Raw genomic sequence first — 1,027,587 nt, 5'->3', positions numbered from 1 at the left:
TCTCCCTTCCTCTCTGTAAAAAAATCAATAAAATATATATTTTTTTAAAAAGTGGAATGGATGGCACCCCGCCGCCCCTTCACACACACACACACACACACACACACACACACACGCTCCCCATACTACTGCTCCCCGAGGGAAGCTCACGTCCCTGCCACAGCCCGGCACCACAGCCCGGCACCACCGGTACCAGCTTCCTGTGCCGGAGTCCAGGAAGCCGAGCTTCCGAAGGGAAGTGGCTTCTCCCAGGCCCCGCGGCTGGAACATGGAGAGCCAGGCTCACACCACACCAGGAGACTCCGGTTCCGAGCCTGGGAGGACGGTGCTAAGTCCGGTGTCGGGGCTAGAGGTGGCCCTGGGCAAGGTTCTGAGGAGAGAGGCGCTCACCGGGAGGCTGGCGGGGAGGGAGCTGTTGATGGTAACACGGGGGCCTGGGGTCAAGGTTAAGAGCGGGACTGACTCCCAGGGCCTGGCTCACACCGGCCCCGCCCCTTACCCGGTGTGCCACTGGATCCCTCTGTGCCTTGGTTTCCCCATCTGCAGAGCGGGTGCAGCGATAGCACCTGCTCCACAGGAGGGTGTGGGCACCGAAAGCGGCGTGTTTGCTACTGTTTGGTGTTCATTTTCTTTCTGGTGACAAGCGAGGAGACTGAGGCTCTGAGAGGGGAGGCAAGTCCCTGAAGATGGGCTTCTGGGAAGGACACAGGGTTGAAGTCTGCACCCCCTCATTCCCTGCCTGCCCCCCCCGGATTCTTCCTCGCCCTCTCTGATCCACATGACCCACCTCTACTGTCATATGATTCCCTCTCCGCTTGGAGAGCTCTATTCCCATAAGCCACCTCTGCCTGGTAGCCTTCAGGCCTGGGGGTGCACCAGCTTCCTGCTGGGGCCCATCTCTGGGTGATGGCACCCCCCTCCCAATCTGGTTTCTCAGCACCTCTATGCTGAGTGACTGCCCTGCGTTAGCTTCCCTGCGTCTGAGACCCAGAGTGTTTACTGGCGTTTCCTGGGACCAGGCCTTCTCTGTGCACTGTCCACCTGTGAGTGTATTTAACTGGGTCATAGCAATCCTAGGGGCCAGGCCTCTTCCCCCCACAGTTGCAGAAGAGCAAGTCGGGGTGTGGGGAGGGGAAGCCATGCAGCTAGTGAGGTGCACAGCGGAGGCTCCAAGTCAGGGTTCCACTCCAGAGCCCGCCTCTGACCACTGCCCCGAACGGCCTTGCCTGGGGTTAGTCTTCCTCACACTGCCAGCTGCCTGCCATGGCATCAGAGCCCTGCGCTGAGCAGGTTGGGAGGCATGAGGCCCCTGTCTGTCTCTCTCTGGTGTCTTCTTCAACCCTCCTCCTCCACCCCCCCACCCCCCGGTTCTCCAAGCTAAAGACCCAGTGTCTGGGGAGGGTCCAGGCAGTGACTTCAGGCCCTCCCCATCCAGGTGTCCTCCCAGGTGTCCCAGGAAGTTCCTCATCCTGGCATCTCTCCTCCCCACCCCCCTCCCCCACGCTGCTCGTGGCACCAGGCCCCTCCCAGGCCCCTGGATGACTCACCCACAGGCACTTTCACTTCCTCCGGGAGAAGGCTCTGACCTGAGGCAGCTACGGAAAGAGGCCTCTTACTGGGGGGGCCTGAAAGGCCTTGAAGGGTGGCTGTGGGCCCTCCTGGGGCTCAGGGCTCAGGCCTGTGGGGCTGGAGTGCTGCCTCTGCGGAGAGCGGGGTGGCAGGAAGGGCCCTGAGCCTCCTGGCCAGACCCTGGCCTGAGCTGAACCCTGTCCAAGCGGCCAGTCACCCCCAGCCACTCTACAGGCTGGCATGCAGGGAGACCAACTTAGCATTTTCAGGCTGGAATCAGGCTTCTTACACTTACTGATGGCATTGGAGGGACCCATCTTCATTCATTCATCCATCCATTCATTCATTCATTCACTCATCCATTCATTCAGCAAATCTGTCCTGGCCTTCTATGTACCCAGTAGTTCCCGGTGTAACAAGAAGTCAAAGTTCGCTCTCGGCCCATGGGGATCTCACAGCTGACAGGGAAGGCTGGGTGAAGGGGGCAGATTTATAAACAGGAAGCCCAAGCAGGAGAAAAGAATATCCAACACAGCAGGGAAGACGGGGATGCTTCTGAGGGCTCTTCCTAGTTTGTCAGCACTACTTACACAGAAATGCTTCCTCTCTGCAAGCTGGCTTCCCCTCCCCTCAGAGCACTCGGTAGCTCCCAGCTACTCCAGGGCGGAGGCAGGAGCAAGGCGGAACGCTGATAAGCTGATTTGCCTCCCAGGACAGTATCCTGGGTGCCGCCCAACCCCAGGGCCCCCGCTCCCACCGTCCGCTGCCGGGACAGCACCTGGTGAAATGACCCGGCCATGCAGTCAGGCCTGGGGCCCACTCCCGGCTCAGCCGTGTGCTGCTGGGGAGACCTGGAGGGAGCTGGTTCTCCTCTCCGACGGGGCTTACTCATCTGTAAAAAGCAGCCGCTGGTAGAACCACGACATGGTGTTTTTGTGAGAAGAATTCAATGGAATCACCCATGCAGAGCGCCCGGCGCTCTGTAAACACCAAGCGCTCGATGAGTGCCAGCTGTCACCAGGAACACACCGTGTAGGATAGGGGTCTGTGCTCCCGTGTGTGTGTGTGTGTGTGTGTGTGTGTGAGTGTGAGTGTGCCTGTGTGTGTACGTGCGTATGTGTGCCCAGGTGTGTGTGTGGCTGTGTGTGCCCGTGTGTGGTCTGTATGCGTGTGCCTGTGTGTGAGTGTGTGTGTGTGTGTGTGCACACCTGTGTGCCTGTGTGTGCCTGTATGTGTCCCTGTGTGTGTGCCTGTGTGTGTGTGTGTGTGTGTGTGTATGCATACGTGCATGTGTGTGGCTGGGGTGATCAGGGGAGACTTCCCAGAAGAGGTATACTGGTGTTGCATCTCCAAGGAGAAGAAGTGGGGAAAACCTTCCAGGCAAAGAGAAATGGCCAGATTTGGGCGTGGAGTGGGGAGTGTTTGGGAGGGCGAAGGAGCCAGGCTGAGCGTGGCCTCGCGGAGTCCTCTAGCTGGGCCCGAGGTGCCCAGGCCCCTGCTGGGGCCGGCTGCCGCGTCTGGTGGGTGGGGGCTGTCCGGCTCGGCCTCTGAGGAGCTGGCAGCAGTTTCAGCACTCTCACCCTCTACCCCCTCCCGTTTCCGGGCCTCCACTTCCTTCCTCCGCACAGACCGCAGAGGCACTTCAGAGGAAGCTGCTACTTATTTTAGCTGCGATCCCTGGACTCCCCACCCACAGCTGCCCCGCGCCTGGGCCCCTTCGGCGGCACCGAGTCATTGTCTGAGTCACAGCCAAACGCGCTCGGGGTGAGGACCAGCTACAGAACTCGGGGCCGAGACAGAGCTGGGGCCGTGGGTTCCAGCCCAGCTCTGACTCTGACACTGACTGTGTGACCTCCGAGTCCCTCCACCTCCCGAGCCCTGGTCCCATCTGTGCTGTGGGGAGGGGTGTTCCGGCTAGAAGGGCCTGAGAGAGTGTCTCAGGCAGATCAGGTTTGGGGGACTGAACACTTAGACTTTGGAGACTCATTTTTAAGGAAAAAAAAAGAATCACAGATTTACCTAAGAAAGAGAACCTTTACTGAGGAAGGGCCCATGCAAGTGAGGAGCCTGATGCTTAAGGTTTTTCATCGTCATGGCAACCCTGCTTTCGGAGACGGTACCCAAAGTCCTCAGGAGACCGTGGGGAAATTGAGGCTCGGGGAGCAGATGCCACTGGCCCAGCACAGTCACAGCCAGCGAGTGGCAAGCTAGGATTTGAACCCAGATTTGTCAAGGTCAATGCCTCTGACTTACCCACTGTTCTCCACAGCCTCTCCCGGCCCCTCTGGGGCAGGGAGTGCACTGGGGGGCAGGAGGGGCAGGAGGGAGGCAGAGAGAAGCAGAGGGACTGAGAGGCTGTCGGACAGGGAGCGGGGGGCGGCACAGCCTGGGGAGAACACAATGGCCTCAGGTGCAAGTCCCAGCTCTGGCTTTCTAGCTGCGTGACCCTGCCGGAACCCTGCCTCCTCTGTAAGATGGGGTGAGGCGGAGCAGCTGCGGGCACGCTGCAGCAGCTGGCGCCTGGCAGGAAGTCCATTCTGAGCCACACCGATAACAATGGCTAACGCTCGCCTAGTGTGTACCTCACACCTGGCACCATTCAAAGGACCGCGATGTGCACATTAAATCAGCTCAACAACGTGGTGAGGCAGGTGCTGTCCTCACCGCATGTCTCAGATGAGAAAACCGAGGCCTCAAGTCCAGGCCGGGCTCAGGGACCGGCGATGCAGCTGGGACACAGACATGGTCTTTGTTCCTGCGGAGCCCCGTGCTGGCGGGGACAGGCGTCGGCGCCTGCATTATCAGGAGCCCTGATGGATGCTGGGGAGGTGACATGCACTGCCCAGGGCTCCTCTGCCCGCCGCCGAGGGCCCCTGCTGGGCAGCGACCGACCCACCCCAGAGGGGCAGCTCCCACCTCTCCGCTCCCCTGCCTGGAACTTTCCATGGCACCACGGGAGCTTTCCAACTCGGCACAGGACACCCAGAAATGCCAGCACTGAGATGTCCCCAGAGGCCCTCACCCAGGGAGCGATGGTGGCCATCGCTGGGGGGACACCTCTAGGCATGCTCCACACAGCCGCTCAGTGGATCACTGGTGCCCCAGGGGCCCCCCGAGTACTTTGGCACACTCCCCCACTCCCCCACGCCTGCGCCCTGAGATCACCCACCCGCCCATCGCCCACCCCAGCGTTCATCTGCTCTTGATTTTGTCCAGACAGCCAATGTTCATGGTGCCCGCCCTGCCGGACCTTGTGCGAGTGGGGGCGCATGGCCTTGCCCTCCAGAGCCCACGAAGTTGTGTGGCTGGACGTGGGCTCCCGGGCGGGGGGGCACCGCTGAGCCCCCAGCCCCAGCAGCTGAGCTCCGGCAGGAGGAGGGTAAGTGCTGAGCTAAGCCACTTCCTCGCTGTGCGTCCCCACCCTTGGCTGCCTCATGCGTGTAACTTTCCAAGGAAGGTCCCAGCAGCCCGTGCCATGTCCGGTAGGAAGGAAGGAAGGAAGAACAATAGTTAACACTGGAGCTCACAATACTGAGCTACTTTACACACATTCAACCCATTAATCTTCCCGGCTGCCCCCGGAGGCAGCCACCCGGAGCCTGAACTCCATTTCTCAGAGGGGGGCACGGAGGCGCGGGGAGGCTCGCCCCAGGGGTGCAGGGAACACGAGGCAGAGCTGAGGCTGGACGCAGGCCGTCTGACCTCCGACCCTGAGGCCCAGCCGCTGTGCTTTACTGTTCGAGGAGGGAGGAGGGCAGGGGAGGCAGCTCGAGGCAGAAGAAAGGACTTAAGGGCACCTGAGGGCCTGGGAGGAGACGGCAGGCCAGCATAGAAAAACACAGCTGGCCTGGCCGGTGTGGCTCAGTGGATGAGCATTGACCTATGAACCAGGAAGTCACGGTTCAATTCCTGGTCAGGGCACAGGCCCAGGTTGTGGCCTCGACCCCCAGTGTGGGACGTGCAGGAGGCAGCGGATCAATGATTCTCTCTCATTATTGATGTTTCTATCTCTCTTTCCCTCTCCCTTCCTCTCTGAAATCAATTTAAAAATTATGTGTATATTTATGAAAAAGAAAAGCATACCTGAACACACAGCTCCAAACCCATGCACAAATGCACGCATGGCATGTAAACATTTGTGTGCATGTTTACACAAAAATGCATGTTTAGCTGATGCATATACATCCGCATACATGTGCAAACACACACACACACGCGCGCGCGCGCGCCCCACACACTCAGGGATTTGTTCATACACATGTGCATGCACCTGAGCACCCACAGGCTGCCCACACACGTGTGTTTGCACCTGTGAACAGGTGCCCCATGCGTGTCTACTCACAGCATGTTACACGTTCACTGGCACCCAGGCCTGGCTTGTCACCTTGGGTACACGCACAGGAACATCCATCCGTTAAGCCCTCGCACACACCGGCACACACACACACACACAAATTAGTGGCTGGGATTCTCTGCTTAAAGGAAACTTGTGCGTGTATTAAAAATGTAGGACACATCGGCCAAATAATTAAAGTGAGGAGGAGGTGGCGGGGCCGCTCGCGCTCTCTCGGGGCCGTCCGTGCCGGGCTGTGCTCAGCGTGGCGGTGCCCCATATATTTGAGGGAGAGGCACTTTATTACAGTAATTTATCACCCCCATAAACGTGGCTCCTCCGTAACGCGGAATAATTTGGGAAGAAATATGTTTTAAAAATTAAAAATGCAGCCGGCATGCGCCCCGTCAGGCCTGCAGGGAGACATCGCCGCACCTCCGGTAACTGCCCGTGTAGCTCTAATATCTACAACTTCCATTATTTAAAGTGTGATTATATTTTTCCTGCTCGGAGCTTTGTCAGCTATAAATAAAAGATAAGGGTGAATTGTTGCGGGGCCTAGTAAGCACTTCCATTATTGGTACTTAAGGGGGCTTGGGGATGGAGGAAACGGGCAGGGGGTGGGGCAGGAAGGAAGGCCTTTTGGGAGGCACCCGCTGGGCCCGGGAGCTGAGCTGTGGGCATACGTGGGCCCAGGTCCGCTTCTGGTCGCGTTTTCCATTGGACCCAGAGCCACTTGACCCCGTGACCTTGGCTCTACTGCCCTCGTCCTCCCTAAACCGTAACGAAGGCCGTCCACAGAGGCTGCTGCCTGCACTGGCTCCCGGCATGCCTGACCCCCTCCTGGCCTCCCCAGGGACTCCGTCATCATGGGGCACCCAGGGGAGAAAGGTCCCTTAAGAGGAAGGGATCCATCCACTTGGAGATGTTTGCCTCCCCACAAACAGGAATTGTTGCTTCCTAGGGAGTCCAAGAGCTGCGGCTGTGTGAGGAAGGGGATTTACAAGTGTGTGTGTGTGTGTGTGTGTGTGTGTGTGTGTTTATGTATTGGGAGCAGGGAGAGCACTTTATTAGCCAAAGTAGGCCATTGGCTCCTGAGTCCGAGAGCTACTCCAATTAAATAAAGAGTAACTGGGAAGGAGAGAACACCTCCCCAACAACAATCAGATCAGAAACAAGTAAGCTTGTCTTGTCAAAAGAATAAAAGGAACTGAATGAAACAGCAAACGGGACATGATTGCTTTGTCCCTTCTCCTGGAGTCTTGCACGTTTCTCTGAACCCAAAAGCTTGGGTTGGTGCCTGGGCTCTGCCACTTCCTGTGCATGTGACCTAGGGCAGGTGTTTTCATTTCCGTGAGACTCAGTTTGCTCATCTGTAAATTGGGGACAACAGCACCCATTTTCCAGGTTATTATAGCAATTGATTAAGACGTATAGGGTGTTGGGACCAGCTTTGCTGCACGTTGGGGGCTTGGTAATGTTGAGGAAATAAAGTTGGACAGGGGTCCAGCTATCCAGCTCCTTGGCATTTACCCAAATGAGTTGAAAACTTATGTCCATACAAAAAACAAACACAAACAGACAAACAAAAAAAAACACCTCACACAAATGTTTATCGTGGCTTTATGCATAACTGCCCAAACCAAGAAGCAACCAAGATGTCCTTCAGGAGGTAAAAGGATGAACACACTGTGGAACCTACAGGCAGCGGACTATTACTCAGCGATAAGAAGAAATGAACTATAGGAATGAGGCGTTACAGTTTAATGGCTATGGAGTGTTAGTTCCGGAAAATGGAGAAAGTTCTGAAGAGGGATGGTGGTGATGGCTGTGCTACAGTGCGAATGTACTTAGGGCAACTGAGCTTACCACAAAACATGGTAAAAATGGGAAATTTTATATTACATATATATATATATATATACTAGAGGCCCAGTGCATGAAATTCACGCACGGGGGGTGGGTCGGGGCGAGGTGTCCCTCAGCCCAGCCTGCACCCTCTCCAATCTGGGGCCCCTCGAGGGATGTCCTACCTGGATTGGGTCTAAATGGGCAGTCAGACATCCCTCTCACAATCCAGGACTGCTGGCTCCCAACTGCTCGCCTGCCTGCCTGCCTTCCCCTAACTGCTTCTGCTTGCCAACCTGATTACCCCCTAACCACTCCCCTGACAGTCTGATTGATGCCTAACTGCTCCCCCTGACAGCCTGTTTGCCCATAACTGCCCTCCCCTGCAGACCTGGTCCCCCCCAACTGCCCTTCCTTGCAGGCCCGTTTGCCCCCAACTTCCTTCCTCTTCCAGCCTGGTCACCCTTAATTGCCCTCCCCTGCAGGCTTGATTGCCTCCAACTGCCCTCTCTTGCAGGCCTGGTCCCTCCCAACTGCCCTTCCCTGCTGGCCATCTTGTGTCTACATGGGGGCAGCCATCTTTGACCACATAGGGGCAGCCATCTTGTGTCAGAGTGATGGTCAATTTGCATATTACTCTTTTGTTAGATAGGATTTAACTACAAAGAAAATGCGCTATTAAGCCATGAAAAGACCTGGAGGAACCTTGAATGCACATTGCTAAGTGACAGAAGCTAGTATGAAAAGGCTACACATGATTCCAACTATCTGACCTCTGGGAAAGGCAAAACTATGGAGACAGGGCAAAGGTCAGGCTGCCAGGGGGTGGGGGGAGGGAGCGAGGAGGAGGCAGAACACGAGGCTGCTTAGGGCAGGGAAACTGTTCCACGTGGTACGACAGTGTGGGTTCCCCTAACGCCGTGGTCCGCAAACTCATTAGCCCACAGAGCCAAATATCAGTACAAAGATTGAAAATTTTTTTTAATAGAGAATTGTCTTTTTTTTTTTTTAAATATATTTTATTGATTTTTTACAGAGAGGAAGGGAGAGAGATAGAGAGCTAGAAACGTCGATGAGAGAGAAACATTGACCAGCTGCTTCTTGCACACCCACTACCGGGGATGTGCCCGAAGCCAAAGTACATGCCCCTGACCGGAATCGAACCTGGGACCTTTCAGTCCGCAGACCGACGCTCTACCACTGAGCCAAACCGGTTTCTGCTGAAATTTCTTTTGAGAGCCACATTTTTTAAACTTAAACTTCTTCTAACTACACTTCTTCAAAATGACTCGCCCAGGCCGTGGTAATTTGTGGAAGAGCCACACTCAAGGGGCCAAAGAGCCGCATGTGGCTCGAGAGCCACGGTTTGCCGACCACGGCCCTAATGCATTTGCCAAAATCCAGAGAAGGCACAACACAAAGAATGAATCCTAATTAAACTACAGATCATATCGATGATAATAACATAACGCTATTGGCTCTTCCGTTGTAACAGATGCACCGGAGTAACGAAGATGTTAATAATAGGGGAAATGAGGAATGATATAAGGACTCTGTGTACTGTTTGCTCCCTTTTTAACCTAAAACTACTCAGAAAATTAAAGTCCCTAAAATTTAAAAATGTAAAGCGAAATAGAAGTTCTAAAAATTAACGATGAAAACATTGCACCGAGGCCGACGCTGGCTTTTCCTTAGCAGAGCGCGGGGCTGGAAGGCGTCGTTGCAATCATTCCGCCCAGTGTTTCCAAAACCCTCCCTGCCCAGGCAAAAGTGTCCAGGGCTCCCAATACCCTTAAGAAGCCACTGACCAGAGAACACTGGATGGGAGCAGCACACAGGTGTGGACTGGCTGGAGGTGCAGCCGGTCGCCAGGGCCCCTGAGGTCCCTGTCCACAGCACCCCGGTTGGCCTGGATCAGCAGAATTGATCTGATAAATTGATCTACATAAACAGATGCAGCAGATCAGGCCCTTTGGCGAGGGTACTGGCCGGTTGCATCTTCCCTCTTAATCGGCTGAAATTTAGGCCCAAACCTAGCGTCAAGGGATGTACCCCAGACAGGGTCCCACAGGGAAAAGAAGCTGAGATTCCCTTTGGGGGTGATCGTGCAGGGGGTCTGGGTGGCTCAGGCTGGATCAGACTAGCTGGGAAAGATGAGCATGTTGCTGCTGAGGCTGGTGAGTGGGGGGAGCACATTGTTCCTCGCCTCCTGCCCAACTCCTGGACCCCAACCCCTAGGGCTCCAAAGATCAGAGGCCATTAGGGTGGGGCTGGGAGAGGAGGATGGGGAGTGAGAAGGAGGAAGAAGATGGGAGGAGGGAGGAATGGGCTGGAGCCGAGGAAGGGCTTTGTAAAGAAGCAAGACCCTGTGTGCTGGTGGGAACATCGCAGTGGAGAGGGAGGTGCTGGTGAGGGAGGAGAGAGGAGACAGCAGAAGGCTTCGGGTCCTTGAGGAGGTGAGAGGGAACGGGATGCAGAGCACGAGTGGAAAGATAGGCCCCTGAGAAGAGAGGGGATGAAGCCTCTGGGCGTCAGGAGGGAGGCAGCAAAGATGGAGGCAGGCAGAACAGGCCCACAGGACAGGGACCAGACGAGGACAAGACTCAGAGTCTGCTGGCACATGCTCTTTTAAGGATGCTGAGAGTGAGGGGCGGAAGGGGAGAAGTCTGAGTAGAGAGAAGGTAGGAGATGGTCACACCAGAGAATAAAACAGAGGGCTCTGTGGGGCAGCCCGAGTGCCCATTTGAGGTCTGTGGTCACGGGCTCAGGGTAACATCTGGCAGCTCGGCTGTGTGATGTTTCCCCCTAGCAATGCTGGCGTGTGTGAGATGGCGTGCATACCGGTCACCAGGGGGAGTATGATGACGTGTTGAGTGGGCTGATCAAGATGAGAGATGAAGCCAGGAGGGACCGCTGGGTGGGCAGGGGACCAAGGGTTTGTGGGACGGGGCAGGGCTCGTGGACGGCAGTCTCCGTGAGCATCGGAGAATTACGGCACTTGAACAAGGACTGGAGGCAAGTGTTGGCAAGGTGTTTGCGAAGGTGAATGTGTTAGAACGTGAGGCCAGAGAACCGCCAACCTGCCATCCTGGGTGTTCAGAGGCAGTCCAGAGAGTGCGGCCTAGTCCGTCTCACATGGAGCTAGGTGCGTCTTCAGACCCACCCGTGGTCATCTCTCCAGGCCCTGCGTGTGCGGCTGGGCTGCTACACTCAGTGAAGGATGAATCCCTCGCCGGTGGGGAAGGTGGAGTGGAGGCCCCAGAAACAGCCCCCGCCCCCTCCCCCCCACCCGCCGCTCAGGCAGCAGACCAGCCGTGCCCCGTGCTGGGGGACCAGGGAAGGGCCACCCTCAGAGACGTGCAGGATCGGAAGGGTGGCGCCCATCACGCCCCCGTTCATTCAACAGTGAGCCTGTGAGGGCCTGACAGATGGCGGCAGGGGAGGATGAATTACCCCAAACTCCACGAAGCAGTAGCCCCTCCACAGCTGCCAGGCAAGATCATCGCAGCCTCTGGCACTCAGGTTGGGCCTTGGTCTGTAGAACGTGTTGTTTTCCATTCCCAGCGGAGAGGACTTTCCCTGGAGTATGCTACCCCTTCTTCTCCGGGTCCCAGTACAGAAGGAAGGAATCTCAGTCACCTGTACTGGGCGTGGCTTTGCATTCCGTCACCTTAACTAGGTGGAAAAACTACGTTTCCCAGATCCCCCTTCCCCCCATAGCTCTTGTGTAATCCCCCCCATAGCTCCAGGCATTGGAGGGAGCATTGGGGGGGTGGAAGGGAAGCCGCATTTTCATTGTCCACCAGGAAGGTGGGCGCCCTGCCTGGGTGCGGTGCTGGCACAGCCCCTGCCTCTGTCGCTCAGCGGCTGACTCAGCTTGTTAGAGGGCAGCGGCCCCGCTGGCAGCTTCGTCACCTCCTGCCCCTGGTGTGTGTCACACACTCTTCCGGAGCTGGGGGAAAGAGGAGCATGTTGCTGTTGAGGCTGCAATTGGGGAGCACAGAGCTCCTTGTCTCCTGCCCCAACCCCTGGACCCCAACTGCGTAACAAGACAGGCCACGGTTCTGCTCTTGTTGAGCCCATATTCTCTTGGAGGTCTGTGGGGAGGGGAAGGGGGGTGTAAAAAAATGCTTCTAAAAATCGCTTTTCCTAGCACACTTATACTCTCAACCCTGCTCTAAACCACCTCCCCATACAGCATGACCCATTGTTTCAATAATCAATTCTGCTCAATCTTTCCTTTCTCTTTCTCTGTTTCTATGTCTTTATCGCTGTCTTCTGGGTTTGCATCTTTAAAGGGAAGAGCCTGGGAGTGTTAGGGGCAGAAATGGAATATTGGGGACTAACTAAGACATAAAATAAGAAATATTGACCATTCCCTGTTAACCCCGATTGTTCTGTTCTGATTAAAGAAAGCTCATTCTAACCTGGCTGGCAATTATATGCCCCTGGGACCTAGGAGACAACCTGGCCCCTGCCCGTCAACCTTGGACCTGGGAGTCAACCTTGGAATGAGATCATCCGCATTCAAGAACTGCCTAACATCACGGAAAGATTAACCACTTCCTGCCTAAACAATGGAGTCCTGCCCCGGTCCCCCAACCCCCAGCAGCCTTGCCTACTTCCCCATGCCTGAGTTCCTGCTTCCACATGTAATCTTTGTCCTGCCCGATATAAGCAGCTGGCTGATGGGGGGCTGCAGAGCAGATTTCTGTGGGTGACCTGCTGCTCTCCCATGCTGCCAGCAGGATTGGAATAAACATTCATATAGGATTCAGCCCTGTCTCTGCTTAATTGGCTCAAGTAGTGACAGGCAGCCCCAACCCATTGATTGTCCGGTTACAGGAAGAGACACTCTGAAGCATTAGCAGTGGTTACTGGGGGGTGAGATTGTGAAGGAGGGATTGCCCATTCATTTTACACACAACCGAAGCACAGAGGGGTCACCGAAGGTGCCCGAGATCGCCCAGTGAGGAGGTGGCAGGGCTGAGGCCTTGTCCCCACCCCTTGTCCACTTCACACATCCAATTCCCCCACCATCCGCTGACATGGCCTGGCTTTCAGACTTCCAACCCAGACTTCCCCCCAAAGCCCCCTGTGCCATCCCTGCCTTCGCCCGGCTCTGTGGTAGGACAGAATTAGATCTCTCCTCCTGGTGGGAGGTGGTGGAGATGGCTGAAGAAGAAGTGACTTTCAACTTCTAGGAACTGACTTTGACTATCAGATAGGGGTTGAGTCACTGGCGGGCCCTTTGGCTGGGTTTTAATCAGGTCAGTTGGTAGCAGTGCGTGTGGGGGGGGGGAGGTGCAGAGAGCTCAGTTCCACTTCCTCCCTCCGAGTCCCGGGCCCTTCCACGTTTCATCGATGGGGAGGACACGCCCAGCAGATGTCCATCCAGGCCAGCTGGAGTAGACTAAATTTAGGTCCCAGGATGTCGGAGTGGTGAGGACTCAACATCTCGTGTGGCAGATGAGGAAACTGAGACAAGAGGCTTGCTCAAGGCTGCACAGCTGGAGCTCAAACCCATGCCTCTCCGAAAGTTACCACATTGCTCTTCCCACCCCCCCTGGCAGCCACTGCCCTCAGGCCAGCCCCAGCTGGAGTTAGGGTAGGGAATGGGGTGCTGCTCCGTGTCTGAACCAGACATTTGGTTCCTGATCTTGGCCTCACCGCTTACTTACCTTAGACAATTACTTCATTTCTCTTTAAAATAGGCATCCTATATGATAAAAGGCAAATATGCAAATAGATCGAATGGTGGGCCAGCCGGTCGCTCTGATGAGCACTGACCACCAGGGGGCAGACGCTCAATTCAGAAGCTGCCCCTTCTCCTGTCCCTCCACGTGGCGCGTTTGAGGACAAAGTGAGCCCTCCAGGTGCAGGTGCACCCTTCAGGGATTGGTTCCATGATGCCTGCAGCGACCATCCTCCAGACTCAGTGACTGACAGCAGGTATTTCTCCTCGAGCTCTCAGGCCCGGGTCGGCAGGCTGACTGCAGCTCAGCTCCCTCAGGCTGGGCTGGGCCCTCGACTTCAGGCCGCAGGTTGGGTTCCTGTTGGGTCATCCCAGGGCCCAGGCTGAAGGGGACACAGGGACCAGAGGAGAATTCCTCTACTGGCAGGAGCTCGAGGACGAACCCTCTCACACCAACACATTCAAGGCCTGGATTTGTGTCATGCCTGCTCATATTCCCATGGCTGAAGAGAGCCATGTGACTGAGCCCAGCACAGCGGGTGGGACTGTACCCTCACCCCACGGTGACCAACACTACTCCAGCCTATCACAGAGCCGGGGACCTGGAACAGCCCCGCCCACCCTCAGTTTCTTCATCTTCGAGACAGGAAATTCCCCTGGTAGAGCTGGGGTTTCTTTTCCTGGCAGCTGAGGATGGCCAATGGAAGCTGAGGTACAGGGAGGGGCTGTCGGGCATCCGAGAGAGCGCTGACCCTTAGAAAACATGGATTCTGGAGCAAGCCACAGGGCCAAGCCCAGAGGAGGGTACCAGGTCCGAGGCAGTGGCTGGAACCTGAGGCCCCTCCACCCCAATTCCACCATCCCGGGTGGGGTGTGCTCTGCACTCCGGGCAGAGAGTCGCCTTGTGGTTTGGAACTCACAGAGCAGCTTTGTCAACCTTCTGCATTGTGTTGGGGCTTAAGCTCCTCTGCTGGGGGGACCTCCTGACTGAGCATAAAGCATGCTGTCACAGACCCAGGAGCCGCCCAGGCCTTGGGTGCTGGGGTCCTCAGTAGGGGTTGAGGCTGGGCCAAGGCCAAGGCCAAGACTGGGCCTGGGAGGAGCTGAGGGTGTGGCAGCAGACTGAGTGCCTTGGAGGCCAGCCACTGTGCCCGGCATCCCAGAGAGGACCACGGCCCAATGAGAAGGGCGGAGGCCCACAGAAGCTAATCAGATTCATGGCCCCTGGAGGCCTCCACTTGGGGACAATCAGAGCCATGCCATGGGGTGGCAGGTGGGGAGTGTGACGTGGACTAGAGCTCACCCCTAGGAGGTGAGCCTGGGGCTGGGGTGTGAGGGGCATCTTCCTGTGACCTTTTGCACCCATGGGTTGCTGAGGTCTCAGGAAGTCTTAGGTCATGGGCTGAGGTCCCCAAGGTCAGCAGCACCCATGTCTGTTGCGTCTCCCAATCCCCAGGGTCCAGCCCGCGGCCAGAAGCGAGTAGGCGGCAGGGAGTGTTTGTTCAGTGGATGAGAAAATAACAAGAAACAAAACAGCAAAGCTGCTTCTGTCCACAGGATGTGGGGGTGTCCCAGGGGACCCTGAAAGGCACCTGGGGCATTTGATGTCCTGTAGACACTGATGTTTCTCTGCTTTCCTCGCTTTGCTGCCTGGTATCTCTCTCTCTCTCTCTCTCTCTCTCTCTCTCTCTCTCTCTCTCTCTCTCTCTCTCTCTCTCTCTGTGTGTGTGTGTGTGTGTGTGTGTGTGTGTGTGTTGGGGAGTGGGGCCATGGCTCGTCTACAGGAGCTCACTCAGGCTGACAGTGAGGCTCAGAGACAAAGAATATGGTCAGAGTTTGTGGTTTCAGCAGCTAAGGGCAGGCACCCTGATGTGTGTCCCAAATTAGTGACATTCCTGGTGGGGTCAGGGGTGGTATGTCTCCCTGGGTGTGACCACACGGCATCCGGGTCGCACTGGAGGTGGGGAAGGATGGTGGTAGCAGGAGAGAAGGGAGGACAGGGGCAGGCAGGTGAGGACCAGGGGGACTTCTGGGAGGGGAGCTCAGGGAGCGCCAATGTGTCACCATCACTGTGGCCAGCAGGGCCTCGAGCACGCTGCCCACATGGCCTCATGGGGGATCTTGCAGCCCCATCCTGCTTGGGGGGTTGCTGTCCTCAAGTCACAGATGAGGAAGCTGAGGCTCTGGGAAGGGAAGTAGCCTGGGCTGGAATGAAGAGAAGGGATCAGCCAATAGTCAGATGACAATGGCCAAAGGGACAGGGGATTCAAGCTTGATTCAGGACCAAACCAGCCTCTAAGAGGGTCCACCTGGGCAAGCAGGTAGGGGAGCATCCTCTGTGCTTCCCCAACCCCCACTTCCCATTTCTGAGACCTGCCTCTCTGCTCCCCTGAGCAGCTGGCTGGACCAGGGGTGGACGCTGACCCAATCTGGGCCAGTCAGCTCCTCTCTCTGGCAACTTTGGCGGTGAGAGTCAGAGGGGCCAGGCTGTCTTCATGGCAGGTCATTTTCACAGCTGAGTCAGGCTGGCCATACATAGCCACATGTTCATGAAACGACAGAGAAAAGACTGGATCATAGGCTGACATAAGCTTACAAGAGAGAGCGGGAAGGGGGCTGGTGAGGTAGAGAGAGAAGGCAGAGGAGGGAGAGGTGGAGGCAGAGGTGGGAGAGTGGGGAGGGAGGACACCTGAAAGGGAGGGGCCACGACCAGCTGGGGCCAGAGTCTGGCTGTCAAAGCCCAAGGCAGCCAATGTGGAACCCGGCGGCCAAGAGCTGTAAACCGGCTCTCGTCACAACATCGACAGCAACAACAGAGCCCTGAGCGGTAGCGTTTACCCATTCCCATGGTGTAAATACTCCTGCCGCGGCTGGTTCAAGCCACCAACACGATGTCACTGAACAGAGCTGGGAAGAAAGCAGCTGCAGCTCAGCCTTCCAGGGAGATGGGGATGCGTGAAAATGGGTGCTCGGCGGGGGCCCTGGAGGGACCTTCGGGACCAGGCAGCATCCATCCGCAGAGCCACAGAGGGACCGGCATGGTGGGCAGCTGTGTTTAAAGGGCCGGAGAAGACAGTAAGTCTCTGGGCTGCCTGTGGACCATGCCTGTGCCTCCGGGAAGACACGCATGAGGTTCAGGCCTGGGAAACAAGGGAAGAGCCCATGTTTCAGCACTCTGGCCTGGGAGCAGGGCTGTAGTAGCAGCAACGGGGAGGCTTCATTCATTTGTTCGTTCATTTGTTCATTCATTCATTCATTCAATGAGCAGTTAACGAGCTCAGGCTCTGTGCCAGACACCCGGGTTGTAGCAGAGATCAAGAGAGACACTGCCCTTCCCTTCCCTCAAGGAAATCGGAGCCAGAAAGAGAATGTGGGCATGAAAACAGGCAGTGAAAATGCATTGTGGGAAGTGCTGGATGCACAGGGACCTGGGAACTCAGAGTAGGAACATCTGACCCCAGGGGAAGGCTCTGTGAGTGGGAGGCTGCCACCAGCTTGGGCATTAGCTCAGAGGAGGAGCGAGGGAAGGGAGCAGGTTCCAGGCAAGGGAACAGCCCATGCAAAGACCCCAATGGTGCAAGGACGGAAGGACCAGAGCCAACGGGACCAGGGAGCAGTCAGAGGCCATCTGAGACTTTCAAGCCGAGGGAAGCTGTGATCACACACCCTTTCCCCCCAAGATCATCCTGGCTCCTCTGGGGGTTCAAGAGGGACAGGGAGACACATTGCAAACATCCCCGCCAAAGCCAAGCAGGGCTCACGCTGCCGAAGAGAAGGGGGGCCATGCCGAAACCTATTTCGGAGGTTGATGGGTAGATGTAGGGGGAGGATCCTGGTGAGACTGTTGGCCTGGAGAAGGGGGTGATGGTGGCACTGTTTACCGAGGGGGGAGACTTGGGAGAGGAGTAAGTTGGGGTGAGGGAAACCCCTGGTGGGGTGACTTAACCATTTTTTTGACTTCAAGCTTTTCACCTCTTTGTGAGAAGTGCTGGATGCACTCACCCCAGGAGTCTTGTTAGGAGCGGAGGGCAGGACCAGGTACATCATTTGAAAGGTCACTGCGGAATTCAAACGCAGGGCCTCCTGTTCAGAAACCATTACGCATTTCGAGACGGCGAGAGCGCAGCATGACACCACGCGCGGGCGGGCCGGGCCATGGGTCCCTGAAGTCAGCCGGACAGAGGCACTTCTGTTCCCAGCACCACCTGCAGCCCAAGAACCCAAAGGCTGGCACTTAAGGAGGAGTCCGGTGAGGACACCTGGGGCAGAATGCCCAGCTCGGAGCCTGGGCGCTCCAGCATTGAGAGGGGGATGGAGGAGAGGACTCAAGGGGAACATGAGGAGGAGCCGAGTGTAGAGAGCCAGAAGTCTGCATTGTTCAGTAGCGCTGAGCACTGCTGAGAGGCTGAGGGGCGCAACCATTGAGCAAGGGGGGTGGGGTGGAGGGAGAGGCCGGGGATCACACCTCTGAAGTTTAATGTGCACAAGCACACCCACAGATCTCATCCCACCGCCAGCTCTGATTCTTCATTCAGTGCAGGGCGGGCCTGAGCGTTCACCTGTGTCACCAGCGCCCAGGTGCTGCTGAAGCTGCCGGGCCAGGGACCAGCCTGGAGAGGCAAGTCCCCCTGCAGGGGTTTTAGAATTTGGCTACGGAGTAGCCACACCTGGGGAGAGGGACAGGCGCAGAGCACAACACGGACTGATTAAATCAGAGCCTCCAGGCTGGGCCTAGGCGCTGGGACTTTATCGAGTTCCACACGTGAGTCTAATGTGCAGCCGGGGTCAAGGACTGTCAACAAGGAGTTCAGAGCATACGCCAGGGCTTATATTTACATCATGTGTATTTCTATTGTTATTATCACAAATACCATAGTTCTTATTTATTTATTTTTTAAAATGTATTGTTTTTTTTTACAGAGAGGAAGGGAGAGAGATAGAGAGCTAGAAACATCGATGAGAAACATCAACCAGCTGCCTCCTGCACACCCCCTACAGGGATGTGCCCGCAGCCAATGGACATGCCCTTGACCAGAATCGAACCTGGGACCTTTCATTCCACAGACTGATGTTCTGTCCACTGAGCCAAACCAGTTTCAGCTGTTCTTAGAATTACCTATTTTTACAACACATTGAGTTGGGCACTTCACATTTGCCATCATCATCATCCTCACTGTTGTTGTTCTTTTTTTTTTTCTTTTTTTTAATATATTTTATTGATTTTGTACAGAGAGAAAGGGAGAGAGAGTTAGAAATATCGATGAGAGAGAGAGAGTCATCGATCAGCTGCCTCTTGCACACCCCCCACTGGGGATATGCCCGCAACCAAGGTACATGCCCCTGACCGGAATCGAACCCAAGCTGACGCTCTATCCATTGAGCCAAATCGGTTTCAGCAGTTGTTCTTGTTTTTAAAATAGGAAAACCTCATGTTGATGAAGGCCTGCCTGGTAGCAGACACGGTGCCACGTGATTTGAGGGAATTATCTTGTTGCACAAATAAAAAAAACTGAGGTTCAGAGAGGTTAAGAAAGTTTCCCGTGATTGCACAGCTAATATGTGGTGGAGACAGTTTGTAATCTCAGCTGTGTGAATCAAAGCCCATGTTCTTACCCGTTATTTTATCGAAGCGTTTCTCAGATGTTCCTGATGATAAAGATGAATCAAGACACTTTTTAAAAGATACAGCCCTGACCGGTTTGGCTCAGTGGCTAGAGCATCAGCCTGTGGACTGAAGGGTCCCAGGTTCGATTCCGGTCAAGGGCATGTACCTTGGTTGCAGGCACATCCCCAGTAGGGGATGTGCAGGAGGCAGACCATCAGTAATTCTCTCTCATCACTGATGATTCTCTCTCTCTCTCTCTCTCTCTCTCTCACTCTCTCTCCCTTCCTCTCTGAAATCAATAAAAATGTATTTTAAAAAACAGAGTTGTTGCTGTAAGCCTTTGAGATTAGAGGTGCTGTTTGTTACACAGCACCGTTGACTCATACAAAACATATTTATAATATTATATAATCACAGTGACATCTATTGAGTACCTTTTGTGTGTAAAGTACTTCATATACATATTTTTATCTCTAATTCTAACAAAAATAAATTAAAAGCTAGAGATTGCAGAGCCACTGTCTGATTCCAAAGTTCTTTACCCCACATCGGAATCTCCTTGGAATCTCCTGCCCCTCCCCTTCCCTCTCTCCCCTGCCTCTCCCCTCTGCTCTGTGCTAGCATCAGTCTCAAGTGCAACCTGTTGGCAGAAACAGACTACTTGCGATATGCAATTGAAATATAGTTTAGTGGATTTTTTTTTCTGGGACATAACTCATTGTGATGGGAACCCATTGGAGTTTAGCGGGAAACCTATTAGAGGAACATATTGTGGTCTGTAATGAAGCGGGGCCGTGTGGAGGACCCCCTACAGGTAATTAGAAGCCCTCCGGGCCCTCGGGGAATAAGGTGAAATGAACTTGGGTTTGTTTGAGACAATTAGTGCAGACAATGATCTGGGAACGAATTAAATGGTTCTTGATTAGGAGCAGCTGTGCAGGTGGCGTCCTCCGGAAATGGGACACGCAAGCGGGGCTTTTAAGAAAGAGTGATTATTAATGCTTATCTGTTTGTATTGGCAGCCGGCACTTCCGCCAGGCTGTCGGCTTGATCAAGTGGCTCCATCTCCCGACCCCAACTCTCCAGGGGCCTTCCCTCGGTGGTGCATGCTTCTTCTGGGTCTGCCAGGTGTCTCCAGGGCCAGCCTGCCTCTGGTGGCGGGTAAGGGTCTCCCCCCACTCCCCTGGCAGGGCTGGGGGCCTCCACACTCCCACCGGCAGGTAGGCCCGTGTGGCTGGGCGCGTCCCCATGGCTATGACAAGGAACTGCTGGACTTTTCAAGGTTGGCTGTGTCCCCACTGGTTAGAATGGGCACTGCTATGCTTCTACACGTGCACGCTTCTGTATGTGCAGCTCTGGGAGACACAGAAGTATTGCCTAGGTCTGAGGTGGGCTCATTGCTACTGGAAAACTGGCTCAACACATGTGGGGAGGAATCATAGTGCAGCAGCCACGCTGGGCACACCCAGACCCCAGAGGTGAGTTTCCTCTTTGCCCAGAGGTGAAGACCGGGCGGGCTGCCTGGAAGAAGGGACTTCTACACTGAGTTCTGGTGGGAGTTAGCGAGAAGGCGCTTCTGTGTGGACAGGAAGAGAGCTCAGAGCTGTGGGCGCTCCTACACAGATCGGAACGGCAGCATCTGCCGTGGGCGAGCCGGGAGCGGCCCCAGTGCAGGAACGAGATGGTCCCCATGAAGGAAGGGGCGGTGAGTCTCCCCTGGCAGGGGTGGGCCCTCACACAGGCAGCGACCGTGCCTCTGCAATCCCGAGAACAGGAAAGCCTGTGTATTCCATAGATGGGCATGCCTACCCTGGCGCGGATGGGCCCCTCTGGGCTGGCAGGGGGAGGTCCCAGGAAAGGATGGCGCTTTGGTACCCAGAAAGCTGGGTGTCTCTCCACTGGTGAGGATGAGTGCGGCCACACAGGCCCCCGGCCGTTTCTCATCCCTGACCAATACAACGGGAGAGCTCCATGGACCTTTCCGCTCTTGGCCCCAACCCTTTCCTGCGCCGAGGTGTCTCAGCTCCCAGTGCAGGGCTGCTCCGATGGGAGAGGGAGGAGGCAGCCGCGGTGGGTGCGTGGGGCAGGGAGAAACCCGCTGGAAGGAAGCAGGACCACTGGCCCAAGCAGCCATCACTCAGAGCCAGCGGAGCCAGAGAGGGTGGCAGCCAGCACCCCCCGCCAACACCGAGCAGCCCTGCGCCCTTTCCCCAGCCCCTTCCCAGCGCCGGCTGCTGGCAGGGGCTGCTGTGAGATTCCCCGTGCAGCCCTGACACGGGCTGTAGCTAAAACATTGGGCTGGCAGTTTTCCCTCTTTAAGTTGAAGTGTGATGTTGGCAGGCAGTGAGCTGTGGTGGCAGGCTGCCAGAGGGAGCATGTGTTGGAAATCCTTGCTCCACGTTGCAGCAATCTGGGGCTCCCCACCCACAAACTGCTCCGGAGCCAGCCAGCCACGGGGGCCAGAGCCTCCCCCTGTCGGGGAACAGCCGCAGAGGTTAGGGCAGGATGCGGGACCAGGGAAAGGGAACGTCGTGGATCGAGATCATCAGAACTGAGATGGAGCCACGGAGACCTAGAAACAGAGCCGCGGCCAGAGATGGAGGCACAGAGAGACACGGGGACCCGAGGTCAGAGAGACCCCAGGGAGAGAGAGAAGGCGGAGGGTCGAGACAGTAAGAAGCACGGGAGATCAGATGACAAGGCAGACTGGCTCTGGTTCTGTCTCCCCAAACCTCCAGTTATCACGGGAAGAACATGGATGTGAATGGATGCTATCGGTAGCAGCTGTGGAACACGGAGAGTCCTCGGAGGACCAGAAACTCCACCAAATTCCCAAGCGGCGGGAAGAGGAGTCCACAGCCCAGAACACGGGGGAGTATCACCGTGCAGGGAGCAGGGGCTGCTTCCAGGGACGAGCCACACTCAGCATCAACAGGCCCACAGGTCAACCAGAGCAGCAGGGGGCCCTGGAGCAATTGTGAGGGTGAGCAATCGAGAAGTTGCATCCAGAGGTGCCAGCTTGGCCCGTCCCTGTCCAACTGGCCTCCCTTCCCATTGTCCTGCTGACCAAGGGGGTTCCCTCACAAGCCAGAGCCACGAGTGGGCACCTGGGTCTGAGAGTCGGGGACATGGTCTGCGGTGTCTAGTGACACCGGGGAAGCAGGACGAAGCCCATCTCTCCCCACACACCGCTGGCGGCACTCTTGCCCTGTGACTCTCATGGACACGCTCTTGTGGTCACAGCTGCCCTTTAGAGAGAGGGGGACAGGGGTCCTCAAAGCAAAGCTGAGCGGGAAGCCAAGCATTTGAGGAAAACCAACATTATGAAAGAGAGGCATCAAACTTAACCAACAGGAGACCCCAGACCCAAGGGAATAACCTTCAGAGAGTATGCACAAGCAAAAGAGAAGGCTCTGAAGCAGTACGTTACCATCCCTAGGGAGACTAGAAAAGGCATTATACCTCTACATAGAGAAGAGGATGTTGCTAACATGAATCACTAAGAAATCTCAGAATTTTGAAACAATTGTACAAATTTTAAATTCAGTAGGTTGGCTGAAGAGTGAAATAAATATAGCTAAAGAGATTTGGAATAAATTTAAAGATATCCAGCCCCTATACCACTTCCAGGTGTATGCTTAGAGAAACTCCTGTATATTTGTGTGTGTGTGTGTGTGTGTGTGTGTGTGTGTGTGTGTGTGTAGGGAAATATTATGAGTGTTTGCTGCGGAATTGTTCATAAAGCAAAAAGTTGGAAACAATCTATAATGCAACAGAGAATGAGTAAATAAATAGTGTTTTTGGTTATATTATAGTATCCTATACAGTAGGCAGAATAAATTACCTAGAGCTACATGTAACCAAAAAGATAAATGCCAAAAATATAATGCTGAGTGAAAAAAAGCAATTGCATAAAGACAGATTGGTAGAATATCTGTTCTATAAAGTTAAAAAAACAATAGACTATACTTTTTTTGAATGCATTCAGTATAGCAAAAATTTGCATTTAAAAACTTATATAGAAAATGAATATCCAAAATTTATAAAGAACTCTTATGATGTCATATAAAAATAGGCAAAACATAAGAAAACATATGAATGGCAATAATCACATATAAAGATGCTGAGCCCCATTAGCCATTAGCCAAATACAAATTAAAATAATGATGTGGTACCATTACATACTAAAGTTAAAAAGACTGGCAATACCAAGTCCTGGCAAGGATATGGAGCAACTGGAATGCTCATAGATTGCTGGCATGAATGAAAAATGGGACAACCACTTTGGAGGACAGAATGTTAGCATTTTATAAAGTTAAACACACATTTATCCCATAACACAGCAATTCTACTTCCAGGTATTTATCCAAGAGAAATTAAAACATATGCTCCCCACTAAGATCTGTGCATAAATGGTCATTGTTGCTTTATTCAAAATAGATCCAAACTGGAAGCAAATGTTTATCAACTGCTGAATGGGTAAATAAATTAATATATAGCCAGATCACTCAGTAATAAAAAAATAATTGTACATCAATAAGGAAAGCAAAAACATGGCTGAATCTCAAAATTATTATGCTAAGCGAAAGACACCAATAGGAAAGGCTATGTGTTGTGTATGACAGAAGGAGTTGCTGTCTAGTATCAGGGTAGAAGCCAGGAAGCAACTGCAAAGAAGCACTAGGAATTTCATAAGCAGAAGGCGGAGAAAAAAAGATAATCAACCAACCAATCAATAGGAGAACATTTCCTATGATTAAAGAAAGGCAAGAGTCTTCAGCTAGAGAGGATCAATCAAGGGCTAGTGAGATAAATGAAGGGAGGGCCATCCACTCCGTGGACAACACAAGGTTAAAATTTCAAGGGTTCGGGGAGGAAATCTTAAAAGCAAGAGAGAGAGAAAGATGTCTAAGGAGCAGAACCTTCCAGTTTCTCCATCCAAAGCCCAGAGGGGCCACGCCCAAAGAGCAGGAATGAGTCAGAGACCGGCCAGCATTCCCTGAGAGTGAAGCGCCCGCTCAGTCCCTCACTGTGCTGAGATGATGAGCTCCCCCATCCTATCTGCATAGCAGAGGAATGGGAAAACTTCCGCCTGGAACCTCTGTGATATTTTTTATTTTATTTTATTTTATTGATTTTTTACAGAGAGGAAGGGAGAGAGAGAGAGAGCTAGAAACCTCGATGAGAGAGAAACATCGACTAGCTGCCTCTTGCACACCCCCCACTGGGGATGCGCCCACAACCAAGGTACATGCCCTTGACTGGAATCGAACCCGTGACCTTTCAGTCCGCAGGCCGTCGCTCTACCACTGAGCCAAACCGGTTTCGGCCTCTGTGATATTTTTTACACACAATGTGGAATATAACATTTTTTAATTGCTAGAAATGTATAGAAAGAGGGAATTGTGGCCAATAATACATTGAGAAAAATAAATAATAGAAGCAAACCCACAGATGAACCAAATATTGGAGTTACCAGAGTAGGACTTAATAACTATGGTCGATGTATTGAACAAAATCGAGGAATAGATGGACAAATGAATAAAAAGATGGATAATTTAAAAATACTTGACATTGGTAAAAAAAAAAAAAATCAAATGAGCAATCTAAAACAAAAGTATAAAAACTGAAATGAAAACTTTAAAATGGGCATAACGATAGATTAGACACAAGTGAAGAGGTAATTAGGAAAGTGGAAAATAGGTCAGAAGAAAATATTCAGAAAGTCAGAGACAGGGAGAGAGGCAAAATAATGCAACATACAGAAAAGAGACAAACGCTATGGGAAACAAGGAACACAGTGTCTTCTCTTTTCTCTATTATAATGGTGTAATTGTCATTCAAGAAGGAAAGAAGACAGAAAATGGGGCAGAAAACATTTAGGAAGATAATGCTTGGAAAGGCAATGGCCCCAAAATGCAAGAAGTTCAGCAAACTGCAAGCAGATAAAAACAAGGAAAACCACATCTAAAAAAAGTGTTGGAAACAAAAGATAGAGAACATCATAAAAGGAAAAAAAAAGCACAGAGGGGGAAGAGACACATTACCACATTACCTTTAAAGAATTTCAGTAAGACTTATAACTGACACTTCAATAGAAATCATACAAACCAGAAGACCATGGAATAAAATCTTTAAAGTATATGAAAAAACAAACAAAACAACAACAAAAAAACCCTGGCCATATAGAATGCTATATTCAACAAAAATACCCCTCAAACAGAAGGTGAAATAATAACATTTAAAATAAAGGCTGAAAATTTTGTTTTTCCAGCATATTTGTGCTATAGGAAATATTAAAGAAGAAATTTCAGGCTAAAGAAAGCTTCTTAGATTAGGAAAATGAGCTCAGATGGGTCCATGAAAATGCAAGAAAGAATAAAGAATTTAAAAAATAGATAAACATAAGGGTAGAAACTAGTTATAACAACAATGATGCAAACTTGTTGTGGAGCTTATAAAATATGTAAAAGTAAAATATATAACAACAATATCACAAAGGTCAGGAAGTGGTAAATATAGTTAAACTGCTATAAGATTCTTGAATTCTAAAGAAAATGGTAAAAGGGCTAACTTAAGACCTAGAGTTGTGAGACAGTATGAAATGGTCTAATATACATGTAACTAGAATCCCAGAAGTAGAACAGAGAGAAAAATCAGGTCAGGAGAAATATTTGAAAAGATAACAACTGAGAATTTCCCCAAATTAATCAAAGTCAGCAAACCACAGATCCAAGAAGCTCAAGCATATCAGAAAGAATACTTTTTTTTTAAAAGAGAAAGTTACATCATATTCAAACTATTGAAATTAAAGATGAAGATAAAAATCTTAAATCATATAGGCAACCAGAGATAAAAGTCACATTACTTACAGAAAAACAAAGATGGGAATTATAGCAGATTTCTGGCAGAAATGACCTAAGTCAAAAGCCCTTAGAGTTCGCAGCATTAAATTTTAAAACAAACAAACAATCCTGTCAACCTAGAATTATCTACCTAGTGAAAATAGCTTTCAAAAATTCAGGATATGTTAAAATGATGTTAGGTAAACAAAACCAGAATAGTTATTAGCAACAGATCTACACTAAAAACATGTTAAAATAAGTTTTTTAGGCAGAAGGAATAAGATACCAGGCTACACTAAGTAATGAAGAGTGATGAAAATGACATACATCAAAGTAAATATAAATTCAATACATTGTGTGTCTACAGTGTATAAAAAAGTAAAATGTATGACAAAATAGAACAATGGATGGGAGAGAGGAATTAGCAATATACTGTGGTCTGATTCTTACACTATACATGGAGCAGTATAATATCCAAAAGAAAAAGAATCATAGACAAATAATTGAATACTAATTAAGGATTCAAATGCTAGAGTGCTTAAGGATAAAAAGTACTGATGCCTAAATTTACATTGAAAGGCATAAAATATAATATAGATTGATAATTAGATATTAATATTGGAAAGGGAAGACCAACTTTTGGTCTTCATTGAAGGCAATAAGAGTAGAAAATCCAGCAGGTTCGATTCCAGGTCAGGGCACATGCCTAGATTGCAGGTTTGATCCTTGTTCAGGGAACATTCAGGAGGCAACTGATTGATACTTCTCTCTCACATCAATGTTTCTCTCTCTCTCTCTCTCTCTCTCTCTCTCTCTCTCTCTCTCTCTCTCTCTCTCTTTCTTTTCTTTCTTCTCTCTCTAAAATCAATTAAAAAACATAACCTTGTGTGAGGATGAAAAGAGGAGAAAATCCTAAAGGGAAATAATGACAAATTGTTATGAATTAATAAGAGAATTCTGTAAAGAGGCTGGATATAAGAACATCATACAAAAATCAATAACTTTCTGAGCGCTTATTACTAACTAATTTTCACAGGGAAAATCATACAGTAGCATTAAAAAGTATAAGTTACTCAGGAATAAACTTAACAAAAAATGTGTACAGTCTCAGTGGAAAAAAAAAAGTATACAACTTTATTGATGTTAAATAAAGGAAGGATTAAAGAAAGACATATAATGTTCCTGAAGAGAAATACTTTATATTACCCCAAATCCCTTTCTCCAAAATACAAATTCAATGCAATGCCAATTAAAATTCTAATGGGATTTTTCAAGTGGATTATAACATTTATTGGAGGAGGAAACTTATATGAGGAAAGCCAAGAAACTTTAAAAGGGAACAACAGTGGAAACCTTAACTATAAGCAATCCAAGCACTAAGTTATTATTATTATAACAATGTAACATCAGTGAGAAAAATATGAATGGAATGATGAAACACATGGGATTTTTCAGAGAGCTAAATAACCATAAAGGTTTTAGAAGAAAAAGTAAAAGAGTATTTTCATAATCTCGTGGCAGAAAAACCTCCACTAAAACAAAAAACAAAACAAAAACAAACAAACAAACAAACAGTAAACCTAACTAGAAAATACAGATAAGGCAAAACATATATGATATTTGTATAGGTGTCCTAAGGGCTAGACTAGAATTGGTACCTGCAGAGCAAATATCGTATGGCTTACTAATTTTCATCTGTGGCAGACATCATTAATCAATCTTGGAACAATTTCCTGTTAAACCTATCCAAGGTATTACTTTACAGTTCTCTCCCATAGAACACTTTGGCAGCCACTACCACCAGTCCATTATGTTTACCATAAAATGTAAGACCATTCGACACCCCAGGGATATGCACATATCTTCCCTGTAGATATGACCCATAGAGCTATTCAGGAGCTTCCCAGGATAAAAGTAGTTTTTTTGTCAGCAGGAAATGGTCCAGGAGTACAGAGCTCTCCTTGGTGCTGAAAATTGGTCTGCAATTCCCTACAGGTCCCTGGATCCTGCCACGTCCCATCCTGCCACCCTTGTCACGTGAACCAAATTTCCCATAGGTCCCAGGCATTCACCTTGTAAATAAAACAGGGCCAATACTGTGCTGAGGAACGAGTAAAGAACAGCTTGGACGTAAACAATTCATCCAGGGAAGTGTTAGGATTTGTTGTAAGATCTAACAAGATCAGAACCAGGTAATGGTGGGGCTCAGAATCAGAGAAGCTGTGGTGAATAGGAGAGTCTGCTGCAAATCATACATGAAGGTGGGAGGTTGAAGGGTTGTGACTCCAATGTCATCAACCTAAAGCACATCTGGGACAGAGGCAGGAAATCAGAACCAAATTCAGGTGCTGGGAAAGGCTAGTGGGAAAGAATTATATGGACGTCGATTCAATTCAAGGGAGCAGACTCTTGCTGGCTTACAGACACTTATGTCTTATAGATATGTATTTTTTTTATCAAGTGGTTCAAGGCCCCAATCCTCTAGTCACAAAGGTTGGACTTTCTGGCAAGGTCAGCCTTCATCCTGAGTCATCTCACTAACATAAACTACCTAGGGCCCCATCGTGGGTCACCTTGATGGCATAGTTCTTTAGGTGTGGTCCTAGGGGCTCACCATGAATAAGGAAGACACTCCCATTACTCAGGATATGCCAAAGATTTGGTGGCCTCCCAGGAACCAGGGGTAAAGACAAGCAAAATGCTTTATTACACAACGTCCATACCTTTGGATAATATTGTCCCTATATTTAGCTCTTCTCAATTTACCCAATGTGAGGGTGCCATCTCTGTTCTGCTGGAACCCTGACTAGTACAACAAATTAAACACATCAGTTCCATTGGTGAGAACTTAGTTATATGGACATACCTGCAAAGAAGCCTGGGAAACAGGCTCTATCTGGTATCCATGTGCCCACCTAAAAATTCTGCTGCAGTGGAAGAAAGAATGTGTTTGAGGGAATAAATAACAGTCTGTTACGCTGTCTAGGCATGTGAAACATCTTCTAATCTTTGCCAGCTTGATAGGCAAAAGATGGTATTTTGTCATTTGATTTTACTTTTTAAAAACATTTGTAAATGACTTTGAGAGAGAGAGAGAGAGAGAGAGAGAGAGAGAGAGAGAGAGAGAGAGATGTGTGAGAGCGGAACATACATCAGCTGCCTCCTGCAGTGGGAATTGAACTGGTGACCTTTCAGTGCACGATGACCAACTGAGTCACATCATTTTAAGTAGCATTTTTTCCCTGCTCACTAGAGAGGATAAATATTTCACTTCTCATTGGCCATTCGTCTCTATTTCACTGTAATTTATTTTCAGGTCTTTGGTCCATTTTTCCATTCACTTTAGAGAGTTTTATTGGTCAAATGAGCTTTTTTATTTTAGGTTTAAAGTAACTCTTTTTATCCAAGGAACAACAACAAAAAAACCAACAAAAACTACAATAAAAAACCACTCAGCTCAAAAATGAAGTGAAGAAAGTAAATACAAAAATCATTAAAAAGCCAGACTTCACTGAGGCCCATGCTGTAAGGTCACTCTGCTCTGGCCACGTATTCCTGGGACTCACAGGCCGCGGTGGCGCGGTCTCTCTCTTCTCGTTCAGGCCTCCACCTGGCAAGTTTATGTGCCATCGGCGGGGGTGGGGGGCAGGCAAATTAAAGGTACAGCTATGTTCCAGAAGGTTCCAATCTGCTGTTCAGGTCAGCAGAAGGTGGGCACCTAACAGAGGTCCCGTGAGTGCCATCCCCTTTGGTGTCGGTCCTCAAGTTTCTGGGAAACTCTGGTTAGCCCAGGTCCCAGGCTGTGATGTCACAAACTACTAGTCTGAAGTCTTAGTTTGTTTTCTTTCAAAACGGAGCCCGAGACAAGGATTCAGAGGGCGGAAGTTTAATTGTGAGTTAACCCCAGGAGACGGGAACAAGGGAGAAGAAGGAGGAAGGAGTCAGGGAGGGAGAAACGCCGGGGAAGATGCACATTGGACCGGGCAGGTGCCGGCCAGCCTGCGGGGGCATCGCTGAGGACATCTGCAGGGCACACCTGAACACTGTCTCTCTGCAGGACTGTGGGCAGGCAGAGGCTTTGTCCGCTGGCTCCTCCCACCCCTCGTTGGCTGAAAGCTGACCACAGAACTGTGAACTCCCTTATACACCCCAGCTGCCTTGGGAAAACTCTAAGTGGCCACCACAGCTGCAGCTGAAATTAGAGGTGGGCCAGGCGGATGTGGTCTGAGCCACAAATAGCAGCGGCGAGGTTGCATTTTTTCCCCAATATGTAAATGCCTCGACCACATACTTTGAAAACTATACATGCTGTCTTTGGGGTGGGCTCATTCCCAACGCTGCTGGGAACCTCAGAAATACGGGCTGTGGGGTAGGACTGCATGCTGGGCCACGTGGGAAGGGTCTCCCGGAGGCACCGAGCGAATCTAACTCCGATGGGACGTGGGACACAGAGAGTGCCCACACGGAGCTCAGGGCAGTGCTGGACGGGGGGTAGCCCTGCCCACAGCAGGGCCAGGCTGCTGGTACCACACTCAAGGGCTGGTCAGACTGGCCTGTCCCGACGGAGGGGGTTGGAGGAGGAGAGGGGGACAGCCCCATCTTGAAGAACAATATGGTCACAAGCATGAGAAGGGTGTTATACAGGGATGTTCATCTTGGTCGTGATTATTATAACCATTTGAAAAAAACTGCTCGGGCAGCCAAAAAGCATTGGTGGCAAATCGTGGTCACACCATGAAACAGGAAGCCAGAAGGCAGGAAGCACAGAAGACAGCGAGCTGCGCGGGAGCCAGTCCAGACCGCGGGGAACCACAGGCCAAACGACCAGCGTCCCTCAATGAAAAGAACTTAATAAAATATATAAAAAATGTGCAATGGCCACATAAACGATGGTGCCCATGTACGTCCACTTGGGTGATGCAACTACAAAGAAAAGCAAACGAATAATTGGCATGAAACTCGTGGCTATTTGTGGGAAGGAAGTAGTTGTGGCTGGGCAGGTGCAAGGAGGCCCCTGGGAGGCTGGCCACATTCTCTTTCTTGAAACAGGTGGTAATCACAATTATTATTATTATTATTATTATTATTATTATTATTATTCATTTAGCTCTACCACTGTGTTATGTGGCTTCTGTTTCTACATTTTATAATAAAAAGGTTTTTTAAAAGCAACATTTCCCTAAAAATTAAATAGGAAAATATGTTACAGAAGAATGTTAAATAACATGGCAAATGCTCACACATATTATTACGTGGAAAAGTAGGTTGAAAACCATCAAGAGTACCATGATGGCATTTTGTGGGTGGGTGGATGGATTGATGGATGAACAGTAGATAGACAGACAGGCAGATAGATGGATGGATAGATAGATAGGGTAAGAGAAATCATTACGGAGGTAAATATACCAAAATATCATCAGTTGTTACTATCTGGGTGTGGGCTTTTTCTGACTTTTCTTTCACCTTTCGTACTGTCTGAATTTTGCACAGTGAGGTTTTTTTTGTGTCCAATGAATTGCTTAACTAAATGTAACCTTTATTTACTTAGAAATTATTTCACTTTCGGGGGAAAAGGAGAAAACGGCACTTAGGATGACCGGACTAACCCTACGCCACCTGTCCCTGACCAGCCCTGCCTTCCTGCCCTTATCTCACTGACTGCGTGGTTCCGGACGGCACATCCAGTCCCAGCATTTCACAGTGGCCCAAGGTCACTGAGCATTCACTCCGGGCCTCGCCCTTCAGCGTCGGCTTCTTTACCCGTATCTACACCGCCAGGAGCTTCCAGGGGCTGGGAGGGTGGCACACCGGGAGAGGGCATGGAAGCTTTATGCCACACCCCCTCCCCCAATACCTTGCCCTGTTCTTCTCTTCCAGTTGGCTGCTCTTGAGTTGTATATCCTTTCCAATAAACCAGCAAACGCAGGTAAAGCATTTCCCAGAGTTCTGGGAGCTGTTCTAGCAAGTGATGGGACTCGAGAAAGGCCTTGTGGGACCCGCTGTGTATAGCCAGCCGCTCAGGGGCCCGGGCAGGCATTGGCACCTGCAGCGGGGCAGTCTGTCGGGACGGAGCCCTTCACCGTGCGGGGTCCGGCCCTGAGTTCAGGGGGACAGGGTCAGAACGGAGTTGCATTATTGCACTCCCAGTTGGTTCTGGGAGAATTGGAGGATTGGTTGTTGGGGTCAGAAAATACCCCAGAATTCCCACGCCCGTTTAGAAGCTGAACCCGTGGAGGCTCCAGGAGGTGAAAAGAGCTTCCCTGAGGGGCGGCTGTGGAAAGGCTAACCAGGAATTCACGGTGGGGGCTGTCTGAGTTCACCAGTGGGTCCGTGATCCTGACATCACACAACCCCGCCCTCAGGGGCTGGAGAGTCCAGCGGCATCGGACCCAGCATGCTTCGCTCTGGTTGGCCTTGGTGAGACCTGGTCTGTCCCGGACTCTGCCAGGGACCGAGGCTCTGCTGGGAGACTCCGCTCAGAGTGGGCCTCTGTCTGAGGGAAGGTTGGGGCCAGAAGGAAGCTTGTGGTCCCCCCGAGGCTGCAGAGACTGGGGGCCTTGGGAATAGAGGGTACTCACAGGGGTGGCAGACCGCTCATCCCCAAGCCAAACTCATCCTCTCCCGAACCTGCTCACCCTCTGGTCCCCCGATGGAGTGGACAACGCTGCCCCCAGGCCCCCATAGGAGAGTCAGGATACATCCTTGACTCCCCCCTCGCTGTTCCCCCCACCCCAGGTCTCACCCTACCCAATCCTCCCGCTTCTCTCCACGCCAGAGCTGCATTCCCTGCCCAGGCCTCATTACCCAGCGAGCGGCTCACTGCCGTGGCTCCAGGATGGACAGCACAGTTCCCGAGGACTCCAGCATGAGGAGTGCCCACTGCGTGCCATGCACTCTGCACAGATCTACTCATTTGATCCTCGTTCGGGCCTGGCATGTCCTTCAATTATTCTCTTATGCCTGACCCAAGTCTCGCAAGCAATTTGCATGTCATTATCATATGCATCCTCAGGTCTAGCAGCTTTCCTGTATCACCCGTCTTTTCCCCCACACTTTGTCAGCCTTCTCCAGTTCACAGAGCGCTTTTACATCTGCTGTCTCACTAGAACTTCGTGATTACCGTGTGAGGGTGCTACTAGTACTGCCCCCATTTTACAGACGGTAAAACTAAAATCCAAAGAACTAAATCACCTGCTCAAGGTACTCCTGGCAGGATTTAAACCCAGATCTTCCTGAGTCTAGGGAGAGCTCTTAAATGCTACTCTCCACTGTCTTTTAAACAAAATCCTGATTTTTGAGACCATCTTCATATTAAGACACACACACACACACACACAAAATCACACTCACCCACATAGAAACACATTCAGATTCTCACTCACATGTATACGTTCCATTGTGCAGAATGACCTGCAGACACCCATAGGTGCATGCACACACAGAGTGCCACGAGCGAGCACACACACAGGCACGCGTGTCCAACACACATGTGCTTGCAGCTTTATCAGGAGGGACAAGAGCAGGGCCAATGCCACGGTCCGCCTCTGGTTCCGCTCGGCCCGGACCACTGCCAGCCCCCCCCAAGGCCTGCCTGCCAGAGCCTCTCGGCCCCTTTTCCTCTGCACATTCCTTCTTTGTGCTTCTTCCTGAGCGCAGCTCTGCGCCAGGCTCTGCGGGGCCCGGGTTATTTTTACAGCTGCAGGGAGCAAACTCTCAGGGAGCAGGGAAGGCTTTGCTCAGAGGGCGGGTGCCGAACGCTATGAGTCATGGCCAGCCCAGCCCCAGGGACCAAGGTTCTCTGGCTCGGCTGGCTGGTGGCTGTGATCAGCCTGGACCAGCCCCGGGACCTGCCAGAGGGGCCTTCCCTGGCTGGCTGGCTGGCTCGCTGGCTCAGAGCCACTGCCCCCTCCCCTCAGGGCTGGGGACACCCTGGCTTGGCTCTGGGCTCTGTGCCCACAGAGGTCCCCAGACCAGCTGCCAGGGGAAGGGGGTTCTGCACCCAGAGGCCGTGGGCAGAGCCTGTTCACTCCCCTTTCGGGCCCGAGTCCAGGCCTCTGTCCCTTTATGTGGACCACAGCAGGGGGAAGGGGGGCAGTAGTAGGGCCAAGGGGCCTGCCCAGGAGGCTGGTGGGGGGCAAGCTAGGGGATGGGAATCGTTACATGAGGGAAGGCGAGGGGAAGGCGAGAGTGGCTGGTGGGGTATAAGGCTTGGGGACAAAAGGAGGGAAGCAGAGTTGGTCTTCTCAGGGCGGAGTCTCCTGTTCGATGCAGAGGCCTCAGGATGATGACTTCGCCTTGCCGTCCTGTTCCCACCGCCATGGCCCCTCACCGATAAACCCCTCACCCAGGGACAAAGACCGGGACAATGCGCAGGCTCTCTGGAGTCTTGTTACTAACATCCATCCCACTCACTGCAACCAGATTGGCCAGAATGACATCCTCCCTGCCTGCCGGCCTGCCTGACATCAGGCTGGAAAGACCCGTCCACGGTCCCTCTCCTGCACCCTCACCTCTCAGGCCCCACCCAGCTTCCTGGGCCCCGGGCCTCTCCCAAGAGCTGTCTACAAGACTGGGCACCTCTGAGTCCTTGGCTGTGCCAGGAGAGCCCCCCGGGACAGCCTGGGCACCTTTCCTGGCACTGGGCCGGGAGAGGCCTCTGAGGCCCCCAGCACTCCCGCCCTCTCTCCGCTGCAGAGCAGGAATGTTGTTGATCTCAGTGCAAAGAACTCATTATTTCGCTTTCCAGACCAGAAAGCCCCACATGTGGAGTTAATTCCCCATTCTGACCGAGGACCGGTGCCAGCCAGCATCGGCGTATTTGCTGAATACCCACCGGGCAGCGCCGTTTCCATCACAGGGTTAATTAGTCCCCGTGTGCCTCAGCCCAGGGAGGTGCTCGGGCTGGGAGTCCAGGGACCCGGATGTGGAGCCTGCACCTGCCAATGCCCGCCTGGGTGAGCTGTACCCCCAGAGGCCCTTCTCCCCTCTGGGCCTCGGCGTTCCCATCTGCAAAATGAGCAGGCGAACCTAGACGACCCCCAGCGTCCTGTCCATCCGGCTTGAACTTGCCGGGACGTTCTGTGAGGCTGGCATTCTCTGACAGACGGGGATGAGGCTCTGAGTCATTCCGTGAGATGACATCTCCAGCTCCCCGTGATGGCACCGGAAGGCAGCCCCTTCGCATCCGATGGCATTTAGCACCCCCTGCGGCATTCCCTGACATCCTTTGACATTTACAACAGCGCGTGACATTTACAAGGATTCACAAGATCCCGTGGCATCCTTGGGCTTTCCGGAGCATTTTACAGCATTCCTTGACATTCAACAGCGCTCCGTGGCATTCCGGCCGTGATCTCCGGTGGCATTCGGTGACATTCTGAGTGTACGCCACGTGGACGCGCCCCTTGTCCACGGGGCCTCCCTGACATAGCTGGAGAAGCCACAGCCCCCTCGAGGCCCTCTCCCAAACCTCCCTGTCCTGCCCGAGGTGGATGAGGTCCTCGAACATGGCCACTGGAGCCATCTGGCCATTCCAGGTCCCTGACCTGGGCTTTGGGGTCGGAGGGGGGCAATCTCTCCAGCAGCAGGCATCTTCCTTGGGGTGTTTTGCTCCTGGAGAGACCTTTCTCCCCTCCCCCACAGCCCCCAGACTATTCCAAGCGATGGCTCCTTCCTTCAGGTGAAGGAAGTCTCCCTGGCGTACCATTAAGCTTCCCAAATATTTAAAAACTTTGGCCTAAGGGAATGGCAATGTTATATGGCTCGACCTCACGCAGCAGCAAGGATGTGGGTTTGGGCGTCCGTCCCGGGGACAAAGACCAGCGCTGCCATTTCTTAGCTGGGAAACTGTGGGAAGGGCCTCGTCTTCCTGATCCATAAATGGAGATAATGACATCTCACTCAAGGGATTGGCAGGGGATTCAATGAAATAATGCAGCTATAGGGCAAGGACGAGGAAGAAGATAAGGCCTCAAAGATCTTCCTTCTCCATTTTTCTTCCCCCCTGGCACAAAAATAAAACCATTCAGGACTCAGACAGACCACCGAAAAAGAGGACCTAGGTTTTGGCCTTGGCCCAGCTACCTTCTCGCTGTGTACCCTTGAGACAACGATTCTGCCCCGTGGACCTCAGCTTTCCCATCTGTAAGTTGGGGTAGGAGACATTCAGATCAACTTGGGGACCTTCTGGTTCGGATGGCTTGGGCTCCTCTGGCTGGGGGACAGGGGGGGAGGGGGCGGAGGGGAGGATGACAGAACAGGGGATCCTGAAGTCTGGTGGGGCAAGCATTGGGGAGCAATGGGTTGTCAGGGGACACTGGAAAGTGGGAGGAGGAGCGGGTCAGACCAGAAAAGATGCTGCTTTCTAACCCGGTGGGTGGGATGATAGGCCTGGTTGTGAGACTGCTCCTCCAGACCTCCCGGGAAAACTGCCCCAGGGTCTTGGGTTGAGGGTGAACAGGTACCCCACCTGGTGGGCGGTAAGGTCTCCAGCCCTTCAGGCAGGCCTAAGTGGTGGGGACACCAGCTGGTGCGGAAACCTTAAGAGAGTGCGCCCCCTGGTGGCCAGAATTTGTCATTGTAGCACAGAGCTCCCAGCCCTGGGAGGCTGACTCACGTGCTGGCCCCTGGCTGGGTCTTAGGGGGTCAAATTTCTTCCGAGAAAGTCCGCAGGATTTGGGAAGAGGGTGACCCGAGTTGGGGCAACCCTATAGGGCAGAAGGCTGGTAAGGGCCCTTCAGTAACCTTTTCAACAAAGTTTGTTGAGCATCTACTGTGTGCCAGGCAGCGTGCTGTGCTCTCTGGTCCAGTGTTGAGCAAGACAAGCCCTGCTCTGCAAGAAGCTCACACAGTCAGAGGCTCCTGGGCTGGCTGAGGACCTACGTTGTGTCAGTTCTTATTGCCTGGACTCCTCCCCGCAGTCGTGGGAGGTGAGAATTATGGCCCTCATCTTACAGGTGAGGCAGCTGAGGACAGAGGCCCCCCAGCTGTAAGGGGCAGAGCTGGGTTTCCGTTCTTAGGTCTGGATGATTCCAAAGCTGCCCATTCCGTGAGGTTTGTGCAGAGCCCATGTGCTTCCAGTCAAGTCCTTTGGGAAATGGGCCTCTGAGGTGCCTGTGGGTTCAACAAGGCGGGGGGGGGGGGCAGTCTTGACGCCATGCCCTGTGCCCAATGGGGCCTCCTCCCAGAGTGGGGAGTGCTACCCAGGAAGCAGGTGCCTGGCATTGTTCTCATTGTCCTGGCCTGCTCTTTGTCTTAGGATCCGGGCTCCCCCTGCTCCGGGGGGGGGGGGGGGGAAGGAAGGGTTTGGGGGGGCAGGGGGCCAGCTGCCTGGAAGGTCACATGGCTGCTGCCCTCATTAGAGCCCTCACAACTGCCTCTCCCAGGGTCTGAGGGAGAGTTGGACACGACGTTAAAAATAGCTGCTGTTTTGTTCCTTTGTTGGACTGGAGGGGCTGGCAGAGGGGCACCAGCGCCCCTTAATGGCCTGCCCACAAAGGACAAAGCCTTCTCTCTGCACTTGCTCTGCTTCTGCACCCGCTCCCCCTAACCCCACACCCCCCATCCTACCCCCAACCCCCACCCCACCTCCTCAGCTCACGGAGATGGAGCCTGAATGGTGGGCCTGCTCGCCGAGCAAGAGGCTAGCCCAGACCTCTGGGCCTATAGCCCAGGCCCCAGGCTGGACGGAAGGGCACCGGTGTGCAGGGAGGCCCGGGGGCGGGCTCTGTGGGGATGCACCTGCCAGTGACACGGTGTGTGATGTCATACCACGGGCACAGCTGATGGCGTCCTCGATGGCAAGTCACGGTGGGCAGCCGGTGGCTCTGTGAGGCCGTGTACGGCTGAGCTGGGGACACGGGGTGGCTGTGTGCAGGTGACACCGTGAGCGAGCGTGGCTGCTTATAGTGAGCCTCGCTGTGTGCAGGTGACACTGTGTGTGTTGGTTTGACGTGGGTGACGGGGCTGACTTTGCAGATGACATAGTGTGTGACTCAGTGACTGTACTGGTGACACCATGAGTGGCCCTGTGACTGTGCAGGTGACCGTGGCTCCCAAAAGTCAGGCAGCCGTAGCAGCTCCCATTGGCCATCCCACGTCGGACATGGCCAATGGCATCAGGTCCCCGTGTCTGTGGGCAGCTCATGGAGCCTCCTTAGCATTCCTCCTGCCCCATGGCTCCCGGTCCTCCTCTGCTTGCCTCCTGCCACCTTTCTTTCTTTATTTCAGAGAGGAAGGAAGAGGGAGAGAGAGCTAGAAACATCAATGATGACAGAGAAACATTGATCGGCTGCCTCCTGCACACACCCCCACTGGGGATCAAGCCCACAACCCGGGCATGTGCCCTTGGCCGGAATCGAACCTGGGACCCTTCAGTCTCAGGCCAACACTCTATCCACTGAGCCAAATCGGCTAGGGCCTGCCACCTTTCTTTCCAGGCGTCAGACTGTGTTCGTGCCAGCTGGGGGTGCCGCCCTCGCAGAGGTCCGGGAGATGTGGCATCACCACCCATCGTCTGGAGCAGAACCGGACCGTAAGTGAACACCCGCACTGGACGGAGGCCTGCCCAGGGGAAGTGGTCAAGGGGACCCCAGGACATCTGTCACGGGGGATTCCTTTCCCAAAGGGAGAACACACGCGCACTATATCACTGTGTAGACTGTAAAAACAATTGAAGCAGATGTGACCAAAAAAATGTATTTGTTGCCAATCTAGGTGGTATGATTATAAATAATTATGACCCTATTCTTTTGATTTTTCAGAATTCGTATCTTTGTTTCAATATTTTATTTTTAAAATATATTTTATTGATTTCGGAAAGGAACGGAGAGGGAGATTGAAATAGAAGCATCCACGATGAGAGAGAATCATTGATCGGCTGCTTCCTACAAGCCCCACACCGGGGATCAAGCCTGCAGTGTGGGCCTGTGCCCTGACCAGGAATCAAACCTTGACCTCCTGGTTCATAGGTCAACGCAACGCTCAACCACTGAGCCATGCCGGCCGGGCTGATTTTCCTGAAATTTTAATCTCTCAAAATAATGAACCAAAAGCAATACCTGCTCATGATATTTGTTATTCACAGAAAGTTAACATTGATTTTTTTGTGTGAGTCAGACACTGTGCTGACTGCTTTACATGGACTATCTTAATGTATATGGACCACAACCCCAGGGAAGAGGTGCCATTAGCATCTCCCATTCCATAGGTGGGGAAACTGAGGCTCAGAGGCCCCGTGGCAGGTCTCACCTCAACTCCCACACCCCCTGGGAGCTCAGGAAAGCTCAGAGTGGCCCTCTGCGGGGTAACGCTGACACTGTGAGGCCTGTGTCCCATGAATCAATTACCTGTGCCGGGTAACAAATCATCCCCAATGTAACGGCTTCACACAACAGTCATTAAGGACTGTCTCTAAGTTAGGAACTGCGGGGTGGGCCGGGCAGTTGCAGCTGAGTGGCTCCTGAGATGTCGGGAGATGCTGGAGGCTGCAATGATCTGGAGGGAAGGGGGGGGCCGGAGGATCCGCTCCCACGTTGGCTGGCTCACTTCTTTAACAAGCCGGGGAGGGCTGTCAGTTCCCCTCTCCGCGGCAAGTTGAGCTTCCTCACGGCATGGTGACTGGGAGAATCAGGCAGATGCCACGTCATCTTTAATGCTCAGTCTTGAAGTCACATGGCATCACTCCACAGCGTTCTAGTGGCCACAGAGTGGGGTTCCTGAAGCCCAGAGTTCCCCTCCTAATGCCCAACCCACAGTGTATGCAGGCGCCTTCTAGCCCTCTTCGTGTTGATCTGTGGGAATTGGGGTTTGGGTGGGAAAATGCTGATACTCTGGTTACTGCTCTTGCTGGGAGTGACATACCGTCCTCAGTGTCTGACCCAGGAGTCTCCTGTCTTTGGCCAGTCTCCAGGAAGCGGAGGCAGGCTAGCTTGCTGGCTTGCAAGCAGGGCAAAACCTCAGATCCTGCAGTTCCTGACAGTCCTCCCTACACAGAATCAGGGCTTCGCCTGATGGAAATTTGTGATATTTCTTTCTGAAATACTGAACCATATAGCTCCCCATTTTCCTATTGGATTGCTGCTGTTATTTGTTTGTAGGAACTCTTCATATGTTATAGAGATGACCCCTTCCTAAAATATAAATCATAGATACTTATTTCCATAAGAATGGATATTTATGGCCGAAACCGGTTTGGCTCAGTGGATAGAGTGTCGGTCTGCAGACTGAAGGGTCCCAGGTTCAATTCTGGTCAAGGGTATGTACCTCGGTTGCGGGCACATCCCCAGTAGGGGGTGTGCAGGAGGCAGCTGATTGATGTTTCTCCTTCATCAATGTTTCTAACTCTCCATCCCTCTCCCTTCCTCTCTGTAAAAAATAAAAATAAAAAAATCAATAAAAATATATTTTTTAAAAATAATGGATATTTGTGTTTTAAATTTCTTTGATTGTTTTCACTACAGAAAAATATCTATTTTTGCAGAGTTGAATCTGTTATCACTTTCTTTACCATTTCTGGGTGTCGTGCCTTTCTTGCACACGAGTCCTTCATGGAGGAGGGATGTCAACGTTTTGAGTACGGATGGGTCTTGCTCTTGGGACATTGAGGCTGATGTAACTTGAGGTCCTGAGGCTGCAGCCAAAGGAGGTCACCTCCCTCCAGCCAGCCTAGCACAGTGGCGGGGAGCACCCCAGAGAGTAACGATGAAGGCAGCCAGCCCCCCTGTCCCCCTCCCCCGCCGTAATGTTTGTTGAACAAAACAAGCTGAACTTGGGTTGCAGGTCCCTTTGGAAGGGCAAAGCTTCTTAGGAGGCCCCTAGGGGGAGCCTGGGAGGAGTTACTGGGATCCTAGGCTGCCTGGGAGCCTGTAGGGGGAGTCCGTCCCTGCAACTATCAGTTCTCCCTCCCCTTGCGGCTCTGTGGGCACACACACTCATAGATACTCACTATCACCCCAAAACATGAAGCACAGCTGAAGTAAACACCCACGGGTATGTAGGAACACAGTAGCAATGCACAGGTGTGCATACCCACATGGGCATCCATGCTTGTGTCCCTATTCACAAATGGTCACATGCGCACACATACGGATGCCCACATGTACAAAGCACATGCATATGTGCGTGCACAAATACACACAGATGTGCATACGGGTCCCTCCAGGTACAACCCTATGAAGAGATGCAGTATACATGTGTGTACACATACGCCAATGTACACACCTGTTGCTCAGCCCAGATCCCAGCGAGGAAAAGTCAGCACACTCAAGCAAGATGAGAACAATTTTAAAAAAGGGGCCACTGACAAAGGTGAGGGCAGGGAGAAGGGACATCGAAAAGCAAGAGGGATGCATTTGGGGGCTAGCAATAGTGGGGGGGGAGGGCAGCCCCCAGCCTGGAGGGTCAGGGGAGGGAGCAATTGTGGGCGGTGATGAGCTCTGTAGCTCTGCAGAGGACTGCGCAGCACAACTGTGGCTCTCAGATGGGACCACAGCCTGATGGGGAGGAGCCAAGCTGTGCAGCCCCTGTCCTCTGAGCTGCTGGCTGGGCCTCCCATTGGCTGAACCCAACCTGGTCAGGCTCCTGGGAGCACGGAGCTTGGTGGAGAGGGGATCTGGAGGGGCAGAGTATCTAACCCTCACACACATATGTGCACACAGGGCTCTTGAATGCAGGCACACAGTCAGATGCACATTGCACACACGTTCACGTGGACACGTAAGTGCCTGCACACAGTTTAGAGCCGTGTGCACACAAGCTCAAACGCCACAGACCTACACATGTCTGAAAAAAAGGCTGAAAGCAGCAGCATCCACTCAGCTCTGCCTGGGCCTGAGGTGAAGCCCCCCTCCCCCACTCCCCCTGCCCCCTCCTGCTCCCCGCCCACTCCAAGTCCAGGGCCAGCTCTATGCCGAGCTCTTTGTTATTCTTGGCAAAGACAGAATCCCAGGGGGACAATGGGCCAGCCAGGCCTGCACAAATCAAGGGCTCTTTGGGGGCCTTTCAGAGGCCTGGCTGGCCTGAGTGACAGCTGAATTGGGTCCAGATTAGGGGGGGGGGGGGAGGCAGGCCCTGCAGCCCCAGAGCTGGGAGGTCTCCATGCTCCAGCCTGACTCCCCGCTTCCTCACCCAGGCACCTTCTCCATCCTATGGGGGCACCTGGCCCAAGCCACAAAAGCTGGGCCCCCCTTACTTTACACAAAGCCTTACTCCCCACCCCCATATGGCCCACCCCCAAAACCTATCCTTCTAAGCCCACTGCTGCCAACACCAGGTCTCCTTTGGCCTGGACACCAGCAGCAGCTCCCTGCCTCCAGGGAGCTGCCACTCCAGGCAGAGAAACTTATTTGAAATGCAAATGAAGTCATTTTCATCTCCTGCCTACCATCCTTCAAGGCTCTCTACACCCACCTCCAGATAAAGTCCTAAATCAGCCTCATGTTGCACCACCTAATCCCTGACCCCATGCCCAGCTGCTCAGTGCCCACTCCTCCCATCCCAGACTCCTGGTTCTCTAGCTGTGCCACTTCCTGCCTTTCCCCATGGCCTTTGTACATGCTGCTCTCTGCTGCGAAGCCTTGACCTCAATCCTTCATCTACTGACTCTTCCCAAATGACAGCTTTTCAAACTAACCATAAGATAAGACCAAGTTGGTGGGGGGTTTTCCTTCCAACCCATCATGGGGAGATGCTTTTGTAAAATACAATAAAAGTGAGCAACTAGGGGGGGGGAATGTAAACACAAAGCAAGGTATAACCATCTTGGGAAAGTTGTTCCTTGTAAAGTTCAATATTCCCTTTTCCTATGGCCCAGCGATTCTACTCCTAAGGATGTGCCCAAGAGAAATGAAAACATATGGCCACCCCACGCCTGCAGGGGTTTTATATGTCACCACCCAAAGCTGGAAACACTTACATGGCCTTCCGTGGTGAGCGGATAAGCAAAGGGTGGCACAGCCAGACATGGGGATCCTACTCGGCAATAAACAGGAAAGGCCCACTGGACGGATGGCCGCAGCATCGTGCTGAGTGAAAGAAGCCAGACTCAAAAGGCTACATTCTGCAGGACCCATTGATAGGACATTCTGGAAATTAAAAAACAAAACAAAAACCTATAGTGGCCAAAAACATACCAGTGGCAGCCGGGGGCTGGGTTTTGGGGGACAAGGAGCATGAGAACTTTTGGGGGGGATGGGACTGCCCTGTGTCTTCATTGTGGTCATAGTTACATGGCTAAGTGTGTCTGTCACAATTCATAGAACTGTCCACTCGAAGGGCAGATTTCACTGCGTGTAAATTATGCCCCACAAAAATCTGACTTAGAATGCAAATACAGGGGTCAGCGTCAGGTCCAGGCAAGGGGCTGCGGGGCAGCGGGGGCTTGAACCCCATCTGCCTGACTCCAGGTCCATGTGCTGTGTTGTAAGATGCACACAGGAACAATAGCTGTGAGCTGGAGACAGGATTCAATGCTTGCCGTCTCACAGAGACCTCCACCTCCTTCCAAGGTCAAGATGGAGTCACTCTGTCAAGAAGTATGAGTTGTTGTCCACCTTGTATTGGCTCTAGACCATGGGCTGGGGTACATGGTTGACCCATGAATGGCAGTGGATGCTGGCATGTGTGTGCACACACAGGTGTACCACACACGTAATCCCTGAGCATGGGGTTTTGAGATGTGTGTGTGTCTTAGTTAAAGAAAACTTAAAATCTGATTTTTAAAAAAGGACAATTGTCTGTTTTCAAAGACCAGGGCTTAGGGAATGAGGTTTGAAGGAGTGTGAGGGGTTTAAATCTCATTGCTAGTGGCGGCCCTGGCACCTGAGCTTCCAGGGGATGATGGGAAGTTAAAAAAAAAAAGTTGAAATATAGACATGTGCCGACACGGTCACAGGTGCTTGCACACAAACACAAGACTAAATACACTAAATCCCAGGCTGGCCCATCAGCATGGGCTTAGATATACATATAAACACACCCAGAAACACACATGATACCAAAAATAATTGCCAGTATTTATTAAGTGCTTTTATGAGCCAGGCACTGTGCTAGGTAGCTGAATCCCTTGGCAAAAATCAGTCAGGATGGGCGTTCTAATTTCAAGCCATTTTATGGAGAAGTGGAGCGATTTGCCCAAGGTCACAGAGCTAGGAAGTGGCTGAGCAGGGGTTTGAACCCCAGTGGGCGGAAGTCCAAGGCCAGAGTGCATAAGCATTAGTCTAGTTGCCAACACACAGCAGCAAACCTCACATACTCTTAAATTCACACACAGATCACATGAACTCACACCACATTGATGTACAGCTATAGGCACGCACATGGCATGGACATACATGCCCACATGTGGTGTGCTTGTGCATAGAGACACACGTATGCACATAAACACAGGGTCGGGTGGCAGCAGATCCAGAGTCACACATTGTCATGCGGGTCACATACAATGGCACACACTGCATTTACAGGCAGGAGCACGCACAGAACCGAGCCTGAGACTAGAGGTGGGTCCTGGCACAGGCTTCCCGCCCTCTCTGCCTGCCCCACCCCCTCTTGGCAGATAAGAGCTTGAGGGTTGGGCAACGCTAAATTGAGCCCTGCCAGCTGGCGGCCCAGGCCCCCTGGGGACAGGCTGCTGCCCCCTGCTCTCATCCACCAGGTAAGCGGAGCCACCCTGGGGGCCAGCATCACAAAGCACCACACCTGGGCCCCTCCCGGGAGAGGCTGAGCTCAGGAAACCTCCAGGTGGCCGCCACCATGGCGCTCCCCAGCCCCAGCCCATATCTCCTGCTGCTCGCAGCTCCCTCTCCAGCACCAGTGGGAAGTATGAGAACAATGACCCCCATCTTTCTTGGCTCGCCTTCCATTTATCCTCCTGAGACACCCATACCCCAGGGCGCATGGGGCCCTGCGGCTCAAAGAGCAGCAATATCTACCCAGGCTGGAGGTCAAGGAAGGCTTCCTGGAGGAAGAGGTGTCTAAGCCAGGCTCTTCATCTGAAGGTGGGATGGGAATTAGCCTTGAGTCAGAGCCGAGGAGAGCGTTCGCTGGAGGGTGGCGTGTGCAAAGTCTCAGAAGTGAAAGAAAGTAACTCCTTTGGGGACTTGCAATGGATTCACCAGGACGGAAGGGGACAAAAGGGATTGCAGAGCGATCAGAGCCTCAGTCCGGGAGCTTTGTGCCGTGGGAGGCTGGGTCTTTGTGGGGGACCAGGGAGAGTTAGGAACCTCTAAAGCCTGGGGCAGCTGCAAGAGTAGCCACAGCTCCAGGTCTCCCTTCTGTGGCCCAGACCACGGAGCATGGCCACCGATGCTGTCCTAGACCCAGAGCACTGGTCACTGTCCCGGGCCACCTGGCAGCCCAGGACTCGCCCAGACACCTCCGTGGCCATGTCTCACCCTCATGAGCTGGGCCAATGACACTTTTGGGGGAACATTAATGCTCCCATTTTGCAAGTGAGCAAAGTGAGTCTTGCAGAGGAGACTTTAAAGCAAGAGCATGAACTGTCCGGAGCTAACCACCGGGAGGAAGGACCCTCTGGGAGTGGTGGAGAAAGCAGCCTGCGAGGGCTGTGCGAGGACCTGGGAGAGGCAGGAGAGCGTCAGCGAGGCTGAGGGGCCTGGAAAAGACACCCAGCGACTGAGGTCAGTTCTGGTTGCATCTCTGGTTCTGGAGTGACCGCTAAGGCACTCCTTTGCTTTGCTTTATGCCAATCCCACATGCATCACTCTCTCTAAGAGTCCAACACCCCCTCCCCCGTCCTTGTAGGCAGCACCCCAAGAATCTTTCTAAGAACTCTAAAAAAAATGCCATAAATTGCCCAGCCAGTGTAGCTTAGTGGTTGAGCATTGACCTATGAACCAGGAGGTTTGATTCCCAGTCAGGGCACAGGCCTGGGTTGCAGGCTCCATCCCTAGTGTGGGCTGGGCGGGAGGCAGCTGATCAATGATTCTATCTCATCACTGATGTTTCTATCTCTATTTCCCTCTTCCTTCCTTTCTGAAATTAATGAAAATATATTTATTTAAAAATGCCTTACATTTGTATGGTTCCCAAGCAATTTCCCTGTGATGTGGATTTGTGGCTGCAACTGATGATTCCACACCGACGAGACAAGAGAGGACTCCCTGCACCGTTCTCTGCCCTGAGCTTTTCCCTGAGCCTACTCTGGTCCTGGGGCATCAGTGGCCCTTGGCCATGACACAGAGAGTCCAGGATTATGAATCACACTGACCAGACTTTTCATCCTGGTTCTGCCCAGAACCAGCTCTGCAACCTCAGACACAATACTGTCCCGCCCTGGGCCTGAGCTTTATCACCCATAAGAATGGGGATGATTGCAACTCTCTCAAGGTTGTAGCGAAGACTGAATGGGGGAATGTGTGAAAACGGCCTAGCACCATGCCTAACTCTTACTAAAGGCTCTAACAACGGATGGCGATTTTTAGGGGGCTCCATATTTTTTGTGGAAAATAACCTATATTTTTGTGGAAAATAACCTAACTTCTTTAGCTCAGAAGTCGAAGCTCTGCGAAATCATCTTTCCCACAGACAGAGGCAGGGCTCAGCAGAGGGGCTCGGGGAGCGGGTGGTGCTAGATGTCAATGGGGCTGCGAAGGCGAATGCAGTCAAAGCCTCTTCTGAGCGGGCTCTGGGGAGGGGGTCCAGAGCCTGTGGATGGAGATCTCTGTACTCCCATCTTAGGTGGCTGCATGACCCCTCCTCCCCTTTACCAGCTATGCCTTCCACATCTCCCCTGACCAAAGCCATGGCCAGTTCCAGAAGATAGGCGTGTGGCTGGAGTGAGCAGGACATTCCATCTCCCAGGTGCCCTGCTCCCCGCACTGAAGGACCCTCACCGGGCTCAACACGAGATCACCCATGTTTGATGGTTGCCTGGACTCCCCACCCTCCCGAGAATGGGGAGAGGGGGATCTTTGGACAACATGGAAGGGAGACTGGATCACTGGCCAGGTAATTCTAAATTCACATCCCAGCTGTTATTTGCAGTGTGCACGCGGACAAGATGTTCTTTGTCGTGGGGGGAATGACACCTACATCGCAGACCTACTGGGCATGTTAAATGAGGCGGCATATGTACAGCGTTGGAATGCTGCCTGGCACACAGCAGACGTGATAAATGTCCTCTTCTCCCAGCTGTTAGCACTAGTACCCAGGACAGCACCCCATCCTTGCTTGCTTGGATGCTGTCCACGGTGCTGATAAAAGATTGCAGTCTCTCCCATTCTCCCCTTCAGTCCTTGACCTCCATGACATGCTCAGAGGTCTTGGGGATGAAGGGGAGTACACTGTGCTTTCACAATGTTCTCTCAAACCATCATCACCAGGTTGGAACTACAGTTGTAGAAGGAAGGTAATTGTCCCCATGGGGGGCAAATGTGTGCCTCTTTTTCCTCCTTACTATTCCATTGAATGCTCCTTGTGTTGGATCCAAGAGCCCTAGCCTTTAATAAAAACAAGAACCAAATTCAGTAATATTTACTGACCACTGATTGTTAACCAAGATTTCCCATCACTCCATTCTCATAGGCCACTGTCCAGAATCCAGATATTTTCAACGACACCTCCTCTTAGTCCTTTCTAGTCTTGATAATCTGTAGAAAAAAAGCACAACGGATCCCAAATCTCTCAGTCCCTACTCATCACTCAAGGCAAGAATGTGGTCAGAGCCATGAGTGCAGGTACACTCATAGGAGGTAAAGAGAATGGGATTTGGGGTCAGCCAGACCTGGGTTTGAGTCCCCTATCTGTATTCATTAGCTCTCAGACTTTGGAAGATCTCAGATATGTAAAGTGGAGTTAGCAATCACACCTCTTCCCTAGTATTATTGGGAGGACCAAGGGAGATGTTGCTCCCAGTGTTTATAAATAAATATTCCACAAGCTGGTAGCTATTATTATTGGTACCAGAGGCACCTGACTCTGAGCCTCTCAAAGAGAGGACACAATCACGCTGTGTCTCTTCCAGTAAAGTCGGCAGCAGACTCCTTAATGTTGGGGGCTCCCATGGGGCCTAGCTTTCCTCCACTCTCATGGGGCTATTGTACCCCCCACAAGGCAATAAGTGCCTCCCCTTTCTTTCTCGATTCAGTATGACACCCATCCTCCTCTCCCTGTCCTCATCACTTTTTTGTTTGTTTGTTTGTTTGTTTGGTTCAAGTTCACCTTTCTTGAGTCTAATATAGAATTTGGTTAATATCAGCTTACTAAAACCACTCTCCTAAGGAACCATGCCTGGACAATACGGGGTTAGACAGACAGGCAGAGCTGGGTTTGAATCCTGGATCAGCTCATGCTGTGTCACTGTAGGCTAGTCCCCTACCTCTCTAGCCTCTGTGTCCTCCTCTGTAAAATGGTGACGACCATGTCCCCTTCCTCCTGAGCTTGCTGCAGGGAACAAAGGAGAAAGTGCATTCAAGGCCTCAGCACAGATGCACATGGCAAGTGCCCAGTACCCATCAGTTATCGACTGTACAGAGTCCCACCTCAAGCTGCTGACTCCTCTTTGGAAGAAGAGCCAGTACCTGTTATTTGGAGCCTGTCTAGTGTATTGTCATCGCTGGAGGGGAGACATACATAGAGCACCCCCAAATTCCCTGGGACCCTTATCTCTTACCTAGGACTAGGACCCAAAGGGCCATTCTCAGCCTTTGTGGTGGTGGTGGTGGTGGTGGTGGTGGTGGTGGTGGTGTGTGTATGTATGTGTGTGTGTGTGCATATCTGTAAGTGTAGGAATAGGTATGTCATCTGAATGTGTGTAACTTTTGTGGAAGTTCACATGTAATTGGGTATATCAAAATGGGTGCAAATGAGAGATGGCTGTTTGTAGATGCTGTGTGTGTGTGTGTGTGTGTGTGTGTGTGTGTGAGTGCAGTGTGGACATGACACCAGCTCCTCAGCCATCTGCAGTCTTGAGGGGTCCGGGGCAATTCACAGGGTTGCTTGTTGCCAGCACCTGCCCCTCTGAGCCCCATCTGTCATATTGGGAACAGCCACGCTTCAATGATTCACAGTTCTGCTTGCTCAGAAATTTTCATCATCTGACCTAGGCAGGGGGTCAGGGGAAGATTTGCCAAGCGCACCAGTGGCACCAGGAGGATGGCTGGCTTTTCTCAAGTGGACGTTTCTCGGTGCTTTCAAAACCACTGTGTTTGAGCCCCCTCCCCTGTTTACAGCGAGTGCTTAATTACCCGTGATTCTTATCAGTTTACTGAAACCGCTCTCCTCAGGGACCATGCCTTGACAATACGGGGTTAGTCATTAATTCGTTTTAATGTGGAAGTAATAAAAATTTTTGCCCTATCCCATAATTCAAACTTATCACTAATTCACAAACACCCACCTCCCCCACCCCCACCCCAATTATTCCAAATCAGGGAAGTTCTGTTATCTAACAGCAATATATACAATACCCCAGGGAAATAATTTGTAGGCCACCACTTAGAATTCAATACCATCACAGAACTCCGTATGGCCCCCTCATCTGGCCAGAACTGATGTTTTTCAGGGCTCATGACCACCATTATTTTCTCTGACGCTCGTTTTTCAGGTGGAAACAGACACTCACGCGGTGAAGTGAGGGGTAAGCACCAGGTAGCCGAGGCCATCGGCACTGAGTCAGGGGTCTCGGTGGCCTCAGTCTCTCAAGACACTGAGTTGCCCCCAGAGAACGCAGAAAGAACACCCCCCCCCCCTTTGTCACTGTGTCTGCCCCAGGGGGTGGCCTCGGGAGACAGTAAGAAGCAGGGAGAGTTTAGGAACAGGGAGAAATTCCTCCCCGTTCCTTCCTTGCTTCTTCCCGTTTCTTTCCTGCCTGTCCTCAGACTTATTCTGAATACCTACTGTGTGCAAGGTGGGGAGGAGGGGCATGGGGGAGGGGACAGGGAAGGGGTGGGACAGAGCTGAGCCAGCCGGGTGAGGTGCTGTAGGCTGAACTGTGGCCTCAGGAATGCCTATTGCGGTCCCAGCCCCAGACCTCAGCATGTGCCTGTATTCAGAGAGAGGGTCTCAGAAGAGTCACTAAGGTGAAATGAGGTTATACGGTTGGACCCTAACTCAGCATGACTGGTGTCCTTATAAGAAGCGGGGATTGAACACAGATACCAAGGGGAGTGGCTCCAGAGACGCAGGGAGAAGGCAGCCATCTACAAGCCAGGGCCGGGAGCCTGTAACAGAGTCTTCCCTTCACCCTGCCGGCACCTTGATCTTGGGCTTCTAGTGACCAGAACTGAGAAAACACACTGTTAACTGAGCCCATTCTCTGTGGTGCTGTGTATGCAACCAGAGCACGCTCACACGTGAGGACGGAATCTGGCTGCATGGAGTGTGGCACATGTCCAGCTGCCCACGAGGTGGCCCTGGTGAGGGCGGGAGGGGGAGACCAGAGGATGCTGGGATCAGAAGGTGGGGGGCAGTGCGTGCCAGGTTTAAGGTCTAGACTTTTCCTAAAGGCCGTGCAGTGCCAGGAAAAGCTTGAAGTAGGAGAGAAACAGGCCTTCACCTACAGGTGCCCCACAGGAAGAGAGAACCTGACAAGCCTGGACAGACAGACAAGTCTTAGGCGCAGCCCTGGAAGGCCTTGGCTCATGGACACAGCTCCAAAGAAGGCCTGGAGCAGAGGGAAACAGGAGCTTTGAGGCCAATGGATCTGGGTTGGAATTTTAGCTGCACCGTTTTATTCGTGCAGGCACTGATTCGCTCGGCTCCCAGACATTTACTGAGCACCCACGCTGTGCTCTCGATGCTGGGACTATGTCAGCCACACAAACACGAAGCCCTTGCTCTCCCAGGTGAACAAATACAGGTGGTGACAAGAGCTGTGGAGAGAAGCAGAGCAGGGAACATGACCGAGGGAGAGAGGGACACTTTTTTAGATCGGGCGGTCATGGGAATGACACGACAGACACAGACACTGACAGAAATCTAGAGGAAGCGAAGGACTGAGTTGTATAAAGATCTTGGGCAAGAGCATCCCAGGGGGTGGGACAGCACGGGAGTCTTGGCAGATGTAAGGGACAGGCTTGCTGCTGCTCTCCAACCCCCTTCTAGGAAGCGGAGGCGAGGGAGCCAGGAGCCACAGTTCCCGCACGGCGGTGCCTTGACCAGAGTGTCCTCGGGAGTGGCGGGGACACGGGGCTGACGGGGTAGGCTGAGCGCTAAACGGGAGAAGGAGGAGTGGACTCAGCGGCTCTGGACAGCTCCCACAGGAATTTTTGCTCAGAAGGAGATCGGATAAACAGGGCGCTGCTTGGAGGGGTGTGGGGTCATGGGAAGGTTTCTTCCAGGGACTTGCAGCGTGTTTATGTGGTAACAGGATGGATGGCGTGGAGGAGAAAATGGAAGGTTCAAGGAGGAGAGGCCATAACTGCAGGTGTCCATCCTTGTTGGTGAGAGGGGAGGGTGTGGGGTCTTCCCATGCAGGCACCAGCCTCACCAGGGGCAGTGGACTCTGGGAGGGAAGGGGGTGAGGAACAGGTGAATATACTTGTGAAAAGGCTGGAGGGCCTGGGGGTGAGTGAACTCTGCAGAGCAGATGATTACATCCTCGGGAATGTTTTGTGGGTTGGTTATGAAGCCATTGGCAGCTCGAGATGGGCTATCGTGGGAACATTTACACCATGGGAATTGGCAAGTGCTACACACCAGGGCCCTGTGTCCAGAGAGAGCTGATTGTTAGCCATCTTCCAGCGTGTCCGATCAGAAGCGTGGCTCTCTTCCCAGGGCCTCAGGAGCTCAGGGAAAGAGGAAGGTGAAGTGGTGAGCTGAGCATGAGGAGGAGAAAAGGGACTTGGAGACTCAAGAAGGCCAACACAGGATAAGGACAGTCATCTTGGAGTCATACAATAGTCATCTCAACCAGAAAGCTTTCTGGATTGGGCAACGGTGCTGAACCCAATTCCTAGCACATTCCACCAGGCAATTCGCTGGGCCACACTGAGCTTCTGTTTGCACACCTGAAAATGGGGAGTCCTGATTCCACAGTTATTGGGAGCATGAAATAAGGGGGCAGGCAAATGGATCTGGCTAGAGAAGGGGGCAGTGGAATGGCTGCAGGGGTTGCATTCTGGGTTTGCAAAGGAAGGAAAAGCTGAGGGCAGCTTTTGCTTTTGGCCACTTGGGGAGGATGGATGAGCAACCCTCCCTCCCCAGCCGACCTCCTCCCTGGATTGGGTTGAGGGAGTCCCTCTTTAGGCTTGGACTGAATTACCCCCACCATCCCCTGATCTGCATATTTATCACAATACAGCAACTGCATAATTTAAAGTGGGTGTTAAAACATTCCAACATGTTATGTGCTCTCTGCATTCCTGGGTGAAGAAAAATTGCTGCAAGAAAGTGGTTAATTATTTCAAAAGACAAATTCCATGAAATAAAATGAAAATAGACTTCCTGTCCAGAGGGAAGGTGAGAGAGAAAGCCGGGGGAGACCTGAGGAATGGTCCCCCTCGAAATAGAACGTGGATGTTCCCTCAAGTGGTGAGTGAGTACCTGGGACAGAGACCGACTCTGGGTCCACCACGTGGCCAGGAGCAGGAAGGACAAAGGGCTGAGAGCCATGGGGATACCAGCAAGGGACTGTGATTGTTGGGGACATGGCGGTACCCTAGGCAAGGGGAGGAGTGAAGTGGCGAGGTCTGAAAGTGCTGGCGGATGTTGGTTAAATGCGGAATAGGGTGGTGAGGGAAGAGATCACGTGGACTTTTTATTGAAGGGAAGGTTGGACGGTGGGGCTTTTGCTGGAGTTCTTGATAAAATCCCCCCAAAAAAACCCTCTCTTCCCCACCCGAATCCTGATCACTTTAAGAAATAAGACCAAGGCTGATGAAGGCCGAATGTGACCTCAGTTCCTAAGGAAGGCCAGGGAAGGGGACACAGCTTTGGGTGAGCGCCTTTCAGGCTGGCAAACTGAACCCGGAATCAGCCTCCCCTACCCCACCCACCCCAGTAGTGCTGATGTGCGGGGCTTGCCCAGGGAGTTCTGATGGTGTAGAGCAGTGTTTTCCAAACTTTTGACATACGTGTACCCCTTCTATAATTTTCGTAACTCTGAGTACCCCTCGTACTCATGAGAACGTAGAATTAGGCGCAGCTAAGCACGGTGCAGTGCATACCCCCACCAAACTCTTCCCGTCCCCCTGGGGGTACGCGTACCACACTTTGGGAAACACTGGTGTAGAGAATTCCCACTCTCTGTGGGCAGCCTGCTCTGAGGGACAAAAGGGAAGCAGGAGCCCAGGCTTTTATTCCCACATCTGTTCATCAGAAAAGCCACGCTGCCGCCTGCGGGCAGAAGAGGGAAGGGGGAGAGGGCTGGAGCCACCCTGACTGAGCTCCACCATGCGGAAGGCAGCGCCTGGCACGAAATGGGGCGGTGAGGACGACAGCAGGCTTGGCGGAGGGTGGGCTCAGCGTTGGTTGTGGGAGACCCAGGGTGGAGAGGTCCACGTTGCTACCACGCTTCTGCCCAGAATTCGCAAGAGACTCACCTCTGCACCCAGGGCTGTCGGCGTGCCTCTCACTTGCCTTCTCATGTGATTTCCTGGGAGAAGAGGAAGTAGGGCTTTGGGACAGCGCCAGGGACCTCCTTGTGCCTAAACCTCCTTCCCCTGGGCCCCACCGCCCGCCCCTCGCTACATTGAGATCAGCTGCGAGTCTCACCCGCCAGCATGGACTCTCCTCTGGAAGCAGGTGGCTCCCTCACCGAGCACGGAGCTGCCTGCCCTCCCCGCAGGCAGGGCTGTGGGCTCACACGCCAGTCTCCTCTCCATCTGAGGTCGTGGCCGCGGGCCAGGGGGGTGCAGCCGCAGGCAGGTGACTGAGACGAGCTTCTCTCCACATTGTGATCTTCGTGTGGAGCGTGGCAGTTGTGGTATGTTGTTACTGACGGGAGAAAGTGCTTTTATGAGAGATGGCCATGGCTCTGAGCCAGCTGGCCCGGGAGGGTGCAGAAGCCCTTCTAGGGGGACACTGTCCCTCATTACAGAAAACATCCTTGCATCACTCAAGGGTGCACCCAGACTTTGGTCAGACAAACCCCTGGTAGGAGGTCAGGCAGCGAAGAGTTAATGGCTCTGCCCCTAGAGGGGGGGTTCAGAGTGGCCATGAGTGCTGAGCTACAGAGGAGGCTGCCCTGAGCACTTCTCCAAGAAGGGGGGGAGGGGGCATGCCTGCCAGCAGGGACCCTGTCTGACGTCCAGGCAAAGGTGCTTCCCATTTCTCAGCCTTGAGTGGGCTGTTCTCTGGAGGATGAGGGAAGAGGGATGGCAGCTCCGGGTGCCATCTATGCCCTGCAGCCTGGGAGCCGCGGCCCATGAGGGAGCTGGGCACGCAGACAGGGAGCCACCGGAGAAACAGGCTGCCTGAGGGCTGAGACAACTCCGTCCCAAAGGGTGAAGGCAAGCGACAAGGTGACCTTGAGGGGCAGGGCTAATGTGGGGGCAGAGGCGCCAGGGGGACTGGATCCTTTTGTCCATGGGTGTGTGTGTGGGGTGGGGGGGTTGTTTTGTTTAGATGCTAAGGATAGAGGTGACCCTGGAGACCTGGAAGCCTTGGAGGTCCCCAGGCAGCTCCTGACATGAGTCATCTCTACAGTGACATCATCCACTCGCTGGACCAAAAGCCTCATCTTCCTGGTGTGGACACGGATGATGGACAGGATGGGCAGTGGACAGCAGATGGTGTCCATCGCCGGGTCCCTGAGAGGCAGCACCTCTCAAGGAAGAGAACAAGCCCCTGGCCTCCGGGAGTGGGTGGGGGCATGCGGACCTGTGGGGGATGCAGATTGGTAGGCAGTGGGCATGGTCTGTATTAAAAGCCCATGAGGTTTGACGTTGAAATTGGAACTCAAAAGGACTGTTGGCCCAGAAAGGAACTCACTACAGACTGATTCATTGGCCTCTCAGCATAACCATTTTGGCTTGTCTCAGTTTCGGTTCTTACAAGGGTATTTCTTGGATCACATGATCTCACACATCTAGAGGAAATGATGAACAACATAAACTGATGAACAAAAACAGACCCAGAGAAAGATGCAGTGATCAGACTCTCAAACCTCAGAGGGAAAGTAGGGGAGGGAGAGGGTAAGGGGGAGGAATCAACCACAGGACTTGTGCATGCGGCCATGGACAACAGCGAGGTGGGGGCATATGTGGGGAGGGGTTTGGGATGGGAATGGGGATTTGAGGACAATTATGTGATATCATAATCAATAAAATTAAAATTTTTTTAAAAAGCCAGTGAGGATTTGAGGCTGAGATTTGGGCATACGAGCTTTCCCGTGCCTGGGCTTAGTGTGAGTGGCTGGGTGTGTACTGTGAGGCTGTTCAAGGGGCGTTGGGTGGGGTTGTGATGTGTTTGCATTGGAGGGTAAACAGGTGTAGGTGGTGGGTATACCTGTGCTTGAGGGTACATGTTTGCATGTGTGGTTACGTGTGTGCACATGGGAGTGTCCACTAGAGCATCGATTGGGAGGGCAGTAGGTGCACGGTTATTCCTGACAAATGTGTGTGAGCGTGTGAGGTGTCACTGGAGGAACATCTGTGTGTGTGTCCAGGCCAGTGCACCGGTGACTGCGCATAACTCACCGTGTGACCTTGGACAAGTCACTTCACCCCTCTGTGCCTGGGTTACTGTGGTGAACTGGGGTCTTTGGTACCCACCCCGCCGGTTGTTGCAAGGATTTGATGAGACGGTGTATTAAGAGACTTCAGAAGGGTGCCTGGCACACGGTAAGTGTTCTATGAACACTTGCTACTGTTATTTCTAACGTGTGTTTCTGGGTGAGGGCGTGCATGTGCTGTGTGTGCTCACTACACCCTAGTGAAGGGGTAGGAGTGCCCAGGACTCAGGGGGTGATTCCTGGCACAGGGAAGTCAGAGGCAGATAGATGGGGGCCCAGACGCCTGCAGTGAGGCATAAAGCCACAGCCTGAGACTAGACCCAGGCCCGGCTCCTCTCCCACAGGCACGGAGCCCCTTCCCCTGACCCCTGGGTGCACCCAGGGCCTGCGCCTGACTGGGTGGAGGCCGCCATTCTGCCCTCCTGGCCCCGCTGCCTCCCTGAGAATTCAACAGGAGGTGGGGGCTGGGGACAGACAGGCCGAGGCACTGAGCCCCCGCCCCCCTGCAACCTGACAGCTGTGGCCCAATTAAAATCAACAGTTCACAGGTGTTCCCGGTAATGACTCACACACAGAAAGCTTCACTCCCTTTAGGGCTCTTTTTAAAAAATTTAGAGCTCTTTAAATTTTATTCACCCACAACATCAAACCCAGGGAGGAAGTAATAAAAGGAGATGGGGGAGGGGCGCCGCGCACATGTGTGTGCACAGGCGCTTGCCCTCTCATCGACATACACATGCTCTATCACACACATGCACCCCCCTTTGCCACACCAACACACACTCTCACATACATGGGCCCAAACATCCACATGCCCCCACAGGCTCAAACACACAAACGCCATGCCATCCACTCTCACAGAGCCCCCCAGGGACCGGCACCTCACACTCACACGAACCCCAATGGTGTTGTTCTGCTGCAGAACAAATGGCCATCTCGGAGCCCGTCCAAGTCCCCCCTGGTGGAAGGAGAGACCTGCAGGCCTTGGCCCCTGGGCCTAGTGACTATGGTGCTAGGTCAACTGATACGGAGCCTTCTCTGGAGAGAGCCAGACAGCAAATACTTTAGGCCTGTGGTCGGCAAACTGCGGCTCGCGAGCCACATGCGGCTCCTTGGCCCCTTGAGTGTGGCTCTTCCTGGGCGAGTCTATGTTGAAGAAGTGGCATTAAAGAAGTTTACGTTTAAAAATTTGGCTCTCCAAAGAAATTTCAATCGTTGTACTGTTGATATTTGGTGCTGTGGACAAATGAGTTTGCCAATCGCTGCATTAGGCGGAACGGGCAAAACGATCCATACATGAATGAGCCAGGCTGTATTCCAACAAAACTATTTGTTCAAGACAGGCACAGTTTGCCACCCTTGGTACGGAAGAATTCCTTGAGCCTCTTGGCAAGGGTGGCTGTGAAGACGCCAGGCCCCGGTTCCCTTTGCCAGATTAACACAATCGGACCACTTCCTCCTTGTCACGAGAATTCATCTCAGCCCCCTCCGCTCTTCAGGGTGGGCTTCAGGTGGATTCCACGTGTAGAATGTTGGCCTTCTCCTGGGCTCTTTCCCCTCACCCTCTGTGTAATGTCTCCCAAATAATGAATGGCTCCAAGTCAACAAGACCACACTGGGGTTCACCCTGCCTCCTTCCTGTCACCCATTCCCCATTGTTTCCTTCTGTCGCTCCCCTTTCTGCCTGCTTTGTTTCCCTGAAGACAGATCTTCCTCCCTCTTCCCCTGGTCATCTGAGTGGCCTCCGTGGGTCTCCCTGCCTCTGCCTTCCTTCCTCGTGCTAGGATCAGTTTTCCCAACTCTGGTCATGCTATGCCTCCAACACCCTCCATGACTTCTCATGCCTATTGGTAACATCTACTCATTCCTTGGGTTAGTGTAGCAGACACTTACTATTGGGCTGTCCAGCCTCTTCCCATTTCCCGGACTCTTGTCCTCTTTCCGGACACTCCTCCTTAATCTCCCACTCCTTATTTAATCCCGGGACTCTGGCCTTGGACCTAACATGAGAGATCAGGCTCTTTGGGTGGCCGAACCTTAGGGCACGTGAACTTCAGAGGCCTGTTGGCCATGCCCTGCCACGTGGGCCCAGGAGAAGAAAAGGCCACGTATCAGAGGTGGAGGGGAGGGAACTGGAAGCACAGAGAGAGGTGGGGCATGAGACAAGGTGCATTGGCTGGGCTGGCTGCTGCGGGCTGCAGGAGCTGGTCTGTCCGCACCCAACTCTTGTGTCCAAGGTCCTCCAACTCGCCCTCACTGGAGTCTCCCAGAGGTATCTTTTGTTGCTCTTGCCAGGTGTGAGATTCCAGATGTTTAACAACTGGGCTGTATGTCCCTGACAGCCAGCAGCATTGGCCCTGGAGCGAGGGTCTCAGAGGTCCCCAGGAAGTCAAGATATTAACCCTTCGGTCGCTTGAGAACAGAGAGATCTGGCCGCTTCAGGGGAGAGCCCGGGGAGTGTGGTATCGAGCGTGGCAGTGGTGGGAAACTTTCATCACCCATGCTCCTCTCTCGCCTCCGGGCCTTTGCACACGTATTCCATCCGCCTGCATCCCTCCTCTTTATTCTGGCTAATGCTTAGCTTGCTCCAGAAAGCCATTCCAGATTCCCTCCCACCGCCCATTGCCAAAGCCTGGTCCCAGTGCACTCCCGTAGTCATAGCAGTCATCAGCGTCATCGCCTGTTTCACTGTCTGTGCTCCTTACAAAATCTGTGTAGGTCGCTCTGCCTCTGCCCGACCTAACTGGTTACCCACCCGACTTAGCATAGTGCCTAGACCTGGCTATTCAAAGTGTGGTCTGCGGACCAGCCACAGCGGCCTCTCCTGGGCACGTGCTGAAGTGCAGCTCTTGACAACGCCGCCCAATCCCGACCTGCTCTACCGCCTTCTGCATGTTAACAAAGCCCAGGGAGCGTGTGTGCACATAAAAGTCTGGGAAGCGCTGGTCTGGGTCACTGGCTCGCAAACACTGGAGTCACCTGGGGAATGTGTTTTTAACATCCTGGTGCCTGGATCCCATGGCCCCAGAGATTCTGAAGGACTTGCCTTGGGATGAGGCCTGCACGACTGGATGGTTGAAACCTCCCCAACATGATCCTAATGTACAGCTGAGCATAAGAATCCTTGGGCTAGCGCTCAATAAATACCCCTTGAAATAAGGAACCCACATTCATTGAGCAACTCATAGAATCTTCACAATGACCTTGGGAGATCTGAACTGCTATTACCCCCATTTCACAGGTGAGGCAGGTAAAGCTCAGCGGGGGGAGAATTGCCCCAAGCTCCAAGCTGCCTCTCAGAACAGGGACAAGGACGGTCCTGAGGAATGACACTGGGCTCTGTCCTGGCTCTTCCTGCTCGCACAGGCAGCAGGCCCCACGGGCACCTGGGAAAACAAGCCCCTGGAGGCACCAGGAGGCAACATCGCACGTAAATAGAGCTTGACCCCCGGCGTCCGCTGCGAAGACGAGGCTCACACTTAGAAAAGTCGCCAGCGCCGCGGTTCCTGGGCCTCGTGTTTCATTTGCTGCGAACACAAATAGCTCCGGCACGAGTCTCTGGATCAGAGCGGAGCTGCAGGTTCCGGAGCATCTGTGCTATAGGAGGTGCGGGATGCGCTGAGATAATTTTAGCCGAATGTGTTATAAACAAGATCTGCGGAGCGGCGTGGCGGGCTGAGTTTTGAAAACTTGGGATTCTAAATGTATAAATTGTTTGGAACATTTAACATCTAGTCATTAAGCAGTCACCCCCTTGTCCTCCGTTTTCAGCGAGAACCTTGCAGCTTCCAGCTGACACCCCCTTCCCAAGTATGAAAGAGGGACCTACACACACACACACTCCTGCGCGTGCGCGCCAGCTGGGCCAGAACATTCCTTGGAGGCAGGAGCAGCACAGAGAAAGCAGCCCTTCACCACTGTGCTGGGAGGGACACTTCTTAGGGACCGAGGCCTTCCCCCCCCCCCCATCAAAAATTTAAAGCCAGTCTTACACCTCAGGTTCCAAGCAGCCCCCTAGGATGGAGGGAGGGAGGTGGGGAGGCGGGGAGGCCCTAGGATGTCCATGCATCATCATGCAGTCCCCAGAACAACCTGGCCAGGTAAGCATCTTGTGCCCTTTTCACAGGGGCTAAGACTGAGGCCGAGAGAAGGGACATGCCCCAGTCCAAGAGCTGGCAGGAGGCAGCGCTGGGATTTCAACAGAAGGGGAACTTGCTTAAGTGGCAGCCAGATGGCAAGCCAGGGAGTCATGATACCCCGTTGAGTTGCTACTTTTAGAATACCTGGGATCTTCTTTCCTGCTAAACAATCCCATTTGAAGCATCTCAGTATGTGCGCATAGTAACAGATCCATTGGTGCAGGAGAAGTTGCAAGGCTCCCGGCCTTTCCCACTGCACGCCGGCCATCCCATCCTCCTGGGGAAAGCAACTTTTTAAAATATATATATTTTTTATTGATTTTTTTTTTTTGCAGAGAGGAATAGAGAGTTAGAAACATCGATAAGAGAGAAATACCGATTGGCTGCATCCTACACACTCCCCACTGGGGATGTGCCTGTAACCAAGGTACATGCCTTTGACTGGAATCAAACCTGGGACCCTTGAGTCCACAGGCCGAGGCTGTATCCACTGAGCCAAACGGATTAGGGCGGTAAAGCAACTTTCAAAAACACAGTTCGCCTTTCTAACTCTCCGGTGGGCCTCTCCAGATGGCCAGCTAATTCGCTTTGCTTTCTGTCTCGTGGCATACCACCTCCGTGCTCTGTCTGACAGCACAGGGCCACACTTCAGTTTGCTTTGTGTTTGGACTATGTCGTTCTTACAAATTTTCACTTTTTCTGGTGTTTCTAATTGCCTGTCTTATACCTTATTATATCTTCCATTTTGTACAAATGTCCCATTACTCCGTGGTCTATCCGACTCCCCATTTCCCCAGCAGCCTCCCTCTCTGGCCCATTTATCCCCACCGCCCTTCCACGCCCGCAAACGCACCGTCAGCCTGCTGTCTGGAGTTAGGCCCCTGGCCCTCAGGGTCCCATGCCTTCCTCTCTCTGGGTTTATTTCCTCACCGTGGCTAGAGCACATCGTCTTATAACCTCCTAAAAAGGGGTGTGCATGGAAAGTACATTGTGTGAACTGTGGCATTTCTGAAAACAGCCTCTCCTGCTTATTTGACTGAAAATAAGGATGGGATTAGGTCTAAGTTGAAAGTCGTCTTCCTTCAGGATGTTAAAAGTTTCTCCCCTTTGTCTCTCAGAACCCAGTGTTGCTGATGGGATGGCTAGTTTGCATCCATTCTGTAGCTGGTGGACAGATTTTTCTCTCTGAATAGTTTTAGAATTTCTTCCTTTAAAAAAAAAATAATATATATATATATATATATATATATATATATATATATATATATATATATATTATTGATTTTTCACAGAGTTGAAGAGAGAGGGAGAGAGAGTTAGAAACATTGATGAGAGAGAATCATCAATCAGCTGCTTCTTGCACACCCCCTACTGGGGATGTGCCTGCAACCAAGATACATGCCCTTGACTGGAATCGAACCTAGGACCCTTCAGTCTGCAGGCCGATGCTCTATCCACTGAGCCAAACCAGTTTCAGCTATAATTTCTTCTTTACCCTGGCGTTTATAAAGCTGTGCCTACGCGCAGGTGTGTTCTCATCGAGGTGCTGGGCACCTGGACCGTCCATCGCTTCTGGGAAATTCTCTGCTGCTGTCTCTGGCCCGGGCCACCTCTTCCATTTCTGTTCGTTCTTTCCAGGGATCAAGATGGTCTGTGTAGAACTCATCTTTTTTTACACTTAGATGTTTTCTAACTGATTTTTTGCTCCATGTTCTGGAAGATATTTTCAGATTTCTGTTCCAGGCTCTTTGGGAAATTGTTTTTTTTTTATAACCATGATTTTAATCCTTCAGAGTTTTTTTTCTTTTTTCTTTTCTGATTGTATATTTTTACATGACAACTTGTCCTGGTTTTCTAGCTACAATATTTTCAACCTTGAATATATTAATTAGGGGATCTTTAAAAGTTCTGCTCTCAGAATTAGTTCTATTTCCTCCCAGATCATTTTTTCTATTTATCTTGATTTTTCTTTTTCTTTCTTTTCTTTCTTTTTTTTTAATTTTTTACATATTTTTATTGATTTCAGAGAGGCAGGGAGAGAGATAGAAATATCAATGATGAGAGAGAATCATTGGTTGACCTTCTGCATGCCCCACACTAGGGATCGAGCCATGTGCCCTTGACTGGAATCAAACCTGGGACCCTTCAGTCCACAGGTCAACACTTGATCCACTGAGCCAAACCGGCGAGGGCAATTTTTTCTCTTTTTTAATGCTGGTTCTTCAGATGCCTGCTGCTCCTTGGTTGTCTATTCATATTTATTAAAGGACTGGGTAGCTCACGTGTGTGTCTTCTGCTGTTTTGGAAGAACTGTTTTCTACTAGTCCTCCCACCCACTGAAGATTTTGTCCGTGTGGCCTGTGAGGTGTGCAGGTGTATGTGTGTGTGTGTGTGTGTGTGTGTATGTGTGTGTGTGAGAGAGAGTAGTGTGAGTGTGTGTGAGCATGTGTGTGTGTGTGTGTGTGTGTGTGACTGTGTGTGTGACTGTTGGGCTTTGACCTAAGACAAGAGCCAGCTATACAGAGAACCCCCGCCTCCAAATGTCTGAATAAGCAGACCTTCACTCTAAGTCACCAACATGCTTACTAGAAGCCTTAACTTCCCAGGCAACTTGCTTGTTCTCTTTAAGGAAGAGCCTTTTGGGCCTGGCATACCTGCTTTTACCCGGGTAAGGGACAGGCTGGAGACATCAACAACTGTGCCCCCACGTACAGACCTGTAGGTAACACAGCCTTCAGTCCCCTCTCCCGTCCTGCCTTCCACCGAGGCTATGGCCCCCTTGGAGTGTATTCTAGGCAGGGCCCGTTCCACCTCAGCCCACTCCCATCTGTCTGTACCTTTCACACATTTGCTGCAATCTCTTGTTTCAGGAGAAAGATGGTGAGACTCCCCCACCTCCCACATTGGCTAGAGTGGATGTATTCCTTGTGTAACTCCTTTTATTTTGGTGATGTGTCGGGATGGGACGCAGCAGGCGAAGACATGAGCCCGGAGGCCCATCTCAAACCGGAAGGGTGGAATGCCTGGATTACGCTAGGGATGACTAGATGTGGGTACCACATCTACAGCTTCTCAATAGCAGACTTTACATTGGATAAAGTGGTTTTGTTTAATAAGGTGGTTTAATGTTGTACAATTTACATTAAGTAAATGACAGTCTACTGCATGCTAATGCCTTCATACATTTAAAGGTTTCGAGTGGTTCCTAACGGTGATAGTTATTAGGAGCTACATTTGCCAGATGGCTTACTTGTTCTCACAATGACCCAGGGAGGTGAAATCATTGCCCACCCTTTACAGGTGAAGGAGCGAAAGCTCAGAGAGGTTGAGTTACCTGCTTACGGTCACATAGTCAGGCTGTAGCATCTTCCAGAAAGGCTCCAGGACTGAGCAGGATGTGTGTGTGCGCATATGTGTGTGTGCTGCCATTGTGGCATGTGTTGATATGTGTTTAGGTGACATGTTTTTTGGGGAGCATGCATAATATGTGACATGTGTGTGACATGTTTTGGGGGAAGCATGGGTAACATGTAGGGTGTGTGTGTGTGAATGGTGTGGTATATGTGGATATCTGTGTGGGGTTACGGGGTTTAGTATGTGCTGTGTATGTGTGTGTGTGCGTAAGGGGGAGGAGAGGGAGACGTGTGCCGTGTGGTGCAGTGTGTGTTCCAGGAGGAGATCCAGTGCCTGGTCTCGAGCGTGTTTTGCTCCTCGAGCATCCCAGCATCTTGCTGACACTGATCTGGGTCTGGGAACGTCTTTCCTGAATAAACATGATGTCATTTCCATTCCATTCAGCCTGCGCCAGGACAGCTGCTGTCAGCATCACTGAGGGAAATGCCACCTCGGCCCTGACAGCTGCCACTTGGCACACTTTGTAGAGAGCTTCTCCGGGAAGAAAAAACCAGCCAGTCATGCAGATGCTATTTAAAGTATGTTGCATCTTGATGAGAAATGTAGAGGAAGCCAAAGTGTGCTGGGGGGAGGGCCTAAGACCCTGGGTTGTGTGTGTTGGGTGGGGGGGGTGGAAGGTTGGGGGGCTTAGGTGTCCTACAGGCCTCATGGATCTTGAGCTAAATCTAGCCCTGCTTCCCATTTTACAGATGAGGAAACTGAGGCCTAGAAAGGGGAAAGGTCTTGCCCAAGACCAGAGAGCAAGTCATAAGGACAGAAAGTCATAGTCAACATTTTCACATCTAACTTTTACAATGGGGGAAATATGGCCCAGGAAGGAAAAGCAGCTTACCCCAAATGCATGCAGGAAATTAATGGCAGAGCTGGGACTAGAACCTGGGTCTCAGATGTGGGGATTTGATCTTGAACACACTGACCATCTGTCCTGCATCCAGGGGGAGCTGGACAAGCATTTGCTAGGTGACCAGCATTGCTCTGAATGACTTGGAAATGAACTGAGTTCTTGTTTTCTCATCTCCGGCTTTCACTGCCAGTAGTACCCGTGCCCACCCCATCCAGCTGTTCTGGGGCTTCTAACATCCTGGAATTGGTTTCTACTCCAGTAGGAAGTAGATAAGATGCCTCTGCTAAGAGCTGGGCACTTCTCACTCTCTGAAGATCGTGCCTTCAGTGTTCAGCAAACTCAGGCTTGAGTTCGACCCATACTCTCTGGCTGGCTTCTCCCTATCAAACTTCTTACAGTGACATTCAAGGTTTTTCACCACATGGTTTCTTTCTATACCTTTCCATGATCATCCTCGTTCCTTCCCATTAACCCATGGTCCTCTAACTTCTCATTCTCCCTGTGTAAACTTTGTTCCTTCAAAGCTCCACATGCTGTTGCATGTGACTTTGCCTAGAAGGTTTTGCATGTGACTTGCCTTTCTTTGCCTGACAAACTCCTATTCATCCTTCAATGGCCTATTCGCTTCCCCTGTAGAGCATGCAGGTAGCTGACCTTGGGCTCACAGTCTCTTGGACATCCCTGGGTCATAAACTTTGTCATAATGACTTACAATCAATGTTCTGACTCTTCTCTCAGATCAGGAGCCTGTCAAGGGCAAGCACAGAGCAATGTCTATAACCCCAGCATCCAACTCAGAGCCTGAAATAGGAAATGTTTATTGAATGAATGCCTTGCACAGTGACTTGCTGACCAGCCATGGCAGAAAGCCTGGTCAGAAAGCTTGTCCCTGGAGAAGCAAAAGGAAAGGATGGTACCAGCATGGCATGATTACAAGCCAAATTCAGAGGCCAACCTCTAGCTATTCATAAAATTCAGCCAAGAGTGTCTTTCAAATCTTACTCCACCTATCCTGGGCCACTCTTCCCACTGCCTGACAATTCCACTTTCACACCCAGCCCTGCTACCTCGCTTATATGATACCTGAAGCACCCAGTGAGCTTGCTCTCTCAATGGCCCAAGACTCTTAAATAATTATTGTGTCCTTTAACCTTCAGAAAAATGTCTTTACTCTTGTTGAGACTGGTTGTCTTGGATGTTGGAAAAGCAATCTGATTCATAATATGTGCAGGGCTAGGATCCCACCCAGCTTTCTCAGTGATGTCTTCAAAACAGAAGGAAGGAAGGGAAGATAGAAAGGAGAGAGGGAGGGAAGGAGGAAAGAAGAAAGAGAGAGAGGGAGTTGAGAATATTAGTGATAATGAGATTTAACAAGAAAGCAGAATTGGAAATGAATTCAGACAAGAAGCACTTTCCTAATGTTTACAAAAGCTCTGAATGGCCAGGAATTTACATGATGGATTCCCTGTGGTTCCTCTGCTCTTTCTATCACTCACGCTAATGGATTTAGGATCTTTAGAATATCGCTGTCCTTGGCATCCTTCTGATAGAAACCAGCCTCATTGGTATGCAAAGTTTAGATAATCTTTGGAATCTTTAAAAGTGCTTACTTTTAAGATATTCAAAACATAGTATGTTAGCTATTTGACTTTTAATTTATTGAAGGCATAGCCTAGCCCAGTGGTCAGCAAACTCATTAGTCCACAGAGCCAAATATCAACAGTACAACGATTGCAATTTCTTTTGAGAGCCAAATTTTTTTAAACTTAAACTTCTTCTAATGCCACTTCTTCAAGGTAGACTCTCCCAGGCCGTGGTATTTTGTGGAAGAGCCACACTCAAGGGGCCAAAGAGCAGCATGTGGCTCATGAGCCACAGTGTGTCGACTACGGCCCTAGCCAATACCCTTGGACAAGATAGCAATAGAAATCTCTCCTCCTGAGTTTTTGGATGTGGTTAGTCATGGTGATAAAAGGACAGAATTGGGAAAAGATTAAAGAATATATTATAATATTAAGGCTTATAAAATATTTGTCAAAGTGCCAAAACCGATTTTGCTCAATGGATAGAGCATCAGCCTGCCGACTGAAAGGTCCCAGGTTCGATTCTGGGCAAGGGCATGTACCTTGGTTGCGGGCACATCCCCAGTGGAGGGTGTGCAGGAGGCAGCCGATTGATGATTCTCTCTCATTGATGTTTCTAACTCTCTATCCCTCTCTCTTCCTCTCTGTAAAAAAATCAATAAAATATTAAATATATATATATATATATATATATATATATATATATATATATTTGTCAAAGCATCTTTCAGAGTCATGTCAGGACTCAGACATTGACCAGCTCAAACTGTGGTTCACTATGTGAACAACGAATTGTCTGTGTCATCTGTGGGTCATAGAGCTATAGAGGTCTCCCTAGTCTCCCTGGGTCTCCAGAATGTGGGAGGTGGATGAAGGGGAGGACTGGTCCTGTTGTTTCTCTCTAATGGAATAAATGAAGGGGTTGTTAATCTTCTTAAGGACAGGGTCATCGGGAGCATAACTGAAAAGGAAAAGGGAACATCTGAGGTTGATCATGTCCAGTCCTGCACCAGACATTTACATGTATGATCACCACAGTGAAGTCATTATAGCGCCTCACTAAATAGAATCAGCAATTTCAACGTATGATTTGCAGACCCAGACATTCCCAAGACTCTTTTTAGAGGTTTTGCAAGTCAGATATTTCTTATAGTATTACCTAAAAGGTATCTGCTTTTTTCTTTTTATGGTTTGACATTTGCACTGATGTGGTTTGAATGAATGAAGGCAATGCCACCCAACGGTACTAAGAATCATTGTGTTCCCCAACCACACACTGCAGTTTCTCAAAATTCCAAAATGACAAAGATAATTAAGCCTCAACTTGGGAGCACACGCCTTTTTAATACGCTGTGTGAGGAAAATGGGAAGTGCACAGAAAACCCTTCTGGTGCACATTTCAATATAATGGTTGTCTCATGGACAATCATTGGACAAGATAGCAATGTTTGTTTGAGTTGCCAGCTCAACTACCCACTTTTCCATAGAATACCATTTCTACTTAAAAGTTCTTTCAAGTCGTGGGTAAATTTTGGTTAATCAAACTTGGGGTATTTGGCAGAAATTTCTTCAGAAATGAAAGGCATGAGCCTATCACTTCAAGGAAAACTATTGCTGTTGGTTGCCAATGATAAAATTTGAGCTTTCAAGTGAAAGCTGAGTTTGATAGCTTCTCCACACTTAGACTAACGAGATGTTGTCAGGTGTGATTTATTTATTTTTTTTAATCCCTGGAACATTGACCAAGTCATCTGGGTTTCCTGCAAGATGAGACGGTAATACCTGCCTCATGATCAACGAAGATCAGGGTGGGAAAGAGTTTTGGTGCCAGAAATTCCTGAAGAAGAATGGCTACTGTTACTATGATGCAGCAGCTAAGCTCAAACCAGAAATTAGAGTCTAGTTGTTTGGGAAACTACTAAACTAGTCATCCTTCCCAGGGGTTGGAATAATGGAATTTTCATTTTGTGGTTGTGGCCTCTCTAGTGAGTGAGAGCTGTCCCCACCTTATTCCTGCTCCTTCCATCCGTGTCCCACCCAACCTGGGCTGACACCAACAGTATCGGCACCCGCTCCTCAGCAAAAAGACCCTGGAAGCTGGAGCTGCTGAATATAATGGGACTCTCTCCCCAAACTGTGTCCTCCCACTAGACAGCTGTACAGGAGCCCCCAGTGGGAGCCCCGGGGACACCGTGGCCCATCTGCCACCCTCCCTTGCTCCATTCAGGGCGAGGAGCATAGCTCTGGACAGGAGTCAGCTCTCCCTGCAGCTGCCTGGGTCCACCCTGGGCTGCAGGACCTTCCATGGGGCACTCACCAAGAACCTGGAAATGGGTTGTTCAAGGCAGAGTCCTTCTCTGGTTTTCAGAAGGATGCCTGGCCCTGGGCAGTGACACTGCCAGCACCTGTGTGTGCAGCATATGGTTATGCTGTAAAGACACAGGCTCTAGCCAAAACGGGTTTGGCTCAGTGGATAGAGCATTGGTCTGTGGACTGAAAGGTCCCTGGTTCGATTCCAGTCAAGGGCATGTACATTGGTTGCAGGTACATCCCCAATAGGGGGTGTTCAGGAGGTAGCTGGTCGATGATTCTCTCTCATCGATGTTTCTAGCTCGCTATCCCTCTCCCTTTCTTGCTGTAAAAACATATATTTTTTAAAAAGACGCAGGCTCTGGAGCCAGAAACCACATCCAACTCTGGCCTTGGGCTCTGAGCAGACAGAGAAGGGGAGCCCCTTCCTTCAAGAAGCCCCCAAAGGGCCAAAACCAGTTTGGCTCAGTGGTAGAGCATCGGTCTGCGGACTGAAAGGTCCCGGGTTCGATTCCGGTCAAGGGCATGTACATTGGTTGCGGGCACATCCCCAGGAAGGGGTGTGCAAGAGGCAGCTGGTCAATGTTTCTCTCTCATCGACATTTCTAGCTCTCTATCCCTCTCTCCTCCTCTCTGTGAAAAATCAATAAAATCTATTTTAAAAAAAAAAAAAAAAGCCCCCAAAGGGCAGGGAGTCCATCACTGACCCTCACAAGTGCTATGTCGGGGTGTGCAAGGGGCCAGGGTGCAGGGCAGCCACCAGAGCTGGGGTTCACTGAGGGTCCCCTTTGTGCTGGGACAGAGGCCTAAATGGTTTCTGATCCTCCAATAGCCTTGTGACCAGAGTTCGGGAGACGTTATCTTTGCTGACCTGCATTTAGCCGATGTACTGGACTAATGGCTGCCCTCCAGTCCCTGATAAAAATATACAGAGGCTGGCCACCAAGGCTGATGGCTCAAGCTTCTAGCACATTCTCCACCTTGTCCAAGCTCTGCTCCCACTGGCTGAGCCGTGAACCACCAGCATCAGGAGAGTTTGTTCCCAAAAAGGTTTGGCCAACTTGTAAGTATTTATCGTTGTAATTATAGAATTTAGCTAAATAAGACAAAAATAATAAAATATGACTGCAAAAAATAAAAAAGAAAGAAAGAAAAGAAAAAGAAAAAGAAAAGAACGTAATGCTTTGAGAAAAACTCGGTCTAATGCTTTGGAAATATGCAATAAAAATGAAATGCTAAAAATAAATCTGTTGATTTGGTTTTGGGAGAGATCCGGGGTGGGAGGGGATAATAACAACGTAGAATTCCAAGTTCAAATGGCTTCACAAGTGTCCTTGCATTCCGCTTAAAAAGAAAAAACAGGACTGGAAATCTTTAGCAACATCCTGTGGGCGCCAGCAAAACGAAGCAGGCTCCAGCCAGAGCACGGGAACTTTCAGCAGCGGCTCTGGCCCACACCGACTGTTTCACATTAGAACAAAATGCCTAAGGTATTTATGAATCCTTTTTCTTTTAACCCAGATTTTCTGTGCATTTTGCTTATTGAGTTAGTTAGTTAGCTAGTTAGTTAGTTGTTAATCCTCATCAGAGAATATTTTTCCATGGGCTCTTTCTTTTAGAAAGTGTAGGAAGCAGGGCGGGGAGACTGAGAGAGAGAAACATTGACATGAGAAAGACACGACTGGTTGCCTCCTGCACGCGGCCCTGGCCAGGGCCGAGGGTGAAGCCTGCAACCAAGGCATGCGCCCTTGATTGGAATCGAACCTGGGACCCTTCAAGTTCCCAGGCTGATGCTCCATCCACTGAGCCAAACAGGCCAGGGCGAGGGCTATGAATTCTCTTTAAACCGTTGCCTTTCTTAGCCAAACTTTTGGTTACCTGATCAGCTTCTTGGACCAAATGGCTTAGCGGAGAGGTTTCTACTGAATTAGTATGCCCACGTTACAGATGAGGAGAGAACGGCTGGGAGAGAAGTGCCTTGTTCAAGGTTACACAGCGAGAAGTCCTGGGGCTGGAGACCAGGCACGAGTGTCCCCTGAGCCAGGATCTCTCCACCCCCACGGTCTCTGGTGGGTGGGTGTATAGAGCGTGAGCTGGAGACTTAGTGTGCGAGTGTGGACGTGAGAATGAGTGTGTGGGGGAGGAGGAGAGTGTGTGGCGATGGAGAGTGTCTGTCCGTGTTGGCATGAGAGTGTGAGTCAGAGCTGTGTGTGTGTGTGTGTGTGTGTGTGTGTGTGTACGTGCGTGCATGCACATGTTTCTGACATGGGCTCACTGCCAACCTGGCCAACCTCCTAAAGTTTCCTCTAATAACTGTGCTCAGAAGCCAGTCCCAGTCCCACTAGCGTGGACTCCATGGGGACTTCTGCTCCACATAGAAACAGGTCTAAATAACTGTGCGGGAGGAGCCACGGATCTGGGCTCCGAGGAGGAGGCTTGTCTGTAAACAATCAGGACACAGCCCAGAAATGGCCCCACTTCACCTGCCCTCCTGGCCCAAGAGGGCAGAAGGCGGTGAGCCCTGCAGATTCCTACACCCTGGGGAGGGGCCAGCCACATCGGCAATCTCAGGACTTGCCCCCTGTTCAGCCCTGGAGGCCGCTCAGTGGGCCCACCAGAGACCCCCACCCTTCCAGGGCGCGGCTTCATCCCTTCCCAGGGGACAGTGGGCTTGGGTTCTGTATGGGATGCCCGTGGGCTCCAACAAACCCCAACATGCTGCCCCTACACTCTGCTATTGTTCCTCAGAGCATGCGTATCCCCCGGAAATTGGGATGGAATGCAGGGGGGGGGGGGGGGGGGGGGGGCCAGGCAGCGGGGTGAAAACACCTCTGCTTCCTCGGAGGCCTGGGCAACCTGGGCACTTGTCCTCTGCCAGGCTCAGCCTCCTCACCTGTCAAATGGGAGTGGTGGTGTCCACCTTATGAAGGGCAGGAAGGACTGACACCGGGGACAACCTAAGTCCAAACTGTCCACAGCTGTCTGAGCATGGGCAAGCCACTTACACTCCTGAGCTCTAGTTTTTCTGTCTGATGGGGAGTTGGGAGGGTGAAGTGAATTCACGCTTAAAAAATAAAAACATGTATCTGTTTGCTATCATCAATATCATCATCATCATCACTACTTTTAACCTTGCAGCGTTTGGGTGAGCATGAGATGTGTCCAGGGAAGACATCACTAATCAATCAGCACATTTTCAGTCTGAGTGATTAGTAATGTCTTGCCTGTACAGTGTGCTTGGGAGCCCAGGGCATCTTGGCTGCCCCTCCCAGCCTGGGGAGAAAGAGGGGGAAGACACCAAGGGTGGACTTGGAATCCAGTTCCTTCCCCCCACCACTAGTTACTGTGCCAACCTCTTCTGCACTTCCTGGGGCACAAACATCCTCCCCATACGTTCAGTATTGTGCACTGTGAATGCATTTCCCGCCTCCTACTCCATTAGTCTAATAGCAGACCTCAGAGAGATCTTCTTCCCATTTTCCAGATGAGGTAACAGAAAGTTTTACTGCCACCCAGGGGTTGGGATTCCAGAACGTTCTAGTCAGAAAGATCTTGAGGGCTCATCCACATCTGGGTTGGTTTCCTCCTCCATGTAGCGAGGGCTGACTGGTCCCTGAGATCCGCTTCACAAGGAATTTGAGGCTCTATGGGACTCAGACAGAAAACGTGCTGACTGATTAGTGATGTTTTCCCTGGACACAGGAGTGTGACGTAGCGCCGTGTGCCACTGGTCCACCTGCTCTCATTCATGCCCCTCACTTGGTGGAAGGCTTAGAGATGGGAGCCTCGTGCCCATGGTCTCAAAGGAGGCAGTGAGCAGTGGGGACAGACCCTGCCCAGCCCAAGCTTTGCCCCTGCCCGGCCCTGGGTCGTGCTGCTTTCTTGGGAGACATTTATGCCTGCCATCTGTGGCCCTGGCTGCTAGGAATCAAATCATTCAGAGTGGACTGAGCTTGTGGGAGACAGTCCCTGTCCATGCCCCCGCCTCTGCCAGGTCCAGACAAACCTCTCATCCCCATGGCCTCCCACTCCGGAGGTGTTTGTTACCCAGAAAATGCAAGAGCTACCCTGGGGGTGAGGCAGGAAGAATGCAGGTCTCTGATACGCCATCAAGCTGTACCTGTCCCCCAAGGCCACTGGGTATAGGCCCAACAAGGCTGCTCCCAGCATGCCAGGGGGCACCATGAGAGTTTGTACAGCAGAAGATGTTGGCAAGGAGGAGCATGGGAAACACACACCCATTAAGCAAGATTTTAAATTTACATATGTATACAGATACTTATATACGGTCACAGATGCACAGTCAATAACAACAGAGAACCCAGGGGCTAAAACAGCACAAATACCCAAAAATCCCTACCACCCCAAGCTGACTAATGCAGATGATTTGTCATTTTTGCTTTAGACATTTTTAATAAAAGAAACAGATGTTGAAGATTTTTAAACTGAAGTCCTTTTCATACCACTGCCAGCTCCATGTCCCTTCCTTACACAGAAGCAGCTACCATCGGGAATTTGGTATGTATTCTCCTGGTCCGTTTTTAAAATTCATGAGCAATACACAATATTGTTGAGTGTGTTTTAAAATTTTGCATCAATGGTGTCATATTATCCTTACCATTTTCAACCTGCTTTATATATTGGTTTCAGAAGTTTGCCACCAAAACAACTAGAATTTATTCTCTCACCATTTTGGAAGCTAGAAGTCTGACCTCAAGGTGTTAGTGGGGCCATTCTCCCTCTGAGATTCTGGGCAGAATTCCTTCTGGCCTCTTCTGACATCCAGCGTGTAGACTAATATTATATTTAGACTATCATAAAGAATAACAAAAGCATTTATTTGGCCAAAAGGAGCTGCCGCCCAGGGGACACACATTCAGGTAGCAACCTAAACTGTGCTCCACTGAGATAAAAGGGAGGCTGCCTTTTAAAGAGAAAGTTCCAAGTTTTATGTAAATGAGGTTTATAAACCGTGCTGTTCTGATTAGTCCAAATTGTGCAGCTGTGATGTTTAATATAGATGCAAATAAGGATACAATGTGTGCAGTCCGATTGGACGGGACAGGTGTCAGCCCATTGGTTGGAAGATGAAGCCAGGGCTTCCCTGCAGTATTGACTCCGGCAGCGTAAACAAGCGGGGCAGAGCTGGGGAGGCACAGAATTCAACGAGCGGGTTTTCCTGGTACACAGAGTGTACGAAGAGCCCTGCCAGCCGATGGCCACTAGGCTTCCATTACTCATAAAATCCGGGCCCTCGGTTGACCATGGGGCATTCATCTCAACAGATAAGTTCCTTCGCAGGGTTCGTATCAAACACATCTTCCTTGTTGGGGTCCACAAGAAGTGGCTGTCAATCCTTGGCTTGTAGTTGCATCATTCCACTGTCTGCTTTTTTAAATATATTTTATTGATTTTTTTACAGAGAGGAAGGGAGACTGATAGAGAGTTAGAAACATCCATCAGCTGTCTCTTGAACACTCCCTACTGAAGATGTGCACACAACCAAGGTACATCCCCTTGACAGGAATCAAACCTGGGACCCTTCAGTCCACAGGCCGATGTTCTATCCACTCAGCCAACAGGTTAGGGCTCCACTGTCTGCTTTTGTCACCATGTAGCATGTTCCCTCTGTGCCTCAGTCTTCACATTGTGTTCTCCTCAGTGTGTGGGTCTGTGCCCAATTTCTCTCTTCTTTTTTTAATATATTTTATTGATTTTTTACAGAGAGGAAGAGAAAGGAACAGAGAGTTAGAAACATTGATGAAAATCATCGATCACCTGCCTCTTGCACACCCCCTACTGGGAATGTGCCCGCAACCAACGTACATTCCCTTGACCGGAATCAAACCCGGGACCTTTCAGTCCGCAGACCGACGCTCTACCACTGAGCCAAACCAGTTTCGGCCAATTTCTCTCTTCTTATAAGGACACCAGTCATATCAAATTAGGGCCCATCTTAATTACTTCACCTTAACTTGATTACATCTACAAAGACCTTATTGCCAAATTAAGTCGCATTCATAGGTATCAGGGATTAGGAGTGCAACATATCTTTTGAGGGGACACAATTCAACCTATAACACTTAAAATCAAAATTATGCTTTTTTATATTTACCCAATTTGGCTATGTGTAACTCAAGGCCATTTAGTTTATAGGATGTTATACTACTATACAAATAGGTTTAACATTGATTTATTTAATTATTCTACTGATAGATATATAAGTGATTTCCAAGTTTAACAACCATGATGTTTCCTTGACTACTGTGCAAGGATTTCTCTAGGGTCCATCCTTAGGAACAGAACCACTGGTCACTTGCTATGCATATTTCCAACTTTTGTAGTTATTGCCAAATTACAGTATCTGAGAGCTCACATTCTCCAATGTCCTTGCCAACATTAATAGTGTCAAATTTTCTAACTTTTGCCAATCAGATGGGTGTGAAATGTTTAATTTGCATTTCTTTGCTATGTAGTATAGCTAAGCATCTTTTCTTTTTTTAAAATGTATTTTTATTGATATCAGAGAGAAAGGAAGAGAGAGAGAAAGAAACTTCAGTGATGAGAGAGGATCATTGATTGGCTGCCTCCTTCATGCCCCACACTGGGGATTGAGCTTCCAACCCGGGCAAGTGCCCTGACGGGGAATTGAACTGTGACCTCCTGGTTCATAGGTCAACGCACAACCACTGAGCAACTCTGGTCAGGCAGCATCTTTTTTTTATACTTATTCACCATTCCTGTTTCCTTTTTTGTGAATTCTTCATATTTTCTCCTTATTTTTCCATTGATTGTCTTTTTCTCATTGATTTATGGGAGTTCTTTACATGTGTCTGTTATGAATTCTGAAAATGTCTTCCCATTGACTTTTGCTCACATTTTAACTTTGCAAATGCTTTTTATTGCACAATAGTATTTAATTTAGTTGAGCTTACCCTTAACATTTTTCTTTAGTTTTGTAACTGGCTTAAGTACTCCTTCTCTGTCCCAAGCCATAAAAAAATTCTCCCCCTTTTCTTCAACAAACTTTTAAGATAAGATTGTTTTTTCACAATTAAGTCATTAATTCGTCTCAAGTTTATTTTTGTGTTGATGTGAGAAAGGTCTAATTTTATGTTCTTCATACATAAAACTTCTCCAAACTCTAATTCTGAGTAGTTTATTCTTTCCCAGATTTGTAATGCCTTTTGATCATACACCAAGATCCTATCCAACTTGAGTCTACTTCTGGGCTCTCTTTTCTGTCCCATTGATTTATTTGTCCATCCCTGTGTTAATAACCAGGATGTATTCATTGTTAAAGCGTTGTAATAAATCAGACTCCTTCCTCAGTACATTTCAGAATTGTCTTAGCTATCCTGACACTTTCACCTTTCCGTGTGAACTTTAGAATCAGTTGAACAAGTTTAACGAGAAATTCTATTGGAATTTTAATTGAGATTGCATTGATTTTATGAATTAACTGTGGATTTCCTATCTTGGTCTTGCATCCACCAGCTTCCATTTCCTCACATTCTGGTTCCAGCCAGAAGAACGGGGAGCTTTGGACTTGGTGAGTTCCAGGGCCCCACGACAGGGCAAAGTGTAGGCTAGGTGTCAGACAGCGTGGACTTTGCTGTCTGACAGGCAAACCTGGGTTTAATCCTGGATGTGCCACTTACTAGCTGAGTTAATCTTATTCTCTCTGAACTAATAATCACACCCATATTTGGGATTATTTCTAGGAGTTAGGGAGAAAAAATGCATCAAAGTGCCTAGCACAGAGAAACTGTTTAATTGATGCTGGTTCTTGTAATATGACTAACCGGCTTCTCCTGCAGAACAAGGGAGACAATTACCACCGTAAAATAAAATCAATTTCTGCCTCATTTCATCCTGGAGCTCCTCAGGGTTGCCAATGTTCAAGCAGCGTGATCCCAAATTAATAGCCGCATTCAGTGGCTGCCCTCGCGACTGTTGGCTTGGAGCTCCCATCTAAAATCCATTTGTTTCCTCTGTGCCATTTCTATACACATACACATGGCCTCCCACTCAGCAAGCAAGTGGCTGTCACTGACCATTGATTTGAGACGCTTTGGAGGACACCAAAGCTCTCCAACCCTGCCCCACATCCCCACACCTTGAACCATTCCACGTAACGTGGGGGACATCGAGTGCTGTAGACTGAATGCGTCTCCCCAAAGTTCATATGTTGAAGCCTAGACCCCAGGGTGATGGTGTTCAGAGGCGGGGCCTTTGGAAGGTGATTAGGTCATGAGGTGGGGCCCTCACGAATTGGATTGGTGCCCTTACGAAGGAGACCCCGGAGAGCTCCCTCATCCCTCCTGCCATGGGAGGACACACCCTCAAGACAGCCATCTATGAATCAGATCGAGGGCCCTCACCAGACCCTGGACCTGCCGCCAGCACCTCGATCTTGAACTGCCAACCTCTGTGAGAAATAGCTTTGTTGCTTATTAGCTAATTTTATTACAGCAGCCTGAATGGACGAAGAGACACCATCCTAAATATACCTTCCAAACAATTCATGCAGCTACATCCTTATGAGGTGAAACAGGCAAATGGGTGGACATACGATAGCTATCAGTTGAACCGATGTTAGTAGTAGTATCACTGCAACTTCTAATTCAGTCTCATTGGCCGTTTACTCAGGGTATGAATCCAACATCTGAAGATGAACTGGACAGTGTGTGTGGTTGTTAAAGGAAGAGAAGAATCTGGTGTGAATTAGGGTTTCCTCCTAAACACAGTCAAAGGAGAGCCAGAAAGTGCATTCAGAAAGGACTCCAAAATAGCACATAATGTGTGTTTTGTTCATAGAAGCCATCCTTGGCCAAAGCCCCACCTCCTGCAACGTATACCCACCCCACCCAGTGCCACTCCATCCTTCCGCCCACCAGGGCTGTGAGAATTGCCCTATAGGCCCTCAATAAATATTGCTGATGGCCCACTGTGCGTCAGGCACTGAGAGAAGCACCTTGTAGACCAGATCTCAGCTAATTCTCCTGATAAACCACAAAGGGAGTGAATATCTCCCCAAAGGACCCGTAGCTCAGGAAGGGGCAGGGCCAGGATGGCAATCCGGAGCTGTTCTGAGGTCTTTATTTTCGTCTCCCCACCCCCATCCCCACCCCCAAATAAGCGACAACACCTGTGGACCAGTAAGTGTTACTCGGGGTTGAGCGGGCATCTTCACTGGCCCTATGAGCAGTACCACACACTGCTGGGTCGGTTACGTATTTCCACCAGACCCAGGAGTATTTGATTAGGCTGGTAGGTGCTTCTGCTTAGCTTCCAGGTACAGGGGCAAGTCCTGAGCTCTGTTGGGGGTGATCTGACTGCCCAGCATTTCCCTAGGACCGTGGTCGGCAAACCGCGGCTCAAAAGTCACATGTGGCTCTTTGGCCCCTTGAGTGTGGCTCTTGCACAAAATACCACATGCGTACAGTGCGATTGAAACTTCGTGGCCCATGCGCAGAAGTCGATTTTAGGCCTGGGCGAGTCTATTTTGAAGAAGTGGCGTTGGAACACTCAAGGGGCCAAAGAGCTGCATGTGGCTCCCGAGCCGCAGTTTGCCTACCACTGCCCTAGGATTACAACTCCCCAAAATCTAAGCAGCGGCTGCTCGGACTTCCTGGCAGTAGCTGGGGCTGGCGCACCTCCCCTCTCCTCCCTGCCCCTTTCCTGTTCACAGGGAACATGAGGCACAGCTGGGGCCAGGCTGGGGATGAGAGCAAGCTTCTGGGGCCTCTGTCGCAGCGTTCTCCTTGGCAGAAGCTTTAGGGCTCAGGGACCTTCCCCCACCCCTTAAAACCTACCAGTGTCAGCATTGCCTCAGACAGCAGCCTTGGGGATGGGAGAGGGTCCGAGGAAAGCAGCTTAAAGAAGAGGCTGCCAGGCAGATGCCCAAGGATCCCAAAGCCTCAGAAACCGCTGAGTCCACCATTCCCCAGCCCATTGCACAGATGGGAAGAGTGAGGCCCAAATCAGCCTCTTTATGGAATGCCCCTTGGAGACAGCATCGTGGCAGACCTGGTCCCTGGAAGGCGGACTGAGTGGGCCCAGGCACCACTCACACCCTCCCTGTCTCACCCCAGCCTGTGCTTAACCTTCCCCTCTGGAAACCAAGCCACACACCCTGAAAGGCAGAGGTGGGGTCCTAGAGGGCTCTGGCTTCACCTCCCATCAGACGCTCTCTGCATATTCCTTTTAAAGTGATAACAAAGCTCTAGTCATTTGTTCAGATTTCTTTCATAACAAAAGTAGTATTTGCTTTGCTAAATATACACCTACCCTATGACCCAACAATTTCACTCTTGGGTGTTTACTCACAACACAAGTGCATGTGGCCACCGAAAGGCCCGACACACTTGTTCACAGCAGCCTCGCTCATCATGGCCCCAAACTGGGAACAATCCAAATGCCATCGGCAGGAGACTGGATAAGGGAGTCGTGGTGTGTTCCTACAATGGGGTACTGCACGGCAATAAGGAAGAAAGGAACCACCGGTGTGCGCAACCACGTGAATGATATTTTTATTATCTCACCGTTATTGTGTTGAGCCAAGGAGGCCAGACACAAAGGAGTACTTAATGTATCATGCCACAAGTTCAAGAACAGGCAGAACTATTCAAGACAGTAGAAGACAGGATAATGGCTACCTACGGGGGCAGATATAGACCAGGAAGGGGCAACATGGAACTTCCTGGGAAATGTCTACACATTGATCTGGGTGTGGTTACATGGGTATACATACACACTTTTAAAAAATGACCAAACCATGCCGAAACCGGTTTGGCTCGGCGGTAGAGCGTCGGTCTGCGGACTGAAAGGTCCCAGGTTCGATTCCGGTCAAGGGCATGTACATTGGTTGCGGGCACATCCCTGGTAGGGGGTGTGCAAGAGGCAGCTGGTCGATGTTTCTCTCTCATCGACGTTTCTACCTCTCTATCTCTCTCCCTTCCTCTCTGTAAGAAAACTCAATAAAATATAGTTTTTAAAAATGTTTTTTAAAAAATGACCAAACCATACACCTATATACACACTTTACTGTATGTTATGCCACATTCAAAAAAAAAATTTAAAGTGGATATATAAGCTAAAAGACAAACAGCCAAAAAAGTACACGGTCACCGTTAGGAGTTGACAAGTGCAAAGGTTTTTAAAGAAATTCCAGCTCTTCCTGCTCCCCAACCTCAGCCACTTCTCTCCCTTCATCCCTATGTGCCCATCCCCAGCTGCAACCTAGAGAACGAATGCAATTACTAAATGCCTGTAGGAATTTAGTACGTGACAAAAGTGGTACCGCTAGTCAATAGCAAAAAGATGGATTAGTCAGTAAATAGTGTTGGAATAAATAGCCATCCAGAGAAACAGCTGAACCCGTACCTCACACCTTACACCAAAGTATTATAAATTCTAGAATAAGTAAAACATGAGAGTAATTTCAAAAGCATTCTTAGAGTAAGGAAGGCCTTTTAAAATATAAAAAACGTTTTTTTAGTGAGTCCATAACTTAAAAGATTGACAAATTTGGCCACATAAAATTATTTTTAATTATTCATGAAAAGTACTATAAACAAAGTCAAAAGACACATGGATTATAAACATATCATATGCTATTGACAAAGGGCTGATATCCTTGCTATTTTAAGAGCTCCTACTATCAGAAGAAAAAAAAAGAAAAAAAACCAACCTAATTAAAGACAGGCAGAGAATATAAACAAACAGTTCCCAGGAAAGGAAATGTAAATGATTCTTAGTCATATGAAAACACGGTCAACCTCCCTTGCAGCAGGAGAAATGAAATTACAGCTATGAGATATCATTTTATATCTAACAGATTGACAAAGATCAGAAAGTTTGATAACATGCTGTGCTGGCAAGGGTGTGGGAAACAAGCACTCCTATTCATTGCAAGTGGGAGGGCAAACTGGTACAACCTCCCGAAAGAGCAATTTGGCAATATCTAAGTAAATGAAAAATTTACATACCCTTTAACCTCGCATTCCCATCCTAGGAATTTACCACATAAACATACTCGCATGTGTGCAAATTAATGTACGGATGCAGCTATTTATTGCAGTGCTGCTTATAATAATAATAAATTGGAAATAGCCTAATTTCCTGTCAGCAGAGGATTAGTAAAATACATCAGGGAATGCCATTCACTGTTTTATAAGAATAAAGCAGTTTTATAATGCAATGTGGGGAAAAATCTGTGATACATAGTTAAGGGGCTAGTGGGGGTAGCAAAGTGCAGAACAGCATGGACAATGCAATCCCATTTGTGTAAAAAATATTTTGTGGACACGTTTTCATAGGCATAGAAGGTCTCTGCAAAGATATACAAGAGACAGCAACAGAGACCTGTCCCCTCAGGAGTTCAAGTGGGAGACCAGGAGTTCGATTGCTCACTATGATGAGCACTGACCACTAGGGGGCATCATGGGACGAAGGAAGACCCCAGCTGGCAGCTGGAAGGCCCTGATTGGCCCTGATCACCACCCAGGTCTAGGAACCTTACTAGTGCATGAATTTCATGCACTGAGCCTCTAGTTACGATTAACTAGGTGTACTAGTTAATAATGCAGATTTTTTTCAATAGATGGAGATACACACATGTTCAGATATATATATATATATATATATATATATATATATATATGCTATTTTGTTGCATTGTCAGCAAGCTTCAAAACTTCATATGTCAAATTTGCTAAAGTTGTTAACATCATAGATATTTTTTACACTTAGAAGTGTCGAATTTCATGCCAAAAAAGAGCATTTGTGGGAAGTTTTAATTCATTATTTTATTTTGAAGAAAAGTGCTGGAAGTTGTCGCATACTTCGAGAAGCTTATGGTGAACATGCTCCATCTCAAGATACTTGTGAACTCTGGTTTAAATGCTTTAAAAGTGATGATTTCAAATTGAAAGACAAAGAACGTCCAGGTCAACCAAAAAAGTTTGATGACCAACAGTTACAAGCATTATTGGATGAAGATGTGTGTCTAACTCAAAAACAACTTGCAGAAAAATTACACATTGCTCAGCAAACAATTTCCAATCGTTTACAAGCAACGGGAAAGATTTTAAAGGAAGGAAAATGGGTGCTACAGCAATTGAACGAAAGACAAATGGAAAACCGAAAAGTCATCAGTAAAATGTTGCTTCAACAGTACCAAAGTATTTTCTGCATCGAATTGTCACTAGCGGTGAAAAGTGGATTTATTTTGAGAATCCCAAATGCACAAAATCATGGGTTGATCCAGGTCAACCATCAACATTGACTGCAAGGCCAAATTGCTTCAGTAAGAAGACAATGCTCTGCGTTTGGTGGGATCAGAAAGGTGTGGTGTATTATGAACTTCTAAAACCAGGGGAAACCATTAATATTGATCGTTACTGACAATAAATAATCAATTTGAACCACTCTTTAATGGTGAAATGACCAGAATGTGTCAGAAGACATGGCAAAGTAATTTTGCTTCTTGATAACTTACCATCACACACTTCAAAACCAGTTAAAGACACATTAAAAGATCTTGCCTGGGAAGTACCCTGTTTCCCCGAAAATAAGACAGTGTCTTATATTAATTTTTTCTCCCAAAGTTGCGCTAGGTCTTATTTTCAGGGGATGTCTTATCTTTCTGAGCACTAGGTCTTATTTTCGGAGGATGTCTTATTTTCGGGGAAACATTGTATTAACCCACCCATCATATTCACCAGACCTTGCTTCTTCAGATTACCACTTGTTCCTATCGATGGCACACTCACTTTCTGAGCAGCCCTTCAAAATGTAGGAAGAAGTGGAAAATTGGGTCTCTGAATGGTTTGCCTCAAAAAAAGAAAAGTTCTATTGGGATGGTATCCTCAAATTACCTGAAAGATGGGGGAAATGTGTAGCCAGTGATGGACATTACATTGAATAAAGCACTTCTGATGTTTCTCTTAAAATTACGGTGTTTTCTTTGATTACAAAATCCGCATTGTTAACTGGTACACCTAGTAATTCAAGTGCAAGTGTTAATCATTCCAAAAAACTCCAAATATATTAAACCCCAAAATATCATTTAAAAAGCAGAAGTTTCCAGCTCCACCGCTTTCTTGGACAAGTTATTTCAGCCGCCTCAGCCTAGTCTCCTCCTCTGTAGAATGGGAATAATAATATTGCCCATGTCAAAGGTGTGTGTGTGTGTGTGTGTGTGTGTGTGTGTGAAGAGAGAAAGCAAAAGTTGCAAAAGTTTAACAACTGGTGAACCTAGGAGGAGCGTATGGGAGCTCACTGTATCATTGCAACTTCCTGTCATTTTAAGTTTTCTTCCAAATAAAAAGTTGTTTGGGGTTAAATTGCTGATTCCTAGGAGGCACCCCGTCCCATTACATCAGAACCTCTGGAGGGGAGGCCGGCGGACCACGCTCTCCTCCCAGGCATGCTGTACTCTGAGCAGCACTGCACCAGCACAAAGCTGGGGATCGGAGCCAGGCGACCCCTGAGCTGGGCCACCCCAGCATCTCACCACAGGCGCTTCCCTCCCTCCATGGGGCGCAGGTAAGGCCTATGGAGGGCGCGGGACAGGGAACTGGGAGTCTGGGATGCTGAAGCGGGGACACGGACAGAGACCAGCTCCCCCTGGGTATTTGGGGGAGAAAGAATCCTGCACTTTCCTGCCCTGGGACTGAGGAGAGGACAGGAGCCCGGATGTCAAGCGCCGCCCCCCACCCACCACCAGGCCCCTCTTGCAGGGCCTGTGCCGGAGCACGTAGGGAAGCCTGGCTCTGGCACAGCCCCCATCAGATACGGCTGCTCGTGGGCGCTGGGGGCCGTGGAGCCGGAGCGGGCGAGGAGTTTACGTAAGCCTGTTGTTGATGGAAAAACAAATGCAGCAGCAGGCGTTTCCTGGCCTGCTGGAGCCTCAGGCCCCAGACACTGGCTCACCCCAGAGAGGCTTCGTTCTGACAGCTCCCCAGGCAGGGCTCGGGCGGAATTCTGGGGGTCCCGGTGTTGGGAAGACCAGCTCTCAGGGGGCCACCCAGAGCTCCATCCCCAAGCCCAGGCCACCCTGCACGTGAGCCCCGCACGCTGGAGGCACTTAACGAATGCTTGTTCCTCACCGCTCCCCTGCGGGCCCTAGCAGGGCCACCGGCTCAGGCCCCATCCCTGCCCCGCCTCAGTCCAGGAGGGGCCATCTGGGCATCCATCAGCACCAGCCCATGGAGTGCTTGCTGCGTGCCTGGCCCTGCTCTGGGAGAGGAGGGGGACGATGGGGGTCGTGGAGGGGATGTCGGGATGGGAACCGGGAAAGTGGGCCCTTGCTAGGAGGAAGTTAGGGGTAACTCTCCTCTACATGGGAAGCCTCCTTCCTCTCTTGCTTCTAAAAGTCAAAGAGAGTGAAGGCAGACCTGCACAGAGCGGCTGGGAGCACAGATCTCTCCCCCACCGCCACCTCATACCCACCTTTGCCCAGAGGGAGGCAGGTGCCTGTTGCACACCAAATACACCCAAGACCATAATTACAGAAAATGATGCTATTTAATAGTGGGAAGACCTGGAGTCAAGCGCTGGCTCTCCCACTCCCTCGCTGTGTAACCTTGGGCAAGGCACTGCCCTCTCTGGGCCTCCAGTTATCAAGGGAGATGTGACATTGAACACCCTCTTGCCCTGGCTGGTGTGGCTCAGTTGGTTGTAGAGTCCTCCTGTACACCGAAAGGTGGCAGGTCCAATTCCAAGGGGTGGCATACTTGGGAAGCAACCAATTGATGTTTCTCTTTCACATAGATCTCTCTCTCCCTCTTTCTCTCAAATCAATAATGATAATGATAATAATAATAATAATAATACCCATCTTAAGGCTCTGATGGGAGTCAAACAAGACAATCATGTGGAAGCTCTTTCCAGACCATAAGACCTACCAGCGGCAAACTGTCCTGACCATGCCAGTGGGGGAATGCAGCCTCGGGCACAGGCTTTGGCGTCAGGCCTGGTCTCAGGGCCTGACCTGGACACCCCTAGTTTGTGACCGATGGCTCAAGCCTCAACCTCAGTTTCTTCACCTGTAGAGTTGGACTCACAATGCCGACCTTCGAGGTCTCCACGAGGAGCCAAGACCATGCCAATAGGAGCTAATCCTTGAGGCATACTGATTGCATGTCAGACAGGGGTTTTAGTGACTTTTCCATATTAACTCACATCCATTCATTTTACAGCTGGGGAAACAGAGGCAGAGAGATTCTAAGCAACTCGCCACAGTCACACAGCTGGGAAACAATCCTGGCAGCCGGCTGGCACCGGAGCACAAGGTCATAACCACCTGGCATTGCTGCCTCCCCAGAACCGGTACAAAGAGCTTAGCGATGGCGCACAGTCAGGCCTCAGACGACAGTAGCCATTCTTATGATTTTATTAATATGTTGTGTTGATATCTCACGATCTTAATTACCCATCAATCCCTTCTCAGAGCAGGGCAAGCTGGAGCGCTTGGGCCTGGGTGGGTGCCAGCCGAGAGCTGGCGCCAGGAGCCCCAAGTGTGGGCAAAGCTTTGTTTCCTCGTCACACCCAAGGAGAGTCAGCCGTGGGGCGGGGGGCAGGCGGGTCCAGCCCTGGGCCGGGCCCTCAGGTGAGCAGATACCGCAGGCAGCCCTTGCCCAGCCTGGCGCTGGACACCAGCTGGCTCCGGGAGCAGGGCAGGGCCGGGAGGGGGAGGCAGGGGCAGACACTGGGCCTTTGTGCCCGGCTCCCCACGCGGCCCGGCCCAGAAACCCGGCCCCACCCTGGCCCCAGGGTGCACGCTGCCCTCCTGGGAGAGGAAAGAATTCAGGCTGGAGTTGGGAGTCCGGCCAGGACCCTGGCTTGGCGGCTTTCTGGCCAAGGTTCCAGGGGCCAGTCCCTCCTGGCGCTGAGTCTGGTTTCCTCATCTCCAAGATGAGGCACAGAGATCGGGACTCAGGTCTGGGTGGGGGGATTAGAGGAAAGGAAAACAGTGGTGCTGAGGGGTTACAGTCCCTGAGGGAGACGGGACAGGGGCTGGCTTCCTCCCGTTAGCTGGAAACATGGTTCGGGTGTTTTATCACCTCTTTGTACAGGCCCAGATCACTCCTTAAACCCTAACACACACCCCAACCTGCAGCACACAAGCAGACACCTCCTTGAACACCTGTACACACCTGAACACTCACCCTGTGTGAATATACAGATGTACACACACCTGATCACACACACACACACACACACACATACACACACACACATATCTCAACAAATACATATGGGTGCCCCACATTCACACCCACACCAACATGACCCCACGCACAGACATACGAAGACCAGAACACACCCTCTGACCTACACCCACCACGCCTCAGTGCACACCCACTGCCTCCCACCCCCATCACACACCACACAGACAGGCTCCAGTTCTCGTGGCGGCCATTGGAGGGCAGCGTGAGCCCCTGGGGAGCCCGGGATGAGTGCCTGGACCCCCACCCACTCACCCCCTCCCACACCCATGGGGCCCTTCAGGCCTGAGCGCTCATGAGCCCTGCCCAGAGGCCTGCAGCAATGAGCCTGGAGGAAAGGAGGCATTTGGGGGGACTTACTGTGTGCCAATCCCTATGTGGCGTGTTCCCGTGCTGTCACAGCCACTCAGCTCAGCCTAACGCAGTGCCCGGCACACATTAGGACTGGGAATTATTACTCCCACTTTGAAGCCTGGAAAGCGTCCAGAGCCCCCAATAGACTCTGCTCTGAGGGCCCTCGCAGAATTCCATCAGCACAGACCTCAGATGGGTCAGGAGGGAGGGCTGCCAAGGCCTGGCAGTGCCGAGGTGCACCGCCAGGGGGCGCGCTCCGCTCGGCCCCTGCGGGGGCTCATCGCCCCACACCCTCCAGTCCCCGCGGCCCCAGCCGGCTCCCCCGGAGAGCTCCGCTAGGTCCGGCAGGGCGCCCCCGCAGGATGTCTGGGCTCCTCACCGCGCCGGATCCCACCTCGGCTCCGGCTCCGGTTTCCGCCCCCTCCCGGGTCCCCAGGGACCTCCTCTGACAGCTCCAGGCCCGCAGCCACCCCCTCTGCCCGGAACCGCCCCGCAGGCCACCCCCACCCCAGGCTCCTCCGAGGCCATCCCACGCTGGAGGGCCCCTTCCCTCCCCTCTCTCTTCTCGCCTCTTCTGGAGCAAAGGCTCAGGAAGGTGCCTGGTGAGAGGCTGACTGGAATAAATCGCACCAGCTCCCAGGAGAGGGGCCCTCCTGCGCCGGGCTCTCTGCCCACCGCTGCAGGAGTTACGGCTCTCAGTGTTCACAGAACCCGTTCCCCGGGGCTGCAGGTTTAACACGCTGGGAGCTCAGACACGTTAAGCAATTTGCCCAGGATCCCTGCAGCAGTAAGGGGCAGGACAGGGGCCAGGGCCAGAGCCCTAAGGACCAGACCCTCCACCACGGCGAATGCCCACCTATTCGCTCCAGGATTGAGGACATTGCTGTTAAGGGTTCACCCGCTGCCAGGCCCTGTGCTGGGTATGATAAAAACCGAGTCATGGCGTTTAAAGGAGCAGGGGAAGGAGTAACCTAGTCCCCAAACGTGCACCTACAGATTCATCATCCATGTGCTCTCTTGCTAAAGAGGTATTGTAGGCGCCCTATGCCCAGCACTGTGCTGGCCACACTGATCCAGGTTGGAACAGGCCAACACGATGGCCCTGCTGTGGGTGGAGGTGAGGGGAGGTGGGGGGGGGGGGGGGGAGAGTCCCCAGGCCGGTATGATGACAAGGGCAGAAGTTACAGCAGAGTCAGGCAGGGAGAAGGCTAAGCAGGGAAGTCTCCGGAGAGGAGGGGCCGTTGAGCAAGAGCTTTTGAGGGGAAGAGGAGGGGCAGGACGCCAGGCAGAGGCCCACCCAGCGTGAAAGGTATGGATGAGTCTGGTGCACCTGGCTGGCTGTAAGCCCAGAGATGGGCGGGTCCCAGGTCCTGCACCAGAGAGGTGGGCAGGGACCAGCTTGTGAGTCAGATACCGGCGTAAGGACCAACTCACCCAGGAGAGCAGGAGAGCTCAAAGAGGAAAAGCAATAGGTAAACGTTCCAGGTCCTTCTCATGTGTCCCGGAGCCCCCTGCTAGGAGGATGGGCCAGAACTTCCATGTCTTTTTTTTTTTTAATATATCTTTATTAATTTTAGAGAGGAAGGAAGATGGGAGAGAGAGATAGAAACATTAATGATGAGAGAGAATCGTTGATTGACTGCCTCCTGCATGTCCCCTCCTGGGGATCAAGTCCGCAACCTGGGCATGTGTCCCTGACCGGAATCGAACCTGAGACCCTTCAGTCTGCAGGTTGACACTCTATCCACTGAGCCAAACCAGCTAGGGCAGAACTTCCATGTCTTAAAGGCATCAAAAACTCAACAGGCCCCGGTCACGTGGCTCTTGGTTGGAGTGTTGATCTGTACACCAAAAAGGTTTCAGGTTCTATCCTTGGTCAGGCACATATGGGAGGCAACCAGTCAATGTTTCTACCATCTCTCTCTCTCTTTCTCTCTCTCTACCCCCTCCCTCCCTCCCTCCCTCTCCCTTCCTCTGTTTCTAAAATCAATAAACATATCCTTAGGTGAAGATTTAAACACACACACACACACACACACACAGGCTCAGCAAGTCCAAACCCCAAATTCCTGATTATTTTCCTCCATCCTCTTCCCAGTGACCTTTTCCCCAAGGCAGGGAAGGGCTCAGCCACCCATTCAGCTGTGGCTCTAGCCCTTCTCTGCTCTCCTTCCTTACACTAGAGGCCCAGTGCACGAATTTGTTCACGGATGGGGTCCCTCAGCTTGGCAGGCGATTGGGACCCATTGGGCTATCTTGTCCAGTTCTGACCAGGGCCAGCCAGGGGAGGGACCATGGGAGGTTGTCTAGCCACAGGAGGTTGGCTATGGGAGTGTACTGACCATCGGGGCAGTTCCTGCATTGAGCATCTGCTCCCTGGTGGTCAGTGCACACCATCGTGACTGGTTGTAATGGTGGCCTAGGCTTTTATGTATTAATATATAGATGGCCAGTCCATCTCCTCTGTCTCCATCCAATCAGATGTCCCATCATCTGGCTGATCTCAAGGGCCTCTGCACATCCACCTCTGTCCCCTCCTGTCCTCACTCCTCATTCCTAGCTTCCCAGTGCTCTTAGAATGAAGGCCCAGGCTTGCTGCCTGGAAAGCCCCTGGCCGTGTCCCCAGGCTCTCCTCCAACCACCCTGGCTCTTGCTCTGAGAGCTCCAGCCACACTATCATCTTTCGGTGCCTCGAACTTGCTGGGCCTCAGGGCCTTTGCACATGCTGTATGCCTACCCTCTCCCCTTCTACTTGCTGAATTAATTCCCACTCACTTAACTGATCGCTCAGTAAAACCTTTCTCCAGGAAGCCATCATTTCCCTTGCCTGTGTATATGCTCTCATGGCCCCATTTATGCCTCATCACAGACATCCTAAGTCATTACTTTGGAGGCTGTTTGATAGTTGTAGCCCCACTAGATTCTGAGTCCATAAGGGCAGGGGCCATCTCACTCCTTGGTAACTGGCACAGGACCTGGCACTCGATAAGTGTCCTTTAGCTGGTGGCCCCAGCTCTGCTGCCTCCTGCCGGGTACCCTGAGGAAAGTCCCTTCCCCCCCCCCCTCTGAGCTTACACTGCTCATCCCTAAGCCTTACCATCCGACTGGGAGTGGGTGGAGGTGTGGATGTGATGGGAATGAGTGAGCACTGGTGACTGTGGGAGCTGGCCAGGGAGGACTTGGAGGTTCATTATACATCTCTGTTTGCTTTGTATATGTTTGAAATGGTTCCTAACAAAAAGCTTTTTGTAAGACACACCAGCGTGGGCTCCTCCCCAGAGAGTGTTTTTGAAAAGCTGCTGGAGTGGTTCTGAAGCACAGCTCTGGTGAGGGGCTTGCTTAGGCTGCTTCCGGCTCCACAGATTCGGCAGCGATCCGCTGCTGCCCACGTGGGTGCTGCTCGTTGGTGGAAAAACACCACCGCCTGAGCACCTGCTTCGGCTCTCTCCCTTAACCCCTGCAGCCTCCAACACTTCCGGGTCAGTTCCCTGATCTCCCAACCCAAAAAGTGCCCCCAAACATCATCTCTTGTTGCTAGCCCCTTCTGGGCTCCCCCAGCCTCTTGACCCCCCAGTCCCAGCTGCACTCCTGCCTGGTTGATGGGCCTGAATTGCCTAGGTGCCCCAAGCCACAATGCCTGGTACCCTGGAGGGACTGAAACACGGTAGCTGAACTGAATTGAATTGCAAATGAAACTATTGCCGTGGCCTCCAAGCTTTGTGATCCTGGGCAAACGACTTCTTCTTGGCTTCCTTCTCTGTGGAATGGAATGGAATGGAATGGAATGGAATGGAATGGAATGGAACGGAACGGAATGGAATGGTGAGCCATACTCCATAGAGCTGTGGGGAGGACGCAGTGAGATCATGACTTTAAAGGCCTTGCAAGTGCGTAGGGCTTTTACCACAAGCAGAGCCAGACGCTCCCACCCCTAACCCCAGGCTTCCCTTCCGCTGGATGGTGGTGGCTGGTGACACATCTGTCTCCCAGAGAGCCTGGGAGCCAAAGGGAGGGATTGGTGGCCAAATCATCTTCAGGCCCCAGGCCCCAGTGCCCAGTGCCCAGCAGAGGGCCAAGGAGAGAGGGGGACAGAGAGGGAAAGGAGGTAAGGACGGTCTGAAGGGCCTGCTCGTGACCCCGGGACCGGAGGGTCCAGGGTGGCTCTCTGTGGGTCTCAGCTGGCAGATGAAGCTGGAGGGTTCACTCCAGCAGGACACACAGACCACAGAGGCAAACACGTCCTCTCCAGGAAGCTGGTCTGCCACGTGGGACTCCAGCTGAGGAGAGAGTGGCCTGCGGCCAGGAAAGAACAGGGGGTCAACGGCAGCTCCCCGAGCCCCCAGGACCGAGTTGCAGTTTTCAAGCTGTTTGTAAGCTGAGCCTCACCCACCTGTCCAGGGGCAACCCCAGCTGCTAAACAGCTCTTCTCTCTGTACCCAGCCAGTGCCCTGGACTGTCCTCTGCCCGAATGCCACCCTGCTCCCTTCTCTTCCCAGTCACCTTTGGTTCATTCTAGATCCAACTGCAATTATCATCTCTTTGTGACTCCTACTTTTGGGAGACAATTCTTCACATCTCTGTGCCTCCCCCCCCCCCCCCCCCCCCCCCCCGCATCTCATAGTTAGTCAAACCCCAAATGTGCCAGGTACATATTCTCTCAGCTGTGGTTCCCATTGGCCCCATTTTACAGATTCAGAGACTGAGGCTCCGAGTGGCTGTTACGCCCAGACTTCGTGATCCCCAAGGACCACCAGGGGAGTCGAGTCCGATGCAATAAACAGAAGAGCCTGTTCCATGCTAGCATGGGCTCAGTCCCACCCACGCCAGCAGCATGGTGGAAAGAGAGCGGATTTCGCCCAGTCCAGGGGTTTTACTCCTGTCGGTGGTGATGTCACTGCCTCGGCTAACCCTGATTGGTTGGGTGAGGGCTAGGAATAACTCCGCCCTGTGGGGCAGAATCGGGAGCTCATCCTTGCCCCGCCCTGCCCTCTCATTGCCCCCTTGTCTATGGCTAAGCGCCTTGTCAAAATTCAGAGAAGGCCGAGGAAGGTCTCTTCCGTCTGCCCCAGATCTGGGGAACAGGAGACTTGGTCGGGTGGGACAGGACACAGGAAAGTCACATTCAAGACCCCAGTCCCTGGAGACCGCCTGAGGCAAAACCTGGGTGTGGGTCCCAAGAACCGGGAGGGCTCCCCATCTCCATAGCATATCAAAGCCCAAAGGGTCTCAGAGATGGCCCTGGGTCCCCTCTGCAGCCAGCGTGCAGGGAGGTGGGGAGCCACGGGCACCTTCTCCCTCACTCCCATCGCCAGTGGACAGAGCGCTGGCACCCTCCCCACCAAGTGCCTGCCTTCCTTGGGCCGTCTCTTCCTCAGGCTGGGTCTCTCATTTCTGTCTGTCATTTGGTTTCACCTTCTCCCTCTGAGAGACTCTCTTTACAGCCTCCAAGTGACCATCCCTTCTCTCTGTCTTGGTCTCTCTCAGCCCTGAGTCTGTCCCAGGGTGTCCCTTTACCTTTGGGCCTTCTCTTCCTGATGTCAATCTGCCTTTCTCTCTCTCTCATCATCTCTCCTCCGGCGTCTTGGACACCATCCCTTAATCTTGGTCCCTAGCCCCGTCTCTGCCTCTTCGCTGTGGCTGTTCTTGTCTCTCTCTGTCTACTGTCTCTCTCTGCTCTCCGTGTCTCTGCCTCTGTGTGTAGCTTTGCCATGGCCCCTTTGTCTGTCTCCCACTCTTTTCCTGTCTCCCAGGCTTTGCCACAATCTGCCGGCCTCTCTCCCTACCTCCCTGTCACGGCTGCTTTCTGAGCTCCTCACTGTGTGAGTCTCTCCGTCTCTGGCTCTGCAGAGGGCAATGCCTCCTCCACAGTACCCCCATCCCTGGCCCGGCAGCAAGCCCTGCTTCTAAGCTGGCTCCTGTGTGGGCGGCGGGAGACCCCCGGGCATCATTCCAGGGCTTGCTCCGTCTGGGTGGCAGTGCTGACAGAGGAGATAGGGATCGGACCCGGCCCTGTCCGGGCCTGAGCAGGGGGCACAGGCGGGCTACGCGGGGGCGTCTGGGTGCCTGCAAATGTTTGCGTGTGTGTGCGTGCGTCTGGGTTTCTGTGCAGGTCTCCCTGGGTGGGGTGGGCTGGGTGTCTGTCTGGATGTATTTGTGAGCATCTGGGCCTGTTTACGTCTGTCTGCGAGCATGTGTGTGTGTGTCTGTGTGGGGCTGTCTGGGTGTGAGCACCTCAGCCTGGGGGTCTCCCCATCATCCATGAGTGCCTCCCGGTGTACGTGTGTGTGCGTGTCTGTAGGCTCATAGATGGGTCCCTGGGAGTACCTGCAGCCGTGGTGTGTCTGTATGTCTGTCCACAGGCCCCTCTGCTCACCTTCTCTCACACGGTCATCAGTGAGGTGCGGGTTCTATCACCCTATTTGACAAGTGGGAAAGTTGAGGCTCCTAACCCCATGCTTGGCTGAGTGGCTATGTATGTTTCTGCTTGAGGATGGAGTCTGGAGGCAAAAAGGCTTCATTCAAATCCTGCCTGGCCCCAGGTGAGTTGTCTAATCTGGGACAATTCTGAATTTAGTCAGGAAAAAATGTATTGATCAAAACCAGGTCCAATCACCCACGGTGCTAGTAGTTAGACTGGGCACTTGGGAGGGATTCTGTGGGAGGGGGTCCAGGGAGCCCTGTGGGTGCTGCATTGCCTTACATTAGGGGTGTCGAACTCAATCAGAGAAGGGGCCAAAATCTAAAATCCAGCCTAAATCGCGGGCCGAATGGTTTACTGAACAGTCATAAACTGTCATTGTGATGGAAACGCAGCAGAGTGCAGTGATGACAGCGCGGTGCGGGCCACATTGCAAGGCCTGGCGGGACGGATTTGGCCCGTGGGCCTGTGTTTGACACATGTGCCTTACATCTTAGTCTGGGTGGGGTTCACATGGGTGTGTTCATTTGGGAAACTTTATTTAAGCCGTTCATTTCAGGTATGTGCCCTTTATGCACATTATCCATCAATGTCATAAAGGTTTATTGAATTCCTACTACTTGCCAGGCATTAAAGAGCAATAACAACAATAGCATTGTGTGTGTGTGTGTGTGTGTGTGTGTAACATTTTAGAAAGTGTGTCAGTCCAGGCTTTAAGCACTCAGTCCATTCCTCTCCTCCTTTCTCCTTCCTCCCACCCTGTCCCAACCACAACAGCAGACAAAAGGCAGGAAAGAGACCCCTGTCCTGGGCTGGGCTGCTCCCCTGCCACACCCTCCTGCCTGTTTCCTCAGGCAGCTGTGCTGTCCCCTCTGGGTTTTCATTGTTGGGCCCCCAGGGGACATTTTGCTGGATGGCTGCTGGCATTCGACCAAGCTGGTAACAGATACTCCGCAGCAGGGCTCATTAATGAGGGGTAGAAGGTACCCGGTGGCCCCAGCCAGTGTTGCTCAGTGATAGAGGACTGGCCTGCGCCCTGAAGTGTCATTGGTTCGATATCTAGTCAAGGGCCCCTACCTGGGTTGCAGGTTCCATCCCTGGCCCTAGCCTGGGTGCATGCCAGAAGGTGACCAATCCATGTATCTATCTCTCTCTCTCTCTCTCTCTCTCTCTCTCTCTCTCTCTCTCTCTTCTACTCTTTCAAAAAAATCAATGGAAAAAATATCCTCAGGTGAGCATTAACAAAAAAGTGCCCAGTGGATGGGCACCACACCTGCTTGATGTGTTCATCAATGATAGTCCGGACCTGGATACACACATTCCTGCTCTCCACCTTCACGTTTATCACATCCTCCACCATCCAATAGAATATACTGAGCCGCTAATATAGGCCAGATTTCCTGCTGGGCCTTCCTCACCTTACTTTGCCCTCACTACAACTCAGGCAAGGGTCATTATCTTCATCTGCCAGCTGGGGAAACTGAGGCCCAGAATGGTGAAATGACACTCAACTCGCACTGCTCAACAGTAGAGACTGCAACCTCATTCTGCCTGCCTCTACACCCCCCTCCTCTCGGGATATGTATTTTCTCTGGGTTTTTGAGTTGGACTGAAATGTGAGTAGAGGAACCAAATACATTTGCTTTTGCCCTCCTGAGAGATTTTTAAAAAAAATATATTTTATTGATTTTTTACAGAGAGGAAGGGAGAGAGATAGAGAGCTAGAAACGTTGATGAGAGAGAAACACCGACCAGCTGCCTCCTGCACACCCCCCACCGGGGATGTGCCTGCAACCAATGTATATGCCCTGACTGGAATCAAACCTGGGACCCTTCAGTCCGCAGACCGACACTCTACCGCTGAGCCAAACCAGTTTCAGCATCCTGAGAGATTTTTAAATGTTCTGTTGATCATTAAGAAATCTGGGTTCGTCCAGCCAGTGTTGCTCAGTGGTTGAGCATTGAACTATGAACCAGGCGGTCAGGGTTCAATTCCCAGTCAGGACACAGGCCCAGATTGCAGGATCAATCCCGAGGAGGAGGGTGAGGGGTGCAGGTGGAGGGGCAAAGAGTCTCTCTCATCATTGATGTTTCTCTTTTCCTCTCTTCTTCTCTGAAATCAATAAAAATATTTCTCAAAAAGAAATAAACTGGGTTTAAGCTGCCCTGTGGTGAGTGAACACCTCAGAGGGAAAAGCCTCCCGCATGGCCTGTCACCAGCCCAGAGAAGAGGAGAAAAGGCAGGCTTGATAACCTCTGACCTCTACAGGGTAAGTAACCAGCACAGGGTGTTTAATATTAAGGGAAGGAAGGAAGGAAGGAAGGAAGGAAGGAAGGAAGGAAGGAAGGAAGGAAGGAAGGAAGGAAAGAAGGAAGGAAAGTTTTTGTTTATATATCCTTCATATCATGCTGTGTTAAGATGATCTTGCCCTAACTGGTTTGGCTCAGTGGATAGAGTGCCGGCCTGTGGACTGAAAGGTCCCAGATTTGATTCCGGTCAGGGGTATGTACATTGGTTGCGGGCACATTCCCCGTAGGAGGTGTGCAGGAGGCAGCTGGTTGATGTTTCTCTCTCATCAATGTTTCTAACTCTCTATCCTTCTCCCTTCCTCTCTGTAAAAAACCAGTAAAATAAAAAAAACAAAAAGATGATCTTGTGTCTGCCTCTGCCTCCATTCTAAAGTCCTTGAGGGCAGGGACTGTACCAACTTCATCTCTGGGTCTCAACAGCCCCATGAATATTACAAAGAATATCCATAAAGTATTATAAATAGCATAAATAGGGAGGAGCTGGAATTTCTCTCTAGACTTCAATAACACTCTTTTTAAAAATATATATTTTATTGCTTTCAGAGAGGGAGAGAGAGAAATGTCAAGAATGAGAGCGAATCATTGATTGGCTGCCTCCTGCACGCCCCCTACTGGGGATCAAGCCCACGACCTGGGCCTGTACCCTTGACTGGAATTGAACCCGGGACCCTTCGGTCCGCAGGCTGACACTCTATCTGCCGAGCCAAACCGGCCAGGGCTCAACAAGACCCTTAAGTCGTGTGAATTTCACACCCAACTAAACAGCAGCGGCACCCACTAGTTTCAATAAGTGGTTTTATTATTGGTTAGATTTCACAAATTCTGATATTCGAACAGACTTCCACCTTAAAATTCTAAAACAACAAAGCGACCGTTTGGAGGGGGGTTGATTTTTTTTCCTTTTCCTTTTTTCTTTTTAGGACTATTCAAAGTAACAAACTTTTTTTTTCTTTTTTTTTTTCTTTTTTACATTTTTGCTCTGGTCATAAATATACAGAGAGAAAAAGAGGGAGAGAAAAATGAACAAGTCGTCGTCGTCCGAAGTATGGAGATAAAACGGTATTCCTAAGGCACGTGGCAGTCTTTGAAAATACAGAAGCTCTAGCCAACTTAAATTATCTTCTTGTTCCTCCTCGCTCAGTCCACAAAGCTGGACAGGGACCCAAATGTTGTGTTGCAGATAGATCTTCCAAGTTAAGACCCCTCAGTCCACCCTGCTGCTGCGTGTCAGCCGGACGCGCAATTACTGTCTTCCTCTGTTTCCGGGCGAGATCCTAAAATGTGGTTAGTTAGTTGCTCAAAGCCTCTATTTTTAAAATACACTTGGAATTCAACTAAAGATAATTTCTTTTTTAAAGAAATCGTGGGGCCGAGGCGTGGGGGGGCGGGGGACGTGGGGCGCGAGTCATTAGAAAAGGTTGGTGAGAGTCGTTTGTGAGGGGCTGTGGGGCTCGTGGCCCTCCAGGCTGCCAGGCACAGAAGTTAAGACAGACGTCACGGTCGGCAGGGTGGGGCTCGTCAAGTCTGTGAGGGTGGTGGGGGTGCTGGAGGGGCTGAGCGAGGCGTTGGAGAGCTCCGAGGCCGGCCCCGACGGCGTTCCCGTCTGCAGCGCCGCCTCGGCGGACTTGTCCACGCCCGTGTTTTCCTGCCGTAAGAGGTTGCGCCTGAACTTGGCCCTGGCGTTCTGGAACCAGACCTGCGTGGGGCGAGAGGGAAGGGCTGGTTAGGGGAAGGCGGCCAGGCAGAAGACAAGAGCAGAGCATCCCCCGGACTGCCTAAGGCAGAGACCCTCATTACCGATCAGGAAAAATAAAGAGTCGGGCTGGTCATAGTCTGCTCTTAACAAAATAAAAATGTCTTTTTCTCTCATTTGGCTATTCCTGGGTTTCCCTTTCTGTGAGAAGGTTCCAAAGCTGAGCCACTCTCTCCAATGTGGTAGCCACTAGCCACCTATGGCTACAGAGCAGGTGACATCCGACTAGCCCAAAGGTACCCAGTCTGTGAAAAAAAGTAAAAGAGTTCAATGATAATTTTTATACTGGCCACACGTTGAAATGATAATGTGTTGGATCTGCCGGGCTCAACGAAATATATTCTGAGAAGTTAATTTTACCAGTTTTTTTTAATGTGGCGACTAGAATTTTTTAAATGTAAAATTACATAGGTGGTCATGTTGTATGTCTTTTAGACAGAGCTGCTCTGGAAGATTCGTTCAAATCAAATCTTGATGGTTTCTCACAATGGTCGAGAAATTAAAAGAGGCTTTGTGGGGTTTTTTTTTTTTGGTTTTTTTTTTCATCAGTCACTTTTAAGCACACAATAGATGCCACGAGTTCTTGTCGGCACAATTTTTAACATGTTTCAGGATCACTAAGTCTGGGAAATACGAGAATGGAGTAAAGTACAGAGGAATCAACCAACAAAGAATTACCAAGAGGAAGAAAGGGACACGAACCTACTCCCCACCACCACTGGCTGGAGAAGCCGATTCCCTGGAGCCCGGGTCCGGGTCTCAGGGCAGGGCGGGCAGAGGGGAGCCGCTGCCGAGAGCAGAGCGAGGCTGTGACCCGCAGACTCCCATCCCCAGGCCCATAGGTGAGGGAGGAGGGGTGGGCTGCACAGTTGGAACCGAGCTCGGTATGAAGAGGGTACCAAAGGGACAGAATACGGGTTTACTTTCACTTTTTTTGAGTGGCAGACACATGCCCCCATCCACACACATACCTTTGCACAGGAGCCTGTCCACAGGCACGAAGACCAGCACAGAAATCCATCTATACAGCGCCACCCCCCTCCACCCCCTCCCCCCAAATATGCCCACCCATCTAACTGCACAGAGATCTGGCTGTAAGCAGGGCTCCTCAAAGGCCTAGGAAATCCAGGCCGTTGTGGGGGTGGGAATAGGCTGGGGGGGGGGGGGGCTGTGTCTCCAAAGAGAGAAGCCCAAAAGGCAGGGCCCCCTCACTTCCCCTTGCGTGAGGAAATCACCCGCCAGAAGCCTCCCCATAAAACACAGGGCCTCGGAGGGGGATTCTGTAGATTCTCGGGTGTCCAGTTGCGAATTTCCAGATGTGCCTGCATCTGCCTGTCTTCCCAGTGTCTCGGATGGGCGGGAAGGGCCGAGGCCCGGCCCCACCCTCCCCTGGGGACCACCCCAGCTACAGGAGCCTGTGGCTTCACACCCGCCTTTTTGGTGGCCTCATACAATTTGGGCTCAATTAAAAGCACAGCCGCGGGAATCCTGGAGTAAGGAGGGAGACACGGGGCCGTGTGAAGTCGGGAAAAAAAGCTCTCTCCCCAGCGCGCTGGGCCTTCCCGGGAAGAAAGCACAGTTCCCCTGGCCTTTCGCCCAGAACCAGCCCATCGCCTCTCAGAGGCTTGCACTTAAGCCCAGCGCTTCTAAAGCTTCTAAAGCACCTCTACACGCTCTCCGAGAGGAGAGGCGGGGAGGTCCTGGCTGGTCTGCAGAATGGCTGATGGAGAAAGCCCCAGAGGCCCTCGGAGAGAGGAGGTGACTTCCCGGGTCTGTGGCAGGCAGCTGAGGAAGGATGGAGTCTTGGTGCCAACGTTTGTGCCACAGACACAACGTTTGTGCTGGCCTGTGTGTCTGTCCAAGCAGCAGCCAGAGCGAGCGGCCCTGGGGGTGGCAAGTGGCGCAGGGGCCCAGGGCTCCAGGCCCCGGGAAGGGCTGGGACTGGCTGTTTGGCTGCGGGCTGTTTGCTGTGTCTCTGCTGCTGCTCCTAACTGGTTGTAAACAATGACACCCTCCTCCACAGTGCCTTCTGGGCCGGTGTACTGGAGCTGAGGCACTGGGTGATAATCAACAACCCGCTGGAAAGGGAGCTGCTGTGAGGATTGGGTTGGGGTGGCTTGTCACCTTAAGTGGAGCTTCACCAGAATTCCTTCCCAAATATTTAAAAAACGTCCCCTCCTGGGTGACTGTTAGGACAGGGACCATGTCTGAGTCATCTCCATCCACGTCATGGCACAAGGACTGGCAAAGCTTAAGAATCAGGGATATGCACTGGAGATAACAACACAACATTAATGGACCTCTTCCTATGTGCCAGGCATCACGCCTCCAACATGCTCAGTCACAGGTGATCTCCACGATAAGCCAGGTAGGGAACACTACTATCATTATTCTCTGTTTTATAGATTGAAAGCCAGTGAGGCTCAGAGAGGTGAGGTCACTTGCCCAAGGTCACACAGACGCCACCCTGAGATTGGAATCCAGGAGTCCAGAACTCTCTGCCATTAAAAAATCCATGCTCTCCTTACCTCCTCTTCCTGAGTAAGTCAGCAAGCGAAGGAAGAAAGGAAGGAAGGAAGGAAGGGGAAAGAGAGCTGGATGTACCTTCTAGTTCTGGTTCTGCTACTGACCAGCCAAGTGGCCTTGGGTGAATCCCTTACCTTTGGCCACCTCAGTTTCCCCACCTGGACAACAAGAGGGTTAGACCACATGATTGCTATGGGCCCTTGTGTTCTAACAGGTTGGGATTCCAGGACAGCCGCAGCAAGGAAGGAGATGATCTGCTCTGCCACCTATTTCCTGAAATCGACAGTTCTGTCTCATGTGGGCAATGCCTAGCCTGGTGCACGGGGCATCCCAGGAAGCCCACCCTGCTCTGTGCCCCTCCTTAGGCACCAGCTGTCCCTCAGACTGTTTGGCCTCACAAATCCCTTTCCCAGGACTCTTTCCTCAGTGAGACAGGAGGGCCAGTAAGAAACCTACTTTACCCTAAGAATTCCCCCCTGGGTCTCTGAGAAAACCAGAAAAAAAGGTAAAAGCTTCACACCCAAAGATGGCCACTGTGGCATTTTTTTTTTTTTTTAAATAGCATCAAACGAATGGCTGCATCCCGTGTCCCACCAGATGGGGCAAGCGGAAGTCATGACACAGCCCCTCCACCCAGTCGAAGGGAAAAGTCTTATGACAAATGTTATGTGAGGAAAAAAGAATTAAAAAATTATGTATCGAAACTTCATAACAAAAATGATGATGATGAATATGAGTCACTAAGTGTCAGGCATTGTCTAAGCAAAGTTCTAAGCATTTTGCACAAATTAACTCATAATAATAATGCCTTTTAAAGTAGGTACTAATATTATTGCCAGATGAGGAAACTGAGGCAGAGCCCAACCAAAGAGGTGGAGCCGAGATGTGAACTGGGGCAGGCTGGGCTCATGCCCTTAGCCACTACTTCACCTCTAAGCTGCAAACCTGATCATCGATTTTCCATGTTCTTGTATGGGTAATTTTCTCCTATTTTTCTAATCTATCCATATGGTGGTTCTATTGTTTTATAAAAATTGTAAAAGGCTTTAAGAAAAATAATAATCAGTAGGCAGAATATCATGAACCCTTGGTTCTAGCCAGGACAACAAAATCTTTGCTGTGGGGTCTTGGAGGAATCACTCTACCTCTCTGAGCTTTGCTTTCCTCGCTTCTAAAATGAGAGTTTCAAGCCAAGTCACCTATGAAACTCTATCCAGCTTGTTCTACCATCTGTGACTAGACTGGACACTCCCCTCAGCCCTGTGCAAATGATAAACCAAACAATGCTCACTCACCTCATTTGACAGGTGGGGAAGCTGAGGCGAAGAAACGAACAGACTGGCCCTAGTTTAAACCCCACCTCCTCAGGGAGGCCATTCCAGGCCACCTCCTTTACCAAGTCAGTTCCCTGCATTATACGCTCTCGTTGCAGCCCTGTGTTTTTCCGTCCAAGAACTTCTATTTCATTTCTGTCAAGAGTCAAACAAGTGTCCTAACCAGTTTGGCTCAGTGGATAGAGTGTTGGCCTGTGGACTGAAGGGTCCCAGGTTGGATTCCGATCAAGGCATGTACCTTGGTTGCGGGCGCATCCCCAGGAGGGTGTGTGCAGGAGGCAGCTGATGGATGTTTCTCTCTCATTGATGTTTATAATTCTCTATCCCTCTCCCTTCCTCTCTGTCAAAAATCAATAAAATATATATTTTTAAAAAGAGTTAAACAAGGGTTCTGTGGCCATATAAATTTGGAAAATGTTGGATTAGACCAAGTTGGATTTCTCCAAGATTTCTCAGTGCCTGTATGAATGCTAATGGGCTCTGATCTCCAACTCAGAGACACAGTTAACCTTTAGTATTTTCCAAACTTATTTGGTCCCCAAAATCATTAAAAAAAATTTTTTTTTATTAGATATACCACATGTAGAGAAAAATATAGAGATTAATCTTAGCGGCATCTTAATGATTTCTATACCTTGTTGCACTCCTGTCTGTCCTCTGCAGTGTTCGCCCACTCTCTGGGTCACCGCTGACTCCTGGGGCCTCCCGCCTACCCGGAACATGGCAGAAGGCCAGTGTGTTTGTTGAATAAGCAAGTGAACAGAGGAGAGCGAGCGTTCTCACCTTGAGTTCTCACACAGATTAATGATGACTAATGCCTCATCCCAAGGATGTTTTTAAACGGCCAGCCGTGCATGGTGAAAACATATTTTCTTTCAAAGGAACACCTAAGGAGACCTTCACCCATCCAAATCAATCCGCTCACCATCCCTCCCCAAGCTCGGGGCATCTTATCATTCAGCCCGTGTGGTCCTCCCTCAGAGAGCTATCAATGTGCTAAGGAATGGTCTCCACGCGTTTGCAAAGCTTAATTTCTTAATGGACCTCTGTCCACGGGGCCCTTCTGTCTCCCAATCACCTTGCCCACTGAAGGAAAGCCAGTATTATTGTTGTCATGCTGCTAAAGATCACAAACTTGAGCGATTTTTATGCACTTATGGCTTCCTTTTTATGCACAGGATCCCTGCTTTCTTACCAAGATGTGGTGTCTCTGACTCTCTCTTCCCTCTCCCTCATCTAGCCTGCTGCTGCATTCTGAGCTAGGACCAGGTGTAGGGATCACAATCTGTGCGCTGTGCTACAGTGGGAAGAGCTATGGAGTCAGACCCTGGCTCCACTTACTAGCTGGGAGGCCTAGCCTCTCTGAATTTCACTTCCTCATCTGCAAAATGAAGATAATTATTTTTTTAATTTATGCAAAAGCCGAAACCAGTTTGGCTCAGTGGATGGAGCATCGGCCTGTGGACTGAGGGGTCCCAGGTTCGATTCTGGTCAATGGCATGTTATGTTGGTTGCGGGCACATCCCCAGTGGGGCAGCTGATCGATGTTTCTCTCTCATTAATATTTCTAGCTCTCTCTCTCTCTCCCTTCCTCTCTGTAAAAAAAAATCAATAAAATATATATTTTAAAAATAAATAAAATTTACTCAAAAGAGGTTGATAGACTGAAACCTGATATGCCAATGTATATGAAATTATGTGCATTTGAGTCCCTAATATATACATCCTATAAATTACACTTTATCTCATTTACTCCTTGTAACCACCTATTGAAGTACTATTAGTGCTCCATTTTATAGCTGAGGCCAGAGAGGTTAAGTCACTTGTTCAGAATCACTCAGAGTAAATGGAGAGCTGAGTCTAGACCTCACATCAGCTGACTCCAAATTTCTGCAGAGAGAGTGCATCCCAGGACTACCATGTTGGTGATGCTTATGCATTACAGATGCAATAATTGGCTGAACACACACACATACACACACACACACACACACACACACACACGCCCACCACCTTTGGGAACACAGCTTCAACCTCAGCCTGTCCCTGCCATGCACTCTCTGAAGGGTTGGGGTGCACCACAGCCTGCAGGGGGCACCCAAGACCTAGTACCATCCAGCTGGTGTAGTTAAGTGATGAGCAACCATTTCACAGGCATCTACTTTATACCAGCAGGCACCACGCTAGATCCTTCCCCCTCATTGCCTCGATCCCCAGGTGCCAACTATGATCACCTCCATTTCACAGATAAGGCTCTGGGAGGAGAAGTTCAAGTACCCAAATAACACTGCTGGTAAGTCAGAAAGGATATGAACCGAAGCCACTCCACCAGCTGCCTCACCCAAATCTGTTCTCATCCCATCTCCACTGGCTGGCTCCTCAGCAGCCAGGCCACCTGGGAGAGAGGTCCACCTGCCAACACCTGGCTCCTACAGCCTCAAGCCCGTCACTTCTCGCTAGGTCTTAAGCTTCTCATCTATAAAGTGGGCAGGAAAACACTAAGGTAAGATAGATGAGTGGCGGGAAAGATAATGCTTTGCAAACGACTGCAGAATCATGAACAGTTGTGCCGCTGGATGATTTGGGGCAGGTGGAAATCATTTGGGCCTCAATGTTCTCATCTGAACAGTGGGGGAGGAGGGATCATAATCCTGACAGTAAGGAGTCAACAGGCAAGTGTATTTCACAGGCCTTTCCATGTTCCTGACACACAATAGAGCACATAAACAGGTATTGGTTAGGAGACACACAATACCTATTGGCGTTTTTTTCTCCTCAACTAGTTCCGAGTCCGGGTGGTAGAGGCGGCACACAGATGTGAGGGGGCCTGGCTCAGGATTTGAGAGGCAAGCATTAACCCAGGTCCCTCAGGCGAACCATTCCTCTCACATAGGACAGGGGGTCCCTCCCCTGGTCTCCCACAGGACAACCCCCACACCCACAACTAATCACATTCTGATACACTGACAGCGGGTCTGTCTCTACACCTCACAGGTGATTGTCTGCAGGAACAGGGCTGTGGCTCCTTCGCCTCTGTATCCCCAGGGCCTGGTGCTGAGAGACATTCGGTCAGATGAGAGAATGCGAGAGAACCATACTGAAAGTCCAGTTTGCTCCTAAACCACAGAACCAAGCCTCCTGCCTCACCGAAGCCAGCGGAGACTGGTTCCTGCTGGTTCCAGCCTCAGACTCAGCTATGGGCACTGACTCTGTTTCATATAATCCGGGTAACAGAGGCATGTGCTCTTAAGGGTGCCCATTTTACAGATGAGAAAGCCACAGCTCAGAGAGGGTAACTGATTTGTCCAAGCCACACAGCCAGGGCGTGGAGGAGCAGAACCAAACCCAGGTATTCCCAAACCCAGCTCTTGATTCCAAGTCCCTGCTCCTTTCCCAGCCTGCTCCCGGTTGGGTGGGGGTGGGGGAGGGGGTTGGTCCACAAAACAGCCATCTAAATAGGGGGAGGATCGAAGTACCCTACTGACCAAGGAAAAGGCAGAGGCTTCCGACCCCCACCCCCCCTGCCCCGTCCAAATCCATCCAGGCTGAGAAACCGGAAGAGGCGCCAAGGAAGGTCCCTTGATCTAACCCACATGTGTCAAACACAAGGCCCGCGAGCCAAATCCGTCCCGCCAGGCCTTGCAATGTGGCCCGCACTGCGCTGTCATCACTGCACTCCGCTGCGTTTCCATCACAATGACAGTTTATGACTGTTCAGTAAACCATTCGGCCCGCAATTTAGGCTGGATTTTAGATTTTGGCCCCTTCTCTGATTGAGTTCGACACCCCTATAAAAAATCTAACCCCAAGAAGGTCAAGCCCAAGGGAAACGGAAGAACAGAAGGGAGGGGTCTTAAGCCCTGACCAAAGAGACCCTCAGGCAAAACGAACCCAAACAGAAAGGGCAAGGCATGCCAGGCAAGCACAGGGGTGGGGGTGGCAGCAGGCGGGCCCAGAAAGGCGCACCAGCACCCCATTGGCCAGCCGTCACCTCCCTCCCTACGTCTCCAAGCCGTCTCCAAGCCGCAGAGACAAAGCTGCCCCAGACTCCGAGCTCGCCCAAAACTGCAGATCCTCACCCATGACACAGTCTCACCCCCAAAAGGCTTTATTTTTCCCTTTTCCCTCCTGACAAATTCAAAGGAAAACAGGGCGGCTGCGCAACCCTCCTTGTCCATCACCATCAATCCCTCGGCGTCGCCTCCCCCTTGCCTCACCCCTCAGTCCCTGAAGACCTGGGGCCAGAGGATGGGTCAGATTGGCCTAGACTCTAATCCCCGCACTGCCCGCCCCCTCCCTGCTGTGAGAGACAGGATCACTTCATCTGTCAATTTTCATATCCCAAAATGTGCACTGCTCTCTTTACAACCGCACGTTCTGAGGAAGACATCGGTTAGGCTTGCTGTAAAGGGGGGTATTCTCCCACCTTAGTGTGTGAGTGGGGACATTGAAGTCCAGCGACCAGAACAATCCTTCGAACTGTTAATATCAGTCAGCTGATTAACCCAGTTAATGTTCTTCTTGGCCACTATCCACTGGGCAGCTAAGGTCAGCCCCTGTGGTGGACATCATCTCAACAGCTCTTCCAATCAGCCTGCCGTGGAGATCATTTTTTTGTGTCGGTTTCACACACAAGGAAACTGAGGCTCAGGGGAACTCAGTGACTTGCCCAGTAAGTAAAAGGAGGAGCTGAAGGATTAAGAAGTGGTGTCATGCTATGTCCTAGCAGCATTTCTCTCCAAACACACATGGAAAAGCTATACAGTGTAGAACCCGAGTTCTGGTCCCAACTCAACTAAAATCACCAATGCCTAGGTCACTTCCCTTCTCTGAGACTCAGTTTCCCCCAAAATAAGAAAATAAAGAGGAGGATCTAGACCCGTGGTCGGCAAACTGTGGCTTGTGAGCCACATGTGGCTCTTTGGCCCCTTGAGTGTGGCTCTTCCACAAAATACCGCTGCCTGGGCGAGCCTATTTTGAAGAAGTGACGTTAGAAGAAGTTGAAGTTTAAAACATTTGGCTCTCGCCGAGACTGGTTTGGCTCAATGGATAGAGCATCGGCTTGGGGACTGAAGGGTCCCGGCTTCGATTCCGGTCAAGAGCATGTACCTTGGTTGCGGGCACATCCCCAGTAGGGGGTGTGCAAGAGGCAGCTGATCGATGCCTCTCTCTCATTGATGTTTCTAACTCTCTATCTCTCTCCCTTCCTCTCTGTACTAAATCAATAAAATATATTAAAAAAAAAAAAAAAAAAAAAAAAAGAAGAAGAAGAAGTGGTGTCAGCCGAAACCAGTTTGGTTCAGTGGATAGGGCATTGGCTTGCGGACTGAAAGGACCCAGGTTCGATTCCGGTCAAGGGCATGTACCTTGGTTGCCAGCATGTCCCCCAGTGGGGGGTGTGCAGAAGGCAACTGGTCGATGTTCCTAACTATCTATCCTTCTCTCTTTCTCTCTGTAAAAAAATCAATAAAATGTATATTTTAAAAAAAAGAAGTGGTGTCACCATTCTTGAGTCAGGAGCCTGGAACTTCCAAACTGGAGTTTTTAACATCTTTGGGATGATGGACAGACAGACCCTTTGAAAGTCTGGCAAGGGCTCTAGATCCTCTCTATCAAGAAAGCACCCTCATTTTATTGAGTTGTACACCTGAAACCCATATAATTAGCCAATGTCACCCCAATAAATTCAATAAAAAAGAAAAGAAAGCGAGTGCCATTCTGAAGAGTTTCAGAGGTGCCCTTGGACTCCCTCCAGCTCCCCGTGGGCAGACCCAGGAGAGCCCCCCGGCCTGCCCGGGGCATCTGCCCACATCCACCTTCCTCACCAAGCCTTGCTTCTGGGAGAGTCTTACATACAACAAAGAGTCAGAGGAAAAATCTAGAGAGACACTGAAAGAGAGAAACTAGAGCGAGCAAGAGAGGAGCAAGAAGCAGAAGGAATTAACGGCTAATAGCAGTTGCCCTGGATGGGCCTCCTGGGATGAGGGGCGGGGAGCTCTGGATTTATCTGAAATGTCTGAACCCTCTACAGTATAAACATAGATGAGTGTCACCTGAGTGATAAATAGCAAATATGAATTGTTTACAAGAAAGAAAAGAGACTAAGTGTGGAGACAAAGAGGACCGAGGGGGACACAAACACACATGCGCGCGCACACACACACACACACACACACACACACACAAAAGAAAGAAAGCAGAAAAAATTGAGAGACAAACATTGAAGGAGAGAGAAGATGTGAAGTTAGAAGAAAAAAAAAGATTGAAATACAAATAGAGACCCACTGAAGCGATGGAGAAAGAGAACGGAGGAAGGTAAACAGAGCAGAAAGGCAGACTGAGGGAGAAGGTTCTCCAAGGCCCAGAGCCCGCTGTGTGGTTCAGCCCCTTTGGTTCTGCCCCAGGTCTCCGCAGCGGCAGGTGCCCCCGCCCCCACCCCAGGCCCCAGCTGACCTGGAGGACCCGCTTGGTGAGGCCAGTCTTTTGGGCGAGCTGCTTCAAGTCCTTGGCGTCGGGGTTGTGGTTAATGGCAAAGTAAGACTTCATGGTCCGAAGCTGGTGGTGCTTGAAGGAGGTGCGCATGCGCTTTGTCTTCTGGCTGCTGGGGTAGGGCTGGTCCCGGTCCAGGTGCTCCGCGTCGTTCTCGTTGCAGCTGAGCGCTAAGGAGGGCACGCAGAGGCGGCAGGTGAACCTCCTGACTCGCTCCTCCCACACGCTGCCTAGTCCACACCCGCCCCACCCGACACCAGCTGTTTCCAGCCTGAGACAGAGATCTTATCCCCATTTCATGGGTTTAGAGGGGAATTTGAGGCTGGGGAGAGTGACCTGCCCACGGTCACTCAGCTAGGAAATGCTGATTCAAAATCAGCTCGAGGAGAATCCAAACCCCATTTGGAGGCCCTGTGTTACAGTAAGAATAATAACAGTAATAATAATATGAATAATAACAACTATTATAACCTGTCGATGACATATTCAACTCCAGAACTCTAGAAGATGTGCTAAAGGGATCCACAGACACATTTTCATTGAATTCTCAAACCCTCTGAGCCAGGCAGTCTTTTCGCCTTTTTTACTGACATTAAAACTGAGGTTCAGAGGGGAAAGTCACCTGATGAAGACCCGGCATCAAAGGGACTGCGGGGCCCAGGGTCTTCCTAAGGGGGGATTATCCCCGGGCTCCCCCCACGGTGTCTGGGGCTGGCACCTGGAAGCTGCTCGCTGCCACCTCTCCGCCTGCTTTCATTCGGCCCTTATCAAAAGTGCTGTGCGGACTCCGGGGCCGCGGGCCCTGGGCTGGAGGTCAGATATTGTATTTTACAGTTTAAGCCTCACCGCTGCCCCGTCAGGCAGTTGTTGCCAGTTTTACAAGTGGGGTAGTGAGACAGGGAAGTTAAGTGATCTTCGGAAATCTCGGAGCGGCAGAGTTCTATCCGGGAAGGGAAGGAAGCTGGGGAAAGAAATGAACTTGTATTCGGCACCTCGGGTATGCCCTTGGCTTTGTGAACACCATAGACCTTCACTACTGCTCCAGGGGTGGCTGTTGCGATCCACCCCATTTTACAGATGAGAAAGCGAATGCGAAGGGAAATGACGCCCTGCCGTCCACTGGTAGCAGCTGAGCCCAGACTCACCACTGCAGTCCTTGCCTTTTCTTTCCGCTACAGCACAAAGGCAGTCAGGGATGACGCATGACTCTTTGGGGAACCCTTCCCCACCCAGAAGGGGCCCAGCTGGGGCCTGGCTCCCCAGGCCTGGAAGGCACTGGGGGCAAGGGACCCGGTGGAAACCTCAAGCCTCGGGAAGTTGCTTGGCAACCTGGCGGCTGATTGAGACACGCAGGATCCTCTCCAAGATCCCCTCATCACATCCGGAGTTATTCCACACATAAGGTCTTACTTTGGGGGAAGCTTCACAGATTAATCCAGTCCCCTGAACTGGGAATACGTCTTGTGCCCCGTCACATGCCCACAATGGAGCTGCCAGATTTAACGAACATGGTGCCCGGTTAAATGTGAATTCCAGATAAACAATGAACCATTTTTTAGTGCAAGCATGTCTCCAATATTGCGTGGGACATATCTATACTAAAAATCCAAATACTACGTGACATACACTTACACCAAAAAAGTATTTGTTGTTTGCTTAAAAATTCAAATATTACACAGGATACACGTAGACTAAAAATTTGTTGTTTACTCCAAATTCAATTTAACCGGCGCCCTTGCCTTGTGTCTGAGGACACTACCTCAGACGAATTCCGGTTCTCCTGGAGGCCTATGCCTCCCTCTGCCCAAGGGAGAGCAGCCTCTTGCAGAGAGAATTTGCAAAATTCGGGTCCTGTTCCTAACCTCAGGGGTCCCTTCCCACAGGCACCCAGATCCCCCATCCGGGCTGTTCTCCCACTCACAGTGCCCAGAGTGAAGAACACGAGGCCAAAAGCTTAAAGGGGATCAGAAAATGACTCCAAACCGGATCCATGGAAACTGCCCTGCCCCCTCTTGGGGACCAGCGACCCTCTTCTTGCCCCCAGTCCCCAGCTCCTGGGGGTGGGGGGAGGGCAGGCCTTCCCACAGGGGATCTCTGAGCCTATCCCTCCGCCCAGCTCCTGCCTGGGCCTCGCTGCTGTTAATGAGTTCCGTGGGGACCCTGGCGCCCCATGCACCCAAGGGATGTGGCCCGAGAGTGGCCTACATCAGGGTGTGTGTGTGGGGTTGGGGGGCGTTGGGGAGGGAGAAAGGGCAGAGAAAGGAGAGAAAGAGATTGGGCCAGAAAGACTGAGAGAATGGAGAGAGAAAGGAGAGGGGGTAGGAAGGGAAAGATGGACAGAGCCAGGAAAGAAAAGAGGAGAGAGAGAGAGGAAAGCAGTGGCGACGTGGAGAACCAGAGACAGCTACAAAGACAGGAGGAAATTAGGAGAGACACAGAGAGAGCCTGAGGGGACAGTGAGGGCCAGGCATAGGGGGGGAATGCGTGGTGGAGGGTCCCAGGCCACTGAACTGAATCCCGGGTCCAAGGAGACCAGGAAGGCCTGTTGGGAAGCTGGTATTGGCTGGGAGCGCGCAAAGGGAAAAGGAGGGAAGGGGACAGGGAGCCGCCAAGGCAGGGAGGCCGCTGGCTGCCGGCAGTGGGGGCGCAGGTCTGCGCTGGGGAAACCAGGCCGCGGGGGAAGGGGCAGCGGAGCCCAGATTAAGCCGGTGCCCAGACCCCCTCGCTCCCCACCCCCCTAACCCCAGTCCCCGGGGCGAGTCCAGATTCCCCAGGATCCGATGGGGAGGAGCAAGGGGCCAAGGGGAGGGGAGGACCTGGCTTTCTCTCTCCTTTTTTATTTTTTCTTTCCTCTCAATTAGGCCGATTCAATGGGAGCTAAAGAGCTCGTAAAATCATGAATAATTTACTCGTGATCTGTTATTAACCCATCGGGTTTCGAGCTCTTGTCGCCGGTGCTGAACCTGTAATCAAATCTGACTTCGCCTCATTTTACTAAAGACGAGATTGTAGGTTCAATTGTCTAAATAATGGATTGGAATCAAATCAGTAATTACGCTGCCAGGCGCGCAAGCGCGCGCGCACACACACACAATCACACACTCACACACACACAATCACACACTCACTCACACACACACAATCACACACACACACACACACACACACACACACACACACACACACCCCGGCTCGGGGAGGCCTGGTGTCCGGCAGGTCCACTCGGGACCCCGCGGCCGTGGCGCCCCAAGTCCGGCGCCCAGTGCGCGGCCCGCGCCCCTCGCCGGCGGCGGCCACCTCGCCCGTCTCAGCCGCCCGCCCGCGGCCCGCTCGGGGAGGTTTCAGTTCCACCTCCGGGGCCGGGGCCGCGCTCTCGGCCGGAGGGACAGCCCGAGGAGGGCCGCCGTGGCCACCGCCGCCCCGGAAGGACTTGCCGACCTGCGGCCCCGCGGCTGCAGCCGTCCTTCCCGCGGCGGCGGGCCCCGCGCACCGACGGCGCCCCCTCCCCCTCGGCCGCCGCTCGCCCCGCGTGAACCCGGGGCTGCGGCTCCCCAGCTCCCCGTTCCCCCGGAGCCGCGGGCTTTGCAGGGGGCGGTGTGGCTGGGTGCCGGGCACTCGCACGAACGCGCTCACGTCCTCACGGTCGGACACACTCAGACACCGACACTGGCCCCGCGTACACACACCGCCCACACCGCCCGCAGTGGCACCTCCACTGCGCCCCTTTCCCGGGGCTCCCTCCTCCCCCACCACTGCCCTGTGCCTCCCGCGTGTGCCCAGGAGGGAAGGAAGAAGTCAACAGCCAAACCTGGCCAGGCCTGGCGGGGCGGGGCGGCCCTGGAGGCGCCCTCTTCCCCAGCCTGGGCCCGGGAGCCCCGAATGAGCGAATGAGCGAGCCCCACGGCCGCTGGAGAGGCGCCCGGCGCGCCAGCCCGGGGAGCTCGGCCTCGCCAGGCCAGGGCCGTGCACACGGGGAGAGCGGGGAGGGAAACTGAGGACCGGGGAGACACACGCTCAGAGAGACATAGAGAAAGGAGGAGGAGGAGGAGAAGGAGGAGGAGGAGGAGGAGGAGGAGGAGGACCGAGAGAGACTGAAGGAAAAAACAACAACAACAACAACGAGAGGAGCCAAGGAGAAAAAGAAATGGCAGGGCTGGGGAATGTCTTGTGGAGGTGCCAGCTCTCCTAAAACTCTCCTAAAACCCCTCTCCTGCTCGCTGTGGCAGCCTCAGCGGGGAAGGGGGCTGGAGAGCAAAAAGCACGCGCAGACACAAATCTCTGAACTTCTACCTATCGAATCCAAAGCCCGTTCTGAACCTGCTGCGTCCTGGGGAAAACGCCGCGATGCCTCTACCTACCCTCCCAGCACCCCATGGCCCGGAGGCGTCTGCAGAGGCCGGCCTCCCTGGCTAAATAGGCGCGGCTTTGTTTGGGGGACTCGGGTATTCTGTTTTCAGGATGGCTGGAGATGAGGGGTGGAAGCTTTGGGGAGCAGGATTTCTGGCAGGGCCTTCCACACATCTATAATCCGGCGGCGGGCCTCCCGTGGTCCCTTCGCCATCTACCAGGCTAGGGGCTGCGCTTGCCTCCAGCTCGGCACGGACACACACACACACCCCGGGACCTTCCAACAACCAATTTCGTTGGAGCGAACAGGGGAAGCCCGCCCGCCCCTTGTTTTCCTCCCCAGCCAACTCAAGACGTTTTAAGATCGAAATAACCCTGGCGCCTTCCCCACCCCTGCCCTCTGCGGGCCGCAGGGTCCTTGTTTTGCTTTGTTTTGTTTCCACTGGTGCAACAGACTAAGGGGAAAAGGAGGACGGAAACAAAGTCTCCGAATCCGATTCTGTCGCAAAGGAAAAGAAAGAAAATAACGGCAAGTAAACTCTGTCTCGTTCGGAAGCCCGGGGAGTCGTAAACCTTCCCGGGCCCCGGGCAGACTTCGGGCAGATGTTGGCGGTTCCGTTTGCTGCGCCCCAGAACTTACCTCCGCGGCCGCCCTAACCGGGGAAGGGTGTGGGGAGGGGGCTGAGCCTCGCCCTCATGGCTCGGGGGTTCAAGACGCCGGAAATGCAAAACGACAAGCCTCACCCTTACCGCCCCCCTCCCCCCCTCCCCCAAGCACCGCCAGGCCTACCCGGGTCTCCTCCCCAGGCGCCGGCTTCTGAGGGTCCAGGCTCTTAACCCAGCGCCCCGCTGGCGCCCGGAACTCGGAGGCAGGAGACCGGGGAAAACCGAGACCTGGCTGAGCAGAGGCTCCGGCGGCGGATGATCACCGCCCGCCTGGCTCCCAGGGCTCCTGGGGCCCGTTTCCCGGGCCTGCCGCCCGCAGGGCGTTTTTACGGGACAGGCTGCAGGGCCATCGGATTTCCGTTGTTCCCCAGACCACTGCCAGCCCTTCCTCTGGGGTCCCTGGCTGCGCTGCCCAGTTCGTTCAACGCCCCAGCTCCCTCCCGCAGCCGCGCAAACCCAGAGTCAGTTTGGCGTGGGCTCCACCTTGCTTTCTCTATCCTCGTGCTTACTTTCTGCCCAGCAAGGTGAGGGGAAGGCCCAACCCAAAAAGTCGCCTCAAAAAAAATGTCTGTACCAGGGGCAGCAAGACCCTAAAGCCCTCTCTGGTCCTGCTTTAGCCAGGGGCATGCATACGAGGCTAAGGTCCCACCAGCCAGATCGTAGGGTGGGTGCTCTGGCCTGGGAAGCTAAGGGGCAGCGGGCCCCGAGTGCTGCCTATATACGTGTACACAGCACAGCACGGGGATTCATTGGGGCGGAGGGGAGCGATGGACGCAGCCACGCACTTTACTCCAAACAGACTGAAACGCACGCTCCGCGCGCCCGGCACTCACCGGCGTTGTAGGCCGCCAGGTCCGCGCCCGGGCCCGGGCTCTTGCGCTTCCTCGGCCGCCCCTTCTGCACGGTGCCCACGCCGTTGTAGTAGGGAAGGCCCAGCGGGTTGGCCCCGGCGGCGCCCAGCCCCGCGCTCTTGGCCGCCGCGGCTGCAGCGGCTGCAGCCGCCACATCGGCGTGGTTGAAGTGCGCGGGGTACTCGCCCTGCAGCAGCGCCTCGAAGTGCAAGCGGCAGTAGACCAGGCTGTCCTTCATGCCGAAGTGGTCGCCCGTGGTCAGCATCTTGTTACACGTGGTGCACGTGAAGCAGTTGAGGTGGTAAACCAAGTCCCGGGCCCGCATCACCATCTCCGAGGCCGAGATGCCCAGGTGGCAGCGGGCGCAGCGCTGCACCGAGAACCGCCTGTGGGGACCATCAGGGGAAGGAAGGGCTGTGGCGACAGGCGGTTGGGTACCCCCATATTCCTCCTCCAGGTGCCGCTGCTGCCAATGGGGAAAATCCCCTCCTGGAGATGGGCAGCCTGGGTCTTCACTTGGAAGGGTGAGGGAAGGGGGAATACATTGTAACCAAGGTCTGATGCTACCCTGGAACTCAGTGCCCCTTAATGGCCTTCAAGCCTCCAAAGGCTTCTACTTAACCCAAAGCCGGAGCAAGCCCTACGGAAGTCCTTGCTTGGGAGTCGGGGGAGAAATTCCCCGCTTACCCTGCCTCCAACTCTAACCCTGCCCTCCACACCAGCGCCTACAGACCTCTGTAATTTGTAAAACAAAAACAAAAACCGCAGAGACAAGGAGAGAAAGAGGAGGGGAATATATAAACAGACTCTAACCCTAAACCCGGAGAGGAAAAAACAAGAAACCTGGTACCTGTTAGTGGGTTCTTTAATCCTGGACTCCCATCTCCCAGAAAGATCTGGAAATGCCCCCATCCAATCCCCCAGCTCTCTCCCCAACTTTGTTCCATGCCAGCCCAGGCCACCTGGGTTGGGATGGTGTGTAGTATGTGCTAGTTTCTGTTCCCTCTGGTTGACCCAGGAAACTTTCAAGGGAGAGGGGTGCAAGGACCCCTGAACCCAAGCTTAATTATGGTCTAAACTCAGAAGAGGACAGCTTCTGCTTTTCTCTGGATCCCTACACTTCACAGATATTTCCAAGAGTGTTCCCCAAATGACTGCGTGTAAAGGCTGTCCCCCAATTCTGCATGCTGGCTTGAAGAAGAGAACCCTCCCTGGGGATGGGAGGGAAAAGAGACAAGACCTCATCGGAGATGGAGGATTCTAGGGCAATGGGGCCCGAGGTGGGGGGCTACCTGTAGTAGTCTTCCTTGCAGTAGATGCTCCCATCCTTGCTGAAACAGGTGAGCTCTGACTCCAGGTTGAGCTTGCACTCGCAGCACTTGAGGCAGCGCATGTGCCACTGTTTGTCCACAGCCAGCAGGTAGTAGCGGTCGGAGATCTTGCCCCCACAGCCGGCACACAGCGCAGCTCGGTCACTGCTGATGGACGGCATGGTCTGCGGAGGGAGGGAAGTGGGAGACCCGCAGCACCCTGGTCAGCGGGTCAGCCCAGGGGAAACCAGCACCCAAAGTTCCCACCGTAACCGGCTAACCCTAAACGCCAAGAAAAATGCCAAGGGTGCGCAGAGTGCTTCCTCCACCCCAAAATGCCCATATCCAGAAGGTTCAGAACCCAAGTCCGTCTACACAGCCCAAGGAGGCCACAGGAGTGGTTGCTGACCTGGATAGATCTCCCCCACTTCACCCCTTTTCTGTACCTTCTGCCCTTTTCCCAGAGAGTCTCGGACTATGTTTGGGGGCTGAGGCAGTGGTTGGCTATCCCAGTCAAGCCCTCCAGAAGCTCCCTCCAAATCTGTTCCTTACAGAAGCCACTTGGCTGGGCCCCCGAGGAAAGGGGTAAGATGACCATTAAAAGACACCCTACACACAGACTCCTCTCCAGAGACACGGAGAGTTCCTGGCGGCCAGCACCAGTGATCACTGGATCCTTAAGCCAAAGGTTTAGGCTAGGGCAGGTCACAAGTCCCAGGATCCTGAGAGATGATGGGGGGCGGAAGGGGGAGTGCATAGGCCCAATCCAAATTGTGGGCTAACCAAACTGACAGACTGACAGGCTGAGGTGGCTTAACCGGGGAAAGAAGAGCTCGCTGGGAAGACAGGCACCGGCACTGCTGCTCTTGCTTTCTGTGCAGAGAAACTTCCTGTGTTCCCACCTCCTCTGCCTCTAAAGGTCACTTCTGGGCCCGGACTTGGGCAGCGAGTGCTCCTCTGGCCCCCAGGGAGGACGGAGGCGAGGAACTGACTATTTGGGGCTGGGCTGGCATAGCCAGGTGTGGAGATTCGAACGGACTCGGCTTCTCCAGAGCCAGGCCTGGGAGCCTGAACTACGAACTACAAGCCCCGGCCTGGCCAAGTCCAATGGATCGGAAAGCCCAGGTCAAGATCAACAGAAAGCGGAGACTTCACTCCCCGAAATTGCGCTGGGGAGGGAGGAAGCCGGATTGCCAAGAAGCCGGATGGGCCCACGCCGCCGCCAAGCCGCCGGCTGGAGCCTCAGTGTTCCCGGTTGCTTCGCCCTTCTCGGCAGCGCCAGCAGCCAGGGCCAAGCGGTGGAGGTGACCAGAGGGCCCCGCCAGGGGAGAAGAGAGCCATCTCGGGCCGCAGGCAGGACTTTACTCTTACTTCGGGAGAACTACTCTCTTCCACCCTCCGGGTCTAAAATTTCGGTCTCCATCGTTTCCCCCCTCTCCTCCCCAGCAGCCTGGTTTCCCCCGAGCGGGGAGCTAGCTACAGGCCTGGTATCCCGTCCGCCGATCCCCAGCGCCCCGTCCCGCGCGGCACGAAGGAAGCTCCCCAAAGTGCCCCAAAACTTAGGGGAGCGGAGGCGCGGACTCACAAGGCCCCGTCCCAGCTTTCGGCCCGATCCGCAGCCGCGCGCCTACCGTCTCCGTGTCGCCTCGGTCGATGGCGGAGCTGATGGCGGGAGCCTCGCTCTTGGCCCTGCGGTCCATCTCGTCGATGACCCCGTGCACCTCGGGGCCCGACAAGCTGTGGAACAGCATCGCGGCGGGGCCGGCGGGGCCGGGGGCGCGGCTCCTCCGCGGGAGGGCTGGCCCCCCGCCGCAGCTGCCCGGCGCTCCCGGCGCTAACGGGCCCGGCGCATCGCCGCCGCGGCCCCGGCCCCGCCCGAGCTCGGCTGCGCCCCCAGGCCGGGCGCCCGAGGGCCAGGACGCCTCCCGCCGAGGGGCAGGGGCCGCTACATCGCGGGGCGCCTGGGCGGCGGCGCCAAAGCCGGGGTCAGGAGGGCGAGGGGCTGGGGGGAAGGAGGAGGGAGACGGGGCAGAGGTCGGCGCCCGCCGCGGGCGCTTTCACGCCGCGGGCATCGCCGACCGGGCTCCGGCGCCCCCGGCGCAGAGCAGGAGCGCAAAGTCTGCCCGAGGCGGCGGCGGCTGCGGTTGGGGCTCACCGGGAGCGGCTAGGTGCCCGCGGCGACCCGGCTGCCGGGACCTCTCCACTCTCCGGGGTGCGTCCCCAGCCCAAGGCGACCGACCCGCTCAGGCGCCGGGTGGGCGACTCAAGTAGGGGTTTCTCTGAAGCCAGCGAGCCGAGCCGAGCTACCCGGAGGATTGAAGAGGAGGAGGAAGAGGAGGAGGAGGAGGTGGAGGAGAAGGGGGGGGGGGGGGCGGGAGGAGGTAGAGGAGGAGGAGAAAAAGGAGGAGGAGCAGAGTGGGAGGAGGAGTCGCCGGCCACAGGCCCAGCCGCGCGCAAAGCTCTCCAGGAGCGCGGAGCCCAGCCCGGCTCTGCAGTCCGCGCCAGCCCGGCGTCCGCGCCTTTTCTACGGCCGCGCCTGACATCACGTCCTGCCGCCGCGCCATTGGCCGCCCCGCACCCCGGCCGTGGCAGCGCGTGCTCCGCGAAGGCGGGAGACCCGGGAGGGAGGGGAGAAGCGGCGGGAGGAAAACAGCCACGAGATGGTGGGAGCTGGTGGGCGAGGCTGGAGGGGAGGAGTGGGAGGGAGGGAGGGCGGAGGTGGGGGGGGGGGGGGAGAAGAGAAGGCTGTTGGAGTTTTTAAGCTAGGAACAGTTTCCTGTGATTTCTTGGGGAAGGGAAATTAAACCCTCTCTCCCTGCCTCTCTATCCCGAGAAGGCACATCTAGAGGATGCTTGCAGAGGTCTCACTCCAGCCTTCCCTCAGAGCGGAGCCGCCGCCTGGGGAGCTGGGAAGGCAGGCCTGGGATGGAGCGCCCAGAGCCTTGGGCTGCTTCCCGCCCAGTTGGGCCTTGGGGCCAGCCTCCGCGCCATGCGGACTGCCCGAGGCTGCGCTGGCCTCCTGGGGACCCAGCCGATGGGAGAGCCGAGAGACCCCAGGGAGGAGGGCCAACCAGCCTCTCCTCACGCCTAGTGAACTGGGGCCGATTTCCTTTCGCTCTTCCCACTCTCTCCCCCCGGACTTCAGGAACTAAGAAAGGCATGGGTTTGAATCCAAGCCCTGCAATGTATGCACACACTTAACCTTAGGCAGATGACTCGACTCCCCTTAGCTGGTCTGATCTTTCCCATGGGAGACATCCCCTTCCCATGGTGTGATGAACAAAGGAGATCGCGGATGTAAAAATGCCTGGAACGTAGCAGGCTCTAAGCAAATGCTTTCATTGCTCCCCCTTCCCCCTCCTCATCTCCTATTAAAAACTTTCCCACTCTGAGCTAGGTTAGGCATCCACAAGGTTCTTAAAGACCACAGACCCATTATCTAGCTACTGGGGGCATCATGCCACAGACTCAGCTGCTAACCAGCGCCCATCCAGCTGCTTGGCTGCACCACTTCTCCAAAGACCAACAACCTGTCCTTCCTGGTGAGGGTAATCCCAACTGCTCCTCTCACCAGCCCCCATACTTCAGGCTCAACATAGGATCGTTGGGGACTCAAGGGCCATACCCAGGTGTGCGGTGAAGTTGGATTTAGAAAGTAAAAAGGGATGGTAGAGAAAAGCCGAAGGAACAAGTCAATGACAGAGTCCCACCTTCCGGGTCTGCTTTGGAGGTGGGTTGGTCTGAAGGGACCTGCTTGCCAGGAGGAGGAAAGGGGCTGGTGGGGACCCATGCAGTTTATCTTACATACGGGCACAAAGTTGAGGCAGCACAAGATCATACTTCCCACATAGCATACGTTAACTTTTAGACATAAGCAAGTGAGTACTTGTAATGCCTAAGCACGTGCACTCATGTTCACGTGTGCAAATTTGTGTGTTCATCTTCATTGGCAAAAAAAAAAAAAAAAAAAAAAAAAACAAGGCCAGCGGGAAGGGGAAGCTAGGAAGCTAGGGTCTACACGTGCACACCGAGTGTAAGTGTCCACAGCCAGGCAGAGGCAGGCATCTGAACAGTGGCCCTAGTTCAAGTTCACGTTTCCGTACAATTGCATGCCCAGGTGATTTTCCTGAATCCCCTGTGCACTTTCTAGGAGGCCATGTTTTGCATATTTGCAAAAACTCTTGAAGTGACAAGTACAGATGCCCCCACGTGAGGGCAGGACCCTAAACCCAACAACAAGCATGTGTGTGTGTTCACACAGCCTTGTGCTTTGGCTCCTGCACGCGGCCTGCACCTGGGCACGGACTCCTACACAGGCATGCTCTCCCGAGGCATCTGGGGCACTTTCTTTCAAAGAAAGTTGGGAATGAACATCCCATGTGGGAGTCACCAGGGTTCATCTGGAGGTCGCCCAAGGGGTAGAAAAAACGGTAACAGCGCTGGAGCGTTTGTCCTTGGCTGGATGCGGTATGTTTTCGGAGAACTCAGGGGCTGCCTCAGGAGCTGGGGTGTGTATGTGGGGGGACCGGGCGGGGGTAAAGGAGGGGGACTCGGTAACTTGCCCATGACTATCCCAAGAAACCTGGAAACACCCCCCACCCCCTCCACCCCTGAAGGACGGACATGTAAGTATAGGATTTTGTGGCCACCTCTCTGACCAGCAGCCCACACCCAGCGCTGACCGGTTGCAGTCACGATTCGCACCCGGTGCCCCTGCCCGCTCCCCTCTGGGTGCCAGGCTGGGGCGCGCCCCGGTCGTCTCTGCGGGGAGGGATCGGAGTGCCCGGTCCAGGGTTCCGAGGCCAGTACCTTGGCTCATCTCCCCCGGCAGCCGGGGTACGTGGCACCACCACCAAGCCCTGTCCGCGGACACCCCACAAGGGGAGGAACAGGCTGTGAGCACACGTCCTGACACGTGAGTGACATTTACCCCGTGCGAGGAGCCGCAGCCCTCGGGAAGGCAGCGATTAGGGGGGCGCGGGGAGGGGGGAGCAGCAGGTAAACTGGATCCTTGCGAGGTGCCGGAAACAGCCGCCCCTCGACGCTCCTCCTCCCCACCCCCTCTTCCCCCCAGACGTGGGGAAAAGAGCCCCGAAGTCGCTGGAACCTGGCTTTGGCGGGAGGTGACAGGTGACGAGAATTCAGGTTCTGGCTCCCCTCGCCGCTGCCCACCTCCCCACCATCTGCTTCCCCGCCGACGAGCAGACCCGGCGCATAATGAGGGAGCAGCCTCCAGCCGGCCACCGTGACGAACTCAGAACAAAAGCGCTCCCTGCACGCCTCGCCCAACAAAGGGGCCACCAGCCCCGGCGCTCCCCGAAGGCTGCGGGCTCCCGGCTGCCGGCTGCGGGGCCGCCGCGCGCACCGACTTCCCGGGGCTCCCGGGGCCGCCGGCGCCGCCGAGCCGGGGCCGCAGAGGGAGGAAGCACATGCTGCCCGGAGAAAGTGAGGCCAGGCCGGGAGGGGAGCGGAGGGGAGGGGAGGGGAGGGGAGGGGAGGGGGGCCGGGGAGGGGGGCGGGGGCCGGGGCCGCGGCTGGAGGGTGATTGATCAGCGCGCCGCTCCCGGAGCTCCATCCCGTTAGGAGAGGCGGCGGCCGGAGCAGGGCCACGCCATCACCCCCGAATCGCCAACTAATTGACGCTGCAGGCAACTCCTTCATTGTGCCGCGCCGGTTTTATGTCTTCATAGCCGGTGATTGACAAGGTGTAATTAGTCATCGCACTCGGTGATAAACATGGGCATCAGGCCGTGTGTACCAGCAGAGGAAGCGATAGTTGACGCTGATATACCATTAAATCAAAATGAAGACGTTCAGAAGTGTGTGTGTGTTTGCTGTGACGCTCTGATGGTTTATTTCTCAAATACGGCACCAACAGATTTACTTGATTTGCAAGTTAACTACAACATTAACTGGTTTTATTTATTTTTGCCTCTTCTTTCCCTCTTCCTACCAGGCAGGGATGTTGCTCTTGGAGAATGTGAAGACAGTTTGCTTCTTGACAAGCGAGCGAGAGCGGGCGCCCAGATTTTTTTCAGCCTCTCCCGGCAGAGTCTTCCCCAGAGGGAGAGGCGGGCAGAAAAACCGCCAGATTTGGGAGCCACCAGGAAAGGATTCCACGCGGGGAGAGCTGCCCTCCTGGGCCCAGACCTGCCTGCCTGTGGGCAGTGGCACCAGAAGGACCTGGAACTCTGAGGATGGAGCTGGGGACTGGGGTCGGGGAAGCCTCTTGGATAGGAACTGCAAAGAAGAAAGAGGCAAAACAATGTCTCTTCTCTGCCTGGAAGCAGAAAGGACTGTTCCTTAAGCTGCTGGCTGCAGTCACAGGCCAGTTGCCTGCCTCAGTTCTCTGAGTGTAATGCCTCCTGTCCTCCCTCCAGGTTGCACCATTCAGCAAATTATACTCCTTGCTCGTGCAGTGGGGCTGGCTTGCTTAGGGAAGTGTGTGTGTGTGTGTGTGTGTGTGTGTGTGTCCCTCCCTCCACAGGAAGCTGCTACTAGAGGTGCTGGTTACCTGGACTGGTTACATTTTTTAAAGGGAGGGGCCATTGCTGGTTGGACTCCCTGGCTTTGCTATGGTCTGTTTCGACTCTAATTCTAGTTAGAGAATGGCAGGGGCTGAACAAAGCCACCAACATCTGGGGGTCCACTTTCAGGGCGTCACACGTGCCCCAGGGACCCCCTCTGGTGGGTACCCTCCCACACCTTTCCTTTCTCTCTAACCTCTGTCTCTTGTTTCTATGGCAGAGGGGTGGTGATTCCTTGCCACTGTGCAGGAATGCACTCCCCAGAAAAGACGGGGTGAAGTTGAGTCACAGGGACGAGCCCCAAAAGCCCTATATCCTCCACAAGGAACCCCCTCCCACCCAGACCCATAGGTTTTGTTCAGCAAAGGGAGGGGTGCTTTGTATTGATGTGAGAGGCTGTCAGTCAGCAGCGAATCAGCTCGGGCAAGGCTATCTCTTTAGAAATCAGTTCCTTGCCTTGGTCAGTCTGCTGGTCACCATGAAGGACAGTGGGGCCTTCGTTGTTTCCAAAGAGAATGCCATGTCCCATGCCCAAGTGGCTTGGCCCCTGGCAGGCAGAGAGGAGCCCAGTGCCGCCGCCTCTTCTCCCTGCAGCGATCTGAACAATTCTGAGACTGCCTCCCTGGGCGTCAGTGGAGCAGGTTGGGGAACTAACCAGGGCCCTCTCTCTAGGGCCCTGTTAAACGCACTGAACTTAAAATGAAACACGAAGTGTGAATTTCAGGTTTGAACATGATGCATCGGGAAATGTGGAGGTTGGCAGCCCTCCCCCCTCCCCCCCCCCCCCCCCGCCTTTCGGTAGCAGGTATTAATATTGTATTAAATGTTATGAGAAAGTAAGGGCTGCGGAGAGGAATGTGCTCAGATGCAATTTTGTCAAGGTTTTTATCTGTGATTATGATTCCAGATGTAGAAACTCCCGGAGGAGGGAAATGAGGGGCTGCCGGCGTGTGACATGTGTTTTAAGGTGTTTGGCAGTGTTTCTCAAAGTGGTGACAAAATGTTCAATTTTATTACAGGGAATTGGTAAAAGAAATATGAATTCCAGGTCAGAGATTGTTCACCTCGGCAAAAGGATTTACCATTATTGATTAGGGTGGGGAAAGTTTGTATCTGGGTCCTGCTTAAATCACATTGTCAACCATATAAATCTGTCAGATCAGATTATTCTTAAGGAAGAATTGTGACAAAATACCCAATAGCTAATTGCATCTCCCCACCTACTAATTTCCATACAAAGATATACAGTGCCCTGGAAGCCAAAAAAAAGGAGTAAATATTGCAAAAATATGTCAATTTTTTTTCCAGCGGGTATAACTACAGCCATTCCTTAGGGGTAATTTCTTTTTAATCTAACCCAGAAACTACCCAGTCCTACAAGAGCCATTTTGCTAATCTGCTTGTCTTTTAGGCTGAAGCACAAATAATAGCAACGCATTTTCTCACACAGAGAACCACATTCTACTGAAGGGAGAATCAGGAATGTATTGTATGAAAAAAGTGCGGATGGGGAGGAAGCAGCTGAACTGTGGTGGAGTTGACAATTCTTGTATCTCCATGCACCAGAGACCGGAAACAGGTCCTACCACAGTTCCTGGTTCAGAGGCATCCCTGCCATCCCTCTCTGACAGCAGGACACCCCTAAACTCTCTATTTCTAAGCAAAGGTTTCTCGTAAACTTTTTTATGAGCTTTACATACACTAATTGACAAGAGTGCCCAGCCTGCGCTGGCTAGACTGGCCATGGGTTTGGTAAACATTCTCACAGAACAAAAAGAAGGGGTTTGGGCTAAAGACGCTGGACTTGGCTCCTCCCTGGGTTCCCAGTCAGAGGACAGAGACTCTAGACACTCACTGGAGACATTGTTGTACAGAGCATCCTGTTCCTAGCACATCCATTTCATCTCTCAGCCCTGTTCCGGAAGCTCGCACGTATTTAGCCCCAAACCTTCCGTAATGTGGACTAAAGAAGGTCGATTTTGGGCTTCCCAGCCGCTGGCACTATTTTACGATCACTAAAGAGACTAGGTTCCTAGCACAAATTGCACCTTCCTTGAAAGTAAGAAGGTTCCTCCCCTGTCAGGTAATGTGGGACCAGGAATAGGGAGATTGCAGGGGAGGGACTATGAGTGGCCAACATCTCTCACCCCTCATTTCCAGCAGGAGGTTTCCAGCCCAACTTTCCACTGGCCCGATTAGCAAATCTCCACTCCACTGGGGAAGGCGGCATTGTCTCTTTCGATGAGGAACAGTCATTTCCCACATATGCTTCAGCTGAAGCCCAGTCCCTGGCCCCTCCCCCATTTTATCCTTCCATTAATTAAAACAACTAACGTCCCATCAATTATCTTTGCATGAATGAAAATCATTACGGGCCCTTGCAGGTATATGGGAAATTCTGTTTGCTTAAGTCTTCACACTTTGATTTTCTATAGACTCATTTTTCTCGGGCATAAAGAAATTCAAACAAAACAAAAACAAAATCTCCTGACACTCTGCGATAAAGCAGAAACCAGTGGTAATGAGCTTGTATGATCTCTTGCGGGAAGAAATATTCAGATAGTCTCCTTTTAGAGCTGAATTGTACTATCTGGTGAAGGATTCTAGACAGTGAAGGCAAACATTGATAGGTCACCAGACCCACGTTTGGAATTTGAGCTTGTGTCGAGTCAGATGAGCTCATCCAAATTTACTTTTAAAGCTGTGGTGTCAGTGCTTCAAAGTAAAAAAAGGCAGGGGACAATCAGCTCTATTTGGATTTTCCCAGCCAGTTGGCCATTTCAGCTTGTATCTCTATTTCTGGGGGCTGCCATAATTAGAGCGATCTATTTTGCATTTACTTCTCTTTGCAAGCACTACATTATTCACTCTTTCCTGTGCTTATTAAACAGTGCCACCTGCACCAAATTCAACAAAGCTCTTCCATCAGTCAGCCCAGCTAAGGATCCCAGACCATATATTATCATTAATTGAAGCTCAATTGAATAGTTGACGATAGAGGCATGAGTAAAAGCAACGCATTTTCTAGGACCTGCTCATAAAAATGCTTTAAGAAACAAACAAACAAAAACCCCAACCATGTATTCCTCCAGTGGTCATCTTTTTACAAAGTCATTTCATTCTCTCTGTACAGTAATTCAAGCAGCTATTAGCAGGTCTTTTAATTAATGAACTATTCCCTGTATGTCACCAAGGTGCTTCCAGCACAAATGTCCTCCTTCATAAGGTACTAGGAAATGCAGTCAATATTTTGTCACCCTAAGCCTTCGAGCTGACCTCCTTGATAGTCCTAACGCTATAAAAATGATCTGAAGAGCTAAAGACAAGTCTGGGAAGCAGAGGACAATTTTCAGGAAACTAACCAAGGATAGTCTGCATCCAGAGAGAGGGAGTGGCGGAAGGAAGGAAATCAGAGACATGGAGGGGCGAGGCAGAAAATGAAGGTAGATAGAAATTAATGGTTAAAGAAAGGCAAAGTTTCAGCAAAGAACGGAACCATCTCTGAGATGCAGTTGTGGTATAACAAACTCCATCTACCCACTGATGATTTGTACATTTTTAAGAGCCTCAAGCCTCACTGTGTCTTGTTCTTTAATAAGCTTCCTGCTTTGTTCAAAATACTGCTTATCTTTGCCATTGTCAACAGCTCTGCATCTGGGAGAGATTAATTAAGTGATAGGTCAGAGACAATGAGGTGAAAGGGCATGTCCATCCAATCAGGTCTGATTCATCCATTTCTACATTGCCGATCAACTTTTTTTGAGGGATGCCAATTTCAGTTTCATTTCCAGGGGGGACTTATCAATGGGAATGCCTGACCTCATCCATTGAAGGACTCTTAGATAGAAAAGACTTTTTTTTTCAGATTAAAAAATCTAAAATCTACACTTTCTGTCTTTTTTGAGATGTGAAACAAAAACATAACTATAAATTGTCTGTGTGCTTACATTTCTCCTATCTGGAGGAAGGCTGATTTTCCTGAGCTGGATCTTTCTAAAGAATAGCTAATTAGGTGATTACAAATGAGATTGCCATGCAACACAATAAAAAAATTTTAAAGTTCGCTTTCTCTCCTCCCCCTTCCCAACTGCTTCTCGTTGCTTCTCCCTTTCAAAGTCCACTTTAAATTTCTAGAAGAGAAAAAGAAATGAGAGAAAGAGACAAGGAAGAGTGTAGGAGAAGAGCGACAGGGGTGGGGGAAGAATGAAAGAGGAATAGAGAGGTTTTTGTAGGTGTCAAGTGAATTTCTCCACACCAATTAGAGGTTATCTTTAAATCTCTATCCCCCAGCCTCTCCACACCTTTCTAAATAGATCTTTAGATTAGTGAGAAATTAGTTAATTGGGAAAGGCCATGTGGCCAGTTCACCCTCTTTCTAACCAGAAGGGTTTTAAGGACCTTAGACCCCACTCCCAGAAATGACACCCTTCTCTGCTCTTCAGCAGCACGATAGTCTGGGTCAAAATTATGTTTTTCAGTGTGTGTGTGTGTGTGTGTGTGTGTGAGAGAGAGAAAGAGAGAGAGAGAGAGAGAGAGAGAGAGAGAGAGAGAGAGAAACAGAGAATAGCAAATGCCCAGCCTGTGAATAACACACGTAAATGAACTGTTTATGGCAGACCTGAAACAAAATATTTGGCATATTTTGACTCTGTTCTTGAAAACCCCCACAAATGAAGTTCACATTTTCCAAGATTCTTAAGGGGTGTGGTAGAGGAATAAGCAATGGTTTGAGTATTTTGTAATTGACCAGACATTTCCCCTTCTCCAAAGCAAGGTAGAATGCCAGTTTCTTGACTATCCAATTCTTTAAATCACCTGGGATCTATCTATATTTATAAAACAGCAGAATACTTAACCGCCTGATCAATAGCCATTGACTGTCAGTGCACCTCACACCTTAACTTGCACAGCTTGATCATGTATATTTGATCATGAAAAAATTAAAAGCATCTTGAAGCAGTCTATCAAGCTTCCTACAAAATAGTCTTTTTCTGTGATCTGGAAAAGAGTGTGAATTTTTCTGTCCCCTGGATTCATCTATCTGTCCATCTATCTACACACACACACACACACACACACACACACACCACTCCCTTCCTGGGAAATTTATTGCTCATATATTTGATGAAGAACAAGGTAATTAACTGCGAGGCTGTACATCTGGTCGGTGCTTCATATTCATTGCAATAATAAAACACTTTTTCCCCATTTTAGCAGAAGAAAGGCCAGTCCTGCCCACAGATTCAGGGGACCCCAGAGTCTGTCTGCAAAGCCTCCTTGTTATAAATCCTACCTCCCTCTTAAGTGATGGCACGCACAATTGCACCAAAGGGTACTAAGTTTATCTGTGCAAAAAGCACTGGAAAAGCTAGTGCATTTTCAGAGCTTCAGCCTCAGCTAGTCGGGCTTTGAAACAGACACAGCTGGTTCCTCCCGTCCCCAGTCTGCGTGGCAGCAAGCAGGGACAAGAGTCCAAAGACTTGTCCTGTAAAAGGCCACAGGTAGTGAGGTGTATTTTGAGACCTTATGGCGGGTGCCCTGAGCACGTGCCACTGAGCTTCCAGTACCCCAAAAGGACCCAGTCCTGCAGACTTTTCTGATATTTTTGGGGACGAAAGGCTGGCTCTAAGGTTCTCCATAAGGGATGCCAGATCGGTCCAAACTGCTCCAAGGTCCGGCCAGAGGAATAATACCAGCTGGCAAGCCTGCTCCAATCCCCCCAAGACCATCTTTTTAACCCCAACCCCAGAGACCTCCCGAGTCAGCAAAAACAAATTACCTGCAGAACCTCCCATTTCGGGAGTCCCCTGCTCTGTATTCGGAACCTGTGTGCCCGGGACAAATTTCTCCGGGCTGGGGGGTGGGGGTGCGGACCCTTCCTTCTAAATGCAGTAGCATCTGGGCTGAGGCAACCCCTCCTTTATACTGGGGGAGGGAGACTTCATATGATAATACGTGTAATATGATATGGAATGACAGAAAGCATGACAGTTGCCCATAATACGGAGAAGTCAGTCAAAGGACAGAGGGGACATTTGGATAATTACCATCCATTGGCTAGTCAATCACGCGAACAGAGAGAAACTGCACAAAACCCACAATGGAGTTGGGAAACAAAAGAGACCCGAGCCAGACTCGGGATTAACCGGTCTAAAGCGATCTAAATGCTTTTGTATCTGAAGAACTGAGGCGGCTGGGTCTGCCCACCCCCCCCCCCCCCTTCACCTCCTCCCCAATCCCAGGGAACTAATTGCGGGGATCAGAGTTAAAGCTCTCTCCCTCCTTTCCCCTTTCTCTTTGTAGACTGCTCACCACGCAGGGGGAAAAAATGATTTCTCTCTCTGTGTTCATTAAACTATTTTAAAGTTAGAGGGGTGGGGAAGGGAGCCTTCCCCCCCCCCCCCCCAGCTGGGATTCTCCGGCCTCTGAAGAGGCTGGCCGGTCTGGGTTGGCCTCAATTCTTTGTTTCGGGGTAAAGTCTCCCCTCCTTGCCCCTGGGAACAAATGCCCCGTCCACCTGGGCAGCTGCCCTTTGCCTGGAGGCGGGCGGGAATGGCCGGGAGGTGCCCTGCTTTGGGTGAAGAGCCCCCAGGACCGGCCCCTGCACCAGAAAAGCACACCCCATAGTTGAAAACTCAAACTGCATTTGTCTACACGCTCAGCATAAAGTGTAGTAAAGGGGTGGCAGAGAGGGAAAGCGAGAGAGAAGATGGTTGTAAATTGTCAGGATGGAGAATTTGCTAAATTGGGGAGTGGGAAGGAGGAAGAAAATCCTTCTAAGCTGGGGCGGGAGGAATCTGCTTCATTGGGGAGAGGAAGAAGACTCCCAGCTGAGAGAGGGGGGTGAAGAAGTGATTGCTCCAGGCAAAGGTCCCACACATTCTCAGAGCCTCCGGTGGAGGAGAGGGAGGGGGGTCCTTAGAGGATGAGCGGCGGGACTGGATCTCTGTGCCCGAGCGCGAACCCCCCTGCAGTCCCGGATGGGACGGTGACCGCCTCACCCAGTCCCCACCGGGTCCTCCCATCGGGATTGTGACTGTCAGAGCCTCCCGGCCCGCGGGCCCCCGCGTGTCCCCGGCTCGGTGGGAGCCGCAGCCCCAGGTCTGGGTCCCAGGGTGCCCCCTGCCCCGGGGCGCGCCCCCCGCGCTGCGCCCGGGCCCCTCCGGGGAGCCCAGGGGCCTCCTTACCTTGCCGCGTCCTCCGGAGCGGGTGTGGCCGGCTCTGCGGGCGGCCCCGGGCCAGGGCCGGGGCGCGGGGGGCGGGGGCGCCGGGCTCGGGGGCAGCGGCAGGGTGCAGGCTGGGGGGGCTGGCACGGTGCCCAGAGGGGGCGACGGGGCCGTGGGCAGCCCCAGGGCCCGAGGGCAGGTCCGGCCGAGCCGGAGGAGGAGGTGTGCGATGTGGGGAGCCGGAGAGGATCGCCGGGGGGGCCCGGGCCCGGGGGCGGGGGGCTCCCTGCTCGGGCCGGCGGGGCGCTCCAGCCTACCGAGCCGGCCGGGAGCCGGGCGGGGCTCCGGGAGAGAGGCCCCGCGCCCGGCAGCAGAGACGGGGCGCGCGGATCAGAGGGGCTGTAGGGTCGCCTGGGCTGGCGAACCGATCAGGGCCTGCGGGCCGGGGGCTTCGGCTCCCGGGCGGGCCCCGCGCTGCCGGCTGCCGGCCGCCCCGGGTCCGAGGGCCGCGTCGCGGGCTGCGCTGCGGTCATCAGGCTGCGGGCGCGTGCGGCCGGGGCGGGGGCGGCGCGGCGCCCGGAGGAGGCGGCCGCATCCCACGGCCTCCCCCGCCCGCCGCCGTCCCGCGCCCGCTCCGCGCGCTGCCCCCGCCGCCCGTCCCTCTGTCGCTGTCACCGCTCCGGCCGCCCTCGATCTGTGGTCCGTCCGTCTCTGCCTGCCTCCCTGTGTCACTCTCCATCTCCCAGGCTCTGCAGCGCCTCTCTCTCTTTCTCTCCCTCTCCCTCTCCCTCTCTCTCCCTCCTCCTCTTCCTCCTCCTCCTCTTGCCTCCCTTCCTCCCTCTCTCTCATCTCCTCTCTCCCTCTCTCCCCCCGTGTCCACAGCTCCTCGGCTCACTGTGCCTCTTTCTCTCTCTTTGGATCCGTCGTGGCGCCCACTCTTACCCCTCGTTGCTCTCACCATGATCTCCCTTTCTCTCTTCCTCCTACTACCTCCCTGCACTTTCCACCCCTCTCTCAGGAGCCCTTAGCGTCTGGTCCTCTCTCCCTCCTTGCAACAGCAGCCTCAGAATCCAACTTAAGCTATTTCTCTGCCCTGAGACATCTGAAGAGTCGCTTTCTCCCTTATCTCTAAAAATAGTTCCAGGTAGTGGGGTTGGGAGGGGTGCAGGGTGGAGGGAGGGGGGCCGGAGGTGAGAAATGACTCAGGTTCCCCCTCTCCGTGTCCATGCTCACTCCAATGCCTGTGGCAGCTGCTCTGCTACCGGGGCCCACAGGCGCCCTGCGTGCCTCATAAAGCCACTGTCACCAGCCTCCAGGGCCAGGACAAGTGCCAAGAGGCCAGGTCAGTAAGAAAGGTCAAGGGCCGTTGCTTCTGGGGTTCCTAGAGTTTCTCCTGAAAAACATGGGTGGTGACCCCCCCCCCCCCTTCCTCAGGGCAGATCCCTGGCCTGGGTCTGACTCTCAGGCCCTGTCACCTGATGTCTCTTCCCTCACCGACAGCAACCAGAGGGGCCATTGCTCTCTCCTGTCCTTAGACACAAGCAGGAGAAAGCCTAGTCTTCTGGGTCCTCTCTCTCTCTCTCTCTCTCTCTCTCTCTCTCTCTCTCTCTCTCACACACACACACACACACACACACACACACACACACACACACACCGTGATTGGCTTAAAAGCTTCAAAGATGCTTCCTGGGTGCAGTGTGGCTTCAGAATCAGACAGATGTGGGTTCAAGACCATTGCTTGCCTTGGGCAATTCGTACAGCTCAAAGCTTCAGTTTCCTCATTTGCAAAATGAGAAGAGTAACCACCTTCCTTTACAGATTGTGGTTCAGTTCAGCCATGACATGGAAGAAGAGCCCATGCCTATGAGGTTATTTATTCTGTCCAGATTTTACTTCACAAGTGCTTATGTATTTGTTGTCCGTGCTTTTTAATCCTCACCCGAGGACATGTTGCTTTTTTAAAAATTGATTTAGAGAGAGAGGGAGAGACATTGACGCTCCAGAGAAACATAATCCATTGCCTTCTACATGTGTCCTGACCAGGGATCAGACCTAAAACCTGGGTATGTGTCCTGACTGGGAATCAAGCCCTTGATCCTTTTGTGCATAGGATGATGCTCCAACCAACGGAGCCCCGCTGGCCAGGCCTGTTGTCCATGCTTTTTGCTGGGCTCTGAGGAGACAGCAATTTGCAAGGCAGGTGTGGTCTCTGCCTTCAAGCAATGTGCAGTCTAGCTGGGGAGACAGACTGTGAACAGCTATTCCACAATGTTACATGGCAGTTCTGCAAGTACCATTGAGTAGAGAGTGCAGTGAGGCCAAATATCCAGAAAAACTGACCTGGACTGGGGCTCAGGGAAGGATTTCTCAAGGTGAGACCTAGAGTCAGGTGTGGGGTTAGGGTTGCAGTAGCCAGGAATTGGGAAGAGGCTGCTGATGGGAGAGGGTTCCTGGCAGAGTGAGGAGCATGTGCCCGTAGAGCTGAGCAGAAGGAAGGAGGAGAATGAGGCTGAGAGGTGGGAGGAGCCAGGCACAAGGGGGGCGGAGCCATAGCCTCAGCACCTGGGAACCACATGAGTCCAGCTTTCTCCATTTCTGAACCAGGAGGAAACCACATTCAGTTCCCATTCATATCCTTTGCCTAATGTCCTTCTGGGGAGTTGTCATCTCTTGTGCCTTCTTCTGCTCTGACCCAACACTGTTCACCCCACACCTGAGTGTGGCCTCCTCCCTCATGGCTCACACTGGGCTCAGCTCTCTCTGTGCCCTTACAGGCAGCCCACAGGGATGTCCTCAGCTGGCATCTGTTGTTTGATTGAAGAGTAAATAGCCATTGGGTCAGCTGTGTGCCGGACTCTGTGCTGGCATTGCCCCTGCCTTCGCAAACCACTGGTTTTATGGGGAAGACACTTCTGAACACACAGAACCGCGGTGACACAGTACCATGGGGACGTGGGACATAGAACTGGAAGCTCTTTGAGGGCAGACCTGCCCTGGGTTTGCTCACCTGAAACAGTCTTCAAGCGCCTGACACAAGGTGGGCACTTGATAACGTGTTGAGAAGTCGAAAAAGGAAAGTGAGGTTCAAATGCAGAAAGATGAAGGATAGTAGGAGTTAAAGTGAGTCCAAGGGAAGGATGAAGAGACTTGCCCAGGAAGGTCTAGTTCAGCGGTCGGCAAACTCCTTAGTCAACAGAGCCAAATATCAACAGTTCAACAAATGACATTTCTTTTGAGAGCCGAATATTTTAAACTGAAACTCCTTCTAATGCCACTTCTTCAAAATAGACTCACCCAGGCCGTGGTATTTTGTGGAAGAGCCACACTCAAGGGGCCAAAGAGCCGCATTTGGCTCTCGAGCCGCAGTTTGCCGACCACAGGTCTAGTTAGTTGCAATACAGACAGGAGGCGACAAGAGGGTCTGTGGAGAGGAAGAGAGCTAATGATTATTGAGCTCCGCCTTCAGCCAGGCAGGTTCTGGACACTTCTGTGCAGGGATCTTGGCCAACCTTCCCAGCATCCCTGCCTTGTGGGCACCCCTGTCCTCCCTTTTGTGAGTGAGCACTGGGGTCCAGAGAGGTTAAATCACTGGCCTGAGATCACACAGCTAGTAAAAGCCTTCACCTAGAATTGAACCCAGGCCTGCCTGCTCCTCTTCACTCATAGAAAGAAGCAAAGGAGGAGGAGAAGGCAGAGGAAGGAGATGACTTAGAACAAAGGAAGAGCGGTGGCAAAGGAGTGAGCTCCATGAGTGGTTTTTCAGCTTGAAAACGATCCCTGTTTCCCAGCTCAGCAGCGGCTGGCTGGCGGATCTGAGGCGAGGCCGGCCCTCTGACTCGCAGGAGCCTGCCAGGGGCCCCAGCGCCTGCTTCAAAGCCGGCCTCTCCAGCACAGGCGCTTTTAAACTTCACACGGGAAACTTTCCAGGGCTGACTTTTTGCACTTTGTTTCCAAATCAAGAGATGGGAAGTCCCTCTCAGCCCAGCGGGGAGGAGATCTCAATGAGGGGCTTGCCCTGAGGTTCCAGGCTTGTTATGGGCAATCATTGGGGGTGAGGAACCACCTGTCCCCTGTCCTCAGTGGGTTCCCAGGGAGAATTCAGGGCGTAGGCTTGCCAGCTGGTCCCTCCTGGGGGACACTCTTCCTGTGTCCTCCCAAATCTGCTTCCTACCTGGGTTCCCAGTGGCATTTGCTGATAAGGGATGACCATCTCATAAGGGTCATAACGTACTTCTCTGCATAGCAGCTTCAAAACCAAACCATCCTGTCCATCATGTTCTGATCACCACAGTGAGAGGCAGCAAGGGTCTCCCTCGCCCTCAGCTCCCTCTGATTTTTGGAATTCCGATTTGGATTTTGGATGTACATCAAGAGGCTGGCTCCATGCATTTTAATTAAGCTGTCCTTTTTCATTTATTACTAATACACTCCTCTTAACTATGATTTATTTGTTAAACAAAGCACCATAAACCGTCACTTATTCATCTTAATTTCAACAAAATTAAAGTAGTCGCTGTTAGATTGCACCTAATTGCACTTGCAATGAAAAGAACGGAGATGTTAATCAAAATAAATTGAAGATAAACAATAAAATCATTACATCTTTGCGGCGGTAAGTGTAACTAATCAGTTTTGACTCGGAGAGACGGAACAGGAATAATGAATGTGTCACCGAAGGCGCGCTCATTAAGGGAAGCCATCGTGGCCTGGGTCCTCGGGGTGCAGACAGCCACACTGCCCATGTGGCCCTGAGGGCTCCTGTCCCCTGGGCCAGGCAGAGGGACCTTGAGGAGGAAGAAGAGCAGAGAGGAGGCTCTGTGGGAGAGGATCTTGGGTATGGGTTCTGAGGCTGTTACAGAGGGGTTCTTTCACTCTTATGGGAAAGTGAGAGGTCCCGGGCCCATTTCCGGAAATCCTAAGTAACCATTTCCGGACATCCTAAATAACCAAAGATGGGGGGGGGGGGAGAGAGAGAGAGAGAGAGGGGCCTGGAGAGAAACAGACAGACAGATATCCAGAGGGCACAGACTGCCAAACATATGCCAAGGGACACAGGAGAGGAGTCCAGCAGAATGAGACAAGGACAAAGAGATTAAGGTGAGAGACCAGGGGACAGAGCTGGAGAGAAAGGCCAGGGATGGACAATGAGAAAGGATGGGTGGAGTAAAGAGCTGTGAGGATAGGTGACTTGAACCGGGCAATGGAGGAGGGATGGGACAAGCGGAGTGAGGAGGAGACCAAAGAGACAGAACCAGATAGGCCTGCAGAAGTGGAAGCTTGTTGGTCTTAATGAAATAGTCTCTCCTGGGAAGACAAGACATGCACATTCAAATTCTGAGCCACCAAGTGGTCCTCGGGAGTCTGTCCAGGTAAGTGACTATCAGAATTGGGACCCCTGGATTGCACTCTGGGAATATGGAGAGAGGGAGGGTACTGCGGGGTGGGGGAGGGGGTAGAGGGCCACCTGGGGGTCTTTTGGGCGCATTCTCTAATCATAGGGGTTTCATGGGACTAAAGGGTCCAGATTGGAGTTCCTTTCGTGTGCCTCAGCAGCCCTTGGGTTGCTGGCCTGGACACCAGATAGAGCCAGAGAGATGCCAGCCTGGCTGCTGGCTGAGGCTGCCCAAAGTGGAAAATCTGAGGACTTAGCCATCTAGGTAAGATTGGACAATCAAGAGAGACAACCTGAAAGATATACAGAGTGAGGCAAAAAGTAAGTTTACAGCTGTTCATATGGAAAATAATACAATAATTGATAAATAATAATGCCAGAATAATGTTTGTGTTTCATGGACTCACAACTGTGAACTTACTTTTTGCCCCACCCTGTGCATTTTGAGTGCCTACCATGTACCTAGCCCTAGTCTGGGCCTGAGAAATGCAGAGGTAAACCAGATATAACCTATTTCAATAGTAGAGTTAATAGAACTTGCTATTCATGCGTTTATTATGTGGATTAAATGAGTTAATATTTGCAAAGATCTTAGAGTAGTGGTTGGCCCTTGGAAATGGTTTTATGTGTTTATTAAATAAAAATAAAATGAACCCCTGCCCTTGTGGAGTGCAGAGATCAAGAGAGGAGACAGACTCATTAGCAGTCAAGTTCAGTCCAAGGGGGAAAGGCCATTATACATGCACTTCAGGATGCTTTGGGAGTCCATCCAAACTGGAGACAGAGCCTCCAGGTGAGCAGTCTGAAGGAATAGTGGGAATTAGTCAGGTGCAGGTAGGGGGAAAAGGGAAAATATTCTGGGTAAAGGGATCTTTGTAAATAAAAGCATGTGGGCAAGAAATGGCAGGACATGTGTAGGGATGTCAAGCAAAGTGGTATTAAGGAGAGGCTGGAGACCAGGAACTTAGATCTTGATGCTTCTTGGTAGGAACCATTAAAGAGCATCTATGTGAACACTTACTGATTATTTTGGCTGGGGTGGTGTTGCTCATCATGCATTTGCCATAATTGAGGTGGGATTTTTCTTCTGAGATTATGTCTTCCCTCTTTCCCCCCCTTCCCTTCCCTCCTTCCCTCTCAGTCCATGTGGTAGATACAACTCCTCCATGGCTCCAGGGGGAGGAGCATGTGACCTAGACCTAAGCCAATGAGCACATTCCATTCCTGTGTCCATAGTGATTGGCTGAGAAATGGGTATTCTGGCCTGATGGGAGCCAATCCAGGGCTTTGGCTTCAGGACCTGGGAGAAGTCTTTGAACCTTTCTGCTGGTGTCTAAGTTGACAGGATATAGGGGCTAGGGCTGCTATCACCATCTCACTGCTCTGCAGAGCTTGAAACCAGCACCAACAGAGCAGAAGGCAGCATGACAGAACAAAAGGAATCCCAGTGACATCGTTTGAGCCTCAACTCCAGCTGAGGTAAAGCTAGCCCTAGCCCCTGGCCTTTTTGGTTTCATGAGCCAATAAATTCCTTTTCACATAAGCCAGTATAGGTTGCATTTTTTGTCACTTGGAACAGAAAGTCCTGGTGGATAGGCTTCAAACAGAAATGCAACACCGGGATGTATCTTAGTAACATCTCTCTGGCAGGCACAGTGTAGCAGGGGGATGGCAGTGAGTGGGCTTGGAGGCAAGGAGGCCAGAGGGAAGCTGGTGCGATCCTCACACAGAGGGTTTATGATGAAGAGCAGGTGGAGCTAAGGGCTTTGGTGTGTCCCCCGCCACCCTCCCGCCCAGTACATGAGTTCCTTAGTGCTGTCATAACAAGTCAACACGCACTAGGTGGCTTAAAACAACAGAAATGTTTTCTCTCACACTCTGGAGGCTAGAAGTCTGAAGCCAATGTGTCAGCAGGGCCAGGTTCCCTCCCTCTGAAGGCCATAGGGGAGAATTCATCCTTGCCTCTTCTGGCTTCAGCTGGCTCCAGGCATTCCTGGGTTTGTGGCTGCCTAATTTCCATCTCTGCTTCCATCTTCCCATGGCCTCCTCTTTCTCTCTCCCTCAAACCAATGAAAACATATATATCTTTAAAAGAATCCAAGGCAGAGACCCAAACAGATGTCTATACACCCGTACTCATGGCAGCATTATTTGCAATAGCCAAAATGTAGAAACAATCCAAGTGTCCATTGATGGCTGAGCAGATACACAAAATGTGGTAGAGACACAGAGCGAAATATTATTCAGCCTGAAAAAGAAAAGAAATCCTGACATATGTTACAACACGGATGAGCCTTGAGGGCATTATGCTAAGTGAATTAAGCCAGTCACAAAAGGACAGACACTATATGGCTCCACTTACATGAAGTCCCTGGAATGGGCAAGTCCCTGGAGACAGGAAAGAGAATGGTGGTTGCCAGGGGCTGCGAGGAGGGAGAACGGGGAGTTGGTGTTTAATGAGTAGAGTTTCAGTCTGAGAAGATAGAGAAGTGGTGAGGGAGGGGGGTGATGTTTGCACAGCAATGAGAATGTACTGAACGCCACTGAATTGTACACTTAAAAATGGTTAAAAAAGTAAATTTTATGTTACACATATTTTATCACAATAAAAACACCCAAAGCTGACAATTCCCCTACTTCTAATAAAAGCTCTTCCTATCCTAAAGTCAGACAAAAAAAAAAAAAAAAAAAAAAAAAAAAAAAAAAAGCTACATAATGTTTACTGAGGGCTCACCGTGTACCAGGCACCCTGCTGACTGCATTCCATTTATCATCTATTTGGTCCTTGGCAACAATCACAGTGGCAATTATTCCATTTTCCACATGAGGAAACCGAGCATCAGAGAGCCTCATCCCCAGCCTCACAGCCAAGAAGTATCTTGAACCTATGCCCTTATCCGCTATTCTCAGGCGGGGGAAGAGACTTGTCCAGGAACACACAGCCAGAAATGGCAGCTCCGGCTTGGCGAGCTCTCCCTGGTGCAGAGGCAGAGTGAGACGTGGGGAAAAACAGAAGCCTGGGGCCGGCATGACCCCTCGGCAGAGGGAGAGCACTCCAGAGGCTGGCGGAGAGGGTGCCCAGGAGGTGGTTCTTGTGGGAGCCCCAGGGGTGGCTTCCCAGGCAAGGTGAGGCCAAAGAAAAGGCAAAAAGTAAGAGGTTCCCATGCAGAGATTTAGTGGAGGGAGGACCTGCAGGCAGAGAGGAAACATGAGCAAAGGCCTGGAGGTATTCCTGGAGAACAGTGAATCCATCAGGACCAGGTGCCTGATGGAGGCGGAGAGGCTGGGGGAGGGCGGGGCCATCAGTGAAGGGTGTAGGGAGCCTCTATCCTAAGAAAGCTTTGATCTGCAGGCCAAGGGAGGCCTTGGCAAGATTTCAAGCAGATTGGGAGTAAGAATTGGAGGGTGACATCATCAGATTTATCCTCTGAAAGAGAGTGTGAACAGGGTTTAGCCTGGCAGACGAGATCCCCTAGGAGGCCATCAAAACATGCTCCCCGTAAGTTCATAGAAATAAAAGTCATTGGGTTTGGGGGTCAGTAGACCTTGCTTCTTCTCTGGCTCCTCTTGTGTGACAGTGGCTAGCCCCTTCTGAGTCTCCAGTCCTCATCTGTAAGCCAGGGACAAGAAGACTGACTCATGCCCTGGCCGGTGTGGCTCAGTTGGTTGAGTGTCGTGCACCGAAAGGTTGCTGGTTCAATTCCAGGTCAGGGCACATGCTCAGGTTGCAGGCTCAATCCCTGGTGGAGGATGCGCAAGGGGCAGCTGATGAAGTTTCCTTCTCATATAGATGGTTCTCGCTCCCTCTTCCCTCTTCCCTCTATAAAACAGAATAAAAACATATTTAAAAATAAGCAAAACATATATCTTTACTTTCTCTTAAAAAAAAAAAAAAGAAATAAAGTAGACTGATTCACAAAGGAGCTGAGAGGATTTTTGAGATTCTGGATGTGCCAGTGCCCTGCACACAGTAGGCATATGACCAAGACTAGCTCCTTTCTCTTTGGGCCTGAAGAGAAATTTAATCATCCTCCTTTCTGTGCCCACATTAATCAGACTCATTCCAGAAGCAGCAGCTGGAACTTTCCAGAGCACCCTGTGCGTCTCCAGCACCCTTATTAAAGACATCCTCCGAAATAGGAGGGGTGCTGTCACCTGCGCAGACCTGGCCACCTCAGGCAGAGGCAGATGGACCTTTGTAGCTGCACATCAAAGCTGTCCATCCCTGGTTCCAGGGTTTATAGCCCGAGTGACGCAGACCCAAGACCCTGTGTTCGAGGAGACATCCCTGATGCAAACCTTCCATCTTCCTGGCTAGTCCACTCCCCAGGACACGGGCGATGAGGGCCTTTGAGAAGATTCAAGGGTATAGGCTCTGAGAGTCCAAAGAGTTTACAATGTAGCTGGGAAAAGTAACATACCCTCCCTCTCTCCCTCCCTCCCAGCGCTGTGCACACATTACACATCACTCTGGTCCCCGATGATGTCACGCTGTGTTAATAATAATTACATCTACCATTTGTTGAACTTTCCCATGTGCCAAGCACCTTGCTAAGTTCTTTCCTTGGACTGTTTCGATTTACAATATTGTCAGTTGTATACAATTGTCAGTCCTGTTTGACAGATAAAGAAACTCAGGCTCACAGAAATTACATCACCTGTCAAAGTCATCCAGCTGAAAACCGGTGGACTGGGACTTGAATCCAGATATATTTTATTGATTTTTTACAGAGAGGAAGGGAGAGAGATAGAGAGCTAGAAACATTGATGAGAGAGAAACATCGACCAGCTGCCTCTTGCACACCCCCTACCAGGGATGTGCCCACAACCAACGTACATGCCCTTGACTGGAATCGAACCCGGGACCTTTCAGTCTGCAGACCGACACTCTACCGCTGAGCCAAACTGGTTTCGGCCAAAGATTCTTTTTAAGAAATAGTTTTAAATGGCTTCAGGATGATTCCCTCCTTGACAGTTTCACCACACGCATCACCTCTGAGGGGCCTCTCACAGCCCAGCTTTAACTCAGAAACGTTCCCTTGGTTCCGTTCACTCCCTCATTGGACCAGTCAGGATAGAGTAGGTTGTGCTGTGGAAGCAACCAGTCTGGACCCTCGGTGGCCCACTCTGTAAGCACACTGCAGGTTGGCTGGGGACTTCTACTTCACATTGTCCTTCCTCAGGGACCCAAGCTGATGGAGGCTCCTTCTCTGTGCTCCTAGGATTGCTGCAGCAGGGAAAAGGGACACTGCAGACCACTCCCCAGCTCTACAGCTTCTGTTCAGAGGTGACTCACATCACTTATGCTCCTATTTCTTCACACCCCCCCCCACATCATCAAACCTAACTTTACATGTGGCAGAGAAATGCAATGCTAGCACAAGCTTCAAAAGAAGAGAAAGCAAAATACGTAGCAACCAGCATTAATTACCACCACACCCATCTACACTTACTGTGCTCCTACTATGTGGCATGCATAGTAGGAGTTCCAGAACAGCAGGATATGTTTTGCTCACATGTTACCTCTGGGACAGCTCCTATGACTTCTAGCAAGGCTCAATTACCCCTTCTCCACTTGGTTTTGTGTCCCACACTGCACAAATGCTTCAAGTGCCTTTTCTCTCAATTTCTACTTCAAATCCTCTTTTTCTCTTCAGCACTTGGTAAGTTCCCATCAATCCTTTCCCCCTTCTCTTCCTCCACTCCTTTCTTTCATTTCATACATACATACTAAGCACCTTGATATGGCAGCAGGGTTCTTGGTATTGCAAGATTAAGCTCAAATATGTCATGTGTTCTTGGAGGTCTTCCCAATTCTCCAGTTTAAGAAGCAAATGCTCCCTGCTCTGGGTACCCAGCACTTCGAACATCCCTCTGCTTGTCCCTTTGGGTGGCAAGTTTCTGTGTCCATGCTGTTTTTGCCCACCACGCTTACAAACTTTGCAAGCTTGAGGAACGCCTGTCATTGACTTCCATATCCTCAGTCCCTGCACTTGAGTGCAGAAAATAATTAACTAACTGGGCAGCTGACCGATTGAATGAATGAGCGAATGGATGAGTGGTTGGTCAACAATAATTTGCATTCAAGGTAGGACATGACTTCTCACCCTATTTAAACTAAAATCCAAGCCTTTTCCCATTGATGTCAAGGGCCTGCCTCATATGTCCCTGGTCCACCATGTTCCAGTTCTGTTCATCTTTCAGAGCATCGAGAAACCAAGGTCATTCTGGCCTCAGGGCCTTTGCACCTGTCACACCCTCCTCCTGGAACTTTGTTTCCTTCGTCCTTGGGCTGGCTCCCTCTCCTCATTCCAGCCCCAGCTCAAATGTGACTTCCTCAGGGAGACTTTCCCTGACACCCCCCCCCCCCCCAATCTAAATGAACTCCCCCCATGGCTCTCTTTAGAATAACGCGTTTTATTCTGTTCACTTTCCACCGGAAGTTACTTAGCTCATTCATTTGCTAATGCCCCTATCATGAGCTCCATCCTTCTACAGTATAAAGTTTATGCGAGCAGAGTCCTTATCTGGCCTGTTCGCAGTGCTGCCACTGGAGCCCTAAGCGGTGCCTAGTACCGAGCAGGTGTTCCTCTCCTTGTGGAATGAACAGGTGAAAGGTAAAAGGGGATGCACTATCTGAGAGGGATACAGCAGGGGGGAATCCATCTGTTTCCTGCCCGCCAGCCAAGCCATCGCCCTTGACGCTCTTGGCCTTCCCATTGCTTCCTTTAAGGCTGCAGGTATGGCAGCAGGAGGCTTGGTATTTCAAGATTCAGCTCAGACATGTCATGTGCTCTTAGAGGTGGGCGACTGCAGGGCAGGCCACGAGGTGCATATACATCTAGGACACTGGCATTCTCAACCCATGCATACATATGAAACCCTACAGAGCTGGCCCTTAGCACGAGCCATCCCTGGGCATGAGCAGGGAGGTCCTGCAGGCTGTCTCCTCGCTCACCTCACTCCCGGCTCAGGGCTGCGTTGCTGCCGGCTGCCTGAGCTCCCGGGCCCATGTGGCTGTGGCATAATCCTGTTTTAAAGCAAGATTGCATGTTGCTCCTCTTCTACCCTTGAGGACAGGGCATGGGGCAAAGCTGGCGGGACAGACAGAGGTTTCAACGGCTGTGTCTTTCACTGCTGGCCTCCCACAAGCTGGGAGGCAACGGGGCTGGAGGCAGGATGGAGCTGGCCTGGAGCGCATGCTGGGGTTAGGACCAGGCCGGCGCACGGTTGCTTTCTTGTCTCAGTAGCAGGTGAGAGCTCCCTAAGGGCAGATGGGGAAGATTCATCACTGGGTTTCCCATACCCTGTACGAGACTAAATGGAATATGACTGTGCTCTCATGGGCCCCGGAGTGTCTTCCTTGCAGTGTGAGGGGACGATCCTCTCATTTCCTCACACTGGTTCACTTTTCTGAGAGGGCAGCCGTCCAGCCTGTTAACATGCTTTAAAAACGACCACCCTGGGACCTAGTGTTTCTCTTTAGGAACATGCTCCACAGAAGCCAACGCAAGCGTGCATTGACCTGTTTAGGAATGTGTTTCTTTAGTTGCTCCTATAAAGTAATACTGAGGTTCTTCTATGTGTCAGGTCCTACTATGAGCTAAGCCAGTGCTTGGCCAAATAGCAACAGTACAATGATTGAAATTTCTTTTGAGAGCTGAAAACCGACCTCTACGCATGGGCCACAAAGTTTCAATCGCATTGTATTGTACATGTGCGCCCGCACGTGGTATTTTGTGGAAGAGTCACACTCAAGGGGCCAAAGAGCCGCATGTGGCTCAAGAGCCGCAGTTTGCTGACCACTGAGCTAAGCATTGAGATTGTCTCATGAACACATAACATGATCCCTTTGCTGCCCTTAAAAACCTCAGAGCTGAGTGGGAGAGAAATGTCCAACAGCCATTCACAAAATTCCCCACGTGAGATTGTACTAAGTACTTCAAGTGAGGAGTGCAGGGCCTGGTGGGTCAAAGCGCAAGCAATGTTTTTTGTAAGCAAAAAGAGGCAGCAGCCCAAATATCCATCCACAAGGAAAGCTATGGTATATCTAAACTTTGGATTCCCTTGCACCTATGTCTTTGTCCACTAGGACTGCTATACCAAAAATACCACAGATTGGATGACTGAGAAACAATATAAATTTATTCCTCACAGTTCTGGAGGCTGAGGAGCCCAGATTAAGGTGCTGGCAGATTCAGAATCTGGTGAGGGCCCACTTCCCGGCTCACAAATGGCCATCTTCTCACTGTATCTTCACATGGAGGAGCGGTGAGGCAGCTCTCTGGGGTCTCTTACAAGGGCACTAATTTATTGATGGGGGCTCCAGCCTTATCACCTAATCACCTCCTAACGGTTCATCTTCAAATACCCTCATGTTAGGGATTAGGTTTCACCATATACATGTTGGGAGGTATACAAACATTCAGTGTGTAACAACTAATCAAGAAGAATGAGGCATGTTAAATGAACTGACAATGAAAGATGTCCTCAATATAGTGTTAAAAATTTTTAAGGAGGATAGTATGCCTAATTCTGTAACACCAACAATTACGATATTTGTGTGTTTCATTAATATTTGCATGGGAAAAGATGGGAAGATTATATTCCATATTGTTAACAGCTGCTATGTGGGGGGAGGGCAATACCTGTGACTTTCACTTTTTAAACATTCCAATAATATTTGAATTGCTAAAAATAGACACTCATTACCTTGGTAAAGAGGAAAAAATTAAGAGCAGAGGGGGAAAACAGGTGCTGATCATTCTTGAGACTCCCCAGCTGTCCAGAGTCAAGGCCATTGAGAGAGGGAAGTCTTCCTTCTGTAAGATAAAGATCCCTCCACCTGGGCTAGAATCTCAAAAGAGAAAGAATCACAGAAATTAAGGAGTGGAAGGGTCCTTGAAGGTCAACTTGGAACAGGGAACTGAACATGAACTTCGAAGCTGGGGAGAACTGGGTTCTCATCCTGACTGCCCTTCTCCCACTGGGTCTCAGTTTCCTCTCCTGCAGAAGCACTAGTATGTAGTCACCTCTTCCTCAGAGTTGTTTGCAGATGAAATAAAATGCTACGTTAGAATTTTCTTGGAAAGCTACTACTCGGTGGTTCTAAACAGAGGGAATGCCTTTGCCAGACCTGGAAGCATCATATGGAATTGTTGGAAGAGGAGAAATAATTCTGCTCTTGGCTCTTCCTGCAGGGAAGTGAAGTTTGCTTACATCATCCACCTAGGAAAATCAGTAACATGCCTGCTTGTTGATGAGAAGCAGTGCTTTCAACCTGCTTCCTCGGCATCCCCGTCTGGCACCGAGAAGGCATCAGAGTTTGTTGACTGAGTGAATGAAAGACCTTCTCCAACGTAGAAGTGCCTAATGGCTGTCATCCTGTGTGAAACTCAGCTGAACAATTCACAGAACAAACCCCGTATTTCACTCCCCACATAGTCTTGACCATGCGATGTCTTAAGCAGAAGCCCAGCAGGCATACTTTCACATCTAATACTTTATCGCATCATAAGCTGGGGGTTCCTTGGACCTAGGTTGGGTATCTGAGCACTTTTCAAAGGGTTTTGGCTTCCGTGGCAATCTTTGAATCAGAGAAAAATAAATAAATTCTGGTGAGAAACTCAGGTAAGAAGACACTATTGCGTGTAAACTACATATCAGGAATTGTTGTAAACCCTTTACCTGGATTAATTTACAATCCCCTACAATACATACCGATATTACGTATTCCCATTTTGCAGGTGAGGAAACTGGGTCTCACAGAGAGTAGCTTGTCCAAGGATACACGACTAGTAGAGGCTCAAATAGGCCATCAGAGGGTACTAGGATGGCAATAGCAGCCCCATTCATTTAGTGTCCAGTGTCTGACTTTGTGCAAAGTGCTTAAGTCATCACATGTGAATCTTCTAAGTCTCCAGGGAGTTATTATTTAATGGGTGCAGAATCTCTTCCTACAGGTGAAGGGAGTGGCTCAGAGGAGCAGTGGCTTGCTCCAGCACACACAGCCAGAGGTGACGACAGTGCAGGACTGGAGCCCAGGTCCCTCTGTCAGTCTGAATCCAGATGTTGAGGCTCTCCTACCAAGCTGACTCAGCCTGCAGATGGTGGGTAAAAGCTGAGCCTAGGGGGCACCTGGGGCCTCTGAGCTTCCCCCTGACACATGGGCACCAGATGGGTGATGGCCAGACTGCTCCTGGGCCCCACCTGCCTGTCGGGTGAGGCTAATATTATATGCTCCTCCATCACCCCCTCCTCATCAGGAGCTGAGGCTATAGCTGGGGATAGGGAAGCCCAGCCTGGTATTACCCCTCCTGGCCTGCCCTGAAAGCCTTCACAGAGAAGGGAATTCAGCTCCCTAGTAATGAGGGGGCCCCTGCACCCCAGGTCCAAGGTGGAGGCAGATGCTGACGGGGGGGGGGGGCCCATGCTCTCCACTGGAGGGGACGAAGGCACCTCTCAGCTCCCCTCTTCCCATTTCTCTTCTATCTTGAAGTCACGGGCATCTTTCCAAAATGCAAATCTGACTACCACTACTCTCAGGTATTGACCTTCAGCATAAGGTCCCGGCTATTGAGCCTGGCATTTGAGGTCCTGTGAGTATGACCTGGCCTTGACCTTTCTAGCCTCATTTCCTATCATATTCTCCAAGCCCACTCCAAACACACACACACAGCCATTCTGAACACATTTTCTTGGATATGCCCGGTCCTTTTAAGCTTCTATGCCTTTCCATTTGCTGTTTCTACTGTTTAGAATGTTCTATCCCCCTTCCTTCCCACGCTAGCACCTACTTGACCCTCATGTTGACCCTCACAACTCAGCTCTGGCAAGACCTCCTTCAGCAAGCCTTGCCACCTGCACGCTGGCTCAGGCGCCCTCCTTGCAGCTCTGGTGCCCCTCCCCCTCCATCACTGTGTGGATCAGGCTGTTTGGATTGTTTTCGCTGTATGTCTCCCTCATTAGACTAAGAGCCTCTCCTCTCAGGCTGGACGGAGCCTGCCTCATCTCTGCTTCCCCTGAGCCCAGCCAGGCCCTGCAGGGGACAGGTAAGGAGTCCGTCAATGGTTGCTGAGTGAATGCATAAACGAAGGAAGGTGCCCCAAAGACTCTCCCATTTTCTTCTCCTTTCTTTCTCTTCCTTCAAGACAACGCTACTGGCAGCAAGAGGGTTAAAGCATTGAGATGCTCCAATGTGTTAGCAGCATGAGGACCAGGTGAAAACAAACGCTTACCAGGCTGCCATGCCACATCCACCAGGCTCCTGCTTGTTCCTGGCACCACATATGGTCTGTGTGCCACCCACCTGCCCGTGAGAAGGGTTGAGCTGAGAGGGCTCTGGGGGCTGCAGGGCTCAAAGTGTGTGTGAGTGTGTGCATCTGGCGGGGTGAGGGGAGGAGGCGAGAAGAAGCAAGAGAGATACACGAGGAGGAAAAGAAGGGAGGAGAAAGGGAGAGTGATAGGAAATGAAAGAGGAGGCAGAGAAAGTTAGATCCAGAGAAGAAGGGAGGAGAGGGGAGAGGAGAGGAGAGTACGAAAGGGAAGGATGTCCCATTCACCCAAAGGAGAAATGGAAATGAGACTGTAAGTTAGGGGTGTCGAACTCAATCAGAGAAGGGGACAAAATCTAAAATCCAGCCTAAATCGCGGGCCGAATGGTTTACTGAACAGTCATAAACTGTCATTGTGATGGAAACGCAGCAGAGTACAGTGATGACAGCGCGGTGCGGGCCACATTGCAAGGCCTGGCGGGACGGATTTGGCCCGCGGGCCTTGTGTTTGACACATGTGCTGTAAGTTCTTATGAGCTAGAAAGCCAGCAGAAGAGCAAGAATTCACTAGACAATGGGACTCTCAGGCAACACAGAGCCTGGCGGCAGGTGAGCAGGGAAGGACACTGGACTCTGAGGGTTTGCTCAGCAAAGGCCGGCCAGGGCACCCTACTCACACTCTGGTGTGACTGCACCTGGATCCGTCCGCAGACCCTGCTCCACACCTGTCCTCAGAGAGCCTCTTGCTTTGAGTGCCTTGAAATTTTCCAAGCTGGCATCAGCTAGGCTGCCTGAGCCATCTGCATGGGGTACCCTGAGCTTAGGCTGGGGCCTTCATGGATCCTGGAATCCATTTCTCCCTTTAACCCGATGATGCCTGAAGAACTTCAATACCTGTGCCTATGTGGGCCAGACGGATCCCAGCTCCAGGGGTCTGGTGAGGACACCATTCTGGTGGCCGGTGTGGAATTTTGCAGGATTGTGGGAGATTGGGCCGCCAGAAGGGTGCCGACTTGCTGATTTTGAGTAGATTGTTTATACAAACAAAGACTCTGCACCAGTTATGTACCCAGCACCCTGCACCCCCTAGGAGGAGCTCCAACTGCACCCCGAGATCAGCCAGCTACCAGCGAGGAAGGAATGTCTCTTTGAGGGAAAATAGCCATGGCCCCCCACCCCCACCCCACTGAGAAGGACCTAGCCAGAAATGGGCTGCAGGTGCAGCAGGTGCAGCTATAACGATTGCCAGCCCAGCCAGAATCTACCCCCACTTTGCCCACCCACCTAAATCTGGAGTTTCTTTGCCAAACCTGAGAGGAGGCTGAGTCTGGCCCCCTCATCGGTCAGGACAGGGTCAGGAGGGAAGGCGATGGGGCATACCAGGAGGAGAGAGGGGAGCTGGGCACAGAGGTGTCTGAAAACTCAGAGGAAGGTGGCTTTTGCTCAGATCCAAACCTGAATGATAAACCACTGAAGATTCTAGAAGGAAACAAAGGAGATCCTTTCCATGACCTTTGTAAGCAATGATTTCTTAAACAGGACACAAAAAATGTTAGCCATAAAGACCAATATTGATAAATTAAACTTCCCTAAAATGAAGAACTTCTGTTTACCAAAAGACATCATGAAGAGAGTGAAAAGCAAGCCACAAAGAGGGTGTATTTGCAATGCATTTATCTAACAAAGGACTGGTATCCGGTATGTATATATAAAGAACTCTACAAATCAATATGAAAAGTACAATCCAATAGAAAACTCGGCCAACGCTTTAACCCAACATTTGACAAAAGCAGAAACCTAACTGGCCAATCAACGTATGACAAGGTACTTAATGTCTTTAGAAATCATGGGGGTGTAAGTCAGGATCCCAGTGAGGCACCACCCCACACCTACCTGAATGGCTGACATTTAAAAATCTGACAACACCAAGTCTTGGTGAGGATATGAAGCAATGGGATTCTTGTGTTCTGCTGGTGGGAGCATAATTTGCCTAGAACGTTCTGTCCCCCTCATTTCCCAGCTAGTAAGTTTTGGGATGGCTTGTTACATAAAAATAGCTCATGGATATTTGTAACTTGTTTATCCTTCAGGCCCTATGATTCCAGGCAAGATGGGCTCTCCACCTTCAAGTTTCCAATCAGTGTGGACCTTTCTCTAGCCTTAACCTCACATGGTAGGGGAGGGTGAGATGAAGGGGGAGAGATCAACCAAAGGACTTGTATGCATGCATATAAGCCTAACCAGTGGTCACGGACAACGGGAGTGGGGGGGGGGCATGAATAGAGAGGGGTTTGGGATGGGAATAGGGGGATGAGGACAAATATGTGATACCTTAATCAATAAAGAAATTAAAAAAAAAAAAAAAGAGAGAGAGAAAGGCATGGAGATGCAGTCCGTCTCTCCCCCCAGACTGTGAACCCTCTGAGGGCAGGGAACTTGGCTTGATTTCTTTGCCTATCTCTAGGGCCCTGGGCAGAAAGGTGTGCAATCATTGTTAGTGCATGAACACATGGGTGGCATCAGTGCACCCATTAACATAGGACACAACCAGCCAAGATAATCCCATCAAGCTCCCAGCACTTCCCCATCTTCTGTATGTGAATTTCATTCATTCATTCATTCATTCATTCATTCATAGACTCGCAGGGGTCTTCAAACTACGGCCCGCGGGCCACATGCGGCCCGCAGGGGAGTCTGATCCAGCCCGCCAGGTTTTTTGGGCAGTGAGCGCAGCCGAGGTGTTACCGTAGGAATTAGTAGTTCATATAGTCCGGCCCTCCGGCTCTCTGAGGGACCGTGATCTGGCCCCCACTTTAAAAAGTTTGAAGACGCCTGGTGTGGCTAAGAGTGTGGGCTTTGGCATCAGAATAGCTGTGAGTTCAAGTTCCAGCTCTGTCACTTACTTGGGCAAGTTACTGAACTTCTTTGTGCTTCATGCTGGCTTAAAGATGGGATCATTTGTGTCAAGTGCTTTGTGTAATCCTTACTGAATAGCAAGTGCTCGCATTCATTGTAAGGATTGTTATTATGAACTAGAGGCCCGATGCACAAAGTTTGTGCAAGAGTAGGCCTTTCTTCCCCCAGCTGCCGGCACCCGCTTCCCTCTGGCACCCGGGACCCAGGCTTCCCTTGCAGCCCCAGCTTCATCTGGTAGGTTGTCTGGAAGGACGTCCTGTCTAATTAGCATGTTACGCTTTTATTATTATAGATTGGTGGAACAAAATAATAACAACACAACAATAATACAGGCCCACAATTCTAAAATCCTACATGCCCTGAAAACAAAAACCAACATTTTCTTTCGTAAGTTTGGTGGCAAAACCCTACCTAACCTGATAGGAAACTATTTATAGTTTTCAGTTAGCGTGTGAATATTCACGCGGTTCCTGCAGAAATGTTAATGCGTTTTATTATGGGGACCTGCTCCATAGTCTGCCAAATTTTTTTTTTATATATATAACATACGGTACATGAACTTTATATATTTTATAAAAATCTGAAAAGTCCTGAATTTTGAGGCACACCTAGCCCTCATGCTTACTGTCTTAAGCATTTTACAAGAAGTAATTGGTTTAGTTGTTGTTTCAATTCTCCCTGGTCAGATCGAACAGAAGGAGAAAGGCCCAGGAAGCTTTTGTGGGGAGGTAACAGTTCTGCTGAGTCTGAGGCTGAGTACAGATTACCCTTGGGAACAAGGCAGGGAGGGGCATTCTGGTTGGCAGTGGCAGCAGAGGCAAGATCGTAAGGAACAAAAGTGGGGGCTGTGCCTTAGGACTGTGTGCAGAGGGGCGGACACCGGAATCGGAAGCTGGGAAGTTTGGCAGAGACGAGATCATTGGAGGCCTCACAGGCACAGCTGAGGAGTTCCTAATCTATCTGACAGGTGTTTGCAGGGGGAGGGGCCAGGGCAGATTTGTGATTTAGGGAGATTCAGGTGGGTGAGATACTCCTCCAAGCGCCTCGCTGAAATCCAGAATCACTCTGCCTCCAGACTCCCCCAATCCACCCAGACCACACACGGAATGCTTTGGCATGGTTTGCCTGGCACGACGCAACTTCTAGAAAATGTATTTGTAAGAATCGATCATGCCGTGGCAGGAAACCAAGAAGCAAGCCAGCAAGTGTGACTTTGAGAAGCTGGTAAGCAAGGTTCTGTGGACAGTCTCCAACCCCGATTTCAGGCTGCCCAAGGCTTCCGTGGCATCGTGGCTGACCTGGCCCACGGGACAGGCTCAGCCACAGAAGGGCTCATGGCTCAGCTGCTCCTGGTCTCTGTTCCATGACGGCTGTCACACATGCTCGACAGCACCCATTTGCACCCAAACAGACACTGTTCACTTCTCAAGTTGGTTTTTAAATCTTGCTCTTTTTGTTCCTGTTTTTCATTTAGATTTTTGGCTGGTTCACGTTCGACAGGCAATTTTGACACTCAGATTAAGGGGAGAGAATATAGCCTGTAAAAGAGCAGATAATGTGTGGTATTAGTTTTTGAGGGACCCTCAAAGGACACATACAAGAACCGAATCTATCAGCCAGGTCCCTCAGTTTCTGTCTTCATCTAGCACGGCCCCCCATCCCCAATTTTTTTGGTCTACACCTTTAATTCATAACCCTGCCCATACCATCAAGGCATCCACTCTTGAGTATCTAAGATGTGGCCTCTCAATCCATCTTCTATATCTTCATTCACATATTAGAGAACTGATGCACGAAGATTTGTGCAAAAATGGGCCTTCCTTCCCTGGCTGCCGGCACCTCCTTCTCTCTGGCCCAGAGCCGCCTTTCTGCCTTCCCACACTGCCCCCCGCTGCTCAGTGCCTTTGTGTGCAAATTATCCCACCATTTCTGTTTGCTTAATTTGCATACTCACTCCTGATTGGCTGGTGGGTGTTGCAAAGGTAAAATTCAATTTGCATCTTACTATTTTATTAGTGTAGATACTATAAATATATAGCATTGTGTTGAGTGTGTTTTTAAAACATTATGGAAATAATATCATGTTATACATCTAATTCTGCTTCTCACTTTTTTCTTTTGTGACATTATCTAAAAGTAGATGTAAGTCATTCCCTTTGACTGGAGGAACATTTCATCTCATGCATTTCCCACATTTTATTTGTCCCTCTACTTAGCAATGGACATGCAGGTTGCTTCCAATTCTTGGTCATTTTAAACATTGCTGCAATAAGCATCTTTGTACTTGGGCTAACGCAGAAGCTTCACAACCAACCACATCTGGGAATGAGTTCAGCCTCCACCACTCATTCATTGTAAGACCTTAAGCCTCAGTTCCATCATTTGCTTAAAATAAGGTGGGGGAGGGGAATAATAGTGACCCTTCCTTACAGGGCTTCTCACCTGAGACTGCATGCTCCATGAGTGCAGCTCTCACCTGCCTTCTTTCCTGCTCCAACCCCACGCCTCTCAGAGCCTGGCCCAATGTAGGTGCTCAATAAGCACGCATTGAACACAATGACTGTTGTAAGGATCACCTGACACATTCCAGGCAAAGGGGCTTTGGAGATGCTAAATAGACATATATAAATATGAGTTACAATTAATAGTTATTTAAATGAAATTTTTAATCCGTGTACAAGTCCAGTAAAAATGAAACCTACTTAAATGACAATAACTTCAGGGCTTACATTCTGCATGCATCCCAAGTTCTTCTGCCTCTTCTTCCTACCCACCTTCCCTCACATCGGGACATATTTTCTGAAGATGATTTGAGGGGGCCTGGCTTGGGGTTGGGAAGTCTGAGAGTGGCCGGCCAGGCCGAGGCAGGGTGGGCCTGCTGGTTCTTCTCGAGGCTGATGTCCTGGGGTCACATACCGTCCAAAGGCCCCCCGCCTAGGCCACCTTGGCCTATAAAGCCTTGGTGATGCCACACACCCACCTCGCTTAGGTGTCGTGAAGATTAATAATAGCCTGTGAAGGGCTTTGAAGATGAAACGTGCTTGTTATGGGAGTAAATGGCTTGAGACGCAGAGCTCTCTCCGTGCCTCCGTGCCTTCGTGCCGTCTGTCTCTCTTGCTGCTCTTGCCTTTTGAGAGCCCCGGTGAGTTGAGGGGTCGGGGTGACCTCCCCGCGACTCCTGGGGGAAGCCGAGGTTGAGTGCAGGCTTCCCGGAACAGCGTATGGATATGACCCCCTCGCTGCAAGTTTAGTTTTAAATTTTAAACTCCTGCTCCATTTCCTATCTAACCGAGCGAGGCTGGTTCAAAATACATTAAACAGACTCAGCGACGGGGTGGTGAAATGTATTTCCGATACTGAGCTTTTTGCTGCCAAATTTAATTATTTAAATTGGTTTTTAAAAATTGGGTTTCTTCCCCCAGTGTCTTCCCGGATTCGGGAATATTTGAAGTGGAGGAAATGCGAGCCAAATGTCTCCCAATGGTGAAGTGGGTTTTAATGTCAGGCAGACCTGGGTGCAGGCCCCAGCTCAGCCCCTCACCTGCGAGGGGCGAGTGAGGGAACCTCTTTGAATTTCAGTTTTCTTTCTTTTTAAAAAAATATATTTAATTGATTTTTTCACAGAGAGGAAGAGAGAGGGATAGAAAGTTAGAAACATTGATGAGAGAGAATCATCGATCAGTGGCCTCCTGCAGACCCCCCACTGGGGATGTGTCCACAACCAAGGTACATGCCCTTGACCAGAATCGAACCTGGGACCTTTCAGTCCGCAGGCTGACGTTCTATCCACTGAGCCAAACCGGTTTCGGCTGAATTTCAGCTTTCTGACCTGTCCAATGGGGACAATAATAACCCACGATAGGGTTCTTGCCAGCATTGAGTGGAAAAAGGAAATGAACATAAAGTACACTCCATGATTGTCAGCCACAAATCATAACACAACCAAACCTGGTGAGAAAGGTGGGGGTAGCACTCCGAGGGGTGCCATGTCTTGCCAAGATCTTGCGGAGGGGAAGTGGAGCGCCGGGGTTCAAACCTGGGTCTGCCTGACCCCAAAGCCAGGTCACTCCCATGTGGCCGCACCCCGCCATGGTGCTTTCTAAAACCGGGACCTGCGGGGAAAGCCAACCCCAGCAGAGAGAGCAAGAAGGAGCCCAGCAGAGTGTTAGAACCCGGAGGGTGGCTGCTCCCATGCCACTGAGTTGTTTAATCCCACATTTCTACATTATATTGGCATTCCATATGTTCACGTCTCATTTCCCGCTCCGCGTGTTAACACTCGCTCGCCCAAGTGGGGGGTGCTGGTGAGAAGTGCGTTTCTGTAGTTTCTGTACACACGACGGTGGGGCCAGGGATGTCCTGCTGGCTTTGAGGGCTCCTGCCACATAGGGCGCTTCTGCCGTGGAGGGTCTCAAAGCTGCTGAGCCTTTCCTGGGTCTAAGCCCCGGGCCTCCTCTTAGCTCGGGTGGAGGTCAGGTTAGCCGATTCCTTCGGGAAGCCAGGATCTTTGCTCCCATTTATTCGTGTCTATGCCCCGTTCTTCACTTTTTTCTGTTAACAGACATGTAAAGAGTTTCTACCCTGTCCCAAACACTGCTTAAGCACAAGGACCCTGTTCAATATTTCCCACTTTTCTAGGCATCACCTCATTGAAACCTACGACAACGCTTTGAGGTAAATAATTAACATCACCATTTTGCAGTTGAGGAAATAAGACTCAGAGGACAGAGGAGTGTGAGAATAACGAATGGAACCCAGGTTTTCTTCCCTGACTCCATAGTCTGACTCCATGACAACATACTGCCTCCTGGAGGGCACGCACAGAATCTCATTCATTTCTTGTCACCAACGTCCCCTCTCCCGCAGTGCTGTATGCAGAAGGTGCTCAATAAATGCTTGCTGTTGAACATAAGTGCTGGATAATCGCTAACACATATAGAGTACTCTACAGAGTTTGCAAAGACAGGGAATGTGGGGTTCATGATCCCACTTCATAGATGAAGACTGCAGAGTAAGTAACTTATTTGGGGCCATGGAAAAAGTAAGAGGCTGGAGCTCGGGTAAAACCCGAAAATAAACTCACAGTGAAGACACAACATCCGATGGAGCTGCAGAGCAGAGAAGTATCTGTCTGGTTGAAAATATGGATATTACAAAGCCCTAGAGCTTAAGCCGAACTCATATGCCCAGCACATGTTTTCTGAAAACATTCACATTACTTACATGGTCGGTGTGAGGTTTCAGATATTAAAATTATGAAAGAGCAAAGCAAGATGTGAGAGGCAGAGATGGAAAGAGAACAAAGTAAAGTTTAGCCTGTCACCACCTCCCAGAAACCTCTCAAAGATCCAAGTTTCGACCCAAATTTATCTTGAATGGTACAGCTTGTGGCTGGGAAGCATGCTATAAATAGGCAGATTTGAAGATTTGAAGTCAGATTCAAGTCCAGATCCAGTTACTTCCCAGCTGTGTGACCTTGGACAAGTGTCTTTGACCTCCATGTCCTCATCTGTAAAATGGAGATAAATCACAGCTTGTTGGGATGATAAACATGCTTTGTAAATTACCATGAACATGTTACTTTGTTACTTCCTTTTTAGTATTGTAGGGAATAAAAAATTATAATAGTTTTGAATGCAACATGTATCCAGGTCACAAAAAGCTCAGTTTTGCTACAATAATAAGCAACCCTCTTCTGTGGCTTCACACAACACATGCTTATTTCTCACTTAGGTGGCATGTCCGTCATGGATCAACACAGGATACTCCTCATATAGTCACAAAGGAACTCCGATGAGACAGCAGCCACCATCTTTTTAGAAAAATATATACTTTATTGAATTTTTACAAAGAGGAAGGGAGAGGGATAGAGAGTAAATGAGCTGCCTCCTGCCCACTCCCTACTTGGGATGTGCCCACAACCAAGGTACATGCCCTTGACTGGAATTTAACCTGGGACCCTTCAGTCCGCAGGCTGACGCTCTATTCACTGAGCCAAACCGGTTAGGGCTGCAGCCACCATCTTGTTTATGATCACGTGTCCGAAGGGGAAAAGGGATTTGAAGGGTCTCCCAGGGCTAATGAACTGTTCTGGCCTGGAAGTGACAAATGTCCGTGTTTGTTCACAATTCTTGGCCAGAACATGTCCCGTGGCTCCACCCACTCACCAGGGATCCAAGAGGTACAACCCTACCAGAAGGGGAGAGAGTCAGAAGCATTTGTTGGATGGCATCTACCATTCACCGAGCACTTACCCTGTGCCAGGCTTTGTGCTAAGCGTTTTTATGATAGATCCTTTAATTTCCTCAACAACCCACGGAAGCAGGGACTTTTATCTGCAGCTGATACTTGAATAACCTGATGCTCGGCGATGCGAAGCACCTTGTTCAAGACTGCTCAATGGTGACACACCAGAGTCAGAGGTGCCAGCCATGTAAGAACCGTTGCTGCTTCCCTGAATGTGCTCCCCAAGGGGGGCAGCTACCCAAAAAAGCGAGTCAAGCGCGTCGCTGGCTGGAGAACTAGACTTAACCTGATCTCCTCCTATGTCTTAGTCCCTTTAATTCCTTCTCAGTTACACCCAAGAATTCATTTCCATGTCAGTGATACAGAATCTGAGGCTCAGAGAGGTCAAACAAATTGCCCAGGGCCCAAAGCAGAGGTAGCTCTTGAACCCAAGTTTTTCCAGCCTGAAATTTTAGCTTATTTTTACACCCCTCTGCCCTCCTCCTCCTTATTCTGTATCATGTATTATAGTAACAAGAGCACTGTGGGACGGGAGGCGTAGGGGAAAGAGCGTGGATGTTAGAGCTAGGTTCGACTTGGGCTCTGGTGCTTCCTAGCTGTGTGACCTTGGAAAAGCATTTTATTTCTCTGGATGTCAGTTTCCAAATCTGCACATGAGGCTGATCATCGTACCTACCTGATAGCGTTGATGTGAGGAATGAATGAGATGATTGTGATGATGATAATAATTAACATTTTTCAAGAACTTACAGGGTCTAGCCCTAACTGGTTTGGCTCAGTGGATAGAGCATCAGCCTGTGGACAGAAGATTCGATTCCGGTCATGGGCATGTACCTTGGTTGGGGGCACAACAGTGGGGTTGTGCAGGAGGCAGCTGATCGATGTTTCTAACTCTGTAACCCTTTCCCTTCCACTCTGTTAAAAAAAAAATCAATAAAATATATATTAAAAAAAAGAATTTATGGGGTCCAGATAATATGTTCAGAGTTTTTATATGCATTTCCTTTTAATTTTTATTTGGGAATTATTTTAGATTTATAGAAAAGTTGCAACGATAGTACAAAGGGTTCCTGGGTTGCCTTTACCCAGCTGTCTCCTGATGTTAACATCTTACATAACCCACAGGCATTTGTCAAAACTAAGAGATTAATATTGGTATGACACTACTAACTAAACTACAGACTTTATTCAGATTTCATCAATTTTTCCACTGATGTCCTTCTTCTGTCCCACTATAAAATCCGGGATACAGCATTGCATAGACATTGTCATGCCTCCTTCATTTCTGCTGATCTTTACAGGCATTCTCCCACCCTGCTGAGAAAACCCAGGCTCAGATGATCAAGGCACCGGCCAAGGTCACAGAGTCAGTAGCTGGTGGTGTTAGAATTCAAACCCAGGCCTGTCTGACTCAAAGTCCACGTCTTTACCATCCATAAGGGAATTATCAGAGAGAAATCCAATGTTCTGAATCAGATCAGCACACAGAGAAGCAGAAGCTCAGAAAGGCAAGGGGAAAGACTAAAGCCCAGAGAACTGGCTTTATAGCTTTAGAATTCCAACTCAGCCTGATCTACTGGTGCCCCAGCCAGAGTCCAGGAAATCTGTCCAGCGAGGAAGAGACTCGGCCTGGTGAGTGTGCACCTTGGGAGTCTGTAAAGGAATCGAGCTAAACCCTGGCTTAGTCACTAGCAGAGGGGATCCCCCCAAAGGCCAGACTGCCCGCTCTCTGGCAACAAAGCCCATTGCAGAGCATCCTGACAGAGGCAGGGAGTTAGCAGAACGGGGCCGAACACAGAGCCACGAAATTCATTTAGCAGGTGCTCCCGGGCAGCTCCTGCCACCCACAGCACGCAGTGGAGCAGCTACATCCACACCAGCCACCGCAAATGGGGCTTGGTTAATGCCTACCATAAAGAGTCTGCTCGCCTGGCATTTTATGTGTGTAGCCTCCAGGGAGAGAGAAACAAGGAGAAAGTGCTGGTCTTCTGTTTCTTGACGACAAAGAAGGGATCCAGATGGATCGGTCGGTCGGTGCATGCGAAACCAAGGGAGGCCCCGATCCTTCCCGGACTCCCCAGACCTTGGGTGTCAGACCCAAGTGTGGGTGCTCCAGCAGAGGCTTGGACAAAGAGCAAGTATCAGTGACCACAAGTAGAGGGTGTGAGCAAGTGGAATCCCTACCTGGCATATACTCCACCATGTACTGGTGTCAAAGCATGGCACCTCGTAGGGACTCATGACCAAAGGGGGGAAAAATTATTTAGATCTGTGGCAACATGCAGGCCTCTGAATGGGCCTGGGGATCCTTTAAATGTTTGTTGACCCAATGGATGGACCATGACTAGGGTGTCCGGGGAGGGGCTTCCAGTCTGTGGATTGCATCTCTTAGCACAGAGACACCGTGGACCAGGGTGGCTATGAAAACAGAACCTGGGGCTCTGGGTCTTAAGTCTGTCCCAGCTCTGCCACCTTCCCACTGTCTGACCTTGGGCAGTTCACTTAACCTTATCTGTAAAATGGGGGCTGACGCCCTACTGGTTTGGCTCAGTGGATAGAGCATCAGCCTGTGGGCTGAAGGGTCCCAGGTTCAATTCCAGTCAAGGGCACATGCCTGGGTTGTGGGCTCGATCCCCAGTAGGGGGTGTGCAGGAGGCAGCTGATCAATGATTCTCTCTCATCGTTTATATTTCTCTCTCTCCTTCTCCCTTCCTTTCTGAAACCAATAAAAAAATATTTTTTAAAAATAAGATGGGGCTGAAGATGGTGGTAATGTCATCTACTTCAGAGAGTTGATATGAGGATTGAGCCATACACACATACATATGGACAAATTGTGTGTGTGTGTTTGAATCTGGAACTTAGCTCAGTTTTATTACTGAGCCTGGCCCATCAGAAGCACCTGACAGGCTATTAGAAACTTCCCTGACTCTTCTCTCTCCCGACTCTTCTCTCTCCCAGATCCAATTCTGATTAAATGCCTTTTAAATCTGACTTACATGCACCCTGTGTGTAACCTAGTACAGAATCCAGTCAAGCTAATATCAATAAGTGGTGCAATCAATACTTCTAAAGCACATTAACACGGAAAATCTTACAGAGACCCCGAGTGGAGAAAAGGCCTGTTTCCTGTTTCTGTTGTAACACATGTGCATGTGTTTTCAGGGTTGCGATGTAAAATAAATTTCTTCCAGTGGGTCACAGTTAAAGGCTTGAAAGCCATCTCCTCAAGAGGAAAATGCTAACTGGTCTTCCGAGCCGAGGAGAGGGCCAGCATGCCTGCCCCCAAATGAGCTTTGCTGCCCACTTCTCGCTTCTGGTTTCTGTTGCCAAATGACCGCTGGGAAGACTTCCCTCCTCTTTGCCTGGTCCCATGTGGCTTGTACAGTGCTGTGTGGGTCCGCGGTTTATACAGAGTTTCTGAGCAAAGCCCAGCTAGCCACTGCAATGGACCTCACACACCTTAGCTCATGTAATCCGCCCCAGCAGGCCAGAAAGCGGCTCTGAAGGTGAGGTCCCCCTATCAGCATCAGCATCTCTTGGGAACTTGTTAGAAATGCAAATTATCAGGCCCAGAAACTCTGGGGCTCAGAGTTTTTTGTTTTACAAAGACCGCCAGGTGATTCTGATGTAATCTAAAGTTTACAAGCCACTGCCCTAAGGAGGAAACTGTTTTGCATTTGGGGAAACTGAGGCTCAGAAAGAGGAAATGACATCTTCAAGGTCACCCAGGGAGATCGCCCTTCCCTCCCACTAGATAGTGACTAGATAGTCTGAAACAGATGCATTTCTGTGCTCTGTGACCTCTGATGGGTGGATAAAAATCCCATTAGGATTCAGACCAGGTGAATGCTCTGCTCAGGTTCAAATGGGCATGAGCACCCCAGATGGCAAGAGGAGATACACATGGGGATGGAAGGACCCATGTGTATCTCCTCTTTGATCAGCAAAGTTTTGTAAGCTGTAGCCCAGAATGGAGTCATGCTCAGTTGTGACTCCACTCTTAAATCGCTGTCAGTTTCAAGTGGGTCTGAAGGGTGGGGGGTGGGAGCCAGGAAATGGTTAACAGTTTGATAAATTAAAAAAAAAAAATCCTCTACTGGTTGTGTGACTTTCCAATAATGAGAAGTCAACACAATTAGACAAGGCACTATATTTTCATGTGGAATGCCAGCTGTCACTCTTCTTGACTAGCTCAGATCAAAGAGTCGTATTTTATCTCCTACGTTATTAGACACGATAGGGCCATTAGTGGAGATATTGTCATAAGACATCTAAGAAGATAAGAAATATGTTGCTTGCTTTGAAAATAAATATCTCACCTTTGCTTCCTTTTCTCTGTGAAAAGCTCCAAGAGGTCAAACTATTAACTTAGGTCTTTCCAACATAGCTCGCATCCTGTCATTTTCTCCTCCCCCAACCAGATCCGGGATTTTAGCTGCAATCCTTCTCCCTGTCATTCCAGAATGTCTGTATTATGTTGGAACTGCAGGACCGGGAAGTCAGGCAGAGATGCCTGTTAGCTGTAACCCATCCCTGCTTTCACCAGTCATAACAAAACTTGCCGTGATTCCAAAGCTGTTTGCTTTGAAAGGAGCGCATCCTCAGATGTCTTTCCAAGTGCTTATCTCCAGCCTTTCTTCATCTCTAACCTGCATCTGAGAGCTCACTCTTCATCTCTCTGAGTAATAAGGCTGCTTGTCTGGGCTGAGAACGGGGCTTGAGGTGGTCACGCTGGTTGCTTATGTCCACCGACGGCAAAGGAGCTGAGCGTACAGGACGGAGAGAGAGGGCAGGTTCAAAAGGCTGCCTCCTGCATGCTTCACACTGGGGATCCAGCCCACAACCTGGGCATGTGCCCTGACCGGGAATCAAACGGTGACCTCTTGGTTCATAGGTCGATGCTCAATCACGAGCCACCCCAGCTGGGCCAAAAGGAAATATTTAAAAAGAGTTCAGTGAAGGGACTCTTTCCAAGGTGGGCAGGGCTAAGGGATGGTGAAGCACCCAGGGTTAGCAATGGGAGGGAGCCATGACTGTCGTTGGTGGGAAGAAGCAAGGAAAGGGAGGGACGGTCACTGGAATTTGGTAAGCATGCCACCAACAGGAGCTGTGACCATGGAGAGAAGAGGTAGGCTCTGCCAAAACAGTTCGGCCAAGAGTGATGCCCCATCCTTCTCCCCACTTGCCCCCCGGTCTTCAGGTTCTCCACTGATTGAACCCCACTGGAAGCCAGTGGATGCAGCCTCTAGTGCCCAGCTTCCAGGGGCACAGAGCAAAGAGTGGAGGGTGGATCTGGGGGTAAATGGAGGGTCCACCACACACACTGAACCCCGCCCACCACAGAGGTTTGGGCATTCCCAGAGTGGATAGAGGCCTTGAGAGTTACATTGCAGGGTAAGTCTGGGGACCTTCAGAGAATTTAACATCAAGTTGTCGGATCTAATGAGTGAGACTGCGGGGAAGGAAAAGACAGGCACTAATAAAACTCATCCCATCTCGTGCCCCCCACCCCCACCCCAACCCGCCCCAGGAGTAGTGCTATGCTCTCAAGTTCAAAGAGCCTAATGCCTCACTGGGTTCTGTGACACTCAGGCCTTAAACAGCCTTGTGGTGGGAACCCACTTCAACTGAACACACTCGGAGTGTTCACCTCACTCACCGAGGTGGGGGGGGGGGCCTTCCAGCTTTCTAGCTCCTTGGCCCCTAGATGGTGGTTTGGCGTAAAGCCTTTTGGGTCCTAGTCTCCCCAGGTAAATCAGCAGATGGTGTCAAGCTCTGTGACGTGGACACATGGAGGCCCCTCTGGAATCCTGAACTACTTGGGACTGTGAGAGCCTGGCCTTCTTGAATCAAGAAAGATTTGGGCTCCAATACACTTGTTTGCACAAGCTGGTGGATTTTGGGGCCTTTTCCCATCCTTGTAGCTGACCTTTAAGATGGGAGTTCTGGCCCCATTTTTAGAAATGAGGGTTCAGTTCACAGAAGGTAATCCGGGCAGGCTGAATAAACAAGCAAGTGAATGAAAGAGGAAGAGAGGAAGGAAGGGAGGGAGGAGAGGGAAGAAAAGACAGAAAGGAAGAAAGAAAAGAAGGAAGGAAGGAAAGAAGGAAGGAAGGAAGGAAAAGAAAATTAAAAGTCCAGGTCCTTTTATTTCCCAGGCTCCCTCCATTCTACCATATACACTGCCTGAGGAAGGCAGGGGACTGAAGACCCTGGGATCCTGAAGTCTAATCTATGTCAGGATAGTGCTATGTACTGACTGGTATGTAGCTGACACTCAATAAAAAATTGGGTCTATGTAAATAATGCTGTGGTGACCCTTTTTAAGCATTTATTTGTCAACATTGTTGATTGTTACTGATTCTGAGAGGGGAAACGACTATATCAAAGAGCATGAACATTTTCAAGTCTTTTGACACATACACCAAATTGCTTTCTGAAAAGGCTGGAAATGTTACATTAGTCGTCTTGAAAATGCCGAGGCTCACTTAGGTTCTTCTACCTAGTGCTTGATTACCTCCCATCAGAGGAGACTTTGCTCTGAAATGGTCTCTACCATGGCCTCCAGCTAGGTAAATTATTAGTAGCTAGGATGATTTTTATTGTTGCTTTTCCCCCCTACCTCTGGGTCTCAGTTTCCCCACCCATATGATGCACTCCAGCCACTGCCTGCTTCTCGCAGTTAGCAGTCTTCTTTTCCTTGAACGCTGGTCTCTACCTTGAGCCCAGGGTCTACCCCAGCCAGTTGGAATCTCAGTACTTAGAGGCCTCAGGAATGTAGCCTGCTGAAAATGAAGAAAATGCCCACTTGGAAAATGACCTCTATTTCCACAGCCATGGGCTTGTCTGTCTAGGGAGATGCCACTGATGGCCCCTGCCAGAGGTCAAGTCCCCTTAATATCCTGGACTTCTCTCTTATCCAACTTAACATGCTTTGCAAATTATTTGTCACATAATCTTAATATCATCCCCTCCACTGGACTGCCAACTCCTTGAGGGCCTCGGCTGTGTCTCTTTTCTCTTCCGGATTCCTCAGCAGTGACTGCACAGTAATCAGTAAGCCTTCAGCTGAAACTTACTGAATGAGGAATGGACAGAAAAGAAAGCATTCTGAGGGCAATCATTGAATAAACACATGCAGTAAAATCTTGTCCTCCTGCTTGAGCGGCAGAGATGAGAAAGTAGAGCTTTGACCAACCAAACTAAGCTCAGCCTTTGGGGGCAAACCAAGAATTTTTCTAATCGACTTCCTGTTGCTAGAGAAGCGAAGGCAGCTGAATGTAGGCTTTGCGGGGTTCACAGGGGAAGTCCCTCAGGGTCTTTCTCTGGAGGCGGGCTGTCTTCCCGCCAGATCTGTACCTCCATCTGGGGCTTCACTTACTCTTTCAAGTCTGACTCCTCCCTCTCATCCCTATTAGAAAATCTCCTCCACCTGCCTTTGTTTTCTGGAAGGTGCTGTACTCAGGGCCCTGTCTCCACTCAGGGTCTGGAGACCTTGGCCAGAACTTGCCAGCAGACCCCAGCCAGCCCACTGCCAGCCCCCAGACAGCCCCCTGCCCCACCCCAGTCCACAGCATGGCCTTGATTTCTTTCCTCAGAAGCTGGGCTGGGTGGGATCCTGTGACGGTTCCCACCAAACTCCCAAGTCGACTGCAGACATTTGTGCTGTCAACAGAATTGCAGAAAATGCAATTGGTGTTGTTAATGAGCAGCTTGTTTGGGTAAACAAACCAGGTGAGGTGAAAAAAGTGATGCTCTCCAGTAGGAAACACAAGTGAGCATTAGCCAGATGGAGAGCGTGCTTCCGCACACTTCCCTTCCCAGGCTCTGGTGGCTGGAGCGGAGGCTGCATGAGCCGCCGGAGCTGGGACCTGCATGCCTCCTGCCTGGCCAGGATGTCCTCCAGGGAGAGCAGAGTCTCCTTGTCCCCAGCATCACCCTGAGCCTGCACGGTGCCTCGTGTCCTGCTTGGTCTTCACCTGCTTTGTCATGACAGGTGGGTGTTATGAAACCCACTTTACAGCTGGGGAAACTGAGACTCTGAGATGAGGAAGACTCTTGCTTACAGTCAGGATGGTGGAACTGAACTCAGAGCAACCTGACTCTTCAAGCCTATGGGCTCCCCACTCACCCACAAAGTTCTCATTGTCCTCCTCCCTCCCTGCCATACAGTGTCAGTCTAATGGGCACCTGTAGCTGCCTCCTCCCTCAGACTGTGACTTCCAACAGTGGGGATTTGCCGCCTGTCTGGTCAGGATGGTGTGGCCTTCTGAAAGCTGTGCGGGGAGGTTTTGACCAGTTTCCTCATGACAACAAAGAGTGTGTGTGTGTGTGTGTGTGTGTGTGTTCATTCACCAGTCCATTCCAGGAGGAACTGGCTTGTCTCTGGAAAATCAGTAATTTAGGGGTATTCACAGTTCTCTCATCATAAATTGACTGCACACTCTTTTTTGTTAGCCTCAGATCATTCAGGTACACACACACACACACACACACACAGATATGGCTATATTTTACAAACATGAATGATTTGGGTAATTGCAATGACTAAATCTGTCCCCCATACAGACATGGTCAGGAAGAGGGAGGTTCAGGTTGCAGCCCTCAAGTCTTACATGTGTTTCTGGCTCTCTTTCTACATTGCTCAAGAAAAAAAACACACACACACACCCCACATTACATTCATATGTTGTAATGCCATGAGTTATTTTCCCCTTAGCATTCAAGGGTAAAGAGTCCATTAAGCTGTCATCAGCCACATTACCAGCAGGAGAAGTTGGGGCAGACAGTTTGGCTGTAGCTGCCCGGGGCACACACGCTCTGCCCAGGATGAAGGCTCTGTGGTGTCCGTGTGCGTGCGTTGCCCTAGAAGCAGAAATCAATTACTCCTACTGCTCTTAGGAGATGATCTGGTTGGGGAGGCTTGCTGTGAATGCAGCCACCATTCATTATTGAGCTCTTTATATGTATAATATCTTTCTGACAACAGCAAAACTGAGGCTTGGGGAGAGAGAAGCTGTATCACAGAACCAGAGTATGGCACATGCTGGGGTTTGATCCATCATCCCCCCGGCTCCAGCCCCTGTGTGCTGAACCACTTGGCTATCGTGTCTCTTCTGCAAACATTGGTGGTTTATTCCCTATGAGTGGCTTAGGTAATAGAAGCTCCCAGCTTTTGAGGGCTGCGTATTACATGTCAGGCCTCATGGTTATCTCATTTGATCTTCACTGCAACTCTGTAAGGTAAGCTCTTCTATGAGCTCAACCTAACAGCTAAGGAGACAGAGTCTTGGGAAATAGGCAGGGACTTGGCCAAAGTCACCCAGCTCAAGCGTGCTGGGGATGTGTGAGTGAGGGGAGTTTGTTTTCCACTCTGCTGTGCTGCCCTCCAGCTCCGCACACAAGCCAGGAAGCAGAGGGGTTTCCACAGGCAGCTGCCTTCTCTGAATTCAGATGAGTTTTCAGGGAGCAGCTCAGCTTTCTCTTTCATGTAGGTAGAAGCCTTTCCTTTGAACGAGCCAATTATGTTCAAAAAGCAAAAAATAATGTATGCATATTAGCTAATGAGGATGCAATTCAGGATATTTTTAGCCAAGCTGACAGAGGAAGAGAGAGAGAGAGAGAGAGAGAGAGAGAGAGAGAGAGAGAGAGAGAGAGAGAGAGAGAGAATGGAACTTGGTAGAAATTGTTTTGAAAGAACAGGCAGCTTGGAAATCAGACATCCCTTTAGCACAACTCTCAGCTCTCACCACTCTTGGCTGGGTGACCGTGGCCAAGTCTCCTTCCCTCTCTGAAATGTGTAGCATTAAATCTACAGCGGTGTCGTAAGGACTAGAGATAATGTGAGTCACCAATTGTACCTATGAAAACTATTCGTTTATCCAATATTTATTATTGCTAGACCCTCAGATTTTATAGATATAACTAGTACCCTGGTGCATGGATTCGTGCACATTGAAAGGAAATTAATTAGAAGGTGACCCATGGGGTGACACTGGGTGAGACAGGCCAGCTACACCCAGAGCCAACCTCCCACTGTCCCTCCCTGGGCCGCACCTGGGGCAGCACTCTGGCTCAAAGGGTGTCTGTGGAGTAGCAGGGTCCCACTGGCAAGTGAGGTCCCTCGGCCTGGCCTGCAGAGATCAGGCCGAAACTGGTTCTCCGACATCTCCTGAGGGATCCCAGATTGTAAGAGGGCGGTTCTCAGGTGATACACCCCAGAATCAGGCTCCCTCCTCTCTGGTTCCAGGGTGCATCACCCGAGAACCACCACTAACAAGTCACTACAGTTTGGCAGCTTGTGTGTTGAGTGTTTGCCCTCTGGTGGTCAGTGTGCATCATAGTTACTGGTTGGACGTTCAAATGGTCGCTTAGCTTTTTATACATGTATATAGATAATTTTATCCTCATCACCATTCCATGAAGCAAGTGCTGACAAACCTCCATTTTCCAGATGAAGAACAAAGTTAAGGTGAAATAATTTGCTCTAGCAGAGTTGGATCCACCCCAGGCAGATGGTGGCCTAACCGTCTCACTGCCTCTTTGTCCCTAAAGAAATTTGACTGTGAACAATGGAATCAGAGCTCCTGGGGGCGGGGAGTGAGGCACTAGATTAAGAAGGTAGGGTCTTCTTTGGGAACCTCAGTAAGCTACGTACAAATTAAGCACAACCCCATCATTGAACTAGGTTGGGAGATCTCCTCCCCATTGTTTTGGCCACTCTGACTGACCAGCAAAAACTGCTCAGGACAAGAGATCAGAAAATTAGGGTCTTACTCTTCACTCAGATGCTAAGGCAAGTCTATCACAAGTGTCTCTATCACTCATTTTTCGGGTCTTGACATGAGAAGTGGAGGATATATTAGGATTGAAACTTTAGAATTTAATCAATTTACAACAAAAATACTACAATGGGCCTGGCTGGTGTGGCTCAGTGGTTGAGCATTGGCTTATGAACCAGGAGGTCAAGATTCAATTCCCAGCCAGGGCACATGCCTTGGTTGCGGGCTTGATCCCCAGTGGGGGGTGTGCAGGAGGCAGCCAATCAATGATTCTCTCTCATCATTAATGTTCCTAGTTTCTCTTTCCCTCTCCCTTCCACTCTGAAATCAATAAGAATATATTTTTAAAAATACTACAATGGCTATGGGAGGAAAATGAGTGGTTAAAATAAATAGGGAAATAATATATTATATATTAATAATATACATATAAATGCTAATGGGTGTGGGGTTTCTTTTGGAGATGATGAAATATTCTGGTATTATATTGTGGTGATAGTTTGTACAATTTTGTGACTATGTACACATTAAAATTTTATGGCATGTAAATTATATCTTAAATTAAAAAACAAACAAACATATAATCACAACTAAGTGTAATAGAACAACAGACCACTTGCTCATTGGTCCTGCCCTTTTACACTGTATCGTTAGTGGGGCATTAGAGCTCTTTAGGGGAGCTGTCCTCCTTTTAGTAATCACAGCCCCCTACGCAGAAAAAAAGAAAAAAGAAAAGAAAAAAGAAAAACAACAGGAAGAGGGGAGTGAGGGCAAGCTTGGAAACTGAGGAGCATCAAAGTGTCTGCGCAGGTGGTATTAAGCACGCTGCTGGACTTTTTATCTGCCAGATTTGTTTAGTTAGCCCATTTTGACAACAGTCGAGAAGACAAGTTCCTAAAAGCCCATCTCATCTCCAGGAGGCTTCAATTCCAACTATTGGCTATGTTATGTACCTGGCAGAGAGGTCTCCTTTTATTTAAATAACATCAGATTCAACTAAGTTTAGTGGGAATATAAAACAATAAGCACTGAAATTGTAGCATTCTATACCTGAAAAGGACTTTAGACAGAGGTCTGGTCTGTTTCTCTTACTTTGGATATAGGATAACTGAGGCTCAAAGATAGTGTCTTGCTCAAGGTCACATAGCCAAGGATGGCTTGGCTGAGACTGCTAGCTGTCTTGCAGTATCTGTCCTCCCTGATTCTCTGAAAAGACTCACCACCCCTGGAACTGTGCACATGATTAGCTGAAATAAAGGCTATTTCCTAGCGAGATGTTATTGTATGACCTGCTCTGGCCAATGGAAGGTAAACGGGAGTATCCTTGAAGATTAGGGTTGGTGTGAGGCATGACCTCCTTCCTTTTGCTAGCTTCTTGGTTGTGAATTAGATAGCTAGAGTTCAAGCAGCCATCCTGGATCAGGAGGTGGAAGCTGCATTTGGAGGAGAGCAGAGTTGTAATAAAAAATTTTGGGTCATCGATCTCAAGGAGGTCACAGTGTGACAGGTATAGAAGACAGGTATATAAGCTGATGCACAATATACCCAACCACAAGGCCAAATCAGCTGCCCTGTCCTGTCCCAAAGCCTTCATATCTGAGAGTAGGCATTATGGAATTGATATGCCAGCCTTAGAATGTTCATCTCCAGACCTAATGTGGAAGAGAAATAAACTTCTAATTTTGCAGTTACTGTTATCTCAGTCTTCTGTCCTTTACATTGAACTGAATTCTCTCTGATTCAGAATGGAAACAGTTACATTCTAGGGTGGAAACTCAGGCCTCTGAATCCAAGTATAGGACTATTTATTATGAAGATTATGACTATCTATAATAATAAAAGCATATTATGCTAATTAGATTGGATGGCAGTGGAACGACCATCTGGATGACCTTCCAGATGACCTTCTATTGTAGATGAAACTGGGGCTGCGAGGGCCGAGGCAGCTAGGGCTGCGAGGGCCTAGCTCCTTGCATGAATCTCATACATTGGGCCTCTAGTTAATGATTAAAGGCAAACTGCTAAGTACCTTGTGTATAACAGTTTCTGATAATTTTTGAGTACTCACTATGTCCCAGTCACTATTTAAGTACTTGATGAGTGTCATTAACTCATTTCATTCTCATGTCAAGATAGATCTATTACCATAATTTCCATTTTACAGACAGAGCCACAGAGATTGTGAATAACTTACCCAAGGGCACATTTATTTTAGTAAGAGGTAGGGCTCAGGTTTGAGCCCAGCCAGTCTGGTTTCACTGCCTGCACTCTTAGCTCCTACATTACGCTGTCTTATGAAGTGAGCTCCTTGTCATCCTCTATACCCATTTTATCAAGGAGGAAACTGAAGCAGACAGTTGTCTAATTATTTACTAGGTGCACCAGTTAATAATGCAGAATTTTTTTAATAGGTAGAGTTACACATATGTTGATATATATATATATATATATATATATATATATATATAATTTGATATAGATATTTTTACGCTTAATATTGAATTTCATCCAAAAAAAAGAACATTTGTGGGAAGTTTTAATTCATTACTTTATTTTGAAGAAAAGTGACACTGAATACTTCAGGAAGCTAATGGTGAACATGCTCCATCTCAAGATACTTGTGAACACTGGTTTAAATGCTTTAAAAGTGATGATTTTGATGTGAAAGACAAAGAACGTCCAGATCAACCGAAAAAGTTTGAAGACCAATTACAAGCATTATTGGATGAAGATGCATGTCAAACTCAAAAACAGCTTGCAGAAAGATTATATATTGCTCAGCAAATAATTTCTGATTGTTTACAAGCAATAAGAAAGATTTTAAAGGAAGGAAAATGGTTGCCACATCAACTGAATGGAAAACAAATGGAAAACAAAAGTCATCAGTAAAATGTTGCTTCAACGGCATGGAAAAGAGTCTTTTTTGCATCAAATTGTGACTGGTGATGAAAAGTGGATTTATTTTAAGAGTCCCAAATGCACAAAATCATGGGTTGATCCAGGTATCAACATCGACTGCAAGGCCAAATCACTTCAGAAAGAAGACAGTGCTCTGTGATCAGGAAGATGTAGTGTATTATGAACTTCTAAAACCAGAGAAGCATCGATCAGACTGTCAAACCTCAGAAGGAAGATAGGGGAGGGTGGGGGTAAAGGGGAGAGATCAACCAAAGGACTTGTATGCATGCATATAGGCCTAACCAATGGACACAGACAACAGGGGGTGAGGGCATAAATGGGGGAATGGGAAGGTTATGGGAGGATAAGGACACATATGTAATAACTTAATCAATAAAGAAATTAAAAAAAATTAAAAGACACACACAGGGGAAACTATTAATACTGATTGCTACCAAAAACAATCAGTTTGAACCACACTTTGATCGTGAAATGACCAGAATATTCCAAGAGACACTGTGAAGTAGTTTTGTTTCATGATGATGCACCATCACACACTTCAAAACCAGTTAAAAACATGTTAAAAGATCTTGCCTGGGAAGTATTAACCTACCTGCTGTATTCACCAGATCTTGCTCCTTCAGATTACCACTTGTTCCTATCGATGGCACATGCACTTTCTGAGCAACACTTCAAAACGTACGAAGAAGTGGAAAATTGGGTCTCTGAATGATTTGCCTCAAAGCAAGAAAAGTTCTATTGGGACAGTATCCACAAATTACCTGAAAGATGGGGGAAATGTGTAGCTAGTGATGGACATTATTTTGAATACAGCACTTTTGCTGTTTCTCTGGAAATTATTGTGTTTTCTTTGATTACAAAATCTGCATTAGCAGCTAGCATACCTAGTACTTAAAATGTCTCTGCTAGTCAGTGGTGCAGACAACATCAGAAGCCAGACTCCAGTTCAGTGCTCTCTCCCCAGACCACCCTGCAGTCTCAGAGGCCACCTCCACTCCAGTCTTACACACACACACACACACACACACACACACCATTACCACCACCATCAACACCAACACCACCAACACCACTATTTTCAAGCAGGCTCTCAGACATTTTTGTGGCCAGGATGGCTACAACCTCCTTTGAAAAGCATCCAGCTTTACTCTTCACCAAGAAACTGTATTTATAGACTCCTGCACAGAGCTTTTGAACTGGCTGCTCATTCCAGGGAAGATCTTGATAACAACCGTTCCTTGGAGAAGGTTCATAGAAAACAAGGTAAATAAACACTACAGAGGCCCTGCCAGTCTGGTAGACCTTTGCTCCTGGGGGTGTTTATAAGTCAGTGTTGGTGTCTGGGTGCAAAAGACTTTGAATTCAAAATGGCAGTTTGGAAGATTTTCAATGTTTGTGTTTTAATATTAAAAAAGTTCACCTTTTTGCCATCAACAACCTCAGGGCATAGACATCAGAGAGAAATGATCTTTAACCAGAATGTAAATCTAAAAGAAGGATTTTTTGCTTTCTTTGCTTCCTGTCTGGCTGGGGCCTAGAACCAGTTACTGTAGTGACTGTGGGGCGAGAGAGACACTGAATTTATAAAAGCTAAATTGCAGAAGGAATAAAGGGTATTTCAGAACAGAAAATGGTTGAAAGAAAGGCCTGATTTCAAAAGTGAACTATGAACATACTGTGTCTTCTGACTTATGGCCAAAGGTGTCATCATTCTAAGCATAGTTATGTCACATGTGTCAGGACTTATTCAGCTGGATGCCAATCTCTTCTCTGAACCTGTGCTAGTTAGGTAACCGTGGAATGCATTTATGAAATGGGGTTTAAACTCCCAAGAATATTTTGAGGACTGGTGCAAACCAATTGGTGTGGGAAATGCGCCTGGTTCAGGGAGAACACAGACTCACCCACTCATTGAACAGTAGCTAATGGTAGCTGTCATTATTGCTTCTTTTATGTCATTATTGCCTAGAGGAGATGCTATTGGGGTGCGCTTGAAAGTGAGCCCCAAGGGGAAGCAGAAGTAGGTAGCAGGTTGGTGATCTTCACTCTTAAATACCTTCATTTACATTGAGCTAATCTTTATCAGTATCAGGGACTGCTATGGTAACATGTGCTTTCTGTATAGGAGCCCCCAAATGTCCAATAAAGGGAGACAAAAACCCTCAAGGATTAGGCAGAGCAGAACCACTAAAAATAGGTCCTATGAAACCCCAGGTGGCTTTCCTATGGGTATGGGAGGTCTCCTTCAAGGCCTAAGGGGTGAGGAAGGGGCCACCATCAGGAACCATGCTGGGGAGGGAAGTGGATGGTGTGATAGAGAAGAGAGACTGTGGATCCCTTAAGGAACTTACTGGAAGGTAAGGGATTATTTAAGGGAAAACTTGTGTTTTCATGAAGGCCTGAGTGGGAGACAGATACCTCTAACACCAGAGCTACTGGTGGGAGAACTCCATAAGGGAGGAATGGGTGAAGGTTTCTTTAGGGGAGCTTGGGGTCTCTATGGGATTGGGGGGGCAGGGCCTCTTCCCAAGGGGGTTGGTTGCAGGTAGAGTTTTCTATAGGAGATTAGGGGGCTGGAGCTCTGTAAGGGCCTGTACCAGGAAGGGCTGATACACGGAGCTCTGAGAGTCAGTGGGCGGAAGTGCGGTCCCCACACCCCCCCTCGGGCGGCCCCACCTCCGGGGAGCGGACTACACTTCCCGGCAGCCCCTGCGGGCGGCGGCGGCGCGGGAAGGAGGGGGCGGCGGTGTGAGGGGCGGCGGGGGCGGCGCGCGCCGGGCACGCGCGCCGGGGACCGTGGCGTTCGCCGGGCTGGAGCTGGAACATTAACCCCGGGAGGCGCGGCGGCGGCGGCGGCGCCTGCGAGGGAGCGAGCCTCGAGCGGGCGGGCCCTGCCTGAGGGACGGGAGGAAGGGGCGGGGAGAGCGCCGGAGGGAGGCCGGTCGGCCGCGGGCGGGCGGGCAGGCAGCGCAGCGCCGAGCGGCCCGCGGGCCCATGAGGAGGCCCGGGGACCATGGGCTCCAGGATCAAGTGAGTGCGGCCAGGCCGGGCGGGGCTGGGCCGGGCGCGGGGCGGCGGGGCCGGGCCGGGACTGAAGGGAGGCCGTGGGTCGCGCGCGGGGGGACTTGTTGCCGGGTCCCCCCAGGGACGCCCCGCGTGCCGGCGTCACGCGGGGAGGGGGACGGTTGCCATGGCGACGGAGGGAGGCGCGGGGGCGGCGTGCGCGTGGGGCTGCGGGGCGCCGGCGGTCAGGTGTCCTCTGCTCCTCCTGGGGCAGCAGCTGCTGAGATTGCCAGATGGTGGCCTCTCCCCGGGGTCACCGAGGGCCTCTGGGAATGGTCTTACAACTGTTGGGGGGCGGGGGAGGAGGAGGAGGGCGAGAAAGGTCCGGAAGCAACTCCCCGAATGGGTGTGTATGGGGCGCCCCTGAGAGAGAGGTAACAGCCGGCTGCCGAAGGCTTGTGGGAGGGGGGGGTGGTGTCAGGGGTTCTCTGAGGGAGGGGCCACTCAGGGACCTAAGGTCTGGACACTCTGGGGGGAAGGCCCTTTTCTCCCCCTTTTTTCTCTCTCCTGGTTCCCCTCTTATCTATGCCAGGCTGCACACCACCCGGGCCAGAGGCTGTGAGGGAAGATGGCTCTGAGCTGTAACTGAGCTGTAACTGAGCACCTGGAGTTGTTGCACAGGCTCTGTAACCCAACCTGGCAAATTCCTCCGCTCGTTCATTCACCTGGAGTCCCTGTGAGTCCCTGGGTTAGTTTCCCCCGGGTGCAGGATTGTGGATGCGTCTAAACTTCAGCACCCATTGAAACATTGTTTCCCTCCGTTTGCACCAGAAGTTGACTTTGGAAAGTACGACTCTTTAACACAGGCCGGTTTGGGTGTGTTGTTTTGGACTCTATCTCCCCTCCAAGCCAGGTCCTCTGTTGGCCTCTCCCTTCCCTCAGCCCCAGAGCACGAGATGCCTTATCTCTAATGACTAACAAATGTTCGCTCTGTCTGAGTAATAGACTGGTTTGAGGGCACTTGAAAACCAAGTGGATAGCCTAGGCTTTTCCTTAAGACAGCGCTTTCCTAGGACACTTGAAACCTGCTTGCAAAAAAGCCCGTGGAATGTGTTTATTTCAGCGTTTTGAGAATTATGCTAGGGGAAGTTTGAAAGGGGAAGGGCTTTAGGGGCAAAAAATCTAATAATTATGCAAAAGTTGCATCCTTGTCCAGTCGATGTCCATGCAGTGTGACTCCTGTTCAGCTGCGCGGTCTCCTGAGGGTCAGGGGACTGATACTTGATGCCACAGCCCTGAGACCTTGGCTACATGGAGCTAGAAGAGTCTGTTCATAATGAAAACGGAAGAGTTGGATTGAGAACACTGTTCTTGATTTTTGTGGAAACGAGAGGGAAAATTTAGAGGCGTGCCCCACATACGAGCTCAAGAGGCTTGGGAGGTAAAAAGACACGGTTCTTGAAGTATTTGGAGTAAAGCGGCACTCTACGTGCAGCTCCTGCTTCCAAGGAGGAGTTTTAAGCTTGGATTACAATAGCACTTAGACACACTTTCCAAAAGCCACCTTAGAGCTGCAGAGCATGCTTGTTAGGATGCTTACCCTTCTTGTTACTCAGAAGTTCAGGAATTGGTAGAGAAAACCCAAGTAGGAGTTCAGATAAGTGGGCACTGGGTCTCTGTCTTGCTTGTGAACATTCTGGGTTAAATACATATCTCAAGTGTGTTTTGGGAACCCATCACTCTGAGCACTTGGCAAGAGAACTTAATGCAGTAAATTAATATAAAGATTAGCCTTGATGTTGAAACTAGACTGCTTTGTGATAAAAACTTGGGCTTGGGAAATGTATTAACTTTACTTGTGGTGAGGCTGAAAGAGAATATGGGGAGAAAAATTACGAAAAGTACTTGTGATTTACGGTGACTGTGGACTATGCAACTTTGCCTGCAGGTAGGAATGGGGATGCCCAGGCAGGTGGCCAGGAAACCTTCTAGTTAGGTGCAGCCCTACTTGTTGGACGGCATAGCTTTGGTTGCTGCTGACCATTCCATCCTGATAGGAAAGAAGACACGATGCTCAAGGGGTTCGCCTCGCTGAGGTGAAATCTAAGTGTGCAGGCTCCATTGTGTAGGACAATCTTGTGGGTGGGAGAATAGGAGGCAGAGAGTGCCCTGCGGTCCCTCTAAGCAGGAGAGCACAGTGGCTGTTCGAGTTTTCTCTTGCTTATCTCTGATGCTATGTGGCCCAGTCAGGATGATATGTAGAATCAGATCTGGATTCAAATTCCAGTTCTTTTGTCTACTAACTACGAAGCTCCTTATTCACCCTGAGGATAAAATGGGGAAAACTATGTTGTAGGGTCATTATGAACCGTAACTATAGTATCACCATGACTGCAGGGCCCATATTAAAAGTTCAGTAATTGTTAGTGTTCTTTACACTTTCTCTATCAAAAGACCAAGAAATGTCTGTTATAAAAATAAAAGTATATTTTATACCAGAAATGCCAGAGAACTGGATGTTTCAGGTAATGGAGAAGAACGTTTTGATGATCAAGGAATTTAACTGTTAACATGCAGGGCAGGGCTTAACATTGTTTTTAGTAAAAAATAAAAGTGATTAAAAACAATAACCTGTGTAATTGTGAAGCTTGTGCCTGCTGTATGATCAATTGAGTTACTAGGCGTAGGTATTGAGATTTGGTGCCTGATCAGACTTTTCCTTTCAAGCTAAGGCTGGTTGAGTACAATCTGTTACACCATTTCATCAAATCCTCATAACTGTCCAATGATGTAAGTACTATGAGCCACATTTAAAAAAAATATATTTCATTTAAAAAATATATTTTATTGATTTCTTACAGAGAGGAAGAGAGAGTGATAAAGAGTTAGAAACATCAATGAGAGAGAAACATCAGTCAGCTGCTTTCTGCACACCCTCTACTGGGGACGTGCTTGCAACTAAGGTACATGCCCTTGACCAGAATCGAACCCGGAACCCTTCAGTCCTCAGGCTGATGCTCTATCCACTGAGCCAAACCGGTTTCGGCCATAGGAACCACATTTTTAAAATGAAAGAATGGGAGTTTATAGGCCTAAGATCCAATACCATCTCCTAGAAGCCTGCCCTGAGGCCAGTCCTCCTCCCCCTCCCCAGCCTAGGCCAGGGGCTCCTCATCTGAGCATCCTCTCTCCCAGCCTAGGCGAGGGCTCCTCATCTGTTCAGTGGCCCCTGTGTTATAGCACTAAATACAGTCCTTTGTCTTCCATACTCAGCCTGACATGAACTTTTTGAGAGTAGGGACTCTTTTTTGTCTTTGAGTTCCCTGTGTCAAACCCAGTACCTGACACGCAGATTGTTTAGGAAGAGTTTATGGAATGCATTTAAGAAATATGTTAGGACCTGAATTAAGATCCTAATTTAGTGTACATAGAGTTAAAAGAACACTTTGCTACTTGAACTCTTGAGGAAGAAGAGTTTTATAAGTTTTTAAGTCAACTTGCCCTGGTGTAGGCACAGTTTCTTAAGTTTTCTAAAGAGTGTTCAGTTCATCTTTACTTTATTTAGAGGAACATTGTTTTGCCTCACACCAAACATTTACTTGACAAAGGAAAGAAAAGGTCACCAGTTATACAGGTGATATCCTGGAAAGCTGCTAAGCCTTAAACCTGAGCAGACAAAGGATAAAAGGAGCAGTGGTGACTAGTATCTTTGACAGCTACATTTAAATCTTAGTTGGTGTTTAAGTGATCCCAGTGGACTGGAATGTGGTTAATATGAAGCAATTTAACTGATAATGCAGACACACAGCAGGAAACGGTGTGGCAGTTTAATACTGCTTGTGGTGACATCCTAGAAATTGTTTCCAGGCACCAAGGGCAGGAAGTGGATTGTAAGTAATCGAAGGAAGTATTCTAAGTGAGTTTGAAGAAACCTGACATTTATGGACTCAGAGAAAAGCATACTCAAACATTTGAAGGCATAGAGGGACAGGATAAGGCAGTTGATTTGGCCTTGGGGTGTGTTTATTCTGCATTAGCCTGTATACCTGTCTTCTGTCCCTGTCAGACTGACCACTTTGAGGTTGGTGACCAAGAAGTGTATCCATTTATTCATTCACTCACTCACTATAGAACTAAGAAGAGTGTCAAGCACATATTAAACACTCAATAAATGTTAGTCATTATAGTTATCCTAACTGATAGCATTATATTATGTGCCCAGTAGTACACTAGGACATAGAAATGACGAGATTTTTCTTCGGGTTAAGGCTTCCCAAAGTAGTAAGTAGTAAGATAGAAATGTGAAACAAAAACAACTCCCTGCAGGCCCTCTCCCCACCAAAAAAACAACAACAACCACCTCCCCCCCCCAAAAAAAACCCCGCGTATAATACAAAAAGATCATTTTTATGGTGGAGGTGCAGCCAGTGATGACTAAGTGAATAAATGGAGGAGAGACTGTGTAGGTTCAAGAAAGGAAGACTTCATCAGTAAGATACTGTTTTAGTTGAGACAGGAGAGATGAGTAAGGATATGCAAGGGGTAAGAGTGGTGGTGGGGTGGCAGTGGTGGTGATGGTGGTTGTGGTGGCAGCAGTCATAGTCATCTGAATAGAGGAAGGGCCCATTAGGGAAATAAAAATACTAATTACCCATTTTATTAGGCATTTTAATGCTAGGGATAGTGTTAGACATTGGGAATTTGTAATGGTGAATAGTAATACATATTCACTCCTACTCTTATTGGAGCTTACAGTCTGGTGGACCTGACATAAAAAAACCCAGATCAATTCACATAAAGCTATGTGTGCTACAAAGGAAACAAAATTCTAAGAATGATAGGAGCGGCTGTCCTATTATAGATAGAGAGGGAAGGCTTACAGTGGAGATGACATTTGAGCTGAAATTTAAAAGATGAGAAGTCATTGGTCATGTAAAGAGACTTGAAAAGACACTTCATTCCAGGCAGAGAGTAGAGAATATACAAAGGCCTGGAGGTAAGAAAACCCTAGCCGTATTTCAGGAACTGATAGAAAGCTAAGGGGTTTGGGAAGTGACTGATGGTAAAGACATTTGAGCTTAAGGTCAGAGAGAGAAACTGGAGCCTAAGCAGGGACTTGTAGGCCGTGGTCATCTGAAAACTATTAAGTTGTAAGTCATATACTATAACACTAATTCTTTTTTTGTTAATCCTCACCAAAGATATTTTTTTCATTGATTTTTAGAGAGAGTGGAAGGAAGGGCGAGGATGGTGGGAGGGGGAGAGAGAGAGAGAGACAGACAGACAAGACAGACAGACATTAATGTCAGAGAGACACATTGATATGGTTGCCTCCTCCTTGCTCCTACCTAGGCTGGAGATCGAACCTGCAACCCAGTTATATGCCTTTGACCAGGAATTGAACCCATGATGCTTTGGTGTCTGGATTGATCACTGAACCACACTGGCAAGGACATAAAATTTATTCTTTTATAGTGTATCAGTAAATGGTTTTTAGTATGCTCACAAAAATGTGATTGATCACCACTGTCCAATTCCAGAACATTTTTATCACCCCAGGAAGAAGCTTCATACCCATAATATCTTTGGTGAGGATTAACAAAAAAAGAATAAGTGTTATGGTATATGTCTTACAACTTAATAAAGTTGTTTTCAGATGACCGTTAGCTGTCCGTTGCTTCCTCTTCCCTTCCAAACCCTCTCAGTTTTAGACAATCACTAATTGTAGTTGCTGTAGATTTGTCTATTCTTGGTATTTCTTATAAATGGAATCATCTCTATATATAAAAGCCAAAGCAACCAATTGACTGAACAATCTGTCAACTGGTCACTATGAAATACATTGACTACCAGGGGACAGATGCTCAATGCATAGGATTGGGCTCCCTCCTGTCTGGATGGCGTCGGTGGGGATTGGGCTAAAACTGGCTATCTGATATCCCCCGAGGGGTCCTAGATTACAGGGTGCCAGGTTGAGGGACCCCACTGGTATACAAATTTGTGCATTGGGCCTCTAGTACAATATATAATTCTTTGTCTTTCCTGAAATACAATGGTTCCAAGTGTTATCCATATTATAGCATATGAACATTTTGTTTATTCTTGAGTAATATTTCATTGTATTGACGAACCACATTTTATTCACTCATTCATTCATTTACCCATTCATTAGTTGTTAGAATTTTGGGTTGTTTTCACTTATAAATAACTAGGGGCCCAGTGCACAAGTTTGTGCATCTTGAAAGGAACTGTGGGCTGTGAAGCTGTAGTGGGCACAGGGGCAGGTCTCAGCCCTCCTGCCCAGCCCTTCCTGCCACGCCCCCTGGTTCGCTGTCTGCTGGCAGCCCCGCTGCTGCCACTGCTGCTCCTATGTGCTCACAGTGTCGGCTTTGCTCACACTCACTGATGGAGTGGAGCAGTTGGAGCTGGTGCCAGCAGTGGGTGTAAGTGGGGCTGGCATCACCAGTGGGTGTGTGTAAGTGGGGCTGGCACCATCAGTGGGTGCGAGTGGTGGCTACTGCCCCAATTGCTCCTCAGGAGCAGGGGCAGGTGGAGAAGCCCTCCCGAGTGATTGGTTCCTGCAGCTGCTACTCGGACCCGCTGAGGGTGCCGAGCGATAGGGACTGGTGCTGGGCACTGGCAGCGGGTGTGAGCGGGGCCATTGCTGGCAGCGGGTCTGAGCAGTGGCTGCTGGTCCGAATCACCCCTTAGGAGTAGGAGGAGATGGAGAAGCTCTGAGGGGTAATTGGGGCCAGTGCTGGCAGTGGGTGTGAATGGCACCTCCGGTGCTGGCAGTGGGTGCAAGCGGGGCCAGTGATGGTAACAGGTGTGAGCACCTGATAGGACTGTGGCGTGCAGGAGCAAAGAATTTTCAGTATCCATCTGAGCCTTGCCTGATGGCAATCATTGGTGCCCCACTTTGGTCTGGCACCCCTGCTCACCTAGCCCACCATCCTGCCGTGGCCAATGCCCACCATGTTCCACACTCTGCTGCCAAAGCCCACCATGTTCTGTGTGTACTCCCTGGTGGTCAGCACATGTCATAGCGACCGGTTGTTTGGTTGTTCCGCTATTTGGTTTATTTGCATATTAGTGTTTAATATATATAGATGTTATAGACATAGAATGGTATTGTTGGGTCATATGGTAACCCTGTTTAAGGAACTGTTAAACTGTTTTCCAAAGCAAGTGTAAAGTGCCATCTCATTGTAGTTGGTCCAATGAGTTGTGTAGAAAACGAAAGAGCAAAGTAGACAGAGATAGTTTTCTCAGAAGAGGTTGGAACTTGAACTGAAAGGAAGGTGAAATTTGGAGAAGGGAGGAAGATTTCCAGAGGAAGAACAGAAAGTGGGGATAAGCCCATCTCATTGTTTTTTGGAATAGAGCGGCAGGCTTGACTTCTTAGGATAGCTCTGCCAGTCTTGTTTTTGGACTGCTTGTTCAAGGATCCCATAACCAAAATGCACCACAGGCTTGCTTGCTTCTTGAGGCCAGTTGAATAGCACAATTGACCTATTGCTCTGACTGTAAGATAAGACTACAAGTTGAAATGTGACCTCCCTTGGTGGGCTTCTCACTCTAATGCCTCGTCTCTTTTCTCTCTTCACCATAGTGCTCTCATCCCAGTCCCTATTGGAGACAATACAAAGACTTGTTGGAGGCTGAGCTCCCCATTATTAATTGCCAGAGTCAGTTAGTTGAATTTTCATGTTGTTTTTGGAAAATGTCTTTGGTGCAACATCATCATTTAAATCTTAGCCATTGTAGTCAATGTGGAGGGATTTGCACAGCAGATAGTAAGGGTGAAATAAGGAAGGGTAAAACCTGAAGTATTGCTGTAGGAAAGGATTTTATTTTGGCCATCTGTAAGGGCCTGGCTGGAATTCTGGTTGTGGGTTGCAAAGGCTTAGCCTTTTCCCTGGCCCTAGGGGGAACTAATCTCTGGATTTGCAACATCCTTTTGCTTAAAAGGATTTTGTGGGGAAATGGAAAGATAAACAAGGAAGAAAAATAAACTAAAGAGAACAAAACAAAGTTGGTATCCTCTACCTTTTTTTTTTTTTTTTAAATTCATACCCATTTTCCCAAGTATTTAGGACTTGAAAAGGAGACAAATAATGGAAGTAACAAAAGATATGTTCAAAATATAAGTTCCTCTAAGAAAGATGTTAACATTCCAGAAGTTTATTTATAAGTTGGTTAATTGCATTTAGAATGTATTTTTATCCTAGAGATTCTGTTATATATAAATTAGTGGCTCTCAAGAATAAGGACTTCCCAGGCATAGGGGACTGTGTGTGCAAAAGACATAGGGCGGGAAAAGGGAAAAGGGATGGCTGAGATACAAGATATTTGGGTGAGATTATAAGAGGTGAAGTTGAAAAAGTAGGCTTGTGCCACTGGGACATAATGCCATTGAAGGTTAGAGTTCAGAGTGTCATATGATTAGATTTGAGTTCTTAGGAAGTTTACTCTAGCAGCAGTATTTTAGGACAGTTGATGACTTTGGTTTGTGCAAGATTATCCTCTGGGGTGTAAAGGAATATTGGTAGAATTTATATTTGTTTTTATATTAACCATCAAAATTTCTGTTTTTGTGTTTTACAATGCTTATACTAGTATAGTAAAACATTCTTATAATTTATAAATAAACTAGAGGTCCGATGCACGAAGATTCATGCAAGAATGGGCCTTCCTTCCTCTGGCTACTGGCAAAACCTTTGTTCTGGCCAGAGCCACCTTTCTGCCTTCCCTCAGTGCCTGCATATGCAAATTAACCTGCCATCTTTGTTGGGTTAATTTGCATACTCCTAATTGGCTGGGTGGGCATCACGAAGGTACAGTTAGTTTGCATCTTACTCTTATTAGTGTAGATATATGTATATCAATTGTATGTTCAAATGTTTTACTGATAGGAAGGAATGCATTGGAAAAAATTAGAGACCACTGGTTTACTAATTGTGTTATAGTTTATACTGCAGAAGATCATGGTCCAAAGTGAGTTGTTGGTTGCTGAAAGAAAAAGGATGGATTTGAGAGAGATTTTAGATAGAATTGCATAACTTGATGACAAATTACGCGTAAGAGGCAAGAGGAGAATCAAAGATGACTTGGCAAGGTTAGCAAAGTTATTTTATAAATGAATGTTTGGAAGCTGAGGACTGGTTATATAAAGTGTGTGCTTCTCCAAGGAAAAGTGAAAAAGTATGGCTGGGAGAAGGCATTTTAGTATGCAGTGAAGAAGGAAGAAATCTTTAAGGGCTCCATGTGAGTGTGTGTGCTTTGTTAGATGACTAAGACCTAAAGTGGGCTGGGCCAACTTGCTGAGGGGAAATCTGTTCATGTTAGATTTAGAGAACGAAAAATAATAAACTCTTGAACTCACTTTAGCCACAGGAAAAAGGTTTCAGGGATGTTGTACTGATCTTGCCTGGGTTGTATGAGTCAAAAGGAGGAAGGAAACCAATCTAGAGAAAGATTTTTGACTCCAAGCAAAAATTATTGTATTCCAATGTATGAGAGCAGCTGGAGGGATGTTGGCTTTGGAGATGCTCAGGCTGGAGTCTCCAGAACTACACAGAATCCCCGCCTGATTTCTAATAAGTTCCTGAGCCTCAGTTTTTAAAAAAATTTATTTGTGAAATGAAGCTAATTCACCTATAAGGTTATTGTGAGGATAAAAAGTGATCTTATATGTAGCCTTCAGCAGATAAGTGACTGTTTAGTAGATGGTAGCTATTATTGATATTGCTTGGAGAGGATGATACACACACACACACACACACACACACACACACACACACTGTGTGAACAACCAGGAGCTAAAAAAAAGCCAAAAGAATGCATGTGTTCCTTTTCATAGTTTTAAGACATAGAGAAAGTTTTTGCTTGCTCTCTGTATGTCAGGATGATATGTTATATATTTTACTGAATTTATTTGAAGGATTGCTATTCTGATATATGCAAAGCACTATTCCTCTTGCTGGTTGGGGAAGAGAAACTTAATGTCTCTATTAAGAGATAAAAACAAGCCTGCAAATAATTAGAATGTTAATATTTAAGAACATTTATGCCTCCTGACAAATAATATTTGGAAATGGTATTCTATTTTATAAAATATTTATATAATTTATCTTTATCTTTAGCTGGCATTACTGTTCACTTCTAGTTTTTTTTATTCCCCCCCAAAACAATATTGTTGTTGACAGTATTACAGATGACTTCCATTTTTAACTTCTCATTTTGTTTTCCTGAGTGCTTAAAATTGCTATTTTTTAACGTTTATATTTTCAAAAATGTTAAATATCTATGAAAGTAGAGAGGCTAGTATGAGTCCCCAAATGTCCATCACTCAGTTTCAGCACTTACTAATTTATGGCTTACTTAGTTTCATTTATAAATAACTGACTGTAAACTTCTGCCCCCACCCTCCGATCCTAGATTGCTTTGAAGCAAATTCCAGATGTCATATCTCATCTTAAATATTTCCATGTGTTTCTAAAAGATAGACATTCTTTTTAAAAACCATGATGATGATTTCACACCTAAAAAATTTCCTTTATATCATCAGATAGCCAGTGTTCAAAGTTTACTACTTATATCAGTTTTTTTTGGTTTTTTTTTTAAACAATTGATTTGTTTGAATCAAGTAAGGTCAGCTTGTAATTGGTTGGTACATCTCTTAAGCCCTCCCCCCCTTTAAATAAGTATATTTAAAGGGGGGGAGGGCTTAAGAGAGGAAGGGAGAAAAATAAAGAGCTAGAAACATCGAGGAGAGAGAGACATTGACCAGCTGCCTCCTGCATACCCCCCACCGGGGATGTGCCTGCAACCAAGGTACATGCCCTTGACCGGAATTGAACCTGGCACCTTTCAGTCCGCAGACCTACGCTCTATCCACTGAGCCAAACCGGTTTCGGCTGATTTTGTTTTTCTTTCTTTCTTTCTTTCTTTTTTTTTTTTTTTTTAAATATATTTTTATTGATTTTGTACAGAGAGGAAGGGAGAGAGATAGAGAGTTAGAAACATCGATGAGAGAGAGGCATCGATTAGCTGCCTCTTGCACATCCCCTACTGGGGATATGCCCGCAACCAAGGTACATGCCCTTGACCGGAATCGAACCTGGGACCCTTCAGTCCCCAAGCCGACGCTCTATCCATTGAGCCAAACTGGTCTTGGCTGATTTTGTTTTTCAATTGTCACAGATTTTTAAACACTTTAAACACAGATTTTTTTTAAGTCTACAATTCAGTGGTTTTTTAATACCTCCATAGAATTGCACAACCATCACTACAGTCAATTTTAGAATACTTTCATTACCTCAAAAAGAAATCCCATACCCATTAATAGTCACTCCCCCTTTTCCCCCCAAGTCTTCAGCCCTGGGCAACCCTAATCTACTTTTAATCTCCACAGATTTACCTTCCTGGACATTTCATATGAATGGCATTATATACTGTGTGACTTTTGTAAACACATAGATTTAAACAATTCTTGCTGTATTTCAATCTACTATGGTTATCCCTATTGATGTTTAATTTGTCCTATCTTTGTCCAGAGGGAGCATCTTCAAGTTAACTTCTAGAGTCCTTTTGACAAGATCCAAGTAGTTTTTAATAGCTTCCTTTCCTTTTGGTGTGACAAGATGTTCCAGACTCCTGTATGTTTCCTACTCCAGACTTGTATTCTGCTGTTTCTCTAAGGAGTCTTGCTTCATTTTGGTGGTAAATGGTATTAGAGATTATAATTTTGGGACTTTTTTTTTCTTCTACTAGAGCGGTTTTCTCCAAGGGTCAGAGCTAGGATGTGCATGTTTCTGTTTTTATGTATGTGTATTTTTAGAAGGTAAGCAACATCACATGTCCATGTTAATTATAGCATTTTTATTTAACCTCATTCATATAACCGAATCTCCTGTCATACCAAAAGTCCTGATTTCACTGAATGATTGCTTTATCCCACAGTACCCACACAACTCAACAGCAGTGCTAACAAAAACACCAACAATGTGATTACTGCAAACATGTTTTTGTTTTAATTTGCCCCCTTTTTTTGTCCTTAGAGTATATACCACTAGGAATGTATAATCAAGTTACTGTTTCAAAATCAGTAGAGCCCAGCTGGAGTGGCTCAGTTAGTTGGGGGTCGTCCTGTGTGCTGAAGTGTTGCCAGTTGATTCCTAGTCAGGGCACATATCTGGGTTGCAAGTTCAATTCCCGTTCAAGGCATGTTTGGAAGGTAGCCAGTTTTCTTTCTCTCTGTCATCATTATCTGTCTGTCTGTCTCTCTCTCCCTCTTCCTCTTCCCCTCTCCATCTACCCCTCTCTGTGGGCCCCTCTCCTCCTTTCCATATCTAAGCATGCTCTTGGGTGAGAAATAAAATCACTAGAAATAGTTTCTCTGTGGTGTGTCACTAACTCAATATATAAGGTTTTTGTTTCAACTTTTGGGATTGCTTTAAAAATATTATTTAAATAAAATATTTATATGGTTTCAAAGCCAAATCTACAAAAGGTATATTGAGAAAAGTCTCACTTCTATCCCTTTCTTACCACTCAGTTTCTTTCTTCCTCCAGAGGCAGCAAGATTAAAAAAAAAAAAAAAAAAAAAAAAATTCCCCCAGTTGTCATGTCTTTAAAAAAAAAAAGTAAAATCATATCTATATCTACATATATTCACACCTCCTCTCACTAGCACCTCAGATAAACGGTAGCATTCTCTGCACTTTTCTTTTCTCATTTTATACTCTGTAAAGAGATCACTTCTAGCAGTATATAGAATTCATTCTCATTTCTCTGTAGGGACAGCATGGTGTTCCTTCGGATGGATGAACAATGGGTTATTTAACCAGTTTTATACTGATGGTCACTTAGGTTGCTTCCAGTGTTACTGTTACAAATGGTGCTGCAATGAGTAGTCTTGTGTATTTTTACCATTGCAGTAGATTGCTAGAAGTGGCATTGCTGGGTCAAAGAGAAAATTTATATGTAATTTTGTAAAATTGTTAAAATAGGCCAGCTAGGGTGCTAGAATAACATTTTCTTTTTGGTGCATTGTAATTGTCCCATTTGAAGGGGAATGTTCTTTTTAAAAAAATATATTTTATTGATTTTTTTACAGAGAGAAAGAGAGAGGGATAGAGAGTTAGAAACATCGATGAGAGAGAATCATCAATCAGCTGCCTCTTGCAAGCCCCCTACTGGGGATGTGCCCGCAACCAAGGTACATGCCCTTGACCGGAATCGAACCCGGGACCTTTCAGTCCTCAGGCTGACGCTCTATCCACTGAGCCAAACCAGTTTTGGCTGAAGGGGAATGTTCTTAATATAAGGGTTATATAAACTTTTTCTTATAATCCATCCAGAATTTAAAATTAGGCTAAATTTATTTTGTTTCATATCTGGATGTGTATATCTCTAGCTATATATCTATATCTAACTTATATCTATATCCATATATATTTATATATATATTTTAATTTTGCCTTTATCTGAACAAAATGCCCAATATAGAGAACAGCCGAGGGCATCACACGAGTAATTGCATGCTCATGTTGGCACACAGAAGCCTCTACTTTGTACCTTTTGTGGGTGCTAGGGCACCTTTGGGAGTCTTAGTCTTGGTGCTTGCTTCCAACCAGCAGAGCATGGGACCCCATGTCTCTCAAGCTTGAGTCTAATGCCTTTCAGGACCTTGAGCTCCACAAAGGCCTTGGTGTTCTTAATTTTATTGGTCTCCATCTTCATTAGACATTTCTTATGTTTCCTGACAAAGCTCAAAAGCCTTAGGAACTTAGGTTCACATCCTTAAGAGATATCATTATGTTTAGGTCTTATTAATGCCTTTCTGTATCATTTCTGAACTGGTTATGCATGGTGTGATTCTTGGACTGGCCATGTCTGCATTTCTGTCTTTGGCCCAGGAAAGTGTCTACTGGAATAGAAAGAGCCATATCTGGATTTAGATTTTTTTAAAAAAATCTTCTCTCCCTTCCCCTCTCCCTGAGTTTCAAAATCCTTCTCCCCTCACATTATTTGTTTATCATATCTTTATTTTTTTCAAACTTGAACTCAAATTAGCAGCCTTACAGAGACTCTTTTTCCCCTTTTCCAGATGGTTCTTTCCTACCTTCCTGTTCTGATCTTTATAAAGTCATCTGTATTATCGATATTGTAATCCTGGAATGTCCCTTCACCACTCTCCAATTTTATCATTTCCTGGCCTCTGTGTTATTTTGTTGTAATTTGTTTGCTGGAGTGTATATTCGGGTTCTTATAGGAGGCAACCAATCAGTGGACTTGCAGAAAGGTTGTGTTTGAGTTCTAGTATGTCAGAAAAATGTCTACCTTCTCACACTTGATTGATAGTTTATAGCAGTGATTTTCAAACGTTTTCATCTCATGGCACATATAAACTACTAAAATTCTTCAGCAAAACAGAAAATACAGATTTTTTTTTCAATCTGACAAAAATATATTAATAGGTATAATTTTGATTCATCAACACTGGACAGCTATTGTATATTGGCTTTTGTCTTTTTTTTTTTTTTTTTTTAAATTTGACAATCTAAGGGAAAGGAGGTCAGTGCTCTTAACTAAATAGGCAGGTATTGAATGTTTTAAAAATTATTGCAGCTCACCAGTTGAAAGTTGCTGGTTTACTAATATATGGTAATAGAGTTCTGGATTGAAAACATTTCTTACAGAACTCAAAGACATTTTCTCACGGATTTTTAGCTGGTTTCCTCTGACACTGCTCCAGAAGAGGCAGGGGTATTCTGCCTTCTTCTTGCCAGTTAGGGTACATGTCCTGGTTCTCTGCTCAGCCTTGATTGACACCCAGCCTTGATTGAATTCTCTGGTGGGGAATTCTCCTCACTGCAGGGCCAGAGTGGGAGTTCGGGCCTCCATGGACACCTCCCCAGTTGGGTGGGGTTTGGATTTTTTAAAAATAGTATTCTCTGCCTTTCCTTCCCCCTGAGTTTCTAAATCCTTTCTCCCTCCTTGGATTATTTGTTTTATCATATCTCTGTCTCCCCTCACCCCCAACCATACTAACAGTTTTATCGAGGTTCTTTTTCCCTTGCTCCCACCATGGTCTTGATTACTGCTATGTGAGAGCGGAAGTGCAGGCTTCACAATCTCCCCTGAACCACATGGTGAGGGTCCTCATTACTGCCATGGGATTAGAAAGTCCAGCTCTCTACTTTCTATAGCACTGACCTGGCAGGACATGTGGATGGCATGCTTTATTACAGCGGGTGAGGGTTGAAATCTAGGTTCTCTCCTTGCTTGTCTTGGCTGACTTGAGTGAAGGCAGCACATGTTGCTTACAGTGTTCAGTGGTTCTTTTCTAAAAGTTTTCTGACTTGTTAGCTTTCCCCTTTGGCTAGAGAGAGCTGATTATTTTTTAAAAATTATTTATTTATTTATTTATTTATTTATTTATTTATTTATTTATTTATTTTTGCACATCATGTGATATTTGTGTTGCCAGCTTTAGTCATGAGTGGATATTGAATTTTATCAAACCCTTTTTCTACATCTGTTGGGATGATCATATGGTTTTTTCCTCCTGTTAATGTAGTGGATCACATTTATTTTCAAATGTTAAATTAAGTTGGCATTCCTGAGATAAACCCATTTGGTCATGATTTATTATCTTTTTTTTATACATAATGCAGGATTCAATTTACTCATATTTTGTTATTATATGTTTGCATCTATATTTATAAGAGATGTGGCTATAAATTTCTGTTAATGTTCCTGTCAGATTTTGGTATTAAGGTTATGCTGGCCTCATAAACAAGAAAGGACTATATTAAAAATATTATAAAAGTTGTTTGGCTTTTAGTATAAATGATTATCTGTTCTCTATAATATGAGGGAATAGATAATCCTACTCTTCTCCCCTCTCCATTCACATTCGCTCCCCCCTTTTTATTGTATACACAGGTTTATGTTACTTTTTTTGGATGAATAATTCACTACCAAGTTATGGTCATCAGGATGTTTTATCTGTTAGTATTTATTATATTCTAAGAACAAGTATATTCTTCTACATAGCCACAACACTTTTTATCACCATTAAGAAATTTCACATTCATACAATATGATCTAACAATCCATATTTAAATTTTCCAAATTGTTCCAATAATGTCCTTTGCAGCTTTTTGTTTGTAAGCCTGGGTCCAATTAGGGGATCATATGTCCAATATAGTTGTTATGTCTCTAGTTTCCTTTCATCTAAAACCGTTCTGCCCCTTTTTTGAGTCTCTGACATTTACATTTTAAAGAATCCAGACCAGTTTTGTAGAATGTCTCACGTTTGGGACTTTTCTCATTGTTTCCTCATACTTAAGTTCATGTTTAAACATTTTGGCAAGAAAACTAAATAGATAAGTTGTCTAATGCCATGAATTTTTTTTGAGAAGTTTTTTGGTCTACGGCCATACCACCCTGAATGTGCCTGATCTCATCAGCTAAGCAGGGTCAGGCCTTGTTAGTACTTGGATGAGAGAAGTTTTTTGTTTATTTTTAATTCTTACCTGAGAATGTTTATTGACTTTGGGGTGGGGGGAAGAGAGAGAGAGAGAGACATCAGTGCAAGGAGAAACATTGATCAGTTGCTTTCATTATGTGACTCAAACTTGCAACCTAAGTATATTCCCTTACTGGAAATCGAAGCCACAACCCTTGGTGTATGGAACGATGCTCCAACCAACTGAACTACTCTGCCAGATCTAATGCCATGCATTTTTATTCTTCATGGAAGTCATCATTTTTCATTGTTTTTGTGTCATTCTTTTTTAAAAAGGCTCTTACTGTCTTTTTATCCTCTTCTTTTCTCTCCCTGTTCCTTTCTGTTCCTGTTTTGTAGAAGTCATGTTGTTTCTGTTCTATTTAAGGATGCCAGTTTCCTGAAACACATTTCTTAATCATTTCAGAGATATGTTCTTCTTGCAAGAGAGGATGTTCCCTCTTCCCCATTCACAATATTTTTATTTTTATTTATTTTTAAAAAATATATTTTATTGCCGAAACCGGTTTGGCTCAGTGGTAGAGCGTCGGTCTGCGGACTGAAAGGTCCCGGGTTCGATTCCGGTCAAGGGCACGTACCTTGGTTGTGGGCACATCCCCGGTGGGGGGTGTGCAGGAGGCAGCTGGTCGATGTTTCTCTCTCATTGATGTTTCTAGCTCTCTATCCCTCTCCCTTCCTCTCTGTAAAAAATCAATAAAATATATTTTTTGAATATATTTTATTGATTTTTTACAGAGAGGAAGGGAGAGGGATAGAGAGCTAGAAACATTGAAGAGAGAAACATCGACCAGCTGCCTCCTGCACACCCCCTACCGGGGATGTGCTCTATCCACTGAGCCAAACTGGTTTCGGCCACAATATTTTTAACAGGTCTTTTATTTTTCCATATACCCTTTAGCAAGGTGAGCTCTATCTAGATTTGCCAATTGCCACAAGAGAATGGGTTACACTGTTTGTGCCCCATGGGTGATGGTCAGCTCCCCCTTTTCAGATCTGTTGCTGAAGAACTGATTAATGTTCATTGTTCACAGTTGAACTTCCAGTGACTAAGCAGGTGTTTGTACTACTGAGGTAGAATTTTATTCACTCAGTGCCTGATAATCATATTTTGAACTAATGACATACAAAAGAAGCTAAATTCACAAAACATGCTCCATTAGATATCTTGCTCTATTCTCACTGACCATTATGTTGTATTTGTTTTTTGTGTAATTATTATAACCAATGTAACTAATTTTTAACAAGTAATCAAGAGATTACATAACTCCCTCTCCATATTAAACGGTGTGTGTGTGTATGTATGTGTGCATGTGTGTGTGTGTGTGTGTGTGTGAGAGAGAGAGAGAGAGAGAGAGAGAGAGATCGATCCATGAGACTAATAAGGGTTGAAGAGCAGAATGACTAAAGGTGGGTAGACAAATTAACCTGCTATAATAGAAGAGAAGTAATGAGGGCTGATATTTAGATAGATACTTTAGTTTTGTATCACATTGCCTTTAAGAGTCCAGGTATTAATGAGGGTTGTCAAAAAGTAAAATCAGAAGAAAGTCTTTACAACTAGATGGATGATGACTCAAGGGGCTGTAATCTGGGTGACTGATAGAGCTAGCATCAAAAATAAGGAATTGAAGAGTTATTTGGGGGAAATAAATTATTGGTTTGCTTTGGGTTTTATTGAGTGTGAGATTACTATCTGTGGGAAGCTCTCCAGGGACAGTTGGACTTGAGGTCATTAGAGAGATGGGAGCTAAGTATATAGTTAGGCAATCAATTACAGAGTGGTGAGTAGTGAAAAGTAATGGGACTTATGACACTTTAGTAGGCAGATAGAGAGTAGGCGAGAGGAAAAGATCAGTAAATATTGGGGACATTTCACATCTTAAATCCAAACACCTCCTTCTCCATCTCTGGATCCAGACCACCATCCTCTATTATCCTAGTGGCTGTAATTCCTCTCTTGCTTCTCTCCAGTCCATTCTCTAAACAGTTCTCAGAGTGAGCCTTCCAAATGGGAAATCTCTTAATATCAGTTCATTGCTAAAATCACTCATTTGCTCCCCATATATCCAGATTAAAATCTACACACCTAACATGGTTTACAAAACCCTTTGAGATCTTGACTCTATTAATATAAAAATAGTAATGACTAACATTTATTGAACTCTTTTGAATATTAATACTTATTCCAAGTATTTACATTTGTTACCTCATTGAATCTAATACTTAATCTTTCAATTTACCCTCATTAACAACCTGATGGAGAAGGTACTGCTCTGATCCCCATTTTGCAGATGAGAAAGACACAGAGATTTCTAGTTGTCCAACTTCTTAGAGCTAACTTGGGGAGCCAAATGAAGTGACTATAGCTAGAGATGTTGTTTGCCCGGAGCACACAGCTTATGGGGAGGTAGAACCTGGTATTAGAGCTCATATCTATGTGACTCTAAGTGTGCTCTCTTCTCCATTTTTGTTGGATCCCCTACTCATCAGTAGTACCCCTGACCTCCTACCTCTATGCACATATGCACATATACACATACCCTTGGTTAACTTTTAATCATTCTTCAGGTTTTATCTCAAATAGAGCTCTGAAAAAAATTTTCGGCATCCCCTTTACCCTTCCTGCTGCACTTGGAGGAGCTTTTCCTGGTTGTTATTGTCTTTCCTGTAGTCTGTGAATTTCATGAAATCCGGTACCTGGAGAGACTTGCTCACTATAAATCTTGAGTGACTTGCTGTATGTGACACATAGTAGGTGCTCAGTTAATATATGTTGAATAATTAATTGTTTAGCTCAATATAGAAGTTTACTTTTGACTGGATTTCATCCTTAAAAGTAGTTTTTTCATATTTTTAATTCCCAACTATTAATGTTTATGATGATTCCAAATAATTGGTATCTTCAAATTATGCTTTGGCAAATCCCTTTGGGATTATAAATATTAATAGTTGTGTTATTTTTCTTAAGATAATGTTATGCTTTATTTCTGGAGTAACTACTGATAACCATCAGAGAAAGACAGTCCACAAAATGCTGGTTTAACTGGAGGATGCAGCCTGGGGATGCCTCAGTTGCCATGAGTAGAATAAAAAGTCATTTATTCTTACACTGATTGTTGAAAGTTGTTTCTACTTTGCCTTTAAACTGGTTTTTGTTTTTGGTGCTAGAAGATAGGCAGTCATAGCCTGGAATTAAGGAGGGAGAAAATAGAGTATTCTGATGCCCCCTTAATAGATTTTTTTTTTTTTTTAAGGCAAATTGGTCTGACCTTTCCCACTGTGGTCTAATTTCCTCATAGGAAAAGTTTCACAATGCAAAGAATTCATAGCATGACTATGAGTTGTATATTACTAGTTCAGTAGTGGTCATACATGTTCAGGTGATAGAGTCATGGTATTTTTGTGTGGAATATTATGAAATATTTATATATGAAATTTTAAAATACGTTCTAAGAGAAACTTATTTACTGGTAACATTTTGCTTTAAAAATGGGCTTGTGCCCTGACCAGTTTGGCTCAGTGGATAGAACATCGGCATTTGGACTGAAAGGTCCCAGCTTCAATTCTGGTCAAGGGCATATACCTTGGTTGCGGGCACATCCCCAATGGGGGGTGTGCAGGAGGCAGCTGGTCAATATTTCTCTCTCATCGATGTTTCTAACTCTATTTCTCCCCCTTCCTCTCTGTAAAAAAAAAAAAAAAAAAAAAAAAAAAATCAATAAAATATATATTTAAAAAAAAGTGAATTAAAAATATTTATATGGAAAGGACATATACTGCCCATTCCTGTCCCCCGCCCCCCCACCTCATTTTGCTAGTGACTGACAAGAGCCTTATTGCAGACTGTCCATAGATGGTTGGACCCATGGCCTTATCCCCAGATGAGGACTACAGCCTGCAAACCCACAGCATTTTGCTTTACCAATTCTGTGGCACCTACTCATGTTTGACTGTTTACCTTTACAAATGTTTTGTCTCCTTGATTAGGTTGTAAGCTACTTAAAAGTGATTATATACTAATATATGTAGATTACTCATAAATATGTGTTGAATGAGTTAAATTTAGATGCCTCCAAGATAGTTGAAGCCTAGAAATATTTATAGAGCATACATTTGAGTATATCACAGCTCTGAATGTTGTTTATATCTTGAGGAAAATAAGTTTTAATATGAGTAATGAGTCCATTACTCATCATCTCTCTTGTCAGGGAACTTCATTCAGTTAACAAACTTATTGAGTGCTTGTTAAAAGCCAGGTCTTTTGTTAGGGTGCTGAGAATAACAGACATGAAGTGAAATAAGGTTCCTAGTCTAGTCGGTAATATGTACATTAAGTAGAAAGCATCTAATACCACCCGGGAAGCCTTATAATATAGAGCTTTGAAACAAGGCTTTTGACAATGTAGAAAGAGCAACTGTTTTTTTTGTAAGAGAGTCTGAGAGGCCTCTGGAGAGGAAGACACGTTTGTTCATTCAGGAGATATCTAAGTGCCTACTACTTGCCAAGCACTATTCTAGATGCAGCTTGAATGAATATGACTTTGTTTGGAGATAAGCACATTTTAGGCATGGTAATTGTGATCAAGAACATACCCTTTGAAATAACAGCAGAACTGGGTTTGAGTTCATGCACTCACTAGCTAGGTGTTTGTCCTTGGGCAAGCAATGTAATTTTTACATGACTATTTTTTATAAAATCCACAATACCCCCTACCTCACAGTATTGTTATGTGGACAAAATGAGGTGTGGTATATTAAATGCTTATTTAGCATAGTGCCCTGGCCTTCTGAAATAGCTGAATAAATACACAAGGAATGGAGGGGGGTGATGATTGAGATCTAATGGAAAGAAGCTCAATGTGATCAATATATATATAGAGAGTGTGTGTGTGTGTGTGTGTGTGTACACCTTTGCTTTGTTTTGTAGGGGGTGATGTCAGGGGAGACTGTGAGGTCTAGCTGAGGTTGAATTGCTGAACAACCTTGCATATCATGTTAATAAGTATCTTTTTATTCTTGAATGTATGTGGGGGCCTTGGAGATTTATATTTTCCAAACCGTGTGGTGGTATGATGAGCTGTAGCGTAAGAGTTAGGAACATGGATTCTAGAGCTAAACTGCTTGGGTTCTATTCCCACCTTCCTCATTCCTAAATGCCTGACCTCAGGTAAGTACTAATCCGTACCTCAGTTTCTTTATTAGTAAACTGGGTAGTAAACTTACCTATTTTATATGTTTGTTTTGTTTGCTCTTTGAGCCACTTTTGTTTTTAAGGCTATGGAACCCTTTGTCAGAGGAAATGTTATTGAAATTTAGACATCCTATATAATAAAACCCTAATACGCAAATTGACCAAATCATGGAATGACTGGTTGCTATGATACGCCATGACCACCAGGGGGCAGATGCTCAATACAGGAGCTGCTTCATAGTGGTCAGTGTGCTGCTACAGGGGAGTGCAGCTCAGCCAGAAGCTGGGCTCACAGCTGGCGAGTGGAGCGGCAGTGGTGGGAGCAGTGAGCAGCGAGCTGAGTAGTAAGGAGCAGTGAGCAAGGCGAGTGGTAAGGAGCGACAGATCCCAGACTGTGAGAGGGTGCAGGCTTGACTGAGGGACATCTTTCCTGCCCCATCTCCAGTGCACGAATTTTATGCACTGGACCTCTAGTGGGTCTCTTTGATTTCTTTTCTCTTTTTCTAAGGCCTTTGAGCCAAATCTGTCCAACTCTGTGAAAACCACTGCCCTAAAACAAGTGATATGTGAATGTCCTTCACTTATTTGTTGGATGTTCAAGACAAAGAACTTTTACAAGTTGAGAACTTGGGAAATTAGCATTTGTATTAATCTAAATCAATATTTTGATACATAAATTTTATTAAACTTCATGTTAATTAAAATATGACTTTGTATTTTGTGAATAAAGGATTTTGCAAAAGAGCTACTGGATGTCAGAACTGGAAAATATCTTAGTGATCTTTACAGATGAGTATATTGGATGTTGGAGAGGGAAGTTTTTAAACCTTTGCTAGAGCTAGTTCCCAAGTGCTCACATTTCAGACTTCTTAGCCTACTGTTGTCTCTCATTTCTTGCTCAAAGCTGCACAGCCAGTTCATTGTCAGAACCAGGGCAAGCAGAAAGTTTGGACCTTTCTAGGATTCATGCTTCTTATACCTCTTTTTGTTTTACAGTATATATTCTTTCTTTAATGTTGACTTTAAAGGTTACTTGGCGAGTCTATGGATTGTTTTTTTATTCCTCTAGTTCAGTGTTTCCTAAAGTGTGGTACGTGTACCCCCAGGGGTACGGGAAGAGTTTGGTGGGGGTACGCGTTGCACCGGAGTTTGGTGGGGATATGCACTGCACTGTGCTTAGCTGCGCCTAATTCTACGGTCTCATGAATACGAGGGGTACTCAGAGTTACGAAAATTGTAGAAGGGGTACACATATGTCAAAAGTTTGGGAAACACTGCTCTAGTTGATCTGGAAGCTCTGATGAGGTATTCCAAGCTTCGTTTCATTACATTGATAAGTTTTAATAGCTGTAACTAAGTACCACCTTTCAATAGGTCTAGGGCATAGGTAAACTATGTAAAAAAAAAAAGTAAAGATGCTCTAAATAAAAGTGGGCATTTTATTATTTATTATAGATCCACTATAGCTGCAAATCTTATGGAAAGTTAAATTTGTTTTCTTGTCTGTTAATGAACTTTATATTAAGGACATAGCAGACACTTGAATGGATGTCCATGCCCATTGGTTGATTTTTCTCCTCCTTATAGATCATATTTTCCTAATTCTTTGCATGCCTGGCAATTTTTATTGACATCCAGACATTGTATATTTTACCTTTCTGGTTATGGGTATTTTTGTATTCTTACAAATATTCTTGGAATTACTCAAAACATTAATCTAAGGCAATTAATTGTAGGCTTATCTCATTTGTTTTCTTTAAAAATTAAAAAAAAATTAAGTTGAAGTTAATATTCAATATTATATAATATTACTTTCAGGTGTATACCTAGTGGTTAGGCATTTTGATAACTTGTGAGGTGATCCCCCTGATAAATCTAGACACCATACACAGTTGTTATGGTATTATTGACCATATTTCCTAAGCTGTGTACTTTTCCTCCCGTGACTATTTGTAACTTCCAATTTGACTTAATTCCTCCACATTTTTACCCAGTTCACCTCATTTGTCTTCTATCTCTCTAATGATTAGTATGCTTTGTTACCTGATGTCTTAAAAACTATTATTTCATAAAGTTTGTCAGATAAATTACTTTGAAAGAGTTTGATCCCTCTGGGTCTTGCTTTTAAGATTTGTTTGATGTGACTGTAGCAGTATTTAATCTCGGGCTAATTATTCCACGTTAACTAGGCTAATAACCTACTGTATACTCTATCCAATGCAATCGCAAACAAAATGCCACCAAGTTATTTTGTGGATATACAGACTGATCCTGAAGTTTATATGAAGAGGCAAAAGACCCAGGATAGCTAGCCAACACATAGGAAAAGATAAAAGAGATCTGACACTAACCGACTTTAAGACTTACTATAAAACTGCAGGAACCAACACAGGATGGTATTGGTTGAAGAATAGACAAACAAGATAAATGGAACAGAATAGAGAGCCCAGAAATAGAACCACATAAATGTAATCAACTGATCTTTGTGAAAGAGCAAAGACATCACAATGGAGCAAAGATAGTCTTTTCAATAAATGGTACTGTAACAATTGGACATCTACATGTAAAAAACTGAATCTAGACACAGACATTCCTTAAATCCTTCACAAAAATTAACTCAAAATGGATCATGACCTAAATGTTAAACACAGAACTATATAACCCCTAGAATCGTGGTTGGCAAACTGTAGCTCGTGAGCCACATGTGGCTCTTTGGCCCCTTGAGTGTGGCTCTTCCACAAAATACCACAGCCTGGGATAGTCTCTTTTGAAGAAGTGGCATTAGAATAAGTTTGAGTTTAAAAAATTTGGCTCTCAAAAGAAATTTCAATCGTTGTGCTGTTGATATTTGGCTTTGTTGACTAATGAGTTTGCCGACCACTGCCCTAGAAGATAACCTGGGGTATGGCAATGACTTTTTAGATACAATACCACAGGTGCAACCCATGAAAGAAAGAATGGATAAGCTGGACTTCATTAAAATTAAAAACCAATGCTCTGTCAAAGACAATATCAAGAGAATGAGAGGACAAGCCTCACATTGGGAGAAAATATTTACAAAAGACATATTTAGTAAAGGACTGTTATGCAAAATATACAAAGAACTCTTAAAACTCAACAATAAAACAAACAACCTGATTTAAAAATGGGCCAAAGACCTTAATAGACAACTCACCTAAATGGATAGTATAAATGGATAGTATCTTATTTTCTGGATTGCTTTTAATAACAGTATTTGAAAGCTTAAAAGTTTTTGGTCTTTGAAATCAAAGCCTATCATTGGTAAGATGAAGCTATTTATTTGTGCACATTGAAAGAAAATTAATTAGAAGAAATATTTTAATGCTACTTGTCCTTTCTCTATAATATATAGAAGTGCCAACCACATTCATGATCAATAATGACAGATTGAAATACATGTGTGTGATTGGCACCAGCAAGAGGATTAAAGAATCCTCACTTGAGGACACTTTTTTTCTATTGATTTTTAGAGTGGAAGGGAAGGAAATAGGGAGGAGAGAGAGAGAGAGAGAGAGAGAGAGAGAGAGAGAGAGAGAGGGAGAGGGAGAGAATGATAATGATGTGAGAGAGACACTTTGAGTGGCTGTCTCCCACACTTGCCCAACCAAGGCCAGGGATGGAACCTGTGACCCTTTTGTTGTGCAGGCCAATGTTCTAACCAATTAGCAACACTGGCCAGAACTATTTTATTTTTTATAATAAATGATAATACCCTCTATGTTGGTTTAGTATCTTTTATTATACAAACACCCCCCCCCCCCACTTTCTCATGTTTCTGTCATTTGACCCCTGAAACAACTTTTGAGAAGAGCAGGGCAGGTATTATCTCTTGACAGGGAGGGAGCTGTTGCATGAAAAGTTCGATGGTTCTAACTAGCTAAGGGATTTGAACCCAGGCTTTCTGATATTTAGTCTGGGGCTCTTTCCATAGGCCCTTATGTCATTCCTGTGAGAAAGTCACCCCTGTGAGAAAGACCAGGAAAATCAGTATTTTTTAAATGTCAAATTAGTTTATTATTTCATTTTATTTTTATTGTTGACACTATTACAGATGTCCACCCTCCATTTCCCTCTTTGTCCATCTCCCAAGATCTGTAACAGTCCAAGTGTCCATCAGTGGATAAAAAAGCTGTACATTTATACAATGCAATAATACTACATGGGAAATTAGTATTAATGAATGGTTGTTTTTGTTTTTAAACAACCAAAATCTCATAGAAAAGTTGGCAGTGCAATATAAAAAACTAAACACACACACAAAACAATTTTGAGTGAGGCGCTGATCTGATGCCCCATTACCCCTAAATACTTAAGTGGGTGTTTCCTGCAAAGAAGGCCATCTATATACACTGAGTGGCCAGATTATTATGAACTCTGAACACATAATAATATGGCCACTCAGTGTATATCCTATATAATAAAAAGCTAATATGCAAATTGTCCTCTTGACCAGGAGTTCAACCAGCAGGCAGGCTGGCCAACCGCCCATGTCCCTTCCCCCTGGCCAGGCTGGCCAGACCCCACCCATGCATGAATTCATGCACTGGGCCTCTAATATATATATACACACTGAGTGGCCAGATTATTATGTGTTCAGAGATCATAATAATCTGGCCATTCAGTGTATATATACTAGTAAAAGGCTAATAATGCAAAGTATCCTCTCGGGAGTTAAACCACTTGCTAAGACGTGTTGACTACCAGAGTGTGGCACAGAATGAAGGAAGGCCCTGGCCAGAAGCTGGCAGCCGGGGAAGGGAGGCCCTGGCCAGCAGCCGGAAGGCCCCAATTGGACCTGATTGCCAGCCAGGCCTAGAGACCCTACCCGTGCACGAATTTTGTGCACTGGGCCTCTAGTTGTTTTATAAAACCTCAACATCACCATCAAAATTGGGAAATTAGCATTGATTCATTGCTACATCTAATTATTCGACCCCATTCAAATTTCAGTAGTCATGATAACATCTGTAATTGTAGCTAAAGGATCCCATTCAGAATCACACATTGAATCTACTTGTCATGTCTCTTTAGTTTCCTTCAGTCTGGAAAGGGATCTTTAATCTTTTATTGATTTTCATAACCTTGACACTTTTGAAAATTACATGTCAGCTATTTTTTAGAAGATCCCTCAGTTTGAATTTGTCTGATATTTTCTTATGATTGAATTAGGTTAAGTATTTTGGCAGGAATATCATGGGAATATTGTGGGAGGTGAGAATGGCACCAGGTGTTAGACTGGTGGGGTCATACTGGACCTGGGTTCAGCAATCTTGGTTACTTGAGTTCTGGCTAGGAAATAATTCGGAGCCAAGACTCAAACTATAAGAGAACATTTATTTAGAAAATCACATCTTAGGAAACAAGTTATAGAGATAAAGCAAGGGCCTTGGAGCTTGGCAGTGAGGAAGATAATAGGGGGAGGAGAAGGGAGAGGAGCTAAGGAAAGGCAGGGCATCCTCCTGAAAGGAAGAGTGTGCTGGACCCTCCTTCCTAAGGGTTTTAAGGGTGGAGATTTTAGGGGAGGTCCCAGGGGAAGATTTCTATAGAATATTCAGCAGCTTTCCAGATGTGTCCTTTTAGGGTCAGACCTCCACTGATTGGTTAGTACCAGGGCAGTGATCAGTACCAGGGCAGTGGGTCATTTATTCAATGCAGTTAGTCCTGAGGTCAGTCTTGGTGTCACTGGTCTGGTTTTGCTGCTTTTCTGGGCCTGGAGCTGAATTACAACTGATGCTTAGATGTTAGCTCTAGGGAGAAAACGTTGGGGTTCCAAGTCACATGACCAGTGATATGCTAGAGGAGGAAAGGTCACACTGGGGATGAGGTCTGACCCTACAGTTGTCCTTCACTAGGAACCAGGGACTTTACACCATGGTGACCTTCTATATCTGGCCCATTGTCCTTATTCTGCTCAAGTCTATCTAATTGCCTACCACAGGAATGCTGCTGTGTTTTTCTCATTGCACTCTAGCAGTTTGTCTAACAGATTACTGCTACTGATCACTTTATGAAAAGTTTACTTTTTTCCCTCATGCTACTAGTATTTTGTGGGAAGGTACTTTGAAACTATGTTCCATTCCTCACTAAATTTTCAATGTACTCACCAATGTGGACTCATGGCCTACTCTGTCATTTGGAGGGTTAATAACTTGTTAATATCATTATTGATTTTGATGCTCAAATTACCCCAGATTTGGCCAGTGGAAGCCTTTTCAAGTAGGTCTTTTTGACATGACTCCTTTATTCTTTGAGCACTCATTTGCTTTATGGCACAATAACATGTTCCAAGTTAATCTTGTACTTTCTTTGTCCCAACCCTGGAATCAGCTATTTCTTTAGGAAGCCCTGGTTCCCTTTAGACTTAGAGGATAATTGTATTTAGAAGCCAAGGTCTGGATACTATATTCATTGCTGTTGGGTGTTGTTGCTGCCAGGTCCTGTCAGTAAACAGAGCCAAGAAATGTGTGTGTTAACTTCAACTGTGAGAAAGCAGGCCCCCTCCTACTGTCTTGGGTTCCAGTCAGGTACACTGCCCTGCCCCTTCATTCTCCACTCCATGTGGATGGATGCTCTCCTCTTTGACCTTATTTTCCTAAGATCACAGTGCCTATTCTGTGGTTTGACATGCCCCTGCCCTCCCCACTGCCCTGTGGATGCCCTATTCCCCCAGTTTGGACTCTGATTTTATCATGCTGGACAAGCCTCCACCGATCCCACATGTTCACCCTGCTTACTCCTGCCAGAGCTTCCACACCCCACTCTAGGGTGTCTTTGTACTTGAACACGCTCTTTACCCTCTTGGGCTGTGATATTCATGTCCCTACATGGGCACTCTTCTCATTCCACTTGTGTTTCAACATCCCAGGTCTGGCTGCCCTGTGTGAATGTCCTTACCCTGCTCAAGTTCTGGCTCCCTGTGCCAGACGGCTTCCCCTGGGTGGATGCCTTTCGCATTCACTTGAATCTGACATTGAATTTCCAGGCCATCCCTCAGCCAGATATACTCTACCCTGCTTGTGTTCTGACATCCCTTATCAGATCACTCATTTGTAGGAACATTTCCTCATCCTGCCCAGGCTCTGCACTCTACACTGGCCATCGCCAATATGGACATCTATCTTGCCCTGCCCAATTTAGAACTACATTTTCAGTAGGAGCAGAGGAAAAGTTAGGAAATGGGAAGCTTTTAAATATTTTTTTAAGGACAAACTTTTTGATAATTAAATAGATATGATCTTTGTTGATGCTATTAATATGGTTGAAGAGTTTAGATTTTACACTGTAGGTCAGCCCGGTAGAGGATTTCTTAAAACTGTATGGAGTACTGCACATTGCTAAGGGGTGTGCAGGCTTTTTTTCCACTCAGCATGCAGCTAAACTTTTCCCGTGGGCTTTACACATTGTGGCATAAGGATCTTTCCTAGGGATATATGGGAAGGTAAAACTTTGTAACTCCTCTCACAGCAGTTTCTGTGTATATTTATTAATCTGATCCTGAGAGCATTATTAGAAATGAAAAGCGAAGTGTAAAATCTTGAAACAACTTGTTTGTATAATTACACAACTAAGTTAATCATTTTCTAACAAGTTTCAACAGTGACTGCATTCTTCTATGGAGGTGTTAACTTGTTATGGGTTAGAAAGCACTCTTTGATACAGCATTTTCAGCCTGGAAAAGGGCTTTAATTTCAGAGTCCACTGAAACAAATGGAGACTTGTTGGAAATATTAACACTACCTTTTTGCTTGTTTGTCTAGCTTAAAGGAATCAATGTTTATTAGGTGATGTTTGCTAGCATGTTCTGAAGTATATACAGTTTCTTTTGACTGTGTTGTCAACTTTAAGACAGTTCAATTGGTATGGATTTTGAAATATTATACCTTAGCCCCCTCAGCATATAAGTTTGTAATTAAAGAAACAGTGTGCTGAAGTCAAATCATTACTCTAGTCTATAGAGAATAGGTTGCTATTTTGCTTGAAGAATACTAGCTGATTTGAAGATTTGACTTGCTGTGAAATGAGTCAGGAGTCCTAACACTGGGTGTTTTAGTTTGTAGCTCTAAGTAACACTTAAAGGGGATGAGGGCCTAGCACTATGACATGTTTACCATATGTAGCAAAGATTCATTTTGTGAATAGTGTTACCTTTTTCTCCTAATCTCATAATATAATATGTTGTTATTGAAGAAAAGTAGATCCTAATTGAAAGTTGGTGATCCAGCAGAATGATCAATAGTATGATGCTCTAAAAAATAAAAAACAAACCACACCAAACAAACAAACAAAACCCAAACCATTAAGCTTTCCTGCTGCCTGAATATTGTCTAAGCCTTTGTCTGTCCCTTGACTTCAAGCTGAGTGAGTGTACTTAGTCATTCTGGTGACATGGTCCTGAGCACTGAGCATGGCCCTTCCAGTGAATCACGGAGAATTGTACAGAAGAGAGGTATTGAATAGAAACTCTCTTGGCTTACTTACTTTCAGACTTCATTCTCCCAGAAGTAAGAACTGAGCAGACCTCCCTTCTTTCAAGCACATTGTAGCTGTTTGTGTGTCATTTTCCCATTTAATGGCAGAGGCTATTGTCAGCAATTGTGACTTATTCATACCTTTGACTCCAAAGGAAAACATCTTTAAAGACTAACAATGGTGTGTATTCAGCAAATTACCTCCTGTCAGAGAGAGAGAAGCAGTTATGGGAGCTGAAAACTACATGTCAGATGTTGGAGAAAAGCTCATTCATCTTTTATTGTGCCTGGTGTGGAAATGGGTTTATAAGGCAGTTAGTGCCCTCAAGGAGCTGCCAGTTGAGTGGGAGGACAGATATTTAGTCAGAGGTACACTGGTGGTTTTCCACCTAGGCTGAACATTGGAATAAGCTGGGCGCTTTAAAAAAACACGGATGCCGGGAGATAGCCTGGCCATCAGGACTTTTAAAAGCTACCCAGGTAGTTGTAATTGTGTCAGGGTTGACTGTGGTAAGAGTGTGGAAGCATAGGGTGCCCTGGGAGTGTAAGGGAGGGGCCTGAGTGAGGGGGATTGAGAAGGCCCCCCAGAGAGGAGGAGCGCATGAAGTGTTCTGGGAAAACTTGGGTTCATATTGGAAAATTGGCTCTGAATATTGCATTCTCAGCATCGTTACTTGTACTGAATTAGCGGTGAGTGTTAATAGGACAGAAAATGGATTTTCAGTTTCTTTAGTCAAGTATTAAAAATATTGAGCATCTTGAAGAGTAATGGAACACAGAAGCAGTCTCAGGGTAGTTCTAGAGATTCTCTGGAAATTGTTATATCTTAATTGTTTACAGGCTTAATGAACATATTAAATAAGAGTTGCTTAGCCATTTGCATTTAGAAGACACACTTTTAAATTTATTTTGATTTGCAGAGAAACAAGAAAATGCTTCCATCTGCACTGGCTTCACTGGCCCTTAAAATAACTTAAGTATATTTGTTGGTATGTTATATAACTTGTCACAACATTAGTCACCACTTCTTCCATAAAGCAACATGTAAATGATCATGGATGAACATAACTATAACTTATAGTCTAATTTGTTTTTAGTGTTTTAATCAGCTTTTTGCTTTTCTTTTTCTGATTTAAAAGAGACTGCCATAGTCTTGGCTCCATGTAACAGAACTCTGGCAACTATTTGAACTGAGAAAGAAACTTAATGTAGTCTTGTTATTACTCGCTAGAGTGAGGCAATAACTATAGATAGCAATAGAAGAGGAATAAGCTTCATTGCTTCTACAATGCCTTTGAAATCTTTTATTGCAAATCTTTTATTGAAATAATTGATTATTGAAGTATACCGTATGTTTATTTTATGTCATTTTTACTAAGTTATTTGGGAGAATAATTCCATTTAACTAGATCAGTAGTTCTGAAAGTGTGATCACTAGTCCAGCAGCATAAGAATTACCTGGGTATTCATTAGGCATGCTAATTCTTGAGTCCTACTCCAGAAATTCTGGAGGTGGGGCTGGAAATCTATTTTAGCATGTTAAAACTTGAGGATCACAGGTGTGTATAATCATTCTGCTCATATATTGAAATATTTTAGACCCCAGGAAGGCTAGTTTGTACTTTCTTTATTCATTCTGAATGCTTATTTGATTCTGGCTATATGCCACTCACTGTTCAAAGAAGCAAACTAGCAGGGATGAAAGACAAAGTCCTTGTTTTTCTGCAGTTTGCTTTTAGAGGAGGGTGACTGACAATGAACAAGATTGTGATAGTTATGATGTGCAGAATTAAAATTATGTGGTAGAGAGTGTGTTGAGGAAGGCCTTTCTGAGGAGGTCAAGTATAAGCCAAGTTTTGAATGACAGGAAGGGCCACCTAAATGAAGGTCAATACAAAGGGCTGTAAGATAGGAATGAGTTTGGTGTGTCTCAGGAGTAGAGAGGAGGCCAGTGTGGCTGGAATGCAGAGAGAAGGGGAGAGAAGTATGAAATGAAGTTGGAGAGATAGGTGAGATAGTCAAAGACCACATCATGTAGGACCTTATGAGGACTTCTCCCCACCCCTCTCAATTTCTTTTAAAATTGTAGTAAAATATATATAAGATTTTTAATCTTAATCACTTTGCAGTGTATAGTTCAGTGATGTTAAATATATTCATATTGCTGTATAACCATCACCACCATCCATTTCTAGAACTAAGACTTTGATTTTGAACAGTATGGAAGCTTTTGAGCAGAGGACTGACATAACCTGACCTTCAGAATAAAAGAATTTCTGGCCTCGAAGTTGAAATCTGACCATACTAGTAGAAGGACAAAGGAGGAAACAGGGAGATCAGTCAGGAGATTACTGCAATAATAGAGGTGAAGTGATGGTGATCTTTCCAAAATAGTGGGGTTGGAGATGCTTTCTGGATATAATTTGATGATCAAGTAATCAGAACTTCCTGATTGGTTGATTGTGGCATGGACATAAGTGACATATAAAACCAAGAGGAGTCTAAGGATGACACAAGTTTTTTGGACTGAATAACTGGTGGATTTCAGAAGATGCAAGTTTGAGGAAGAAAAGCACCCTTTGTTAAATTAGAAATGCTTCATAGATATTCAAATGGTGGTGTTGAGTAGCAGTTGGATAAGGGATCTGGAGTCAAGGAAGGAAGCAAGATTTAAATAATGCCCTGAGACGGAATGAGATCATCTAAGTCACATGTGTCAAACACAAGGCCCGCGGGCCAAATCCGTCCCGCCAGGCCTTGCAATGTGGCCCGCACCGCGCTGTCATCACTGCACTCCGCTGTGTTTCCATCACAATGACAGTTTATGACTGTTCAGTAAACCATTCGGCCCGCGATTTAGGCTGGATTTTAGATTTTGGCCCCTTCTCTGATTGAGTTCGACACCCCTAATCTAAGTAATGAGTATATATAGAAAGAGGTCCAGGACTAAGGCCCAGGGTAGGAGAGCTTGCTTCAGAAGGAGTTAGCAAAAGAGCAGCCAGTAAGGTAAGAAGAGTACTAATAGAGAGTGATATCCTGATAGGCAAGTGAAGAAAGTGTTTCAAGAAGGAGGGTAAATCAATCAACTGAGTCAAATGCTGCCGAAAGGTTGAGTGAGACAAGCACTGAGAACTGACCATGTTAGCAATGTGGAGGTCATTGGTGATCATAACAAGTTGTTTCAATGGTGTGGTTGGTGGGTTCAGAGTATGTTAAAGAGAAAGAAGCAGCAGCAGAGACCATGGTATACTTCATTTAGAGACATCAGGTTTGCACAGTCACCACAACTTAGTGGCACAGGTTCCAGTGTTTAAAAAACTTGGTATGTAACATCTTTCATGCTCATGCTTGAAGTGGGGAAAACGAAAAATGGAAATTTAGGTAAAATATGTACGAAAGCTCTGAAGAACCTTTATGGAGTCATAAGCTACTGCAGAACACATCTTGAAAACCATTATCTTAATCTAGAGGAATGAAATTCTGAGATGGAATTTAGCCAGTTACAAACTAAACTTAAGAAATATTTATTTAGGTTTTAGAAGGAATCTTGTTGGTGTTCTTCAGATGACTTTAGAACATTCCTTTCTTTTATCAAACATTGTTCTTTGAGCTCATTTGAATGAAAAGGATCTTTCATCTGGTATTTTCCACAAGTGTTTGGTGGCCAAAAGATACTGACTTTGTAGGTCTTTCTGAACCCTCTACTAGGGAAAAAAGAGCACAAAAAGTTTCTTTTAAAGGAGCTTAAAACTTACTAAGTTTACCTAGTTTTAAGTAAGATAATCTGATTTAGTGTATAATTTTTAAGTTATATTTGACAATATATATTTAAATTGAATTTTAGAGCAGCCAACTTTTTGTAGCTATAGTTGCTTATTTAAAGCAAAAGCCCAAGTTTCTATTCAGTGAAGAAATGATGATCCTTCACGAGAGAAATAACTAGATTGCTGATTGGCAAAACACATTTTTCTTTCTACTTCTAAGTAACTTTAGGGAGTATTACCATATTTTACTAGTACTGAATTTAAGATGCTATTATTTACAAATAATAGTGCTATTATTTATAGTTATTGTATGTATTATCAATAAAGAAAAAAATGCTGCCATGTAGAATTGTAAGAGGCAATAGATTGTAAGATATGAGAAAATATGTGCGTGGAGGGGAGTGGGGAAGTTCTTAGAATCAATGAAATAGAAATTGAGTGCCAGGAGGTGTGAATTCTGGTTCTGGCTACATTTCTAAATAGCTGTGGGACCACCGACAAGTCACTTAGGAACTCTGCCTCAGGTTCCTCACCTATATGGTGTTGATAATGCCTGATGCACCTACCTCCTGGGATTATAATAAGAATGAAAAGTGATAAATGAGATAGTTATTTTGAAAACTGTAATCTATTGAGTAAATCTTAAGTTTTTATTTGATTGAAAAGTAAACCTTAGATCTGATTAGGCAACTCAGAAAATTTCTTCTCTAAGCTTTGTTGTCAGGTTTAAAATATAATTCAGTTATAGACATTTGAAAGTATAACATTTTCTTCACTGACTGATTTTCATTCAACCTGGAAATAATATCTTTTTATTGTAGTTTTAGAATCAAAGAGAAAGAGAAAATGCAAAGAAATATAACCCCGATGTTCTCATCCCTCTGAATTAACTGTTAACATTCTGTTAGTACTGTGATCTTTAAAAAACTTATTATGAAATATTTATGACATAAAAAGGTAAAAGGATATAATGAACATTCATATACTTGCAATTTTTCTACAGGTGAAGCCCCCTATGTGGGAACAGTCTTATATTTAGATTAGGATCCTATCTCATAACAGCCTAGTGAGACAGGATACTGTTTCTCTTGTTTTGGTCTTATAATCTATAAATAAGCAAGTTAACTTTATCCTATGAATATTTTAACCTGGAATATGAAGGAAAAGGCTACTTTCTGCTAATGTTGCTTTGCTTTGAGTTTCCTCAGAATTCTATCTGTGGCTTTGGAGATGTAGCTGGGTAAATTGGAGATGTGACACCTGTAAAATTGTAATAATATTTAGTCAATTATTGGCCAGACATTGTACCCAGACAGAGTGTGTGTGTGTGTGTGTGTGTGTGTGTGTGTGTGTGTGTTTAAATTTCACAATAATTTTTCTGGTTAAGTGTTCTCATTTTATAGATTAGGTAGACGTGGCTCAGAGAAGTTGAGTAATTTGTCCAAAGTTCCACAGCCATTAAGTTGTGGAGCTAATGATTTTTATCAAGATGTGCTTTATACCTCAGCCCACATGTTCTATAACCATGCTGTCTCCATCCTTGTTAGTAATCATGATTTGTTTCTTTCGTAGGCAAAACCCAGAGACCACATTTGAAGTGTATGTTGAAGTGGCCTATCCTAGGTCAGGTGGCACTCTTTCAGGTATTTGCATGTTTAATTATCATATGGCATGTTTGTTTATTGTATGAGATAGCCATGCATATGGGATATGGGAATATTCTAAACTGTTACTTATCCTTAAATATGTTTAAGTGTCTTTCTTTGTTATTTGTGCCCACATCATCATAAGCATGATGACATTGATTTAATTTAGTAAATTTTATGTTTTTTTGATAAAAGAAAGTTGGAAATTATTTGAAGGAAATAACTCCTGTGGCTTTAGATTTTGAACTAATTTGGACATGTATTCTTGGATGACAGGGTTTTAGACACCTTGTGCAGGCTGAATATAATACTTCTTGAGCTAAAATCCTTCTTGGTTAATGAGAAAAAAATAACCTTATGATCCAATGTTCTTTTTCTTGGTGCCTGATAGAGTGATGCATTTGCCAAAGATATGTTAGGCAGCATCTCTTGGCCCACATACACCAACAGTTGCATATATTATTTGGTGTTTAGGGAGAGTGAATTTTCTTGGATTAGAAACTTGGAGTAATCAGGATTTCAATAGTAGTTATACCCTTAATTGGCTATACAACCTTGGGCATATTTTTTTTCTATTTCCTTATTTAATTAGATTGTAATAGCTTTTATTTATTTATTTATTTATTTATTTAAATCAATCTTTATTGTTCATATTATTACAAAGGTTCCTCATTTCTTCCCCCCTCCACCAGGTTCCCACTCCACCCTCTGCCCCTTCCCCTCCCCCATTGTCCTCATCCATAGGTGCACCTTTTATGTTCAGTCTCTTTCTCCCTCCCTTTCCCCGATAGTAAATCCCTTTTCAGATAGTAAATCAGTTACTTAGCATTTTCTCATTTCAATAATACCTCCACATGTCCAAAGATACACTTCACACAAAAGACATTTCCAAAAAGGTCAACCAACCTCATCCAGGCCCCGCACAAGGCACTCACAAATCAACACCCCTGCGCTATACTAACTCAACATATTCAGATCTAAGCCTTCATCACTTGATTCAGCAGACCCTCAAGTTCCCGCAAAAGTTTCCAGCCATGTCTGAGAAGCAGGCATGGGGCGGGGGCTGGCGAGGAGCGTGCTGTTCCGGGCCTGGCTGCTCTGGGCCTGGCTTCTGTTGCTCTGGTCCGTTCCACACCAGCTGCTCCAGGTCTGGCCACTGCCGCTCCCGACCTGGCTGCTCCGGGCTTGGCTGCTGCTGTTCCGGGCCTGGCCACACCCAACCCGGCCGCTCCGGGCCCGGCCGCTCCCAGCCTGGCAGCTGCTGCTCCAGGCTTGGCCACACCCGACCCGGAAGCTCCGGCCCTGGCCACTCCCAGCCTGGCAGCCGCTGCTCCGGGCCTGTCCACACCCGACCCGGCTGCTTCGGGCCCGGCCACTCCGGGCCTGGCCGCTCCGGGCCTGGCCGCATCTGACCCAGCTGCTCCGGGCCTGGCCGCTCCCAGCCTGGCAGCCGCTGCTCCGGGCCTGGCCGCACCTAGATTGTAATAGCTTTTATTGAGTTTGTATTGTCCTACATACTTGACATAGTCAGTCCTTACAGTTCAGCCCTTAAAGATAGCTGGGTGGCATCTCCATTACAACTATGAGAAAAGGGAATCTCAAAGAGATCAAATAAGTGACCAAGGTCATATAGCTACTGTGTGGTTCAAGTCCTTGTCACTTTGCTGCATTGCCTTCATGAGGACAGTGACCATGATAAACACAACTCTGTGTCATCTGCAGGGCTTTGCATAACATCACCAATGTTTGTTAAAATGAATGAATTTCTCCTAACAGCAAAAGTTAGATTAATTGTGTGCTCCACTTTCTGGTTTATCTAACGAAGGCTGAAAAATATGTTAGAAATATATGGTTGCTGTAGAAGTAGAATATTAACATCCATAAGTTACGCCTCTTAATACAAAAACTATTGGATTGGGAAGGGTTACTCAGTGTGTATGTGAGCAGCATTTTATGGGCTAATGTTACCTAGTAACCATTTGATGATGGCTGTGATTTGACAGATACATTTAAGGACAAACATTTTTCTTATTTCTCTATTTGCTAATGTTTCCTCTTTCAATTGCCCCCCAAAGTAAAATGAATTTTTTTGGGGGGTATATGAACAAAATTTGAAAAGTGAAAATAAGATGGAAGAATGAGCAAAAGAAAAGTGTCTATCTTACCCTTTCATCTCAGACATCTGATTCCTCTTCCCTTCCTACAGATAAGTCTTTTCTTATTTAACTCCTTAGTATAGTTTTAAAACCTTTTTATTTAGAAAATATTTAAAAAGATAAACGTTACATTGATAGCCAAGTGTATATGCTCTTTCCTTAGATTCAACAAGTATTACTTTTTGGCCATATTTTCTTCATTTTACTTGCATATGCATATTATTTTTGCTGAGCTTGAGAAGTTGCAGACATTGTGACCTTTTACCCCTAAATTCTTCAGAATGTATCTCCCAAGAATAAGTACATTTTCTTTCATAACTCTAGGATAGATATTGAGATAAGAAAATTTAACATTGATATAATGTCAGTTGTTCATATTTAAATTTGATCATTTGTCCCAAAAGTGTCATTTATAGTATTTCCCCCTCTGATCTAGAATCTAATTCAAGATCATGCACTCTATTTAATTTCACATCTACTTAGTTTCAGCATATAATAATTTTATGGCTTTTCTTTGCCTTTAATGACATATTTTTTAAGGAGTTAGCTTGTTTTTTAATAAGTCCATGGGTTGGATTTGATTGTATCTCAATGATTAGATTCAGATTATGGATTTTAGGCAAGAGTATCTAGACCATGATATTGTGTATCATATTAGTAGGCACATGGTGTCAGTCCCATTATTTGTGGAAAAATACACAAAACTTTCATATAAAATTTCACAAATAATTATAAAGTGAGTACCCATGTTACTGCTGTCCAAGTTAACACTTATAATGTTGCTTGGTTCTAAGGAAATTCTGTTCCTGGCAAGAGCGATCCTTGCCCTGGCCCTATGCTTTAGAGGGCCCTGCTTTGTCCCTCTTCCACGGTGCAAGGAGTCTGTGGGGCCAATGGGATATGCCCACTTGGAGAACCCTTCCATTCTAGACCTTTGAGCACCTAAAACCTCAGAATTTTGTGCCCAAATTGCCTAGAGGCTGCATGAGTCTCTTCCTGAGGTCTGTCTTTCTGAGGGTAGACTGAGCTGCCAGGTGTATATACTCCTAGGCCCAAGTGATGGCTTAAGAGTTTCCATTTGTGGGGAGTAGTGTATGGGATGGAACTTGGACTTGTGAATGAAGGTGACTGGGTGCTGTGTATGAGGTTGTTGGCAATATGGGATAGAGAAGAGGGCTGTGGGCAGTGGGCCGGTGGCCAGTCTTTCCTGAACCATTAGGTTTTCACTTGAACTTTAAGGAATCCAAAAATTCTCAGTATGAATTTAGTCTTCTAGGCAGATAAAGGCATATTTGTTGTGATAGGAAGATAGAACATATATATTTTTTTGTTAATCCTCACCCAAGGATATTTTTTCCATTAATTTCTTTTTAGAGAGTGTGGAAGGGAGGCGGAAAGACAGAGAGAGAACCATCGATGTGAAATAGACACATTGATTGGTTGTCTCTTGCAAGCACTTCTACTAGGGCTGGAGATAGAGGCTACAATGGAGGTGAGGTATGAATCCTTGACCGAAATCCAACCTGAGACCCTTCAGTCTGAGAGGGGATGCTCTAACCGGCCAAGGTACTGTGATGATTTTATGTGTGAATATGGTGCCCCTAAACATACTGCCAAAGGATAGATGATTGGATCATGCTAAACTGTGTTTTTTTTTTTTTTTTTTTTTAGAATTGATTGTGTCATCTACACCCTCTTCAGCATTTCGTATCAGTCCTTGGTACAATTAGACCTTTTTTTTTTCCCCCAACCTGGTGGTTGTGTAGTAGTATAATATATCCTTGTTTTTATTTGCATTTTCTTGATGATTGATGGGATTGAGCACTTTTCATATGCTTATTGGCATCTTATTCAGCTTATTTTTATTTTTATTTATTTATTTATTTAAATATATTTTATTGATTTTGTACAAAGAGGAAGGGAGAGAGATAGAGAGTTAGAAACATGGATGAGAGAGAGAGTCATCGATCAGCTGCCTCTTGCACACCCCCTACTGGGGATGTGCCCACAACCAAGGTACATGCCCCTGACCGGAATTGAACCCAGGACCTTTCAGTCCCCAAGCTGACACTCTATCCATTGAGCCAAACTGGTTTCAGCCAGCTTCTTTTTAAAAGTGCCTGTTCAAATCTCTTGCTTTTTTAAAAAAATTGAGTTTTCTACCTTTTCCTTATTGATTTATAAGAAATTACAGTATATATTATGGATATTAATTATCTGCTTGTATGTGTTACAAATATCTTCTTTCACTCTATGGTTTGTCTTTCACTCTCTTTATGGTATCTTTGATAAAAACTTAATGATTTTAATATAGTGCAGTCTATATATATAAAAGCCTAAGCGATCTTTATGACCAGACAACTGACCAGGAGCTATGATGCACACTGACCACCAGGGGACAGATGCTCAATGCAGGAGCTGCCCCAGGTGGTTAGTGTGCTCCCACAGCCAATCTCCCGTGGTTCAATATCCCCCTCAACCTGCCCCCCGGCTGGCCAACCTCCCACAGTCCCTCCTCTTCCCTCTCCCTACAGACCCTCCAATCCCCCTAGCCCCCGCCAGCTGGCTAATAGGCCCTGATTGCAGGCCAGCCGAGGGACCCCACCCATGCACAAATTTGTGTACCAGGCCTTTTGTTTATTAATATTTTCCTACCCTACAGATATGAAGATATTGTCCTATGAGAAATGTATAGTTTTGCTATTTGCATTTAGGTCTTTAATCTATCAAGGACTTTAGTTTTCTATTAGATGATAAATATTCCAAAAAGTTAAACTCTAAATTTGATTCCTTATTCATGACTTTTTAAAATTGGAAAGCTAAATAAAGCTGAATTACTAAGATATGCTACTCTACTTAAATCATATTTTTATAAAATGATCACATACTTCTGAATTGTACCTAAAATATTACCTCTCAATAAAAAATGACACATGAGAAAGGCCAATGAGAAATATTACTAGAATTTAAAGACTTTTTTCCCCCTCACCAATAACTTTTAATGTTTGTAATACTGAAGTAAACTCTCATGTGTTCTGTGCTATGAAGGGCATTCCATGAAATCCATGGGAAGGACATGTGATCTGTCACTTTTGCTTAGACATTGCACCAAGATCTGTGATACTGAATGGGATATCTTCTGAACACTGTGAAAGTCAAGTTTAGGTATACAAGTAGAACTTATGGTGCTGCTTAGTTTCTTTGGGACTTTGTAAGATTTCCTAGTTGCTATTACGAGTGAACAAGCTGTCAATTAATATTTGATTTTAGGAAATCTTTTACCTACTTCTACAACCTTCTTCTTTGTTTTTAATAAAACTCATCATACTTACTTTTACCTGCTATTATTCAATGCGTTATTTTTGCCATTTTGAATGATTGCAAAGAAATCTGCTTTAAAATTAGTCTTTGTTTCTTGGACTTGCATCTCTGATCTCTGCCAAATTTAGGTATAAACCTTACCCTATACAATACTAGTGTCTGGGCATAATCTTCTCTTTGAAGTTTGTTTGCATCCCCCGGAGGGATTAATTCCCTGCTGTGAGAAGGTGGGTTAGAAAGCACTGAAACTACTTTATGGGTCTTTAATTGGGGGATTTAGTATACATTTTGTTCTATAAACTTCGGTGGGAGTTTCATTTTTACAATTTTTCTTATACTGTGGTATGTTGTATTCTCATTGTAAATAAAAAATAGAAAAATTTTCTCAAGCTATTTGAATATATCTGGGTGGTGTTTTTTTTTTCTTCTTCAATTACCTTTAAATTTTTAGTAGTTTGTTTTCTAATTAGATTTTGAGTATGTATAAACTTTAAAAATTTTAGAAAATTATTAAGAGAAAATATTAAAGTAATAACTACTAGTAGTATTTGGTTGTATTTACCTCCTTATAGTTTTTTATGCGTGTATGTAAATAAAATATATAAACTTCCCCCCTCAAAGTCCTGCTATATGTATGTGTTTTTCTTGCTCCTTCCCCAGGTTAATTATTATTTTCCCTAAAATTATTAATATAGCTTTGTAAAAGCCATTTCAGTTGCTATAAATTTTACAGCATGTTTATGAGCTGTATTTACTTATAATTGGATCTTTAGAGTGTATCCACAATTCTCCTGTTGTAGACAAGCCAATGAACATCTTTGTGTATGATGCTTGCTATTTAGCTATGTGATTTTAATGCTTTCAAAAGAAGTTGGATCATTTTGAGTAGATCTTTGTTCTTAATTTTTTTTTTTTTTTGCCATATCCTATTTTGTATACTCTAATTTGTGTATTTGTTCAAGAGCCCATCTTTAGATAGGGATCCCAGAAAACCAATAAAACCGTCTCAGGTTGTGAAATTTCCCAAAGCTGAGTTCAGTAGTCTGACTGAAGGTCTCAGAAGAGGGTGCTCTTGCAAGAGGGATGAACCTGCCCAGTTCCATGATCAGATGGTACTGGCCATGGTGAAACTCAGTGCATTTCAAACACAAGTATCTCATTACAGCTGGCATCTCTGAGCCTGCTGTGGGCACTGTTTTTGGCCAGCGCTCAGCACTGGAAGAGTGGCAGCATCAGGTTCTTAAGGCTGTTTGGCAAACCAGCGTCCTCTGTGTCAGCTCCCATCCCAGTATTTTTAATGCACTAGTCCAATGGCCACTTGATAAAAAGTGAATAGTCAAGTTGAGAAACTGTTGTGAGACTCCGTGAGAGGACTGCTCTTGACATGGTGCTGTGGTTAGCTCAGATTTTCAGCTAGCATGGTGTTAAGCAGTAATCTTAAAACTAAACAAAACACTTGGCTTTAAAATTTCTCTTAAATATCTGTTCACATTTCTGTATTGGCAGTATCATGAAGATAACTGAGTTTTGGCCAACTTATGATATTGAGAGCCAGATTTATTATTCTGAACCTTAGCTTTCACTTTACAGGACTAATTCTAGGAGCTTTGCCTGAATCTGTGATCACAATTCAACATTATTAGATATTTTTTAAAAATTGACTTTAATAAAAAACAACATTTTATGCTGTCTCTTTAGAAGTAGAGTGGATGGGGGAAAAGTCCTTTTGAGAATTGTTTTACTTCAGATTAAAATACTCTTAGAGCCCTGGCCAGTTTGGCTCAGTGGGTAGAGTGTCAGCCTACGGACTCAGGGATCCTGGGTTTGATTCCGGTCAAGGGCATGTACCTTGGTTGTGGGCACATCCCAATCGGGTGCGCAAGAGGCAGCTGATTGATGTTCTCTCTCGTCAATGTTTCTGGCTCTCTATCCCTTTCCCTTCCTCTCTGTAAAAAAACAAAAACAAAATATATTTTTAAAAAATAAAAAGATAAAATATTCTTAGAGGTAATAACTGAAATTATAGGCATATTTCTTTTCAATAGTAATATAACAAATCACAGAAAACTTTTCTGTTTCTAAAGCATGAAATTTAGGGGCCATCTGGATATAAATTACAATATAGGAGAGTCTCAAAAGTTTTGATAATTCATGACAGTGTGGTTCTTGCTCTGTTTGTGGTTCAGTGTTAGGCTGCTGGCCCTCTTGGTGGATTAGATTTACTAAAGGATAAAATCAATGTGAGCAGCAAGCTTGTTGATTGAAAAAATTTTATTCCCTCAAAATGCCAATCTCAGAATCTCATTTTCTTAACTATAAAATGGGAGCCCTACTAGTACTTACTCATTTAGTTGAAAGGATTCAAGGGGGATGCATAGTACATGGGACATGGAAAGTTTTTAGTAAGTGGGAGCTGTTTTATTTATTATTTGTTTTAAAATATTTAATTTTTTAGAGAAGTTTTAGATTCATAGTAAAATTGAGAGGAAGATATAGAGAGTTCCCATATACTGCCCATCCCACACATGTACAACCTCCGCCGTTATCAACATCCCCCACGAGAATAGTACATGTGTTACAATTGATGAATCTACATTGACATATCATAATCATCCAAAGTCCATTTTTTATGTCACAGTTTACTCATGGTGTTTTATATGGGCTTATATAAATGGATTCATCATTATAGTATCATACAGAGTAGTGTCACTGCTCTAAAATCCTCTGTGCTCTACCTATTCTTCCCCCTCCAGCCCCCCATTATCCTCTGATAACCACTGATCTTTTAAAAAAAAAATCTTCAAAAAAATTTTTAATCCTCACCTCAGGATATTTTTCCATTGATTTTAGAAGAAAGAGGGAAATACAGAAAAATACCTATGTGAGAGAAACACATCTATTGGTTGTCTCCTGCACATGCCCTGACCAGAGCCCAGGCTGGGGAGGATCCTGCAACTAAGTTACGTGCCCTTGACCAGAATGGAACCCGAGACTCTTCAGTTTCCAGGTTGATGCTCTATCCACTGAGACAAACTGGCTAGGGCACCATTGACCTCTTTACTTTCTCCATAGTTTTGCCTTTTCTAGAATATGATATAGGTGGAATCACACAGTATGCAGCTTTTTCAGATGGGTTATTTCACAAAGCAATATGCATTTAAGGCTCCTCTGTGTCTTTTCGGCACTAAATAATATTCCATTTCCTGGATGTGCCATAGTTTATTTGTTCACCTACTGAAGGACATCTTGGTTGCTTTCAATTTTGGCAATTATGAATAGAGCTGCTGTGTGCATGCTTTTGTGTGGACATAAGTTTTCAACTCCTCAGGTGAATACCAAGGAGCAAGTTTGTTGGATATTATGCTAAGTGCATTTAGTTTTATAAGAAACTGACAAACTACTGTACCATTTGCATTTCCTCCAGCAATGCATGAGAGTTCCTATTGCTCCACATCTTCACCAGCATTTGGTGTTGTCAATGTTTTAGATTTTGGCCATTCTATTATAATAGTTGTGCAATAATATCTGATTGTTTTAATTTGCATTTCCCTGATGACATATGATGTGGAGCATCTTTTCATATACTTATTTTGTAGCTGTTTGGTGAGGTATCTGTTGAGATGTTTGGCCCATTTTCAAATCAGGCCTATGTCTAGATTCAGGTCTTTTGCATGTCCAGTTGTTCCAGTTCTGTTTGTTGAAAAGAGTCTTTGCTCCGTTGTATTGCCATTGCTCATTTGCCAAAGGTCCCTTAATTATATTTATATGGGTTTATCTCCAGGCTTGCTTTTGATCCATTGTCTGTTCTTTCACCTATACTATCCCATGTTGGTTTCTGTAGCTTCATGGTAATTCTTGAAGTTGGTTAATGTCAGTCTTCTGATATTGTTTTTCTCAATATTGTGTTGATTACTATGGGTTTTTGCAGTTCCATATAAACTTCAGAATTAGTTTGTCAATATCAACAAAATAAGTTACTTATATTTTTATTGTAATTGCATTTACTTTATACATTTGTTAAGAACTGACATATTGAATATATTGAGACTTCTTATGAGCATGGGGATCTTTCTACAGTCATTTAGTTCTTTGATTTTTGTTTTAGGGAATATCTCATATAGTTCTTGCATTTATTGTTTTTCGATCTATGTATGAAAGTAGATGTTATTTTAAATTATAATATTTTTGTGTAAGGCAAGAGTTCATATCTGTGTAGAACTCCACAATTATTCTCAAGCTAACACAGTTCAAAAGTGGGAATTAAAATTTACTAGCCAAAGTAGATTTTTCAGAATCCATGCATTCAAACTTAAACTCTTTATTCATGGGAAAACCCTTAGCTTATGCCCTATGGGGGCTATGGTTTGCCCTGAGGATTTTTCTGTATTATATTGCTCAGCATAGTTACTGATCATATTGATGACATTAAATCATTGTATTCATCAGGATTCTTTTGCTGTAAGTGGCAGAGTCCAGTGAAATCTGGCTCGAGGAAAAAAAAAAGGGGGGAATTTATTGTCTCTTAATATTGAGAAATATAATGATAAACCTGGCTTTGGGTTTTGCTGGATCTAGGTGTTCTACTTGTACTTATATTTTCAGAGATTTGTCATCTCTTTCTGTCTTCTGTGTAGGGTTCATTTTGGGACAAGTGCTCCTTATACAGCGGCAAAGGAATGACTATTGGGAAATCCAAACTTATATTCTACTAAAGGCTTGGTGCACAAAATTCGTGCACTGGGGAGGGTGTTCCTCAGCCCAACCTGCACCCTCTCCAATGTGGGACCCCTCAGAGGCTGGCCGACTGTAGCTTTAGGCCTAATCCACAGGAATTGGGTCTAAACCTGCAGTCGGACATCCCTCTCACAATCCAGGAACGCTGGCTCCTAACCGCTCACCTGCCTGCCTGATTGCCCCTAACTGCTCCCTTGCCAGCTTGATTGTCCCTAACTACCCTCCCCTGCTGACCTGATCACCCCCAAGGCTTTTATTAGTATAGCTATGACCCTGCACAGAAAATTGTTCCCTGGGCCTCATGGGAGTGGCTAGGCAGGCTTGCTGCCCCTCCCTGGGCCTGCGATGGACTGGACCCCTCTGGTGCGTCTGGCACCACCTATCCTGCCTCCTTAGGTCCCGATGGACTGGTACCCTGTGGGTGGTATCCAGCCCATCTCCCCGACCCGATGGACCCGGACCCCCAGAAGTGGGCCATGGCACTTCCCACCAAATTAACTACCATCTTTGTTGGGTTAATTTGCATACTCACTCTGATTGGCTCTGGGTGTAGCACAGGTATGGTCAAATTATTAGGAAAGTTCACTTTACCCAAGTAGAAAAAGAGTATTTTACATTATTTTGAATCATAATCCCAAAGGTGATTGTACTAGGCTGAATTTGGATTATAGGCCAATCTATGAACCAATCATCCTGGTTCTGAGTTGGGTGACTCTGAGCTTTTGATTGGGGGATGAGGGAGGATGTGTGTGGGGGGCCTGTTTAATGCCATCTGGATTTTATAGCCTGAGTATGGGCAGGACAGTTCCTCAGAGGAAAATTTGATGCTGTCATCAGAAGAAGGAAGAATGGATGTTAGACAGCCAAACAGATGTCTGTTGCAGCCATTAGGACAATGTTTTATTCAAAATATTTTTCAGAAAAGCACTGAGACATGTAATCTAATTTGGAAAGACTTATAACCAAAATGATTAAGTTTTAATACTTAAAAAAAAATGTAGATTTTCACCTTTCTCAAAAACTGCCATAATAAGCTTGATTTCCCCAGGATTTTACATGACTGAGGTCTTTTTATCATATATCTACTTATTAAAGTTCTTTATTCTTTGAGTACTCAATTTAGGTTCAGCACTGTGCTAGACTCCATAGGAAGTGGAATGCAAGATCTATAAAATAGAAACTAGACTTTTGCTTTAAATGCTTAGGAGACTTATTTTTGTTAAACTTTTAAGAAATTGTATCCTAGCTTTTGAACTTCTTTTGGTATTAGTCACAACACATTTTGCATTCCCTGCTTTATACTGCATTGAAAACACACAGTCCACTCAAAGGCTTTCATTAGAAAAAGAAAGCTCTACTGAAGATGTCACTGTGAGCTTGCTTTGCCTAGCAGAAAACTTTAATAAATTGTTTGACTTAAAGATAGTTTTTTTTTTTTTCACCTTTAATGTGTTCTTAGGCATTAGAATTTTATGTTATCATATAGCCTTATTTAAATAGAAAATAGATGCAGGTGAATTGTTATCTAGATTATTACAATATAATTATCTTCATGGATAATTAGTAATAAAAAAAAACAATGTAATGGAAAGACTATAGGGTTTGACATCAGTTTTTTTCTGCCACTCACTAATTGTTTGACCTTGGGAAAGTATTTAAACTGAATTCTAATTTATCTAGTATTTAAGTGGGACATATCTATTAGGAAGGCTGTTTTGCGAATTAGAGACAATCTGTATTAAAATACCTAATACTGAAACTGGTACAAATTTAACCTTCTTGTGGTGACTTAATTCAACATTATGTTTTAGTGAAAAACAAACAACAACAACATTATGTTTTAGTGAAAAACAAACAACAACAAACACACCTTCAAACCAAAACCAAACAATAAAACTTCTTGCAATTGTTATTTTGTTAAGAGATTGAATCTTCTTTCTGATATAGAATTAATTTAAATTCCTTTTTAAAAGGATTCAAATACTAGAATAATAGTGAGATGAAGATACGAAACTTTCTGCCCAACCAGCATGGCTCAGTGGTTGAGCGTTGACCTATAAACCAGGAAGGAGGTCACACAGGTCAGTTCCCAAATCATGGCACATGCCCCGGTTGCTGGCTCGATCCCCAGTATGGAAATCCTTGCACAGAACTAGGAGAGGGCATTTATGTTAGAAGCAAAATATCTGGAAGGTATTTTAACTGATCAGTGATTCTCATTATTTTTTTTATGTGCACAATTGTTCATAACAGCTTTATTTGTAATAGCCAGAATTGAAAACAACCAAAATGTCTCTCACAAAGTGAATGATTAAATAAAGAAAACACTGGTACATTCATACCATGGAATACTACTAAGCGGTAAAAATGGAATGAACTATCATATTGATACATGCAATAGCTTGGTTAGCTCTCAAGGGCATTATTCTGAGTAGAAAAAAAGCCATTCTCAAAAGATCACAAATTTCATGTTATAAAACATTTTCAAAATGACAAAATTATAGAGTTGGGGAGTAGATTAGTAGTTGCCAGAGCTTAAAGATAGTGGAAGAGAAAGAGGTGGGTGTGACTATAAAGGGGGAACTTTTGAAGTGATGAAACAGTTCTGAATCTTGTGGTTACACAAATCTATACATGTGATAAAATGGCATGGAACTATATGCACACATGCACAAGGACAATTGGCTGGATTGGATATTTTACTAGAATTATATAAGGTGTAGCCATTGGGGAACACTTGATAAAGGATACATTGGACCTCTCTATACCATACTCTCTCATTATTGATGTTTCTATCCCTCTCTCTCCCTTCCTCTCAGAAATCAATAAAAATTTTTTTCACAAAGATATGAAATTTGATGAAAAGAAAAACCGAATGGCTAATTTTCCCCTTTTGAAAATGTCTGATTAATTTTGAATGTCTTCAAGAAAAATACATTTTGGACACATGAATAATTTCAGATGATCAACCTGTATTTTTTCCCCCTTCACTTACATGTTACAGTAAAATTTAAATAAGAACCCAATGATTAATTCTCAGTTATCAGAATTTTTCTTATTCAAACTACTTGTGAGAAGAGCCAGATTCCAATAAAATAAGTTGGTATCAGATATTTATTAAAACAACCCATTTCTAGAATATGGTCTATACTTTGTGCGTATTTAGCTCAATTTTCTGTCCTCAGCAGTAATCATCACTGATACTCAGAATGATGGAATTGACTTCTAGACATCAAAAGGAAAGCATTCCATTAGTTTGCTAGGTTGTATTTACTATTGAAGGAAAATTGACAAAAGTATTTGGGAAAGATTACCTGCAAAGATTGAAATGAAAAATATTTCTTCATGGCTCTCAATGAAGTAGAAAATCAGCTAAGCAAAATATTTAATTTGTTTCCTCTTACTAATAAATATTTTGTTAATAAATGTTCCTCTTCCCCCCAAAACTAAAAATATAATTAGCAAAATCTAATTAAGGTTTCTAGAATCAGGCCGTCTGGGTTCAAATTCCAACTCTACCCCTTATAATACTTAATTCCTCTTCCTTCTTAGTTTCCTAAACTGTAAAGTGATAGTGATGTAAGTATGAGTTAGTATTGTAAAGATTAACTGAGAAAAAATATTAAAGAATTAAGCACAGGAATGGCAAAGTGTACCTCTCAATTAAACTATCATTAAAGAAAAAATAAGTTGGATTTATTTATTTTGATCCTTCAGATTAGAAGTTGAGTGTCATCAGAGATTTGCACTGGGGAAATGTATTGTTCCTATTGTAGGTGTTTTTCATCTTACACTTGATAGCTGGGCATTGGGAAAGGATCTAAGGCAGTTCTAGGCCCATGTCCTTTGCAAGGCTTGACTAGGTTTTTTTCTTGCCTCCAGCAGCCCCAGTAAATCCAGTTTAGGTTTTTTTAAAAGTTCTTAGTCCCTGGGGTGCCCCCTGGAACAAGCTGACCTATTTTTCTCTTGTGTTTGCTGGATGGAGATTGAGTTGACTCAGGTTTTATTTGGGTTTCTGTGGACCTGCTGCAGGATAAAAGCTCAAGTCTAGACCAATTTTAGTTGAGATTTAGGGCTGATCCTGCTACATTTTCCCTTTTTTGTTTAGAAACATTTTTCTTTTATACTTTTTCCATTCAGCCATATTTCTTACAAGCCTACTGTATGATAGATGATGGGGTGCAGGTTCATTCCAGACAGAAGGGCTTAGTTTTCTATTTATTAATTAAAAAAAATGGATCTTTTAGCAAGATTATGATCAGCTTTAGGGGATCATGCTTAGTTCCACAAGGGCAGAGATCTTTGCTTGCTTAGTTCACTGATATGTCCCCAGCATGACAGGCATTCAGTACATATTTGTTAGACAAATGAATGAGTGGACACAATTCCTGCTGATTGCAGTGAGTCTTGATGTTTTAATTAGTTTCTATAGTTTTATTGTTGATAAATATCTCATTTCTAGCAGGTTGAATCGCTGCTCAATTTGCTATATTTTATTTCTTAATGGAAATCCTTGCATAGAAGTAGGAGAGGGCATTTATGTTAGAAGCAAAAGTAATCATGCAGTTTCCTCTCTAGCAGTTTTCTGGAAGATATTTTAGCCTTTTCTATGAGCAGATGTGTTCAGGATGAAAGTTTACAGGAAGGCATGCTCACATTTGTCTCACTAGGCGAGGAATGCCTTTTCCTCTCCATTTAGTAAGTGTCCATCAGACTTCCCAGAGTACAATGAGGCTTTTACCCCAGGCCCAGCAGCCTGTATTTTTTGCATTTTAGGCTTTTTCTGCCACCCTGGGAAACTGCCTGGTGGTCTGGCATCATGGGAATGTATTTCACTAAAAACTGATTCCCCACCCTTCCTTCTAGCAGAAGCAGTGGGTGAGTGGCTAGAGCTCTGGACTTGGGTCTGAAATATGTGTCTGCAATTAATAGTCATGTGACCTTGGAGAAGTTATTGATTTTTTTTTTCTTGAGTTTTCTCACTTGCAAATACAAGTTTGATAATGCTTAACTTTTAGGGTTGCTGTAAAGGCTAAAAAAATACTAACTATAAAATAGTTAACATGTCTAGTCAGTTTTCTTTCTTCTGTCACATCAAATCATTGTTTTTCACTCTTTCAGTCTCCTGACACAAAAGAACACCTGTGATATTTTTCATAGCTTGGAGGACTATAGAGTCTTTGAAATGCTTGGTAATGGTTTTCTGTTTACACACATACACATACACATATATGAAACAATGTGGGGTTTTGTTCATGTATTTGCAAAGACATGGAAAAGCTGCTTTTAAAAAAACTCATATACTTAATTTAAAAGTTTTTCAGAGTGTGAGCTTAAAGTGAGGGTCTTCTAAGACAGTTCCTATACCCATATTGAGCCTCCTATGGAGGGCATAGCACATATTTGTGTTTGCATGTTGGGGTGTGTATATAGCGTGTGTGTGTGTGTGTGTGTGTATGTGTGTTTGTATATAAGAGAGGAAGAGGGAGGAAGGAGGGAGGGGAGTGAGAATGAAAATATATGTGTGGTGAAAGAGATATTTTAGCCTGCTTTTGTAACTTTAGCTTTGCTATGCAATGTGCCAAAAGTTATTTCTCCCCAGGGAGGGTCTTTTTCAGTGGTTTGTGAAGGCAGCATAAATTCTCACTTGGTGTTCAAGGAAGATGGTAATGCAATTTAGTACAACCAGAGTATTTTTTTTTTTTAACTTGTTAGAAACCAAAATGGGATTGCAGTGGCAAAGTTGTCAGCGTACTCAAGTTTAACAAGTGTTCGAAGGATTAGTAAAGGAAATGTAGTTTACTCTGCAGCTTTTATGACAAAGAATTTAAAAGGTTTTGCTCTAAGCCTCACCATGTGTTTCTTCCTTTTCTCTAAAACATACCTCTAAGTTGAAAAAAAGAGATGAATCTCTTAGGGAGAAACTATTAACTCTGAGGGAGTTTATCTTTGTTTGAGAGGAAGCAGACATTTACATTTGAATTGACTCTGAGTGTAGTTTGTGCCCTAATCTTGTTCCTCCTAGAAGTTGGTGAGGAGTTTAAGTACTTCCTACTTATGTTTTGGTCCTTGTAGTGCTGTCCTAATTTCCTTGGGGGATCATAAATTTCCTAACTCAAAATAAGCAAACTGCTTACACTTGTATTGGCTTTGTGTAGAAATGATTTTTGTAGCTGTCACAGTCAAGTTAGTAAGGGCCATTGGCCAGAATTGTCTCATTTTCATAGCACTGATTACCACACTAAAAAATACTTTACAAAAGAAAATATTATGGGAAGTTTGACAGAGAAGGATCAAAATAACCTTCATTGCACTCTCACTTTAAAGTTTTGAATATTCCCATTTGACGTAGTTGCAGTTGGTGTAGAGTTTTGAGAAAAAGTAAGACCTTAATGTTTACCGTAGACATTCTAATCAATTTTGAAGCTCCATCACACTTTCACAGTTTGATGAACCAGTTCATTATTATTATACATATAACTTCAGTCTTTAAAAAAATAAAACATATTAATACTGCTCTCATGTTTGTGGACTTTTGTGAACAAGTCTTTATTATCTCTCTCTCTCTTTCTCCTGGAGATATGGGGAGGGCTGGGGAAAGGCAGATAGAGGAATAGAGAGGGCTGAGAAGGGCTGTGTCAACAGTGAACTGTTACAGATAGAAATAGTTGTCTAAGTCCAAAATCTGTAAGAAGCCTTAAATTGAGGCATTTTCTGAGATTAAAAATACTTGTTATATTAGTATTATGCTCTATGATGAATTAATGTACCATTTCTTTAATACAGTTATTTGAGAGATTCTTAGGTTGCTTTTGATGCCTGCTTCTCTCACTGATTAAGTTTTATTTATTTCACAATGAGGAGTATTCTGCTGATAGTGGATTTAGGTCATTTTAACCGAAAGGGAATAGAAACCATCCACCTAAAAGATTTATTGGTGGGAGAAATTCTTTGTCTTTGCTCTCATTTCTTATTAGACAGCCGCGTCCTGGACTGGAGTTAGCTTTTGTAGCAGCTGTGAAATCCTCACCTTACATTAAATATTCCCAGTGAAAGTTTGTTTCTATGAGTTGGGACTGTCATTCAAACCCACCCACAAGAAACAGGGTGTGTACAATACTTCATGGCTGTCAGATGAAGAAATCCTGTTGGAGCTATGATTTAATGAAAGCCAGTGGCCTGTGCGTTTCCTTTTTTTCTTTTTCTTTTTCAGTTTTAAAGGAATTAGTAAGTTAGGGCTTGGGGAGGAGCGCTATGTTCGTTCCTTAGAGATTGGGACAAGAATCTTGCCTTTTCGAAAGAGCTTGTATAGTAGTAAGAGACTAGCTTGAAAATGATTTGCCCAGGACTTGCACTGGGTGTATTTGGAAAGGAAAGCTTCTTTGCATTGTGCATTTAAAAAGTGTAAGTGTGCTTAGAAAAGGGCAGCATTTGCTGGTCTTGGCTGTCAATGTCTTGCTGCTACTGACTGTGTTTAACCAGAAAGGGAAACTCAGAGTAGAAAAAGTCTCACTCCCAAGACTTTACAAGAAAACCCCTCTTTGTTGATTTATATATATATATATTTTAAAGGAGCTTGACATCTTCATCAAGTTCACAGTGGGCTTGCTTTGTTTGCTTTCTCTTGAATGCTTGATAAGATTTTTCTTCTATTGTTTTGTGCAGCAAGAACAGATCTTTCCATGGCTGGGGTGGTTTTTTTGTAAATCCACAATATGGTCATTGTCTGGTGGTGAATAATTGTGGCTGCTTTTTGTACAACCAGAACTAAGGCTTTGGCTGTGAACAGATTCCTTCTTAGCGTGAAAAGGGACTAATCCATGTAAATACAGCCCCAAAATAAAGCTTTACAGAAAAAGGGGAAGGCCGCTAAGCAGGAGGGCACAGGTCAGCAATTTAACCTTTAACCTAACAAATAAGAAGCATGAAAGTTCCAGAATTGGTTTACAAAAGAAAGCTCCTGTGATCTGTCAGTTTTTCTTTTCAGGAGGGAACAGGGTGAGAGATCTGACTGACAGCTAGTGCCTTTTAACTGCAGACTGAAATTAACTGCCAAATTGAAACTTGAATATTCGAAGGAGAATTTTTCTTAAATAAATTGAGATGGCAGAATAGGCTGCAAAAGCATTGGTCAGAAGTTTACATGGGATTTTTACCCTTGAAGCGGTGTCATAGCCATTGGACTGGCCTACCTTGAAGATCCCTTCCAAGTTTAATAAAGAGCCTGTGGTCTGACTCTTACCAGTCAAATTAGACATGAACTTTGCAGTTTAAGGCCAGATGAAATTCTTTCCTCTTTTCTAGTATTATCACCGATACCCTTTTTAGACTTTTCAAGCTCCAAAAAATCATTTGTACCCCTTAAAGATTTGTTAAGAGCTTTCTGTAAGTATAATTAATGTGTTTTCCACAAAATAGCTGTCTTGAGATTTCATAATGGGTACAACTTTTATGACTTGATGCAGATTATAAACTCTATTGTGCCACGCTGGGCACTGTAAAGCAGAGGACCAAAGCTTTCTTTCTTGTGCACTGTTTTGTTCAACAGCTCAGCAGTCAGAGCAGATACAATTGAGTAAGTTCAAGCAGCAGAAAGTGAAGCATAGGAGTTTATTAGGCAATGCAACGGGGAAATGGGAGACTGGAAATGAGGGATTGGCTTGAAGAGTTAAGACAATAAGGTTTGTGCTAAATGTAAGTTTTACTTCTATGCTGTTATATTAATTTACAAACTTTGCAGACAGTTTGTATTTATTTAATCACAACAGGTAATCTTGTTAATGAGTGTTAGTTTTTGCTTAAAGCATAATGCATCAGAAGTCAGCTGTTCTTTCACTATAGAGAATTCTGGAACTGATAAAAGCTTTAATTACTGAGAATCATTCAGATTAAAAAGAAACAATGAACTAATGACTTTAAAGTGGGCTCCCTGTAGATTAATAAGAATAGTAATTATACTGCGTTAACTCCATTGTGGAAACAAAGTCTCAGAATGATTCTGTTGGATTTTCAGTTTTCCATAGTATGGTTTTATAGGTTGTATAAAATTTGTTCTTTCAAAGGACCTATTGGCCTGCCTCAGTTTCCCTAAGGTCTGTAGAGACCCGACAGCATAATGTCGCAGATTAAAATTAGCATATATTTAAACGGCTACCTCCAATTAGCTTAGGCGGGCACCTTCTTTTTCCTAGCTGATTACGATAGCCTCCTAACTGGCCTTTATGCTTTCTTTCACATCCATATTTAATGCTGTCATCTGAGGGGTCTTTCAAATGCACAGCTGAGACCACAGCACTCCCCTTCTTACACCTTTCTGTGTGCTCTTACCACCACAAGCTGAAGTCAAGCTCATTAGCAGGCCATTAGATCTATGGTGATCTACCCATTACTTATCCTAGCTTCATCATATCCCACTTCTGTCCTCCTAAATATGCATTTTCCATTTGGAATTACAACCAAATTCCCCGCTTGTTTTCTATTTGTGTGTCATATTTGGTTTCCCAAAAATATAAGAAAGGTTAATATCTACATAAAGGGGATCTAATGATGATGCTTTGAAAATAGCCAACATTTGTGTAGGCTTTACACTTTTTTAACAGTCCTATGTTCTTTCATTTGATCTTCACAGCAATAATAAAGAATGAGCAATATTTTCTGAGAGGTGCTTAATAAATATTTGAATGGATGGGTGAATAAATGAATGAGTGAACTATGGAGTCAGAAAATGAGTTATAGTCAAAATTTTGCTACTTATTAGCCATGTAATTTTGGATAAGTAATTTAACCTTTCAGAATTTATTTGCTAATCTGTAAAATTAAGTCTGTACCATCCTTTCTTGTCACACTAGACAGCATGAGGAGTGAATGAAATAATGTACAATAAATAAAAATGCTTTCAAACTGTAGACCCCATGCAAATGTAAGTTACTGTTGTTAATATTCTTAATTTATTCCAGGTCCTATAAATGAAGAGGAAGCATTTATGGTTATATATTTGTGTTTTAATGACTGAAAAATATTAGAATTATTTTATTCATATCACGTTAAAATATAAGCCTATTTTGGTAGCAAACAGAATGGTGAAGCCTTGTTTTCTTTCATAAGGAAAATGTCAGGTTTATACTGTTAGTTAATGCCTGCAAAGGTAGCACACACAGGATGGTAACAGATTCAGATGCAGTGTTTGGAGGCTCTTCTCTTTGCTGTGCGTTTTCCTAGGGTTGCCTCTCACAAACCTTAGGGTCATATTTGTCTTCTGGCTGTGTTGGCTGTATGTAGATTTCTTGTTAAACTATTATTTTTGTATGCATTTTTTTGTATTATGCATTTTTATGTGCTGTTATTTTCTCTTTGTCCTTACTCAGTTTACATTTATATATTTTTTAATCATTTTAACTATATCCATTTTTGCAAGTCTTCTTAAATTATTTATGGAACATGGAGTATAAATGGTCCTCCTGTGATCTCAGTCAAACCATGGTTTCTACTATCATCTACAGACATATAGTTTCTGAGACTGTGTCTTTGGTCCAGACTCCTGGGTACCAGACCTGGATCCTCAGCTCTCTTGTCATTAGCTGCTTTTAGATGCCCACAGGTACCTTAAATTAAATGTAACAGTTCCCCTTTCCCCCACTCCAATCTTTTACCCTCCCTGCTGACCACCCAGTAAAACAAAACTAAAAAGCCAGTCCCAAACTGTTCTCTAATTCTACGGTCTTGTCAAATCACATTAGTACCCATTCGCTTACTCACGCCAGAAACCTGAAAGTCATCTGAGACTCATCCTATATCCAATTAAATGTCAGTATTTGTTTTTATGTTTTAAAAAAGTTTTTAAAATAAAGACCATATCTAAAAGTTAAGAAAAGTTGTAATTCGCAAACCTCACCATCAAGTGAATCAGTGAATATTTACTGCAAACAAGTTGATCCTGTGACATAACCATAATACACTCATCTAAACGAGGAAGCTAACATTGATGTAGTACTGCCATCTGATTCTCAGAGGTGTGCCAGTTGTCCCAGTTATGTTCTTTTTTATTTTATTGATTTTTTTATGGAGAGAGATAGAGAGCTAGAAACATCGATGAGAGAGAAACATCGACCAGCTGCCTCCTGCACACCCCCCACGGGGATGTGCCCGCAACCAGTGTAAATGCCCTTGACCGGAATCGAACCTGTGACCTTTCAGTCCGCAGATCGACCCTCTATGCACTGAGCCAAACCGATTTCGGCCCAGTTACGTTCTTTAAAGCAAAAGGATTCAGTTCAGGATCACAAATTACACTAAGTTTTATGTATCTTTAGTCTCTCTGGAATAATTAGTCATCTGGAATAATTCTTAGTCTTTCCTTGATTTTCATGACTGACTTTGGAGATTGCAGGCCTCTATTTGTGTTTTTCCAATGTCTCCTTATGATTCAATTTTAGGTTAATAATCTTTGGCAGGAAAGTCATTGAAATGATGTTGTGCTTTTCTCATTGTATCATCAGATAGTGCACAATTTCAGCTTGTCCCATTACTGATGATTCTCACTTGACCGCTTAAGATAGTGTTTACCAGTCTTCTCTATAGAAAATTTAACTCTTCTACCCTTTTGTAATTAATAAATGTTTGGAGGGAAAGTACTTTGAAGTTATATAAATATTCCAGTCCTCATTATACTGTTAGTTTATTTGACTTTGGACTCATCATTTCCTTTTTTATTCAAGGTTATTATTGAATTTTTCAGATTATTAATGCAGTTGGATAAATTGCACTGTTCATTTTTAGCTTTGATCAGTAGGAGGCAGCTTGTGTTCTTTTAACACTTCCCCAAGAAGCTTGAGTTTTTTGCTTTTCATGTACAATGTGTTTCATGCTCATGTTTTATTTTCTTATTCTTAGCCCTGAAATCTGCCATTTCTCCAAAGAGCCTTTTTCCTTTTAGTGGAGAATGCAATTTAAAAGCCAAAATTTGGATGCTAGGTGTGCTCACTGCTATTGAGTAATGCTACCCCAGGCTTCTTTTTAGAGCTAAAGAATATGTGATGTATTTTTGGACACTCATATATTGAAAAGTGTGAGTTCACACAAATATAATTTCAGTTCAACACCAAAGATTCATTCTAGTTTTCTCCCTTTACATATTTGTAACTTTCTTTTTTGGCAACGAGCAGCCTAGTTTTCATTGTTCTTAATACATTTACTTATTTTGTTAATCCCTTGTATATCACTAATATCTCATCATGGCTATCACACCCTCTACCCTCATGGATACTCTCCTTACCTGACTATGACTCTAATACCCAATGACACTCTGCCTCTGCCACATGGATGCCCGCCTCATCCAGCTTAGGCTTTGACAACCATTGCCAGATGGTCCTTCATTGTGAATACCTTCTTCACTTTGTGTTGTGACAAAGATGACTGCCATCTCTCTCTGTGTTGTTGCTCTCATCCTGCTTGGGTTCTGCCATCCTTTATCAGGCCCCTGCATGGAAGTTCCCTTTACCTTGTTCAAGTGCTCTGATTCCTCACAACAGGTCACCTTTTAACATGGACACACTTCCCAAACTTCTTTGGCTCTGACACCTCTCATCAGGCAGCTGCTCCCTGTGGATTTCCTGTTGGTCCTGACTTCCAACTTTGGGCAACTCCTCTGTGTGGGCACCCTTGGTACTCTTCTTGGGTTCTAATACCTTTTCTTAGATTGCCCCTTAAAACCCTATCTCCCCATACTAGATGCTCTCCTATGTGGACAACATTCTTAACCCACTCTGGACCACAGAGAGTATCCATGAGGGTAGAGGGTGTGTTGGCTATGATGAGATATTAGTCATATACAAGGGATTAACAAAATAAGTTAATTACATTTATTACTTCTTACTAAGTATGGATGTGTCCTTTGGCTTTAGGATTAAATTGCCAATAAAGAAGAGAAGAGAAAGGGTGAGTCTAATGTTTAGATTTCTTTCATACTTGTCTTACTCCATTGTCTTTGTCTTAGTTCTGGCCCTCTATATATTCTTCTTTTTTTTTTTTTTATGTTGCAGGATTTTTTAAAAATTTAAATTCTTTATTGTTGTAAGTATTACATATGTCTTCTTCCCTCCCCCTCCCCCCCCCTTGACCTCTCTCTGCCCATTTCTGTCCCCCAGCACAGGCCCTCACCCCCTTAATGTCTGTTGGTCCTCTTATTCTTCCTTGGATTACTGCCACTTGGTTGGTTTCCTTGGCTGTAGTCTTCCTCCTTCCCATATGACTTCCATCATTCTGTGAGTGATGTATGTAAAACAGACATAATCATGTCTGTCTTTTGCTTAAACTCTTAATGCCTTTCTATTACCAATCCTATTCAGCATGGCATACAAGGCACTTTATTGGCTGACCTCTCCTTTCTCTTCTCTCACCACCCCTCTTTGACTTTGTGTTTTAATATAATCACTTCAATATCTTCTGCTTCCAGGCCTTCAGATCTGGTCTTTCCCTTTGCTATAACATTCTCTTTCTTCCTTTTTTCTGGTTTACTTTCATTGTCCTATAAGACTCAAATCAGATGTCCTGTCTTCTAGAAGTACTTTTAAAATTATTTCTTTTTTTTCTATCCCTATGAAGACTTGGTTAGGTGACTTTCCTTTAGGTACTCTGCATATCTATATATATAAAAGCCCAGCAACTGTTACAGTGGAATGACCAGAGTGACTGGTAGCTGTGACATGCACTGACTACCAGGGGGCAGATGCTCAATGCAGGAGCTTTCCCCTGGTAGTCAGTGCATTCCCACAGTGGGAGTGCCATTCAGCCAGAAGCCAGGCTCGTGGCTGGCAAGTGCAGCCGTGGTGGCAGAGCCTTTCCCACCTTTTTAGTGAGCCACGTGGCAAGCAGGTGGGCAGTAAGAAGTGATGAGCCAAGTGGTAAGGAGTGAGCAGGCAGGAGGTAAGGCGCAAATAGGCAGTTAGTTAGGAGCGAAGGGTCCTGGATTGTGAGAGGAATGTCTGACTGGTGGTTTAGGCCTGTGCATGAATGTTGTGCACCAGGCCTCTAGTTTAAAAATATTTGTTTTAGCTGGAACCGGTTTGGCTCAGTACATAGAGTATTGGCCTATGGACTGGAAGGTCCCAGGTTCGATTCCGGTCAAGGTCATGTACCTTGGTTGCGGGCACATCCCCGGTTGGGGCTGTTTAGGAGGCAGCTGGTTGATGTTTCTCTCTCATCGATGTTTCTACCTCTCTATCCCTCTCCCTTCCTCTCTGTTAAAAAATCAATAAAATATATATATATATTTAAAAATATTTGTTTTAGGGAATTTCACATTCAGTGGAATTTGTTTGGTCCAATTATAAGCAAGCCAATATTACTATCACTTGCTTTTCAGGCTTTTAAAATAGGCCCATCTACATAGAACTGGACATTGTATTTTTTAGAATGGGTTTTTACCTATTGTTCTGTTTTTTTCTAGAATATCTTCAGGGGCTTATCCTTGTTTTTTCTAGCAGGGTGGAAAAGAGATTTAGTGTGTATCAGGGATTGGTTCATTATCTCCTATTTTGCATCCTCTGCATTTATTACTATTATGCTTGTAGTAAGCTCTGCAGTGTCCAGTACTCTCTGAGTAGCTGATAAAATAAAGATATGCTTGATCAAGAGACAGAGGAGGAGAGACGGACTTCATTTGGATTGTTAACCATTTGCCAAATACATTTGTACTTTTTGTTTATTTTGCTTTCTGGGTCAGTTTTAATTTTAATTTTTGATCTGAGGCAAGTATTAAACCTCAAGAGCCCTATAATATGCAGTAGTTCTCTAGAAAACCTATGATTGGGATCAGTGAGGAATCTCCTGTTCCTGAGCAGGAGAGGTAGCTGAGGGCTGGAATGAATGTTCACTACTTGCCATTTTGTTAACAGAAACCAGGAGGGTTGGTTTGCCAGAAGAAAAGTACTAAGAATGATCAGGCTTCAAATAAGATAATGTAACAAATTGAAAACGAGTTTGTAAACATTTTTATCTGCCTCAGTTATGGCTGCCTGATATTTGGTTCACCCAAGATATCTATTTTCCTGAAAATTATATTATCAGATAATACAAATGAGTTTTTGAAGGTGAAAGTATATAATTTCCCCCCATGAAAATATCTTAGAAGTTGCTCATTTAGAAATAGTTAATGATGACCTAAAAGAGGTGCTTTCTAATCTGAGAAATTTTCCAGCCCAGTGAGAGGAACAGAAGCTGACATCCCAAGACAGAAAGATGCTGCTCTGAAGTGATACTGAATGGTTTCTTTACCCTGTCATTGAGCCCTTATTGTGTCAGAAAAAGAAATCTCTTGGAAACCCTCACAGGAATTGTTCCCTAATACCTGAATGTTAGCAGAATAAACTAGCTAGAGCTCATAATTTGAGTCTTTCATTAAATGCCTTTTATGAAAGCGTTGTTTTAAGTGAAATGTATCCTCCCTAACTCTCCCCTCCCTTCTTTCTTCTCTCCCTCCTCTTCTTTTACACAACAGCTGGGGAGTCAGTGCTGTCTTGCCCTGTTGATAACCTACCACTGATTATTTACAGTAAAATTTAAAATGAAAAAAAAAAATCTTTGTAAAGCTTTTTTTTTTTTTTTTTTTTTAACCAGTTATACTCTTGATCAGATAATGCCTTTGAGCTGTGCCAGGCTATTTAAATACAGGTTTATTGGGCAAAGTTTTCAGGATGATCTTGAGAATCAGCTCTAATATCTGTAGTCTATACATTGCTGTGCTCTACAAAGTGAACATTTTTGTTTTTAATTGCTTTGTGTTTTTAAGCATTTCCCTGAGGGCTATCTCGCAAGTACACTGGGAACCTGTGTGGATTCACATGGCCTGAGTCCCTAACATACTGGGCTTTCTTTGTTTGCTTCATAAATTCAAATAAGTATTTGAGGGACCATTTAATGCTATAGATATAAATAAAATAAGCATTTTAAAAAATATTTTTATTGATTTCAGAAAGGAAGGGAAAGGGAGAGAGAGAAACATTAATGACGAGAGAGAATCATTGATCGGCCTCCTGCATGCCCTTCACGGGGAATTGAGTCCACAACCCGGGCATGTGCCCTTGAACAGAATTGAACCCTTCGTTCTTCAGGCCAGTAGTCTAGCCACTGAGTTAAATCGGCTAGGGCAGCGTTTTGGTTTTAAGTAGATTAAATGTGGTGAGGGAAACAAAGAGTAAATCAGTAAACTATAAATATTTGGGATAAATATGGTAGAGATAGGCACAAAGTGTTGTGGGAACTCATTAGAGGGAGCCGAGAGCAGTTCTGTACCCATTACTATGGAAATATACTCTGGTTATTATGATCTCTGAATGCATAATAATCTGGCCACTCAGTGTATATCCTATATAATAAAAGGCTAATTGCAAATTGCCCCCTCCACCAGGAGTTCAACCAACCGCCCATGTGCCCTCCCCCTGGCCAGGCTTGCCAGACCACCCTCATGCACGAATTCATGCACCAGGCCTCTAATATACATATATATTTGTGTGTGTGTGTGTGTGTATGTATGTGTGTGTGTGTGTATATATATATATATATATATATATATATATATATATGTATGTATGTATGTATGTATATACACACACACACATATACTGAGTGGCCAGATTATTATTCGTTCAGAGATTATAATAATCTGGCCACTCAGTGTGTATACACCCAATCTCTCCCAACACCCTTCCCCCCCTAAATCTCATCCCATTTCAGCATCAGCTCAGAACCCTCAATATCCTGAACTATACAAGGCCTAAATAAGAATGAGGACTTTAGAATGTATTATAGTTCCTTAAGTATAGCTTCTTAAGCACAGGTCTGCTTAATTTGTAAACTAAAGAGAGGCTATCTGTTATCCCATCCAAACCTTAACATATAATGCTGGTATAGGCATAAGACAAATACTCTAGACACTCCTCTTCTAAAAAGCAAATAGTGGGAGGCACATAGGAACACACAGGAGGCCCTGCTCCCATGATATTAACTAATACAGATATATAGTTCCTGTGAGAAATTTTAGCATGCTTATGTAACTTAGCAAAATTAATGGCATCTTGACCCTCCTCCTGAACAATACCTTATATATTTTAAATGTAATCACTCCTTTCCTGGCTTATATGCTTCTTTACTTTATGTATTTTACCTTAAACCTATATGACATTTATTCTTTTTATTTATGGAGCCAATTATTGTTTAGATTTACCCACACATTTTGTATTTTCTTTGTTTAGGTCATCTTGCATCTCAGACTTTTCCCATCTGTGATAATTTTATTCTTATTTGAATAATATCCTCTTGTTGCTGGCAAATATCTGTTTTTGTTTATCTGAAAAGTTTCTTTCCTTCCTGGGTTGATAATTTCTTTCTTCAAGCACATTTGGAGATGTCTTTTAATTGTCTTCTGGCTTCTATTGTTGCTATTTGGGAGTCACTTTCCATTCTAATGACCATTTTTAGGCAGGTAATTTGTCTTGTTCTTAGTTTAGCAATGACATAAGCCTAGTGGTGGATTATTTTATTTTTCTTATATTTCTTGATTAGTGTTCACTTATTTGAATCTGACGATTGAGATCTTTTTTCTTTATATCTCTAATTGTGACCCCCCTTTAACTCCTCTGTAACTTTGATTAGACATGTGTTGGACCTTTTCACTTTGTTCTTCATACTTTTTAACCATTTTTTTGTGTGTTTTCAGTCTGTCTTTCTCTGATACATTTCAATTTCTTTAAGTCTTTCTTCCAGTTTAGTAGTTCTCTTTGCAGCTATGTCTAATTGCTGTTAAAACGACCAATTTAGTTAATTTAAATTGATTTTTAATATCTTCATTGAGATATAATTCATATACCATGCAATTCTCCCATTTAAGGAATATAATGTGATGGTGTTTGTACATTACATTAATTTATTTAAATTGTGGTGATATATATATCTCATAAAATTTGTCATTTTAACCAATTGAAGTGTATAATTCAGTGGCATTGGTTACATTCACACTATTGTGCTTCTGTCACCACTATCTATTATCAAAGCTATTTCATCACCCAAACAGAAACTGTGTAACCATTAAGCATTTCCTCCCCATTTGTCCTCTCCTCAGGGGCTGGTAAACTCTTATCTTTCTATTTCTATGAATATGCCTATTTTAGGCATATTTTATCCTTTTGTGTCTGGCTTATTTCATTTACCATGTTTTCATGGTTTGCCTGTTTTGTAGAATGCATCAGAACTTTGTTCCTTTTTAGGCTGAATAATAGTCCATTGTATGTATATACCACATGTTGTTTATCAATTCATCTGTTGAGGGACATGAGTTTTTTTCTGCCTTTTGAATAATGCTTAATGAACAGTGGCATACACATATCTGTTTGAGTCCCTGCTTTCAATTCCTTTGAATATACTAGTATACATAGGAAGAAGTTCTGGATCATATGGTAATTTCTGAGGAACTGCCAACCTGTTTCCATTGCAGATGCACCATTTTATATTCTGTGAACTAATATATATATATATATATATATATATATATATATAGCCTACATAATAAAAGAGAAATATGCAAATTAACCATCACTCCGCTACAACCACCAGCCATGCCCACCAGCCAATCAGAGTGAGTATGCAAATAAACCCAACCAATATGGCTACAGCCACAGAGAGCAGGAGGGAGGCTTGGGTTTCCCAGGTAATGGGAGAAGCCAAGCTTTCTGCCTGCCCTAGCTGGCCTAGGCCTCTACTCAACGCAACCACATTTCAATTATAGAAGCTAAACAAATCCAAACAAAAATGGCGGCAGCCATGGAGCAAGCAGGAGGCTTGGCTCCACTCCAGGCTACAAAGTTTCAATTGTAGAAGATAAATAAATTCCAGATACCAGGGACTCTGCTTGGGTCTCCAGGGGATGTGGCCAGCCTGCAAACCACCATAGGCCCCTCGCTCAGGCCGCCCCCCTGCCCCAAGGGAACCTCCACCCTGATCTGGGACACCCTTCAGGACAAACCAGCTGGCTCCCACCTGTGCACCAGGACTCTTATCCTATCTAATAAAAGAGTAATATGCAGGTTGACCATCACTCCAACACACAAGATGGCTACCCCCATGTGGTCAAAGATTCTGCCCCCATGTGGACACAAGATGGCCAGCAGGGGAGGGCAGTTGGGAGGGACCAGGCCTGCAAGGGAGGGCAGTTGAGAGGGACCAGGCCTACAAGGGAGGGCAGTTGAAGGTGGTCAGTCCTGCAGGGGAGGGCACTGAGGGGTGACCAGGTTGGCAGAGGAGGGAAGTTGGGAGTAAACAGGCTGACAGGGGAGCAGTTAGACATCAATCAGGCTGGCATGGGAGTGGTTACGGGTGATCAAGCTGGCAGGCAGAAGTGGTTAGGGTAAGGTGACCAGATCATCCCGCTTTTGGCGGGACAGTCCCGATTTCTAACAAATTTTCCTACGGCATTTTAAAAAAGTCACAATTTTTGGAAAGATTGGAAAGATTCTTTCCAAAAATTGGGACTTTTTTAAAATGCCGTGGGACAGGGGAAAAACTGTTAGAAATTGGGACTGTCCCGCCAAAAGCAGGACGATCTGGTCACCTTAGGTTAGGAGCAATCAGGAAGGCAGGCAGGTGAGCAATTGGGAGCCAGCAGTCCTGGATTGTGAGAGGGATGTCTGACTCTGGATGGGCTCCTTGATGGGGCTTATAATCAGAAAGACCTCGCCATGATTAGAAGCTTGGGATTTTCAGCTCTAATCTCCTATTCTACAGAGAGGGGAAAGAGGGACTGGAAATGGAGTTAATAATTGGTCATGCCTACATGGTGTAGCCTTCATAAAAATCCTAATAGTGTCGGGTTCAGAGATAGTGTCCTCTGAAGCACAACCATGTACTGGGAGGATGACATACCCCAGCTTCATGGAAATAGAAGCTTCTGTGCTCAGGACTTTGCCCAATATAGCTTTTCGTCTGAATGTTTATTTTTATCCTTTATGTCCTTTATCATATTCCTTTTTATATAATAAAAACAGAGTGTTTCCCTGAGTTTTGTAAGCTGTTCTAGCAAATAATTGAATCCCAGTGGGAGGAGGTAATGGGAACTTCTGATTTGTAGCTAAGTTGAACAGATATTGGAGGTAATCTGGGGTCCTACTACTGCTGATTGGCGTATGAAATGGAGGTCAGTCTCATGGAACTGAGCTCTTAACTTGTGGGATCTGACCCTGTTTCCAGGTAGATAGATTCAGAATTGAGTTAAATTGTAGGACACCTAGCTGATCTCACAGAGAATTGCTTGGTGGGGGGGATAAAACCCACATATCTGGAGTCAGAAATGTTGTGAGTGTAGTAATGGTGTGAGAGTAATGGAGAGACACACAGGAGCAGAAGAGTGGGTTTTTCCTAAATACATTTCCATCAGCAATGTATAAGTTCCAATTTCTTCACATCCTTGTCAAGTCTTTCTTATTACAGTAATGCTAATTGATGTGCAGTGATATCTCGTGGTTTTTGTTTCTATTGGTTAATTATGTTGAGCATTTTTTAATGTACTTATTAGATATTTGTATATATCTTCTTTGGAAAAATATGTATTCAGATCCTTTGCTGATTTATTAATTGGGTTACTTTTCTTTTTATTACTGAGTAGTAAATAACAAATCCCATGTCAGATATGTGATTTGCAAATAGTTTTTTTCATTTTATAGGTTAGCATTTCTCTTTCTTGATAGTGTTCTCTGAAGCACAAAAGTTTTTAATTTCAAATTCTCTCTTTTTTTTTTTACTTTTTAAAAAGCAATTTTTTTGAGATATAACTTATAACTTAAGCCATTATAAATTGAAAGTCAATAGTTTTTAGTAAACTTCACAGAGTTTTGCAACTATCACTACAGTCTGGTTTTAGAACACTTCCATTGCCCTCTTTTGTACATTTCACAATGTGAATTATACAATAAATAGTATATAGTCTTTAGGATCTGGCTTCTTTCACTTAGCATAATGTTTTTGAGACTCAATCATGTAGTAGTACATATCAGTTGTTCATTCTTTCTGTTGTTAAATAGTGTTCCATCAGTTCTCTTTACCTGTTTTTTGTTTTTGTTTTTTTTCTTTTGTTGTTTGTGCTTTTGTATTATATCTAAGGAACCATTGTCCATCCTAAGTTTACAAACACTTTTATTCCCATGTGGTCTTATAAAATCTTTATAGTTTTATTTCTTATGCTAGGGCCTGTGATCTATTTTGAGTTGATTTGTGTATGGTATAAGGAAGGAGTATAGCTTTATTCTTTTGCATGTGGATATGCAATTGTCCCAGCACTATTTGTAGAAGAGATCATTATTTCCCCATTGAACTATCTTGGCTCTTTGTTTAAAATCAGTTGACAGTTCCAATTGTAAATGTTTGTTTCTGAACTCTTAATTCTACTGGTATTCATATCCTTATGCTAGTACTTTACTGTCTTGATTACTGTAACTCTGTAGTAAAATTTGAATTAGAGAAGTGTGAATCTTCCAATTTGGTTCTTCTTTTTCAAGATTGTTTTGGCTATACTGGGTCCCTTGCATCTTCATATGAATTGTAGGATCAGCTTATCAATTTCTTACAAAACACACAGCTGGTATTTTGATAAGGAAGTGTGTTGAATTTGTAGATTCATTTAGGAAGCATTGCTATCTTAACAATGTTGTCTTTTAATTTGTTTAGGTAATCATATTCCTATATTTTATAGTTTTCAGAGTGCAAGTTTTGCACTTTTTCTGTTAAATTTAATTGTATGTAGCTTATTATGTTACTAGAGGTCCAATGCATGAAAATTTGTGCAAGCGTAGGCCTTCCTGCCCCTGGCTGCCGGCACCGGCTTCCCTTTGGCACCCAGGACCCTGGCTGTCCGAGGCCGTCCGCAGGCACCGGGACCCGGCTGATTTCCTCCTGGACCCGGCTTTGTCAAGAAGGATGTCCTGTCTAATTAGCATATTACCCTTTTATTGTTATAGATTACTAGAGACCCCATGCACGAATTCGTCCATGCCGGCCACCTGTCCCAATCAGGGTGATCAGGTCAGGCAGGGGAAAGGGATTAGGGAGGTTGGCTGGATGGGGGTAGGAGTTGCAGGCATTGGCCAGCTGCCCCAACAACTGGTCAAACTCCTGATTGAGGCAACAACTTGCATATTAGCCTTTTATTATATAGGATTAATGTATTTTCTTAATTTCATTTTCATATTATTTATTGGTAGGTAGTAAATATAATTCATTTTTGTATATTGATTTTTTTAATCCTTTTGCAACTTTGTTGAACTAGTTTACTAGTTTAATAGTTTTTTAGTGGATTTCTTAGGATTCTCTTTATATGCATGATGTTATCACCTGCAAACAGAGGTAGTTTTCCTTCCTTCTTTTCAATCTGGATAACTTATTTTTCTTGTCTAATTGTGCTGGCTAGAAAGTACAATACAATCTACACCAATAAAAAAAGTATGCAAATTGACTGTACCTCCACGACACCCACAAGCCAATCAGGAGTGAGCATGCAAATTAACACAACAAAGATGGTGGATTAATTTGCATATGCAGACACAGAACAAGGACTGAAGGTTCTGGCTGGAGCGAAGACTGAAGACAACTGAAGACTGAAGAGACTTGGCTTCTCTGCTGTGGCCGTAGCAAAGGCCTGGGTCCCGGGTGCCGTAGAAAAACCAGTGCCTGCAGCCAGGGGAAGGAAGGTCTATTGCATGAATCTTCATGCAGTGGGCCTCTAGTGTTAAACAGAAGCTGCTGAGGTGAACATCCTTGTCTTGTTCCTTATTTTAAAGGGAAACATTTAGTCTTTAATCTTTAAGCATCATATTAGGTGTAGGTTTTTATAGATGCCCTTTATTAATTCCTTTCTATTCTTAGTTTGTTCAGTGGATTTATAATGAAAAATGTTGGATTTTTATTAAATGTGTTTCCTGTGTCTACTAAAGTGATCATATTATTTTGTTCTTTATTTGTTGATATGGCTTATTACATTAATCTAGTTTATTTTATTTTATTGATTAAGGTATTACATATGTGTCCTTATCTCCCCATTGCCTCCCAACGCACACCCCACTCATGCCCTCACCCCCTTGTTGTCTGTGTCCATTGGTTAGGCTTATATGCATGTATACAAGTCCTTTGGTTGATCTCTCCCTCTTTCCCTCATCCTCTCCTACCTTCTTTCTGAGGTTTAACAGTCCGAAAGATGCTTCTTTGTTTTTAGATCCATTTTTATTCATCAGTTTATGTTGTTCATACATTAATCTAGTTTTGTATGTTAAAGCCACCTTCCATTCTTTTTTTTTTTTTTTTAAATATATTTTATTGATATTTTGCAGAGAGGAAGGGAGAGAGATAAGACAGCTAAAATGTCAATGAGAGAGAAACATTGACCAGCTGCCTCTTGCACACCCCCTACCGGGGATGTGCCTGCAACCAATGTACATGCCCTTGACTGGAATCGAACCTGGGACCTTTCAGTCCGCAGACCGACGCTCTACCACTGAGCCAAACTGGTTTCAGCCCACCTTCCATTCTTGGGATAAATCTCACTTGGTCATGGTGTGTAATTTTCTTTATGTATTGCTAGATTTGGTTTTTTAATATTTTGTTAAGCATTTTTTGCATTTCTATAATATTCTTGTAATGTATTTTTTTTGTTTTGATATCTGCATTAATATTCTCATTGGATGAGTTGGAAAATTTTTCTTCATATTCTATCTTTTCAAAGGGTTTGTGAAAAATTGGTATTAATTAATTTTTAGGTGTTTGTTATAATTTGCCAGTGAAATATTCTTAAGCTAGACTTTTTGTACATTTTGGAGAAGTTTTAAAATTAGTAATTCCATCTCTAGACCTATGGGTCTATTCAGATTTTCTATTTCTTCTTGAGTCAGTATTGGTAGTTTGTGTTTTTCTAGGAATTTGTCCATTTCATCTAAGTTATCTAATTTGTTGGTATACATTTGTTCATAAGATTCTCTCATAATACTTTTTATTTCTGTAAATTTGGTCCTCATGATTTTTAAATTACTCACACACTTTGTAATGACAATGCAAACTAATTGCCATTTTCAGATGCTGTTCCTTTGTAAAAAATGCCTTTCTCTATCTCTTTTTGAGGAATTCTGTTTAAATATCAAGAAAATTTTTTTCATATGGTCTTCCCTGGTTGTTCAGGCAGACTTTGTTTCTCTTTCCTTTGAATTGAGTGTACTTCTGCACCTCTTTCACTGTGCTTGTTTCTCACACAGAGCATCCGGCATCCTGTGCCTCTCCTTTTCCGTCATGTGGAGCATGGGGTTAGAAACCTCTCACCCTGCATATTGAATTTATCAGAAAAATTTATTGATTTCAACCTAAATAGGTATTTCTTTTCATCTCAACTATTGTTATCTTAAATTCCTTAACTTTTTTTTTTTTTTTTTTTAACTAGGTAACTCCCATATTTTTTAGATCTTGCCTCAGACATTAGCCTCCTCAGGGTAACGTTTTCAGATTATCAGAGTAATCTTGTTTCTTATATTGTATGCTCTTGTAGCACTTATCATAGCTTGTAATTAAGTTAGTTGTGTGGTTATTAGTCTGAATTCACCTACTGGAACTAAAACTCTGTGAGGCTACCAGAGGATCACCCACTTTTTTCTTTACCACTGTATGACCAGTGCTCAGCACTAATGAGAGTTAATAAATATTTATGGAATGAACATTGAAAATGAGATAATTTATGTAGAAATACTTTAAAATGAAACATTATTTTGATGATATATTAACATTTAAAACTGTGATTAGTTTATTGAATTCTATTTTTTGTAGGGGTTGAGAAATTCTAAATTCTAGTGGTATTTAAGGGTGGATCACCTTGGATAGATCCACTTATTGTTCATTAGGTTTTTTTTTGTTTTTTTTTTTTAACTGAGATTATGGGTTGGCATAACAATAACAAAGCATAGGGTAAAGTCTCTCTGGAAAGCACTATAATACTTTCTAAATAGCACCTTCTTAGTAATTATCACATTTGGTTTAAGATTTCACTTAGCACAAAATGGATTGCAGAGAACCAAATCCTCGTATATATTCAAGTAAAGGTGATGACTTTTTTCACAATAATGCACAGATGAAATAACTCCCACATTTGTTATTCTGAAAGGAGCCTTGGGATGAAATTCCAAGCAGCAGAATGCCACTTAACATTCTGCATGTTATTTTGCTCTTTAGTAGTATAATTGTAAAATGAGGCTATAAAACCGGAGAGGATATAATATTTATACCTGTGCAGGCACTTCACATGATGAAATGTCACACGGGACTGTTTACTTCATGCTGTTTATTTGGATAATGCCCCACCTGCCTAGTGACAGGAGGTGCTGAGTCTTGCATAAATCTTGAAAAGAAGGTTAGGGTTAATACAGTGAATTTTGCAGCAGGAAAGAAGAATACATCTTATAATGTGATAATAATAATTGCTACTTTTGGAGCACTGTTTTTGTGCCAGCACTGTACTGGGTCCATGGGGAGCAGAAAGGGACCAAAGGAGACAGAATTAATAACAGTGAGTACCTTCTGTGTGTCGGTTACTCTGCTGCACACTGTACTTATATCTCTAAACCTTATAACAACTCTGCCAGGTAGGTGGTGTTATCCTCATGTATATATGACTGACTCTTGTTTATCTCATAAAAAAATTCTAAGACCTTATTGGAGTTCCGTTATAATGTCATGTTTAAACTTCTATATATATTTTTAAGTTTAAATAGTCTTTTTTTTTTTTAGATAAAAAAAAAATTAATGAGAAGAGACAAAGAAACATCAAAGAGCTTTTTCCTCTGATTGCTGTGTTAGAACTTTTGCCTGAAAATAGGTTACATTCCTTCTGTTTTCAGCTGAATCCTCATTAACTTTACATTTTAATGATGTCCAGGGCAAATTATACCATTTATGGTCAGTGCCTTAAAGGGATGTTTAAAAGGGATTAAAAAAATTTTTTTTATTTGAATGGTGGAAATATTTACTTCAGGAATATAAATTGATGCAAAATTCTTAAAAAAAATAAATAGAAAGAACAAAAACTCCTGAAACATGGGGTTGGTTTTTCAATTCCAACTAGTATTACCATTTAACTCAGAGAAAATAATTTTTAGCTTAAAGTAAATTAATTACTAAAAATAGCATATTTATAATATTTGGGAATATGTAATAGGAACCTATATTTTCAGTATTTTGAAAATAGCTTTAGTTTCTCATATATTTGGATTTAAATTCAATTTTACTACTTAGCTTTAGAAATAATTCATAGGTGTATATGCTCAATAGGAATAAATGAAGACAGCTTCTCCCAGTTATGAAAAAAGGAATGCTAATATGTTGATAGACAGATCGTATTTGCACAAGAATGAGGGAATATGTTGTAAGGTGGAACTCTTCACAGGATTCCAAATTATTCAGCTTAAAAGAATAATATGAACTGCAGAGCTGTGCTTTCATTGTAAGCTTTGAATGCTTAATTATTAGATAATAAATTAGAATAAAGTATCATGTTGTGTCAAATACTGTTTATTTCTTCAGTAATTATTTGGTAAGTGGATTAGGGGAAATTGGCCTGTCTGTTGAGGGAACTGTAATTATGGGACTACCAATCTAACATCAGGTATTTTATAAGGTTTGTACTCCTGTTCTTTTGTGTTTTTTTTTGTTTTTGTTTTTTTAAATTATTTAATTGAATCTCTCCTGTGTGCTAGGCAATGTCCTTATTACAGGTTTTTTGAATACAAGGAGTGAAATCTCACTAAAACTAGCTCAAGAATGGCAGGGATGGAGTGGAGAGTATGCTGTACAGGGAAAAACAGGAAGCACGAAGCACAATGCAGCTGGGCTTCATGAGGACAAATTAGAACTGGAAAGTCATGGACTGGGTGGCTCCTTGTCTTTCATTGTGGCTTTGTGTATTCTCCTTTTTTTCCTCTACTGGCTTTCTTGGGTCATTACTTGTGTTATAATGGTTCACACTGGCACACTCAGACTATATGTCCTTTCAAGTTAGGCTTCCCATGGCTAACAGACACTTATTCCCACCACAGAGCATGTGGCTCAGCCCAAGCTTTGGATGATCCCTGTGGTCACATAGGCGTTATGCTGCACTGCCTTTCTTAGGGGCCATGGTAGGCAGGAGTGAAACATGTCTGGATGGATAAGACATGGCTCTTGCCCATGTATGGTTTTTTTGTGGAGATAATAATACACATAAAGATAATTTCTACTTAATGTGCCAAAGACTTCTCTGTAAATAAAAATATATGAACTACTTTAGTTATCTGCAGTATTTGGAAATGGTGGGAGGGTTTGGCATTTACCATTGAGGGTAGGTGATACCATTTTCTTTCGGAATGGGATTTCTAAGGTAAGACTCCTCAAGAGTTCTAATCCGAAATTGGATCCTACTTGCAACTATGCAAGGAAACTGCTTTTGAAAGAAAATTTTTCTAAGTTGTGTTTTCTTCCAGGTGTCACATTGAATGATTGGCAGAAATATCTAGTGCAGTTTAAGGAAGTTTTTGCAATATTTAAGTTTGACCCCTTGTGGCTGATGACTCTTAATGTGCCTATTTCCTTATTTCAATATTTCAGTTTTTTAATGATTTGGTTAAAATACTTCTAGATTCGCATTTGCTCCTCAACAGTCATCATTATCATCTTAAATTTTCTTCTCTTATAACTGAGTATTGAAATGGAGCAAACTCAAGAGTGTATCAAAATATGACAACAGTTGTTGAATATGTGTGTGTGTATTTTTCTTCTTATTCTTGGAGTATAAGATGTGAATTATTGTCTCCATTTTACAGTTGTTGCAAACGAAGGCACAGAGAACTTAAGTAACTTGCCCTAAGGCAGTGGTCAGCAAACTCATTAGTCAACAGGGCCAAATATCAACAAAACGATTGAAATTTCTTTTGAGAGCCAATTTTTTAAAATTTAAACTTCTTCTAACCCCACTTCTTCAAAATAGACTCGCCCTGGCCGGGGTATTTTGTGGAAGAGGGGCCAAAGCCGCAGTTTGCCGACCACTGTTAAGGTAATACAGCCCTAAGGTAATCAATACTAGTGAGTAGTGGATCAGTATTTTGATTGTAGGCCTGTTTCTTTCCACAGTGCCATGCTGCCTCCAAAGAATATGTCTATGTCAGTGATATCTTTGTTTAAGGATAACAGTTCAGCTGTGTTCTGGAATGTTCAACTTCTCTATTGGAACAAGGTTTTGCTTTAGGATCAGTTAGTTAAAAGCATAAGTTCTAGTTCATGTGCAGTCATTTATAAGCTGTGTGATGATAGGCTGCACGACTTTCAGCTGTATTCTGGAATGTTCAACTTCTCTGTTGGAGCAAAATTTTGCTTCAGTATGGTTCAGTTAAAAGCCTAAGTTCTAGTTCATGTGCAGCCGTTTATAAGGTGTGTGATGATAGGCTGCATGAGTTAGCTCTTTATTTTTTAATTTGTAAAATGGGATTATTAATGGGGCCCAACCTCAAGCATTGGTGTGAGGAATAAAGAAGCTAGTAATTTTTTTTTTTTTTTTTTTTTTGTCACAGTATGTTTCTGTATGGCAAACTCACTCATAGGGAGTTGGAAAGAGAGGAATGGTGTCAGAATAATATAGAAGTTGCATTGATTTGTAATGTTTTATGCCTCCAAATTACATTAGCTGAATTCAAAGTAGACTAACACTGTTTTTCTAGTTCTTTACATTTGACCAGATTTTCAACTTTCTTAATTTTTGCTTTTTTCTTGGGAGGGAGAAGAGGTTCTGACCTCGAGGTGTGGGATGAGATTGGCATTGATAGGGTCAGGACTCCTGAATTGTACTTGCAACTTTTCTTTATAGGAATTATATAGTTTTTAAAGACAATTTAAAAATAGTTTAGTGTTTTAATGTTCAGAAAAGTACCTATATTTTACCCCTGGATAGGAGAATCTGGATACTTCTGGGTTGTGCTGATGCAACAAGACTCTTTTAAAGTTGTGTTTTTGCCTTCTTTAATTCGACCTGGTTTGCTGAAAGATGCTCAGTCCTTCTGGGAGCAGGCAAGGGGGGTTAATTGTGGAGTGTCTTTGTTGATTGATGAGACACTGGTGTTTTGTGAATGCAGTGGGGTGTTGTATCTCTTTATTTTAATTACAGAGAATGTAGAAACATAAGAAAGTAACACACAGAGTCGGAGCTGCAAGGCTTTACACTCAGTTTGGAGTTGAAATCTTGTACTTCGATGGCCAATAAGCTGACTTGATTGAGCAAAGCACTTGATTATCTTTTTGGATTTCAGTTTTCTTATCAATAATACAGAATTATTAAGGTATTTTGAGAAGTTGATGGAATAGAAAATTTAATGATATAAAGTATTTAAAATGCCTGACTTATAGTAGATATTCAATAAACGCTTATTTAAGAGAGCTGTAGACAATAACTGAAGTATAGCTATAGCCTGCTTTGTACAATAAATATTTCTAAACACTTTATATTATTGTTTTTATAAATTAACCACTATTAAATAAAATAGAAATTCTTTTTAAAAAGTGTGAATTTTGTAATGCAAATAAACAATTTCATTTATATGACATAAAAAATTATTTTGAAATTGCAATGTACACTTGTATAGAAATTTGTTAGAATGTATTAGTATTTTAGTATTTCATCAAATTTGAAATGAATGGTGTGTTTTGTTAAGTTACTTAAAAAAATCCTATAATGCAAAGTGTTAAAAACTTAGACCCACAGTACAATGCATTTTACCTACCCAAATGGCTTTTGGACCACTTTTCTTTTGGAAAAATTTTAAATGTATTCTCTCATTTTCAATAGAAAAAATGGTTATTAGCTATTTTTTTTACTATATTTTTATTCTTTATAATTTTATTTGAAAATATAAATGTGTTACTTTTTTTTTTTTTTTTTCTATTGCAGGCAGCCAAATCTCCTGAATAAAACACGCAGAGTCAGGAAATTTACATGAGCTTGGCTGCACTAATTCTCTTATTTTCTTCAGTCTTATTAATTCATATGTGAACCCAGGGGTATTAGTGCCCATTAGCCTTTCCTCACAGTTATTTTTTGAAAGTGCACAGTTGATGTGAGAGTGTTGTGAACTCTTTGGAGACACAGTGCCTTGGACATACTTGGGTAAATTTTGTTCAGGATCAACATATAGCAGCCTACCATAGTCTGCCAGTGCCATGTTTATGTAATTGTCAATAAAATTTAGGATTCAGTAAAGAATTTGTATCATCCTTGAAACTTAATATATACCATGTGCCTAAGCCAAGAAAAAATAGTAACTGCTAAACACCTACTGTGTGTCCTGCCGGATACTTTATAAATAAGGTCTTTAATCTTTATGACTCTGCAAGGTCGAGCATATTTGTAATTTTATTGATGGAAAAGAAGAAAATTGCCCCCAACCACATTGCTTTTGCCAGGCTTCGTAGCTGGTACACACCTCATATTAATAGAAACTGGATATAATGGAAATCAGTGTGTATTTTGTTGGAAAGATAGTGATTCCCTTCTACATAGTTTTTTTTTCCAGTGGAATACATGAAGTGTGTTGTGGAGAAGTGGCATTTTGAAAAATTTTTGCTGTAGAAAGGTATTTAGATTTTCTGTAATCTTTTATAGAAATTAAGAGGAAATTTCAGATATCCAAGATAAAGAATGAAGGGAATTAGTTTCTGGGCAGAGTCTAGGTTAACTAGATTTTTCGAAGGACTCTTTAATTTTTGAGCTTATTTTTATGATTGGATATTTGTGTGTGGTGGGGATAGCAGAGTGTGTGTGGTAGGCCCTCATAAAGCTAGAGGGACAACAGATTTCCCCCCGCCCCCCGATTCTACAGTTGAAAGCTTTCTTTCTTTTATCGTTTGCTGCCATGTGTGTTTGTGAAGATCAGCTGCGTTGTAAAAATTCTTACTTCCTGGAAACCAGAAATCCATTCAGCGTGTGTCCCTACCCTGGCCACTTCCTCTTCGTTATTTCTAAACGACAGTGCTGTTCTTGGGGAATTCCAGGCATTCATCTAGCTAGGATTCCTTTTTCACATTTGCCATTTGGTGCTTTTTCTCCCTGTTTTATTTTGTTTCTTTGTCCTGATTAGGTCACCAAGTATAATAGGAGAGACATTTGCGTTGTTGTTTTTCCCCCCTCTAGTTATTTTAGAGGGAGAGTTTACCAGTGATAAGAGCTGTTTATGTCCTAAGCGATTGATTTGTAATTAATGTTGCCTGGGCTCTCGCATGTGGGCAGAATTGGTAACAGCTTGCCGTATTTTTTTAATTCACTTTTCTTTTTGGTATTTTGACAATGTCATTCATATCTCATGAAAAAGTATCTCAGACAGGTTAAATGTGTTAAAACATGGAACGGAAAGGATGGAAAGAGACCCAGTGCTGCCTAGAAACCTTGATCTTTTGCCAAAGTATTTAAACAATTTAGTGTTTTGGTTTCCTAGCTCCAAGCTGCCTCTCAAATCCCTTGCTAATTAATCCAGTTAATGCTTTGTAGACTTACTATATGCAGTGCTTTGGCTTGCTCCTCTATCATTGAGAAGTCCGTTTTGTTTCTTGGAGCAAACCTAAGCTCTGTTCGGGTGCAGCACTACACAGGGTGGCGGGTGGGGTGGGGGGTAGTCTTGCAGATATGAGTAGTTTTTTCTTTTCAAAACCCTTTTGAGAGTGTATGTATGTATATATTTGTGCACATTCCCTGCTCTGCATAGTACTTTGGTTCAAAATATCAAGATAAGAAAATGACATAAAATATGAAACTGATGTTTCAAAACAAATGAAAGAACTGATTAAATGCCTCCTTCTGTGTGGATTTATTTGACTTATCTAAGCCTTAATTTTCTCATCTGTAAATGGGGGAAATAATCCTAAATTCCTCATAATGGTATTGTTAACATAAGAGGAATATCTTAAATGCTTAGCAAGTGCGCAGCACATGGTAAATAAAACTCAGTAAATGATGACTTATGTGTAGAATGGTTACATTTTGGGGACAAACTTTGGTAAAATTTTGCAGGAGGTAGATTCCTTTTCCCTATCTCCCTTTTGCCAAAGAATATCAAAATGTCTTAATTTGTGTTCAGGGAATAAAAATCAAGTGACCATTCTTTTAACAGTAATGATAATATAAAATAAACAACTGTATTCTGCATAAAACTGGTTTTAAGACTCATTGGTGTGAGTTATCAATACAAATGATCTTTTTAAAGTCTAAAAGATGAATTTCCCTCATTTGCCCACTTGAAAGCTTAGGTGCAGAAAAACATGTCTTTCTCCTCCACACCCCCAATTAAATAAAACATGGAGGCCAATTCAGTAATCTTCACTGCTGGTGAAGCTGCTGACGTTTTCTGCTAACCTATTTCTGAAATCCATATATTATGCCTTTTAAGCTCAGAATATGTCCCGCTGATTCAAAATTAATAGGGTCCTCATTTGATCATTATAGGAAATTTCACATTTTCCCCCCTAAGGATTTTAGAAAAGAAAATTGGCTGCCAAACATGCAACATTCTAATTGTTTTCAGCTAATCATTTTTGTTTTTTATGTCTAGACATAACAGACAAGAAAATGCAGAAATCATGTTAACAGTTTGATGAATTAGCACAAAGTTAAAACCCCCATAGAACCCCCATCTAGGCCAAGAAATAGAACATTACTAGCATTTGCAAGTCATTTTATGTGTCCTTCCAATCATCAGCCCCGCCATTCTCTCTAAAGACAACCATTATCTTAACTTCCAACAGGCATCCATCATTTTTGCCTGTTTTTGAATGTATATAGATGGAATCATATACCAGTAGAGTCATGAGTATTTTTTTTCACTTTTTTTTTTTTTTTTTTTTTTTTTGCTGAACATTACATTTATGAGATTATCCTTGTATGCTCCTGTGGTTTGCTTTTACTCCCTGCTATTTAGTATTCTATTATATGAATACTAGGGGCCCAGTGCACAAATTTGTGCACCTTTGAAAGGAACTGTGGGCAGCAAGGCTGCTTTAGGCCCAGGGGCAGGTCTCGGCCCATCTTTTGCATCCCCACCCTGCCCCTCCCACCACAGCCCCCAGGTCCCCTGTCTACTGGCAGCCCTGTTCCCACTACCTCCACTCCTACATGTGGAGCGATTGGGGCCAACACCAGGAGCAGGTGTGAGCAGGGCTGGTGCTGGTAGTGGGTGCGAGAGCCAGGCCAGACCGCAGTGTGTGGGAGCAAAGAATTTTCAATAACCACCAGAGGCTCCCTCTGATGACAGTGAATAGCACCCTGCCTTGGTCAGGCACCTCCACCCACCTGCTTCCATCATCCCACTATGGCCAATGCCTGCCATGTTCTACATGCACCCCCTCCCCTGATGGTCAGCACACGTCATAGTGACTGGTTGTTTGGTTATTCTGCTGCTCGGTCTATTTGCATATTAACCTTTTATTATACAGGATGCCACAACTGAATCATTCTACTCTCTATAAAGACATGAATATTCCCCCTTTGCTTTTGTATATTTTTAATAGTGCAGCCATATATCATTATTGTAAATACACTCACTTTAACTTAGGCTTGAAATTGCTAGGTCATAGTGTATTTGCATGTTTAACTTGAGTGTAAAACACCAAGCAGATTTCTAATATGATTGAACCAATTTGCACCCCCATTTAGTGTGTGAGAAAGTTTCTATTTTTGCTCCACATCCTGACCAACACTTAATTACTATTAAAAATCTTTTCAATTTTAGCCATTCTGGAGATTGTGTGTATTTCATTCTGGTTTTAATTTGCATTTTCCTAATTACTAATGCAGTTGAACATCACTTAATATATTTGTTGGTTATTTGGCTGTATAGTCATTTTTTTAAGAGTTCTTTGTATATTCTGGATAGAAGACCTTTGATGGTTATACATGTTAAAATTATCTTCTACTTCATGGCATATCTTTAGACTCTTGATGAGGTCTTTTGCTGAATAGAAATTTTTGCTTTTCATGTAGCCCAGCTTATTAATAATTTTCTTTATGGTTACTGCTTTTTGTGTCCTATTTTAAAACTCTTTCCTTATCCCAGAGGTTTAAAAGATTTTTCTCTTCTGTTTTCTTCTAGAAGTTTTAATATTTAATTTTACCTTTCACATGTAGTTTTGCAGTACACCTGGAGTTGGGTTTTTGTTTTTGTTTTTTGGAATCGTATGAAATATAGGGTAGTGATTGCTTCTTCCTCTTCCTCTTTCTCTTTTTCTTACTATTTTGCCACATGGATCTTCAATGGACCTAGCACTATTTATTGAAAAAAATCATGTCTTCTCTACTCTTCTGCAGTGCCAATCATTGTATATTTTTAAAAAGTAGGTATATTTAAAGGCCTAGGGTAAGGATTTACATTTATTTTCGGCCCTTAGGCTAGGAGCACTAGCAATCTCCCATTCTTTCACCCCCTCCGTCCTTCTTTCCCAATTAGGGATTTTGATTATTTGAAGATGTGCTTCAGTCTCTGTGATGATTTTTCTATTTCCTTTTCACTTTTTCTTATAGGGTGTGATTATTTGGGGTATAAACCCAAAGCCTGAAGTGCTTCCTGGGACTTCCTCCCTTTTGTGGGCCCTAAATTCTAGTTTTGTTCTCTTTGCCCTGTTGGTGATTTGAAACCCCTGATCAGCTTTTAGCCTCTTATTTGCCTCTCTGGAATCAGTCCGCATATGAGGAGCAATGTGGCCCCTAATGCTAGAATATTTAAAAAAAAATTTTTTTCTCCTGAATCTTGGCTGTTTAATTTTATGCCTTTTTGGTAATTCTTTGATGCCTTTGAACAGATATTCTTTTTAATATTTTATTCGTGTGTTTTATTTTTTTCTGAATAGGAACATTGATCTAAATCCTACTTCACTTTAAATGGAGTGGAAATACAGCTAGCATTTTATACATATATTTTTATTTCTTGATTTTTGAGAGAGAAGGGGGGATGGAAAGAGAAACCTTGACTTGCTGTTCTACTTATTTATAGATTCATTGGTTGATTCTTGTATGTGCCCTGACTGGGTATTGAACTTGCAACCTTGGTGAATCAGAACAATGCTCTGACCCAACTGAACTACCTGGCCAGGACACAGCTAGCATTTTAAAAGGAATTTTTTATTCAGGCAGTGGTTTAAATACATTAAACTGTTTCACAAAAATAACATTCATTCAGTGAGGAATATGGCACTATTCCCCTTTTCCTTATAAGGAAACTGATGCCTAGATTGTTAATGAAGTTGTCCAACGTTACAACAAAATCTTTCCTCTGAGGCACTAAATAATTTTGTTCTAGGCCTTCTCTTTCACACAGTGGACTTTAGAACAAGTTACCTTGACATTCTATGGCAGATATACAAGAAATATAAATGATACAGAAATGAGTCCAAATAGAATGAGTATTATTATGTGGAGATATATATCTATATATAATGTAGACTACAGAAAACCTATAATTAGTTTTGTATACATGAATAATTGGATGTGAATACTCCCACACAAGTAGTTGAGTTGTATTTAGCTATTTTTTTTTTCAATAGAAAAAAAAATCAATTTTCAAGTATATGCTATATAGTACAGGCTTTAATTTCTTGTTAAATCTCTCTATAGATAATTTTCAATCCATACTGTATAATTAATCATGAGTTTGTTAGAATTATAGAAATTATTTTCTAGCTTTTAAGTTAGGTTTAAATAATTATGTATTTATAGTTTATCTGTTTCATTATCATGTGAAAGAGGAATTGTAAAGGTAATTTAAAAAAATATTTTATTGAATTTTTACAGAGAGGAAGAGAGAAGGATAGAGAGCTAGAAACATCGATGAGAGAGAAACATTGATCAACTGCCTCCTGCACACCCCCTTTTGGGGATGTGCCCGCAACGAAGGTACATGCCCTTGATCGGAATCGAACCTGGGACTTTTCAGTCCGCAGGCTGATGCTCTATCCACTGAGCCAATCCAGTTAGGGCTGTAAAGGTACTTTTTGATGGACCTCCAACTAAGAAAATCTATTTGATGTTTGAGCCTCACATTTGATGAATGGATGAGATGGTTGTTCACATAATTTGTGCCGAAGTTGGAAGGTTTTGGGGACACGCCAGGTGGGATGCCAGGTGATGGTAGAGAACAGGATGGGGAGCCACTGGAAGATGGTATCTTGAACTAAGACTGAGGGGCAGGATGCACACAAGCAAAGGAAAGCAGTATTGAGAACCTTAGCCAGGAGAATTAGGAGTAGCATGGAATATGGTGTGAGGAATGGTTTGACAGGAGTCACCTGGTAGTAAGGTGAAGAGGGGGAAATGTGTATTGTAACAGTGGGAGGTGGGGAGTATGTGGTGGCCTAAAGGAGGCTTTCTGGCCCAGACATTTGGAAATGTTTCTGAGGTTATGCTGCCTTAATAAATGAAACAAAGGGGCCCCAGAAATCTCAGTAGCTAAGAAAAACCAGTTGGTTATTTTCCCACAGTACATTTTGGTTGATCAGCTTTGGACCTCCCTCAGGGACACATGCTGAAGGGACAGCCCTCATCTGGAACATGCCTTCTTCCTGGTGGAAGGAGAATAGAAATGATGGAGCTGTGATGGCCCATAAAGTTTTGACTGTGAATTGGCAAAGTTCCTTTACAGTCTCATTTCTTTGGCTACAACTTTCACAGAGTAGGTCACTGCAAGTCACATGCCAACAGGCAGGGTACAAAAATTACAGCCAACCATATATTCCTTTTCAGTTGAGACTTTCATGTGATAAGGGTATCGTCTTATAGAATTAGAGCCAATTCACCTCGTTTCATTGATTCTAGGACACATTTTATCCCATAGTTTAATGTCTGAAATCATGATGCATCTTTCAATAGATTGGGTCCTGTTAATGCTGCAAGCCAGGCAGCTGTTATGATGTCACTGCCTAGGCATGGAAGAACTTGGCTGTTAGTACTAGTGGTACAATTGGATATTTGCAACTATTGACATTTCAGGACCATTTGCAAAATGAATATGAATCCTGATTTTCATCTGAAAACTTTTTGTGGACATCCTTTATATCAGCATCCATTATAAAATGGGTGTCAGCAGTGTGGGGAAAAAGTCTTGGAGGCAATAGTGGAGCATTTAGTTTTCTTTAAAGAATACTGCATTACCATGTGCTCCTGGTAGCAGAGGGGATGATATTGTGTGGGAAAACTTCGATTGAAAACTCTGAGTTGAAAAGTGATTCAAAAGAATGTTCTCTGAATGTGAAGGCATTTTAGAAATACTTTCATAACTTATTGTGCTTACACAGTAGTGTTAGATAAAAATATCTATTTTAAAGAACTGAATCAATAAGTATATAAGTTAATGATAAGAAACCATTGTACCATAATTTTATTTCCCCTCTCTCTCTTTGAGACTAGTAATAGGCTGATGATGCATTTTACTCTCAATGACTTCTTAAATTTTATGAAATATGGCAACTTGCTTCTTGCACACTTAAAAAATGCTCAATATTTATTGTGTAAATGAAGCCAAGGTTTCCTTCTTAGAAGGCCTTCTTACAGTACATACCATGAGATTAACTTTGAAACAACTTTCTCCATTCTAGTTTCAAATAAGATTTATAAAAAATGGTTGAGTGATTCCAATGTTCTTGAACTGAATTTTCATTTCACTGTTTGGTACTATGCAGTGAAATTAACCTTTTTCTCAAAAAGGTAAACTTTTGGTAAGGAGATGAGCTTTGTTTTATTTTGTAATTATTTAACCATATACTGGAGTAGATGGCTAAACACTTCCCTCCTCCCCTTTTTTTGAAACAAAGTAACAGTTTCTAATAGTACCTTAGACAGATTGAGAGGTTAGCTGGTGTCAGAAAAAAAAATTGTATGGAATATATAAGAACCCATCTACTAGTAAAAGAGTATTTTTGCCATTTTGACACCTTTTCTTCACTTTGTGACCCTCTCAGTTTTGAAGTTACATGTGTTTTGAATTTAAATTATATACATATGCAAAAAAATTAAAGTTATTAATATTTATTCTCAGTGATTTTACACATCTAAAAATTGATGTAACAGCAAATCAAGTACATACTTCCTTCATATTGCATTCAGAAAAGTACTAAAGAGTCATTATGGTAGAATTTGCAAGGATGAATCGAATGCTTTAAAGAACTTGAATCTCTTGTTGGCAAGAGACTGGGCATTAACGGTATTGGTATCCCCACTCTGGATTTGTGTGGTGCTGTGATTTAGATGTTAAGAGCATAAGTTTTGGAATCCATCTTGATCTGATTTTAAATCCTAGTGCTGCTCCTTTGTCAACGCCTACAAGGTACTTTACCCTTTCTAAGCCTCAGCTTTTTTCAGGTGGTTGGTTGTGAGTACATAACCCACTGTAGAAGTTCAATACTTGTTAGCTGATTGTAGTCATCATTATCACCACCATAATTCTCATCTTCATGTCAGTGTTGTGAAAGAACTTTGATTTTGGTGTTAAATATACCCAGCAGGATTCCAGTTCTGCCTCTGATATTTATTAGGTATGCAATATCACATTGTTTACTCCTTGGCTCCTCATAGGATGTCAGGCTGAATTTAGGATTTTTACTCCTCTACAGTTTTCCCATTTTTGAGTTGTTTGTACTAGAAATCTGGGAGTCATTCTCTCCCTTTGTCTTGGTCTTTTTTCTTTCTCACTCACTTGCCTACCTTTTATGTCCAATTCTACCTCTTCTCTCAAGTCTGCTCACTTCACTTCCATTGCCACCAACTGTCAAAATCGTCACCACTTCTCTCTCACACTACTGCTGGGCCACCTAACTACACGTGGTATTCAGCTTTGGCTAATTTCAGTCCCTCATCCACAGAATAGCCTGAGTAATATTTGGAAAACATATCTGATTCTCTTCCTTCCTCCCTCTCCTCCTTGTTCAAAATTTCTCAGTGAATTCCTTTACATCTGAATAAATACCAAAATCCTTAATATATCACCTGTATAACTTGGTGCCAGCCTCCTTCCTTCTCTGGCTTCATTTCCCTTGTGCTCAGTGATTAACACATGGCCTTCTTTTATTTCTTCTTTTGACCCAAATTCCTTCTTGTCTCAAGTCTGCCTGTAATCAGGGTTGCTCCCTCTGCCCACACCACTAGCCTTTGCCATACTTTTGTCTATACTATTACTTTGCCTCCTTGAAATGTGGGCTCATATGATAATTCTTTCAGGAAGCTTTTTTAATCTCTCAGATTAAGTTGCAGCTCTCTGTTATGTGCTGTTATATAAATGCTTTCTCTTTGTAATGTTTAAATTCCCATTTAATACCTTCCTTCCATGAGTGCATGCCTTTTGAGTCCATGTTCTGTTCACTGCTCAGTTATTGCAGAGGTTAGCACAGTACTCCTGGACTCATGAGTACTTGGTAAGTATTTGTTGAAAATGTGTATTCTTGTTGAAATGGAAGAACACTACTTGCCTCATAGAATTGATGTAAGAATTAAATTAGGACATAAATGGTATCTTATTGTATATTATGTGATACATAGTGAGTTGTAGTATTTGTTCCTTTCTTCTTTTCCCCTATGTATTAATCATTAAGAAAGGCCTACCAGTAATTTTCAAACTATAGGTTGTGAAGCACTATTGGATAATGGAATCAGTTTAGTAATTCTTGAAATGAATTTTAAAAATGAAATGGAATAGAATAAGAGTTATCAGAAAAAATTACATATAGCAAGAAAAGTATTGTTCCTGAAACATTTGGTCTGTGGGTGTGTGTATGTATCAGGTGGATAACATATTTCTTAATGTGGATAATGGGCAAAAGAGGTTTGAAAGCCACTATTGTATCTGTAGCTCAGTCTAGTGTAGCCTCTGGGCAACACTGTGTTAAGTTAGGGCAGATAAATGAGGATATACCCAGCTCTGCAAGCAGTGTAATCCCACAAAGCCTTTCTGACTTGTTACAGCCTTCAAGGTCCTAGAATCCCCCTTCGGTATCAGTGGCATCACCCAAACTTCTGGCATCACTAAATCCCCCACTTATATAGAGCCTATATCTATTTTTAACCTGTATGTTTTTTAAAGGAATTTTTTATTTCTGTATGTTGTAAATGATGGCTGTTTCCACTTCATTGAAAAGATATCTCCAATATTGTTAGTATTTATTATGGTGACATCTGTCATATAAACTATATCATGATGATGTTAACGTTATATCATGTCTGTCATAATGACATTCTCTAACAGCTCAAATTACTGCTCTTATTAAATTTTATTGCCCTGGTGACTTTATAGGCTAATATTATTAGTTTGATAAAATCAACTGCTATAAAGATAAATAAAAACCCAGTTTATATGTTGGGTCATAGACCCAGACAAAAGGAAACCAAAGCTTTTAAGGATTAAGATGATAATAGTTATTATTGTGGTAGCTTAGTAAGTGATTCCATTTTAAAATGGTTTTTATATAGATTTGATAAACATTTATATAACTGAACTATGATTTTCTTCTTTAAGGCTAGTGGTCAGTTCCAAACCTTTGATGCTGTTGGCGTTCTCTGCATTAATCATTGTTTTATATTCTTGTCTCTAAGGATGCATAAATTATGATAATAGAAGCAAGGGGTGGGCTGGAGCTTGTGGTTGCTGCTGTGTTATTGTGTCCACTGGGATGGCATTTTGTGTGCTTGTCCTCTGCAGATTGTTGAGCTAAGGAACTAGATCCTGTCCCCTGCAAAGCTAGAGACAACAATGAATTTTAAAAGGCATGAGAACGCAATCCTGTTAAGTGGTCTATTTGGAACTCTTACAGACTTGATGGGACAGAATTATTATGGGGATATTATGAAATCTCACACGAGCATAGTTTATCTCCTTCCTTACAGTTAATCTGTTTTTGTAGGCATTAGTGGCAAATGCTCAAGTAATTGAAATTGTTACCTCTCATCTTCCATAAGGAAAGAATGTGCTTAAGTCGGAGTTGTTTTCATATTACTGATTTCTGCCAGCCATTGCAGAATAGTGCTCTAGATGCTGTCCTTTTCTTAGACAGGAGCTAAGTAATGGTTTCTTCTTTAGTCTTTACATTCTTTTTCATTTTAAAAGTGTGACATTTATTCTTGAATATTTGGAAAGAAAAATTTTAAAATGCATCATAAAAATTTCCCAATACTCAGAGATAATTCCTGTTATTTTATTATGTATATTTTTCAGTCTGTTGACTGTTTATACATGAGAGAATAATGTGTATATTTTTTATGAATTTGAGATGAAATGAATATTTTTAAGGAAAATACACATTACTAAGTAAGTGGAGAAGAGGGAGAAAATGTACCTGGAACAATATTCACGAGGAATTTGATAAAGTTGTCTAAACACTGTTTCTAAAAAGTTGCCAGTTCCAGATGGTTTGGCTAGTCAGTATGCACATCTTTTCAGAGAATGCCTGTGCTATTTAAACTGTTCTGAAATATGTTTCTCAGTGATATGCTTCTTCACTTTACTAAGTTGTAACCCAAATACAAAAATGATGACAAAAAAAAGTACAGGCCAATCTTAAGAGTTATTACTTAGGGAAGGTAATAATCTCTGGTCTTGAAGGCCAATGATTGGCTCTAAATCTTGTCCTTGCCACTTATTTTGAGACCTCATTAATATAGGCTCTAAATCTCAACTATGTCATCTCTGAAATGATGCAGGTAACAACTGGAGTTGTTCATAGAGAGACTGGGTATTTCTGGAAGAGGATAGTAATCTTTCTATGGAATCCATAAAGTTCTGCCAGCAGTGACCTGCTCCTTCTAGACTTGAGGGACCATCGCAAGTGAAAGACCAGAGAGCCATCTATAGCCTCCACAGGCTATGTTTTGCCCCCAAGAGTGGGTAGGAATAGAGTTAGCAGGAGTACTGCTATCTGTGTTTAGAAAACCGCTATTTTCTTCTTTCATGCAATAGTCTTAACTTTTTCTCTGGATTGTGTTGAGGATTTGGATTTTAAAGTAGTATGTGAAAGAAAGTTCTTTGAAGACTGCACAGTGTTTTGTGAACTCAAGGTAACATGATGTTTTGGCTCTATTCAAGAGACTAATGAAATGAATCACTTAGTGGCCCTCAATGATAGTTTTACAGGGCTAGGTGATTATATTCTTCCAAATTATTTTCTAACATTTGTTAGATTTTTATTACAGATACTTGATCCAGATTTTTGACACTAAATATTCTCAATTTAAGAAAAGGTTGTATTAAATAAATTTGCAAAATACTTATTTGTCTTTATAAATCTCCTTAAAAATAGCTTCATCCATAGCATTTAATGTCTTTGACTAGCCCAGGACTTCTGTAGATTAGCTAGGCTTTTTCAACCTTTTTTTGAAAGCCATTTTCAACCCTTGTTTGTTTATTTTTTTGTTTGTTTTGTGGGGAGAGCTTGTTCAAGTACTCTACAAACTTGAAGTTAAGTTTGGGGAATTAATTTAACCTATAAGATTCATGTATAACTTAATAATTATAGTGCCTACCTAGTAGGATTGTTGTGAAGTTTAAAAAAGAAAATGTTTTAAGTCACTTTGGGGCCCATTGCCAAATAGGTCCTCAATCATTGTTTCCTTTTCTCTTTATCCTCTGAACATATTGCTGTGAGTTTTCCTATTCTTTTTGAGTTACTATTATAGTTTTGTGTTTTTGTACAGATTGCTAGATTGTCCTGAGAGACTAAATTATAGATATGTGTAGCCTCCTCATTTTGTTAGATATGCTATAATAAAGAAGAATAAGGTATTTTGAAAAATAGGATAGGTCATAGCAATATGTACTTTTAGGAATTCTCTTAGAAAGCATGCATTTATTAAAATTAAAAAAAGTCCCCCTTTTTGTCTGCGTAGTGGGAAAGGGGTAGTTATTAGAAGTTCTTCCTGATCTGCAGCATAATGATTGTTTGCGATAAATGACTTTCTGATCTTTCTGAATTCGATTTGTTTAGTATGTTGCAGTTGTTTGTAGTCATGTGAATTTATTGAAGCAGTTATGTGATCAAATATGTATTTGGGGGGGGTGTCAGGCTTTACACATTTGCTGATTATCTAGTTAGGAATACTGCTTATGCTGGTCAATGATTCCTGCTGATTTAAAAACAGAAGGTGCATCTGTAGATAGTGCTTAGATTGTATAAAATTGGTTGCATTAGCATCTGACACTGCAGGAGAGCAAATTATATCTTGAACGAATAATTTTAAAGAATACAGCTGTTTGTGATATCTTTGTTGTGAAGGTATTATTTTATTTTCATCATCTTAGTTTCAATAAGATTTAATTGTCTACCTAGCCACATCAGTTCTTTTCTAGTGGGATTTAGTCTTTATAGGTTGAATTGTTCTTAGTTTTATATCTTTACTTTAAGGAATTTTCATTTACTTTTTTTCCAGGTACAGTTGGGATCATTGCTAACCTCACAAAAACATCATTCAATTAATAATATCTAACTGATCAGTTTTAAAAATAGTGTATTAGTATTAATATTATAATAATAATGTATCTTTAGTTCATGTTTAAGTATTTTTCTAGCATCACTTGAACACAAGAAACTAGTGTGTATTGTTCTATTAATAAAGAAGTGATTGTTCTCTGACTTGTTTCAATTGTGTGAATCAGAGAGCAATGTTTTTTTAGCATGACACTTTGGGAACTGCTACTTGGTTAGGATACTTTTGTTCCAAGGTCTCTTTGAGTCCGTTCCTATTAAAAGTGAAATGTGACAATCTGTAGAACAATGAGAATATTTGAACAATACAATATTTGTATTATTATTGTATAGCTTTGAGGAAAACTTCATACTGTGTCTAATTGAATTTATTATGCTTGATGAATTCTTTAAACTGAAGAGTACCTTTTTTGTTTACTTGACCATTGAGTTTACGTTTCTAAGTATATGTAAAAGATACAATAAAGTATGTACATATGCTGAAATATACAATCTGAAAGATAATAATACAGTAGTTACAGTGTAGCATTGTCAAAGAAATACCGCTAAAATTACATTTTTAGTAAGTTAGGTTCTAATTATAGATGGTAGCAGAGGAAGGAGTAAAAAGTATCAAATTAACATTTGCTTTCATTAACAGTTCCTGTGAATTTTTATAAAAGAATTGATCACAGTGATTTTTTTTTTTTGGGCAAATTATCAATGTCTGTATTACATATTTCCTTAAGAATGCCTTAAAGTGTCATGTTCAGAAACATATTATTAACTTAAAATAGTGTTCTTTCCCTTTTTCAAGAGAACAAATAATTTAGCTGCTTGATACTAGTTACATTATGTAAATTATTTTGGTAAGTGTAACATTATGTAAAAAATCTCCAAAGTAGTTATATGAAAATTTATATCAGTGAAATAATTTTTGTTAGGTTATGCAAGAATATTACTATGAATGAAGTTTAGTGATGATTGCAGCAGCCTCAAATAAGAATTTATTTTCTCTTAATATTGTAACTATTGAGAGAAACATTTGCCTACGTGACTCTTTTTTAAATCTAAGCTTTGGAAAAGAGAGGGAAGCTGTGAGATTGAATTTTGAGGGCTTGGTAAAAATTTGGATTGTGTCCCTGTGGAACTCTCTTAAAACTTGGTATTTCATAAGTATAAAGGAAAGCTGGTAAAAATGTCTGACCACTCTGCTTTTGCCTAATATTTTCACTTGCTACACAGTCCAGTACCTGTTAGGATTTGTTGTACATTTGTTGGATAAAGGTGTATAAAGTCTTTTTTCTTTGGGTCTAAGGAAATTTGACCCAATATATTCTGGCATGTTCTTCCAAATATCACCAGCTATGCCATGTCATATTAAATGGGTATTAAGAAACATTAAAAACTTTTCCCAAACATTTTTTAGAAGAGGGTGGCTTTGCCTGCTGCTCTTAGGAGTCCGGAGTAAAATGGCTGTCACCAGAAACAATTGGCTATCCACTTGAAAAGTTTCCTTGATTTTCAGTGATGTACTCATTTCACATGATTATTAACTATTTTGATATCTTCTTTTGTGACACTTTACCTGTTTAAAAACTTTTTTTTTTTTTTTTTTACCTGTTTTTCTATTTCTTTCTTTCTTTCAAATATGTATTCTGGATCCTAAACCACACAAACTTTTTCCTCTACTCTGATAATTTTCTTTTTCATAGTTTGGAGATTTGTTCATTTTATTTGAAGTAGATTGGCTACCTAGGTAACTCCAGACTGTAGGGGAGCAGATACAATTCTCTTATCTCATTTGATTAGGTAATGAGTGTCCTTAATTCCCCTGCTCATACTTCCTCTCAAAACTGCCCTAATTTCTGGGCAATTTCAGAAGAGATTTATTGAATCTTACTAGAGAGAGACCACAAGTCATGTCTCTTGATGCCCTCTTAGTGCCTAACACACCAGTAATAATGAGTGTGTAAAAAATCCTGCAATGAATGACCCACTTTGAAAGGGGGTAGTTTGACAGCCTCATACTGTTGGACCTTCTTGGAAAGGGCCAATGGTGAGCATGTGAAGGCCAGGACAGGTTACGAGCCTAGCATGAGGTAGTAAGCTTACTATCTGGCCTAACTAGTATAACAGTACACATGGAAAAGATCAGGCATTTCACTAGGAAAGAAAGGGGAGCAAGAAATAGAGCAGGGCTGATGGGAAGAGTTGGGATTTTAAGTATTGCTCAAAAATATAGCTTAGGTAAGAACTCCAATTCTATGTAAGTAGTGGGTCACAATCAGGGAGGAACTGAATAATTGGTTACTTCTGAAGCTGTTGTTTTTATATGCCTTCTACATATGCACTCCACAATTTGTGTTTACTGCACTCTGTGAATTCACCTGTCTGTATCACACCCCGACATTATAGCTGGGAGTAACCAACATTGACAAAGTCCTATTCCTATTCTCATGGCAGAGTTGCTTGTTTATTCAAAGATATCTATGTGAGGGACTGTGAGTCTGAGAGAAACAATAAGACTGCCTTTGCTGCTACACCTTGATCTTAGGGTTCCCTGAGCACTTTGCTTTAGGCACCTTAAAGTTTGTATTCCCTTTCGGTTTCTCTCTCTCATCCCACCCTCTCCTCCCCCCACACCACCCTCTTTCTTTTTAGACTTGTTTACCAGCCTCTCAACCACTCTTCACCAACTCTGTCACCCCAGAACATCCCACATTTCTTGTGTGCCCCGCTTCTGCAGCCCTGGTTCCTGGGTCTGCTCTTAGCATGGATGCAGAGTCTAGAGGTTGGGTAAACCTTGACAAATTCCACCCAGGAGAGCATTGCCTTGTAATAAGAAAGCACACACATCATGGTGTTTATAAAACTATTGAAGAAATGTAAATTGAAGAGGAGAGATTGCATAGAATTACTTCAACCCAAGAATCCTTCAGTTTTCTCCTACAAGGTTTTATCTGAAATGGAGTCTGGGCCTTCATAGAATGCAGATATTATAGTAATGGCGAGAGGGAGGCAGCCCCTCCAGACGATGAAGTGAAACTACTGAAGCAAAGTCATGGAGCCAGGCAGAGAGAATGAAAGGAGTCTTTAAAATTCTCATTACTATGTCAAGTGTGTAGGTCTAGCTGAGGACAATTATTGAGTTAATTGCTCTGAAATGGGAAATATTTATTTCAGTGTTCAGACTCCCTAAATCCTTAATTTAAAAGGCATAAATAGAATGGTATTTAAGTAGCCTCTGCTGCTTAAATTTAAAATTTTACTTCATTAAATGGACTTTAGAATTGTTTTCTATCTTTGAGAGTCTTGTTAACTCTGTAGGGTGGTGGGCTGCAGAGAAAACCAGAAAGAAGTGCTTTCCTCAAGAACATTTTTCTTTAAAAGGTAATTAAAGACATAGATATTTATCAAAGTAATGAGTTGTCTAAGGATTTTAGATCACAGAATGAGAGAATTTTAGAGTCAAGAAAACTAATTTTGTCAACACTTTCAGTTTCTATTTGAGAGAATTCAGGTTCAGAGATTTATTTACAATCACATAGTTTTAGAATCTAGGTCTGCCCACTCCCAGTCCAGCACTTTAATGTTCATGCCAAAACTTTTTCATGTTAAAATGGCTGTTGCGGTTGTCTAAAAACTTACTAAGAAATGATTATGTGCTATGAGTCAAATATTATTGTAAATCAGGGGTGGGGAATGCCCGGCCTGTGAAATAATTTGGCCTGGCTCTGCCAAGACATTAGAGGTGAGTTAATTAAATGTTTGACCAAATATATAGCAGGCTAATTTTTAAGTTGATAATTTTGTATGGCCTGCTTATAAATATCCAAATGGCCCTGTTCTAGATGTAGAGGGTATAAAGATAAATAAAAGTGGTTCCACTGACAAGAAATTAAGGTTAGGTAGAGAATGTCAGCAAGTAAATGGATTGTAGCCCAGTGTGATAAGTCCACGATAGAGGTATGCACAGATGTGAATAATTCAATGTCCAGTTGAAGATAAGAGAAACCACTCTATCAGAAAAAGGATTGCATGCGGAGGTTTCTGTCTTAGAGAGCATTGGAAAGACAGGAGGCATAGGCTTTAGGCTGACTCTCCAGAAAAGACTTTCAGAGTAGCACTAAAGAAGCACACCAAAAGGATACCTCTGCCATTTTAGGAAGCTGGGTGAGTCTGGAAGCTGACTGTCCAAATGCCAGGCCCAGGGTAGTCCTGTCTTTGCTATCTGGGCTCAGGAAGTCTCCGCCACGCTTGCTGCCTCCAGAACCATCATGGCATTTCTTCTAGTTGTGCATCAGGGAAATAGGTTCCTCATGTTACCTCCTGGCTCCCTTCTTGCCTGGGCTCTGATTTCAAGTCTTATTAGGTGGATCTGATCAGCAGAATCTAAATCAAATCTAATATCATAGTTGCAGGTACTTATGGGAAAGTTTTAGCTTTCCAGCCTTTGTCATACTAGAAGGCCCACAGAAGGAGATTGTAATGGTGTCATTATAACTTAATAGTAGTAGAAACAATAGTGACAGTAGCATAGTATATTAGTCACACTCTCACACACATGTAATTATACACACTCATAAAATTTAATAGTAACATAATGCTCATAATAGAGTTAGCCAGTCTATAGAGTGTTTAGGATCAATAAGAGATGCACCTAATCTACTGGTGGTAAAGAGAAGAAGTTAGAGAATTTTCACTGAGAAGTAGTATACGTGAGCTATTTTGAGTTATTTCTTCTTAATGCATTGGTTAGCATTTCTCATTTTAATGGTGGCAAATCAGGTCAGTTGAGTTTATTAATGTTCCCCTATCAATTCTTGAATTGATGCTTGAAACAAACATAAGAACAATTACTTATATTTCCTATTATTTCCTGGTGATAGATTCTGAGGAGTGAAATTACTAAATTAAGGAGTATGGACATTCTTAGTGCTTTGGAAACTTATTGCCAAATTATTTCCTCCTCAAACCCCTCTTCCAGAATTTATGTGTGAAGCTCTGTTCCAGGTTCTGGGGATATAGCAGTGAGCAAGAGAGGCAAAAAGCCATGCCATCATAGAGCATTCATTACTAGTAGAGAAAAACAGATAATACGAAAGTATGTATTATGTTGAATGGTAAAATGTGCTAAGGAGCAAAGATAACACAGGAAAAGAGAATAAGAAATGGTGGGATAGGGAAATTATAACCCTATAATAAAAGAGTGATATGCAAATTAACCATCACCCCGCTACACCAACAAGCCATGCCCACCAGCCACACCCATAAGCCAATCAGAGTTAGTATGCAAATAAAACCCAAACAAGGTGGCTAAGGCCTTAGAGTGCAGGAAGGAGGCTTGGGTTTCCCAGGCAATAGGAGAAGCCAAGCTTTCTGCCTGCTCTTGCTGGCCTAGGCCTCCACTGAAGGCTACAAAGTTTCAATTATAGAAGGAAAACAAATCCAAACAGAAATGGTGGCAGTCACGGAGCTGGAGAGAGCAGGCTAGGGTTATGCCCGGCAATGGAGGAAGCAAAGCTTTTTGCACACTGGCCTCTGCTTAAGGCTACAAAGTTTCAATTATAGAAGGTAAATAAATTCTAGATACCAGGGCCTCTGCTTGGGTTGCCAGGTATCTGGAATTTATTAGGAGTTCCCTTGGGGCATGGGGTGGCCAGCCTGCAAACCACTACAGGCTCCTCACCCAGGCCGCCCCATGCCCCAAGAGAACCCCCTCCCTGATCCTGGACACACTTCAGGGCAAACCAGCTGGCCCCCACCCGTGCACCAGACCTCTATCCTATCTAATAAAAGAGTAATATGCAAATTGACCATCACTTCAACACTCAATATGGCGGCCCCCATGTGGTCAAAAATCCTGCCCCTATGTGGACACAAGATGGCCGCCACAAGATAGCCAACAGAGGAGAGCAGTTGGGAGGCACCAGGCCTGCAAGGAAGGGCAGTTGTGGGCAATCAAGCAAGCAGGGGAGGGCAGTTGGGGGCGATCAAGCCTTCAGGGGAGGGCAGTTAGGGGTGACCAGGCCAGCAGAGGAGGGAAGTGGAGGTAAACAGGCTGACAGGGGAGCAGTTAGACATCAATCAGGCTGGCATGGGAGTGGTTAGGGGGTGATCAGGCTGGCAAGCAGAAGCGATTAGGGGCAATCAGGAAGGCAGGCAGGCAAGAAGTTGGGAGCCAGCAGTCCTGGATTGTGGGAGGGATGTCCGACTGCCCGTGGGATCGGGCCTACACGGGCAGTCGAACATCCCTTGAGGGGGTCCCAGATTGGAGAGGTTGCAGGCTGGGCTGAGGGACACCCCCCTTCCCCCACCCCCATGCATGAATTTTGTGCACCGGGCCTCTAGTTTTAAATAAGATGATTGAGGAAGACCACACTAGGGAAGTAATTTTATTTTATTTATTATTTTTAAAAAAATATATTTTATTGATTTTTTACAGAGAGGAAGGGAGGGAGATAGCTAGAAACGTCGATGAGAGAAACATCCACCAGCTGCCTCTTGCACACCCCCTACTGTGGATGTGCCCACAACCAATGTACATGCCCTTGACCGGAATTGAACCTGGGACCTTTCAGTCAGCAGACCGACGCTCTACCACTGAGCCAAACCGGCTTCGGCGGGAAGTAATTTTAAACGACTTAGACTAGAGTGGTAGTGGTGGAGATGGAGAGAAATGGTCAGAATTTGAATATATTTTGAAGATTTAGTTGACAGGGTTGGCAGACAGATTAGATCTGAAATGTGAGAGAAAGAGCAGGAGTTCAGTTTTGGATATGTTAAATTTGAGATGTCTGTTAGAAATCCAAATGGAGATGTTGAGTAGATGGTTAGATAAATTAGTCTGGAGATGGGAGAGGCATAAGCTGGAGAAATAAATTTAAAGTTGCTAGTGCATATTTATATTTGAAGTGACAAGAATGAAAGAGACCAGCAAAGGAGGACACCGAGAAAGACAAGTGAAGAAGTCCAAGGACTGAACTCTGGGGGCCTTCAGTAGAAACAGGTCAGTCAGCAAGGAGCCCAAGGAAAAGCCAGGAGGCAGGGAAGTGGGATGCTGAGTAAGTCACATGAAGAAAGTGGTTTGAGGAGGAGACGACAGTCAAGGTGTCAAGTGGTACTCATAGGTGAATTCAAATGAAGACTGGGGATTGATAATTGATATTAGCAGCGAGAAGGTCATTAGTGCCTCATTGGTGCATAAGTAGTTTCAGAAAAGTGGGCAAAACTTGTTTGGCACAGGTTCAAGAGAGAGTGGGCATGGAGGAATTGGTGACAGTGAGTAGAGACACACTTTTGAAGAATATAGCTTTAAAGAGAATGAAAGTTATGGGGTGGTAGTTGTGGGGGATGGGCTTGACCTTTTAAAATGTTTTAAAAATACCTGTATGTTTGCATGCTGATGGGAAAAGATCCAGGAGAGAGGTAAAATAAATGGGAGAACTGGTGGAACAATGTCTGAGTTGGTGAGGGGGTAGGCTCTAGTTCACAGGGTCCTTTGAAAGGGACACAAGCACTTCTTCATAATAACAGAATGAAAGCAGAATGTATGGGGTCAGAAAAAAATAAGAGCATAGAAATTGTGGTGGAGGCTTGTGTGAGTTCTCTTCTGATTGCCTGGTTTTCTCAGTGTTGGGGCATATAAGATAATTAATGGCAATTGAGAATGGAAAAGGTTTGAGGTTTGAGGGGAGAGGCGAAAGTATGAGATAGATAGTTACTGAGGGGAATGAGAGTGAATGAATTAAGGAAAATGTAGTATAGCTGCCATTTGCATTAATGCTTACTTACAGTGAATAATCCAAATTTAAAGCTAGATTAGTCAGCATAGCTGTGGGTTTTTCTCCAGTTCAGGCAGGTAGAGGGGTGAGAGTGGATAATTGGATTTAATAAGGAATTCAATTTTGCCAAGTGAGGGTGACAAACTAAGAGAGTCACAAAGAGACTAAGGGAGTATCTGAGATTAGGTAGGAGACAAGGTCCTTGGTGGGGAGGAGGCTAAGGAATCAAGAATTCAGGGATTTGGTAGGATCATCCATGTGAATAGTAAAATTGGTAGGGATGGTGGAAGTAGTCAAAGAGTGAGTGACAGTGCACCAGAATGCCCACGATTTAAGGAAGAGCAGTAACCCTGAGATCAGTAGATGACAACAGAGCAGAGGTGGGAGAGGAGTGAAGTCTGGTAACATGAGGTTAAAAATTTGAGTTTTGGAAAATAAGGGAGAATGGTCTGAAAGTGGCAGCAAGGAACAGAGGCCACTTACTCCACCTCCAGGCCTGTAGGAGGTGTGGAGAGGAAACACACACTACTTGAGAGGGCTCCAGAGGAAGCCAGCATTTGCTAGCAATAAGTGTGTAAGAATGTGCAGCAAACTTAAAGAGAAGAGGTTGAGACTAGATAGTTCTAGATTTATAATAAAAATATTTTGAAATATGTTAAAAGCTCTTTAAAAAATAAGACATAGAATTTCCATATGATCCAGCAATTCTACTTCTGGATATATACTCAAAAGAAGTGAAAACAGGGATTTGATCAAATATTTGTACACTCATGTTCATAACAACATTATTCACAATACGCAGGGGACAGAAGAAACTCAAGTGCCCATAGACTGCTTAATGGATAAAGAAAATGGAGTATATGCACACAATGGAATATCATTCAGCCTTAAAGGGAGGAAATTCTGACATATCCAACAACATGGATGAGCATTGAAGACTAATGCTAGTGAAATAAGTCAGTTACAAAAGGACAGAGATTGTGTGATTCCATTTATGAGGTACCTACAGCATTGAAATTCATAGAGACCTTAAATAGAGTGGTGGTTACCAGGGGCTGGGGGGTGGAGGGGACAATGGGGAGTTATTCAGTGGGTTCAGAGTTTTAGTTAGGGAACATGAAACAGTTCTGGAGATGGATGGTAGTTGTTGTTGAACAATAATGTGAATGTACTTAATGCTACTGAATCGTACACTTAAAAATAGTTAAAATGGCATATTTCATTTTACGTATATTTTTAAAACAACCTTCCTCTTCTCTCCTCCCCCCTCCTGCGTGTGAGACACACACACAAACACACACACACACACACACACACACACACACACACACACGTGTGCGCGGGCGTGGGGCCCAAGGATTTTAGGATTTAGGCATTGTTAAGACTAGGTGAGTGTAGTGGTACAGATAAGGACTAGGCAGCCATGGCTTGTTTCCAGGGGAAGAGAGGCAGAGTTTTGGTATAGGAAAGTCTTCTGGTTGACAGGTATAGTATGTTTCCCTTGCTGGGGTGTCAGCTTTATCAATATTGTGTGCACTAATTTGACTTTAGCATTGGTGTTCTCAGTGTGGTTTAGAGGTACTTGGAAACACATTTTCTTAAGTAGGAAAACATTTTCTCTTATGTTCTCATTTGTTCTGTTTAGCAAGTGATTATTTTCATAGATGATACAAGTGTATCCTTTACCCTTCCAAATTATTCTGTCTTTAATATGAATTCATCTTTTAAATATTGTATTTACTTAGTTGTATTGAGTGCTAGTACTTTGGAGTCATTTTGTTTATATTCTGAACTTGGCAATAAATAGAGAAATTGGAAAGCTCTCATTTATAGCCTGTTTCATGACAACATGTTTTAGTTATTTGTCCAGTTGTATTCTTATTGTTGAGTCACAATAATGACGAGAAGACAGATCAACAGGAGGATGTAAATAAATAAAGCCAAAAAGGAAAGCCAGTGTTGGATTCTTGGGAGCCTGATGGATCCAGGCTGAATCCCAGCACTGTTACTTAACTCTGAATTTGTTCTTAATGAGCCTCACTTTTATTATTTATAAAATAGGGGTACATCTACTTACCTGCAGAGTTGTTGTTATGATTAAATAAGATAATAAAATAAACTGCCCTTGGCAATGACTGGTATACCTAGGCATTCAGTAGGTGGTAGGTAGCTGGTAGTAGTGTAATTAGATATTACTGCAAAGATATTTAATGGGACTCTGTTTCTGAAACCCATAATGCAAACTTAAAAAGCACAGGAATTAGCAGAAAGGTCCTTCAATTTATACAAAGATTCACCTCAGGGTTTCTGTAAATCTGGGAGAGTCCCTAGTGCATTTGATGTTTACAGATCATTAGCAAACAGATGCCAGGAGGCAAAATAAACTGTAGCTTAAGGATTTTCGAACCACTGACGATGAAGAGAAAAATCAGTTTCTGATAAAGTTATAACATTTCTAAGTAATGGCAGATGATGGGAAAATTTTAATTGGGTTTATAAAAGTTTATTTCAGGAACACATGTATTCCCAACTTAAGGCACATCTATACATCTGTAGCCATCTAATTTATACTGCTTGCTTATTTCTCCATTGGGGTTAATAATATAACAACAACTAACATTTACTGTGTGCTTACTATATGCCAGTGTGTCTTTAGGAAGCCTGCAGCATTCAAAGGCTGGTTTTCTGTTGGATGTTTTAAAATTGGCCTTTTATCTATTTGGAGAGACTAGGTATTTAATGAGTTTATTTTATCCTTTTTTCCCCTATTATGCCAAAAATTTGTTGGTTACTTAGATAAGGTATTTTGTAGGAGACAAAGCTAAGTAGAACATGGGTCCTGACCTCACAGAATATTTACTCACTGTCCCCCACACTGTTCAGAAAGGATGTGTAGTATGTGTAGCAATAGATGAACCCTGGCCTAGTCCTGGACTCTACACCTGGCCCTGTAAGCTCTTCCCTGAGGCCTTTTCTGTCTTGGCCAGGATTAGGTTCCGTGCCCTCCACCAATTCCTAGCATAGCGCTTACCAAGCCTGCGGTATTGCTTGTTTAATTCTCTGTACTTTCGATTGGGGTTAGTCTGTAAATGTTTTTCGAGAAAAAGACTATGTCCTATTCATTAATTGGATGATTCACATCAGAAAACTTGTGCCATGAATAAATACTAATTTTTTTTTTTACTTTAGCCAAGTGATAACCTATTGCTTTCTTTAACTGATAAAATTGATTATGGTAGCCCCAATATTGCAGCTTTGTCATGAATATAAAATTAGAAAATTTATACAAAATACCCGTCTTAGTGCCTGGCACTTAGTGGGCACTCGATATTTTTTTGTTTTTGCTTTTGCGTAAATAAGTTATCTCTTTTCACCTAATTGACAGATGTGATATATCTATTTATGAAGACTATATGCAGAGATGTCATGTTTGTAGGACATAAAGGGCACAGCTGTCATTTAGGTTAGATCTGAAGTAGTTATTCATATTGGAGTAAAAACATGACAATGGTACTTATACAAAAAGATGGGGTAAGATGAATTCTAACTCATAAATTAAATGGAAGTCTGATATTATAACTATTAGGAAAAAAGTCAATATTCATCTGTCAATTTGATAGATTTTAGGAATTAGTTCCAAATGTGAAACTAATTTTAAAAACCCTAAATATTTAAATAACCATAAATGTTAATCCAAACTGTAATCAGATTTAATTTTCTGGATGAAAAGATGGGAATATGCTACAAACCAGTAAAGCTGAAAATTAGGATATTCAGTAGGGAAAAGGTAAGAATATCTGAACATATTTTTTTGATATTTATTTCCCTTCCAGCACACCCTCTCTTTCATTTTACAGCTTCCTTTGGAATTTGACTAATGCTTGAATTTTAGGTTTATGTAGCATAAGATTGGTTAAAGATCAGGTTTATTATATTCCTTTTATAGATGAAATTAGTTTTCATTAAGTAGTAGCATTTGCTGGTCAAAATATCACTATTCTTTGGAAAAAAAGATGAAGCTCCCTAGATTTTACTTCATAATGTCAATGGACTCATTATTTGTACAACAGCTGATACATTTAGGACTTGTTGATTCACTTAATTGGTAACTGTACTACATTCATAACTCCAACAACTGAAAACAATAGGTCAGTGTCTGCTGTTTATGCATAAATAGTCATTGGAGCAGGATATGTCTGCAAGGCAGAATATGCTAGTTTGAGGAGGAGTCTGGCACATGAATGGTTCCATTGCTTGCCATGGGTTGTGCTCTCCTTCCCCGAATAATGCTCTTTGGGATTTTATTAGAGGTGTAGATGGTGACCTGTTCTTGTTTTATCAGGCTGACCTCCGGGAAGCAGTTTTTGAATGTATTTTCAATGCCAGTATTGAGGAAAAAGACTAGGATAGAAAGAAGCATGAATTAAAATTGGTGATGACTCAAAGTTTTTATGTTAGCAGTCTTCATGTTTTAGAGAAAAAAGTTAATACCTAAAAAGGTTTTTTTTTTTTAAAGTAAGAAATGCTATTTGTATATGAAAATCAAATGTTCACTTAAAGTACTTTGAAATGATTTTTAAATTAGTGAATTATATTCTTTTTAAATTTCAGGATAAAAATGTATATTTTAGAATCAGTAATTTTTAATTTAAAAACATTTTAAAGGAAAGTCAACAAAAACCATTTTATTTGATTGTTGAAGAAAAGGTTGATTTTTTTTTACTATAAAAACATTTATTTAAAAAATACATCATTTTTAATGAGTAAATTTTAACTATCATAAATGGAGTAATTTACTAGAATAATTGTATTTAGTTACAATGCTAACCTAGTGACTCAGTTATTTTATCAGGTAAAGTAAGTGAGGCTGATTTTTTTTTATAACTATAATAGGTTAAAAGGTAGTGTTTTTAAAGCTTTTTATTAGTTTAGTGCAGTCCAGTTTTTAGTCATACTATCAAGAAACTTTAATTCTACATTATACAAAAATAGTTAACTTTTCTTCTTGATGATTAAAGGAAAATTTATTTCTGATTGTGTTTGGGGGAAGATTGAGTTTATCCTCAAAATGTACAACTATTTTCTGAGAGTCTACAATTTTAGTGTATAAAAATTGAAAATGCCATTAGGGAAAGAGCAGTGTAATGGACTATTTCTGGTTTACAGCATATTCCTATTCTCTCATCCAGAAAATTAAATCTGATTACAGCTTGGATTAACGTTTATGGCTGTTGGGGAGAGGAAGATAGTATAATATCTTAAACTCCATGAAATTGAACGAGATTATATCGGTTATAGCTAATTTTGAAGTCTCACTTATAAAGGGCAGATTTTTTATAATTGTTAGCTTTAAATGCATTCGATATTTTGTCTCTAATTGACCGAAATATACTAGAGATAAAAACTGGACAAATTTAGTAGGCATTAAATGCAGTATTTTCTGTCTTGATTCCTAACATGTTAAAAGTGAAAGCAGTGTACATTCCTGGGTTTACGGCCATATTTGCAGTTTCTCTTAAATTTTCCTAAAAAATCTTGAATTAAAGAAGATTGTAACATTTGGTTAGTATGCAGTTGTTATGCCTTTCACAGAAAATGAAGACAGTGTGTTTTTTAATAATCAAGTTAAAGTGTCATGTCTTGACCCTTTAAGTGGAGTCACTGGTGTGACAGAGAAAAATAGGAAAATAATTTGGTGAAGGTGTGTGTGTGTGTGTGTGTGTGTGTGTGTGTGTGTGTGTACACATACTAGTTACTGATGCACAAATGAGCTCTCATACAACCACAGTACTTTTATGAATTATTTGCATTTCTGTTGTAAAAGATCTGTCTACCACGTTTTCTAGGAACTTTGAGCCTAAGGCATAACTCAAGGTTTTGGAGCCTGTGTAAAATAATTTATAGCACCTTTCTAGTAAGTCTTGCCCAAACTCTTATTCTATTAATTAAACATCCTGTGGCAATCTGATATATCTTAAAGATTTAAAAGTATATTACAGTAGAAAACTACAAAACATGGACTATTGAAATTGAAGAATATTAGTTTTTTTTTTTAAAAAAAAAAGCTAGACATTTTTGAGATCAAACTTTTTTTTTTGCTGTGAAGACATAACTATCTAAGCATGCTCATGTTCTGTGCCTGAATGAGATTGTGCTGTTGGGAGTCTGTACTGTGAAACGTCTGTTTTAAATATGGAGAGATGTCTTGTGGCCTCCAGAGAAGGGGTGCACTTGTTCTGTGTGGGGTCAGGCTCTTGCATGGCCATGGTTCTGGGACAAGGATAGTGGCCCGTTACATTGGCATAATGTGAAGCTTTATTAGGCTTATGTGGCTAAGAGAAATACGGACTCTATCATACCATACATTTTGTTGGCAAGGTATTTTAAATATGGTTTTTGTTGTTGAAAGGTATTTCCCTAGGAAATGATTTTTAATTTTATAATAATGTATTACTTAAATTTGGAGAAAGTTGTAAGAAAGGATAAGGAGGGAAGAGGGTGCTGTGTACTACTATGTTCTTTATTTTCTGTCAGGGACAAGTCTTAGAGAAAAAGCTTGGCATATGCCAGTAACTCTATTCTTCCTGCCAATTGCCTAAGCAAATTATGTTACTTTTTTCCAAGGTTTCTCATCTGCAGACTTTTGTGTTTAAAGTTAGCTGTTTGGTGACACTGTATTTGGAGGTGAGGGTATGAATGTGAGAAGGTGTTTTGGAGCATTTGCAATTATAGCATTGGGTGGTGGATAAAGAAATAGATACATAAATATTAGACCGATGCACAGTTTTCCAGTGTATGTTATTTTCCATATAAAGATATAGAACATTTCATAAAATGTTCCCAGACCATTTAAAACTCAGAAATGCAGCTGATGCAATGAAATACATAGAGTACTTGTAAAAACATACAGACACGCAAGTGGATTGCTGCCAGACAGAAAATTTAAAGGCGGTTTGCTTAACTGCGGGGTGCTAGGTTTTGTACATGTGCCATGCTGAAACTGTTAGTAAGGCGGGTGTTATGTTGCTTGAGAAAAGCAGATTGTATTTGGACCTTTTTAACTCAGATGTTTCCAATGTCGATATTTTGGTGACATTATGGCATAATGATCAACTCACTGTGAAAAAGGATTTCAACCTCCTGTATCAAATAGACATTTTAAAGAAATTCAAACAAATTATTTTTAGTTTTTGTGTTAATTTTTATAAAATGGCTTTCATAGTTTTATTAACTATGAGACTGATTCTCTGAGCTAATTGAAAGGAACTTTATAGGTTGGACTTTGGTTTTAAAAAAATTTCCTTTTTTTTTTTTTTTTAAAATATTGTTTTAGAAGAGTGTTAAGGACCTATGAAATTTGCTTTTGTAACTTTAGGTCCTTAAAGAAAGGAAGTAAAAGTTTTATGCTTAAATCATAGTAAATAAATTCATGTATTATCTTGGAACATGATTCTGTTAAAATCTGGGAATTTCATTCTAGGGTTAATCTTAGGACATTTGAAAGACTTAAGCTGGTGGTGTTTATTGCATTGTCCACCATTGAGGCAATGTTTAGGGTAATATGGTTTGAGTGACTCTCATCTTAAAATAGGTCGATTTTTCTTTTTATTCGTGTTTCCTCCTCTTCTTTAATTCTGCTATGTTGTATATATGAATTAAATACATTTTAAAGTGACAGGTTAATCATTAATGTAGTTGCTTAAAGAGATTTTATTTTAACCCTTTAATCTATAGCAAGAAATATATATTTTTAAATTAAAGAATATACCACATTTTGGTTTCTGATGTCCATCCCCTCACCAAGTGATTAAAAAAAAAAAAAGTTTTTTATTTTATCCCATCTTTATTTCCACCGGTATTTGTGGTTCTCAAGCACAACTACTACAAGGAAGGGGACATGATATTAAAGATTTATATATGAATTATTTTTGTCTGAAGTTTTCTGGTTGGAGAGTAAATGTTAACCACGTGACAATTGGAAGAAAATTAATACGCTTTAGATTAGTTTGTGGCTTTCCCAATCTCTGTTTTACTGTGTACCTCAGTGATTTAGAAGTACTTTTTTTTCTTTCTTTGTTTTTAAATCTATTTTTGGTCTTGGGAACAAATTTTAAATCCTAAAATACCACTTGTTCCACCCCACCCCCATCAAGTCATTTTTGTGTTTTAGGAATTATGGCCACTGCCCTCTTTTGAGCCTCCCCTCTACTTTCACCCCTACCTACCCCAAACACCCTTTTTAGGGGTCTGTTGGGCATTTGGCTGTCCCTTCATTACCTTGCTGGCTAATTCCTCCTTGTAGACCTACCTATTGCCATTACCGCCCTCTGACCTCCTGTGTTAAGAGGATAAGTCCTTGTGTGATTGTAGCCCTTCAGGCCAGAGAGAAGCAGACAGTGTATTCTTTGGCCTACCAGGGCAGCCCTGCACAGTACTGCAGCAGGAATTACACAAGAATCCTGTTAGTCATACTGTAGAAGTGCCAGTTCCCCTTCTAGTATTTGAAGAAGAAGGTAAAAAAAAGTTGATCCCTAGTTTTTAAGTCAACCAGAAGATACTTCAAGAGCTGAAATGGTCTACAAATCCTTCAAGTATTTTGCACCACCCATTTTGGGACACTCTGCTCTTGATGTGATCTTTTGAATATTCTTGCTTTTGTTATTAGTTTTAGGTTTTGAAAAGTAATGTCCATTGACTTTAATGACAAAATAGGTATTTCTAGGATTTAAATATAGTCTGTGAATAGACCCTTAGTTTTCTCTCTTTTTGATTCTTCCCTGCAGAACAATTAACTGCATTTTGGTTGCGATTTGAAGGGTTTTAACTTTTACATGGATTCATTTTTACAGAGAAGTAAATTGGTGCTTTAAAATGTAGATATGAAAAGTGAGTAGTATGTATTGTGAACACGATGAGAAAGGATCCTCAACTATTGTGCTTTTTCATAAGCCTTTTGCATTGATACATAGTTACTCAAATAGATATTATTCTGATACTCCCTTAATGTGTCTCTGAGGAACCAAATCTTTCTTTTATTGGAAAAGATTGAATGGTTTCCTAATCAATAGCAAATGGAGTGCTAATAGCTTTTAATTAGTACACTTCTATATTGACTTAAAGACAGTGGCGTTGGATTATCTTGCAATTATGATTGAAGAATCAAGTGACCCTTTTAGTAACTCCATTTAAGCTGAATGTCATAAAAGGTGTTTTAACTTATGTATTTTCTAGTTTCTGAGCAAATTTAAATTTGTTTACACTGGTAAGCTAAAAGTATATTGTTTTGTTTTGTTTGTTTTGAAGACTTTACCTAGTTTTATCTGTATTTTCAAGAGCTTTACTGTAAGAATTTTTGGAGGTATGTATTTTATTTTTAAAAGCAAGGAGTTTTGCATTTGTTCCTTGAAAGAATTCTCTCACCCTCACTGCCCTAACTTCCCCCTCCCCTACCTCAATCTGAAACGGGTGTTAAAATAAAGGTGGTTTATCAAGCCTACATCTGTAGCTATGAAAAGGAGGCTTCTGATTAGAGAAGAAAAGTCAAGCAGTTTAAGACTCATTTTCTCTGGAAAAAATATATTGAGGGCAATTTGCAGCTGGTGAGGTTTTTGCATTAGGTAATAGTTTCAAGTTAACAGTAGCATCAGGTCTTTAAAATTTTTCTTTTTTATATTTCTGGAGGAGGGTAATGGGAGTGCCTTGCCGAGCCCTTCCTTGTGCTCATCAACATAGCAGCCTCAGCTGCCCCCCTTGGATCCCCTGCCAGGGCTGCTATCATCTTCTGATCAAATATTAATGTGTGATCCTCTGCTTGCTCACTAATCCAAAGCCAATTAATATTATCTGTCAATTATTTACAGATCCTGAGGTGCAGAGGCAATTCCCAGAGGACTACAGTGACCAGGTTCGGAATGCGTAATTAATTTTTTACATGACAAAATTTATTTCAGAGTTGTTCAACATATTATTACTGTTCTTTTTACTGAAAGAGATAAATGAATTTTTAGAAGGGAAGAGAAACAGTAATTAGGAACCTAAGACAAAAAATAAAACATTCAAGTAGGATTGAAAATATTGGTGCTAGTTTGGGGTGTTACCTTCAGGGGAAAAATGCACAGAAAGTAAGGGAGGAAAATCTATCATGAATTTTACTTTTTACTTTAAGCTCTGCTACAGTCTGCAGTTCATTAGGTAATCATTTGGATTAAAAAAAAATGTTATTTAAGTGTCAAGAACCAGTGTAAAAAAAAGGGGGGGGGAAAGGAATTTTATAACATATTCTGGGATGGAACTATTTGTTGTGGTACTACTCAAAGGAGAAGATTACACATGCAGGAAAGGTCTTGAGGGGAGGATAATTGTAACGAAGGTAGGGAAAGTTAAGATTAGCCAGTTGGTCCTGCCATTTTGAATTTCTTGCGTTCTGCAAGCATGGAATGCACTGGAAGGAACTATTTAAATCACAAAATACTGTTGAAGTTCTGATGCTGCTCTAATCTTGATAATTAGATCCAGGTTATGCGTTCCAGCTTCACTCTTAAGAAACATTAGAGAAAAAGAAAACAAACAAAAAAAGAAACATTAGAGATATTTTGTAGGTTTTGGGGGCACATTACATTTTTAGTTCAAATTTGCAATTTGGTATGCTTTTTAAAGTAGTTTTCTTTCTTTCTTTTTTTTTTTTTTTTAAAGCATCTTTGTACTGAATAAAAAAAAAGTGTAAAATCTTTCACACGTTGAATATTGTATGCATTATAACATGTATCTGAAGTATAACTACTTAATTTTGTTCGTTAAAAAAGTCCTTGAATGAGAATAAGTACATTGGAATAGAAATACTCAGTATAGTAGTAGTAACACCTTTGCAGTGTGGCCATACAACAGAAGGCAAAGTATCTGATACATCTTTGGAATACAGGGGACATATTGTGACCAGGAATATAGCTGGATAATCAGTATAATGAGATGCTTTGTAATGGGATTTTATTGTACAAGAACTGAAGAGGACTGGTGTGGTTTGCTTTGTGTGTTATCCCAAGGCTTTGAAATGGGGGAAAAAAATACTAACCTTCTTACTCCTCTGGCTCCATCTTCCAACTGGACAGTTAAATTTTTATCTTGCTTTAAACTGCAGTGCAATTGAACCCATTGGATTTAACCTACACAATCCAAAGATTACAGAACCTTTTTTATTAACGATTTTCCTTCATTAAACAATACCCAAAAAGTGGAAAATTTTCAAGTATTATTTTGAATTGACTTAAGGCCATAGTTCTTAAAAAGTCATTATTTTAAAATCTTGTGTCTAGGTAAATAAATATCCTTTGTGATTCCAGGATCTGAATTACTTCAGTGAGAGAAAATTTCGTAGGTGAAACTTAAGATAATATGGTTAATATCTGGATCAATTCTTGAAACATAGTTTCTTACTGTATCTGAAAGTTTTTGATCATCATGGTATTTTTTGCTATAACTTTTTAAAAAAGTCACAAGGATAATATGTTCAATATAAAATATATTTAGAAAAAATTGATAAATAAAAAGAATGAAAAGGAAGAAAATATAAGCATCTGTAATTTTATTATTGAGAGATAACCACTATGGTAGTTTGATGTTTGTTTTGCCATGTTTATTTCTCTGAGTATATATACACTAGAGGCCCAATGCATGAAATTCGTGCAAGGGCCTTGGCCTTGGCCCCGGCCCCAGACCCCGCCCCCACCTGCTGTGGTTGCAGCCAGGGTGCCTCTGCTGTCTCTGCTGTGGCCCCCACCTGCTGTGGCTTTGTCTGAAAGGAAGGATGTCTGGTCTAATTAGTATATTATGCTTTTATTATTATAGATGTTTGTATTTGGTAAGAGTTAATGTGTATATATATACATCCGTATGCACATATAGTATATTTGTGTGTATAGACTTTTATTAATTCTGTTATTGCATATGGAGCCCAGTTTATAGATTAGATATTATATGTTATGAACTTAGTTCTCTTTATTTTGTTTAATAGATGATCTTAAAATTGTTTAATATATTGAAGTTGGAATTATTTAAAATTATAGTAAGAATCTAAAAAGTAATAATAGCCTTCGGCTATTTTAAAGTGTTCATAGGAATCAGTGTTTATTTTCTTTTTTTAGAACAGTGACATAGTTTGGAAATTTGGAGGATGGTAGTCAGGGGCTAGATGTAGGGTTAAGAGAGTGTGCATATCACTGCCTTCCTTAGCATCTCTAACTTGACTCAACACATGGTTTTCCTTCTTTTCCACATGTAACTCAAGAATGAAAGATCTTTATTTTTGATGAAATTACCCCCAAATTTCCAGATATTTATTTGAGAGTTGATTTACTGATAAAGGAAATGATACCTACATATTTCTTATTTACCTTTTTTATTATTTGGGTTCTGATCTTATATATTTTCTCTTCTTAGTATTTGTTGAATTAAACAAAATTATCTTTCCCCTCTAAAGGAATTCTTAGAAATATTTTTATTACATGCAAACCTTAAATGCTGAATATGTACTTAATTTAGACAACATTTCTAGTATTAAAACATTTATGATGTAACCCATAGGAATATTTTATATAATTCACCACAAAGTAAAGCATTTATTAACTCTCCCTCTCTCTTCCTCTCTCTCTCTTCCTCCTCCCCCAGTTTTTCTCCTCATTCGCCTCAACTACCACTGCTTGTTTTCACATTTGTGTATTTCCCATGTACCAGCACACTTGATCAGAGACGCTTGCTGCTGCTAGATGTTTTATTCTGTGTGTTCTTTGTACCTTACAGTAAAAGAATCTGTCACAAATTATTGTGGCTCACTGCTTTAGAAACTGAGAAAAAAGGGAGGTTAGATTGACATCTGTGACTGAATAATGATGACCAGCCTTTTGGCTCTCCTTGAGCCACAAAGCTAGCACTGCCTTTAGAGTGGAAAAAGAAGTAAGAAGAAAGGGGAGGGATAAAAGAGAGTTACAAATCTGTGGTCCCGGAGATGTATTACTGTTGGGCCAGTTGTCTGCGTGGTATGATAATCCATTTTGATCTTCTCTGTCTTAATTGTCTGCTAAAGACAAATGGGCAGTAAAAGTTCATCAGTTTCATCTTTTTGCTTCTCGTTTAGAAGCAGAATAAATGATCCATCACTAAGAAGTAGACGTTCTTTCTGACACGGAAGTAATGCAGACCCAACACGTTTTATTAAAATGTTTTCCCCTCATTATTTCAGTCTTCTCAGCTCTGAGAGATCTTACTGTTTCATAAAAAATGTAATCTGAAATGTAAATAAGGGTATTGATACAGAAGGAAGAAGTAATGAGCAGCCTGAGCCACATTTTAAGACTCTTTATTGTAATTACTGACAAAGTGATTTCTCTGTGCCCCATTTCTTTTTCTTCCTTAAGTTGTCTGTGACACCCTCAGACCACAATGACATCTATGGTTTAAAGCCATTAAATCACTGTAGCACTCAATATTTCATTTAAAATCTGGTAAGCCTGCTATCTTTAAGCCTGAAAGTATAGCCTTTGTTAATTCCAGAAACACATACAATGCTTACATTTTTTTAAAAAAGGAAAACAAACAACAAAAAAGACAGAAGCAAGGCCTTTTTCAGAGTTCACATTACTTATTTATCTGCTTTTGTTTAATGCTTAACTACTTTAAATACTAAAACATCAATATTGGTAGGATCCTGACTTGAAAAGGATCCTGCATTTTAAAAAAATCTTTTAACAACTTATAAAATTTTGAAAATTGTATCTTTCATAAGCATAATAAGAAGTAGTCTAAATTTTATTTTAAGGTTAAGATTACTAAACAGATGCAAATTGTCAAGTGACTTTGGTTTTAGATAGCTTAAATCAGATTTTTTGCAATCTCTTATTATAACTTTAGATAATCTTAACATAGCCTAACCAATAGAAAATTTTTGTTAAAGAAGAACACAATCTCAATAATAATAATAATAATAATAATAATAATATCTTTCATTTCTAGAAATGGTTTCTTAAAGATATCAGCCTGTCAATCTAGCATTAAAAATAAGGAAACATAACATGAATTATCTTTTCCTGCTGGAAATAACCTTTTAATTAAGTGGATTTATAATTATTCTATTATGTTTATTGTATTCATTCAATTATGGAAATAATTGGTAAACCTTTACTCATTGTGATTAGTGCAGTTTTAATTGAATTAAGGAAGAAAAGGGTAGTTAAATTAACATGTTAGCACATTATGGTCACCATTCTCATCAAAATCCTATCTTTGGCTTGAAAACATTATTTGATTTTTCAGAATAAAACAATGAGCCTTTAGTAATTATACCTTGTAGTATGGGCTAATTTGGAATAAAGACATAGTAACCTATCAGAGAGAAGATTTCCATAAGTAGCCTTGTAATGTGTCAAGTATAATAGGCATTACACATACCGTTTTAAATTGTGTTAGTTATAATACGATTAGTTTTTGTACTAATGCATGTAGAATTGAAAATTTCTTCTCACAGTTGCACTTTTTATAGCCTGCTTGTTCAAAGAGTGGCGATTAGAGATGAGTGTGCTAGAACTTGCTTTTCCAGTATGCTCATCTGCATTTTGATGAAATATAGCAAGTATCTTAGAGCTCTTTAAATAGAGGTCTCAGTACACTTACTGCCCCTGTATATGTAGATTGCTGTTTAGAGTTGCAGGTAATTTTTCTTTCCACTGGCACTGAAACAGAGGTTATAATGAAACTAACAATCTTTATGCATTTATAGAAACTATAAAAATTTTATGGAAATCTTTATATAGAAACGAGCAGTGTTTCTTGTACAGCTCTATAAGCAATGTAGAAACATGGTACTTTGGGAAAAATAAAAAAGGTACCCTGTCTTTTATGGTTTTATATGGTCTATGTGATTTTAAAATTTCACTATAGGCAGTTAAGCAAATTATAAAAACATACATCACCTATATACTAAAAAGGAACAAAAATATGTTGCATAACTTTAGGCTAATTGTGATGGAAATTGGCATTTCTGAGTTGCATATGTAATTGCTTAAATATGGAGTTTTCATCTATTCATGTTTCAGGTATACTCTAAAGTAGGGGTGTCGAACTCAATCAGAGAAGGGGCCAAAATCTAAAATCCAGCCTAAATCGCGGGCCGAATGGTTTACTGAACAGTCATAAACTGTCATTGTGATGGAAACGCAGCGGAGTGCAGTGATGACAGCGTGGTGCGGGCCACATTGCAAGGCCTGGCGGGACGGATTTGGCCCGCGGGCCTTGTGTTTGACACATGTGCTCTAAAGAAAACACATCTTAAGCTCTTAGTTACAGTATAACCTATGGAAATGGATTGGAAGATTCTGATTAGAAAGACATCTGATTTGGTCATTGCCTCATTCTTTTGGGGAACTCCTGTGTATGAAAACTTTCATGTTATTTTCTTCCAAATTTTGAGAAGCCAGAGACTAAACATTTCTATTCAAAAAGTTGTTCATGCCCTGATTCCTTGAAAGAATACTATCTACAATAATAAGAAAGTTAAAGATATAACCCATAGCATCTAAATATTTTGTTACTGTAAAAGGAGGCTTCATTGTATCAACGTTGTATAATATGACACACATGTATCATATTTACAAAAAATGTGAAACAAATGATAACTTTTGATTTTTACCCCCATTAATAATAGGCAGAGAAACATAAGCAGCAGAGTTCCTGGTGTGTATAAAATGTGACATCAATTCCACAAAGTGCTGCCAGTCTTTTGGTAGTGATTTGCCTAAGCCATAGAATCTTCAAATTGGAATTGAGATTTTTGGGTTTGTGGGCCTTTGGGTCTCACATTCACCAAGCTCACAAAGAATAGAATCAGATCTCGGTATATCTCATTTCTCTTGGAAACTTTTGAACTTTGTTTTCTTCCCCCATTCTTCTTCAAAGTGGATGCTGTATCCTTCTAACCTACTCATACAGTCTGTTCAGATTAGATCCACTTTAAATGGTGAGGTCAAGTTTGGTCCTGGGAACTTTTTATGACACCATATACCATGGAACAGAATTTGTCAGTTCACTTGAATTTCATCCAAAGGGTCAAATGGAACACACTTTAAAATGATTCTACAACCTGGCCTTAAAAAACCTAAGTGGCTGCATTTGCTGATTCCCTTTCCCTATCCTTATGCCTGTCTTTGGTGGCAAAACTGTCTAGGAGAGTATATTTGGTTTTGTGCATTAATTTAGTGACAGATTGGTAAGTTAGTATCTGCAGAATGTGACCCAGACAAGAGGAAGAGAAAAGTAGATCCAGCCATTCTCTGAAGGACCTTACTATCTACTAGGCTCCAAAGACAGTGCATGTCCAGATAATTTTGGTGATTTGGCATTGCCAGAAATTGGGAATGCCTCTGAAAACTTTGGGTAGTCATGACGCCATGAAATTACATTCATTCAATTTCTTGTTCTTGCCGAAACCTGTTTGGCTCAGTGGTAGAGCATCTGTCTGCGGACTGAAAGGTCCCGGATTCTATTCCGGTCAAGGGCATTTACCTTGGTTGCGGGCACATCCCTAGTAGGGGGTGTGCAAGAGGCAGCTGGTCGATGTTTCTCTCTCATTGACTTTTCTAGCTCTCTATCCCTCTCTCCTCTCTGTAAAAAATTAATAAAATATATTTAAAAAAATTTCTTGTTCTTTGTGGTGTGAAATCATAGAAGTTAGTAGTGTTAGTAAGAATGGTTTAGAGAAACCTAAGTGAAAAGTCTTGGAACTGCCCCTAGAGAAGATAATCTTTTAGGTTCATTTTAGATGTGTGCTTTTCTAAGAGGCACTGCTGATGCATGGATTTTTCAACTTGTTGTTCCAAAAGGTCAGTTTCCATATTTCTTAGTAATTTGGCAGTCTGGGATTATAGGTAGAAATATAATTTTCTCATCTACAGATATAAGCTCTGAATCTTTTCAGATCCTAAAACCTGGCAGGTGATTGCTTAACATACTAGTAACAGAGCACCCTGCTGAATCAGCTTTCTTCAAGTAGTATGCTGGTCTCCACAATTGCTACCAAATGTAGCCATTTTGATGGACCACATTACAGATTTCGAAAAGATTCATGGATAGATTACAGATGTATAAATGCATCTCAGATTAAACATGTGCTTCTCTGTATATGTTTAAAAGTGTCCTGTTTTTGATGATTGGTGTGTTTAAATGTTTTTCAAGTTATAGGCTCATGGATGATTAAAAAAATACTAAAAAATAATATGTCATGTGTTACCTCTTATTTCCCCCTTGCTATTGTAAGCTGAATTTATAAAATTAGACAAATGTTAGGTCAGTGCTTTTTAAAGAGTTTGAGAAAAACATAAAACACCATTTTGTGTATAAGAGAAGCTATTCTGTTGTATCTATATCCTGAATTCTCCCCCCCCCTCCCCCGGCCCATTTCCAGAAAAGGGTAAATTTAAAAATGGAATGAGGTTGGACTGGCTTATTTATTTATATATTATAAAGACTGGTGCACAAAATATATGCACAGGTAGTGGCCCTAGGCCTGGTTGGCGATCAGGGCTGATTTGTGGGGTAACCAGCAGGACAATGGGGGGGGGGCCCTGCTGGCACTCTCATTGGCTTGCCTGGTGCCCCTGCTTGCCAGCCCCATCCCCCGCTGCTGCTGTTGCCAGTCGCCTCCCTCTGAAGGAGGTGACTGGCAGAGTGATAGGGGGGCAGCACTGGCCCACTCACTGGCCGGCCCCAACTACCACCTCTACCGCCGCCAGTTGCCTCCCTTTGCGAGGTGACCTATGGGGCAATCAGGGGGCAGGGGCTGCTGGTACCTATCTTGGCTGGCCTGGGGCCTGTGGGCTGGGCGCAGCTCCTGCATTGTCTGCCCCCTGATGATCAGTGTATATCATAGCGACCGGTTGTTCCACTTGTCGTTCTGCCAGTCAGCCAATTGCATATTAGGCTTTTATTATATAGGATTTATATTTAATTTTTAAAAATTAAGTGTATTGGGGTGACATTGGTTAAGTGTATATTTCTATGATACATGATCTGTATATTGTATTTGCCCACCACCCAAAATCAGATAATCTTTCATGACCATATGTTTGGTATTCTTTATCCTTTTACTACTCCCGCACAATTCCCTTTGCTAGCCACCATACTATTGTCTGTGTCTATGAGTTTTTGTTTGTTTTTCTTGTTTGTTCATTTGTTGCTTTCAGTTTTATATCCCATATGTGAGTGAAACTATATGGCTCTTAACTTTTTATGACTTATTTTTTCTTAGCTTAATATTCTCAGGTTTCATCTATGTTGTCACAATTGGCAGTATTTCACCTTTTCTTATGGCTGAGTAATATTCCATTGTATATATGTGCCATATCTTCTTTATCCAGTCGTTTATTGAAGGACACTCTAATTGTTTCCATCTCTTGGTCACTGTGAATAATACTGCATTGAACATAGGGGTGCATATATCTTTGCAAATAAATGTTTTCAGAGTTTTCCATTAGATACTCAGAAGAGGGAATGCTGGGTTATATGGTAATTCTATTAATTTTTTGCAGAACCATTATATTGTTTTCCATAATTACTGTACCAGTTTACATTCCCATTAGTGGGGTTTCTTTTTCTCTACAACATCTCCAATACTTACTTTTACTTGTCTTGTTGATAAAGCTGTTCTAACAGGTGTGGAATGGTATCTCATTGTGTTTATGATTTGCATTTCCCTAATAGCTAGTGAAGTTGAGCACTTTTTCATATATTTGTTGGCTATTTGTATTTGCTCACTGAAATTAAAAAAAAAAAATGATTTTAGAAGGGGAGGTAGAGAGAGGTGAGAGAGAAACGTTGATTGGTTGCCTCCTTCATGCACCCGAACTGGGGGAATGCCCTGATCAGGAATTGAACCCACCCCCTCTCAGTGTATGAGATGACACTCTAACCAACTGAGCCATATTGGCCAGGGTCTCTGCCCATTTTGTAGTTAGATTGTTTGGTTAATATTGAGTTGTATGAGTTTATGTATTTTGGATATTAACCCTTTGTCAGAGTTGTTATTTGTAAAATATCTTTTCCCATTTAGTTGGTTGCCTTTTTGTTTTGTTGTCAGTTTCTTTGTTGGGCAGAAGCTTTTTAGATTGATATAGTCCCATTCATTTATTTTTGCCTTTACTTCCCTTGCCTTTGGGAACAAATTCACAAAATGTTCTCTACAACTAAGGTCCATAATTTTAGTACCTATGTTTTCTTCTATGTATTGTACTTTATTGTTTCAGATCTTTAATTTAGGTCTTTGATCCATTTTGAGTTAATTTTTATACATGGGACAAACTGTGGTCTAGTTTTATTCTTTTGTATGTGGCTTTCCAATTTCCTCAACACCATTATTGAAGAGACTTTTTTTTTTTCCCTCTCCATTGTATGTTTTTGGCTCTTTCATCAAAAAAATTTTGCCCATATACCCATGGTTTTATTTCTGGGCTCTCAATTCTGTTCCATTGGTCTTCTGTCTGCTTTTCTGTCAATACCATGCTGTTTTGATTATTTTTGCTCCATGGTATAATTCGAAGTATTTTTCTGAGGATTACTCTGTCTATTTGGGATCTTTTATAGTTCCATATCAAATAATGATGATTTTTTGTTCTATTTCTTTAAAAATGTCATTGGGATTTTGATGAGGATTGTACTGAGTCTATAGATTGCTTTGGGTAATATGAACATTTTAACTATGTTGATTCTTCCAATCCATGAACACAGAATATCTTTTCATTTCATTGTGTCTTTTTAATCTCTTTTAATACTGATTTGTTGTTTTAATATATAGGCGTTCACATCTTTGTTAACTTTATTCCTAGGCATTTTATTCTTAATATTACAATTGCAAAATAAATCGTGGGTTTTTTTCATTTCTTTTTTCTGAAATCTCATTGTTAGTATATAGAAATGCAGTGGATTTTTGTACATTGCTTTTATATCCTGCAACTTTATTGTATTTGTTTATTGTTTCAAATAGTTTTTTGGTGGAGTCTGTAGGGTTTTCTCTATAAAGAATCATGCCATCTGCAAAAAGTGACACCTCTTCCTTAACAATTTAAAAGGCATTTATTTCTTTCTCTGGCCTGATTACTTACAGTACTGTCTATATATATTGTGTGTGTGTGTGTGTGTGTGTGTGTGTATATATATATATATATATATATATATATACACACACACATACATACATACACTACTGTAAGTTATATATATAAAAGGCTAATATGCTAAGTGTCTGTCCAACTGGTCGCTATGACACGCACTGACCACCAGGAGGCAGATGCTCAACACAGGAGCTACTGTGATGCACATTGACCATCTAGAGAGAAACACCACCAGGGGCCTGGAACCCACAAAGCAACTCTCTGCTTCCCCCAAGTGGGACACAGGCCCCACCACCACCTTGGAGCAGCAGCCCACCAAATCACAGCCGACGCTGCTGAGATCCAATGGTGCAAAATGCAGCCCACAGTCCAGCCCAGCCTGGAAACAGCTATGGGCACTGGGTAATGACTTCATGTATCAACACCCAGCTTCCTCTCCCTAGTGACCAGCCTTTTTGCAGTTTCTTCAGCCCAGGAATATGACTTGCTTTATAGCCAAGTGGAAATATTTTACACTGTAACCAAATGTCTGTGAAACATTTTCCTCACAGAAGTCCTGGAGTAGGTAGATAGGAGACTTCGTGGAATCCTTTCTAAAACAGATATTTAGAAAACTTAGAAACTTGACCCGATTGAAAAAAAGTAAGAAATGGTGGACCTTGAAAATGACTTCAGGTTTTCTCACTATACAGAATATAGTCAAACACTGCTGTAGTTAAATATTTTACCCTTTGTTCTTCCAGCATGAGCTACAATAATAATCTTCTTTGTGTTGATATTTACTATTGTGTTGCTAACAGTTACCTGAAAGAGAAGTTGAGGTGCTTCACTGGCTGGAAAAAGTTTAGCTAAATCAGAAAGCGGGTCTAATTAAGCAAGTTTATCCTATATATATAAAAGGCTAAGTTGACTCACATGTGTGATACATGTAAAGCTCTTGCTGGCGCCAATCGCACACATGTGTTTCCATCTGTCATTGTTGATTGTGACTGTGGTTGACACTTCTATTATAGAGAAAGGACAAATAGTGATATTAAAATATTTCTTCCAATTAATTTTCTTTCAGTGTGCACTGGGCCACTAGTGTTGAATAAGACTTGTCTTCTTCCTGATTTTAGAGGAAAAGCTTTCAGTTTTTCACTATTGAGTATGATATTAGCTGAAGTTTTGTCATCTACAGCCTTTATTATGTTGAGGTACCTTCCTTCTATACCCATTTTATTGAGAATTTTAATCCTAAATGGATGTTGTATTGATAAGTTATATGATTTTTATCATTTTATTTTTTAATGTAGTATATTACAATGATCAATTTATGTATGTTGAACCATCCTCGTACCCCTGGAATGAACCCTACTTGATTTTGATGTATTATTTTTTTTAATCTATTGTTGTATTCAATTTACTAGTATTTTGTTTAGGATTTTTACATCTGTATTCATTAGAGATATTGATCTGTAGTTTTATTTTTGTGTGTTTTTGCCGGATTTTGATATCAGGGTTATGTTGGCCTCAAAAATGTAATAGGAAGTATTGCCTCCTCTTTAATTTTTTCGAAGGGCTTGAGAAGAATCGTTATTAAATCGTCTTTGAATGTTTGGTAGAATTCACTAATGAAGCCATCTGATCCTGGACTTTAATTTTTTGGGGAGGTTTTTGATGGTTGTTTCAATTTCCTCACTGTTGATCGGTCTATTTAGTTTTTCCAGTTCTTCATGATTCAGTCTAAGAAGGTTATAGATTTTTAGGAACTTATTTATTTCTTCTAGCTTATTGAATTTAGTGATATTATAGTCTTTCACAGTATTCTAGTGTGATCCTCTGTATTTCTGTGATATCTGTGCTAACTTCTCTTTCATTTCTGATTTTGTTTATATAAGTCTTTTCTCTTTTTTCCTTAGTGAATCTAGCCAGGGGTTTATCAATTTTATTAATCTTTTCAAAGAATCAGCTCTTTAGTGTATTAATTTTTTGTATAGTCTTTTTGTTCTCTATTTCACTCAATTTTGTTCTAATTTTTATTGTTTTCTTTCCTCTGAATTTGGGCTGCTTTTGTATTTCTTCTAGTTCTGTGAGATGTATTGTAAAATGAGGATTATTTGCTTAAGATTTTTCTTTTTCTTGCGATAGGCCTGTAATGATATAAATTTCCCTCTTATTACTGCTTTTATTGCATCCCAGAAGTTTTGATCTGTTATATAGTCATTCTCATTTGTCTCTATATTTCTTTTGATCTCACCTTTTATTTTTCTTTTACTGAGTCATTTTTTATCATAGTATGTTGTTTAATCGCCACCTATTTGTGGGTTTTTTGCTTCCTTTTTACAGTTGATTTCTAATTTCAGAGCATTGTGGTCAGAGAATATGCTTGTCATGATTTTAATTTTTTTAAACTTGAGGCAGAAGGTGGCCAGAGATATCTTGCTAAAACCTAATTCAAATCATGTCTCTTTAGTCAAAGTTCTTAATCAAGGTTTTTTTGGCTCCCTAAATATTTACTCCAAATTTCTTAACTTGGATTTAAGGTCTATCACAATCTGACCTTGGTCCAACATTTAGCCTGGTTTTCTACTATTTTCCTTTATAGCCAGACATAGAACGGCTCACCATTTCTCAACATAGTTTGTTCTTTCCCATCTCTATATTTTTGCTCATGTTGTTTTAATAGTTGAAATGCATTCCTCATCCTACCTATCCTACAGTTGTGGTTGGCAAACTGTGGCTTGCGAGCCACGTGTGGTTCTTCCACAAATACCATGGCCTGGACGAGTCTATTTTGAAGAAGTGGCGTTAGAAGAAGTTTAAGTTTAAAAAATTTGGCTCTCCGAAGAAATTTCAATCATTGTACTGTTGATATTTGGCTCTGTTGACTAATGAGTTTGCCAACTACTGCCCTACAGTAGTATGCTTTGGTTCAGTTCAGCATTAAATGCCTTGCTTTTACTTCCTCTGTAAACTTGCTCTTTCTGGATTAATCACACTACCCTCAGCATTTGGAGAGCACTTGGAACCTTGATTCCTTACATTGTAATGTTTGTCAGTTGATCTGTGAATTGTTCAGCTATAAGAATGATTGTAGTCAGAGTTAGAGGTTCTTCTTAGCAACCAGGATAAATCAGGGGCCAATGAATAATTATGAATATGAAGTATGTAATATGCAGACATGTTGCTTAAGGAGTTCAGATTCCAGAAAGGAGAGTACAGAGACAGGACAGTGGTGATTAAGAGTATGGACTTTGGAGGCAGACTGCGTGGGGTTGAATCCCAGCTCTGTCATTTACTGGGGTTTACCTCTTTGGGATTTCATTTCTTCATCTGTAACTTAGAGGTAATCATAGTGAAGACCTCAGAGGATTGTTGTGAGGGTTACCGGTAAGTGATTTGAAATGTGCAGGCTGCTCAGAATAATTCCTGGTACCTAATAACCAATAATTATATAGTGCCTACTATTTTTAGGGGTAGATTTAAGCTAGCAGGGTAACCTGGTTTTGTTAGGTATTAGGGTTATGTGTGATAATCTTTACTTTTAGAATTTCAGACTGACACTAGGAAGAATTCTGGAAAACCTTTTCTTTGTAAGCCTGCACTTTAAGAGAAAAATTTAGAGAACTCACAAAGGTAAAGAGAGTATTTATCAAGTGAAGATGAAGAGTGAGAATCAGAAATAGTGCCTGAATAGTTTTGTTCTCAAATATACTGAAAATATGGAAACTGTTTAAATGATGATGAAGGGGGTTTCAAATAACTAATTATTTTCATTTTATTTCAGTTTTAAAAACTGTACATTGAGACTTTCCAAGTTCAAAACCTCAGAAATTTAGTAACAGGTCCCATGTCTTTGTAAATTAGTCCTTTTGGTTGCGTATAGAACTTTGTGTTACGTTAGCTTTTGTTTTAAAAATACTTATATGCATTAGTGTTAAGATTTCTCTGGCTACCATAATTAGAAACTGTCTAACTTTGGTCAGTTTCATATTTCAAATGTGATATAACACAAGCCCAGACTGTGGCTTAGTGTGTGTGTGTGTGTGTGTGTGTGTGTGTGTGTGTGTGTGTAAGTGTAGAGCAGGTAGGTAGACATGAAAGGGTATTGTATTCATAAAGAATTAAGATGCTCTTTTAAAGAAAATTGAACTTATCAAAGATCATTTACTTATGTATCAACCTTATAAAACATGTTATTTGTTTCACATTGCTCTTATTTCTAGAATATTGTTATTTAGCCTGCTTGTCTAGTAAATAGCAACTTTACTCGTTTCTCAAAAGTCAGCTCAACCGTCACCACTTCTGAGAAGTCTTTCACATCATTTGGGTGGACCTGGCAGTACATTTCTTTTCCCTTGACCTCTATCAGAACACCTACAACACTTTATTGCACATACTTGTTTACAAATTCTCTTCCTCACCCCAGGCAGGAAGTCATGGATTCTTGCCTATTTCATGTCTACATCTCTAAGACCTGGTACTGTACATGGTTGTTAGTAGACTAAGTATTTGATATATTATAATAAACTAGACATTTGTGCCCTGGAGCAGGGGTCCCTCAGCCCGGCCTGTGCCTTTTCCCAGTCTGGGAGCCCTGGGGGGATGTCCAACTGATGGCTTCGTGCTACGGAGGCAGGCAGGAGAGGCACCCACCACCACCGTTACACTGACCAGCCATCGCACAGCTTCTGGCTGAGCGGCGCTCTCTCTGTGGGAGCACACTGTCAACCAGAGGTAGCTCCTATGTTTAGCATTTGCCCCTGGTGGTCAATGCATATCATAGCGACCCATTGTTCCACCATCTAATCGATTTGCATATTATCCTTTTATTATACAGGATGATTGAATAGTGTTCATATCGTGATTTTTGGTCTCAGAATTTGAATGAGGTAGGACAAATGAAAACATATATTTATTAAATCCCATCCTACCTAGTAGAGGCTTAACCCAGTGGCATTTGAGATTCTTGTATTTGGATGTATTTAAAATATGATGCCTCTTTAGTAACATTTAGTTTTAGGAGTGTAAATTATGAATTATTGAGAAGAGCATTTTTATCAGAGAACTCTTCCAGCTTGCCAGATGCTTATCTTTTCTGGAGAGCTAAACCCCTGGTAAATTAAGAAGTATGTCTGAATTTTTAAAATGTTCTTTATTATAATAAACAGATTTAATAGCTGAAGTACTTTTCATTATTCACATCTCACTTTTTTCTTAACAAATATCATTCATCCTAAAAATTTTAAGTGCCTTTTTTGGGGGGTATGTTTGGCCCCCAAAAAAGTAGAAGTCAAGTATCCCCAAATTTTATGAAATTTGGCCTTGGAAATGTCACTTTGGTCAAAGACTTTACTTTTTCAGCCTCCGTTTTTTTTTTTTTTTTTTTTTTTTTTTTTTTTTTTTTTTTAATATGTAGAACAAGAAAGTATTACTAATTTTTTTTAGAATTATGAGAAGTTGGCATGATGTGTGTACAATTCCTGAATTAGTATAATATAATAAGTGTGTGTGTGTGTTTCTTTTTTACATAGCATGAGGAAAATGGAGCAAAGAAAGAACTTTGCTGCTTCCATGTAGTTGATAATATCTGGTCTTGCATAAACTCATAGAATGTAAATAGATCTTTAATGTGGATAAAGAGCCTGGAGTCAAGTGATAAAAACTAACTCGCTCCTAAGACCACCCCCCACTTTCCATCACCAGGCAAATGGAGCAACTATTTGTTCTTTCAGTATCCTCCAGACAAGCCAGGGTTTTTCCTTCCTCTAAGACTGATGATCATAGACAGTATCCAATCCAGGGCACCTTCAAGAGTGAGATGGGGCACACACCACGATTACACAGAGATAATGAACATAACCAGGAAGTACTAGGCAAGCTGGCATGTAAAGTTGCCTTAAGAGCTTTGACACAACATACATTTTTCACTCCACTGCTCAATTGGGAAGCTTCATTTAGCATGGAGGACTACCACTGCACAGTTTTAGCTCTATGAGTGTTTGTAACTCTGGAGACAGAATCCTGATCAAACAGGGTCAAAGTATGAGAATCTCTCTTGAATATCTTATTTGTCATTAACAAAGTAGCAAGCTGAGGATTGTGGGAAGAGCATGAGCTCCGAGGACAGATGAACTTGGTGCAGAGCATCACAAATCTAGCTTTTCCATTGCTCTACTTCCAGTTAGGCAAGTTATTTTACCATTCTATCTGTAACTAATTTTACTCAGTTTTCAAGGTTCAGTTCATGAATAGAAGGGAGTTATAGCTACATAAAGCTATTGAGCACTTGTAAACTTCTGGCATAGGATGTGACATATATTAGCTTTTTTGTCAGTCCCCTTCCACTTGGCACCTAACCCCTACAGAGAGCAGATGACCATTGATATATGAAATACAAAGTAAAGACTGAATCAGAATAAGTATATAAGATAATTAGATTCTTTAAAATATATACAGAATTTTTATAGATATAATGTAATCTTTTGACATAACTAATATTATATTCATACAAACATTAATAGTTTTCTGTGGTGAAACTACTTATATAAGAAGGATTGTTTCTCTGAAGAATCAATCCATGCCACAAAACAGTTGTGAATTCTGGATTGTACAAATGTTTTATTTTTAATTCTTTGTATTTTAAATATTTTCTTTGAAAAAAGAGAGAGCATGTTTGTGTGCAGGTGATACTTGGCCATTTGTCAAAAATCATGTGTGAATTGTTGGATCACCAGAGAACCAACACGACTGGCATTTAATCCTTCGGGTATTTCTAAATTTGAGTGTTGGGGGTTGCTGAGTTTGTTTGGATTGTGTTATATGACTGTGCTCCTTGACACTCTAGATCAGGGGCAGGCAAACTGCAGCCAGCTGGCCAAATCCTGCCTAGGGCCGGCTTTTGTGTGGCCTTCCCGCTAGGAAAGATTTTACCTTTTTGAAGAGTTATAAAAACATAAGAATCTGTGACAGAGACCACAAGTGTCCTGCAAAGCCTAAAATATTTACTATCTGGCCCTTTAGAGAAAAAGTTTGCTGACTCCTTCTTTAGTTTGTAAGTTGTACATGAAATGAATCAAATTGATGACTGCAGTTCCAGACTGCCTTGCAGGTTTTAGGTCTTTTCTTTTAAATAGTGACTTAGCTGTTGAATTATGAGAACACATTTTTGTTGGTGATAAATGAACTTGACTGATTGAAACTGTCTTGTATGACTGACAGTTTGGTCAGAGGGGTAGAGGGCCTTCTGTAATGTCTGGTATCTCATAAAAAAATTGTTTAAACCTGTTCCCGTGCCATTGCTTAGTTTATCTCAGGCAGCCTCAGGTAAACACTAGCATCTATATATGTTGAAGCAGGCTCTGTAAAGTAGAATAAAACACATATTGGAATTGAATTATTTTCCTTGTTTGCATCTTGCTTGTCCTCTGTAGAAACATTTTCTAGTTGTAAAGGTTGTAAAATCCTTGAATGTTAGATTTAGAAAACTTTGAATTGTATAATTTTTTTATTTCAATGGTGTTTCATATTACCTGCCTTCTTTCTTTGTAATGAGATGTCATCAATCTGTTGTGAATATAAATTTCACCAGTTCTTGAATCTTCCTGATATCATTTTGTCAGAATCTGCAAGTTGTAGGAAATAAAAGTTGATCTGAAATAGTTCTGTAATTACAGATGACTGTTGAGTGAGGTCCTGTCTAATCCATTGTTAAATAATTCTCTCTCGAAAGTAGATTTGTTGTTTACATTTTGATTTTCATATTCTGCTCACAGTGTTTGTTGGCGATATCTGACATCCCCTGCCACTGGGTAAATAAAGCCTATTATTTCCCTTTCAACATTGTAAACGCTTACTCTCTCATTCAAGAGCTAAGAAGCAGAAGGTTAGGTATATTATCAAACTATGATCCTGTCTATCCAAAGAAGCTGGGAACCTTGATTAATATGCCTTGTTAACTGATGGTTTCAATTCCATATTGGTTGTGCCTGAATAATTTGTATAAACCAAGCAGTACAGATTCCTTATTTTAGCACTAAGACTTACAAAGGCTTCTTTTAGCAGCCTTTAATTTTGTACTTATGTATGTGACATAGCCTGTGGCTGTGATAGCTACAGTGAATCTCCAGTTGTTTGGGGATGAAAGGAGGAGGCAGCTGGAAACTCGTAGCTACATCTAGCTGTCTACCTAGAGAAGGCCTTGATTTCAAGTTTATCTAAACAAGCTCGACTAATCCCAACTATCTAGGGGGATCCACTGTCAAAACAAGCAGCGTGGCCCTGAGGCAAACACAGCTATACAGAAATGAAGGCTGGGGCTTCCAATACTCCGATGACTGCATACTGGAGGCTTTTTTTCCCCTCCTGAAAGAGGGTAAGAGAGGTAGAATTTGCATAATGCCTTTTCATTGGAAACTTTTGGAAAGCTGACAGACCTCCAGCTTATAGATCTGTAGCCACAATACAGAGTCTATAGGAGAATCCTTGAATGACCTAACCATATTGAAAGAAAATATAAAAGCGTCCAAGTATAGCCAAGTGAGAGAGGAAAAGAGGCTGATGCATTGTCTAACATCTGCTGTACTTCTCGTTAGTTTTGTTCTTTGCTATTCTGTGTGGACTTTGGAGAAGCCTAAGACAGCCTAACATGAATCCTATAATCTTCCTTCTGAATATTTATGTAGCTTGCCAGCTTCTAAGCTGTCCTTTGCGTTTTCCTACTTCCCCCTCATTTTCATGCTCTCAAATGAGGCCAACATTTCAAAAGCTAAATAAATGTTTGTGAATGTTTATAAAAGATTTGCATAAATTTGTCCTTGTCTACAAAGATCACTTTTTTCTTATGCCAGTTCTGAATTTTTTTTTTTAAAGGTTTTGGTGCTTGTCTTGACAACAAAGTCCTGCATCCCAGAACAATGATTGCTGATTAAGTGGGTATGCAATTGTGACTGAATAGGCTTTCAAGATACTGGGTAAAAGGGCCTGTCATCTGAAGACTGAATTATAGAATTTAGAAAATGTTATCAGAAGTACATATTTAAATCTATTTTTTTGGTACCATATTATTAGATAAGACAAAGAGTTCTTACAAGTTAAAAGTATAACCCCCCCACCATTTAAAAAATTCTGTATAAATTTTAATAATTAGAATGTTTCAATAACTCAGAATAATTACTTTTCTTTTCTATGGTTGGACATATTTAAAAATAATTTTTTATACCCTTAGGCACTTTTTGGAAACCGTAACTCTACCATTTATATGTATTAACATGTTTACTGGGGCGATGATTAGAGGGAATATATACCAGGCAGTTCTTTTAGGCAGCTGAATGCACAGTCATACCTTGAGAAAATATAAACTATATGAAATATGTGGTGCTAGGGCTTAATTATAAGACGGTCTGGGACACACACTCTCTCCTCTCTCTCTCTCTCTCTCTCTCTCAACACATTTGCTGAATTCATTTATCTTTTAAAATTAGAATAGATTTTGTGGGGTGGCAGGGGATGTTGTATGTAGAGGTGCTAATTTAGTTCAGAGATATTCGAAGATTGGCAGGAGAGAGAGGCAACAGCCAGTTCTGTTAGTCCTTTGGTTGTATTGGTTTAGAGGTTTAAGTTGTCATTAAGGCACAAACTAGAGCCACTTCTCTGACACAGTTTTTATCACATCTGCTAGGCTTGTGTCCCAGGAGGAGACGTGGAGAGCAGTGAATTCAACACGGGCCCATTATCGACTGCTTTTTCGTGTGTTGTAAAAGGAGTGAGACCTCAGGGAGGCTTGGAGCCTCCTCCTGTGTAATGTCCAAGTCAGATTTGAACGACTGGTGGCAGGAAAGCTTTGGCCTTGGGGTGTGAATTCTAAGAAATAGAGACACAATTAAGTTTAAAAAATTCAAGGACTTTGAGCTTGATAATGAAAAAAAATTTTAGATTAATGTGAGCAGAAAAGTTGCCCATCTGTGCACATTTTTGTGTGCATTTAAAATATTTAAAAGCTGACAGCTTTTTAATATGCTTATAAAACACTATTTCTATCAGTGCTCTTTTTTTTCTTTTTTAAATACTGTCTTCCTGAGGGCAAGTTGCTTCTTCAGTGAAACCATGTTTGCAGTTTTACCGTTGGGACCCTATTCCTTTGGTATGTACTGACTTATGGCCTCCTCCCCCACTTTCCCCAGCCTTTCTTCCTTTTAGATATTGATAACATAAATGTGCAGAAAAATATTTAAGGAAATAAATAAGGCAATATATTTTAGAGTAATAAAAATAAGTCCAAGTAATTCTGTTACTGATGACATCGAATGCTAATTGTAAGAAATTCTAACCAAAGCATTTGTTTGTTTTGGAAGTGTTTGAAACAAGTGTCAAGAAATTTATTGGTGTTTAATATTGACCTTATAAATATAACTCTCATTTTCAACCCTTTTGCTGTAAAGTTTAAAGTTAATAAAATGAAATCTTAGAATAAAGGATTTCATATGACATTTACTTTTTGAACATTTAAAGTAGCTTTTTTTGAAGAAAGGAAAGGATAAAAAGGATGAGGTGGCTTTGTTAAATTAAAAATTTTTATAAGATTTTTTTTTGAAAATATCTTTTTAAAATTATATTTTTCCTTTGGATTTCAAAAAGTCATGAAGATTTACACATAAAAGTACTTTTAGAGGTGGCTCTTGTGTTTCTACCTATGTACTTAATGTCAATAATTTAGGTATAAAATTTATGTAATACATGTTATAGAATATGATTACTTTTTATATTTTATTGTATTTTACCTTTATGTATATTAGGTATTATACAAATTAGCATAATTAAATGTGTGCAAGACTCAAAATTAAAGTTATAAAAAGTAAATTGGGAGTAAATATTGAAATATGCGAAAGAGAGGAAGCAGACTCTAGCATTTGAGCAGAGTTGTTAGAAATTTGACCCAGCTTTTATGTTCGGTTGTTGAAAGAAAGGCCTTTTTGTAAAATCCCTTATTCAAAGCTTTTTTTTTTTTCCCCCACTGAAAAAAATAAATAAAAGTTTGTAACTATGTATAGATCTTGGGTTTAATTAGGCATCTATAGGGAAGGAGAAAAATTATATTTCCTGTTTTCATATTTAGTAGGAAATTTTTGATCAACATTCTTGAACTTGGTACTAATTAAACTTCTAAGAACTTACCATTCTGTTTTACCTTTCTTAATCACAAACATTAAAACCTCTGGTAGCTTTCACTTGGAATCCCTGGTTTTAACTTGAAATGGCTTAAAGTTAAAATTTTGTTAGCTTTTTGTATGTTTGGATTTTGTGTGTGTTCTGTTTTTAACTTTCAACTTGAGTTTTAAGATCATCAATCAGAGGCTTTTCTTTCAAGTCAGTTGCACTGATCTCAATTGCAGGACTTAGAGGGTCAGCACTTCCCTCATGCTATTAAAAATTGTCTAAGCATAGAAATAGAGTATTTTAGGAATTTGAGTTCCACTGATCTTTTCATCACACATCTACATTTTGAAATGAACAAATAAATTAGATGTAGGGAACTCAGGAAATGTTCTCCCACTGTCTCCCGCCTCTCTCTTCTTCACTCTCTTTTTGGACAAAGGTAAATTATCCACTGCTATATAGCTTTCAGCAAGCTACAAAGAGGCTGATTGTAGCTTTACATATTTGAAAATCCATTCATTTATTCATGCTCTCTCGTTTCTTTATTTAAATGTTTTCCTGCACATATTTTCTTTTTCCTTTTGAACTATTGAGAACATGCCTCATCTCCCAACATTCTGTAACCCCAGTGGACATTATAATCAGCCTGTGCTTTTGTCTTTCAGATGGCATTTATTTGCGGGGTGTGTATGTCTGTGTGTGTCAGTTGTTTTCAGCTGCCAAATACAACTAATTTTTATTTATGGATTTCAATGAAGCAACGAGAACAGTGTTTGACATCTGAACTGGAGGCTGTTGCAGGATCTCTTTTACTCTCCCTACCCTGCACCCCAAATTCAGAGTGAATTGGGTTAGCCTTCTTGTTACTTATAATTCCAGTCAACTACATCGAGTTCAGTCTTCCAAGTTTTGTTTCCAAACAGGATTCTATGATGAAAAATATACATATTAATGATTTCCCAGGTTTTTAAGAGAAATGGTCCAATGTCAGCATGACACAATCTACTTTTTCCAGATTGGGGTAAATCCCCTCGATGGGCTTTCTGACTGGTTGAGAATTCAAATTGGATGAAATGAATCCTAAAAAAGATGGAGATGAGTCTTGAATTCATTTCTGATTTTCATTTGCAAGTGAATCCAGTGTTAGGTGTGTTAATTGCATATTTTGATTCATCGTCTGAAGCTCAGTATCTCCTTGTGGGCAGAGCTTTGTAGATGTTGTTGCTTTTCTACTACACTGTGCAGTCTACTGTTTAATATATGCATCACTGAGGTTTGTGCGACTGCCTGTCATCCACTTCCCCCCAACCCCCTCTGCTCTCACCTCTTCCCTTTTGAGGTATTGGAAATTTTGTTTGGAAGAAAAGCCCTTTTGGAAATTGCCTATTTCATAAATTGTCTGGTGACACAAAGGGGTTGGTTGCTGTTTTCTTGTCTCATTTATTTTGAAAACTTTGCTACTGAACTCACCTTAATCAATGAGCTCAGTGTTGCCTCCAATAAGTTATGTGTTGGATATATTGATTGGGAGGGATTTTAGAAACCCGTCTGGGGTTTATAATGTCAGCAGTGTTTTGATTATGAAAAGAGTTGGAACCTGGGGACATGGAACCAGGTGGCGAATGTCCTAAAGCCAGTGGTGACATGGAGGACTGGTTTCCTCCTGGGATCTGGTTCATGCCCTGCACTTTAACTGTGGTGACTGGCTACTATAGATTCACTTTTTTTTTTCTTTTTTCTCATTAAAATGTTAAAAAATCAAACTGTACATAAAAAGATTTGTGAAAATATAAACTTGGGAATTGATCTGGAGAGCTGACACCATCTTCCCCACCCCCAGCCTTAGCAATGAGGTCATTTACATTTCATCAGCTGCACTGCATCTCTAAGATCCGATTTATGTAGCAGTAGTTGAGATCCTCTGAAAGAGCCATGTAGGCTAGAGAAAGTGGGGAGAAAACAGGAAAATTACCATCTGCAAAGAAATTACCCTAGCCAAAGACACTGGTTCTAGAGAGAAAGAGGGGTTGGAATAACTGGTTAATGACTGTTTTTCCCAGTAAAGTTAATGCTGAAGGATACTCTGCTCTAAATATAATCCTCAAAATACGTTTAAATCAGGGTTTTAAAGTCCTCTCTTTTGGAGAGTGGTACTTTTCATATCCAAACTATGTTTTCTTTTGGAAAAGAGAATAAGGTAATTAAATGTTATATGTAGGAAAACCAGAAGTATTTAAAAAAATTGTTTATTTCAGCAGTTTTTATTTACAAGAAACATTGCTTGTTGTTTCCTCCCTCTTCCTGTCTTCCCTTCCTAAACTAAAAAGTAGATTTTTCAATTTTGATTGGATAATGTGTGATATGCCTAACACAGAGTAGATGCTCATTTTTGTTTTCTCCTCTGACAGCACACCACCGTCTTGTTTGACTTAAATTGGAATATCAAGCTCTTGTAATATCACAGACATGAAGAAACATATTGTAATGCACAAACATGTGCCTTCGTTTGCCTATATTCCCTTCCTTCCCCCCCTCCCCTCCCTCTGCCCCACTGCTTAATTAGACTTATCACTGCTTTCTTGGGTAAAACAAAGTTTTTTGGAGGTGGGTTATACTCAGCCTACATTTGGTATTTTGATATTTGTTCTAATATTATCTGACAGACAAGTTCACGGTTGGTTATTACTCTTGATATTAGAAAGTGATAAGTAGTTCCTATATTGTACTGAGTAATAAGTTGCGTATATTAGATTCCTTTGACTCTGCTGAGGAACACAATGCCTTCTCGTAGCCATGGGGATCCTTTCTTTCAAAAATCTTGAGGCCTTTTGGCAGTTCGACTCCAGCATAGAGCAGAGAAGCACTTCTGCACCTGTAACTTTTGAGGAGTAAAGGATAACTGTCTTTGTAGCTGCTCTTGGCAATGAGGGAGCATTAGTGCCGAGTTTTAAAGAATGCTTGGCACATATATTGAAGTCAAGGGATATTCTGTGGTGTTTGAAATCTGAAGTGAAAGGAATTACGTAAGGATTTTTTTTGCATATAAATCATGTGTATGTAGGTTATAGTTTATTTTATAATTGAAACTGCAGACATTAAAATGAATGGTTTATATGAGTTCTTTTCCAATATTTGCCTGATAACATTGAGAAATTGCTCTTGTTCTTCTGATTCTCTATTAGCAGTAGCCATTTATTTTAATATGAGTTTAAAACAATACATAAGAACAGTTGAATGCTACATTATGAAATTAACTAATATGTCAACAATGCCTCTTAGAATCCATTTCTTTCATTTTTTGTTTCCTGTTCCTTTACTATTTCATGACATGCCTTAACAGTGCTGTGATGTATATAGACCCAGTCCACGATATTAAAAAATAGGATATGCTCAATTGAATTATGTAGGTGGAATATGCTCTGGCAGAGGAAGTCAATGTGCTTTCTGCTTCATTGAGTGGGTTATTAGATTGATGTGGTTTATTTCTTGAATGATAGAACTGGTTTTAAAGCTTAATGAAGCGAGAAGCATCAATCCAGTTAGCATTGATAATTCATTATTATTGGTTAGAAAAATGCTACATTTTTAAACTGACCTTTAATTTATCACTTGGATTAGGATTTGCAATGGGCAAGTTTGTTTTAATTTGAACCAGCTTCTCAATGACTGAAAATTATGTTCTTCATTTTGTCTCGAAGTTGGGATTTTGAATAGTTAAAAAGCAAATCAAATACATGAAAGAAATACTTTTTAAAAATTTATAATATTGGTCAGTGAACTTAAGCACCAACTGTGGGCTAAGTCTGCAGTTAAATTAAGACAAGCTAGAGAAAATTCTATGAAGGAAGTGATAATTAATTACTTGTATATATGTTTAGTTATGTATATAGATGCTGTGTAGATGAAATGTGTCCATTGGGAAAAGTCACACCCTACTGTGTATTGTGTCTCATACAGTAATGTGCTTTTCTTAACATAAGAAGCTTCCTTTTGTAAGTAAGTCTTTGAAATGTTACTCTGCTTTTTTCCTTTTTTGTGTACTTCCCTTGAATAACATGCTTGGTTTTATGTACCTACATATTTATTAAAAGATATTTAAACTAGTAGTGTGCTTTGAATTTTCACAAATTACAAGCAGGTAAGTGTGTCCAATTATGATGGCATTTAACTAAAAATGGTACATACTTAAAATTGTTACAGTTTAGCTACAAAATATATTTATGCCAGAAATCACAACTTCTTTAGAAAGTAATAAAATGAAGATTTACGCTCTAAAAAATGTAGTTGACAATGTTCAGAGACAATTATCTTCAAGTTGGCTTTCTATTCTGCTTGTGCTTTGGCCTATTGATATTGAAAAGCGTTGTCTAATCCCAGCCCCCTCTGTTCCTAGGTAACAGGCAAAAAAACGGTGCCAGCAACAGCGGCCCTGCCAGGCCAAACCCATGTGGCTTGGTGTTATTCACTCTGATCCATATGGTCAGGCTGGAGATGGTCCCTGGAGGGGTGTTAACACTCAGCAACCCAATCGCCTCCTTTCCTGCATGACTCCTGCTGCTTGCCCATGTGTGATTCTTGATTAATTTTTCATTTTTAATGAAGTTTGATCATGTTTATTATTTCTCATGATTGACTGCCTGGTACTCCTCCCATGTAATTGATAAAGCCCATATTTCTTCATCTGTCTCCTCTTTCTTTAGGGTAAAGTTGCTAGATTGTGTGCCATGGTTAATGTTAGATTTATTGGTCCCATTGGATGTATAAATTATCTCTTTTTCTCTCCACAGGAAGTTCTACAGACTTTGACCAAGTTTTGTTTCCCCTTCTATGTGGACAGGTAGTGTCAGATTTTCAAACTTTACTAGAGAAAAAGCGTCAATAAACCTGCTATGGAAAATAAAAACCATACCATTCTTAACATTCTGTCTGCTTATCCATGATTTAAAATGCCTATGTTTCAAGGAAAGTTGCAGTAGTCTCCTTTCCTGGGGATTTTATTGACATTGTCAAAAAGTTTAAAGCTTAGAGCTTTGCATTAGTTTGTATGTAGTTTGCATGACATTAAACTTTTGATTTTGGTTATCAGACTCAAACTGTGATTAAGAATGGTTGGGTTTTAATTTAAATATGAATATATTTTACTTTACCAAGTAATATTAAGTAATATTATGTGACTCCATGGACTTATAAATATTATATGGACTGTTTTTTTTAGACTTCAAGATAAAATTTAAATTGGCATAGGCCTATCTTTTTAAAGTGTGTTCCGCTATTTAAAAGATACACTGCTAAATATAGTCTTGCATTTTGTTTAGGTGGGCTAAGAATGGTATCTTTAAAGAAATCAGCATTGCCTATAGATTTTTAGACTAAAAAACCAAAATTACCTAAACATTTCTTTAGTATATACATTATGACAAACTATATCTTGGAGAGGTACGAATATTAGAGCTTGAGATAATTAAAACAATCTAAGGGTTTTAAAAAAAATGAGCCATGGTTAATAGCTTATTTTTAAAAGAAGCTTATTTTTAAATGGCTTATTGAAAACAATTTTAGAAGAGTTTTTTCCTCTTAAAATACTATAATTTATTAACAACATATTTATACAAATTTTAACAATAACAAAACAGTCATCTAAATCTTATTTTTAAGAAATGTCTGTTATGTTTTTATTATAGTTTAAGCAATTTTTGCAATCACTTGTCCACTTGATTGCTGTTTGTGATTTTCTCTTAATTGAAAATTATAGTATGAGACTATACAAATGTTACATCTTAAAAATTTCACTTTTAGTGATAGGTTTTTGTAAATATCATTATAAGTAGTAAGTGCCATAATATATTCCAAAAATGCTATAAAGTGTGCCCATTTTCAGGAAGGTTCTAACCTGTGTTTTACTATTGCCAAATAAGGCAGGCCTCGAAAGACCTGGGTGACCTAGAGTACACGTGGGTAATTTGCTGCTGGGTCTTGTCTGCACTTTGTAGTAGCAGTGTTCTTGTTTATTTGGCATAAACCTAAAAATGTTCTGAGATGGGAACTAGTCGCCAAAGAGTTTAAAAGAGCACTAGGAAGCAAAAAGGGTTCTAAAAAGCAGCTCTGAAATGATGCCAACCACTTATAATCACTGTTTTCCCTGGTTCTCATGTGTTATTTTTTAAGACAATCTACCACTGTAGTATTTCCAGACTTGGGCCTTTTTAAAACATGGTACCAGGACTGTTTTAGTAGCAGGTTGATGCTCAAAACAGAATAGCCTTAATTTTAAGACGGTCAGTCTTTGTAATGAGAGTCCTCTTATCTCTTCTTTATCCTACTCCTTCTAAAAATAGCAAGCAAGGTTTTGTTTAGAGACGTTTAATGCAAACTTCACATTTATATGTATGAATTAGCGATGCATGAAATCTCCAGTCACTTATAAAATGTATTACAAATTATGGCAATGGCATATTTATACAAATTAATAAAGTTGAAATGTTTTTAAAATGTAGTTAACACAGAAAAATAAGGGAATGCATTTTTACATGATTGCTTGTTAGAGTGATGATCTGTTTTGGATAGGTATTCCTTAATTGACTTTGTAAACTAACATTAGAAGAAATTTGCAAAGAGATTAAATCTCTCCCAATGTGCGTTCTCCAACCCCCCACCCCCCTCTCATCACACCACACAGCTCTACTTACCTACCTGTCTGGGTGATTACATTCTGAAATGGAAGAAAAACAGGAGCTTAAATTTTAGTTTTAAAATATTTTTTGCCACCAAAGTCTGATACCTTTTGTTGCTGTTGTTAGAAAAATATTTTTCTTCTAATATGCTTCTCTTCATATTACTCTCTTCTAGTCATGATTTCTGTATTTTTTCACAAAAAGGTTTGGGACATAATTGCCCTTCTATGGATATATTTTAATCCTTGTCATCCTTGCCATGCATAGTGGTTCTTTCTTGTGTTGATAACTTTTATTGATACAAAAAACACTTTATTTTGGAGAGCATATTTTTATCTTCTTTTTTCCTGCATCTAACCTTCGCATACTTCAATGCAGAAGAGAATAATTATGAAGTTTGTTTATAATACTAGTAAATACAAAGGTTTTAATGTCACTTTTCTCCCCCATTAGTTTGCAGTTAACACTGACAAATGGATATGCCCAGTCTCTGAGGCCCAAAAAGCCCCTTAGATATATTTATGATATTGTTTGACTTCGAAAATGTCAGCATGGGAGATGAGTAATGCCCCAGGTGATTATGTTAAAAAAAGAAAGCTACCTAATCTTTTTGGTATCTGTGCTTTTCTACCCCAAGGAACAGTAATACAACTTTCTGACATTTCTAGTCTATACCAAGAGTGGCATTTTCACAGTCATCATCAAATCACCCTTTAACACTGACATCTTGCTGTCTCTTGTTTTGTTTTAAGACTTTTCTTTCTGAAACAAGGACTTATGAAAAATAATAATGCCAGTAGCTCTTCAAAAGAAAGTGCTTCCTCATGTATCATATCATTTTATCCTCCTATCATAAGAGATGAGAATAAGTACTGTTTATCTTCATTTGAACAAAATCTAAGTTGTAAAGAAATTGTGACTTGCCCCAGGTCTTCTTAGGCAGCTAGCCCAACCAGATGTTCATCTCCCAAAAGAATACATTTTTTAGCAAAATACCTTGTGAGAAGACCACAGTCACCAAGTGTGTGTGTGTGTGTGTGTGTGTGTAGAGAAAGACAAAGAAAGAAATTAGTATTTGAGTTCCTAATTGATTCTAGTCAACGTGCTGGACGTTTTCACATTAAACCTCATTTATTCTTCCCAACAACTTTAGGAGGTAAGTGATGGTGCTCTCTCTTTTACAAAAGAGGAAAGGAAGGGTCTGAATGTGTAGCCTTATGTTGGGCGATAAGGAAATGGTAAGACTTGGAGCTCTGCCCTTCTTGTATTTCTCAGCCTAGTTCAGGAAGTATTAGAAAGACACATTTAGCCTTATCTGTCCAAAAGGATAGTGAAGTTAGGGAAGACTGAGATGGAGAGAGCTGCTTATAGTGGGGGAGACTTGTGTTGAGTCTGCAGGGAGGACAAGAAGGGGTAAGTGGAAGGGAGAGCCTAACACCCCATATGCACTGAAGAGCAAAGCAGAGGAGAAACCATGAGTGAGCCTAAAGATTGTTCAGCCAGAGCAGATGGGGCCTGCTAGGGAGAGAGTGACATGCACTGTGATGGCTTGTGCTCTGGCTACCACAGGCCTTGAATATGTGTGAGAATCAGACCACAGGATTCTAAAGCTGAAATTCATTTGGTTCAAGCATCCTCTCTTACAGCAGGGAAGCCAAGATCTGTAGAGGTGGAATGACTTGCTTATGGTCATTACCATGTAATTACAGAACTGGGGAAGAAGCAGATAGTCTTGTTTTCAATACGAAGTTATTTCTCCCCTACACTGAACTTGAAGCTCTTGGTGGAGAGGAGTATTGAAATGACATTGTTGATATCTCTGTTCATTCTAAAAAAAAAAATTATTATTTGCTGTACTGGTGTCCTTTTAGTTTCTTGAACATGCCTAGCTCTTTCTAGCCTGAGAATCTTGCACAGTTCTTTTCTCTGTCTGAAATACCCAATTTGCTGCTTCTGGATTGGCTGCTCAGCTCATCCTTCAGGTTAGTATTAATGTCATCACTGAGACGCTGTCTCCGACCGCATTACCTCAGTACAGTAGGGCCCTCCCTTCACTTCCATCTTCTGTCCTTGTTCCTTCTTTGGTTTCATACAACACTGACAAGCTGTGTGCTTTGTGATACACTTGTTTATTACTCCTCTCCAACTGGACAGGAAGTGCCACAGTGGGATGGATGTTGTATATCCAGTATTTGTTGCAGTGGTCAGGATAGTAGTTAGTTGCTCAGGAAGATGACAAACTTAAGTGAGGCTGATATGGAAAATCACATTTTGCAATCAAACTGTCCTTTCCACATGATTCATGCCTTTATACACTGAACCTGTAAACAACCTTAAGGTTAAACAGAATGTTGCAATAGGGAACTTAAATAGCTAACAGACATTTACAAGGCAGCAGGAAGTTCAAGTTTGTGGTTCAGATAGTCATTGCTTTTCTGCCTTTTCCATATTCATCTAGGCATGGGAAGCACAGGTAAGGATGGTCTTGCCCTGTTTTCTGGGCTCAGTTTTGGAAATACTCAAAATACTGTTTAGTGGGAAGTATAGTCTGTTTGGTGAGACAACTATCTGACTTTCTTATGTATCAAAGTTCCTTCAACTGAGCTGAAAGCTTCTGGGGGAGAGTTTTCATTGTGTCTAGTGCAGTGAGGAGGAATGGAAAGGACTTTGAAGCAGAATTTGGCTTGGATTTTTCTTTTAGTCCTGATTACTTTGTAAAAACAAACAGAGCCCCCCAAATAATCCTGAGCCTCAGTTTTCCCAGCTACAAAACAAGAGCATTGGATAAGATGGCTTCTTTGGTTCCACCCAGTTTTAACTATCCTGAAATCTGGTTTCTGTGGACTCTGATCCAGAGGCAATCATAGGAACTGCAGCCTTTAAGGAAGCAGATCCTTTTCTCAGCCATTTTTAAGGAAAAAAAGGGAGTAGTCTGTCTCATTGTAGGAATGACACATTCTGTGGAGATTCAGAACCTTCAAGTTAACCTCTGTTTGACTGCCTTTGTCTGACTTTTCGAAATTGTCCAAGGAAAAATATTTTTTTGTTTAATGGTTAGGGGTTTTATTAACTTTTACCTCACCCTAGTAGGAATTAAAAAAATGTGACTCAACTGTGAATAAGTGCCTCCTTCTTAGAAGGCACACCAAAAAGAATCTTATTCACTCTATTATTATTTTTTTATCCTTACCTGAGGACACACTTAGAGAGACAGAGAGAGAGAAACACCAATCTGCTGCTTTCAGTAGGTGCCCTACTCGGAGATCGAACCGGCAGCGGAGGCATGTGACCTGACTAGGAATCGAACCATTCTTTCAGTGCATGGGATGATGTTCCAACCAACTGAGCCTCTATGGTCGGGAGAATCTTGTTCACTTTAATGCAAGCGAGAACAGCTCCCTCTGTCATTTGGAGGTCTACCCTTTACTGAAAAGAGGCTATCAGAGAGAAAGGCAGCTTTCCTCTATCTACTCACAAGTACTACAAAGCTGAGTCAGGAAGATTCTAAGCAAAGGCATGGTTTTAATATGAAAGTTTTCATTCAGATGGTAACGTAACAGCTTGCATTTTTATTAATTATCCTTACTGTGGACTGGCCTTTACACTAAATGTTTATTTCACTTGTTTCCCGAACATCCTTTGGGTTGGGTGGTAGTTTCTCATTGTTATTCCAGGCGAAGAAACTGAGGTACTTAGAGGTTAAGTAACTTGCTAAATTAAGTCTTAGTTAGCAAGTGATTGAGTTGGGACTTGAACCAAGTAAATGAGTAATGAATCTTTCTTTGAGCCTATGAGGTAGCTAAAAGCATTTTCAGCATTTTTAATGTTAGTGAAAAGATAATAGGAAAATTAATGACACTCAACTCACCAACCAAGCTGTGTTTGTTCTCTGTCCTTTTCCTAGAGCTCCTGGGTCTTTTCTTCTCATTCAGTCCTATCACTATCCTTTCCTTCTAGGATGCTTCACTGTAAACACCGTGGATGTGAAATCAAACCCTGAATTAAAATAAATCATATTTTATAAAACCACATAAGAGTATTTCATAAGTGTGACCTTATTTGTAACTTAGAATCATCCTGACCTGTTGCTTTAAATATTTTAATAATGCAGATTTTTCTCCTCCCCAATGAGGCCCATGTTTCCCCCCAATCACTTTAATTATGTGAGCTAGAATCCTGTTTCTCACACATCTTCAGTTCTCAACCTTGTTAAAATTAATCATATAATCCCCTTTTAAAACATAGTATTAAATCACCATAGTAACACAGTATCCAAGCTTTATAGATAAAACATAACAGCCATAAGAGGGTAGCATTTGGTGTCCCCTTGACAGCTCTATAACTTTTATAGAAATGTGTTCCTTCTCCTGGCTGTGTAAGGTGGAGGGATAGCATTACTTACACCTGTTTTATTACCAAGTTGCTTTTAAATTGCCACCTTGTTTTCGTTCACCTTCCTAGCTAAAAAAGGAGAGGGGAGCATTTTCTTCCTGAATTATTTTCTTATACTCTCTAACCACTTTCCAAGGGACAGGATTGTTTCCTTACATATGACCACCAGTTAGGGTCCACTGATCTTTTGTGCTAAGACACCTTGAAAACTTCTTTAATTTTCTTATGCAGCTTATATGAGGGAATTTTCAAAAGGAAAGCTATGGTATCTATATTTAAAAACTTAATTTATATTGTATCCTAAGACTCAAAAAGTCTGTCTTTGGAAAAGGCCTGGTGAACCATGTCTTTTTTATTCCATTGACAGTTTAAAAAGTAAATTATAGCTGAGAGCATCTACTTGAATATATGATCAATTTGGATATATTTTGTAAAACGTAACATGTAAACTAAGAGTTAATGAGTTCCTTTGAAAATTTTAATCTCAAATTCTAAAATACCATATTAGCACAAATTTATGTATTAGAATTTGGAATATTTAAATTTTTAAGGAGGAATCCAAGCTAACTGGTAAACTTATTTTTCGAAGTGGATTTTAAAACATTTTGTTTCCTCGTGTACCATGTGAGGTTAACGGAAAGCACCTTTCGGATTTGATGGGATGATTAACAGTGCTACCTGCCTGCACTCAGTAAGTAGGAGAAGCTATGGCGGTAGCTCCGATGAGGTAGGTGGTCACCAGAATGTGCTGCTTGCTGCCCCCCCCCCCCTTTTTTTTTTTTACTAGCTCACAATCTGTTCCTTGAAGTGTGTAAATTTTCAGTTCATTTATAAAGAGTTCCACTGAGAGAGGAAATGTTACAGGTTCAACGACTTGTCATGATTAGATACTTTATCAAGAAACTTACTGCACATTCATTTTCCCCTTTGTTCTGTCTTTGCCGCAGCCTCACAGTTAGCCAAGTTGGCCAGAACTTCACGTTCGTGCTCACTGACATTGACAGCAAACAGAGATTCGGATTCTGCCGCTTATCTTCAGGAGCTAAGAGCTGCTTCTGTATCTTAAGGTAAGGGAGAGGGGCTTTGGCTATTGGCTAGTTCTGCGAAACAATGTCAGCTCTTGAGTTGTTATTCTGTAATTAAATTTTCCAGCTGTTCTTTTTATTTTCCTATCTGTTTCCCACAAGTCACTGCACTTGGGGGGAAGGACTTGACAGTGTTGTCCTTGCACTTTAATTTCTGCAGATAATTGTATTTATTTATTTGTCTCACATCCCTGGGGTGGGAAAGGGACCATCGCTTCTGAGGAGTACGTGGAAGCCGCAGAGCCAGCATGGCTTCAGTTCCCCCTGCTGTTATCTGGAGCTGTCAGAAGTCAGCCTGTGAGGCTTTCCCTTGGACATTTTGTGTATGTAAGATTATTAATAAAGTATGTGTCTGTGACTCAGACGTCTCGCAGACACTGATTGTGTCCTCCTCAAAGTAACACCCTTGCCCCCGTGGGGTCATTGAGTGAGTGAGACTGTTTCCCAACTAGGCTACTTCTAGAGAGGTTTGAAAAAAGGGCCAGATCCTCTAAGAAGGCTTCTTTAGGTCTTCTAAACCCCTTCAACCACCAGGGCCACACTTGCTTAATGCTGTTTCCTCCTGCGGAGTGGTAAGCGTGTTCTGTGGTGGGAGGGTGTGTGGAAATCTGATTTTGGAGCTGCTGGCTCTGTGGGCTCCTGCTGGGCGCCTCCTGAGGGGGAAGTTAAGGCATCCACACACTCTCCTCTCCATCTGCCTTCGTTAAGTAGGTGTCAGAGGGGCCTGCCTCCTGTCTCTCTCTGCTCATGTGTAGCAGCCCAGGGCAGGACAGCGGGGAGGCGCCCCTGACAAAACCCGGGTCCCCAGTCTTGGGGATAAAAGGCCAGACCCTCTATGAATTCCAGAAAGAGTAGTTCTCTGGTATATTTGTCTCTGCACTTTCTTCTTCCTCTCACCAAGCAAAGACAACCCCCCTCGCCTCTCCCCTCAAGCCCACACACCCTCTCACCACGTGTGTTGGAGGGGTGGAACGGGAAGGGGAGCTGACTTTTCGAGTCCCTTTGCTCAATTACTGTCGGTACAGACTGCTACTTTTGTGTTTCTCTACACAAGTTTTATTATTTTTTTTAATCAGCAAAATTAACTATCTTCTTCACCAAGGATAGCATCTGTAATCGGGTTATTAGAGGAAAGACCTTAGGAAGGAAGTACAATCCAGCTACTTTGTGAGATTACATGTGAACAGCTGTTCTCAAGCATGCCTCAGTAGCCCAGAGTATTAGATTCTGATGTAAATGATTATTTACTTTTTGACTTAATAATGTTGGTCTTTTTCTTTTTAAAGAAAAATTTCACTTTCGTTATTATCTAATGTTAGATTTGGCCTTGGCCAGGAAACTGCATATTATGTGGTCATTTGAGGATATGAGGGTTTAAAGCAAGTTCTTGAAGTTTTGCAGAAATATTCCCTCCCTCCTCCCCAATATTTTGAGTCATGATGTTTCTTCCTTTCAGTGCTGTGTGTGTGTGTGTGTGTGTGTGTGTGTGTGTGTGTTGGGAAGTGGGGAGATGACTCTGAACTGGCACTACCACATTTACTCAGCAAATTCCTGGGAGTGGAAAACTATGTACCGTATTTTCCGGCGTATATTTAAAAATTAAAATGAAAAAAATTGCTCTCCTCTGATTCTAGTGTTTGATTTTGTGTGTCTGTGTGGAGGTTTATGGACTTTGTGCTTGTGAGAAACTCACTGAATAGCCTTCACGCTGTCATCATTTTGAATGAAAAATAGCAACAGTTAATGTGTTTTCTGTTTGTTATACTAGCTTGGAACTATGGGGAAAAATTTTGGTGGTTTAAATCATTCATTTGTTACTACTATTAGCTCCTGCCCATGAGAAGTTCTCAGTACTCGCTGGGGAGATCGATGATCGATTACCACAGTATGCTATATAAAATGCATAGAATGATCCCACGGTGTAGCATCTTCTTACTATGGATATTCTAATGCCAGGGAATAGTGACTGTGGTGATAAAGAGTACTGTAGGAATTCTGAGATATCATTTCATGGATATTTAACATGGGTTGGGGTGGAAGTCTCACTTTATCTCATCCAGCTTGTGCACATATATAAAGGGCACACAAAGTTGCACTTCCCCTGTGTTTGGTTTGGGAATATTGCTGGGGTGAGATGTGAATGGAAGAGTCTCCTGTTAATCCCAGATGACTGGTTGGTAACACGTCCAGTGGAGACTGGAGAGGTCTGCCAAGAAAACATGAGCACTATTTGGGTCTGGTTTACATTATTAGCATTGTCCTCATTTACTGCTTGGTCTCCTTGCCTTTTTTAGGTACTTTTCCTTCAGTTAACCTGTGCCTTGAGGTCCAGTCACCATTCTTGGCGTGCGCAATGCTCTAGCTTAAGTCTGCTCATAAGCCACTCTATCTTGCTGCTTTCCATTTTTTTCTCATGAGGGATGTAGCTCCTAGTGATGGCATCTGTACATTTATAGCCTCCACTAATCCTAGCCCCTTAGGATCCCTTCCTCCCTGACTGCTCTCCTGGTATGTAGGAACCACTGGGTCTTTCTGCCTTTATGCATTTACCTATTCTCCCAGACTCCGCAGCACTCCAAGCAGCCTTCTCTAGGCGGAGGTAGCCATCCCTTCCTCAGAGAGCACCCAGATGCTGTGCATACTTCAATTTTACACTCATAAACCTCGGTCATCCTTCGTCCTTCTCCTACTGGATAGTTAACTCTTCAGGGATAAAGACTGTGTGTTAAGCATCTTTGTATCTCCAGCCCTTAATATAATGCTTGATCAAAATAATGTATGCATGGCTTTCAGAGCCTGGGAGATGCATACCATTTGAATGGAAGAGCAGGGCACTGAAATTAGAGGATGGACCTCATGAGACACTAGTTTAAAGAGAAAATTTGAAAAATAGTTAATCGCAGAAGCATGATTCATATTATAAAACTTATTTCATATTAGTTGTAAAAAGTAAACCGTTTTTCACAGTGTCAATCCAGTGTTAAGTGACAGGACTTGTATCCACAAAGGACTAGACCATCAGTATTACAAATGTAAACTTAATTTTATAATGAAAAATGTTTTTTATTTTAATCCTCACCTGCAGATATGTTTATCAATTAGAGAAAAAGAGAAAGGGAGATAGAGGGTGAAACATTGATGTGAGAGAGAAACATGTATCGGTTGCCTCCTATATGCTCCCTGACCGAGAATCAAACTCTCATCCTAGGTATGTGCCATGACGAAGAATCGAATTCTTAAACTTTTGGTGTACAGGACAACAATCCAACCAACTGAGTCACCTGATCAGGGCTATAATAAAACTCTTTATATATTAACTTATTAGATTCATTGTTAGGGGCATTGTCTATTCCTCCCACTAGAATTTAAGTTCTGTGAAGGCTGAGAATTTTTATCTGTTTTGTTCACAGATAAAAGTGTATTAAAAAGTGTAGTTGTACTAGAGCACATGTGTCAAACACAAGGCCTGCGGGCCAAATCCATCCCGCCAGGCCTTGCAATGTGGCCCGCACCGCACTGTCATCACTGCACTCCGCTGCGTTTCCATCACAATGACAGTTTATGACTGTTCAGTAAACCATTCGGCCCGCGATTTAGGCTGGATTTTAGATTTTGGCCCCATCTCTGATTGAGTTCGACACCCCTATACTAGAGTATAAGCAAGTCTCATTAACCCAAATACATGGTACATAAAGTCAAATGAATATTTTCTCCAATGGTTAACTAGTTTCTTTCTATTAAAGTATTTTAATTTTCCTTGAGATTCATCATAATATTATTTAACTAGTTGCTGGATGGCACTCAATATTATATTAAAAACACCAGCTAGGAGAACAATAGTTATGGTTTAAGTTAGTTGTTCTTCATTATAAACCCCGGAATGTGATAGAGTATTTTAGTATTTCCAGATAGCACTATCTGTATCTGATGTAGTATAAGCATTACCTCTGATATCTTTCAAATATAAAACAAAGTGACTTAGAACCAAAATTTTTTGTGGCTTCTGGTTTGCCTAAATGACACATACCAATCAAGAGCATAAGAGTTCAAAGCCATAACCATGTTGTTTTGAGGTGGTGGTGGTGGTGGTGGTGGTGGTGGTGGTGGTTGGATTATGGAAGATATTTCATGTAATGATAATATGTCTTTACTCTTTATAAATGAACTTAAATATTTGTGTTATGCATTTTTTTCTCTTTTGTATACAGATCTTATTTAAGCTCTTGAGAAAGTTTGAATAACTGTCTTTATGCCCAAATAAAACTGTTCAGAAACTATTATAGAATACATTTTTGGAAGATATGACTTGTTTCATAAAGACAGTATCTCAAAATTTTGTTTAACATTTAAATTTAGTAAGTATTTTAGTACTTAGTCTATATCAGGAATGAGCAATGCATAACACCTGTCTTTAGCATTTATTTACCTCAAGGTGCCTTCAAATAGACATAAAGATCTAGCCCTAGTTCCTTATATGATGAGAACCTTTCAGATGTCATGTTCATCCAAGACTTTAATGAGCTGAACTTTCTGAACTTGGTTTTACAAGCTGAAAACAATATATAAATTTTGTCCTTTACCAAATTTAACATTGAATAGGCTTCTAGGTACACTGTTCCCAGGCAACCTATGATTTTGATAACCACCTCCCATTTCACTTCCACCCTTACTGTCTTAGGAGCTACCCAATCTTTGGGAAGGGCTTATGTAAATAATTAATTAAAATATTATGTGATAAGTGCTATTTGAAAGAAAAATGTATGTGCAAGGCTCTGGGGGGGGGGGGGGGGGTGTCACAGATTAGGGAGGGCCCACCTGTGGCTTGGAGGGTCAGGGAAAGTGTTGCTGATGTTTCCAGTTAAACTGGGTCTTATAGAACCAGTGGGGGTTTGCCTGAAGGAGAAATGGTGTGCACAGGCCCAGAGAAATGGAAGGAAGAGCAAGATGAAAGAATGATGAGACTATGATGAGAGGACAGTAGCAAGAGATGATACCATAAAAGTCCTGGGGCCGGATTGTTCAAGACTTGCTCAAGATTTTGGATTTCCCCCATAGCAAATGGAGTGCCATTGGATGGTTTGGGGCAGACATTAGAAGTATTGATGTTTGTAGACAAGGATAAAGTGGCTTTTTTAAAAATATGAAATTGCTATCTACATGGGCTTCGGTTATTCTTAGAAGGGATGCTGCACATCACTCTGGGAATAGCACCTTGATTTAGGTTGGAATTTTCGAGCCTCAACTTCAGTTTTTTTGTTGTTTTTGTTTTGTTTTGAACTTAATGAAATATGTTCCTCGCCCTTGTTGGGGAGTTATTGTCCTTTTTTCCATACAAGCTGGCATATGAGCTTGTGTTTAAACATTAATTGTATTAAGAGCCATCTTCCTTCTGGAACACTTTCTAACTTAATGGCAGGAAGAACTATTGCATTTTTTCATCCACATTGTACTCATTTATACTACAAACATGGAAAAGCTCAGCTCTCATAGAGAAAAAGAAATTAGAAGTAATACAAGGCTCTGGTTTTTAAAACTTCGGCTTTTCTCTTTAACTGTTTAGTATTTTCCGAACACATACAGTTCAGGAGAAAAATCAAAGGACTCTTTCCTTAGGCAGGTGTGGTGGCAGAAGCCCTTTTGGATTTTGTTATCTGCTTTAGTTTAAAATAAGTGTGGGGGATGGGGAAGGCAGTTGGGAAGGAAGGCTGTGGGGACAGCTCCCAGATTTTTACCTTGAAAGCAGGTGCTGCTGAAATATTCCAGAAACAGATGGAATCTCCTATTCTTGTTTTAAGCTATTTATAGTTGTCTCGCCTGAGGGTACCCTGCTATACAAAAATGCACAGCCCGATGTTTGAGGGCAGTTTGGGCATCAAAGCTGGGGCTCCTTTGGGAGAAATCAGCCTTTCTTCCCAATGCCTTAAATGCCATTTGGGAAACCTGGATCTTTCATACTATTTAACTGAAGACTTTCCTCTGCTTTTCGAGTGGTCCCATCTCTCTGGAGCTGTTTGATTTCTTTTTAATTCCTCCCCTTTAAAGTACAATGGGCACAATGCTGTTTTCCAGATAGTAGCTGGAAGAAGGCCCAATTGCTGAGGTAGATTATAATTCCACCCCTTGTGGGTGCTGGCACATGGCTTCTGTTGGAAGCCGAACCCATGGGGTAGGACCTATGGAAGCTCTGGTTTACCAACCCCAGGGCCCTTTTCTGAGATCCTCAGTGTTTTAAAGCCTTTCATGTGGGGGTAAGAGGGAGGGGGCACACAGGGATGTGTGTGCTCATCAGACACATCACTTTGTAGGAGGTTATAACTTTTCCCCCTTAATTAAAAAATGAAGTCATTGGGGGTATGTTGCATGTTTTATTGTCACGCATATGCCTTCATGCTTAAAAATGTATAATCCTCTGAGGAGCCACAACTCTACAGTAGTAACGAGTTGTACTGCTTATAGAAAATCACCTTGAAGAGAAGGGAAATAAATGCCTTCCCTGTCCTAGCAGCCTGCTAGGCAGAGGCTGGGAAGCTGGACGGTTGGCCAGACAGATGTGTCTTCTGTACCAGCAGCCAGCACAGGGCTGTCAACATAGGTGGAAGCTTCTTGTCTCCTTCTGGTCCTTTTCCAAGGAAACCAGCCTGGCTCAGCCTTCCTTCACGCAGTCTGAGCCCAGGTTGTGGGTATTCAAACCTCCAAGACTTTGGCTAAAATAAAATTTTTGTTTTGAGACTGAATGAGTTGGACATTACATGGTATTTTTTCGCTTTGTTTCAAAAGCAAAGCACTTCTTTGTCTTAATGCTCATGAAGCTTACTTAGTACAGGGCAACAAAGTGAAAACATCCTAGGAACCCCAGGAGTACACTTTAGTTTTTGTTTTCTCTGTATTCCACTCATCTTGTTCTTCTAGTAACCACTGCTGATGGCTGCTAATGTTGTTATACCATTTTGTAGATGGATAGACTAAGTCAGAACTGCTCACCACACAGGATATAAAAGGAAAAGGGGGGAGTTAGCATTTATTTGATACTAGAGTGGGACTGGCTGGAGGGAGGGGCTACAGGAGGTTGGCGGGGTGGGGAGGGAGAGAGAGAGAAGGACTGGCAACAGTGCGCATCATAAATGACTGGTCACTATATTTATATCTATATATATCTATATCTATATCTATATATCTATATATATCTATATATCTATATATATCTATATATCTATATATCTATATATCTATATATCTATATATCTATATATCTATATATCTATATCTATATCTATCTATATCAGTGTGGCTTGCATAATTCTCATTTATTCTTAGTACAATCTTATGAAATTATCTCCATTGTAGAGATAAAGGTGTTGTGATTGTGAGAGATACAGTGACTTGCCCAACATCTCACCAGGAGGATTAAAGGAACTTGGTTTGGAACAATAACAAAAATCTAGCCTGAATCTCCTATTCTCAACTGCTTTGGGTTTCTTTCTAGTAACTTTCTTTTGGCTCTGATTCACAACTTCAAATTTTATTTTCTTGTCACCAAAGCAATCTTTACTTTCAATAGTTTGTTCATTTCTCCATATATATTTAGTTAAAAGAGCCATCATGGGTAGTTTGCTGTTGCACAATAATATCAGATGTGAGCTAAAAGGACTCTTAGAAATAATATATTAAAGTCCACCCTCATTTTTTAAACAATGAAAACGAGACCAGAAGAAGGAAGGTTTTCATCCTAACTTCTTTAGCTGGTTGTTAATGGTCTTATGACCCCCAATCCAAAGATTTGTTCAGTGTACAACAAAGATTCTCCCAACTCTAGAGAGTAAGTCCTAAATCACCTGGGACTAAGGTTTTTCAAGACTCAGTAACCTCAACTTAGAATCAAGGAGTCACATTTCCTCTTAACCAGTGTGACTGCAGATTATAGAGTAAAGAATTTTCTTTATAGATTATGATTATAGCGTAAAGAAAATGATCATTTTTGTTTATATCTGATGCAGGGTGTGTTTGAATGAAACACAAGTAAAACTGAGCCTGCCTTCTGAAAGAAAGAGTCTTAAGATTTCCACATGAGGACCCTTTTGGGGAGATGGAAAAACATTCTCTAGGGGAGGCCAGTGGGTGCTTTTTGGTTGAGTTTGAGTGTCAACAATTTTTCTTGGACCTCCCTGCAAGCAAACTACTCTCCTACAATAGCAACAACCAGCAGAAGGATTTATTTGAGCCTTATCTTTGCTTTCACTGGGCAGGAGGTAGAAAGGAAAGTAACTCAATATGCTTCACACCTAAAATTGCCCTTTGAGTTTGATCTACACTCTTATTTTAAGAGCAAGACAGATTTGTGAATACAAAAAGGAGTCTGAATGTAGGTTGTCTGGCCCTTACAGTGATCAGTTTTAGAAGCAGAAAGCCTAACATTTCTCCCTCATCGAGAGAGGCTCCAGAAGACTGAGATTGTAGTGTACCTCTTTACTTTCAATTCAAAAATCATTATGCCACCTGAAGTTTGAAGAGCCACAAGTCTGTCAATTATGAGACACTTATTTTTCAGATGTTAATTTTTGAGATTATACTATATAATAAAAGGTAATATGCAAATCGACTGAATGGTACAATGACCAGTTGCTATGACACACACTGACCACCAGGGGGAAGCTTCTGCATTGACCATCTGCCTCCTGGTGGTCAGTGTGCTCCCACAGGGGGAGGGATGCTCAACCAGAAGCCCTGAGCCAGGTTCACAGCTGGTGATCCCAGGGCTGTGGCGGGAGCCTTTCTTGCCTCCATGGCAGTGCTAAAGATGTCCAACTGATGGCTTAGGCCCACTTTCTGTAGGCCTAAGCCAGCAGTCGGACATCCCCCAAGGGCTCCCAGACTATGAAAGGGTGCAGGCCGGACTGAGGGACTCCCTCTTCCTGAGTGCATGAATTTTATGCACTGGGCCTCTATTGAAGATATAATTCCTTATTAGAAAAATTTTAAAAACCTCAGAAGTTTAAGAAAAGCAATTTATCGTCCCACAACTCCAATAATGTCTAGGGATCCTGGTGTAGGTAGAGTTTTGTATCTAGGTTTTTCACATATTATATTGTAAACATCTTTACATATCTTAAACATTCTATCCTGAGGATGTTTTTGACTTTTGTATAATTTATTTGTGTGAGACTGATTTATAAGTGAAGAAGCTCTTAGTAATATGAAAAAGTATTTCTTGCTAAGACTTATATTCTTTTAAAAATGCATTTGTTGTAGTGAATTTGTCATTCAGTTAATTACTTTGGTATTTTTGTTTATCAAAACTCCCCAACTGCTTTTAATCTTATGCACCATTGCCCAATTCTTGACAATGAAGAATAGTTACTAACTACTGAAAACATTGAACATAAAAGTATGAAAATAGTATCGAGTCATACTTACATCAAGTGGTAAATAATGCACTTAGTTTACTTTTCCATTCCATATTTCACTTTGTATATTTACATTTTCAAATCCTCACCATAGCCAGGATAGAGCATCAGCTGTGGACTGAAGGGTCCCAAGTTTGATTCTGATAAAGGGCATGTACCTGCATTGCAGTCTCGATCCCTGGCCCTGGTTGGGACTCATGTAGGAGGCAACCAATTGATGTGTTTCTCACACATTGATGTTTCTCTCCATCTCTCCCCTCCCTTCCACTCTCTCTAAAAATCAATGGAAAAATGTCCTTGGGTGAAGATTAATTACCCAAAAATGAAGTAATACTTTTTATTAGCATGAGTTATGTTGAAAATTAAAAAAAAAGATATAACATAAAGGGAATACTTTTAAAGTTAGATAGCAATATAAATTTTGAGCCGGGACCGGTTTGGCTCAATGGATAGAGCGTCGGCTTGGGGACTGAAGGGCCCCGGGTTCGATTCCGGTCAAGGGCATGTACGTTGGTTCCGGGCATATCCCCAGTAGGGGGTGTGCAAGAGGCAGCTGATCAATGACTCTCTCTCATTGATGTTTCTAACTCTCTATCTCTCTCCCTTCCTCTCTGTACAAAAATCAATAAAATATATTTAAAAAAATAAGCAATATAAATTTTGATTCTTGAATTTATTACATTCTGAGTAAAAAATTACTCATATCTTAAACATTTATGTAGAAATTTAGGAAATTTTAAAATTAAATTCTGTATTATAGTATGCATTAATTTCATACTATAGCATTATAGTATAAATAGGTTTTAGTTCCCATTCATAGGACATGAAAGTATCAGAAATCTTCATCAAAACTAAGAGCAATTGTTGTCCTTTAACTAAATTCACATGTGTTAGATTGCCCCTGTGGTGATTTTTAATTCCTTATCTATAATACAAAGCAATATTTATTACAAAATTAATTCTGAGAGACATCGTTTATGGTTTCTAGTCCATTCTATTTCAGATGTCTTTGAAGTAAAGTGGGTGGAGCATTTTATGTGGGGTTAATTGTCCCATTGTTCATTTATTCAGTCTTGGTATTTTAACTAGCTCTTTATGTGTATTAATGAGCCCAAGATGCAGCAAAAAATGCTGGATCTAAAAAACTTGAGATCTTAAAAAAACTTATTTAAAAGTGTGGTGGAAAAAGAAGTTGGGTGAAATTCCTGTAGTTGTGTGTGTGTGTGTGTGTGTGTGTGTGTGTGTGTGGTTTTTGTTTGTTTGTTTGTTTGTTTGTTTTTGTTTGTTTTTGCCTGAGCTCTTAATGACTGGTTTCCTTTTATATAAAAAAAATCTAGTCCCATAGGAAAGTGAGATTTTTTTGGGGGATAAAAAACAAAAAGCCACTGCAAACAAAAACAACCTCAACTTAAAAGGCTCTATAGAGAGCGTATTTGCCAGTGTCGTTTTCTGCTGAGCTAGGATTTTTACTGTCAACTCTGTAAAAAATAATAATTTTGGATGCCAATTTTAGAGAAAGTTATGTCTGTACTTCTTTTTTATTAGTAAATGAAAATAAGCTAAATATTGATCATCCTCATCAAGTAAAGATAATCATATTTCCTGACGACTGCAAACAATACTTGTTTATATATATATATTTTTAGTCTTTATTAAAATTCCCCAGGGATTATAATTCTAGATATATTTATTTGAAGAGGTAGTTTAACTTTCATTTAGTGGGATTCACTGAGCTTGTCCTTTCCTCAGATTCAGTACTTGTGTTGTAATGGAAAGAACATTGATGCTATATTTGTATTTTAAAATCTTAAAATTGGATTGTAAGAAGGTTTTATTTGACCATCATTCTTTGTCTCAGTACTTCAATGGTAAATTGAGGGTAATACTAATTCAGAATATGTTGTAAAATTTAAATAAACAGTGAGTGATAGATAAAGTTTTTTGTATTGTATTTACTGTGTAAATGTTTAATGGAAATCTTGTGCCTTCCTTTTGTACATTGTGAAATATAATCTGCAAACAGGAAAGTACATTGTTTCATTATATACCCACATATATACAAGTGTGTGTGTATAATGTATATATATATATATACATTATACATACACATTTTCATATATATAAATATGTACACAATACACACAGAAGTAAAACAAATGATTATATAGCAAATACCCATGTAATCACCATGCAAATTAAAAACTCTACACCCAGTATAATTTTTTCACCTATGTGTGTATCCCTAAATAATATGGAATAGTTTTATCTAGTTTTGAACACTGCATGAATTGACTTATACAATTTGGAATTGTTATTTTAAGTCTTCTTTTGCTTAACTATTGAACTGCATCCATGCTGTAGCTTATAATTGTAGTTTATTTTCTTTGCAGTGTAGAGCTTTGTATTGTATGGCTACATTTCTGTTTGTTCATGCATTCAACTGAAGGTGGCCATTTGGGCTGTTTCCAGTTCATGGCTTTTATGAACTTTCTTGAATGGATATCCTGGTACACATAGGCACTAGTTTCTTCAGTGGAACTTGGATACCTATCTATACGGCTGTATATCTTCAACTTTATTGATGATACCAAATCGTTTTCTAAAGCAGCAATTGTGCCATTTACTGTCTGCCAGGTTGGGTGAGCATTCCCGTGTCCCACACTGCTGCCCTTACTCCTTGCTTTTTAAAAAATATATATTTTATTGATTTCAGAGAGGAAAGGAGTGGGAGGGAGAGAGAAACATCAATGATAAGAATCATTGATCAGCTGCCTTCTGCACTCCTCCTACTGGGGATCGAGCCCACAACCCCGGCATGTGCTCCTGACCGGAATCAAACCTGGGACCCTTTAATTCGCAGGCCAGCACTCTATCCATTGAGCCAAACAAGTTAGGGCCTCCTTGCTTTTTGAAGAAGACATGCAACATGCTCTTCTCCCTTCTCACAGCCTGTGAGATCTAGGTATTGGCCTTGTTTAGTTTCCCAAAGATTAATATGGCCTCATTGTCTGAAAGGGACATTGCTAGAGAAACAGGCAGTCCCTGGGGTTGTGAGAGGACAGGAGGTATGATCTGGAATCAGAATTATGCTTGGGTCTTAGTCCTGCTATTGTGGAGGTTGTGCTTTTGAATGCTCCATTTACTCTTTTGAGCCTTAATTTTCTCATATCTACTTTTTTTTGGCGAGGATTAGAGAGAATACAGGTGAAGGATCAAGGTAGGGTAGTTATTAGCTCCTTTTTAGTATTACTCAGTGCAGGAGTTATTAATAAAAGAATAGACAGTTGTAACATATACATGTCATTGTCATAAGTATGATTTGTGTGGGCATGTACATAGCTAAGTCTATATGAGCCTGCTCATGTCAACTTGAAGATAACACTTGGTGACATGAGGTGGGCACTTATATTCTGTTGGTCATGGTCTAAAATGGTCCTACCTTCCTAGGAAATAGTTCACATTTTATCTTCAACACCCTTAAAATGATTCCCACTTTTGGGTATCTGTTTTAAGGGAAACTCAGAGATATATGTACAGATACATTGATGAAGATGTTCATTCTAGTATATTGAATGACAAATTAGAAATAATTTATGAAGGGATAGCTAAATTTAATTAGATATCATGTAGCCATTAAAGTTATGTTTTGGTGATTATTTAATGACATGGAAAACATCTTGGACAATGTTATACCAATAAGCTAAAGATAAACTTCTATATACAATATTTTTATTTTGTAAGGAGTTCATTAGAAAACCTGGGTGATTGGATACCAAAATATTAACAATGAGAAAAGTTAGGTAATGGGACCATAAGTGTATTTTATTTTCTTCTTTGTGTGTCTGTAATGAAATAGTTCTTCCTGTAATTTTATCCTGTCAAGTTCAATCTTGATATTCACTATAGCATAGTTTACATATGTTTTAATTTGGAAAAATTTAAGTCGTTTCATTTAGCACATGTTTCCAAACATAGAATACCACAAATGGCAGTGCTTTAAGCACCAAAATGATGACTGATACTCTAGTGTATGTTATTTCACCCTCAATTTGTAGAATGGACTTGAGCTCTGGAATCAGACGTAGGTCCAAATTTTGATTCTACTACTTTCTAGCTATAGGAGTGTAACCAAGATAAGTCACTTGTCAGAGTTCCCGTGTCCTCTTTTAGAAAATAGAAAATACTTCACATTTTTAAGTAAGATTTTTGGTGCTCAATCCGAAGTAATTATTTCTATGTTGCCTTGCAATATTTGAAAATACCATCCGTTAATATATGTACCATTGGTGTAAACGCAGCTTTATAGGGGGAAATGGCTATATTAAAATTTCAGATTGATTTCAAGAAGCCCTTAATTTCAGAAACTTTAAAAGTAAGAGTTCACCTTCATTGAGAAATGATTGTATTAATTTCACAGTGGGATATTTAGCATCTGTCTTATAGATTATAACTGTTCTCCATTCACCTAGTTGACCTTATAATTTTCTCAGAAATTTCTGTCTTATTTGTGAAAGGACTAGGAACCTATTCCCAATGCTGCCTCAAACCTGCTTTTTATGGCCTCAGGATCTCTGTCATAACCTGTTTTATGCTTTCACAAACTGAGCCCCTGGGGAGCTGTCTGCAGTTTTCAGTGTGATCCAGCTGAATTCCTCCCTTTCCTTCTCAAGCCCTTTGAATTGCCAGGTTTTTGTTCATCTACCCTAAAGATGGACTGAGATTGCTGAGCACGGCTTCTCTGGTGGTGCAAAGTGAGAATTGTTTTTAATTGAGCAGAAACATGTGGAAAGATCAGGAATATCTCAAGGGATTACAGAAAAATTCCAAATTTGTACTACTTACAGCTTGTGTTTAGAACAGGGTCTGCTGGGAATAAATGTTAGTTAGTGTGGCCTGTGACCTTAAAAACTGTTGACATGGACTTCAGCCAGAAACTAGCCACAGACCTCCTTTGTTAAACTCATTCATAGCTCCTTGAAAACTCTAGTCAGTGAAAAGTTGCCAGCTCCAATCCAAGCAGAGTTCCCCCCTCTTCCCCCCCCCCCTCCTGCTTTGGAAACAGAGGACGCCCCTTAACCACCAAGGCTTCTTTAATAGGACTACATGGCTTTAAATGCAATTGGAATTGACAACTTCCTGGCTTGGGTTTGCCAACTGGCAGGGCTGTGAGGCTGAGGGGACAAACAGCGTTGGGGCGCTGTGCACTTGTGTTTGTGTATGTGCAGAGGGGACTGAACTCCAGAGCACTGTGATACCCTTCAGCTCTGAGAGCAACGTGCTGGCCGCAGTTGGACACGTCTTCCTAGGGTTTCTGGCAGGGAGAGACAATTCAGAATTATTGCTCAGTGTAAGGAGAAGATAAAGTAACTGCCATTTCTTTTTGCAGATGATCCTGGCCTTTCCCTTCTTCCTTCAAAACCCTTGATTTAATCTTTTCATTAGCGTTGTGTTGCTCAGATTTAGAATAATAACTGACAACTCAGATGAGGAATTATTGGTTATTTTTTTATGGCACTCAGCACCCACCCACTCTGGAGTTTTACTTAACAAATTTTAGTTTCTATCAAGCTGAAGGGGCAGCCAAGATCTCTCTTAATCTTACTCATTTAAGAAACTGAGGCATGAGGAGGTTGAGCAGTTTCTTCTTCCCTCCATCAAAAGGAATAATAAGAAAAGGCCTTAAATGATTTGCTGCCTCTGCAAACCAGCATAGTAATTGATACAGTCATTTTTCAATGAAGGTAAACTCTATTATTTCCCCTAATTCTTGTTTTTAATCCAAAGATGATATTATCTGAATTTAAAGACAGGGAGGCAAATAGAATATTTTGGGAAATGAAGAAATTAATCTAACTACAACAGGAAACAGGTATTCTACTTACACAGTTTTGCTTATTTTTATGTAACATGATGATGGGTAGAGAAGCTGTCTTAGTTATATAAATTATCCTGAGAGGTACTATCATATCAGCCCGTATCTCTTTCTACTTAACCGTTTATTACATTTTGGTTGTTTGAATATAATACTTATGTTCAGTTATGCTGTTGAAGTTGTTATTTTTATCATAAACACTCTAGCAAACTAATCAGTTCTAAAACTGCTGAGGTTTGGCGGGATTTCAACCAGGCATGTGTGGGGAGTTTAAAGAAATGCCACATTGGCCTAGGAATCAATGGCACATAGGCTTAGGAATATGGAAACTCTGGAAAGAGAAATTATATAATTTCCTAGAGGCCATACAAGAACTTAGTTGTAATTAAAGGAGAGCAATGTAAGAGGACTTCATTTGTGGTAGGTGTTCCCGAGATATTTGTTGAATGAATATAATTGGTGAAATGACTTATTTCCCAATCCTAATATTTGCCTGTTTATACACACTCAATTAATTTCCCTTCCTCAACACCCTTAGAGCATTTATTCCTCCCACAGAAGGTACATGGTGCCCTCATGTTTAATTACCTAAAGTCTAAAGCAAATCCCTTAGATTTAGTCAGAACTATTATAGATTCAAATTCTAACTTATTACACGTGCAATAAGTCACATCACTTGGCTTTTTTGTTCTTCATTTCCCACATCTACAAAGTAAACATGAGACCTACTTTGTAAGCCATTAATAAAGATAAAAATGTTATATAAAACACCTAATTTAGGAGTCAGCAACATGGAATCATATTTCTGAAAGGAACTTATTATTTTTATCATGTGCTTTTCTCTTATTCTCTATCATGAGAGAGGATCTTATAAATTTGCTGCCTCCTCAACTATCCCTGCTCATTCATAGAATGGAATGACTTTGTCGACTAACTAAGAGTGATTGTAAGTCCCAAGCTCTAAATAGGAAGTCTTAAGTAGCCTATGGAAATTGTTTAGTGAATTTTTTTTTCTGTACCTATGCACTGTACTAAGAGTAGATTAGATTGTTAGAAGATATGCTTAGATATATAACTAGGTGATTAAAAATCTGAATTCTATTTTTGCTTGCTTTTAACAACTAAAAAAATGATAGTAATCTCAGAACATTAAATAGTACAGAGAATTATGGAGAATTCCTTGAAATTGTGTTAAGAGTTCCCTTGCACACAGGGATGCTCCCATCCTTAAATACACTTGAAATTTGTTTTATAAGAATAAATTCTAAAATTCAACCCCATTTGAGGTGATGAATCCGTTGGGTTTCATAACCTCTGTATTTATCATGTGAGTCTCATCCTTGGTGTTTTATGTGAATAGCAAATTATAGAAGCCCCTTTTCTCTCTCCCACATAACCAGGAGATCATAAGAATGTGCTCTGGACCAGGTGGAGGAGAGTGAAGAACTCTGGTTTATAGAGGAAGGAAAATTATTTGTCAGATTTTATTTTACTGAAATATTTTCCGCTAAGAGTTCACAGGATGAGAGCATGTCATCTCTTCTCTAAAGACACTCTCCCCCCCCCCCCCCCATGCTACCTCATTTTCTAAACTTTCATTAATAGCTCTTTGCAGCTGAAGCAAATATTTTAGATCTTTCTTGTACTCTCCTCCAGCTGGGAGTGTCTTTCACACATCAAAGGCAGATATGAGCCTCTCATTAAAAGATAGCATGAGTTCATCATTTCAGAGGAGTGGGACCTGAAAACCTGAGATAGCTTTCAGCTACAAGTCATATCTAAGTTGGACTGAGATTTTTCCATGGGTTACCACATTTCTTTTCTCAATTTGTCAATCCAGGATGCTTTAAAGTCTAGCTTTCTCCCTTCCTTTTATTATATCTGAAGATTATCCTTATTAAGAATAGGAAATAACTTGTAGAGCTTAGGAAATATAAATGCTTTAAAATATATTTTTAATAAGAAAATAAGGATTCCTGAAGCTTAGGAACAAAGCCCAGGTTTGCTTGTTATTTTTTCTCTCTCCTCTATTTACTCCCTCACTGCACTTCCTGCTCCAGTGTCTATAAGATAATTATTTGAAACTTCTAAGTCAGCTCTGAAAACTTCACAAATCCTTCTTTTCCTATTTCTTGCTAATGAAAAGCAATACAGAAATCAAAGCAGCTGAACAGATTTCTTGAGATTATGGAGGACATCTGGTTATATTCATCAGATTTTATTTTTAAAAACATTTCTAGATTGGTTGAAGGCTCAAATGTTTTAGTCCCTCTAAAAGCCACACTAAATGTTTTTAGTTTCTCTTAAATGTATCTTTGCACAAGCATACATGTGAATGTTAAAGCAAAATAGTGCAGGTCCCATCATTTGAGCAGTAGCCACAGCAAATCCAGATTCTTTTCCATGGCATTTACTTTCCTTATTTTGGTCAATTTCAAGCTCTTGTAGTATTTACTAGCCAAAGGTGAAGGTTGTCCCTCCATAAGTATTAGGATGGTCTGCCAGCCAAATCCCAGGCAACCCAGTGAATTACTCTCTTTGATAGTAGAAAAGTCTAGTTCAAGTTGCTCTGAATGGCATTTAACTATAAAACAATAGCCTTAACAAAAGTTGCTGGTGTCCTTCAAATGGTTTCTGTACCAGTAGCCAATTCCTTTGGCACTTTAGGATATGAGGCTTGTTCCATTGATAATTTGGATTGCAAGTTTTCGGAGCATTACATAGGCAATGAATGGTGAGTGGGGAGAGAAAAGTACATAGATCTATTGAAAATGCATGAAGCAAAAATTGAAAAGCAGTCAAGCAAACAAAAACATCACCCCCCCCCAACACACACACACACACACACACACACACACACACTCTCTCTCTCTCTCTCTCTCTCTCTCTCTCTCTCTCTCTCTCTCTCTCTCTCACACACACACACACACACACACACACACAGAAGCTGTTGACTCGGCAGTTTTTCATTTTTTACAGCTCTAGGGACAGGTTTAAATTGGGAAAAATCTTTTATTCTCTTGTGCTGTGTTGAACAGGAAGGCAGTGTTTGATGTAATCTGGCCCAGATGTCAGCAGTGTGCTGTGTTGTGATGATTATTTATCTTCAGACTTTTGCTTTGTAAAAGGAGAATCAGCAAACAATCACTTAGGGCTGTAAGTTATGACTGGTTTTGAGATCCTGTGAATGTAACAAACAAACGTATAAATTAGTTTAAATATGTTTTAGATTTAATTTCATTTTAGCTATTAATCTTAAAATCCTCTTTAATAAACACTGGTTACGAGTCCCCTGATGGATGTTAATATGTTCAGTGCTTTACATTCTGGATATTATTCCTCTTATTTCAATTTCTTATTCTTCTAGAAGGTTTTCTCAGCCCAGAGTATTCAACTAGTGGGCTCTTTTAATGGTTTTGGAAAGAATTTTCTCACATCAGTTTCCCAAAAGGATGTTTTCATTTTTTAGTTTTTGGTTACATAAGCACTTAGAATGTATGTGGCAGAACTTCAGTGGTGGGTAGCGAATGGCATTCCATTTTCTCCCTTGGAATTCAGGTGTATTTGTTTTAAGAGTATTGTTTTTAAAATATTTTCAAAGGATAGGAGCAGCTCATGATTTATACAAACCCATTGTCTGCCCCATTTGAAGTGCTTCTGATGGCTAAGTCCCTGGAGAGGATGCAATTTGGAATATTTTATTGGAGGTGGCACAGGGAGAGTCCTGTTGTCATGTAATACTATTTTTAAAGATCAAGGGATATATACAGAAATCTTTGCTCCTGTTGTTTTTCCTAAACACAGCTGTTTGTTTGTTTGTTTGTTGTTATTTAAGTAAATTTAATTTGAACTACTTAATTACCGTATTTTTCAGACCATAAGACGCACCGGACCATAAGACGCACCAGTTTTTAGAGAAGGGAAATGAAGAAAAAAAGATTCTGAAACAAATAGTGTCCTAAAATATTTTATGTGCATTAAAACCCAACATCACAGTCATAAACACATGTAATCAACCCTGTAAAGTAAACAGCAGCATTTAGAACCATTTTAGAGCCGGGCAAGCACACAGAGACCACACAGAGTCGGGCAAGTAAAAAAAAATTTTTTTTTAAAAGTATATGTGTAGGCTATATTTGGACCATAAGACGCAGGGACTTTTCCCCCCCCACTTCTGGGGGGAAAAAAGTGCGTCTTATGATCTGAAAAATACGGTATATAATGAGCTGCCCTTTCAAGACTGAGTTCAACTTAAGGTTAAATTAAAAGATTTAAAAGTGTTTTTTATATTAGATGCCAACAGTAATTCTAGCCTAGTATAGTAATAATTCTAACTAAGGCAGGATTAACTACTGTATTCCCTTAGTCACCTCATTGACTTTAATGAAATATTTATCTTAAAAATGCTGAATAAATTATATTGACATTTTATAATTTTAAGGTCAATAACTTCACAGCACCAGTAATTAATTGGTTAAGAAAATCTTCATTGATAGCAGTGTAATATCTAGGAAAGATTAGTTTTAGGATCTGGTTCAAGTTCTGCCTGTACCATAGATAGTCCAGGTGACATTGGGCGAGGTGCCTGTTCTGTAAAAACCTCATCTCTGAATGCGGGAGTTGGACTAGACAGTTATCATTGTCCCTTAAGATTCAAATAATCTGTGGATTTTTAAATTAAAAAAAAAAACATTTTTATTGATTTTTTTTACAGAGAGGAAGGGAGAGGGATAGAGAGCTAGAAACATCAATGAGAGAGAAACATCGGCCATCTGCCTCCTGCACACCCCCTTCCGGGGATGTGCCTGCAACCAGTGTATATGCCCTTGACCGGAATCCAACCTGGGACCCTTCAGTCCGTAGACCAACGCTCTATCCACTGAGCCAAGCTGGTTTCGGCAAATTATCTTATTAAATTCCATGAGCTCATTAGGGCTTTATTGCTATAATTTATGTTTTGTTTTTTTTGACAATTTTTTTCTTATTTCCATGAATGTGTTTGAGATGCATGATCAGAAGGATTATAGAAGTTTGCAGTATTTAAAATTTTTTATAGCAGTATTTAAAATTTTTTAAATTGCAGTTGATTTTTATCATTTTTGTCACTTTTAGATGGAACATTAACTATGAAACCTTGCTCATTTTTAAAATTAGGTATGGACAGTGGCTCTGGGCTGTTATCTTCTTTTCCCTAACAGCTCTCCCTGGGGAAACTTAAGACAAAGGGCAAAGGACTTTTTCTTTGCAACATCACAGCATGACCTAGCCTGGAATTCTAACGTCATAAGAGAAGAACCACTGGGTTAGGAGAGGAAAGACCTTCCGTCTAGACCAGCAATTTTCAACTGATGAGCTGCAGCAAGCACACTGGTGTGCCACAAGACTTTTTAGAAACATGCAATACCTGACTTTTTAGTCTGGGAGACTAACCTCTTTTCCCTTAGATTGTCAAATAAAACAATGACAACAGCCAACACAACAATAGCTGTCTGCTGTGAATGAATCAAAATTATACTTTTTTTTTTAATGTCAGATCGGCAAAAACTATAACATATTTTTTGGTGGCCACAGAATTTTAGTAATTAGTTTATGTGTGCCATGAGATTAAAAAGGTTAAAAATCACTCCTCTTAGGCCCCTCTCAGAGACTCATGGACTGTGTGATCTTGGGTAAGTTGCAGAGTTTTTCTCATGTAAGATGGAAATGATGTTAGCCTTTCTAAGCTCACAAGGTAGCTTCCTATAGGTAATCTGTTCTCAAATACTTCCTGAAGACCTCCTTTTCATTTATTAGTGTCTTTAGCCTTGATAAAGATAAAATTGCTATTGGTGTGCATAATTAATATAAAGAATTTTACTTCTCATAAGAACTCCACTCTGTCTTCGGTGATATTTCTGGAAGGTAGATGTTGTTTTGGGAATTTAGAATTCTTGGTCAACAAAAATCACTTCTTAAAAGGAAATATATCTCAACACATAGTATTTTGAAAGGGTAATTCCTATAAGTTCAGGCAAATACTGGGTGCTTTGTATCTCATGAGGGTGATATGAGGAAGTCATGTAGCTGGATTTTTTTACTGGGAATTTAAAAATTACTGAAAATGGGCCCTGTTGTATAGTGAGAAGAACAGGAGCTTTGGAGTTGAGACAAGTTTGGCTTTGCTTCCCAGCTTTCCACTTGCTAGCTTATGATCTTTGTTAAGTTACCTTACCTCTTGAAACTAAGTTTTTTTCATCTCTGAAATTCACATATGAGGACTTACTTCAAAGGGTGAGATAGTGTTTGCAAATCAACAAATAGAGGGGTGGTTGAACAGGCTTAGAGCATCTAGAAATGGTTATAGTAGAATTCGGAGTATTTTCACTTGCATCAACTGGTTAATATTGGGAAGGTCACTGAGCCTTTTAGATGCATATGTCCTTTGATTTGTACCTTGATTCTCTGGGTAAAGAACCCAGAATATATACTCAGAAGGTTCACCTCTCAGCTCTTGTTTTTCCAGCTACATTTCCATGAGCATATTTTAACTTTGCTGGGACCTTTCCCCCCATTTATATAATGAGTACAGTAATAATTCTTTCAAAGGCTTGTTATGAGTATCAATTTATAACAGATGACATTATTTTGTAGTAATCTAATATAGCTTTATTTTTTTTCACTGAAATTTCCCCAAGCTTTGTTCCTGACCCTTCTCTTAGGATGTGCTAACGTTGGGGAATAAGACAGAAATTTGCCATAGTAGAAGCCCATCATGTTTAGGGAGCTGAGTGCTTGGTACATTCTCATACATTATTTCCTTTAGTCATCATAACACTTCTGCAAGGGAACAATTATCTTCATTTTATCGAAGAGGAAAGAGCACCTTGAAGAATAGTTTGTAACAAGATAATATTGATTATTAACAAATATTGTTGGCATTTGAACTGAACTCTGACTCTTAAAATCCATATTCCTCCCACTCTTTTGTGCTGCCCCATCCCATACTTTCTGCCTTATCTGACTTAAGTTAAGGAGACATTTATTGGGTGGGTATAAGTGCTGCATACTCACTATAGACCCCGGGATGCAATGATATACAACACACACACATTCCTCGTTTTCACACAGCCCTACATCTGAAGGTAGACATAATTAAACAATTGTTGGAATATTGAACCCTGCTAAAAAAAAAGTACAGGATATTAGATGACTTAATTACTAGTGTATTTTAAACCTCTATTGGTTTCAGGGTTACATTATTCAATTATAGAATAGTCATTCTAGGTAAATGTAGCATCCTGTATTTTCATAATTGAAAAAAGACCTGTTAAAATACACATAAAAATTTAATAACAACCCAGGTTTATTAAATGCTTGTAGTTTGCTCAGTGCTTTCCATATCATTTCATCTCATAATAACTTATGAGAGGGCACTGTGGTCCCCATTGCACAGATGAAGAAACAGGTCGATATTAGGAGATATTAGGTCGCTTGCCTAAAGTGATACAGCTAAAACGGGACATGATTCTTCTGATTCCAGACCATGCATTCCTAAGGAGCTTCAGTCAAGTGAGTGTATTAGGAAAGTTTGTCTATTTCTTTTTAAAAATTAAGCAATACTATAACTATGATTTTTAAGCTTACATATAATAAAATTCACTCTTTGCATTGTACAGTTTTGAGTTTTAACAAATGCAGAGAGTCATGTATTCACTACCACAGACAAGATACAAACAGTTCTATAACTCCCCCACATTCCCTTGACTGCATCTTTGTAGTCAAACCCTTCTACTTCCAACCCCTGACAATGATTGGTCTTTTCTTCATCTCTAGAGTTTTGCCTTTTCTAAAATGTTATTATATGATATATATCTTTTGAGGACTGGCTTCTTAGAGTAAAATGCGTTTGAGATTCATCCATGTTTTGTGTACCAGTGACTAATTTCTTTTTATTGTTAAATAGGTGTTCAATTGTGTGGGTGTGACCACAATTTATTTATCCATTTACCATGGAAAGGCAATTGGGTGGTTTCTCCTTTTTGCGAATATGAATGCAATTGTTGTAAATATTTATATACAAGTTTTTATGTGAACACAACTTTTTGTTTCTCTTGGGTAAATAGTAGGAGTGGGATTGCTAAGTCAAGTGCTGAGTATATGTTCAATTTTACACAAAACTGCCAAACTGTTTTCCAAAGGGACTATCAATTTTGCATTTCTGTCAGCAATGTATGAGAGTTCCAGTTGCTCCAAATTTCACCAGCGTTTAGTATTGTCACTATTTTTATATTTTAGCTATTCTGTTAGGTGTTATTGGGATCTATTATTGTTTTAATTTGCTTTTCCCTAGTGATTTTAAGCATTCATGTGCTTATTTGTGATCTGTATTTTACCTTTGCTAAACTGTCTGTTTAAATCTTTTGCCCATTAAAAAAATTGGCTTGTTAGTTTTTTCATTGTTGCGTTTTAAGAGTTCTTTAAATATTCTTGATACAAATCTTTTGTCAGTTATGTGATTTGCAGATATTTTTTCCCAGTCTGTGACTTGTTCTATTTATTCTCTTATTTTTCACAGAGCAAAAGATTTCAATGTTGATAAAGTCTGACACAGTTTTGTGTTTTCTTTTATGGATCATGCATTTAATGTCTTATCTAGGAACACTTTGCTTAACTGAAGGCCACAAATATTTTCTCCTACATTTTCTTTTGGAAGTTTTATATTTTTATGTTTTATATTTAGATCTATGATCCATTTTGAATTAAATTTTTTTAAGATGTAAAGTTTAGATTGAGATTTTTTTCTTTTCACATAGACATCTAGTTGTTCCAGCACAATTTGTTGAAAAGGCCATCTTTTCTCAATTGAGTTACTTTTGTACCTTTGTCAAAAATTGACTATTTTTGTGGGTCTGTTTCTGAACTCTATTCTGCTGTTTTCTGTGTCTATCAATACCATACTGTCCTGATCACTAGCTTTATAGTAAGTTCATATGCGATAGTATGAATCTTTTGGCTATGCTCTTTATAAAAATTGTGTTTGTTATAGTTCTTTTGCCTTCCTACATAAATTTTGAATTTCTATTTCCTTTGCTTTTAATATCTGCAAAATTTACTAGATTTTGATTAATATTTGGTTAAATATATAAATCAATTTGGGGACAGTTGACATTTTAATAATATTTGAGTCAATATGTGAACACAGTACATCTCTCCATCTATTCAGGACTTCTTTAATTTTTTTAAAGAAATCAATAGCATTTCCCTCCAGTGGGGGAAAAGGAGACTCGTGTAATACTTTAAGCAATAAATAATTTAAATTTAAAAGAAAAGCAAGCAATAGCATATATTTTATTAAATTTATACCTAAATGCTTTTTTCTCTGTTTTTTTTTTTGGGGGGGGCACTGCTGATGTAAAGTAGTACAGTAAAAAAATTAACTACTAATTTTTATTACTTTAACTGTAACTTGCAATGTTTGTTTTCTGAAGGCATTTTCCTATCATTTAATGTCTTTAGCAAGAAAATATTGTTTTTGATATTTGCTCTTCTTTGAGTGTTCATCTGTTTGTGATCTCATGGCCCTTGCACAATTTTGTAATTATTATATGAAGTCAAAGCAAACACCTTCAAAGGGTACATCTGGGAATATCTGAAAAGTGCTCCTCTCTGTACAGGTGGATTAGTTTTGAGACAGAATCCATGTTTTCTTATTTCAACAGGTGTCATTGGCTCTTTAGAATTTTTTTTGTTTTGCTCTGCATATGAGAATATAATTCAACTCCTTCCACTTCAGAAACTTTAAAATATAGACACCAACTTTTTATTGATAAAAATGAGGCTCTGTAGTAGACACTGGAAAGAAAAAGGATGGTTTCTGGTTTTTACTCTGAGATGACTAAAGAAGAAAACAGAATAAGAGAAAATAACAGCAGCAGTTACCCTCATTATATTTCCTTCAGGGTTCTTCTGTTCCATCTCCTGTTCATGTTTCATTGTTGTGTACCATACACACGGTGTGCAGCCAGGTGGAGGGAAGATACCATGTCCAATACACTTGTCATTCCATTTAGTTCCTGTGATAACTGTGTAAATTACAGATGACACAGTGATCTGGCCAAGGTACATTCCTAAGTGTCAGATGAGAGTGACCTAGCCAAGGTGCAGTGCTGCTCAGAGGCCCTGGTCTTTCCCTTTCTACTCTCTGAGAGAATCTTCTTTAACTTTATTACCTCATGTGGCTAACTTTTTGAGGTAATGGAAATCTTTTAAAAATCTGCTGTAAACTCTTCAGGAACCATCTTTAGAAAAATTTTTTTTAATGTTTTATAGACATTAAGGGTTATTATAGAACACCTGTGGTATCTGGATTGTAGTTTTAAAATTTCATATTCAAGATCTCTTGTTTACACACCAATTTTTTTTTTTTTTCTGGTTGTGAACCACCCAAGTACTCTATTCTTTCCTTGGACATTAATTTGATCATGCCTCTTGTAGGCTTTAATAAGGACAACTGGTAGACACCTGAAGCTCCTCCTTCTATCCCCTTCATTCATTCTTTTCATTCTTTCATGCTCTGTGCTGGGTGCTGGGGATTTAGCTGTGAATAAAGTCCTATTCCTGTCCTAAAGGGCTTCATGGTCTAGTGCATTTCGGAAGTAGTCATGCTTGGGATGGCTAAAGTTCGCTCGACTGTTGTAGAGAAACAGCACAGAGTGTGGAAGAATCTGAATTTGTACTAAGGCTTAGATTAAATTTAAGCAAGTTATGATTGAATTATCCTATGCTTTTGTAGAAAGGGAATAATGATAAAATTTACCTTACATCATTTCTAAGTGAGACCTGTCTTGGTAAAAGTGACTTTCTCCAGAAATTTATAATACACATAAGTTTCAGAAGAATATCTGTGGTAGACTAAGCCTTCAATAAAATTTAGTAATTATTAGCAATTAAAACTTTTTATTCATCAAATATTTGAGAATGGGTCAATCTGAGAATCATTCCCGATAATGGAGGAGATGAACATATAAAGAAATGTCATAGCGCAACACAAACATTGATATTCAAGGTTTGTATTTGCTAATATCTAGCAAAAATTTCCTGAAAATATGTTTAAACAGTGAAAATTATGTTTGGCTGTGCAGTTTTTCTTGCTAAAAGTTGTACTTGGTTTTTTTGTTGTTGTTTGCTGTTTACCTGTTCAAATCTAGCTTTTAAGTGACCACATAGGTATTTGCTCAGGAGAATACTGCCTCACGATTTCCAGGACATAATTTGTGACAGGATTAAGTTATGCTGCCTTTGAAGTCAGACACAGCCTGAAAGCACAAGAAGTTGTTTACAAAGGAGTCCATCGATTCTCCCTCTTTCTCTGGAAGCATCGGAGCAGTGAGACTCACACAGTCTGTTTGGCACAGTGGCTGCTCTCAGCTGGCCTGGGGCCCTCCTGCTGCTGGGCAGAGAGAGGATGCACCAGCGCTCTGCTTGTAGCTGCGCAGAGCCGCCTGCAGATCTGCTTATGGTTAACTGGGGCCTTGCAACTGTGTATCACAGCCTGCTGGGTTGGTTGCAATATCTTTCCCTTAATATTTTCCATCTGGCCAACAATGATCTATAAAGACAGACACAGACCAGGATTTGAATTATGAGGAGTGTGATGCTAAAATGCTTCCAAATCATACTCTAGAACCTGTAGTCCTGGGCAGCTGCCTTTGCCTTCTTTCCTGGAGAGGAGGAAACTTGCCTCAAGTTGGTTTGTCAGTGTTCAGTTACATCAAAGACCTGAACTATTCCATTTTAAGTGTCTTAGAGGCTTTAAAATTCTGTCTCTACATGTCGCTGAATTTTAGCATTTAACTCACAATTATGCTCCTAATATCAAAACTTTTTGAACAAAAACATAATGAGGGTCATAAGAGAGTTTCATATTTAACTTCTCAATTTTTAACTATATTTAAATCTTGAGCAATTAGTGAGGTTTGGGGCATAATTGGTGCCATTGCCTCTGAATGGCATTACCATTCCAGAGCTGTTTTGCTATAAACTTAGAACTCATTGAAACTGAGATTTTAAAAGTATGAGTTGCCTTTGAATTTCTCTTTCCTAAAAAATTTCCACAAAGATGCTTTTGAGCCAGATTGAAATGGTATACAATAAAGCTAATTTCAAATGTTAGTCAAAATTAGAATGCAAGTTCAAATTTTGACAACTTTGTATCAGCTATCAAGGCACTTGGTGCTAATTTGTATTTTTTACAGCTTGATGATGATGATGATGATGATTATTATTTTAGGAATTGGTAATCATCTTATGTCTTTTTATTCTTAAATTTTCCTTTAAAGTAGGAAAGGTGAATTGCTCCTCCCTTTTTTAGAGGACAGACTGGTGTGCTCAGAGAGGTTGTGGTCCACCTTCTGTGGCACAGCTTTGAGGAAAAGGCTGGGGAGGCCTGGCCAGACATTTGATGCTCAGACCTCAAGTTCATGCTGCCACCTCCTGTCTGCATCCCAGCTTTCAGTTTAAATCAACTCGGCTTTTCATCTGAAGTTTGCTCAATGAATATTTTTGCAATTTTATGCTCCTCTGTCTTCCCTTTCTCTTTCTCCTCCCCTCTCCTTCCCCTTCCTCCCCCACACTCCAGGTGGTTAACTCTCAGTGCCAAAGTTGAAGACAGAATTGGCCTGGAGCCAGCATTGAGAATTCAGCATGTACTTTGCAGTACCACTAAAGGATGAAATTCATACTAAAGTCTCATTAGTAAAGTTTAGGTGTATGCTGTTTTAGAGGTTGATTAGGTGCTCCACATGTGTGATCTCTTTTCCTGGATCCTCCCTCTCTTCAGTCTCTTATGAGTGGTGCTTGTTTTACACTGTGGCTCTCAAATTCCAACTCTAGGGGTTAAGGATGAGAAATGCTAGTTAATTGGAGCTACTCAATTGGCTTTAAAAATGGGAGTGAGTACCAACTGCTAAGACTACAAAGTTTAGAGTAGTTCAGGGCCTTTGAGAATAAGGAAGGAAGGAAAATTTTGACTTTTCTTCTTTAACTAGAGGCTTGGTACACAAAATTTGTGCATGGGGTGGAGGGTCCCTCAGCCCGGCTTGCACCCTTTCCAATCTGGAACATCCCTCTCACAATCCGGGAGTACTGGCTCCTAACTGCTTGCCTGTCTGCCTACCTGATCACCCCCTAACTGCTCCCCTGCCTGCCTGATCACTCCCTACTGCCTTCACCTGCTGGCCTGTTCACCTCCAACTGCCCTCCCCTACCAGCCCCATCACCCACAGCTGCCTTCCCATGCTGGCCTATTCACCCCTAAATGCTCTCCCCTGCTGGCCTGATCTCCCACAACTGCCTTCCCTGCCAGCCATCTTGTTGTGACATGAGGATGGCCATTTTGTGGCGATGTCATGACACTATCTAGGCTTTTATTATATAAGATAATCTGGGAAGAAAGCAAAGATTATACTATCGATAGAATAATGTTATAGATAATTATTATAATAGTATTTATATATATATATATATATATATACTGTAGTTAGTTATAGTTCCATTTGTTTGTTCAATAAGCATGGGTTCAGTAAACATTTACTGCATTCTGCTTTAGCTTAAATATTCTGCTCTTGGCAATGCAGATAAGAGGTGTTCTTATAGGAGAAGATGATCAAGCTAACAATTTCAGTGTCACAGTGTACAAAAGAGCAAAGCCGTGGGGGAGATAGCTCACCTAACTTGGTGAAGTTAGAAGTGAGATGAGACTTAAAAGGCAAGTGAGAATGTTACCGGATAAATGGGGAATTGAGGTAGGAGTAGGGATTAGAAAGAGCATAATAGGCAGATTGAATGGCACACGCAGAGGCCCCAAACCAAGAGAGAGCGTAGTGCTGCTGCACTGTGACAAGGCTTTCAGGGTGCCGGGAGCAGAGTTGCTCTGTGGGAGTACTGGAGAGCAAGGTTCTCACATTCCACATGTGGTTTTTGAACATGAACCTGATGTCAATGAAGAGTGACCTGGAGAATCTTAAGGGTGTGGTATCAGATTTGTGTGCTGGAAAATCATTTTGGCACCAAGGTGGAGGAACTCATTATAGGTCAGGAGAGAAGCTTGGGGACCTGTATTAGGCCACTGAGGGAGGGAAAGAGTTGAAATGGGGAATCAGTGAGCAAGTGAGTGAGCTGGCAGTCTGAGCAGAGCACAGTTTTCACAAGTGAGCTATGCTTTTGGAAGGAGTGTCATTTGTAATTTAAGTCTCGGAGGCTTATAATTTAAAAGCACTCTTTTGTATTTAAATTGCTAGCATTTTGCCTTTTTTAAATGCTCATGGGATGTTTGATAAATAAATGAATGAATGAATGAATGCATGCATGCATGCCATTCCTTTTGGGCAAAGGGGGCTGATTGTCTTCTATTTCCATTTTGCTTAAACTAGTATTGTTTGTCTTCCCAAGTGTACATTCACAAACAGCAGGACTGAGGAAGCCCACACATATACTGGGTGACAGCAGGCAGCCAATCTTGGATTTTAAAACTTGTCATAGATAAGAAAGAGTCATTTGTAAATTATCACGAACTAAACCGTTATATAAGAAAAGATAAAGTTAACTCTGCCAAGGTAAGTCTTAAGAGAGTTTGAATGTATTTTAAATAACCCTGATAGTAAGAAAAGCTAACGTTTGTACTAGTTTTGGACCTAGTAAAAAGACTGTATTTTGATGAATGAGAGGCATAGAGAGGCAATTCTTCTGATCTTTTGCTAGACTGAGCGGGGTCCTCTACTTTGATTACTTTTGAAGTTGGGGGCCCACTAATGAGAACACTTTAACTGGTCTCAGACCAATCTTTCTTTCTCTTTTTATCTTTGTTCACTTGGGGCCCCTTGGCCCCTTGGCATGCACAGACCTTCCTTAAAGAAGAGCCTTTCTCCGTAGAGCCCAGGCCATCTGAGACAGCAGCCTCTTCTGTGCCCCACCTCCCCACCCAACCCCTCTTGTTTTCTCAAAAACTTAGTTGAGAGTTGGGGTGAAAAAAACCTTTTTTCCTCTCTTGCCAATTCACTATACCTGCTCTCAGGGACCTTCCCCTGTTTGAATATGTGGTGATTTTGAGCTACATTCTGATGTAAAGGGTACACTCTTTAAAAAAAAGTTCACATGTTTAATTGATGCTCATGGCATGGAAGAAACAGAGTAATTGAGTAAATTGTCAATTTTCAGGATAGAAATTAAATTATAGTCTGCCTTTAAGAGCTACAGTAGTGAAAGGAGAGCAGGCCTTGAACCCACAGACTTGAGTTCGTGTAGGTTTCCTCATTTACTAAATTCGTGACTTTGGACAAATACTTAATATTTTCCTTCTCTTTAAAAAGGGAATTAATAACACCAACAGAATCTCAGTTGTTATAAGGTTGAAGATCAAATAAAATAATAGATACTAAGTACCAGCTCTACATTTGCCACCTCACAAAGTACTTCCTGCAGAACAGTTTTATCATGATTGTCACCCACAACAGTGAGCATCATGCAGTGTGGACAGAGTGGGCCTGGGAGTCAAGGCAGGTTTGAATCCCTGCTCAGCCATATTCCCTTGGTGTGTGTGATGCTGAGCAAGGTACTTAGTCCCTTTGAACCTTGGCTTATAAAATGAGATGGTGATTCCTACCTTAGAAAACTAAAGTTAATGTATGTACTGTACTAGGACAGAGCTTGACAAGAAGTGGACACTCCAATTGTAGTCCTTTATTACTAACATCTGGGCTTTCCTTTGGAAAGAGCATTTTTCCAACAAAGACTCTAATTCCAATGGCAATTCAGTTTTGGCCCCAAATTTGACTATTCCTAAGCAGAAGAATAACCAGCAAATAATCATTACAGTCCTTCTGGATCAGGATTGTATGAAGGACCAAATGCAAGCACACAAGTCCTTGATATGAATCTGCAGAAGTCTGTTGTTTCAACTACGTTTTCACTATGGAAGGATGTCAGAACTTTAGCCAGAACTGCGACTGTAATCACATTATTTTGCTGCTGCTCAGTGGAGCTAAGAAAGCTTAAGAGTATTACCATCTGGGCAAAGCCAGCCAATGGTGAACTGTGAACTGCTTACCAACTTAACAGAAACTCTTGCTACCTCATTCATTAATTAGGCCTTTATGGCACACCTTCTCTTGGTTGCCTGGCAACCATAATAGCAGTCATTAAATTCTGTCATTTTGTATTAACCCTTTGGCCCTGGGTGAATTGGGAGCCCCCACCTTAACACTAATGCATTTTACATTAGTACATCTACCTGGGAAATCCCATTCCCTTGACATATAAGCTGTAAAGAGCAAATAGCCAGAGTCCAAAACCAGGAAAATTTCCTTTTTGTCTTCACTTTAGTGTATGTGCTTTTAAGGCTTTACAAAATGTATCTGTCAGGATGGAGGCCATTTCCCAATTTGCTGACAGACAGACATAACATACACCCAGCAAGATGAAAAGACAGCTAGTTTCCCAGAAAACAGGAGCCGACTGTGACTTCTGTGGGCTTACGGAGGAAGGAGCTGGCGTGAAAACCAGATGGGAAAGAGTTGTGTGTTTCCCAAATTGCCTTTGTAGCTGCTTTGCAAAAATTTGGACTGTGCCTGCTGAAGGCATAGGGGCTATTCTAACAACACACTGTTTGTATCTCAGCAGTGGGTTAGAATGGTAGGGAATAAACTACCTACTGTGGCAAAAGCTGGAGGAAGGGGAGTGGACAAAGGGCAACCTCTGAGAGACTGTCAGGGGCTCCTGCAATGCTCTGTCCCCGAGGTTATTGGGAATTTTATAAATGTAAAAGGTGTCAAAGTTCTAAGTTAAAATGGACTTTAAGAATTAAAAATTAGTTTCTTCTTGAATGGACTAAAGTAATTTGATGTGGTGTAGGTAAAATAATTCAATTACACAGAAATATTTATTTTTCTCCTATTGGAAGAAAATACAAATGAGGTTAGGTTTTGGTGTTAGACAAACTTAGTTCAAATCCCCACTCCACCCAGTAGCTGTGTGATCTTGCATATTTTGTAAAACTCCATTTTCTTATCTATGAAATAGGGATAATCATTTCCCTTTCAAGTATTGTTATAGGGATTAAATGAGTATATATATCTGATATATATATATATATGGCTCATGTTATGGGCCCTATTTATTTTTCAGTGAACAAGTATTGGGGCCATAGCAATGATCAAGAAACTTTCTACCCTCATAAAATTTACAGTTATACTTAATATCAGATCATCTTTGTCCCTCAGTTTTTCAATGAGGCCCAGAGAACGTGTTACTTGCCCAAGATCACAATGCCACTGAGCACTATCAGCTGCAAAGTAATTATGTATTTACTCTTTCCCAGTATATTCTGTACAGAAACTTTAGCAGGCAAAAAGAAAAGTAAAATGAAAGGTAGCCATATTTCATTCACCCAGTCAGTTATTTTTATCAAAATTAAAAACTAGATTTTTGTATTTGTATTTGTATTTATGGAACATGTAATTATAGTAAGGTAGCCCTCCCTGGCTTTAAAATGTTGGCATAGTTTGTTGAGAAGTTTACATAAAAATTTACTCCTCATGCCTCTGTCTCAGCAAGAATGTATGTGATACTAAGAGCATCTGGGATTTTAAGTGGCCACTGATTTGTTAACAAAGCAGTAACTTCCCCGAAGGAGTTTTGCAAGTTGGGAGAACTCACAAAGGCAATTAATTTTGTTCTTCAGAGCAGTGCCTCTAATACATTAGTTTGCACTTCATGGAAGCTTAAGTTATAACTCGGGAGCTAGCCGTACCATGATCCAATTTGATATTTAGCTTCGATTTTATTAGTAGTTGTTTTTAATAGATGTCTTGTCATGTAGGTTTCCTGATTATTAGTAATTTAAATTGACTCTGAGAATGAAAGGAAACCACAGGCATGAAACTGATGGACTGTGACTGCAGCGGCCTTCCAGCTTTCAAGGCAGCTGTGATGCCTCTGCAGGCTCCTTCCATTGCCTGTCCCTCCCCCCTCCCCTTTTTTAAAGCTTTGAACACTCTCAGCTAATGCTGAAAGTGAGAACATAATACTGTTACTGTATGTGAACCTTTAAAAGTAAATGGGCATTCTAAGTGTCCTTTCCTCTTTGAAGATAAGTGTTGTCCACTCTGAGCAGACCTAATTTGACCAGGAGTAGATATCTGTGAAGATGCTAACTGAAAAACAATGATTACAAGAGAAGTAATTTCCCTTGTTCTTATGCTTGTGCCTTTCCACAGCTCAATAATTGCTTTTAGAGTCTTTGTGAAGGGAGGAGGTGAAAATTTACTTTTCTCTACTATGCTTTTGGTAGTGGCCAAGATCACATATACCCTAAAAGAGGCTACTCCCTAGAGTGGTCCAGAGCAGGACAAGCCATGCTCTTAAGGGACATTTGCTGTAACTTTAAGATCCAGTGCTGGAGCATTAATTACCCTGAGCTCCAGTCTTACAGTTGATCACCCTTGAATCAGGCTACCTTAGGTTAGACTGAGCTGGGCTTAGTGGGCTTAAATCTAGAAATTTGCTGCTTAACCTCAATTGTTTGCTAAATAATTCTGTTCATTAAGCATTTATTAAACACCCCCTTTGTTCAGACATTTATGTAGATGAATGAATAATGAAAGGAAGCTATTATGTGGGTGAATGAAGAATGAAGGAGCTATGCTTTCTATATGTAGTCTCTAGTAGGATGGTCTTATCGAGGCAGTTTTTATGATGAGTTTTAGAATCTCATGCCAGTGCTATAGGTTGCCAACTTAGGTCTCTTAAGCCATAGAGTTATTTTTGCAACAATTTTGTATTTTCAGTTCTCTTGCTAATCTAGAAAAGTTGTAGACAAAGACATATTTTAGATGTGAGTGAAATTTTTTTAAGAAGTCCATGAAATCCATTGTTGAGAAATGTATGTTCCTGGCAAACCAACCTGTGGGCTCTTACTATGGAGAGAGGGCATAGAGTGGAATCCATTTCAATTGATCTAATCCTCTTATTTTCTTCATTGTTTTATAGTTTTGGTAACGTACAGGCATGTGAAAGTGAATGAAATTGTGTTGTTTTTCTCATATCAGAGCACTTATGGCTCTCTCTTATAGCAATACTGGCTCTGAGAGTGTTTGTCCCCCCCAACCAGGCAGTGGACAAGGTGGCCTGCAGGAATCACTTGTACATTTTCTCAGTCCCCTCCATCTCCCAGACACACTGGGCTGGGGTCTGACTTTTGGGTGCACTCTACAGAAACTGTTGAGGGTAAGTGCTGGTCACCACCAGGCTGATCCAGTTGGCTGAACATTCCTTAGCATAAATTGCTACTGCTTTGTCTTTCTTTTACTTAATCCATTCTATGCTGGAATGCATGCCTGTTAGGTGAGAATGCTTCTAATGATGCATACTAATTTTAAGAGTTAATTCCAGTTTTTAGATGGCTTTTATTTGTAAGCCTGAGCTAGGTTTATAGACATCATTCTGTGATTTTTTTTCCACCACCTTTTCCTGTATGAACAGATATAGTGGCAAAATCAGACAAATCTAGAGACAAATCTCAGCTCATCTTTTATGAACTCTGAGTAAGATATCTCTAAGCAAGTTATTTCACTTCCAAATTTCGTCTTGGAGATAATAGCATAATTAATGAATTAATGAACTAATTAATATCCTCTGTGAGAATTAAATGCAGTGTATATGAAAATTATTGCATACTGTGATGCATATGATGTCTAGTTTATTTTTTCATATTTTCACTCTCTTCATTTTAAAATGTATTCATTTTATTTACTTTAATTTGTGGGAAAATGGAATAGTTTTAAATGCCATAACAAGTAGTTTGTGTAAAGCTGCAATGAAAAGCCTAAAGTCCTATGAGCATTTGCTCTGGAGAAATGGAAGTGCTATTCTGAATTGACCTAAACCAGTGGTCCTGCGCTCTAATCTCTGATTCCCAGATGATAACAGATGTCTCTTAAGTGATTCCAGGTGTTCTGAACATAGTGGAATCTCTTATCTGCACCTCCACAGTTACTCCTTAAAGTTCTTTTATACTGCCTCTTTAATGGTATTTGAAGGCTCAGGATTCCTTGACAGCTGCTGGAACTCTAACTCCCTACATGAAGGGACACTGCTTTTAGTCCTCAGGTGATCTCCAGACTTTCATGCTGTACGTTTGATTCGGGCCCACATGCCAAATAGTTATAATATATTCCCTTTTTTTATTAAACAGATTTTGTCATGTCCAAGAGATTTCCTGCCAATAGCCGCTCTAACTTTTTCTCACCATCAAGGCATTCCCTGGCCCTTGTTAACTCTTGGCCAGGATTTTCTGCACACTTCTGTTCACAGTATTCCCATTGGCATCCCATAGGTTATGAAGCCTCCCAAACCACCTTCAGAATTTAGTACTCCTTCTTCCATAATTTACTGTTTCTTGCAATACTTGAAGTTTCAGGCCTTTAAAGGCCCATGTTTACTTTGGGAAGTTCTCATTTATCAGATATTTAAATATCACTTCTATAGCAGGGACTGAGGTATATAGGTAGAACTTTCTGTCAAATTAAATTCAGTGGATATGTGGAAGGCAGAAGCATGTAGCTATAGAGTTGGAGGTGATTTCTAAGTCCAACTCTGCATTTTAATAGCCTTTGACCTTGGACTAGTTACTTAGCCTTTCTAGTCTTCTCATATAAAGCTGAACTTATTTTGTTCTTATGCTCTCAGTTAAAAGAAGGGGAGTAGAAGTATTAGCCTTAGATGGTAGAGACACAGACATTTCTTATTATAACTGAAGGGGAAGGATGGGTATAGATTTGTATATTTTGAATACTTTGACAACCGATGTAGTTGTCATCATGGTGGTAACAATGGCTAAGATTTATTTACTTTGTGCCAAGTATCATTCTAAATACTCTGAATACACTTATCTTATTGAACTTTCATAACAACCCTGTGAGGTTGGTAATACTCCTACCTGCAATTTAGAAATAAATAAACCAGAAGTGCAAAGAGGTTAGCCAAAACTAAAATAAGAACAAAGGTGACTGGTTCCAGAACCCAGTCTTCAGCTGGTATGTAATACATATTGAATGAATGAATGTGTCATTGGAAAATTGAGGCAATTCCTGTTGGATAGCTTCTTCTTTTTTTTTTTTTTTTTTTGATGAAGTAGGTGAGATCAGATACTAAGAGGGAAAGAGTGTATAGAGATTAGATGTTTGAGTGGAGAAGATTTAAAATAGTCATGTAGACTAGTGAAAAAAGAATTGCTGGATGGCAGGCGTCCTCAAACTTTTTAAAGTGGGGGCCAGATCACGGTCCCTCAGAGAGCTGGAGGGCCGGACTATATGAACTACTAATTCCTACTGTAACACCTCGGCTGCGCTCACTGCCCAAAAAACCTGGCGGGCCGGATCAGACTCCTCTGCGGGCCGCATGTGGCCTGCGGGCCATAGTTTGAAGACGCCTGTTAAGGCATAGTTGATGCTGTAGACTTTATAAATGTAGAATTTTGTAGACATACATTAAGATTGTGTGGAATTCACCCCTCCCTCCCCTCCTAGCCATGCATATCACCTAAATATAGACACAGAGAAGATAAAATAGTTAGATTAATTCAGGGATAAAGTATTTGCATGCATACATGGTGAAAGGAAAAACACATAGATCTTTTAGTTTCCTGATATGATGGATCATGGAATTAAATTTGATTAGTCAGAAGTAAGGAAAGGAGAGTCTGATAAATGGGGAGAAGGAAGAGACTGCCAGTGAAAGAGGTTAAGTTTAGGTATGGCAGGAATTGAAAGGTGAACAAATACCAAAGACAGGAAACTAGGTTCAGAATTGGGGAGTCTGACTTATTGATTTCAGAGGCAAAATAGGTTTGGCAATGGAAAGGTTCAGGGGAAATTAAAGGAATAGATGGCTGAGGTGCAATAAAGAAGATTGTCAGAATGATGACTGTTCATTGAAACACCTAAAAGGCCAGGATGTTGGATGACTGCTCCTGTCAAATGTATAAATTGTTCTGCTTGTAGGTTGTATTTCACAGTAGCAGTGGAGTTAGAATTAATTTATTAATTTATGTATATATTAATTTATCATAGATATTTAAATATGTGCATTTGTTTATTCCATTTTATATATACACTAGAGGCCCATGCACTAGGGTGGAAGAGGGGATTCCTCAGTGTGGCTTGCACCCTCTCACAGTCCAGGAGCCCTCGGGGGATGTCTGACTGACTGACAGCTTAGCGTGCGGAGCAGGCCTAAGCCATCAGTTGGACATCTATAGTGCTGTCACGGAGGCAGGAGAGGCTTCAGGTGAGCCCAGCTTCTGGTTGAGTGGCACTCCCCCTGTGGGAGTGCACTGACCAAAAGGGGGTAGCTTCTGCGTTGTGTGTCTGCCCCCTGGTGGTCAGTGCACATCATAGTGACCAGTTATTCTGCTGTTTGGTCAATTTACATATTAGCCTTTTATTATATAGGATTCTCAAGTACAGTTACTCATCCAAGGTAGATGGCGGAGATAAATGGAAATGATATCTCCCAAGATGTTTTAGTTATATAATTTTACAGGTGTGAGGCAAACCTAACAACATTTAAAAATTATCAGAATTTCTTAAAAATTGAAACCAAATTTGTATGATGCTGAATTTTCTTTAGATAAGCTACCTTTAGGTGAATCAAGAGTGCAGCACTTGGGCTCTTTTTCCTTGGATGGTAAATGACCAGAAGGAATTCCCTAGCTTGATAATTTTGTTGAACTCATCCTCAGAATTTGGCATTTAAATTCCAGTTGTTTGCTGCTTGTAACTGAACAAAAGGCCTTCAAAATTCTCAATACATGATGCCTTGTTACAGATTTTGGTCAGTGTTATAAAAAACAAAACAGAACAAAAACTCTTGTATAATAATACCCTGCAATTACATTTTTTTAGTTTTTATAACTTCATTGCAAGCTTTTAAACTTAGAAAAATAAATGTTTGTATGAATTTCAGTGTTATTTATATAGTTATGTAAGGAATTGGAAAATGTTTGGTAGCTCTGAAATAAATGTATTGGATACTTAGGCATCAGCATGGTATGATGAAAAGAACATTAGCTTTGAAATCAGAAAGACCTAAGTTCAATATGTGTCCTACCAATTGCCAGCTGCTTGAGAAAGTTATTAATTCGTGCCAAGTGTTAGATGGTTTATCTGTAGTGATAATTCTTAATTCATTGAGTTGTGGCAAGGATTAAATAGCATGTGTAGATAAATGTCTGGCACATAGTAATTGCGGAGCCAATGTTAATTTTCCCTAATACCCCTCTTCCCATTATTACAGTGAACTTTAGGTCATTTTTGGCTGAGGAAATTTCAGATTTTTAAATTCTTTAGAAATTCTAAGTGAAAAGTTTGCCAGAATTTTTCAGTTTTCATGAGTGTGGCCAACTTTTATGAGAAACTGCAGTAGATACTATGGTAAATACAGTTTATCGGGTATAGTAATAATTAATGTCGTTTTTAAACATTCGTTTAAAATCTTGCTTGGCGCTGACTTGTATTGACATAACCTTCAAACACGTGGTATCTACAGAACGTGTGAAGTGCCATTAACAAGTTTTGCTTGAAAAAGTTTGTGTTTGGTTTGGTTTTTGTTGCAAAACTAGGGCTAAGAAGATGGCGGATGAAGAGCATATTCGGCACTGCATGCTTTACGAGTTCCAATTAGGAAGAAAAGCAAGTGAGGCTGCAAAAAAACATCTGTAGTGCTCTTGGTCAAGATGCAGTTAGCGCCAGAAAATGCCAGCGTTGGTTTGAGAAATTTCACGAGGGAAATTTTTCGTTAGATGACAAGAGTGGTCGAGGCCGTGTGTCCAATTTTGATCAAGAAGCTCTTCAAGCTCTTTTGGTGCAAAATCCTCAAATTACCCAACAAGAGCTTGCGACAAATTTAAATTGTTCACAAAAAACAATTTCCAATCAATTGCGTGCACTTGGCAAAGTCCAAAAGTTTGGAAAATGGGTTCCTCATGAGTTGACCGACAACAACCGTAATCAAAGAGTCACAATTTGCAGTTCGCTCCTCTCTCGTCAAAACCATTTGCCGTTTTTAGAGCAAATTGTTACAGGAGATGAAGAATGGGTGCTGTATGTTAATCTGAAAAGGCGGCCTCAATGGTTGGACAAAAATGAGGCTCCGCAGCCCTCGCCAAAACCTGACTTGCATGCGAAAAAAGTGATGTTGTGTGTTTGGTGGAATTTTAAAGGAATTCTTCATTATGAACTTTTACCATCTAACCAAACCATTACAAGTGCAGTGTATAGTGCCCAATTGGAAAGGTTAGCCCAAGCTTTAAGAGAAAAAGAACCCACGCTGATTAATCGGAAGGGCGTAATTCTTCACCACAATAACGCACGACCGCATACTGCAAGAATCACTGCTGAAAAACTGCGCCAGTTGGAATGGGAAGTTCTCCCTCAACCTGCATATTCTCCTGATATTGCCCCTTCCGATTACCATTTGTTTCGTTCTTTGCAAAACTTTCTTCTTGGAAAAAAATTTAATAATGAAGAATGCCTCAAAAATGCATTGACCGAATTTTTTGCATCAAAATCACAAGAATTTTACAACAGAGGGATTAAAATGCTTCCTGAGCATTGGGCACAAGTAGTAGAAAACAACGGCAACTATATTGTTGATTAAATTTTGTTGTATTGTTTAAATAAATTCGATTTTAAAAAGTATTAGAAAACGACATTAATTATTACTAGACCTAATATATGCAGGTACATTATATCTGCCAGAATTGGCCACTGCAGAGGTTAGCGTATATGCATGCATAGTAGCCATGGTTGACCAGCAGGCCATTGCACCACAAAGAAGGTAAGATTTGATGCTGGAGGAAAACAGGAATGTGCAGAAAACTTAACAGGGATTTGGGGAAGTGCCTGGGGAAGGAGGGTGGGAGGTAAGAGACCTCTAACATTGGCTCTCAGAGGTCCAATTCAGAAGTTAGCAAAGCAGAGAAATCCAGCCTGTGGAGAATGAGTCAGAGAAGGCTTCAGAGCAGAATTGATCCCAGTGTGAGTCAGTGCTTGATTGTTGCAGGAATTCCATCCAAAAGGCATGAGAACAAAGAATATACCTTGTCACCTGGAATCTGGAGCACTGGTGCTCAGAGAAGAGGCTGGTATGTGTGTAGGGGTAAGATTAGGAAAGAGAAGTCCCTGGAACCAAGGTGACCTCATATAGAGGAGCCACTGAACTGACAGGACACTGTCTTCTCCATTTAGGCCTTTCCCCTGATAGGGTTGCATAAATGTTTGGCATTCCCACTTTTAGACATAGAACAGACCTGGCAATTTTCAATCCTGCTGGCTTGTGGAGTGACAGCTCTTGATATGTTGACCAGCTGGCTGAAGCTTACTGATTCCAGCGGAGCAGTAGGTAATCTACCGATAGCTAAAGGAGGCTGAGGCAGGAGTAGTTATCCCAATACTGTAAATGAAACTCAAGTCATGTATTTAACCAAGGGTAACCTATTTAGCATGTAATACCTATAAGTGGATTGTCAAAGCCAATGACACCATGAAGAAATCAAGTGATTATTAAGAGGTTAGGATCTAATTAAAAGCAAAATTCAATTTTGGGTACTGAGAAAAAGAGGTGGAAAAACAAAAGCTGCCATAAGTTCTTCTTTAAAAATTTCCCGCCCCCAATATATAATTAATAAATGCTCATTGTTCATCCTATTCCCTAGGCCGAATTGAAGGTGCTATAACAAAAGTAGAAGGGGGGAAAATCCAGTATAACTCTTACCACCTACAATCAACAATTGTGATATATTCTTTTAGTTCTTTTTCATAAACTTATGTTATACATGATTATTTAAAATTTTTTTCAGTCAAGAATTAGACTCTATGTACATTATACTAAAAAAAAAAATGAAGAAAATGACCTATAATCCCATCTACTTAGAGAACTTAGGTGTCCAGAAATATTATGCAAGCAACACAGCAACATTTTCTTTGTAAATAATTAAAGTAATACATGAATATTTTATTAATATAGGTATGATACAAGTATCCTTTGACCACCCCTCAATTCCAGTTTCTATCTAAAATAGAAATTTTATGCATAATTACTACATGTATTTTTGACTCATATGAAAAAGGGAACATACATACAAAGTCTGATCAAATGAACACCTGAGATTCTACCGCTTTTTAGGAATATGACCAGTGACATTAAAACTAATCCTATTGATACACACATGGGTTGTTTCTAGTTGGTTTGCCCACCTATGACAAGCACTGCTGTTATGAACAATTAGAACAGAAATTCTCAAACTTGGACTTTTCTTTGAACTCCAGTTGTCTACAGTTCCTCTTGACTGTCTGACAGGAAGTTTTATGTAAAACTAGAGGCCCAGTGCATGAAATTTGTGCATGGATAGGGTCCCTAGGCCTGGCCAGCAATCAGGGCTGATTTTTGGGGGATGACTGGCAGGGCAATCGGGTGGGAGTGGGGGGGACCCACTTGGGTGGGGCTTGTAGGCTGGGGCAGCTTCTGCATTGAGTGTCTGCCCCCTGGTGGTCAGTGTGCATCATAGCGACTAGTAATTCCACCTGTCTTCCATTGTTTGGTCCAGTCTTCCCCATCTCAATAAATGGCAATGCCATTTTCCATATGATCATTAAAAACATTAAAACTGCCCTTGATTTCTCTCTCTTTTTCACACATTCTGTATCCAATCCATTGGCAAGCTCAGCTTTAGCTTATATTCAAGTATGTATAGATCTGGCCACTTCTCCCTGCCTTCACTGCTTCCACCTGGTTCAGACCATCACCATTTCTTACTGTATTACCATAATTGGTTTCCTTATTTCCAGTCTTAAACTCTTAGATGGAACAGCATTCCTCATCTAATACTAGAATACAGAAATAATTTAAATGACTATTTTCTCAATTCTTCCAAGGATAGTGGATTGCTAATATTATTTTGATGTATAGAAGTATAGTTAATTTATTACATTAAAAGGAATATTTGAGGCATTAAGACCCCCCACTTTTATTGAGATATGTGACATATAACATTGTATTAGTTTAAGGTGTGCAATACCTCAAAATGTTTATCACAGTGTAGTAAGGCTTCTTTTCTTAGAACCCTGGTTGAGAAAGGATGATAGTGTCTTTATTTAGCACAGGAGGGATCTTTTCAAAAGATTGTCATATCAAACCATTCCTTGGCCTAGAATCTTCCAGGGGTTTCTTTTTGGAAAAGTTCACAGTACAACCCCTAGGTGATCTGCCTGCTGTTTACCCCTTCTTATTTTATTTCTGTTACTCTCTTCATCTCATTCTGCTCTAGCTACACCGACCTCTGTGTTGTTCCATGTATTCTTCCAGGTAACTACATGATTTCTTCTCCCCTCCTCTTCATGTCTTACCCAAATGTCACCTTCTTAGTAAGGCCATCTCTGACCCCTCTGTTTAAAATCACATGTCTCAAGCTCCTTCTCTGATTTATTTGTTTCACTATATTCTATATTCTCATTTCTTTAATCTTTAATTTATCCTAGATCTCATTATCCTAGGAAATTAATTTCCTTGTTACCACTTCCCCCTTCACAGTATTTAATACTTATACCCATTGCTAAGATTTTATATTGAACAGTTTAGTATACTTGCTATTTCATATATCTGTCCATCCATCAATATATCTTTTGTTTATGCATTTCAAAATAAGTTGCAGACATCAATACTCTATAAGCACTAGAATTCAATATTTGTGAATTATTCTTTTTCCCTTTTCCTAGAGAAAAGTTATATACAATGAAATGTGTCTACTATTTGGTGAGTTTTTTATAAATACATACACCTGTGTGATCCATACCCTTACCAAGATATAAAACATTGCTATGCACCTTTTACTCAGAAGAATCAATACTAAGATTTTTTTTATATGTGAGTTTTTTCCTGTTCTAGAACTTCATATATGTAAAATCATATGGACTTCTTTGTGTAAGGCTTTTTTCACTCAGTGTATTATTTTTGAGATTATTTGTGTTGTTGGTTTATTAAGAGTCCATTGTATGATTATGCTTTCTCCTGTTGATGGACAGGGGGTCATTCAGTTTTTAGTTATTATGAACAAAGTTGCTGGGAACATTTTTGTACAAGTCTTTATATGACCACGTATTTCCATTTCTCATAGGTAAATATAGGAATAAAAGTGCTGAGTCATAGGATAATTATAATTTGTGCACCAATGGGGCCCCTTGGCCTAGCCTGCGGGATCGGGCTGAAACTGGCTCTCTGACATCTCCCGAGGGCGTTCCAGATTGCGAGAGGGTGCAGGCCAGGCCGAAGGACCCCAGTGGTGCACAATCAAGCTGGGGAGGGATGCCAGAGGCTCCAAGGCATGTCCGGCCTATCTTGCTCCGTTCCCATCAGCTGGATCTCAGCAACAAGCTAACCTAACAGTCATAGTGTCTCCCGCCTGGTGGTCAGTGCATGTTATAGCAAGTGGTTAAGCAGCTTTAGCATATCATTAGCATATTATACTTTGATTGATCAGATGACTAGATGCTTAGCATATTAGGCTTTTATTACATAGAATTGTCAGAACTTTGCTCAAAATGGTTGTACTATTTTACACACCCACCAACAATTATGAGAGTTCTACTTGTTCTCTAGCCTCACCAATATTTTCTTTTGTCAGTCATTTTGTTTTCAGCCATTCTGGTGGGTGTGTCTCTGTGGTTTCAATGAGCATTTTCCTGATGACAATTGAACATTTTATATGTGTTTATTGGCATGTAAGAAGATGGTTAAATCTTTTACTTTTTTATTGAATTGTAGTAGTTCTTTATATATTTTAATACTGATTCTTTATCAGATATATATACTTTGCAGATATTTTCTCCCAGTCATGAACTTGCAGATATTTTCTCCCAAAAGTAGTGTCTTTTGATGAGTAGAAAGATTTCTTCATGTTGAAAAAGATTATCAATTTTTTTCCCTTTTATGATTAAAGCTTTTCTAAGATACCTTTGCTTGCCCCCTACTCATGCTCTTACATTTTCTCTGTCTCATGTTGAACATATGTTCTCTTATGTTTTTATCTAGGAACATTATAATTTTAACTTTGCAATTACTAGGTGTACCGGTTAATAATGCGGATGTTGTAATCAAGGAAAACATGATAATTTAAAGAGAAACATCAAAAGTGCTTTATTCAAAGTAATTTCCATCGCTAGCTACATATTTCCCCCATCTTTCAGGTAATTTGTGGATACCGTCCCAATAGAACTTTTCTTGCTTTGAGCCAAACCATTCAGAGACCCAATTTTCCACTTCTTCATACGTTTTGAAGTGTTGCTCAGAAAATGTGTGTGCCATCCATAGGAACAAGTGGTAATCTGAAGGAGCAAGGTCTGCTGAATATGGTGGGTGGGTTAATACTTCCCAGGCAAGATCTTTTAACGTGTTTTTAACTGGTTTTGAAGTGTGTGATGGTAAGTTATCATGAAGCAAAATTACTTTGCCGTGCCTTCTGGAACATTCTGGTCGTTCCACGGTCAAAGCATGTTTCAAATTGATTATTTGTTGTCTGTAGTGATCAGTATTAACAGTTTCACCTGGTTTTAGAAGCTCATAATACACCACACCTTCCTGATCCCACCAAACACAGAGCATTGTCTTCTTTCTGAAGTGATTTGGCCTTGTAGTTGATATTGATGGTTGACCTGGATTAACCCATGATTTTGTGCATTTGGGATTCTCAAAGTAAATCCACTTTTCATCGCCAGTCACAATTCGATGCAAAAAAAAGCAACATTTTACTGATGACTTTTCGGTTTTTCATTTGTCTCTCGTTGAATTGACATGGCACCCATTTCCTTTCTTTAACATCTTTTCCATTGCTTGTAAACAATTGGAAATAATTTGCTGAGCAATGTATAATCTTTCTGCAAGTTTTTGAATTTGAAACGCATCTTCACCAATAATGTTTGTAACGGTTGGTCTTCAAACTTTTTTGGTTGATCTGGCCATTCTTTGTCTTTTACATCAAAATCACTACTTTTAAAGAGTTTAAACCAGCATTCACAAGTATCTTGAGATGGAGCATGTTCACCACAAGCTTCCTGAAGTATATGATAACTTTCAGCAGCATTTTTCTTCAAAATAAATGAATGAATTAAAACTTCTCACAAATGCTCTTTTTTTTGGCATGAAATTCGACATTTTTAAGCATAAAAATATCTATGATGTTAACACCTTCAGCAAATTTAACTTACGAAATTTTGAAGCTTGCTATCAGTACAACAAAATAGCATACATATCAAATCGCATATAAACATGTTGAAAAAAATCCACCTATTGAAAAAAAATCCACATTATTAACTGGTGCACTTACTAAATCTGTAGTTTATTTTAAATTATTTTTGTACATGGTAGGAGGTAAGTGATCAATGTTTGTTTTTTTCTCCATATGGTTACATAGTTATTTCAAAATCACTTGTAAAGATTTTAACCCGCTATTTGATTGTTTCAGTGCCTTTGTTGTGATTGCATAAGTGTGAGTCGATGCTATTGATATATTTATGTATCCAACCCTGTCTTGATAATGGTGGTTTTAGAGTGTATTATGAAGATCGGTAGTGTAGGTGCTCCAATTGTGGTCTTTTCTAGATTGCATTAGATAGTGTAGTTTCTTTGCATTTCCATGTGTATTTCTAGGAGAATCATCTTGTCACTCCACAAGAACATCTGGTAGGATTTTGAATGAAATTATGTTGAATTTGTAGTTCAATTTAGAGAGAAAAAAAACATAACAATATTGAATCTTTTAATCTTTGAACATAGCATATGTCTCCATTTATTTATGTCTTCTTTAATTTCTCTTTGCAGTATTTTTTACTTTTCAGTTCAAAGGTCTTGCATGACTTTGTTGTTTATTTCTAGGTATTTTATGTTTTTTCTAATTCTATAAATAGAACTGTTTGATTATTTCATTATATATTCCAGTTGTTTGCTGTATTTATACAATTGATATTTTTTGTGTATTTACCCTATTTCCTGTGACCTTGCTAATAGTGGTTATTAGTTCTTATACTTCTTTATAGATTCTCTTGGGAATGTGAACAATCACGTAATATGCATATAGAAATAGTTTTACTTCTTTCTTTTGGATTTTTATGCCTTCCATTTCTATTTATTTTCTTATTGCACTACCTAGGACTTCCATTTCCATGTGGAATGTTGAACAGAAGTGATAGAGTGAATATCTTTCTCTTGTTCTCAGTCTTAGGGGAAAGTGTTTTACCATTAAGTATAATAAATACTCTATGTTTTTTTAAGAGATGCCCTTAAAATGAGGATATTTCCTTGTATTCTTAGTTTATTGAGCAGTTTTTTTTAATTTAAATTCTTTATTTATTGAGAATTTTTAATCATGGAGAGTTTTTAAACAACCTTCTGAGTAAATACTTTTTCCCCCCCTGCATATCTTGCTATGAACATCTTGTTTTCTCCTATATTCTTTTAAAATGTTAAGTTGTAGTTGATTGATTTTTAATGTTTTACCAATGGTATTTTCTTTTTGGTTAACATTTGGTTTAGAATTTTTGTGTCTGTGTTCAGAGAGATATTGGTTACATGTATTTTTTGTATTTGTTCAGTATTGTTGTCAGGGTTAGTTTTCTTCTAGAAGTTTGAATTTTCTGCCATTCACATTTAAATCTTTAATCCACCTAGAATTGCTTTCCATAGATACTGTTCAGTTGGGATCCAATTTCATTTATTTTTCCCCACTTGGATATCAAATTGCCCCTGTAACATGTTTTGAATATTCATTCTTTCTCCTAGGGATTTGCATTTGCTAATCTGTCACATATAAAGTTTTCCTACCGAGACCAGTTTGGCTCAGTGGATAGAGTGTCTGCCTGCAGACTGAAAGGTCCCAGGTTCGATTCCGGTCAAGGGCATGTACCTTGGTTGCAGGCACATCCCCAGTAGGGGGTGTGCAAAAGGCAGCTGGTCGATATTTCTCTCTCATTGATGTTTCTAACTATCTGTCCCTCTCAATTCCTCTCTGTGTAAAATCAATAAAATATATTTTAAAAATATTTTAAAATTTTCCTATATGTACGGGTCTTATTTCTGGCTTTTTATTTTGTTCTGTTAATTTGTCTGTCCCTGTGTCAATATCTTTGTTGTGTTGATTACTATAGTCTTAAAATCTTCTTTCTTCAAAAATGTCTTGCTTTTCTTGTGCCAGTCCTTCATATATTTTATCCATTCTCATCTAATGAAAGATTTTCAAAGCAGGTGTAGTTGTCCAACATAGCAAAGCAGTGCATAAACTGCAGTGCTGTCCTTTTAGTTGGTGGAAGGCCTGGATCAAATAAGCCCTGGGCTAGGGAGGCATTGCTATAGAAATGCAAATTTGCAGGGGAATGAGTCCTAGGGAAATCGGTTGAGTTAACTATGCAGTGGTTACTCATTTTGGAAAACAAAGAATAATTTTAGAATCTGTTCTATAGGACATTAAAATAGGATTATATAATGTTGGTCAAGTCCCTTAACCCTTCTCTGACTTGTTTTCTCCTTTGGAGAGAAGGATGCTAAGTTTTATAGCTTTATGGCCAGGGAGATGTCTTAAAGAGATAGTATTCCCAGTGAGCAAAATATTATCTATTAACCAGAGGCCCGGTTGCACGAAATTCGTGCATGGGGTGAGGGGGGGGGGGGTGTTTTCCCCTCAGCCTAGCCTGTGCCCTCTCCAATCTGGGACCCCTAGAGGGATATCCAACTGTCAGACATGCCTCTCACAATTTGGAACTGCTGGCTCCTAACTGCTCACCTGACTGCCTGCCTGATCACCCCTAACTGCCCCATCCTACCAGCCTGATCACCCCTAACCACATCTACCCCGTGGTGGTCAGTGCGTGTTATAGCCACTGGACCAATGGTCAAATGGTCAAACGGCTGCTTAGGCTTTTATATACATAGATTAGTTAAAAGGTTGTTTTTAAACACCCTAAAGGTTGTGTTTACATTTAGAATATCTCTCATTTTCATTTCTAAGTTTAAGGCTCAAGTGGCATTGGTGGTAGGGAAGAAAGACGAGGCAACTCTTAACAGTCCTTTTGTTATACCTCTTGTCATTCTATAACCCTTCCTGGGGTTCCTGAATCCTGAATCCTGGAAACTCACCCACCACAGAAGAGGAGGGATTAGGGGAGAAATGACTGAAAGTTAGTAAAAGCTAAAAAAAAAAGAAAAGAAAAAAGTTTGTAAAAGCTAATGGGCAAAATAATGCCCATTCAGTTGTGCTCACCACCACTAAAGGAAAGATGTGCCTTTAAATTTTCTGTCTGTATTGATCTCAACATAGTGATTTTTTTTTTTTTAAATAGAAACCTCTTTCAAACGTGATTATTTTTAAATGCAAGAAAGAAAGAAAAACAATATGGAGCTTTTGTGGAGATGAAATAAATAAGCATGTGTGCATATTTCCCCCTTTTCTTAAAATGCAAAAAGGATATCTGAGGAATAATATATACTCTATTAGCAGTTCTTCACCATGTTGCAATTTAAGGATTGCTCTTAATGCCAAAGACATGTTTCTTTCCTTGTTTGTATAGCTCTGCTTTCCATATTAAACTTAACCAGCACTAGTTAAGTTAGTGCAGTGGCAGGTATCTGATGAGATGTGACTGTTACATAGCATCTTACAAGGTTTGTTTGGAGTGAGCCATATAGGGTCCTGGTGAGAAGAAACCTTTCTTATCTTTGCACTTTTTTATTTCTTGTTTTTCTATGCCTGGCCTAACTTAGCTTGATTGGATGTGATGTGGATAAGATAGCCATCATAATTTAGAAAAGAACATGCTCAATCCCTGCCTCTTCTCTATCTAATGAGTTCATGTAAAAAATATATCAAAAGAAGTCCTCATAGAGAATCCTCAAAGGGGAGTATATTTATTATAAGAACTGCTGATTCATTAGGAATGCCTCCTAATTCGAATAGCAACAGCTGCTTCTGGTTAGAATAAACTTCATATCTTTTGTGCCCCTTTTCTCATAGAGGATGTTAAATTTTGGTTTAGAATTATTTTCTTGCTTTAGTTTTTTCTCTCCCTTTCCTCAATTATAATGCTCTATCCTTCTCAGTGTTCACATGATTTGAACAAGCTACTATACCCATCCCCCACCTTTAAAAATGACTTGTGTTGAGATTACAAATGCTAATAAAACTCTTTTGATAATGTGTTTTGTTTGTATTCACAGCGGCAGTGGAGTGTATTGTACAGCAGTAATGAAAAAAGTTGAGACACGTTGTAGTCATGAATTCTAAGTGCAATAATTTAAAGTACAGGGAGTATTTCAGAAACTGCCATTGTCCCTTAAATGAAACCACTGTATTAACGTATCATAGCATGCTGTTCTAATCACTTTTCTCCAAATACCAGCTTTTGAAAGAAACATGGTTGGATTTTTTTATATAAAATCTGAAATCATGTAATTGAATGGCTTGTCAGAATAGGTAAATGAATGTAGCAACATGCATTCAAATATGTCTCTTTGGTTTGTAATGAGCTGATTGAAGTTCACAGCTGTAAGACTTGCCATTTTATTTTCTAATTTTACATTCTGGACTCAGACAAAGGTGCCAGTTTTTTGTATTCACAGAAAAAGGAAGAATAAAATTGTTCATAAAATCAAGCAGCCCTTTTGGGGGATCATATTGGTTTCAGTGCTTCTGGTAGCCTTTATTCAGCAATCCTTCTATAAAATAAAGGATCTTCTAATGTGGCCATTTCTTTTTAATTTTATATTTATTAACAACTCTTGTTAGAGGTTAAAGAAATTCTGTCACAACTGATGGGGTTGGTTGCCTGCCACGTGTGTGCACACACTTATGTGAGAGAGATAATTGGTGCCTGCATCTCACAGCACTTATCTCAGTAATTACACTTGTTGATTTATGTGTCTTTTCCCTTCTGAACACTGAGCAACTTAAAACTGGAGTCTGTGTCTGATTCACTTGTTAGTCCCAGGACCCAGCAAAGGGCCTCCCAGTTAATAAATGTCTGATGACCCAATGAGCCATAGACTACTAAGCCAAATAAATGTCTGAATAGATATCAAAATCTACAGTAGGCAAAAAGATTGTTGGGTTTGAAGCTAAAAACATCATTTCAAGTCCTGCTTAGTAAGGATTTTATGGGGATTTCCTGTGGAATCCAATTGGAAATTTGATGTTTCAGGACAATTCTAGATATTAAAGATATCAACTACCATACTATACATGCTCTTAGACCAGAGAAACCATATTCTTTTGCACACGACTTGGTAGGAGGTACAACAGGAAGAAAGGAGAGAGTAATACTGGGGGATTGCTAAGCCATTCATTAAAGACAGAGATATCTACTACTAGTTTTGTTGGGATATGCTTTTGGCTGTGCAAATGTGTGGCTCTGGATAAGTCCCTCCTATTCTCTGGACTTCTGTTTCTTTCTGCTACAAAATGAAAGCATTGGACAGTTTAAAGCAACTGGCTCTTCTTACACCTCCTCTGCCTCACCTAGTAGGGACAGGGGCAGAGAATTTGGGTTCTGCTTTTTCGGGTTATGGAACAAACCCTTGCCACCACCCATAGTATCGTGGGCTGGGTAGGTTTGTGTGTGTTTTTTTAATCTGGGAGAAAACTTGGAATAATACAGAGGTATGATACATGACAGCCCCCGTGTAGACAAACTGGTTTACTTCATTCACATGTGAGATGTGTCTCAAATAACTCGTTAGTAGATAAATAACTAATGAAGCTTGTGAATGATATACCATTTTAATGCATAAAGTGCTGAAAGTATTTCTTTAGTATCCCCTGACTTGGGATAGAGGACAGCCAGCACCATGGAGTTGTGGCACACGGGATTGCCCATGGGAATATGTTGCTATTAAAACTTGTCCTTCATTGGGCAGCAGTGGGGAAAATGCTAAACTAGATAGTATGGCTTAAAAGATCATAATAGAAGCCAGACTCAAGGCTACATACTGTATTATTTTATTTATATGACAATCTATAAAAAGCAAAATTATAGGAATAGGAAACAGATCAGGTCCTGGGAATGGGGGAAGGGTGACTACAAAGGGGCAGTACTCCAAAGATGGTATGTGACAGAAGTGTTCTGTGGCAGTTACACTACTGTATGCACTTGTCAAAACCCATAGAACTGTATGCCCAAAAGAATGAATTTTAATTGATGTTAAAAAGAAATTAATTTACAAAAGGTAGATGGTGGGAAGACAGGTGGTAAACAGATGATCTCGGTGTTAGTGTTGTAAGAGCTATCATATATCAATACATTAATAGACACCCATGAAGGGTGTGGGAGATTGGCTGGGGCACCGGGGAGTATTTTGGGGATTCTGAAAATGTTGTGTATAATGATTGTGATAGTTATACAGCTGTATATAATTATCAGAACTCCTCTAACTGTTCACATAGAATGGGTGGCTTTTATTGTATGTAAATTACAATTCACAATTGATTTTTGAAAAAAGTAAAAGCATCATGACCTTTAAAACCAGAAAACCTTTCTTCATATCCTTGCTGCCACTTTACTAGCTTGGTGATCTTAAGCAAGTCTCTTCACATCTTTGAACCTCCATTTCTTCATCTGTTATTTATAGCTGAAGAGACCCACCTCAGTCTGTGAGTTGAGGAGCAGAGATAATGTCCTTGAACTATGTAGTTCAATGCCTGCCATAGTTGAGGAACTAGGTTTCTTATTCCCCTCCCATGAAGGGCTCAATGTGCAGAACTGGTCCTTAAATTAACTAAAGCTGCTCTCTTTTTAGATCCATAAAAGTTAAGTTCAAATTTTTGTGAAAGGTAAAAATGCTAACATCCATATGTTTATTTAATGCTAGCTCTTAGAGTCTCATTACTGTTGCTATCTTTTATATCACTACAAGCACACTAAATCTTCTAGGGTTAAGCCTTATTTAATTAGTTAAGAACAGTATATGATATTCCTTCAGCCAGGAAAGCACAAGGAGTTATTTGCAGTGTTAGCTTGAAAAGAATCATCCATTGAGGAGTAATTGAAAAAATATTGGTGACATGTTTATGATCCCCATCATTTTCCCCTTTGATTTTATTCTTTGAAATGAAATCTTTATCTTGTGTCAAGTGGATAGATATTAATAAAATCTCTATTGACCCTAACCCACTCTTTTGTGACAGATACAATTTTAAGAGTAATTGTAAAGAATATACATATGCTTCTGGTATTCAGCATTTTACAGACATTTAAAATAATCCAAAATACAGTTTTGAACCACTCTTCCAACTGAGACTGCAAGTCCATGTCTCCTGCCTAGCAATCATAACAGAAGCTACCTATTTTTTAAAAATACATTTTATTGATTTTTTTACAGAGAGGAAGAGAAAGGGATAGAGTTAGAAACATCGATGAGAGAGAATCATTGGTCGGCTGCCTCTTTCACGCCCCCTACTGGGGATGTGCTCACAACCAAAGTACATACCCTTGACCAGAATCGAACCTGGGACCTTTCAGTTCGCAGACTGACGCTCTATCCACTGAGCCAAACCGGTTTCGTCAGAAGCTACCTATTTTTTTGAGTGCCTACTATGCTCTGTGAACTGTGATGTGCCCTTTGAATTATTCGCATTAAATTACTTGTATTAAATTGCTTAATTTGTTCTTTACCATGCCTTGTTATGTAAATAGGAAGTATTGCCCTTTTGCAGAGGAAAGCGGACTTGGAAAGATCAACTAACAGCTTAGGGGGCACCCTCTAGTAAGTGGGGGAACCACACCTGTTACTCCAGGCTGTCCAACTCTACCCCTTCTCCCACCACGTCACATGGCTGCTGCTTCTGAAAGAGGCACACTCTGCAGGCCAACCTTTGCCTTCTCTTAGGTCCAAATCCTCTTTTTATTGTATTCAATAATTAAAAGAGCCCTGGCAGCAGCCATCGCTTTTGGACCCTCCTTCTTCCTTGAGGACTTATGCCAGCTAAGTGGGTCTTAAAACATTTGAATTTATCTGCTTCCAGACTTCCCCTTTCAATTCTTTCACTCTGTTGTTAAAATCATCTTCTAAAAAGACAAATCTGATCAAATGCCTCCTTGCATAAAACCCTGTTTTGCTTTCAGGAAAAGAGCTAAACTCTAATCTTGCACATAGAACTCCTCACAAGCTGACCTTTTTGGATTTGTCTAGTCACATCATCTGCTAAGATTCCCCTCTCCAGCCCCCACCAATGCCATCACCAATAAGGAAGTGCACAGAGAGAGATCCTGCCTCACCCAGTCACTCCAAGCCATTTGTAGTTTACTGTGCCTCTTAATATTTTGTTCCTTTCAATGGAAGTACACTTTTCTTTCATCTAATTTCTCTTCCTCATTTAGCTGATAGCCCAGACTGTTGATATGCTCTTCCCCAGAGTTCCCCTAGGTTTTGGTGCCCAGCTGTATCACAGCATCATCATAGTGTGTTGTGATTAACCATCTACATGTGTGTCTTCCCCACGAGACTTAGGTTCCTTGAAGACAGACAGCCCTGTGTCTTGTTCATTTATTTATCCTGGTTGTCTAGCACAGGATGGCATATACAGATGCTTACTAAATATTTATATGGAGGATCTAGCCTTGTAGATCTGGCCTAAAAATCTAATGGGGGAAAATAGATTCTGACCCTTTTTCTTTTCCCTCTCAACTTAAGTGACTAAGAGGGATAAATAACTATGTTCCATTTTCTGAGGCCCACCAGGGTTTATTGAGGCTGACTGCTCCCACATTAAGGAAGGTCACTGAAAACCTTCTTAGCCAACCACCCCTGCCCTGAAGCAGAGATCCATGAGCACACGGTGCAGTGGAAAGAGCATGAGGCTCCATATGACCAGTTTGTTAAACAGTGCAAACTTCTATTTCATTCAGAGGTCTGTTGGGGAACTGGGACGTCACAGTTAGTAAACATACTAAAAGAAACAAAAAGGTAGGCCTTTGCTACTTTGCCTGATCAGTTTGCCTCCCTCCCACAAGCAAAATGACTTAGAAGTTGGTAGACAGAGGGGAATCACACATGGGCTGTTTGTGATGTTGATTTTTTTTAAGAGTAAGTGGGAAGGTATCTTAATTTAAAAAGTAATACGTATTATAGAAAGTTTGGAGAATATAGGGGAACACAAACATGAAAATGAAAAATTATTTATAATATTATAGAGTCCACTTTTATATCTAAATATATTGTAAATATTTTTCCATGATAAATATTTTTCTATTATTTGGTTTTAATGAATATATAATATTCTATCATTTTAATAGTTCATAACTTATTGTGAACTATTGAACACTTAGCTTGCTTTCAAGTATTTGCAATTATGAATACTTAAAAAACAAAATTTTTTAATTTTTATAACTTAAAATTTAAAAACATTTTTAAGTCATTTGCATGCTCAGTACATAAACCATAGAAAATGTAGAAAAGAATGTACAAGGAAACATTATTTACAATTCCATAATCTAGAAATAACCACAATTTATTTTTTATCGTCTAGTATTTTTATGAGTGTGTATGATTATATGCGATACATAGTTATGTGTGCTGCTGCTTTTCTATATTATGTCAGGAGCATTTTCCCATATCATGAAAAAATATTCTAAAGTGTAACTTTCTATTGCTTGGATTTATATATTTTAATTACATAATTTGTGTAACCATTCTCTTAGCACATGGTTTAGGTGTGTATATCTTATATATGATAAAGCACTACCACTTAAAATATATTATCAAAAAAATTTGAGTCACAGCAATTACGGTAATGTTGGTGATGACATAGTAAAAGCGATTCATGCATACATTTTCCTGATCTTCATTTTAATAATCTTCTTTTAGTAGATTACTCATTGAAAGGCCTATTTCCTGTTCTCTTTCATATTATATGAGTTAAGAATGTATATCAGAGAAACCTATTTTTGTAGGAACTTTGCTGCTTGAGCCTCTTCTAAAGTTTAACTTTTAAGGTTTCTTTTGAGGGAGACACACAACTGATAGCAGAACTCGGGATATATGACTTATGACTTGTTCATATTTGATTTGTAACCAAATACTTTGTCTTCTTCCGTGGTGTCATATTTTGATGGGTTATTAATAATATCAATTTTAGCTTTTGTGATATTACAAACTGCTTCTCTTGGCTTACAATAATGCAATCAAGCATCATCACAAAGATTATCTAAAACTAAGGAGTTGCCCTGGCCAGTGTGGCTCACTTGTTCAATTTCCGTTCAGGGCACATGCCCAGGTTGCAGGCTCAATCCTCAGTGGAGGTGTGCATGAGGCAGCCAAGCAATGATTCTTTCTCATCACTGATGGGTAGGATTTTATTTTATCTTATTTTATTTTATCACGGTAACTACGGAGAGTGACTAATGGCATCTTATGTTCCAACTTTGTATTGGATTCCCAGCTCTTGAGCTTGCTTGGAATTGGGTTCCTACATTCTCCCACAGGGCTCACTTGAGGCAATTGCCTGTCTCATGCTGTGTCTGTATTATGTAGTCCAGAGGGAATGTATACCTTACCTCCTTTCAGAGAGACCCAGCCATTATATCCTACATTTTCCAAGTTTTGTTCTTGTTGCCTCTATCAAATCATGCCTAATGCCATAACAGTTTCACACCAGAGAACCTGCCTTAGTGGAAGTTACACCTTATTCAACTCTCTACCCAATGCCTGGTTTATATTAGGCAGTGAATGAGTGAATGAATGAGATAATGAATGAATGCTTGCTCTCTATAAAATGAGTTTAATGATTGTTCTATTTTGAAATTTGAAAACAATCACATGTGAAGTGCTGTCTGATGTGCACTTCACTGATATAATTTCCTGAGACAGACTGATTTAAGAAAAGTGCCTACTGGTATAGTAAATCACACAAACCTGGATCTGACCCTGACCTACTTTGTGGCTGTGTGACTCTGAACAAGTTACCTACCCTTTCTGTGCATCAGTTTCTTCATTTGTTACCTGGTGGTGTAATGGTACACATTTACAGAAGGGTGGGGCAGTAAATAAGCAAATGCATATAAGGCGCCTGGTACTCGGTAGTTCCAGAATAAATGGTGGTCTCTATTATTACTATTTTTTATCAGTTGGATTTAACAGGAGCAGCCCAGCAGTAAAGGTACTTGGAACTAGATGAATCTTGCAGTTGGACAGATTGCATATAACCTGTTCAGCAGATTAACTGTGCCTCTGTGTGATTAATTTTGTACAAAGAAATTTGCTTCCGTCAATCTGGCCCAGGTCTGCCACAAAATGAGGCAACAGTGTAGTAGGTTTTCTTTGAGTAGGAGAATTTGGTGGCAGTCAGATGTCTGTGGTAGAATGAAGCAAGGAGAAAGGTTCCTTGGCTTACAGTAATGCCTGCTTTACCTAACCTCAAAATCCTGTTCCATTTCCAAAAACATTTTGGGAGAAACCTCTTGGTGAGAGTTGCTCTGTCATGAAAAGTAACTTGAGAATGGTTTCCTGCCTGTCTTTGTTGGCAGTTCCCTCACCTTAAGGTCCTGCTTCGTACCCAAAGGGGTCTTTGAACATCAGCTGTCTCAAACAATTTCTAGCCTTATCACTTATTTTAATGTTCCTTCCACAGGTCACTCTTGGATGTGGTGCTCTGGGCAGTCTCACCCCAGAATGCTTCCCTTCCTTTATTTAACCTCTGACCTGTGAAAACAAGAGTTAATCAAGAGTTCTAAGGTAGCTAAGAGGAAGGGGAAGTGTTTGGTTACAAATTAAATATGAACAAGTCATAAGTCATAAATCCCCAGTAGTGCTACCAGTTGTGTGTCTCAAGTTGCATATGGTTCAGAGTGTTTGGGTTATAAATTCAAGTTCAGGGCTCTCTGATTGCTTGGGGGTAGGTGTTAGGTTCATTTTCTTTAGGCCTAAAACTCTTTACCTTCTAAAACGTTACTTTTATTGGGCCAGCTACATTCATATCCTACTTTCTCTGTGTTCCTGTCTCTCCTTCTTCCTTTCTGTACCTGCCTGCCTGTGTTGATTGGTGTGCTGTTCTGTGAATTGAGACAGAACTGCTTCCCTGAAAGAAGTTAAGCATATGGAAAAAGTTGCCAGGGAAAGGCATTGAAGCATAAAGCGTAAATGGGTTTAAGAGACAGCCAGACACTTTTATAGAGAGATTTGCGATTGAATGATACAACATTCGGGCAGAGATCTGGGGTGGAAATGAACATAAATGAGTGCTATTTGTGGAAAACTGATGCCCTGTCTAATCTAGCATTTCCTTAATTGTCACCATAAGCATATATTTAAAGCTTATACTTTAAATTGAAAACGGCAACACAGTCTGTTTAAGAATCTATGACACAGGCTATGGTTTTTCTAGATAAGATCTTAAAAATACACATCCAAGGTAGCAGTGGTTCTTAACATGAAGACTAGAAACTTAAAATCTCTCTTCTGCCATGTTTGATTAAAGCATTTTAAAATCAAGCTATTTATATTTGTGTTTCTGAATCTAAAACATACAATAATTCCTAAACTACAATAATAAAGAGCTGACATGTGACCAGTGTCCCTGGAGTTGGCAGAATAAAAAAAATACACAGAATTGTTGGGAGGCAGCCAAAGTTGGACCACTCAGAACACTTAGAGCAGATGGGCTTTGGCATGCAAACTCTCACTCTATCAGGCAGTACTGTGAGAACCACAAGATAAGGATTTCAGATCCTTCTCATGGCTGATATGTTGCACACCTAATATTGTGTCGTGTGAAGCAGTTAGGATACAAATCATAGTGGGCCAATTTTGTGTCTAGCTCTGCTTTTAGCAGCTGTGTTGTCCTAGGACGTCACTTCACTTCTCTGAGACTCAGTGTTCTCATCTGTAAAATGGGATGATAATTCATCTCTTAGAGTTGTTGTAAAGACAGCTGGCGGGTAGGTGCTAGATTAGTTTTTGTTTTGGCCCCAAACACTTTGCCTTCTAAAAAATTACTTTTATTTAACCAGTTCCTTTCTCTTTGTGTGCCTGTCTCTCTTTCTTCCTTTTTTTTTTTAACCTGCACCTAAAACTTGATAAATGTTTTCCACCCGCCCCCATTAGCTTCAATTCCTAGCTCTAAAATGAAAATAATATCAATTGGCGTCTCGGTGGGATAATTAATTTGCTTGTTTACTACTGAAAGCAGGGCAGGACTTCTTGTGTAACCGTTACTTTCCGAGTGTGTGTGTGTGTGTGTGTGTGTGTGTGTGTGTGTAAGTGCGCGCATGTGTGTGTGTGTTTCCAGTAGTGACAATGTATTTCTCTTTGTCTCTGAGAGCTTCCATAAGGTGGGCCTTGGTTAGAACCTCACTAACCCATTACATTATATTACAGTAGTACTTTAAGCCAAAAAAAAGAGGATTTTCTGAATGGGGGTAGGGGTGAGGGACAAAAACAAAAACCTTGCAGGTGAATGAATTCAGGAGTAGGCAGCATCAAAAACTCTCTTTAGAAATGATGAAAAGCCTGTGTGCTCACCCTCTCTGGGCTCAATGGAGAATATCTGAGAATTATGCTGAATTGTCAGCGCAAGTATCATTACTACAAAGATCTTCTGTTACCAACACTTCACCAATGATAACAAAAGTGCCTCTGTGCTTTCCTTCTGAGCAGCAACCTCCCTCAATCTCGGTAATACTGTCACAGAAAAGAAGATGACAAACCCACTCCCTAAAAGCAGCATTATTGAATACCCATCAAGAAAGAGCCTGTTTCCAAAATCAAATCCAGCTGTATGTTTGGATAGATTTATGTAAGCACAGATGTTTTATGACAGCTTTTTTGTGTGTGTTTTCCTAATGCAAATTAATATTTCTATTCATTTAGTACATACAATACATTTTCCAGCATAGATATAATAGTTATCACTATGGGATGTTAATTATGGACATAAATCAGAGATTCTTGAGCCTAACTGGATGTCATAATAAATTTACATTTTGAGATAAGCAGCTGTGAGCAAAGCAGAATGTTAAGATTGGGTGAGACAGGCTCTGTTCTCCCAAAGAGGGTTGTCTTTTATTTAGGGCCTCCTGACTTCTGATCATATTAGCAATAAGAATACAATTGTATCATGAAAAACAGTACTTATTCCATTCCATGCACAGTGGTGGATGTGTTCACATATAGTTCACTCTCATAATAGCCATGTGAGAGTGGATATTTCATCCCCCTTTCACATATGGGAAAGGAGGAACATGACTTGGGCTACAGCTACTAAGTGATAGAGCTGATACCCAAACCCAGGTGGGTCTCCTGCCTTTTCATTGCACATGTGTCAAACACAAGGCCCGCGGGCCAAATCCGTCCCGCCAGGCCTTGCAATGTGGCCCGCACCGCGCTGTCATCACTGCACTCCGCTGCGTTTCCATCACAATGACAGTTTATGACTGTTCAGTAAACCATTTGGCCCGCGATTTAGGCTGGATTTTAGATTTTGGCCCCTTCTCTGATTGAGTTCGACACCCCTAATAAAGTTTAGCAGCAAAGTGTCACTTTCTGTGAGAAGACTTTCCAGAACCTCTTCTCTGTTCTCTTTATGAACCTCTATCAGAGTGCTCAACCAGCGCTGCTGACATTATCTTCCAATATGTCTGCCTCCCTCATTAAATTGTGAGCTCCCAAAATGCTGGGACCTGGTGCTCATTCCCCATGCACCTTTCAGCGTGCCAGGTATATATTGGGTGTGACTTAGTAAATGTGGAAGGCATATAGTTAGATGACTGATTGCAATATTAGAAAAATGGAAATGGGCTGTAATCATCACCTCAATTTTTAATTTCACAGAAATGTTCATTGAAGTTTGATGTGGGTAGCTTAGGAAAATGTGGTGTGCTTTTCCCACGGGGACGAATGTATGCATCTAGGTGCTAAGGCTGTAGTTTGAGAACTGTAGACCAACGCACATATATTAGTGCTGAGTATAATAGGGGAGAAGATATGCTTATAGAAGGCATTGTGGTTGAGATCTAGGGTCTTTTCTGCTTTCCATGAAAAGTTATAAGAAATGGAAGAGAGGAAAGTTCATGGTATTCCCTTTCTCTTCAGTAAGTTTGGAGAAAAGAGTATGTTCTGTAGGCCAGGAGGAATGCGTTAGAGATGAGAGAAGGAGAAGTTTGGAGCTGACCCTATGGGAAACATTGGGCCTGATATACTGGCAGATTCTAGGATTCTTGGCAATTTTAAAGGCTCACCTGCACTTAAAAAATTAGGTTGCCAAGCTAAAATAATCAGCCTGGGTTTAGTTCACTTTAAATATTTTCTCACTCTCTTGTAAGTATTTGTCACAGACTCCAGCAATCCATTAGCAGGGATCATTTTTATTTTTTTAAATATATTTTATTGATTTTTTTTTACAGAGAGTAAGGGAGCGGGAGAGAGTTAGAAACATCAATCAGCTGCCTCCTGCACACCCCCTACTGGGCATGTGCCGGCAACCAAGGTACATGCCCTTGACCTGAATCAAACCTGGGAGCCTTGATTCCGCAGGCTGATGCTCTATCCACTGAGCCAAACCGGTTAGGGCTAGGGATCATTTTTAGTTCTGGATTATTTTCCTAACCAAAATGATGCAGTCTAAATTTGGAGCTCTGCCTTTCAGCAAGTGTTGGTTGACTGTTAGCTCTATAGTTCTAGTGGTAATAGCCTTAGTAGAAACTTTAGCAACGAGTTACACCTGTCTAGGGAAGTTCTGATTTATAGACTCTTTGACATGGGCCAGGCACACATTAGAGTTTAAACAGTCAATACACAGTCATGATCTTTACTCTCAGAAGGTGACACCAATGGAGAAGACTAACAAGCATCTACACTAATAAAAGAGAAAGATGCAAATTGACCGTACCTTTGCGACATCCATCAGCCAATCAGGAGTGAGTATACAAATCAACCCAACAAAGATGGAGGGTTAATTTGTATATGCAGGTGCCCAGTGGCTGGGGGCGGGACGCAGGCATTCCGCACTGCCCCAGTCGCTTCGAGCCTCTGGGCAGTGTGGGAAGGCGGAAAGGCAGCTTTGGCCGGAGCGAAGGTAGTGCCGGCACCAGGGGAAGGAAGGCCCATTCTTGCATGAGTCTTTGTGCATTGGGCCTCTAGTATATTATAAACTAAGAAGAGTCTTAATTTCGGGGAAGCCCAGGAGGGCCTCATAGTCAAATGCACTTATTTAAGTGGAGACCAAAATTTTATGGTAAAAATGGGGGGAAAGTTTATTTAGGATTTATCTTGGGTGGAAAAAGAAACTAAATTTTTTAAAATAAATTTTACTCCTATAATGCATTATTCTTAGAATAAATGATGAGTCAAGTAGTTTTTAGGGGAGGAGTCATCATTTTTCTGACATCTTAACACTTCATGTTTAATATTCACAGTATCCATAAATTTTTCCAAAACTATGCAAGGTTTTCCCCAAGGCCCCTTTTAATATTTTGATGTTGAATTCATCCTCTTTTGATGTGACTATTGTGCCACCATTCTTAGTTTTCTTGATTTTTCTCTTTGTTCCATGTTGCTAGGTCTTCATTTGTTGGTCACTTTGCCTCAACTGAGTAGGTGTTCAACATCTCCTAACAAAGGCTTCATGAAATCCTGCATTTTTTGCACGAGTTTGTAGTATTATTTTGTGATCAATTTACATTTTATTGTAGATGTTTAACAATTGAGACCCTGACAGAGGAGCAGGGCTAGATGTTAGGTCAAACCAGGGCTGAGTGGGGACTTACTGGTTAAGCATCACATCAGTTGTTGAGTATTTTCTTCTTATCACAGCTTGTGCTTTCCCATCTGCTCTGACGACTGCAGGGCACGAGGAATTCCTGCAGAGCACTGACCCAGACAAGAGTCCAAGAGAGCTTCCCAAAGCTGCGATTGGCAAGAGGGTTAGTAGGCAGAGAGGGGCAGGAAGAGCTTTGCTGGTGCCAGATTGGGTGTGTACACACATCAGTTACATTCACTAGGCGGTGTATATCTTTTCATAGAAGAGGAAACTGAGTCTTGGAGAGATTGCTTTCCCAAGGTGTCACAGCTAATGAGTACCAAAACAGAGATTCACCCAGGGTTATTGACTCAAATCTGTGTCCTCAAGTCTGTGCCATGCTGCTCGGTATTTTTAAATTCCAGGTTTTGTGGTGTGTGTGTGTGTTTTTTTTATATGAAAGCTTTAAAAATTCAATGCCCAAAAGCCTTAACTGAGAATGCTTTGCCATTCAACGAATCTTGTCAAAATCTGTTGCTAGGAAGGACAAAAAGAAAGGATACCTCCCCTTGAGTACCCAAGATAGAGTTTGAAGAAAGAGCTCCTCAGACAGTGGCAAGTCACCAAGAAAATGAAAGGCCCTATACCGTGTCACTCTTCTTAGCCTGAAACGCTTTATCTAGACATGAGCAGAGCTGCTGTGCCCTGAGTCCTTCCCAGGGAGGATCTGCATTGTTATCTTCTAATAAAATGGTGCTCGAGTGTTTAGATGTGAAACTTTTATTATCAATGAACTTTTCTTTTTATTTCTCGTCTACATTAGAGCCAGAGCATTATGTTTATCTTTTTCAAATAATGGGCCTGACTAGGTTATATTATCTGAGATTTCCTCTCAGATAGCAGAGTGGACCCTGGTGCTGATAAGGCTAAGATTCACTGGACTGTGCTGAGGTGTAAAATGAGGGGGAAATAATCACTTTCTACCTGGTTCTGAAAACTCATGCTCAGAATGTTACTCCTTTTTAAACTGTTCCTTTGGTTCCTGCTGATTACAAACTAAGGAGGCCTATCGGTTTGACATATGAGCAGCCCTCTAGAATCTGGTCCTTTTGCCCTTCCCCTATCCTGCCCCCATCTCCTGCCCTGCAGCCTGCACACCCTGCTCTTTAGCTGTTCATGACACTAAAGCGGAATCCCATCACATAAGGTCAGTCATACATACTAGCATATGAGCACATGACAATGGAAATTATTAACCTGACAATGCATTCAGTGGAGCAAGAAAAGTGACTTGTCTTTTCCCAGTTGGACTCAGTTCCTTCATCACCTCAAAAGTAAGCAGCTCACCTAGCTCACAGATTTCAGCATAGATGATTTTCACTCAGCAGTTCCTCAAACTCAGGCCTGCTATTTTGTGTCTGCACAAACCATGCCTGATGTATGGAGGAGGCAATTTAAGACCTTTTTACAGGTGATTTTGACCTTGAGCCATTTGGCTGCATGCACTATCTCCAGAACCTGCCCCTGTACAGTATACAGGGGCCAGGGGCCGTTTCAGCGAGGATGTATGTAGGAATCCTACAGGCATTGCCCCAGCTCCTCTCATGTTTAAGACTTCACTTTGCCTCACACAGACAAAGGCCTCTTCGTTTGATGTCAGGCCTGGGAGTGAGAGCAGAGCCTGGGACCATGTAACCTGGGGCACAGTTTAGTGAGAGAAGCTTAGATTCAGTCCAGTGACTGGGAAGCAGGCTTTTCCGATCAGGGCTCTGCCGATTGGGTCTTGATAATGCTCCATTATAATTTTGTAATTGATCAGAAGTCTAAGCAACATCAAATAGTTGGGAAAGAGTTTCAGCTCCTTTTCTAGACCCAAACTATATGCGCTTTTTTTTGTTGTTTATGTGCTTCTTTTTTCCCACGAGGACTATGGCCTACTTGAGTACAGGGACCCTTTGTATTTGTATTTCAGGGCCCAGCCTTGGTCTGAGCCCACCACACATGATGCTCTGTGATGAGGACTGGCATAGTATTGCAATAGCATACAGGGAGCTCAAAGGTGTCACGTGGAGCAGGCTCCAAAACGGCCAGAGCTCTGTGAGCTGTCCGGGGAGTAGCAGCATAATGGGTGTTTGTTTCCTGTCTCTGGACTGGGAAGTCGTGTTTACTGCACGATGACAGACAAGCACAAAATGGAGCGGAGGGTCTCCGTAGCCTCACCTGCGAGCTCACAGGCGGCATGGAGCTGTTGTGCCAGCGCTAATGAAGCGTACAGGAAACGGCACTGGATAAAGTTCAGCTGTGAACCCTGGCCTCCCAACAGGGGAAAGAGGGATCCTTTGAAGAAGAAGACAGCTGGGTTTTGGTTTCAAGACCTTAACGCTGCCATCACTAGATATTCATCTGTCAGTGCACAGGGGACAACATGTGGAGAACAGTTGTGTCCGGTCAGGCCAGAGGGAGAAAGAAATGGCTAATTTCCAGAGTAACTATGAAACCTCCTATGGCTGAGGATTCTGCTTAGCATAGCCAAAAAGTATCGATTTGCTGAGGCTGAGGCTGAGAACCTGGGCATTCTGCTGAGGGCCAGGCGGTCCTACCACGTCACCTTCCTTCATCCTCACAGCAGGACGCGGGCAGGGAGGCTGGAGGTTCGGCCCAAATTATGCTGGTCAGTTGAACATAGTGGCCAAAACTGCTTCTGTACACACCGAGTCCTAAATTACCAGGGAATCCAGCCTGCCCCAGGTCACTTCAAGTGTTTCTACAAGGAGTTCAACTTTATTCTTATTTATATGAGGCAACAGTTTTCTTGCAAGGAAATACTTTCTCTTCTTACTTTTTATAATCCTCCTTCCTGATTTTCAGTTCCGAGATTTAAATGGCGGTGTTTTTTTCTTTCAGGAAAAAGAAATTTGTAATCCTTGGTTGAGTTTGTTTACTAAGAGTCCTCTAATCTGGACAAGAGTTTTCTTCTGAGGGGATTTATTGTTTCTACTAGAATGGCTTTTAACTCAGCTGAGGTTTATTTAACAGACTAGGAAGGGAGAAATTTATCTCCTCCCTAATCCCTCTTGAATGTTTCCATCTCTCTGCCAAAGTGAATGTTGTGTAAAGTGGCAGCAGTGGTTTGCTCAGTAATAGTCAGTGTGCAGCTGCCAGAGCTGATTGAAACATATTAACATAAGTGATAATGCTGTCCTAGAAGTGAAAAGTTAAGTTGCTTATCAGTATATTCTGATAAACTACTTAAGTTTTACAGTAGCATGTGCTGGCTTCAGACATGCGTCAGTGACAGGGAGCTGTGCACTTTATCTGTCTCCTCGATTGCTCCTCACTTCATATATTACCCTCGGCGCTGTGGCTGGTAATCTGCAGGGCGCTGATTTCCCTCCGCCTGGCAGGACTGAGTGGCGCGGAGTCGGCGCTCCCCTCTGCGTCCAGCTCTATCAGCAGCGGACGGACGCTGTCAGCTCTGCAGGGCGGACCTGAGGGGGTGGGCCAGCACTTGGACAACACTTCTCACATGACACTCTGTTGCTTCGGGAAGTTTCTTATAGAGAATAAAGCCATTTAAATTAAGTGACAGAACTTCTTGGGAGTGGGAATGTATTTCAGCAGCAATTCTGAGGCACTAATGTGCCTTTGCTGTTAGTCTTTATTTAATTTTGGTTGTTGCGTCAACACTAAGCATTGATGGCATTCTGTCTGTGTGGTTGGCCCTTGGAAGACAAGGTAAAACAAGACGTGTTCCTTCCTTCCTGCAGTCTGCTGAGAAAACAGACACACCATTGAATGTTACATTGATGTGTGGAATGTTATAACAAAAGTAGGCATATGCCCTGGGCAGCATAAAAGAGAGGAAATCACTAAAAATCAGTCTGAGGCCGAGTGTGAGAACCTGGGCACTTCCTGAGGCCTCCCTTTGACCTTCCATGAAGGTCAGAGGGAGAAAAGGGCCAAGTCTAGACAAGCAGAGGCAGGCTTGAGGCTGCCTGCACACGCTCAGGACTCCTGAGGCTGTAGTGACAGGACGTACATGAGGAAGTTGAGCGAAGACAACCAGAGAGGCAGTCAAGGGCCAGACAATGGAGAGACTCGAACACCGTCCTAAGAAATCCTGCAGCGGTGGGATGACTGCAGGAATTTAATCCAATGTGCCACTTAGACTTGCATTTTAGAAAGACCATTCTAAGAGCAATATTCTAAGAGGATGGACTATGGTTAGGTTATCAGAGTAAAGGGACATGGTAGCCAAGACCTGGTAGAGGGCAGTGGGATGCAGAGCTAGTGCTCATCCCACAATAAATACAATAAGTAATAGAATGTTTGGTGTAACAAGATGAGTGGTTTCGGGCTCTTGGGGCCTTTGGGACACCTTGCCAGCAGTGGAAGTGCTGCATGTGTGTGTGGCTGTGTGTGTCTAATCATGAGAAACTTGAATAGAAGATTTCCTGGAAAGGGTGGGTGTGGTGGGAGAGGCCTGGGGGCTACTCAGAGTTAGTTCCTGATTGCAGAGTCTGCTTTGAATGTCTTCTCTATGAACCTGTTCTAGCTCTGAGGCATAGGAATAATTTATAATGAACATTCAATCCTCCGTCTTATCCAGGCAGTTTTTTAAAATCCCAGAAATAATTAGCATTTCACCAGTCTGGGTTTCCAGCACGACTACGACAGGAAGACTCTAGGATGTAGAGAAACACTGAAATGTACCAGTCTGGAATTCACTCCTGGTTAAAGTTTTGACCTGCATACTAATATTTCATGTGTTTTCTCTCCCTTTCCAGCTATCTCCCGTGGTTCGAAGTATTTTATAAACTACTTAACATCTTGGCCGATTACACAACAAAAGGACAGGTATTTGTCTTCTATTCTTTTTAACGAGTAAACTTTAACTTTTATGATTATAAAAGTAATTTGCTCTATATTTCACCAAGTTGTTTACCAAAAATGTAATGCATGCTCATTATAGAAAGTTTGGGAAATTCAGAAAATAATAGGAGGGAAGAGAAAACCACTCCTACATGTTCATACTCTGTTTCCACCCCCATAAGTGTCACTAGCATTGTGGAATGTTTTCTTCCTTTACTTTATGAGTTAAATATATAATAAATAGATCTTTAGCATTCAGAGTTAATATTCATATTATCTAATGGTCCCAAGCATATTATCTAATGGTCCCCTGAAAGTTCATGACAGGTATTGTTATAATTTTGCTGAGGCACAAATCTGAATTGCTCATATCATGCTGCAAAGCTGGGATTTGTGAGTGAATCACATAACGGGCCATTTACAAAAAGGAAAATATAGGAAGTTAGACATATGGACAAATGGAGAGGGCTCTGCTCCTGGCTGAGCAAGTTACTAACTAACTGGCGGATTTGAGCCAAGTGGCTTCACCCTTCATAGCCTCAGTTTTTCAGTCTGTAAAGTGGGGTAGTTGTGAGGATCATATAGGTTTTAAAAAAGGATACAAATGTGAGCTTATTACTGTTATATTAACAGAATGCCACAGAATGGGAGAAATGGCTTTTGGATAATTCTGTAAGCAGTGTTCTTTTGAGCATTTTAAAGGTGACTCTGTTTTCAGTCGAATAATTTGCACTGCTTTGTATTTAATTTCACTAATTAAAATGCACAGCCATCATCCTATCTTGCATGCTGTTATATGTAGTTCATTTTTAACTTTCCATAATTGGAGACTGCCATGTGTACCCAGTGAACACTCAATAAAATTAATTGAGGGTAATGATGATGAAGACAAGATCTATAGTGTCATCGTTATTTCTCCCCACCACCCCCAACCTGTAAGCGAGGATTGTTTGCATTTAAAAATTGTTGCTATGGAGTTGAGAGGATAGATTTGCTGAGAGCTTATGGTACATGATCCATAAAAGGCGGCCATGGTAGGTGTCTCACTGAGTAGAAAATGTCAAACTTGGTGTGGGAGGATCTATTTGGCACTTATATTGAGCCATAAGCAGTGTCTTTTGTCCAACCCTCCTTAAATATCAAACCTGTTTCCGTCCTGGGCCTGTACCTCCCAGCCCCTCAGTCATGAGGAACCCCAGCTTACTGCCCAGGCCTGCAGATCTCTCACTAAGGGCTCAGTCTTGATTTGGTCACTGAGGCCTTTTATTTCTTTCAGGAGAGTCAGTGGAATGAGCTTCTGGAAACTCTGCACAAACTTCCCATCCCCGACCCAGGAATGTCTGTTCATCTCAGTGTGGTAAGTGGGCAGAACACCAGCCATCACTGAATAACCATTTAACTAATAATAGTAAGAAGGAGTTAGCCAAACAGGGTCATTCTTTGTTATCTGCACCTTCTACACCCTAACCCGGAGTTCTCTGAGACCCGTAGGCTCAAGGCAGGCCAGGGAGTTGTATTTCTTCCTTTCTCTGGATTCCATGAGCAATGGGTCCCAAATATCCTCAGATCCTCTCTTCCTGGCTGTCAACCCATCACTAGCATCTCCTGGCCTGCCTCACGTTTTGCCCCCCAGCATTGCTGTGAATGTTCCTTTGCTGAAGCCCATCTTGCTGCCATCTGAGCCTTCAACACCACTTCTCCCCTACTTACTAGGGTATGCCATATTCCTCCTTCAGAACTCAACTCGGATTTAATTCCAAGAAATCCTCCTCAATACCCACCAGGCTTAAAGATTTTTTTTGTCCCAAGCCTCTTGTACACTTAGCAGTACTCAGTCATGCCACATTGGACTATCTGTTTTCCTATACCCCCATGGACTGTAGGTCCCTGAGGACAGGGACTGGCATAGTTCCTGGCCTACACTAATAACTTCTTTGAGCTCTTTTATGTACATGCTGCATGTTCTGTAGTGTGCTAGGGTGGAAAAATCCTCTGAACTACAAATTGGGAGATTTCACTCCTCGTTGTAGTTTTGCCCATGATCTGAGTCTTTGTGTGTTTCCATATTTCAGTTACTAGAATCTTCCAATTATCTGGGTCAAACCCTTGTCACCACCTCCATTAGTATTCTCAGATGGACATGCTTTGGCCAGCTGTTGATTTTACAGGGGCTATTTCCCTTAAGTTGTTGGGTCTGAACCTTTAAAATGTCTTGTCTTTCAGCTTCACTAGAACCAGGTACAGTATTGGTCTTCAGTGGTTATTATCTTGGTATTTTCCCTCTTAATGAAAATGGACATATCTCATAAAGATTTGGTTTTTTCGTGATGATCAAATTGAAAGCAATATTATTACCAATAACTAATAATATATTATTTACTAAGTTCCTAATATATGCCAAGTATGCCTCTCTAATGTTCACAACATTAGCATTTTCATTTCATTGATGAGGCTTAGAGAGGAAAATGTACTTGCCTATCCAGAGTTATGTGGTTAATTGTGAGAAGATTGGGGTTTTCAAATCCAGGGCTAACCTTCCAAGCCTATGTTGTTTCCACTACGCCATAAGTGTTGAAAGAAAGGGAGAAAGAAGGAAGGAAAAAAGGAATTAGTAGGATTTTTACTCACTTTAATGGAGCATGGGAAGGAAAGGAGCCTTGTTGCAGAAATTCATGTAAGGAGGACTGTTGGGAAGATGAAGGAATGAGCTTTAAACCTGCCTCACTAATCGCCGCACAGCTAAGCCACCTTTGCCTTTGCCGCTGTCCCTTTTTCTAAACAGCTTGATCTCACCACTTCAGTCTGTAATGACATCCGACAGGTAGCTGTGGAGTAGCCTGGCTGGGTCACCAGATGCTGGGGAAGAAGGGCCATTCCTTCCCCTGAGTGGCTGCCAGGCCTCAAGGACGAACCATCGCAGAGGCAGGAGAAACTGCAGGGAGGGTGCAGCTGTTTCATGCCAGTGGTTTCTAGGAATGTTTTTGACCTCTGGTCGCAGCATTTCATGGGCGATGGAGCAAGACAGAATCTCAAAGGACAGCTTGGTGACTACTTGTGTTGGGAGCTGCATTGGCTCACTAGTTACAATCCATTGCATCTGTAAAGGCAGATTTTTTTTTTTTTCTTTCTTGTTCACAAGGAATTCTTTTCTCCATGTGGTATTTCTGATTTTAAAGCACTCGTTTCATCTAAATCAGAAAGCCTGAATTGTTGATAAAATGGCAATCCTGGATATTTTTTTGATTTAGTCACAAGAAAATATTTCTGTGTGTCTGATACAGGTGATTGTGAAATATGGAAATGTAAACTAGCAGTCGAGAGCAATAATCATGATTTTCTATTAAAAGACCATTTATGGAATTCTAGGCATTTTACATATATAACGTTATTCTTCACAACAGTTCTGAAGTATTAATAGATATTACAATTCAAAAACTGAGGCTGTTAAGTGAAGTTGCTAAAAGTCATTTAGCTGTTAAGTGCCAGCTCTGTGGTCCCTGCTCTTTCCCCTTCACTGTGCCAACTATTACATTATTACTCCAGCCCCTTGTGGACTTCCATTACTGAACATTTCCTGGGACTCCCTTCTAGCCATTTGGAATAGAAGTTGGTGAATTTGGTGTCAAATTTAACCTTGTATTTTACTTTCACTATTTTAATCCTTATTGTTAGTTGTTGACTAGTTTCCATGCTGCACAATCTCTGTTGTAATACTTTATAGGTGATATTTTGGCGCAGACACACAGACTTTAGAATAATGCTTTGCAGATTTTTGGGTTTTTTTTTAAGTTATCTTTTTATAATTTGTTTTTACTTTTTAGTTTATTATTTCAATTCAGGTGACTTCAGCTAGTTTGAATTTAAAAAGCACAGGTAAAACAGCCTGTGGTGGAAAGAGCAGAGCTCTAATTATCCAGACCTGGTTTCAGTACGGGTTCTGTCACCTACAAGACAAGTTACTTTCACCTCCCTGAGCCTTAATTTACCCATTTGCAATGTGAAGATAATTTCTACCTTAAAATTTGCTATGGAAATTAGAGGCAATATTTCTAAAGTATTGGCATAAAGCTTGCAATGTAGCAGGCATTAAATAAATGTCTGTTAAAATTAGACCAACAACTCATAGTATTGTTGTCATTGTCATTTCAATTGTCCCCTGTGCCTTTCATTTCAGGAAGGCTATCCGACTCATTTTTTTAGAGACCCATTTATTTTGCAATTACCCAAGAATGGTGGCGCAGGAGGACTTCCTTAAATGTCACTTGGGGGTCCAGGTTTGAACTTAGGCCATGGTTAAGCCGACCTTCTATGCATGTGACCTTTCCTGGCTTTTGCATAGTCCCTTCCTTAATTGATCAGCACTGGGCTCTCTCCATTCCTGCTTGCCATTGTCCTATGAGTCTTTCATAGCACAGTGGAGGTATCATTAGTTCAGTCTGTTGTCATTTGACTCAGGGACAAACTCTTGTTACACACATAGTGATGCCTCCTTGAAAGTTCTTTGAACTGGTCAAGTTTTCAACTCCACTGAGGTGGAGACTGCACTAGAAGTCATGAGGCTTATTGGCAGAGCATGCATACTGAAGAGAAATCCTCTATTCTTAACCCCTGGAATAGTCTCAGTGCAGCTATCCTTCAGCTGGAGCTGTCCTTAACATCACTTGTGCCTTCGGGCAGATTTTGCCCGAAGCCTATAGATGGATATAATCTCAGATGCTCAAATGAAATGGCAGGTTTGGTTGGTAAAGACCATTGTTGAGTGAACCTTGTGATATCTGGTCCCTTGAGTTCACTTGCCTCATTGAACAATAACTTATGAAGCCTGAAGCTTTCTTATGTTCAGAAATCTGCAAGCATCATATGGGAATGTAGCCTTTAACCCCTTTGAGCTGTTCATTTATATCTCCCAAAGTAGCTCATACTATCTAATAAAGAGGGAATGTGCAAATTGACCATCATGCTGTAACAAAATGGCTGTGCCCACAGCAGAGGTGGGGATCCGGTAACACAAGATGGCTGCACCCACAGTGAAGGCCGAGTTCCTGTAATGAGCCCAAATGAGCACTCAGCAGGGACCTGAGGCTGTGTGGCGCTGGGCTGGGGCAGGAGGGGACCTGAAGCCACACTCCTCGCCCAGGAGGGCTTGATAGGGGATCTCAGGCCACGACCCCCACCCAGGCGCCAGGCCAGGCAAACTGAGGCTCTGCCCCCAACCTGGTGGGGGTTGGCAGGGGTGGGGCCAGCTGGGTCTGGATCTAGCCCAATGGGGGCAGAGCTGGCTGGGTCTGGGTCCCATGCAATTTTGAGGTGTACGTGGGTGGGTAGGTACTTGAGTCTGGTTCCCGTGGTGTGCCCCAGACTCTTGATAGGAAGATTTTCATATACATTTTACTATTTTTTTTTTTATATCTAACACTTCTATTATAAAGAGAAAGGGCAAATAGCAATATTAAAGTATTTCCTTTAATTTCCTTTTAATGTGCACAAATTTCATGCACCGGATCACTAGTCTCTTTTATTTTTTTTATTTTTATTTTTATTATTTTTTTAAATAAATCTTTATTGTTCAGATTATTACAAATGTGATCCTCTTCCCCCCCTCAATTGCTCCCTTTCACCAGGTTCCCACCCCACCCTCTGTCCTTTCCCCATCCCCCATTGTCCTCATCCATAGGTGCACAGTTTTTGTTCAGTCTCTTCCCGCACCCCCACTCCCCTTTTCCCTGAGAATCGTCAGTCCACTCCCCTTCCATACCTCTGATTCTATTATATTCACCCGTTAATATTGTTCATCAGATTTTTAAATTCCCTTGGTTTTTAGATTCACTTGTTGATAGCTACGTATTTGTTGATCATAATTTTTATCTTTATCTTCTTCCTCTTCCTAAATAACCTCCTTCAGCAATTCATATAATTCTGGTTTGGTGGTGATGAACTCTTTTAGCTTTTTTTTATTTGTGAAGCTCTTTATCTGTCCTTTGATTCTGAGTGATAGCTTTGCTGGGTAGATTATTTTTGGCTGTAGATTCTTGTTATTCATCACCTTGAATATTTCTTGCCATCACTAGTCTCTTTTAGAAAAGAACTCCATCTACCAAACTGATGATTTAATGCATCTGCCTTTAATCCAGTGTTATCCAAAGAAAAGATTGCATAGACCTTTCCAGTGAGTGGAATTACTTCCACATTTGAGTAAAAAATTATCTTCAAATCATGTACCTGACTTCTGAATAATGTGCTTGTTGTTTATTTTTGCAAAAATAAATAGGTTTTCTTTTCTTTTCCAGCATTCTTATTTTAATGTGCCTGATACCAGAGAACTTCCCAGCATACCTGAGAATGTGAGTACATGGGAGGAAAAAATTTAAATTTTTGTTTTTTGTAACTTACTTTTAAAAGAAAATAAAAGTATATATTTCCCAACTATAAAATAGTGCATTATAAAGGCAAAAACAATAGAGGATATTTGAAAAGTTTAAAAACAAGGAGGGATTATTATTCATATTTCTCAAAGACAATCACCTATTAACATGTTGATGTCTCATTCTAGTCTTTTTAGAATGTATTTTTTATATAGTTAAGATCACCTATTACATAAGCAGTTTTCCATTTCTTTTATAAGAATCTTTTTTATGCCTGCATATTATTCCACTTGCAATTTTTCCTACTGTTGTGCATTTATGTGATTTTTCGATTTTGCTGTTGTTAGTAAAATATTTTCATATAAAGATTTCTCGAGTAAGGTAAATTTACTCAAGTAGATTATACTTCTACTATATTTCTATATTCACTTTTAAGAGAGTAAAATAAAACATTTGTGAGGATAAGTATAAGGACTCCCAGTCCTACTTCTTAAGGACTTAAAAGCAGTGACCTTGAATCGAGGGAGCAGAGGTTAATTCTTGCATTCTCACAGGCTATGACATAGCAAGCCTAGCCTTAAGACACATTTTCAAAATGCTTTACTCAGATAATAAATAGTGATATGTAGAATTAAATATAAAATTACCACCACTTAGGCACTTGATTAATATTTAATTGTGGCAAAATGTACATAAAATAAAATTTATCATTTTAACCATCCTTAAGTGTATATTTCATTGGTGTAAATACATTCATATTGTATTTACAATATGCCTAAACCAATTGTGTGATTTTTTTATATAGAGTCAAAATTTGTGCACAGGGCAGGTGTCCCTCAGTTTGGTCTGCACCCTCTCCAATCTACAACCCCATAGGGGTCGGGCCTAAACCGGCAGTCAGACATCCCTCTCACAATCCGGGACTGCTGGCTCCTAACGGATTGCCTACCTGCCTGATTGCCCCTAACCACTTCAGCCTGCCAGCATGATCGCCCCCTAACTGCTCCCCTGACAGCCTGATTGCCCCCAACTGCCATCTTGTGACGACACAGGCTTTTATTATATAAGATGTTAGAGTAACAACTATTGCTCAGGTTATGTTTTTCTTTAATTTTTTTTAATTTTAAAGATTGAGAAAATTTAAAGCACTTGAAAATTCTGATAACTTATTACTTTTCAAAATCATAATTACTGAGATTAGAAATAGCTTAGAGAAAAAACAACAACAATCCTGTCTTTTTCATAGCTCCACCTCCAATTCCTGTATGCCACCTCCCCTGTCCCCACCACTTTAAAAAATTTGCATTCTCTTAGCTGTTTTTGCCACTAATGAACCAATTCCCTCTGCATGAACCATTGTCCATTAAATCCTCCTTTGCAAACCGGTAAAAGGCTGGCCTTGTTTATTTCTAAGCAGGAATAAAGACAGTCTGCCAGACTTCTAACATACATGGTCCCATTTAAATCCTTCCAGCTTCTCTGTGAGAGGTAGACGTGAGCCCCATTGTACATATAGGGACCCCAGGCTCACAGACCTGAGTTTACTAGCCTAAGGCCTGCTCGTAAGTAGGGTTCAGTGACCTAGGCTTGTTAGGACCAAAGCATTTTATTTCCATTATACCCACCCATCTGGCTTCCCTACAGTTGACTTTTGATATTCATGAGGAAAAAGGAAACGAAATGATTTTTCGTAGCTCAAATATGAAATGAAGCAGGCGAGCTTTTTCTCTAAGGAGAATCTAAACTTTTGTAGGACCAATTTGTGTGATTTTTTTTTATATAGAGTCACTATTGAGCTCTAGCCATGTTGAAATTTGCATTTTAATCTCTTGGTGATTTTTCAAGGATTAATTTAAAATGACTAAATTGCTGCATTGCAAATTGAAACAAGCAATAACAGTGGGGTTGTTAATATGATGGCAGTATGCTGTAGTGGAAAGAACATGAGTTTTGGAGACAGCCAGACACTGGGCTCCACCACTCTGGGACCTTGGGCTACTTACTTCTATTATCTGAGCCTTGGTATTCTTATCTAATAAAGCAAAATGGGAGGAACAAATGAAGTATTAAATGTAAAATTCCAAGTTCAATGCCTGGTACAACATAATGCTGCTTTTGAGACTTCTTTTCTTCCCCTTCTTCCCTTGGCCTTCTTGGAATTCTTGAGATCTGAGTTGTGGCTAAGGGCTAGAGAGCATTACTTCTTATAGCTTGTGTTTTCTAGGTTTTTGCTGACATTCTTGTATGTGAAGACCAGTGCTTTTCCTTTCATGAAGTGTGTATTTGGCCAAAAGTCTCTTAGCAGGCGCTATTGATACCAGAATTTGTGAAGCTTGGGAATGGTGTAGGGAATGGAGTCTAGAACTTCAGTGCCTGTAATGTGGGGAGGTGGCTGTAAACATTGATTGATTATCTTATCTAAGGGACATAATGAACTTTAGCGACTAAGCAAAGAAAACAGTAAAAGGACTTTGGGATATGGAACTTGATTCTGACTTCAGATGATCATATTCTTCTGGACACTTCAGAAAAATGTTCTTAAGAAATTAAGGAACTCATATCTACTATGGGTCAGATCAGACACAGTGTGTTAAACCATGAAACCTTCATAGCAGCCAAGTGGTGTGGTTGTTCTTCCTGAAAAGCTTTGAAGAGGAAATGAAGCTCAGAGAAGAAAGTTGCCACTAGTCATCCAGCCACTAAATGCTAAAATCAGGATTCACATTCAGTCAGTCTGATCCCAGCACTGAGATCCTGTTGGGTCCTGGGCCTCCCACTCCATAGTTCCCTATACCCTTCTAAGAAATCACTTATCATAAGTGTAATTAATTATGCAAATCTTTGTTCAATATCCTCTCTCCTTCCTGAGGACAAATATCAGGATTTTTCTCTCACTGTATCTCCATAATTAGCACTGAACATAGAACACAGTAGATGCTCATATATATTTATGGAATGAATGAATTAATGAATGAACAATGCAGCCACCCTCAGGAGAAGGAAAAATAATAGTTTCTCCTGGCTTTGGGGCTATTGTGTCTACAAGACACTAATGAAAACCAAAGGTAGAGAATTAATTTTTTCTACTCTCAGATGCCTGTTGAAGTTAATTTTCATTATTCCTCCAATTTTTTTTAAAACTATTTTCTTTTTACTGAAAAACTATCACCATATAATTGTTCACCAGGGTTTTCTCTATCTATCAAGATAACAGATGTAGAAGTGAATTTTATACAGGTAATAGTTAAATGAGCATAAATCTTTATAAATTTTGAACAGTTGACCTGCATTAAAAAAGTCACAGATCATGAACAGATATGTAGTAATAATTAAATTGTAAACTAGCTGGAGAAGAGATTTTTTTTTTTAGCGGCTAGGTTTTTGAAGTGTACTTTTGATTAATGGGTAAGCATATAGACCGTCATTTGGAATATTAAACAAACCTGTCTTAATTATCTGACCAGTGTCATACCAACTGGTTAATGATGCAAGAAAAGCATTTAGAATGGACAGTTACATATAACATTGCCCAGACTCCACTTTGTCAAAAGATGCAGCATGATATAGAAAAGATGTATGAACTCGTGGTGACTTTCACAAATAAAGTTGGGGTGATAGTAGAAGACCTATAATCAAGTACTGAGATTATAGAGAATTCCATTGTTGCTCTTAAGAGTTATCAGGTAATTGTTTATTCTAATGGTTTTTCCATTCACTCAAAGGGATAAAAGTTGACCTTAGGGTAAATTCTGCTTTCTTTCCTATTATGTACTTACTTTGCTTATGTAAATTTGTGGGATTCTTTCTCAGACAGATTATTTTAGAATTCAAATTTATAATTCCCTTTTAAGGATCCTACACAACTAAGGGGACCTAAATTCTTCCTTTTAAAAAAGTCAATTGAGGTTTTTAAAGGTTTACATTATGGTAAAATAATCTGAGCTGGAGTTATTTCATGAAATAAGACCCACTGTCAAAACCAAGCCTCCTGCCTTAGAAACCTCTTCCAGACACAGTACAGTAAGTCTTTATCATCTATACTGTGTGTGAAGCTGCAAGTCACAAAGACTAATAAAATGACAGACCGTGGGGCGGACTAGCATCTGTTCCAAAGGCTCCAAGGAGTACCCAGCTTAGAGTTGGTTCTTTGGTTTGAGGATTATCTCATTTCCCTAAGGTATTGAACGTAAGACGCTTTTTCTTTAAGCCCCACTGTATCAGCCCATTCCACCTCCCCATCCACCCCCCTCCTGCTTCCTAACCCCGGGTGTGGATCACAGTGCACCCGCAGTCCCCAGCCACCTGGATCAGCACAGGAGCCAGCAGGGACAGTCAGATGCAAGCAGCCACTCTGGGTCTTCTCCTGGGGGACGTGGGGTTTTGTCAGGTGACTTTCCTTCCTCTTTGTTTGGGTTTAGAGGCACAGAAGGTTAGAGCGAGAAGGGACTGTCGCCGCTGTTTCTTTGTGGAGATGAGAAATGAAAGCTGGGAGAACCTACGGAGCTGTGCTGCACATGCCTGTTCTGAAACTCACCTCCCAGGCTGCTGTGCCCTTGTTAACCAGAGACCTCCCAACTTTGTATCCCTGATACCCAACCTCACAGAATGGGCCCGTAATATATTCTAGCTGGATGGGAAAACGCTCAGAAGGACATAACAGTAGATGTAACTGAAATAATGCTTAACTCCATGAATAGTAAAGGACTGTCTTTAACCCTAAAAACATAATGGCACTGAGAACACTGAGCTTTTTTGGACAAGGGCACTGGGAAATAGTCCCTCTAAGCAAGAAGGAGAAGTAATTGTCAGGGAATACTAGAGGGAGTGGTTACTTAGGCTTAGCCATGATGGCATTGTAATCCAGGACACTGCATTGTAACCATCCTCATTCTTGACAGGATTGATCCCTCATTAACTAAGTAGACTTGCCTTTAAAAAACTGTTTGGGGAAAACAAAAATGTTTTAGGGGAAAAACCTGTTTGGGCAAGTGGAAAGGTGTGGTGCACAGTCATCCAGATTCTTTCTCCCACCCTGCTTCTCAAGTCTAATTCATTGTCAAGTCCTGTAATTCCTCTTTTCAGAAATCCATCCCATCCACTTCCAAAGCTTTCATCTGAATAGTTTGTTTGTTTTAATCATTCTTTCCTGGAATATGGCGTAGCTTTAACCGATTGCCCTGCCTCCCACCTGCCCTCTCCTGTGCATCCTCCACAGGACCTGTAGGAAGATCTTTCCAAAACACAGATGTGATTGTGCCATGATCCTTCAGCAGCTCCCGCGGGATCTGGTCCCAGCTTCCCTACCCCAGCACGCCCCCTGACCTGCACTATCCTCCTTGCCTTTGCCTCTGCCTGGAATATGCTTCTCCCCTGTCTGCTGAGTGAACTCCTAGTGGGAGGCCCAGACCAGATATCTTCTCTGACAAGTCTTCCCCAGCCTTCTTCCCACACCCTCCAGCAGAGTTGAATCTGCCCTTCTTAGCACTGGAACTCGTGCAGCCTGGACCACTTTGTCCACTGGGTTTCTGGGTTTCATGTCACTCCCATCCCCAGACCATGCTCCTGGAAAATGGGGATTGTTTCGTGCATCTCTGTTAACCAGCTCCCAGGGTGGTACTGAACACAGAGTGGGAGTTAAATAAGTGTTTGTTGATTGGCAGGTTATAGAGACAGGAATGGAGGTTGAAGACCCAGTTCTACTGACACAAAGTGCTAGGAGAATAGCACACCTTGTGTTTTTTATAAATATAAGCTCAGTATGTTTTGGCTGCAATTTTGATCTGGGATAGTTTTTCATGGAAGCCTCTCTTCTTATGCCCCATTCCCCACACTCCTGTCTTCTCCATCTGAGAAATACAATTGACCTGTCTGTGAAATGAGACCTGCTTCTGTGTACAGTCTCTCCCCACTGCCCAATACCAGATGAACAAACTACCTATTTCCTTACACTTTTAATAAATGTCGCCACAGATACCATTAAAAGGCCTGTCCCATCCACCCGGTTATTTTATCTGACTGTGAACCTGCGGTTTCAATTCTTTTTCTGAGGGCCATCTACCATTACTAAGTAATCACTTCATCTAACTCAGACCCAGGTTTTCTGAAGTCAAACGCTTTGTTCTTCTTGATATACCACCTGTCCCTCTCCCAGGCTAGTGTGTTTCCTCCTGTACCACACTGCTTGCACTTGAACTATGGAGCAGTGCTCTTCAGGCAGGTGCTTTCTCCACTCATTGATTCATTCCTTCATCACACTGCTAGATTGTGGATATGTCATCTTACTCAGAGGGACCTCAGTCTACTCACAATTATACTGGTACTCCAATCAAACAATAACAAATGGTAAGATAAGTGCCTGGTTTGTTGTTGTTGTTGTTGTTGTTTTTTTATAAGATAGAGACAAATTGCCATAGAAGCACAAAGGGAAATTTGACAAATGAGTCCAGGAAGCCTTCCAGGAGGAGGTGACATTTCAGCTGGGTCTTGAAAAGTAAGTGGGAAGAGAAGAACATTCTAAGCAAAGGAAAGAAGTAAAAGCCTGCAGTGTGAAAAGGTAGGGCAAGTCTCAGAAGTTGAGGGTTAGCGTGCCTTACACTGCTGGGTGCTTTAAGACATGGGGAAGGAGTACCCCTCTGCAAGGGATTTTCTTCTGAGATGAAGCTGTGTAGGAACTGTGAGTGCCCCACTCTAGCTGCCTCCCCGCCAGGTGCTCCCATGGCCCAGTGAGGCTCTTGGGGCTGTCGCCACTCCCACCCACTCCCAACGCCCATGCAGTGGCATCCCAGAAGGAAAGAGGCAGGGGAGGAAGCAGATAAGAAAGACAGCTTCTGTTTAGACACAAATATCTTGGTAATCAGCACAGATGGGATGAGAATACCAAAAAAAGTACATGACAGTTTAGAGAGAATTTGGCTAAATGTTACATATTTTTAACGTACCTGTGTAGAGTTTTTGGAATGAGCACCTGAATCTTTCAGAGCATGACTATTGTGCTTGGGGGTTATACCCCAATCAAGTGACATTTTTACTTCAGAGATGTTCCCTTCCCCACCCACAAAAGTATCCTTGTGATTTTTTTTTTTCTCCCACCAAAATAAGGCGCAGGATTTGTCTCTGACGCCGTGTCTCCTTATTTGGACGGCAAGCTGTGTAACATATTTCTACCCAGTGTGAAGCTTCTTGGCAGACTCTTGAGGCCACGTTTTGGTGGCTTCAGAGTTATCTTTGGATCTGTCAAAAGTGCTAATGGGCTTTCTGGCCTTCTTTAAGCTCCTCATTTCTATTTTCTTTTTACTTCCATCCTCTTCTAAAAGAAAAATGCATGTAATTCATCAGCAGTTAAGCATTTTGCTGAAATGCTCAGCTGAGGGCCTTGTATTTTTGTTTGCGAGAATAGCTCTGCCATGTCACTGTCTCCAGAACAAACCCCATCCTGACATCATTAGCTCAGCACTCCTCAGTCCACTGAGCAAGAGATAAGCTCCTTGGCGAATTCAGCCTGCCTTTTTTGTTTTATTTTGCTTTTCAGGTTTGTTAAGAGGCAGGTCGGTGTGGTGGTTAGAGCAAGAGTTTTGGCTTCAAGAGATCTGATTTTGAAACTTGGCCCTTTCTAGCTGGGAGACCTTTGGAAAACTACTTAACCTTCCTGAATCTCAGTTTTTCCATCTATAAAATAGAGATGATAATGCCCTCCTCAGTGTTCTGGAGAAGATTAGAGAGAACCAAGGTAAAGTGCCTATTGTCTGGCACATAAGGATTTTTTTTTTCTCTTTCTTGATGTATACTTTTGTCCTTCTTTGTTACTATGCTATGCTTTTTTCCCCCTGATACAACTTTACCTATTATTTTAATGGTATAAAAGAAGAGCATAGCCGTGATTGTCATTCCATACACCAGAGCATCATCCTGTACAACAAAGAGTGACAGGCTTAGTCCCAAGTCAGGGCGCGTACTGGTGGCAAAGATAGATGTTTCTCTCTCACATCAATGCCACTCTTGCTCTTGCTCTCGTTCTCAGTCTCACTCTCCCCCGAAAATCAATAAACATATCCTTAGGTAAGGATAACAAATTATAAAAAAATAAAAAAGAAGAGCACAGGTTTAGAGACAAGCCCACCTTAGACTAAATAATGCCTCATCTGCTCTACTGTCTAACCTTGGTCAAATTATTTCACTTTCTCTGTGCCTATTTTCCTATCTGTATAAAGAGATCATAATACCTGTTCAAGGAGTTAAGATTAAGTGAAATAATATATGTAAAGCCTTGTATGTTGTAGAAGTTTAAAGTACTTACGAGGGACAGTATAATGTACATTAAGGGAAAGCAAATGTACTATTGTGTTGGATTTGAGTTCAAATTCTGACTCCCAGTTACTGGGTCTCTTCCAGACTTACCATACTTTATCTGTATATTGGAATATGAGGTATCATATTCACATGATACCTCAGTGGGTTTTTATGAAAATTGCATAAGATTATAGCTACATGGTACCTGATATGGTGCCCGGTACTTGGTAGGTAGTCAGTGTATGGAGCTATTAATTCACTCTTTACTTATAAAGGTCAATGGTTAACCTGGTACTCCAATCAAACAATAACAAATTGTAAGATAAGTGCCTGTTTTATTCCCAGTCCCTATATAATATTGTCAAAAAGCACTTTATGCTATTTTGCATATAAAATCCACCTGGTTTACTTGAATTTATGGGTTATAGATCTTTCATTATTATAAATTGCAACCCTGGCAATAGTGTTCCTTCCTTCCCCACCCTCTTCATTTTCAGAGGATTTTATTGTATGGCATTGAAAAGCTGTAACATTGAAGAAATTAGCATATTTATGTGTATTATTAAAGTCAGGTGGGTATAGAAAGGGTTGCAGAAATGAAACACATTACATTTCTTCTGAAATCTGAAGAGTACCAATCTATAGAACTAATTAAAGGAATGAAGCCTAGGCTACGGACAAAAGCTAGTTAGAACACTGCTTTGTCACAACTTGCTGCTGCTTGCCTTTGATTTTTTTTTTCTTTTTGAGTAAAATACCTGGAAATTGTAAATCTTCTAAATTATTTTCATTACAGCCAAGTCATTTTAGAGAATGTAAACTGGAGGAGGGGGACACCAGCCGTGACAAGAGAGGAGCATGCTGGCCTTTGTGGGTGGGATCTGTTGGGCAGAAACGGTCTCTGCCAGAGCGTTTTGTCCCTGGGTACTTTGTTTTGCTGAGACGTGTGGCACAGTGCATTGAGAAAGTTCTAGGATCTGGAGTTCGAAGCTCTGAGCTGCAGTCCTGCCTTCATTGCATACAAGACTTTTTGATCTTGGCATATCTCTCTGAGCCTTGGTTTCCTCATTTGGAAGGTTGAGGACTTCCTGTCTTGATTACCTTCAGGAACTTCTATAAAAAGCAGCACAGCACTGTGAATGACCTCATATTGTAAACTGTAATCACCACACAGGTATATTTGCTCAGACTACTGTGTCTCTAACATCTCTCCAACGCTGCACTTCATGATTTTATACATGAATGGGATTCATACGTGGTCCTCAGATAGAAAGAATAGGGCAGGGGAAGAGGAGAGTATCCTTGCTGATTATTTTCTGTTTCTCATGTTTTTATTAGATACTGCTTGTAATAAGAACCAACAAAATAAGACACAAACCTCCTTTCTTCTCTCTCCTAGAGAAATCTGACAGAATATTTTGTGGCTGTGGATGTAAACAACATGTTACATCTGTACGCCAGTATGCTCTACGAACGCCGGATACTCATCATTTGCAGCAAACTCAGCACTGTGAGTAGATAAGGCTCGAGATGGGCTTTTTAATTATTGTATTTCAATTGAAGGATGTATTGGAAGATTAAAGAAATTTTTAGAAAAAGAAATCAGCCACAATCCCCTCAGATAGTAACATGTCCTCTTCATTAATTATTCATGTCCCTTTATGGAGCCAATGCACATTTCATTTATTCTTAGAGTTTTACAATCACTTATAGTTTTCCATTTGATCTTATGTTATGAACACTTTGCATACTTCCACATAAGTGTCCATCATTGTCAGTTTTTACGTTCTATATCTTATTCCATTATACTGATGTCATCATTTATTAAATCTTTTTTCTCTTGGTGGCTATTTCAGTTGTTCATAGATTAACCCTTTAATAGTTAACCCTGCAGTGAATATCTTTTGGCTACTTTTGACCATTTCTGAGTGGAATTGTATGTATGTGTATGTGTGTAAATATACATATTCATACCCACACACACTTCTTGGTCATGTATAGTGGGATACATGTTCATAGTAGCATTTTTTCCCCCCTGTTTTAAACCTGGGGAGGGCCTACATGGCCATTAACAGAGAACTGATAAATTGTGGTATAGTCATACAATGGAATACTGTATCGGTGAAACTAACATTGTCAGCACGATTGGGTCTCTAATATAGAATTTCAAGTAAAGAAATGTGCTACAGAAGAACATACAGTATCATTTCATTCATAAAAAGTTCAAGTAAGAAAAACTGAATGGTACATTATTTAGGGACACATACAAACTACAGTGGGAGGAAAGTGATGAACACACATTTTAGGTAGTAGTTTCCTCAAAGTGAGTGAAAAGAGTATAATCGGCAAAAGGTGTACAGGGGATATCAAAACTATTGTTTTTTTGTCTTGAGCTAGGATAGTGATCAAGAAGCCTTTCTGTAATGGGTCCAATAGTGAATATGACTCAAGGCCAAATAATCTTTGCTACAACTACTAGACTGTAACCCTGTAGGTTACAATCAGTAAACTAGTGTCTGTGGCTGTATTCCAATAAAGTTTTATTTACAAAGATACTGACTGCAGTTTGTCAACCATTGAGTTAGGTGCTAGCTTTTGCAGTCATGTTTTTTTCTTTTAAAATATGCTTATTTGATATACACATTTTAGTATGTGCACATATTTCAGAATTTTTGAAAAGTTAAAAAATAAGATACTAAGGCCTTTTGTCATGAAACTTTACAATACTGGGATAGAGACAAAGCAATTCTTATACAAAAGCTAAGAATCAAAATTGCACAAGATTTTGCTGTGACAGTTTTATATTTATTTTATTGATTTGAGAGAGGAGATAGAGAGAGGAGATAGAGCGAGATTGACTGATTTGTTGTTCCACCCATTTATGCAGGCGTCTTCAAACTACGGCCCGCAGGCCACATGCGGCCCGCAGAGGAGTCTGATCCGGCCCGCCAGGTTTTTTGGGCAGTGAGCGCAGCCGAGGTCTTACAGTAGGAATTAGTAGTTCATATAGTCCGGCCCCCCAGCCCTCTGAGGGACCGTGATCTGGCCCCCACTTTAAAAAGTTTGAGGACCCCTGCATTTATGCATTCATTGGTTGATTCTTGTACATGCCCTGGCCATTTGTTTAACTCACAACCCTTGTGTGTTGGGACAATACTCTAACCAACTGAGCTACCCAGCCAGGGCTGCTGTGACAGTTTTAGAAACCAGAAGAGTCAAGTAGTGTCTGAACATCTAAGGTAAATTGATTTCTAACCTGAGATTTCTATACTTACTAATGAAAGTCTCAGCGGAGCATGGCAGGAGTTCATACCACACCTGTCAACCTCATGGTTCTCTCCTCTTCCACTCTGCCTTCTCCATTGTGGATGAGCTGTCTGGCCTCTCTTGGGCCAACCACTCTGCTATCGACCTGACTTCATATAACAAGTATTTTTCATGGCACTGTTGTGGGCACTGGGGATACAATAGTGAACAAAATGAGCAAAAATATCTGTTCTCATTGAGCTTACATGTTAGTAGGGAAGACCTTGAATAAACAAGGTAAGTTAGGTATATAGTAATCATAGTAGGCTTTACAGTAGTGTACTGATAAGTGATAAGGAGTGAAATAAGCAAAGAAGGAGAGTGGATGGGGAGTGGTAAGGTCATAGGGACTGTGATTTTAGATAGATGGCCCAGGAGTGCCTGATTAAGGAAAAAGCCATACTGCAGTGTCCTTCTTCCTGATTGAATGGCATTCCTCTTACAGTCTGCCTCAGTATGTTTTGTTTTTTTTTCCCTTTTGGTCCTAATAGTCACTCATCTTATGAGCTTTCTAATATGTTTGTTTATATATTGTATATATATATTATTGATTTTTTACAGAGAGGAAGGAAGAGAGATAGCTAGAAACGTTGATGAGAGAGAAACATCGACCAGCTGCCTCCTGCACACCCCCCACCAGGGCTGTGCCCGCAACCAATGTACCTGCCCTTGACCGGAATCGAACCCGGGACCTTTCAGTCCGCAAACTGACGCTCTACCACTGAGCCAAACCGGTTTCGACTGAGCTTACAAATATGTTATAGCTAGAGGCCCGGTGCATGAATTCGTGCACGGTTGGGGTCCCTTGACCTGACCACCCCCGATCACAGCCAGTCAGGGCCAGTGGGCTGGGAGTAAGGATCACCAGAGGTTGGCCTGCCGCAGGAGATTAATTGTGGTAGTGCACAGACCACCTGGGGGCAGCTCTTGTGTTGAGCTTCTGCCCCTGGTGATCAGTGCATATCATCTGGTCCTAATGGTCACTTAGGCTTTTATATATAGTGACTAGAAGCACATTGCACAAAGAGATTTCCAGCTCTTGGCTTCCAGCTCTGGTTTTCCTCCAACACCTGGGACCCAGCCTTCGCTCTGGGCAGAGTCTGCCTTCTTCGTCTTTGCTGTAAACTCTGGAGTCTGCAGTCTTTGTCTTTACTGCGCCAGAGTGCCACTCCTGTAGATCCTTCGCCCCCTATCCTCCCTCTCATAGCAGGTGTCCTGTCCCATCCTGCCATTCCACACCTGGAGCAGCTGGGAAGCCACCATCTTTGTCCTTCTAATTTGTATATTACCTCCTGATTGGCTGGTGGGCACAGCAGAGTGATAGACAATTTGCATGCTTCTCTTTTATTAGTGTAGATATCTCCCAAAGTTAACAGAACTTCCTTGATTCACATCTGCTTTACTCCATTTCTGTTTTCCCTTTTAGAATAGAATTGCTCAAGAGAGTTATTTCACTTTACTGTCTAATTTCCCATTCTTTCCTCAGTTATTCTATGGATTAAGCCCCTACCTCTCCACTGAGACAGCTTTTGTTTGGGTCACCAAAGACCTTATGTCAAGTAAAATTAAAATGAGTTGATACTGGCAAAGCTCTTAGAACAGAGTCTGCCATGTAGTGTATGTATATGTTTATAATAATAACATCTATAATGGGAAGTCAGATATTGTTTAAAATTTTTAATCAAGAAATAAGAACATAAGTATTATATGTGATTACTGTGAATAATAGTAAGGAATATCATGAAATGGTCTACTACTCTTCAGGATAAACCTTTTGTGCTTTCTCTCTCTTTTTTTTAATAAACCTTTATTGTTCATATTATTACAGAAGTTCCTCATTTTTCCCCCCTCCACCAGGTTCCTACCCCACCCTCTTCCCTTTCCCCACCCCCCCATTGTCCTCATCCATAGGTGCACAGTTTATGTTCAGTCTCTTCTCGCACCCCCCATTCCTCTTTTCCCTGAGAATCATCAGTCCACTTCCCTTCCATACCTCTGATTCTATTATATTCAACAGTTAATATTGTTCATCAGGTTTTTTAATTCCCTTGGTTTTTAGATTCACTTGTTGATAGTTATGTATTTGTTGTTCATAATTTTTATCTTTATTTTCTTTCTCTTCCCAAAGAACCCCCTTCAGCAATTTATATAATTCTGGTTTGGTGGTGATGAACTCCGTTAGCTTTATTTAATTTATTTTTTAAATTTTATTTATTAGTGAAGCTCTTTATCTGGCCTTTGATTCTGAGTGATAGCTTTGCTGGATAGATTATTTTTGGCTGTAGGTTCTTGCTATTCATCCATCACCTTGAATATTTCTTGCCATTCCTGTCTGGCCTGCATGGTTTCTGTTGAGAAATCAGCTGACAATCGTATGGGTGCTCCTTATTGGTAACTACCTGTTTCTCTCTTGCTGCTTTTAATATTCTCTCTTTGTCTTTTGCTCTTGCAATTTTAATTATGATGTGTCTTGGTGTGGTCTGCTTTGGATTCCTTTTGTTTGGGGTTCTGTGCACTTCCTGGACTTGTAGGTCTAATTCTTTCACCAGGTGGGGGAAGTTTTCTGTCACTATTTCTTTCAGTATGTTTTCAATATCTTGCTCTCTCTCTTCTTCTGGGACCCCCATAATTCTGATGTTGGTTCGCTTGAAGTTGTCCCAGAGATTTCTTACATTATCTTCAACTTTCTGGATTCTCTTATCTTCATGCTTCTGTGGAGGAGTGTCCTCTGGCTCTTTACATTCCAAATCTTTGATTTGATTCTTGTGATCTTCCATTCTGTTTTTAGGACTCTGTATAATATTTTTTATTTCAGACAATGTACTTTTTATTTCTTATTGATCCCTTATTATTTCTTGTTGATCCCTTATTATTTCTAGTTGATCCCTTTTCATATCCTCATAGGTTTTATAGGCCTTTTCTAGGAAATTCTTGAAAAACCTTATAAGCGTAGTTTTGAACTCTATATCAAATTGCTTTTTGTCCTCCAATTCTTTCGTTTGTGATCTTTTTCCTTGTCTCGGCATTTTTGCAGCTTCCCTGAGTTGGTAGCCTTAAAAGTCTCTGTGTTCAGCTTGGATGGGGCAGTGTTTCAGGGTGGAGCCTACAGCCTTGGCTTCAGTCAGCCATGCCCTATGAGGCTCCTGAGTCTCAGTATTCCTCAGGGTCCTTCAGTACTCGTTGCAAGCACCTCTGAGAGAAAGGTGCCCTTGAGTTTCGCCTGCTACCAAACAGTCTAGGCTCTCCCCCAATGAGCCTGGAACTGGGGTTCAGTTCAGTTGGAAGTGGGGTTGGAAGTGGGGTTCAGAGCAGTCTGGAGCTTTTATCTCCTTCCCGCTAGGGCAGTCCAGTGGCACAGTCAACTGCCCGTTCTCTGTGCGCAATGTGTGCGTCTTCGAGACTTCCTTTCGCCACTCCCCTGGGTTTCCACCTTACAGCCCAGGCACCCTCTGTATGAGCCTGGGTCCCCAGGGTCTGGCCTAGAACTGGGGTTCAGTGCAGTCGGAACTGGGGCTCAGCACAGTCCAGAGCTTTTGTCTCCTTCCCACTAGGGCAATCTAGCAGCGGAGTCAACGTTCCGTCCTCTGCGCATAATGTGCACGCCTCCAGGGGCTCTGCCTTTTGCCGCTCCCCTGAGATTCCGCCTAACAGCCCAGGCTCCCTTTGTATAAGCCTGGGTCCCCAGGGTCTGGCCTAGAACTGGAGTCCAGTGCTGTCGGATCTGGGGTTCAGCACAGTCCGGAGCTTTTATCTCCTTCCTGCTGGGAAACGTCAGGCAGGCACTCAGCCTCCCCCTCCTCTCCGGCTCCATCCTTTCCGCGCGCGCTACGTGTCTCCATACTTTAGGCTTTTACAGCTCCTCTGATTTTCCTTCTGGTTTTCTCTTTCCTTCTCGTTGTAGAATTTCCAGTCAGTCGACTTTCCTGTAGTTTTGGGTAATGTCCATTTTGTATTTTAGTTGTATTTTATTGAAATTGTTGTGTGAGGCTGCAGTTAGGTGTTACCTATGCCGCCATCTTGGATTCTCCTCTGATTTTTACTTTTAAAAAAGTCCTGAACCAAAATTGTGCTTTCTCTTTCATTTCTAAGGCTATAAATGTGTTGCTTTGATTTAAAAACTTTTTGTAACAAATAGTTGATTCTTAACTGAGTTCTGCACTTTAGTGATAGATGGAAGACACCTCTCTAGGGAGAGTGGCCTCCTTACATCTCACATAGTCAGTGGCATCCAGGTGCATTTTTCCAGGGACAAAGCAGCTAAGTAGACATCAATCAGTTTGTGCCAAGCCTTTGGACCTCTCAATTTCAGAATCTTAATAGTTTTCTAATTGTTGCCTTTTATTTTCTCAGTAGTGGCTTTTTATTATCTTTTTTATGAGAGGCAGAATACACAGGCTACTTTAGCTGACATTTCTGAGGACACTCTCGACAAATTGAGGGTCCTATCATACCTTGACAAATCATATTTTTCTCCATTTTTTAAAAAGATGGATGCTAATGCTCTTCCAACCCATTAAACAGCTGAAAGATAAAAGCTGTCCAACACTCTGGAATGCCATTTTCTATAAAAATTAGTCCTTTAGTAGAGACAAACCCAGCAATATTTAGTTCAGAGTCAGGTAATATTCATTTCTGGCTTTCTCGGTCAATAATGTGATAATTCTGTATAAGAAAAAATGTAAGTTTTTGTTTTCTTTGCTCAGTTCATGTATATTGATTGTTTTCCTTTATAAATGATAAATAGGGAAGGCTTAACTAAATCTTGTTCTCTAATGTAAATGCTTCAGTTGATTTCCCCTAGCACAAAGGCCTCATTTTTCTTCCAGATTCTCATATCTGGAGTTTTAATTCATATTGCTTTTTGGTAACTCTTAAGGATAGCAGGTGGGTATAAAATAAGACCTTTATACAGATGATATGTAATTCTAACACCATCCTGGAAGGTTGATTATATCCCCTTTTTACAGCAAGGACATACAAATAAGTCATCATGATTCAGTGTTGGGATAGAGATCTTGGCTTCAGACAAAGGGACAAACAACCAGGAATTGCACATACAAAGGAATCTTAGCCCCTTCAAAGTGCTTGCCTTAGGGACCAGGTCATGTTTACTGGTTGCCACTTCTCAAAGTATTGTCAGAATCTTTGTATGCGGATTGTCACAAGGGCCATAGACACATTGTTAAAAAAAAATCTGTCCCACTGAGGGAATTTGAGAGTCCTCATAAAGAGCCAGCAAATTAGTCTAAGCCAAATTTGACGGATAAGGTTGCTTGTTTGGGTAAAAATAAGTCCTGATTATATAATAGAGGAGTTTCTTTTGTAGTTTGTAAATAGGTCCAAGACTACCAAAGAGGTATGCTACAGCACCCACAGACTCAGCATGCAGAGCACCCTTGTTAGGGCCTCAGTTCTCCCCCATCCCTTTTTTAAAATTCTTTAAAGTGAACTTTATTGAGCCACCTACTATGTGCCAGGCCCTGTGTAATCACATTTTTTTCCATTAGCTTTTGCAACAACCCTAGGAGCTACTTTTATTCTCTTTTGCAGATGAGAATATTGGCACTTGAGAAGTTGAAGTGCCTTGTCTAAGATGACCAGCAGTGGTGGAATTAAAACCCACTTCACTTGACTTCAGCCCCCTTCTTACTACATCATACTGCCATCTTGGTAACTCTCCATTTGCCATATGTTCCCCTTAATACTTGTCCCCAGAGAAATATTATCGGAATGATTCTGTTGAATCTGGATCTGAAATCACAGAAGGAATGTCAGCCTGGCCATTGCCTTTTAATGTACATCTAAGCTTTCTTCAGAGTCAGCACTTTCTATGTGCCTGGCACCACTCTGCACCAGGGAAACACAAGGCTGATATGTCAGTTTCTATTGGACACACTTACTCTGTTAGGCAGATCCCCATTTCCTTAGCACTGTTCAGATCCAACTCTGTCTCCGTGGGGCTGGCCTCCGTGGTCTCCTAGCTCCACTCATGCTGGTCCCTGTGGTGAGCAAAGCCTGGGTGGGTCCCTGGATCTTAACTTTTCTGACTGACTGTGGCTGCAGGGTTCCTGTGCTGTAGCTCCTGCCAGCCCTGGGTATATCTGCCCAAATCGCCCCTCCCATAATTTAGGGCTACTGCAAGAAGTTTTAAAAACTAAGAATAAATATAATGAACAACATAAACTGATGAACAAAAATAGATCAGAGACAGAGAAACATCAATCAGAATGTCAAGTCTCAGGGAAGGTAGGGGACAGTGAGAGTAAGGGGAAGAGACCAACCAAAGGACTTATATGCATGCATATTAGCCTAATCAATGGACACAGACAACAGGGGGGTTGGGGCATGAAAAGGAGGTGAGAGGTAATGGGGGAATAAGGACACATGTGTAATACCTTAATCAATAAAGAAAGAAAAAAAATAAAAACGAAGAATATTCAGTACATGATAACAGAGGCATAGTTACTTCTCAGAGAAACATATACCATATTTATTTTATTCAGCAAATGCTGTTTAAAACAGGTTCTTAGTAAAGAAGCATAATTTAGTGATAAAATCATGACCTACTAGTAATTAATTGAGCCTCCATATCCAAGTATTTGTGTGATACCCATAGCACTTCCAGTACTATTACTTTTATGATAGTCTGATAGCACCCCATTTGGGGGGAGGGGAGGAACTAAACTGGTATCATTCCCCTATCAGTTTCTTCCTTCCTAAGTATTAGCCCTAGAGAGTGTGGGTTTTGGATAGGCCCTGGACACTGATGGCAGTGGTGGGCGATAGTTCTGTCTTCCCACCAGCACCTTCAGGTCTAGCCCTTAGTAGATGCTTCTGGTGTGAAGGGATGGGTAACACCCGCCTTTCTGCCCGCCCACTCCCACCAACAGCTTCTGTTGTCTTAGCACCACCTGGTCTTGTGACCTAAGAAAGCCAGTATGTGAACTTGCAAGTTTTTCAGATTTGGCTTCATTTTCACTTCTCTGCTGGTAAACTTCACCTGGCCGTGACCATGCCAGCCTGTGTAAGGTTTAGGCACTTGAATGATGTGTGCAGAGCTTTCCTAGCTGTTCTGGTCTAGGAAAAACTAGTCCTGTTTGCCTGTCTGCAGCCCTTGAAGCAGAGATAAGAGTGGCAGCTTAAGAAGGCTTGAAACACTGGACCAGAGCCAAGGCCTCTTTGCCTGCATACTCCACTCTGCATGTTCCAGCCGTAGGAACAAACTGCATTATTTTGTTTCAAACTGTGCTCATGGGAAGCCAAGACCCTGTAACTGGAAATTTACCAAACAGAGGATTCTAAGACTAAATTTAGTGTTCTATTTAAAAAATAAAATAAGTCGAACATTTTGTTTGTTCATTTTTTATATGTTAAAAAAACAGAGAGATTAACCTAGTTCATACTAGCAACCTAAGAAGAGTATTCAAAGTGAGAAGAAAACTAATCCTTTTGGTGAAGAGGGAAAGCCTTAACAAAATGTAATGAAGTGGCATGAAATATAAACTCTGCAGCCAAACTTCCCAATAGCATTGCCTCTCTAATCTCCATCATATAAAATTTTATTGTGGCTCAGAGAATATTAAAAACTGTCAGAAATAAATTAATGGAACTTCCATTGACAGAAAGTAGGAGGAAAGATTGGTATGTTTTATTTACGTGGTTTTTCTTTGGTTTTTAAATGTGAATACAATTAAATGCTTTTGAACTATGTTCCTCATTTAATTATGTGTGAGCTGGAATTAAGAATCTTGAGATGTTCTATAGACTAATATATAGAGTATAAACAGTTTAGTTTGTGATATTTTAAATTTGCTGTGACTTCAACCAACTATTATAGTTCTTACCTTGCTCTCCTGCCTCTTCTTCCACTGATTCAACAAGCATTGAGCGTTTTGGACTAGACACAGCATTCAGATTGCTAGTAATCGCAAATGCTAATTCATGGGTTAGTTGTGTTGGAATCACCCTAAGACTTTTTAAAAATTCAGGTACTTGGACACCACCTCCAAACATTCTGGTTCAAAAGGTTTACCATTGAACCACAGAATGTCTATTTCTTAAGGTTCCCCAAATTTCAGAAACAGTGAATAGATAGTCTCTAAGACAAATAAAATAATAATAATAATAATAATAATAATAATAATAAAGTTATTTATTTTTTTCTTACTGTTATTTTTCTTTTTTCTTTTTTTAAAAATATATTTTATTGATTTTTTACAGAGAGGAAGGGAGAGAGAGAGCTAGAAACATCGATGAGAGAGAAACATCGACCAGCTGCCTCTTGCACACCCCCTACCGGGGATGTGCCCACAACAACGTACATGCCCTTGACCAGAATCGAACCTGGGACCTTTCATTTTGAAGACCGACGCTCTACCGCTGAGCCAAACTGGTTTTGGCTCTTACTGTTATTTTTCATCATTAGACTCATTTTTATTTTGAGACTATGTAAGAGAACCTGTTTAAGTTTGTTTAGAAGACATGAGTACAGACCCACATTAAAAATTTTTTTTATTTCTTTCCATAGTTTTCTTCAGGAGAGCTTTGATTTTGGAGTTGCCTACTCTTGAGTAGGACAGAGCTAAAATAAATAAATAAATAAATAAATAAATAAATAAATAAATAACCTGTTTAAGCTCTCAGGAATGTTGGATGCTGATGCAATCCACCACTGTAACTTGGGTACATAGGTACACTCTAGAAATGGGATATTTCTACTTAGCCATTGCATTAAGAACATGGCAGAGAATCTTGTTTATTATTTATTAGTATAGTCCATTTTTGAAATAAATTATATTGTTTAGATTATAGAGCTCAGCTTATTTTTTAATGTGACTCTTATGAATCACATCTCTACCAAAAAACACTAATGGGTAATATTCAAGTCACTGACACCTTAATATACTTGAAAGGCTCTAACTGGCACCCATAAATATAGGCACCTCTGGATTTCATTAAAGAAATTTGAACACCTACTATGTGTTAAGTCAACATGAACAAGGACTCTTTTTTTCTCTCTGGTTTCTGAAGGCTGAAAGTTTGGTAATTTTGGTGAGCGAAGGTAGTGGGATGTTAGGTTAGACCAAGCAGTCAGGGGTTGTAAGTACAGATCTTATGAAAATTCACATTTTTTTCTCTTCTGCTCTCTTGATAGCTATGTAGTCTCCCAGCTCGATGATTGAGACAGCCCAGCAGGTGTTATCTTTTCCCAAGGTAAAGGGCAGCAGGACTGTAGGAGAGAGCACCAAGCTTCAAGTCATGATGGTTTTAAGTTCCTTCCTTTGTACTTAATCCTCCCCATGTTATTCCCAGCCACTCGGCCTTGGACAACTTACCTGACCTCTTTGAGTCTCTACCCTCTTCTGTAAAAATGGGAATAGTATTAATACCCTTCTCACGGTTGTTGAAAGGATTCATTGGTCATAGATATTCTAGCATATAGCCCACTCCTGGGCACATGCTAATCATTCAGTAAATGCTGACTCTGAATCTCACTTTTAAGGGACAATAAACCCTGGTTTGACTTTAAGAAGCAAGGAGGACATAGAGATCCTGGAAGAGGTCTGAATATGTAATCAGTCTAATTGGTGATAGTAGATGGTGAATGAATCCAAGCAACAGGATAGTCATGGCAACTCGAACTAGGCTTTCTGTATCCACCCACTTCTCATTAGTCCCATAGTCATTGACTAACATCATTTCTTGTTCAGGTCTTCACAGTCATCATTACTTAGCACTAGAATGGCCTTAAGAAGCTGCTCTGTTTTCTTGGCCCACTGTTACCACCTGACCAGCCTTCCAGGGAGGACTGACAGCTTCTAGTTTTCATCCTTTCGGGCTCTGCTCTGATGCCTTCCTCCTCTCCCCTCCCCCTCCCTCTCTCTTTCTCCCTCCCTTTTTCCATTCTCCCTTCCCCCTCATCCTCTCCCTTCTTTTTCCCTCCCCCTCCCCTTCCCCCTCCCCCTCCCCCTCCTCCTCTTCCTCTTCGTCTTCCTCTCTCTCTCTCTCTCTCTCTCTCTCTCTCTCTCTCTCTCTCTCTCTCTCTCTCTCTCTCCCTCCCCCAATTCTTGCCCCATTCAGAAGTAATGATTCCTTCTTTATATGCCAATAAACTTGCACCTCTATTATAACACCTCTTACATAATGCTTTTGTGTTGAAGTTGATTGTTTGCATTTTGATCTGTCTCTGTTAAATTGCTTGAGGTCATGGCATGTACACACAGGGGATACTTACTTGTCAGATTATAGCACAAAGACAGTCTCTTGTGTACTAAGAGCAGTTTCTGGAGCTAGACTCTAGGTTCATATCTTAGCTCTACCACTAGTTCTGTGACCCAAGGTTCCTAAATGCCATACACAAGGTACTTGGCATTTAGGAACCTTCGTTTCCTGATCTGTAAAATGGGGTTACTAATGCTACCTGCCTTATAGGACTGTGAAGATTGAGTTAACTATATGTGATGTACTTAGAACGGTGCTTGGCAAATGGTATATGCCGAGTTAAGTGGTCATGATGGAGACTGTATTGTAACTTTAATCTTTCTAAATTTACTATCACTTTGTAAGTTTGGATTTGGCTGACAAAACTTCCCCGAGATTCTTTTCCTTTGCCTTTGCCTTTAAATCTAATAACTCATTCCACCTGAAGATTCCTTAGTTTCTTCTCTGTGTATGGATATCTGACAGATGGTTACTCACAATTCTATATTCTGTTCTTTTAAAATAAGTGACTCATCAAAGCAATAGTGTAAATTAGCTAAACACAAATTATGATTTTAGAATATTTTCAAAAAAATATAAATACCCACTTTACTGGACTTGAGGTGGCAAATAGATTTCTTCTTGGGTGCCTACTTGGATCCACGGCCAATAGTGACATGTTTGGAGATACCCTTAGGCCATGTCCTGACACCACATCGGTTTGTAATGCCTGTCACAGGCACAGGATGGAGGAGGGCAGAACCTTGCTGCCCCTGCATTTAAGTGACATGTTGGCAATCCCAGTGTGACCTTGCCTTTTCCTTTTTCATCTTAAAGAAAAGTGTGTACTTTTCTCACTCATGTGCTGCAGGTCATTGGCTCTGTAGTTTCCCATATTGTTGTTTCTGCCTCAGCTTTGGTAGTGAAGGCTTTTCTCTGGCAGTTTTACTTGCTTTGAGGTTTTGAAGTGTCAAATCTTGTCATGAAAGCTTCTTTTCCTGTTAATAACTTAACTCTAATTACTCATTGATTCTTTTTTTAATTATTGTTGTCTAAAGTTTTATATATGTCTCCTTTTTCCCCAACCCCCTCCAGTCATTTCCACTCCGGGCAAGCCCCAAATCGCCCCAGTGTCTGTGTCCATTGGTTATGCTAATATGCATGCATACAAGTCTTCTGGTTGCTCTCTAACCCCCCCTCCCCTACCATTTGTCTGTGGGTCTATTCTTGTTTATCAAATTATGTTGATCATTATATCCCACATATGAGGGAGATCTTGTAATATTCATCTTTCTCCAACTGGCTTATTTCACTTAGCATAATGCTCTCAGTTCCATCCATGCTGTTGCAAATGGTAAAAGTTCCTTCTTTTCTATAGTGGCATAGTATTCCATTGTGTAGATGTACCATAATTTTTTAATCCACTCATCTGCTGATGAGCACTTAGATTGTTTCCAAATCTTAGCTATTGTAAGTTGTGTTGCTATGAACATAGGGGTGCATATATCCTTTCTGATTGGTGTTCCTGGTTTCATAGTCCTAAAAGTGGGATTACTGGGTCAAAGGGGAGTTCCATTTTTAACTTTTTGAGGAAACTCCATACTGTTCTCCACAGTGGTTGCACCAGTCTGCATTCCCACCAGCAGTGCAGAAGGATTCCCTTTTCTTCACATCCTGATTTGTTGATGGTAGCCATTCTGACAGGTGTGAGATGGTATTTCATTATTGTTTTGATTTGCATCTCTCGGATGATTAGTGACTTTGAACATGTTTTCATATGTCTCTAGGCCTTCTGTATGTCCTCTTTTGAAAAATGTCTATTTAGATCCTTTGCCCGTTTTTTGATTGGATCATTTATCTTCCTTTTGTTAGATTGTATGAGTTCTCTGTAAATTTTGGAGATTAAACACTTATCAGAAATATCATTGGCAAATATGTTCTTCCATGCAATGGGCTTGTTGTTTTGTTGATGGTTTCTTTTGCTATGAAGAAGTTTTTTATTTTTATGTAGTCCCATTTTTTTTCTCCTTAGTCTCTATTGCCCAAGAAGCTGTGTCTGTAAAGATATTGCTACAACATATGTCTGCTATTTTGCTACCTATGGAGCCTTACATTCAAGTCCTTTAGTCATATTGAATTTGTTTTTGTGTGTGGTGTAAGTTGATGATCTAGTTTCATTTTTTTGCATGTATCTGACAAAATTTCCCAGCACCATTTATTGAAGAGACTGTCTTGACTCCATTGTATGTTCTTGCCTCCTTTGTCAAATATTAATTGAGCATAATGGCTTGGGTATATTTCTAGGTTCTCTGATCTGTTCCATTGGTCTATATATCTGTTCTCCAGGCAGTTTTGAGGACTGTGGCTTGGTATTATAATATAGCTTGATATCTGGTATTGGATCCCTCCAACTTTGTTATTCTTTCTTGGGATTGCTATGGCTATTCGGGGTCTTTTTTTATTCCAGATGAATTTTTGGAGAGTTTGTTCTAGATCTTTGAAATATACCATTGGCATTTCAATGGGGATTGCTTTGGGTAGTATGGACATTTTAATGATGTTGATTCTACCAATTCATGAGCATGGTATGTTCTTCCATTTGTTTATGTCTTCCTCTATCTCTTTTTGCAATGTCCTATAGTTTTCTGAGTATAGGCCTTTATCTCCTTAATTAAGTTTATTCCCAGGTATCTTAATTTTTTTGGTGCAATGGTAAATGGGATTGTTTTTTTCCGTTTCACTTTCTGTGAGTTTATTATTGGTATATAAAAAGGCCATAGATTTGTGGGTGTTAATTTTGTATCCTGTTATATTGCCAAATTCATTTAGTAGGTCTAATGGTCTTTTGATGGAATCTTTGGGGTTTTCTATGTATAGTATCATGTCTTCTGTGAATAAGGACAGTTTTACTTCTTCTTTTCCAATTTGGATGCCTTTTATTTCTTCTTCTTGTCTGATTGCTATGGCTAGCACTTCCACTACTATATCAGACAGGAGTGGTGAAAGTGGGCATCCCTGACTTGTTTCTGTTCTTAGGGGAAATGAGTTTAATTTTTGCTCATAGGTTTGTCATATAAGGTTTTTATTATATTGAGGTATGATCCCTTTGTTCCCACTTTGCTGAGAGTTTTCATAAAGAAAGGGTGTTAGATTTTTGTCAAATGCTTTTTCTGCATCAATTGATATGATTATGTGTTTTTGTCTCTAAGTTTGTTTATGTGATGTATCACATTTATTGATTTGCAGATATTGTACCATCCTTGAATCTCCAGAATAAACCCCACTTGGCCATGGTGTATGCTAAATTCGATTTGCTAGAATTTTGTTGATGATTTTAGCATCTGTGTTCATCAAGGATATTGGCCTGTAGTTCTCTTTTATTGTGGTGTCTTAATCTGGATTTGGGATTAGGATAATCCTGGCTTCATAGAAAGAGGTTGGAAGTGTGCCCTCCTCTTGAATTTTTTGGAATAATCTGAAGAGGATTTAGATCTTCTTTGAATGGTTGGTAGAACTCCCCTGTAAAGCCGTCCAGACCAGGGCTTTTGTTTGCTGGAAGAGTTTTGATTGCTGCTTTAATTTCTTCGGTAGTTATTGGCCTATTCAGTTTTTTTTTTATTCTTCTTGATTGAGTTTTGGGAGCTTGTATTTTTCTAAGAATATGTGTATTTCATCTAGGTTGTCCAATTTGTTGGAATAAAGCTGTTCATGGTATCCTATCTAATAAAAGAATAATATGTAGATTGACCATCACTCCAACAAACAAGATGGCTGCCCCCATTGGTAAAAAATGGCTGCCCCATGTTGATACAAAATGGCCGCCACAAGATGGCCAGCAGGGGAGGGCAGTTGGGAGAGATCAGGCCTGCAAGGGAGGGCAGTTTTTTCACTTGTCCCCATGTTGGTGTGTTGGTTTTTGGGTCTTTTTTTCCCCTTACCTTTCTCTAGAGAAGCAAGATGTAGGATGCATTCCACCCAACTGTAGAAGAAAAAAAAAAATACGACTTGAAGAAAGATTGCACTTCCTCCACAACCAAAAGTAAAAATAAAAATAAAGAAGCATTACATTTTTACTTCTAAGAAAAGTAGGAAAGAGCCCAACAATTCTGCCATTTTCCTTCTTTCCACTTCCATGTCCAGCTTTTGTTAAGACCTGTGGTTGGCAAACTGCAGCTCGCGAGCCATATGTGGCTCTTTGGCCCCTTGAGTGTGGCTCTTCCACAAAATACCACGGCCTGAGAGAACCTATCAATATTTTGAAGAAGTGGCGTTAGGACAAGTTTAAAAAAATTTGGCTCTCAAAAGAAATTTCAATCATTGTACTGTTGATATCTTGGCTTTGTTGACTAATGAGTTTGCTGACCACTGGTCTAGACTAACTGAAGGGCTTTAATTCTGAAGCTAAGTTGTATTTTTGCTAAAGCATCTTAATTTCTTAAAAGCCAGGTCTACCCTCTCAAAATGTAGTAAACACAATCTGAATGTAGCTGAACCATTTGTAATTAAAGATTTTTCTCATACCCTTGAAAAGGGTAAGTTAATTTACAGAGTCCCTGTAGATTTTACTTAAAATTCATCACTGAGGGTTTAACATTTGAGAATAAGTAAACACACACACACACACACACACACACACACACACACACACAAAACCACAACACTGTTTAATCGTGGCACCATTTATTTCCTGATGACTACAAAGATAGTTTATAATGACATAAAAGAATATAGTTCTCAAATTGAGAAAGCTGACTTCCACAAGACATTTTATACAGCTGTTCTACATAGGATGATTCTTGGTTGAAATTAGTAGACTTAAAAATGACCCATCTTTAAATATAGTAATCTGGTATTCTTTCTATACTCTTTGTTTTATCAATTTCCTGATGTTTGAGTTCAGAGGAGACTTTCCAATACTCTAACTCAGTGATGAAGCAGATGCCAGTTTGATATTTTAACATCCTGAGTTCTAGGATGTGATTGACTGTGACCATCTGATTTTATTTCTTCTGTCAGATTTTGGAACTTGGAATCTCAATACCTTAGAAATTTACAGCTCCTAGTTGTGATCTATTAAGCAATTGCAATTTGTTAAAGTGTCTGGTAATCTTGCCTACCATTCTTCATGATGTTCAGCTAGAGGCATTCTAACATTCCCCAAACATTTACTCAGCACCTGCTCTGTGTCAAGCTTAGTAAGAGATAAGGAGAGGAATCAAATGTTTGCTCTGGCCCTGAGGAGCTCACATCTTTAGTATCGTGCCCCTAGTCTCCTAAAATCACCTACCTCTGAGGTCTCAGAGTGTCACGGGCCAAGCATAGAAGATTGCTATCCTCCACCCTCAGGTGATGGAGATAGAGCGCTGAGAGGTGATGGTTCCTGATAGCACATGAATTCCAATGGGCCCTATAGCTGCAGAGATGCAGCTTTGAGACATTCCCTGTTTTACTAACACTTAGTCAGTAGAGCTGACAGTGAGCTGAGGCAGAGGAGGCACATATTTCACATCAAAGGACAGTGATTCCTCTAGGTCCTAAGTTGTCAAAGCTGGAAGGGGGCAGAGGGACCATGTAGTGCAGCCTCTTATTTTCCACAGAGGGAAAATTGAGACCCAAGAGAGGAAGTGGCTTACTCAGATCAAAAAAGAGAATTAGTGGAAACTCTATGCAAGTATGCGAAAGGGAACATGACGGAAACCCAGACTTTCAAATGGGGTGCGCCAAATGAGTGTGTAAACCATCACTTTGACAATCATTACATCGTTGTCTAGAATTTCCTACGGATTAAAGACACTATACCACCTTAGTTAAAAGTAACTAACCCCCAGAAAAATTGTCAGATCTGTGTTTGTTTTTAAAATGTTTATTTTCTGTTAATTGGTATTTTACCTTAGACTTTTGTTCATCTCACAGCAAGGCAAATGCATTTCTACCTAATTCGGCTATGCTGACAGGAACAGTTTCTCATCTAGTTCAGAATCCTCAGCACAGTGTATGGGCATAGGGTAGGTACTTGAAACATTTGTTAATTTATGCATTGTGGTAACACAGTGGCCATTCTAGTCTGACAGGCCTGGTTGTGAGTCCCAGTTCTGTCACTAGCTATGTGGCCTTGGGCAGGTTATTTCACCTCTGAGACTTGTTTCCTTATCTGAGAAATGTGATGAGGGTGTATGTATGTAAATACACACACACACACACACACACACACACACACACACACCTTAAAATAATACTTTGCAAGATTCTAAATTCCCAACGTGGTACCTGGCACCTACACTGTTGGGATTTGGTTTTTGTTATTGTTTTGTGGGGGAAGGGAGTGATCCTTACTTTTTTCTGTGTTAAATTTCAGAGCTAAAATTGGGATCTAACAATGTGGCAATCTCAGCATTATCTCTGAGAAATACCTTAAACTCTTAAACAAACAAAAACGTGTCTGATTTTTTTCTGTCATTGATCACTCCTCATTCATGTCCTATCCTACTGCCTTCTCTCTTTTTCTCTCTTTGCCTCAAAGAAAATTAATGAAGCTGTATAGAAAGCTCCAAGATAGAAGTGACCTTGTGCATCTTTAATTGAGGACAGAATTTGCTAAAAGTGCCTCCAAAAACCCACTAGTGGCTTACTTTACAATCTGTGTCCTGGCTAGACTGGCTATTGGCTGTATAATTTGTCTAGTTTTGTCTGGAGTCTTAGACTATTCAGCTGCTTCAGGGCAAAATCTTTTGGGGTGTCATTAAATGGGATTGATAATTGGTTTCTGATGAATATTCATTGTGACTAATGACTTTGGGCAAATTTTACACATACTATCTTTCTATTCTCCCACTGAGTGAGAGTTTGATAGGATCATTTCCTTCAACTTACACTTCAATTAAAATATTCACAATACCCCTTTGTTGATTACTATCTAAATTGTATACTTTCATTACTTTTAAATTTTGTATTCTGTAAGAAGTGAACATAGGCCTTTAGAATCCTTATCTTTTAAATTAGGGTTGGTTTTAGAGCTATTTTTAAAACAAGTGGTTAATGATAATATACAAAACATAATATGGTATTTCTGATTAAGCATAGATATAACACTTTTTTTTGTGGTCAACTCAGCCACTTTTCCTAAGTAATGGTATACATTGTTTATGCTATTTAGTATTTGGTAAAAGAGCTCAAATATCCCCCCCACCCCACCTTTTTTTTCTTAATCAGATGGGCAAATGCATTTTGTTCCAATTGCAGAGACTTGGCCCTTAGAAAAACCCCAATAAAAATGATGATCAAATACCTTAAAAGTTTGTTTTTCATGAGAGATCAGAAATTTTTAAATCTTGGCATCCAGCTTGGCAGGGGATTCTTTTTTTCTTTCTTGAGGTTAAAGAGACATGAAAAGAACATTGTATGAAGATAAGATCTCTGCCATTTTACCACTTGAAGTAGGCTTTAGACTCAAACCAGTTTAAGCTAAAAAGAGGCAGGTAATCAAGTTCTGTTTGAACCAGGAACATTCTACTGAATTACTTTTTCAAATAGAACTCCAAATAAATTATGTGATAACTTATATTTGTGTGGCACCTTGTAGGTTTTAAAGTGCTTTTATTTATCTGATGTGTTGTAGAGTTATATTATGGAACGAAAGGATGAATGAATACATTGACTTGATTTTCCAAGAAATGGCATATCTTGTGTCTATGCTTATTGGCATTGTTTTGGAATTTGTGTCATATACCCCACTCTGTGACATTCATGAAAATATTGGTCCAATACTATTAAAAGCCAAGCCACTATTTTTAGTTAGGGACATGTCAAAAGATTAGGGGAGAACTATTCTAACTATTTTTTATTTATTCAAGAAAGATTGCATTAGCTGGCACTTACATATATGTTGCACCACCGAGACCATGGAGAGGAGAAGAGAGACTGGTCTTTTAGTCCTTTACAATGAGAGGACACATGTGCATTTATAGCCCCTTTGATCGTGGGTTGTATGCCCAGGAGAGCCGTGTGAGGAAGGTAGTACTTGGAGGAGTTTGCTCTGGGCACAAATTCAGGCCAGTTTAGAGGACCGGTGGAAAGAGAGAAAGTAGGAAAAGGAATACATAACGCCTCCTACATCTGCAAATGTTTTATTCCAAAGATAAACTTGGAGAAGGCAAGAGAAACTGTGGCTGGAGATGCTGCTCTACATGTAGACTGGGAACTGGTGGAGACATGCCTGTTTCAGGTGTGTCCCCAAAGACTTCCGAGTAGGGTGTTCCACGACCGGACCTGTACTTTATGTAAGAGTACTTTGGCAGCTAAAGGGTGGGCAGAAAGAGCTGGGGGTCCAAGGCCAGGGTCACCCCCCAGTTTGGCTTCAGGATGGAATAAAAATAAAATTGTTCATTTTCTACACTTTCAATACCGGCAAAGATTCTCATTTCTTCTAAAGCTGAAGAGATTGGTCATGTATAATATGACAGTTTCCTTTATATTGAAGCAATATTAAAATGGGTTGAGAAGGCTGGGTTAAATCTACAAACCTTGGTGTGTCACTGGGAACAGCTCTAGAGAGCTTCTGGACCAGCTTCTGTCGATGACATGTACCTGGTTTAAAGAACAGTGTCTGGAGGAAAGAGGTGGGGGGCGGGGAGTAGCAGCCCTGGATTTAATACGCAGCTCTCACAACTGTGAAACATCAGCAGAATATCCCATTTAAAGCTGTTCGTGTTACACTAACCTCTGGGATTCTTTTAACTGGGCCTTGGCACGTCACTCTTTCACCACGTAAATGTCTTTCTGTCAACAAAGGCCAGTTAACAGCTTCCAAAAGAAGCAAAGTCCTCATGGGAACAGGTTTCCCAGAAACCAAAGAAACAAGACAGAGAGAAGCATGTGTTGTTGGCTTTTGTCACTTCATAGCCTTATTTTCCAAGGTGTTGGGTTTTTTTTCCCTTCTTTCTCTCTATTGAATTTTTTAACAATTTTATTTCCATTATATCTTTGTTTCCAAAAATGTAATTATATAAAGTACTGATTGTATGATATATCTAGCTCTTAAGAAAAAAAGGAATATGAAACAGAGGCATTTCAAAACAATAGGGAGAGGAAGGATTAGTCAGTTAACAGTGCTGGGGCCATTGATTAACTATGTGGAAAAAATAAATTCTCACCTCAGTCCTTAAACCTAAATTCATTCCAGATGGATTAAAGTTAAATGCTGGGGAAGATTTGGGGGACTTTCTTAGTATAAAAGCAGTGGAAACCATCATGAAGGAAGAAATTTTTCTATGTGTTAACTTAAACCTTCTCTTCACCCCCAAAAATTCAAAGAAAATTAAATAAGGATGAAGTATTTTTTCCCAAAACATTGCAAAGGATTTTAGTGTCCTTTTCATATCTGTTGTTTCTTGCAAATCAGTTTTTAAGCATACTAGTACTCGTTAGAAAAAGTGGCCTAGGAATAGGAAACAGACCGTTTACCTAAAAAATATAGTCAAGAGATATATGGCAAGATGTTCAGCTGTAGTCATTCCTCAAAACATAGTAATAAAAAATTAAAAAAAAAAAAATCAAGCCGAAACCAGTTTTGCTCAATGGATAAAGCATCAGCCTGCCGACTGAAAGGTCCCAGGTTTGATTCCGGTCAAGGGCATGTGTACCTTCGTTGCGGGCACATCCCCAGTAGGGGATGTGCAAGAGGCAGCTGATCAATGATTCTCTCTCATCGATGTTTCTGACTCTCTGTCCCTCTCTCTTCCTCTCTAAAAAAATCAATAAAATATATATTTTTTAAAGTCAATAAAATATATATTTTTAAAAAATCAAGATAGATACAGTTTAAAGCTAACTTGAGTCCAGTTCTTGTTGCTGGTGAGGTATAAGGGGACACTGTAGCACAGGGCTGGGCGAGTGTAAAGAGCTTCCATCCTTCATCTATTTATTATGTGACTGCATTTACTATGTTTATGTTTTTATATTTATTAAGTGCCTTAAAATATTTATGACTTTTGTCTCTGCATTCTACATCTAGGAACCAGATATAAAAATTATTGACCTGATCTGATTATATAACTTAATGGTAGAAGAGTGATTAAATATAGTATGGGGAATTTATTGAGTGTTGTTAAAAGATATGTTTTCTAAGAGTATTTTAAAGATATGGGAAAATGCCAGCTAATAATGTTGACTTGAAGAAAAAAGAACATACTGAAAAAAAAGAAAAAAGAACAAGTGAACACTGTAGTTATAATAATCCTAATTTTATTAGAAAAGGAAATACAAGTGCATATGTATGTAATACCCCAAAATGTTAAATTATTTTCAGATGGTGAAGACTTTTGTTTCCTTTTATCCCTTTTTCCATTTTCTAAATTTTCTGCTGTCATTGTGCATTAGTTTCATAATCAGGTAAAAAATAGATTGTTTTTTGGAAAGCAGACTCTTATTAAATTTGAATTAGGGTGATTGAGTTAATTTATTTTAAATACTTTGAGAAGTATGTATTTAATTTTATTGCTCCACTCCAACAGGACAGTGTCTCACTTTGACTGCTAGTTCTAAGCCTCTGATTTGCTTCTCTTGCAGTTGACGGCCTGCATCCACGGGTCTGCCGCCATGCTCTACCCCATGTTCTGGCAGCATGTGTACATCCCCGTCCTGCCACCACACCTGCTGGACTACTGCTGGTAAGCCGCTGCTTTTCCCACCTCTGCTTTCCTTCTCCGGAATTGTCATGGAAGTTAGGTCTGTAACTTGTAATGCAGTTGATGACTATAAATGAAAAATATTAGCTTCAAAATGACATGCGTTTTAGACCACACAATTGCATGGCCCTTCTGTTTCCAAACAGCTTTCATATATGTCATGGCGTTCTTAAGAGTTCAAGTGAGTAGTTAATACTTTTCCCATTTCTCAGTTTGGGGAAACCAAAGCACCAAGTAGTTGTATGATGTGTTGTTGTTTTTTTCCTGAGACAAATTAGAAACTGGTGACAAGAACAGTTGATATCCCAAAGTCTTCAAGTTTCAGCCATGTCCTGGCATGTTCTGTAAGACTTGCTCTCAACTGTGGTTTGGAAGCACCAGCCAGACTTCAAACCCTCTGAAGTTATGTTGATGGGAATTTCAGTGTTCAGTGAACTGTGTTTCAGTGGAAGGCAGGCAGGCTTTAGTCAGCTCTATTGCCTTGGGCAAGTCACTTGGCTTAAGACTTTGTTTCCTCATCTGCAAAATGAAGTTCTATACTTATTTATATAAAGATGAAATGATATAACAGATGAAGAAACACCATGAAGAAAAGCTGTCTCATAGTGGGTGCTCAAGCATGTTTCTGCAGGAGCCTTGTCATCACCACTGTCTTGTCTCCAATAGATCACCAAGAAGACTGATTCAGATCCATTTTCCTTCTGAACAATTTATTTCTCTAGGATAATATGGTTAAAGAAATTGTCTCTTGAGAGTTCAAGTCAGCAGAAGTTGATAAGGGAGCACTGTGCATATGTAGGAAAAGGCATTGCCTGCCAGGAATTGGCAACTTCAGGAGAAAGGGACCCATTGGTTCAAAGTGATTGAGTAAGGTCAGTCATAATTTTTGCTGGTTCTCTAACCCATTTTGCCAACCTGCCACTGAAAAGGTTCTCCAAGGTAGCCAGATCGTCCTGGGACCTTAAAGGTATTCCACAGTACTTCTAATTTTAATGTTGACTATCCCAAGAAGCCATGGATGCAACAAAGATGTTGCTCAGGTCCATCAAGTGAAACTCAGTGTCCCTCTCTGGCCTAGCACTAAGTGAATCGGCTCATCTGTCTGCTCTACATCTTTCTTATCAAGGTGGCTTCTTTTATTCATGCCTTTCCCCTACCTCCTATGAGATTAAGGGTCTTCCTCTGTTTAGACTTGCTGCTCCTTTGGAGCTTCTGAACCACTGCCATGTCTCTCAAAGGAAAGGCCTGTGTTTGCTATCCAGCACTGTTGTTGTTTGAATGCACGATTGAGGGGCTGGCAGAGGCAGACACAGAGGAAGAAGCAGGCCAAGGGAGTGAAGGAGAAGAAAGAACAAAATACACACCCAAGGAATGCAAAGGGGAGATACTTGAGAAAAATAGAAAAGGTAGAAAGAGGGCATATGTCTTTTAAGACAGACTCACACAGTGTCACTCAATCAACTTGCCACCCCCACCCCTCACATACAATACCCCCACAGGCACATGGCCCCCATACTGACACACAGACACAGGTCCCTTCTCCACAGGCACATGTTTCAGGGGCCCTCACACAGAAGGAGACTCATAACCCTCACACCCTCACCCAGACATGTGCTGTAAGGGGAAACCTTAGGGTTCTCCCTGGAAGAAACTCACCTGTGTGTCTTGATGCTGTGCTTTAGATATGAACGCCCAGGGTTTCCTGTGTTCACGGGTTGGTAATAGTACAACTTTAGCTTTCTGTTACTTGGGAAGTTTTGGTTGCTAATTTATTAGCTAGTTTAAACCCAGCAGCTTATATTCCCAGAACTGTGGAGAGGAAAATTCAGTCCGTAATATCAATGATCACAGTAGCAGCCAGTGGTGAATGTATCCTATGCCCCAGTCACTGGACTATCTCCTTTGCATCAGTGATAGAAACCCGTAAGTTATTGGCTCAATTTCACAGGCTGGTAAACCAAGGCCAAAGAGGTTTAGTAACTTGCCCCAATGTAGGTTTTATGTACTGTATGATTCCATTTTTATAAAAACAAGCAAAATCATGGTGTATATATAACATAAAAATTAAATGTGTACACACACACACACACACACACACACACACGCAGAAATCTTTAATGTTAACAGTGATTCATAATGGGGAGGTGGGGGAGGAATACTGCATGATTTTTATTTTATTTTTCATATTTCATATATTTCTATGAAGAAAGTGTGGTTTTTATAATTGGAAAGTTTTACTTTACAGTGTGTATTCTAGCCAGTTTTTTTCAGCTGCCATCTCAGGTCCTAGCCCTCCTTTCTTATTTGCTTAGAGGATTTATTAGCTGTTTGACTCCTTCCTGTGGAAGCTGATCTGAGATCCTCTTTTCAATTCCCATCTAACTCTAGCTCTATGGAGAACTGGGTCACCAGCCTAGCTGAGAGCAATGATTTTGGCAAGTCTAACTTAGAAGGGAAGGCTTGTCAAGGAAGTGGCTAAGCCCTGTCAACCCAAACTTCCACTCCTAAAAATCAAAGTTAAGGCCTGTTTTTTTTCTGAGCCTGAGTGAGTTTTGTGATTAGGTTCCATCTTGGAAATTTCTGTTTGTGTGAACTTGGTCTCCTGGTCTCTTGTTTTCATGAAAGGACTATTTGACATTTGACCAAAGAATGATTATAGGCTGGTGGGGATTGGTATCTGTTGATTAACTGCAGGATGTAAAAATGATGAAGTAAATGACCCCAAGAGAAAAACAGGTCCTCCATTCAAGGCTTGATTTGATCACCTTCAGCCTGCGACCACTGATTTGGTCAGAAACTACAAATATCATGAAATTTGAGTCAATGCTAATAACTTGACTCTATTGTGCTCAGTGACTTTCACCACATTGAGTTTAATCTTTGGTGGTAATAGTCAGCAGGGATAACTAGCATTTTAAGTAAAGTGCTGGGAGCCTGGAACATGTAAATTTGAAGGAGGTTTGTTCCTCTGCAGATGATTTAAATGTTAAGTACGTCCCCATGTAGGGGATACACGAAATGGAATCTGAAAACTATTATCTCCTGTAGAAATGAACTCTCAATTTACTCACTGCACAGGAAGGGCAGATTCTAGTCATTTTCACTGCCAGCAGGTGCCCTTTCTATGCATAATAGACTTCGCAAGTGTAATTAACACATGAGGACCACTGCTGCCAGATTTTCCTCAGGTACATGCTGCTAGGAGTTTTCAGGACAACAGTGTAGTGAAGGCTATAAGAGCTTTTTACAGTGTACTTGAAGATGAGGTGTTCATTGACTTCAGGACAAAGACATGTTAAAAGGAGCCGAGCCCAGGCCCCGCTGTTGGTAGCATAGGTCATGGTCCTTGAGCTCAGGGCCCCAAGAGCTGTCATTGCAGCCTTTGGTAGAACAGAGGCCAGTAGAGCAAAACTCTGGGATGCTGTGAGTAAATGGAAAGTATGATGCTGAAAACCCCGCAATTATGTGGAAGACTTTAATTGCATATTCACAAATACAACAACCAATTATCTGAGTTAACTTTAATTAAAGCTGTAATCACGGGTTTCAATTATCTGAATAAATCCATTTAGCACAAATGGTCTTTCCTAAATATTTCTCAACTTAATTTTTTTTTAAATCTCTTCCTATTTCTGAAGAGGGTGGTAGAGAAAGCACCTGGGCTTTGGGTTTAGGCAGACCTGGTTCACATCTCAGTTTCATCTCTTATTAGCTGTGCAACCATTAAAAATCTATTTTGCACCTCCGATCTGCAATTTTTTCCCTGTAAAATGGGTTTAATTTACCTACTTTGAAGGAAGGCTTTAGGAATTAGAAATATTGGTCATCAAGTGGCACACAGGAGCCATTTAGTGAATGGTGGTTGCTCTTATGGTTATTATAAACATGGGACCTGGATTTTGGTTTCCAGAGGATTTAACTTGCATTAAACATTATTCTTGCTTCTGTAGTCTGTGAGCTCAGGGAAAAAGTTTATAATTCATCTTCTCTTTTTACCCTTCAGATTGTTTTTATTTTGATTTTTTTTTTTATTTAACTTGAGTTATTGTATGGTTGTTTTCATTTGCAGCTGTGGCATAAGAATGAAAAGAAAAGAAACAAAAGCAGATGGCAGAGAAAACGAAAGGAGTAAGACATTTCCAGCCCTTATGAATATTTAAAAACATGTGCTGCTAGTTCCTTTCTACTTTAGATCTGTACCATTCTCCTAACTTTGAAAATGAAAATGAGAATGATCTCTACCTTGGCTGATGGCAGCCCTGACCTTGGCCAGTATTGTCAGAGCCTTCCCTCTTCTGGGACAGAAAGATTAACTTGCTGATGAGAATCAGCATTCCCTTTCATTGAGTCCAGTGTATGTGTCATGCTCTTTATAAACATTGCAAATCTTCAAAATCAAGGTATAAGGCAGGTATTATTAGCTCCATTGTATAGATTTGGAAATTGATGCTCAGAGGGGTTAATGACATACCCACTGTCAACAGCTAAGAAATGGTAGAGCCTGAACTTGCAATCCAAGGCCTCCTAATAATAAAGCTTTATTGACTAACGCTCCAAAGTGTTAGAAAAGAAGTTGTACCCATCACCAAGATTTTGTGAAAGAATTCTTGTAGGCTTCTTGATGACTTGCATTATGTAAACTTATGTTATCATTGATTAATTATTCATTCATTCAGCAAATATTTATAGAGCACTTACTATGTACCAGGCAATATGCTAATTAAATGTTGCTAATAAAAGGTCCATATGGTATTTCCCATGTAAATTCCCTTTTCTCCCTTATTTATTCAGAAGCAGTACTAATTAAGGACCACAAATCATTTACCAAATTTAATTGTTTATTTGGGTTATTTTGGACACTTGTTAACACACCTTTGTGATAAAACATTTCCATATCAGATCAGGACAAGTTCTCATGTTCCCCCAAAGAAATAGCCAGGTCAAGAGCCAAGTTAGTAACTAACTTCTGATGCTTGCTGAGAGCATGGTTGAACCAAAAAGTTAAATCAGATACACACAATTAAGGTTTGGGTTTTGCATTTGTCTTTGTAAAATGCCTGGTAGTTCCTGGCATTTATTTCCAGGTGACTCTGAAAGCCATTCTTCTACTCATAGTGCCATACTTCAATTCTCTGTGAGAGACTCTGGTTCTAGGTTCTTTATATTTAGTGCATGTAGAGTTCTGAACCAAACCCCCGCGTCCCATCCCGTATTCCATCTAGGGTTCTTAGCAAACATTCTGGAATATGCCTGATCTCAGGGTGCGCAGTCTACATGGGTGATGGGGCATTAGTCTAGACACAGCTGTGAAGTGACATCTGGATATTCAGATGGCTCCACTCCAGTTTTTATCTTCATTGATGCCATAAAATGTTGTATAGGGCCGGGACCGGTTTGGCTCAATGGATAGAGCGTTGGCTTGGGGACTGAGGGGTCCCAGGTTTGGTTCCGGTCAAGGGCATGTGCCTTGGTTGCGGGCAGGTCCCCGGTGGGGGGTGTGCAAGAGGCAGCTGATCAATGACTCTCTCTCATCGATGTTTCTAACTCTCTATCTCTCTCCCTTCCTCTCTGTACAAAATCAATAAAACATACATATATATATATATATATATATATAAAGAAATGTTGTATAGGGAATAAATTGCTAAAGTGGGATTGTTGATATTCTTGAAATAGAATTATATGAAGTGTGGTGTGGTGTGGTGTGGTGGAAACAAAACATGGCTTTGGTTCTGGCTTCCCTATTTATTAGCTTTGAGGTCACTGAAACTCTCTGAGCCTACTTTCTTTTCTGTCAAGGAGGAATAGTAATCACTACTGACATAAAACAGGTACTCTATTAAGTAATAGGTTCTATTTTTGTTGTTAATGACTATATATGTATTAATAGTCAATATGTATTACTATTTATGTATATGTTTGTGTATACATATGTGACCCAGCAAAGTCCAGTTGGAATTCCCAACAGGATGGGGTAGGATGGAGTAGATGAGGTAGACAGGAGTGGCTGGCATTCTCTTATCTATACCGAATGCTGTGATATGTAGGTTTTGTTAAAGATTTCCATTTTGTGGCAAGTACTTTCCCCCAGCCTCAGCAGCGATATTCCCACAGTGGTGCTGAGACTGGCATAGTGTCCCTTACCGTGGGAATGACCCTTCCCCAGGTAAGGAAGGCAGTTGTCTGCAGCCTACCCACCCCATGGCCCTCATCTCCTCTGTTGCTCCATCTAAGCATCTCGACCTGCCTGCTGGTCCCACCCTCCAGACTCCCCGCCTCCCCCCACCCCCTTGCCTGATGTGGGACAGGGCAGCAGGCTGCCTCCCCGGCCCAGTTTCTGACTAGCCTCAATTAGACAGAGCTAGCTCTAATTTCTGCTAATATGACCAACCCTGAGCCTGGTTTTCCATTTCTTGGGACACATTCTGTATGTAATTCCTCACTTCTCTCTGACGAGCCTATCTTGAACCCAACACTTAGAAAACTCTGAAACTTCTAAGGCACAGTGTGTGGTCTCAGCAGCAAAGACAGTCTAGATATGTTCCTAGTCACCAATAGAACAGGACCCACAGATCATGTGATGCCCTCACCACAAAAGCTGCAGCAATGGAGGGCTTTTGTGATGTGTCCCTGCCTCTCTGAGTTTGGCACAAGGGATGATACACCAAGCACAAGCACAGGGCTAGGCTCAGAGACATCTCTCAACTGGATTTGTTTTCCCCTTAAACAGGAACAGACTGAGAGGCTAAGAAGGAAATTGGATGCTGTGCATCTTGGCATGTGGCAGGCCTTAGTCCTGAAACACAAAGAGAAAGCTTTTCTTCTTATCAGTAGTTGCACTTTTCAACTTTTACATTTTTTGGTTTTTTTTTTGTTTTGTTTTGTTACTTTCTCTTTATTTTTCCATATATCTCTTCCTCTTTTTCTCTTCTTGTTTCTTTTGTACCTCACTCATTCCTGCATTTCTACAATACAAGGGTCTCATGGACTGCTGGTGGCCGACCTTCTGAGGCTTCCCTTTTGCAGCTGGCTCTAGCGGTTATGGTTCTCCTTGAACTCTCTGAGCAATCAAGAGCCCCTTCTCCTAACCTTTCCTCTGTGATTCACTTCTCCTGCTCCAGTGGTCTTAGCCATGGAGCCCTTCCTGATGTTTTGCAAGTCTGTCTCCTTCTGGGTAGACCAAGGAGGCACAGAAGGGAGGGCTGCTCCAGTCTTTTCTTCCAGGCATTATCTTTGTAACTCACATGTCCATTCGGAGTTATTATTCCAGAGTTATTACTCCACAGAGCCATAGGCCACACTCAGAGCCTATTGTCTTTGCTCTCCCCCTTCACCCATCAGCTCCAGTGATAGACTCATGGCTCACATTAGCAAAACATCTCCAGTACCCAACTCCACACACACCCAGCTCCTCCACTGTGGTGAGACCTGTGGTTCGGCTGCCAAAACTGCAGGTGAAAACTAGGCAGCATCTGCCTCCTCTCCCAATCTAGACTTGCTCCTTTCCTCCCAGGGATCTGCATCCTCTGCTATGGCTCATAACTCAGGGAGGGCCAGTTGGAAAACAGGCAAAAAGTTGAATCTTTTTCTCAGAAGAAACCTTGATGAACTCATGGCATTTGCATCCCTTCTACTTTTCTGCCTCTCACCAGCTGTGACCTTCGCCAGGTCACTTACCCTCTTTGAGCCATAGGTTCCTCTGTGAATTATGGAGATCAGGTTTGCCAGATTGCTGCGAGGATGCAATGAGGTGATCACAGCACCTGTAAGTGTCCCTGCAACAGGGTCAAACATACAGTAACATGCTTGTTTAATGTCTGCTCTTACCCGTAAAATAGGCAGGAACCAGAACTCTCTTTTCTTTTCTCTATCCTCAGACCACATGGTGCCTAACACAGTAATATTTGTTGGCTGTCTGGCCAGCATATAGAAAACAACACGTAATAAATGCATCATAAGATGTTAATTTTCTCTTTCCCCTCCCATTGTTTTTAATAGTTTGAGTGCCTGAGTGAATGTTTTCCTCTATGGACACCATGAGTCATGTTATGATGCTGGTTCCCTCTTTGGCTTGGCAGCTGGCGTGCTCAGAGACAGATCTGTGAGCACCCAGCAGGTGTGCAGAACCTCACAGCACACAGTTGAAGTGCTAACCTCACCCCAGCTTGCATTTTTTTTCCTTTGCCCCTATTTATTTTCCTACTTTTATTGCTGTATTTAACATATTTATATAAACTACCTTAAGTTCTGTCTGGGACCAAAAAAAAAAGAGTTATCGATTAATTCATTAAACCTAGTAAGGCAAGTGTAGTTTTCTCCTGGCTATGAAGTGTCCACTTGCTATTTGATTTTTCAGCTATAAATATCAAATAACCATTTATTTTCTTTTTCTAAATATGTTTTTATGATTTCAGAGAGGAAGGGAGAGGAAGAGAGAGAGAGAGAGAAAGAGAGAGAGAGAGGAAGAGAGAGAAAGAGAGAGAAAACATCAATGATGAGAGAAAACCATTGACCAGAATCAAATCGTGAGCTTCTGGTTCGTAGGTTGAAACTCTCAACCACTGAGCCACACAGGCCAGGCCCATTTTCCCCCCTCAAGTGTGACATAGTAGTTAAAAGAAGTTTAGCAAGAATAGCATAAGAGGCTTTGAAACAGAAGGATTTGAGCTAGAATCACCATCAACTGTGTCCATGCACAAGTTTCTTAAGAATCTCTTTTTTAGGTTGGATAATTTGAGGGTGAAATGAGATGAGTTAGCTCAAGCCCCAGCATAGCCCTTGGTGTTTGGTGAGCGCTCAGTACGTACATAGCAGCCCTGCTATGCTTATCCTTCCTGCTCTGCACATGGAAACAGGAACCCGTCCACTTCTCCTGCGACGACAGCCTAAAATAATCACACAAATCAGATGGAACTTATGCGAAATGGGCAGCCCAGATGAAAGCCTATAGAAAGTGGGGCATTAGCAACCATTGGGCAGTCCGAGCCCGGGGTTTGAGGGGGCAATAGGATTTAAGGGATGAAGGGGACTGAGGATGGAACCCAAGGCAGGTTTAGAACAAGAAGTTCCTTGGTGAGGGGGTTTTCGGACAGAGTGTAGAGGGTCTGGGACTGGCACAGCTGCTGGCCGGCCTTCAGGGAACAGGTTTGAGAAAACCTTCCAACCTCATTTCTCTCCTCCTTCCCAGCCTGGCAATTGCTGGTCTGGGAAATAATAAGCTTTATCTTAGGAAAACACACTTGGGTTCTAGTCTCAGTTTTGTTGTTTATTAGCTGTGTGACCTGAGTGAGTGCTTAGCTTCTCAGCCTTCATTGCCTTTTCTATACATTGGTGGTAGTAAGTGTCCCCTTCATGCTGTTGCCTTGAGAATCCACTGAGAAAACGCTGTTAGCCTAGCGCTGGCAAAGGCACAGCAAACAGTGGCTGCTCTCCCTGGCTCCCTGTGCAACAACGGCCGTTATATTAGCCGGTAGCCCTTCTCCCTGGTCACTTTCAGTGAGAGCAAAGCTGTGGTTATTTGTGTTCTCTGACATGATGTGTTGTATGCTCTTTATTCTTGTTCTTTCCCCCTTTCTTTTGTCCTTGAACCTCTCTAACAATGCCAGGCCTCGTTATTTCAGAACAGAATTTAAAATGCTTTGGACAAGCTGTGTTTACACTTCTGTTTCTTTTCAAAAAAAAAAAAAAAAAAGCAAGAAAAGAAACTCTCAGACAGTAAGACCTGTTTCAGAGTCTTCCTTTCCTTGAAAAATGGTGAACTGAGGAAAGCCTTGTGGGATCCACTTTGCCCATCAGGACATTTGGTTAAGAAGGCGGTGTGCCTCAGAAATAAAGGTAATATGATGTGTAAATTGTAATGCTAACTATGCATTTATATGGGGAAAAGAGGAAAGAAAAACAGTGGATCTTCCAAATCCCTGGGCAGCTCTAAACTAGTTGCTTTCTGAAGCAGAAGAGGTGTTGCTCACCTGGAGGCCTGGGCCCTCCTACCTCCTACCCAGACTTATTAATGGTCCTGCAGTCGCCTCCCCTCCTTGTCTTGGGAAGCTGTATTTTATGTATTTGAGCAGCCAGTATTCTTTAAAAAAAAAAAAAATTAAAATTTCACCTGACTCTTTTCCAATTAGTTGTTGCTCACCTCAAGGGAATATAATTAAGAGCACTCAAGTTATCTGGAGGAAAGGAATTAAACAAATTGTGAAAGTGCCGTAATAATGTACGGGGACTGCAGTGCCATTAATAAGTCTGCAGCATCCATATTCATGCCTGGTCATTGCTAGGAATGAGCTCATGCTATAGGACTGGAAGAGAAATGGTGTATATTCCACGCCTAGAGTTCGTAAGATTGAGTGAATATCTCCCTTGGTAAATCACCACTGCCTTCTTTCCTTCGGCTGACGTACTGAGTGTGTGCTGTAGGGCACCTTGAACACAGCATGTGCTTTTAGCCCAACAGCCCTGAATTTGAATATGGTCCTACTATTTGCTAGCTGTGTGATGTTGGGCAAGTTACTTTACCTTTCTGAGTCTGTTTCCCATTTTGAAAATGTGGAAAATAGTGCTATCTTGAAGGCTTGCCTTGAGAATTATGGATAAGTAATGCATTGAAGCAGCTGGGTTATAGTAACTCATTAAATATTAGGTCCTTTTCCTATTAAGAGGATTCAAACTGAACATACATTTCAGTCATCATATTGTCATTACTTGACACCAGCAATCGAACCCCTTTCCTTTGTAGGAGAGAAGGGGAAAAGAATGGCTTTTACTCTTCCAGGGTGTAACTGATGAAGTCAGTGGAATAATTCCCAGAAAGCAAAGGCCTAGTACAGATATACCATAATCTGCTATTCAGAGGTGCATAGTGGTATCCCACAATTGCTGTTAGCCACAGGGTAGTTGTGACACAATTGTCTTGCCTGCCTATGCATGGACCTGGTCATACTGATAATACTATCACCACTTTACTGATGTGTGTTATTGGTTCTGTGTATGTTATGTCTAATTGTTTAAAATGTCTGCAAAATTGCACTCAGATTCTGCATTGAAATATGAAATAGCTGTGAATGCTCAAAGATCGCAGAGCAGAGAATACAGCATTTTTTTGCTATTAGTGAAACAGATATTTGCATTCATATTTTCATGAAAAGCAACAAACAAGTTCTTTCTGGGACCTAATAAAGGAAGATAGTTTTTAGTAAATGAGGTTTTATTATGTTTTGTTACCGAGATACCCTTAGGAAAATGTGGACACTGATAGCTCTGAATCAGAAAATGATTCAATTGAGTCGTACTATGAATGTGAAGAGTTTTTTTTAGGAATAGCTTAATTCATTTTGCTCTATTTTCCTTTTAATGTATATACCAAAGAGTGATAAGTACTTTTTAAAATTTGTCAACCTACATGATAAGAAAGTAATAAATTAGTTTACTTGGTAGTTTTTGCCTTCTTGGTAGTACATAAAATCAAGAATAAATGCCTGGCCAGAGTGGCTCAGTTTGTTGACCATTGTCTCATGCACTGAGAGGTTGCCAGTTCCATTCCTGGTCAGGGCACAATCCTGGGTTGTGGGTTTGATTCCCCAATCAGGGAGCACATAGAAGGCAACCAACTAATGTTTCTCTCTCATCAGTGTTTCTCTCCTCTCCCTTTGAGAGGGCAGGGCGGGGCCGGGCCAGCTCCCGACTCCATTTTGTAACTGGACCTTAGCCCTAACCCAACCAATCAGGTCAGCCAAGGTAGTGGCACCCCCCCCACCCCATAAAACCTATTGATACGTTAAATTCTTTCTCTCTCCCCCGCCATGCCATCCCAGGTGTAACTGGGACTGAGCTCGGACTAGTCCGAAATAAATACAGGCTTTCTGCAATTGCATCGGATTCGGCTCCCTGGTAGTCTTTGGGGTTTATGACACTTGGGCACAACACTTTCCCCTTCCTTCCTCTAAGCATCTCTTCAGGTGAGGATTTTTTTTTTTTTTTTTTTTTTTTTTTAAGAGTAAATGTTGCCCTCTGAAGAAAGTGATTAGCAATCCTACTGAACTCAGTAAGTAGACAGGTGACAGGGGAGTGTGCTGGGAGTGAGAAACTCATGTATAGAGATGATTCATCATGGAGTCTCAACCATCCTCACCAAGGTTTGCCATATATCCATCAGAACCGGGCAGGAAGAGAAAACCATTCTTTTGGCAATAAGAGAATGGGTCCAGAGGTACCAGCCATGCCAAAGGCTCAGAGAGAACCCATTTGGACATAATATAATGACAGTTACTTACTGAGCCTACCATGTGCTGCTCCTATGGTAGGCACTTTATTGATTCTCTCTAATCCCTGCAACAGCCCTGAAGATTTCCACGGGGGTAGGTACTGCTGTTTTAGAAAACACACTGCCAAAATATAACAAAAGATGTAACCAACAGTCCTACCCTTTGACTTAGTAATTCCATGTTTGGGGATTTGTACACATGAAGTTGTTTGTTTTAATTGAATGTAACTTATAATGAAAAGACGGAAGGGACTTAATTGAATAATTGTAGGAATAGGGTTCAAAAAATTATGTACATCTATACTTTGTGGAATATTACAGTTTTAAAAATAATAATCACAAGTATTGTATAAAATATGGGAAATGTTAAGGTAGCCAAGGAGAAAGCAATAAAATATATGCACTCTATAATTTCAAAGATATAAAAATGTTTGTTAACATGGGCCAATATTGAGGGAGAATAATACAAAAATAAAGGTAGTTGTGTTAAGATGACATGATAATGAGTGAGTGACTTTTTTTTCCAAGAAAAATTTCTCTCTGCAAAAAAAAGCCATAGGAAACAAGCTTCAAAGAAAATGAGTCAGTAGCAGCAATGACTACTGAGGTATATTGAGAATAGAAATTGTTTCAGAGCATACCTAGAATTACCCGGTTACCAAACCTAAATTCCTATTTACTACTTTGAGATGTTGAGATTCTGGTTTCCTTCCTTCCTTCCTTCCTTCCTTCCTTCCTTCCTTCCTTCCTTCCTTCCTTCCTTCCTTCCTTCCCTCCCTCCCTCCCTCCCTTACAGTCCCTCCTCCTCCTCCTTCTCCTCCCTCCTCCGCCCCCACTCTTCCCCTCCTTCCCCCTCCACCTACCTCGCACCGCACTACTCCCGCCTCCCAACCACCACCGCCCCTGACTTCATCCTCCCCCCTCCCTCCTTCCTTCCTTCCTCCTTCCTCCTCCCTCCCCTCCCTCCCTTCCTTCCTCTCCTCCTTCTCCTTCCTTCCTTCCTTCCTTCCTTCCTTCCTTCCTTCCTTCCTTCCTTCCTTCCTTCCTTCCTCCTTCTTCCCATTTGGAATTTGTAATTAGTATATCTGCAGAGCAACAATGCAGTAGATTCAGGAAAGTGTTTGAGGCTTTGTAAGCAAATGACAACAATGTAAAAGGTATTGTCTAAATTTGCATTCCTATAAAACATGGAGCTGCTGTGATTTCAGAATAAATGTGTTTTAAATATTTTCTAAATACAGAACTGTTGCAGCCCTAACAATACTTGGCTAAGAAACTACATTTCTACGATAGGCCATTGTTACTCCTTGGAAAATATTTGGGCTTTAAAAAAGGCCCATTTACCAATACTGAGGAATGTGCCCACTTTGTCCCTTCTTGCATCTGTAGTTTTTTCTGTAAGACTCTTCTTCCTCTCTTTTGGGATATCATTGATTTTTATTGCAGGACAAAAGGGCATGGCATTAAAACCGACATATTTAAAACTCTAGAAAATAATTATTTTTCAGATAAGAGCCTGTGTTTGTGTTGAATTATACAGTCTTTTGCTGTACGTATTTATTTCCACCTCTTTCTCACAATTTTTGGAATGTTTTTTTCTGTGCACTAATTCATTGATTGGAATTCCAGTTTAGAAATGCTAATTAAAACTCGGGGTCATTGGTCAATTGCATTATCAAATGTAGGAGCTAGGAAAGTTGATAAGATTTGATTAAACATGGATTTTTTTTTCTCTCCTTCTGTGTGTTAGGTTCTGCTCTGGACACATTAACAAGTGGCCATTTTTCTGGAATTCTGCACTCTTCCTGCTTCCTTTCATTATATTAGGCAAGGTTCCACTAGATGAGACATTTGTAGTCCTAAGACTTCCTGCCAGGGTTCAGACTTTGTATTTTTGACATTGAAGCTGTCGTTTTCCTGAAGCTATTTAATTAGAAACACATTCATTTCAGTGTACACTGGAAAAAAACTTGGACAGCAGAGCCAGGCACACTGGGAAGTTTGAGCATTTGTGTAGCTGACAGCTAAACTAATGGTTTACAGTTTAAGGGGGAAAATATCGCAGGGCATTTCCTTGCCCCTGGAAGCGAGGAGAAGCTGAATGTGCACAGCAGATACCTATTTTTAAAAGAGAGAAGAGGAAGAAAGAAAAAAGACAACCCCACTTTTATTGCAGTTGTGTATATAATTCTTTCTTCAGCTATTGTCAAATACAAAAGTCTTCTAGGAGAATAGTTCCCAAACTATGCTTCTAATATTCAAGTCTGTTTTACAGGCTCCCAATATACATTACTGCTGAGATCATAGTAAGGAGGACATTTTATATTCTGGGGAACGATTTTTGCTTGAAGAATTTTATTTGTCAAATGGTAATAAGGGGATTGTGCCCTTTCTTATTTTTAAATGTTTGAGCAATTTTAAAATGCACAACTGATGTTTTAGAACTTTCATTGCCTATCCATTGCTTCAGGATGAAAGCCTGAACTCCTTAGTATTAAATTGGAAGCAAACCTCTCCTTTCTTGTTTCTTACCACTCCTTGTTTCCCCAACCCTGTCTCCAAGAAAGCCAGCCTGCAGGTCCGCTCCCACTCTCCCAGCTGCCCCAGAGGAAAGGTACCTGGTCACCTCAGTCTGAGCCAGATATCTTATCTCTAGGCTCATAAAATACCCTTTGCACCTTTCAAGGATGTATCACGTATATATGAATCACACTGGAGAGACATATAGAAAAATTGCCAGTTCCTTCTCCTCTCCCTACTTCTTGACCTCCATCCTCTACCCCCAAGAAAAAGGTCGTGTGGGAGGTGGGCCTGGTTAATTTAGGTTTGGTATTACAAAGTCTGTATGGCACAGAGGAAGAGTCTTTGAAGTCAAATTCTAGGTTTTCCATTTACTTTGTTCTGTGGCATTAGATAAGTGATTTAAACTCTCTGGACCTGTCTCCTCATTTGTAAAATGGAGATAATACCTACCTTGTATGGTTATTGTTGGATTAGGAAGATAAATTTGAGCTTCCTTATATAATGTTCAGAACATTTGTCATTGGTAAGTAATATCATAAGTGATAATGGCAGAGGAGGGGGTTAGAGAATAAGGGGAGAGGAAGTACACAGAATCCTGAAAACATAGGAAGTCAATGATGCCCAGGCTTTCAAACTTTTGGAGTTGGGTTCTGGTCTCCTGCTCAGTTTCCAATTTAGGGCCCATCACCCTGTGAATGAAGTCATTGGAAGGGGCTTTGTGAATTGTAGGGTCATCCAATGGTCTGTGTGCAGATGGGGAGGAGGTGCTTACTGGTTGCTTTCTATGTGCCTTTTCAAATCAGAGCGGACAGTTAGATCACATCTCTTGATGACAGAAGGAAATAGCAAATAAAAGCATCATTCTATATTCAACCTTGTTAACTGCTTTTTCTATTATATTGATAATTGTGGCAATAATAGTTCCCATTTGTACCAGGAACTGTACTAATCACTCGATGTATATTTTCTCTCATTCTGATTGCAACCTCTACCAGTTTGCTTCTAAGGTCCCACTTTAAAGATGAGGAACTGAGACCAGGCAGTTGCCTAGCTGTTATTTTAGGGACTAATGCCAGAGTGGGTTCTTCCTGCCACCCGAGAGGCTTCCAGTGCTGCCTGCGTTTAGAAATTCTTCTGAAGTTTCTAGGCTTGGGAACAAAATGTCACATTAGGATTTTTGTTGTGAAAGGAAATGTAACTGTGCATACGTTTATTAAAACAGTTTTTCTCCAAATAGTGAACCATCTGTAATTTTCTGTCGGAAGCAACAGACATTAAAGCAGCTGTGTGTCTCTGTTTCTCTTCACAGTGCTCCCATGCCCTACCTCATAGGAATCCATTTAAGTTTAATGGAGGTAAGTTGGCGCCTTTCCTCCCTACATCTCCCTGCTTGGCTGTTTTGTTTTGAAAAGACACAGTGTGTGGATTCACAGCTCTCCACGTGGGAGCGTGTGGAAGCAGCGCTTGGTGCGCAGTGCCCTCTCAGGGGCACAGAGCTGAGTGGTCCATTTAGACCCTTTCCCTGGGCCCCTGTTCCCAGTGTTTGTCCTCTCTGCATGGAGATTGTCAGTTCTCACGGGTGAAGGAGCGAAATTCCAGAAGGCAGGAGGAAAAGGTCCTCGAGCATTTAAACAAGGGAAGGGAAATGATTTGCCTTTCAAAATGATGTTTATTCAAAACTATTACAATCATGTTACATTTTTTATTGTAGAAAATGTGGTGTAAAAATATATAGAAGTATAAAGAGGAAAATAAAAATTATCCACAATGCCATTATTATAAATTCAACCAGTTAGCATTTTACTGCTCTTCCTCCTGGTCTTTATTTTATGAATATATATTTTGTATAAATGTACTTAATTGAAATGTGTTTTATATATAATTTTGTTATTAAATGTCACTTAATATTATGGCATGGAGATTTCAACATGTTTTTATTTATTCTCAATTAGAATAATTTTCAGTTTGCTACCTTACATTCCACTGCTTGGATATATCATAACTTAAACATTTTTCTGTTACTCTAGAGTAGACATTTAGGTTGTTTATATTTTTTCACTAATATAAGTAGCATTTCAGTGAACATCTTTATGCATAAGGTTTTATCTGCATTTTGACTTAGTTTCTTAGCATAGAACCCGTAATGTAGAAATGCTTGGTCAAAGCTATGACTGATGACAGATTGCTTTCTGCATGGCTGTACCAATTAGATAGCAGTTCTTTTAAAGGACTTATCTGGGCTTTTGTGAGTGCCATTGATTTGTAGATATGAACCCCAAGCTTTTCCCTCCTCGGGAGAGAGCTTAAATTTGTACTAGAGCAAAATGGGGAGGGAGGTGGGGGGGCTTGCCTGTTTTGCACAGGAGCTAAGCTCTCAGCGGGAAAATCTAAAGCCATATCCGTCTGTGATGATGCTTTGCATGTCTTAAAGGAAGTGCTACTTCTCTTCTTCTGTTCCCTTCATTTCACGTCGACGAGGACCACCTGCTTCTTCGCTAACTGTTGCACACTGTGCTATTGTGCTTACGAAAATGAAACAAGTTGGTTATCGAAAAACCTGTTTGTTTGACATTGAGAATCTTGATCAAAATAGACCACAGAAATCTGCTCAAATTTCTAATTTGACAGGACGGCCATGTGGCTCCTACATTCTGTTAACAGTTCCTCCTTGTCATCACCCAGCCCTGAGCACATACAGTACACAGTTTATGGACTATCTTGGGTGGTGTATTTAGATCAGATTGAAGAGGTTTTTTGGGTGTTTTACCTTTGTCAAATTTGGGGATGTATTTAAAGCTCCTGTGTGAAAATTTTAAATTGAACACCTTCTAATAGGCCGTTAGTGCCAATTGTTAGAGTTTGAAACACTAAACACCATTTGGTCTATTGAGTGCACAGCTCCTTTCTGCCTCTCCTCCTGCCCAGCAGACTGTGCTAGCAAGGCTGTATCACATGCCTCTCATCCCCGTTAACATCAGCATTGTCCAAGTTTCTAGTTTCTGCCTGCTTTTCTTCTAGGCATGCCCTAGTCATCTTGTTTAGGGCTTTCTGTTTCAGTGATCAAGATAATGCCACTCACTCTCAGCCGTGATTCTAACTATTGTAGCATGGCTCTCTCTGAACACAGGTCCAAGCGTTTCAGGTGCCGATTGAACTTCACATAGGTTTGCTACAGATGTCTCAAACTCAGTGTTACACACAAACACACACACACACACACACACACACACACACACACCCCAAACTACATCACTCCCTTCCAGTGTTCCTAGTCCCTGTGAATGGTACCCAAGTGGGATACACTGAGCATGGCTGAGCGCTCCTCTTCCTTGTTCTTTCTAAATTGGTACCAACTCTCTGACATGTCTCTTGCCGTGTTCCTTCCTTACTGCCTTCATTGACTATTTATTTCTTTTCTTGGATTATTGCAAAGCCCTATTCATTCATCTGCTTAGCAAAATGAAAGCCTCTTAGGTTTCAGACGTTTTTCTCGGTCCTGGAGGTATAAAGGAAAATGTAAAATCCAGTTCATAGTCCCGGCATTTAGTGGGTTGACTTCTACTGCCTCACTCTACCTTTAGTGGTCCCAGTCTTGCTCTGCACCACCCCTGAGTCTGCTCAGTCTCTTTGCTGCTGCCAACCTTGCTGTCCTCTCAGTGTCCCTTATTAGCCTGTGTGCCCACTGATCCTAGCCATCCCCGAGTTCCCATAACTCTGCATGGCTAAGCCCTGACCTTCGCCAGCTCTTTCAATAAATCCTCCCATTTTGTCATCGTCTTTCACTTACTGTCCCTCTTGTTCTGGGTGGTAACTGTTTGCTTCCCCATCCTCTTCACCATCCCTTGGAGCATGAGTTGGGAACAAGGACTTTGTTTTGTTTATTGTGGTATCCTCAGCACCTGTCAGGGCACCAGGCAGGTGCTTTCAGAAAAGAAGGATGAGTGGGTACTGGTAAGCTGAATTCGGAGTACAATTAGAGCTCCCCAACAGGCATCAAAGTTTTCGGAGAACCCAGCAAAGATAAACAGAGTACATTATATTACTTTCGTATGATTGTAAGTAACTTAAAACAAGGCCTTTTGTTAGTAAAGCATGAGGTGCAAAATATGAATAATTTTTTAAACTTGCACTTGGGATGGAGTTTTGCACCTAGGTGAGTGGGTGTGAGTCGACTCTGCTCAGCCTTTGAGAGGCTTTAAGTGAGAAGATTGGGGAAGCACTGGCCAAGAAAAATCTTAGTCCTGTCAATTAGCTAGAGTAGGGAAGAATTTGCCTTGCTGAACTCCTGCATGGTCAGCTCTAAAATAAAAAGAAAAGAAAAAGGAAAAGAAAAATAGTAGTATCCTACACTTGAAGGCAGCTAAGACACTTTCTGAAAAAAGTAGCATTTCCTGGGTGTGCTGGGCAACCATGAACTTCCAGTCTTGGAATTCAATCTTCTCATCGCCTCCTGTGGATTTAACTCAGACTTGGGGCACTCTAGTCGTGCTTTTTGGTTGGGTTTATGTGGTTCTTCTATACCCTTCACATGAGAGGGCTGTTTCCCGTGAGATTTCTCCCAGGAACTATGAGCGGTAATACTGGGGGAGGAGCTTGTACCTCAGGCTACAGGAGACCCGTCTAAGGAAGGAGCTTGGGAAGGCCCATCTCCTCCCACATTCTAGTTTTCTTACTGGCAATTCAGCAAGAGGCTTATTTTTGACTGTCTTGTTATTTTTTTCTTGAAAGCTATAGGCACCTTATTATGCCTTTGCATATGTGCCAGAATTTTTTAAACTTCAAATGAATGTGGCAGATGTTCATAAAAGTTTAGAAAAAGCTACCATAGGAAGACTTTTTAACCATTTTTATGGCACTCAAATTTGTTTCACAAAAAGAAATATAAGTTATAACCTCCTGTTCTCATTTGAAAAAAGGTTATTTTGGGGAAAGACCTAATTCTAGTCTTTAGGCTCTTACAGGATGCCCTTTGCTGTTAAACGGTAACCTTGTCATCTTAAAGAGTCTGCCTTTTTCCTAAAGTGGCACGTATATAGCTCATCATCATTCTTATCCCTCCTTCTGCCTTTTTATATCGTTCTCTCATTTAGCAAACATTAATTGGAGTCTAGTGGTAAGTTAGCAGGATAGCCAAGGATATTGGCATAGACCTAGTTTCTTCTTGGAGAGAATGATCATGTTAGCTGGCAGCTAGGAAATACCAAAATGTGGCCTGATTACACAGTGACTGTTTCCTTTTATTCTCTCGACCTCAGTTTAGTTTAGGAATGTTTCTGTAGCCCCATGGTTGTCAACCTTTTTAATGCCGCGACCCTTTCATATAGTTCCTCATTTTGTGGTGACCCCACACCATAAAATTATTTTTGTTGCTACTTCATAACTGTAATTTTGCTACTGTTAGGAATCGTAATGTAAATATCTGTGTTTTCCGATAGTGTTGGCGACCCTGCTAGTGACCCACAGGTTGAGAACCGCTTGCTGTAGAGCCTAAAATCGTCAGAAAACACAGATATTTGACTAGCCCAGTACCTGGCACCTAAAGAATTCAACAAAGGCCAACAATCATTGCAGTTTTTATTTTGTCAATGGCCTGAAATCCACTTACATTATTAAGTTGATGGCTTTTAAGTTGTGTTTAAAGGACTTTTAGGTTCAAGGGATCATTGTCATAATTCTCATTTCCTAGGGAAAGAGTTAGAACAAAGTTGTTTTGTGCTTGCCCTATTTCCTCCATGTTTGTTGGGCTGGAGGCATTGTACCAGGGATGGGTGTCGCACTTTTGTAGAACTTGATAAATTTACTAGCAGTCCCCTGCTTGACCACCCCCTGCTGTAAAGAAGGCATGGTCCTTTCTCTCTCTGTATCTTGGTTTCTTCATCTTTAATAGTCAGTACCCATCTTTTAGGATTATGACAAGGATTGTGTAAATGAGCCCTGTATATGTCCAGCATAGCCGAGTGTCTGGCCTGCAGTCGGTGTGCAGTAAGCATCCCTTCCACAGTCATGTTTTGAGAGCCTTCTGTGTGCCAGCCATGGCCTCATACTAGGAGTCTATAAACAATAGTGAATGAGACATAATCCCACCTTCTGAGAGGTGTGTCTAGAGCAGGTGTAAACAAGTAGAAAGAATTGTTGTGAATTTGGGATGCCATAGGCTCCTACCAGACAGACACTGAACCTGGCCTTGAGGACTGTGCCTCTCAGAGGAAGGGAATGTCTAAACTGAAATCTAAGATAAATAAGAATTCAGCCATGGGAACAGGTAGCGGCATCTACAAAGACTTAAAGTGTTGCCCATGTAGTTTTCCAGGAAGTATGAGTGGTTCAGTATCTGATAGGAACATAAGTATGAAGGGAGAGAGGAGAGCTGAGGCAGGCAGGCAAGGGCCAGCCATCCAGGCCTTGTAAGCCGTGTTAAAGAGTCTGAACTTTATAGGGCAATGGAGAGCCATTGAAGAGTGTAAATAGGGGAGGGACATGGTCAGGCCTTCTCCTTCTGGGCTATTAGAAACCCAGTCCTTCCATATAAAATGCTTGGAAACTGCTTAACCATGTTAATAAAGTAAGTTGATATTTGTAAAGATCAAGGTAATTCTTAAGTAAATTACACACCATGACCACATATATAAAATTCAGATGTGTTAGCGTCCCAAACCCAAGCTTCCGAATGGTTCCCTTGCTACTAAGTCGTGGCAGAAGTGTTTGTAGTGATGGCTTTCTTCGAGGTTTTAAGCACCACTTTTACTAGATTCTGACTTTCCCTCTCTGTTTCCAAGTACTTTTTATGAATTAGATATTTTTTTCTACAGCCCAGTTTGAGGATATAAATTTAGGCTATATACTAAGTGATAGTTCCAGGTAGTAGGAATAGGGGGAGTGAGACCGAGGTACCATGTGCACAGGCTCACTAACACACACACACACACACACACACACACACACACACACACGCCCAGTGCATTTCAGGAGCCCTGTTACGGGTGCACGCAGACACAGGATATGCTCACAGCAGTCCTCTCCCTTTCTCACCATTTGTATCTGGGAAGGCTTAGCTGGGGCTCTTGGAGCTAATTTCCAGATACACCAACTGCTTACAACAGCACCGAGCCATCATCCAGGCACAGCATCCAGGCGCTGAGTCAAAGTTCCACTTGGTTTCTGGGATCCATATCTCTCCAACCACCTAGGAGAAAATCTTTAATCCTTTGTTTGATCCTTTGTTTGTTTGGAGGGATATTTATTCTTAAACAATTTCATAGTGAGTGAAGAAGAATGTTTTCTGCTTGCCATTGTGCCATTTTCCTTGCAGGACTCCATAGATAGATAGTGGCAAGATGCTGTGATTGGTGCAAAACTCTGAGCTGTAATTATATTTTCTTATCAGTGGTGACTGGTTTATGTGTCCTCAAAAGAATTTAAAAATTCAGTTATTTGCTAGTGCTAATTAATCATATTCCTGCTTTATATGATTAATTTGCATGAAAATTCCACCTGGTAGTTTCAGTCATAGGTTCATGGAGAGAGCTTTAGCAAGAAAGGGAGAGGCCTGGGAGGTAACTGACATGTGAGTTCTTGCTAATCCAGACACTGTATCAGGTACTTGACCTGTTTCAATTGTGAGCATTTCTCAGAATCTCTTAGGAGCTAGCCATATTTGCAAATGGGGGACGCCAAGGCTCAGAGATGCAATATAAGTTGCCCCCTGAGCCTCTGCTCTGTGCACCCTCCCATCAGGCTGTGTGGTTTATGCCAGTCCTGGGCAGAGAGGCCCCTCCTTTGCCTGGGCTTTTCCTTCTCAGGGTGGCCTCGTCATATACTGAGAGCTAGGTGAGGAAAGGGAGCACTCGAGTCTGGCAGCCCCGTTTCTCTGGAGAAAAGCTCTGCGCACACTTGTGATTAGGGCTGGGTTACTTAGCTTCTCCATGGCTCCATTCTTTCATTGGAAAAATTAAGATTATGTTATCCATCTCAAAGAGTTGGGAGAATTAACTGACATAGTGGATGTGAAGAGCTTTTTAAAGATGCCATACAAAATGTTATTCTTCCCAGTTGATAATATATATGCCTAAGTGACCGTTATGACCTGTCAGCTGGTCGCTATGATGTGCACTGACCACCAGAGGAGCTGCCCCCTCTTGGGTCAGTGTGCTCTCACAGCTGGCCAACCTCCTACTGTTCTTCCCCCAGCCAGCTGGGTGGTCAGTGCGCTCCCACAGCCAACCTCCTGCGACTGGCCAACATCCTGTGGTCCCTCTCCCCAGCTAGACAGCCCCAATCGGTCCTGATGAGGACTGGGTGAGACGGCCTCAATCAGCTTCCATCACTGGCCTGCCAAAGGACCCCACCTGTGCGCAAATTCATGCACCATGCCTCTAGTATAAAAATAAGAGGCAAAGTTAGATCTGTGGAACTGTAATGTTTGCTTAATTATATAAAGAAAAAGTAATTGGACAGTAAGTGGTTTGGTTTTGCTTGAGTTTCTTAGCATGTTATTTGTTATCCTGGAAATCATCATATGTGAGTCTGTCTCATCCAGAGCAGTTGGAACAAAAGCTGAGCAGCTCTGTCCACCTGAGGGCCGGGAGGTGGTCCTGCATCTCACCTGGTGGGTTTCTCCTGGGAGCTCCCTCCTCTGTGTATCTGCATTTCAAATGAGCGTGATTTTCAATGTCACTTACCTTATTGTTGGAATTAGTTAATATAAGACAATTTAAAGCACTAGTAACTTATGTAATCAAAGGAATAAGTACTCCTGGCTGATTTCAGGATCTCTTGCAGTTAGTACATTTTCAGGCTAATTTGTTGTGACTGAAATGTTTTCTTATGAGATGGGATGAGCCTCTGTTATATTTCAAAAAAACTGAGTAACATGCGAGGGAGAATCCCAGTAGAAAAAATGTGAAACCATCATTGGCGCTTTTGTTTTCCAGTTATCCTAGCATTACTTAGACAGTCATTACATGTAAGTTCATTTAGCAGTGTTAAAACTGACTTCAAAGAAAAAGTAAAATTTATCATTTGTCACAAGGAGAAGCTTGACTTAATCACATTCCAGTCAGATGAAGATACAGAGTAGTGTGTCTTCAGGACACTGGGCAGCAGAGTGGAAGAACTCTGGGCTCTATGTTATGTGGACCCGGATTCACATTCTAGCCCCGTCACTACCAGGTGATATTAAACATAACTCTTTGTTTAAACAGGAGATCAGTTTAGCAGGGAGATAAAGGTATGGTGACTATCACACAGGATGACCACTTTGTATAAAATTACTATTATGTTATCCTCCTAAGAGATGCCTATTGGAAATACTGCACTTGAGCCCTAGGATTTCTAATTGTCACCCCTTTGAGGGAGATGCCAATTTTGCAGAAGGAATGTTAAGGTGCCTCTCTGAGCCTCAGACTCCTCGCTTATACTAGTAAATGGGTAGGTTTCTCACTTTGTAAGATTTGTCAGGTACCGAAAAAATGGAAGTTATTATAGCATCCCCCTTATCCACAGGGATGCATTCTAAGACCCCCCAGGTGGATGCCTGAAACCACAGATAGTCCTGAACCCTGTCCAAGATTTGGCAAAAATAGGTTTATAGTTGTATGTGAAACACAGTTTATGCTTGTATTATTATTATTAATTATTGTATTATTTTCCATATGAACAACTGTAAACTTTTACCCCACCCATATATACTGTTTTTTCATATAAACATACCTATCGTAAAGTTCAATTTATAAATTAGGTATAGTAAAATAATAATAACCAATATAAAATAGAATAATTATAACAATATACTGTAATAAAAAGTATGTGAATGTGATATCTCTCTCTCAAAATATCTCAAATTTTCCATTTAATATTCTTGGGCCATGGTTGACTGCAAGTAAAACCATGGAAAGCAAAACCACAGGTAACGGGGGACTACTATATATGTGTATCAATAGTATATGCATGTAGAACGGATCATTTTTCTTTAAAACAAGCTAAAGACATCTGCTTAAGATTGGCTCTGCAGGGGGTTAAGGTGGTGGAAGTGGGCAGAGCAGGGATAAGGCGGGTAGTGTGGAAGGAAACTTTGCTTTGGCGGTGGGTGCACCGTGCAGTGTGCAGATGATATTTCGCTGAGTTGTACACTTGAAACCTGTATGGTTTTGTGAACCAATGTCACCCCCAATAAAATAAATAAATAAATAAAAATTCATATCCCCTCCCCCCCCCCCCCAAAAAAAAAAGATTGGCTCTGCCTCCTTTTTCAGCCTCTTTTTGTATTTTTTAATGAGTGGCTTTCCTAACTTGACATTAGCTTAAAGGCACTTTTAACTGAGCACAGCCACATAAGACTGGTGACTTCTTTTCATAAACTCCTTGCAAGTGATTAGGGGCGGGGCCGTTGGGGGAGCTAAGAGACCAACAGCTTGATGATTGAAGAGCGGTACCCTTGGCCTAGTCAAATCCCACTTGGAATCCGGGCACATGTGGTTTTGTTTAACACCATGCTCAGTAGACTCATGGTATGGGTTTGTGACCATCAGGCATTTGTTGTTGATATGTGAGGTCACCACAGTGGGGGTGTTTGTCAACCAAATTAAACTTCCTCTTAATGACCTAAAATAATTGATTCAGAAGGCCTTTAAATGAGCCACAGAAATGTGTAGGCAAGCTGAAACCCAGCATTTTCTGCACAAATTATTGATGTTATTGTTTAGGATTTTTTTGTTTGTTTGTTTTCGGTTTGGGGGCAGGCAATGAGACTGAGTTTGAATCCCACCTCCATCGTTTGTCTGTGTGCAACTTGGGCAACTTACTGAGCTTCTGTGCATGTGTGCCTTTGTGTCCCCATCTGCAGAATGGGAACAACTGCCTTAAAGTGATGACAATTCAAAGCATTATGACTAAAGTTCCATGCACATTGGTAGGCCCTCACTCAATAGTAGGTATTATTATTAAGAAAGTCCAATAGGTATCTCTGAAGAAACTAGTTTAATAATTTTATACAAAGTGGTCAAACTCTATGTAGTAATCATACCTTTTTTTTTTTCTGCTATACTAATCTCTTCATAAACTGCTCTCTATACTGAACATGTGACTGAAATTGAACTCTATACGCCTCCCCTTACATATTGTTTGATTCTTACCTAATCTCAAAGTGAATTTAAAGTTGAATATTTAAGATATTTGCCATTTTAGACTACCAAAGAAGTGGGGGGTTTTCTTTGCCAATTGAATTCAGACATTAATGACCAGGCAAAGAGTGGGGCCACCATGTTATGTTTGTAGAATCAAAGGCATTGGCTCAGGGCTTTTCCTAGGTATGGTGAACAGTGACACTAAGGTTTTCTTTTGAGGTTGGAAGTTATCAGCATTCCACAGGTTTATGTGTCCTGCCTAAAATTCTTCCCCCCATAAATCCAAATATCTGGAAAAAACTAAAAGCTTAGGACTGGGGTGCCTAGACTCCTGGACATATCTTTAACCAAATAGAATATGTTAAACCTTGGCATTAATTGCTTTGAAAGATCCAGCAATAATAAATGTATATCCTGCCTCTTCAGCATTTTATTGCAGCTATTTTGTACTGGCCGAATGGGTTAAATTGTGAAGCTTGATAAGTACATATGCACATTACCCATACTTCGCTTTAGAAGAAAAAAAAAAAAAAGGAAAGAAAAAGATAGCTATGATTTTGGAAGTCATCCCAATTTTTAAAAATAAGAGAATTTGGACATTTTGGCATATGGGCTTTTTTAAATGAAATTTCATGGAACTGAAAACAGTCAATTTTAGGTTTCCAAAAATTGTTTTGATTTTCATTGGTATAAATTTGCTCCACATGGTTTTAGGGAAGTTCTGAGAGATGCATTTGAGACTTCAGGGTTGATTTTTTTGTTTTGTTTTGTATGAGATTTATTTTTTAAAAGGTGATTTTTTTTTTTTTTCTTACTCAAAGTATAAATTAGAGGCGACTGAATTCCATTTCTAGGACAGTTTTTGGTAATGACATTGTTAAGCATTGCAAACAAGTGGACTTGGGCTGAATTATTGAACATCATCTCAGCACCATTTGGACATTGCAGTGCAGATTGCTCTCCCCCCATCTCTGGGCTAGAGTTTTGAGGCCAAGGGATTTGGGCTGTTCCATTAGCAGCAGCTGCTGGTGATAAGCAGCATAAGAGTCACCTGTGTAGGGTCAGGCTTATTGAACATCAAGGTTCAGCAGTGTCGGAAGAAAGGGAAGATGCCCAGGAGGGGGCTCCAGGCCACCTGCTGTGTGAGGATCAAAGGGTTGAAAGGTCAGAGGGCGCAACTCCCTTAATCATATCTGTCTGTGCAATAGCTACTTCAGATTGTAAATCTTAGTGATTTCATTAAGTCCTCCTGGCTGCTACTGGGGCATTGAAATAATAAAATTTTATACCTATAGCCTTTCCTGCCTCTGGCATCCAGGCCAGTCCATTCCCTGCAAAATGGGGTGTCTTCATGAAAACCTTTCCTGGAACGGCAGAGCTGTCCTAATGATGCTGCAGGCTGGGAAGTGGGGTTCACAGGACTTCATCCTCTGGAATAGTTTAAGAAGAAGAAAAAAATCACTTGGACCATATAGCAGCCTTTGGGACTTAGGTGGCATCTCTCTTCTGAAAAGCAGGTCACCAAATATGACCTATTACCAAATGCCTCAGCTTATGCGCAGGAGGAGAGCCGAGCTTTCCCAGTGCTGCTGCTTACGGAATACTGGTAGGCCTGTTCTACAGGCTCCGGGGGCCTTTCTTCCAGGCAGTCCCAAGCACCCGGACAGACATTACTTCCCACTCTGCAGACCTTCTGGGGGTTTTTAGAGACATGTCTCCTGAATATGAGTTTCCAAATATTTTTTCTAGATCTTAAAGTTGTTATGGACCTTCAGGGCTCCTTGGCTCTTGGGCAAGACAAATCACAGTAATGGCTACCCCTTTACTGCCCATATGTTTAGGACCCCCTGTAGTTTGTTTGAAAAGTTAAGAGATTTTCACAGTGAAGGTGCCATTTCTGAAATTTAAAGTGTTCCTTTTCACCGGGAGATAAGTTCACTCTGATTAAGTCCGTAATTCTCACTAAGCCATGTTTATGGGGGCAATAAACAATGTTTCAGTGTGCTTGTTAAATTGGGTTTCCAACCTCTCCACTCTTTAAAAATTGACATTTCAAATAAAAGGCAGGTGGAGATGGGAGTCCAGGTTTGCTGTGCTTAGTGATGAATGAATGATGGCAAGTGGCAGTTATGTGGGAGGAATGAGGCCCTGTTTTATTAGAAGGTGACCCCAAACCATTTTGGGACTAGGAAATCAACATCTCTTTATACCCCCAGTGAAACTCTTACATTCAAGTTTCATCATTTCAAATTGGATGGATACTATTTTTGAAATACTGCCAGCTGTATTATATTCATTATTTAATTTTCACAACAAGTCTGTGCTCTAGTAGTGGTGATCCTATTGTACAGGTGATGAAATCTGGACACAGAGAAGTTAGTAACTTGTCCAAAGTCACATAGCTAACAATGAGCAGAACTAGAATTCAAGCCCAATTATTTTGTTGTGTGAAATGTTTTACTGTATACAAAAGAAAAATTTGACACTGGCCCGCTTTTAGGGTCTGTTTACTATTACGTATCTAGGCTATGATAAGGCTACCCATGGAAGTTACAGGAGAATTATGTGACCTGGTTGGTGTCCTCAGTATTTGCTAACCCAGAAAGTAGAGGGGGCTATACAGTGGGGACAAGGGGACCGACCAGGCTTTGGGACCTGGCATTCCCAAGCTCACATCCCAGCTCTGTTATTATTTCACGGCCTGGGGAAGGAGCTTCGTTTTTTTCTTCTGTAAAATGGTAATAATAATAATAATACCTATCCCATGATTTTGCCTTGAGGATCAGATAAAATAATATATTTAAAAACAGTATTTAAAACTGCAGTAATTTATAGATGACAGTGGTAATGCAGTATATGGGAATGTAGTAAGGTTAAAACAGGTTGTTTTTTTAAGGGGAAAAGTGACAGTTAAATTAAAAAACATGAAACAATTAGAAAAATCACTAAACAAGCTTTTTTAAAAATATATATATTTTTATTGAGTTCAGAGAGGAAAGGAGAGGGAGAGAGAGGAACATCAGTGATGAGAGAAACATCAATGATGAGAGAATCATCAATCAGCTGCCTCCTGCTTTGCCGCCACCCCCTCCCCCTCCACTGGGGATCGAACCCACAACCCGGGCACATGCTCCTGACTGCAGTCAAACCTGGGACCCTTCAGTTCACAGGCCTACACTTTTATCCACTGAGCCAAACCAGCTAGGGCAACAAGTTTTAATTGAGGGTCCAAGTTTATATTTCCCCCTGTGCCTGGCTTAGGAGCAGAGAGAGGGAGTAGTCAGGAGGCTTTGTGGAAGAGCAGGGTCTTATGAAATAGACATAATCATGATGCTCTATACCTGGGCCTTCTTCACAGTTTACCAAGCTCTCTGCCATCTCATCTCTTGTCTGTGCTTTGCAGCTGTGGTGTGAGAGGTTGACACCATCTTCATCCTCTTTTTACACATGAGGAAATGGAGGCTCCATCAGTGGGGAAGCTGCTTCAATTTAAGGCAAAACACCATCAGAGTCAGAGGTGTCCATTCTGAGGGCAGAGAGGAGGCCAGGCTAGACTTGTAGAATGAGCCCCAGCAGAGCTGGCAGAACCACGCTCTTAGAAGGAGACGGGCTGGCACTCACCAAGCCTCTGCCTTGTGGCTGGCACTCTATGACATGCAGGACCTGCAGATAGATCTTCCTTCCTCTTCTCAACAATCCTGAAGGGTAGGATTGTGAATCCTGAAGGGAATGAAATTGATGCTGAAGGAGTTAAATGCCATGCCTAAAGCTAACTAGCTAGTGAGTGAGTGAGCCACACCAGCAGCTGTGGGGACTCCCTGACCCTGGGCCCAGGACCAGCCAGGGAGGGAATCAAGCAAGTTCCATGTGAATGGAGATGGTCCACCAGTGAGGTCTCTTGTACTATACATCACCGTGTCTTTTTTAGTTGGTTATAATTTATCCCACCACTCTCCATCCGCACCCTCCCACACGTAGGCTGGGAGACCTTTGAGTTTAGAGATCATTTCTTAGTCAGCTCTCTGGCCTTAAGACCCAGCAGAAAGTTGACATGAATGACTGACTGAAGGGGTGAATGAATGAATGTCCAGTGGGTGGATAGCCAGCCCCTTTGCTGACCTGCATTGGAAATCTCTGGATTTGTTAATGAGAGTCAGTGCTTATTACCTTGTGAGGAGTGGATTTGGCCTGACCCAGGAGGTGCTTACAGCACTTCCCTCCCCTGCCAAGCTTCTGTTTCTGTTTAAAGCACACTGGGAAATTCCAGCGGTGTTTTCGGGGGTCCTCTGAACTGTCGGGCTTGGATTTTTAATTTTGTGGAACAGGAAGGAGCAAATCAGTGACTCCTGGCTCCAAAGAAAAGCCACTGCGTTTATCAACTGCTTGGCAGCTCAGTGACCTCTGGGGCCTGAGGACGGGAAGGAAAATGTCACTCTTCCCTCTGTGTATACCCGAGACTTCAGAAAGGAATAAAGAGTTTGGAATACAGAATACTTGCCTTTCCTTTTCCTGTCCTTTCTACTTTCCCTCTGATTCCTCTTTCCCTTCCTCCGAGGCGGCCACCAGCTCCCTATGCTGTTCTTTGTTATGTGTTCTTTTATATGCACATGTATTTGAACACACTATGTGCTGAATAGTGGAAAGAACATTGATTCAGATCTTTTTTCTGACAACAGCCAGTTGTACAAATATAAGCAAACTCTTTAATCTCTTTAGCCTCCATTTTCTTATCCATCAAATGGGTATGATATTCTATAGGAAATCCTCTCCCCTGGGAACTTTAATGGAGCATGGGCCAGTCACCAAGCTACTTAAGGACTATTCTTCTGGCACTTGCCTAGCAAACATCTGTTAAATTACAGTTGTTCAATACCTCTGTGGATCAAAACAATGTGTCGGAGCACTTAGTAAGAGGAGTTGGGTAGCACAAAGGTATTGGTGTTCAACTGGGTTCAGTGTTCAGCTCCACTGCTTCTAAATTGGAGGACTTTGGACAAGTTATTTTACTTGTCTGACCCTCAGTCTCCTTGTCTCTCCACTGAGGTGTCATGAACATATTAAATGACGCATGTGAAGGCTTGGGCCATGGGGTAAGAGGATGGACGCCGTCCTGGCCCGCCCAGGCCCCAGTAAAGTCAGCTGCAACTCTGCACATCACATAACCAGGAGTACAGTTAACCTAAGAGGTGAATTCATGAAGCCCAGTAACAGTCAATGAGGACAAAGTTTGAATTAACAAACTATTAAGATGTAATTTTTTATTTAGTTTTAACCATATTCATCCTTGAAATTTGAAAACAAACTGCAGAAAGGTCAGACTTAAGGGAGACAAAGTATAATGAAGGAGCCTTGTTGCTTGTACCTGTCTCAGAGAGGAACACTGCATGTCCTGGACAACAAGCAGTGTGTTGTGGGTGCGATAACCCTCAGACTCAGGAGGAGGCTGTGTCCTTTTGAAGCAAAGTGTCCTTGCAGGAAGTCGGTCTGAGCCCATCCCCTCTGCTTGGTGGTCTAGTTGCTAGTCTCAGAGGTGCTGGCTTGGCCATACTAGAGGAGACTGTGCTTATGGGCCTCAGAGTCAAGGCCAGCACCTTGGGCACATGGGAACATGGCCGTGTAGGTGCAAAATAAACATTTCTATTTTTCTTTTTACTTAATCTTTTCACAAGTCTATGTACTGAGTGGTTATAGCCCATTTTATAGATGAAGAAACTGAGGCTCTTCTAAGTTATAACTTGCACTGGGTCCAGAGTAAGAATTGAAGAAGATAGAATCGAAAACCCAGTCCATCTGATTCATGTTCCTGCTGCTCTCCCAAATCAAACTGACTCCAGACTACAAGTGTCTCAGAAGGCGCCCAAGAATGTTGCAGCTTTGCTCCTCACTGGAGAGGGAACAGGACAGATTAAGGAAGCCGGGTGTGTTGAAAATTAATTGACAGTGAAAATCTAGATGGAATCCTTTTTTATCAATAGAATTATTGCTAACTTGTTTTTTCATAATAAGTTAATACCCAGTGCTTGTTAGATACTAGATACTATCCTAAGTACTTGCTAACTCATATAATCACCGTAATAATCTTATAAGTAATGACTTCATATTACTTACTCTTTGTAAACATTTTACTGAAATGTGAGATCTATAGGGAAAAGTACACTCATCCAAAGTGTACAGCAAGATGTGTGTTTACAAGGGAGGCATACCCTGTAACCACCACCAGATCAGGAAATACCACCAGCCCTCCAGAAGTCCTTCCTGCCCTCTTGTAATCATTCTTCCTCCCACCCAAGGGTAACCATTATCCTGGGAGTCAGTACTATTTTAATCCTATACAGATGAGGAAACTGAGGCATGGGGGTGGGTGAAAAAAAGGCTTGCCCAAGGTAGCACAGTTGGCGGAGTTGGGATTCAGGCTCTGGCAGTCTGGCTCCAGGAATGTGCACATGTTTTTGAGATAGCCCAGAAAATAACGGTAGGTTGGTGGTAGTATAAAGTAACCTTTGGTCTGAGAATCAGGTGTTTAAATTCTTAGTCTAGGAACTCTAATCCATTTATTGATATAACTTTCAAACTGCAAGGATAGAGACTCACATTTCACAGCTCCCCTCGCCCATTTATTGCTCACTCGCTGCAGTCAGGCACTGTGTTAAGTCTTTATACAAACTAGCTCAACCCTCACAACACAGCTGTGCAGTAGATGGTATTATCCCCACTTTATAGATAAGAATTTGGTAACACAGTAGCAGAGGCAAGGCTTGAATCTGGCTGTCTGATTCCAGAACCCACGGTCATCTTAACCACCACATTAACTCCTATCTCGCCTCCTATGTCAACTGTGAATTAATTCTACACTAATTAATCATGGTAATTTCACATGATTGTTATCATTGCCATCATTATTGTTATTCCCATTGCACTTTCTTGAGCAAACTCCAATTTGCTTACACTGGGCTTACGTTGTCTGTTTGGGCTTATGTTGACATCTGCTGCAAGGCCTGCCTCCCAGTAGAGTGAATCCAGGCACAGTACTTCATTCATTCTCCAATTAGTGAGCACTTTCCCTCTGCAGGCATGGTGCTGGGCACAGGAGACGCAGGGACAAGTAAGACATGCCCTGTCCTGACAATGGTCCTGGTGGAAGGACAACAGAAAAGAACCACTGCATGCTGCTCATTTACCCCACGTGTGCCACCTCAGGACCCACACCTCCCTCCTAGATCAGTGCTTAGCTGAGGAGCACAGTGGAGCTGAGCCCTGCTCCACCCCAGTGCTGGCTTCCTCAGCTGAGGAGTGGAAAGTGCTCCTGACCAGTCTTCGGATCTCCTAGGTTACATTGTTAGTGCAAACACTTGCTCTTCACTTTAAGACATGGTTTTAAGTCTTCTCCTTGGACAGGCAGGATCACCCCCAGTCTGGGTAGGGGACTGGTGCTGTTTGAACAAGAGTAGGTGACATTTTGTATTTCAGGGGGAAACTCCTTGTTTCCATATACCAACTTTAGGAAGTCAGGCTCAGTAAAGTCTTCTTAGCTATCATAGAGTGATTCTCAAGTGGACTCAACTTTTGTGTAGGGAAGTATATCAGAATTTCTAGGAGCATTGGATTTCCATGTTTATTCTAAGGGCATAAATGGGAAACAAAGTTTAAAAAAAATCCTGGACTAGACCAAAAAGGAAAGAGGAAGGCAGGGAGTCAAACACAGCTGCCAATCAGAGTGTACATTGGGTGATGGCCTAGGGAAAAATTACCTTGTCCTGTAGCATTCACTATCATTCGTGCATTGTTATTTTTTATAGCCTATCATGATTTTCTTCTATGTTCTGGACATAGTACTAATGTGTTTATCAACTTCGTTGGGGTATAATTTATTTACAACAAACCAACCATTTAAAATGTATGATTTGTTTATGAAACTACTGCCACCACAGTAAAGATGTAGAATATTCCCATTATCCTCAAAAGATTGTTCCTTTTTATTTAACAAATGTTTGTTAAGCTGCTCATATGCCAGACACAACTCTAAGTACCTTAAAAAGATTATGTAGCCCATTTAATCTTTATAACAAGCTGATGAGGTAGGCACTGTTGTCACCAGTTTATAGAGGAAGAAACAGGCCCAGAGAGGTTAAGTGAAGTGCCCAAGTTTACACAGCTGGGGAGTGGTGGAGCCAGATTACAACTCTGACCCGCTTCCGGATCCTGTGTTCTTCGCCTAAAGGTTGTTCTGCCTCTCATTCATTCATTCATTCATTCATTCAAGAATTGCCTAACTTAAGGTAGGTGCTGAGAGTACAGAGATCCATCTCGTGACCCCAAGAAGCCCACAGACGAGGGGAGGAATTGAACACTTGTATAAAGAACTCTAGATTGACTTATCGTGGTTGTGGGAATAGCTACAGGGATACACAGGGAAAGACGGATGTCCTGCTTCCTCTGGCCCTGTGGAGTGAGGCTAGCCAGGCTCCACTGAGTTCTCAATGACTCAGGAGCGGGGACACACAGGCAGCTGAGCCTGTTAGGCAAATGCCCATTATGGATGTCCTGGGAATCATGCGAACTCTTACATACATGCGCTTACCTTATCCTCACAACTCGATGAGGTGGGTACTGGCATGATCCGTGTATTACAGGTGAAAACGGGATTTAAGAGGTCAAGCGAATTGCCTCAGGCAACCCAAGAGGTAAGGGGCAATCCAGACGTGACACTTAACTCCTCTCAGCTGCCACGACCAACTCCTTCTCCTGAAAGGCAAGGGTCAGACTAAGTCTGTCTGTGACAAAGCATAAAGGAAAAGCCATTTTTTATTAACAATGTTTATGGGAAGATGCCACTTTTGTGTATTTCTCTGTCAAGCAATGCCATTTGGAAAGCATTGTGCATGTCAGTATTTTTTTTTTCTTCTTTCTGAAAAAAAAAGCCTATAGAGTCTGGTGAGGGGAGGGTTTGCAGCTGGCAGGAGCCTTGGCATATGTTGTAACTAAAAAGAGAGGGAATGTGTTGGTGGGACAAGCTACCGGAGAGCCGTCTCGGTGTGCTGCGGTACTAGTAAGTGTTTTAATTGGGTAGAGTTTTTGGAGGACTATTTTGACATCTGCTCGTGTCTTTGCTGATTTTTCTCCACTTAGAGTAGGAAACACAAGCTGTGGATGAAATGACTTTAAAATAATTGGAAGTAAAGCTATCTTTTTCAAAGTTCAGTTTGAGAGGGACACTTTTTTTTTAAGAAGTAGAAAGTAAATTCCACTTCTAGGAATCCATCCTAAAGCACAAGGCTTTGTGCCTACAGATTTCACGACAGTATTACATATAATAATGTCTTAACAACTGGATATAATCACCAACAAAGAGTCTTGGATGGGTTTGTTTCCATGAAGTGAAACATTTTGTAACAATTAGTAATGATCTTTACAAAGGTTTTAATGAAGTGGAGCATTGGTTATATGGTAATAAATGAGAGAGTCAGAAAGAAACATTAAGAATTGTTTCTACTGTGTTTTTTAAAAGTAGGGATTGGGGCAGAGGAATGTGGAAAGAAATACAGAAATGTTACTTCCTAACCATCATTTTCTTCTTTGAACTTCTGTGTCTTTCCCAGTTTTGTAGAATAGGCCTCTGTAAGATTTATGACACAAAAGGCAAGAGAACGCAGGTCCTGAGCCGGTTGACATAACGGCACGCCCAGCCTGGTTCTTGTTCTGGGCCGTCTTTACAGAGTCAGGCTTTTGAGTCAGACCCAGAGCAAACGCCAGCTCCACCGCTCACCAGCTGTATGACTTGGGCAGTTGGTTTGACCTCCTTGAGCCCTGTTTCCTTCTCGTTACCATGGTTTCTCCCTCATAACATGGACAGGATTAAACCACCCGGCACCCTGTAAGCATCCAACTTCTCCACAGCACCTCCCTCTCCCACCCGCAGTGTGAGGTGTTTTGTGGGGTTTGTGCCTTTTCCATTCCCCTTGTTCCATGAGCCTTTCACGGATAAGGCACCACCAGCCAAGCTGGCCTCCGATTCTTTCCTTGGGACCCTGAGCTTCAGGAAGGCCCCGAGTCCAATGCCAACAGCCCCTTGGGAAATGGCCTTGCCACTGGGAAGGCAGCACTGTCCTACAAGAGGAAACCATGCCACCCAGCTCCTGCCTGGAGCCTGGTGCTTGGGCATTTTGGTTTCTAAGGGGACCCTGGCCTGCTCAGTCTGAAAAGGGGCCAGGTTGTTTCCTCTTCTCCAGCTTGCTGCCATTGTTGAAAAAGTAAACACTCCACATGGCTTAACCAGCAAGTCCTCCAGGCAGGAGTGGGAAGTAATCAAAAGCCTGTTCCAGCCCAGCCATGGAGAGCCACAAGGGCTGGTCTGTGCTGCTGGGGCCCCGCAGGAACACAGAAGGTGCCAGAGCTGCTCCACGCCAGCATCCGCTCACTGCCTTCAGCCCCTGCAGCCTCCGCTGGTGGCCAGGCCCACCCCTTGGATTTGGAACTCTGGGAGATCAGAAGAGAAGAAAGGTAGGTAGGTAGATAGGTACATAGATACATAGATGGGTGATTTAGGGTGCAGCGGCCCTCAGCTCAGTTGTCAAAGCCTCCCCAGCTGAGCTACGGCTCAGCTCCCTGTGGCCCCTTTCCTGATTCTGTTTCTGGTGCCAGCGTCTTTGAAGTGAGAGCCCAGCAATGTCCAAGAAAGGACAGAGGACTTTTGCGCTAAAGCCACTGGCTCTACAGCTTTCAGACTAATCAGGGCTGACGTATGTATTATAAAAGCAATAATAATAGCTACTATTTAGAAGTCCTACTGTGTGCCCAGCAGCCCCAGGGGGAGAAGTGGGATAAGGAGCGCAGTCACAGTTATCCTCTCAGTTTTACAAAAAGAAGAAGCCCCAGAGTAGCCACATGGCCTTGGGGAAGGCCACCTCACCTCTCTGAGCCTCATTTTCTCACCTCTGAAGTGGGGATGGTGATACCTCCCCTGCAGCTACGTTGCTGAAAATGAAAGAATCTTTGTGAAAATGCTGTGTGAGCTCTGAAGTGTAGGTGAGTGAAAAAGGTTGCCTTTGAGGCTGTTTTTGTAACTTCCCGCCAGCACACTGCTATGTGTTTAACCTGTCAGATTGCAAAGGGAGGCAGCAAAGGAGCCATAGGCAATCCATCAGGAGTCTTGGTGTTCTCATCTGTAAAATGGGGACTGTGCTTTGTGGAACTGGTGATGTGTGCTGAATCAATGCTGTTTGCTAATAGCACTTACCTTGTAAGTAAGGCGATCAGTTCATATGAGTCCTGGGGTTTGGGGAGAGAATAAATTTCTAAGGAGCCGATTTTGTCCCTCCTCTGTAGGTATCAGCCCGTAGTAAGCCTTTTGTAAAGTTTATGAATTGATTGGTAGGTTTTTGGCCGAGGCCCCACGGCCTGGGGAAGTTGGTAGCAGAGGTTTGAGGCTCCTGGTCTTATTAAAGGGAAGGGTTCCAGGATTCTGCCCTCTGGGAGTGTTATTTCAACTCCAGGAAGTTTCAGACCAGCGAGGCTCCACCCTCCTGCTGGGAGGAATCTGGAAATGTTTACTTAGGTACCAAGTTCTGTCCTAGAGGCTGGGGTTTGAGACAAGGAACTAGACCAGTGTTAATGAGCACTTACCAAACCGTTTTTGTTGGTGCTGGTTATTATGCTGCGGGAGCCAAACAGCTGAGGCCCTGCGGGAGCCCACACCCCAAAGTGTCAAGTGTCACTTTGTTTCCTACTCCCCTTCCCCAGAGAAGGCCAGGGAAGATGTGTGTCCTCATGGTGCTTCGGTGATGTCTGTTTTGGAATTTTTTATTTGCAGAAAGTTCAAAACATGGCCCTGGATGATGTCGTGATCCTAAACGTGGACACCAACACCCTGGAAACCCCCTTCGACGACCTGCAGAGCCTCCCGAATGACGTGGTGGGTAACAAGCCCTTGGGGTCTGACCCCGTGGGTGGCTGTGCATGTGACACATTTGTGGGGAAGGGAAGGGGGGTGAGAGGGGGCACCTGTGGCTTGCCTGTGGCCTAAGGATTGCACTGCAGTTCTCTGTTCTCTCTGGAAGCTTTGTCTCAGTTCAGTGAAGGAAGTTGGGAGGGGTTCATTTGCTACACCTTTGCTCGCAGCTTACCGTGATTTTGAGGGAATCATTGTGTCCTGTGAAAATGTCCCATCTGTAGCATAAACAATGGCTTCCATTCACTGACTTCCTGCCCCTCTAAGCCTCTTCTCCATCCCTCCTGACCGCCACTTGATCCAACTGTTACCAGCAGCCTCTCTACTGGTTCTCAGAACTCCAGACCTTCTTTTGCGTGACCTTTTGAAACATCAATTTAACTGTATTTCCCTAATTTAGTTATATTTAGTTATAGTTACGTTTAACTAAATCTAGCTATACTTAAAACCATTTCATAATTTTTTAAATTTTTTCTAAAGACAAAAAAATCCTTTCATAACTTCCCTGCACCTATAGATTAGAGTCATGTTTCTTATATTGGCTTTGGAATCAGACCTGTAGTTAGGTGCTGGCTTCTTCACTTACTAGCCATGTGATCTTGGGCAAAATTGCTTAAGCTCTGTGAACCTTAGCTTCCTTATAACGTTATTGTGAGAATTAAATGTATATAGTATCTGTAGACCATATCCTAAGAGCTCTATAGACTGTGATTGATATTAATGAATTACGGATGCAAATGATGACTATCACTCAAGGCCCTCCTTCATGATGAGACCCTTCTGTTTTCCCCGGGCTTTAGCTCTCTCCTCACTGCTTCAGATCCTGTGTTAGGCTGTTTGGAACTGTTAGTGTTTCTTCCAAGCTTACCTATTGCTTTATAACTTCATACTTTGCATACAGAGTTTCTTTTTTTCCCAAATGTCCCGCCCCAACTGTCAATCTTTAAGACTCATTCTCTCATTCTTTAAGATGTAACTCTAAAGATTAGGCTGTAAAAATTTTCCCTGATCTCTCCAAGTAGAATTGACTGTGTCTTTCCCTCTGTCCCCAAAGCTCTTTATTCTGCTTGTATAATTAGACTTATCTCCCTGCAAGGTAATTTATTACACATTCTGGCTTTCCCTTTTAATTGTGAGTTCTTTGAGGGCAGGAATCAAGTTTTATTCATCTATGTTTCCCAGGGATCTAGCAGCTACTGAATAGATAGATGGAAGGATGGAGGGGACATATGGATTGGGTTATTTTGGTAGATGAAATCTTGCAAAACATGGCATTTGTGCTGGAAATTTTATTAAAGAGGCCTTTGTTCTGCTTCTAGCCATGATGGAGTAATTGGAACTAGATTTTTGCCCCTGCCATTAATGACTAAAACTCAGGACAAATATGAAAACAACTGTTTTCACATACTGGACAAAAGTAGTACAGGAGTATGATCCCTGAGAGAAAGGAAACAAGTAAGATGAGTTCTGTGGTCCCCCTGGCTTTCTGCCTGGAGGCATTTTCTGGACCCTGGGCCAGGAGCAGGGGTCCACAGGCAAGCACAACAGTCTTGCTGAGTTGAGGGGTTACAGATCTGAATTTGAGGAAGAGGTGGTTTCAATTTGTGGGCCAGATATTCAGACAGAAGGGAGCTAGCTGCTCAGCAAAAGAGCTTCAGACATCTGAATTGGGTCCTCTTGACTAATCTGCCTACCTATAGAGGGAGCTCACACAGACTGGGAATCATTCAAGCTCTGTCCCGCCAGAAAAGGAAGATGTTGATGATCACTCAGGACATTCATCAGAGACCCTAGAGGCAAAGCCTTGATAGGATCTAAATTAGTATCTAGAGCAAAAATAGCCCTTCCTTAACAAAGCTTAAAAGTCAGGCCTTGAGGACAGTGAGAGAGGGTTGCAGGGATGCTGGTGATGTGCTGATTCTTGATCTTAGTGCCAGTCCCAATCCCCAAGCGATCCTCAAGCAAAACACCAATGATATTTGTACTTTTACGTTTGTGTGTTAAACTTAAATAAAAAGTTTTAAACAAAACTATTTCCATTAAAAAAATAAAAAGCCTTAAAAGGATCAACCTTATATGCAAGAAATTCAACCGCCTGTCAAAATAAACTTCAACCCTCTTTAAAAGAAGACAACAAAATCTAACACTCAACAATATAGCATTCACAGTAACTAGCAGCCTGTCAAAAAAAAGTACCAGACGATGACAATCAGGAAAATGTAACCCATAACCAAGAGGAAAATTCATCAATAGAAACAAATTCGGAAATGACAGACACGATGGAATTAGCAGACAATGACCTTAAGATAGATATTATAAAGATTAAAAATATACTCATAAATTTAAAGGAAGACCTGGATTTAATGAGAGAAACAGAAGATATCAAAACATCTATAGGTGAAAAATATAATACCTGGACTAAAAATTTCACTGATAGAATTAAGAGGATATTAGACACCACATCTTAAAAGATCAATGAACTCAAAGACATACCAGTAAAAACTATCCACTATGAAGCAGAGAAAGGAAAAACACTGGAAAAGGTTAACAGGCCCTTCAGGACCCATAGCCCAATATCAGGAGGACTAACATACATGTAATTTGAGCCGTAAAATGAGAGGAAGATAAGGAAAGACAGAAGAAATATTTAAAGAGATTGTAGCCAATTTTTTTCAGTTGTGATGAAAATGATTAATGCAGAGTTCTAAGAAGCACACTGTACCTCAAGCTTAATGGATCCAAACAAAACCACACCAAGGGTAGGTCCTGAAATTACTCAATACCAGTGGTAAAAACAAAAGTTTAAAATTAGCTAGAGAGAAAAAAAAAAAAAAAGACACAAATGAAAGAAGTAATGGCAGAAGACTTGTAAAAAAAACTACACAGCCAAAAGTTAATGGATTGACATTTTTAAAGTAATAAAGGAAATTTTTGTCAAACTAGAATAGTATATCTAGTGAAAATATCCTTCACAAATGAAGACACAGTTAAGTCTTTTTCAGAAAAACAAAAGGGGAGAGAAATCATTGTCAGCACACCTGCACTACAAGAAATGTTAAAGGAAGTTCTTTAGATGGAATAAAAAGGGTACCCTAGAGAATAGTAAGGGGTGAAGAATGCCAGAAATAGTAAATATATGGGTGAATATAAGACTTCTTTTCTCATTTTTAATTTATACAAAAGGTAATTGAGTAAAGTAGAAATCATCCCCATGTTCATAGCAGCACAACTTACAATAACTAAGATCTGGAAACAGCCCAAGTGCCCATTGGTAGATGAGTGTGTAAAAAAGATACAGGTAGCCGAAACTGGTTTGGCTCAGTGGTAGAGCATCAGTCTGCGGACTGAAAGGTCCCGGGTTCAATTCCGGTCAAGGGCGTGTACCTTGGTTGTGGGCACATCCCTGCTAGGGGGTTTACAAGAGGCAGCTGGTCGATGTTTCTCTCTCATCAACGTTTCTAGCTCTCTCTCTCTCTCCTTTCCTCTCTGTAAAATATCAATAAAATATATTTTTTTTAAAAAGATACATGTATACCATGGAATACTATGCAACAGTAAAAAAGAAGGTTGTCTTACTCTTTGAGACAGCATGGAGGGACCTGGAGAGTATTATGCAAGTGAAGTAAGTCAGAGAAAGATAAGTATCACATGATCTCATTCATAAGACTTAAAGCAGAGAGGCATGGAACAGACTGTCAAATCTCAGAGGGAAGGTGGGAGTGAATGGTGGATGGGAAGAGATCAACCAAAGAACTATATGTGCATAACCCATGGAAACAGATAATAGGGTGGTGGAGGCCTGGGATAGGCTTAAAAGGGTCATTGGAAAAATCAAGGGGACATATGTAATATTTCAACAATAGAGATTTAAAAAAATAAAGTAGAAATCACCAATGTGTTGTGTGTAATAACATAGAAGTAAAATATTATAGTATATGACTGTGGTAGCACAAGGGACAGGACAAGGGTAGAGAATGTAGGTTTGTGTTTTAAGGTTCTTAAATTATATGTATATTGTAAACTTTAAAGAAGCCACTAAGGAAAATAAATAAGATAAAGATATCTGCCTAATAAGCCAATATTGAACACCCAAAAGATTTTTTAGGGAAAGGATAAAGGGATCAATATAGATAGAACAAATAGAACAGTTAGCAAGATGATAGATTTACCCAACTATATTGATTATTATATTTAATGTGCATCATCTAAATATTCCAATTAGAGGAGATTAACAAATTATATTTTAAAATAAGACCTAGTTATATGTTGTCTACATGAATTCCACCATAAATATAAAGAATCAGAGAAATGAAAAGTAAAAGGCTGGAAAAGATATAATGCAGACACAAATCAAAAGATAGCAGATAGAGGATAAGAGGCAAATCTTCCTTATTGAAGAATTCCAAGTAGTATCTGTAAATATTCTCCTCCCTAGGAAAGGAGCTTAATACTCCCACCACAAACATCCACACATATGAGTGGGGGCTGGACTTAGTGACTCACTTTCAAAAAAAAAATAGAGTATGTAAAGGGAAAAGGAGTAATGTTAATGTAGAAATAGCAAGTAGTACTCCTTTAATCCAATGATTGGGGTTTATATCACCACTGATGTCATGTGAATATCATCTAACCCAGATATAATGTCATGAGAGGGGTCCATCACTTCTCTGCTATTCTTTCCAAAATCCCAGTCAAGTCATGGCAGAAACTAGGGGTATTCTATATAATGCCTAATTAGTACATCTTGAAACTGTCAAGTTCATAAAAATATGGGAAAGACTGAGGAACTGTCATTAGACCAAAGGATACTAAGAAGACATGACAACTGAATGCTCAGTGAGATCCTGAAATAAGAAAACAACAAAATTAAAATGGGAAAACTCGTGAAATCACAATAAATTTTGGTACATTAATAATAATGTACCCGTGTTGGCTTTTTAGTTTTGACAAATGTTTTATATAAAATACTAGAGGCTCAGTGCATGAAATTTGTGCATGGGATAGGGGGAGGGATCCTCTCAGCCCATCCTGCACCTTCTCCAATCCAGGACCCCTCAGGGGAATGTCCCAAACCAGTAGTGGGACATCCCTCACAATCTGGGACCACTGGCTCCTAACTGCTCATCTGCCTGATTGCCCCTAACTGCCACCCCCCATGCTGGCCTGGTCACTCCCAACAGCCCCCCTACCAGCCTAGTCACCCCCAACTGCCCCCTCCCACCAACCTGGTCGCCCTTAACTGCTCCCTCCCCTCTCTGGCCTGGTCGCCCCTTACTGCCCCCCCTGCCAACCTGGTCACCCCCAACTACCCCCACTGCCGGCCTGGTCGCCCCACACAGCCTGCTGCTCAGTCCCTTGGTCGCCCTTCACTAACTCCTCTGCTGGCCTGGTCACCCCACGCAGCCTGATGCTCAGTTGTTTGGTCACCTCTTGTTAACCCCCTGCTGGCCTGGTCACCCCAAATAGCCTGTTCAGTCATCCATTCAGTTGCGATGGTTGCTTAGACTGGTTGAGGGGTATATGGATACTCTGTTATCTTTGCAACTTTTCTGTAAACCTAAAAATATTTCAAAATAAAAAGTATATTTTTAAGAACGAAGCAGAAAAGTGGAAAAGGAGGACTAAATGGTGATGGAAAGAAACTTGACTTGGAGTGCTAAACACATAATACAATATACAGATGGTGTATTATAGAATTGTACCCCTGAAACCTATATAATTTTATTAACCAATGTCATCCCAATAAATTCAATTAAAAATAAAATAAAAATTTCATTAAAAAGTGTATACATTATACACCTAAAATTAATACAAAATAATATTGACTACAAACTATAATAAGTATATTTAAAAAAGTAAATGCCAATGATTTTATGTCTGTACTTTTTATAAATTACATGAACAAATTCCTTGAAATACACAAATTACAAAAAGTGACTCAAGAAAAAAACAGAAAAATAGCACTGTTTTTTATTAAAGAAAGTTGGATTTGTAATTAAAACTTTCCCACAATGAACCTGGGAGGCATGACTAAGTGGTTGAGTGTCAACCTATGAATCAGGAGGTCACGGTTTGATTCTGGTTTGGGCACTTGTCTGGGTTGCAGGCTCGATCTTTAATGTGGGGCATGGTGGAGGCAGCTGATCAATGATTCTCTCTCGTTGATGTTTCTATCTCTTTCTCCCTTTCCCTTCCTCTCTAAAACGAATAAAGATATTAAAAAATAAAAATAACAAAAGATTTCCACAAAGAAAACTCCAGGCCCAGAGAGCTTCACCAATTAAGTCTGTCATACATTGAAGGAAGAACTAATGCAATCTTACACTAACTTTTTTAGAAAATAGTGACAGGAACACTACCCACCTTATTTTATGAGATCAGCATTACCCTGACATGACAAACAAAGAATTTATAAAAAAAGAAAACTGCTGACCAATATACCTTACAAATACTGATGTAAAAATCTTCAACAAAACATTAGCAAATTGAATCCAGCAATATGTAAAAAGGATAATACATCATGATCAAATGAATACAGGTTGGTTAAATATTTGAAAATCAATCAGTGTGATTTCCATAGCAAAAGACCAAGAAAGGTAAACTATATCAAAACATATGCCAAAAATATATTTTTGGGGGAAATCGACATCTGTCCATAATAAAAGCTCTTAGCAAACCGGAGGTCTTCATTGTGATAAAGAGCATCTAGGACAAGCCCTGGCTGAATAGCTCGGTTGGAGCATCATCCTAATACAGGTAGGTCGCAGGTCCAATCCCTGGTCAGGACACATACAGAAATCAACCAATGAGTGCACGAATGGGTAGAACAACAAATCTCTGTCTCTCTGTGAAAATCAATAAATGAAAATTTTAAAATAAAAAAGAACATGTCTCTTATATTTTCTATTCTGAATTTTATTGGAGGTTCTAATCAGTTCACTAAGACAAGAAAAATAAAAGCCCTAAATATTAGAAAGAAGAAAATTTGTCTTTATTTAGATAACATAACCACATACTTGGAAAATCCTAAGGAATCTCATAAATGAATTTAGGAAATATGCAGGATAAAGTCAGTATAAAAAAATTCAAATGTATTTCTATATACTAGTAATGAGCAATTAAAAATGAAATTTTTAGAGTACTATTTAAAATAGCAAACAAAACATGAAATAACTAGGAATAAATTTACCAAAATATGTGCAAGATTTGTATAGTGAAAACTATAAAACATTTCTGAGGGGAAAAAAAAATTTAAACCTAAATAAATTGAGAGTTTAGATTTTGGATTAGAAGACTCAATATTTTTAAGAGGTTAAATGTTTCCTTAATTAATCTATAAATCCACTCTAATCCCAATTCAAATTCCAGATAGCTTTAGAAAGGGGGAAAAAATACTTGATGAGGTGATTTTAAAATATCTATGACTATGCAGCAGATCTATAATAGAATAGCCAAAACAATGTTGAAACAGAACGAAGTTCTAGGTTCAATACTTACCATAAAGTTATAGTAATTGTAGCTAGACATACCAATCAGTAGAACAGAATAAACAGTTCAGAATTAGACCTACACATAAATGGTCAGGTGATTTTCAACAAATACATAGTCAAAGTAATTCAATAGAGAAAGGATAGTTTTATGTGTGTCTGTATTTTGCCAACGAATGCTACTGGAACAATTGGATGTCCATATAGTAAAAAATGAATCTTGACTTTTACTTCATGCACATACTGGTTCAAAATGAATTATAGTCCTAAACATAGAAACAAAAACTATAAAATGAATAGAAGAAAATATAGGAGAAGCCTTCAGGAGGCAAGAGTTATTGGATAAGACAGAAAAAAGTACACACCGTAAAAGAAAACTGAGAAATCGAACATCATGAAAGGTAAAAACGGACGTTAGCACTTCCTTTTGAAAAATAATTTTAATTATATAATGTTAATTTTTTTCATTGAAGTGTATGTGTAGATATTCTGATCTCCTGAGTTAGGCCAGCAAGTCATGTGACCGTGTACTTCTCTCCTCTGCTGGGAAACTGGAGAATTGGCAATGACTTCTTAATTGCATGCCTTGTCTTCAGTGTCATCCAACTCCGATCAGTTTTCTAATCTTTGTCCTTGTCCCTCTCTCAGTAGTTAATCACTCTGTCCTTCATATTCTCAAAGCACAGGGAAATCCTTCTGTTAGAGTTATAGTGGAATTATTCGACTATATCATATCTTTGGGAGTTCAAAGACAAACCTGGTTTAGAAGGGCCAGATGCACGTAAGCCCAGGGTCTGCTTGCTGCCTATCCTCTAGTGTACCCCACATCTTGAGATGCTGCCTCAGGGCCTCCTGGGAGCTGGTTTGCTATTCTTGTGAGTCAACAATGCTTTTGATTCCAGAAGCAAAGGGCTGGATCGGCACACACTGTCTGGCCTAAGCAATCTGCCTTTTGCAAAATGTCTAACTAATAGTAAACTTTACAAAACAAACAAAAACAACCATTCTTAAAATCCCAATTGGAAGAAAAAATGCTGACTGGGAAGATGAGCAGACTTTGATTATACTGAATAGCTAATATAATATACCGTGTTTTTCCATGTATGAGATGCTCCCAACTTTTCCAAAATTAAGAAATCAACATTTTAAACATAAAACAGAACACGTTTTTATTTAGCATCACCACAGGTAATGTTTACATACCATTGCTATGATATTATGCAGCATATCACTTTATTCAGTCTCTTTTACATCATTGTTCTCTTCTTCATCACTATTAGTTACAGACAAATCAATTGTTTGGGTAAACCCTGAGCAACAGATGAATGATTACTTTAACACACGTTTCTGTGAAAGAGAGGGCTAAGGCACTACTTGGCTATCGCCTGCCTCCTTTGGCTTTTATTGTCATAACAGCGTGAACTAAAATTAAGCTCTAGATACAATCAGCAAGGTAAGCATCCTTGAGAAAGCACGTGCTTCTACAAGGTCGGGTCTAAAAGACTAAACATAGAGATTCTAGCAAAACATCCCTGGGGATCAGACTTGTTTGGAAAAGTCAAGGTAGGGGCTGCCGTCTTCAGCAAGGTACCCTCAGAGGCCCCTGACCTTTCAGAGAATCCTCCTTATAGACATTCTAACCAAGTGCTGTGCTTTCCCACATCAATTTCTTCAACTTCTATTGTATCACTGCTGTCTTCGGAGTCACTGTCTATATATTCCTCATAAACTGGTGGCATTTTCTGAACTAACTTCGTTCGTGTTCTCATGGCCAGTCCTTCTCTCCTCATTAAATTGAAGCATCACTTTGCCTTTCCTGTAAAATCAACACCATTCATTTCGCTTGCAAACATTCTTGCCTGACATTGAATAAGCTTGGTTGACACACATAAGCCACTCTGGTGGCTGCTCCATAATCCAAATTTTAAGCCTTTGCACCAAGTTTGCCCATTTTGTTGCTTTTCCTCTTAAGACCTTCTTTTTTGGCATCTTAAGGATTTGTTCTTCCTGTTTTCTCCACTTTCTAATCATACACTCAGAGGGAGGAGGTCCAAATGGTGTCTCTGTGGCTCTATTTCTATGCTCTTTTGCATAGTTGATTATATTCAGTTTGAATTTTGCAGAGTAAGGCAATTGCTTACTGGGATTTATCTTCTTATTTTTTGACATATTTATGGGCTCAGAATGCTCTGGTCTCTGTTGCATCTGTGCACTATCCACCTCCAATTACAGCATCAGCTGATGTCAGTAATAATAAGGCTGGTGATTGGAGGAAGCCTGGTTGACAGGGTATGGGCTACTACACACCAATGTGGCTCCCTTTTTGGCTAACTTCCGAGTATAAGATTCTCCTCAATTTTCAGTCAAACGATTTTAGAAAAAAAAATATATAGTGTATTATACATGCAAAAATACGGTAAATCTTTGTGTGTATAGGCCTTGTAGTCTTAAGTACTCCTTGTGCCATGTGAAAGCATATATTGTTAGTATTCACTGGCAGAATATTTATTTGTTCAACAGGGATTTTCTATGGAGAGATGTTAGTTAAAGGGGACAAGCTTCCAGTTATAACATGAATATGTTCTGAGGATCTACTGTACAGCATAGTGACCATGTTAATAATACAAAATAAGATAACTGAAGTAACGGACATGTTAATTAGATGACTTGTGGTGATTATTTCATAACATTTATGTCAAATCACCACATTATACTTCAAATATATACCGTTTTGTCTATTATACTTAATAAACCAGCCATTTCCTGAGTACCTACTATGTGCTGTGCTTTGCACTGGATATATGCATGCAGAGATGATTAAGACATGGACCTCATTTTCTGTGAGTCACAGAGCTAATGTAAGGCTAGACTGCCAGTCTTGCCCCCACTTCTCCAATCCCAGGCCATTCTCTTGCTATAAATGAAGGAATATTATGGAACATGCATATATCACTCCCCAATTTAAAACCCTTTAATGGCTCCCCGTTCTCCCTCTGGGTGAAATTCGAGCTCCAGAATATGGCCCTTTATGATCCAGTCTGCCTCCCTCTCCTGGCACATCTCTTGCTGCTTTCCTACCCGCTTACACTTCACACCAGCAGCTTCGCCTCCATCTGCAGGAGCCCTGGACACTTCTGGTTCAGTATCCCAAATGGGCAGATCTACAGCCAGTTCAGGAATGGAGATTATTTTTCCAGCCAAGTGTTTTTTGGCTGTAGGCTCCGTGTGTTGGGCCTTAGGAACATGGAGATATGTAGGAAACAGTCGCTGTTCCTGGAAAAGGGGAGAGGAGCATACTGGGAGGCGGGAACAGAATGATTGGAGACTGGAGGTGTGAACAAAAGTGGATGTGTTTGGGCAGGGATTAATCGTTTAGTCCAGCTGGAACATAGGGTGAGTGGTTGGGAGGGACAAAAGGTGAAACCAAAGAAGTAGACGGGAGGGACCAGGTTGGGAGTGGCCTTCTGTCGTAAATACACATTTGAGCTTCATATTTTGGGCACTGGGGAATCAACTAAGATAATTAAGCCAAGGAAGGAAGGAATAGGATCTGCACTGAACCGAGTCCCAGGCTGAAGGTTGAGTGTTGGATCCAACCTCTTGTCGCTTCTCTGGTTCCGAGAATCTGGCCAAAACTGCCCCTCACCCCAAACTACTGATATTGGACTTGGGGTCAGGGGACAGTTTGCTTCAAAGAATTCTTACAAGTGTCCAGCCTTTCATCCTCCATTCTTTAAAAGATTGCCTGAAGGTCTCTGTAAGTCTTGTCGACCACTCACCAGGAGTGTCTACTCCATGACTTACTAATTTCAGGCAGGAAGAAAAGGAGCATCGTGGCCCAGTGAGCCTTGCCCTGAGTGTGTGTGCATGATTTGTCAACAATCGAGTATTTTATGGGAGTTTATGGGACTTCATTAAAGACGCTGGAGCAGAAGCACTGTGGGACATCAGAAGAGACCTCAGCAATAAACCGCAGCTCCAAGCTTTGGAATGCAGTAAATGTTTAAGAGACTTCCTTCCTTTCATTACTGAATTTTACTTTACTTTCATACCAGTAAAGAGTTGTGTTTTAATGGTTGAAATTTCTTGATTCCGTTTTCCCCAGGTCTGTTTAAAAGCTACATTTTATCTTTGAGGATGTTTGGCTCATGGTAGAGGAAGTGCTGCCAGCAAATTCAATTAACTGGCAGAGCTCACAGATATTGTACACGGATTTCTTTTTTTCTTCTTTTTCACAACTGCTACATAAACACAGCTGGGTTTAATATTTGTTGTAACAAAGATTCAACTTGAATCATTTTACTCTGGGTAATTAATGCATGGAATCTCAGCTACTTTTTCGTTTGTTTGTAATCCTCTGCATTTCTTTACTCTGGCTATCCAGATAATGAACTGTGCTCCTCTAGGTCTTTGCCCTGCCTTAAAACTGCTTAATATTTGGCCGTTCCCACTAGAGAGCAGATGCTTTTCTTTGAAGAATTGAATTTCTGTCAGCTCTTTTATGCATCATGTGTTTGGAACTGTAAGTGGATCAAGTTGTTCATCGCAGCAGGGACACTGTGAAACACATCTATTATACACACTTCCCACCCCCCTTCCTGTATTTCCTCCCCCGAGGAGGTGGCGATGCCCAAATCCCCTTGGGAGATATCTCACTCCGTGTGGCTGCATCCATGCGATCCACCCTGGATCCGTCCTGGCCGCATCCCTAAGCGCGGAGATCTATATCCATTCAGCCCAGATTGCTGCTGAGACAAATCCTGCTTTTATCTGTGTAAACACCAGGCACTTCATTAACTCTCAAATACACACCCAAGTTCGGGTCACTAAATAAACCCACCAGGCTTAGCATAATGAGTGATGTTTCAGTAAGTGGTGCTCTAGAAAATGTTCATTGTGAGCCCATTTTTCTTTTTTTATGCTAAAATAATGGCTTGGGTAGTTTTGACTTTGGAGTTGAGCTAGCATGGAAGAATAGGCACCACCTATTAGGCTTCAACTGTGTGCTAGCCACTGTGCTTGGTGCATTGGAAATCTTGACTTTTAAATATATATTGATTTGGGAGAAACATCAGTGATTGAGAAGCATCAATTGCCTGCCTCCTGCATGCTCCATACTCGGTATTGAGCCTGCAACCTGGGCATATGCCCTGACTGGAATCGAACCATGACCTCCTGGTTCATAGGTCTATCCTCAGCCACTGAGTCACACTGTCTGGGCTTGACTTATTTTTTAAATCTTCACCCAAGGACATGCTTATTGATTTTACAAAAGGGAGAAAGGAAAGAGAGAGAGAAACATTGAGTGGTTTCCTTCCTGTACCATCAATTCCACAAATTGGTATGTGCCTGACCGAAAATTGAACCCTGCAACCTTTCCTTGTATGGGACAACACTCCAACCAAGCCATGCCAGCCATGGTGAAAATCTTAACATTTAATCTGCATAACAATCCTTTAAAAAGTAATAGTAGTTACTTTACCCCATCCAGGTAATAGCAGCTGACTCAGGATTTGAACTCGGGTCCACTGGAACCCAGTGTAAAGCAACATATTATCTGTTGGGTATTGTGCCCTCATGCTCAGGGTTTGCTACACTTCATTCATTCATTGGTTAATTAGTCGATGCATTGATTTATTACACCTGCTTATTACATGCTGCCATTTATCTATTTGAATCCCCCCATTCCATGGCAATTCTTAGACCAACTGGCTTTTATGAACAACTTGTATCTGTAAATCTGAACTGGAGGTGATTTGAGTCATTTATTTAGTTTTGTTTTTCCCATCAGAACTCAATGCAAATACAATCCAACTTCCCCAAACAACCTACCATTTTCTTTAAGTTTTCGTTTTGCATATTTCAATCCCTAGATTCAGCTTTGAACTGACAGCTAAAAAAAAAAAAAAAAAAATCCAAATCCAAGTAGTTCATTTTGTCAACACAGCTTTGAAAAAAAAGTCTTGATGTTCCTGCTGTGATATGCTCAGCTTTTGGGCCTCAGATAGTGGTGCAGAGGGGAAAAGTGCATTTTGGTGCATTTTTAATAGATAACATTCAATTTGCAGGAATCATTATGGGATATCACATGTCTGGCTGAAATACCACTGATCTGTGGAATTAATTGTAGTTAAATGGGAAGGTGGCCTTTGCTCACAAAGAAAGTCATTAGTCTCCTGATAAAAAGTTTTAGTTATGATTACCCTCCAAACACTTTTTCTTAGAACCAGGCATGGTGTCCCGGTTCATTAGAAATAGAGCAGCCCCTTTATTTTTGATTTGCTGTCCATTTTGTTATTGAAAGATTTGGTGCGTGTTTTTTTAATTGGTAGAGGATATGTTGTAAAAAAGAAAAAAAATCCATGTATAACTTTCCTTTTGCAAGTGCATCTCTGTTTTTTCAAAGGTAACTTACATTTTTATTTTGCGTATTGTGTTTGCAAGAGAATGGCTTTTGGTTTATTCATGTTGACAACTGAAAAGCCTTAGACCTAATTAAAAGAATTTCCACGAGCACCTTTACTGAACCATTTCATTACGCGGCACTGCACAGCTTGCATTGTGAAACATGGTGATGGTGTAGATCTGACCTTTAAACTTAAACTGCCAGAAGTATGGGGAGAAAACCCTCCTTTGAAAAATACTCCCAGATACATACATATATAGGCATACGTGCATGCATATATTTGGTTAGAAATTATCTTTGTATTGAATGACCACCTAGTAATTTAAATACACATTTACTTTGAATCCATCTTCCTATAGCTTGGGCAGATTTTTAGCTGCATTAAGAAAGTAGGGTGTGTGTGTGTGTGTGTGTGTGTTGAACTAAATTGTTTTATAGGAAACCAAAGACAATTTTACTTCCTCTGCGCAGGGAAAAAAAAAAAGTGTATGAGGAAGATAAACTTTACAAATAGAAAAATGCAAAGCCTTTGCTGCTGTGTGTCTCGGGATAAAATGCTGAGGTAGGGGCTACATGCGTGGGGAGAGCTGCAGTGTTTGTGCTAGTATCCTCCCGAGCTCTATTTGGCAGGTAGCGGAAATGGGACTTTTTGTTTTTGTTTTTGTTTTGAAATTGTATGTTTTTACTTTAAGAATATCTTCCTGAAGGCTTGATAGTTTGTTTATAGCATGCTCAACAAAGCCATTATAGCACAAAGTGAAGTAGCCTTCACATACTGAAAATTAATCCTTTTGTCTGGGGGGGAAAAAAAAAGCTGCTTAGTATTGTAATGCTTGCTTCTAACTTTCTGACTTAATACTCAGCCTGTGAGATGTCAGGAGAGTCGGAGGGAGCAGAGACCTGGACCCCTGGGGTCAGAGCCAGCTCCAGCTCCGAGCACCATCTAACTAGCACAGTCCAGACTCCCCCATGGAGAACAGTAACTTTGATAGGAAAATGGGATGCAGAAGAAGCAATTAAAGCCAACTGAGGTCAAGGTACAACCATGTTCTCAAGAAACAGAAAAGCAAGGAGTGAGAAGAAGCAATAATGGAGATATATTAAGTTTGGGGAAAATAAACCAGTATCGGGGACAGACCCAATTTGCTAGCCTAAGAAATCCTGACGGCAGTAAGAAGTAATGGAATAGCACCAACTAGAGAGGAAGACAGACTTGGGCTTGGCATTGGCCTTTGCCCCTTGCTGCACCAGCTACCAGCTTCTGGCTGTGTGATGTGAGGCTGAGGCTCACTTTCCTCATCTCTGTAATGGGGATAACTGCCTGCCTAGCACAGTGGTGCTGAAATTTCCACAGCGCTGGGTATGAAAACACCTGCTATGGCAGTTGGTACCTAGTGGGGTGCTTCATAAATGCAAGTTCCTGTTCCTTTTTCCTGGTTTTCCCAGGAACTGTTACTGGGAAGAGAATGAAGTGGGATTGCCTTTACATAGCAAGAGTTTTTGCTTCCAATTTGAGGCAAGAACTAACTGAGGCACAGGGAGGTAACACCAAGTCTGTGTGAAGACAGCAAAGGGAGGCGGTGTAGATGTGCCCCAAGGACAGGACAGTGTGGCGGTAAGTAGTCCCTCTGCCCCTGTCCATACCCAGACCTCTTCCAGGAGACCCTGGAACAGAGCCCTGCTTTACTCAGGAAAGGAAGAATCCATTTGCCTTAGTCCTTGAGGGCCATTTTTTAAAGGCACAACAAAAGTGTGATTCTGTTGCCCCCTCCCAGCTGCTGCTGGTTGTCTGAATTTCCAACAAAAATCTTTAAACTCCAAATCAGACACTGAGCAATTAATGTACCTCCTCAGGGAAAGAAAGGGGGCTCCTGCACAGGCTTGAGCCAGACATTTAGAACTGTCCCTTTACTTGAGGTGCCGCACTGAGGATGTTCGTGGTCCTGCCTTCCTTCCTAAGAGCTCGATCTAATGGGAGAGAGAGACAGACATTGGACTGTTGGGAAATGTGTTGTTGCACATCACTGTGTCCCTAAAGGAAAGGTGTAATGAGAGTATAAAATGGGGTGCCGCTATCTAGTCTGAGGGGGTCAGTCTGCGGAAGTGATATTTGAGCTGAGATCTGAAGGATGTGTAGTACTTGGTCTAGGACCCTGTGTTGTCCAACATGCTAGCCACTATCCCCATGTGACTATTTAAATTGATTTAAATGAAGTAAAATTTAAAATTTCAATTCCTGAGTCACACTAGCCACATTTCAAGTGCTCAGTTGCAGCTGCCACGTTGGATCACACATATGCTAGATTATTTACGGAAAGTCCTGTTGGACGGTGCTGAATTCTAGGGAGTGATGGAAGTGAGAGCTCTCTAAGCCGAAGAGCTAGCTTATGTGAAGGCCTTGGGGTGTCAGGGAGGCCAGTGCAACCAAGGCCCCGAGGGTGTGGCTAAAATCAGGGGTGCAGGAACCTCGCATCTGAAAGAGGCTGGGACCAAATCACTCAGAGCCTTGCAGGCCAGGCTGGAACTTTAGTCTTTGTCTTCAGAGCAATAAGGAAGCTGCCGAATGATCTTAGGGTGCCAGTGCTGATGGAAAGAGATGGATGGGAGAGTCTTAGAGGAGGACAGATGAACAGCATGCCATCCTTATTCTCCCCTCTCTCTCCCACAAGTCACTACCAAGTGACAGATCTGTATTTGTTGAATGCCAATATGAATTGCAAGGGTTATTTTCGTTCTAGTGGTGAGGAAGGTATGTAAACTTCTGGTTGTACAAAAGGCTAAATGATAGGACAGTGAGGTAGACAATACAAGAGCGCCTTTTGAAGCAGTACTAAGCTAACTTAGGCTGCTCTGGGGGAGTTTAACTGTGTCAGGAGCAGGGCCCTGGTCCTATGCACCTCTGTTCAGCACAGCTTCAGCATGGCGCCTGCAAAGGTGAGGCGTCTACCTAAGCCATAGGCTATTGTGCTCCGGGAAGGAGCTCTTTGTTGTGACAGAGGACATCACAGAGAGTCAGAGGCATATATATATACTTTTGTTAGAAAGTAAGATGAAGAACATCCCAGGCCGAGGGATGATTTCTTGGCCTCTGAAATCGAAGAGAAGACAACGTGGGAAACAGAGCTTGAGCCAGGCCCATAGAAGGCCTGGAATATTGTGCTAAGCAATGTGCACTTTATGTTAGCAGCATGGAACCACTGCAGATTTTAGAGGAAGGGGGTGATAAGATTCAACCTGCTGTTTCAGGAAGATAGTTCAATGCACGGGATGGATTGGACCAACAAGAAAATAGAGGAAGGGCCACCAGTTGTGAAAGGCTGTTGCAGTAGTCCAGGTAAAAGATGAAGCCTGAACTAATACCAAAAAGCTAGGCAGTCCGCCACATCCATTATCCATTTTACACCCAATATATTTCAGCCTCGCAGTGCATGTTGGTTGCAGATGCCTCATTTCACAGCAGAGGAAACTGAAGCTCAGAAAGGCTAAGAGAGTAGGAAAGCCAGGTTTTTAATCTTGGACTTTGGCTTACATGATACAAGCTCTACTCTCTCCTGAATGCGGAATGCAGGGAGAGGTAGAGCCTACACGACCAGGTAAACAGGAGCCAGGACAGGGTAGGGAACACTGCATTTGTTATTGGACATGTTCCGTTTGCAGTGTTGTCCACGCTACTCATTCAGCAACCACAGGTCCATTTGCCTTGCAATTTGGGTTTCATCTTAATGATGACCTTCTGCAGACAGGAACAGAATGAGTGTCAATTTCTCCCCCAACCCTACCCAACTAAGACCACTTTCTTCTAAGGACCAAATGTGATCCTAGACCTGCCTCAAGGCAGAGGCTCAGCCACTGGAAATGCTTTGCAGGAGGTCAGCACACTCGCCATCTGTTGTTTCATTCAGAAGAAACTGCTGGGTGATCAGGCCCTGTGGACCTTCTGGGAACTCGGGGTCTGGCAGGAAAGATGGTAGACACTGCACCTCACCAAAGATTCACCTATGCAGTCCCAGGGGCTCAGGCATGGTGTCATTAGCCAGGTCTCAGGGGTTAGGGAAGGCTTTGCAGATGAGGGGACATCTGGCTTCCGTCTTTCCTTAACCCAAGGCAGTGTTTAATTTGACTATTAAAGAAAAATACCTCATTTAAATTCTTTATTATAAAAGTAACATATGCTTTTTTATAAAGGATAATCAAAACAATCAAAAGTTCATAAAATAGAAAGCATCTCTGCATGGTTAATGCTTGATACATGGCATTTTAGATTTATACTACAGATATGTACATATATAATTCTTAAACGCTTCATGCTGTACATATTGCTCTGCAGTTCGCGTGTTTTCCTCCCATTTGGCAATATTTTGTGGACATCCTTTCATGTCAGTTTACAGACTACATCCACATTCTGTTAGCTATACTGTGCTTCATAGTGAGGATGTGGTCTAATATACTTCATCGGCCCCGTTGATGGACACGTGGATGGTCTTTCAGAGGGCGAGGAGATGTTCTCATGCAGGACAGGAAGGGACAGGGACTGCTCCCTCTGAGTTGTCGGCATGTGTATTGACTGGAGAATTGTATGTGCTTCTAACAGAAATTCCGTATCAGTTGGGGGCTGCGAGAGGGAAGCAAAGCCAACTGAGGAAAGCCTCAGGCTGCTTGGAGGAATTGGATGGTTTTCTGAAGGTCCTTGTGGCCAACGGTGGGGGCATGGAAGGATTTGAGGGAGGGCGTGCATTGATCAGATTCATGTTTTCCTAAAATGACTGGGACAGCTCTGGGTGGATGGCATTGAGAGAAACTGGAGGCAGAGAGCCCATCTAGGAAACAACTGCTCCACCAGTCTGGGCCAGAGAGACTGATGGAGCTGGCAAGCGCAGGGCCAAGGTCATGGGCTCTGAAAGGAGAGAGCAGGTTCAGGACATAGTTAGGGTGTGTTGATAAGATATGAGAATGGTGGAAATGAAAAGAGAAGTAGGGAATCCAGCATCAGAATCTGTCTTGGAAGTCTGCAGTAACCACAATGGGGATGCTGATGAATTCAACTCTGTAGTCCCTTCCCTTTGTTTTCTGCCTGCCTCCTCTGATGCCTGATTACAGGAGGAAGCCATCCTCATCAGCATTTCCGCCACCCCCAACTTAAGGCCAATGCACCCCGATGTCAGGGATCTGATCAGACCCTCCAGGAGTACTCAGCAAGCTCAGCTTTAGATGTCTGACTGGGTTATTTGAGCCTTAGATTCTTCCCTCGGTTTCATTTAAAGGACAAAATGCTACCACCAGTTATCAGATGTGTATACACTTGAAGTTCCCAAGTTTGAAGTGCTGACAAAAGCTTCCGCATGTTGCAGGGTGAAGAGAGGTCTTCAGAAGTCTTGGCCTAAGTAGTCACAGGGGCACCAAGAGCCCAGGACCACTTGGCTGGTTTCAGACCAGCTGGGCAGGTGGGAAGGCACACACTCGTGTTTGCTCAGTTACCATCAGCCACTACCTCTTTGTGTAAAATGGTAATGAGGCCATTAGGAGAGGCTTACCTGAAGAGCAGCTTGTGAATCCTAGGTAATTAAACACCTCCTGAATGAACGGGAAAGGCCAGGGAAGGTTAAGTGAGGAATAATCTGCGGCACAGGTGGCCCAGGGCCTTTGAGGAGCAGGAAGAAGAGTGACAGTGGCTTACACCATTTCAAAGGATGGAAATATTCAGGAGGGACAGGATTTTTATTACAATACTTGGAGGGTGAGGAGTGGGCAGTATTTTTAACGTCTTAGTAAAGTATAATATGTATGCATTGGTGGGAATGCAGACTAGTGCAGCCACTATGGAAAACAGAATGGAGTGTCCTAAAAAAATTAAAAATGGAAATGCCATTTGACCTGGTGATCCCACTTCCGGCAATATATCAGAAAAATCCCAAAACAGCAATCAGAAAGAATATATGCACCCCCTATGTTCATAGCAGCATTATTTACAATAGCCAAGATCTGGAAATAGCCCAAGTAGCCATCAGTAGATGAGTGGATTAAAAAAAACAGTGGCACATTTACACTTTGGAATACTATGCGACTGTACAAAAAGGAAGAAACTCTTACCCTTTGCAATAGCATTGATGGACCTGGAGATTATTATGCTAAGCGAGTCAGAGAAAGACAAATACCATATGATCTCACTTATATGTGGAATCTAATGAACAAAATAAACTGATGAACAAAATAGGACCAGAGGCATGGATGCATGGAACAGACTTACAGATCTCAGAGGGGCGGAGTTGTGGGGGTCTGGAAGAGATTAACCAAAGAACATATATTCATATATGCATAGTCCATGGACATAGACAACAGTGTGGTGAAGGCAGGAGGGTGGGGGAGGACCTGGGTAAATAGGGCTAAGGGGAGAATGGGAGACATCTGTTATAGTGTCAACAATTTTTTTAAAAAAAGCATGTGTCCTTTTCACATTGCTATTTCAGGTTGAAAGTCCACGGCAATCTGCCTGGGTGCCAAATGGCCTGCGTTGCTTCTCATGGAGCACTCACCACTATGATTCAGGGGCTCATAGGTCCCAGAGTAGGGGAGGTCACAATAAACCGGGTATTTACATTCAGATGTTGAGACAAAATCCAAACTGCTTCCAAAGGAAAATTGTGTCCCCTGGCCTGCCTCCAAACAGAGATGGGGTGACCACCCTCTTGGTGCATGCTCCTGTCCTTCTGATTTATCAGAGAAGAAGGTCAGTTCTGCCTACTCTCTATTGACTGTCCAAGCATATGGATTGCCCCCACAACAACACAGGATTATTTCCCCTATATGCAGTAAACGCTTACTGATGGCCTACCATGTGCTAAGTACTGTGTTCTGTGTGTCCTTTTGGCTTATACATGAATATTCATAGCAGCACTATGTATTAACTACTCCCCTGCTGGCCTGATCACCCCTAACTGCCCTCCCCTGCCAACCTGATTAACTGCTCTCACCTGCCTGCCCGATTGCCCTAACTGCTCTCCCCTGCTAGCCTGATCGCCCCTAACCGACTCTGCCTCGTCCCCTGCCACCATGGCTTTGTCCAGAAGGAGGACTGGATGACTGGAAGATGTTCAGTCAACCCCGTCTATAGCATATTACCCTTTTCTTAGTATAAATGAGCATTATGCTTAGTGAAAGAAGCCACTCAGAAAAGATTACATACATAACTGTACATACATAAATAAGATTGCATTTATATGAACTGTCCAGAGTAGGCAGGCAAATCCATACAGACAGAAAGTGAATTAGCGGCTACCTTGAGCTAGGATGGGGAAGGAGGATTGGTGGGGAATAAGAAGTGACTAGCAATGAGTCTTCTTTTTGGGGTGATGAATATGTTCTGGAATTAGATAATAGTGATTGTTGTACAATCTTGTCACTAAAAAACCCACTGAACTGTATACTTTAAATGAATTAATTTTAAGGTATATAAGATATATTTTTTCTTTTTGACAGTAGTTCTCATGTATCAGTACTTTTATTGTTATATAGATAAAAATTATAGTAAAAACAAACAACTGTAAACAAAATGTAGCCCCCTCCATTTCCATGGTCAGAACACTGCATTGAAGTAAACCAAGTTTATATTCCACCGTCAAGTGTGATTCCTCCATTAGTGCACTTTGTGATGGGTCATTAAGAGTATTTCAGCCCAGTTATGGTGGCTCAGTGATTGAGCATGAAACTATGAACCAGGAGGTCACAGTTCCATTCCTGGTCAGAACACATGCCTGGGTTTTGGGCTCAATCCCCAGTGGAGGGTATGCAGGAGGCAGCTGATCAATGATTCTCTCTCATCTTTGATGTTTCTGTCTCTCTTTCCCTCTCCCTCCCTCCCTTCCTTTTTACATATATATATGTAAAAATATATTTTAAAAAGGAATATTTTCAAATCCAATGGTCTCATCATTACCCCTAAAATTATCCAGTGAGAGGTGTGAGCGTGGAAGAAGTGGAAGACACTGGACCTGTAGCACTGCCTTGTATCTCATTTGCAATTTTAGTGGAGCAACCAGACCCTGAATGTTTCTCAATATGGAAAATTTCATTTTATCTTGGTTGAGTTGGAAATTTTTGCTGATAATTCAAGAGGATGAGTGGCCAAAGCTCATTTTTCACACAAGGAAAACTTTTTTGAAGATCATGACTTTCAAAAGGTCCATTTGCTGAAAGTTCAGTAACTGGAATACTGTCCTTCAGCCGAGATGCAGGTCCTCTGCATCTTCAGAGGCCTCTCAGCTCTGTTACTATAAGATTTATCTTAACAAGCTAATAAAATTCCTTATCAGAAACTTAGTAATAAGAAATAATGTTCATAGAACATTTCTAAAGGTATATATTGTCCATCTTAGATCAGTTATTCTTAATGGTTTTTGTTTTAGTTTTTGTTTGTGTAGGATTCTGAGGAAAGCTATGGAACCTATGCCTCCTAAAGTGATCATCACTCCTTCATATTAAAAATTTATAGATGATTCATGGACCACCTGAATCTAATTTTCTATTTTATTTGTAATTTTATCCTTAAATAATGTCAAGCCATTAGATAGTCCTTTATCTAAACTCCTGATTCCTGAAATGTACCCATGAAATGTCACCCACATGCTTAAAAACAGTCATTAGCTTTATATTTCTCACAAGACAAAGGAAGAAATTCCTTGGTGTTCTCACAGGCTCCTCTGACTCCTTCTCTCACCTCATTCTACGCCATACTCTCCCTCATTCTCTCCACTGAAACCACAGCCCTTTCTGTTCTCTGGACTCCTCACTACAGGGTCTTTGCAAATGCTATTCCTCATGTCTGGTACACTGTTTCTTCCTCCCTTAGCCAAGATGACTTCTTCAACTGATCCTTCAGGTCTCAGTTCAAGCCTGTCTCCCTCCAGGAAGCTTTCCTTGACCTCCTTGGTGAGCTGTCAGAGGCTCATTACAGTAGCAATGTCATAGTATTGGTGTTTCCCTCATGAGAGTATAAGTTTTAATGAGGACAGAGCTTATGTCTAGTTTTGTTTACCATTGTATCCTCAACACCTAACACAGTTCTAGGCTCTGAGAAAATAATGAATATTTGTTGAGTGAATGAATGACTCGAGGCTACCACATTGCACAATTCTAGGGACACCTTTCACATGGAACATGGTGTGAATGATGTGCCCAGCAGTTGTGCAATCCTGAGATGAATGAAGAACATTTTAGAAGCAAACCCGGAAGCTTGATGCTATCTGATGTTGAGGGCAACAGGCATCACGTCATGGTCATTCCTACTTTGGGAACTCATGGGAAGAATCTCATTTAGTTCTCACTTTCGGGAAAATCTGTGTACAGCTGGGTAACTGGTTGGTTTGTAATACATGAATGGACCCAAGAATCTCACTACTCCTTATATATCCCTTTTTGCTTTGACCACTTAGGAGGCTCTTAAGTCAAAAGTTCATTTCTAGCATTATGTAAGACCTTAGGGCTTATCTTTACGTATTAAGTCTATTCCTGGCTACTTTTCCCATTGCTATGGCTTTCTTATCTATTTTATTTTAGCATGTGAGTGCTTATCTATAATTTGCTACTATTCCTTTAGAGCAGCGGTTGACAACCTTTCAGACCTCACATACCACCAGTGGTCTATGGACCGCCAGTTGGCGACTGCTACTTTAGAGTATCAGGTGTGAGCTATATGATCCTATATAATAAAGAGCTAATATGCAAATGGTCATTGTGCTCTTGCACCAGGGCAGGGGGACCTGAGGCTGTGCCCCCTACCCTGGTGTTGGGCCCCGGGACTCTGGGTCTCGCAGCACACCCCAGATTCTGACAGGAGGAAGATTTTCATATACATTTTACTAATTTTCTTTCATCTCTGACACTTCTATTATAGAGAAAGGGCAAACAGCAATATTCCCAAAATTCTAATTCCCCTTTAATGTGCATGAATTTCGTACACCAGGCCACTAGTAACATATATTCATTTATTGTACACTAGTGACCCAGTGCACAGATTTGTGCACATTGAAAGGAAATTAATTAGAAGGTGGCCAGTGGGGACTGGGTGAGATGGGCCGGACATACCCTAGACTAGAGCCAACCTCCTGCGGTCCCTCCTCAGCATCTGCAGAGGGAGCAAGGTCTCTCCAGCAGGTGGGGGCCCTCAGCCTGGCCTGTGGGGATTGGGCCGAAACTGGCTCTCTGACATTCCCTGAGGGGGCCCAGAGTGTGAGAGGGTATTCTGCAAAGTTGCTGTGGTACAGGGTGTGGAACACAAATGCAAGTGTGCAGTAAACCAGATTCGGCCCCCGCAAGAACATAACCCATGGCTGAAGGTGGAATGGCCAAGCCCACGAGGAATCAGGCTCCCTCCTCTCTGGTTTCGGGGTTAATCACCTAAGAACTACTGCTTCCAAGTCACTGCAGCTCAGCACCTCCTGTGTTGAGTGTCTGCCCCCTGTGGTCAGTGCACATCATCGGATACTTAGCGTATTAGCCTTTTATATAGATAGATAATATATTAAGTATTAAAAATCACTTATTCTAATATTTGTTAGTAATGTGAAAAGGGAATGGAATTGGAACTGAAAATCTTTGTGTAATTCGGGGTCAGCTGAACAGGCTCCCATTCATATTCCAACTTAGCCACTTCTTAGGTTTGTTCCCAGGCATGTGATTGACCGTCTCTGAGACTGTTTCATCCTTATAAGGATGGGACCACTAATTTCTTCCTTACAGGATTACTGAAATAAATTAGAAATTTAATGTGAAGCACTTATTTGGTTCATTGTAACTGCTTAGAAAGTGGTTTTGTTTGTGTTTTCATTAGATATGCTATAATAAAAGCAACATTCATTTAAATGTAAAAAAACTGCCCCAACACTGAATGCATTTTTGTTCTCCCAACAGCCAAAGTATCAAGTTGATTCCAGCCAGGGATTTTCTAGAGCTCTTACTCAGAGATCCTCCTCCAGACCTGCCCTCAACTTGTCTCCTTTCTCTTGGTCACCAGATCGCTTCACTGAAGAGCCGGCTAAAGAAGGTCTCCACCACCACTGGCGACGGTGTGGCTAGAGCCTTCCTCAAGGCCCAGGCTGCTTTCTTCGGCAGCTACCGGAACGCTCTGAAAATTGAGCCAGTGAGTAACTTGTTGGCATGTTATAAACCCATGTTTGGTTAAGGCTAAGAAACATACCCAGGGACCATGAGAAACCTGCAATTCACCTGGTTGTTGAATTCACCAAAAAAAGGTTGTGCATCTGTATTGAGGGGGCGGGAGAACAGGGAGCATCCCTACCTCGTAGCACAAGGAAGCCTCTCGGCCATTAGTGAGGCACACTAACTGCTCCTGTGAATGTAAAGATCCCTCTGTTAACTACAGTGCCCGGCTCTCACTGCAGATTCACAGTAAGACAGATAGCAATAATCATCTCCATTTTACCAGTATAGAAACTGAGGCTCAGAGAAGAGATGTGACTTGCTAAGCAGTGGAGGAGCCAGTTAGTCCCACAGCTGTGATTTCCCACTGCCTCACTGCCCTTGTCCACCATAGGAACCTCATCCCCACCCTTGAGAAAGTAAAGCATCCTGGGGGATTCACTTCTTAGAGGCTCCTATAGTGGTCTTGGTGTGAATGACTATACACTGTGCGGAGGCTGGGAAGTAGTGTTATCCACCTCCATGCACTTCAACCTTTCTAAGCCCCCAAGGCCCCATTACTATCCCCTGCCTGCCTGTGATACCCTAACAATAACAACTAGTTATTGCTAAGGTATGCAGACAACAGGTTAACCTTCAAACCAATGGAAGTACCAACTCTCCCAGCTTCAGTAAGAAGTTTGCACTGGATACCCTCTATTCAGCCTACTCTTGGCCAAGGTTATGGAGAAATTGGCCCAGGGGCCTTGGTCACTCCATGAAGCAAAGAAATTTGGAGGGGAACCTGACTGAGAGCCCTTTTCTCTCAGGAGCAATGGCAGCCACAGCCAGCCCAGTTGGAGTGGGTCACATTGCCTGTGGGGTAAGGATGTTTTCATCACTAGGACTCCAGCATGTGTCTAAATGAGACACAGAGTAATAGCAGACTCCGTGCCTTTTCTTCAGCCAGGTCACATTCTCTGTGACATGGCCAGGGCCGTTGTGCACAGGGAGCAGCAGCCAAATGCCACTACCCTTCTTGCTTCTCATCTTTCATCAACACTTAGGCCTGACTCTCTATGCTGCCTGAGCTTCAGGCACGGTCATGATCACATAACAGAGAGGGGGATGCACTCTCTTTTTCCTAAGAAATTCTTTCCTAGGTCCTCTGAGGCCCTTTGGTTTAAACCAACTTCACCATGTTCGGCTTGTCTCTGAGGGAGGTGGCTCTGATTCTTTGTCCTGACCTTGGGCGCAGCCAGACCAGCCAGGAATGGTGTCATTTTGAGAGCTGGTATAATCCAAGGAAAATACTGGCGTCTTCCCGTCTCTAAAATGAGAATGAGGCAACTGGCTCCGTCCTTTCTTTGGGAAGCTGAGCACTGATAGACATGAATTGTCCATTCTTACAGTGATCCTATAGTTGCTATGAGTATGTCTAGAATCCATAGGCGGTTGAGTCTTAGTATGTATTGCTGGGCATATCATTAGGCACAAGTGCTCCTCTGGAGAAGTTTATGGTTGTACTTGCACTTGTCACATGGGGGTGGTGTGCGGGATGTTCTCTTGGACGAGCCTCCAGAGTGGCAGGCTCCCAGTGCTGAGGGGATAGAGCAGCCTCCTCAGGCCACTTGTGTTTCTCTATTATAAAAACACCAGCTCCTGGTAAGAAATATTTAAAGTAACTGAGGACTTGAATGAGAAAACATCCACAGTCCTATCATCTGGAATTAAGATAACATATTAGCATGTTTCTACTTAGGTCTCAGGATTTTTGGGGTCCTTTTTGTTTCATTTGGATTTGGGTTTGGGAATTTTACTTTTAGGCAGTTGAGAAATTACCAGCAAAGCAATCTAGTCCCCAGTTGTTTGGGTTTGCCTTTTAGCATGTTGTAAGCATTTATTCATAGCAAGTGAAAACTCTTCTTAAAACATCATTTATAATGGCTGTGCATATCCCATCAGGTGACTCTAGTGGCTCGCAGTCTTGGCTGTGGATCAGAATCACCTGTGGGCCTCTAAGAAGGGCAGCCTGAGCCCCACTCGCAGAGATTTTTATCAAGTTCCTGCGTCTGAGATAAGTACCCAGGCCCATCACATCAGCGCTGTGGCTTTTGTTAGGCACCTTTCATAATTTTAAACCACGCTGTGGTGAACATCTTCGGATAAATCTTCATGCGTGCTCTGAATCATTTCCTGAGGCATAATCCCTGACATGGGTTGACTGGGTCAAAGGATGGAGTACACTGAAGGCCTTTGATATACAAGGTGAGGGAGAAAGATGATGGCCAGAGCAGGTGGTGGTGGACGGGAGCCGCCTCTAAGGCAGATTGCCAGGCGGATCTGAGCAGCAGCCAGCAGTGGAGAAGAGGCCAAAGTGGAGGGCTTTGTGGGGTGTGGGGTATGGCTTCCCACTGGGCCAGTGGGTGCAGTCCTGAGACTCAGGTCACTGCACAGTCCCAGAGATTTGGTTTTTAAACATGAAACATGATGGATTCGACAGTGCTCACTGGTGCCTCTCTTCAGGGCCAGGGGAATGATTCCAAAAGGACTCTCCTGAGGGTCAGGAAGTGAGCTCAAAGGGTGTCCAGTGACAGCCACGTCTCCTACCTGCTCGGCAGCCTTCCCCAAGGCCAGAGCTTGCTTATTTCATCTCTCAGTTGTTTCAGTAATTCCCCTCCACTGCTCTTTACTATCCATTTCACAGATGGGAGATAGAGGCTCAGATTGTGGGTGACTTTTGGTAAGTAGGAGAGCTAGAGGACAGACTTGGGCCATCCTGACTCCAAAACTCGGGTTCTTTCCACCACACCAGAGGCCGGCAAACTCATTAGTCCACAGAGCCAAATATCAACAGTACAACGATTGAAATTTCTTTGGAGAGACAAATTTTTTTAAACTTAAACCTCTTCTAACACCACTTCTTCAAAATAGACTCGCCCGGGCCTTGGTATTTTGTGGAAGAGCCACACTTAAGGGGCCAAATCGCTGCATGTGGCTCACGAGCCGCAGTTTGCCGACCACGGCACCATACCCTCTCACCTGTCTTTGTTCTGATTTGCTCATGTTCCACTTTTATAACTCTTTCTTTCTGTGCTCCCAGCACTGGGCATGGGTCATGGCACAGTGCAGGCATCAGTGAGTATATTTGGGAACAGTGGATGGAAAGACATAAAGGCACAGGAAAGCTTCTGGGCTGGGGGCTGGCGCTGGGTCTTGCTCAGTGTGTGTGCATTGCATCCTGCCCTCTCTGTAGGCTTTCGGTGGCTGCTGCCGGCAGAGGAGAGAGTGTCTGCAAATCGCAGAGCATGTGACCCATTTCTCAGTCACCCGAAGAATATAAGGTGCAAAGCCCAAGATATTTAACAATATCGGCCAAGCCAACTTGTTCATCTCCACTTAAATGACAGAAGCACAAGCAGCCAGGCAGCTCCATTCGGAAAACCCCCCTTTATCCATGTCAAGCGCAGCCAGGCTGCAGCTCATTTATTTAGGCCTTTCTTGCTCTCTGACACGCCTCCTAGCAGTTGCCAGGCAACTCTGGGAGTAGCAGTGTGTGTTAGGGATTAACTAGTTAGGGCTGGGGTCCTTTTTGGCAAGAAGGGGATAAAAGACAAATGATTTTAATTGCTAAGCCAAGGATCCTTTCTCCGCTTGGTGGAAGATTGCAACTTGTGGAGGATGTGGGCAGCAGTGTGGTTCGTGAATTCGCCTTGGAAGTTCCCCTTTCTCCCGCCTATGCAGAACAAATGAATTTTAACAAGAATCTTACTTTTACTTCTCCTTTGGTTAAAACTATGCCATCATGAAATCTGAATATGACTAGCCCGCTGCCCTCTCTTTGAAGACATTTCATAGCTCAGTAGCCTTAGTTTTAAAGAACTTTCAAAAATAGACTGTGTCTTCTAATTTCATTCCTTTTTCCGTTCAGTTTCTCATTTCATAGCTCGTGCTACCTGAATTCATCTTAAGATAGTGCATGTGAAAGTGTATGTTCCCTTGTTTGTCCGCTGCAGATCCCTGGTAAAGGTTAGGTCAGAAGGCAAAACGGATGGCTGTTGGTACTTTAAGATGCGTCCTGTTCTGTGCCAGCCTCTGGGAAGGCCAGTATAGATGGAACATCTGTGATTGTTTATTCAACAGCTCATGTGGAGCTCTCTGGACCAACCTGCTGGCTGGGCATCCCCAGGATGCGCGGAGCACAGCCCCTGCCCACAAAGGTGAATGCTGGGCTGGGGGCAGTCGACAGCCAGCCAGGGTGTCTGTGAAGGAGGCTGGGCAGGCAGCAGCCAGCAACTCCAGTCCAGCTTGTTCCTTTCACCCCCAGAGGCCTGGCTTCCAGCTTCAGCTGTGGGTCTGCTGGCATCACTTTCCTTATAGCCCCTGATTGTGCACATGATTCTGCTGAGTCATATTTATCCACCTAAAATCCCTGGAAGACAGAGAAGTTAAGATAAAAGCAGATTGATAGCCTGGCTTTCAAGCATGAATGGGCAAAGCTTTGTTGGAGCAGGTCAGAAAACACCATGTATATCTGTCTCCTAAATGAGTAACATCATTGAGCTCATGATTTAAAACACACACACACACACACACAAAATATCTGTGATTTTAGTATAATAAGCAATAGGAAAATATTTGTAAACTAGAAAAATTAAAATAGCGCTATAGTCACATGAAACTAACAAAAGTACCTCAATTAACTTTTGTATATTCTCTTTAATTATTTTTCATTTGCATAGTGTTTATATAGCTGCTATCAAATTTAAGTTAAAAGTTCTTTTCTCCTCATTTAACATGACATATGCATTTTTACATAGCTACAGACTGTTTTATCAAGTTCAGCTACCATAATGGCTATAACCACTTTCTCATGTTGGACATTCAGATTATTTCCAATATCTGGGCATTATAATTACTATTCCACTAAACATCTTTATGAATAAAGCTTTGAATTCTTCTATTTGGAAGCCACAGTCTGCAAGCAGGAGCCTGACTGTGGGTGCCAACTCATCACAACATGGGAGGGAAGCAAATTTTCTTTGACTCGGCCTCGGAGCAGCTCAAAAAATGGAAAGAATGAAGGGCCTTTTGTGGGGCGCGCTCCCTGCCCTCCACCTAGGCCAGCAGAGGGTTCCCAGGACATCCGTGAGGGACATACTCATTTACCTGTGCCTCCATCTGGTGCTAAAGGGAAAAACGGTTTGAGGAATCTTAAAACAATAGGTTCTGGTGCGTGTGCCTCCACACAGTCTGGGAAGGGCAAAGTGGGGACTTGAATCCACATCTGTCCTGAAGCCCAGACTTTTTGGTCTTTTTAATTGTAGTAAAAGATGTGTAACATAAAATTTGCCATCTTCCTCATTGTTAAGGATATAATTCAGGGGCACTCATTACATTCACAACCCTATATGACAGAAGCTCTATATCCATTAAGCAATAACTCCCCATTTCCCCTCCTCCAGCCCTTGCGAACCTCCAATCTACTTTCCATCTCTATGAATTTGCCTATTTTAGATGTTTCATATAAGTGGAATTATACCATATTTGTCCTTTTGTGTCTGGCTTTCACACTGTAGCATGGGTCAGAATTTCATCCCCTTTTAAGTCTGAATAATATTCTAACCTTATGGATATACCACATTTGTTTATCCATTCATCTGTTGTTGGATGTGGGCTGTTTCCACCTTTTAACTATTGAGAATAATGCTGCTGTGAACATTCCTGTACATGTATCTGTTTGAGGGCCTGTTTTCACTTCTTTTGGTATATACCTCTAAGTGGAATTGCTGGGCCATACAGTAATTTCACGTTTAACTTTTTGAAGAACCACTGAATTGTTTTTCACACAAAGCCCATGCTGTTTTTCAGTGATCAGTAGTGTGTTTGTGAAGCATGGTTATTTACCTATTAAGCTCTGTAGGGAAAGTTTGTGAAAGACTTTCTTATTTTCTAGTTTATTTTAGTCAAGCAGACAGGGAATTAAAGCCCAAACCTACAGGCCTAGCTAGCAGACACATTGACAGCAGGAATGGGCTAGCGAAGGGACCATTTTTTCATGTTACTATTCATCCCAAGTCAAGATCATGTCCTGGAAAGGAAGCAAGGGTAAGGAGAGGTGCTTTCAAAACTGAGACTTAGGGGACCCATAGCTCTGTGGCTCTTAAATGGCTAAGGAGGTCACCAGGTGTGATGGAAAGAGTATGGTCTGTGGATTCACTTGGTTTTTAATACTGGCTCTTATCATCGACCAGAAGATGACCTTAAAGTCACTTGATCTCTCTAATCCTCAATTTTGCATCCCTAAAATGGAAATAATGCCAACCTTGTAGGACTATTGAGAAAAATAACAACAGTATGTGTAAAACTCAGCACAATGTTTTTCTTGATATGAACTAAATGATAGTGACAGTTCCTGGAAGACAAGAAGGTAGGTAAAGGAGGAAGAAGAGGAGACTGAGCCCACCATGTCCTGGAATAGTGGTGGCCATACTTGTCAGCAAACGCCGGACTCCCTGAAACTATTCAAAAAACAATTAAATTCTGGCCTGTTTGTTCCTATCCTTTACTGTGAGAGTTTGGCTTCTATCTCAAGAGATACAAAAAAGATTTGTAAGAAATCACATATTATTCCTTTCAATATTTATTTGATATTTATTTATTCATGTATTGCTCACTAGCACTTACAGGCTAGACTAGGAGGTGGTAGGTTCCAAGAGTTTAAAATTAAGAAATGCATTATAATCAGTTTTAAAAATGCACAAGGGAAAATATCGTTGAATCTTTTTTTTCTATTTCATCAAAACATTTAAAAAATATATATTTTATTGTTTTTTTACAGAGAGAAAGGGAGAGAGATACAGACTAGAGAGTTAGAAACATCGATGAGAGAGAGTCATCCATCAGCTGCCTCTTGCACGCCCCCCACCGGGGATGTGCCTGCAACCAAGGTACATGCCCTTTACCGAAATGGAACCCAGGACCTTTCAGTCCGCATATGCTGATGCTCTATCCACTAAGCCAAACTGGTTTCGGCTCATCAAAACATTTTTGCCTATTGGGATAAGAGGACCATTGTTTGATATTGGCACCAAATCTCCACCGTCCACCTCCCTGGGACACTGATGTCGCTCAGGAACACAGTTTGAGAGTCCTGGCACCTTGGAGCCGCACAATGAATGATGGCTGAACTGAGCCATTGTTTTAGAAGTAGACGACCATAAAAAGTAGGTCCTTAAGTGAGAGATGAGAATTGGCAGAAAATACACTTAAACAGTATGATCAAGCTCCACAAAATTATTTCAAAGAGCATCACTAAATATGATGAAAATTAAATTCTCCTATGTTCTAAAATACTTGAAAAATAGAGCACAGTTTGTGTATCTTAGACTATCCAGAAGGAATTCTGGTTTTAAATTCTAAGAGTTTTTAAAAATCTCATTTAATAATCTGGCTGCTTTCCTACTTCTATCCCATCGGGTGGAACCATTTTTTATACTCCTTGGTATCCTTGACATAGTCAAACATTAGTAGGTGCTCGTTAAGCGTGTATTAAATGAATGGATGAACAAATGAATGATATGTGTTTTCCCATGCTATGCATCAGAAAGACTGGTGGTCACATTTCAGTGTTGCACAATATCGATGCTTAGTTTTTGAAAAAGCATCCACAGCTTCATCTCAGAGCAAAAGAGTAATCTGACACAAACACCAAGCGTGAATGTATAAATGTCAAACAAAGGCACAAAAGGCAGCTGCATGGTAGCCAGTTAGGATCTGAAGAGGATCGCCCTCTGTGAAATCACCGGTAAATATTCAGTGTAGGTTAGGAAAGTACAACAGGCAAGTACATTAATGGAGTAAGCTGATCCCGTTGTGGCTGTTTAAATTCTGTATCTTTGTGGAAGCTGTAGCAAAGAGAAATGGTTGCTGTTTCTGGTGTTTTAAGTCAATGATATCACTTTGGGCCTTCTACTTTTTCAGTGAGACTCTGAAAAGGAAACCTTTCTGATCCATTTTCAAGCAATGAATACATGTTCACGTGATGACTTAATGTACATGTGAACCTCTTTAACAGGATTTTGCCTTATTCTTTCTTCTACTCCAGCCGTAGTAGAGGCGCAGGAACAGAAGTGGAGTGAGTGCTGGGTTTGTTCCATGGAGGACATTATGGAACTCATGATGATTAGAGGATACAATTATAAATTTCTTTCCCTTTACTCCCCCTTGAGCTTGCATCCACACTGATTTTTTTATGGGGAGTGTATACATTCTCAGAAATATCCGTGCTCCCCTCACAAAGCAATGGAATCTTGCTCTAGAAAGGGATGGAGTGTGGTGATTACTCATGTTTCCTGGGGGCAGAACTGATAAATAGAAAGTGCTCAATAATTACCTGTGGAGTGACTGAATTGATAATAGTTCTTAGTTATAATGTCTTTAATTGTTTGGAAGCTGAAACACAGCTTTGTTAAATAAATCAATAAGACTGGAAGTCATAAGGAAAAGAAAATAATATGAGGCATTTATTATATGCTAGACTCTACATATATCCCCTTATTTGGTGTTTATAGTCCTCTTATGTAGAGCGTAGTGTAGCCCCATTTTACTGATGGGAAACCAAGGTGAAGAACAGTTATGTTACTTTTTAAGAAGTGGCAGAGCCAGGATTCAAACCTTCCATCTGTTCGATTCTAGCAACCACGCCCTTTCCTCTGACCACTTGCCACAATGGTCCATATTGTATACAGTTTCAGGGCATTTCAGAAGAAAACTCAGCTGGTTTCCTCTTAGGAGTCAGTGTCTCTCATCTGTGCAAATGTTTCCTGTCTTGAAAAATGCAGGTTAAACTAACACCATTTATAAACTATTTTGCAAAGGGGAAATGTCAACATTTTAAATATCTTTTTTAAAACATTCCTTTAATAGATCACTTTAATTGCTTAATATTTTGTTAAAGTTTTTGACATTTATGGTGATAATTGGATGAAAAGTAAACCACTTGCCCATGCAGCCCTCCCTCCTCTTTTCCTGGGCTGACACCTAGTGGCGAACTTTCTCACCGCAGTGTTAATCCTGGCGCTGAACTTTCTTCAGCGTAGTTTTTAAATTGATTTTAGGATTTTTTTTAAAACCCAGTTATTGTCAGCATAATAAAAATAGCTACACTAATATAAGGTTAATTTATTTGGGATTATCATAACAATGGAACTTTTATTTGATTTAACAAATTTTAAGTCAATTATAATCAAGCTTTGATAACAGAAAATGAAACAAGTATTTAAAATCCTGGGATATTTGTATCCCCACAAACCTGACCTCATAACCCCTGGGCTGTGGGCACTGGCTTGCACACACTGACAAGTAAGATTCCATCACTGTTCTTAAGGACAGTGCGAGGCTGAGGCGGAAAGCAAGCAGAGTTGCCCCGAGATGTGGTAACTGCCAGAGCGTAGTGCTGTCCAGGCATTGGCATCCAAAGGCAGAAGGAATCACTTCCGCCCGGGGCCCAGGGAAAGCTTCCAGGGAAGGATGAACCTGGGATGGCACCTTGTGGGAAAGTAGCATTTTCCCAGGAGCGTGCACAGGCAAGGGGCGTTGAAACTACGTGACCTGGTCAGGGCTGTGACCAGGGCACAGAGAGAGAAAAGGAGTGTGTCCAAGGAGGAAGCGGAGAAGGGTTGGGCTCCCGGCCAGGAAAGACCTAGAAGACCACAAGATGGTTTCAGCACCAATCCCAGAAAACAGCATTTCTAGAACAATGTTCCTTAGTAGATCCACATGATGTTGTTTTCTGCACACATGAAATTTGGAATTGTCATATAATGCATACTGTAACTTTTCTCTTAGATATTTAAATGCATATTATTGAAGCCTTGCTATAAAGAATCTAGCTAACTTGGTTTAAAAAGCATTTTTCAAAAGCCTGTTCTCCCCAGAATACCTATTAACATTCCATGCATCTCCTGCTCCTCCCCACAGTTTGGGAAATGCTGCAGTAGCTAAATGAATTTTTCTTGCTCTAAGGCCATGGAATTAGGATACCAACTGTGTTCATTTACCCGTCTCAAAGCTATGAACCTCGGAAAAGAAAAGCATGTCTCTTTTCCAAAGCATTTATTATCTGGCCTGTGGCCAACAGGTGGTCTTGAGGCATAGAGCCCAGCCACCACGTAGCTGTCTCAGCCCAGGACCACAGGCTGCCTGCCACAGGGTCCCCTTGGTCCAACAGCTTGATCAGTGTATCAATCAGGAGATAAGGAGGACAACAGAAACCCCTTCAGGTGTTTCCAAGAGAGAAAATAATTCAAGGAAATGGTTATTCAACTGATAGAGGGAGGAGCTGAGAGAATCCAGAGATGAGCAACAGCAGTGGTGGTTTCCTGGGTCCAGTGCTGGGTCACCTGACCACAGCTGGAACCTGTGGGCCTGTACAGTGGGTGTATGACTCGAAGAGGAGGAGAATGAGAACCATACCCCAGGCAGGGAGGCAGGAGACACACTCAGCTTCTCCCTTCCATCTTCCTCCTCACCTCTCACCGGGGCCTCCTCACATGTGCCAAAGCAAGCAGGAAGCCAGCTGACCTGAGAGCCCAGGGAACTTCTCTCCAGAACAGAGCAGGTTGGGTCTAAGATCAGACAAGCTCAGAACCAATCACAGATATTAAGGCTCTTCCATGACACACATAAACGCAGGTCAGTAACAAACATGTGAAGCTAAAAGCTCCTTGGTGTATCGCTAAAACTGGTGCTAATCTGGACTCTGCCTCTTCTCAACTGTGTGACTCCAGGCAAGTTACTGTACCTTTCTGAACCTCAGCTCCTCAATAGTAAAATAGGAAAGAAAATCTCTACTTAAATGATGCCTTCACAGGGCTCCCTTGACATATACTTGGCTGGTTCCTGTTTTATAATGAAACAAGAGCAAGGTATTTAAAACTTTTTGGGCTTAGCCTGGAGCTACCAGGAGTGTTAGAAATCCACAGACGTTGATTGACTGCTTCGAACTTCAGTGAATTGGCAAAGTTTTATTAGGTAGCAATTACTATCTAGCATGTGTCTAATTTCTTATCTTAATATATTCACTTCCTGGGGGCGTTGGAATCGGGGAAGCTTGTAAATGTGCAATGGAGTATTCAGGTGTCAGGAGGCACTCCACGTGTGTTGTAGTCACCCATTCACTGCAGGCTACGGAAACTGGAATTCCAGGAGAGCTGCTTCTTAAGAGATGGGGAACGTTGGAAATCACTACCTCTCTCAACCACAGGCTTTTCATTTGTTATATGGGGATAAGAATGCCACCCTCACAAAATTATTTTTAAAAGCCAATGAGATGGCAGACTTTAAGCCCTTGTTCTCTGGGAGGCAGCTTCCCTTTTGTCAGTGAATGCCCAAGTCACCAACAGTCACAGCCCAGGGAGGTGTGGCCTGATTGGGGGGAAGCCTTTTACTGGAGCTTATTTATGTTTGGTTTGCTGTTCCCTGTTAAGTGATGCCACCTGGCAGATCTCTACTCGCCCTGTGCTCATACATCGCAATTCACCGGCATTATTCACACGCCATTTGCTTAAAGCTTTCTTCACCCAAGTTCCTACTGTGATACATTCATACTCTCATCTTCACAACATTAAAAATGGTCTATAGGTTTTGAGAGTGGCCTGAGCAAGTCAGTGGCCAGCTTAAACGGTCCTTATCTATTCTTGAAAGGGAAATTTTATCCCAAGTTAAATAGTTTTATCCTCATTTGATGAGTGTTACCAAAAAGAAATATGTAAAGGAAAAAAACCAATATCTATTGAACCCTTACTTCTTGCCCTTTATATTTTCTTGGTTAAGTGTGCATGGTATTATCCCCAGCTTGACAGATAAGGAATTTAAAGCAGAGAAATAGTTTAAATCAACTTTAAATAAGCATTTACCAAGACCCTACTATGCCAGACTCAGTTCTAGGTGCCTAAAGACTCAGCAATGAACACACCAAGTTCCAGCCCTCAAATCTCATATTCTACATCATGCGTGGGGAACGTCCAGCCCACAAGTATAAGGCCAGCAAAATCATTTGGTCTGGTCCTGCCAAGACATTTGGGGTGAGTTAATTAAATGTTTTGACCAAATACAGCTAGCTAATTTTTAAGTTGATAATGTTGTATGGCCCGGGAATCCTATATAATAAAAGCATAATATGCAAATAAACTGAATGGCGGAATGACTGGTCAGTGGGAGGCAGGGTTGACAAGCAGGCGGCTGGTGCAAGGGAGGGGACGGCAATCGGGGGCAGGGCCAGCTACTCGCCAGCCAGCGCTGTCCCCTGATAGCTCCACCTCGTCACCTCCCACAGAGGGAGGCCAGACTACAGCTTAGGCCTGCTCAGGAGCGGGCTTAAGCCATCAGTCACACATCCCCTGAGGGCCCTCAGACTGTGAAAGGGTGCAGGCCAGGCTGAAGGACCCCCTGAAGGCACAAATTTTCATGCACTGGGCCTCCAGTGATGTTATAAATGTATAAATGGCCCTTGGCAGAAAAAAGGTTCCCCACCCTTGTTCTAAGTAGACACAAAGAGGAAAGTCAACATATAATGTGCCAGGTAGCCTAGGAAAGGGATAAAGAGAACCCCCCAGATGAGTGAGTGCTGGTAAGAGCTGGAGCCAGGATTGGGGGCCTGGTTTGTCTGCCTCTAGAACTCGTGTTTTTTCCACTGGTCCCAGGCTGCCTCTGGTCTCGTTGGTGGTGGTTTCCTGCATCTAGTCAAGAAACATGAACTCTAAGAGGTCACTTCTTCATCTGGGTTTGGTAATTCAGTGTGTCAGGGTGGTAACTTTGCCTTCCTAGGATTCAGAAAACATTTTTCTGCACTCCCTGCTGTCAGCAGCATGAAGCTGTCTTTTTCATCTTTCCAGTTTCCCAGACACATTTAATCTGGATGCATTTCGCCAGCCTGGACTCAAGCCCTTGAGCTGGGAGACCATTCTGCCCTAGAGAAGGGTCTCTGTGACTGCTGGGCTCAAAGGAACTCTTTGCCTCTTATCTCTCCTGCCAAAAAGTGATGTTTTAGGTAGCAGCTTATGAAATCTTAATATCTGTTTCCTGATCATTAGTTTTCAGTAAATCAGTTTAATTCCATAAGTACTAGTAGATACTGGGCACAGAGAAACAGATCCAATGTGGAACCTGCCCACAGAAGTCAGGTAGACCTGGGTTCTACTTAGCCGTTTACCTAAGTTTTTATTTTTATTTTTATAATTTTGAGTAAGTTAATTAATCCATGTGTGCTCCAGTCTCCTCATCTGTAAAAGGGTGAAAACAGATGTGATCTATCTCATAAGCTTATGCAGGTTAAATGAGATAATACAGCATGTGCCTAGCATATGGAAAGAACTTAATATTAGGTGGGTTTTTTTTAAAAATAACCTTTTTATTTTAGAGCATTTTTAGGTTCACAGCAAAATTAATGGAAGGTACAGAGATTTCCCATATATCTCCTGTCCCCCCACCCTCCTTGCATAGCCATCCCCTTTATCAACAACTAGAGGCCTGGTGCATGAAATTCATGCACTGGTGGTAGAGGGAATTGTCCCTTAGCCCAGCCTGCACCCTCTCCAATCTGGGACCCCTTGGGGGATGTCCAGCTGCTAGTTTAGGCCCAATCCCTGTGGGCAGTTGAACACCCTTCTCACAGTCCAAGACTGCTGGCTCCTAACTGCTTCTGCCTGCCAGCTTGATCACCCCCTAACCACTCCCCTGTAGTTTGATCGATGCCTAACTACTCATGCTGGCCCGATCACCCCCAACTTCCCTCCCCTGCCAACCTGATCTCCCCCAACTGCCTTCCCCTGCTGGCCCACTCACCCCTAATTGTCCTCCCTCCCCTGCAGGCCTGGTATCTCCCAACTGCCCACCTTCTCCTGCTGTCCTGATTGGCCACAACAGCCCTCCCCTGCCAGCCATCTTGTGGTGGCCATCTTGTGTGAGGGTGTGACTGAAATTTGCATATTACCTCTTTATTATACTGGCTATTTGTTTTTAAATATGTTTTAAAAACTCTTTAATTTAAAGCTGAGCTTTCTCTATTTCTATCCTATGAGGAAATAGTGTAGGTATGAAGTTTCATTTTTCAATGTAAAGACAGTATGTGTATTTTAATTAAAAAGATAGTAAGAATTCTCATCATGATATTATTTACCAAAAAAATGTTGATATTCAGTCTTTACAATATTTCCCACTAGATAGGTAATTACACATTTTTAAAGATCTTTACATTATAAAACTGATAAAGAAAACTGCCTTAATCAAATGAATGGCAAAACAAATTGTTATAAAACTGATACTGCCCAGGTCAAGAAATAGAGTTTCATTACCCACCACACAAACCCTTTCCATCAAAACTCTTCCTTCTGCCAAAAATAACCACCATCCTGACTTCCATATTTTTTTAAAAAGGTTTCTTACCCAAATATTTATCTGTAGAAACTAGAGTTTAGTCTTGTCCATTTGAAAAAATGATATAGCTTTTAATTCTCTTTTATCTTATATGTTCCTCCTCCACCTTTCATTTCATTACAATTTACTTGTTGAAGAAACCAGACCTATAGTTTTCCAAAGTGTAACTTTTGCTTATTGCATAGTCATGGTGCCTTTCGCCATATTCCTCTGTCCTTTGTATTTCCCTCTAATTGTCACTGGATCCGGAGATTGGATAGACTAAGGTTGAATCTCTTTGGCAAGACTGCAGGTAATATTTTTTAAGACTATAGGAGAACATAGCAGGTCTGGTTTGCTGACTCTTAATATCCCATGATACTTAATGCCTTTATTTGTTTATCCATTGGGAGTCGCAAAATGGTGATAGGGTTTAAATTTATCATTTTTTAAAATATTTATTTATTTCAGAAAGGAAGGGAGATGGGAAGAGAGAGATGGAAACATCAATGATGAGAGAGAATCATTGATCAGTTGCCTCCTGCATGCTGGTTCTCAAGGGCCAGATGATATTGGAATTTTTCCATAATTACTCATTTATTTTCATACACAGCTGCCTCAGTAAACAATTACAGAAAATTTTGTAACCTTTTTCCATCTTCTTTCCCTGTTCTCCCTCTGACCCCAGATTTTGGCTAGTTGAACTATAATTATATTGCTAGGACATACAGCCATTGTACACATGTGAAAGAACTTTAGGGAGTAAGAAAAATAATTGAGGGTAGGAGTTAGTGAGAAATAACTGGGGAAAGCAACAGTAGAGGGATACCAAGTAGAAATACCAAGACAATGCAATGATAATGTCTGTTTTTTTAAGTTAGGCGGTAGGTTCAAAGATGTTTGTTTTATTATTATGCTACAAAAAACAAATGTCAATACATGTAGTCTTTCTTGTGTAAATATAAATTACATTAACAAGTGAAACTCAGTAGAATTACAAAATAGATAGTATTAATAATTTTCTAGATTCTATAGTTTCCTAATATTATATTTAAATTCCAGCTCAGAGATTGCAAGGTCTAGACCCCTCTAGTCTAACACATTTCATACTTCTGAAGGATCTAAAAATGTGGCTTGACCCAGTATGTTGAGGTTCTAAATTTCCTCAAGGACCATGCAGGAGGATATGGCTCAAGTTGAATGTAAATAAATAGTCTCCCTAGGTCACAAATCCTATTCTAAAACCTACTTGACTGCATGCATCCCACACAAAGAGACCACAGCCACCAACCATAGACTCCAGTGGTTGTGTATACACACAATGTGTATAATTTTTATCCTGCCTCCATTACATAAAGCTCAGGGATGGCAAAGCAGGAATTCATGCTCCAGTGTGGTACCATTTCTTTCTCTGTCATTTAGAGGAATAATGAGGCAATCTCTATTGTCTAGAAAAAGAATGGTTTTATTATACTATTTCTTATTATCTATTAATTAGAACCATCCTATTCTAAACCTCGGGATGCCAAAGGATTATGGAATGTTTCCATAGAGTCCTTAGTCATGTTTGGGCATGCTGAGGAGAGTGAGTGAGTGAGCAAATGAAGTAATGAATGAATAAATGGACTTGTGCTATTTTCTTTTTAGTCAAGATAAGAATCCAGTTGAGAAAAAAAGCCCACCGTAAAAATAAGTAAAAGCATTATAAAATGTTTTTCAGAATGTGTATTGAGCACATGCACAGAGCTCAGCACTCCACAACCTCATGCCAATTAAGTGGTAGAACTCTACAATCACATGGTAGAGCTGTGCTTCAGACACAAGACTTGGAGGGTAAAGCAGTGACAGCATTATTGTCTGCATGTGTGCAATGTGGTGTCTTTGACTCATGCTCTGCCCTGAACTGCAATGGTAGTGGTTCCTTTTTTGTATACGAATACACATGAGAACCCTTGTGATTCATAGAAGATACAGTAAAATATGGGGAAAGAATATAAAATTTAAAGCAAGACAGAGGAGCTGTTATGAGGATTAAATGTATATTACCGTAATGTGTATAATGACCACATTGTAGAAACTCAAAAAAATGTTAGTTCCCAGTTTTCCTCCTCCAGTTACAATAGCCTTCCTGAAATATAGATCTGAATGTCAGGCTTCTAAAATGACTGTCCAGTGAGTGACGTACTTCCTATACTTTGGGGTGTGGTAAGCCAATTACTTTCTGTGGTGGCCAGTGTGTCTTTTAGTAAGAAGGGACCTTTTTTAAGGGCAATTAGGTAACTGCCATTTTCCAGGTTTCCCAGTGCAGATTTCACCTGATTCTTCAAAGATAGCTATGATAAAAGACAGACCCTACCTCCACACTTGAATCACATTCAGGAAGATTTCAGGCATTAATAGTGTGTTAGCCAACCGTGATAGATTGAGGTAAGAGTAGAGGGTTTGATCTGAATTGAAGAGCAGTCTACAAAATAGCTGGCCTGTACTCTTCAAAAATGTTAATGTCTTACAACAAAGGAAGACCCAAGAACTATTTCAGATTAAAGGAGATGAGAGACAGGACAACTGCATGCAATGTCTGATTCAGGATTTTCTTTTGCTGTAAAAAGACATTGGGATAAATACTGAATTCTGAATAAAGGCTGTACTTAAGTATTTATTGTAACAATGTTAATTTTTTTTTATTTTAGTGATTCATTTTACTATGATAATCTCAGAGATTCTAGGAAATATAGTCAGGCCCTAGCTGGTTTGGTTCAATGGGTAAAGCATCAACTTGTGGCCTGATGGGTCCCAGGTTCAATTCTGGCCAAGGCCACATGCCCAGGTTGCTGGTTCGATCCCCAGCAGGGGGCGTGCAGGAGGCAGCCAATCAATGATTCTCTCTCATTGATGTTTCAATCTCTCTCTCCCTCTCCTTTCTTCTCTTAAATAAGTCAAAAAAAATTTTTAAAAAGAAACATAGTCAGTTTGCTGTATTACCTGCACAAGATTGTTCTAATGCAAATGATATGTTAGGGAACAATTTGAGCATAATGTGAATTTTATGTTTGATTATGTATGATACCAACCATGAGAAATGCCAGGTGAATGCAGAAAACTGCACCCAGATGAACCAAGATGTGTAGGAATACACAGACCTCATACATGCACACCTCTAACACCTACCAGCTACCTCAGCTCATTGTGTGTATTATGAGCCTTATACCTCTATCCACAGCAGTGATACAGTTTTCCATCTTCCTTCCACCACTCCACAATCTATTCACAGACTGCAACCCTTCTGGAGCCCAGTTCCTGAGCAAACTTCATGTCTATTTCAAGGTATAATAGAATGACATTTATTATAGTATTTATATATTTCTACCCATTGAACATGTAAAAGTTGTGCTCTTGTTTTTATTAGGTGTCTATCTTATTTTAGACATGTCCCTGGTTAAATCTTTGAGCCTTGTGCCCTTAAGCATGATGATTTTTAGGAAAATATATGTCCCATTGTAGCAGAACTGACTATACTTCAGTATGCAGTGGTGAAGGGACATCATGTTTTAAATTTATTCTCAAATGGTTCAAAGAAACATTTTATACAGATAAAAGATATATAATATAGAATTATATAACTATGTGTATGTGCAAGCATGTGCACAAGCAAGGGGAGAGAGAAAAGGATAAAGCCATTGTGGTGAAATGTTAACATTTGGACAATCTAGGTGAAGGGTAAATGGGAATTCTTTTCATTATTCTTTTAATTTTTCTCTAAATCTGAAAATGCGATAAAAAAGTTAAAAGGGAAGAAAAAGAGTAGAACATTGGGGAAGATAAAAAGTAGTTGAAGTTAAAATGTGAAAAGTGAAGGAATAAACGGGAAGGGGAAATGCTCCAGCTGGGGAAAAGACCAAAGCAGAAAGAGAGAGAGAGGATCCTAAACAAACCTTCTCCAGAGTAGACTAAAATGTGAGCTTAGTTTGAGAAAGCTATTTGTAAAATATTTTAGGAAGACTACAGCTACAGAATGGGAAAGAGGCATTTTGCTTTTCCAAGAAGATATTTTGGGAGTCTAGCCCAGAAGACAGGAAAACAGAATAAACCTACATATATATGGAAATCACATAAATTAACAATTCTGAATTATTTGGTATCTTTATTCTTTTCCAAAACAATACAAGGGTTTTAATAAACTTTATTCATTGGACAACCCTATATGCAAATCTTATCCATATTGGATTATTAACTTCACTTTTTAAAAAACACTAACAATAAAATATAGACTGTAGTTCGTTTTACAATTTATCGACATCTGTGTTCACCATTGTTTTCCTGTGGATTCTCTTTTCTTCTTTACTATTTTTTTCAGCGAATATCACAAATGCTTTTGTCTTTGTATATGTAAAAATATCTTTATTTTGCTATGACTTGAAAAATAGTTTATCTGAGTATGAAACTACATTGACAGATTTCCTTCTGCCCTTTGAAGAGTTTTTTTTTTTTCATCAGTTTTTATTGGTGAAGTCTGTTATTCTAATTGTCATCCTAATAAAAAGGTATTAAAAAAATAAACAACCATGAAAAACAGTTGTTATTCAGGATAATGAAGGAAAGCGCTAGGTAAGAGAGTGGCACAAAAAGTGTGATTAATAGCCAAGATAGGGTAAGGGGGGCTTCCCAGAGGAGGAGCTACTCACTGGAAATGGGTCTTGAAGGAGTTAGAAAACAAAAGATTATTTTAAACAGGTGACAGCAAGAGCGCCCCTTTATAAAAATCTCAAGTTGTTCTGCGTGGCTGAAATATAGGGTGTGTCTTTGAAACATGACCCTGAGAGAAAGGAGCCAGTTTGTGGAAATCTTTGAAGGCTTCCCGGAAGTCTGGGCTTTCTGTGTAGTCAGCGGAGCCACGGAAGGATTCAAACAGGAACACTTGCTTTTCTGAAGACATCAAGGAGGTTGGTTGGAAGGAGATGAGACCGAGGCAGAGACCAGTGAGAAGGCTGCTGTAATCGTTCTGGGAAGAAAAACTGAGCTCAGAACTCTAAAGCAGTGGGAATAGAGCAAAGAGAACAAACCTGAGAGATTAAGAGATGAAATCAGTCAAAAATGTGGAGCTGGAGGGAAAGGCAGGGCTCTTGGCTGCCTTCTAGGATTCTGGCTTGGGAGTCAACGTGGAGGTTTTTCTCACTCCATCAGACTCAGCAAATATGGCAAATAGTTCTCTTCATCTCGGTTTCTGTCATGCAACCCTAGTCCTATTGGTTTTCTGCAAGAGCAGTGTCCCAGACAAGCTGCCCGAGAAAAAACGGCTTCTCTTCCTCAGAGGCTCGCGAGGAAAGTAATTCCAATAACATTGGAAACTTAGTTCTTCCGCTTTGGCCTCTGTGGAGGAATCCTCTCCTTTACACAGAAGGCTTTGATACTCCTGCCTTCAGCCTTCTTTCCTCAGTGTGGGCGGAGTGCGGCCATGTGCCTCACCAGCCAGCTCTGTGCTCATGCACCTCAAATGTCCTTTTTGAATAATTAGACTTTTTCACTTAATTTTAGAAAACATTTCTGAAGCCTGTTATGCATCCTGCATAGTGGCAGGTGCTTTCACGTGTCATCTCACTTAATACTCATAGCAACCTGAGAGATAGGTGTTACATCAGTTTTACAGATGGGGACCTGAGATTCTGAGACATTAAACAATCAATCCAAGGTCACAAAGCAGTCAGGTTCAGAAGCAAGGTTAGAAGCTATTCATACCACATATCTTCTGTGTTTTTCTACTGTCCTGTGACTGTCCACTCTTATGGGTCAGTAATCAGGTTGGGCATTGGTTGGCTTGGCAACAAGGAATGGAATAGACAGTGCAGATAATGACAAATAGGCAATTATAATTCAGTTTAGTGAGTGCTCCAGGGGAGACGATAGGAGACACACCCAAGCAGGAATTGGGGCTCAGTGAAGGAGCCCTAGAGGAAATTATATCCAAGGTGAGATTTGAGGAGTAAAAGCCAGGGAAAGGAGGGAGGGCAGCCCCCTCCAGGCAGAGAGAGTGATGGTCACTGGCACAGGGAAAGGTGTGGCAGGAGAGATTTTGGGCCGTATGGGGAGGACTTGATAAGCCATGTCAGGAAGCTTACAAGGAATCCTGATGTCAGTAGGGCAGCTGTGGAGGAGTTTTTGAAGAACCCCTGTCTCCATAGAACTCGAAAGGTGGCTGTGGTAGTAATATGAAAAGAGAACAATTAATAAGGCAAACTTGGAAGCAGAGACCCCTCAGGAGAAAGATGATGGTGACCTGAAGTGGGAAAGTGACTGAGGGGTAGAGAGAATTGGGAGGTGTGAGAAGCGTGAGGGCCTAGAAGCCACATGTCTCGGTAACCAAGACTATAAAGTAAAACTGACCCAGGTGGCTGGGCAGGGCTGTTCTCATTCACTGGAATGAAGGAAAAACTGACTTGGGAAGGAAGGTGGGTTCCCCTTTATTCCTGTTGTGTGTGACATGTCAGTGGACATCCATCCAAGAAATGTCCAGTTAGGCAGCTGTGAATATGAATCCATGGGCTCAGGAGAGGGGTGGGATGGGGATACAGAGGTGAGAGATGTCAGCATTTGAGTAGTACATAATTAACCAGGGGAGTATATAAAACCGGAAGTAAGGAGGGCATAAGACAGAGAACAAGTGTAGTTCAGAGACTGCCAAAGAAAGGGGAGCCGGTGAAGGAGCTAGAGGAGGTGCATTCAGAGGAAATTACAGCCGGGACAACACAGGAGAGTGCTAACAAACAGGCCCTGGCCATAGAGAATCTCTGGTGGTTTTAGGGCTCCTGGGAATCTTGGCTGAGTTTAGACAAGCCTTTGGGCAGTTTGACTGGTAGCTGGTAGGGATGAGAGAATGATGATAGCCAGCTTGTTTTATATGGAGAGGGGAAATTTGAGGGGTAGGGGGTGTTGTTTTAACATGAGAAGAAACTTGAAATGTTTATGAGAAAGAACCACGGGCTATGAGGGTATTTGACAGAGCCAGGCCATGATAAGGAAGGGGTTTGGCAAAGCAGGGTGGGTGGTCTTGGAGCAGAGAACAGCCCCTCTGTCCCTGTGCCCGAGTCTCACTGGGGAAGAAGCCTGGATGGGTGGGATCCGGGTAAAGGAAGAAGTGGGGAGGGGGCCATCTGACGGCTTTAGTTTTCTCTATGACATCCAGGCAGGCGTGTGTGTGTGTGTGTGTGTGCTGGAAGGTGGATAGGGATGGAGACAGGTCAGTAGCTAGGCAGAGCGGAGGAAGTTTGAATAGAGAGTGGTGGAGAGCACTAGCAGGCTAAACCTGGTCAGTGTATGGCCTTACTTTGTCCTGTGTTTGGAATGTGTTCTTACATTGTTTCCCGCTGTGGCTCCCGTGGAGAAGGGTCACAATGCAGGCTGATTATCGTGCAGTGAGTGATGGAGGAGGACCCGCTTAAAGCGTCCTCTCTCTGCCCCCTGGCTGTGGTATGTGTCTGCCACCTCCATCAGTATACAGGTGATAAAGGCAAACTCTCAAATCGTGTTTTTCTCTTGGCGTTAGGGTGGTTAACACATATTTCAGGGATGCCCCCACACAAGGAGGCTAGGTTCTTGCTCTCCTTCCTTTAGTCACCTCCCCATTCCCCCAAGGGTGACTTTAACCCAGCAGGCCAGGCTGCACCTAACAGCAGTCCTGGAAGCGAGGCCAAAGAGCCCCTTTCTCCTAGAGCTCTCTGAAGAGGGTGCTCCGACGCTGCGGTTTCTGCACCAGCCCCTGCAGCCTCTCTGTGGAAGTGGTGTGCTCAGTAGAAATTGCTGGTTTCAGATCCTCTGCCGCTCGCTCCCAGTTGAAATATGCCTCCTTTTTTCATGATCCTCAGTTTTAAATTACCTGGAAAACAGGGTAATCGTGCCTATTTCCCAGAGTGGTTCAGAGATGTTAGTGAGCCAGTGGATGTGAAATGCCTAGCAAGAGAGAGGCAGTCTGTTCCTGGCCATTTTCCCATTTTCTGTGGTTAAAATAAAGAGGCATTCTCTGGCTTTCCAGGTGTGGAACAGATTGGGTTGAAGTCCATCTGTCTTCTCCAAGTAGCTGAGTTGGAGATAAGCATTTGGTGGTGCTCCTCAGTGTCCATAATGAGAGTGCACAGCACCATCTGCTCACCTGAGCACCAAGAACGCAAAGGTGCAAATGCTTAGTCACTGGGACAGGACGACCGTCCTTCAGACCCCTCTGTGCAGACAGCTCTCAACTGTTATTACCCGGCCTCCTTCCCCTGGTCTGAAGCATTATTTGCAGAGGGACTTTTGATGAGAAGACAGAGATAGTCCATTTATTTCTCTTCAGAGGTAAAAACTGGCAGCTGTAGGCCAATTTCAACATAGCCCTTAAATGTGTTGGTTTGTCAAGTGGTGCTTTAACGTGTGTGTGTGTGTGTGTGTGTGTGTGTGTGTGTGTGTGTGTGTACGTGCATGCGTGCGGGCTGAGGACATGAGACATCCTGGATACTCCTGACTATTTGGAGACAGGGCATGCTTATTCTGTTTGCCACCACTTCCGGTTGTCTTCCACCTGCTGCCGTCACTCAACTCTATTCCTTCTGAGGCGGTGAAGGCATTTAAGTTTGCAGCCTTTATTTCTAGATCCACTCTAGGTTTCAGTCCTGAAGTAAGCCAGGTCATCAAGCCCACAGCTGTGATGCTGATTCCAAGGAGCAAGCACAGACAGTTTCTGTGTGTATTCGAAACACTGAAATACTTCCCTGTAATTCATCCTCCTCTCTCTGACCCCGGAATCAGGTTCTTCCTGAGTCAGCGTCTGCTCGCCTCTGGCCATGAGAGCTCTTCCACAAGGTCATTAGTTGCCACTAGTTATGTTTTGTTTATTTTTTTGTACCAGTTCTCCCTTTCATTAGAAGTAGATTACATTTTACAGTATGAGATATCTTTCCATTTTAACTCTCATATTCCAAGAACAAGCTGGGAACTTTTTGACTATTTACCTATCAATCTAACCCCACTCAGCATGCCAAATAAACACTACAGATTTTTAATCAGGATGACTTGGGTTCACCTCTGTAACTTGTGTGTTATTTTTTGTCAAGTAAATGCCTAAATGTGGCCTCCCAGCTCCCACATGTTAGCAATTAGATGTGGCCCCCTCATTAGTGCTTTGTACCCCACCAAACTGCGAGCTATTTGAAGGAAAGGGACCTTGTTATTTATCTCTGTATCGCTGGCACTTAGAGGGTGCCCACTGAGATGGCTCAGGTGCCGCCCCACTCATAAGCACATTTGTTTGTGGCTCCCTCTAGCTAGACTTCAAGCTCCTTGCAGGCAGGGAGTGTCCAGGATGTCTCATGCCCCCAGGGCAGATACAGTCCGCACTCAGCAGATGCCAGTTGGTGGAATTATTAAGTGAAGTTTTCATCAGCCCAGGACATAGTAGGAGCTCATTAAAAGGTAGCTGCTATTGTCATTACTAGCACACACACAAAAAATAAAACAAAGGGGAAAAACACCCACTAAGATGGGCATCTAGTCACCCACTTTGGCATGCAGTGTGGACATTGATTGGAAGACTATTTTAGAGAAAGAAAATGGCCTTTTATTCATTTTGGGGAGGGGAGGAGGGTTAACAAGAGAGTCTTTTTCAAGTGTTTGCTCCATCTTGCTGCCACTTTACTATGTGTGGCTGCTGTTGCTATGGCAATTCTTTAAGCAATTGAATAGAACAGCACTGAGTTGTTGCAAACCAGCTCTAATTGCTCCCATGCACCAGGCCTGCCCACATGACCGCTCTCTGCACAGCATTCCCTTTTTCAGATGCGTATTTTCATAAATCTCTGGGCATTGTGCAGCTCCCTTGCTCTTGTGACATTGCCATCCTCGGGCAGAGGGCACAAGAAGCACCTCTGGGTAGGGAAGAGGGTCTGCCAATTTTCCCTGTGTGAGTGAGCAGTGTAGACCCCCATGTTCAAGGGGGTAGTGGGATGCAGGCACAGCAGGGCCTTAAAGCCAAATAAAACATTTGTGGGGATAGGTTTATTATATGTATTTCCATTGTTGAGCAATTTAGTCATCTTTTTAAAGCCAACTGTACCATTCCTGCACCCTCCTGCCAGGAGGGCCCAGTTCATTGTGCAGCGAGAACTTCTGGTTTTAACCTGAGTGTGATCAGGAAGAACTGATATTGAAAGAAATGGAAGGGAGTCTCTGTGTAATGTGTCCCTTCCATGTGCCAGGCCCTGTACTGGTCAGTGTCCATGTGCTCTGTCACTCACACCACAGGTACATTGGGCAGGGGGTCGGGCAGCAGGGTCCTGTTACAGATGAGGAAACTGAAGTGCACAGATTTACTGTCAAAGCTAAGGTCACTGCCAGTGGGTGCACGGCTGGGTTAGGCCCAGTCCTGACTGAGTCTAAGGCCTGTGCTCTTGTCACTGAGTCACACTGTCTCCCAGAAGGAAGTCAGCCTTTGGGAGCCAGATCTCAGTTGACTTGTGGCACAAGGCATTTAGCCAACAACCAGGCCTTTTAACATGCAAGACCTTTCTTTAAGGAATCATGAAACTTAAGGATTATTATAGGAAAAATTTCATTATCACTATAGCTTCTTTTGAGCCTTAACAATATACTAGGCTGTAAGCTAAGTGCCATATGAATACCACACTTAGTCTTACCAAGTAGTAGTAATAATCTATGAATTTTATAGATAAGGAGATTGAGGCTCAGAGAAGTTAAGTGACTTTCTCAAAGTCACAACAACTTCGGGTGGCAGGACCAGGATTCAAATACAGGCCTGATTCCAAAGCCTCTTAAACACGAGGCTGCCTCCCATGGAGCTTACTTGGAAAATAGATGCTTCCTATACAGTTAAAACTTTGACCCGGCCGGTTTGGCTCAGTGGTTAAGCATCAACCTATGAACCAGGAGGTCATGGTTCGAATCCTGAGTTGTGGGCTCTATCCCCAGTGTGCAGGAGGCAGCCAATCAAGGATTCTCATTACTGATGATTCTCTCTCCCCTTCTCCCTTCCTCTGAAATCTATAAAAATGTTTAAAAAAAAAAAAACTTTGCGAATAAACCAGGAAGCTTAACAGCCAATGTAAAGCTTTTCTTCCTTTTCCTGAGATATTTGTAAAATTAATCCAACCTTATGATGGTCTGGTATGTAAAGGTGTGGAGGGATATGGTACACTTTCGCCCGAGGGACTGCATGAACCTTCATGGAAGCACAAAGAGCAATTAGAAGTCACTCTGGTCACTCAGACAGGAGATGCAGAGGCTAGGACTTTCTGGTGAGAGTGGAGAGGGAGGGAAATTAGCTCTTTGGGAGACGGGATCAGTAGGACTTGACAGGCGTCTAGGGGCATCCCCATGGCCTCTCCTGTCCAATCTTCTCTGTGCTCCTATACGTACTTTTTTCTAAAGTAAATTATAATGTGCATTTACAAATAAGAATGTCCTGAGAAGAGGTCTGCACTGGGTCATAGCATTCAGACCAGCCAGAGAGAAAAGGAGCTGGATTCTGGGAGAGTGAGCGGGACCAACTCAATTAGCATTGCATGAGACTTGTTTTCCTTCATGAAACGTTTGTTTTTGAGGATGGTATTTTGAGAACTGCTGTCTCCGTGGGAATATCTAAGTTGTGTACAGCACAGCCATCTCTGCATCTACATGTTCTTATTTAACACATGGCTGTCTTTATAATGAGTACCTTCTGTATATGGGGTTATCAGAGTAACTCTGAATTATTTTACAACTAAATTAATGATATCCAGGAAACATTTATTTGGCTCCTTTTCTATTTATAATATTACTACCAATTAATTGCCTCTAAGTGTTCCTACTTATAGGGTCCTTTGTGCTAGTTAAAATTCATCCCACAGGTGAATCCCTGATGCCACACAGGGCTACCCAGTCACCTGTGAAACTTCTCTTGTAATAACAGGAACAATCACAGAAATGTACACTAGTCATATGTCTATGGGCAGAGGGCCAGGTGAGACAACATCTAAAAAATAATAATATGTATGGTGGGGTTTTTTCCTGATTATAAAATAACATATTTTCATTGCAGAAGACTTGGGAAAGACAGAAACGCATAGGGACACAAGTCACTCATATTTCCAGCACCATGAGGCAACCAGCATTAAATTTTGGTGCATCTCTGGTCCTGGCCGAGTAGCTCAGTTGGTAGAGTGTCATCCCAATACACCAAAGTTTCTGGTTCAACCCCAGTTAGGACACATATAAGAATCAACCAATGAATGTATAAATAGTGAAACAACAAGTTGATGTTTCTTTTTCTTTCTCTCGCTCTCTTAAAACAATCAATAAATTTTAAAAAAATGGTGCATCTCTTTCCAAATGTTTTTTATTCCTTTTTTACATAATTGAACTCAGACAGTCAGTATCTTTTCTTTTCATGTGATCTTCATCATTCAGATTCCCCTCACACCATGAGATACTATCTTTGCAAATGGTTATATAATTCCTCTGCTTAGATGTGCCATGATATACTACTGAACTGTGCCCCTCAAGGGGAATTTGAATTTTTGCTATTGTTTTAATGTGAATGATGTTATACTTAGAGATTCATTGACATTTGAGTTTTTCTTTAAACTATGTTTCCAGCAATTCCCAATGCTGGATTAGAGGATATGCATATATTTAAGGTTCCTGATACACTTGCCAAATTACTTTTCATAAATGTTTTACTGTTGTTTATTCTTATCAACATTCCATTTACAGCCACCTGGGCTACAACTAGAAGTCTTTATTTTTTGAATCTTTGTATGTATACTATGTGAATTCTGTTTTAATTTTTGTTTCTTTGATTCATATTTATTTTTCTGTTTTGAACCTTGTCCTTTGCCCATTATTTGCTGGGCTCTCAGTGTTGGTTTTTTGTGTGGTGTTTTTTGTGCATTTTTTGGTGTGTTTTTTTTTTTATGAGTAATGTTTTTTATTTGTTTGTGGGGGGGGGGGTTGTGTGTTTTTTGTTTTGTTTTGTTTTGTTTTGTTTTGTTTTTGCTTTTAGAGGGAAGGGAGAGAAAGAGAAGCATTGACCAGTTGCCTCCCGACGAGGGACTGAACCTGCAGTCTAGGTATGTGCCCTGACTGGGAATTGAACCCACACCTTTTAGTGTACAGGACAAATAACTCTCCAACCAGCTGAGGCACCCAGCTGGGGCTAAGTGAACTCTGTATGTATGTTGGCTATTTACCTTCTTATAAATTGTAGCAAATAACGTTTTCTGAACTGGGACTTTATTTTAACTTTTTATTATGAAGATTTCTAAGGATACTCAACAGTACTGAATAAAGATTCCCCCATGTACCCATCGCATAGCTTCAACAACCATCAATGTCTTTGTCATATTTGTTTAATTTATTTTCTATCCCAATCTCCTCCCATTTTTTGCTGATGTGTTTTAAGGCAAAATCATTTCAGCTTTTGTAAGATCTTTCAAAAATGAAAAATTGATTATTTTTTTCAACTCTTTTATTTAAAAAAAATTTTTTTTAACCTGCAGAGAAGTTGAAAGAATAGCACAATGAAAACCCATTTACCCTTTACCTAAGTTCACTGATAAATGTTTTATATATTTGCATTCTTTTCAAAAATATATATACACACTGCACTTTTTGTCTTATTTATTTGTTTTTATTTATTTTTTTGCTGAACCATTTGAAAGTAAATTGCAGATTTTATAACACTTTATGCTGAAATATGTTAGCCTGTATCTCCTAAGAACCAGAACATTGTGTATCATAACCACAAGGCTATATTACTGTCAAGAAAGTTGACATTGACACAGATATATCACAGTATACCTGAGTGCAAATCAAGCATGACACATTGCATGTTTTGTTTTGGTCTTTCATGATATTGACATTTTTTAAAGAGTCTGGATCAGTTATCTTATGGACTGTCCCACAGTGTGGATTATCTGATTGTTAATTCATGGATGTATTCCAGTATGGCAAGGTGCTGCAGATTTATCTTGTGTATTTCCTGTCCCAGACCTGGAATCAGCCCTTTTTTCAGTAAGCCTTAGTAAAGACCACTTCTGAACACTAGAATCGGTCATTGCTACTCATCTGTCATTACTTCTAGAGCTTCTCAATGGCAGACTTAAGATGTATGTTTTTAAGAAGAAAGAAAAATACGAGTTCATACTGGTGTTTTCTTTTTAAATTTAAATGTTCAGGTGGGTTTGTTTGTTTTAAACTTTTTCATTTAAACTTGAATGGAAAAGTTGAAAGAATAGTACAATGAATACCCATGTACTCTTCACCTAAATTCGCTAATTAATAATGATTTGTACATTTGCATTCTTTTTCGAAAGCATATATACCCCCTGCACTTTTTGTTTTGTTTTATTTTTATCTTTTTGCTGAACCATTTGAAAGTAAGTTGCAGATTTCATTACACTTTATGCCAAAATATGTCAGCCTCTATCTCCTGAGGATCCGAGACTCCAAGTCAGCAAAGAAGCTGGCCCAGAGCTCTTTCATCCCAGAATTCAGGCAGGGCTGTTCCCAGGGCGCCCAGAAAGAAAGGACAAAAGTAAACAGGCCTCAGAATGTTATTTCAGTGGTAATAAACTTGAATGACCCAAGTTCCTATAGCCCATTGGGAGAAGAGGCACAGTTATGTAGCTCATTCCCTAGTTTCCCGAATACCAGAAATGTTTTAAGACATGGCAACATGCTTTCTTCAGATCACCTAAATTGCATAACTATGAGGCAACTTCGAAAGCATCTCTTTTAATTTAATCTTCCTAGCCCTTAAGCTATGTGTCATTATTCCCATTTTCCAGCTTAGGAAACCTAGACTCAGAGAGATGAGGTGATTTGGCTCATAGCCATTAATGGCAAAGCTGGTGTTAGAACCAACATCTGTTGGCTCCAGATCCGCTCCTTCCACTGTTCCAAGCTGCCTACAGTTTTCTGTTGTTGCCAATCGAACTTCTGTGCGCCCTGCCTGGGGCCACCCCACAGACTTGGGAGTCTTCCACTAGCATCGTTCGGTTAAGTTTCTGGCTCCTACTTTGAGCTCTGCACCGCTCGGTCGTTGCCATAGCTGCCGGAATAGCTGGTGGCCACTCAGCAAAGAAGGAGCACTGAAAAGAGAGCGAAGGAACTCTCGTCCCCATGACGCCGAGGAGGACACTCACCTTTCCTCGTTTGAATCCATGAGTCCACATCCCAGGATGCTGTTCTTGCGCCTGCGGAGGCCTCGGAGCTTTCAAGTGAAGTGAGCCAAGTGCTGGCCCATTCACTCGCACCCCAGTCCCGTGGCCAAGGGCCACGCTCCCCCTCGAAGCCAGCACAAGGCAAGGTCCTCCTGGGGCCGGGCCCTCTGTGTTCACAGAGGAAAATGAAAGTTGCTTTATTCCCCGGCCTCTTCATAGCTCCCATTATGACGAGAGGGCTCCACAGCCAGGAGCCGGGGCTGTGATATTTCTGCTCCAGCGTGAGAGATTCGTATGTTTGACTAATCAATTCTGTGCACTGACTTCCCGGCCCGCGTTTTGTTCTCTTGCTTTTGATCGTCTGTTTGCCTTTTTGCCATTCTGCTGGTTCTTGTTTGGAGCTTTTATTTTCCAGGCACACTTTGACCTGCTCGATCCTCTATATTCTTCTCTCTCTCTCTCCCTCCCTTTGTCATTTTCCTCTCTGATTTCGGTTTCCCGTGTGTTTGACCACACACCGCTTCCACATACAAGCAAAATGGGAAACCCTCAAGTCACGAGGCCCTGACAACTAAGGGGTTTTGTTTTGAGAGCCCAGGGATCCTGGACCACAGCCAGCCCCAGCCCCTCAGCCAAGCCGGGCTCAACTCTTCTGTCCTCCTGTCCCCACCCCAGCCTCGCCCTGCCACACGCAGTCACTGATGTTGGCTTGGTGCTCTGTAGTTAACAAAGAGTAGGGAAGGAATACACATAATGGTATTGGTCAGATTTCTCCATTGAAGGAACTGGAGATTGGAAATATGAGGGGATTTTCCCCGCTCAGAGCCAGTAAGCAGCCAAGCCGGGACAAGACCCAGGTCTGCCCTGGAGCCGGACCTCGTTCTTCAGCGGCTTTGTCCTCAGCACATCTCAGCAGCCAAGCGGGCGATTACAGTGCAAACTGTGGCGGCCGCCCTTCCCTGAGCACTCATTCTGTGACAGGTCCTCGCCATAACCTGAGCTCAGGGCAGGAAAGTGCTTTCCTGAGGCTACCCTTCCACACCAGAGCCAGGACGGGGCCCAGGTCTGACTGCCCTTGACATCTGGGCTCTTAACAGAAGCGCCACCTGCCCAGGGCCGTGGCAGCACAGCAAAGGGACACTTACCTCGTGAAGGGCTCTGGGAAGGCTTCCCAGGCGCAGGGATGTTTGGGGTGAGAGGAATAGGAGTTTGGCCATCAGGAAGAGGAGGGGTTACAGGCCTTCTGCACAGCTTGCTCCCTGACCCGCTGAGCTCACATTGTTTTCCTAATCAGCACCTACATCTGAGAATCTCAGGAGTGGATTTGTGGCCCTATCCCCTGTTCCATGCTCCAATCTCCCCCACCCTTCCATGAAGCTTTCTAGCTTGCATATCCCTAGTACTAGGAAGCTTCCTTCCTTCTGAAGCATTTGTTTCTTCTTCTTTTTTAATCTCATGTAGAGGGAGGGAAGGAGGGAGGGAGAGAGAGAGAGAGAGAGAGAGAGAGAGGGAGAGAGAGAGAGAGAGAGAGAGAGAGAGAGAGAGAGAGAGAGAGAGAGAGAGAGAGAGAAACAAGAATGTGAGAATCATCTCAGTTGCCTGCACCCTCCCTGACCAGGGATGGAATCAAACCCACTACATTGGTCAGGGCAACTGTTCCATCTTTAAAGTGCTCCTTAGGAATCTTTTCTTATTTTAGTGAAAAATGGCCTCTTTATGCCGCCCACCCCTCCATATTGGGGAAAGCCTTAGGACACAACATCTATCCTTGGCCAGTGGCTGGAATGTGAGCAGGACTGACCTTTCTGCAGTTCCAGTTGCTGAGAGTGGCGTGGTTTGGTGACCTCCACAAGCCCTGGTTTCTCTCTACCATTTTTTGTTGTGGGATCTTATTTGGTCACTCTCCAACTAAAGTTCCTCACCCGTAGACCAGGAATGTGATGGGACACACGTGGGGTTTGTTCTGGTTATTCTTCCACTACTTCTCTGGTTATTCCATTCTGTTATTTCTCTATTAGCTTGGTGTACATGTGTGTGCAATGTGTACAAAGTTGTGAGCAACAAGTTCAACCCATTGTCCTGGGCGCCCCCTACAGGCCCGGGTCTGGAGTAGGTACAGGGAACATGAGCGATCATGAGAACAGTCTCGGCCTTTGAGGACTCTCGGTGCTGTGGGAGATTCAGGAAACTACTTGTGGATGCGTTTCTAGGGGCAGGAAAGTGAGATGCTCGGGCTTGGGCAGTGCTGCTGGGCGGAGGGAGGAGAGCAGCGGCTGGGGCATGTGTCTGACTCTTTGAAGAGGGCAACTCCACTGACGGGGAGAGGGGAAGGCGGCGGGGAGGGGGGTGAAGAGGATTGAGGAGGCAGAGATCCTATGGATACTGGGCAGGTAGTGTCATCTTAAGTAGGTGGCTTTTCGGGAGATGGATGGTCCTGAGCACATAGTCTGACAAGTAAGTGAGTGGAGATTTCCTTGGCAGAAGTCTGGAATGCAGGCTGGGGCGGGAAGGTGGGGGGGCGGGGGGAAGGTGTGCGCAGAATTCAGAATTGGAGTGTTGAGTTTGAGGAGCATATGGGTTGTTCTAGCGGTGGCATCCAGTGTGCAACTGGAAAAGCAGGCCTTGGCTTTTGGGAGGCAAGTCTGGCCTGGAGCTGGAGAATTGGCAGCTGTCACATCTTGTCAATTTATTTAAAATTGTAGAGGCTTGTTTGGTGCCACCCAAGGTATAGTAAAGGCGTGATCAATTGTGCACTGGTTGGAGTGTGCCATCCACCTGCAGCCTGGAGAGAAGGCTGAGAAGCAGGCATGTAGATGGGACAGCATCGCCCATGCATGAAACGCTCGGCTGCAGTACCTCTAATCCAACAACCCTTCCTAGCAAGTGTTTACACCCCACTTTACAGATGAGCAAACCGAGGTTCAGATGGCTTTAGTCAGCTGGTGCCAGTTTAGAAGACAGACCCATTTGACTCCCATCTCCATGGAGTGTTCAGGCCAGCAAGTGTCCCCTCTCGGGTACTCACTCACGTGCTAGCTGGCAGTGAGCATCTTCAAAAGGGAAGCCCCCTCACATCCATCTTGCTTCTTTGCCCTCAGCACAAAAGTCCATCTATTGTTATATGTGTGCGTCCATTATCCACCAGGGATCTTATTTGTGCAGATTACCAGCACATAGTGGTGTGTGTTCAAGTGTGATGGTTATCAGATGAACCGTCCCCTGCTTGCCTTTGACACAGTGTCCCTATTGCCCAATCACAGATGCAGAGAGTCTCTTCTCATCACTTCCTTTCACTCTTTATCTCGTCTTCTGTTTCTTTCTCGGCCCTTTGAAGGCTGATGGTGTACTGTGACATACATGTGCATTTTGTAAGTCATAATTTTACATTGAATTTAAATAAGCTGTGTGCACACAGGTTGAGTATCAGCCAGGGAATACTCTACTCTGAGTTCCTCTGGCTTCGGTGTTATTTCAAGTTTGAAAATGTGTTAGGAAGAAGACAGCATTAAGCCAATTGGAAGTTCAGTCTGCCTGTCTTCTTCCTCTTTTATACATTTTTAGTTACTATTAACACTCACCCTTCCCCTGGTCCCTCTTTGGTTACCTCTGACACTTCCTTGATATTTATTTAGACATTCATGGTACATTTGTTTTGAACTCTGTTTAAAAGAATCAGTAACTTAAAATAAGCATTTTTTTTTTCCTCACTGAAAATGTGCAATTAGTGAATTACATAAATATGGATGTCCACTTATCTTTTTTATGTGTCAAAAAATCGTGGTATAATTATATGAAAAAGTTAAAGAAAACTAACCATCAAATTCGAATACCTGCGGTGAAGTTGCAGAAACAGCTCATTTTATTCCATTTTCTAGAACAGCATTTCATAGAAGAGGGGGAAATGCATAGAGAGAACCTCATGGGTGTCGTCTTGGAATTTACAAACCATGAATGATGCATTTAATTTGAAATAGCTCCTTTTTCTGTAAGCGTGGTGAATGCGGATTTCAGACATACTGGAATTTGACTCTCCCCTCCAAGGTGCAGACAGTATGATCTCACTGTCATCACTGAAAATGAAAGTTAAAAAAAAAATGTATCTTTTGCCAAAATTTTTGCTACTTCCCCAGTTCCGGCCAAGGAGCCTTGTCTTGTGTGACACAGGCTCTAGACTTGCCAAGTCTAGCTCAGGTAGTATTTTCTCGATTACTCCCATCTCTTTATGTTTTGGGGGAGCTGTCAGGTAATGTCATCATTAACCCATTGCTGTTGTGCTTGAAAAATAATCCTGCAAATCTAGACGGATTTTGATGGTAGAACTTGAAAGATAAAAAGAAAGTTTTCTGAGTGAATGCGTTAGAAGGGGAACTTAGTAAAGCCAAATGAATTGTGAAAATGGAAACTATTTTGACTCTCTGAACACTTAGTTATGTTAAGTAATTCTATATTAATATTTTCCTACTTTAATGCATTTGATGAGAAAAGTCATCTCCCATGATCAACTGGAAGGGCTCTCAGCCTGGAACCTTGCACACAATGGATAATTAATTGTTACTACATTTACTCATAACTATTATCATTCTCAGTCATAATAAAGATGCTGGTTTTTTTGAAATTTGAATTATTTACTACATCAAATCACTGAGGGCATCTTTTTATAATAATAAGATCTATCTATTTAGAATTCCCCTTTGGGCTGATGTTATGGGTCCCATAAGAGAAAACAGTAGTGGTTACACACTTGTTCCTGCCTCTTTCCTCCTCCTTCATTACCCATACAAAAATATTATGTGTTTCTTTTTTAAAGAATAGATGGACATTTTGAGCCATCTCTGGATTCTACATTGTGAACATGGCATTTATTCTTTTTGTCTTGAAAGCAGCATCTTTGTGGAAAGAGAGGCCTGAGCTTAAAGACAATCCTGGGTTGAGGAGGCTGAGTGTTCCTGGACAAATAACTTTCCCTCTCCAAGCCTATTTCCTCGTTTGTGAAAGGGCTTTAGTTACCTGACCTCCGGAAGTTGTGGTGAAGACGAATGTGCCAGTATTTATTAGCAGTAATCATAATAGTGATTACTCTGTGCCAGGCACTCTTTCAAGCACTTGACACATATTACTCGTTTATCCCCACAACAGTCCTATGAGGTGGATACTGTTATTTTTCCTATTGTGCGGGTGACAGAACTAAAGTACAGAAAGGTTAAGCGACCTACCCAAAGTCACACAGCTAGGAATGTGAGGATCAGAATTCTAGTGCAGAGTGTCTGGCTGCCGCGTCCGCGTTGTATTGTTTCTCAGACTTGCAGTGTCGTGGGGATTTGATAAATGCTTGTCATATGTAGGACCTTTCAGCTCAGATGCAAGCAGGAAACATTCTCGTGCATGCTGGGAGCAGTGGTGCAATGCATGGTCCTTCTCGCCTAGTCTTCTTGACCACAAGCCCATGTCTAAGGGAAGTCACGTTGCTGGATAGAAGAAATAACACCTCTGAGGCCATCTTGGGATCGTCATGTCACAAGGGAATGTTTAAATATTCTATTTCTAAATTCCAAACTAGTTTGGGCTATATTTACAGCACTTAGCCTATGAAAAACCATTGGGAAAGTGGACCGATTGTGTAATGGAATATTTCACGTTCCGGTTCAGCCTTAAAGCTCAGGGCTGATAAACACAGCGTCTGAAGCCAAATGGCTCCTCATCTGACCCCAATTAAAATAAAGATTTCATTCCATTCTGTCCTGACGGAGAGGAACATATTGTTGCCTTTAAGGGAGTTTGGTTTTGTTAATGAAAGAATTTTATTTCAAACCCCCCCCCCCCTACAATATCTAATTAAATAAGATTCTATTTGTTAGGACTTCTGGTAGAGACATGTTAACTCTTTTAAAGCTGTTTCTTATATGCCGCAAAATGTAGAGGGTACTTATAAGATCCACTTTACAATCCATTATTCAAAGAAGTAAGCCCAAGTCTTTTTAAAGACAAGCCTTATCTTCTCCAAGATACATCTGTTTACACCATCTATTATTCCACCTGTGTGTGCAGGTAGCGTGGCTTCAGTATAAAATACCACATTTTTACATAAGCCCCGTTTCCTAGAAGCATTTGTACTTGTACATATTGTAATTTACCAATCACCATAGATCTGTCCATATAAAATATCTCACACAGGGCGTTGTAGCTGCGAAAATATGTTAGGTAACATAAGTTGGATATTGATGCCAAATTGTCACGGAGTTCCTTCAGAGTTATCTTGAAGAAATATGTAACTGTCTGAAGAATTCATCCTTTAACATTAAGAGTGAATGCCAGCCAACTCTTGGGGGGAAGGGAGCTTTTCTCATGTAGCACTCTCACTGCTTTTTTGTAGCCTCTTTCTTGTATGTACTGCCGCCCAGCATGACTGTTGAGACCACAATTAACAAGCAGAATCATTTTGGCGTTGTTATAAGGAAGTTCTCTTCAGCTCAGCCAGGCATGAGGAGGTGGTAGGCTCATGAGACCCTGATTGGTCACCTCCATACCCCTGAGGAATTGCCGGCGGAGACCACAGAGCTGCAGGGAAATAGGACTAGTCTGGGCATCAGGAGAGCGGCCTCCAGCAAGCTCCTCCCTTCTCTGGGCTTCAGTTTCTTCATCTTCAAAAAGACAGAGCAGTGTCAGCAGATCTCTGAAGGCCCCTTGGCTCTGCCTTCCGCAGATTCTGTGTTCAGTAGAGCAGAAAGGACATGATGCTTTAAAATCCACTTAAGAATTTATAGTCAGATGCTAAGGATTTATGTTCTGAGAAATAAAGGCTTTAAGTCTATGAAACTTAAGAAACTTAAACCATATTTTTAAAAATTATATTACTTTGCCCTGGCTGGTGTTCTCAGTGGTTAGAGTGTCATCCTGTGCGCCTATGTTTTCGAGGTTTTGATTCCCAGTCAAGGGCATGTACCTACGTTGCAAGTTCAATCCTGTCCCACTTGGGGTACATGCAGGAACACAACATACAATAAAGACTGCATATGCCTTAGCAGTACCCTATACTAAACTTGGTTTAACCCAGCATTCCTCAGACTTTTGATCATCAAACCCTCTGAGACCATAGTCCTGTTGATGCTGTGGAGCCAACTTTAGCACATAGAGCTTGAGATGGTGAGTTCCACGGGGCAGCTCTTGTCAGGAGAAATACAAAGTCCCATCAGCATTTTAGAAAGATCATGGGGGAGGAGCTGGGGCTGGGGGAGAAGTCACCAGTATTAGAAAGGGAATCAGACACCTGGTTACACTGGAGTCCTTCAAGGTGCATTTCAAGGAGAAGCCCCTCTGAATACAATCCACACCTTCCTCACACTAATGTGCAAGCCTTACCTGAATCCTTCAAGTAGGAGGCAGGCCAGGTGCTGATTCTTAAAGCCATCTGTCTGGCAGCCTTTCAAGAGCTCATAGACAACATTGGTGGCTGACACTGGAATGGCTTGGTGTTAGGAGGCCAGAGGCAGAAGATGAAGACTGGTGCTGAAGGTTTCCATGGCTCCCTGAAGCCATATATTGAGGGCCCGCTGTGTGCCAGGGACTGTGCTAGGTACTTTACATACACTCCCAACTATTCCTTGAAACCATCTAAAAGGGAATTGCTATTGTTCCACTTTGATAGGTAAGGAAAAATAGAGAAAGTGGTTGACTTTCCCAAGGTCACTTGGCTGGTGGTTAGGTCTCAACCCATCAGGCTCCTAAGTCGCTGATCTGAACACTGAGCTGGACTGCCTGCCCAGCTAGCCTCCATTTGAAAGCAATGACCATATGCCAAGCACTGTGCATAGCACCTTACATGCCTTTTTAAATTTACTCTCCCCAGCAGCCCTATGATGTAGGTACTATTATCCCTGCTCAATCAATGAGCAAACTAAGGCTTTGTTAAGTAGCCAAGGTCACAGCTAGACCTTGCAAAGGCAGAAATTGAACTTTAGTCTGACTGCTCACTACTCCCCCTAAATAATTCTGAGGAGGTTGTTCAAGAAATTGCTCAGAAATGTTTCTCTGTAGACATTTTAGAAAGAAAGTGAATGTGTTTTATTTTTTGGTGCAAAAATACTATGCTCATGGGCTAAGTTGAGCCTAATGGTTAGATACTGGCATCAAGCTGGAAATGAGAAACCCAGATGTGAGTGAAGGCAGTTTTGCATTAAATTCAGCGTGTGTTCTCAAGTTCCTTCTGTAGTCCTGCCACTGAACTTAGAGGTGGAGACCCTAAGTTTATAACACCGTCTTTGCCTTAACAGGCCAATGGGGAGACATGGAGAACTCTCAATGCAACATGTTCAGTGGGATCATAGGAGTCTGTTCAGAAGAGGGAGAGACGAATTCTAGTTGAAGGATTACTGCAGGCTTCACAGAAGATGTGTCTGCAGTGGGTTTTAAAGGATAAATAGGAGTTTGCCAAACAGTGAAGGGGCAATGTGTGAGCCTGTTTTCTCTCTTGGATTGCATGTTGATGATCCACTTACGAACAGCATCAGAATTCATAAAGAGCTTGAAATTGGTGCCCTTGCTCCCTTAATTTGCTTTTAAGAAAACTAATCCCACCTTTCTGCCACCCTGACATGATTGGAATCCTGGGATGTGGTGACCTGTGGGGGCCTTTAGTGTCTGTCTTCTCTGAGTGGCATTTATAAATGTTTGTTCATTGAGAGACCCTGATGTATTCTGGGTGACCTGCTTCATTTAAAATCATTCAAGTGATGAAATCTGGGGGGGGGGGGGGGGGGAGTAAATGTTTAGTCTTCCTGCTTTTTAATGACCCCCCTCACGCAGGCTGAGCGGTTGGAGTGAGTGTGGGGCTTTCGTTTGCCCAGGCATGAAGGGAGCCTGTACTTCCTTGCTCAGTGAGTAGCAGGATGCTTGCTCTGTGCTGGACTCCGAAGGGACAGAGAGAGTAGGTCACAGGCCCTGCTTGCCAGGCGCTCAGAGATGAGTAAGGAGTCAGAGGTGTTTAATGTGGGCAAGGGGTGCTACAGGAGCAGCAGGCTCAGCCGAGCAGAGGTTGCTTGCAGCACTGTCCTGAGGAAGTCACTGATCTGAGCTCCCACCATCGCCATCAACCTGTAAGCAGGAGGGAGTGGTGGGTAAGCACGTGGGCTCTGGAGGCAAATCAGGTCCATATGCCAGCTCCTGAGAGTGTCCTTGGTGAGTCTTTAATTTCTTTATTGTCTTCTCATCTGTAAAATGAGAATAATAGTCTCTACTCTTGGGGTTGTTGTGAGCATTAATTGAGTCATTATCTATAAAGTGATTAGAATACTGCCTGGTGCATACTAAGGGCTGGAAGAACAGTGAATAATCATTGTCACATATCAGGCACCATGTTTTTAAGTTCATTAGCCTTTTATGCTATGTGCTTTATCCCCATAATTCAGATGAGGAAACCAAGTGTTGAAATTGACTGAGTTGCCCAAAACCATGCATGTAATAAGTGAGCCAGGAGTTGCACACCGACCTGTTGGACTCTCAAGCCTGTGCCTCTCCATTACACCTTCTACGCACATCTCTACTATGTATCTCCTTCTTCCAAGCTCCTGGATGTTTTGAATAGTGTTTCTGCTTTGATGGTAGTTAAAGTCTTTTTACAAGAGAAAAATTGTTGACCTTTGGTAAGATATGGTACGGAAAGAAAGGATGGGCTTAAAATAAGAGAGACCTGGATTCAAATCCCAGCTCTCTGGCCAGCACCCTGGTGATTTTAGATAAGTTACTCTGCTTCCCTGAGCCTCCTCTGGAAAGCAGGGATAATTTCTGCCTCACAGGGGTGGTCCTGGACACCAAATGAGAGGTGTGTGTAAAGCTATTATGTGCCACATGCACATGGTAGGGACACTGTAAATGTTCAGTGTCCCTCTGTCCTCCCCAACCTCCTGTGTTGTCTAGACCTATTCTTTATATCAGAATTGCCCACAGTTGTTTCACCCAAGCCTTTACATATCTAAACTGTCTCTTACTTGTCAGCATGTAAGTCTTCTGTTAAAAGTGCCTTTCTGATATGAACCCTAAGATTTTCACACATCACTTTTCCATACCTGAACATCACATATAGCCTTAAGGCTCCTTGCATGGTAATAACAATCTTTCCCTCTCCCGGCATGGAGTCTGGGTTGATAAGGCAACTGCTATTTTTGTGGTTTTGCTTATAAAATCAGTGTCCCATTTTCCAAGGCTTGGGACTTAACTTGAGGAGTGGAGTTGTTGTTTTTAGGCAGAAGGGTCTATGGAAATAAGAATTAGAAACATCTAGTATTTATATGGTTGGCCATAGAAGATGGGTTCAGCATGCTTAGTTTTTCCAATTGGAATGATGCCCATAAGGCGCTCTTTCTTGCTGCTGAGAGGAGTGGAGATATAAGGTGGAAACTCACATTAAGAGCCTCAAAATTGTTCATGCTCAGTTGGATTCCACAAGGCTTTTCTTGAGTCACTACTGCTAGGCCTGAGGAGGTCGTCATTCCTAAACTCCCAGGTGAAGGAGGTTAGCACGGGAACAGACACTGCTAGCCCATGAAGGCCAACGTGGGGCTGGGAGCCTCACAGAAAGCACGCCAATCCCGGCTAAGACAGGAATGCAGGGCTCAGCGTTGAAAGTTGTCACTCAAGGAAAATGTGTACAGGGGCCCCGTCATGGAGCTGAGCAGCACCGGCGGCTGGGTGGCAGAATATACTGGGGGGGGGGGGGGGCCCTAGAGGGGAGGTTGGGCTGCAATAGAGAAAGGCTATGTCCTAGGAAGCCCAGAAACACACATCCTGGTCCTCAGCCCCACACATGTTCACAGAATGAGAGCTGCCCCACCAAGATGGTCCCCACTAAGGACCCCCCAGTCCACAGGCTGCAGTTTTATCTCCGCGTGCTCCAGCACATCAATAACAGGGTCCTAGTGGCAGCTTCTAATGAAGTTTTATCACAGTCCCGAGTGCACCGCTGACCTGCACACTCTTCCACGTGGTCTGATTCATGGGACATTTGTGCTGTTCGGCAGGTTTGAGGAGGTATTTATTCTCATTTTTGCCTTCCCAGGCCCACGGAAGTTCTAATTTGTGCTGGCAGCTTTGGTAATTAACGAAGTGTGTTCTGTGAAGTGAAGAGAGAAACTCAGGACTGGGCCGCCTGGCTCTGTGTATTTGTGTGTTTAGTTGTAAATATCAGTAGGATCCTTAAAAGGAAGACCTGTTTGTGTTAAAAATGAAAAGGAACCCACGCTGAGCATGTCTTGTTCAAAATCACCTGATGAAGAAGATTTTTTTGAACTCTGACTAGTATTTAATTTTAGCGACTTTTTTTTGTTAAAAGCACCAGGGAAAGCAGTGAGGTTTTCAGATCTTTAAATTTCCTTTTTTGGGAGAGATGACAGTGTTCCTCTAAAGTTTGTCTCTTACCTTTCCACCTTTGAACAATTGATTTTGATTAGAAACATTACACCCAGCATTTACTTTGACATCCCTGAGTACAAACAGTCATTTTAATGGTTTTTTTAGAAACAGAATCATGACAGGGACATCAATCCTCTGCCTGGTGTATGAAAGCCTGGCATATTAATTGGCTGTCAGATTCTGAAGAAATAATGGATTAATGTGCTTGATCGCAACGCTCTGTTCAGACTGAAGTTTGATCCTGATGTCCCCAGTCTCTCCGCTTAATGCAATTACAGATATGCATTCCGGACATTTGAGTGGATTGCATTTCATTAATATGATTTGAGCGGACAACATTAGGCTGCTGTCGGGTCCTCTCTGACAGCTAATTACTAGAATGAAGCGTGTATACCGCTAAGGAACAATGGTGCCCTTATTGAGGCCATTAAAACAATAGAAAAAAATGTGCTTTAAGCCACTCGGAGAGTTACTTTCCATACTCGTCATGGGTTATGAAGATAGCTGGGAGGGGGAAGGTAGAGGCAAAGAGAAGGACAACAGCTGGAGGAATCTCTAATAGCCGGGCTCATGCTTGTCTTTAAAAGAATCCAAAAGTCGAACCTATTGTTCTTCTAATGTAATTAGGACATCACCTGCTTCATACTGATTTGGGATTCTTTCAGAGTGTGGAAGAATCATGATCGCTGACCACGAAGACCTGATATTTTGCTCCTGCCCTTTGCCTTCTGCCACCCCAAGATGGCTTTCACACTGGAGAATGTGGCTGTTTGGAACACCCTTGGTTTATGAAACTTGTGGCGTTGTGACTGGGCCACATGGGCCACCTATGGAGAGAAGAACCACAGGGTGTTAACAGAAATTCTTCGTCCTGAGGCTGGGTCTCACTCCCAGAAGCCCCGGCCTTACTAAGACCAAGCATTTGAGAAGTATGCCCAGCACTAGTGGCTGTTGATGATAAAAAGATGAATAAGGCCTAGCTCCTTGTGCCCAAGCTCCTCAAGTCCTCTGAGGGAGACAAACATTAAAAAAGAAATGAATGAGACGGTGATGGGTTGAAATAGATGGATGTGTTGAAAGGGAAGCTGAAGGCTTCTCACAAGAGAGGTAACATGAGGCAGGTCCTAAAAGATGAGGAGACTATGCTGAGTGGTTGGGAGGAGAGATGGGACTTCTAGATGAAGAGCAGCTGTGCAGAGGTTAGGACATGGGATTGAGAACCAAACCGAAATAGATTCTTAGCTGCACTCAAAGGTGTGTTCTGCAACCTTGAACTGCCTTTGGCCAAGGCTCTCCAGCTCTCCAGAGTTATGGAAAGATCTTGAACTCAGTATTAAGGGTCATAGAGACTGATTATCACAGCCTCCCCCCCCCCAAGATGTTTGCTTTCCCTTAAAACTGCTCCGAGGAGGGAGAGTGGAAGCTGGTCATGAAGTGATTCTGGTACCAGCAGCCACCCTCTGGTTCCAGGGCCTCCTCGTTCCAGTCTACTCTCCACATCCTGGATGCCTCCCCCTGGTGATTCCTGAGCCGTGTGTGCACCACCAGCTGTGCTTCTCAGATACCTCTAAGGCAAAATATCCATCTTGGATCCTGAGAAGTCAGCTGGCTGCCCAAGCAACATTCCTTAAGTTGTTCACACCCCTGTTAGAAGCGCCATACTAGAGCACATGGCTTAGGGCAGAGGCTGTGACTTACTTGCTCCGATCTCCAACTCCTGGCCTGTAAAAGGCACTCAGTGAAAGTGTTTTGGATGAAGGGGTGTCTGGAAGCCTAGACAAATTAGGGGCAGGGAGAGAGGGTGCCACCCTCTGGGCCATAATGGAAGTTCCCTACTCTCAGTTTTCATTCTGACAGTGAGTAGCCTCTGCTCTCATGCGCTTGGTATTGGAGTGATCAGCATAACAAGAGGGCCTTGCCGAAACCGGTTTGGCTCAGTGGTAGAGCGTCGGTCTGCCCTGCCGGTCTGCCGACTGAAAGGTCCCGGGTTCGATTCTGGTCCAGGGCATGTACGTTGGTTGCGGGCACATTCTCTCTCATTAACGTTTCTAGCTATCTCTCTCCTTTCCTCCCTGTAAAAATCAATCAATAATATATATATATATATATTTAAAGAGGGCCTTGGTGCTAAGCAGAGTCACAGGGAATGGGTGTACGAATAAACGGACTCTCTGCTGCCCTATCAGCTTCCACATGGAATGGGGAAGATGAGCCTGCCCTGCCCCGAGAGGCTTGAATGCCACCATCAGGGAGTGAGAGCTTTCTGAGGACCAGGCAATGCCTCAGTCGTCGCACCATCCCTTGTGCATGCCCCAGTGCCTGGGAGCGTGGTTCAGGGTGAAGGGCCCGCTCTTGCCAGAGGCCTGGGGATCACCTCTGTTCACCTGAGGCCCATGGCCGAATATTGGGCAAGCCTGCTGCCTCATCGGGGTTCCTCGGTGGTAGCCACCTGTGCCGTTATTCCCCCAGAGTCTCACTGGGTGAGCACAGGAGCCCCTGCTTTCTTCTCTGAATTTTATTTGCTAATTTCTCCCCAGGTAACACAGCCCTGCCAAGACCTGCTTCTCTCCTATTACCTGGCCAGCGTTGGTCTAATGGCTCTTTTCCTAATGATTCCTAAACAAAGAGATGGTGGCGGAAAGTAATGCATCACTCCTGCCTCTCACTCCCTGGTCATCCTTCCTAACAGGCTTAGCTGTGCTTCACAGTCATTATCACATGTCGCGCAGTCTTTGGGATACAGAGATGATTGCCAGCTCCATAATGCTTCATTTTTACTAACATGAAGGCAGAACAAAAAAAAAAAAATCCTTGTATTAAACATTATGTACACCAACTCCTGACAAATCTCATCCTAAACTCTTCTGTGTCCCCTAGTCCCTCCCGGCCAGTGACCTCCCTCCACATTCTCCTCCATCATCCCAAGTCCACTGTGCAGAGGCTTGCTCCTGAGCGCCCTGGGTTGCTGCATGCACTCTCTCTGCTGGACCACCCTCTAGGGTCTGCCCAGCCAGGCTTTCAGGGTTCAGTGTGAGCACCACCCTCTGTTTCTCTGAGATGCTTTTCCTGACCGCCCAAGTGGGATTCATCTCTAGCGTCTTCCTCTGCCTCCCCAAAGAAGTCCCTTAGAAGGAAGCCCTGTATTTCAGCCAGTTTTCTCTATATTATCAGTGTGGCATGTACCACTTCATGGGAGGTGATAGTTTATTCAGGTGACAGTTTTCCCAGGCTGCCTGTAAATTGTGGTTGTCAGATACAGTCCCTGCCTTCAAGGAGCACACTAGTGAGGGTCTGCAGTGAATATTCCTGGTGTTATGACCAGTGGGTAGTGAGAGATCCACCAGAGCTCAGGGCTTGCCAGGGTCTTAGATGGGCTGCAAGTGCCTCCAGCCTGAAGTGCATAAGGCCCTTTTCCATGAGGCAAGAGGAGCACTCACAGAGTCCTTACATGGGGAGGACCTCAGAGATCTTGCTTGTGGTGCTTCCTGTTCACTGCAGTCAGTTGAGAGCCATTAGGCAGACATTACACTAGGCCAGTGGTCGGCAAACTCATTAGTCAACAGAGCCAAATATCAACAGTACAACAATTGAAATTTCTTTTGAGAGCCAAATTTTTTAAACTTCTTCTAACGCCACTTCTTCAAAATAGATTTGCCCAGGCTGTGGCATTTTGTGGAAGAGCCACACTCAAGCTGCCAAAGAGCTGCATGTGGCTCATGAACCACAGTTTGCCAACCAAGGCGCTAGGGGGTTTCCCACAGACCCTCACTAGTGAGCTCCTTTAAGGCCCCACATGCCTGTACCTGACAACCACAATTATACACGCAGCCTGCAGGGGTTGGCCAGAATAACCTGTTACCTCCTAAGAAGACCACTTTGAAGGAGAAAACATCTTTGGATGTGTATGTTCTAGATTGTTGGCTGGACAGCCAGTCATTTTCCTTGGTAGCCATGCTTAGTGTCTCCAAGCCTTGAATCTCAGAGTTGATAGGCACCTTAGAGGACATCACCATCCTGTCCATGCACATGTCCTCTGGCATGTCAGCTGACTTCTGCTTACACACCTCTGAGGTCACAGCAACTCATTCTTGAAGAGCCAAAATCTTATCATAGTTTTTATCACTAGTCCTAGTTTTATGCCCTTAACCACATAAGGCTAAAATTGCTTGTGATTTTCCTACCAGTACCAGAAGAACATGGTCCTTTGACTAAGCCTTCTCGGGCCATTCCTTCAGCCAGTGTTTGGAGGGTTCTAGTTTGTCACTATCCCTCCTCATGTGCCTAAAATATCAGATATTCCAGATGTGGTCTGATGAGGACAGAACTTGTAGACATGTCTTAGTTTAGCCATGTGATGTCCAGTGTGGTGGCCACTGGCTACATGTGGCTGTTGAAATGTGGTTCGGATGGAGTTCCTCAGTGGTAGCCACCTGTGCCGTCATTCCCCAAGGAATAATGTAAGGGTAAAGTAGACATCAAATTGCTAAGACTTCATATGAGTAAAAGAATGTAAAACTCGTTAATAATTTTCTATGTAGATTATAGGTTGAAACTATAATTTTTATGCATTGAATAAAACATAATACATTATTAGAACTTCCTATGTTTCTTTTTACTTTTCACATATGTGACTAGAAATTTTTAAGTTAGCATAATCCGCATTGTGTTTCTATTGGACTCTACTGCACTTCAGTATAGCTTGAGATTTTTTGCTTCTGTGAATGTAGGCAGGCTGCATCCTTCCTTTTTTGAGACTTATCACACTGTTGGCCATTACTGAACATATATTGAACATAAAATTCTGCCTTTTGCCCAGCTGGCATGGCTCAGTGTTGAATGTATGAACCAGGAGGTCTTGGTTCGATTCCTGGTCAGGGCACATGCCTGAGTTGTGGGCTCCATCCCCAGTGTGGGACATGCCAGAGGCAGCTGATCAGTGAATCTCTCATCATTCATGTTTTTATCTCTCTCTCCCTCTCTCTTCCTCACTTAAATCAATAAAATCAATAAAAATATATTTTTCTTAAAATTCTGCCTCTTTTGTACCTTCTATATAAATTGCTTTTAAAACAGGTCAGCCTTGACTAGTACTTCTAGAGTTCATAATTTTGAACCTAAGTGTAGGAATTTACATTTGTCCCCAATACTTATCAACTTGTTGTTAGCTTCAGACCATTGTTCCAGTCTCCTGAGAATTTTTTTAATCCTTGCTGTCATCATCTCCTTTACAGATTTGATCACCATTTTCTATGCTTTTATCTAAGTCGCTATTGATGATGTTGGTTGGGATCAGAACAAAGTAGAGCACACACAGTCATTGGCTAACAGTTTGCACTAGCTACAAACCCACAGTTCAGCTGTGATTGTTCAGCCCATGTTTTTCATTTTGCCTACATGGAGACCAAGTTTTTCCAGGTATCTCACTAACACCAGCTTGTGTTATATCTAAAGTAGTGCCTTTCCTCCCGCCCAGCCCTGCCCCCCACACTGCCTTAGGAAAAGAAGCACAAAAGTTGGTGTGACTTGTTCTTCTGGTATTAGGCACCAAATGGATTAACCAGTTTTCACTAAAGTGTTAATGACTGATAAAAGCTGAACTTGACTTTTATTTTTTTAAAGGAAAGTTACAAGATTTAACTGGGCCTGCAGTACCACGGGCAGATGGAGAACTTTATTTGGAGCTGATGCCATGGAGGCAGAGTCAGGAGAGAAGTTTGGGGACTTAGCTGAGGAGGGCTGTTCAATGTCTCTCAAGTCTTTCCTTGGTGGCTATTGCTGAAGAACGGTCTTTTCTACAGTTGGTGATGAAGAACCGAGTGCTGGGATTCAGAGGCAGGAGCATTCCCTGTGTGTGCTACTTTCTGGTAGCAGTTCACACAGAGGGAGTGCTTCTGCCCACACACACTCTCTCAATCTCCTTTAATCCTAGTGCATTTTGGAAATAGGAATTGAACCGCTAACTTCAGATCACGTGCTATTGGCATGACCTTCATCTACAGTTTCAAACCCACTGCCCTTCTCTCTAGCTAGGTATATAGTTTTGGTTCTCCCCTACAGCTGTGTGTGTGTGTGTGTGTGTGTGTGTGTGTGTGTGTGTGTGTTTTAAGCAGGGGGAACAGAAAGATATTCTCTCAGCTGACAGAGGGCAGAGGGGAAATGTATTTTCCCCTTCCTACCTTTGAAGCCTTCGCTGTAGGAAATGTGTCGAGTGTGGGAAGCTATAGTGGAGGGTTTGCAGACCTCCCGCTTGGCCAGATTGCAAGCATTAGCTGTCTTTCCTTGGGTGGCTCCTAGGCCCTTTCTCCTTTTCTTTGGAGAGAGCAGATGAAGGAATGGGCCTGTTTAAAGTGCACTGCATGAGGGAGACTCACTTTATTTCTGGTTTACGGAGCATTCTCCTCCCAGAGGACTGAGTTTACTTTGTGTAATGTTAACATCTTTCTATAACCCTGTCTCTTTAAGAGAGGAACGTCCCATACTTTACGGATTTGGGGGTTCCTGTCTGTAGGGTCTTCTAGGCCAGTGCTATCTGGTTGTAAGATCTCTCAGGGACCAAAGGGAGGGTCTCTTACAGAATTAAAGCTATGGTGGGGTGGGGGATGGCCCGTTGGCCACAAAATTAGTCAATGGCAGCAAGCCTGTGGCTATCTTCTTGCCTGACAAGAAGAGAAATCTTTCTTGAGTCAGACCGAACAATTCTGGTCCACTCTTCAAATTGTCTGCTGCAAAACAGACTCCTTTGTTGGGGTCTGACTCAGAGGACGTGGTGTCTTTTGCATTAGGAATTAGCTGTATGTAATGAATTCTGGGTTTTACATATTTATTACCGTTGTCCGTGCTCCCTCTGGTCTTGTAACCACTTTCACTACCCAGCCTGCTTCCCTCCGGGAAGAAAGAGAGGGAGGCTTGGAGGTGCTGGCAGGCACGGAGGCGGCGGGGGAGGGAAGCTCTGTCTGGCGAACAGTTGAATAGGCAGGAGTTCAAACCATGACTCCTTCATCCAGCAAACATTTATTGCAACCCTGCCCTGGGCCACGCCCTGTGAGGGTAAATAGCATGGGGAGATGAATGAGAAACCGTCTCTGCCTTAAGATCTCTTTTAATGATAGAGGCCCACTGTAACCAACGGGAGGACACCTGTGGTGACTGGATGGAGGGCTGGGGGCTTTGCTAGAGATTCAAGGAGAGAGGTTTCAGGTCACGTGGGAGAGGACACTGAGACTGGGTCTTGAAAGGAAGGAGTAGACATTTGCCAAAGCTGTGACAGAAAGCAGCTTACTTAAGCCTCTCTGTGCCTCGGTTTCTTCATCTGTAAAATGGGGATTGTACCATGCACATAAAACACAAGCGCTCCAGACATACCGGCATCCCCTGTCAGTTTCTGCCTGCTCAATGGGAGCCGATCTTAGTTCCCCTACTGCCCCCCCCCACCTTTTTTTCTAATTAATTTAAAGCTATTGATGTTTAAAACATTGTGTATATTCATATTTTTGTGATTTTTATTATTCAGACCATAAAAATGATGAAAAACATTCTAAGGGGTGTCAGGGGGGAAAAAAAGCTTTAAGAAACAAATGGGTCTTTATAAGGAGCATGTGGGAGCCAAAGACTATCCCTAGGACAGCTGCGTCTAGGAGAGCATCTAGGGCCATCTCAAAGCAGCCTTGGGTCCCGCCATGTCTGTGCTTGCCTCGGGGCAAGGGATGTGACTTTGGCTCATAACTACAGGGACAGGAGGAGTGGGGGTGAGTATGGAGACTCCGTTAAGTTAGGACAGTAGCAGCAATAATGTTGGAGGGGAAACGAATAAACCTGCAGCTGACTGAAATGCCCTGGTCTGGGTTAAACCTTGGTTTGGCCTCTCTTGGTTGTAAATGGCAGAAGCCCAACTTAAACCAACTTAGGCAAAAGAGGCAGGCGGGAGAAATTCTTGGTTCATATAACTGAGAAGTCTAAGGCCTCCCTTGCTAGTCATCCCTGGATTCAAGAGCTCAATTGATATTGTCTGGGATGTCCTTGACCACTGCTTGGCTTCGCTTTGCCTGTTAGTGTTTATTTTCCAACGTTCCTATGCTTTGTGATAAACCCATAGGGCCTAAAGCCCTCCCCCTTCCAGTGGCTGTGCAGCTCTCAGAGGAAAATGTTTGGCCACATCTGGGCCACCTTAACCAGCCACTATGACCAGAGGATGGTCAGACCACAGTCACATGCCCACCCCTCAGCTGGATGGAAGTGCATGGATGATGGAGGGACCACAGAATATCGGGGAGGGGACGGATATCAGGGAAGTCTTCACCATGATGCTCGTGTTGGAGCTAAGGCTCTAAGGCACATGTGTCAAACACAAGGCCCGCGGGCCAAATCCGTTCCGCCAGGCCTTGCAATGTGGCCCGCACCGCGCTGTCATCACTGCACTCCGCTGCGTTTCCATCACAATGACAGTTTATGACTGTTCAGTAAACCATTCGGCCCGCGATTTAGGCTGGATTTTAGATTTTGGCCCCTTCTCTGATTGAGTTCGACACCCCTACTCTAAGGACAAGAAGGGCATCACCAGCAACCTGACCCTCAGGGTTTGTTAGCTGAGCAGACGGCTCCGTCAGATGTTCTGAGAGCTCATGCTGGACATGGCTCAGGTGCAGATTACTGGGGCTGCTCGTGGAATGGGTCCCCCTGGAGGAGCCAGCGAGCCAATCGGCTTCCTTCCCTGCCTCCCAGGAGTCTCCAAGGGCATGCTGAAAAGCCTCCTGGGCTGGCTGGTGGCAGAACCCAAAGCTGTGGTGAGTGAGCTCTATGAGCAGTGCTGCCACTCCCTGGCGCCAGCATCTGAGAGCCCGGTTTGTCGTGGGAGTCTTTCTCCCATGGCCTTGTCCAAGGATGCCTTCCCTCTAGTTCAAGTCCAGTATGGGGACTTTATTGGAATTACTTTCCATTCCCTAACGATCAGTCTCTTTCCTTTTACTGAAATGTGAAACACACAATAATTGTAAGTGGAGTAGTCTGAGAAATGGCTTATATACTTTGAAAGGGCTCTTGCGCCCTTGATCATCTTAGGTTCCTTTTACAGATGAGGAAATTGGGCGTGGTTGTAACTTGACCAAAAACTACAGACTTGAGAAAATGGCAGTGCCAAAATCTGTCCATCTGCTCTTTCTTCCCCTTCCCTCCCCCTCATCCATCCCACCACACATTCAGTGCATCAATGGCATGGTGGGGTGCCAACCACTGGAGATCCCAGAGGGAATCAGCCCCTCACCCTCAGATGACTGAGCTGATCGGCTGGAGGAGGGGGAGGGGAGGTGGACACAGAAAGAGAAATCTGCCCCATGCTGGCTAAACGTTAGTGATGGCCAGAAAATCTGGAATTCTAGGCATGAGAGTTTTCTCTTCCACATGGGAAGGCCAAGAAGGATATTCTTTGATCCATCCTATATCCAGGAGAGATTGTTGTAAAACTCAACGCACAGCTTCGCAGCACAGCCCCTCAAAGGTGAATGAACTCGGAGAGAAAAGCATCTTCCTGGATGATCTGGCTCCTCTTCCTGGAAGCTGACCCCATGCTGTGTGTGTGTGTGTGTGTGTGTGTGTGTGTGTGTGTGTTCATGTATGTTGCATCTCCTGGCAGGGGGAGAAGTAGGGCCTCTCCAAAGCCTGTGGTCAGGCACTGAGGTGTGGGATCCCTGCCCGCAGCCCCTGAGCCTGATCTGCTTGTGTTCAGTGGAGGAGATTACAGAGCTTAATGATTAGCTCCTCCAAGCTGCAGCTGATGCCAGCCTCTACCCCCTTTACACCTAATTAGTCTCATTAATGAGCTCCTCTGCTCTCCATAGAGAGACTTTCCTCTTTGGAATAAGAGGCAAAAATACCTTGCCCAGGTAGATTGCTGAAGCCTTTAATTATTGCCCACACCTGCTAAGCCTTGTGACTCACACCAGTGATAGTGCTGAGCTGAAAGGGGCTTGTTTATAAGCACAGGCAGACTTTAACTCCTTCAGCACCAGAAAGGCTTCGGATATAGGGAGACACATTTCCCCAAGACTCCGCACTGCTCACTGCAAGCAGAGCCCCTCTCACGGCATCCCGAGAGCCCCTCACATGGCTCCTGCCCTCGGAGCCCCGGGCTAGCGAGAATGACAAGCAAGAAATGACACAGACAGTTCAATGGCTGCAGTTTACCCCATGCCTACCACGGGTCTCCTGTAACCCTCGAAATAACACTGTCAGGGAGATAGAACTACCTCTGGGTTACAGAAGAGGAAATTAGGGCAGAGAGATAATGTCCCCTGCGCCAGGTGCCACAGCTGAATGGTTTTGGAACTTAGTGGAACCAGGTCTGCCAGCCCTATGGGCAGTGTACCCCCAACTTTTACTCAGAGTCCATCTTTCATGCCATACCATGCTCTGAGGGCCACGGAGGAGGGCAACTGAGGGGTCAGGAGTCACGATCAGGCAGGTAGATGATGTGAGCAAGGCCCATCCGCAGAAGGAACCTGAACAAAGGCCCAGGTGAGAGCATGCTGTGAGCACTCACAGACCTGCAGGCTCTTGTGCGGGGGCAAGGGGTAGGAGTCAGGAGGGATAGGCTGGGCCCAGAGTGGAAGTCCCTCAGAGCAGGGTAAGGCTCTGGGTTTCCTGTCCACTGCACCTCCCTGTACCTAGCATCCAGTACTATATAGTAGGTTCTCAGTCAGTTTTGTCAATGGAGGAATAGCCAGCCACCAAATGATTTAAGGCAGGGGAGGGACAATGTCAAAGGGCACCTGGGTGGATCTCTGGGAACATGTTCCGAGGGTACAGACACTGGGATTTGAGGGGCAGGTCCTCACCCAGCTCTTGGCCTCCACCTGCGAGATGTGCTCTGGGCTGCCCAGATGCTTAGCAGTAAGGGTGGGATTCAAACCCAGGCCCACTGTCTGCAGAGCTCTCTGCCTTCACTGTGTGGACTGTGAGACAGACCTGACTAAATGGCCGGGAACACAGTTCCTGGCGTGGGCTCCCTGGATTCTGAATGAGACATGTTTAGGATCGGCACACAGGCATCCCACAAACCAGAGCTGCCAACTCAACAAATCAAGTCACTCTGACCAGATTTAGACAAATTTAAAATGAGAAAAGTTAATACTGAAGAGCTCATATCAGATTCCCACAATTACTAGGAGTCACAGCATACTATATAGTCCTAGGAGAGTGAGAATAAATCTTTTATATATTTTTTTAAACAAACATGTGTCTCAAGGACAGTAGTACCAGCTACCAACCTCTAAGAGTGTATGGCTTTGCGTCAAGAACTTTATATAAAACCTGGCTGTGAAGTAGGTTGCATTTTGCCCATTCTATCAACGACAAATTAAGACTTGGGAAGCTAAAGCCTTTCCTACAGTCACATAGACTGATTGACAGAGTGGGATTCTCAGTCCAGAGCCTGAGCCAGAACATACTCTCCCTCAGAAACCATCCCAAATGCACAATCAACAAAGGACGCCTCCTTCATGGCAGGTGGGGCCCAGGGCAAACTGGCGAGCACTGTGCACTTTCCAGTGGAGATGGTCAGCCCAGAGGCCAACATGCAAGGCCCAGCTTTGCTGAGCCTGGAACTGGCTTCCTGAGTTCTTGGAGGCGGCCATGGGCATCGGGCAGCCTGTGGGAGAGCTGAGCATCTCCTCATTCATCTGTCCATTCTCCACCGGCATCTCTGGAGTACCTCTGTGTGCCGGCCCTGCTCTTGGGGTTGGGGATGCAGTGGTGAACAAAGCATGGTCCCTGCTCACAGCCTCCACTGGGTCCTGAGGAAGGAGGGGGTCCTGGGGATTGAATCCACTGGTCCTACCTGCCTCCAGGGTGCTCAGCTTGGGCAGGGGATGGTCAGTCAGGCAGCTCCATGACATGGCAGTCCACATCCACTCTTACCTCCTAATATAGCTCTTGACTTCCTCCCTTTTATTCTTGCCTCTCTTCTTCTGTCATCTCTCACCTGGATTCCCAGCAGCTGCCTTAGTGGGTACCCTGCTTCCACCAGGCCTCCTGGGCAGGCCACTGGCCTCACAGATACCTGAAAAATCTTCCAAAGTGCTAATATTTATTACCCCCCCCCAACACACACACACACACACACACACACACACTCTTTAGGGCTTCTCCACTGCTTTAGGACAACTTGGCCTACTGGCATGATCTACACCCAGCCTTGACTCACACCCTTCCTCTTCGCTCTCTGTGTTCCAGCCCCTCTGGCCTCCTCTTAGTTCCCTTTGCACTCTTCCACCCTGACAAGGCCTGGAGAGCTCCTGCTACCTTCCTCTCTCTGCTCACATGTCACTGCCCCTGCGGCCTCCGGACCACACCGGTCTTGGTGCCCTATCGTATTCTCTGCCGGCAGCAGGACCCTCTCCTGCTAACTGTTATCCCTGTGGCAGTCGCTCATTGTGAGGTTGCTTGCTCGCCCTCGGGTAGCTGGCCATGGTAGGCTTTTAGCAACTGAATTAATGAAAAGCAAGGACTGGAAGGCAGGCCTTTGAGTTGAGTCCTAAAGGATGAGGACACGTTTGCCAGGCCAAGGGAATGATTGACAGTGTGTATAATGTTTGTGTTTTAAAAAGAAAAAAATGTACTTAGTGAGTTCCTATCACATGCTGGTGCCTTCAGTCCTCACAGCATCCTCATGAGGTAGGTGCCATCAGCTGCACCTCCTAGGAGAGGCAGCTGGGTTCATGCTGGCCCAAGGATGCTTGGCTCACTGGTATGAGGATAGTACCTCACTGACCCCAGGGACAAGAGTCTGCTCAAAGAAGGCACAGAGAAGCATAATCAGATTCAGTTCAAGTGTTTCCCCCTCTAGAATTTGTCCCTGATCACCCCAACTCTGGTAAATAGCAGGGACAGCGGTGCCAACTCCAAACCTCTTCTTAGTCGCTAACTGGTAGCAGGGTGGTGAGTAGACACTGGCCCCACCACTTCCTTATTTAGCTTTCTTTATCCCGTGGAACCTTAGTCTTTTCACCTTTAAAATAGGACTCGTGATAGCTAGTGGGCAAAGAATGAGCGATGCCACCTTACACAGTACCTGGCATGAGTAGGCAGTCAGTAAAGTGCCTTCTTTCCTGTTGTTTGGGCTTTCCCCCACCATTTCCTTCTCCCACCTCCGCTCCCCTGTTTCCACTTCTTTCTGTGGAAAGAAGCCTCACTGTTCCGGTAGATTTCAGGGGAGTTGATATCCTGCCGTCTCCACCAACTAATAGCTGCTGTTTAGTTCACACATGCATATTTTAGCCTCATAATTTCTCCTTCTGAATCAGCCTCTGAAGATTCTAATCACCTCGCTTTCTCTTCCCTGAATTCCCTCCAATTTGGAGATTCAAAAGAGGCGCTTCTCTGCATGAACATGCTGTGATTCAATTTGAAAATAAATTTCTCCTGGCAGCAGCCATCTTTCTGAAAAGTGACATTTAAGACTGACAGTGGACAAGATTGTAAACAGATTTCCAATAAGAAAAAAAATCAGTGTTAAGTACATTCTATGAATTTTTTTAAACAATGTGTGCGTGTACGTGTGTGTGTGCGTCTATAATTGCAGCCTTGCTGTGACGCCTTCTGCTTCAGGAAGAATTCTGAGATAGTGTGGGTCTGTTTTGAACTATCTTTGTGTTCTTCTACTTTTCAAAAAGCAGCTTCATTTCATGGGACTCACTTCCATACAGAATTGGAGACATTTCATTCATTCATTTTGTTTATTCATTCAACACCCAGGTATTCAGTGCCACTAATGTGCCAGTCTGTGTTCTCAGGAAGGGTACTGTGGGCCAGAAGGTAGTTCCCTTCCTACCCATAAAGAACTCATATCTCAAGGGTAAGGTTGGTGAGGAAGCAGAAAACTATGTAATAAGATGGAGGTAGGCTCAGGGGAGCCCAAAGGAAGACCCAGAGGACAGTCAAGGGGACAGGGAGGCTTTGAGACCTGAGCCTGCCTTGTAAGATGAGCAGGAGTCAACCTGATGACAAAGGGAGGGAAGGGCATTCCAGGCAAAGGGAGAAGCAGGGGGGTCAGAAACAATGTGGTGTAAGAGAAGCCACAGGCAGTTTGCAATGAGTGAGACTTTCCGTTTGCAAGGCACAACTGAGGAGCTGTGGCTTGTGGGGCCTTTGGGGGCTTGCATGCCAACTAAGAAAAGCCTTGGAGCCCTTACAGATGGTTTGAGAGGCCCTTTAGGAATAAAATAAAATAAAATAAAAAATAAAATAAAATAAATAGCATGCCCTCAGTAAATGGTTGTTATTATTATTAGGAAGGAAGAAGGACAGCCATGTTAATTCAATATTCCAAAACATAAAGACATTTGCCAGCCATGGTGTTGGGAAGGGCCAGCCATTTCTTAAGAATCAGACTATCTTACAAAAGCTATTGGAAGACTTAATAATGTGACTGTAATGGGAGGGATTGGGGTTTTCACAATGGATTTCTGCAGAGCGAGGTCAGGTGGGGTTTGGTTACCTGGACTTAGTTCCTCCCAAGTACTGCTGGGCCAGAAGCAGTCCCACCTCCTCTCTCAGCATTGTCTACCACCATAGGGACCTGGCACAGAGATCAGGAACGGAGAGGTCATGGATCCAGGTTCTAGAAAGTCAGACCTTGGGGCCCTGACTAATTGAACACCTTGGCCTCATGGGGGACAGTTGTCCACATGTCCCAGTGAAAGAGCCCACCACCACCACCACCACCTCCTCTTTTCTAAGATCCGTGAGGTCATAGTCCCCATCGATGTGTTCACCTTCAGTCAGCAAATGTTCATTGAGTGCTAACCACTTTGGAAGAAACAGAGGCCATGTGTTGGAAGGATTTGGAAATCAGTTTTGAGGCCTTGTGTCCTCTTTCCATCCATCTTGTGGAGCAGGAGTTTGCTCACTAGACTACAGAAAGAGCGAGCCAGACTTGGCCTCAAATCACCATCCCACGACTCACTGTTCAAGGGCCCATCAGCTGCTAAAGCACTGTCCTGCCCTCAGTTACTTCATCTGTAAATGGAGGGTATGATCCCAGCTTCCTTGGGGTGCTGTGAGGTAATAGCCTTTGTAAAACTACCTGACAGCCTCATGAACATATCTATCACCTGCTCCAGAAGGTTCTGCCTGGGCTCTGGAAACAAGGTGATAAAGAGGCTCAGAGCCATTGCCCTCTCGGCACTTATAGCCTAGGTCTAGCACAAACTGATCAAGACCACCTGGGTCAAAGTCTGCTGTGTGGCCTAGAGAAGCTAGCTCTCTTCTGTGCCTCAGTTTCCCAAATGGAAAATGGAAAAAGCAGTAATACCTAGCTTATGTGGTGGTTATGAGAATTAAATGAGTGAATACATGTAAAATACATATAGAAAGGCACCTGGCACTTGTCAACACATGTAAGTGTCTTATCATTGTTACTGTTATACCAACACCAACACCCTCCCACCTGAATGCAGAAGAATCATCTGAGCAGCTCTGTGAAGGTCTGAACCATGGCAAATCACCTTGTGATAGGAGATGTAGGAACCATTTGTCAAAGGGACGAGTAAATAGCTTTCCTTCCAGGTAAGGAAACTGAGGCTCAGAGAGGGAGAAAGCATGCCCAGGGGGACACAGCAGTAAGCGCTCGAACTAGAACATCTCCCAAGGCTGGTGGCCCCACATCCGGGCTCTTACGTGGATTGTTGCCCAAGATCAGCAGCCACTATGCTGGGCCTTGAACCAAATCTGGGATCCACGGGCCATTGTGACAATTTTCGTAGTAAAGGGTTCCATTGAACTGAATCAGCGATTTGTTATGGAGAAGATGATATTTCAAATAAGGAAACCCCTGTATCGCACGTATAAAGACACTTCCAAAATATTTTAATCAAGAATCCCCAAATATTTAGAGCCCACCAGCCATTAAAATAATCTCCTGGTGGAAGCATATAAGGAATTGTCTTTCTGTCTTTCCAAATGGTCGCTTTTCCTACATAGGTAGAAGCAGTAATATTTGTGCCACTCCAGCACTCTATCTGGGTAACTCCTATAATTAATATTTACTTAAAACAATCATTAGTCTCTGCTGGGCGACATCAAACCCACGTTAGCAGTATTTTTAGCCAGGCCTTCCCCACACCTGCGATGGCAGGCGAGCTAGCGGCAGTGGGAACCCTGCCGTGCTGGATAAATAAGCCTCCCTGCACCTGGACCGGCCTGCCCTACCTGCCACTCAGGCAGCGGCCAGGCTGTCCTGGGCGCTGAGGAGCGCACACCTCTGTGGGCCTCCCTTCACTCCACTTTCCAGACAGCAGAAATGAAACGTGCTTCTCTTGAGACAATGTGGCATCTGTGGCCCAGGCTAGACCCACATAAAAGGTGTCATTTTTCCCCTAGGAGTTGAGGATTTCTCAGTGAAGATGAGGAGAATCATAATGACAACCGTTTATTGGATGCTGACTGCTTTATGCTCGTCGTTTCCTTTAAGCCACACAACAGGGCAAGGGCGGTCCTCTTCTCCTCCTTTTCCAGAGGGGAAACTGAGGCTCAGAACAGAGGAGTCCTTCCCCAAGGCTACTCAGCCAGTAAGTGGGATTCCAACCCACTCTACTGGACCCCATGCTTTTTACTCTTAGCCTCAGTCTTAATGATTCCGTTAAATGGCCAGGCAGAAGGGAAGTGGAATGAACTTTTATTAGGTGCTCACCATGCACGACACATATTATCCCATTTAATTCTTACCATCAGAATTAGCTCATAGGAGAGAAGGGTGATTACTCCCATTTTATAAATGAAGAAACTGAGGCTGTAAAGAGTTTCAAGTTACTTCCTCAAGATCATACTGTTAGCAGGTGTCAGAGCCAGAATTCAAACCCAACTCAACTTTCCGACACTAGATGTTTTCCCAAAGACATTAGTGAGAGACACTGGCCGTACATTCGGAATATAGTAGTCTCATACAGAACCTAAGATTTTTGTCATCTTCCCCTTCAGCTGATAGGAGCTTTCTGCTTAAAATGTTTAAGGTTTATAAAGAAATGTTTCCCAGATATATATATGTGTGTGTGTGTGTGTGTGTGTGTGTGTGTGTACATGGTTTTGTACAATAATTTCCAGAGCGCTTCCATAATTATTTAATTTAATGCTTATAATAATCCTGTCAAAGTAGGTGCTACAAAGCCCATTTTACAGAGAAGTAAACTGAGCTTAAAGAGACCAAGTGCATGCTCAAGGCCAGTGCCAGGAGCTCAGCCACCAAAACCAGTGCCCTTCCCGCACTCACACAGATCAGGTCTGTTCAGTGTGGCCTGACGAGTGAGAAATGTGGGCATTCTTCATGGAGGAGGAGATGGGGGTGGGAGTGGAGCCTTGTAGCCACGGAGCCCAGCATCAGGACCCCTTCATTAAAGCTGGTGACATTCCCTCACCCGCAGGAGCAGGCCGGAAGTTGTGATGGTTGGGGAACTACAAAAATAGCAGCTTTCACACTGATTCCTACACGGGAGGAACTGGTGGTTGCAGGGCAGATAAGAATGACTTTACAAGATGAAAATGATCAGTGAGGGCACGCGGGTCTGGAGGGGAGCGGAGTTGGCATTTTTTGGCCCTGCAAATAGCTGCCCATCTGCTCTCTGTCAGAATATGTTAGGAGTGCATCTGGATTGCTGCCCCTGAGCCTCGGCTCTGGGCTGGTCATGTGGTTGTCTCCACGACAACTCCAGGAGCCGTGTAAACTGCTGCGCTTTGAGCCAGATGCTGCTCTGCACATGTGGTCTAATTAGACGGCACCCCTGCCTCCGCCTCCCGCCCTGCACACACACACGACGGTCTCCCTTTTCCCTCCCTCCCTCCTTCCCTCCCTCCTACGAATCCTCAGCCTCACACCCTCAGTCAGTCTGTCTTGCTCCCCACCCCGTTGGCCTCTTTCTCAGAAGTGTTTCTGTTGCCTTATCTGCAGAGAATAATTCATCAGCAGCATCAGAGGGCCTGCGCTGACCCAGACACTGTGCTGGAACCGCAGGTGCAGAGACAAACAAGCCACTGCCCAGACCCTCGAGGAGGCTGCCATCCATGCAGGCCCACGGCAGCCATGCAGTGCAGCTGGTGGCAGTCAGTGCTGTAGTGGGTGAGCACAGAAGCTGTGGAACCCAGAGCAAGGGCCTAGCCCAGCCCGAGGCAGGAAGGCCAGGGGAGTGTCCCAGGGCCTGTCCCCTAGTGCATCCTTCACAGACGGGAGAGGGCTTCCCATCCTGGAAAGCAGGGGTAGGAAGACTTCCTGGAAGAGGGCACAGCACATGCAAAGGCAGGAGATTACAGACCCGTCGGGAGAACTGTAACTGGGCCCCCGTTATGGGAGCGCCGGGTGCTGGGGAAGCGAGGAGCTGAGGTTGGGGACATGCACAGGGTCACACCGTGGAGGGCTTCTCTCAAGCGTGCACTCCGCTTGGATCTGCAGGGTTGGGGGCCGAGGGAGGCGGAGTACCGTGGTGGCTGCTGGAGTAGCTGGCCTGTGGGGAAGGGTTCGAGGATGAGGCTCCCAGTAAGTGCAGCCCCTTCGGTACGTTTCCCTGGGGGAGAAGTTCACTCCTCGGACACAGGAGGCTCCATGCAGGGCTGGGTGGGTGACTCAGGGCAGGCTGCCAGCACGTGCTGAGTAATTACTTTTCCCATCTTTCTCAGCAGTTCTGTATTCTACGGGTCCAGCGTCCACCACCTCTCTGATCTCTATCTCTCAGGGAAGATGCCCCCAAATAAGAAAGGAGAGAATCAGCATCTCTCTTACTCATCCCATCCAGGATATGCCCCGTAAACCCCAGGCCACCAGCTCCGTGTCATCCCAGCCCTGCTCCTGCGCTCAGGCCCACCTCTGCTCTCCCATCTAGCGAGTGCCTGACCCTCTCTGGGGCTCGGTTTTATATCACTTTGTCCCCATGTGGACTTCCTTAGGTGACACCCCACCCAACAGTCACCCTGGCTGTGCTCTCCCAGCACCCCAGTCACAGGTGTTTGTTGAGTGACAGGTGCAGAAGGTTCCGGCAAGATGTAGCACCCAGCTGTCAAGGGGCATCTGAAAGAGCTGTTAGAACAGTCACCTCCATTGAGCACTGGTGTGTGCTACTCCGTATCAGCCTCTTGACAAATGGTGAATCACTTCAAACCTCTGAATATGAAGTAGGTAGTATCCCCAACTGACAGAGGAGGAAACTGAGGCTCACAGAGGCTCTCTTGCTTCCCCATTCATGGAGCTCTGGGCTGCACTGAGCCTCTTTGGAGTCCCCAGGCACTACATGATCTAGAGACTGGACTCCTTGGGCTGCAGCTGCATTATGTGCAAAGGGACATTTCTGTGTGGAAAATTATTCGTTGTGTCTTGAATTCCTTGGAAACCCGGAGAAAAATGTGTTTGGGCAACTGAGCATGCTCAGATTGCTGTGGGGTGTGGTGGGAAGAGCCTGCCTGGGCTGTGAGGTCAGAACGAACTGACCTCAAGTATAACTCTGGCTCTTTCCACTCCATGGCCTTGGACTAGTCAAGTCCCCTCCCTCTGCACGATGAGGCTAACGAGCCTCTCAGTGGGGTCATTGTGCAGATCCAGCCCCAGCCCCAGGCATCCTGGGCCTGCTGCGCCCCACTCACAGAAGACAGCTTCCTCGGTCCTTTTCTCCTTTCTCTGATTCTGGTCTTGACTCCACTGACCCAACATATGTCCTGGGCATGTGGTGCACACAGATGCAGCCTCGGTGGCTGAGCCAGGAGGTGTTTGGTACTGAGAAAGAGGCGAGTTTGCATGGTTTCCCTACTGGGAAGAGAGCTGTGGCTGTGCTGCAGCTCGGGGTGGCCACCAGCTCACCTTGTCAGCTCCCCTCATGACCAGTTCCCTCATACCAGCTTACAGCATGAGGTACGGATTATTATTTCCAGCATATCAGAAAGAAAACGAGGTCCCGAGAGGTGACCCAGCTTCTGCACGCATGCTGTGGAGCCAGAGCTCACACTCATTTCTCCAAAGCCCACTCCCTTCATCACAGCCTATGGTTCATCACTTTGAATTGCTAGAGCAGTCCCAGTGGCAGCTGATGAGTCAAATACTAACGAATATTGTGTCGCATGAGCCCTAGGGCCAGGCAGACTCTGGCTCTGTCGTTGATCAGCTCTGCAACCTTAGTCAGGTGACTTCACCTTTCTGAGTCTCAATTTCCTTGTCTGTAAAATGGAGAGCCTGCCAACACCAACGTCGGTGTTGCCATGAAGACCAAGTGAGATAATGCATGTAAAATGGCCCAGCATGGAGTCAGAGCTCAGTAAGTGGTAGCTGTTTTTAATCACTGCACCTGCGTTCCCTGCCGAGCCGACTCCCACCTGCATTTCTAATGGAAAGAAAATCTTAAGCTAGTATGCGTGAAGACCCACTTCATTGTGTCTCCTTGGCTTCCACCAGCCTTCCCGCTCATCTGCCATTCCTGCGCTAATCAGAATTTCCTGACTTCTCCCTGTGTGTCTCGGTTAATGCAGAAGGAAGGGGCTGCTGGCACAGAGGAGCCAAGGCGTGGGCCAACGCGCCTGTGATTTGAATGTCTTTACTGTAATCTAGCGAGTGTGGGTGGGGGCTTCTGTCAATACTGGAGCAGCTGGCCAGAATGGGCAAATACTGGCGGCTGGGCCGTCCCTGCCCCTGCAAATCATCGGAGTAGCTTTTGTCAGGCACCCACATTTCCCCAACTTAAATCACCCGCACTGTGCGCCAGCTTCCCAATAACACACTGATTCTTTGTTTAGGGCTCGTTACAGTGACAGGGGCCCAAGCTGGGAATCTGTCCCTGGCGTTCCTGGGCTCACGCATAAATGGTTCCGAAGGCTGTCTTGGTCCTGACAGCCCAAAATGTGGCTTGGCCCAGCCCAGCCAGAGCCACCTGACTGTGGCCGTGCAGTGACCACCTTCCCAAGTCCACCCTGGTGGCCCTGAGTGTACAGGTTATGCCTCTGAGGGTGGGGGAGAGCATCCTTGGACTTGGGAGTCATTCAGACCCACTAGCTCTAGGACCTTGGGCCAAACAGTTGGCCTCTGTGGGACTCCTTTCCTCGTCTATAAAATGGGAGACATGTGAACATCGAGTTCTGGCGAGGATTCAGTGAGCATGGGGGCCTGGTGCTTCCATTGCATGGCCAAGGTTGAGCTCTGCTAACCATCATCTAGTTCCTTCCTGTTTACCCCTGGCAATCTGCTGAAGCAGGTAGTCTTCCCCACATTACAGGATGCACACATGGGCAGTGCCCTGTCTTCTTCTGAAGAGGCACAGATGGTACATACTGCTCGCCAGCCACTGAGAGTGCATCAGAGCCTGCCCTCCAGGAGCTGGCATTGGCTGGCGAAGGAGGTGTTGGCGTAGGGACATTGAAGGAATCAGGTGGGGTTTTCACAAGGAGGTAACATGACGAGAGGAACCAGAGCCTTGAGAGTACATGCAGAGGTTGGAGGTGGTCCACAATCCAGAATTACTCAAACAAAACAGGTTTGTGGACAAGGTGAATGAGATGTCATAAGCAAGAAAAGTCAACTGGAGAGGGTCTCAAGGGCCTTGAGGGTCATGATCCCCACTTCCATCAACCCATATGACCCCACTTCCATTGACCCACAAACTTGCCTGAAGCTGTTCTATGCTGCCGAGTCAGGTGGCAAATAGAGCCGAGCATCAGAGCCCCTTCTGAGTATTCAGCCTGGGACAGGAGAGAAAAGAAGTGTGAGCCCTGGATGGACCCTACGAGTGTGTGACCTGGCAGCTCCAGGGCCCTGCACCAGGTTCAATGCTCTGCTGTCTCATCTTGAGATTCTGTAAGTTTACCTTTGAATATGTTTGGGGAGTGAGGTCTGATGGGACAGAGGAGTTCAAGCATGTGCAGAGGAGATACCCACATGTCCTTCCTCCACAGAGCTGTGCCACCCCAATGTAGCTTCTTGATGCCTCATGGCACGGAGTTCCAGTGCGGGGGGCCTCCCCCCTCGCCCCCAATAAGTGGGAGTTCAGCAAGACTTGGCTCGCTTACTAGCCAACGTGTGCAGGCCTAAGACTGAGTAATGACGCACTGACAGCCCTGGGGGCCAGCTTGGCTTCCACAGTGAGAGAAGGCAGTGGTGTTCTAAGGAACATGAATGACCAGGAAACCCATAGAGTTCTTACTCATGTTACTGCCTTATGCTAGCCAACCACTTGCTGTGAAAATTATGTCATGGGAGGAGAGGAAAAGATGGAGCAACCACAGTTGCTTTTCCTTTCTCCTAGGTGAAGCAAAGGCAGAGAACGGTAGTAGATTGTGCGCAAGTCAAGAACTGAAATAACAGTTGAGTTCGTTTTTGTGCGGCATTTCCGTTGCCTGGTAAGAAGAAAATACAAATGCATATACTCATTACAAAATATGACTCCACATATGTTAGCATTTAAAACTGGCACTGCACAATATAAAGTTGAACAGTAAAATTCTTGCTAATAATTTAAATTTTTATTTTCCTTTACATAGAATGACATTAAATAGTAAATTTTAAAAACACCATGATAGGTCTAGAAAGAAACCACAAATGAAAGAAAAAAAGCTTTATATTTTAGTACTTAACAGTCCTTTTTTCCTGCATTTTCATTTTGCATTGAGTTCCCCAAATTATGTTTTAGTCCTGGTAAAACCCAATCTCTGCACTCAAGAAGATGGATATATGTGGAGTATCTATTTGTTGTAATCTGTTTTAATCACCCAAGCAATCCTGTGAGATGGGCCAGCATTGAGTAATCATCACAGATGAGGAAAGACAGGTCATACATAGTTGGTATGGTCACGTGTGGTAGGAGGTCAGGTTCAAGTCCTGGTCTTTCTGAAACCAACACATCTTCTCTTTCCACCTTGCTGCATTACCTTAAATGGATCAAACTTTTAAACCAATGTTTTAAGTTTTTAAAGGTGCCTTTTCCAGAAATAACAAAACCTGCCCTCTGCTGTGCCAGTTGTCATGCTGTGCTGTAGTTGTTCGTTCCCAAACCAGGCAGAGTTCCTTGATAACAGCAGCTTTGATTTTTTTATATATTATGAAAAATTTCAAATCTTTACAAAATAAATGAACTTCCATGTACCCATTGCTCACTTTCCACAATTATAAACTTTCCGTCATTCTTTTTTTTTTTTTTTAGATTTAAAGAAAAAAAATTTAATTATGGTAAAATATACATAAACAAAATTTATGCTTTAACCATTTTTAAGTGTACAGTTCAGTAGCAATTAAATACCTTCACGTTGTTGTGAAATAATCACCACCATCGATCTCCCAAACTTTTATCATCTTGCAAACCTGAAGCTCTGTCCTTATTAAACAATAACTCCCCATTCTCCACCCTCCAGCCCCTGGCAACCCCCCTTCTACTTTCTGTCTCTGTGACATTGACTGCTCTATTGTGGAATTGGACAGTATTTGTCCTTTTGCAACTGGCTTATTGCACTTAGCATGATGTCTTTAAGGTTCCATCTATATTGTAGCACATGTCAGAAATTCCTGCCTTTTTAAGGCTGAACAATATTTCATTGTATGTATATTTTGTTTATCCATCTGTGAAACTTGGGTCACTTCCATCTTTTGGCTATTGTGAGTAATACTGCTGTCAACATAACGCTCTGCTGTTCTGTCATCTATACCCTCATCCGCAACCAACCCACACTGGATTATTAATATTACTCAGAGGAACTTTATTGTGTTCATCTTTATATTCTCCTAACATAGAGCCTGGCACATAGTAGGTGTTTCTTAAATGTTTGGATGGATGAATTCGGCTTTTTTAAAATTTATTTTAAACAAGACCCACAAAGAGAGAACACCTTTTTTTCCTTAGGCTCAGAGTACTAGTAAGTCGCATAAAATTTTGATAAAAATTAAATTTATGGGAGAAAATAAGAATTTAATACCTTATATGGATTAGCAGAACAAGAAAAGTTGCTGAAGAATCTGATGGGAGATTTTATTTTTATGCCAGTAGCTACAATGCTGTGGGTAAAATCCATTTATTTATGGAAACATCAAAAAATCTTTGGAATTGCCAACTTCACCTGTTAACAGTGCCCTAGTGCCCATTTGGGTGATGGCAGCATCTGGGCTTCAGAGGGCACTAGGCCACTGTTAACGGGAAGTTGGCAATTCCAAAGATTTTTTGATGTTTCCAGAAACTACAAGATTGACTCATTAATAATGGGATTTTCTACTGTCTCATATGTCAAGAGGGTGATCTGAGAGTAAACTTAGCATTCTGTGACCGACAAAGTTCCTGATAGGGTTAAGCTGCTGTGTTTGACTGCCCTGCGGGTCATACATGGAAAACTCTAATTCATCTAAGTTTGATTGCTCTCACCTGGCTTCCCTGGATTAATGTCACTATCAGCCAGGGGCCCCAGCTCCTAGAGTGTCGCCTAAGGAGACAAAAGGTTTAATCAGCCTAACAGGAGAACTTAATCCACACTTCTTACAAAAGAGGGAATTAGCAAGACACCTTGCCTTTCTCCCACTGCAGAGAGAGGGCTGGGGATGGGGGTGGGAGGACTCAGTTCAGCTGCAGGAAGCAGCTGGACAAGCTGGTGGGAGGGACTTGGCATCCTGGGGCCTGTGGCAGTGAGATCCTTCACACCTGCTCACCTGCTCCCAGGAGCCGCTTGTCTCTGAGTGGCTGGTGCTTTGAGGGTTCAGCAGGGGAACCTGAGGGGTTCCACCTTTGAGAAGACCTCTCCTGCTCTCCAGCAGGTGCCCGAGTGCAAACAGTTGGAACTAAGGTCAGAGAAGTGGGCTATATGGGTGATGGCGGCACCTGGGCTTCAGAAGCCACTAGGGCACAAAGCCCGATTTCTGCCATTTACAGGATATGTGGTCTTGGGCAAGTTGCCTTGCCTCAGTTATTCTGTAAGGATTAGGTGAAATGTTAATAATTGTCACTTTCTTAGGCAGCTACTCCAGCCCTAGCTGGTTTGGCTCAGTGGATAGAGCATCGGCCTGTGAACTGAAGGGTCTCGGGTTAGATTCTGGTCAAGGGCACATGCCTACGTTGTGAGCTTGATTCCCAGTAGCAAGTGTGCGGGAGGCAGCCAATCAATGATTCTCATCATTGATGTTTCTATCTCTCGCTCTCCCTTCCTCTCTGAAATCAAAAACAATATGTCAGGGTGGAGGGGAAAATAGAAGGTTAACTTCAGGGGACAGAGCAGACCTTTATGCAGGACCCTGGTGCCGTGTCCCTGCCTCTCAGCAGGGTTAGGACAGCGCCCTCCATGGGTGGAGCATGCCCACCCAATTCCTGTTCACCCTTCCAGGCTCCACTATCTGTGCCCACAGTCACATTTCCTGCCCTGCAGCCCTGGGAAGATTAGCCTTTCCCCCTTCTGACTCCTATGGACCTGTCATGCCTCCACACACACCCCAAGAGCACTATTCTGGGTGCTAGTATTTATCTCCACATCAATTGACACAGGTAATGCTGTTCTTCAGGCTCTTTGCAGAAAAAGTCCCCAGTGTCACATTTCCCCCGAATCTTCCCCACTGTGCCCATGTCCTTTGGTCTGTTGTTATGACGCAGACATCTGATCCAGGGAAGTGTCACCTCCAGTAAGAAGACAACAGGCCCAAAATGTTTGTGTCCCCTTAGGGATGAGATTCTTGTTCTCCTGTAGCTAAATCCTGCCTCGGGCTACCCTCACCTACAGATCCAGCTGCGAACTCTTGCATTTATTGATCCCTCAGTAGACTTCTCCTTCCTGGCAATGCTGAGCCCAAACTGTGAATGCTAACAACTCAACAAGCATTTCCCCGAGCAGCTCTCAACTCCCTGGACACAATTGTCATCCACCTGGCATTGTGCTTTGAGTCCTTTTTACGTGTCCGGCGAGTGGTGGCTCTGCCCCACAGAGACCGCAGGGCTCCTGTGATGGGAACCAAAGTCCAGCTCATTCTGTGGTTCTTTAATCCCGTCCCTGGGCTTCCAACGGGGGCGGGGCACAGCACTGTCCCCAGGGCGTGTAGAGATGAATCCAGCAGGGCCTATGCCCTCTCCAGCTCCTGGTCACAGGGGATGCCGGTGCAGATTACCCAGCCCCCAGGGGTGCACGAGGCACTGTGGGAGCACCAAGCAGGAGTGAGTGGCTGTAGCAAAAAGACCTGGACTTATGAGAAGGTTAGTCCATGTGGAAGGAATAAAACTGGAAAAAGCAAGGAAGCAAGTGGGAAAGGACAAGACCTGTGATTAGGAGGTGCGTTTGGAGCATAAGGTATTTGGGGGGCTGCGGAAAGGGACACAGAAGGACTCTGGAAAAGTAAGTGAGGGTCTGCTCAGAAAAGGTTTGCCCAGCTAAGGAGTTAAGACTTTCCTTTCCTCTCCTACCAGGACCCATGTATGTGACACAAGTGTCACCAGATGTATAATGTTCAGCAAAGCAGGTACCCCTCCTGCACATGTATAGCCTAAGTGGAAGAAGCCGATATTAATCAAACGATCGAATGTAACGTCTCTGCAAAATTCTTGACTAGGACAGTGACACGACCGCAATCTTCATTTTAAAGTCACTTCTGCCTGAAGAATCGGAGGCACTGGGAGGAATGACACAGGCAAGAGGCATGGAGTTAAACCTCCGCAGCTCAGTGCCAGTAATAGGATGGAGAGCAGGGACAAATCTGAGAGATTTCACTGGTAAATGGGAAGGAATAGGAGGTCTGATAGGTCTACTGTAGGTAGGTATTGATAATGATGGAAGGAAGGCAGGCAGGCAGGCAGGCAGGCAGGCAGGAAGGAAGGAAGGAAGGAAGGAAGGAGGAAGGGGAAAGAAAGAGAGAAAGAGAGAGAAAGAAAGGTAGATAGATTTGGAGAGCAATCCAAATGGAGTAATAATTAGGGGGTTGGGCCATTTTGAGTTTAAAATGCTAGTGGGCCATCCAGGTGGGAATGGTGACATAGCTTTGGAACTCAAAAAGATGTCAGAACTGATGGTATTTATTAGGAATCTTTTAGCGTGTGAGCTCCACGGTGCTGATGGAGATCACCTAGAGAGAGAAGTCATTGCCCTGCTCCGGTCCCAATGGTGAGAAGCAGAACCTCAGGCCACAGCACACAGGCCCCTTCCACAGGGCTAGCTAGTTATCAGCACCTGATTCCTCACAAGGATGGTGTAAAGCCGCACTAGTAATAAATTGCATGAAAACTCTGTCTTCCACTGAGGAATTGATAGGCTTTTTTCTCATAGGCAATGTAAGATTTTCATTGTTTCCCTTTTTGCTTCAACAACCAGGAAGCTCAGAGCTGATTTTATAACTTAATTTTAGAAATCCTATACTCTTTTCTCAAATAATTACATGTTATATATTTGTCTTTTCCAACTCTGCTTTTTTTTTCTTTTTCTTTTGTTTTGTGTGCTCATGTAAGCTGCTTCATATCCTTTGTAAAATTAGGGGTGTAATTGTTAAAAATAAATATTCCCCTCACCCTACCTTTTTTGGGCCATCCTTGCAGCCCATGTGCAACAAGTCTGCCCAGTTACTGAACTAATATTGGCTGGATTGAAGCAGGAGGAACTCCTGGAATTTATAACAGCTAGACAGTAAATTTAACACTTAGGTAACTCATTAAAACAGGATAAAAGTGGAGCTTCAAACATCTCTGTTTGCCGCCAAGTCTGTGAAGCGAGGGGTACCTTTAAGTCAGTTCAAGATATAAAAGTCTGATCTTTCAGAATTAAGAATACCCCGTTAAAACTAGAGCATTCTCTGTGTGAATGAGCACTCCGGATCCTTCAAAGAAGGACTGGGGTGTTGACTACAAGATGGGATGTTTGTGAAGCTTAGGGTGTCATTTTCTTGACTCATAAAATGTAGTTTGGTAAAAGCAAACTTCCTTATCAAACAGCATATGCACAAAATTGACTGGATGGTACATTTTCTTTTTAATCATCCCTGCTTTTCATAGAAATAATTATTTTTAAATGATCATTTGCTGTTGGTTAAGATCACTGGGCAAATGGTTTTCAAAGGGTGTTCCACAACTGATGGCTTCGGGACTGTAAGGTGCAGGGAGTGGGGATGGGGTGAGGAGGGGAGACTTCCAAGCCAGGAGAGCCCAGCCAGCACCAGAGCAGCAGGCTGTTTTATGTAGCAGGGCTCCTTCTGCTTCAGGCACTGTCTGAAGGTCAGGCTTCTAAAAGTGAAAAGTTTGGAAATCACCGCATTGGAGGGTCCATCCACTGACTTGCTGTTGGGATATGCAAGAGGTGGGGGTGGGGGTGGGGGTGGGGGTGAGGGTGGAACCCAGCCTTTGGTTCGCACTCTGCCGCCTACCGCCTACCGGCTCTGTGACTTTGGGCAATGACTTCCTCCCTGACAGTCTTCTCATCCAGAGATGAGAATGCGATCAATGATAACAGCCACTTCACCAAGAAGATGAGGATCTAATTACTCTAATTAGCAGATGTAGAAGCACCGCCCAGCTGAGTTTAAGAGCTGACCCCACACCCAGCTGACCCCACACCCGCTTCCTCTAACCATGCTCTCCCCTTCGTTTTCCAGGGCGAGCCAATCACCTTCTGTGAGGAGGACTTCGTGTCCCACTATCGCTCTGGAGCCATGAGGCAGTTCCTGCAGAATGCCACCCAGCTGCAGCTCTTCAAGCAGGTGCCTGGCCTCCCTAGCTTGGCCTGCGTCTGGATTCCTGGGGGGACAGGGCGGGGTGAGAGGGTTGGGGGGGATGGGTTCTGCAGCTGTCCTCACTGAGCACTGAGGCTGCAGGCATGGGCGGGACTCCCACAGCTAAAGAGGGTCTGGGGACGGGGACTGGGTGAGGATGGGGCTCAGCAACAGGCAGGCCCTGGCAGACAGGCCATGCGGTTTTTCAGGTTATCAGAGCCCGCAGCCAGAGTTTGGAAACTCGCTTCTTTGAACCGCACAGTTCCTAAGGTCCTTCCTGACTTGGCTGGGTGGCGGTTCCTTGGCCATGCGCTGGGTGCCCGCTGAGTGCTGCTGCTCCCAGTTCCCGTGTGCACAGTTCTGTTCTTTCTTTCCTTCTTAGTTTATCGATGGTAGATTAGACCTTCTCAATTCCGGCGAAGGTTTCAGTGATGTTTTTGAAGAGGAGATCAACATGGGCGAATATGCTGGTGAGAAGCGTTTTATTTTCTTCCTGTTCTGCGGGCTGGGCGTGGGAGTGGGGCGTGTTCAGCAAGGAGTGGCAGTGACTTCTTGTTTCCGTCCCTGGGGGTTATGGAGGAACTGATTTCAACTCTGGCCTCGAAGTGCTTGAGGAGTTGCTCTTCCCTTCTGATGAGGTGCACATTGGCCCTTCTGCGGTCCTCCGTGCCAGGGCCAGCATGGTGCCATGGAAAACACATGAGGTGCCATGTTAGGAGACCTAGATTCAGATCAGGACTCTGCCCCTTACTGCGGCAGTAACCTGGCCGAGTCATGTCGCCTCTTTCAGCTGAATGTTTCCATCTCTGCGCTGAGAGTGACCGTGCCTGCCTCACAGGACTCCTGCTACAACTAAATCAGAGTCCACGAGGGACGCTGTGTACAGTCCCTCGGGACAGGCCAGGGCACAGGACCCGCTCAGCCAATGTTCTTTAAAGTGTGAAAATCATCGCGGTGCCTGGCCTCTGCATGCCTTTAGAACGGAGGGCTCGTCCTCTCCTGTCTCAGAGGGGGCCTCTAACGCCCAGTGGCCAGGCCCCAAGGGGTGTTCATGGCTGACCCTGTCTCCTGAAACCCCATCTGGCATGTTTTCCAAGTCCCAAGCCTCTGTCTTTGGCACCAGAGTAGAAACTAAAAGCAAAATGATAATAATCATGCTGCTGGCCTCCTCTAATTGCTGGGCACGTGTCTGGTCTGGACTATGCTGATCATCCAGCTGGCCATCCTAAACTCAGAGTCAGCAACGAGCCACTGCTTCCTTCAGGGAGTGGGGCCTGGGAGCCTGCATGTTCTCCGTATTTTGTACTTTCCCAGGCCTGCATGGTGAAAGCGCCTAGGGAAACTCCTGAGCACACATCACCGCCTTAAATGACAGCTCTCTGACTCCTCTTTCCCCAGGCAGCGACAGACTGTACCACCAGTGGCTCTCCACGGTCAGGGTAAGTGTGCTCCCCTTCCAGGCACCTGGGCCCTCCCTCAGCCTCCTGGCAGCCCTGTTCTTCCCGCCACCCAGGAGGCTGTCATTCGGCCTGGGGCACTCCATTCTGTCAGCTGTAGAAGCTTTTGTTTGTAAAGCCAGGTGGAGCTGGCAGGATGAGACCATCCAAAGTCATCCTAGTGAGGAGAGCCAGGAGAAGCCTCCAGCCCAGGATGCAGGCCAAGGCGTGTCATGTGGATGTCGTCATCTTAGAGCATTTCTGGGTATCTCCTTCCAGGGCCAGTACAAGTGGGAAATTGTCATGGGGAAGCCAAAAACGCATGCCTCTTGCTGCTCTGCACTGTGTTTCAGAGCCAAGGCTCCTAGGCAGGTGGAGACCCCATCACTGAGAGACCTTTGCATCCCTCAGTGTCCTGTGAGCAGTGTCTCATTGCGTTAGAAGCCAGGAGCATGGGGCTTCAGAAGCCACTGACGAATTCTAAGTCTTGCCTTTCTCTTACGTGGCTTTATAAGTGAGTGTGGACTGCAGGCCTGTGTGCCAGGCACCACGCAGGGGACGAGGATACAGTGGAGAGCAGACACAGGCCCTGCTCGGGGGAGCTCCCCTCTTGTTCAGGAGGCAGGCACGTAAACAGGCAGCTCCGACATAATGTGATAAGTGTTCTCCCTGCTTGTGGGCCAAGTGTGCTGCTGCCAAAGCGGGCCCTTTGGAAGTGGCTGCCGTTGGCCGAGAGTAAGCAGCTCCTCAGTGAAAGACTTCCTTTGTTCTTCTGGGATGGCCAAACATGGCACTTGGCAAATCGTAGATGAGCAATAAGGACTTGTTGATGGATTGATAAAGAGAGTTTTACTATTCCAAAGGACCATTGAAACTGAATACTGAGTAATTTTGGAAAGCAGTGTGGAATAAATGAGTAGGTGAAAATTTCATATTGTCCTGCAACATAGAATGCTTTCTAGGTCAAACTGTAATGTTTTTAATTAAAGTGCAAAGTTTCTAATATGGACAGTCCCCAAAAATTGTGCTAAAAGTTAATCCCATTAACTACATTACTACATCTTATTCTTTCATATATTCACTGGGTCCTGTCTCTCTCTCTCTCTCTCTCTCTCTCTCTCTCTCTCTCTCTCTCTCTCTCTCTATTCGAGTCTGTTGGAATAGTCTTTCTGAACCGCCACCAATCTGATTTTTTGATGCATTTTATTAAAAATTGTCTAGAGTGTAGACTTCTGATCCTGGCCTTTGAAAGCTGACCCCATCTGGCCCCTACTCGCCATCTCTCCCATGATACATGGAGCACTTGTCACTCACAGGCACCCTGGCCTGTCTGCTTCTGCCCTTGTGCTTGTGCTATTTCCTACCCCTAGGATGTTCTTACCCTTCCTATCCCCACCTGAACTCCTGCTCATCCTTCACGGGCCAGGCCTAATGTTTCTCTAAAACCTTCTCTGACCTTGCAAACGATGAGCTTCCTCCACACTGCTGTGCACACAGTCAGCACAGCTCTCACCACCTCAGGCTGAAGTTGCTTACCCTGGTGTCCTCCCCAGACTGGAGATCTCTGAAGGGAGAGACCAGCCCTCTGGTGCTCAGCACCCTCAGAGACTAGCACAGGGCGTCCCCTCGGTGAGCCCTCACAGGTCCTGGGCCTGTGCGCTTCATACCCATTCATTGTCCCCTTCATGTGCTGGGAAAGCCTTCCCTCCCCCTCCACCTCCTCGGTTTCCTCCTCCTCTTCCCCTGGTTTCCTAAAGAAACTTAGCCAAGAAATCAGTATGCTGGATTTCTCCTAAAGCCATTAGTAGCCATGATTAATATTTATGGCTCTTCAGTCTTTCCCTTTCTCAAGCTATAGATGTTAAGGAAGGCAGCATACCAAAGTGATTAAAAAGCAACACAGGGTGAACAAAGGAAGGTGCATGGCTGAGGGTGGCATATTTCCAGAGTAGCCAGAGAGTGCTGGCTAATCAGGCCCCAGTTTTCTGCCCCAGCTTGGTGTTAGCCATAATCCATTGTTATGAAAATCACCTCAGTGCTGTACTGGTAACTAGACTATCTCAAAGCCTTAGATTACTGGGGGAAGCCCTTACCTCAGAGAGCCTATGATGAGCTTTCCTTCCAACCAGTGGGCAGGTGCCAAGCCAAGTACTGAGCCTAGAGTCCCCCTCAGGGGACTCAGCTCATTATCACTAGCCCCATCCCCCACCCCACCAGCACCCATAGTGATTCTGCCATGGCTATAACTAATTGCCTGGGACCAGTTACCATCTAAGCCTATTTCTCTAATTAAATTACACACTCTTGAAGTGTTGCTTAACTTGATTAAAGAGAAGAGGTTTTTGTTGGTATTGGCCTACTACATCTTCAGTGCAAATTACTAATTGACATTTTTATTATAGAAAGGAAGTGGAGCAATTCTGAATACTGTGAAAACGAAAGCAAACCCAGCCATGAAGACTGTCTATAAGTTTGTAAGTACTGGTCTTGGTCTCAGGACCCAAACAGATCTGCTCCTTAGCATGATGCAATTCACATATATATCTTTTAGATAGATAGATAGATAGATAGATAGATAGATAGATAGATAGATACCAGAGAGAAAGGGATAGGAAGAGAGAAATAGAAATATCAATGTTGAGAGAAATCATTGATCGGCTTCCTCCTGCATGCCCCACTCTGGGGATTGAGCCCACAACCCAGGTGCCCTGACCAGTAAACAAACTGTGACCTCCTAGTTCATAGGTCAGTGCTCAACCACTGAGCCATGTTGACTGGGCAGCAGGATGCAGCTCTGCAATCACCTGATCCTATCTACAGAGGTGACTCTGTAGCTGTGCTGTTCCTGAAGCTCTCAGTGCTTTTAGTATAATTTAATGTTTATATTTTATGACTTGGCCACAAGTGGCTTCTTTTTTTTTTTTTTTTTTCAATCCTCACCAGAAGATATTTTTTCCATTGTTTTTTGTTTGTTTGTTTGTTTTTTGTGGGGTTTTTTTGGAGAGAGAGAGAGAGAAAGAGAGAGAGAGAGAGAGAGAGAGAGAGAAACATCAGTTGGTTGCGTCCTGTATGCACCCTGAGCAGGGCCAGGGATTGAATTTGCAACCAAAATATCTGCCCTTGACCAGGAGTTGAACCTACCATCTTTTGGTCTATGGGCTAACGCTCTAACTACTGAGGCAAACTGGCCATAACCAGACAAGTGATATTTTTAATTTAAAGTGTTATTCCTACAGTTGCCACAAGAGAGAAATGGGAGGCTCCTGGTTTTAGCTTTTAAAATGTGGGCTGGGTGGCTAAAATTCTGGCTGCTCCATGCCAGCATCCCTGAGACCTTGAGGCATGGTCTCTCAGATGTTCTAGCAAACCTTTCCTGTGTGTCCCCATTATTATATCAAAATAAAGCGGCTCCTTTGCAGGTTACTGAAGAGTATTCACGGTGGGTGGGAGACACCCCTAGTTTTTCTCCCAAATTCTTCACCGTCTCTCATCACTATCCTAAAGGAAATGCACTGTTTGTGAAACTCGTGCACACAGCAGCGTGGAAGGAGAAAGTCCGTTCGCGATGCTGCAGCTTTTACAAGCCTCAAGTATTTGTTTCTCGTGATTTCTCTTGCTTCTGATTTGACTCCGAGCTACATAACTAGGGTGTTTTCTATTATGTCCATTTTTAACTTTGTTAGTCCTTTCTGTGCTTGCATTGTAGTTATTTTAATGGAGAGGTGGCTGCCAACAGAGCCACACAGGTCTAAAGTGACAGAAAATAAAAGCCAGGGCATCTGCCGAAATGAGATGTAAGAAATGGTTCTGTTCCAGTCATGCGTCCGCTCGGGCCATTCAGCCTGTCCAGAAAGCTGGTCCCGAGGCTCTGCCCTGGTGAAATGGAATCTGAATCTTGCAGCCAGAAACACTGCTGCTCAACTCTCACTGGTCGCTGTCACTAGGCTGCTGAGATGCATAATTATAGAGAGCAGAAAGGGTGGGGGAGATATCGGTGCCATCAAAATGCAAAAAATAAAATCTCTGTAGCCTCTTTAAAGGCTTTTTTTTAACCTTTTATTTGTTTTCATAGCCATTATGTTTTCAACTTGATGATCCCATTTTTCCTTTTTTTTTCTAGTAATCAGAGAAGGTGATTCACAACGGACTGAAATCAAGCATAGTCCCTGCTGGGAACAGAAAGGGAATCTTAACTTAAATTAATTTTTCATGCAGGCAAAAGATCATGCAAAAATGGGAATAAAAGAGGTGAAAAACCGCTTGAAGCAAAAGGTACTTGAAGTTCTTATTCAAAATGTATAAGCACCGTGTATGAAACGCGTGGCCACAAAAAAGTATGATGTGATCAATAGAGGCTGTTTGATACGATGTTGTTAGCACACTTCAAAATGCATTACCAGCTGTCTGGGAGTTCTCACACTGTTATAAATATTCACAGACAAAAACTGTCTTCAAATATCATTAAGACTCTGGCTTAAACCCACAAAGGCAAGCAAGTTCCGAGTTACCATTGTCAGTCTATCCCTTCCTCACCCCGCCGGGCTCGGGGCCCCCCCAGATCTGCAGAAATTGGCTCGGTCCCCGCATTTCGGCACCACTCCCTCCTACAACCGACCTGGGACCGGCTGTAACCCAAACCCAGAAGCATCTTCAGAGAAATGATGCCGTGGTTCTGGCATGCACGTGGCCGCCGTGCAGACACAGGGCACAGAGGGTGGGTTTGAGGACGATGCCACGGGCTCTCCTCACAGTGGTTTTACCCAGAGGAGCCCAAGCAGGAGCCTCGCTGAGCCAGGGTTAGATTCCAGATCCATCTCATCCAGCATCTCTGCTCTCACCACACAGTATTTCGTGCTGCCTTCCTGAAACAATTGTTTTGTTTGCCAAAAGATGTTTGGGGTCACTCCCATCATTATCCTACACACCCCAAATGTGCCACTCTAATAAGGGCCTTTGTCTATCTCAGCAGTTTTTTAAAAATAAAAGCAGTTTTAATTTTACAAAGTTAGAAAGGACCTCTCATTAACTTGAAATGGTCAAAGGAATTGATTCCTTTCTTTTAATTGCAAAATAATTTGCTCTAAGCATTTTAAATTCTTAGTTTCAGCTGACTGTGAATTTTTAGCAGCTAAGATTCAAGTCCAGAAATAAAAATCCTGTCATGTAAATCCAGGTAGACCTTAACCATGGTCTGGTGTACCCTGCCAGAGTACACCAGAGACTGGCAGGTCAGATTCTTTACTCGGATGTTACTTAAGTACCTGAATATAACTTTTTATCTCCTGTCCCTGCAGCATGTAACTGAACTGGGTTGCAAGTATGAAATGGAGTGTCAGGGCGGGGGGAACTCGCACCAGATTCCCCTCCTAATGACTAAAGCCCAGGCCCTAGCTCTGTTAGAACATTACTGAAAGTAAGCAAAGGAAGGGGCCCCTCCTCTGATGGGCCTCGCTGGTCAGATCTGCGCCCCTCAGGCCATTGCTTCCCCCCATGTACATGTGAGCATAGAGAAAACCCCCTTCTCATGATCCATAGCATTTCTGCAAATAGCTAATTAAGCTCAGGTTTTGATGCTGTTGTTTAAAGTTTTGCTTAAACCATCTAGATCGCTCTCCTTCCCTGCCACCCCCCTGTCCTTTCTTTCCTTGATGGTATCTGAAGCAGACTTTCTCCTCCTTCTCCTCTTCCCCCTGCCAGCCTTTTCAAGAATAGCTTCAGGAGGTAGTGCTCTATAGAGTGTCAGTACATTTCAGGTGACACAGATGGTGAAGGCATTTTATAGAAACGTGGTTGTCACCATCGGACTGTTGACAGATCCATTAGTGCACCCTTTTCAATTTTCACTTTCCCCCTTCCGTCTTACAGCTCTCTCCAGACCTGATACTTCGCCGTGGTGCTTGGAGGAGCTCTTTTGTCATTGAAACTAGCATTGTTCAGTGCAGACAGGACCTGGTCTTCTGCGGAGCTCTCAGCTTCCTTTCTCGAGCTAATGTCGGATTTGGCTCCCTCTGACCCCCTCGCTGCTGTAGAAAATATTTCTTGTTCCCCTCCCTCTCGCCCCCCACCACCCTGAAATGGCAACATATTTATGTGGCTCTCACACACGTCTAATGCAGACACATCAAGTTTGGTTTCCGCTATGAAATGGAGGCAGTTCCCAACAAAGATCCAATTTTCAAATGTACTGGATTGCCACCTGGCCTCCTCCAGCTGCATAGCAATGGTGACCTCGCAGATATAATCAAGAACCCAGTCTTGCCCTCTGCGCTCTCGCCTTGGGTTTGAATTGCAAATAGAAAACGTGGGGCCGACCTGCGGAGAGGTCACCGTGGTATGTGAAGGGTCCATCTCTAATATGACGGAGCAGGGCCCCTTCTCCATCCCTTGTTCATTTGTGCTGTCGATTTTCAAAGCATCTGAAGCAGGAGCTTTCAGGGTATCTGTGTGACCACTGGCAAATAATTGTCATAGATACTGTAGCGTGGCTTTATTCACACCTGCTCTGCTTCAGCCCAACAACAAAAAAAAGGAGGATGGATAACATATTTCTCTGGATGAATGGAGCAAGGCAGTCAAGTTCTTCTACAGCTCAGCCTCCTTTGAAGTCTGACTTGCTCAAAATTAGGAAGAAGAGAAATGGCAAAGAAGCTACCCAGGCATTGCTTCCTAAAGGGAGAATAGAACACTTCCCACACCCCACACGCCAGCATCCTTCCCAACCTGGATAAGGAGGCCACCTGGTGGGGCTCGTGATTGTCAGCAGATTGCATCCAGTCCCAGCACCCCCGCAGGCTGGCATCTCCTTACCTGCAGGGGCAGTAAGGTCTCCATTTTTTTCTCTCTCTCTCTTTTTTGCCTATTGTGGAATCCCTGAATAATGATCTTTTTTCTTCAGTATCAAAATGATTTCATCAAGTGGGCCCATTTCATGGCCCCTTTTAAAGTTTCTAAATCTTTGATCTTTCTAAATCTTCAAAAGATTCATCAAGCTTGTTAATTTAGTTTCTTTGATTAAAAGGAGCAGACTCACCATTGGGTTAGCAAAGGCTTGAGACTCTGGCCAAATGTTCCCTAGTGTATTGAAGGGAGTGAGTAAGCATGGGGCGAGTGGAGGGTAGGGGTGGAGGTGCAGGGAGATCAGGTAGATTCTTGTAGGACAGATGTTTTCACACCTTAACACACAACTGTCAGCTCCTGGTCTCCAGACACATTACACCGCCGCCTCCATCACAGAAATTCCAGCTTTGGCTATTGTTTTGACATCAGTACTCATATTTTAATTTGCATTTGCTGTGGTGTGAAGTAGACTGGGAAAGAAGGGCACCGCCCAAATCCGAAAATAGAGACCAGCAGCAATCTGAGTCAGAGATGGGAAGCCCCCACCTTGGGCTTCTTTAAACCCCCAACCTGTGGCCTGATATTTGGGCTCTCAGGGCAGACAAGCTAGATTCAGTGCTGGTTGTAAAAGATATTAACTGTGTGACCTTGAGTAATTTACCTCACTTCTGTGAAGCTAATTTCTCTCATCTATAAACTAAGAGAAATAGAGATTTTTTTTTACTGGATTATTCTAAGGATTAGAAGAGGTAAGGGATTTTTAACAGCAAAACTTAGTAACCACTCAGTTAACTGGAGTTTCCATCCTCTCCAGTGGCCATGTCCCACATCTGGAGCAGCCCATCTGCCACACTCCCGGGGGCACATGCCCTGAGGACACGGTTGGCATGGGATCACCTCCCGTTTGGTTATCCACACAGCCACCAGAGCAGTCTTTCTAGAACACAGTGATGACTGAGTCACTCCCCTGGTTAAAACCTTTCATACCGTTCACAGCTTTCACACCTCCCACCTCCCTGACCAGGTGGTTCTTGGAATGCTCCAGCTGCCCTCCCCCACTCCTTAAGGAGCTGTGCTTCTGGCTCCCGTAGGCTTGGAGTGCTCTACTCACATCTCTGCCTCGTGAAGTCATAGCCTGAGCTTTCTCCGTGTCCAGCCCATACCGGGCTCCTACCCAAGGCCACAGAGAGCCCCTTCCCCTCTAGGCTCCTGCCTCCTGCCTTCTCATGGGCACTCTGTCCGAGGACTTTATCAAATGCTGACCATGTATCTGGGAGAGGTGCCACCCTGCGGTGGCCTCTGACCTGCAGCTCTGTCTACTGTCTTCTGTGCTACCCTGCAGGAGGGAGATTTGCCCCTCCTGTCTGCTACTTGGTTTCCCTTCTTTGAAATGATGTTTTGATGGTCAGCATTTTTTCCATTTATAAACAGAAAACATGTTGATAGAAGAAAGTTCAACAAATCAGACAAACAAGAAGAAAATTATCTCACTTTTTAACCTGCATTTTCACTTAACTATATGCTAAACATTTCCCAGATCACTTAGTGTTTCTTCCACATTTCATTGTTTTCAATAGGTACATAAAATTTTGTCTGAGGGACATATATACATTATTTAATCGATCTCATTGTTAGATACTTTAGTTCCAATTTTGTCTAGGCAAATATCTTCTTAGAGAAAACCTTGCAGGAATTCTTAATTATTTCATCAGGATAAATATCTAGATATTAAATTAATGGGTCAAGGGACATGCGCCTCTTTTAGGGTTTTGATATAAATTGTATTCCCATCAGAAGGATCTGAGACTGCCTTTTCCCCATACCCTCTGTTGGCAGCTTCTCAGTTAGCTCTTAGACCACAATGTCTTTAACCCTGGGTAGGAGGACTTGCTGTTATTTGATCCCCACTGTGTGTAAAACCTCTGCTAGCAATAGAGGATGTGAGCTGGCCCTATTTCTTTACTGCTAGGGCTCCTCCCACACTCTGCTGTCCAGGGAGGAAGCCATTGTCCTTCCCCAGATCGAAGATATCGTGCCAACATTAATAAATTGGTGGGGTAAGCCTTGGCACTTGCAAGAAGTCTTTTGCCCTTTCAGGTCCTCTAAATAAAATTAATATGCTGCACTACTTTTTGATGCACAAGCACCTTTGTGTATTGGACACATTTGCCTTCCAAATGTGCAACTCAACATTACAAAGATTTATTAGAGAACATGTACTGTATTCCTGGCTCTGGGGCAGAGAACCCAAACCCAAAGGAGTTCACGGTCTATGGGGATAAGATAAATAAGTGGCCAGATATCATAGGCATGGCAGCACAAGGTCATGTAGGAAAAGGGGTTTCTGAGAAGGCGATCACAGCTGATGATTAGCTGAGCACCTCCTGAGCCCAGGAGTCTTTCATTGGCTATTGTTAAGGTTGATAGGGTTTAGGTGCCAGAAATCAGATAGCTCTGGGTTCTTCCTCTTTCTAGCTGTGCGGCCTTCAGGAAGTTGCCCTCTCTGAGCCCTGTTTCCTCACTTATAAAAGCGTGATCCTCCTATTACCTCTTGGTTGTTGTGGAAACTTAAGTATGATAGTGCCCGCCAGTAGGAGGCGCTCACCACAGGGCAGCCCTTTTTAGAGGGTGTGCTTCCCTTTTGCAGGAATAAGGATTTAACTTTCAATTTGCACAGTATTGTAACCTTTTTTAAAGCTTCCTCACATCTCATCTCATTTAGCCCATTGTCCCAGTGGCTTTGAAGTTTGCCAAGCAGGAGGTGGTCTCCCCATTGTAAAAATATAGAAGTAGGTTGCAGAGAGATTGAGTGAATTGGGAAGATCAGACAGCAACTAGGTGGTGAAAAACAAAACCAGAAGACAATGTTTTTACCTATAAGCTTAAACTAAGACATTTTCCCAAAAACTACCACATACGTTTTTTAAATAGCTATCATCTTACAGTTTTCATCAGTATTTTCTTACCATGGTACCTAACTGCTCTATTTCTTTTTCTTTTTTTTTCTTTTCTTTTTTTTTTTTTTTTTTTTTTTTTTTTTAGCCAATCGCTCACACACAATTTTTCCTAAACAAAAAGTGATTTTTTATTTTTATTTCTTTTTTACTGTTTGGCTTTACTCAACCTCTTGTGTCTGTCCTCTGTGTAACCCCACTGGATCCAAAATCCCCCTTTTGCCCTTTGTTACTTTCTGGCACTTGTTACTTTCTCCCCCTCTTTGTTCCACTTGACCTGAGCACCTTGGGGCAGCCCCTTTCCAAAGGAGCCATTTCTAATTGGCTGTCGGCAACCTCTGTCATCACTGAGCCTCAGCCAGGCTAAGACTCGTGGGCCGCTTGATGTGAGCCCTGCCTGCCAAACCAAGAGGTTCTCACCCCCTGTGTTGTTATCCAGAAGTATAGAGGCTGCAGCTGGATGTTTGGGGTTGACTTCACACACACACACACACACACACACACACACACACACACACACACTCCTATAGCTTATTGACCATATACAGTCCATTATTAATGCTCTAGGCACTTTTATGTTACATTACCCTTTACTCCTCATCTGCTGCCATATCCCCATCTTACAGATAAGGAGACGGACGTTCACAGATGTTACACATGTTTCATCCTTAATGCATTGTAATTCAGTAAGGGACCATGTTCCTCTATGTGCCCCATTCTCTATCTGGCTAAGAAGTTAAGAGCAACCAATGGTTACATGCAAATTTTAATGAGTGCTAAAGGTGTGTGTTTTGTTAACCAAAATGTGTATTTGTTTTTGGTAATTAAAAGAATTGGAAATTGTATTTATTATTTCTACAAGTTATTTTTACTTGGCAAAAAGTAACAATTTAAATGTATCTGTTTGTACATTTATTCTCTGCCTTGCTTTATTGAAGATGAGCAATGTCGTGACTTGAATAAATCATGTGGTCCCCAGCGCACAAATGGGCACCACCCACATATCCCCAAGAGCCCTGTATGCCGTCAGCTTCCGGCAGCAGCCAAAGGAGCCTCACATTTGGGCTTTTCCTTCCCTTAATTTGACTTTACTCATCAGAAGCACCAATTAAATGTAAATTTAATTTAAAAACACTACTTTGGCAACCTAAATTTTCTCCAAGTCATAGAATTCTAACTCAGTCTTCCATCTCTTCATGCTCTGCCAGAAACATTAGGGCTCAGAAAGAGGGAGCATGAACACACACCGTTTTCAAAAACAATAACATCACCGGTAAACAAATGTGGAAAAAATGTCCACACTCTCAAATAATCAAAGTAATGCAAATTAAAACAACAATGAGGTCTCGTTTTTTTTTCACCTCTTAAATTAGCGATACATATTTAAAATGATAAGGGTAACGAGTACTGTGAAACTCTCAACACTGCCATTGCTGGTAGTGGTGTAAATTGGAAAGCAAATTGTTAGAATGAATAAAAAGCCTTAAAAATGGTTTTATCTTTTGACCTAGTAATGTCATTCCTAAAGATTTATGTTAAATAATCCAAAAGAAAGAAAAACTGCAATGTTTATCACTGTGGTGTTTAGGGGGAAAGTAAGAACCTAAATGTTTGGTGTAGTAGAATGGTTCATTAAATTACAGTATGGTCATCCAATGAAATATCATGCATCAATTAAAATTATCTTTATAATGACTATGCAACACCATGGAAATGCTTATGATATAAGAGGAAAGATAGAATGTGAAGTTATACACGAGCTGTGATTGCAAGTAATTTTTAAATGTCTGCATGAGGGCAACATTAATATGTAAGAATGAAAATAGCCCTGAAAAGTAGTAGAATGAAAGGTTTTCTCCCCGCAGTATTGTGAATTATTATGTTGTCTTTGTAATTTAATGTCCATGGTTTGGGTTTCTCTAGCCCTTAAAAATCAAACAGCCAAGTTAGCCTTCCAATTCCCTCATCTCTAGCAGGAGGATGGGCTCTAAGTGACCCAGAGGGAGTCCCGGGGCCTGGCTCTGAGCCTTGAGGTTGGAGGGAGCACCTGTGCTCAGGACAGGTGCCAAGACCCTGTCACCAATTCCTGGCTGGCTTCTCCCTGCAGGACATCACCGAGAATGGCTGTGCCCCCACTTTGGAAGAGCAGCCACCAAAGACTGTGCCGTCCCCACTGGTGGAGGCCAAGGACCCCAAGCTCCGAGAAGACCGAAGGCCGATCACAGTCCACTTCGGACAGGTATGTACCTTGGCCCTCTGACTGGTCTGGGTTTGCTTTGCTTTGCTTTTTAGCAGAAGCTGTGGCGCATACAGCCGGTGCTTTTGCGTTTCGGCTCTCTTTGGTAAAACAGTCCCATGGAGTTTGCACATCTCCCAGTGTTTATTTGGGGCAAACATGTTTTGAAGGGAGATTTTCAAAAACTTTGAGGAGACAGCATGGCTCTGGTCATAAACTCGCTGAACTCTGGAATGAAGTCATTAAATGCAGCTGCCGCCTCCCACCCCTAGGCACTCCTATTAAGGTGCCTCTGTCAGCTAAGCATCTCATTAGAACACTTTAGCATCTCAGGCCCTTCTTTGCACCTTCAAATGAAAGGCAACAAGCGAAGTCTTAAAAAAAATCAATTAGGAGTTCTTTATTAATGTACTTCCTGAAAATCAATATCGGGAGTCCTTCTTCTCACAGCTAACGCCATGCTGCTGTTCCAAGGGCTGGATTCTGTAGCCAACCATTTCAACGGCTTGAGTGAGCATTTGGAAATTTGTGTGATTTTTTTTTTCTTTCTCTTAAGTAAAACATTAAGGAACTGAAATTTGTTTTATCCATATCTTATCGGTGCTTATATGTTTGGTTGAAAAATATTACGTACCCTCTACTACTCTTGATTAGCAAAAGTCATAATTTTTTGGTTTCTAAGAAACGGCTCCATTAACAAGATATGACTGTAATAAGAATCTGCAAAGTTATTTAATTTTAAATCACCCTATTCTTTAGCCATTGATTAGATGAGGCATAATTTAAATAGTCTCTATGGTTTTATTTTTAATATGATTGCTGTTTTATCACATAAAGGAGCTAGAATCACACATTTAAAATGTTTGTTTTTAACAGACATTTATCAAGTGTACCTGGCATAGAGCAATTTAGAAATGAAGGGAACTAATTGTTTCTGTGGGTTATGATTGTAAGGTGTGAATTTGTTAAAACATAAGAATCTTCCTCTGTGATCAGTGTTTTTAGATAATATGTTCATATATCTTCAACTTGGAGAGGCTCGCCACTCCTTTTCTGATTTTACACTTAAAAGAGATATTATAAAAATTTAAATATAGCCTAAGAAAGAAGTGTCCATGGGGCAGGGCGCATTTGCTTAATAATTCTCTCCAAATTTCGTTGATGTGTGCACCCCTGAAGAGCCGCCTCATCGCAGCTCAGGCCCCCGTTCCCCGGCTGGGTTTGCTGAAAGCGGCCGTTGTCGCCAGCGTGGCATTCCAGAGCCAGCTTCCTGCCTTCCTTTGTCCTCATTCCTGCACACGCGAACCTTCCCATGAAAAGAGCCCCTTGCTGGAGTTTGGAGCCCATTACAGAGAAAGAGGGGGCGGGGGAGAGGGATTTCATGGTGTTAAACATTCCATTTTCGAAACACAAAAAGGAGGCCCTGTTTGAAATGGAGAGAGACCTTCTTTCCATTTCAGGAAGAAGGAGAGATGCTTTCATGTCATTCCCAGCTAAATGCAGAATAAGAGCGTGTGTATGTGTGCGGGTGGGGGACAAACAATTAAAAAAGCCACCCCAAACTCTGTTGAAATAAGAGCTGTCTGTGCCTTCACAGGTCTGTAAACTGGAGAGGATGAAAGTGGCTTTTTTCCCCGTTTGTCACCTCCCTCACGTGGCTGCCAGCATTATGCAAGTGTACAGGAAGGCAGGGGTTTTTTTAATGCATGCATGCGGATTAAGGTCAAGCCCCGAGTATCAGCCATGCAGCGGGCTCTCCCTTACAGCTGCAGCCGCAGAGCCTACCCGCAGCCGCGAGATGCCTTAATTGAGACGTGCTGTCAAAGTGACAAACACATTTGCATACAGTCTACACTCTATTTATTTTCTCTGGAAAGGTCCACAGTCTGCTGTTGGTTGAACATTCCTAATCAGTTTGCTGTAAGTGAACTGCCTGCTAGCTCACTTGTGCCGCCACTGCTTCTTCATTAGCTGACAGATTAGCTGCTGGGGGGATGGGCCGGAAACGCAGACCCTTTCTTTTAACTCTTTCCAGCTTTGCCCCCAGCAAGGCTGTCGTTAGGTCCTTCCCCTGGTTTGATGGGCCGTTGACCGGAACAGACAGCGTTTCAAGAGCACCTGCTACTGGCAGGCATGAATTTCAGGGGCTTGACATTCTTCTCAAAGAACCATCTTTTGGGCTCCACTTCAGAAATTTTGCCATACTTTCCTACCATCTGCATTATTTTTTTATTTGCTATTTTTCTTTAAACAGACTCAGACTCAACATCTATACTTTAGCTTCCTCTGTGATGATGTTGGTAAAAATCATAGGGTTGATATACTAGTCCAAGTTTTTTCTAAGGTATATAAAAATTTTTTCTAAGTGTCTATCCATGTATCACCTAAACACTCAGCCCCAACAGTATACATTCTCCTCTGGAATCATGTGTCCCCTCTGCTGTAGTCTTTCGAGGAGGGGATCATTACCGGCATTTTATGGTCACAAAACTAGAGTTCAGGGTCACATCACTAGCTCAGTGGTACAGTCCCCTGGCAGCACCCTTGCCAGGCAGAGGCTTCAGGGAGAAGCTGGGTGCCCCTGTCTCTGCAGAGCCCCGGAACTTGGCACATACTCTGAGTCTCACACAGCCTTGTAATTATTGCTTTAGTGCTTGTCATCTCCCGTAAGAATATGAGCCTCTGGGAAGTTCACTGCAGGGCTTGACAATCAGTAAACATCTTAGGATTTTATTATTGATGTGGATTTTTATTTATTTTTTTAAATATATTGTATTGATTTTCTACAGAGAGGAGGAGAGAGGGATAGAGAGCTAGAAACGTCGATGAGAGAGAAACATCGACCAGCTGCCTCTTGCACACCCCCCACCAGGGATGTGCCTGCAACCAAGGTACATGCCCTTGACCGGAATCGAACCTGGGACCTTGCAGTCCGCAGAATGACGCTCTATCCACTGAGCCAAACCAGTTTCGGCTGATGTGGATTTTTAGATTGATTAATAAGTGATTGATTATAAGGTACTTGCTGTGTGTCCAGCAAGGTCTTTTTTGTTTGGTTTCAGTTGCTAAGCTCATAATTCTGTTCATTTGAAGGAGAATGAATATTCCATTAGTAGCCAAAAACTACTTCAAAATCTCTTTCCATAAATAAAGATCCTTCAAGTGGGAACATCTTTGTATTATAGGAATTTAGAGCCTCTCTCATTTTACATTGTGTTTTCATGAGCTCCTACAGTCTAAACATATAGACCCCAGGAGAGGAGGGGTGGGAAAGGGAGCAGGGAGAATTGGGGCACCCCTATGCTCCCAGGATGGGGCAGCCAGGGAGGATGGGAGCCAGGGAGAGAGCAGTTGTTGGGAGGAAAGGCCTGCCGTCCCTCGCTTATATCAAATAAAGCAAGGCTTTTAGCTGTAAAAGAAACTAAGCTACATAACCAATGCAGAGAATGAACTTAATTTGGATTTTTTAAGACATTCTTGGGGAACTTGGAAGATGTGAAGATGGACTAGGATGTTAGATGATATGATAGAAGTATTGTTAACATTATGGTTGTTAGGGATTTATCTTCATTCCTAAGAGGTACCCACTAAAGTGTTTTAGGGGTGAAGTACCATGGAGTCTGACACTTGCTTTCAAATGGTGTGGCCAAAAAATTACACATGCGCCAGCACACACTCACAGACGCACACAGACTATTCACAGAGAGAAAGCAAGCATAGTCCCCAGGCCCCCAAATATTTAACTGCTGAGAGGCAAGTTGGTGGAGGCAGTGGGTAGAGAGGATGAAGCACAGATTCTAGAATCTAGTATTGGGGTGTCAGGAGCCAGCCCAGCTCAGAGACCACTAGCAGGACCTATACTTGGAATTTGTCAGTTAGGGTTCTTTGGGTTGCAGAGACATAAAACCCAGAAGAAAAAATGTTGGCTTCATGTATGGTTTGATCCAGGTATCAAGTCATGTCAATCAGGCCCAGTTTTTTGCTACATTTCTTGGCTTTCCCTCCTCTACCGGTGCCATTCTCAGGCAGGCTCTCCCTTCTGGTGGCAGTGGCCTCAGACTACATCCCTTCAGGTGTGAGACCAGCAGAAAAGTAAGTGTCATTTGCTGGTGATTTCCACACAAAGCATGGGATTCACTCATTAAACCAACTTTGAACAATTATAAGCATAAATGAACAATTATAAGCATACCCCCACCTCAGAACCAAACATTGTGCCAAGTGTCTGTGTACCATGGGCAGGCCCCGCCTGAGACACATACCTAAGAGGTGAAGGAGGGGTGGCTCCTGGGAAGGAAACCAGGAGGCTGTTATGAAAAAGAAGAGTGAACAGATCAGATTGAAAATTGTGCACAGAGGCCAGAGAGGAGATGCTGGCCCAGCTTTTGTTCTCTTGTCTGATAGCAGACAGGTTAACACCCAGAGCTGTGGGAATAGTGAAGCTAAGAGAGTAGGCATGGCTGAGAATTGAGGACAGAGGTCACCCTGGGCACCAGATAGATAGGAGACTGAAGAACAGTGGCAGGTCAGGACATGGCAGGGAGGTCAGGGCCAGAGGTCCCAGGTTTTGGCAATGGGCACAGTTGTATATGATCACTTCTGGGCATGGATTGTGACAGGGCACCCGAGATCCAGGGCCCAGGGGTGGAGAAAGAGCCAAGACCCTCACTCACTCATTCAGCAATCACTGGTACCCACTCAGTGCCATGCCTGTGAAAACAGGGGTAACAATAACATGGTCCCTGACTTCAGGGAGCCCATTCATCCTGCAAATGGAATCTTTCTGGTGGTTCTGAAAGTGGATCTGTGCGGTGTGATCCTGCCACAGGGCATTTGAGTTTCCTTTTCCTTTGTTATACTAGGTATATAGGATAATGTGGATTTTGTAATCAAAATAAGATAGAGTGTCAACTTGCAGACTGAAGGGTCCCAGGTTTGATCCTGGCCAAGGGCACTTACCTGGGTTCCAGGGTCGATCCCCAGTAGGGGGTATGCAGGAGGCAGCCGATCAATGATTCTTTCTCATCATTGATGTTTCTATCTTTCTCTCCTTCTCCCTTCTTTTCTGAAATCAGTAAAGAAATATATTTTTAAAAACAAGATAATTTCAAAAAAAACATCAAAAGTGCTACACATTTCCCCACCTTTCAGGCAATTTGTGGATATCATCCCAATAGAACTTTTCTTGTTTTGAGGCAAACCATTCAGAGACCCAATTTTCCACTTCTTCCTACATTTTGAAGTGCTGCTCAGAAAGTGCGTGTGCCATCAATCAGAACAAATAGTAATCTAAAGGAGCAAGGTCTGGTGAATACATTGGTGGGTTAATACTTCCCAGGCAAGATCTTTTAATGTGTCTAGCTGGTTTGGAAGTGTGTAATGGTGCATCATCATGAAGCAAAATTACTTTGCTGTGTCTTCTGGCACATTCTGGTCGTTTCATGGTCAAAACGTGGTTCAAATTGATTATTTGTTTTTGGTAGTGATCAGTAAAACAGTTTCACCTATGTTTAGTAACTCATAATACACCACACCTTCCTGATCCCACAAAACACAGAGTATTGTCTTCTTTTTGGAGCTATTTGGCTTTGCAGTCTATGTTGGTGGTTGACCTGGATCAACCCATGATTTTGTGCATTTAGGGTTTTCAAAATAAATCCACTTTTCATCGCCTTTTCAGTCACAATTCGATGCAAAGAAGACTTTCGTGCCATTGAAACAACATTTTACTGATGACTTTTCGGTTTTTCATTTGTCTTTCATTCAGTTGATGTGGCACCCATTTTCCTTCCTCTAAAATCTTTCCCACTCCTTGTAAATGACCGGAAATTGTTTGCTGAGCAACATTTAATCTTCCTGCAAGTTTTTGAGTTTGAAATGCATCTTCATCCAATAATGCTTGTAATCATTGGTCTTCAAACTTTTTTGGTTGACTTGGAAATTCTTTGTCTTTCACATAGAAATCATCACTTTTAAAGCATTTAAATCAGCTTTCACAAATATCTTGAGATGGAGCATGTTCACCATAAGCTTCCTGAAGTATTTAGCAGCACTTTTATTCAAAATAAAGTAGTAATGAATTAAACTTCCCACAACTGCTCTTTTTTTGGCACAAAATTTGACATTTTTAAGCGTAAAAATATCTATGATGTTAACACCATCAGCAAATTTGACATATGAAGGTTTTTTTTTAATATAATTTATTGATTTTTTTACAGAGAGGAAGGGAGAGGGATAGAGAGTTAGAACATCAATGAGAGAGAAACATCGATCAGCTGCCTCTTGCACACCCCCTACTGGGGATGTGCCCACAACCAGGGTACATACCCTTGACCGGAATCGAACCTGGGACCTTTCAGTACACAGGCTGATGCTCTATCCACTGAGCCAAACCGGTTTCAGTGACATATGAAGTTTTGAAGCTTGCTGTCAATAGAACAAAATAGCATACATATCAAATCGCATATATATCAACATGTGTGTAATCCCATCTATTGAAAAATATCCACATTATTAACTGGTGCACCTCGTAAACTCTAACCAGTTTGGTCCTCGGAGTGGTTCCCTGCCAGCATGCTCAGGGGTGCCCACCCCCTCGTCGCTGCCTTGCTGGAGCGCAGTGCAGATGAACGCAGTGTTTCATTAGCACCTTGCTCTTCAGCGGCTTCAAGGACTAAGCTGAGAGCTCATTCTCCTAGGACGGCCTCAGGCACCTGCAAAAAGGTTCTGAGAGACCTAGCACGGCCACAGCTCTAGCCCATTCTAGGATGAGGGCAGCTGGCTTGCTGCTAAAGTCCCAGAATTCCTGTACCTGGCCCACACGGTCCCCACTGCTTTCGCTACTTGTTGCAGTAGAGAATTCTTGCCTTTTAGATCAGTCCTTTGGCCCAAGGTATAATCTCCAGAAAGACCCTAGTAAAATACACAGAGGAGTGGAAATTGTGCTGGCCAGCTGGAGCCCGGCAGAGGATGAAGTGTGGAGTCTGGCAGGGTGGGCGGTCTGAGCTGGGCTCTGTGCTGGGAGCTGTGCTGAGTTCTCCTTCCTTCAGGCAGAGTGCCCACCCCCACCCGCACCCCCAGACTCTGTTCAGCCACACCTGTGCTTTCTAAGCACCACCCCTGTTCTAGCAGCTCCCAGAATCTGCCCTTCACCCTTCCTGCTTCACAAGCAATGTCCTCCTTTATCCTTGGCCTTCCCCAAACCTGCCCCATGCCAGTTCCACCATTCCATCAACAACCCTCATATTCCTGAGTTGAGGGCACTCTTCTTCACTGGTCTGTGCAGCAGGGCATAGAAACATCAGCAAGGACTGAGATAGGTGGGAATGTGGGTCCCTCTCCAGGATTCCCTCCCTGGTCACAGACCATCCTTAAAAGAACTTACCCAGTCTTTAGGGACCTGCCAGAAGTCCACTGCCCAGGCCCTCTGCCCACTGCTGGGTTTCTGGGCTGGAGATACTTGTCATCCACTTCTGGGCAGTTCCTTCCCACCCTGCAAGACTGCTAAGTCCCCACGTTGGGCAAAGTCCCTTCCTCTCTCTAGCCCCCAGCACAACATCACGGCTCTTCATGGGCATCTGGAGGAACCCAGAGATGAATTGGCTCCTACCATCCCCTCAGCCAGGGTGTCCTTACTCTTCTGTTCCACTTGACAAAAATCCCAGCAACCTCTCAGGTCCACCTCAAGCACCCCTTCCCCAAAAAGCCCTTCCTGGCTCCTCCAGGCAGAGCCATGCCCTTCCTGCTCTGGGCAGCACTGTTCCTATGCCTGGCCTGCTGTCCCTCATTTCTGTCCTCGCACCCTCACAGGGCCTGGCACAGGTGAGTTGCTCAGTGAGAATTGGGTGACGACCGAGTGGTGAGTGAGCTCGGAAAGGGTGAATGACGGGGCAGGGTGTGGGCAGCTCTGTGCTTTCCTCGTGCTGTGAGCAGCCCATCCGTTCACAGAGCGGGAGAAACCACAAAGGGGCAGCGGTGCCCGTGTGTGCATGTGTGAGTGACAGGCCTCCCACGTCCCCAAGTCTGTCTGCATTCACAGTGTGACAGCAGGGGCTCTTTGCCAGGGGACTGACCAGAGCCTAAAACAGCCTTCGTTCTAAGGCCTGTGCTGCAGCAGCTCGGAATCCAGCTCCCTGCCGCGGAGACAGTAAGCCCAGCAGGACAAGAGCAGGCAATCTGATTCAGTGAGACCCGAGGAGTCCTTTTCCCAGATTAGAATTCTCTGTGCCAAAGGTGGGGAGTTTAGCACAGTAGGGAAGGGGAAATAAAACATAAAATGTTGAAAATAAATTATGTCCCACAAGCAAGATCCTCTGGGAGAGTCAGCTCGGAGCCAGTGGCTTTGCAGGGAGTGCTTGCCCCGTGGCCCCAGGACTGCTGTGCCAGGAGCTGCCTGTCACGGTGCCCCATCAATCCCTAAGCCCTCTGAGCACTTGGTAAGTTATTAACCTGCCTGTGCCCAGCGGAAGGGATGACAGGAACTGAGAGGTGGCAGGATGAGGAGAGACAGATGGATTGGGTTGGTTTTCATTATAATGTGGACCTACTGTGTGTAAGCCAGGTTCCTCCACAAGCATCATCTCACTTAATCTTCTCAACAACCCTGTACAAACAGTGCAGTTATTATTACCCCCGGACAGCTCAGAGAGGTTAAGCAACTTGCTCAAGGTCACACAGTTAGAGGCAGAGCAAGAATTCCAAACCAGGTCTGTCTGATGCTGGAGCCTGGACTCTCCTCTTGCTCAGCCCCTCTCATCGAGCCCTCCTCATCAGCCACAACTTGGTTCCTGAGGTGTCCGGTTGTGGCTGCCAGTGTTTGGGGGCCTGCTTCGAATCCAGCAGTGTGGCTTAAGGTGACTGTGGAGATTAAGGTCACTTTGTTCTCTTCTCCCTCATTCCTGGCTGTAGCTCATGGCTCCTGTCTGGACTTGGGACTTTGCTTTCTCTCCAGAATAAACCTAACAGAGCCCGGGATTCCTTAATAATTCCTTAATATTGGGGGAAAGGGGGAGTTGAGAGCGGCATCCATGCTGCCTTCTGAGTGCCTGCTGGGGGCTGAGCAGTATTCTCAGCAGGGTCTCCTTTCTCACCGCATTCTCTTCCCTAGACTGGTGCAGTTGGAACTCCGACTGCCCCTCTTTTCTGTAGAGTCAAGGGCCTTCCTTTAACCCCACTGCTGACCCCAGCCTCACCTCTCCATCCCCGATGGTAAGATGGATTCTGCTTCTGACCTGGAGAGTGATAGCGGCTCCCTGGCAGCACAGGCTGCCGGCCAGTGTCCTGCACACTTGATCTGACCGTGACCCTAATTTAGGTCATTGTTTCTACCAGGTTAGTTTTATTGTCAATCTGCTTAGTTCGTGTCTTCTAGAATATTGTCTCCCATTTGTTTATACTGCAAAGGATTTTTAAATGTAATGAAGTATACGAAGATAATATATAAATGAGACTTGCCCCAAGGGATCATTGCTTATATCCCACTTACCAATAGAATGCAGAGTGTGAAGTGAATTAGCATTGTCTGTCAGCACTTTAAACCGAGTTTCTGTGATGCTGCTGCCCTTCAGCCACGTGATTACATGGTTCCAGCCACCTCCTGGCCCTCCCCGGGATGCCCTGTCCCAAACCCCTTCTAGGCAGGTGCCTGTTTGTATCTCCTGGAGAGGGTGACAGTGAATATTTCCAAAGGGACAGGAGGTCTAGCCTTGGTGAGATGGCGCCTTGAGAAGCCAAGAGACGTGACTTTCAGGTGTGCTGACCAGGGGACTGTTTTCTGTGGAGACCTGGAGGGAGAGGGGAGCTCTGGCCCCAGGGCTATCTACCAAACACCTTCCATTGCCCAAACCATGAGACCACTGAGAATTCTTCCCCTGCTGCCCTCTATCTTTGTGGTTAAAACTCCTGAAGTCTTGGCATTTTCAGCCAGGCAGAACTCTGGGCTATTCTTTTATGTTCTCATTAATTCCTTCCTTCACTTTTCAACATGTAATGAGGCCAGGATCACAGAGGAATGTGATATGGTCATACTTTTGTGGCACTCATTGTCTGGGAGACAATTGACAAATCATATAGAAAGAGAAGGACTAATGGACATAAATGCACTGGCTGGAGAGGAGCCCTGGGCTGTCTGAGGGAACCAGGGCAGGCTTCTCAGAGGAGGTGACATTTCTGCTGGATCTTGAAAGATGAGTTGTCTATCAGGTGGAGCCAGAGGAGGCACTCCAGGTAAAGAGGATGGCAAGTGTGAAGTATGAGACAGTCTGACTCTTCAGACTAGTGCAGAAAAGCAAGAGGCTGGGAGGCGGCTGGTGAGGTCCAGGGGCTGAACTGCAGAGGCAGGCATGGGTAGGCCCTGGGGGAGCTTGAGACGTGTGGGTGTCAAGGAGCCAGTGAGGGATGATTTCCGAGGGCATGGCATTTGGGAACGCTTCCTTGGGAGCCACCACTCTTGGGAAGGGGTAAAAGTAGGTGAGGCAGGAAGACCACTAATGATGCTGCTAACGTTCAGGCAACAGCTAGTGGGAGCCTGACCTAGGACGCTGCCTATGGGGTGAAAGTGAGGGAAAGGCTGGCGACAGACCCAGGAGACCAAACGCACAGACCTGGTGGCCGGCGATGCCCTCTGTGGCGGCTGTGGAAGTGTGCTCTGCATGGGCAAGGCGGACACTGGCTGCATCTCTCCTCCCCGGCCAACTTGTTCTAATGAGGTCTGAGGTGCAGCCATGACAAGGGAATGTCCACCCGGGTGCACAGAGCCAGTGGACACTTCCCTCTGCAGCCAGGGGGAAAGGCTGTGCTGAGGGGCAGAGTGGCAGGTTGGAGGAAACTGGATACAGTGACCCTCATGGACCTGCTTTTGCCCCTAGGGGCCAGCCAGTTCCTTTTTTAAAAAACATATTTTTTATTGAATTCAGAGAGGAAAAGAGATGTAGAGAGAGATAGAAACATCCATGATGAGGGAGACTCATTGTTTGGCTGCCTCTGCACACCCCCTATCGGGGATTGAGCCCACAACCCAAAAATGTGCCCCGACAGAGAATCGAACTGTGATTTCCTGGTTCATAGATCAACACTCATCCACTGAGCCACACTAGCTGGGCACCACCTTTCTCTAGATATTCTCTTCTGAGTCCTGTAACCAGGGTACCCAGAGCCTACTCCATCCCTTGCCCCCATCCCAGGATGTGCAATATTATGGCTCCTAGTGTCCAGGTTGGCAGCTCTACGGCATCCCAGGTCAATTCCGCCAAGGATGATGTACAGTATTATGCTAAACCAGCTTTACGGGCGGCCCCTTAAAATGCAAGCCCCTGCCCATGATGGATGGAGAACATCCAGTTGTTTAGCCAACCACTTACAGTGTTGCAAACCTGCAAGCACCACACACAGGCATCGTTAGGCCTGTTAAGCCAATGACCCCATAAATAAACAGCAGAGTGTGTCTTGGTGCACCAGGGCTAGACTATGGAGACAGAGACATGGTATAAATAATACACATTTACAAAATAAATATATCAGTACATTCGTGTATGCAGTCGTAACCAAATCACCTAACAACCACAAGACGCTCCGAGCGCCTGCCAAGTGATTGGCTTCCATCCATCCATCCGTGCGCATCAGCATTGGACATGACCACCGGCGGGAAGGGGGTCCTCCTGCCCACTGACCTTGAGGCCTTTGAGTTGAGGCGAGTGGTGAGATCGCAGGTGGGCATCCTCACACACAGCTTTCCTGCCAAGGTGTGGAGCTCACCGTGGCCGTGTGTTCCTACAGATGTCTTAAGGTCTGCCGCCGAGCAGACGGCTGAATCGCACCAAGCTGCAGATGTCATGGGCTGCCCTACAGGATGATGCTGGCTGGGGGCTGGGCAGATTTTCTGAGGATGCAGATTCGCTTTGACTTACGCAGGGTTGACTTTCCCAGTGACTCTCACCGGAGCCCCATAACTTTCAGCCTTTCACCCTAAAGGCAGGGCTGCATTTTCAGAAAGTCGATTCCCTGTCTCCGCCACCCCTCTCTGCACTCTGAACCCCACCGGGCATCTGGCTGTAACATCTGGAGCTCTGAAGAGGCAGCTGACAGGATGGCCACTGGAGCGGGCGCCCCTCCCCTTGGTTGTAATGGCACAATGCTAGATTTCAGTATTTTAAATGAAAAATATATGCAGTTAGCTGTGCGCTGACAGTGTCCTTGAGGATTTGACAGTGAGATTTTCCAGCAGTTGGTCTTCGTTAGGATCCTGGCGGTGTTTAATAAGGCAGTCGAACTGCTGGCACCTTGGGTTCCTGTTTGTTCTCCGAGGGCTCTGGGGCTGCTGCGGTAAGCACATCGACCAGAGCTGATCATTACAAGGGCGTACGCCACCATGAATAAAAATGTCACACGTTTTCCCATCTCACAGCGGTACAAAATGTCAGGCCTGTCAAACACACATTGCGGGGAGCTGTGTGCAGTCCGTACAAATTGGAGAGCTGCATATTCCCCCAACCTTCTGATATTCTTCATTTGAAGCTGAAGAAAAACAGTTGTTAACCTATTAGCTAGGATTTTAAACTCTGCTGAGGCGGCGGAGGGTAGACTTTGACACAGATAGAAATGTATTCCAGGGTCCAGGAATTTTAAAACCAGGTTCTCCATCCATTTGTTCCGAGGGGAGGAAAAACCCCTCTGTCTGCTGAGCCTGGCTAGCTGGCTGTCTGTTACAGGCATCGGGGGAAAGTTGGGATATTTCACATCTGAGCTTCCCATGGCTTCCCTCTCCTGCATTCCATTCAAGAAGTCTCTTGCTTCTTGGGATGGCCCAGGGGCTCAACCTGTTAGACCAGAACACCTCCGGGTTGGGGTTTTTCCTAATCAAAGCAGGCCAGAGATGTTGCCAGCCCTGTGGACAGAGCGTCTTGAGTGACAGGGCCAAGGACTAGTGGGTCTGGACCAAATGCTGGGCGACGGCCTTACTGATAATTTGATGCGAGTTTCACAGTTTCAGGCAAGCATTTATTTTGCACAAACTAAGTGTTGGCCTTGTGCTCAGATATGAACGAGGCACAATGCCGCCCTCAAGGAGCCCATTATATTGGGGGGGGGGGGGGGGCAGAAGGGATGAGCAAAGTCCATCAGGTAGGCAGGTGCAGGAGGGCACCAGGACAAACACATGCATTGTGAAGGGTGGTGGTACTTGAGGGGCAGGGCAGTGTCTTTGTAGGGCTGAACGAAGTGGCTACTTGTGGTGGGTCTGGTGGAGCAGGTACTGGATCTCACGTGGCCTGCCTGCCAATCTGCAGGGTCATGACCAGCGCCCCAGGCTGCAGGCGGACCCAGGGACCCTGGTGGCAGGGAGAACAGCGTGAAGGTTCTCATGATCCCGGACTCCCTTTCCAGAGGATGCTGAGCGATCCTATCTGTACAGCTGCAAAATCAGGGGCAGAGTCTCACTTTAATTTCCTAGTGGTGTAATGCTTGGGGTGGACATCATAGCGGCGATGATAAATTAGCTTGGTTTTGCTGAGCTGGCCCTGGCCCTTAAATGCAGCGAGCAAGCCCTCACCGAGTCAGGACACAGGCCTGGCCAAGTGCAGGCAGCTGCAAAGACGGACCTTTCTGTGAATAGATTTAGCAGGACAGAAAACTCAGAGGGTATTGGAGAGCATTCCCCGGGACAGGAAGTGACCCTCAGTCTCGGGAGGTTAAGTTTCAGCATCTTCCTTCTGCTGTTTGTGATTGGGTCTGAGGGAACAGGCAGGGCTTCTTCTGGGTCAGACCCAGCTGGGCTTGGATCCCGCCTGCATCACCAGTCAGCCTCAGTTTTTTCACCTGCCCAATGGGTGCTGTACTCTCTCCTTCTGAGATGTTAGAGTCCTGGTGTGCAGTGCTCCTAGTACAGGCCCTGCTACATAGAAAATGCCAGGAGACGGTAGCCCCTGCCGGTATCAGAGGCGGATCATGCCTCCCAACATCAGGAAGCCCTTCCTCACATCCCCCACCTCCTGGCAATGTCACCCAGCCACCCTTGACGGCATCCCAGATGGCTGCCCGGGTGTAGGTAGCAGCAGTGCGTACCCTCCTCCCACTCCTGTCTGGGCAGGGAATGGCAAGCGTCAGCAAAGCTCCCTGCCCCTGCCCTGCCACCCGCCGCATCTGGTGCCCGACCTCGGACCACCAGTGGGATGCCACCTATTCAGACCCAGCAGCTGCACCTGACTAAAAACAAAAGGTTCCCCTCCCCCACCCCCTGCTGGCCCTCCTCCATCCCCCGCCTCTGTCCCCCAAGTGGCTGGGGTCACCCAGCCCCCTCGCAGCCTTCCCTCACAGCTGCCTGGCTGCTTTTGTTCAGCATGTGAACTTCCCCGTCAGCCGAGCTCCTTGCACGGGAAGTAATCAGGGATCTTGACAAGGCTTCAAACCACAAATGCCACTACAAATTAACCAGCACCACTACAAAATACTACTCCTGTCAACATCGGGAGGAGCGCTCTGCTCTCCAGGACCAGCTGGGCGTCCTTTAGCTGGAGCTCGCTGCAAAGAAAGAGCCCCACCCACCCGAGAGAAGGCCTGCAAGGTGACTGGTGGGCCCCCTGAGCCCTGAGCACGCCCTATGCAAAGATGCTGGCTTTCCAGCCCCACGGCAGGTGCACAGCTTTTCGTCCAGGTCCACCTCAGCCCTGAGCACCCCCTTACAGGCATCACCTCAGGACAGCTAGTGGCAAGGCACATAGAAGCCTCCCTCTGGAGTCCCACACCTGGACACCGCAGGCCACCCCCACCCCAACCCTGGCTTCCTGACCATGGAGTGCGAGTCTGGGCGGGAGTCCCCCATCTGCAGAACATGGGTCATGATGGAGCCTCCCTGCAGAGTTTTTGAGGACTGGCTGGGATATTCTGAGGGTGCTCCTAGATGAGGGCCCTTCCCCACACGGAGGCACCTCCTTATCACCCTGTGTGAGTGGGATGGAATCTTCTTCCTCAGCCTTAATGCACAAGCCCAGCCTGTGCAGCATTGTGCACAGAGCATCCCTCCTGATAACAGCCTCTGCCCATGCTTCAGGGCCCGAGCACCCAGGGGGCCCTGGGCCCTGCCCAGTGCTGCTGGCACAGAGCAAGTGCTGTAGGATCAGTGCCCCCTCTTCCCCAGCCATCCTTGCGGAAGCTCTGAAGCCGAGGCGAGCATTTGATCCTCCCCAACAAGCAGGACGAAGAGGATTGGAGATAATGACAGGAGTTGGGACAGGCGAGAGCTGTGCCCGAGAGCTAGTTGGGCATTTCAAAGGAGACACTCCACACAAATATGGCTTCAATGCACTCCTTTTTGGAGGCATATCAAAAGAAGCCCTCTTTTATTTCCATACCTTGCATAATAGCGGCTCTCCAGTCCCGAGGAGTAAGAGGAGCCTTGCTCTCAGCCCAGAGGCCCTTTGTAAAGCCATAGAAAGCTGTCTTCCCCTCCCAGCCGGGCTGTTTCATGCACAGGTCAGAGCATTGATGTGGCTACTAGCCAGGAAAATTAACCAGGTGAACTCTTTCCTCGTTAAACAGTGACAGAGCCTAATTGTGAATTCTGTCTTTCCCCCTCTTCATTCCTGGCAGCGTATCTGGTTGGGGCACATCCCTGGGACAGAGGAACCCCCAGCATCTATCCTTCTCATTGTGGCTGCCAGGGCCTCCCCATTGTGGGCCAGATAGGAGTCTGACGGGAAGGGAGCAACTCAGAACACCATTCAGACACAAAGGAGCAGGGTCCTCTTCTGGGCTGGCCTCAGAGGCCAGATCTCTCATGTCTCAGCTGCCATCGGCACGCCCCACCTTCTCCAGCCCCCAGAAAGAGAGCATCAGGGGCCCTGGCCTACCCCCCACCCCCCAGGCAGGTTGCCTCTCCACCCCAAGCTTTGTATGCACGGTCCTTGGCCTTCGGTTGGTCGTTGTGGCCTCAGGTGTCTATGTTCTACCATAGCACCTGGTTGGGCCTGGTCTGTCACCCCACCAACTTGGACATTTCATGTGTGTGGCCCTAAGTAGCACCTGTCCTCCTCCCTGAGCTGCTCCCCCAGCAGTGACATGGGGATGCTGATTCTGACCTCAAAGGAATGTTGAAAGGATAGTCCAAGGTGTGACCTCCATGGGGCCTGAGTAAATCCAAATGTTGTTTCCTTCCTACATACATCACAGGACTCCTGCCCTAAGATGAGCTCTTTGACCCTCTTCTGAGGCCTGTCACTCACGGCTGTATGTGCCCCTGGACAAGTCTTTGCCTTCCCTCCTCTGTGAAATGGGGTGGTGACCCTCATTCCAGCATGAGGATTCCCCCAGCTACCAAGATTGCTGGTTAGGCACAGGAACAAGGCCAGCAGGAAGTACTTGGGCTCTGCCCACTGTGTAAGCTGCCCCATCCCCTGTACCCACTGCCCTCAGCCCCAAGTCAGCTCCTGGCAGCGGAGCCTTCTCCACCCTGCAGCCCCACGCAGGCCGCCCACTCATCCATGCTGCTCAGGTAATTAAGTTGATATCCCAACAGGACTTCCCCTCCTGACCTTTTGGAAACAAGGTGTTTTACTGCATCAACAAATTAACTGCAAATCAGATGCTGTCCTCATAAATATGGGTTTCATATCAAATGAGCATACTCACCTGGCCCACTTGGCTGACAGGCAGAGGCCACAGAGTTCCTCTCTTCTCTGGGACACCTGTGTCAATCACACTTTCACGCTTATCCCGTGCTCACATCTCCCAGTAGGCCCTTGGTGAGAGATGGTGGGTCATCTGGCAACATGGAGTCTGGGGTAGGCCCTTGTGGATGGAGAGGTGTCCAAACTTAGAAGCCCACCTACCCTTCCTCCCATCCATTGTCTACACCACATGTGTCAAACACAAGGCCCGCGGGCCAAATCCGTCCCGCCAGGCCTTGCAATGTGGCCCGCACCGCGCTGTCATCACTGCACTCCGCTGCGTTTCCATCACAATGACAGTTTATGACTGTTCAGTAAACCATTTGGCCCGCAATTTAGGCTGGATTTTAGATTTTGGCCCCTTCTCTGATTGAGTTCGACACCCCTAGTCTACACCAAGGACAGACACGAAGACCTGGAATAGTCCCCTCTCCTTGCACTGAGGAGAAAATCTACACTTCTTAAGCAGTCAAAGCCTTACATTATGTGACCCTCCCCACCCATCCCTCTAAGATGCTCCCCACCTTTATATTCACTCTCAGTCTAGTCTTGTCAATCCACTGTGGTTCCCCTGTACCAGGCACCTCAGTACCTTACCACCCCATCTGCTGGAAGACCCCTCCTTTGAACCTCCACAGACCTGTCTCTCCCCCCCCCCCCCCCCCCCCCGCCCCCCTGGAGGACAGTTCACGGAGGTACCCTGGGCCTGTATAGGGCAAACTCCACTGTCCATTAAGTGAATGAACCAATGAGCCACACGCCTCTGGAATGCACCGGAAAGAGATGCTCAAATAAGGAAGGGAAGGTGGCAGTCCCCTCTTACCAGTCTTTCTCAGGCACAGATCTGACAGCAGAGTCTAACTTCAGACAGGACGAGGATTAGAAAAGCCGTGTCAGGAGGACTTCACATGACTTTGGAAATCTGGGTTGACAAGGATAGCACAATGGACTGAGAATACTAGCTCTGTGACCTCAAACTAGTCCCTTCACCTCTCTGGGCCTCCTGTTTCCTCTCTTTATAGCAGGCAAATAATTATTCTCTAACTTGCCTCACCAGGGGATGTGAGGCTCAAAGGAAAGAGGAGAAGGAGAAAAGCTTTGAAAGGGAAACGCGTCGTATAAATAGAAGAGATTACTATTAAAATCCAGTCTCCTTCAACAGTGCTTGACTAACAGTGCACTCCCTTGGAAAACCAAGGTCCTCGCATCCACAGGGCTACTCTGGGAAGACATGTGGGTCCAACAGGAGGAGAAGATTGGGTGGTCCCATTTCCTCTTGAGGATTCCGGGCCAGAGCCTTCCATGACTATATTACATGCCCGCAGCATCCTCACACCAGGGCTTGTGACTCAAGAGTTATTTCTGTTTTAATAGGAATCAACTGAGGCTTAGTTCAAATAAGTCACCCAAGTGGCAGAGCCAATACTGAATGCAGCTAGAAAACGACAGAGCCAAGGTGTGCGCCCATGTCTGTCTGACCCAAATATTCTTTGTCCTCTCAGAAAGTCATCTTTCTGTGATGTAGGACAAGTCCCATTAGGTCATAGTCAAAGGCTATGACTTCTCCTGAATCCCTGCTCCCTGATCCCAAATAGTTGTTCCTTAAAAGTACACGGGAGGAATCCATCCACCTGTAGAGAGAATCTGCTTCCCCATGACTATGGCCTTCAGGAGGGCGGCTGCTTATGTGGGTCATGGAAACCCACAGTCCCGTCACAGCCCTGCTCAGGCAGTGCCACGTGAATTGTGAAATGAAACCCTTCTTACGGCCCTTTGATCACTTAAGGAACAACCAGTGCAGCCATGTTTTGACCCATTGAGCCAGTTGAGGATCACACAGAGCCTCTCTGTTCTCTGCTTCTGGGGTGGCTGCCGCCTCTTCCAGCCATGGGAAGCACACTGGACTCGCAGTCAGGAGGCCTGGGACCAGATCCATGTGCTCCCAGTGGGGAGCTTGAGCAGGTCACTTGACCTCTCTCTAGTCTGCTTCCTTGCCCACCAAAGGTATACCTTCTGCCAGTAGAGCCATGGGAAGAGGCTGGGGGGGGGGGGGGGGTGCCGTGAGCTGGAGGCTGGGGTGCAGAGAAGAAAAGAGCAGAGTCTCTGCCCTTGGGAAGGGCTCCTGGCTCCCCTGCATAACATTCACCGGGTGTTATAGGGAAAGTGAATCTGTCATCAAATAAACTGGGGAAACAGAACTTTTAAGAAAAAAGGAGTTTCTGCCGAGGCCGGTTTGGCTCAGTGGTAGAGCGTCAGTCTGAGGACTGAGGGGTCCCGGGTTCGATTCCGGTCAAGGGCATGTACATTGGTTGCGGGCACATCCCCGGTAGGGGGTGTGCAAGAGGCAGCTGGTCGATGTTTCTCTCTCATCGACATTTCTAGCTCTCTATCCCTCTCTCCTCCTCTCTGTAAAAAAATCAATAAAATATATTTTAAAAAAAAGAAAAAAAAAGAAAAAAGGAGTTTCTTACTGACAGTGGCCTGAGGTGACCTCTGAAAATGGTTCGCTATTCACTTGACCCAGAAACCCCACAAAATCATGCAAATCAACAGGTTCAACTCTACATGTTCACTTAAGAACAGCTGTGAAACTGCACAGGCTGCCAAGGACATGCATATCCACACGCCTCCAAGTCTCTGAAGGATGTCACTTCACAAAAGCAATGGGTGCCATGCCGTCGTTACAGTGGTGGGGTTGGTACCTGTGCCCAGGCTATACAGTGGGGCAGGGCGGTGGCCCAAAAAGGTTGCTGAATTTTTGCTGTATATGCTTTAAGATGCAGAGAGTAATGCTGGACTTAAGGGTTTAGATGTAGATTCTCTGGGCATTAAGCATATCCAGGTGCACAAAGTTCCCAAGATGCAGTGCAGAATGAACCAAGTTCATGGGCGGATTAACCCACACACAGCCCTCCCTGCCACACTGAGAGGATGCTGCTGAAAAACAGCAAATTGTTCCAAAACCAGGAAAGGAGGCTACACAGAAGAAAAAGATGTCCCAGAAGAAACAAAACCTTATGGCCCCGAAGTAAATTCATAATATAATGCTAATGAAAGTATTAAAAAGAGAAAAGAAAAAGAGAGTTAATATGGTTTTCCCTGGTTAGGATGGGGGGTTTTGGGGGGGGGTGTATTTTTATTTTTTTATTTTTTTGAGGTGGGGGCAATGTTTTTTTGTATTGCAAAGACTTCCTTTGCTGCACTAACAGTCATTGTGAATCTCCAAAGGGGACAAGGCAGTAGACAGCATCTCCTAGACTTGTCTGGCTAGAAACCCCCCTTTCTCCCTTCATACGGTGCGTCTCCTAGGATGGTGTTTCTCAGACGACACCTTGGGAGACACCAGCCTTCCAGCGAGATGATTTAAGCAGACAAGTGGCATGATTGGGCATGTGTCGTGTTCTGTTTAAGTCCACTCTGGAGCAAGTGTGGATGATGGGTTGGGAGGGGGAGCGGCTGGAGGCAGGGAAACCTGCCCATGTCTCTGATGGGGCGCTGTGGGGAGAACTTGGCGAACATCATCTCATTGAGTCTTCCTAACAGCCCCCTCGTGGAAGGAGAACCATTACCTGCACAGACTGATGAGGAATGGAAGGTTGGGTGGTTAAAAATCACCAGCCCTAGGAACCCAGAGGGCAGATGGAGGCTGAGGCTCAGTCCAAGAGGCCGCCTCCTGAGCACTCGGCCACACTGCCTTCCCTGCCGGCAAGAAGGGAGATGGCCAGGTCACAGGTGCCGAGCAGTGAGGGCTACAGAGCTGGAGGAGTAGAGTGGCCAGGCAGATGGCAAGGAGGGGGTGAGAGCTGGGCATCTGGACAGGGACAGCGGCCTCTGCTCCCATTCTCTGTCCTGCTTGCCCCCCATGAGCTGTGTATGTTGGGAGGCTCAGTGGGTGGCATCAGTCCCAGATGGCCTCCAACTGAAGAGGGCTCATTGAGCAGGGCTTGCCCACACTCCCCGCTCAGGCACAGGATCTGGAAAGTCAGTACATTTCCATCCAGATGAGCTCGCAGTGTGCCATGAGGACCCCACTTCTCCACCAAGTCTCTCAGCAGATTTTCCCCATGGGCCACTCTGATAGGCCCTCTGCAGGCCGGAGATCCAGGGAGGCCTGGGACACACAGCCCCCACCCCCAACCCCCCTCCAGGAGCCGCATCAGAGAATGACCTCTGAGGTTTGTTCCTGAAGAATCCCTTCAGCCAGAAGCTCTGTCCAAGAAAAATGGCATGGGAGCCACACATGTGAGACACATGTGGAATTTACATATTTAACCCAAATATCCAAAATACTTCCATTTCAGCACATAATCATTATTAAAACTGAGATATTTATATTCTTTTTTCAAAAGTTGTTTTTTTAGTCTGAAATCCAGTGTGTGTTTTACTTTTACAGCATATCTTTTTTGTTTTGTTTTGTTGTTATTTTAGAGAGAGTGAAAGGGAGGGAGGGAAAGAGAGAAAGAAATAAAAAACATTGATGTGAGAGAGACATACTGATTGGTTGCCTCCCGAAAGCACCCCAACTGGCGTCAGGGATTGAACCTGTAACCAGGTATGTGCTCTTGACCAGGAATCAAACCATGACCCTTTGGTGGGAGCACACTGGCCAGGGCATTACAGTATGCCTTAAATCGGACTCGCCACACATGGCCATTGGCTCCTGAAGTGGGCAGTGCAGGTCTAGGCTTTGTCAAATAATGATGTACCTTCATGAACTGCGTGAGTGGATGAGCAGGAAGCTACTGGAAACCTCCCAGGGTTTGCTGAAGTCCCAGGTCTCAGTCTTGTGTGGGCTTTTATTCTGACTCTGCCTACCGGTCTCCCACACTCCTCGGGGCATCTGCATGGGCAGGCCTTTGAAAGAACAGAGCTTGACTCTCAAGATAAAGGACTTGAGAGTAGAGCCAAGAAGTCTATGCTCTTCTGTTTTTTATCCAAATTCTGATTTCAAAAGCCAAGCATTTTGTACAAATTTTATTTGTTCACCAGACATTTATTGAGCATATATTTTCTTCCAAGGCACAGGATTTAAACATTTGAAAGATAATGGTGTCAAATGTACTGTGACAGGAGACTGCACTTTGCAGGGTAAACACACAACGCTATATAAAGATGATGTATTATAGAATTGTACATCTGAAACCTATGTAATCTTATTAACCAATATCCCAAATAAGTTTGATAATATTTAAAAAAAAGAAAGATAAAGGGAGACGGGGCAGCTACTTCCTGTTTGTGATAAGTCTTACGTAACAGGGAGCACAGAAGGCAGCATCTGGCCTGGGCAGAATCTTAAAAGCCAGTTAGATGCTTGCCAGGCAGATCAGGATCGGGTAGGTCATTCCACCCAGATGGGAGGCAGGAAATAAGCCATGAGGACTCAGGGCCATTTGGGGTCTGCCTGGTAAGCAGGCATGAGAAGGATCTGTGTGGGGCATGGCAAAAGCCAGATCTTGGAGGATTTGGAATGCCAGCCAAGACCATTGTTGCACCATCACCCAAGGTCAGATGAGGAAGAGGGTAGGGAGTTGCAGCAGAAGTCTCCAGGCTGAGGTGTAGCATGGTCATATTGCACATTGGAAGGTCCCCCTTGGCCTTTGTGGACAATGGCTGGAGGAGATCCAGGCAGGGGTGAGGCTAGGATGAAATTAGCAGAAAGGAAGGCCTCAGAAATGAAATGTGCAGGACCCAAGGTTCAACCAGTTGATGTGGGGACAGGAGCAGATGGCGTCAAGGGTGGCCCTCGAGCTGTGGCTTGGGGGACTAGATGCTTGCTCTCAGGCTGTGTGTGCAAATGCATCAACCATCTTGTGTGTACTGATGTTCTAAGTTTCGCTTTAATACAGCCTCAAAGAGTCCTCGGTCCCACTCGCCCGCCGCCTCCCAAGATACACCGCTGGAGGCCCGTGAGTAGCCAGTGGTTGTGCCCTCCCTCCTAACACTGCCTGGGCCGCTGTCCCCGCCTCACTAAACTTCCTCGGGAGTTTGAACTCAGCTGCCTTGCAAAAGAAACCCTCTCTGTGTGGCATGAACCCCAATTTGCATTTTCTGGGCTTCTCTCTCCTTTTTCTGAAGCAGTTCGGGGACTTGAGGTCAGAGGTGGAGGTCGCTGGGGGCCGCTGGTGTGTGTTTGCCGGGTGTGTAGCACAGGAGCCGGATCTCCTAGGTTGAGCCGTGTGTCAAAGCCTGGCTCCAACCACCTCTTCTCGCAAAGCCTGGCCACACAGTCTCAGTCCCACCAGATTGGGATTTAGAAATTCATTTGATGTCCCTCCCAAGGGCTGAGGCCACACCCCAAGAATGTGGCGCAGCTCAGATGGAGGCGGGTGCTCCTCCTCTGGTGGACCTCAGCTGGAGCTCACCTTCCCATGTGCTGACATGTGGCATCACTGTTTTTTAGAGAAATGCAATGGAAAAATACAGTGTGGGTCCCGCATTCAGCCAAGGTGATGTCATTTTCCTTATAAGCTGAGAGTTGGCCATGCCCAGGCATAATAACTCTAGCAGGTTCCTTCTAGCAGGGAAACTTGCCAGGACCATTTGGTGAAGGCCATTTACCGAGAGAGGAGTCCCTCCATCTCGTGCTGAAAGCGGCCACCGCTCCTGCAGCCCAGCAAGAGGGGCCAGGTTTCCACCCAGTAGCAACTGGGGTTTCCCACAGACTGGTGTCAATGCCCTCCCGCCCTCCCCAGTGCACATGTCCAATCCATCTGGGAAAGGCGTGGCAGCCGAGGGGCGCAAGTGGCCAGGTCGAGCTGTGTCTTTTTAGTCCTTGGTGCACCTGCAGCATTAGTGGGGTGGCCACTCTCTGTATGGCTGTGGGAAGTTCCAGGGTACTTTTTCCCTTCCCTCCCCCACCATGTGTGGGGGTGAGAGGGTGAGGGTGGAGGTTATGAGGCTAAGATGCCTTCGCCTGTGGCCATCGTGATGGACCTCTCCCGTTACCACTCACTCAGGGATCGGTACAGTGTCCAGGGCTGGAGTGTGTCTGCTCACTCAGGGAGAAAGGCACAAACAGCACAGAGAACCAGTGTGGGGACGGGCAGCTGCGTCTGGTCAGACCTGTGTAATGCAGTGACTTTCAGTGCAGTCCTTAGCAATGTGGATGGGGGCGTAGACAGAGCTGGACTTGAACACTTGAGCCCTGGGCTATGGGCGAGCACTAAGCTCTGAGCCCCACTCTGTCCCTGTGATACACCCTCATTCATGAGGCTTTCATGAGCATGATCATAGATGACATCCGTAAAGCCCAGTACAGTACCTGGCACACGTAACAGGTCTTTAAACCTTACGACTTCTAAGGAGTGACGTGGTTTCTTAATAACTATCACTGGCTGGGGCTTTTCTAGGCAGCAAGTCATTCTTGGGCCCATCATCTGTTGAGCCTCACAGTCACCATGAAGGAGACCCCATCTCCACCCTGTAAGAAATAAGACAAACCCCAAATTCAGGGGTCCTGGTAGAACCCAAAGTAGACTCGGGAGCCAGGCAGCAGCCAGATACCTTTACTCCTGCAGGAGGGGCCCAGCATACGGTCTGGGAGCACATGCACACCGAGCATGCGGTCTGCTCGGCCTTTTGATCCTGGTGCCTGTGACCTGACCCTCACTCTTGATTGGAGCTCAGATGCACAGTATTTTGAGATTGGCTAATTCAAAGGGAGGGGTTGGACTTTGCCATTTCAAGATGGCAGCCCCCAGAGGAACCGCAGGTCATGCGGCCAACATGGTGGCTGCCAAGTCATGCAGTCCAAAATGGCGACTGTCTAAACTGTCCTTTGACAGAAAAGTTGACTTGTTTATTCTCACAACCCAGTTTAGAGATGAGAAAACCGATGCTTGGCAACATGGTCCAGGGCCCTCAGCTGCAGTTGGGAGTCACCTGACCTGAGGACCTGTGGCTTCCTAGCATGCCGAGCTCCTGCCACTCACTCGGTTTCCATGGAGTCCATCTCAGCATGGAGTAGGGGCAGAGCCTACAGCTGAGGAAGAACCCCCAGCAGCCCGCTGGGCTCTGTGGCGCCTCTGGGGCAGCATTGGTACTGGCAGGAACACAGGGTGAAGAGCATTAGCATTGACTTTCTATGGGCCTGGGACTGTGCTGGGCACTTGAATCATTGCTTGTTTTTACAACAGCCAGAGGAGGCAGGTGCTGCTTCCCCAGTTGCAGCTGAGACCACAGAGATTATCAGAGGCCCAGTCCCTTGAGCCCAGGGTTGCTCTGCACCGGCCTTCCCTGCTCCTCACCAGCAGCCTCTCCTTAAGCCAGAGTCCTCCGCTGGGCAGTACTCAGCATTCCCAAGAGAGACCTGGGACCCCGGGCAGGCAGGGGCACGCTCCCCGGGAGGCAGTTGCCGTAGGCTCCCTGTTGTCTTGCCAGTGTGGGTACTTACACAGAGTGGGCTAGAGAGGTAGCCACCTCCAGTACCAGCTAAGGATGTGGGGATGCAAATGTGGCCCTGAGGAAAGATGCCACTGGACCTGGACTGGTGCAGGAGGCGACTAGTCCCACACTTGGGGCTGCACACCCTTGGTCCCCTAGGTCCTGATGCACTGAAGAGGAAGGTGCTAGCAGAATCCGTTTTCCTGAGCTTGGAAGTCAGAGAGACCTGCCCTGGTTTGAATCACACCTTGGCACTTCTTGGCTGTCTGACTTGGGCATGACGTTTACCTTCTCTGAGCCTTAGTTTCATCATCTGTAAAATGGGTTTAGCAATACCAACCTGGTGAAGGTAATGAGGTCATACATGTTTAATGCCTAGCACAGTCCCCGGCTTAAAGTGGGTTCATATATACTCAATTTCTGCCAACCTGGTTACTGGGGGGCTGGTTTGGGCCCTGTGCACTCATGCAAACCTGCCCAGGGGGCACCCCGCACACAGGGGTGAGCCTGGAAGACATAGGATATGGAACCCCTCACAGGCCTCCAAGAGGATTGTCTGGTAAACGCCCATGTCCAGAGCCACTGGCCCCCACTGGGCTTTGCCAGTCACCGAGCTGCAAACGTTCAGGGCAGAAGTGCAGCCGTGGCCCAGGGTGCTGGGAGTGTGCAGGCCAGCCACTCGGCCTCTCCGGAAGGAGCTTTTAGCCTGGCACCTGTGGCTGGAGTTCAGATGCTACTGGAAGATTTAGATTTTTCTTTTTAAAAGTGGGAAAAGGCAAGAGCAGAAGAAAGCCTTGCCTGTGTCTAATGGACCCAGGGGCGGCGGCCCGGGCGGGCAGGGAGAGGCAGGTTGTGCTCGGTTGCATGTGAAGCCTTTATAAGCTCGTATTTATTACTTCTTGCTCACCATTAAAATCAAATGTGCTCGGTGCTTTTGTATTCAGTACACATTTAACCCTGCCGACTTAGATTTCTCAGGTTTTAAATCCGGTGGGGAATTGGCTGGTTTCCCAACTTTCCCCTCAAGTCCCCCTTGAACAGAGCTCAAATCCCTGTTTAGCATTTTCTCCCCCGGCGCTGCTGGGATCCTTACACGGGTGGGGCCACCGCTGTTGTGTGTGCTTGCGGTTTCTTCCCTCATCCCCGGCCCCTCCCTTCCTAAGCACCCCAGAAAGATAACGTGATCGCTGAAATATGACGAGCCAGTCCTGTTATTTGGGCTTAATTAAACCATTTTGCCTCTGTGTGTCTGCCTGGTTGCAGCTCTAACTGTGGATCTGCGGCCGTGTGTGTGTGTGTGTGTGTGTGTGTGTGTGTGTGATTGGTGCATGTGTCTTAGCCTCTTATATGTGTGCCCCTGAGAGTGTGTGTTTGGGAGACGTGTACATGTTGGCATCTCGAGGCCTCTGCATGTCTCTGGATGGTTGTCGGTGGGTGTGATTCTGTGTCTGGCTTTGTCCACACCAATCAGGTGTGTGTGACTCGGGGTGTGTTTGTAACAGTGTGATGCAGGCGACTGTCCCCGGGCCTGTTGTGCCTTTCTCTCCCTCCCCTGCCTTCCCGGCCTCCCTGCTCTCCACCCCCTCCTCTCCCGCTCTGTCTGTTTTATCATCCCTAATGAAGCAGTCTCCTCCATCGATCCTGCTGATTGCCAGCCCATTCCTTTTGTTTGTTGGCGCGGAGCCATTCAGCGGCACTCTGACAGCTCAGCTCGTCTAATTAGCTCTGTTGTTCTTTTTCCCCATGTTTCACCACGTTGCAAGTTCAGTTGAGGTTGCCACAAACTTAATCCCCCCATTTCAGCCACACAAGTTCACATTCCTAACCCGCCTTTATTGTAGCAGGGAGCAGCCATGTGCAAGGACAGGCTGATAGGCCTTAGTGTCTGCCCTTTCCTGAAACCCCTCCCCCCCCTACACACACACACACACACACACACACACGGGCCCGGGGCAGGCAGAGCTGCTCCATCGCCCCCACAGCACACGCCTTTGTGGTGAGAAGTCCGGGGGAGCATTCCAGCCAGGTGATCCTGTTTACCAGCTGCCGCTGGCTCTGGTCCAGGAAACCAGTTCATGGTCAGAATGGGTGGGGATGTCTCCACCTGTGTATCCAGCAAATGGTGCCTGGATGTCTGCGTTGAGGCTGCACTGGCCTAATAATAGTGATGGCAACAGAGACGGCATTGTGCACCTCTTAGATTCCAAGCAGCAGCATTCATTTGTTTCGTGAAATCTTGCTGAGTGACTCCTCGAATACCAGACACTGAGCAGGATGCTAGGCGAAGGTAAGGCCATCACAAATCAGACCTTCTAATTCAGAGACGCCCCACCCGCTTCCTTTTGTTATTGACAAGCTCACGGAGAAGCAAGGTGAGCGTTAATGGAGCCCCACTGTGTGCCATGCTAGTGCTCTCCCGCGTCATTTCAGTGGGTCATCACGGTAGCCCCACGGAGGAAGACAGCAAGTTTGGTGGGACGCATCTGGCCTTTTTGGCCACATCTCTGAGTTGCCAAAGGAGGCTGAGCTCAGACTGGCCAGTCCAGAGGAAAAACTGGTTTGATCAGATTGCAGAGAACTGGAGGCTCGATCAGACTCCATAAAGACTTGCCTTTTATGCAGCCAGCTTCATCTGTATCTAAGCCATTGTGCTGTGTCACCCACACATCGTGTGGGGGTGGGGTTCAGAGAAGGGCAGGCAGGCAGGGATGGAGCGTGAGTGCTCCCCTTCCCTGAACTGTCCGAGAATCTCAGCCATCGTGTGTCTCCTACTTGGTCCCTCAGCTGCAGAGAGAGAGCAAGCCTCCTGCACGGGACTCGGTCCTGGTTGTTGGCAACGAAACTCACAGGTAGACTTCTTTGGCTTAGCTCCCTTCGGGCCCGCTCTGGCACTGGAAACGTCCAGCGGTGACAGTGCCAAATTTAAAGCATGTAATGTTGATGAGACTAAATGAGTATCCTTCTAGGGGCACTCAGACGTTCGCAGCCTAACGCCCATCACAGACTCCACGGGGATGGGGAGAGGGTGTCCTTTTCTAAGATTCCTCATGTTGACTTTCAGAGGCAGCAGACCAGGAAAAACATAATAATAAAGAGAAAAAAAGAAAGAAAGAAAACTATCTTGCCACTGCAGCCCATAGTAGACCAGGAAGCTGTATGCTTCACTGTCAAGTATACACACCCGCCCCTCGGTGTACGGCCCTGCTCAGGGGCACAGCTCGAGATGCCCTGGGCAGTACTGTCCAGTGCCATGGTTTGCTCTCTTCCCTCCCATTTACAGAGGACAATAAGCATCCTGTGATTCCGTTGTAAAAAGAACAAGATACGCACAGGTGAACCCTGAAAACGAAGTCTGAGTTACACTTTTGGGTTCTACCAAAGCGGTTTCTGGGTTCTGAAAGGAGGCAGGTGGGGCCAATTAGCACGAGGGCCCCTGTTCTGGGTCCTGTGCAGACCGAACCTCACTGCCTCCTCACAGCAGCCCTGGGAGGAGGTGGGGGACCCACCCTGACCTGCAGGTAAGGAAACCAAGCTCTCAGAAGAGCCTTTCCCGACTGAGGGGCCGCAGAATTCCAGCTCAAGTGTGGCAGTGTTTTCGTGACAAGCAGAGCCTCTGAAGCCCGTACCGTAAAGATCCCTCAACATTTATTTTGGGGCCACTTATCTGGAACTTCAGAATGTCCCCGTGTGGCTCTTCCAACTCACTCCCTCTCGGGGGTTCTCCTCTGTGTCCATTCCAGGTGCGCCCTCAGCGCCCACATGTCGTCAGGAGACCGAAGAGCAACATCGCAGTGGAAGGCCGGAGGCCGTCCGTCCCGAGCCAGGAGCAGTGAGTACCGCAGCTCCCCTCCCCTCTCTCTGCAGGAACCCCAGTGGGGCCAGCGCTGGGGGGGCCTGCGCCGCAGCCCTGGCCTTCGGAAGGCTTCCCTAGGAGGTTCCGGAGCAGGGTTTGGTCTCAGTGTCTGTTTCTGCTGGCCGTTGTCACAACAGTGGGAAGGCCCCAGAGGCCAAAGAGCCAGCCACCTGGGCTGGGTGTTGACCGGTGATGCCCACAGGGACAGGGTCAGGAGAAGGTTCCAGGCCTTTTCTGATGGTCAAGAGGAGAGTTAGGAACCTGGTCAAGGTGACTTAACAAGGGTCTCTAGCCTCCTAGACCTGGGGCACTTGAAGGCTCAGGAGCCCAGATTCATACACAGGACTGTCCTCCCCACTGCTCCACCCCACTTTGCTCGCCCTATGCCTCAGCTTTGCTTTAACACCTCCCCTCGGGCCCAGAGGTCCTCAGGGCAGGCACTAAGGTTTATATGCAGCATAGGACCCACGTTGGAGTCTCTTGCTGGGTAGATGGTAGGTAGATGAGGTAAATTATGAGGCAGGTGTCCAAGCAGTGGGCAGAGCTGCCTGGATGGGTGATGCTTGAACTGGGCAGCCCCTAACTGGAGAAGAGACTACTGCTTCCATCAGAGGGTGCACTGCTTCCCTTGATCCCCAAGAGCATAGCCCTGGGTCCCTGCCCAGACAGCTGAGCCGCTGCACACTAGCTTCCCGTGATTCCTTGAGAAAGTACATGAGTCCCTCTTGGTTGGGTGATTTGGGAAACTTAAAACATTGCCCCAAGGACCCTAAAGTCCCTTGGGTGCAGAGGGAACACTCCTCATGTCTGCTCTCCTCTCAGAAGAGTTTTCGGCGGGAGAAGTTTAGGGAGATGGTGGGCCCTGGCCGAACCCAGGTTACAATGCACTTCCCCTCCTCCAGGATTCTCTCTTTACAACTGGGTGTTGGTTGAGGCTGTTGCGTCTTATAGAACTGGCTTACTCAGGCAGCCTCAACCCTTCCCCAGAAGGCTGTAGGAGACAGAGCGAGAGAGTGTGTGTGTCTGTCTGTCTGTCTGCCTGTCTGCCTGTCTGTCTTGTGAGATGCTTGGTTATAAACAATTTGGAAGAGAGGACTCCTGAAGTTGGGTGTAGGCTTAACTTTTGCTCTGACAATAGGACAGTGGGAATAGGTCCCTGACCATGCCTGGCATGGATTATGATTGCCCCCTTGTGGAGAAAATGCTGCATGGCATCAGAGTTCCTCAGACCCAAAAGATTTCTCCTTAGGGGGATGAAATCAGTCACTTTTCTTTAAAGCCACCACTTTAAATCTGGGCTAAATCTTTTAGCCACTGCACTGCGGTACAGGGCTCTGGGCCTGTAGATATTGAAGTGTGGCCCAGAATATCCCCGCCCCGCACAGAGCCACCCTGGGTCAACATCACTGCACGTTCTGCAGGCAAGCATCACCCACTTCGTGGCCAGGTTCCCGGTTAAAGGTTGGGCTTCCTAATCGCCTCTGTTCTCATGGTGGCAGGATGCCTCTAGTGTGTGCCAAAGAGCCCGTGTCTGGTAATCCCATCCTCCTGGTTGTGCCCAGAACCATGTTGATACTGCTTTTTGTTTCTTTTTGCAATATGCCTCGTTTTAGATTTCTGTTCAAGAAACATGAAATGAACCACTGGTGGCATGGGGGCTGGCTTAGTGGGTTGGCAAACTGGCAGCGATAAACAACAAGTGACGGGTTCTCTGTGGCCACACATCACAGATAAAGAGGTACACTTTGTAACGCCGTTCCAAGAGTTTCTGTTCACATTTTTTAGTGGTGGGGTGGGGTGTTCTCCCATAATGCCAGTGGCATTGCTGGTGCAGCCGGGTGTTTTCCTGTGTCTCTTCCCATGCTGCCCCCCTCTCTACCGCCTCGCTCCTCCACTTCCACATGCCCTGTCACAACAGCACTTGGATGTGTTTTTCTCAACTGTCATCGGCTCCAGCTGGCAAGACCAAGTTCTTAAAACACAGGAAGCATCCAGCGGAAAATATTTTAATAAAACAGACTCCTCATAAAATATTGTTCTGGGGAGGAAAGAACCCAGCTCCCCCAATCTGTCAGCATTGTGCTGGGAGACACGAGAAGACAAGCCAGCAGGCAGAAGCCTTTCCTAATGGGCCTTTGTTGCGGATGGTTCCGTGTTGGGCACACAGATCAGTGCCTGGCCCTTTAGTCTGGCCTGGATTTTCTTGAATCACGGATGGTTGTCTCTACTGGGGACATCTAAGTGCATCGGAAGCGTAGAGGATTTTGGGTGACAGAAAGAGATGTGGGATCTTTGAAGTGGAGGAGAGATTCCATCCTCCTGACTTCTTGCCCAGCTCTCACTTCCAAACAGCACATTAAGTAACCAACATTGTGGACAGTGAGATGGAGCTGATTAAGACAAAGATGGTCTCCACAGCTTCCTGCAGCAAGCTGCTCGCGCCTGGAAATCATCAAGGCCATAGCATCGGCTGCCAGCTCCCGGCCAGTCCATCCCTGAAGCCATTTCTTCCCTTCCAGACGATGTCCATCTGTCCACTTGTCTATCCATTCATTCAACATTATCTTTGAAAACCTATGAGGTGTGAGCTGCTCAGGATTTTGAAGAGGCCTTTCACGGGAATCCGATGCTGAGTCTTGTTGCCTTGAATTCCCAAAGTGAATTTTTTTCCTCTGTTTAATTTTCCAACTGAACCGACAGGAAGTGCCCTGGCCCCTGAAAACCATTTGATGGCGACTGGGAGGACACTTCAGAAACGCTTTCCCTCTGTTTTCCAGTTAACATTAGCTAATTGGGAGTCAGTGACTATTTCTCCCCAAGAACTCTTAGCTACTCCCGTTTTTCAGAGCGGCTGAGGGGCTGCCCGGAACACTCCCGAGGGTAAGAGCTGGTCTTGGTAGGGATCGGGCCGCAGGGCTGGGGTCAGAGGCCAGTTAGACTGACACACACTCCTCTCCAGTTCTGGGCCTCTTAGGTTGGTGTTGGCTTCTCCTTCACAGAATGGGGACTCAGGTTCAGAAAGTGTCCCAGGGTCATCCAGCATCCAGTTCGAAAGTGGCGGGGCCAGGGCTCCGATGCTGCTGGATTTCATTCTCTCAGTTACACTCCGCTGTCTCTGCTTAGGCAGCTTCAGGTCCTAAAATGACTTTTCCCCCACGTCACCCTTCCCCTCTGACACCCTGGAGTTGGGAGCTGGAGCTGTTCAGTCATTTTTCTGCCAAAGAAGCAGTGTCCCCTGGAGCCTGCGTGTTTCCATCCAGGAAGGAAAGACAAGCAACACTGACCATCACTTACTATTGCGACGGGTAGGGGTGTCTTTCCCATTCAACAGATGGAGGAGCTGAGACTCCAGGAGTCTTTCAGTAACTTGCCCAAGGCCTCCAGGCTTGAAAATGGCGGGATCAGCTTCTGAGGACACAGGCCTCACCCTTTCTTCTGCACCATCAAGGCTTCCGGTTAAGAACCCAATATGCTCTGGCTGGTGTGCTCAATGGTTAGAGTGTTGGCCCTTGCACCAAAGGGTCATGGGTTTGATTCCCAGTCAGGGCATATACCTAGGTTTCAGGTTTTATCCTTGACCCAATCAGAGCACGTGCTGGAGGCAACCAATCAGCGTGTCTCAATCGAATAATCTCTCTCTCCTCTCCCTCCCTTCCACTCTCTCTAAAAATCAGTGAGAAAAAAATATCCTCAGGTAAGGGTTAACAACAACAACAAAAACTGAGCCTAGTATGACTGCCCTACTCTGAGTGGTGAGGACAGTGCAGCCACAGCGGACACTGTAAGGGTCACAGCTCCCCACCTGTTAGAGGTTGGCCTTGGTGGTTTCAGCCGCGGTATGTGTGGCTGCCAGGCCCCAACTTATTTTCCTTTTGGCCTGTCAGTTATAGGGGGATTGACCTTTGAACTTGAAGCTCAGAAAGAGCCTAGAGCAATCTCTTAAAGGCAGTGCTATGCTCAGTACAGCCCACTCCTCAGGACCACACAAGAGGCCACCCTGCTGGTCCCCAGGTGCCTCTCTGCCAGGATGCCCGTCCTTCACTCACTGCAGGAGGGCACGGGCAGCAGCCCTCACGGAGTTGCTGAGAGAACAGGAGACAGTTGCATACAGGCTTCCTTAATCTTCACAACAACCCCGAAGGGTCGGTGGTCTTCTGAGTCTTAATGGCTAAGAGGCTCGGGTCCGTGTGCATCAGATCCAAAATGCTGCCAGTCCTGGCCAGCTGCACACCGTGGCCTCACCTCTAACCATGACACAGAGCACCCTCCAGTCCCACAAGCCTTGACTGGCTGCGGGCTGGTTGTTTGAAGTCTCATTGTACTAAGTAAGGACGGTCCATAGACCCAGAGGACTGTGTGGCTGGAGTCAGAAATCCTTCCAGCCAAGGAGAAATGCTGGCTGGGCAGACAGGCTGTCCACCCAGCAGCCAGCCCACGCTGCACAGGAATGGAGACCTGGTCATCTGAACTGCACTGCGCGACCCCACACCCAAGGCCCGGGAGGTTCCAATCAGGTCAGAAGAGCTGCCAGGAGCATCTGGTGGGCGCTCTGCCCAGGGGCCGGCCTCAGAGCGCTGCTGTTGTGTCTGTGCAGGCCAGTCGCACACACACTCTGGCAGGAGGTAATGTGATTTGTGCTGCTACACACGGTCCCCTGGGGGCCCGGGCCCAGCACGGCCCAGCACAGCCTGTGTGGATCACGACCGGTGACTGGCGTGGAGCTCCTTCCCTCCTACCTGACCCAGCGCTGCCTGGGGTGTGGTCACTGAGCTCTGCTGGGCAGTGGCCTGGTGAACAAGGGACCGACCTGGTCAGACCTGGGCAAATATCTGCCCCCTGGTGTCAAAGACCATGCCTGGTAACATCCCAAGAAACAGGACTGGGAGCCTGCCCGCAGGAGCCACACTGACGTCCTAAGTCAGCCAGTCTCCCTTCTGCCACCTCCCGCAGCCACTGCCACAGCCTCAACAATCCGACCTCCTCCCACACCCACAATTCCCCGGGCCTCCCATGTGTAGCACTGACCTGTGTGTTGTAGCTTTAATCTCACATGCAGGTGTACGCACCTGGCAAAGCCGTGTGTCCTGTAGCTCCAGGACCAGAGCCCGGCACGGGCCTCTGCTCAGGGATGTTGACTGAATGAGTGAACAAAGGAGCCACTGAAGACGGGTGAAAGCTTACAGCCCAGCACCCTGGAGTAGGGGAGCTTACAGCCCAGCACCCTCGAGTAGGGGAGGGGTATCGGTGAACGGTGAACAGCCAGAGATGCGTGACTAGGATGTGAATATGGAGTCACCAGCACCTCCCTGCCCTGCCTTCCAGGAGCCAGAAACTGCCATCAGCCCAGCAGCAAGGATTCAAGAGCCAGCTGGGCCCTGGGGCCCAGGGGGGAGGGGCAGCTGTCTGGGTACTGCCCCTGGCAGACTGCCAGGCCCCAGTCTCTGAATAGTCAGGAGTCCAAACACCGAGCAGAAGGCCACAGACCCAATTAGCAAGGCCAGGGGCTCCTGCCCTGACTCGGCCCTCCTTCTCCAACAATGGGTCCTGGGCCCCTGGGACAAAGACGAGCCAGGAGCCAGAAGCCAGACGTGGAGCCAGAGCCCAGACTGGAAAAGCAGCGAAGTGCACCAGCCCAGGGAACACAGGGCCACTGGGAGGCAAGGACCTTTCCCAGGAGCGGTCACCATCAGGGGTCAGTTCCCGCTGAAAACCAAGACTTCGGGTGCCGCAGGAGAAGCGCTCTATCCTCAGGACACTACTGACTGCAGCACCTCTGAAAGCCTGCCCTCCCAGCCGCCCCCTCCGCGTCAGCGATGGAGCCACAGCTCCTCTCCCACAGGCCTGCTCCAGGCCCAGCACTTCATAGACATCGTCTTGCTCAGCCTCCCCCGCTCCCCAAAACTCTTCCCAGTGAAGGCAAAGGGAACCGAGGCTCTAACACCAGGTGGAATGACCTGGGTCTGCTGGGTCCCCCGTCTAAGTTCACCTCACCCCACCTCCACCACGGCTGCCAGAGGCGTCTGCAGAGTTGTGACAGATCTTCACAGTTTCCCTTCCAGGCAGGGAAAGTACCCCGAGGTGTGTCCCCACCCATCTTCTCTGCACCAGAGAACCTAGGGTGAGATATGAGGCAAAGCCCACGTCCTGTGCGTGGGCCCCTGCCTGTGTGTGTCCACCTGGTGGCCCAGGAAGGACTTCACAGGGCATCTGGGGCATGGGCGTGGACATGTGAGATTGACACTAGGAAGGAAAGAAGGAAGATACAGGTTGAAGGAAGGAAAGAAGGAAGATACAGGTTGATAAATAATTAAGTGGATGAATGAATGAAGGTTGGAAAGGCGAAGGGCACAGCCACCCCAACAGAGACCCTACCCTCGTACATGGCCCTGCACCACCTGCTCCCTGCCAATCCCGCCCCACCCAGGTTTCCTGTGCCCACTCCTCCACAGAAACACCTCTAGGCCATGTGCAGCCTCTGCCATGCGCACGATTAAAAGCCCAGCCCCCATGTCACCTCCCCAGTGGTCCAGGGACACCCCAGCCACTGCCCTCCGGCAGAGCAGGTCCCCATGGGGTGGGAAGGACCCAGTCTCACACATAGGCCAGCCCTCCTGACAGGAAGGCACCCTCTCACGGGTGACTCATTACAGCAGTTGGTCTCACATAGTGTTTTAAGTAGATATTTACAAATGAGTGGAAAGGTCCTACGTCCAGCATATCTGTCTCCAGTTTCTCCTCCTGAGCACCGCCCTCGCCCGCACCCTGGGTCACGCGAGGACTAGCTCCAGTGCAGTTCCCAGTTTCCTCCTGAGGTCCTGCACCAACCTTGCTTCCCCCAGACCCCGCTGGCTGGCTTCAGAGCCCTTGACTGTCGTGTTAGCCAGTGTGCATGCCTCGGTGTGGTCTGGAGCGTTGGCCCCGGGTCCTGGTGGTGGGAGGAAGGCACGACAAGGTCTTCTCGTGCTTCTGATGGGCTGTGGCAGGCTGGTGGGCGCAGTAGCCTTACCTGGGAAGGTCTTTGAAGGCAGGGTCCACCCTGTGCATCCTGGCACACCTGGACAGGAATCTGTGTGTTGGCAGATGAATGTGGCAGGTGGGGGGTCATCGAATGTTCACTCTGCGCCAAGTGATAAGCGAAGACCTTTGCAAACATTCCATCCAGCTTTATGTAAAGAGCATTTTACAGACTGAGGCTCAGAGACTCTGATGACTTACCCAAGGTCATCTGGCTGGGGCACGGGGGAGCGGAAAGCTGGCTGGACAGACTGGCATCCACTGGACTCATCCTGGGGCCTGTCCCTCTCATCAGCCCCACCAGAGCCACGTGATCAGGGACTCCAGCAGCCATGACACCTGCGAAGCAGGGATCCTTTGTGCTGGAGTGAAATGATCCTTGAAGAAATGATCACCCGCTCCCTTCACTACCTCCGGAGACCAAGTCCTCGCCGATTTTTTCCCTTCTTTATCTCAAGTACATTTAAATGTCAATTAAATTTGAAATATCTACATTTGTCAGCATTTCATTTTGGGCCAGCGTGACGTGCTGCTGATTTGTCCACGCGATGTGACACATGAAAAAAACTCCCGAGATGCAGATCTTCCTCATTAAAAAATAAGCCCGTGCGATCCCGGCGCGGCAGAGAGCCACAGAGCACGTCCCCGCTTCCTGACGCCGTGTCTCTGACATGGTATTTAAAAAGGAACAGCCGCGCCTGTCACCACTGTCACATGCGCGCGCCAACCGGCGACACGTTAAACCAAACATTAGAAAGGGTTCGGGAAGTCATCTGCATGGGAGTCTGTGCCGAGACGGGGTAGGCAGAGGCGGGAGCTGCGTGGAGATGATGGGGTCTGGACAGTGATGGACAGCAGGCCTTTCTTTCCCGCCAAGGCTCCAGCAGCCCTCGCCGGGTAGCCAGGCTCGCCATGACCTGCCTTCTCGCAGACAGCAATTTGTGTATAATAAAATCCAGGCAAGTGGTGGGTGGCAGACTGCAGGGTAGTAGCTGAATTGGGTTAATGAGGGAAGAGGTACACTTTTTTCCCCCCCCATATTCTGCCTTAAGCTAATAAAAAATTTAAACCTGGACATTTTCGACGGTTCATCCTTTATCTCTGACAAATATCTGACTGTATGTTTCATGGGAGAACATGAGCAGTTGAATTTAAATAGGTTTATTTTGAAACCTCACCTTTTATTGAAGGTGGGAGGGGAAACCCCCTACGCCCATTTCATTGTTTCAGATCCACAAAAGGAAAGAGGCAGGATGGCAAAGTGGTTCGGAGCCAGTGAAATGCAGAGTCCCGGGCCCGCCGTCAGCTGCTGTGTGACCCTGGACTGGCAGCTCCCTCTCTCTGAGCCTCGGCTTCTTTATCTGCAGAATGAGGGTGCGATGGGAGTTCGCGAGAAACTTCGGCAGCGCTCAGCTCAGCGCCGTAAGCACCGCTGGTGTCCCCATCGCCCGCCCTGCGCCCGCGCCTGGCCCCGGAGAGCTCTGCTCAGACCAGACCTCAGGCCGGAGTGTCCCCTGAGAGCCCAGCAGTGATCGGGAGATAGGCCTCTTGTCGCAGCCACTGCCCAGCCAGCCTGGATGGCAGGAGAGCCGCCGGAGCGAGCTGGACTTCGGGGCTCTCTCCCCCTCTCATCCCAGCCCGCTCCCGGACACGCCAGTGTGGGCAGGCGCAGGGTTTTATCCGTGACTGACGAAGCCAAGGGCCCTTTGCTCTCGCGGTTCCAAGCACTCCTGGCAGGTTTAGGCGTTTGATTCGTGTGCCAAGCTGTGGCCTCTGCTTTCTTATCACTGTGGGGGGCGGGGCGTGCGTGGATGGCTGTTGGGACGGCATTCAAGGTGGACTTGAGGGCCTCCCGTGTGCCTCGAGGTCCATCCCCTCCTCCACCCACCACCAGCCCGGCTGACAGCAAGGCGAGGGGCTGGGCTGTCATCCCTGCTTGTCACTTCCCGGCAGGGTCACTCGGCCACATCCTCTCCTTTGCCAGGACTCCAGTGCTCCGCTAGCACCCAGGAAGGGCCTCTTGGTTGGGCACATGGCTGGACACACGGACAGATGGACCAGTGACAGTCTCACTCTATAGAGTCATATTTGGAGACCTCACCTTCCTGCTCGGCTGTTGGGAAGGGTAGAAATAGCCTCTGTGAGCCCCTGGCACGGTGCCTGCCTGTGGATATTCTGTGAAACATTTGTCTGAAGCTCCCACCTGCCCCACCCCCCAATGTGTTCCCAATCTACGGGTCTCAGAGTCTCAGAGGACAGATGGACAGATGGGATGCTCAGGGCGGGGACCCTTTAATTCTGCAGCCACAGGCTGGTGGAAGGGACCGCGCTGTGTTGGGGCTCCAGGAAAAGGGAGTGAAATGGGGGAACCTTTCTCCCTCCCACACTGGCTTCCATTCATTCAGTCGTAAACTCTGATGGTGCTCATGCTGTGCCCCTGGTGTGGATAGAGAATGAGCCAGACCCTGCCCTTGAGCCAGAAATAGAATTGCAAGAGGTTCAATGGTCTCCGTGAAGCGGTGAAACACGCAACCCGTGGAGAAGCTGACGGCCGAGGGAGAAGACCACGGCTGGAGCTCCCGGAGGACTCCTGAGCGTGCCATCGGGCTGAGTCTTCAGGAGCAGGCAGCGCCCAGGCAGACAGGCAGGCCAGGCGGAGGGCAGGAGGCCGCACAGGTGGGCAGGGCCAGCTCCGTGTCCGCCCTGCGTGGAGCTGAACTTGGCATTGCCACTCTGCAGCCCTCACTCCGCCCATCTGTACGCCATCCACAGAGGTCTGAACACATTATTCCCGATGCCTTTCTCAGTGGGTTTACTCACCACCCAACCCATCGCCATGAAATGGCGGTTCAGAGCAGCAGATTCGCGGGCGTGAAGCAGGCCAGTGACAGGGTGGGTTTGAGACTTGGAACAGGAACAGGATCCGGTGGCTATGTGCAGAGCGGCCCTTCTCTTGCTCCTTGTTTTGTGTCTCTGGAGGAGCCGGGCACCTTGTCCTGCAAGTGAAATCTTCCTGCCCCCTGAATCCGGGAAAGTGCCCGACTGAGCGACGCTCTCCAGTCCAGGAAGGACCGAGGTGTGTCCCTGCCCCCTGGAGGCGACCTGGGAGGAGAGGAGAGGGGCCTCACCCCCTCCCCGGGTGCGCCCGGAGGAAGAATGGCTCCGCCTGGCTGACTTCCAGGGAGGAGGAGGGAGGCAGGGGCCAGGGGTGCCAGCTGGGGCCGCTCCCTGCTCCTTCTGAAAGAATAGCGTGTTCCCGTAACACTGGTTGCAGACCATAGCCCCGCACTCACCCTCCAGCGAGGTTCCCATGCATTTCTTAGACATGTTATGTTCTCCTGGAATAAAACCTCAACGGAATTGCATCACATAAAGCAAAGAAAGGAGACTGCTGTGGTTGGGGGGGGGGGGGGGGAGATAGCCCCCCTCAGGTGTCTCCTACCCACCCTCTCCCCAAACTTCAGCATTGCCCCTGGGGATCCTCTGCACGTGCCCAGCCTCTGTACAGGGCAGGGACATGGACCACCCGCTCCCAGCTGGATGCCCAAGCATCAGCCTCAGGGTTGAGATTCGAACCAAGGTCTGACCGGCCCAACTGCCCTCCCTCTAAGCACAGGCTCTCGTAGGCCCTGGCCCATGTAGAACTCACAGGAGCCGGCATGGAGTTTCTCTGGGCTGTGCTGATAGAGGCAGAGCTCACAGGTGGCTGACAAGAGAGATGTATTTTTTATAACGATGAATATTTAATTTATGCATCACAGATGACAAAGACTCTCTGAAGAGCCACCTGAGGAAGACGCAAGAGCGGCCGCTCACCTGAAAGGGCGCTTGAGCTCTCCTCCACATGGCGCCCTGCCTGCCTCACCTTTTTTCCCTGATTATTGAAATAGATGTGCACGTTGTAGAAAACTTAGAAGACACAGAAAAATAAAAAAATAAATAAAAAACTGCTCCAGTCACTTGTGTAGACGTTCAGACACACCTTTCCAGCCTTTTTTCTAAGCACTTCCCATCGGCAGACGAGAGAGAGTGCGGTATAATTGCATCCTGGTTTTTAGGTTTTTATAAACATTTTCTTTATAAATGGATTCATGCACAGTGAAAGGAAATTAATTGGAAGGTGGCCGGCAGGGTGGGACTGGGCAAGATGGGATGAAAACACCCTAGAGTAGGGGTGTCGAACTCAATCAGAGAAGGGGCCAAAATCTAAAATCCAGCCTAAATCGCGGGCCGAATGGTTTACTGAACAGTCATAAACTGTCATTGTGATGGAAACACAGCGGAGTGCAGTGATGACAGCGCGGTGCGGGCCACATTGCAAGGCCTGGCGGGACGGATTTGGCCCGCGGGCCTTGTGTTTGACACATGTGCCCTAGAGCCAACCTCCCCGGCCAGTGCACTTGGGCCGGTGTCTGTGGGGTTCCTTGGCCTGGCTTGCAGGGATTAGGCCAAAACTGGCAGTCCAACATCCTCCAAGGGGTCCCCGAGTGCAAGAGGACACTCTGCAAAGTTGCTGTCGCTCAGCAGCTCCTTCATTGAGCGTCTGCCCCCTGGTGGTCAGTGTGTGTCATAGCTATCAGCCACGTCGGCCAGTTGCTTGGGCTTTTATATATATAGTTTCTGGGAGGCAGCCACCAGGGCCATCATTCACTTCACCAGCTTCCTGTTGCTCTATGTGTAGATTGTTTCATGTCTTAATATCACAAACATGGCAGTGAGGGGTACTGTGGGCAATCTTGGTCATGTTTAGGGTTAGCTAGATGGCAGTGGGATTGTCAGGTCAGAGGTGACTGGATTGTGTGTATAAGGCTCTTGACACGTGTGGCAAACACACAGTTGCTTTTCTGTTTGGGACCAGCTTCCTTACCTCAGGGGCCTGCCTGCTCCCATGCCTCCGGCTTCTCTAGGGAGCCTCCACTGAAGGCTGCAGCGGGAGGCCAGGCCCCGTCCCGCCCCACCCCGTGGAGTCTTAGGGTGCCTCCTAACTGTTCTCTTCTCTTGTCTTCCTCTGCCCCAGCCTGGTAAAGCCCTTGCAACACTATGCCGTCTTCCTCTCCGAGGACTCCTCTGACGATGAAAGCCAGCGGGAAGAGGGCCCGAGCCCTGGCTTCACCGAGAGCTTTTTCTTCTCCACCCCCTTTGAATGGTCTCTCCTTCCTTCTTCCCTTCCCTGAGCTGGGCTGGGTGGTTCCAGGGCCTGGGGGAGGGGGTGGCCAGGGCTGCTTGCCCTGTGTGGGGAGGGTGTCTAGAGATGCTGCCTTCGGTGCCCCAATGCCAACCTGGAGGGCAGATGTTACCTCTGGGTGTTCATTGTGCCAGCCCCAGAGGGCATGAAGCGAACAAGATGGCAGGAGGGATGGGGTGTGAGGCAGTAGCAGGGGTCCCCACTCTTTATACAGGGAAATGTGCTTGATTGTAAATGGAATTGGTGGCCTCAATGAGCCTTGTGGTGATGCTCAAGGCCTTCATCTCAGCACGTCTTAGAAAGCCACAGAGATGGAGGGTCAAGTTTAAAACAAGAAAAGCTTATGGGATGTGTGTATTAATGCTGGCATATGCAAACATTTTACTGATCCATCTGACTTTAAAATAATTTTATCATTGTTATGTATAGCTAAGCCTCCTACTGATTATGAATTGGAATAAAAAAGAAGGTCTACCACAATCCAACTATCACCCCAAATTAAGCTTTTCTAGGCCCCTTTTTTCCAATTCTTGCCCCTCTGCCCACTGGTTTTCCAGAGCTGGGATTGAGCAATGGATAGCATTTGTCAGTGTTTGTTAACAAGTTGTGGTGTTTTAATGGGACCCTTTAAGGGAAGGCACCTGCCCTTTGCTGAAACCCAGCAGCCCACGTGACCCCCAGGGAGTGAGTTTATAGAAGAGGGGATTCTTCCCCCTCTCCCTGCTCCGGGCGCCTGATAACCATGGCTCTGCTTCTGCCCTGTGCCCCACCCCAGGGGGATGGAAGGAGGGTTCTGGCCTTTTCTGACACTAGCTCACCTGGGACACAGGCACACCGATCCCCTTCCTTAGAAAGGGGTGGCCTTCGCCAGTATTGGCCCAAGCTTCTCAGGCCACCTTTCCATTCAGTGACTCTTTTTCCTTAAATTTTTTTTAACTTTTTAAAATTGTCTTGTCCATAGCAATAGTATCTATCATACTACAGGCTTAATGTATCAGCTGTTATTTCTACTAATTAAGAGCTACTGGAATAAGAAATGTTCAACCAGGTGCCAACCTTAAAAACCACCTTCCAGGTAAAGGCACTCTAGGTGACATCCAAGGACCCCCGACGCACACACACCGGAGTCCAGCAGGCCCATGTTCTCTTAAAACAAATAGGTGCCAACAGTATTTATTTGTTTGTTTGTTTGTTTATTTATTTATTTATGTGCCTTAAATATTCAAATAATGGCTACGCTCATTCCTTTAACCAAGACCTATGAGAATGCAGGCTTTTGTGCATGTTTACACAAAAACTGGCCCATCTTAAAACAAATGGCTTCTTTTCGTTAGTATCAATACTATTTCCTTAAGTGTATGGAGCACATTGACTTTTCTTTATCTCCTTCTTTGTGTTCAAACTTGATTAAAGGGACTTTACTTCCTTGTGCAGATATCGCTTAGTCATTAAGCGAGGGACTTTTAAATTCTCTCCTACTTAGGTTCCATTTTTACCTCTTACAAAGTGCTGTGTGACATAGGGTAAGTAACTTAGCCTCTCTGAGCTTCAGCTTCCCATCTATGAGATAGGGGTTTGGCTGCTTGTGTTGTTTTAGTAAGATGGTATTGGTTCATGGAGTCCTTGCCAAGAGTCCAGACTATTCACTGAGCCCCCTCCTTCCACTGTCTCCTGCCTGGTTCCTGCAAGTGAGCTGTTGTCACCACCAGGTGGCCACCTTCCCCCACTTCATTAGGATCATGGGCGGCTTCTGCCTGACCCAGAGGGCCCAGCCTTATTGTTAGAGGAGGTGGACACTGCTCTGGTCCGGGCTCCACGAGAGGTCAGGGTTTATCCCGCATCATCTGCACATGCGCAGAGGTGCCCTGGGGCTCAGGCATGTGAGAAAGGAACCCTTTTCACTGAGCAGGAGTCCAGCTGCAAGGTTCTGGTGCATGAACGTACATGATGCCATTAGCCTCTGCATGCCCGCTGTGCACCAGGCACCACTCACCTAATGCCCACCACTGCCTTCAAGGGAGGTGCACTCTGGAACGGGGAAGCCATTGAGGCTCAGAGAGGATAAGGGACTTGCCCAAGGCCCCACAGCAAGAGATGGCACCATCAGAGCTGGAACCAAGGTCAGCCCAAGACTCCCCCTGAAGATCATGGGGTGTGCTGGGCAGCTGCCCTCAGGAGTTTCCCCGACTCAGTTCCCAAAAGCTGCTCCAAGACCTGTCTGCCAAAGCTTAGGACTGGGTCTGCCTGCCTGTTCCCTTTCCAGTCGGGTCCTGTTCCTTCTGTCTTGTCCGAATGGCTTGTAAGTCCACCAGCCATTTATCTGATGGGTCCTACAGTTTGGGAGGAACTTGGTGAGTCCCCCAGTGCCAGTTAGAGCCAAAGTGTTTGCCCATGTTCCCACTGTGATCAACAGAACTCACATTTAGCCCCAGGTCTGTCAGATTGCCACTGCCCAGACTCCTGCCCTCAGGACACTCTCCTGTCCCCAAGGCTCCTGGGCGGGAGCCTTAAGACTGGAAGATGAAGGTGGGGACTGTTTGCTCCTCCCACGGGGGCTCTGGGGGGAGAATCCAGCCTGCTCTGTCTGCTCTTCCCAGGCCACAGCCCTATCGGACACTCAAGGAGTCGGACAGCGCAGAAGGCGAGGCAGAGAGTCCCGAGCAGCGAGCGAGAGAGCCCGTGGGCCCTGCCCCAGCTCCACCGGACCGGGCGGCCAGCGTCGACCTCCTGGAAGACATCTTCAGCAGCCTGGACATGGAGGTGCCACTGCAGCCCCTGGGCCAGGCCAAGAGCCTGGAGGACCTTCGAACTCCCAAAGACCTGAGGGAGCAGTCAGGCACCTTTGACTATCAGGTACGGGGGAGGCGGGACGGGGGCGGGCCTGCTGGGACTGGAGCTTTCACACATGCTGCAGGTCCCCTCATGTGACGGAGGAAAAAGCAGCTTCTCCAAGTCCTCGGCCAAGGCCCAGGATCGGTCTCACTGCAAACCCTGCCAGGAGGGCCAGCGCCCCCCCCTCCCATCCCCCCTCAGTGATCACTGGGGAAGATGCTAGGCTGATGGAAGTCGGTCCCACTTCCATCTGTGCCCAGGCCGCTCTCTCCAGCACCCCACCAGGAGAGACTGGATCAGAACTGCCGAGTCCTGGCCTGCCACTGTGACCTGCACCCTGTCACATGCCCCTCAGTGCCTGTTTCTTCACTGGCCCATGGGGCTGCTGACAGGGTCACATGGGGAACTCGCTGAGCTCCCACATATCCATGACTCACATGCACCCCTCAGGCCAAGAGAAGGGAGGTGAGGCCAGGCGTGGAGCTGGGGAGTGGCTGAGTGGGGCCCTGAGCCCAGCCCCAGACCCCAGCCAGTGTGCCTTCGCCCAGGCCCTCGCCCTCCTGAGCTCACAGGTGACTGAAAGTGCCCATACGTTTTGAAAAGTAAAAAGGGCCCAACAGGTGATGGTCAGTGAATGAGTCCTTTCTCCTAAGACTACTTGGCAACCCAGCTTAAGGGACAAGGGCTGCCTCAGGGACCCTTCGTGCCATGCAGAGCAGCTGGGCTTAGAGTCCTGCCGCCCCCGGGCTCTTTGCTGGTGACCAGGCTGAGACCCGAGCTGCTCTGTGTCCCAGGGGGCTTACCCGACCCCTGCCCAGCACATGGGCGGGGGGTGGGGGAGTGTGCTGCCTTCCCGTCTGTCCCGTCAGCCTGTGGTCACTGCCTCCCCTTCCCTCCTACAGAGGCTGGACCTGGGCAGAGGCGACAGGAGCCGTGGGATGCCGCTGGCCTTGAGGCTCACTCACCCCTACAACAAGCTCTGGAGCCTGGGCCAGGACGACATGGCCATCTGCAGCAAGCCCCAGGCCCCCTCCCCCGAGGAGCCCTCTGCCCTGCTCGGCAACGCCCCGGCCCTGCTGCACAGACCCCAGAACCGGGACAGCATCCTGAACCTCTGCGACAAGGAGGTGGCACCCGTTCCTGCTCCGGGCAGTATCACCATTCCCCGGCCACAGGGCAGGAAGACCCCAGAGCTGGGCATCATGCCCCCACCGCCCACTGCCCGCCCAGCCAAGCTCCCGTCCGCCGGGGCCGCCCTCGATGACTTCTCAGAGTGGCTGCAGGCCGAGCCGGACAGGCGCCCGGCCCCGCTCCCCAGTGCTGCCCCCCAAGGCCCCAGCAAACCGCTCCAGCCTCTCAGCCTGGCCCCGGGGGCTGCGGCCACTGGCAGCGATGCCCTGCTGGCCCTCCTGGACCCACTTAGCACAGCCAGGGCGGACAGTATCCTTCCACCAGGCCCTTCAGCCCCAAATGTAGCTACCCCCTTCACCCCCCAGTTCAGCTTCCCCCCCGCAGGGACCCCCACCCCATTTCCACAACCGTCGCTCAACCCATTTGTCCAGTCTGTACCAGCGGCACTGCCCGCCGTGTCCCTGGTCTCCACGCCGGCCAGGCCTTTCGGGGTCCCTCCTGCTTCCCTGGGCCCAGCTTTTGCCCCCAGCCTCCTGCTGTCCAGCTCTGGCTTCTGCCCCCCACATAGATCTCAGCCCAACCTGTCTGCCCTCTCCATGCCCAATCTCTTTGGCCAGATGCCCATGGGTGCCCACACCAGCCCCTTGCAACCACTGGGCCCCCCAACAGCTGCCCCTTCAAGGATCCGAACGTTGCCCTTGGTCCGTTCAAGTGCCAGGGCTGCTGAGGCCAAGCAGGGGCTGGCCCTGAGGTCTGGAGACGCCCCCCTCGTTCCTCCAAGACCCGCCCAGGGCCTGGAGCCAGCACTGCAGCCCTCTGCTACTCAGGAGGCCAGAGACCCCTTTGAGGATTTGCTGTGGAAAACCAAGCAGGACGTGAGCCCGGCCCCGGCCCCGGCCCCGGGCTCCGTGGAGCAGCTTAGGAAGCAGTGGGAGACCTTCGAGTGAGCCAGCACTGAGGCCGGCGGGGTGGCCAGGCCCAGCAGGGGCTGTGCGCTGCCCCGCTCCCGGCCAGCGGCCCTGCTTTTCCTGCAGCTCCGATCTACCCAGGCTCTGCTGGTGAGGAGGGATGGGACCCTCTCTGCTCCCCTCCCCCGCCCCCTCCCCAAGGAGGTCTGGCCTTTGGGAATTGGGAATCGACCCCCTGGGCGCCCATCCCACCTGCCACCACCTCTCCCCAGCACCCCTGTTGGGTTTTGCACTAAAAAGTCAGCTGGGCCAATGACTGCCCCAGACCAGTCCAACTCGCTTTCCCTCTGGAAACCTCCAGGCCTCTCCTCCCAAGCCCTGTTCTGTCCTGCCTGGCCCGGCCCTGGACACCCACTGCAACAGGCACAGGTGTCAGTGGTACCCGCAGCCTGAGTTTGTCTGCGAGACACGTGGTTTGGAGTTTGAAGTGGGATCCATTGGCGGAGCATTTCCAGCCCTCTAGCAATACACACACTGGTTCTCGTGAGTCTGCGCCCCAAACTTCAGCTGTTTCTGGCTTGGTTGCGAGTTGGGGGGTGAGAGATCCTCGCGATCCCTAGTGATAGCCAACCCCAGCCCCGCCAGTCTGGTGTGGGCTGGCAGCTCTGATTTGTAGACGGAGAAATAGCGGCAGATTAATCTGAGTGCAGGAGGCAGGCCATTGCCAGCGCTCTCCCTTGATCCGTGTGGGTTCTCCTGGTCTTGTGTTTCTATCTAATGGGGCTCAGCTTCTTGTCTTGGGGGATTTAGGGGCAGAGCTGAGCAGCAGGCACCATTCCAACTGGAAGGCCAGTTGACCCAGGAGTTCAAGTGCCCAGGGTCAGGAAGGAGCGGGCACTGTGCCCCCCTCCAGGCCCGAGGAGGGGAGTAGCAGCCCAGAGGGAAGGAGGAGGGCTGGAGCACCTGCCCTGCCCCCTCGCAATCTCGCCAGCAAAGGAATTCCTAAGGCCAATGTCACCAAAGCTGAATTGATGTTTTGTTATTGTTTCTTTTTTCCTTTTTACTTTATTGATTTAATGAATCTTGAAATTGACTAGTTTCAATAAACCAAGTTGAAATGTGACCCAAGCATTTAAGCAAACAACCATCTGAGACATGCAGGAAATTGTGAGCATTTTGACCTGATTTCTCATTTCCTATTCGTGTTGGCCAGACCATCTCAGAGGTATCTGATGGGCAAGGTCTCTGGAGGTCCCCAGAACCCCGGGGAGCCTTGCTGGTGACTGAGGGCCTGGGAGGCCACCCCTGGGTGGGTGAGGGAGGCCTGGCCCTGAGGTTCTCTCTGACGAGGGGTGTGAGGAGCTGCTGGTCCCGCACACAGCTCCCTCCAGAGCCAGCCACGGCCCCTCCTCAATCTCCCAGCGTCCTGGCTGCTTGGGAGAGGGGTGGGGAAGGGGTGCCAGGCGGGACTGTGAATGCAGCCAGAACACTCAGGTATTTCTGTAGATTCCAGTTCTGAACCCCACTGGAGACAGGGCAGCCCGCCCGGTGGGCCTATCCAAGCCATACTGGTGGCCCCGGGAAGCGGAGCCCACCGTGGTCTCTGGCTGCTGGGGCTGGGGGCTGCTCCTCGTTCCCATGAGCGAACCAGAGGAGGAAGTCCGTGTGAGCGTTCAGTAAGAGCTCCTGGGGGAGAGGGCTGGTATCCCCGTGTCCTTGAGGAAGGGAGGGAGGGAGGCGTCAGCATCTTCAGGACCCCTTCTGTGGAGGCGGGGGCCGGGCTCGGCGGCCAGGGAAGGATTTGACCCCTGGCCCACTCCCAGGCTTGTTCTCATTCAGGCCTCTGAGCCAACTCCGCCTCTCCCCTCCCAAGCAGGGCATCAGGTCGGCTGGTCCCAGGCCTGCTGAGTCCCCAGAGTAGGGCTGCGGGTCACCCGTGGTGCAGAGGGTGCCCAGGAAGGAACAAGTTCAGGGATATCTGTAGGTTTTCCCTCCAGATCTCACTAGCGAGGAGGAACCTGGGCCCCGGAAGGCTGCTGGTGTGGTATCTGTGTTACAAAGGGAGATACAGCCAGAGTGGGTGATAAGCACACCCATTATCTGTCCCCTCCCCCGCCCCAGGCTGCCTGGAGAATGACAGGTGCCTTAGGAGCAAAGAGGAAACCAGGGGGCTCCCCCTAAAAAAGAGTGGCCCAGATTTGATATGTTGGGGTTCCACATAAAATACCCATTTTTAGGGTTCCATAGGAACAAAGGTTGGCCAAATCCTAACCACAGCATTGCTGTGGCTCCATGGTTGGTAAACCATGGGGAAAGGTGGCCCCCCTATTGCAAGGTGAGCCCCTTTCCCGAGTGTTCACGGCCCTTCCCACCAGCCTCTGCCACCTGCACCCTCTTCTCCAGCCCCTCTCCCATCACCCCGGCTCCACCTCAGATCTGCCTGCCTCTCAGGAGTGGGTCAGGTGACCCTCTCAAAGTGTAAGGGGCGTCCTGGCCTTGGCACGCTGGCACGGGAGGCACTGGCCTGGACACAGGCCGGACGGAAGGGCTGGAAGCTCTGCGGAGGCCACGCACTCAGACAGGTAGGTTCCCCTTGGGGATCAGACCCGTGTGAGGGCACCACCGAGGAGAAGAGGGGAAGCAAAGTGCCTGCATGTGCGACTCAAGACCAGCCGACCGGCGGCACCAGCACACACCAGGGCCTCCCGCGAGTCCTCCCCGGGATTCCAGAAGCCTTCAGAGAGGGCCTGGGCTGCAGGTGAAGGAGTAGTCCCGCAGAAGAGCTGGGAAACCCAGAGCTGGGAGGAGGAGGGCTGCTCCTCCATCCCCGTCACCCCCGGGGAGGCCTCTCCCCCAGTCTTTCCCGCAACTCCTGACCCCTAAGAGGACAGCAGACAGCCTTCACTGCAGACAGAGGTGAGTGACTTCAGCATCCCGCCTCCGCGCCTCTGCCCTGACTGTGGTCTGTCCTGCAGACAGGCTCTGAAGCAGCGTTTGTTCAGGGAGCCAGGAGCCCTGGCCACTGGCTATGGCCTCCCCGATTCCCCAGCCGCCTCCAGAGGGAGATTGGGAGCTGGGGCCTGCAGCCTTGCCCCAGCCCCGGCCTGACCTCCACGAGAGTGTGCGGCCTTGGCTTGCCCCTGTCCGAGCGGTGAAGGTTGTCCCTGTCCCCCAACTGTCCCCTCGTGGGATGGCCTGCACCCACTACAGTCCCCTGCACACACAGCAAAGACGTCGACATGCCCATGAGCCCAGTCCAGCACACACACCCATATCTGCAGATCAACAGTCCCCAGGTACACGCCCATACTGTGCACACATGTGTACACATACACACACACACACACACACCTGAACACACCCTGTGCACCGCGTGTGCCCTGCACAGCTGCACAGCTGCTGAGGCACGGCCCGGTGGGTCCGATGGATTTGTCCACCCTGGCCAGGCCCTCTCTGCTGCCCTGAGTGCCCCCCTTTCCCTCAGTCCACGGAGGAACAGAGGCAGGGGGTGCCAGCAGAGGGGACATCATCCCAGCAGGTATGCTGGGCCCTGCAGCAGCTCCCCAGGCCTGGGAGGGGCAGCACGTGCCAAAGCCTCCCGGAAGCGGCCTCCGAGGTCTCCAGGGGGAAACTGTCCGTGGCCTCAGGTGCGGCGCGGGCAGCAGGCCTAGATGAGTCTCTCCTCGGGCGGCACCTTGAGGACACTGTCCATCTCCAGCCGGGCGCCGGCCACCTCCTGCTGGCTCGGGCTGTAGGTGCCCTCTGACTGGCGGCGCTTCCTGGCCGCCAGGATCCCTGAGAGGAGGCCCAAGAGGAGGAGGAGGAGGCAGGCGCAGGCTGCAGGCACTGCCACCTCCAGCAGCGGGAACGGCAGTGGCAGCGGCAGGTCCTTCTGCAGGAGACAGGACAAGGAGGCCTCAGGTAAGGGAGGGGCAGGAGAGAGCAAAGGGGGCACAGGACTCCAGTCCGAGCTCAGCGTGGACGGCACAGAACCCTCACACCACACGGTGAGGCAGCAGGAAGAGCATCCCTCACTCCCGGGAGCTCAGAGTCTGGTTTATTTATTCCCCAAAAAGCTGGGAGCAGGGCCTGCATGTGAGGCACGCGGTGGGTAGGAGGTGAGAAAGCAGGCTTTGCCCAGACTCCCCAGACGCGGGACCAGTTGGTGGCAAGCCAGGACTGGCACTTCTCCATCTGCCCCCAACACCACGCTGCCACCCTTCAGCTCTATGTCCGGTCAAGGCCCTTCTGTCCGAGGCCAGGGTGGGCCGCAGTGCCCAGCCCTGCCATTTGGCTCCTCCCGACAAACTCGCTCAATCTGCGGCCATGGGGACTTGCTCCCTCCCCATCCTGCAGGGAGGCCCGGTGTTTGAAAGTGGCCATGGAGACCAGGCTCAACCCCAAAGGGGGAGAACCTAGGCAACAGCCGGAGAGGCTGACTGACGAGCTGATGGCGAGCTCAGAATCCAGCAGGGCCTTCCCCACCCCTGTCCTCACCTCCATGGAAGCTAGACCAGGCTTTGGGAGGCCCTCCTCTCAATCTCCCAGTCCCCCAGGGTTTCCCCATCAAGGATTCTGCAAGGCTCGAATTCTGAAGTTCCGGAATCACAGAAATCCGGGATTCCAGAGCCAGGGGTCTCCCTCTGAGACCTGGGTCCCAGGCCCAGCACACCTGGAGAAGGGTCCGAGGCTGCAGATAAAGGGGGCCCTCACCAGCCGCCACCCAGCACTTCTGGGGGAGTTGTAAAGCCATTATCTCCCTGGGCTCTGGGAAGGGGGGTGGGGAGTCAGGGGCTGTAAAAGTTCCACTTGAAAGGAAGCAGTCCCCAGAAGCAGAGGGAATGTGCAGGTTTATGGCCCAGGCTGCCAGAAGCCTGCGGAGATCAAGGCTCCTGCCCAGACTTCCCTGCCCACCTCCCCTGCCGCCAGCACCCACTGTGGGTTCATGCCTGCAGGGCCAGCTCCGCCCCTCAGGGGAGCCCTCCAGAGGGAGGGTCAAGCTCAAGCTGCCCTTGGGCCCCTCTGCAGCGGAGTGTCCTGGGATCAGGGGCCACGCTCGCTCCGGCTCAGAATCCTGGGCTCCCCGAATCTTCCTACTCCACAAACCCCCAGAGGACACAGCCTCTGCACCAACCTAAGTCCCTGAGTTCCAAGATCCTGTGGGTCCCGAATCCTGCCCCAAATCGGGCTTGATGGAGCCCAACTACTTGACCGCCAGGCCCCAGCGTGATGGGTGGGGACCTCGGGGCTCTCCCGGGAGTGAAAATGCCTCCTGGGTGAGGGTCATGGAACGGACTGGGTCTCCCCTGCTGCCGCCCACCCCACGACAGGCTGGTCCAGCAACAGCTCCAAGTGCGGCACCACCACCACCACCACCACTCCCCACCCCCCAACATCATCTCATAAAGTCCCAAACCCCACAGCCTCTGGCACACTCACCACCACTTCACAGAACGGGCCTGAGAACCTTGCGCTGCAGACGCATTCGTACGCCCCAGCGGCCGCCCGGCAGGTGCCCCCATTCAGGCAGGGGTTGTTGGCTTCACAGGAGAGCTGACACCTGGGAGGCAGAGAAGAGGGTGGGGGGAGGAACCTGCTTCCTCCCACGTGGCCTCTTGCTCCCCAGCTGCCATCCTCAGCTCCTCCAGCCCCTTCCCAGGCACTGAAGCTCCTCCATTCACTGTCTCCGCCTGGCCGGACCCTGCCGGTGCCGAGGCTGAACGAGAGCTCCATCACCGGCTGCCGCCTCTGCCCCGGCATTCATGACCGAGAATGGCTCACTCCACCAGCACAGGAGGGCCTGTGTGAGGCCCGGTGATGCTGACTCTGTGTGCAGCAGGCCCAGAGCCTGCCCTCTCACAGCCTCCCCTGGCGGCCCTGGGGCAGGTGGCCTGTGCAAGGGGCTCCAGGAAACACCACCAAGCAACCCCTTCCCTGCAGGGTCTGCAGAGCAGAGGGGGGCAGCCCCACAAAGTGACCGAGGGGGGCTGTCAGGCATGTGATGACAGGGAGGACTCAGGCGGTGAGTACCCCACTCTCCCCACCCTGCCCAGCTCTCCACACTCAGCGGCTACTTCCCAGGCCTCACCCCAAACCCACCTCTGGCCAGCAAAGCCCTCCTGGCAGCTGCAGTTGGCACCCTGAGGCCCACCCTCACACGGGCAGGTGGCATTCAGGCTGCACCCCTCTGGCAGGACAGGCAACCTGGGGAGAAAACAGGCTGGACTGGGGGCAGGATGCCGGAGGCTTGCCCACCCTCAGCCCCTCCATCACAGGCCATTGAGCCTCTGTGCTGGCATCTGTGGATCTCAGGGCCCACCCCCTATGGTCCCTAGTGTCAGTCAGGCACGTGGTGTCTGAGGTGGCCGGGATGGGACACAGGGCTGTCCAGCCCCACCCTGACCCAGGCCAGGAATCTTCCCAGGGTCCAGGCCTTTGAGAAGCTGACAAAATGGAAGGACCCTGCTCAGAACAAAAGTGCATTCCTTAGCACAACACACTGGGGCCTGACATTCCTGGGGGGAGGGGGGGAGAACCAGGGAGGTAAGACCTCCAACAGACAGCCCTCCATAGCCTTGGCTCCAAAGGACTGGAGCCTCGAACCAAGAACGGATAGGGGACCATCTCACTCTGCCTCCCTCACAGGGGTCTAACGCGGTGAACATCAGTGGTGAGTGGGTGGACAGAAAAGCTCCGTCAAGGTTTTCTTCCAAGACCAGCTCTGCCTTCCCTACCCTTCACCCCCAGACAGAGCGCTGCTCATCTGAAATGCAAATTTACTGGGGTGTCCTTTACCTGGCAGACCTAGGAGACTGTGGTTCACAAGGAGAGCAGGAGGCTCGGAGAGGGGAAGGGGCCGGCCCACAGACCCAGGATTCCCTGCCTCACCCACCGTCCAGGGGTCCTCCCCTCCTGCCCGCCTCTCCCGCCCGGGTCACCGACCTGCAGCGCGGGCCCGCGAAGCCCTCGGGGCAGCGGCACAGGAACCCGCCGTCGGGGCGCGCGTGGCAGCGGCCGCGGAGGCAGGGCGCGGAGCCGCACGGGTCGGCGCGGGCCTCGCAGCGCGGGCCCTCCCAGCCGGGGCCGCAGACGCAGGCGAAGGCGTCGAAGAGGTCGCGGCAGGCGCCGCCGTGCCGGCAGGGCGAGGGGGCGCACACGGGCTCGCCGCGGCAGCCGAGGCGCGGGGCGGGCGCGCCAGGCCGGGCGGCGAAGTGCTCCCGGGCGCCCGGGGCCGCGCCGGGCCGCGGGCGCGCCAGGGGCAGCGGGAGGCGGCCGAGCGCCACGCGGCCCAGGCAGCCGGTGAAGCCCTCGGCCAGCAGGACGCGCGCCGCGCCCGGGCCGCGCAGGAAGGCCAGGTCGCCCGCCAGGCCGCGCAGGGCCACCGGCTCCGCCGCGCCGTCCAGCCAGAGCAGCCAGCGCGACGCGGCGGCCGCGGGGCGCTCCATGGCCAGGCGCACGCGGTGCCAGGCGCCGTCCGCCACGCGCGGCCCGGGGGCGGGCAGCTCGGCGCCCGGCAGCCCGCGGCCGCTGCGCACGCCCGCCGCCAGCGAGCCGTTGCGGACGGCCAGCCACACGGCGGCCAGCGGGCCGGCGGCGGCGCGCAGCAGCCCGGCCTCCGCGTCGCGGGTGCGGAAGGCAAGCGACAGGCCGCTGAGCTCTTGTTCCGACGACACGTTGTGTCCGCTGAATGCGACCGGGGGGCCCTCGCGGAACGTGGCTTCCGCCACACCTGCGGAGAGAGGGGCGTTGGGGAGGGCCTCCGGGGGGCACCCACCCAGCCACCCAACCCCTACACGCAGGTGGTACCACCTGCCGCCCATGGAGGGTGGGTGGAGGATGGGGAGAAGCAACACACAGCCACCTGCCGTCTAACCCAGAATGTGGGGCCCCACCTGCACTGCCCCCTCCCCTTACGATTCCCTTCCCCAGATGGCACCCCCTGCCCTCCAGGGAGCAGGCCAGGCAAAAGAGCCCCTCGAAAGATCTGCCCTTTCTCTCCCTTCTCCTGGAGTGGCCTGGTCTCATCACGGAGGCCTACTCTCCACTGCAGGAAGTCATCTTGTCGTGCAGATTTCTAAACGTTGATCATGCATTTTAATGAAATGCAGTCCGTTTTTTTAAAAAAAATGCAAATCATGTCTTTCTCCAACTTAAAGCCCTCCCGTGGCACCCCACTGCCCTTGGGGAAAAAGTCCTGAGCTGCCTGGCCCAACATTCAAGGCCTCTGGCAACCTAGCCATCCATACCTGTCCTTGTGTCAAAAGTGTTCTTCTAGACCTCAGGGCCTTTGCACATGCTCTTTCCCCTCCCTGATATGTCCTGCCTGCCCTATGCCAGGTCAGAGTTTTATTTGACCTTGAAAATCTATAACGAATGCTTTCTTCCTCCAGAAAGCTTGTCCTACTGGATGCAGCGGCCCAACTACACTGGGCTGGAACTGTTGGCATCCTGGCCCATGGTGAGCCCCGAGGTTAGGGGTGTGGTCGAACCTAGCCTGAGTGTCCAGCACCCAGCAGGTGGGATGCCCAGGGCACACACTCACAGATGAAGCCACCAGGGACCTCCTCACAGGTGGCAGGCGGGAGGCAGGGCTGGCCAGGACACCACAGCTGCTGGGCACACATGGGCCCGGTGAAGTTGGCAGGGCAGGTGCAACGGAAGTCATTCCAGGTGACCAGGCAGGTCCCACCATTGAGGCAGGGGTTGGGCTATGGGAGAAGCAGGACAGGGGTTGCTCAGGCCTGCAGGAGCATGATCGTCCCTGCACTGGTTCTTAACTGAGCGCCTACTAGAGACACAGTACCTCCTCAGACAAACGGAGTGGAAGTCACTACCTCCACTTGACAGGTGAGGAAACTGAGGCTCAGAGAGGAGAAGACACTTGCCTGCGTCACCCAGCCAGTAAGCAGAGGAGCCAGAGTTCGCACCCAGGCTATTCCAATTCCAGGGCTGGTCTCTGTCCCCCCCACCCAGTTCCTGCATGGAGGCTTGATGGTCCTTGCCTGGGTCAGGGTGTCTGTCTCAGAAAAGGGCCAGAGGGCCAGAGCAGCTGGGCCAGAGAGGAGCTGAATATGAGCCCTTCCCTGCCCCTCTCTAACGGGGCACCTCGCGCAGAGTGCTCTCCTCACCAGGAGAAAGACGTGCCAGCCCAGAGGGGCAGGGTGCGGAGGGACCCACCCCTCGTCCGGAGCACTCACGCTGCATGCATCCTCAGAGACACAGCCCGCCGTGAGGTTCCGGGCCTGCCGGCTGCCCGGCTCGCGGGGCTGGCTTGCGTTCCCCGGCGGCAGCGGAGAGAAGGGCAGGCGGAGGCCGTTGAGCCGCAGGTCCTGGAGGCAGCCGCGGAAGGGCCCACCCCACGGCTGGGCGTCGGCGGGGAGGAGTCTCCCGCCCACATGCACCTGCAGCCCCTCGCCCTGCAGCTGCTCAGACGGGAAGCTGAGGGTCACCAGGTGGCGGAGCCCATCGTGCCAGGGCCCGGGCAGCACCAGAGAGGGCCTGCCCAGCGCCTCGGCCCGGACCTGGCCCTCGCTCAGGAACACTGTCAGGACCGCTGCGGAGGCGTTGGCGAGCTGGAGCAGCAGGCCGGCGGGCTCCCGCGTGCGGAGTAGGAAGGACACCGTGAGGTTGGGGCCTGGCAGCTGGTGGACCAGGAAGGATGCGGAACTCGGGGTGCCCCCCAAGCCAAATGTGGCCGCGGGAGCCTCTGCGGGGAGAGAGGGAGCCGGGCATGAGGCGTGTGGGCGGGGGGAAGGCACGGCCTCTGCCCGGGGCCCACCTGGCTGGCTCCTCACCATCAGCACACGTGGGTCCACTGTAGGGCCGGGGGCAGTCGCAATGGAAGTGAGTCCACAGGTCCACGCAGGCCCCTCCGTGGGCACAGGACAGGGGCTGGCACTGCTCCTGGCGCCTGCAGCCTGGGAGGACATTCTCCCCAAGATCTTCAGGCAGCAGGAGGTGCCCGTCCACATGCACGTCCTGGAGGCAGCCTGCAAAGGCTGCTCCGCCCAGCTGGACGGAGCGGGGCCCGGCAGGCGGAGTGGCCGGGGACGCGGCAGGAGCCTGGGCCACGGAGCCGGAGGCCACGCAGAGCTGGGCCGGGCAGCCCTCATGCCAGAGCCGCAGCGCCAGGGCCTCCAGGCGGAGTGTCACCTCCGCTCGGTGCCAGCGGCCATCGTTTAGGGCCACGTCTGGCAGCCTGAGGACTAGCACGGGATTGCCGTGGCTCCGGAGCGTGGCCTGGAGTGTGGCCGCCGCCAGTGCCAACTCCAGCTCCAAGCTGCGCTGGGCATCGGTGCGTGTGGCCAAGGCACCGGCAGGGAGGGTGGTTCGAAACCTCAGTGCCAGACCCAGGGGCCCGCCAGCTGGCCCTGGCACCCGCACGGGGCTCCCGGCCACCAGGGAGAAGGTGGTGTTCTGGCCACAGGAAGGTCCGTGGGTGCCGGGTGGGCAGCGGCAGACGTAACCGTGGACCCCAGACTCCAAAGTGGGGATGCAGGTCGCAGCCAGTGGGCATGTGTGGCCCTGGCAGCCAGTGAGCTGCACAGAACAGTCATGCCCCCCCCAGTCCTCCGGGCACCGGCAGGTGAAGCCTGCCGTGCTGTCATCGCAGGTCCCACCGTGGAGGCAGGGCTCCGACAGGCATTCGTCCACTTCCTCCTGGCATGTCGGGCCTTCGGAAGAGACGAGGCCGAGGCTCAGCACCCAAGGCCAGAACCACAGTCTGGACCCTGAGCTTGCAAGCTTCCTGGGACCAAGACCTCGGTACTTATCAATTTCCAAAGGGTTTTTCGTGGCCCCATGGAAGTCTCCCGGAGGCTGGAATCCGGGATCCCCCTTTCTCTCTACACCCTGCGGGTTCAATCCCCTAAATAACTCTCCAACCTGCCACCCCACCTCCCTGCCTCGCCTGCCTGACTGCAGAACCCCTCTGCCATCTGTCTCCACACCGGAGATCTGGTTCTAACGATCACCCGCCCGGTTCCTCTGCTGCTGAGGTCCAATCTCTCGCCCTGGCATCCAAGGTTCCTCGTGGGCTGGCACGACCAGGCACCCAAGCCTCAACCCTGCTCCCTACAAACCTTGAGCTGCCTGTTCCTCCGAGCTTTTCCTGGAAAGTCCTGCCTCCGGGGCTTTGCTCACACTGTTCCCTCTGCTTGGAGTGCCTCCTCCGCCCTCACCCTGCCTTTCAAACTCCTACTCATTCTACAAAGCCCAGATCCAAAGGGCCAGTCCCCTCGGTGGCGACCTCTGACTCCCAACCCCAAGCTAGTGTGTCATTCCCAACTCCCTGTCCGCACCAGGCACAGAACTGCGCATGGAAAGTGTCTGCCTGGGCGGCTGAGGTCTCCTCCAGGGCCGTGAGTACAGCACCGGCACCCAGCAAGGGGCCTGGCATGGCTTTGTGGACAGAGTGGTAAAGGGAGGGGCAGGGAGAGGTGGGTAGGCGCCTGTGGCACTCCAGGTAGCCCCAGGCTCTCACCTCCCAAGGGCCCCCCTACAAGCTGTGAAGGGACCACCTCACCCTCCCTCCCAGAGCTCCCATGCCAGGTGCTCTGGCCCAGCTTAGGTCAAGAGGCCACAGCCCAAAGCCCGTTCAGCCAGAGACTCCACAAAGCAGCCAAGGCTGGCCCTGCCCCAGTACCCCAGCGGGAGGGGCCCAGGCCCCGGGAAGCCAGTGGATTTGAATCCCGGCCCCGGTCTGCACATAAGCAGCACACAGTCTCCTTCTGAGGACAGCCGGCTCCACCTCCCCTGCCCAAAGCCATCATCTCCGTACCTGCCAGGAGCCACACGCCCCCCAGGAGGGTCCACAGGGTCCGCAGCCTCATGGCATCTCCCCAGATGTGAGGGTGCTGGGCGGCCCCGAGGCTGAGGAGCAGCGCTCCGGCCTGGGCTGCCTGCCTCCTTCAGACCCTGCTCAGGAATGCCGGCGCTGCCTCCCCCACGCCCGGCGCGAACCAAAGGGAGAATGGGGGTGGACAGAGGCCAGGAGCCTGGCCCCGCAGCCGGGATTCCCCGTCCTGGTCTCTGACCTTAGAGATCCGACCTCGCTGTCACCCATCCGCTGAGCTCAGCTGCTGCTGACGCTGGGGAACCTGAGGGGGTGACACCCCCTCTCTGAAGGCTCCAAGGCCTCCTCTGGAAGAGGGGGGGGGCTTAAACCCCCACTTCATGGGGCGGCGGTCAGGGGTAACAAATGCACAGGGCATGCCTGGTGGACCCACTGTGTGCCAGGCACCCAGGAGGCAGGACTCGGGGACCACAGGCCACGGGGTGCCCAAGGGAGTGGAGACACTGAGCCCCATGGTCTTTGTGTGGGCAGAGGGTAGGGGCGACGGTGTGATCACCACCTCCTTCCCCCGGGGCCGGGAGCTGTGTCCAGGAGCCCTGCCAGGCAGAGGAGGCGGCTGCCTGGGCAGGAATGCGGGCCATGTGGGGGAAGTGCCACGGGCATTCCAGAGCGGCAGGGACACTCGGGGAGTGAGGAGTTCCGTGGGTTCACCAGTGTCCGTGTGGGAGGGTGTCTGTGGGTCTGTGCATCTGCTGCACCCCCAGCTCCTGCCCAATAGACCTGAGCTCCCCCAAGGTCAAGCTCATCCTTCTCCAAACACTGGCTCCAGGTCTTCTACCTTCCCTGTCCTGGCCCAAGGGCCTCTGCCCAGCCCTCTGATGTCAGGTGCCTAGGGTCTCTGCCCATCGTCCACACCTCCTCCCCGACAACCTCGGCCACTCCTGGCCCCAGCTGTCAGGATTACTCTTCTGACCCTCAGTCTCTGACTCCAGCCCAGGCCTCAGCCCTGGGCACCAACCAGATTCCTGTCCAACAGCCCCACTCAGGCTCCTCCTGGGGGTGCTCCTCAGACAGACTCTGCAGACAAGGCTGCACTCACGGTCCTCCCCACAACGTCACCCAGGACAAACATGTAGCCGCATCCCTGACACCTTCCGCTCGCCTGGCTAACCCTCAGGACCTGTAGGGGGCCTCCTCAATGTCTCTCCGCCTGTTTATTCCCTGCATCCCCACCTCCAACGCCCAGGTCCCAGCTCGGTCCTAACTTGAATGGCACCTGGGCCACTATACCCACCTCCTCCCTCATCCCCTCATCCCCATCAACCCAGCCTCCATACACCAGCCAGAGGAGCCCTCCCACCCCCAGACCTCCCAACTCTGCCCTTGCCCCACCCCGGTGCCCACCCCAGCCCCAAGCACCTGTGTAGCCGCTTGGACAGAGACACTGAAAGCCGCCGGGCAGGTCCTGGCAGCGGCCTCCATGGAGGCATGGCCCCGAGGCACACTCGTCCACGTCCACGCTGCAGTCGTCCCCTGCAAGAGGGCCAGCCGCGTCCCCATGTGCCCTCAGAGCCAGGCTGGCCCTGGAGGCCCATTTTATAGCTACAGAGACTGAGGCCCAAAGAGGGGCGCTGGAACCCAGCCCGGCACCCCTCCTGGTGCATGTGAGCACTGGCGGGCCTTCCGCCCAGGAGAGGGGTAAGGCGCTCACCCTCAAAGCCTGCGGGGCAGCGGCACAGGAAGCCGGCAGCGTGGCGGAAGCTGAAGGCGCCGGGGAAGGCCGCCTGGGCGCCCCCGTAGAGGGCCGGGTCGGAGCGCTGCAGGCATTGGCCCCCGTGCAGGCAGGGGCCGGCCGCACACTCGTCCTCGTCCACCTCACACAGCTCGCCGCTGTAGCCTGGGGACGCACACGGGACCTCAGGTCACAGGGAGACCTCCGGCAGCACCCTTACCTCCCTCCCCCCCCCCCCCCCCCCAGACACCAGCCCAGACCAGGGTTGGGTTAGGACAGTGGTCGGCAAACTCATTAGTCCACAGAGCCAAATATCAACAGTACAACGATTGAAATTTCTTTTGAGAGCCACTTTTTATAAACCTAAGCTTCTTCTAACGCCACTTCAACATATACTCGCCCAGGCCGTGGTATTTTGTGGAAGAGCCACACTCAAGGGGCCAAGGAGCTGAAAGTGGCTCTCGAGCCGCAGTTTGCCGACCACGGGTTAGGATAACGGCTCAGAATATGGTCCCCACGTTCTGAGAGAATGGCACACCAAAGGGGGTGGGAAGCCTATGGCAGCCGTCACCAGCTCAGCAGCATCTTACTGGCGTGACCATGGGAAGTGCGCACCCCGCCCGTGCCAGGCCGTGGGCCAAGGCCTCATGGCCATCACGCCTTTCCCCTCCTCAGAGCTACCCGGGACGAAGGTGCCATGATTAGCCCTATTGCGCAGACCGGAAGCCTGAAACTTGGAGAAGTTGCGATCACGTGCTCGCACTCAGCTAGGTGCACTGAGGGCGCATGCGCGTGCACGATTTCTCCGCCCCAGGCCACGGCCGCCGGCCAGTCTACGCATGCGCCCGCCCCAGGCCACGCCCACCCGCCAGTCTACGCATGCGCCCGCCTCGCACCCGCGCACCTGGCCAGCAGAGGCAGCGGAAGTTCCCGACGCCCTCGAGGCACGTGGCGTTGTGCGCGCAGGGTGCAGACGCGCACTCCAGCACCTCCTGCTCGCAGAGCGAGCCCTCGTAGCCCGTGTCCCCGCAGTCGCACCGGAACCTGGAGGGAGCACAGCACGCCCTGGGCTGCAGCCCCGCTGCCTCCACCGCGTCCCCCCGGCCCCACGCGCGGCCTTCCCGCCTTCCGGCGCCCGGCCGCCCACTCACCCGTTGACCAGGTCGTGGCACACGCCCCCGTGCGCGCACGGCTGGCTCTGGCACTCGTCCAGGTCCAGCTGGCAGCTGGCGCCCCCGTAGCCCGGCGCGCACACGCAGCGGTAGGAGCCCACGCCGTCCAGGCAGGAGCCACCGTGCAGGCAGGGCGCCGAGGCACACTGGTCCACCTCCACCTCGCAGTTCACACCTGGGCGGCCGGAGACACGGGCAGAGGCAGGTCACCGAGAGGGAGGGCAGAGAGGCCGAGTCAGGCCCACTCCAACCAGTTCCAGTTCAAGGAGCGGAAGGTGAGGGTCCGCGCAGAGGTGTTTCTCACGCCCGCAGTGGTGATAGTATAGAAAGAAGACCGACATCCCTGCTCCCCTGAGCTCAGGAGCATCTGGCCAGGAGAGGGGTATTAAGTCAGGGTTAACTAAGGGAGGACTGGACAGGGAGAAAGTCCCAGATTCTGGGGAAGCAAGAGCCAGGATGTTGGCCTGGGGAATTGGGAGTCAGGGAAGGCTTCTTGGAAGAAGAGCCTTCTGAAGGACCAGGGTGGCGTTCATAGACTAGGATGGGGGAGGAGAAAGAGGGGCGGGCTGTTGGGTTCCAGAAAGACTGTTGGTCAGCACCTGCTTGGGGGGAGGTGAGGCAGGGCTATAGGGGAGGCCGGGCTACAGGGAGGCCAGACCTTGGGACCAGGTAGCACAGTCTGGGCTGACCCTAAAAGTTGTAAGCAGCCGAGTTACAGGCTCCTATCTGCATTTTAAAAGGCTCGCTCTGCCGGCTTTGAAAAGGGTGTAAGGATGGACCCCAGAGAGGAGCACGCCCAGGCGGGAGATGCTGAGTAGGGTAAGCAACTCCTTCTGGTCTTCTCTGCTTTGTCTTGCTTTTAAAACTGAAAGTTCAAGTCCTAGGAACCCCCTCAGTCCTGGGCAACACCCAGAAGACTGGGTGGCCCTCAGGGGAGGAGGCTGTGGTGGTGAAGGGAGGTGGGGAATCCCAGGGTGGAGTGTACTGCAACGCTGTCATTGTGCACTCCAGTGGCCCTACTCCTCCCCCCCATCCCCCCACTGGGATGAGACCTGGGAAGTGATTCGTTATGGGGGCCCAGGGGCCCAGATGGCTCCTGCTGGAACCTTCCCCCCTTCCTGGCTCAGTGAGCGCAAAACAGCCCCTCCTTCCTGTGATCCCGCAGGCCTGCTACGCTGGCCCCACTCCCACCCTCTGTGCCAGGCAGAGCGAGGCCCAGGCCTGGAATCCCAGCCTCCCCCGCCCAGCTGGGAAGGGGTGGGGGGAGGAGCAGAGAGATGAGTCACAGACACTGCACTTGCTCACGTCTCACCCAAAAAGCATTCCCCAGTGCACGCACACCTGCTGGCGCTCACACACACAGGGAGCCTGGACACCGGAAAACACTGACAGACACACATGACCTCACTCACAAATGCCGAGAAAGACACATGGAACCCGCTTCCAGAGTCCATGTTCATCTGTGTGCCGAGACCTGCCTCTTCCCTCTGAGCACCCTCCCCTGGAACTCAGTCCCCCCATCTGACCATTGCTCTGAGGTGACCTCAGACTGCCCTCTGCCCTCAGAGAGAGTTGTCTGAATCCAGTGTCCATACTGCAGGCTGCCAACCGTCCTAGACCTGACCTCCCCCCAGCTGTGTCCTCCTCCCGGCTTCTAGGCGCTCACTCTGATGCTCGTGCTTGGAGCGGGACCGGGACTGGGACAGGGCCAAACTCTGACGGAGGGAACCAGCATTTCCTCAGGGCCATCATCCGCTTCCCCCTGGAGACCACACAGGCCCCGGGATGAGGCCCCCCGTACAGTGTGGCTCTGCGCTGGAGTTTGGGGGCTTCCCAGGGAAGGGGTCCACATGACAGTCTGAACCACACCAGGGGTGTTCATACTCTAGAATCATCCGGGGAGCGACAGTGTCACTCACACCACAGCCGGACACGGTCTGCAGTGAGTAGATGTGAGAAACACGAGGTGTGCACTCAGGAAGGCCACACCAGGCACCTCTGCGCTCTAGGCAACACCTCGCACGTATCGGAACTCCAGAAGGGACTGAGGGGACGCGTGTGCAGTGCCTACACTCCCGCACTCACCCCGAGCTGCCCGGCAGCCCCAGAGCGTCCGCTCTGTAGCCAGGCCTGGAGCGGCCGCCCCCGAGAGCGGCCAGGACGCCTGGGAAGGCGGTGGGGGCGTCCCTGCTAACGTCAAAGCTGAGTGGGTGGCTGCACGCTCTGAGCCGGGGAGTCGGCATCACAGAGCCTCCCCCGGGCCCAGTGGGGCCGGTACCTGCGTAGTCCAGGGGGCAGTGGCACTCGTATCGGTCGGCCAGGTTGCGGCAGGTGGCCCCGTGGCGGCAGGGCCGGGAGGCACACTCGTCGATGTCCAGCTCGCAGCGCGGGCCCTGGAAGCCGGGCACGCAGTAGCAGCGGAAGCCGGGATCCGGGCCCTGGGGCACACACACAGCGCCGTGGTAGCAGGGCTGGGTGGCACAGCCCTGGGGCTCGGGGGGCCCGCAGGTGTAGCCGCTCTCCGTAGCCTGGCACTGGGTCCCTGGAGAGCACGGGTCCGAGGCGCAGGCGCTCCGAGCCCCCGAAGGCTCTGTTCCTGTGGAGACGGGAGACAGGGTGGGCAGGCGCTACCGGGCACTCCCCTCCCACACTCACCCTGGTCCCTGGAGACGGAAAACCGCGGGGTCTGTCCCCGCTCTGTAGGATGGAGGGTGGGCCCGTGGCCCCAACAGGCTGCACACGGCTACACCGGAACCGGGAGGAGCTCAGGAGCGCCTCCAGAGCAGAAAACTAGGACCTGGGACGCTACTCCTCTCGGGATGGGGGAGCAGACAGCCGCCCTGGGAGCCTGCTCTGGGTCTCGCATCCCCGCAGCGCCCCTTGGAGGCAGGCTCTGTCATGCCCATTTTACAAGAGAGCAGACTGAGGCTCGAGAGAGAAAGGGAGGACTCGCCAGAGGCCGTCACACAGCACGTTAGTACTGGGTCAGCTCTCCAGGCCTCCCCCTGGGATCAGCCCCACCGGGGTGGGGTCTCCTGTCCACGGCCCCGTTCCCTTCCAGAGGGCCCAGGTCAGGGCCCTTCCCGCTGCCCCCTCCGCCACTCCCGCTGGGAGTCTGGTAACTCCATCCCTGCGTGAAATCGAAGATGGAGGACTTCAAAGGCCCTTCTTCCCTCCTCTCCCCCTCTTCCCACCCCACCCCACTGCTCTGGGAACTTCTCACAGGGCCCCTGGCCCTCACTGTACCCCCGTCCGCAAATGCTGTAGCAGCAGCCTGGCTAAGGCCACAGGGTGCAGGGCAGGTACTGAGACCTGCTGACGGGACCCCTGGCTCTGGCCGCTGTGCTGCCTGCTCTGAGCTCCCTGTTGGAAGGTCACCCCCTGGTCTGGAAGCCAAGCCAGGTGGAGAGCCTCATTCCTCCCTCCCTCCCTCCCTCCCCCCCTCCCCCCTGTCAGTACAATTCTGGAGTCACAACAATAAGAGCTCGGGCCTTGGAGTGAAACGGCCTGGGTAGGTCCCAGCATAATTACTAGCTCCGGGACGGTGGGCAGGTCATTTCTCCTTCGGAGCTGCATCTCCCAGGCCGACAGGGGATGCTAACAGCCCCGGCCCGGGCCTCAGAGGGTGTGACAGGTACTACAGTCATGTCCCCGCTTGTAGGAACTTGGTAAGGGATGGGGAGGGGGAGTCGCCCATAAGAAGGAGGCACCTCCCCATCCCCCGCCACCTGGGGCTCTGAGAGGTGCCCCTTCCTCGGCCAAGTTGTCATCCAGACACTAACCAGGCCCTGCGCCTCCCCTCCCCCATCCGGGTGAAGACCCCCAGATAAGGCTCCGCAGCCTCTCAGGCGTCATCCACATTCCACAAGGCAGGCTGCCCACTGGCCGACCCCCACCCGCCCCAGCCAGGGCCAAGCAGGATGGGGGACAGGGAGGTGGAAATACTGACCAACAAGTGGGCGCAGGGAGGGAATCCCGCTGCCACCCCCACTCGGAGCACCCAGAGCGCCCGGTGCAGCTCAGCATGGGCTCCCTCCCTCCCACTCCCCATTGGGGACCCAGTGCTCACAGGGCCAGGCCTGGGGCGGAGGGCAGCGGGCAGAGGGTCCCCAGTGCTGTCAGACCACAGGGTCCACAGACCCCCTCTGCCCACTGCTCCTCTCCCCAGCTCAGGGCAGGGGTGAGGGCAGGGGGTATTTGGGCCTCTCTCTGGGGCTTATGGGCAGCCCATCTTTTCCACATCCGAGTGGCTGTGGCTGATCCATTTAGAGCCAGTCCCCAGGGCTGGATGCCGTGATGGGGGTGGAGGGAGAGGGGAGGATGGTTGAGGGGGTGGAAGGAACAGGTTTGGGCATCAGACAGACCTGGCATGGATCAGGGTACTAACAGTGCCCACCTCATAGGATATTGTCAGGAGGCGCCCAGGGGACCCCCAGTGAGGGCTCTAGACACTATGATCGGGGTCCCTTGACCCAGCCTCACGCAGGAGGGGGAGCGCAGAAATCGGAGGTCCCAAGTCCCATTTCATTCCAGCAAGGTGCCACCCTCATCCGTGTTGCCCCAGGGATCCCACCCCAATCTGGAGCTTTGCCCTCTCCGAGCAAATGGGAGCGGGCTGGGCAGACAGCGCCTGGGGGAGCGGGACGGTGGGAGCAGGTGGGCTGTCGCCCTAAATGACAGCCCTGCCACCTGAGGTTCACCTGTCAGAGCCGGGCAGAGAGGGAGGGAGCTGCCTGTCCTGGGAGGCGTGCAAGCGCCAGAAGCCTGCCGTGAGGGGCCACCAGATCTCGTGTGTAACCTCCGTGCACCTGCCTGTTTGCCTGAGGAGGTGGGTAGTGCTGTGGCTTCCGTTCCACGGAGGAGGAAAGAGGCTCAGCGATGAGGCCCAGGCCCACAGCCCACGAGGGGCTCTCCCTGCTGCTGCGGAGCCTCCACTGTTCCCAGAGCCCCGCCCCCTCGGCCTGGGTGAAGATTCCCATTCCTGGGCCCCACTGCGACCCAGAGATTTCAAACCTCTGGGCCCCGGCCCAGGAATCTGCATTCAGCACGCTCCCGGGATTCCTTTGTACAGCGGGGCTTGGGGACTGCTGACCTGGGGCTCTGTCTCCCAGGGGCCAGCCGGGGAGGCCAGGCCAGCCCAGGGCTGAGGGGAGGAGAGGTAAGGACCCAGGGCAGAGGAGGGCCGTCCCAGGGGCCCTGCCGGAGGGGCGGGGCCTGTTGCCAGGGTAACGAGGGGCCTGTGCTTATCTTTGCAAATCCCTGCTGACCTCTAAGGCCGCCTGGGACGACCTGCAGGGGACGGATTAACTGACACTGCCCCTCCCCTCGGGCCGGCCGCCCAGCCCTGGGAAGGCCCAGGACCAGCAAGGTAAGGAAAGGGGAATTTCTGGGCAGGATTACAGTCACAGCAGCCATTTACTGAGTGTGTGCTATGTGCACATCTTGCCCCTATTACTACGCTATTGTATTGCTGTCCTCAAACGTTTTAAAGTGGGGGCCAGATCACGGTCCCTCGGAGAGCTGGAGGGCCGGACTATATGAACTACTAATTCCTACTGTAACACCTCGGCTGCGCTCACTGCCCAAAAAACCTGGCGGGCCGGATCAGACTCCTCTGTGGGCCGCATGTGGCCCGCGGGCCGTAGTTTGAAGACGCCTGCAACGGAAGGCATGGGCACTGTTAAGAAAACTGTTTCTCTAACTCAGAGGTCGTAAACTTGCCCGGGATCATCCCTCAAAACACGAGAACAGATGTCTGGGACATGGGAGAGGCCCGCACCTCCCGGGCCTGTGCCATTCCACTGGGCCCGTTCCACATGGCCACCCTGTCCTGCCAGTGCCGGCATGCCAGCCCGGCCTCCTGGCACCGGGCGGGCTCTCTCTGCACAAGCATGAGAACGGAGGTGCGGGCCCCCGCAGTGCGCACCCCCCAGTGCACAGAAAGGGGGTCATTCAATAGCCAGGCATTTCAGGGGAGGGGGCCAGCCTATGGAAGTTTCACATCACCGCTTCCCTTTCCCTTCCTCTCTCCATGAAAAGCAATAAGAACATATCCTCGGGCAAGGATTTAAAAAAGAAAAAAGAAAAAAAAATGGAGGTTCCAGAATGGGCCTGGGCAGAGCGGGCAGCCCCGTGTCTGTCCGGATCCTGGCCGTTAGCAGTCCTCCTGGGCTCAGGCTGCCCTCCGTGCTCAGTGGCTCCTGCTCTCTGGGCGCGTCTGACAGGCTGTGGCAGTGGCCAGCCCCTGAGAGAACTGTTTCTGGAGCGTGGGCTTTGGGAAGCGTCTTGTCTGGGCGAGGCAGAGAGAGACCGTCCTTAAGAAGCGGCCCAAGGACTTTAGGTGTTGGGTGCACATGCAATGTACAGATGAAGTGTCATACATAGACTTTGGAATGCGTGTAATTTATTAACCAGTCGTTTGTTTGGAGCATCCTCCCGTACACTGGAAGGCTGAGGGTTCCATTCCCTGTCAGGGCACATACACAGATCTCCCAGCAGGGTAGGTATGGGAGGAGAGCAGTAGACGTGTCTCTCCCTCTTCCTTCCCCTGCCTCTAAAATCAATAAAAACATATCCTCAGGTGAGGATTTAAAAAGCAATAAGTAGACTTCATCTAAAAGTCAGAAGGAAAAACATTTTAAAAAGAAGTAAAGAAGCAACCCAGAATCTCATAGATGCAGCGCTCCTGGCAGAAGGGCCTCAGGGTAGGACCCAGTAACTGGGGGCCGGGGGCCGGGGGAGGGGGCCTGGAATCCTTTCACAGCCGTTTACCCTGAGGTTAAAGGCAGACTCTGACAACAGTAACCACAACAATAACTGTAGGGGGTTCACATCCTCTTCCTGTTCCTGGCACCGGCACATCCGGGTGTTTCCAAACTAGGCATCCAAAATGCTGGTGTCTGCAGTGCCCCCACCCCACCCCCAGCTTTCAGGGATCCCCGGGAGGCACTCCCCACAGGGAGGGTCCTCGGAGCAGGTGGGGCTCCGGCCTGCCACCCACTGGGCCCCGTGCCATTATTTCACTTCTAACTGCAGTGGCTTCTGGCTGCTGTCTAAAGTTTCTGAAACTGGGAATCCCCAGGGTGTCTTCTCATCCGGTCTCATGCGGCCCCGTGGAGTTAGCCTAGGAGAGGTGACTCTGTGGGCTGGTGTCATCGTCCATCCTGACCCTGCCACCCTCCAGCTCCGAGACTGTGGGCGAGTCATCGACCCTCTCTGGGCCTCATTCCCTCCTTGGCAAACGGAGGGCACCCCAGGGCTGGGTGAGAATGCAATTGATCATGTGAGCCCAGCAGCATGGCACCCACACATAGTGGCGGATGCTGCTGACTTATTCATTCGTCGGCGTAGCTTTACTCAAGGCAGGCACCGTCCAGCAGACCCTGCCCTGGGTCACCTGCGAGCAGCCTCAGCCTCCCCTCGCTGCCTCTGCCCTGCAGGCCCATCAGCTCTGGTTGGAGGAGGGGCCAGACTTGGGGCCTGGAGGGCTGCCCCTTTGTCAGCGGCTCCCTGGGTGTTCTGGGAGCAGGAGGGATGTGAGAGCCTGCGTGCCCATTGTCCTCCAAGATGCCTGGCCCTCTCCTAGCAACCGGCCAGCCTTTGTGGCAGCGCGCGCTCAGGAGAGGGGCCAGGCGCAGGGCCTGGCGGGCGTGGGCAGCAGAGCCAGGGGCCCCGGGCCTCCAGCACCCCCTGCCCTCTGGGATGGATATGGCTTTTCGAGTGATACGGTCCCCCGCCCCTCAACGCCTGGCAGGCATGCCTGGCGCCCTAAATGCTCATGCCGGCAGAGCCCCCACCTCAGCTCTCAGGGACCCCAGGGAGGGGGCTTCCTGTGCAGAAATCACAAGGGGAAGGGGGCCCCCAGCGGGTGAGTGTGCGGGGTGTCTGTGAGGCCATTTCCCTTTGTAGCACCAGTTTACTCTGTGCTCACCCTGCCTCGAAGTCCACGTGAATGTGTATCTGAGTGTGAATGCACACATGTCGGCACACTCGCGTTGCTGTCGATGTGTGTGTGTGTCCTGTGGGTCTACATGTGTGGACACCTGTTCATGAGGTGGTGTGTGCCCTTGTGCATGTCACACCCACGTGCAGGGGTGTGTGTGCGTTTGTACTGATATGTATACACAGATGATTTGTGTGTATATGCACAGGTATGCATTTGTGTGCGTGTGTGTGTGTGTGTCCTGTGGGTCTACATGTGTGGACACCTGTTCATGAGGTGGTGTGTCCCCTTGTGCATGCCACACCCACGTACTGATGTGTATACACAGGTGATTTGTGTGTACACGTGTATGTGCACAGGTATGCATTTGTGTGTGTGTGTGTGTGTGTGTGTGTGTGTGAACTGTAGGACCAGATCCGCAGACCAGGATTTCTTGTCTCAGGGCAGAGAGCAGGCCCCAGCTCCCCTCATGAGCCCCATATATGCCTGGGGGCCCAGCTCATAAGCCCTTATCCCTCCCTGATACTCATTTTCCTCTCCTGCACAATGGGGTCCCCATGCCCCCCAGGGCCCTGCGAGAGGAGGGGGAGATGAAGGCTGTGAGCCAGGCCCCTGAGAGGCGGGAGGAGGTGGCCCAGGGGGACCTGCCCCCACACCCTGGGAGTCTGAGGAGAGAGGCTCCTCAGCCACAGGGAGCCCAGGCGTGGCTCCCTCCGCCAGCAGTGTTGTGGGCTGGGGGCTACCCAGGCCCGGCTCTAGTCGCCATCGTGACTGAGACAAAGGGCCCCCGACCCCCCAGGAGGAACGACAGGCCGTGCACACGTGAATGTACTCAGACAAAAGCAGACACTGCTGGGCGAGTGGGGTCCGGCTTCAGGAAGCCCTTTCAGCTCCTTCCGGGAATGCCTGGGCAGGGGCAGCTGTGGGCACTGTGTTCCCAGAGACCCAGCCACCCAGGGGCCCCAGTGCACCTGCGTCCCCCAGTGTAGGCGGATGAACGCACACATGGGGGGAAGTCGGCAGAGACCAGGCTCCCCTGGTCTCCACCCGATCCACTAGGCTGAGTCTGCTGCCCCCGCCCCAGGCCCCCAGGCACAGTTCAACCCCCTGGGCAGCTCGCTCCCACAGCTCACACTGGGACACAGCACACACTGAGAGGGCCTCAGACACAGCCCAGGCTCACCCCGCACGGCTCATCCTCCCTCACAACTTGAACACACCCCACCTGCACCCACACCCCAGCACAGGCCTCACAGCCCCGCACCCCCACTCCAACACCCTCCTAAGACACAGCCCACCCCGCTACCCAGATCACAGCTGGCCCACAGAGCCCCCCAACACACAACAGCCCCAAGTCTCAGGACATGTTTGCCTCTACACAAGTTCCAGTAACTCACAGCGACACACTCCTCCGTATCCCACAACTCAGGCCTGCACCCCATAACAACACCCTCCTCTGCTCCCCACAACCCAGGCCTGCACCTCACAGCAACACCCTCCTCCGCTCCCCTCAACCCAGGCCTGCACCCCACAGCAACACACTCCGAACACCACAACTCAGGCCTGCACCCCAGCCACAGAGTTGGGCTGGCTCCCGCAGGGACAGCCCCAGGGCCTGGGTGTCTGCTCTGGGACTCAGACCCTGCTCAGCCCCCTCCTCCCCCCACCCCCAAAGCTTGTGCCCCAACTCACCCGCCAGGAGGGCAAGGGCAGGGGCCTCGAGCAGCAGCAGCAGCAGCAAGAAAGGGGCTGGGAGCCCGGGGGCCTGGGGCCGTGGCCCGGCCAGCGCCATGGCAGCACGCTCCGCTCCGCAGCTATGGGAACCGGCGGCCTGGCCGGCTCCGTACCCCCCTCTCCCTCCAACCAGCACTAATGCTGTGGACAGAGGCCCGGCCCTCCCTCCCTCCCTGCTCTCCCGCCTCCTCCCCCAGCCCAGGCCCTCCCAGGCTGCTCCTCCTCCAGGAGGATAGGAGGAGGGGTCTGACCACCCGGTCTCCCCGGAGCCCAGGGCTCCAGGCAGGAGTCAGGGGCCCCTGTGGGTCCGATCTCACCTCACGGCCCAGCACTCTCTCCCTCCTGACCCCCCACCCCTTTCTCCTCCGTCTCTCAGCTGTGCTGCCTCTGCCGCCTCAGAAATTTCTGTTTGGTGGGGGAAGCAGGCCAGTCTTCAGGTACCCCACCCTGCTGTGCCACCCCCAGCGCCTCTCAGCCTGGGCCCTCTCCCCAGCCCGGGCCTGAGCTCCTCCCACTCAGCTCCCACCTGCGCGAGGGCCCCCACCGTGCTGCCTGGCGCCCCTCTCCCTCCCCACGTTCAGTCACCCACGGGTTCTGGTACCGGTTCCTTCTCAGCGTCTCTTGGTCCCACTGCTGCCACAATAGCCCCTCTCACCATGGCCTCAGGAAAAGGCCCAGCTCCCTCCACTCTCCCCACCCTCACCGCCAGCCAGCCGTGTCCCCCCTTTGGCCTACATCTTCTCCTTTACTGGCGGCTCCAGACACCCCACCATAATCCAAGCAGCTCCTCCTGCATCGGCAGCACTAAGTGAGCTTTCCGCTCCCGCAGGAAGTGCTCCTTGTCCAGCCTCGCCGTCCCCTGCTGTGCCCTCCAGCAGCACTTGATGTTCGCTCACTCAGGGTGCAGAGGGCAGTGTTGGTGGGTGGAGAGGAGGGTTCTTCAGGGGCCCTGGACCCAGGATGCCAGGGCATCTCAAAGGCGCTGCAGCATAGACAACAGCCCCCCAACCCCGTCCCCTTTGCTGAAGGGACTTCCTGAACCAAGACACTGTCCCCTGCCCATTGGCCCAGGTCAGTGACCACAGGCTCAGGCCCCAGGTCCTGGGCTGGGCTCTGCCATGTATCCCTGACATCGGGGGTGACAGTGGTTAGTCAGACCAGCGATGCAAGTTCCTCTTGGGCTGCTCTAGGGCAGTGGTTGGCAAACCTCGGCTCACGAGCCACATGCGGCTCTTTGGCCCTTTGAGTGTGGCTCTTCCACAGAACACCGTGTGCAGGCGAGCACGTACAGTGCAATTGAAACTTCATGGCCCATGCACAGAAGTCGGTTTTCGGCCCTCAAAAGAAATTTCAATCCTTGTTCTGTTGATATTTGGCTCTGTTAACTAATGAGTTTGCCGACCACTGCCTAGGGGGATGGGCAATGGCCCCTGCAAGGGCAGGGCAGGGAGCAGTGTGAATCGCACAGCGCAGGGCCTGGGGCCACACTGGTCCTCCCACCCAGCCAAGTGCTCAGAAAGGGAACCAAGGGCCTGGGTTTATCCACATCCCTGCCCCATCGCCAGCCCTGAGTCTTGCTCCCTCTGGGGTGGGGGTTCCTCCTTGGGTCCTGGGACTCCTCCTAAATCACCTTTAACTTCCTGCCTCTCTGGTACACCAGGGGCCTCTCCCGCCCCCCCCCCCACCCCGTGGAAGTCCCCCTTCGCCCTGTAGGAAAGGCACAGGCCTCCCAGATAGACCCAGGTTTGAGCCCGATTCCACCACCGACTGTAGAGTGACCTCAGCCAGAACTTTCTTCCCTGGGCCTCAGTTTTCCCACCTGTAAAGTGGGAGTGATAACAGTTTCCACCGTGGAAGGCTTTACTATAGTCCTTATTAGTGCATTTGTCTTCTGCAGGTTCAGTTACCTGGGGTCAGAAACATTACATGGAAAATGGGAGAAATAAGGAATTCATACGTTTTACGTCGCATGCTGTTCTGAGTACCTCACTCCATCTCATCACTTAGGCATCGCCTCCTCCCACATCATCACAGGAATAAGGGTGAGTACAGAACAATAAGATATTTTGAGAGACACCACATTCACATGACTTTTATTACAGTAGTAGAGGCCCGAGGCACGGGATTTGTGCCCTGGTGGGGCGAGGCCTGCGGGGATCGGCCTGCTATGGGAGCATCGCTGTGGGAGCGTCGCTGTGGGAGTGCACTGACCACCAAGGGACAGCTCCGGTATTGAGCATCTGCCCCCTGGTGGTCAGTGCATGCATAGGGACTGGTCAACTGGTTGTTCTGGCTGTTCTGCCGTTCGGTCGTAGGGCTTTTATTATATAGGACATTCTAATTGTTCTGTGTCATTAGTAGTGCTGTTAATCTCTTACGGTGCCTAATTTAAAAATTGGAGGTTACCATAGGTATGTCTGTAGAGGAAAACCAGGGTATACTAGTATATAGGGTTGGGTACCATCTGCGGATTCAGGCATTCACGGGGATCTTGGACATAGCCCTGTGGATAAGGGGTTGCTGTGGCAAGTTCTCTTTATTCTGCTTTTCGGAGATTCTCCAGAGATCCCAGCAGCCCCAGGGAGTGCGGGGACAGGAGGGCGGGAGTCTCCAGAGGTGCAGACAAACGCTGGCGTTTTTAGAGCGCCAAGTCCAGCCCATCAGACCTCCCCCTCAGCCGCTGTCCTGCGGCTGCCGTGCGCCACCTTGTGGCACATGGGGGGCCACCTTCAGCCCTGACTTCATCGGGTCTCTCAGAGGCTTCCCACCCCTCCAGGCTTCTCTTCCCTCCTACTCTCCTGAGGGTTTTTTGCTCTCTTTCCTCACACAGTGTTGGGGGTTTCAGGATCTGCTCCCAGCCCCTGCCCTTCTCACACCCCCTCCTTGGACGAGCACCTCCACACCCAGGCTCTCTCGTGAGCTCTGCACCAGCGATTCTTAACCCTGTTCCACTTCCCTCTCGGCAACAAGTGCCTTGTGTCATGCGTTGTTACCCCGAAATGAAATGACGTACCTATGCATATAATTCCCAAAAGAAATCTATCCTAATGCCTCTAACTAAAATACCGGAGCAACCCAGCCAGTGTGGCTTGGTGGTTGAGTGTCAACCTATGAACCAGAAGTTCAAGGGCACATGTTTGGACACGATCCCCAGTAGGGGGCATGCAGGAGGCAGCGGATCAATGATTCTCTCTCATCATTGATGTTTCTATCTCTCTCTTCCTCTCCCTTCCTATCTGAAATTAATAAAAATATATTTTTTAAAAAATAAAGAATAAATAAAATATCAGAGCAAGTCATTATAAGCTAGTAATAAAGTGTACAAATCCTGATTTGTATACTTCCTTGCTGTGTGATCTTGGGTAAGTCACTTAACCTCTCTGTGCTTCAGTTAGCTCCCTAGTGAAAAAGGGATTTTTTTTTCCTATGCAGCACATTATTGCATAGAGTTGTCATGAGGATTAAATGAGTAATTTTTCATGAAGCATTTAGAACAGTGACTGGCACATGTTAAGAGCCAAGTGAGTTTTGGTTAAACTAATAACGAAAGCAATTTAAGATGATATGTATTTCAAAGTAATGAATACTTATATTGACTCCACTAGAAGACACTAAAATAACAAGAGGGGACATAAAAGCCCCCCTGAATGTGACAGCCACAATGCAGACAGATAAAGAGAACATCAAGTTGGCAATCAAACACCACAAGTGGCGTTGACATTACGTACATAATTGTATGGTGACAACTCTTCTGAACAAGAGAAAGGGCAGTCTTCCTCCAATTTGCAGGGATGTTATGCTTCTAGCAAATTCAGCGTACATTAAAATTTAGAGCACTCAGGCAAAAATGGGCTCAGCGCAGACACCTACAAACAGGTCTTTTTTCCTGTGCCCGCCTTCAGCAAAGTGCTGTCCAGCACCCCGGGCCACACCCACCAAAAGCCAGCGGAGCCCTCCACCCAGTCATCATGAAAACTGAAAGCACCCCCCATGCTAACCAGTGCCCGGGAGGCCCCTGGTTCCACACTCACTGCCAGAGGGACTTTTCCAAATCCCAGATTGTGTCTCCTGCTGTGAACTCCTAGTGACTGTCAGGAAAGTCCAAATTCCTGAGCCTGGTGCCCAAAGTCCTCATAACTGAGGCCCCTGCTCCACCCCCTTTCTGCCCCCCTTCCAATCCCGCCGAGCAAATCTACACCCACCCCCCACGCACTCCTCTGTCCCCTGCACACTCAGGGCACAGAGAAGTGATTGATTAATAACACGAGGACCCTTCGGCCCTGGCCATGGGGATCGCACATCTGGCAGAAAGAACCTTTCTGGGAGGTGCTTCCACAGAACCTGCTGGGGGGCCCAAGGTCAGAGGTCAGCTGCCAGAGAGCAGTTTCCCAAGGAGGTAGGGCCTTGGAGTATGAATAGGAGTCTTCCAGGTAGACAGGGGCAGAAGGCAACCTGGCTGCAGTCCCAGCGCGGGCAGGGGGCAGGTGTGAGCGAGGGCACATGCCCCCACGACGGCAGACAGGTGAGTGCCACCTGAGGGCAGGATGTGGAGCGGCTGCGATCAGAGGTGATGCTGGTGCGTCAGCAGAGGACAGCTTGTGTTGAGCTGCGGTGCCAGGAGATTGGGCTTTGTCCCGGGGGGCACTGGGGAGCCGTGGAAGGGGCTAAAGAGAGGGTGACGGTCAGGTTGCACGTGGCAGAGTGCCCTCTGGGAGGAGTGTGGCAGGTGCACTGCATGAGGGCAGGGATAGGAGGATGCCAGGGAAAGGACACGGGTCTGAATTAGGGCAGAGGAGGGTGAAGAGCAGGGATGGGAATTTGTGGGGCAGAAACAGCAGAACTTGGTGTCTGCTGATGAGAATGGAAACAGCTGCTGCTCAGATGGCGTAGGGAGGGTGGTCCGGACAAACCCGGTCTTCCGCAGCATCAAGGACAGGCTGCAGACCTCTCTAGGGACACTAGAGGGCGCTCCAGGACAGCTCCCACCTGCCGCCAGTTTCCACCCGCTCCCGGAGGGTGATAGGACCCGCCCCAGGGCTCAGATGTAGGCTCTGGGTTTCTGTCAGGGCACTGACCAAGTCCAGGGGCTCACAGTCTCAGGTCACCTCACCCTCCTGCCACTGGGTTTGTGGGACGACGGGAGCTGGGAGTAGAGGGGGCAGAAGTTGGGGGTTGCAGGCAAGAAGTACTGACATCCTAACCTGCCTCACCCTGCTCTGTGGCCCCTACCCCCTTGGGAAGAAGGGGAGCAACCCACCCAGGGTCACACCACTGTCAGCGGCAACACCCATCCCAGCCAGACGTGCTGCCCCAGTGGGGGACAGGATGGATCAGAGCTCCCCAAGCCAGAGTGGCCGGCAGACAGACGGATGAGTGCAATCAACCTTTCCACTCCACCAACCTTCCTACAGAAACGAGGGAGGGGCTGCATTCCACACAGGGGTGCCCACGGGCCTGCAGGCAGGTTCAGGAGCGTGGCCGACGCAGGGGGCAGGGCTGGCCGGCGGCTGGGAGGATGTTGGATGCCCCCAGCAGCAGGGGGAGCCCTGGCAGGCCTCCTGCGGGCCAGGCGTCTGTGAAGGAACTCCAGCTGGACAGGGCAGGCGGAGGGATCGCAGTGTTTGGAAAGGACTGGCCGCTCGACTTGAGTCTAGATGGCACAGTCTTCTAAATTTTTAAACAAAAAATGAATAACGAATGCAGACACTGAAACAGGAAATCCATTTCTTTTTAAATCTGGCGAAAAGAGCAAATCCAAGCCCAAAATAATGCCGGCAGGATTTTAAATATATTTTTATTGATTTTTTTACAGAGAGGAAGGGAGAGAAATAGAGAGCTAGAAAAGTCGATGAGAGAGAATCATCGACCAGCTCCTTCCTGCACACCCCCTACCAGGGATGTGCCCGCAACCAACGTATATGCCTCTGACCGGTATCGAACCCAGGACCTTTCAGTCCGCAGACCGACGCTCTACCACTAAGCCAAACCGGTTTCGGCATGCCGGCAGGATTTTAATAACCTGTCACAAAACAGGCCCACAAAACCATCAGCACTCACTTCAGGCTGCCTCTGCAGCTGAGCCAAGACTCTGGCATCACGGGCCCACGTGAGCAGCAGTCATTGCTGCGACCTGGGGAGACCGAGGCTCAGCCTGGGACTAACCCAGGGCCAAAGCGGGAACTGGGACGGCTCCTGACTCCCAAGCGTGGGCCTCTCTCTGTATACTCTGCACACATGGCACAACAAACTCCCACACACACATCATGCGTTCTCCACACCATATACACACTACACACCACACACTACATATTACAACACACATGCACAACACAGATCACATATGGCACACACCATATACTAGACACACCATGTACACATACTACAGACCACACAGGTACACAAATACCTGTATACACACAAGATTCCACAGATGCACATCAGCCAACATACACATATGTGTGCCTGGAAAGAAGTATGCAGACAGTCACACAATGCCTACCCCCCAGAGCACCTAACACATACACAAACAGATTCACAGGGACTCACACACACACAAATGTGATTGCTCCATATCTCAATACTCATATCCAGACACCTACACAGGACACACACAGGTGCACATTTCTACAGATCGGTGCAAGTTTCAAAACTGCCCCTCGATACACATGTACAACACAGCACTCACCCACATACGGACACAGGCAGGTGCACACACCTACCTCACAGCCCGGTGAGGCCCACAAGCCCGGGAATCTGAGCCAGGCGAGGTGCTGCCTCCTTTGGGGGACGGAGGGCCCCGCGCCACCCTATCGCAGGGCCAGGGTTGGTTCCCAGCAAGTGCCCATGCAGCTCAGAGGGGCCAGTGGCGCAGCCCCACACTCTCCTCGCCCCTATCGCCCCAATCGGAGTGTGAGTGGGTGTGTTCCAGTGTGTCTTGGGGGGGGGGGGGCAGGGGTGATGTAAAAATGGAGACAGTTCATCTACTGTATGGATTTAGGATCCTCCCTGCCTCCCTCTCTCCCTGCCTTCCTTCCTTTCCTTTCCCTTTGCTCCTCGGATATTTAATGAATCAGGTAAAACAAGGACACAGCCCCTGCCCCTAGGTGCACAGTCGGGGAGCAGGCACACCCAGAGCTGAGGGGCGGCATCACACACTGACCGTGTGTGTGTGTGTGTGTGTGTGTGTGTGTGTGTGTGTGTGTGTGTGATGGCTGTGGCTGTGCAGCCTCAGAGGCCCGGAGCTGAGGGACAGCGAGCATTGCCCCTCCCTCTCTGAACCTCGCTTCCTCATCTAAGAGATAGGGACGTGATCTCCTTGACCACCGGTTGTATTTGTTTTTAGAACCGAATTCTAAAGTAGATGGAGGGGGGAAGGGAACGTTTTATAAGATAAGAATCAGGTGTCTGTTTATTAGGCACACGCTGTGCGCTAGATCCATGAGATGGGAAAGTGGGTAAGCACTCAGGCCCTGGGGTCAGAGAGGCCTTGCCAGGACCCGCTGTGTGAGCTTGAACAGCTTACTTACCCTCTCTGAGCTGCTTCTTCCTCACCTGTAACATAGGTGTAACACCCCCTGGACATGAGAGCTGTGGGGTAATGTGAAAGTTCTTAGAGCGAGACCTGCCACAAAGCAGATGCTCAATGAAGTCAGTTTCTTGTACTGTTTATAAGCTTTCGTTTATTCATTCCACTAACCCTTACTGAGCTCCTACTCTGAGCCAGATGTGATTCTAAGCACACTCCAAATTCTGAGTCATGTAATCCTTCTAACAACTCTATTATTACCCCTGTTTTCCAACTGAGGAAACTGAGGCCTAGAGATCTGCTGTCCCAAAGCTGGTCAGAGGCAGAGCTGGAATTGAAGCCAGGTCCGTGGGCCTCCCTTAATCCAATTACAAGACGTGCACTTCCCGCTTAGGGCTCAGAGCCCTCCTCCTCTCTCCCCAGCAGCAGTCCTGTTAAATAAATTAGCCGGTAACGGTTTCTAATTCCCAGACTTGGTTGCAAATAAATTATTCACATTGTAAGGCCTGCAAACCACCGGCTGGGCCTCATTACCCAAGAAGACTCACCGCCCACAAGATGCCACACCCTCCCCTGAGCACAGGTCCTGGGGGGCTAGCCAGGGGCGGGCAGAGCTGGCAGGCGCCGGGGCCCTGCTGCGGGAGCCGAGCGGGGGGCTTCCCTCCCCCCATTCCCAGCCTTCCCTTTCTAATAAGCTCAGCCCAGCTTGGTGTTGCCAAGGGAACATAAGCTATGGACTCATCCAGTCCTGAGTCCCAGACCTGGCTCTTCCCTGAGCAGCTGTGTGACCTCAGGCAGGTGGTCTTCCCTCTCTGAGCCTCTGGGGGAGGCTGGCTGTCTGGCCTACACCGTGGGCTCAGAGCCCCACTTGGTGCTTTCTGTCTTCCTTCCATTCGTAGGATGAGGCTTCTGCTGCCCAGCCAGGTCCTGTGCTGGAAGCTGGGGACACAGGTACTGTTCTGTGGGGGCTTTCAGTCTCTATGGCACACCAGGTCCAAGTCAGAGCCCTGCGGCTGGTTGTAGGATGCTGAGTGCTCCAGGGCCCCTCCTTGGGCCAGTGACCCAGCCCAGCTGCTGGCAGCAGGGTCCACTGAGAGCTCCCTGGGTTGTCCCTGCCAGGGGCAGCTAGCGGCCAGTGCCTGACTTAGAGCTACACTCCCTTCCCGCCACGGGGACACTGGGAAGGGCCATCACAGCTCCAGGCATGCCTGCAGGGGCCTCTGCTGCAAGCTCACTGCAGGTCAGCTTGTGCCTCTGCCCAGGCCTGGCTTCCTTCTAGCAGACCTTCCCAGGGCACACCTAGCAAACCTGCACACAGTCCTCCAGCTCCGCAGCCTCTTTCCAGGAACCCAGTCACAAGTGCCGGTCACATCAGAGCCCCGCCTCAGCATTAAAGGAGACCCCATCCAAGACGCCAATACTCCATACTGCTTACAGGTGGAGACCTGATCCTAGGCAGATCCCCCATCTTGGTTCCATCCTCATCCCCAATCCTGATCCCAGACTGAGCCCCGATTCTGGTCCCGGACAGAGCCCAGGTTCCCATGGAAAGCAGGGACCACTTAAGACAGGATGGAGGGGTAATCAATGGGAGGAAGAACTGGATTGAAGTCTGGATTAGATTGAGAACAGGGCTGGTAAACCTTGTTGAGGAAGACAGACTGACAACCCCATCAGGCAGGAAGTCCGTCACAGAACCTCACGTCACAGAGAGACCGGAATGAAAAGCAGCGGAATAGGTTCTTCTTTATGGAAGAACCAAAATCTGCACCAAGAAAGAGAAGGGTGACCATAGTCGCTGGCATTTCTCAAGCAGGGGTGTGTCCCGGGCCCCGGGCCACGGGACCTACTTCATGGCCCTGCTGCCTCCTCAGAACGGCCTCATGGGATCCTGTTGTTGCCAATATACAGATGAGGACTACGAGGCGAGAGGGGTAAAATGGCTTGCCTCATGCCCCAGTCCTGGAAGAACCAGCCTTCACACCCGGGACCCTCCAGTGGAGTCCATGCAGAGGCTGGTCTCCCAGGGAAAGTCCTAGAGGGGCTTCCATGAGTCACATCTGCCAGCTGTCCCTGGGCCTGTCCAAGGCAGCGGGAGCCATGAAGAGTGGTGGGTGGTCCGTGAGTCTGTGTAGCTGGGACCCAGCCCAACCTCCAGGTTCCTGTGAGGGCCCTCCGATCCCACAGCCTTCTCCACGAGGAGGCACCGCTACGATAGGCACAGCACAGATGAGGCGACTGAGGCCAGAGAGGGGACACCGCCAGCTCAAGCTTGCTGAGCTGGGACCCGCCCCGAGAATTCCTGATACTTCTAAAGTAGGTTTACAGGTGTGAGTACTCAAAACAGAGTTTATTCTTGTGCTGTTATTTATTAATTATTGTACTACTAGAGGCCCAGTGCATGAAAATTCATGTACTGGCCGAAACCGGTTTGGCTCAGTGGTAGAGCGTCTGTCTGCGGACTGAAAGGTCCCGGGTTCGATTCTGGTCAAGGGCATGTACGTTGGCTGTGGGCACATCCCCAATAGGGGTTGTGCAGGAGGTGGCTGGTCGATGTTTCTCTCTCATTGACGTTTCTGGCTCTCTATCTCTCTCCCTTCCTCTCTGTAAAAAATCAATAAAATATATTTTATTAAAAAAAGAAAAGAAAATTCATGCACTGGAGGAGGGTCCCTCAGCCTGGCCTGCCCCCTCTCACAGTCTGGGAGCCCTCAGAGGCGGGAGGCAACCCGGCAATCAGGGGAAGGTGACACCCCATCTCACCTCCGCTGCTGCCACTGCCAGCAGCACAAGCCTCAGTCAGCCCTTGTTACCTGAGCCTCCGGTGTCCCTGGGCAGCTGGGCAGCTGCCATCTGAGGCTTGCTTGTACCTCAGGCCATCCCTGGATGGCTGGAGGGCTGAGGGGACTGGGAGACTCTGGTCACAGGCGCATAGAGTGGCTGGGCCTGCCTGCTGCCCCAGCAAGTCTGAGAAGACTGGGCACCACCATCTTGTGGCTGTGTATACTGCCATCTTTGAGGGTGTGGCAGTCAATTAGTATATTCCCTCCTTATTGGCTGTGGGTGCTGCCATCTTTGTGACAGTGTGAGGGTCAATTAGCATATTCCCTCTTTATTAGATAGGATTTGCATGTGTCTCTCCTACCCCCCCCCAAAAAAAAAAAGTTCATATGTTGAAATCTAACCCTGACTGGGAGGATATTTGGAGGTGGGGCCTTTGAGGGGACTCGGTCATAAGCGTGGCACCCTCCTGAATGGAAGTAGTGCCCTTATGCAGAGGCCCCAGAGAGCTCCCTGGCCGGCCTGCCCTGTGAGGTTATGGCAAAAAGACGCTGTCTGTGAGCCAGGATGCAGACACCAGTCTGCCAGCACCTTGGTCTGACTTTCCCAGCCTCCAGAACTGTGAGATACATTTCTGTTGTCCATAAGCCACCCGGACTACGGCATTTTATTACGGCAGCCCAAACAGGCTAAGTAGCCACTTTGCCCAGCTGCCTCCTACTTCATTCTTCCTTCCATTCATCCATCCACCCATTCACAGCTGTGCACTGAGCATCCTCCATTACCAGGCCGGGGCTGAGTGCTGGAGCAGGGCGGCAGAGCCTCCCCTGGTGGCATGTACGGGCTGGTAGAGGAGCCACATCTTAAACAAGCACTCCCACAGAACCCGGATGCATCACCGCTGTGCTAAGTGCCGGGAAGAAGCAGCCCAGGAAGCCGTGAGTGGGTGTAACAAGGATGGTCTCTCTTGGGAGTGTTCTCTGAGCCCCAGGGAGCTGGTGGGCAGAAAACCTGCTGAGCTGGCCCCATGGGCTTGACCTCAGGGGACAGGCGCTGGGAGAAGAGTGGGAATCGTGCCCCAGCTGAGCCAGCTGGCTGGTGAGACTGCAGGCAGCCCACCCGGCCCCTCCAGCAGTGGGGCCTGGGGGTGTGTGACCGCAGCAGGGAGCCAGTCAGGAGGTGAGTGGGGTCTTTGAAAATCTGAGCCCAGCTTCTCTTTGTGAGCCATCCAGCTGGGGTCCAAAGCCTCAGAGCTAGCAGAGCTCCAGGAGGCACAAGAGGGCATTTCTGGAGGAGGGAGCAGCGTGAGGGAACGTGTGGAGTGGGAGCAGCAGCCCCAGGGAAGAAGAGGAAGGAGAAACTGGGTCCTGGGCCTTGGGAATTGCATAGCACCTGGGGGGCGGGGGGCTTCGCCTCCCATGAGGAACAGCCATCTCATTTCAGCCTCACTGGACCCAGCAAAGTCTTTACTGTTAGACGTGAGATTGTTAAACACAGAAAAACCATTAGGAGAGGTGAAATCTGTCGCAGAGAGCACAGACTTAGCAGTCCCAGCACTGACCCGTGGTACGCAGGAAACAGCGGGAGGAATTCTGGACCCCGGTGGGCATGGCCTGTGTGGCTCCGCCTGTGGTCTGTGTCTTCCCCAAACAAACGGAGCGTTTGTTCATCTCTGTCACCGCGGCACGACGTCAGGCACAGAATCGGTGCTTAGAAACTAGCGTGGATAAATAGTCATCCTAAGAGCAGACGCTCCCAGGGCTCACCCTGAACCACGTCCCCACCACTGTTACTGCCCCGTTTCACAGGCCAGTAAGTGGTGAAGCCGTCATTCACCGAACAGCAGGTAGATAACGAAATCCATGAGCTCTTTGATGAGTGTGAGTAATGATGAGCGGGTGAAGGGGGGGGAAAGGTGAGTAAATAAGCGAGGTATTGAAGAAGGGACAGGGGAGCAACAATAAGGTGTCATCTTGGGGGAGTGAGAAAAGTGGAGGCCCTCATCACACCAGCTCCCAGGAACAGCTCCTTTTCTCTCCTCTCAGAGTCTTGAATTCTTCGCCAGGCCGTTGCTTAGCAACAGTGCCCTCACCCCCAGCCCCGCCCCGCTTCAGTCCACCAGAGCTGGGGTGTGCAGCCAGCCCTGGCCATGGTAGTTGGGGAATAGGGAACCCTAGGCTCTCAGGTCAGAGGTCAGAGAGATGGGCCAGGGTGGGCTCCAAATCTGGGAGAAGAGACCCCAAGACCCCTGGGGAAGGGCTGTTTGGACCAACCACTGGCTTTGAAGAGACCCGCCTGCAGGGAAGTGGGGATGCTCACCGCTGCCATCGCAGTGACCATGGCGCCTTGAGTCCTAAGTCCTGGGCCGGAGGAGGTCTTGGATGAGTCTGCTCCCTCCTCTGCAGAATGGCACGTGGCGTCCCCGGGAGGGGAGGGTTCGATGATAGAGTGGGACCACGGGAGGGCTTTGTCCTGGGAGCCTGAGGGCTGTTTTCATAAACAAGGAGTGTGTGACCTTTAGACTGGAGGAAGAACATAGAGCAAAGAACTGCCACAGCCACCTCCAAGAGCGGGCGGGATGGATGCAGAAGCCTGGGGGGCTCCCTGGTGAGGAGGCCCTGAAGGACTTCTCTCAGGGGCGATGGCGGGGAGGGGAAGTCCTGGTAGAGGGAACAGGCTGTGCAAAGGTCTGGAGGCAGGAGTCTGGAGCCCAATCAGTAGAGCTGCTGCTCATTCACGCTCAGGCCTATTTACAGTTAATTAGCACAGCAGCTCAGCAAGGTTGTAAGGAGCGATCCCATTTTATAGGAAAGGAAACGTGGCCTCAAGGTCAAGGGACTTGTTACGTCGGGGTGGCACCGCTGGTGCGTGGCAGAGGTAGGCCGGGCTCCCTTTGCCCAGAGGGGTGGGGCAGAGAGAGCAGGTGGCACAGACTCCTGTAGTGGAGTGTGCGGGCCCCCCTGCCTCAGGGAAGGAGCTGGGCTTTGTGCAGAGGGCGATGGGGAGCCACTGATGGCTTCTGAACGGGGAGAGAAGTGACTCGGGCGGGGCCCTCAGGTCCCCGAGGTGCTGTCCTAGGCCATCTGTCTCCACTCCTACACCTGCCACCCTCTTCATCCACCCACCCCCGCCACTTCTCAACCACGCGGAGAAGCCATGTGTGACAGAGGAGAATGTAAAAATATATATGTAACCGAAACAACGGCGGCTGACAGAACGCAGCTATAAATACTCTGACGGGTGTGGAGTCGTTCCTCCAATCCTGCTTCCTGATCCTGCTTCCTGCTGCCTAAGCAGCGGGGGCACGGTGTTGGCAGGTGGGGTGGGCATTCCAAAGGAAAGGGGAAGGAGAAGGGAAAGAGAAAGGGGAAGGGGACACCATTGGTGAAGCTCCTTTGCGCCAACCTCTTTGCAAGCGGTATGTTTTGAGTCACCACAAAAGCCTCCTCAGATAGTCACTGCTGCTACCCCCAATTTCTTAGCGTAGGTAAGAAAACTAAAGCAAAGAGAGGTAGGTTACCTAGCTAAGTCACACAGCACGGAGCCCGGGAGCCGGGATTCCAGCAATCCCTGCCATGCACCTGCTTTCCGGAGAAAAGAGAGCCGATTTCAGGCTCCGCCTCCCTCAATCCTCGTCCGGGACCAGGAGCAGCTCAGGCTTCCGGGCACTCCCCTGCTTATCCGGCTTCCATAGCTCCCAGCCCTCCAGACAGAGACGAAGCTCAGTGAGGCCTCAAGGCCCTGTGATCAGGCCTCTGCCCACCCCTAGCGCCCACCTCCCGCCACTGCCCCACCACAGGTGTCTGAGCCACAGCCACCGGTGTGACCTCCTTTTAGGACCTCTTCAGCGGTGATTGCTCTCAGCCTCTGCGGCTACTTTCCCTTCGCCAGGCAGGCTGTTCCCTCCAGTTACATCCACCTGCACTGGGGCCTCCCGGCTACCTCCCTGACTTCCTCCACGGTCAGCTCCGCCTGGGTGTTCCCTGTGGGCCCGCACCTCAGTGGTAATCACGTGGGTCATTATGGGTGGTGGGTGCGGCTGGTGAGGACGGAACCAGGCATGGTGGCAGAAGCCGTGGCCACAGAGTGGGTGCCCCCGACGGCATGGCTGCTCAGGAGGGCTTATTGGGGGGAAAGTCCCCACCATATAAATGCTCCTCTCTGGAGGTCGGGGCGTGCAATGGGACTGGCCTCAGGGCTCTGCGGGGAGAAGGAAGGAGAAAGGAGGAAGAAGGGTGAACGTCACACCTGATGTCCTACCAGGGGGCCTGGGTGATGGATGAGAAGAACCAGAAATAAGTTGGCCCCGTGTCTCGGACCCTCGTCGTGTCCCGGATCAGGGTTCGGCAAGTGCCCTGAGGATGTTTGCACAGGGCTGTGCGTGCCTCAATGTCCTGATTTGTAAACGGGGAGAATAACAATACTAACCTCACTGAGTCGTTGCGTCCATGAAATGTGTGAACATCCGCGAAGCGTTCCTAAGTGTGCCTGGGGTGCTCCACGTGCCCTACAAGCGACAGGTCTGACGATCCGCCGTCACCGTGAAGCTGTTCTGCGGTTCACACAAGGCTGGGGATGTGACCGGGGTTTGCAAACCGGAACGTCCTCTCCGGAGAGGGAAGCGTTCTTTTGGCTGCAAAGGACGTTCCAAACGGTAAAACGCGTAATGACTCGCAGAGCGTTTTGTAAACGCTGCCGCATTAAGGAGGCTTTTGTAGATTAGCTTTTTTACAATCCGGAGAGCACTTCAGCATCACAAATCACTTTGGAGACCGTTGAGCTCTTGGTAAGGGCTTTCTGGGCTGTCGGGAGCTGTGCAAGTCTGAGGCAAGTGGGCCTTTGCGAGACGTGGCAAGGAAGCAGGGTGGGAGTGGGCAGAGAAAGAAACGAGAACCCGAGGATCAAACTGCAGCCTGTTCCCCTCTGTGCTCATCGCTGCCCGTGCCAGCCCGTGCGGGAAATTCCGGCGTATCTGCGGATTCCTGAACCCGGGAGGCCGGGCTGCACTGCTGACTCAGCCTGACAGGATCAGCCTGACAGGAGGCGTTAGCAGGCATTGGCCCCTCTTCCTGCATTCCTGCCTCGTCTTTTTCCTACCGCAAAGGCAACGAACCTGACACCGTTTAAAGATTTCCCTGTGGGTGGCCTCTGGAGTCGGCGGTGGTGAGCACCTGGGCTGCCAGATGACCTTGCCCTGAGGCCCACTGGGACCCGGTCTGAAGACCCAGCCCCGAGTGCCTGCTGCCCCCTGTTGACAGAGTAAGGGGTGTTCAAGGGCTGAGGGCAGGGGAGGGGGCAGTGCAGAGGCCCCAGGCCCAGGGGTTCCTGGGTTCCCATCCCAGCTCTGCTACTTTCCCATCTGTGACCTTGGGCAAGCTCCCTTCCTGCTCTGAGCCCATTGACCCTCAGCACCACACGGACTGATAACGCCCATTTGTGTGTATGCCATTGGGTGGCCTGCTGGGCATGCAGATTCTGTCCCACCTCCCATCCACAGGCCTGCCGGCCTTCAAATACAGGCACACGTAGAGGGTGCGTGCGTGGGGTAGGGGTTAGGAGCATGGGATTTCCAATGACAAAGACCTGAATCCAAATCCTGGCTCTGCAGCACACAGCTGTGTGTCTTTAGGCAAGTCACGTCACCTCTCTGAGCCCCATTTCCTTGACTGTCAAATGGGCATAATGGTTGCCACCTCATGAAAAGTGGGTGAGGGTTCGCATGATGTGTATGGCATGCATGGCGCACAGGGACTGCTCCATCCATGGGAGCTGGCATCCCTCCCTCCACAAACTGTTTCGGGAGCCCGTTGCACTCGGTCATGCCATGCATTTGCCCGTCATTCGCAATGGCTTCAGACAAAGCCTGCTTTCCATGTAACCCTGGCGGCAGCTGGGGCCCTGGATGCTTTGGATCCAGCCAGAGCCCTCCACCCCTGGAGCTGGAGCAAATAGACCTCTTTTTCAGAGCCCCTCTCCTCCTCGTCCCTGGGCCACACCGTCCAGCCCCCAAAGTGAAACTCAACTCCTCGTTGAGCTCCTTGCACAGCCACGCGGGAGCGATGCCCGTTTTGCTGTGGATTTCATAGACAAAGGAGGGTCTGCACGGCAGCCACACGGACGAGTGGGACAGGAGCTGTTGGAATCCCTGCTCCGGTGCGGGCTCCCTGTCCTCCCAGATCCTCCCAGGCTCTCTCCCTCCTGCCCTACTTCTTCTCTTCCTCTCCTTCCTTTTCAGAAGCAAGACATCGACTTTTCCTGCTGCAGTATAACTCGTTTTTCTAAACACAGCGAGTCTCTTCCCAGCAGCTGTAGGGAATGCAGGCTTTCTTCATCTGCGTGTATTCCCTGGCCCATATGCTCCCTCGGGGCTGGTGCTGTGCCCCTGTTCACGGCTGAATCCCCAGCCCACCTGCCTAGTATTTGGCCCCCAGTAGGCAGCTCCCGGACATGCAGTGAGTGAATGGATAGCTGAGTGGGCAGGGACTGTTGAGGCAGGGGGAGGAGGGAAGCTGCCTCCGAGGTGGTGTAGGGCCCTCTGCTCTTGGGGGTCAGCTCTGTGGAAGCCTGCTCTATGCAAGGGGACTGATGCACAAAGAGGCTGACGCTGATGTGTGTCCTTTTCAGACCCTGAAACAACCCCAGACCAGCACATGCTGGGATTCTCCGAGGGCCACGTGACCGTTAGCACCAGGGGGTTCCTTTTGGGGCCAGATTCTTTCCCGTCAGCAACCACCTCTTCTCGGGGGGGCCGAGGATGACAGAGACACAGGGCAGTGCTCTGAGGACGGCTGCACATCCGAATCCCCTGGAAAGCTTTCAACACCGGAGCTGCTAGGGCTTCCCTCCTCCTCCCCCGAGATTCCAATCCCAATGACCTGACACCACTGAGACAGAGGAGGGGGCTGGGTTTTTTAAACGAAGATGTCTAAGAATTCCTGTGGGGTTTTCACAGGAAACCTCCCTCCCCCAATGGGTCAGGCCGATCCCTGGGCCGGTGCTCCAGCTGAGGGCCTGGCCGGGTGGAGGACAGAAAGGTACGTGGGCTTTGGAGTCGCGGAGGCCTGGGTTGGAATCCCATTTCTGCAGCTCTGTGGCCTTGGGCAAGTCACTCCGTCTGCATTGGCTTCCTCCTCTGTCAGCTGGCAATCAGAATTCCTGCCTCACGGGTTGGCTGGGATCAGTCGGGAAGAGAGTGTCCTATCTGATTACCTGGCCCAAGCCCAGCCTCGAGCTAGGGCTTCGGTAAGTTATCTCTTGGTTCGGTTGTCTTCCTGAGCAAGCTTAGGGTCAGAGGGGAGGACAAGTGTGACCTCGGCCAAGTCACTCCCTTCTCTGAGCCTCAGGGACCCCATTCAGCTCAACCCTGAGAAGCAGTTTAGGGCTGAGCTTTGGAGGCAGATACACCTGCTTTAGCCGGTTCTCTGAGGCAAGTCACCCAACCCCTCTCTGAGCCTCAGTTTCCACATCAGTAAATAGAGAGCCAGTGGTGAGTACATCTCATCTCAACTCTGAGTTTAGTGACATCAGGTTGGTAGCTTGAAATAGGCTGTTGTGGAGTATTTACACCAAGGAAATTGGCAAATCAGGACTCTCTGGGCCCACCCCACGGCCCAATAAAAGTCAGTTTACCAGCACACTACTGTTACTCAGAAAACAATACCGCTCACTGTGACTGGTGGAGAGTCAGAGAGCCATTGCCTGTTGAACACTTAGCACAGCACCTAGGACTTAGCACAGCACCTGGGCACTAATACATGCTCGTTAAACATGCTTAACATTTATAAGTCGTCACTTTGTCTCTGGCCTGGTATAAAGTGGTCTTACATCTGTCATCTTAGTACGTTTCTAAAGGAGGAAATTCAGGCTTCCAATGCAATTAAAATTTTCAGGCTCACTGTGTGCAAAGCTTATTCTTATATATCCATCTCATTTCAGCTTTACCTCCCCCTTTTTCTCATTGTAGATAAGGAATCAAAGGCCCAGAAAGGGCAATAACCCACCCAAGGTCACATCTTGAACCCAAGATCATATCTTGAGCTCAAGGCCTTAGTTTTAGTCTTGACCCCCCGCATCTGCCAGGCTGCATGTCCCCTGAGCTCCCTCCCCACTTCATCCAGCTGCATTTCCTTCTCCACGAGGGCAAGCTCTGCTGATTTGATCTCTCTGGCCCTCTCCAGCTCTGACATCCTCAGTATTTAAATCAGCACATGAATATTTTACAAGCATCCCGGGCGAAAATAACCCCCCGCCTGGTTATGTCAGGCTGCGGCCCCAGTCGCCAGGCCCAGGCGCTCCTGCTATTTGCGAGACATGCAATTCTGTGAGGCCTCCCAGCAGCGGCAGCCAGGGAATCGATAGCCTTTAAATAAGTAATTAGAGGAGCTGAAGACGGCGGCACAGCTAGGAGTGAGCAGGGGAATATAAACTCATTCTCTCGCTGGGAAGGGCCCGGTTCTGTTTCTCGGTCAAGAAATGTGACAGGGCCCGGGCAGGGTGAGGGGTGGGGGTGGGGGCTCGGGGAAGAATAGGATGAAACCAACAACAGTTGGCACGTAGGGAGCTCTTCCTAAGGGTGACGCTCCGTCCTACCATCACCATGCCCACTGTGCTCCTAAGGATGGAGGCTCAGAGAGGGGAGAAGATGGCCCCGGCCACAGGGAAGGAAGCAGAGGAGTGCCAGGCCTTCGTGACTTCAGAGCAGGGTTCCTCCCTCTTGGAGCTGTTGATATCTGGGCCGGATCGTTCTTTCTTGGGGTGGGGTCAAAGGGGACTGTCTGGTGCATTGTAGGATATTTAGCAGCTCTGGTTTCTACCCACTAGATGCGAGTAGCATGTAGCATGTCCTCTCCACTTGTGACAACCAAAAATGTCTTCAGACATTGCCCAGTGCCCTCTTGGCGGGTTGGGAGGGAAGTAGTGGGGAGCCACCCCCAACGGAGAGCTCCTGCTCTAGTCTTTCCTGTTTCTTGTGGCTTTGGGGGGAAGGATCGAAATCTTTCTCCCTGCCTAGAGAGGCAGCGCTGGAGCCGGGGCTGGCTAGGCGAGGACACTGGCTGTGTGACCTTGGGCAAGTTCTCAACCTCTCTGTGTCTCAGTTTCCCAGTTGGAAAAAAATCCCCCTCCTCCCCCCACCAGGAAGTTATCATGAGGTTTAAACAAGTTAGTGCCTGGTGCATACGTGTGACCTATGGTCACCGTCTACAGGCCTGAGTGACCAAGGCCCAGCCCAAGCCTGCAGCGTCATTGGAAAGGAAAGGAGGTCAGCAGACCCTTGCAGAAGCCCGGGAAGAACTCACCTCCAACTTCTGCTGCCCCCCTCCCCCCAGCCCCTGCCGGCTGCACTCCCCCTCCCCCCAGCCCTGGAGGCGTGAGAGAGAACTCAGTCCCACAGGATCGGAGGCCCCGGAGCACACGCAGCCGCTTCCTCTCCCTGCAGTGCTGTCCGCCTTGGGGAGGAAGGTGGGGGCGCTGCACACGGACTTACAGGAGCATCCGATTAGCATGCAGTTCCTTTTATTATCCAGGAAGCTATAAAAATACACATAAACAAACATATTTTTATCACTGGAGCTGGTCATCACATTTTATTGGTCTGCAGCCTGTGTTTTTGTTACCCTGACGTCTGTTAGGAACGAGGTTCTGGGATGTTGTCCTGGGAAGAAGCAGCCGCCAGAAAGGCGTTCCAGGGTCTGTACTTAGAGAGCAGCCCCCGTGCAGGAGGGTGTGTGTGTGTGTGTGTGTTAAGTTCCCCCATTCCCCCAGAAGGAAGGGTCTCTTGAAGTGCCTGGCCAGCCTTGTCATAGAGTTGAGGAACCGGAGGCCCGGGACTGCACGGTGCTTTGTGCAGGGCCATAGAGCACCCTGGCTCAGCAGCCGTGTTGAGTGTATTAGTGAACGCCAGCTGCTGCCATCGCAAGGCCTCCGGTCTCAGTGGCACAGCTGAGTTGTCTTTCTTGCTCACAGGGCAGGTGTTCCTGACTGTGGATGTGCCTTCCCCGTGGGGATTCAGGGACCCAGGCTCCCTCCTTCTTGCGACTACACCCTCCGTTAGGGCCTCATCATCCCCTGCTTTCAGTGGGTGGGGGGAGAACTCAGAGGATCGCAGGTTTTTATATGGGTTTTCTATGGAGGTTTTTTTAGGTCAGGCCTGGAAGTGGCCCATGTCACCTCTATCCACAGTCCATCAGCCCAAGTCGCATTCTATGCCCACCTGCCAAGAGGGGTTGGGACAGGTGGCCTGGCTGCATGCCCAGGAAGAAGACAGACAGGTGGGTGAGTAGCTGGCCAGTCTGGGTGCCTGGCCCTGGGCTGGAAGCTGCAGCCGGAGGTGACTGAGACGGAACCTGCCCTACCAAGTTCAGTCTAGTGGGGGCGGGGGGAGACGCAGCAGACACAGTGAGTGAATGTCCCGGCCTGAGGGTCAGAATAAGGACTCGTCTTCTTTTTTTCTTCTTTTTTTTAATATATTTTATTGATGTATTTTACAGAGAGGAAGAGAGAGGGATAGAGAGTTAGAAACATCAATCAGCTATCTCCTGCACACCCCCAACTGGGGATGTGTGCCCACAAGCAAGGTACATGCCCTTGACTGGAATCGAACCCGGAACCTTTCAGTTTGCTGACCGACACTCTATCCACTGAGCCAAACAGGTTTCGGTTTCGGCAGGACTCGTCTTTTTTATCTGCTCTCCCATTGACCACGGGAAGCCTGTTTGCTTCTCTTTAGAGAGAACCTGCCCAGTGATGAGTCCAAGACGCCTGGGGTCCCTGCTAACTCGATCCAAAAGGTGCCAGCAGCCCAAGCTTCTAGAAGCACATGTGTCAAACACAAGGCCCGCGGGCCAAATCCGTCCCGCCAGGCCTTGCAATGTGGCCCGCACCGCGCTGTCATCACTGCACTCCGCTGCGTTTCCATCACAATGACAGTTTATGACTGTTCAGTAAACCATTCGGCCCGCGATTTAGGCTGGATTTTAGATTTTGGCCCCTTCTCTGATTGAGTTCGACACCCCTATTCTAGAGAGTTGCAGAGAAGAACCTGGAAGGCCTGGCTCATTTCCCGAAAGACCCTGTTCTCTGCGTCAGGCCCATCGCATTTCCTTTCCGGGGGGAGTTTCTCTCTCCGGGTTCCATGTCACGTCGCACCCCACAGGCCTCGCCCTCCACAGCAGCCCTGGAGAGGTGACCTGGCTGCCCAGCTCACTCGCACGCTCACACCCTCAGAACGGGCCGCGGCAGAGTCTGCCGCTTCAGTTAACCAGTAACTACATGGGGATCCCAAGGTGAGGGGAGGACTCCGACCTCCCGCCACAGGAGCTGTCTGAGGCCGACACTCTGCACCCCCAGCAGCCAGCACACGGGCACGTGGCCTAACGTGTGGCCCATTGGACACACCCTCCCAGGACTCCGAATCTTGAGAGTGACCCAGAGGCACAGAACTACCTTTAAAGCCCCTGCACCAGATTGGCACCTCGCCATGGGTGACACACCAGCTGCATGGCCCGAGGTACCAGCAGGGGCCGCTGTGACCAGCTGGCAGCCTCCAACTGGGCGCCTTGGCCAGGCCTGGATTCTCTGGGTGCCCTTCCTGTCAAGCCTGTTTCTCCGGTCCCTGTCAGTATCATGAGCCACCTGATACTCTTCCAAGCGGCTTCTTTAGGTGATCAGTCCCTTAACGAGGGCAGCCAAGCACCCTGCCTAATAGGGCCCCGGCCTGCACCCGGCACCAACCCACTCCCCCTGGGATCCGCTTTGCTGTCCGCATCACTCAGACCCCAGGCACCTCTACCAACCTCCACCCTCGAGGGAAAGGCTTCTTTGCATGTCTGCCCTCCAGGAGGCTGCTCAGCAAATCTCCGTGAACCTGTGTTGTCACAGTCCTTCCGTATTAAGAGTCCTCAGGAGTGCAGTGGACAGAAGCGACATGCTTGGTTTTCTGTGTAATCCTGTGTAGTTTATTGTGGGAACCCCTTTCACGTCCCACGTGGTTCAGGGTTCAGGTTCAGGGTTCGGGTTCTGGAGAAAGCCGCACACAAATGAAAGAGACTAGAAAAGTATTGATTTGGGAATATTGGGGGCCAGTCGGGAGCCCACTTCTAGTGGGAGGACTACTGTACCCCATGGGCTTTGCTATCCCTTTTATTAAGGTTATGGGATACCCTCAAATCCTTTAGGCAGGAAATTCCAATAATAGCCCATCAGCAAGCATTTACATAAGACTAAGAGGTGGACGCTGCTTTAGCTACCAAGGTGTCAACTAAACAGTGAGTGATTAGAGCAATTAAGGTTGTTGACCAGCCTTCCGGGTTTCCTGTCCACATCTTTCTATTAGTGAGACCGTGATCGGTTACACCACTCTTCTGAGAAGAGGTCCAGTGTCATCACTGGGTGCCAAAGGCGTCCTGGGCACCAAAAAGGTGAGGCCGCCTCTGGGCTTGGAGCCTCAGGGCTGTCGTGGGTAACAGATTCCTTCCTCCACGACACAGGACATGGCCCTTTGCCTTACGAGACCTTACTGGTTTGAGGACCAGTCCCATCTTCTCCAAAAAGATCCTTACTTTTTCTAGGGACCAGCTCTTCTCCCTACTCTGCAGAGGTGGGTGGTCCCAGCAAGCGTTGTCACGTTATTATATGACCTCGCACTTCAGCTTCGGCTATTGGTTAAGGGGAAGTGGGCTCCTAACCCAAGCCAGGCCCACCAGGTCCTTCTCTGCAGTTGTTTCTATCAAGCTGGAACTGGGGTGGGGGTGGGGGTGGGGGGAGAGAACAGTTATACTGTCCCTGGTGGGGACTCATATTTTCCACACAGTACGTACGGGAAGCCAGTTGGAGTTGGAGAAGGAAGCTAAAAAGAGAGAGAGAGACAGTGAGACAGGGGGAAAGAGAGGAAGAGAGAAAATACAAAGGGAGGGAAGGAGAGGGGAGGGGAGCTAGCTGCATCCTAGCCCAAGGTCCAGCTGTGCCCCTGTCCCTAGCAATTTGGTCATTCATTGCCCCCTTGTGTTCTCCTGTTTGCCTCAACTAGTTGCACGTGAGTTTGCCACCTGTCTGTCTTGTTCCCGCTGAATTCAAGGGCCTGCACAGAACCTGGTACATAGTAGATATGCAGTCAGCACCTGTGAGTGAGTGAGTGAATGAAAGAATGAAGGAATGAATGAACTCATGCAAAACCAGAAAGAGAGAGAGAGGCCACCTCCAGGCGGGGAGATGTCGGGAACTGCCTGGGGCGGGAGGTGGTGGTCAGAGTGTGGTGAAGGGTGATGGAGTTTTCTGGAAGAGGCTAAGGCAGCGGGGACTCACTTTAAAAAGGCTTAACTCCCAGACTAAAAGTTAGGACTTCCCGGGGGCTGGACTGGGCCTAACTCCTCCAGTTCTGTCCGGGTGTCCTTCCTGTGAGTGGATGTGGGAGTGCTCTGGAGCTTCCCTCCCTCTAGAGACCTTGCTAACAGGAAAGTCACATTCTCTCTTTACCCCACCCATGACTCTCCTAAAACTGCCCCTGTGGCTAGGGGACACCCTTTTCAGTCCTAATCCTCCCAGCCTCCTGACCTTGACCACTGTTCCCAGCAGCCCCCTCTGGTGCTCTCCTGGTCTCTCTTCCTGAGCCCACAGCCATTTCTTCCATGTTGGTGGCCTCCCAGTGCTGTGCTGGGCCCTCCCCTTGCTCTACACTAGGGGTGTCGAACTCAATCAGAGAATGGGCCAAAATCTAAAATCCAGCCTAAATCGCGGGCCGAATGGTTTACTGAACAGTCATAAACTGTCATTGTGATGGAAACGCAGCGGAGTGCAGTGATGACAGCGCGGTGCGGGCCACATTGCAAGGCCTGGCGGGACGGATTTGTCCCGCGGGCCTTGTGTTTGACACATGTGCTCTACACTCACGCCTCCGGCTTCGGGGGCCACTGAGAGGGGGCACTCCCAGATTCCACCTCCCATCAGCTCCAGACCCAGTGATCCAGGGTCGGTTCCTGCTCCTCCAGGCTGTGCCATGGGCCCTCAGACTCAAACGCATCCCAGATCGGCCATCACTCCTCCGCCCACGGCTTGTCTCCACTCCGATTCACACAGCACTTTTCCCTGGCACCGGCCTATGAGGAGCAGACTCCTAGCCCCATGGAAGACAGACGGGCAGGCCTGGGCCCAGAGGTGGGTCTGCCGGACTCAGGTGCACCGCCCGAGGCTGAAGGATGGGGCAGCGTTTGCCACCTCTGACCCCCAGGCCTCCCGGGGCCGGGGCAGTCAATGTTGTTGACCAGATCGATTCCCGCCACGCTTGGAAGTCAGCGGTCAGCTGCTGACCACACTGTCAATTATTCAGGCTCCCTGGGATTCCACCGAGAGCGACCTTTTAACTAAAACATGGCTCTGTTGTCCTCACACCCCCAACTTTCCCTCCGAGGCCTAGGCAGGAGGGCCGGCCAGCCCAGGGCACCTCCCCAGGCAGCCAGGCACGCCCCTGCCCCAGCCTCTCACTCCCACTCCCCAACCCCTCCACGGCAGGACCTGTCAGTCTCCTCCCCTCAGACCTCTTGGAGGGATTCCTGAGCCGAGGAGGCCGAGGATGAGGGCAGAACTGGGACCAGCAGCCGGAGGCACAGTTCTGTCCTGATGCATGGGGTGCAGGCTTTCCTTATCACCAGAGAGAGGCGCTCTGGGAAGCAGGGAGCCAGCAGTCCCAGCAGGAGAAATAACTACCATTTTAAAGGTGCTTTAAAGTCAGCAAAACTCTGAGGACATCGGTCATTGTGTGGCCTCAAGTCTTTTTTTTTTTTTTTTTTTTTAGAACCAGGTACTACTTAAATAAACACGCGTTCATTCATTCACAGTCATTTATGGAACAGACCGGGCTCCTGGCGCAGTGGTACAGGGTGAGGCTGATACCACTCCCACACCGCCCTTGAACAGGATGGCTGTGGCAGCTGTCCCCATGTCACAGACCAGGAAAGGCTGCACAGGGGAGGCACAGAGAGGTGGGTAAAGGTGCCTGAGGTCACACAGCCTGCGTAAAGGATGCAGCCAGAATCAGTCCAAGCACCTGCTTTCTTCCCCCCGCCCCCCTCAGCCTCTCTGATCAAAGTCATGGCAGGGGCTTTGGTCAAGTGTAGGGAGGCCATCACATAAGTAATGGCCTAAGGACAGAGCCGTGGAGGGGAGATGAGAGTGAGTGTCACAGGAAGGATTCATCAAGCCAGGTGTGGGGGAGGGGTCCTTCTGGAAGAGGGGTTCCATGGGGAGGGGTCCAGGGAAGGAGCAGGAAACACAGGCCCCTGGTTCCAGCCCCCTGGCCAGGACCCCCACTGGGCCTGCACCAAAGAGAGCAGGCAGCGCCTCTGCTACAGCACCCCAGCCCCCGGCTGTGCCCACTTCCTCTTTGTCTGTGGGCTGTATTTTTAGATCTCTTACTTTCCCATGACGAGTGTGTGCTAGCAGGATGGGCCTGCCTCGGTCAGTTTTTATCACGCTGTAGTGTTTCTCTCCCAGCGCCTCCCCTCCGGGACCCACCCGCCTGAAGCTGATTGGAAGCCCGGCTTTTCCACACTCAAACGCCAATTGACACCGTCTCTCACCTCTCACTCTGTGTCTGCTTTCTCTCTCTCTTCCCACCCGCTCAGTCCCACTCCAGCCCACGATCCCTATCTGTGCCAGACACTGGGCTGGGTGCTGGCAAGACAGACCTAAAAGTGACACAGACGCCTCTAGTGTCTTCTGTGCTAAGTCAGGGTGAGTGTGTTTGATCCGTAGTGCAAACTGGGGCGCGTATGAAAGCGAAAGGGGTGCTATTAATAATCATGCTGAGACCACAATGTAAACCAGGCAAGCTCAGGTGCAAGGTCACCCTGGTTAGACAGAAGGCTAGGGGAGTGGGAGGCCTGACTAATGGAGGGAGTCCTGGCCGGGTGAGGGTGTGGGCAAGGATGTGCGGGGCAAGCCTGGGCATGAGTAGAGTGGTTATGGTGGCGATAACTGGGTGGGCCCCGGTGGGAAGAGGTGGGCAGTTTGGTACGACTAGAACAGGGGGGCAGAAATCTTGCCGCAGAACCCCTGGGCCCATGGCAGGCATTACTAATAGATCACTGCACTCTCTTCCCATTTACTCACCCTCACAGCCCTCAACACGGAGCCTGGGGGAGGGGCCAGGAATTGAGTCTCTGGTTAGTGGGTGTGTGTGTGTGTGTGTGTGTGTGGTGTGGGTGTGGGGCGGGGGGGGGGGGGGCACTTACTACCATGAGGCTTAGAGCTCAGTCCACCAGAGCTGTGACACAAAGGGGAACCACGACCTGGCCATGTGTCGGAGAGGGGCAGGGACAGCTGTTTCCCTCTTTCTCCTACCCCATCCCCGGCCCTGGGAGTGAACCCAGAGAAGGGGTGAAGGGGTGTGTGTGTGTGTGTGTGTGTGTGTGTGTGAGAGAGAGAGAGAGAGAGAGAGAGAGAGAGAGAGAGAGAGAGAGAGAGAGAGAGAAAGAGAGAGAGAGAGAGAGAGAGAGACATCCTGCCCTGTCGGCACCACCCCCGCAACCCTCACACTTTAAGCCCCTGTGGAGGAAGAAGAAAGGTTAAAGTCCTGGCCGGGTGAGGGTGTGGGCAAGGATGTGCCCACAAATCAGAGCCTAGAATTTTAAGATGACCAGATCTCAACCAGATGAGGCTGCCTTTTAACCAGCAGCGTCTGAGTGCAGGAGCAGGATGGTGCTGCCAAAGGTACACGAGTCCCACCTCCGCTGCCTGGGTGAGGCGGCAGCAGAGAGCACAGGTTCCAAGGAAAAGGAAGGAGAGAGCATCCACGTGGGCCATGGAGAGGAGGCACGTGTGGGGTCAACTCTTCCGGGTGCCCACCCCCTGGTAGACATGGCTCCGCAGGACCCTGACCCCCGAGGCCTAGGCCTCCCCTTGTGGGGAGTAAGGCAGGGAGACCCCATGCTTCAGGCTGCGGTGGGGCTCCTAGTTTGGGGGGACTGTGGCCCTCAGGAGTGATGGAATGGAGGGCCGGATCTCCCAGGAGATGGAAATCTGGGAGGCGTCAGGATAGAGGCTCCACAAGCCTTGGAGTGAAGCGCAGAGGACAGGGAGGGCAGCAAGGACAGGGAGCCAGCATTTCGGAGAGGGAGGATGAGCTGCAGGAAATGGCCCAAGAGCCCTGCAGCCGCCAGATCCCGGCCGTCCTCTGGGTTGACAAGATGCATCTCTCAGCTGCTCTGGGAAACCTAATGGCCCCGAGTCGGCCCAGGTGGGCAGCGGGACAAGTTTACCTCCCTGCTTCCTGCTTCCTGCTCCCCCTCCTCCGGCTTTGGCTGCTGCTCCCAGGCAGCTCCCCCAGGCCAGCACCGCCCTCCCTCCCACGCCAGGCCAGCGTTCCAGACTCCTCATCCGACTTTACCAGCCTGCTCTCCTTCCCTCTCCCGAGTCCCTGGCCAAGTTCTGCCTGGCTCTCTGCCCCTCTTCTTTCCTCAGAGCAGAGCCAGTTGAGGCCCATTTGCAGATGTAGCCACGGGTCAGGCCGTGGGGCCCTCCCCACCTAAGGCAGCAAAGCCAGCCCATTAAGCCTTCATCTGTGTCCGTCCTCACACCCAGTCCTGACAAGAGGGCTTTATCCAGGCTTCTACTCAGCCTCTTTCTCATACATGACATCGGGCCAGCACATGCCAGGCATAAAATGAAGTCTTCATCCTTAAACCCAGCCCAAGGCTGGAGACCTGGGGATGCAAGGGAGCCGATAATCTTAGGGTTTGGGGCCTCTCTGAGCCTCAGTTTGCCATCTATATGTCACCCATTCATCAGCTGGGGCCTCCTGTCACTTATGATTCCAGAAACACCAGTCCAACTCCGTACTCCACATCCTGTGGAAATGCACCGCTACCCCCAGTACTTGGGAGAGTTCTGGAAGGGCTTGCGTTTTCACACTCCCGTCTGCAGCAGAGCTGTGGCTTCTGCTAAACTCGTTTAGCGTCTGGCCCGGGTGGCGGACCCAGGCCTGCCGTTGTGGTTTTACACAGCTCTGGCAGGGACGCGGGAGGCAGCCGGCACCTCCTGCTCTCCCCACCGGAATCCACTGCGGAAGGTATTATATTTGTGCGTAAGGCAGGCGGAGGGAGATTGAGGGAAGTCAGAGCGAGGGTTCTCAGTGCTACAAGTCAACCAACTTCAAACAGGCAGTGGACAGTCCTGCTCCTAAGAGCTCTGTGGGCCCTGGCTGGGTGGCTCCGTTGGTTAGAGCCGTGGTTGGCAAACTCATTAGTCAGCTGTGCCAAATATCTACAGGACAACGATTGAAATTCCTTTTGAGAGCCAAATTTTTTAAAACTTAAGCTTCTTCTAACGCCACTTCTTCAGAATAGACTCGCCCAGGCCATGGTATTTTGTGGAAGAGCCACACTCAAGGGGCCAAAAAGCCGCATGTGGCTTGCGAGCCACAGTTTGCCGACCACGGGGTTAGAGCTTTAGCCCAATATACAAAGGTTTCGGGTTCGATCTCCAGCCAGGGCACTTACAAGAATCAACCAATGCATGCATAAATAAGTGGAACAACAAATCGATGTTTCTCTCTCAAATCAGTTAAAAAACAAACAAGCCTGTGGCCCATCCACCCCTGGGAAGATTTCATGACCCCTTTTATCTCACACAGTTCCCCAGCCTCCTCCTTGCTCTTTTCTTTATCTTCCTTTTTCATCTCTCTTGAGAGAAAATAGTGCCGTAGCTAAATGTAAGTGTTCTCTCCCAGCTGGCCTGGCTCTGTGAGCCCAGCTCTTCCTCTTGAACCCTGTGCGATCTCAGGAGACTTACCTAACCCCTCCGAACCTCAGTTTCGCCTGTAAACGAGAATAATACAAACTGAATAGGATTGGTTGTGAGGATTTCATAAAGCAAATCCATGGGAAGCACTTAGCCGAGTGTTGATAGCGTTAGCTACCATCTTCACCTTCTGCCCTCTGCATTCTCCCTTCTGACTGAGGCAGAAGAATTCAGGGCTTCTCAGGCCCCGTCCCCAGACCTGCCCATCTTCACATTCAACCCCAGGAAGGACTCAGGCTCAGAAAGGAGGTTCTTTGAACAGGACCAGCCCTCCCTGAAGGCTCTGTGTGAGGTTGTGAATGCGCTTCATTCCTTGTGAGCGGGCCTAACGGTGACCCCACATTGGTAGATACTAAACACACGTGAGGCACGTTTTTCCGCTCTCTCTCCACCTCCCACCCCATCCCCGTTCAGCTGAAAGTCAGCGTCATGCCCAGCAGCCGCAGATCCTGGTCCTAATGCTAACTGGTTTCCAACCTGACTGACCTATTGGGAAGGAGGTGCTTGTTACCTTTCAGGGGTTTCCATACACCCTACAGCTGCTGGGGGCCATCTTTTCTACCTCACGGGAAATGGACCTAAGAATGCATCCAACACAAAGAAGAAGACAGCTTCTTGGTGGTGATGACCTTTGAACTCCCGAATCCCACCATCCCTGAATTTGTCCCTGGAGTTTTCCAGTTACACGAGTCCAGAAACTCTGCTTTTCTTGCTTAAGCTAATTGGATTTGAGCTCGTGTCTTGTAAAACGGGATGAATGTTACCTAACGGAGAATCTCAGCTAAAAATAGAGCATATTATAAAACGAGGGGGGATGCCATGGGATCCACAGTTGTAACCAGGAAGCACGGGAGTGGAAAGGCTGCCGCCGAAGCCACACGTCTCCCACTTCTGCTTGTTCTGTGCATATCTCCTTTCCTATTCCTCTGCAGACCAGGGTTTCTGCTGACTCATTGGCTCATCTAGAAAAGATCCCAAGGAAGAGGGGGCGTGTGGGGGATGGAAAAAAGGTGAAAGGGTTGAGAAGTATAGATTGGTAGTTACAAAATAGTCACGGGGATGTAAAGTACAGCATAGGGAACAGAGTCAATGATGTTGTAATAACTATGTATGGTGCCAGATGGGCACTGGAAATATCAGGGGAACACTTTGTAAAGTACATGATTGTCTAACCACTATTCTGTACACCTGAAACTAATACAAAATAATAGTGGCGGTAAACTGTAATTGAAAAAAATGTTAAAAAAAAAAAAAAATGGTCCCAGGGCTGATTATCATTGATCCAGATTGGGTCATGTGACCACCCTGAGCCATTCACTGTGATTGGCCAAACAATGGGCCATTACCTCTGGATCTGGGCTCAGGCCAACCTAAATCAAATAAACTAAGAAGGGATAAAGACTGGTTTACAAAAGCAAGAAAATACAAACAGAAAAGCCAGTGCTGTTTTCCAGGGATGGTGGGATTCAGGATCTTGTCTCAGAGGAGCAGCTCTCATGGACACTTCCACCTGTGACAGCAGCTTCGGGAGAGCGGGTTTTGCTTGGGTTTTCTCTAATCGATTTTTGTAATCACACCACATGCCGGAAGGAAGCTGGTTCTGACTCTGGCCCAGCCGAGGCCCTTCCTGGTTTGAGTTATAAGTGCCCGTGATTGTGGAGTCATTATGGGGAGGTGGGGGAGTTCCGAGGAGAGAAGCCAGGGAGTAAGGACGGATCACGGAAGAAGTGGCCTCCGGGGATGGGCAGTAAGAGCTGCTCAGGGCTATCCTCAAGAAGACAAATAGTTACAAGTGTTGGCGAGGATGCGGAGAACTTGGAGCCCTCGTGCCTGCTGGGGGCAATATAAACTGGTGCAGCTGCTTTGGCAACAGCCTGGCAGGGCTTCACCAACTTGAACATGGAGGCACCATGGGCAGCCTCGGACATGTTGTGGGTTTGGTTCCAGACCACTGCAAGGAAGCAACTTGTGCTCTTTTTGCTGGTGCAGGGCCTTGCTTTCGCTTCAGAGCTATTTCCCTGGGGAACTGCGAGCATTCCACTCCCTCTTATTTTTATCTCTGCCCGCAGGTATGATGTATGACCCAGCTATTCCACTCCTAGCGATATACTCAAGAGAGAGGAAAGTAGATGTCCACACAAAAACTTGTAAACGAATCCTCATCGCAGCGTTATTCATAGTTGCCAAAAAGTAGAAACAGCCCAAATGTCCATGTGCTGAACGGACAGATAAAACGTGGCACATAGCCACACAAACGGAGTGCTGTTCCGCCATGAAAGGGGATAAAGTATTACTGCCTCTTAGATGGACTCTGAAAATCCTCTTAGTGGAGGAAGCCATCCACAAAAGACCATCTATTGTGTGATTCCATGTCTATGAAATGCCCAGCGTAGGCAAAGCTACAGGGACAGAGAGCAGATGAGCGGCTGCCCACAGCTGGGGGGGAGGGATAAGGGAGCGACACTGTGAGAGAGGTGGCAGGGGGGTGGGGAGGGGGAATCTGAAAACTAATGGTAGTGATGTTTCCATCACTGTGAATACGCTAACAAAGAAGGACAACATTGCACTGTACACTTCACATGGGTGCGTTGTATGGCATGTGAATTGTATCTCATTAAACTTATTACCAAACAGAAGAGAGAATAGACCAGGAGGTAGGAGATGAGGGGCCTAAGCTGCCCATCAGCCTGGGAGTTTGGGGCCGTACTTCTGATGAGCTGGCCCCTCCCAACCTTCATTCCCTGGATTTCAAAACAGGTGAAGGGAATCATGGCGATAAAGGAAAAAGGGGGAGGGAGGAAAGGCTGGTTCCCAGGCCCTGAGGTGGACAGGAAGCTCCGTGAGGAAGCAGAGCACCAAGGTGACTGGAAGCCGGCCTGAGTCACTGGCTCAAGTGCTGGTGCAGCCCAGTGGCGGGTGCCCGTTTCCTGGGGTGAAGGACGGGTCGTCAGCACCAGGGCTGGTGTCTGCTTGGCCCTCAGTGACCCCCTCTGGCCTTACCCACTCCCTGTCTACGGAGGAGGCTCCTGGCAGCCATGTGTACACCCCCGTGGCCCTTGGTTTCAGCTGACTGTCCCAGTATGGACCTCGGACCCGAGCTGAATCAATCTTGGTCCAGCCTCTGGAATTTGGACCTTGACTGAGGCAGAAGGGCTGGAATGTGTGGGCCCAGGGGCTGTGGCCCCTCCCCGCGCCTCCCTGGGGGCAGAGATAAAAATAAGAGGAAGCTGGTTCCTCAGCCCCGTGGAATGCTCCGTGTTCCGTGGAAGTAGCTCTTTAGGGACCCTTTGGGAGCCCAGAGGAGGGCTGTGAGCCAGCGGGGAGAGCCCCGAGGGACCAGGGCAGGTACGGAGGCTTCTAGATGAACAGCACTCAAGGGAAGAAGCAGAGGGAGGCTGGATGTCCCAGCACCTCCCCCGGAGATGGTTGGTACTCAAAGACCATGGCTGTCGGGAGCCACTGCCCTTGGCCAACAAGTTCTAGGGAGCAAAACTTCCACAAATAGCGACATAATGGCCTTGTTAACTTATCAATAATTAATATTTCGTGCCAGCAAAGCACATCCACCTCCACAATCTCACTTGATTTGCTCCGTCTCCATCTAAAGTGGAAAAAAGTGGTATTACGCTCTGAGAACTGTCATGCTCACAGCCCCTTCTAGAATAAAGCTAGGTGACCCACCCCTTGCACACTGAGTTAAGGTGTGCACCTGACACAAAGGTAGACACCCCACAGGCAGGCCGGTGGCCTCGGAGCCACACGGCAGGACACCAGTACCCAGCACGGGTAGCAGTGCCTGAGCCCCCCTGGCCTCTCTCGGGTTGGAGAGTGAGGCGGCGGAGAGATAGGGCTCTGTGTTTGCAAGGGCAAAAGCCAGGAGACACAGAGAGAAGGAGCGGTGAGCGGAAGCCAAGAATAAATAAGACGCGGCAGCAGCATCCAGGAGGTGGGATGAAGGCAGGAGAGAGACTTTGGTTGGTGGGGAAGGAGCAGGATGGTCGAGACGGAGGAGCTGGTGGAGGGGCCCTAGAATAGAGAACAGCTTTGGCAGGTGGTACCTTCACAGCACTGGACACTGGACCAGCCCTGGACCCTGAGGGGTGTTCCTTGCCCTGAACACCATTCCTGTCTCCCCAGAACATGGTTTGGATACCTGCCTTCCTTGTTGTCATGGGGATCCTCAACCGGAACCACCTGAATTTATTCCATCAATGCAGCCACCCAACCCCATTTAGGCCATACCTCATATTATTGTGCCTCACCTTATTGCACTTCACAGATGTTAGGTTTTTTACAAATTGAAGGCAAGACCTTCCTCTACCAGCAAAAAGATTATGAGTCATTTATTGCGTTACTTGCTTTATTGCGGTGGTCTGAAACGGAACCCTCAGTGTTTCTCAGGTGTGCCTGTAACCCCGGACCTGGCAAGTAGAGACGATTCCTGGCTAATGTCAGCACATCTTAGCAGAGTCCTCCTCTTGTCTGCCCAGAGGGCGCCCTGCTAGGGGCTGACTACATCCCCGACAGCCAGGATGTCACCTGCCTTCGGCCTGGACAGTTGAGGGCTATATCCCAGGAGAAGTGACCACATTAGTAAAGTACCACGTTAAGTCAATGATGAAGGAATTCTTTCTTCCTTCTTCTCTCCCATTTCCCCTCCCTCCCACCTGTCCTCCCTTCTCTCCCTCCCTTTCTCTTTATGTTTTCTCGAGCAAACCTGACTCCCAGACACATCCTTTGCTGACTCAAGCACCCAGCGGAGTCTGACTGGCGTCTCTGTCCCAATTCAAAATTCAACCTCATTGGCTCAGTTTGGATCGGGTAACCGCCTCTGGTCCAATCCCCTCTGGCTAAGGGGACAGTGTTGTGTAGTGTTCATATGGTGCTTCAGCTTCTCAGAGAAAAAGGGAACATGATTTAGACGAACCCTGAAAGTGCATGCACTAAACAGAGAGGAAGAAAATCAGGGCAGGAGTTACTTTTTAAATTGATACATGTTGAGTGCTCTGGAAACAGTGCATATATTTTCTTATTTAGTTCAATCCTCACAGCTCTGTGAGAGAAGCGTTAATAACCTTACTTGGTAAATGAGGGAAATTAGACTCGGATGTTAAGGCACTTGCCCAAGATATTGGGTCTGGTAAGGGGTGCAACTGGATGCAAATCCAGGGCCATCTAACCCCAGGAATGTTATGCTCTTTCCTCTGCTAAACTGCCTGTGTGACCTTGAAATGTGTCACTGCCCTTGCTTTGCTAAAGTCTCAAGATTCCACCAATTCTGTCTCGTTGAAAGGGTTTTGAAGCTGGCTGGTTCACCATCATCAACATATAATGAGGAAGCGGAGTCTGGGGAGAGTTAGTGACCAGCCCACAGTCATTTAGGGGACCTGGATGCTTGTCTCTTTTCTGACTTTGAATCCCTATCCCATGGTTTCTTCTTCCTTTTTTAAAAGTGATTTGAGAGAGAGACTTTGAGCAGGGAAGGACATAGCCAGTTTGTGGAAAATGGATTGGGGAGAGGCAGAAGGAGAACCAGAGAGATGAATTAGGAGGCCGGAGCCATGGTCTGGAAGTGAAGTGAGTGAGATAGCTTATACTCCAGGAGGGGAGATGGGCAATGTAGTGAGGTTCTCCAGAAAACAGAACCGATAAGATATGTCTGTGTTTATATCTAGAAATCCTATATAATAAAAGGTTAATATGCAAACTTACCAAAAGGCAGAATGACTGGTTGCTATGATGTGCACTGACCACCAGGAGGCAGATGTTCCATGGAGGAGTTGCCCCCTTGATGGTCAGTGCACCAGAAATTGGGCTCACAGCTGGTGAGTGCAGCTGCGGTGGCAGGAGCCTGTCCCACAGGGAGCAGGCCTAAGCCATCAGTTGGACATCCCCAGAGGGCTCCCGGACTGTGAGAGGGCACAGGCCAGACTGAGCCAAGCCCAGAAGTGCATGAATTTCATGCACCAGGCCTCTAGTTTATTATAAGGAACCGGCAATGACAATTATGAACTGGCAAAGAAGTTCCAAGGTCTGCATTTGGCAATCTAGGGCCTAGGAAAGTCAGTGATATAATTCTTTTCTGAGGTCAAGAACCTGAAAGCCAGGAAAGCCTGTGGTGTAAGTTCCAGTTCTGGGGCAGGACAAAAACAGTGTCCCAGCTCTGCAGTCAGCAAGGCCCAGCTCCTTCTTCCTTGGTCTTTTTGTTCTACCCATCTCTTAAATTGATTGGATGAGGCCTACCCACATTAGAGAGAGCAATCAGTCTGTCGATTCAAATGTTAATCTCATCCAAAACACAATCACAGAAACACCCAGAATGTCTGACCAAACATCTGGGCACCCTAAGGCCTAGTCAGCAAGTGGACACATAAGATCAGCCCTCACAGTATAAGCAAGTCAACATCACACTTACGCCCTGGTCAGCGTGACTCAGTTGGTTGGGTGTTGTCCCATGAATCAAAAGGTTGCAGGTTCGATTCCTGGTTAGGGCACATGCCCAGGTTGCAGGTTCTATCCCCAGTGGAAGGTATGCAAGAGGCAACTGATCCATGTTTCACTCTCACATCGATGTTTCTCTCTCTCCCTCTCCTTTCCTCTTTAGAAATATCAAAACAAAAACAGAAAAACAAGACATTTATATATTCAGGGAGCAATAAGAAAGTAAGAAAAAAATGAAGCAGGGTGAGGGACTGGAGAACAGTGGGGACAGAACAATAGGCACAGAGAATGTCTGAAATAAATATTTGTTAAATGAATGGCTAAGTCTCACATTTCTATAAAAATGCTACTTTTCCCTTTCTGTCCCAAATTACTTTGCCTTATGTTAGGTTTTAACCGTAGTGAGTGCTATTGTTGCCCGGAACTAAGGTAAAAAATATATGTGTGTGTATAAGAATCGGCTGCTTGAAAGATACCATGTTCGCACATCCTTCGGGAATGTCACATTTGATACGGCCACTGGACACGCTTGACTCCTTCTTTATTTATGATTTCTGGCGCTTTTCCCTTAGAGGCGGCTCAGAATAGCTTCTGATCCCGCTCACTCAGAGAAACAGTGAAATCAAATCTTCCTGCACTGGCCCCAGCCATCAGCTTTGCTTATGCAAGCATGCGTACCAGGATGGTTAGAGCAGAGCCCTAGGCAGGTTTCGGTCGTGGCTCCTCCACATAAGCATCCTCGACTTGCGCACTGTAATTCTGGTAAAGCGCATTCGTTTCCAGAAATCTCGTCGCAATCAATAAGAGTTGTGCGCACACGACAGAAGGCTAAGTTTCAGCCATTTGCTCTCCACTCACCTCTTGATACCCCTTTAAATGTTTTCAGTCTATCCCTCGGTAATATTCAAATCAATGTTCTGACTTATTTATTCTTTGGAAGTCTGATTTATCTCCCTCAGCATCACGCCACTTCTGCTTGATTGCTCTCACTGAACTTCTGCACTCTGGGCAGAGCGGTGGGCTCAGAGAAGTACTTATTGTGAGGGTGTGTGTGTGTGTGTGTGTGTGTGTGTGTGTGTGTGTGAGAGAGAGAGAGAGAGAGAGAGAGAGAGAGAGAGAGAGAGAATTGGCATGAATGTGCATAGCCTAATAGAGCTGAAAAACCTCTGAATTTGAAAGCAAACAGATGTAGGTTAGTGGGACAGCTCTTCTACATCCAAATTGGCAACTCTGGCAAATGACCCTGGGGCCTCAGTTTCCATACCTGTAAAAGGGAAATATAGGTATGTACCCAAGAGAAATGAAAACCATGTCCACATAAAAGCTTGTACATAAATGTTCATAGTAGCATTTTTCATAATAGCAAATGAAACCCAAGCGTCCACCAACCGATGGACGCGTAATTGCACTCTGGTCCATCCATGCAATAGAATACTATTTGGTCACAAAGAGGAATGATGTTCTGATCCGTGCGACAACGTGGATGAACCTGGAAAACATGATGCTAAGTGAAGGGCCATGGGTATTAGTTTGCTGGCACTGCCATAGCAAAGAACCCCACACACCGGGTGACTTACGTAACGGAGACGTATTGTCTCCCAGTTTCTGGAGGCTGGAAGCTCAGGGTCAAGGTGTCAGCAGCGTCACTTTCTCCGGAGGCCGCGGCAGAATGTGCCTGGCTTCTGGGGGTTGGCTGGCAGGCTTTGGCGTTCCTTGGCTGGTAGAAGCACCATGCAGTCTCTGCTTCCATCTCCCTGTGGCTCTCCCCGTGTCCAAATTTCCTCTTTGTATAAGGACACCAGCATGTTGGATCAGCGCTGCCTACGATGATGTCATCTTAACTAATTACATCCGCAGCGACTATTTCCGAATCACATCATGTTCAGAGGTACTTGGGGTTAGGACTTCAATATAAATTTTTTTTTTAAATATATTTTATTGATTTTTGTACAGAGAGGAAGGGAGAGAGATAGAGAGTTAGAAACATCGATGAGAGAGAGTCATCGATCAGCTGCCTCTTGCACACCCCCTACTGGGGATATGCCCGCAACCAAGGCACATGCCCTTGACCGGAATTGAACCCGGGACCTTTCAGTCCCCAAGCCGACGCTCTATCCATTGAGCCAAACCGATCTTGGCCAATATAAAAATTTTGAGGGGGACACGGATGAACCCATTACCACATGTTATATGATTCCATTTATATGCAATGTCTAAAAAAGGTAAATCCATAGAGATAGAAAGTAGATTAGTGGTTGCCAGGGGCTGGGGAAAGAAGGAATATGGAATGACTGCTAATGGGTACAGGGTTTATTTTTGAAAATGTTCTGAAATCAGATAGTGGTGATGGTTGCACAGCTCTGTGAATATACCACCAGCCAACGAATGATACGCTTTAAATGGGAAACTGTAGGAGGGATACCTTTGAAAAGGCTATTTTTTTTTAAAGTGTAATACTGACCGCTCTTCTGCTGGGTCAGGGTTATGCAGATCACGTGATATAACGGAAGCGAGTGTGTTTGGAAATCTCCGTGAAGACAATACACAGTTGTAACCCTTGGTCTTTAATTTTTAAATATCTCTGGTAATCATGTGCATTCCATGCTAATGACACGATAAATTCCCTTTTAATTCCAGACCTTCCTGCTGTAATAAGGAGAACTCGGGTTCCCCGTAAACGCCAACTTAAACAGCCCCTGCAAGCTCACTCTCCTATTTCTTAGAAAAACATCCTCCCCAAACCTGCCCTGTGATTCCCACAAAACGTCCATCCTTTCTGAACGGATGTCTCCTTGAGCATTGAACTGATCTCAGTGCCATCTCTGGAAGGCACCCCCAAGCCTTCACAATTTGAGAAACGAGATGTGTTTTTTGTTTGTTGTTTTTTTCCTGCATCTGTGCTTTCGCCCTTGTTGGATCACAGCTAATTCTTTCCCCAGAGGCCAAATAAAATTTCATGAAACAGCCAGGATTTCAGCGGCTAACACAATCATCTTTCCTCCTCTGAGAGGCCTCCCTGCCTCTCTGCTCATTCCTAACCCCAAGCTGCCCAGAGCCTCCGGATCCCTTACGCACCACTCCTAGGGCCCGCGCTGCTGTGGCCAGCCCACGCAGCTGCCTCTGGCCCCGGGAGCACTGGGCAGCCTCCTCATACTCATGACCTTGGCTGGGTGCCTCGTGCTACTGTAGAGTGAACTGTCTGAGTTTCAGGTATCTCGGGTCTCTGTGGTGTGAGGGATCTCTGGGTATGGACTGCATATAGATCCGTAGATGGTAGGTGAATCCAACTTGGCAATCCCTCCAATGCCCCCTTCTTCTACCCACCTGCTAGAATTTCTGCTTTGGGGCCCCATCAAACTGGCTCCCCACCCTCAATCTCTAGTTGCTTGCTGGGTGTCTTTGGCTGAGTTGCTTAACCACTCTGGGCCTCAGTTTCTTCAGCTTTAAAGGGGATAATGCCTGTGTTTCCTCCTAAGGCTGTGATGAGGGTGGGATGGGATTTTCTGGTATGTGCTGAAAGCCTGGCTTAATGCTAGCTCTGTCTTCCCTGCTCCCCCTCTAGCCCAGGGAGGTCTGAGCAGCTGAGTCCATCTTACCTGGGCTAAGAATGAAGAGACGGTGGAAAGACCACTGCTTTCTGGATCAGTCCCACCAGCTGAGGCCCCGGCTCTGGTTGTGACCTTGGGCGGATTCATACCTTCCCCTGTCGCCGGGGATGGGGGAGAGCGAGGAGCACGTGGGTTCATGGCTAAGAAACAGCTTAGAAGCCTGCACGGGGCTGTGTGGCTGGAGAGTGTTATCTTGGCTGCCCTCCCAGTCATCATGTGACCTGACACCCCTCACTCCTGGCCCAGGCTGCTCCCCACAGGGCCCCACACTTGGCTTCTGTGAACCCCCTGACCCCTGGCCAGCCTTCCTGGCTCTCAGGCGGGCAGTCCCTGGGCTCTCTCTGCAGCCCCACTTAATTTTCTTTCTCACCATCCTCCCAGCAGACCTGTTCCTTGGCCCGGGCAGCTTCGAGGGGCCCTGGGCCAGTCTCCCGTTCTCACCTTGCTCGTGGAAGGCATGGTTCTCCTGAGGGACCAGGAGGGTGCTCCCAATCATTCCTCACTCAGCCCTAGAGCTGTGGGCTTTGGGCGGGTTCCTCGCCGTGAGTTGGCCATGAGGGCAGCACCTCCTCGTAAGTGGCTGTGTAGACGGAATAAGTCATCGTACGTAAACAATTTAGATCAGAGTCTGGCACGTAGTAAGCACTCAATAAATAATTGATTTGATTATTGCTTATACATTCCATCATTCACTCCGTGGACATCTTCTCCCTGCTGGGCGCTAGGGGCTCAGATGAGCCAGTAGTGACCCACCTCCCGGAGCTACCAAGCCAGAGGGGCAAGCAGGGGAGACCACAGACCATGACTACACATGGGCAAGCAGGGTCGGCGCTGTGGGAATGACTGCTCAAAGGGATGGCGGGGGTGGGGGGGTGGGGGGGACGGGTGGCGCAGGAGAGAGGCATTGACTCCTCCCTCTGGGGTGGGTCAGGAGAGGCCTGGCAGAGAGATCATTTGTTTGGGTCATGAAGAGGGCATAGGAGGTCACCCACTGGTGGAGAAGAGGCTGGAAGAGGGCAGTCAGGGATGGGAACAGCACAAGCAAAGGCACAGAGGCTGGGAGAGTGGCGATAAGAATGTTAAGCTTGCCCTGGCCCAGTAGCTCAGTTGGTTAGAGCATCGCCCCAATACAGCAAGATTGGGTTCAATCCCCAGTCAGAACACATACAAGAATCAACCAGTGAATATATAAATAAGTGGAACAGTAAATTGATGTTTCTCTCTCTCTCTCTCTCCCTCCCTCCCTCCCTCCCTTGTTCTCTCTCTCTCTAAAATAAAATAAAATAAAATAAAATATATTTTTTTAAAAGAATGGCAAGCTTAGCAGCCCCTATCGCCCCCCACCCTACTCCCTCCCACTCATTGGGAACCTGTCCTTCGGGTCCTGCCACAAGCAGCTGTGACAGAGGACGGAAGGCCCACCACAGGTGCCCCAGGAACGGCCCTCAGCCAAGACAATGGGAGGTGGCAGGTAAATACCCCGGTGGCCTTGCCCCTCGAGGTGGAACAACTCTCAGTGGGATTTCATGCCATTTCCCAGAATCCCAGCGGGGTGGAGCTCCAGGTGCTTGACATGGTACCTGCTCATGAAAGCACCCTGTACCGGGGCTCCCCTCCCAAATGTGCCTTTTGGACCCCAGTGCTTTCTCAGAGTCTGCCTTCTGGGGAACCCAGCCTAAGGCAACAAGCTGACAGACAGGTTAATTGTCCGGAATCCTCTGCTGCCCACCATTCTGGTCACTTGATAAGTTCTTCTGGCCATTACCGAGTGCTTGGTCCATGCAGGCACTGGGCTAGACACAGAGGGAGCGTCAAAGAGAGAAAATAATCCCTCAAAGAACTGGTTGAGGGGGCGGAACATATCTGTGAATGAGATAAAATACAAATCCCAGAAAGGCAGAGTTCATTTAGGGTTGAACAGAAGTTTGGTGCCTTAGACCCCAAGGAGGTGCTAGAGAGAGAGAGAGGAGGGAATGAAGGCAGAAATGACAGGGAGGGCTGGGGCTGGTGTGTGGGCACAGAAGCCTGGACTGCCTCATCTAGATGGTTCTCCAGCTGTAGAGAGCCGTGGGAGGATTGTGAGCAGGGGAGGGCAGGGCCATCTCTGTGTTAGGAGGATCCCTTGGGCTCAAATGCAGGATGACAGGGAAAAAGAGGGGAGGCTGGAGACAGGGAGGCCTGGCGGAGGCTGCCGAGTAGTCCAGGCTTCTGACTCCAGCTCAGTCCTGTCTCAGCCAGCCAGGCTCCTCCCCCAAACCAGGGAAGGCCATCTTTTCATAAAAAGCTCAGACAGTTTCCTGCCTTCCCACCCTTCCTTTCAGATCTGTTTCCTGCCGGGCCTCCAAACCTTTTCCTCCTACCCCCTCCCCCCCCCCATGATCTCTGATTTCAGAATGTTTCCTCTAGTTCCCACCATCTCCCGCCCTTTCTCTCCCGCGGAGAGTGGGGGACACTCAGCAAAATCACTCCTTCCTGCAAACCACCCAGACGCATGGGGCAGCGATTGTCTTCTCTCTACTTTAAGTAAGCGGAATTGGAGCAACCTTGGCCTTGGGAGACAGACTGTGCCTTCTAACGACTTTCCTTCAAAACCACAAATGCATTTTGTCTCGATTTGAGGTGGTTCTTGCCTCTCTATTCAGCAACCTCAGGGGGTGTGAAGCGGCATCTGGCAGCCCTACCATTTCACAGCGGATGCTGCACTTTGGTGAGAAGTCGATTTCTCTGCAAATCAGCCGAAAGGGCACAGAGAGCACAATTCCCTGTCCATTCAGGGCAGGTCTCTGAGCCAGGCCTGGGGCTGGGAGTCAGTGGGTAAGACATCCGCTGCCCAAGCCCCTTGGCTTAGTGCGGGAGATGGACAGGGAGACGGGTCACCTGAAAGGTTGTGCAAGATACCATGGGGTCTCCGAGCAGGCGAGCAGGCCACCCGGACCTTGGGCAAGTTATCAAACCTCCCTAGGCCTCAGTTTCCTCACTTATGAAATAGGGACAATGAAAGTTCTTTCTCTTTGGGTTGTTGTGAGGATTAAATAAGGGAATATGCAGGAAGAGCTTAACACAGAGCTCAAAGAAGGAAGCACCAAGTGAATGCTAGCTAGCTATTCTTGTTGTTTTTTAAATTCTCATACCATGAAATGCTCCTGTTCAGTGTGGTTCTTTAAAAAATATATTTTTATGGATTTCAGAGAGGAAGGGAGAGGGAGAGAGAGATGGAAAACATCAATGATGAGAGAGAATCATTGATTGGCTGTCTCCTGCATTCCCCCTACTGGAGATTGAGCCCATAACCTGGGCATGTGCCCTTGACCGGAATTCAGCCTGGGACCCTGCAGTCCGCAGGTCGATTGGGTCCATTGAGCCAAACCAGCTGGGGCTTTCAATGGTTTTTAGTGTAGTCACAAGGTGTACACCCCTCACCGATATTTCCAGAACATTTTCATCACCTCAAAGAGACCCTGCACCCTTCAGCAATCATTCTCTCAACTGCCCCTGCCCCAGGCAACCACTAGTCTACTTTACATTTCACATAAAAGGAATCATACATATATGTGGCCTTTTATGCTGGCTTATTTCATGTAGCATGTTTCCAAGGTCCATCCATGTTGTAGCATGTAAACAGTACTTGACTCTTTTTTTTTTTTGTGGCTGAATAACACCCTGCCACTGTGAGGATCACTTGCTTCTCTGTTCACCAGTTGATGGACATTTGGGCTATTTCTCCGCTGGGGCCATGGTGAGTAATGCTGCTGTGAATATCTGTGTGCGTGTTTTTGTGTGGGCATCTGTTCACCTGTCTCTTGGGTAGATGCTTGGGAGTGCGATATCTGGGTCATACGGTAACTCTGTGTCTAACTCTTCGAGGAAGAGCCAGACTGGTTTCCAGAGCGGCTGCACCAGCCAGTCCATCTGGTTCTCAGAGCGCTTTCCCACAGGCCACCACCGCACAGCCGCACAGCCGCACAGGGAGCAGGTCCAGCCCCCGGAGGGAAGCGACAGGCCCAGAGGCCCGGGAAAGATAACGGCAGAGCCAGCACTAGAGCCAAGAACTTTGCGTCCCAGATTCAACCTGTCACCTTAGGCCCCCAGGACCAATCTCCTCGGTCTGATGGGAAGTGGTGTGGGGCGTGGCCCCTGCTCTTGGCGGCTCACGGTCCAGCAGGTGAACAGTGGCCGTCCTAGCTTATCCAAGCCCCCTTAGACACCAGGAGGCCTGGGACCCCCACCTCCACGCCTCTCAACAGACATAGTCGGACCTCGTTCCCGAGGCCAGGGCGAGGGGAGCAGCGGCAGGTAGGATCCGGGAGTGGCTGTGCTGAACCACGTGGGTCGGAGTGTTTCTGGGGTGGACGGAGCCCTAGAAAGCTCCCCTCCCCAGCTTTTACTTCTCCTGCCCGGATTGGAGCGCAGCTCTGGATCGCTGCCTTCCTGGTGGGGCCCCAGCCCCATGCCACACCCACACCACACTCTCCCCTTTTGCGACCTTCTTGCTCATCAAGTGCCTCACGCAGACCACCACCTTCCCATGTCTGAGCTCCCAGACGCTTCAGATGCTCTGCTAAAAATGACCTTGCACCATGACCACCTCCCTGAAACTCAGTTTTCTCACCTCTCACACCTCTCCCACAGGGTGGTTGTGGGAGCAGCATCCGGTACCTGTTAAGAGGATGAAGTCCGTACTCCAAGGTTGGTTTGAGAGGTGGCCCCACCTCTCCCTCGCTAGCTCTGTGACCTTGGCAGATCACCTTACCTCTCCGAGTCTCTCATTCATACTTTGGAGAATGGAGCGCATGCAAAGAGTTGAATAAGGGCCAAAACCGGTTTGACTCAGTGGATAGAGCGTCAGCCTGCGGACTGAAAGGTCCCAGGTTTGATTCTGGTCAAGGGCATGTACCTTGGTTGTGGGCACATCCCCGGTGGCGGGTGTGCAGGAGGCAGCTGATCAGTGTTTCTCTCTCATCGATGTTTCTAGCTCTCTATCCCTCTCTCTTCCTCTCTGTAAAAAAAACAATAAAATATATTTTTAAAAATAAAAATAAAAAAGTAAAGAGTTGAATAAGGACTCAGTAGAGAACGACTATGGCTGTTATTATGCAAATTAAAGAGATTGGCACGTAGAGCCCCTTGCAGAGGCCTAGGACATAATGGATGTTTGCACAATGAGACCCATGGTTGTTACGGTATCAGCGCTTGCCTTGGTGCAGGTGACTGCAAAGGAAGGTGGCCTTCTTATTTCCCAGACACAGGTGCAAACAGGGTGAACACCAAAGCCCCGGCAGACGAGGGGGCAGAGCCAGGGGAGCCCACAGGTCCTGGGAGCTCTGGGACGGAGCCCAGGGGTTAGTGAGCCAAGCATGAAGAACAGCCCGAGGCCAGCTGAGTGGGAGAGCCTCCTGTGAGAGCCAGAGGCCGGGGCTGTGGAGGCTGCTGGGCTCTCAGGCACTCGGGTACCTGCTAGGCAAGTAGCCAGATCTGCTTAAAGGAGAGACGGAGCGGCCCTCTGGAGAGGTCTTCTGCTTCCTGGGCTGACGAGCCACCTCCCAGCATGCTTTGGCAGCATCACATGGCACTTAAGTCCCGTGCAAGTGGGAGAGAAAGCTGAGTGTGATGAGCTAGGGAGCCCGGAGGCCAGCAGAGATCATGGCAGGCTTCCTGGAGGAGCTGGCCTTGCAGAATGGGAAGGGTTTGCAGAGAGTAGGGAGGGCAGAGACCAGGGAGGGGAGAAAGCACAAAGGCAGAAGCACAAAAGTTGCTTCAGGGGTAAGAGTAAGTTGCTGAATCTCCTTTTAAAAATCTAATACCATTTTGTGATACACTTTCACTGTGAGACATTTAGCAAGGGGGAATTGTGAAAATACAATTAAGGAAGGGAGACAAGAAAAAAAACCTTCAGTGGCCTCTCTCCCCAGAGGAATTAGCACTCACATTTCGGTGGGTGTTCTTCCACCTTCTTTCTATGCATATGTATTACCTGTATTCCTGTCTCTTTCTGTTATGAAAGCAAAAATGAACTCCCATCACACATGCTGTTTGTGACCTACTTTTAGGCATGCACCACGAACTGTGTTCCCTGTCATTAAATATTCGACTTCACCACTATGTAATGCCTTCCGAGTATTCTCTCATATGAATGGAGCATAATTTATTTAAGTAATTTTCTATTCTTGGGTATTTAAGTGGTTTCCAATTTTTCAATATCATAAGCATCTTCTAAATGAACATCTTTGAGGCTGCAGCTCTGTGCACGTCCTTAATTATGTCCTTGGGATACATTTCTAGGAAAGAAATTGCTCCGATAAAGGGATGCAGATTTTAAAGAATTTTGATACGCGTTGTCCAATGGCTCCCCCGGAGCCTGGCTCCGATTTCCCCTCCCACCCCCACTGCAGAGCAGAGGGTGTTCATTGTCTAGCGTTTCCACTCACACTGGGTGTGGATTTTTTTTTTCTTTGTCAGTTTGGTAAATTCAAGACCAGAATGCGTGAATCCAAGTTTTCTGAGGTGTAAATTGGAGGCGGTAATCACGGTGTGTCCTGGCTTCGTTGTGGCAATCGAAACGCACAGTGGGTCTGAGGTGCTTACAAAGAAAACACAATTTACATTATCAGCGACCGTCCTAGCTCAATTATCCCCGGAATGAGGAAGCCCTGGGAGTCAAGGTTGAAAAGGTCATTGGAAGTCAGCTTTGTTAAGGGCTTTATCTTCCCTTTAGCTGCAAATTAGCCTCGTAAAAACGCCTGTAAAAATGGAAACAGCCGCGCGTCTTTGATGGTCGAAAGTGAAAGTACCGCTTCCCCTTCCTCACGGTTCTCTCCCCAAGGGTTAGGTGTGTGTCTTGCAAGATGTTTTCTCCTACCTTTATGAACTCTGTGTGTATGCACGTGTGTGTGTGTGTGTGTGTGTGTGTGTGTGTGTGTGTACATCCATCCATGTACTAGTATATTATTCATTGTTGTCTTGCAAAATGCAATCCTACATGGGATTTCACTGTTGCCTCTAACATTCAGATCCACCTTATTCTTGGTAACATCTGCTTGGGTTCAATGTGCTTATTCTTTCCCTCACCCACTGGAGCTGGTGTTTCTATAGTTTGCTTTCCTCACAGCAAGATGCGAGGTCAAAGTGGTTAGAGGTTAGACATTGTCACACTGTCAAATTGCTCGCCAAAGAGATTGCACTAGTTAATTTATCCCCCTCTCCCCCCCATCACTGCAGGGAGTGCCAGGCTTGGGGGAATCCGGGCCGGGTCAGAACCCGCACCTGTCTCCCTTACCTGTTCACGCTGAGCATCCCGAAATCAGCCTGCAGCGGAGCCGGAGTCTGTCTCCAGCCTGGCTTCTCGCTGTCCTCTGCTGTGCAGCAAATCACAGAGGAATCTTTCCTTGTTAATTAACTGGGGTTTTATTAAACACCTTAGCAGCTAGCCAACTGCTCTGACCCAGCTGCTCCTGGGAGACGTGTGGATGAGAAGTTTTGTGCTTTAACCGGTGTGTCTTCGATGACAGCTTTTGTGTCAGGGTGTGCGCTCTGAGTCAGATATCATGTTATCCGAGAGACATGCTTCTCCAGCAACAAATGTGTGTGAAGCCCTGACTCTGTCAGGCAAGGTGTGGGCCCTGGGGAGGGGGTGTGAGCACCATTCCTACCCCAGGGACAGTAGTGTAGAAGCTGGGAACTCACGCAGGAGTGATGGGTGTGAACACGGTGTTCGAGGGGTGCCATTTCTCTCTCTCTGTCTCTCTCTCTCATCTGGAGAGTGTGCAATAAGCAGGACCTCACAGGCTCAGGAGGGGAACAGTGTGGGTAAAGGCCCTGCATTTGAATGGGAAACAGCAAGTAGGAGTCTGCTGTATATTGCCGTGTGGTTTATGAAAGCCAAACATCGGAAGGATCTAACTGTCTAAATTAGGGCAATTGTTAAGTAAATTATGATATAACTACATTTTGCATATATTAAAATCCTGTTTTTAAAACAATACATACCTAATAGCATAGGAAAATTACTACTCTGTAATACATTTAAAAGCAGTATATGACGCTATATAAGAGCATAATTCTATTTTGTTTTTCTAACTGTGTGATAACTCTGATACGCTCTAGCTAGGGAAAAACCCCACAGTATTGTTAACTGTGGGCCTCTAACTAAATTTTATTTTCTTTTTTACATGGATTATTTTCTCAAGTTTCTGTAATGAGGGTGTTGTATGTTCATAATTAGAAAAAGGAAATCCATTAAAGTAGAAATGACACCAATGCCTAATAAATATGAAAAATGCCCAACCTTGCTGATGATTAAAAATGCAAATTAAAGCAGTGTTGTGATGCTGTGCTTTCGCTGACCAACTTCAGAAGGAAAGCCTACTGGTACTCGGCAAACCTGCTCTGAGTGGCACAGTGTGGCCAGAGAAACACTGGTATACTCCCCGTTTGAGGACAGTTGCTTCAGCTACAGTGTGGGGAGCTCAAAAAATACTTTTCACAGAGATAGATGAACTGGTAAAAAAAAAAAAAAAAAAAAATCAGATTTTAATGCATGCGCACAGGGAATTCACATACGCACAAAAAATAAATAATAATAATAAATCCCAAAGACAGTGAGGCAAAATTGAGTGTATATGTCATTTTGAACAAAAAGAAAAGGGGAAAATGAGATCTCAGATGTCAAAATGAGAATGAGCAATTTACCGGTAATTGAGGAAGAGCAGACGATGCATGGCAGGCAAATTCTTTTAAAAATATATATTTTATTGATTTTTTTTTTACAGGGAGGAAGGGAGAGGGATAGAGAGTTAGAAACATCGATGAGAGAGAAACATCGATGAGCTGCCTCCTGCACACCTCCTACTGGGGATGTGCCCGCAACCAAGGTACATGCCCTTGACCGGAATTGAACCCGGGACCCTTTAGTCCACAGGCTGAGGCTCTGTCCACTGAGCCCAACTGGTTAAGGCGGCAGGCAAATTCTTGCTTGGGTGGGACGGAGAGGGTGGTCCAGCCACCAGCCCCGGCCCGGAGTCTCCCGTCCACAAGGCTCAGTTGGAATTAGGCTCAGAGGAATCTCCTAAGGTTTCCTTCCTGGAGCGGGCCTTGCCATCTGAACGTCTCAGGCAGGAAAGGAGGAGGGGAAAGGTTTTGTCCGAGTCTTTTGTTTCTTAATAACCAGCTTAAAATAAATCTCCCAAAAGGCAGCTGCAGGGTTTTGGTCCCTTTCTGTTCTCTGCAATGAGAATGTAGTGTTTTAGTAATTAGAAAAAGCCGTGAAATTATTTTTTAGGTTAAAATAAAAGGAAATCTATGAAAATAGAACTGATACAAATGCTTAATAAACGTAATTACTGAACTAGTTACTAACAGTGCAAATTGAAGCAGTATGATAATTCTGTGTTTTAACGGAGCAACTTGAGAAGAAAAACCTGCTAGTACACAACACCTATTGGCAACAGAGTGGTTAAGAGAAACACTTGTATACTGCAAATTTGAGTCTAATTCAGTTCAGCCTTTCTGAAGAACAGTTTGGCAATATATATATCAAAGTCCTTAAAATGTGTAATTTTTCAGTAACGTTAATTTTTAAAGATGTGTAATTATATTCCTTGAATACATTAAGGAAGTAATTAAGGGATTGTGTACCGGTGAATAAGCAAGAAAGCCTATCACAGGACTTTTTAAAATACAGTAGCGAAGTCCTGGCCAGTGTGGCTCAGTTGGTTGAGCATCATCCCATGCATTGAAAGGTCACCAGTTCGATTCCCAGTCAGGGCACTTGCCCAGGTTGCGGATTCAATTCCCGGTTGTTTTGTGTATGGGAGGCAACCTAGCGATGTTTCTCTCTCACATCCATGTTTCTCTCTCTCCCCCATCTCCCTTCCCTTCCTCTCTCTTAAAAAAACGACAACACAAAAACCCATCAATAAAAACATTAAAAAAGTGAGCCACTAAAAATATATATAATAGTAAAGAGTTGTTCAAAATAATGTTATAGAACTATATTTATGAACGTGGGAATGTATAATGTATTGTTAAACTTTAAAATATGGCATAAAAATATGGCAGAATCCCTTTAAAATGTAGTAATTAGATATAGAAAGGACCTGGGAAAATATATGCATGTTAAACAAAAATTTTTAATTTCCATGACTTGGAAGTCTTTTTAAAAGAAAGGGTTTATTGCCCTCGCTGGTTTGGCTCGGTGGATGAAGCGTTGGCCTGCCGAGGGAAGGGTCCCAGGTTCGGCTCCAGTCCAGGGCACATGCCTCGGTGGCAGGCTCGGTCCCCAGCCCTGGTTGCAGTGCACGTGGGAGGCAACCAATAGATGTGTCTCTCTCACATCAGCGTTCCTCTCTCTGTGTCACTCCCCTTCTGCTCTCTCTAAAAATCAATGGGAACTATCCTCAGATGAGGATTAACAAAAAAGCAAGCAAGAAAAGGAGTGTGAGGGTAGGGGGCAGTTCATTAGGGGAAAAAAAAGACTGGTCTTGGGGCTTGGAGTCTAAGCCACCAGCAGCAAGGCCAGGTAGGAAAGACAGCATGTCCATGGCCCTGGAGTTTTGCGAGCATTTTGCACAGTAGGAGAAGAGGTAGAGCCGTGCTGAAAAGGGGGGAAAAGGTGGAGCGGGGCTAGTTCTGGGACAGGTGCAAAGTCCAGGGGAGAAGTGTCCACCCTGTGGATTAGCTGTGGACAGCGGATTGGAAAGTTCACATGTAAGTAAGAAGTGAAAGCTCCCGGGGTTCTGTGCACCTGGCTAGTCTGTCTTGTGAATAATCTCAGAAATAGCCACCTGGCTTTAACCGGTTTGGATAGAGCATCGGCCTGCGGACTGAAGGTCCCAGGTTTGATTCTGGTCAAGGGCACATGTCCGAGTTGCAAGCTCGATCCCCTGTAGGGAGCATGGAGCATGCAGGAGGCAGAGCATTGATGATTCTCACTCACCATTGATGTTTCTCTCTCCTCCTCTCTGAAATCAATAAAAATGTATCTCTTAAAAAGTCACTTTCTACTTTTAGAAATGATGAGGGGAGAGAAACGTGCACACGAAAGAGAGAGAGAGAGAGAGAGAGAGAGAGAGAGAAACATGAATTTGTTCCACTAATTTATGCATTCATTAGTTGATTCTTGTACGTGCTTTGACTGGAAATTGAACCCACAACTTGGCGTATCAGGAGCTCTAACCAACTGAGCTCCCTGGTCACAGCATGCTTTGGTGGTGGCTTATGGGTGTAATAAATATTTAAAATGCACAGCCCTGTACCCTTTCAAAGTATGCACAGTTTAGACTTATTAACTATACTGCAACAGAGCTGCATGAAAACAAAGAGATCACCTCCCCAGTGGCACAGGTCTTAAACTCCCCATGTCCCCACCGACACCCCCAAATCGTATTAATAGCTTTCTCTGATGTGTATCCTGAGTAAAGGATTCATGTCCTGCCTGGTGATGAATGAATAGGTGAGGGGGGCCGGGGAGGTCCCACTGTGGACAGAGGGCAGATGGCGCTGGAACAATCCAGAAAGATCCTCAGAAGTTGGAGGTCAAGCCAGAACCCGGGTGTCCCATCCTTGGGAGGGGACTGGCATTGTTTTAGTTTCCCCAGGCTGAAAATGGAGAGTTACAATATTCATAGCTATTGCATTGTTGTTGAGGATTAAATCAGTTCATCCATGTGCAGGGCTGAGAACCGTAGCTGACCGGTTGGAGGTGCCACGTGGTCACAGTGAGCCTATCTGGTTGTGAATAGTCCTGGTGACCAATCCATCTGGGAGCCCAAAGTACAGACCTTTGGTTAATCTGGATTCAGGTTTTTGGTGTGTGGTTTCTGGGGTGAAAGAGACCCAGTTTACTCCTGCCCCCTTCCACCAGCTGCTGGACAACCCCCATCCTTTCAACCTTCCCTGCAGGCCCTGGCACCCCGGCCAGTTTATCTAGGTTGTTCTGCAGAGCTGTCTCTCTAAAGCTTCCGCTCTAACGACAGGGAGGCACATATACTGCAGCTTATGCTTCTATTTCGAGCTGGGGATTTGAAGAGAGAGCGTGCACACACATGGGTAGGCATCTGTGTGCATGCCTGTGTGGGATTGCGGTTGTGAACCTGCGTGCACCTGGTTGACCGCATGGGCTTGCATGAACCTGCATGGTTGTGCATTAACACATGTTCAAGGGCACATGAGCTTCTGAAGGACTTCCTGAGCTCCTAGACGAGTCTGCATTTGGAATATATACACACGTCCTTGTGAGCATACGTACATGTCCATGACCACGTGTGTGATGTGATGTGGTAGGGTTTATTTCCCATGCATCTAGTTTGTGCGCATATTTGCGCATGCTGCTTTTGTGTATCTGTGTGCATATGGTGTGAGCTCTCCTCTCTACGCTCCCCAGGAGGCACCCAGGCAAGTGCAAACGGCAAGGAACAAAGGAATAATCTGCATAGTTTAGTCTTTGATCTCCGCCACCCAGGATCCATCCCTTGCTCTCACTCCAGCTGCCACGCTGTTTCTCCAGCCCTGTGGATTCCATCTTTGAGCTTTATCCCCCAGAAACCTCTGCCTCTCCTTGCCCCCCAAGAGGGGAACCGGGTGGAGAAGGGTAAGGAGCCTTCACTGAGCACCTATGGTGCACCAGGCACCGGAACCGGATGCTTCACCTACGTTCTCAGGTCTTAGCAATCCCTAATCAGTTGTTCCCACTTGGCGGTTGAGGAAGCCAAGGATCAGGGGAATTAAGCCATTTGTCTAAGACTAGTGATGGAGCTAGAATTCGAACTCAGGACTGCAACCAGGCTGTCTTCATAGAGCATACCTAGCTGCCAGGTACTGAGAAGTGGAAGCTACAGCCAGAGCTCTAGGGGAGATTCCTGGGAGACACAGACAGTCTGATGTCAGGGACAGGGGTATGAGCACGGAATCAGTAAGTCCTCCAAGGATAGCCCTTACTCCGTTTCTATAAGGAGGCAGGATGGAGAAACCCCAGGTGTCAGAGTGGTCCACGGATCAAGTTGGGGAGAGCAAGGCACAGACCAATAACACACAGCAAAGATGAAATACAAAGCATCTTTGCCACCCCTATCTTAGGGCGTCGTTTGCAGATTCCTTTCCAGGTTGGGGGACGTATGGCAGGCAACCAATCAATGTCTGTCTCCCTCCCTCCCTCCCTCTCTCTCTCTCTCTCTCTCTCTCTCTCTCTCTCTCAATTAAATAAAAATGTATCTTGGGTGAGGATTTTAAAACATTTCTCCGAGTTCTTATCTGTTGAGTGTGTGTGGAAGATAGGTTTCAGGGGGTTTCTACAAGCTCTTGTTAAAACTAGCATTTGTTTGCCTTGGCTGGGTAGTTCAGTTGGTTAGAGTGTCATCCCATACACCAGGGTTATGGGTTTGATCCCCTGTCAGGGCACATGCAAAAGTCAGCCAATGAATGCATGAATAAGTGGAACAACAAATTAATGTTTTCTCTCTCTCTCTCTCTCAAATCAATTTTTAAAAATTCCACACACATTTATGATTTAAAAAAAAACCTAGCATTTGCTCTCTTCCTGAGCTAACTCACGCAGCCTCAGTCATTCTGTAAGATAGTTACTGTTCCTGGCGGGTGAGGACACTGAGGCTCAGAGAGGTTCCCTTTCTTGCCCAAGTGGCAGAGCAGGATACAAACCCAGGGGGTGTCTGACTCCCTACCCTGACCAGGATGCCCTGTTTTAAAGTTTAAAGCAAAGAGTTGATAAAATACCAAGACATAGTAGATGCTCAACACATGGTAGCAAATGATGATGATGATGATGATGGTGACAATGACAGGGACCACAATGATGACAAAAACGTGTTTTGCTGAGCGTTGACGAGGCATTAAATTTCTGAAGAGTCAAAATTTCTGGAAAAGCCACGCTGTTACTGATTGTTTTTAGAACAAAGGTCGCCTCCTTTTTTAGCCAGACCAGACCCCAAAACCATTTATGAGCTGTGTGGCTCTGAGCAGCCGCTCTGGGCATCATTTCCTTAGCTCTCCTGTAAGGATAATAATAGCCTACTCAGTTCCTCAAAAGCTTAAGCAGAGAGTTACCATATGACCCAGCAGCTCCAGTCCTAGGTGTTCACTCAAGAGAAATGAAGACAGATGTCCACACAAAAACTTGTACATCAATGTCCATAGTAGTGTTATTCGTAATAGCTGAAACATGGGAACAGTCCTGATCTTCATCAGTTGGTGAGTGGACACAATCCGTATAATGGACTTTTTATATTGCTGTAAAAGAGAGTGAAGCATTGACAACATGCTATCACATGGGTGCATCTTGAAACCATCATGCTAAATGAAAGAAGCAAGCCACAAAAGATGGCATATTCTGTGATTCTATTTCCAGAATAGGCAAATCTACAGGCAAATGCCCTCCAGAATGGGATTTTCTGGCTGAAGATCCAGTCAGAAAGGAGCTTAGTGGTTGCCAGAGGAAAGCATGGAGAGTGAGTGGGTATGGGATTTTTTGGGGGTTGATAAGAATATTCTGGTGGTGTTAGTGGCAATGGGTACACAAATTTGTGAATATACTAAAAACCACCGAATCATGCAATTTAAAAGAAGGAATTTCATGACATGTGAATTATATCTTATTAAGAACAGCTTGATCTTCTAGGGTTGCTGTGAAGTGTAAGTGAAATAATTTATGTAAATCCCCTAACGCAGTGCTGGCATTGTAGTAAGCAGTCATTAATGCTAAACAATTTAAATAAATGCTAGCACTGTTACTGCTATCATCATGACTATACTAGCTGGTGATTTTAGTTCCCAGAGTTCCAGATTCCTGACCTGTAAGCAGGAATAGTGATACTTTAATTAGTTAGGTTTTCTTAGTAGCAGGCTAAGATTAGATTCACGAGTAAAAGGGAATTTATTAGAAGGCTGCAGCACAAATGACTGATTTGGAATAAAGGACAAAGAACCGGGCTCAGGAAGCAAAGATCTAAACAGTTGTTTCCTTGGCTTTTTAATCTGCTAGCTAGGGAAGGGAGCAAGCATAGCAGGGCCTACTTCATAGGATTGTTGTGATGGTTAAATGAATACTTATACTCTAAACTCTCAATAAATATTGTGTTGTTGTTTTTATTATTATTATATTACTATTACTATTACTATTACTATTACTATTACTATTACTATTACTATTACTAGAGACCTGGTGCATGGGATTCGTGTGCACTGGTGGGGTGTGCGGCTTGCAGGGATCAGCCTGCTGTTGGAGTGCTGCTCATCCCAGTCAGCTGAGCAGTGCTCCCACTGTGGGAGCTCCTGTGCTGAGTATCTGCTCCCTGGTGGTCAGTGCATGTCATAGCGACTGGTCGGCCAGTTGTTCTGGTCATTCCGCTGTTTGGTCACTGGGCTTTTATCATATAGGACTAGAGGCCCAGTGCATGAATTTGTGCATGGATGGGGTATCTCAGCCTGGCTGGCAATAGGGGCTGATTGGGGCTGTGGGAGGTTGGCTGGCCAGAGGGAGGTTGGCTGTGGGAGTGCACTGAACACCAGGAGGCAGCTCCTGCTTTGAGCATCTGCCCCCTGGTGGTCAGTGCATGTCATAGCGACTGGTTGACCGGTTGTTCAGTTGTTCAGTTGTTCACGCTCTTAGATTTTTATATATAGAGATTATTGTCTCTAGGATGATTCAACTCAACCCACTTTTTCTGACTGAGCCTGGCTCTGTTCAAGGATTAGATCCATAAAGTGTGATGGGCCCAGCTAGGGTCACTCACCTACTCCTTGGCCAGGGGAGGGCGGGGCATCTTGATTGACAGCCTCACTAAGAGTTCAAACTAGGGAGGGGAGGTGATACCCAAAGGAGAACCCAGAAGAAAGAAGAGGGGTCATCGTGGCATAATCAGCCCATGCTCCCTGCAAATACCCTCATACAGACTGTTGGGAGGATCAGAAATAATATGTGTGAAGTGCCTGGTACAGAGTGGGCCCTTAATTAATGGGATCTTTTTAGCTGATGACTGTTCTCTACTTGGGGCTCTGAATTTTTCATTGTGATGTATGTTTGGGATGGATTGTGAAAGGCCTGGAATGCCATGTTAAGGCATCTGCACTTTATTCTGAGAAATAACCAGGGAGGGCCCTCCCCTGAAAGCCCCATGGCATGCTCAGAGTCTCTTAGGCTGGAGTCACATTGCCTAAGCCTCCCAGCTGTGTGACCATGGGCAATTGACTTAAATCTCCAGCCCCCAGCTTCCCTGTGCATAAAACCTGGTCACATTTTTATATATATATATATATATATATATATATATATATATATATATATATATATGGTATTGATTTTTAGAGAAAGAGAGGAAGGAACAGAGAGATCTGCTGCCTCCTGCACATCCTCCACCAGGGGTCGAGCCCTAAGCCCAGCATGTGCCCAGAGTAGGAATTGAACTAAACTAATAACCCAACCAACTGAGCCACACCAGCCAGGGCAAACCTGGCCACATTTTGAGTCGGGAGACTTAAATGAGATAGTATTTGCAATGTATTTAGAACAGTATCTGGCCAAGGTAAATGCTCAATAAATTATAGAACTTATTATATATAAAATAAAATTAAAAGAACTCTGCCTCACCAGGTCGATGGAAGAATCAATTGAGATCAACAAGGGTATGGCAGTTCGCACTTGACAGTATTGTGTCCTGGGAAGGTGTTTCCTTGATTGGAATCACCACTGGCAATAAGCTACACCTTAGTCTAATGATTATTTTTTTGTGAAATGAAGTAACATCAAATGTACACCTTTAATAATAACATGGAACCTGATTTCAGAAACATTTAAGTATGAGAAAGGTGTATCTGAGAATTGGGGAAATGGAGTATTGATAATTTAATGTTTCAAGTAATTAAAGAATGTTCTCATAGAGTCTATTACCAGTTTCCCAAAACTTAGAACACAATATTGCTTACTTAATGTTAAAAGAGCACTGGGCATAATTTAATCTTTCCTTGCAGCTTTTGAATTTCCTTAAAGGCAAGGTCAGCAATTTTAAAATACACTTTTAGGTCCTCTGGCTCAGTGGTTCTCAATCCTGCCTACACATTAGCATCCCCCCCAGAGAGCTTTGCGAAAGTACCGTTGCCTGGGTCCTGTTTCAGACCAATTAAATCTGAGTCTCTGTGGGAAGGAGCCTGAGCGCTGGAAATTTTCAAAGCTTCCCAAGTAAACCTGATGCTCAGCGTCTGAGAACTGTCCCTGCTGGCTGGGGCCTCACTCACAGAAGGTGCCCTCTGTTTGGAGATGAGGTTGAAGAGGAGTGCGGAGGCTGGGGCATGGAGGGTTGAGTATGCTACCACCTAGAAGCTCAATGTTATCTTGTAAAATGGGCGCTACCAAAGACCTTGAACAAAATAGTTAATCCAGCCTGAGTTCCAGTTAGAATGACTACTGTGGTGACCTGTGGAGCAGAACTGGAGTTGATGAGATTGGAGGAGGAGAACCTAGAGTGGAAGTCTCTATAACCATCCAAGCTGCATCAGTTAGCTGTTGCTGTGTAACAAAGAAGCCCCCAAATCCAGTGGCTTAAAGCAGTGGTTTATGGTCGATCGTGATTCTTTTACAGAGAGGAATGGAGAGAGATAGTTAGAAACATCGATGAGAGAGAAACATCTATCAGCTGCCTCTTGCACACCCCCTTCCAGGGATGTGCCCACAACCAGGGTACATGCCCTTGATCGGAATCAAACCCGGGACCTTTCAGTTCACAGGCTGACGCTCTATCCTAGGGGTGTCGAACTCAATCAGAGAAGGGGCCAAAATCTAAAATCCAGCCTAAATCGCGGGCCGAATGGTTTACTGAACAGTCATAAACTGTCATTGTGATGGAAACGCAGCGGAGTGCAGTGATGACAGCGCGGTGCGGGCCACATTGCAAGGCCTGGCGGGACGGATTTGGCCCGCGGGCCTTGTGTTTGACACATGTGCTCTATCCACTGAGCCAAACTGGTTTCAGCTGTGGTCGATCATGATTCTGTCGATTGGAGGGCAGTTCCTCCGCAGGTCCTGCCTGTGCTCCTTCACGCAGCTGCATTCCATTGGAGGGCTGGCCGGGGGCTGAGCTGGCTGTTATAACTGGGCCTCTCTCCATGTGGTCTCTCATCCCTGATTTCTTCTTAGCATTAGATGAATTCTTCTCAGAGGGGAGGCAGAAACTGCAAGGTCTTTGAAGGCCTACTCCTGGAAATCATATGATGTCACTCTTCTGACGTCTTTCATGGGTCCAAGCGATTCACGAGACCAGCACAGATTCAAGAGGAGGGGAAGTAGGAGGCATGATAAAGTCACATTTCAAAGGAGTGTGCATTTGATAGGGGAAATTGGTGGCCATATTTTGCCACACAAATGGAAGATACTGAAGCCTGGCCTATGGCAGGGGCAGTAGACAGAAGTGAATTCATTCATTTCGTTAGTGAGGTAGTCTTTTACTCAATAATTTACTGAACACCTGCTGTCTGCCTGGCACTTTGCTAGACATTGGGGATAAAGCTGTAACTGACAATGGCAAAGTAGTACTGCTCTTGTGGAGTTTACAGTCGCAGGGGTCTTCAAACTACGGCCCGCGGGCCACATGCGGCCCGCAGAGGAGTCTGATCCAGCCCGCCAGGTTTTTTGGGCAGTGAGCGCAGCCAAGGTGTTACAGTAGGAATTAGTAGGTCATATAGTCCGGCCCTCCAGCTCTCTGAGGGACCGTGATCTGGCCCCCACTTTAAAAAGTTTGAGGATGCCTGGTCTAGGGGGTAGGGAGACATACACCAGAAAGCAAACTACTGCAGCAAGAAACATAAGGTGGGGTGAGGGATTAGAGAGGGTTCTTTTAGGCCAGTGGTTCTCAACCTTTTTAATGCCACAATCCTTTAATACAGTTCCTCATGGTCTTAGGCTCCATGGTCTTAGCTCTACAGTAGCGGTTCTCAACCTGTGGGTCACAACAGGTTGAGAACCACTAGCAGGGTCACCTAAGACCATCGGAAAACACAGATATTTACATTATGATTCATAACAGTAGCAAAATTACAGTTACGAAGTAGCAACGACAATAATTTTATGGTTGGGGGTCACCACAACATGAGGAACTGTATTAAAGGGTAGCGGCATTAGAAAGGTTGAGGACCACTGTTTTAGGCCTTTTTGAGTAAGGAAAGTCTGACCTGAAACCTCAATGCAGTGAACCATCCAGATGTTTGGAGGTTGCAGAACATCAAGTGCAAAGGCCCTGAGGCAGGAGCATGCTTTACGCTTGAAAAATAACAGGAAGTCCAACCTGGCCGGCGTGACTCATTGTTAAGCATCGACCTATGATCCAGGAGGTCACAGTTTAATTCCCCGTTGGGGCACATGCCCGGGGTTGTTGACTCGATCCCCATTGTGGGGAGTGCAGGAGGCAGCCAATCAATGATTCTCTCTCATCAATGATGTTTCTTTTTTCTTTTTCTTTTTTTTTAAAAATATATTTTATTGATTTTCCACAGAGAGGAAGGGAGAGAGATAGAGAGCTAGAAACATCGATGAGAGAGAAACATCGACCAGCTGCCTCTTACACACCCCCTATTGGGGATGTGCCTGCAGCAAACGTAGATGCCCCTGACCGGAATCGAACCTGGGACCTTTCAGTCCGCAGACCGACGCTCTACCACTGAGCCAAACCGGTTTCGGCTCAATGATGTTTCTATCTCTCTCTCCCTCTCCCTTTCTCTCTGAAATCAAATATATACATATATATATAAAGTTTCAAAAAAGGAGGAAGGGAAGAAGGTCATTCCTTGGACAATAGTTGTAGTAGGAAAAAGTGGTGAATAAATGTCAGAATTTGGTATATTTTGAAGGCAGAGCCAGTAGAATTTAATAAAATATGGGAGGAGAAATAAAGAAGTCCAAAGCTTTTGGCTTGAGTAATTGGGTGAATTGTGGTGCTTTTTACTGAGGAAGACATAGATGGACTGACGGAATCGCAAGTTTGTTTGGGCTATGTTGTGTTCAGAATGCCTTTTGACCTCCAAGTGAAGATGGCTGTAGGCCATCTATGTGTGGTTGCAGGTGTGGTTGCAGATAGAAATCGGAGTGTTATCAAGGGCTACATCAGAGCTTGAGCCTGGACGGTCACTTCGGAGTGAGTTTGAAATCTGAAGACTGAGCCCTGGGGCACTGCAACCTGTAGGGGTAGGCTGAGAGGGAAGATGCCGCCAGGGAGACTGATAAGGAGTGGGGACTGATAAGCTGTGTGCAGTCAGGTGGACACTTGAGGAGGACTGTGGACTCCTGAAAGCCCAGGGAGAAAGTGTTCCAGAAGAGCAGGATCGGTGTTGAATGTTGCTGAGCAGTCAGGTAAACCAAGGCAGAGAAAGAACTAGTCACTTGGATTTGGCAACATAGACCTCACTGGTGATCTTAAGATTAAATGGAGCAGCCGAAACCGGTTTGGCTCAGTGGATAGAGGGTCGGCCTGCGGACTGAAAGGTCCCAGGTTCGATTCCGGTCAGGGGCATGTACCTTGGGTGGGGTCACATCCCCAGTAGGGGGTGTGCAAGAGGCAGCTGATGGATGTTTCTCTCTCATCGATGTTTCTAACTCTCTATCCCTCTCCCTTCCTCTCTGTAAAAAATCAATAAAATATATATTTTTTAAAAAGATTAAATGGAGCAGAGGCTCCGATGGCTGGAGGAGAGAATAGGAGTGGCCGGAGGAGAGAATCGGATAATTGTAGAGAAATTAGGGTGTGTGTGTGTGTGTGTGTGTGTGTGTGAGCCTGCACGTGCCACGCAAATATTTAGCTGAGAAAAACTGGAGAATATTTGTATGTTAGTGGAAATAATTTGCTAGAAACGTAGAATGACCAATGATGCAGGAGAAAGGGGGACAGTTGCAGGAACAGAGGGCATGTGATCTGGTGAGCACGTGGAGCAGGTGGCCTGGGTAGCAGCAGGGACAATGCTTCCATTGTGTCCAGGGGAGGCAGAGCATATGGGTTCAGACGCAGGTAGATTGCAAGATCTGGCTTTAGGAGAGTGCGGAGAGTCAGGAGGCATTTGGAAAGTAGAACAAGGAATGAAAGACTTTAAAGCATCTCCCAGGGAGACCGTCTCTTATCTGCACCTTTGCCGGACACCCCGTCTGTGCAGGGCCTGCTGCCAGGCCAAGGGGCTCACCGATGACTCACCCAGTATTCTGGCTGATGAGAGAAGTTCACGGTCTCAGAAGGGACACAGACCTGTAAACTGGCAGCCCTGTGCTAATAATAAAGACGTGTACAAAGTGTTTTTGAGAACAAAGGGTGTGAGTAACTCTGCCTGGAGGGGTCAGAGAAGGCTTCTGGGAGGTGAAATTCAAATGAGGCTTCCAGGAGGAGTGAACTTGATCAGGCAGCCTGGGGGCGGAAGGTCGTTCAAGGTGAAAGCCACAGAAGTGAGAACGACCCTCTTACTGCTTTTCTCTCTGCTCCACCTGCTCTCGTCTCTTTCCCCTCCCCCTCCCCAGTCCCAAGCTGCTGCCTCGCAGGCTTTTTCAGTTCAAGAGGAAATTTTTCTCTTTGGAAAGTTTAATACACTTCCGTTCAGCCTGTAACCGAGTCATGGCAAAGGTGTGTTTCACACTTAAACGCCTCAGATGTTATTTTTTGCTCTTGAAGAACAAGCTATTTTTAAAGAAACCCAAACTGCCTGGGACTCAGCATGACAGTTTCTGTGACCTGTTTCCAAGGAGCGGGCTTTGGAAAGAACACAGTGACCAGCGGTGGCGGAATCAGAGGGCCCGCCGGTTTTTTCCTCTAAACGTTTCCATGAGCCAGTGAGCCGTGTCACCTGCCTGTTTCATCTTGGCTGTTTGGTCTTCTGGAAAACTCCCAGGGAGCATGCACCGTGGCCCAGTAACAGGAGGAGGGGAGATGAGGCCACCACCCTCTCAGAGGTGGACCGAGATAGAAAGGATGGAGGGAAGGGATGGATGTGAGAGGGGTTTAAATGGTGCAAGGCCCTGGCCAGTGTGGCCCAGTAGTTGAGGGTTGACCTATGAACCAGGACGTCACAGTTTAATTCGTCAGGGCACATGCCCGGGTTGTGGGTTCGATCCCCAGTAGGGTGCATAGGAGAGGCTGACAATGATTCTCTCTCATCATCAATGTTTCTCTCTCTCTTTCCATCTCCCTTCCTCTCTGAAATCAATAGAAATAGATATTTTTTAAAATGGTGCAATGAGCAAGGAAAAATTCATGTACCCGTGCTTTAGAAGTGTCATTGTGCCCATCTATGTATTGGGTCGGCAGCTAAGTAATTGCGGGTTCACACACATATGGCTTCAGTTGAATTTTTAGGTTTGCAGACGTAGTACAAATGTAAAACACATTTTGTTATTTGGTAGTTGGCTATTCAGCTGTTAATCAGTGAAAAAAGTTTTTTGATCTGTTTTGTAGTTTTCGTTTGGCGTTCCTTGAAAAATGGAAAATCAAAAGGAACATTTTCGTCATGTTTTGCTTTTTTATTTCCACAAGGGAAAAACGCATTGCAAGCTCATAAAAAGTTATGTGCTGTTTATGGTGATGAAGCCTTAAAAGAACGGCAGTGTCAAAATTGGTTTGCCAAATTTCGTTCTGGTGATTTTTCACTCAAAGATGAAAAACGCTCTGGTCGTCCAGTTGAAGTTGATGACGCCCTAATCAAAGCAATAATCAATTCGGACTGTCACAGTACAACACGTGAGATTGCAGAGAAGCTTCATGTATCACATACATGCATTGAAAATCACTTAAAATAACTTGGCTATGTTCAAAAACTCGATACATGGGTTCCTCACGAACTGAAAGAATCACAGTTAACGCAACGCATTAGCAGCTGCGATTTGCTAAAGAAACATAATGAAAATGATCCATTTTTAAAACGACTGATAACTGGCGATGAAAAATGGGTTGTTTACAACAATATCAAGCGGAAAAGATCGTGGAGCAGGCCAGGTGAACCAACTCAAACAACATCAAAAGCTGATATTCATCAAAAGAAGGTTTTGTTATCAGTTTGGTGGGATTACAAAGGAATTGTCTACTTTGAACTCTTACCACCCAACCGAACGATCAATTCTGATGTCTACATTGAACAACTAATGAAATTAAACAATGCAGTTGAAGAAAAGCGGCCCGAATTGACAAATCGAAAAGGTGTTGTATTCCATCATGACAATGCAAGGCCACACACATCTTTGGTCACTCGGCAAAAATTAATGGAGCTTGGTTGGGATGTTTTGCCACATCCACCATATAGTCCTGACCTTGCACCATCTGATTACTTTTTGTTTCGATCTTTACAAAACTCCTTGAATGGTAAAAATTTCAATAATGATGATGATGTCAAATCGTACCTGATTCAGTTTTTTGCTAATAAAAACCAGAAGTTTTTTGAACGTGGGATTATGATGCTGCCTGAAAGATGGCAAAAGGTCATTGATCAAAATGGGCAATACATTACAGAATAAAGTTATTTAGTTCCATGAAAAAATTGTCTTTGATTTTCTTTTAAAAATCCGCAAGTACTTAGTTGCCGACCCAATAGCTTGCCTCTTCCCTGTGTGGGCCCCCAATTCCTTCCACTCCTGAGCACACATAGCATTCCTCAGAGTCTGTACCTCCGCCCCCTTGAATCTGGCCCGTGACTACGTGGGCAGTTTAACACAGGGTAAGTGACTATGGGCCAGTCCTAGGACTAGTCTTTAAAAGTTATTTATTTATTTATTTAGTGTGTGTGTGTGTGTGTGTGTTTAAGTTTTTATTGATTTTTGAGAGAGAGGAAGGGAGAGGGAGAGAAAAACATCGATGTGAGAGAGTAATATCAATTGGTTGCCTCCTGTATGCCCCCCACTGGGGATCAAGCTCACAACCCAGGCATGTGCCCCAACCCAAAAATCGAACCCAAGACCCTTGGGTGCATGGGACAACACTCCACCAACTGAGCTACACCAGCCAGGGTCACTTTTAATCTAGATCCGTCCCTTCTTCTTCCTTAATCCCACTTTTCTTTCTCATGCCTTTGACTTACTGAAGTAACTGGATCCATTGTCCATAGAAGAGTCCACCTTCTGAATTTGGCTGATTGCTTCCTCCTGGTGTCCTTTTCTTATACCTCTAGCCCCTGCATACACTGGAGGTGATAAGTTTTATTGAAAGCCTTCATTGGATTCAGGTTACAGCTTTTTGGCCAGGTTAGAGGTGCTGTGTACTTCAGAACGCGGCTCACCAGGAGGCACAGAACCTGTGTTCCTCTCATTTCTTGTGAAGCTCACATTTATCAGAGGGTATTGGTGGGGACACCCTTTTTCTTCATTGAAAAGTTTCTTATCAATCCTTCATTCAAAGGTTTTACCATGTATTATGACTGTGGCCTAAATCAGGTATATTATTATGAGGGTTTGCAAAATGGTGATGATCTAATTTTAGTATTTCTTCTGACTTATTAGGTAAAATTCTGCTTAGTAAAAGAGCTGTCTCTTAACTCTAGGGCTAGGTGGTTCCCTTGAAATATAGTTCACAATGGAAGGCAGAAAAAAGACTTACTTCTTTTTCTCTTTTTATAAAAAGAAACTATAGTTTTTATGAAATTTCTAGGAGAGAATTGAAAAGGCGAAAGATTTATGCGATCTGTAGAGAAACCAGAGTATTCTAGGAGAGAATTGAATAGCAATGTTGATAGTTCCAACTCAGATTTAAAATTGTAAGTTTTTTTTAAACTTAACTTGTTTGATATTATACTTGTAACCCTTTTGTCTTGAAAATCTGGGGTTCTAATACCATTGACGTAATTACTATAACGTTTTATTCCACGAGAGACATTTTTAAATAGCAATACTATAATTATTACTATTAACAACAATAAGACTGTTGAGATAAGTTTAAGATTTCTTCGTGTCCTCCCTGCCCCTATATTCTTAGAATATATCTCATGGAAGTACTTTGTTTTAAGGGGTCAGTTGAATTAATTCATTTTTTTTCTGTATGGTCATGTTGTCAACTTCATATAAAGTTATGTTCTTGTTTTTCCTTATTTTTCATTTTAGGGAGTTTTAAAAATATATTTTATTGACTTCAGAGAGGAATGGAGAGAGAGAGAGAGAGAGAGAGAGAGAGAGAGAGAGAGAGAGAGAGAGAGAGAGAGAGAGAAATGATGAGAATCATTGATCGGCTGCCTCCTGCATGTCTCCCACTGGGGATTGGGCATGTGCCCTGACCAGGTATTGAATCCTGACCTCTTGATTCATAGGTCAACTCTCAACCACACAGCCACGTTGGCTGGGCGGGATTATTTTCAAATGTATATGATTTAAGTATTTTCACGAATCACTTATGGATAACGAGGCTCATTCAGAGAAGCTACACCCCTAATCCTTTCCCTCCACTCTGTTCTCTTTCTTCCCCATAGAAACCAGTTTAAAGTTTGGTTTCTCAACCCCGACACTAGTGGCATTTTGGGCCAGATTATCCTTTGTTATGAGGGAGCGGGGGAATGGCTCCTGTGTATTGTAGGATGTTAGCACGTCCTTGGTCCTTATCCACTAGATGCCAGTTACAACTAAAAGTGTCTCCAGACATTTAGCAATCTCCTGGGTGGCGGTTTGGGGGCAGAAGTGCCCCTGGTTCTGAATTACTGTTTTAAGAGGAACAATTTCTTACTGGAAATTCTGATTTCCAGTCTAAGATATTTGCATTTAAGGTTAAACTTGTCACTTTAGGCAATTAATCTGCACCAAAGCAAGAACTAAAATTTGGGCATCAGGATTCATTTACAAGGTGGCTGTCCCAGTGATCCAGAATATGCTTATATTATTATTATTTGTAGATTGTAACTGAAACTGATACACTTTTAAAAATATATACTTTTATTGATTTCAGAGAGGAAAGGAGAGGGAGAGATAGAAACATCAATGATGAGAGAGAATTATTGATTGGCTGCCTCTTGCATGCGCCCCCTATTGGGGATTGAGCCCTCAATCTGGACATGTGCCCTTGACTGGAATCGAACTCTGTGCCCTTGACTAGAATCGAACTCTGTACCCTTCAATCCACAGGCTGACACTCTTTCCTTGGAGCCAAACCAGCTAGGGCCCGACACACACTTACAAACTTCTCTTAGAACACGTGGACCCTAAAAATATGTCCACCCAGACACCCCGACACTTCGGCACGCTCCCTAGTCTGCAGAACGGCAGGGCTGGGTGGTTTCCGCAGAGCCGCCCTGCTGTCTGGATGCTTTCTTATTCTAAGACTCTAGAAGCTGGCATTTCAAACTGGGGTGGGCCGCACCATGATGGAGAGCACCAGGTCGAACCCCCGGTCTTCAGCTTCTCAGCTGTGTGATGTAGCGCACATCACTTACCTTCCCAGAGCCGGCGTCTCCTCGACTATAAATTAAGATGAACATTGTGTTTACTTCGTGGGAGTGTTTCAGGGATTAAAGACATAATGCGTGTTTAAGTGCATAATATACTGTGTGGTGTATAATAGGTGCTTAGTAAACGTTGGCGAGGTAGCGGTTCCAGGAAACGCTCAGAGCGCCAGGCGGCTGCAGGAGCCTAGTCCTACAGTGTGAAAGCATTACTTCAAGAGTTAGGAAAGTAGGCTTTACCTTTTTCTTCTAAAGGGAAGTCATTAAAAACATCATGTTCCCGTTAAAACAAGCATGGGAATGAAAGGTGAAATGTGCATGGGTTTAAAAGATGAAATGTGGGACTTCAAAGAAACGTTGTGCTTGAGGGGGAGTGGGTTTGGGCCTTCTCCCGAGAACTCCAGGGAGAGACTGTGTCCTCTGATGGGGAGGACTCTGGTGGGACAGTTTCAGCAGCAGCAGCAGCTCTGAGTTATTCTGCATCGTGGACTGATAGAAATTAAATAGTAGATATTACATCACAGACATAAGGTAGTGGAAGAAATTCTGTAGAAATCGGGGAATTCCTGATCAGGAATCCCTATTCTTCTTGTCCAGTCCTCTCCTTCCTAATTGCTTTGGGCTTGTTACCCAGGGAAGAGGCACGGGAGAGCTTTCTGGGTATTCATTCAATAAACATTCATCGAGTGGCTACTAGAAGCCTGGCATCTAAGGGACACAAAGAAAGCCAATCAAACACACCTTCTGCTGATTATCAGTAGCTACCGTAGCCTCAGTAAGGGAACTGAACTGGGGAGGTTGGGGTTTGGAGGAAAGAGCTGCAGTTAACGGGCAGTTGGGTAGCATGGGAGAAAGCCAAACCGAGATGCTGAGTGGGCCGATGAGTGAGCGTTCCAGAGCATCGTTCTCACTGGGACTTTTAGACAGCCATGGTGGAGTTTGGGTAGTCATCCTGACACTCACTGGGGGGAAGCCAGATGCCCTGCAATGCACGGACACCATTGCACAACGTTGGAATGTCACACTGCACATGGACATAGGAGAACGTCCTGTATATCATTATGTGTGCCTAACAACTAAGTTCATTTTTCATATAAAGACAAAGTATGTCCTGGTGTGATTTTAATATTCCAGGGAGGCAAATACTATGCAAAGTGAGTGAAGATTATACCTTGTTGTGTTCAGACTCTACCAAGTGTGATTTGCCATTTCAGAGAGTCACATCAGCAACAGTGATTCCATCATGACATTTGAGTCTTCAATGGGCACCTATAGCTGTTTCCTTTGGGGCAGTGCTTCTCAAAATGTCAGGTACACATGGTTACCTGGATATCACCCTTCTGCCCCTCCCTCCCTGTCTCCCTCCCTCCCCTCATTTTCCCCTAGAAAATGGAAGAGACTGTCTGGGTAATAATGGAAAGAGCCCAGCGGGGAAGGTGAGGGGCAGATTAAGGAGTGAGGTTCCTCAGAGGGGAGGAAAAGCCGGCATCGGGACACAGTAAAAGGACCTGATCTTTGTGGAGAGGAGCTGGTTTTGGTAAAAGGAGATGAGGAAGAGAGAATAGCTGAAGATGCAGGCAGATTTAACATGATGGCAGGAAGTTGAGGGATGTCACATCCCCTGTGTCCCATCCCTCACCCACAGCATGACTAGCCACCTCTCTGTCTTCAGCTTCTTTTGCTAGAGCTCGCCTGTAGTTGGTGGAGGGCTGGGGAAATGAAAATCAGGGGACCATATGGAACTCCACTATGTCCCAGGACAAGTGCATTGAAAAACAATATACAAGTAAATTATCATTACTGCTACCACTAATTGTTAGGATTGTTCTTCTAGGTCAGCCTGATCGATAGGACTTCTTGCAATGATGGTGATGTTTTATATCAGCACCATTCGATGTGATAGCTATGGAGCACTTAAGACATGCCTAATGTAACTGAGGAATGCATTTTGAATTTTATTTAGTTTTAATTAATTTAAATTTAAATAGGATCGTGCAACTCTACCGATACAATAGACACCAGCCACAGGTGTTTTCTGCCCCTGTCTCAGTGTGGTTCTTAAAGATGTCATTTAGCTTAGGAGTCAGACCCGAGTCCAGTTTCAGCCGTGCCCTTTCCTGGCCCGGTGGCTTTGGGTAGTTCCTTCCCTTCTTTGGGCCTCAGTGTCCTCTATTTCCTTCTCTCAGGTGAGGGCGGGGGGTGGGGGGGAGTGTAGGGAGTAAAATGAACTGAGGTGTAAAGGCACTTGGAGCTGTGAAAGGCTTCTCTTGGCTCATGCTGGGGAGCCAACCCACCTCCCATTTCAAGGTGCCTTTCTTGAGAATGGCTGAGCCAAAGATATGCTCCCCAAAATGTCTCTTCAGATCCCCCCCTCCCCCTTGGCTGCTCCCTTCTCTGTAGGTTATTCAAGGTTATTTGATTAATGTGTGTCTCTCCCACTGGCCTCCAGCCCCGGGAGGGCAGGGCTGTAGAGCTGTTTGCTTGCTTTTGCATCCCTGGGGGATGTACATAGCGGGCTCTCAGTAAATCTTGGTGCAGTGAAGGGATGAAGCAGGAAGCACTGGTGCTTGAATTTAGTGTTAATCCAAAACTCACCGAGCTCTAGAATTTTACAACATCTATTACCTTCCCCTGTTAATAAGGGTGGAAATACTGGAAAAGACCCAAATATTTAACACAGGGAGTTGGCTTAATTAAATGATTCTTAAGATACAACACTATACAAAAGAATATTCAGTGACATAAAAGAGGTGTATTTACTTTATATTGTTAAGTGAAAAAAGAAATCTCACTTTGTAAAAGTTACGTATTGATATGCATGGGAGAAGTTTGGAACAATAGACACAAATATACTAACAGTGATTGCTATTGCTGAGTGGGATTAGGAGGTGGTACATTTATTCTTTTTTTCTCTTTTTTTTTCTTTTTTCTAAAACACATATTTGATCTTTTTAGGAAACGTACTTAACACATTGCAGGCAGATCACTGAGCATTCTTGTGTTTTCATATTACACAGTGTTTTACATAAATGTTAAAGGCACGCCTTAAAATTAAATACCCATTGCATTTTGAAGTATTTATTACATGTTCTTACAAACTAATACCTTTTTAAAGTATGATACTTTGTAAAACGTTTTTGTACTCATTCAGTAGAGACTTATCTGGCCACTGGGTAAAGCTTAGCAATAAAATTAATGGTGCGCAATGTGTTAATATATCCAGAAAAAGCAAAAATACAGAGCAGATTTGTGGTTGCCTATGGCTGGGGGTGGGAATAGGAATTAATAGTAAATAGGTGTGAGGGATTTTATGGGGCATCTGTAAAAGTTCTAAAACTGATTTATATTGATGTTGCTTCACTTGGTAAAGTTACTAAAAGTCCTTGACTTGTACACTTGAAAAGTGTGAAAAAAATATATATATATAATATCTCTAAACATTTTAAAAATTTATTACCTATGTGTGTTTTTGTTGTTGGTTAATCCTCACCTTAGGATATTTTTTCCCATTGATTTTTAGAGAGGGTGCAAAGGAGGTTGAGAGACAGAGAAACATCGATATGAGAGATACATTAATTGGTTGCCTCCCGCATGAGCACCAACCAGGGCCGGGATTGAGCCTGCAACTGAGGTACATGCCCTTCACCAGAATTGAACCTGCGACCCTTCAGTCTCTGGGCTGATGTTCTAACCGCTGAGAAAAACTGTCTAGGGCTGTAAGTATTCTTTAAAAAATTAAAACAATGCAGTATTTAAGGTCCCCCATCCCACACCCAATTCCACTTTCTAGGCATAATAGTAATAATTGGTGTTTATTCCTTTCTGACTGTTTTCTATGCAGAATCCAAGTAGTACATTATAGATATGTAATTTTCTGCAACTTTTCTTCCTTCTCTGGACATACATGGTAGGACATGAAAACTTCACAGTAGTTGCTCTGGGAGGTGGAATTAGGGGAAGAGGCAGTTGAGTGGGGGGCAGGAAGGGAGAGGCACACTTGAAATTCTACTTTACTTTTGTATCATTTATTAATACATGCTTTTGTCAGGAATGTTAGAGTTATAAACTCAATTAAGATATTGGAATATGAGATACTACTGAGTACTTAATGCTGTACAGTCCTCCTGTTTAAAAAAATGTTTGTAATTTTCCAAGTCCCAGGCACCATACTGAGTATCTGAGATACATTGTTTCATTGAATCTTTCTAACAACATCTATGAGGTATTATTCAGTGATATGGTCCCATTTGATAGATGAGTGAACTAAGACCTAGGACTGATTTTCCAAGGTTCCACAGGTAGTGTGCACTGACCTTTATACTGTGGCATCCATTCTCCCTCTAGCAAATTCATGTTCTGCCTGTAAAGCCCAGCTTTAATGACCTCATCTCCTGTGCCTGTGTGGTCCTGCCTAACCCACTCAGGTAGGGGTGACCCTGTCCTCAAGGTGCTTACAGTTCAGGGAGGAGACAGACAGCTAAACAATGACAATGCAGTGCCATAGAACACGTGGTTTAACAGGCCATGTGCAGAGCAGAGGGAGTTTAGATAGTGTGTCTGAAGCAGCCAAGCAGCTTCGGAGAGAGTATGTTCTGAGTTGACTGATAAGAACTGCAAGAAGTTTCTCAGGAGGATTAAGGAAAGGTGTGTGGGTAGCTCGAGATGAGGAGAGGGTGTGGAAGGGGATTTGCCACTCAGCACCTGGCTCAGGAGGCTCAGAAGTGGTACAAACCTGGGCATACGCTGGCAAGTACAATTCTGAAGGGCAGTGTGGCTGCAGGGTCAAGTTGGCCTGGAGGAGGGGCGAAGGGAAAGGCTTGCACCTTGAAACTTAACACCAGATCACCAAAGCTTTTTAAAATATTTGAGTCTGGTGTATTAGAAAGATGGGAAAAGGCTTGGAGGGGACTCTTGTTGGAGATCCCTCCTGGACCCCAGCCTTCCCAACTCTCCGTGATGAAGTCATTCTGCCCCAGACTGGGAACTTCTTTAGGGCAAGGACTTGCCTCTTCTGCCCGTGCATTCTAGAACCCAGCACAGCAAATCTTCGTATCTTCCCCAGAACCACCTGGGTAGCGTTCAGCCAAAGTCTGACCCATCTATAAGGAGGTCAGAGAGGCCCTGGACCCAAACTCAATCCAGAGGGGTCCATTCTGGTAGGAGAAGGAAAGATGGTTACTAAGTTGTAGCAACTTCTGTTCCGTGCCTCTATGTGCTAGGAGAATTCACAACCTATTATTGCCTTTTCCCATCTTTCCAGCAGCTCTTAAATCGGAATCATTGTCCCAGCTTCTCCGACCAAGAAACTGAGGATCAGAGTGGTCCTGTAATCGGTCAAGGTCACACAGCTGGTAAGTGTAGGAATGGAGATTGGGATCTCTTCTCCACCTGGAGAGGCACTGCACGCAGCTCCTACTTTGTTTGCGTAGCGGCTGGGGTTGGGGTGGGGGGTGGGGGAGAGACACCCCATTCTGGGATGTGGGGATTTGGAACCAGGCTCGTCGCGGCGGCCCCAGGGCCGCTCCCAGATTCGGAAGATACGAAGTTTCCGTGCATTTCGATGGCTTTCCTTACGCAGCTGTTCCCCGCTCCGCAGCAGTTACGCCGCTAGCGCAGCAGGGCTCAGGTGCTGCAGCGGGCGGGGCCCCGGCGCCGGCAAGAAGGCTGGGACGCAGTTTACGTAAGCGTCCGCTCGCAGGTGCATGCGGCCGCCACCCGCGTGCACTCCCTGCGCGTCCCCAGGTGCGCAGTTGGCGCAGGCGGCGGGCGCTGGCCGGCGCTCTCAGGTGCGGCAGAGTGCGCGTGGAGGGGGCGCACGGCGAGCAGGGGGGCGGGCTTTCCGTTCCCCAGCAGCCGCGGGGCCCGCCCCCCGCCCCGGCCAATCGGCGCGCTCGGCGGCGTCACGTGCTTGCCGCCGCTACCGCCGGAGCGGAGACCAGAGCCGTGAGCGCCACCAGGGCAGCAGCCGCCGCCGCTGGGCTGAGAAGCCGGAGACGCGGGCTGACGAGGTGGCGGCGGCGGCGGAGCGGGAGCGGGGACCGGGCGCGGGCCGAGCGCGGCGGCGCGGGTAGGCTGCGGCGGCGGGGCCGGCGCCTGCGCGGCGGGCCGTCCCGGGCGGCGGCGGGCGGGCGGCGGCGGGCGGCGGTTGAGGCGGCGGTTGAGGCGGTTGGCGGAGCCGGCCGGGCCCCGCATTGTTTGTTGTGCGTTCTTAGCAGCGGCGGCCGGGGCGGAGAGCGCTCCCGGTCCCCGCGGCTCCGGCTTTGTGGCCGCCGCCGCCGCAGCGCCCGGCCGCTCGGCAAGGGCAGCGGCCAGCCCTCTCCCCGGTGGGGACGGGCGCCGGCCCCCAGCGAGGGGAGGGAGGGCGTGGACCGCGGGCACCGGCGCCGGGGGGTCTGGGTAAGCCCGAGGGCGAGGGGCTCCGGGCAGGTGCTGGAGGACATTGGGGACAGGAGCCGGGGTGGGGGTTGCAGGGGGGCCGCGAGGGGTGCGTGCTGGTTCGGGGGAGCCTTGTAGGTGGAGGGTTCCGGCCCTACGGAGGGAGAGGGCCTTCGGGCAGGTTCGGGCACCCGCGGGGGTCGGGGCGATTGCGGGAGGGGCGGGGGCCGAAGGCGGGTGGGGGCCGCCTAGGGGGTGCGGGAGAGTGAGGGGAGCCCCGAGGGGGGCAGGGGCGAGCTGGTGGGAGGGGAGGGGACGGGGATCCCGGGAAGAGGGGAGCGGCGGCCGGCTGGGCTGCGGGTGAGGGACGGGAGGGGGGGCAGATCCGGAGCCGGACGGCGGGCCGAGGTGGAGAGAAACTGGAGGGAGTGAGACCGGGCGGGTGGGGAAATGGGGGAGGGGTCCGAGGTCTCCCCGCCACGAGGAGGGATGGAGGGAGGGAGATGGAGGGCGTTGGGCTGGAGGTGTGCGAGGTAGGCCGGAGGCCTCCGGGGACCTGAGGGGCGAGGACGGGGTCTGGCCACGAGGGCTGCAGGCGAGCCCGGAGGAAGGGAGGGAGGGGGGAAGGGAGGGAGGTGGCCGGTGGGTGAGACCCCCAGAGGGGAACCCCCAGAGGGGACCCTGCGAGGGGACCAGGCAGGCGTCCCCCTGGCAGCGGGGCTCGGGGGAGAGGGCGGAGGGGGAAGGCGAGGGGAGCCGGGCCCGAGTTGGAGGAGTTTCGGGGAGAGGAGGGGACAGTGGAGCCGGGGTGTGTGTGGGTGGGTGGGGAGGAGAAGGTATCTGGGCAGGAGGTGAGCAGGGCATCCGGCGGGTGGCAGGAGAAGCATGCCCGAAGGGGCTGGAGCAGAAGGGGGGGGGGGCGGGCTTTGGGATCTGGGGCGTTGGAGGGGACAGGTGGAGTAAGAGTGTGTGATGGACTGCCAAGGTGCTGGGGTGAAGGATGAGTTCTAGGAGCGGCAGGTGGGTCACGGGGGCAGATGGGGAGGAGATGTGTCTGAGCAGGACGTGTGGAGGGAAGTTGGGGAGGAAGGAGGAGAGGGTGCTGGCATGCATGTGAAGGGACAGCAGCTGGGGGAGGCGGCTGGGAATGGGTTGGAAGGGAAGGCATACGGGTCTGGAGAACAACATGGGGAGGGGGGAAAGCAAAGGTTTGGGTGCTAGATTTTTTTCTTTTTCTTTTTTGCCTGGTAGAGAAAAGCAGGTAGGCAGGGAACAGAGGGCAGGAAGGGGGGAAGACAGGATATTTTGGAATATAGGATGTAGAAGAACGCATAATACCTATAATGGGGTAAGTGCAAGGTAGAGATGTGTGAGGGTCCACTTGTAGGTAGAAAGGGATAGGTGGTCTGTTGGATTTGGGGTGGTGTTGGGAACCAGGTGTAAGGCAGGAAATGACTGTGCAGGTGGAGAGAGGAAAACAGGTTTCTTAGAATTGTGTGAAAAGAGCAGGGTGCTGCAGTGGTGTTGAGAGTTGGAAAACTGAATCGTGAGATTAAAGGGGCCAAAATTTTTAGGTCACTGGAAGTATAAGGAAGGGCCGAATGGAGAAGTTGGGACAAAATCTAAAGGGAGGGGATTCCAGATTTAGAGAAACTGGTGAGAGTGTGTGGGGTGTATGTGTGGATCACAGAATGGTGTTAATGGATTATGGAAGACAGTAAGCTCTGTTCCATATCTGAAAGTTCATACTTCTAGGGTCAGGGAAAAGGTGAAGCCTGGTTTTAGTTCCAGAACCCAGTGAGTGGGGGAGAGCTAAGTACACATTGCTAAGTTTGCAGGAGGTGTGTAGTGGGGTACCTCCTAGCACACTGGCCTGATGAGTGGGCAGATAGTCTTGAAGAATATACCAAGGGGTGTACAGGGTCATGAAGAATGCAGCGAGAGTGAATAGAAATAGAAATAGGATTGCAGCAGGTGCTGGGCAGATGTCTTTGTGAAGATACTCTGAGAGCAAGGCCCCGCATCAGTAACATTCAAGCGCTGTGTATTAGAGAGGGAGGAAGGGATACCTTGGTGCAGTGTCTCAGATACCCGGTGCTTTCTGGGTAATGGGGCAGTTTTCAGACATTGAATGATGTAATATCTGAATCCCAGGCAGACGGAGGCAATAATACATCCAGCACCAAGAAGTGGCTGGAATAGAGCTCTTCTGACTCTTTTAACTCTCTTTTGGGGTATAAACACCTGATCGTGGGATGTCAGCTTTTTCTCCCAAATAGTTCAAGTAAAATTTAGTTGGAGGCTTTCGGATTTGGGGGTATTTTTTATCTGAATTGGGGAGTTTTATTGTGTTAGTTTTATTGAGGAAAGACTTCTGGGGTTGTGTGGACATAGGGATATTAGCTTGCCAAATACCTAGGAAATAACCTTTAGGGTTTTGAGCACAGACATTTCAGTGTAGGTCTCAATTCAGTGTTCTGTGGCTTGTGTTAGATTCTTTGAGGCTTGGAAGGATTAAGGAAACTGCTTGAGACTGCCTCGGTATAGAGGATTTTCTAGAAAATGATTTCCCCTTTGATAGTTGAACATTTAGTCTGTCAGATTTGCACAAAAAAATTATTTCATCATGTTGCAGAAATAACTTCAGTTATCACTTTGTGGGCTTCAAATAGTGTGCTATGTGGTACCTAGTGTGATTTCAAATACATACATTGGTACATTGGGAAGCTTTCTGGGTTAATTTTTTTTTTTTTTAATTTAGGAAGTATCTTAACACAGTCATTTATAAGTAATTTCAAATAATAAATTCAAGTGTAAGTGGCAATCTTGCTTGAGGGCTGAGCAGAACACATTTTAAATAATCTGAATCTGTAAATATAAATGAAAAATAAACTGGAATCTAATCATTTTTGAAATCCAAATTTGAAGTGTATTATGAAGGCAGCAAAATAATGCTCTGAAGGCATTACTTTAAGATTTTATTTTTGGAGGGAAAGGCTTTTAGAGTATAATATGCTTTCCATTGAAACTCTTAGTATTTTGATAATTGATATATGTAAAGAAGATAATTATAAGGAGCATCTCTGGTCTGACCCCTTTCACTCCCTGGAAGAAAATTTGAGCAGTAGGATAGAGATGAGTAGAGTGGCCTTTGAAAAATATTTCCAAAATGGCTATTGTTTCCTCTTGTATTTTTAAGTCCATTGTAGTAGTTCATTTTAATGATTTGGAGCAAGCAGTACTGTCTTCAGAATACACAATTCTGCCTTAGTGTCCTGGTTATATATATGTATTGTTCTGTGAAGCCCTGTGGTTTGGGATAGTTTGTAGGCACTTTAAAATATTATGCTAAGTTTATGAACCTAGGAAGGAAGTTTATTTAGACTTTGTAGGTTAAATAATTGGGTCTGGTTTTACTTTCAGTGGTGCTTGCTGGACAAGATACTTAATCCCTTTGTGCTTGTTTCTCCTCCAGAAACCTGACTCTATCTACCTCCCATGAGAACTGAGATGGTTTATAGAAAACAAGTGTAAGTCTTTCAGGAAGATTAGAACTATGTAAAAATGGGGAATAGATGTTATTTCTGTAGTCGCCTTTTTTTTCTTTTAGCCTGGTCAAATAATAATTAGTACTTCAGATTTTGGCATTAAATAGGTTAATATGTAGTGAGAAATTTGCATAGAGATGAAACTTCTGTGACTATCAAGAGATGTCTGTGAATTGAAGTTTGTTCATTCTTTGCTCTACAGTCTACTTATCTTTCCTGGCTCATCTCGAGTGCCTGTGTCTGAATAATTGAGTAAAGCAGAAGCTTGTGAGAGACTATGAGTTTAGCTATAGCCCCTAAATTTCCTAAGCCCGATCTTCCAGAGACAGAGTACTTCTATCACTTAGTGAATGCAATTCATAAATCAGGGATAGTAAACATAATACATTTTTCTATGTATTTCTGCAGAAAATTAAGTAATGCTGAGTAACTTGAGCAGAAAAATAGAGCTATCCCTTCTAGTGGCAATAAACATCCTTTTTTAGATTTATTAAGTCTTTCCTTTTTAAAGTTTTAGTTGTTAAAAAATTACCCATCCATTTGAGATTTCCAAGTCCATTGATTGACAGGGGGATTTATTTTTTAAATCCTTTTTAAATGTTGTGTTTGGTTTATTTGTTGTGAAGAGCCTCCAGATGCTGGTCATGATAGATATTGCAAAAATGTAAATAGTAAGTTGCTTTATTAGACATTAATTTGCTTGAGCTTAGTAATACTCAGCCCTGATAGTACTCTTTCTGTGCTAGCTGATCTAACCATTACCCATCTTGCTGCTCTTCATTCAGTTTATTGGAAAATTGGGTGGTTTTAAAAATTTGGTTAGCTGTTGAAAAACTTTCTGACAGATAATTATGAGAGGCTTCATAATCTAGTCTAATTTTAGAAAACTGTTTATTGAGATGTAAGTTAAGTTTATCTGTCAATCAAAATAGAAAGGAATAAAGTAATGAGACCAGATTAATGGTGATTAAATATTTAAATGTTTGAGCCAGAAAGCTCTGCAAATCTTTAACTTTTAGGCCTTGTGTTGAATAGTGAGGTCACCAGATGACCTGATTTATCACTTTCATACCTAATTTTAGTTATTTCTTATCTTGAAGGTCAAGTGTGTTATTTTTTAGAAATATGGTGTGTATCATACAAAAGACATTACATATATGTCTTGCTGATGAATGTATGTCATAATCAAATTCTCTTCTGACATAACTAACACTATGTAGAACATCTGCTTTCTTTAGTTAACGTTAGCACAATTTGAAAAGGTACTGTTGATTATATCAATAATAAAATCAGCCTTGCATTTTGTGACTTCATAGTTCATTTCCATTTGAAAAGAGAGAGTTCTGCAGCAGGTTGTGTAATGATTTCTGAAGCGTTTCTGGGTCATGGATAAGATGTAGTTTCTTATTGCACCTACAGAATTTCCTGTCTTTGCAGTTTTCCAGGTGCTGGGGCTTTTCACAATATCCTATTGAGCAGATCAACATTTTGTTTATGAATTGAATTTAACCATATTAATACTATTGACATAAACAAGTAGTTTTTAAAATTATGCTTTTAAACATATTTTGCGAGTCTAATTCAGCAAACATGCATTGACTTTAGGCTCAAAGGTGTGTTTTTTGCCAGATCTGAGATTTCTTAGTAGGGCTCAAAAATATTTTTTTTGAGCAAAGAATAGGTTGTTCTGTAGATAGATTAGCCCTTAATGTGAAAATGCAGACTGTAACTTTGGTTACCTATATGCAGTCAGTGCAAATGAAAATCAGCACATTTGAAGACAGCAGGTAAGGAACCTGATAAAGGAGTGATTTGTTTTTTAAAATTTATTCTTATGTTTCTAATACCAAGTAAATCTGAAACGCAAACATTCCATCTAGTCATAGGTTTTTGTACAGTTTAGGCAACCTGCATTTTAACCTATTGAAGTATTAGATATTGAGTAGCTCTTAACTTAGGTGACTTGGGACAACTCAGTTTTAGTTACAAAAGCTGGCGACTTCAGTGGGGAAAGATCTTGCAGTTTTGACTTACAAAGCTGTTGACAGTATAGGTTGTTAGCAGCTGGAGAGACTAAACATCTAGAGCTCTGAGTATGCATATTTTTAGTTGTTTTTGAAGTAAGCTGTAAATAAGCTTTTAATGTCAAGGTTAGCATGGAAGAACATATTTCAAACATATTAGTGGTGAGGCTTTAAAAAATATGGTATTGCCCTAGCCCAGTGGTCGGCAAACTGCGGCTCGCGAGCCACATGCAGTTCTTTGGCCCCTTGAGTGTGGCTCTTCCACAAAATACCACGCATGGGCAAATCTATTTTGAAGAAGTTCGTTAGAAGTTTAAGTTAAAAAAATCTGGCTCTCAAAAGAAATTTCAATCATTGTGCTGTTGATATTTGGCTCTGTTGACTAATAAGTTTGCCAACCACTGCCCTAGCCGGTTTGGCTCAGTAGATGGAGTATTGGCCCTCAGACTGAAGGGTCTTGGGTTCGATTCCAGTCAAGGGCATGTACCTTGGTTGCAGGAAGCAACCAATCGATGTGTCATTCTTATGTTGATGTTTCTCTCTGTTTCTCCCTCCCCTTCCACTTTATCTAAAAATCAATGGAAAAATATCCTCGGGTGAGGATTAACCAAAAAAATAAAAATGGTATCTTAGCCCTGGCCGGGTAGCTCAATTGGTTGGAGCATCTTCCTCTGGATGCACCAATGTTGCGGGTTCAGTCCGCTGTTAGGGCACATAAAAGAATCAACCAGTGAATGTATAAATAAGTAGGACAACAAATCAATGTGTTTTTTCCCCTCCTCTTCCTCCCTTCTCTCTAAAATGAGCCAATCAATAAAAATTTAAAGGATCTGTTATCTTAAAGGTAAGTATTGACTATGATGCTTTGTGATACATCAGCTCTGTGGTAAGTGTGGAACTGTATAAAATTGGCTTTTGAAATTGGTCACTGCTATTGTTTAGTAGTGTCCTTTATTTCTATAGCTCAGGGTTCATATACCTGGACTTTGATCACTTTGATAGCTGTGTAATATAGGTGAATAACAGAGTATTTACATTTGGAGAAATGGAGGCACAAAGAGTTGACTCTAGAGGTAGGTAGGCTTTCATGAGTTGTATAGTAAGTTCCTGTTAGTCCTCCAATTTGGTAAGGAAGGTTGATGTCTGGGCAAATTTGAAACCTATCTCTTTAGTCAAGCCCTTGAGTACAATAAGAAGAGATCGACTGAAATAAAGCTTGTCCTTTCCTAGTGTTATGCATTAGCAAAAAAATCTAAGGAAAGAGTCTCCTTATAGGTATGCCCAGAGATGACCCTGTGTACAACCTTGATCTCTGTATTGGGTGGTAGAAGAATGTTTTTATAGGAGACTTGGCTTGGAGATCCAATCCTGCTATTTATTAGTTGTATATCTCTTCTTATGTATAAAATTGGAATAATATCCCTAATAGAGTTACAGTGGGGATTAAAGAAGAAAAAAAATTGTAAGGAATGAAGCACATAACATTTTTTTTGAAAGGAGGGTTGAGCAGAAATTAAGGGTAGGCTTTGAAGTAATTTGATTTGTAAGCAGCTGGGTGTTTTTTTTTGTTTTATTTTTATTTTTTGGCATTTTCAAATGAACTTAAAAGAGAAATAGTACAGTGAACTTCCACATACCCATCATCTTACTGCAACAGTTACTAGCATTTTCCTGCTCTTTCTCACATTTTTTGTTGCTTTTGCTGGAGTATTTACAATAAATCTTGGACATCATATACTTTCATCCATAAATACTTCAACCTTAAAAAAATAACCACAAAACTATTTTTAACCTAACCCTTAAATGAACAATTTCTTATCTAATCCTCCGAAGGACCAGTATTTGAAACATAGCTCTACCACTCACTAGCTTTGTGTGGTAATCAAATTACTAGCTCTCTTAGAGCTTCTGGTTTCTTATCTGTAACTTAAAGATAATACCTCTTGAAGTTATTTTGAGTGTAAATGAAATAACATAAAATGCCTAACATGAAGATTCTCTGTAAATTCTATTGCATGCAAATTAGAATTATGGGTTGCTGTCCTATGGTCTTCAGTATCACAAAGAATAATAGTATTCTAGAATTATTGCCCATTAATCTAGTGAAATTTCTCTTCATTGGGCTATTTAACTCTTTGAAATTCGGTTAAAAATCACATCCATTCTCCCCCTCTCTCCTGCAACATCATTCATTATTCTCATGTCTACCTGCTCATTTCAGTCAGCATACATCTATTTTTTTAAAAAAAATATTTTATTGGTTTTTCAGAGAGAGAAGATGGGAGAGGGAGAGAGTGAATGTTTGAAGTGAGAGCAAAACATCAATTTGTTGCCTCCTGCACGCCCCTCACCAGGGATTTAGTCCGCAACCTGAGTATGTGCTCTGACTGGAATTAAACCAGCACCCTTTCAGTGCACGGGATGATGCCCAACCAGTTGAGCCACACCGGCCAAGGCTACCTCTTTTTTTATTTTTAACAACTTTCTCTTGACCACATTGTGCCTTCCATCTACAACCCAATTTTCCAACTTCTTGAAAAAGTTATTTCTATTTATTTACAGTTCTTTTCTGAACCTGCTCTTATGAGACTTTAAAGCCTCTTTACTAAGACTGCTCTTGACAAAACCACAAAGATTAATAATTCTTACTTGACCTATTAACAGCATTTATTGCAGTGGATGCTTCCTTGAAATACTTTCTCCTCTGGTTTCTAGACACACCACTCTGCTACTTTTCCTCCTACCTTCTTCGCTTCTCAGTCTTTGTTGGTTCTTCCTCATTACTCCTACTCGTAATGCTGGACCGTCCCATGGGATCTCTGCTTTTCATTCTCGTTCCCTTGGTGATTTCATCTAATCTCATAGCTTTTAATACCATATATGTGATGCTGATTCCCAAATTTTTATCTCAAATTCCAGGCTTGTATATCCAACTACCTACTTTGACACTTCAGATTATGTATTTTTATTGGCCTCTCAAACTGAACTTCTGGAACAAACTCCTAATCTTTACCCTGCCCCATCTTCTTTCTGCCCCTCTTGCAGTCTTCCACATCTTAGTAAATTGGATCTTCCTCCATCTTTGCAGTTGCTCCTCCAAAAGTTCGAATCATCCTTGACTCTCTTACACGACATCTGACCCATCAGGAAACCTTGCTAGTTTTATCTTCAAAATATATCCAGATTCTGACCACTTTTCATCACCTTTACAGATTTAAGTCTCAGCTCTTCTGAATTACTATTGCAGTAGCCTTCTTTTGCTCTTGCCCCATTATAGTCATTCTCAATACTGTAGAAGGAATTATCCTTTTAAAACAGTAAGTCGGATTTTGTCTCCTAGCCAGAACTCTCTGGTGATACCTCATCTTGCTTAGAATAAAAGGCCAAGTCCTGTCAAAGGCTTTCTGTGTTCCAATCTCTTCTTTTTTTCTCTCTGACCTGATTTCTTCTTCTTGTTTACTCCATTCTGGCCACAGTGGTCTTCTTGCTGTTTCTTTAACATGTCAGGAATATTCCTGTCTCAGGTGTTTTGCATTTGTGGTTTGCCCTGCCTAAGGATTTTATTTCTCAGATCTATGTTGCACCATTTTTTTTCAGATCTTTGCACATATCTCTCCTTTCCAGTGAGGCTTTCCCTTACCACCTTATTAAAATGGCAGCTCCTCCTGCTGGTTTAGGTTTTCTTTTCTATTCTCTTTTTCTCCATACCACTTAAACCAGCTATCTATCTATCTATCTATCTATCTATCTATCTATCTATCATCTATCTAAAAGCCTAAGCAACCATTTGATCATTCAACTGGTAGCTATGACACACCCTGACCACCGGGGGCAGATGCTCAATGCAAAGGTATGGAAACATGGAACACACTGATGAATCTCAGAGGGAGGAAGAGGGGGGATGGCAGGAAGAGATTAACCAAAGATCTTATATGCATACATTGAAGCTGGATGCACAGATTTGTACACCAATGGAGTCCCTTGCCTTAGCCTTCAGGGATCAAGCTGAAACTGACAGTCTGACATCCCCTGAGGAGTCCCAGATTGCGAGAGGGTGCAGGCCAGGCTGAGGGACTCCACGGTGCACAAGTCTGTGCACCAGGTCTCTAGTTTAGCTTATAATATATTTTGCTACTTAATGTTTATTGCCTTTTACACCTTCACTAGAGTATAAGCTTCATTAAGGAAAGAATTAATGATGGCTTTGTATTCTGTAGATTCTAGGCACCTAAAATAGTGGCTGGCACTAAGTATTTGCTGAATAGTTCTTTTATTAATTGCAGTCTATTACTTTGTAAAGGACGCTTTAGCTGTAGGGTTTTGCTAGAGAATACTATGTTTCTTGAAGTCTATGATAATATTCCTGTTATTCTTCTTCACGAAGTATCCTTAAGATCTTGTTCAATTTTCATTATGATTTTGAAACCTTATTTTACTATGCATAATCTGTGTTGCATTGAGGGTTACAGATAAAATATACATAGACCCTCATCTTTAAGAGCTTTCAATCTTGTCAGGGGAGGTGTATATATGAATGATAAAGTGGTCCAGGCAAGAAAATATTTCCAGCTAAGTAGACTAAAGAGACTTCAAAGAGGATGTAGTTCATGATAACTGTGCTGAGCCAGGGAGAACAAGTAGGATTAGATGATGAGAAAATGGGGAAGGGAATTAGCAAAATAAGAATGCTCAAGGTTGCTTTAAAAAAAATACCTAAATATTTTTAAAATTTTTATTTTTTGTTAATCCTCACCCAAGGATATTTTTCCATATTTTTTAGTGAAAGGGAAAGGGAGAGATATATGGAAACATTGATTGGTTCCCTCCGTGTGCGCGCCCCCCCCCCCCCCCCAAACACATGTACCCCAGCCAGGGCCTGGGATTCCTGGGATTGAGCCTGCAACTGAGGCACGTGCCCTTGACTAGAATCGAAACCGGGATCCTTCAGTCTACAGGCCAGCGCTCTATCCACTGAGCAAAACTGGTCAGGGCTCAAGATTTCTTTAGGAAGAACAAGTGGTTCACTTAAAGAAAAGGAATATGAAAGGGCTTGGTAAAGTGTAAGATGCTGTTGGTGAGGAATGCTGGAACTACTGACAGAGGCTTTGAATGAGGAAATCAGACTTTTGCCTGTCAACAGTGAGACTTCAGTGAAAGGTTTTTGGGCAAGAGTGGAAGTTCCTGTCTGGGTTGCTCAGTTGGTTGAAATGTTGGCCACCAAAATATTGCAGGTTTTAATTCCCAGTCAGAGCACATGCCTAGATTTCAGGTGTGATCTCCAGTTGGGTGCATACAGGAAGCAACTGATCAATGTTTCTCTCCCTCTCCCCTTCCCCCTCCTTCCTCCCTTCCCTCTCTCCCCTCTCCCCTCCCCTTCTCTCCTTCCTCTTTCCCTTAATTTTTCTTAAAAATAATCTATAAAAATATAACCTCAGGTAAAGATTAAAAATGAAAGCACATGTTGAGGGACATTATTAGGGCTGTCTTTATGAATTTAACAACTTAATTGAAAATGAATACAATGATTAAGATGCTGTTGAATAGTTTGAGAAAAGAGCGATACAGGTAGTTGGAAATGGGTATAAAAAGGATGCTAATGAAACTTGGTAACATGTGAGGGCTGAGCAACAAATCTACAAGCATTCAAGCCTAGTAAGTCAGTCACCTAGGGAACCCAAGAAGTGGTTTTGGGAGGCAAGTTTAGTTTTGATACTGAATTTGCAAGTGTGGTGACATCCAGATGATGATTGTCCTGATAAAAAGAAAATCGGGAATCTTTTTAAAAAGGTTGTTCACCTGTGGCTTTATGCCTTCATTTTGATACAGCTAACTGCCAGAAAGAGAGGGGAGACTTAATTGCTGAATCTGCTACTGAGGTCTGAATCTAGACAGTTGATTTGGGAAACTTCTGATAAGGCATCCAAACTTTTTTGGTTTGTTAATTGGCTCTACTTGTTTCACTAAGTTTGTCACATAAGTTGCTCTAGGTTGTAAAGCACTTCATGTATTCTCAGCAGCTCCATACAACTGAAATGTTATCCTTTGAGCTTTCCATTTGCTATGGATATCTAAGCAGTGTCTGTCTAGTATTCCTTTGAAACCAGCAGATGAGATTTTCCATCTAGTCACCTTGATCACTGTTGAGATCACTTTAATCATGCTATACACCTCTTTCTCCCCTTAGGATTTAGGGGCATGTTGGAGGAAGATAAACCTATCCCTAATTAATGGTAGTTAAAGTGTTTGTTGCCAAAACATTTTCTTAACAACCTGCACTTAATAAAATGCCAGAAGATATCAGAAGATTTAGCTCTACTAGGTGTACCGGTTAATAATGTGGATTTTTTTCAATAGATGGAGTTACACATTTGTTGGTATATATGCGATTTGATATGTTTGCTATTTTGTTGTATTGACAAGTTTCAAAATTCATATGTCAAATTATCTGAAGGTGTTAACATTATAGGTATTTTTACACTTAAAAATGTCAAATTTCGTGCCAAAAAAAGAGCATTTGCGGGAAGTATTAATTCATTACTTTATTTTGAACAAAAGTGCTGCTGAATACTTTGGAAAGCCTTATGGTGAACATGTTTCATCTCAAGATAACTTGTGAACGCTGGTTTGAACGCTTTAAAAGTGATGAGTTCGATGTGAAATGCAAAGAATGTCCAGGTCAACCGAAAAAGTTTGAAGACCTACAGTTACAAGCATTATTGGATGAAGATGGCACATACATTTTCTGAGCAGCACTTCAAAATATATGAAGAAGTGGAAAATTGGGTCTCTGAATGGTTTGCCTCAAAACAAGAAAAGTTCTATTGGAACGGTATCCACAAATTATCTGAAAGATGAGGGAAGTGTGTAGCTATTGATGGACATTACTTTGAATAAAGCACTTTCTCTTGAAATCGTGCTTTCTTTGATTACAAAATCCGCATTATTACCCCGTACACCTAGTGTTCAGACAAATTCAAGAACAGATTAAGGTTCATTTAGATTTATATCCTTTCTAGAGCCTTGTAGGAAGAGAAATTTTTTACTTGAATATTACTTAGACAAAATAATTATTTGCAAAATAATGTTGATTAATGTATACAATTTTCATTATAAGCTATCTTATAATGCATATATATTTTTATTAATGCATTTTGAATAGTTGAGTAAAAAGACATTGAGTTTATTACTTAAAAACTTATAGTTCCCCAGCTTGGTTTAGAATGAATGCTGACCTTGAACTTACCACATTAATTCTTTTCCTTTGTGCTTAGCTCATAATGTTGGTGAATAATTTTGGCTCTGACATTATAGTGTCTGTTTTTGTTTTCCAGTAAATAGGAGGTAGTAGAAGCCAGTTATCCTGAAAAGAGAAAAATTTTCAGTTTAGGATAACATATTTTCAGCTCACTGAAGGTGTGGTGGCTTTTAGTTTGTCAAATTTAGCATATATTGTAGTTAATTTTTTAGAAATTATGCAATTTTATGTCTACATAAATTGGTTTGCCAAGGATATAAAGTATAACATCTTAAACTTGTGAGAAAGATGTAAGATTGTTTTAGCCCTGCTTTGGTCTTTGACAGCTGTAGAACTTAAGATATTTCCAGAGTACTTAAGAAATTTGCCCAAACTCACATCCTGACTGGTTGCAGAGTTGGGACGAGGAATGGATTTCTTGACCTCCGAGTTTGGGCTCCTTCATCATGTCAAGCTGCTTTTTTAGAAATGTGGACCAGAAAACCTTGAATACACTCAGTTTAACTGGTCACATTGCTGTCATTTATGATGTTTAATAGGAACAATTAGGTTATTTTTTCCCTCTTCCTTAAAATACATTTTTTTAAAATTAACCATTTTAAACTGAACAACTTAGGGGCATTTTTGGTGCAATCACAATATTGACCAACCATGACCTTTCCTATTTCCAAAACATCACCTTCATTCCAAAGTAAAGCCCCTGCCTGATCCATTAAGCAATTTGAAAAGTTATTAAGCAATTAAAATAAAAATCTTTACTCTGACAAGCGCAACGATAACAGGTTTGTATTATATAGGTCAATCCTAGTGCTTTGCCACCTACCTCTGATTTGCCAATGAGAAATAGGATCCTCTTTATTTAGTAGTAGGTATGTTACCTTATAAATAATGGCAACATTACAAAAAAAAGTCAGGCACATAATGATTAACAAAACTAATTACAAGTTTGCATTATGCAAATTATCTCTAATCTTCACACTAGCTTTTCTGAATGGTTGCTATATATCAGATAAGAAAACTAAGGCTTGTTCAGTAAGTCCAGAATCACTTAACTGATAAATTGTGCACCTGGGTTTGAATCCATGTCTGTCTGATTTCAAAAGTTGGGTGTTCTGTTTGCTCAATCTGGGGACTTAGCATAGGCAACATAGGCACTGTTTTAGCAGGACAGTATATAAGGGAACGGGAGTTGTTTGTTGGTCCTGATAGTACCTGCAGTAGTAGCCACTCTCTCCTGACCAGTTATGATCCATATTCCATAGGGGAAAAGAAAAATAGGTAAACCCTTGGAACCTTTGGAACTCTCTAATGGACGTAATTACAAACAAAGAAGAAATTGCAATGTAGTTTCTGAGATTTGTTTTTTAAAATTCTGTTTTTCCTTTCCATTTATTTTTAGTGAATTATTTTAATTTTAATTTTTTAAATACATTTTTACTGATTTCAGAGAGCAAGGGAGAGGGAGAGATAGAAACATCAGCGATGAAAAAGAATCATTGATTGGCTGCCTCTGCACTGGATATTGACCCCGCAACCCAGGCTTCTGCCCTTGACCGGAATTGAACTCAGGACCCTTCAGTTTGCAGGCTAAAGCTCTATCCACTGAGCCAAACCAGCTAGCGCTCATTTGATTTTAAAATCATACTTTGATTTGCTTGAGTAGTTAATGACTAGTCTTAACATTACCGGAACTTGGTTGAATTCCCATTGTGAGATACTTTAAAAAAAGTGGTGGTTCACTTTCGATGAAAAATAAGAAAAGTTCTATTGGGACGATATCTACAAATTACCTTCAAATTGTGCTGTTTTGAAGAATTTTTGTAACTACACTTGCCCCTATTAAAAAACAAAACTAATTTTAGCTTTTTAAAAGGTTTTTTTTTAAATATATTTTTATTGATTTCAGAGAGGAAGGAAGAAAGAGAGAGATATCAATATAAACATCCATGATGAGAGAGAATCACTCATCAGCTGCCTCTTGCAAGTCCCCAACTGGGGATCTAACCCGAGACCCTTCAGCATGCAGGCCAATATTCTATCCACTGAGCCAAACCGGCCAGGGCTTTTTTTTTTTTTTTTTTTTTAAGTTTGAAAGAACTTTTACTAGGCCAGTTTTCAGTTATTTATTTGAAAGTAGCTAGAAGTCACCCTCCTAAACCTGTCACTTTTTTTCCTGTGCTTTGAATGACAACACTTTCTCCTCTCAGTGATAGGAACTAGAGTAATTTGCTTCAGTAAGCTGGGCCCTAATTGGTTTGGCTCAGTGGATAGAGTGTTGGCCTGCAGCCTAAAGGATCCCAGGTTCGATTCTGGTCAAGGGCATGTATGTACCTTGGTTGCGGGCACATCCTCAGTAGGGGGTGTGCAGGAGGCAGATGATTGATGTTTCTCATTGAAGTTTCTATGTATCTCTTTCCCTTCTTTGTAAAAAAACAATAAAGCATATTTAAAAAAAGAAAAGATGATACTAGGTAAAAGACATCTTCCTGCTACTTTGGACAGAAGAGATCTTTTTAGGTTTTATGAGCTAGAGACTATAGGCAATAGCAATAGCAGCCATCTCATATGTTCTAAGTTTAAGTGTATTGATAGTTATCCAAAGAGAAGATTTTTTCATAGTGATCTTGTGACTTTCGCTAGTATCTAAACAGTAGGTACTTCCATAAATAGATTTCAAGCTTTTAAAAGTGCCCTTGTAACTTGGGTCAAACATTACACATTTTTCTGTTTTGACGTAGGGATGAGATTTCATTCTCTCTAGAACAAGCAGAAATGTATCTTGAAGAGTGCAGGTTTTGGTGTTGGTCAGATTTGTTTCAAATCCTTTCTCTGCCACTTACTAGCTGTAATACCTTCCTTCACCTTTCAACATGGATATAATGCCTTGCAACTCCACAGAGTAGGATTAGAGGGTGATGTCTTTAAAGGGTTTAGCACTGTGTCTGGCGCATACTAATTTGTGTTAAAATTGTAGCTGTTGTAGGAAGAAGCCTAAATTTTGGTAGTCTAGACAAATATCAATGTAATGCAAATACACGAAAACTTCATTTAATAATGAATGCTGTTCTTCAGCCAATGCATTTTTTTCTTGGAAGTGTGTGTGCGTGCGTGTGCATGCGCGTATTTATGCACTGAAGCGCCATGTATCAGTTTTCATGACTTGCTGCAGCTTGTTCTCCTTTTCTCAGAAATGCTTGGCAAATATCTCCATTGATTGTTGTATAATTTACCTCAAAGAATAGGTGGTGCTTCCTATACAGTCTAATGATGAGGCATTTGTTCCCCATAGCAGTCCTTCAGGTAGGTATTTCTGTTGCATGCTAATAGATTCTTATCACCTTCAGAGATGTCTGCCTGCTGAATGCCCAAGCTTATATCAAAGAAGAAAGCTCTGGTTGTCTGGGATCAGGGAAGTACACAATGCCTGCTTATTTTTATAGTATACTTTATGATGATTATTGATTTTAAAGCATGAAAAGCTATAGTCTGTTTATTTTACTCAGTACTTCCCAATTACTTGTATTACCTCACTTGTTCTGTTCAGAAAAGTGTACAAAAGATTAGGCAGGGTTGAGATTGTGATGAATCATAATCCAAGAATATCAGCTATGGATGGGACTCTTTGTAGATCAGCTATACTAATCCTCTTGTAGATGAGAAAACTGGCTGAGAAAAGTTGTGACTAGCTCAAGGACACAGGTCTGGTAAGTGACAGGTCTGATTTCCAGTCTAGTGTTGTGAAGGTAACCTGGTGGAGTGTAGAAAGCACTGGACTTTGGAGTCATACAGTCCTGGTTTTGATTTCTGATACGACCATTTATTAACTGATCTTTAGCAAGTACATCTGAGTCTCTTTCTTGCTGTTATACTTCGCAGGTTTGTGAGGATTATGAGATAATGTAGTGCCTGATACATACTATGGGCTCAGTGAGTGCTGCCTGTTATATTGTACTGTTTTTCTTGATTACTTACCGTAGGTCATATGGCTAAGTGATTATTCTTTATGAAATGAGGATCAAAGAGAAGGCTGGTATTTTTGCCAAATCCTTCCATTAAAAATCTTAAGTAGTTGTTTATTAGAGGAGGACTACTTACTGCAAAAATGAGTGCAAAATATTCACCAAGAGCTTAGTGAATACTGCTCCAAGTTGTACAGTGAAAAATGTTTTTTTCCTGGGAAATTTCTGTATTCTTTAAGTGAAATGGACCTAGTATCATATATGGAACACCAAAATCAACATTTATTTTATTAGACCAGCAGTTCTCAAACTTTTAAACTCAGAACTCCTTTACACTCTTAAAAATTATTGAAGACCCCAAAGATCTCTTATTTATGTGAGTTATATATGTTGATATTTATATTAGAAATTATATAACTATTGTATATTAACACAGATTGTATACATAAATATATAAGATGTTAGCTCTTTAAATTTTTGTTTCAAATTATAAAAGTAATACCTATAAGTTAAAATAATAGAATCAAAGTAAAAAATGAAATTATTTCATTTTTTTCATATATGCACACTGGTTCTTGCAGTCAAGAATTAGCATGTATTCTTCCAGAACTATTTTTATGTAATTAAAATATTCTCTTCCTCTCTTCCTCCTTCCCTCCCTTATTACAAATGTTGTTCGGTGACTTTTTAAAAATATATATTTTTATTGATTTTTTACAGAGAGGAAGGGAGACGGATAGAAAGTTAGACACATTGATGAGAGCGAAACATTGATCAGCTGCCTCCTGCACTCCCCCTCCCCTCCTACTGGGAATGTGCTCCCAAGGAAGGTACATGCCCTTGATCGGAATCAAACCTGGGACCCTCAGTCTGCAGGCTGACTCTCTGTCCATTGAGCCAAACCAGTTAGGAGTGTTTGGTGACGTTTTAAAAAATTGTATATATTTAGGTGTACAACGTGATGTTTAGATATACCTAGTGAAATGATTACTACAGCTGAGCTAATAAACATATCCATCTGTCATATAATATCTTTGTGTGTGTGTGTGGCAAGAGCACATGAAATCTACCCTTAACAAATTTCTAGTATCAAGTACAGTGTTATTAATCATCTTGCTTTACAATAGATCTCTAGATATATCCTACATAACTTCAACTTTGTACCCTTTGACCAACATCTATCAATTTCCTCACTTTCCCAAAATGATTTTTAATGAAAAATAGGTATTTTCCAAAACAAAAAATTTTAGAAGAGCATTGTTTTACATTTTTGCAGATCTCATTAGTGTGTAACTTAATAAAAGATAGCTGGGTTTCTGATAGCTACTTGTACATTTAATCTGTTGTGATATGTTCTGGTTGAAGTGTATAATGAAGAAAATTTGACTTCACACAGATTTGAAGTTGGAAACATGGAGAATCTTAATAGATTTTTCATATAATTGGGTATTTTCTTTTGATACTGTACCAAAACTTGACAAATCTTAGTTTCTTAATGGAATCTGAAAACAGAGTAGTAAACTTTTTTATTCTGTCACATGAAAATCCATTGATCGAGGGAGAATCCAAGATGGCTGCACAGGTAAACACCTAGCCGCAGCTGCACACAACAATTTCAGTAAAATACAACTGAAATATAAAATGGACATTACCCAGAATTACAGGAAAGTCGACTGACTGGAAATTCTACAACGAGAAGCAAGGAAAAAACCAGAAGGAAGAGCAGAGGAGTTGTAAAAGCCCAAGGTACGGAGACACGTGGCCCGCGGAGAGGCAGTCCCGGAGGGGCGCACATTGTGCGCAGAGGACGGACTGTTGACTCTGCTGCCAGATTGCCCTGGCGGGAAGGAGACAAAGTCTCCGGCCTGTGCTGGGCCCCAGTTCCGACTCCTCTGAACCCCAGTTCTAGGCCAGACCCCAGGGACCCAGGCTCAAACAGAGGGAGGTGGGCTGTAAGGCGGAACCCCTGGGGAGCGGCGAAAGGAGGTCCCAGAGGCGCGCACATTGTGCGCAGAGAAGGGACGGTTGCCTGTGCCGCAGGATTGCCCTGGCAGGAAGGAGACAGGGGCTCCAGACTGCTCTGAACGCCACCTCCAACCCCACTTCCAACTGAACTGAATCCCAGTTCTGGGCTCATTGGGGTAGAGCCTACACTGTTTGGTAACAGGTGAAAATCGAGGACACCTTTCTCTTAGAGGTGCTTGCAGCGAGCACTGAAGGACCCTGGGGATTACTGAGACTCAGGAATCGCATAGGGCGTGGCTGATGGAAGCCAAGCCTGTAGGCTCCACCCTGAAACTCTGCCCCATCAGGGAAGCAGCGAAAATGCCAAGACAACGAAATAGATAACAAACGAAAGAAATGGAGGACAAAAAGCGACTGGATATAGAGTTGAAAACCACACTTATAAGGTTGTTCAAGAATCTCCTAGAAAAGGCCGATAAAATAAACAAGACCTATGAGGATATGAAAAGGGATCAACTAGAAATAATAAGGGATCAACAAGAAACAAAGAATACATTGTCTGAAATAAAAAATATTATACAGAGTCCTAAAAACAGAATGGAAGACCGCAAGAATCAAGTCAAAGATTTGGAACATAAAGAGCCAGAAGACACTCCTCTGCAGAAGCAAGAAGGAAGAGAATCCAGAAAATTGAAAATAATGTAAGAAACCTCTGGGACAACTTCAAGCGAACCAACATCAGAATTATGGGGGTCCCAGAAGATGAGAGAGAGCAAGATATGGAAAACATACTGAAAGAAATAGTGACAGAAAACTTCCCCCACCTGGTGAAAGAATTAGACTTACAAGTCCAGGAAGCGCACAGAACTCCAAACAAAAGGAATCAAAATAAGACCACACCAAGATAAATCATAATTAAAATTCCAAGAGCAATAGACAAAGAGAAAATATTAAAAGCAGCAAGAGCAAAGCAGGTAGTTACCTATAAAGGAGCACCTGTACGATTGTCAGCTGATTTCTCAACAGAAACCATGCAGGCCAGATTGGAATGGCAAGAAATATTCAAGGTGATGAATAGTAAGAACCTACAGCCAAAAATAATCTATCCAGCAAAGCTATCAGAATCGAAGGCCAGATAAAGAGCTTCACTAATAAAAAAAGCTAGAGTTCATCACCGCCAAACCAGAATTATATGAATTGCTGAGGGGGGTTCTTTCAGAAGAGAAAGTAAATAAAGATAAAAATTATGAACAACAAATATGTAACTATCAACAAGTGAATCTAAAAACCAAGGAAATTAAAAAAAAAATCTGATGAACAATATTAACTGTTGAATATAATAGAATCAGAGCTATGGAAGGGGAGTGAACTGACGATTCTTTGGGAAAGGGGGGGAGGGGTATGTGGGAAGAGACTGAACATAAACTGTGCACCTATGGATGAGGACAGTGGGGGGTGAGGAAAAGGCAGAGGGTGGGGTGGGAACCTGGTGGAGGAGAGCAATGGAGGGGGGGGAAAAAGAGGAACATTTGTAATAATATGAACAATAAAGATTTATTTTAAAAAATCCATTTATCTGTTGCATTTTGAATGGATCTTTTTTATCATAAATAACACCATGCTTTGGATACTTGGAAAATATTGGTTCACTGAATTATTTTGAGCTTCTAAATATGACACATTTCATTACATAATACTCCACACATTATGTAGTCTCTGGAAAAGTACACTTACGAGAGAATGAAAATTAGAAGGCATATAATATCGTAGTTCTACTGCAGAAAGACTTACAGGAGTCCAGAGAACTGTGGAGCTAGACAAATGGGTAAATTACAGGTTGTGACCAGGTTTGTAAACTGCAGCTTTAATAATGGATAATTTGGAAATTATTTAATGGAATCAATTGTTGTACAAGGCTTAAATCTTAGGAACCATTTTATTCCTTGAATAAAGAGTGGTCTAATTTGAAAAGCAGTGAATTGGTTATTGAATATCTGTGTGCTTTTTATATATGAGTCATTGTATTAAGGTACTACTACAGATATGCATTATGAAAAAAAAAGATTCTTTCTCTTCAGTATTTTGTAGACTGGCTGTAGAAGAAAAACGTGATTTTTGTTTGTTTTTAATCTTCACCGAGTATATTTTTCCATTGATTTTTGGAGAGGGAAAGACAGAAATATTGATGTGAGAGAAATATATCGACTAGTTGCCTTCTGCACGTGTCCCACCAGGGCCCAGGATGGGGAGGAGCCTGTAACTGAGGTTTTATATGTCCTTGACTGGAATCAACCTGGAACCCTTTAATCTGCAGGCCAACCCTCTATCCACTGAGCCAAATTTGTTAGGGCTAAAACATAAATTTTGTGAAAAGATAACTAATGCAGTGTTCTCTGTAACAAATGTGATATACAATGGCAGGAAGAATAGTTTTAAATAGGTGAAATGAGAAAAGTGAGTCCTTACATGGTTAGTTACTCAAACTACTTAATAGCTAAGAAGTTGTAGCTGGGATTTGAACCCTTGCTGTCTTCAGAGTGTCTTCTTTTACCTTTCCATTTGGGCCATAAATTAAAGAAAATATTTTTTTGATTGTAGTGAGGATCTTGCAATTTTTCAGATAGCCAATTGTGTTGGTGTTGGAGGGTAATTGGGTGGTAGTTATTCTTCCCTTTTATTTTTATTTTTAATATATTTTATTGATTTTTTACAGAGAGGAAGGGAGAAAGATAGAGAGCTAGAAACGTCGATGAGAGAGAAACATTGACCAGCTGCCTTTTGCACACCCCCTGCCGAGTGTACATGCCCTTGACTGGAATCGAACCTGGGACCTTTCAGACCGACGCTCTACCACTGAGCCAAACCGGCTTCGGCATATTCTTCCCTGTTAGATGTATTTATTGGTATTTGGATTCTAAAACTTATTTTTTTGTTATTAAGGCATTTAATATACTTAATGTCTTTATGAAATTATGGTGATATACTAATGAATAAAAAATTTTCATATCTTTTTTTCCCCAGGTGAGATTTTACTATATTGGTGAGGAACAGTTTGTGGGCTCTTACAGCTTGTTTTAGATCAAGAATTGACTTACCTTTACTAATACATTGTTCTTTGATTGAATAATATGGTTGTAGTCCTTTGAAAGAGGATTGTGGCTTACAAAGCTTGTTTAAAAGGAAAAAAATTCATTTGTACTGGCAGTCAGCCAATATTTTATAAGCTACAATTTTCTTTTGAATAGCTGGTGGTTTGTAGCACATAATTTGTGGTTCTTCTGAACTTGTGAAAAGATTACACATATTTAAAAATGGCCTTATCACTTCAATGTTTTAAGCAACATACAACTGTTGAATTCAGTTATGTTGTGTTGTTTTTTTAAACTTAATTTTCCTGGGCTGAGACTCTTTTAAATTGATATTTTGTACAGTGTGATTGCCCCACTCCTCCCCCAAACTCCAAACAAACCTAAAACCAAAAACTATTTTGGTAAGTAATATAACAGGCATAGCTAAAGGCAAAGGAAATGTGAATCTCTCTACATCAGTCAGTCTGCCAAATCCTTGCAGTATCCATGCTGTTCCATCCCTTAACCACTGCTGCCCGGATATGTTGAATTATGTGGTATGTGGGTTTGTTTGGGTGTGTTTAGTGTTCCCGCATGACATTCAATTTTAAATCAGTTTCTTGTGATGTTGCCACTGCGGCTTTTTTACATGCAGGTGGAAAAGAGCACTTAATTTGAAATGCTTCATGTTTTACTAGTATATACCTCGTTCTCATGGTTTGTATGTCGGTAGTTAAATTGCCCTAAGATTATTTAAATTCCTTCCTTTTCATTTTAGATTAAATCTTAAATTGACTGTGGTAATTTTTTTGCTTGAAAGATTTTGGAAAGCCAGATTAATAGTTCCATTTTTGTATTTACAGAAGTTTCATAGAGAAAAATGAACATAGCATTCAACTTCAATAACAATCTATCTGTACAATTTTGTCACTTCAAGGATGTTACAGCCTTAGACGGTTTGGCTCAGTGCATAGAGCATCGGCCTGTGGACTGAAGAGTCCTGGGTTCAATTCTGGTCAAGGACACATACCCAGGTTGTGGGTTCGATCCCTCCCCAGTTGGGGGCATGCAGGAAGCAGTCGATTAATGATTCTCTCTCATCATTGATGTTTCTCTCTCTCCCTCTCCCTTCCTCTCTGAAGTCAATAAAAATATACTTTAAAAAAAGTTACATAAATGAAATTATACAGGATGGAAACTTTTAAGATTGGCTTTTTTCACTTAGCATAATCCTATTGAAATCTGTCTTATGTTGTTGCATATATCAATAGTTTGTTGTTCTTTATGGCTGAGTAATATTCCATGTCAGGCAGGTCTATCACTGTTTATTTCGTCGTCATCTGTTGAGGGAAATTTGGATTGTTTCCAGTTTTTAGCTATTAGCAATGAAGCTGATATAAACATTCTTATTTAGGCTTTTGTGTGGTCATAAATTTTCATTTTTCTGGGATTAATGCCCAAGAGGACATCTGCTGGGTTACATGGTAAATACATTTTTAATTTTATAAGACATAGCTGTACTTTTTCAGAGAGGCTGTAGAATTTTACTTTCACAATAGCAATGTATGAATAGTTAAGTTTCTCCATATCTTCACCAGCATTTGATTTTGTTACTGTTTTTTGCTTTTATTTTTTAATATAGTATTTATTGATTTCAGAGAGGAAAGGGAGAGGCAGAGAGGAATAGAAACATCATTGATGAGAGAGAAACGTTAATCAGCTGCCTGCTGCACATCCCCTACTAGGGATCAAGCCTTCAAACCTAAAATCTGGGCATGTACCCTGACTGTAAATCAAATCATGACCTCTTGGTTCATAGGTTGATGCTCAACCACTTAACACCACCAGCCAGGCTGTTTTGTTTTGTTTTTTTAAACAGAAGTATTTATTTCCCTTTTTTTTTTTCACTAAAATTTTTTATTTTTTTATTTTTTATTTTTTAATATTTTTATTAAATTATCTGTGTACATATTTTAACATTGCCTCCCCCTCCGATACATACCCTCCCTCCCCAGAGTTTTGTGTCCATTGGTTGTACTTAGTTGCATGTATACAAGTCCTTCGGTTGATCTCTTATCTCCCCCAGATATCCCTACCCTCCCGGCTGTAATTTGACAGTCTGCTTGTTGCTTTACTGTCTTTTTTATCTGTCTTTTGGATCATCAGTTTATAATGTTTTTTAATATCCATAAATGAGTGAGGTCATGTGGTATTTCTCTTTCATTGACTGGCTTATTTCACTCAGCATGATATTCTCTAATTCTATCCAGGTTGCTGTAAATGATGAGAATTCCTTCTTTTTTATGGCAGCATAGTATTCCATTGTGTAGATATACCATTGTTTTTTGATCTAATCCTCTGCTGACAGGCACCTAGGCTGTTTCCAAATTCTAGCTATTGTAGATTGTGCTTTTATGAACATAGGGGTGCATATATCCTTTCTGATTGGTGTTTCTAGTTTCTTGGGATATATTCCTAGGAGTGGGATTACTGGGTCAAATGGGAATTCCATTTTCAGTTTTTTGAGGAAACTCCATACTGTCCTCCACAGTGGTTGCACCAGTCTGCATTCCCACCAGCAGTGCACGATGGTTCCTTTTTCTCCACAACCTCGCCAACACTTGTTGTTTGTTGATGTTGGCTATACTGACAGGTGTGAGATGGTACCGCATTGTTGTTTTGATTTGCATCTCTCGGATAATTAGTGACTTTGAACATGTTTTCATGTGCCTGTTGGCCTTCCTTCTGTCTTGTTTTGAAAATATTCTATTTAGGTCCATTGCCCATTTTTTAATTGGATCGTTCATTTTCCTTTTACTTAGTTGTATAAGCTGTCTATAGATGTTGGAGATTAAACCTTTATCAGTGATAACATTTGCAAATATGTACTCCCATACAGTGGGCTTTCTTGTTGTTTTGTTGATGGTTTCTTTTGCTGTAAAAAAGCTTTTTATTTTGATGTAGTCCCATTTGTTTATTTTCTCTTTAGCTTCCATTGCCCTAGGGGCAGTATCAGTGAAGAAGTTCTTTTGACATATGTCTGAGATTTTGCTGCCTGAGGATGCCTCTAGTATTTTTATGGTTTCCCGTCTTATGTTTAAGTCCTGTGTCCATTTTGAATTTATTTTTGTGTATGGTGTAAGTTGGTGATCTAGTTTCATTCTTTTGCATGTATCTGTCCAATTTTCCCAACACCATTTATTGAAGGGACTGTCTTGACTCCATTGTATATTTGTGTCCCCTTTGTCAAATACTAATTGAGCATAGTGATTTGGGTTGATATCTGGGTTCTCGATTCTATTCAATTGATCTATATGTCTGGTCTTGTGCCAGTACCAGGCTGTTTTGAGAACAGTGGCTTTGTAATACAGCTTGAAGTCTGGTATTGAGATCCCTCCTACTTTACTCTTCTTTCTCAGGATTGCTGTGGCTATTCGGGGTCTTTTATTGTTCCACATGAACTTTTGGAGAGTTCTTTCTAGGTCAGTGAAATATGCCGTTGGTATTTTAATGGGGAGTGCATTGAACCTATAGATTGCTTTAGGAAGTATGGACATTTTGATGACGTTAATTCTACCAATCCATGAACATGGTATGTTCTTCCATCTGTTTACATCTTCCTCTATCTTTTTTCAGTGTCGTGTAGTTTTCCACACATAGGTCCTTTACTTCCTTATTAAGTTTATTCCTAGGTATCTTAATGTTTTTGGTGCGATGTTAAATGGAATTACTTTTTTAGTCTCTGTTTCTGTAGTTTCACTGTTGGTGTATAGAAATGCCATGGATTTCTTGGCGTTAATTTTGTATCCTGCTTCATTGCCAAATTCATTTATTAAGTCAATTAGTTTTTTAATGGAGTCTTTTGGTTTTTTTATGTACAATATCATGTCATCTGCAAATAAGAATAATTTTACTTTTTCTTTTCCAATTTGGATGCCTTTTATTTTCTCTTCTTGTCTAATTACAATGGCTAGTACTTCCAGTACTATGTCAAAGAGGAGTGGCAATAGTGGGCATCCCTGTCTTGTTCCTGTTCTTAGAGGGAATGGTTTTAGTTTTTGCCCATTGAGTATGATGTTGGCTGTGGGTTTATCATATATAGTATATAGCTTTTATTATGTTGAGGTATGATCCTTGTACTCCCACCTTGTTGAGAGTTTTTATCAGGAAAGGGTGTTGGATTTTATCAAATGCTTTTTCTGCATCAATTGATATGACTATATGATTTTTATCTTTCAATTTGTTTATGTGATGTATCACGTTTATTGATTTGCAGATATTGTACCATCCTTGCATTCCTGGAATAAATCCTACTTGGTCGTGGTGTATAATCTTTGTGATTCTCTGCTGGAGCCGATTTGCTAGCATTTTGTTGAGGATTTTGGCATCTATGTTCATAAGGGATATTGGCCTGTAATTCTCTTTCATTGAGTTGTTTTTATCTGGTTTTGGTATTAGGGTGATGCTGGCTTCATAGAAGGAGTTTGGAAGTGTTCCTTCCTCTTGAATTTTTTGGAATAATCTGAGGAGGATAGGTTTTAGTTCTTCCTTGAATGTTTGGTAAAGCTCTCCTGTGAAGCCATCTGGCCCTGGGCTTTTGTTTGCTGGAAGCTTTTTGATGACTATTTCAATTTCTTCCCAAGTTACTTTTCTATTGAGATTTTTAGATTCTTCCTGATTGAGTTTTGGAAGGTTGTATTTTTCTAGGAATATGTCCATTTCCTCCAGGTTGTTCAGTTTGTTGGAATAGAGTTGTCCGTAGTATTTTATAACAATCAGTTGTATTTCGGCAGGGTCTGTTGTTATTTCACCTCTTTCATTTCTGATTTTGTTTATTTGAGTCCTCTCTCTTTGTTTCTTAGTTAGCCTAGCTACAGGTTCATCTATCTTGTTTATCCTTTCAAAGAACCAGCTCTTGGTTTTGTTGATCTTATGTATTGTTTCTTTGGTCTCTATGTCGTTTATCTCTGCTCCGATTTTTGTTATTTCCTTCCTTCTGCTTACACTGGGCTTTTCTTGTTGCTCTTTTCTAACTGTTTGAGTTGTAGAGTTAGATAATTTGTGACCATTTTTTCTTGTTTTTTGCAATAGGCTTGTAGGGATATGAACTTCCCTCTCAAAACTGCTTTTGCTGTGTCCCATAGGTTTTGGATTGTTGTGTTTTCATTGTCATTTGTTTCCAGGATGTTTTTAATTTCTTCCTTGATTTCTCTGGTAACCCAGTCCTTGTTTAATAGCATGCTGTTTAGTCTCCATGCGTTTGATTTCTTTGGATTATTTTTATTGTAATAAATTTCCAGTTTTATGCCACTATGATCTGAGAAGATGCTTGATATGATTTCTATCTTCTTGAATTTAAAGAGACTTTGCTTATGTCCCAAAATGTGGTCTATCTTTGAAAATTACCCATGTGCGCTTGAGAAGAATGTATATTCTGTGGCTTTGGGGTGGAATGTTCTGAAGATGTCGATTAATTCCATCTGGTCTAGTGAGTCATTTAGGATTGATATTTCTTTGCTGATTTTTTGTTTAGATGATTTGTCGAAGGGTGACAGTGGGGTATTAAAATCTATGGTTAAAATGCTATTAATCTCTTTCTTAATGTCCTACAGCAGTTTTTTTTTTAATGTATTTAGGTGCTCCTGTATTGGGTGCATATATATTTACCAGGGTTATTTCTTCTTGTTGGATTGCTCCCTTTAGTATTATGAAGTGGCCTTCATTATCTCTTGTTATGTCCTTCACTCTGATATCTAATTTGTCAGATATAAGTATTGCTACCCCAGCTTTTTTTTCATTTCCATTCCCCTGGAAAGCCTTTTTTCATCCCTTCACCTGAGGTGGGTTTCTTGTAGACAACAGATGTATGGGTCTTGTTTTCTTATCCAATCTGTTACCCTATGTCTTTTAGGTACTCATTTGACACCATTTTTATTCTATACCTGTGTGTTCCTTCTTTGCTTCCTATTTCTTTATTTTTACAGTAGACCCTTTAGCATTTCTTGCACTGCTTGTTTGGTGGAGATAAATTCCTTCAGTCTTTTTTTTTGTCTGTGAAGCTCCTGATTTCCCCTTCAATTTTTATTGATAGCCTTGCTGGGTACAGTATTCTTGGATTCAGACCCTTCCTTTGCATGACTTTGTATATTTCATTCCATTCCTTTCTGGCCTGATAAGTTTCTGTTGAGAAATCAGTTGCTAGCCTGATGGGGGTTCCTTTGTATGTGACTTTGTCTCTCTCTAGCTGCTTTTAAGATTCTTACTTTGTCATTGTTGTTTGCCAATTTAATTATAATGTGCCTTGGCGTCAGTCTTCTGGGGTTCATTTTGCTTGGGACTCTGCGAGCATCTTGGATTTGTGTGGGTTTTTTCTTTAACTCAGGAAAGTTTTCTGTCATTATTTCTTGAAATACTTTTTCCATGTCTACCTGTTTCCTTTCCTTCTGGAACCCCTATTATTCGAATATTGTTTTGTTTTGTATTGTCCCAAAGCTCCCGTAGGCTCTCCTCCTGTTTTTTAATTTTTTTTCTTAGAAGCTGCTCTAATTGTGTATTTTTTTCCCATCTTATAGCTCACTGATACGGTCCTCTGCTTCATCTAGTATACTCTTGATGCTTTCTGTTCTTCCTGGTAGCGATGTCATTTTTCATTTCTTCTTGGTTCATCTTCATTTCCTCTTGGTTCTTCAAATCCTCTTGGTTCTTCTTCAATTTCTCATGATTCTTCTTCATTTCTCCTTGGTTATTGTCAAATTTCTCTTCCATTCTTTTTAGCCATCTTATGATCATTACTCTGAATTCCTGCTCTGGTAGTTTGCTTGCCTCTAACTCGTTTACTTTCTTTTCTGGTGATGCCTGCTTTTCTTTCATGTGCAGGCTATTTCTTTGCCCATGGTCTCTCTTTTCAGGATGTCTGGTTATGTGGTTATCTTTCTCCTGCGTTGATTTAAAGGCACAAAATACAGCACTACCAGGTACAACACAAAAAGCACTGAACAAGAATGTATTTGCAATATTGATAAGCTCTACTAAAGGTGACCCCTAGAGAAAGGCAAATTAGAGGATAGGAGAGAAAGAAGTAAGGTAAAAAAATAAATAAATAAAATAAAAATTAAAAATAAATAAAAAAGTGATAAATAAGGAGATAGAAAAAGAAGAAAAAAAGTAATGTCGAATTGAAGTTGGGAAACGGAGAAGTAGAGAGAGAGAGAGAGAGGGAGGGAGGGAGGGAGGGAGGGAGGGAGGGAGGGAGGGAGGGAGGGAGACAAGATGCAGACTAAAAGAGAAAGGGGAACAAACTGTAAATATATGTGGAGAAAATCCCCATAGAACAACCACTAATCCCAGCAAATGCCAGCAATAATACTTGGAGATTAATACAAACTACAATATCCACTATTATTAAGCAAGGCTATGATAAACAGAAGTAAAACAAAAACAAAAACAAAGGAATTTAAAAAATACTAAGCAACAATAACAACACAAGAATTAGCCTAACAATTTCACTAAAAATCATATAAATTCACGGTAATCAATATTCACATAAACAACAACAAAATGATAGAGAGGAGAATAGTTTTTTGTTGTTTTGTTTTTGTTTTTGTTTTTTAACTAATTAATTTAGTGTAGAGAGTGCATTTATACACTTGGAGCAGGGGGTTGGAAATTAGGTCTATAAGTATGGTGAGAGTTTTAGCAGGGGGTATACAGAAAGAATAGGGAAAAACTAAAGCTGGAAAGGGATAAGATAAACAGGAGATGGAAAGGGTAAAGGTTAGTAAGAGAGTGAAGTCCTAAAGGTCGAGTTGAGATAGGGTTGAACGATGCTATAGTAGAGATTAAAATAGAATGAAGACTAATCCCAACGTAAAAGAAAGAGAAAGTAAAATGGTTCTGAAGGGGGGAAAAAAGAAAAGAAAAAGGAAACAAAAAATGCAAAATAGTAGTAGTAATAATGATGATTGAAAATTGAAAAATGTAATAATTGAAAAGGTAAAATCAAGTAAGGATAAAAGGAAAAAATTCGTTTCTTAAGTAAAAGATGTAAAAAATGAAAATAAAATAAAGAATAGAAAAATTAGCATAAAAATGTCCAGTAGTGGTCAGTCACTTCCTCTGTTATTGTATTTGGCACGCCTGATTCTCAGTCCAGACAATATTACAGTTCCCAGCGTTCCACTGTACCTCAGTTTTGTAAGGTAGTCCTTAATTTTAAGTAGGCTATATCTTAGTTATTTGTGTTCGTTTATTTTTGGTTAATTAAAAGTAGTAAAAAAAAAAAATAAAAAATAAATAAAAGGAAAGGAAAAAAGGGGAACCAAAAAAAAAAAAGTCAGTTTGTAATTCAGCCCCTAGGTGGCAGCGTTTCTGGTTTGACTTTCCAGTCTTTTTGGTTGCTCTAGCCTTCTTTCTCTATGGCTCTGTGTTTTGTCCCATTAGGCTGCTAGGGTGCTGGCTGGCCCCCAGACTGTCCTTTATTGCTCTGATCCCCTGTTCCCAGGAAGGCAATTTTCCCCCTGCAGTCTCAGGATGTGCCAAACTGGGCAGTCCTTCCCTAGTACTCAGAAACAAGGGGGTGATGTGGATCAGGCTCAGGATGTGTCTGCGCCCAGGTGTCCAGGTATTCTGCTTTTTGCGGGATGGTCCAGATTCTTAACAATTTGTCCCGCGTTCCTTTGTGTGTGTGTTTTTTTGTTTTTTGTTTTTAATACCCGATTTTGGGGAAGATCACACCAAACTCAGCGCTGGGTACTGCAGTGCGCGACTCCCTCTGCAGCCGCTGTCTCCCTCCACGCAGCTCCGGGCGCAGTGCTGCGCAGGGCTAGGGCCGCTGAGCTGCTGGTGGCGCGGAGCCGCTCGGGGCTAGGGTCTTCAGCGGCGCGGGGCCGCTGGTGGTGTGAGGCCGCGCGGAGCTAGGGCCAGTCGTGGCATGAGCGCTGGGGCGCGGAGCCGACGGGGTGCGCCCAGGCTACAGTCGCCGCCTGCGCTGCGGTGACCCAGAATCCTCACATTTCCCCCCCGCAAACTCTGACCTTTCCATGAATGACTGAAGAACTCCCTTGAATCCACGTGTTTGCAGTGATTGGGGTGTCACAGCTGCTCGTTGGTCTCCTCTGCTATGGGTTTTCCAGGCCTCAGAGAAGGTCCTTCTTTCTTGGTAAAATGGTGCAGCCTTCCCTCTGAGCCCGTATTCCGGGAGAGGTCTCTGCCACTGCTGTGCTGGCTGCTTGGTCAGGAAATCCTGTCCAGATGACCCTTACCCTTTTTTTTTTTTTTTTTTTTTTTTTTGAGTTCTGCTACCCCTTAGCTCACCAATCTGTACTCCCTGAGCGACTTTTAGAAGCTGATTCTATCTGTTCTGGGACTAGGCTCAGAACAAGTCCGTCTGATCAGTCGCCATCTTGTCTCCAAACCCCCCCTCTTTTTTTTTTTTATACCAGTGTATTTTTTTAAATTACACACACACACACACACACACACACATATGTATATATATTGTTGATAGTTAAAGATGTCTCCCATTCCCCCTCTCTCCCTTTGCACCACTCTGTCCAGCCTCTACTAATCCTCCCTGCCTGTGTCTTTACCACACTATTGCCTGTGTCCATGGGCTATGCATATCTTGTATAATAAAAGCCTAATGTTCAGAGTGTCAGGTCATCTGGTCATTCTTCAGACAATCAAAGCATAATATGCTAATGATATGCTAAGGCTGTTCAACTGTTCACTGTGATGTGCACTGACCACCAGGGGCCAGACAGTTGACCAGTCGCTAATGACATGCACTGACCAGGGGATAGATGCTCCAACTGGTAGGTTAGCTTACTGCTGGGATCCAGCTGATAGCACTGAGCAAGATGTGCCCAACTTGCTCTGTAGCTCTTGCGTGATCCCTCCCAGGCTGGCCAACCTCCTGCATCCCTCTCCGGCCCTGATCTTGCACCAGTGAGGTCCTTCGGCCTGGCCTGTGCCCTCTTGCAATCTGGTAGATGTCGGAGAGCCAGTTTCAGCCCTATCCTGCAGGCCAGGCTGAGGGACCCCACTGGTATACAAATTCATGCACCAGGCCTCTAGTATGTATATATGTTTTTGGTTTCTCTTTGCCCCCCCCGCCCCCACATTGAGGTATGTCAGTCTGTTCCATGCCTCCATACCTCAGGTCTTATTTTGTTGGTCAATTCATTTTGTTCATTAGACTTCACAAATAAGTGAGATGATGTGATATTTGTCTTTCTCAGATTGGCTTATTTCACTTATGTGTCATGTCTAAGAACTCTTGACTTACTTATGTGTCCTAAAGATTTTCTCCTATGATTTTTTCTCCTAAGTTTCTATAGTTTTACATTTAAGACTGTGATTCCCTTTGAGTACTTTTTATATAAGATATGTGTTTTAGATCAAAGTTTTTTTCTTTTTGGGCCTGTGGATGTTTAGTTTCTCCAACATTGTTTGCTGAAAATGCTATCCTTCCTCCATTGAATTGCTTTTGCACCTTTGTCAAAACTCAATTGGGCATTTTTGTGTGGATCTATTTCTGGATTCTCTATTCTGGTCCATTGATCTACTACTATGTGTCTACTGCCAATACCACATAGTCTTGATTACTGTATCTACCTAAGTATTTAAATTGGGTGGAATGATTCCTCCTTTTTCGTATTTTTTCAAAATTGTGTTAGCAATTCTAGATCTTGATAAGGAATTTCGTTAAATTGATAGGCCAGTCTGGGAGGATTGACAGCTTTACTATGGTGCACCTCTACCATCAGATTTAATAGCTTGGAATGAGATTAGAGAGAAGTTGTTTTGTAGAGACGGTAGTCAAAGTACTTAAATTGGATAGAGATACTAGTTTATAACTAGCAAAATGTCAATTTTAATCCTCCTCCCCCCTTTTTGGTGCTAAAAATCACCATTAATAGAGCTATGGAAATGGAAGCAGTTGTTCATTTATTCATAAACTAGAGGCCTGGTGCACGAAAATTGTGCACGGTAGGGTCCCTAGGCTTGGACTCCCCATCTCCTCTTTCCCTCACTCTCTTAGTACCCTGCTATTGCTGGTTGCCTGCCATGTTCCATGCTGCCGCTTGGTGGTCAGCACAGATCATAGCAAGCAATCAAACTCTGTTCTCCTGGTCAAACTCCTGAGCAGACAATTTCCCTATTAGCCTTTTATGTATATTGATGTATTTACTTAGTGTTTGGTGAGTGTCTGTTGTGGGCCAGGTACTTATTTAGTTACTGGAATACATTGGTAAATAAGACAGGGAATATTTCTACTATCATTGACTATTTATGTTTCTGTGGGGGAAAGATAATCAAATGTATAATTTAGGTATGCAGAATTAAAAAGGTGGATATTAAAATACTAGAATGATAGCCTGGCCATTGTGGCTCAGTTGGTTGAGCGTCATCCCTTGCACGGGTTAGATTCCCAGTCAGGGCACATGCCCAAGTTTTGGGCACAATTTCCTGTGGGGTGCATCTGGGAGGCAACCAATCAATGTTTCTTTCTCTCAAAATTACTAAAAACATACTTTTTTAAAAGGATGCCTTTATTAAAAATAAAAAATAAAAGTAGAGTGATGAAGTAGCTATTTGATTCAGATCTCATTTGTGGTTAGATTTGAACGTTAAGAGTCAGCCTTGAGAAACCAAGATGGCAGCATAGGGTAGACACTTGCATGCAGCCTACCACAACAAATTTGAATTTAGAACTGAAAAACAGGAAACATCGCCCTGAAGTGCCAGATGGCTGGCTGAGAGGAGGCTCTACCATCTGGGAAGGAGAGAGAAGGCACGCTAAACCTCAGGAACTGTGAAGGTGCGGTGAATTGCGTGCGCGAAAAGGCAGACGCCAGACTTGACTGCTGGTTTGCTTGCGGAACGCAGAGAGGGCGGGCCGAGGTCGCTACTGGCTTACTCCCTGCGCGCGGAGAGGGCGGACAGCTAATGCGCAGCTAGCTTTCTTGTTTGGGAGGAAAACAGAACCACCCTATTGCTCTGATAGACGGCCCCAGACAGGGAGAGGCCAGACTGTCAGGCGGTGGACAGAGATCCCTCGGAGGTGTGTGAAGCCAGCAGCCATTACTGCGGGACTCAGATACCAGACCCTTGTAGGGAGGGTCTGACCTAAGCTTGTCTGCACCACCCCGAGACTCTGCCCCATCCCAGCAGAGCACAGACGCCCTTCCAGTGACTAGCTTTCTAGGACTCTCCTTGGGAGGGACAGACAGGAATCCAAAGCTTGTCTGCGCCTATACCAAATTGGTGCGCTCTCCTGCAACTAATCTTGCGGGATTCAACAAAGCTTGTCTGTGCCACCCCGAGACTCCGCCCCATTCAAGCAGACTACAGAAACCCTCCTAGCTGAGACACTTCTGATCCTCATAGCCAATTGGCTTGGAGATCAACACTTCCCAGTGATACCAACAACAAGCAAGGCTTAACAACAAGACTGCACACACAGCCCACAATGGGCTACACCAAGACTGTCCACCTCAGGTAACTGGGAGGCTGACCCACTGAACCATTTAGGACACCTTAGCACACAAAGTCACCTTACCAACTCCTGGGAAGCTGTAAAAATGCCGAGACAAGGAAACAGATCACAAAAGAAATGGAGGACAAGAAGCGGCTGGATATAGAGTTCAAAACCACACTTATAAGGTTTTTCAAGAATTTCCTAGAAAAGGTCGGTGAAATAAACGAGACCTATGAGGATATGAAAAGGGATCAACTAGAAATAAAGAATACATTGTCTGAAATAAAAAATATTATACAGAATCCTAAAAACAGAATGGAAGATTGCAAGAATCAAGTCAAAGATTTGGAACACAGAGCCAGAGGACACTCCTCCACAGAAGCAAGAAGATAAGAGAATCCAGAAAGTTGAAGATAGTGTAAGAAACCTCTGGGACAATTTCAAATGAACCAACACCAGAATTAAGGGGATCCCAGAAGAAGAGAGCAAGAGACTGAAAAAATACTGGAAGAAATAGTGACAGAAAACTTCCCCCACTTGGGGAAAGAAATAGACTTATTACAAGTCCAGGAAGTACACAGAACCCCAAACAAAGGGAATCCAAAGAGGACCACACCAAGACACATAACTAAAATTCCAAGAGCAAAAGACAGAGAGAATATTAAAAGCAGCAAGAGAAAAGCAGGTAGTTACCTATAAAGGAGCACCCATACGATTGTCAGCTGATTTCTCAACAGAAACCATGCAGGCCAGTCGGGAATGGCAAGAAATACTCAAGGTGATGAATAGCAAGAACCTATAGCCAAAAATACTCTACTCAGCAAAGCTATCATTCAGAATCGAAGGCCAGATAAAGAGCTTCACAAATAAAAAAAAAGCTAAAGGAGTTCATCACCACCAAACCAGAATTATATGAATTGCTGAAGGGGGTTCTTTAGGAAGAGGAAAAAGATAAGATAAAAATTATGATCAACAAATACGTAACTATCAACAAGTAAAACTAAAATCCAAGGGAATTAAAAATCCTGATGAACAATATTAACTGGTGAATATAATAGAATCAGAGGTATGGAAGGGGAGTGGACTGACGATTCTCAGGGAAAAGGGGAGTGGGGGGTTCGGGAAGAGCCTGAACAAAAACTGCACCTATGGATGAGGACAATGGGGGGTGGGGAAAGGGCAGAAGGTGAGGTGGGAACCTGGTGGAGGGGAGCAATTGGGGGAGGAGGGAAGAGGAACATTTGTAATCTGAACAATAAAGATTTATTTAAAAAAAAAAAAAAAAGAGCCTTAGGAAGAAAAGGGACAAGACTTAGTTTCAGTCAGGGAACAATGAGTCCAGTCGTACAGTGCAAGGACACAATGGGCATGTGGGAGGAAGTGGAAGGTGTATCCAATGATTGGAGTGTAATGGGAGGGAAGGAGAGGGCAGGATTAGATAGAAATAGAGATATAGAGATAGATAGTAACAGAGGAGTTCAGTGAGTACTACACAGAGGTCAGATCATCTGGGACTTCTTAAGCCAGGGTGAGTTTGATTTTTATTCTGAGGGTGAAGAGAAGACATCGGAAGATTTTGAATAGGGGAGTGAAAAGGTTTGATGTTTTAAAGGAACATGAATTAGGAGGCTATTTTAGTTGAGGTAAAAGGTGATGCTAGGGCCGAGACTGGTTTGGCTCAATGGATAGAGCGTCGGCTTGGGGACTGAAGGGACCCGGGTTCGATTCTGGTCAAGGGCATGTACCTTGATTGCGGGCATATCCCTAGTGGGGGTTATGTAGGAGGCAGCTGATCGATGACTCTCTCTCATCGATGTTTCTAGCTATCTCTCTCCCTTCCTCTCTGTACAAAATCAATGAAATATAGATAGTTTTTTATAAATGTGATGCTAGGGAAGGATTCAGGGTATATTTTAGAGGTAGAGTTAATTAGGATATGCTGACAGGGCTGACTTGTTTCCTTTTAGAGCTTGGGTCGATGGTTATTGGTGTTCAGTGAGATGGGAAACAGTTGGGAGAAGAGTAGGTTTTGAAGAAAATAATTTATAGTTCTGCTTTGATAATTTATTTTCATAGATGGCAGACATTATTTGGGTAGGCAAATCTAGAGCTTAGGTAGAGAACCGGATTGTAGGTATAGTGATCTGTCTGTAGACATGTAGAGTCATGAAACTGGGATAGGCCATTTAGAAGAAAGTGTGATGAAAGCAGGGGACCTAGGTCAGAGCCTTGGAGCACTGGAGCTTTATAAGGTCTGGAAGAAGTGGAGGCAGCACCAACAAAGACTAAGAAGGCTTAGCCATTGGTCCCTGTCTCTTTTTAGTTTGCACTCTTGAATTCATTAACTTGAAAATATTAAAGAAAATACACTACCCTATGATTTTGTTTGGTGTGGTGAATAAATAATAGAATTTTTATATGTATAACAGTGTAATGGTTTTATTAAGAAAACTCATTATACAATCAAACTTCAGTTCTCAAACGTCTCCCATCTTGAACAATTTGGTTCTTGACCCCAGAACACTCTCATGCTTTTACCTGTAATCGTGCTGTGAATATTTTTGTGGTGTTGTTATTAAGTCACCATGGGTTCTAAGAAGGTTAGAGATAGCAGCAAAGTGAAAAGGAAAGTTGTGAGAACAACGATATATTGCATATAAGAAAGGTTAAAACGGAATCATTTGAGGATCTGGAATGGATTACGGAATCCAGCTTACATTATTTTTAATGGGAAAAATGATTATATTTTCAAACACATTGCTTTGAACGAATTAAGTTCAAGAATTGAAGTTCCACTGTATTAAAGCAATTGAGTAACTACTACTCTGTCTAGCGTAGTGCTAAAATTAGGGAAGACAACAAAAGAAATGTAAAAAAAAAAAAAAAATAGACCTTGCTTTCATTGAACTTTGGTACAAAGTAAAAAATAACAAATTGTAAGCTATGGCAGTTTGGAGAGGATTTATTGGAGGAGTTGGGACTTGAAGAATATGTAGGAGTTAAGTAGGCAGAGAAGAGCAAGTCAAAGTAATAGAATCAGGTATGGTGGAAAGAAAATCAGCTTTTCCGTTAGAAGAGTTGATTTGAAGTGGGCTTTCACTTAATAGCCTTGTGACATCACAGGGCTGCTATGAATATGAAAACTGTGTTCATTGCTTCATCTCTAGTGGTAATGTACTAGTTCTCATGTTGGGTGGCTGGTTCAAAGATACTCATTTTTTAAACTTCATAATTCTTAACAATAGTGCCTAGCTAACTGTGAGGCATTCAGTAAATTATAGGTGGTGGTGATTATTACTTTGCTCCAGCTGTAAGAATAACATAGCAAAAGGAGATGACAATGCCTGCCCTGCAGGAATTTTGCTTTCAATGATTAGTCCTAATCAAATGAATGCAAAGCAGCCTGTGTCCTAGTGCCTAAAATTGCACAAATAAAGAGGTTGGGGAAGGCCTCTTTGTTGGGCCTCTTTGTGGCAATGAAACAAATGTGGCCAACGAAAAAGAGAAGATTTGGAGGGAGAGCAGGCTAGGCATTCCATACTGAGAGAACTTTTATTTCATTTTTTTGTCTTGTTTTATTTATTTTATTTTATCTATTGTTTATTTTAGGGGCAGCAAAGCATAAATATTACTGCCACTGCTGAGGAAATCATTAGTAACACTTTAAAGATTCTCATTCTGAAACTTTTATAATGTACAATTTATTGAAATTTTGCCTGCTCTCTAGATGGCATTATAGTATAGAATTTATTTTTGGAGTGTCTTTTATTTTTAAATATGCAATTGTTTTTATGATATACAAAGGTTTAATGTCCATTATGAGCTTTCTCTTTTATGTGCACAAATAATAAAGTTCCCTCTATTTTATGTTGTAAGATTTATTGTTAGAAAGGTAGGGCAGTTTTCTGAAATTTCCTTGTTTAGTCTCCCTTCACATGTTTAGATTATTTGTATCTCAACTGTTTATAATTCATGTGCATATGTGGGATGCTAGGATGACTTATTGTTTTGGAAAACAGAGCCATCAGAGTTTCTGTACAGGCTGTGCTGAACTTGAGTTGGCTTAGTACAATGCACTCTTCTCTCTTGGTCACTGTCATGGTTTGTAAATAGCTAGACCCTAGGTTGTGCTGCTTTTCTGCAACTGTCTTTCTTGGTTACTGGAAGTTAGATGCTTTTCATTTTCCTTTAAGGGAATCTGGTTTAATTGCATATCTACTAGAATACTTTGCACCACAAGGTAGGTGGTTCAAAGCATTGCAGTAGCTTTCCTTACTGATACATGATCAGCTCAGTGGAATTGTGTAGTATGATAATTTTATAATTTTAATAGTAAAAGTTAACACTTCGTGCTTTTGTGCCATGCACTCTGCTAAGCAGCTTTAAAACATGGAATTTTCTCATTTAAATGTCTCAAAAACTCAGTGAGGTGAGTACTGCTTTTATTTCCACTTGACATGTGAAACAGAAGTTAAGTTCTTATTCCAAGGTTACACACTTATAAAGTGGTGGAGCCGGGATTTGAACCTAAGAAGTCTGAATTTAGGGCCTATTCTCTTATCCACTATGCTTTATCTTCTCAGATGTCTTTCTGGGAAACTGTCATATTAGGAATTTTATTTTATCTTACCTTGTGTGAGGGCATTGGGAGCTATTAAATTCCTGTTAGGAATTTTATAGTTATACTCATCATCTCGTGAGAGGGGCTGACCACTGTATTAGTTAAGGAACCCTAGCTGTTGAATACATTGGCTAAAACACCAAAATACAATACATAATAGTGTAGAGCAGGTATCCATATCAGTATGTGGCTCACTTTTATACAGGCATTTAGTGACCTTAGGCCCTTGCTGATACTACTCTGTTTCCCCGAAAATAAGACAGTCTCTTATATTAATTTTGCTCCCACAGATGTGCTAGGTCTTATTTTCAGGGGATATCTTATCTTTCCATGCACGAGGTCTTATTTTTCGGAGGATGTCTTATTTTTGGGGAAACACGGTAGTATTCTGAGTATTTCATTCCTGTTAAAATGTTCTTCATGAAATGCATTTTTAGCAGTAGAATTTGGGGTAAATCTGATTTAGGATTAGAAGTTGTGGACTGTGGCAGAATGTTAAGTATTTATACAGATGGATTACTAATGAGAAAGTTAAATGAAGACTTCTACACATTCCTATTTTAATATAACAAAAGCAGGAAGCTCATTCTGGTTGACATTTTTTTTTCTCCTTTCTTGAAATCCTATCTTGTTGGGCACTCTATTCTTAAATTATTTCAGAAGAAGTGACTTTAGTACAGTTGAATTTTAATAGATAGAAGTAGCATGGTTTAAATTTATTTTTCATGTAGCAAACTAGCCTTCCAACATTCCTTACAGCATTAGTTTTTCCATGAAAGGGACACAAAGAAATACCATTCTGTTTGCATTTGGTTGATGACCTATATATAGCTTTCTGGGATAACAGTGTATTTCCCTGAAGTTGTACCTTAAGTGATCCAGTCTTTTCATAGATTTTTGGTTTTATGACAAGATAGCAATAGAAATACAGTGGCTGCACCCTAAACTCACTAAAGCCTAATTGAGGTCTTTATAAAACACAGACCAGCATTCTTTGAATGCTTTTGTAAGAATAAATATAGTTACACATAACTCCCGTAATCCATTACTTTAGCATATACACTTTAATGTACTAAAAAAATAGACTGAATTTTTAAAGAAAGGTTTATCCTTTAACTTCTGCATCTTTGTTATTCACTTTTTGGAAGAGTATATACTTGTAAAATTTTGGACTCTACCACCGAAATGCAGGCAAGTGTCCTGCTAAAATTCTGTTTGTGCCTCTTTATTTGCCTAAAACAGTGGTTCTCAACCTTTCTAATGCCACGACCCTTTAATACAGTTCCTCATGATGTGGTGACCCCCAACCATAAAGTTATGTTTGTTGCTACTTCATAACTGTAATTTTGCTACTGTTAATGAATCATAATGTAAATATCTGTGTTTTCCGATGGCTTTAGGCTCTACAGCAGTGGTTCTCAACCTGAGAGTCATGACACAGTGAATTATTAAGTATGACATTTGAACCCTGATCATAGTGTGATTCTTGTATTCACTTGTATTTTATACCTTGAATGCCTAGTACTAAAAACAGTAAACCAGTTGGATAAATACAAAATATGAAAGCTAAGATGAGGCACTTCATGTCATATTTCAGTAAAATAACAAAAACAACCACACAACAAAAAACACCAACTCTGGAGGGAGATCTAAGACTATAAAGGAGGATGGAAAGAGCACTGGGGGTACTTTCAGTCATGAGTCCAGGGTTTCGTCTGAGCCTTGCTAATTGTGTTTGGTGACCTTGGGCGATACTTCAGCTTTTTTTTTTTTTTTTTTTTGGTTTCCTCTTTTGAGAAATGAGGAGCTTGTAGTCTTTTTGACCAGTTTTAGCTGTCTGTGATTCTGTTATTCTTATCTCTTAATTCTTATTCTCCTTACGTGTTTTTCTGACTTATCAATAGAGTTAGCTATATAACTGCTAGCTCTATTTTTTTTGTCTTTTTGAATGGTCTTGATAATAGAAAACATGAATTGAATTATTGTATCTAACTGAACTAGTTTTAAAGGAGGCATGAAATTGGAAGTATTTAATTTTACATTTTAATTGTTCCTCATTGCTGTCACTATAAAATAAATTTGTGAACTGGAAAGATAGACAACAAAATACTTTGAAAACCTAATCAGTGGAAGGAAATCACTCAGGTACCTATCTTAATTTTAAAGTTCTTTGAATTGCCATTTTAATGCAGAGGGCAATAATATCAGTTAGTGGATATATTGCTTATGGAAATTTTTTTTTAAGTCAGTGCAATTGCTGTTATATTCTTCTTTAAGCATTTTATTATTAAAAAGTTCAAACACACAAAGAAGTTGAATTGTACCATGAACAGATATATTTAAAAGTAGTTCAACCTAAAAAATTTTAACATTTTTTTTTTTTGCTTTATCACATATCTGTCCATCTGTTTATCCCACTACCCATCTATAAATTCATCTTATTTTGTTACATATTTCAAAATAAGTTGCAGACATCTTTGCAGTTTGCTCCTAAGCAGTTGGACATACAAACTATTAGCTGGAGTTTAATACTTGTTTTATACTTTTTAAAAGTGTGGCATGGGACCGGTTTAGCTCAATGGATAGAGCGTTGGCTTGGGGACTGAAGGGACCCGGGTTTGATTCCGGTCAAGGCCATGTACCTTGGTTGCGGGCATATCCCCAGTAGGGGGTGTGCAAGAGGCAACTGATCGATGACTCTCTCTCATCGATGTTTCTAGCTCTTTATCTCTCTCCCTTCCTCTCTGTACAAAATCAATAAAATATATTTTAAAAAATAAAATAAAAGTGTGGCATGGATGGCAGTCATTAGTTGACACTTTCTAGGATCTATGCTAATCTGGCAGATAGATGAAGGACACAGCTTTTGTCTTCATGATGCTAATAGGATAAATAGATATATGTGTAAGAAAGTAAATGTAGCCTTGTACCAGTACTTGGATCTTTTAGTTACAAACAATAGAAACAATAGAAACCAGCAATATCTAAAGATACATGTCTTGCTTTTAGAACTCAAGGACAGGAATTCAGAGGGGCTTTAAGAAGGACTGGAACCAAGACCTGGAAGGCCCACAGGACTGGCTCCTCTTCTCTCTCTCATTCTACCCTTCTGTTCATTCTTTCCTCTGAAGATCTGCTTTCTCCTCTCTTTAGTACATATAGTAGAATATGCATCTCCACTCCCCCAGCCTTGCTTTTAAAACTTACAGTTCTCAGTCACACAGACATTAATTTTCTAATTTTGATTCCAAATTCTTGGAAGGTAGAATCTGATTGGCCCAGTCCTGGTCCAGCTATGCTTAAGGGCAGTCTTTCGAAGTACATGCTGCCTGTTGGAAACCTAATTTTGTGGATGAAGCAAAGTAGGAAGGATAGAATAGATAGTTCCCAGAGCAAATATGGGATTATTGTAAATGAGGCTGACGTTGAAAAATGTTCCTAGCTATAAGTGTGCTAAACAATTCTATAGAGAAGAATAGGAGTGTCATAGAAGAGGAATGAATCAAAATTTAGGGTGAAGGGGTCAGGCACAGCTTCCTGGAGAAATTAATAGCGGAGTTGGGTTTTGAGAGATAAATTCAAGTACAGCAATAGTAAGGAAGGATATGCTTTACAGAAGAGCAGCAGTGGAAAGATAGGAAATAGCAAAATGTTTTTAGGTAATGATAAGCACATTAGTACATTTGTAGTATAAGTTTTGAAGTGGAGACAGGTTTATTATAAGGGAGAGGCGAGAGAGAGAGAGAAAGAGAAAGATATGTGAAGCCAGGAAGAGTAGGTGACAATCAGATTTGTTTAAGAAATCATTTCATTGGGTGAACTGGAGGCACTTTCATTCTACTGAGAACATGGACTAAGAAAATGGTAGCAAACCAGAAGAGGGAAGATATTTAGACAGTAAAGTCCTTAGTACTTGGATTTATTGGATGTAGGGGGAGAAGGGGAAACCCTGATTCTTCTGACCTGGTTGACTAGGTGAATTAGGGTACCAGCCAAGATAAGAAATATAGGAGACTGAGTTGCTGTTCGTATTATATTTCTTTTTTTTTTAAGTTCTTAAACTTTCAAAAATATATATATATATTTTATTGATTTTTTACAGAGAGGAAGAGAGAGGGATAGAGAATTAGAAACATTGATGAGAGTCATTGATCAGCTGCCTCTTTCACGCCCCCTACTGGGGATGTGCCTGCAACCAAGGTACATGCCCTTGACTGGAATCGAACTTGAGACTCTTCAGTCTACAGGCTGATGCTCTATCCACTGAGCCAAACCAGTTTTGGCAGTATTATATTTCTTGATCTGGCTGTTAACTAAAATTATAAGGGAACTTTTTAATAGGAATATTCAATTGTGCTTATGTTTTATGCATTTTTCTATATTTAAGTTATATTTCACAATCTAAAATGGAAAAGAACAAAAACAGAAAATATGTTTGGGGAAATAGATGCTGACTTTAGAATTGGACTTTTGCATGAGGAGTGTCCATGCAACCCCCCAGATGGAGAGGTGTGTAGAAGGCAGTTATGGTAGATATGAAATTGAAAGTACAGGGGAGACATATGGATGCCAATACAGAGGAAGGGATTAGATTAGGTCTGTAGTTGTCAAGCATGGCTGTATATTAGAATCTTGGAGAGTTTTAAAAAAATACTGATAATCTAGGTTCCATCCCAGACCACAGTTACATTGGTTTCTGGGGGTGCTTAGACATAGCACCTAGCTTAAAAAGATCCCTGTGATTCTTCATTCCGCAGGCCGACGCTCTATCCACTGAGCCAAACCTGCTTCGGCTGTGATTCTTTTTTTCTTTTTTTTTTTTCTGGCTGTGATTCTTAATTTAAGAATTAATGCCCAGAGATGTAACCACTGTGTTATAGGAAGATCACTTGCTACCTGCATTCAATAACTGAGAACTCAATCTAGGTTTATCTTATTTTTACATAATTCTTATGCCTTGTGCTTCCCCCCAGTAATATCTAAAAGTTTAAAAAGTATGCTTTTTTGTTAAAATAATGATGTACATTTGTTCTTGAAGAAAAATGTGTAGAAGATAATAGTTTTAGTTAAAACCATTTTTAAACAGAAGCTTTCCTTTGATGAAATGGCCATGTCTCCTATAATTTCAATTACTAATAGTGTATAGTCTTTGCAGCCAAACACAGAAAATTGTCTCATCAACTGCAATGTCTTTGAATAGTAAATATGAAGGACAGTGGTTGGTAAATTAATTGTATATGTTATAGCCTGAAAGGCAGACAGCTGTAAATGGTGAGAAATTGTGTCTGATGCATGATAGGGAAAGGACAATTGCTCACTTGTCTGTCTTTTCATTCCCTCGCTGCATGGCTTTATAATTCATAAGGGCCCTGGATCTATCAATAAGTATTTATTAACACCTGGAATATGCCCAGGAATATATTAGGAAGTTTATGTAAGTGGTAAAATAAATAGATAAAAATGCATAGGACTTGCCAGTATTTGATTTGGGGAGGGCATATAAATGACAGATGAATGCAACATTATTTGATAATTGAATTATCCATTTGTTCAGAAACTGGAAAGATTTCTTGTGCTTGAGCATTTAGGAATGACTTACACATAGATGATTCTTCTAACACATTGTCCTCTGGTTATTTGAACTATCCTCCAATGATCTTCTTTTCCATGGACCTCAGTCAGACTGTGGACCTCTCAGACTCATTGATTTTATCACTTTTTCATTGTCCTTTATTTTGATGTTTTTACTGCCATTCTCACCTTCCTTAAATTCCTAGTCATTATACAAATGCCTCTACCCTTCTTTATCATTTTCACTTGGCAAAACTTAAAACCCTGGTTAAATCTGATTATCCTACTCTGTACTTTTACACGAGCATCTGAACATAGCAGGAAAATACGTGCATGGGAACACATACTCCCATACCTGTGTTAACTGATCTTATCTTTAAATTCATGACTTTGAACCTCAGGTAGGTCCTTAATGCTGCCAGGAAGGCAGAGTACCGAGTCCATTCACTCTATATCACTTTTATACTAGTCCCGTTTTCTTTTTTTAAAAAAATTTATTGTCTAAAATTTTACATGTCTCTTTTTTCTCTAATTGACACCCCCACCACTCCCATTTTCTTTAAACCCATAACACTATTTCTCACATTCAACTGGTGACCTTACTTCCTACTTCCTTAAGAAAACTGAAGCACTCTGTATCCATGCATTCTGTCCTCCTGTAATTATAGATGCACTGGAGGCCAGGTGCATGAAATCCATGCACGGGCCTTGGGGCATCCTTTAGCCTGGCCTGCACCCTCGGGATGTCCGACTGCTAGCTTAGGCCCAGTCCTCGTGCATTTGGGATGCTGCAGTGCACCACTGGTGCTTCAATATCTTTTTAGGCCTAAGGGAGTCCTTGAAGAGTTGTTTGGGTTGGGGTGATACAAGGAAAGAGAAAAGTACTAGTGTCACTTAGAGTAGTGGTCCACTGACCATTGATAGTCCGTGAGGTCCGAAAGGTTGGTGCCACTGACTTAGAGGCTAAGAGCTTGACTTTATATACCCAACCTAAATTTCAGTTATAGTTCTATCACTTCCTCACACTGTGAGTAAACTAACATTTATGAATTTGAAATACTAGTTCTTACCTTATAGAATTGCTATGAGAATTAAATAAATTCATATGTGCAGTGTACTTAGAATAGTACCTTGAAAATAGTAAGCACAATTTAAATATTAGGCATCATTTTGTTGTTATTATTAAATGAGATTATGCATGTCAGTAACCAGTCCCTAACACATGGTTAATTATAATTCTAGGCACCAATAGAATGTGGATGGGATAAGTATTATTGACTAAACTAGTGGCCTGGTGCACGAAATTTGTGCTTGGGGGTGGGGAGGGGAGAAGGGTGCCCCTCAGCCCGGCCTGCACCCTCTCCAATATGGGACTCCTCAGGGGATAACTGGCAGTTGGACATCCCTCTGACAATCCAGAACTGCTGGCTCCTAACCACTCACCTGCCTGCCTGATTGCTCCTAACTGCTTCTGCCTGCCAATCTGATTGTCCCTAACTGCTCCCCTGCTGGCTTGATTGCCCCTAACCACTTCTGCCTCGGCCCCTGCATCCGGGACCCAGGATTCCCTGCTGCAGCTGACCACAGGCACTCAGGATCCGGGCTTTCCTCCCTCTGGTCAGCCATAGATGCCCAGGTTGGCTGCAGCCACAGTGGATGGTGGGCAGGTGGCTTTGCCTGGGCTGCAGCCTTGTGCTGGCACCCAGGACCATGGGGTGGGTGGCTTCTCCGTCTCCTGGGCCACAGCCAGACACAGGAACTAGTGCCTGGGGCTGCAGAGTGAGTGGCTTCTCCATCTACCAGGCTGTAGCTAGTCGCAGGTGCTGGCACCTGGACCACAGATGGGCAGCTTCTCTGTCTTCCCTGGGATGCAGTGTGGGTGACGACTATGGCTGGCTGTGGCCTGGGATTATGGGGCAGGTATCTTCTTCGTCTGCTGGGCTGCAGCTAGCCTCCGGTGCTGGGGCCTGGTTTCTCCGTCTCTCCCAGGACATGGGGTGGGCAGACATGGGGTGGGAGGCTATTCCAGCTGGCTGTAGCCTGGGATCACTGGGCAGGCAGCTGCTTCTTCTCCCTTGGCCACACCCATCGTCAGGCACTGGGGCCCAATTTCTCCGTCTTCTCTAGGATGTGGGGCAGGCGGACGTGAGGCTTCTGCTGCTGTCTGTGGCCTGGGATAACAGGCTGAGAGCAGCTGGGGGGTGGAGCTGCTGCCATATTTTCAGGTTGATTTGCATACTCACTCTGATTGGCTGTTGGATGTAGCAGAGTGACGGTAATTGGCATGTTTCTCTTTTATTAGTGTAGATTATATTTTCATACCTCTGTACCTAGGTATAGAAAATGTTAAATTTTTAGTTTTATTTAAGGAAATAAAGCTTTATTAATGCATAGTAGATAAGCTATGTAATTCATGTAGGTTATTTTTCTATTTCTTAATTTTTGTAATTACATAATTATATGCTAGTGACCTGGTGCACAGATTCATGCACATTGAAAGGAAATTTGAAAGTGGCTGATGGGGTGGGACTGGGCAAGATGGGCTGGACACACCCTGGAGCCAACCTCCTGCAGTTCCCAGCATCTGCAGAGTGAGTGGGGTTCCTCCAGCAGGTGGAGTCCCTCAGCCTGGCCTGCAGGGATTGGGCCACTTTCCTACATCCCCCAAGGAGTGCAAGAAGGCACTCTGCAAAGTTGCTGTCATACAGTGTGTGGAACACAAATGCAAGAGTGCAATAAACTAGATTCAGGCTGACAGTGCCCCGGCAACAACATAACCCATGGCCGAAGGTGAAATTGTGCAGCCCCACAAGGGATTGGGCTACCTTCTCTTTGGTTTTGAGGTGCATCACCTGAATATTGGACTGCCAAGTCACTGCAGCTTGGTAGCTCCTGCATTGAGCATCTGCCCCCTGGTGGTCAATGTATGGCATAGCTTGGCAGCTCCTGCAGTGTATGGCATAGCGACTGGTCGGATGGTAGTAGGGGCACTTAGCATATTAGCCTTTTATGTATATCCTAGAGGCCCTTTGCAGGAAGATTCCTGCAATAGGGCTTCTTGTTTTGGTCATTACCACACCTGCTTCCTTCCCTTCTCCTGCTGCCCTGCCTGCTTCCTTCCCCTCCCTGCCCTGCCTGATTCCCTCTGCCCCACCTGATTCCCTCCCTTCTCCACTGCCCTGCATGCTTGCTTCTCCGCAGCTTCACTTCCTTCTGCAGTGCTTGGCTTCTTTCTACGCTGTCTTCAGTCTTCACTCTGGCCTGGATATGCAAATTAATCATCATCTTGGTTGGGTTTATTTGCATACTCGCCCTGATTGGCTGGTGGACGTAGCAAAGGTACGGTCAATTTGCATGTTTCTGGGTGGTTTTTTTTTTAAATATATTTTATTGATTTTGTACAGAGAGGAAGGGAGAGATAGAGAGTTAGAAACATCGATGAGAGAGAATCATCGATCAGCTGCCTATTGCACACCCCCTACTGGGGATATGCCTGCAACCAAGATACATGCCCTTAACCGGAATCGAACCCGGGACCTTTCAGTCCCCAAGCCGACGCTCTATCCATTGAACCAAACCGGTTTCGGCTGCATGTTTCTGTTTTATTAGATAGGATAGATATTACCGTATTTTTCGGACCATAAGACGCACTTTTTTCCCCCCAGAAGTGGGGGGAAAAGTCCCTGGGTTCTTATGGTCCAAATATAGCCTACACATATACTTTAAAAAAAAAGTTTTTTTACTTGCCTGGCTGTGTGGTCTTTGTGTGCTTGCCCGGCTCTAAAATGGTTCTAAATGCTGCTGTTTACTTTACAGGGTTGATTACCTGTGTTTATGACTGTGATGTTGGGTTTTAATGCACATAAAATATTTTAGGACACTATTTGTTTCAGAATCTTTTTTTCTTCATTTCCCTTCTCTAAAAACTGGTGCGTCTTATGGTCCGGAGCGTCTTATGGTCCGAAAAATACGGTATTTGTAATCTCTTCAGTTAATTCATTTTATCAATAAAAGTTATAGTGAAGAAAATATTCTGTGTTAAAAGTCTGCAGCCAGAAAAGAGAGAAGGAAGTTTGTTAGTTAAATCTGGGATGAAAGAGTGTATCATAGAAGGAAGGTATACTGATGCTATAGGAATTGTGCTCGTTGCTGAATTTAGAAACATTATCTCTGGGCTGTTTAGTCTCTTCAGGAAATTGTGTATAACCTGAGGATGCTTAATTAAGCTTTCACCATAGGTATAAACAAAAAACTGCCTTCTCTGTTAAAATTTTATTCCAAGGAAAAGTATATGAAGTCATTGAAGCATCAGGACTGACAGACTAGACATTCATTTAAGTGAAGTCTCATTAATCTTTTAAGAAGCTGAAAAGCAAACGTGTCAGGGAAGCAGTGTGGATTTGCAATATTAAAATGCCAGTGTCTTTAAATATTGTCATAAAGGTGAATGGAAAATAATTTAAGAATGGAAACCACATATTTTTCTTTTAAAGTTAAAATAGCATTAAATCAGATACCATATTGCAGGGGTGTGTAACCCCTTTTTCTGCCAAAGGCCATTTGGATCTTTATAACATTCGAGGGCCATACAGAATTACCTACTTGAAAAATTGGCTTGCTATATTTTGTCAAACTTTCAATTAATTCACCTTTAATGCCTTGGCAGGACCAGACTAAATGATTTCTCGGGCCTTATATGGGCTAGACCTTCCCAACCCCTGCTTTAGTGACAATAATTTAACAAGTAGCTAATTGTAATTTAAGTGAGGTTTAACTTTACGGAGTGACTTTATTAAAAAGCATGTTGATAATGCATTAATTGGAATGATCTCACTAGTGAAATTGCCTCCATGTTTATGTAGAGGCACATGGTGCTGTCTTTTGGATTGTATTTCAGATAGTCGGTGGTCTAATTACTAATGATTTGAAATATTTTGTTTTAATTGGCAACTTTTTTTTTTTAAAGAGAATTCCTGTAAATACTATCACATTTTCCCTATTTTCCATATTTGTTGGTTTCTTATAAATTGGCAAGGGAATAACTTTGAATATGTTCTGTTACTTTTTGAATACAAGGCCTTTTCTCTCTTTTTCTGGTCTGCTTTCCTAACCTTTAACTACCCTGTTAACAGATGGTCATTTTATCCTACTCCATCATTTTGAATAACTTTTTGGAAAAACAAAACATTTTCTAAGAGTGGCTTTAATTTTGTCATAAAGATGAATGGAAAATAACTTTTTAATTGACAATTTTGATTCTTGAAGTTCCTCTTATTTGTTTGTGATGTTGTGTCTGTATATAATACTAAATGGAAAGCTTAACCTTACATTTTAAATTATTGGATGATCATATCTTCCTGACCCCTTAACCTAATTTTTGATTGATTGACACCACCTTATCAAGCCCATAGGTAGGTATCTTGTATAATACTTAAAGGCTCTTCAGTGTAGTGATCCACAGGTTTTAGCATCTAACAGACTAAGGTTCAATTTATAGATTTGCTTTTGTCATCCTTTGAACAGTTACTTAACTATCTGATCTCAGTTTTTTAACCTTAAATTGGAGAATGATTATATGCTATTTACTTTGCAGGGCTGATATAAATACTAAATTAGAGGGTTAAAGTATCTGATACACTTCTGTGGAGCATGGGGGATCAAAAGTGATGGCTTAACTATAAAGGTGATTATTTTACAAGATTGGTCATGTAATTGTGTATGATATGGCAGCAGTGTTTGCTGTTTATATGAGCAGTTTCCTTAAATAATTTATCTGTGAGTAAAGCACCCTTAGAATGAATCATGACAACATCTCAGTTGAAATGTATTTTCATGAGCTTGAGTTTGCTTTTCAGTAACCAAAGGCTGCATAGTAGTTGTGGTCAGTGCCTGTTTGTCTGTAGTGCCTGGTAGAGAGATCTATGGCAAGACTGTTACAAGTCTGGCTGTGTTATAGCTATGGAGAATGATGAGGAGATGCTTATATGTCACACCAGAAGTAGCAACAGAGTCCTAATTGGGCCATCATTCATTTATTCATTTGACCAATATTTGAGTGCTTACTATCCAGACACTGCTATATATTAGGAATATCGCAGAGATTAACAAACAATATGTCTTCAAAACCATGTGGTTACAAACTGGTAAGGGGTAAAATATAAGGTAAAACTAGTGCAGTGGGAGCATTTGGGAGGGCTAATTTAGTTTAAGCTGAGCAAGGGGTTATGAAGTGTAGAGGTAGAGAGGCACTAAGCGGAGCGCATGGTCAGGATAGAGTATTTGGGTATTTCTGAAAATTTCATTTTGAGGGTTAAGCATTTTGTTTCTGAGAATAGAGGATACTAAGTAAGCAGGTTTGAGTCTGATCTCCAGCAAAAAGTAGGAAATTAGCTTTCAGAAATTTTCTTTCTCACAGTTTTGAAAATGGGGAGTAGACCTTAACATTGTGTCCTGGAAAGATAAGTATGGAATCTCACTTATTTTTGTGAGGCTGAGGGCATTTTCTCTCAGTTTTAGAATATTATCAACAATGTATTGATTGACGTTTTATAATTTTATTGGGATAAATATTTGTTAACTGAGTAACAAATGAGATTGATATGGTTCTGGTTACTACCTGACCTCCAATATTAAGAATTAACATGTAAGAGGCCAAATGATTGGGCAAGCGATGTAGATAGTACTAAGAACATTGGGTTTGGAATCAGGTGGCTAGTTTAGGCAAATAATTTAATGTCTCAAGTATTTTAAAGAAAGTTTCATGTAGTTTCAAAACAAAACTTGAAGTAGATGGTTCCTCAGAAATGAGGAACCAGATTCAAATATGTTAACGCTTTCTCTTGTTTACATGCATATGTGTATGTTTGTGTATGTATGTCATAATGTTAATAGATTTTTTTTTGTTCATTCATCTACACCACATGTGTCAAACACAAGGCCCGCGGGCCAAATCCGTCCCGCCAGGCCTTGCAATGTGGCCCGCACCGCGCTGTCATCACTGCACTCCGCTGCGTTTCCATCACAATGACAGTTTATGACTGTTCAGTAAACCATTCGGCCTGCGATTTAGGCTGGATTTTAGATTTTGGCCCCTTCTCTGATTGAGTTCGACACCCCTAATCTACACCAATAGAGTAAGATGCAAATTGACCCATACCTCCATGCCGCCCACCAGGCAATCAGGAGTGAGTATGCAAATTAACCCAACAAAGATGGTGGGTTGATTTGCATATATAGGAGCCAAGCTGCTGGGGGCAGAACAGGATGCTTGTGTCATTCCACACTGCCCCAGCAACTCCAGTCCTCTGGGCAGCGTGAGGAAGGCGGAAAAGCAGCCAGGGGAAGGAAGATTCTTGCATGAATCTTCTGTGCATCGGGCCTCAAGTAATACATAAGATAGGTAGGTAGCCAGTATCATCAGAGAGGAAATGAAATGGTGCTTTGAAGGGAGAATTAGTTTTACACTTGAGTTGGGATGAATGAGGGCTTCTTGAGAGGTATATTGAGATAGGTGGGCTTTTTTAGCAATCAAGAGCTCTGGCTCTGTAGATACGCAGTCAGGTTTGGATCCTGGCTTTGCCCACTGACTAGCTGCTTGACCTCAGATATATTACTTCACTTTTCTACATTATTGTTTCCTCTGTAAACTTAATATACTTGTTTCTCCTATGGAAGGTTTTTGAGGATTAAATGAAGTAATGCAGGATACAATAAGTGCCTGCTATTATTACTGTGGCATCGTCTGATAGGATTACTGATGAGAGGCCTTTTCAGGCAGAGAGAATTTAGTCTGTTCTCTTGTCCTATTTTGTAAACTGTCAAGTTTTTATAAGTGAACCTAGTGGTTGTATTTTTCCATTTATGAATCACACACTGAATAATTGAGATTTAGACAGGATTCTTCTTGAATTGCAGAATTTGTTGCAGGCTGATAAAACACCAGTCACAAGCTCTTGGTATTGTATTGCTGTCCCTTGAGTTCAGGACTCACTATCATTGGTTAAAGGTTGGAAAGGTAATCTCTTCCCTGTTTATGTAACTGTACTTTTCAAAATACTTTCATGACTGTGAGTTGATCCTTACAGTAGCAATGTGAAGCACATAGGGTGAGAGACACCTTTTTAAGGAAGTAGAATCCACAGGGCCAGGGGAAAGGCCTTTCCGGCAGTTAGTGGCCAGTCCAACATAATTATAGCCCTGGTCTCCTTACTTTGATTTTTTTCTTTAGTTTTCTGTGAATAGAAGTTTGTCAGCAGATCTGAGTTTGTATCGGGTCTAGTAATAATTAATATCGTTTTTAAACATTCGTTTAAAACCTTGCTTGGCGTTGACTTGTATTGACATAACCTTCAAACACGTGGTATCTACAGAACGTGTGAAGTGCAATTAACAAGTTTTGCTTGAAAAAGTTTGTGTTTGAGCTTTGGTTTTTGTTGCAAAACTAGGGCTAAGAAGATGGCGGATGAAGAGCATATTCGGCACTGCATGCTTTACGAGTTCCAATTAGGAAGAAAAGCAAGTGAGGCTGCAAAAAACATCTGTAGTGCTCTTGGTCAAGATGCAGTTAGCGCCAGAAAATGCCAGCGTTGGTTTGAGAAATTTCGCGAGGGAAATTTTTCGTTAGATGACAAGAGTGGTCGAGGCTGTGTGTCCAATTTTGATCAAGAAGCTCTTCAAGCTCTTTTGGTGCAAAATCCTCAAATTACCCAACAAGAGCTTGCGACAACTTTAAATTGTTCACAAAAAACAATTTTCAATCAATTGCGTGCACTTGGCAAAGTCCAAAAGTTTGGAAAATGGGTTCCTCATGAGTTGACCGACAATAACCGTAATCAAAGAGTCACAATTTGCAGTTCGCTCCTCTCTCGTTAAAACATTTGCCGCTTTTAGAGCAAATTGTTACCGGAGATGAAAAATGGGTGCTGTATGTTAATTTGAAAAGGCGGCCTCAATGGTTGGACAAAAATGAGGCTCCGCAGCCCACGCCAAAACCTGACTTGCATGCGAAAAAAGTGATGTTGTGTGTTTGGTGGAATTTTAAAGGAATTCTTCATTATGAACTTTTACCATCTAACCAAACCATTACAAGTGCAGTGTATAGTGCCCAATTGGAAAGGTTAGCCCAAGCTTTAAGAGAAAAAGAACCCGCGCTGATTAATCGGAAGGGCGTAATTCTTCACCACGATAACGCACGACCGCATACTGCAAGAATCACTGCTGAAAAACTGTGCCAGTTGGAATGGGAAGTTCTCCCTCAACCTGCATATTCTCCTGATATTGCCCCTTCTGATTACCATTTGTTTCGTTCTTTGCAAAACTTTCTTCTTGGAAAAAAATTTAATAATGAAGAATGCCTCAAAAATGCATTGACCGAATTTTTTGCATCAAAATCACAAGAATTTTACAACAGAGGGATTAAAATGCTTCCTGAGCATTGGGCACAAGTAGTAGAAAACAATGGCAACTATATTGTTGATTAAATTTTGTTGTATTGTTTAAATAAATTCGATTTAAAAAAGGTATTAGAAAACGACATTAATTATTACTAGACCTAATATTTAATCGCTGCTATTTACTAGTTGTATGACCTTGTAAGAATTGCTTAATTTGAGTTTGGGGTGTTTTTGTTTTTCATCTGAGACGAACCACACAGGGTTGTCTGTGATGTTGAATTTATATCACTTTGTATAATACAAGGATGTGTGTATTAGGACACGAGCTTATTCACTAATTGGTATCTTATCTGCGGTAGTGATAATGCAAGTAGGCAATATTTGTATTTCATATTGCCTTAATGTGCTTATCCTGATTATTTGAGGGTAATATTCTAGATAGTAATGTGAGGACTGTTTCTTGGGAAAATGTAGGAGATCTGGGAGTGTTTGACAAGCAAATAATAACACTTAACCAAAAAAAAAAAATGAATCGATTTTAACCCTTTGCACTCCGCTGTCCCCTCTCAGGGGACATCAGAATTCTAGCATGTCACTCGATGTTCCCTCTCAGGGGACATTGAAGTTTATTAGTGATTATGGGGAATTGAGTTAACGCACGTTTCGCAAAGTAGCGTCGAGTAGCTGGTAGCCAATGTCCAGAATGGTTCGGAGTGCAAAGGGTTAAAGATATTTTTGTATTACTTGGTCTTTCCCTTTGTCTCTCCTCTCTCCTTTTTGCAGGGGAGGGATTGGAAGGAGTTTTGTATTACCCACATGGATGAATAGTTTAAAGCTTTCCAGCTAATCTATAATAATAAAAGTATAATATGCTAATTAGACCAGACAGCCAAACAATCTTCCCGATATCATTTTGGACTTCCTTCCTGATGAAGTCGTGATGGTGGGGTCTGAGGCAGAGGTGGTTAGGTGCAATCAGGCAGGCAATCAAGCAGTTAGGGGCGGATCAGGCAGGCAGGCAGGCAGGCAGGCAGGCAAGTGGTGTGTCCGAATTGCAAGAGGGATGTTCCGACTGCCGGTTTAGGCCAGATCTGGCAGTCGGAAATCCCCGAGGGGTCACAGATTGTGGAGGGTGCAGGCTGGGCTGAGGGACCTCCTCCCCCTTATTCAGGAATTCTTTGCAGCAGGTCACTCGTTAATAATTTTTGAAGTTTGTTTCTCAATGGAAATTCAGACAAGGGGACCTTTTTTATATATGAAGAGCATAATGAGTGTTTATTATTTATACTTTACTGTTTTCCTCATGAAACTGTCAGAGGTAGATAAGTATATAATTTTATAAATACCATATTAATTGGAAATTATAAAATGCAGAAATTGTATTACTTTATCATCTTTATGGGTTCTTAGCAAGTATCTCTTAATTTTACCAAAAAGATATTTTGTATATAATCATTTAGGATTTATTAATTTTTACTTAACATTGTAGTGCTAAGTTTTATCTAGGTTGTTGCATGTCATTGGAGTTCCTTCACTTTGCTGATTAATAACCTGTTACATTTAATGTGCCATAGTTTATTCACCCAATCTCCTGAGAAAGGGCATCTTGCATGTTTTCCAGGTTCTGCTATTGTGAACAGTTGCTATGAACATTCTAATTACGCATATCTTATACATGCAAATGTTTCTCTTCATGTATATGTAAGATAAAATCTCTGGATAATAAGAGTATGGTATTATTCACATTGTGGAAATTATGTCTGACATTTTTTCCTATCTTTAATGAACAAAAGGCTCCATAACTTTTCAACACTTGGTATTATCAGACTTTAAATTGTTTCATCTGGAATGGCTATCGAATGGTATTTGATTTTTTATTGCATTTCTCTGATCACTTTTGATAATGTTTCTTCACTTTAAAAAAAATAAATCTTCACCTGAAGGTATGTTTTTCATTGATTCTAGAAAGAGAGAAAGGAAAAGGGAAAGGGAGAGGGAGAGAGGAAGAGAAAGAGGGAGGCCAAAACAGAGAATTGAGGTAGGGAAAAAGAGAGAGGGGGAAGGAAGGAAGGAGAGAGAGAGGGGGCGGAGAAAGAGAGAGAGAGAAGGAAGAGAGAGGGATAGAGAAGACTTCAATGTGAGAGAGAAACAACAATAGTTGCCTCTAGCTGAGCAACACTGGCCAGGGCTCTTCACATTTTTATTGGTCTTTTTTTTTGTTGATGTTCCCTGTGAAATGCTAGTTCATGTGGGTTTTTGTTCTTTTTTTCTTCTCCTGGATTGTTTGCCCTTTTCTTTTGGATTTAAGTCATCTTTATATATTTTTTATACTTTTGTTAGATGTATGGATTCCAAAACTCTTTTTAGTTTATAACTTGTGTGTTTTGTTTTTTTGTTTTTACTCCTCTAGGGTATTTTTTGAAGACTAAAAGTTTTTATTTTAATTTTAATATACTCAAATATATTTCATCTTATAGTCAACACTTGTGTCTTTAAGGAATCATTTGCCTCTTTTTCTCATTTTATATGCCAATATCTGTTAACATTCTAGCCGACTTTTATTTAAAAGCCTGAGATCGCAGTGGTAGGACAACACAGAAGGAAAAGATAGTTTAAGAAAATGAAAGCAGAGGCTAGAACTATGTTAGACTATACCAATGTATATAACTACTCATTTTACCCATCAAACCCAGTAGACAATAAGCCTTTATTTCCTTTGCTGGGTTCACATTTATGCTTTAAACTCAGGTTAGATGAGGTAGGTTCACTGGTTTACTAGCATGATTTTCCCCTAAACTCTCATCAGCCTATGTTGAATGATTTACCTTTTCTCTGGATTTTATATTAAAATTTTTTATATAATGACTATGGATGAGAAAGTGATCATGACCTTTGTGATGCACTGAGATATTTTTAAGGATGTTATATAAATGTTTCTTATATTAGAAATTTTTATAGTCTTGAACTTTAAAATAGTTAAAATAAAGCCATACATGTAAGCTTAACCTAAAGAAATTTGTATAGCCCTCGCTGGTGTGGCTCAATGGATAGAGCATTGGCCTGCGGACTATGGGTCCCAGGTTCGATTCCAGCCAAGGGCACATGCCTGGTTGCAGGCTCCATCTCCAGTAAGGGGTGTGCAGGAGGCAGCCAATCAATGATTCTCTCTCATCATTAATGTTTCTGTCTCCCACTCTCTCTTTTTCTCTAAAATCAATAAAATCTATTTTTTAAAAAATTGTATGAAAGCATTCTGTAATAAAACATTTTCAAAAATTTTTTCTATACCTTGTTTTGAAATTTCAAAAAAGTACTTCACTTAAATGGTCTTCTGCTGTTTATTGAGCTTATCAACATTAGTATGACAATTACCCATATCTTCTGTCACTTTAAACAGGCAGTCCCTGACATACGTCGTTTCGTGGTTATATCACTACCTCCCATTTATTTATAATAAAAAAAATTTTCATCACATATATGCTTTATGATTTTTATTTACCACAAGTAAAGGTCAGGAAGTAGCTTTCTTATAAATTTTTTTTACTGTTTCACTTCATTACTGATGTGTATGTGCATTATATGAGTGACATAGATGCTTATGTAGGTGGGTTTCGACTTATGGCAAAAATCATGTTACATCATGCCGTAGGAATCCAAGGACCTATTGTATACACTCTGTTCTCTAGCAGATTTGAATTCTGGAATCTCTCTACCTTTCAGAGCACATGCACTCATATGCACCATGCTCTTTTATATCCATTCTTTTATATCTTATTTCTGCTGTAGGTAAAGCATATATGGAGAACTCGTGCTTTATCAATAAGGATATGATTGTTGCCATCACAAAAATAACTTGGATTTATGTAATGCTTTATCCAGTGTTTTTATATACATTTTCTCAATTTCAATCTTTATCTGAAACTTGATTTGTAGGGCAGATTATAGTCCTACTTTAGTTTGTGCTAGTACTGAGGCTTAAAGACAAAAATCAGAACATTAAGATGCTGAGTCAGTATTAGTTGGATGGATGAATGAATGGCTAGTTATTCTTACCATAATGTTCTTTGGGATTACAACATAGTTTCAGATTGAGCTATGGGTCAGAGAAGATCCAGATATGTAGTAGAAACTAGAACATTTATTGCTGCTGGCTATAACGGACCAGCTGATCTGGATTAGCCTTCTTGAGGCTATTCTTTCAGGCTTTGAGGAAGAGACCTCTGATCTTGAAATTCTTGAAATGATCCCCATGATTGTTCCTACTTTTTGCCTGAGGACAATTTCCTGACCTGGAATCCATCCAGAGCATGGTGGCCTAACTGTGCTGAGTTCAGAATTTAGGACAGTTAAAATGACTAGAATCTTCTAGGTAGGACAGTGGAGAAGAAGAATTTGTGTAAGAAGGGTTTCCAAATTTTTTTTGTGTGTGTGGGTCCCTTGTGAATTTGTGGCAGAGGGTTAGGCTGTCAATAAATTAGAAAGATGAAGGTTTACCATAGTGGCTGCCCCAGGGTTGGATATGAGCAGAGACACTAGAGTTTGTACAGCTGGGGATTATTAAAATTCTGGTCCAGCAAGAATTGAGAGACATCTGGCATTTGGGTGAAACACCAGAAAGACCATGAGGTAAAGCAGGGATTAGCAAACCTTGTCTTTAAAGTTTTGTTGAAAACATCCACCCCCATCATTTGCATATTGTCTGGCTGCTTTCACCCTACAATGGCTAAATTCAGTTGTTGCCCTGGAGACTTAGGGCCTGTAATCCTACAATATTTACTATTTGGCCCTTTAAGAAAAATTTTTGTAACTTCTCCCCTTCAGTAAAGCCTATTCTAGACCTTCCTACAGGGGAGATAATTTGGAAATTGAGTTTTGTCCGATTAGAGATTTGAGCAATAAATCTTCCCATAGATCTCCCCTAAAATGAGTATTACTTGAGTTTTTCCTTAAAATGAGGAAGTTTCTGGGCGGTATTACCTCCTACAGCACTTTGGGACTTTCATAACAATGACAGTGACCTTAGCCTGCAGGCTAACACTTTGAACATCTTAGGTTATAACTCCTGGTTAACTCTATGTAAGGATAAATCTCATTCCACTTGAAACAGAAAGAAAAACTTACAATCTTCTAGAATGGGGAAAGTTTCTTGTATCTTCTATTCAATATCAATATTTATTATACATAGAAAAATTTGGCCGGGACCGGTTTGGCTCAGTGGATTGAGCGTCGGCCTGGGGACTGAAAGGTCCCGGGTTCGATTCCGAGCAAGGGCATGTACCTTGGTTGCGGGCACATCCCCAGTAGGGGGTGTGCAGGAGGCAGCTGATGGATGATTCTCTCTCATCGATATTTCTAACTCTCTATCCCTCTCTCTTCCTCTCTGTGAAAAATCAATAAAATATATTTAAAAAAAATTTGCTAATCTCTGAATTAGGTTAAGACCAGAGCTAAAGTATATTGCTTAAGAGGCCAAGGTTCCATTTGTTCCTTTTTCACACGTGGACTTAATTATTTTATTTTATTTTATTTTATTTTATTTTAATATGTTTCGTTGATTTTTTTACAGAGTGGAAGAGAGAGGGATAGAGAGTTTAGAAACATCGATGAGAAGAATCATTGATAAGCTGCCTCTTGCACACCCCCTACTGGGGATGTGCCCGCAACCAAGGTACATGCCCTTGACCAGAATCAAACCTGGGACCCTTCAGTCTGTAGGCTGACACTCTATCCACTGAGCCAAACCGGTTTTGGCTGTGGACTTAATTATTAAAATATTTTGAAATATAAATTGTATTGGGCACATAGACAAAATAGGATATATTAAATAACTGGACTCACCACATTTTTTCACATGCTATCATTTTGCCAACTTTGCTTTAGATTTTTTTCTAAGCAACTAGAGGCCTGGTGCACAAAATACGTGCCGGTTTGAGAGGTGTCCCTCAGCCTAGTCTGCACCCTCTCAAAGCTGCGACCCCTCGGGGGATGCCTGACTGTCGGTTTAGGCCCAATCCTGCAGTTAGACTTCCCTTTCACAATCAGGGACTGCTGGTTCCTAACCACTCACCTGCCTGCCTGCCTGATTGTCTCTAACCACTCTGCTTGCCAGCCTGATAGCACCCTAACTGCTCCCCTGCCAGCCTAATTGACACCTAACTGCTGCCCTGCTGGCCCAGTCGCCCCTAACTCCCCTCCCCTGGCGGCTCGATCACCCATAACTCCCTTCCCCTGCAGGGCTAAGGGGACTGGAGGACTGGAACTGGATGAGGCGGGCCTAAGAGGACTGGGGGACTCTAGCTGGATGAGGTGTGCGTCACTGTTCCCCTGGCGGGGCTGAGGGGACTGGATGCCGCCATTTTGTGGCTTTGGGTGCTGCCATCTTGTGAGGGCATGGCAGTCAATTAGCATATTCCTTCTTTATTTGTAGCTCAAATATGTACTGTGTGTTTATTCCTCCCTGATTCTTAAGTTTTTGTCACTATCTTGAATATTTTTTATACTGAAAAGTGTTTATATTCATAAATTATATGTAGTATTTTGTGCATTGTTAAGCTTACATAAGGTATATAAATGACACCACTCTACATATTATTCTGCAACTAGCTTTTTTTTTTTTCCTTTAATTTTTATTGATTTCAGAGAGGAAGGGAGAGGGAGAAATAGAAACATCAATGACGAGAGAGAATCATTGATTGACTGCCTCCTGCATGCTCCCTACTGGGGATTGAGACTGCAACCCAGGCATGTGCCCTTGACCGGAGCCAAACCTGGGACCCTTCAGTCTGCAGGCTGATGATGAAATATATTACTGTAGTTCACTCACTGCACAATTTATGTCTCTCTTCTCTTGATGGACATTTAGGCTTACAGTATTGTGTTAATGAACAGTGCTTCAGTGAACATTGGTGATATTTCACTTACTGTGTTTATGTGTTGGTAATTTCTCTAGACCAGGGGTGGGAACTTCTTTTTCTGCCAATGGCCATTTGGATATTTATAGCATCATTCAATGGCCATCCAAAATTATCAACTTACAAATTAGCTTGCTATATTTGGCCAAACATTTAATTAACTCATCCTTAATGCCTTGGCAGGGCAAGACCAAATGATTTTGTGGTCCTTATACTGCCCACAGGCTGGACACTCTCCATCCTGCTCTAGACAGGATAACCAGAAAGAGTATTGTTGCTTGTAGGATATACACATCTTTGATTATTAGTTATTACTAAACTAGAGGCCTGGTGCATGAAATTAATGCACTGTTGTGGGGTGTCCCTCAGCCCAGCCTGCACCCACTCCCAATATGGGACCCCATGGGGGATGTCCGACTATGGGATTGGACCTAAACCAGCAGTCGTACATCCCTCTCACAATCCGGGACTGCTGGGTTCCAACTGTTTGCTTGCCTGCTTACCAGCCTGATCGATGGCTAACTGCTCCTCTCCTGGCCTGATTGCCCCCAGCTGCCCTCCCCTGCTGGCCCAGTAATCCCCAGCTGCCCTTCCTTGCTGGTCCAGTCACTCCAACTCCCCTCCCCTGCCAATCTGGTTGCTCCTAATTGCTCTCCCCTGCCAACTTGGTAGCTTCTAACTGCTCTCCTCTGCTGGCCTGGTTGCCCCTAACTGTCCTTCCCTGTAGGCCTGATCACCCACAACTACACTCCCCTGCAGGCCATCTTGTGCAAGGGTGTGAGGGTCAATTTGCATATTACCTCTTATATAAGATTGTTTTCCAAGAAGTTTTTATCCTTTTATAATTACTCCTGTTGTGGTTTTGTGCAGTTACATATGGATTCTCTAAAGGAGAATGTGCCCAAAGAAAATATGACATATGAAAATCTCATTTTACTATAGATGATTTGGAAGTTGTGTGGTTAGATTCTTGGTAAATTTGTTCTTGTTTGAAAACCTTCTAAGGAAATGTTCAAATATATAAGGAGAGTGAACTGTGAAGCATCAATTTTCAGTAATTATAAACATACGTTCAGAATTATTTTACTCTCCTCTCCCTCTTATTCTTAACTAAGTTATTTTAAAGAAATCTCAGATTTTGGTGTAATTTCATCTGTAAATAATTTAGCATGTGTCTCTAAAAAATATGAACACCCTTCTCAAAAGCCCAGTATTACCCTTTAGAAATAATTCCATGTTTTCAATATTCAGTGTTCAAATTTCCTCAGTTACCTGGTTTTTAGCTTTATTTATAATATTTAAAATATCACATTGTAAAAACAAATACTTTTAAGGAATAAATTTAAAATGTCTTACATAAAATGAACCCATAGATTCTGGCTTATCATAGAATCATGTTTAAACTGGCAATACCTAAAAAGTAATCTAGATATATAGTCTAACCCTTTTATTTATTTATTTTTTAAAAATATATATTTTATTGATTTTACACAGAGAGGAATGGAGAGGGATAGAGAGTTAGAAACGTTGATGAGAGAGAAACATCGACCAGCTGCCTCCTGCACACCACCCACTGGGGATGTGCCCGCAACCAATGTACATGCCCTTGACCGGAATCGAACCTGGGACCCTTCAGTCCCCAGGCCGACGCTCTTCCACTGAGCCAAACCGGCTTCGGCCCTTTTATTTTTTTATAAGTGAAGGAATTGAGGCTCAGAGAGGTTGACATTCGTTCAGAATTGGCCAGCTCAGTCATAGCAGAGCTGGAATTATGCAGACCTGACCCTAAATCCATTGCTCTTATACTAATTACATTGTATTGTCTATTTCATATTTCTCTTTTAAGTCCATTACCTCTATATCACTTTTCTAAATCTAGCATTTAAGTATTTTTTTCCCAGTGGCTTTTCATAAATATCAGTAGTACTAATCTTCTGATTTACTTTAGGGTATATTTTAAAAGGAGTTTGTGAAAGGGTTGAATTATAATATCAACACTTGTGCCAAAGATATTGAGCTGTTCTGAAAAGCTACTTGTCTTTTCTGACCTAGATACACAGTTTCCAACTGTGGTAGAGAATGCCAAAGGGAGGAGAATGAGTGTTGGCAAGAGCCTGGAAATTAAATTATTATTTTACTGAAGAATCTAATATATTTCTTAGTTTTTAGCACTGCTATGTATGAAATTTTTTTTACATTGACATAATACTTGATGAATTTGTGCATTTTCTTTGCTGAGGGAAATTAATTTGCCAAGGTGAGAACAAAATGACTTCTGTTATTTCAAAATTGGTGATTTTGAACAGTACTGCTTGTTTATAACTAGATTTTAGGTTCTGAGGTTGTTTTGCAATCTTAAGAGAAATCATATCAGTCTATCTCCAGTATGGTCTCTTTGCCATTCTTTGTTCTGTAGAGTGGCACCAAAAAGTCTTGAGAATCAGAGACACCATGGGAAGCTTGTTTTACCAAGGTGCCGGTTCAAAGCCTTTGGTGCTAAGTGTGCTGCAGTGAGGCTCAGGAGGACAGAGAACACTTGAATACTTAACTGCTTCTTGACACCTTACTCCATTTTCCTTTTTATCAGAATTGTCACAAGATCTGTAAGTTCTAAAGATAGTCTGATGGCTTCCATCATAGCCTTTTAATGAAAATAAAATAAATACTATTGAAGCATGTACAATTTAGGTGGTAATTTATATCTGATTGTGATTTAAAGGACTCGATCTCACGTGGAGCTTTTAAATATTACTGTGCAAAAATTAAATATACATCTGCTCTTTGATTTGCTTGTGCATTGTAAAATGTGGAGAATGTGAATTGTAAAATGTGGAAAATGTGAATTGTGAAAGATGCTAGAGATCCAACCCCAGTTCTAGGGATAGCTCTGCCTGTGTGTGATCATGGACAAATCATATAACACCTTGTTTTATTTGTGCCTTCATATTTTAAAAGATTATAGGAAGTTTGTACTACTTATTCTTATTTTTCACTACTTTGCAGGCCTCTGTAAGCATTGAAGATGTGTATGAGAAAATCTGCTTAAGTTTCTCCTTTGTGAGAAGTATCTTTCTAGGTGTACAAAGCAAAGAGTATGCGAAGATCTCATATGTTAGATCCAATGGAGGGAAATAGAATAGGGTAAGAGGTGTACAGGAGGCATTGCTGTTTATAGGGTGATCAGAGATGGGTTCCAGATAGATGACACTTGAGCAGACACCTGAAGAAGTAAGAGGAGTTATGTGGATATCTGGGGTAAACTAGCAAGTGTAAAGCCTCCGAGATGGGAGTATGATATCAAGGATACCAATGTGGGTGGAACACAGTAAGATACTGAAGAGATTAAGTGTGAGGGCTAAGTCCTAAGGCACTCTAGTATTTATTTAGATGTCATGGAGATTTAATAAAAAGGAGATGGTAGAATAGTTTATAAAGCAGGCACAGTTCTAGTCTACTGCGTGGGAGCCATGGGAAGTAAAGTGTTCAAATAGGGCGCAGTGGACTGTGCAACCTATTGCTAAGAAATCAACTAAAATGGGGACTGAGAATTGTTCACAGCAGTAAACACCATGGAAGTCCTACAGGATCTTGACAAGAGTTGTTTCATTGGAGCTTCGATTGGGGGGAATTTAAGAGGGAATGGAAGGAGAGAAAGTGGAAAGCAAAAGTATAAACCCAAAGAATTATGTATCTCCTAAAAGGAGCAGATAATCAGGCTATAAGGAGGCAAGGGATCAAGGAGAGTTATTCAAGGGAGAGAGGAAGTGATTACTGGAGTGATATCCTTGAGTAGTCTTTGAGTTGAGAGATTTGGATTAGATAAGAATTGAGACAATTCATTCATAATAAGAATTTTAGGAAATGTGGGAAAGATGCAGCGAGATGAGTGTTTAGATTGTAATAGAAAGCAGATGAGTGGAATGTGAGGATATGGGAAGGATGTGTGGATGTTTGAAGAGATAAGAGATGTGAAATAATCATTAGGAAAGTGGGAAAGTGACTGAAATATTTGCGCGCCCATGCTCACCCCGCTGCGCCCCCGCGCCCCCAGTGGCACTCCTTGGACATTGTAGGATGTTTAGCATTCTAGGGCAGTGTTTTTCAACCTTTTTTGGGCAAAGGCACACTTGTTTCATGAAAAAAATCACGAGGCACACCACCATTAGAAAATGTTAAAAAATTTAACTCTGTGCCTATATTGACTATATATAAAGTAATTCTCTTGAATAGGAATCAAATAAACACAAAGAAAGTATTTTATAATTACTTTATTATGAAATATTAAGTAAACAAAATAGTGAAAAATTATAAAATTCTTGTCTTGTCTGCACCTACGGCACACCAGGCAACATCTCGCTGCGGAACAGCGGTTGAAAAACGCTGTTCTAGGGTACAAATGCCAGGATTATCTACCATGTGACAAACAGAAAACTCCACCTCACATTTTCAATTACCCCAAGGTTGTAGTACTACCACTGTTTGAAAACTTAATTAGTGGATGATGAATTTTGGGAAAAGATCAAATAGCATAGTTATGTGATTCGACCCTCTCTTGTCCCATTCTATTGTCAAGGGTTACTGGTGTGGGTTGGTTGGGTTTTTCAGGAGAGGATAACAAAGGGAACTGCTGGTGTGAATAATAAATGGTGAATTGTGTAATTTCAGTTGTATAAGGACAGAATTGAGGCATGGAAAGGATGAGGGATTGTGATAGGTGCTAGGATTAATAGGTTAAGAGCCCTGGTGAGGTAGGAAAGAAAGCAAATGAAAACATTGGAGGAAAGGACTACAGGGAATGGAAAGGCCAGAATTTTAGAAGGGTCATCTATGTGGTTGCTGAAATTACTAAGAATATTGCCAGAAGCAGAGGGGGACATGTGTTAGTGAACTAAATAATAAAATCCTGAAGGAATTAAGAGTTTGAGGGATGAATCCAAGATGGATAAATTAAGTCAAATAAATATTGGAATTTGTGCTTACGGAGGAAAAGACAGATAATCCCTATAAGTCACAGTGATAATGACTGCCATGGAAATATATGGGAAAAGATGGTGGCCTTTCATATGAACCTTCTTAGATTCTGTGGTTTCACCATCTCTAAGGAAAGGTAAATCTGGAGTTGAATTTAGATTTTTATTGAGCTTTTGAGTGTGGGGAATTGTAATAAGAGCTGTGGAGGTAAAGGTAAGTCATTTCATTAAGGAACTTATGATAAAAATAATATAAATGCCATAAAGGAACTTGAAAAAGTGCTAGATGGTTCAGAAGGAAGAAATTATATTAAGCTCAAGTATTAGGTAAAGCTTTCATGGAGGAGTAAATTTGAGAAGGATGTTTAATGACTAGATCAATGAAAAATAATGGTGGTCTGTCTGGTAAGTAAAAAGTTGAACTTAAATCTTAGCAGTAGTACATTGCAAGGTGTTCCAGGGAAGAGACATTATTCCCATTGCAACTAGAACTACAGTAGTCAAAGAACTGCCAGGGGGAAATTACATTAGTTTTGTTTATGGGGAATGCCACACTGAATATCTTGAATGGAATGCCAGTTGCTGAGGTAATGAATTTAGTCATTGAAGATTTTTACCTGATGTTCTCAAGTTTAAATTTTCTCGAAAATTGGTTTGAAGTAGGGTTAGACTAGTATAGCAGAGGGTAAAAGTTTTATAAATGGTAAAACTATTTTACACAGTAGTATATAAACATCCTTAGTAAAATGAGGACTAAAACTCAGGATTTTCATTCGCATGCTGTATCCCCTTTATGTGTTGGTGTGTGTCTGTGTGTGAATTCAAGGAGCTTGCCTCATAAGTTTTCTTTAATTGACTTTCAAAATAGCACAGTTAAGACTTTACTTCTATCTCTCAGGCCACTCTTGTGACAGTGGTTATGTCTGTTCTGACTTTCCCATTCACTGGGACAACTACTTCCTTGTACCCAATTTACATGCTACCTATATGCTGAAAAGTGCCTAATTTATATCCTAATCTAGTTACCTATTTAGATATCTAATATCTAAAATTTAGCATGGTGAAAGTGGAATGCCTGATCTTACTCCCAAAACCTGCTCTCCTTGCACCTTCCCTAACTTGATTGCTCAGGCTGAAAACCTTGAAGTCACTCCTGATATCTCTAGTTCATTCATACTGCACATCCATTCTGCTAGGTTGTCCTGTCATCTTACCTTCAGAATATATAAAGAATGTGATCTCTGAGTTTTCTATGTGGCCTTTTTCCTTCCACACTCATTCTTTTTACTATGCAGTTCAACATAGAAATCATAGTGACCTTTTAAAAACATGAGCCAAATATTGTTATTTCTCTTCTTAAAACCCTGTAAAGAGCTCCCCTCTCACACAAAATAAAAGCCACAGTCTTTAAAGTTGCCAAACTATGACCCATGGACACATATTTGGCCTGTCTGTTTTTTGTATGACCTGCAGACTACTATGTTTTTAAATGATTAAAAAAAATATTTTGTGACATGAACATTATATGAAATTGACATTTGATTGCCTGTAAATAAAGTTCTATTGGAACATAATTATACTCATTTATTCATATGTAGTCTATGGATATCTTTGCACTACAATGGCAGTTGAATAGTAGAGATTTTATGGCTCCAAAGCCTAAAGTATTTATTGTCTGGTCCTTTAAAGAAAAAGTTTGCCAATCTCTCTCCTGTATGATCTGGTCCCTCACTACCACCCCTCTGTCCTTGAACTCTTCTCTCTAACACTTGTCCTACTCCAGCCCTCCAACCACATTGGCCTCTTTGTTGTCCTCCACCTAACCAGGCACAGTCTTCCTGGCAGGACTGCTCATTCCATAGATACCTGCATGACTAACTTCCTCCCCACATCAAATCTTTGCTCAGGTGTTACCTTCTCAATGAGGACTGACCATCTGTTTAAAATTGCATCCCCCCTCTGCAGTACATGTGCTGTCAACTCCTCTCTCTCCATACCTTCTAACATATTATTTAACTTATATGTTTTTACATTTATTAGCTTTGGCTGTTTTCCCCTCTCTGAACTTGAGCCACAAGGACAGGATTTTAGTCTCTTATTCACTGATATATCCTAAGTGTCTAGAACAGTGGCTGAAATATTATAGGTGCTTAATAAAGACTTATTATGATGCATTTAATTATTGTTTCATTGACCAAACGAGTGATCTAACCAAATGAGTAATCTAGCTGGCTGATCACATTTGTTCTGTTAGGAATCGGGAAGAGCTGGTGTTCCTTTATTTCAATGATATGTGTTTTCCTGTTACTACTTTCTTTGATGGGTGACTGGATAACATCTCTTCCATTTTGCTCACTGACAGTATTTAAAAAGCATTCTGGTTCTGCTTAGCCAGTTCATACAGTGCATTTCATTTCAGGATTGTAGCCATTGTACCACCTTGTTTAAGCTGTTAATTGAGAAAAGGACCTTTTGCCCCAAGCCCAGTGTTGCAATGCTGCTGGTGGTGTGGTGAGATTGCACTTGTCCATCACTGTATGTTTTGGGGTACGGATGAATAGCTGGATTTTTGGTGTGGTATGTGTAGTGGACAGGTTTTTCAGCTTAGTCTTTTCCTGAGCTTTTTAAAATATAAAAGGAAATTTCCAGAGGAAAATTTCCTGAAATTCAGTGTTCTTCACATTAGTTTCTAACAGAAACTGAATGTCACCATGTAGAGGGGAGTACTGAATTTATATGTAATATTTGCTCTTCTCTTAGTGCATCTGAATTGATCCGTCTTTGTGTCCTATTTTCTACCAAGGCATAGTGCTAGGTTCAGAATAGGCAATTAATTAGTATCTACATATATAAAAGCCTAAGTGACTCAATGACTTGTCAACCAGTTGCTATGACACACACTTGACAACCAGGGACAGATGCTCAACACATAGGATTGGGCTCCCTCCTGTCTGTATCGGGCCTGTGGGGATTGGGCTGAATCCAGCTATCTGACATCCCCCAAGAGGACCTGGATTGTGAGAGGGCGCAGGTCAGGGTGAGGGACCCCACCAATACATGAATCCATGCACCGGGCTTCTAGTTTACTTATAATCTCACATAATTTAAAGTGAGCCTCTTGTCCTATCAATGAGGTGTCTTTTTCAAACTTTATCTTGTTCATTTTTAATATAGGAGAAATGTGATTGTTCTTTCATAATGGAGAAGTATAGCCTGGATATTTTATTTTTACATCTTTTGGTGAAGTTGCCTATGTTAGTATTAACAAAATGTAAAGTTTTCTATTGTTATTATTTGTAGAGTAAGCAATTTCCTGAATTCTGTACATTACATGGACTCTTTCAAGAAAATAAATATCCTATATAATAAAGAGCTAATATGCAAATGGTCATCATGCCCTCACACTGTAATGGCTCAGATACTCAACACTGGGAAGAGAGTAATGGGGACCAGCCAGGCTGCGGCCCAGGAGAGAGACAGCCACCCGCCCCGTGGTCCTGGGTGCCTATGGCTGCGGCCCGAACAAAGCCACCTACCTACAGTCCCTTCTGGCTGCCACTGGCCCAGGCGAAGCTGGTGTGGGTCCTGGGTGCTTGCAGCTGGCCAGAGGGAGGGAAGCCCAGGTCCTGAGTGCTTGTGACCAGCCGGAGGAGGGAATCCTGGGTCCCGGGTGTGGGGCAAGGCAGAGGTGGTTAGGTGCAATTTGGCCAGCAGGGGAGCTGTTAGGGGGCAATCAGGACAGTAGGGGAGCAGTTAGGGGTGATTAGGCAGGCAGGCAGAAGTAGTTAGGGGCGATAAGGCAGGCAGGTTGAGAGGTTAGGAGCCAACGATCCTGTATTGTGAGAAGCAATTGGACATCCCCCAAGGGGTTTCAGATTGGAAAGGGTGCAGGCCAGGCTGAGGGGGACACTTCCCTCCCCCTGCACGAATTTTGTGCACCAGGCCTCTAGTATTTAAATAATTTCTTGCCTTAATTTAAAATATTTTATTTTAATTGCATTTCAAAAATTTTTCCAAATATTTGACTAAGTTTTATAGTTTGAATATAGACAGCATAATCATTCTTCAGTTTTGAGATTTGCTCCTAGGAAAAGGGTCTAATGTTCATACATTCAAAAACCTAGCTTTGCAGTCTGGTAGCCTGACATCTAAAACCTTTCACCTTTTTTTTTTTTTTTTTTAATATATATATTGATTTTTTTATAGAAAGGAAGGGAGAGGGATAGAAAGTTAGAAACATCGATGAGAAACATTGATCAGCTGCCTCCTGCACACCTCCCACTGGGGATGTGCCCACAACCAAGGTACATGCCCTTGACCGGAATCTAACCTGGGACCCTTGAGTTTGCAGGCTGATGCTCTATCCACTGAGCCAAATTGGTCTTGGCTAAACTTTTCACCTTTTAAGGTCAGTTGCAAAAGATATACAACACTACCAAAAGTGTGATTCATGAAAAAAAAAAAAAAGTTGATAAGTTGGGGGATATATAAAACTTTTGCTTATTAAAGATGAGATACACTGTTAAGAGGATGACAAGGCAAGTCAGAGATAGGGAGAAAATCTTTGCAAAACACATATCTCATAAAGGACTGGTATCCAAAATATTCAAAGAATTCTTAAAACTAAACAGCAAGAAAACAAACAATCCAATTAAAAAGTGTTAGAAGATATGAACAGATACCTCACTAGAGAAGATATGCAGATGGCAAATAGGTTTATGAAAAGATGCTCCACATCATCTGTCATCAGGGAATTTCAAACTAAAACAACAATGAGATACTATTACATATCTATTAGAATGACTCAAGTCTAAAACTTTGACACCAACATATGCTGTGAAGATGTGGAGCAACAGGAACTCTCATTCATTGCTGGTGGGAATGCAAAATAGCATAGCCATTTTGGATGAAAGACAGTCTGGATGTTTTTTATAAAGCTAGACATAGTCCTACCATATGATTCCGTGTTCATGCCCAAATGGGTTGAAAACATGTCTATACAAAAACGTGCACACGAATATTAATAGCAGTTTTATTCATTACTGCCAAAACTTGGAAGCAACAAGACACCCTTCAGTAGGTGAATGGATAAACTGTGGTACATCCAGACAACGGACGACTATTCAGTGATTTCAAAAAGTGACATGGAGTGATCTTAAATGCATATTGCTAAGTGTAAAAAGCCAATCTGAAAGGACTGCATACTTAAGCTATATGATTTTTTGGAAGAAGGGGGTTGAATAGGTGGAGCACAGGATTTTTTAGGGCCATGAAACCGTTCTGTATGATTCAGTAATGGTGGATATATGTCCTTAAGCGTTTGTCAAAACTGTAGAATGTGCAGCATAAAGCATGAACCCCAAGTAAACTATGGACTTTAGTTAATATTGAATTAACATTTGCTCGTTAATAATAACAAATGGACCACACTTAATGCAAGATATTAATAGGGAAGGTGTTTGTGTGGTGGGAGAATGGGAACATGAGATTCTCTCTACTTTCCACTCTTTTTTCCCTGTAAACCTGTTCTTTAAAAAATGTTTGTTAAGAAAACAGTACTTGATTTAAAAAAACCATATACATGTACACAAATGCCTATACATATACATTCAGCATCCTGTATAAAATACTCTTAATTTAACAGGTAGAGCACAGCTAATATTTATCTAAGGTGTTTTTCAACTGTTTCTGATGTATAAATAAAATATGTTATTTGATATTTGAGGGTTTTCTTCTCCCCTGAAGCCATTTATTGAGTGTACACTATTTGGCAGATACTTTTAGTATTTTTAGGACCAATTTCATTTAGTTTGAAGTAGATACTATTCACCTTATTGCACAGGTGAGAAAGCTCTGGCTCAAAGAAGTGGAATGGCCAAGCTGGTATAGGCATACCTCAGGAATTGCGGATTCAATTCCAAACCACTGCAGTAAAGTAAGTATCACAATAAAGTGAGTTACAATCTCTCTGCTGGTGGAGGATCTTCAGTTTTTAAAATGGCAGTATCTGCGAAGAGAAATAAAGCCAAGTGCAGTAAAATGAGGTATACCTGTACTTGAATCTAGGGATGTCTGACGCCAAAGCCTGTGTGTGCGTGCAGCTATATGGCCTTCGTAATTAATAGCAATATTTTTTGAAATAGCTAATGTTTATCCTCTAACAAATGTGTCTTTAGAGCCAAATTATTATTGAAAGGGATTGTCTAGGTTTGAACCTGGGTTCTATTGTACTTTGTGATTTTGATTATATGACCTCAATGCTCTAGTTTCCTTGATATTAGAGACAGTTCTTGAGATTGTTATAAGGATTAAATGAGGTAATGTGTGAAAAACTCTTAGAACAGTGCCTGGTACAAAATATGAGTTCCATAATTGTTAGCTGTCAGTAGTGGAATAAATAGAGGAAACTGAGACCCAAGTAAATTAAGTGGTTTTCTGAGTCATATAATTTTCCAAGGTCACAATAGCTATTAAATGGCAAATTTATTTTTTTTATCTGAAGGAGATAATTTTATCCATTTAAAAAAAAGAGAAACTCTTTACTGGGGTGGTGGGGTGAGAGCAGCTGGGGTGAGGGGTGTCAATTGGGGGGAAAGGAGACATATGTAATATTTTAAACAATAGAAAAAAAATTAAAAATATGTTGTAGTTTCTTCCCATCTGCTTAGTCTACTGTATATAATTTAACTTTTTTTCTCAGATTGATATGGTAGGGGAAAAGCATTGGGCTTTATTTAGGTGCTGAACCAAGCCTTATTCCTGATTAGTCATGTGACCTTAATGTTTCTGATTGTAGTTCATTTGTAAACTGAGGGTAGGTGGAATTGGGCCAGATGATTTCTTAGTTTTTTTTTTACAGCACCCGCAAAATATGATTGAGATGCACTGCTTTATCATGAATTCCTGCACTATTCTGTATAACACCCTGCAGTTCCCAGAACTTCTTGATGCATATATAGGGTGGTTCATCTCTGTGCTAAATGCCTGAGGAGTGCTGTACTTTTATATTGGCCATCCACAGCCTAACTCAGCGTTTTCTTAGCATTCTTCCTGCTTTTTCTACTTTCAATCTACTTTCTTAATATGGTTGATTGATTTATTGCCTTTACCTTTTTACAGAGTGCAGCTTGTGTGGACTGTTTTCAGTTCTCAACTGAGCACATAGCATTCTTTTTTGGTTGTTGGATTCACAGCTAATATTGAATCCTCTAGCATGGAATAGGGTTTGGAAAGGGAAATGCCAAAGATTCTAAATTGTGTAGTACAGTCTTTCTGCAGAAGGTATGATTTTAGTGACAAAAGAATCTTTTGAGATGATACCATGGGATCAAGTTTTAGTTTCTTTGTTGTGTAAAAGGACCCTGTGAGTTGCAGCATGTTTCCGCTTTACCTTAAAGTGATATATATACATAATCAAAGTAAGTTCCATTTGTTCACCTACATAACCTTTTTGTTTGTTTTAGTTAAGCCTCATTAGCTTTTTCTGGTGGGTTTTGTAAACCAGAGTCAGGGAAGTTGGTTACAGGTTATGAATAGTTTTGCATGTAGATCACAGCTGAGTATCATCTATAATAATGAAAGTATAAAATGCTGATTAGATCAGACATCCTTCTGGACAATCTTCTGGACAAAGCTAGGGCTGTGAGGGAAGCCGGAGTCCCGGGTCCAGAGAGAAGCCAGTGACACAGCCGGAGGAAGGAAGGCCTACTCTTGCACAAATTTGTGTATCAGACCTCTAGTTTGATTATAATCATGTACGAAATTTGTGTATGGGGTTGGGAGTGTCCCTCAACCCGGCCTGCACTCTCTCCAGTCTGGGACCCCTTTAGGTGATGTGCAACTGCCGGATTAGGCCTAAATCGGGAGTTGGACATCCCTTTCACAATTCAGGACCACTGGCTCCTAACCGCTCACCTAACTGCCTGCCTGATTGCCTGATCGTCCCTAACTATTCTGCCTGCCAGTCTGCCCCAACCCCTTGCTGGCCTGCTCACTCCCAACTGTCCTCCTCCCCCACCAGCCTGCTTGCCCCCCTACTGCCCCCCCACCAGTCTGATTCCCCTCCAACAGCCCTCCCTTGCCAGCCTGATCGCCCCTAACTGTCTCTGCTTCAGCCCCACCACCATGGCTTTGTCCGGAAGGTCTCCCAGACTAATTAGCATATTACTGTTTTATTAGTATAGATAAGCATTTCATCAGTGCTCAGAAGAGTTAATTTTTACCCTATCTGGAATAAAATCTCCTAAAGGTGAAACAAAGGGATGAGGCCTCTGGGCAGAAATATACAGTGGGATTCCTAGCTAGAGTCATCCATGGGTAATGAAGACAGGATTTAGTGGATATTCAGGAATCTCATATATCAGAGCATAAAAGGTTGAGGGGGAAGTAGGATCTCTCTGGAGATCAGAGCCCCCCCCCACCCCCCCAAAAAAATCGAATTTTTGGCCTTAAAACCATTAAAGGAAAAACATATGCTGTCTGTCTTGTGGTTGTATCGAATTGAAAAGGCTCATGGTTACAATTGGTGGTGGTATATTTTCAGGTGTCTTATCTACTTTTTGGATAGGTCTGATTAATGCATTTCCAATAGAAAAATATCAAAGTTAATTGCACCATTGTTGCCAACAATAGTACTACCGTATTACTTTTTATTTATTTATTTATTTATTTATTTTATTTTTTTTTCATTTTACCGTATTACTTTTTTTTAGTTGGTGGTACTGTGTTTGTTAATATCTTTATCTCATTGAAAGCAAGTCAGCTAGCTGCCAAACCATTATGTCTACCAGGAAGGAAGGGGTTGCTTTTCTGGCAACTTAGACTCCCTCTTTCATGGGCCCAGGCCTTCAAAGGCTGTTTTAGCTTTTTGTTTGCAATGAAGTAGTTTCTGTTGTAAAGATTGTTTCTTTTTCGTCGATAACATGCCTATAGGCTCCACACTTAGATATGAAACTGATAGTAAATAAGCATTTTTGAAAAGTTGGTTTTATTTTCTCTTGCAGGTGTAATTCAGAGAGCAGTCTTCAAACCTTTGCCGTATTGACTCTGAGTTGTCAGGGGACTCAGGCTTATGAGGAGGTACTGTCACATAAAACAGTGTCTGGTGAAGACAACAAGAAAGAGGGGAAAGGATCGGAAAAAGAAGCTAAAACACTGTAGAAAACCATGGTAGGTTATTTATGTTTCTTAATTAAGTTATAAAAGATTTCAATAGTTTAGAATTGGAAATATTAACAGGAAGGCAAGTGAAAAACAATGGTGTTAAGTTTTGGCTCTAGTGCACAGATAAAGAAGGCACTCTACCATTTAGGCAAAGAAATGAGTTCAGATTTATTATGAACTCTTTAAACCACAAGATGGAGCCCCATGAGCCTACAGACTATAAATTATTAAGTACAAAGGAGGGAATGTTCATAAATAATATTTTCTAATAAAACTGGCATTAGCAAACATACAAGTAGCTAATGTGACCTTGAACTTGAAGTTGTGTAATTTTCTTTGAATTCAGTTGTTTTTCCCCATGGAAATAAAAATTTGAATGTGTATAAGATGTGTATTTAACTCAAAAAAGCCACCTTTTCCCACATGCTTTTAAAATAATAAGGTCAACTCTTAAATGTATTGGGGATACTAAACTGAATATCAAGGAAATCTTGTTTTCTGTGGAAAGTTCATACTTTTGAATTTGAGATGTTAGATAAGGTCATAACCTCTGATGCCCAGTTTTTTAATTGGTAAAATGTTCTGGGTTATTTCCACCTACTATTTTGTTTCAGGAGGATGTGTGAATTTTTCCCCTTTAGTGTCTGAGAAAAGGTTTAAAAAAGTTAAGTGAGGGAAAAAACACAAAAATACTAATCATCAGTATGTTTGAAATATGTTGTTTAGTAAATCTGATAGTGTTTGTTTGATTTTTTAAAAAGTTGTAGGAATTATAACTTAGTTGAATTGCTCTTTAGAGAAGGAATTCTAATATTTTAGTTGTGGATGATGGGGAAAATGTTGACTTGGGATTTTCTCTAGTTTTATGGTGAAATGTAAAAAATGACACTGACTTGTGTGGATGATGGGGAAAATGTTGACTTGGGATTTTCTCTAGTTTTATGGTGAAATGTAAAAAATGACACGACTTGTGTTTCCTCCCATGTGACTTATTCAACACTTCAGCTCATCTATTATGGTCTTGATATTCTTAACAGTTTAAAGAAATGCTTTATATATATTATTGGTCCTAGTTGATGAAAAACTTTGTTCTAGTTTATTTTAAATTTAGCTTAGATTTTCTGGTGTAGAAATTTTGTGTTTTTATATAATTTAATTGGTTGGTAGGTTTTTAGTTTCTTCTGTTGTTATATCTCAAATTTGAATAAGAACTTTCTATTTCTGCATAGATCTTTCAATTTAATTTTTTAATACTTTAAAAATCTATTTGGTGTTTATTTGTGTAAATAAGATCACTTTCCAATTTTTTTCCCCATATTGTTTATTTAACTCACCATTATTTTATGATGTTTGTCCTATTACATTCTGTTGACTCTTGGTCTTAACATGGGCAGTCTATGTTATTTTTGAGAGACAACCAAGGATTTGTGTTACATAGCAATCTAATTTTACTATGGTGAGGCCAGTGTGTAGGACTCAGATATCTAAATAATTTAGTAAATCACCATAAAACTAAATGACGGAGAAAATCCAAAGTTAGCATTTTTTCCTATCCAGAACAAAAATGTTTTAATAGAATTTCTTCTCTAAAGAGCAACTCAACTACCTTGTAATCCCTAGAACAACCTAGCATTTTCTCATTCGTTATATGGCTTTTTTATTTCCTTGTTACTTAATTTGGGATATATGAATAAATCTCATGAATTGACTAAAAAGTTGCAAAAGAAACTCTAGTTGGAGACTGATTGTGGACTTTAAGAAAGACATCTAAATAGACATGATTTTTTTTTAATCTAGAATGAAGAAAGCTTCTGTGATTGCTTTTAATCCTTTTTTTAAATTTTAACAACAAGGTTTCAAAGATTTGTGTAAAAAGATTTTAAAAAAAATATTAATATAAAAACAAAGAAAACTGATAAAATTGTGAATCTTTTATTTTGAGGTAAAGACTTTAAAGCAAATATTTACCACCTACTAGTGCATAATTTCATGTAAGTACACTGTAGCCATCCTTAAAAAAAAAAAAAAAAAAGAATACTTTTGGCTTTATGAAAACTCAGCAAGTTATCCTGGTTCGTTTTGCTTTGCATTAGTACAAGTGTCTTCATGGTATTTGTAAATTTGGAAATATTCAAAGGTTTTTGATGTGTGACTTTTGAATGTGAAGGATCTACTGTATTATATTTTCATGAAATTCATCCTATTTCTAGGCTTTAATCTGTATTACTGACTTTTGGACCAGCCATTTTAATTATTGCTTTTTAAATTTTTGATATTTTGTTTTAGCTCAGTGGCGCCACCGATCCATTGTTGTAGAATATTTCTTACTTTCATGGATTTTTTTTTCCTCCTCAAAAGAGCTATAAAATTATGTTCAGTATTAATACCCTATCCTTAGGGTATTTTGATTGAGAACGTAATATATTTGTAAATTAGTTTGGGAAGTTGATTTCTTTAGCAATATAGGGTGGAGAAAAAGTAGGTTTACAACTGTTTATATGGAAAATAATACAATAATTAATAAATAATAATTCCAGAATAATTTCTGTTTTATATACTTAACAATTGTAAAACTACTTTGCCCCACCCTGTATGTATTTTTCTTGTTCTGGAATTTGGAATGTCCCATGCCAATCTTTTTTAAGGATTAAAGCCTTGCACTAAAGTTTTAAATGACAAACAGTAAATAGTATTCTAATGTGTCTTTAGTTCATATATAATGGTGTATTTTGTTTTACTACTGTATTAAAAAAATCTCAATTTTTCAAGGTGCAGAAATCTCCAGCAGTTTGGAAAGGAGAGACTGATTATCATGAGTCAACAGCATGCATTTCCAGATACTCTCTCGAAGCTAGGAAGTGTATGTTTCTAGCAGATAATGTGTGATATGGTGACTTTTTCTAAAGTGGTATTGAAAACACAGATTCAGCTAAAAATTAGCATATACATCATACCAAATATGATCTGGGTGAACCATACCAAACATGAATGAAAGATCTCTAATTTTTTGGTGTGTTCAGTAGAATGGGGTTTTCCTTCTTATTCCTGAGCAATTTTTTACTTTCTTAGCATTAACTATTTCACAGTGGTTTGACAAATAATACTATGACTTGACTTAAATATGTTTGTCATCCTTTTCAGGTAACATTTTTTTTTTAATTGAGCTAATTGTTTTCTTTCTCCTTCTGACAGAGATCTATTAGATCTTTTGCCAATGATGATCGCCATGTTATGGTGAAACATTCAACAATCTATCCATCTCCAGAGGAACTTGAAGCTGTTCAGAATATGGTGTCTACTGTTGAATGTGCTCTTAAACATGTCTCAGATTGGCTGGATGAAACAAACAAAGGCACAAAAACAGAGGGGGAGACAGAAGTGAAGAAGGATGAAGCCACAGACACCTGTGCCAAGTGAGTGTGGCCTGACCTTTGTGGCACTTGACTGTAGTGCCCAGAAAAGCCCAGGGTCTGATCCCACTGGGTTTGGCATATGGTGTCCTTTGTGTTTTCTTATTTATATGATAAGGAAGGAAGTATTTGTGGAATTTTTCTGAGTTAAATTTGAAAGGAAAGCAAGAAAGGAGTGATTAGACCAGAAAAAGAGGGACCTGTGCAGGATGCTTTTTGAGAGTGCACCAAGCCCTTTAAAATCTTCTCTTTTTGGAGGTTATATGTCATCTTTTTCATGTTTTGATTCAGCCTCCTAAATTCAGACATAAATAGTAGTGTTTTTGTTTCTGAGGAAATCATAAAATGTGATTTTTTGCCAGGTATTTTAAAATTCTGGTATAGAAGAAAGATGCAGGAAAAATGTATTTAAAGGTATTTTTAACTGTATCTACCACGTTGATTCACAGTGTTTTCCATATAGTAAATGCTCATTGGATATTTGTAAAATGCAAGGACTACCAGGACCCAGACCCTTAAACAATTGTTTTTTACATGGCATGAAAAAATGTCATTATCTATCTCCAGTTATCATCAGCTTCATCTCACTAATCTCTTACAAAATATAGTAAGAGATTAGTGAGATGAAGCTGATGATAACTGGAGTCAGATCATGTCATGTAAAAGCTTAGAATTATTGTTTTGAGCATTATTATGACTGAAATAAGTGTATGATTGACTGAAAGATGAAGCTAATTTAACTACTGTATTAACTAGGATTAAGAACATTACTTTGGCTAAAACTTGTAAATTGAGGATAGAGGTTATAGAATTTTTTCCAGCTTTAATTCTGAATCGTGATAGATAGATAACAGTGTAAAAAAAGTATTGATAAATTGAAAGGTAATGTAACCTTTTCGTTTTCAGATCAAAGATAATCACTATCATGTTTCAGTTGAACATAATTCCTTGACTTTGTTAACGATTTATGGATAATATGTACATTGTATCTAGTTGTAATCTTGTCAACTTCAAGGTTTTGGCAGTAATTCAGTTTTTCTCACAAGATGATTTAAAAAAGTCACTCAAATTTGGAGTTCATGTTAATTTATAATAATAAAAGCATAATATGCTAATTAGAACAGCCATCCTTCTGGACGTCCTTCTGTCCTTCCAGACGAAGTCGAGGTTGCGAGGGAAGCCCAGGTCCCAGGTGCCAGAGGAAAACCCATGCTGGCAGCTGGGGGAAGGAAGGCCTACTCTTGCACGAATTTAGTGCATGGGGCCTCTAGTTAGTAATATTAGCTAACAATCTAATTCTGTATATCCCAGTCCCTGTTCAAGTTAGGAAGGCAACCAATCAATGAGACATGCACTTCCTATTTGCATTGTACTTTGGAATGTGTTATGCCCTTTTAAACTTTTTTTAAAATTGCAAAATATATAATATAAAACTCACCATATTTACCATTTTTAAGAGGTTGCCTTTTTTAGTGGAGTTCATGCCTTCTTAATACATCTTCAGTCTGTTCTCATGGCTGGGTAGGCTTTTAGAAAGTGCTCTAGTAAACTTTTGCTTAACTGGATCAGGTTGCTGTGTTTTAAAGGATGTGTATTTAATGTTTTTATTGGTTTTAGAGAAGAAGGGAGAGAGATAGAGAGATAGAAACATAGATGAGAGACATCTATCAGCTGCCTACAGGGGATTGAGCCCACAACCTGGCCTTGTGCCTTAACCAGGACTTGAATAAGGAACCTCTTGGTTCATGGGTAGACGCTCAACCACTGAGCCACCCCAGCTGGGCTGTTTTACAGGTTTTGAAAAGATAATGTGCTCCACACATTCATTTGGATTTTTTCAATATAGTTCCCTATGTTGATGCTCTTGACTGTAAAGTTTTCCATTTTGTGGACTAGTCACAGGTTGAGCATTTGCTAGGTTTCTTTCCACATGGTAGAACCCCAGTTGTGCAGAACGATTGTGTCCTTATTTTGTATCAGTCAGAGGCAGACAGACACATCTCCCAAGAGCAAAGCTCTTTTTTTTTTTAAAGGGATTGCATTGAATCTTTAGATTGTTTTTGGTAGTATGGACATTTTTTTTTTAATATATTTTATTGATTTTGTACAGAGAGGAAGGGAGAGAGAGATAGAGAGTTAGAAACATCGATGAGAGAGAGTCATCTATCAGCTGCCTCTTGCACACCCCCTACTGGGGATATGCCTGCAACCAGGGCACACGCCCTTGACCGGAATCGAACCTGGGACCCTTCAGTCCCCAAGCCGACGCTCTATCCATTGAGCCAAACCGGTCTCGGCAAGAGCAAAGCTCTTGATAATAGATGTGTATTGTGCTCCTGTTATATGTTGAGTATCACTACACAGGGCATAAGATAGCTGATGGTTATTAAGAGCTTTCTCTTGTCAGGCAGTTTTTATTTTACCTTTTTACAAACTGACTCAAAAGTCAAATTGCACAAGATACCATTATTGGTATTATTAGGAATATTAGGATTCTGTTCTTAAGCTATTCCCTGCATTTGGGTTGCTTGCTTTATAATGCCTTCTATATTCAAATTCATTATCAACTTCAGGATTGAATTAGGAATTGGTTTTTCTTCTCATTCATGCTGTCTTCTACATGAGAGGACCAAATATATCATAATTATGATATAGAATTTAATAAGTGAGCTAATAATGGCTAGTTAATAATAGCTACCATTATATTACATGACAGTTACTTTCCACATTGTTGTAAATTTACTAGTCTCTGCTATTATTACCCTCCTCCTCCGCCACCGTTTCATTTATATTTTCACTGTTTCTTATTTGCTTACTAAAAACAAATGACTCAGAATTGTTAACAAACTTTAACTTGCTTAAAGTCACTGAATGAGTGTGTGTGGTGTTGCCAGGATTCATATGTAAGTCTGTTGAACTCCAGATCCAGTATTCTTAGCATCTTTGCCTCTTCCTGTGACAAATGTGAAAGTACAGAGCAGGGAGAGATTATGTGTTGGTTCTGGGGATCAGAAAAAAACTTTGTGAAGGAAGTAGCATGCAGTAGGTTTATAAGATGGGTGGGAATTTGACATAAGTAGTGAAAGTGGAAGAAAAAATAAATCTCAGCAAAAATTTAGGTATGAGGGCCTGGTAGGTGTGACCACTCAGTGGTTGAATGTTGATCTATGAACCAGGAGGTCACAGCTCAAATTCTGGTGAGGGCACATGCCCGGTTGCAAGCTCAGTCCCTAGTAGGGGATGTGCAGGAAGCATTCAATCAATGATTCTCTCACATCATTGCTGTTTTTTTTTTTTTTTTTTTTTTTTTATCTCTCCATCTTCCTCTCTGAAATCAGTAAAATATATTTTAAAATAAAGATTTAGGTATGAGAAAATATGGATATCCAAGAAACTGAGCAATGATTAAGTTTTAGTCAGGAAATAGTTTGTAAAAGTAATCATTCAGACTTTTATTTTTAGGGATCAAGGTGGTCGGACATTGTGTGGTGTAATGAGAATTGGCCTGGTTGCAAAAGGCTTGCTGATTAAAGATGACATGGACTTGGAGCTGGTTTTAATGTGCAAAGACAAACCCACAGAGACCCTGTTAAATACAGTCAAAGATAATCTTCCTATTCAGATTCAGGTGAGTACAGTATAATTGCACCTCTAGGATAATTTGTAAAAAGGTGAAAATAGGTAGTGACCTTGAATTCAGTAACAAGAAATCGGTAATAGCAAAGGGTACAGACAAAAGGAATGCTGCTTCTCTGGATCAATGGTTCATCCATCACATATAAAGTAAATGTCTGGTGATTAGTACTCTGGATATATTTATCAAGTTAAGATGGCTATTAAGGTACAGTCTTAAAATTTTCAGGTATGTCTTGTTTTGAGAGTCTTCCTTTTTTACAGACCAGGTCTCTAAGCATTGTGAAACTCTTGGAAGGGTTGGCATATTGCAGAAAAGAATTGAAAGATAAAAAAGAGCCTAGGCAACTGGAGACTTGCTTAGATTGTAATTTTTAATATTGAAGACTCAGTTAATTTAACAGTCACACACTCATTCTTTTAATGCAAAGTCACTGTTAATTTCACTTCCAAACCAAAAACTCAATAATGGGTTTCTGGCTAACTATACTTTTTTGTCATTAGAATGTTAATAAAATTCCTCTTGTTTCCATTATTTTTTATGTTGTTTTAAAATTTAATCAATATTTCTGTTTTTAGAATAGTGAACATTATACACTTAAATCTATAATAAAGTAATAATCAAATTGATGTGTATATTAAAATTTTTCAACCATTTCACCCCCCTTTCTGTTTCCTTTAGCGAGTCCAGTTTGTTATGAGAGTGGTCATATTCCTCATGTGTTAGGATGGAAAATGGTTTGAGAAACCAGTGCTGTAATAAATCAGAGTTCTTATTCTGAAAGTCTATCACATTTTTCTGGTATTGAAGATATAGGAAATTGGGCCAAGCTTCAGTTTGCACTAATAGAGCTTTCTCTGTGTAGACCACAACTGTGTGAACAGCATTTTTCCCCTTTCCTGGTTGTGTGTGTGTGTGTGTGTGTGTGTGTGTGTGTTTGTGTGTTTGTGTGTCTGCTGGGCACCACAGTTTTAAAATGATCTTGAGCTAGCAAGTGTTCAAGGGAGGGATGCAGGAGAGAGGGCATGCTGTGTAAACCGGTTCAGATTTAAAGGGATTGGGGATTTTTAGTCAAGAGAAGACTAGACTCAAATAGCTTTAGGTGTTTGAAGGGCTTCTTGGAGAAGGTTAAAAGAGGCCTGAACTATGAAGACCAATAATGAAAATTATGAGAAACATTTCAATTTAATATAACCAATGAAATTATCCAAAGCTGTGAAACCAGCTGCTTTCTATGATGGTTAGATCCATACCATAGGTTGAGGATAAATGTACCCAAATAAAATGGGGATGTAATGTACATCTATCTCAATAGATTGTATACATGTTCACACACACATGCCCAAATATATACATATAAGTTACACATTACTATTACTATTACTAATAAAGTTTCAGAAAAAAATCATGCTAAGGATGATTAATATTTATACTCCTTGCTTCCCCCTTTCTTTTTATGTATTTGTGTTGAAAACCAATTTCTTACAATTTATTTTTTTTTTATGAGTTTAAAAATCTTTCTTTTTTGAGCACTTAACCATAGTAAAACTTCCAGTTGCTAAATATCTTAATTAATTGAGATTGTATTATACCTTTTCTCTCCATATTTTTTTCCTAGGGTGATTTTAGAACTTTCATGAGCAAGAAGGGAGGAGAAGAATGACTCAAATCAGAAATCACTTATAATTAGTCTAATGCAGGGGTGGGGAATCTTTGTTCTTCCAAGGACCATTGGATATTTATAACATCATCCATAGGCCATAGAAAATTATCAGCTTAAAAATTAGCCTGCTATATTTGGTCAAACATTTAATTAACTCACCCCCAACGCCTTGCAGGGCCAGGCCAAATGATTTCTCAGGCCTTGCACGGCCCTTGGACTGGACATTCTCCACCCCTGGTATAGTCCAAAAGTTAACACCATATGTTTATTACTTTGGATGTGTCTTATGGTGATACGCATGAATAATTGAAAATTTTAGTTTGACTCATACTCTGATGGATATCTTTAATGTTCTTATAATGGCAAAATGAATACGAGCAGTTTTCTGCTTTTTCTTTATATTCTAGTTCTTTTTTCCCCAGTTACTCTGTGGCCTTTTTTCTTCCTTGGCTTCCTCTATTCAAAAGTAGATAATGAATGTTCTATTTTCTATCTTTTTTGAAATGCTTAATGATAAAATACTATTTTTATGTAAATAACTCTGAGTTCTTTTAATGTGCAAAGATAAGCAGAAACCCAGTAGTGTTTTTATTCACCTATTTATGTCAGATAATTGATACTAAATTTCACCTCCAAGAAAGGCCCTGTGTAATTAAAAATATATCTATATATATGTAGTATAATAATATATTAAATACAACTTAGGTTATTCTAATTGGTGATTATTTTGTGGAAGGTTCTTAAATTGCATGTAGTTGTATATTAAAAGAAGCAGTGCACATATATTTTCCTGTGGGTGTGTCAGACAACTTGTCCCATAGTGATGGGTCTCACTGGAATGATCTCTGAAACATATAATTAGAGAAGGGAAGTTGTTTATACTTTTTTTTCCCTTCTCTTTTTAAAAAAATATTTTTTATTGATTTTATACAGAGAGGAAGAGAGAGGGATAGAGAGTCAGAAACATCGATGAGAGAGAATCATCGATCAGCTGCCTTTTGCACACCCCCCACTGGGGGGGGGTGTGCCCGCAACCAAGGTACATGCCCTTGACCGGAATCAAACCCAGGACCTTTCAGTCCCCAAGCCAGCACTCTATCCACTGAGCCAAACCGGTTTCGGCTATACTTTTTTTTTTTTTTGCTAGTAGATTCTTTCCTGTTTATTCTTACTTGATTCTCTTTAGAAATCTATATAATCTTATATAAAAGTCTATATAATCTTAAATTCATAAGTCCTTGATAAGTAGGAGTTCCTTTTTAGACTGTCCTATCAAAAAAAAAATATATTGGTTTAAGAGAGCATTCCCAGCGATTTATTTGTCAACAGTAGTTCTCTGTAATAATGTAAAAAAAACCACCCACAGTAATTTACCCTTTATAGCATAATGACACTGTTGCTATTTTACATTCAAATATTACAAAGAATGAATTGAAATACTGCTTATAATTGTGTAGAGAGTTGACATTGTGGTTACTTTTTGAGGGATGGAGAAAGGATTTGCTGATAATGTTGGAAGGAGAGAGAAATGTTATCCCTAAGGAGCTAAAGACTTTATTCACTCTATTGGCACAGTATTAGTAGTAGTTAATTACACTTGAAAACTAAGGGGCAATCATTCATTTTTTTGAAAATTTAATTAATTGGATGTTTTGAAATCTTGGTGACTTTCAGAAACTCACAGAAGAGAAGTATGAAGTGGAACAACGTGTAGATGAGGCATCTATTGTAATTCGGAATACAAAAGAGCCCACGCTAACTTTGAAGGTGATACTTACTTCCCCTCTAATTAGGGATGAATTGGAGAAAAAGGATGGAGGTACATACACATATATTTTTGTTTGTTTTGTTCATAAAAGACCTATGTGTAGTGCTATGTTAACTGTGCTTTATAGATTTATGATATAACTGTCTTCATTTGTTTATGCCATTAATAATATTTTAAATACGTTTCTTTCTACATAACTCACTATTTTGCAAAAATGTATATATTTGAAATATAAAATACGTTAATTGAGAAACTTGTGTTTTCATGTTGGTCATAGCTAATTTTATACTAATTTGGCATTATGGTATTGCATTATTATTGCTGTCATTCAATCTGTTTAGTAGAGTTTGGCTCCAGGATTAAATGTGGACCAAACAGTGTTTTCATATTTATTCAGTTGTTCACATTACTCGTTATGCTTTACCTAATTGTCCGTGGGTAAATATGTTTTATAATGTAAGATATGAGTTACGGGATTAGATTTTTAAAATTAATAATCTTTAGTAAGTTTTTTTTCTAGGAGGTTTGTGATCTGTTAGCATTTTCATTTTGATTTATGTGGGAATCATGCCTTAAACTAACTTTCTTCTGAAGTTAAAAAAAATTCCTGTATGGCAGTGTCATCCTTGTAAAATTAGAGTGAGAAATCTATTTGGTTTTGAGAAGTAATAATGGAGCCGAACTTCTTTTTCTGATGTTTTTATTCTGTCAAGTTAGCTTGTTTCTGCCTCTCAGTTCTGTCCCTACAAACTTGTCCTGTGATATTTTTCCTGTGTCAGACCTTTGACCAACCACCCTCCCTCTGTCATGACAATTTAGAGACAGTCCAGCCTGCCTGGGCCAATAGAGACTTTCTATTGCTCCTTTTCATCACTAGACATTTAACAACTCCCATTGCTTACCCCTTTACCTGAAATGCCAGTGCAGTAAGAAATATTGGTCAGTTTCTTAAGTTGATGATAAAGGTAGACAAAGACATTTACTAGTCCTGTTAGAACTTTTTTTTTTTTTTTTTTTTTTTTGAGTTTTGGCAGATATGTGATAGACTCCTTTTAAAAAGCTTTTGGGGTAACTAAAATCAGCTATACTAAACCCAACAATATAAACTAGATACATTTATGAGTTATAGTTTAAATTTAAAGTGCATCCAATCTATAATTGGGTTTATGCATGTACTGTTTTTTTGCTGTATATAGTGTCTCTAACACCTCTGAAGAACCAATCTTAAATGGCTTAATTTCTTTAACAGCTTTTCAGTTCACCATTAACTGTAGAACTATAAAATGATTTCTGAAGTATCAAGATAATTCTGTTAATTCTGGTAAGCTGTGTTCTACTTGACACCCCTAGTGTAAAACTAACCATTTTTAAGTAGAGTTATGATTATAGGTATTCTTAAAAATTAGAGTATAGAGAGAGGAGAACAAGACTGAAGTTGCCAAAGACTATATTAATTATATGTTTGCTTGTAGCTGTAGGCGTCCCTTCCATTACTTCTTTGAAAATATTAAGACAACAACATCAGACTTCTTTTTGCCCAGGGTTTTGTGTACTTACATAGGGTTTTGTCTTAGTTTTCAGTGATGCCCTTAAGCTTAGTCTACTGCTTTTAATATTTTAATTTCTTTTTGTGGAAACTGAAAACAGATTCTTAGTGTATTGCATCCTCACTAGAAGACTAGTTATAGGATAGAACTTGTGATAAAGTAGGAGAGTCAGTGTTTGTTTAAGGTGTTTGGGTTACTAAAGGATCCCAATACCTTTTAAGGGCTGACTTTCATTAGTTGGTGTTAACATAGTTGGTGTGGGATCAGGGAAGGTGAAAGAATCAGCTTGGCTCCAATGTTTTATACATGTTACTTCCTCTTCTTTTGAATAGCAGGAAGATTTGCTTTGCTGCTGTTCTCAATTCCAGCCCTTTTAACTCACTTATCTCTTCCAGTTTGCTCATTTTGTCTAACCTGGGTTTTGTCAAAGACAGTTTTGTTTTTTTTTCATGTGTGCTAGAAGTTTTGTATATTCCTGGGAAAATTTGAGGATCCAGCATAACTGAATATTTGAGACCTAGGCTGTACAATTCTGTAGGACTTGATTTCTTACACTAGACAGCTCCTCCCTCCAGCTGTAGGGGGTGAAAGTACAAGATTATTAGGGTTCCAGAAATTTCTAAGACTGATAAAATTCCCTTTAAAAATGATCTCCACTCGTTTTTTTTCCTCAAAAAAGTACATGTAACATATTTCAGAGAGTATTTTTCTGTAGAATCTCAACTTCTCCCCTTCCCACAAAACAGACTATTTATATATAAAATATAAAAAAGGGGATAAAGTATGGTTGAGAGCAGAGAGAACTGGAGGACTGGTACAGATGAGGGAATCACATTTGACCTCCTTAGGTCCATTTCTTTACCTATTTCAGGTCACTACTTACTTTTCCATAGTCTAACCCTTTACTTGAAGGACATGTAGAATAACCCTACCCCTTTACTAAATGCTTCCTGCTAAAAAGCACAGACCTTAGTGGCAATCAGTTGTTCAATTCTTAAGTCCATTAGTTACTATTTCTGTGTGACCTTGGGCAGATTTCTTAAAAAAAAATGTGGATAATAAATACTTTAGAAAGTTGTTTGAGGTTAAATGAAAGAGTTTGTGTAATGTGACCTATACAATACTCAGTACAAAGTAGTTGCTCAGTAACTAGTAGTAGCTTACAAAAAAGATTCATAACACAAGCTTACCTACTCAAACTGCCTTGAGCTCACAGTGATAATAATGTGTACATAATGGGTCTGAAAAACTGAACCTAAATCCCCATTAAAGTGCAGTATTGGAATCAGTAATTTGTACTTGCTACAGTGCTAATATTGGGCTTGCTTATTATACAGTTTATGGCTCGTTCATTGAGGGCAGGCATCTTTTTCTCTACTCCTATTCTGTCCCCCTAGCACCTGGGATGCTACCTAATACATAGTAGGCAATTTAAGAAAATCTATCTGATGAATTTTTGTAGTCAGCATATTGTTTGATTAAATAGGACTGTCCTGTATGTAAGAAGCATTAACATTGGGCATGTCAGAATTCAAGCTCTGGCAGGGTATAAAATAACTTACTATTTTATTAGCAGTTTTTTCATATAACTCATTTTAATCCTCACAATAGCCCTTTTGGGTAGATAATTGCCTTGTTTTATAATAAGAAAGTATCACATTGGACCCAGCTCTTATAAGTCCATTGTGCTGTCCACGTTCCCATTACTGTCAAGAATGAGTGTCGGAGCATCTTAGCTGATTAGGTTACTCCGAGTATCACAGTCTCAGCTTCTTTTGGTGTTTGTGAATTTAAACTAGCCATGTGTTTGCTATGAGGGCAATAAATCAGCTGTTTATTCCATTTGCAGTACAGTTTGAAACCAGGTGCACAGGAAAACTACAGAGAGTTGTGTGGCTTAGGTTAAGACAAACCCCGGTCCTCGGTATTGGGGAGATTTTCAGTGGCTCACAGCAAGGTTACCCAAGAGTCCCTTTTCACATATTAGCGCCAGTATAAACTTCTGGTGCATCTTGACAAACGTTCACTGGCAAACGTCCTTCTAGGTGAAGGTATTATATTCTCACATTCTCACAACTGGGATTATAATGATGCTTCAGGCTTTCTTTTTCTGCCTTTCCCAGTTTCTAGATCTAAAACCAGGTGCAAACCTTAAGCCATTATTTTTCCAGTGGCCAACTGTCTACTAAGGCATTGGAAAAAAAAAAAAAAAGTTATACCGAGGGACATTTCTACCGTAAATTAGGAAAACAGTCTCTCAGATCTCCCTTAGTCCTGCATTTACCTGTGTACATTATCGTGGCTTGATGTTTTGCATGGACAGCGGTTTGAAGCATAATGTCTACTCTCCACAGAGCCTCAAGGGATTGAGAGAAGGGGCTGCTAGAATATTTTCATGCTAACTAAAAAATTCTGTCAACATGTACTCAGTTGCTCAGCTCCATCCGTATTGTCAAGGAGGCCTTCATGATAACCCAGCTCAGTTATTTTACCTTTGAAGAGCCCAGGTTCCAGACATAGAACTCCTGTTTACCAATCATGTTCTGGCTTTTCTCTACCCAGTGTCCAGGCTAGTGTTTTTGTTAATGGGAAGAGAGTTAGCATGCATGTATGAATTGAGAGAAACTGACCAACATTTCCTGTAGTACAGTGTGTTTCTGGTCACTGATCTAACCTCTAACCAAAATAAAGTTCGGCATATAGACTTCTTTTCCAGTGCTTCCATTGTTCAGAATGCTTGATGTAGCTTCATGCCCTGATGCCAGGTTACTGAGCAATAAAATTTTACAAGCTGTTTTTTTGTGTTATTTATTTATTTATTTATTTATTTATTTATTTATGGTTTTGGGGGGCACTTTTGTCACTCTTCATGCCCATCCCCATACTATTTTTTTTAATTCCAATTCTATTTCTTAATTAATTTTACTTGTCAATATAGGAAAAAATGAAATGTTTCACAGTTGCATTGTTTCTAATTTAAAGACTCCAAGTTGCCTTTTATCAGAAAAGCTTTGCTTCCCCACAAAATTGAAACACTTACATTGAAGATCATTAAAATATGTTAAACTTGAACTTCTGCTATTAGAAGTGGTGTTTTTCCAGCAGCAATTCTATGATTGCTATATTAAGTAAATTATTTTTCTCAATGAATGAAAATATGTAAAACTATATGTTATTAATATATAAAGGAAATAGGAAAGCAGGGCTTACAGGTACTATGAATGAATGAATTCACATGGTTTTAAAATAAGAAACTTTGAGGAAGATAACATGAAATGAATTATGACATTTCCTTTACTGTATCCCACCTCATGAATATTGAAACATTTTGGATCTTTTGACATTTTGACTATCAGAGCAGGAAGAAACATAGCTATTCTGATGGTGATGTGAATGGGAATCTGGTGCAAGTCTTCTGTTCACTGCCTGCCCCTCCATCTTGTCTCAGTGGAAACTATTGCCTCCAAATGTTGACTGTCTGTAACAAGCTGATGCCTCTGGGTTTTTTTTTTGTTTGTTTGTTTTGTTTTTGTTAAATAAGAATTTGTGGTTATAATCTGACTTAGGAGATGAAATAATTTATCTTCATATTTTTGCGATTGTCCCCCTTTAAAAATATGTGTTGCAATGAGCATGAGATGTTATTTACAAGTTCTGACCATTGGACGAAAGTACCAGAAAGTTCAACAAGAGTTTTGGATTGCCTTGTCTTTTCCTATCCAAATTTCCTCTGCTTCCCTTCTCTTGCAATACCCCTCCCCCACTCTTCCCAACTCCTACTTGGTAAGATGATAGAATAAAACTAAGCTTGCCTCATTCTTAGAGATTGAGATTTTAAAAAATAAGTACAGCCCATACCTTCTTTGGGAATTATATTACTTAGCAGTCAGTCAACCTTTGTCATGTCTAACTTTAAAGAGATTCTAATCATTCATTTATAGTAGTTTGTTTGATCTGATATGTGAGCTTTATGCAGATGCTTGCATTGACCACAGTTAAATATTTTGACATAACATTAAAATGAGTTAGTTGTATGTTTGTGTCATTACAATGACAAAATTGAGCAAGCCCAGGAACTAGATCACCTATGAAGTAAAAGTCCATAGTATATTTTTTTTATGGTTATCAATGAATCCACATACTTTTTGAGGCAGCCCAATTTTTGAATAAAAAGGGGTAGTGAAATGAGGCCCTGTGTTGTGAATTTGTTGGCAGAGGTTAATGTGAATCAATGCAAATATCTGGTGTAGAGCTCACCGGGTCAGAAAATAAGTGTGTAGCACTTCAACCTTTAGAATGCTGCAGCCCGTAGAATAGCTGTGGCCAACCTTTCAGACCTAACGGATCACCAGTGGCCCGCAGACCACACAGTTGGTGACCGCTGTTACAGAAAACCCCAATTTTTCCTCTAAAAGATTTGTTTCTGCTGGGCATTATGCCTTCAGTTTCAGTTAATGGCAAACTACCAATTAGAATATATGTCATAATGGAATCCTGTAAATGAGGAAACCAAAAATTATCAGTTATCTGCCTCTTATTTTAAAATATTGACTTTGAATCAATTGGCCCACACAGCATACTACCAATTCTGATTATTATGATAATGCTAGGAAAAAGTGGACTTTGCTATATCTAAAAGTTCTTAAAGGAGAATGGTGAATCTGACTTCATTGGGCTAAGCAAAATTTCTCCCCAAGAAACATTTGTAGTTTTTGTAGCATTTAAATAATGCACCAAGTCTTCAAAAAGTTGAAAAACCCACTCTGTAACACCTTAGAGGGAATACATTTGGCTCTTAAACTTGGATTTAGTATCATGTGACATTTTCTCAAATATGGATATTTTTCATTTTTCATTAATCACATGTTTGAATTCTTAATTTTGCTGCTTTGGGCCCTCTAATCCAACTTTAAAATGTTAAGGCAAGTCTAATAGCTGTAATTAGATAGTATTCTTTGCTGCCTTTAAAAAATTTATATAATTTAAAATTGAAATGTATTTCCATGTTTTTCATTTTTGTAGTTTTGATAATTTGGGCTTAGAAAAGAAATAGTGAGGGAACTCCAATGTGACATTTGAACAGTTTTCATTAATGGGGTAAAGTTTCTATTAATGGTTATCTTGTTGGATAAGTTTATTTAGTTGTAAAAAATAAAATTGCTATATGCAGTGTATTTGTAATATATCTCTTATTGATTATATAAAAGAGCCCCAGTTTTCCTTAAGAATTGATTAGTGATTAAGATTCCTTCTATAAAAAATAGTTATAACTGTTATTAGTCCCAGATTTGCACTCTTGCACCCAGCCAAAGGAACAAGTGCTATGTACCTATTTTGTGCCCTTTGATGTTATGTGTGCTTAATAAGATCCCAGATTGTATGTAGCGGTGATTATTGATTTGTTTACTGACCAAATGCCTTTGTGCTCCTGTTTACTTGTGCACAGAATGGCTCTGATGACTTTTTACTTAAGTAATTATAGTGCATGTAACTTTCAAAAACAACAAATAAACCAAATCATGAAATCTTCTGGGAGTCTTATTAGTTAACTCAAATGCTGCTCTTTTAAAAAAATTTATTGTTTGGTAATTTGACAGGAACTCCTTGGTCAAATTGTATATGTCTCTCTCTATCCCATTTTTCCATTAGAAAAGGTTGCGATGAAAGATCCTCCAGACTTATTGGACAGGCAGAAATGCCTGAACGCCTTGGCGTCTCTTCGACATGCCAAATGGTTTCAGGTTGGCGCTCTGTTTTTATCTTACTGTTGCTGTAGCCTTGTATAGGTTTCATACTTGCCACTTACTGATTTCTGTGTAAATTTTAAAGCGGGGTACCTTCTAGGGTCATTATAAGAATAAATGAGTTAACTTAGGTAAAATACCTAGTATGGCTTCTATTATATAGTTGATGTTTAATTATAATACGGTATAACCCTTTTTAGCTTAGCACTCTAAATTTTAAATGGTGGCTTATAAAATACAAACTTAGGTGAGAAAAGTTAAAATAGTGGCCTGGAATGGTGTCATGAGGCTATAAAAGCAATTTTAATAGTATACTTCCATTACTTTAAAAGCTGCCTTCTGAATTATAATTTTACTTTATTTTAAAATTTTGTTTGACAACTGATGATAATTGACTAATTAGTATTCACTTTAAAGAGCCTATCCATGATCAGTGTGCTTAAATGAAGACTGGATTTCAACAAGGATATTGGAATCATTTTGTTTGTTTTAGGCAAGGGCAAATGGATTAAAATCATGTGTCATTGTCCTTCGCATTCTGCGTGATTTGTGCAACAGAGTCCCCACATGGGCACCATTAAAAGGATGGGTAAGTACTTAAATACAGTTAAAAGCAAATTCTGAAGTAAAGTCAGACGAAATCCTGTAGAAATTACATATTACTATGAAATAGCTGTATTCTGAGTTAGCTAAGGTATGCATTACTTATTTTTGTTTTGGAAAAAAATTACGCACCTTTTCGTATGAATTCTTTTTTACGTATGCAACATGTCTCTTTTACCTTATCATAATTCATGTTACAGAGCCTGAGATTTTTTTCTCTGACAAAAAGCCTCTATACTTGTTAGAAGTGAATGTCTTTCTGCACTTTCCTCTGCAGTATTCACTACTGCCCATGAAAGCTCCTTGACTGGCACATTGCTCTTTCAGTGCTGCTTCCTTTTTTTTTTTTTTTTTTTTTTTAATATATATATATATATATATTTTTTGTATTGATTTCAGAGAGGAAGTGAGAGGGGGAGAGAGAGAGAGAGAAATGTCAGTGATGAGAATCATTGATGGGCTGCTTACTGCATACTCCCTATGAGGGATTGAGCCTGCAACCCAGGCATATGCCCTGACCCGGAATCAAATTGTCACCTCATGGTGCATGGGTTGACTCTTAATCACTGAGCAACATTGGCCGTGTTAAAGGGTCATTTTAAATTAGTCTAGCAATTATAACTTTCATATAGTATCAATTTTTAATTTATTGAATATAGAGATTTGGTCCTTTATTTATTCTAATTGTAGTACTTGAGGCAGGCTGTCTGAAAAAGAAGTCTTATTTTTTAAGTGTTTCCTAGGTTATGTGGGAGACAGGTGGGTTGGGTTTGAATATTGATTAGTTATTAGCTATTACTAACTTATAGGAAGGCTGGTTATATTTTTATGAAATTAGTTTAGTGACCACAATTTCTTAAGTGATCTTTTCAGGGCAACTAAAGTTTTATAACAAAACATATTATCTCAAAAATGGTTGATTTAAAAACACTAGCTGGGTTAAAGGTTAATAAACAAAGGGGAAAAGTTAATTGAGCCCTAAATCATAAATGGACTTTCATGGTTTTGGCCTTCATTGTAGATAGAAATGTCAGCTCACATTTAACTGGAATTCTTTTAACACTTGATGCATGTACTAATTTGTAATTTAATATCTTCTAGCCACTAGAGCTTATATGTGAAAAGTCTATAGGTACTTGTAATAGACCTTTGGGCGCTGGGGAGGCCTTGAGACGAGTAATGGAGTGTTTGGCATCTGGAATACTACTTCCTGGTAAGGGTTTCAAACTCTGGAGGCAGAAGAATCAGAAAAATCTCATTTTGGTTTATTTTTCTAAATCCTTATTAAATTTATCCTCTGCACAGGAAAGTGATGTGTAGGAGTTGTGCAAATAGGATACCTGTATGTTGAAAAATGGCTATAAAACTCTGTTTGAATAAATGTAATTTATGTTTTATATGTACTAACATAAATGGTACTAATAAGATATTGTGTCTGCTATGAATTTGCTTTACTTTGAGCTCTGAATTTGAAAATGCAGATGTCTGGTTAAAATGTATTAAGTTCACTCTGTTTGCACTCTGGTGTTTAATTTGGAAACATTAAATTTGGTTTTATTTTCTATATGTAATCCCTTAAAAGTTTTGGGATGATTTATCATGCTGTGTCTAATTCTCAGAATAAGACCAAATTTTGATCTGAGATATATGTGACTTCCAATAAAATGAGGACATTTAGGTGCTAACATATTGAAAATGAGAGTGTCCTTTACTCCATTTAATTAAGCAGATGTAGTTTCTCAGTCTCCCCCCCCCCCCCTATTCTCTTTTTCTCTGTTAGTTTATTGAATTCCTAAACTCAGTTCTAAGTGGTATTGTGTCTTTCTTTTGCCTTTGCCGAAGGGGGTCCTGGTCTTCATGATCCTTGTGAGCGAGACCCAACAGATGCTCTGAACTATATGACCATCCAGCAAAAAGAAGATATTACCCATAGTGCCCAGGTAGAAGATGGGGCACATTACTGTGACCTATTAGAGGGATATTATCACTTTAGTTTCTGAATTTTCTATTTAAACACTATTTTCTTGCCTATTGTTAAAGGGATTTATCCATCATAACATTAGCGTTTAATGAATAGTCTTTTTTAGCTAGATGTCCTAAGGGCTTTATAAAAGGACTTTATAAATGGCTGTTGAAATTTGAATAAATATAATCTTTTGTTCTTCAGCATGCACTAAGACTGTCAGCCTTTGGTCAGATTTATAAAGTGCTGGAGATGGACCCCCTTCCATCTAGTAAGCCTTTTCAAAAATACTCCTGGTCAGTTACCGATAAAGAAGGTGAGTGTGAAAGTTTTTTTATTGGTTTTGGGCATGGGCAGTGGTAGAGATGATTATGGGGTGCCTCTCTTGTTAGAGGGGAGGGAATTTAATAATTAATTGTATATTAACTAGACTTATTGTGGTATCATTTCACAGTGTAGACAAATGTGGAATCATTATATTGTACACCTGAACCTAATATAATTTTATCTGCCAAATTATGCGCTAATTTAAACAAATTGTTAATCCAAGTCATGGATGAGGATTTTTATTGCTTTTTTCCCCCTGACTTTCTGCTTTTCTGTCCCATCAATGACATCAGCTTGCTATTATTTACTCTTATTAGTGATTAACTCAGTTGACTATGTTGGCCAGATTTAATTACTGCATAAATGTAGGGAACCTCTGGTCTAAGAGAAGAGGTAGTCCATAAACTAGGAGATGTCATTGCTGTACTGGAACCGTTACATAACCAAAAAAGAGAAAACAAATATAAAGGAAACGTATATTGAGAAATCCCAGAGTATCTTCCATTTGTTCTAGTCTGTTTGAACTCAAGAGTTTCATCAGATTTTGGGGTCAGTATTGCCTGGGTTCCAGTCATAGCCCCACTATTTACTAGCTTTAGGTCTTGAGCAAAGAGCTTATTTTTGTCCTAGGGATGTTACCCCTGCTTTATTGGCTATGGACAGATTAAGATACCCGACTCAGTTCCTCAGATACAGCAGACTCAAATATGAATCTACTTACTCTCCTCGTTATGCCTCAAAAATACTCCCTCCCCCCTTTATCTTCTGTTATACCAGAAGGTAGGATATTTAGCACCAGTTATTCCTCTCCAGACTACCAGCCCTTGACCTCAGATCCATCTCAAACTTAAGATGTTTAAAATCCAAATTTCTGTCCTTAAGCTATCTTTGATCTGCTCTTTCCATAGTTATCACTCTCCCAGTCATTGGAAACTCTATCCTTCTATTTGCTCAGGCAAAAAAACCTTTACCCTTGAATCCCCTCTTTCTTTCCTCCATATCCACATAATCAACAAATCCTGTCTGTTGTACATTCAAAGTATCTCCAGAATTCAGCGATTTCTTTAACTGTTTCACTGTTGCCATCCTGGCCTGAGCTGCCATCATCTCTCACCTGGGTTATTGTAGTAACTTCTCTATCTTGGTCTTTCTGCTTGTGACGTTGCCCTGGTTGTCTGTTCTCAACAATCAATAATTCTTTTTTCCCTTAATTTTTTATCTTAAAATGCAGACTCATAGGAAGTTGCCTAGTTACCACGGAGAGTTCCCATGTACCCTTCAGTCAATTTCTCCTACTAGTTACATCTTATATTCTAGTACTGAATAACACACATGTCAAACTTGTGGCCGGTGGGCTGCATGCCTCACTGTCCACAAGTTTGACATGCTTGCTGTACAATATCAAGAGCAAGAACTTGACATTGATACCATGTGTATGTATATGTTTTTTGCCATTTTATTACATGTGTTGATTTGTGTAACCACCTTCACAATCAAGAGACAGAACTACTCTACCTTCTACATACAGCCCCTTTATAGTCACACCCTCTTCTTTACCATCCCTGAACCCTGGAAACTACTGACTTCTCTATCTCTGTACTTTTGTCATTTCAAGGAGTTATACAGTATGTGATCATTTGAGATCTCCCCTGTTTTGTTTACTTGTTCTAATAACTGAAGAATATGTCAGTTTCCCTCTAGTCCCTCCCACCCCCCAGTGTAATGTCCTTGTGGCCTGTCCAAGTTGTTGCACGTGTCATTAGATTTATTGCCATGTAATATTCCATGGCTTTGGATGAACCAGACTTGTTTAACTGTGCTTCGGTTGTAGGGAATTTTTTGTTTCCAGGTTTGTCTATCCTATCTAATAAAAGAGTAATATGCAGATTGATCATCACTCCAATATAAGATTGCTGCCCCCATGTGGTCAAAGATCCTGCCCCCATGTGGACACAAGATAGCCACCACAAGCTGGCCAGCAGGGGAGGGCAGTTGGGAGGGACCAGTCCGGCAGAGGAGGGAAGTTGGGGGTGATCGGACATGCAGGGAAGGGCAGATAGGGGGTGGGGGCAAGGCCTGCAGTGGAGAGCAGTTGGGTGGACCAGGCATGTAGGGGGGAGGGCAGTTAGGAGTGATCTGGCCTGCAGGGGACGGCAATTAGGGGCAAACAGGCTGTCAGGGGAGCAGTTAGGCATCAATCAGGCTGGCAGGGGAGTGATTAGAGGTTGATCAAGCTAGCAGACAGAAGTGGTTAGGGGCATTCAGGAAGGCAGGCAGGCGAACATTTGGGAGCCAGCAGTCCTGGATTGTGAGAGGGATGTCTGACTGCTTGTTTAGGCCTGATCCCACTCGGGTCCCAGATTGGAAAGGGTGCATGCTGGGCTGAGGGACACTACCCTCCCTCATGCACGGTTTTCGTGCACCGGGCCTCTAGTCACAAATATAGCTGGTATGAGCAATCTTGCATAGGTTTTATAAGCAAATCCTATTATGTATTAGATTGGCCAGCAGTTTTCCTTTGTTGTAATGTTTTGTCAGGTTTTGTCTCTTAAGATTATGTTGGTCTCATAAAAGTGAGTTGGAGATTGTCCCTCTTTTTTTGTCCTTGTAGGAGTTTGCATAAGATTGATGTAATTTTTTTCCTTAAATGTTTGTAAGAATTTATCATTGAAGCCATTTGGGCACTTGGTTTTCTTTGTGGGTAGGTTTTAAATTATGGATCAAATTTACTAAAAACATATGAAACTGTCATCGTCTTGTGAGAGTTTGGATAAATTGTTTTTTCTACAAATCTATTTCATCTAAATTTAAAAAGTTTTATAAAATTACCTTCTTTGACTGTAATTTGCTATTGTAACTTTTCGAGATAGATGAAAATATAATTAATTTGTCTAGACCCTTGTTTTATTGCATATACTATTAAGACTGTAAGTTTTCCTTTAAGCCGATTTATGTGTATAGTACACACATTTATTTATTTATTTATTTATTTATTTATTTATTTATTTTTATGGTGTAGCCAAGGTGGAGATTAATTAAAGCGTAAGTACAGACTCCCACGTGGGGAGGAGGAAAGAGCCCCTAGTATGCGCTTTTGCCATTAGTATCTTCATTATTACTAGGTTAAAACTGTCTTTTATTTTCTCTTATTATCAGTTATTTGACACATAAGTTATTTAATACACACACATATATATAAATTATTGTTTTGATTAATCTTCAATGGAGGATATTTTTTCTGTTGATTTTTATTTTATTTTATTTTTAATTTAAAAAATATATATTTTATTAATTTTTTACAGAGAGGAAGGGAGAGAGATAGTTAGAAACATCGATGAGAGAGAGTCTTTGATCAGCTGCCTCTTGCACACTCCCCACTGGGGATGTGCCCGCAACCAAGGTACATGACCTTGACTGGAATCGAACCTGAGACCCTTCAGTCCACAGGCTGACCCTCTATCCACTGAGCCAAACCAGTGTTGGCTTTTCTATTGATTTTTAGATGGAGTAGAAGGAAGGGGAAAACAGAGATAGAAACATAGATGAGAGAGAGACACATCAATGGTTGCCTCCCACACACCCACCTGGAATCGAACCCAGGACTCTTCATTCTACAGGCTGATGCTCTATCCACTGAGCAAAACCAGTTAGAACTATTTAATATATTTTTATTGATTTCAGAGAGGAAGGGAGAGGAAGAGTGAGATAAAAGCATCAATGATGAGAGAGAATCATTGACCAACTGTCTTCCTTGCATTTCCCCTTACTGGGGATCGAGGCCATAACCCGGGCATGTACCCTGAATGGGAATTGAACTATAACCTCCTGGTTAATGAGTCTACACTCAACAACTTAGCCACATCTGCCAGGCAACACATGAGCTTCTTATATGTTGTTATTGCTTAATTTCCAGACAGGAAAGGATTTTTTAGTTACCACTTTATATTTGAGTTCCCTTTTATCCTACTATAATCTGAGAACATGTTTTGTTTGATTTCTCCTTTGATTTTTTTTTAAGACTTGTTTTATGTTCCAGTACTTAGTCAGCTTCTGTAAATGTTTCCATCTGAAAAATTATGTACATTTTGCAGTTGTTGGTCTAAATGTTCTTTATGAACATTTTGCAGTTACATTTGTTCGTTATGCTGTTCAGATCTTGTATACCTATACTATAGTTTTTGTTTACTTGTTCTTCTAATTACTGGAAGAGTATGTCAGTTTCCCTCTGTGGATTTTCTAGTTCCACTTGTAGGTCTGTTAGTTCTTAATTTATATTATACTAGAGACCCAGTGCATGAAATTTGTGCATGGGTAGGATCCCTAGCAGCTTCCATCAGGGGCATCTCCCTTCCCATAGCTGCCAGCCCCACCCCCTGGTCAAAGTCCTGGTTGAACTCCTAATTGAAAGGGCAATTTGCATATAGGATTTTTCATTTTTATAATGAAAGGATCTTTTATAGTTTCAGATTTTCTTCCAGAAATTCTTCTAGTTTTTATTTTTCACTTTTAAATTTCTTTAGCATTCTGATCATCCTTTTTAATAAAGTTTGTTTTTGAAAGCTCCATCATTGGGTCTCTTTTGGTTCTGTTTCTGTTGTCTGCTACTTCCCTTGATTTTTTATCATAATATCGTGTCTTCTTATGTACCTGGTTATTGTGAATGCTGGAGACTTAAAATGAAAAAAATTCTAGAGAATTTAAAGGCTAGAGTAAGACTATCTTTCCCCAGGGCAGACTTATACCTGTTTCTGGGAGATGGTTAGTGGCATTGGCAATCCTGGGCATTTTAATGTAATCAAGGAGGAAGGTGCTTTGAAGTTGGACTTCAATCCTCATGAGATCCACAATGGGGGGAGGTTCAACATGCCTTCCCTTCTTGGTGGTCCTTACACTTCAGCTTTTGCCCCACAGTCCTTACTGGCTGTTTCTGCACTTGGAAAATGCCCCTCGAGGAAATATGGCCCTAATGCAGGGTTTCCTTCATCTCCAGATCTAACTCTATAGTCTTTACTATCAGGGAACATATTTTGTTCTACATTTTGTCCAGTGTTTCTAATTACTCACATCAGGAAGGCTTTTTCAATTTACTTACTTTCTTATATTGGAAGTGGAACTGAGATATTTTGTAAAAGTTTCCTGATGAATTAGTGGCAGCTCCAGTTTAGAACTACTGCCTCTTTTCATCTTCTGCTGTCCTCCTGGGTCAGGAGACTCCAACCACTTAGGCCTTTATGATTTTTCCTAACACGATCCTGCCCTTTGTGGCTGTTTTCCTTGCCTGGGGCTCATTCCCTCATAGTGAAGAGCTCACTCTTATTTTCCTTAAGTCTTCATCAAAAGGTCGCCTTATCAGCAATACCTTTTTGAGCTTTCAGATGAGCACTACAAACAAAACAGCAACACCTCCTCCCCTTTAAGGTTCTTATATTTTTCTTTATTGTGTTCAAAACTTTAGGGCATGCTGTAGTTCCTTTCCACCACCTTGCATAAACTTTCTCTCTCTCTTTTTTCTTTTTTTGCCTAAACTCTTTGAGATACTGTTTTGTCCAGCATCTATTTTGATCCTGCACATAGAAAATTCTCAGTTAATATTAGTTGCTGAATGAATACATACATGAAATTATAATGTGGATGATATAAGTACATGCTTCAAAGGGTGATGATTAAATAAATTAATGCATGTAAGGTATTAAAAACAGTGCCAGGCATATAGTAAACACTCATATTATTTTAAAAAATTGTTCCCTCTCAAGTGATCACTTCTCATTTCTAGATACTATATAGGTTGAAAATGATTTGTGTTTATAAAACAAGCCCATTTCTACCCCACTCCCCCCACTCTATTACTATTATGGTTAGCCCCAAATTTACAGCTGTTTTACAGTGGCTGGAGAAGGAAGCTTAATCCATGGAACTCTATAGCTGGAGGATTTAGAGACAAGATCTATGCCTTTAAGCGTTTGTGATTTCTGCACCATCAGGTAGCAGCTTTTAATGTAACTTAGTGAGCGGTTGAGTGATTGATAGACTGTGTTCCCTTTGAAGTTTTATCTCTTAAAGAGGGGGTATTCCCGGAGACTGGCTCATAGGGTTTTATATAATGCAGATGAAATACAATGCTAAGAAGATATAAGCAGATAATGCCTTCTATAGAAGAGAACATCAAGATTTATAGACCTGAGCAGTAAGCATTGACTCAAGCAAGTGCTAAAGTCAGTGTTTGCCTCAAGGGACACCAAATCTTCATGATTAAAGAATATGTAGTTAATGTTACTATTCTTATAAGGTCTCATTAGAAGTATCTGCAAATCTTGTGGCATGAATCTCTTGAGTATAACTTTCCTTTAGGAAAAACCCATAACCAGTTTTTAAGTTGAAGAGACAGAGTTCTTTAAAATACTTGGAGAGGTTAATGAGCTTTTCTCTGATTGGTTTTAACTTGGACAGCAAAGCCTTTTGCCTGACAGTGTTATGAACTAGCTGCTTTACCCAAGAAATTGCATATCATTTGGTTTATACCCATTATATTGTTTCTAAGTCTTGTTATAGTTTTAAAGATACAAGATAAGGGCAAAATATCTTTGACCTTCATTAGAGCACAAAGAAAACATATGAAATAGCCAATGACACACTACCACATGGAACACTTTATATTTCTAATACCATAGAAACTCTTAGAAAGTTGAGATGAGAAAAAAGCTGAAGAAAACTTCATGGAAAGATGAACTATAAATAAAATCTCAAGTCGGGTTTGACTGGACAGACAGAAGAATATTTTGTAATGTGAGAAATAATCAGATTTCCAAAAGCCTAAGATTTAACATGTGAGCTTTAAAAATTTATACAAAGTAATAAATGTTAAGTTATAGAAATATTTGAAAAGACATAAGTAAAAATAAATCCTAATACCAGAGAACACTACCTTTAACATTTGATACATAGCTTCCCAGACCTTTTTCTGTCTATGCATAAACAGATGTGACTATATACATAGGGGTTTGTATTTGTATGTATGAATAAATGGGAAAATAAATATTTATAAAAAGGGATAAATTGTTTCATAAAGATTTACTTAAAAAGTTATTGCTATTACAAGATTATAAACATAGCAATTTAATTGTTCAATGAAAGAACACTATGGTCTTTGTGATTCCTAGGGTTTCCTTTTCTGAACATAGTATATATATTTGGTAGAGGAAGTAGAACCATTGTTTTGACTGATAATGAATCTCTTATAATTCTTTAGGTGCTGGATCTTCAGCTTTGAAGAGACCATTTGAAGATGGATTAGGAGATGATAAAGATCCCAATAAGAAGATGAAACGGAACTTAAGGAAAAGTATGTAAAATTTTTATTCTTATAGATGTTAACTAGAAAAGATTTAGAGTCTCAGGAAAAGAAAATTTTCAGAGTGAAGAATTTGATTGATTTGAATTGGGGTTTTTAGAATAGATCTTTATTGAGAAATTGGTGATTGAATAACTTCTTTTGTTTCTAAGCTTCATTGCTTTGAACAGCAATTTTTAACCTTTTTCATCTCATGGAACACATAAATAATTACTAAAATCTGCAGCACACCGAAAGGTAACATTTTTTTGCTGATATGAGCCCCCCCCCAAAAAAGGTATAATTTGATTCATTTATACTGGACAGCTATTGTGTTGGCTGTTGTTCTTTTTATTTTGACAATCTAAGGGAAAAACAGGTCAGTGCCTCTGACTAAATAGTTAGGTTTTTCTTGTTTTAAAAATTCTTACAGCACACTGGTTGAAAATCACTGGTTTAGGGTATATTAATTTTGCCAAACTAAAATTAATAGATATAGTAATGCATTTTATTTTTACAGTGATGTTAGCATAATAATTTAAGAAGTAATTTTATAATTTACTAGAGGCCTGCTGCATGAAATTCATTCACGGCGGGGGGTAGGGGGAAGTTGTCCCTCAATCCAGCCCACACCCTCTCCAATCTGGGACGGGAGATGAGGGATGAGGGATGTCCAGGACTGCTGACTCACAACTGCTCGCTTGACTGATTGCCCTAACCACTTCTGCCTGCCAGCCTGATCACCCCCTTAGCATTCCCCTGCCAGTCTGATGAACGCCTAACTGCTCCCCTACTGGCCTGACTGCCCCTAACTGCCCTCCCCGCCCCCCCGCCATCCAGGTTGCCCCCAACTGCCCTCCCCTGCTGTCCTGGTCACCCCTAACTTCCCTCCCTTGCCAACCTGGCCACCCCTAACTGCTCTCCCCTGCCAGCCTGGTCGCCCCCAACTGTTCTACCCTGCAGGCCTATCCTTCCCAACTGCCCTTCCCTGCCAGCCATCTTGTGGTAGCCATCTTTGACCACATGGGGGCAGCCATCTTGTGTCTTAGAGTGATGGTCAATTTGCATATTACCTTTTAAAAAATATATTTTATTGATTTTTTACAGAGAGGAAGGGAGAGAGATAGAGAGTTAGAAACATCGATGAGAGAATCATCGATCAGCTGCCTCTTGCACACCCCCTACTGGGGATGTACCCACAACCAAGGTACATGCCCTTGACCAGAACTGAACACGGGACCCTTCAGTCCATAGGCTGACACTCTATCCACTGAGCCAGACCGGTTTCGGCTTTATTACCTTTTTTAAAAAATAAATCTTTGTTCATATTATTACAGTTGTTACTCTTTTTCACCCCCCCCCCCATAGCTCTCCTCCATGCAGTTCCCATCCTCAGCCCTTACCCCCTCATTGTCCTCATCCATAGATGTACAGATTTTTGTCCAGTCTCTTCCTGCACCCCCCTACACCCTTTCCTCCCCAAGAATTGTCAGCCCACTTCCTTTCTATTCCCCTGATTCTATTCTATTCACCAGTTTATTCTGTTCATCAGATTTTTTATTCACTTGATTTTTAGATTTACTTATTGATAGATATGTGTTTATTGTTCATAATTTTTATCTTTACCTTTTTCTTTTTTTTTTTTTTTATATATTTATTGATTTTTTACAGAGAGGAGGAGAGAGGGATAGAGAGCTAGAAACGTCGATGAGAGAGAAACATCAACCAGCTGCCTCTTGCACACCCCCTACCTGGTATGTGCCCGCAACCAAGGTACATGCCCTTGACCTTTCATTCCGCAGACTGATGCTCTACCGCTGAGCCAAACCGGTTTCGGCCTTCTTCCTCTTCTTAAATAATATCTTTCAGCATTTCATATAATACTGGTTTGGCGGTGATAAACTCCTTTAGCTTTTTCTTATATGTGAAACCCTTTATCTGACCTTCAATTCTGAATGATAGCTTTGCTTGGTAGAGTAATCTTAGTTGTAGGTTCTTGCTATTCATCACTTTGAATATTTCTTGCCACTCCCTTCTAGCTTGCATAGTTTCTGTTGAGAAATCAGCTGACAGTCTTATGGATGCTCCCTTGTAGGTAACTAACTGTTTTTCTCTTGCTGCTTTTTTTTTATTTTATTTTTTTATTTTATTGATTTTGTACAGAGAGGAAGGGAGAGAGATAGAGAGCCAGAAACATCGATGAGAGAGAGTCATCGATCAGCTGCCTTTTGCACACCCCCTACTGGGGATATGCCCGCAACCAAGGTACATGCCCTTGACCGGAATCGAACCCGGGACCCTTCAGTCCCCAAGCCGACGCTCTATCCATTGAGCCAAACCAGTCCCGGCTCTCTTGCTGCTTTTAATATTCTCTCTTTGTCTTTTGTTCTTGACATTTTAATTATGATGTGTCTTGGTGTAGTCCTCTTTGGATTCCTTTTGTTTGGGGTTCTGTGCACTTCTGGACTTGTAAGACTAATTCTTTCACCAGGTGGGGGAAGTTTTTGGTCATTATTTCTTCAAATATGTTTTCAGTATCTTGCTCTCTCTCTTCTTCTGGCACCTCCATAATTCGGATGTTGGTATGCTTGAAGTTGTCCCAGAGGTTTCTTACACTATCTTCATATTTTTGGATTTTATTTTTATTTTTATTTTTTTGCTTTTCTGATTGAGTGATTTTTTGCTTCTTTGTATTTTAAATCGTTGACTTGGTTCTTGCGATCCTCTAGTCTGCTATTGGATCTCTGTATGTTATTTTTTATTTCAGTCAGTGTATGCTTAATTTCTAGTTGGTCCTTTTTCATATCCTCAAGGTCTTGCTAAATTTATCTACCTTTTCTAGAAAATTCTTGAAAAATCTTATTACCGTGATTTTGAACTCTATATCCAGTCGTTTGCTTTCCTCCTTTTCTTTCATTTGTGACCTGTTTATTGTGTTTGCATTTTGGCTGCTTCCCTGAGTTGATAGAGTGCCTTTGTGTGTTAGGTATTGTGGCAAAACATCCCAACCAAGCTCCATTAATTTTTTCCGAGTGACCAAAGATGTGTGTGGCCTTGCATTGTCATGATGGAATACAACACCTTTTCGATTTGTCAATTCGGGCCGCTTTTCTTTAACTGCATTGTTTAATTTTGTTAGTTGTTCAATGTAGACATCAGAATTGATCGTTTGGTTGGGTGGTAAGAGTTCAAAGTAGACAATTCCTTTGTAATCCCACCAAACTGATAACAAAACCTTCTTTTGATGAATATCAGCTTTTGATGTTGTTTGAGTTGGTTCACCTGGCCTGCTCCACTATCTTTTCCACTTGATATTGTTGTAAACAACCCATTTTTCATCGCCAGTTATCAGTCGTTTTAAAAATGAATCATTTTCATTATGTTTTTTTAGCAAATCGCAGCTGCTAATGCGTTGCGTTAACTGTGATTCTTTCAGTTCGTGAGGAACCCATGTATCGAGTTTTTGAACATAGCCAAGTTGTTTTAAGTGATTTTCAATGCATGTATGTGATACATGAAGCTTCTCTGCAATCTCACGTGTTGTACTGTGACAGTCCGAATTGATTATTGCTTTGATTAGGGCGTCATCAACTTCAACTGGACGACCAGAGCGTTTTTCATCTTTGAGTGAAAAATCACCAGAACGAAATTTGGCAAACCAATTTTGACACTGCCGTTCTTTTAAGGCTTCGTCACCATAAACAGCACATAACTTTTTATGAGCTTGGGATACGTTTTTCCCTTTGTGGAAATAAAAAAGCAAAATATGACAAAAATGTTCCTTTTGATTTTCCATTTTTCAACGAACGCCAAACAAAAACTACAAAACAGATCAAAAAACTTTTTTTACTGATTAACAGCTGAATAGCCAACTATCAAATAACAAAATGTGTTTTACATTTGTACTACGTCTGCAAACCTAAAAATTCAACTGAAGCCATATATGTGTGAAACCCGCAATTACTTAGCTGCCGACCCAATATAGGGTCCAGTGGCTCAGCCTCACTAGTTACCTGAGGTGGACACTCTTGGTGCATCCCTTTGTGGGCTGTGTGCACAGTCTTATTGTAGTTAAGCCTTGATTGTTGTTGGTATCACTGGTAGGGATTGACCTCCAGGCCAATTGGCTGTGAGGATCAGCTGTGTCTACGCTGGGAGAACTTCTGTGCTAGAGACACCCTTATGAGACAAGACTTGAAAAAGCCTCTGTGCTCAGTTTGGATGGGGCAGAGTCTCAGGGTGGAGTAGACAGCAATGGCTTCCCATCAACCCTGCCCTAAAAGGCCCCTGGGTCTCAGTGTCCCATGGTAATTGCTACAAGCACCTCTGAGAGAAAGCCACCCTCAAATTTCACCCACTGCTAGACAGTCCACTTTCTCCCCAAATAAGTCTGGGTCCCCACAGTCTCGCCTGGAACTGGAGTTCAGAGCAGTCAGGAGCTTTGATCTCCCTCCTGATTGAGAAAGCCAGCCCCATACTCAGTTGCCCACACCCGTGCGCCTCAGTACCTCTACCTTCTGCGCAGTTCCTCTGAGTCTCAGTGTACTTTTCTCTTTCCTTCTAGTTGTAGAATTTCCACTCAGACAGCCTTCCCGTGGTTCTTGGATGATGGTCTGTTTTGTCTTTTGAAATTGTTGAAAATAGTTTTGAAATTGTTGTGTGAGGCAGCAGTTTAGGTGTTTACCTATGCTGCCATCTTGGTTTCTCTCCATATTACCTTTTTATTCTATAGTATTATATAGGATGAGATTATTTGTATGTGTTTTAAAATTTTTGTTTTAAAAATTTTGATAAATTTATAGTGATCACTAGGAACCTACAAATGCATAGATTAAGACAAAATGGCTTAATATCTGATCTCCTTTTTCTTTAACAGTTCTGGATAGTAAAGCAATAGATCTTATGAATGCGCTAATGAGGCTAAATCAGATCAGGCCTGGGCTTCAGTATAAGCTCTTATCTCAGTCTGGCCCTGTCCATGCCCCAGTCTTCACAATGTCTGTAGATGTGGATGGTACAACATACGAAGCCTCGGGACCATCCAAGAAAACAGCAAAGCTTCATGTAGCAGTGAAGGTACTGTATGTCTTAACTTACTAGTGCTTTGCTATTTGTAAATATGGTGGTTATTTTCCTATAATAAATTATCAGAACTTTTTTTTAGATTTTAATAATATAAAGAGTTTTGTGATCTCTGGTCACAAAATTCTTTTTTTGGTTGTAAAATATGCGTTGATTATACAAAACTTGAAAAAAAAACAAAGAAAAAGAAAAATATTAGTTACATATTTCTGAGACAGATGATATATATATATATATACACACACACACACACATACACATACATTTTTTATTTATCCAATTTTACCCTCTGATTTTCTTTATTTAACATGTCCTGAATGTTTTCCCCTGTGTTAAAAGCTTCATAAATAATACTTAATGCTTGTATGAGTAACATGATATTGATATAATATTTGTTTAAAAATTTCTTTATCATTGGATATTTTGCTATTTGCAGACTTTTTGTGTCATAAATTTGATCATTATCTTTGTGCCTGGTGCCCCTTCTGTATTTCAGAGGATTTCCATAGGTAATATGATACACAATTGAGCCAATTAGTCATTCATGTAGGTTTGTAGAAAATTCTTACATTTTGGAATCCCTCTAAGAGCACATTTGACTTCTTGCAAACATATATGAAAATTTCAAAGGTCATGTAGACTGAAGATAAGTTTTTCACTTAGAAGTTCTGTTATGCAGCCATCTGGCATAAGATATAATTGGTCTGTTTTCATGATCATTCCATTTCGCAATATGTATTATTAATGTAAATGTAGACATTATCCTAGAACTAAGGATACAGCAGGCAGCAAAGTCTTTATCCTCCTGGAGCTTGTATTCCGGTGTGATATGTTGGGGAGACAGATCACAGATATATAAGTGAATAAGTTACATGTCAGGTAATAATAAGAATAATGCAGAAAAGTAAGAAATAAGCTTAATAATATAAAACAATATTTATGTTCTGTCTTCTTTATAGAAAGGGTACTTCATATGATGAAATAGTATGAGTTTATGAAACAGAAGAAGAAGGCCAAGAATGAGGAACAAGGTGAAGCCAGGAATACGGCTAAAAATGCAGTTTGATAATTTAGCTATAATTTATATATGCTGAGAATGAGTCATAATTATAGACCTAGGTTCTCTGGCATCTGACACAAAAGCAGGTGAAATCTCGATCCACTGTCTATGACATAATAACTGACAGTTGATTGAGAGTCACAGTTGTTCTGGTATAAAAATCAAGTGGGCATTCTCCTTGGGTAAGTCTTTGTAAAAGGAATATCAATGATATCTTTTAAAAGGTACCTATAATGTAGAGATACAGTTTGTGGTTGTTTTGTAACAACCTTTAATACTGTATAAACTAGAGGTTTCATAGCAAATTGCAATTCAATAAAGTTAATAGAGTGATACATTTTGCAATATGACAAGATTTAGATGATATTTGTTCTCATAATAACCATTAACATTTTGGTATGTATTTTTCCAAATCCTCCCTTCCCTCTCCCCCTACAATTTCAAAATCTAAAAAGCACTAAAAATGAAAAATACTTTCCTAAGTTTGATGCAAATTCACTTGATGGAAAAACCTGACCAGAATTGATATGTGGCTATTTTTAGTCTTTATTATTCCACTTAATGTGAATATTTTATCTATTTCTTTGCCCAAACATGGTTTAGCACCTGAAATACCACTGGAGATTTAGAAAATATACGGTGTAAATATATTGGAGTAGCTTTCTAAACTCTGAAAAATTATAAATTCTCAAAATAATCTGGCCCCAAGTGTTTTAGGTAAAGAATGATGGGAACTACAAAATGTCTACTTAAAATAGGATCATATTTTCTTTGTTCATCTAACAATATATTGAGTTTTTTTTATAGTTATCATAAAGATTGTTCTCATTTTTACTGATGGCCTAATATTTCATTACCACTATTTTACAGCAATGTCACTAATCCTTTTTTAAATATACTAGTGGCCTGGTGCACAAAATTCATACACAGGGGGATGAGTGTCTTTCAGCCCAGCCTGCACCCTCTCTAATCTAGGACCCTTCGAAGGATGTCCGACTGCCAGTTTAGGCCCTCTGGCAATCTGGGACTGCTGGCTCCTAACAGCTCACCTGACTGCCTGCCTGATAGCTCCTAACCACTCTGCCTGCCAGCCTGATCACCCCCAACTGCCTCCCCTACACCAGCCTGATCTTCCCTTCCCCCTACCCCCTCCACCAGCCTGATCACCCACAACTGCTGTCCACTCTTGGCTCCTAACCGCCTCTACCTCAGCCCCGCCACCATGGCTTTGTCCAGAAGAACACCCAGAAGGTGTCCTTGAAGGTCTCCTAGTCTAATTAGCATATTACACTTTTATTAGTATAGATAGAGGCCTGGTGCACAGGTTGGGTCCACGTGGGACACCCGGATCAGGGTGGGTGTTCCCTTGGAGAGTGGGGCAGCTTGGCAAGGAGCCTGTCGTTTGCAGGCTGGCCATGCCCCCATTGGGGTGTGGGTGCCCACTGAGGACGTGTGCTGGCCTGGGAGAGGGGCTGGGGCAGTTTGCAGGCCAGCCGTGCCCCCATGGGATGGGAGTCGCCGTTGGGATGCCTGCCCAGCCTGGGTGAGGGTCTGCTAGCTATTTGCAGGCTGGCCACGCTCCTCAGTGGGGACCCTCACCCCATGGGAGCATGGCCAGCCTGGGTGAGGGACTGAGGGTTGTTTGCAGACCCCTCCCTCAGTGGCTGGCCAGGGCTACCCAAGCCTCCTGCACTCAGGCCTGCTCCATGGCCGCCGCCGACAGGCCCCTCCTTTGGTGGCCGGCCCAGGTGGGCTGGAAGCTTGGCTTCTTTTGTTGCCAGAAGTGACCCAAGCCTGCTCTGGCTGGCTCCATGGCCGCCGCCATCTTTGTCCCACTAATTTGCATACTCATTCCTAATTGGCTGGTGGGCATTGCAAAGTGATGGTCAATTTACATATTTCTCTTTTATTAGTGTACATATGCTTTCTTTTGATTACTTTACATCTTTTTGAACTAGTATTATTATCCTTTAAGATGTATCCTACATGTAGAATTACCCGGTCAAGAAGAAACCCATTTGAATGATCTACTAATTAAATATGTATTGAGATTTCTATTAATGTTGGGTATATATTTGTGAAAGTAGGTTCCACTTGATGAAAATCCTTGCATTTCTTAATAAGCTTAGTATGGTTCTGTACCTGTTAAGACAAATCACACCATAGAATCAAAAAAGAAGAAATCAGTTTCTGCCTCAAGAGCCTGGCTGCTCAACAACAGGCAGCCTACAGTGGTCAATCTTCCCTTTCCTCTTCCAGTTATTTCTTCTTAGAATCCCTCACAGATAACACCTGTAGGGACAAAAGCAGCCATATTTCATGGAAAGAATCTTATTCATTGGAAAAAAGATCAGTTAGAAGGGGACACAAAGTGAAGACTCTTTGGAGAGGTTCTTGGAGCTATCAGATCTCTATCAGATAGAAGCCATGAATGTGACTTTGTTTTGACTGGAGAGCCATGGGGTAGAATGTGTTTTTATGTGTTTTCACTCTTGGTCTCTAGTCTTTTAAGGTGTCATCTTTCTCAGTTTTAACCCCCTATCATGAGAAAAAAAAGGCATGGTTACACTAGACTTCCCAGTCACCTTATTTCCAGGACTCATCTTGTGAATTTCAGCTCATTTGATGTGTTTATTAGGTTGGATTTGTTAGTTAGACAATTGAAACCCACCTTTCTTTGGTATAGCAAATTTTTAGCCTCATGTAATTAAGGCAAATTTTTAGTCTTAATTTTCATTTCAAACAAACTGTCATTCCAGAAGTCTGAAGACTTCACTTTTTTGTTTACTTTTATAGCATATACCAGTTAATCATCTTTGAATTTTGTATTCATAGAAAATTACTTAACTTGAAAATTTTGTCAGTTGAGCTGCATTGCAAGTATTCTGTATCCCTTGGTATTATCTATTAGTTATATAAACAATTTATGAATGTATTGAAATAATTTGCTATAATAAGAGGTAAAGTAAATGAATTTGATATGTGAGAAAGGGCAGAGACGTGCTAAGTAATTTACATGAGGCTATTTTAACTACCTGTTTTAAATGGGGCGAAACTGCATGTCTTATCTAGTTTTTATTGGAATGAACAGGTCAAATTTACTTGTGACTGACTCTGGCTTTTGACTTGCAGCTTGTTAGCTAGTGTTAATTCCAGGCTAGTAACTGTTCTCTCAGGGATGTGATTTCTCAGGAAGAATATATTCATTTGCAGGACTCAGTGGATTGATGAGGTTGTAACCATATGATTTGAGTGTGTGCTCAGAGTCAAGGGCTACCTGACTACTTATAGAACTCAAGATGTTAAAAAAAAAAAAAAGGTTGGGAGATTATGGCTTTATTCCCAATTAATACAAGCAATTTATATGTGATTTCAAATGTTCAACAGAATGCCAGAATTTCCATGTGAATTGGGTAAATTAATTTCAAGTTCTCTTATAAAGAGTTCTTATGCTCTTTTTTTTGTTTTGTTTTTTTGTTTAGAGTGATACTACCTTATTTATATGGGTAATCCGTCATATAAGTTGGCATTGCTTATAAAGGCTGGGCTGCCTGGCTGATCATTTGTGTGATTATCAGAATCGTTTATTTTTTATTTATGATCTTTTTAAAGCCAACTTAATTGAGTTATTTATATGCAGGAAAGTTAATCATTTATTGATATTATGGTTTATAATCATGTAACCACCACCTCTGTCAAGATATAAAATATTTTCTCTCGCCCAAAAGTCCTCTGATGTCCCATAGTAATGGATCTCCTTTGCCACGTCTCTACTCCCTGGCATCCTCTAATCAGTTTTCAGAATAGTTTTTTTTTTTTTTTTTTTTTTGAGAGAGACACCTGCTATGTATAGCTGGGATTGTAAAGAAATATAATGTGCTTTTACAGTACAGCAACTTAAAACATTAGTCAAAAACTAAAATAAATACAGCGGGATCTTTAGGAACCTCTCTATTTTCTGATATAAACCTATAAATTAGTAACAGACAGTCCAATATAAACCTGTTTAAAAGAGGCTTATACAAGTCCTGGTGAACGTATTTCTCTTGTAAACTGAAAAGCAGTGTCATCTGGAAGGAGGTTTTAAAAGGCGTGTGTGTGTGTGTGTGTGTGTGTGTGTGTGTGTGTGTACGCAAACACATAGGGCTCTGAAAACCTTATTTTATGAAAGATAAGAAATTCCAAGCTTGACTGGAACTATAGAAGAATGAACATTGAAGGAAGCCAAGCCATAACCAGTTCTTGTGAGGAAGGGAAACCTGAAATTTTCCTGGTTCACTTCTTACAGAGACTAAACCTATAGACTGAGGTCTCAGGTCTGACTTATGGTTTTAGTTAAAAGCAAAGAGGCCAATAGGAGAAAGCTTCAGATGTTATTTTGTAATTGCCTGGAAAATTGATTTCAAGGTAAACAAAGCTTCTTGATGGCCTTTTTGTGCTAATTTCTCCTACTGGGTCGAATCATAGAATTTAGAGTCTTCCAGGCTTGTATTGGAAAATTGAGGACCAGAGGGGAAATACAGGATTAGACCCTCCTGTCTTTTCCTTTCTAGTCCAATGTACAGTTTTACTTCTCTCCTCACCTCATTGGTTGAACTTGGCTATTTTCTCTTATCTCTTACCTCTAAATTAAATGAGCAACCTCAGGTTTTCATTTCCATCATCCTTTATTTAAATCTAATTACTCTATGGAGGCTTTTTTCATTTTTATGGTGATATCCTGGTGGGTGAAACCAAGGATTTGTATACACATATAGTACTATCTTGCTCTTCCTACAAGGTAGATAATAGATTCAAATGTTGTGGATTTGAAACTGTTGTCTTTAATATTTCATCTATTATTTGTGGTTCCTGTTGTTTGAATAACACTGAATCTTAATGTAATTTGTACAGGTATTGCAGGCAATGGGATACCCAACAGGGTTTGATGCAGATATTGAATGTATGAGTTCCGATGAAAAATCAGATAATGAAAGCAAAAATGAAACAGTGTCTTCAAATTCAAGCAATAATACTGGAAATTCTACAACTGAAACCTCCAGTACCTTAGAGGTATATTTATACATTATTTTCCTTAGAAAAAAAAAATTCATTTTAGAAAACTTGAGAGCTATGGAAAAATATAAATAAAAATCAAAAGTATATATAAATGGATATATTCCAAAGGCAAGTATTATTAATATTTTGGTTTATTTTCATCCAGCCTTTTTTTTTTAATAATTTTTATTTTCATTTTAATTCTCACTTGGTATTTTTTCTTTTCTTTTTAAGTGTGGAGGGAGGAGGGAGAGACAGAAAGAGAAACATCAATGTGAGAGAGAAATATTGATATGAGACAGACAAATGAATTGGTTGCCTATCACACGCATCCCAGCTGGGCAGGGCATTTAACCTGCAACCCAGGTAGATGCCCTTGCCCAGGAATTGAACCCTCAACCCTTTGCTGCACAGGCTGGCACTAATCATTGAGTAACACTGGCCATGGCTCTGTAAGTATTTTTGTGAGGGTATTTTTATACAGTTTTACATCTTGTTTTTCCCTCTTAATTCTTAAAGTATTTGTAAAAGGCCCTGGCTGGTTTTGCTCAGATGGTGGTAGCATTGTCCCGTGCATCAAAGCTTACTGGTTGGATCCTGGTCAGGCAGAGTCTGAGTTGCAGGTTCCATCCCCCATGGGGGCACATACAGGAAACAGCCATTAGATGTTTCTCTCATACAATCATGTTTCTTTCTCTCTCTCCTTTCCTCTCTCTCTCTGGGGGAAAAAAAAAAAAAAAAAAAAAAAAAAATCAGTAAAAACATATCCTCAGGTGAGGATTTAAAAAAAAAAATCTGTACATGTATTGTGTACTGTACAACATGTTTAACTAGTATTTCCCTTTTGCTGCATTTTACAAGTATATTAACAATAACTGTAGAGCAAAGAAACAGAAGATCTAGTGGAAGAAATTTAGGATTATTTGAAGTTGTGCTAAGCTGAGAGCAGTGGGTCATCATTGAGTTGGATTCACTCTGAGAAAGACATATAGCTTGACCTACTATGTTCCTCAGACTCTGGGAAAGTCCTGGCCTATGAGCTTATGACCACAGACACCAGAATGGGACAGAATCCAAGCAATATATTCACAGCATATTTGGGAATTCATAAGGAAAATTGGCTTTCAAATAACAGCAATAGCTTACATTATCATTTAAAATTGGTCATTTCTATGACTGCGTATTTATTAAGGAGTACCTACTTACTACAGTTGCTGAAGAAATGTGTCCAGAGCCTCAAGATGCCCTCGGGTTAGAAGATCAAAAGACATGTTTATAACTAATTACACTGTACTATGATAAAGCTCTGTGATTGCAAAATGAATATAATATAAAATCTCCAAATAGGAAATGATTAAAACTTACACATGTGAAATAAAGGGAGTAAAATGTGAGCTAGGTTTTAGATAATGTGTAGGGCTTTTTAGGGAAGAGATAGAAGGCATTCTAGGTCAGAGGACTACTAGTAGGTATAAAGGAGTTGTGAAAGGAAATGTTTAGAATTACCAGGTGGGCCAGTGAGGAGGGGCCTGATGGGGACTAAAGCCTGTAAAAAACCATGCCTGACTTTCTGTGTGTTGTGGAGGACAGTAAACATGGGACCTGGCTTCTGAGAGGACCAGTCAGTCATTCACAAGTGGTAGTCATAGGCAGAGCAAGATGGGTTTTTTGTTTTTTGTTTTTTAATATATTTCATTGATTTTTTATGGAGAGTAAGGGAGAGGAATAGAATGTTAGAAACATCGATGAGAGAGAAACATCAAGTTGCTGCCTCCTGCACACTGCCTACTGGGGATGTGCCCACAACCAAGGTACATGCCCTTGACTGGAATTGAACTAGGACCCTTCAGTCTTCAGGCTGATACTCTCTCCACTGGCCAAACCTGTTAGGGCCAGAGCAAGATGTTTTGCTGGCAGTCTTAGAAATTGTAAGGAGAGAAAGAGGTCATTAATTATGAGGCTCAGACCTTTAAGTTTGGAGGGAATTGGGAAGGAAGAGGGCAGTGTGGCTGCACTAATGGCAGTCACGAGTGTATGGAGCTTTTGGTAGTGAATACATCACTGCTTTGTTTCTGGATGATGTAATAATGGGGGGCGACACAAAGCCCTATTCTTCGTTGAAGTAGGAGTAACTGATTAGAATGCAAATATTTTTATATCTTGACTTGTTTTTATAAAAGTGATTTCAGATTTGGGAAGCAGAGAGAGATTACCATAGACTAGTTTTAAAAAAGGATTACCTTTTAAAGCTGAAGACTGGAAATGTGGATTATAAAAGCTCTTCAAAAAGTCATATTTATTTCAAAAGGCCAGAAATGTTTATTGAGCTTGTCTTTAAAAAGAGTTCAATGTTTCACTTCTACAGCATCAACCACTTACCAAATCAGCGAGAATCTTGCTGACCATTAGGTTTATATACATAATAATTCTTTTGGGCATTCATTTCTTTTCCAGCATTTCTTGAGCAGTTACTGTGGTGGAATTATAGACATGATCTCTAACCTTAAAAAGTCCTCAATCTTTGGGTCTTCCTCAAAATCATAACTGTATTTTGCGGTTTGTTTTACTTTTGGTGCTAACTTCTCCATTTGAGCCTTCACACTCTTATGAGAATTACTTTTCTTCCCATGACTCTTACCTTTTTTTAAAGTCAGTTTTTTCTATCACTCCTAGAGTAAATTTTTACAGCCTACATCTAATTATGAACTTTCCCGATGAAAGTCTTTCAGTCTTTCCATTATCCATGATACAGGCAAAGCCCGCGGCCTGATACACAGTGATTATGATCTGGCTCCAGAAGAGGTGTTTTCAGTGTGAGGTTCTGCATTATTCTTCTCACCCCTTCATTCAGCTCAACTGAACCTCCTGCCGTTTCTTCTGTCCAGAATGCCCTTCTCTGATTCCTCCTTAGGATGGTCTGGCACTTAGCTCCCTTTTATGGGTGGGTTCACATTGTCACTTCCAGGGAAATTATCCTGATGGCCCTAGAAAGTGAGTCCTTCTATTGTGTTTCCTGAACTTACATCTGTTCTGTAATATACATTGTTTTACAGCGATTATATCTGTCCCTCCCACTGCACTATAGCTCCTTGGGGACAGGGGAATGACAACTTTTATTGTTATTTTAAAATTTCAGAATCCATCGTTTATAGCCCACTGTTTTGTTTGTTTTGTTTTACCTTAGGTGCCCTTAAATCTCTTTAGAGATACTGCAAGGTTGAATGGGCATTTTTTTCCAACCTCCTAAATTGAGTTATTTTTTCCTAATCCTAATGAAAAAAATACAGTGAACACTCATTTGAATCTCAACAGTTGTATCTATTTTGTTAGTCCTTTAGATTATTATTCTTAGACCACGAACACCACAACCACAAATCAGACCCGAGAGCACCATGTAATGGCAGGACTACATTCCTCTTGAATACTAATCTATTGGGACAGCCCTGCTTCAAAGGCAGGGTGCTCAGATGACTGGCTGGCTGCCTGGGACATTTATTCCTTTTCGTACCTTTATAGATACTTTGTCATTTGTCTATGGAGGTGCTCATGCACTAGCTCCTGAATGCTTTAAAATACAATTTTGAGCCTCTTTTTCAACAGAGACAAAGTATAGTTGTATAATAAGAAATTTCATACTTTGAAATCTTGCTTGCTTGTACTTCCTTTTAGGTAAGAACTCAGGGCCCTATCCTCACAGCAAGTGGCAAAAATCCTGTAATGGAGCTCAATGAAAAAAGAAGAGGCCTGAAGTATGAACTCATCTCAGAGACTGGTGGAAGCCATGACAAGCGCTTTGTGATGGAGGTGTGTACCTAGATGCAAGCCAACCTGTTTTGCCCTCAGATATCAATAAATTGTAGTCTGAGTCTATTCTTGCGGCACTATTTGACTTTTGGTGTTTTCTGTGTTATGATCTATTTAAATTGAACTACATAGAGGAATTGCATGGGCTAACTGCGAAGTGTCGTTCTTGATTTTAGGTAGAAGTAGACGGACAGAAATTCAGAGGTGCAGGTCCAAATAAGAAAGTGGCAAAGGCGAGTGCAGCATTAGCTGCCCTGGAGAAGCTGTTTTCTGGACCCAATGCAGCAAATAATAAGAAAAAGAAGATTATCCCTCAGGTATGAGTTGAGCATTAATAACTTTGAAAAATATTACCAGAATTAAGTTTCCTTTTCTGTTTTTGTGCCACATTAGCTTTTTAAAAACTATTTGTGTTTCTTGGATTTAGTAATCTTTTCTTTGGGTTAGGTCCATGGTGGGCAACTGTGGCTCGCAAGCCACATGCAGCTCTTTGGCCGCTTGAGTGTGGCTCTTCCACAAAATACCATGGCCTGGGCAAGTCTATTTTGAAGAAGTGGCGTTAGAAGAAGTTTAAGTTTAAAAAATTTGGCTCTCAAAAGAAATTTCAATTGTTGTACTGTTGATATTTGGCTCTGTTGACCGACCACTGGGTTAGGTCGTTAATAATATAAATGTGTCAGTGGGTCCCTGTTCTGTGGTTGCCCTAGGCAAATTATATATTGAAAAGAGAATGTTAGCATTATTTAGGGGCTTCAGGGCTCTCTTGATGAGGTGCAGTGTTGAGGGATTTGGACTTCCATGAGATGTTAGCATTTGTCTGGTGTAGGGAAGCTGCCAAGATAACTTGGGCTTACTTTCACCGGTCTGCAGATGCTCTTCCATTTCCTCCAGTTTTGAATTTTTGCAGCATTTATTTTGGGCTTTCTGTTGGAGATGGCGTAGTAGAACTTGACCCTGTGTTGCTTCTTCTGTTGATTGGGAATGTCAGTGCTGCAAAGGCCTGGATTTAACCAAGGTATTTGGAAAAGATGGCCTCCTAATTCCATGCTTTTGGATAACAGTTTCTTCTGATCATTTTTTTAATGCATTAAGAAATATTTTCTAGACATAACATGTAGATGGTTGTGAGGGGAAAAGATACAGAAATAAATATGGCATAGTCTCTCCTTCATGGAGGGTACTGTGCAATAATATCTGAATATATTATGTGATAGGAAAAAAGCAATTAAAACACTTATATTAATAGAAGGAAACTTGGGTTATTTAAGATTGTGTGTTAAACAGTTTCTTTTACATATGCTAGGTCTATTATAGGAGGGTAGAATTGATCTCATTTTATTGATGAGTAAACAGGATACCAAGAAATTAAGATACTGTGTGTAGCAACATATCTTAAAAACTTGTTTTGTGTACAACTTCTTTTATTTACTATAATAAATTGCTTAAATCTTAGGATTCAAAATATAAACAAGTAAAACTAACTTATACTGAGATTAAATAAAAATAAAGTTTAAATTGCAGAGGAAGACATGTAGAGAGAATATGAATTTTCTTTTCCTAAATCTTCTAGAATATGTTTTAAATTTGGAGAAAGATAATTGTTACCTTGTCTATTTTGGTGTCATTTTCCTATGACTTACATCTTGTAATTGCCCAGTTCATTTTTGTGTTTAAAAGCCTACTTGTAGAGACTTTTAAGGTAACTTTAGTTCTAGTAGAAATGAGCTTAATTTGTGTGAGGTCACTCTGCTATTGCCAGATTGTTGCTTCCTGACTACTTTTGAATAAGCTGTGTTAAAAAAAAAAAAAAAAAAAAGTTTGCTTGAAGTTCACTCATTTTTAGAGGTTTTCCATCCTAGAAGCTATAAACCTCCTGTGTTCAATGTGTTTGACAGCCAAGAAGCAGTCTGTTTTGGATGTGTGGGGTGATGTGTTTTTTTTTTCAGCCAAAAAGAAAAAGTTCTCTGTGCATGATATATTAAACCTTGAAACTGCCTCTGCCCAGTTATATTAGCAGTAGAGGCTGACCTAAGAGGAGCAGAGGATGATGGTATTTCCATGTGAGATAAATGTTGTGTGCTCTGAGATACTGTTGGCTTTATCATACAGTGAGCTTTGAGGCTCTGCCCTCTCCCCCCTTCCTTGTTTGTAGTAGGGTATATTAGTAGTTTCTAGCTTGAGTTTTTGTTGCATTATTTCACTACAAAATAAGTATAGTATTTAACTTAAATCTAGATATCCTTGATTTTTTAAAAAAAATTTAGTCTTGGAATGGGATGTTTTAGCAGCCCTGTGTGCTGTGACTGCTTGATTTAGTCAACTTTTCAGGGTTTTATATCTTAATTCGAAACTGTTGTTTGTACTCTGAAGTAAGGAGAGCAAAATGGGTATTATTTTACAATTACTGTGGCAACTCCCCTAGAGAGAGATTATGGAACTTTACCAGATTCTAAGACATTTTATTTATTTATTTTTTTAAATATATTTTATTGATTTTGTACAGAGAGGAAGGGAGAGAGATAAAGAGCTAGAAACATCGATGAGAGAGAGTCATCCATCAGCTGCCTCTTGCACACCCCCCACTGGGGATATGCCCGCAACCAAGGTACATGCCCTTGACCGGAATCGAACCCGGGACCCTTCAGTCCACAGGCCAATGCTCTATCCACTGAGCCAAATCGGTTTTGGCAGATTCTAAGACATTTTAGAGCAAGGAAGGATTTTAGAGTTGGTATGTATGTATGTATGCATATATGCATGCATTATTTATTTAATGATTGGTGCGTACATGCATACACCCACAACAGAAGAGACAGGCTCAAGGAAATCATATGACCTTCCTGAGGTATTAGTAACTTAGAGCAGAAACTGGCATCCACATCTTTTGTCTTCCTGTCATAGTCCTTTTTTACAAAACCTCCATTCCGGTTTGCAGCTTGTTCTAGGTGATTTGTTGTTGTGTTTTTTATGTCTATCCGGAGAAGTCAGTGAATTTCGATCAAGTGTCTATAATTACTCTAGTCTGGCCTCAGCTGAATTTGGATGTAATTTGATACTGAAATTTGTATGTAGAAAATGAACTCTTTTTGGGTAGCCCTCAAGTAAAAAGAAGTTATTTGCATATTCTTATGTACTTAGCATATTACCTAGAATAAGTCTGTAAGGTAGGTGTCATTTTCATTCTACAGATGATAAAGTGAAGGCTTAAGGTCATAGGCGATACACTGACTGTCATATATAGGCTCAAGTTTCTCAGAGGGTATACATTATTAAGAGATAGTAGGATAATAGTTTTTATCTCAGTAATAACAATGCGTTATTTTTAACAGGCAAAGGGCATTGTGAATACAGCAGTGTCTGCAGCAGTCCAGGCTGTTCGGGGCAGAGGAAGAGGGACTCTAACAAGAGGAGCTTTCGTTGGGGCTGCAGCTGCTCCTGGCTACATAGCTCCAGGTACAGTACCATCCGTAGATCTGCCTCCTTTTTCGGGCCAAAGAGGAATGGCATCTCTTAATTTTCTAGGATTATACATGGTCTCTGGAAATACAATATGGGTGCAGGATGGATGTGTACAGAAATTGGAAGGAGAATCTACAGAATGTCACAGGTTTTCTCACGGAATCTGCCGAGTGACTAGAGTAGGGGTGTCGAACTCAATCAGAGAAGGGGCCAAAATCTAAAATCCAGCCTAAATCGTGGGCCGAATGGTTTACTGAACAGTCATAAACTGTCATTGTGATGGAAACGCAGCGGAGTGCAGTAATGACAGCGCGGTGCGGGCCACATTGCAAGGCCTGGTGGGACGGATTTGTCCCGCGGGCCTTGTGTTTGACACATGTGGACTAGAGGCTTCCTGGAGGGAAGTGGCAGATGAGCAGTGTTGCACATAGTTGAAGGGATGTTTTGTTGACAGTGAGGAAGCTAAAAGATGTAGCACAGACTGAGGAGCAGAGTGCATTCAATGGGATACAGAAGACAGAAAAATAGCTGCTAAGAGATTAATTGAAGTGAAGCCTGGGCACTATTAGCATTTCCTTAACTCAATGTTTGGGAACCATCACAGACTAAAGAAACACAAAAAGAGAAAAAGGGGAACTTACCCAGAGCTTACTATATATCAGATACTTTAAAAAAAAATTTTTTTATTGATTGATTTTAGAGACAGAAAGGAAGGGGGATGGAGAAAAACATTAATTTGTTGTTCCACTTATTTATGCATTCATTGGTTGATTCTTGTGTGTGCCCTGAATGGGGATCGAACTCGCAACCGTGGTTTACGCTCTAATCAACTAAGCTACCCAACCAGGGCTCCAGATACTTTCATATAAGGGGTTTCACCTAGTTGTTTCTAATCTTCGCATGTTTCCTCACATGGAAATTATTTCCATTTTCCAGATGAGGAAAGTAGATTCAGGGAGATAAGGTGAAGCAAAGAGTTGAATATAGATGTTTGTAATTCCAAGGTTTCTCTTTCCCATTTTACCACATGGCTTGAGAGAGAGGATAAAAGTGCCATCTCCTTGCCTGTTCTAAACCATATGTCATTTTAATGGTAGATACACATGTTCCTTTAAAATCAAGTTCTCTGCAATATTGAAAGTATGGAACTTTTAACTTGACACGTAAACTGCTTGTAGTTGTTGCTCAAGATGAAATTGTCATAAATATAGGGTTTTTTTATGCAGTCATTTTTTAAGTTTGCATAGATGGTGGTTTTTTCTGAAGAAAGAATTGGAATAGATTATTTGGGAAGATGTATGGATAATTGAATTTGGCAATTCTACCTTCTAGAAGTTGATCCCAGTAGGGGCATAGCTCAGATATTTGTCATATACACAATAGTTCAGTTACTCTAAAAGTGAGGCATAACTAATCAAATAGTCACTGTTATAGACAGATGATTCGATGACAGAGAAAGGCATGATGCTATAAGAGGATGTAATAGAAAACTGCTCTAGTCTATTGGGTCCCTGAAGGCTTCCTGGAAGAAGTAACACTTGAACTGAGCTTTGAAGAATGAGGAGGAGTTAACTTGGGGAGGAGTGTGAGGTGGAAGTTTCACACAGAAGAAAGCATGTGCAGAGACCTTGTGGTCCTGGTGGTAGGGAACTTGGCTCAGTTGAAGGTTTGGAAGGTCAGGATATAATGTGGAGATTCTTGGGGTGGGGAGTGAGTTGAGCTAAGGCTGGATGCTCAGGCCCAGCCCTGGACACCGTGGTTTGGAATCTGTTCTTAGAATCCTAAGTGCAGTGGTGTGTCGTGAAGGATTCTAAGAAGTGAAATGACAAGATCAGATTTTCTTTTTCCAGGTCATTCTATTGTGTGAAGAATATTGTAGGAACAGAAGTGGGCATGACAAGACAAGTTAAGGTTTTTATAAACTAGTAGCCCAGGCAAGAAACAATGGGAATGTCTCTAGTGTGTATAAGGAAGTAAATGGGTGGCAGGAAGTGAATAGGTTGATGGATTCATGGATTTAAAATGAAGAATGAAAAAGAATGAATTTCCAGGATATCTCCTAGGATTTTAAGCTGAAGGAATTAGACTGGATAATTGTGCCATTCAAGGAGACGGAGAACACTGAAAAATGCATGTTAGGGACATGGGAGAAAGGATAGTCATAGTTTGGTACAATCTGTACAAATTAAGACATTCTTCTGTGCATCTCGCTATTTCAACTGAAATTTTTGCCTTATTGCATTGTTGAAAGGAAGCAACTTTCACTTCACAACAATAGGCAAGTTATTGAGATTAGCTTTCTTGCCTTTGGTTACATGTTCCATTGGGACTCGATCCATTTGTGTCTATGGTTGCTTAGTCTTGAACATTTGCCTCCTGTTTGAGCAGTAAGCAGCCATCGTCTGTCTAGTGGCAATAATCTGCTGTTGCCAGGTGTGTCTGCTCTGTAGCAGCTTGTCATCACATTGACCTCTGTGAAAGGCCAGTCTCCTGAAGTTTTTAAAAATGAAGTTCTCTTAGCCTAGAGAAAACTCAAATGAGGCTGGTTTAAGTATGAATGGGTGATATGCCATTTGTGGAGTACATGCTGCGCAGCAGGGACTGTAGTTAGTATTTTTACGTATATTATTTAATTACATTTCACTGCCAACTCAATTACTGAAGTAGACTATGATGTTCAGAGAGGTTAAATAACAGGTACAATTCAAAGTCACCTTGCTAGTGAGAGTTGAAATCAGGATTAGAGCCCCAATGGTTTGCTCAGTGGCCAGCTTAGCAATATATCCTCATTTCTCTCTAAGGAGGTCTTGGTAAAATCCTTGAAACTATAGTCTTAGCCAAACAGCTGCCTTTTCCTGGATTTCATGCACAACGCACTTTTTAAAGCATTAATTTCTCTTTTGACCTCTGATATTGTTCCTACTGCTTATTATTATGTCCACTTAAAATAACGATTGAGCATCAGAGATTAAGATTGAGACTGTGTTGTACTATCCCTAGTTTTATATGACTGAAGTATAGACTAAAAAGTGAAAAAAAATGTATCTATCAGGAAATGTTTCAATTAGTCCCTAAAAGCAGTTTAGTACTTGTTCAGTGCACATTTGAGTGTTTTGTCTCAAACAGAAGATTTGGCACTGGTTATTCAAAGAAGACCAAGACTTCATGTCTGCCCTAGTGAATGCTTGGGGTCTGGTGGGAGGAGGAACAGACATTGAGTAAACACCATGCAGTGCGGTGCAAGCTGTAACCTGAGTGGGAAAGGAGTGGGAGACTTCACAGAGGAGGTGATGTTTGGTCCTCATCTAAATGACGAGTTGCAGCTGGTCATTAGCGGAGCAGAGAGAGGGGTTGTAATGTAAAAGTGCTTGCTTTGTTGTGAGTAAATTGTGAAGGGCATGTACATTCCATGCCCTTGTCCTATTTTAGAAACAATTTTTTCCTAGAAACTTTCCCAAGTGATTTAGTATTTATATTTTTTAAAGTTGTTTTACTGAAAAATTAGATTGTAGCTTCTGTTTCTAATCCCTACAACACTAAAAAGTAGCTTGGAATGTTTTCCATTTTAAAGATGAGAAAACGGCAACTAAGAATTATATGTCTAAGAACATATAAGAAACTTGTGCCAGAACTAACTGGTTCAAAATCTTCTGTATTCTTTGTATTTGTTTTTATTGACAATATGAGCCTTTTCTCATAGGCACCAGATGTTAATGTCAGTTGCACCACTATTTACTGAGAGACCCTATACTGGGGCCAGGAATTCAGAGAGCAGCAAGATACGGACTTTGCCATCAAGCCCACACAGCCTGACCTGTGTGCCCTCCTTAATGGCAGTTGAGGCTCCAGCCTGCTCTGTCACTTGCTTTCTGGAAAGAGACTTGAAGAGGTCTGTTTTCCAGCTCTGAGAAATTGGTCACTTGAGTAGTTCTGAGTATTCCTTTGTTCAACATACTATATTTAGCCAGTGGTTACTACATTCTGCTAGATTCAGGCGATGCAGTGTCTGTCTCTCCCTTGGGAAACACAGACAACGAGTTGACAATTGTAGTAGCATGGTAAGCATAGCGAGGTGGAGACCAGCTGTTCTGGAGGGTCAGGGGAGCCTGTGGACCACATAGAAAGTTTCCACTCTCAGCAGGCCTGAAGGGATCGGTAGACTAGAGCCTGTCTGAGAATGGTCCTCATCCACCCAGCATCTGGATGAAGTCCTCAGAGCCCACAAAGCTGGACCCAGTGGTACTTGTGAATTGGACCGGTACCAGCTGCCCTTTGTCCTGGACTGATCTGCTCTCTCTTCTTTGCACCAGGCTATGGAACACCATATGGCTACAGCACAGCTGCCCCTGCCTATGGTATGTACACCATCTTACTGGTTTCTCCTATTAGCGACTCTGTCACAGCAATCCCAAGCACAGTTTGTATCTAGGGTTTCTTTCAATGAATTGGAGGATCTCAGACCTATTCATTCTAGTGACCCAACTTAAATTCCCTTTGAAAATGCCACAACCTTGTGGTTCTGGGTTTGGTTGGAGTTGCTCTTCTCTCGCTTTGCCTGATTGAAGGACTGCTTGTTTCTAATTGCCTGTTTCTGACCATACTGAAATTAAGTATTTTAAGTAGTTCTTACAGCCAACTTATACTCCATTCAAAGGCTACTGAAGGGCCATATGCAGTTTCTAGCTTGGCTGCCTGCCAGTTATGTAGCTATACTTAAGTTTCTGGTTGGAAACTGAACTGTGGGTGATTGAAGTTAGGGATAAGAACTGCTCACTTCAAATTTGTAGCCATCACCTCTTTCCAAACCTGCTTTAGAGGTGGAGTCAACAGGTCCTAGAGAGGTGATGGGCGTCACCAGCAGTGTTACTTATGTGTTTGCTGCAGAATGTCTGTAGTACAAGTCAGAAAATCCCAGAGTGTCCCCTCTCCCTCCAAAAATAAAAAGTAAAAGCAAATGCAGAAGTGAACCTCAGTGGCCCTTTGGATAACTTTTGAATGAGGTTTATGTGGCAATGGAGGCAATAGGTTTGGAGTCAGTGATATGCTCTTAGACATTTTTCCTAACTCAGGTGCTACATGTTCTAGAATCAGCCATCTGCAGGATGTTTGTCATTGAGAGAAGAAAGGAGCAAGTGTGTATGCTTGTGAGAGAGCGTGTGAGTGTGTGTCTCTGTGCAGCCCCTGCAGGGCACGCACGTTCACGAATGGGGAAGACCCGAGTGTACGGCTGCTTGGCCTTTTGTCCTCTCCATGAGCCTCAAGGCCTTTCATTATACTTTCTCTCTTCATGCATCAGCTTTTCCATTTTTGTTTGGAGGAAAATTATGGGTCCTTTAGACTGCTAAATTGAAGCTTCATCTGTTTCATAACTGGAAATAAGTAGAAAGTGAACAATTTGACCTCTTTCCCCATTAAGGTAGACAATTATATCCTGGAAAGATGTGCAGAAGCTACAAGGGTCAAATGTGTGGGGTGAGTTTCTCCAAGGCCAAGTGCAGAGTCTGGAGTTACTCCCTTTACCTGAGTGTCCCCTCTGGCACACTCTGGTTGGGTCAAGGCTCACCCAGATTCCCTTGTCCTCAGATCGGGTGAGAAGGAAGTGGAGATTCATTTAAGAGAGTGCTTTCACCCAGAATTGCTTCTGAAGTCAAACTGTCCAGCTCCTTTTGATTCTGGATATCCTGACCACTGCCCTCTTCCTGTGAGTTGGGTCTGCCCAGTGTATCGGACACGTCTGACACAAGCCTCACTGTAACGTGTCTGAGCCACAGAGCAGCTGCCTCCTAGGGCAGGTCTTCTTCTGTGTCTTTCTTTTAGTCCCAGTCTCACATTCTTTGTAAGGTTTGCTATAGATCTGTTTTTCCCTTTAAAACTCTTTTATATCTAGGCTCTAAGCTGCATTCACGTTTTCCTCAGTATTTTTAATTTTTCTTTCTCGTTCCTCCCCTTTCTCTAACATTATACTTTTACCCTGTGGCATCTGAGCCCCACTGCAGAAGTCTCTTCTCCTCCATGTGCCATATAACTGACTTCCAAAGCTGGTGAAATTTGATGCCCCCATTTTTCACATAAAAGATTTGTTTTTAAATGTTACTGTTATGCCAACCTACTAAAAATGATGCTTTATTTTGGCTGTAAGGTAAAAATGTCTTTTGGCCTTTGTAAAGCTGTTGCATGTGGGGTAATTTCCCTCTGATCATCTGGTGCTCTTGAATACCTGCTGTTGCTGCTTTGTGATTTCTTCATCGTTTAAAGATTAGCATAGAAATAGGAGCAGATTTCAAATCATGCTTGAGTATGCAGAAGTTTGTGAGGCCACAAGAACTCATTAATTATAAAATTAAGAAAGCAATTATTAATCTTTCCAGATTTGCCATGCCAATATTGGCAATAGCCATGAACAAGCTAAAGCCCCTTGTTCCAACTCCACTTGGAGCTGTCTTTCTGGGACCTCAGGCCTGCAGAGAATAATGTGCTTTGAATGTTGACAATCCATGTTTCTCCTATAAAATGTGATTTGCCAAATGGAGAACCAATATGGATTTTTAGAATCACTTTAGAATATTAACCAGTGGCATTGCCTTTGATCTTTAGCATTCATGGCAGTTCATTCATGAAATCGCCTTCTGAATATCATTCTTCCTGTGACTTAGCCATCTTAATTTGGAGTGGAAAATATTATCAAAATATTAAAGCAATTTAATTTGTGGGCCTCTTCCAAAATGGTGCATGTTGACTGACTAATCTGGAAAAGGTTAATGATGATAATTGTAAGATTTTTTTAACCTGGAACTTTTATTGGATTATCAAACTTATTTGGAGTCCTTTCCGTTTCTTTTCTCTGTAGGTTTACCCAAGAGAATGGTTCTGTTACCCGTTATGAAATTCCCAACATATCCTGTTCCCCACTACTCATTCTTTTAGCAAATGACAGAAGCTAATTCCTATTGAACAACAATACAGTACGATACAGAATGTTAGAAACAAAGCCTTTTTATCCTGCTTTCTTCGAACACATACTTGATCAAAATTATTTGTAAAGAACATCTTTCCTACTTTTTGATTTTAACAAATGCAAATTTAGTTCTCTAAAACTTGAAAACAAACAAAAAAAGAAACTAGTTCTGTGAAACGGTACCTCATTTCTGGAAAATAACTTATACCAGCCCTTCTGTTGTAGGGAAATAAGTCTAGCAGTTCAAAGTTTAAGAAGAGTATCAGATTATGTAAAATTAAATTTGTGAAGGATGTATAGTCTCAAACACTGATCACAAATAAACTGCTTTGTTGTACCCCAGAGTACTGCCTGGTTCCTGACATAGCCACTGATTCTAGCTGATTGACATGTATCTGCCCCCGGGCACTTTAAGTTGGGCTGTAGTAATTTTTTTAATACAATAGACTTTTCATTTTACCTTGTAAATATTGAAGTGTGTAATTAAAGCCAATAAAATATGGGTTTGAATATTGTTTTAGCTTATTATTTTTTATATGTTTTGGTATAAAATTATAAGGAATTGAAAACTAATAATAACTTAGCCCTAGAAACCCATCCATTTGTAAGCAAACTGCTAAACTAAAACCAAGGTGGTTGTGAGTCCGAGCCAGTCTCCTTACTTTGTGAGCCCTTTGTGCCTGTGTACAGGGGCTTCCCCATGATCCGGGTGCTGTTCCCTGAGCATTGCTTATCAAAATGATGGCACCCAGAGATGGGCCAGGAGGAATAGGATCATTTTAGTTTCAGAATTCCCAAGTTTAAAAAAATAATAAATTAATTGATCAGTCACCCTCTCTTGTTCTTGTGGCCTTCTTCACTCTGTAAGATACTGTGTTCACTCCCTGACTTTTCATGCAGATAGAAGATCAGCAATTTTTCTGGGATTCATTGAAGGGTCTTCTTTTCCTCTTCAATTACATCAGAATCTAAAGCAGCAACAGGGTCCCCATAAAAACTTGCTCTTCGATTGTCCCAGTTCTTGTTGAGTGCTGCTGTGAAAAGTGACAGGTTTCAGCCATGGGTCAGCATTTATTTTTAAGACACCTGGTTAAGCTGGTGACAAATGATGATGGTATCATTGTGCTGTTCTGTAAAAGGTGCAGACTTAAGTCTTCCACTTGCATTCTCACCTTGTTTGGAAAGCCTATGATGTTACTGTAAGGTAATGGTTTCATTAAGGTACTCACCCCCATGGAGGCAAGAGTGTGGTCCCATGTTGCTACTTACAAGTTCCTGTGTCTTAACAATGTCTGTTTTTAGTATGAAATAGCTTTCTTCTTCCCTCATAAATTCTGTTTTTCAGAGTGGAACACTGCCCATCAATGAGAATGGGCTTCACAAAATATGGCAAATTGATGTGCCAGATTCTTTGGGACCACTAAATGAGAGTGAAACGGCGATTTAAGACAAATGTTCGTGTCACTTCTCAGACACCTGTTTATTACAGTGGTTTGTTTGTTACTTCTGCTCCTTGACCTTTTGTCTTATTAGTGGTGGGTGATTCTTTAATAAAACCTCATCACTTGCTAGAAATAGCTGTGAACTTATCATTCTCATCCTACGCATTAGTGGCTAGACATAAACAGGAGGCCCATTTCGGCTGGGAGATTTCATTTTTCATTGATTCGTTTTGCTGACCTATGGATGAAACAGAGCCATCACTGAAAGGAAAAGCATGGCTGATAGTGTCCAATTTTTATTAAATATTTACAACAGTCCTCTTTGTTTTTGGAATACTATTAATTGGCAGCTGCAGCTGTATTGTCATTTGAAATTGATCATCAAATTTGCATTCCAAGTTGGAATCTCTCTGGAGATTTCTCTTTAGAAAATTCTTTAGAAGTAGCTAACTCAGCTTCATAGCTCGATCCCTGTATGATGGTGAAAAGGGAGCTGTGCTGTTTTCCAACATGATGGCAGTCATTTCAAATGGTTTCTACCAAGTCCTTTTTTTTTTGTTTGTTTGTTGGAAGTTACTAACCATGTTGTAAACCTGCCCCGTTGCTGCGAACTTTTACATTTCTCTGCTTTACTTAAAATAACAGAGCTGTCAGTCCTTTGTTAGAAGTGGTAACCATTGCAAGTTCAACTGTTTAAATTTTGTAATGAATTAAGTGTCCCCCCTTCTTTTGCCCTTCCCACCCTTCCATTTTGTAATGAAAATTCCACTTACAGCTGAAAGAGCAGAGAAATATAAATGAAGCTCTTGGCTTCACCAAATTCTGTGAAATTAACATAGAGTTTTGCTTCTCTGCTCTTTTCTCCACTGTAGGTGGTTTTTTCATTGAAAGCCCCTATTGCCAGCCTCTGAGCGTCGCACCATTTATTATTCACTTGGGCCCTCAAGATTTCTTCTCTGACTTCTAGAACCATCAGGTTGTCTGGCTTGAAATGGCAATTTCTATGTCTTGGTCTTAAGAGCAATGTGACCCATGAGGCTTTCCAGCTCTCAGACACACCACTCTGGTACCTTCTTTTGGAAAGCAATGACTGAACATTTTAAAGAAGAGCAATACTTTACTCAAAGCCACGGTGTCTGTCCTAAAACTTTCTTTGGAAACCTAGCAATATCTGTACTTGACTCCTCCTAGTGTAGTCTCTTGTCAGGGAGTTTACAAACCAATGTAGAATTTAGAATTAGTGTGTGAGCTGTGCTATATCTTCTGACCGTTTTTAAACTTTTTTAGCATATAAATTGGGTAGTTGCATTCCTGACTGTGTCAGTTAGTGCTATCATAATTTCTCAGAGATAGGGGTTCTTGAAGCCATATTCTTTGCATGGAGGCTGGTGCCCAGCCCTGGATGTGGCCTGTAGCCTGTGGTCCTTCAGGCTCAGGAGCACCCCATCTCCTGTGCAAGGAAATGGTCCAGTGGTTTCCCACATACCTCACGCAGACTTGCTGCCGTGCCTGGTGCAGTGCAGTGCTGAGTCCTGAGGTCATCTGTGGTCCTCTCCATCTGTTAGCCCAGGGGACACAACCTGACAGATTGTCCTGGTATTAACCTTTTCTTCTTTTTTAAATTTGGGTGGACGTTTGAAAATCATAAATCAGTCAGTCACCATTATTAATTGAAGAGCTGGGAATACCTCGTTAATGTATTTTTAAAACTGGTGTTGGACCCTCTGTGTATTTCAGGTTAATACTTTTAAGCAGTTTTCAGCACGTTTATCTCACTTTATTCTCGTTCTCCTCGGACCTTCGTAGCCATATCACTTATATAAAATAGGCTGAGATATAGTGACTGTAAGCTGTGCTCTCAGTATACAAAGGTAAGCTCTTTTATTTTCTGATTAAAGAGAAAAGTAATTAAAAATGGACGAACCCAATATGCATGCATATATTACAATCATATATGATGTATATGATCTCTTAGGTCTTATAACATCACATTTCCTTTAAAAAATTGTATGATCTAAATGTAAAATAATTATTTTCAGCGTTTGTTTTAATACCCTTGTTTTACTTTCTATTCAAGAGACATTTCACTTTTGCTAAGTTAAGTGTATGAGTGTAGAAACTTAAAATATAGCATATGTGAATTATACACACATACCTGTTTAAAGAAAAGAATTTGGTGGTAGAGTTTACCTAAGAAGATTTTAACATCAGGGCACTTTTGGCCAGAGTGCTGGAATTTCATAAGCAGCAAGGTTGGCAACAGTGCCGGCAGGATGCATTTATAGGTAGCTGTTCACGAGCTGAGGATTGAAGTGCCAATTTCTCAAGGAGAAAAACTTCTCTGAGAAATGAAAATCTCTGATCTATGTTGAATGCCCTAATACATTGTTTCCCAAACTTTTGACATATGTGTCCCCCTTCTATAATTTTCATAACGCTGAGTACCCCTCGTACTCATGAGAACATAGAATTAGGTGCAGCTAGGCCCGGTGCAGTGAATATCCCCACCAAACTCCGGTGCAACGCGTATCCCCACCAAACTCTTCCCGTACCCCTGGGGGTACGCGTACCACACTTTGGGAAACACTGTATTAGTAATACAACAGCAGCAAGAAGCCATAAAAAAAAAAGCAATAGAAAATGAAAAAAAACCAAAATATTAAGGTAATTATGGGAAAATATGTAATTGACTGAGTTAAGCTAACTATCTGCAGACCCAAGTTTGGTAAGACTCAAAATGTTAATACCTATTGTCCAAATAGATGTAAGGCAACTCACCTGTCTTTCTAGGTTAAGTAGCTAGATGATTTATTTCCCACTCATTCAACCAACCATCATGGAGTTCATTTAAAATATCTGAGGGTTAGGCCAAATATTTTAATAAGGGTTTGCTTCATTTAGTCTGTCCCATATATGCATTTCACATGTGTCAGATGTTCTGTGCTAAGGGTATGTTTTTATATATAGATTAAAATGAATTTTATGTTTCATATTTGTCTCTAAGTAGCAGTTTTCTTTTTATTACTAACGTGAAGGTTGCTAGAACAACTTTCTTTTCCATACAGAACCTGCATGCATGTTGAATGTGGCTTTTGCATATATAAAAGGTTGTCTGAATACAGGTCTAGCTGACTCTGCTTAAGCAGCCGGGTGCCCATCACATGGCAGGTCCTTCTCTGGATATCAGCAAACAGCCCTACCCAGTGGAAGTGCTTTAAGTCTCCTCATTGATGGATTGGGCCTATTATAAGATACCCTAGCATGGGAGGCAAATCATACGCTAGGAATCTCAAAAGATTATTAACTTATTTAATAGTTCATTTATGAACTAGAGGGCCAGTACACTAATTCATGCATCAGTGGGGTCTCTCAGCCTGGCCTGCAGGATCAGGCCAAAACTGGCTCTCTGACATCCTCCAAGGGGTCCCAGATTGTGACAGGGTACAGGCCAGGTGGAGGAAACCCACTGGTGGAAGATTGGGGCCAGGGAGGGACACGGGAGGTTGGCCAGCCAGGGAGGAACCGTAGGCATGTCCAGCCTGTCTCGCTTAGTCCTGATCAGCTGGACCCCAGCAGCAAGCTAAACTACCGGTCAACTGTCTGCCCCCTGGTGGCCAGTGCACATCATAGCAAGCAGTTGAATTGCCTTAGCATTCATTAGCATATTGTGCTTTGGTTGAATGGATGACTGGACACTTAGCATATTAGGCTTTTATTATATAGGATTAATTATATGGGGCCTCTGACATCACAAAAATGAGCATCCAATGGAAATTCACTCATTTTAAATATTTCCAAGTAAGGGAACTGAATGAAATGAATGATGAATACCCCAGTCCTTTTAAAGCAATTTTTATAATAGCAAATAACAAACTGGCTAATTCAAGTACCACATATTCTCCTTATGATAAACGAGGGGAATTTTACCCTTCTAACTATTCATGATTACTCCCCTGTTTCTTGGATCTTATTAATAACTGCAGTGGATCTAAATTTTCAGTGGTGAGTTAAGGGAATGAACTAGGGAGATTCCCCGTACCCCATTTCTAGCAGTTAGAATTCTAGCAATCTAGAGCTCTAAAAACCAGGGCTATTAAGAATAGTTATAGCTAAAAACAGCCTGCTCTCTGAATGGTCCTCCTATAACTGCCATTGAGCTCAACCCTGTACCTCCTTGCTGTGGTGGGAGGGTGGCTCTCTATGGTCACCAGAACAAGAGGGGTTCTGTTTTATTCAGACCGGTACTGAGGCCATGCCACCCGGTGACCATGCATTTCTCAGTGTTACCAGGAGGCCTGGAAGGGAAATGGGTGGTAAATGAATAAGAACCCGGAGCCAAGAAAGTATCTCCCGTGGAGGTGAGTTTCTGTGTTGATGTGTCTCTCTAGTGCTTATGTACAGAGCATAGAACTAGTACTACTACTTTTTAAAAATATATTTTATTGATTTTTTTTTTTTTTTACAGACAGAGAGATAGAAACATCGTGGAGAGAGAAACATCAATCAGCTGCCTCCTGCACACCCCATACTGGGGATGTGCCTGCAATCAGGGTACATGCCCTTGACCAGAATTGAACCTGGGACCTTTCAGTCTGCAGGCTGTCGCTCTATCCACTGAGCCAAACTGGTTTCGGCAGAACTAGTACTTCTTATATAAGAATGAGTCCCTTCCTTTCCAATAGCATCTTCCAGAAAGGCAGTTTTAAGTCAAGAATTTGAGTTGAGTTAGTTTTAAGAATAGATATCCTTTCTCACATTATCATTTTAGGTAGGAGCTAACAGCTTCCATTGATGCTTGAAGCAGTCATCTTTGGGGATTTTTAAAATAGCATCATAATGCAAATTAGGTTATGTAAGCTTTACAGCACAGCTAGAAATAGGGAATAGAAACCTTGTGGGAATCTGGACCAAAGAATTTCTCTCCCTCCAGCAAATTGTTATGGGGCTTGGGAATTAGTTAATACACTGAAGTGCTTTGAGTAGTACCTGGCACATAGTTAGTACTCAGGAACTGTGAACTGTCCTTCTCATGGTTGGCTGAGGTGACAGAGTATGTGAGGGAGGCGAGGCTGTGCTGGCAGGTAGCTGAGAAGCAGGTGTGTGGCCTGCTCCGGGGGGAGCTGCGCTGGTTCCTTAGTGCTGACAGGGTTGGGGTGCACCCAGGCTTTGGGAGAGGCCTATCCTAGCTCTGGGGGGTAGACCGGAAACACAAAACACACACTTAGTGAGAGCTAGCGTGTGGGGGGTCACTGCAGATCTGTGCTCAATGGAAAGACTCACTTGTCTACTGTGGTGGAGGAATCACTGGCCAGTCTATTGCCGAGGTTCATAATTACTTGCTGTTGGATTTAAGTGTGCTTACAGAGGCTGAGCTTAGAATATCAACCTGCTGATTCCAGGTTCTTACTGGCGATCAGTAAGAAGAAGAAAAAAGTTTGTTTGATTACCACTAGCCCCTGAATCCAGTGTTCAGAGTCACCAGTGCCTGGCAGGTAGAAAGCCAAACATAAACTGCAGAAAAGAAAGTCGGGTGGCATGCTCAGGCTGTTGACTCAGATGCCTCTCTGAATAGCATTCCTGAAGCTTCTCTCTTCATTTCAACACTTTGGAAGGGGAAAAGTTCTGTAATCACTACATCAGGCCTTCCTACTGTGTGTCAATTTTAGAAGCAAACCTGTTCATCTGTCTGTCCAGGGAGTTGGCAAGTTGCATTTCAGCAAAAGGAAAAATGGGTAGATGATGATACTATTGGATTGAGTAAAGGATGTGTCTTTCTGTCCATTTCTGGCCAGCATGTATCTATGGATTCCAGGAGCCTTTGAGGAAAGTTGAGTGGACGTGTCCCTGTTTGCTGGCAGATGAGTTAAGATGAGAACACAGATTGAGTTCTGGGATGCTCTAAGTTATAAAAACTGTGCACAAGGACTGGGTGTGACCTTTAAAGGCAAATAAGATAGATTTGCATTCTGTTCATGAGGATTTTCTTAAACCCGAGATATTTGTATAACTAATGACCCAGTAGAAGTTAACTCCTTTCCTCAGCTATGGCTGTTTGGTGGCCTCATGGAGCCAAGATTGAGGGTAGGCATCTTTTTTGCCTAGACTAATCAGTTGTCTGTATGTTAATTACTTAGTTCTTCTAAGGAGGGTCTTGGTCTTTCTTGGCAGAACATTGCCATTTCTACAAACTGCTGCTTCTGCTGGTCGGTAGCATGGAGATGGCCACCAGCTGCCAGGGCAGTTTAAGCGTCTAAGTAGCATATCCTGGCTGGAGATGCAATGCAGAGTCCCAACTCATCCTTTTTGCCTCAGGATTAGCCTGTCTACTGTGAGGACATTCTCTTACCACCACCCAGGAGCCCTGTCTCTCTGCTTTGTTCTAGTTTCTCCTATTTTGATCCTTTTGTGTGATTTGGATGACTTGTCTCCATAGTCAAATGTCAGCTAAATGTCCCAGGTAAATAAATTAACAGTAGCCTTCAGATTAGGTCATTTTGGGCTGTGGGCAGCAGTAGTTTGAAGAAGCAGGAATGGAAGAAAGACCAAAGAAACATGCTAAAGTTGGTATACAGTAAACCTCAATCTAATGGACTTCAGACTTAATGGATTCAATTTCCAGTCTGTATGTTAATTTAAAAATGATTTTAACCAACATTTGCTTATAATTAAATTAACAGGGTTGTGTGTTTTTTTTGGTTATTCACTTATTTTTAACAAAATTTAGCAAATAGGCAAATGTTGGAAAAACCACTGTAGTTAAATTTTGCTGACATAAATATTACATGTTTACAACTATAGTCTACATAGTTAAATCCAAGTCACTACTCGTAAACCGTTTGGGCGAATGATTACACCTCACCGCTCAAGGTAACTGGTTCTGGATATGACTTTCTGCAGCAGTTTTAAGGTCTGCCAGATGATGTGCCCACGCCCCGGCCGTGTGCATTTGTTTACTCGCGGTGTCTGGTGAATGCATGCCTTTACTACACCTACTCAGTGTTAAATTTAAAATTACAGTAATATAGAAGACTTCTGTGAAATTAAAATTGTTCATGCATATTTAATTTGTATTACACAAACTTGTACATGAGTAAAAACAGATAAACCAAGTTTGTCAAATTTTTAACATACACATTCAGAAAACTTATTATATAATGGGTTATCGGCTTTAATGCAACACCCCTTGCTTGACTTAGTTCATTATATTGAAGTTTTACTGTACTGTGTTTGCCAGGCACTGGGAATTCTTAATTCTCAGGCAACCTTCAGGGGGGGGTATTACCTGAGGCTGAGTTGAATGCTGGAGTCAGGAATGAAACCCAGCTCCCTTCAGTGCCAAAGCCTCTCTCCACTACACATGCTATGGCTTCAAAGTCTGGGGATGAAGGTGGGCAGCCGGTCAGGAGACAGGAAGGAGGTATGCGCAGTGGACAGGAAGGAGGTATTCGCAGAGGAGCTGGAAGGGCCTGAACAACCAGCCGGGGCCTTGCAGGATCTTTAGAAGCCACCCTACTCTCCCAGGCTGGAATATAGGCTGTCTTGATCCATTTTAGACAAAATATCCTGTTGAAAATAGAGCTGTTTTCTTTCTGACCAACTGAAAAAGTTTAACTAGCAAGATAGACTTGAAGACTAAGTTTATAAGGCTTTATAAACAGGAAGCTTTTGTATTGGCAGCTTGTTTTTATTTGAAGATCAATGAGAATTGAGGTATGTTTCCGTTTAGCTAATTAGTGCTTTCTGAGTACACTGTGTGGCCCGAGGTTGGTGATGGGGATGTGTTAAAAGATTTAAGCCAGACTCTGAAGGCAGGCTGGCGAGGCTTTGACTCATTGTGTCTCAGGAAGAGGGGCATGGTGGGTGGTAGCCAGGTTCGGGAGGGAAGTGTAGGGAGGTGCTGGAGCCAGTGCTAAGCGCAGACTGCAATGGTTTGTTGTGATAAGAGGGGTCTCCCCTGGCCTAGGCTTCGGGGAAGCTGCCAGCCTGAGGTGAGAAGGCTTCGCTCTAGGTTAACCTTGCTGGAGGAGCCCTGCTGGATGGACGGACAACCATAGGTCTTTGAATGGCTGTGTGAGTGCAAGCCCCTTCACCAGCTCCTTTGCTAATGAATGCCAACTGGGCCTCTGCTGGGGCTTAGTAGCTGTGGAATGGATGCAGAATCCTCATTAGGGTAAGATATTCTTCCCTCACCCCAAGTCGTCAACATCCTTGGCAACCCGCCTTTTTTTCTGATTACCTGCCGTTTCCTGGATGGGAACAAGAGGAAGGAACTTGCTTTTAAACCCAGATTGTAGGAGGTCTAGAGCAGGGACCTGTGTTGAGGGCGACTGAGTGCCTGCCAGTGTAGGGGACAATTAGCAAAGCTCTCCCCCAGTCACCACTGCCTTCCCTCGATCTGGAGAAGGAGCAATGCATACATAGGCCATTCCCACTGCACAGACAGAAGCCCAAAGACTTCTAAACTACCTAGCTTGTTTGTGGCACATTTTGTGGCTCCTAATTAGTGAGTTTTTAACCACACAGAAGAAATAACATTCTTCTACTGTTTTTGGAGTTCACAGAAGCACTTTCTTAGTGATGAGATTTGAATTCCATCACAGTTGTGGGATCTAGAAATTTTCTCTTTACAGATGAGGAAATGGAGGCTTAGACAAAACAACTTGCCCCAAATTATCCGGCTAGTACGTGGCCAGGCCCTCCCATTGTGACTGCTCTGTGCCAATACTGTGGTTTGCTTTACTGGTCCAGACTGCAGCCTCTCCTGATTCCCAAGACCCCCCAGCAAGTCTCCTCTCCCGGGATGTACTACTTACCTCTCTTGTTTAAGACAAAACAAGCAAAAGCCAACTCACTTCTCGCCTCTGCCAGCTCTTGCGGGAAAAAGAATACAGACGCCAGGCTCAACTCTGTGTTTGCTTGATTGTGGACTGGTCGGCCTCGGGCCGAGCGGCCTGTGTGGGGTTTTTTGTTTTATTGGTGCCAGCCGCACCGTTGGGTCTACTTCCACAGACCGCCTTTTTGTGCTGTAACTGAACCCTGTAAGAAAGTGCAAACCAGTACCTGCCACTGGAGAGCCCAGGGCTTGGATGGCAGAGGGATATTCTGCTGGAGGGAGTGTGCTTTCTTGTTTCGGCTTCCTCCAGTTCCGTTGGCTGACGTTTGTTCCTGGCTAGGTGGTGGTGGTTTTTTTTTTAAAATATATTTTTATTGATTTTTTTACAGAGAGGAAGGGAGAGAGGTAAGAGAGCTAGAAACGTCCATGAGAAACATCGACCAGCTGCCTCTTGCACACCCCCTACCAGGGATGTGCCTGCAACCAATGTACATGCCCTTGACCGGAATCGAACCCAGGACCTTTCAGTCTGCTGGCCGATGCTCTACCACTGAGCCACACCGGTTTCTTATGTGCGTGCACTAACCTAAAGGGCCACGTCCACAGGGACACGCTTCCCAAGTGCTCTGATGCTGGGCTCTCCTTGGACCCTTCCATCATAGTGTCAGAGACTGCTCAGCTTGCCTCTTTCCCTCATGCCCGTGGAGGCTGTCTGAATACAGGGGAGGTCATCTGGGAGGCGGCGCCTGGTGAACTCAGGAAGGCTGACTGAGCTAGTCTCTCCTAGAGGGCGGACACGGCTGCCTGGGGAGCAGGTGTGGTGAGCACACTCCATGTTACCAGAGTGTTTAAGCAAGAAGCCAGTTGTTTGGCACAGAGGAATTTCTCCCATGGAATGTCAGTTTGGACACTGACAAGAGCACTCCTCTCCTCTTGGGCAGGTGGGTTTGTTGGGAAACGTTCACTGTCACCTAATACTGTGTATCAGGCTCTGTCTTGAGGGAAAAGGAACTGAGAAAATACCAAGATTTTCAGTTTAGACCACTGAGTAGGTGAGAGCACAGGATGGGGACAGTGTGCAGGGCTCCCTCAGACCTGGAGAGGAGCCAGGCCTGTGGAGAGATTGACACACAGGAAGAGTCAGAGGAGTTCTGTCACATGGTGAGGTTTCAGGAAAACAGGCATGGCCTTCTGCGACAGCATGGAAGTCCTTGTTAATGGAAGGCGCCAGGTTAGGAGGATTAAGTAGCAGTGGGATGTAGGGCCTCTTGGTGAAAGGCCCTGGCTATGCCCTTCAGTGATTACCATCTTCCCAAATGGTGAGAGGTCTGGAGGGTCGATTGGGAAGTAGAGGCAGGAGGCAGACGCTGTTGCAGATGCCCTGGTGAGGGACGGAGGCGGCTGCCTGAGGGCTACAGAGGATGGCAGAGGCAAAAATGTGTGTCTTCACAGGCCACTTTCTCTCCTGGTCCGAGCAGGAAGGCAGGCTTGGCAGCACTCAGTCCAGGGCCAGGGCAGCAGGCGCCTGCCCAAGCATTTCTCCGGGCCACTGTCATTTGGGGACTGGACCCAAGCTGGTGAAGGTGAGGCAGAAGGTGCTGACAAGGCAGAAGGGAGTGCGGGGAGGAGCTGGAACGTAAGAAGGGCCATCTCCATTGGGCCAGGAGTTGGTGGTGCCTGGGCCCCGCGCTCAGGTGGGGTGCTCTCTTGGAAGTGTATCTTTTGGCAACGGGTAGACAGGTGTGCAGGCTGGTCAGTCAGCATCTTACTCCTTCCCTGAGCTGCTGCTCTCCTGGGCTCACCAGTTCAAGGCAATGAAAAGTACTGGGCATTTGTTCATTCAGGGACCTCGTGCTTTTCAAAAAGTGACGCTTTTTGTTTCTTTTCTGGGACAAGGGCTGGAGCTCATGTAATTCAACATCTGTAGGACATGGTCTTCAGCCAATGGGAAGGTGTCAACTTGCTTTACAGAGTGCTTTGAGGAGGGGAAGAATGTGAAATTGTACAGTTACTGGAGCGTTGCTTTTAGCCTCAAGTCTGTGTCGGGTTCATCCTGGACAGATGTTTACTCCCCTGGGCCACATGCTGTCATCTCTGCTTTTAGTGTCTCAATTTGGAAATATATGGGAACGCTGCTTTAGACCTGGTTTTGGAAAACTTTTTCTATAAAGGGCCAGGCAATAGACCTGAGGCTTATGAACCATATACAGTTCGGTCTGTAACAAACGAGCCTGGCTGTGGTCCCACAAGTCCTACTCTCACATAGGCACTGGTTGCATTTAGCCAGCCCTGTCTTACACTGTAGACACCTTTGGCTTAATCCTGACAGGGAACCTCCTGCCCTCTGCTGGGACTTACCCCGCTTCCCATAAAGGCTTCCTGAACACCTGATCTGAATGCGCGCACTGCGGACGCAGAGGGGGCTCTTTGCCCTGAAAATTGTAGGTTTTAGGTGAGAGGTGGGCACTGACAGGTCCAGAGAGAAGGGCCGGGCTGAGTCAGGAAATCAGTCCAATCATGGCACATTGGTACAGCCTGTGAAGGGCCAAGTGTTGGGCTTCATTCTGCAGGTGGTGGGAGTCGGTTTGAAAAGTTGTGCTCAGGACCGTAAAGTAGGCACAGATGCATTTTTGAAACATCGTTCTGGTAGTGGTCTCCAGTGTCACCGTTCAGTTTGGTATGGCTTTCCAGCCCAGCGTTTGGCTCCTGTCTGCACCCGAGCAGGGCGGTCCTGGCCATGGGCTTTAGTGCCACACTTTTCAACAGGCAGCTTGACAGAACCTTCCCCCGCAGCGCACTCCTGCTAAAGACCATTTAATGGCCACGGCAAATGAAACCTGAGCCATGGTGTGTGGGAAAAATAGCTAGGGAAGCCCATCTTTTGCTTCAGATCGAGTCGTGTCAAAAAAGCTTCAAGCAGCCGATTTGCATCCTCTGTGTGTGTAGCTAGGCCTGCGACCAGCACACAGAGGGATGGTGTCTGCACCCTGGGAGACCTACGAACTGCTGCAGCAAGGTGCGTGTGTGCAGGCTGAAGCAGGTGCCGCTCAGGAGCATCACAGAGGCTGAGGCACACCAGACACGGTGCTCACCGTAGTTGGGGTGGCAGAGAAAACCCTAATATATAGTGCTCTACTACCAAGTATTCTCCCTCGGAGAGGTTTCTAGGCAAGTAAATCAAGCTGCCACCATTATCCTTTAAAGGGAACTGGAATTGGGGGGCATGGAGAAAGGTGCTTCGTGTGCAGTGACAGAGCTGTCATGAAAGGAGACCCAATAGCAGTGCCTGCAGATTGCTTTATTGAATCCTCCACAGGCTGTGGCAGTAGGTGAGGAGCCTCAGAGAGGGAGGTGTCTGTGCCAGCTCCATGCAGGGCTCTCCCAGCGCAGCCTGCAGACAGTGGTCCTCTGGCCAATCAGGTACACTTGTCAGTGGGTAGGAAACCACTGAATTCTTGGGGAACTGGATGCTGCCTGCTGAGTGCAGGAATGCTCGTCATTGGGGATGTGCCTCTTGAATTGTGTGCCTGGTCTTGTCTCTGACAGTGGGTGGGTCACTTCTCAATTCTGAGGAGCACTCCTCCTGCTTAGGGAAACAGATGGTGGTCAGACTGTCTTTTTTTGAGAAGTCAGGTTCGTTTGTCCATGGAAGTGAATTTAGGGCTTAGCAGTTTAGAAATATGCAGCCTCTTTCCTCCTGGGTTCCTGTTGCCACCAACACCGCTCGGACTTAAGCCAAGCACTTTGGTGGGTCAGTAGCAAGACAACCTGATCCAGACAAGTTCATCCCTTGGCCAGCTGGGTTGTCACTGTCTAAGACACACAGGCTGTGATTTGGAACTTAGGTTCCAAAGTCTCTCTTCTCTCACCTGACAAGCCACCACTAGACACATCCATTTCCCTGGCCATGAAGGCTTGCACCCCAGCTCTGTGTAAGGGACACTGGTTTGTCAGCAAGGCGCCCTGCCATAGCTCTGTGGGAGGTGGCTTAGCTACCAGTTACTATCAGCTTTTCCTGGACAGGAAGACTCATTTGTAGAAACTGGGGAGCCAAATTGCAGGCATCCTCAAAGCCTCTAACAGGGGTCCTTACTTTCTGATCTCCACAGAATCCAGGCTGTCTTGTGAGTCTCTCCAATCTCTAGACAGACTTCCTTTCCAGGGGCTTGAGGTGGGAATCTCCCCCTGCTTTTGTCTTTCTTCTGAGTCATGAGCCACCTTCCTTGGTAGATTTCAGCCCTTAGCAGCATTCACGGTTTTCTCTGAACTTGGGCCTTGTGCCAGGGGCCATCCGTTGGTCTGCCGTGCTAAACCTCTGGTCTCTGTAAGGGGCCGGTTGGGTCCCAGCTACATCTTTAGGAGAAGTCCTAATTAGTGGGGAGGGCACTTTCAGGAAGAGTGGGGCTGACCTTGGTCCAGCCTGTCAGCCTACGCATCCTGGTCTGGCCTCTAAGACTTGCTGCTTGCCCACTCCATGCAGAACTCCTTGGGAAAAAGCGGCCAGTCTAGACCTGACGTCCTGGGCTGTCTGCTTGCCTTACAAGGGAGTAAGGGGGCCCTGCTCAGCCCCAGGGGTGGGGTGTTGGAGGCATGGAGAAGACTGAGCAGTTCCCCATACGACACTGGGCTGGGATGCAGCTTACTCGTCTGGTGGTGGCCAAGGTAATTTTAGAAATCTTATTTAAAATATCTATTGTTTTGTTTATTTTTCCTGAATACGCAAGTGTAAATAATAGAATTTGCAGTGCAGAGCCCTTGGCAATAACTTTGTTGTGTAGTATGTTAAAAAAAAAACTGGAAATCGCGAGCACCACGGACTCTTTCCCCTTGGGGCATTGGTTATATGTAAAACTCTGAACTTGAACCCTTCGGCACAGTTGAAGCAGCAGCTTTCGGGTGTGGACTGTCACCAGTGCCTCGTCCAGAGATGCCTGCCCTTCATCCACAGGGACTCTGCCACCTGGCGCCCACGGGCAGTGCCCACTGACTGTGTTGGACTCTGCATAGACTGACCCTCTTGTCTGGCTACTGCAGTCTGCCTGGAATGCCCTGACATGTTGCATTTCCCCTATTTGGATGAATAAAAATGAAAGCTTCTGTCTAAGCAGGGCCTTCTCTGGTTAATGAAGGTGTTTTGATAAAAAGGGTCAATTTCCTGGGACTTTGGCAAGATCTTCCTGTTCATGGTGCTGAGATTGTGGGAAATTTTTGCACCATTAGCAAACTGAGTTATGGACAATGAATCCTAAACCTCAGCACACACCTCGCTTAATCCTCATATTTGCTCCCCAGGATTGGGATAAGCCCAAGGGAGTCGAGTTTCTAAATGGCAGCAGCAATCGGAAAGCAAAGCTGAAGCTCTTCCTGCTGCTGCCCCAGGTAAGCCAAGAGCTGTGTGGACAGAGGCACTGGGTGTTCCTGCTTCATCTTATAAACTCAAGGCCTGCCTTCTCCCCCGGCACACCATCGGTTTGGATCTACAACCATGCCAGAACTGAAAGATGGAGGTGATGGTACGTGGTACAAAGGTTGAAATCCCAGCTCTCGTGATCACAGGCAAGCCTTCAACCTTTACTTCCAAATCTGAGTAATGTTACTTAACTCAGGGCAGAGCTTAACAGGAGATGGGTAATCTCCAGGAGTTGGGCACTGAGCCCACTGCAGAGATAAGGAGTTCAGTGTGGTGTGCTAGCTGGTGTGAAGTGCTGAGAGCTTATACCTCCTGCTGCCCACTGGGAGTTAGAGGCGTGGGTTCCATCCTAGACGTGTTGCCTGCGCCAGGAACCTCTCTAAGGGCCCAGTGTCTTCACCTATAAAATAGGGAAGGATAGAGAGCTCAGTGCCTCAGCCACTGTGTGGTCCTGATCCTTGTGTCGTCTTCCTCTCCTCTGCCCTTCTCCTACCCCAGGTGACTCGGATCTGTCCAAACAAAGCATTATAACCCACACGTCCATTACACACATGACCGTATAGGGTTCCAAGGGCCAAGCAACTCCTCTGGGCCCATGTCCCTCCCATACTAGTACTCCCCTCAGTGCAGACTCTGGTTTTCACCACTGGGGTTCAGAGCTGGGAGTGGGTCTCTCTCCCCCACACACCTTCTCTGCTCACTCGTGTCACTGGGACAGTGGATGGGGCAGCAGCACTCATGGGAGACTTTAAGGCAAATGCCGCTTATCTTTCATTCTGAGCTGCCCCACGAGTTATTAACGAGATGTCCTCGGCAGGGCCCACTAGATATCCACTCAGCCTGTCACATATTTTCACTTACCTTGATCACAGTCAAGGAAGAACCATGGTCACAGAACCAGGATCTGAGTTTACTAGCATGAAGCCTATGGTCTTTCTACCACAATTCCTTCCAACTAACCACCTTTCCCCCCACTCTGCTTCACAGCCAGGCTTTTTCAATCTATACTTCCTTCTCTGCTCCCTCCACCCCACCCAGCACCCCACCCTAAGCATCAGTGACTCCTCAGTCATCCCGTCAGCCTTCACAGCCCAGCCATCATTCCCAGGTAGAGCTTGCTAATTTTTAAGGCCCACAGCTATTTCCCTGCTCCGTGTCCTTTCTCTTCGCCCTTGACCCTAATCCTGCCCTTGCTTAACTGGGACAGTCCCTGAGCACTCTCCACCCTCCTAGCTTCACCTTACCTGCCAGAAGATTCTCAACCAGGGAACTCCTCCCCTACCTGGGCGCATTTGGCAATATCTGTGACAAGTGGTGGTGGTGGGTGTGCTATTGGTATCTAGTGAGTAGAGCCAGGGGTGCTGCTCAACTTCCTGTGACGCACAGGTCAGCCCCACAACAAAGAACTGACCACACAGCTCTGATGTGCCGATTCTGGAAACCACCTAGGCGAGCGCCAATCCTTAAATTAAAAGCTCACCTTCCTAGGGTTTCCTCCCCCTTTCTCAGGGCCTCTCTATTCTATCAACTGTCTTCAGACTAAATTTCCTGTGACCATTTCCTCCTAAAGCAGGGATGGGGAACATCTGGCCCGGAGTCTCTAAGGCCCATGGAATCACTTGGTCTGGCCCTGCGGAGGATTAAATAAATGTTTGACCAAATATAGCAGGCTAATGTCTAAGTTATGTATGTTTAAGTTGATAATTTTGTATGGCCCTCAAATGATGCTATAAATACCCAAATGGTCCTTGGCAGAAAGAGATTCCCATCCCTGTCTAAACAGGGAACTTACCAAAGATTTTTAAAGGAAGTTGGCTTAAAACTCTCCAGTAATTATCCTCCTAACATCAGGCTAGACCTACCTGCTGGCCCAGCCTCACCTCCCATCATGCTGCCTTCATCAGACCACAGTGCTACACACCGTCCTCCTGCTCCAGAGTCCAGCACTTCCCCTTGCTGTCACTGCAGGAAGCTCTCCTTGCCAGGGCACACCCCCTCCCTGTTCTTACAGCTCCAGCACTTAGTGTACAGGAACAAGGGGACCTCCCTGGAAGCAGGTCCCCTTCTGAAGCACTTAGGCCCGTGTGCCGGGCAGACTGGTGTTTGGACTTCTTTGTCTGGGCCAGGGCACAGCTGCGGAGGTGAGGATTGCGACTGAATCCCCAATTCCTGGTCACCGAGACCCTTGGGAGTGGAAAAGCCTAGAAAAGGCTGTCCTGGACTCTTGCCCATGGTGGCCAGGAGTGTGGATGTCAGAAATACACCCACCAGCCTGTGAGAGGCAAAGGGAAACCATATGCTCTGGAGGCCCTGTCATGGCCCAGGCCCTTGCCCACTTCAGGGGGGGTCTCACTCACCACCTTCCCTTCTTTGTGGCCTGTATCTCAACCCACTTCCTCCAAAGCCTGGGTAAAGCTGAGGTCCTGGAGGCAGGCAGCGACGCAGAGGGGAGCACTGTTCTTCTTCCTGCTGCAGAGAAGGGTGGGTGGTAAGGAGGCAGGGTCTGGGAGCCTCATTCCCTGGTGTGGGCAGCTCCCAGTGAATAGAAAGCAACTTTTTCAAGCTGGCTCTGTCCACGCCACCACTTCTGAGTTTCAGCAAAGCAGACCTGGACTCCAGGTTATCTGCCTACCTTTCTTGCTCTTCGGCATCTCTCCAGCACATTCCCATTCTGTGTGGGAATTCACTCTTGCATCTCAGCCTGAGTGAGGTGCTTTTGTCTTTATGGCTGATTTTCTGAAACCTCAAACACAGAAACAGTGCCTCGCCTATTCCTCAGGGGCAGTGCTCACCATGAAGGCCATAGGTGAGCCTTCCAGAAGGCGGAGCTTGTGTCTTCTCACCCCACGGGCCTGGCACCTCAGCTGCTTACAAAGGGTCTGAATGGAGCTGGCCGAGGCTCCCACACCGTATTTGACCTCTCTGACGGTGGGGGGTGGGGGGTGCTGCACAGGATAAAACTGGTTTTTACAAAGCAATGCTGTTTGTACCAAAATATTTAATGAATATGCTGTTAAAATAAAACCAACAGAAGAAATAGTAATACAATTTTACTGGTTTATATTGCAATTCATAAAGTTAACACACTAAAACTACCCTAACACAATGTCCACACACCGAGATTTAGACGGGCTTACAGCGGTTTTGGTAACTGAACAAGACAGACACAAAGTGGGGGTTGGGGGGTGGGGAAGAGGGGTTACCACTTGTTACCTCCTCCTTAACACAGATGACCTCAGCAAGTGTCAGTACAGCCAATGGGAAAAATACAAAACAACCCAAGTGTCTATATACAAACCAGCGCCTCTTGTAACCAGCTACCTCCAACCACGTGGAGAGGACAACGAACCATCTACAAGACAGCCTGTCAGCACAACACTATATAAATTAAAGTCTGCTTTGTTTTTTAAAAAAGGTACTAAAACCTCATACCATATAGTTTTGAAGCGAGAACTTGCAGCCCATTTAAACAGTGAGGTTTGCACCCAACCACACTCCAGGGGGAATGCAGCAGGGAGGGACACGGGCCAGCTGAATGGGGCCTGGGCATCCCACACGGACATTTATTCACAGACACACACACAGCCTCAGTGTCCTCCTCACACGATCTGTTGTGCAAAGCACCTGGAATCTCAACGTGAGGGAGCTTGTCACAACTCGGAACGGCAGGGAAGAGAGCAGAACCCAACAGACCGTGAGTGAAATTAAGTGCCCATATAACCACATAATTAAGTTGTGCAGATCAGTCCTAGTTTGGGATTTAAACACTGTCATTTGGGGGCATTGGGAAAAGGTGTTTTTATATATATATACATATACACACATGACACATTGAGCAAAATAAGATTTGTCCACATTATGATTAATCCAGTCTCATGGTCACCCACCCCAGCCCTGTGAAGTCATTTTGGCAGCTAACACTAAAAAACAACAGGAACCATGAGAGTTGCATAGAATTGATCTGAAATGTGAAAAATGCCAAACCAAAACCTGTGCATCATACAGTTTAACAAAACTAGACTGCTCCCACCGCACCCAGGAAACCTCTCTAAAAGTGCTTCTCCGTTACCCAGGGACCCTCTGCGGGCACTGACCAGTAAGAATTACTGCAGTTCCAGGCCCTCTGCCCCACCCCCCCGCCACAGTCTGTAGAACGTGTATTAAAAAAAATTAAAGTTTTAGGAAAAAGACAGCCTGAAAGGATTCCCCCAGCTCTGATGGTGTCACCTCAGCCTATGGGCTGGGTGAGCCGGGGGGCATCAGGAGTGATCTGGAGCGTCCGGAGCAGCCGCTGGGCTGGCAGGCCTGTTAGTGTCAGTAGTTAGGAGAGCCTGACCCCAGAGGCTGCCTGCTTCGGGAGCTCTGGTCCAATGACCTACCAATATGCTTCTAGGAATCGGACTCAGGTACATCTGTTCCTGGGACATGTCACAGAATCACACATCTGGCCAAAGAAGGCAACAAAAGGTGTCGTGTTTCCTGACGGTGTCTGGAGGCCGCGGCTGCTCTCAGCAAGTCTCTTTCCCTTGAACGCCAGTTGCTGTCTTTATGGAGCTCAGTGTTCGGTTAAACCACGTCTTCTTGGCTGCTTGTACCTCATTTAGGGCAAGGCCCAAATGGTGCTCCAAGTCCTGCAAGGAAGACTGCGTGAGGGTGCTGGCTCCAGTGCCCAAGACCCCGCTGCCTCCCCAAGAGCTGAGCAGGCAGGAATTCAGTCTGTTTACTTTTGAGAGGCCTCTGGAAATTCCCCCGTCTCAAACGGGCATGGAAATATCTGGAGTGCCTGAAGCTGTGAAGCCCGCCTAGTTTATTAACACAGCCTCCTAAACAAACACCTCCCTCCCTTGTTCACCACTGCGCACCAGGCACACAGAGCTTCTGCCCAGGTCAGACTGCATCATGGACTTCCAGGAAGAACCTTCAAGTCTACCCTCCTGAGCAAGGCACTGGAGACGTTGGACTGGGCCAACACACAGGCTGTTTCAGATCAGCACCCACATCCACCCCTACCTCCTGGGGCACCTTACTGGGCAAGCCCACACCTCCCTGTGCCTAACCTTCCTCTTCAGCTGCATCCTGACCAATTCTTTGACCACAGCTCAGACACTGATTGCGTGTCCTATGAGTCATGTCTTAGCTTTGCCACCCCAGCATCGAGAACAGGGCCTGGCCAAGGGCAGGACCCAGTGAATGTGCGCGATGCGGGAGGCCCAGCCTAAGTTTGGCTCCTTGTGCATAGTACCCTGGTGCTGGCAGAACTAGCCAGACAGTGTAAAGATGACCAGCTCAGCCCCACTTCCTTCACCAGGAATGGAGGTCGGATCAATTAGGTAACATGTCCAAAGGCACAAAGCTAGCTAGATGATGGGAGCTGGGACATCAGAACCAACATTTATAAAGCTCGCACACACTGTAAACTTTTTCTGTGCATCATCTCCTTGTCCTCACTCATCTCCACTTATAGATGAGACGAATGTAGAAGGTTACTGACTCACTCAAGGTCGAAGACTCTGATAGTAGAGATGTGACTTAAAAGGACATATTCTCTGCTCTACCAAGAAGCTCCCAAGCTTGATAATTATGGAAAAGGTCAATGCTTAGAACAGGCCAAGTAAACATCCACTGGTAAATAACATGTAATGGGCTTCTTCCCGTGAACATCATAGTCAAAGTTGACAAGAGCAAAGAACCCCAACCCATAAGGTCATGCTGGCGTTTCCCACACCAGGACCCCTCTGGCTGGTCCAAGTCTCATGGCAGCGAGAGAAGAGGCAGTGCTTTGGTCCCAGGGGAAGGGAGGAGAGGTGGCTGTTACCTGTATCTTACACTCGGCCTCCACCAGCTGCAACTTGGTCTGGGCCAGCTCCAGTTCCATCTCTCGCAGCTGGTTCTTGAGCGTCTCCTTCTCCTCATCTGTGTCCTCATCTAAAACTTCCTTAGCCGCGCTGATGCCCTTTATGCGCCCTTCTTTGTTGAAAAACTCTCGGCAGCGCTCACAGTCATCTACTTTTTGCTAAAATTGAATGTCAGATGTAAAGAGACAAGAAGAGAACTGGTCGTTTAGAAGGTGTGAGCATCGCCCTCCCGGAGCCAAGAGGTGGCTTCTCAGTAGGCACCACAGCTTCTGAAAATGTGCCCTCCGTAACAGGAGACAGCCGAGGGGAAAACCACCTGGCTCTAGACACAAAGCAGTGGAAACAGTCTGATGTCGTGATCCAGTCAGTCATCACATCTAAGACTGTGGCTAAACATGAGGCAGCAATGACTAGATACAATTTATGTACAAGGATTTTCACTGCAGAATGAGAGAGACGCTTTCCGGCACCTGGGAGAAATTCAATATACTGGGCTGTGTTTATATAGGAAGTGTGCAACCTCTAAGTTTCTGAGGAATTTTTCATAAAATGGAACACAAAAAATGTATATATAGTATGGTTAAAATATATACCACAGTTCAAAAAATAAGATCCCACTGACTGTAAGAAACATCATAACGTCATCGTATGTTCTTCTAAGAAAATATTCTGCCAACTAAACCAAAACCTGCCCCAATTTCAGAGATGTGAATGTGAAACCATGCATATCTTAGAATAAATGAAATTATGTAATTAAATAGAACAAAGACTGAAAGCACATACACCCAAGTGTGCACAATGGTGATGTTATCTGTGGATAACAAGATTGTAAGGAGTGACCAGCGATTGTGGCTCAGTGCCTAAGTGTTGACCAATGAACCAGGAGGTCATGGTTTAATTCCCAGTTGAGGCACATGCCTGGGTTGCAGGCTCAATCCCCAGTATAAGGCATGTAAGAGGCGGCTGTTCAATGATTCCCTTTCATCACTGATGTTTCTCTCTCTCTCTCTCTCCCTCTCCCTTTCTCTCTGAAATCAATAATAAAAAATATATATATATAAAAAAAAAGATTGTAAGAGGGTTTTTTTCTTATATATTCTTCCAAATTTTCTGCAGTTTTATTAGTTCTGGAATCAGACGACAAATTATATTTAAAAAATAGCTAGTGCTGCCGAAACCAGTTTGGCTCAGTAGATAGAGCGTCAGACTGCGGACTGAAGGGTCCCAGGTTCGATTCTGGTCAAGGGCATGTACATTGGTTGTGGGCACATCCCCAGTGGCGGGTGTGCAGGAGGCAGCTGGTCGATGTTTCTCATCGATGTTTCTGGCTCTCTATCCTTCTGCTTTCCTCTCTGTGGGGATTCAATAAAATACATATTTTTTTAAAAATAGCTAGTGCTGAGTAAACACTTCTGGTGGGCGCTGGGAATCATCTTGCTCCAGGGAGAATGTTCTAACTCTAAGCAAACATGGTCATGAGCATAGAACTCTCCATTTTCCTCTCCACTGAAGCGTAAGTATGTGAGGAAAGCATCTTTCAGTAAAGGATTCATCTTAGTAAAATGTGGTAAGTATTCTTACACAGGCACAGCTTAAAGAAAGCAAGCATCGTTACAAAAGCTCCCAAATGGGCAACAAGTGCACTTTAAAATGTCCAGTCGTCACTGTGGCATGTGGGTCGCTGTGGCAGCACAAGAAAGTGGGCTGGGAGGGGAGTGTCCATGCAGGTGGGAGGGACACTGCAGTCCTGGCCTCCAGGCCCCAGTGCTGGCAGCTTGCACTCCCACGCGGCAGCACCGGAACCTAGAGCCACCTGTTTTGTTTACAAACTCCCGGAGGAGATGGTGGACACACTGAGAAGGACAAGGACCTGGGATTTTGAGATCTAAAGCCAGAGCTCTTTGGGTCTCATCTGTATTCCCCTCCAGAGGACAGAGCACAGTATCAGCTGTAAATTACCGAGTGAGGCTGTGGTATCTGTCAGCTTCTCTCACCTCTGAAATCAAAGCACCCCCTTACCAAAATCTGCAGTGCTGGTGACAGCCATAAACTGGGCTAGGGGATATAAAATTTCTTTGATAAAGAGAGACTCACCCGAATTTTCTCAATTTCCACTTTATTAGCTGTCTGCTGCTTCTCCAATCTTTCACTCAACTGAGAACAAATCTAAAGAAACAGACATAATGTCAAATTAAAATCTCTTGAGCAATGCCATCAGCTACACACTTTGGGCTGGGGATGAAGTCTGTGGTGGCCACACCGCCTCTGCATCCATCAGCCTGGGACTTGCAGGACTATTAGCATGGCTACCGTTTCTGCACCATGTAACCACACATGCACATAAGGTGCAACCTGTTCCTGAAAGACGCCCAGGAACATAGTGTGGCTTCACTTACTAAGGGCACTCACTCTGCCTGGTGCTCTACCCACATGCCTGAGATCGCAATTCCTCCCCTTGCTCTACAGTTGGCCAGGCGTGCAGTGGCTGGTCAGAGCCGGAAGCTCGGTTTGGAGGGGCACATTCCCTGGGGACAAGCGGGTTGCCTGGGGATACAGCCCAATTGCCTGGTGCGCGGACCCACCTGCTTGTAGTCGCCGATGATAGAACTGTTCTTTTTAATCTCAGATTCTGCTTTGTCCAGCTCCCGCCGACACATTTCTTTGAGCTGCGAACATTAAAAAGGCAGGCCTGAGTGTTTTAAGGGAAATATAGAGGGCTTTCCCCTGAATGCCGACCTGACTCTGAAGGGCTCTCCCTCCCTCTCCCTCTCAGCATCACTAACCTGTTTTTTTGGTGCCAGGAGAGGGAGGGACAGTCAAAATGCCCCAACACACCCACCCCCCCTCAGGGCTCTGCTGAAGCTTCTGCCTGGGAGCAACCTGGCCTGTGGGCCTGAGCAGAGGACACAGAGCAGAGACCGAGCTGATGGAGCACCGCGGCCGCCTCAGGAACTGACCGCTCGTCTGTGTACAGTGCTGTCACCTCGCGCCTCAGGCAGCCCTGACGCCAGGAGGAGTTACTTTATGGAAAACGGGGAAAGGGGACAGGGACTGGCCCCAGGGCACCCAGCACCCTAAGCTCTTCCTATGGCTGCAGGTCTGTGCCCAAGGACTGCAGAGCTGGCTGCAGACAAGCCACATGCCAGACATGTGAGGGCGTTGCTTTCCTTCTGCAGAGATGCTAATCCTATTCTGTCACTCAGATTCGGTCACACCGAATGATGGCCCTGCCCGTGGCCTCACTGTGCTTTAATTGGTAAGAACCATTACACTCTGCACAGAAAATAAAAAAGGAAACCGAAGTCAGCTGTCCCAGGTTCTCCAGTGCCAACAGAAAGCCTGCAGCCACACTCCCACCATCAAGCGTCTGCAGGACACAGAAGGCTAAGCTCCCTGACCTGAGCAGACTCCTCTTCCAGCCGCCTTTTCTCTTCTTCTGCATCAATCAGCTTCTGTTTGGTCATAAGCAGCTCCTTATTCAGTGCATCCGCCTTTTCCTCAGCCTGACACATTTAAGAGATGCTGTTAGTGAACAAGACTGAGACCTGGAGGGGTTGCAACATCCAGCACAATCCCATTTTAAGAGGAAGGGGAACTGTGATGGGCTCAGGGGAAATGATGCCCCCACTGTCGCACGGAGACCAGGCCCGTGCCTGGGCAGCCTCGGCTCCATCCCATCGTTCCCTGACCATGTGCTACTGGCGAAGCCACAGAAAGCCTGTCTGAGCCTCAGGATCTTCATCTGAGGGATAAAGTGTGGAAAGGACTAAGCACAGTGCCTAGCACATAGTAAACGCTCAGTAAACAGTAGCTGCTATAATCATTGATAGCTATAATAAATTCTGAACTCTATTTCCTCTGCTTCATCAAACAAGTTCCACATTTTGGTCTCCTTGTCACCTGATAAAGGAGGCCACCCTTTCCTGTTTCTACTCCTGAAATGGCGATCCCCCACCCGCTTTCTCCTAAAGCATGCAAAGGGCAGGCCTGTGGGCCCAAGTGAAAATGGTATGAGACCCCGACACAAACGGCCCAGGACACGAGGAATGAATGACGGCAGCCGCGAGGGCGGTAAGGAAACAGCAGTGCGCAATGCCTCACACCCGTTCGGCGGAGCAGGGCTCCTGGTCACAGACCCCGCTGGTGCACTGCATCATGTAAGTCCCCTGCTAACGCTCAGCAGCCCGAGCCGCTTTCTAGAACACCGGGAAACTATGAGCAGGAACGAAATCTTAGGAGCCTGACAGGGAAACCTGAGTCAGGTGTTGGTAAACGATGTCCTCTGACCAGATCTGCTGGTTCTTACAAATGCAGTTTTATCCTAACCAAACAGCCATGCTCACCTGTTTACTTACTATGTGGCTAGTTCTGCACCAGTGGCAAAGCTAAAGAGTTGTGACAGAGACCATGTGGCCCACAAAACCTAAAATATTTCCTACCTATCCCTTTACAGAAAAAGCTTGCAGCCTGACCTAACCCTGAATGAGACACACACTTCTTTTAAGGGAAGCTTGAGGTAGAGAGAACGGACAAATGCCCACAGGAAAGCCATCACCTCAAACTCAAGATTGGGAGAAGCAAAGAAAGATGGCATATCTGCCAACAGAAATTACTGATGAAACCAAGCATCATGGGCACCGGGCTTTATTATACTCGGCAGTGCTTAGTCAACAGGCACAGAATATGCAAGAAAACAAAGTCTCGCTGAAACCGGTTTTGCTCAGTAGATAGAGCGTCGGTCTGTGGACTGAAAGGTCCCAGGTTCGATTCCAGTCAAGGGCATGTACATTGGTTGTGGGCACATCCCCGGTGGGGGGAGGGGGTGCAGGAGGCAGCTGGTCGAGTCTCTCATTGATGTTTCTAGCTCTCTATCTCCTCTCCCTTCCTCTCTTTAAAAAATCAATAAAATATATTTTTTTTTAAAAAGAAAGAAAACAAAACAAAACAGAATCTCTTCTTGTTTTAGGGGGAGGTTAAGAAAATCTTAGTGATTAAACGCTACTGCCAGCTGTGATAGCATGAGAATGAATCAGAAGTCTCTCAATCACACGATGTTTCGGAAGAAGTTCAAGGACGTAAGGAAGGCTTCCTGAGCTCATCACTGACCCCTATAGCGAGAGGGAAGGAATGCGGACACGAGCCTGTACCCTCAGAGGAGGGTGACTAACCAGAACAGCAAACCTGGTAATTCCCCGTGATCACGGAGAAGTCAGGGTGAACACAATCTCTCCCCACAGCCGAGTCAGACTCACGTTATCCAGGTCCTTGCGCAGCGCGATCTTGCTGGTCACCAGCTCGTGGGCCAAGTCATCGTTTTCCTGTTCCAACCTCATGTTCGCTTCTTGCAGACGCCTATTCTCCCGCTGAAAGGTTAAAGGAAACCAGGGACAGACACACACAAGTCAGATGAAAATGAGTGTTTTCAGGGCTAACTCTCAAAACTCCCTTGAGTCCTACGGAAACTGTGGGAGATGTAGCTGGTCCTCAGGGGCTACCGATCACTAATTTCAGAAACACTGAACTGACGAGTGACCTTGTCAAGGAGCTATGTCTTATTAACCATGCCAACATGCCACTGAACTATGACTGACTAGGCCACTGGTTTGAAGCAAAACAAACTTTGTTTTCTTATTTGCAAACTCAAACTGAAACCTGAATCTAGAAACAGTGGAACTGGATTTTAAAAGGAACGCGACAAGGCTGTTACAGGCACAATTATATGAAGTGAAAAGCGAACCTCAAACCGTTCGATGGGGTCTTCCTGCTGGGCCTGCTGTTCCCTCATGGTGTGATATTCCTTTTCATATTTTTTCAACTTCTTCTGACTGATCTGTAGGATAAAGCACAGCAGGAATTAAAAAGTATCAGAAAGCGGTGGGTGCTTCAGGGACTTCACTAAGGACAGGGCTGGTCCCAGTCACTATGGAAATGTTTCCTAATTTGGAAGGGAATCTCCAGAATGGGGCACGTCCAGCACCCAGAATTCTCCCTCAATGGCTACTGCGTCATCTGTTGGGGATACCTGGCTCACAGCTGTTACTAGCAGTGTTAGAAGGACCACCTCCGGAGAGCTCTTCCTACCTGAAGCCTGGGTCCCGCTGTCCCTACAATCTTCCTCATCCCTGTCTTATCTAGCACCTTCCAGCACGGCTGCAGGAGGCTTCAAATCTCTGCCCTCACATACAGTATTCTTTATCCTCCTCCTCCCCTTCATTTTATACACAACTTAACTGAGGTATAAGGAGGTTATGTACCTTGATCAAGGTCACTCAGTGAGGGGCTGGCAGATCTGGGATTTGAACCCAGGCAGCTGGACTCCACCCGAGGTCCAGCTACAGCCACCTCACTGTCCTACCATTTTTCCTCTCCACCAGCTCCTGTGCTATCAAGCAGGCACAATTCTCTCTGTGCTTCAACACACAGCTCTGCTGACCACTCTATTTGGCTGCTCTTCTGTCCCATCAAACAGTCCCCTTTCTCTCAAGCTTTTTCCTACCAACCACCACTGCCACCCACAGGTCTATACCTGTCACTCCCACTGCGTCAGGGCCTCTCTTTAAGTCAAGCTCCTGCTCTGACCACTCCTTAGAAAATACCCTTTGGAAGGTCAGAGTGGTTTCTTTTTCACTCCATCCAGTGGGTTCTCTCTCTTCCCAACTAGACTTCAAATCCCTGACTTTCATGCTTTGCCATGACCAACCCCTCCCCTCCTCGAGGAAATCCTTCCTCCCTCTCTCTCTCAGTGCTCCTTCTACCCAAGAGGCCATTTCTCCCTTTTATGGGTGAGCCCTTTTCTTTCTTCAACCTGGACCAGGACCAAGGGCATCCTCAAGATATTACACAACCCTTATCTTTTGTTTTATTCCCTCCTTTAAACCACTAACCCATTCTCTTTGTTTTTAAAATTATATTTTTAAGAAGTATAAAATAGAAAAAACAGAAAAGTGATAAAACAGGTGTATGCAATTTAAGGAATGATGACAAGCTAACGCTCATCCCTTCCCAAAGCGTGAAGAACAGCACCGTGCTGCCTCACAAATGTTAGCTGCCAGTTCCGGGAATGAGGAAACTCTGAGCTTGTCAGGTCCAAATTTCCTCATTTTAGAGATGAAGAAACTGAGACCTACAAGGGGATGGGACAGGCCAAGTTTGCAGTGCCTCCAATTCTCCGTCCCACCTCACTCGTGCTGCCTGGTGTTCCCCTCCCACCTACTCTCGTCAGGATGTGGATATGTCTGCTTCAACCAGGGCTGATCCTAGAGTCTGGCTGCCGCCGAAGGGGAGGCCACCACGCACACAGCACTACACCCTGGCGGCAGTCCATAGAAATGTCCATTAAACACTTGGGGGAGAGGCTGCAAGTGGGGTGTGACATCTTTAAACTCAGGTCTTCTGCAGTTGAAGGCCAATGCCGGGGTAAACTTTTAGTGTATACGAGAGGCCCAGTGTACAAATTTGTGCATGGGTGGGATGCTCGGCCTGGCTAGCCATCAGGGCCAACGGGGCCAGCTGGCCAGAGGGTGGGGGTGGGGGTGGGGGAAGAGACCACAGCTCACCAAGGGGAGGGACTGAGGGAGGTTGGCCAGCTGTGGGAGAAAACTGACCACCAGGGGGCAGCTCCTGCATTGAACTTCTGCCCCCTGGTGGTCAGTGCCCATCATAGCTACTGGCCAGTCATCTGGTTGTACCGGTTGCGTAGGCTTTTGTATATATAGATATCATTCGCAAAGAAAGCACCTAAATAAAACGTGTGTGATCAGTAGTGTATGAACTATTCTAACAGATCAATAGTGGAGCAGCAGAAGCTAAAGGAGATGTGTGAGAGGCAAACATGGCCTCCCAGTGCTCTCTGCCGTCAGTGTGAATGGCAAGGAGGGTCTGGATGTGAGGCTCCCCTTAGTGCTTCAGTAAAAAGGGAAAACAAAAAAAAAGAATTGACAAATCCTACAAAACATCCATACAAATCTTCAGGATTCTCCAACTTTTCCTTCTCATGAGGGGCAAGGAAGAATTAATAATTTTTTCCTTTAAACATACGTTTAAAAAGGCTACTTACAAAATAATGCCTTCTACATTTCATTATTCCTAATTATAAAAGCCTCTTTCTCAGAGTAAAAGGCTGATTCTCCCTCAACATTGTCACAGCTGCTTGTGTCTAACGAGCACCTGATAAATGAAGGACACTTTACATTTGGTTATCTCATTGATTCTTAAGATCCTCGCGACAGGATATGAGCAATTATGCATTCCCCATGTTTTTCAAGTGTTTCTGCAGTGAGCATGAGTTACTTTTGTAATTAAGTATACAAAGTACATGCTGTTAGAAAGAATTCTCACAATTACTCAGGGCTTCTGCACCGGAACTTAACACAGGCAAAGCTCCGTCTTCTGAGGAGCTTGGGGCCCCGAGTTCCTCATCAACTCAGGTTCCCTTCCCACTGCTCAGCCTCACTGGTTCTGGTTCCCTTTACTCCCCCCCCCCTTCCCTAAACCCTTACTCACCAACCCCACTACAAACAGAAAGAAGTAAGAGCAACACTGCTTATAACAGGCTTGCACTGACCCTGCATCTCTGAGCATGGGTGGCTGCTCACCAGAGCCAACCGTTCAGACTGCCTCTGAGGCACAGACCCCACGAAAAAGGCCGATGCCTGACACTGCAATGGGGAATGGACAGGCACCAGCAGCAAAAGCACCGATGCAGCCGAAACCGGTTTGGCTCAGTGGGTAGAGTGTCAGTCTGCGGACTGCAAGGTCCCAGGTTCGATTCCGGTCAGGAGCATGTATGTTGGCTGCGGGCACATCCCCGGTAGGGGGTGTGCAAGAGGCAGCTGATCAATGTTTCTCTCTCATTGACGTTTCTAGCTCTCTCTCTCTCTCCCCCTTTCTCTCTGTAAAAAATCAATAAATATGTAAATAAAAAAATAAAAAAAGCACCAATGCAAGCCTCCACATGACCAGGAGAGACCAGCACCCACCTTTCAGCCTGCCAGTCTCGTTACCAGACTCCAAGTCAGAACATTCCTCCCTCATCCCTGCCCATGCAGTGTGCACAGAAATGCTCAATTACACCGGCCATCCTTTACAGAGCCAATGGCCATCCTGCACATCTATAATCAGGATGCAGCAGGGGCATTTATTTACCCACCAGTTGAGCAGAGCTATGGGCCACGTTCTTTGTGGGCTTTAGGATGCAGAGATGTATACAGGCCACAACATGCAAACTCCACAGGAAAGGAATGCTTACTCATTTCAAAATTCTGAATGCCTGGCCCACAGTAAGCATGGAAATACTTACTGAACAGAGACATAGTCCCCACTTCAAAAAGTTCAAGGGTCATTTTGTCTGTCTCTTACACCAATAACATTTTAATTGAATTCAGGAAGTAGGGAAAGGAACCACCCAGAGCCAGGAGCCACACCCTCTGCCAGCGGCCTCTCCAGGGAGGCTGTGGAAAGCACAGCCTCACACACAGGGGCGTGTTTGCCCTCAGAGGTGACATCCGAGCCCTGGCTGGGTGGCTCAGTTGGCTCAGCATTGTCCCTCACACCAAAAAGGTTGCAGGTTTGATTTCGGGTCAAGGCACATAGGTAGGTTGTGAGTTTGACCCCCTCAAGCTGCATATGACAAAGCAACTGATCAATGTCTCTCCCCAACACTCTTCCCTTCCACCCCCCCCCAAAAAAAAACAAAAACAAAAACAAAAAACACTAAAAAAGGATATCCTCAGGTGAGGGTAAAATATATATATAATTTTTTTTTGTTGTTTAAATGTTCTTTTGGGGGGGAAGGGGGGATCTAATAGTTTCCTGGGACAAGACTGAGTTTGTACTAAATTTAGGAAAAAACCAATATGACACCCCACTGCAATCTATACACATGCTGTTAACACTCTTAGGAATAGAACCAATCTGAAAGTGTCCTGAGAGTCATGGTTCCCATAAAAAAGCCCAGAAGGCAACTCTGCCCCACCCCAGCCACAGCAAGAGAACACTCTACCTCCCACTTCAGAGGCTCCCCGGCTCCCTGAGGCCATGCACACATAGTCCCCAGTTAGGAAACTTGGAATTCGGCAGCGGAGACTTGGAGCATGTCAGTGTGACATTCTGATAGAAGTACAGAGTCAGTCCCAAGCCCCTCCCCTTGGTGGCCCATCATCAGTCTTCACAGGAATCGGATGTTGCTCTTACAACAGGGCTACATGCCCTGGGAAAGGCAGCACCTGCCAGCCTCTGGCACAGGCAGGGATGTCAAGGCCCGGAGCTGGAGGAAGGGAGTGGCTGCAGACTTGCAGGGGGGAGGGTTCAGACTCAGGTCCTGGCTCTGCCAATGACTCATGTGTGACGAAGGCCAAGCTGCCTTACCTGGGCTTCAGGTTCCTCATCTGTGAAAACCACCAGTAGTCTTAAGGATCACAGGATATAAAACATTTAAAGAGCTCGCTGAGTGCCCCACACAGAGCAGGGTCTTTTACTTGGCGGTACTACTATATACTTTTATTCAGAGGATCAGAAGCCAAACTACCCTCTGCACATGTGCTGCAGAGAATGAGCCATTTAAACAAAGCCCATTTCACACAGACAGCAGGAAATGGCTGCTGACAGGACACCGGAGCCATTTCCAAAGGTCCCTCGCTGGGCTGGAGACATAGGGAGTCAGCAAAGGTGGGAGGTTGAATGTCAGTAGTCTGCATGTTTGGGCGAATGGGTGGGTAGGAAGAAGGCTTGTACATTAAGGAGATCCTGACTCCAAAGTCCTCATAGCTAAAATAAAGAAATCTGACCAAGCCCACCACCCTCTTGTTGAAAGCTTGAGGTAAGAACTTGGCTTTTCAGTAATTAGAAGAATCCGGGATTCACACAGGACTGTCAAAATAACAAGATCCCTCTACACCTACCATTTTATATAATCTTCCAAACACCTCTCTCAAAGGCTATCGCAGGAATTATCACCCTCATTCTACTGATGGGGAATTGAGACCTAGAAGGGTACAGTGACTGCTTAGTGACCATGCCAGCACCAGATCAGCGATCCGGGGCGATTCTTGCTCCTTATGCATCTCTGCAGCATGCTCAGTACTGAGTACAGTTCCTGACACGTGAGAAAATCTATAAATGTTTATTGACTTAACTGACTTAAGGAGATGCCTGGGCAGAGGAGGTCAAAACAGGGCAGGCCTCGAGATCACTGGTGCTGAGGGATGATATGATCAGAAGATCAGCAGCTACATTAACGGCATCATCTTATGGCTCTCTCTCCAGCCCTGCTGCGTTAACCTGCCCTGGATCACGGGGCAAGGCCAAGCCAGGATGAGAGCCAAGGTTGTGCGACTGCAAGGCCTGCCCTTGTAACCACTTGACACAAATCAACATTCTATTTAATCTCTGAGCCCTTTCATTTAATTCGTTCAAATAGTTCAGACTCCAACTCCCTCTAAAATCACTAAATAGAATTAGGTCTTCTGGTCCTACCATCAGAGTATTTTTCTAAAGTGCAGAAGCAAATTAGTAGCAGAGAACCCAAATACAGATAAGCACCAGGGGAGACCAACTTATAAAATAAGAAGGGAGTGACTGCTGCCTACCCTTATGACACTGAAAACTTACGGTACATGCAGAGAAAGAGCAGCCACCCAGGAGTTTCCTCATGAAATCCAATTCTAAAAGGTTACAACAAGCAAAGAAGTAAAACTATAGCCTGGTCTAGTTACAGGGAAAACTGAACTTAGGTACAGTGTACACAGTTTCAACGCTGACACAGACGAAGCTTGTCCTGTCCATTCAATCCCTCACTTACAGTAAGGCACAGTGACAATAAGCATTGACTTTAAAGTCAAACTCCCAGGATCTAATCCCTATTCCATCTCTTAGGAATTTTATGCACTTTGGGAGTTTTCTTCAATTTTCTAAGCTTTATGTAACATTTGAAAAATGACCTCATGTAGTCACTGCAAGGATTAGTCTACCACGTATAGGCACTATGGAAGATTCTGTGAACACACCAAGGAAAAGACCGATGTAGTCACTGCAATCATAGAGCTTAAAGCCTAATCCTAACGCACAATAACTACACAAATGATAAGAGCAGAGAATGAAATTCAAACTAGTGTGGCTTTTAGCTCATGAATAAAAATATTCCCCAAGGACAAAGATTCCCAAATGCCAGAGTTGTCTGTTTCTCCAAATAGCAAGTGATTAGGATTGCATTAGTTTGGAGATACTGTTATTTGGTTTTTGCAATAATATCTTTTCTTACAGGTAGTTTGAAGTCTAGCACAATCACTTTATATTTGAAATAAATTCTAGTGAAACAGTGGTTCAGAAATTACATTTCACCTTAGTGAGGATTCTATAACAAATGGATCAAATCTTCAAGCTTGATCTAAGAAACCCACTGAGCCATCTCTTTCAGCTATTTCTTATTTCTTCTAAACTAGCCTCATATATTTGACTTATTCTCTAAAATATCTGTATAGACATAAACAAACGATTGCTTTAATATAATTCTCGAATCAAAAATTTAAAAGATCTAAATGTGAGTGTATTCCCACCCCACTCTGCTCTAAATAATGCATAGTATAGTTATGAGTATGAATGGGTTGTGGAGCTACTAGGACCATTCATGAACTCCTAGAACAATCTTTAAAAATGAAATTCCTTTTAGAACTAATAGCAGAAGTGAAAACAGTTTTTCTATTTCAGGACACTGACCCATAAAAAAAGAGAAAATCAATGGACAGCTAAATGAGTTTCTATACATGCTATTAAATTATAGATTAAGAGAAGGAGATCAAAAACTACTCAAAAAAAATAAATGTTAGTATCATAATAAACTAAGGAGAAGGAGAGAGAAGGCGAGAAGTACAGGGTAGAAAAGACAGACACAAAGGGACACACAAGTACAGGGAGGAATACAGACCTTTTTTAACAACACCCCCATCTTGTGGCTGTTTCAGGTATTGCCACAATAAATTTCCATTTTATTTCAGCAAAGGAGTGGAAAGCACATTGGGAATGCAAAGTCTCAAGGCCTGAGTTCCACTAGGGCAGTAGTCAGCAAACTGCTGCTCACGAGCCACATGTGGCTCTTTGGCCCCTTAAGCATGGCTCTGCCACAAAACACCACATGCAGGCACGCATGTACAGTGCGATTGAAACTTGGTGGCCCATGTGCAGAAGTTGGTTTTCGGCCTGGGCGAGTCTATTTTGAAGAAGTGGTTCTAAGGTCGAGTTACACTCAAGGGGCCAAAGAGTTGCATGTGGCTCGTGAGCTGCGGTTTGCCAACCACTGCACTAGGGCTTGTCAGTGTGCAGCCAGTACCATTTGGGTAAGTTACCTGACTTCTGGAAGCCTCAGTTTCCACACTTGATTTGCCCTATGTACCTCATAAGGTACCATAAGAAATGAGATACTTCCAAAAACTATACAAATACCAGAAATTATAACATTATAAATGTTACAACAATGACAAGAGAAATAGGTCTTTGTTAGTTGGACTGGACATGTGACAAAGTATTCTCAATCAAGAAGCACAACTCTGAAAACCAAGTCACAATTTAAAAAAATATATATATAATGGAATGGGATTTCTATGAACCAGAGTCAATGTTTCATTTCTAAATTGTAAACCACAAAGTTAAAAAGCTAGATTCCAAACCATTCCATAGCAAGAGCCCCATTCTCCATGCCCAGAGAGGCTCTGCACCCCCAGATGCTCACACACACCCCGTGCTGACACACGCTCCCTCATAACACACGCAGGGCTTGCAAGGATTTTCCTTTTTTTTGAGATGGCATATTATTCTGTGCCTAAGGTTCTTCGCCAGTAATTGCTCAATTTTTCATTAATATTTGCTGATATTCAAGTATAGCTACAAGAGCGTAACTAATCATCACTAACTAAACTGTACATACCATATCCCACCTTTAGCAGGGTCCTGGTGAGTCTGTGAGGCTTTCCATGCTGTGAATCAATTTAAAAAATTACTATCTTTCTCAGCCTGAAACCATGTTGCAAGTAGGGGTATCATCCAAAGAGCACCCCCGCCAAGCAGAGTTCTCCAGGGCCAGAAGGAATTACATATCTAAGCACAAAATGTGTGTGCTATGCAGCCTTGTCTGCCTTAACTCCTTGAAAGCAGAGGCAAGAAAAAGAAGACATTAGACACCGCCCAACTGGCCTATGAAAAAAAGAATCCATATATTATTAAAGTGTTTCAAGCTAATGAAAACCTAAAAGGTAAAACCTTTGCTGGAAGCTACTTTTAAGCCTTGTCCAAATCCATGTTAATTCCTTTTTGTAAACCATTTGGTAGAAACTCAACAGCATATTCATTTATTCACTTATTCAACCGCTATTTATATGGCAGCTTCTGTTCTTGCTCTGGGTATTCAAAAGTAAGCAAGAGATAGAGTCCCCTCTGTCCTAGGCTTAATTCTAATGTGGAGGGAGAATTAATAACCAAATAAACAAGATAATGTGAAGCAGTGATAAGCGGAAAATAAGGTAGAGCCAGGAGATAAGGGTTGGGGAGCTGCTACTTTAGACACTGTAATTAGAGAGAGCCTCTCTGATGGCATGATATTTGAGCCCAAGAATGAATGAGGCAACAGTGAAGCCAGACGGACATTGAGGAGAACAACACAGGCAGAGGCTGAGCAGTGAACGTGTTGGCCTGTTTAAGAACAGCAAGGAGGCCAGGGTGTCTGAAGTGGAAAGAGTACGGGGGGAAAGTAGTAGGAGATGAAATCAGAGATGACCAAGAGGTCAGATGGTGCTAGCCTTGCAGGCCAAGGCTAAAACTCGAGTTTTATTCTTAGAAGCCATTAGCTGTAAGCAAGAGAGATGGGAATCAAGAAAAGCCTGGGAAGAAACCAGTGTGGAAACAGGAAGACCAAGCAGTCTCCTGGAATATTCCAGGAGAGAAGTGATGATGATGATTAGACTAGGATGTTAGTGATGAAAGGAGCAGGAAGTGACCAGATTTAGGATACATGCTGATAGTAGGGCTTGCATATGGAGTTAAGAAGATGAAGGTGTGACAGAAAGAGAAGTCCAGGATAATATTGAGATTTTTGGCCCGAACAACTAGCCAGGTACCACGAACTGAGATGGGACACTGAGAAAGAGGCAGGTTTTGGAGGGAAGAAATCACAAGAGGCAGATCCTCTTGCGTGCTGAACCAGGCTGAGGTGGAAAGAGACTCAGAGAGCCTCAGAGCTCACTTGGTTCTCTGCTTTGTGCCCAAACCCAAAATCCATGAAAAAGTTCCTAAGAAGTGTTTCATATCTGCTTCAAGATCAGAGAGGAAGTAACCACAGTGGCAGCCACCGTGTCTTGAACCCTTACGAGTTATCAGTCATTGTACATATGGTGAAGTTAATCCTCACACACTAAAGTACTTGGCACTGGGAAAATATCATTAAATGTTATCCAAATTACTTGTGAAGTATGTCACCTTTTATTTTGAATGATAACGTCAATGATTATCTTAATTTCTAGAAGTTCTATTTCCTTTTCTTTTTAAACACCTCATTCATCTTACCTTATCATTTCTGTTCTTTCTTGGGATAATAGATAGTCTTTTAAAAAACACAACAACAAGTCTGAGGTCCTGCTGGAGGCTCCGTCATATTGTGTGTCTGTGTGAGCATTAAGTACCTACCTACACTTCCACATTCCATGGGACACTCTTATCAGTTCACACACACTAGCTTCCAGCTGCTTTGCTTCAGGCACTGGGCATTTCTTTTTTCTTTCAAGTTCATTCAGGTATTTAAACATTTCTTGGGCCTTATTTTACTTAGCATCTCCAAGTGTCTAAGGAGGGTTGGCCTGAGTTAGCTCAGTCTGACATATAACCAGAGTCCAGTATTACCATACAGACGAGGCAACTGCCTCTTAAAGAACTGACTAGCTCTGAATTCAGGTCTCTCTGATGCCCAATCCATGCTCTTGTCATAGACGGAAGCTTCTTACTTACATCTGCCAGACACACTAATTCCAGTTCTACCCCTGGAGTCACTCACATAATGTAAACAAGAGAGTCAGACTTTCATGCACCCTAAAGAGTATGAACACAACCATTTATTCTGTCCCCCATTTGCCTCCAGCTGAAAATTCCAAACTAAACTCCTTAAATTACTTGTTCTTCTTTAAAACCAAATTTTATTACAACGTGAATACAGGAAATCCTATATTTTTTACCTTAAGAACTTATATAAATCATAAATGCCACTGGAAGTGAAAAACAAACTGGGTTTCCTTCATGCATTAGTTTCTTATTAGGGAATTTCTGACCACAACAATAAATAGGGAAAGTTAAAGGACAGCACAATAGAAATCACAAAACCTGTGTTCTGCCACTAACTAGCTGTAGGACTATAGAGGGCTATAAGCTCTTTTTGCTTTGGCTTGTCTTCAAAAGGGGAATGATAATATCTTTCCTAGAGTTTAAAGGCTGGGGAAAGCAGTAAGATTTAATGCATAGGTTGTAACACACGAAAATATCTGGAAGGCCGAAGTGTGAGAAAAATGGAGAGATGTTAGTCAAAGGGTACACACTTTCCAGGCATCTAAGAAAGAGCATGATGGCTAATAGTTAACCAGATCACTATATATTAGAAAGTTGCTATGAGCAGAACTTTAATGTTCTCATCATCACAACAACAAAAAAGGTAATTTTGTGAGATGAAGAAGGTGGTCACTAACTGTGGTAAACATATGGAAATATATACACGTCACATCATCACACTTGCATCTTAAACTTACCTAACATTACATGTAAAGCTGAGGAAAAACAGAAGTATCTAATTTGAGATCTATGGGAGAATCATTTTAAGTCTAGACTGGGAAGGAAATGCAAAGTGTCAAAAAATGTCCATTACAACTGATGAACTGATATATGGTGCACATCTGACATTTTGATGTTTGTGATTTTATTTTTATTTTTGATGTGGGAAACATTGTTATTCTTAATTCTGTTAGTCAGACATTTTCTCTATGTTGTGTTATGTAAGTTAAATAAAGGAAGAATAATCCAAAATTAGGAGAAAGTGTCCTAGCCGGTTTGGCTCAGTGGATAGAGTGTCAGCCTGTAGACCAAAGGGTCCCGCATTCGATTCTGGTCAAGGGCACTTACCTTGGTTGCAGGCTCCTCTCTGGCCCCGGGCCCTGGTCAGCGCTCATGCACGAGGCAACCAATTGATGTGATTCTCTCACATCGATGTTTCTCACTGTCTTTCCTTCTCTCTTGCCCTCTCCCTAAAAATCATTGGAATATCCTCAGGTGAGGATTAACAAAAAAGAGGAAGTGTATAAAAATTTATGGAAAAATTTGTATAAAAAGGGGAAAATATACAATAGGAAATAAAACATTATTTTAGTGTGTTATAAATGTTATTAGTCTGATCTACAATAGTGAGACATTAACTGAACCCCTCCCCCCAGAAAAAATAATGCAAAAATTATTTTACCTTCATGTTGCAAGCCAATTCCATGAGCCTCTTTGCATTCTCTTCTGAGCGGTACCTCTTAGGAAGCTGGACCCTGAAGAACTTCAAGGCACCCTCAAAGTCTGTCAAAAGCAAGTCATCCTTCGATGTCTAGAAAAAGAGAGAGAACTGTGTGGAGAAAAGGTTCTTTGCTTTAAGACTGCACAAGAAGCATTTTATAATCCCAGCAGCTTTCTAGTTCCCAGAAGACAGTTCTCCCCTCCGTCAGAGCCACATGCTCATCTCTACTGCCAGGGACAACGTCCGAGCACAGTGCTGTTAGAATGAGACTAAGCCCCAAGCTATTGCAAGTGCTGAACCGAGAACGACAGATGACTCAGCTTATGAATAAATGTGTACCTTCAATAATCCAAGGGCAACATTAAAAATAACGCTGATTCCCTAAAAAAGAAAACACAAAAAGAACATTGTTAGAGTTCACATCTGGAATATGAAGCCATTTGTCTTCAGAATACCCCACAATTTTTAGAGCAGTTGTAAAACATTAATTAAGAAATAGAATTAACTTGAAAATATCTTAGAACATAAAAATTACAGAGCCACTGCTGAAACACCACGTAAAGGAGATCCAGTCTCTCATTCTTGAGAGAAGAGCTTTTCTAGCCCTACTCTCACATTCAATAGGAATACTTTCCTATACTTCCCAAGCAAAACATCTGACTCATAAAATTATGATCAGGTCCTGCCAGTGTGGCTCAGTGGATAAAACATGTTGGACCACACACCCAAAGATCACAGGTTTGATTCCTGGTCAAGGGCACATACCCAGATTGCAGGTTTGATCCTGGCCCTGGTGAGAGAGTGTGCAGGAGGCAACCAGTCAATGTATCTCTCACAGGATGCTCGATGCTCTCTCTCTCTCTCTCTCTCTCTTTCTCCCCCTCCCCCCACACCTCCTTCTCACTCTCTCTAAAAATCAATGGGAAAAATACCCACAGGTAAGAATTAACAACAAAAATTATATTCAGAAAATAATTCCTGTGGAACTTTAAATATATATATTTCGGAGAGGAAGGGAGAGGGTGAGAGAGAGAAACATCAATGATGACAGAGAATCATTGATCGGTTGCCTCAGTCTGGCCATGTACTCTGACCAGAAATTGAACATGACCTCCTGGTCAACACTCAACTACCAGCTGGACTAATTCCCCTGGAACTTGATTTTGTGTGGCCCCGCTCGAGGTACAGCAATCACTCTGAAGCCTGTGTCCTGAACCGACTCTGCTCCAGGCTCCCTCCAAACTGCCTCCCTTCCTCTAACTAGCTGGAAGATGGGGGGTGGGGGCAAAGGGCAAATGAGGGGAAGCACTAACATCTGATCAAATTAAACTATTTAAGTTTCTGGACCTCAGTTTTCATAACTAATATTCTCCCAAGGGTTTTCTGAGCTAATTCAAATGGTTGTGTATAATAGTAAAACCTGGACAACTCAAAGATTTGAGATTAGGAATTGGTTACATAAAATATGGTATATCCAAATGGGATACTTGGCAGCAATAAGAATAATGATATATTTGGTAATGTTATTTCTTATAATGTTTCAAGCTGGGTAGAAGGTACAAATTCTTTAAAGGACTTCCATGTTTTGCATATGGTAAGATTATACAAAAAGAAAGATGGTATTGATGTGTGTCAAGATATGTTCAAGTACATGAAATGAAAAAAGAGATTACCAAATAGTATATATAGCGTAATCTTATTTTTAAATATATACTGACCCATAATATGCATTATTATATAATATTCCATATAGAAAAAAAACTATTCCATATAAAAATTACATGCACATATATAAAGACAAAAAAGGCTGAAAGAATATATATCAAAATGTTAAAAGTAGTTACCCTCTGGACAGTGAGATTAGGTATATTTTTAAATCTTTTTGCTTATACTTTCTACAGTTTCTATAATAAACATATACACTGAGTGGCCAGATTATGATGATCTCTGCATAATAATCTGGCCACTTAGTGTATATCCCATGTAATAAAAGGCAAATATGCAAATTGTCCCCTCCACCAGGAGTTGGACCAGCAGGCAGGCCGGACCCCACCCCTGCACGGGGCCTCTAATATATATATATAGATATATAGATATATAGATATATATATAGATATATAGATACACACACACACACACACACACACACGCACTCTGTGAGTGGCCAGATCATTATTATTATCATTATTATTATTATTATTCTTACAGTGTGTGTGTGTATTTTAGAGGCCAGGTGCATGAATTTGTGCATGGGTGGGGTCCTGCAAGCCTGCCTCCTGGTCAAACCGACAATTTGCATATAGCTTTTTATTATATAGGATATACACTGAGTGGCCAGATTACTATGTGTTCAGAGATCATAATAATCTGGCCACTCAGTGTATATTTTTTAAATTAGTAACATTTTTCTTAAATACACACACACACACACACACACACCCAAAACTACATTGTGGCAAAGACTGTTATTTATTATCTACTTTCTTTTAGCAATAAAATACCACCCCCACCCCATTTTTAGCAATTCCTACCAAACTTAAAAAAAAAAAAAAATCTCTCTTGTAATAGGTGTGGTTATGTACCTAGGCTCATTTCCACTTACCAATAAAAGTAAGTGGAAATGTACTTCCAGGAAGTCTCTTTTAAAAAGAGGCCATGCACCCTCTCCTGTTCCATTCTAACCCTCCTAGCTTAAAATGCAGAGTTGACTGATAACTAGCACTCTCATCAGCCATAAGGATGAGAGTCACACTCTAGGGAAGGAAGGTTACTGCCAATCTCGGACTTCTTTTACATGAAAAATAAACTTCCATTTTACTTAATTGCTGCTGTTTTGAATTTTTTCAAAACAGCAGTCAAACCTATTATAATACTAACCAATACAAATGTCTAACATATGGTTTGCTTGCTTTTTAAGCTGAGAGTGCCTTTTAACAAAATGTGATCATTAGCTTTGGCACAAGGAAGAGTCGCTGAAACTTGGATTTCCCAGCACTGAACTAAAACAGAGCAGAACAAGTTCTGTTTTGACTGCTGTCATCAGGAGGACACTGTAACACTCCGAAGTGCTATGGTCTCCGATACGCACCTCACACAACAGCAGGTCAATGATATGGAAGACCATGTAGAGAGGGAACTTGGCAGTGAAAAGCGTGAGAAACCACTGGGAGGCGTACATGTGTGCTTCAAGGCTTATATCCAGGAAGTGGTTGTACAGGTCTGGAATAGACTCCTGAAATAGAAAATTAATTAGTTTTAGGCCACATATGCAGCTATTCAGCTCCCACTCAGGAGGCTTATAAATCTAACAGGAATAGGCTTCAGAAGTCATATATTTCTATTTTTCTAAAAATCTCCAAGGGCTCAGAAGAACACATCATCTGACATTAAACTGGCACTCAGCTCCCTTTTCCAGTCCACACACTAGCTCTAAAGAGGAATCCTCCCCCAAGTGGTGACAATTATGTGTAAAGGCAGTTTTTCTTTCCAAGTTGTGAAATGTTTGGGAAAGTTTGTTTCACTTTTGTTATGGAGTTTCTAACCAATAAGCGTCAGGGCCCTGGTGAACACTTCCTGACTATGCTGTGTTAGAGGCCTGACAAAGTCTGCTGAGATTCTGAGTGTTTTATGAGCCTGAAAACCCAGCTTACACCCAACATGTTCACACCTTATGAACCTTGGCATCATCATCACATCGTGAGAAATGAAAACAAACAAAAACACCTATCCTTCACCCTGGATGGCTAAGGCAACACCACTACTCCATGGCACCATTTCATCAATCTACTTCTCCCTAGACCATGTTCTAACTGGCAAACGCAAGCTGGGTTGTTGTTTTTTGGTTTTTTTTTACCTGCATGAGACGCTCCAACTGGTAAAATTTGCAATGCAAATCTTCAAAATTTTGCTTGAAAAGTTCCCTGAGACCATAGTCAAACATGATCTTGACCAGAACACTGAATGCCTGTTCTTCAGGCATCTGTAACAGACAAGGAAGGGCAGGAAAAATAAAACCACAAAACATATACAGAAGTTTTTCAGTACTATATTAAATTCATCCTTCTACTCTCTTATTTGAATAGTAGGAAGTTTACTGGTACTCAGTACTTCATAACATTCATTCACTCAACCACGAAATCAAATCCCTAAAATTTGATTTTAAAGAAAAATACTGATGTGAAAGAGAAGCACCGTGAGAAGGAAACATGGATAGGTTGCCTCCCACACTGGCTCAGACCACTGACTGGCCTGAAACCTGTGTGTGTCCTGACCAGGGACAGAACCTGCCACCTTCTGGTGTTCAGGATGACGCTCTAACCAAATGAGCAACAGCGGCCAGGACTCAACCAAAAATACTTAATGGTGCCTCCTCCATGTCAGACACTGTTCCTGACCTTGGGGAGTCTCCCATATAACCACACACAGTCACTGTAATGTGAAGCAGGCAGAAACAGGGATGATGAGAACATAGGAACAGGGAAGCCTGAGTCTGCCTGGGGGAAGGACAGAGGCTCTGTAGAGAGGACAGGATTGGAACAGGGCAGGACAGGTGGATAACAAGTGTAGGTTTCACCTTTCCCAAATCATGAGATCTTATAAATCATTTTACCTTCTTTGCCGCCATTTTGTTCCAATAAAAATGTTTTACTTCCTCACTGTTATGAAAAAAGATGCTAGAGAAACCTTAAATGTTCTAATGCTTGTGGTAATGCTTAAACTACTATAGTTTAACACTCACAGCAATACTTAAAGTACTACAAAAACCCTATTTCTATTTACAGATGTTACCTATTTATAATAATACCTACACCTTTTACAGCTTTACAGAAAACTATTTCCCCAAGAGTATGGCAAATGTCTCATTTTCAAAATAAAAAAGAAAACACTGGAAATGTTATTTAAGGCTTAGTGTGACTATAGCAAGCCTTCAAATGTCAAGAAGGTGGGCAGGCTTCTGTGGAATAAGACAACGGAGGTGGGCCGAGCACAGAAATCACTAGAATAAGGCAGAGGAAAAGAGCAAATCAGATTAAGTAATAAGTTACAACAATGCAGCATATTATTGGAAAGTTAAGGATTTGGAGCAAAGGACCAGACCTTTGAGGTCTTTGTCATGAAAGGCAACTTCACTCTTCCCCACACTCAGGGAGATGTGGTCTGACCCCAGTGGCCTTTCAGTTAGGCAGCACATCTGCCCTCAGGCTGACATTTACCTAACACAATGGCAAGCAGCAGAGAATTCAATCGAAGACACTGTGGATTTGATCAGGAAATCCATTTTAAAGGGGTTGTGATACTTGTATGGGGATAAATGTCCTTGGACTGAAGTTGAGAACAAAGATAAACCACATAGGTCTGTGAGACTGAGATAAAAAGTTTGCCTAAAACAACAAAACAAAACAAAATTTTAAAACTTTACCTGTTGATGGATGTATTAATTAGCTTGTGTGAGCATTTCATAATTTAAATCAAATCATCACACAAACATACACACACACACTTGTTTATTAATGTCAAAGCTTTTTCATATTTTTACATGCCTACCAATAAGCTATATTCAGTAATAAGACAGAAAGTAGTTTCTGTTTTACTTTTATTACAACCTTGTATTTTACTTGCATTATAACACAAAATGACTTAAAACTCTTCCACAGCTTCCCCTTGCTTAGAGCAACAAATCCAGCCTTCTTGGCCTGGCCTCCACAGGTCTACGAGGCAGGTCTGTTATCCCCCCAGCTCCCTCTCCTCTTCCCATCACTCATGACATTCCAGTCCTACTGTCTTTCCAGTTCCTTCCAAATGCCAAGTTTTCCCAATTTCAGTGCTTCTATATATTGTATAATTTCCTTTCCTGGGAATGTTCCATTCTCTACTCTCGTTTTTTAAAATACTTTTATTATTTTCATAAGAATGTTAAAAAAAAAAAGTTAAAATGAGAACCCTTCTCATTTTTCAGGGTTCACCTTAAGGGTTACTTCCCCAGAGGAGCCTAGAATCTAAATTTGGATTCCTTGTTATAATCTTGCATCAAACTTCTTTTATTATGTCTTCATAGCACCACTGCAATTAATTTACTTATGTGACTTTCTGCTTACAGGTGGTCAGCTACACTAGCTGTGTATCCATAAGGATTGAGACTATGACTACATTATTCTCTTCTGATCTCTAGCACAATACAGACCATACAGGCGCTCAAAAACTCTCAGTTAACATCACCTGTGTCTTTTTTGCCAAACATTCTAACTTGAATCATTAGGAAAAGATAAGACAAATCAAGAGTGTGTGATCTTTTATAAGATAATTTGCTAAAATGTTTCAAAATACATTAAAAAAAAAAAAAAGGCAAAGGGGTAGTTTAGATTAAGAGAATAAAGAGAAGTGACAACCCAATGCAATGCTGGAATCAATCAAATGCAATTCATTGATCTGGGTTAGGAAAAAACCTACCTATAAAGGACTTTATTATATAAACAACTGGAGAAAACTGAACTGGGGATAAGCCAATGCTGAATCACTGAGAATTTCTTGGATGTGACTGTGATATTATGGTCACGTCCTTAGGAGATACATGCCCAACTATGTAGGAGTGAAATATGTTGATGTTTGCTACTGACTTAAAAAATTTTTAATAAAAAATTGTGTGTGTGGCCAAAACCGGTTTGGCTCAGTGGTAGAGCGTTGGTCTGCGAACTGAAAGGTCCTAGGTTTGATTCCGGTTGGGGACATGTACCTTGCTTGCGGGCACATCCCCGGTAGGGGGTGTGCAAGAGGCAGCTGATCGATGATTCTCTCTCATCGATGTTTCTAACTCTCTATCCCTCTCTCTTCCTCTCTGTGAAAAATCAATAAAATATATTTAAAAAAAAAATTGTGTGTGTGTGTGTGTGTGTGTATGTATGTGAAATAGAGGAAAAGAGAAAATGCAGAGTGAGAGTCAGAGAAAACAGTGTGTTAAAATATAACTGGTAAATTAGGTGAAGAGTATATGGGTGTTCACCTTAAGATTTTTTTCAATTTTGCTGTGGATCTAAAAAAAAATTATCATTAAGTTGGATAAAAAAAAATGGCACAAAAGAAACCCAACTCCTTCACCTTCCTCCTACCCCAATATATAAATCCCAAAACAAATATTAATGAGAGGATAAAATGTCCCCAAGGATCCAACTAAGAATTAAGTCTATCTAAACATCCTAGCAAGAAAAAAAGTCTACCCTTGTACCATTTTTCAACACTGTCACTTATTCTCACGTTTCTCTTCCATGATGACATTAACTTAAAAAAAAAGTTTTCCAGATATACGAGTTAAAAATCATGTCCTAGAGCCTGGCCAAAGCCAATACAAAACCATACACAAGATTAAGGCTAGTATGAGCTGGGGTAGGCCATGTCTAAGTCATAACAGAGACACATTTACTCACATGGAGAAGCAGAACAGCAGCGAGAAATGACTGGCCCTGGCAATAGCCAATCTCTTCATCAAATACAGAATAAGCCTGAAAAACAACAACAACACAGGAGGTGTAACTGAATGTAGTCAGTCATAGGCCACAGTTGCCCTATAGGACCTTGAACATAGGAACTGGAAGATGCTACCCACCCTGCACTGTGGCATTTTGATGGTCAATGAATGATGCAAACATTTCTCTCCAATCCCATTTTTTATTTTACAATAAATAAAACTGTCACCATGCCACCTTCTGTTGCCAAGAAGCAGAGAAGGTTATGCAAACACCACTTGGGCACTAAAAAAGGTTGTCATAACTCATTGCCTTTTCCCTCTGTCTGAAAAATAGGCTCCAAACATATTCTATTCGCCCAGAATTCCCTCTTCTCTGTGCTTCTATGGTACTTGCTACACGTATATGGTTGTTATGCCCTTACCTCACTGCATTTTAAACCTTCATCCTCACACATAGCAGGCACTCACTAAACACTGTTAATGTTATTCATCTTCGTTCTGGGAAAAAGTCTTTTGGCAAAGACACCAAAATACAATTCTCTCTGCAATGCCAGTAATAACTTTTCTGATAAGAGGGACTGCTCTGAAACAGCTTGTGGGTTCCTCTGGAATTCTTATTTTGTATTTTTCTTGGCAGCGGAAGATCACTACCCATCTCTCCAATCATCATGTTTAACAGAATACTGACATCTAACATTCCTTGTGGTTTGCTCTTTGGTTCTTCAGCTGTTTTTCAATCTTGTCTTTATGATTAATACTCTGGTCCTCATGTAAGTTGTGGTAGAAAGGGGAATTCCTATAGATTCAAGATGTTATTTCCTGTATGACAAACTTATTTCTAATGAAACTCCCTTCATTATCCACAAGTTTCCTTTGTGTCCCAGAATGCAATTTAGAATGTGTTATGTTTAGAAATCAAATCACTTAGCAAAATGTTATGCCAATGCTTATTAGATGAAAATTAAGTCAACATATATATAAATCTTATCATTAGACTTTGGTGAAACTCTAGCTTTTTACATATGTATGCTATAATCAGGTTTTCATGAATTCAGGTAAAATTCAATATAATCACATATCTCCCATTTGATCAAAGCTTGTCTGATGAGAGGGCCACAGAAAAACACATACTTTTCCAAAAACAAGATGTGTATAGGGCTTAGAAATGACCTGTTTATAATACAATAGTTTTATATTCAACTATGTAAATATTAACAAGTGTTAATACCTATGTTGTTAAAACTGTGTTACAAACTAATAGTAATATATGCAAACACAGCTCAAAGTTTGTGAAGGTTATCAATCAGTAATTGATTGTTCAAGAAAGAACACAGGCTTCAGAGTTAGAATTGGGCTGAAATCCCTAGCAGCTAATATCCAGGTCAAGAACTTAAGCCTATTACTTATATTTTTTACTACAGGCCCGATTCATGCACCAGTGGGATCCCTCGGCCTGACTTTGGGGATCATGCCAAAACCAGCTCTCCAACTTCCCCTGAGGGGTCCTGGATTGCAAGAGGGCAGTTCTCAGGTGACACACCCCAGAATCGGGCTCCCTCCTCTCTGGTTCCGGGTGCATCACCTGAGAACTGCAGCTGCCAAGTCACTGCAGCTCAGCAGCTCCTGAATTGAATGTCTGCTCCCTAGTGGTCAGTGCATATCATAGCTATCAGCTGGATGGTCGAATGGTCAAATGGTCACTTAGGCTTTTATATATACAGATTTGTAAGATGAGAATAATCATAGTGTTTATAACAGAGTCGATGTATTATTTTCAGTCCTCTCATGTCACATACTCAGCACATAGTTTAATCAATTATGCACTAGGCTGAAAATGTATTGACTTTCTACAGATAGAGAATGGAGAGGAGCATATTTTTCAAGCTTATGGAAAAGCTTGAAGGAATGCCCACACACATGAAAGTACATGATATATTTGGAAAAAGTCTGGAAATAAGGTTCATGAAAACTATAAAAAAGAAGTAAAGGCATTTCATCAATCCAATATTTAATGCCAAGCACTGTGCCAAGTGCTCCCCAAACTAACACACATAAGCAATGATCCCTGTCCTTGAGAACTTCACAGTTCAGTTGGGGAGTTTGACAAGTAAATCAACCAGAATATATTAAGAAGTTCAATGAGGTTGAAATATAAAGTATGTAGAGAATAAGCCAGGATATATTATAAAATGCCTTTACTGTTAAGTTAAGGAGTCTAGGTCCAGGAAATAAACTAAGATTTTTTTTTTTTAAATTTGATTTCAGAGATGAAGGGAGAGACAGAGAAACATAAATGATGACAGAGAATCATTGATTGGCTCCCTTTTTTGCATGCCTCACACTAGGGATCAAGCCAGCAATCTGGGCATGTGCCCTGACTGGGAATCAAACCGTGACCTCCTGGCTCACAGATCGATGCTCAGCCAGGCCACCCGGGCCAAACTAAGAATTTTTATTTCATTCTGTGGGTTATGGGAAAGGATTATACGTTTCAGTGGAGGCCAGTGAAGTGATTCTTCAGTCGACAAAGAGAAGATAATAGATAGGCTAGAATCCAAAAGCAAGGTAGCATCTGTAAGAGTGCTGGCACCATATGATAGAGACCTGTGCGAGGATGTGGACAGCGAGGGAAGTATGACTAACAAGATACATCAATCATACCAAATTCAGGCCAAAGGATGGAACTGAAAACTAACAGAGAAGTGATTGTATTTTCAGCAAGACAATGGCAGTGGGGTAAAGAAAAACTGTTTTTCATTAACAATGGCATTGGGGTAAAGAAAAACTGTTTTTCATTAAAAGAGAATAACTAAACATATGGATATGCTGAGTCCGGATTCTAACCAAACTTTAGACATTTAGGGAAATCTGAATGAGTGGCTACTAAGTGATAGTGATGGATAATGATGGATGCTACTACATGGAGAATGGTCTTATTTTTTAGAGATGTACAGCAAAGAATTTAGGATCATGATAGCTGAGATTTGCTTTAAACTACTTCAAGGAAAATGTTAATGAAGCAATTGTAGCAATATATTGATAAATATTAAATCTAGATGAAGAGACATTTACAGCTATACTATTAAATTTTTACGTCTGAAAATTTCCATAAACATTTTTCCCTGGCCAGTGTGCTCAGTGGGTTGGGCATCGTCCCATGCACCAAAAGGTGGCTGGTTCAATTCCTAGTCAGAGCACATGTCCTCGTAGGGAATGTGCAGGAGGCAGCTGATAAATGTTGCACTCTCACATTAATGTTTCTCCCTCTTTCTCTAAGTCAATTAAAAAAAAATTTTCCCCATAATACAGTTGTCCCTCAGTATCCACAGGGGATTGGTTCTAAGACCCCTGTGGATATCAATCTGCAAATGCTCAAGTCCCTCATATAAAATGATGCAGTATTTGCATGCAATCTATATTTGCATATAGGCGATAGCGGGGTGTGCTTCCACATGACTTTATTTTCCTGGATTCAACATAACGATTGGGGCATGGCAAATTCAAGTTCTGGTTTTGGAACTTTCTGGGACTTCTTTTTTTCTTGAATATTTTTTGATTTGCCACTGGTTGATTCAGCAGATGCAACACCAGTGGATGCGGAGGACTGAGTGCAAAACGTGTTTGTAAATAAGTTCTATTTTTAGTAGATCTGTTTTGATTTATTTGATAGACTTTCATGGAGACCAGCTAGGCCTTGAGCTAATGCAGATGTGAGAACATCTGTGTAGCGGTAACAGCTGAAGCTTTGGGGGTGAAAAGACTCACTAAGGAGACAGTAGAGAGCATAGCACTCAATGAGTGAACACCTATGTCTCAGGAGGCAGGCCTGTTTCAGGAACAGGCATCCAGGGATAAAATAATGAGGGATAAAATTGTGAGAGAAGGGAGAGCACAACCAGGAGGGTGAGAAGTCAAGAGGAGAGAGAGCTACACAAAGATCATCATGAGGTAGAAAGCAGAATGCAACAGGGTTAAAGGCAGTGAACAGAAGGTTTCTTTCCTTTTTATCTTTAAATATATTTTTATTTATTTCAGAAAGGAAGGGAGAGGAAAAGAGAGATAGCAACATCAATGATGGGAGAGAATCACTGATTGGCTGCCTCCTGCACACACCACACTGGGGATAAAGCCCACAACCTGGGCATTTGCCCTTGACCAGAATCGAATCTGGGACCCTTTGGTCTACAAGCTGATGCTTTATCCATTGAGCCAAACTGGCTAAGACCACAGGGTTTCTTTCTGGGAAGCTGGATTGGCTGCTTAAATGGGAAGCATAACTGAGAAGGGCTAGAAAAGAATGATCAGAGAAGGGGATTTCAACCAAAATCAGAGATTTGTACATCCTATGGGGAAATTAAAATTAAACCCAATAAACATTTCTGTAAATTCTAACTGCCTATATAGTTTAAAGCACCTAGTTTATCATTGAAGAATCACCCTTTATTGCTAGCCTGTCCTAAAACTAGTTGTTAGTTTCACTTTTTCAATCATAATATGTAAGTTCCTTAAGGACACTTCTCATTCTTTGACTGTATTTCATATGTACCCTGTTTCCCCGAAAATAAGACAGTGTCTTATATTAATTTTTGCTCCCAAAGATGCGCTAGGTCTTATTTTCAGGGGATGTCTTATTTTTCCATGAAGAAGAATACGGTACACATTTATTGTTAAAACTCCCAAGTACATACCTTTTAACAGGCTGGTCAGTATTTCCCAGCACTTATTATGCTGCAGTGTTAAAAGTCCACCTGGATAGGCATTGGCATGTCCTACTGTCCGACTATCCCAGGTGGCAAGTGCATCATTTACACTGTGCGTACTGAAAAGGAGCTTGCAATATTACAGAACTCAACTGGTTTCATAAAACCAATTTTTTAAAAGTATAAACGTGGAGCCAGGCAACTGTTATCTGAAAGTCTTGATTAAAAGGGTAAAAGGAGCCCTATCATTTTATTTCTAATTAATTCCTATTCATCATAGTCTAAAATTGTGTTCTTATCGTTGATTTTACAGTCTTATACACATTACACTTTGTAGTTGTATTTTGCATAATATCCAAGAACCACAGTGGCCATTCAAAACTGAATCTTTTTTTGTGTCTGTGACATGAAATACCTTGCATATTTTATATAAGGAATCTTGTCCATCTCCTCCTGTATCCTTAAAGTAGTCGTGGGCTGGGAATGTCCGGTTAATATCCCGGGTGATAGCACTGTCCTGAGGAGACTCCTGTGAAAACACAAAGAAAGAGAAGGCTTAGCGGTCAGTCCTGAACCCATATGTTTTGGTTTATACAACAAGGTCTTCTCATTTACATACTTAAAGAAGCTTCAGGAACATATATACACATATGCATGCCCAGAGTTACTACATCTTTAGGAATCAACTATTCAAACAAAAGCAAAAGCTAATATTAAGGTGGGGGGGGAGACTGAAGAAAAGCAACCTATTTCACTCTATACACCTCATGTATAGTCCATCCCTGCTGCAAGAAAGTGATGCTGGTGCCCTTTCTATTGTAACAGGTAAAATGTTCTATTAAAACAGACTTACCATAGGAAAATGCCATGTCTAATCTCAAAAGTAGGGAGAGTGCTCCTGTTTAAAAAGCTGGGTACAAAAATTGCTGCTTTAATTGGTTCTTGGCATGCAGATTATGTGTCAGGTTCTCAATAGAAAAGAGAAGCTCCTGACGTGTGTAATACTTTTAACAATAAAGAATTATTTAATAAATAAATAGAAAAGAGAAGCCCCTGAATTGGGTTTATCCTAGGTGCAAGTGGCATAAAAAATGTGCACATCAGTATGAGCAATATGAACCCAGTCCACCAAATGCCAAGGGATTCAACAGGCTACGGGAAAATATCCCTTGCTTTTGCCAATGTAGAAAAACTGTTTCCTTGTTTGTCATGACTCAACTAAAACTGAACAAATGTCAATAATGTCAGCAATCCTTCATAAAATATACCAATCATTCAGCTATTTCTAATATCTTCCCCTTGTTAAATTTTATTTGCTTACATATTAAAGAACTAGAGCACAGACGCATGGCCTTCTATTTTAACAATGTGTTGTCTTCATAGTCAAGACAATAGCCTTGATTCTCCTTAAAGAACCTATATCATATTCAGGTCACCATCCAAGAGCCTGACAACTCCTGTTTCAAGTTTAAAAATTAAAGTGATATTCCTCTCTCGTCCAGTCATTTCTCTAGACTTCCAGCTAACTATGTTCCCAGGGTCATAAATACTTTGCGATTATGGGATCTGACTAATTTAAAGCCTGTGCTCATTGCCAAACTGCTTTCCAAGGAGCTTTACTGGATAGACACCAACAGTGAAGGCAGCTACTTCTGATTAATTTCATGCATGCTTTACCTGAAGAAATTATGCAAATGAGCTGCAATAACTTGAAATGTATATTCTTTTGAATACATGCTTTTTTTCATGTAATAAAATTTAATGTCTGCTCCAATTTACAAAAGTCCATTTTCAAAGTCTGTATATTGTAAAGTATATTTCTGTATTTCCTATGTTGTAAAGGTTTAAAGAAAACCCTGTAATTATAGTGATATATTGTCCCCTACATTTCAAGCAGCAATATAAACAGTATATGTAGTTCAGAAATTATAAACACACACACTGCAACATATTAGACTGGCTAAAGAAAACAGACAATACCAAGTGTTGGTGAGGACACGAAACTATCGGGACTCTCAATTGCTGCTGATGGAGGTATAAAATAATACAATTTGGTGACTTACAGGGCAGTAGTTAAACACACATCCACCTACACCCAGCAATTCCACTCCTACCCAGAAGAAACAACAACACACATCCAATAGAAACAACATATGTACAAAAATGTTCAGCATAACCTTATCTGTAATAGCTAAAAATTAAAATCCCCTAATGTCCCCCATAGAGAAAGTGATAAATAATGGTATATTCATGTATTGAATAATACATATGTTGCTGAAGAGAATTTCATTTAAAAATGTACCGTATTTTCTGGTGTCTCTCTCTCTTCTTCTCTTCCTCCTTTCCCTCCCTTCCACTCTCCCTTAAAAAAAAAAAATTTTTTTTTTCCCCCAGTGGAAAAAAATATCCTCGGGTAAGAATTAACAACAACAACAAAATGCATCAATATAATCATTAATTGCAAAAAATGTACCATATCAATGTAAGATATAGGGGAAGCTGTGAAAGGTATATCAAAACACTATACTATTTTCACAATATTTCTGTAAATATAAAACAGTTCTTTAAAAATAAAAAATAAAGTTTATTAAAAGAGAAAAAGCCCTGGCCAGATAGCTCAGATAGTTAGAGCATCATCCTGATACACCAAGGTTGTGGGTTTGATCTCCGGTAAGGGCACATACAAGAAGCAACCAATGGGTGCATAAATAAGTGGAACAACAAATCAATGTCTCTCTCTCTCCCTAAAATCAATAATTTTTCTAAAAAGTCGTATTAAAAGAAAGAGCAACAGTATCACCTCCTTATTATACAAAATAGAAAGTCAGGCTTAGTAAGGGTAAGCCACTTATTTGTACTTATTAGGCAATCAATGAAATGCTGGACTAAATTTGTGGAAGAAAATCGGTGAAATGAACACTGGGAATTAGTTCAACAGAAATCAAAAGTAGGCTCTGTTATTGTGAGTGATTTATAGAGATTTCTTTCTTGGCTCCAATTCTCATGCTCTTTTTAGTGTATATGATAAAGCAATGGTGATACTTTGTTACTTTTTAAATTTTTAAGGCTCTTCTAAAATAATTTGTGTAGAGAAAAATCTAAGGAAATGATGTTTGTGCCATTTTTTTCTCCCTGTGTTGGTTTTGAAAGTCGTCCATTAGTTCAAACAGTGGTACCACATTCTGTAATTTTTCTGGATGACTATTTTTATACCTTACTGTGAGAATTGGCCCACTGGGTAACTTCTCAGGATTAATAAGGTACTGGGAACAGGAGGAAACCCTTTGAATACACACCCTTTGTAAACTCAAGTTAAAAAATAGAAAGCTAAGAATGGCAGGAAGAAAAAGAAAGTACCCAAACAAAGAAAATGCAATGGAAGGTTGCCATGAGAAATAACCAGCATAGGAAAGATTATTATTTCCATAGTAGCTTAATGCCTAAAGAAAAAATTAGATCTTAAGTCTAGTCCAGAATGTTATACATGCTTTGTTAAAAGCCATCGTGTAATACTTAAGAAAACAATAAAACAGAAACACAAAAACCCACTCAACTCCATTAAAGGATATCCTATCTTTACAATATGCTTCACAGAAATAAAATAATCTTTTGGTTACATTTTGCTCTTAAAAAGTCAGTTACAACTTGTCAGAAATAATTTTGACAAATTCACTTTGACAGAAATAATTAAGCAAAGATAACAAGAGCTAAGACAGATTTGTAGTCACTATTCTAATTAAGCACCTTATATATAGATGAATCACATAGATACATCTATTGTAACAACCCTCTGAGGTGGGTTCTGCTATTTCTCCCATTTCACAAATGAAAGAAGTTAAATCACTTGGCAAGAGAGTGAGGAGCTAGTATTGGAACCCAACTGTTTTGGAGGTTTTTTTCCTAGTCCACATTCTTAACCCAAATACATATATGGTGAAAGTGAAGGAATTCTCTTCTCAGTAGTCAGTGGCACTTATAATTCTCAATACATAAAAAGGTGTTTTGGTTTTCTAGACTCTCATAACTGAAATCAACACGACACAGACTTTGAAAATGTGCCTTTTCTTTTTACTTGTATAAAAGTGCTTGCTTCATTGGATGAAGGCTGTTCACTGTTTATGAAAAAGCAGAAATCACTAAGGTCCTAATGACATGTAGACCACAATATCTTGGTCTCTCAAAGAACCACCTTCACAAGATTGTGCTATTGGCATGTTTTAAGAATCTATTTTTTTTAATAAAACAAAAAACACACAAATGCTATTGAAACCTTGTATTGCATAGTGAGATAGGTGACACCAACCACATTACTCAGTGTCCTTATCAGAAATTCTGACACTCCTACAGAAATATGAGTATTCCCTCCCCCCATGGAATTAAATGTCCATTTTTCCTTCGGCCAATAGGAAGCTCAGGACCAAGTTCACAGTCCAACTTTAAGCAATACAGGATTTCATAGCTTGTCTGTCTATTATCTTTTTGTTCTACCTCTATTTTCCAAATCGCTTCCTTATTTATATTTTCCTGTTTTATTGAATTATAAGTATTCTAATAAAGTACCTCCAAACCTTAAAAATATGAGGTACAGTGTATTTATATAAAAAGCCCTTCAAGTCCATTTCATAGTTTAATCAACAAGAATTTTATAAATAAACATATCTGATTGATGGACAGGGCAAGTCATCTTTATCTTAAACTCAGAGACAAGGACATAAAACACATGTGCCTATGCACACATACTGATACTTGTCCCTGTGTGACCAGCATCCTTTCAGCCTGCAGTGCTGCTCCTCCCCACCAGTGCAACAACAGGGGTTTTATTTCAGTGGGGATTGGATTGGTTAGATATTGCTTTGTGTATTTATCTTGGGGATTTGCTCTTAGAGGCAAAAATAATTAATTTCAATAAAACTGTCATTGAATAACACTTAATAAAAGACTTAAAAAGCTGAACCAAAAAGAGATAAGTAATTGATCTTTAACCTATATAAAATATTGTGTTGGTATTCAGTAATTAATGCTTTAAAACATCAATTTCCAACACATCACACAGAGAGCAGACTGGAACTAGATTTCCACAAGCATGGAAATAATGGAAGGCATTTCAGTATACGGCCACAACTACATGACAACTGGAGTTGTACTTTTGACAAAGAACGAGAAGGCGGAATTTGGGTGTCCTACTAAGACCACACAATATAATGAACAGAACTCTAACTCTGGGATCAGGAAATTCTGTTTCTGAATACAGCACACACACACCACCACCCCCTTATGTATTTTGTATAAGTCTTTTGGACAAGTCTCTTAACTAGTCTGAGCTTTAATATCGTTCTCTGTAAAACCTAAGCTATGGTTCCTTCATTACAGAGTTTATGAGAAACAAATGAGATGCTGCATGGGAAGCAGGTATCATGAGGTCCTGTACATCAGTGGTGGCTATACCCCATCATACTTGACATTTATGACGTTGGCATATTTTCAACCTTGGGAGGGAAGCCAAGGGACAAAATGTGTTTGGCAGATTTTCCCGTGTTTGGGACTTAGTGCCCTGCCAGGAATCTGCAATTCTAGATAGCATGCAATTCAGAAATCCATTGTATTTCACCACCATCATAATTTATCTTATCCAAATGCAATTACAAAGAAGATAAATCAGGCAACAGAAAAAGTGATACAAAATGTAAATGATTCAATAAGTGGCTTTTTAACCAATGAACTGTGCTAAACAAAACACCGTAAAGCTCAGTATAAAAAGTATAAAGTACTTTTGTTGATTATCTTAAAAAAAAATTTTTTTTTTCCTCAAGAGGAAAAAAATCCTTTTGAGTTTCTCTTATTAACACTGCCTCATTTAGTAAAGAGCTCTTCCATTTCAAGACAATCAAATAACTATACCAACCCCCTGGTAATAATTCTTATTTACTCTTTTTTTTTTTTCCAATAGAGAAAACTATTTAACTCAAGCATGACAACTATGTAATCAATGAACTGCCAAAGAGTCTTTTACTACAGACAACTGACCCAAAAAACAGGCTCCAGAAAAGTTTGCCAAATTAGTGCCTCTAACTTTAATACATACTTAAGCACTATGAATAGTTATAACTTATATTAAATCTATATCATACAAATGTAATAAAAAATTAGATGACTTCTTCAGGAAAAAAAAGCTCTTTAATAAAATAATGTACTGCTATCACATTGTTTCAATCCAAATATGGCATGATAGTGCCATTCTAAAAATAAATCTAAGTCCCATGTGATATGCAGACTTTTAGCTATGTTCATTTCCTTTTAGGGCTCAAGTTTCCCACAGGAAAATTATTCAATGTTTGGCAAAATTGTCCCAAATCATCTATAGATGAGATGATTTGGGACAGTGCTAACTGCACTGCCAACCTTCTTCCTGCTTTGCTATTGTTGATTTGCCTACACAATAATCCACCAAGGAGAGGCCAAGGAGCAGGAAATACTCAAAAGCTATTGCCTGACAAAAGTGAATACAGAAAGTGTCATTTTGCGTTAAAAAGTGGCAGGGGAGGTGACTTATGAGTCAGTTAAATTAGAAGCTGCAAAATTATTACATACAAAGTCATATCCTAAACAAATGTTTCTTATAACTATGATGACTTTCAAATACTTATTTTAATTGCATTTTTATATTACTGAGCAAAACTGCGTATCAAATGCCCTCTCAGTACAGCTTAATACAGATTGAATTATTTGCTTAAAAATTTTGTAAAGAATTAATATGCTAAAAATAAAATCCTCTCGAAATCACTCTCATAATATACCACACACAAGACCCACATTCTTTAAACAATATTTTAATATAACCAAATCAAATTATGATTTTTAAGAAAATGTTTTATAATACTAAATAGTTTTATTTTTAAATTTCTTTTTTTTTTTCTGAAAGTAAGTCGCCAGATAAAAGTGTACTTACTAAGTAACAAAAATGTATAGCAGCTGTAAATGACTAGAGATATTAAAATATGACTTTAAAACTATAGAGGCCAGGCCGGCGTGGCTCAGTGGTTGAGCACTGATGTATGAACCAGGAGGTCATGGTTCAATTCCAGGTCAGGGCCCATGCCTGTGTTGTGGGATTGATCCCCAGAGTGGAGTGTGCAGGAGGCAGTCGATCAATGATTCTCTCTCTCATCATTGATGTTTCTATCTCTCTTTACCTCTCCCTCTCTGAAATCAATAAAAATATATATTTTTAAAAAACCACAACTTTATGGAGTTCCTTGCTCATGTAAGTTAACAAAACATTAAAATGAGAACTTGTGTTTGAATATTATTGGTCACAAACATCTTTATCAGTGTATTGTTGAACTGAATTTAATATTCTGTAAGATGTCTGGGTTCATATACATATTTACAGACTACCTTTATTTCTATTGCATATTTTTATATAACTTTCAGGCAAAAGTTATGTTTACTTGAACCCCAATATATAAGAAAATCATGTTTGAGATTTAATTTTCTATTAAAGAGCTAATCTTAAACAATGATCAAGAAATGAATATTTAAAAGCTATTATTTCATCATTAATATATCAAGCTATAATTATTTAGATGTTTCTATTAACCTTAAAACTTAAAAAATTATCAGCACCTAAGTATAATACCAACCAAATTCCCTTATAATTCCTTACTACACAGGTAGTATAAGTCCTCATGGTATTCAATGATTTTTATGTTTTTCTATTTTAAATTCTTGATAAAGAATAACTTTAAAAGTTACAAGCAGTTATCTTTTATTTAAGCAAAAACTTCACTCTGTAATCTCACCAGCAGTACAAATACTACAAACACCAATGAAGCCCTTCTAGAACCACCTATTCATATTTACTTCCCTTAGCAACATTTCTGAGGTGGTTGCTAGTGATCAAGAGAATTTTCTAAGATTTTGCAAAACTTAATTTATTTGACTCAAAGTACCAATGAAAGATTACTTTTACTTATTTTATTTAATACACACCCAAATCTAAACAATTTTTTTCCCCCCAATCCTCCCATTTTCTAAGCACTTGACAATGTTGAAGAGTCCTTTGGACTTATTTTGGTGGCATGACTGAGTCTAAGGGAGGTGTAAGAGCTGGATTCTAGTCCCAGTTCTGTGACTAATGAACTGTCACTATTCTGGATTTCTGTTTCCCCATCTGTGAAAGGGGAGCCTAGATTATAACCTTTAAGTGATCTTCCAAGTCTGTCACTTTGGGATTCTATATTCATGTCATTCATGTGCTCAAAAACCTTTAATCCATCTCCCATTCTAATTAGAATAAAATCCCTTAGCATTTATTCCAGAACAGGAAGGCCCAATTTAGCTTTTGACCATACTCTCCATTTTACTTCAACCTGAAACCTCTGGTTCATCCAGGCTTCCCTATTCACTGGGAAGAGAGCAGCATAATTAACATGGACGGAATGTTCACTGAAGGCCACGCACTGTGCTAATAAGAGCTTTACTATTAACGTAACACGCATCTAATCTTGAATAGACTCCTATTATGATGGTGTGTGCTATCTTCTCTTAAAGATGAATATCCTTCTGAAGTTCAGAAAGATTGAGATCACCTAATTGCCAGAAGTAGGATCAAATTTTGTTTTAACTTTATTTCCAGTGTTTGGTAGGGTACAATAAACATAATCAGTGTGATGATGTTAACAACACATGGTGTTAACATGATTTAAGTAGAAATGGTTTCAATCCTTACATCTATCATATCATGAAGGAGAAAACTTTTAAAAATGAAAGTCTTTTGAGTCAGATTCTACTCCGCAAGAGTCAATAAAGACAGAGACCCACAAATGCTTCTGTTGTTGTTGTTGTTGTTTAGCTATAAATAAATGGCTTTGGCAGTGGGGATTTCCCAGGTCTTTCTGGAATAAACTCCAGAAATAAAACATGCTATTCAATGTTGTACCTTTTGCTTTCTCCCCCAAATATTGTCTTACTAATTCAATTCAACAAGCATTTGTTGAAAGCTAATAAACAGAATTTAAAGTTTTACTTTGAAAAGTCTTTCTGTATTTTGTTCAAACCAATACAATCTTTTGGTAACAATCTTTTGGTAACAAACTAAAAAGTCTTTCATTAAGTGACTACAGTCATGTTAACTTAACATGAAGATGTGCTTTTTACTTTGCAAAGGGTTTTCTCATGTCATATACTGGTACTGTTTGATAATTATAGGTCACTTTATTAGACTCTTTTGTCTATTGATCCTTTGGGTTTCTTTAGTCCTGTCCAAAGGATAATTTATGCCAATCTCATTCAAGCAGTAGGGACTGATAAGACTGTAGAGTCCTACTCACCCAAAGCCTAGACATTTCATATGCTGCTTTCTAAGGAAATCAATCTAACACATATCTCCTTACCTACAAATACTACACAATACTTTATATACCTATCTTCTATTGGTTAAAAAAAAAAAAAAAAAAAAAAGTTTAAAAATCTAAAAAGAGCCCCAACTGGTTTGGCTCAATGGATAGAGTGTCGGCCTGCAGACTGAAGGGTCCCAGGTTCGATTCCGGTTGTGGGCATATCCCCAGTACAGGCCCTGGGCTGGAATTGAACCTGGGACCCTTCAATCCACAGGCCGACATTCTATCCTCTGAGCCCAACCAGTTAGGGCCTTCTTGCTTTTTTAAGGTGCAAAGTCCAAAGCTATTACGATCTCTGTAACTAAGTTATGATTCCACCCTCCCACCCCTATTCCAGACCAAGAAGCTTTTAAAAATGTTCTTTATTCCTAGTGTTCTGAAATTTTATAATGATTTGCCATCAAAGTCTTTTTATTACATTAAGCTGGTCCTTTTCATTATGAAAACTCATATCCTTCAGTTCTGGAAATTTTTCTTCTAATACATCTTTGAGAATTTTCTTTTTTCTCTGTTTCTAAAATCATGCTAGTTAGGTGCTGAGCTTCCATGACTGAACTTCTCATTTGTGTTGCTTTCTGTCTACTGTTTCTGTCTTTTGTTTCACTATCTGGCCTACTTCAATTTTATCTTCCAACTTGTCTAATTTTTAAATAGTCTGATTATACTTTAAATCTCAAGAATTCTTTCTCATTATCTTTCTGGGTTTCTTTTTTTTTTTTTTTTTTTTTAATTATTATTGCATCCTACTGTCTTTTAATGGATCCAAAAATCTCTGAAAATGTTATACTTGATATTTTTGAAGTTTTCATCTGTGACTTGCATTGTTTTGTTTCCTCTGATTTATTTTATCCTGGGCTCTGTGTTTTATGTAAAAAGATTTTTTTCTTTTCTTTTTTTAAATATATTTTATTGATTTTTTACAGAGAGTCAGAAACATTGATGAGAGAGAATCACCGATCAGCTGCCTCCTGCAGACCGCCCACTGGAGATGTGCCTGCAACCCAGGTACATGCCCTTGACCGGAATCAAACCCAGGACCTTTCAGTCCGCAGGCTGATGCTCTATCCACTGAGCCAAACCGGTTTCAGCATAAAAAGATTTTTTCAAAAGGCCAGTGATCTCTGGCTGACTGCTAATATTAAAAGCAAAGTAGTAAAAAATGAACTAGTAACAGTAAACCCAGATTTTCTGATTATCGGTTCAAAGTTCAGTTTAAGCATACTGTCATGCCATCTCCCAAATTTTGAAGAAAAGCCAAATTACTTATTTACAGCCATAGAAAAATTGTACAGACTACTCTCAGAGTCTGCAAAATATACTTCTATGTATATTTAATGTACAATATTTAGTATTTCTTAAACCTAACATGGAAAAATCAATATATAAACTAATTGATGAAGACTTTTAACAACTCTCATCATGCCACAATTCTCCATCCTTATACTTCCCCAAATCTGCTCATATAACAGTAAGTTTTAGTTTGCCAATAATTTATTTAACAAATCTTTTATAATACAAAAACACATAGTCAGTGAAATTAAAACATTTCCTATCGGGTCTAGTAATAATTAATGTCGTTTTTAAACATTCGTTTAAAATCTTGCTTGGCGTTGACTTGTATTGACATAACCTTCAAACACGTGGTATCTACAGAACGTGTGAAGTGCAATTAACAAGTTTTGCTTGAAAAAGTTTGTGTTTGGTTTGGTTTTTGTTGCAAAACTAGGGCTAAGAAGATGGCGGATGAAGAGCATATTTGGCACTGCATGCTTTACGAGCTCCAATTAGGAAGAAAAGCAAGTGAGGCTGCAAAAAACATCTGTAGTACTCTTGGTCAAGATGCAGTTAGCGCCAGAAAATGCCAGCGTTGGTTTGAGAAATTTCGCGAGGGAAATTTTTTGTTAGATGACAAGAGTGGTCGAGGCCGTGTGTCCAATTTTGATCAAGAAGCTCTTCAAGCTCTTTTGGTGCAAAATCCTCAAATTACCCAACAAGAGCTTGCGACAACTTTAAATTGTTCACAAAAAACAATTTCCAATCAATTGCGTGCACTTGGCAAAGTCCAAAAGTTTGGAAAATGGGGTCCTCATGAGTTGACCGACAACAACCGTAATCAAAGAGTCACAATTTGCAGTTTGCTCCTCTCTCGTCAGAACCGTTTGCTGTTTTTAGAGCAAATTGTTACCGGAGATGAAGAATGGGTGCTGTATGTTAATTTGAAAAGGCGGCCTCAATGGTTGGACAAAAATGAGGCTCCGCAGCCCACGCCAAAACCTGACTTGCATGCGAAAAAAGTGATGTTGTGTGTTTGGTGGAATTTTAAAGGAATTCTTCATTATGAACTATTACCATCTATCCAAACCATTACAAGTGCAGTGTATAGTGCCCAATTGGAAAGGTTAGCCCAAGCTTTAAGAGAAAAAGAACCCGCGCTGATTAATCGGAAGGGCGTAATTCTTCACCACGATGACGCACGACTGCATACTGCAAGAATCACTGCTGAAAAACTGCGCCAGTTGGAATGGGAAGTTCTCCCTCAACCTGCATATTCTCCTGATATTGCCCCTTCCGATTACCATTTGTTTCGTTCTTTGCAAAACTTTCTTCTTGGAAAAAAATTTAATAATGAAGAATGCCTCAAAAATGCATTGACCGAATTTTTTGCATCAAAATCACAAGAATTTTACAACAGAGGGATTAAAATGCTTCCTGAGTGTAGGGCACAAGTAGTAGAAAACAACGGCAACTATATTGTTGATTAAATTTTGTTGTATTGTTTAAATAAATTCGATTTAAAAAAGGTATTAGAAAACGACATTAATTATTACTAGACCTAATACAAAACCACTGTACAAATTTAAAATCAAACCTAAAAAACTCTCAGAAACCATTCTTATTATCTGAGAGCCTACAACCTTTATGTTCAAGTTCAGAGAGGTGGACAAGGCATTTATAGCACAAAAATTCAAGTTTTTCCAATCCTTAAAACAGAACACTATTCAAGTAAAAAGTAAAAGCCATTGTAAAATTACAGGCTCAAAAAGGAATTTATCCAGCAATAAAGCCTAAAGAAAACCCTTTCCAAAATGGAATTTAGGGTGATTCAACACGTCCATGAAAAATTTAAATATCTATTCTGGTATAAGGTAGTTCTTTTATTAAAGTGGAGCATTTGTCTTTTTGTAATACACCTTCACTGAAATAAATCATTGTATAAAAAACACACACCTAATTTACAAATACAATTAATATGATCTTACTTTAAAATGTATTATGAAATAATTTTGACACAATCACCAAAAGCTCATGCTGCCTCATATACATCAGTCATATACCATATAAAGTTAAACGTGTTGTATTGCCAAGCCCAAGGTAACTGGAGTCTTAAAAATATACTTTTTTCTCATTCCGAACTAGTCAGATTGGTATTTAACCCATACATCACCAAATGTTGCATTAAATATGACAGACAAAAAGATTACTTAAATACAAACTCTACAAATGTATCCCTTAGAAATTGCCCCCTGCCACAGAAGATTGAATCTGAGCATTTCCCCTTTCACCAACATACACACACACACACACACGAAAATGAAAATAAAACAGCAATACAGACAATAAACGTGAGAATAGAACTGATACCTGGAAGAAACTATAGAATTTATACAGACAGGATAAACTAAAAAAAAATAAAAATAAAAATAAAAATCTGACATTAAGCAAATATCAATTGGCAAGGGGATTAAAAGCTTTATTTTTCTTTAAATTACTCAATTTACTTAATTTCTACTTCAGTTTTAGACTAAGACACTAATAAAGTTTCTAATGTGAAAAAAACAATACCTCTATGACATCTAAATTTGATATTATAAAATGTAAAACTCTATTAACAAAGGCTCTTATTAAGAGTTATTTCCAGTCACCAAAAACCAAATTAGCCATTTCTAGAAAGTTAAGCAGAAATTTTATTTTTTTCCATTCTCACAAGATGGAACCCTATTGAAGGGAAAGATTAAAAGGACTCTTAGCCCACCAAAAAGTAAAATCTACTGAAAATCTTTAAAATTCCCATATTTCCTTAATAAAAAATTCTCAAGCTAACTTGGTAAATTTGAACAGATTACATTCTCCAGCATACAAGAAAAAAAAATTTTCTTTAAACTGTGCTACTTAAAGAAGAATGTGCACACTGTTTTTTTGGAATTCAAAAGAAAAGGTTTTCCGCTTGACCTGGCAATTTATAGTCACTGCTAACTTAACTTGCAATTTCAATATGAATTCTAAATTTTGAAACAACTTAGAATCAAATTTTCCAATATAAAATATAAAGAGCAAGCAAGTTTGAGGGAAGTACTCAAAATTTTAAGTTTAAATTTTATATATTACTTAATCACTAAAATAAAAGTTTAAATAGAACACATTGAGGTTAAAAGCAAATCAATATCTAAAATCATAAAGCTGCCCTTTGTTGTAAAAGGGGTAGGAACTTTCCTCATATTATGATGGAAAACCAAAGCATTATCTGCCTATATGATAAATATCCAAGTCCTTTCTTAGATTTAAAAATCTACTTTCACCTATGTTCCTTGAGTTTCGTCCATCTCCCATCTCACTAAACATCACAATAGCATTCAGATTACAACTTCTGGCCAAATACAGAGAACACATAAGTTCTCTGAAGGCTTCCAAAACATTAAAACCAGCAGATAAATTGAGGAAATACTCATTCCTGGAGCTGCTGGGAAACCCTTCTCTCCTTTCCGAAAATAAACCTCTAGCTCTAAAGATAATCAACTAAGAACAAAACACTACTACATACAAATACACTGCATTCTCAATTAATAATTCTCTAGGATAATAAAATCCTACAGATTAGGCTTAAAGAGAAAAGAAAAAGACTATTAAGAAAAGAACTGTAGCCGAAACCGGTTTGGCTCAGTGGATAGAGCGTCGGTCTGAGGACTGAAGGGTCCCAGGTTCGATTTCGGTCAAGGGCATGTACATATTGGTTGCGGACACATCCCCAGTGGGGGTTGTGCAGGAGGCAGCTAGTCGATGTTTCTCTCTCATCGATGTTTCTAGCTCTTTGTCCCTCTCCTTTCCTCTCTGTAAAAAATCAATAAAATATATTTAAAAAATAAAAAAGAAAAGAACTGTATCCCAAAGGATTACAGCAATTAGAGAGATAGACAAATCAGAATTTCTCCTCGTATGCAAACATGGACTCCTTAACACTAACTAAAAGAATGCTTTAAAAAAAAATCAGTTGCTGCTTTATTAGTTGATTCCATTTAACCACAAAGAGAACATCTCAATTAATCCTCTTCTATTTTAAAAATGAACTAGTTAAATGTACATTTTACTGTAAAAGTGAAATCTAACTCAATTCAAATACTCTCAGTACACATATACACAAAGGCATGCGCAAAAATACTGCAACAGAATCATTTTCAATGCACACATTTCTTTAGATCTCTTTTAAACATGACAAAAAGTAGCTCAGTTCTTCACACATTGTCTAGTATTTGACTGCACTTTAGCATCACTTTCATTGCAAAATTCTAAAATTAGTATTTAGGTCTCCACATTATTCACTGTATTGAGAATTCTCTCAAGAGAACAAGACATAAAACATTTGGATATCTAAATGACAGTGCTGAAACTAGCAAAGTTATACTTAGGCATACATAAACAAAATCTTAAAACCCTGTTAATTCATCACATTTTAATATTTGCAGTTAAAAGAAATAAATTGCATATGAAGCCCAAATAATTGGAATCCAGAAAAGCCACAAGAAAATGATGGTATTTCAAAATGGTGACGCTTTTCACACCCAGGTTTTAGTCATGCCAGCCAGAGAGGTGTGAGATATGACTTTATTCATTTTAAATGTGAGAATTTCATCATTTCCACAGCATCACAAAAATTGGAACCAAGAGCAATTTATCTTCATAGTCCTGATTCTTCTGATTTAAAAGCATTTTTAAAGAAAAATCATTTCTGCAAACTTAGGTTTTTTGGATGGATCATTTGTTTCCTATTGCTCAGAGTCAAATTATTTTGCCCAGATTTTCTAGTGAACAAGGAATACAAAGGGAGAAAAAGGATCTCCCCTCTGCCCACCCCCCACACATACAATGACCCAATATCTGAACCTCTTTAGACATGGCATCCATCAGGAGGGCCTTTGCTCCTAACTGTGTAAGGGTCCTTAGCTATGACCTGACTTGCACAGGAAGTACACATGGCCCCCGAGAGGCGCTTTAGTCCCCTTCGGAAGACACTGTTGGAGAGACTGTAAATGACACAGTTGCAGAAACTGTTACTAATGGCAAGCCAGGTGGTCAAGAAGGATGCGAAGCGGTTGCTGTGGCCAGTGGAGCTCTCCAACAAGAAGTAGACGATGTATGGCAACCAGAGGATGTAAAACACACTAGTAATTCGGAACAGAACCATGGCATAGCGCTTGTCCGGACAGGCCTGCACCTCCCCAGTCTCCCCACTCTGGCTGCTGAAGCGAGCTTGCCTTTCGCTGATTTCCTTTGTGTGCTGCTGGCAGATGCGGAAAATGTTGAAGTAAGTGAAGCACACAATGAGGGCCGCTGGGGCATATAGCAGCATCACGATGAACAGGGTGAAGTAGGGGTCGGTGCGCCAGGACTCTGCACACCACTGAAACACATCTCCGTGATATCCAGGTTTGCCCCAGTGGAAAAAGGAAGGCAGAAAGACGAGCGTGGAATACAACCAAATCAGGAAAATACACAGGCGTAGTCTCCAGGGTGTAACCAGGGTGTTATAAGTTAAAGGTTTAGTGATGGCAATATATCTGTCGATGCTGATACAAGCCAGAGAGGTCATGGAGACACTTTTCAGAACTGATACTATAAAACCAAACACCTGGCAAGTCAAGGACTCCTCTACTGGAAGCGGGTAGTGGAGGAGTGATAAAGAAGGAACCAGGCAGCTGACCCCAACTAACAGGTCAGCATATGCCATAGTCTGGATAAAATAACTTGTAGTGTGATGGTTCAACAAAGGTGCACAGTGAAATACAAAAATCACGATGATGTTGCCAGAAATAATCAATACAGTTAGAAAAACAATAATCAACACTTCCAAAAGGCAAAAATCGACAGTTTCCAAATAGCCAAATGCCAAGAGACAAAAAGGGTGGTTGCTCTGATTACCATCCAAGGTGGAGTTCATCTTGAGCTCAGAAGTAATCTCTCACTTCATGCTGCCGCTTGGCCGCTGCCAACAGTTCAAAGGAGCAGCTGCTGTCATTGCGGTCAGCGCTCTGTGTTTGTAATAATGCCCAAGGAGCCTCAGTCCCTGGGCTCTCGATGGTGCTGCTCTGATGCATTGCCTGCAGTACAATCCCCCTTTAAGTCCTTGGAATAGGGAGAGCAGGCAGCCGTTGTCTGGCCAGTCCCAGACACGGCCATAGTATCAGGTTTACCATACACATAGTGCCAGGGGAGTAAAGCAAATTCTGGGAACAATGTCTTCAGGCCAATGAGGGTAGGGAGTAGGGGCAGAAGAGAAGGGAAGAAAATTAGGAGCTTCAGCAGGAGTTGTAATGAGTCTCCTCTGAATAGCTGATAGAAGAAAAGGAGAGAGCATTTTATATTATGCATCCCAGTAAAAAATAAAAGAATCTGGCTAGCTCAGGCTATCATCCCTCCCACTCCATCCCACCCCACCCAGTACTACCCTCAGTAGCACCCCACATAACTAACTGGTCCTTACTGTACAGAGGAGGTACAGCTACCGCAAGCTTTCATGATAAACAACAACAACAAAAGAGTCGATTGCAGTCAGAACAATCTACCCCCATTTTCCTTTCACTGGAGCCTTAGGGGAGAAAAGGAAACCTGCTTATTGCATTTCTAAAAACATTTTAGCATAATTACAATGAATAAAATAAGTTATTTTCTTGATTCCCGTGTAATATATTGTCTCTTTGAAAACATTTCAACAGAATTTATCTGCCTAGCTCGATTTCAGAGTATTACCTGTAATTCTGCATGCTGCAATCCAAACAAAAGCCACAAAACATCCTTAACAGAAAGCCTTGCAAAGCAGGAATGTGCCTCAGCCTGGTTTACTGCAGAACTGAGACACGGAGGGAGGGGATAAGGAGTAGGAGGGGAAATGGGGAGAGAGGGGGCTTGGGAAAGGGAAGCAGTGGGGGAGGGGAAAGAAAATGCTTGTGCAGGCACACACACTGGCATCTTCAGCAGCTCATAGCGATTCATCACCAGAGAGGCGCGCCCCGATTTCCAGACTGCACAGGGGGGGATAACTGCCCTCCCTCCTTTTGGTAGAGGAGCATAATTCAAACTGCTATGAAGGAGAAGGAGCAGAAACCCAAACAGAGAGCCAGCCCCCGACTTAAACACACTGCCAGAGGGGTAATGCTGAGAGGAAATTCCCATTTCCCTGTAGCATTTTCCCAAGGATGGAAGAGCAATGTTAAAGAATGAAAGTGTGTTACGAGTGCAAGGCAACTGAGGAATCAATTCAGCGGCACAAGAAGTTCTAGCTAAAAGGCTAAATATTCAGCATTAATTTTCTCATGAATCACTGGATAGTGACCAATATTAAGAAAGATGACCAAAATAACAAGCAAACTTAAAAATCAAGAGAAGTTCACCCTCGTGTAGACACAGAAGATGAATTATATTATTCCTATATCTAACACAACCTTAGTTTCAAGATGCCATGTCTTGCTTCTAGTTTGCTGAGACACAGTACACAAACATCTAACAAAAGATGGAAAAGTAAAGGTACCGTTTCCACCAGGCTTGAAAATCAAAGGAAGTTTCTTGGTACAAATTAGCTTTTGTATCTCAGAATACACAATCTTGTTTGTGCCTACTTAAAACAATGCAAAGTGAGATTTTTGTGTGTGTAGCTCTTCTGGTAATGTTATAAATGATGACAAATTTTAGCTAATTAGAAAACGTGTATCTCTGGATTTTCAATTCATCCTTCTCAATAAAATTCCACAGACCCAGCAGAGTAAAAGAAAATAAAAATAAATGTTGGTATTTCAAAGCATTTCAGAAGTTATGCATACTGGGTGAAGATCAATGTTACATGATCCCAATTTGCATTTTTTGTTTCACACATATGCTTTCTCATTGCAGGCAAATGGACAGCCATAATATCAGAATCAATCACATTTCAAATTCATTTGGACAGGTCTTATTGGAAAACATGGCAAAATGTGGCATAGTAAAAGGACCAGTGGCACTGAACACTCATCTAGTTCAAATCCTAGCTCTAATATTACTTGGCCTGTCTAAGACTCAGTTTTATCATCTGTAAAATGAGAATCACACTCCCTATTTCATGGGATTGTTGTGAAATAAAAACTTCCCCATATGTATTACATATGGAGTATAAAACTTTACTTTTTTCTCATGCAATTAAAATAGCCTGTGCTTTCTTACCAATCATGCTGCATTGCTTGAGGCTAGGTTCCTGAATATAAAGTGCCCTCTCTTACTGTCACTGCCCATTTCTAAGGCACACACAGTTATTATGATACTTTCTGAGGCCAGTGAAGGTACCTGGGAAGGTGATATGGCATCAATTATTCCCTCTACACAAATAATTTCTCTTTGTCACCAGCCATAAAGTCATTCCCAAGCTCCTTTTTCCATCTATAATTTGCCTGCTGTCACACAACTACAAGACCTGGATGTCCTGTTGAGATTTCAACCAGAGCACCACAGATTAGTTTCTCCACCAAATAAGCCTGTCTTGTTTATCCCAATGTTCTAAGCACTCAAGAATGAAACTTAGAAATCATCTTGACCACTCTCACTCTCAATACAATGTTCTTATGCACCATTTCCCGGAAATCTATTTCTTCAACAGCTCTCAAATTCACTTCTTCAGTTTTTACTACTTAACTTTAGGCCATCATTAAATATCATCTAGACTTCTAATCTTACTCATTTTTCTAATATATTTATTTCTGCCCAATTGAATAGCCAGTATCACATACTTTATTATGGCATCCACTGTTCAATAAGAGTCAATGGCTCCTAATTGCCTTTCCAATCTGATACCACTATTCCACATCCCCCCAAAGAACTTAAACTCCAGCCAAACCATTTATTATAAACTATATTTCTGAACTCCCATTTTTGAGTGCTTAATAAATATTAAATGAAAATAAGGAAGCTTTAGTTCAATAACAGAAAAGGCATTTGCCAAAGTCAGGAGTCCAGTCTTTTCCTTGTGAATTTGGCCATGTAACTTACTTTATCTCTACATCCCAGGTTACTCATGTTTAAAACTAAATGGTTATGCTGATAAAAATATATTACATTGGCTGATGACTTGAAAGAATTAAAAATGTAATAAAAGTGCAAAAAACTATAAGCTGTTATACTACAACCATTAGTACAATAATAGGTCTTCTAAATTTGTTTTTATTTTAGTAAAACTAGTCTTTGGAGCTGTAATCAAAATCCTATCTAATAAAGAGGGAATATGCTAATTGACCCTCACGCTGTCCCAAAGATGGTGGTGCCCACAGCCAATAAGGAGGGAATATGCTAATTGACTGCCACGCCCTCAAAGATGGCAGCACCCACAGCCAATAAGGAGGGAATATGCTAGTTGACTGTCATATCCTCAAATATAGCAGCACCCACAGCCACAATATGGCGGCACCCAGTCCCCTCAGCCCCTCCAGGGTGGCAGACATGGAGCAAGGCCAGGCCCACCTGGCAGGTCCAGCCACTCCACGCACCTCACTCTGGAGTTCCCCAGTCCCTTCAGCCTCCTAGCCGCCCAGGGCCAGCCTGAGGCAAAGGTAAGCCTTGGGTGGCAGCTGCCCAGCTGACAAGGGCCAGCCCAAGGTTCAGGCAAGCCTTGGATGGTAGTTGTCCAGCTGCCCAGGGCCACCCAAGGCTCAGGTAATCAGGGCCGGCCAAGGAATGCACTGGCAGTGGCAGCAGCAGAAGTGTGATGGGGCATCACCTTTCCCTAACAGCCAGGTTGCCTCCCGCCCCTGAGGGCTCCTGGACTCTGAGAGGGGGCAGGCCAGGCTGAGGACGCGCGCCCCCCTCCAGTGCATGAATTTTCATGCACTGGTTCTCTAGTATTCATATAAAAACAATCAATCAAACAAACAACCTGATAGCCACACTTTATCAAATCAGTCAGGAGTTAAGTGTTTTATTTTGAGAAAAAACAAAGTATTTATGACATGAGAGCAATAAATCTATGTCCTCACAAAAATCTATACATTTATTTCCTTTTTAAAAATAATGCAGTCTCATGATGTATCGATATTTGATTTTTACAAAAGAGAGAATAACTATTTCTGCATATACATTATTGGAAGGAAATTCATTAAAATTCAACTCTATTTTTCACTGACGGTTGGATTACAAGTAATTTTTTATTTTCTCCTTTATGATTTTCTTTATTTTATGAATTTCCCAATTTCTATGTATTATTTAATGTTTTTTTGTTGTTGCTGTTTTTAAAAAATAAAACAGCCAAAATAATATATGACATGTCACTTTGGGAAAGATAAAAAACCTGGCTGCAAGGTTTTTTTTGGCCTTCATTCTGTAAATCAAGTCACTTTCTCCTCCTTTAAATTTAGTCTTTGAAGGAGCTAAGCAAAAAAAAAAAAAAAAACCCTCCAAGGTAATATTATACGTGAAATTTCTGAACATACAGCAAAGAACCCAAGTCCAGAATAAATAACTTCCAAAAAGTAGTAATATATGTAAATTTTACATATATATATATATATGAAAATAGTATGTACAAATCCTGTTGTCTTGGTCTGTTTGGGCTGCTACAACAAAATACTACAGACTGGATGATTTATAAAACTGCAGGAATTTATTGCTCACAGTTCTAGAAGCTGGAAGTCCAAGATCAAGGGACCAGCACGGTTTAAAGCCCTCTTCTGGCTCGCAGGCTGCCAACTTCTTGCTGTGTCCTCACATGGTGTAAGGTGACAAGGGATCTTTCTAGAACCTTTTTTATAAAGGCATTAAGGGGCTCTGACCTCAAGACCTAATCACATCCCAAAAGCTCCATCTCCTAATATCCTTGGAGATTAAGTTTCAACATATAAATTTTGAAAGACACAAATATTCAAAACCATAGCACCTCCTATATTCAAAAATGTTCATAAGCAACTTTCTTCATAATAAACAAAAAAATGGGGCGGGGAACCTCACAAACATCCATAATAGCAGAATAGACTTTTTTAAAGTGTGGTTTACTGATACAATGGAATACTCTCAGAAATTTTTTTCAAATGAAAGCAAACAAAAAAAACAGCAAATGAGACATTCAGAAAAATGACTGCATTTAAAGCAATACCAACTTGCATCAAATAACACTACACTGTAAAAAATTTAAAAAAAACTATTTTTGCCAATATTATGATGATTAAATAATTTGCATTTTTCGAACACCTACCAGCAATTTAAACTAACATACACATCATTAAAGATCTTTCTAAATTCTAGCCATGTGAATGATAATCAAAATTTAATATGCAATACAAAGCACGTGACATCAGCATATGTAAAACAATCAAATATACCAGATTTGTTAATAGCTGATATTTTACAAGTCATGTAATTATCAAATTCCTATTCAAAAAACAGACTTCCTCATGTTCATGGAACAGAAAATAAAATACTTCATGTTTTTGAAATTATCTGTATGAACGGCCCCACCAAAAATATTTAAGAATTAATTTTCGGCCAAAAATTTTGAAGGACTTCAAAAGAGAAACTAGAGAAATAGTTAGAACTGAGAATTAAACATCCAAAATATGATTTTCCAATAAAGTGAAAAATCAACTTGTAAAACCTTGAAGAATGCATGAATTTGAGAAGGAAATACTAAAAAAATGAGAATTCTTCAATTTAGAGAAATAAGCTAAAAGAAAATCTGGTTTAAGGTAACAGAACTATATTCTTCCAATTGCAGAAACTAGAAGTAGACCTTACCTTACAAAGAGTACATTTCTGTGACATGTGAAAAGGATTAAAATAAACAAAAGAAAGTTTTTACACACTGCATAGCACAACTGATCTAACTAAAAATGGAATGGAATGCAATTATGGTAAAAAAAATAAATAAAAAGATTTAGGCACACAATGGGTAGAGGACATCCTTTGCCTCTGAGGTGAAATCAATCAAAGAAGAAAAACTATCCTTCTCCTTTGTGCCAACAAAGTATAAAAGTTCTGTTCTATAAGGTAAAGGAATTATAAAGAAAATTATTGGAAATCAAGTAGCCACAATGATCTTTTTGTAACAAATTTCCCAAAATATTAATGCTGAAGCTGAATCACCATGCCCTTACCTTTGTGATGAGAATTCGGTATTTTTCTACCAGGTGGTCATTGTTGTGACAACCTGCTAGCAGCTGCCAGACTTCTCCTCGAAGAGCTTCAGGAACACCGCTTCTTACTAAGGACGACAACTGCTTTGGTCTCACACTCAAGTTGAGATGCCTAAAAATAAAGCCATAACCCAGAAGTACATAAGAGTAAGATTCTCTAAAAATAGTTATTTTTATGAAACTAAATGATTTATAAAGACTTAATAATGACCACATACCAATAAAGAAAAAATAATACTTAAAGCTGTTGAATTAAATGTGGCCAAGATAACTATAAAGGTTGGATGGAGGAAAGAATACTTCAGTCAGACTACTTCCTAAGTATATTAAATCATTGTTCTACTGAAAAAAATAAAGAAAACTAGAAACTACAGCTTTATGGTTGTGGCTTATATAAGATAAACAAAGCAAAATTCCCATCAGTGGGTACAAAGCCAAAGATATGTGCCTGGCCCTGTATCAAAATTGACAAACTGTGTACTTAAATGCTCTAAGTTAAAATAAATATTTAAAATGAACATAAAAATAAATACTTTCAGCAGTTTTTATGAAATCTTGCTTCAAGTGACTTTTCTGAATGACTATGTTGATTAAGACAGTGTATACTGTCTTATAATATACTTTATAATAATACGAAAGCAGGTTGTTCAGGTCTTTAAGCTTCATCTTTCTCATCTATAAAATGGGGAAAATAAACTTATCTTGAAATGTCACTATCAATATACTGCTTCAATATACTACAAGTATTTTTGCACACACAATTTTATTTGATCCTTATAACAAGCACCTAAAGTAGGTGGGAGTATCCTCAGTTTTACAAATGAATAAAGAAATTCAGGGAAGTCAATTAATGACGACGTTGTCCTCAAACTCTAAGACCAATAAACGTTCTATGTGCTATATCACACATGCTTTGTGCTTTAAAAGCCCCCATTATTGGGTCAATAAAGCAGGCTTCTTGCATGGAGAAGCTCCCGTGACTATCAGAAGTTACTGATATAAAAGGACCACTCACTACGCTATCTAATAAAGAGGTAATAAGCAAATTGACCATCACTCTAACACACAAGATGGCCACCCCATATGGTCAAAGATGGCCACCCCAATGTGGACACAAGATGGCCACCACAAGATGGCCAGCAGGGGAGGGCAGTTGTGGGTGATCAGGCCAGTAGGAGAGAGCAGTTGGGAGGGACCAGGCCTGAAAGAGACCTTTCCCCTCCCCACCCCTCACCTCCCCTCCTCATGCATGAATCCATGAACTGGGCCTCTAGTCAAAATATGAAAAGGTCTGAGACTTTTATCAAAATATTCCCAGAATATAGCAGAATAATGCACAGTACACTTAAAATTGTTAATTCTGTGATGCTAGTGCCCTAATGCAAGAGTCACAGACAATTCAATACAATGTTGTCTTTGCTGGGAGCAAAAAGAACAAGTGATTCCTCTGCCAATTAATTCAAGAATTGGTGCACTGTCTTGGGCCAAATCCAGTCTTCCACCTATTTCTGTAAATCAACTTCTTTACAACAGCCATTTTTATTTATTTATGCATTATCTATGAATGCTTATCCATTACAATAGCAGAGTTGAGTAGTTGTAATAGAAACTATTTGGCTACAAAGTCTAAAGTATTTACAGTATTGGTCTTTTGCAGAAAAAATAAAATAAACTTAACCTTAAGTTTATTTGCTAACTTATCTTAATTTATATTGGCAAAATTTTCAGAATAATTTTATGTCATTGATGCCATTAACTTTAGTGTCCCCTAAGAGTCACATTAAAAATGAACTTGAGAATTACAGAGCTCTAAGATATTATTACTAATAGAGCCACTAAAATCTAGAGTAGTTAAATAAACCAGCTTTGGGATTGAACTTTAGACTGTTAAAAATTTGGGGCTTGCAATTTACTAACTAGAATTGCTGATTTAATATCTGAGCCAGTTTCCTTGTCTATAAGGAGGAGTACTAGTTCATAAGTTTGTGATTGTGGAGACAGAGCGTGTAACATAGCGCAGTGCCTAGCACATGGTACAATCATTAGTTTTTTGTTTTTGTTTTTAAATATCTTTTTTATTGATTTCAGAGAGGAATGGGGGGAAGGGGCGAGAGAGAAACATCAATGATGAGAGGGAATCATTGATCGGCTGCCTCCTGCACAGCTCACATTGAGGATTGAGCACACAACTCGGGCATATGCCCTGACCAGAAATCAAACCATAACCTCCTGGTTCATATGTCAATGCTGAACCACTAAGCCATGCTGACTAGACTCATTATTTCTTACTACAATCACTACCACCACAACATCCATTATTTTTAATGCACTATAAATCTGAGTGCTAGTTTACAGACTTGTATGATATAAATGAGGAAAGACTCAGAAGAGTTAAGTGACTTGCCCAAGACAATACAGCTTAGAGCAGTGGTTCTCAACCTTTCTAATGCCGTGACCCTTTAATACAGTTCCTCATGTTGTGGTGACCCCCAACCATAAAATTATTTTTGTTGCTACTTCATAATTGTAATTTTGCTACTGTTATGAATTGTAATGTAAATATCTGTGTTTTTCAATGGTCTAAGGCACATGTGTCAAACACAAGGCCCGCGGGCCAAATCCGTCCCGCCAGGCCTTGCAATGTGGCCCGCACCGCGCTGTCATCACTGCACTCCGCTGCGTTTCCATCACAATGACAGTTTATGACTGTTCAGTAAACCATTCGGCCCGAGATTTAGGCTGGATTTTAGATTTTGGCCCCTTCTCTGATTGAGTTCGACACCCCTAGTAAGGTGACTCTGCTAGCAGTTCTCAACCTGTGGGTCATGGTTGAGAACCGCTGCTGTAGAGCCTAAGACTATCTGAGGGAGTTGAAGGAGGATATAATTAAATGAATTAACAAAATGAATAAACAAAGCTTGATAAGACAAATTCCAAGCAACTGTATAAAATGCTGGTGAGTTCATCTAAAAAGCTAGAATCTTTGCTATAGCTAAATGATTTTAAATGCACTATTGTATAACTATTCAAGACTCAATTACATTCTATTTCGAGCAGAAACCTTTTTATACAGATGAAATTTCTGCCAGCAGCAGTCCAAACACGCCAAAGTCACTGAACTGAAAATATAACTGTGACGAGAACATCAGCAGGTTTGTCTCCTGATCACTAAAGGAATAGCAAAAATAAATGAGAACTATTCCCCCGAGGCTTTTGCAGAGTTCACTTATTAAAACTACTTATGGAAAGACAAACCAGGCTTTGGTTCATATTCTCCTCCTGCACACATTTGACATTTCCCAATAAGAAGATTATTTTCCAAAAGTGTAAGGCATTGTGAATGTGCTAGGAGCAGATGATGCCCATCTGTAGTCCTGTTCCTTAAGGGCATGAAGTTTTTAAAATGGGGAGACAGTTTTACTGAGAATAGTATAGAAGGCTTCACCATTTAAAATGTCTGAGAAAAATCAAAACCCAAAATAATAGGCCCATGGGGTGCTTATATGACAATCCTAATAATCAGAAAGTCTGAAACAGATGTGAAACGATCACTTTCAAGTTCAGATTTTTTTCAGCATATCCTGGCATCCGAAATACAGGAAAGAAGAAATGACATAAATGTCTCACCAAACTGACTTACCCAAGTGTCTTTGGTTTCATTAATAAATACCTGAAGGCAGTGTATTCTTTTTAGACATCCTATAGCAGCGATTTTCAACCTTCTTCATTTCATGGCACACATAAACTAATTACTAACATTCTGCAACACACCAAAAAATATATTTTTGCCAATCTGACAAAAATAGGTATAATTCTGATTCATTCAGACTAGATGCTATTGTTTGGTTGGCTGTTGTCAATTTTATTTTAAAATCTAAGTGAAGAGAGGTCAGTGCCCAATTAAATAGATAGATATTGCATGTTTTAAAAATTCTTGCAGCACATCGGTTGAAAATCGCTGGTCAATAGAATAGTGCTTCTTGACATTATTGTCAAGCTATTTCTTGAACTGATGAGGAGATCCTAAATTTTACAAGAGTTAATAGGAAAAGTAATTGGTAGAGCAGTTAATATATATATCATGTTCAAAAGAAAAATATATACCATGTTCATTAATATTCTGCTTTGTCACCTTAAGGACATAGCACAGATTTTTTAAAACATCCACCTGGGGTCTGATCTGTAGCTCTGTATGTTGTGTGAGCATCATCTACAATTTAATGATTATTTTGTATTGTCTAACTATTGTGTATTTTCTTAACCAGGCAGTAGTTCCCAATCTTTTCAATATAAAGGACCTCTGTCCTTAATCATTATCAGTAAGGACTCCATGTTTGAATAAACGTTTTCTGCAGCAATGAGAATTTATTAGGTTTCTAATATTCCGAACGCAGATTTCAGATCTTCACTACTACCTTCTAACACCCCTACAAACAGATTCTAGAATGTTAACCTCTATCTAGGTTTCTATTATTGGTTCTAAAAGGGAACATAATAGAATTGCAGATGAAAAGGAGAACTATTCTAACTTACCATTTTGACAGTAGTTCTCCCCATGTTTCAAGAATTTTTTCTGCACATTCTTTGGATACATCACCGGATCCACTCAATAGGGGTTCATCATTATCTTTAATAAACAAAACACACACAGAAAGATAACGGAAGTGGCTATGCTAACCAAAAGAATGACATGGAAATGGAACAAATTTGAAAGATTTTACTGAAAGCATAAAGGCATTTTTCTTTTAGTATACAGGTAAAAATACAAAGAAATTAAAAATGACCTTAGGTAGAATGTTGTTGTAATCTCTCATTTTCTTGCTTTCCATACAATAAACAATGCAACTGTATACTGATATTTGTTTACATAATGATACGGCAAAATACGACATAAAAACATCAAGAGCTAAAGTGTAGTCCTAGCCAGTGTGGCTCAGTTGGTTGGAGAATCCCATGAACCAGAGGTCTTGGGTTCGATTCCAGACGGGGCACATGACGAGGTTGCAAATTCAGGGAGTGTGCGGGAGGCAATAGATTGATGGTATCTCTTTCTCCCTCCCTCTCTCCCTAAAATGAATTGGAAAAAATAAAAAATAAAGCTTCATTATGATCTAATCTATATTTAAAAAAATAGTCTGGTCCTAAATGGTTTGGCTCAGTGGAAAGAGCGTCGGCTTGTGGACTCAAGAGTCCTAGGTTCGATTCCAGTCAAGGTCATGCACCTTGGTTGCGGGCATATCCCCAATAGGGGATGGGCAGGAGGCAGGTGACTGATGTTTCTCTCTCATCGATGCTTCTAACTCTCTCTTCCTCTCTTTTCCTTTCCGTAAAAAAATCAATAAAATATATATATTTTTAAAATAGTCTGGAGTGAACTATGCTAAGATTTAATAATTACTGCCTCTAAATGATGGCGTTATATTTTTTCTCTCTTTTATGTTTTCCTGTTTTTCTACAATAGCATACATTAACTTATAATATAAAGCACAAAACTATTAAAAAGGACCAAAATGAATTATTTCAAATTTAATTAGGAAAAGTAAATTCAAATATGAATTCAAAGATTATAAGATATGAAAACAGTAAAAAAAGTGACACTGATTAAAGCATGTGAAAGTTACTGGAAAGTGTAATGAAAGTAGGAGGAAATAAGGATTCTGTATATACTTCATCAATCCTCTTTTGTTAACACACTTGGGGAGTTTTCAACTTTTTGCTACAAATAGAATCAAGATGAACATATCTTGTTGTTTTCGCTGGGTATATGCCCAGAAGTGGACTTCCTGGGTTTAAAAAAAAAAAGCTTACTGACAAACTGCCTTTCAAAATAGTTTTAATAATTTATATTTCAACTGGTTCAGTACAACAGTACTTGTTTTCATACATCCTCACTACTGTTTTCCTACATTTTCTGGTTTAACTTTCCTTAACTAAGTTTGGGGCTTCACATACCTGATAATTAAATTATAAACTGATTTTTTTCCAAGACTCAGATTACATTTGCCTTGGGCATTACCAGTTTAGATGGTGAGATAGGGAAGAGGTCACACTGAATGTGACATCTTCTGTAGATGGATGAATAAGGAAAAAAGAAAAGCTTGAGGGCACTAAGATAAACTTGTATAGTACTTTACTATTTTGCCAGAATTGGCCCTACTTTTTAATGCCTCAACTAATTCTCTACTCATTAAAATGTCAATATGATACAACTCTTTGGGGGAAGGCAACTACAAATATGTACAAAAATTTACAAGGGATGACAAGTCCTTCAATCTTACAAAATTTTCTTTTATTATTTTGGATGCTTTCAACAAATCTGGATAGTTTCAAATCTGTGTTAGAGCTCCCTGCATATAAAAGTGGGGAGTGAGCAGGCAGTCTCAGTCACAGAATATTGTTTCCGAACACCCCCTCACCCCCACCAGCTTCCTAAATAACTGAATTTCTGCCCTGTAAGCACAAATGTCCTATGGATGAGCCCCTTTAGAATACTGAAGCCATTTCTTTCCAGGGAGCTAACAGATCACAATATGACTGCTTCCCTGGTTTGTGTACTGGGTTAGAAAGAATTAAAGAATGGAATGGCTACACAGTCTTCTTCAGTCCAGATCAGCGCGGTATTACATACCGAGAATTGTTACACACCAGGGGAACAATGTGGGGCAAAGGACATGCTCTCTTCCTTCACAGCTTGTGCTCTAGTGTTCCCATTTCTGCCATATGTCATTAGTCCTTATCTCTCCTTAGTTAATTAGGACTTCTGACTCCCCTCTATTATACTTAAAAATCTATGCCAGCTATAGATGAGAACTAGCTGTCAGTCCTAATGCTATAATTTAGCTGGGCCCCAATTTCTTTGTAACTGGCAGATATTCTTTAAATCTCTAGTATGGAGACTTGAGCATTCTCTGGTTTTATAATAGTGTCTTTCCTAAATTTGGAGGGTTTTGTTTTTATTGCTGAGTTTAAGTGGAGGAGAGTTCTGTAAACTTTTACTTGCTTTGCCTTGTTGAGCAGTACTGACCTCGAGGGGAAACTGCAAGTCTCAAGACCACCAGTTTATACAGCAGACAATCTCAGACAGCAGGAACAAGTTCACCTTTCCCAGTTCTAGCAGAGGAGTAAAACTGGCTTTGCAAGGAGACTCTAAATTGCAGCGATGACTTCTCCAAAAACAATACATATGCTTTCTTTGCACTTCAAAATACTTCATGGGACCCAAATGCGCAGAAATGACAGACTAGGGCTCAGACCATTAACTCATAGACCTAAATTAAGTCCTCCTGCTATTTCTAACTATGTGACCTTGGCAAACACACTTTTCCAAGATTCCATTTCCTTATGTGCAAAGTAAGGATAATAATGAATCCTGTTTCTCAGGTTTTTTTGTGTGAGGAGTATATAAACACTAGTACCCCTGCGCACGAAATCCGTGGCCAGTAACTCTCTGCCACCCTCTTGTAGCTCCCTCTAACCTCCTGTCCCCTCCTCCCCCTCATAGCTTGTTGCCCTGCCCCCTCCTGTAGCTTTTTGCTGCCCGCTTATAGTTCAAGGCCCCATCCTCCAACAGATCCGTGATCTGGTCATTACATGGTTGGTCATTATACCTCAAGGTTTCAAAGAAAAATTAGCATATTCCTCTTATTATATAGGACTAGAGGCCCAGTGCACAAAATTCATACACGGGGGAGAAGGGGTGGTGGTGTCCCTCAGCCCAGCCTGCACCCTCCAATCTGGGACATCCCTCTCACAATCCAGGACTGCTGGCTCCCAACTGCTCACCTGCCTGCCTTTCTGATCACCCCCTAACCACTCCCCTGCCAGCCTGTTTGCCGCCAACTTCCCTCCTCTGCATTCCTGCTCACCCCTAACTCTCCTCCCCTGCAGGGTTAATCTCCTCCAACTGCCCTCCCTTGCAGGACTGGTGCCTCCCAACTGCCCTCCCCTGCTGGCCATCTTGTGGTGGCCATCTTGCGACCATAAGGGGACATGATCTTTGACCACATGGGGAAAGCTATCTTGATCTTGTGTGTTGGTCAATCTGCATATTAGTCTTTTATTAGATAGGATAGAGGCCTGGTACATGGGTGGGGGCCAACTGAAGGGTGTCTGGGATCAGAGTGGGAGTTCCCTTGGGGTGCAGGATGGCCTGGGTGAGGGGGCTGTGGCAGTGTGCAGGCCAGCCACGCTCCCTGGTGACCCAAGTGGAGGCCCTGGTATCTGGAATTTATTTACCTTCTACAATTAAAACTTCGTAGCCTGAAGTGGAGCCAAGCCTCCTGCTTGCTCTGTGGCTACCGCCATTTCTGTTTGGATTTGTTTACCTGCTATAATTAAAACTTTGTAGCCTTGAGTGGAGGCTTAGGCCAGTTAGGGCAGGCAAAAAGCTTGGCTTCTTCCATTGCTTGGGAAACCCAAGCCTCCCTCCTGCTCTCTGTGACCGCAGCCATCTTGGATGGGTTTAATTTGCATGCACACTCTGACTGGCTGGTGGGTATAACGGAGTGATGGTTAATTTGCATATTGCTCTATTATTGTTAGATAGTATTATTTTATAAACAAAGTACCTGCCTACCACATATTAAACTGGATTAGTAATTGGTGACAATATTACTAATAAATAATCCTAAATTGATTAGTGATAGGAAAAGTGGAAATTACAGAGAACAATGGAAGTGGAAAGTCAGAGCTTGCTCTAAACTTGAGTAAAATCCATATAATAATGAATATTACTTATCTTAACCTAATCAATCATTCCTTCCACCTCCGTGCCATTGTTAATGTACTTTCTTAGCCAGGGGTGCCCACAAAAGCACAAATATTCTTGCTGAATTCTCCTTGAATTGTCTAAGTCCCAGCTCAAAAACTACTCTTCTTATGCTCCACACCACATTTCTCACAATAAAAAAAATGGATTCTCCCATTTCCAGAACACTTCCTTGTGAACCTGCTAGATGTTTCATATGATCTTCTATCATAAGCACCTTTTCCCCATGAAAAATAAAGCCCTGACACAAAATTATAAATTCAAAAATGCTCCCAAACTTTTATCCCCTCAGCCTTTTCTCACTTTTACATAGACTGACAGATTAGTTCATAGATATACCATTAAAAAAAGAGGGTAAAACCACAACTGGTAGATTCCTAATGTTTATCAGCATAAAAACCCTAAATGTATAAATATCAATTTGTATATTTAAGTATTTTGTGACATAGTTATATGTGAAAGCCACTTTTGGCAAGTGGACTTGCCCCTGTAAAATGAATCTGATGAAATGAAAGCATTCAAGTGGAAGCTGTATAAAATTAACTCTGAAAATGTGCTAATACTAGACTGATTCTTTAAAAAAGAATTGTAAATCTCATTTTGTCCTACTTGATTACTACCATTATCTTAAAGAAGGTCCCGAGTTAATCATTTTTGGATCTCCCAGTTTTTACATAGTAGATGTACATATTGAAAGGATTCCAAATGCTATGTCACATTTATCAATCCCCTGATAAAATTAAATCCTCCAGCCCAAAACAGAACTGAGGCTCTCCCTACAATTTACCTTCCTCTTCGTCATCTTCTGGAGGAGATGGTATCATTGAGCTCTGCGATCCAGATTGTGGCAGGCGAACTGAGGGGCTGGCTGTAGTTTTCCTCCTCTCTCTTTCTGACTCACTTTCCAAGCACACAACTTCGTATAAAGTGTCAGTATTGCTCTTTCTCTCCTTTTGCTTTATCTTGAAAATGAAAAATATTATTTTATTAAGTGGTAAGATTCTTCATTTTTTAATTGAGTATTACTTCAAATAGCTATACAGTACTAAGGGTAGCCTTTTCCAGATAGAAAAGTATATGTTTACATTTTAAAACCCTTAGAAAAATAGCATGTTTATCTAGCAGGGTTCTAGTTCTAAAATTTTATTTATTGTCTAAAGATTATATCATCAAATATCTAACCAATATTTAGTAAGTGTGAACTAGAAATTTAACCATTCTGTGGTTGCCAAGTTACTTTAAGATATCCTTCAATGTTTCCCTTATAAAATTCTACATGGAAAAAATGTTTTAAAAGAAAGTCCTCTTATTTCCGTGTGTGTGTGTGTGTGTGTGTGTGTGTGTGTGTATGTGTGTTTCCACTCCTTCAGCTTAATTGAAACAGTGTAGGAAACGTTTCTTTATTTAAAAGTTACAGTGGGGAGGTTGGGGGGATAGAAGGAAAAGAAGTAAATGGCAGAAAAGAGACTAATATTATCAACAAAATTTTGGTAACTAAAAATTGGGTTTGTACTTTGGTTTTACTTTGAGGCAAACATGTAACAGTTTAAGTGGACTTAAATTAAAATTAAGAATAGGGAATAGCCCTAACTGGTTTGGCTCAGTGGATAGAGCGCTGGCCTTCAGACTGAAGGGTCCCAGATTAGATTCCAGTCAAGGGCATGTACCTTGGTTGCAGGCACATCCCCAATAGGGAGTATGCAGGAGACAGCTGATCGATGTTTCTCTCTCATCAATGTTTCTATCTCCCTCCCTTCCTCTGTAAAAAATTAATAAAATGTGTTTGTTTTTTTATATAAAAAGAATAGGGAATAAGAAACTTTACCAGTACAATATTTAAATATATTAAAATTGCAGCCGAAACCGGTTTGGCTCAGCGGTAGAGCGTCAGTCTGCGGACTGAAAGGTCCCGGGTTCGATTCCGGTCAAGGGCATGTACATTGGTTGCCGGCACATCCCCAGTTGGGGGTGTGCAGGAGGCAGCTGGTCGATGTTTCTCTCTCATCAACGTTTCTAGCTCTCTATCTCTCTCCCTTCCTCTCTGTAAAAAAAATCAATAAAATATATTTAAAAATAAAATAAAATTGCATATCACAGCTAGTTTAGGGAGCTGGAAGGAAAAAAAGGAGTGAAATACAGAGCAACAGGACAAGGCAGAATGTAGGAAAAAACACAGACAACTAGACAGGTGGGTACACCAAAGAGAACGACATACATGCATGAAGTAAAAATTACAGATATTGGGGGAAGGGTAAGAAGTTCATTAGCTACAGAAATACCAGGCAGAACAGAATATATCATCTCAATGTTCATTTGTGTTCTTAAGAAAAATTAACCCAAAGATAATGGCAACATGTCCTTCCAATATCATCCTGAAGCAATGTTTAATACAAAAGTTGGTAAACTTATCTGTAAAGGGCCAAATAGTAAATATTTCAGGCTATGTGGACCAATAGCCTCTGCCACAACTACTCAACTAGTATGGTGCAAAAGCAGTCAAAGACAGTGACTGTGGCTGTGCTCTGAAAAAATTTCACAAAATCAAGCACCAAGCCAGATTTGACCCACAGTCTGTAGTTTGCAGACTGTTTTTCAACATGTCCACCCAATTTTGACTTAACTACTATTAATTAAGGATCCAGACTCTGTGAAATTACATATTATCCTGTAGATTTGTGTCCAGCAGATATGCAAATGAGTTTTGTCCAACAGGAAAGATAACCCAAAAGTTACCTACAACAGCGGTCACCAACCTTTCGGACCTCACGGACCACCAGTGGTCCACAGACCAGTACTGGTTGGAGACCGATGACCTACAGGATCTTCACCAGTTTTGTTTTTAACCTAGCACAACCTTTCTCTAATTCTCTTTTTATAGGAAGGATTAGATAAACTCAAGACTTAGAACCAGTTTTACCATCTGTTTCACTCATTACTTAATGAACTACATTAAAATGTTTGGCACATGTTCAATTTAAATTTGGAATTATTTTTAACTTTTATATATTATATATTTTGATAGGAAACAGGATTTACTTTTGTTATAACTAACTCTAAAACATTAGTTGTTATCTGAAATAGCTGAATGAGCTATTAATGATATTTAGCAGTGGAAGAGCTCTAGAATAGCAAGCATTTTTCTTATTTTTTATCTTGGGAGGTACAGTGGCTTAGTGTATATGTGTGCATGTGGCTATATATACATACACACAGCAAACAGAAATAAGAGACCCAGTGTTCCAGTATAATTATACTAATAACTTCACTATATGGCATGTGCCACATCATTTAGTCTTTCAAGCATCAGTTTATCAATTTATAAATAACAATTTTATAAAAGATTTTAAAAGTCTCTTTAGCAATTAAAATTCCATAATTCCATAGTTTTAAGAATGCATAGTTGGCCTGTTATTCACATTATATCACTGTTGTAAAACCTACTCTTTAGACCAATTTCTTCCTCTTTTAGTAAATAACATCTGAAAGTTTAAATCTAAAAATGCAATCTTTCTTTCCCTAATATGTTTCTTCTCTAATATGATGCCATCTTAATATAACATTCCCCACAATTGGGAAGGCTTCCAGGCTAAAAAAGAATTACTGAGTCATCAGATAAATTTAGTAAAAGAAAAGAAGATTCCATTTATAAACATGTATTTTTTTAAAACATTTCTGATTAAAACAAAAAAACAAAAAAAACATTTCTATGATTGTTTTCCCATACAGCAATAATATAAACTATATATATATATACAGTATTTCTTAAATTTGGTCTGCTGTTCCTTTCTAATGAGAACTGCAAAGTGGTTAAAAAATTTAAATTATGCCTGGCCGATATGGCTCAGTGGTTGAGCATTGACCCATAAACCAAGAGGTCACCAGTTCTTTCCTGGTCAGGGCACATGCTCAGGGGTTTCAGGCTAGATCCCCAGTGTGGGGGTGGGCAGGAGCCACCCAATCTATGATTTTTCTCTCATCGATGTTTCTCTCTCTCCCTTCCTGCTCTCTAAAAATCAATAAAAATAAAAAAATATTTTAAATGATATATTTAGCACAAAAAATTTTAATTATGATTAATTTAAGTAAATACTAAAAATACTCTTACAGAAAGATAAAACAAACAAGCAAACAAACAAAAACTAACAAAGAAACATCGCAATGGAAAGAGCCCTAATTGAGGCTCCTAGAAAGCTTAGGTATGTATCTTTAATTTAATTTAATTTTATTGATCTTTTTACAGAGAGAAAGGAAGATAATTAGAAACATCGATGAGAGTCATTGATCAGCTGCTTCTTGCACGCCCCCTACTGGGGATGTGCCTGCAACCAAGGTATTGATACATGCCCTTGACCGGATTCGAACCTGGGACCCTTCAGTCCACAAGCTGACGCTCTATCCACTGAGCCAAACCGGTTTCGGCTTAGGTATGTATCTTTTTCACACAACACCCCATAAAATCTACTATTTTACATCTTTGAATCTACAAAATGAGAATACGGTTTTCATTGGATCACTAAGAAAATTACATAAGACAGAAAAAGTGAAAGTAACTAGTAGAGTGATGACCACATTAAGATGGCATCAATTAATGGTAGCTGCTATTACTTTTTTCTTTTCCTTTAAGAGAATTTTATTTACTTAATTATTTTTTAATAGAAACATCTTTTTTTTTAAATTAATGATTTTAGAGAGAGGAAGGGGGAGAGGGAGAGAAAGAGAAAAAGGGAATGAGGGAGAGAGGGGGTGAGGAGAGAGAGAAATTTGTTATTCTACTTACTTACACATTCATTGGTTGAATCTTTGTATGTGTCCTAACCTAAGATAAAACTGACAACCTTGGCCTATCCCGATGATGCTTTAACCAACTTAGCTACCCACCCAAGGCTAAATTTTTCTTATAGTTTACACTCAATATTATTTTGTATAGTTTCATGTGTACAGAATAATGGTTAATCATATACTTTACAAAGTTCCCCTAATATTTCCAGTACCCAGCACTTTATGTACTCAGGAAAAACTCTCAACCCAGCATCCTATATCCAGTGAAAATATCTTACTAGAATGAAAGTAAAATAAAGACATTTTTAGATACAGAAGTACATCTGCACTAAAGGAAAAGCTAAAAGAATTTCTATAGGTAGAAGGCAAGTGAGATCAGAGGAAACTTAGTTCTTCAAGAAGGAATGAAGAGTAACAAAATTGATAAATGGGTAAAAATAAAAGACAATTTTTCCTCTTAATACATTTAAAATACATATGACCTAAGTGATAGCTCAAATTAAATCAGACTCAAGGTGGTTTCTCTTTTATCTTTTCCCCACTCCCACTCCAATATTTATAGAAAGGTATGGTACCTGTTTTAGTTTCAAAAAGAAATTTTCAGTAGTACTACGTTTGCTGAAGGGCCAGAATAACCTTTCATTAGGTGAGCAAACCCGGACTTTTGTCTCTAGAAGAAACCGAACAGGCTCCTGTACTTCAGTTATTACCAAATCAACAGCTGTGGTCATAAACAACACTTTATCTACAGAGAGAGAGAAAAAGCAAATTTAAAAAATGAAAATATATTTCCTCATGTGATTAATGTAAAAGTAATTACTTTTATTATGAACTTTTAAGATATCTAAGGTATTCCATTAATTAAGAATCTAAAATAATCAGATAATTTACTGTTTTGAAAATTTATATTCTATGTTGAGAATTCTTTTCTTGGGTAGATTCTTTAAAGTGGAATTAATACGGAAGAGCACTATACACTTTACAGCTTATGAAATGTACTGTCAAACTATTTTACAATAATGAGATATGGTTTCTTTATGCCACTCTCACCAAGGCTAGGGGTTTTCTCAACTTTTAAAATCTTGGTTAATGGCAACTGTTTATATCCTTTTCTAATTACCTATAATGTTACGAATAATAAGAAAAATTAAGGGGAAAATGCTCAATAAGAGGGACTAGTTAAGCAAATAATGTTACATTTTCAGGATATGACATTATTCAACCATTAAATGACTTTTGGTAAAGGTGCACACTTGAAACCTAATGACCAATGTCACCTCAATAAATTAAACAAAAGACATTTGGGAAGAGCATGAAATATCTTGTAAAGGTAATTTATGCACAGAATATCTGAAAAGCTACACAAGAAACTGGTCACAGTGGTTCCCTGTATAGTACGACCCTAGGGTCTGTGGTAGATTTTTACTTTTCTCTATATAGGGTGTCCCCCCCAAAATATATACAGACACTTTGAATAATTATAAAGGCATTGATTATTAAAATATATTTCATTTTCAAAATTGAGCTATCAGCTGTTAAAGTGGGTAGACATTTTTGGAATACCTTGTATATCCTCTGAATTTTTAACCACATGTGCCTGTATTATCTTTCCGCAAAAGTAAATAAAGTTTAGATGTCTTTAAATAAGTACATAAGTAGAAAAGGAAGCAGAGATAGGAAAAATAATACTTTGTTTACATGTCAAATTTAGTAATAAACTAAAGAACTATTAAAATTCTTTGGTTTCACTAGAATTAGGTAAGCACTGAATATTTGTCAAATAAGTGGTCCTAAAGTTTGGGTATCTTCGTGGGACTAAAATTCTGTCCATAATGTCTGCAATCTTCATTACCTTTAGGAGTTTCTTCATTTACAACTTGAAAATGTGGCGATTTTGGATTCCAGCTCCCAGTGATAACATAAGATTTTCCATCTGAACTTTTGCCCATAGATTCCTAAAGAAAAGAGTAAAACAAGCATTAATGCCAAATTAAGGAAACAATAGTGAACTCCCACTTTGCTGCCTTTAAAAATACAAAAAGGAGAGAATCAAAGAGTTTTTTTTTAATGGTAGAAGTGTATTTAAGTAATTACAGTTAAAATTAAAGATGTTCCAATTATTTGTACAATTGTTCCCGAAAACATATAAAGTAAATGCCATAAATCACATCAACCTGTATAAACATTAGAGAAATTTATTACCTAAACCTGGAGGTTGAATTCTTCTGTCAAGTGAATAATTAGTTAATACATTTTAGTATTGAAAATATTACATTTAATAGAACTAGTATTAATACTACCTACTTTTATAAAGCTCATAGTAGTTTGCAAACAATTCTCTCACAACTTTTCTCCATTGATTCCTACATCAACTCTACATGATAAAAATTATTCACTAATAGTTATGAAGCTACTAAATACCAAGTCAGAAATAAATGTCCATATCTTTATAGCTTACAAGAAAACCTTTATAAATGTGCTTTAATTTTAGATTCAGATAAGATAAAGTGGAACAATCTTTATTGAAGAAATAGTGTATAACTTAAAAAAAGAAAAAAAAAATCCTTACCAAATCTAACAAGTGCATGTCACTATTTCGTACATCTTTTCCTGGGCTAAGGAGAAGACCAAAACACCTGCAAAGAAAGAACTGACATAAATTTGGAAAAAAGAACATAAAAAAGATGTTTAAAAAATTCTTACTCGTGGAAAAAAGGACACACTAAAATTAACAATATATTACTATTGCCAAATAATCCCCCTTACTTCATTAATTCAGATAAGGATATACTATATTTGCCTTCTATTACCACATAAAGTAAGCTTACTTATGAATGATTTATGAAAGCTTTCTCAAAGTGAATGAAGTAGGCCCTGGCCAGGTAGCTCAGTTGGTTAAGAGCATTTTCCCAATATACCAAGGTTGCAAGTTCAATCCCTGGTCAGGACATTTACAAGAAGCAACCAATGAGTACGGTAACTGGAACAAAGTATCCCCTCCCCCACATTCCTCTCTTTCTTTCTCTCTCTAAAAATTAAAAGAAAAATATTTAATTAAAAAAAAATCAGTGAATAACCAAAAGAATTCCCATGGGAATAAAACATTTGCAAATATGTATTTTTTTCTCATCAAAGTATAAATTTTTAGAGAGCGAAGAAGGGAGTGAAGAAGGGAAGGCCAGAAAAGGGAAAGGGGGGGAGAGGGAGGGAGACAGAGAGAGACAGAGAGACAGACAGCCCACCCAGGGATCAAACCGAAACCAATTGGTGTATGCCGGCAACATTTCAACCAACTGAGTCACCAGCCAGGGTGCAAATACATTTTTGAATACAGTATGTTACTCCACTATATTGATAAAAACTAAAGTTTATATTTAAGCTAAATTTACAAGAAATGCTTACCTTTCAATGGCAAGTTCTTTATTAGTTGTTTGTTGCACATAGATGACAATCTTCTTATCAATTCCTTGGCGTAATTTAAAGCACTGTCTGTCCTTATCTTTAGGAACCGCACTGTAGAACAACATATTTCATTATTTTTATAAAGTATTTTCTTATGATATATACCAGATCACTTTTTGTTATATTACGAAAACCAGGTACAAAAAGAATCATAGATTCTATTCATTTTTTGCGTCTGGTTTTCAAAACATAAAAGATTTTTCTAGACTCCTTTACTAAAATTCACCCATTTTTTTTAACCTCAGTGTTATAAAGTGTCCTTAAATTGGTTATTATGTAAATGTACAGAAGCTTCAAACTAATTTTATTTCTTCATAGCTACTTTTTGAGTAAATACTCAGAACTTTTCATGTAGCCTTTTATAGTATCTTCTATTAGTTTTGTTGCCATTAACTTGAAGTTTCCAGTAATAAGACACAATTTAGATTTGCTGCATATTGGCTGCATTTGCCGCTTGATGTGAAAATAACATTACTGTATACTGTATGTAATCCACTAAATCACATGTGTCAAACACAAGGCCCGCGGGCCAAATCCGTCCCGCCAGGCCTTGCAATGTGGCCCGCACCGCGCTGTCATCACTGCACTCCGCTGCGTTTCCATCACAATGACAGTTTATGACTGTTCAGTAAACCATTCGGCCCACGATTTAGGCTGGATTTTAGATTTTGGCCCCTTCTCTGATTAAGTTCGACACCCCTACACTAAATCATTTATAAAAGCTAGAAAAACCACTCCTCCATCCCCTAAAATGTGGCTTTAGTTTTCTTTCATTTTGTTCCTGAAAAAATTAAATATTTATAAAGCACCTAGCATCCAGCACACAGCTGCTCAAAAAAAAGTTAAATTTTTTTTCCTTTCTTTTTAGTCACTGGTTTTCACAAATAAATTATTATTGCCTTATTTATTTAAATATGTAAGAAAATATACTTAATCATAGATCCTTTGAATTTCGAATCAAAGTGTCTTCAAAAAAAAATCAGAGATGAAGACAATACGGCCAATAGGAAGATGCTGCTTATCACTTCCTTAGGCAATGATAAGCTAATTATAAACCTGTTTAATTCAGGCATACATCATTTTACTGCACACTGCTTTATTGTGCTTTGCAGAAAATGCATTTTGAAGGTTTGTAGCAACCTTGCATCAAGCAATTCTATTGGCACATTTTTCCAAAAACATTTGTTTACTTTGTATCTGTGTCACATATTGGTAACTATTGAAACATTTCAAATTTTTCATTATTATATTTGACATGGTGATCTATGATAAGTAATCTTTGATGTTACTAGTGTAACTGTTTTGGGATATCAAAAACTGCACCCATATAAGATGGTAAACTTAATCGATAAATATTACGTGTTCTCACTGCTCCACCAACTGGCCATTCCTGTCAGAACTCCCTCTTTCCTGAGACACATATTGAAAGTAGTCCAATTAAGGACCCTACGGTGGCCTCTAAGTGTTCAAGTAAAAGGAAGAGTCACAATCTCTCACCTTAACTCAAAAGCTCTAAATGATTACACTTAGTGAGGAAGGCATATTGAAAGCAGAGACAGGCTAACAGCTAGGCCTCTTGCACCCAACAACTAGCCAAGTTGTCAATGCAAAGGAAACATTCCTAAAAGAAATTAAAAGTGCCCTAACTGTTTTGGCTCAGGCTCAGTGGATAGAGCATCGGCCTGCAAATAAAGAGTCCCAGGTTCGATTCCAGGCATGTACCTTGGTTGCGGGCACATTCCTAATAGGGGGTGTGCAGGAGGCAGCTGTTCTATGTTTCTGTCATGGATGTTGCTAACTCTCTATCCATCTCCCTTACCTTTCTGTAAAAAAGTCAATAAGATATATTTTTTAAAAAGAAATTAAAAGTGTTACTCCACATGAATGAGAAGAAAGCAAAACAGCCTTATTGTTGATATGAAGAAAGTTTAAGGGGTTTGGATAAAAGATTAACCACAACATTTACTTAAGCCCTAATCCCAAGCAAGGCCTTAACTTTGTTCAAATCTATAAAGGCTTTACAGGGGTAAGAAAGCTTTAGAAAAAAGTCTGAAGCCAGCAGAGGTTGATTCGTGAGGTTTAAGGAAAGAAGCCATCTTCATAATAATCTCATTAATAAACTGCAAGATGAAGTAGCAAAGGCTGATGGAAAAGCCACAAGTTATCCAGAAGATCTAAGATAATTAAGGAAGGAAGCTCTACTGATCAACAGATATTCAATGAAGATTAAACAGCCTTATATTGGAAGAAGGTGCCATCTAGGGCTTTCATAGTTAAAAAAGAGAAATCAATGCCTTGCTTCAAAGCTTCCAAAGATAGGCTGTCTCTCTTGTTAGGGGCTAATGCAGTTGATTAATTCAATTTGAAGCCAATGCTCATTTCCATTCCAAAAACCTTAGGGCCCTTAAGAATTATGCTAGCTGTGACTAATTTTATTACCCTCCTAAAGGTCATATGTTAGATGCCCACTAAGGGCACATACTCAGGTTGCAGATCCAATCCCTAGTCATGGTGCCTACAGCAGGCAACAGATCGATGTTTCTTGGTCATTCAAAGTTTTTCCCCCTCCCCACCCCACTTCCTCTGTACTCTATACATAGAACAACAAAACCTAGATAACCACATATCTGCTAACAACAGAGTTCAATGATTATTTTAATCCCACTGTTGAGATCTCCTGCTCAGAAAAAAAGATTCAAAATATTACTAGTTACCCAAAAGCTCTGATGGAAATGTACAATGAGATTGTTATTTTCATGCCTATGAACACAACATCCATTCTTCAATTCATGATCAAGGAGTTATTTCAACTTTTAAATCTTAAGAAAACACATTTTGTAATACCATAACCTGCCACAGACAGTGATTCCTCTAGTGGCTTCGGGCAAAGTAAATTGAAAACCTTATGGAAAGGATTCACCATTCTAGATTCATTAATAACATTCATGATTCAAGGGAGGAGATAAAAAATATCAATGTTAACAGGAGTATGAAAAAAGTTAATTACAAATTTCCTGGATGACTTTGAGGGGTTCAAGATTTCAATGGAGAAGATAACTGCGTATGTGGTGGAAATATCAAGAAAATTAGATTAGAAGTGGAGCCTAAAGATGTGGCTGAATTGCTGCAATCTCATAATAAAACTTTCACTGAAAAGAAAATGCTTCTTATGGATAGGCAAAGAAAGTAGTTTCTTGAGATGAAAACTACTCCTGGTAAAGATGCTGTGAAAACTGCTGAAAGACAACAAAGGATTTATTATATATATATATATATATATATATATATATATATATATATGTATGTCTAAACAACCGTTGGGACAAGTGACTGGTTGATCAGTCACTATGACACACACTGACCACAGGGAGCAGAAGCTCGATGCAGGAGCTGCCCTCTGGTGGTCAGTGAACTCCCACAGGGCGAGTGCTGCTCAGCCAGAAGCCAGACTCCTGTCCGGCAAGCGCAGCTGCAGTGGCAGGAGCCTCTCCCGACTCCACGGCAGTGCTACCAAGCAGCAACAGGAGGTGGAATGGGCCAGCATGAGCACAAGCAACTCAGGGCCAGCTCAAGCTCCACCCTGGCTGCTTGCCGCTTGGCACCTGTGGGGATTGGGCTTAAACTGGCAGCCGAACATCCCCCAAGGGGTCCCAGATTGGGAAAGGGCACATGCCAGGCTGAAGACCTCCCCCCACCATGCACGAATCTATGCACCAAGCCTCTAGTATTACATAAATATAAAAGCCTAAGCAACCATTTGACTGGTAGCTATAATGCACACTGACCACCAGGAGGCAGATGGTCAACACACAGGCATGGAAACATGGAACAGACTGATAAATCTCAGAGGGAAGGAGGGAGGGGGGAGAGCGGGAAGAGATTAACCAAAGATCTTATGTGTATACAAATTTGTGCCCTGGTGAGGTCCCTTGGCCTGGCCTGCAGGGACAGGGCTGAAACCAGCAGTCTAACATCCCCCAATGGATCCCAGATTGCAAAAGGGATCAGGCCAGGCTGAGTAACCCCACTGGTGCACATGCCCTGGGTCTCTAGTATTACATAAACCTATGAAAAAGCAGTGGCAAGGTATGAGAGGACTAATTCCAATTTCAAAAGAAGTTCAACTATGGGTAAAATGCTATCAAACAGCATCACATGCTACAGAGAAATTGTTTATGAAAGGAAGAGTCAATTGATGCAAAAGACTTCATTGTCTAATTTTAAGAAAATTGCCACAGCCACTCCAACTTCAGCAAACCACAACCTCATCAGTCAGCAGCCATTAATATTAAGACAAGACCCTTAACCAGCAAAAGGAATTTGACTCACTAAAGGCTCAGATGATGGTTAGCATTTTTAAACAATAAAGTATTTTTAAATTAAGATATGTAAATTTTTAGACATAATGATATTGTACACTTTGACTACAGTATAGTACAAACATTAACTTTTATATGCACCAGTAAAACAAAAAAATTATGTGATTTTTATTGCAATATTCACTTTATTGCAATGATCTGGATTAGAACCTACATATCTCTGAGGCATGTCTGTAAGATCTAAAAAGAATACTAATGAGCCGAAACCGGTTTGGCTCAGTAGATAGAGCATCGGCCTGCGGACTCAAGGGTCCCGGGTTCGATTCCGGTCAAGGGCATGTGCCTTGGTTGCGGGCATATACCCAGTGGGGGGTGTGCAGGAGGCAGCTGATCGATGACTCTCTCTCATCAATGTCTCTAACTCTCTATCTCTCTCCCTTCCTCTCTGTAAAAAATCAATAAAATATATTTTAAAAAAATACTAATGATACAGTTTAAATCAGCTTAAGAAAAAAGTTGAAAATATTCTTAAAATGGCATTTTTCCAAAACAATCCCCTAGTCTCCCACACACTTTTTCTAGCTCCTCTGTTCTCAAAGCAAACATCTGCCTATGGCAATCAGCCAATATGCAGCAAGTCTGAATAGTGTCTCATTACTAAACAACTTCAAGAGAATGGCAACAGAACCATTAGAGGACACTATAAAAAGCTACCCGAGAGCTCTGAGTACCTACTCTAAATAAAAAGTGGCTCTGAAGAAATAAAATTAGTTTGAAGCTCCTCTACATTTATATAGTAACCAATTTAAGAACATTTTATAACACTGAGATTTTTTTTTAAAAAATCAAAGAATCTTAGCAAAGAAATATAGAAATGACAAACATACACAGAAAAATTTTTGCATACAAAACTTAAATATTTGTGGCTGACAGAATTTTTAACTATAACGATATACATAGGACTCAATTTTCAACTGGCAATAAGAACACTCATTCTTTATGGTCAGTGGATGCTATAACATAAATAAATATTGTGGGGATTAAACACCTGCTCCCAACCTACAACTTGAGTTGACCCTCTGTATACGTAGATTCCCAAGTATGGATCGAAATACTATTGTTGATTCACAGTTGTTGTATCCATGGATGAGAAATTTGGTGATAAGTGGGTTATGCTTACGGAAAAATATCTGTGTATGTGTGGACTCACACAGTTCAAACCCATATAATTCAAGGATTAACAATAATACTATCTCTCAGCAGCATTTAAAATATCAACAATGGAAATAAAGTTATTTTTGGTGTCCTGAGTTTAAAGGGCAAGGAAAAGCAACATTAATAAGAAAAAGAGTGTAAGCAGTGGAAGTTTACTCACTGATCTAGTATCTAGTTTATATTGATACTAGAGGCCTGATGCATGAAGATTCATGCAAGAATGGGTCTTCCTTCCCCTGGCTGCCAGCACTGCCTTTGCTCTGGCAAAGCCGCCTTTCCCAGAGGCTCGGTGCTGGGGTGTTGTGGAATGCCTGCATTCCACTCCGCCCCCAGTCACTTGGAACCTATTTATGTAAATTAACCCATCTTATTTGTTGGGTTAATTTGCCCACTCACTCCTGATTGGCTGGTGGGTGTCACAAAGGTATGGTCAATATGCATCTTTCTCTTTTATTACTGTAGAAGTATAGATTTTTGGTCTTGTCACCATATCATTGAATGGATTCAACCAGGTAATTTTACATTAATTCCAATTGTGTAAATTAAAAAAAAAAAATGAGGTCTAGGCTTAACTCCCTTGGGTTTCTTTACATACATACAAAATAAGGACAATATTAAATAGCTAGCCTATCTAATGGGGTTAGATTAAGTAAGACAAAAAAGAAGTAATCTGAATGGTATCAATGAAAATGCCCCACCTTCCTAAAGGCTAAGGTGAAAACCATGTTCCTAATTTTAATAATGTAAGAATTATACTTTTTCAAGAATGAAAAGAAGAGCATTAATCCTTGCCACAGCACTTTGCCTACATTTATGTTAGGGTAAAGCCACATTAGAACCACTGGATAAATGGAACTGGGTTTGACAAGTTCAAATCTGACAAAGAAAAGAATACTTTTCAATGATTTCATCACTATTATGTTACACAACACTATTTTCTACTATAAACTACAAATTCAGAAAAGCTATGCAGCCCTAACTGGTTTGGCTCTGTGGATAGAGCATCGGCCTGTGGACTGAATGGTCCCAGGTTCAATTCCCGTCAGGGGCATGTGCCTTGGTTGTGGGCACATCCCCAGTGGGGGGTGTGCAGAAGGCAGCTGATGGATGGTTGTGGGCACATCCCCAGTTAGGGGTGTGAAGGAGGCATCTCTCTCATCGATGTTTCTAATCCTCTATCCTTCTCCCTTCCTCTCTGTAAAAAAATCAATAATATATATATATATATTTTTTTTTAAATAAAAAAGAAAAGCTATGCAACAAAAAGAAAGCAAAGCCCTAACAAATGTGACAAGCAAAGCTGATCATCCAGAAATTTTCTGTATAGCATCTCCTTGGTATGAAGGTGAATAGAAATAGGGATATTTGTATTAATAATTGTGATCATTCTACTTTGAATACGACTAATTGCAGAAGGAAGTTATTCTAGTCCTTTTCCTCTGAGATATCTTAGAAATCTTTCCTGTTCCTAAGCAGAATTTATAACAGCAGCTACATAAATATCCTCAATAAAGGAAAACAATGTAGTTAAAACTGCTCTGTTTTTAAAAAGGAAAAAAAATTACAAAGTTTACAGGAAGCACCATGACACAGTTTTGCTCTGAGAATATAAATAAAGCTAATGAGAAAGCACAGAGCACCATGCCTCAGAAGCTGCATTATATACTAAATTGGCCACCAGATGGCATGACAATTCCAAAATCTTTGAAGAAAGACTAATAGTTACCAGTTTTCCAAATGAAATAGTTAGTACCAGTGTGCCTTTTGATTTAAAATCGAATATTAGAAATTAGTATGTTCATGTAATTTCACCTTATCCATTTTATGAAGTAGTTATAGAGAAAAGAGACTTCTATATGCAATTATCAATTTTAAACCCTAAAAGCACTAATTTTCTGATAAGGCCTATGGAGAAAAAATCTAATCATTTACAACTATAATATTTTATTTTAAAGTACGAAATGATCTTACTCATTTCATAAGTAAGGAAACTATCACCAAAAAATATAAAGAAACTTAGAAAAGCTCACACTGTTAATAGTAGCAATAATTAAACTAAATCTAAGTTTTTATTTCTATTTCAGGGTTCTTTTCACTACTCAAAAAAGTATAGTTTTAAAAAGCCAAACCATTTATTTCTGACCTTATATGCAAAGTTAGACTTCAGTGGCAGACCTCACTGTGTCCTTCCAATGTGTTCAGATACACCTTAGTGGTAAAACTTGATTTTAACAGCCTCAGATCTTTAGATCATTAAAATAAAGCAACCAACCAATACCAAAACCAAAGCCAAACCCCTGGAAAAACAAATCCAGCTGACTTAGTTTCTGTCATTATTATCTTACTAAAAGAATATAAGAACAGGACATTTCCCTTTTTTTTTTCTTCATTCTTCACGTTACCTCTGTAAATTTGCTTGTTTCTTTTCCTTTATCACTTATATTACAAAACCAAACCACCTATTAAAGTCAATCATTTTATAGTATGAAAGTTATATAATCTGACCAGGAGTTTTCCTTGAACCACAGATAATATAGCAGGGTAATACAATTTCAAAAATAAAATAAGATGCCCTACCTAAAATAACCTTTACCGTCATCTTCTTTTATTTCTAAAGACACAGAGAAGGTAAAGATGTCACTGTCAGGAGTCTGGGGTGCAGCAGTGGCTGAAAGTGGGGTTTGCTTGGCAGAACGGCGGAAGGCAGTGGCAAAACTGTAGAGTATCCGGCTTACCTACAACCAGACATGTTAGAAAACAGGCTGTTATCATAGGAAATAAAATATTTTTATTAAGACTGAAAGTTATCTACTTTGTCAGGGAGAATAATTCCTTTTTTTCTATTGATTTCTTTTTTATAATTAATCTTTAATTTTAGCTTTACTGAGATATAACTGACATAAAATTCTAAGATATTTAAAGTGTGCATTATGGTAATTTGATATGTGTATACATTGTGAAAGGATCCCTCCTCCCCCTCCCCATTGATGAATTAACACATCCATGTCATTCCTCGTCCCACCCTTGGTGAGAACATTTAAGTTCTACTCTCTTAACAAATTTTAATTGTACAGTGCAGTGTTATCACTTATAGTCGCCATGCTATATATTAGATCCTCGAATTTTATTCATGAAAGTTTGTTCTCATTTGCCAACCTCTTCCTGTTTTCCTTAACCCCCAGTCAACCTCTCTTCTACTCACTGTTTCTATGAGCTTGACTTTTTTGTTATTTAGATTTCCTACTGACATCTTTTGGTAAGTTATCTAATTTCTTATGCCTAAATGGAAGCAATACTAAATGGCCAGTGACAGGTTTTTAAAAAAGAAATTATTGTAAACACTAAAAATCCAACTGAAAAAATGATTTTCTAAATTGTTAGAAACGATCTGAATACATTTATCACAATAAAAATAAGTACAAAAGTTAGCTCTAAAATAATTGTTTGCAAATGTGTCACTGCTGGAACCAAAATGCCTATTTAACCCAGTCAAGAAGCAACCAACTGGTCTCCTTTGACATTCTCAGCAGCAAGGTTTTGGTTAACCTGCCTTTTAGCTCCTTCATATTTCTGTCCATAAGGCTGAACTAAGCAAAACATTTGCAGAGAATTTCATTTGGCTTATAAGTGACCATAATAAATACTGCAATCATTTCAACACAGTGAAGGTACAGGTGAAATTTCATTTGCAAATAGTATTCTCTTAAGGACTTACAGCTTCTTGTATTTCACATCGGAAGACGTGTATCCTAAAGAGCTCTGCATTGTAATGACTTTCAGTGAAAGCAAAACAGTCACTTTCAGGAGTTCCATCATGCCCTCTGACACAGAAGAGGATTTTGTAGATAGGATAGTTTGCTATTTCAGTGTTTGTCTGAGGATCTAAGAGTCTGACCAGAAAAAAAAAATAGATAAAAAGATTAGAGGGATTATGGGCTATTTTCACTACATCTATATTATGATTTCAGACTCATCTTTCTAGCAGGAAGTTCATATAAACCTTTAGTGGAATTATCTAACACATCAATTTTAACTCTTGAAATAAGTCACAGATGGATTTCTAAAGTTACTGATTACATAATTTCATTATATTAAAAACTACATAATCACCAGATTTTAGGGAGGCAATCAGGAAGCCATATATAATATCAGTAAGTACATATGTTTCTTATATAGTTTGTAACTAAAGACAAGAACAATGAGTAAATTAGTTTTATCAAAATAAATCATTATAGCTGTGCTTCTCATTATCTCCTAAAAGAATGACCTAATCTGCTTTCTTATCTATAATAACAAAAGCATAATATACTAATTAGACTGAATGTCATCCCAGAGGAAGCCAGGGCCCTAGGAACCAGAGGGAAGCTGGTGCTGGCAGCCGCGGGTAGAAAGGCCTACTCTTGCACATATTTCATGCATCAGGCCTCAAGTTTAAAATAAAAAGCTGGTGTGTTTGTCACTGTAAAACATGTTCTTTTGACTCATGGCAAATAAAGGGAGAGAGACTCTAAGAATGTTAACACTTAAGAAAAAAATCATTAATAAAAATTTTAAAATGCCATGCATTGAAAATCAAAGAAATGTTATTCATTCATCAAATATTTATGTGATACCTATAATATTTCAGGCTCTGTTTTCAGCACTTGAGGACACAACTATAAAAGAACTAAAAAGAAACTATGCCAGTTAAACAATATGCAGGGGCATCTATGGGGAAAGCCTGTGCATAATGGAAATCTGTAAAAAGGGGAACTAATCCAGGTTCAAAGGCACTTTGATAAAACTCTGACCCTGGCTGAATAACTCAGTTAGGGCATCGTCCTGATACACCAAGGTTGCAGGTTCAATCTCTGGTCAGGCACATACAAGAAGCAACCAATGAATGAAAAATAAGTAGAGCAACAAATTAATGTGTCTTGTTTTGTTTTGTTCTCTCTCTTCCCCTCCCTTCCTCTCTCTCTCTCTAAAATCAATTAAAAACATTTTAAACCCTGAAAAACAGAACAAGAGAAATTCTTTTTCTTATATCTTTACAGAAAAATAGAACAAACCATAACTTCAATCAGGGAAATGACTATAGACTAAGAAGCAAATAGAAATGAGTGCTCAATAAACTTTATTAAAAGACTAGGAGAGTATTATGCTAAGAGAAATAAGCCAGTCAGAGAAAGACAAGTATCACATGATCTCACTCATTTGCAAACTCTAAAGAACAAAATAAACTGATGAACAAAACAGATCCAGAGACAGAAACAGGGAACAGACTGATGAGTCTGAGAGAGAAGGCAAGAGTGGTTGGTTGGGAAGAAATTAACCAAAGAAGTTATATGCACACACATGCATAACCCATGGACATAGATAATAATGTGGTGGAGGCCTGAGCCAGGGGTGCTCTAGAAAAGGTCAATGAGGGAAAAATAGGGACATCTGTAATACTTTCAACAATGAAATTATTTTTAAAAAGTTTCACATCGGCCCTAGTCACTGTAGCAGTGCTTAGAGTGTCAGCTGGTGCACCCATGAATCATGGGTTAGATTTCTGGTCATGGGCCCTGGTGCTGGTCAGGGCGTACAGGAGGAAACAGTTCATGTTTTTGTCACATCCAAGTTTCTTTCTCTCTCTCTTTCTCCCTCCCTTCTACTCTCTCAAAAAAAAATTTAAAAAACATTTTTATATATATATATATATATATATATATATATATATATATATATATATGAAAAAAATGTCCTGGGTGAAGATTAACAACAACAACAAAAGTTCCATATTAATAAATATAATTGAAATTAGGATTTGTGAAATTCTTTAAATACTCCAAGAAAAATTACATATGAAAATTTTTAAAATTTTAAATAATTAACTTACTTCTATCCCCATACAACTACAACTCTACTAACATGAAAAGTCAAAATGCTTCTGAGGGTCATGATATAAAACTAAGTGAAGAAAGCATGTTACAAGATGGTATATATATTTCCATTGTTAAAAAATTTGATTCTAATAGTTCTGTAAGTATACATGCATATATATGTACATATATATAGACATACATAAACATACACATACAAATACACAAAGAGGGTCTTAATAAACTAAGATGTTAACTGTGTTTATTAATAGAGGTAGAATTGAGTATCTTCCTGAATTTTTGCTTATTTATGTACTCTGATTTTTCTGAAATAAGCTTATACTGTACTTTTAGGGGGAAATGTTATTTTATTTTAGCTGTGTTCATCTGATTATTTAGAATTCTTCACTTAGCTAATTTATATATATATTTGTTATGGATTCTATAAAAATGTAGAATATAGTTAGTATAAAAATAGCCATTTCTAAGGACTTTTCTGGGCCTCAGTTTCATCATCTTAAAAATTAAGAAACTGGCCCAGCCAGTATGGCTCAGTGGTTGAGCATTGATCTATGAATCAGGAGGTCACCATTCAATTCCCAGTCAGGGCACATGCCTGGGTTGTGGGCTCAATCCCCAGTGTAGGGTGTACAGGAGGTAGCCAATCAATGATTCTCTCTCATCATTGATGTTTCTATCTCCCTTCCTCTCTGATATCAATAAAAATATATATATATATTAAAATTAAGAAACTAAACTGGAATAATTAATATTTACCAACAGTTTTTTGTAATTTCCAAAATCAGCATTAAACTCCCTATTGAACTAATGAGTCAAGCTAGTATTTGTATTGGGAAAACACGGAAAACATAAATTGCTAGGCAGACCCTCATGTCAATATATTTCAATTAACCCACAAACATTTACATTTCTAATGTGCTACACACCAGCGATCGCCAACCTTTTGGATCTCACGGACCACCAGTGGTCTGTGGACCACTGACTGGCGACCGCTGCTAGACACAATTGGAGTAGAGTAAAAAAAACTGTTCAAACAAGTGACTTTTTCCATAAGGGTCACAATACTTGGAAGACATGATAACGTAAGTGCCAGAAGAACTGAACATTACATAAATAAATGTTCTTATCTTTTGACTGCTTATTTCTAAAACTACAGGTCAGAAATCTGATCAACTGTTACAAATACTTCAAGAGGCTGGTCTTACCTCACAGTTCCTTCAGACACATTTGGCACTGACAGGGTTACATCCAGTGAAATCTGACACTGGCTTCTTAAGATGGACATCATCCTTAAGGCTTCCACTTCACTCCTGGGAGCATTGACTGAGGCACAGCCTAAGTAAGTTAGCTTGCTGAAGACCACACTGTCCTCATCAGCCACTGGTGTGAAAGGACTTGACCCTTCAGAATCTGAAAATGATAGTAAGGTAGTTAATTTTGTTTGATATTTTGTTGAATATGAAAACCAAGTAAAAATCTACAAGTTCTATTTAGGTTCTAAAATTAAGTACTAATGAGATAATATCCCATTGCTCCAGAAGTGCCCATTAAAGCCAGAAATCTCATACTAGAACTGTCACTAACACCAAAATGTTCAGGTATTGCTGTATTGTCAATCCCAAGCCTAAAAGGTGACCTGAGATTCAGATCCAATTTCTGCTTCTTCTCATTTGTTTTGACTTTGTTGTTTACATTTAAGAGAAAACAAAACAAACAAATGTTTTAGTATTTCACCCCTCTGAAAAATCCGTTTTTGTTTTAATCTGCACTGTTATAATTATTTCTCTCATTCATCATCTTAGCCACTTTATTAAGTTCTCTCAATCCCCTTGCTCTCCCTTTCCCAATAAACATTTGCAGTTTTAACACCAATGAGCCTTTCTAATTGCCCTTTTCCTCCTTCAGCTTTCTTTTTTCCAATTTGACAACTATTCCCACAAAGTTATAACACAGGCCTGGAGCAAACATCTCTCACCAAGCTTTACTCCTCCATTTGTCCAACACTACACAAACTCCTCTTTTAAACATCCTGAAGTAAGATTCCCTAATGTCATTTAACTATTTTTCTTTCTTTGGTACAAATGACAGAATGGTACATCTATTTACTTCCCTCATATTCTCCTAAATCTGAATTCTAGAGGACACAGATAATGATTTTTGCTCACTCTGAATCAAACCTAGAACAGGGTAGACGCTCAAATATTAAAAACAATAACCTTCAGTAATGTAAGCAATGCAGCAATCCTAACCTCCTTGTCCAGGTTGCACTGGCAGGCTCATCTCAGGTTTTTGGAGCCCTACTAATGGCACAGGGTTAATGGTGGATGAAGCTGAGAGCGGATTAGAAAGAGGTCCATCTCCTTCGCCATCCAGTTGCGACCTTTCCACAAGCTCCTTTTCCCCTGGCTGGTCGTCCATTGGAGGATCCATCAGCACATCTGCCAGCTCTTTTTGCAGCTGCTGCTCACTTCCATTCCCTATAATCTAAGGGTCACAAATACATGCAATCAGCGGAGAGAGAAGCCAGGCCTGATTCAAATGGGTTTGCATCTAGAGAAAAATCAGTTTTTCTTTTGATATAAAGGTATTTTCTGAAATGTCTTTTTAAAAATAGAATAAATCAAGATCTGCAGAGCAGAGTAAAAAAAAATAAAGGCTGCCCTCTTAATTCATAATTTTTTTCATGGAAAAGTTTAATGACTTTGAGACTAATACCCAGAAATACTTGTGGATAGTCTATTGTTATTAAAAATATTCTACAATGTCCTAACCTAACAATGAAAAGATTTCTAATTTTACTGTCTGGTGAAAAGCAATGCTGTTAAGAGGAATAACCTTAGCAGCTCCTCTCATTGTTAAGAAAAAGGAAAAATCTTTTTGCTTCCCGAAGTTATCAACAGACACATAACTTAATAGGTAATAAAATTTCCCATGTATTTATGTTAGGGAAGTGTCTGTTTATGAAAGGAACAGGCTGAAGGCCTCCCCCCCATGCAGTGACATGAGAGAGTCATCTATAAGTACTCCTGCTATAAGTACATCTCTTGTATTTCTAAGGAAAACTTCTCTGATATGAACAAGTTCTTAAAGTTATGAGACACTTGAATAACGCTAGAGAGATGCATGTATAAAATATTCCTGATGAACAGAAGCAATCCATTTCAATAAGTCAAGTATTTTTCTAGAGTCATGATGGTTTATTATTAGTTGCTCAACAAGGAAGCAAACAAGAACAAAATCAAGTGGAGCTTGCCCAGTACTAAAGAAAACCACAGTGACAAAACCCAGTATATTCATTAAATGTTTTTCAAGAAAAAATTTTAAAGAATTAATTTAGGAAAAGAAAAGTCATGATGAAAACAAAGTGGTTGATTTAGAGGCTTTCAGAAGACTAAATCCTAACAAAATGTTAACAGAGGTGGGACTATGAGACTGTTAGAGAATGAGGTCTTCCCAGTAGAGTCAACAAAGAAGTTGAGAAGCAAAATTCCAGTTAACAGAGGTAACTCTGATCTATCAAAGAACCCAATTCAAACATCTTTTATAACTCATAAACTTCAAGTCCCTTTGGCTGTAAATTATGATTGAGAAACAGTCTCAATTCCTTTTTGCTGACATTTTCCCAAGGAAATTCTAACATATCAGCCACTCCTGCCTTGGAAATAAGAGGAGTGGCTGATATTCAGACAGATGTTCAGCCTCTTAGCTTCAATTACACACACGTCTGTTTCTATGAACTCCATTTTATGTTTACAGTTACTGCTAATGGAACTACAAGTGGTTCAATCAAGTAATTTTAACTCTTGCTTATGTCTGATCCTACTCCTTCACAACTGCAATCAAAATTCTTTTTTCAGAAATTGTTTTCAAAAGCACATAAAAAACAAACTAGAAATTAATTTCAATTAACCTCGTATATTTTCAGAAACACTGAATCACCAGAAGTAAACAAAAGATAACCAAATTGAATCCACACTTTTCTAAGGGAAGGAGAACTAACATCAAGGACAGTTAAGCCCTGGACAGGTTAGAGCAATTGGTTAGAGCATCATCTCAATATGACAAGGTTGTGGGTCTGATCCCCAGCCAGAGCATATACAAGAATTAACCAATGAATGCATAAATAATTGGAAAAACAAATCAATGTTTCTCTCTCCTTCCTCTCTCAAAAATCACTAATAATTTTTTAAAAAGAACAGTTCAGAGATTCCTGAAAACATATTGGGGGAAAATATTAGAGTCCGTATTTAAAAAATTAGTAATTTTAACTGAGAAGGCAATCATTAAAAGAACAAACTAAATTAGAGAAAAGTCATTTTACATGCGATGAAGTATTTTGTTCTTTTAAATATAAAATATACTATGAGTAAAACTCAAGTTTTCTATTTCATTAGTTGCCTACATTGTAATGTATTCGCCAATCATGAAAATATACCTAACCCTAAAATATTTATACGTTTATCTTTTGTGTTTATACATGTGTATTTCGCATTCTTCCCTCGTTTATAAAGTCTATAAACATTAAGAACTGCCTTCTATTTCCTTAACTCATCTTTAAAGACTAAGAAAAAGTAATGACTACACAAAAAATGATTTTTAAATGCTGCTTAAAAATATCATTTGTCAACATTTAACCCAACTTCAAAATTACTATCTGTAAAATTATAATATACATATTTATAATATACATACTTGTATCAATTAAGATGTTTTTTTAAAAGATGGTCCATTAATCTTTCCTAGGCATATCATGAAATAGCCTTTCAAGGTTTCAAATGCTGGACTGCATCTATCACCTGGAGAACTTGTTAAAACACAAACTGTTGGGCCCTAACGGAATTCCAAATCAGTTAAGTCTGGGGTGGGCTCGATAATTTGCATTTTAAAAGTTCCCAGAAGATGGTGATGCTGCTGGTCTGGGGACTACACTCTAACCCCCAACCTTATATTAATGGTTCTTTAACCATCTATATATATAAAAAGCCAATGACCAGAACACCAGAACCACCAGAATAATGGTCGCTGTAACTGCTCACTGCGGCTGGCCAACCAGCCAGATCTGGGCAGGACTAGCCAGCCAACCGCCTGTGGCCCTTCCCCCCAGCTGGCCCCACCCCTGATGGGCCCTCCCACCCTGGGAACGGGGATGGCTGACCTCCCACAGCCCCTCCCCTGCCCACCAGCCCAGCCTTATAGGCCCCCATTGGGGCAAGCCCGTAGGACCCCACCCATGCACATATTTGTGCACCAGGCCTCTAGTGACTACATAACACAATTACCAATAAATGTTAAATTCAAACACCTGCTCTTCCCTCTGTCCCACCTCCCACTCTGACAACTCAGTCAGTTTCAGAAGTAGAACCTGGGCATATGCATGTTTAATAAATTCCACAGGTGATTTACAAAATAGATTAAGCCAGCAGGCTTATAGTTTCTTGATGCCTGGTATAGATGAACAACCCCTTAAACAAACCAGCAACTGCTTATCTATAAACTTTTTGCTATAACTGAAAATAAACCCACAATTAACAGGGCCTTCTGTTCCTTGCTGTCAAAAGCATTCCTAATAGATACCACAATCATCTCTAAATAAATATAATGCAAGATGCTATGATATTAATAAAAGGGCAAACATATAGATCAATGTAACAAAATAGAATCCAGAAATAGATCCACACATATATGGCCAATTGGTTTTAGCAAAGTTAGCAAGGTAATTCAAAGGAGAAAGGTAATTAAATAGAACAATTAATTTGACACCCATACACATACAAAAACATGTATCTCAACCAACTTCATAACATATACAAAAATTAATACAAAATGAATCATAGATCTAAATGTAAATTCTAAAACAAAAAAACTTATAAGAAAAATAGAAGAAAATCTTTGCAATCTTGGGACGCAGTTCCTAAGGACACAAAAAGTATGCATAAAAGAAAAAAATTGATACAATAGGCTTATCAAAACTATAAAAGTCTGCTCAGAAGTTACTGTTAGAGAATAAAGAGAAGCCAAAGACTTGGAGAAAATATTTGCAAACTATATATGCTATAAAGAATTTATATCCAGAGTCTACAGAAAATTCTCATAAGCCAATAATAAGAAAATAAGCAACCAAATTTTAAAAAATACACATTTCACTACAGAAACACGAATGACAAATATAAAAGAAACTCAGTATCAGTAGCCATTTGGAAAATCAAAACCACAATAATATGCCTCTATACATCTATAAGAATGGCTAAAATTAAAAACAAAACAATCCTGACAATACCAAGGGCAGGCAAGGACTGGAGCAACTAAAAAACTGTCATGTATTGCTGCTGGTGGGAAGGCAAAATGGTACAATCACTTTAGCCATTTTTTTGTAAAATTTTATAAAGTTAAATATATATTTACCTTGTGACTCTCTCCTAGGTATTTACTGAAGAAAGCTAAAAACATAAGTCTAGACAAAAACCTGTGTGCAAATGTTTATAGCAGCACTAATCATAATCACAAAAAACTGAATAAAAAGTATTTAACAACTGGTGAATGGGTAAATAAATGCTTATGGCCTCTATATAATAGAATACATCTCAGCAATAAAAATAAATTACTAATACACACAGAAACAAGGATGAATTTCAAAGGCATTATTCTAAGTAATATAAGCCAGACACAAAAGGCTATTATATACTATATGATTCCATTTATATGGCATTCTGGAAAAGACAAAACTATAGGGACAGAAATCAGATCATTGGTTGCCAAAGGCCATGAAGGATGGAAGAGGATTGACTAAGAAGAGGCATAGAGGGGCTTTTTGGAGTGATGAAAATATTCTGCATTTTGACTGTGATGGTGGTGGTGACAAAAAAGTTTACATTCACTCAAGGTCACATAACTATACATCTAAAAAGGTTGAATTTTACTGTGTATAAATTTTACCTTAAACTTGACTTAAAGTAAAACAGAAAGAATATATTGAGGTGGAGGGCAGAGGCAGGATGGGAGAGGTCAATGGGGATAAATGGGACATATGTAATACTTTCAACAATAAAGATTTTTTAAAAATCTATTTTATTGATTTTTTACAGAGAGGAAGGAAGAGGGATGGAGAGCTAGAAACATCGACCAGCCGCCTCCTGCACACCTTCCACTGGGGGTGCACCTGCAACCAATGTACATGCCCTTGACCGGAATCGAACCTGGGACCCTTCAGTCCGCAGGCCAACGCTCTAGCCACTGAGCCAAAGCGGTTTCAGCAATCAAGATTTTTTTTTTTTAATAAAAAAGAATATATTGATCACGCTCTCCCTCCCAGGAGCATACCAGTATTCCCATGCCTTTCCTTCCCCCCCTCCCACATCGCCTAAACTCTAAGGGACCCCACAAGTCTTGTAACCAGAACAATGGGCAGTCACAGCTCATCCAGGGCTAATCCTCTGAACCTGTCTCCAAGGCTCCCTTTTCTCTGACTTCTCAGTGAGCCAAGGCAGCCAGACCTAGTCTCCCTCCTGTTGCTTTTTCTATCCTAGGCCTTTCCTTGTTTTACTGTCCCCAGTTTTAATAAACATACTCTCAAAATGAAAATATATTTAAAAAAAAAACAACTAAAGAGTATATTGATAGTGTGGGAGGCTATGCATATGTAGAGGCAGGCATTATATGGCAAATCTCTGTACCTTCCTCTCAATCTTACCATAAATCTAAAACAGTTGTACAAAATACAAAGAAAATAGGGGGGGGGGGGGGGGAGTAGTTTCTACTAACAATGCAATTAGAGAATACAACTATTCCTTTGCTTTATCTGCTGCTCAATAGGTATCCTTCCAGGATTCTGTTTTTTGGTAATAACCTCTCCTATGCCATCTCACCTCCCCACGATATATAATCACTAAGCTATTCCTACAAGCCCTTCCTCAACTATCTACTGGACAGACATTTTCACCTAGATACTCCAAACTTATTGCATCAAAAGTTAACTCACTGGCCCTAACCAGTTTGGCTCAGTGGATAGAGTATTGGCCTGCAGACTAAAGGGTCCTGGTTTCAATTATGGTCAAGGGCATGTACTTTGGTTGTACCCCAATAGGGGGTGTGCAGAAGGCAGCTGATCGATGTTTCTCTCTCAGCAATGTTTCTGACTCTCTATCCCTCTCCCTTCTTCTCTGTAAAAATCAATAATATATATATATATATATAGATAGATAGATAGATAGATAGATAGATATAGATAGATATATATAGATAGATAGATATATAGATATAGATATAGATATATACATATATAGATATATTTTTTAAAAAAAAACAACTCACTGTCTGATTGTCCTCCTGTATCAATTTTTTAAAACAGATCAATGAATTGCACTACTATCCACTCAGTGGCCAAATGAAGAATCATGATCATCCTTGCCTCCTGTCATTCCCACACTACTCACATCCTACTCATCCCTGCTCAGTTGTGTACGTTTCCCTTCTGTCTCTGCACAGCTAACACTACATGACAGCATCTTTCATTTTACACAGGCATACTGCAAAGGTAGTAGTTTCCATGCCTTCTTTCTCTCTGCTGTGACCTATCTTTCCTAGTGCCATTCAAGTTATAATTGCAAATTTTAGTTCTTTTCTAGCATTGCCTTATTTTTTAAACTCATAATATAAAGCTCAAATTCATATCTACTACCCTGTTTCCCCGAAAATAAGACAGTGTCTTGTATTAATTTTTTCTCCCAAAGTTGCGCTAGGTCTTATTTTCGGGGAAACACGGTAGTATATTCTACAAGTTTTTCCACAATCTACCTTTCCATCTCTTATCAGTCATATCAAACTACTCAACTTTCCCAGGACACATCATAAATTTTCAAGCATCTAGACTTTGCATAGACTCTTTGCTTTCCTGAAAAGCCACCCTCTTCTCCTATTTTTGAGACAAAGCTTAAATTCTGTTACCTCCTCTGGGTATAACTGCTCCCTCCTTAGGGAGTGCTACCATAATATTAGCATGTATATTTACTAGAGGCCCAGTGCACAAAATGGCACTGCCGGTTGGGGCCTTCCTTCATTCCACAGCGCCCCTGGTGGTCAGCGCACGTCATAGCAAGCAATGGTTGGTCAAACTCCAGGAGACACTTTGCATATTAGGCGTGTGTGTGTGTGTGTGCGCGCGCGTGTGTGTTCTATATTATAGAAGTTTCTAGCATTGCTATTTTTAGAGAATATTTGTTTAGTGAGTTTCTTGAACCAGACTGATTATTAGATAACAAAGACTATTTCTTAAGTTAGCTTTATATTCCCAAAAATAAGCAACTATTGCAGAATACACCTGCAATACATGTTTACTGAACTGAATTTTATACATGCAAACAATAGAAGCCAAAATAGTACGATTTTTATCCAATTTGGATATGATTTTGGTTTACAGAAAATAAAATCTAATCTGATTTATTTTTAGCTTTGTTTAAAAACAAAAACAAATACCATCATTTCCTATTATTCTGAGAGTGTCATTAAGGTTTAACATTTACAATAAAAAATACAGGACCACCCCTAGCCAGTTTGGTGTCAGCCTGCAGACCAAAGGGTCCTGGGTTTGATTCCGGTCAAAGGCACATAACTTGGTTGTAGGATCCTTAGGGCCCTGGCCCTGGTTTGGCTGCCTCCTGCATGAGCCCCATCATGTGTTTCTCTCACATCAATGTTTCTCTCTGTCTTCCCCTCCCTCTTCCACTTTCCCTAAAAATCAATGGAAAAATATCCTCGGGTGAGGATTAACCAAAATATATGTGTGTGTGTGTGTGTGTGTGTGTATACATATATTATATATAACATATATATGACCAAATAGCATGCTGCAATTCACAAACAATAAACTTTGAGGTCCAAAAGTCTTCTAACTTATTTAGTACAATATAAAAATAAAAAAGCAAACGTGTACAAATAATACAAATAAATTCACATTTAGATCTGTGTTCCTCTTCATGCTATAAACATGAAGAGGAAGGGAGAGTTCTTTAAAAAACAATTTTGAACAAAGAAAAATATAAAGTAGCCAACTTAGTAAACACTGTAAACACAGACATAAATATTTGCAAGGACAGAGATTGCATGGTGAGTGATATATGCATAACTGTTTATAAAGCAGGTGGTAGAAAAACTATTGAAAACAAGAGCTAGCTTGTGGCACAACTCCAGGAGGAGTATAGCTATACAGAGTATAGCCTGTGTACCTATCCTTAGTAGTGCTACTTGGGCTCCACAGTAAGACAGACCTGCATTTGGGACATGGCTCTGTTGGTTGTGAACAAATTAACTCTGGGAACCACAACTGTCTCATCTCTAAAATGATAACATTCATGTCTATCTCACAGGATTGTCATGAGGGCTCAATGATACAATAATAGAATTTACTAAAATAAGCATGCTACTTACTAAACTAACAAGCAAGTATAAAAAATACCAACAGTGGGGAGACCAATACTGAGAAATGATACAATATAATGTTGCTCCTTTGGGTATCATTTACCTATTGTCATCCCAAGATACAAGTGGTTTTAGCAATATGCTTTGTCTCCTCTGAACACTCCAGTAATTGTGGCTGATTGCTCTGTAGTTTACAACAAATATATTGATAAATTGCTCCACAGAATATAACAAATTGAGGTTACTTTGAAGAAAGTAACAGAAGTCAATGTTTGAGTTTTGTTCTGATCCAAGGTGGTCTCTGCCCAGCAATCCTACAGTTAAACCTGTATATCTAATCAATCTACAAATCTCTTCCCAATTACCTTTCACTACAACTTCCACTGTTTTTGAGAGTACCCTTAGGCTTTAACTTATCCACACTCTGCTGTAAACAAAATCAACTCCTTTGGCAAGAGATTAGGAACTGTTTTATGGCCCCCTTCTCAATATAGGCAAAACCTCCAAGCCACAGCTATAAGGCTGCAAAGTATAGACAATGGCATTCTTCTCTCTTAGTGATACCTCATCTTCAGAAGCTGAGCACTAGGTGGGTATGGGAGGTGGTATAACAGTCTCAAATCCCTCTGGCTTGACTCTAGTGGTGGGGGCCACTACTTTACATGCAAGGGCAATCAGGCTCTTGGTATACACAGCAGCACTACGCCCCATATATAGCCTCCATGCAGAGAGTAAGGGCTGGGAGGAAAAAAGGAGCCCCACCACTGAGTCACACTTGGCCAGAAAAAAAAAAAAAAAATAGCTGGAGGCAGGTTAAGAAATGCTATTGTCTATAAGATAGCCCTCTGACCCGTGAGCTGCGGGGGTGGGAGTGAGGTGGGGAGGGAACCCTGTTTTCTTGACTGCACCAATCTGGAATGGACTTATTACCATGATGTTTGGCTGGGATAGAGGAGGGGGAAAAAACAGGTCTTGGTTCAAATACCATAGAATTGTTACCAAATTTTAGTAAATTTCCTTGAATAAATGTTTCTTCATTTGCTATATGTTCTTTAGAACATTTCCACAAACTTTCAATGGTTGTTTTTTAATAACTTTACCACTGCTGCTGGGGAGCATTTCCACAGAGCTTCCATACTATTATGCTGGAGGTGTCCCAGCCAGTGAGCTTTTTAAAAATGTAAACTAGATCATGCCCACTCTCCAAAATTTCTTTTCACATCTGTAACAAAGTCCAAATTCCTACTAAGCTCTAAAAAGTTCTGTTTAATCCAGTCCCTACCTACCATTGGATCTCGTCTTCCTCCACTTTTATTTACTTTATTCACTCTGTTCTCTCTCTGTCCTAATAAGGGGGGTCCTCTTCAGGATCTTTGTTTTCTGTTCCCTGCGGAAAGCTCTTTTCCCAGATTTCTTCTTGATCTTCTTCCTCGTTTCATTCAGGTCTCTGCTCACATGTCATTTCAAGACAGTCTCTAAAATAGTACCTGCCCCTTCACTCATTATCCATATATCCCACTTTGATTTTCTTCACAGCACTTAAATTTACTTATATTTGCTTAGAGTCTGTTCTCTCCTCCCCCCCACCCCCCACCCCTAAGAAGGACACAGGGCTTTATCTATCTTATTCACCACTGTATCTCAAGTATTTAGAAGTAGAGGCCTGGTGCACAAAATTAGTGCACGGGCGCGGTCACTAGGCCTGGCCTGCAATCGAAGCACAGGTGTCTGGCATGGAAGGAAGGGCAGGTCCCAGCTGACCTCTGGGGTCCTGGGCAGCACCTGGGCCCCACGTGCCTCCCTCCACCTGATTCATTTGGCCCTGCCTCCACCCCCACCACTAATCACCTGCAGGGCGATCGGGCCCCACTTGCACCCACCTTGGCCCAGCACCGCCTGCTCACCCACTATAGTCCCACTCTCGGCAGGGCCCATGGGGGCTGGCAGCGCCTCCACTGCCACTCACTGCCAGCATCTCCGCTGCTGCTCACTGCCAGCACCACATCACCGATGCCCACCATGTTCTGCGCCGGCCCCTGGTGGTCAGTGCATGTCATAGCGAGCAGTTGAATTCCAGGTCGAGGGGACAATTTACACATTGGCTTTTATTTATATAGGAAGATAGTACTTGGCACACAGTTGATAATAAGAAAGGCTTGTTAAATGAAAAGATGTAAACATGAATAGAAATGTTTCTAAACCTACTTACATTTTAAATGATGCTAACAGGTAAACTTTTTATTTATATCCATAAAAAGCAAAACAAGCCGAAACCAGTTTGGCCCAATGGGTAGAGCGTCGGCTTGGGGACTGAAGGGACCCGGGTTCGATTCCGGTCAAGGGCATGTACCTTGGTTGCGGGCATATCCCCAGTAGGGGGTGTGCAGGAGGCAGCTGATTGATGACTCTCTCTCATCGATGTTTCTGGCTCTCTCTCTCTCCCTTCCTCTCTGTACAAAATCAATAAAATATATTAAAAAAAAAAAAAAAAAGCCATACAATAACAGAGTATAAGAAAAGAAGTAATAGCCAAAATCGGTGTGGCTCAGTGATAGAGCGTCGGTCTGCGGACTGAAAGGTCCCGGGTTCGATTCTGGTCAAGGGCATGTACCTTGGTTGCGGGCACATCCCCTGTAGGGAGTGTGCAAGAGGCAGCTGGTCGATGTTTCTCTCTCATCAACATTTCTAGCTCTCTCTCTCTCTCCCTTCCTCTCTGTAAAAAATCAATAAAATATATTTAAAAAAAAGAAAAAAAAGAAAAAAGAAAAGAAGTAATAATTGTTTGGCTGAGAAAATATAAACAAACAGAAGTGGCCAAAAGCCAGGAATTTAAAGGTCCATTTCAATCTTTCTAATTTTTTTATATAAATAGCACTGCTGACCTGCCACTGCCCTTACACTACATACACCAAAACAATCACCTCTAATTCAATGAAAAAGTGAAAAAAAAAAAACACTAAAATTACAAATGTTTACACTATGACCACTAATTTTGACATTTAGGGGTAATAGAAGTTTAGAAGTAAACAAATTAAAAATTCTTAACCAAATATAAATGTGCCACTATCACTAATTGCAAATAAAACTTTTTAGCATTAAAAAAGAAAGGATATTATTTCCATGTTCTCACTTGCACTCAATATACCTTCTCATTAAGGCCAAGTTTTGCAATGGGCTTAGCAAGGCTAAATAAAAGAAACAGGTTATGGAGTTTTACCTTGAGTCCTGTTTTCTCGTCATCACTCCCATTATTTGTAGATGGTGTCTCATCTCCTTGCCTGGAAACCAAGACAAAATCTTCACTATTAAGAGTGGATACTGAGTCTGAGGACACACTGATTTTTCCAACAGAAGCCTTGTCATCCATGACTCAAAAATGAAGCTCAACTCATGAATGATTAGATACTTTTTAAATGCCTGAAAAACAAAAACCATAAAGATACTCATATAGAATGTCTACCAGATATTTATGCTCTAATTCTTACAAAATACAAAAGTAAAAAAAAAAAAAAAAAAAAAAAAACTTTTTAAAAAACACTTCCAAAGTATTTTCCCAAGACTTTCACCACTTAGAATTTAGGTTTTCTAATCTAGATAATGAAATTTTATGCTATTCAGAGCCAAGATAGTCCAGATTTCAAATAAATAAAATACATTCCTTCCAGAACAACTCTACCTACAGTAATTTATTTGCCACATGTTGCAACTCTATTCTTGGCCTTTAAAATTATAATAGTACTACACTTGTTTTCTATCCTTTAATTTGTAAAGATGTACAAATAAATTATATTGAAGACACTCAAGTAAATCACTAAGGATTTCCTATCATTATTGATACTTAAATACTAACATGTTTTTAAGAAAGAAAATTCTACAATAACCACCAAGAGAAATAAATTAAAGTCAGGGCAATCATAAATTCTACAAATGGGAAATAACTTAGGTAGCAAGAAATCTGAAGTTCATTAAAAACTCAATTTTCCCATTTCACAGTTTCTTAGAACTCAACTCAATATGAACATTACCAACAAAAGTGTCTTAAGCCAAAAGTTCCCAACAGGAAGTATAAAAATGTGTCAGTTATGAAAAGCCATTCAATTATTTACTGACTCCTAGAATAAAATTCAAACTCACCTACCGCTTAAAAACCTGGTTCTGCATATTTTGTGACAATGTTATCATTTGGTTGCCAAAAGAGCAACAGAACAAATACAATGTTATAGTCAGAAAGCTTTAACCAATTAGCAAGAGTAACTCCAGCTCTATGCTTATCTTGTATGTCTAAGTAAAGGTTCTGAGAGTCTGTTTAATCTTTCCAATTAAGAAATTCTGATTTATTCTTTGGATTTTTAATTGAACATATATACCACATGCCACGCACTATTTTTCCTTCAAAGGCTCATACCTAGATAACCACCTGGCAGCATGAATCACACAATCCCTGATTATTACAGCTGGAAAAAAAAACTTAGAAATCATAAATAATATTAAACAAATAAAGAAATGGCAACCTCAAGAAAAGATCATTTAACTAGATATAACTAAGGCTCTAATCCATAACTCTTTGCTGCTTTCTACTTAAACTAATTTCTTTGCTTTCAGGCGATCACAGCTCTACATTTCACAGCATGAAATCTAAATGCACAGTGTGGCATTCAGGATGCTCCAAAATGTACTTCTGAAAACTTTTTTAATGTAGTTTTGCTTCATCCACTCAATGAATATTTACTGAGTGTCTAGTGTCTAAAGAACAGATCAGATTTTGCCCCCCAAAAGTTTATAGTTTAGTTGAGAATACAGGCAAATTGCACAGGTAAACAGGTACTGATTTAGGGTAAAAACAACTACTATGGAAACAGGTTGGGAGAGGCGCTTACAAATGGAGCCAAGAAATGTAGTAGAGGTGATAATGTCTTTGCTAAGGACATATAGGGTATACCCAAAAATTGAGTTATCAGCTGTTATATACTCTTATCAGCTGATAACTCAATTTTTACTCCTTTTCAGGTACAACTGATTTGAAAGAATGGGTGAAGCCAGACTAAGTTCTGAACAAGGAAAATTTATCCCAAAATGCCACTAGACTTTTTTTTTTTTTTATGAGGATCCATCAAAAATAAAGTTACAGTACAAAACCAAGCAACAGTCAATGAATTAAGGGTGCACAAATACAGAAAGAAATTATTCTTTCTTTGATGTTTGCAATTCCACTGTTTCACATTATCAGCAGTGCTTGGACCAGAATGATCATCAGTTTGAAAACAGGTGTTGACAAAAAAATAAATTCATTTCGGTAGATTCTAAATTTTGAAAATGAACTGTATGTTAATAAACACTGACTTTGTAATCAAAGTGTGTAAACACTTTTGAGGACACCTTATATACAGACAGTCCCTAAGTTATGATGGTATGTACAATTTTGATGGTGCAAAAGCAATACACATGATAAATTACTTGAGATACTCAATACTTTATCATAAAATAGTCTCTGTTAGGTAATTTTGCCCAACTGTAAGCTAATGTAAGTTTTCTGAGCACATTTAAGATAGGGTGGGCTAAGCTATGATGTTTGGTAGGTTAGATGTATTAAATGCATTTTTGAATCACAATATTTTAAATTATGTTGGGCTCATCAAGACATAACCTCATCCATCATAAGTCAAGAAGCTCCTGAACTTCAATATCTCCACATATCTGCACTCCAAGTGTACTCTTCCTAAAGTGGTTTCCTTGCTTGTGTGCTCCATCAACTGCAACTCATCATTCATGATTTAACCCTCCCTTTTCTAGTAGCCTGCCCATTTTCACCCCAGAGCCAAATGAATGATTTGCCTTATTCTGTTCCCACAGTATTTCACATTTTTTATAGTGCCTATTATGCAGTATTACAATTTGCCAGTGAATACCACTTAACTTAATCATTACATATCTATTTCACAGATGAGAAAATTAAGGCTTAAAGATATGGTGCTTATTCAAGATTATGGTTATGTAACTTCTTCAAGGTAATGGTTGTAATGTAATTGTTTAGAGGCAAAGCCAAAATGTGAACCCAATGACCTACTTAACTTGTTAAAATAGATGTGAATGGTTCTTGTAACTGAATTTGACATGCTTGAGACTAACTGTGCTAGTCCAGCCACTAGTCCAGGGCTCAGACTTATCTTTATTCCTTTGGATTTCTTGAAAACTCTTTCTTCATAAAGGAATAGTATTGACTGCCTCCAGCTCTACCACTTCAAAGGTATTCCCCACACAAACTGAACAGTCCCTCTCAAAAATCTGCCCACTCTCCTCTCACCCTCACAAACCTCTTCTTCTAAAACCCAACACAATTTCAAAATTTAAAGAATTATTTTCTGTACTCATCTTACTTCTACCAGCTAAAATAAATGAAAATACTGACCATTTTCTTATTCTGAAATTCTTGTTTTTCCTTCCAATTTCTACCTCTGACTACCTTTTCTCAGCTGCCATTTAGGTTCCTTCTCTTCTGTCCACTCATTGAATTCCATCCTGTTCCTCTTCTTTTTCCATATTTCCTCCTGGCTATCTCACTAGCTCACTGGCTAACTTCTCTTTACCTTTGACAGGCTCAAAGTGGTATAGGAAAAACACAAGTAAACAAGTAATTACCGTATTTTTCGGACCATAAGACGCTCCGGACCATAAGACGCACCAGTTTTTAGAGAAGGGAAATGAAGAAAAAAAGATTCTGAAACAAATAGTGTCCTAAAATATTTTATGTGCATTAAAACCCAACATCACAGTCATAAACACATGTAATCAACCCTGTAAAGTAAACAGCAGCATTTAGAACCATTTTAGAGCTGGGCAAGCACACAGAGACCACACAGAGCCGGGCAAGTAAAAAAACTTTTTTTTTAAAGTATATGTGTAGGCTATATTTGGACCATAAGACGCAGGGACTTTTCCCCCCCACTTCTGGGGGGGGGAAAAGTGCGTCTTATGGTCCGAAAAATACGGTACAATACAGTACAGTATAGTGTTTGCTAAAATAGAGGTATGCAAAGGGTGTTATGAAAATACACAGGAGGGCTCTGCTACGTCCCATGGCCATCTCAAAATCAATTACACGTTTGCAAATCGGACCCCCATTCATTACACAAGCATATTCTTCCTCAGATGTTTCCTATCCTGGTTAACAACTACTGATCCAAGAATGCCAAAAAAAAAAAAAAAACCTTGACTCCTTTTCTCTTCTTCCTTGAAACTAATGGATTTTAATTTCAAAACGTATTCCAAAAATCTATTCCTTCTTTGCTATCATCCATGTCACTGATTGGTGAGTACTTCATTCTCTTTCAACTTCTACATGTAAGTCTCCCTTTGTAGACTCTCTAGTAACTGGTTATCAGCATCCTATAGTTGGTTAATTATTAAAGTTCAGATATGATTGTATATCCCACCCCTTCCTCAAAACCTGTGCTCCTGACTCAAAACAAAAATATTCCGCCCTAGTTAGTTTGGCTCAATGGAGAGTGTCGACCTTCGGACTTAAGAGTCTGGGGTTCAATTCTGGTCAAGGGCACATGCTAGGGTTCTGGGCTAGATCCCCAGTAGGAGGCATGCAAAAGGCAGCCCATCAATGATTCCCTCTCATCATTGATATTTCTCTCTCTCCCTCCCTTCCTCTCGGAAATCAATAAAATAATATTTTTAAAAAAATAATAACAATCTAAACTCCTTATATCATTAATTTTTCAAAATCTCTGGAGACACTTTATCATTCTAGTCTTAACTCTTCTATCAAACCTCACCAGATAACTTACTAAATTGATTATGCATTTTTATGCTTTCAAGGCCTTGCTCACGCTGTTTGCTAACATAGGAATGTCTTCACTTTCCCATTTAGTCCTTCTCCCCAAACAACAATCTGGTGATACAATCAAATATTCAATCTCCCTGTTTCCCTCTGCAATATTCCTTATTTCCCTACATGGTTCCAAAGGCTTTCGTTTGCTTTTTAATTCTACCACAGAATTATAGCATTTATCACTCAGTAAAATATTCTACCTTTCCTACTGCACTGTATTGGTTGATCATTCCAGAAACACTTGCTAAATATAAACCACAAGGTAAATGCTAGGAATACACTGAGTACACACAGTCCCTTCAAAACTACTGTGGCCCTAGCTGATTTGGCTCAATGTATAGAACATCCGCCTGGGAAATGAAGAGTCCTGGGTTCAATTCCAGTCAAGGGCACATGCCCTGGATGCAGGATCATTCCCCAATAGGAAGCATGCAGGAGGCAGCCATCATTGATGTTTCCATCTCTCTCTCTCTCTCCCTTCCTCTCTGAAATCAATAAAAATATATCCTTTCTATATAATAAAAGGTTAATATGCAAATTGACCGATAGATGGAAGACTGGCTGCTATGACGCGCAGTGACCATAGGGGGCAGATGCTCAATGCAGGAACTGCCCCCTGGTGGTCAGTGTGGTCCCATGGGAGAAACCACTCAGCCAGAAGTCCTGAGCCAGGCTCATGCAGCAGTGGTGGCAGGAGCCTCTCCCACCTCCAAGAAACACTAAGGACATCCGTCTGCTAGGCCTGCTAAGTAGTACATCTCCTGAGGGCTCCCGGACTGCGAGAGGGCACACCCTCCCCCGAGTGTATGAATTTCATGTACAGGGCCTCTAGTTTAAAAGTAAAACTACTTGAGGACAGGGAACTTAGATTTTATTCATATTATCTTCATATCATATTCTTGCCTACTGTCAGTACCCAATAAATTTGATTGGTTGAATGATACTTTTCATCAGTATTTAACTGATAGGGCAGTGGTCAGCAAACTCATTAGTCAACAGAGCCAAATATCAACAGTACAATGATTGAAATTTCTTTTGAGAGCCAAATATTTAAACTTAAACTTCTTCTAATGCCACTTCTTCAAAATAGACTCGCCCAGGCAATGGTATTTTGTGGAAGAGCCACATTCAAGGAGCCAAAGAGCCGCATGTGGCTCGCAGCCGCAGTTTGCCACCACTGTGATAGGGTACAAGTAATGTGAGGACAAATGACAAATACACTATACATATAGTATACATGATTAGGATGTGAATATGAATGATGATAGGAATGAAGAGACTCAAAAAGGGCCACCCTGAGTGTGCCTGACCCTTTGACAGGTCGCCAACTTTCAGAGCCAAACTAGTTAAACAATACTGAGTCACAAAACATATCTTGGATTCCCTTTGGACCAAAATACTCTTATCACTTCCTTCCCAATGCCCATCATTTTTATGGATCAACCAGTGAGCAAATGAATGCAGTTTTAGGGAATCTTAAGGGGAATACTTAAATCACCTTGCTAAATCTAAAGAGTTCCGATATTTTACCGAATATGGTACTAAGAAGCTTTACATGCATGAATGCTAATCTTTATACTAACCTTGCCAAATAGGTATTAACTTCATACGACAGACAAACTAGGACTAGATTGGTTCAATAATTTGCTTAAGTTCACAGAGAAAATTATGAAACTTGATCCAAACCCTGGTATCTTGGTACCACTGTTTTTTGTTTTTTTTCTGAAATGCATCTCTCTCTGTGGTATTCCTGTCTCCATTATCTCCCCATTCCAATACATCCTCTTATGCTGCTCCTAGTTGCATCCTTCTAAAACACAGATCTGATAAGATTATTCTCTGCTCAGAAAAAGAACAAGATAGCAAATAGCAAAGGAATCAAATTTCAAGGATGCTATAGCAGGCCAATTCCTATGGGTTTGTAGCCCTTTAAAATTAATCAAGCAGAGTGCAAGAGAAGATAGGGTATTTTTAAAAACTGCGCCATGTTAATCTCAGCCTTTTTTTTTTTCTTCTTTTTTTCTTTTTTCTGACTCTGAAGTTTATTTCCCTGAATTAGTTTTCACATAAATTTCTTACAGCCTATCCCTGGGAAGGATGGGAAATCTAAGAAAACAAAACAAAAAAAAATCCCTTATTTATTTATAAAATAAAAAATTCCTTTCCATTACTATACAATTAGTTAAACAATAGGTGTGTCTTTAAGTCTGACTCTGAATTTGAGGACTAAAGTAATTATTTAAGAATCATATTAATGTAAGCTTTCTGAATAATTTTAGCTTAGCTTAAAAAAGTAAAAACAAAAGAAAAAACCTATTAATTTTGGGCCTACAACACTTAGGCAAGATAAACCACTTTGTCTAAAAGTCAGACAAATTTTAACCTATAATGCCTGTGACAATTCCTTAAACTATAAAGTTACTCTTTTAGTTCAATTTCAGATGAACTAAAAAAAGAAAGACACCTTAAGATTATAGGAATTTGTAAGATTTTTAATTTTTTAAAGATTTTAAAAATTTTAATCTAAAATTGTGGTTAAATATACATAACATAATCTTTACCATTTTAGCCATATTTAAATGTACAGTTCTGTGGTATTAAGTACATTCACATTGTTGTGTAACCAGCTCCACAGTCCATTGCTATAACTTTTTCACCTTCTTTAGCTGAAATAATACCTACTAAACAATAACACTCACTAAACAATAACTCCCATTCCCACAGGCAACCAATATTCTACTTTCTATCTCTATGAATTTTACTACTCCAGGGACCTCATATAAGTAGTGGAATCATACCAATATTTGTCTTTTTATAGCTGGCTTATATTACTTCAAAGTTCATCTATGTTGTAGCCTGTGTCAGAATTTCCTTTAAGGTTCAATAACATTCCAATGTATGTAAGTGCCACATTTTGTTTATCCATTCATTGCTCAATAAAAGTTTTTAAAAGACTGGTGGTAATTTAATAGGATTTTTAGACTAAAACTCACAAAATTAGTCAAGTGCCTAAAGAAGACAGCCAATGTTTTCAGAGTTATTTCTCACTTTCTCATGAATAATCAAGTTTCATTAAGACTTTTAAAAGTCAACAGTCTGGTATGTTTAAAAAAACAACAACTGAGAGTTGAATTTCTCAGTCCTTTTTGATATACAATAAATGATATTACAGCTTCAGTTTTATCGTATGTAAAATGAGGGAACTTAACCCTTTCTCTTACTTTGTGAGTGAGAGTATCCAGGAAAGGAGCAGGGATGCCAGGTGCTTTCAAGTCCTAATCCTTGATGTAAGATTAGTTCCATTTTTACAAGTGGAGAAACTGAGTCTCAGAGTCATTAAGTAGGTTATCTTTAGTTATATATTCAGTAACTGGCAGACTTGGGAAATCTAAATAATTTTTATTCTAAAGTTCACCCTCTCCTCTCTATATATTGATACCTCTAGTGAAAGATAGAAGATGTAAGGTCAGGGGATGAACATCACCTAAAGCTCATTTAACACTCTTAAGTGCAATTTGTTGATACATGAAAAAACTAACCCATATAAGTGGTTTCACCCATGTTCCTGTGGCTACTTCAGGAAACAGAACTTTTCCCCGCAGAACACTAGGTATGCTTCACTTCAACACAACAGCTCTGAAATGAAATATTTAATTTTGGATGGCATTTCCACAACAGACAGCTATCTCTGGGAACACCGGAAAAGTCAGCTTAATATTATTGTACTACTCATTTACAAGGTCAGATTGAATTTCTGACCTTGCTAAAACAGATTTTTTAAAAAAATATATATATTATTGATTTTCTTACAGAGAGGAAGGGAGAGAGAACGAGAGCTAGAAACATCAATGAGAGAGAAACATCGACCAGCTGCCTCTTGCACATCCCCTACCGGGTTTATGCCCGCAACCAATGTACAAGCCCCTGACCGGAATTGAACCTGGGACCCTTCAGCCCGCAGACTGATGCTCTACCGCTGAGCCAAACCGGGTTTGGCTAGATTTTTTTTTTTTTTTTTTAAGGTAACCTTGTCTTTACTTATTCTGGAACAAATTTCTAAAGCATAATCTAATTAATTTTATAAATATAAAAATGTGAGTATTTTTGAGCAACACAGAATCATTTAAGAACTTTTCTTCCTTTTAGGAAGTTAATCATATATTTTCTTCTCATCTATAGTGCAGAAAATGAATCTATCCCATTTAGAATTTCAACCTGTCAACACTCAAATCTGAAACATTTATATTACTCATTTCTCCTTAAACTATGTGAATTTAATGCCATGCAGGCAAACCATTTGATAGATAACCAAAGCCTAAGATATATGCAGTAATTATGGTTTCTCCTTTCTATGACCTCTGATTTTTAGGGGAATGTGTATAGGCAAACCACAAATGTTTGGCAAAAGACACATGTTTCATGCACTTTCTGATAAAAGAAGACCCTGGTCCACAGTTACACAAGGATAGTGGAACATTTGACAAGTGTGGGCAATCAATAAACATTTTTTGAGTATCTTCATTATCAGCACTGCATAAGATTAAAAATTTTAATAAATATTCAAGTTCCACAGGTGTTTTTAAAACTATCTGAAAATATCTTTTCTCACAATCAAAAGCAAAAATAAAACTTTTTGCTAGGGAATAATTCTAGACAGAAATCACCCTTTTCTTCCATTCACAGAGAACTGAACAGTTAAGTACAATAAAGATAGAACCATAACCATTTCTCTTCTACAGATATATCAGAGGTCTATTCATAGACAATCGTGTATCACAGCAAAGGGATTTATGTGACATGTTCCTACTCTTACATTGCCAGAATCCATTTATCGGCATACTTCAAGGGCATATAGTTTATTGCCTATACAGTAAAAATATAAAATTATTAACTCAAGGCTCTTTTCTACAGTAGTATTACAGAAATACCCAAGAGTCAATCCAATTTAGCCTTAAATGCTGTTTCTAATACCCCTGATGATATTTATAATATGTCCCCTAAGAAAGATTCTGCATATCAGTTTCTTTCCCTGTTATAAAGGTCATCCTCAGAAAATGGAAAATTATAACCATAAGTTGATGTTTATAATTACAGAAATGTGTAAATAATGGGAAATGGGAAAAAGAAGTTTCAAAAATAGTTAAATTATTGTTATGCTTTAAGAAATAACTTTTTGTTAAAGTTACCATGTGAACTAACTTGCTATATTAAGTATATTAAGAAATGTCAGATTTTTGTATGGAGAAAAATTACCACAAAGATGAACAGACACCAGAGAGTAGTGATTCAGAACCTAAAAGCTAATGCAACCTTAACTGGAGATACATACACATGCATTAACTTTTACTGCAAACCTCCAAATAGAATAGCATAACCATATAGTTAAGATATACTCCTTCACATTTTTAAAAATATATTTTTATTTTTACAGAGAGGAAGGGAAAGAGATAGTGTTAGAAACATCATGAGAGAGGAACATCGATCAGCTGTCTCCTGCACACCCCCTACTGGGGATGGGTCATAACCAAGGTACATGCCCTTGACCTGAATCGACCCTGGGACCCTTCAGTCTGCAGGCCTACGCTCTATCCACTGAGCCAAACCAGTTAGGGCCTCCTTCACATTTTAAGGCCAAGATAATATACACTATTTAACGTCATGCATGAACTTGAAAACAAGTTTAACTTTTACTATTTAATGATCCATAGAAAAAGGGATTGGGGTAGGAAGAGCTTAGACCTTATAGAACTCTACTATGATATAAAGAATCATCTTCAAGAAATTCTCACTGTTGACTAACTCAAAGTATTACAGTTGCTTTGGAAAGAGAAAAACTTACCAAGCTAAATTCTATAAACTGAAGTGTTAATGACTTGCAAACTGCCATATTTGGTCAGACAGTCTTTGCACACAAAGAGAAACAGCTGTTAGGGTCAACAAAAGAGGTTACAATATAAGTTTAAATGTCTATCTAATATTGTTTTGACTTACAAGTTTTCTAAAGAATAATGATCCGAGGTTGATCAGAAAACAAGGGGGCAGAAGGGACAGAACAAGGTGACCAAATTATTGCAAAATGAAACAGCTGTTAAATTGAAACACTGTTTTTTTTCATATATACCAATGGGCATGACTATTTTAGCCTTGGACTTTCTTTGGGACCTAACTGTGGAAAACAAAACAAGGCAATTACATACAAAGCACCCAAATGTCATGCCCAACTGTTGGTTATCTATGTTGATTAAATTAGTATTTCTTTAATATTTGAGCTCTATCACCAAGAAAGATATGAGTTTTATTCATTTATTCCACATGCTTGAAATGGTTAATGATATCGGATTATAATGAAAATTACACAGATAATATAATAGGCAGCCTATGTCAAAACCTCAGCACACTCAACAGTAGCACCAATTTAAATGAATAATTTTCTGAAGCCTTCAGTCAAAGGTCACTTGTTAAAACAATTACTCTGAAATGATGAGACCTTCAAAGTAGGCTTTATTTTAGCTGGACACATTCTCAAGAAAAGACAATGACTTCTTTAAAACAATCTGAGCTGCCAAGTCTAGCTGGAAATATACTCAATAAAAAACAATGACTTCTTTAAAGAATCTGGGCTATAAAGTTGATATATTTTTGTGGGAAATCATGTCGCCCTCATGTAAATAACATGCAGAATACACTTCTTTCAATGTGCAGTAGAAAAGATAAGAAGCAGGTGTCTTCACTTTTACAGTATCACTAAATTACCTCTTAATTCAGATTAAGCACCTGTAAACTGCTAATAGAACACCATGCCAAAAATACCAAAAATGTGTACATAGTTATAGGTTAACTATCCACGCAAATACATACCTTAACACCAACGAGTAAATTAACTGTAAACTGAATTATAAAACTAAAACAACAAAAAGGAAATGAACCAAAAATAACAACAGTTCAATTACAAACCTGAGTTGATAAATCCTATTAAAGCTACTTACAAATTTTAAATGTCAGCTGTACAAAGCAATCATAGATGAAAATTTTACTAAAGCAAACTGAGTTCTACAAAGAATTCTCTCCCTTAGTAAACACTACTTAAAAGCCTTCAAAATATATAAAACAGCACTCTCAACCAACAGGTCCTTTTTTTTTTTTAAGTTAAATGTGCACTTCCTTGGCAACTAAGCTTTTCTTCAACTACTTTGCAAACATCAGTTTAATGTGACACAGTTCAAGTCACCCTCCATTGTTTTTTACTTCCTAAATAAACAAAGCAGCTGGAAACACACACACACACACACACACACACACACACACACGCCCGCCCGCGCTTTGGACTTACTACTCCAGTTACACATATGTGAATACAGGTGTTTATTAGAGTGAAAATAACAAAATAATTATGAAACCTGTCCCTGGCAGTGTTTTGTGTTTTGTTTCCCCCCCCCCCCCATTGATAAAAAATAGCAAAAGCTAAAATATCTCACATTGGAACAGGGTTTTGAACTAACGGAGAACTAGTAGTGTGAGGATCATAAGTATCATGATTATTTTTGCTTCCAATATAAAAGAACCTCTGAGTAACCCTAGCATGGAAATGCTTGCAAAAGCAGGTGCAGATGGTAACAGGCTGAAGGATACTGACCAAAGTACTACCGGGCAATGGACAGCGAATACTTGGGAGGCTGATTATTTTCTGACTTAACACCTAAAACCCCCAAGTTTGCTGAGAATCAAGAGACAGCAAGGAAGTACTGGGAGCAGAGATTTAAAGAAGATGGGGCAATGGGATGCCGCAGACACTTCAAGTTTAGGCGGGGAAAATGAGACTGTGAGGCCAACACGAGATGGCAGATCCAGACCAAAAGGCAGCAAGTCTTTCCGATTAGTCGCAGCCCAGGAAGACTGGCCGGGGCCGAGGCCAGCCTCACTCAGAGACGGGCCCTGGGGGCAACAGGGAGAAACTGAGGCGGAGGAAAGGCCAGATTCCCACACAGGACCTGGCCCGAAACATTCAAGTCAAAAGCCAAACCGGCTTTGCTCGGGGCCCAGAGGGACGGCCACAAGTTGAAGGCTCTGGAGACAGACACCCACCCAAGACAGGGGGAACCGGTTCGGGCAGGGGCTCCGCGAGCGTTCCCACTTGCGCATGCGCCCTCTCCCCTCCGCCGCAGCCTCCCCTCCCCCCAATCACAGCTCCCCTCACAACACCGCTCCTCCAGGGAGCTGAACGCAGGCTCGCCGCCAGCCCAGGCCCGCGGGATGGGAACGCGGGTGGGCTCCTAGCAGAGGAGACCCCCTGGCTTGGTAGAGGGAGGAAGGGGAGGGGAAACGCGGCCCTACCCGACCCGCCGTCTCCTCCTCCACCGCCGGCCCTTCGCCGTCCCGGAGGCTTCGTCGCCTGGGCCTCCCTAGCTGCCCAGCCCCCGTCTTCCCCGCCCCCTATTCACGTGAGAGCGGCTTTTTCCGCTCTCTGCCCGCCTCCCGCCCCGTGTCATTGGTCCGCGGCTGAGCCGCGCCGCCCCATTGGTCCAACAACAAGCGGCGAGGGCGTACTTCCTCTCCTCGACGCCCCACCTGGGCTTTCGGCCCGCCCCGAGAGTCTGCGCGTGCGCGGAGTCTGCGCTGGAGACCAGCAGCCACTGGCTGGGCTTGGACAGGTAGTGGGTGTTCGGCTGCAGCAGGGACTGAACGCAGGACGGGACTAAGAAATTAGGAGGGAGAGTGAGAGGAAGCAGGCTGGGTAGTACCTTTAGACCAGGGAGTCTTCTGTTCACCTTTCACGTTGAATACTTTTTCAAAAGCGGTGCTTGACAGTGTTAGTGAACTCACCTGGCCTTTATTGATAAGGCACAAAGGTGCCAAGGATAGTGATGGGTGCAGGATATCTTATTTGGCTTTACTACAAACATGTGAGAATCTGACTTTTCTCGTTTTACAGAGGAGCCCAACCTAAGTTACAGAATTCAGTCTAGAAGTAAAACTTCTGACTGTCCAAGGCCGTAAGATTATTAAGAGACACACAAAGTAGCACAGAAATGAACAAGGTTGTTTCAGTGTTACTAAAAAACGCAGCTGGAATTTTATTTGAAAATTGTCCAAAAGTAGTATATAGAGTAACGACAATGTAACGCATTTTAAAGTCCCTGTCCTGAATAAATTTACAATGTAGTTGGAAAAAACACAATGATTATTAAAGGTGCTATTTCAGTCTTGATAATTTATAAAATAATGCTACAAACTCTTACTTTTTTTTTTTTTAATTCCAATAGCATATGCTCTTTTCCTGGTGAATGACTCATTCCCAATGTTTTCCTATGGATATTGAATCTAAGTCAACCAGAGAAAAGCTGTGTTGTTAAGTACTCTTTGTGACTTGTCTGTCACAATAGTCTCGTTAAACTCCCTCCAGAAATAGTTTTGTTCCTTTTCTCCTTATACACTTATAAAGTAATAATACCCATTTAAAACATACAGTATTAGGAAAAAAGTAAAATGCCCTGAATTCCTGACAACATACATGTATTTCTTTTGGTGACCATACATGTATTTCTTGACTCATGTACACCCCAACATATATGTAAACCTTAAGAGAAAATTTTGAAACAAAACTTTATTACAGAATAGTATATCTTAGAGAAAAATATACACAAGCTAAAATAACAAATAAAAATATCACATTCCCACAACCAATGTTAATACTTTTATACATCCTTCAGTGTCATCATAATTGTTTTTCAAAATGAGGAAACAGTATAGAAATCTTTTTTTAATTATTTAAATATATTTTATTGATTTATTACAGAGAGGAAGGGAGAGGGATAGAGAGCTAGAAACATCAATGAGAGAAACATCGACCAACTGCCTCCTGCACACCCCCTACTGGTGGTGTGCCCGCAACCAAGGTACATGCCCTTGACAGGAATCAAACCTGGGACCCTTCAGTCAGCAGGCTGGCAGCTCTATCCACTGAGCCAAACCGGCTTGGCTAGAAACCTACTTTATTTAACAAACAACATATACATTATTTCAACTTTCCTCTCATATAATTCCTAGATCATATTCAAATTTTATATCAACCTAACAATGTTTTTCCTGTTGGCTTTCCCAAATCAGTAATATTTCAGTAAATCTTAATTTAATACCTAACTATAATCAAATTTGCTGTTACCTGCAATACATTTTTTAAGAGCTAGTTTTCCCTAGTTAGTATCAAATCTAGGGCCACGTATTGCATCTAGTAGTGTCCCCAAGTATTTTTTAATCTAGCACTTAAGGAAAAAATGTAAAGACATTGATTTATTAAAGAAATTAGACCACTTTAAGAACCTTCTGAATCCAAATAGTTGCTTCCTCAAGGTCATTGAATTTGTCCCTCTCCCAAGCATGTCTAACTCAAAGGCTAACATGGGCCATATAAACAAGGTTTAAGTTTATGTGGGCTGCAAAAAAACAAAAGCTTCAATTTTCATAGAAACGTAGGTTTATTTTGATAGTCATGCTGAATACAAAGGGCTGAAATAAATGAGTAATCATTAACATAAAATAATAGAACATTTTAATAAAATTTAGTATTTTTTCTTGAACATTAACTTACCAGAGACTGAATAACTGCACAAATAAGCACAACACAAATAAACCTATTTTTCTTGTTCTCCAAAAGTGAAATTATTTGGTGGTGTGCGCACCAAAGAAGCCAGTACAAGACTAATGACGTGACAATTGGCTGCTAAAATATTCGCTGCTAATATTAGTGGAGATAAATGATGCGCCTGCAAATAAGGCAAGTAGGGAAATATGTGTAACATGGTTACAGTAATCAGTCATTAGTGAACTTTTAAAAAAAATATATTTTATTGATTTTTTACAGAGAGGAAGAGAGAGGGATAGAGTTAGAGACATCTATGAGAGAGAATCATCGATCAGCTGCCTCTTGCACACCCCCTACTGGGGATATGTCCTCAACCAAGGTACATGCCCTTGACCGGAATGGAACCGCAGGCCAATGCTCTATCCACGGAGCCAAACCAGTTTCGGCCTTTAGGGAACATTTTGTTCATTATTAATAGTTATGTACAATATTTACAGGATATTGTAAAAATTAAGTAACAAAATTTTTATTAAATCATTTCTTACATACAATTATATTAGCTGGACCGCAAAAATATTCGTTGTGTTTGACATGCTTGCTCTAGACCTTCTATTTCCTTGAGACATAGCTTCCAGTTTCAATGGATTAAAGTCAAACATTTTGAACTAGCACATACCATAAGTTATATGTCATATAATACAGAACCCAAGTATTTGGAGAACAAGGTTTTGATTTCCTATGCTGGCTCCAGCAAGCACACTTGAATATAAAGATGACTGCCTGCCACAAGCTGAACGGGTAGGAGATGGTTAGGTGTTATCACACTGAAGGCTGACACTGAAATAAAGCTCAATTTACCAACCAAGCTTTCCCCTGTAAAATGCACGTTTTCAAATAGACTCCAGAATTCCAAAAATAGCTACTTGAGATTCTGCCAGGACAATTATTATCTAGGTAGAGAGATGAGTTCCTTGCACTTCCTACTCCATCTGAGGAACAGAAAAAGAAAAAAAGAAAGAAAAATGAATAGAGGCATAGGGATCTATTGGGCACTGTCAAGAGAAACAAAATACCCCTGTGGGAATCCCAGCAGAAGAGAGAAAGAGGAGGAAGAATAATTATCAAACTGTAGCAAGCCAAAGAAAAAAATCTTGAAAGTAGCAAGAAAGAAATACAAAGGACCATCCATAAGATAAACAGCCAATTTTTCATCCTAAACCTTAGAAGCCAGAAAGTAGTGGGTTGATAATATTCCAAGTGCTGAAAGAAAAGAAAAAAGTGTTGACAAATAATTCTATATCTAGCAAAACTGTTTTTCAAAAATAAGGGAGAGTCCCATTGGTGTGGCTTAGTGGTTGAATGTTGACCCATAAACCAGGTCACAGTTTGATTCCAGGTCACATGTCCAGGATGTGGGCTGGATCTCTGGATCGCTGGTGTGGGCAGCCGATAGATGATCCACATCATTGATATTTCGCTCTTTCTCTCCCCATTTCCCTTCCTTCCTCTCTCTGAAAATCAATAAAATGAGGGAGAAATTAACAAATTCCCTAATTTTAAAAAAAGGCAAGGGAGTTTGTTACTGTTAGTTACCACTGAACCTGCCCTTCAAGAATGCAAAGGGGAAGGCTTCAGGTTGACCTAAAAAAACACTTGACAGTAATTAGAAGCCATATGAGAATATAAGTATCTCCTTTCAGTGTCAATACATGGACAATTATAAAAGCAAGTATTGCTTTTTTTTTTAAGTCGGATTTATTCATTTTATTTTATTTTTTAAAAAATTTTATTAAATTATTACCTGTGTACATATCTTACCATGCCCCCCCCTTACTTTATTTTTTTGAATATATTTTATTGATTTTTTACAGAGAGGAAGAGAGATAGTTACAAACATCGACCAGCTACCTCCTGCACGCCTCCCACTGGGGATGTGCCCGCAAATAAGGTACATGCCCTTGACCAGAATCGAACCTGGGACCTTTTAGTCCGAAGGCTCTGCCGAAACCGGTTTGGCTCAGTGGATAGAGCCTCTGCCTGCGGACTGAAAAGTCCCGGTTTCCATTCCGTGGTTGTGGGCACATCCCCAGTAGGGGGTGTGCAAGAAGCAGCTAATTGATATTTCTCTCTATCCCTCTCTCTTCCTCTCTGTAAAAAATCAATAAAATATATTTTTTTTCAAAACAAAAAAAAAACAAACACACACACGAAGGCTGATGCTCTATCCACTGAGCCAAATGGGTTTCGCCACAAGCATTACTTTAATTATGACTTGTAGGTCCACTTTTTATTTTCTTCATGACTTAAAAGAGAAATGCATAAAAATATTAATCTATATTATTGGTCACAAATGTTTAAAGATGCAATTTATTACATCAATAATGGGAAGAGAGGACAGAGCTGTACAGTAGGAGTTTTTGTATGGTATTGAAGTTGGTATCAATTCTATTAGAATGTTATAACTTTGGGCTATTAAGTGTTATTCTCATGGCAACCACAAAGAAAGTATCTACAGAAAATACACAGAAGGGTATGACAAGTGAACTAAAACATTTCCCTACAAAAATCAAATAAACATAGAAAAAGGCAGTAATGAAGAAAATGAAGGCACAAAAGCTATAAGGCCAATCTCTCTCTACTTATATCCCTCTTTCTCTGTACTTATACCTCTCTCTCTTTCCCTCACTCCCTCCCTTCCACTCTCTAAAAATCAACAGAGAAAACATCCTTGGGGAGGATTAACAACAACAAACGTAGTACAAAATGACAACAATTAAAGCATTAGTTACAGCTCTAGCTCAGTGGATAGAGTGTCCACCTGGGGACTGAAAGGTCCCGGGTTTGATTCCAGTGAAGGGCACACGCCTGGGTTGCCAGCTCCATCCCCAGTAGAGGGCGGGCAGGAGTCAGCCAATCAATGATTCTCTCTCATCATGTGTATTTCTCTCTCTCCCTCTCCCCTCCTCTCTGAAATCAATAAAAAATATATTTTAAAACAAAACAAAAATATGTGACTAGCATTAGGACAGACAAATAGTTCAATGCAATAGAACAGAGGGCCCAGAAATAAACCCTCACATACATAGTCAGTTGATTTTTCAACAAAGGTGCCAAGAACAGTCGATGGAGAAAGAAATGTCTTTTCAACGAACAGTCCTGAGAAAACGCTATCCACAAACTCAAGAATAAAGTTGGTTAGGTATACCAGTGATGACGATTACCCAGCATTGTGAATGTACTTGATGCCCCAGAACTTTCTACACTTACAAATTATTAAAATGATAACTATGAGTGTTCTACCACAATACGTCCTCCAAGGAGGGAGAACCCAGGGAGCAACCGGATTGGCAAGGAGAAGGAAAAGGAGTCTGGGATGTTGTAGTTTCCTGGTTGGCAGGGCTGCGTCGTGGATGATGCCACAAGGACCATGGGAGATAAGAGCCAGATGAACTTGAGATAAGGTCATCAGGTACATGGCGGGGAGGGAGACACAGTGTACATTGGCATTAGGACATTCAATTGAAGATGTCTTGTAGGCAGTTGGCTCAGGACAGCCGTCTGGGCTGGCGTGAGAGATTTGGGGATGGAAGCCACAAGAATGCGAGATCCCCGGGGAACACCAACATCCAAAAGCAAGTCCGCATCCCTAGGCGAGACTTACCAACGCTTCAGCGCCGAGGCGCCCTTCAGGCCCATGCAGGCAGCAGATGGTCGAGATCCAGCTCGAGAGGAGCCGCTGAGAAGCCAGAACCCCAAACGCTAAGGAACCTCCACGCCCCCCAAGTCTCGGGAGTCAATGCTTGCCCCTGGAGTCCAAAGCGTTCGACCCGCACTCCCACCCTCGGCGTGGAAATTCCCTCCGGCGGCCCCCCGTCGCCTGTCGAGCCTTCCGATTGGCGGAGAGGACCATGGGACCTGGAAGTGGTCCCTGTCCGCGAGGGCTGCCCTTCCGGTTCCGTTGGGTCCCCCTTTGGCTCGGGCTCCCCGCCCCTCCCCCATCCCGGAGCCCCGAGGGGCCGGAGCTCCTGGCGGTGCCGGATACTGACCGTGGCCTTCCTTCCCCTGGGTCTGTAAGTGCGGCGGCGGCCAGAGGACCGGGCAGGGGTACGGGGTCTCTCAGGATGGAGCCCCTCGGGGCCCTCGATCGGCGAGGACCTGATGGGGGCCGAGGGGCTGGCCTAGGCCCGGGGGGACTTCAGGAGCCCTTGGCCCGGCCCCCGCTGCGCCCCGCCCCTTTCCCTTTCCTCCTCCGGAGCGGGGAGTTGGAGGATGCTCCCGGACCTCCTGCTGTGACCCCGGCCGAGGTCCTGGCTGTGAGCTTGGACGCCTGGCGCTGGCATCTTGTTGTAGGAAGTGCCAGAGCTGAGGCTTTGGCAAGGCCTTGGCGCCAACCCGCGGGCATCACTATGAGGTTATCCTTTTGCCCGGGTTTCCTGCCCATCAGCTACCAATGGCTACAGCACCTTTTATGTTCCTGGTGCTGTGCCAGGCACTGGGGATCCTTGAGATATCGTCCCAATTTTTATAGTCAAGTTTGGGAGCCAGATACAAACAAATAAGTGCTCCTACAATGCAGTATGTATTATGAGTCATACATGGGTGAACTGCTCAAGGGGCAGTGGCTGGGAAGGCTGAAGAAAGTGACCTCTGAATTACACTTCTTGAACATCAGGTGAAGAGCTTTTCAGGCAGAAGAAACAGTTGCAATGCTTTGGAAGGATGACTGAGCATAACTTGTGTGGGGAGAGGAGGGATTGGGGGTGTATGTGAGGGGGGAGGGGGGAGAAATCCTTGTGTGTAGTTAAGATTTGAGATTGGGAAAATAGTCCGAGGCCCAGATAGTGAAAGGTTCAATCCTAAAGGAGGTGGATTGTCTTCAGAATTTTAAGGGGGAGAATGATAAAGTCAAAGTTGCACTGTAGAAAGCCATATTATTCTGGAGATCAGTCTATAGAATAGAAATTTCTATAGACTGATTCTGAACCCTTTAGCAAATCTAGGCATACTTATTGAATGTTTTTTTTTGTTTTGTTTTGTTTTGTTTTGTGTGTGTGTTGTTTTTTTAAGGAGTAATGATATCAGCCTAGTGAGCAGTAATGAAATCCTGAAATGGAGTTATGAGTGTATTACTGGAAAGGAAGCAAGTGTGCTGTTGTGAATGGTGTGAAGACTCCATAATAAATTGGCTTTTGAGGGTGGGGTATAATGGAACTTTCCAGTGTATAGTTGAAGAGATAAAGGTTTGAGTCATCTGCCTAGAGGTGGAAGTTATGGGGATAGTTGTTAACAGGAAGATATTGATATTGAAGGGAATAATTTGGGGAATGGGTGCATTATGAAATAGTAGTTAGTATAACAGCAGAAGCAGTCTTAGGGGACAAAGTGTAAAAATATAAAGTTCCTACAACCAAAAAGATCCAGAAATCAGGAGAAGAGATATTCAGAAGGAAGCCACTGGAACAATTCATGCAGAGCATTCGGGGGAATGAGGGGTAGGGTGGGGGAGAAATATTGAATTTTTTGAATAATGATCTTTCTATTAATAAAAACAATTTCAGCAGAGTGATAAGGTGATGTTATATGAAATAATGGTTCTCAACTGGTTTGTTAAATGAGGAGAAAAGGCCACATATGAAGGCTTTTCTAGAGAAAATTTACAGGCTCTATTTGTTTACTAGAATTGACCTAAGAAATGCTTATAGAGCTCATTCCAGGTATTGTTCTAAGCTTTTTTTTTTTTTAATAAATTTGATTTTTAAATTTAATTTATTAATACTTTAAAATGAATTCAATTTCCCATAACAACTTTATGAAGTAATATTACTATTTGACACTGGGTATACAGAAGCACAGAAGTGGCTAAATACCTTGCCCCAGGTCATACAGCTATAAGTGGTTGAGCAGGGTTTTGATTCTAGGAAATATGGCCCCAGAATCCAGAGCTTTATTCTACTAAAGTAAGCAGTGACTAAATATGGGAGTCAAAGGAGTGGGAAATTTTTAAGCAAAGGTAAGCTCATTGGTAAAAATGGAGAGGCTTGGAAAGAGATTCAGATTGAAAAGAAGGTAAGTAATGGTTTTGCATTTGTTATGTATTTCTTTTTTATTTCTTTCCTCCTGTCTTAGCTCTTCTTTCAATGTGTGCCATTTTAGGTCCATTTCTTTCACAATTAGGTCAATTGATGCCACGCTTTCATCTATCGCTTACAATCTATAATCTAGTCTCCTCTTCAACTTCAGACTCATATCCAACTCGCCCTTGATGTCATGCCGGCTCCTCTGACTAAACATTTTATGACCAGACCCATGATCATCCCCTCCAGTATTTCCTAACTTATTGAATGGCACTCTTAAAGACATCCAGTCACTCTAGCCAAATATCTTGGTGTCATCTTGACATTTCCTCTCTTGTTCGTCCCCTTGGTCACCAAGTTCATCGGTTGATTGGTTGGAAAAATTCTCACTTCTGTTTCTTCTCTCCATCCGTAATTATTACCATCTCTGTTCAGTCCTCATCATTTCTAACTTGATCTGCTTGAGTAATAGCGTACTAACAAGTTTTTTTGCCTTCACATCTACTTAGAACCATTCTCCATAAATTCTTATTTTTGAATGATTGAATTTTAGATAATGCAATAGTGTAGCCATAATGTATTTCAGTTGATACTGTAATAGCCTAAGGCAAGTATTTTGAGTAAGTTTGGCTAAGGTTGGTTAAGGTTGGCCTTGAGGGTGAGGATTTAGGAGTTTTTAAATAGAGACTGTAATAAAACATGGAGAAACCAGACAGGCTTTCTAAGGAAGTAAGCATTGAAAAAAATAAAACACAAGAAAAAATCAAGGACTAAGCTGTGAAGGTTATATTTACTGTTATACTTTTGTGAATCCTTACAAAAGACTGGTGGAAAATTAAAGCAAGTAGTTAAGTAACTTTCCCACTTTTATACAACAGTTTAAAAAAAAATGAACTAGGTCTATAATTATGCATCATATATAGGTCTCAAAAACAATAAATGAGAAAAGAAAGTTGCAAACGATATGTATACTTTATGTCTGAGAAACATAATTTTTTATTTTTCTGTGGGTAGGCATACAGAAGTGTTGTTTTTAAAATGGGGAAGGAGTCGCAGTTTGCCACTCTGTTGACTAATGAGTTTGACAAGCACTGACCTAGACTCTCGATTCCAATAATTACAGGCTGTTGTTGTTCCTTGTGATTAAGCCCCTATCTTGAGAGTCGCAGTTTGCCGACCACTGGGTTAGATCATCATGGAACGCCAAGGTTGTGGGTTCCATCTCTGGTTAGATCAGGGCACATAGAAGAATCAATCAATGAACGTATAAATAAATGGAACAACAAATCTCTCCCTCCCTCCTTTCCTCTCTTTAAAATAAATCAACTAAAAAGTTTAAATGGGGGGAGGGAGAGTCATTAAGGACCAAACTTAGAACAAACTGAGTACTGAGTAAAAGGTAGTTGGGAAAGGGGACTTTTACTCTATCTATCAATATAATGTTCAAAATTTTTCCAGAAATGATGTATTTCTGTATATGTTTTGTAGAATAATAAGGGGGGGGGGGCACAAAAGTGTGAAAACTTGGAGAATGTAGTGTTATGACAGTTACCCAAAAGAAAAAAAAGATTGAGGGTTATAGAGAGAAAGGCTGTGGTATATTACAGCATCTTTAAAGAATGGTATATAGTGTTAGTGAGATAAAGAAAGATTTCCGAATAGTTCTGAGTGCTAAATTGAAAGATAAAAATACTTATGAGGTAGATGAGGAAACAGACTGACCTACAGCTTGGGGATTATTGTACAGATAGAAAAGTTTTCCTTATCAGTAGTTATTAGAGGCGTTTGAGATAAGAATCTTGGGTATTTTCTCACTGCTCAGAGCATACCAGTGAACATTGGCTAACTTGGAATACGTATTCATTGATCCTTTCTGGTTACACATTTGAACAAAGGGAAATTTTCAAATCAGTTGACAAATTTGTGACATGGACATAATTATGGAAAAATTATATAAATAAACAAGGCGAAAGTGATCTTGAGTGAGAATTACATTAATATTTGAGAAATAGGTCATTCAAAATTTGCTAATGGAAACTACCGTGTTTCCCAAAAAATAAGACATCCTCCGAAAATAAGACCTATTTACAGGTTTCCTTCTGAGTGAAATATAAGGCATCCCCCCAAAAATAAGGGCCCCCCCTAGACTAAACATGAGAGATTTGGTCCACTGATTCTGAAAGAAATGGAGTCACAAGAAATTCACCAGGAAATTCAGGAATTGGATTGTTATGATGATGTTCCAGAAGATGATGGCATGATTGTCATTGAATAAATGAGTAAATTCTTGATACTGTAGGATTCACAGTTTGTCTGGTTTGTGTTGACAACTACCATACTACCGTACCGTATACAGGTAATAAATTTCCTTTATTTTCATTTAACAATAAATGTGTACCGTATTCTTCTTCATGGAAAAATAAGACATCCCCTGAAAATAAGACCTAGCGCATCTTTGGGAGCAAAAATTAATATAAGACACTGTCTTACTTTCGGGGAAACAAGGTAGATTTTTTATTGATTTTTTACAGAGAGGGATAGAGAATTAGAAACATCGATGAGAGAGAAACATCAATCAGCTGCCTCTTGCACACCCCCTACCGTGGATGTGCCCGCAACCAAGGTACATGCCCTTGACTGGAATCGAACCCGGGACCTTTCAGTCTGCAGGCCTATGCTCTATCATTGAGCCAAACCGGTTTCGGTTAGAATTCAGATTTAATTGAAGTAATCTAAGCAATAGATGATTAGGACCAGAACTATGGCAATGATAATAATAAGAGACAGACAGACAGACAGACAGACAGAGACAGCCAGCCGGTATGACTCAGTGGTTGAACATCAACCTATGAACCAGGAGGTCATGGTTTGATTCCCTGTCAGGTCTGATGCCCAGGTTGCGGGCTCTGTCCGCAGTTGGGGGCGTCCAGGAGGCAGCTGACCAATGAGTCTCTCTCATCATTTATGTTTCTCTCTCTCCCTTTCTCTCTGAAATCAATAAAAATATATTTTTAAAAAAGAATAGAGAGAATTTTGAAATCATTCTAAGAATCAACAGGATGTGGTAACCAATTTTACCTGCTCAGTTATTTCTTCCAGTTACTAGAAGCTCTGCCATAATCTAGAATTATAGGAGTGATTTTTATGAAAATTATGAATAATTACTATACTTCCATGTTAACTACAATTGGGGACTCCATAAATCAAATATATTTGTAATTTTTATTCTCTGTTTTATTTGCAAATTGAATTGTTTCATTCAAAAGGTAAATACACAAAAAATGGAAATATAACAGTTAAAATAGGTGAAAAAGCAAGATAAAACAAGGGTTAGGGCATAAAATACAATCAGGGATAAGACTAATACATAAATCACTTACAATTAAGGTCTTTAGACTTGACACAGATTTGACTTTAAGTTGTACTTTTTGTTTTTAAACATAAGTCTTTTATTGAACTAAATACACAAAAGCATATAAATCATAAGCATCCATCTGAATGGACATGAGGGAAATCTGAGGAGTTCCACAATTAACATTATACTTATAACACTTCAGCGGGCCTAGTTGTTTGACACATTTTGGCATCACAAAGTTTGGGCACAAGTTCCATTCTAATATTTAACACTTTCTACCTCTCTTAAGTTGAGGAGGTTATTTATGTTCTCCAGGCTTGAGTTTCCACATATGTAAGTTTGGGGTAATAATAATACTTACCGTACCTTTTTGAGGATTAAATGGGTAGATATTGGTAAAGCACTTAGCCTATACTTGGTATTTAGCAAGGTTTTTGTGAAGATTAACTACCATTTCTTTAATTCTTAATTCTTAAATAAAATTAAGCCAGTTTATAAGAAACACCATTATTTCCTTTCATTTTGTCATTTTTAAAAAGTAAAAAAAAAAAAAAAAAAAAAAGCTTGTTTAAAACTTAGTTTTATATTATCAGAAGTATTTTAGAAATAAACCCTCATAAGAAATTTTCCCCAGAGCACTCAATAATAATTTCATAGGGAACATTAAGAGTTTATTATTCTGCTGTGTTTTATTGAATGATATGTGTAAAAAAGTAGCACTTGATTTTGGCCCTCAAATAATTAACAGTCTATTGGAAAGAGAAACTAGTGACAGGAAACAATTAAGGGATAAAGTGTGGCCTGGAAATAAGAGTTTATCAAAGGGAAACAATAGAGTGGGCTGACACATATTACTGAAAACTTCTTAAACAGAATGAAATGTCTTTTTTATTCAATGCAAGCACTATCCTGAATGCCTCTTTGGCTGCTCCTCTTGGTAAGTTTATTGAGACTGATGGGTAGGAGTAAGTAAAGGAAACTTCCAGCTCCTCATCTTTGGAGCTACAAGGAACAATGATCCCTGAGGATAGTTGTCTAAATAAAGTATTGTGAATACTGTCACACTGCAGATGGAAGTAGTGAATGCCCATTTTGGGGTGTGAGTGGGAAAATACTGATCAGAGGGTGGATTAAGGACAAGCTAAACTCTAAAAATGAATGCCCTTTTGTTTGGTTGCTTGAAATAATAGCCATTTTTAAAATTCTGTTTTTCAATTGGGACATTCATTCTTTCCAGAACGAATATATTAAGCTACTGTATTTGCTAACACTGACCAGTGATAATACCGTTTTGCTGCTTCTTTACTGATATATCTCCTAGATTTATTTCTTTTTATCTGATATTCACCATATTTTCTCCGATGCAATATTTGCTTCTTTACATCTTATGTATATTTTTTGTAAATATACCTGTACCAGGCCTAGTCAGTTTGGTTCAGTGGATAGAGCATCGGCCTGTGGACTTAAGGGTCCCGGGTTCGATTCTGGTCAAGGGCATGTACCTTAGTTGTAGGCACATACCTAGTAGAGAGTGTGCAGGAGGTGGCTGGTCCATGTTTCTCTCTCATTGATGTTTCTGGCTCTCAATCCCTCTCCCTTCTTCTCTGAAAAAAATTAATAAAGTATATTTTATATATACAAATATATATACCTGTACCATACCAGTTCTTCCTCCTAAATATCACCTTTCTTTCAATGACAGTTTCATTTAGCTGAACTTGTACACTTAGACCTTTCACACATTCCTTGTTTCATTCACTGTGTCCAGTAAATTACCAAGTTTTATGAAATACCTTTTGTTATTTTTCTTTGCTCTATATTCCCATTTTCATTCCTTCCTAAGCTCTCATGGCCTCAGACCTGTAATGCTTCTGCAATTCTTCCTTCTTACCACTGCCAAACAAATCTTATAGGTTTAACAAACACAAACTGAGCACTGCTGTGTGTTCAGTACAGTATTAGATGGCAGGAGAACACACCAGTTTGAACAGAAGAGGGTTTGACCAGTAATGTGGCTGCAATAAGTATAATTTTTAAAAAATATATATTTTATCGATTTTTCACAGAGAGGAAAGGAGAGAGATAAAGTGTTAGAAACATCGATGAGAGAGAAACATTGATCAGCTGCCTCCTGCACACCCCCCACTGGGGGTGTGCCTGCAACCAAGGTACATCCCCTCGACCGGAATCGAACCTGAAACATTTCAGTCCGCAGGCCAATGCTCTACCCACTGAGCCAAACCAGTTTTGGCTGCAATAAGTATAATTTACAGTGCAAGGAAAAAGTGTTTGGCTTTAGAAGGTGGATGTTCCCAACATTAGCCTGTTGAATAGGATGGCGATGTTTCTGTGCAATACCGTGAAGCTTGCAGTTTAGAGGGGAAGGCACAAGTACTTAATAAATGATTTTTAATGTTATGATAGAAGTACCAAGCAATAAGTTCAGTAGAGAAAACTGTTAGTCTAAAGGATGAGGGAAATAAAGAAGTCAGAATTGGCTAGGAATAGTGTTCTAGACTAAAGAAATAACTGCTAAGACTTGAAGTCAGTAGAGTGCTATCATGCACCAGGCACTGAGCAATATAAGACTTAGACTCTTGCCCTAATCAATTTGGCTGAGTGGCTAGAAGAGTCCCAGGTTCAATTCCAGTCAAGGGCATGTACCTTAGTTGCAGGCACATCCCCAGTAGGGGGTGTGCAGGAGGCAGCTGATCTGTGTTTCTCTCATCAATGTTTCTAACTCTATCCCTCTCCTTTCCTCTCTGTTAAAAAAAATCAATAAAATATATATTTTTAAAAAAAGACTTAGACTCTTGCCTTCAGGAGTTGGTGTTCTATAAACCTTTGCAGGCCAATGTTATAGAAGATAAAATTATAAAGAGTGGGCTTTAGGATCCAGATGTGGCCAAGAGCAGCTGGTTCTCAACTACAGAGTTGATGCATGTTCAAAATTTAAGATGAATTTATTGATGGACTGAAACTATAGAGCTTTTTTTCAAGGTACAGCTGGTACTCTACTGTTCTCACAAGAGACTGGTATATAGACAGAGAATGCCAGTTTACTATTTTTACAATGGCTGGTGGTATAGCTAATTCACCCTTCCTTTTAGAGATACACACAGGAAGCCAACTTACTAGAAAATTATTTGGAGAGTATGGAATCAGAATATGGGGACTTTTTTTTCCAAAGGAATTGCTCTATAAAGGGACAAATATGCAGAGAGTTATGGCAAAGACACATTTTACTTTTTAAAAATGACAAGTTAAAGTTGTATGCCAATATTTATCTTAATTATTAGTTTACTTAATCAGTTTATATTCAAAAGGTTAGTCTTTATCCACAAGACAATGGGCAGTCACAAGACTTTAGGTAGGAGTTGCATATAATTAGATCTGCGTTTTCTAAAGGTGTCACTTGCTGGTGTAGGAGCTGGATTAAAAGGAATAGAACCAGGAAGCCAAAGAACACATATGAGTCAGTTCTAGTTGTCCAGTTGATGAATATGATGTATAAATTTGGGCAAAGAAGAAAGACCAGAGTCCAGTAAAAATTAATTATATATTTACTCTTACTCAAATTCCCACCAAGTGGCTTATGTTTTTTTCTATATCAGATATTTTATCTTCTTTCTATATCAAGAAATGTTTCTCAAGAGAAAATTAGATTTGTCCAGTGCACAGGATATACATTATCCCTTTAGGTCGTAACTTTCATTTTATTGTAGAAATACTTGTATGAATCAATACACGTCCTTTTAAACAGAAGACGGTTTACCCAGGAATGGGGCAAGCAATGTCACTGCAATTCTTTAAAATACAAAGCAAAAGAGCAGTGTTTAGACTTTAAAGTAGCTTCACAGTGTCATGCAAAAGAAAATAGTTACGTCATTATTGCTTGTTGGGATGTTTTTGTTTCTTTTTGAAATCTGAAAGAATTCTCATTTGAGAAGGCGAAAAAAATGTTCATGGAGTAACTCGTGTACTATTCCTGTATCTTTAAAAGTTGAATGAATGCCAAGCTATTCATACTGATACAAGTCCACTCCTTAGGTACAGTTGACGCTGATGTTGACATGGAGTAATTTTCAACAGCCTTTGAAAGCTGTTGTACTGTTTCTCTTTCCAGACAAATTTCATTTGGATACATACAAACAGATATGATAACACAGATTTGGTTTTGGAAAGAAAACTCAGGTTTCTTCATTGTTTGAATTTTCTTCAATTCATCCTTTTTACATTTCTGTTCTTTAGGTCTGCCAAAATGTCTGAAAGATCAGATCTCCTTCACTTCAAGTTTGAAAATTATGGAGATTCAATGTTACAAAAAATGAACAAATTAAGAGAAGAGAATAAATTTTGTGATGTTACAGTGCTCATAGATGATATTGAGGTGCAGGGGCATAAAATTGTGTTTGCTGCAGGTTCCCCCTTCTTAAGAGACCAGTTTTTACTGAATGATTCCCGAGAGGTGAAAATCTCCATATTGCAGAGTTCCGAAGTGGGGAGACAATTGCTCTTATCCTGTTATAGTGGTGTGCTGGAATTCCCCGAGATGGAACTGGTAAATTACTTGACTGCTGCGAGTTTTCTTCAGATGAGCCACATTGTAGAGCGGTGCACACAGGCCTTGTGGAAGTTTATAAAGCCAAAACAAGCAATGGATAGTAAAGAGGGATGTGAACCACAGAGTGCTTCTCCCCAGTCAAAAGAACAGCAGGGAGATGCCAGAGGCTCCCCAAAGCAGGACTCACCTTGCATTCATCCATCTGAAGACAGTATGGATATGGAGGACAGTGATATTCAGATTGTTAAGGTAGAATCTATTGGGGATGTCTCAGAGGTTAGAAGTAAGAAAGATCAGAACCAGTTTATTTCTTCTGAACCCACTGCTTTACATTCATCAGAGCCCCAGCACTCCCTGATAAATTCAACTGTGGAAAACAGAGTAAGTGAAATAGAACAAAACCATCTCCACAATTATGCCCTCTCTTACGCAGGCAGTGATAACATCGTCTTGGCCTCAAAAGATGTCTTTGGGCCTAACATTCGAGGTGTAGACAAAGGCCTACAGTGGCATCACCAATGCCCAAAGTGTACCAGGGTGTTCCGTCACCTGGAGAACTACGCCAACCACTTAAAAATGCACAAACTCTTTATGTGTCTACTCTGCGGCAAGACGTTTACCCAGAAAGGCAACCTTCATCGACACATGCGTGTGCATGCCGGCATTAAACCTTTCCAGTGTAAGATCTGTGGGAAAACCTTTTCTCAGAAGTGTTCCTTACAGGATCATCTTAACCTTCACAGTGGAGATAAGCCCCATAAGTGTAACTATTGTGACATGGTTTTTGCACATAAGCCAGTTTTGAGGAAACACCTTAAACAGCTGCATGGCAAAAACAGCTTTGATAATGCCAATGAGAGAAATGTGCAAGACCTCACAGTGGATTTTGATTCTTTTGCATGTACGACAGTGACAGACTCCAAAGGGTGTCAGCCACAGCCTGATGCAACACAGGTCCTGGATGCAGGTAAACTTGCCCAAGCTGTCCTGAACTTAAGAAGTGATAGTACTTGTGTGAATTGAACAGGGGCTCTATGCTCAAAACTAGAAAAGACTGAAAACATGGCAATAGTCTGAGTTTTGGTTTTTTTTTTTAGGAGAGATTTTGCTAGTTTGACTTCTACAAAGTCTCTGTGCAGGTTGTAGAGTGAATTTAAGTACTAACAGACAAGGCAACTTACCACTTGGAGTGGTCTGGCCTTCCTTTTGCCCTCTCCCATTTTCTGTTTTGAATTATCTTGTGACGCCTGACTTCCTTTCCCAAGGAGTATTCCATTTGTCTACCTAACATTGACTTATGTTTTAGACTGACACATTGTAGGCTTTTCACTGGACACATTCTGAAGGTACCAACAAGTTAATAACATCACCTGCAGTCCACTAATGAATGCTATGCTGAGAAAAGTGAATGATATTTTTCTTTGGTAGAAAATAGGCTAAGCTATAAAGTGATGTTGCTATTGGCCTGAATATGTGATAGAACTTCTGGTTGCCTATTTATAATTCATCTGTGTCTGGTCAGATGAATGAATGACTCCCTACCATTTGTACTTTTCTTGGAACTGGCTATAAAGAAGTATTTTAAGTTGTTCATTCTTTTCAAAAGCATTATGGCCCAACTTTATGTCACTGAATTGTTCACATAGACAAGAGTACAATCTTTCCGACAACACCTGCAGGCACAGTTAAGTATGCCATGAGGAGCATAATCAACAAAGGATATAAGTACATTTGTACTACAATTTAACTTGAGAGGCCTTCCTCAAAAGAAGCCAAATGCTTATTATTCATGTGTAAATTATTTGTTGGTGCTCCTAGCATGCTTAAAATGTGCTTAAAGTATAATCGTTTCTCTAAAAAGAAACTATGTAGGAGTCAGCATTTGGACTCTGCTTTAGAGGTTAGCTATCAGAGAGGTGTTTAGCCATCGGAAAGGTGTTTGGGCTTCAGAGTTTTGTTCAGTGTACTCTAAGAGTTTCTGAATTCTCATTTTCTCATGTACCTTAATTTCTAAAATGGATGAAAAAAGGGGGTCTCGGAATGAGCAACCAGGCTTTTGCATTCAGATATTCCTATAGCTCCACCTTGCTATGTTTGATAGATCACTAATACAAAAGTTGATTTTCCAGTATGGTAAAACACAACAACTGTGTGTTGTAGTTCAGAAATAAAATTTTGAATCTTAGTTTCTGACCCATGAGTTAGACATAGGTAATAGAAGTGTTAGAATCCTTAGAGAGTCTTAAGAGATAATTTACTCCACCTCTTTTTTTCTTTTTTTTTATGTTGGGGTATTCATAGCCCAAAGAGGTGGCCTGGCCAAGGTTAGCCAAATAAGACAAGTGACTAAATATGAGCTAATGTCTCTTCATTTTTTCTCACTACCCCTTGGCTTAAAAAGATTTAGTACATAATCAATAATACATTAGCAAAAAACTCACCTTTGTGAATCCCTATTGGCTTTCTAAGACAGCCTGGATTTTGCAAACAAAATATCACAGGATTTATTTTTGTTAGTTATTTTTTAGTTAGAATAAATATTACATTCTTCCCAATCAAGTGACTGATTTGCTGGGTATTAGTTAGGGAGGAAAAGGACAAGTATAAATGTAAGAAAGATCTAAATTTTGTCTGGAAACAGTGTTTAATTTCCATCAGGATTTTGTTTTCCTATTTGAGCTGAGAGTGCATATACAGATAAGCCAAAAATTAAGTTTGACTTGAGTAGTCAGGGAATTCTTAAAATTGTTATAATTTGATACATTTATATGTGAATCTGACTTAATTCTGTGCAACAGTGAGACATTATCATGTTAACCAACAATTCACTATTACCTTTGAACATCATTTTATCATGGAAATTTCATGTTGGAGTGCTTCCTTTGTTTATATTCATGTCCTGTTTTTGTTACTGGTTTGAAGACTAAAAATCAGGGGTTCAAAAAAGATTGGTCTCTTTGTGTGGAGACTGTTTCTGGGTTCATCTATTCATTCAAGAAATATTTATTGAGCACCTACTGTTGCCAGGCACTATGCTAGATGATGAGGACATGAAGGTAAGATTACAATGATCCCTGCTCTCACAGATGTTACAGTTTTGTGTAGTCTTCGGGAGCTAAGATGTCAATTTGATTTTATAGTAGGACTAATAAAGGAAACTGCCTTGCCTTTTTTGATCACTTAAAATCAGCATCTAGATGGTTTTATATCTGTAAAAGCTACAGTTCTCACCTTTTGTACTGCAAACCTTTTGGCTGGGGAGGTGTCCTGTTTCTATGAGACATTTTCTTAATTTTGGTGGGATTTTACTTTTCTCCTTTGTTTATACATGTTTCTTAGATTGTATTGCAAAGCGGTATAGTTATTGATATCAAGTACGTTTTATAGAGGAAGGTTTTTAAAAACCTTCGTTACTCAGCATTTTGTATTTCATGGATCCCCAGGAAAACTAAAAAGGGGAGAACACTCTTTACCGTAGTTGGTTTAAAAAAGATACTGTATCACAGTTATTTATTTATTATTTAATTTTAAAGACAAACTCCAAACTGAAGCAGCTCTGAGGTAAATCAGATGTGGTTTTAACTTTAGTTTCTTTTTTAGAAAATCTGTAAGTGGAGGGTGACCAGTGTCACTACTTTTAAATACTGTCCTAAAAACAAACAAACAACCACCTAGAACATTTTATTTCAGCTGATGAATAGCTGTTCTAAACCTGTTGTATGTTAGACATACTATGAACTACCTCTTCACTTATTATGGGGAAGTTTCCTTAATAAAAGTGTGACAATTAAAGCTCTGGTGTGAGTGGTTTATTTTTTTCTCCCCTCCTTTCCTTTTCAATTGCTTGAATTTGAATACAGGAATGCTTTCTTCATTTGTATTCTTTAAAACACATATTAATAAACTATGCTGAGCTTGGCTTCAGAACCAAATATGGGTTAACCAGAAATTGTTTCTAGGGTCAGTTACTTAAAGGAGAGCCTGTTGTCGAAGGGGTAAAGCAAATGCTTTTAAGAACTGGTTCAGAAATTCCTTCATTTGGCAAATACTTGGATACCTACTCAGTGCTAGCCTTGGGGACTGTAAAGATCAGTAAGGCACTGCCCTAAATACCTCTGCTTAGATAGGACGCAGATTTCTATAACTGGAATGATAATTGCAACGATGAAGGCAGCCTGAAGGTTTGACAGGCTACCAACTAAGAGCCAGCTAATTCAAGGCAGTTCCTGGTGCCTTTAGTAAGGTGACCAGACGTCCCGCTTTTGGCGGGACAGTCCCGATTCTTAACAATTTGTCCCGCGTCCCACGGCGTTTTAAGAAAGTCCCGATTTTTTAATCTGGTCACCTTAACTTCACAAGCCGCCTGTGATCCGGAGGTCGGGGAGAACTCAGAAGGGGAGTTGGCTCCCGCAGGGATATAGGGACGGGAGAGATGGGATTTATTTGCAGGAATCGGGCATCTGTCATTCCGCCGGGGCGGGGGGAGTAGGAAGGGAAGATCGCCCCGAATGTTCTTCCGGGATGCTCCGCCCGCCCCCTGAGGGATAAAGGTGGTTGACACCGGATGTATTTCCTTTCAGACTAAGTCCGCCTTCCGGTCGGGGCTGTGCTGCGGAAACGTCGGTTCTGGTTTTCGGAGTGGGTGAGTGAGCGCCAGGGAGACTAGGTGGGGAGGCCGGACGAGGAGGAGCAGGAGGGGAGGGGCGGCAGCGGGTGCTGCCGGCAGTGGCGCGACTGGGCCTGCCGCCACCTGGTCGGCAGGGCCTGGGTCCTGTCACTTGGCTCAGGAAGACCTGTGCTGCCTGGCGGATCCCCCGGCCGCGGGAATCCAGACTCAGCTCCCCGACGTCCCCGAAGCGGTTCCCGCTCCGGGCCCCGTGCCGGTCCCCAGCGTTCGCTGCAGGAACTCGGTTGAACGAGGCACCGTGTCCGCTGGGTCGTGATGCTCAGGAAGCAACCGACTCTTAAGGGGGAGACAGGAGGAGCCTAGGAAGTCTTACTTGGTTTAGGCCTTAAAGGAGCTAAATCGCTAGCTGGGAAAAGTAACTGGAAGGGCGAGCGTAACCTGTGCAAAAGTGCTTTCGGGGGTCTTCTGGCCTGGGCAATGGTGAAAATCTGAATATCAAAGAAACTTCCATGGAAAAGAGTAGAGGAAAGATAAAGCTATAAAGATGCTTAGGGCCAAATCATGAGTGACTTTTTATTTGCTAAGGAGGTTAGGCTGTCCCGTAGGTAGAGAGAGGAGAAAAAGAAACGTTTTAAAAGATGTCAGTTTTGATGGCACTCAGGAGGATAGTTTGAAATATAAAAGGCCGGTTTCGGGAGAACTTTTGGAAGACATGGCAGTGGTCCAGGTGAACCGAATAAAGTCCTGCAGTTCTGATGGGGAGTCTAAAGTTTGGAGATTACATTAAGGTCTCTAATTTGGGAGACTTAAATCCATTTAGTAATGGGCATTAACAATACAAGACACATAAATTTAACCGAGGAGAAAAACATAGAAACTGATAAGTACAATTCAATATAATATAAGTGCTGTTAGTAAAAATATGAAAAATGTGCCATGAGATCAGAGAGAAATGCATTTTAATTTTTCTGGATTTTGAGATTTAGTTTTCTGGAATTTATTCTTAGCACCCGGATTAAAATTTGAGTGAGTATTCTTTTACCCAATTCAGGTTTGGAATTTTAAAATTTTGTTTGTTCTTACTAGGACAGTGTAGGAAACCGTTTCCTTTCCTTACATCAATGTTTGTATTATATTTTGCTTAGATTTTGACCATGGCTGCAGAGTCTGATGTTCTGCACTTCCAGTTTGAACAGCAAGGAGATGCAGTCTTGCAGAAAATGAATCTCTTGAGACAGCAGAATTTATTTTGTGATGTATCCATTTATATCAATGACACCGAGTTCCAAGGGCACAAGGTGATACTAGCTGCTTGCTCCACTTTCATGAGAGATCAGTTTTTACTCACACAATCAAAACATGTCAGAATTACCATCTTGCAGAGTGCAGAAGTTGGCAGGAAATTGTTGCTCTCTTGCTATACTGGAGCGCTTGAAGTGAAAAGGAAAGAGCTTTTGAAATACTTGACTGCTGCTAGTTACCTTCAGATGGTTCACATTGTGGAAAAGTGTACAGAAGCTTTGTCAGGATACCTGGAGATTGACCTTTCTATGAAAAACAACAACCAACACACCGACCTGTGTCAGTCCTCTAACCCAGATGTTAAAAATGAGGAGGAAAATACAGATAAAGACTGTGAGATCATTGAAATTTCAGAAGATAGTCCTGTCAACATAGATTTCCACGTTAAAGAAGAGGAAAGCAATGTTTTGCCATCTACAGTAGAGAGCTTGACATCAGAGAGACAGGAAATGAAGTCACCAGAGCTCTCGTCAGTTGATCTAGGTTTTAAAGACAATGAAATTTGTATCCTCCGTGTGGAATCTATAAATTCCGATGGTGTAGAGAATGAGCAGTTTTCACAGCCTTGTACTTCTTCAAAAGCAAGCATGTATTTCTCGGAAACACAGCATTCACTGATCAATTCTACCGTTGAGAGCAGAGTGGCAGAAGTTCCTGGGAATCAAGATCAGGGCTCATTTTGTGGGACTATTGAAGGAAGTCATGGAACAGCCAGTGAGATTCAGAACCTGGAAGATGTTTATTCATTGAGGCACCAGTGCCCCAGGTGTCCACGAGGATTTCTTCATGTTGAAAACTATCTGCGCCACCTTAAGATGCATAAACTGTTCTTATGCTTACAGTGTGGGAAAACCTTTACACAGAAGAAAAATCTCAACCGGCACATTCGAGGGCACATGGGCATACGGCCCTTCCAGTGTTCTGTGTGCTTGAAGACATTTACTGCTAAAAGCACGTTGCAGGACCACTTGAACATACATAGTGGGGATCGGCCATACAAATGCCAGTGTTGTGACATGGATTTCAAGCACAAATCTGCCCTCAAAAAGCATGTCACCTCTGTGCATGGCCGGAACAGTGGTGAAAAAATACCTATCCGTGATCTCCACCAACAAAATCTGTTATAAGTAGAATTAAACCTTGCTATGGAAGCTATGTTAGGCAAGTCTTTCTTTAGAAATGTAGCATTTGTGATATGGTTTTCCTCTTCATCTTTGGGTCTTATTTGTGGTCTGCCTACCCATTATTCTTTCTGAAACTTACACTAAGAGTCCCAAAGTGTGGGAGACATGAGAAAGCTGATGGAATGCCATCTCACATCTTGTGTTATAGAAGTCCCAATTGTATACCTAGAGATAGATTATTCTTCTCTTACATAATTATTGATTCTAATAACAGTGGATCCAGCAGAATTTCCATATTCAGATTTTGAATATCTATGTAGTTGATGGAAGTGTAAAAAATAATCTGGCCATGTAATAACTAATGAATTAAGATAATGGAAAGATAAATTTCAAAATACCCTATGATCCATTATTAGTCACTTTAAAATCAGATAGGACTAGTAAATTTTTTAACCTACTGCTTTTGGATTGCAAACTAAACACAAAGGTACCTATTGTTATAAAATGTAAAAGAACACAATTCATATTCACTTGGGAATAGCAGAATTTCCTTATACATTTCTTAAAATATTATTTTTATGGTTTGTTAGTATACATATTTTATAAATTATTCAATAGGCCCAAGTGTCTTGATTTTATTTAATGCAGTGGCATCTAATAATTTTGTGGCCAGTAAAATACCATTGGCTTGAAGCTCTAAAAAATTACTTTTAGAAATCCCAGCTTTTTGTGTGCATTTGTTTCACTTTTGTTGTTGTTATTAAATACATTTTTATTGACTTCAGAGAGGAATGGAGAGGGAGAGCAAGATAAAAACACCAATGATGAGAGAGAGATATTGATCAGCTGCCTCCTGCTATCCCATACTGGGGATTGAGCCACAACCCAGGCATGTGTCCCTGGTTCATAGGTCAACACTCAATCACTGAGCCATGTCAGCTGGGTGACGCTTTTATCTTTTAGTTAACATATAGTAAAGCTGACCTTTGTCAATTTTGTATCTAGGTAATAGGAATGGTATGCTCAAAACACTTATAGCAGACATCTCTGAAGTAAGAGGAACACTTCCCATATCTAGCTCCTTCTCATTGCTCATTTCCTTTCTCGAACAGTGATCCCATCTGCTAAAGGATTTGTTTTTGGTATATAGTTTCATGAATTTTAACACATATATAGATTTATGCAACCACCTCTGTAATCAAGATACATAACATTCTATCACCCCCCCAGACCCCGCAAACTCCTTTATGCTGCCCTTTTGTAGCTACAATAGTTCCTCCTCCTAACTCTAAATCCTGCTAACAGTTCTTCATCAGTATATCTTGCCTTTTCTGGAATGTCATAAATGGAATCATAGTATGAGCTCTTTTGAGATGCTTCTTTCAACTAGCATGCCCTTTGAGATTCATCCATTTTGTGTGTGTCAGTAGTCATTCCCTTTTCTTTACAAATTGTCAATACATAGTAATTTTCTTATCACTAGACGAACAGTTTAAACATGGATATCTATTAGTGTTCTCTTAATTATTAATAGTCATTAACATTCATGCAATTTGTATTTACTATATGTTGACAAAAAGCTTAGCCATCTGTAGTTTTAGGCTATATTTCCAGAAATGTGCCAAAAGCAAAACCATAACCATATGGTTATTTTACTTACAGTAATATTTCAGATTGTGTTATGAGCCATTGCTTTCCAATATCCTTGTCTCCATGTTACACAAAACTTCGTTGTCATAAAGCAGATTAAAATATATTGCAGGGCAAGTCGTATTTTCTAAACAGGAACCACTTTTAGTAAAGAAGCCTGACTGGATGCATCCTATTTTCAAGATGTTCTATTCCTCTTCTACTCACCTCAGCTTTATGTAGCATTTCTGCTATATTTAGTATCTGTTGAAGCCCTTCCATATTTTAATATGTAGCATACTTTGTACCATTTATAAGAATTTTGTGGGGAATCACATATTGATTGTTACAAATGTTAATTATTCTTTTTGTGATACTGGTGAAAAAAATATATTTTCTATAGAATTTTAACTCTGAGAGAGACTTTAAAGAATCTAGCTCTCATATTTGATAAGAAAGCCAACTTCATGACCCCTTAGGTCACCATTTATATCATTGGACAGGTCACCTCTTCTTGAGCATCTCTTAAATTTATATGCAAAATAATAACTTTGATCTTGATCATTTGTAATATCATTTCCAGGTCTAAAATTCTCTGATTTTATATTTAAATCTTCCAGAGTTCGTGAGAACAGAGGAGAGGGGAAAGCAAAAGAGAGTTTGGTGTCTTTATGAATGTTGCTATTTGTGCACTCCTTCAGAGACAGAAATTTTCTAAAGCAAATAGTGTTTTTCTTCCACTGGAGAACATGATAGTGCCATACTAAATTTTCTTGCCCATTTGATCTATGCTTGGCCATTTGTAGACATTTTTCTATCAGAAATCGTTTGTGTTTGAAATACTTTTCCTATTTTTGCTTTCTACGTAAAATTTAGTTGGGGAGGGATGCAGATGGGGTGGGTGAACAAATAGTAAGCTTTTTGGCTGTTGTTTTTTATGAATTACTCATCTTTGATATTAAAACAGAATTATGGTTGAACTATGTTTAAGTTTTATGTGTGCCTTGTAAGATTCTTGTGAAATTTTTTGTAAGCACTTTGAGATTTTTGCGTGTGGGGAAGGGGTGTTTTGTGAAAGTGATGGTTATTTATTTATTTATTCCAGCCCATTTAGCACAGAGTGATCTCAAAACATTTCTAGGTGAATGTCTGTTTGCATGATGTGCTTAAACAATTTCAGGAAAATGAAAAATTTTTTTTAAATCCAGGCATGACAAAGTGAAGTGTTGAATTGATTCATTTAAACGTTCACTTTTGGTTGGTTGTTTTTCTATATGATGGGGAAAATGCAAAATATTTGTCTTAAGCCTCTTCATTTACTGCATTTTTGAGTAAAAGATCTTGGAAAGGTAGTTTTTTTTGTTTTGTTTTTTGTATAAGAGAAAATCCTTTCCCTTTTTCGTTGGATGTAACTATCATATATGTTTACATAAGAAATAATAAACTGGAGATGGGAATGGTGAGCTTTGTGTTTTGTGTACATCTATGAATTTTAAGGAAGGAAACTATTTCTCCTGGCTATTCATTCAACAAATATTTACGGAGTGCTTACAATATCTAGAAGTTAGGTATATCAACAAAAACCCCTGCACTCATGAAATCTAAGTTCTAGTGGAGGGAGATGAAATTTATAAATAAGTAAAATTAATGTATGTTAGATTTTGGAAATGGAGTTGGAGAAAATAGAGTGGGGAGTGCTAGGGAAAGGAAATTCTTATTGTAATTTTAAATATAGTGAGTGGTCAGTCCACCTTTGAAAAAACTTATCAGATCACCGTGTACAACTGTCCAGTAAAATGGAAAACACACACAAACACACACATCAATGGAATTCTGAATCAAATGAACCATTGTTGGGAACCTCTAGGATTGGCTTATATTTCATAAATAGAAGAGTATGAAAAGGATAAAAATGTATGGGAGAACAGTCTTTGGGTGGCCACTGAATTTTTAAAAATTGGTACTTTTTTGGTCTTCCAGGCATTAATATTTATTATTAAGCTCATTATAGTTATAAACTATTTTTCCAGATGTCTTCTAATTCATGGTGGGTTTACTTTTATAGATTCTTTTGTTGGATATCTGGTTTCATATTAGAAAGTGCCTTGAGCTTAATTGCAATTCATGGTCATTTTAACCTTAGTTTTTCAGCTTCTATTCAGGGACAGAATACATAGTATCTGCCTTTTAGGATTATTTTGATGAGTAAATGAACTATAAATAAAAGTAAAAATAATAAAAATGAAATTTTTATTAACACAGGACCTGGCACATAGTAAGTTGTCCATAAATATTAATCCCCGTGTCCCTATTCCAAGCCTATTTCTCCCGATATAAAAACAGAATAATTTATACCTTGCAGTTGACTGTGAAATACCGTGCAGCAAATTTTGTGGAGTTATTAGTGCCAAAATTTGTACTTGAATTTTGATGTCTGCCAGATTCTGAGAAACAATTTTCTCGTTAGTAAAGAGGTGTGCGTTATTGCCTGCCAAACAAATGCTCTCTTTTTCTTTTATTTTTTTTAAATCAGGGAGATTGGTTGGCACCTAGAGGGAATTGAAGAATGGGGTCAACATCTGATTGTGGGAGAGTGATAAGATTGTAATACAGACGTATCAGATTAAGTTAAACGAATATCACGATTTTCACGAATATCCTGAGGGCGGGCAGACTGGCTCAAACCAATGTCCAAGAAGAGGCTGGCTCCAGGAACAGATGAGTGTGCTGGGAGTTTCCCATAAACCCCTTCAGCTTGCCTAGGCATCCTAACAGCACCTCCCACGGTATATTCCAGTTTCCCCTGGTCACGTGACGGGGGTGGTCCGGCTCCACCAGAGGGAGACTAACGCGCCGACCAGGTGGCTGGAGCTATCACTACGCTTTCCTCCCACCGCCCTGACTCCAGGCTTTGCGTGTTCTCGCGTGATGTGGGGAGTATCTTCTCGCGAGAGTTAGGTCTGGATCCCTCCAGGTCCGCCTCCATGGTGAAGAGGCGGTGGTGGTGGAGGAGGTGGAGGGAGGAGGAGGAGGAGGCCCCGTCGCGGCCTCCGCCGCCGCCAACGGGGCTGTCCCTGTAGCTCCCGATGGAGTTTGAGGCCGTGAAGCCGCCGCCGAGCTCTGCCCCGGCGAGACGAGGCGCCTGTGTCGCCGAGCCGCGCCGCCGCGGGGCTCCCGGGAGCGGCCCTTAGCGACCCCGCCCGGGCCCCCACAGGTAGGGCGGGGGCGGGCACGATGCGGCTCGGGGGGGCCCCAGTCCGGGTCCCCGGTCCCCGGCGATCGATCGGGCGGGAGACCTATCTTAGCCCGGGGCCTGTACTCTGTCGCGGTGGGTAAACGGAGGGTTGGGGGACGGAGGGCCGCACCTGACACCCCACCCGGGAGTCCGGAGATCCAGGAGGCCCCTGGCCTTGGCCGGGCTTTCTCCATGCCGAGGCCTGGCGCAATGGCCACCTCCTTCGACTCCTGCGGAGGGGACGCCTCTGACCCCTAAGGCATCCGCCCAAGCCAAGGCCAGGCTCCCCTTCCCTTCCTACACCAGTTAGGAAAGAGGGGCTTTGCAGGAGGTTCTCGAAAACCAAGTACTCTCCTAGCTTTCCGTCCTGGGGCTGCTTCCCAAGATCCCAATTGCAGGGATGGTGGAGGCGATCCGAGGAGTCGATAGGGACCCCGGCCAAACAATGCCCTGGGAAGGCTTACCCTCCCGGGAGGGGGAGGCCGGCCCAGAGTGGTCGGTGGCCCAGTGGATGGGACCGAGCACATTGGCACGAAACGGAGCAAGGGAATTCTGCGACGGCTTTCTTCTCCCCCCTCTTTCAATTTTCCTTCCTGGGGAAGCCTCTCCAGGGGAGACTCTTCCACCATCTTAGGAGAATGGTAGGAAGCATCTTTGTGTCTCAGAGGCAGATCTACTTTGCTGTGTCCTTAGCTTTCAGGAAGGAGATGAGGGTAAGCTGTCATTTACATCTTTCGAATCGCAAAGGAGTTTTTTAAGATACCAGCAGGTAGGACCAAAATAGTCTCAAGGAATCACTGACATAAAGTAGATCTAATCTTGCGATTCCCTACCGGTTTGTTGTGTTTTATGTGTTTTGTTTTGTTTTGTTTTATAACCACGTAGGTTCCCTTTTCATTCCTACTCTCCATTTACCTAGGTCCTTTCTTTTTAATTCCTACTTTACCACCCGCTGCGATTAGGGCTCTGTATCCCAAATAAATTGCTAAAGGAATCCTTTCCATTTTTGTATTAGTCAAACTTTGAAGTTCCAGTAGGAACTTTTGATTAACCTGAGAAAGCTCACGTTGCTATCCTAAATTGCTGTAATTTCCCAAAAGCAAAGAAACAAATGTTTTAGTTAGCCTGTGGAGCCTTGTTATAGTTAAATATACAAATTTAGTTAAGGCTTCTTGAAACATTAAGAAGAGTTCTCCCCTCATTACCTTCTTTTATCTGTCTAAAGAGCGACACCACTGTTCTAACATCACATCCCATTATCTGTTGTTTGGCTTCCACATTCAATTCTTGAAGAAATAGAAACCATTTTTTCAACATTGCCGTTTTGGTCGGAGATTCTTGTTTTAAGAGTTGTGGAGTTTGGAAATTTCTTTAAAAAAACACACACAAAAACCCAGAATGTTAAACATATATTCCAAAAGCAGATGTTGTAATTCAAACTGGCTCCTATTTGAGCATTTGATTGCTATCGTGTTGATTAGTGAATCCTTTGAGTTACTCCTGATCTGTTATTACTGTTGTGTTAATCTGACATGCAAGAATACTTTATGTCCTTTGTTCCTATGTTTTCTTTTTTCGTTGTTGTTCATTTGTTTTTATTAATTCACTTCCTGCTGTCTTTTAGTTTGAAAGAAGTTCTATTTCATATTAAAAAAAATAGAACTTGTATATTGTATATAATATCTAAGAATGCTAAGTAAACTTACAGCAAGGTTTTATAATAAGTACTTGCATATTGTTTTGGACTGAGTTGAAGTTTCACTTTCTACTGATGGAAAAAGGAAGCATGTGGTCAAATAAAGGTAGCTGAAAATTAAAAATAATGTTTTGCACCCAGTCTTTGTTGTAAGTTATATCTTTAATAATCCTCAGGGTTTTCTAATTTTCTGGAAACCTTCTTAGTGTAGGTGTGACTTTCACCTCAAATTCTGAGTAAAATTTACTTTTGAGTATTATTTTTAATTTTAAGGAGAATTGTATTGTCCAGTACTAGCTACCATAGTAGTCACATGTAGCAGCAGTTGAGCATTTGAAATATGGCAGGTGTAAATTGAGATGTGCTGAAAGTGTAAAATGCACACCAGGTTTTGAAAATTAAGTACAACAACAAAGAATTCAAAAAATTATCTCACTAATTTTTACATTGATTACATGTTAAAATGATACCTTGTATAAATTAGGTTAAAGAAAAGGTATTAACATTAATTTTACCTGTTTTGTCCTTTTTTAATATGACTGCTAGAAAATTTTAAAGTACTTGTGGCTTGCATTATTTCTATTGCACAGTGCTGTTCTAGAGGATCTCTTCCAATAAATAAATTATCTGAATTAAAAGACATGAAAATATGTTTTTATATGTTTGAATGCTTTGTTGGTTTTGTTTGTATGGTAGGTTAAGGTCTAAATTGTACTTAAGATGCTTTAAATACTATTTTTAAGTCCAAAAGTAATTATTTTAAAGGTTTTAAATACTGTTAAAAGTCCATTTCAGTAGCTTAAATTCTTCACATGGGTAAACTAGAATGAAAACAAAGAGTGTTTTAATTAACAGACCTGAGCCCTAATTTTACATCTTTATAAAATTATACACACACACACACAATAGTGAAAGAGACATAAACTTTATTCTGGTATTTTAAAATCAGATAATCATAAACTAGCTGCACAATATCATGGCAGTCTGTTATGAGAAAATGAAAGTACTTAGCTGGTATGCAGTTTGCTTTTAGAGCAGTTTATAATTTGTATCATATGAGACTTACAGTCTTAAAAATGACTTGAGTAAAAATGTGTTTAAGGTTCCACCTGTAATGTTTCTCCTATGCTTTATCGTTTTACTCATCTTCAATTTTAGTAACTAATAACTGAAGTTAGTTAAATACAAAAAATTAATTAGAATGTTTTTCTTAAGTAGTCCCTTTGCATATCTAGAGCTTTTTCATCCATTTTACCTCAATTTGAGATATTTTGGCAGCATTTTTAGAATGAATACATCAATATTAACTATAAATGTTATTAGTAATTTAGGTTTCCATAGATTCAAATAAGTTACTATGGAATGTATTAATATAAATCTAGAAATTTTACACATTAATGTATTTTCTTAGCTTGCCATTGTTAAATTATAAAGACAATAGACTATTACTTTTTGTAATTATAAAAATATATTCTAGGTAAATGTTTACAAAGTGCCTTTTTAAAATAAATGAAAGGCCTGTTTTGTCATTATTAATTAAATGTTTTGGTGAACAACATGAACTCTGTTTTAGGTAAATTTTTATTTTGTATTTTTCTTTATTGAGGAATCTAGAATTCATTGATAATGGTACTGAAGAAAAACATTTTTAAAAAATCAAACCATTCTAATAATAGTAAATAAGGAAAATTTAGTTCATAATTTTCCTGTTAGAAAGTTAGAATCGGACACACAGCAGAAGGAAAATTTGCAGAGTTACTATCAAAATTTTGGTACAATCTGTCTTTTAAAGGTATTATACATTAAATTTCTATTAGAAATTAAACTTGATTAATATTAAAGCATCTGGTGTTTGTAGACCTAGAAATATATAAGGGATAATATAAACATACTACTATCAAGTATATTCTTTATATACTTGGAATAGTTTAAAACACTTTAAAGCTAATAGGTAAAAATATGAAAGATACAATTTTTATGTTCAAACAATGCTCCCCCACCCCACCCCACCCCACACACAGACACACACGCACTAACTTTAAAACATTTGGGGATAATCCTGGAAAACTATAAGGAATAAGTATTTTGCTACTAGTTTTATATTACTCACTGGCTTTTGATACCCTGACCCCCTGAATTAGCATTTCCAAATAGGTTGAAATTATGAAGAAAAAAAATAGATGCAGTGTTTTATTTTGATAAATACTTTATCAGTTCAAGTTATGAACTAAATTAAGGCTCTCAATCGTAGACCTAAGATACAATTTATTCTTCCTCAGAGGCCTTTTCCTTTTATAATTCTGCAGCCTGGTAAGCTGAACATTAAAAATGTTATATAGACTCAAGGAGTAATGTATTAACCTACTTAGTGCTCATTCCTAAAGTTGAAAGGCAACTGACTGGTTGTAAGATTGATGGCATTAATAGGTGTGGCAGTGTATATTAGATGCATTTCATTAGAGCTATTTGAGGAAAACTTTGTATAGGGAGCTTTTTACATAGCAAACCCTATCATTTATTTTTACAAGATATTTTTAAAACCTTAGGTTATTGTGAACATAAAAGCACAATAAAGGCTAATAAAATTCATTTGGATGTGAGGATATTGGAGAATGAGTTTATAGACCTTTCTGTCCTAAATCTTATTTCATTTTTAAACATCTAATTTCTGTGGAACTAATATATTTTGGTTGATAAACATTTTTATGAAATAAACCATTGTCTGTTTAATTGCCCTAAATACCGAGATTTCTTGTTCACCAAAGAGCCTTTGTCAGACTTATATAAGTTTAGTATTAGAAGATACAGAAAACTTGTGAACTGTAGAATGTTCAAGTTCTAAAGATTTTAATTAGAGGACAGCATAGTTTTGATACTAAATGTTTTATTTTATTATTTTTTAATGTATTTTTTATTGATTTTTTTTTTTTTTCAGAGAGGAAGGGAGAGGGATAGAGAGTTAGAAACATCGATGAGAGAGAAACATTGATCAGCTGCTTCCTGCACACTCCCTACTGGGTATGTGCCCGCAACTAAGGTACATGCCCTCTACCGGAATCGAGCCCAGGACCCTTGAGCCAAACTGGTTAGGGCTAAATATTTTATTTTACTAAAAATTATGGAACAAACATTTGGATCTTAGGAATAAGAAAAGAAAGCTTAACTGTTATTTTTCCCATGTGCCTTTTAATCATATACAAATATAATTTTTCTCACTATAATATCAAAAATAAAAATTTATATTTTGCAGTTTTTCAATTTAGAATTATTAGATGCTAATATTCTTTTAGTCTTCTAAAAGATGTATTTATTTTATTTTTAATCCTCACCTTAGGACATGTTTTTCATAGATTCTAGAGAGAAAAGAAGGGAAAGGGAGAGAAAGGAGAGAAACATTAATGAGAGAGAGAGAACGATGGATTGGTTGGCTCCTGCACATGCCCCAATAGGGGAATCCCTCCCATAACCTGCGTATGTGCCCTGACAGGGAATCAAACTCACCATCTTTTGGTATAGGATGGCACTCCTACTAACTGAGCCACACCAGCCAGGGCTATTCTTCTATATCTTGCTCATTGGACCTGACAGTTTTGGTAATATATATATATATATATATATATATATATATATATATATATATATTCTTATCAATCACAAATTATGTTTTGTCAAAAGTATTGTAGAGAACCACATTCAAGATTCGTGCACTGGGGGGGGGAGGAGAAGATAGGAGGTCTGTCAGCCTGGCCTGCGCCCTCTCTCAGTTCAAGACTCCTTGGGGGATGTCCACCTGCCAGCAGTGAGATATCCCTCTCGCAGTCCGCAGTCGAAGACTCCTCGATACTTTCTGCCCACCTGCAGTGGAGACAGGAGAGGCTCCTGTCACCGCTGCTGAGCTCACCAGCCGTGGGCCCGGCTTCTGGCTGAGTGCACTCCCTTGTGGGAGCGCACTGACCACCAGGGGGCAGCTTCTGCATTGAGCGTTTGCCCCCTGGTTGTCAGTGTGCGTCATAGTGACTGGATGTTCCACCTCCGGTCGATTTGCATATTATACTTTTATTATAATAGGATTTTCAGAACCTCAATTAGCCTCCTAATCAAATCCTGACCAGAGATTCTCTCTTTTGTGAAGCTGCCAAGTTGAATAGATATCCTTGGATTGATGTGGTCATTCAGGTGGCAAAGCTGTTTCTTCACACTTGACTCACTCCGATATTATTTGGATCAAGGGTTTCCAAAGTTCACTAACTCTAGGCCATATCTTAATATGTTTTGGGGTAGTAGATACCCATGGGAAACACTTTTTTTTTTTTTAAATCAGCGATCCAAATTAATGTGTGTTCCTAAAAATGAAATGTGGAATATTATGCTCATAATAGTTAAGAAAAACAAATGATAGCTCTGATGATTGTTTTATTAGCAACCAATATAAATATTTTTAGTTGAAAGGAACACTGTTAGAATAATGCTTCTGGACAAAATTTCAGAAATTCAATTCAGCAAATAGACTTAAAGAAAAAGATATCCAAAATATTCAAAGTTGCTCAGAAGTGTTTTAGGTCTTGAGGCTGTGATGGTTGACTATACAATTAGCTCTTGAAAGGGAATGAAGAATATATGTTTAATTCTTACTTTTGTCTATTTCCAGCTTACAAAACACTACACAGCAAAATAATGATCTGCTAGACTGCTAACCCGAGCATCCAGCTTCCACAATGCCTGTGCAGGCAGCTCAATGGACAGAATTTCTGTCCTGTCCAATCTGCTATAATGAATTTGATGAGAATGTGCACAAACCCATCAGTTTAGGTTGTTCACACACTGTTTGCAAGACCTGCTTGAACAAACTTCACCGAAAAGCTTGCCCCTTTGACCAGACTGCCATCAACACCGACATTGATGTGCTTCCTGTCAACTTTGCACTTCTCCAGTTAGTTGGAGCCCAGGTAAACTTCCAAGATTTTACTAATGTGGTATGTGTAACATATAATAGTACTTTGTTCATTAAGGGGTACAAGGTATGTTTAATAGTTGATATGTAAAAATATTCAGTGTACCTGATTTTCATAATTATATTATGCAAAAGTCTTTCTTTAATGTCATAAATCCTTATGCAAAAGCATCATTTTTATTATGGCTATATGTTTCTTTGTGTTCAATGCTGTGGTCAAAATTTATTTTATAAGTCATTTTGATGGATAAGAAAAATTTTGATATAAGCATCTATCTATATATAGAAAGAGGTAATATGCTAATTGGGCCTAACGGTGTGCCAGTCATGACCCACCAACAGGCTGTGCGTGCACAGGAGCTGGTGGACGGGGACTTCTGCCCCCAGCAGAGGCGCACACAGGTCTGCCAGTGCTAGCATCACACTGCTTTGGAGGCGGAGGCTGCTCCCAATGGAGGCATGCACAGGCAGGAGCTGGTGGGTGGGGACATAGACAGGGGGTCCTGTCCGAGCCACTTGAGCAGGCCTGGAGCGGACACAGACATTTTTTCATGATGAAGGGACTGATGTCTGTGCTCATGAAAAGACCTTGGCAACTGCAGTAGCTGCCAGTATCAGCAGCAGTGGGGTGATGGAGATGGGGCCTTCCCCTGATCAGCCTGATCGCCTCCCACAGAGGGAGGCCAGACTGTGGCTTAGGCCCGCTCCCCAGTAGGACATCCTCTGAGGGCTCCCAGACTGTGAGAGGGGACAGGCTGGGCTGAGAGACACATACCCCTCCCCCAGTGCACAAATTTCAAGCACCGGGCCCCTAGTACATCATTATTTATTCATTAGGTGGTATGAAAAGAAATGTAATCAAAGTTTTGGCCAGAGAGCAACCAACTAGAAACCTCAAAGGGAGGTTTTTTGTTTTCTTTTTAATTTCACTTGACATCTATAATAATAAAAGTGTAATATGCTAATTAAACCAAATAGCCAAATGACCTTATGGACGAAGCTGGGGCTGTGAGGGCCGAGATAGCTGCCGGCTGTGAGGGCTGAGCCCCTTGCATGAATTTTATGCTTTGGGCCTCTAGTGATCAAATAAGTCCTATTTGAGAATGAATATATCAAAAACCATGCTATAAAATAACTATTTCTTATTGATAATCATTTTATTGAATCAGAGCAAGACCCTAGATTTACAGTAATTTTCATTTAATAAAGTTCTGCTTTGTGTAGGTATGATGGTAAACATTGAGTATCTATTAATATTAACTAGAGGCCCGGTGCACAGATTAATGTACCTGTGGAGTCCCTTGGCTTGGCCTGTATACCCTCTTGCAATCCAGGACCCCTCAGGGGATGTCGGAGAGCTGATTTTGGCTCAATCTCCGAAGGCCATGCTGAGGGACCCCATTGATGCACAAATCAGTGCACCAGGCCTCTAGTATGCATATGAGATCTTTGGTTAATCTCTTCCCACCCCCACTCCCCCTTTCCCTCTGAGATTCATCAGTCCCACGTTTCCATGCCTGTGGTTTCTGCTCCTACATTGAACATCTGCCCCCTGGTGGTCAGTGTGCATCATAGCTGTTGGACGATTGGCCTGTCACTTAGGCTTTTATATATGTAGATTCTTGCTATAGCTTTTCAGGTATATAATATCCCCATTTTACAAGTGAGGAAGAAGATTCTGTACATCATGTATTACATAAAGTAAGAAAGTAAGGATTTTTCTAATCAGTCACATCTTAGAAAACTCAATGAATTAAAATACCCTGTTCCATAGTATCTTCATATTTAAGGTTTTCCTATTAAAACACAGCATTTCTTCTCAATGTTCATAATTCAGACACTCTGAAATCAAGATGCAGTTGAATTATTAGTGCATTGTAATTTAATTGGCAATGTTTTTTTTCTTAACAATGCAGAAAATAATGGTGGCTCTTGCAAATAATGGCATCTTAGGTCCGACAAAATACTTTAAACTTTTTGTAGTAATGCTAGCTACCATTTATTATTTGCTATATGTCAAGTATTGTGTTTGTCTTTTAAATACTTTAAGGATCAACTCAGAGAACCGAGTTTAAAGTATTTTGTTTGTTCTCTGAGTTGATCCTTAAAAATAGCCTGCAGGCTTATGCAGTATGATTTCTTTTATCTTTTCAGGCTCATCTACAGCTGTCTTCACACTTTCTGCTTAAGCCACACTGCCTTCCAGTCAGTTGTTAATATGCCAGAAGTACTCCCACCTGAGGGCTTTTGTGTAGTGACTCTTTGCCTAGAATGTTCATTCTTCTCCTCTTTTAAGTCTTTCTAATGTCATGATTTCCAAGGAAGCCTATCTGGAACATCCCCCTTAAAAATTGCAACCTCTCTCCAGTAATCCTAATTTTCCTTATTCTTGTTGGATAATTTGTATTGATCACCTTTCATCATACTATGTTTTTCATTTAAGGTTCTTTTAAATTTATTGGTTGCTTTCTCTCTTCTCCACTAGAATGTAAGCTCCACAAGGGCAAAAAATTTTGTCTGTTTAACTCACTGATAGGGGCCTAATGCCTAAAACTGTGCTTAGTACATGGTAATAACTCCATAAATATAAATATTTGTTAAATTAAATTGAATTTAAACATTTTTAAAATTTATCTTTATTGTTTAAAGTATTACTGATGTCCCTTTTTTCCCCATTGGCCCCCCTCGCCCTGCACCCCCAACAAGCTAAATTGAATTTTTATAATGGCACAATGAAATAGGGATTTTCATCTTCATTTTGCAGATAGGGAAACCATGACTTGGAGCAGTTAAATAATTTTCTCAAGATCACTCGTAGAAATTGCAGAGCTGCAGTTTTGACCTTGTGGTGCTTATATTCTAGCAAGGGGGTACAGTAAATATAGTAAGTACATAATATAGTAAGAAGGCACTTAATGCTAAAGGGGAAAAAATTCTTATCCTTTTTACCTACTTTTTGTTTTGAAATACTTTTAGAAAAAGTTGCAAAAGTTATACAGAGAACCTGTATAACTTTCTGTAGCTTCCCCTAATATTAATATCTTTTAAAATTACAGCATAGTTATCAACCCTAAGAAATTAGCATTGATAGAGTACTATTAATTGCCTGCTTCTTTTCTTCATCCATTAACCCACCCAACCCCTGCTATTAAGTATGATATTCTTGATTCTTGGAAAGCAGATTTATTAGGTGTTTGCCTTTAATTTTATTTACACTACCTCGGTGTATGTCTCTGTGTTATAATTTATACTCACCAAGATTATCATCAAATATATAAATAACAGCTTGTTAGCTGGGTGGATGTATTTCTTGAATTTTTTGTTTGTTTTGTTTTTAGGTACCAGACCATCAGTCAATAAAGTTAAGTAATCTCGGTGAGAACAAACATTATGAAGTTGCAAAGAAATGTGTTGAAGATTTGGCACTCTACTTAAAACCACTAAGTGGAGGTAAAGGTAAGTTCCCAAAAAGTTTTTTTTTCTGGTGAGGAGGACTTGGTAATACATTTACTTAGACAAATTTGTTGCTGATGCCTTCTTAAAACATTTTGAGTTGTGGGAAATGAATTTGCTTGGAGAGATCTTAGAAAACTTTTTGATTGAAAACATTTATTATACTATTTCCTGAAAACAACTAATATTGTTATTTAATAATTCATGAGACATACAACATTGAGCTTTAAACAATAATTGTATTCATTGATTAAACTAGTAGTGCTATTGCAGGATATTAATTTTGATAAGCCCTATTAAGACAAGTTTTTGGGTTTTTTTTAAATATATTTTATTGATTTTTTACAGAGAGGAAGGGAGAGAGAGAGAGAGAGTCAGAAACATCAATGAGAGAGAGTCATCGATCAGCTGCCTCTTGCACACCCCCCACTGGGGATATGCCCGCAACCAAGGTACATGCCCTTGACCGGAATCGAACCCGGGACCTTTCAGTCCCTAAGCCGACGCTCTATCCATTGAGCCAAACCGGTTCTGGCTAAGAAGTTTTATGTGTTCATTTATTCATTGAATCGTTCATTAAATTTTATTGAGCACTTATAGAGGGTACATTCCCTATCTTCACGGAGCCCGCAGTCTGTTGGGGGTGATAGCCATGTAAACACAATAAATTTAAGTGCTGTGACAGAAGTGAAATTTTGTTTTGTTTAACACTGCATACCCCGTGTTTAGCACATCATATATGTAATAAAATGTTGTTGAACGAATAAATCAGGTATTTATTTTGTACCTGCTCTGAGCTTTTCACTGTTTGGTATTTTGGATATAGTGATTTTTTATTTTTTTGAGAGAGAGAGAGACTTACCCTGTACACCTCATTCATTCATCGAACAGATATCTAAAGACCATTTAGTAAGCACCAGACACTATTTTGGCACTTGGGGAAACTTGAGTAAATATGCATGCCCTTGTAGCACTCATGTTTAGAAAAGGGAGAAAGTATAATAAACAATAAATATAATTTTAAAAATTATGCCGAAGCCGGTTTGGCTCAGTGGTAGAGCGTCGGTCTGCGGATTGAAAGGTCCCAGGTTCGATTCCGGTCAGGGGCATGTACATTGGTTGTGGGCACATCCCCAGTAGGGGGAGTGCAAGAGGCAACTGGTCGATGTTTCTCTCTCATCGACGTTTCTAGCTTTCTATCTCTCTCCCTTCCTCTCTGTAAAAAATCAATAAAATATATTTTTAAAAAAATTATGTAGCATGTTATAAATAATTGCTATGGAAAGAAAATACATTTAGAGGGATAAGAAATGTCAGAGTGATTACAGAAAGTCAGATTGCAATTTTAAGATGTATGAAATACAGCTTTCTTGTTCTTATTAATGCTGATGGAAATGATTAAGTGGGAAGGGAAAAAATGATAATATGGAAGAAAGACAAGGATTGTTGGAGCAATGTCCTTGAGTCAGGAAAAGGAATTAGGATCTAAGATCTTATCACTAAGGCATGTTCTTAATATCTTTTATATAATGAAAAAAAATAATGCTGTTTATTACTTTTAAACTTTATTCATTCAACTTTATATTTACCTTCAATAATTTTAGTAAATAGACTAAATAAACCAAATGTACTCTCTTTTGAGGGACTCATATAACCCAGAGAAGAGGATACTTAAATAAAATTTGAAGTAACTAAAAATTAGGCTCTTATTACCAGTGACTGGCAATAAACTGAAGTAGATTGAGTAAAGAAAAGAAAATTTATTATAGGAGGCTCATTAGGAATTGTGGCTTAACAGTTAAATACAGATAATAAAAATTGGCTTGTCTTTTTTAATAGAAAAAAAAAACAAATGTTAGTTTTCTTTGTTTCCTTTTTCCTAAAGGTGTAGCTAGTTTGAACCAGAGTGCACTGAGCCGTCCAATGCAAAGGAAACTGGTGACACTTGTAAATTGTCAACTGGTAGAGGAAGAAGGTCGTGTAAGAGCCATGCGTGCAGCCCGTTCACTCGGAGAACGAACTGTAACGGAACTGATATTACAGCACCAGAACCCTCAGCAGCTGTCTGCCAACTTATGGGCTGCTGTCAGGGCTCGAGGATGCCAGTTTCTAGGGCCAGGTAAGATAGATCACTATCTTGCCTTTCTTACTGGTTATCAGGACTAGAGGATGCCAATTTCTAAAGGTAGGTGAGAATCCCCAGACTCAACCCAACTTTATTCATACAAAGCTTGATACAATTGCAGATAAGCAAGCCAATTTTTGTTGATCATAATCTGTATGATAAGTGCTATAATGTTTTAGAACAAATTTCTCATTTAATCTTCAATGTCCTTCAAAAGAGGTGACACAGATCCAATTTTATAATTAGAAAACTGAGTTAAGATTACACAGGTGGTAAGTAAAGGAAAAGTAAATTTTTTTAAACTTTTAATTTTGAAATAATTTCAAATTTAACGAAAAGTTGCAAGAATAATGCAAAGGCCCTGGCCAGGTAGCTCAGTTAATTAGAGCCTTATCCCAATATGCCAAGGTTGCAGGTCCAATTCTTGGTCAGTGCACAAATAAGAATCAACCAGTGAGTGCATAAATAAGTGGAACAACAGACGGGTGTTTCTCTCTCTCTCTTTCTCTTTTCTTTGTTAATAATCCATAAATAAAATACAGAGTAATGCAGAGAATTCCACATTGATTAGTTTTTTAATTTGCTACGTTTTATTATTCGCTCTTTCTCTTATGAACCATTTGAAATTAGGTTGAATACCCATTAACACTTAAGTGTGTTTCCTAAAAACAAGGATACTCTTGATACAATATGATGTTCTATAGGTTCTATAGTTTATATTCCAATTTTATCAGTTATTTCAAAAATGTTTTTTATGGCATTTATTTTATAAATATTTCCCTGCTGGAAAACAACATAAATTAATACCTTCTTTAGGTATTGCACCTAGAGGCTAATATCACTTTAAAATTATATACAAAACTAGTAGCCCTGCTCACAAATCCATGTGCCAGTAACTCTCTGGGGCCTGGCTACTCTGCGCCCACTGCCCAGAGGCTCTCCGTGGCCCAGAAGCCCATTCTCGCCCTAACCAGGCCCGAGCCCCATCCATGGCCGGGCCCAGAACAATCACCTTGCCCACTCTCAGGGATTTTCCCCTGGGACTGGGAGACTCTGGCGGGGCTGAGAGGACTGGACACCGCCATCTTGTGACAAATGACTGTTAATTTGCATATTACCCTTTTATTAGATAGGCTAGTTCTGACAGGCAGAGTAACAATTTCATGATTAAAAAATTACCATTTATCATAAGACTATTGTGTGTCTTTCACATGTTATTTGTCAGAGTAGCTGTGTGTGTTTTATAAATGAGGATTTTTTTTCTCACTTTAACATTATCATCTAGTTGATTGTTAAATATCTACAGAATTTATATGTTAAGTTCTCTTGACTGTTGTTCTGATTGGTTGTTTAATAGGAAGGATGCTTTCTTTTGTTTGATTACAGACCCCTTATCTGTGGTTTCTTTTTCTGTAGTTTTACTTACCTAAGGTCTAAAAATATTAGATGGGAAATTCCAGAAATAAACAATTCATAAGTTTTAAATTGCACGCTGCTCTGAGTAGGGTGAAGAAATCTCATGCCATTGTGAATCATTCCTTTGTCCGGCACGTCCACACAGTATATTCTGTCCACCTATTAGCCACTTAGTAGCCATCTTGGTAATTAGTTTGTTGAGGTGTCTCACTGCTTGTGTTCAGTTAACACTTATAGTAGACTGACATTAAGTCACTTCATCTCATTGTGTAGTCATTGTATCATCTCATATCTTCATAAGAATCTTGAGTCCAGAAAGATATTTTGAGAAAGAGACAATATTCACAAAGCATTACAGTATATTATAATTGTTCTATTTTTAGTTATTGTTAATCTCTTACTGTGTGTAATTTGTAAATTAAACTTTACATAGGTATGTACGTATGTACACCAAGTTCTCGAATAACATTTTACTCAACATCGTTTTATTATAACATTGATGAGATGCTTTAGGAATTTAGTTCTTATTTGTGTAAATCAGCCTATGGTAAAATTGGTTGTATCATAGGTTGTTTTGCTTAAAGTTGCAAAACCTATTGACAATGTTAAGTGAGGACTTTACTGTTTAGGAAAAAACATACTATACAGGGTTGGCAAAGTAGGTTTACAGTTGTGTTAATAATACAGTAACTAATAAGTAAATAATAATACAAAAATAAGCTTTCCCGGCTGAGTGGCACAGTTGAGTATAGTCCTGTGCACCAAAAGGTTTCCGGTTCGATCTCAGTCGGGGCACATATGGTTTGGAAGTCAGTGGGCCGATGCTTCTCTCTTTTTCTCTCCACTCCCCCCTTTTCTTCCCCTTCTCTCCCTCTTTCCTCTCTTCCTTTCCCTTCCTCTCTCTAAGCATGTAGGTGAGGAATAAAATAAAGAAAGTCTGCTTCACATGTTCACAAATGTAAGCCTACTTTTGCCCACCTCTGTATATAGGATATGGTACTATCTACAGTTTCAGACATCCACTGGGTGTCTTAGAACATATCCTCTGTGGATTAGGGTGGACTGCTGTATTTTTTAATAAGCTATATTTGTGTATGTGTGATGTCCTATGTTTGTGGTAATTAAATACAGACTGGAAAATGAACCACTGCAAACTAATACCAAAGAAATCTGTGACAGACATGATATGCAGGGTTTCTCATTTATCATGAACTCAAATTTCTTCTAGCTATGCAAGAAGAGGCCTTAAAGCTGGTATTGCTGGCACTAGAAGATGGTTCTGCTCTCTCAAGGAAAGTTCTGGTACTTTTTGTTGTGCAAAGATTAGAACCAAGATTTCCTCAGGCATCAAAAACAAGTATTGGTCATGTTGTGCAACTACTGTATCGAGCTTCTTGTTTTAAGGTGAGTAACAAGCAACCATCTAAACATTACATGCCTGTATGTGGGACAGAGGCTTCCTGTAATGGGTATTATCCTGTTAGAGGCCCCCACAAATGCAGAATGCATATAAGAGTTGAAGAAACTGCCTGCACCGGTTTGGCTCAGTGGATAGAGCGTCTGCCTGCGGACTGAAAGGTCCCAGGTTCGATTCCCGTCAAGGGCATGTACCTTGGTTGCGGCCATATCCCCATTAGGGATGTGCAAGAGGCAGCTGGTCGATGATTCTCTCTCATCGATGTTTCTAACTCTCTATCTCTCTCTCTTCCCCTTTGTGAAAAATCAATAAATATATATTTTTAAAAAAATAAATAAATAAAAAATAAGAGTTGAAGAAACTCTTTTTTTTTCTTCTTTTTTTGAGAAGTGCAACTCTTAATTGACTTGAATTCTCTTCTTGTAGATATTTTTCTGTAAAAGAGTATCACTTTTGCTTGATTTTAGCATGGAGTCAGAACAAGGGAAGTTAATGATTCTGTTTAATGCAGAGATTTCTGATTTGTTATATCTCTTGTAGGACTTGAACATTCATACATACTTTAAATCGTGTGATCTTTAAGCCAAGGGTTCTGATTCAGTAGATCTGAAATTATAGTTTTCAAAACTTCATGGGTGATTTTGATGCACATTAATAGAACTTGAGCCCTAATCGGTTTGGCTCAGTGGATAGAGCGTCGGCCTGTGGACTCAAGGGTCCCGGGTTTGATTCCGGTCAAGGACATGTACCTTGGTTGCAGGCACATCCCTAGTAGGGGGTATGCAGGAGGCAGCTGATCGATGTTTCTAATTCTCTCTTCCTTTCTGTAAGAAATCAATAAAATATGTATTTTTAAAAATATATTTTATTGATTTTTTGCAGAGAGGAAGAGAGAGGGATAGAGAGTTAAAAACATCGATGAGAAAGAATCATGGATCAGCTGCCTCTTGCACACCCGCTACTGGGGATATGCCCGCAACCAAGGTACATGCCCTTGACCAGAATCAAACCTGGGACCTTTCAGTCCGCAGGCTGACGCTCTATCCACTGAGCCAAACCGGTTTCAGCTAAAATATGTATTTTTTTTTAAATAGAACTTAAATAGGACCAGGTTCTCTTAATCACCTGCGTCCATCTTTACTACTCAAGTAGATAGATGCATATGCTTCCCAGGAGATACCCTGTAGCATAGATGGTGGTTAGAGGTGCTAACATCCTCTGGTATTTTTGGGTTTCTTTTTTCCTATTTTTTAGATTGATAATTTCTCCTTTTGTTTCCTCAGTGTTTCTTAAAGGAAGGTTATGACAGCATATAGATTTTTGTGACTTCTAAGTTATACTCTGCTCCTTCTTAAATTATACCTGATTAGAATTTTGGGTGTCCCAAACTTTTCTTTCTTGTACTGTTTTTGTGTGATATCTGATATATAGTAGATCTCCCCCATTCTACATTCTCCTCCCCCCCTCCCAAAAGAAGGTTTACTTGTGGAAGGAAGGAAAGCAGAACAGTTCTGACGGGTTGAGTGTATTTCTCCTTTCTATCGTTTAGGTTACTAAAAGGGATGAAGACTCTTCTCTGATGCAATTAAAAGAAGAATTTCGGAGCTATGAGGCATTACGCAGAGAACATGATGCCCAAATTGTTCATATTGCTATGGAAGCAGGACTCCGTATTTCACCCGAGCAGTGGTCCTCACTTCTATATGGTGACTTAGCGCATAAATCACACATGCAGTCTATTATTGATAAGGTTCGTGAAATTAGAGATCCTAATCTATATTGTTACATTGGAGAATACTGGAATCTTCTGCAAGGACTGAAGAGACAATCAGTTGAAGATTCTATGTTTTTAAAAATCAGTCTTATAAAATCTTTTTTCTCCCTTTTAAATATTATTTTTTTAACTTTCAAAATAAACGAATGGGAGGCAGTAGGGAAGCAAGTACAGGATAAAAGCAGGTTGGCTTAAAAAGTTTGTCATTCATCTACATTCCAACTCCAGAGAGCTAATACAGCTTATAATGAGTTTTCTGAGTGTCTAATGATGAATTTCATAGGGCAGATTCTGAGGTGAAAAATCGAATTCACCATTGATTCATGTACTATGGAGTCTGAAGACACTTGAAAACCTATTTAGTATATTGACTTAATGAAAGCACTTGAAAATAGATGTAAGAACCAGACTAAAAACCATTCTGTCTTCTGTTTTGTTAGCTGCAATCTCCAGAATCATTTGCAAAGAGTGTCCAGGAATTGACAATTGTTTTGCAACGAACAGGTGATCCAGCTAACTTAAATAGACTGAGGCCTCATTTAGAGCTTCTTGCAAACATAGACCCCAATCCAGGTATGTTGGGAAATATTCAATCGCTTATGTTTTTTATAATAACAGAAGATAATTTATGCTAACAAATTCTCTCCTCCATCTCATCTCCTTGGTGGCTTATTTTAGATGCTGTTTCACCAACTTGGGAGCAGCTAGAAAATGCAATGGTAGCTGTTAAAACAGTAGTTCATGGCCTTGTGGACTTCATACAGAATTATAGTAGAAAAGGCCATGAGACACCTCAGGTAAGCACATTTATTGTACTTGTACCGTTAGCTGTAACAGAGGTTCATTCTGAACATTTAACAAGCTATTTGGCTAATGGACTCTTTATATGGCTCTTCTCTGTTACAAGTTTTTAGTGTCTATACTTTTGGGAGAAACTCAAGTTGAAGTATACCTCATAAATAATTCACAGCACAGCAATAGTTTGTATAGTATCTTGAATATGAATTTACTGCAGATGTCTTTTTACCAAATATAGATTATTGATTCCTTCCATACATTTTATCTGATTCTTTTCTAATGTGGAAAAATTGTCACTTTTTTCTTCATTGCTGTCAGACAATGAATTTCTATTTGTAAATATCTGGAAATTAAGTTTTTAAAATATTTTCAGCCCTGGCCTGTGTGGCTCAGTTGGTTGCAAGTCATCCAGTGTACCAAAAGTTGCTGGTTCAATTCCCAGTTAGGGCACATACCCGGGTTGCAGGCTCCCTCCACCGTTGGGGTCATAAGGATGTTGGTTGTTTTTTTCCCTGTCCCTCTCCCTTCGCGCTCTCTAAAAACATAAAAATATTTTTTAAAACATTTTCAGTGTTCTTTAGAATGAGTTATTTAAGATATAACTCCTTTATTCTAATAACATCTATTTATTATTTGTTTACTTTTGTTGTTAATCCTCAATTGAGGATATTTTTGCCACTGATTTTTTTATTTTTTTGAGGGAGAGTGGGAGGGTAGAAAAAAGGGGAGGGAGTTAAAAAGAAAGGGAAACGTGAAAGAGACATCAATTGGTTGCCTCCTGCATGGGCCATGACTGGGGTTGGGGGTTTTACCTGCAACCCAGGTACATGTCCTTAACCAGGAATCAAGCCCCTTACCCTTCGGTGCATGGGTGATGCACTAACCACTAAGAATACCAGCCAGGGTGACATTTATTAAGTTACTGTGAGCCAGTTCCTATGTTCAATATTTTACATTTTTTATTTCTGATTCTCACAGTCACTTGCAAGATAATTGCTATTGCCAAGTTGAAGCTTAAAATGGTTAAATAGCATATCTAAAGTCATGGTGACAGTAAGTGACATAGATGGGATCAAATCTACTCCAAAGTGATCTTTCCAATCTTAAATCCTTATTCCGTTAGAAGATGGGGATATATTAAAATACCAATTGAAAGATAAATGTTTCATCTTTATTAAGCTACAGAAATAACAAGGACATTTTAGATTTTAATGCAAATCATAGTAGGTCTGATGAGGTTTTTATATTTTGCCTCATTATATGAACTTAACTCTGAGCCTAAAAGAAAGTTGTACTCTCAACTTGACAAAGAAGTAGGTATTTCTTAATTTTCACTTTCAGGGAAAATCATATTCTTTGTAACCTGGGAAAGCTTAAGTGAACAAGCTTATGGCCTTTAAATGCTTTTTGAAAGTTTTTGTTTGGTGTTGGTATCATAATTTTAACACAGCAGTGAATTGGTGAGGAAATCTTGTATTTTCATGGGCTTTGTGTTGACTGAAAAATAAGTAGACATAACATTTGAACCAGTTTCAGATAATCTCCAGAGGGAATGTCTAAAATGCCAACTCAGGGTTGTGCCACATAACTCTTAACAGGAAACAATGGAGTGCTAATTGTTTCAGCACAAGAATTACTTATAGCTAATGTGAAAAAGAATTGAAGATGTAGTCATGAAATTTTGAAGTCCCAAGAGTGAATAACACCTGGAATTTTCACTTTTCCGCACACTGATTCTTTTTGTAGCCTCAGCCAAACAGCAAATATAAGACTAGCATGTGCCGAGATCTAAGACAGCAAGGAGGGTGTCCTCGAGGAACAAACTGTACTTTTGCCCATTCTCAGGAAGAGCTTGAAAAGTAAGTTATGAAAAGTCTCTTGCATAAGGGTTTAATTTGGGGCCATTATGAAAATGTTATATACAATCTGAAAGTTTGTGATGAGTTTTCAAGATGCAATTAACTACTTTGTTGCTTCTGGAAGCAAGATGAACTTAAGTTATCTAGCTGAAATACTTGTTTCTGCTAAGCACCGGTGTAGAATGAAAATACCCCTATGTGCAATCTTATTTGCTCAGGTTCACTTGAAGATAACAGCAAAGGCTCAGGTAAATGGTAATGCAGATTTTCTTTTTATAACTTTTGGTCTTATTTTAACATTCTTTTTATGTATCTTCTTTTCTTTTTCTCTTCTCCTATGGGTAATTCCTTTTTCTATGTCCATTTACCCCAAACATAAAAGTAAATGGGTAAAATCTATTTATTTCATTATTCAAAAATATATTTTTATTGCTTTCAGAGAGGAGGGGGCGCGCGCGCGAGAGAGAGAGAGAGAGAGAGAGAAACATCGTTGATGAGAGAGAATCATTGATCAGCTGCCTCCTGCACACTCCCTACTGGGGATTGAGCCTGCAATCCGTGCATGTGCCCTTGACTGGAATCAAACCTGGGACCTTTCAGTCTGCAGACCAATACTCTATCCACTGAGCCAAACCGGTTTTGGCTGTCCTACTTTTCTGATAATCATTTCATAAACTAATCTGTTTATTTAAAAATGAGTTTTAGTTTTTTTATTTCTTTTTTGTTCTTGTTAATCCTCACCTGAGGATATTTTTTCATTGATCTTTAAGGAGAATGGAAGAAAGCGGGAGAGACATAGAGAAACATAGATGTGATAGAGACATATCGATTGGTTGCCTCCTGCACATGCCCCAGCCAAGGTCTGGCCAGAGAGAAGCCTGCAACCAAGGTATGTGCCCTTGACCGGAATCGAACCCGGATACCCTTTGGTCCGCAAATCGACATTATATCTGCTGAGCCAAACCGGATAGTGCAGTGTTTTTATTTTATTATTATTATTATTTTTTTAATATATTTTATTGATTTTTTACAGAGAGGAAGGGAAAGAAATAGAGAGCTAGAAACGTTAATGAGAGAGAAACATCGACTAGCTGCCTCTTGCACATCCCCTGCTGGGATGTGCCCGCAACCAACGTACATGCCCCTGACCGGAATCGAACCTGGGACCTTTCAGTCCGCAGACTGATGCTCTACCACTGAGCCAAACTGGTTTCGGCTGTTTTTATTTCTTTAAAATTATATAATTAACAAATTTTTAACAACAGAATTTTTTCAGTTCTTGTAAACCTTTCTCTTTATATTCCCAACTAAAGTTTATATGGTTTCTTTCATTTTTATTTAGTGTACTTTATATTTCAGTTAGACAAAATTTTTAAAAGGATCTCTTCCCACTCCCTCAGAAGCCTTCTTTGGATGCATGTATATTTTGCTAGCTAGTAAATATGTGCCTATATGTACAGGTGTCTGTGTGTAGGTGAATAGCATATGTATTTTCATGTGGCATCTATTAAAGCAGAGTTTGATATAGACCATATAGGGTATTTACTGAAGAAACTTTTTCAGAACTGTCTCCTCCTTTTAAAATCTTTTCCCATTGTCTTTTTTAAGATATAGTGAAATATTCATCAATACATTGATTGTTTTTAAAACAGGTATCGATTAAGGAACAAAAAGATCAATGCAACTGTAAGAACATTTCCTCTTCTAAATAAAGTTGGTGTAAACAACACTGTCACAACCACAGCCGGAAATGTCATTTCTGTCATAGGAAGTACTGAAGCAACGGGGAAAATTGTTCCAAGTACAAATGGAATTTCCAATGCAGAAAACAGTGTTTCCCAGCTAATCCCACGTAATGCTGACAGTACATTAAGAGCTCTGGAGACTGTGAAGAAAGTGGGAAAGGTTGGCACTAATGGTCAGAATGCTGCTGGGTCTTCTTCAGAGTCAGTAACTGAAAAGTAAGTAGTAGGTAAAAATGCTTAATATGAGTTACTTAGACTTTTTAGAAATGCCTGAGTATTCTTATTTTTCCCGAGGAAAAGCAGTAGAATTTTTTTTTTAATATGTTTTATTAATTTTTTACAGAGAGGAAGGGGGAGAGAGAGAGAGTTAAAAACATTGATGAGAGAGAAACATCCATCAGCTGCCTCCTGCACACCCCCTCCTGGGGATGTGCCCGCAACCAAGGTACATGCCCTTGACCAGAATCGAACCCAGGACTTTTCAGTCCGCAGGCCAATGCTCTATCCACTGAGCCAAACCAGTTTTGGCAGTTAGTGGAATTTTAATGTAGAAACGGTACTAAATTCCAAAAAAATTGGAGTTCTAGTCCTGGCTCTGTAACTAAATAGCTTTGTGACCTTGGGAAGTCACTTTAACTTGCTTTTGTTTCCCTTAATCGTAAACTAAGAGGTTGGACGAGATTTGTTTTTTCACACCTTCTTTCCTTAAACTTTAGGGTTGAGTCCATAGAGGTGCCAGAAAGGAATTAAGTAGAAACCTAAGCAGGTGAGAGGCTTGAGCCTCCAGCTCCTGCTTTAACGAGAACACCTCTACTCTATATTCTGTAATGGTGTGTAGAAATTAAGAGGGAAATCTTTGGAGCCAAACTCTCTGGGTTCAAATTCTGGCTGTTTCCTAGCCAATTAATCTGTTTTCCTCAGTTTACTCATCCATAGTGTTAGTATAATAATAGTTTCTACTATTGTGAAGATAAAATGACTTAATAAATAACTGTTATTATTATTGCCTCCATTATTGCTGGATTTCAGCATAAGATTTAATTTGGCAAAGGGGTTTTGGTGCTTTAAGAAAAAGTTTTAAAACTTTTAGATGATCTGAAAAGTAATTTCCACCTCTAAAATTTCATGCTTTGGTATTCTTTTATCTTAAAAACCAAGTTAAAGTATGTTCACATTTTGTCACCTGTATCTAGTACATACCTTCCAGGAAAAAAACTTTACGCTAGGTTTATGCTAGGCACACAGTAAACTGCTGGTGATTTCATATAATAAATGATGGGTTAGAGTAAGCACTTTATAGTTTTTATTTCTGCAGTTAGCATGTGATAGGGAATTTATTTATTAAATGATCATTATACTCTTACCTCGGGGAGATTTTAGAAATTGTATATCAGAGAGCATTGTCTAGTTAGCTAGTGTTACTTGCACACATTCTGAATTCTGTTCTTGGCACTCTTGAAAATACATGAGATGTATAAGATATCTCTGTCTTGTAAAACAAGATGATATAATTTTGGAGATAGCATTTACATAAATGAAGTAACATTGGAGCTTCATACAAAAGGCCACATAGTGTATATTTCCATTTATTTGAATGTCCAGAATAGGCAAATCTATATAGACAGAATGTAAATTAGTAGTTCCTAGGGGCTAGGACTGGGAGAAAAGGGAATGGGGAATGAATACTAATGAGTACAGGTTTCTCCTGGGGTTGATGAAACATTTCAAAAGTAGATAATGTTAATAGTTGCAAAATCTTGTGAATATACCAAAAATCACTTAAGGGCATACTTTAAAAAGGTAAATTATATCTCATTTTAAATATGATTGACCAGGAGGAAACTTTTATTTTTTGATTTTATTTATTTATTTTTTTAAAAAAATTTTATTGATTTTTTTACAGAGAGGAAGAGAGAGGGACATAGAGTTAGAAACATCGATGAGAGAGAATCACCGACCAGCTGCCTCTCGCACACCCCCCACTGGGGATATGCCCTCAACCAAGGTACATGCCCTTGACCGGAATCGAATCCGGGACCTTTCAGTCCACAGGCCGACGCTCTATCCACTGAGCCAAACCGGTTTGGTCAGGAGGAAACTTTTAAATAAATTAATATAAATCATATATTTATTCAATCAAGAATTATGGGTCTTCTGCGTGCCAAACACCAGGCCAGCTGGTGTAGTAATGAAAATTAACTGGATATACTTCCTGCCTCTACAGGTCTTCTCGTGTAGTCTTAGAGACAGATGTGATATATAATATATTGTGAAAGGTACTATAATAGAGTTGTGTTCCAAGTGTTTTTGGACATTAAAAAAAATAACTGATGCTATAGGGAGTTACTGTGAAAAGATTCTCAGAGGTTAAGGCAATGAGCTGGTTCCAAAATTATGGATAATTGGGAAGGAGGGGCTTCATCAATAGAAGGGGCACAGCTAAGAGCATGTGAGTACGAGAGGGGCTGCAGCAAAGGAGAGCCTAGAATCCTGAAAGTCATCCACAGCTGTGGTCATCTAGCTGTCCGACTGAAAGTTAGTTTTTCGTTAGGTCTGAATTGTTGGGATAGCTTGCATGATTTCATGAGACCATGAACCTTGTCATAGATTTTAATGTCTTTTTCTTGATATATCTAAGAATTTTTCATCTCTAGTATTGACCCATATTTAAAGTATATAACATTTTGATATGAAAGGATCAGATATTCTATGTAAAAACACAGCATACTGCCTAGAATGCTAATTGCTCAGTAAGTGTTATTTGTTATAAGGAAATTCTCATCATTTCCTTTGTTGCCTTTATTTTACTTCAAAGACTAAATGTAGCTCTAAAATATATTTGAAATCTAAGTCAGTATATTTCTATCAAATATTACCCCACTGTTCTTTGCCCTCGCCGGTTTGGCTCAGTGAGTAGAGCATTGGCCTGTGGACTGAAGGGTCCCGGGTTTGATTCTGGCCAAAGACACATGCCTGAGCTACAGGCTCAATCCTCGGTGTGGGGCGTGCAGGAGGCAGCCAATCAATGATTCTCTCTCATCATTGATGTTTCTCTCTTTCCCTCTCCCTTCCTCTCTGAAATAAAAAAAGTATATTAAAAAAATTACCCCGCTGTTTTTTATTTCCTACATTTAATATCCAGTTACACATAGAAGTAAACACCTGCTAGACTTAAAGGCAGCACGTTCTCCTCGTTGCTTTTACTCCAGCTTTAGAGGGGCTTCTCTGGTCTGAGAAAACCCTTCTAATCTAGTTGAGATACAGCATATTGAATTTCTGTATCGTTAATAAGATCATTTCCTTGAGTCACCACATGTCAAGCTCTGCTAAAGTTTGGCTTTTTTCCCCCATAATTTTTCAATTACAGTTGATACACAATATTATATTAGCTTCAGATGTACAACATAGTGATAAGATATTTATATAATTTACAGAGTGACCACCCCATCTGTCACCATTCAATATTATAATATTATTGACTTTATTTCCTATGATATACTTTACATGCTCGTGGCTATTTTGTTACTACCAATTTGTACTTCTTAATCCCTTTCCCTTTTTCATCCATCACCCCAATTCCCCTTTCATCTGGCAAGCATCAAAATGTTCTCTGTATCTATGAGTTTGCTTCTGTTTTGATCATTTATTTTTGTTTTTTTAAGATTCCACATATAAGTAAAATTATATGGTATTTGTCTTTCTCTATCTGACTTATTTTACTTAGCATACATAATACCTTCTGGGTACATCCATGTTGCTGCAGATGGCAAGATTTCATCCTTTTTTTTTATTTTTTTTTTTAACTGAGTAATATTCCATTGTATATATGTACCACTTCTTTATTCATTCATCTATTGAGGGGCACTTAGGTTGCTTCCATATCTTGGCTGTTATAAATAATGCTGCAGCGAACATATGGGTGCATATGTCTTTTCTAATTAGTGTTTGGGTTTCTTTGGGTAAATACCCAGAGCGGAATTGCTGGGTCCTTCTTTATTTCTTGTTGTAGCCTTTGTTTTAAATTGTTTTGTCTAGTATAAGTATTGCCACCCTAGTTTTTGATTGTTTTATTTTCATGAAATATCTTTCTCCATCCTTTACTTTCGGTCTGTGTGTGTCTTTCCAACTGAAGTGAGTCTCTTATAGACAACATATGAAGGGTCTTGTTTTCTTATTCATTTATCCACCCCTGTGTCTTTTAGTTGGAGCATTTAATCCATTTACGCTTAAGGTAATTGTTGATAGATATGTAGTTATTGCCACTTTATTATTCATACTAGAGGCCCAGTGCATGAACTTCGTGTACGGGGGGGGGGGAGATTTTTGTGGGGGGTCGGTCCCTCAGCCTGGCTTGCGCCCTCTTGCAGTATGGGACCTCTCTGCTCCTTACTGCTTGGCTCACTGCTCCTTAGTACTGCCATGGAGGCAGAAAAGGCTCCCACCACTGCTGCTGTGCTTGTCCACCGTCAGCCCAGCTTCTGGCTGAGCGGCACTCCCCCTGTGGGAGTGCACTGACCACCAGGGGTCAGCTCCTTTGTTGAGCATCTGCCCCCTGGTGATCAGTGCATGTCATAGCAACCAGTCATTCCACTATTTGGTCTATTTGCATATTACCCTTTTATTATATTGGATCTTTTATATATTTTTTTCTTCTATTAAAGAAGTCCCTTTAACATTTCTCCTAATACTGCTTTGGTGGTGATTCATTTTTAGCTTTGTCTTGTCTGGGGAAAGTTTGACTTTTTAAATTTGTATTTATTGACTTTTGAGTGGGGAAAGAAAAGAGAGAGAGAGACATCGATTTATTGTTCCACTTATTATGTATTCATTGGTTGATTTTTAAAAATATATATATTTTATTGATTTTTTACAGAGAGGAAGGGAGAGAGAGAGAGAGCTAGAAACGTCGATGAGAGAGAAACATCGACCAGCTGCCTCTTGCACACCCTCTACTGGGGATGTGCCCCCAACCAATGTACATGCCCCTGACCAGAATCGAACCTGGGACCCTTCAGTCCGCAGACCAATACTCTACCACTGAGCCAAACCGGTTTCAGCCATTGGTTGATTCTTGTATGTGCCCTGACTTGGAGGCTAAACCCACAACCTGATCAAGGCTAACACTTTGACTTCTTAAAGCCATAATGAGGTCCTGTGGAGCTGATTGCTTGGTGACTCAACAAAGAAAATCCATTGTGGGTTTTTGGTTTTTCGTGTTTGTGTTTGTTTGTTTGTTTTCATTTGCTTTGCATCACTTTGTATACTTCATTCCATTCCCTTCGTGTGTGTGTGTGTGTGTGTGTGTGTGTGTGTGTGTTTGTTTTAAGATAAAAAGTTTGAGTATGTTGTACTAATTTAATGAGTAGCTATTTCATTGGAGTTTTGTTCATCCAACAGATATGTACTGCGTGGCAAAGAACTATTTCATTTGTCCAACAAATGTTTATTTAGTGCCTTCTGTGTGCCAGGAACTGTTCTAAGTCCTGGAGAGACAGCAGTTAACAAAATGGCTGTCCAGGTGTTCCTCTGTGTGTTTATATTTCAGCTAAGCTAACTCTTAATAGAGCAACCCTTTTCATGTCTGTCTTCTTTGTCCCTAAGAATACTACTGGTAGACTATGTTTTTTCTGTTGAGGACTTATTGAAAAGGAATTTTTTTCAATAGGAAAAACTTTTGTTCAAAAAACAAGTGAAAAGAAACTGATGGGTCACATTAGTGCCTGGGATTTGTTTGTTATTTCTTTTTGTTCTTATCAGAGATCTGTCATGATGCTGCTGTGAGTTAGCAGTGTTAGGTGGCAAAGAAATTCATTGCCTTATGTGTCATTATGGAAATTCCTAAAGTATCTTTCTATATAATTGTTGTATATAGTATATAAAATATCTTTCTCTATAATTTCTATAAATAAAGTTATTTTGCTATATAATTACCAAAAAAAAAAAAAATGCCGACTGATGAAGACTTAAGAGTCATAGACAGTGATTCATCATTTGCTTTTTGTTAAATTTTCTCTCCAGTAAAATTGGTTCTCCACCCAAGACTCCTGTAAGCAGTGTAGCAGCTACCTCAGCTGGACCCTCTAATGTTGGAACAGAACTGAATTCTGTGCCTCCAAAATCCAGCCCATTTATAACTAGAGTACCAGTATATCCTCAGCATTCTGAAAACATTCAGTATTTTCAAGATCCAAGAACTCAGATACCCTTTGAAGTCCCACAGTACCCACAGACAGGTAAGTAATTTTAGACAGTTCTAAGAAAAAAAGAAACTAATATAATATGTGCTGCCCTTAGATAAGTAAGTTAATAATTTATGTCTATCTAGAATATTTGCACTTAAAAAATAATCCTTTGGACTTCATGACCCCTAAATTTCTTTTTTATCCTAAGAATATAAAATTCTATATACAAATAGTTTTAGAGTTGTCTTTCTTATGAATCAAAGATAGGGTCCATAGGAGAGCTTCAGGGAGTTCTGTAAATCCCCTGAAATGATATGCAACATGTTTGGTTTAAATACTTAGGTATAATTTTGGAAAGAATTTATACACGCAACTTATAGATATTTTGAAAAAGGTTTTAACCTCAGCTCCCAACAAGGTTAAGAATCGAAGATGTAATTATAATTACTTAATTCAAAACCTGTGGCAATAGATGCCCTAGGAGGAAATTTACCAACCATCTGTTAATAGCTCTATGATGTGTTTTTAGAGAGCAGTTTAACAAAGTAATGAATGTTACTGATTTTCATATAGTGGTGTCTTGAAAGGGTTTAGCTTCTTTCAAAAGCAGAGGTAACTAAAATAAGGTCAAAGCTTATTTTATTTTCCCACATTTAAATATTGCTTTAGACTTAAACCATTATAAAATGTTGGATTTTACTAAGATTGCATTAAATATTCCTCTTTCCAATTTTTAAGGATACTACCCACCACCTCCAACGGTACCAGCTGGTGTGGCTCCCTGTGTTCCTCGCTTTGTGAGGTCCAATAATGTTCCAGAGTCCTCCCTCCCACCTGCTTCTATGCCATATGCCGATCATTACAGTACATTTTCCCCTCGAGATCGAATGAATTCTCCTTACCAGCCTCCTCCTCCGCAGCCATATGGACCAGTTCCTACAGTACCTTCTGGAATGTATGCTCCTGTGTACGACAGTAGGCGCATCTGGCGTCCACCTATGTACCAACGAGATGACATTATTAGAAGCAATTCTTTACCTCCTATGGATGTGATGCACTCGTCTGTCTATCAGACGTCTTTGCGAGAAAGATTTAACTCCTTAGATGGGTATTACTCAGTGACTTGTCAGCAACCAAGTGAACCAAGGACAACTGTGCCTTTACCAAGAGTAAGTGATGATGGAAATAAGAATGCTGCTGTTGTGTAATGGTTAAGAACCCAATGTCTGGTGTCGGACCATCCAGGTATATATCCTCGCTCCTCCACTCACTCACTGTGTGACTTATGGAAGTTACTTGACTTCTTTATGTTAGTTTTTTCATCTGTTTGATGGGAATAATAGTAGTACTTACCTCATAAGGCTGTTGTGAGGATTAAATCAGAAAAGCAAAGCTCTTAGAACTGGACCTGATACGTATTAATGCTCAGTAAATGTTGTTTGGATAGGAAACTTTTGGGAAGGTAAAAAGAAATCTTCAAAATATAGGAATAGGGTTTACTTTCAGTGTCCCCACACTCATACAAATGACTTTCCAAAATCCCAAAAGTGAGTGCTCAGATTTATTTTAATATACCTTGACCCTTTCGTTTAATTGTGTAGTAGAGAATAGGCTAGGATGACTTCCCGGTTGTATTGTTTTTTTGTCCCAAACATATAACAAATTATATACTTTATTTCCACAGAATATAGCTAAATTTACTTACTGCTTCCTACATGGTTAAGATTGTTTCTTTTATTCCCCCTTAGGATCCTTGTGGTCATTTGAAGACCAGTTGCGAGGAGCAGATAAGAAGAAAGCCAGAACAGTGGGCACAGTACCACACTCAGAAAGCACCTCTTGTCTCTCCAGCTCTTCCTGTGGCAACGCAGTCTCCAACACCACCTTCTCCTCTGTTAGGTGTAGACTTCCGCACTGAGGTAAGCAAGGTTTCAATCACCTGATGCAGGGATAGGTCAAACAACTGACTTCAGAGCACTCGTTCAGTCCAGGGTTAGCTGTGCTGGATATTTTGCAGTGGTTTGGTTCGCAGCTGAATTTACTTCAACACATGTTAAATTTGTAAGCATTGTGGATAGATTTTGTGAGATGCTGAAGACCTTTAAGACATAGTCCTTTTTTCACCAAGAATTCAAAATATTTTCAGCAGTATAGTTCTCATTTTTTATGGTTTTTGTTAATAACAGCATTTATATCTGCCATTTATTGAGCACCTACTTGTGCCAGGCACTGTACTAAGCATTTACATAATGTTATTTAATTCTCACAAAAACGTTAGGAGGTAGGTGTTATCTATATTTTTTAGGTTAGGAATCCTACCCAGAGAAGTTAAGTAATTTGTCCAATTAATATTGTAGATTCGGGCTATAAGTAGCTGAGAATTGAATCTTGGTCTACCTGAAATATTTCTTCCCTACTTTACAAAAGGTGCAGAAATGCCTACTGTATTATTCATGGTGTTTTACGTCATGAATTATTTTTCTTGTCATCACAAAACAAGTTTTTAAACCAGAATCATTTCAATCTATTCTGGTGTTTTTAATACTTTTATATTTAAACACACCATTTTTAAAAAACTCCTCTAGTTTATTCCCCGTCCCTAGAGTTTCTAATATAAAAATGTTTTTTGAGTCTCTTCCTTATGAAAACTTTTAAACAAAAGTAGAGAGAATAGTATAATAAACCCCATGTGCCCTCACCTGGATTCCATCGTTATCAGCTCAGTGAATCTTCTTTGAACCCACTCTTCCTACTGGATTATTTTGAAGTAATCCTAGACATCAAATATTTTCATCCATGAACATTTTTTTTCCCTCTTTTTAACTTAAAAAAATTTTTTTTGTATTTGTTGATTTTAGAGAGGGAAGGAGAGAGAGAAACAGGGATTAGTTGACCCATCTACTTATGCATTAATTGGTTGGTTCTTGCATGTGCCCTATCTGGGGGTCAAACCTGCAATGTTGGTGCATCAGGACGATGCTCTAAGCCACATGTGTCAAACACAAGGCCCGCGGGCCAAATCCATCCCGCCAGGCCTTGCAATGTGGCCCGCACCGTGCTGTCATCACTGCACTCCGCTGCGTTTCCATCACAATGACAGTTTATGACTGTTCAGTAAACCATTCGGCCCGCGATTTAGGCTGGATTTTAGATTTTGGCCCCTTATCTGATTGAGTTCGACACCCCTACTAAGCCACTGAGCAACCAAACCAGCAGGGCCCATCCATGAATAGTTCAATAAACTATTGAATTTTTAAAATAGATCCAAATTTTTCCCATCAAACTTCTTAAGAACAGGTAAACATCTTGACACCAGACTTCTTAAGAACAGGTAAACATCTTGACAACAGAGTGAAAGATTTGCCACTTTCTTAATAATTAGAAAACTGGATTTACATTTTCTTATACTATGCTTTAGAAAGTATTTCCCTGAGACTCAGATCTGCTATTAGTAATATGACTTGGGATAAGTAATTTAATCTTTGGCTTTGAGTTCTCTTATCTATTTAATTAATAAACTGGATTTAATGACTCTTTCAACTGTAGTATTCTTGTTCTACAGTTATCCTTATAGTCTCTCTAAAATTTATCCACTTCCCCTTCTTGATCCAGAGCCTTCTTTGCATTATTTTTGTCCTTTATTTAATACTGTATGGTTTATCCATTATGTTTCCTTATTTCCTTATTCTTTTCTCAAAATGATAAACTACTTTAGGACATGGACTGTACTCTGTGTATGTTTGTTTCCTTTTTTTTTTCTGGAGCACCTTATGTTAGAAGCTGCTGTAAATGATTTGTTGATTGGTTTTAATAGTATCAGTCAGGGATTCCTTATGAGCACTTAAAAGAAAAGGGAAAAGAAGACATTCTATTTTCTATTACTAAATAATATAAAGACAAGTAGTAAAAATACTATGTTATTCATGACAGTTTTTTTAGTCACTGAAGGTTTAGTTATTCACTATGAAGTCCTCTGTATTCTATAGTAGTTGTTTAGTATTGGTTACAAGTGTATAAATTTAAGTTTTTTACTAACTGGCTGTGCCTTTTTCTGTTTTTTAACCAGCTTTCTGACAATGTGAGTGGGACAAAATTTGAAGAAGACCATCTTTCCCATTATTCTCCCTGGTCATGTGGCACCATAGGCTCCTGTATAAATGTCATTGATTCCGAGCCCAGAGATGTGATTGCTAATTCAAATGCTGTGTTAATGGTATGATTCCAGGGGCTGGGAGGCTGTTATGCATGTTGACTTCGATTTTAGAATATTTGAATACTTTCAGCTTCATTGTTGCTGTAAGTCTGAACTAAATTGAATTTAATGATTAAATTATCTGAGCACTGTTCGATGGTTTAAAATAGATGTTGGATTGTCATTGAGATCTACAGCTAGTGTTGAATTTAGCAGAAAACTTGATTACATGTCTTTTGAAAGCATGTGTCTGTAATACTAGCTGAAGTAGTTGCCAATAATCCTATTACTGATTTTCTTTGGTTCATGCAGGATCTAGACAGTGGCGATGTTAAGAGAAGAGTACATTTATTTGAAACTCAGAGAAGGACAAAAGAAGAAGACCCAATAATTCCTTTTAGTGACGGACCCATCATCTCAAAATGGGGTGCAATTTCCAGATCTTCCCGTACAGGATACCATACCACGGATCCTGTCCAGGCCACTGCTTCCCAAGGAAGTGCGACTAAGCCCATCAGCATATCAGGTAACCCACTTAACTAATTACTGCACCTGATATACTCCAGCACAGTGTTTTTTGTTGTTGTTTTTGTTTTGTTTTGATATATTTTTTATTGATTTCCGAGAGGAACGGAGAGAGAGAGAGAAAATCATTAATCTGCTGTTTCCTGCACATTCTCCACTGGGGATCCAGCTGGCAACCCAGGCATGTGCCCTTGATCATAATCGAACCCAGGCCGCAGAATTTCAGTCTGCAGGTCAACACTCCATTCACTGAGCCAAACCAGCTAGGGCAGCCCTGTTGTTTTTAAAATTTTATTTATTAATTTTTCCCCATCACCATTTATCACCTCTATGCCCTCTTTCACCTCCACTTCCACCCCACCTGCACCCCACAATTACCACACTGTTGTCCATGTCCATGAGTTTTATCTCTTTTTTTTTGTCCCTCTCTCTTTTCCCCCCCCTCAATTCCTCCCACCTCCCATCTCCCATCTCCCAGGCTGTCTGCCTGCTCTTTATCTATGAGTCTGTCTCTATTTTGCTTGGTAGCTCAGTTTGTTCATTAAATTCCACATATGGTACTTGTCTTTCTCTAAATGGCCTATGTCACTTGGCATAATGTTCTCCAGGTCCACCCATGCTGTTGCAAAGAATAAAGTTTTCTTTAGCGTTTTTTGTTTTGTTGTTATCTTTAGCATTTTTTTTTAATCCTCAGTTTAACAACCACAGGAAACTCAGAATTAAATGATCTAGCCAAGAGAACATGGCTCGTTGGATAAAATATGAATCTTTTTTGAAAAGTATCTCATTCATGCCCTAACTGGTTTGGCTCAGTGGATAGAGCGTCAGCCTGCTAACTGAAGGGTCCTGGGTTCAATTCCAGTCAAGGGCACATGCCTAAGTTGCAGGCTCAATCCCCAGTCACAGGCGTGCAGAAGGCAGTCAATCAACGATTCTCTCTCATCATTGATATTTCTATTTCTCCCTCTCCCTTCCTCTCTGAAATTTAAAAAAAAATTTTTTTAAATAATAATAAGTAAATCTTAAAAAAAATTATTCACATATTTTTTACTTCTCTGATCATTGTTTCTTTATACATTTCTGTAGATTATGTCCCTTATGTCAATGCTGTTGATTCAAGGTGGAGTTCTTATGGTAGTGAGTCCACATCATCAGCACACTATATTGAACGGTAAGGTTACTCTTAATTCTTGAGGATTTTCTATTCTCAGACTTATATATATCCTCAGAGTACAGATTCTATCCCCAATTATTCATAAAATGTGCTTTGCTAGTTTTAACTATGCAACAAATTTCTGAAAAAATATTTACTTTTACATTTGGAATGATGACTGAGATTTTCAGGACCGATCTGTTAAATTAAACATGTTGAATATATTGTAGTTATTACTGCTTTAGCTGCTTCACTTATTTTACTTTTATTACAATAAACATGTTTCTCTTTAAAGGGACAGATTCATTGTTACTGACTTATCTTGTCATAGAAAGCATTCCAGTACTGGAGACCTTTTAAGCATCGAACTTCAGCAGGTAGGTTCTGTGTTACTCAGCTTTGACTTTTTGAAAAATAGAATGGTGGTTGGAAGCTAACTTTACTTTTCACCCCCCTCTAGGCCAAGAGTAACTCATTGCTTCTTCAGAGGGAGGCCAATGCTCTGGCCATGCAACAGAAGTGGAACTCCCTAGATGAAGGCCGTCACCTTACCTTAAATCTACTAAGCAAGGAAATTGAGTTGAGAAATGGAGAGGTAAAGAAACAATCTACCAGCTTCATGCTTAAATGTGTTTGCTGTTGCTATGCATATGTTTATGTCTTTACTTAGTGCATTTTAGTGTGCCTTTTTCTTATGTGCTTGCTTTTAAAACTTAACAGTAGCAATAAAATTGTGGTCCCAGATTTCTTAAGTAATTTTTTAGATCAATCATTGGGATTCCCACTTAAATTTAAAAGGGAAGCCCTAGTTTCCACAGATATAAAATCGTTATTTTTTTTACATTACAGAGTGATTATACAGAAGATGCAACTGATACTAAGCCTGACAGGGATATTGAATTAGAGCTTTCGGCACTTGACACTGATGAACCTGAAGGACAGAGTGAACAAATTGAAGTAAGTAACACAGGTAGATGTTTAGGAGGCTTTGTTCCATTGGCAACTAAAATAAAATACTTTCATACTGAAGGATTGACACTTTATTTTCTTAGGAGATCCTGGATATACAGCTTGGTATCAGTTCTCAAAATGATCAGTTGCTGAATGGAACTGCAGTGGAAAATGGGCATCCAGTCCAACCGGACCCAAAGGAGCCACTGGAGCAGAAGAGACAGAGTTTAGGTGAAGACCAGGTGATTCTGTGAGTGTTAGACAGAGAATTCATAACCATGAATATTTAAAGTGAAATAGATGTGGTGTCTAGTTCATTTTTTACTCTTTTTTATCCTGTGAGAGGAAGACCTTATGCAATGGGCATTGATTTTGGTCAGTCTAGATTTTTAGGAGAGAAGAACTAAATTTGAAAACTAACAAAGTAGTCCATTTTAGTAGCCTGAAATTTACTTTTTCTTGGGGTAAAAATTAGTCTTTGTGCTCTAGCATCAGGTTATACTCCGCAGTCTGATAGCCAATTTTATAAACGACAAATGGAGAATTAAAACCTATATGAAGGGTTTCCCTTTTTTAAAATCTTGGTTAGAGAACTTGGTTTTAATATCGCGCCTGTGTGTAATTACTGTAAAAAATATGGGCTATTCTTAAACTTGATAGTTTGTTGGTCTGAAATTAACCAGTATTTTAATTATTGGAAAAATAGGACATTTTTAGTGATCTCTGATACTTTTTAGTGTTAAAGACATGCCATTGCTAGAAACTCTTAAAGTTTGGAATAACCTTTTACATACGTATTAAGTAAAGCTAATTTGTTTTCAATGTCATTTATTTTTTTCTCAGGGAGGAGCAAAAAACAATTCTGCCAGTAACGGCTTGCTTTAGCCAGCCACTTCCAGTGTCCATTAGCAATGCAAGTTGCCTCCCCATCACCACATCTGTCAGCGTGGGCAACCTCATTCTGAAAACTCACGTTATGTCTGAAGATAAAAATGACTTTTTAAAACCTGTTGTTGCAAATGGGAAGATGATTAACAGCTGAAAGGAGATTCATCTTTCAAATTTGTGACCATACCATGGAAGCATTTACACTAGCTTTTTATATATATATATAATATATATATTATATAATGTATATTTTTTTTAAAAAAAAGATATTACTGGGGGCATCCAGTTCCTGTGGACTCTTTGATACTTCAAGCCCTCTTGCATTAGCATTATGAAAAAAGAAAAAAAGAAAATTTACTAGGGTGTGTAACATGTTCACTTTCCAGAAGTGATTGGAATTTGGACATTTAACTTAAGCTTCAAGCAGCTTTTTATGAGTTTGTAGCAATCCGGTGCAGTAACTGAGCCATTTCCTATTTTAAATGGCTTCTATAGAAAATTAACAACTCAGTTATTAAACTAGCAGGATCCTACAATGATACATCTAGTGAAAGTAGACTTAATTAACTTATTTATTTCTATTTTATGTTTCACTAAGAGAAATTTCCATCTCATTCCAGCTGCTTTATTTATCTTTTTCATGGGACTTTGCATGGATTTTTTTATTTTTGTTTTTTACTTTAAAGAGTGGAGTTAGATGTTCTTACCATAGAATTTTGCAGGGTTATATACTAGCTTTCTTTACTGCATTATATGTAGGATTGTGGTGCAGTGCTTTTATCTGTAGCATTTAAAAAAATTTTTTTTAATTTTTCATTTTTCAATAATAGTTTCTGCTTTGTTAATATTTATACACAGGCTACTTGTTGAAGTAATTAAATATATAACCAAGTGCCTAAGTCTTTCAGCTGATGTACTAGATATTAAATTCTCCTAAGTTATGCAGAATCGTTTTTACAATTTTGATAAATTATGCACTAATGTAATGGCAGTTTTTTAAAATGCAGATTTAAGCCTGTCCATTATTGATTCTGATGACTTGGCAAAAGAATCAGGTGCTTTCAGCTTCCTTGAGAAAACCCTGTATGTAGAGTTTGCACTGACTAACAAGATGGTATTGCTGGGTTTTTAATTTAAACTAATTATTTTGGATGTTCATTGCATTACCTTGGTTAAATGTTGTTTATTGTTACTTGATGTTGGGGTTTAATTTTCCCTTTTTTTTCTTTCTTTTTTTTTTCCTTTTTTTTTTTTTTTTTTTTTTTTTTTTTTTTTTTTTTTACTGTTAGGTTGATAAGACTATGAACCATGTAATAATAGAACATTGTCTAACCTTTATTCATACTTAAAAACATGAATAGTTTCTGCCCTGCTAACATGTGACTGAAAGTGTTTTGACTTGGCATCTGAATGTATGCAGTATATTCAACTAGGCATACCCCAGATTTTTTGGAGGTATTTTATTGAAACCTAAATTTCAGTCAACATGTGAAAGCAAAAGTTGGGCATTCCTTCCTGGTAATCTTACCTATGGTTTGTTTTCCCCCATTTCTTTAAGATTAGTTTGACTTTTATTACTTTTTTTTTTTTTTTAATTAACTTCTGTGAAGTTGTTTACTCTGAAAATTGTACTGGAATATTTTAAGCCAAGCTGATCTTTCACCAGGTGTACTGTATGTAAGGGCTTTTCCTGCTAGCAAAATGCTTAAACAGGATCATGTTATTGGTCGTCTGAGCTATTTAGTTGTTTTACAAAACCACAGCATTGTATCAGATAAGATTTTGATAACAAGTTTTGTGCGCATTTCCAGGGGCGGGAGGGTTCACATTTCCCTGAAATTTCTTGATCAGAATGAGTAAATACTGGTGTTTGATACCTGTCTTAATGAACATGCTCATAAGGTGACTGATAATGTTGTAAATATACCTGAGAAACAAAGGGGTAGTTTTGATATTCTGGTGTCAGTATGGAAGATCTTACACATTTATTTAATACTCAACTGTATGAAGATGTTTGTAACATAACAGCACAGTAGCCTTGACAGTTTCCTTCGGTTATTAGTACTGTACTTTTTTGCCATGGCCAGTGCTCCCTATTCCCTACGAAGACATTTTATTTATTTCACTCTGTAACCTGAAATGCATAGGAACAAGAGTTTTAAACCATGTTACATTAACTTATTTCTGACATTATAAATTAGCCTAGGATATTACAGGAACATGATTGTTATATAATTTATATCAGAACCTTTCTATAAATATGCGCTTATTACATTTGAAATGTTTCCAATGTACTTTATTTGCTGTTTGTGTTTCCAAAAAGGATATGCAAACCATAATGTCTATTTCATGGATATTTAAATAGTGAGATCTTCCATGTTGAAGGTAATGTATTTTTTTTTAAGATTTAAAAATTGCTATTTTGTTACAAAATAGAGACCTATTAACAGTTGGAGAGCTCCTTATGTGCCCTCAGGGAAAGAACCCTCTGTGCTACAGAACTACGCAAAACATCTTCAGCACGCTCTGAGGGTGGATATTACTACATAAATTGATCTTGTGTATTTAACCATATCTTTTTAATTTTAAAATCAAGATTTTTGAAACGTGGTTGTGCTCTTCTGGAGGGGGTTGGGATAAACTGCTTAGGTGTTTGCCTACTTGTCCATTGAAATTACATTTGCATCAGTGTATTTTATATACCTGCCAACGTTACTGGTATGTCTCAGAACATTAATATTAAAATAATGCTTGTCTTGCAGCAGGTGATCCCATAAAACAACAACTCCCTGTTCTTAAACACTTACTCTCAT

At 43.3% G+C, this 1,027,587-nt stretch overlaps 11 protein-coding genes, 1 long non-coding RNA gene, 1 other non-coding gene and 1 pseudogene across 59 annotated transcripts; 7 read left to right on the top strand and 7 right to left on the bottom strand.

Annotated features, from left to right (window-relative positions):
• Positions 1-94,914: 94,914 nt before the first annotated feature.
• Positions 94,915-115,905, bottom strand: LHX2 (LIM homeobox 2). Of its 2 annotated transcripts, none has more exons than XM_036412061.2 (5): positions 115,041-115,905; positions 113,392-113,594; positions 112,082-112,485; positions 106,200-106,405; positions 94,915-95,829 (listed from the first exon to the last, which is right to left on the bottom strand). In XM_036412061.2, the coding sequence occupies exons 1-5, from the start codon at positions 115,158-115,160 to the stop codon at positions 95,542-95,544; spliced, it is 1,221 nt and encodes a 406-aa protein (XP_036267954.1). In that variant the 5' UTR covers positions 115,161-115,905; the 3' UTR covers positions 94,915-95,541. The 2 variants fall into 2 exon arrangements, with proteins under 2 accessions (XP_036267954.1, XP_045428014.1); XM_045572058.1 differs by having other exon boundaries at positions 114,995-115,082.
• A 53,492-nt stretch (positions 115,906-169,397) lies between these two features.
• Positions 169,398-609,030, top strand: DENND1A (DENN domain containing 1A). 19 transcript variants are annotated; one of them, XM_036411904.2, is made up of 24 exons: positions 169,398-169,665; positions 205,195-205,265; positions 257,508-257,576; positions 276,627-276,670; positions 310,057-310,176; positions 377,044-377,113; positions 378,405-378,485; positions 383,416-383,469; positions 393,176-393,286; positions 415,846-415,946; positions 432,059-432,104; positions 453,676-453,777; positions 478,712-478,837; positions 548,368-548,472; positions 548,867-548,954; positions 549,883-549,923; positions 552,323-552,394; positions 554,136-554,192; positions 561,819-561,950; positions 584,449-584,508; positions 590,725-590,813; positions 602,869-602,997; positions 605,634-605,889; positions 606,771-609,030. In XM_036411904.2, exons 2-24 carry the CDS (start codon positions 205,224-205,226, stop codon positions 607,944-607,946), a joined length of 3,171 nt encoding a protein of 1,056 aa, XP_036267797.1. In that variant the 5' UTR covers positions 169,398-169,665; positions 205,195-205,223; the 3' UTR covers positions 607,947-609,030. The 19 variants fall into 19 exon arrangements, with proteins under 19 accessions (XP_036267797.1, XP_036267803.1, XP_036267804.1 ...); XM_036411903.2 differs by lacking the exon at positions 257,508-257,576 and adding an exon at positions 302,834-302,883 and having other exon boundaries at positions 169,421-169,665; XM_045572067.1 differs by lacking the exons at positions 169,398-169,665; positions 257,508-257,576 and adding exons at positions 182,440-182,539; positions 302,834-302,883.
• On the bottom strand, positions 464,262-476,421 carry LOC118704368. Its single transcript, XM_045572074.1, is given in 7 exon segments — positions 464,262-464,573; positions 469,619-469,674; positions 475,151-475,365; positions 475,606-475,801; positions 475,804-475,821; positions 475,824-475,945; positions 476,417-476,421. Coding segments are annotated over 7 exon segments (924 nt in total).
• Positions 477,293-493,991, bottom strand: LOC118704359. The gene is made up of 3 exons (XR_004983391.1): positions 493,981-493,991; positions 489,438-489,441; positions 477,293-477,366 (listed from the first exon to the last, which is right to left on the bottom strand). It is a non-coding gene; the product is annotated as an uncharacterized LOC118704359 (long non-coding RNA).
• On the top strand, positions 581,074-581,706 carry LOC118704416 (annotated as a pseudogene).
• Positions 609,031-610,840: 1,810 nt separating the features above from the next.
• CRB2 (crumbs cell polarity complex component 2) lies at positions 610,841-632,402 on the bottom strand. Its single transcript, XM_036412077.2, has 13 exons — positions 632,240-632,402; positions 624,884-625,201; positions 622,585-622,780; positions 622,338-622,477; positions 621,413-621,598; positions 621,121-621,234; positions 617,702-618,580; positions 617,105-617,613; positions 616,450-616,615; positions 614,850-615,636; positions 614,007-614,111; positions 613,347-613,467; positions 610,841-611,799 (listed from the first exon to the last, which is right to left on the bottom strand). Exons 1-13 carry the CDS (start codon positions 632,337-632,339, stop codon positions 611,575-611,577), a joined length of 3,846 nt encoding a protein of 1,281 aa, XP_036267970.1. The 5' UTR covers positions 632,340-632,402; the 3' UTR covers positions 610,841-611,574.
• Positions 632,403-703,709: 71,307 nt separating this feature from the next.
• Positions 703,710-847,857, top strand: LOC118704350 (spermatid perinuclear RNA binding protein). Of its 10 annotated transcripts, XM_036411882.2 has the most exons (19): positions 703,711-703,862; positions 778,938-779,103; positions 782,290-782,510; positions 785,970-786,135; positions 789,479-789,623; positions 796,769-796,860; positions 797,357-797,452; positions 798,568-798,679; positions 799,309-799,406; positions 799,634-799,745; positions 807,003-807,095; positions 811,960-812,159; positions 818,119-818,277; positions 821,932-822,066; positions 822,243-822,383; positions 825,396-825,519; positions 829,836-829,880; positions 831,601-831,664; positions 832,373-832,990. In XM_036411882.2, exons 2-18 carry the CDS (start codon positions 779,101-779,103, stop codon positions 831,636-831,638), a joined length of 1,980 nt encoding a protein of 659 aa, XP_036267775.1. In that variant the 5' UTR covers positions 703,711-703,862; positions 778,938-779,100; the 3' UTR covers positions 831,639-831,664; positions 832,373-832,990. The 10 variants fall into 10 exon arrangements, with proteins under 10 accessions (XP_036267780.1, XP_036267775.1, XP_036267770.1 ...); XM_036411877.2 differs by lacking the exons at positions 831,601-831,664; positions 832,373-832,990 and adding an exon at positions 847,592-847,857 and having other exon boundaries at positions 703,711-703,803; XM_036411876.2 differs by lacking the exons at positions 831,601-831,664; positions 832,373-832,990 and adding an exon at positions 847,592-847,857.
• A 3,286-nt stretch (positions 847,858-851,143) lies between these two features.
• Positions 851,144-961,586, bottom strand: RABGAP1 (RAB GTPase activating protein 1). 11 transcript variants are annotated; one of them, XM_036411869.2, is made up of 26 exons: positions 961,492-961,586; positions 948,541-948,740; positions 937,163-937,397; positions 936,119-936,323; positions 932,759-932,933; positions 931,621-931,778; positions 923,450-923,560; positions 922,617-922,683; positions 921,900-922,002; positions 920,623-920,792; positions 916,056-916,230; positions 911,035-911,128; positions 906,463-906,613; positions 884,110-884,223; positions 878,954-879,028; positions 875,389-875,514; positions 874,624-874,767; positions 871,875-871,916; positions 871,497-871,625; positions 859,758-859,850; positions 859,273-859,383; positions 857,419-857,523; positions 856,603-856,686; positions 856,115-856,186; positions 853,981-854,178; positions 851,144-852,796 (listed from the first exon to the last, which is right to left on the bottom strand). In XM_036411869.2, the coding sequence occupies exons 2-26, from the start codon at positions 948,688-948,690 to the stop codon at positions 852,674-852,676; spliced, it is 3,210 nt and encodes a 1,069-aa protein (XP_036267762.1). In that variant the 5' UTR covers positions 948,691-948,740; positions 961,492-961,586; the 3' UTR covers positions 851,144-852,673. The 11 variants fall into 11 exon arrangements, with proteins under 11 accessions (XP_036267762.1, XP_045428002.1, XP_045428000.1 ...); XM_045572046.1 differs by having other exon boundaries at positions 961,497-961,585; XM_045572044.1 differs by lacking the exon at positions 961,492-961,586 and adding an exon at positions 960,794-961,092.
• GPR21 (G protein-coupled receptor 21) lies at positions 898,956-900,302 on the bottom strand. The gene has a single exon (XM_036411898.1). It carries the CDS (start codon positions 900,300-900,302, stop codon positions 899,253-899,255), a length of 1,050 nt encoding a protein of 349 aa, XP_036267791.1. The 3' UTR covers positions 898,956-899,252.
• On the bottom strand, positions 900,422-902,063 carry LOC123651277. The gene is made up of 2 exons (XM_045572056.1): positions 901,112-902,063; positions 900,422-900,694 (listed from the first exon to the last, which is right to left on the bottom strand). The coding sequence occupies exons 1-2, from the start codon at positions 901,532-901,534 to the stop codon at positions 900,422-900,424; spliced, it is 696 nt and encodes a 231-aa protein (XP_045428012.1). The 5' UTR covers positions 901,535-902,063.
• Positions 961,587-967,702: 6,116 nt separating the features above from the next.
• On the top strand, positions 967,703-981,524 carry ZBTB26 (zinc finger and BTB domain containing 26). Of its 2 annotated transcripts, none has more exons than XM_036411892.2 (2): positions 967,703-967,809; positions 977,420-981,524. In XM_036411892.2, exon 2 carries the CDS (start codon positions 977,430-977,432, stop codon positions 978,753-978,755), a length of 1,326 nt encoding a protein of 441 aa, XP_036267785.1. In that variant the 5' UTR covers positions 967,703-967,809; positions 977,420-977,429; the 3' UTR covers positions 978,756-981,524. The 2 variants fall into 2 exon arrangements, with proteins under 2 accessions (XP_036267785.1, XP_036267786.1); XM_036411893.2 differs by having other exon boundaries at positions 967,720-967,805.
• ZBTB6 (zinc finger and BTB domain containing 6) lies at positions 967,791-985,614 on the top strand. Of its 3 annotated transcripts, XM_045572055.1 has the most exons (3): positions 967,791-967,809; positions 982,313-982,374; positions 983,505-985,613. In XM_045572055.1, the coding sequence occupies exon 3, from the start codon at positions 983,514-983,516 to the stop codon at positions 984,786-984,788; it is 1,275 nt and encodes a 424-aa protein (XP_045428011.1). In that variant the 5' UTR covers positions 967,791-967,809; positions 982,313-982,374; positions 983,505-983,513; the 3' UTR covers positions 984,789-985,613. The 3 variants fall into 3 exon arrangements, with proteins under 3 accessions (XP_045428011.1, XP_036267787.1, XP_036267788.1); XM_036411894.2 differs by lacking the exon at positions 967,791-967,809 and having other exon boundaries at positions 982,249-982,374; XM_036411895.2 differs by lacking the exons at positions 967,791-967,809; positions 982,313-982,374 and adding an exon at positions 982,616-983,385 and having other exon boundaries at positions 983,505-985,614.
• A 3,874-nt stretch (positions 985,615-989,488) lies between these two features.
• Positions 989,489-1,025,966, top strand: RC3H2 (ring finger and CCCH-type domains 2). Of its 6 annotated transcripts, none has more exons than XM_036411861.2 (21): positions 989,489-989,628; positions 995,994-996,291; positions 999,635-999,752; positions 1,001,635-1,001,868; positions 1,004,519-1,004,694; positions 1,006,257-1,006,457; positions 1,006,922-1,007,054; positions 1,007,160-1,007,278; positions 1,009,026-1,009,138; positions 1,010,791-1,011,099; positions 1,016,902-1,017,116; positions 1,017,804-1,018,234; positions 1,018,814-1,018,984; positions 1,021,132-1,021,278; positions 1,021,570-1,021,783; positions 1,022,869-1,022,953; positions 1,023,267-1,023,312; positions 1,023,396-1,023,530; positions 1,023,785-1,023,892; positions 1,023,988-1,024,136; positions 1,024,730-1,025,966. In XM_036411861.2, the coding sequence occupies exons 2-21, from the start codon at positions 996,061-996,063 to the stop codon at positions 1,024,926-1,024,928; spliced, it is 3,534 nt and encodes a 1,177-aa protein (XP_036267754.1). In that variant the 5' UTR covers positions 989,489-989,628; positions 995,994-996,060; the 3' UTR covers positions 1,024,929-1,025,966. The 6 variants fall into 6 exon arrangements, with proteins under 6 accessions (XP_036267754.1, XP_036267752.1, XP_036267756.1 ...); XM_036411859.2 differs by having other exon boundaries at positions 1,023,231-1,023,312; XM_036411863.2 differs by having other exon boundaries at positions 1,023,231-1,023,312; positions 1,023,988-1,024,117; positions 1,024,730-1,024,902.
• On the top strand, positions 1,006,727-1,006,838 carry LOC118704421. The gene has a single exon (XR_004983422.1). It is a non-coding gene; the product is annotated as a small nucleolar RNA SNORD90 (small nucleolar RNA).
• Positions 1,025,967-1,027,587: the final 1,621 nt, after the last annotated feature.

Source organism: Pipistrellus kuhlii, unplaced genomic scaffold, assembly GCF_014108245.1.
Source record: "Pipistrellus kuhlii isolate mPipKuh1 unplaced genomic scaffold, mPipKuh1.p scaffold_m20_p_43, whole genome shotgun sequence".
Lineage (NCBI taxonomy): Eukaryota > Metazoa > Chordata > Mammalia > Chiroptera > Vespertilionidae > Pipistrellus > Pipistrellus kuhlii.
This window is presented reverse-complemented; position numbering and strand designations above follow the sequence as displayed.

What these genes read in the sequence shown, in the direction of transcription:
- LHX2 (XM_036412061.2), bottom strand. Translation starts at nt 115,160, where the DNA reads ATGCTGTTCCACAGCTTGTCGGGCCCCGAGGTGCACGGGGTCATCGAC. An exon ending in ACCGAGGCGACACGGAGACG is followed by an intron (nt 113,595 to 115,040) that starts GTAGGCGCGCGG and finishes CTCCCTCCGCAG; the next exon opens with ACCATGCCGTCCATCAGCAG. An exon ending in TGCAAGGAAGACTACTACAG is followed by an intron (nt 112,486 to 113,391) that starts GTAGCCCCCCAC and finishes TGGTCCCCACAG; the next exon opens with GCGGTTCTCGGTGCAGCGCT.
- DENND1A (XM_045572067.1), top strand. Translation starts at nt 182,466, where the DNA reads ATGAACAATGGGTTATTTAACCAGTTTTATACTGATGGTCACTTAGGT. An exon ending in TTTGCAGCAAACTCAGCACT is followed by an intron (nt 393,287 to 415,845) that starts GTGAGTAGATAA and finishes CTTCTCTTGCAG; the next exon opens with TTGACGGCCTGCATCCACGG. An exon ending in CAGGCACCTTTGACTATCAG is followed by an intron (nt 605,890 to 606,770) that starts GTACGGGGGAGG and finishes TCCCTCCTACAG; the next exon opens with AGGCTGGACCTGGGCAGAGG.
- CRB2 (XM_036412077.2), bottom strand. Translation starts at nt 632,339, where the DNA reads ATGGCGCTGGCCGGGCCACGGCCCCAGGCCCCCGGGCTCCCAGCCCCT. An exon ending in CTGCCCCCTGGACTACGCAG is followed by an intron (nt 622,781 to 624,883) that starts GTACCGGCCCCA and finishes CCGGCCGCCCAG; the next exon opens with GTGTGAACTGCGAGGTGGAG. An exon ending in CTGCCCCGCAGGCTTTGAGG is followed by an intron (nt 621,235 to 621,412) that starts GTGAGCGCCTTA and finishes GCCCTCTTGCAG; the next exon opens with GGGACGACTGCAGCGTGGAC.
- LOC118704350 (XM_036411877.2), top strand. An exon ending in ATATTACCCATAGTGCCCAG is followed by an intron (nt 799,407 to 799,633) that starts GTAGAAGATGGG and finishes TTTGTTCTTCAG; the next exon opens with CATGCACTAAGACTGTCAGC. An exon ending in CACAGCTGCCCCTGCCTATG is followed by an intron (nt 829,881 to 847,591) that starts GTATGTACACCA and finishes CCCTTGGGGCAT; the next exon opens with TGGTTATATGTAAAACTCTG.
- GPR21 (XM_036411898.1), bottom strand. Translation starts at nt 900,302, where the DNA reads ATGAACTCCACCTTGGATGGTAATCAGAGCAACCACCCTTTTTGTCTC.
- LOC123651277 (XM_045572056.1), bottom strand. Translation starts at nt 901,534, where the DNA reads ATGGGAATTTCCTCTCAGCATTACCCCTCTGGCAGTGTGTTTAAGTCG. An exon ending in TGCAGCATGCAGAATTACAG is followed by an intron (nt 900,695 to 901,111) that starts GTAATACTCTGA and finishes TTCTTCTATCAG; the next exon opens with CTATTCAGAGGAGACTCATT.
- RABGAP1 (XM_036411869.2), bottom strand. Translation starts at nt 948,690, where the DNA reads ATGGATGACAAGGCTTCTGTTGGAAAAATCAGTGTGTCCTCAGACTCA. An exon ending in CCTTATATAAAATATGCAAG is followed by an intron (nt 879,029 to 884,109) that starts GTATTTCATGTC and finishes GTTGTTTTTCAG; the next exon opens with GCTTATTCTGTATTTGATGA. An exon ending in TGGAAGAGGAGTCTGCTCAG is followed by an intron (nt 856,687 to 857,418) that starts GTCAGGGAGCTT and finishes TAATGTTCGCAG; the next exon opens with CTCAAAGAAATGTGTCGGCG.
- ZBTB26 (XM_036411892.2), top strand. Translation starts at nt 977,430, where the DNA reads ATGTCTGAAAGATCAGATCTCCTTCACTTCAAGTTTGAAAATTATGGA.
- ZBTB6 (XM_036411895.2), top strand. Translation starts at nt 983,514, where the DNA reads ATGGCTGCAGAGTCTGATGTTCTGCACTTCCAGTTTGAACAGCAAGGA.
- RC3H2 (XM_036411859.2), top strand. Translation starts at nt 996,061, where the DNA reads ATGCCTGTGCAGGCAGCTCAATGGACAGAATTTCTGTCCTGTCCAATC. An exon ending in ACCACTAAGTGGAGGTAAAG is followed by an intron (nt 999,753 to 1,001,634) that starts GTAAGTTCCCAA and finishes TTTTTCCTAAAG; the next exon opens with GTGTAGCTAGTTTGAACCAG. An exon ending in CAACTGTGCCTTTACCAAGA is followed by an intron (nt 1,018,235 to 1,018,813) that starts GTAAGTGATGAT and finishes ATTCCCCCTTAG; the next exon opens with GATCCTTGTGGTCATTTGAA.